At 43.9% G+C, this 1,153,433-nt stretch overlaps 9 protein-coding genes and 1 long non-coding RNA gene across 18 annotated transcripts; 3 read left to right on the top strand and 7 right to left on the bottom strand.

The window, feature by feature from the left end:
* The first annotated feature begins 78,303 nt into the window (after positions 1 to 78,303).
* Positions 78,304 to 80,840, top strand: CLEC14A (C-type lectin domain containing 14A). Its single transcript, XM_048485962.1, has one exon. It carries the CDS (start codon positions 78,359 to 78,361, stop codon positions 79,697 to 79,699), a length of 1,341 nt encoding a protein of 446 aa, XP_048341919.1. The 5' UTR covers positions 78,304 to 78,358; the 3' UTR covers positions 79,700 to 80,840.
* Positions 80,841 to 106,458: 25,618 nt separating this feature from the next.
* SSTR1 (somatostatin receptor 1) lies at positions 106,459 to 111,907 on the bottom strand. The gene has a single exon (XM_048485713.1). It carries the CDS (start codon positions 111,726 to 111,728, stop codon positions 110,607 to 110,609), a length of 1,122 nt encoding a protein of 373 aa, XP_048341670.1. The 5' UTR covers positions 111,729 to 111,907; the 3' UTR covers positions 106,459 to 110,606.
* A 15,317-nt stretch (positions 111,908 to 127,224) lies between these two features.
* LOC125426363 lies at positions 127,225 to 269,999 on the bottom strand. Its single transcript, XM_048484619.1, has 3 exons — positions 269,206 to 269,999; positions 265,428 to 265,590; positions 127,225 to 127,338 (listed from the first exon to the last, which is right to left on the bottom strand). Exons 1-3 carry the CDS (start codon positions 269,889 to 269,891, stop codon positions 127,225 to 127,227), a joined length of 963 nt encoding a protein of 320 aa, XP_048340576.1. The 5' UTR covers positions 269,892 to 269,999.
* Positions 270,000 to 314,156: 44,157 nt separating this feature from the next.
* Positions 314,157 to 344,399, bottom strand: LOC125425803 (tetratricopeptide repeat protein 6-like). The gene is made up of 18 exons (XM_048483477.1): positions 344,269 to 344,399; positions 343,545 to 343,714; positions 342,621 to 342,741; positions 340,135 to 340,285; positions 337,412 to 337,494; positions 336,358 to 336,434; positions 334,488 to 334,648; positions 333,067 to 333,201; positions 331,581 to 331,730; positions 329,831 to 329,971; positions 328,058 to 328,171; positions 324,860 to 324,979; positions 324,060 to 324,133; positions 323,313 to 323,523; positions 319,012 to 319,164; positions 317,856 to 318,026; positions 316,792 to 317,017; positions 314,157 to 315,727 (listed from the first exon to the last, which is right to left on the bottom strand). The coding sequence occupies exons 1-18, from the start codon at positions 344,367 to 344,369 to the stop codon at positions 315,591 to 315,593; spliced, it is 2,496 nt and encodes an 831-aa protein (XP_048339434.1). The 5' UTR covers positions 344,370 to 344,399; the 3' UTR covers positions 314,157 to 315,590.
* Positions 344,400 to 370,313: 25,914 nt separating this feature from the next.
* On the bottom strand, positions 370,314 to 392,942 carry LOC125426362. The gene is made up of 9 exons (XM_048484617.1): positions 392,786 to 392,942; positions 390,474 to 391,487; positions 386,067 to 386,129; positions 383,474 to 383,545; positions 381,506 to 381,601; positions 379,027 to 379,122; positions 377,406 to 377,585; positions 373,444 to 373,583; positions 370,314 to 370,530 (listed from the first exon to the last, which is right to left on the bottom strand). The coding sequence occupies exons 2-9, from the start codon at positions 391,473 to 391,475 to the stop codon at positions 370,314 to 370,316; spliced, it is 1,866 nt and encodes a 621-aa protein (XP_048340574.1). The 5' UTR covers positions 391,476 to 391,487; positions 392,786 to 392,942.
* A 23,242-nt stretch (positions 392,943 to 416,184) lies between these two features.
* Positions 416,185 to 422,202, top strand: FOXA1 (forkhead box A1). Its single transcript, XM_048483216.1, has 2 exons — positions 416,185 to 416,853; positions 419,528 to 422,202. The coding sequence occupies exons 1-2, from the start codon at positions 416,782 to 416,784 to the stop codon at positions 420,809 to 420,811; spliced, it is 1,356 nt and encodes a 451-aa protein (XP_048339173.1). The 5' UTR covers positions 416,185 to 416,781; the 3' UTR covers positions 420,812 to 422,202.
* A 49,918-nt stretch (positions 422,203 to 472,120) lies between these two features.
* MIPOL1 (mirror-image polydactyly 1) lies at positions 472,121 to 726,630 on the bottom strand. 4 transcript variants are annotated; one of them, XM_048485912.1, is made up of 13 exons: positions 726,413 to 726,630; positions 720,769 to 720,904; positions 696,943 to 697,000; positions 663,263 to 663,482; positions 658,344 to 658,476; positions 656,264 to 656,369; positions 634,117 to 634,246; positions 630,616 to 630,649; positions 630,186 to 630,356; positions 598,827 to 598,934; positions 555,062 to 555,156; positions 518,731 to 518,961; positions 472,121 to 472,855 (listed from the first exon to the last, which is right to left on the bottom strand). In XM_048485912.1, exons 4-13 carry the CDS (start codon positions 663,400 to 663,402, stop codon positions 472,789 to 472,791), a joined length of 1,215 nt encoding a protein of 404 aa, XP_048341869.1. In that variant the 5' UTR covers positions 663,403 to 663,482; positions 696,943 to 697,000; positions 720,769 to 720,904; positions 726,413 to 726,630; the 3' UTR covers positions 472,121 to 472,788. The 4 variants fall into 4 exon arrangements, with proteins under 4 accessions (XP_048341869.1, XP_048341868.1, XP_048341866.1 ...); XM_048485911.1 differs by lacking the exon at positions 696,943 to 697,000; XM_048485909.1 differs by lacking the exons at positions 696,943 to 697,000; positions 720,769 to 720,904; positions 726,413 to 726,630 and adding an exon at positions 680,778 to 680,835.
* On the bottom strand, positions 624,808 to 628,850 carry LOC125426989. The gene is made up of 2 exons (XR_007243616.1): positions 628,727 to 628,850; positions 624,808 to 626,763 (listed from the first exon to the last, which is right to left on the bottom strand). It is a non-coding gene; the product is annotated as an uncharacterized LOC125426989 (long non-coding RNA).
* Positions 726,631 to 733,227: 6,597 nt separating the features above from the next.
* Positions 733,228 to 1,079,436, top strand: SLC25A21 (solute carrier family 25 member 21). 4 transcript variants are annotated; one of them, XM_048487002.1, is made up of 10 exons: positions 733,228 to 733,434; positions 929,922 to 929,970; positions 979,784 to 979,867; positions 1,044,411 to 1,044,477; positions 1,053,454 to 1,053,513; positions 1,057,886 to 1,057,993; positions 1,066,611 to 1,066,775; positions 1,073,561 to 1,073,742; positions 1,075,847 to 1,075,899; positions 1,077,877 to 1,079,436. In XM_048487002.1, exons 1-10 carry the CDS (start codon positions 733,362 to 733,364, stop codon positions 1,077,936 to 1,077,938), a joined length of 903 nt encoding a protein of 300 aa, XP_048342959.1. In that variant the 5' UTR covers positions 733,228 to 733,361; the 3' UTR covers positions 1,077,939 to 1,079,436. The 4 variants fall into 4 exon arrangements, with proteins under 4 accessions (XP_048342959.1, XP_048342960.1, XP_048342961.1 ...); XM_048487004.1 differs by lacking the exon at positions 733,228 to 733,434 and adding an exon at positions 888,290 to 888,322; XM_048487003.1 differs by lacking the exon at positions 979,784 to 979,867.
* Positions 1,079,437 to 1,084,784: 5,348 nt separating this feature from the next.
* On the bottom strand, positions 1,084,785 to 1,135,332 carry PAX9 (paired box 9). Of its 3 annotated transcripts, none has more exons than XM_048486610.1 (5): positions 1,135,106 to 1,135,332; positions 1,133,608 to 1,134,228; positions 1,125,848 to 1,125,990; positions 1,090,408 to 1,090,630; positions 1,084,785 to 1,088,534 (listed from the first exon to the last, which is right to left on the bottom strand). In XM_048486610.1, the coding sequence occupies exons 1-5, from the start codon at positions 1,135,107 to 1,135,109 to the stop codon at positions 1,088,530 to 1,088,532; spliced, it is 996 nt and encodes a 331-aa protein (XP_048342567.1). In that variant the 5' UTR covers positions 1,135,110 to 1,135,332; the 3' UTR covers positions 1,084,785 to 1,088,529. The 3 variants fall into 3 exon arrangements, 2 of the variants coding, with proteins under 2 accessions (XP_048342567.1, XP_048342568.1); XR_007243669.1 differs by having other exon boundaries at positions 1,088,473 to 1,088,534; positions 1,089,524 to 1,090,630; XM_048486611.1 differs by lacking the exon at positions 1,090,408 to 1,090,630.
* Positions 1,135,333 to 1,153,433: the final 18,101 nt, after the last annotated feature.

Genomic DNA, 1,153,433 nt, shown 5'->3' with positions numbered 1-1,153,433 from the left:
GGATCAATTAAACTTTGCTGTTTAATTTCTCAGCTAAGAGAAGAAACACAGATGGATTGTGAAACCAGTACCATCTAAAATCACGCTTCTATTTATATCTGTACTGTGGGACAATCTAAAAGAAATGTTTTTCACAGATCCAGGCAAAATCCACACGGGGAGTAAGCAGTGGTGGGATTCAGCAGTTTTGCACCACTTCGGCAGAACCAGTTGTTAAAATGGTGCTTGTAAACAGTTATTAAATTATTTGAATCCCACCACTGGAACCGGTTGTTAAATTATTTGAATCCCACCACTGGGAGGAAGCCTATCAAGTAAGACACTGAGACCTCTTCCAAGAGCTGAGGTGCTTCTCTTGGGCATTCCCTTTGCAGTAAGGGAATCTGAAATGTCCCCATGACCTTTAAAGTCCAGCAGTTCTGCTCTTGACCTCTACTCCCCATCGGTCCACCCCACTTCTATTGAATCAAGAGCCCCTACAGATTTAGGAAAGAGATAAAGTGAGGGATGCTTCTCATTTCATGTAGGAAATTCCTCATGAGTTAAGTGCATGTTTCTGATTTGGCATATGTTCATGCAAGAGGAAATCCTGTCTACAGATAACTTATTTTCTTTCATGACCCATAACAAAATATCTGGGTATGTTCATCAGGTGTCATATCCTATTTATACAGGAAATCTATCTCATGTGAAGGAGCCCTTCATCAGGAGTTCAAGGTGAATTAATATGACTACTTGACTTCATACAAAGCAATAATTTGTTTTAGTTTGTGAACTGTATCTTTGCCACATATGACCCATTCCTGCTGCGACTTCCTGTGCCCTTTGTAAAGCTGCTTTTGCAGCTTAGCGAACATTGAGAAAAAGCATAAAAAGTGGTTTGGAGGGCTGCAGTAAAAAGGGAGAATTGGCAGAATTTCTGATCTGGAAATCTGCTAGAATCTGTGATGTGAGGTGCACTTAGCTGACTTTCTATTTTACATATAAGGAAATACCTCGATGGGCCACTGACTAAAAGGGCTACTGGTGGCCAGATGCTCAGAACCCAATTTCAGTCAGGAAAGGGCAGAATAAGAATCAAATAAACGAAACACTTGGCTTGGACATTGAAATGGATGTAATGATTAGTGTAAATTGTTATCAAGAACCCCCTTCCTAGATGTGTACTGTAGGCCCTGACTCCATCTTGACTGAACTTGCATCTTGCCAGCCATTTGGAGAAAGTGACATCATGGTTCTTTTTAATCAGGCTATGCAGTTCCCTTTATGTTCATGACTGGTCGCCATCTTGGGTGGGAGACTGATGCACTGCTGGGATATCTGCATGTGTAACTTGCTGTGAGGGCTCAAAAAGCCAGGTACCCAACATGGTCTACTGATGCAACCTCTTCAGCCAATGCAAGTCCTTCTGATAGTACAATTGATTTACATGCAAGCAACCAGGTTGGCTTGATAACTCTTATGAGCTTGTATGTTTACTACCAGTCTGCTCAGGCATGGGTAAAGCCTCTAACCTGCCAACCTATTCCAAGTCCACCCATGATATCCTCTGATATTACTGTCTTGGAAAGAAACCCCCCCTCCCCCCATCCAATCAGAGCCAGGATATCCATAGATGCTCACCCTGGATTCACCCCATGTTTCTATATTTTCCCAATAATTTATTTGATATTCCTTTTGTGTTGGGTCCTATGACTGTCATTACTTGATCAGCCAAAATTTTGGTAGTCTCAGTCCCTTCATGCACTCAGAAATGGTCAACCCTATTTCTCTTTTGTAATTTCCGTGCTACAAAGGAACATCTCTCCATTGCCCTATCTTTATTTTCTTGGGACCTTTGGGAGCTCTACCTAAGTCCCCAGCTTTTGTACCATTCTCCACACCCCACTCCCAGGCACAAGTGCTGCTCTCTGGATCATTTTAAACACTTCCTGCCATGAGAGCCTTCATGGGTGTGGTTACAACTTGTTGGGTTCAGTTTCCAGATCACTGCCCTTCAATTAAATGGGCCCAGGTCAGCAGACTTGAGGACAGGTAAACTCAACTGGACTTGAACATCAGTTTCTCTCAAAACTCTCTCTATCCTTTCCTCTTTCTGAAATTTACCTGCTTTCCTCTCCTCTTCATAATCATTTCCTGCCGCAGACATCTTGCTCAGCCAGTGGCTTGGATTTCTCTTTCAGATTCACATTTTTCACATTCTTCTGATCACAACCATTTCATGGTTCTTACTCTTAGGTGCTCTTCAATTTCTGTACACTTATATTTCCTTAAATAAATACTAAACCTTGTTTTGGAAAAGATTTGGCTGTTTTCTGGTTAGTGGCAGCCCAACAGAAGCATTTTGAGCTTGCTTGCTATCTGGGCAAAGATTCTTAAACCATGCATTCTGCTTTCTCGAACTGGCAAGTGTGGAAGCAAAAATAAACTTCCACGGTCGTTGAACTTAAACTTAAACAAACTGGTCACATTTCTGGGTGAATAATCCAGACCCAAGTTATAAAATCCACTTTTGTCTAATGATACCTGTGAAAGGGAGCATATGTGATAACACATCTCACCAGTTGCCTTCTTCAACAGTGCTACTACTTGGTGGGTGGAATCAATGAGTGAGCCAATCCCCATGGCTGGCAGCACTGAGCAGAGCCGTGCTGCAGGGGCAGTTCAGCTTGGCTGGCTTCACAGTCATTCTCACTTCCTAGTCCAGTCATGTACAGGCTTGTGGAGTTTATCTGGGAACATAGATGTGAAGAACAACTGTAGTATCATTCGGACTAAAGTGAGGTGAACTTATCTCTTTGGAAGTTTTATTGGTCCTTTCCACACAGCATAAAAAGTATTATCTGGGACATTTTAACAAGATGTGACTTCTTCTTTTCACTCCATGCACTCTTTTTAAGACGTCAAGGATGTCTTTAAAAAAGCATGCTTTGAAGCATTTTCTAAAAAATGTATCTTGAGAAAAAATAAGGTGTCCTGAAGACTTCTTGGGGAAAAGGTTGTGCAGAGTGCCTTCCCAGGATGCATTTTTTTGCATCCCCAGGACATCTTATTTCAACTGTGCAGAACGGACCGTTGTTAGCTATATAGCATCCAAATATTTAAATTACTGTTTCCAGAATGAAAGTTGAATATGCAGATATCCTCAGGAAATTTTAAAATGGTTCCTTCTATTGATATTAAGTGGAAAACATCAATTATTACAACTCAGCATGACAAAATGATCTGTTGAAATGCTGGAAGTTAATAGACCAAGATTATGCTTTGATTTATATGGATAGAAATAATTTGGGTGCTGAAATGTCTTTTGTGTTCTGAGCAAAATTTGTGAAAAAAAAATGGTGGGCTGAGACACCTCAGGCAAAAACAACTGGGTTGGCCTCTGACCAGCTCTCATTGCTGAGTGATTATTGAGTTCAAAAGCAAGTCAGTTCTATAGGAGATGTTTTAATTAAATTGCCACTTCTGCAATATGGATCAATTCTTGCTTTTAATGGGAAAATAGTTGTTGCTGGATAGCACTGTCCTTATTTCACAGGAAGAAACTTTCCACTTTGCAGCAATTAGGACAGAAATCTTTTTCTTCACACATTTCTTCTTCACCTTTACAAATTGTGCAGGGAGATGTAAATGGCTCTTGTTTTTCCTGTGAAGGTAGTCTGCCATATTTCTTTGCATGCTCTCTCCCCCACAATATTTTGCATGAAAATAATATTTGTCACTTGCTGTGAATATATAATGTGGCCATATCAAATATCCTTTCCCATGAGAGCTTAACTACATGTTAGATGCAAATGTGTCCAACACCACTCAGTGTAATCCTAAACAAAGCTATACCCTTCTAAATCCATTGAAATTAATAGGCATAGAATGTTGTAATTCTGTTTAGGATGTCACTGTATGGCTCTTTTAAGAAAAAGCAGCTTGAAGAGCAGTGGGGGTGGGAGAAGTTGATTTCTTCTGTAACTTCCCACCCCCTTAGTTGCTTACATTTTTTGCACCTATCTGAGTATGAGGACCCCAGTTAGAAAATATATTAGAGGTCCAATAACTCTAATGAATATTTTTGTGTGAGCTTGGGTTAATGGTTCTATACATGCAAAAAAAAAAACCCAGACAAAAAAAGACAAAATGACTCTTTGCACACAAATAATCTAAAATGTTTGTAAAATGTCTTCAACCCCCCCTCCTTTACCACAATGTATGTCTGCACTCACCCCCTCAAAATGATTCATGGCTGCCATTACACGTTTTTTTCTTTTTTGGGTTGTTAGTTGGTGAATCGATGCTTGCTTCACAGCTTTGTGCTGCGATTCTCTGCACCTCTTATAATCGTTGCTTCAACGATTAAATGTCATGCCCCGTGACTAAAATGGAAGAACTCAGAATTGGGACATGATATTCTATTTTGCAATATATTCTATTCTGCAATATTGGCAGGTAGAAAACCATAGACATATCTGGAATTATATCACAAGATGCCCATTGATATACAGATAAGAGCCCCCCCCCCATTTTCCAATGCCAGGTGGAAGTGGTTTAAGCAGACAGTATAATATAATTGAATGTTTACATAATGAAGAAGCTGGGTTCTCAAAGCAGGGTGAGCTATGTTATCTTTATCCTAAGCCAATGGAATGCGAACATGCAATTTTCCTACAAAAAGGCCCACAGGAAGTAATAGAATGAAAGGGCAGGCAGGCAGGCAGTCAACACACACACACACACACACACACACACACACACACACACACACACACACAGAGAGAGAGAGAGAGAGAGAGAGCAAAATCAGTTTCCAAATTCCCAGTGGGAACAGCAACAATACAAAGGCTCCCATATGCTCAGTAGATGAAGGAAGCATCAATATGGCAGGACCATCAGTGGCATGACATCACCCCCCCCAAATAAAAAACAAATAGAAGTAATGAAAATAAACAGGTGAAGAGTGATCTCAGTGATAAGCTAAAATGGTGCCTAGGAAGAAGTTCAGGGACTGCACTGAGGTGTGAGAAATGTTGTAAATAGATTGGACTGCAAGAGAAGTTGCTTTGAAAATGTTTCAACCAAAAAAAAAATTTTTTTTAAAAGGATTCACTGAAAACATTTTGAGGCTGCAAATAAAATGTTTTCAGAATCAAATGGGAGAAAACAATGCCGAACTTCATGGAGGAAACATTTTATTTGCTGCCTCAAAATGTTTTAAAAGGCTTGTGTGGAAAGGGCTAATGTCAAAATAGATTTCATAGGTTTGAAAACAGTGAATGAATAAATGGTTGTTCCTACACATGTTCATTGTGACACTCTGTGTTTACTGAATACCACTGACCACGAGTGGGCCTGCAACTGCACATTCATAGACACATTAACTTTAGAGAACAGTCTCTAATGGTTCTGGTCTTCAAACGCCTGACTGTACAAAAATGTAGGGATTAATCAGGAATGACTACTATTTGCTTTTTTCTTTGTCTCCTGCATACAGAAGACTGTAACAGTGCCCTGAGCAGAATTACACCTTTCTAATATTCAAGTCAACAGACTTAGAATAGTGTAACTTTAGGATGGCAATGAAAGATCAAACTGGGAGACTTGTCACATAGATATGTGTGCTGGTCCAGTAAGTTTAAAAAACAAAGCAACATTAAGGTGATGGAAAAGAGGGTATCTATACCTTTACTAGCTGAGCAGAAGAGGACTTTTAAGACTTAGGCCACTCTAATTTCACTCTGGAGTGGAGCTGTCTTCTCCCATTAGACAAGATGCAAATAGGTAGATAAACTGCACTAGTTGATACACTGCACATTTATGATTATTGAATGCAAATGTAGAGTAATTTGGAAAAAAAAGTAATGGTACGATATCTTCTTATAATCAACTAGCGGGGCCCGGCCACGTGTTGCTGTGGCAATTGTCCTTCTCATCACAGTCCGCAACCCACACAGATGTCCATGCAGGCCCAATGATCCGCAGCATAGCCTTTTGGGGTGGTCAAATGGAATCCCTCTTTCCCTTTTCAATTCACATTGTTATATGGTGGTGTCTTATTTTTTTAGTATAAGGTAACCCTTTCCATTCCACAACGGAACTGTCCAGAGTGCAAATCCTGCTGTCCATGAGGCTGGTTGACACGCACAATCCTGGCTTGGGTAAGGCAGAACTGGGGCAAGGAGGCTATCCCAGTCAGGCAGCAGAGGCAGGGTGGTGAGGCGTTCAGATCGAGGCCAGCTCCCTGGGTTCTTAAAGGGCCATGTGCAAAAGAAGCGGAGCCAGTAATGTTGGTTCACCCCCACCCCGCGGATTTTCTTAGAAGAAAAAGGCAAACTCCAGGTTGCTTTTAGTAAAAGAGAACTGTGGCGAAAATGGGTGAGGAAGTGGGTAAGTGGTGGTTGGATGTGAGGGAGGGCAGAGTGAGGTATATGAGGATGAACTGGATGTGTATGAAAGTATGTGTGTTATGTGGTAGCAGTGGGTGAGGCACAGAGAGTGAAAGTTTCCTGCGTGTGGGGGGGGGGGAACCCCACCTGGTGTCTCAGACGGCAAAGTGTGTATGTGTTTCAGTTCCAGTCGTATTACCCAACAGTGTTACCTATTTACTGTTTTCACTGCTCATCTCTGGCCATCTGCGTCAACATTCTAAGGGCATACCAAGGCCTCAGGCCACAGACAGAAGGCTGCACGAACATTCTAAGGGTTACAGTTAAACACAAACAGCTTCATGGCCTGGTGCGCCATGAAAAAGACGTTTTACCTGGCTCAGGTATGGACTTTCGGCGATTTGAAGGTCTGATTACCTGCCCGCAACAGGGAGGAACGTCATGTGAAAATTTGGGGGCGATCCGTCCAGCCGTTTCGGCATTAGGGAGTGACTAACAAAGTCACTGTTAGCTTTTTATGTATATAGATAAGATAGAGTTTGTGGCCTATTCCTCAAAGGTCACCTCAAATCAAGAATATAGGAGCACATGATTAACTGGATGAAGCATTTTGAAAATGTACTTCAATTTGTTTTTCTGTTGAAATGAAGCATGTTATGGAGTACACAGATTGGGTCTTCGTCTCTATCCTGTGCTAGGCACTACTGAGCCTACTAGGAAAACCGATGTGTATTCATATGGCTTTTCCTAAACAGTGCTGCTCCTGAGATTGTTTCAGATTGGCCAAATGGGGCAGCAGGGAATTCTGAAGCCTCTCCTCTGTGTACACCATGGTCTTTTGGGCACTGCACACACAGGAATTGAGAACCTCAATTCATTTGTGATGATGTAACGTCAGCCACAAAGTGAGGGCTCACACCCAAACTGTGTAGTTCATAATGTATATAGAGCTAGCTAATTGAGGTGGTAAAACATGTGTCTGGATGATATAACTTCAGTCCAGGGTGCAGGGAAGGTTCACTTGACTGACTGTTCGTCCAGACAAAACTGTTTTCTCCACAGAGAAAACTAGCACCACAGTGAGAAAGGTTCTTTCTCAAACATACTAACTTCCTATGTACAAGGTTTTTTTGTTTTTATGGAGTATCATTCAACCACTCTGGAACAACACAGTCTCATTTACTACTTCAGTGAGTATTACACCTGATGCTCTTTGGGCCACAGAGAATGCTCTGCGGATGACTCTGCTAACCTTCTACCAAAGTTAGCAGAATTTGAATCAATATTCTGTGATTCATGGTGAGGAAAGGTCATAAAAGAACTAGTGCCACTATTCTATAATTCCATTTTTGTCTAGAATTCCATTAGCATAACGTACCAATATAACTGAGATAAAAGTGGCCTTCTTTTCTTAGTCTATGATGTGACATGAATTAGTTTGTACCAAAATGGTCCTTAAAAAAGAAATAGATTGAATAAAATTAGATATACTATAGCCACAGAGTTAGTGTCTTTCACATTTCAGCAGACTCAATTTTATTTTTGGTTTCCTCTCAAAGAGCTGCATAGATGGAAAATTTATAGCCTGTCTCCTTATCTATGCCCCATTAAGATCCCAGGATATGTCTGCTGTAACTCTTCATATTTTGTGTTTCATTTTGTCTCTGATATTCCCTGTTATTCCTATACTACTTCTCATACATTTCTTGTCCATATATACTTCTTGTTCTCTTGACTCTGAGTTGTTCATTGGGTTGGATGATTTAAAAACAACAGCAATGAATCACAAGAGCACCTTTACATACACAAATAATTTTCAGGAGGAGGGAATCCACAGGTAATATACAGTCACAGGTAATATGAAGCCAGAGTTGTGCAATATTGAAAAACCCTTAAAAAGAAAATAAGATATTTGTTAGCAAGGATAAGTGAATAGGTATACATATTAAGCATTCTTTAATACAAACATGGAAACTGACAGTGGGAAAAGGTAAATGACTAGGACAAAGGATACAGTAAAATGTTAGTCGATCCATGTAAAACAGACATTTAGTGAGCATTACATGAATGTTATCACCTGTTCAGTGAAGTACTGATTTAAAAAAAATGAAAATAGAGCATTATTCAGGATATGCAACTAGATGTACAAGCTATTTGCACTACACTCTCATGCAAATTTACAAAATAAAAAACACTGGCAGGGATTTTCTAGGGATTTTTGGGCACTCATGCATTGACATTTTGCAGCAATCCCATGGGTGCTCTCATGTGGAAATGTTTATTCAGAATCGAGGGACTACGTGACCTTTTTGTGGATGAATCCTGTAAGCAGTCTCTGAAGGAATATCTGGCTTTGCCTTGAGAAGCTATATATATTATCCATTCTGACCTTCACTCATGAGATAAGTTAAGTTTGATCAAGAATTACTAAAAAAAACATTGCATTACTATAAAACAATGTCAGAACTGATTTAATGCTATCCATGCTAACTCTGGATACCTAGTAATTCCCTTGGAAATTTATTTGAATCTGGTTTTCTAGAAGTTTGAGTTTGCTGAAAGTCTTGGTGATTTCTACAGTGATTAACATACTGCCCGTTGTAACACTGTTGTAGGATTCAGATAGGGAAATTCCTTATGTGCTAGGGTATTAAGTGCCATAGCATCCCCTAATGTGTCACATAATGTCATGTGGGAAAACTGTTATACAGAGGGAAGAATGAGTAGTACCATTGACTGCTGCTACACAAGCAACATGGGAAACCACTGAATAAATGACATCACATCTTCCCAAGCTCCACTATCTCCAGGATGACACTCTAGGATTTCCTGCAGATCTGTATCGTAAACATCACAGAGACATGAGGAAATTCCTAGAGCTTCACTATGGAGACCATTTTCTGGCTCTTTTTTCTTCTGCTCCTCAATAGTGGGGAATTGAGGCTAAAGGCAGACAAATAAGAAAAATTCTGCATGATCATCTGAACCCACAAGCCATAGTGCCATGCTCTGCCACACAGAGTTTGGTGCCTTAACAAATTTCTAACAAATTTACTGTGGTGTAACAATTTCTGGATTATAAATTTAAATAAAACCCACAATAACTTTCAGAGAAATTCTATAGTGATCCTTAACTTCTAATGTTGCTTTTTAAAGAAAATAATACTTAGAAGGATGTATCTTTCTTAATTTTTTTTGTTTCAAGGCTAATATAAGTTTTTAATGTGTTTTACAAGAGAAAAGGTTTTATAACCTTGACTATTGATCTATCTTCATCAGTTTCCTAAAACAAATTACATATAATAAATATGATGGGCCCAGACATAAAATGTAAGTGTTCCCTACAGCTCCATCTAGATAAATGAAGATATATGCAAAAGTGTGAGAGAAATCTAAAGGCACTGTTTTGAGCACCATCTGTTTTGAAGTGGAGATCTGAGTTTGTATTTTTGTATTGCCTACTGTCAGTTGAGAGCCATTAACATAGAAGAAAGTTTTGCCATTATCTTTAACTGCATCTGGGTTTTGATTCTCCTCCTATTTGTTTTTGATCATATGCACACTTCCTTTTTTAATTTGCGAAGAAATTGCATTGCTCTGGAGAAAATGTAGGATCAAAACAGATGTGATACTAGAAGTTCACAGGAGAAGAAGAGTTGGTTTTTATACCTCACTTTTCTGTATCAAAAGGAGTCTCAAAATGGGTTACAATCACAATCCCTCCCCTAGTCAGCCATAACAGACAGGTGGAGGAGAGTGCTAAGTGGGGCTAAGAGAGTTCTGAGAGAACTGAGTGTTGTGAGAGACTAGTTCAAGGTCACCCAGCAGACTGCAAATGGAGGAGTGGGGAATCAAACCTGGTACTCCAGATTAAAGTCTGCCACTTTTAACTACTATACCTTGCTGATTCTGTTTCCGCTGTAATACTTTTCAGAAAATCTGACAGTCCTATGTTTTCATCATCACATTTTTCTCTGAGAAATGTTAATTTCCAGTTGTCATGTACCCTGTATATAAATGAACATCAATACCACAAAAGATTATGGCGCAAATGAGCTTGGAACGTTCATTAATTTTATTTCTTTAGCAAATTTTTATCCTGCTTTTCTCTCCAGTGGGGTGAAGTTTTAAGTCTCCTGGTGAATCAACCATAATGAAAATGGAATAGGTTGCTCAAAGGTTAACAATCCAAATTTTCTCTTAGGAGTGTTTTCACAATAGTAAACTCCTATGGTGTTTTAATGTGTTTTTTTATTTATAGGAAAGTCAGTTCTTATATTGCTAAGCAAAAAAGAACATAAAGGATTTTTGGTAGCCTTTTTGGATAAAGATTTTTTTGGAAAATTACAAGAAAGTTTCATTCCATTCACTTTGTGATACTACTGCATTGTTTCTGAAAAATGTTTTGACAATGATTATTTCTTAATATTTTCACAGGATAATGGGCCATTGTGAAGGTATCACAAAGTCATTTAAAAACTAGGGAATGGCAGCCCATGTGGATATTGTTCAATGTTAAATTTGTCGTTGTGAGCCCTATTTGGTTTATGTTTCTTTGTGTAAATTATCACACAGTAATAAACCTGTATAGATATTGTTTATGTTACACAGTATAAAAGCTTATTTATAATTGTTTAAGTGTATGTCTATTGAATATTAAAGACATTGGTACATTAATACCATTAGCCATACAGGTGCTTGCTTGGATTGTTAATCTCCATATGAAGCCTGGGGATCCCCCAGAATTATAAATGTTCTCTAGATGACAGAGTTCATTTTGTCTGGAAAAAAATGAAGGGACGTTCAAAATGGACGGAAACAACATCTTCTGCAAGTGACAAGGAATGTCTATCTCCTATGTTTTGCAAAATGGCATTCAAGAGACCACACAAATCATTTAGGTACCTAATGCAGAAAAACCAAATGGAGTCCTGCATTGTGGTAAAATAAAATAATAAATTAAATAACTAATAATTTGCAGCCTGATGATAACACTTCAAAATCTTCAGCCAGGGGCAGGTCACCCCACTGTGCCTAATGACAGGGATGACTCTGACTCAAAGAGTATCCATAGCATGCTGCAAGAATCTGAAACAACTTTGTAACTAGGGCCTCTTCCACACCTACAGAATAATGCACTTTCAATGCACTTTCACAATTGTTTGCAAGTGGATTTTGCTATTCTGCACAGCTGCGAAGTGCATTGAAAGTTGATTGAAAGTGCATTATTCTGCAAGTGCGGAAAAGGCCTAGGTGTTGTCAAAATCTAGTATACATGCTGTACAACCTAGAAACTTATTAGGTGTCTTGATCGCACTGTTTAAGCAAGTTGTGTCTGGCTAATGATGGATAAGGTACATCAACTGTCATACAGACTGAAATTTCTCACCTAGATGCAATCAGTAACCTTCCTTTTTGAATGACTTTAGCAAACCAAGGTTCAGTCCCAAACTTTAAAGGCTGTACATAGCAGGATTTTTACTGTATTTTAGATGAGCTTTCAACTTGCTCAACTAATAAAACTCATTCAATTTCTTTCTATGTCAAGTTTTAAGGTTAAGACAAATAAAGTGTACAAGGTTTGCCATTGATCCAGCAGGTTGGTATTGTACTCTGAATAATAAATTGTGCCTGTGACAGTGGTAATCTGAAGATATATTGCACTAATATCTTTCCCCAATCCTAAACACTTTGTAGTTTGTAGACATTCACTTTCTTGTAGGGAGGGGAGAATCACCATCTTGGCAATACTAGTGTTCACTTGAGCTGCAATAAGGAAAACATCTAAATGACTATAGCCACAGAATTTGTTCTGATTTATGTGACAAAAAGCCTTTCTGATTTCTGTAGATAAAAGCAAGCCATAAAAGGAAAATAAGACAAAGAAAAATGTAATCTTACTATGCTGTGGTTTTCATAGGAGATTGACTTGAAATGAAAGTAAAATAGCCTGTAATGAAACAAAGAAACATACAGCTGGAAGGGTTGCAAGGGTCATCTAGTCCAACCCCCTGAAAAATTCATAGCTACCTCCCAGCCATTTCCTCAGTGACTCCTGCTCTTTGCCTAGAGAAAGGAAAATCAGGATCCCTGGTCAATCTGGACTGGGGGAAAAAAGTTCTTAATCCCAAAGAGGCGATTAAAGGTGTGCACCAAAAAATGCCATATTATTTTAGATTTGAGTATAGTAGACCCCTAATTTTTTGGTGTTGCCCCCACCAAAGCTGAATCCCCATAACAGTATGGTTTTTTTCAGCTTTTTTTCTGGATATCTGAACATTTTTAGCTCCATCATACTGTCATGGAACCTTTGCGGGACTCTGGGAAGGGGGAATGTTCAGGAAGAGGCACCAAATTTGCAACATTGCTGCTGGTAACTCACCTTACAGGGGATTCAATTTTATTGGCTCTTAAATGGAGAAAGAAAATGAGGGCCAATAAAATTGGACACCCTGACCTAGTCTTTACCAAACTCTGGTGTTCTTGTAAGAACTGCCAACAACTATGCTAAAAACTTGTTGTATCTAACTTAAAAATAAAACTGCCTGCAAGAGCCCCATAAAGGTTCCCCATAGTCTTCAGTGGAGGCTTTCCCTTCTGCAGGGGTGTGTAGTGGTTAAGAGCAGGTGGACTCTAATGTGGAGAATGGGGTTTGATTCCCCACTCCTCCACTCTGATGAACCAAGTTTGTTTCCCCCTCCTATGCATAAAGCCTGCTGGGTGTCATTGGGCTAGTCACAGTTCTTCAGAACTCCCTCAGCCCCACATCCCTCACAAGGTATCTGTTGTGGGGAGAGAAAGGCAGAGGTGGAGCGGCAATGGGGACATGTGGGGCAGCTCGCCCCGGGCGCCACCATTGTAGTCATGTGTTGGGGGCAGGGCCGGGGGTGTATCAGAGTGGGGTGGGGCATGTTGAGAGTGTTTCGAGGGCAGGGTGGGGTGCGGCAGGGGCAGGGGCAGGAGGGGGTGTGCGGGAAGTTCATGTCCCGGGTGCAGTTTCCCCTCCCTTCATCACTGGAGAAAGGGAAAGCAGTTTGTAAACTGCTTTGAAACTCCTTACAGGAGAAAAATGTGGGATATAAATTGAAACTCTTCTTCTATTATTGTATATAGTGGGGAATCATTTATCTGTGAGATTCTTTGGTCTGACATAGGTTCACTGTAGTCTAGGGAAATGCTACAAATTTGGTACCACTACCTTACAACCCCCTCCCCCGCCAACTCCATAAAGATTTCTCCATAGGCTCTTCCTATTGTTTAGCCAAACATTCTTTTGATTTAATTTCAACCCATGAATTCTGGTCTGACCTTCAGGGGCAACAGAAAACAACTCCACTTCATCCTCTATATGACAATCCTTTCATTACTTAAAAATGGCTATCATATCATCTCTCCATTTCATCCTCTCCAAGCGGTAGACTCTTATCTGGTGAACCAGATTTGTTTCCCCACTCCCACATTCCTGCTGGGTGACCTTGGGCTAGTCACCGTTCATTCAGAATTCTCTCAGACCCACTTACCTCACAAGGTGCCTGTTGGGGGATGAGGAAGGGAAAGCAGTTTGTAAGTTGCCTTAAGTCTCCTTACAAGAGAGAAAGGTGGAGTATAAATCCAAATTCTTCTTCTCTTCTTTGATTATTTTAAATGATTCCTCTAAGACATGACTGCTTTTACAACCATTTCTAAGTCTCCTATGATGAGTCTAAGTTGTAATAGTTTAATGCAATTCAAATTGTAATTCAAATCACTGCATGCTCTTCTGAGTCTCCTGTGATAATTGTTCTTGCAGTTTTAAATCCAACTGATTTGCTGAATTTATGTAAGGAGAGAGTTAAATCTCCATGCTATTTTATGGGGCCTGATAAAATACAAAGGTATTATCATAAAGAAAATTAGGTCCCAGCTCTGAAAATACCATAGCTACTGTTGCCACTTAAATCAATAGAACCAGTATTCCAGGGTCTGAATTTAAGTCCTTTGTATTGGATTTAAAAGAATGATTGAGATATTGAAAGTATTTTAAAGTCTATTTCGTTGTGACTAGATCATTTCCTTCTGAGGGCCCTGATCACTACCTTTTTAATTTCCAAGATGATCTGATGACATTTTCTCCCAATCAAACTTCTTAAAGGACAGCAAAACAGGTGATTCTTTCTGGTGACTATCCTATGATCATGCTATGGCATTGAACCATTTACACAACCATAGCAAAGGTGGTCCTACTCTTTTAGCAGAGACACTGAAAGAAACAACATGATAACAAGGACAGGATCATATGCAAAAACATCAACCAACTGCTTATCTATTTAGCTTATAGGCCACCCTTTCGCATACAGGTTCAGGGAGGCTTACAACGTTCAGTTACAATAACCCATAAAGTCAATGAATAGTACAATTCCATCAACATCCCAGCCACGTCAATATCAGCAGAGGGGGATAAAACAATACCAAAGATCTAATTAATAAATAAGCCCCCCCCCAAGCCCCTAAAACCATTCATATACCACATACAATGTGGGAAAGGGAGGAAAAGTAAGAAAGGAGACCAGCTAGTTGGACTCTATTGCAGTTCTCAACCATAGTCCTAGTGAAACAGCTCTGTCTTACAGGGCCTGCAAAATTGTAATAAGTCCTGCAGGGCCCAGGTTTCACTTGACAGAGTGTTCCAAGAAAGCTCTGGCTCTGGTTGAGGGCAGTCAGACAGAGCATTCATGTAGTCTCCCTGGTAACTCATTGGAAAGAAGCAGTTGGATAAGGAGAAGAAGGGGATGGAGTCCTGCCACAACAAAATGTGAAATTACAGAAAAAAATTATCACTTGGATATATTGTTTGGCTAGCAACAAGCAGGTAGTGGATGATGGAGTAGAACTCACACTTCTCAAACCACAGAATAGCTATCTAGCCACACAGCTATTGAAGCATGCTAACAAAAAATACACTTTCCCTGGTGACATTCCCAAATTAACTGTATACACAAGAACTGAATTCCCATATTAGGACTGACTTCACCTGTTATATAATGGTCTGTTAGACAGCTTCAAAGACAAAGGGGTCTAGCTTGAATGAGAGAAAACAAAGGACCTAAATACAGTCAGTTTTGTTTCTCATCGAGTTCTCAGAGTACTTTAAATTATGCCGCCCCTTTTTCCACAATAAAGCTATTCAGCAGGACTGAGATATGAGAGGGTCTTTGATACTTACTAAGTCCCACCCCTCTCTTGCCGCACTGCCAGTGCTGTCCAGACATTGCACAAATTGCCACTATGCCACATTGTTGTGTTGTTACACTAGTGTAGTACTGCTGATTGCAGCATATCTTCAAGAGAAGCTGGTACAGAGGAATTTTTCTGTATTCAATGGCTTTTAGCCTGACTGAGCAGATCCATTTTATTAGTGGGTATGCACACATTTAAAAATGTATACATAATTAACCAAGCAAGCTCGATTAATTTTTATTCAGTTTGAACCAAATGAATAAGAATCAAAACTAATGAATTAATCTCATTCATTTTCATTCCTATTGGTTTAACTTATTTATGTTCCATTCAATTTGGATAGATTTTTAAGGAATTATAACCTGTACTGAAAGGATTATGCCTGCCTGATTTCAGATGGGTAGGAGAAAGGGACCAAGTTTACAGACAATTAAAGTCCCAATACATCTTTCCCATAATGAATTACTGTTTTACCGAATTGGAATGAAATTCTTAGGCATTGTATCTCTCATGCATGCTAGCATGTCTATCAAATTTCAGGCTGTCAATTTTATAGGCAATTAAATAAAAAACTGTGAATCTGAAAAACAATGGTCGAACAGGATTTAGAAATTACTATCTAAGTACCATAAAATATGGAGACAATGGTATTCCCAAGGAGATTTCCACTTTACTAGGAAGCAATTTGTCATCAAAGTAACCTAGAAGCAATTAATTGAACATAAAGTAACCTGAATTCGTCACACTTGATCTTAGCCAAAAGTCTGAGAAGCAATTTAGTCACTAAGAAGAAATCTTTGGCTTCTGGTATGAGAGTCAAAAGGTAGGGCAGAAAGAGAATCAGCAGAGAGAAAGAGATGTGCAACTGATGCAAACGATACATTCAGCTGTTCATTTTTGCTTTGAATTTTGCCTAAAATAGTCTATAATACAGTTTGGTTCCCATTCTCCTATCTACCTGTAGTTTGACAGAGAGGATCGCATTCTCAATCATTCTCAAACACTATATTTCTGAGAATTTCAACTTAAGTGGATGGAAAATTAAATAATTATAGTAAGAATTTGTTTTGACTTAACAGGCCTTCTGAATATGGCAGGGAGAACATATGAAGTAGTCTTATTTTGAATCAGAAAATTGGTCCATCTGACAAAGCATTTCCTACTCTGGCTGGCAATGCAAAGCCTTCCCCAACATTTGCTTACCAAAATTTTAAAAGTTGGAATGCTATGGAATGACTCAGGAATCTTCTGCTTATAAAGCACATAACTTGTAACTGAGCGACCACATTTAGCTACAGGAAGTATCCCTTTTCATTATGCCTGAAAATGTCTTTCAAATTGGACAGGGAAAAAACACACACAGCCCTGGACACTGAAAGAAAACAAAATCAAAATCAAATTAATGCAAAACCATAAGACCAGCATGAATAAAAATTCAGAAAGGTTGGTGAAAATTACATGTTTTCATACCTCTTAGTTTGCAGCTGTTAAAAGCCTAACAGGATTTTCAGAGTAGAAGTAAGCAAATGTACACCCAAAGTCTCAAGCTGGATCATGAATAAGAGTGAACTTGAATGCTCCCTCTTTCAAAACAAAGTGGAATGGAGAATGCCATCCTGTCATTTCACTAATAACAGATCTTACCGTGTGCAAAAGCAGGAGTGCAAAAAACTTCAGAACTTATTAAGCACAGAAGCAGATTTGGGTGCTGTGTGGTTTCCGGGCTGTATGGCCGTGTTCTAGCAGCATTCTCTCCTGACGTTTCGCCTGCATCTGTGGCTGGCATCTTCAGAGGATCATTCGTGTGTCTTGGAACAATTTCTCCCCGTAGAGATGTTCAGTGTATTGTCGAAGGCTTTCACGGCCAGAATCACTTGGGTGCTGTGTGGTTTCCGGGCTGTATGGCCGTGTTCTAGTAGCATTCTCTCCTGACGTTTCTCCTGCATCTGTGGCTGGCATCTTCAGAGATGATCCTCTGAAGATGCCAGCCACAGATGCAGGCGAAACGTCAGGAGAGAATGCTACTGCACGCAAACCACAACAGCACCTAGTATTCCAACCCGATGAAACCTCGACTCTTCTAAGCAGACTTTGCTCTAATGAAAGCCCTCCATATATTGGACAGAATAGGCCAGCCAGCCTATTCCCTCTTGCACAATTTGCTTGGTGAAAGAATGAACAGGTCTATTGGGGTGCTGGAGTCAAGACGCTAAAAGTATTGCTCTCTGCCCCTGCCTTCTGCCAGTGATTTTTTTGTTTGCCATTCCCTTCTTGACCCTGCTCCCTATTTGTGATTTAATTGCTGATTCACACACATACATACACATAGTGTTTTTCAAAGTGCTGGTACTGGAGTTGTCAGCTTCCAGATTGTACCTGGAATCTCTTGCTATTACATTTGATCTCCAGGTGACCAAGATAGTTTCCTTGCAGAAAATGGCTGCTTTGGAAGGTGGATTCTATGGCATTACAATCCATTGAATCCCTTCCCAAATTCTACCCCCTCAGGGGCCACCCCCAAAAATCTCCAGGTATTTCCCATTTGGAGCTGGAAACCCTCTGGTGCCCATATATGAGGCTGCACTGATTTCTACCATTTCCCCTGGGAGGAACTGGGAGAAGTCCATCCCCTAAAAGCACAAGTGAATACCAGTGAATTCTCAGCACCAGTGAATACCACCACAAAAAAAGCCAGCAGTATATATTATTTTTAAAGCTGATTTTAATGTCTTTTTAATTGTTCACCTCCTTGAGGGCTCTAAATTTGGCAGAAAAGCAGAGTAAAAATGTTCTAAATAAGTAATAATATGAAAGAAGTATTTCAAAAAGTAAGTTCATTCCGTCTAGCATCTATCATTCTTTTTATTTCCAATTGTGACATGCCTATTAAAGGTTCTTAACACTTAATTATTTCTGGGATTGGAGCCAATGTTTGCCACTCTGTATTAGCAAGATTATCCAAACCAGCTTGTTCATCAGACTTGTAATTTTCCTAATTAAAAAAACAACAAAATCCCTATAATTTGATAAAAATGCAGTAACGATGTCATCTTTCATATAATGGTTGTATAACTTTCTTTACAAAGATTATGAAAAAGATCAAGTTTTGGAATTATTTAATTTGCTTTAGTGTGATCATTGTTGTATTGTACCAATTTGAATAGTTTAAAAGAGTGGAATAGAATGATAATATGAATTAAATTCTGCTAATTATAAAATGATACAATTAGGCTATTTGTTTATCCGCAGTCAGTTGAACACTGGTGGTTATTTAAAAAAGTATGACTGAACAATTGAAAGGTATGTTAACTTCACAGAAGTGTGACTAGTTATTTCCCAAAGCCTATTTTTCTGTTCCTGACAGAAACTGATAAATGGTTAGCTCCTTCCTTATCTGACATATGACCTACTGTATCATCAAGATGCTGGGGCCCTCCTAGTCTTTTGAACAGCAAGAAAAGCCAAATCTCCTCCAACGCATACATAGCAATCCTATCACTTGTATGAAAATTCTATCATTCTAAAAACAGGAACCCTATAATTAGGGCTGTCTTAATGCATGAACATACCCCGGATGTCTCATGAGCATAGGAGCTCCATGTTTGTATATGTTATGACTTGCTATCAAAAATTAAATACTTTACTATACTAACTATAATTATTTGTTATTGGAAATGCATACTTAGCATGTGTTTTACTAAAAATAAAGACGAATTGGAACATATCGTGAACGTGTCTTCTCTTCAGTGGGGCGAAGTAATTCACAAACGGTTAGGTCATGCCCCCTACTGTCTGAGCAGGACTATAGCAAACTTGCTCCTCCTAGTTCAGGGCGGTCCTTCCCCTTTCCCTCCAGGAGTAACAAGCTCTGCTCCACCTGAAAAATGTAATCTCACCTTCTAAATTAACCTTAGGGTGGGAAAAAGTGAATGACTTCGCCCCACTGAAGAGAAGACACCTTCACGGTAGATTCCAATTCATCTTTCTCCTTCAGCGGGGCTTTGTCATTCACAAATGGTTATACGCCAAAGCTAAGACCTAGGGAGGGAAACCCCAGTTAGCCATGATCCCATCTGAATATATGTGTAATCCTACTGCAGGAATCCGGATAGACCACCTTCTGTAGGACTCTCCAGCCCAAGGCTGCCTCTGCTGACGCTTGTCCATCAAGCCTGAGGTGCCACATGAAAGTTAAAAAAACATTACCAGGGGGCGACCCAGCATATCTCTTCAACCGAAGCTCTGATGGTGAAAGCTCCATATGCTGCTGCCGCTCAAGTGGAATGAGCAGTGATGTTTCCAGGAGCATGCAGGCCTTGTGCCTCGTATGCCAGCTTTATGCAGAGAGTCACCCACCATGCTAAGGATGATGTTGAGGTCTTTCCCCCCCTTATTTTATCTCCCATACAGAACAAACAGAGCATCTGTCTTCCTAAACTTCAGTTCTAGTCAAATACAACTTTAGTGCTCAATGCGCTAAAGTGTGCCACTCCTTTTCCTTTTCATGGATAGGATAGGGCAGTGGTGGGATCCAAAAATTTTAGTAACAGGTTCCCATGGTGGTGGGATTCAAACTGTGGCGTAGCGCCAATGGGGCTGAGTGGGGCATGATGGGGACGTGGCTGGGCATTCCTGGGGCGGGGTTTTCCTGGGCGGGGTTGTGGCAAGGACGCAGCCGCTGCGCCGGTCCTTGGGCGGGAAACGAATGCACGCAGGCGCAGGCTGCCATGCCCACCGGTGCACCTCCTGCTAGACTGCTTCAAGTTTGTGCACTACTGCTGAGAGGAGGGGCGTAACTAAGGCAAAATTCACATGGCAAAATCACCAATTAGTAGCACCCTCTCGGCACACACAAATAATTAGTAACCTACTCTCGGGAACCTGTAAGAACCTGCTGGATCCCACCTCTGGGATAGGGGCAGAAAGAAGTATAACTGGTTGAGCCAAATAAAAACCAGAATTTACTTTTTGTACGTGGAAAGGAACCAACCTCAGGAAAACTGAGTCCTTGGTAAAAGTACATAACTCCTTCCTTTGAGAAAAGCCCCTGGTTCAGAGACCTGTCTTGCCGGGGTGATGGCAACTAAAAATACCACCTTCCAAGTCAGGTGACTAATGTCCACTTATCCTAAAGGCTCAAAAAGGACTTTGTGACAGGGCTCTTAAACTCTGCGTAGACTCCATGAGGGAGCCTGTGAATCACTGGCGGAGCCATCTGCTCTGTGTCTTGTGAATAAGAGTGTTCTGGCCTTGCCCCTAAGACCACTGCAAGGGCTGCCACTTACCTTTTAAGGGCATTGGGTCACAATCCCATCTTACAGGCCTCCAACAGGAACATGAGGATGTATTCCCTTGAAAGAGAACTGGGATCTGTCTTGTATGTCCTTGCCTACTTGTGGAAACGGAGCCATATAGAATAATAATTTCTATTAGTTGAATTCCTCCTAGCCCCAAGGATAACAGAAACTACTTCCTCTGGTAATCTAGGGACCTCAGAACTGGTTCAAACTCCACACCACTACATGAAACCATTCTGGATTTGGTTGTGCATTTACATTTATACCTTAGGCCAATAGGTGACTGTGAATGGGAAGATTCCATGGTTCTTGAACCCGCAAGGCTTTTAGATCAGGGAACCATGGTCTCCTCAGCCAGAACGAGGCCACCAGAATTACTGATGTCTGATTTGCAAATCAGCTTCCCTGTCAAGGAGATGGGAGGTGGTCTGAGTCATCCATGCCCTCTGCTAGAGGGATCTGATAAAGGGTGTAGAGCCTGTCTACTGGACAACTGTGTCTTGTGGCACACAGATCTATCACAGGGAGACCACATCTCCTGACTATCTGGCAGAACACTGCTGGATTTTGGTTCCACTCAACCTGTTGTATGTCTCACCGGCCTAACCTGTGTGCAGGGAATGTAAGAGAGTGCCCCCCCCCTCCCAGTTTGCTTACATGGTCTTTTGCAGTCACGAGTTCTGTTTGAATTAACATGTGTCTGCCAGGGAGGAACCCAGTCCCATGGCATCTTGTAACAAGGCTAGAAGCCAAGTTCAAGAGCCCAGTTGCAGCTTGCATCCTGACTCTCAGTCCAGACTACAGGCACCCAGTGGCATCTCACAACCTGGCTGGAGAGCCAGACTGAGAGAGCAAACTGAAACTTTTGATTTGTAGAGTTTCATGCATTATCTCATTGTCAGCTAACCACAGTGTGATTGTCTTAATCCACCTCTCTGTAAAAATAGCCTTCCAGTGGTAGGATCCTAACAAATTAGTAACCGGTTCACCCCCCCTCCATGTCCCACTTACCTTAGCAGGTGGAGGAGGGTGGTAGTGGTCTCCTGGGCCTGGGGAACGCAGGAGGTGGCCTGAACGAAGACTGGGGGGGGGGAGCAGTGGCAGGGCCAGTGGTGGGATAACAACTGGTTATCTACCAGTTCCAGTGTACTGGTATGAACCGTCTGAATCCCACCACTGCAGGCTTCTATGTAGCCCTAAGTTACTTTAGGTCAATCTCCAACTGAAAGCTGAAATGGAAGGGAGCAATGTCTAATTTGCAGGTCATGTGAGTGACTGCACAAGCACCTTGACAAGAAGTTGGCAAGCTGACAAGACATCCCTCCCATTAGCTTCAAAGACACTCAAGGTCATGTGACTGTTACAATGAAGTATAAAGGTTATAAAGGTTCAAGACTTCCTTATACAAAAAATCTTTTGAACATAACTTCATCTAGACGGCAAACCTTTCATTCTATCAACATATATATTAAACATTTACATTTATACATTTCTATCTTCTACTTATAAAGCTATACTTATACAAACATAATATATTTTTCTCAGAACGCTATCTCTGCTATATCAAGTTCACCTGGAGAAACTGGCTGCTTTGAAAGGTGGACTCTGTTGCATTACACCTTATTGAAGTCCCTCTCCTCCCCAAATTCCACCCTGTCCACCCCCCATCCCAGATCTCCAGGTATTTCCCAACCAAGAGCTAGTAACTCTACCCCACCTTGAAGCTAGTAACCCCAGTTACATCCGGAAGCACTTAGTCTCTACCTTCACCTTTTCTTTACTGAACAGTAACCATTTTATAATATTTGTTAGGATTCTGTAATTTTTAAATCAATGGAAGCACCTGCAATCACTCCTACTCTTGTCAGTCATTTCCTTTCTGTCCTTTCGATTGTTTCCTTTTCAGCTATATCCGGCATTGCTGGAAATCTGCAAATCACTCCTGCTCCTACTGTATAATAAAACAGCCACAAAGACAAGAAAGCACCACCTACCAGAACATTTTGTACTAACTCCATTCCCTTGTTGCGCTTGTTGCCACATTTCAATGGGACTCAGTTTAAGTTCCCAGTCAACTTGTATCCAGAAAAAGAATTTTCTGTTTGTCCTTTTTGCTTAAAGTGACATTCCCAGCATGAGTGATATCACATATTTGCAATGGTCTAACATTTATTTGAATAAAACTGCATTCTTCATTCAGCTGGGTTTCAGATCAGATGAAAAAGATGCATGAAATAAAATACTTTAAATTATCAGTAGGTATTATTCAAACGAGACATCCCAAAGTCTAAGAAATCACACTTTCAACTATGGATTGCTGACTGGGGACTCATATATCTTTGTCAAGGTCTCAGCTGTTTAAATAGAAAGATTTTGATTTAAATTTCCAGAGAGACACTTGAACCCTTTCGGCTATTTGCGCTGAAAATAGTTGCAATAGTTGCAGCTGTTACTAATCATAAAAAGAAATTAAAATTCCACACAAGTCAGTAGAAAAAGTCCAGATATGGAAACTTGCAGATGGCATTTATAGTACTCTGTGTGCACTAGGTGATAAAAAGAATATGCCAACACAGTGGCAATGTTTGGTTTAAAATCAAAATATTTACTTGCTTTGAGAATGTCTTCCTTCAGAACTCTAGATTAGCATCTATCTTTTCCACTATTCAGGCAGGCACACAGACAATCTTTTCATTAAAAACCAAATACATTATAACTCCATTTGTTTCAATAGGCTCGGAGGGGACAGGAATGTCTATAACAATAAAATGAAAGTGGTTTTTTTTGTATAAGGATGCAATGAGACTGACATGGCAGATAAAGGAAAAAAGCAATCAGGAGATTGGGAATGAGTAATTTATGCTATGGTAACAGAGATTCTGTGTGTGTGTGTGTGTGTGTGCATAGCTGACTCAAGGTGGGGCTGTCAAGGCATGAGACAATCAGAGCTAATTGGCCATTGTCTACCTCTGCATGGGATGAAAGAATGGTGGATTAAGCACAGCATATGTCTAACGAGTTGCAGTTGTTATAATGGAACCTGTTTTCCTTTTTCCAGTTCACATGTGTGTCCTTAATGCATTCTGGCAGCCATTGGAGTCCATGGAAACAATCCAGGTTGCTTTTGTGTCTTTGCATGGAGCTGCTTCTCTCTTTTTAAACCCTTTCTGCCACACGTACATAGCTGCGCCGGCATACAGAAATGAACCCCTGTATAGACAGAGTCTGACAACCATTTAGGGCAGTGGTTCTCAAATATTTTGAAGGAGGAGCCACTTCTAAACATGCTGTACTTTTCATGACTCGCTTGCAAATTTAGCTTGATGTTACATTCTTCTTCCTCAACATAAATTGAAGGGATGTACACAGAGAAAGTTTGTATTCTGGGTTTTTTATGTTTAGTATTTAGTAGCATTTCTGAGGAACAGGCTGTGTTTCAAAGCCATTTTGCCCCATTTGCAGAGGCAAACCCAAATTTTTGCCAGCAGTTCTCGCAGACCACCTCTCCCAGATCACCCTCTTCCTCATTCTCCTACCTGGTCTACTGACCCAACTGCGAGAAAGTCACAACAACTTTGGAATCCCAGCCCACAGTTTGAAAATGCCATTGACTGAAGGAACAGGAATGAAATAAAGGTAGATATTGCAGGAGTATAGTTTGCTACCAGAAGACTTGGCCTTAGTGCAACTTCTTATGTATTCATTGAATTTGTGCTTTATGTCCTGTCGACTACACTCAGCTACTATTACAATATTTTAGCTGCTGTTTCAATTTTGGTTGCTTTTTCATTTTTATTGATAGTTTCATTTTAGTGGCTGCTACTGAAGAAGATTCAACAGTCCCCTTCCTCTGATATAGAGGTATTACATTAACAGAAGAGAATTTTTTACTTTGGAAAACCACTAGGATTGTCACCCCCCCACCCCACCCCAGAGCAGATGATCCTCTTGCCCAGATGGCATCTCTCATAAAATTAAAAAAATGGCTGTTTCAATTTTTTCCTGGCCAGTACACATTTATTAGTAGTTGTGATGGATTCACACAAAGCCTTCTGCATAGTAAGGGTTAAGCCTCCTAAATGCTGGTGGAATGTGGAGGGAAAAAGAAGGAAAAAGTTGCTGAGAGTTGTTGGTTAGAAGGGAGATAGAACCAAAGGAGGAATTTAGCTGTGGCAGGAGGGAACACATAGTACAGTGTTTTAGAGCTCCCTAAAGGGAAAGGAAAATCACATTGGTTAGGGGAAGAAAATGCTGAAAGGTAGCCAGGTTCCAGAAAGGTAGATAAGAGGGTTTTGATCAGAAGAGGGATATCAAAATGCCTCAGAAAGAGCCCATGATTTGATGCACTTTGAAGCGGAAGCTATTCTCTAGGGGAACCAGGGATTTCAGTAATGCCTTTTTGTAATGTTCTCTCAGAGGTACAGATTATAATATGTATAAAAACCCTCCATATCTAAGTGGTCAGGCAGAAAGTCTCAGACATTCCTGTCCTGTGCTGAACCCCGTATTAATATAAACAAGATAAAAAAGCTGTAACAAGTTTGTAAATAGTTATTTGTGTTATACATTCTCTAAGTGTTGTTGTTATTGTAGATTTCACAGCTGCCAGATCTTTAGCTGGTTGTTGGCCATTCATTACAATTCGAGCCTCACCCAGAGGCCTAGGAAGTTGTAATGTATCGGCGTAGTAAGCATGCAGATCCCAGCAGGGCTGCCTTCTGAATTTGACAGATGTTAATTTTGTCAGTTCAAAGATGTTTCAAGTGCTATCTCTGTAAACACTTTATTCTGTATGATGAATCGCCTTTGATCTGTCAGTCTTTGCTCAGTGATATTTGAATCTGGGTAGTGTTGTTTCCACAGTTCATACTGATAGCAGAATTTGGGCAGTGCTACTCAGAGTAGAACTAGTGGTCTTGTACAGCACACTACTACCTTCATGAAGTAAACGCCACACAGTTTTGTCATTCATAAGAAGGCATTTATCATTCAGTTGCTCTATGTACAAGTAGCTATATACAACGTAGAATATTCAGCAGACAATCAAAGTGCTTCGCCTAACACCTGTTTCCCAAAGGAACACTGATACAGTATAATACAAGTACTTTTATACAAGACTCAACCAATCATGGTAAAGGTCACTTGGAACAGGTTAGAACCGGTTTGTCAGCTCAGTCTCATGCTGACTCATGCTGGATAGGATATGGACACTTTAACTATCATGACACCCCTTCTCATATCCTAGGAAGCAGTCATTACATACAATTACAAATATTTACAAAGAAAAAGTTACATAAGAACATTGACAATACCTAACAAAGGCAACATTGCTCGTTTCAAACTTCAGTTCTGGGTACTGCTGCTTTAGTAAACAAGTTCAGCTTGATTGTTTTCACTTTCAATATAAAGACAAAGCAATTGTTTTTTTATTTTGCACCATTTGCTTTTACATTTTGGTACCTAACACCAATGTATTTTGATTCTTGTTCTCAATGCTTTCGGTTTCCAGCTAAACTTATACAAGTATTTGAATCGTCTTTAATTACTACAGGTTCTACACATTGCACCTTTAAGTCAGATAGCAATTGCTTCATCCATTTTGCAACTCTGTGCATGTCTCAGATAGCGCTTTGCAATACTCTGCACCTCAGATGTTTAGGATAGGAGGCAGTTGTTGTCTGTTTCTCTCGATCTCCATACTACAAGAACATCAGCATATTTAATAAGATAACCTGTAGCAGGACTTACTTTCAGAATCATCTGCAAAAGAAGACTATCTGCTGCACCTGTTAACACTTGGGTTTTGTTTGGAGCTATCACCAAGCAACAAAATGCTGTGTACAACTTTTAAATAACGAAGCGACCACGTTTCACTCCTTACTGAAAGCGCGTAGTGTGGGTTTAGACACTGAAGATCTGCTTAAGTAGCCAACAGCAAAACTATTATATCTGGTCTTGTCCAGTTTGCACGAATGGGCCAAACTTCCAATGACAGAAGCGATATAATTCAGGATTATCAAAAGAAACATCAGAATCTTTCTTTCCTTTGATGAAGTGAACTCCAGTAGACATGGGTGAAATGCTTTGCTACTAGCTTTCTCTAAAGCCAGTACTCACTATGAGCTCTTCAATTTTGTCTTTCTGAAGCTTAGCAGCAAGGTTCCTTCTGCACTGTTTTAGTTTATGCTAATACCTAGATAGGTTTTAGGTAGCCCTAGGTCTTTTCACCTGAAATGTCTTCTTCAAACTGTGCATAGACATCAGTGATTTGAGCATCAGTTAAAAGCAGTAACACACATGTCATCTCGTAAACAATTATGACTGACTTTGCTCTTGGCCTTCACCTTTAGATATAAACACAAGGATCTGCAACGCCGTTTGGAAACCTAGTTTACACAAACCATCATGCAAACACTGATTCCAATTTCCTAGCTGCCTGGCGTAGGCTGTACAGTGATTTACATAATTTGTACACTTTGCCTTTTCAACTGCATATCAGGTGCTGGTTTTCATGTACACATCCTCTGTCAGAGGAGCGTGTAAATATGCACTACTGGAAGTCAAAGTGATGCATTCGTTCCATTCCCCTTTGCATTGCTACAGCTAGCACCAGTCTCATAGACTCAGCCTTGGCGAGTAAGGGGAATATGTTTGCTCATAATTTTTCTAGATAGGTTTGCCCGGTAGCCCTGGGCAACCAACCGAGGAGCTTTATGTACAAGCTATCCCCATTGGAGCGTGATTTCTTCTTGTATACCCAGCATTGATCCAACCACCTTCTGGTTTTGTTAGGACAGCCTTGAGTCTGCACAATTTCAAAAACATTTTGCTTCACTAAGGATTCCAAAATTCATCATCCATAGCAGCATTCCACAATTCTTGTTCCTCAAGGAGGAGTCTAGTTACCATCTCCTGGAAACTTTGAGGCTCTACCCATGTTTGACAGATCTAATAACAACCTGAGTAACACCAAATCTTTGTGGCTGGCACTCCTTTATTTTCTCTGTTGGACCTCTTGCGGGAAAATCAACACACTTACCGATTTTCCTCTTTAACTTTCTCAGAGTCCTACGAACTACTGCTGTCCTCTCTCTCTCTCTTCACTCTAGGAATGTGACCTTGAGTAGAGAGGAGGATGAATGCTAAGCTCTGGCTACCTGATTGCTGCACCGTTGCAGGCTGTTCAGTTAAGGCAGGCAGAAAAAACTTCTGAATTCAGAATGAACATGCTCCCCAACCTGTGTGTCTCTCAAAGTTGGCACTTCTAGAGACCACAATTCTGCCAAAATTCAAGACTAAATCCTATAACCTTTACAGTGTTTTCTAGAATAGCCTGTAAACCTTAATCCTCATGATACCTGGAGTTTACCTTTTACGGTTCTCTGTGCACTTGGTATCAAGACATTTGGCAAAGCTCCCAAACCTTCTCAGGTGTTTCAAAGAGGGTTTCTTGCCAAACAACATGTAATGGGGTGTTTCTTGAATACTGGAACTCCAGGAGGCGATTGAAATTACGTGAGTGGCAGCACAGACAGCCTCTCCCAATAGTGAAAGAGGTAGTTTTGCATCCCTCAAGCATGCAGTCCGCGCATCACCTGCAACACCCCCAGGCGTCTCTCTGATACCCACGTTCTCCTGAGGCGTAAAAGGATTAAAGTTGTCACTGTGCACAATCCCTTCTTTTGCCAACCAGGGATTGAAAGGCTTTACTCAATGTACTTTCGCCCCCCCGATCTGTTTTGTAACCTGCAGCCTGCCTTGTAGGGGTGGGTTTCTTTCAACCATGGCAACCCAATCCTGGAGACCTTTCTGACAAGCTTCTGCTTTGGATTTTAACAGTAGACAATAAGAGTACCACTACTATAATCATCCACAATCAGCTTGTGATGTAACGTGAACCCCCCCTTGGCTGGCTGGGAGCGGTCCAGCAAGGTCCAGAATGGACCAAACCAAAGGTCTGTCTGTTTGTCTGTTGCTGGCTTTAGCTTAACAGGAAAAGCTTATAACCTTGCAGCCACTACAAACAGAACCTCAGGTAATGTTTACAGGGTTTTACTTGGTTATGTCACTACACCTTAGCTAACTGCTTTTATAGTGGACCACCCTGCATGACCCTAGTCCTGCGGTGTAACTTCTACGTGCACACAGTTAATGTCGAGTGTAAAAGGCTTGTTAAGACAGACTGGATAGTTGTTTACACTCCCACTAGTACCTTTGCAGAATCATGTGTGGTACAACATATCCCTTAGTTGTCCCTTTGCACACAACACATTATTTTTGTTCACATAGCACATGTCATTATTAAATGTGACTTTATACCCCTCCTGAACAAGGCATGCTACACTTAACAAATTAAAGTCTAGGTGGGGGGACTAGTAACACATTTTGAATATTTAGTCCAAAAGCAGGTACATACACGGTTCCTTGTAAAAGTCACCTCTGATGATGAACCATCAAAGCAAGACTTACGTGGGAAATGGTAGCCGCTGGTTTCATCACGAAGCAAACTTCTGTCGTTTACGCAATGTACGTGCAGGCACTGTCCATCAATAGCTTCTTTGCTTTTTCTTCACAGCACTAGACACACCAACATAGCTTCGTCATACCGGTCGAGGCTTGTTCTGGGCGGCTGCTTAATCTTCCGTTTCGCCCCTTCTGTCCTTTCATCTGCCTTTTATTGCCGGCGTCTGGACAGTTTTTGGCGATGTACGTTTCTGGACCCACAGCAGTAACATCTCCGGGACAGCGTGAAGCTTTTACGCGAGGCACCGTCTCTGATGAGAATAGCCTTCACCTCAGAGCGTTGTCATCTCATGGGGGCAGCTCCAACATGCGGCTCTCCTGCTGGAATTCCCTCTGTTGCTGACCTTCAAGCAGCTTAGCAGTCACGAAGGAAAGAGTGAGGTCTGCTTCTTTCACACTTTGTAAACTGTAAACCAGCTGATCCCAACTTTGATCAAGAGTGATGATAAAAGAATAATATACGATTTATGGGACTCCGGGAAAACCATCCCACGGTCTTCCAGCTGGATGAATAGGGACCTCATTAGCTGCAAATGAGTAGAAACGCACTCCACCAACTTTCAGCTTACGGTTGTATAGCCGTCTAAGCTATCAGCAGCATTTTAGACCCTGCTGTATCTTGCTGATATATGGCCTTGAGCGCCTCCCAACATTCTTCAGCGTTCACAGTGTCCCGGTATAGAAGCTGGGAGTTCTCCGCGGCTAGAATTATGAATACGGGCTTTTTGATCCAGCGCGTCGACCAGCTGCGTCGGCAGCAACGGGGTTAATCTCCACCACAGACCACAAATCTTCCCGAATAAGATGGGACTGCATCTTACGTACCCACGACAAGTAGTTGTCCTCATTGAAACGTTCAAAGCGACATGCTGGATGCTGTGACCGCCATAAACCAGACTCTGTACTGGACAGCCACACCACAGCTCACAGGAACACACAGGAACACACAGGAACCACCGCCTTACTCACGAGTAGTCCACACCGCCTGGGCCACATAACCTGATAGCAGAATTTGAGCAGTGCTACTCAGAGTAGAACTAGTGGTCTTGTACAGCACACTGCTACCTTCATGAAGTAAACTCCACACAGTTTTGTCATTCATAAGAAGGCATTTATCATTCAGTTGCTCTATGTACAAGTAGCTATATACAACGTAGAATATTCAGCAGACAATCAAAGTGCTTCGCCTAACACCTGTTTCCCAAAGGAACACTAATACAGTATAATACAAGTACTTTTATACAAGACTCAACCAATCATGGTAAAGGTCACTTGGAACAGGTTAGAACCGGTTTGTCAGCTCAGTCTCATGCTGACTCATGCTGGATAGGATATGGACACTTTAACTATCATGACATCCACTTCAAGTATCCTCTTTTTTCTGGCTCAGAGCTGTAGTAACAAGCCATGATGGCACGATTTTCTTGCACACTATACTTCTTCCTTTTGGATGATTCGTCCACTTGTAGCCCACTTGTCAACGCATGCGCAGGGACCCCAGCATACAACGTGGCCCTTGTTAACCCATGTGACAACCAATGCGGTATGGAATAATTTTTCATTTGTATCGCCATATTTTATGGGTTGGTGGACACTCTTAGTCTGATTTCTCAGTTGAGACCTGTCTGGTTTGGGAGCCCCTTCTGGTAATATACCTCAAGCATAGCTTTCAACATCATCGAAGCACGCAAGTCCCTTCCCCATGACAAGGGGGTGCCCATGAGGGGTTGATGATGATTAAATTTAATAGACCGCCTACCCCCGAAGGGCTCTGGGCAGTGTACAGTAAAACCAATCAACACAAACCAAACATAAAATAATTCAATCCAAAAAATACATTAAAATCCAATAACAGTTTCACAAAAACAATTTAGCGGCGTCCGAGAAATCCCTCTGCAGAGGAGGATGAGCAATATGCCAGTTAGATGGTAAGTGGGGACTTTAAGGAGGGTGGACAATCAGTGTTGAACAGCTCAGTTTTGCATGCCCTGCGAAACTCACCAAGATCCTGCAGGGTCCTAACAACTGGAGGAAGAGTGTTCCACCAGGCAGGGGCCAGGGCTGTAATGGCCCTGGCTCGGTTAGAGGCTAGCCACATCATTGAGGGGCCAGGGACCACCAGCAAATTTGCCCCTGCAGAACGCAGAGGCCGAGTTGGGGCATGTGGGACAAGATGGTCTCGAAGGTATGAGGGCCCCAGGCTGCAGAGGGCATTGAAGGTCAACACCAACACCTTGAAGACGACCCAGTGTTCCATTGGGAGCCAGTGCAGGTGATGCAACACGAGGGAAATATGATCTCTGGCAGAACCACCCACGAGAAAGCAAGCCGCTGCATGTTGGACCAGCTTCAGCTTCTGGATCAACCTCAAGGGAAGACCCGCACAGAGCGAGTTACAATAGTCTAACCTGTAGGTGACCGTCGCATGGGAGAGGTCAGCCTGGGAGAGGTAATGGGCCAGCCGCCGAGCCTGGCGGAGGTAAAAAAAGGCAACCTGCAACACATGGGTCACCTAGGTCTCCATAGAAAAAGATGAGTCCAGGTGGACCCCCAGGCTGCGGGCTGAAGAGGCTGGTGTTAACGAGACCCCCCTCCAGCACCAGTGGCTGGAAAGCCTCAATGCCCCCCATGACCCAGCCAAAGGATCTCTGTCTTCGATGGATTTAACCTGCTCTGCTTCAACCAACCAGCGACCTCCTCCAGACAATGCTGTAGAGCCGCGGGGCAGTTGCTGCTCCCCCTCCATCAACAGAATGAGCTGAGTGTCATCAGCATATTGATGCCACTTGTGTGAAGGAGTGAGGAATCAAACCCAGTTCTCCAGATCAGAGTCCACTGCTTTTCACCACTTCACCACACTGGCTCTCAATTACTATTCCCTATTACTATGTTGAAGTAAAAAAGTTGGACAATCAAGAAAACTGATAGGAAGAAAATAGATTCATTTGAAATGTGGTGTTGAAAGAGAGTGTTAAGGATTTCGTGGGCTAACAAAATTAAGCCTGAAGCTAAAATTAAGCCTAGAACGTAAAATGACTAAATTGAGGCTGATGTACTTTGGTCACATAATGAGAACGCAATTGTCTCTGAAGAAGAGAATAATTCTAGGAAAGGTTGAAGGCAGCAGGAAAAGAGGAAGACCCAACCTGAAATGAATAGATTCAATCAAGGAAGCCTCAATCCTCAGTTTGCAAGACCTGAGCAAGGCTATTAATGATAGGATGTTTTGGAGGACACTGATTCATAGGCCCCTTCTACACAGCAAATCCATAACAGGTTGCAGTCGGGATAAAGGGACACGCTTTCCTGTTTTTGCATTTGCATGCATCCGTGCAGGCAGAGATTGGAGCCCCTGGAAACAATCCGGGGTGCTGTTGCGCCTTCACATGGAGGCACGTCTATTTAAAAAAATTACTTCCCACACGTACTTCCTACACAGGCATGAATGAATGAACCCGCACAGCCATGCCAATGCCCCATGATATGACTAGTCGCACCTGTGTAGCTACGTAGAAGCAAGCCATGAATTTTTTTAAAAAGGAACACAGAGGCTAATAAAGTGCCTGCTGCCTGGCCATTAGCTCATGAGTGGCTGCAACCTGGGTTTTTTTAAAAAATGGATCGCTTGTTTAGCGATTTTTAAAAAACTCAGTTTGGGAAATAACATGGGCCAGACTTGTTTTGGGAGTGGGATCTGTGTGAAGTCCCCCCCCCCATTTTTAGCATGTTTATTGGCCATGCAGCAGCAGCCATAGAGTCACCATGAGTCAGAAGTGTCTTGACAGCACTTAGCACACACAAAAGATCAGGTGTCTAGGTTGTATGCTGTTATCCAGTCTTGCAGGTGGGCATCCAGAAATCATCAAAGTTTAACTAAAATTGAACCAAAGGTTTGTAAGTGAAGATTTTCAGCATAAAAGGAGACATAGTAGAGGAGTCAAAATGTCTCTCATACCTGTCTGAGTTGATCCCATTATGCCTGTTTATTCTCAGCCAATTGTAATTGGCCATTACATTAGCACCATTTTTTTCCTTTTAAAAGCATTGCTCCATTCCTGCAAAGAATGAAGTCATCACATACCATGTTTCCCCAAAAATAAGACAGTTTCTTATATTAACTTTTGCTCCCAAACATAAGAACATAAGAACAAGCCAGCTGGATCAGACCAAAGTCCATCTAGTCCAGCTCTCTGCTACTCGCAGTGGCCCACCAGGTGCCTTTGGGAGCTCACATGTAGGATGTGAACGCAATGGCCTTCTGCGGCTGTTGCTCCCGATCACCTGGTCTGTTAAGGCATTTGCAATCTCAGATCAAAGAGGATCAAGATTGGTAGCCATAAATCGACTTCTCCTCCATAAATCTGTCCAAGCCTTTTTTAAAGCTATCCAGGTTAGTGGCCATCACCACCTCCTGTGGCAGCATATTCCAAACACCAATCACACGTTGCGTGAAGAAGTGTTTCCTTTTATTAGTCCCAATTCTTCCCCCCAGCATTTTCAATGAATGCCCCCTGGTTCTAGTATTGTGAGAAAGAGAGAAAAATTTCTCTCTGTCAACATTTTCTACCCCATGCATCATTTGTGGTGACTTCAACCATATCCCCCCAGTCAGCCTCCTCCTCTCCAAACTAAAGAGTCCCAAACGCTGCAGCCTCTCCTCATAGGGAAGGTGCTCCAGTCCCTCAATCATCCTTGTTGCCCTTCTCTGCACTTTTTCTATCTCCTCAATATCCTTTTTGAGATGCGGCGTAATTGTGAACTGAACATTAGTACTCCAAGTGCGGTCGCATTCACTGCTTTATAAAAGGGCATGACACCTCGTGCCTTTATTATCAATTCCTTTTCTAATGATCCCCAGCATAGAGTTTGCCTTTTTCATAGCTGTTATGCATTGAGTTGACATTCCCATGGAACTATCAACTAAGACGCTTCTTAAATCCCTTTCCCTGGTCTGTGACTGATAGCACTGACCCCTGTAGCTGTGTATGTGAAGTTTGGATTTTTTGCCCCTATGTGCATCACTCTTTACATTTTGCTACATTGAACTGCATTTGCCATTTCTGAGCCCACTCTGTCTAATTTATCAAGGTCCGCTTTGGAGCTCTTCTAACTCCTTTATGGTCTCCCTACCCAATCCTACATAATTTGGTATCATCTGCAAACTTCTACACCACGCTACCCACCCCTACTTCCAGGTCATTTATGAATAGGTTAAAGAGCACTGGTCACAAAACGGGACCTTAGGGGACACCACTCCCGACATCTCTCCATTGTGAGAACTTCCCACTTACACCCACCTCTTTGCTTCCTGTTTCTCAACCTGGTTTTAATCCATAGGAGGAATTCCCGTCTTATTCCCTGTTTGCTGAGTTTTCTCACCAGTCTCTGGTGATGTCCTCAGTCTGCCCAAATCTAAGTAGACAATGTCCACCGGTTCACCTCCCTGTCCACATGCCTCGTTTACACCTCCCCCCAAAGAACTCTAGTAAGTTTGTAAGTTAGGATTTGTCTCTGCAAAAGCCATGCTGACTCTTTCTCAGCAGGTCTTGCTTTTCTACATGTTTAATAATTTTATCTTTAATGATAGATTCTACTAATTTACCAGGAACAGATGTCAAACTGACTGGCCTGTAATTTCCCCGGTCCCCCCCCTAGATCCTTTCTTAAAGATTGGTGTGACATTGGCCATCTTCCAGTCTTCTGTAGGGATGGAGCCTGGATTTCTTGTGGGATAAGTTGCATATTAAAGTGAGAAGATCAGTACTTTCATGCTTGAGCTCTTTAAGAACTCTTGGGTGAATGCAATCTCAGCTAGGGGACTTGGTAACATTTAGTTTATCAATGGCTGCCAGAACTTCTTCCTTGTCTACCACTATCTCTTCGCTTAGTTCCCTCAGATCTGGCCTCCCAAGAAGCTTGGTTCAGGTGCAGGAATGTTCCTCACCTCCTCTTGGGTGAAGACAGATGCAAACAATTCATTCAGCTTCTCTGCAATCTCCCTGCCATCTTTTAGCACACCCTTTGTTCCTTTGTCATCTAAGGGGCCTCCCGCTTCCCTTGCTGGCTTCCCCTGCTTTTGATGTACTTGAAGAACTGTTTGTTGCTGGTCTTGATGCTCGCAGCCATGCGTTCCTCATAATCCTTTTTTGCCTCCCTTTACAGCTAACTTGCTTCTCTTTTGCCACCATTTCAGTTCCCTCTCATATTCTTCTATCAGCCAAACTGGACTTCCATTTTCTAAAAGACATTTTTTTTTTTCTGATAATTTCCCTCACCCTCTCTTGTTAACCATGGTTGCTTTCTTTTGGACTGGATGCTGCCTTTTCTAATTCAGGGAAATACATTCCAGCTGAGCTTTTATTACTGTGTTTTTAAATAACCTCCAAGCATCCAGGACAGTTTTGACTCTCTTGATTTTCCCTTTCAGCTTCCTGCGCACTATCCCCCTCATCTTTGAGAAATTTCCCTTTCTGAAGGCGAATGTAACTACATTAGTAGTTGCCACTTGTTCGCATGTTGAGATACTGAATCTGATAGCATTGTGGTCGCTGTTCCCTATCGGCTCAACAACACTGACTTCCTGCACCAGGTCCTGGGTCCCACATAGAATTAGATCTAGGGATCACCTCTCCCCTGGTTGGTCTCCACAACCATCTGCTCTAAGTTACAGGTCATTTATCATATCCAGGAATGCTCTCTCCTTACTATGACCTGAACATGCATTTTTCCAGTTTCTTATATGGGGATAGTTAAAATCACCCATTACCACTACATTTTTTGTTTCTTTTGTTGGCCTCTCTAATTTTTTTTTTTCCATCTCAGAATCCTCTTGTGCACTCCTATTGGGGACGATAATATATTCCTAATATTAAACTGTCCTTCACACCTGGTATTGATATCCACAGTGACTCTGTAGGGGAACCAACTCCCCTTGCATTGTCTATTTTATGTGATACCATGCTCTCTTTGATGTGCTGGGCAACTCTGCCCCCAATGCGCTTTGTCCTATCCCTTCCTATAGAGCCTGTAGCCTGGTATAACAGCATCCCACTGGTTCCCTCCTCATTCCACCATGTCTCTGTAATGCCCACTGTATGTAAGTCCTCTTTCAAAACTCTGTACTCCAGCTCCCCCATTTTAGGGTCGTAATGCTTCTACTCATTAGCATAGAGACACCTGTGGTACCCTGTCTCTGTCCTTAACCTGGGATTGATGTGTGTTTACCCTCAAGTCTTTTGTAGACACTATCCCTTGTCACATGCACATATATGTTCCTCGCTTTGTATGTGGTTGATTTAGAAAAACCTCCCTCTCTGTCTGCATCCCCATAGATACTGTATTCCGAACCTAAGTCACCTCAGCTCCAGTCGGCTTTCCCCCAGTGATCAGTTTAAAAGCTGTTCTGCCACCTTTTTTTAATGCTGATAGCAGCCTGGTTCCTCTTTGGTTAAGATGAAGCTCCGTCTCCACAGGCCAGGCCTACCTTGTCCAAAAAGGTTCCCCAGTTCCTGACAAATCTGAAACCCTCTGTCTTTACAATTCACCTTCTCATCCACGCATTGAGACCCTGTATCTCCTGGCTTTGCCTAGCTCGCTCTGCTGAGGGAACAGGTAGCATTTCTGAGAATGCCACCTTGGAGGTCCTGGACTTCAAACCTTGTTTCCTAGCAGCCTAACTCTATTTCCAGAACCCTCCCTGCTACATTTCCCAATGTCGCTGGTGCCAATGTGGACCACAACTGCTGGGACTCCACCCCAGCACTGTCTAAAAGCTCATTCTAGACGAAGCGTGACATCCAAGAACTTTCTGCACTAGGCAGGCAAGCCACCATGCGGCCATCACGCCTCCTTACAAACCTAACTCTCGGAGCATTTCTAATGATCAACCTAATCACCCACCACAAGTGAGCCCCCCACCTCCCCGGTGTGGGTATCCTCAGTGCAAGAGGGATAGCTGATCACTAGCCAAGGGAAGGGATCCCATCTAAGGGAGCATCTTCCCCCACCTCAGACTGGCACCCTCTTTCCCCAAGGCTCCTCATTCTCCATGACATCTGGAATGGGACGTCACACTCAAGTGGGACCTGGCTAAAGAACTCCCTGGAAAGCCCTGCCTGTCAAATTCCCTCTCTGCCTCTTTCAGCTTCTCCAGGTTCGCCACCTTGGCTTCAAGAGAACGCACACGCTCCTTGAGTGCCAGGAGCTCATTGCAGCGAGGGCACACCCACCCACTTCTGTCCTAGTGGTGATAGTCATACATGTGACACTCAGTGTGAAACACTGGAAAGCCCCCATCCCCCTGCTGGCTTTCTGCCTTCATATCTGATTTGTTTAGATATTTAAATATTAAGCTTTTAGTCACTGCCCCCCTGTAGCTATCTGCATCGCATCATCTGTCAAATATGTCCTTATTAATTTAAAAAAAACAAAAATTAAATTAAAATTATACAAGGTGAAATAGCGCGTGCGCTCGCTGGTTCCTGAGACTTAACTAATGCCCCACCTCTCAGGACAAAGAGAGGAACAAGAGGATGAACTCTGTTAACCCCTGTTAAGCCCCACCTTCCAGATTCAGTAGCCTTCACAAGGAGAAAAAAGAGATAACCCCTGTTAAAATACGCTGTTTTAAAAGCTGTGGCTTTGAGAAAAGCCCTCCAAAATGAACACCAGCAGGTCACTCTGCTCTTCCTGGCCAAGTCTCTTCTGCTGCTACTCCTCTCTGCTGGTTCCAGAGACTCCAGCGCAAAGATGCGCTATGTCTTATTTTCAGGGGATGTCTTATTTTTCCGTTCCACAGCTGCATGCTCTGGCGTTCTGTTCGACAGGCATGCTTCCAAACAAAAACTTTGCTACGTCTTACTTTCGGGGGATGCTTTATATTTAGCACTTCAGCAAAACCTCTACTACGTCTTATTTTCAGGGGATGTCTTATTTTTGGGGAAACAGGGTAGATGTAAAGCTGTTGACTGGAAAAGATAGAGGGAAATTTACCTTGCTCAATTGGGTAGTGATCTGATCCAAAGCACAGGTATGTCCTTATTGTTAAAGCCATAAATGGCTTGGGATTGAAATTTCTTACAAACCATGTCCTCCTGTAAGATCCTACTAAACTGTTAAGTTCTTCATAACATGATCTGCTGTGCAAGTGAGGCTATCAAGGACAAGGATCTTAACTTGTGCTACTCCAGCCTCACATTCATTCACCTGTTGCCTATTTATTGAGTTTTAAATGTTAGGGTTTTTTTAAATTGCCCTAAGTTTTCATTAGCAAGAAAAGATTTTCTTTCTGCTGATGATTCTGTCTGATCTTGTTTGTTTATAGCAGTTTGGCTTTCATATTGTACTTGAACAAATTCTGTAAGGTGCCCTTGAACCTTGCCAGTTGGTAGGTTAAAATATTTTAAATAAATAATAACATGATAGAGATGGCTTGATGGACAATGAAGTTAATAGATGGAGTACTGATGTATTTGATCTAAGCCAAAAAAATTAGGCCCAAATGATTTCTCTACTGCAATGTGTTCATTTCTGATATTTATGTTCTTCTTTCTTCTCTCAAGAGCATTTAAGGTGGCTTAGAAATAAATCAAATCAATAGAAATCATAAAATAGAAATATGTGAGATCAATAATAAATATCATCACCTCTAAAACTAGCTAAAAACAGCCAAAATGGTAAAAAGAAAAACCAGCAGGAAACTAAACGCTTCAATGCAAGAAATAAAGCCAGCCTTTAAAGCCCTCAGAAATAAATTTATTTTTAATTTCCAGTGGAAAACCAGAAAAAAGTAGGTTTTTATTTTTAATTTCCAGAGGCAGAAAATCCTACAACCTGGGATGGGGCGGGTGTGGGTGAGTAGTGGGTGGGTGAGGTGCGGGGGTGGGGGTGGGTGCGTAATGCATTTAAAAGCTTGGTATCTCCTAGGCTTCAGCTGAATTATTTCTTGGCATTAGTACACTGACTGTACCATCTGTTCGTATCTGCTGATCTTCTACCAAAATATTTTGTTCAGAGTTGTTCTATTTCTAATAAATGACTAATTTCTTACGTCTCAGAAATCATATAGGACATTAGTTCAAGAGTTGAAGATATCAAAATGATTTTTGTACTCTCCCCTGCAAAGTACAAGCTCTTCTTTTTAATTGCAGTGCAACTCTTTGAAAATTTATATTCATCATCCATAAAACAAAAGATTTTTCAGCTCCCTTAGAACAAATAAAGCATATGAGGTTTTTTTTACAAAGACACATGAAAGGCAAGCCAGGAACTGAAGGCCACTCAGAAAATTAAGCATCCTGGTTCCTGAAATCTAGAATATGAAATGCAATACTCAGAGAAGAAAAACATGCCCCCAAATAAACACTTTTACATAGCATTAATATTACTAGAAAAGTAAACTCTCCACTTCTGAAATGAATCAGCATTTAAATTGCTGCTTTTAGCTGGATTATGACCAGTAATTGAACTAAACCCATTCCATTCAGAGAGATTAACAGTGAGACATTTACAAATGGGGAGTCTACAAGAATTTTTTTTGGGGGGGGGATCCCCACTATTTCCTCTATGCATTCCTTGAAAACTCCATAGTAGCTCCCTTTTTCCTGCCTCCATCTGTCATTTCCACTTACCAGCAAACCTAGATTTATCTATTGTTGAAGGCTTTCACGGCTGGATTCAACACTTTATATCAACACTGCCTAACAACCAGCTACTTCCAATGGGACAATGATTATTATGAGCAGATCAATGGAGTAGCCATGGGAAGCACCCTCAGCCCAGTGATAGCCAATTTCTACATGGAACATTTTGAGAAATAAGCCCTCAAAACAGCACCCAGGAAACCTGCAACTTGGTTCCGATTTGTGGATGACACTTTTACAATCTGGAGCCAGGGTGAGGAGGAACTGCTGAGTTTTCTGAACCACCTTAACAGCATCCACCCAAACATACAATTTACCATGGAAACTGAAAAAGAAGGGAAACTGCTTTTTTTTAGATGTCTTGGTCTTTCGCAGACCCAACCACTAATTGGGTCATACAGTATACAGAAAACCAACACACACAGACCAGTATTTACATAAAAACTCCAATCATCATCCACAACAGTAAAGGGGCATAATCAAAACTCTGACAGATCGTGCAAAACTAATTTGTGAACCTCAGCTCCTCCCTGATGAAATCAACCATATAGACTGGGCTCTGCAGGCTAATGGCTACCTTCCAATTACTAGAAACTAGTAAAGAGCTTTAAGGCCAAGAAAAACCCAGAGGACTGAGGGAGAAACAGCCCACCACCAATGAAAAAAATATTTCTACCATACATCAAGGGAATCACAGACGTCAAATAGGAGAAACTGATGAAAAAGCATGACCTACCGACCTTCTTCAAACCCAAGCAACAGAAAATACAGCAAATGCTAAGCACTCCAGCAAAGTACAAGAGAGACCCCCTCACTTCTTGCAGGAGTATAATATCACAATTCTGTAGCTGTGGAAAGGGTTTACATAGGGAACCACAAAACGCAGCAAGTATGTGACCCATATTAAGGGAACACGAAAGACACTGTCGGGCTTAATCCATCCTGAAAAAATCTTGCAGTTGTAGAACATGTGTTGCAACACAAAAAACTGGACATATTATTTTATTTGAGAATACTGAAATTCTGGACAATTCAGAAGTTTATGATGTCAGACTGCAATAGGGAGGCCATTGAAATTCACAAACATCAGGACAACTTCAATAAGAAAGAAGAGACGTTAAAAATTAGCAAAGCCTGGCTCCCAGTACTTAAAAAAATGGACTGATAACCCCACCCACAATACAATGCACTCAACCACACCTTTGAATAGTGTTCCAATTCCAAACACTTAATTTATCTGGTTCCCCACCCTGGGACCATTACTCCAACTTTCCCCTTTCTCACTTAGGCCGCTTTTAGACGTGGGTTTATGAGGACGGGCCTGGGGCCTTTTTTTTTGGCGCCCCCAGGCCGTCATAAATGGGCTCTTCTTCCCTCCCTTCTTCAGGTTCCCCCCAGGAGGGAACCTGACTCTTCTTCCCTCCCCCCAGGGCGGCGTCAAGCCGCCCTAAACAACAACCCTTTAAAGGGTTGTTGTTGTGGAGGGAGCGTCTTCCCTGCGGCGCAGTGCGAACCGCGCCGCCGGGAAGACGCTGTCTCCCGTCTCCGCCCCACTCATGGTGTCCTCCTCGTCGCCTGCGGGGCGTCGCAGCCCCGCCCACACTGTCCTCCGACCTCCACTATGAGTGGGGCAGGGGAGGGCGCAGAGGCGGCTCCGTGCAAGTGAGCTGCTCTGTCAGTTCTTCCTTCGCTTCTTGCTCGCACACTTGCGTGCGAGCAGGCTCCCGCCCCCACGCTGGCAGAACTCCTGCCGGCGTGGGGGCGCCTCCTGGCCATGCAGAAACGGCCTTAGACTTTTCTCTGTGATACACCTCTGAAGATGCCAGCCACAGATGCAGGCGAAACATTAGGAACAAAATCCACCAGATCATGGCCACACAGCCCGGAAAACCCACCAGAACTAGCTTTATCTGTTCATTGGCTTTAGCTTTCCTGCTTTGCTCACCCTGGCAGCCTCGACCCAAAAAAACCCAATTGCACTGAATAGAACCCACAAGAAGTTGCAGGGGGTACCTCATTTTCTCCTGCAGCCCCTTCCTTGTACTATTTTTCTTTCCCTCTTCCAAAAAGTCCTCTTATCCATACCTTTCCCTGCTTCCTTCCCTTCTTTCCACCCAACCACCAGCCTACCCTTTATTTATCCCTCATCTTCAGCTATATTTGTTATTTATTTACAACACATATTCTGCCCTCTTCTCTAATGGCGACCCAAGGCATCTTAGATTATCCTGTGCTCCTCCCATTTTTGTCTTCACAACTATCCTGTGAGGTTGGTTAATCTGAGAATGCGTGACTGGCCCAAGGTCTCTAAGCAAGCTTTTATGGCACAGTGGGGATTTGAACCTGAGCCTCCCAGATCCTAATCTAAAACTAATCATTATACTGCGCTGGATTTTGTGTGGTGGCTGCTGTAGAGCAGTAGCAAGCAACTGGTTCTGGATGAGTAATAAAGTTGAGTAGTATGACATTGTAAGACATGAGGGGGGATGAGCCAAGGGGCCCATCCTGACAGACGTCATGCAAATACAAGTTGAATGTAATCCTGCTGCTTGCCCTAATGAGTCCCGGCCCCAATGTGTCCCACCTCAAAGGCCAAAAAAGTCCCTGAAAAGGGCACCTTATGATCTACTTAAAGGGTACTCTACTTACCATCTTATGATCTAATGTCTTTCAGGCAACAGACAAAAATATTTCTGTTTACTCAGGCTTTTAATTAAGAGATATTCTATTTGAGCTGTTTTAGGGTCTTTTTCAGGTTTGAAATCCATTTTATGGATATTTTAATGGTGCTGTCATGTCCAGTCTTATGCTGAGCCTGGCCGTAATTCTCCTCCTGTAAGAGGTGGGTACAGTTGTCTGTCTTTCCTACTTCCCACCTTTCAAAAGCTGCCCTGGGAATCCACATTCTATTGTTGTTGTTAGACACTTGGGGTTGTTTCCTGTGTTGACTGGCATAGAGTAGCATGAGATAAGCTGCATTCCTTTCTAGTTGAGAGGGAACAGTTGGGTTCCACTGGGAAGGGGTGTGTAGCTTGGGCCCTTTCCACACAGGCCAATAAACACGGCCAGAATAAAACCCGGGTTGGGGGAAATTTAGAATGGATCCTGATCCTGAATTGAGTCTACCCCATGTCCCTCCCCACATCGGGTTTTACAGGAATCGTGATTTCTGCGATTATTTTGTTTTAACACGCCCCACAGCCGAGTAAATGGCAGCGGCTGTGAGGCTTGTTATGCAACTGCGCTTTTGTTTTGGTTTCCCTCCCAGCTTCCATCTGTGGAGCCACGCAGGCACTACTGGCTCCAGCAAGGCTCTGGGGGAACATGTGTGCCTGCCTGTGTAACTGTGCATTGGAGGGAGGTAACTTTTTAAAAAGTTAACAAACAAAAAAAGTGCCTTCATACAAAGGCATGAGCCCCAGCCAGCGGGACAGCCAGTCATGCAAACAGCCTGAGGCTATGCCAGGTTCGTTTATCCCGGCTGTAACTAGGTCTAAATTTGCTGTGCGGAAAGGGCCTGGGAGTGGGGCAGCTAGTTGTTGCTTCCTGTATTTGAAGCGTTTTCAAGTTTTGTCAATAAACATCTGATGGGCTATATTACCTTATCCATCTTTTCTGAATAAAGAGTTTTGCAAAACAGAAGTGCTTTTCTTAAACAGTCCAGGGGTCCTGACCGGTGCTCAGTTGTTTTATGCTGTTCTCAATAGGTTGTTTTGTTGTTATACTGATAATGTACGAGGTTTGTATGTTTGTATAGTATTGTTATTCTTTGTAAGGAACCTCAAGTAAGACTCAGGGGAGGAAATGTATACATTTTCTAAATAAATAATTAAATCATACTCCTGTTTTCTACTGCATATTTGGTCCTGTCAAAGTACATGACATTTATTTGACCTTTAAAAACACCACCAGTGCAAGTTTTTACTCTTGCATTGTGTAAAATACCATATCTTTTAAACAAAAACTTTGACGTTCTTCTGACACTTATTAAGAAGCAAAACGCCACACCAAAACAACCCCCAAACCTTTTGCCTTTTTATATTAATCTAACGGATCATTAATTTTACCCTGATGAACAAGGCCAACAATACCCTGATGAACAAGGCCAACAATATCTGAATCATGACTTCATAGGATATAAGTGGCAATGTACTCATACATTTTCAAAGGAATCCAAAAAAGAATTCATTTTATTAGCATGACATTTAGGGGAGCAATCACATGAGGTGAAATGACTAAGATTCTTCTCTGTTCTGCCAAAAGATGTTAATTGAAATGTATTAAATAGCTATTTTTCTTTTTCTCTGTAGCTAGATACAAACCCACTTTTTATATCTTACAGATTTGACCATGATAGTCTGAATCTGTACTTTCTGCAACCATGGAAACATCAATTTTTTAAACGTTCATTATCACACATGACCTTGCAAACATGCACATAGCCCTTTCTGCATTATCATTTCTTGTGTGTATCAATCAATTTGTAGTATTTTTTGCTACACTTTCATCAGGGAAAAAGCACATTTTCTGACCCCATCACGGCATATTATTTTGTACCTGCAATTCAGGAGAGTATATCTTGTCAGTACTGTTCACAACATTGAGCTTTTTTGCAAGATCAAATTAAAGAAGATTAACATGGTCCATTGTAAACTTATTTATGTGGCAATTAAATGTTTTTGCTAGCCATATATACTGCTTGCTTGTTGTCAGGAACCCTCCAAGAACTTTGATCTAGTTTCTGCAACATTGGCTGTGCTACCTTTTCATTTGAATTTGATGATGTTTAATAAATCCTTTTATCTCCATATGTTAGGCAGCAGAGGTTTGTGTCTCTACCTTGAAAAACTCATCTCCTACAGACATCTCCAGAAATCTCCCAGATTCTCCTATTGAACTGACTTGGCTCCTTTGCAGCCAATGGAGAATTTCTAGGTGTGTATGCAGGGAGCACATTTTTCAAGATAGAGGCACCAAACTTTAGGGACACTCCTGGTAAGAGTGCCTAGATTTGGTGAAATTTGGTTCAAGGGGGGCGGTGCTATGGGTCCTAAAAGGAGTAGCCCTAATCCCCCATTTCCCCCCAAATTTCTCAGAAGTCACCCTGCAAGTTTGGTACCTCTACCTTAAAAATGCACCTTCTACAGACACCCCTAAGAATCCCCCATAAGCTACAATGGAGTGAAGTCAAGATAGAAGAATCTGGTTGGCTGTTCAGCAACTATCCCACCATAGACTTGCATGTCATAGACTTACATGAGGCTTGCTGTTGTGCTTCAAATTGCACTGTGCTGAAGATTTTATTGGGGGCTGTGGTAGGGGGCTCTTGGTCTGGTTAGAGACACCAAATTTCCTGCAGGGCTGCTGGTGACTCTCCCCACAGAAACCAACCAACTTTGCTGAAGTTTGGATGGGGTCCAATTCTGTGGGCACCAAGTTTTCCTTCATTTGAGTGCCCATAACACTGCCCCCCCACCAAACTTTAGCAAAGTTGATTTCTCTGAGAAGAGTCACCAGCAGTACTGTGGCAAATTTGGTGTCTCTACGCAGAGCAAGACTCCAACCAGAGTGCCCCCAATAAAATTTTCAGCACAGAGCCAGCTGGGCATAACAGTGAGCCCTACCCCACTTCACACTATTTCAAATGGAGGGAAAAAACTTTTTAGGACAAGGGAAAGTAGCTAAAATTTAGTCTAAGCAAGTCCTTCTGTGCACGTATTAAAAACTGTCCCAAATTCCAACCTGGAAGGAGTTGCTCTAAAAACCTGGAAGGAGTTGCTCTAAAAACTCTGAGGCCTAAGTAACTATTGTCTAAGTCAGCCCACCTTCACCTATTTAACTATTTGCAAACCCAGAACCTTCACTCTTATATGAACCTGTTAATAACCTATTAAGAAGGAAACTGAAACCCTGCAGCACTGTAACAAACCCTACCAAGCCTTTTACAACTAGCCTCTAACTAATTCTAACAATTGTGAAAACTGTGGCTCAAATATAAAGAACCCAGATAGACTACCACAACAATACTACTCCACCTTTCTCAACAGAGAAACAACCCCTCTCAAATACATATAAACTAATGTGGGGAGACCCACAGACCCACCCAGCCCCCAACAATACCAGCCAGTAAACCAAACAAAAACTAGAAAACACAGAACCAACAGGAGGGGAAACCACCAACGAGTCTGGGGAACAAAATTTAAATATTAGAACTACTAACTGGCAAGGCTTACGACCTAAGGAGAGAATGCAACTGCGGAAAACCTTAATCAGATAAGATAAGATAAATTTTAATGTCATTGTGCACACACAACGAAAATACAAACATCCTCCAATGCACATTTCTGCAGTCCTCACACCCCATCTTCCACAATCCCCCTTCCAACCATCCCTACACAGCCACAGCCATGTCAACGCGACACCATGGAGTTCAGCATAGCCACAGCTCTAGAATAGAAGCTGTCTCTGAGCCTAATTGTCCTTGTTTTTATGATCCTATATTGTCTGCCAGATGGTAATATTTCAAAAAAAGAGCATGCAGGGTGAGACGGGTTTTTCAGAATATTCTGAACTTTCTTTAAGCAGCGGGAATTATAGAGTTCTTCCAAAGAGGGAAATTATAGAAGGAATTATAGAGTTCTTCCAAATCAGAAATCTTCAAACAACAGTGAACCAAAACAAGAAAAAAGCAGCAACACTGCAAAATCACCCAAGGGTTTTTTTAAACTAGAAGCTTAAAAGCTCTATCCACAGCAGAAATCTTAAATCAGAAAAATACAAAACTTCAAAAACACACAATAACAGTCAAGTTAAAACAAAAACAAAGAAAAACAAGCAGTTTTTTTCCCCTCTTAAGCTAACTTTTTACATAACAAGTCAAACTAGGCCTGTGTAGGCTTAACCTCAACCTCCCCACCCCACAACCAACCAAAAAACACAACTTGGAACAAGAAACAGCAATCAAAATTTTAAATTTGATTTTTTAAAATAAAATTAAACTTGAACAGTCAAACCCTCTCCCCCAACCCTCAGCTCACCACCAAACCTGAGTAGAAACCAGTAAAACAATAGCAAAAAAAATGTAAAAGTAAGTTTTTTTTCCAAAAAAATTAAGTTAGGTCAGTCAAACCATTCTGCGTCTTTTCCAGTCAGGGCTAGTGGTATCCCACAAAAACAGGTTATCCAAAGACCAGACAGAGGGAGGACAAGTTCAAGGGAAATTCTGAACTATCATTCTACCTCATTCTGGAACAGAATGGGCTGGCTAGGAACCAGCACTGTAAATTGTATATTGTTAGGCCAGCCATGCACCCCAAATCCAGAGGTTTGAAATTGAAAATATCCCAAGCAATTTTGAAAACCTTCCCTGATTAGGCATGGAATAGTGTAGACAGTTATGCTCAGTGCTCAGACTTCATTGGCCACAGTCAGCTTTCTCCCCACTCCTGTCACTAAAGGTGTACAGCAAACTCTGCAAGGACCTAGCTGGCCAGGCCCCTGAAGAAATGCATAGCACTCATTGGCTTGACTGGGAGTGAATCTCCATAGAACTCTCCCATTTGTTGCCCTGGAAACAACTCACAGAATGCAGCAAATGTCAAGGAAGGAGAGAAGTCTGCAGTCAGTTTCAGCAACATTGGTAGGCTTTCAGCAGCCCCCCCAGACCTTATCAGAAAGCCCAATAGACACCAAGCAATTGTAAGTAAGGTTGAGGGGGAGATTCCCGGGGGGGGGGGATTCTCTGGTTTGACATTTTTTTTCAAGCCGGTTTAAAGGAACCAAGTGGCAAACAGGTATAGAAGACTCCCTTTAAACGACTGAAATCAGATAAGCCAATATTCGGCTTATGGGATTTTTTAAAGTATTCGGCTCTTTTTTTTGTTTCAACTTGTATTTTGTGCCGAATAAAACACAAAAAAGTTGAATCAGACTTTTAGGAGTTTTTTTTACTGATTTGACTTTGCTGAATCACCATGGCTATTGGAAAGTTTATGTTCAGAGTTTTATTTCAGGCATGAGCATAACATAAAACAAATACTAATACAAGGAACAAGAAAACAAAACCCACCTAGTGCCATTTTAGGGCACTAGCTAAAGACCTCCTCTGGCTACAGTACACTACAAACAAGAGACCCAATTCACAATTCCACAGCAGCAATCTTCCAGTCTGGGTTTCTCAGCTGTTCTACACAAGCTTCTCTATCTGAAGCTTTCCTGCCCGCTCACACTTTACCTCACAATAGCTGTTTCTTTTATCTAAACTTTAGCCAATCTTATTCTTCCTGCCAGGTGTTTCAGCCAGAGATGTATTGGGGGGAAATGGTGCCTGGAGAAATGGTGCCTTCTCTGGGCACCCCCATGCCCCCCTGCTTGGGGGCATGGCTCAGGGTGGTGGGTGACCCTACCCCTGAGCCCCATTCTCAGCCTCCATGCCAGACTCCTCTGGTTTCAGCTTTACAGAGCAAATTAACTTTGTCTTGGAACTGGAACTGGATTATTTTCAGCTAGCTCTTCCCCCTTGTTTTACATAGATATTTTTACAAATGTTACAAGTTTTAGCCCTCAGGAAGATTTAGAAAAGTAATTTGCTCTATGTTTAGCCCTCAAGAAGATTTAGAAAGTTAATTTGCTCTAGAGAGCCAGGCCAAAACATTTCTTTTTATCCAGGCTTTTAACAATGAGAACCAACTATTTTTTTCCTGGCCTGAGAACATTTTTAATAGTATCATTTTACACTGCTCAGTTTCATTGTTTTTATGCACTGGGTTGTTTTCCCTTGGCTGCTTTTTTGGCATTTTTATTAGTATGATCTTTTGGCCTTTTTTGATGCTTCCATTTCATTGCTTCAGTGTTTGTACTTTTAAAAATATCAGCCTTTTTTTGGATTCTTGAATTGTCACTTCACACTGAATACAAATTATTTCCTGTTCTTTTTGCAAATTATGCTGCACATTTGATATTGATTACCTATTTGACTCTTGCTGTAAACATTGCTGTGGCCAACAGATGATCTGACCCTCTGTTACTTGACCATACACTGAAGCCCTTGCAAGATATATACTGCTTTGGAATTGTAGCCATGATAATTTTGCTCCCAAATAATTCTTTGTTACTGCTCTATAGCCAACCCTCTGATTTATCTAATCTCTAGTTCAGGAGATTAGAGGCAAACCCATCCCAAGTCACATGTTGTAGCACATGAATTGTTATGCAAACTAGAATAGCGTTATCTTATAAATAGGAAAAATTGATATGGAATTGCCTTCTCACTCATATGGGAAAATGTGTTCATTGTGTTTTTATATATAAAAAGTATTAACTTTTTTGGTTTTCTTTAAATTCACATTTTGATTGTATTTTATAATAACATATAATTATCAACATATAATGAAATTCCATATCTTTTTCCTTTGTAACAAATTATAGATTGATAATATAAATTGGCATAAATGTGTGCATAGATAAATCAGTGAATAAGATAACATTTTACCTAATAATATAATACAAAGAGAGAAAATTTAGATTATCAATGAAATTTCATATGCAAATATACATTAATACAATTATATAAGCAATATGTAATCAATCATATGTAGATAGTCATCATTTCGATTGTATCTATTTTGAATAGTTTAGTGTTGTGATACATTACAGAGATATGAAAGGATTTAATAGGCTATTAAAATAATTTCTGACCTAACTGCATGGGGATAAATATAAATTATGTGTCTGTGAATAGCTGACCTAAAGTTTCATGTTGCAATAAGTGTTTCTCTTCAAATTTAATATTGGTCCCTTGTTGACAGATTAAATCTGCTTTTTCTTTAAATAGTTGAAAACTTTTTCCTGTTTAATTGGATGATTAATTCCATTGACACTGCAAGAAAATATCTTTTTGAGGGTCAGATTTGTCATTTGTTCAGTTGTTGTTGATTTATAGTCTTGTAAAGCATCAATAGAGAATGACTTATTTGTTTGTTTGTCTAGTTAGTTATGTTCGCTGGGTGTTTTGTTATTCTATGTAAAAAGTTCTGTGCTTTAGTAACTGTAGATAGATTCACCCAATGTTTTGTTCTTGTAGGAAGTTTGTAAGAAAATGATACATTTTTCTTTTCTAAAGAAAGCATGTTGGGATTTCTTTAAGTATGGTGAGGTTTGAGTTTTCCAAAGCTAGTCTTTGATTGAGGTGTTTCCTTAAAATCTTGTTTGACATGGTTTTTCTCAGAAATTTCATCACTATATCTCTTGGGCCCTTTCCGCACGGGTCATAAATGGCTGCTTGGGGACGGCAAAAACGCCGTCCCCAGGCCGCCGTTCGCACAGAGGGCGCAGCTGCATCGCAGCCACGCCGCCCTCGCACCGCCCGCCCGTCCCGACGTCGGCGTTTTCCCAGTGTGCATGGAAGCGCACTTGTTGAGAAAACGCCGGCTGGAAGCAGCTGCCGTGCGAACGGAAGCGGCTTCCCGGCGCTCCCCCCCACTCCCTCCCTGTAGTTACCTTGTCCCCGGGCCTCCGGCGCGTCGCCGGGGACACGCCCCCTGCCCTGCACCGCTGGAGCAGGCGCGCAGGGCCAGGGGGGCGTGTCCCCAGGCCTCGGCGATGCGCCGGAGGCCCGGGGACACGCCGGGTCGGCCGGGCGCCGGCGCTCCGAGGCGCCGGCTACCCTGCTCTTTCTAGGACCGTCCATGCAGACGGTCCTAGCGTCGTCAGGTCGGCGTCGAGTAATCCGACCCGACCGCTTCCGCATTTTGTGCCCATCATATTCCATTTGAGAACTCTGAAAAGCATGAAAAATACGTGAAGTTGGAGTCTTCTGTTAGTGAAATATACTGTTAGTATAGAATGGAGAGGGGAATTTTGGCTGATTCCCCCTCCTAGTGGAGAGCCCATACAACTACTGAAGGGTATCATCACTCAGGAGTTGCATTCCAGGGAGTTCAGCCCAAATTAGACATGACACACAGTTATATATGTGATGTGTTACCATGCTATACATTTTCACATCTTCACTTCACATCAATGAATGTTGTAAAGATTGGGAAAAGGCAGCACCATCAAGCCATATCTGTTGTTCTTCAAGGCATGAGCATGAAATGGGGAAAAAAGACAGGTGGAATGATTGTCACTTTTTGTAGCATCGAGGTAAGGTCTTGTCATGTTCTGTTTTAGCATTGCACTTCTACATAGGACAAAACCTTTACAATAGGTTAGCTTAAATGTTTAGCTTTCTACGTGAGGATTGTGATACGTGGGAGGAGCGGGGGGGGAGGGGGTTTGGGAGAATCCAGTGACAGATACCCTGGATAATTGCTTCCCTGCTACATTGCACTCAGTGAAGATAATGATAATTAATAGAACCCATTACCCCAAGAGAAAATGTTTCAGCTTCATTAGAATGCAGATGCACCAGGTCTTTCTCATTCTAAATAACATCATAACAGGGTAATGTGTTGTAGAGTTGTTTAGATGCAGGTCACTACCCACTGGGGATGAACAATGAAATTTTCTACATGTGCTTATGCTATCCTAGCTGCAGCAGGATCCCTGTGGGTAATAACATTATCATTACCATTTACACTGTCATGAAACTCATTTATAAGTAAATGCTTACATTTAGGGACCACTAAAACAGTGAGCAAGATTGTTGGGAAAAAAATGTGATCAGACATTATTCATGAAAGCTCAATAAGTGTCTTTCATATGTAAATTTACCCTGAAAATGATCTAATCCATTAGAGCTGTTGTAAGATACTGTAATGCATTTGAAGGAGAACTGTGAGGCCTTTTCTGTTGTATTGTCTGGAACCAACTATCTGGAGCTGTCTTCATCTTTCTTCTCTTTTAATTTTTATTTTGTTCCTGGGTTTGTTTAGTTTCTGAGTTCAGTATTTTAATTCTCAGTCTGTTTCTTCCCTATTTACATCTGTTATGACAGGGTTGTTAATTTTATGGCTGTAATTTTTAATGAAAAGGTATTCTTACTTTTAAAATGAATGTTGAATTTTACTAATATTTTGAACAGCTCTAGGAATTCTGTTTGAAAGATGGGATACAAATAACTCATCTTACTGTTCTCTTGACAAGGTCTTGAACAGATTGAGATCCAACTTTCTTACCGGCAATTACTGCAGCTAAATTTTTAGTAACAGCTAAGGTAGTTTTTGTTGGCCTAGTGCACAGCGGAAGGACTAGGTGCCAACTCACCCTTGCTAGAACAGGAGGTAACTGCTTGCAGTATAAGAAAAAGAAACACTCAGACAGTAGATTTAGTTCCAACAGGAATACTTTATCTCTTGTTTCTCAAAGGAACAAAAATAACAATAACTATCCACTCTCTACTCGACAACAATCTGGGCCGAACCTGAAGGTGAGGAGGAATTACTGAATTGGGTATGCAGTCTTCTTATATAGTTTTGTCCAGCAAATCGGTAGCTAGATGATCTAATCAGCGTGGCCTGTGACCTTGTCACTTCTGCTGGCTGTTACATGGCAATCACTGCTGACCCAGACAGAGAGTGTCCGACCGTTACAGTTGTGCTGACTGTTACATGCCAATCACTGCAGACCCAGACAGAGAGGCATCCGACCTTCTGTGGTCTGCTGACTGTTACATTCCAGTCATTCTAGACCAGCATATGACCACCTTGCAATTTTCAATATCCTGACACACCTTCTCATATCTGGTTGGAATGTTGCCTCATTACATAATATTTACAAACAAAATAATTACAAACAAAAGTCATTCACATTATTTGCACTCATTACATAGTTGAGTACATAGTCAGTACACCAGAGTTACTTATTCACTCACTTTGTACAGAGTCCTTATAGAATTAACATCCTGCTAAACCCAAACCAAACACCAAGTCATTATGTTTTTGTATTGGTAATGGCTTTGTGTTAAGATAATAGGCTATGTTTACAGATGATTCACAGTACTGCAACAATCGCCATTGACTGTATCAGTTGTTTTGTTTGGAATTTCACAGCTACACGTGTTTAGTCATGACTTTTAAGGTTTTAGTTCTCTGCCATGGCTATATACATGTCTGTGAGTCTTCAAAACTGTTATAGGAGTTCACATTCTCACCAGATCTTTAGCAACTGCATGACAGAAATTGTAGCTCATTGCATGCTGCCTCATTAAAGAGCCGCATACTCTGCCTCAGCAGTTGAAGTGAAAACCTTGGTTGTTTGTTTTCGAGATCTCCAACAAATCGGATGCTTTGTGCATATAATAACCACTCACTGACTTACATCCTGAGTCCTCTGCAAATGACTGTCCGCATACACCACTAAGTCCTTGTTGTTTTGGTTAGAAAAGTGTAAACCATAGTTAGCAGTTCCCTTCAAGTAACGAATTACTCTTTTTAGCCCCTGCCAGTCTTTCTCAGTAGGTTTTGCAACTGTTCTACTTAATAAACCTACAGCAAAGCTATCTGGTCTTGTCCAGTTAACAATGTGTGAGCTGCCAATTAAAGAACGATATAGGTCTTGCCTTTCAAATGCTTTGCTGTTATCTCTTGCTTACAAAATCAGCCGCCATTGGGGTTTGTGCCACTTTGGCATCTTGCAGACCAACTTTTGTATGACTCCTCTATCTTTGTTTTGTGTCAGAAACACATCCCTTCTTCAGATTTACTGACTTGAATACCCAGGTATTGCTGGAGTATTTAAGTCTTTCAGCTTAAAGTGTTTACTCAACTCAGTGTAAAGTTGTTTGATTTAGTTGTCTGTTTTGCAACCACAGAGATCATCAACATAAATCATCAAAATGATACATTCATCACACCAGTACCTCTGGCCTAGATACAGGCGGCGGACACACTTTGGTCAAGTTTCATTTCACATAATGCTTTGTGTGTGGACCGGTTCCATCATCAGGATGACTGTTTCAGCGCGTACAAGGCTTTGTTGAGCTTATAGACTTTATCAACTTGTTCATGCTCATAACCATAGTGCTTGCTTCATGTATATGGTCTCTTGCAAATCTGCATTTAAATAAGCTGTTTCAAAAATCAAAGTGCTCATTTTAAAAGTCTCTTTGCTCAGCCAGGCAATCATAATCTCATATGGATTCTGCCTTTGCAGTGGGTGCATAGAATCCTGATCATAACTGTCAAACTTTGTTTGAGAAACCTTGTCGCGATAATCTTGCTTTATATTTACCAAGTCCCCATCAGACATAGGTTCTGTATACCCATCTTGCACCTATGATCGGCTTATCAGTAGGTTTGTCAACAATGTTAAACACTTTTAAAGTTCACCAAGTTAAACTCATTGTCATAGCCTGATTCCATTTTCCTGTTCCTCAGGTGGACATTTCAACATATCATGGAAACCTTGTGGTTCTGTCCTAATTGGCACACTCTCACTTCTTGTACCATAAACCTTTTGGTGGTATGCCTTTATTTGCTCTTTCTGATCCTCGCGTGGTATATATTTCTCCAGTTGCTCAGCCCCTCCTCTCCCTGGCTTCTTCCTGATCACTATCACTGTTCTGTTGTTGTTGCTTAAGACAAGACAGATGTGTGACCTTGAACAGGAGTGGGGTTGACAATGCTGTCACTAAGAATTGCACTGTGTCATGGCTTACTGGTGGTGCAGAACACTTCGAGTTTTGATGCACATGTTCCCAACCTGTATGCTTTTCAAAGTTGGCACTGCGTGAGATAGCAATTCTTCCATGACCCAATGAAAATCTATAGCCTTTGGTATTCTGGCATATCTTACAAAACACAGTCTCTGCCATTTCTTTTTTGTCCTTTTTTCCGTTGCTGTCTGGGAATGAGGACGTTAGCAAAACTCCCAAATATTCTAAGGTGTTTCAGGGAAGGCCTTTTGCCAAACATTCTGAAAAATGGTGTTTCATTGATACTTGAACTCCACAGCCTGTTTATTATTACATGTGTGGCAGCTAAGACAGCCTCTCCCAAATGGAATGGAACCTTGGCATCATTTATCATGCAATCCCTTTGTTTGAAGAATGCCTAGTCTCCTCATGCATGGCAGCGGGCTGGGCAGTTTGTTCTCCTGTGTCAATGCCTTTCTGTGTCAGCCATGTTTGGAATTTGTTCCCATGAACTCACAGCCTCTGTCAGTGCAGGCAAACCACCTTGTGAGAGGAACCTCCCGTTCAATCATTGAACCCATTCCTTAAACATGGCAAGGCTTCATCCTTAGATTTCAACAGCAAGCAGTAAGAATCTCTTATAATCATCAATCAACAGAAATATATATCGTGCACCTTAAGCTTGATTGGAAAAGGACCAGCTAAGTCTGCATGGACTAGTTCAAATGGTCTTTCCATTTGTCTGTATAGCTCTTTTTTTGGAGTTGGATGGGATTTACCTTAACTACAGACTGAACAGTCTAGGAATGCTTTACCAGGCTTGCAATCACATGCTTTTATGTAGCACTGCTTGATGGTGGCAAAGGCATGTCCTAGGACTCTGTGAAGATAGTGCACACAATCATCATGCCATGAAGCTTATTAGCTAGACTTGAAACATTCATTACATTTTCATTTTGCCCTTTATCAGTCATAACATACATTTGTGCAGAGTGTACCTTTTGCACACTCTATGTCGATCTGCCATACTGTACAACCCTGTCTATCAAATATAGTTTTTTGTACCCTTGTTCAGCTAACTTGGGACGCTCAACAAACAAAAAATCCAGTCCAGGAACACACAACTTTGCAACTGTTTACCTAGGCGTGGTATGTAGGTATTTCCTTGCAGCGTCACAGCAGCTGGTGTTCCATTGGCCAATCTGACATGCTTCACACTGGCCTTGGACTCCTCAGGCAATAGGTGATGGCATTCACGACATGCTCTGAGCAGGCAGAGTCAAGAGCCAGATGGGTTGGTTTCTCTGGACATGGTTCTCAACAATGCCGTCAAGTAGTGCTCCTTCATTCCTCTTCCCCGTTGTCCTTTAGCTGGCCCTTCTTCTCCCCTTCTGTGGGCATTCTCGAGGAAGATGATTAGTGTCCTAGCGAAATAGCCTTGAACTGCACATATGACGGACAGTTCAGGGGAAGCTGGGTTCACTTTGCCTCTGGAAACAACAGGCTTCTCTCTGGCTGTGGCTTCAATTAAAACTCTCTTTGTTCTGGAGCTCCAAGAAGCCGTGCAGTCCTTAGTCTAGAGTCAAATCATCTTCCTTTATGCTCTGCATACTATAGACAAAATTGTCCAGCTGTCATCTAGGGAAGATAGTACAATATAGGCCTATGCTGTTCAGTGAGATCATGCCTCTGTCTTCCAGCTCGACGAATGGTGTCGCAGCTGTTGGACATGGTTGGCCACGGCCCTACCTCCTTTTCAGCTAGGTGTATGTATAAGCGTCTGGTCAAGATTACCTTGGAACCAACAGTCTGCGTCTGGTACAGGTCCTTCAACACCTTCCAACCCAGTCAGAAGCCTTCTCAGCCATTGAATGGAATGAGCTGGGAGTTCCACAGCCAACATTATGGGCCTTGGCTCTGGCGTCTGCCCTCTGCTCTGCTGCTGTGCCTGGGTTGATTGGGGTCACCGACTACAGCCCATAAATCTTCACGCATTAATGAGAAAGCTCTGCATTTTCACCTCCATGCTGAGTAGTTCCTGCAGTCAGCCCGTTCAAAGAGCCAAGCTGCGCATGGTGGATGTCATCGTGTCACACTGCCTCGTGCCTCTCTAGCTTCCGGTGGTTGGAACCACTGGGCCCATAACCAAATTGTTGGCCTAGTGCACAGCCCGGAGGACTAGAGTGCCAACTCACCCCTTGCTAGAACAGGAGGTAACTGCTTGCAGTATAAGAAAAGAAACCTGCTCAGACAGTAGATTTAGTTCAACAGAATACTTTATCTCTTGTTTCTCAAAGGAACAAAATAACAATAACTATCCACTCTCTACTCTGACAACAATCTGAGCCCGAACCTGTGAAGGTGAAGGAGGTACTGAATTGGGTATGCAGTCTTCTTATATAGTTTTGTCCAGCAAATCATTAGCTAGATGATCTAATCATCCTGGCCTGTGACCTTTTCACTTCTGCTGACTGTTACATGCCAATCACTGCAGACCCAGACAGAGAGGCTCCGACCTTTACAATTCTGCTGACTGTTACATGCCAATCACTGCAGACCCAGACAGAGAGGCTCCGACCTTTACAATTCTGCTGACTGTTACATTCCAGTCATTCTAGACCAGCATATGACCACCTTGCAATTTTCAATATCCTGACAGTTTTCTGATCATCATCAATATGGAAAAACTGGATGATTTTTCAAATGGTAAATTCACAAAACCTATTAAAAGAAAGGACACATACTTTTATCTCAGATTAGACCAGATGCCATACTCCAATAAAATATGTTTTAAAGATTCGAAGTGACCAGATCCATATTTGAAAACTCTGTCTCAATTTGTTAAATCTGTGAATCAGCCTTCCATTATGGCTGAAGGAACAGAATTTAACTGAGCAAGAATACATGATCTTCTGTAATGAGGGAATGTTAGGTCTTTTAAGCAGCTCAGGATAGAATAAGAGAAGAGAATTCCAAATAATGCTAGTGAGCATATATACCATGCCCTCAATAAAATACTTGTTTTATCCAAATTCAGTACTGAGGGCTTTATTTGTTTTATGATGTCCACATCTGTGTCACCAAATCCTAACCATTAGATTCTATTCTTAATGGTCACCTTCCATGGCTCCATATAAGGGTCCCTTTCAATAAGATTCAAAATCCTTTTCTTCACAGTGAAGATTTATTACTTTAATTTACATGCCAAGATCCACACACAAGCTTCCAATGAATTCTACGCCAATACAGCTCTAAGAGCAATACCTAAAACACCACTTGGTATACAGCAAATCTTGCAGAAAAACTGTAACAGAGGTTGATCGAATGATTCATTTGCTGTCTCTGTCAGGACCCAATTCCATAAGTAACTGGCATACTACCTTAGAATTAAATACCTAAATAGCACTTGGTATGTAATTGCCACTCTGTGTGAAGAGCTGAATAACTGCATTTCTGTTGAATCTAGCTTTTTTCATAACATTAGTCAGATGGGCCTTCCAATTAAAGTTGGATTGAAAGATTACCCTCCCTCTCGATACCTAAATTGCTTAACTTGTTCAATTGGTTAACCATTTATGAACAACTTATATACTGGGAGGGGGTATAGAATTTAGCAAACACCATAATTTTTATTTTTCCATATGTATGACCAGTCCTTCATTTACACAGTATTCCACAAATGTTTTGAATAGTTTATGTAAACCAAGCAGACTGCATGATAATGGACGTGCATCATCTGCGTACAAGAAAAGTTGAAATGTCTGTTTCACTAGCACTGGGGCATGAGGGGCCAAATCATTTAGATAGATATTAAATGAGGCCAATAAACAACCTTGACTCACCCCTTTATGCAAGGGGACTACCAGCATACCAACACACATCTGAGCAGAATACAGTTGCTTAATTAGTCACAACAAGTGTTTATCAATTAAATAATTGTTTAGCTTACCCCACTGTTTCTCTCTTGGAATGGAATCAAATGCCTGCTTGAGATCAATAAAAGCTGCAAACAGAACTCCTCTGCTCACAGCTCTATTCGTGGGCTACAAAAAAATTAGTCTGTATCTTCCTTAGCATTTTTTTTAAATATTCAAGGTTAAATTCTTGAAGACTATTCCAGTGGTCATCAAGTTGACATTAGGTTGGATCCCAGTTCCTGCTCTTGGTTTAGACCTCTGATTCCCCCTTCATGTTTGGATGTGTGTGTCTCCTGTCTCCTAGGAGTAACATTTGGAAGGGGCATTTGAGCTGTAGCAGGAGGGGAAAAGTGAAGAAGATGCATTCTGATGACAGACATCCCTTCCAACAGCAGAGCATTTCAGCAGGATAAAACCCGTTGGTTTTGTTCATTTTAGTCTCAACAAATTATGTTCATGCCATCATTATTTTGCAAATATGCTCAGTACCAAATTCAGTTCCTTTTTGTTTTACAAAAGAATTGAGTCTCAATCACTTAATACTAAGAGTTGTCTCTTAGCAGTAAACCGATATCTTGAAAGGTTGCCTTAAAGAAGGAATTCTCATAAAATTTGTTTCTTGCATATCATATAGCCTTATTTTCCTTATCTGCCTGCATAAGAGCCAATACTAAATACAGTGCTTTGTGACACTTCTTTAAGTGGAATTGGATTACTCTGGTCTAACAATGTTATGATAAGAGATGTCCAGAAGCTCTGTGGATTTTGCATATTGCTTTAATGTAAGGATGCTGAAGCAAGCACCCATCATCAGAACATTCAGCCCTTTTAAAATTTTATCTGCATGAGAGCCAGTACTACTAATAGGATTTCTCTCTAGGATTTCTTTAATTTGAATTGGATCGCAATGTTAAAATATGGGCCCCCCGGAAACCCTGAGGTTTTCAAGCATCATATGGACTACTTGGATGTAAGGATACCAAAGAAAGCACCTACCAGCAGAATTTATGGCACATTCCTGAATTGTTTTCAACCACAGTGGATTTTTTGAGGATTCCTTCTTAAGGCAACCTTTCGGGGTAACTGATGATATATTTCTCTTTGATACCACGGTGGCTTCCATTTAGTTGCAAAAACCCATCATCTGTACCTTAAGTACCTAACCCCATCCCATGAGCCGCATATGATTATTTTGGCTAAATATGAACAGGATCCAGAACCGTGTGCAATTAGCCACCCTGAACTTTAAAATGAGTACAAAATTTCTTTTAAATTTATCCGTGTTACATTTCTAAAACCAAAGTCTATATTTCTAGCTTCAACAAGCACAACATCTGCCAGAGTTGTTTGCATTGTTAATCTGCTCCTTCTTAATTAAAGTCTATCATTTTTTTTCAGTACTTCTCAATGCCAAGTAATTTGAGCCAATGCGGTTCAATCATTAAAATTTATATTCTTGTTTGGAGAGCAATGTAGGAAGCTACTGAATAAGAATAAGGTACAAGAACATAATTATGTGCAACAGTTATTCCAAGTGGAACAGTCAAAATTTGAATCATGAAATAAAAGCTCATTTAAGGAAAACTGTCAATACTTAAATCCTCTGCTAGCCAGCCTAGCCATTAATCATTTTTGTTAGTCAAAATATAGGAGTATATTTCTGACAATATTATGAATTAATTCAAGTTTAGCCATGACATGAAATCAGTATTTCATGGAGATTCAGGGGAGGATTTTCACAGTGTTTCAAATAAGGTTTTGGTTCTAACCTTTAAAGCCCTGAGTGGCTGGAGGCAATCGTATCTACGAAGCTGCCTCTCTAAAAACATACCCACGAGAGCACTTCATGGATAACAATTTGTTAGTAATCCCTGGCTCAAAATACTTCCAGCTGTTCTAGACAAGGGCCAGAGTGTTTTCAGCGCTGGCCCCGGCCTGGTGGAATGCTTTGTCAAATGAGACTCAGGCCCTATGGGATTTATCTCAGTTTTGTAGGGCCTGTAAGATGGAGCTATTCAGCAAGTCCTATGGTTTTTTCAACATAACTGGCCTCCCTATCCCTATACTTTCTTCCCCCTTACTTCTTCTCTTCCCTTTCTCATTTTCCTTCATTCCCTTAGCTAGTGTTGATTGAAGGGTGCTATTGAGCAGTCTGATGGAAATGGCTTGTGAAGTTTTATCTGTTGTAAACTGCCCTAAGGCCATCATAGGGAAGGGAGGCCTATAAATCAAATCAATCAATCAATCAATCAATCAATCAATCAATCAATCAATCAATCAATCAATCAATCAATCAATCAATCAATCAAGTCAGTGGGGGCTTCCAAGGTTCTGGTGCTTGTTCAGCTGTGCTTATTCGACCTCCTCCTCTGAGTAACAGCTGTTGTCATCCCTCAACCCATGGCACATTCCTTCGCTGCTAGTGGTGAGATTGAGAGGAGGGTGTGGGAAGGTGCTTTCATCGTCACTCTCCAACAAGGACGGAGGACTGGTCACGACATATATACTTGCACAAGTTGCAAAATTAGAAGTGCAACAAATGGGCTCCTTAAACATAACATACCTACTTCCAAGGGAGTGAAACAAGGCTGCATATTGGCCCCCATTTTGTTTAATATATTTCTTGGTGATCTAGTGCCAGCCCTTTTAAAGGTTGATGGTAATCTTGGAGATTCGGGTAAAACAAATATCAGATTTGGCCCAAATCTGGGTGAATTCAGGCATATTCATGCAAAAATCGGCCAAATGTGTCCTGCCTGATTATGAACAAATCTGAATGCAAGGTATTCGGGTATTTTTGGTCTTTTTTCACGTTTCGGCCTGCAGGGGCTACATTTTTAATGCTAGCATTAAATGGGGCTTGCAAAATTTCTTGCAAAATGGGGCTTGCAAAATTTCTGGGTATCATCTGGAGACTGTTCTTGATGATACCACCCGAAGTTGGTGAAGTCTCGTTCAGGGGGGCAAAGTTATGGACCCCCAAAGGGAGTGCCTCCACCCCCATTGTTTCCAAAGGGAGCTAACAGGAGATGGGGCTACCACTTTGAGGGTCCATACCTTTGGCACCCCTGAACCAAACTTCACCAAACTTGGGTGGTATCATTAGGACAGTCTCTGGATGGTATCCTGAAATTTTGGTGCCACTAGCTTTAAAAAAGTCACCCCATGAAATTTGCCCAGATTCTTTGCTTTGCAGTGCCTTGTAGTCAATGGGGAATTTCTGAGTGTGCAAGCAGGCTGCACATTTTTGAAGATAGAGTCACTAGACTTTCAAGGTGGCTCCAGCAGGCCCTCCTGGTAATAGCACCCAGGCTTGATAAACTTTGCTTCTGGGGGTTCAATTTTATGGGCCCCCAAAAGGCTTAGTTTGTTTACCTGTTCCTGCACATGAAGCCTGCTGGCTGAGTTATCTCTGAACTCTCTCAATGAATCCTCTCCCACCTCCCCCAGAAGCAAATTTCACCAAGACTGGGTGCTATTACCAGGAGGGCCTCCTGGAGCCACCTTGAAAGTCTGGTGCCTCTACCTTGAAAAATGTACAGCCTGCTTACACACTCATAAATTCCCCATTGGCTATAATGGAGCCACTGCAGAGCACAGAATCTGCCAGGCTCTTCAGCAAGTTCTATGGTGGGGAAAAAAATAACTTTTCCCATCATAGACATCAGTGGGGCTTGCTGTTATGCCCAGCTGGCTCTGTGGTAGAGGTTTCAATGGGGGGACTCTGGTGGTTGCCTTGCTCTGGGTATGGGTACTTAATTCTTGCAGGACTGCTGGTGTGAGTCTCCTGAAAGGAACCAGCCAAAGTTACAGAAAGAGTGAAAACTGTTCTTTTAAAAGTTTATGGTAAAACAAAAGCAATACACATTAAGTTGTTCTTAGAACCGTCCCTACACTCTTTAGAGACTTTTGGCTTATCATTTTCCGTCAGGAAATTAAGCTTCCCACAGGTTACACACACAATGCCATACAGACAGTCTCCCCTCTGGAGTGCCTATCACACACACTGGGCAGTACAGGGAAAGCTTAAACTACCAAAAATCCCCTCCTTCAGATACGTATGGCCTATAGAGACATGGGGACACCCATGTCCTCAGGCACATGCCTTTTGGTCATGTGGAGGGAGAGCCAAGTGTCCCCCACATGACTAAAACAGTGTGTGCCCCAGTTGCACGCCACCAAGATCCTGCCCCCGCCTCCCTGCAGGCTGGCTCAGGAGCCGGCCTGCAGGGAGGTGGTAGGCAGCAGCCATCTGGGCCACCCACCACCCCGAGCTCCACCCCCTGACCTCCATGCAGGCTGGTTCCTGTCATCCCCAGGGCCTGGGGACACCAGTTAAGAAAAGTGGACCCTCTGGATTCTCCCTGGCTGCTATGTAGCAATTCTAAAATGTGCAGGAGATTTGTTCAACATTTTGTTCATTTTGACCTCCATAATCACAGATTAGCTTTCATTTGGAAGCATATTTTCCTTGCATATTTCCCACTGAGGATAAAAGTTATATAGTAATTGTTTTGCCAGATCACAAATTATCTCTGACAATCCAAAAACAAAACATTACAAAATGCAAAGTAAATGGTAATAAATTCATTTCATGGCATTGTGCTCTCAGAGATGTTGGCTTTCATTAGCAAATACAGATAATTTATTCTAAGACACCATGACACTGAAATCACACAAATAAAGCATAGCAAGACAACAATGACAGTCAAAACATGCAAATGCCTAACTCCTCCTCCTGAATCCTAGTTGCAGAACAAATATTATCAACTCAATAATCCCTAAGTAGGTTAGCAATGCAGTTCCTTAAGACTAAATCAGGTCAGCTCCAGGTGCACTGGCTTAACTCAACAACCAGCTATACCTTCTCCCACCAAAATATCTCAGGAGATTTATGAATTAATCTGCCACTTCTTCCTGGACCTTCTTTGTAGTGGAGGGTCCTAGTGCCTACCTATTTCTTTTCTCCTTTCTTTTCAAATGTACATAGGCATCAAAGAATAATTTTTAAGCAGAGGCTTTGTTAAAAATATTTTTCTGGTATTTGACTCCATCTTTTAGATAACTTTACCATAATATCAGCTCAAAAATGCAAGTCAAGCTTATTAGTTGTTTAATCAACAAATTGTGGCACTTCATTAATATTGTAAGTGCACCTTTCTTGCTTTTACTGATGCAAATTGGTCTATGATGATCAAAGTCAGGTTTTTTCCCAATTTCTTCTCTTTGTTCATTTAGAGCAGGATCACAGAGTCTGCCTTGACCCATGGATGCTCTCAAATACAGAAGTATTACTTTTAATTTGCTGAATGATTTTTCACAACTGGCAACGGAAACTCCGATGCTTACCCTTATCTGAATAGCAATGGGAACATGTTCTTATCTCCGAACTGAACAATAAATTTTGAGGACAGTCCACTTCAGCTGTGTTCATCATGCACAAGGGCAGGCAGTATTGATGAAAATTGTCATGGGCTAGATAGATCATGGAGGCCAATCTATAAGGCACAGCTTCTTCAGAAAGCAGGATTTGCAGCACATCTCCGGGGCGGAACTTTTTATTTACTTCATTTATTTTATTTACTTACAGCCAAGATTGTGTCTTTGCCCTGAATGTCAATCTACTCCAATCCTACTTTCTTTTTGGATCCTCCCCTTGGGGATGGGGCGGTATAAATAAATAAATAAGTAAGTAAGTAAGTAAGTAAGTAAGTAAGTAAGTAAGTAAGTAAGTAAGTAAGTAAGTAAATGTCTCTATCAATTACTGCTCCCCCAGATAACAGTTTTTCAGTCTGTTTTGTTCCTCTTGGTTTCCTTTCTATCATTCTTTTTTTTCTTAGAGTTGCAGACTACAGCTTGTAAAGTTCCTGCAATTTGAGCGACAGGGCCTGTGGAAGAAAAAGTTTGGGCAGGGGAGTGTTCTCTATATCATATAGAGACTCTTCTAACTTTTGCTGCTGTGAAGATCCTTAAAATCCTGCTGGATTTGATACAGTTCTGCAGGACCTGTAAGATGCAGCTGTTCCACAGGCATATGGTTGAGTACAGTGAATTCCTTCTTTTTGGCTTCCCTATCTTCTCCCTTCCTCTCCTTCTTCCTCCGTTTTTTCCTCTCCCTCATTTTGGTCCTTTTTCCTTCTCCTGGTATGAAAGTAGCTGAATTGTATAGTGCACATTTTAATTATCCTTTCTTAATAGGAATTATTGATGCTATTGTAATATTGACTAGATCTTACTGGATTTTATCATATTTTAATGTAATTAAAATGCCATATGATGAGCCCTTGGAGGAAAGGAGTCTTATACATCTAACTAAATAAATACTCTTTTCCCTTGGTTTTAATTTCCTGTTTCCTTTTCCCATTCTGAAGTTGGATTCTCCTTCACAGTACTCTTTCTTAATTCATTACCTGTTCTTCTTCCTTAAGTTTTTCACCTTGGGCTCTAATCCCACTTTGTTCTTCTACAGCTAAGTCTACCCCCTGTCTGAGATTTTGTTCCTAGCCAAATTGACAAAATTCCCTTTCCATATAGAAACAAGACAGAAGTACTACTGTAGTGTACTCTCTAGAATGTTGGACTTGGAGTTGAGATGTCTGGATTTCAATAACTACCCAGCCAAGAAGTCAACTAGGTATATTTGGGCAGTCACTCAGTTTTTTTTTAATTTTTAATTTAATTTAATTTTTAATTTTTAATTTTTTATTATGGCAGTCACTCAGTTGATCTTAGGTCATAAATGGTGGTCTTATCAAAAAACAATGGAGTGGCACAGGACACTTATGCCCTTTGAAGGAAATGCAGAATAAAAATAATAATGAATTCTTTCATTCCTGAGCAACTGGACATTTGCTCCCACTCATAACCTTGGCTATTCAATATCACAGGCTTTACCACTACAAGTCCAACACAATATTGATTTTTACAAAGATTTGCCACCATGAAATGAAAATCTTATAAATTCCTGCCTAGAATGTGGCTTAGCAGCAGAATTACCTCACACCATTCTTCCACTGAAAATCAACAGTGGCTTTCCTTCAATTGTATCAATGTTCACCATTTGGTGATGCTTGTATGAAAAAGAATTACAGGGTTTTTTTAACTTTCTAGTGACTGCTCAGCATAAGTCCACTTTTATGATGATTTGTACAACAGTGCAGCCCCGAGCAGAGTTACCTCTCTCAAGGGCTTAGTTCAAGGGCTTGTTATTTAGGATTGCGCAGTGACACCTGAAGGCAGTTTTACACATTACCATTTTCATTGGTGGAAATATTCTTGCAGGCTTCTTTCTACAAGTGATTGAAATGAAAATGATACAGTTGGAAGGTTATACCCATGTCTGGTAGCAAGTCAAAATGGGTAAGTTGAGTATCTAGAATTAACTCAGCACACCTCACTCAAATAGGTATGGACAAATATCTTTTCACATTGCATGAACATTCCTCTTAACAAATAATTGCAACACGGAAGGTAGTATTTAGACATATGTGAATTTCCTTTGCTTCTTTTTCTATATTTGGAAGCTCAATACTTTATGAGGCACTAGGAAAAATTACATCAGACACCTGTAAAATGAGCACAGGGCCCCCCCAAGGCTGTGTACTTTCACCACTTCTCTTCTCTCTTCAGAGCAATAGGGTCCTGTGTGAAGCCTGAGGCAATTTAGGACCCTGGTTTCCTGGTCAGTTTCTACCAGTATGCCTACCAAATGACTGCATTACAGAGGCTGATGGGGAATCTGTTAAGTTCCCGAACATCTGGAGATGTTTCAGGGTTCCCTACCCTGCTTGGTATACCAATGGACTGACTAGTTGATCTGAGCACCACATACAGACTGAGGCTTGGAACCAACTAGGCCCCATGCCACTGGAACAATTCCAGTTCCAGCACACAAATTTAAAACCTGTAGAAACGGTGGTAGATTTCAGGAGAAACCCTCCCATCCTACCTCCCTCTCACACACACTAGACAACACAGTATCAACAGTAGAGACCTCCAAATTTCTAGGCTCCCATCAGTATCTCATGACCTAAAATGGACACCTAATATCAAAAAATGCTCATTAAAAAAGCACAACAAAGAATGTTCTTTCTAAGCCAAATCAGGAAGCTCTAAACTGCCCAAGGAGCTGCTGATACAGTTCTAAAGCAGAGGAATCCTCACGAGCTTCATATTCGCACCTCTATAACTGTGTGGTTTGGTTCTGCAACCCAACAAGATCGACACAGACTTCAGAGAATAATCAGAACTGCAGAAAAAAGCTCAATTGCTGCTAACCTGCCTTCCATTGAGGACCTTGTATACTGCACTCTGGTCAAAAAAAGGGCTGTGAAAATACTTACTGACCCCTCAGATCCTGGACAGTAAACTGTTCTAACTCTTACCCTCTAAACTGCCAAGCTACAGAGCACTGCACACCAAGCACACTTAGACATAAGAACAGTTTTTTCCTGAATGCCATCACTCTGTTAAACAAATAATTCCCTCGAGCATGTCAAATCATTTATTATATATTTATTATATAATTATCAAAATCACTTTTTTCATCATTCCTATTACCCCATCTCCTCCCAACTATGACTGTATGACTATAGGCCTGTGTTGACATTTCATTTTATTTTATAGATTTTACATTTTATGTTTTTATTACTATTGATTGTTTCCTGATTGCTTACTAGACCTATATGACAATCATTAAGTGCTGTATCTTATGATTCTTGACAAATGTATTTTCTTTTATGTACACTGAGAGCATATGCACTGGAGACAAATTCCTTGTGTGTCCAATCACACTTGGCCAATAAAGATTCTATTCTATTCTATTCTATTCTATTCTATTCTATTCTATTCTATTCACTGATATCCTTCTTAGAAACCAGTGCGGATTCCAAATAGGAGTGGGAAAAGCTGCCCCCAGTGTAAAAGCACAGAGGCACAGAATCAACATGCCCTGACCTCACAGCTACTCCTCTGCCTTTCCCTAGCTACGCTTCTATCTTACTGCTGGTGCTGTCCTCCCCACCTTCTTCTTCTTCTTTGATTTGGTGCAAAAGCACTATCCTACTGACAATCTTGCTGCCCTCCCCCAACCTATGACCCTTCCACCTGCATCAACTGAGCCATTGGTGATTTTTTTTAAGCATTAAAAGGTCTAAGTTCTACCCCTTCTATGGATTGGCTGTGAGCAAAGCATTGAGACAGAGGCTCTGCCGGCAGCCACTGTGCCATTTCATTCAAGTCAAAGCACAGGAACATTTTTCTTTGCACTGGCTTTAAAGAGAAAGCTCCAGAAGCCTCACAAGCTGCGCGAGGAAACAGTGCATGGGAAATCTCCCCAGTACATTGGGGGCATATTGCATTCACCTGGTGACAAATTCCCACATTGAATGGGCTACTTTGAAAAAGTCTGCTTGACTATCATTTTGCCCGTGAATACAAGGTGTCTGACTTAGGCAAATGATGAAAGCATATAGTTATTCAATCACTAATTAAAAATATTTTTAAGTGTTATAAAAACTAATTGCCCTTGTAAAGATTCAAGCAACTATATGAATAAACAGACGGAGACCTTACAAAAAAACAACAACCCCAGCAGCATAAAATAAGCTGCGCTGGCTAAATCTGTGAAGTGTTAAGAGAGAGAGAGAAAAAATAAACAATATTTCTGTCATTGTGAAATGTTTAGCATAATGTGAACATCAGTCTTGCCTTGTTTTGGTCCCCCTCCTCCTTCAATTCATGAACAGAGTGCAGTGTTTTTATACCCTTTCCCATGGCAACTCCATCAGACAAATAAATATTAACAAGCTTTTTGAATATAACTCCTTCATCAGCGCTTTCAATGAACTGTGTTTTATTAATCGCCGTAAAATAAAATTGAAATCATGAACTCTACCTGAGAAAACTCACCAGGAGTAATGGGAAATATATACTTTGAAATTACATTTCTAATCACTAGGCTTGACTTATTTCTGCATTACTTGTTACTCTGTTCTGGAAGCGTAATTTAAAAATTGTGGCTGTTACATAGAAACCCATGGGTGTCTCATACTAAACTTGGATCTGATTAATAGATATTGCCTTGAATTCCACTGGTTGCAGAACCGCAAGAAGCCAGTTGTTAGAAGCTACGGGGCTCAGCTTCAGGAGCTGAGTCTTGCAGCTCTTCCCTGTACTACATCACAAACTATTGCGGTATTAAAAACTTTGGCTGCAATCCAATCTAGAACTATTCGCTTAGCTCATTTACTTCATGGCCTTAAGCACACTGAGGGTCACCATAGGATTTGCGGGCATGTAATTTAACCTTTATATCATTGGTGGGTCTTGGAATGGATCAAAGTTCTGGAGAGTGGCTTTATACAAAAAAGTTCTCCCCTGCATTGTTTCCCTGACCAAATCTGCCTTTCCTGGGCTGCTTTTAGACCCAGCATCAAAAAGGCAGGATCCTGTATTGTGACTTTCCTACCTTTCAGATCTAAAAGCAGCTGCAGGGATTTTTACTGGGGAAATGGTGTGTGGGGCGTGTGAGAGAATTAGCATCCCTATTCCTCAGTGCTACAGCCCCAGTTCTTATTAGGCTTCTTTGTAAGGGTAAATTTCACCAAACATCATGTTATTTTGGCCCTTAACACTATCTTGATTTATTTATCTAGTGAAAATAAACAGTCTAACTGTATTGCACTACTTAACAAACAACAGAGTGCTGTAGCACCGGAAGAACTATGTATTATAAACTGAAACTTCATAAGGGTCAGCCTTTATCAGATGAGTAATCTCATTTACCCCCTGGCCTCCCAAACTACTTCTTCACCTTCACATGAATTTAAAAATAATTGCTACTTTAGTGCAGACCCATTTTAGAATCAGACTTTTTATTTTCTTAACATCTGAGTCAGACAGTGTTTCATGTATGTAGTCCTTGAGCCAGTCACCTGCATGTTAAACTGTCCCATTATGCATGGAACACTTATGTCGAGTCGGTTCTCTGTGCAGAGGACTTTGTAGTGGACTCTCCTCGCATCTCTGTTTACACACAAGGAGGCAGCCCACAGCCTGCAGCACAGTTTGTCTGCTGAATTCTGCTGGGCCTCTGTTCTCTCAGCTCTCTTAACTCCACCCAGTAAAGGCACATAGCTGATATTCTCTCCCCCACACTCTTCCCCTCTGCACACACATGCATACACTCTATCTCTCTATGTATCTCTGCCACTGTTGCAAGAGAAGAGACTTGTTTTAAAACAGAGTCTTGCCTGAAATAAAGTTTTAAAAGCCCTCTCAGTCCTCAGGGAGGGCAGAAACAGAACAGGGATGGTGGAGTAAAGCCCAAAAGATGCCTGCTTGAACTGTTTCTTGCAAAATTGTTTTTACTTTGTATTGAAAGATAGGTCTCTTGATATGTGCACTTTCAAGAAGCAGGAAGAAGCTGATAGCATGGTGTCAAAAAAGCAGCCTAGGTTTATCCACCTGGCTCACATGGGTTCTTAAGAGAAAGTGGACACACAGCAGAGCAAATAATTTTTTTAAAGTTTTATTTAAAAAGAAGGAAATTTTTAAAAGTCAGCATGAAAAGTCCTTCAGCAGGAATAATAGCATCTGCATAAATAGCAGAAGATTAGGTGAAACATCAGACAGGATAATGCACTCACAAATATACAAATATTAGCACAGTCCTTGAAATATATTTTGCACTGTCTTTAGTTTCTTTCAGCAAGCATAAGTCGAAGAAAAGTTACAGCATTTCAGGTAGGTTCAGAATAGAATAGAATAGAATAGCACTCTAGCCCCATAGTATAGTTTTAAATAAGGATTCACCAATCATGGTCAGGTGAATCTAATTCAACCCATTAGAGCCAAATTTGAGTAGAACTTTCCAGAACCAAGCTTCTGGTCATACTTTCACGTCAACCTATTAGTACCATATATATTCGCATATAAGTCGAATTTTTCAGCACATTTTTTGTGCTGAAAAAGCCCCCCTCAACTTATACGTGAGTCAGGTGTATTTTAAAAAATATTTTAGGGTTTTTACTTTGTCGGGCGCAGGGGCTAGTGGCACCAAAATTTCAGGGATGTTTCAAGAGACCCTCTTGATGATACCACCCAAGTTTGGTAAAGTTTGGTTCAGGGGGTCCAAACTGCGTGATCCCAGCAAAGGGGGTTCTCAATCCTCACTGTTTCAAACAGTTAATAGTAGATGGGGTGAGATTTTGAGGGTCCATGTCCCCTGGGACCCCGGAACCAAACTCTACCAAAACCCACTGGCTGAAATCGTCACCCCTCTTGAATGATAGATGCCAAGCTGAGAACGTTTGGTTCTAGGTTTCTAAAGTCATGGACCTCCCAGCAGTGCGTGCCCCATCCCTCATTGTTTCCAATGGGAACTAATAGTAGATGTGGCTACACTTTATGGATCCCATAACCAACTCTGAACCCAAACCTTCACCAAACCCAAGTAAGGGGTCACCTAGTGGTCTCCAAAGGATGTTCTAAAATGTTTGGAACACCACACAAACATTCCACCCCCACAGGCACCCTGGAATTGCCCTGAGATATCTCTCCCTCAAATCATCCCCCCCCTCCTGAGTGCATTTCAATGCAGAATCGGCCAACAGTGGCTGCTGCACTTCCTCACCCCTAATTTACAAAGCGATAAGTTTTCCCAGTTTTTTGTGGTAAAATTAGGTGCCTCAACTTATATGCGGGTCGACTTATATACAACTTGGGACAGCCTGGAACAAATAATCACATCTCTTTAATGTTTTGAGAGACTGAGATGGGTAGCTAATACTCCCTGCTTGTTCTCACAACATCAAACAGGAGAAAAAGAATCTAATCAGGACAGGGCCTTCCAATTAAATGAGACAGAAACATTTTCAAAGGCCTGTTTTAAAATGATTCCTTTTCACAGCTTGAGCAACTTGACCAAAGTTCTGACAGTGATTTAATTTCATGCCACATGGAGAGGGGGGTGAGGGGGAAGGCTCCAGGGCACTTGGCAACTGAGGCTATGCAGTGGCTGTGCTGGTGGAGGAGAGACTGGACACAGATGTTAGACAGAGGTAGGGGGTTCTCCCCCAGCTCTCTCTCCATTTATTGACCTATTGATCAGTGCACTTAGGGGAGCAGAAAGGAACCAACAATATGAAGGGGGAAGGGTGAGGGGGAATGCATGCAAAGCAGTATGAGGGAGTGGAAAGACTGGCCAGAGAGAAGATGTCTGGGGCAAACCTGTGCCCACCTAAAAATCTGTCCTGCTTTGGTAGCAAAGAAAGACTTAAATCATGCTATAAGTGGTTTCGCTTGCTGTGAAGAGAGTGGAAAGTGAAAGTGGGGCTCCAGAAAATACGGTATGTCCATACACGAAATCTTGCTGTGGCAAACACTGGCTTCCACTATGCAACAAAGACTTTGTACATAATTGGCCATTGTGAAGCCAAGAGTTCTTCCAAGCCAAGTGTGAATCACTCCCTGGACTGAAAACCCCCACCTGTCCTGCAATACAATACTATCAACCACATATTTGCATAGCAAGTTCCCCACCCTGGGACATGGATAATATATACCCCACTAAATATTCCCTTCTCACTGGACATAGTGTATAACAGACTTCCTTCTGTGATACACCTCTAAAGATGCCAGCCACAGATGCAGGCGAAATGTTAGGAACAAGATCCACCAGACCACAGCCACACAGCCCGGAAAACCTACCACAACGAGAGTGCAATGTTTGAGACTTCCTAGGCTTACCAAACTTTTTTTTATTCTGCGGACCAGTGGAAGGGGAACAAATGAAAACACATTTAATAATACAGCTCCCAGTACTTGTTATGTTTTTCAAGACTTGTTCATAAGATAACAAGGTGGCACACAGTTAGGTTTTGTATTGACTGTTTTTCAAAATGAAAGAAATTCTGTGTTGAATTGGTTTTGCTCCTAATAAGAATAATTAGCTTGAACCAGCAATAACTTCACCAAAATTACAGTACAATTCCTCCTAGTTTTCAGTGTTGCCTCAGCTGTTCTAAGGAAGCACTTGCTACATTCTCTGTTAAGATGCTTGAATAAAGGGCCAGCCTAGGCAAAATTCCAGAAGTTGGTCGCTTATTTTTGGCTAAATTTCCTGCTATTCTAGTGTGTTTCCTTAGGAAACTGCTTCATCACAAATGCTGGACTCTTTAAGAGTTTGGCTTACTGTTGTATGGGCAGCTCAACCCTTTACCAGGCTTTCAGCCAACTGAATAAAGTTGTACTGGGTGTGCACTGTAGCTAATGGAGGGGTTGAGGGTCAGTGGCAGAGTATAAGGTCCCTGGTTCAAGCTCTGGCATCTTCAGATAAAGATCAAGTACAAGGTGGTATAAAAGACCATTGCCTGAAACACTGGAAAGCCACTGTCAATCTGAATAGACAATACTGATGGACCAATGATCTGATTCAGTATAAGGTAGCTTTATGTGTTCATATCAAGGTTTCCAGATACCAAGAGAAATGGGACTTTCCTTGTGATATCATTCTAGTCTTGCCCATGAAACAGCAGAAATACAGCTATCTTCATGTGACAGCTAACAAAGTAGTGTTGCTTCCAGCTTTATCTTTTATTAAATAAACATAGTTGTTGCAAAGGAGCACCTATCTTTGAGAAAAAGTGAATTGTTGGACAAAATATCCAGCCATTGCTGTTCGGGGAAAGGTGGCTGCTGTTTTCCTCTTTTATCTCTTCTTACAGACCTCCATGGCATATATTCAACCATATAGTTTCTCAGATGAACATGTATTTCCATTTGTGGACAATGGAAGGTGATGTCTATAAATTTCCCTAACCATTGCAGACCTCCATTGCCTCATATGCTATTCCTGAGGGTCTGATGACTTCCAGGAACAACATTTTGGAAGGGTTTAGCGAACCACTGCAGCAAAGGAAAGCCTCACTCCATGAAGCCTGCACATGGTTGGACACATGGCTATGAGTACTCCTGCACTATAGTAGCACAAGGGAGAAAAGTTTGAACCATAAACATCAAAAATAAAACCAATGTGATGTAGCAGTGAGAAAGCCTGACTAGGATTTGGGATACCCAGTTTCAAATCCCCAATGTGCCATGAAACTCTATAAGTGAGCATGAAAGTCATTATCTTTCAGTCTAATCTATGTCACATACAGGGCTGATGGGGAAATTAAATGGAGGATGGGAGAACCATGTACACCATTCTGAGCTCATTAGTCTAACAAAAAAGAAACTTCAACTCTTTCTAAGGCCCTTCCCGCACGGGCCAAATACAGCGCCCCGAGCGAGGTTTTTGGGAAACAGCGGCTTCCAACCGCTGCCGTGTGAACAGCAGCAGCTGGAAGGCGCCATCCCTTCCCCCTTTCCCAATCGACTTACTTTCCCTGCGACCGTCCAGCGCGTCGCCGAGGCCTGGGGACATGCCCCCCTGCCCTGCAACTCCGGAGCGGTCACACAAGGCAGGGGGGCGTGTCCCCTGGCCTTGGCGATGCGCCAGACGGTGGCAGGGAAGGTAAGTTGATCGGGTGACGGTGCAATGCGGTGCTGTCTTCCCGGTAGTTTCCGGGACCGTTCATGCAAACAGTCCCGGGGGGGTGGGTGGGTTGGCGTCATGTACGCTGACCCAACCCCAAGCGTGGCCGTGCGGAAACGGCTTAAGGGTCTGCAACAAGGAGATCATTTGCAACATGGCTGGTAGGCTCATTCCAGAGTATAGCAGTTATGACAGAATATTATTTATTATTATTATTATTTATTTAATTTGTATACCGCCCGATCCCCGAAGGGCTCCGAATAGAATGAGAAGCTACAGCCTGAGTCACTTTTATTGATGGTACATTCAGTAACTTCAGAGTGGATTATAGTAATTGCCACATGGGTTCATACTGGGCAATACTATTACCCAGTGCTATTAATTGTGAAGGGCATCCTCCAATATAAATCAGTTTTCCCCTTCAAAATGCAAGCAAGCAGCAATCTGGAAAAGCTGTATTCTTTAAAAAATACAAAATATGTGAATAGTACAGCCGTTTAATAATGGATACTATGATACTATACTAATACTATTTTATGAAATAAACTGAAATTCTATTAAAAGCAGATCATATACAAGAACATTATTCTGTCATTTCTAACAGCTGGAATTGTTAGGAAATGGAAAAAGAATTAATCATCTGTAATCTTCTGAAGAATAGGTCACAGTGGCAAAATCAGTGCTCTGGATGCTATATCAAGATCAGAAATATGGGAAGATTAAAAATTATATTCTTCAGAAGGAAAACAAAAACAATTCATACACATTTTAAGTCAATTAATTTCATGTATTTGCACATTTACTGATACTCTTTGCAAAATAGTAATGCTATTCTGTCAATAGCCTGCTTGACCAATCAGACAAAAAACTGTTTATTTTGGTTACTGGTCCTGCTACTTCAAAATGTCTTCTTCTATTCAAAATTGCATTGTCCAAACAGTAATGAAAATTGGCATTCATATTGTGCCTTTTGAGCATTCAGAGCAATTTATATGCATTCTCTCAGCCTTCTCTACAATAACTCTGTGAGGTAGGTTAGTATTATTGTGCTATGTAAGAGTGCAATCCAAAGGGGGAGGGGGGTGAAAATACTGTGGAGAAAGCATGACCCTGACGCTGGTGTACATGCCATATCTGCCAGCATAAGGGGAATTTATGATGGCACTGGGGCACAAATGCCAGGGAGTGACGTAGGAGCTCAACCTAGAGGCACTGGTCTAACCATTGTGACAGCTCACCTCCAGCACAGATGCTCCCACCAGCACCAAAGTGGGCATTTCTAGGGGCAAGGCTAATGTTAGTTGCCTCCCTAAACCCTTTTGGAAAAGGAATACCCACTTTTTTCAGTGCAAAGTTATGCCAGCAAAACCCATCAAACATAGAGCTGCATTATCAGATTGTGAAAAAGCCTTCCCCCACACAAAGCAGCTCACCTCCATGCCTGAAGTTGCCTCTGGGAGCTAACCAAGAGCCTGACAGGGGTTATTCCCTCAATGGCCCCTCCTTCCTGCCCTATGTTTTTAATTGCTGGGTCTGTATTTATACATATGTACTTTGTTCTTGTTCTGCTTTTGTTAGCCTCTTTCATAGCCCTGACTGGGCAGAAAACTAAAGTGTAAATTCAGTGAATAAACAGATAGTAAATAAATAGTACCATCACATTATGGCCCCTTCCGCACGGAGGCGGAAGGGGTTGGGTCAGCATTACCCACGCCGACCCGACGACGCTGGGACCGTCCGCATGGACGGTCCTGGAACCGGCTGGGACGACGGCGCAGAGCGATTTACCAGTCCCGCGGCCCTCCGGCACGTTGCCGAGGCCAGGGGACACGCCCCCCCGCCCTGTGCGGCCGCTCCAGGGTCGCAGGGCAAAGGGGGTGTGTCCCCAGACCTCAGTGACGCGCTGGAGGGCCGCGGGACTGGTAAGTCGCCCAGTGGGGGGGGGGAAGGCTGTTGGAAGCCGCTGCCGTTAGCATGGCTATGTGCGCACAGCAGCGGCTCCAAGCCGGCGTTCCCGAAAAACCACACTGGGGAAGCGTGGTTTGGGGATGCCGGCTTCGCGCCGGTCGGCGTGAGGGCGGCGCGGCTGTGCTGCAGCTGCGCCCCCTGTGCGAATGGCGGCCTGGGGACGGCATTTTTGGAAGACCCAACAGGAGATAGACTCAGACAAAGGAAGACGTGACCTTCAGTTTGGAAGACCTGAGCAATGCTGTAAATAATAGGGCATTTTGGAGCTCATTAGACCTAATGACATAATAGGGTAGACGTAAGACTGAAGCAACTTGACAGAACATAACACACACACAAACACCAGAGGACTAAAGGAAATAAAAAGTGAGACAAAAAACCACTTTTCACTGCACTTGCATACTTGAGGTATACAGAAGGCAGTTGCCTGCACTGTGGGGTGGTAGAAATAAGTTGGTGAATAAAGGAGGAAACAGTAGGCCAGGGGCATGAAAGAACAGTGGGCATAGAGGCTGCAATACTGGCAGCTGGAAACAAGGAAGGAAAGGAGTCATGAGACACAGGATTGCTCCTTCTAAAATCCATGTTTGTGATCTTTACTGTAACTGCAGAATTGTGACCTGTCAACTTTTAGCCATCAATCCTGTTCACGCTTATCTGGGAGTATGCCTCATTAAACATAGTTGGATTTACTTCTGAACACTGGGCTGTGTTATAAAAGAGAAGCAAGAGCCAAAAAGCAGAAAATGTTTGGTGCTGAATTTCACCTATTGATCTGAGCTGATCAGCCAACCAGATCTATGGTAGAAAGGCAGAATAGGAATAATTTCAACAAGCACATTCTTTGACTGCAAGCCTCCAGTTTTATTCTTCTAATGGGCTTCCTTATAAACAATCTGAAAAACAAGAGCGGCTGTCAGACTGCGTCTCAGGAAATCTTTCAGAAAGCACATGTGTTCTTCAGCCACAGGCAAGCCCTTACTACTAGGCAATACTAACATTATCTCAGAATTTGACACTTCTTGAACACAGTCTGGGGAACATAGTGACCCATGAGAATGGCAAAGTTCTGCTCTAATATCCTTAGAGGCAATGGTGTGCACCTGAGCGTATTAGGTTAACTGGAATTTTAAATCTATTGCGTTCCACTAAATTTCATTAAGCAATTATGTTTTTATTGGTTTTGGACAGGTGGCAACTATACCAAACCATTCAGGGATACCAATGCTCAATAATTCCTTCACTAAAGACGTTGCAGGTATCTGGAATGTGTTTACTACCACAACAGAAATGCTGTAGAATAAATGTGGAAGTTCTTATAAATCATATGAATTCACAAGGATCTGTTTGAAATCATCTGGCTCTTGCTCGTTTTTGCACTAATGCAGTGCCATGGAGGTGGGATGAGTGATTGTCGTGTTCAGAGTTGTGGCTAATGGCTTGAGCTGTGATTTGGTGGTAATTTATGGGTGATTAAGTGAGGAAATCAGGAGGATCCATGAGCTTCCATGCTTTTGAACCATGTTTTTGCGCCTCTGCGGTGCCACGAAGCATGGTATGTGTGATTGTTGTGTTCAGGCATGTGGCTATGTACTTGAGCTGTGATATGGTGGTGATTTTGGGGTGACCAAGTGAAAAAACCAGGAGGACCCATGGGGATCCATGCTTTTAAAGCATGTTTTTGTGCCACTGCAGCGCCACGGAGCGTGGGATGTGTGATTGTTTTATGCAGACATGTGGCAAAGGGCTTGAGCTGTGATGTGGTGGTGATTTTGGGGTGACAGTGCAAAAATCATGAGGATCTGTGAGGATCCATGTTTTGCAAACAGGTTTTTGTGCCACTGCGTTGCCATGGAATGTGGGATGCGTGATTGTTTTGGTGCTGCCTGTAGACTAAGACATGCTCTACAGTTTCATGGTGAGTTCATTTCATTCCAATGGAAAAATCATATGAATTCATGAGGATCCGTCTGGATCCGTTTTACCTTTTCCTGTTCTTATATAAAGAATGGTCTGAAAGTTCATTCTACCTTTTAACGTCTAACATGCATGGGCATTTCTGCGCACATTCCCTGGAATGAGAAGGAAAGAATTGATTCCTCCCTTCCCAGGCTTTTCAACAAATCACGGATGTTAAGGTCAAGCCAAGCCGCGAACACATTTCCTTTCCCTGCTTCCAAGGGAAGGCTGGGAGGGCAAAGATAGAGTTGTGATGTGAATTCTAAGGAAAAGGAGTTGCCCGAGACGTCGCTCCTTCGTTCCAGGCTGCCCTGTGAACCCCATCTCCGCCCCATTGTGGAGCTTGGAGGCAAGATGAGAGGGCTCCTTCTAGCGTCTCTCGTCCTCCTGCAGCCGCTCTCCGTACCAGGACTGCCCGGAGAACCCCTCCAAAGAGACCACACTTGGTGCCACAGGTCTGGGGCCTGCTACAGCGTCCACCTGGCGAGCCTGAACTTCAGTGGCGCCAAGGAGGCCTGCGCCCTGCACGGGGGAGCGTTGAGCACAGCAAGCGGAGAGACCGAAATCCAGGCCATCTTCTCTCTCCTCAAAGAGGCAGTCCGCGGGCTCGGCCCCTCTGTGTTTTGGCTGGGACTGGTGCGGAAGCCTCCACAGTGCACCTACCAAGAGCTGCCGCTCCGGGGTTTCTCCTGGTCCCCCGCGGAGGCTCAGGAAACCGGGGAGAACGAGACCAAGGTGACTCTATCCTGGGTGAAGGAACCCAGCATGTCCTGCATCACGGAGAAATGCGCCGGCCTGCAAGTGGCAGCGTGGGAGCTCCGCGTTCAGCCGTGGGGCCTGAAAGAGCGGTCTTGCGTCAAGGCGAGCCCGGGCTACATCTGCAAGTACCGCTACGGGGGCACGTGCCCTGCGCTGCCTCTGCCCGGGGCTGAGAACTTGCGCTACACGCTCCCTTCTCGCTTGCAAAGTGCCGACCTGGCTTTCAGCCCACCGGGCACTGTGCTCACCCTCAGGTGCCCCATGCGAGAAGCGCGGCTCACTTGCCAGGTCTCGCCCGTCGGCTACCGCTGGGAAGGCGCGGAACGCGGGCTCTGCTCCTGCCCCAGCGGCTACTGGAGCCCAAGCAAGCAGCAGTGCGCAGAAGCAGCGGCCTGCTTGGACGCCCAAGGCACGTTCCTCTGTATCTGCGCCTGGGGCTTCCGCTTGGCCGCAGACGAGAGGTCCTGCCTGCCGGCCCAAACGAAAATACTGGCAGGTCCTGCTGGCTTGGTCACCGTCACACCGACAGCGGGCGGAGCTTTGCCTTCCGGCAACACCAGCCCGTGGAATGCGAGCAGTTCTCCGGTGCCCTTTCCTGCCACCGAGGCCAATGGCAGCGCCCCTGAAGGCGAGGCGCCTTTGACTTACCCACAGTCTTCCAACTACGTCTTCATCTTGATCACGTTGGCTGTGGTGCTGCTGCTGATCTTGGTCATGGCCTCGCTGCAAGTATTCAAGTCCTGCTTCAGGGTCTGCTCCTCCAAGGGAGTGGCCGCCGGCAAGGAGCATTCTCCACCTGCAGCACCGGAAGGTGACCTGGAAGCCTCGGCCACTGGCACCAGCTCCGAGCATTCCCTGGGGCCAAGCAAGGCAGAGTCCACCGAGGCTTCTCAGAGGGATTCCGAACCAGTGACTGGAAAAGTGGAGTTGGAATAGCTTTAAGGGGACTGGGGTTGTTCTCTAGAGACAGTGGCATAGCCTACTACTTTAAAGTCTGGGGGTTACCGAAATGGTGCTAGAAAGGTGTATTTTGGTTGCCAGAACATTTCTTTTTGCAGTAAGATGTTACTGAAAGGCCTATTCCTTTTGAATTCTGTGTGTGCATAATGACAACTGGAACAAATCTCACTCTATTCAGAATTTGACTGACTTGCAGGGTTTTTTTGTTTTGTTTTACAAAATCTTGTAACATCTCACAATAATTAGCATCTATTTTCCACATGAGTTGCCAGGTGGCCCTTCCATTACAGAATGACCTTTATTTCTTAATACCAAAGAATAGGGCAGAACAAGGCCTAAACACAGAAACATTTTAGCCTCGTAGTGTTCAACTATTTTGAGATTTTTGCCTGTTAATATTGCTCATGTATAGCATTGTTTTAATTAAGGGAGAAATGAAGGCACTGAGGCAAAACAGAATAATTTTGCGACCTTGATTAATTCCAACACTTTCATTTGCCAGTCCAAAATAATGCATCTGCTACAGTTATTGGCTTAAATATTGTTGAGTTTAAAGATAAATGCTGGGTGAAATACTTCTGGCTTGTTTTGGTTTGGTCTTCTAGAATTTATTAACTTTAGTTGGTTTATTTTTACTTCTGAAGAACAACTTTCCTGCTCACATCAGCTGCACACATGTGCATTCAGCTTATGGATTGCTGTCAAAATTGGTCATATACAAAGAAGATATCTGGACATATATTTAAACTACAGTCTTGCAGTCTTACTGCTCATGGAACTGAAGATTGGGTTGTGAGGCTGCTATCCTAGGCACAACTGGAAGTCAATTCCACTGAAATAATCAGAACTAACTGTAAAGTAAAATCAGAAATGGATTGTAACTGGACTTTAGTGTGTACAAATTAATGTTCAGTTTTGTTTCAGAGTCCAGAAATTATGAATATTCATTATTCTGGGTTGCGACCCCAAGAATATTGAGCTGTCTGCCATTAAAAGCTGTTTATTTTTATGGCATTGCATGGCAGTTCACTTATATCAGTGTATACTGACAGTCCAGGAAATAGCCCAGTCCAGAGTACAATTGGTACATCTTTATCACAAGCTGAGCAAGCCAGCCAGAGAGACCCAGCCCCCAGGTCAGTCCTGATGTGATCAAGGCTTGTAAATGAATTGCCTTTTACAGCGGCTGGAGCCATAGTAGTGGCTGCTACTTCAGCTGGCTCTAGTCTAGCACCTTCAGCCCATTGGAAAGTTCCTGAGTGAGAAAGGAGAGCCTGTTTGCAAAGGTAGGGAAGGCTGTGTGTGTATGTGCATGAGGTGGGGGGAGTTTTAGAAAGGAGACCCCATTTGCAAAGGTAGGCCCTGTCTCTGTGTGTAGGGGGAGGGTATCTGAAAAAAGTTGGTTTGTTAAGTTAGGAAACGCTGTGTGTGTGTGTGTGTGGGGGGGGAGAGTTTGAGAAAGGAGAGCTCATTTGCAGGGGCGTATCTTGGGGGGAAGGAGCCTCATGGCATAGTAGTTAAGTGCTTGCGCTGCCACTCACACGGTCAGGAGTTCGAGCCCCCTGTGGGTCAGATATCCTGGCAGCTGGCTCATGGTCAACTCAGCCATCCATCAATTCCTTGGTCAGTAAATGAGTACCTAGCACATAGCTAGGGGGTAAAGAATAGCCGGGGCAAACTACCCCACAAAAATGGCTTGCCTATGAAATCTCTGCTTGCAGTGGTACCCCAGGGTTGGACTCGACTGAAAGGGGAAACTTTACTATCTTGGGGGAAGGGGCACTTGCATTTGGCTGCCCCTTTCTGTCCCTGCACTCCAACCCACCAGCCTCCACTTGCCCACCAGATTGTGCAGTCCTGGTGCCAGCTGCTACATGGACTCTCCTCCAGCACTTTGCCCTCACTCTCCTTCTGTGACACCCTGGCCAGGTATGCCGCGCTTCCAAAACCGCCTCGCCTGCCAGCACTGACATGCTGGCTTGCCCACTCACCGGACCTGCCGTGGCTCTGCCTCCAATGCCACCCTCTGCACAGCAGCAGCCCCCTGCACAGCAAGGGGCCGAGAGAACTGGCAAGTGTCTCCCTGCCATCCTCACCATCTCACTCAGCCCTGGCTCACCACCTTGCACAGTCTGCCATCTTGCCTGGCCTCAGCTCACCCAGCCCACCCCCCCCTCTCTCTCCACCCCTACGCCCAGCTTTTCATGGTGGGTGTAGGGGTTTGGGGGGGCTGGGCACTGGGGGGCATTTTGTAGTGGTATGGCACTGCCCATTTGCAAAGGTACAAAAGCCTGTCTGTGTGTGTGAGGGGAGGGGGAGGAGTCTGAGAAAGGACAACCTGTTTGCAAAGGTTGGGAAGCCCATAGTGTGTGGCAGAGGAGGGATGGGGTCTGAAAAAGGAGAGACCATTTGCAAAGTTAGGAAAGCCTGTGTGTCAGATTATTGGACAGAGGTGCGATTTCAGTGCTTGGCCTGGGCACCTTTTTCTCTGGTAGATGAAAATTTGTTATATTGCTCCTCAACACCAAAGTAATAATGAAACTAAAATCTCATAAAAAGTAATTTTAACAACGTAATTTGGTATTATACAGAAAGTTGTGCTTCCAAAAACTGTTACCTATGTAGATAAAATTTATGGAAAGAATAACAGAGGCTTATGGTACCTTAAAGATTAACACATTTATGGTAGTAGAAGCTTCTACAAGCCAGAGACCACTTCATCACATGCATGCATGGTTACATTTAATGGGCAAATCATACATGACTAGTAGACACTGCAAAAAATATTGAGTTGCCACACAAAAAGGTTTTGTAGCGATAAGGAATGGCCAAGGGGAAGAGGGTAGAAAATGAGCAGTTGCCCAGGTTGTGGAGAGGGGTGGAAAAGTGGAGGTTTGGGTGGAAAGGCAAGTGGAAGAAACAGGATGAGAGGAAAGGAAGTGAGACTGGGGAAAAGAATGAGAGATGCCCTCCCCTGTGAGTTCTGTAGGGGTGTGTGTGTGTGCATATGTGCAAGTTTGTATACACAAGGGTACAAGTGGAAAAAGGGCTTGGTGATATTATTGCAAAGAGAGGCCTGAAGATCCAGTATCCCGCATTACATTTCAAGTCCCAGGTGGAAAAAGATTAAACAATCCACTCAGAGTGGGTATGGATTGCCCCCATCTGCTGCTGCTGAACTGGCAAAGTAAGGTAAATGGTGTACATAAACAACAAAGGGAGAATTACTTTCTGTAGTGAATGGTCCAGTTTCAGATGGGCAGTTGGGTTAGTATTTAGAAGCAAAATAAAGCAAGGATCCAGCATCTTATAGCATCCAGTTTTCATTGAGTCCGAGCACATATGAACACGTGAGCTGTGAGTTATTATTGGGTGGCCAATCTCCAGGTTGGGCCTGGAGATGTGGAATTGCAACTGACCTCTGGCCAATAAAGATCAGTTAGCCTGGAGAAAATGGCTACTTTGGAAGCTGGACTCTATGGCATTGTACTCTGAAGAGGTTCCTTCCCTTTCCAAACCTTGTCTTCCATTGGCTGTGCTAGTTGGCAACCCTAATCATGAAAGCTTATGTTGGAATAAGTTTTTGTTTTGTTTTCCCACTGTCAGATGTGTGAGCTTAGTCGCACTGGGAGCCTGTTGCTCAGCATAGAAAGCAGTTGCTACTTTTTATAGGGTAATATATCCTAATCATCTTATTTTGCCAAGTCATGAACAGATGAGAACCAACTCCTATCAGATTATTATTTTAACTGGATCTTGTTTTTATCTGGTCTGCAATATAACACACCATTGCCTTAGAATGCTACTGTATCTCCCTGCAATCTTGCCTGTAACTGGGATCATACCCTCTCTTCAGACCCTTTATTTACCCCCTTTTATGCATATCCTTGCCAAGTGAAATATAGCCCATTATTCAGCTGATGAAGTGGATTCTGGTTCACAGTATAACACAATAAATATGTTAGTGTTTAATGTTCCACAAGATTTTTTTGTTGTTTCAGCTACAACATGGCTCTTCCTCTGGGGTTGAAAATAATAAGTATTACAAAGCTGAAAAGTTATATCTAAAATGAAAGCTGTATTTTTATGTTATAGATTATGAGAGGAAGTACAGACATGTGCATTAGGCTCCAGGATAGATTAATTCCTGATTTTATTTAACTAAACCAGCTCTGATTGCTACTGAGGAATTCTATTTTAAAGGACATAATCAATTTTCAGTTGGCTTATCTCTAGAAGGAAAAAAAAGGATAGGATTTACTTTTTGACTTTGGAAAGGACATCTTTATTGATACAGTCTTTTTTATTTTAGATTCACTTTCGGATTTTCTGTATATTAACGATCACCTTGATCATCTAGTTTTTTTTTAAATCAAAAGATGATTGATGTTACAGAAATGTCAGTTCTCAGTTAAAGTGTGAATGCTGATTTATGATCAGAAATCTTCAAAGTACTGGAAGACAACAGTAAATTGGACCACATCCAGCTTAGTTAAGAGATTTGCCTAATGTTTATGTGAAAGGATATATTATGATAAACACGGTTTTGCAACATTTATTATTAATTTGCTGTTTAGCTACTGTTTACTTTCAGAATCCTAGGGTGTATACACTCATAGGCTCATTCCGCCCATGCAGAATAATGCACTTTCAAACTCCTTTCAGTGCTCTTTGAAGCTGTGCGGAATGGCAAAATCCACTTGCAAATAATTGTGAAAGTGGTTTGAAAACGCATTATTTTGCGTGTGCGGAAGGGGCCATAGAGAGTTGCTTAAAAACTAAGGCCTCAAAGGAACCAAGTAGGAGATAGGGAGAGGCTATGGTTCAGTGGTAAAGCATTTGCATGGCAATGCTTATTAGAAGGGTCTAAGTTCAATTCCTAGCATTTCCAGCTAAAAGGATTAGATGGTAGATGATGTGAAAGATCTCTGCCTCAGACCCTAGAGAGTTTCCACTGGGCTGAATAAATAACACTGATCCTAATGGACCAAGGATCTGGTTCAGTATAAGGCAGCTTCATATGGGCAGAAGGATGGGATACAAATTTTGTAAATAAATAAATGTGTGCTCATGTTTTGCCTCCCCCCCTGTGCTACCACTAACCTTCTCCCTCTGGACCCTCTCCTGCACTCCACTCAGCCATAAAGCTGACTGTATGATCTCTCTCTCTCAGCCTAACTAAATATGTAAGATTGTCATAATGATAAAATGGAGGAGGGGGAACACCATATTGAACTTCTTACAGGATCGGTAGTACAGCTCTTGTGATACAGGGCTTCTGCCTTTCATCACTTGAATCCTTAACGCTACTACACAGTAGCAGTTTGTGCACATGGGTGCTGTGTGGTTTCCGGGCTGTATGGCCGTATTCTAGCAGCCGTGTTCTAGTTTGTGCACAGCCTGGCATATTTCCAATTTTTGGCTTTATTCAGGAACACAAGGCTCCACCCCCTCCAAAAGTCAATATTCTCCTGTAAACCTTCAGGTCTCCCCCTATTACATGAAGCTACTGTATACAGAGTGAGACCACTAGTCTGTCATGGCAGGCATTGTCTATTGATGGGCTGTGGCTATTCAGAGTCCCAAACAGACATCTTTTACATCACTTATTACTCAGTCCTTGTAACTAGATATGCCAGGAAGTGAACCTGTGACTTTATGTAAAAAAGATACACTACCATTCAACTTCTCCTGCATCAACTCCTACCCAATTCCTATGCTGTTTTTGATATTGAACAGAACACATCCTTGTGCTAATAGGGAGGGGGGGGGGGTTCCATAGCTTTAAGAAATAACATAGATTGTTTACATTTTAAATGAAAGTGGCCCTATAGTTAAATGTATTGGAAACTGATCATCTTAAATGAAATGGAATAACTTCAGATTTGCATGCTTAGATGGTGTAGAAAGGTATGCAGCATATTCAGGCCAATATGTCAATATTTTATAATAGCTCTGTGCTTCATGACAGTTATGAAATATTATCTCTTTCTTTCTAGGTCTAGGTAAAAGCTTTCTTCATGCAGAAGACAAGGGCAGAAGAGGAGTCTGGCTTGAATTTCTTAAGAATGGAACCGATGAACTTGTGTATTGATAATGTCTGCGTTCAAATGTATCAACAAGAATGCAGTGACTAATATAATTTGGGAATGGTACCTTCTATTACAATTATCATTCATCTTCTATTAAATATAATGTGTCAGAGGCTTTAAATTTTCTTTGTCTACACTATAACAGACATATGCCGAGTACTTGTTTATAGATCATAGACATCATACATTAAGGGAAAAGGCTTCTCTTATCAGATTTTTTGAAAAATCTGAAATCCCAGCATTATGACATGAGGATTGACCAGAGTACACTAGATTTCATTCTATAGCCCGTGCATTTCAACTTTTAAAAAATGGGAGTCCACAAAATATGCAAAGGTTCTGTCCTCATATTCTCTTATGATTGACTCATCCCTGTTCATTCTTCTGATCCTTGGCTCACTGTAAGATACATTTATCAGATTTAACTGATGTACTAACTAACTGGCACATGCCAATATATGTACAAAATCCAAACTGCCCATTTGTTCACTGCAAAGCACCATGGGACAGAGGCAATTTATGAAAAGCTATGTTAAATTGTTAAAGGGAAGAGGGAGATTGGATTCCCAGAAGGGGCTTTTTTTCTGAGCAAAACACCTTCAGTGATCAATACAATGTAGTGGAAGGAGGGAGGAACAGATTAAGTTTTTAAAGGACTTACTAGCCTCCCATCTTGACCTCTTCTTAATTCCACACAATTTCCAGTGTTCTACTATACTGTGCACACCCTGCTATGATTACTTGAATATGAAGGGTGACATTTTATATGTTGGAGTCAGTATTCAAAACCTTTTCAAATGCTTAGCTGTGATTACAAGCTAATAGTGTAATCAGATACATTGTACCCAAGCAATTTATCCAACCTACCTCAAATTATAAGAAAATTCTGTAGTCAATTCATTATTTAACACAAATTTGTTATAAATCCTGAAACAGAATATGAAATGTGATATACTTTGTCAGAAAAATGCTTATAAACTTCTCCATGTTGAATCAACTTGAGAATGTTTAATTAGCCTTCGAGAGTCTAACTAAACCTTTCATGAAATCATTTATAAGAAAAGTTTGCTAACTGTTTCTCTGCTAAAAATCAGAAAAGGAATGAGTGCTTGAGAAAAAAATGTGTGGGATTATTAACTCTTTCCCCATCTGTTGCTTTCCTTCTGTGGGTGAAATTGTGTCAGAAATCCATGGGCGGTATGATCAGAAAGGTAGGTCTTATGTTCTTACTGACTCATGGGTCACATGACTGTGTGGGAGAAGTATGGGCTTAGCAGGAGTGCATGCTAGATTTTTTGGGGTGGGTGGGTAGGTGGGATGCAAAATCCTTCTGTGTTCCACATTTCTAAAATGGAGATTCCAAAAGCACCCAGAGGATGGTAACAGACTAAACTATGCCAAAAGCAGCAACAGCAGCAGTAGAAGAAGTGGAGGAGGAGTTTGGATTCATATACCACCTTTCTCTCCTGTAAGTAGGTTCAAAGGGGCTTACAAATTCCTTCCCTTCCTCTTCTGAAAACAGACACCTTGTGAGGAAGGTGGGGCTGAGAGAGTTCTGAAGAAATGTGATAGTCTAAGATCACCCAGCAGGCTTCATGTTTAGGAGTGGAGAAACTAATCCAGTTCACCAGATAAGAGTCTGCCACTCAAGTGGAGGAGTGGAGACTCAAACCTGGTTGTCCAGATTGAAGTCCACTACTCTTAACCACATATCACACTGGAAGTTGGACAAGGAAGAATGATTTTATAAAATACAATTTAGATTATCTGCTGGAAAAAAACCCCAAATGTTACAGACGAAATAACATTTGAGAGAGGAACTTGCATATTTTATTCTTCTTTCAGCTATGCACAGTTCATTCCCCCCAAGTCCATTGATTTCAATTATTTTTGTCATGTCTAACTTTATGTAAGTGGATGGTACAACAATAATAGCCATTATCTAGTTCCATTGATGTAATATCCTGTATACTTTATAATGGTCCTGATCCACTGTGCTTGCGCAAAACACCACTGACGCAATGTACATTTCATTTCCAGCAAAAGGGACATTTTTTGCAGTTTACATACCTACTTGATTATTCCATTTTATGATACTGAGCACTTTTAAAGCTCCTAATGTTCAACTGTTAAAAGGCAATTAACATTGCAAAGGACAAGGCTGCCCATTTCTCTCCTCTAGTACAATCTTCTTGTCACTCTTTAAATCTCATTTCTAGACCATTAATTCCGACCCAGACACTTCAGAATGGTTATACACTCCTTAAAAGTGGAGGGGGTGGGGTGTAAGCTACAATTATGAATGCATGATGCATATTTGATTATTTATCTTCATCACATAATCGGGAATAAAATTCAAATCCTCAAAAAGATCTTTAATAATATTTCCAACTACAGAGGACTTGATTAAATGTGCAGTGGGATTAGTATGAAATTGAAAGGTGGCCAGGGACAAAATTCAAAGACTTCAAAGAGCATTTAAAAACACACACAACCAAAGTGCTACAGATTAATAAAGATTTCATAAAATGAATGGGTGGAGCACTTCCCTATCCTTTGGGAGAAGTTCTTTATATATTAAAAAAGATACATCTCATCATACCCTTGTTCTCCCCCATCTTATAAGTTACTGCATGTGCAGTTTATTGCAAATGTATGTTGCGGTGTCCCTCTCGTTTCCTGGGAGCTGGATGCATGCATTGAGTGTTGATAGGGTTGTCCATGGGCTCGGGGAGAGGTGTCACTGGCCACAGTAAACTAAAAACATTTTCCTGGAGTAATCCCCATAAATAGACCAGAGTAGGATTTGGAGTAGATCTACTTAAGATTGGGAAAGACCTTCCTCTGCATGAGCTCCTCATCCAACCCTGCTTAGCTTCTGAGTTCTAACAAAATCAAGGCTTCCCTATTCACTTTAGTGATGGAGGCAGCATGTGCAGTATTGTAAAGAACACAATGGTTGTGGGGGCTCTGTATGAGTACACCTCAATCTTTCAAAAGTGTATGAACCTACTGGACGCACCAGGGGGATCAGATAAAATGAGTTCTACATGGGTTTGCAATGAGTTTTGATAGTGTATTTGTGCAGTCTTTCTCTTCATTACCTCTGTAATGCTAGTGTATTATACCTGCATTTACCAACATCATACATTGGCTGATTACTCACAACGAGGTTCCCATGACTTCAAAGAGAATTGGCTGGAAAGTCCTTGTTTTGAGGCATGTTTGGCATTATTACTCACTGCCCTCTTGCAGCGGAGGGCATTACCGATCAGCTGGTTTTTTGCTTGCTTCTGGGGGGGGGAGTGGCAATGTTTTGTGCGTTCTCTATTCCACACATGCACTTTAATTTTTAATATAATCTTTATTTATTTATCTTTAATCTTATCAATATGTCACTATATCCATCTATTGCTAGACGGATATATTGACATTTTAAAAGGTGAACTATTAAAGAGAAGTCATGAATACAGCATCTGCACACGTTTCCTGAACACTTATTGTCTTTTATGGCAGGAAGTGAGGGTGGAGTAATGTCATCATGCAAACTGCAAAACTGCAAAAGGACAACATGAACTGCCATTTGCTAAGCTCCCCAGGTGCACGATGGTCCGTCCCCCAATGTGCTGTAAACCCAGGTGTCAAGATTGAGGGGCTTTTCCCAGTGTAGTCTGGAATAACTGATTGCTTATGTATAGAACTATGGGGCTGGAGATATCCCAGTTTGTTGATCAAATGCAGGGGCAAATTGGGTGTTTGGACAGATTGACTAGTCTTAATATCTTTAAATATTTTTAGTGTTACTATCAATTTGTCAGTCTATCAATATGGTTATTTAAATTTGTTTTAAAAATTGAAAGATCGAAAGATATGCAGGAGGGGGGAGGCCATGGGCAATAGAAATGATATGGCAGGACAAGAAGTGGAAAATTGCTAACAGAGAGGAGGGTGAGGAAGAAGCATGCAAAGCAGCATGAGGGAGTGTGGTATAGTAAGACTAGGTCCATGGTGGCGAACCTTTGGCACTCCAGATGTTATGGACTACAATTCCCATCAGCCCCTGCCAGCATGGCCAATTGGCAGGGGCTGATGGGAATTGTAGTCCATAACATCTGGAATGCCAAAAGTTTGCCACCACTGGACTAGGCAGACTGGCTGCAGGTGGAGGGAAAAGATCTGGGACAAAGCTGTGCCACTAGCAAATCTACCCTGTTCTGGCAGTGAAGCAAAATTAAAATTGCGCTATAGGTGGATTTGCTTGCCCTGGAGAGAGTGGAAAGTGAAAGTGGGATACAGGAATTATGTCTGTATAAGGAATGTTGCCGCAGCAGACATTTGATTCCACTATGCAGCAAACATCTTGTACGTAATTAGCATAATATAACATAATAAGGGCACAAGTGCCCTTCGGGGGAGAGGTGGTATATAAAACCAATAAATAAATAAATAAATAAATAAATAAATAAATAAATAAATAAATAAATAAATAAATAAATAAAGGTGTAATTGTATGTTTTCTTGATGGTGAAAGCTGGTGAAGGGGAAGGCGGTAAACTGCATGTTGTAAGAATATGGTGGTTTCATTTAGGCTGTTTCCGCACAGCCCAATAACAGCGCCCTAGGGATGGTAAAAACACCATCCCTGGGGCACTGTTCGCACAGCAGGCACTGCTGCATCGCAGCAGCAGCACGCTCGTGCCACCTAAACAGCACGAAAACACCGCTTTTGAACCTTGCTCAGGGAGTGAGGTTTTTCAAAAGCAGCGTCTTCCACCTGCTGCCGTGCAAATGGCAGTGGGTGGAAGGCAGCATTGTCCCTGCACCTGCCCCAAACACCTCCTTACCTCCTCCTGGCTTCTGTCACTCTGTGAAGGCCAGGGGAATTGCCTCCTGGCCTCTGTCCCTGCAGCCATTGCTGTGACCATGGGGGCATGTCCCCTTGCCTCCACAGAGCGACGGAAGCCAGGAGGAGGTAAGGGGGCATTTGGGATGCTGTGCTGCCGTGCAAAGCCTGCTCCGCCAGCTGCGAAGCCAGCAGGACTGTTTGTGTGAACGGCCCCAGGGCTTGCATTGGCATGGTTCATGCCGATGCAGCCCCGCTACTCTGGCTGTGCAGAAACAGCCTTAGTAAATGCAGCAGACAAGGAGCTTGATGAAAATGCTGTTTTCAGTATTTCTTGTAAATTTTAGTTTTGCCTCAGGTTATATGGGCTTCATTCAGGGTTAAGTATGGGTTTCAGTCATTTGTCCAATGGACCAGTTCTGATTATAAAACAAAATCATGTTTATGATTCAAGATATAATCCTAAATTTCAAGACTTAAAGATCCCCAAAGTCTTGTTCCCAATTAATCATAACTGTTCCCATGCACATTTATTTTTGCAAGATCACATGTAGACCTTTGGGTTCAATGTTTAGAAATGGACAGCTGAAACTTTTAATGACATGGAGATAAATAACCTGGTTAATAACATCTCTGGTTAACAACATCAACCTGGTTAACAACATCTCTTGAAACTTCTGTTCAACATATGGGACATTATTTCTCCAGGAAGTTGGCACCCCTATTTTATTGGTAAGTTTTGGAAGGCTGAGTGAATCTCCTCAGATAATGAGTTTGCTGAATAAATGTTCACTTGAATTTTCTCAATCATCAAATCAGATTTTGTCATAGGAAAATGTGACTCCAATCCACCCTCAGAAAGCACATTACTGTCTGATCTAAATGTTACAAGGGCATGCATCACAAAGGCAATATCGGGGGTTTTTCCAGGAAAGGTCACAGCCAGTCCACTAGTCACAGCTGGTGAAGTGTACTACTGTTCAAAACTACCACTTGTTTATCCAACAAGAATCCCACGTTCCCTAGAGTAATATTTATGTCTTGGTTTAAGGAAGAACAGGATCATATTATGTTGGAAATGCCAAACAGAGAGGGGAGTTTTTCCACCTTCAATGGACCTGCTCAGCAGCTAGAAAAGATTGTTGAATAAGGTCAAGTTACCAGTTGTAATGCAAATAGGAAATAAACCATTACTGTACTCTCCAGTGTTTTGCTAGCCTGTACAAAGGAAATGCTTTTCAAACTATTTGTGAACTGATTTTGAATTTGATCAGCAAGAATAAACTATGCAAAACATTGTAGAATGTTATCTGTTTTCACAATAACAGAATGTGAATTTCAGTTGTTTGAATATGCCATCATGTCAAAGCTGACCAATTATATCAGAAGGAAGTGAAAAATAAACAACTTTTGTTGAATACTGAACTTTTTTCATTAAGAAAACAAACCATGTCCTTTATTAAACTTTACATGTTTAAGTTATTGCATTATTTAAATTTCATTGCAGAAATAATACTTAATAGTACATAGGCCAAGATCCAAAATGGCATGCAAGAATGCTGTTCGTGTATGTGTGTAGAGGGGGGAGACTTTGATCTTACTTTGGAAGCCTTAAGATTGCTGATGGAAGGAAAATTTGCCCCCCTCCTGCACAGGGGATTTGGAGCTCATCAATTTCAACAATTCTTATACCTAAATTTATTTCTATGAATATGGACATACCTTTGGTAGACATTTTCCCTTTCACCTTAAATTGATTTTGGGAAAAATCCATTGTTCTACCTGCCAATGAAGTAAAAGTACATTGAGTACAGTCTGGCCTCATTAAAATCAATAGGCGTTTTGTCACTGACTTGCAGTAGGTGGTGGATTCTTCTCATAGTATGAACAATATGAGCTTTCTGCAAATATATAATTGTCAGAGTCATGCTGCTAATTTATGCTTGACTGCTGTTAAGACAGAAGCTGACTCATTGTTTTCAGGCCTTCTGCGCTGAAAGCTAACAAGGTGGCCGTGTGCTTTTATTCTTCATTGTTTATAGGAAGCAGTAGCTAAAAATAAAATTCTTCCACATGAGTTGGGTTAGCTGCCACACTTCTGAGGGACCCCAAAATGCCCAGGTAGCAAGCCCTGTGATAACATCATTGACAGGCTGACAGCTGCTGTGATGCATGGTCTGGGGATGGAGAAAGACCTTCATGCAGAAGAGCATTGGTTGCATTTTCAGTGGAATAATGAACCTGATTTTTATGCACTATAGCATGGAGTGTTATAGTCATTCAGCAGGTCACATGTGTGCAGCAAGCTTTAAGGTCTGGTGGTTTCTCCCTTACTTATCTGTGATAATTTGTCTCCCCCCACACACCACATTAATCCTCAATTAGCTCACATTACTATTGCGGCCACTCTGAATCCCCAACTGTTCAGTCTTCTCTGTTCTTCTTTGTTCTAGAGCATAAGACTGAGATGATTTATACATGGTTCATTACTTGTTGTATTCACTGTTGATAAGGTGTGTGTATGCTATAAACTGCCTCAAACTGCACAGTTTAAAAATATGCAGATAAGCAAATCACCATGTGAGTGAGCTTACCAGCATAGATCAGGGTTTTCCAGCCTTGTGGACTCTTTTAGCATTTTGAGAATGGGTCATGGGCACTGGAGGAAACACATTGACAAGCACAATGGGAGTCACTGCCATAGGTAGAACTTTCTCCTCTAAATCTCAAACACCATTAGTTGATATGTTCAGAAGCAATTTGGAAAGTAAATATATGTGAATTTCCTTTCTGACAGGATACTTTCTGAAGTGGACATGTGTCTTTTGGGGGGCTGTTTTGAGGTTTATTTAGATTTTGCTCTAAACATGTTGGCATGTTGAGAGAGATTTTCAAAAAGTTCAAAGGGTGAACCAATAAACGGTCTGCACTTTCCCTATAATTTTCCTTAATTGAAATGTTTTAGCTGGGTTTCCCTATTGTTTTCTTTAATTCCAGGTGGGTAGGCTTGTTGGTCTTTAAGGTACCAGCATAGTGTAGTGGTTAGGAGCACTAAATGGTTTAAGACCAGGGTACCTAAAGATATCTAATGTGGAGAACTAGGTTTGATTTCCCACTCCTCCACATGAGCAGTGGACTCTGATCCAGTGAACCAGGTTTGTTTCCCCACTTCTACACCTGAAGCCTGCTGGGTAACATTGAACTAGTCACAGTTCTCTCAGTACTCTCCCAGCTCCACCTATCTCACAAGGCACCTGTTATAGGAAAGGGCAACTGTAAGATGGTTTGAGATAGGGTATAAAAACCAACTCTTCTTCTTTAATGGAACATTCATAACCTTTATCAAACCTGATCTCTTACACTGATACTTGAAGTTTCATTGTTTTAAAAGAATCTGAACCATGTTGCTTAATGTCTTGTCGAAGGCTTTCATGGCCAGATTCAACTGGTTGTTGTGGGTTTTCTGGGCTGTGTGGTTGTGGTCTGGTAGATCTTGTTTCTAAAATTTTGCCTGCATGTGTGGCCTGCATCTTCAGAGGTGTATCACAGAGAGAAATGTGTTACACAATATGGGTGATGGACTTACTGTGATACACCTCTGAAGATGCGAGCCACAGATGCAGGTGAAACATTAGAAACAAGATCTACCAGACCACGGCCACAAAGCCCAGAAAACCCACAACAACCAGTGTTGCTTAACTTTCCTTGATCTTCTAACAGTTGACATATTTGCAAATCAGACAAATCCCCTTTGGGGGTCCATAACTTTGGACCCCCTGAACCAAACTTTACCAAACCTGGCTGGTATCATCAGGAGTGTCACCTGATGATAGCCTGAAATTTTGGTGCCACTAGTTTAAAAACTGCACCCCCTGGCGGCTGACAAAGTAAAAACCCTAAAATATTTTTTTTAATACATTTCACTTGCGAATAAGTCGAGGGGGGCTTTTTCAGCTCAAAAAATGTGCTGAAAAAGTCAACTTATATGTGAGTGTATACGGTAGATGTATATCTCATTGCTTATGTTGCTGTGTTATTATTGTAAAGATAAGTACTGATATTCACATATGAATATGAATAGGACAATCAGAGTCCAATTCACTATGTTGGTTATCACTGTTAAAGCCTTAACATGCTGACTAAGTGTGGTGAATACTGTTCAAACAACAGGTTGGTCATTAACCCAAATAAGTCTAAAATTGTGGTTTTTTCCAATGTTTTTAGACCTTCAAGATGGTCTATCCAAGGTGCTGACATCGAGCAAGTTAAATTGTTCAAATATCTTCGGATAATATTCCACCATAAGTCAACCTGGTCCACACACAGAGATAACACCCTTAAAGCCTGCAAAAATTTATCCACTGCAGTACTGAAATTCTTTAATATCAATGGTGGTAGATTCATACCAGCAGCGTTGAAGGTGAATTTAACGCTAAGGTGGCCCAGCACCTTTTGTATGGAATCCCCATCTGGATCCAAGCATGGCGCCAGAAATTGGAAAGCATCCAATCCAATTTCCTATATAAGATCTTTGGCACCCCGCATTGTGTCCCCTATGGTGTTCTTTGTTTGGAATCAGGGCAACATTTATTAGAAACAAGGGCATGGATTGTAACTTTTAAGTTTTGGCTGCGTCTTTGTTTCTGCACTGACCTAACAGTTTGTCCCAGTTAGAAATGAGAGAGCTTCAGCTTTCGAAATGGTGGCTACATATTGAAAAAAAGATCTTTTCTTTGGGCTTCTCTTGGGAGGCCCTACAAATGCTCACCGCTCCGGAGATTTACCATCGCTTGAAGACTAGATTATTTGATCAAGAGTACCAATTTCTCCTGAGCAAAGCACAAAGCTCTTGCTCTCCAACATTCTTTGGGATTATCCCACAGAAATCTAGCCCTGCTATATACCTGCAACAACTTATTAATTACAATTGCAGATGGGTCATGACTAGAGCAAGGTGTAACTCTTTTCCATCAGTACATCTTCAAGGTCGCTTCTCTGGTATTCCACAAAATGAGCGTCGCTGTCAATTTTGTCCTGATACAACTGATACACTTTCTCATATTCTGCTTCATTGTCCAAAGTACAACAACATCAGAACCGATTTGAGAACTGTGTTACCAACAGGATTTATGCTCCTTTCTGATAAAACAAAAAATGGCTAAGCTTCTAAATAGCTCTAGTGTTGAAATCTCTGAAGCTGTTGCTATGTTTTTGCTCTGTGTACTGCAAGTTGAGCAATAATGATCTTTTTATTGTATTTGAAATTCTTGGCACTGGTTTTATGCCTAATAAAGGTTTTGGATTTGGATTTAGTTAAAGCCTTAAATGGTTTTAAAACAGGCTACGTAAAGGGTTGTATTCTCCTGTTCAAGTTATATTTCATCAGAAGCCCAGTTCCATCAGTCTTAATTTTCTGAAGTAAAGCAAGCTATCAAGGTTTTTTTTTCTTTTTTCACCTGACACATCTCATATGTGGAATCTGTGCCTGCTCTATTTCCATCTGCCTGGTACCATGTCTGTTACATTTTCAGTGCAGACCCAGTTCTACCTTGCATTCTATTGATTTGTTATTTAATAATTATGTACTTTTATGTGTTTTTCTTACCTCCTCCCGTTGAGTTATTTGGTCTTAATTTTGTCTTAGCTGTCATCATCTGATTTTATTTCTCCTTGGTTTTACATTAAATTGGGTTATTATTCAAGAGAATCTTTTAATAACACATTTGTTGCCTATTGTTAATATTTCATATTACTGTTTTAATGCTTGGTTGGTTTTACATGCCACATTTGTGATTATTTTTGTTTTATTACACATTGATTGTAATTTGTTTTATTATCTTAATTTTAAGTTGCTTTGCAATCTACAAATATAGCTGAATATTCAGGCTAGACAGACTTAAAATAAATTATATATTTTCTCTAGATGAATTTTTGAACATCTATCCATATTTGTTTCTCCACTGTTCAACCACACCCCAGTGAATGGTGAAATGAAAGGATGGGCTACAATGTACCAGCTATTAGGGAACAGATATATGACCTAGCAGTTCATTTTTCACTTTTTCTGTGTATCTCTGTGTTTGGGCATGAACAAACAAACTGCCTGGGATCATTGACATGTGAATGTCATCAAACTTTGGCTGCTTACTGAAATATTAATGAATTAAATTAAATTGGACAGATTCTTTAATTAATATAAGAATGTTTACTGATTTTTTTCCTGATGGTACTGGAAGGTATGGATGATCATGAATGATCCTATTTTTTTAATTGAGGTGCATATATACTGCTTCAAAATATGTGTTTATAATGCCATTGAGAATGTGCCATTGAGTTCAAGCAAACTTATGGGAATCTTAACCACTGGGTGTTCAAATCAAGAGATGTGTAGGTGGTTTGCTGTTGCCTTCTTCCATGTAGTGATCCAGTTTTCCATAGGTGTTTCCCATCCAAGTCCTTGTAATGGTCAGTCCTGTTTACCTTCCAAGCCCTACAAGCTCAAGGCAAATCGAGCCTATTTGAGTTCAGGGACGTAGGTAAGGGTTTTTTTGTGGGTTTAACCCCCCCATTACATGTCCGGCAGGGGGGCCGGATGCTCCTGCACCCCAGCTGTGCCTCCCACTGGGCCAGGGCAACTGAGCAGTGGTGGCAATGCTGCAAAAATGAGAGGCCAGTGTGCAGGGGGAGGGGTGGGGGGCGTGCACACGCATGCGCATTCAGCAGAACTAAGGAAAGTCACCTGCACAGGCAGTCGGCATCACATTCTTGCAAGCTGTAAGCCAGCCAGCTGGGGAAAGAAAGTCTCGCCTCTTGCGAGAACTCCTGGGCTCAAAACCTGCTTTGCGAGAGCCAAGACTTTCTTTCCCTGGCCAGCTGGCTTGAAGCTTGCAAGCGTGCGATGCCATCTGCCAGTGCAGGTGGCTTCCCTTAGTTCTGTTACACACGTGAAACCCTCCTATCCAGGGGTGGGTGTGGGTGTGGTACTGCCACCGAGCCCCACCCCCCAAACCCACCCCATAAAAAAGCCATGCCTATGTCACTGTCAGTGAGTGTGTCAAGTGCAGCCAATTAATTTGTGACTCATGGTGACCCTATGAATCAATGTCCTCCAAAACATCCTGTCGTTAATGTATTTGCTCAGATCTTGCAAAGTGAGGGCCATGACTTCCTATATAGTCAATCCATCTCATGTTGGGTCTTCCTCTTTTCCTTCTGCCTTCAGGTTTTCCTAGTATGATTATCCTTTATGGTACTCTTGTCTTCTCAGAAGTGTGATAACCTCAGTTTAGTCATTTTAGCTTCTATGGAGAGTTCAAGCTTGATTTGATCTAGAACTCATTGATTTGTATTTTTGGAGGTTGTCTGTAAAGCTCTCCTGTTCTGATGATTCCCAATTCAGGGGCTGCAGATTTGCCCTCCCTGGGGTACTCACCCCAGTGAAGGGGTAAATCTGCAGAGGGCAGCTGCACTTTTGGTACCCCCACCACCTCTACCAGAGAAGGGGCGCATTCTGGTGGCATGGCTGGGGGAGGAGCAGACAGTAGTCAGTTTCCATCTGACAGGTCTTTGCCAGCACCCAAACCAAATAGAGGACTTTTCAGTAGCAGGGAGGCTTTTTTTTGTTTTTCACCTTTCTGCATCACCAAGAAGCCCTCATGGAGGTAGCAGGGTGGGGCCACAGCTGTGCTGCATCCCATCACTGAGGGCTCTAAATTGAGCTATTAGTGTGAAGATATGTGCAATAATACTGCAAGGTGTGACTTATTCTGTTCATATTCTACCAGCTCTGAACCAAAAAGGTTCATAAGAGTGATTTACAAAGTCAAAGTGACTTAGAAGGTCAAAACACAATGGCTCTGTTCTGCCCCCCAAGTGAATCTATTTTGGTGCCCTGTACTTGGCAAGGACAGAGTGGAGGAGTCACAAGCCAGGTTCAACAGTTCTACAATAGGTTATTTACTTCAGAGAATCAAGACCTTAACTCCTCCCTTGGGTCTGTCTAATCAGAGTACTTGCTTGTCTTGAGCAGGTTTGAAGCTGTACAGACTGTGTCTTCTCTTGGCTGCTTTCAAGAAAGTCCACTGTGTCTTGCTTCCTTTCAGTTCTTTCAGTCTTTCTCTAGTTCTAACTGCTGTTAAACTTAGCTTGTGCTCTATGGACCACCATATATTAATATGTACGTCACAAATATTCCAGTCTCCAACTACCCTTAGCACCTCACTCTGACTGACTGGCTAGATAGAATTAAAACATGGAATTGCTGGGTAAAGAGGGAAACTGCCTACTGGGCAATGTCTTAAAGCAGTGATTCCCAAAGTGGGCGCCACCACCCCCTGGTGGGTGCTGCAGCGATCCAGGGGGGAGGTGATGGCCACAGGTAGAAACATTAATACATATATCCTTCTGTTTAATTGCTATTAAAAATTTAAAAAATAATTTCCAGGGGGCGCTAAGTAATATTTTTTCTGGAAAGGGGGCGGTAGGCCAAATAAGTTTGGGAACCACTGTCTTAAAGGGACAGCAGTTAACTAAAATACTCTCCCTTAGAAGACTTAACAATGAACTAAACCCATGCTAACTATGGGGAAACTAAAGCTTAATGGGGAAATAGCAAAAGCCTCTGTGTGGGCATAGGCTCTGTGCAATCTGATGACCAGTATCTATGCATCTAAACAGTCTAGGTAAGAGACTTTTTACATGAGTTGATAAATGTGGAATTTCCTTTTGAGTACAATGCTTGAAGTCCTTTCTTTTATTTCAATTTTTTTTTAGTTCTCAATGAAGGTAAAGCATGAACTCAAACTCCGATCCACTTAAGGCCAAGTTAAATAAAGGTAGCAGCCAATAGTTGCAGTTAACATCAAACTGATAAGACCATCATGGCATGGAATAGAAAATACTGAATAAACCAAGAAATCAATCATAGGAGCACCTGGGACTGATATTGTTCAGTTCACATCACAGAGAAAGAACCATCAAGGTCACTTTTAATGTTGGTAAGATAAATTTACCAGCAGAACAAAACACTATACTCAAGGCTACAAACTATAGTAATAAGATATAAAGAGAAAATATCAAGTCAGAGACAAAAAACATCAAATTGTAATACACCTTATCTGCATTGAAAATGACTGCTCATTCTAAAGGTACACTTGCAACTTAGTAATAATCCAATAAATATTCTAATATGATTATCAGATAAAAGGGGTCACGATGGGATCTTCAGCTGTTCCTGCAATCGCTAATTTAGATATGGAAAAATTTGAACTTAAACATATTTGTAGTCTTAACAACCCATTTTGGGAAGAGTTACACAATATTGTAATATATAAATGGTACATTGACAATTTGTTCCTGCTCTTTGATTGCTGTGACCATGTACAAAGTTTCGTAAATGCCTTAACAGTTCACATCCAAGCATAAAATTTTCCAGCAATATTGGTGTCTAATATTGGCAGTGAAGTTTTGTATCAGGAAGACTGCTTGACAGCAAACAGCACTTCTTGACAATATATTTTTTTCTGCAGCTTTTCTACAATTTTTATCATGAGGTTGACTCTATTTTTAGGGTCTTTGTCTATTGTAGTTCTTGGTATTGTTGAAAAAGGAGGGAATTTGGTTTCCCAACAAAACAGGTTAAATGTATCTGGAAATACTGTTTAGTATCTTTGAACTGTTGATGTTTACAATTATTTATCCATTTTTGTAATACCCATGCCTAATTTCAGAATTGGGTTTTGTGATATTATATTTATGGGATTATTTATCTCTATATTTATAGGAATATTTAATGGATAACTACTACAGTGCTAGTTAACCTTTAGAATGTGCAGTCATTTTTGACACAGTTAAAGTTAGGTGTGTCGCTATTTGATGCATTTTGTCTCTGACTTGGTACTTTTTGTTTATATCTTATTATACTTCATTATCGTTCACTGTACTACTGTATTATTTATGGCCTTGAGTATAGTGTTTTGTTCTGTTGGTTTGATCTTTTATCACCATATTCTGTTGGTGGGATGGTAACATGAATTTAACCAAATGTGATTGTTTCATGCACCACCATTGCAGATTCAGAAACCTGCTGACCTACTTTTAAGCTGTTTTTAATAGGGTATTTTTTTAAAAAAGAAACCGGTATTCCACTTCTGATGTATGACAGGATGGAAAGGTAAATTGTTTTCTTATTCTGTCTTGCTGATTTCCAGGGCAACAATGTATCATTAGAATTTGTGGAAATTTGTCTTTTAGTGGATTGCGTCCTTTAGCAATAATTCAGAGAACACTTTCACAGGCTATTCCTATTGTGCCTAAACAAATTTACCATATATACTCATGTATAAGTCGAATTTTTCAGCACATTTTCAATGCTGAAAAAGCTCCCCTCGACTTATATGTGGGTCATTAAATTTTTTGTGTTTTTACTTTGACGGCCAGCAGGGGGTGCAGTTTTTATGCTAGCGACACCAACATTTCAGGGTACCCTCAGAAGACACTCCTGATGATACTAGCCAAGTTTGGTAAAGTTTGGTTCAGGGGGTCCAAAGTTATGGACCCCCAAAGGAGGTGCCCCCATTCCTCATTGTTTTCAATGGGAGCTATTAGTAGATGGGGCTACCCTTTTGAGGTCCATAACTTTGGACCCTCTGAACCAAACTTCACCAAACCTGGCTGGTCTCATCAGGAGAGTCTCTTTATGATATCAGTCAGGTTTGGTGAAGTTTGGGTCAGGGGATTACATTTGGACATACAGATGATGATGAGGAATCCAGTTTTGAAGGATTTTAACTCTTGTGTTTTAGCTTGGTTGCTGGTTGAGCTAAGGTTTTTGTACTTTTAAAGTTATTGTTGATACCATATTGTTCTTGTTGACCCTCTTTTCCACTTAAAGAGCCAGTTTCCTGTTTTTCTTTGAAATAAATATTCAAAAACATTTAACCTACTGATGCCTCAATTGATGTAATTTTATTGGCATCTATTTTTATTTTTGAAATTTACCAGCAGCTGCTGCATTTCCCACCCTCGACTTATACGCGAGTCAATACGTTTTTCCATTTTTGTGTGTGGTAAAATTAGGTGCCTCGACTTATATGCGGGTTGACTTACACACGAGTATATATGGTAAATGTCTCTGGATGCTCATTCCTATGATTACATTGCTGTCTTTATGAATTCCATGAAAATACAATGAATATTTTCTTTGATGCTGGGTGGGGGAAGTATAAGCTTCAAATTACAAATGCAACAGACAAAAAAAAAAATCCAGACACAAAACAAGATGGGGGCCTGCCCCTAAATGTTGCAATATCAAATGCCTCAAAACATTCCCCAATAGCCTTGAAATAAAACATATGGTGTTCCTCTAGAAACAGAATCTTCTAAATGACATTTATGCATTTCAGCACAATTCAGAAATCATTCTATAAGATATAAAAAGGTTCACATCATTATTTTCATTTTAAATTGCCTGTTAGGGTAATTGAGTCATAGAGATTTCTGTGTAAGTTAGGAGGCAAACTTAAAAATAAATTGTATAAAACCAGACAACTTATATAAACAGTATGGCACAGGAGAGAGAGGCATCTGACTCAAACACGAACAGACTTGACGTGTGACTTGTGATCAAGCATGATATGTACGCATAGATAGTAAAAATGTATTGCTGCCAAAGGAGGGGAGAGCAGCCAGGAGTCTGCAATAAACACTCACGATACCTTTTGTGGTAATAAAAACTGGACACAGATTGTTTTATTGATGTTTGGCTAAAGGAAGCAGAAGGGCAGCAGAGGGGATGGATCAATGGTGGGATTCAGTCAGTTTGCACCAGTTCGGTAGAACCAGTACCTAATTTTTTGTTGAGTTTGGTAAACTGGTTGTTAAAAGCGGAATTCAGAACCCCAGAGCAGCTGGGTGCCTTGCTGCCCGGCTGCTCTGATGCACTAAAAGCCCCGTCGCCCCCCTCTCCCAGGGGAGCAAGGGGCTTTCAGAGTAGCAGCAGCAAGGCCCTGTTGCCCCCTCCACCCCCACAAGAAGTTCCTCCACAGTAGGTACAGGCAATGAGGGGGAGACATGGGGGGCATGGTGTGTGTGTGTGTGGGGGCAAACCGGTGGTTGAATTATTTGAATCCCACCACTGGGATGGATCCAATCAATGGGCAGCATGCTTGCTGAACCCATTGCTCGCCTTCTCCCAGCCCAAGTGCTGGAGGAACCAGGATCAGCAAGTGAGTGGGAGCCGTCTGGGTGCTGCCTGCTGAATGGATCTCCCCCTGCTGCCAGAGGGTGTGGACCATCTAGAAGCCCCTGCCTAGGGATGTGGTAACAAGGCCCATTCCATGCCCTAAGTCTCTTAGGGGGACCCCACTAACGGGGAGAATGCATATAGGCTCCCCGCAAAAGGATCAGTCCCCATGCACAACCCCTCAGAAAGCAAGGCCTGCCTCAAGTTCTCCCACCAATGCTTTCTAAGCACACAAGCAATCACACAGTGCCTGCCTGATGCTGTAAAACCGGCATCCATTCCTCACTCAGAGAGGTACACACCATCTGGTCAATACAGAGCTGCCACCCAGAAAGAGGTGTCTGGTTGTAGTATGTTCCTGCCACCCAGCAATGCCATGCACTGAGCCATGACCTGACATACCTTTTGCCTGACTAAGTCCTCCCTGTCTGGTGCAATTGCCCCCTGCCAATCAACCAGGAGGTGCTACCAAAACACAGTAATCTGTGGCAGTTCAAGCACCAGAATCCCCAAGTCCACCATCACGTGGAGGGCCAAGAGGCCATGGCTCACCTCACACAACAATATATGACCATGTGCCCAAGCTCTGCCCCAGCTGACCGCATCACCTCACGCTAGCTGGGCTTTAATGACCTTGCTTTATGAGCACCATGTGGCCAGTGCAGAGGGTAGCCCTTGGCTTCCCTTGTCCAGGGCAGCACCACTGGCATGGGTTAAGTTCTATACCACACATTTGTTGATGCACCCCACATGGTGATAGCTTTCACCATTTGCCATACCAGGTAGGAGGAAGAGAAGTGACCTGCTGAGCTGCATGCCATGAACATCATCATAGCTGGCACCATGCGTTTATGCATTTGTATGGCATATTAGCTAGTTGAAACAGATGTGGTGAAATCATCTCTGTTTAGGGAGGTGCACAGAAGTGTTATCTGGGACATTTTTCAGGAACATTTTCATTGGATTCTTTTGGCTGCACTCCTAAGATGGCTTTCCTGGCAGTTAGCCACATTGAATAGTATAGAGCTTACTTCTGAGTAAAGTTGCTTATATTTTTGCCTACATTTTGCTACATCATGTGTTTGGGGGGGGGTCCTTATTGCATCTGGGTGATATTTTCTTGCAGTTAATAGCAAACACCTCTGTTAAATGTTTACCCATGTGATATGCCTTGAATATTATTATAGAACATATTTTTTTAAAAAATAAATAAGCCTTAATGGAGCTATGAAAACCCCTTGACTTTGCCAGCTGAACTGACTCCTTCATTTTTTATAATACACGTGTATGAGTGTGTACACACATGCATTCACAGACATGCCATTATTGATATAGCCCTATTGCATGTCTGGGATCATCCATGTTAAAAACTCACACTGCATGTCTCTGCACAGAAGATGTTGATGAACAATAGTTATGGGTAAGTGCAACCCTTTTTTTCCAAGCAGAGGAGAGAGATCAACTGTACCATAGGGCTGCAATGTGTTCGTTCTCAATTTGTAGTTGAATCTAAAACTTTTTTTAAGTGAAGAAGATAGCAGGTTAAACACTTTATAGATTGTCAAGCAGCAGGCCTTCGTGTACTTCTGGACCTTATGTCTAGAGAGTTAGAAGTTTCTCAGGTGGGGAAGGAGCTAAATCCACATTCAGCAGAGGCAGTGTGATAGTGCTAAACTGCTGTTGATTAAAAAAAAAAGAACATTTGCAGCTCTAATTTCATCAACCTGTTTAAATGACTTTAGCTTTTGCACCTCAGTCCTTGATGATGACTTACCCTTGCAACTTATTCTAAATGTGATCCCCACCTGTCCTCCCCCCTTCAGAAGAGCTTCACTTGCTGAACTTGCATTTTTCTTTTTTATAAACTCCAGTCTACAGTTATTGGTCTAATGGGACTCTGTGCTAGAGAAATCTGCAGAATACATAATGCAGAATACATAATGAAAAGAAAATGTTTTATTTGCCTCTATAGATTTGTGATTCATTTTCTCTGTGGATAGTCCCTAGAGGCTGTTCAAGCTCTGGGGCCTGGAAATAAGAGAATGGAATGTGTTCTACGCACCTGTTATTTCCCTATATCTCTCATTTTTTAAAAAATGTTGTAGGTGATCTAATGGGGATATTTATTTATCACAAGTCTATTTTAGCTAAATGAAATTACGCAGTTGATTCTCACTCGCATATCCCAGAGAGCTCTTGTCCTTGAAAGCATTGCCCATGAGTAATATCCCATGCTTTGTTTCTTGGGGACCTTCTATCAGAATTAAACTGTTTTATGTGAAAGCCCGCCTAACATGATGCATATCCATGAAAGGAAAAAGCAGCAGTTTTAGAGTTCTGTGCACTGACACCCATTCCCCTTTGCCTGGGGATTTTGTTTCGTTGCAGTTAGCAGTAATATTCTAATCCTCCTCATTTTAAAAGTTGGGCTGACACCATAGACATTTCTGTGGTTTTGTGGGGAGCAGCTGCACACAAACAGTCTCCTAAACGAAGCCGTGTTTGCAGTGCACCATATTACAAGCGGCACATATGATTTAAGCCTCAATCGTGAATGTTCAGTTAGAACCATAAGGTTCAGTTAGAACCTACCCAACTTCAGTTACATCAGGATCTCAGCCTAATATATTAAGAGTGCCTCATTTCTAATGCACTTTTCAGAGGCAGCAGTTTTTGCTGTGGGGAAACTTGAAGTGCTGTTCAATGGAACAGTCTTGGCCCAGTTGCAAACTAATGCCTCACCCTGGCATTTTTGCATGCAAAAGCCTGTGTTGTGCTTGGTGATATTGCACTGGTGTAGCAGCTGGCTAGCTCCAAGCTAAGCAATCATTTTGCTGGCGCAGCACATCTAATTCAGAGCTTGCCACTAATTTAACAGTTTGCTCATATCACTGAAAAAGCTGCTGCCATTCCTATTGGAGAGCAGATATTACTGCATATATTGAAAGGGATTCAATATAAGAAGGAAAAAAGAGGAAAGGCCCCTTTTGCTAACTAGTCACTATAGCAATAGGAGTACGACTAATCCTCAGGACACTTTTCTGTGAGTAAGCCCTAATGAATCCCATCAGTCTTAAAACCTACTTCAAATTGCTGCCCAACACTGCAATCCAACACACAGTTACTCGAATCTAATCCAATCTAAGTGGGTTTAATGTGCAGGAACTCTGCATAGCATTGCATTATCCATTACTCTGTAATCATGTTGTATGTATTCTCTTTAAACCATCTTGAGAGCAGTATAATGAAAAGTGGCATATAAATGTTAAATACAAATAAGTTTTTGCACTGAAATATGCCAGGTTGGATTCTCATTCTGCTGACAAAGGGTGATCTCACCTGATTCCCCTCCTCACTGCAACCCCTCAACCTACAGGGGTTTAAGTCTGTAAGTGCTCTGCCCAACCTCCTGGGAATGCCTCTGGGGAGCCATGGAGGCTTCTAGGGGAAGGAAAAGACAAGGAAAGGTCAGATTCCTTCAGCCAAACATCGTAGGATCTAATCCATGTTTGAAAAGGAACAGTGATTGCACAGAAATAGGCAAAAATGGATGGTAGAGTACTGTTTAATCTGTTTATTAAGCAAAGACTGACTTACAGTATTGCTGAGAAAAATGACAGCATAAGAGCACTAGATTTCCTCTGAAGAAAAGAGAAATATGACTCTAAAAAATGTAAACACAAAAGAGCAAATGGCACAATGGAATTTCTGTCCATTCTGGAAAATCTTACAATTCTTCTAATTTCAGAGACTTGTTGCTAAAAAGAAACCCTAAAAGGGCAGTTCTTATAAGCCTGGAAGGGAAGTAAAATTAGAAAACAGGTGAATGTCCCAGAAATGAGTAATATCAAACAAAAACTCACATTACAATGAAAGGACTGAAATATAGACCTGAAAGCTATTTCCCGTGTTGGTGAAGTTTAATAATGAAACAACCTACGTTTTTTTAATCGCTGAAGTGAGTGACAGTTTCCCTTTTTATGTCCATGGGTTATAAATTGACTTTATTACCAGACTGTGTACAGTGTTTAAAAACCCTTTTGCTAGAATACATAGTCTCATGAGTAATATCCAAATAATGTTGACTCTACAGCTTGGTATCCCCAAGTGAAAACAAAACCTAAATATATGCAAATATGCTCATGTTTATTCCTTGCATCTCTTTTTAATCCTTCCTTTTTCCCTTTATGTACTTCTTTTCTCTCTTGCTGATAAAATGGAGGGCTTAATCCAACCATGGGTAAGCACTTTTGAGTCCCTTACAATTGAATGGGAGAATGAATCATGTGCTTAAGGCTGCTGTCCAGGGAGACCTTCTTGGGAATAAGCACCACGGAAGAAGGTAATGGACTTTTAAGGAAAAATGCATAGGACTGAGCAGCAGGTTGCTTTCACTGGACTTCAACATGCTCAGCTTTGGCTGGATCATGTCCCTGAGCTCCTTTAAGTTCATACTGATCTTATTTTCTACAAAAACAAATATGCAAAGCACCATAAACACAGATGGCTCAACATATAAATAAAAGTAACAAGAAGCTGGGGGTATTGGGGCATTTTAATGAAGACTGAAAAGGCAGCTTTAGATACCTCCTTCACTTTTGTAATAACGTTGTTAATCATATGATCGAGGAGACAGAAAACATGAATATGCAGTGTTAAGCTACAATGTTTCGCACAATTTCTGTTTTCGCCTAAAATGCATAAATACATTCTCATCTTGATGAGCACACGGTTGTGTCTTTGTTTTTTTTACCCTCACAACATCCCTGAGGTGACTGAGACAGTGACTGACATAGTGACCCAGTAACCCTCATTCCAGAGTGGGGATTTGAACCCAGACCTTTCAAGTACAACATGCTAACCACTACACTTATTGGTTCGAAATTCTATTTTATTTAACACTTTTAGAGTGTCAGTGAAAAGGTGTTTTGTTTTAAGGACCCTACACAATTGTATTTGCAGTCCTCAAAGCACTTGTGCCAGAATAGTTTTTACAACATAAGACAGAGGAAGTTTAATATCTTCATTTTCACACACACACACATTTCTTTAAGTGCTCCTGGTCACCTGTGAATTACATTTAGTAGGATAATCTAGCACTAAGATATGGAGCATGGAGGTTATTATCCTATATGCCCCCTCTTGATTTTTAGCCTGCCCCCTTTGTATTTTATCAGAATGTATATTTGTGGTTCTTGTAAAAAAAACCTGTTATTTTGAACAAAAATATATATAAATTGCTATTTTTCAAATAAATTCTCAGTCCTAACATGTACAATAATAATAAAAGGCAGGAAACCAAAATGAAAGGAGCAGAAAAGCATTCCTCTACCATGGTAATAATCTTTCCCCACCTCTGAGAAAGTGCTTTGAACAAACTGAACCTTTGATAAGAACGTAACCACCCTGAACTGGTAAACAGCAGAAACTATCGCAGAGAGAATAATTTCTACCACACACAAGGACATTTTTTAATGAAACAAAAAGAACATACTAGGCTCATACTTTATAAAACCGGATTCTGAAAAATCAAACATACAGCGAAACACTTGGATGTAGTGTTCCCAATTAATGATGAAGAGACTGATGAAAATGGAACGGAGGCTGCCTGAATTCCTGTGGCTTTAGTGCAAGAAAGAAAGAAAGAAAGAAAGAAAGAAAGAAAGAAAGAAAGAAAGAAAGAAAGAAAGAGCTGCTAATTTTTGTATAAAGTACCATTTTAATTTTTGAAACATACAGTTGGTTTTTGTGAGATCTGCTCCTAGCCACTCTAAGAAACCGGGTATTTGGTCAGGTGGGCAACTTGCTTTGATCCAGTTTGTCAGTATTTCTGTTTGGAGTCCTCTTTAGTTCCCAGTGACATAGGAAATATACATCCTATTTTTGCCAGGCACACTACTCGTTATAAGCCACCTGGAGCCCGTATTAGCAGCTTTACACGCTGGGATGGGATGGGTCCAAGGATGCCTTTGTACTTAATTAGGGAAGGAACCTTCTGAGAGAGGTACAGCCCTTGATCCAAACCATGATGATTGCTCAGGGGTGTGTGTGTGTTTCCCACAGCAATTGCACTTTGAGGCGCTATCCATAGATTACAGGCACTGTGCCTCCGATTGTGAGACAATGAAGCCAGTCAAGTAGGCATAGCTGTAGCTTGTTCCATCCGCCTAGCCTGTGAGCCGCCCCTGGTGGGCCACTAGTGGCCTTTGGAAATGCGTCTGGACAAGGCAACTAAGAACCAAAACCACCGCAAGAGCTGCTTTACAGCTGCGCTCCCCAAGCCTTAAGCCCCCTGACGTCACTGGCATGTCTCTGGAGAAAACTCCAGGAGAGCAGCTGTCGTGTGGGCTGTGGCAACGCGGCCTCGGAGGAGACACGGGGACACGCTCTTCGGGTTTGGTTTCAGAAACGGAAACCGCCGGGAACAGCCGCTTCCTTTGGTTCTGAGCGGGGCAGCCGAGCCCGCCCTCTTTCGCCCTCCCTAGAATCACCCAACCCAGAGAGCAGCCGGCTCGCAGCGCTGGAAACAGCTTTATTTGCACACCGTTATTGTTTGCACCCACAGAGCGAAACGTTTCCCAGATCAAACATTACTCGGGGCCCCGAGCCCGGCGCTTGACAGGCAGCGGCGACCGAGGGGGGGGGGGCGGGGGGGCGGCGTATTTATCCGGCTCTTATCAGCAGCCTGCTGTTGCCGCCAGATAATGAAATAATCGCTGGGGTTTTAGCAGGCCGGGTGCGTTTCCCTTTCCGAATGGATTGCCGTTTCCCCTGGAGCGCTGCTGAATGGCAAGCACAAATGCGGGCGGGGGGGGGGGGGCACGGATTTAGCCTATGAATTGCGCTCTTCTCTCTCTCTCGCTCCTGTCTTTAGGTTCTAATGTTCCCGAGGCGGCTTCGAGACATCCAGGATATGCGGTGCCCCAGAGGCAGTTTTCTTCTGAAGGATGATCCCCCCCCGCCCCAGTTTGTTTTTCCTGTTACGGGAAGCGGTTGACTTTCTCAGGTTTGGGGGAAAGGGGGCGAGACAATGGCCATTCAGAGGGTCGTGCGCTCTGGTGACGGAGACGGAGACGGTTTCCAAGAGTGGAAACCAAGTCAGAAGGCGCGCCGACGGACCTGTTTTGAACACTCCTCCTCCTCCCCCAATGAAGTAACAAAAGCAGAGGACGGCTCTGAGCATGTTCCGAGTGCTTTCCAGTCTGGGCCCCGAGACAAGGGACGACGGGATTAGACCGGGGGCAGGTGCAGAGCCCCGGGCCCTCTCCGTTTTGAGAAACTCAGCACCGGTGGAAACGAATCAGGCAAGGGCAGGCCGGCTCCCTGGTGTCGCTTGTTGCCTTTTGTTGGCCAAGGGGAGCAAAGCCACCCGCGACGACGCCCCTCTCCTTGTCAGAAGCAGGCGCAGCCGCCCCACCTGAGACGCCCTGGAGAGAAGCGGGGCAACGCGCAAGCCGGGCGAGCAAACTCAGCAGCTCCGGAGAAGCACCAGAGTCACCCACAGCCTACTTCCTCGAGGGGGCGGCGGGAGCGGGAGGCCCCGGTACCCTGGACGGGGGGAGGCGGAGGAGAGGAGACGCAGGTCTTTCTTCGGCCGTCGGGCGCTTGGCTCTCTCCTCACCCGCTTCTCCTCCCCTCTGCCCCCTTCAGGTGGTTCCTCCTCCCTCCCTCCCCGGCTCGGTCCCGTCGGGCGGGCGGGCGGCGTCCTCAGAGGGTGGTAATCCGGGAGGTGCACGTCCCGTTCCGGTACATGCTGCCGGCCTCGCCAAAGTTGTCCTGGGGGAAGTCCTCGACGCTGTAGGCCCTGCTCTTGAGGGCGGTGGCGTAGTAGTCGACGGGCTCCTCGGTGGCGTTGTCCATCCAGCTGAGGCACAGGAGCCTCTGGAAGGACCTCTTGAAGTTGTCCGAGAGGAAGCCGTAGAGGATGGGGTTGGCGCAGCTGTTGGCGTAGCCCAGGATGACGGAGAGCTGGCTGATGGTGGCGTCGCCCTGCTCGACGAAGAGGTGGACCAGCTGCACGATGTAGAAGGGCATCCAGCAGATGACGAAGACCATGACCACCATCAGCACCATGAGGGTGATCTTGCGCTCCGAGCGCTTGCGCTGCTGCCAGCCGGCCTTGAGCGCCACCATGCGCATCTTGGCGATGATGAGGATGTAGCAGAGGCTGATGGCCACCACGGGCAGCAGGAAGCCCATGAGGAAGGTGTAGATCACGAAGACCACAAGCCACTTCTGCTTGGGCTCGGGCATCATCATGTTGCAGGCGATGGTGCCGTCGGTGTTGGGTTCGGTGTTGGAGAAGATGATGATGGGCAGGATGATGACGATGGCCAGCCCCCAGACGGCCAGGTTGACCATCTTGGCCACGGTGGGCCGCCGGTAGCGCGACGCCTTGATGGGGTGCACCACGGCGATGTAGCGGTCCACGCTGAGCACCGTCAGGCAGTAGATGCTGGTGAACATGTTGACGGCGTCCACGCTGAGCACCAGCCGGCAGAGGAGCGAGCCGAAGGGCCAGTGGTGCAGCAGCGTGGAGGTCACCAGGAAGGGCACGCTGAGCATCAGCAGCTCGTCGGCGATGGCCAAGTTGAGGATGTAGATGTTGGTGGCCGTCTTCATCTTGGCGTAGCGCAGGATCACGTAGATGACCATGGAGTTGCCGCACAGCCCCACCAGGCACACCACCGAGTAGATGAAGGAGATCAGGATGGCGCTCCCGCCCTGCGCCTCCCCGCCGGCCGCGCCGGCCCCGCTGCCGCCTCCGCTCACCGTGCCGTTGGTGCCGGCCGAGCCCGACGAGTTCCTGCCGCCCGCCGCCGACTCCATGCTGCCCGCGCCCGGGCCATCCTCCGCCCCGTCGGCCCGGGCTCACGGCGGTGGCGCCTCGGCCAGCCTCTCCCGCGCCGCCCCGGCCGCTCGCAGCCCAGCAGCACCGGCAGCCTCGCGCCACCGCCGGCCCGACTGGCAGGCATTGCCGCGCGGGAGGATTAATAGGCGGCGGGCGGCGCGTCAGCAGCGACGAAAGGCTGAGAGGAGGCGGGAAGGGCACAGACGCCTCCCCGCCGACCGTGAGTCAGACGGCGCCCAGGAGCCCCTCGAGAGCAGCAGCAGCAGCAGCAGCAGCAGCAGGACTTAGAGGCCTCCGGCTGCTGGGATCCCCAGCCTGAGCCGAGTCCCGGGCGCGCTTCCCCTGGGGCGCAATCCGCGCCAACTTTCCTCTCAGGCACTTTGTCGCTGCCGCCTCCTCCGCCCCAGTCCTCTCAGCTGCCTCCAACTTCCTGCCCAAGACCGAGAGGCAAGATCCAGGGGTCCGAAGACAATTCCAGAACGAAGTCAGTCAGGTCGGACCTTGGGTCCGGCCGCCCAAAAATCTCACCACACAGATACAGCAGCTTTTCAGTTCTCGAAGATGCTTCCTCGTGCTGAATCATAAACAAAAGGGACTAGTATTTATTTGGAAAATGTGGTATATGTCATCTCTGTAGAGGCTTGCCTGAGGCGATGCACAACTCAAATAAATTATTAGCCACAGCTACAATAAAAGAAGAAGAAAACAAAGTGCACGGAGCAGAAAAGCATTCCTCTGCCCAGATAACAACATTTGTCAAAGAATATCACAAAACCAAACAAGCCATTTAAAAATTAGCCAGTAAAACAAGGGCATAAAAATGACATTAAGAAACCAAGAGGTCTAAAATTACTCATAAAACCACAAGACAACTACAAACAATGGAGTCTAGGTCATGATTTTGACACCTCTTGTCTGCTGCGGGTTGGAGGAGAATCCTGCAGACTTGGATGAACCAGAGCTCTTTCGGGAATTGGCCTCCAGGGAAGATGAAGACAATACCAGCCTCTTCTATAGTTATTGAAAAGCTCATGGTTAACCAAATGTCTCCTAAAAACCTCCGCCCCACCTCACTCAGATCTCCTGCTTGAATTCAGCCTTAATGTTACCCTCACATCCTCTTCACTCCTAAGGAGTCATGTTTACACTATCATGCTTAATCTACCACAACTGCCACTTTTGCTCTAATACCCCCTTTCTCCTCATGGAGAAAACACCCCTTTACTCCAATACCCCTTTTCTCCTCATCCATATCACCACCACAACATTTACTCATCCATTCATCAGTCCTCAAATCCACAGTTCCAATAGTTCTCCAAGCCATTTCTTTTCACTTGTCCATACAATGTTATGCATTTCTTTTGCAACTTCTACTATTATTGGTGAAAATATTAATACACTATTGCCCAATAGACACTTTACATTCACTTATACTCACAGCTTTAATCCAAAGCTGGGTTGCAGCTGACAAAACTAATGACTGCTTAGGAATCACACAACTTTTAAGGTTGATTATGAGAAATTGAAAATTTTCATATTTTCTATTCCTTGGCTCCAAAAAGGAGAATGAAACTTAGAAATCAATAGGAGATGGAGACTTGGAATGGCAGCCATGAAGAAAGTGAAAAAGATCCTTAAGTGAAAGGAAGTGTTGCTGGAGACCAAGATAATTCATACCATAGTATTTCCATAATTATTAATGGATGCAAAAAATGTACAATGAAAAAAGCTTACAGGAAGAAAACTGAGTTTGAAATACATTTGGAGGAGAGTTTTATGGATACTGTAAACCACCCAAAAGACAAGACTGAACATTCCTTAGAAGCTAAAATGATTAAACTGAGGATATCCTACTTTGATCACATAAAATGACAGTAGTCTCTGGAAAGACAATGATGCTTGAAAAGTTGATGGCAGCAGGAAAAGATGACAGCACAGCATTAGGTTGATTGACTCAGTGAAGGAAACCATGACCTTCAGTTTGAAAGACCTGAGCAAGGTGGTGAATGATAGGATGTTTTGGAAGCCATTGATTCATAGGGTTGCCATACATTGGATTTGATGGGACATAACAGACACATGCATAAAAATTAATCTGGTGTCTCCTCTGTTCCTTCCTTCCAGACCTATTCCCCCAGCTGGAGTTGCAAATCTCTGTTTCCACACAACCATGGATCCCCATGAGGAGAAAAGGGATATTGGAGCAAAAGTGGCAGGTGTGGTAGATTAAGCATGATAGGTTAAACATGACTCCTTAGGAGTACAGATTTGGGCCCAAATTATACACAACAGTAGGCTAACATAAAGACTGGCTACAATGGTATATCCACACATACATTACTTTCAGCTCCTCAGAGGAAGGGCAGTATTCATATGTGACAAACAAGCAAACAGAGAGAAGTGAAATAATGCTGACAGGATTTTTTTTATCTTCATGTGCAGCACTCAGAATATAAATAAATTGTGACACCTTAAAGACTAACAGATTTATTGTGGCATAGGCTTGCCACAATAAATCTGCTAGTATTTAAGGTGTCACAAGCCTGTTTGCTACTTTCCAACAGTTACACAATCAACACTAGACACCCGGCTGTCTTTCACTGACGAGAAGTTAATTTCTGACATTTGTGATTTTCCCCATGCCCAGTAAAATACACGAAACTGCAGCAAACAAATGGGAGGGAAGCTGTCTCCCCCCCCCATCATTACTGTAAACACTTGCGGTCTTCCACTGGTTCCAGAGAAGAGGGGGCTGGTTGAAAGATAGAGCGGGCACAAGAGACTGAGAATAACTTCAGGCAGCAGTGTTGTCAAAAAGCAAAACAGCAACTTTGCTGCTCCTTACTCATTCCCCTTCCCTTTCCTTATATTTGTTCTGGTTTTTTAAAAATCAACTTCTATCTCACCTATTTCCAGTTATAACCAGGCCCATAGTGGCCAATAACCAGAAAACACAATTCAATAAAGGAGCTTCACCACTGCATTCTGGACCAGTTGAATTTTTCAGAGTAGCCTCAAGGGTAACCCTGCATAGAGTGAGCTACAATAGTCCAGCCTGGAGGTACCCATTGTATAGATCACTGTGGCTCGATTGAGGTGAGACTGGTAGGGCGCCAGCTGCCTAGCATGACAAAAAGTGGAAAAATACCACTCTGGCTACATTAGCAACGTAGGTCTCCACTGAAAGGTAGGCATATTGGCCATTTCCGCAGAGGCCAAAAAAGCTGGTAAAAGGACGGTAAAAATCATAGGCAGAGACTTCAGATGGCTGTTGCTGCAAAAATGACACTGCAGCGATGCGGCAACGCTCCCGCGGGCCCACAATGGTTTATTAGAAAATCGCTCACCGAGCGTGTCTTTTCCACAACGGCATTGTGCGAAGAGCCCGCCAGGAATTGGTGCCACAGAGCACGCCCCCACAATGGCAACCCATACTGGTTAATCCTGGCTCTGAATGCCTTTGACGTCTACCCTGGGGGAAAAAGAACGTTGTTTGCAAAGCGCAGCCATGCGAAGTGCCAGGGTTCAGCCGATGCGCTACCTGTCTACAGAGTGTCCGCCCATGCGAACGCTCCATTGCTGCAGCACTGCCAATAACACCAACAACACAACGCTATAATTGGCTGTGCAGAAACAACATTGTAATTGGCTGTGCAGAAAATTGGCCCTAGTATCACCTTCAGACAGTTGGTGCTGGTGTTAATTTCAACCTGCCAAGTATTGGGAACTGGAATCCCAATCCTGAATCTTCCCAGCCCAGCCCAGCCACAGGACATTGTCTTTGATAGATTCAGTTTCAGCCAACTATTTCAACCACTTCACCAGGGTCTCTAGATACCTGTCCAATGTGTCTGGGATGGTATCTGGCTGGTTATCCGTCAGCTGATAGAGCTGGGTGTCATCTGCGTATTGATGACAACTCACCCCAAAACTGTGGACTAGGTGAGGGAGGGGGTACATATAAATATTATATAACATTGGGGAAAAGAGGGACTCCACCCTGAGGGACTCCACCAATGGATAACATGGTGAACATTTGTCCCTTTACTTTACTCTCTATCCCCAGTCTTGGTGAAATGAGACCAGCCACTGCAAGACTTTCTCATGTATACCCATATTGGCAAGGTGGGTCAGGAGATCATAGCTGACCATGCCAAACACCACTGTAAAATAAAGTAATAACAGCAGTACTGATCCTCCTCAATCCAACTGTCTGAGGAACTTGTCTGTGAGAGTGACCAGTGCAGTCTCCATCCCATGGCCAGGCTGATAGCTGAACTGAAATGGATCCATCATCCAGAACCGATGTATATTCCAGAAAAACCTAGAGCTGTTCTATTGCTGCTCTCTCAACTACTTTAACCAAGGAATGGAAGATTCAGTACTGGGTAGTAGTTGGATGGATCAAAGGGATCCAACGATTTTTTTAAAAGAGTGATAAGATGTATGAATTGACAGTCTCTGAGAATTAGACCCCTTTCCAGCCAAGTCAGATGATTTAGACATCTTTCCAGCCAAGTCAAGCCATCTAAAAAAGAAAGAAAGAATCCTGCTATTGGTCCATGCTGACAGCCTTTTTCTCAGAGATGGTCAATTCATGGCTTCTGAGAATTTTTGAGATGTTACTTCCCTGATTCACAACAGCTTGAATAAATCTGCAAATGATCAACCCAAACACCTGTTTAGTGTTGACACAAGACCATTGGGTTTTGATGGAAAGCACACATTAAGATACAATTATATAGCAAATATGCATCCTATATACAATATATAACTTCAAAAAATAAAAAGAGCACAATAAATACATATTCCTCTTTAGTTGTACTCAGTTGACTCAACCGCAAGGTGGTACTCAGTTTGTACATTATTTCATTTTCTCAGATGCAAAACTGTGCTGTACTGGCTCAGAAAATGCAGTACTAGTTTGCAGATAGTATATTCATGGTTGCTGAGATGACAGTGTCATAACAGTGGTTGTTGAGATGATAGTAGTTGCATAAAAATCACCAAGCATCTCTTACAGGTATCACATGTATGATAATGTGATTTATGTGATAATTGAAATAACTCTGTCCCAAACCCATCACCATTTTCTGCATATAACTCACCTTGTCAGATTTTAAAAAAAAGAAAACGGGGGTTATTCTACTGCAGCAATTTTGCCTTATTCTCTGCCAAGATCTGTTCTCTATTATGTGTGGATAGGATATCAGGAAAGATATCATGATGCTGCCACTGGAAAGTCCCATGGGAGCATTCTGCTTTGGTTAAAATATAGTTAATAGCATAACTATATTCATAAACTGCTTTCCTGTAGATACTCAGAACATTAGCACTGATTGCTGCTTTTATGGGCTCTGAGTTTTCTGTTCAAAATTTTTCTTGCTGGTTGCTGAGGACACCAAATAATTAAACAAATGTGCAAATGACTCTGAACAAGTCAGGTTGGTGAAAACCAAAGTGGATTGTGAAGAAAGAACCTCTCCAGACCGAGTGACTGGAAGACAACATGAGAAATAAAGCACGATATGAGGAAGCATAAGTTGATGCATGTTCAGGGCTATGTTTATTTGTATCCTGGTGGACTCTGAACTAGTGGTGGCTAATCAGGAAAGAGATCTTGGTTGTAGCTGAATAGTTTAGTGGAAATATTGACTTAGTTTGCAGTCATAATGAAAAAGGCAAAAATCTATGGCAGTAATTATTATTCCAGGGACTGAAAAAGCAGTCACTAGCCTCGTATAAAATATGTGGGGCTGAGACTTTTCTGTTACAAAAAAAAAAACCACTGGGGGAGGCATGATAGAAGTTTATAAAACTCTGCATAGGACAAAGAGAATTGATTGAGATAACTTCTCTCTCTCTCCCCCCCCTCCCCATAATAGAGCTCTAGGGCACCCAGTGAAGCTGATGCAAGTTGATTTGAGGGGGGAAATGAAGTTATTCTTTAAAAGATGGAGTTCATTGCCTGTGGATATAGGGATGGCTGCATGAAGAGAGGAATTTAAAAGGAATTAGATAAATTCAGGGAAGACTGAGCCATCAGCGTCTACTAGCCATGGAATCCCCATTTTCTCAGGGAGTTAACCTCTGAGAACTTAGTGCTAGGAGAAATACTGGGCGAAAACTTTGGCCTTTATGCCCTAGATGAGCTGGTTGGCTACTGTGTAATATATGAGGCCAGCCAAGCCTAAAAAACAAGGACTGTATATATAGGGATACAAGGCAATGAGGTATAAGCAGTTAGTTTGAGTGTAATTTGAACAGATACTTCATAAACCGTTCATAAAGATTGTTCATAAGGATATATTATGGTTATTTAACTGGATAGAAAGGTAATAAACACATATATAATGAAGAGCATGTCATAAACACTAATTGTCCATGAGCCGCAGAAACCTGCAATAGTCATAATTAGTTCCAGTCAGTCAGAAAGAGTTCAGTGATCTCCAAAATTCAATGAATCCGAAAGATATTAAGCTGGAGTTGTGGTAGTTGACAGCAGCAGCAACAGCTCCAGCAAAGTGTCATGAAGGAAACCGCGACGCTGACAGCAACCACATTAAGCAGGAGGCGTTGGCAGCTAATCCACGCATTTTTCAGCAGAAATTTCTTCCAAAAGTGCGTTCAGGTAATTCTATTAGAAATAGCTGCATAAATATAAATATGGATTAGCGCGCAACGCGTTCTGCGAATGTGGCTGCTGTCGCCGTGGTTTCTTCATCACTTGCTGGAGCTGTTGCTGTCAACTACCACAACTCAGCTTAATATCTTTGATTCATTGATTTTTTGGAGATACTCGGCTCTTTCTACTGACTGGAACGCTAATATGACTATTGCAGGTTTCGTGCCCTCATGGACAATGTTTATGACATGCTCGTCGTATATATGTGTTTATTACCTTTCTATCCAGATTTAAACTAACCATAATATATCCTTATAAGCTGAACAATCTTTATGAGCGGTTTATGAAGTATCTGATTCAAATTACACTCAAACTAACTGCTTATACCCTCATTGCCTTGGCATCCCTCATATGCACAGTCCTTGTTTTTTAGGCTTGGCTGGCCTCATATCTTTCAGTATTGGGTTGACTGTATATATTTGCTGATCTGTTTAATATGGCTACTGTGTAAGACAGGCTACTATACTAGATGGACCATTTGTCTCATCTCATGTATGTAATGGATATAACAAAATGCAGGATTCTCCTACAAAGGACTTTCCCTTCCCCATCTAGATTTTCTAGAGTAGCTATATTATATTGACAGCTAATGAAAACAAGACAAGCAAAACAAAACAAAACCCAGTGAATGAGCCTTTTGTTGGTATCTCCACAGTTATGAAATAATCTCACCAGGTGTGCCTGACCCCCTCACTTTCAGTCTCATGCAGGCATCTGAACATGGTTTTATTCTGGATAGCATTTGATGTATTCTGGATTTGATTTTCTTCTGGATAGCATTTGATGTATTCTGGATTTGATTTTATTCTGGATAGCATTTGATGTATTTAGTTTTTTTCCTACCTACAAGCAGTTGTAAATAGTGACTTTAATTCATTTTTTGGTGTGTTTTAATTAACGTATTTTGTTCTGTTCGTATTGTAAGCTGCCTTGACTTCTGTATGGTTGAAAGGCAGCTAATAAATGTTTTACATAAATAATAGCAATAGTGGGCTTCAGAATCTGAACTAAGAACAGCTTTTGTGGGCCGCATTAAGCTTATCGCAATAATCTAGATGGAGGAGTATTTTAAAACATGACTTAACATGGCATTTAAGAGAAAGGGGTACAGATCAGACACAGTAAAAAATGCATTCTGAGCCATGGCTGCTACATTCAGGAGCAAACTTAACCTATATGCTGCTTTATGGAGAATGCCACACCCAACTATTGGTAGGTCTCATGACCTGCAATAAAACACATGTTTGCTTTGTTTGGAAAACATGATAGCTAAAATATACATACAGTGGATCTTGTAGTATTCCTTGTTAACACTAAAAAGTAACCATGCTGTGGGAAGTAGAGTTGGAGGTCTGTATTGGTCTAGGTGAAATAGCTTTGGGGAGGGGGGGGGGTGTCATCCCTCTACACAGGCTGTTTCTCTGATTTTTTTTAAAATCTCCTTCCATAGCTGTTATTAGTTGTAGTAGAAGAAAAAAAAGTACATAGGTTCTCCAAATTAGAGTCTTCTTAACTACTTAACTGCTCTTAACTACTACGCCACACTGCTGTGTCATTTTGTCCTTTGTTTCTTATCAAGCCCGCATTAGATGAGAACTTACTCAAATTTATGACTGAACAGCAGCTTGCATCTTCCAAGACTACTGGTGCTGAGGGCATGGGGGTGGGGGGAATATACAACTTAAATCAGTCCTATCGAACTGAACTAATAGTATCTTCCACTGGATTCACAGAAACAGTGGCATTCAAATTAGATCAGATAAAGGTGGTTTTATTCTCATAATGTAGTAAAAGAATATTAGGCTCTTTCTGCCCAGCACAGGTAGAGCGGGTTGCAGTCAGGGTAAAGTAACCCGCTCTCCTGTTTTCCCATTTGCATGCCTCCATGCAGGCAGCAAACGGAGCCTGCAAAATCAATGTGGGTTGTTGTCGCACCTTTGCATGGAGCGGCTGCAACGTGCAGTAAAACCAAAGAATCGTAGATAGTGCAATTCTAAAAAAAAAATTCCCGTTTTTTTTAACACGAGGCAGCCTTACTTTAGGGGTGGGAACTGTGCAGAGCTATATTCGCTATGATAGAGAACAAAGTTAACCTCTTTGGCCCCTCCTCCCTGAAATGGGTTTTTCCTCATCCCGAGTTTACTGGCCTGTGTGGAAGGGGCCTTAGTTATGGGGCTATTCATATCTGGGTAGATCCCAGTACTATAATCCTATTACTATATGAAACAACTATGCAGGATGGCAGAGAAAGAAAATTCTGCCATCATACCATCTCAGTATATAGACCATATATGACTGAATCCCCAATTGTCTGCCTCTTGTGCTCAAGCTGTCTCATTTTCACTTTCTGTATAGCAGGTTTTAAATGGAGCATGGCCTGTTCAAGATGACCCTGGGGCATACATAATGCAAGCAAGCCAGTAAATCATGAATGTTTGTCAGCAGCAGTCCGTGCACAGCTGACCACCATGGTGAATGCTGCTACTGGGCAGATTCAAAAGTATTCAAAATGTTTTTCATTGAGAATTGTGGGCAAATTGTCACCATCACATGATGGCATCATAAAACAGGCATTGAGAACAAGGCAAGATTGATATTGATCATAATCTTTGTAAAGTCCCCAATCTTTGTCACAGTCCCCAATGGGGAGAGCTTGAAAGCACATTTCTTATGAGATGATTTTACTGCTCTAGCATTTATACCAGGGCTTCTATGCCCTCAAAAATAAATAGCAGAAGCTAGAACACAGTATAGATTGCCACCATCTTAGGTCCCTGGAGAATACCAGATGCACATGCAGCTGCTGGTAGTCATATCTGGAGGAGCCTTCAATGAAAAAGAAAAGCTTATTCAGGTTACTCTTTTACAGTGCAACTCTAATGGAACTTCTGTGGATAAATAAAAATTGTTTAAGAAGGAATTGTAGTGTTGCACAAGTATAAATATTCACTTTAAAAGACAGCACTACATGGAAACAATAGCCAGTAAATAATGTAGCTCCTGCATTCATAGAGCATACTGTACAGTAAAGCTTTTTATTTATTTATTTTTCTTTTCTCAGCAATTGATACCCATGTACACCTAAAAGCATCCTACAAGCTCCCTTTCCTGGAAACTTTTCAGTTCAAATGATGCTGAGATAATTTCTGTCTGCAGTTTATGAATCACCATATTAAATCTTGTATGATAAAAACTAATTTTTAAATCATTCACATTCAAATTTCTGTTTAGGAGATGTGAAATAATTGGTCAAACAGTTTGTTAAGAAAAGCCCTCTTTCTGTCTCAGTTAACTGATGCAAGCACTGAATAATGCCTCTAACATAATGTCTGCATGATTTCTTCAGTGGCTTGATGCCATTGATTTAATTAGATTTACTCTGCTTAGTTTAATAATAAATGGCACATTCCTCCTACCTGTCCAGTCAAAGAGGGTTATGCAGTTACCAGTGGTGGGATTCAGCAGGTTCGCACCACTTCGGCAGAACCAGTTGTTAAAATGGTGCTTGTATACAACCAGTTGTTAAATTATTTGAATCCCACCACCGGAACTGGTTGTTAAATTATTTGAATCCCACCACTGAGTTAGTTGAACGGTGATGTATCTAACATCAATTGTGGAGTTATAACTATAGGAGGGATTGCAAATGGTCTGACTTTTATGAAGATAACTGATATGGAATAATTCCTGGTGACCTCCCTATGACTGGGGGAAGCTAATGAGTGTATTTTTTTAACCATCTGCCTCAGATACATCCTGATTGATTGATATATCTGCCATCAAATTACAGCTGATTTCTGACAATCCATAGGATTGTCAAGGTAAGAGTTGTTCTGCAGTGGTTTGCCTTTGCCTGCCTCTGTGTGGCAACACTACATTTTCCTGTTGGTCTGCCATCCTTAATTGGGGTTGACCTGCTCAGCTTCCAAGCACTAATAGGATCTGACTACTCTGGGTAATATACTATGTTCCAAAACACCATTAACAGGAAAAAGAGATTTTTTTCAAACTGTAAAAGCAGGTTTTAATAACAAGGAAACACAGTCATGCTGGTTTGGGGTGGGGGTGGGGATGCGGGTGGGGGTAGAATAGAGACAAAAATCCAGAAACAACAGTCGAGTAATGTCTTTTTTAATAGGACTAACGAAAATATCAGAAAGTAGTGACTGCAAACTTTCAGGCTCCTTAGAACTTGTCATTAAGGGGGATGCTAAGTACAAAAATGTGAACGGGAGGAATAAAAATGCTTTAAAGCAGTTTGGACGAGCCCACATTCTGCAGTTCGTATATTTTTTTTAAAAAAATGTAGATTAGGCAGTGTTGCAGATTGTAATAAAAATGTGTCTGATCTACCCGCCAGAGCAATATCTCTTTTTTTGAATTCCAATGATTTTAGAAAGCATATATCTGTTGAGAGTTTACCTCTGCAAGTATGGCTTACGCACCTGGTGCAATCTGAAAAAGGGCATTACCTAAGTCCAAGCCTTTATAATGCCATTTTGTGTCACTATTTACATAATGTTATAATATTTCTTACTTATATAGCCTTTGCAGTTGATTTAGATTAGGCTTAGTAATGGCAAGAAATTAAAACTAAGAGTGCAGAACGCCATAAAAGAGTATTTGCCTGAATAAATGAAATTAAAGCATATACTGAATAGTTCATCACTGAACTGGAGTTCCCTTAATGACTTTCTTTGGTTTAGGATTACTTTCAGAGAGCTTAGTTCTCTTAATATTCCCATTTTACACACTTTTGATTATTGTTTTCCTGTGGAATACTTTCAAATATGCAAATTATGAGAAAATTGATACACATGAATGTTCTCTTGTGATAGAGATCCTTAATATGTATTGCTCACTAACCCTGGCATAAATCACATAGACCTAATAAACTGCCACACTATTACAGTAACATTATTATTGCAACAGTTCTGAACAAATAAAAACATTCACTTCACGAAGATTTTTCTTGGGTAAATGTAACCTCTATTTGTGGGTTCTGTGGGGCAGAACTTGGAAGCTGAGTCGCAAAAACATATCCAATTTAAAACAAAATGGTTTACTTCCTTAACAGACAACACTTTTAACATTTAACATTTAACATCAACAATTTACAGTCCTTTTAGGCTGAATTCCAAGTCCTTATATTTACAGTCTACTGATAATGGCAAGTCAAATTCTTCTTTGCTGATGGTTGGCTTATGAAGACTTCAGAGGCATGGTGAACCGGATTCAAGATGATGAAGGTACCCAAAGAACTCCATCAACTACATTCATAGCAAGCTCCTGGAAACAATAAATTCTAACATTTTACAAATACAGCAAAAAAAAAATAAGCAACTGCCTTCCTAACTAGTTCCCAAAAACTTTGCAAAATTACCTTTAAACAAGGTATTAAGAGCTTATAAAGCAATTAAATCACAGGTGCCAGCCTGGTAGCCTTGCTTCCTCCAACTTCTACCAGTTTTTGCAGCCTTCTGCTGCTTTGACTCTCCACCTCTTTCTGGGTCAACCCATTCTGAACATAGGGGTTACATAAACACATCATACAAACATAATAATATCGAAATAACTTTGCTTTTGTATTATTATTGAAGCAAAATCTCTTCCTCCGCGTTGACTATAGTCCTGAATGCTGTTCTTAATTAGAAGGTGGTCTGCTTGGTATCAACTACAACATATTCCTTTTCTACAATATCTTCCACCTTGTGAAATGGACATCCCTGGGGGGTGGGTTGGGACTACCTTTAGAAGTGTTTAGGAGGCACGGTAAAACAATTTAATTTGCAAGATCTTTTAATGCGGGTTAAACTTCAGGCATTCCTTGAGCGGGAAGGGACTAAATGGGATTTTATTTTATGTTATATGTTTTTAATTTTAGAATGATAAAGAAGAGGGAAGAAGAGTTTGGATTTATAACCCACCTTTCTCTCCTGTAAGGAGACTCAAGGTGGCTTACAAATTCCTTTCCCTTCCTCTCCCCACAACAGAAACCTTGTGAGGTAGGTGGGGCTGAGAGAGTTCTGAAGTAGTGTGACTAGCCCAGGGGTAGGGAACCTGCGGCTCTCCAGATGTTCAGGAACTACAATTCCCATCAGCCCTACCAGCATGGCCAGTGGCCATGCTGCTGACGAGAAGAATTCGTTGTAGTTCCCCTTTGAACACTTCTGGGCTGGTTCCCGACTCGGACAGACAGCCCAAGGCCACCCAGCAGGAATGTAGGAGTGTGTAGAAACACATCTGGTTCACCAGATAAGCCTCTGCCACTCAGGGGGAAGAGTGGGGAATCAAACCTGGTTCTCCAGATTAGAATCCACCTGCTCTTAACCACTTCACCATTCTGGCTCTCAGTGCCTTCAGATGCAAGGGAAAGGTGGGATATAAATAAATATTAATACATGCTTACCAACTTTTTTCTACAGATCATTTTCTACAGGTCATTTTAGTCAGTTTCCTGGGTCCTTTCAGCCTGGGATGCTCCATTTGCCAGGACAGAGTTACTGCAGGCAAAATCAGAGGCATAATTCATTGAGCTGCATAAGCCACTTGCATGGAGGAAAAGGGGCTTTCGGCTTGCTGTCTGTTTTAAAACTTTGTCCTGTTTTATATGCCAATAAAGGCTTGTGTCTGTGGCTTGCTGTCTGTGGTGCAGCAAGCCTCTTTGGAAGGTAACATGGCTAAAAGTGCTATCCAATTGGCCACAGTGCAACTACCCCACCCTCAGGATGGAACTGCCCATCTTCTAATCCTCAATGAGGGCAATGCCTGGATCACCTGGTGCCACCTGAATTCACTTGGCTTGTTATGAGGGGATTATAGACTTGAAGGCCTAATGAAAACAAATAAGAACCAGGTTTATTTCAGTGGTACATGTGGCTTGGTTGTTTGTTTTTCTTTTCTGGAGCTCTTTCAGTATTACAGTAAAATGTTGCTGGTCAGCTGGGGCCTGAGAAACCATTAAAGTTATAAAGCAGGCTTCTTGTTTGACTGATTTAGCCTTATAATATGGAACAGAACAGAACTTTTAACTGTTTGGTAAAATATCGACATGGAACGGCAGCCAAACCCTATCCATCTTCACCTAAAGGCCTTTATGGACTTGGTTAATAGCAGGCCTCCTAACCCTTCTCCCACCAAAATCCAACAATCTTCAGCTCAGTTGACCAGAAGTTAAACTGCCAACATCCACTGTTTTTTTCTTTTCTACATTCCAGTGCACTGTTTGAGAGTGATCATTTGAGGCTTCTGGAGGGTGGAACTTCTCAACCCCTGAAGTATTTGGTTTATGGGAGGAGGTAGGAAGCTCTATGAAATCCACTGTCCCTGTTCCCTGACCCCAATAATTTGCTTTTCCCTGTGGAGTGCAATAATAGCTAAGGGTCATCATAAAAAGTAAGGAAACCAGACCATGACAGCCTGTAATTTCAGGATTTGGATTCCTTATAGCCCAGATTAGCCTTATCCAACCAGATTTTGGAAGCTAAGCAGGGTTGGCCCAGGTTAGTATATTGATGAGAAACCACCAGGAAAGTCTAGGTAGTTCTAAAGAGGAAGGCAATGGCAAGCCACCATTCAATGCCTCTTGTCTTGAAAACCCTATTGAGTTGCTGCAAGTCCGTTGTGACTTGACTCCACTTTCAACCACCACCAGATCATACTGACATAACTGCGCTATACATACCCTTACTTTAGGTGGTGTTATGATCTGCTCAGTAGTGGGAAAAATATTGAGACTAATGCACTGTTGGCTGTCCTAAGAATGAGTAATACAAGTAATAAAAAAACAACAATGAGTAATATAAGCAGAGTATTACTGAAAATGATGTTCAAGTTGTTCAGCTACATTCTGTGATTTCTTCCATGTTTGTTTTGCAGATTAATCTATTGGGATTGCCTTATCAAGGAGAAGGATGTGGGGGGAAGAGAGTGGAGGATGAAACTTTAACCCTTTCCTCTCCCGCTGCTTCCTTCCTGGAAAACAACAACAACTGGAGCTTCTATTGCCTCATTGGGAATATGGAGGTAGGTGGGAATAGTCCTTTATTCTGATTGAGTGCTTCAAAGAAACTAGAAAACAGTTGATTGAATTTTCTCTCTGCTATTGCTCTTAAATAATGCTGAAGATACAAGTCTGCTGTCCTCTCTTTGCAAGAGGAATCTAAACATGAATTTCCTATTCTTTGGGAAAGGGAGAAACAACTTAGAAAAATAGGGTAACCTCTACTGCCAAGCGGAACATTTCCACTGCTAGGGTTGCAGTGTCTGCCTTTTAAAATTCTCTACCAGCAACTATCCTAGGCGTTTCCTTACGATAGCCCATTAGCGACTGACCTGGGAAGCGGTAAAAACACCAGCCCCCCAGGCGCCGTTCGCCTGGCCGCTGCTGCAGCAGCAGCGGCGTTAAGCTTCCCTCCCCAGAGGCGTCAGGCCACCTAAACAACAACCTTTAAAGGGTTGTTGTTGGGGAAGGCGCGTCTTCAGCTGGCGTGGTCGCGAACAGCGCCGCCCGAGGAAGAGCGCTGTCTCCGTCCGCCCCACTGCGGTGTCCTCGTCATGTCGCCTGCTGCGTCCTGGCCCGCCCACACTGTCCTCCGACCTCGGGGGGTGGGAGGGGGCGATGGCGAACAACGCCAATGGCTGCGAACACCTGATGAAACGAAGAAGCTCCGTGTGGAAGGCATACCGTCTACCGGCCTCCACTTAGCCGTTCATGCCGAGCGGGCTTGCGCTACGCCGCCAGAACTCTTGGCGGCGTGAAATTTTATCTAACCGTCTTGAAAGCGGCCCTACTTATCAATGAGATCCAGTTTTTGCGTACAGCAAACCATTTTAGAAACTATGAAGAAATTTACTTCACTGATCATACTGCTTTCACATTGGTCATTCACATCACTGTAATACTGTTAGAGAATACACAGTTATGCTTTCACTGGCATAGACCTCTCCATGTGATCTGTCGGCGACATACTATACATGGCACTATAGGCCTGTGACTAGGATAATATGACTAACCTATAGCTGAGGAGTCCTGCAAATAAATCAGATAGCCTTTGAACTTGAACTAGCCATATCTTGTTACTCCCCAGTAGCTGAGAAGAAAGTCAGTGTGGTGGCAGTGGTTAAGGTGTCAGACTAGGACTTGGGAAATCTAGGTTCAAATCCTCACAAATCCATGGGCACTTGTTGGGTGACCTTGGGCCAGTCACTCACTCTCAGCTTTTGACTCTGGCTAGTATTTGGATGGACCTCCAAGGAATACTGGGACTTGATGCAGAAACAGGCAGTGACAAACCACCTCCAAACATCTCTTGCCTTTAAACCTCTGTGGGGTGGCCATAAGTCTACTGTGACTTCATGGCAAAAAAAATAAATAAGTTGAGAATACCCAATCACATTGATAGAAAAAAATATTCACTTTCCTTAATAAAGGGATAGATTGATTGGCCCTAAATCCATGATTTAAAACTATGCTTTAAACATTTAATTAGAACTTCCTGAACGATTGTTAGTTTAATTATCAGGAAGTGAGATATTTCGGTTGCCTGTGACTCAAGTCTGAACCTTTTTTGGTCCCTGACTTTTCATTTGATTACTAGGAATGTTCATCTGGTTATCAGAACAAGTTAATCAAGTATTTGAAGCATCAGCCAGTTCCTAAGAAAATGGATATATTGCTGCTCTCACCACCATTATTAATCAGGCTATTACTAATTACTAAAAAATGAGCCCAACATCAGGATATGAAATTGCTGAGGGGCATACATTCATAAAAGACTGCCTCAAGAACTGTTACAGTGTTTCAGCACTTATGAAACATGATAGTAAAAGGAAAATTTCAACAAGATCTATGCTTTAAGCGGGAGGGTTGTCACAGGTGGGGAGAGCGTCGGTGGGCCCAGTGGGGAGGGTGGCATCTTGCCATGCTGGTTGCCAGGCTGGGCTTGCTGCTGGGTTGAGGGAAGTTGGGCAGGGTTCTGCATGCTGAATACTGGTGGTGGGGTTTCGTTGTCAGAAGGCAATGACTGATCGCCACTTAGGAAATTATGTATGGTAAGAGAAGATTATATTTATTATGTTATGATTTTCTTTTACTTTACAAGTTGTCTTTCACAATAAAGGTGAAGATTATCCCATCCGCAGCAGGCAAAAGGCAAGGCTAACTCTGGCCATAAGAGTCAATGTGTTGTAGTGGTTAAGAACAGCTGACTCTGAAGAGCCAGGATTTATTCTCCACTCCTCCTCCTGAAGTTGGCAGGTTGGCTTTGGACCAGTATCCAGTTCTATCAGTACTCTCTGAGTCCACACGGAGGCAGATGACAACAAACCATCTCTGTATGTCTTGCCTTAAAAACCCTATAGGGTCGTCATAAGTCAGCTGTGACTTGTTGGCACCTTCCATCACCACAGCTCTGTACTTGACAGGCTTTTGATACTCTTCCACCACTGTGGCAGGTTTGCCATGGCCAGTTCAGACAAGTAAATGAACAGAATAACAGAGAAGACAGCTACAATGCTCTTGGGATCCCAGTATTGGCAACCCCCCAACAGAAGTAGCTGCTGGTAATTTAACTGGTGTACAGTTGTATTATAGTTACTGTGTAACTATAGTACAACTGTACACCAGTAACTATAACCAAGCCTGTAACTGGATTCACATTCATGTTTACTGTCAAAAATATTTTTCAAATGAAATTTTTTTTGAAGAATCCAAAAATTAACTGGCTGGCATAACTGGGAGCAGGAATGGATTTCAGGATCAGAGGACTCTGAACTTCTGCCACTAGGCACTGCTGAGTATGGACATGTCCTTAATGGGATTTCAGTGCTGGGGGTACAACAAAAGTCAGAACTGGGGTTGCCAGACTCCAGTGATGTCTGGAGTCCTCTGGAATTTCAAGTCATCTCCAGACTCCAGTTCCCCTGGAGGACAGGCTCAGGAATTTCAGCTCCTGTAGTCACTTCCCTCCTGAGCATCCATCTCTCCCCAAACTCCTCCTTCCACCCCCAATCTTCAGGAATTTCCCAGTCTGGAGGCAGCAATCTGAGGTAGAACCCATTGTGGGGACAAAGTAATTTTTTAAAAACATCATAATACTATTTTCAAGTAATGCATGGATTCTGGTATCAAAAGGTTGTTTCAGCTACTTTTATTAGGGTAGGGAGACGGTCACTCAGGGGAAAGGTCAATGGCATGATTTCAGCCATGTGCAAAATTTAAACAGAAAATGTCCTTCAGATGCCTTTAACAACCTAGAAGGAACCAATATCAGCATGGAATACTACCTTCCTACAGAACAGGGGATGGTGTGGGCATCGTAGAAAGGTTGACCTTGTTTGGGAACTACTTTTCACTGTTGCATAAGAGATCACTGCACTGTCAGTACATTTTAATTAAAGTTTCATTCAGGAACTTTGTCTGCCCAGGCTACTCAACTAGCAGTGTCAGAAACTTCATCAGAGGAATCAGTTCCTTCTATATATAGTGGCAGTATATAACTCTGATTAATGCTTTAATAATTGTTAGCAGATAAATTAATTTACCACTCAGTACACAGTAATAGCACCTATAAACAGTCATTTAAGTGATGTACATGATATGAGGAGATATTGTTATAACCTTTTACTCCAACTATTATTTCAGCATCTTTTTTCAACTACATCTCCTTTCTCTGACTTTCTAACAATATCCCACAGAGCAGTGTCCTTAATCCCCTCTACTTATTCTCTTCTTTTTATCCTTGGGTGACTTCATCTTGCTGCACAGATTCTGTTATTAAGGTGGTGATTCACACAACTGCCCTGAGCAGTCAAAATCAAAGCCTATATGCTAATGTATGCATCACACATGAAAGAGAGGGTAGTTTTCACCAGATAGAGACCAGGATGTTTCTACTGATTGTAACTAAGTGTTTGGGTCCTGCTGTCAATGGAGACTGATTTTCTTCCAACCACTACTACAACTCAAAATGTTTTCCCTCCAATGCTGTCTTTGGGGAAACAGCAGGGGAAGGAATCCGTGTACCCAGGAACAACATGGGTGAACACTGCAAATTGCCCATCCTTTCACTCATGGAAATATTAGGCAAGATTCCACCTCAATCTTAATAGGCTAGAGGAATGTTACTGATGCCTCAGGCCAATCTGAAGAGAAAGTTGCAGTGGAATAATCTTATAAGGACCTAGATTCAGAGCAAAATTCACATTTGAGTTGTGGTAAGATCAGGAGATAAATCTAAGAAAGGAAGAAAGAGAGCATCTCTGCTAGGATTTTATAGTAATGGGAAAAATTATTAGGCCATCTACCTCTATCTCCCACATTTCTGTTTGGTTCAGCACATTATATGGTACTCCTAAATGGCATCTTCAGGAGCTCTGTACTTTACTTTGTGAAACTGTACCTTAAAAGAATAGATCCTGATCAATTGGTAACAAAAACAGGAGCAAGGCATGGAGTGTCACATCAATAATGAGAGCAGTATATCAATATTGACATCAATATTGAGACATCAGTAATGAGAGCAATCCATATTTCCTGCAACAGTGCTCTGCAAAAGCAAATAGAAGCCTTTCAGATTATGCTTATCCATCTTAATATTCAGTAAAATATGTTTTTACATACGTAGATCTTTTACCATAGAAGTTATTTCCTCAACAACTCAGAATCAGGGTATTAGGGCATCATTATAATAGTTACCCTCGGTTATACATTTTGCAATCTCTGAAGATCCCTTCATTTAGACGAGACTGAGGCTGAGAAATCAGAGTATGTAGCTTTGATTGAATTGAAAGTGTCCTAGAATAACATCCGTGGAGCTGACTGTCCTGATTTATTCATCTTTCTGACTTGTCCTTTTGCGCTAAGGTTTCTCCTTTTCATGGCTGACCTAGCTGGCCATTATACTCCATGACTGAAATTCAATCATGCAAATGAGGTCTTCTCCTACCTTTCTCCAGACCCATTTAACCTCCATTGTCTTGCATGCGCACACTCTTCAACTGAAGCTTATGTAATTTTTCTAGTAAATAGTTCTTTGGGTATGGGCCAGGAAGGTTTTACTAAGCTGACAGCAGAGGTGTTATTCTCATGGTGTAAGGAATTCCAAAGAGCAGAAATAAAAAGGCTTTTGATTATAAGTCCGTTTATTCAGACATCCTGGAAAACACTGACATGGCAGGAATACAGGCATCCCCGCCAAACAACTTCGGACATAATGCTGACTAGCCCCATCCTGCCAGATTTCTCATGAGAGCGAATTCTACTATCACAACAGCCGAGATAAGCGTTCCTGCAAAGGTTGGTGCAGGTCCTGGCGGGCCTTGACCCAAAGATCTCCTTCAAGGTCAGGGATTGGGCTGTAAAGGGAAACAAGAGCGACTGAGATCCTTACACTCTGCCTCTCCTAAAAGAATCTCCTCTTTCTCCCCTCCCGGTTTGTCGAGGAAAAGCTTGGTGAAATGCAGCAATTAAGAGGGGCATCGATGATCTCCTTATACACCCATTGGTGCCGGCAGAAGAATAGCCAACCCATGACACCAGATATGGCGTTGCGAAAAGCGAGAGTCCAGGATAAGCGTCTATTTCATAATGCTTGCATCTCCATCAATTATAACTGGCGGGGTGTCTCAGGAGACCGTGCCAGGCATCTGGCGGGAGGCCTCCTTGAGCAAAACTGGAATGGAAGGCGGGATGAATGTTGCTTAGTGAATTGGCGGATCTGGTAGAGCAGTAACATCATTGATCACTTTTGTAATCTGGAAGGACCCACAATTTCTTGCCTGCCAAGTTTTGAGTATTTATGCGTCTTGAAGGTTTTAGTGGACAAATAAACCCAAGCTCCGACCGTAAGGGAATTCTGGCGGTGTTTATCTGCCTGAAACTTTGGGCTTCTTAGCGGGCCTGTTTTAAGGTAGACTGAACTGACTTCCAGCCTTCAGCTAGTGACAAAATCCATTGATTGAATTCTGGTGGCTGCAATACCTCCGCTGGCAGCTGGAGACGCGGCGGGGAAGGACTCGGCCAGAGACTTCGCAGGCCGGTTTCGGCTGCTATATGAACTGCATTGTGTAAGCATACTCTGCGAAGGAAGCAATTCACACCAGTTGTCCTGATGGTAGTTTGGCATAACCGCGTAAATATTGCTCTAGTGGTGTTCTGTTAGATCCGTTCCTTTGCCCGTCACTTTGAGCGTGGTAGAGGCGGCGACTGCTGGTGTGAAGTTCCCAACAACTCCGGAGAAAGCCTTCCAAAATCGAGAAGCAGGGGCCACGATCCTACCACCTTCTCAGGAGAGGAATGCGAAGCGGTAGATGTGTTGAATGGCGTTTAACCGGGCTAGTTTGGGGAGCTGAAGGTATGGTGGTGCAGGAATAGAATGCGCCTGTTTGGAGAAAGAGAGATCCACCACCACCCACAACACAGTGTTCCCGTGACTGTTACGGCAAGTCAGTGATAAAATCCATTGAAATAACATGCCAGAAGTCGGGAGACGCGGGGATAGGTTTCAGTAACCCATAGAGGCTTTCCGGTATTGGCAGCCTCGCACATATGGAACACCCTTTAATGCCAAGACTCAAGCGTCCCTTGCGCAAAGCCACCAAAACTGGCGGCCGGAGCTAGATGAAGGAGTTTCACAAACCCGAAGTGCAACCTGGCGAGCATCATGGCATGCTTGAAGAACCTGCTTCCGGAGGGAGGAGGAGCGTGCCAACACCTTTTTCCAGACACCATCACTCAAAAGCGCCAGCTGTGCATGGATTTTCACTCTGTTGGCAGCTCGCGTAATCCACGCCTCCTTGAGTTCTTGAAGAGGGGGAGGCGATGGCTGGGGGGCGGTGGGGGGGTGGCGGTAAGAAAGTTGTGGCGAGGTGACAGCCAATCCTAGCTGGGAGGGAGAGCGATTAGCGTGGAATATCCCGTAGGATCGTCTCCCCTCCCGGGGAGGGACAATGCATCAACCAGCTTATTGCTTTTGCGAGGAAAAAATGGACCGTGGGAAGCGAGAGAAAAATCAGCCGCGTATTGTTTAGCCCGGACATTTTGAAGTTATTGAAGCGCCCAGCCAAATTTTATGATCCGGTGGAGCTTGGAAGGTACATCCGCTACAACCAATGAAGCCAAAGTGCTCAACGCATAAGTTGATGGCAGCGGTTTCCTTATCTCCGACAGTCCAGTTTAGTTCAGACCAGAAATTTTTGGATAAATAAGCACCGCGGTACCAATTTATTGTCTTTATTTTTTCTGCAAGAGGGCGGTGCCAGCAATCCGTATCCGTGAAACGTGAAAGGAAGCTCAGGGTCGGGGATGTGTCAGAATTGGCTCAGTTGTGAAGCTGTTTTCAGCTGCTGGAGCGGCGTAATTAGCATTCCTGCGACCAGGGAGGGCCCGGGCTTGGCGGCAGAATCCCTTTAGTCGCGTAAAAGATCAGTGGCGGTAAGGCAAGTTTGGCAAAATGGGGAATGGTACGATGAAAGTTAGCAAAGCCTAAGAAAGATTGCAATTCCCTTCTATTGGTGGGGGCAGGCCAGTCAACCACTGCAGCCACTTTGCTTGGTCCATTTCCTGAACCGTCAGAGGATGTTCGATAGCCCAGGTAGTCTATGGAGGTTTGGTGAAAACAGCATTTTGACAACTTGGCAAGAGGAGTTATCAAGTAGCGTTGTAAAACTTCCCGGACTAAAGCCTCTATGCTCTTCCAGTGTCTGTGGTGAAATCAAAACATCATCAAATACTCGACTACTCCCTTGTACAATAAATCATGTAATGCGCCGTTTATAGAGACCATGAAAGCCCCTGGGGCTAGCTAATGAAGGGCATTATTAAATTCATATTGCCTGGTGCAGCTGTTAAATGTTAGGTACCCTCCAGTCTGAGAACGATAGCTTCCATAAAATTCAATTTGGTAAAAATCGGCCTTTTGCCCTAGGGCATCAAGAGGTCCTTTATTAAGGGCAAAGGATATTTGTTGGAGATGGAAACAGCATTTAGTCCACGATAATCAGTACACAGTCTTAACGAACCGTCCTCTTTCTTTACAAATAAAAACCTTATTCGGATCGGCATGGGTGTGTTTTGTGGCTTCGCCCGTATTATTATGGAAACCCTTGAGCTAGAATTTTTTTATCTAAGAAGCAGACTCCCTTTTCCCTCAGTGGGACTCATCTGATAGATCCTACCCTTAGGTAGTGGGCTCCGGGTTGTAGCAGAGATCTTAATCCCAGTGGCATCTCTCTATGGGAAACTGATGCGCACTCCTGTTCCTGGAAAACTCTAGATAGGTCTTGTCCTTGTAGGGATTTCTACCACAGCAAGAGGGAGCTGACAGTACATTAGCTTCTTAGTGATGGTTGCTTCCCCTCCTACCGATGGATCTTCCCCCAGCCATGTGATCTCCATGGGGGGGGATCTGAAATTGAAGGATTAGCTCCTTCCAAGCGAAAGGTTGGTTGATGTAAAAGTAGCCATGGCATACCACAAAACAATGGAGTGCTTTGCAATTGGGCCAGGAGCCGACCATCTACACCCTGTGATGGTTCTGCAGCTCAGGAGAAATTGTTGGTTTTGGGACTTTGAACACGGTGGACCTCACTGGGAAGTGGGCTCCCGTCCATTTGGGTAGAAAGGAATGACTTCACACCAGGGAACTGGGTCTGCAAGTTCCTGACCTCTTGGTTTCACTCAGGAATGAGATGGGAACTTGACACGAGAGTCCATTTTAAGACCAAAATCGTATATTTTACTTCAGGACTAGCTAGGGAAGTCTAAAGAAATCATGATAGCTGAAGCGCGCTTTCTTGCTTCCACTCTGCGAGGATCGGAGAGATTAAGATCCAGGACTGAAAGCTGAAAAGAAAGACTAAAAGCAGTTTCTTCCCTCTTTGACATCCTCCTCAGAATGGCTTTGGGCGTCCTTGGGGTGCAGCAGAGCTGGGAATGGGAGGCTGCTCAGGAAGGCAGGAGTCTGGGAAGCCCCCCCAGGAGGAGGGAAGCTGCTATTAGGGCAGGTTAGCATGGGAGGTAGCCCACCCCAGGAATACCTCGAGCATTGGGAGGCACAGCGTGAACAAGGCATTAGTCCTGGCAGCTTCCAGGCAGGAAGCAGGGCAGGCGGCATGGCTGGCTGGTTTGGGCGTGAAAACCCGCCAGCTTTGAGGCAGGAGGGCAGCAGCCTAAGAGCTGACTCCAGTCAAATCATAGCATTTTGCAGAGGATAGTAAGATCTAACAAACACGAGGTTTAAAACCATTGAAAAATACTTCATAAAAACACGTCGTTGGGAGTTTTACACACAACTTCAAAAACATCGATTCTGAGCAAAATCAACCGAAAGGAGAAAGCGGTTGCCTATTTGGTCGTTTACTATCTGGATGCTCGTTTTTCATTGTTGGTTCTGCCCAATGAATACTTGCTGGGAGGCTGCTTCGTCCACAGGTGTGAATCCCTAGACTCATAAGAAACCTGAAACCACTCAGCGGCACCCCATCCCAACACCCGACCCTGTGAAATATGCATGTGCACAGAGCGATATAAGTCATTCTTGCACTATGGGCATAAGGGTTGCAGAACTAAGAGAAATAAGGAAGTTTGGGCCTTTGTTTTTCCATCAAGAAAAAGCAAGCTGGGATGGGGGAGTCTTTCATAGAACCCTCTTGTCTGACTCTGGTCAAATGCCCAGAGGTTTTTGCTGGGTTTGCTTTTGGGATGGGAGTAGGCTGGAGGAGCAGGGGAGTTGAGAGGAGGGGTACACAGTTTGAAAAGAAAGCTGGAGGAGGCAGTGCTGGAGGTGAAGTGAAGCACCAAGCTGGGAGGGCTCTAACCGAAATCTCACGTTGCCAAATACCATTGAAGTTTTGCTCCCACGTTCAGCCATTCCCTTTCATGCTTAGAATGTGCCAAGGCATCTTGAATGCGTGTGCAAAAAGCTGTACCCTCTCAGTCAAGTGCCTGTCTCCCCCTATAGGCTCTGGGTCCAGAAGAGCAGCTGCAAGAGATTCTAGTTTCTTCTCAGGTTGGGCCTTTGATGTTTATGTCCAGCAGTGGTTGGACTGATCCAAAGCACTTGCTGCAATAAGCGAATGGGTAGATTTCTGACCCGATTACTGACCCGGCACAGCTATAACACGGGTCCAGCTTCAGGCTTGCGTTTTCTACCGTTTGCTTTCAGGAAGGTCCGTTGGAACTTGGGATGGCGTTTACCCGATTCTGGCTCCTCCTCCCACTGGTTCAGCCAGCCTCTGGAACCTGGTTGGGAGACCCGCAGCATGGCTATCGCGCATCCCAGTGCTGGGGTGCGGGTGGGTCCCAGGATCGGGAGGTCCAGGTTATCTGGTGGGACATGCTCGGCATCGGCACTCCAGTTTCTATACCCATTACAGGCACCTAGATTCCAGTTTGGTGCCGAGGTGGTGCCAGACCTCCAGATCTGTCAGTCTGGCCTGATCTCATTGTATAACAAGGCAGGGACAAAACAGGTGCTATGCCATGAGATCTCGGAATGTCACCATTGTCAGGAACCTTTCTATTGGATTCACTGGAGTGTAGCAACCCTTGAATGTAAGTGATCATCCCAGAACTCCCTCAGGACCCATGGCTGCATTTGGGGTTTGTAATCCACTACGTTAGGTGGAAATAGGCCGGAGATCCCAACCAGTAGAATCCATGGAATGGCCCCCAGAGTCATGCATCCTTGCGAAGTCAGAACCTACATGCTTGAATCGTCCCCAAGACAGACTCAGAACTGGACCCAGGGTGGGAGAGAGGCACCGTGAAAACGGATCATCCTCCCGGATCTCGAATTCCTGGAAAGGAGAGCGACGCCTATCAGGGGCTATAGGCCTTCCACACTTTTGGTCAAAAGAGTACTCAATCTCTGCATGTTTAATTACTAGTCCGACACAGATCAAGAAAAAATCAGTTAGATTCTGCACCATCCATAAAATTCCAGAAATAAAGGACTTTGGAGTTATAAGTCCGTTTATTCAGACATCCTGGAAAGCACACACACACACGACATGGCAGGAATGAGCATCCCCGCTCAAACAACAGGTTATAATGTCTTTGACTAACCCAGCCCTCACCCCGATTCTCATGAGCACGGAGTGCTACAGTATCTGCTTGTGGAGATCAGCATTCTCACAAGGATTGATTTTAGGTCCTGGCCGGACGCCCGGCCAAAAGAATCTCCTTCAAGGTCAGGTTAGGCTGTAAGGGAAACAAGAACGACTGAGATCCTTACACATGGATTGAAAGAGATAGACTGAGGCCACAAAATGAAGGCAGAATGGTCAAACAGCAGATCCCGAAAGTACTCTTGTCTAAATTCACACCATTCTAAGATATGTCTTTCCCCCCTTTGCATTTGCTAATAGCAGTTAGAAGTTCTTCCATGTATGATCCTAACAGGACGATGTTGTTTAGTGCATCCATAAAAGGGTGAGTAATTTTGATGGGCAGCCACAGAATAATTTTGTAGATTTGGGTGCTGTGTGGTTTCCGGGCTGTATGGCCATGTTCTAGTAGCATTCTCTCCTGACGTTTCACCTGCATCTGGGGATGGCACCTTCAGAGGATCTGAAGGATCTGAAGATGCCAGCCACAGATGTAGGCAAAACGTCAGGAGAGAATGCCTAAGCTAAAATTCACCCTATTTAGCCAGGCTCCTCCTACACCACCCAAGTGAAGATTCCGGACGTCGAAGAAGCCTTCAACAATACATTAATTTTGTAGAGTTTTTCACTTTCAGACTGTGGCTGGCTGATGCAATATTCATAAGAAGCGCTAGCCAGGAGAAAATGGTTTGTGTATTTACCCGTTGGCCTTGGAGAGTGGAAAGTGAGAACATCAATGGTAAGTATAACTTCTCATGTAATTTTGCAATAATCAACACCTCTTTTCATGGTTGAAAAAGAGGAGATGAGAATAATCTTTTTTAAAAACACAAATCCTAGATCAGCAAGCAGAACACAATGGCCAGGCCTCAAGTCCTAGGCTGCTTCCTATAGGTGAAGATTTTGGCCAATCTATTTTCAAGAAAGTCTGCTTTGTGTGCCATTTTTTTTTGCCAAATGATGTCCAGATAGAAAGATAGAAACAGTGTACCTGAGAGCTAATGAATTTGGAGCATCTTTAGCCATGCCAAAAGTATGTCTCCATCTTTTACTGTCTGTTTGGCATTACTCTTGAAAATTATAATTTACTCCCATCACTTGCAACTGCTATCCACAAAATTAAAACTGGAGATAATCTGTACAACCCAAGAAAAAACACTTCTGGCAGTGATATGGATTCACTGCGATGATTTCATGACCACTGTAATCTGTGATATACACCCTGAAGTCTTTGGTGTGGAGAAAGGTAGTCTGGAAATATTTGTATAAATAAACATTTTTTTGCAGAAAAGGCAAACATCTGATCCCCACCCTCCTGTAAAATCCAGAACTGGTACAAATGGAAAACTATTTTTAAGTCAAGTTGATTAGGTTTGATTTAAACATGGTGCATGTGAAAGCAAAATCATTACCTTCTGGCACTTTGCATGTTCACAGCATCTCATTTAAATTGGGTTGCTACCTGTGCTACATCTGGGCTTGTCAATCTCATACAAACATCTTCACTTGGCTGATTCTAGAAATTACTATCAGTGCGAAACATTTTTAAAGGACGGTATAAATAATTTAAATGGGGAAGATCCTAAGGCAGTACATTGTCCTGCTGCCTTTAAAAGGTAAAATTGTCCACTCTGCAAGCACCAGATCATTACTGTTGGGTGATGCCACATCATAACATTTACTAGGCAGACTATGTTAACAGAGTGGTTTGCCATTGCCTTCCCCAGTTATCTACACTTTATCTCCACCAAGCTATTGCCTTGCCACCACACATTCCCCATGTGTAACTCTTTCTTCTTCTTCATTCCTTACATTATTTTTCTCTTTCACATATCAATATAGAGAATTTTGTATTGTTTAAGGCTTTCATGGCCAGAATCACTGGAGTGTTGTGGGGTTTCCGGGCTGTATAGTCATGTTCCTGTGGCATTTTCTCCTGACATTTGGCCTGCATCTGTGGCTGGCATCTTCAGAGGATCAAAGGATCAGATGCAGGTGAAACGTCAGGAGAAAATGCCATACATGGTCATACAGCTTGGAAACCCCACAGCACTCCATAGAAAAATTTATTTGCAGGGCTGCAGCAGCATATCCTGAAGTGGGACAGCTGCCAGGGCTCAGGGCTTCTAGCGAGGCCACCTGTCACTGACCCTCCCACTTCACCTTTCCTGCAATGTTTATATGTGCCCTTCCCTACCCAATCACTTTCAAGTGTTCCACTAGTCACGGTCCTATCTTCCCAGCATGACAGGGAAGTGCATGTGGGTGGTGCATTGCACAGCATTCATACTCCCAGCAGCCCCACTTTGAGCTTCAAGCACCAGCCAGTGCTCTTGAGGAAAGGACATGAATGTGGGGCAGGTGGCGCAGGGGTTGGGAACTCTTCTGAGTGAAGGAAGGCTGCCCAGGCACTGCCTGCCTAACTTCCCTCAAAACCTAAACAGGCACTGTTCATATCATCTGTACATGAAGCTGCCTTCCACTGAGTAGGACCATTGATCTATCAAAGTCAGTAGTGGCTATTCAGACAGGCAGTGAGTCTCCACTCTCCAGGGTCTCAGGCATAAGTCTGTCGTATCATATACTGCTTGATCCTTTAACTAGAGATGCCAAGGACTGAACCTGGGATATTTTGTTTAAAAAGCAAGTACTCTACCTGTCAAGAGACAGTCTCTTTTCTTTTTAGAGATGTTGGTTGAGGCTTGCACAGAAATCATATGCATTTCTCTCCCTGATTGCAGTTTCGAAGAGCAACTGAGTTTCTGTTAGCAACATACGTAATTTGTTAAGGTCACCTGCATAGCAATGTGTTTGATTGGTCTACTAGAATCAGGCCAATGTGGGCCGTTCAGCATAAAGGAAGATATTTCTTTTTGGCTTGGGTGCTTTGTCTGGATTATATCTGTCTTTTTGTCACCTTTTGATTCTTGACCAGGTGGGTCTTACTAGACCATCTGGACTTTGAAACTCTTTTTGGACTGGTCTAGAATTAGAGAACCAATGACTGTAAAATTGCTTTGGTTGATTGGTTCGATTATTTTATTTTTGCTGTTCATTGCTCTGACAGCTTACATTTTTGCACATTCCTTTAATAAATCATATTACTAACACGTTGTGCTGTTCTTGGGGTTTTGTCCTGAATCTAGTATTTTAGCACAGCTTCCAGAGTAATTGTTTTTTTGGAACTCAGCTTGCAAGGTTTCTACCTTGCAGGCTTGACTTTTGATCTAAGGCTTGGAAGGGTTAGAGACTTACTCCCGTGGTCTCTGGATGGCAAGTTAGTTAAGGGGACTGGAGGTAGCATGTTACCCTGGAGTTGTGAGGAGCCACATCACCACTTTGTGGGATTTTTATAAAATCAACCTGCCAACCTTATATAAAAAGTACAACTTTTGACACTACCACTGAACCATGACCTTCTCAATTTACATTAGATAAGTCAGGGTGGGCAATTTTGGAATGACAGGGAACTTTTATTCTTTGAAGCTTTACATTACTGTTAAATTAATGAAAATTAAAAATCTGGCAAAGAAAAAGGGGGACTCTTTTGTGCTACCTAAGAGCTATTATTTACTGAAAATTATTTCAATTTATCTTAATCTGTGATAGTTGAAACTTGGATCATGGCCTCTATTATCTGAATCAGATTTTAAAAGACACCCAGCATTTCAGTTCTAAGCGTCCAAGTATCAGCTTAATTTTAGCTCCATGCTTGACCTTTCCAGTGCTTCAGCTGACAACAAAATGAAAATATCATTGTGGAAGTGATTCACTCAGGTAATGGCAGGTTGAAAATCTTTACCTTCTAACTACAATGTTCTGGCTTTTTGTCCTTAACAATTAATTTTAAAAAATTAGCTTTTATTCTATAAACGATGTTACAGAAAGCAAGAAGCAGAAATTCTCTGGATCAGTAATGTATTTTTGTCTCTCAATTCAGAAAAAAATTAACATGAACTCTAGCAGCAACTGAAAATGTTTATTATGGTTAATTATAGCATTATCTCTGTACATAGTGTTTTATATAATAGCACAAACTTGAGTAATTTAGTATACAAGAAGATATGAAATGAGACATCTGTGATATACAGTGCCATTCTAAGCAGAGTTATACTCTTCTTTGAAGTTAGTAGGTTTAGAAGGTGTAACTCTGCTATGGATAGCACTTGATGGGTAGCCTTGTTAGTCTGTCTGAAGCAGTAGAAAAGAGCAAGAGTCCAGTGTTCTGAAGAATCTGAAGAAGTGGGCCTTGACTCATGAAAGCTCATACCCTGCCAGAAATGTTTTTAGTCTTCAAGCTCCTACTGGACTCCTGCTCTTGCTCAGTTTTGACAGGGGGTCTGTGGTATTGGGGAGGAGAGAAATTCCCAATAGTGATAAAGGCAGGTCCTGATCAGCCCGGATTCAAAACAGGTTTCTCTGTTGCTATTAAAAAGAATGGTATTAGAAGCCTTATCACAGATATCTTCATCTTGTCTAGCTGCACCCCCAGAATTTTGAATTTTGATAGAGGAACAGGCGAGAGTGACAAGACCGACATGCACTGACACAATTATTGATAAAAAGGCCTAGTTAACAGTGGTGGCGAACCTTTGGCACTCCAGATGTTATGGACTACAATTCCCATCAGCCCCTGCCAGCATGGCCAATTGTAGTCCATAACATCTGGAGTGCCAAAGGTTCGCCACCACGGGCCTAGTACTAGTCTTGAATGAGTCTGAAACCAAAGACTTACGGACAGCACAGAAGGGTTAGAGAAAATGCAGGCTGGTGGAAGAAAGAATGGTACCATGTAGGTTTCCGAGAGGGAATTCTGTGATAGAGGAAGTAAGGGAGAATAGTGGGGCTTCCTATACTGCTTTGGCAAATATAGGGAGATTTGAGATGGTGGTGCTTGGGGATGGTGGAGCTTGGAGAGGATGTGATGTTACTTTTGGATTATGCTTTTGCCTGTCTCCCTTCAATCATAGAAACTGGAGAATAGAGGCAATTCTCAGAGCATCACAATGTGGAAGACTTCTCAGATCCTCAGGGATGCCAATAACAGTCTATGTATATGAGATCTTCAGGGATAGGGAATTAAGGCCTTGAGGGGAGGGGAGGTTGGTAATTCACCATTCTGGGTGTATAAATGGGAATACTAGAAAATGAGTTAATACTTTTCAGAGATAAGGAAACTTTTGGAAAGCCACAGGCATAGACATAGCCTCAGTAGCCTACACCAGTGTCCTTGTCTATTAGGTTTATAATGTGCACGACCAATATGGTGGCCTAATCCACCATATTGTATCATTTTTTGAAGCCAAAACTGGTGCTGCACATCAGGCAGAGATCAATGGGTTTCCCAAATCAAACTGAAAAGCTTGGTTTTGTATTACTCTGGTATTTCTTTTTCTAAGGCAGATTCCACATTGGCCAAAAACAACAATGTGAAAATGGTGTAAAATGGTTTAAAACAGTGTAAAAGGGTTTACGCCATTTTCACATCATTTTCACACCACTGTTTTTGAGCCTTGCAGAATCTGCCTAGGTTTGCTCTCACACTCTATCCAAACCCTCCCTCAAACCTCAAAGCTGTATTTATTTGTGATATCCAAATGAGTAGGTGTGGACACTAGCATCTTCTTCAAAGAATCTATGCATCCCACAGTACTGTTTGTTTATTTGTGAGTCATAATGTAGCAGACTTTCCTGGGGCACCACTAACTACATTTGTGGTTTCAGGTGGTCAAGTTGAAGTGAGGGAAAAGGTTATAGCATGGGTCATGTCTGAGGAGATAGGGAAAAGGGTAGGACAGGAAGGGCTCATCATCACATGGTCTGAACATGGATAGAAGTAGATTATTGCAGAGGTAATGGAATTAGGAGATCTTTTAGTCCTCCTTTATCCCACAAGGTAATCAAGGTATTATATACCAATTAATTCATTAAAAACTAAAAAAATTGAATTCAATCCAGTTTTAAATCCAAAGATTTCACAACCAGTTTAAACCTCAGCTGGGGAAGTCAGCCTGCAAAAATTCATCAAAGTGGTCTTCCAGATATGTTTTGAAAGACCATTCTATAACATAAGGGGTTGGCGCAGAAAAATTCTGTTTACAGGGTTAATAGTGAGTAGGTAGGTTTGAGGAGAAAATAAAAAGGCCCCTCCAGTCGCTAATAGATAAAAAATGACACCAAGGCTGATGGTACAAGTAAAATAAAAATATTTTATTCCTCAGCTAAAATTGTTTTTATCTCACTAAATAGAATTATCAGTGTTGCATTGGGAAATTCCTGAAGATTTAAGGGTAGAGTCTAAGGAGGGTGGAATTTGGGGAGGGAAGGGATATCAGTGGGGTAAGATGTTATACAACCCCCCCCCCCCCCCCCCCCCGGCAACCATGTTCTCCAGGGGAACTGAGCTCTGGAAATCAGTTGTAATTCCAGGAAGTTGGCAACCCTAGCAATAAACCTTGAACTGAAGAATGCCATTATAACATGAAAGTATATCAGGAAAGAAGGTCTGACTAGAATGTAGATCTGAAGCCCTGAAGGGTCTTGAAGGTAAGTATGAGCCCCTTGAACTGAGTCGAGAAACACACAGGTAGTCATAACATTTGCAAAATACATGTGATGTGTGTAATGCGTAGCCTCTGATAACAATTTTCCACATTGTCTTCAAAGGCAGCTCCATGTAGGTCGCATAGGCAGTTTATTAGATCAGGGGAAAAATGTGAGGAAAAAGTTAATTTCTCTTCCACCGCCTCTAGGCCCAAGTTCAAAGAAAGCACAGCTGCTTTTAATGATATGTGCGTGTGTGTGTGATTTTGCCATCAAGTCACAGCTGACTTATGAATGCCATAGGGGTATCAAGGCAAGAGATGTTTGGATGTATTTTGCCATTGCCTGCCTCCACCTGAGCTGAGAGAAGTCTGAGCTGAGAGAACTGTGACTGGGCCAAGGTCACCCAGCAGGCTTCATGTGGAGTAGTGGGGAATCAAACCCATGTCTCCAGGTGCCACGCTCTGATATGTGATTTCTTCTTTAATATGTACTTTAGACCTAAAGTGCAGGGATGTGACAGAGTTTTATAAAACTATGCAAAGTGTGTAGAAAGTGGCTCTTTTTCTCCCTTTTCCATAATACTAGAGATCACAGTCACTAGTTGACACTGATTGGCAGCAGATTCAGGACAGCAACAAAGAAAGTACTTCCTACAACAGATAATGTAGAATTCACCACCATTTATACTTTTTTTTCAAGGGGGCATCTGAAATTTCTGAAACGTCTAAAAAGGAGAGCCTAAGCACTTCTAGTGCTGTAATATCTGGGTAAGTAAGTGTGGTATATCTTAGGAGGTGCCATCAAAAGGAATGGGACAATCTTAACACATGCCTTCATTTTCAGTCTTTTGCTCTCAGCATGTTGCATCACCTTTTGCTAGGCTGAACTTGAGTGAGCCTGGCAACAAGCAGGGACATGATGCAGGGGACATCACCATAACTGCAATAATGTAACTTCTGGGTATTACCCGTAAGTGACAATGAGTAGCTCTAGGAATTAACAGAAACTCTATGGCTTTCCCACATGCAATAATTCCTAGAGATACCATCATCATGACCACAGGCTTGGCAGTTCATTAAACATGTTTTCTGGTTTCTCTTTGGGAATCTGGTGATTATGTTAAATAACTAATTAATTGAGCACCCCTTGGTTCAATAAGAGACACTGAGATCAGTATGAATCAACCAGCATGGTGTAGCATTTATAGAGTTGGACCAAGGCCTGGAAAATCTTAAGCCAGACATCTTCTCTTAACCTACCTCATCTTCTCATCTTCTCTTCTCTTACCTCACAAGGTTGCTACTGTGAGGACAAAATGGAAGAGGGAAGAAAGATGTTAGCCAAATGAGGTCTTGGGAAATCAGAGTATCAATATATTGAGGATAAGTACCATGCTATAGGAGAAGGAAAATGTTGACAGAGAAATTAATGTGGAAAGATGAGGAAAATTCATTGTTACATACAAGTACCTTTAAATGATGTAGACTCCCCCCCCCCCCGAAAGCAGGAAACGTTGCATTTTTGATAGGGCAAACATGTGGTTTGATAAATGAATCAGTTCAGTGTGAGTGGGTACTTGAAAGCACTTATGAAGCAGCCATCCATCAATTTATACTACTTTCAGCTAATAAAAAAATCACAACCTATTCCCACAGTCTTTTGGGTCCATAGGAACTACAGTTTGTCATTCTGTACTGATGTTCAGCCACAGAGATCCACGAACAGAAGAATTGTTCCTATCACTGTTTGTGGTATGACCTGATCTACCAACAAACATTTGTAATTTTTAAAAGTTTAAAAGTTTTATGAATGTAATTTTGTTGATTGTATTGTATCTTTTTGCTGAGATCTTAATGTTAAAGCATTTTAAATGGACTCAGCATGGATCGGTTTTGGCATGGGACTGCAAAAAAAGAAAAACAACAACCAAAAACTTGAGAGACTAATGACGTAACTTAGTGCCAAAGGCTGATCTGCTCAGACTGAAATCACAAGTGCATTGTAAAGTGCAGGAAGGATGAAGTGTGGTTGTAAATCAACCTTCCTTCATGGCCATCAATTGATCAAGAAACCCAATAGCAATTGCATTTAAAATAGCCTCTTTTCTTTTCACAAGTGAACAACAAGGAGCAATGTGGAAATTGGATTGCTGAGCTCTCTGTGCGGTGCAGGCTGTGACACAGTGGCTGGAAGTCAGTGTGGTATATTGCTATAAATCATAGCTGTGCTATGGGCTCAAGAATCATATGGATCCCAGATTGAGCAGGATTCTCAAGGTTGATTTTGTGGTGACAATACTTATTGAGACTGAACTGTACCTTTACAAAGGAAAGGCATTTCTAGTTGTTTTAGCTTTTTGCCCATAGCATCCTAATGGCCATTTTGTTCCATATTTATTGCTATTACTACCTGTAATGTTACTCACAGGTTCATTTTATATTTTGCAGAGGGCACTCACTTGGGAATTCTATGCTGATAGGCAAAAGGAGACAGGAAGTATAAAAAAGGAATGCTGCACTAATAAGAATGTAACTTTCAAAAAAGAGAAATGGAATATGACATTCTTCTGTCCTATTCATGCCATACATCTATAAACACCGAGGGGCTTCCTTCTGCCAATTTGAATATGTATCTCAAATACCCCAACTAGGACCCTGTTATTGTAATGAGGTGATCATGATTGGATTCATGCACTGTGAAAGTAGCCAACATGACACACCATGGTCCCCTGCACACTGTGACTTTGTTCACTAAATTTAAAGATCATATCTGTAGGATAAGCTACAATGCAAATAGTGTCTTGGAAGGAAGCAGAGCTATTAGACAAATGCAATGCAAAAAGGCAGTTAGGTATAAGTAAAATGGCTATTAAGGAACATGTTTCTATTGATTAGCATAAAATCAATAACACAAAAAAAGCCTAAGTCTGGTGAAAATGTACACATTTGAGATACTATTTATCATATTGATGATGGTGAAAATTATATAATCTTTCACTCGAGACCATTTTGCGACTTGTTGCTGAGAGTATACGGGAGGAGCAGGATTTCTATTTGACATACACAAAGGATCAGTTTCAGGTTTTTGTGGGTCCTGGGCAGCATAGTATATCCAGGTCCCTTTTCTCCTTTGGTACTGTCCTTTTTGCCTCTACTATATCTTTTCCATTTGGCGTCTCCCCTTTGACCCTACCTTTTCTTTAACCTTTTTCATTTTCATTTGCTTACTCTGGTAAAGAAAATAGTCTTGGTTACTTTTTATTATGTTATGTGAACTAGAGAGAAGAAAATATGCGTTCCCTAGATATGCCTCTGGGTCTTGCTGATAGATCTGAACCGCACCACTCCCTGGCCAGACAAAAAGGCACAAGCAAGGGTTAAGAGGCGAGGTTTGTCAAGTCCTTTTTCTCCCCAGAGATAAGCCTGAGTGGGAAGCGAAAATTCAGCAAGTGAACCTCTGTCCTCATCACTGCATCACCATACAGGGAGAAAAGTGTTGCCACCTGATGCATTTCTTTGAAAGACACAAGAACCTTCCCCCAAAGTGTGCTTTCATTGAGTGCATTTCCATGGGACTATATACAGGACTTCCCCCCATAAGAGAAGGGGACAGACTTGGGCCACACCAGCCCCTCTCCAGCCAACTTTCCCCTGCTCCTTGCATGCATCCTCTCTGTGCAAGGAGCGCCCTCCCCCGGGCATTCTTCTTTTGACTCATCTGAGCTCAAGCAGACCACCAGGAACAGCAGAAAAGTAGTCAAGGAGAGAGCCCTTTGGCTGGACAACCTGCAGAGTGGCTGCATCTCAGCGAGATGGTGGCAGGTGAATGGCGAGCGTGGCACCTACTAGAGTGAAAGGGAGAGAGATAGCGATGGAGAGGAACACCTGGACAGAGTGCAGTTGGCAAGGCGTGATCCAGATTGTTTCCTGCCTTGATTGTGCCCCATGCTGGCTGGCTACTGCTGAAGTGCTGCTGGTGGCCACAGTCCAGTGTTTACAGACTGAGGGAAGAAGGCTATCTCTCTGAAAACAGCAAGCAGGTAGGCTCTTGGCCTCTTTCCCAGCTGCAGTGGCTGCTGATGGAGGGCTCGTCACCGCCTTTGTTGGACCTCAACCGGCAGGCAGCAGGTGCAGTCCTGAGCCCAGGCTAGTGTGGGGGGCAATTTTCTGTCCCCCATGGGACCAAATGGCAGCTACTTGGGGACATATGATCCCCATCTGCAGTTCCTCTGCATTAGAAGGTAGTAAGATCTAATGCTCAAATTGCTTACCTATTTGCTGTGATACACAACTGTTCATGGTGTGGGCACAGATCAGCTCCCACTTCTGACCTCCCCTCATGGGCATACATGGGCAAGATAGGGCAATGAATAACTGTGCTGTACACTGTAAAAGGAGCACAAATAACATGTACTACCATTTGCTACTTGCACTCTTCAGATGACCTTCTCTTCACTTGGCCTTCCCTTAGATTAGTTTGTTCTGTTTAAATCAGAACTCAGGCACTTTGTGGAAGGGTCCATGCTGTGGAATGGCTTGCTGGAGCAAGTGCAGAATGTACCTTCACTTGCTTCTGTTCAAAGAGGATGCAGGAAGAGTGCTTTAGAGAGCTTTCTGTGGAGGGTAATGAAGCTGTTTAAAGAAGATTTCTGCTGTGTTTCTGTGTTAATGCCTTTTCTTATTTTTGATGTGCTAATTCATAGTATTGCTGTTTTAGTTCTTGTTGCAAGGTGTATGTATAAGCAGGATGTAGATGTTTCAAACAAACAAACTCTGCCAACTGAACTGTATTGGAAGATACACAAAATGTTAACAGCCCGTGACAGCAATCCTAGGCAGGTCTCCTCAGAACCCTGCTCAGGTTTATTTAATGAGGTTTACTCACTGGAAAGTGTTTTTGGAATTGCACTATGTAACATGATTTGGGGAGAGGGGTAATTCCAATAGTTCCTTCTAGTGAAAATTGACTTTTACTACTCTACAGGTTGCCAACTTTGTTTTGGGAAATTCCTGGGGGGTTTTTTGGAGGAGAAGTCTGGAAAAAGTGGATTTTTGGAATACAATGCCATCGATTTCACTTTCCAAAACAGCCATTTTCTCCAAGTGAACTAACTTATATTACCTGGAGATAAGTTGTAATTTTGAGAGATCTCCAGGCCCCACCAGGGGGTTGCCAATCCTAGCTAAATGCTATTCCCTATATCATGTTCTGGCCCTGTTCTGGCTTGATCCTATCTCGCCTATCAGCCAGGATGTGGGATCCTTTGTCTGGGACTGTTATTTCTTGCCTGCTTTTTAGTTTCGCTTTGAGGCACAGAATAATCAGCCTTTTAGGCAACTTCTGACATCAACATTTCAAAGCGTGACATGTCTTTTGAAGATACTACAATGCCATCTTCCTATTATTTTTTTAACCTTGTACTGCACTGGACCCACTGGAACTGTGGTTGATGATGTCCCTACCCAAAAAAGATTGTGTATGAAATTCTCCAGGACAGTGTCTCTATTTATATAGGGTCCACATCACTATAGTTTTACTCCCCCCATCAGTCTCTCTGGTAGTCTTCAAGCTGTGGATGAATGAACATTTGTCAAAGATCTCAAGGATTCTGAATTGAGTAGGCAGTTGGACAAGATGGTCTGCATGTTCCCTTCCAACTTTCCAATTTTATGGTTCAATTTATGACAACTTTGTAGAAACAAAACTTTGTAGAAACAAAACTATGAGTGGTTTCAAATGATTATAAAACTACATTCAATAGACAGTCTGTTATCTGGTACACTGAATTCCCACCAGTCCAAAGGCAAGGCTGAATTCTTTGTTAGAATGGCAAGAAATCTCCATTACAATGTATCAAATTATACAAGCAATCTATACTATCCCTGTCCTTGCTGCATTTTATTCTGAGAAGATAAATGATATATTTCCACAAAAATATCTCAACAGGAAACTTTTACACTGACTGTAGTATGGTATGAAAAAGAAAAGTGATGGCTGAGACACGTTTGAAGTGTTTTTACAGGGAATAATTAGGTCTAACAAATTTTCTGGAACAGGATCAACTACTTTTAGCAGTATAAAACCAAAAGATCAACAGCCTCTTAATGTGGATATTAAAAGATGCATTAAGTGGGGGGAAAAGATCTGTTTCCACAGCTAAAATAAGAACATGAAATTTCATACTTGAAAAGCCCACAGTGAGAAATGCTGAGCTGAATATGCCATTCTAGCAATATAATTAGGTTTGGCATTTGCATGTATTAATTTAAGCTCATTTAAACTCAGTTACACAAAATACTAAATTTCCTACTTCTGGCACTCTTCAAATTCTTATTACCTTTAGTTGAATATTTTCCCTTTATAGTGAAATGAAGAAGAACTAATTCCATCATTACCAGTAAATATGATATGCTCTTTTACCGGAATATCAAGATACTGGTTTTCAGTATCTTCTTGAAGTTGCCAAATAAGGTGGGTTAGCAGAGTTACTCCAGTCTAAATTTACTGGAATAAATGACTGGAGTAAGTTATTGTGGGAGAGAAATTGAAGGTTACTTTGAGACCTCTGCCAAATACCTGTGAATATGAGGGCCACCAGGTTAGGCAACTTAGAAGAATAAATTCCATTGTAGTGACTAGAGACATAAGAGTTCTTGTGGAACAATCATAGTCTCCACCTATGGTAACCCTAAAGGCCACACTTACCAGAAGCAGAAAACACTTCAGAAGATAGAGGTAGAATTCAACAAGGTCTGCAAATGTGGGTGGATATGACCATGAGGCAGTTCAATTAGGATAGATGCAATACATCTGAGTAAGAAAAATCAGAAGCGTGGCTATTGGATGGAGAATGCACGTCTGGGAGCAGTATATTGTAGATTCTGGAAGACACAAATGTAACGTCTCCAGGATGTTATATGTAGCATTTGGGGGAAGACACACAGTTCTCCCCCAAAATGACTCAGGCCCATCATATTTCAACCCAGGTTTTAAAAACCACTGAACAAAAAGATCACATGACTGATCCAAATCTTCAGAAGATATTCTCTTGCAATATCAACAGACATATCTAATGACAGCAGCAAGAACAGTGATAGCCAGATATTGGAAAATGAAAGAATAGCTGTCATATGATGAATGGCTGTTAAAAATACAGGACTACAGAACAGCAGACAAATTGACAATTCTTATTTACAAAAAATGCTTCGAGCCTTTTTATAAAGTATGGGATCCTTTACTGCAATATCTATACAATTCTGACCCTCAAAATAGAACCTTATTACTATTTGCATAATTTAGGATTATTATTAATCTATTAATTAATTAATTTGTTATTAATCTATTTATTATTGTTATTTACCTACCCAACCATATTTCTCTTCTTGTTTTCCAGTTTCCTTCTTTTTCTCCCTTTCCATCCTTTCTTGCTCTAGTATTTCCCTTTTATCTACTTGTCTATTATGGATTAATAGAGGATACAATAATAGTATGAGAGAAAGATTAATTATTGGCATTAGATATGACTACCATTAATGATGTTTAGTTTGTTTCCCTTTCAATATGTTTCTTTGTATTTTTCATCTATGTAATTTTTTTCTTTTAAATTTTCAATAAAAGTTTATTTTAAAAAGGGTAATGTGGTCTTGGGGTGTGTAACGTGTAGAACCATTTATGCTTATATAGTCAGTAGAATGTTCAGAGCCCAAATGGTTAATTTAGAACTCCATAGAATTAGCTGTGAGAGCTGCACAGCATTATAAAGCCTGAGGACAGGGAGCTCTGGAGGGGGGAAAAAAGAGTTTGGTTGTGAGAGCCAGAGTGAATGGTTGCTCTCAGGTGGCTCTCTTCTTGGGAAGTTGAGGGCAAGTTCAGAGTGGACTGTGCTTCTCTAGCTTAAGTACCAGAAATGCCAGAGTTCAGTGAAGGAATCTGTACCACAGTTCCTGGAGTAAAACATAACACAGTAACACTGATTAATCACACTGGTCGCTTGGTTATTTTTTTTCTCTGAGGAGAACTCAAATATGAAGCAGTGAAGCTTCTGAGAGAAGGGTAGTTATTTCGGTCGATTTCTCACTTCTAAAATGGAGGTTGATACGCACCGGTTTGTTTGCTTCAGGACCTTTTGAGTGTGGGTTCATGGTCCCCACTGCAGCTTCTGCCCCCTTGGTCCAATGAACGCGGCAGCTGCGCAGCAGCCACGCAGGACTCCCCACGATCCACGCAGGGGCTGTCCTGATACTGCGTTGTGCTGGATGTCCTGATTGGCTGCTGCGTTGTGCTGGGGCAGGATTTTTTTATTTTCAAAAGGACGAACCAACGTATCCATTCTTTGCCAAGGAATCCATGGCTATTTGAGCTCACACAATATGCGTCTCTATGCCCATGTGCGCTCAAAACGACGTGCAGATGTCGATTTCTGGTGTTAATTAAAAAAACAGGCTGCGCACTCATCACGCACACCCCATCAGGGTCTAATTGGACAAATGGCTCTATGTCACCAGCAGTGGCGGGAAACTCAAACCTGGAGTCACCCCTGGACTTCCCCTCCCCTTCCCTCCCTTGCATGCCACCTCTCACTCACTCCCCTTCCCTTGCATGCCACCCCTCCCTCCCCTCCCCCTCTCCCGCTAGGGTGGGTGAGCCATGTCCAGATGCCGGGTCCCCTCCCCTTCCCTCCCTTGCATGCCACCCCTCACTCACTCCCCTTCCCTTGCATGCCACCCCTTCCTCCTCCCTCCCTCCGCTAGGGTGGGTGGGCCATGTCCAGATGCCAGGTCCCCTCCCCTTCCCTCCCTTGCATGCCACCCCTCCCTCCCTCTCCCTCCGCTAGGGTGGGTGGGCCATGTCCAGATGCCGGGTCCCCTCTCCTTCCCCTCCTCCTTCCCCTTCCCCTCTCCTTCTCCTCCTCCTTTTTCCAAAAGGTGCTCTTCCATCCAGGATCTGAAATGCTGCGTGCTGAGGAGGTGGGAGAGTGGCAGAATTGGGGTGGCTGCGTTGTCGCCGCTGGTGTAGTGGGGAGTGCTGCAGGACCCCCAGGTTATTTGACATGAGTAGCCCGCATCAAATGGTGAGTGGGGAATCCATCATAGAGAGAACTGAAGCTTCCTCAAGGAGAACAGCCATCCTTCTATGATAAGCATCATGTGAGAGAGACACTCTAAGGGAGAGCTTGTCTTAGTGTTAGGGTCCAAAGAATTTAGAAAAAGGGCTAGATAGCCAAACAGAACTTTGTAACAACTGTGTTGAAGTAACAAATTTATTTTGTCTAGTGTCAAAGTGACAGTATCATCAGAAGGCACAAAGATGTCCTGTCTGTAATTTGTATCAACTGTACCCCTTATGGATTTGTAATTGTATCAACTGTAATTTGTATCAACTGAAAAAGTTACTAAACAAAATCTTGTACACAGTAGCCTTTATAAAAACAACTTCCTTTATACTTATACATTTTTTCCTCAAACTTTTGCCAGTTTAGGTCTTTTAAACTTAGTTCTGTAAATAAAATCTTTCTATTTCTGGTTTCAACTTTACAAGCTTCTGGTGCTATTTCTTTATTTAGTTCATGACAAAAAGACAACAGATTATTTTAGTTTTCTTTCAGAGATACTGCCCTGCCTAACAGTTGGATAGATGTGGTTTGAAACAGCCAGTAGCACACTTCTGGGCATTGCTGTGTTTGTACTACCCTTAACAACAGTTACCCTTAACAACAGTTAGTACTACAGTAATGTTTTTAATTAGCAGCAGCGCTGGTGGTAGTGGATTATCAAATAACTAGAGAAATGGCCTGTGTGTTAAAAACCACAGCAGTGCTATATTTCCCTTGTTGTACGAAGTATATAGAAGGCTAAAGGTCTCCTGTGTAGCTGAGCTCATAAGGTTATGATGGGTAAATCAAACTTTTAAAAATCCTCTCCTTGTTTTGTTACTCTTTTCAACCAGAGAAAATAGGACATCCATTCTGGAAAGTTTGAACTGGCGAACCGTAAATCCCTGTATTTTGCAGGTGTTATTTTTTTTTTTATGAATATCCTTGGTACTGTTTTAGTGAACTGTAAGTGAGAAAGAGGCAGCTGCTTAAGATGCAGAGAAGCAGGCAGGAGGATAAAACCTTGTAATAAAAGCCAAAAAATGCAAAGGTGTTCATTAAAAAACAAGTTATGAATAAAATAAAGGGGAAATGCAGTTTAAAGAGACTGTGGTTGACATTTGTTTTCCTGCACCACTGTTTAATGAGTAAATCAACTAGGCAAGTTGTTCATGCAAGAGTCCAATTTTCATTTTTTCAGTCTGGTCTATAGCTGTTGACAGTGTTATATCCATTTAAAATAAAGTTGGTATCCTAGCTGTTTTTCTGCCCAATCATGTAATATTCATTTTTCTGTTGCAACAAATAATACCCAGATGTGTGTTTTGCTACAAAGTTAGTACAAATCTCATACCGTACATTCCTTTGACACCAATTTAGAGGTTTTTTTAAAAAATTCAAAAATACTTTCTAATGATGCTAGGTTTTTCCCCCCTACAAGAACCCTTATTATCATAATTTCCAAGCACCTTCAAAGATATTGCAATTGGAAACAAATCTAATCTCTGGCTGTCTGGTTTTGTTGCAGATTGACTTTGTTCTCTTTGATTAGTTTACATGATTTTTTTAAAAAAATGTCTAGGGTGTTTTTATATTTTAATACATTTATAGGATATTTACTTTTGAAAACAAATGCTCTATTGGATGTAGCCAATGAATAATGGCCGGTTCCCCATGGTCAATTAATCGCGTGATACTCATGCAAAATATCAAGGATTCAGGAAGAACTCCCCACTGCCTGATTGAGGAACAAGGATTCATCCTAAGTGATCATTTTCATCAAACAAGCTGATCTCTGTCATCTGGAGATCAGTTCCTGTTCTGGGAGATCTCCAAGCCTCACAGGAAGGTTGGCAACACTGGGGTTACCAGCTAACCAGAAGAAATTATCTGGATTGGTCTTGTGCCATTAATAGAAGATGGATCTTCAGAAATCTCTGGATAAACCTTTTCACAGCATGGAGATGTGCTGATATCCAAGCTGGGTTACAGGCTTCAACTATGTTGAAGAAGCGGCAGCCCTATGTTAAACCTCAAGCTTAATAGAAAATATAAGTTTTGAGAAGTCACTTTAAGAAAGAAGAAAATATCTTTTGGGTGGGGGTTCCAAACAAAAAGTACCAAGGAGCTGTGAAGTACCTTTCCTGGCTGAGTAACTCTAATCATTCAGTAACACTATTCAGAAATGTTGCTTTCTACATTGGGCTAAATGTCATAGGGTCTTTTCATATGGAGGTTTTCCTGCAGTTTGGATGCTGAAATTAGAGAAAAAGCAATGCAGTTCAGCACTAAACCCATAAGAAAACTCCTGTATGAGAAAACTCTATCAAGAAAAGGATTTAATTCCTATGTTTGCATGAGCACATCCTGCTTGGAGAATTAAGCACTGGTGCATACCAATCCCGATCTAGTTAACTGTGGGTCATGGGGAGCCTTTAAGATTGTAAACGATGAAGCCAACTATGGACAATCATATATGTTGCTGTATATTAAGATAAAATCATGATATGTTAGCTGAAGAAAAAAACAATACAGTCATTATTGTGATATAAATCCTGAAGCAGATAGGAACCAAGGATCACCAGTCTCACAATCAATGCTAATAATATTGCACAAGGACAAATGAAGTTGTCTTGCACCACATAAGACCATTGTGATAGATGGCTAAGGTGTAACAACCATATGTTAATTTCTGTCTCTCCCCCTTCCTAACTGGGATGTGTATATGTTGTGTCCGTCTCCATGAAATGGTGTTTTGGACTTTGCTGAGAACTCAAAATGTTCTTTTGTAAAACATAGGGATCTGTGTATAACCTCCAGATACAAATATATGTATGTGATAGTTCATGTAAATAATCTGTTATGATGTGCAGAATATGTAGATGATGAACACCCAGCTCTGGTCCTCAAAGGGTGTTTTTTAGGGACCTGGAGAGGGTGATTGCTGAACAGCAGCTGTCGCATATGTGACAGATGTGCAGACTGGCAAAAATTCAATTTAATGAGAGATATCATATCTCTGGAGGGTCCTGTGAGTTTTCTTCATCATTAAAATGTAAACTCATTCGGAAGAGAACATTGAGCTGTAAATAGTTGATGTGCACTAAGTGGCATTTTCATGGTATATGTGCGTTTGTGTGTATAGATAAAACTGAGTGGAATATTGACAACATCCTGACTTTGTGAATTTTGCCTTCAAATCCAGAAAAAAACATTGACTTTCATTTCAGCAGTGGACTTACTCTTTATTGCCTATTGTATTGGGCTTTAGTGGTCATTACCATTCAAGTAGAAGGCTTTTAAGTGCTAGCATTCTGAGGGGACAAAATGTGAAGCAAGATTTAAACAGTGTATAGCACTGTTCCATCATAAATTTGTCAGCTCTCATGTTTATAGCCCCAAGGTACTAGGATGTTATCCTATAGGAGATAGGAGAACAACTCACATCCCCCGTGAAGCAGAAATTATTTTAAAAATTGCCCAGTCAACATTTACCTATGCTACTGCTTTCATCGGAAACCTTCTCCAGTGTCCCTGAGGAGAAACAAAACGGTTTATGGCCACAGTTTATCCACAGCTCAACATGATCCATATGATATATGCGTTCATTTCAGAGGTGGGATGCAGCCTATTCGCACCTATTCGGTAGAACCAGTTACTAAAATTTTCCTCAGTTCGGAGAACCAGGTATTAATAATTAACTCCACTAGGGACAAGGGGGTAATCTCTGTCCCTGGGTACAACAAATCTCGTCAAGTAGGGAATGCAAAATCACCCCCCAGGGCCCCCTTTGCCTCCTGCCCCCCATGGCACCTCCCCACATGTGTGTGAACTGCATGAAATAATACAATATAGAGTAATTCTATTTTTTTGTTCATTGGTATAAAGGTTGGGAAAGTATTATAGGTAAAGATTTTTCATTTTCTTTTTTTCCCTTGAAATTTATATTGGAAAGAGAGGAGTTTAAACTACTCTTTTAGATTAAGGATTTTGGATCTCTCCCTCTGTTAGTTTTCTTTCAAGTGGAATGAGATAAAGTAATTATAGGAATACTGAAGGGGAAGTAGAAAGTAGGGAGGGAGGGAAATTTGGGAAGGAGGGAGGCAATATAGGATGTTTTAGTTGGGGGGGTTGAGAGAGATAGACAATTAGATATGTTTGTAATATGTTAACAATTGTAAACAGTTTTTGGCTTCTCTCATGTTATTATTTAAAATCAATCAATATAATTATATAAAAAAGAAATAATATACTACCTTTCGGTATATTGCTTTTTTAATACTTTAAACAGTCATTATTTGAATCTAGAGGCGGGGCGAAGAGGAACTGCACCTGGGGCGCGCTGCACGCACCCTGCGTCCTTGCCACAGCCCCACCCAGGAATGCCCCGCCCCTGGAATGCCTGGCCACACCCCCGTTGTGCCCTGCCCGGCCCCATTGGTGCTACGCCACTGTTTGAATCCCACCACCATCGGAACCTGTTACTAAAATTTTTGAATCCCACACTGCTTCATTTGCACATCCACATGCATTCCAGTGCACATCCACATGCATTCCAGTGCTTTAAATTTCATCTGCCTCTTTTGAAATCAAATGTTACATTTCTGGACTTTGGGATAACTTTCCATTGACTGAACTTAATAAGATTGTGTCAATTTTCCTGATAGGTGCAACAACCTAGTCTAAATCTCTACATCTCTCACCAGGTATCGAGCCTTGCTTAGAACCACATCCAAGATCACTACCCGTCTTGTTGGCTCTGTAACCAACTTTTCCTGTGCACAGTCATTTATGATGTCTAGGAATCTTGGCTTGATAAGAAATCAGTTGAATTGCAAGTCCATTCTTTGAATCCTCTGTGTCATATCAAACATTATATCATTCACCAGCACTACTTTGCTATCTTGCACCAACCATGGCTCATATTTTCTGTGTTTGGTTGCTCCTGGAAATAACAAGAGTGACTGTACTGGCCGGGCCTGATTTATTCATTGATTCCATTGCAGGCCCTGCCTACTTCCTCCCTTTCCTTTTCTTTTGGCCTTCGATTGTGCGCCTGTTTAAACAACTTTGCTCCATAAATTGGGTTGTTTAATTTATAGCTTTTAACGTGGTAAACTGCTGCTTAGGTTTTAGGTTTTTAATGATTTTAGTGTTTTGTGCTGTTGATTTGCTGTTCAATTCAACAGCCATACTGTGAGCCGCCTTGAGCCCTTTGGGGATAAGGCGGCCTATAAGTCTAATAAAATTAAAAAAAATATTGGTAAATCAGTTCATTCAATGGGACTTTTCTTATCATACAGAATCATTACATACCAGTTTTTAATTTTTTATCATTCTTCTTCATTAAATTTCAGTGGTATTTTTGTTCTCTGTATAATATGTATTTTAGCTGGATTTCTGATCTTTCCATTAATTTCTAGACTGAAAAATTATTTAAACCATCTTGTCCATTCTCTCTCACAGTTTCTGAGTACACTGATAAAAATAATTTCAGGAGCGGACTGGAGTCTTCCTCTATCATCCTTTCCACAAAACCTGTGGATTCTGTGCTACAATAGCCATGGGCTTATTGTCTGTGCAGTTATTCCATTGCAGATAAGCTATTAAAATGATGTTGTATGAAAGTCTTTTCATTTCACAACATTAGATGGAGGGGTGCCTTTTTCTGAAATACTCAATGAACCTTGTAAAAAGCTAGTTCAAGAAATTCAGTCTGCCTTACATTGAGCTGAATCCATGGTGTGTTACCCTCCGCTGTACAGTAATCATTGTGGAACTGAGCAATGACTCATAGCGAAATAGCAAGTTTTGCTCTGTATGCCACACCTTGTTAAAAAAGAAACAGAAGATTGAGCACCATCCACATGCCCTTTCCACATACCAGTCAATTCAATTATGTGCAAATAATCCTAGCCTGCCTGAATCGTGCTGTGCTTCAAAATATTTGTTTTATTCATCCTTGAAAAGGGAAAAAAAGCTCTAAGCACTTTGTACAGAGAAGAAAGGCCATATATAGTTTTGTAGCCCTGTCAAGCAAATGTTCAGTATTCTGGTTTATAATCTGGTAAATTTCTCAGTGAAAGTTTGAAATGAACCTCAAAACACAAGACTGGGCAGTGTTTGAAAACTAGCTTCAATGTGCAAATATGTGAATGGATGGAGGATTTCTGTGAAAGGGGGGATTTTTGCTGATTCCCCCCTTCCCCGGTACATCTCTGATGCCCCCCCACATGCTCCTCTAAGGGACAGCATTTCATGAGGCATTTGGAGTTCCAGGGGGTGGTAGGAGGAAGTGAGGAAGATCTGTCCTGCTGATGGAAATCCTTCTGTGCTTACAATGGTATAATGAGCCTTAATTCCCTCTTCTATCTTTAATCAGCATTGTGAAGGGCTTTTCAGTATTAACTAAGGTAGAGATGGAAAACAGGAAATGCAGGATCCTCTCCTTGTATCTAAAGGGATGGATTGTGATCACGTATCCACACATTACAAAGTCCTTGTGTTTGTTGGGGATCAGATATCTCCCTGCTGTTTTTGCATCCTCAAACAGCCCCACAGTTCTACTACTGGTTCTGTTGTAAAAGTCACATTATTTATGTGACTGAATGTAAGCTTCACAGTGGAACTAACAGCAGCTCCCTGTGGCTATTTGAGGATGAGCAAACAGCAGTGGGGGGAGGCTAAAACCATTTCTCCCTGCCTGTTTTAGTCACAAACAGAAAAGAGATGGTGTTTGTTTGTGATGCACAAAACTCCCATTGAATGTGTGCTGCAAAGCTATTGTGTTGTTCTCCAGCAAAGATGAGGACTTCATCATGTGTGGCTGGATCCTCAAAGCATTGATTTTGAATGGATATGTGATGAGGAGAACACTTGGGCTATCTCCATAGCCCCTTTCCCCCACTTGAGTGCTTACTGGAGTTTCTAACTGTTCCTACACTCCAGCTTCAATGATCCAGCTAACAGTATCGGCACAGTAATGGTGCCCAGCTTTTCTGCAAGGCTTACAGTTTCTTGGATCAAGGTCACGGTGTTGATGTTTTCATGCCAATCATGCATATAGATGTGTGTGAGAGCGAGGATTCTATAATTGCAACAATTACTGTGGTATAGTACTTCCTTGCTCTCATGAATTTCAAGTTCAGTCTCTTTCGTTTTCTGGAGTTTGCTTCATTGTACTGCACATCATGGATATGTTGCTCAGAATTGTTGAGATATGGCTTAGAAGCCTGACAGTTTATACAGTCTGTGGAACAAACTGATCTTGACTGTATCACTTCAGGCTACCAGTCGGTAGTTTAAGGGTTACTTTTAAAAAACCCTCAAAAAAACCTCTGTACAGGTGGGAAAAAATAGGCTTGTTTTGCAATGTGGTTGTGTGTAGAGAATGCTCCCCTAGTTCCAGACTTTATAATGTTACAATCCTTGTCCAGATAGGATTTCACATATGAGCTAAAGAAAAACATCTCTTTTTTCTTCCTTCTATCACAACCTCCTCCTCCTGTTCTCAATTCTGTCCAGTACAAGGATCAATTGATTCAACCTAAAGAATTCCACCTAAAGAATTAAAAACAACTTCCTCACAGTAAGGGCTGTTCAACAGTAGAATGTGCTGCCTCAGAGGGTGGTAAAGTCTCCTTTGGAAGTTTTTAAACAGTGGCTGGTTAGTTATCTGTCGGGATTGCTTCAATTGTGTATTCCTGCTTGACAGGGGATTGGACTTGATGACCCTTGAGGTCTCTTCCAACTCTCTGATTATGTGATTCAGTCCCATTTACGGTTGTTGCTAGTGGTGGTTAGGGTAAATAAACCACACACAGGCCAATTATGCACAAAGTCTTTGCTGCGTAGTGGAGGCCAGTGTTTGCCACAGCAAGATTTCTTGTTCAGATGTATTTTCTGGAGCCCCACTTTCACTTTCCACTCTTTGGGGCAAGTGAAACCACTTATAACATGATTTAAATCTTGCTTCACTGCTAGAACAGATTTGCCAGTGGGCACAGCTTTGCCTCTGACGTCTTCCCTCCACCCAGCCTTCCCACTGGCAAGCCTTCCCACTCCCTCGCAGCTCTTTGCAGGCCTTCCCTCTCACTCCCTCTTCAGTTCCTTCTTGCTTCCATAAGTGCACTGATCAAGAGATAAATATATCAATTTCTCATATGTACAGTGGGGGAAATCCCCTCATCTCTGTCTAACATCTGTGTTCAGTCTGTACTCCACCAGCACATGCTCAGCACAGCCCAATCTCAGTTGCCAGGTGCCCTGGAGCCTTCCCCTTCACCCTCCTCTCCATACTGCCAACTCCTTCCTGCTTTTCTAAAGTGTGCATATTGAGAGATCGATCTTTTGATACAAAATTAACAACAAAGAGGGCTTTTGCAAGGAACAGTACAAGCAGGCATCTTTTGGGCTCCACCTAACTTCCCCTGTTCTGCTTCTGCCCTCTGCAATGGCTGAAAGGGCTTTTAAAATTTTATTTCAGGCAAGACTCTGTTTTAAAACAAGCCTCTTCTCTTCTCTTGCAATGGTGGCAAAGTGTGCACCTGTAGAGGGGAAGGGAGAGGGGGAGAGAATATCACCCCTGTGCCTGTAAGGCTGTTGATGGGTGGAGTTAAGATAACTGGGAGAAGCAGAGACCCTGCAGAGTTCAGCAGACAAACTGTGCTGCATGTTGTGGGCTGCCTCCTTGCGTGTAAACAGAGAAATGCGAGGAGAGTCCACTACAAATCCACTGCACAGAGAAAAGGTTCGACATAAGTGTTCCATGCATAATGGGCCATAGGCTAATTAAAAAAGGGTCATGATCAGCCACTGATTGATCCTGCCATGTTTCACTTTCTGCGTGGAACCTGGGAACCTGGTTCTGTTCAGACCTCCTCCCTCCTCTGGCTCAGTTAAACTGCTTTCTTTTTTCTCAGACTTGTTATCAGCTCATTAGCCACCTGCTATTTCAGCTCTCTTAGTAATGTGGAATGTAGGTTGTTTTGACCTGTGGTTCCTTTTTCCAGCAGGACATGGGACAGGAAGGGCACCAACTCCCCTTGGGAATTGGTTGAGTGGGGTGGGGTGACAGGATATAGGCGTGACATGGGGTATAATGGATTGCAATATTGGCTATGCTTTGTTCTGGCAATAGAAGTCTGAGTTAGTTCCAGATTTGTCTATGGTCCAATAGGACTGCCAACTATCTCAGTTTTTAGTGTGTGCATCTTTCTTTCTTTCTTTCTTTCTTTCTTTCTTTCTTTCTTTCTTTCTTTCTTTCTTTCTTTCTTTCTTTCTTTCTTTCTTTCTTTCTTTCTTTCTTTCTTTCTTTCTTTCTTTCTTTCTTTCTTAGCTGTGTTAAAGTCAGTCATCTTCCCTTTTTTCTATTGTGAGCTAGTGTGGGTAGCAGTTGGACTAGGCCTGAAGTGACCAAGGTTTAAATCCCCATTTTGCATGAACCTCCCTGGGTAATCTTCAGCCTAACGTGTCCTACAGAGAAAGAAGGAGAAAGGTATATATGCCTCCTTGAACTCTTTAGCTGAGGATAGTTTAAAAATATCTTTTTAAAGGCTGGATCTGAACAGGTGCCTTCTCTCAGAATGCATATTGTTTCTGGCAATGGATGCTGGCATGCCGAGTTTCAGCCCACACTTTCCATCATCTCCCATCTGTTCTGCTGATGGAAGCCATTCTGGGCTGTGTGGAGTGCAGAATTCCAGGAGTAATTTCAGCGCAGTTTTTCTCCAGTGTTAATTTTGTACTTGATTTAGCCATGAAAGAAAAAAAAAACCCCTAGAAAACAGATACAAATTGTAACTTTAAAAAAAAAGGTTAAGGGGACAAGAACTAGTATAGAATGAAAAAAGAGATCTAGTACATTAACTGGAGGAAAGCAAAGCTACAGATGGAACATCTGGCAATATATGGTAACAAATTACAGAAGGAAACAATGAAGATAGAGAATGTAAGAATGTGGATCTGAAGTCCCTACTGTGTGTCCTGTGTAACAGTCACATGTAAGTTATGGGTTCTTCTCAGTTGCTACAAGCACAGTGTCCAATTCAGATCACAACTTGTTTATCCAGCAGGCACCCGAGGACCATTTCATGCCTGAAAAGCAGTCGTGGGGAAGCTGAAGTTCCTTCTCTACATGTGCTAAAATTGTGATCTGAATCATGATCTGCACGTATATGGAAGAAGAGAATCCACAACTCATACATAACTTTCATACAGGATACAAGGTGGGGAACACCAAATGCAACCTGTGTACTCTGCAATGTTTGAATTGGTAATGTGGGGTGAAGCAAGGAAGGAGGAGGAGTGGGGTGAAGAAATGTTCAACCATAATGCTTAGGAATAATGCTTTGTAATGAGGAATAATTATTCTGTTGGAGATGACTACAACAGAGAGAGAGAGAGAGAGAGAAAAGTTTGACTTTACCATTCCAAATTCTGAGTCAGCATGAAACGAGAGTTATGCTTGGACATATGCATGTGTGGCTGTTTGAGCCCTTTATGTCCAGGACTTCGAAGGTAAACCCATTTGTGGACTGAGGGGTGGAGGGAAGAGTGTTATAGCAGGGGAAAAATAATTGCTATTTCCCTCTAATTTCTTCAGATGAATTTGAAATGTTTCTTGCTTTAAAGATCCTGCCATGCCTAAAGCCAATAAGATATTTCTTTTTATCCTAGGTCTCAGCAAAAGAGTAGCTGCCATTCTTTTAGCAGCCTCTTTGAAGTCCTGTGTCTCAGGAGGGAGCTGAGATGTTCAAGCAGCTATCTTTTTAACAAGGGCCTTTTATTCCCTTGAAAATGATGGCATTTCAGACTCTAAAATAACATATAAGTTCTGAGGGCTTTCAGGCATGCCATGTATATATGTATTAGTGAAGCTGGAAAGAAGACTGAAAGAAAAAAGCATTTCGAAGGAGTTGGTTTGTTTTTTGTATAGCTGGTTCATATAAAATGTGATTTTGAACAACTGAAAATTCAAGAAAGATTCCTCTCTAGTACTCCATTTTATTTCTGTGTAACCAGTCAGTCATTGCGGATCTGAAACAGAATGGAACACTTGAGAGGGATCATTCTTCATCATGTCACATGCCTCTGTTCTCAAAAGTTCTGAATGGGAAAAGTAAAGCCTTGCAAAAGAAAAAAGAAAAAACAAAAACGAATAAGTCAAAGCACAGTTGCTGATGGTTTCAGTCTGAAAAAGGGGCTGAAGCCACTGTTCTTTTGAAATATGCAATATATGGAATATGCCGGGGGGGGGGGGGGCACATAAAGGGGCACATAAAGGAAAGCTACTAAGATAGAAAGGAAGTTCAGTACCACCTTCCTCTTGTGAAATGTTATTTTCTTGTTCCTGAGTTGGTTTCCTCTTTTCCTCTTCTTCTTGAGTTCATTATTCTCTTATTGTCCCACCAGCTTTTACCTGTGTCTCTTTCTATGCAGCAATGTTAGTTCCTAGATGAACTATTTTGTTCTTTTTAATTGCCTCTGCTTCTCTGTGCAGTAAATAGGTGCTCTGCCAACAGGATGAAGGTTGAATGGAGGAATTAGGACCCATCTTATTTATATAAAAGGCAAGGTGTACTGGCAATGATTCCCTTGGTAAAGAGCTGCACAGGTGCATGAATGGAGGGGGTAGGCTGTGCTGACTCAACTGCCTTGAGTAACATAAAAGAGGCAGAGTCCACCATCCACTGCTGAATGGGAAAAGTAAAGCCTTGCAAAAGAAAAAAAGAGAATGAATTAGTCACAGTTATTCATTTGCTGATGGTTTCAGTCTGAAAAAGGGGCTGAAGCCACTGTTCTGTTGAAATATGAAGGCAAGGTGTATTGGTAGCATCTCACTTTTTACCTGTTCTTTTTCTTTTTTTGCACAATGGGTTTAAGGCTAGTAGAATCATAAAGTGTGAAGGGGCCATAAAGGCCATCTAATCCAATCACCTGCTCAATGCAGGATCAGCCTGAATCATCTTGGCAAGTGTTCATCCAACTGCTAATTGAAGACTGCCACTCAGCCAGTGAGAGAGAGCTCATCACAACCCCAGGCAGCCGATTCTACTGTTGAGCTACTCTTACTATAAATCCCCTCCCCCAATATCCAGCCAGTACCTTTATGTCCATAATTTAAACCCATTGTTGTGAGTCCTACCTTCGGTTGCCAACAGGAACAGCTCCCTGCCCTCCATTAGGACCTGCCAGTTTAGCTCATTTTCTGTTTTTGGCTCATGAGCAGGGGCCTGATTTTTCATCTGACTGTTCAGCTTTTCATAAACAGCTTGAACCTGTTTTGCAGGTTACTTTCTGCATATCCAGCAATACAGTACAGTGATAGATAGATAGATAGATAGATAGATAGATAGATAGATAGATAGATAGATAGATAGATAGATAGATAGATAGATAGATAGATAGATAGATAGATAGATAGATAGATAGGTAGATAGATAGATAGATAGATGGGTAGATAGATGGGTAGATAGATGGGTAGATGGGTAGATAGATAGATAGATGGGTAGATAGATAGGTAGATGGGTAGATAGATAGATGGGTAGATAGATAGATAGATAGATATTATTACGGCCTTTTGGCCAGCCAAAATACAGTACAGTGCAATCAAGCTTGCTTATTTCACATATGCACATTGTCGCACAACCTGATAGAATCCTATTCTCCCCCAACCAGAACTGTTGTCACTGAATGCAGCTTCACAGCCACTTGATCAGATAAAAAGTGAGAAAACCACTGAAGACATTTATGAATTTTGAAAAAAAAAACCCCCACACATTTGGTGTTGTTTAAATCTGTGCTATCAATACAATCACTACATACAGATTTCCACACCCTTATGGGAATAAAAGGGTCTTCCCCACCATGTAATTACCAACCCAACCATCCCGGGGGGATGAATCTTTTCCAGCTGCTGCACAAATACAAAAAGGAGCAGAGGTGCAGCAGCTGCAAAACTGTTTGACATGCTGCATGAGTCAGACCAGTCTCCCTAGATGGCAGTGAGGAGATCTGTGGCTCATGAGTGACTGTGGCTGACAAAAAAAAAGGAATATTTGCTTGTGAAATACATCCACCATGAAGTTCACAGGCTTCCTATACTCCACTGGTTTAAAGACCTGGCTTTTCCCCCTTCTTGGTCTCTATAGGATGTGATTCAAGCAAGCAAATAGGTAAAAAGCTAGGAGATCTGGGTTTGAACCCTATCAGGTTCTTTAACATGTTGATAAAAGCCACACAGGGGCCTGAACAGAACTGATCTGTGGAGGGGGAGGAAAGAGGGGGTGTTTAACACTTCCACTGTGAGAACCCATTCTCCTTTTATTCTGGGATTCCTTGTTTTAATACAGCCAAAGTGCCAAGGGATCTGAAACTTGGGGAGTCTCATAAAGGCACCTGGGCTCAACCGTGACATTGGAAATTCCCAGGAATGAAGGGTATTGTTGCAAGAAAAGCAGACCAAATGCAACCTCCCACAGTTTGATGGCATGTTGTTTCCCAGTAACAAAAGACATTTCAACACTGGAGACATCACCCATTATCCACACATACCCTGGCCAATTCAACCCAATTAAAGTATGTTAATCATGTTGCCTACACTCTCTCTCTCTCTCTCTCTCTCTCTCTCTCTCTCTCTCTCTCTCTCTCTCTCTTTCCTACTGAAAGTTTGAGTAGTCAAAAGTTTTGATCTGAGAATTGAGCCTGCTCCAGCTCCCCTGAACCCACCAGCACCAGGATTGGAGGAGTTCTTTTTGCATGACTTTTGCACAATTAATGAGGACATCCACCCCCTCCAATCCCTGCTGGATCAGGTAAGGAAGAATGTCTCCTCTTTTCCTTTCAATCTTGACTGTTGAGACTTCAGAACACACAAACAATACTGTTCTTTTTATTTCCTAAGAACCAGATGACTCACAAGAGGAGCATCCTGATGCTACTCAGATTGACGAAGAGGCACTGGAAAGCAGGTGTTATTTAAATGTCGTCTTTCTAAGTTAAGAATTCCCCTCTCTGGTCACTTTGAAGAGCATGTGCTCAAAGGTGCCATCCTCCAGGGGGTGGCTTGAGATCCTCTAGCACTGTTCTTCACCTTGCAGAGTTCAGTGGGGAAAAGGGGTCTCTTTGAATTCATTTTGTACTGGGCTGGGGGGGGGGGTGCCCCAAAGAATTCCCTTCTGCTGTTTGCTGTAACACAACATATTTCTGAGCTAGAAATCTCCCTCTTGGGTCACCTTCAAGAGGATGTTCCCAAGGATACCGACCTCCAGGGGCAGCTGGAGATCCCTTAGCATCCCCACTGATCTTCACCCTGCAGAGAGTTCCACCTATACCCATTTTTCTTAGTATTCTTGTGGTGTTTTTCCTTGGTCAGGGGGCCAATCAGATGATTAAGAGGAAAACCAAGGAGATCAGGAGGAGGGTGACAGCACAGCCTCACATCAGCAGTGGTGTATCAAGTGGCAAATCCCCTTTACCATTTACTATTTTCTCCCCATGTGCCTTGAGTTTCTCCAGTAAGGAGGAATTACACCTTCCCACTATGCCCTTCACATGAAAACATTCCCCAGAATTATAAGCTGAGGGAACTGGCTAACCTTCCTATTTTGGTGTAATTTCCAGTTTTGGATAGTATTCCCTGCAGTGCATCCGCCAACTCCTTTAAAAAAACAACAACACAAAAACCAGAATATCACCAGGTCCCATTTTAATAGATATTTGGGAAGTGAGAATATCAAGGGAGACCAGTGAAAGAACCTTACAGATTATAAGGCAGGATACATCCATAGCATTCCCTTCATCTGAAAAAGTCGTCACTCTATCCAAACAGTTACTGTAGTATGAACAGCCTTAACAGGATAGTGAGAAAGCTACCGTACATTCTACAATTTAATTCTGTAATTAATCTGATTGCATTAACCTACACACTGAGGAAGACTTTCCCCCCAAATGCTGCTTACCACAGGTAGCATACTGTGATATTCACATATCCAGCATATTTGTGTCAGTTTCACCAGGAGGACATTGCAGGTCTCGGGAAAGTGAGAGACTGCAGTGGACCGACCCTCACAAATTCATTTCAGAAGAAATTACAGAGCATGCAAGTTTTTGGAATATCACCAGTGACTTTTAGCTTATTTATATCTTTGTGCTGCAGTGAAAATTATACTGAAACATTAAGGACAGTTTGCTTGGGGTTCTCTAGCTAATTGCATGTTAACATCTCTCCCAGTTACAGTATCATGATATGAACTTAGGATGAGTTTGATTAAAATATTGTTCATACAGAACATATAAGATGTACAGTTTTTGCACACATTTGCACTTTGGCACTTTCACACTTAAAAATTGTAAATTAGGTTGTTTTGTTATAATTATTGAAGAAGAGGAAGAAGAAGAAGAAGAAGAGGATTTATATCCCCCTTTCTCTCCTGTAGGAGACTCAAAGGGGTTTACAATCTCCTTGCCCTTCCCCCCTCACAACAAACACCCTGTGAGGTAGGTGGGGCTGGGAGAGCTCCGAGCAACTGTGACTAGCCCAAGGTCACCCAGCTGGCGTGTATGGGAGTGTACAGGCTAATCTGAATTCCCCAGAGAAGCCTCCACAGCTTAGGCAGCAGAGCGGGGAATCAAACCTGGTTCCTCCAGATGAGATACACAAGCTCTTAACCTCCTACGCCACTGCTCCTCCATGGCAGTTAGGGTACAGTGGTTTTGTTCCTCTTTACATACTGTTACCATGCCAGGCAGATCCTTAGCATTTTTGCTTCTAGCAGTTCGACTTGCTGCAACCTTGCTTCTAGCAGTTCAACTTTCCCAAGTTTACCTCTGGCAACCTAGAAACATTTGTCATTGAGCCAAACTAACTTTCAGAACTTGAAATAATGTATTTCTCTTTGTGTAAATGTCAAAAATTGCTAACCAGTTTTCTTGTTTGGGGGGCACATCTGTATTACTTTGAAGCTGTTCTTCTCTGTACTGTTTCCTTTTTTCTTGTTTGCCTTTGTAGACCTTGATCTTCTTTGCCCAAGCTGCAGTTTCAGTCCACTGACTGCAGTGATCTACTGGTTTTGTTGATGAAATGAAGAACTCTTATAAAGAAAACCACATGGTTCATCACATCCAATAACACTAGTCAGTAACGGAACAGTGGCAGCCAGAGGAACAAAATCTAAACAGAAGTGAATGTTCAGTCAAGGAAGCATTTCTCATGAAGCTGTCTGGCTGCATCCAATATGCTACTTTCACAGGAAACATTGCAAATATTTGGTGCAGTTCTAAAACACTGGCCCCAAACCTCACATTGAAACCACCAACTCACAGATGTAAATACAGACAAGACCAGTATCATTGCTTTGACTACCTAAAGCAGGACTAATAAAAGGAAACACTTCTTCACGCAACGTGTGATTGGTGTTTGGAATATGCTGCCACAGGAGGTGGTGATGGCCACTAACCTGGATAGCTTTAAAAGGGGCTTGGACAGATTTATGGAGGAGAAGTCGATTTATGGCTACCAATCTTCTGATCCTCACTTGGATCTGGAGGGATTACGGGTAAAATGCACCTTTAACAGACCAGGGTGGGATCGGGTAGCAACAGCCTATGAGAGAGCCATTGCTTTCACATCCTGCATGTGAGCTCCCAAAGGCACCTGGTGGGCCACTGCGAGTAGCAGAGAGCTGGACTAGATGGACTCTGGTCTGATCCAGCTGGCTTGTTCTTATGCCATTCTACATATGTACCTAACTTTCCACAATGTACATCAATCTGGTTCACTGGAGATGAGGACAAGTTTGGAGTAACAATGTGCATTCATATTTCATGTCTGTATCATAAAGTGATTGGAATTACGTGAGAATGGTAAATTATCAGTGAACTTAGCACTTCTGTACTGTTGCTGGCATTTTAAAAAGACAGAACTGAGATAAAAGTGAATAGGTGAGTTTCACACACTTTTTTATACTCCCTGAAAAAAATCCTCCCTTAAGTGTATTGGAAGGAGGGTGGAAAGGATGCAGAATTATTGTGGTAGAAGGTAAAATATCTTCTGCCAAGGACAACATCCCCTGGTTCATAATGCTTTGCTGCAATTTAACTTCCACAGAAAAATCCATCGAGGCATGGGAATTTCTTACTGCTTGCATGACTGACTCAGCACCTGGGATATAAAGACACAGTTCTCTCAAAATCCTGCCCCTATCCAGCTGATTAGTTCCTCAAATAAAGTTTTGTTATCCTTAATCAGTTCTGTGTCCTCACCACTACATAGGAACTTTGGCAACACTTCTAAGGTGGAATTTTGCACTTGCTGAATCTATTGGTCATTGACTATTACCATGACTAGTGTCCAACATAACCTTTGCTGGTGCATCAGTGCAGTTATCTGCATGACCTTTGCAGATAACCTTTTAGTTTTGCCAGAATAAGATGGAAGATAAGAAGGAAGGAGGCTGGGAATCAGACAGCAAGCATTCTCTTCTGTCTTCAGATGGACTTGGAAACATCACAAGTGGCAATGCAAGGGATGGCACCAGGCTCCTTAAGAAGTCAAACATCTGGCCACTTGTTCAGGGCACTGACCATGACAAATGAACATAGAGTACGTGTACAAAGAACTGTATAGAGAACTGTATGTGTATATAGAGAACTGTATGTGTACAGGGAGAAAGTGGAATGTGATTTTCTATATGTTTTTAGGGCTAAGACTTGGGAGACCATGTTTCAGATCTTGCTCTGACATGAAACTCACTGGGTGATCCTTAGGCCAGGTAACTCTTTCAGCTCGACGATCCTCACAAAGCTTGTTGGAGTTTACAGCATAGAGCAGCGGCTAACACACTTATTAAAAGGGTAAAAGGTAATGTGTATTAGGAATTACATTTAGGGAAGGAAAAAGCAAAAAATAGCATCCTGCTACCATGTTAGCCAGGAAGAGTCTCTGCAAATAACTTCTAAGAAGCAGGATATTAGACCTGAGAGTACCAGTCTAAGGACAGACAAGAGGTGACACAAGAGGGGTCACTAATTTACAGCCCTCTCTAGCTGGCTACTTGCTCGCCCTCTGTTGGATCTTCATCTCAATTCCTTTGCACATTAGATACTGTTACATCCAACCTCAAGGTCTGGTGTGCAAAGTCCACAAGATTCATCTTCTTACATAGATTTTCAAACTTCTCTTCTGGTAAGAGCTTAGCGAACACATCTTGCAAACCCTTCTGGCTGAATAGGAGCAGATGCTCCATGTGTGCTGTCCATGGTGCTGTCATCTTCAGATGTTTCAAGCATGCTGTCCATGACATTTAAATTGACTGTGTCTGGCTGCTGCACTTGATTTTGCTCTTTTGATATGAAACAATGGGCATCTGCTTTCTTCCTAACATCAATGTAAACTGCATCACAAATCTTTAATTCACCAGTCTTAGGGTTAAGGATTCTGTATCCTTTGCACCTATGAAAATACCTTCAGTTCTGAGATCCATATTGGAACACTTTTCCTTTGGCTCACACTAGGCTTCTGCCCACACCAAAGTTCACAAGGAGTCTTATCAGCATTCTTAGTTGGCATCCTGTTTTGCAAGTAAGTTGCTGTATTAATGGTTTCTACCCAATATTTATCTGGCAGTTTGACCTTAAACAACATGCATCTGGCTATTTCAGTAAAGGATCTATTTTTTCTTCCAGACTTGGAGTTTCTGGAAAAAATGGAATAGTCAATTGATGTGCAATTCCATATTCAGTCAATAATGCTTTCATTTCATTTGAGGAATATTCTCTCCCATTGTCTGAGCATAAGGCTACTGGGATCCTTTGGAATCAGTTTTTGACTAACGCAAGGTAAGCTTTAAATTTACTCAGAACTTCACTTTTAAGTCAGAGGAAATATGTCATAGTATTTTGAAAAATCATCTAGAAAAGTGAGGTAATGTTTGCTTCCATATCGGGTCTCTGCTTTAAAAGGTCCACACAAATCAGTGTTGATAAGCTCTAGAGGATATTTTGCTCCTCTGCTTGATTCCTTTGTAAAGCTTGCTTGTACACTAAGGCAAGTATCACACCTCTCTTCATGCTGAGAGTAATTTGCATATTCTTTTTTAGATTCTGGCTCTCAGGTACTTTTATTGCTTCAACTGATCATCATGCTCTCATCTTTCAGCTCACCAACAACTTGTGCCAAAATTAAACTCTCTTTATTTTTAATTATGGTTACCAACTTATCATAGCTTTTGGGCAATGAAATTAAAAATATAGAATTAGCTCATCATCTTCCAAAATCTTCCTGGCTAACTTCAGCTAATCAATTAGCTTCATCATTTCATTGATATGCTGATTTAAATCACCCCCTTCAGGCATTTGTTTAACAACCAGTTGACAATGCAAAAACATTGTTGTTGTTCAAGATTTATTTCCTAAGAGTTTTTCTAACTCTTCCTAGATCTCAGCTGCTGTTCAATCTGATAAAGTTGAAACAATGATACCTCTGGATGTGGAGTTCTGTTTGTTGCAGTTTTTGTCTGACTAGGCTGGTTTTGGTGTTGAGAGATAACTCTTTAAAATTTTCCTGTTATAGTATTGCTTTCACACACAATCTCCATGTTTAGAAATTTGTATCTGTTAGCATCATGTGAACTCCATATCTTTCTCCACTGGAGGTGGTCATCTTTACCCCCTTGGTCTTTGTTCCCTGGTATCTGAGCCTGTGGCAAACTTTCCTTTTTCTTTTAATCAGTGTATTCATCTTGGTGCCCATAACAAAAAAATGTTGGGGTTTACCACACAGAGAAGTGGCTAACACACTATTGAAAGGGTAAAAAGTAATGTTTACAAGGAACTTCATTTAGGATAGAAAAGTGTGAAAGATAGCATGCTGCTATCTTGCTAATTAGGAAGAGTTTCTGCAACCAACTTCTGAGAAGAAGCAGGATATTAGACCTGGGGGTATCAGTCTAAGCAGGATATTAGACCTGGGGGTATCAGTCTAAGAACAGACAAGAGGTGGCACAGAAGGATGGAGGGATCACTAACTTTACAACCTTCTAGCTTACCACTTGCCCACCCCCTTCTGGGTCTCCTGCTGTGCCAATAGAACTCCTAGTACAGGGGTAGGGAACCTGCGGCTCTCCAGATGTTCAGTCCCCACCCCCCCCCCCCCCCACCCCCCCCCCCCCCCACCCCCCCCCCCCCCCACCCCCCCCCCCCCCCACCCCCCCCCCCCCCCACCCCCCCCCCCCCCCACCCCCCCCCCCCCCCACCCCCCCCCCCCCCCACCCCCCCCCCCCCCCACCCCCCCCCCCCCCCACCCCCCCCCCCCCCCACCCCCCCCCCCCCCCACCCCCCCCCCCCCCCACCCCCCCCCCCCCCCACCCCCCCCCCCCCCCACCCCCCCCCCCCCCCACCCCCCCCCCCCCCCACCCCCCCCCCCCCCCACCCCCCCCCCCCCCCACCCCCCCCCCCCCCCACCCCCCCCCCCCCCCACCCCCCCCCCCCCCCACCCCCCCCCCCCCCCACCCCCCCCCCCCCCCACCCCCCCCCCCCCCCACCCCCCCCCCCCCCCACCCCCCCCCCCCCCCACCCCCCCCCCCCCCCACCCCCCCCCCCCCCCACCCCCCCCCCCCCCCACCCCCCCCCCCCCCCACCCCCCCCCCCCCCCACCCCCCCCCCCCCCCACCCCCCCCCCCCCCCACCCCCCCCCCCCCCCACCCCCCCCCCCCCCCACCCCCCCCCCCCCCCACCCCCCCCCCCCCCCACCCCCCCCCCCCCCCACCCCCCCCCCCCCCCACCCCCCCCCCCCCCCACCCCCCCCCCCCCCCACCCCCCCCCCCCCCCACCCCCCCCCCCCCCCACCCCCCCCCCCCCCCACCCCCCCCCCCCCCCACCCCCCCCCCCCCCCACCCCCCCCCCCCCCCACCCCCCCCCCCCCCCACCCCCCCCCCCCCCCACCCCCCCCCCCCCCCACCCCCCCCCCCCCCCACCCCCCCCCCCCCCCACCCCCCCCCCCCCCCACCCCCCCCCCCCCCCACCCCCCCCCCCCCCCACCCCCCCCCCCCCCCACCCCCCCCCCCCCCCACCCCCCCCCCCCCCCACCCCCCCCCCCCCCCACCCCCCCCCCCCCCCACCCCCCCCCCCCCCCACCCCCCCCCCCCCCCACCCCCCCCCCCCCCCACCCCCCCCCCCCCCCACCCCCCCCCCCCCCCACCCCCCCCCCCCCCCACCCCCCCCCCCCCCCACCCCCCCCCCCCCCCACCCCCCCCCCCCCCCACCCCCCCCCCCCCCCACCCCCCCCCCCCCCCACCCCCCCCCCCCCCCACCCCCCCCCCCCCCCACCCCCCCCCCCCCCCACCCCCCCCCCCCCCCACCCCCCCCCCCCCCCACCCCCCCCCCCCCCCACCCCCCCCCCCCCCCACCCCCCCCCCCCCCCACCCCCCCCCCCCCCCACCCCCCCCCCCCCCCACCCCCCCCCCCCCCCACCCCCCCCCCCCCCCACCCCCCCCCCCCCCCACCCCCCCCCCCCCCCACCCCCCCCCCCCCCCACCCCCCCCCCCCCCCACCCCCCCCCCCCCCCACCCCCCCCCCCCCCCACCCCCCCCCCCCCCCACCCCCCCCCCCCCCCACCCCCCCCCCCCCCCACCCCCCCCCCCCCCCACCCCCCCCCCCCCCCACCCCCCCCCCCCCCCACCCCCCCCCCCCCCCACCCCCCCCCCCCCCCACCCCCCCCCCCCCCCACCCCCCCCCCCCCCCACCCCCCCCCCCCCCCACCCCCCCCCCCCCCCACCCCCCCCCCCCCCCACCCCCCCCCCCCCCCACCCCCCCCCCCCCCCACCCCCCCCCCCCCCCACCCCCCCCCCCCCCCACCCCCCCCCCCCCCCACCCCCCCCCCCCCCCACCCCCCCCCCCCCCCACCCCCCCCCCCCCCCACCCCCCCCCCCCCCCACCCCCCCCCCCCCCCACCCCCCCCCCCCCCCACCCCCCCCCCCCCCCACCCCCCCCCCCCCCCACCCCCCCCCCCCCCCACCCCCCCCCCCCCCCACCCCCCCCCCCCCCCACCCCCCCCCCCCCCCACCCCCCCCCCCCCCCACCCCCCCCCCCCCCCACCCCCCCCCCCCCCCACCCCCCCCCCCCCCCACCCCCCCCCCCCCCCACCCCCCCCCCCCCCCACCCCCCCCCCCCCCCACCCCCCCCCCCCCCCACCCCCCCCCCCCCCCACCCCCCCCCCCCCCCACCCCCCCCCCCCCCCACCCCCCCCCCCCCCCACCCCCCCCCCCCCCCACCCCCCCCCCCCCCCACCCCCCCCCCCCCCCACCCCCCCCCCCCCCCACCCCCCCCCCCCCCCACCCCCCCCCCCCCCCACCCCCCCCCCCCCCCACCCCCCCCCCCCCCCACCCCCCCCCCCCCCCACCCCCCCCCCCCCCCACCCCCCCCCCCCCCCACCCCCCCCCCCCCCCACCCCCCCCCCCCCCCACCCCCCCCCCCCCCCACCCCCCCCCCCCCCCACCCCCCCCCCCCCCCACCCCCCCCCCCCCCCACCCCCCCCCCCCCCCACCCCCCCCCCCCCCCACCCCCCCCCCCCCCCACCCCCCCCCCCCCCCACCCCCCCCCCCCCCCACCCCCCCCCCCCCCCACCCCCCCCCCCCCCCACCCCCCCCCCCCCCCACCCCCCCCCCCCCCCACCCCCCCCCCCCCCCACCCCCCCCCCCCCCCACCCCCCCCCCCCCCCACCCCCCCCCCCCCCCACCCCCCCCCCCCCCCACCCCCCCCCCCCCCCACCCCCCCCCCCCCCCACCCCCCCCCCCCCCCACCCCCCCCCCCCCCCACCCCCCCCCCCCCCCACCCCCCCCCCCCCCCACCCCCCCCCCCCCCCACCCCCCCCCCCCCCCACCCCCCCCCCCCCCCACCCCCCCCCCCCCCCACCCCCCCCCCCCCCCACCCCCCCCCCCCCCCACCCCCCCCCCCCCCCACCCCCCCCCCCCCCCACCCCCCCCCCCCCCCACCCCCCCCCCCCCCCACCCCCCCCCCCCCCCACCCCCCCCCCCCCCCACCCCCCCCCCCCCCCACCCCCCCCCCCCCCCACCCCCCCCCCCCCCCACCCCCCCCCCCCCCCACCCCCCCCCCCCCCCACCCCCCCCCCCCCCCACCCCCCCCCCCCCCCACCCCCCCCCCCCCCCACCCCCCCCCCCCCCCACCCCCCCCCCCCCCCACCCCCCCCCCCCCCCACCCCCCCCCCCCCCCACCCCCCCCCCCCCCCACCCCCCCCCCCCCCCACCCCCCCCCCCCCCCACCCCCCCCCCCCCCCACCCCCCCCCCCCCCCACCCCCCCCCCCCCCCACCCCCCCCCCCCCCCACCCCCCCCCCCCCCCACCCCCCCCCCCCCCCACCCCCCCCCCCCCCCACCCCCCCCCCCCCCCACCCCCCCCCCCCCCCACCCCCCCCCCCCCCCACCCCCCCCCCCCCCCACCCCCCCCCCCCCCCACCCCCCCCCCCCCCCACCCCCCCCCCCCCCCACCCCCCCCCCCCCCCACCCCCCCCCCCCCCCACCCCCCCCCCCCCCCACCCCCCCCCCCCCCCACCCCCCCCCCCCCCCACCCCCCCCCCCCCCCACCCCCCCCCCCCCCCACCCCCCCCCCCCCCCACCCCCCCCCCCCCCCACCCCCCCCCCCCCCCACCCCCCCCCCCCCCCACCCCCCCCCCCCCCCACCCCCCCCCCCCCCCACCCCCCCCCCCCCCCACCCCCCCCCCCCCCCACCCCCCCCCCCCCCCACCCCCCCCCCCCCCCACCCCCCCCCCCCCCCACCCCCCCCCCCCCCCACCCCCCCCCCCCCCCACCCCCCCCCCCCCCCACCCCCCCCCCCCCCCACCCCCCCCCCCCCCCACCCCCCCCCCCCCCCACCCCCCCCCCCCCCCACCCCCCCCCCCCCCCACCCCCCCCCCCCCCCACCCCCCCCCCCCCCCACCCCCCCCCCCCCCCACCCCCCCCCCCCCCCACCCCCCCCCCCCCCCACCCCCCCCCCCCCCCACCCCCCCCCCCCCCCACCCCCCCCCCCCCCCACCCCCCCCCCCCCCCACCCCCCCCCCCCCCCACCCCCCCCCCCCCCCACCCCCCCCCCCCCCCACCCCCCCCCCCCCCCACCCCCCCCCCCCCCCACCCCCCCCCCCCCCCACCCCCCCCCCCCCCCACCCCCCCCCCCCCCCACCCCCCCCCCCCCCCACCCCCCCCCCCCCCCACCCCCCCCCCCCCCCACCCCCCCCCCCCCCCACCCCCCCCCCCCCCCACCCCCCCCCCCCCCCACCCCCCCCCCCCCCCACCCCCCCCCCCCCCCACCCCCCCCCCCCCCCACCCCCCCCCCCCCCCACCCCCCCCCCCCCCCACCCCCCCCCCCCCCCACCCCCCCCCCCCCCCACCCCCCCCCCCCCCCACCCCCCCCCCCCCCCACCCCCCCCCCCCCCCACCCCCCCCCCCCCCCACCCCCCCCCCCCCCCACCCCCCCCCCCCCCCACCCCCCCCCCCCCCCACCCCCCCCCCCCCCCACCCCCCCCCCCCCCCACCCCCCCCCCCCCCCACCCCCCCCCCCCCCCACCCCCCCCCCCCCCCACCCCCCCCCCCCCCCACCCCCCCCCCCCCCCACCCCCCCCCCCCCCCACCCCCCCCCCCCCCCACCCCCCCCCCCCCCCACCCCCCCCCCCCCCCACCCCCCCCCCCCCCCACCCCCCCCCCCCCCCACCCCCCCCCCCCCCCACCCCCCCCCCCCCCCACCCCCCCCCCCCCCCACCCCCCCCCCCCCCCACCCCCCCCCCCCCCCACCCCCCCCCCCCCCCACCCCCCCCCCCCCCCACCCCCCCCCCCCCCCACCCCCCCCCCCCCCCACCCCCCCCCCCCCCCACCCCCCCCCCCCCCCACCCCCCCCCCCCCCCACCCCCCCCCCCCCCCACCCCCCCCCCCCCCCACCCCCCCCCCCCCCCACCCCCCCCCCCCCCCACCCCCCCCCCCCCCCACCCCCCCCCCCCCCCACCCCCCCCCCCCCCCACCCCCCCCCCCCCCCACCCCCCCCCCCCCCCACCCCCCCCCCCCCCCACCCCCCCCCCCCCCCACCCCCCCCCCCCCCCACCCCCCCCCCCCCCCACCCCCCCCCCCCCCCACCCCCCCCCCCCCCCACCCCCCCCCCCCCCCACCCCCCCCCCCCCCCACCCCCCCCCCCCCCCACCCCCCCCCCCCCCCACCCCCCCCCCCCCCCACCCCCCCCCCCCCCCACCCCCCCCCCCCCCCACCCCCCCCCCCCCCCACCCCCCCCCCCCCCCACCCCCCCCCCCCCCCACCCCCCCCCCCCCCCACCCCCCCCCCCCCCCACCCCCCCCCCCCCCCACCCCCCCCCCCCCCCACCCCCCCCCCCCCCCACCCCCCCCCCCCCCCACCCCCCCCCCCCCCCACCCCCCCCCCCCCCCACCCCCCCCCCCCCCCACCCCCCCCCCCCCCCACCCCCCCCCCCCCCCACCCCCCCCCCCCCCCACCCCCCCCCCCCCCCACCCCCCCCCCCCCCCACCCCCCCCCCCCCCCACCCCCCCCCCCCCCCACCCCCCCCCCCCCCCACCCCCCCCCCCCCCCACCCCCCCCCCCCCCCACCCCCCCCCCCCCCCACCCCCCCCCCCCCCCACCCCCCCCCCCCCCCACCCCCCCCCCCCCCCACCCCCCCCCCCCCCCACCCCCCCCCCCCCCCACCCCCCCCCCCCCCCACCCCCCCCCCCCCCCACCCCCCCCCCCCCCCACCCCCCCCCCCCCCCACCCCCCCCCCCCCCCACCCCCCCCCCCCCCCACCCCCCCCCCCCCCCACCCCCCCCCCCCCCCACCCCCCCCCCCCCCCACCCCCCCCCCCCCCCACCCCCCCCCCCCCCCACCCCCCCCCCCCCCCACCCCCCCCCCCCCCCACCCCCCCCCCCCCCCACCCCCCCCCCCCCCCACCCCCCCCCCCCCCCACCCCCCCCCCCCCCCACCCCCCCCCCCCCCCACCCCCCCCCCCCCCCACCCCCCCCCCCCCCCACCCCCCCCCCCCCCCACCCCCCCCCCCCCCCACCCCCCCCCCCCCCCACCCCCCCCCCCCCCCACCCCCCCCCCCCCCCACCCCCCCCCCCCCCCACCCCCCCCCCCCCCCACCCCCCCCCCCCCCCACCCCCCCCCCCCCCCACCCCCCCCCCCCCCCACCCCCCCCCCCCCCCACCCCCCCCCCCCCCCACCCCCCCCCCCCCCCACCCCCCCCCCCCCCCACCCCCCCCCCCCCCCACCCCCCCCCCCCCCCACCCCCCCCCCCCCCCACCCCCCCCCCCCCCCACCCCCCCCCCCCCCCACCCCCCCCCCCCCCCACCCCCCCCCCCCCCCACCCCCCCCCCCCCCCACCCCCCCCCCCCCCCACCCCCCCCCCCCCCCACCCCCCCCCCCCCCCACCCCCCCCCCCCCCCACCCCCCCCCCCCCCCACCCCCCCCCCCCCCCACCCCCCCCCCCCCCCACCCCCCCCCCCCCCCACCCCCCCCCCCCCCCACCCCCCCCCCCCCCCACCCCCCCCCCCCCCCACCCCCCCCCCCCCCCACCCCCCCCCCCCCCCACCCCCCCCCCCCCCCACCCCCCCCCCCCCCCACCCCCCCCCCCCCCCACCCCCCCCCCCCCCCACCCCCCCCCCCCCCCACCCCCCCCCCCCCCCACCCCCCCCCCCCCCCACCCCCCCCCCCCCCCACCCCCCCCCCCCCCCACCCCCCCCCCCCCCCACCCCCCCCCCCCCCCACCCCCCCCCCCCCCCACCCCCCCCCCCCCCCACCCCCCCCCCCCCCCACCCCCCCCCCCCCCCACCCCCCCCCCCCCCCACCCCCCCCCCCCCCCACCCCCCCCCCCCCCCACCCCCCCCCCCCCCCACCCCCCCCCCCCCCCACCCCCCCCCCCCCCCACCCCCCCCCCCCCCCACCCCCCCCCCCCCCCACCCCCCCCCCCCCCCACCCCCCCCCCCCCCCACCCCCCCCCCCCCCCACCCCCCCCCCCCCCCACCCCCCCCCCCCCCCACCCCCCCCCCCCCCCACCCCCCCCCCCCCCCACCCCCCCCCCCCCCCACCCCCCCCCCCCCCCACCCCCCCCCCCCCCCACCCCCCCCCCCCCCCACCCCCCCCCCCCCCCACCCCCCCCCCCCCCCACCCCCCCCCCCCCCCACCCCCCCCCCCCCCCACCCCCCCCCCCCCCCACCCCCCCCCCCCCCCACCCCCCCCCCCCCCCACCCCCCCCCCCCCCCACCCCCCCCCCCCCCCACCCCCCCCCCCCCCCACCCCCCCCCCCCCCCACCCCCCCCCCCCCCCACCCCCCCCCCCCCCCACCCCCCCCCCCCCCCACCCCCCCCCCCCCCCACCCCCCCCCCCCCCCACCCCCCCCCCCCCCCACCCCCCCCCCCCCCCACCCCCCCCCCCCCCCACCCCCCCCCCCCCCCACCCCCCCCCCCCCCCACCCCCCCCCCCCCCCACCCCCCCCCCCCCCCACCCCCCCCCCCCCCCACCCCCCCCCCCCCCCACCCCCCCCCCCCCCCACCCCCCCCCCCCCCCACCCCCCCCCCCCCCCACCCCCCCCCCCCCCCACCCCCCCCCCCCCCCACCCCCCCCCCCCCCCACCCCCCCCCCCCCCCACCCCCCCCCCCCCCCACCCCCCCCCCCCCCCACCCCCCCCCCCCCCCACCCCCCCCCCCCCCCACCCCCCCCCCCCCCCACCCCCCCCCCCCCCCACCCCCCCCCCCCCCCACCCCCCCCCCCCCCCACCCCCCCCCCCCCCCACCCCCCCCCCCCCCCACCCCCCCCCCCCCCCACCCCCCCCCCCCCCCACCCCCCCCCCCCCCCACCCCCCCCCCCCCCCACCCCCCCCCCCCCCCACCCCCCCCCCCCCCCACCCCCCCCCCCCCCCACCCCCCCCCCCCCCCACCCCCCCCCCCCCCCACCCCCCCCCCCCCCCACCCCCCCCCCCCCCCACCCCCCCCCCCCCCCACCCCCCCCCCCCCCCACCCCCCCCCCCCCCCACCCCCCCCCCCCCCCACCCCCCCCCCCCCCCACCCCCCCCCCCCCCCACCCCCCCCCCCCCCCACCCCCCCCCCCCCCCACCCCCCCCCCCCCCCACCCCCCCCCCCCCCCACCCCCCCCCCCCCCCACCCCCCCCCCCCCCCACCCCCCCCCCCCCCCACCCCCCCCCCCCCCCACCCCCCCCCCCCCCCACCCCCCCCCCCCCCCACCCCCCCCCCCCCCCACCCCCCCCCCCCCCCACCCCCCCCCCCCCCCACCCCCCCCCCCCCCCACCCCCCCCCCCCCCCACCCCCCCCCCCCCCCACCCCCCCCCCCCCCCACCCCCCCCCCCCCCCACCCCCCCCCCCCCCCACCCCCCCCCCCCCCCACCCCCCCCCCCCCCCACCCCCCCCCCCCCCCACCCCCCCCCCCCCCCACCCCCCCCCCCCCCCACCCCCCCCCCCCCCCACCCCCCCCCCCCCCCACCCCCCCCCCCCCCCACCCCCCCCCCCCCCCACCCCCCCCCCCCCCCACCCCCCCCCCCCCCCACCCCCCCCCCCCCCCACCCCCCCCCCCCCCCACCCCCCCCCCCCCCCACCCCCCCCCCCCCCCACCCCCCCCCCCCCCCACCCCCCCCCCCCCCCACCCCCCCCCCCCCCCACCCCCCCCCCCCCCCACCCCCCCCCCCCCCCACCCCCCCCCCCCCCCACCCCCCCCCCCCCCCACCCCCCCCCCCCCCCACCCCCCCCCCCCCCCACCCCCCCCCCCCCCCACCCCCCCCCCCCCCCACCCCCCCCCCCCCCCACCCCCCCCCCCCCCCACCCCCCCCCCCCCCCACCCCCCCCCCCCCCCACCCCCCCCCCCCCCCACCCCCCCCCCCCCCCACCCCCCCCCCCCCCCACCCCCCCCCCCCCCCACCCCCCCCCCCCCCCACCCCCCCCCCCCCCCACCCCCCCCCCCCCCCACCCCCCCCCCCCCCCACCCCCCCCCCCCCCCACCCCCCCCCCCCCCCACCCCCCCCCCCCCCCACCCCCCCCCCCCCCCACCCCCCCCCCCCCCCACCCCCCCCCCCCCCCACCCCCCCCCCCCCCCACCCCCCCCCCCCCCCACCCCCCCCCCCCCCCACCCCCCCCCCCCCCCACCCCCCCCCCCCCCCACCCCCCCCCCCCCCCACCCCCCCCCCCCCCCACCCCCCCCCCCCCCCACCCCCCCCCCCCCCCACCCCCCCCCCCCCCCACCCCCCCCCCCCCCCACCCCCCCCCCCCCCCACCCCCCCCCCCCCCCACCCCCCCCCCCCCCCACCCCCCCCCCCCCCCACCCCCCCCCCCCCCCACCCCCCCCCCCCCCCACCCCCCCCCCCCCCCACCCCCCCCCCCCCCCACCCCCCCCCCCCCCCACCCCCCCCCCCCCCCACCCCCCCCCCCCCCCACCCCCCCCCCCCCCCACCCCCCCCCCCCCCCACCCCCCCCCCCCCCCACCCCCCCCCCCCCCCACCCCCCCCCCCCCCCACCCCCCCCCCCCCCCACCCCCCCCCCCCCCCACCCCCCCCCCCCCCCACCCCCCCCCCCCCCCACCCCCCCCCCCCCCCACCCCCCCCCCCCCCCACCCCCCCCCCCCCCCACCCCCCCCCCCCCCCACCCCCCCCCCCCCCCACCCCCCCCCCCCCCCACCCCCCCCCCCCCCCACCCCCCCCCCCCCCCACCCCCCCCCCCCCCCACCCCCCCCCCCCCCCACCCCCCCCCCCCCCCACCCCCCCCCCCCCCCACCCCCCCCCCCCCCCACCCCCCCCCCCCCCCACCCCCCCCCCCCCCCACCCCCCCCCCCCCCCACCCCCCCCCCCCCCCACCCCCCCCCCCCCCCACCCCCCCCCCCCCCCACCCCCCCCCCCCCCCACCCCCCCCCCCCCCCACCCCCCCCCCCCCCCACCCCCCCCCCCCCCCACCCCCCCCCCCCCCCACCCCCCCCCCCCCCCACCCCCCCCCCCCCCCACCCCCCCCCCCCCCCACCCCCCCCCCCCCCCACCCCCCCCCCCCCCCACCCCCCCCCCCCCCCACCCCCCCCCCCCCCCACCCCCCCCCCCCCCCACCCCCCCCCCCCCCCACCCCCCCCCCCCCCCACCCCCCCCCCCCCCCACCCCCCCCCCCCCCCACCCCCCCCCCCCCCCACCCCCCCCCCCCCCCACCCCCCCCCCCCCCCACCCCCCCCCCCCCCCACCCCCCCCCCCCCCCACCCCCCCCCCCCCCCACCCCCCCCCCCCCCCACCCCCCCCCCCCCCCACCCCCCCCCCCCCCCACCCCCCCCCCCCCCCACCCCCCCCCCCCCCCACCCCCCCCCCCCCCCACCCCCCCCCCCCCCCACCCCCCCCCCCCCCCACCCCCCCCCCCCCCCACCCCCCCCCCCCCCCACCCCCCCCCCCCCCCACCCCCCCCCCCCCCCACCCCCCCCCCCCCCCACCCCCCCCCCCCCCCACCCCCCCCCCCCCCCACCCCCCCCCCCCCCCACCCCCCCCCCCCCCCACCCCCCCCCCCCCCCACCCCCCCCCCCCCCCACCCCCCCCCCCCCCCACCCCCCCCCCCCCCCACCCCCCCCCCCCCCCACCCCCCCCCCCCCCCACCCCCCCCCCCCCCCACCCCCCCCCCCCCCCACCCCCCCCCCCCCCCACCCCCCCCCCCCCCCACCCCCCCCCCCCCCCACCCCCCCCCCCCCCCACCCCCCCCCCCCCCCACCCCCCCCCCCCCCCACCCCCCCCCCCCCCCACCCCCCCCCCCCCCCACCCCCCCCCCCCCCCACCCCCCCCCCCCCCCACCCCCCCCCCCCCCCACCCCCCCCCCCCCCCACCCCCCCCCCCCCCCACCCCCCCCCCCCCCCACCCCCCCCCCCCCCCACCCCCCCCCCCCCCCACCCCCCCCCCCCCCCACCCCCCCCCCCCCCCACCCCCCCCCCCCCCCACCCCCCCCCCCCCCCACCCCCCCCCCCCCCCACCCCCCCCCCCCCCCACCCCCCCCCCCCCCCACCCCCCCCCCCCCCCACCCCCCCCCCCCCCCACCCCCCCCCCCCCCCACCCCCCCCCCCCCCCACCCCCCCCCCCCCCCACCCCCCCCCCCCCCCACCCCCCCCCCCCCCCACCCCCCCCCCCCCCCACCCCCCCCCCCCCCCACCCCCCCCCCCCCCCACCCCCCCCCCCCCCCACCCCCCCCCCCCCCCACCCCCCCCCCCCCCCACCCCCCCCCCCCCCCACCCCCCCCCCCCCCCACCCCCCCCCCCCCCCACCCCCCCCCCCCCCCACCCCCCCCCCCCCCCACCCCCCCCCCCCCCCACCCCCCCCCCCCCCCACCCCCCCCCCCCCCCACCCCCCCCCCCCCCCACCCCCCCCCCCCCCCACCCCCCCCCCCCCCCACCCCCCCCCCCCCCCACCCCCCCCCCCCCCCACCCCCCCCCCCCCCCACCCCCCCCCCCCCCCACCCCCCCCCCCCCCCACCCCCCCCCCCCCCCACCCCCCCCCCCCCCCACCCCCCCCCCCCCCCACCCCCCCCCCCCCCCACCCCCCCCCCCCCCCACCCCCCCCCCCCCCCACCCCCCCCCCCCCCCACCCCCCCCCCCCCCCACCCCCCCCCCCCCCCACCCCCCCCCCCCCCCACCCCCCCCCCCCCCCACCCCCCCCCCCCCCCACCCCCCCCCCCCCCCACCCCCCCCCCCCCCCACCCCCCCCCCCCCCCACCCCCCCCCCCCCCCACCCCCCCCCCCCCCCACCCCCCCCCCCCCCCACCCCCCCCCCCCCCCACCCCCCCCCCCCCCCACCCCCCCCCCCCCCCACCCCCCCCCCCCCCCACCCCCCCCCCCCCCCACCCCCCCCCCCCCCCACCCCCCCCCCCCCCCACCCCCCCCCCCCCCCACCCCCCCCCCCCCCCACCCCCCCCCCCCCCCACCCCCCCCCCCCCCCACCCCCCCCCCCCCCCACCCCCCCCCCCCCCCACCCCCCCCCCCCCCCACCCCCCCCCCCCCCCACCCCCCCCCCCCCCCACCCCCCCCCCCCCCCACCCCCCCCCCCCCCCACCCCCCCCCCCCCCCACCCCCCCCCCCCCCCACCCCCCCCCCCCCCCACCCCCCCCCCCCCCCACCCCCCCCCCCCCCCACCCCCCCCCCCCCCCACCCCCCCCCCCCCCCACCCCCCCCCCCCCCCACCCCCCCCCCCCCCCACCCCCCCCCCCCCCCACCCCCCCCCCCCCCCACCCCCCCCCCCCCCCACCCCCCCCCCCCCCCACCCCCCCCCCCCCCCACCCCCCCCCCCCCCCACCCCCCCCCCCCCCCACCCCCCCCCCCCCCCACCCCCCCCCCCCCCCACCCCCCCCCCCCCCCACCCCCCCCCCCCCCCACCCCCCCCCCCCCCCACCCCCCCCCCCCCCCACCCCCCCCCCCCCCCACCCCCCCCCCCCCCCACCCCCCCCCCCCCCCACCCCCCCCCCCCCCCACCCCCCCCCCCCCCCACCCCCCCCCCCCCCCACCCCCCCCCCCCCCCACCCCCCCCCCCCCCCACCCCCCCCCCCCCCCACCCCCCCCCCCCCCCACCCCCCCCCCCCCCCACCCCCCCCCCCCCCCACCCCCCCCCCCCCCCACCCCCCCCCCCCCCCACCCCCCCCCCCCCCCACCCCCCCCCCCCCCCACCCCCCCCCCCCCCCACCCCCCCCCCCCCCCACCCCCCCCCCCCCCCACCCCCCCCCCCCCCCACCCCCCCCCCCCCCCACCCCCCCCCCCCCCCACCCCCCCCCCCCCCCACCCCCCCCCCCCCCCACCCCCCCCCCCCCCCACCCCCCCCCCCCCCCACCCCCCCCCCCCCCCACCCCCCCCCCCCCCCACCCCCCCCCCCCCCCACCCCCCCCCCCCCCCACCCCCCCCCCCCCCCACCCCCCCCCCCCCCCACCCCCCCCCCCCCCCACCCCCCCCCCCCCCCACCCCCCCCCCCCCCCACCCCCCCCCCCCCCCACCCCCCCCCCCCCCCACCCCCCCCCCCCCCCACCCCCCCCCCCCCCCACCCCCCCCCCCCCCCACCCCCCCCCCCCCCCACCCCCCCCCCCCCCCACCCCCCCCCCCCCCCACCCCCCCCCCCCCCCACCCCCCCCCCCCCCCACCCCCCCCCCCCCCCACCCCCCCCCCCCCCCACCCCCCCCCCCCCCCACCCCCCCCCCCCCCCACCCCCCCCCCCCCCCACCCCCCCCCCCCCCCACCCCCCCCCCCCCCCACCCCCCCCCCCCCCCACCCCCCCCCCCCCCCACCCCCCCCCCCCCCCACCCCCCCCCCCCCCCACCCCCCCCCCCCCCCACCCCCCCCCCCCCCCACCCCCCCCCCCCCCCACCCCCCCCCCCCCCCACCCCCCCCCCCCCCCACCCCCCCCCCCCCCCACCCCCCCCCCCCCCCACCCCCCCCCCCCCCCACCCCCCCCCCCCCCCACCCCCCCCCCCCCCCACCCCCCCCCCCCCCCACCCCCCCCCCCCCCCACCCCCCCCCCCCCCCACCCCCCCCCCCCCCCACCCCCCCCCCCCCCCACCCCCCCCCCCCCCCACCCCCCCCCCCCCCCACCCCCCCCCCCCCCCACCCCCCCCCCCCCCCACCCCCCCCCCCCCCCACCCCCCCCCCCCCCCACCCCCCCCCCCCCCCACCCCCCCCCCCCCCCACCCCCCCCCCCCCCCACCCCCCCCCCCCCCCACCCCCCCCCCCCCCCACCCCCCCCCCCCCCCACCCCCCCCCCCCCCCACCCCCCCCCCCCCCCACCCCCCCCCCCCCCCACCCCCCCCCCCCCCCACCCCCCCCCCCCCCCACCCCCCCCCCCCCCCACCCCCCCCCCCCCCCACCCCCCCCCCCCCCCACCCCCCCCCCCCCCCACCCCCCCCCCCCCCCACCCCCCCCCCCCCCCACCCCCCCCCCCCCCCACCCCCCCCCCCCCCCACCCCCCCCCCCCCCCACCCCCCCCCCCCCCCACCCCCCCCCCCCCCCACCCCCCCCCCCCCCCACCCCCCCCCCCCCCCACCCCCCCCCCCCCCCACCCCCCCCCCCCCCCACCCCCCCCCCCCCCCACCCCCCCCCCCCCCCACCCCCCCCCCCCCCCACCCCCCCCCCCCCCCACCCCCCCCCCCCCCCACCCCCCCCCCCCCCCACCCCCCCCCCCCCCCACCCCCCCCCCCCCCCACCCCCCCCCCCCCCCACCCCCCCCCCCCCCCACCCCCCCCCCCCCCCACCCCCCCCCCCCCCCACCCCCCCCCCCCCCCACCCCCCCCCCCCCCCACCCCCCCCCCCCCCCACCCCCCCCCCCCCCCACCCCCCCCCCCCCCCACCCCCCCCCCCCCCCACCCCCCCCCCCCCCCACCCCCCCCCCCCCCCACCCCCCCCCCCCCCCACCCCCCCCCCCCCCCACCCCCCCCCCCCCCCACCCCCCCCCCCCCCCACCCCCCCCCCCCCCCACCCCCCCCCCCCCCCACCCCCCCCCCCCCCCACCCCCCCCCCCCCCCACCCCCCCCCCCCCCCACCCCCCCCCCCCCCCACCCCCCCCCCCCCCCACCCCCCCCCCCCCCCACCCCCCCCCCCCCCCACCCCCCCCCCCCCCCACCCCCCCCCCCCCCCACCCCCCCCCCCCCCCACCCCCCCCCCCCCCCACCCCCCCCCCCCCCCACCCCCCCCCCCCCCCACCCCCCCCCCCCCCCACCCCCCCCCCCCCCCACCCCCCCCCCCCCCCACCCCCCCCCCCCCCCACCCCCCCCCCCCCCCACCCCCCCCCCCCCCCACCCCCCCCCCCCCCCACCCCCCCCCCCCCCCACCCCCCCCCCCCCCCACCCCCCCCCCCCCCCACCCCCCCCCCCCCCCACCCCCCCCCCCCCCCACCCCCCCCCCCCCCCACCCCCCCCCCCCCCCACCCCCCCCCCCCCCCACCCCCCCCCCCCCCCACCCCCCCCCCCCCCCACCCCCCCCCCCCCCCACCCCCCCCCCCCCCCACCCCCCCCCCCCCCCACCCCCCCCCCCCCCCACCCCCCCCCCCCCCCACCCCCCCCCCCCCCCACCCCCCCCCCCCCCCCCCCCCCCCCCCCCCCCCCCCCCCCCCCCCCCACCCCCCCCCCCCCCCGCCCCCCCCCCCCCCCACCTGTTTCAGGTGCTGCTGTTCTCCTGCAGGCTTTTTAACATCTTAATACTGTGAAGATGTGGTTTCAAATGCACAGAGAACATTTTCTTTGTCCAGCTCTCCAAGGATTTCCACAATGACAATGCAACAAGCATCTTTTTTGTCTACAATGAGCACTGCTTTGCCAGGTGTCTGTGTAACTGCAAGGTCATGTTTTTGGAGGTGAAACATTTTGGCCAAGACCTTTCAAAATAACATCTTAAAGGTTTTATTGATCTCTGATCCTGTATGCCTGAAGAGTGGACAGAACTGCTGCTGTTTCGTGAGGAAAGTTGGGGAGGAATGGGAAAACCCGAAGAAAGCTGGATGCAACCTGCTCTCCTTTGCTCTGCTCAGTGAGTCGGCTTTTCCTGGACATCTTCCCTCCACCCACGGCCAGCCTTCTCACTCCCTTGGGAGTCTGTTTCTCCTTGCCCGCCCCCCCAGCCCGCCCCATGCTGCCATCACCTTCCTGCTTTTCTAAGTACACATACTGAGAGATCAATATCTTGATATAATAATAACAGAGAGGGTTTTTGCCAGGAACAGTACAAGTAGGGCATCTTTTTGGCTCCACCCCACCTCCCTCATTCTACTTCTGCCCCCCTGATCACCAGGTGGGCTTTTAAAGCTTTATTTCAGACAAGACTCTGTTTTAAAACAAGCTTCTCTCTTCTCTTCTTTTGTGGCATCGGCAGAGAGAGAGAGAATATGTGAGAGGGAAGAAAGAGGGAGAAAATATCAGCGCTAGTGTTGAGACTCCTAGGTGTGATGAGATCTGTGCCTTTAAAGCTGCTGATGGTTGGAGTTCAGAGAACTGGGAGAACCAGTGGCCTAGCAGAGTTTAGCAGAAAAATTGCACTGCAGGCTCTGGGCTGCCTCCTTGCATGTAAACAGAGAAACACGAGGAGACTGCACTACAATCCCTTAGTGCAGCATGAGGTCTGAGGTAAGTGCTCCGTGGAAAATAGGCCTGTAAGCAGATTTACACCTTCAGTAATAAGGTTGCCAACTCCAATTTGGAAATTCCTAGATATTTGAGGGTACAACCTGTGGAGGGCAAGATTTGGAGAGGAGATGGATCTCAGCAGTGTATATAGACATAGAGTCCAAAGCAGGGCATGATGGACTGCAGAGAAATGCACATTTTTAAAGTGCAGTTTTGTCACAGTATAATATAATTTATCTCCAGCATTGCAGATACTGGAACCTATGGCCAGATTTCTGTGTGTCGTTGTCACCACACTTTCCCAATTTTTCACCAAACAGAACTTTTAATCCTTTCTTTAAAAAAAAGATTATTTTATTTAATTATCTTTAATTTTATATTCTTCAAGCCTACTGCATATTATATATTTTTAAATGCCATAAAAGATTTCAATTTCAAGAAAGGCAGTCAGTGTGAGATTCTGGCTTGTCCTACTGTGGTGATGGCACTGTGTGCTGTGGTTAAAGCAAATGCACACAGACTAGGAGATCTGGTGGTTAGGTTACCGAGGAGCATGTGAAGGATATTCTTTTCAGGAGAGCGAAGAAGAATCCTGAAGAGCAGATAATCTGCTGTATGGGTTTTGCTTTGTGTTCCTCTGAAGAGAATGTTTAACATTTATCTTGAGGGTTATCTAACTGTGTGAGTCTTGTGAGGGCACAGTGTTAAGCGTCAGCCGGAGTTAGACCCTTAGTGTGAGAGAAATCCATTAGCCAGAGAAACCTGAAATATAAGGAACTGTACCATCAAAGTAGCTGTACTATCTGAAGAACATCTATGAAACCAACATCTAAGCTGAACTATAGTTGAGTAATCTTATGAGCTGTGCTGAAGAAACCAAAAACTATAAGTTTCTGTGCCAAGCTTTCTTGTGAATGGTGTGTGTGTATGAAACCTACCTTACTTACCACATTCTTATTCATATCCAGGTTAAGATTCCTCTCATTACCATCTCCTCTGTTAAATAAATCTGAGTTGCTGTTTAAGTTTACTTCTGCCTGAAGTATTTATTTTAGTTGTGCCTTTGTGAGGGGAGTGCCTGTGGAAAAGAAACATAAAAGTCAGCAGACATCCTTTGCCATCTGGGAAGTATAACAGGGCTGAGGGAAAGTGCTTCCCTTTCCGGAAGTGAAAAAGGCAGGGACATCTGACAAGCCTGGTTTCCCTGCCTGAAAAAATAAAGGGGGTATACATTGTACAGCCACTTTCTCCAGAGGAACTAATCTCTGTAGCTTGGAGACTGGCAACCCTACTTTGAAGCCCATCGAACTCAGGGTGCTTAGGATTTTTCTTGGGACTTCGCTATTAGTGAGTTCATGGCACATTTGAATCTGAGCCCTCTGGATCATAGCCCTACATTCCTATGTTCTATCAGACCCCAAGCATTGTACCTTCTCTTCTACTGAAAGAGGTTATGCCATGGGCAAGATCAATCATTCTGATGGTTATGAAGGCCAATTCCTTTTCTAAATTGTTGTCTGTGGTCAATTTCCCATTTGGTATATGATCGCCTTTGATCATGGTATTTTTTTCTTCTAGCACTGCATCAACGGCGGCATTCCACACAATACATGAACAGTCAGGTGATGAGAGCTAATGAGGCCAGAGCAGAAGAGACTGACAAGAGGAGAGCAAATTGAGGCACAGCTGAATCACCCTTTATATGCTAAGTAATAGATTTTTTTTGCTTGGTCTTCTAATTAATCCAGCTACAAAGCTGCTCTACATCATGTAGTATAAACAGAGCTTTCTCCCATATCAGTTAACATTATGCTTCTTCTCTTTGCATATTTATGCATATATATGACAAACATCACTGAGAATGCAACTGTATTTCTTATTATGTAAGAAATCACCCCCATGAAGTTGGAGAGAGACTATTTATATTCTTTAGTTTCTACTGTTGTTGTCAGTTTATTTACGGTCATTGACCAGCAAAGTACAAAAATTAAAAATTATATAAAAAGCACAGTTATTAATACAGATTAAAAAAAATAGCAGCATACAGTTAATAGGGAGCAGAAATATTCATAACGTGCATACAGATCCTATATCGAGTATCCTAGCTATTAACAAACGAAAATTAGCTGATTGCTCCAGTGGAACTCTGTCGGTCCTTCCTAATTTTACTAGAAATCCAGGCAAACTTTGCAACAGTGTGTGTTAGATGTTTATTTGTGCCTGATAGCACAATATTTGACACTTTTCTTCTTAGTCAAAGAAGAATTAGCCTGGTCGTAGGAATGAGCATCCAACGTGATTTTTATCAATAATAAGGGCAATCAAATAAAATATGTTCTGTATTTTCAATGCCCCATTTGACAGCTGCAAATTCTTGGCTCCCTCAATTGGAACTTTACAAATCCCACTCGGTATAACAAGGCTTAAAGGGCATTATTATAACTAAGTAGGCTAAAAGCTCTACCTAAGGTTAACATTGGGCAGCAAATTAAAATAAGGCATTATTGAAAAGCTCCTATTTAACCTGTTTTATTAAAAAATAGGGTTTTAAGCTTATTGAGATCATGTTGCCTCTCCACATCTGTGATTCTGAGTTTTGACTAAATCCCTTGGTCCTTGTCATAGTTCATACTTGTGGGAGTAGTTGTGAGAAAGTCCATAGTAAGATAATTTTGAAGAACTGTCTCTAAGCCATGGGGAATAAATGTATCAAACAAGAGTAGTCTTACAAGGCCTCTGGCAATAGCATAATTTAAGCCAATATAGTATAGAGAGTGTCCAAACTTTTGCCTGTACTGAGATTAGTCCAGTCTCTATAATGTAGGGGTCAGATTCGAGATGTTATTTTGGGAGCTGAGAATAGATCTCTGTGAAATTTGATTGAGGACGCTCTGGTTGCAGCAGAGCCGCAGCCTCTGCTATGGTGAGTGGTGTGTCAGAGGGATAGTTGTGCCAATGATTTGCCTTAAATAATTTAATGGCAGCCGCCGATGTGATGGCCACCCTATTCCAATAATAATAGTTTCTGATGGCTCCAGAACTTTCTTCTGTTGTGAGCATTAGCAATAACATATTTTTGTGTGGGCTGTTCCTGGATCCTGGATGACTGGAAAAACTAATAACTCCAGATATTTCTTGTAAAGTGGTGCCTTGCTCCAGTTTTTTTTCCATTTAATTTCCAGATATGGCTTTTTTAGGGTCTTATTACATACCAATACTTTGGTTTTATCATGGTTAATTTCTAGGATGATTTTTTCTGGGAGAAATCTCAAGCAAGAGTCCTGCTCTTCAGGCCAACAGGTAGTTATAGAATGCTTGCAGAGCCAAATCCATCCCAGATAAAGGAGTAAGGGAAATACTTTTGTCAGCAATTTTAGGTATGATGGAAGTCCTGGGTTATTAAATATGGGCACCATATCATTTCACATGTAGAAATTGAATAAAGAGGGGGGCCAAGATACAGCCCCCCTGCTTTGGACACCTCTACTACTTTTTATTTCATTTGTTACATCCTTGTGGGATTATATTTAACTTTAATTCTGGTGTTCTCGTGAAAGAGCTTTAATTGTAACATTAGTAACCGCTTGTCTATGTTGGTACTATGGCAACTTTTTTTCCACAGAATTTCTCTCTGAAATTGAATCGTAAAAGCAGTTTTAAAATCTAGCAAAAGGCAATGTAAAGATGCTGCCCGAGATTTTGAAGTAATATTTGGCTATAAGACGGTCCATAACTACACATTGATCTTGTGTTGATCGGCCCTCCTGAAGCCCCCCTTTGTTCTTCTGCTAAATTGTTCCCTTGTTCCAGCCAAGTCTCTAATTTCCGCAAAGGTGTGTTGGCATAAAGCTTGCTAATAGTGCTAAGTAGGCTAATGGGTCTATAGCTCACTGGGATGTTCCTGTCACCCTCTTTTGTAGATGGGAACAATAACAGCTATTTCCCCCCATCCCTTTGGGGTTTTCCCTGATCTATCTTATTAGGGTGAACAGTTTAGTCTAAAAAACTGGGACCCACCCCATTCGATATTTCTTTTAATAAGGTCAGTGTGGAACAAGATCTAAAACCAGGAGCTTCTCTCCCATTGTGTAAGGGTGTCAATAAGCTTATTTATTCTCAGAGGTAGTGTAAATGCCTCAGGCCAGTTTGAAGGTTAGTCAAAGAGCTATTTCATACTTATCTGCACCGACCAGTTCTAATGCTGAATATAGAGATTTATAATGTGTTTCCCAAATATCTGGGGGGATTGTTGCAAACGAGGTTGATTTTGATGAGCAGTTTGATATCAATTTCCAGAACAGTGCGGTATTCTTAGAGATCACTGCTAAGTTAAGCTGTTCCCAGGCTTCTAATATAGCTTGTTTCTTTTTTAGTTTCTACTGCATTTTCAGTAACTGATGAGACACTTCAGAGCCAAAGCAAACATCTGGGGGTTTTTGCCTTTTTAAAATTCATAAGTCTTTAATTTTAAAAAGCCTGGAGGGTTTTTTTGGTGGGGTGGGGGACAGAGAAAGCAAAACAACCCCCCAAAGTGCTTTTCTAAATCTAAATATAAATGTCCCTGACACCTTTGTATCTTTTTATGGGCTTTGTGGATGGGTGGGATTCAGCAGGTTCACACCACTTCAGCAGAACCAGTTGTTAAAAGGGTGCTTGCAAACAACCAGTTGTTAAATTATTTGAATCCCACAACCAGAACCGGTTGTTAAATTATTTGAATCCCACCACTGGTCATAGCCAAGAACAAAGCATAAGCTCAAGCACAGGTGCCAAGGTTTCTCCCTTTCAAGGGAATGCTGTCTCTGAACATGAAAGTTCCATTTCAACATCATGCTTGTCAAACAATCCACCAGCACTATTCCGCTTTCCTTTTAGATCCTCAAGCCTTGCTTTCTGTGACCCCTGTCTACACAGGTAAAGCACAATTAATGGCCACAGACATGGCTTTTTGGGTGGTGCATATCACCTTTAGATGGCCTTGAAGCTCATCTGGCATTTATGTTACTGTCCTTTAGATGCCTATCTCAAAATTTCTATTCAGCTATTCTTTTAAAAGGGGATTCTATGTTATGCTATGTTATTGTCTGCTGCTAGCCTGAGGACTGTTTTTATCAATTTTTACTTATCTGTTCCATGAGTTTTTATGTGTTTCCTTGCTCTTGTCTACCTTTTATTGACCAAAGTTGATTTATTTTTGCTATTGACATGAATTGATTTATTAATTTTTATTGATATGATTTGTTTTTATTGCCTGTTTGTTTGGTTTTGTTTTATTGTTGTGTGAAACCTCAAGCAGGTCTGGAGAATTGGTGCACAAATTTTCAAAATAAATAAATAACAATTCAGATTCCATAATTGCATATGTGAAAATAGGGGGTTGTCCCAAGATGCTAATGTTGTAGCCGACTTAGTAATGATAATTTCTGAGGATGAAGACAAAGCTAGCATGAGAAAATTTCCTGAGAAAGTTCAAAGAAAATGGTACCTTCATGACAAAAGTTCTGGTCCTTGCCCTCGCCAGTTTGTCCTCAGCAAAGGAATGGGTTTTAGAGCTGGGCCTTACTTGAAGATCTCAGCCTATGGCAAGTCAATCTGCCAATAAATGGGCTCAGACCAATCATGGCTTTCAAGATTAAAACCAGAATTCTGAATTGTCCCAGAAATGGACTGGAAGTATAGGTTTAGTATGTTTCTTTCAGTTCATTCCTTTGGAAAAATAGCATTACAATATTTTGAACTAACTAAAATTTCTATGCCTAAAGTATGCTGCAGTAATTCAAGGTAGAGATTATGTAGGTACATATTATGGTGACCAGGATTAGATACAGCTACCATATGAGGCTAAAATGGTGAAAGGAATGCTTGACCACAACTCAGTCACCATCGAGGAATCCAAGAGCAATAACAGGAGAAGAGAAGTCCCAGATTGGGTACCTGGCCCTTCAAAAGCACTACAACTCTACCTAGGCCAGACAAATCATCAAGTTCCACATTAATTAGACCCCCAGTATCTGTTTTGTCTGGAATTAATTGGAGTTTATTTACATTTTGTGGGTGTCTCTTTGGATCACATCTTTTTAATTTGTTTTAAGTATTGTTTCTTTTCATTAACCAAGAAGACTAAAACATTCATGTGGAAAAATACTATGAAGTATTTTGTAAAACATTCTTTTTGAACCATTCTTTGCTGTTAATATGCATGCTAAATTCCTTTGAAACATCCTGTTAAAAATGCATAGCGTCCTTCTGATCTGATTTTATTGTTTCAGCTCTTCTAGCTTCTAATTATGAGCTGAAAATTCATTCCATCTGACCTTTTCAAATGTCAATGCCCCAAGCAGAGAGCAGAGGAAAGGGTTACTATGCCTGAATGCACTTAGAACCATGGGTATACAAGACCGACACGTCCAGTCCCAATTCCCAAAGTACAATTATCCACACATCAGCTCCCTGTAGACTTAACTTTCACGATACATAAACCTGCTTTCCAAATTCTGAAAACAATGAACAGCATCCAGCAGTGCTTCTCTTAGTCATAAAAAGCAATACATGCAAAATAGGAAAGGTTTTATTGTATGAGTGTGCATTTTACTGTTAATTCGGTTGTCATTAAAGGAGTGACTCTTAGCAGGAGCTGTACCTCCTCTAGGGGATAGCCATCAAAACTTAGAGGAAGTCATGAATTTTGAGGACAAATATTTAGGATATGAGGATTTTAGGCACTTGCTTCTCCGCACTTGCAATGGCTTCTGGCAGCCAGTGTAGGAGAATTGTTTCATACTGCTCCCAGGTCCTACATTTCTTTTACGTGGCACCTAAGGCAGCTAATAAGAGAAACAACTGGCAGTAAAAACAAATAATGATGGATTAAAATGTAACCTTAGCTGCAGTGTGAGACAGTAAAATGAGGGTTAGATTTGCTTCCTTCATGTCTTGCTGGGGGAAAGACTCTTAGATCTGGTCTTCCAACCTTGCTCTCTGTTGAATAAGAATGGGCTGCCATCACAGGAAGGTAGATTTCAGTTAAGCACTAGGAGAAATCTGCTGATGGTAACAGCAGTTTGATGATAAAATCAAATACCAGAATGGAGGGGGAGGTCCTAAGTTTTCAAACAGAGGTTGAACAACCATCTCTTCCAAATGTTCAGACTTGGAATGTTGGCATTGACTGGGGTTCAACAAGAAGGCCTATAAGTCCCCTTCTGCTCCATTTAGACTTCACTTGCAGTACTATGTTCAGTTTTGGGCACCACAGTTTAAGAAAGAAGTTGACTAGTTGGAACAAGTCCAGAGGAGGGCAACAAAGATGGTGAGGGATCTGGAGACCAAGGCTTATGAGCAAAGGTTAAAGGGGTTAAATATACTTAGACTAGAGTTGTAGTGGTGATTTGATAGTCATCTTTCAGTATTTTAAGGGTTGTGCTATAAAGGATGGCACAGAGTTGTTTTCTGCTTCCCCAGAAACTCAGAACAGAACCAACAAGCTGAAATTAAATCAAAAAAGATGTTAGCTAAACATTAGGAAAAACTTCCTGACAGAGTAGTTTCTCGTTGGAACAGGATTCCTTGGGATGTGATGGTCTCTCCTTCTGTAGAGATTTTTAAGCAGAGGCTAAATGGTCATCTGAAAGCAATGCTGATTCTGTAAGCTTTAGCAGATAATGAGAGGGAGGGTTGGAAGAGATGAGTCAGTGCTCAGCTCCCATGACCCTTTCTGATCACCATTTTGGAATCAGGAAGGAATTTTCCTCCAGATCAGATTGGCTGGGAATCCTTGAGATTTTTGCCTTCCTCTGGGCATAAAGCAGGGGTCTCTGGGGGAATGGGAGGAAGGTACTTGTGAAGGTACATGTGAATTTCTGCAGGAGGTTGGACTAGATCAGGGGTAGGGAACCTGCGGCTCTCCAGATGTTCAGGAACTACAATTCCCATCAGCCCCTACCAGCATGGTCAATTGGCCATGCTGATAGAGGCTGATGGGAATTGTAGTTCCTGAATATCTGGAGAGCCGCAGGTTCCCTACCCCTGGACTAGATCAACCTTGAGGTCCCTTCCATATCTATGTTTTAACTCTATAATTCAACAAGAATGAAGATCTGTTAGCACTGCTTTTTTCTAGGCTCTGCCCTACTCTTGCTGTTTTTTTGTTCCCTCCAAATCAGAGGCATATCCAGGAAATGGCACCCGGGGACAACACCTGCTCCGGGTGCCCCCCTGGCACTTCACCGCCCCACAGGGGCAGAGCTCAGGGTGGGGCTTGGGGGCAGGGGTGACTTGGATGGGCACTGCAGTGGCAGGCCAGCTCCTGGGCTGGCCTACTGCCATAGCCCCCATCTAAGCCACCCCCCTGAGCTGCCACCCCCACTTTCCTACAGGCCACCTCCTGCCTTATCCAGGCAGAAGCCGGCGTGCAGGGAGGCAGGGCGCCATGACGGGCGGCCCAAGAGGCAGCCTGAAGCTGTGGTGCCTGTCCGAGTCTCCTCCATCCCCACCTCCGAGGGCCTATGTAGGAAAGGAGGTGGCTCGGGGGGTGGTTGTGATTTTGTGCCCCCTGCCAGTGTGCCCAGGGTCATTTGACCCCCCCGTCCCCATTGGCAGTACGTCCCTGCTCCAAATCCAGCCTCTCTATCCATGCTGACATTTTTCTATCTTGCAGACTGTTTTGCTATACCAAGCACAATGACCTTACTTCCTGAACATTATCAGAACACAAGGAAATATCAAACAGCAAATGAGACTGATAATAGGATAAAAACCAGATTATATGAACTCTAGGTTGGATGAAATGAAGCATTCCACTTCTGAATGAATTAGTTCACTGCTGAACATAAAATGAGGACTAAAGGAAGGGGGGAAAACCTACCCCAGAGCTGTTGCCAAGCTTTTTTTGTCCCCTGGCACTCCCCATGACAGGGGCGGCGACAGCGCAGCTGCCCCAACGCTGCCGCTGTTGCGCCCCCCCAGCGCGCGGCATCCCAGGTGCTCTTCTTAAGGGCGCCTTTTGGGGACGCCTGCGCTTGCGCCTGGGATGCCGTGCGCTGAGAGCAGCGCGCAGCATAGGGGGGATGGAAGAGAGTGGGGAAAGGCCCAAGGAGAGCACAAGCGTGTAAATGATCATAGAGTTTCTGTTTGAAGGAATGGGATTTTTTTCCACTTGAGATTTGAAGGGGATATTTTAACCATTTTTTTCTCTGGGTAGACAGAAGGGAGAATTCAGTTCAATTGCTTTCCAGTCTCACCTCAACCACCTTTTAAGAAATTCTAATAGAAGTAGCAGTGGGATGGGTTAAACTCCCCACTCCTTTTTCCAAGCAGAAACCAGAAATTTGGAGGTTCCAAAATGCTAGAAAGGACATCAGAAAGAAAATTCCTGGACACTTCAGCGGAAGGTTTTTTGACCCAGGCTGACCTGGTCAGTGGGTGGAGAAAGGGAATGAATTAAACTCTTGAGAGCAAGGAGGAAGCTCTCTTTTGGCTGGATCTTTCAGGAGAGAGAGAGCTCTCATACAAGGTTTGGAAGAGGCCATGTGCTGTCTAGGAAGCTGGAGAAGATTTCCAGGTAATGGAAACTCTGTAGAGATCTATAATGTCTTGAGCTCAAGAGCCTGTCCTATATTCTGACATCTGATAGAACATGTAAAGAAAGGGGGACAGAGAAAGGGAGATGAAAATAAGATTGAGAGAGAAGGCAGTGTAATAAAATCATAATGAAAAGGAAGAGGATTTGGTGGGCAGGTTTGAAATACATTAATATTTTAAAACAGACATGATCAGTGGTGCAGCTATCATAATTCACGACAAGTAGGAAAGATGGATGTCAACTTGAAGTTGAAATTTAAAGGAATCAGAGGCTGGCAGGTTTAGGGGAAGCTTTGGCAAGTAATCCCTCAGTACAGAAGCATGAATGTTACCAGTGAGAAAGACATGTATTTCAACATGCTAAAGAAGAAGGCACATTTTAGAGTGTGATAGATAAAAGCCCACAAACTAAAGGGGAAGATGTAGACAGCCTGTGTCTCAAAGGAAGTAGGGAAACAAAATATTTGAGCTAAAAATGATAAGGCTAGCAACCAGTTCCCACAATCAAGGTTAACTTGTTTTTCCATATAATCACATGTGGAAAATTTATTGTACATACCCACAACACTGGTTTTGTGATTACATCCAGATTTTTGGAGCCATCAGGATGATGGGAAATGCCAACAGAGTGTGGGTGCATTGGCAATACTCTCACTTATCCACCTTCCACTGATCTTTGTAACACAAAAATTAACTCTAACAGCGCAACTCTAACTCCCATATATATTCAGTGGAATGTATTCCCCAGCAAATGTGCAAGGACTGAATCATGCTTTGAACCACGAGGAAAGGCAGGATATAAATGTTTAATGAAAATACATAAATTACAGATTGTAACCATTTTCAGATTGAATTTTATGAGTTCTAGCAACTGACAAAACAGCTGCATTTGGTACTCAGTTGGAGCCTGAGCGCTGCTGTCTAGTTGTGTGTTTGGATGTTTGATGGTTAAGCATTAGCACTATTTTCCATTTCAAGTTAAAAGGTGAGCTAATACAAACATTGGCCTATGGTAAACTGGAAAGAGATTTACCCAAAGAAACAGTATTTTTGCATTTGCTCAGCTTTCAGCTGAAAAGATATAATATTGCTTGTATTTGCTTTTAAGGCAGAAATGAACATTAACTGTTTTATTTATTTACTTTATGTATGAAATACACCACCACCCTGGATTATAGAAAATAGGAAACAACGCAATAAAAATGAGAAATCCATGCAATAAACAGTGCCACAAAATATATCCATACTCCCCTTATAAACTGACAGTTCAATGCTATATAGAGATACCAGTAATCCATCTAAGTCCATTTCAGCTTTAAGGCAAACATATGGATATCATATTGGTGGGTTTTAGACTCTTGCTGTGGCACAGAGGATACAGAGGGTTGTACTGTGTTATTTGGGCCATAGCAAAATTCTGAAAACCAGCAATATGAAATGAAAAGCTTTCCCTTTAAGGTAGAAATTGTGGCCATATTCATGAAAATTGCTTAACAGGAAATCGATGTCCACAGACAGCTCTGCATTTATAAAGATCAATCTATGAGTCCTGGGTTCATCCATTCCGGTATCTGGGAATTTGACCTCTGTTCTACATGTGGAGTTTGTGATCTGTTCCCTGTTGCCTGCTCAAATATTTGGAATGAATGTTGGTCAGCAGATTAGTTGCAGAAGGAGAGGGGGAAAAACAGACAATGCCTAACCTGGTAATTTAGCTCAAAGATGATCATGAACACAATTCTCTGCCAACAGTGTTCTGTACCTGCATTTTTAGAAGGCTGTTCTAGTATCACCCACTGAGTCATCCATGATACTCAAGTCTTCTCAAGCATGTCTGTGGTTTTTCTAATTGCATCATTAAGCAAGACACAAACAAATGTAATTTGTAGTAGTTGGATTACTTTATAATTGAGTGTACTTTAATGATGGAAGTAACAAACAACAGCAATTACTAGCCGCTGTTAATCTCATATAATTACATAGCTGTCGATGGGTTTTAATTGGGAACAAAGACCCCTTTCCACACTTGCAGCATCAGGTGACTCTAAGGCTGCATCAAAAAATCTTTTCCTATAACACATTGTAGCAGTAAGTGCACAAAAGCTCAAAGTCTTCTCATGTAAAGGCTGATAAAAACAATTCATTTATGTGTAAGTAAAATTACATTCATTACAGAAAGAAAGTAACTTCTGAAGAATGACATCGTTGAAGCTACCTGTTTTGCTATAGTCTCTGGTACTCATGATAGAAAAAAATAGAGGAAATTAAAAAGAAAGCATGTCAAGGCTCACACATCAATTGCAGAAACCTTAAGTGTCATGATTTTCTACTTCAATTTTAAAGTGTGTTGAAAATGACATATAGCTGAAAGAACTGTCTTTTGAACTTTGCTGTATGCCGCCCTGGGCCCTTTGGGAGATGATGACTAAGGAATCTAAAGAATGAATGAAGGAATGAAGGAATGAAGGAATGAATGAGATAAGTTTCCATTCTGGTTTCTCGCATTAGATCTGCCCTCCCACAAAATTTGGGGGTCACAATTCAAATGCAGATGTGGTAGCTATGATCTTTATTATCATGTAATGCTCTGCTTAGATCCTGCATTTGAACTGCCCTGTCCAAAAGGTTCAAAATATAGTTCAATTTAATGGATGTGAAATATTTAAATTCTATTGACTTGGATCAATACCACACTTTCCAATGATAGAAAAATGTTCACTCAAGGAGCAAGGCTTCCCCTCTCCCTCCCTCTCTGGTCCCAAAATGCCATTCAAATGGTGGGTATGGGGGAACCCCAGGAGCAGCATGAAAAGATAGGTGGAGGTCTTCAATTGGAGAAATCAGTCAAAATTTCCAAATTAGCTAACATAAAATTAGTAATACCCAAATCATTAATTAATTAATACAAATAATTTTAGCTCAACTTTGCCCTCCACAGAAGACACTAGGAAGCTTAAAACAGGGAATACACTAAGAAAAAAAACCTGTGGATAGTACTAAAGACATTGGTATGATACCACATAACTCCAAGAAATATCTAGATCTTAATGTATTGTCGAAAGCTTTCATGGCTGGATTCAACTGGTTCTGGCGGGTTTTCCAGGCTGTGTGGCCGTGGTCTGGTGGATCTTGTTCCTACTGTTTCATCTGCATCTGTGGCTGGCATCTTCAGAGCTGTATCACAGAGGGAAGTCTGTTACACACTGTGTCCAGAGAAAAGGGAATGTTTGGGGTATATAGTGTCCATGCCCCAGGGTGGGGAACCAATCAGTAAATGTTTGAGTAGAACTTGTTATGCAAAGATGTGGTTGATAGTATTCAATGAAAACTGATAAGCAGTCAATAAAAGACAGGTTTCTGCCTAGAAGGTATTTTCTATGATTGCATTTCATACTACAGGTTAGGCAAAATGTTAGGAACAAGATCCACCAGACCACGGCCACACAGTCTGGAAAACCCACCACAACCAATCAAGATCTTAGTTTACTATCAAACTTAAGTGTTTTAATTTATGCACAATTTGGGACTGATACACACATTGCATGACATCATATAAACTGGGCACAATAATTCATGGTCTAAATTTTATGATGTAATGAGAAACTCTTGGAGCCTAAATCCAAGGATGGACCCTTAAATGCAACATTTGAAATAAGACATGAGCACCCTGCAGATTTGTCTAAATAATTTTGAAAGGTCACAAAATCATTTGTTGTGTTTTAGATAGCTGATCATTTCTGTCTTCATTGACATCAACTTCATTTTTTTCAGTCTATAATTGAGTAACACAGTTGATAACAAAATAAACACATTTCCACTTAACTCTGAATGAAAAATCAAGTAACTCCTTGACTTCCTCCCTGACCCACCAATCCCTTTCAGAAAGCTGTATAGTTTTCAAGGCAAAGATCGTATTCCTGCCAGAATCAATGGGAAGCCAAAATAAAAAAGATGGATGGTTAATGAAGAACTGGCATTTTGTGACCTTAATCAGCCTAGTGATGATTATAGCATTTTCATGCATCATAATATACAAGTGTTAATAAGAGAATGCCACAAATATGTTAATACATGTAAATAGCACAATTTAGCTCCCCAAGGAATAGTTTACTTCAGTACTATTTCAAATAGGAATATAGAGCTTTCACTCCAAGCCTGAGTACAGTTAATTATTATGAAGGCTGGCAATTACATGAAATATTTCAGGTCTATGCATGTGTGCTAGAATGTTCTGGCACTGCTTACATGAGAACCCAACCAGAAAAAGAAATATATTCCAGGCAGATCAAAGGGTAATTATTACTGAACTTAAACTTTAGACAGTATGACAACAGTGGCTTTTTTTCCAAGAAGAAAAAAAGTTGGTTTTTATACCTTGCTTTTCTCTACCATAAGAAGTCTCAAAATGGCTTACATTTGCCTTGCCTTCTCTCCATTGCAGGCACCTTGTGGGGCTGAGACTTCTGAGAGAACTGTGGCCAGGGGCGTATCTAGCTAAAATCTGCGCCTAGGCTTTGATTAGTTCCCAGGCTGCCCATCTAGCCCTTCCGGGCTATTAGTTGGGCCTTCCACCCAAGAGTAGGGTTGAGATGGGGGTAGGGTTGAACTTCTCCTCGCATTCTGCCATCAGTCCTTTCACCCACCTTCCCAGGGCTGACTCAGCCTCTTTTCCTGGTTTGGGCCTTCTCTCCAGCAATCTGGCTACAGCCTGGCCCGGTTGAGCCTTCTTGCCGCCCCCAAAGCCACAGCTGGGTCACCTGCCACATGATGGCCCACCAAGATGGCTTCCCCTGCATCCCTGGTCCTTGCCCTGCCTGCCTTCCTCTCTGCCAAAGGCCTGGCCCAACATGTTCAGGATGATGGTCTGCCACTGCTGCCACTGCAAGACTGGAGAAGCTGCACTCCCCCTCCCTGAAGTACCCTTTTCCCACCCTTTTCCTTGCAGTAAGGCTGGGAATTCCGAGCTGACCTATGATGCCAGCTCTGGACACCAAATAACCAAAATCAAGGCAACTGAAGGCCTGATAGGGCTCACAAGGACCTAAGCCCCCCTCAAACAGACCAAAGGAAAAAAAACACTTTGCCAAAAATTAACCAAATTATTTTAAAATAAAACAATTATTTCAAACCATTCAACATTTTCTTATGCAGCAGGCAGGCAGAAGGAATCCAGTGCTGGCAGTCAGGCTGGCAGTAATCCCATGGTGGCACCAGTCACACCAGAAAATCAGAGGGAGGAGGAGAAGCTAAAGCCAACCTTTGCGCTGAACTCTTTCAAACCTCTGTCTAGATTGGAGTGTGCAGGAACCAGACCTACTTTTTAAGCTTTTTGTTCATTCACAGAAAAATGTGAAAGGAATCCAGCCAAAAAACCCCCTCTATGATTGGCCAAAGACCAGTGCTGTCACTAATCTGAAATACTATTGGTCACTCTAGCTTTCTGATCCCACTTCCACCCTCTCTTGTTGTTCCAGAATGCAAAAAGCATTGCAGCCATTGGCCAACTAGGAAAGATCCAGTGAGCTTTCCTGTTTTTCCCTTCAAGCAAGGTATGTTTGAAGGAGAAGATTTAAAATTTAAAGGCCAATCACCAGTCTAATGAATGGGCTTTATAATTTTAAAATAATTTTAAAATATTTTTCCCTGTGGCCTTTCATGGGCCATGGGAAAGCTAAAAAGCTGAATAAAATCTGGTTTTTTGTTTTTGCTTTTGGTTTTTGGATTTCATCTAGGTCGGGGTTTTTTTTGGTTTGGCATATCTGAATGCACACTCCTACTGATATTCTAAAGTACTGTATCCTCTTGACTCAAATGACTCAAATGGAGTAACGTTGGCTTTTTCCAACCACATTAAGAGCTTGGGGGTGCTGATGGATCCTTCTTGCTCCTTTAAAGGCAGGTCAGCATGGTCCAGGAACACCTTCTATCAGCCTCATGTGGTTCACAAACTCTCTCATTACGTAGACACGACCATCAGGCCATGCTGATCCATGCTTCTCCAACTTCACAGTTAGTGTATTCTATGTGGTGCTGTCCTTGAAGCTAACCCAGAAACTTCAACTGGCCCAGAATGCCCCAGTTCAACTATTGCCGGAGCTGGCCTCTGGGAACTTATGTCATCGATTTTGAAACGGATACATTGGCTATCAGTCTGTTTCTGAATTCAGTCCAAGGTAATTTTGAAGGCTTTCACAATCAGGGACTCACATATTTGAAGGACGATTTCCCTCTCTGTTACCAAGTATGGTTCTCAGGCAGCCATTTGTTGGCTATTCCACCACTTTGGGTTGCCAGTCTGGCATTGACTAGAACCTGAGCCTTTTACATAATGGCTCTGGCTTTGTAGAAGGGGCTCCTGAAGAGTTGAGAGGAGCCCCCTCCAGGGGGATCTTCAGGAAACACTGTAAGACCTCCCTGGGTTCCAGAGCATTTGAAGGGGTTTGAATGATATGAATCTTTTTTAGGGGGAGAAGACCACTACTTTATTTTTAGTTTTAACATAAACTGTTTTTAAATATTATTGTATGTTGCCTTGAATCACAAAGAAAGGTAGAATAAAATGTTTAAATAAGTAACAACTCCTTACATTAAGAGTTCATGTTACTTGCTCCTGCTATTTTTCAATAGTCTTTGTTTTCTAGTATGTTCTAGGAGGATTTACGTTGAGTGTCAAAGACTGGAATAAGTAGACTTCTAATTCAGTTTATCAAATTATTCTTTGGGTGCCAGTTTAAGGAAAGGAGCAAAATTTCTCCAAGGGACTTGCAGATACTGCAGTGAAAAAGCCCAAACATACTTTAATTGAACGTCAAATAAATTATAAACTGGGTTCCTTTGCGTCAACAGCCAGAAAAATCAGAGATTCTATGAAACTGAATGCTGCTTGCTATTTAGAAAACTCCCTGATCCAAAACAGCTTTTTGAGTTAATCCTCAAAGTGGCAGGTTTGGTGTATTTTAAGTTTGGCTGTCAACCTATGTGTAATATCACACATCAGATTTCCTATGTTGTAATTAGCTACCGTTAAAAGCATAGCAATTTATTTGTTCAGTAAAGCCAAGATTAGAGCTATTGGTCTCATGCAGTTGAATAGTCGAGGACAAAATGCACCTGCGTATGAACTTTGTGGCTAGTAAAAATCAACCTTGCTATAAAGAACAGCAAGAAACATTATGTCTATGACAACACTGATATGTTGTGCAAACTTTACACACTGGTTGCCTGTCCTTTTGCTCATAATTTTGTTTGTTTCATGAAAACCATTATTAGCCACTTTTTTTACCTTGTGGAACCTGAGTCGGCTTAATGGCAAATCATAGATTGTTCAGTTTAGTTAGCAATCCATAGCAGATATAGAAGTATACTTGGAATATCTAACAGGCCAAGTTCTGAGACTGGAGACTGAAAGAAAACTCAGAAAGTCATGAGGGAACCTGTTGTTGACCGCTGTTCAAGGCCTGAATGTGAGATTATTGTTCTCTCTACACCATTTTAGTGAGGCCTTTGGCAGATGTAGTTTTTAAAAAATGATTTATGAATTGGCAAAGCTTTATCTATTTCAGATACAAGTAGCTGCTATTCTGATACTTCTATGTGAAAGTGGCTGGCACCATTTAAGTTAACCGTAGCAGTATAATTAGTGTCGGATTGGAAGATATCCGTTCCCTAACCCTTATTGTACAAATAGCTTAATAACTGATGTACTTGAACAGATAAATTTCCAGTGTTTGTCTTGGCAGAGGAAATATATCACTTTCACAGGATGTTTCAACTTGTGACTTACAACTTTGATAACTTTCTAATCGCTTGTTAGTGTGAAATGCAATCATAGAAAAGCTGTAATACCTTATGGGCAGAAACCTGTCTTTTATTGACTGCTTATCAGTTTTCATTGAATGGGCCATTACAGGATTGCTGTATATAATTAATGTTCCTATGCAAAGCTTTCACTAAGAGCCATTGATGAATCAAATAATCACTATATCTAATAACCAAGAATTACCTACCATGCAGGCAGACAAATCTGAATTATGGGGCCAGCCACTGTTACCAGTTGGAGAAAAATGTTATTTTTCAAATAGATATGGAGGGTCCACCTTTCAAAAGTCCACAGCAAAGGGTGTGCAAAAGTTGGCAGCAGGAAGGCAAAAATGAAGACAGTGTCTACCAGGCAGAAGAAAAGGTTAGGGAGGAATCAAACTGGAAATGGTTGTAGTAGAGAGAGTTGAGTTAGAACAAATGGCAGTAGGCAGTATGCTGAACAGTGAGAAAGTCTGAACCAGAAGTTAGAGGGGAAAAAGGAAAAAATGTATTCCTCTTCACCACAAGTCCTTGTGGGTTCCTTTTTGTTAAAGGCTAATTTGCTAGCAGATACGCTTATCCAACTTGAACTGCAAAACCATGCAATGATGTCACCACTCTTCAACATATAACTACCGGTACTTCACCGGTAGAACTTGAATTCAGAAATGACATGTAAAACTTTTCAACTTTCCAAAGCTCTTTTAATCTTAATCTTGGACACCCTTACAGTCATCACAGTTACAGGGGTAGTAAATAAATCTACAGTAATGCAAACATTGCTGCCAATGCTATGCTGTCTAGAATACCACCATGGTTAATTAGACACAGTACTGTCCCATTTGAATGCACAGAAAAAATCTCAGTTTTAATAGGCTTGAACTTCTTTTGAAGCATTGGTTCCCAGTTCATGAGTGGAGAATGGAAGATGAGCCTAGTCAGTAGGTGCATGCATCCCTATTTTCACCTGAAAAGAATTCTTTAAATTTGCTTTAAATGCAACTTTGTATGAAATTCTATGACGGTTCTTTAGAATCTTTAGAATCTTTAGAATCTTTATTGGCCAAGTGTGATTGGACACACAAGGAATTTGTCTCCGGTGCATATGCTCTCAATGTACATAAAAGAAAAATACATTTGTCAAGAATCATAAAGTACAACACTTAATGATTGTCATATAGATCTAATAAGCAATCAGGAAACAATAGTAACGAAACCATAAAATGTAAAATCATAAAATAAAATGAAATAAAATTAAATGAAATGTCATGAAATGTCAGCACAGGCTATAGTCATACAGTCATAAGTGGGAGGAGATGGGTAATAGGAATGATGAAAAAAGTAGTGATGGCATTCGGGAAAAAACTGTTCTTATGTCTAGTTGTCTTGGTGTGCAGTGCTCTGTAGCGACGTTTAGAGGGTAAGAGTTGAAACAGTTTATGACCAGGATGCGAGGGGTCAGTAAATATTTTCACAGCCCTTTTTTTGACCCGTGCAGTATACAGGTCCTCAATGGAAGGCAGGTTAGCAGCAATTGTTTTTTCTGCAGTTCTGATTATTCTCTGAAGTCTGTGTCGATCTTGTTGGGTTGCAGAACCAAACCACACAGTTATAGAGGTGCAGATGACAGACTCAATGATTCCTCTGTAGAACTGTATCAGCAGCTCCTTGGGCAGTTTGAGCTTCCTGAGTTGGCGCAGAAAGAACATTCTTTGTTGTGCTTTTTTGATGACATTTTTGATGTTAGGTGACCATTTTAGGTCATGAGATATGATGGAGCCTAGAAATTTAAAGGTCTCTACTGTTGATACTGTGTTGTCTAGTATTGTGAGAGGAGGTAGGATGGGAGGGTTTCTCCTGAAATCTACCACCATTTCTACGGTTTTAAGTGTGTTCAGTTCTAGATTGTTCCAGTGGCACCACGAGGCTAGTTGTTCAACCTCCCGTCTGTATACGGTTTCATCGTTGTCTCGAATGAGACCAATCACTGTTGTATCATCTGCAAATGTCAGTATTTTAACAGATGGATCGTTTGAGATGCAGTCATTGGTATACAGAGAGAAGAGAAGTGGTGAAGTATATGAATCATTATGAATCATTCTAATAGTATATGAATCATTATGAATCATTGATCTAACCCCATGTTCATCCCTGAGAGATTCTGCTAAAGTTTTAGCTTTCTTGATTTTTTTTAAAATGGAAGGTTTGGTGAATTTTGAACCTACGTTGAATTTTGATTCAGGCACATGCTAAATTTCACCATTTATTCAAAATAATTTAAAATGGTTACATTTTGTTGCATTGTATCTTATTTGGGCCATTTCTGCATGGCACAATCATACTGGGTTACAATTGGTTTCTTACAATCTGGGCCTATTTTATATTGTTTTCTCCCTTTGCATGGTGCCCGTTTCTGTGAAGGAGTCAAGCTAATATTGGGAGGAAGTACTCCAATTTCTTTCACATGAGCCTGGCTTTTTTTGTTTCTGCAATGTAGACTGCAGCATGCATCCCCGCTGTGTTGCATTCTGATTGGCTGTTCCCTCCCTCCCAGGGGCAATGCTTCTGATTGATGGATCCACAGCAATCATGGGAAAACCAAGCAGGACACACACACACACAAACACACACACACACACACACACACCTTTTCTCTAGCTTTGGGAAGGAGCCGGTTCAGTGAGCAACATGGCAAGCATGTTGTGCTATACAAAGTAAACACTTTTGACAAAACTGGGCAGAGCACTATGTCCCAACCACAGTTAAAGGTGTGTAGGAAATCACAGCATGAGACACTCACCCCCGCCCCTTGATATACCAAATAACATTTGACTGGTCTTTGGGGCTGTCACGGGATGAGAACATCCTACCAGCCAGGTGCTTCCCCACCCCACCCCTCCTCTCCCCTCCCATCCCCTCCCAGGATCCCATTGGGAATGTGAGCCGGGAGCTGCAGGACTGGGATGGCTGCAGCTTGGCTAGTGAGCGGTGCTTGGTGAGAGCAAGCTGGAACAAGATGAGCATGATGTAAGGCAGTGGAGGGGGAAAAATCAGTGGAGTGGGAAAAATAAATCAGTTTTGCTCCCATGGCCTTCGCACAGAAGCGATTCAATGCAGGATTTTGGAAAAAGATCAACATTTTAGTAGCTATTGGAAAAAACTGAATGAGGAAATATTGCCGGATAAACTTGCTTTAGGATTGGAAACCATGCAAACTTTTTGGCCAAACCGGGATATTTCTCCTGCTCAACCTGGGATATTTGGATTGTGCAGAAATGGCCTTGGTTTTTCAAAATTTGCAGCTCTAACAATTCCTTTGGAAGGTTGTAAAGTAAGTGTATGCCTTATGTGTGTGTAGGTCAGAGGCACTATCTTTTAATAAGATAATAACTTTATGAACTGGAAGGAGGTTTGCTTTATTAGCCTCAATGGCTCTATGAGGGCATTTCATAAATTTTTTTCAATGTATTTTCTTTGAAAAATGTGTTACAATTTAAATGAGACTGCTGAATTCCATTAATCAAATTCAGCAGCAGTTATCTGTCTGCATCTTAAGAATGAAAGCATGTGGCCTCTAGATTTGGAATAATTTTTGAGTAAGTTGACCACTGTGGAAATAGAAAATGTAATTGAATGAAGATAGATCCAAAATATTAATGTGCAGGGTCAGCTAAACTAATGGAGGCTACCTATTTTAACAGTGTTCAATACACTGGCCAGGAAATATTTAAAGGCATCTTCTACTATAAATAAAATCACAATAATGTACAGGCATGTTCTCTGACTGCTGAATGTTATATGACTTGATAAGGATGTGCTACAACATACCTGTCTCTGCTTCATTTGTCTTTCCTTTGCAAGGTAGCCTTAGAGTGTCTCAGATTAGAATCCACAAAACACCTAGGAATCCAGATTTAGGAATCCAGCGCCTGCAGCAACAGCTTAATTGTTCTTGCACTACCCTGTCCTGGGTTGTTTCTGCTAATTTAGTACATCTTCCTGCAATTCCTTTTGCTACTTTATGGTGGCACAATTTTGTGGTTGTACTGATATCAAAATGGCCTTCTAATCCTGCCTTTTCCCAGCCGGAGTCAGGCTCAGGATAGCTTACACACATAATAAATACCATACAAATTCCATAAAATGTAGCAATACTAAACCAAATTGGGGAGGAGAGGAGGAGTAGATCAGGAGGCAAGCAAGATGGAACAGTAACCGTAGCTGGGTTCAACCAAAGGCATGGTGAAACATCTCTGTTTTACAAGTCTTGTGGAACTGATTGAGGTCCCACAGACTCTGGTGTCAGCTGATAGGGAGTTCTGCCAGATCAGAGCCAGGGCTGAAAATTCCCTGGCTCTGATTGAGGTTATCTGGAAACCTTTGGGGTCAGGGACTACCAGAAGCTTAGCTCCAGAGGAATGAAGTGGTTTCTGGGGGCAGTTAGGGTGATTCAGTCCTGCAGATACAAAGATCCCAGACTGCTCATAGCCTTAAACATTAGCATCCAAATTTGAACATGATCAGGAATTCAACTGGTAACCAGTGCTGCTGTCAGACCACAGGACAAATATGTGCTCTCATCAGTGTCTTGGTGAGAACCGTCACTGCTGCATTCTGGACCAGCTGTAGTTTCCAGAGCAGTCTCAAGGGTAGGCCTACCTAGAGTGAATTACAGCAGTTTAGTCTGGAAGTGACCGTTGCATGGATCACTGTGACAAGGTCTGAAAAGGACAGGTAGGAAGCCAACTGTCTGATGAGAAAAGGCTATCCTAGACATATGCATAACCTGGGCCTCCATAGGAGGATTCCGGGATCGCACTTTTGATGGAGGAGGAAAGTGTTAGGTCACTTTAGGCAGTTGTAGCTCCCCCTCCAGTCCCCCTCATGCCAGCCACAGGACCTCTATCTTTGATGGACTGAGTTTAAGTCTGCTCTGTTTTAGCCATCCCAGTTTCCAGACACTCAGCCAAGATGTTAGGGGCGATAGCCAGCTGGCCCTCCATCAACAGAAAAAGCTGGCTGTAATCAGCATATTGATGACACCTCACTCCAAAGCTCCATACTAGCTGTGCCAAGGGTAACTTATAGGGTTACTTATGTTCTTATAGATGTTAAATCAGTTGTTCTCAACCTGGGGGTTGAACGACCTTTTCACAGGGGTCGTCTAAGACTCTCTGCGTCAGTGTTCTCCATCTGTAAAATGGATAAATGTTAGGGTTGGGGGTCACCACAACATGAGGAACTGTATTAAAGGGTTGCAGCATTAGGAAGGTTGAGAACCACTATGTTAAATAATATTTGAGAGAGGATTGCAAAGAGTGCCTTTGGGACTCCCTCTCTCCAACTGCCATCTGCTGTTCCCAAACCCAGAGGTCAGCCACTGCAGGGCTTTACCCCAAACTCCAGTGGGTTAAAAGATCATGACTGACTGAGTCAAAAGCTGCTGTTAAATCTAATTGTAACAGCAGTGCTGACCCAGCTTGATCTAGCTGGTGTCAAAGCTTGTCTATAATGGCCAGGCAGGAAGTTGGACTGGTATGGGTCCAATGCTATTGTATCATCCAAGAACACCTGCAGCCACTTCACCACTGTTCTATCAACTACTTTACCTAGAAAAAATAATTTTGAAACTAGGTGGTAGTTGGCTAGGTCTGAAGGATCAAGAGATGGTTTCTTTAAGAGCGCACATACCACTGCCTCCTTTAGCATCTCTGAGAAAACTCCCAAATGAAGGGAGAGATTGTAATGTCCCACAGAGGCTGCCACACCTCATTACCTCCAGTCTTAACTAGCCACAATGGGCATAGGTCCAGGGGGCAGGTGGTAGGTTACACAGCCACTAGCACCTTGTGCACATTGGCTTCAGAGAGCAGTCTGAAGAGGTTCGGTATTGGACCAGAAGATGGCCAGGGCCTCCACTTCACTTACTGTATCAATAACTGCTGGGAGGTTGTAGTAGAGTGACAAGATTTTATCCATGAAAAACCTCTCAAATGCCTCACAGCCAATAGCCAATTCACTAATATTTTTTGATGCCATAGATAGGGATGTAGGTGATCCAGTCATCTTAAATAATTGTGCTGGATGTAAGCAAGCAGATGCAATGGTGGTCAAACAGAATTTCTTCTTTGTGGCCTTCACTGCCATGTCATAGGATTTCATAAACGTCTTATAAGATGTTCTTGCCGCTTCATCATGAGTTCACTGCCAAACTCAATTAAGTTGTCTTAACTCCCATTTCATCAATTTCAGCTCCCCTGAAAACCAGCTCCAGCCCCACCTACCTCACAAGGTGTCTGCTGTGCAGAGAAGAAGATACGGGAGTTTGTAAGGCCCCTTGAGTCTTCTTACAGGAGAGAAGAGGGGGTATAAATTCAAACTCTTCTTTGTATAAAACTAATTTTAGCTACTAACATCCCTCAGCTAACTAACATTAACACTAACCAATGTTAACAATCAATACTAACAAATGCTAACAACTAATATTGATTGGTAATACACATAGTAACAAATGCTAACCTAACTACAAATAGTAACAAATAGTAACAAATACTAACCTTCTTAGAGGTTCCCTAATAATTTTAAATAATATCACATACATTAAGGGACCTCTATACCCATGGATCTAAAGGACTTGGTGGACTGATGGTACTGTGTAAACTGGATTCTGTAATAAGGAATCAGAGTTCTTTGGGGGCTCTCAGCCTTTTTTATCAGCTTGTATGGACTCCTGGCAGCTCCAGGTCTCTCCAAAGCTCTCTGGAGAAGTCTGAACAAATGGTAGCTTGAATTGGTTTGAAGGCAGCTCTAAATATCTCCAAAGATCTCTGGAGAAGTCTGAATGATTTCAGTCCATTCTTGGGCTTCTGAAAATGTCAGTGCCTTGTGAGTTTCTGGCACTGCCCTAATTTCTTCAGTCTGTTCCCCACTCTTAATGTAAAGAGTGTAGTTTCATTGCAGTGGGTGAGGGAGAGAATCTAGGGCATGTAATATATAGTAGTGTTGTTGCTCCCAGAAAATATTCAAATGTTTTTCAACCTGGTTTCACAACATACCAGTCTACTCTGGTACCCAGAACACTGAAACTTCAAGGGCTGCTCCATTTTCTTCATGAGCTGCTTTTCAGTTTAAATTGGGTGAGTCATCTACTACTTCCCATGCAACAGAGATTTCTATGCCGGCTCTACTTCCCCATCCACACCTCCTTCTTATACATTTAAAGCAACAGAGTTACCTCTCAATCCATGGAGAGAGACAAGCAGACCGGCATTCCTTCCCACACCTTCCCTTAGTTCTTTTCCATTTAAAATGACTGATTCTTCTGCTACCTCCCAAGCCACTGATGCAGGCAGACCAGCTCTCCTTCCTACCCCTGCTGGTTCTTCCTTTTCATTCAAAACAATTGATTCACCTCCCGCGCCATTGAGACAGCTAGGCAGGCTTTACTTCTTACTCCTACCCCTCCTTCTTTTTCTTATAAGGTTCAGATTCATCTACCACGATGCCTTACCACTTAAATGTGGCATCATATAGTAGTTCTTCTGACCAAGGCATTCCTCTGGGCAGTTTACTCCATGTTCAGTCTGTCAGGTTAACCATTCTCCCCCCAACTACTATTGGGTACTTAGCTGATAAGAAAAGCCCCTTTGTGTGGTGGGAGGCTCAGATCCTTCATTATCTGTGTCGGCTGTCCCTCAGATGCTCAGCTTCTGCAGTATTGGTGATCAATTGATAGTTGTCGGGCCACTCAAGCAGTTGTTTCTAGTACTCTGGGATACTGGTTGCCTTCACCACTCCTGGTGGCGGTTTAATTCTTGCCTTAGGCAACTTATAAAGGTTGAATCCAGTATTGGCTATAACTTTCCCACTTCTTTCTATTAATTTCAAATTGAGTCCAGTTTGATGTTCCACTGAGTTTGTAAAAATCATGATCTGATGGTGTGTGCTTCCCATAGTGGGTCAGCAGCTATAACTAGGCTAAAAGATGTTTTAAAATAATCGAAAACAAACATTCCACAGAGCTCTTTACCATAGTAGCCAGCTCTGGAGCCATTTTAATTGTTTTTTTCTATATTAGCAAAAATGATAGGTATGCCCTGGCCTGATTGTAGCTGTTGAGTGGGGAGGAAAAGAGAGAAGAAAGAGCCAATGGCCAGAGCTCTGTGGGACAAAAGGAAAAGTATGAGGACTGATCTCTACAGCATAAATTTGTATTTTGCCTTCATTGTACAACCTCACTCTTAGAAAACCTACAGGCACTTTCAGTGTGAATGGACAACAATATTCTTTGCCCAATATTCTTTGTTCAGGAATAGGAGGCATCAGATTAAACAAAGCATTCTTCCTTTCTATTCATAAATTAACACTAGAATCAGATTGGAAACTCTGTAATTAGCAAATTATTTAGTCAAAAATTCTGCATGAAAGGAAAAGAAATCCATTTTTAGAATGGGTATAGTACGCTTTTAGTGTATTTGAAAGACTGGGAAGTCTTTTCTGTAAGCCCCTTCTGAAGTTTGGCCTTTAAAAGATTCGCAGAGCATAAAAACTCAATACACACACACACAAAGAAATCCAATATGCCAGTCTTTTGGATGCTGTTTGCAGTGAGTGTCTGTTGCAGCACGTAGTTGCTTTAAATCTATAACTATTTCTAGTGCCTCCATATTTTCTTTTTTTAAAAAATGAAGGGCCATTAAGCATTTCCAGGAAGTCCTCAATTAATTATGTACTTTAATGAGCATCAGAGTCAGCTGGTAGCTATTATATGATTTGCTGGTAATGACTTTATTCCATTCTACTTTTCTTAATGATGAAAGATGTGGTTTCGATAGGTCTTATGTTGCCTGATGTGCTTTCAGTGAGGGAAAAGAATAACAGAGCACAAATTATGTCTCTCCCTCCTTCACTGTCCATATCAATTTGGTCTGCATTGTAGCCTGAGAGCTGACTTGAACATTCTAATTTTTTTTCTGATATTTCTATTAAATGGGTGGTACTTAGACAGCTTATTGATAGAGGCTGAGTTAATGACTTAGTGTCTTCTTTATTCATGTCTCTAAATCAGCTGTAGTTGTCAGCATGTGACAAAGCCCATGCTTCACAGAACTCTCCAAAATTGCATTTGGACAAAATGCATCCAACAGACAGAAGATTACAAGTGCGTTTTCCTAGTCAGGCATAACAAATTATCTTTCCCACAGCAGAAATGTCCTGCTAAAGGTGACATCATATAAATATTGACAGTATTGCATGTGGATAAGAACTCTTCAGCATGGAAAGCACAAAGAAGTCTTGTAGTTCACAGAGGAAACAGGAAATCTGGGTCATGGGCTTCCTGCATGCAGTCAGTCAAATTATTCCAACTTTCTATAGTTCTAAAGCTTAATTGGCCTGGTTTGGAGAGAATGACACTTGCACCCATTTTCTTCCTTCAACACCTTTATAACTAGAAATGAATAAAAACAATAATATGAAACAGAAAAAGGGGAAGAAAGCATAACAAGAACAGCGAATGCTTAACAATTTGCATATGGTTACAGGTGGGAAGCCAGGTTAGTCTGCACTACAAGAGTCAAATTTGAATCCAGCAGAATCTTACAGACCAACAAGATTTCCAGAATGCTGGAAATCTGTAATCTCCTTTACCTCTACCTTGGTTCTTATAGTTGTTTTTCTGCAGTACGATTTATATGAGTAAGAATTAGATGGGCTCATATCCATCCACACAGTTTCAAAGATTTCTCTACACATTAACATACCAACAAGATGTAGATAGGGTGCACTGGGGACAAATATGCTAGAAGGTGTTAGCTTGCCATACAGAGGGAGACCAAAGTGGCCTCCCCCAGCAAAACAATGAGGAAAACTCAGGAGGTCTCAGAGCCTTTATATTTGCTGGTAGCATCAGAATGCCCTTCTCATATCATCCAAGTTCACAGACCAGAAGAGTTCTGATATGTTATGATCCAACTAGGAAAGCATACAGTTGCCCATTCCAGTAGCTCAGACCCAGGAAGCCAGTACTTCATCCACTGGCCTCTCAGTTCCATCACAGCCCTGCAATACTTGACAAAGGTTGGTTTTCATCCTTGTGGAATTGTGGTTTTACACAAAGATGTTTAGTTACCTGCATAGAGTGAATTAGTGTAATCCAGTGTAGAGGAAACTATTGCTTGTATAACTGTGGTTAGGTCAGGGTGGGATAGTTAGGAAGCTAGGTGCTTCGCCTGATTTAGATGGTAGAAAGCCTCTTTGGTTGTTTATGTGACTTGGGCCTCCATTGATTTAGGAGGTAGTAGGTTACACCCAGGCTCCTGGTTGGTAAATTTGTGTGCCAATGTGAACATGCAATTTCAGCAGTTTACAGCCCTCCACCCCACCCCAGTACAGCCACAGTGCCTTCATCTTCAATGGATTCCATTTCAGCCTGCTCTAATGCAACCATTTTACCACAGCTTCCAAACTGTCAGTCAGATTTCCTGGGGCAGTTTCTGGCTAGTCAACCATCAACAGATAGAGCTGGGTGTCATCGGCGCTGGTAACCCTGGGTAAAATCATGAGGCCCAAATCTGCTGGATTTTGGCAGTGCGGCATCCATGCAACTCTCTTCCAGCATCACGACAGTAGATTTTACATTTCTTCCGCAGTATGGCTATCTTCATTGTCCAGCTATCACATGCATACACAGTAATAGGGAATACTATGGCATGAAAAGTTGATCTTATTTTATTTATTTATTTCTTAGTTTTTTATACCGCCCTATCCCCATGGGGCTCAGGGCGGTTTACAACATAAAATCTAATTCACTACTAATGAGGAGCAAACAATAAAACAATTTACATAGGCTCCAACAGTTGGTACTAAAGGTGTGATTACATCCCATTTTAAAGCAAGCGGTAATATGAAGTAAAAGTAGAAGGCAAGCCGAGCTGTCATCAAACCCTCCCCTCAGAACGTGAAAAAAAGTTATGGAACGTCAGTGACACATCCTTACACTTAAGAATCTTTTCTAGCTCCTTCATGGTTGTCCTTCCTGGTCTCAATCTCCTTCTGATTTCTTGGTTGCAGTCTCCTTTTTCGTTGATGATGGAGTCAAGGAATAGAAAGTCTTCAACAATTTCAATTTCCTCATTGTCCACCCTAAATCTGAGTAATTCTCCAGTAGCACTTACTTTTGTCTTCTTGATGTTCAGCTATGGTCCTACTTTGGCATTTTCTTCTTTAAATTTTAGCAAGTAGTCGTTGTAAGTCATCATTATTTTCTGCCAGTAATATGACATTTGCAAATTGTTAATGTTCCTCCCTCCACCCAGTTTTCACTGCATCATCTTCTAAATATAATCCAGTTTTCTTTATGATCTGTTATGTATACATAGTGAAGAAATAGGGAGTTAAAATACATCCTTATCTAACACCTTTGCCAATTGGAAACCATTCAGCATCCCTAGGTATTCTTTATTTGAGAGTTGCAATGTTTTTCAAGATTTGTTAACTTGCAGTTCTACTCAACATATCATTCAGCTCTTGAATAACTGAGCATATCAGAAACTGAAGTAGGAGGTGCACACAGGTAGCTTTCATTTTATATAGCGAGGAGCCCTAAGCTGAAGTAAACAACAAACATTGAGAGGTTTTTTTTTTGAGATACCGATATAGCGATTAGTTTGAGCACTTTATTTATTGATTGATGTAAGCAGAGTTCATGATATTTGACGATAATCCCCAATAGGGGATATTTATAAGTGAATCTATCAACTGTTTTTCTTTTAATAACCAAAATGTTAGTACTCTTATGTTTATGTATTATGTGAAAAATTTAATAAATATTATTAAAAAAAAAGAGTCTTGGTTTCAGGTCTAATTCCAGAATATGCTTCAAATGACATTTTTATTCTTCATACACACATATATGCAAACATATTCCAGTGAATCACGGTAAACAATCTCCCCTCAGTATTTTGCTACCATGAAAAACTTTGGGTTAATCCATCATCATTAATAGGAGATAAACACATAGGATCATTTACGCGAAAAGTGATTTCTGGGGTGTTACAGTGCTGACTGGGTGTTAAAATTGTTAAAGGTCACATACTTTCATTTAAACCTGATTCTGCATTCAAAAATTCGGGAAACTACCATTCTTTCACTGGTGTGATTGTTCATGCAAAAACGTGATTCAACCTATTAAGAATCAGTATGTAGCAATACCGTGTACATGGCCATTGTGTTCCAAAGCATGCAAAACACTCAATAAATAATAAGAACACAGATGTTAAGCATCTGCCAGGAGCTGGTTCAGTATGCATATTTGGTTAAAAGGAAAGAGTACTCATGTTCAGGAAAAGAGATTCATACTTTGTACATCTGCACAAGCTAACATTTATTCTCTGTTGACCATATTATGCTTTCTGTAATTAGCTCCTGGGTTAGACATCTGTTCTGTTAACATTAGGATGTTTCAAAGGCATTTGACCATGCTGGGCAGGCTGAATCAGTACACCCATGGGGATGGTTGTCAGCCCAGACAGACTATAAGAACCTCTTGGCTCCGCGGATTACCATCCGGCTCTGTATTTCGTCAAATCATGGCGGGTATAGTGCCTCTACTTTGAACTACCGCCGGCATTAATTAGTCCTACAGTGCATGAGAAGCTGTTATCTGGAATCAACTTTACGACAATAGGCAGGCACTACTCAAGGTTATTAAGGTTATTTACATCATTCAGAAAGGAATACTTTAGTTTTATGTCTTCATTGTAAGCACTGGGTCATTGGTTGCGAAGAATCAAAATGCAAGGAAAGCATTCATGATTAGATACCACAGACCACATCAAGTATTTCTCCCTTCTTCATTTGGAAGATTTTCAAAGAGGACAGAGAACCAGGATAATAAAAGCTGGAACTTGTATCTCTCTACTACATGACAGAAGCTTCTGAGTATATAAATAGTAGTTGAAGAAGTTGAAGAAATACCTATGTAAGGAAAAATGATGTAAAAATAGAGTTTTCAGTTCAGTGCCTAGATCCTTCTGATTACTTCTGGAGTCCTGCATGCTACAGCAGGCATAGGAAAGGGCAAATTAAAAAGCCTGGAGAAAATGGATGGGAGAACCAATTGCTGCCTGATGTCCCAATTCAGTGTCAAGTTTAAAGGCAAAGAAAAAGCCCAAAAAGGTTCCCAATTGCTTAGATAATGGGTGTACAGTTTGTACTCAAGTAAGGTTAATTCAATGTCTATCGAATATGAATAGCCTGAACATAACCTGCTGCCATGTTCCTGCACAACCTCCCCTCTCATTTCATCAGGAAATCTACATCTGTGATTTGGAAGGGCTTACATTTTCATTGACTCCTAGAAAAGGAGGCATGACGCAAAAATGGCACAGCTTCTACAGATTCAACCAGTGAGTTTGCCGAGATCTCGAGTCCGAAACCAAATGATAGATTCATTTAAGTTGTTCGCGACTGAATTGTTTTGTTTTTATTGTGATTTAAAAGCAAAATTGGTTTAAAAAAATGGAAAAGGATGACCTGAGTGTGCCCCGAATGTGCATGAATATCCACTATTCATTATACAGTGGGTCAGTACCTCCTGATGTATGTGTAAAGTGTCACCAAATCACAGATGACTTATGGCAACCCTGTAGCATTTTCAATGCAAACAAAGGTCAGAGGTGGTTTACACTGTCTGCTTCTGCATGGGCTGATTCTGATGCAACAAAGCTAAATGGTAGGTAATGCTTCTAATAACATACATGCAATTCAGTTCTATTGATATTAACGGTATTTTTCATTCATGTTAAATGGAGCATATTCTGAATGTTTTGATGAGTCAAGTTCAAAATGTTTATGATCGCTCATCACTAAAACTGAAAGTGAAGACAAGTAATGACTTATTCCAGTAACTTCATCCACCAGTTGCTCCTTAAAGATCCATACTGAGTTCTCATAAAAAGATGACATGTCACAACTCTATTAAAGATATATTGGTATCTTACCCTATATAATTTGCTAACATGCAAAGTGTCACTATGACGAAACCTCAACCAATGCATCCATGGGACTGCCCTGCACTCCCACCGGTTCAGGATTCGGCATCATGCTCAAAAGACAGCTAGAGGCCATCTAGGTGCCATGGAAAGGAGATGTCTGCTGTGAGCCCGCCTGAGCAAGAGCAACAGGTCAGCCAGCTGCTAAGGAAAGAAGGCGTCTGCTGCAAGGTCACCTGCACTCTGTGAAAAGGAGGTCAGCCTGCTCCTCCAATCCCCTTCCAGCCAACTCCAATCTTTTCAACAACCAAGCTGACCCCTGTAGAGCACTGCTTGTAAGCAGAAGTCCCCACTTAACCTGCCCAGTGACTCCCACCCCTCTAACCACCAGGGCCCAGCAGAACCCCACCCATTTACCCACTGCTTTACCTGCCAGGCCCAAGCATCCACATTCTACCCTCCCCGACTCCGAGCCTCACCTAAAAAAACATTTCCCCTCCCACCATCCTTCCCCACTTACCAGACTCCTGTGACCAGAGCATCATTGACAGGTAGGTAGGAAGCCACCTAGCAGGGGCGAGCGGGAGGGGGGTGCCAGTCAAGCCCATTGCGAGAAAAAATGGTTGCTCGGCCCCCCTCTTGGGTAAAGCCCATTGCATTTCCCCCCACAATGGGCTTCACTACTAGTTCAAGTATAAATGAGCAGCATGTTCCTGACAATGAACCAAAAAAAGTGAAGGACTCTGGGAGATGTAGTCCAGAGGGTGCCATTCTCATGTACAGAAGGGCTAATGAAACTGCAACTTCCAGACCCCTTCCCATTCAGCTGGCAACGCTTCTTAAAACTCTGGGGTCTTCACAGGACTGCATTATCCTGTGCCTGAACCAACTCTCCTGTAGGGGTCCTTGCATGACTACCCTATTCCTTACCTGAGCCAACTCTTGAGCAAGTCAGCAATCAGCCTGGCGCCAGTGGCCAGAACTGAACAGTGGCCCAGTCTGTTTGGGGGTGAGGGAAAAGATCTTGCTGCACCTGGAACAGTTCCAGCTGAGGCAGTGACAGCAGGGTTTTGGTGGGGGAGAGGTCTCAGTATGCCCACTCAGAGCACTTCAGGCAAGCTATCAAGAATTGGGCTAGGGGGAAGACAGAAAAGGAGTGTTGAGGTAGCAGCAAAAAGAGAATGAATGCTGGAGAGAGGCGGAAAGAGAAAGAGAGAGGTAGGGTAGCCAAAATGAGAGGTAGCCAAAATGAGAGAATGAAAGCTGGGGTAGGGTGGCAGAAAGAGAGTTGGGGTAAAGGGCAAAAAGACAGACTAAGAAAGAGCTGGGGTAGCAGGGCAGAAGGTTAAAAACAGAACTGGGGTAATGGGGCAGAAAGAGAGCTGGAGTAGGGGAGCACAAAGAGAGTTGGGGGAAGCAGGCAAAAATAGAGAAGGTTAAGAGGAGGGGTGGTAGGATGGAAAGAGACCAAGAAGGATGGGAGAACAGAAGAAAAAAAGTGGGATCCAATTTTGCAAATGGGAGGGGTGCCTATGCTGCCCTTCCTCAGCAAAGCTGGGATGTTTGAGAGGGGCACAATTTTAGTGTTTGTGCTGTGCGTCATTTACTGTAGATATGCCCTGTGCAAGTCTCTTGTCCTGGGAGGATTTGTTTTCTAGAGCCCGTTGTATTTGTCACACAACGGACTTTATTGCTAGTTCAAGCATATTCTACTACATTTAAAAAGATACTTTCTGAATTCCCAATTCCATCTTTGCATTCTGGCACTCAGAAGCTTCAATTACTTTTAATGTGTTATTAGAAGCACCAACCACCAGCCCTTCTGTAATCATTTCTTCATATATCACTATCTCAAATGCACTCTCTATTGTCAAGAATGTTCGCTTTGTTATGACCTAAAACTGGTCCTCCAGATTTTTCATGTCCTATACTAGGATTGATGCAGCTCCCTTGCTAGATGACATTGTTTTGTTTCATCTCATGAAAAACCTCCAAAATGTATAGTTGAAGGCTTTCATGGCCAGAATCACTAGGATGTTGTGGGTTTTCTGGGTTGTATGGTCATGTTCTAGTAGTATTTTTTCCTGACTTTTCACCTTCATCTATGGCTGGCATCTTCCTGAAGATGCCAGCCACAGATGCAGGCAAAACATCAGGAGAAAATACTACTAGAACACAGCCATACAACCCAGAAAACCCACTACTTAAGAATTTATGGCATCTAGTCTCACATTTACTGGTGGAGGCTAGAATGCTAATTGCTAGCATTTGTTGCCAAATTTTGAAATATGGCTGAGAAACATACTTTGTGATGATTATGGATAAAATTTCAACATTAAAACAAGATTTCAGAAGCAAAAGTGAACAAAAACTTTTCAGAAGCAAAAGTGCACAAAAATGAACAAAAAGTGCACATTTTTGTTCATTTATGGATGATTTTTATTGATTTGGGGGACTGTATCTCACAAAATGTGCAAAAATGAAAGTACTAATTTGGTGTAGCATTTTGATGTAAATCTGGAAACTAAGACTGTTTTATAACAGAGGATGAAATATTATATAGAAAGATAAATATTTTAAAAACAAGAATTATGCATTGTTAATTATATTCATTACCTCTGAATTTATATTTATATGTTAATGTAATTTTGTAAATTTATAATAAATACTTATTTTGAAATGATTTTATATTTTTTATGGATGAACTCCAGCACAGAAGATCCCCTCCAAGTCTAAGTCTTGGTGATCTCGGGCTTTAATTAATCCTTTCCACTAACTTGTTTTCAAATCAAGTTTAAATGAGGATATTTAGCACCTGAATAGATCATAACCTAAGTAAATTGCTTCTTATTTCTATAAATGGAATGTCTCTTGGATATGAACAAAAGGACATGCTGCTTTTCAATTACTGTGTGATCAGACTGGCAGGGGGAAATTAATGTCAGCAGTAATAGCAGCTGTGGTTCACATTCTGTCATCCATCTATTTGTGCTGGACAAGATAAAGGATACATAATTCCACTTCCTTTCACACTAGTCTAACCTATATTGACCTCTATGAACTTCAGTGTTGTTTTGTAGTTCTGTTAGAAAACTAAAGCTATTTCTATACAAGTTGTTTACAATATGTCTTGCCATAAAATGCTATATTTTTTAATTTTTTGTTTTTTCTTCCGTTTGGGGCCAGAAACATATTCCCTCCATTTTTCCTCCACTGTTTTCCTGAGCAATTTTACCATGACTTTTAAAAATTCCATTTCTAAGCCAGTTTCCCTTGAGTGTGTGATCATGTTGAAATGTCTTTTATTTCTCTGTCCCACCTAATCTCACCTTCAGCCATTTTCTTCTTCCCCTCCCCTTCCATTTTCAAAAGGATGTTTAAATTCTTGTTGTCATATTGAACTAGCAATGTAATTTTGATATAAGCTAGCATGGTCAATAGAATCAGCGTTGTCAATTTCATACAGAGGTTGTGATCTTAACACTCGAGTAGAGGTACAAGCTAGCATGGATCAGCTTTGTTAATTTCATATTGAGCTACCAATGTGATATTAGGATAGAGAGTGATTTTGAAGCTGGGGGCAATTGAAAGGGGTATTAGGAGTAATCACTACATGTAATAACAATCATGCATTACTGCAGATCAAAATTGACCAGTAAATGTGGTTCTTTGTATAGGGGTGGACTGTGTGTTTCTATTCCTTCAGCTAATGGTGCCTATTCCAGGACTTGTTTTGGCTTTGATTTTGGATTAATAGTTCTCAATAGTAGAAATGGAGACTGAGACATTTTTGAATAGCCGCTTCAAACTGTAACTGTGCAGTGACAGCAGAACATCTGTGCAAAAGGGGAAAAAAAGAAGGTGGTTGTTCTTCTGCCTCATGGATGACATCCTGCTACCATCCGGAATAATACATTTTCAGCAGTAGCATATGGAATAAATGCAACTGAAGAAACAGTGTGGGAGGAGCCAAAACTATGGTGGGGGGAGGGAGAGAAGGTGTGAGGAATGATTTCACAGAAAATGTTTCCAAGACACAAGGTGTGACCACTGCGAAAATCTGTAATAAGCTGTGCACACAGGAAAGGCCTAAAATATGTGAAGAGACTGAACTAAAAAAACTAACATTGCAGCACTATTATATCTGTTGCACATTTCTGGTGATTGCAAAGTATACCGTTCCTATTGTTTCCTGGTGGTTAATTTATGATCAGGATGGAACTACAAACATGTGCTGTAATGAAAGTCTGTAAAGCTGGTTCAGAATTTAAGTGGGCAATATCAGTGGATATTTCCCAGGCATTCTTTCTGTTACTGCTTTTCAGGGAAGGTGCAGACTAGCAGGCTCCTCCATGCTTCAGAGGAAAGCATAGAAAGTTTGCCTGCATGTTGCTTTTGTCCAAGTTTATTCATATTTAGAAAGTGTGTGTGTAACCTCCTTCTGTGGGTTCTGTGGGGCAGAACCTGGAATGAGTTGCAAAGAACCAAATTTAAACAACAAAATGGTTTACTTTTCTTTACAATTAACACTTTTAAAACATCAACATTTAACGTTACAATTCAAGGTCCTGTTCAGGTTGCATTTCAAGTCCTTCTATTTACAGTCTACTGATATTGCCAAGTCCAAATCTTCTTTGCAAGTTGGCTGGCTCCTGAGCTCAAGGGCTTGATGAACAGGTTGCAACATGATGAAGGTCTCCAGGAGAACTCTCACCCATTACAATACAAAAGAAAACCCTGGGAAACCAATAAGCTCAACATTTTACAACACAGCAAAACAACTACCCAGCTTCCCGGTAGTTCACAGCTTGCAGGTACATGTGAGGGTGTTGCAGGTAAGTCTGGTACCCTTGTCTTCTCCAAAGAGCTCTGAGTTCTGCAGCATTCTGCTTCCCTTCAGACTCCACCCCTTTCTGGGTCAACCCATTCTGGGCCAACCCATTCTGGGCATGGGGGTTACATGTGGTGTGTGCTTGTTTTAAGGACATTGTTCAGTCAGTTTCTTTATGTACACACACGAATTATCTTTCACATCCCCAAACACCTCCTCTCTGTTAGTTTGTATATCTGCAAATTTGCAGGCGGGAACTTCTAAGTATACACCAGTCATCTTCAGTTGGGAGCCCAGGACCACTGTGACTCCCACCTACATACTTCCCAGTGTTCCTTTGCCTTTTCCCTAAAACAAAGGCAGATTCAGCATGGGCCAAAAACAGTGGCATGAAAACAGTGTGAAAATGGTGTAAACCCTTTTATACCATTTTAAACCATTTAAAACCATTTTATACCATTTTCACACTGTTTTCACATCACTGTTTTTGGCCCATGCTGAATCCGCCAAAGAGACAATCCTGGCCTTCTTCAACTTCAGCAGGTGTTTCAAAAAGAGCCTGGATAGCATCACATTGTGTTTGAAGGGAGCAGCCATTTGGAAACAGCTACCCATATCATAAGAGCATGATTGCCTTGGATCCATCTAATTTTGCGGAACGTTCCAATATTAACACCAATGGTGAAACACATACATTTTGCCTATATCTTTTAACCCTTTCCACATCATGTTCCAGTAATGTAAATAATTTCTACAACATGTGGAGAAAAGAATCCTATTTCCCATAATCTGAATTCTCCAGATAAGCTTCCATAGCATAAGCAGCAGTGCGGGGAATCAAACCCAGTTCCTCCAGATTATAGTACACCTGCTCTTAACCACTATGCCACTGCTGCTCCTTTATTCTTTCTTTCTGATATTTGGCTATGTAGATGTCCTAGGAGAGTACTACAATCCCAGTGTAAAAGATCTGGTTCAATTCAAATAGAAAACCAATAAGGATCAGACTCAAGAAAGGGTGTATGTCTTCTGATGAAACAGAATGGCAAATGATGATGAAATGGAGTAATAAAAACAAAACAATAATAACAAATCATACAAAACAATCCAAATTCATACAAAACTAAATAAAATCATACAAAAGAAGAGAATGTTCCTTTTGGGGATTAAAATTAGAAACAAACTCTCATGCACAAATCTAGAGTCTCCCCTTCAAAACAACCTCTATGTTCAGGGGGATTGATCTCTGAAGTGTGGAGAACAGTTGAGATCTGTGAGATCACCAGGCCCCAACTGATGACTAGCAACCCTACAAGATTTCAACTGATTGGAAGGCTCGTAGAGGAGTTTGGCCCTTCAATTGTCTGGCCCCAGAACATGTTAAAAGCAAATTAGAAGCCAATACTGTTCTCTCAGAGCTGCATTCCTGCATTCTCCATGAGACACCACTTAGCAAAGTTTCGTTGTGTTCCAGGTGAAGTTTTCAATGGCAATCTCTTGAAGAGCACATTTCTGCAAAACCTACATGTGTATAACAAATAGCTGGGGGGTTAATCCATTATGAGATAAATGGAAAATCAATCGTGTTGCTGAGAATGAACATCTTTGGTCAATTTGAGAGAAGTTCAATAATTTCCCTTGCCATTAGTGGGAATGTCATAGGAAAAGGCTAAAAGCCTTTATGAGAATAAATGTAACCGTCTCTCAGTGTACAAGCAACTAGCAAGAAGGTGAAAAGATGTTTACTTTGCAGTTTTCCTGTTACATGGTACTAAATGGAAAGGGACTAAGGGGAAATTAATTTCATTGACCAGTGCAAATGACTCAGAAGGAGGGCTTCAGAGAGCAAACCCCACACATGGCCTATATCACAGAGAATGATTACATTGCTGTGTGTTCCCCAGGTTCTTGAGCAGTGTGGAGTTCCAAGGGCAGCATTACATATGAGATCTGAACACATGAAGCTGCCTTATACAGAGTCAGAAACATGGTCTATTAAGGTCAACATATTCTGACAGGTAGGGACCCTCCAGTGTAAAAGATTAGTCCTTTTACATCAGCTTTTTCCAGCCCGTGAATTGTGACCCAAAAGTGGGTTATGAAGCCTCTGGAAGTGGGGCACATGCCAAAGCTAGAAAGTGGGGAGGGGATGTTCAGCACTGAGAGGGGGAGTGAAAGAGGCATATGCTAGCACAGGTTCCATTTTGGTGTTACTCCCTCAACAACACAATCTCTTGCCCTGCCCCAATAACATCTCACTGCCTTTTACGTGCTGTTGGAGATATACCATACCAAGCCTCTTGATGTCAACTCCCTTGCCACTGTTTTTGCACACCTACTTAACTTGGTGCCCCCTTCTCCAAGCACTTCTTCTAAAAACTCCAGCTCTGGTGCTGGCCCAGAAGGAGAAGGAGAGGACAGAAGATTCCAAAGTACCTAACCTCTGGGTGAGCTTTGTGAACTCATCATTCACAAAAAGAGAAGACTCATCAAACCTCTTTCCTGTTGAAGCATTTTCTCAATTCTAAATTAAGATAAACACTCATATATGGCTGATTCCACACATACATTGGACTGTCAATAAAACTCCTTTTTAACATCGTCTTAAAAATGCTGTTTATAATAAAACTGTTTTACCCAGTACTAAACAGCTTCTTTATTATCACTCCTTTTCTTCCTCATATGACAAGTTTTATAGATGGATTTGGTTGCTGTAATGGAGGCTTCTTGATTTCCTTATTCAGACTATCAGTAATGTGGGTATTAAATTTTTCATTTTATCACACGGCAGGAACAGACAAAAGTCTCTGCTTCCATCACTCTGGAGGTGGTTATATAATGATCAGTATTAAGCAGCTTTGGGCAAACACCTTTGAGTAGCATCTACTTTCTCATGCATGGTTGTTCTTGGCTATGTCTGTCTTCTAAGTTTAGTTGTAAACTTTGTACTATACTTACTTAGCACCTTGTACCGTAATGAGGCTGAAAACTAGGCCAATTTACTTGTGACTTACCTGCACTTGTATTTCTGCTTTGTAGGGAAAAGGACATATACTATCATAAATGCAACCCATTGTGCTATCTCAGTAAGCAAAATATTTCATTTATTTACAAATAATAAGCATACACATGTTTTTTTCATGTAGAACACTGTCTCAATAGGAAAATCACAGTGTATGAAACTTTAGTTGGCATTTTTTCTTCACAGCATATTCTGGTTGATTGATAAAGAATCAAGTAAAATGCATCCTGATGGTTACTAGAGTGAATTTCATAGAATCCGGGGGGTGGGGGGAGCAGGGTTAGAGGGAGTAAAAGAGAGGGAGGTCAAAGTCTGGAATGTCACTTATAGAGACCCAATAATAATAGTCCATATGTAAAGTCTGGTGTACTTCAGAGTGCCACTTGCTTGGGGTTCATAGTGGGGACAACTGCAGCCTTTCTGCAAAGTTTACTGGTCTGTCAAAAACATCATGTTGGCACCTGTAGAAAATGGGATGCTGAACTAGATGGGCACCAACCTGGAGAACCAAAAGACCTTGAGACAGCCCTGGATGTGTCACCATACCAAGTAAATTTTGACTGGTGGGTCACTATGACAAAAAGGGTGGGAACCACTGTTTTGCATCTACTCTTTGGTCATTACAAGAGGAGATGTCAGAGATTGGAAGTAAGCTCTTCTGCAGCCAAAGGAAATGTCCTCCCACAGAGCCATGGCCCCTTCCTTTGGATGAAAGAGAACTGGAGAGTTTTTGAAGTCTTTGTGATATTAGCTTTATTCACAAGTGTACAAGTACAATACAGGTGAAGATAAAGAGGTACCTGTACAGGGCATCAAAGCTACATAGAGACCCTGCACTTTAAGGTGCTTTACCTTTAAGCCAGTTCAAAATTTAATTTTTTTCCTCCTCTTTCTCTTGTAAATTGCAGCTCACTTTCTCACTGCCTTGCTCTCACACACAAAGATGCATATCTTTTCCTTTCTACTCAGCTGGATAGGGGGCATCTTCTCCAAGCTCTGAGGGGTCCTTGAACAAGAGAATGAGACAGCAATCAGGAGATCATTTCCTAACAATTATCTCCTATTGAGGAAGTGTCTACTGCTTTTCATGAATTTTAGTATTCTTTGTCATAGGCCCTGATTCCCATCAGGTGTGTCACATCAGGCAAAACTATAGTGATGGACTTATTCAGAGCAATCAGAGAATAAACTCACAACAATACGCTGAAGTTAGCACTTTAGCAACAATCAGAAAGAAAAGCTCTCATTGGATAGGCATTTTTTATTTGAAAATAACTTATCATAGAAAAACATTGGTATGAAGGTTGCAAGCTGCAGTTAATTTAATCAATAAATTGATCAGTTAAAGATTTAGTTGATTAATTGGTGAGGCTCTCATTTTAACCAGTAATGGGCTCTCATTTTAACCAGTAATGAAAGCGTTTGATGCATGGGCCTGCATGTCTAGGAGACACTTCTTAAAAGTGTAATTTGACTTGGAATGCAATATTAGTGCAAATAACAAATATGAAACATAACTTTTCTAACAACAAATAGCTGTTTAAATTAAACTGAAAAGGAGCCTACGGTCAGTTCTTTACAATATACAGACATTCAATCAACTAATCAGTTGATTAAAAGTCAGATGATTCATTAACGACAAATTCTTTAACCAATTGGCAGCCCTACGTAAATCGCAGATTCTTTCTCCAAAAGTCAAATGAGATAAATATTCTGGGGAATGTTTAATTAAGTAAGTGGGTAATTATATCGAATTAACATAACAATTTCTAATAAATCTTGCTCTACGGAAGCAAAAAAGGATTGCAGTTCCTCTGTCTTCCCTCATAAGGTGAGACAACATCTAATCAATAAACACTGCCATCTTGTGGAGAATGAAAACTTCCAGGATTTCCACCATCCGCTTTTCTGTCTTGCGTTCACATCAGAAATCTGCCCAGAGATAGAATACATGATCATTCTGTCCTTTCCTCTGCAAAGAGAACTAAAATTTGAGTTGTCATACAGCCAGATTAATAATTAGTAGAGGGGGGACCCATTCTGCAGCATATTTAGCATCATGTGTAATCTAGTCCTGATATTAGCAAAGCTTTAGTAAGGCTGTGCCCAGTGGTGGGATCCAAAAATTTTAATAACAGGTTCCGATGGTGGTGGGATTCAAACAGTGGCACCGCCGCACACACGCACCTCCAGTCCCTATTGGGCAGGGAGGTGCTTTAGTAACCGCTTCTCGGCACTCAGAAAAAATTAGTAAGCACTTCTAGAGAACTGGTGAGAACTGGTTGGATCCCACCTCTGGCTGTGCCTGACCTGGATAGTCTAGGCCAGCCTGATTTGATTGGATCTTGGAAACTAAGCAGGTCAGCCCTGTTTAGTATTTGGATGCAAGACCACCAAAGATGCCTAGGGTTGGAACACAGAGGCAGACAATGACAAACTACCTCTTGACATGTTTTGCCTTGAAAACCCTATGGGGTCACCATAAGTCAGCTGTGACTTGACAGCAAAAAAAGAGTGAGGCTATGAGGTTCTCTTAAATAAGCTCTTTTATCTCCTAAAACTCTGTTGACTTATAGACTATTATAAAAACCTCTTTATGTTCAGACATGCCTTTAGGGAAGAGACAAGGCTCACTGACAGAATATTTGCTTTGCATGCAGAAGGATCAGGTAATAGGTGATGTGAAAGACTGGAGAGCTGCAGACAGACAGTACCTTGATAGACTAATGGTCTGACTCAGTACAAGGCATATTCAAGTGTATTTTTACAAGATTAACTGTTGGGGCTTCGTTAAGCTTTTTGCAGAAATAAGCATAGGTGACTAAGAAAATGGTATTTTAAAAACAGGGCAACTCAGAACAAAGCAATAATGGGGGGCAGTTCTTTTCACATCCATTACTTCTTTGCTCCCCCTCCCTGAAAGTTGTCCATAATGTTCCTTATCCTAAGGGGCAACTTGAAAAAATGAATAGACCTCAAAACTTTCTTAGCAATGCCAGGGGCGTAGCTACCAGGGGACCTGGGGTGCACGTTGCACCGAGCCTGAGGGGTGGCGCAAAAAAATCAGGTTTATTTGTGGGTTTTTTGTATTTTTAGTGTTTTTTCCATTTTTGACCTGCAGGGGCGTAGTTTTTAGGCTAGCAGCACCAACATTTCAGGGATTTTTTCAGGAGATTCTCCTGATGATACCACACAGGTTTGGTGAGGTTTGGTTCAGGGGGTCCAAAGTTATGGACTCCCAAATGGGGTGCCTTCATCCCCCATTGTTTACATTGGGAGCTAATAGGAGGTGGGGCTATACATTTGAGGGTCCATAACTTTGGACCCCCTAAACCAAACTTCACCAACCTGGGTGGTATCATCAGGAGAGTCTCCTAAAGATACCCTGAAAGTTTGGTGCTGCTAGCTTAACAATTGCACCCCTGACAACAGGCACTCCACAAATTTCCCCAGATTCTCCTTTTAAATCCACCCCCTTCGACATAGATTTAAAGAGAGAATCTGAGATCCCCAGTTTAAACATTGAAAGTGATGCTGTTTCAGGGTAGGGGATAATCCACCCCAAAACAGCATCACTTTCAATGGTCTTTTAACTGGGGACCCCAGATTCTCCCTTTAAGGTGGATTTAAAAGAAGAATCTGGGCTCCCTAGTTTAAACACCATTGAAAGTGATGCTGGTTGGGGGTGGATTCCAGCATCACAGTGGCCGCTCATAGGGGAGCACAAAAACTCAGATTTTGCACCGTGCTCCATTTTCCCTAGTTACACCTCTGAGCAATGCTTTTAATGCTGGGAAGCCCCCCCCCTCCCCGATGTCTGTACACCCTTCCTGTTTTGTAAGTGAGTTGGAGGGTGTGTGTGGGCGATTTTAGATTGTGTTGAGTTTTTAGGATGGGGTTTTATTGTGATTTTACAGTGTTGAATTTTTACTGTTGTATGGTTTTTATTGTAACCTGCCCTGAGATTGTGGTAATTGGCAGGGAATAAATGTAAATAAATAGAGAAATAGAAATAAGGCAGCTTCTAAGGCATAATGGCATGTTCAGGAGGGTGTTTCCTAAAGGGAATCCCTAATGGGATTGTGCTCTCTTGCACTATTAATTGTATGTCTTATCTTGGTCTTACTATATTGTCTTCCCTGCTAATGGTATGTCTTATTTTACACTGCTTTTGTTTGTATGGTTTTCTGCTTTTGTAAAACAAATTCTATTGCACTGTTTATTAGGTGTCTTATGCTGTCTGACTGGATTGTTTTTGTATTAAGTAATCTGCCTCAAGTCTCAGTAAGGAATATGGACTATCAATTAATTAAATATTTTTTTAAAAAACCTTGAACAAATCAGCAATAATCAACAATGATCAGCAAAGAAGTAATCAAAATATTGAATGGTGAATTATTATTCCAGTACCAAAAGTTTTTTTAGTTTATTAAAACTATTCATTGATGAGAAAAGAAGTGGGGGGGGGGGGATATGGTCTCTTCTGGCACCTAAAACTAGGTAAGCTTGGTACCTGTGGTGAAGGAGCTGTAGAGTCATGGTACTACCATGGTAAAGACTCTAGTGTCCATCTGTCTCACCTTCCTGAAGCAAAACCACTTGAATGTATTCTTTGAGTCAACTTTAAGGAATCATTATTCATTGGGCCTAGCCAAGCTGTAATAAGGTGAAATAGCTAAAGGTTAAGTACGAGTGTGGTAGGCTGCAGTTTGCCAGTTTGTCCACAAGCAAGGCCACAAGTGAAATTAATTCTAGTTGAGCTGACTGTATTCTTTCAACATCCTGATATTGATCTAGAAACCAGTGGCACCCAAGTCCAAGCAGATGGGGACAATTTTGACTGTAAAATGCTTAGCAAATAAGTCACAGCAAGCTTTAGACTTTTTCTAGCTTTCATCACCAGGGCCAGAAGGAGAATTCCCTTCACAATCAAGAACAGCTCAGATGGGGGGCTTTGCACAGATACAATGGCAGTGGGGAAGAATTTATTGTTTGCCATCATCCTCTCCACAATAAAAAAACTTTGTTTTAATCTGTATTTTCCTCTTGCCATTAGCTTACCAGTTGCATTTTCACCATCTGCTAAGTTCCTTCATTCTCTCAAGCTTCTGTATGCATCAAAGGACCCAAAGTGTAGTGCAAGGAGAAGAATGGCATGTAGGAGCAATCATGTCAAACTCCGAATTAATCAGGGCTGCAACAGGAGAATTAGGCCCCTTCCACACATGCAGAATAATGCACATCCAATCCTCTTTCAAAATTGTTTGAAAGTGGATTTTGCTATTCCACACAGTAAAATCTAGTTTCAAAGTGCATTGAAAGTGGATTGAAAGTGCATTATTCTGCATGTGCAGAAGGGACCCCAGTCACGGCAGCAGGAAACTCAAAAGACAACAGGAACCTACAAGATCTTATAAGTCTCAACTTCACTAAATTGATCCATGTCAAATGACAAAGATGTAAAATGAAACATTCTTACCTACCAAATCACATTACAAAGGGGTCAAATGAGGTAGAGGTAAAATGAAATGACTTTCCCACCAAACCACATGGCCTTGAACCAGATTGGAAATTTGACCATCCACACGTGTCAGAAACACAATGCTTTTGGATGGCCCTGTGGCTGTGAGGGAAGCCAAGAGGATATATGAAGAAAAATTTCTCTGCCTGGCTCAAAAGAATGGCAATAAAACCATAAACTTTAATAGAAATGATTAAAAGCATTATATCCAACAACCCAAATATCACAAATGGAAACAATAATGCAATACATGAACAACACTGACAGACAGAAAAGGCATCCCAAAATATGCACAAAAATTAATGCGTCTCTGTATAAATAATATCCCCTTTCAGTGAAATCCTTGCAATTCAGTTGTAAGCATCAAGCAGGTCTCCAATAATCAAATCAACTGAAATTAGATGAATGCTTGTCCTTCATCAAAACATTGGAATATCCAAATAGTAGGTCGTTTGTTGCTATGATGATAGAGGCTTGAAGAACTCCAGTTGCCAGATCACACTGAAGGGATATTATTATACAGAGACTCATTATCTTTTGTGCATATTTTGGGATGCCTTTTCTGTCTGTCATGTTGTTCATGTATTGCATTATTGTTTCCATTAGTAAATATTGGAGTTATTAGACTATAGTGCTTTAATCATTCTAATCAAAAGACTATGGAGACTGTCTCTAACTGAGCCAGGCAGATAATCCCCTATCTTCACAATAATATCCATACTGTTTCTGGCTCATTCTTTATATTTAGGGAACCACGGTTCTTGTGCCATAAATGTTGGAATCCTCAAAGTCTGATTTCTTATCTACCCTTTCCAGTAATAATACTAAAATGAAGTTTATATCCAGACTAGCATTTTCTCAGGTGTAAATGTTACTGCCTAAAGAGTACAATTTTCCCAATGAAAGTCAAGAAAGTTGTGCTTTGCAGGTAAAGATGCATGCACACCCTGATATGCTAGACCAGTGATGGCGAACCTATGTCACGGGTGCCAGAGGTGGCACTCGGAGCCCTCTCTGTGGGCATGCACACACACAGTTCGTCATGTGAGGGGTGGAAAATCACCCCCCCTCACACACACATCTAGGCTGGCCTGAGCCATTGAGCACTACATGCGTGCACCGTGGTGACCAGGGAGGACTTGGCTGGTGGGCCTGGTGCCTGTGCTCTGGGTGGCTGCTGCCCGAGGATGGGGGGGCGCAGAGGAGGCAGAGATGCTAGAGAGGCACAGAGCAGTGCACCAGGAATTGCTGGAGGCTAGAGCAGGCTGGCCCCTGCTCGAGCAGGTGGGGCGGAGGACGAGGGAGCCAACCGTTTTTTCTAAACTAAAACCTCAGCATTCAGGTTAAATTGCCAGGTTGGCACTTCACAATAAATAACTGGGGTTTGGGTTGCAATTTGGGCACTCAGTCTCAAAAAGGTTCGCCACCACTGTGCTAGACTAGTACCTAGATCCAACGCAGTGCGTCTTCTTCACCTTACATTTCAAAGATCCAGACTCCAAAAATGCTGTTTAAAAGGATTTAGTTACATAGATTTACATCAAGAGCAGATTGGCCACTAAGGCTATTGGAAAAAATTTGGTAGGCCAGTAGCCTTGGAGGCCATGTCCCCCCACTAATGACACTCCAGCTTCAAGCAAGGAGTGGCCCTTCCTATTCCAGTTGGTTCTTATAACAATGCTGTGAGGGAGCTGGTTGCCCTTGGCTCATTCAAGGTGTGTGAGTTGCCACTGCTCCTACTGCCACCACTGTGAGGGAGCTGACTGCCCTTGCCTTATGTGGGGTGGGTGAGTGAGCAGCCACCATTGACATGAGGGAGAAAGTTTTTGTTCCTTTAACCCTTCTTGGGGGATGGGTAGGGGCAGGCCAGGGGTTCAGACCCTTTCCAGGGCCATTTTTCCTTCCCAGTTCATCCCTGTTCTACATGTAGTTAGACCTTGAATTTAACTAATTTCTTAATGCACTGGCTATCTCTTTTGAGGGATACTAAGTGGTTTGAGGGATACAGTGTGGTGTGGTGACATTTCAACAAATATATCAGATTCCCTTTCATTGTATTAAGATAAAAATTGGTATGTCTTTCTTATTTGGAGAAGTTGGGTAATTAATAACTCCAGATGAAGGGCAGCTTTGAAATAACAGCCAGAACTTAATCCAGCATGCACAGTAAATCCTTCTCATTTTATGACCGCATCTTAGGAAGGTGACAGACAAGCAGTGGTTAAGAGGTTTGTGACCTCTTCCCTCCCGCATCCAGACACTTCTTACCACAGCAGGCTAACCGCTCCAATTCTTATCATTAATGAGGCCACAAATATGATTTAGCATAACATCATATAACAACTAAACAAATGTAAATATCATTGTGCCATGTAGGAATTTCTACCTCTTAATACAGAAACAGCCCTCCCCCTCTCTTTTCTAATTAGCAACAAGTTAAATTCAGCCAGAGGCAGCATCAGCTCAAAATCCAGTAAGACCCAGTAATTTCCATTTCCATCTTGCTGATCCATCACATCACATCCCCCATGAAAGAATCAAGTAACTTACAGTGAAGAACAGAGCTATACACTGAGAGCCCCTGAAGAAGTTTCTATACGGAACAGTCATGTGCCTCAAATTTCTATAATATGTTGACTTTCATTGCTTGCCATTCTCTTCCCAATCATTGCTTGCCAACTCTCTTCCCAATCAAGTATGAGCAGCAGCTTGAGAGAGCTGTGGTGAAGCAGTTAAGACATCAGTCCCTTATTGCTTTTTTCCTCTTTAACTCCCTCAGCTTTTATTGAAAAGGAGTGTCTGACCTTTCTCAACTCCCATATGAGTTGGAATAAAGAGGCTGTCAAAGAGTAGTATCCTAGTAACTAGATGTTACAGAGGAAAAGTATATTGAGGCAGCTGAAGGAAACTGGTTAAAGATTCTTGTCCAAGACAAAACCTGCTCCCCCAGGGTCTGTTCTCCTAATTGCTTATTTACTAGTTTGGTATACAATTTTTATTTTGTGTTTCATTACCACGGAGAACAAGTAAACATAACGTCGCTCTTCTTATTAGTAATTTTAATTGGATATTACTTTCAGCTAATAAGGCACATTTTAGAGATAAATTTTTAAGAAGCATATTACAGCAGGATTATGAGGTTATAAAAAACTGAGTTTCCCAATTACTCCTTTAAAAATATTTTTGCTGCACAAATATTGCAGGGAAGCCTTGGGAAGCAGGGGTTAAGCCTAGCCTCATTCACAAAGTGGATGTTATTGGTGTTTGAATTTCACCCTGGCCTGTGACATTCACTGGAAAATCCAACTGTCAACTGAGAGGTAAAGTCTAAGACCTTCAACAGTGGCTGCACGGCAGCACCTCTTTCTGACAGAACAAGTCAGCTCAGGAGGTTTTGGGAACTACTAAAGGGAAGCAAATGGCCAGTCAGTTATCTTTTTGACCACAAGTAGCCCATTTTAACACCTTGAACAGGCATGGAGGACCCTTCCACTCCCTATATCTCCATTTATATGAAGATAGCATATTTTATTTATTTAAAACACTTTTATGCCACCTTTTCACTCTAACAGGGTCCCCAAGGTAGCAAACACCAAAACATTAAAATATTTCAACATATTATATAATTCAATAGAAAACAAATGGCAGAAGGGCTGATAACAGTAATTGGGGGTATGCCAAACTAAACAAAAGTTTTTACCAGGTGACAGAAGCAATGCTAGAAGGAGGCAGAAGAATCTCCCTGGAGAGGGGGTTCTAAATTTTGGCACTATGATCAAGAAGGCCCTTTCTTGGGTTACTATTCATCTCTCTCCAGAGTGGGTGGGTAGGTTCCAAGGGAGAAGGCCGTCCTTAACGTACGCGGGTCCCAAGCCATATAAGGCTCTAAAGGTCTACAACAGTACCTTGCATTGGATCCAGAAGCAAACTGGGACCCATTATAGATGGAGCAAGTCTAGAGTGATATGAGACCTACAACCCACTCCAATCAGTGTTGTAGCTACTGCATTTTGTGCCAACTGTAGCTTCTAGACTGTTTTCAAAGGCAGCCCCAAATATAGCATGCTGTATTAATCTAATCCAGATGTTAGCAGGGCATGTGCCACAGTGGCAAGATCTCTCCCTCCCCCCACACATAAACATTTAGGAAGGGCTGTAGATGGCTCACCAGTCAAAGCTGCTGAAAGGCACCTCTGGCCACCACTGCCACTTGTTTATCCAACAGGAGACCCAAGCCCAGGAGCACAGTTAATGTCTCCTTGTAGCTGTCCTAGTGTATGCATTCACCTTGCCTGGGGCTCCTCCACATCCTGTGACCTAAATCCTTGTGCAGAAGTAGTCTTGGGCATTATGTTGGTGGTTCTTCTGCCAAGTGAGGTGCAGAGACGCGTGGGGGCTGTGGATGGCATGGCCTAAGTTTCATTCCTTATGGGTGTAGCTCGCAAATGGAACATGGTAGTAGGAGTAAACTTAAACCCACATCTACATTCCCTGAGTGTGTTTGTTGCAGCTGCTGCTATAGTCCTCATTGCAATGAAGGGCTTGGTAGTCCCTTTGTTCCCTTCCTTGTCATGTTCTAAATGCATGTGAAGTAAGCTGACTGGGGGCAAGGGGGGCTCATTAGCATGTGCTGACTTGCTGATTCAATCTTGGCTCTAAAGGGGACATCATCAGCATGTTGTTCCATGATTGGTGGGTTGTAGAGATGTTGATAAGCACTCTGCTACAATTGCTATATTCTTGGAATATAGCCTTTCTTTTTCCCCCCATGAATATTTCTTCTCTACTGAATGAGCACAGGCTATTGACTACCAACATGCTGGCATTCCTATCTTTATGTAAGCTATCCAGATGCAGTGAGTCTAGAAATGCCTTGTGGGAAAGAACTGCCCTGCAAGGCTTTCAAAAGCTAGCTGATCAAAATTACTTCCAAAACACTTTAGGTAGCCCATGTTATCGTAAAATTCATCAGACTATTCTGAACAATTATGACTTCAGAGAAAGGATGGCACCACCCAAAAAAGGCTGTTGGCAAGGCCCAAGTTAGCAGGCAGGTTCATCTAGAGAGAAACTGTCCTCATTTAGGAACATGGACCCAGATCATAAAGGGCTATTATACAATCATTTTTTGGCCAACAAAATATGTCCCCAAGTTAGTTTATAAAATTTAAAAACAAATAATGCAAATAGCTTAAAAATAAAAATGAGATTTAAAATATCCAAAGGTGCTGCCATTTTCCTAATAATGTTGCTACAAAAATGTATTTGTTTAAATATGCATACTTTGCCTTTTTTTTTGGCTGCAGCTTAAACTATATCATAGGCATTGAAACTGTGAAGCTGCATAAACATTTCATTGTATTTACCCATGCATGTGTGGTATATGATGTAACATTTTGAGAGATTACAGGAAATAATTTTGCACAAAAGATATGATTTTAATACATCTTGCCCTGACATACCTCTGAAGATGCCAGCCATAGATGAAGGCAAGATGTTAGGAGCAAAAACTACCACACCATGGCCACACAGCCCAGAATATCCATAACAACCAGTTGATTCCAGCCATGAAAGCCTTCGACAATACAAATCCAGGTACATCTTGACATCTTGTATTGATATCTGCCTGTAATGAGAAATAGCATTTGGTATGTCAATATATCATTTTGCTTTGTCAGTATATCATAGTATCTAATAACCAATGATTGACCCCTGTATGGATTGACAAATCCCCACTATAAAGCCAGCCACAGCTATGATTTAGAGTTCAGAAAATCTTACTTAGGGAGACCCCAGACTTGCAGAAAAATCTCATCTTTTTTTTAAAAAAATACTAATTTGGAATAGAGATGTCTGTGCATTCAGCGGTGTTGTAGAAACCTACCCGAGTTTAGGGAACAATTTGGTGATGGAAAGTGTCATCACACTGCAGCTGATTTACAATGATCCCATGTGGTTTTCAAGACAAGAGTTTGGAGCTGGTTTGTTATTGCTTGCCTCTGTCTAGTGGCCCCTGGACTTCCTTAGCAGTCTCCTATGCAAACAGTAACCAAGACCGACCCTGCTTAGCTTCCAGAAGAGATCAAGCTAGCCTGGGCCATCCAGTTCACTGCAGGGGTATGTTGGATTACAACCAACCAACCAACCAACTAACCAATCAGTCAAACTTATGTACCTTTAGATCGTTTCCAGGATCTTGTTCGCTTTTGTCATAGGCTGTTAATGACTTGGGACCAGCTTACTTGACTGACTGCTTTTTCCCAGATTGTCAGTTAAGATTAATCTCCTAAACCAGTGGTTCTCAACCTTCCTAATGCTGCGACCCTTTAATACAGTTCCTCATGTTGTGGTGACCCCCAACCCTAACATTTATCCATTTTACAGATGGAGAACACTGATGCAGAGAGTCTTAGGCGACCCCTGTGAAAGGGTCATTCGACCCCCAAAGGGGTCGCAACCCACAGGTTGAGAACCACTGTCCTAAACCCTGCTATCTGTGTTGCTGCCTGTAGAGGTGAGTAAAGTGACCAGATTCCGGCTGTGTTGCTGCCTGTAAAGTGACCAGATTCCGGCTGTTCCATAATGGACATGTCATCTGTGGGAAGTCCTTCTTGCTTGGTGGCCCTGCACTTTCTTTTAAGCATCCTGGCACAAGATTTATTTTTCTCCAGCTTTTAATTAGATGGTTGATCATCTTGAATATTTTTACAGTCTGCTTATGGCCTCAGAAACGTTCTGTGATGTATTGCCTTCATGGTGCTGCTGAGTTACTGTTGGCCTGGTTTTTAATAGTGTGTTAACTTTGAGAAATATTTTATACTCTTTTGTGATTTTTATTGTGTTTTACGTCATAAGCTCCCTTGAGTAGGTTCTCTGGAGAGGTGGGATAGACATTTGTAAATAATTAAATAGATAGAACTAGTTGAAATGTTACAGCAGATGTAGTATTTGATCATAATGAGTATTTTTCTCATTCAATAAGTTTTGATTTCTGGCAGCTTGTTTATTGATATTAATTCCAACTGCTGTATTGATGGTGCTATAACAAAAGTAATTAAATAAATATTCACAAGTGGATATAAAGTTCAGGGCACATTAGAAGAAGAGTTTGGATTTATATCCCCCCTTTCTCTCCTATAGGAGACTCAAAGGGGTTTACAATCTCCTTGTCCTTCCCCCCTCACAACAAACACCCTGTGAGGTAGGTGGGGCTGAGAGAGCTCCGAGAAGCTGTGACTAGCCCAAGGTCACCCAGCTGGCATGTGTGGGAGTGTACAGGCTAATCTGAATTCCCCAGATAAGCCTCTACAGCTCAGGCGGCAGAGCTGGGAATCAAACCTGGTTCCTCCATTAAAACATCAAACTATATTTGAAATGTAAAGCAAAATATAAAAGTTATGCTGTTGCTCAATACTGAACGACGCACAAATTTGGCTGAAACATGGTTACAGTTCCTGGTCTATCAAACTCACTGCACTATTAAAATAGGAAATGTGGTTGGGCTTGACATGTGGTAGCTTTTTCTGTTGAGATTACTTACCGTACTCTCTTCACAAATGTACTGCTCCAGCACTTCTTGACAATTAGCGATTCTGTGCACAGCAAAAACATCAGGAGTTAATAGATGTACTGCCTGCCTGTTTTTCCATGAGACTGGATAATTTGATGGTGTTCATGTTTTTAATGTGAGCTGATGTGATAATGGCTAGTAAAGACAGAAAAATACACATCTTTATGTCATCTGCAAAAAGGCAACATGCATTTCCAAGAATCAAAATTGCTAATGTAAAAATGGAACCTTCAAACATGGTCTCATTAATTTATTTCTAGTTCAGAATAAGGTGCAAGTGTGCCCCTATGGAACTTAGCCATAACATAACAACCATGATTTATATTGTCATGAGAATGTCTGAGTAAAATTGCAGCCTGAAAGAAAAGAGCCGTGTCAGATCCTTTGAAGGGTAGAGTGTAATAGTGGATGTGCAGAATAATAAAATGGGTGACTCAATAATTGCTTTTATCTATCTAAATCTTTTAAAACCCATTCTTCTATCATTCAATCCAATGGTGGCTCAGAACTTGGTCACATTGAAGATTAAAAAAATAGATGTCAGCCTTATTTCCTCCCCCTCCCCCAAGTCATCAGTTTTGGTTTGATATAAGATTCAGAGACTTTGCAAGGATCATTTAAAATGTAATGAACTGGTGCTGTGAGAATCTTTGAAACTGCATTAAATTTAAATCATGTCTAAGAAGAAAGATTAGAAGTCTGCACTTTTTTGTTTGCACATCAGTATCCATTTATACTTACAAGCCATTCCTAGGACTACCCTATGTCAACTGATGTATGTTTATGGATGGTTCCAATTGTTGCCAGAAAAGGACCAAAGGAATAGCAAAAACCTGATGGCATAAACCCACCATTTCTTACCTCTTTCACCTGAGAAATGGGGTTTGAATCAATGAGTTGACAATATTTTTAAGCGTTAAAGGAAGTCTAAATGCTCCTCTATTTGCATTTGGTGCCTGTTGAGCCATAAAATTGCTCCAATAAAATTGACTGTCACTAGATAACTCAAGAGATGATATACATTATCATATATATTTATGTTTCAAAGAGTTCGCAACTAAAATACAGAATATGTTGCTATGGATAATAGATGCAGTGTGGTGCAGTGATTAGAGTGTTAGACTGGAATCTGGGAGATTCGGGTTCGAACTCTCATTGAAGCTTGCTGAGAGATCTTGAGCCTCTCTCTCTCTCTCTCTCTCTCTCTCTCTCTCTCTCTCTCTCTCTCTCATAAAGACTGTTTATGTCTTTGCTGTCACAATAGCCATCTTTCAAATTACTCAACTTATTGGTAAATAACCAGTGGTGGGATTCAAATAATTTAACAAGCACCATTTTAACAACCAGTTCTGCCAAAGTGGTGTGAACCTGCTGAATCCAACCACTGTAAAGAACCAATACCTATAATTGACACAATGAAAACGGAGAGCAATTTCTCGTAGCACTGGTGATTCTTGCATGTCTAAATTAAATAAAGACAGTTCTCAGACGAAAGATATGTCAAATTAAGGTCATATAAGTAGAACAGACTTACTTGTTTGATCTTAAATACAGAACCATATACAAGAATGATGACATGGAAAGGAACTACTGTATGAATATTCTGGGCCAAACTAGAAGCAGCAACATCTTCATGGCTGCTACAGGGCACTCTTGTTCCCCTCACATCTTTTCAAGTGCCAAAACATCTATGGGAGGGTGTATCCATTTGGGCACTTGGTAAAGCATGCAGGGAGAGGTCATGAGTATCTCAGCCCATTGTGCTACAGGCCAGATCAAGATGGGGTCTATATGGCATTTTTAAATTACTTTAAAATGGTGCCAGTGAACTTGTGACCAGAAGGATGCTACCATACTGTAAGGAATTCCATAGAAGCAGAAATAAAAGGCTTTTTGGGTGTAAAAGACCGTTTATTAAGACATCTTAGAAAGCTCACGTACACGCAGTGGCAGGAATGGCATTTCCCGCCAGAAGCACAGGTTATAACTCTATCCATCCCATCCCCCACCCGGCTTCCCATGGGAACGGAGGTCTCATCTCCCTTGCAGAGATAAGGTCTCCGCCGTAGGAGCTGGCCCGTCGCCCGGGCTGTGGAATGTAGTCAAGGCCAAGCGAGCCGTAACCTTCGGGCTCATCAACACCACTGAATCGGGAACTTTACACTCTGCACTCCTTAAAAGACTTCCCCGGGTTTGTGCCGGAAAGGCGCTGATGGAAAGCAGAAATGAGGGCGGGGGCGTCAATATTTTTCGGAATAGACCCATTGATTATACCCAGAGGAATACTCCCACCGCAATTTGCATCTCAAATATTATTGTAAGCGTTCTAAGCGATTAAAGCGAGAGTCCAGGATGGCATCAATTTCGTAATGCTTGTGGCCATCAATAATTGTCGGTGGGGGTCTCTCCGGTGAGTCGCTGCCGAACATCGGAAACGAGGAGCCTCCTTGAGTAAACTGGAAATGGAAGACATTGGTGATGGATGTTACTAAGAGAATTAGGCAAGTCCAATCGGGCAGTGACATCATTAATTACTTTGGTAATCTGAAAAGGTCCCACAAATCTTTTGCCCAATTCTTTGAAAATTTATGCACGTCTCTGAGATTCTTGGTAGACAAAATACACCCTGGTACTTCACACGCATGAGAGGAAATCCGAAGGTGCTTATCTGCTTGAAGCTTTTGGGAGTCCTTGGCCTGCTGTAAAGCAGTCTGGACCATTTTCCCACCCCTCGGCCAGAGATAGAAGAATCCATTGCTGAAACTCCGGTGGGTCCAATGATAGCTTCCGCAGGTAGTTGCGGCAACGGGAGGGGAAGGAGCGACAATTCAGACGCACAATTCCCTCGAAGGGGTCTTTTTTGTACTGCTGTGAACCGCGTTGTTATATGTGTATTCTGCAAACGGGATCAGTCCTTTCGCACCAATTGTCTTGGTGGTAATTGGTGTAACAAGGTAAATACTGCGCCAGGGTTCTGTTCGTTCTCTCTGACTCACCGTCACTTTGCATCGTGGTAGGGCGCGGCTAGCAGCCCGGGCGGCTCCTGGCCATAACTTTAGAAAAGCTTTCCAGAACTTAGAAATGAATTGGGGCCCGCGGGGTCGGAGACCACCTTTTAACGGGGGCGGAGTGCAGACGATAAACATGCTGAATGAATAGACGCTACTAACTTAGGAGCGGAGGGGATGGAAGTACAAGGGATGAAATGGGCTTGTTTAGGAAAATAAGTCCACCACCACCCATTAAAGACCGTGTATGCCATGACTTTCTGGCAAATCTGTAATAAAATCCATGGAGATGACTTCCCAAGGGCGTGGAGGCCACCGGGAGAGGTTTCAATAGGCCATGGGGTTTTCCTGGAACGTTCTTTTGGCTTCCGCACAAACAGAGCAACCTTTAATATATGTTCTCAATGTCCTTGGCGCATTGCAGCGCCACCAAAATTGACGGCGGGCCAAATGTAGAGTTTTGAGAAAGCCAAAATGTCCAGCTGAGCGGGCATCATGACGAGGCCTCGAGAACCTTGCCACGGAGGAGGCACGCACTCAACTTATTCCCCCCGTCGCCAAACACCCATTCTCCAAACGCAATGGGTGAAGTCACCTTCACTCCGCCGGGTGGCTCGTGCAGCCGCCTCCTCGAAGTTCCCGTAGGGAAAAGAGAGAGACCAGGCTGGGAATGGGCGGAGTGAGGAGAGGGTGGATCGTCTGGAGATCGGGTGACAGCCAGCCCCAAATTGGGAGGGGAGAGAATAGTGCGTGGAATGTCCCATAAGGCAGCTCCACCCCCCTCCCGGGCAGGCTGGTGAGCGCATCAGCCCAGTTTTATTGGTGTTTCCGGGGAAAAAATGTACTGCCGTGAAAGAGAAACGAGAAAAGAAAATCGGCCCAACGAAGTTGCTTAGCCCGGACATCTTGAGGGGGGGTGGAGAGGGCTGGCTAAGTTCTTGTGATCCGACTCAAACTTTGAAAGGGTGTTTAGCCCTTCCAGCCAGTGGCTTCAAGTGCTGAGAGTGCTACTTTGATGGCCGCAGTCTCTTTATCCCCTACAGTCCAGTTGAGCTCAGCACCGGAGAATTTCTTTTGATAAATAAGCTAATAACGGAACCAGCCTACCATCTTTATTTTTTTCTGCAACAGGGCTGCTCCCAAGCGCTTTGTCCGAAAGGCAATTCCCGCGTGAACTTCACAAAATGGGGGGAGATCCGGATCAGGGTGCTTCAGGATAGGTTCGGTGGTAAAAGCTGATTTTAATAGCTGAAAGGCTGTCTGACATTCTTTAGACCAGGAAAAGGGGGGCCCCGGGTTTGGCGGCAGTCAATGGATCTTTACCCTTAGTGCGTGATAAAGAGGTCTGTGAGTGGGAGAGTCAGTTCAGCGAATTGGGGTATAAAGTCCACGATGAGAAATTAGCAAAACCCAGAAAAGATTGGAGCTCCCTTTCGGTTGGTAGGGGCAGGCCACTGGAGGACTGCATCAATCTTAGCAGGATCCATCTTGAGGCCCTCGGCTAGATCCGATAACCCAAATAGTCAATAGAGGTTTGGTGGAAACTAGCATTTCGAAGAAGTTTGGCAAAGAGGAGTTGTTGAGCAAGCGTTTCCAATACTTCCGAACCAATGCTTCATGCTCTTCCATGGTTTGTGAATAAATCAAAACGCCATCTAAGTACAATTCACTACTCCCTTTGTACAATAAATCATGGAGAACTTCATTGATAAGGGCCATAAAAGCTCCGAGGGCCCCGCTTAACCCGAATGGCATTATTAAGTATTCAAACTGTCCAAACTTTGTATTTAAAATGCAGCTTCAAAGTGTTCATAGCCTTCAGCAGATTCTGACTCCTGTAGTAAGCTTCTCTCAAGTCCAACTTAGTAGGCAAGATGCTGTCCTTTGCCCAATCTTTTGCGTCTGGGTAAAAAGGTCCTTGATCAAAAGGCAAAGGCGGTATTTATTGGACAGGAGACTGCATTGAGAACTCCTCGGTAATCTGTGCAGAGCCGTGAAAGACCTCCATCTTTTCTTTTTACAAACAATACAGGAGCAGCATGTGTGTGCTTCTGGTAGCTCACGGCCGTATCGAACCCGCTGGCCGAGGTTCTTGTCTAAGAAGAGCCACGAAGTTCCTTCTCCTCATTGGGACTCATACGGTAGATTCTACCCTTGGGCAGTTGCGCCCCTGGCTGTATTACGATTTTGCAGTCAGTGTCTCTATGGGGTGGCAACTGATCGCGTTCTCGCTTCTGAAATACTCTGGCTAGATCTTGATGCGCCCGGTGGGATGCCGGTAGAATCGGGAGCAATCGCTGATGAAGCCAGGGGTGTGTGTGTGTCAGGAGAAGTCGAGTTTTCCCCCAATTCATGTGTTCCCCGCAGGGAGGGTCAGTGAATTCCAAGATCCTTTCTTTCCAAAGGAATTTTGGTTCATGTAACAACAACCATGGCATGCCCAGAACTATGGAGTGTTTGGCCACTGGCGCCAGAATAAAACTAATTTTCTCCCAATGGTCGGCGCAGCGGGAGGAGAACCGTTGCGTTTTGAACTGGGCCGGTCCTTCGCTCCCGAGAGGACTGTCCGTCCATTTGGGTGAATGGTATGGGCTTAGCCAGGGGACTTGGTCTAGACCCAGTTCCTCCGCCACCTGGGGCCGCATTAAGCAATGGGAGCAGCCAGAATCTACAAGGGCTGAGGCTATAATACGAGTATGCTTAGCGGGGTTGGCCAGAAACGCTTGGATTGTGATGGGGCTGCCTTCACTCACCGCTGCCTGGAGTCAAACCCATGTCCATGGGGGCTGAAGAAAGGCACACAGCTGCTTCCCCCACCTCTGGGTCGCCTTCAATAACTGCCTTGAACGCGCCTGTTGGGGGCGGCCCGGATTTGCGTGGTGGCTTGGCAGATGGGGTGCGCGCAGCCGGAGCGTTGGCTTCTGTTTTTCGGGCAGTTAGCGGCTAGATGACCTGGTCCTCCGCAGTAAAGACACAATCCCAGCCGGCGGCGACGCTCGGAGGTGGTCTCGGTAGGGGCGGCTGGGCTTGGCTTGGTGGTCGCAGTAGTGGTGCGTAGTGGCGGGTTTTGGGCGTGGGCCCCCGGCACGAGCGTATTCCAAACGAGACGCCACTTGGGATCCCAATTCGATCCAATCAGCGATAGTGCGGGGGCTCCGAATTAAAAACACCGCTTCACGCAACTTGCCGTCGACAGCATCCGAGAAGTATTCGCATTTCATGCGCTCAGGCCACTCAGGAGGGAGTCGAGCAGCCGCCGCACGAAATTCACGGGCAAATTCTGCAAACGAGCGGTTGCCTTGCTGGATAGATTTGATGGTGCGGATAGCTTCATTTTCAGCACCCGGATCTTGGAAGCGAGCCCTTAAGGCTTGGAGGAATGCGGGCACCGTGCAAGTATCCTCATCTTGCAGGTTCAAAAGAGTCACAAACCAGTCGGCTGCCGCACCATCCAGGACTGAGCCGATGTACCGTATTTTTTCGCGCTCAGACCGGTATAAACCGTCATAGTCCTCCATGTGGGCATCGAGTTGCAAGATGAAGTAGGGAAGTTTGGAAGCGGTCCCATCGAAACGGGCAGGTATTGGAGGCCTGTAGTATCCCCTCTCCACGGCCCTTGGCGCCCGCAAGGGCGTGGTTGCGAGGTTGAGGCATCGGTTGCGCAGGGGGGGCTGTAATCGGTGGAGGTGTAGGGACCAACGCCGGTGCCGTTTGCGTTCTGGTGGGAGCCGGTCCTTGGAAGGTGGCAGGACCCAGCAGCGCCGCGGCTCTGGCGCCGGCTGTACCAGTGACAGCCGTAGACTCCAACTTGGGTTGTCCTGTTCTGCTGCTTCTTCAGTTCCCTCTCCAAGGCAGCCAGCTCTCTCTCCTTGCGAGTCAATGCATCCCGGTCTCTTTGCAGGTTTTCACGCTCTTGCTGCAGCTGTTCTCGTTCCTCTTCCCATAGCTGCCGTTCACGGGCCCATGCTTCTTGGGCATCTCGCAGTCGGCTCCACTTCCTCATCCCAGCTCTCTTTCGATGGGAGAGGGAATAGATCCGGAAGGGAGTGCAGGCTCTCTCCGGACTCCTCTTCCTCTGAACGCAGGACGTCGTGCCCACCGGTGGCTCCACGGGGCATCTCAGATCCAGCTGCTAATCCGGGATCTGGGGGCCACGGTGGATTCTTGGGAGCATCACCAAAATACGAGTCCAGGAATCGTTCAATGGACTCCTGCGTTGCCGCATGAAAGGTGGTCAGACCCATCTCCTCCGTGACGGGCTGCACCTGAGGTTTGTAATCCACATGGAAACGGGCAGATATCCGATCCACAGGCGCTCGATCCATAGACAGCGCCCCAAACGACTCATGTAAGTCCACATGATCGCCTCCTCGTCCCTCGTGCCAACGGAGTAAGGGAAGACCCATGTCGATACGACGACGGGAAAGACTTACCAGCGAGACCCGCTCTCCCGCCGGCTCCCCCCAATCCAGAAGGGAAAGCTCGGAGCCCTCTTTGGGGGCTACCGCACCTTCCACAGGAATATTCAACCTCTCCATGCCGAGACACCAGAGGTCCACTGCACTAGGAATATAGATGAACTAGGATTCCTGCCACAATGTAAGGAATTCCATAGAAGCAGAAATAAAAGGCTTTTTGGGTGTAAAAGACCGTTTATTAAGACATCTTAGAAAGCTCACGTACACGCAGTGGCAGGAATGGCATTTCCCGCCAGAAGCACAGGTTATAACTCTATCCATCCCATCCCCCACCCGGCTTCCCATGGGAACGGAGGTCTCATCTCCCTCGCAGAGATAAGGTCTCCGCCGTAGGAGCTGGCCCGTCGCCCGGGCTGTGGAATGTAGTCAAGGCCAAGCAGCCGACCCGCTCATCAACACCACTGAATCCTTTACACATACCTATTTTTGCCCTGTGCCATCTTTGATGTTTATAAGCAAACTGGATTGGATCAAGTCAGTTTTTGGAAGTGAGAACCCTCTTTTATCATCAAGAAGGCTAAGTTGAGATTGGATCTGCATGGACAAAAATAATGTGAAATGAGTGTTGTACTAAGGTGGAAAATAGGGCAGTGTTCAACAACAAAAAACAAACAAAAAAACTTGGCTGCATCTAATCCTGGGCTGTTTCTGCATGGCCATGCTCTGGGGTGCGTCGGTTTATACAACGCCGATGCACCCCCTCGGGACCGTTTGGACAAACAGTCCCGGTAGGGGTGGGGAAGACGGCGCAGCGCTGCGCCATCGCCCGAACGCCTTACCTTCCCTCCGACCTTCTGGTGCGTCGCCCAGGCCAGGGGATACGCCCCCCTGCCCTGTGCAATAGCTCTGGAGTTGCAGGGCAGGGGGGCATGTCCCCAGGCCTGGACAACACGCCAGAAGGTCGGAGGGAAGGTAAGGCATTCGGGAGAGGGGAAGATGGAGTGAGGTTGGGAAACAGCGGCTTCGCGATGCAGCAGTGCTCCCCATGCAAACAGCTCCCTAGGGACGGCGTTTTTGCCGTCCCTAGGACGCTGTTTTTGGCCCGTGCGGAAAGGGCCCTGGTCTCTTCTGATTCCAAGGCTGCCCCATAGAAATGCAATGTTTTCCAAAGTGGTTCAATTAGGAAAGCTATTTCCACATTGCTGTTTTTAAATTTTGATTCTGCCTTTTCCCTAAAATTTGTTCCTAACCTGTCTACAAAGTTAATAAATATACATTTTAAAAGAAATTTTATGTGCCACCTCTGTTCAAGATCAACATACTATTTCTTATCCCACAGTTTTGTGGCAACTATATTCTACTCAGCTATCAGAACTCTGGAAATGAATTTCTATTTGTTATAAAGATCTCCTTTCAATATTGCTTTTCAGAAAGTCCTTTGAATATCCTTTGAGCCTGCCTGCCTGCTAATATATGCTTCAAATGCAGTTTGGAACGACACTGAAGGCTTAATTCTGTCAAAACTGCTTTAGCAGATGTTGTCATGATACTTCTTTGGCACAATTAAACTGTTGCCATTCTTAGCGTCAACAGCTAATGGCAAAATAATATAATTTGTGAGGTGTAGGAAACATGCCTGTTGCAAAGGAAAATGAGCACATGAAACGTGACAACAAGATTTCATTCCTGATTCTGTGTCCAAAGGGTGTTCAGTTTTCATTTGTTTGTTTTGTTTTTTCTCTCTCCACATAAGCCGCAAGAGGACAACAACATGGGAGTTTGGAAGTACTAGACACAATGTCACTGGCTGGCAAAAGCACAGCTTTACCTACTGTTTGGAGGGTAAAACAGTGACAGCACTTGGCAGGCTATAAAGTCTGAAAAACATATCAATCTATTTCTCATCATGCACAAGAGTAATTCTCATTAGAATCAGTCACCCTGATCTAGCCAGAGCAGAGATGCAGCTATTAAGAGGTGCTGCAGAGAAACAGATCCTGAACCTCGATGTGGGTGTATGTGTGCAGTGCTCCATGGCATTGTGTCATGTGTGCCAAACAGATGCTAGATGCAATCAAGGCCAGCAGCAGTCTGATGGCCCTTTTAAGAAGTGAGGCTTAAATCCACACATGATCTCCTTCCCACCAAGGAATCTCCACTAACCTCAAGTCCGTAGAGGTGATATGTGCAGAGCAAAAAAGCCAATGCCCTGCTATACAGTCCTTGTGGGAAGTACACATTCTTTCATCATTTGTTGCACAGTGGCTGTACTGGTGTTGCACAAATATCCCACATATTTACACCACCATCTGTCAAAGCATGCCAGAAACACTTGATGAAGAACACTGATGCACAGTACTGACAAAGGGAAGTTGACTCTCAAATATTTATACGCTGAAAATCTTGTTGGTCTCTTAAGTTGTTACAGGACTCAAATCTAGCTCTAATGCTGATGAACACCACAACTCTTTCCTGTGCATGGATTTGTATCTGCATAAGCAGGTACAAATTCATATTGTCCCTTTCATAGACAACCGCTGATGAATACGTGACTAACTAGTTGTTATTGGTGAACAAGTAATCAAATATGGGATAATTGTTTAACTTGCAAGCCAGGTTGATCCAGTTTGCAATATATTTACAGTGTTTCTAACCAATCCTGATGGGCTGGGAGGAAAATAATTTTATATTAACATGTATAACATGGACTTTGCCATGTGTGAGGCTTCTTTGTTGGCCAACCTCCATTTTGGGCCCAGAAAGGTCTATTCACAGTAAAAACTGCCTAATGGGAACTATACTTCCTAGGACACCCTGTGAGCCCCAAGGTCTCCTGGGAACTGTAGTTCCTCAGGCCGTTTTTACTGCAAACAGGCCTTTTGCAGCCTGAAAAAGTTCTAGAAAAAGGAAAGGAACTAAGGTAAGTGTGGGAAGGGGGATGGGGGGCGCTGAGGGGGAGGGGAAAGGGGGAGGGGCCTGGGGGCGATTTTCTGCACCCTTCAGGCGTGCGCCAGTGCATGGCACACACCCTGTCCCCTTGTAGCTCCGCCACTGGCTTAATCAGATAAATAGTAAGCTCTCTTCAAAAGGAGAGCAAACAAAGTTAGTTGTGGGGGTGAAGAGGATGACACTGAACTACACATATTAAAAAAATACAACCGCATTGCAAAGCAAATAATGCACCTTGAGAGTAATTAACATTTAGGCTAGTAAGGAACTTGCATTCTGGTGATCCCTGCATCACTTTAACAGTCTAGCTTTTAGAAATTAAAAAATAAATAAAAAATAGGCTAAAATGACAGAAATAATCTGGTCTGATTGTATTATGTGATTGAGATAATACTCCAGAGACTTTTTATGGGAGAACAGAATAATTGCTAGGATTTTGCATAAAAGTTTGCTAATAAAAGCATGGGCATTTTTGCTGATTTCCCCCTTCCTGCACAAGATCTCTGACACCCTGCCATGCAGGTGTCCCCCTAGATGTCCCCTACCCTGGAGGAAGCATTTCAGGATACTTTTTTTGCTGCAACAGGAGGGGAAGACAGGGATGTTAATCATTTAGTACAGTACAACTCTATTGCCTGCATAGAAAAAAAACCCCTTTGAACAATTCAGTTTTGCACAGTTTGTGGAAAATCAAGGGAGTGGGAGTCTTCTTGACTTCCTCAGGCAGATCATTACATAAGGAGGAGCGATACGGGACAATGTGCATGTATAAACAGTTGTTGATTTTGCCAATTTGGAGGGTTAGCATCTGAAGAAACCTTTCCAGATGAGTTAAGTTGCCATGGCAATGCATAGGAGGAGAGGCAGCTTCACAGATGAGAGCCTAAAGCCATAGAGGGCTTCGTATGCGATAGCCAATACCTTAAATTGAGCACAGTAATTGATAGGCAGCCTGTGGAGTGATTGCAGAATGGGAATAATATGCATGTTCTGTCTAGCTCGCAATAATAAATAAGCCATGGTGTACTACACAAATTGGAGTTTCCAAACTGATTTTGAGGAGAGACCAACATCCAGTGCATTACAATAGTCTAGTTTCCATATTACTATAACCTTTTTGCAGCTCCATTAATTTTGCACACCCCCAAGGCTCTTAACTGAGGCACTATCAGATTAACTTTATCAAAAGTCAGGAGCACAATGTCCTTCCAAGATTTCTGTGTTCTAAACCAGCATCACCCCTGTCTTTTCATGGGTTAGTTTCAATTTGTGCACTCTTAGCCAATTTATCACAGCAACCAGGTAATGATTTAGGATCTCTACCATATCACCAGGGAATTTGAATAAAGATACATACAGCTGTATATCATGGGCTTATTGATGACTGCTAGCTCCAAAGCTATGAATGATTTCTCCAAGGGTTTTTACATAGAATTGTGGCCTGTGGAAGTCCACAGGCTAGGTCCCACACTGATGTTAACTGGTTTCCAGTAGTCAGCCTTTGAGACTGACCTGCAAGGAGTGATTTAAACCTATTCAGCATACATCTGCCGAGACCTACTTCTGCCTCCATGCATTGCAACAAGATGGTATGTAGCAAAGGCTACATATATATTCACTGAGACCCAACAAAGAGGTATTTGCAAATGAGTTATCCAAGAAGACCTGGTGTTGGAAATGAAAAGTGAATTCACTCTTAATACAGCAGATGTACAGACTTTGATGGTGGCTCGAATTGTCATTTTATAAGACTTTATTCTCTGCTGAAGCCAAACGGTGCTGAAACGATTTAGATTTCAATTTCATGTCTTGCATTTTTTAAGGAGAGCAAATTAATAACTACATTCTTGGGCATCACAGTGGAGGAGAAAAAATCCCAAAATGTCCACCTAATGAAAAGTACATCTTGCCATGTAATTCTATTACTGTCTCAGTGCACATAACAAATGAACAATGGCACAGAGCAGACACATCCTATAAGATATTAAAATGGTCTGAATGGGGAAAATATTATAATTATTAGCAGGAGAGAAATTAATCCTGGAGGTTGAGAATAATATCTAAGGAATGCTTCGGGATGGCTGAGTAACTTTCCTGAATGGCAAATTCTATTGATACCATTTGAATTAAGTTTGCCCTGGACCTTGGATGCCGCAGGGCAGACTGGGAAATAAAAGTGACTGGAGCAAACTAAGATGACCAGCCTTTGTGGCACCAACAGTGGACGTTGATTGGCCTGCTGAGGTAAATGGGAATCAGTGTTAGTAGAAAATGTTTTTTTTGCACAAGTCATTTACAATGTATCTTGCTGCCAAATTCCATATTTTTTCATTGAATTCCACATGTTTCCCCCTTTGGTTCTGAAACATTTTCCCCTCATTTTTCCTCCATTTTTTTCCTGAGCACTTTAACCGTGATTTTCCCCCCAATTCATTTCTGAGCCAGCTTCCCTTGAGCATGCAATCATGTTGAAATGGACTTTATTTTACTGCTTCACCAAACACCTGGCCCTTATTCATGCTCCCTTGTAGCTGCGCAACTTCCCTTTCAACCATTTTCACCTCTCTTTTATCCTCCATTTTCAGCACACACAGAAGTAGAGGGACCAGGGAGCATTCTGGGAGTTTGAAGCTACAGAATTGATTTGAAGTTCTCTCCCTTATGAGTGATGATAAGGAACAGCCACATGAGCAACAGATACAGTCCTTGGTGAATATGCAAGTGGCAGAAGGTTTAGCCCATGGAATGGTCCCTGTCAATCCCCAGAGGAGATTTGTGCTGGTGGTAGGAGACTCCCTACTAAGGGGAACAGAAACAGGGATTTGCAGGCTTGACAAGATGTCTCCAGAGGTGTGCTGTCTCCCTTAGGCAAAAATCCATGATGTCATAGAGAGGCTTACAAGACTTGTTGAGACCACTGACCATTATCCCTTCCTTTTGATCAAACAAATGACACTGCAAGATGCAGCTTTCAGGACATCACAGGGGATTTTGAGGCTCTGGGAAGGAAGCTGAAGGATCTGGATGCACAGGTTGTCATTTCATCTCTCCTCCCAGTTGAAGGGCACAAGGAAGGGAAAGAAGAATAGTGAAGGCTTTGCAGATGGTGTTGCCAGGAACATTTTGGCTTCTTGGACATTGGTCTGTGGTTTCATGAAAATGGACTTCTGGCAAAGGGTGGGTTGCACCTCACAGCTATAGGTAGAAACATTCTTGCTAGAAGGCTTACAAACCTGATTAGGAGTACTTTAAATTGAGTTATGTGGGGGAGGGAGACAGTAAAGAGGACAGGAGTTCATCAATTGTTAGAGATAATAGTCTGAAGGTTATAGAGAGAACTGAGCAAATAGTTCAAGAACCCAACTTTAAATAAGCAACCAGGGGGAATGAAGCATGGTCTTAGATGTCTCTACACTAATGTACAGAGCATGGGAATTAAACGAGATGAACTTAATACAGCAAAACAAATATGATATAATAAGCATCAATGAATCTGATGGGATGGGTCTTGTGATTGGAATGTAACAATCAAGGGGTACAACCTATTTCAGAGAAATAAACTGAGGAGGAAAGGAGGAAAAGTAGCATTATATGTCAGGGATGATTACCTCTGTGAGCAGGTCCATGATTTAAATCCTGGAAGCCAGGTTGAGAGCATCTAGGTAAAAATTAAGGGGAAGAGAAACAACAATGATCTGATTGTAGGGCTCTACTACAGACCCCCCAAATCAGACTGAAGAATTAAATTATGCCTTCCTGGAATACATGACCAAACTTTCAGAAAAAAGAGAAGTAGTAATGGGAGAGTTCAGTTATCCTGATACTTGTTGGAAGCCAAACTCTGCCATGTCAGTAAGGCCTAACAAATTCTTCACTTGCCTTGCAGTCAGTTTCATGCTCCAGAAGGTGGATGAGGCAACATGGGGTTCAGTTATTTTAGATCTGCTCCTAACCAACAATGATGAGCCAATTAGTGAAGTGGAAGTAGTAGGACACTTAGTGACCATGTTTTCCTGGTGTTTGTTTTACAGTGGAAAGGGGATGCCAAGCATAGTCAGACATGCACTCTAGACTTTAAAAGCTGATTTTAGTAAACTTAGGAAACTACTGGTTATAATCCCTTGGTTAAAAATACAGAAAAGAAGGAAGTGCATGATTGATGGGAGTTTCTTAAATGAGGGATCTTGAAGGCACAATTTAAAACATTTCCAATGAGGAGGAAAAATGGGAGGTGTCTAAGGAAACCAGAATGCATGCCTAAAGAACTTTCAACTGAGCAAAGAGTTAAGAGACATGTACAAAAAATGGAAAAAGTGGGAAATCACCAAAGAGGAATTCAAACAAATAGCCAAGGTGTGTAGGGAGAAAGTTAAAAAAGCAAAAGCTCAGGCTTGGTAGAGAAGTTAAAAACAATTTTAAAAGGCTTTTTCATTGTTGTTATGTCCGTAGCAAATGGACGAAAAAGAATATGGTGGGGTCACTGTATGAAGAAAATGGTAAAATGCTAACAGGGGCTGGAGAAAAAGCAGAACTACTCATTACCCTCTTTGTCTCGGTCTTCTCTGAAAAGGAAAACAGTGCTAAACTAAGAGGAAATGGAACATAAGATGCAGTAGGGGAAATTCAGCACAGAATAATTAAAGAGATAGTGCAGGAATAAATTCATATCTCCAGGCCCTGATGAGCTACATCCCAGGGTATTAGAAGAACTGGCAGAGGTAATCTCGGAACATCTTGCAATAATATTTGAGAACTCCTGGAGAACAGGAGAAGTTCCAGAAAACTGGAGGAGGGCTAATGTTGTCCCCATCTTCAAAAAGGGAAAAAAGAGTACCAAAACAATTACCTCCCAGTCAGCCTTACATCAATACTATGAAAGATTCTAGAGCAGATCATTAAACAGACAGTCTGTAAACACTTAGCCAGGAATGTTGTGATCACTAAAAGTCAACATGGCCTTCTCAAAAACAAGTCATACCAGACTAATCTTATGTCTTCACAAGCTTGGTAAGACAAAGGGATGGATGTAGCATACCTTGATTTCAATAAGGCCTTTGATAAAGTTCCCCATGATATTCTTGCAAGCAAGCTAGTAAAATGTGGGCTAGGCAAAGCTACTAAAGCTACGGATTTGTAATTGGTTGACTAACTGAACCCAAAGAGTGCCCACCAATGGCTCATCTTCATCCTGGAGAGAAGTTACTAATGAGGTGCCACAGGGTTTTTTCCTGGGTACAGTGCTATTCAATATTTTTATCAATGACATGGAAGATGGAATAGATGGGCATGCTAATCAAATTTGGAAGATTTGTTTTTGCAGTTTGGTCTTGCAGTTTAGTCTTGTATGTATAACCTGAGCTTGTAGGTTCTGTGGGGCAGAACTTGGAATGAATTTTGCAAATTTAAAACAAAATTGTCTTTTACTTCTTACTTAACAAATCATATAGCAATATAGAACCTAGTACTACAACAAAACCATGATCTTATTCAAATTTAGCAATTAACTTTTCCTCTTTTCACAGCTTGCCAGCCCCCTCTGATAACTGACCTCAGCTTATCTTTGATCCGGTCTTTGCAGATTTACTGCCATGCCAGACCATGTATCTTCACTCACGAGCCAAGAGAAGCTGTGGGCAAAGAAGAAGGAAGCTAATGAGGATTCACCTCTATTTGGCTCTTTAGAGGGAACCTTTTAGCTTGGGAGCTGCTTATTGGTATGTATTCAGTACTGTTATATATTCAGTATTGTTATATATTCAGTACTGGCTTTAGTTTTATTGAGGAACTTTTGGATCTTTGGCCATACAATGATAAAAAATCTGATATTTGTATTCCATATTCCCCCTTAGTAGATTAAAATGGATGTGTTGTGTGAATTAGAATGAATTCCACTTTGGATAGAAAGCTAGTTGAGAATTTTCAATAAATAAATCATAACTAATGTTTGTGCACTTAGGCCAGAAGACTGGGCACATATACAATACCGAGACCATACCAAAAATACAACATTGGCAACAGGTAGCCATGAGTAATGCGGGAGGCCCAGGTTCAAATCCCCGTTCTGCCATTAAGCTCACTTGGTGACCTTGGGCCAACTCTATAAATCTCTCTCGGTCTAACTTATCTCAAAGGGTTGCTATGAGAATGAAGTTAGGAAGCGAGAGTCGCGCATGTTCCTTGGAGGAAGAGTGGGATCAAAACATACTAAATAGAAAATGGTTTGTTGATCAGATTGCTCTCACCCTGGCACTCAGCTGGGGAGCAGGGAAAATGTTGGATGAAATAGGGGTTGATTGGTGTCACCCCCAATGCAATGTTGCCACTTCCAGGTTATGCTAGCAGTGTCATCATTGTGCTGGGGTACTACCACTCCTGTAAATCCCTGCCTTCCCCAATTCTTACCTATTACCATGCACAGGCTGGTAACCCTACTCTACATGTACAGCCAAGGATGAGCATTGTAGGGAAGAAAAACACTGCCTGATCACACTAGTGCAGCTGGCGCAGTATAGGCTGGATGTGATCCCAGGTGGCGCTACCTGCCAGCAAGCGCGCCGCTGCGTGCTGGACCAGTTTTAATCTCCGGATCAAACGCAAGGGAAGGCCCACGTAGAGCGAGTTACAATAGTCTAATCTGGAGATGACCGTTGCATGGATCACAGTGGCTAAGTCCGCTTGGGAGAGGAAGGGTGCCAGCCGTCGGGCCTGACGGAGGTGGAAGAAAGCAGCCCGGGTTGTATGGGCCACCTGGGTCTCCATTGATAGAGACAAATCCAGGTGGACCCCCAGGCTGCGAACGGAGGGGGTCGGCGCCAAAGTGACCCCCTCCCACACCGGCGGCTGGAAAGACCCTCCCGCCCTTCATGGCCGAGCCAGAGGATCTCCGTCTTTGATGGATTCAGTTTTAACCTGCTCTGCCGTAACCAACCAGCGACCGCCTCCAAACAGTGCTGTAGAGCCGCAGGGGCGGCGGTTGCTCCCCCCTCCATCAACAGAACGAGCTGTGTGTCATCTGCATACTGATGACAGACCAGCCCGAAACTCCGTACCAGCTGAGCAAGGGGTCGCATATAGATATTAAATAGCAGCAGGGATAATAGTGCCCCCTGGGGTACACCGCATTGGAGCGGGCACTTCCGGGAGGCTTGATCCCCGCACCTCACTTGCTGGCTCCGGCCCGGAGAAACGAGGCAATCCATTGAAGGACAGTGCCTCGCACTCCAGAGGCGGCCAGGCAGTGGGTCAAAAGGTCATGGTCGACCACGTCAAACGCTGCGGTGAGATCTAACAACACCAGCAGCCCCGATCCGCCTCGGTCTAGCTGAATACGGAGTGTATCTGTGACGGCGACGAGAACAGTCTCCGTCCCATGCCCAGCACGGAAGCCGGACTGGAAGGGGTCGAAAGCCGATGTGTCATCCAGAAAACCTTGAAGCTGCTCCAACACCACTCTCTCAATTACCTTCCCCAGAAACGAAAGATTCGAAACGGGGCGGTAATTGGCCAGATCACTCGGATCTAACAATGGTCTTTTTAGGAGTGGGTGGACCACTGCCTCCTTCAACCCATCCGGGAAGGTTCCTTGCTCAAGGGAACCATTGATTATGCTCAACAGATGGGGTCGTAGCTCCGCCCGGCAGGTTTTCACAAGCCAGGACGGGCACGGATCCAGAGGACAGGTAGTAGGTCTAACAGCAGCTAAGGCTCTGTCGACAGTGGCTTCAGAGTGCAGGGAAAACTGGGCCAAACAAGGGCCTGAAGACGGCAAGGGAGTCTCCAGTTCACTAATTGTAGCCAATGTGGACAGAAGGTCGTGGCGGAGCGACGCAATCTTATCCGCAAAAAAGCTCATAAATGCCTCACAGCTGATGCTCAATTGAGAATTTGAAGATCGATAAGGAGGTCAATGACCGAATTATGCGAAACAATTGCGCTGGGCGGGAGCTAGCGGATGCGAGGGAGGAGGAGAAGAAAGCCCTCTTCACTTCCTTCGTCGCCACCTCATAGGCTTTCATAAGCGTCCTATAAGATATTCGCGCAGCTTCGTCGCGAGTTTTCCTCCACGCTCGCTCTAGCCGTCTAAGTTCCCATTTCATACGATGCAACTCCTCAGTATACCATGGAGCTCGACGTAGACGGGGACGTAGAGGGCGCCGGGGGGCAACAGCATCGATGGCATCGGAGAGCCGGGAATTCCAGTCCTCCACTTGCTCATCGAGCGTGCCGGAGGGTTCAGGATCCCGCAGAGCATTCAGGAAACCAAGTGGATCCATAAGTCTCCGCGGGCGGGCATAAATCAGCCCGTCGCCTAGACGGGGGTGATGCGGCAAGTCCACCTGGACCTTCAGGGCATAATGGTCGGACCATGGCACTCTTTCAGTAGAGGATACGACCAAATTTATCCCCGACCCGAAGACCAAATCCAGCGTGTGCCCAGCCTCATGGGTGGGGCCAGAATTTATTAAGGAGAGGCCTAGCGTCGCCATGGATGACACTAGGTCCGCAGCCGCTGTACATGAGGCGGCATCGACATGGACGTTGAAGTCCCCCAAAACAATAAGCTTGGGGAACCGCAACGCCCAGTCCGACACCACCTCCAGCAGCTGTGGCAGGCCGTTTCCCGGTGCGCTAGGCGACCGGTACACCAGGAGAACGGCCAACCTCTCCGGGACCAACCACTCCAGGCCGACACATTCCATGCCGGTGACCTCCGGGACGGGGACTGCCCTAAAGGGAATAGAATCACGGATGAACAATGCCACACCGCCCCCCGGCCCTGTGTTCGCGATTGGTGGAGGCACGCGAAACCTGGGGGCGCAACTTCGCCCAAGGCGACGGTCTCACCTTCGCGCACCCAGGTCTCGGTGATACATGCCAGGTCCACCTGTTGGGCTCCGAGAAAATCTCGGAGCACCATGGTCTTATTATTGATGGACCTGGCATTAATTAACACCAAAGACGAAGCAGAGTGTCCCTGATCCCGACCACCATCGTTTCTCGGGATAGGTCGGAGGTCAGAAGGCAGACGAGCATAGTTATATCTCGTGTGTCTTCTATCATATGGCCGCCGCCTACCGCAGTATCTACCCCGTCCCATCAATACAGGGATCCCCAGCCCCAGAATTGGTGCCCCCATGACTCTGCCAAACCTCCCTCTTGCCTAAAAAGCCTGACAAACACCCTACAGAATATCTAACACAGTTAGTTAAGCTAGTCTTATCCTATCAACCCCAGCCTAAGGACCTCAGTCTAAGAGGCGGGTCAGGATAAGCCAAAAATAAATACAAATTCAATTCTGATAAACTACCCACAATTCATACAATTCAATTCTAACAGCTACCCACAATTCATACTAACAATACAATTTATCCGGCCTAACCAGAACAATGAACAGTAAAGCAGGGAGCTTGGGGGGGGGGAGAGGGTTGCAGATCGGGGGTGCCAGGTAACAATAAGGGGGGAATTCCGGATCATCTTCAAGGTGCTGGTATTGACCTTTAAGGCCTTACGCGGCCTGGGACCATCGTATCTTCGAGACCGCATCACCCCATATGTCCCGGCACGGCCTCTTCGATCAGTTGAGGCCAATCTACTGGTGGTCCCTGGCCCCTCGGTGATACGGCTGGCCTCCACATGGGCCAGAGCCTTTACGGCTGTGGCCCCGGCCTGGTGGAACGCTCTCCCTCCAACTGTCCGGGCCCTGCGGGACCTCGGTGAGTTCCTCAGGGCCTGTAAGACGGAGCTGTTCCGCCGGGCCTTTGGAGGCACCGGCCGTTGATGGTGCCCCCTCCTCCCCCGGCCCTGATATCGGGGTCAGATGTCATCTTAGACTCGCCACTCCTCCCTCTTGGAAGGGGGAGGGAATTTTTAGACTGGAACATAGGATTTCTCCCCCCCCCCCAGGGGAGGGGAGGGAACTAAAATGGTAGACTGCTGAACGCCACCTATCTTATTGTAACTTATTATATTTATTAGAAATGTTTTTATATTTTCGCTGCTTTTAAACGTTTTAACTGCTTACATTGTCTCCTTCTATGCTGTGCACCGCCCAGAGCCGTTCGGGGATGGGGCGGTATAAAAGCTCAATAAATAATAATAATAATAATAATAATAATAATAATAATAATAATAATAATAATAATAATAATAATAATAATAATAATAATAATATTTAAAAAGTGGTGACATTAATTGATTTAGAGCAGTGATGGCGAACCTTTTCGAGACCAAGTGCCCAAATTGCAACTCAAAACCCACTTATTTATCGCAAAATGCCAACACAGCAATTTAACCTGAATACTTTAGTTTAGTTTAGAAAAAATGGCTGGCTTCGAGGCGTGTGTTACTCGGGAGTAAGCTTGGTGGTAGTCAGTGGTTTTGCTTTGAAGCAACCATGCAACTCTTCCAGCGGGTGAATCACAACCCTAGGAGGGTTTACTCAGAAGCAAGCCCCATTGCTAGCAACTGAGCTTACTCCCAGGTAAAGGATCGCGCTTTAGTTCTTCGCATGAAAATCAGTGGGGTTTAACAGCGTTTAATAGGGTTATCTACACTGATTTCCCAAAACTAGGTCTTAGGTTTAATGCTAATAATTGAGTCCAGCGGCCCAGGCCAGCCTAGATGTGTGTGTGTGTGGGGGGGAGGGACTCTGTTTGCACGTGCCCACAGAGAGGGCTCTGAGTTCCATCTCTGGCACCCGTGCCATAGATTCGCCACCACTGATTTAGAGTATCAATCACTGTACTTTATATAGCAGGACATGAATTCTTGGAAGTGTTTCTGGAAACTGGATGTCAATATTATTCAGAATGAAGCTTCAGTGGTTCTGCTACTCTCCATAATAACCCATGAATGAAGAGATACTGAGGTTATTACAAGATGAGTGATTATCTGCTAATTTTTCAGGAATTAAATTGGTTCTTTTTGTCTCGAACTCTGACCATTTCTGCTGAGTGAAAAAGCCCACAACATGCTCCCACCATCCATACTACTGTGAAGGTGACTCCAATACTTCAAACACCTTGTGTCAGTTAGTACAAACTGGCTGAATGCTGGCAGCTTTCCATCTCTATAATCAAGTTCAGTGGTCAAGGGTTGTGAACATCTCATATTGAGCCAGTAATAAGGAGGTGGCTGCTTTTCATTGTTTAACAAAGAGAAAGCACTTCATTAAAGGACAGTGAAAACACATCTACCTCAAGTAGATGAACCTTATAGGAACTAAACAGCCTTGGTAATACAGAATGAGTCTGTAGAAATTTCTGACTATGAGAAGAAAGAGACCTGAGACTCATCATTGAAGGCTTATGACTCACAGGACTGCTTGCTTTCACTTCTTGCTCTCACTGAAAAGCAAGGAAGTGTATTGGTTTTGTAACTTTTTATTAAGTATATGAGCCTGCCTTATGCTGTCAGAAGAATTTGACCCTATCAAGGTCAATAGTATTGTCTACTCTGACTGACAGCTGTCTCTTGGGTCTTAGGGAAAAAAAGGTCTTTTCAAACACTTCTTATCATTTAGACAGAGATACCAAGGATTTAACCTGGAAACTTCTGCTTGCAAAACATATGCCATTTAAAAATCCTTGCAAATCAAAATAATACTGGGTGATGTTGCACCAGCACAGCAATTTGTACAACACATCTGAGTTCTATCTACCTATTCAAATATGCAAGTATTTACAATTTGATGCTGCCTTCAGATAAAAATGAAGGTTCTTTTATCAAAAAAGAGACAAAAAGAAAGCCAGGGCTTCACCCTAGCAGACGATTCTTGTGAACAAAAAGAGATTTCACCAGTTCCCCATCTCCTGTTTCAGATATTTCCAATTCCCTGTAATGCTATTCTTGGTGTGCTATTTTCCCCAAGTTGCATTTGGGGAATATTTGGGTCTGCAAAAGGAAGGGTGTAATGAGGAGGTTCCAGTTCACTCATAGAAATACCTTTATAAACTTGCATCTAAGTCCAATATTAAGGACAATGCATATGAGATTTCACCCTGCCCTGTATGGCCAAGGCTAGCCCTACTTCATTAGATCTTGGAAGCTAAACAGAGTCATCTCTAGTTAGTACTTAGATGAGACATCACCAAGGAAGTTGCTACACAGGGTTGCTACACAGAGGTAGGCAATGGCAAAGCTATATTTGTTCATCTTGTGCTTTGAAAACCTCATTGAGTCACCATAAGTCATCTGCAACTTGACAGCATTTGTGACATACATAAGATTTCACTTTGCCTTTTATTTTGCTCAAGTTAGCAGAGAATACTCATTCACCCTCCTGCAGGCAACGTTTTAATCCCATGGCGCAGGGTGAACCTTTTTGAAAAAACACTCCAATGGGAGCTAAAAGGAGATGGGGCTACACATTTGACGATCCATAACTTTGTCCCCCATGAACCAAACTTCACCAAACCTGGGAGGTATAATCAGGAGAGTCTCCTAAAGACACTCTGAAATTTTGGTGCTGATAGATTAACAATTGAACCCCTGACAGCAGGCCCCCCCCCCCCCCCCAGGGCAGACCTAAATGTCTTCACTAGAAACATGCTGCAGTGAGGATGTTGGAACCTGGATGAAAAGGTGCCGATTCTTTTGAAACTTGGTTGTATCTAGATTAAATTTTCAGTGGGAATTCAGCCTAATGTGACTTGTCATGGCAAACCCTGAAAGTTTAGGGTTTCAGGCGCTGGCAAAGTCTCATTGAATCAGAGGTGTCATGATTATTAGGCCCATAGCAACCCATCACCTAGCTAGCCTAGAACAAATATTCCAATCAACAAGTAACTGGTGAGGCATGTAATTAAGAGGGAAGCTGTGTTTAAATTCTTTTGTACCACATTAAAAAAAAGCACTGAAATAAGCAAAGAGAACATTGATAACTGATTAAACACAATACTGCAACTGCAATGAAATGGAGTGTTCCTTTTTTTTTACTGAGAGCATAAATCTGTACCCTTGCCCCAATAGCAACTCACTTCTTGCTTGAAGCAGTGGAAAATATGTTACTTTTTTTTTAAGTATCTTTATTAAGCATTATAAAATAAACAGTTATACATTATTATTAATCAGTTGATTGTGTACAATCACACGTTGTCAGTCATTAATTTCATGTACAACTTAAAAAGGAGCAAATAGTTCAGTACTTTGATCCAGTTTGCTAAATACAAGATATAACCAATTGCTCCTTCCCTCCCCTTATCCCACCCATTCTTCCTTTCCCTCCCCTATTCCTTGTCCCCCTTGACTTCCCCTCAGTTTCTTAATAATAAATCAATATCTTAACGACTCTGACTCTGGTCTGTTTATAGTAACTTAATCAAAATTCAGAAGGAAAAGGAAACTTAACTGTTATTACTTCATTATCACCCTAATTTCCTTCCTACAAGGTGAAAAGAGAATACATATACATTCAAAATTCTATAGGAGAGACTTTGATGTTATGATTGTTGGATTGGTACAGTGTCCATGGCATCCAGGTTTGTTGATACTCCTCCGCTGGTAATTCCTTTATCTGAAATGAAAGTCTGTCCATTATATATAAGGTTTGCACCTTCTCCCTCCATTCCTCGATCCTGGGTGACTGGTCTGATTTCCAGTGCCTCGCTATTACAATCCGCGCTGCTGCAAGTAAGTGAAATAACAGACGTTTATATTTTACAGAAATTTTTTCAGTCATAAAGGATGGGCCTAACAGGTAAGTAATTGCATCTTTTTTCATTTTTACCTTTAAGATTTTTCCAATTTCTCTATGTATAGCATTCCAAAATTTTTTTGTTTTTTTACAGGTCCACCAGATGTGGAAAAATGTACCGACTTCTTTTTTGCATTTCCAGCATCTGGGGGAATTATTCTTATTCATTTTAGCTAACACGGACGGCGTAAGCTAAGTTCTGTAATACATTTTTATGGAGTTCTCCCATAGGTCAGCACATGGAGTGAATTTATAGATTTCCTTATAGAATTTTTCCCATTTTTCTAAGGGTATTGCCTTCCCGTGGTTTTTTGCCCAGTTAATCATATTGTTTTTTACCATTTCATCTTCTGTTTTTTGTTGCAACAAAATCTTATATAGTTCATTAATGTTCTTTACATCTGGATTAGTAAATATCTTGTCTAATTCGTTTGGTTCTTTTTGTATCCCCCAGAATTTATTATCCGTTTTAAAATTACTGAGTAATTGGGCATACGTAAACCATTGGCAATTCCCTTTTTCCCATTTTATTGCCTCTTTTTGTTTCATAATTGGGGTATTTTGATTCCACAGTAAGATATCTTTATATCTCAGCCAATTATCTTTTTCATTAATATCATTAATCTGTTGTGCTTCCATTCTTGATAACCATGTTGGAATCTTAGTGTAGAATATTCTTCTATATTTTAGCCATATTTTTAGTAAGTTATTTCTTATAAGGTGGTTTTTAAAAGTTTTATCTGTGTACTGTTTCTTCTCCTGGTTCGGCCATAGATAGGCATGCCATCCCTTTTGTAGATTATATCCTTCTATATTCAGTAAACTCTTATCTTTTAGAATAATCCATTCTTTTATCCATGCAAGTGCTCCTGCATCATGGTATGCTTGTAAATCAGGCAATGCCATGCCTCCCTCTTTTTTATTTTGTATTAGATGTTTATATCTTACTCTAGGCTTTCTTCCTTCCCAGATAAACTTAGTTATTGCTTTTTTCCATTCGTTAAAGATTTTACTGGATGTTATTATTGGGATGGTTTGAAAGAGATGCATAAATTTTGGCAGTGTTGTCATTTTTATTGCACTGAGCCTTCCTAGCAATGATAAGTTTTTATTGGACCAGTTCTTAAAGTCTTCCTGAGTTTTTGTTCCCATTTTTTCATAGTTATTTTTTATTAAATTCTTGTTGTTATCTTCTAGTATTATGCCTAAGTATTTTATTCTTTTCTCGTTTTTGATGTTAGAACTTTCTGTAATTTTTCTTTTTTCTTGCATTGTCATATTCCATAAAAACATTTTAGTCTTACTATAATTTATTTTTAATCCTGCCACTTTTCCATATTTAATTATTATTTCTTGTAACTGGTCCAATTTGATTTGTGGTTCATCCAAAAAAATGACTATGTCATCGGCGTATGCCATTAGCTTATACTGATTGCCTTTCACTTTAACTCCTTTAATTCTGGAATCTTCTATTACGTTTTTCAATAAGATTTCGATTGCTAAAATAAAAAGGAGCGGTGATAAAGGGCAACCTTGCTTGGTTCCTTTAGCTATTGGGAATTGATCGGAATATTCATTGTTTATTTTGATTCTTGCATTTTGCTCCGTATAGGTCTTTTTTATTGCGTTATAAAATTTTCCATTTATATCCATTCTTTGCATTGTGGCTAACATAAACTCCCAATTAACTCTGTCAAACGCTTTGTCTGCATCCAAGAAAATTGCTGCTAGTGGTAAGTCGGGCTTATCATTAATGTATTCTATTATATTTGTTACAATTCTAATGTTTCGTTTTAGTTGCCTACCCGGAAGGAATCCAGATTGTTCTTCCTGAATATATCTAATCAAAATTTTTTTGAGCCTTTGTGCCAGTATTGTTGTAAAAATTTTGTAATCTACATTGAGTAGAGATATGGGCCGGAAGTCACTAACTTCTGGTGTTTCTGTTTCTGTCTTAGGAATTAGTGAAATCGTAGCCTGTTTCCAGGATTCCGGTATGTTTCCATCCGTAAAAATGTCGTTTATTAGTGATACTAGTTGTTTAATAACCTCATCCTTAAAGATCTTATAATATGCTGCTGGCAAATTGTCCGTACCTGGTGTTTTATTTTTTAATCCCCTAATCACTCTGTCAACTTCCTCCATTGTTACTGGTTTATTTAGTTCCTCTTTTTCCTTCTCCTTTATTTTCATTATTTTCTGTTCATTTAAATAACTTTGTAAGTTTTCTGTTGTTAATGGGTCCTTTTTATATAAATTACTGTAAAATTCTTGGAAGGCTTTTTTAATTTGATTCTTATCAGATATTATTTTAGGTCCCGCCTTAATTTTATTAATCTTGTTTAAATTTTGTTGTTTCCTTAATTTATTTGCCAACCATTTTCCCGTTTTATTATCTAGCGTATAGTATTTTTGTCTCATATATAAAATATTCCTGGCTATTTGATCCGTTTGTAATGCTCTAATTTGTTCCTTTAGTATCTTAATTTGATTATTTACCTTTTTACTATTATGTTTATCTTGCAATTTCTTTTCCAGGTTATTTATCTGCATCTCTAGCTCTCTAAACTGTTCTTTTTTTTTCTCTTTTCAGGTTTACTTCAGCCCTCTTCAGTAGTCCACGTATTACTGCTTTATGAGCATCCCATAGGGTTGCCTCCTCCTTCACCGATCCTGTATTTAACTCCCAATAATCCAATAAACTTTTCTTAATATTTTCTTGGACTTTTCTGTTATTTAAAACCCAATCTTTAACTTTCCAGGTTGGTTGTTTTAATGATGTCATTAACTCCACATATATTGGGTTGTGGTCTGAAAGGATTCTAGGTTTTGTTTCTATTTTTTCAATTTCTACACAAAGGCATTCCGAGGCCCACACCATATCTATTCTTGATAGTGTGTTGTGCCTCTGTGAATGGTATGTAAAACTTTTTTCTTTACCTTTTTTCAGCCGCCAAACATCCTGTAAACATAATTCTTTTGTTAGTGCAAAAAACACATTAGGCAGTTTATTATCTTTTCTCAACTTATTTTTCCTTCTTTCTTGTAGGTCTAATTTATCCTGGGTTGGCTCTACCACTCCATTAAAGTCCCCCATTACCATCCATTTTTTGTTTGCATATTCTGTTAATTCCTCCCTTAACTGATTATAAAACTCGGTTCTTTTCTCATTTGGACCATAAATCCCTACTATCAAAATTCTTGAGTTATTTACAGTTACTTCCACCCCTAGGTATCTCCCTTCTTTGTCCGCTAATATCTCCTTAGGTTGTAATTGTTTTTTGATATACAGTGCCACCCCCCTTTTTTTCCTTTTACACCCTGCATGGAAGAGAACCCCCAACTTGGGGTAGTCTATATGCTTCTCATCCCCTTTTTTAATATGAGTCTCTTGCAGACAGGTTACTACAGGATTCTCTTTAATAAGTTGAGAGAAGACATGCCTCCTTTTTCTAGGGTTATTTAACCCGTTTATATTACATGTTACAATTTTGATTTTATCCATCTCCCTCCCCACCCAAGTTCCCTTTGTTCTTTGTTCTTACTTTCCTTTTTCTTGGATGGCCTTTCTCAGCTTTTGGGTGATCTCCTGCGCTCTTTGCACTGTGACAATGTTCAGTCTTTTGCCATTCCAGACAAAGGAGATTCCTTCCGGGATAATCCATCGGTATACAATGTTGTTTTTCCTAAGGGTGTCCGTCAGACATTTATAATCCTTTCTCAGTCTCTGGATTGATTGTGGGATTTCTTTCATTATAATCAATGTTTTCCCATCTATTTTGAGAGGTTGTCTTGAATGGTACCTTAAAATTTCGTCTTTTAAGCTTTTTCTTACACAGTACATAATTATGTCTCTAGGGAGTTTTCTATCGTGAGCTACTCTTGAGTTCACTCTGTAGAGTTGATCAATTTCCCTTATCGCATCCTCTTCTTCCAGGTCCCAAACTTCTTGGAGCATCGGCATAAGTCGTTTAGATAACAGCTCTCCTTCTAGCTCTGGTAGTCCTCTTATTCTCAGAGTATTTTCCTTCTGTGCATACTCCAGAAGTGCCACTGCATCTTCTTGCCTCAAATAGTTGTCTTTTAAATTTTCCATTGAGTCCTCAATGTCTGAAATCCGGTTTTCATGGTCTTTTAAACCATCTTTAATTATGTTTAACGTTTCATCGATTTTCTTGAAGTGACCCATCTCTTTTTTAATATTGAGTAGCTCTAGCTCCAGCCTAGCCATTCTTTCTTTTGATTCTTGCTGGAACACTGCTGTGTCCTTTAAGGAGTTTGTAGTAATTTCAATCAGGTGTTCCAACCTCGCCCCATATTCTGGGTGTCTTTCTGGTGTGGCTTGGTCTTTTGCTGCTTTCTCGTTTATATAAGGGCCTCTTCTGGTCGCCATGTTGGTCTTTATACAGGTAAGTTTTGATTCAGGTTAAGCGCTGTTACCTCTTTACGCTCCGTCCGTCTGGGTTTGCCTGTCTCCCGTTTGCTCTCCAAAGGGTATATTGGAATGTCCGTATAGTGACGTAATAGAGTCTATAGTAGAATCTTTCACTTTAGCGGGCTAACAGACCCTCCTTTCTGTTCCTTTCACTAGTTTTCTTCTTGTTTTTCTCCGTCGGTAAGCTTCCGGTTCGTAAGGGTTATGGGGCGTTTTACTTCACCATGCCCTTTACGCTGGAAGCCTTTTGGTTTGTTTACAGCAACGATTTCCTGTTCCGTTTCTGGCAGTTTTCTCTTAAAGCTATCGTCAATCTGGCGCCCTGCCAGATGCCCTCCCAGACCGAGGAAGAAGTTTTTCAAGAAAATTTTTTCGCACTTACTTTGGTGCAAGCCTACGGATACCACGACGACGGTTCCCCGCGATGTTTCCCAGAGCGCGGAGCCGTTCGGGGTGATCAAGCGCCTCCTTTCGTCTTTCTTCTCTCGTTACTCCGTTCTCTCTCTTCTCATCCTCTCCCCAGATATTATGGGTCAGTCTGGGTTCTTGGCGAGTCGTTATTTTTAACCACTGCTGAGGTCAGTAATTGAATCTCTTATTTTATTCACGTACTTTATGACTGTTAGGGGTGGCCGCCCCTTTCTGGGTTCTTCGTTTACCCTCTGCGCCTTCCTCGTTGTTCAGAGCGGATCGCCTTCGTGCTGCTCAATTTGCTTGGGCAGCCTCTTCAGACCTATCCGCACTTCTTCTCCAGGCTCCCCTCTTTCCCGTAAGAGTGGGATACCCCCGTATTTCCCGGGGATTAAAAGGATTTCTCGCAGATGTCTCTCCCTATCAGGTTAGAGACTTTCGAAGCGGCCATTTCCCTAACCGGAAGTCCGAAAATATGTTACTTTCATGAGGAAAACTGAAGCAATATTCCAACCAAGATAGCAGTCTAGTTTAGGAAATTGTCAGAGGGAATTCCGGTGTTTTGCTTAGTTGCTTTAGTCCAGAAATGAGCAGCAAACCTTGTTTCAGCTGACTGAGATACTGATGAGTCTGGTGTATGAAGACAGACCTGGGGCTGCCAGGAGCACCTTCTATGGACCAGGATCAGCTGACACCCCACAAGCAGTCTTGCCACCTCTGTCTGCTCCAAGGCAGTGTGTGGCCAAAGAAAGCCTTTTTCTCCTTAACCCACTGCAGGCCACCCACCAAGGCTGTAGATAGATAGATAGTTTAATACGTCCAAAGGCCAGCAAAGACAAAACAAAACAACAGCACACATCCACAACAGCAAATTACAACAATTATTACAGCTAACCATTTACATGAATGTTTGGCTTTCAGCTCATCCCTGATTAAGTAGGACCTTGCGTTTTTTATAAGCCAATGCACAGAACTTTGCTACCTGCTGGGAGATGGTTGCATCCTTGTCTTCCAACAGCATTTTCCTAGTCTCTTGGTCAGAATCCTTTGCAATTATCAAGCTGTGTTGCACAAGCAGAGGTAAAATAAGGAGCTCTCTTTCTGTCTTATGCAGCATGCAGTGTAACAGGATATATGTCATAATTACACACACATTTCCTCAAATGCCACGGGATTTTCCCGAATCTGCCTATAAGCATAGATGATGGAAATGCATCAAACCGTGCTCTAGAAAAGGCCCATCGGTATTTGGCTATGGTAATATGTTGAATGTAGGGGGCCATTACTGTACCACTACCAGATTTCAATGGTCTATATAGAGCAGGAAATGAGACATTATCATTTTGGTAGTCAATGTCATCCAATCGTTGATATACCATCTTAAGAGCTGAGGACAAGTCCAATTCAAGCATCAGCATAGGGTCTAGCCCAATCTGTTTAAGCTTCAGAATAATCTTCTCCGACCAGATTGGATATGGTGATGTTGACAGAAATGCTGGTAATAGGCCCTGGGGGTGTAGGTGGACTTTAATCCAATATTTGATGGCTCTCTTCCAGACTATAGTTTCCACTTTAGCTATTCCTGCTTCATGTCTCAATACAGTGTTGGGCGTACATTTTGGTGTATTGAATAGAGATCTAAGGAATGTTGTTATAACTTTTTCCAAAGGTGTAAAGTTGGATATGTTGCCTAGTTGGGCTCCATGTGTTAATTGTGAAATGGATTTTGCTGTAAACAATTTAACAGCAGCTGGAATGTATCCTCCCCCCTGGGTACGGTAGTGCTTGGGCACTCTTTTGAGCAGATTGGATAAGGGATTGGATATGAGCTGTAGGTTTGCCATTATACTGGAAAATTACCCCCAAGTATCTGAAGCATTTGACCTGATCAATTGGATGCCCTTCGATTGTCCATCTTTCCTTCTTGAACTTGGCATTGAAATGTACTATTTTGGTTTTAGAATAATTCATTATTAGATGTTCCTCAGCACATTTTTGGGTTATTGCATTTAGGGCTCTCTTAATCCCTACTTTGGTTAGTGAGAGGGCAACAATATCGTCCGCATACATTAGAATGGGTAGTTTTTTCCCCTGAGAAAGTGTAGGAGCATGCACGTCCTTATCCTGCAAATCTGTTATGAAGGAGTTGACATAAAAATTGAATAGATGTGGTGCTAGAAGGCATCCTTGCCTTACCCCCTTCTGTACTGGTATAGATGGTGTTAGATGCCCCTCTTGTGTCACCCTTACTCGCAAAGAGGTGTTCTCATGCAGTTGGATTATAATGTGCAATAAACATTTGTCAATATTGGTGTTTGCTAGTTTAGCCCACAGGCGATCACGTGGCACATTGTCAAAGGCTGCCTTAAGGTCGATAAAGGTTGCATATAGTGAGCCTCTTTGGAGTTTAACATATTTGTCAATCAGATGGTTTAGAATCAACATAAGAGCATAAGAACATAAGAACAAGCCAGCTGGATCAGACCAGAGTCCATCTAGTCCAGCTCTCTGCTACTCGCAGTGGCCCACCAGGTGCCTTTGGGAGCTCACATGTAGGATGTGAAAGCAATGGCCTTCTGCTGCTGTTGCTCCCGATCTCCTGGTCTGTTGAGGCATTTGCAATCTCAGATCAAGGAGGATCAAGATTGGTAACCATAAATCGACTTCTCCATAAATCTGTCCAAGCCCCTTTTAAAGCTATCCAGGTTAGTGGCCATCACCACCTCCTGTGGCAGCATATTCCAAACACCAATCACACGTTGCGTGAAGAAGTGTTTCCTTTTATTAGTTCTAATTCTTCCCCCCAGCATTTTCAATGTATGCCCCCTGGTTCTAGTATTGTGAGAAAGAGAGTGGTCAATCAAGCAGTGGTCCATTGCTGATCGTCCCTTTCGGAAGCCAGCCTGTTTGTCTCCTAACAGCTTTTCTCCCTCAAGCCATGCCAGAAACCTTGTGCACAGGTAGTTGGTATATATCTTACTTATAACATTAAGTAAGCTGATCGGCCTGTAGTTGGCTGGGTCCATGATTACCCCTTTTTTAAATATAGGGACTATTATGGCTTCTTTCCAATCTGTTGGAATATAGCCTGTATTGTTAATATAGGTGAAAAGTTCAGCTAGGATTGTAGCCCACCAGTCAATGTTGACTTTCAATAGCTCTGGGGATATATAGTCATTCCCTGGGGCTTTCCCGGCTTTTAATTTGGAAATCATAAGTGCGACTTCTTCTTTGGCTACAGGGGGCCATGTAGGTGTGTTATCCAGTGAAATATAATGTCCCAAAGAAGGCTGATGGTTTGTAAAAAGTTTGGAAAAATGCTCCACCCAGACTGTTAGTATTATTGGATTAGCTAGGCCCAATTTACTAAGATTATTATTCTGGTTTGTTAATCTCCAAAAAGTGGCAGAATCATTCGATCTTACCGCCTTGATTAGAGATTGCCATTTTTTGTGCATGGACATTTTTTTCTTATATTTTAGCATGGCCTTATAAATTTTTTCCCCTTCCATTACCAGTTCTTTTTTAGTCACGCCCTCTTTGAACTGATGGAATAGTCTTAGCAGGTTTCTTTTGGCCATTCTACAGTCATGATCAAACCATTGTTTGTCAGCGGTCCCTTTTTGTTGACTGGACACATTGCTCTTGGACAGGAGGGGTTTAAGAATTTGCACAGTTTGTTCATAGGTCTCCAAAATGGCTTCAGGTCTCCCTTCACACATATCTAATAGTACTTTATGGTACAGCATTTTACCTATATCTGAATCAAACCAGTTCACAAAATAACTTCTCATATCATCATTCCATTTCCTTCTCAGACTGTTCACTTCCACTGCCAGTTCCGTATGCATAATCTTAGATCTTAGCCCGGAAACAGATAACGCAGCAAGATGTACATTTTTAAAACATATGGGCTTTCCATTTTGTTGATAACTTTTCTTTGATTGTGGAGCAAGAGAGAGGGAAAACAAACCAGAAATGTAATGGACAGAAAGGAGTTCAAGGCTCAGTCCTTGCATAAGATGCCCTGCTTAATCTCATGCTCAGAAGCAACCTTCAACATGAGGAAAGAGGTTAAATTTATTTAGTTATACCACAGTGGCACTCTGAGTGTTCTCAGAGGTACTTTTCTTCCAATTTCCCATCCTGCTACCAAACCCCCCCCAGATTCTGGTAAGGTTGTAGCACAAAATAAACCATGAGGAAACAAAACAGGCCAAGAGAGCTTGCCTAACTGCAGAACAGAATATATTGTAGAAAAGATATTTGTTTATGTAAAATCAGGAGGTATATTGTAGAGTGGTGTAGTACGTATGGGTTCCATGCTTGTTGCTTGCTTGTGGGATCAGAGCTGAAATCCCTAAAGAGAGAGGACCTGGGGTTTCAATTTATGTGAGTATAACTCTGAGAACAGCGCTTGTTATTTCTAAATGTGTGCAGAGGGAAAGGAGACTGCAGTTGTTCAGTGGTGAGGGACAAGCACGCAGCAGAGGCATTTTCTTTGTTATTCCTATTTAAGAATTCTGGTCCACAGCTGCACTGACTGGGGTTTGGCTAGTCACTTATTGCCATGCTGTAGTGCACCTCAGCTGCAGAAGAAAGGAACACTGCTCTCTGAATGGTTCTTATACAATAGGATACACATATAAGTGTTTGTGGTAGAGGCTAGATTTGAAGCAGGGACTTCCTGATTCTCAGTTTGATCTCTAACTGAATGTACTTGGGAAACAAATAGCACCGCACTTGCTCATTCACTAAGACCCCTTGTGCACATGCAGAATAATGCACTTTCAACCCACTTTCAAGGCACTTCGCAGCTGAATTTTATTGTGTGACATAGCAAAATCCACTTGCAAACAATTGTGAAAGTGCATTATTCTGCATGTGCAGAAGGGGCCATAGAGAGAGAAATTTTTGGGAACATCTCTGCCAGATAATATGATTGGTACTGAGCTTCTGTTCCCCTTCCTGCATACAGGTATTAAAGTCTAGGTGTGGCCAGAGGCACAAGACTTTTGGTGAGAGTCAAAGGATGCTTGTCTCACAGTTTTATGGCCCTGAGTGACCAACCTGTGTGGATCTTGGATTGACCCAGGATGTATAACTGATTACTTTTTGTAAACCACTGTGGATCCCCATAGGAAGAAAAGCAAGTTGTCATGGGCCATCCCCTGGAGAGCGATGAGTCTTCGGGGATGAGCAAAGCCCAGTCAGCCCATACCAGGTTGAGAACCAGAGGTGTATCAGGGGGAAATGGCGCCTGGGCAACACCTGGTCCGGGCGTCCCCTGGCCCTGCACCTCCACCCGCACCCCTGCTTCTGATACCGAGGAGTTCTGCACAGCAGCGGAAGCCACTGGAGCAACAAAATGGCATTTCAAAAGAACCTCAACCTTTGCGGTTCTGGAAATTCATGGAGCAAAGCCAATACCATGGGTTGGCGCCGGGGCAAAAACGTGGCAAAAACGTGGCAGACACGCTGCAGCACTGGGGGCCGTGCAGAACTCCCGATTGCATCGGGCATTCCCTGTAACAACAGAGGAGCAATTTCGCCATGCAAAATCGGCCCATGTTCACATTAAATATATGAGAACAATACTGAGGCTGTGAAATCTGAACACAATCCCCCAAGCACTGTTTTTTCCAAAATAAAGACATTCTTACACATGAGGAAAGAAGTTTGATGATGAATGTATACAAACAGAAAAGAAGACAAAACTGGGTGCTAAGCTAAAAAATTACTATAACAAAATGATATTCAATGTTCAAACAGACAATAAATTTAAATATAAATATAAACATAAATGCTGTTACAGAAATTTAGTCACACAATCTTAAAGTGACTCTGCAGCACAATCACAATCATAAACAAAAATGGGAGTTCTGCAACATAATACATAATACAAAAAGTGACCAATTCTAAATACAAACTCTTGTTCATGAATGCTAGAATACCCTTTAGTGACCCAGAAAGCTTTGGGAGACTTTGCTTGCCCTTTGTGAAAGCTCCTCTTCATGTGTAGCCAAGGTCCCAATGTAGATGTGGGAAACAGATGAAGATTAATTGAAACTGGACTACTTACTAGATTCCTGTCTGCAGTCTACTTTACATTGGCAATCCTTTGCACTATAGTTCATGCATTCGACCTTGTAACTGTTTGTATTAGGATTCGTTACCGTCTGGACTGATTTATGAACATATTCATAATGTATTACGATGCATTGTTTACGATTTTGTGATTGTGCAGTAGAGTCACTTCAAGATTGTGTGACAAAATTTATGTTGTTGCATTAACATTGCATTGTAAAACTCAGTGAAAGTAACAGCATGTATGTTTATATTCATATTTAACTTTATGGCCTGTTTGATAACCACATGAATATCACAATATTATAGTAATTATTTAGCCTAGCACCTGGTTTTGTCTTCCTTTCTGTTGGTTATTACTATTGTTTGTATTCATTGAATAATGTATACAAGCATCACTTTGGAAAGTCAGGAATTTACACTCTTCTCAGTCTCTTCTCCACCTATTTGCAGATCAGCATCATAACAGGGGATTGATGTGTGTATAGGATCTTTCCCCAGGAATGCAAAGCACACAGACATGCTCATTTCTTAAGCCCCTGTTTGGAAGTGGGAGGTACTGGAGTGCTATGCTATGGGAGGGATACTACATAGAGGACTGCACAGTGATATTTTCTATAAGCAGTTCAGAGCATTGGTTGATTTGATTTGTAAACTGCCCTTTCCCTCATGGGCTCAGCATGATATATTTTATTCTATTGGAATTTCATAATGTTGTTATTAGCTGCTCTAAGTCTGTCATGAGACGGGAGAGGGAGCTACAAGTCCCACAAATAAATAAATTAGACAAACTATGTGAGGAAGTGAAGGATGTGATTGAGAGGAAGAGCACTTATTGGATGTTGCCTACACTGAGAATGGTTATAAGAGATACAGTTCCCAGGCACCAGTGTTCAGTTTCTTTTTTTAAAAAAAATTATACTTATTATCTTTTAAGAGTTACAGCCCCTCTCCTCCAAGACTGGCTGAGTTCACAACCCTCTGTACTGTGTGGCAAGTAATCTCAGAACTGCTGCTTCTGCTGCTACATCTGTTTATTTAGTTATAAATCTTGCACAAATCTTCTGAGCACAGAAATCCACCATTTTGTATGCTTTCAGTGTTAGGATTTTTTGGTCTTGCCCAGCAAGAAAAAACCTACAGAGAATGAGGTTAAGAAAGGACTCAGCAATTTCTTGCTTGGTTCTCTTGGTGGGCTGGGAATTATTATGTTTGCCTCCTGACTCAGAGATGGTTCAAACAGCATGCATCAGCAAGAGCTTTGCATATTTTAAAAACTACTAACTTCTTTACTATTCACCTCAAGACTTTCTGGCAGATAAGTGTAAAGTGAGAAGCATTTCTAAATGCCAAAGGCTTAGTCACAGAATTACAGATCTTTGGTGTCGAGACACCTGCAGTCATACTTCCTTGTGACTTCAAGATGGAGGTGATGTTACCTTCCAGAATGTGCTGGCTCTGACAGCTCTCAAAGCTTGATGGATAATATCAGCCCCAGCTACAGCAAGAGTTATTAAGGTTCTCGTTTCCAGGATTATCCATTTTCAAGCCGACTGTAGCTTTTGGATCCAATGCTGCAATTTTGTTCTTCAGCGGGGTTTAAGGTCTGGGCCCAATGTTATGTTACTATAACTCCACTGCATTAGAAAACAAGCTCATGAACTCCCTTTAAAAATAGAGTTGTTGTGCCTCACAGAGGGATCATAAATCCCATTTTCTTTTAGAAGTGTCTAGGAGAAGCAACTTGTCTTTTGGGAGAGGAATTCTTAAGATATTTCAGATTTCCTCACACGGAATTGAAACACAGTTATTGCTCTTGAGCCTTTCAAGTTCCAGATAAATTTGCTGGATTTTCTCCTCAGAATTGGTATATGGCTTATTTGCCCTGACCAAATGATGAATTCATTCATTTAGTACTATGCAGGAATGTTTTGGATAGGTTTTTGAGCTGGATTTTAGAGCACATGATATGCAGAAAGATTGTGGAACATTTTAATAGAGTTACCAGTTTCCAGATGAAGTCTGGAGTTCTCGAATTACAGCTGATCTCCAAACGATTTAGATCAGTTCTGATGGACAAAATGGAAGCTTTGGTGGGCAAATGCTGTTTTGCACCACACATTCTACATAAAACCCCGCTCCAAAATCCCTATCACATTGCCCCTAAATCTCCATGGATTTCCCAAGCTAGAGTTGGCAACCATAAGGGATATACATTGAAGCCCTGACACCTAAGTCCTATTTAGGGCATTGTAAGAGACAAACAGTCATAGGCTCCTTCCAGACATGCAGAATAATACACTTTCAATCCACTCTCAATGCACTTTGCAGCTGGATTTTACTGTGCGAAATAGCAAAATCCACTTGCAAACAATTGTGAAAGTGGATTGAAAGTGCATTATTCTGCATGTGCGGAAGGGGTCATACTGAAGCAGATTTACCTGACCTTCTGGTCATTTGTTTCAAGGTGCTTTGGTGTGCCAAACTGTAGACAGAGTAAGTCTTTCAATGAAGGGGCTCATTGGAACCCCCTTAATTCACTAGTAGGGCATATTAAGATACTTTGGTGTGTTTTTGGAGAATGTTCTGATTGTTGAAATTGTTGAAATTATTTGTTTGACTCTATTGGATCTAGTGAGGACCATGCTATATTTTACCACCTCCCTTCCCCTCCCCTCCCAGTAGCAGTTCTCAGACCCAGAGATGGTTTTATCCAGTAATAGTCATGTGGGAAAGGCATCAAAGGAGCTCTTCCATCAGTGGAACTGCTCTAAAAAGAGTGATTTTATTCCCTTCCCTCTCCCAACTGCAGCTTCTGACTCCATGAATGTTTCACGACTTTGAGAATATACTTTCCAGCTACTGGAAATTAGTGCTGTGTGGAAAGTAAACACCTGGAGTATTGGCAGCAATAAGTGCCGTAACTGCCAGATCTCCCACTATGGTGGGAGGTCTCCTGCCAGCAGCCTTTGTTGTCTGCCAGTGTTCCAAGCAGTGGCAGGAGAAAAACAGAAAAAAAGTTGTCCAATCTTCAGAGCTTCCTTCCATTGGTTGCCAAATAACCCTGACCAGAGCCTGCTGCTGATGGATAAATGGATTCCAATTTTTCCCCCCCAGTGTACTGGCTTGCAAGCTGCCTTGAAGCACTACAGAAGGTGTGAAAAGCAAGAATGGTAAAGTTTTAACAAAATAAATAATATGTATAATATATATTCCAGTTAGTTGCTACTTAACGGCTAAATAGCACAGTTTCTTGGGAGTCAGAGTGGGTGTGTTCCTTAGAAAGGCAGGTCTTTTACCATTTTCCTAAGATGGCTGGCTGACTGAGGCTTGTGATGCAAATACACCCATGACATGCTGCTGTGGACTCCAGACATTATACTGACAACAAGGACAGAAAGTCCCACATTCAGTCTCTGGAGCTGCCCGTTAAATGACTTCAGACAGCAGTTCTTTCTGTCCCAAAGATTAGAAGAGTTGCTGCCAATTAAGTAAACAATATTGAGTTGTATGAACAGATGTTTTTCAAAACCAATTATTATTATGTGTAATGTGGCAGTAAATTTTACATTAGCTGTATTGTACTATGTCATTTATTTCTGTATTCTCTCCCATGCCAACAACAATCACACAAAACAAATATGGTGAAAGGTAGAAATCTACTTTCAGATGAGAAAATGCCCATAGTCAAGATATAACGAATTTTTCCTCTCAGCTTACTCAAGTGATTTCCAGCATGGTTCCTATGAATGCTGTAGTGCCAGCTGATGAATTGCTTCTAGTTGCTTCTTCCAAACATCTCTTCCCATAAGGAAAGAAGAGATAATCTTGGCAGAAGGTCAGTGGTGGAATTCGGCAGTTTTGCACCACTTCGGCAGAACTGGTTGTTAAAATGCTGCTTGTAAACAACCAGTTGTTAAATCATTTGAATCCCACCACTGAAACCGGTTGTTAAATTATTTGAATCCCACCACTGCAGAAGGTGCCCTGGAACCTCCCAATTTTGGTCACTGCTCTTCCCACTGCATCTCTTTTGTGACTAGTCCTGCCTACCACAGTAGCAATTTTGTTATATTACCCTTCCTAAGTTCCTCCAAAAGCCAGAAGTATCCCTTTCGGGGGTTGGGCGGTCTATAAGACCAATCAATCAATCAATCAATCAATCAATCAATCAATCAATCAATCAATCAATCAATCAATCAATCAATCAATCAATCAATCAATCAATCAATCAATCAATCAATAATCTCATTAAGGTTGAAGGAGCCTTTGGAGCTATTTCACAGGAAGATTTTGAGGATGAAATAGATGTTGTCCACTGGCAATCCATTGAGCATTTGCAAAGATGTAAACAAATTTCAAAGTGTGAAGGAAAGATAAAGCCATGGCAACTCAAGTATCTGTTGATCCAGAATATCCACTAGGAAATCAGTCTCACTGTCGTTTTCTTACTGCCTATCTAGATTCTGAATGTGGAACAAAGAAATAAAGGAAACATAGTCAAAACAATGTTCTTCTCTCTGGCAGCCTAGCAAATTTACCCACAACTTTGAATTTACAGTGTGACACTGACACATCATACAACCCTTTTTTTTTGTACACATGGTACATTGGGCTTTATGGTTTGGAAACCTTTGCTCATGAGCTTGGATTTAGAAACTGCGTTTAGAATGTACCCAGCAGTGACTGTCAGTAGCTTACCTGAAACTCCTCCATTTCCCCAATCACACAGTGTTCCCACAGAACAATGGCATAAATTACATGACAACTTTGGCAGATCCTCTAGTTCAAATTGTTGGGAACTGTAGCTTTTGAATTGCAAAATTTTCATTTCAAAACATGGGAAATGCATGTACCGAAGTGAAGTACAGATAGCTTGGGGGGAAAAACCCCTCAAACCTTTAAATGAAAACAATCTTTGGGTGATATGACACTACCAGTGTGGTTATAAGCTTTTATGAGTATATGCTAATAAACCTTCTGCTCAAGCTTAAAACAGAACTTTTCTCAGCCTCATGTTTCACTGGAGACAATAAAAAGTTAATGAAGACCTAAATAAAGCTGCATAGGCTTTATTTGTTTTCACTGAAAATTCTCCCATAGCATCCAAGTCTTGTGTTTTACAGTTTAAAAGGACATCAGTGTAGGCTCAGATGGGAAAATAAGGTATTTATAGGCATGGGATTAATTTTGGCTGTTTATGGGTGCAATTTATAGCCAACTACTTCAGGAGACTGAATCCTGAAAAGGCAGCAATCTTATTTAGTGAGTACAGTTCTATAAGAAGATATTCAAGATAGAGTAAACAGAATGTGCAAAACAGAAATGACGGCATTTCTCTAAAGGGCTTAGAATGTAGTGCAACATAATAGTCCAGGAGGGCAGATCTACAATGAATAGCACTGTGGTTTTCTGCAAGGATTACTGTAAAAACCATCTTGCTTTTACTGCACTATCACCTTTGTGTTCCCACATCAGCATTATTTATACAGGCAACAACCTTGCCTGTTTGCATTGTTTTCTAATGTTTTAAACCCAGTCAAATGCAATTGTGTATTGGACGCCTTACCCTAACTGATTGTATTCTTTTTAAATTCTGTAATTCATCCTGAATCTCAGTGAGAACAGTGGGCTATAAATAAAGTTAATCAATAAGTAAAACAGATACTTATCACCTGTGTCTACCTTAAGAGCCTTTAAGATGCTCATAATAGTTTTCTAGACTGGCTGGTAGAGGCACTACTGCAGAAATTGTAGATAGGAACTAGAAAAGGAGAATGACTTGTGCTCTGTTTTTTTAGTCAGAGGGGAGGCAGTTTTGTGCTGGTGAAAAATAAAGACAAAGAAATCAGAACCCAGCAAGATCCTGTATGACTCTCACCTCTCTCCTTTAAATGAAAGCAGTCTGGAAATAGGCTATCTCAGGCTGCTGCCTTCTCTTCTCTTCTCCCCAAATACAAGTCTGTGCTTCTGTCTGAGTTGGTGTACTTATGCAACTAACAGCAAGGATTTAATAGAAATCTCTCTTGAAATATAGGACCTCAGCAACAGGAATCTCTCTACCAGGCTCAGTCATTTATTTGCCCTCTAACAGTTAGCAACTTAAAATTGTTCAGAATTTTAAGTCCACTCCCAGCTGTTTGTGATGAGAAAACAGAAACACGTGCTCCCTTTGGTACTCCATCATCAGAGCTTGTGGCTATTTATGCAAACACTACTTAACTTGCAGCTGTTTACTTCAGAGTGTGGTTTTCCCATGGTTTTTTGTTTGCACAAGGAGTTTCTGGCTGTGAAGTTTTCCTAGCTAAGCCAAGCTGCCATTTTGCCCATCCTTGTTGTTTTTTGTGTAATTTGAGGAGGTTGTCTGCCACTGGAAAGAGGAAAATATATGCATGACCAAGAATCAAACAAGTCCCAGCTGACTTATGGTGACTTCAAAGGGTTTTCAAGGCAAGAGATGTTTAGAGGTGGTTTGCCATTGCCTGCCTCTGCATGGACTGAGAGAGTTTTGAAAGAACTGTGATTGGCCCAAAGTCACTCAGCAGCTTTATATTGAGTAGAGTGGGATTGAACTCAGTTCTCCAGTTCAGAGTGGGCGTTTCCCCACTTACCTTTGCTGCCCTTTGCTGCATGCTACTCTCAGCATCAAGGAGCGCCAGGGATGCCACGCGCTGAGGGGGCACGAGAGTGGCAGTGTCGGGGCGGCTGCGTTGTCGCTGCCCCTGTAGTGGGGAGTGCCGGGGGACCCCGCGCTACTTGAGGAGAGTAGCGCGGGGCTTAAGGTAAGTGGGGAAAGGCCCAGTGTCACGTGCTTAATCACTACAGCAACCTGGCTGTCTTCAGAGTTTGCAGATGGCCAAAGATATCAATCATGTTTTAGCACACCCTTCTTCCATGGAATTTAGGGCAGCATCCATGGTTCTCTTCTCCCCTAGTTTATCCTGTAACCAATGGTAGGCTGTGTTGAGTGACTGTCTCAAGATCAACAGTAGGGACATAAGCCCAGATTTCCCTGGTCTCCGTGCAACAATGTAAGCACAACATCACAGTGGCTCCAAGTGAAAATATTAAAGGGAGATTTTAATAACTGTTTTTGCTAATTGGAGATGCACCCTCTTAGATACTGTTGCAGTGGATTTGTATTTACAAACTTTTACTATGAGAGTAAAAATCACTGTTAACAAAATGCATAAAATCAGGAATGCTACAACTGTCTTAGGGGACTAGTTTGGATCCTTAGGTGTAACGATGAATTTAGAGACATCTTATATTTGACCATATTAAGGAACTGGTAATGTGTGGACTTGCCCTAAGATCACAAAATCTTCATGAGTTTTAGAATAAAGAGTAGAGATTCCAGAAGAAGAAGTGTTCTGCTATTCCTCTTTCTGGCAGTCTTTATCCATGGACAGCCCCCCCCCCCCCCCCCCCAACAGAGTTGTCACCTGTCCTGGATTAAAAATTTTTTTCTTGAATATAGGTTTAATGTTTGGAAATGAGCAGTTGAAGCTTTTCATGGCACAACGGTAAATAACATCTCATTAAGCCTCCACTGCGATAGTACATTTCTCCCCAGGACTGTTGTAAACCCAATCTGGAAATATTAAATGGTGAAGAAAAGGAAATGCATTCAATTAATCTGTACAACTGGAATCATAAGATAAGAAACTGTGAGACAATGACCGTCAAAGAAAGCCACAAGGCTGTATAGGAGGAACACTGCAAATATGGATATGTTACAGCACCATAAAGCCTATAGTTATGACATTTATATAATTGGGGAAAAATAGGCAAAGGTTTTTACCCTGTTTGGCATAGGGGTTCCAGGCCTCCTTTTCTTGCTCAAGGCCCTCCCACCAACAGCCTTTGTTGCTCCCTGCCAATTGTTTGGGAGAAAAAAATAAAAAATAAATATCAGTAGTGTCTGCTCCACAATGTCACTTCCTGGGAGAACCCAGAAGTGATGTTGGGCAACTCTAGGAATTGCCATGGTTTTACCAGAGGTAAACATCATCACACAGACATGTACTCCATGTCCCTGTCTCCAAAGCTCCCTAATTTGGCAGCTCCAGAAGCATAAAGATATAAAATGAAATCTTCTGTTTTTCTACATGCTGCAGAAGGTATAAAACTAGATTTTAAAAAATGTTTTAAAGGTATAGATGCTACGGCCTCTGTCAAAGAAAGATGTTCAACTTGGCCGGGGGGAGTGAACTTTGAATAATTTATTGCTAGTTTGCTTACAATAGCAGCATTTTTGCAGTGATTTTTAAATAGAAACATCAGTGGTGGTGAGATACAGAACAGGAAGTGGTGGTGAGATACAAAACTTGATACAGCAGCCACTGTTAAAGTTCTACACCCCGCCCCCCCGACAACAGACCCATCAACATTTCAGCAGATAGCTCACAAATTGGGTTGGGTGCAGTACTTATACCATCAGACCCCTAAACAAGGAAGCTAGCTTTATACTAGAACTGACAAAGACAACTTGAAAACACTGATTTACCACAGTTTGTGTTCTTTTTGTGGTCACCAACTGCCCAGGAGAATTGTCTTCCTCTGGATCATCTAAACCAGAAGATTTATTTCTTCTATTGGTTTCCACTTACCATTAGGACTATTTGGAACTACCTGCATAATGAATTTCACATGATCTTGGAGGTTTGGATACATTATTGAACTGACTGTGATATACATTAGTACTCATTTCAGGACTTATAATAATTGGACTTTGTGATGCAACATTATGGCTATTGCTACATTATGTGGATTGATTTCTACTAATTTACAGAGATAGATATATGTGTGCTTTGGTGCCTTGTTATTTTGGTCACTATCTTGCACTTTATAATTTATTAAAGCACTGTTCACTGACACTTAGTTGTTTGTGTAAACAGTTTTTGCACGGTGGGTGATTTTCCTGTCAGACATGTAATTCACCATATCATCCTCACTTGGTTTTTTTCTCTGCAAAGCAGACTTCATGTCCGAAGCGTTTCATCAGAATCTTGAGTATTAGATTCTAGTGTCTCCTAAGCAAACATTTGAAGAAAGTTCCCGACTGTGCCACCTTCAGTATCGTTTTATCCTTGCCAGTGAATCTGTTTAATTTGATTCTCATCAGCTCCCAGATTGGTCATGTCAGGTAATACAAAGATGGAAAATTTTCCCCAAGAAGCTTCACTGTTGCTTTTTATGCAGTGAAAAACCCCAAAGGTTTAACTTCCATTAATCCAACCTCACACATACAAAACCATCAGTACTATATCAGCCAGAAGTCATTATCTATTGTGTCAGGATGATGTTTCTATGAATGGGCATCATAATAGTCTTCTCACTTGCCTCATGTAAAGTAAGAGATTTCTAAGCATGTTTTTTTTAAATGCCAGATAATAGATAGTATAAAAGGGTACTGAGAGAAGTAATGTTCAGTTTTAACAGCTATTTGACTTATTTGGTGGTTCTCTTATAGGACTTTTAAAAAGTATTCGGGTTAAGCATTAGATGAGAGGAAAAATAAAGTACCGAATATAGCACTTCTCTTCCCTTGTCTCTGTCACCTTTGTAGTGATTTCCTGTTGCTGTATTAAATTGCTCATTTTCTTTAGAATTTAATAGAAGTCTGCACACTATGCACAAGATGGAAACTTTGAAATAATAATTTCTAATTGTGTCCATCCAAATTCCATATGAATTATTAGTGCTTCCTTTTCCAGCTTCTAATTTGCCAAACTGTAATTTTTTGTTCAGCAGTAATTAACTTTTTTTAAACAGATGGTTCATAATCTACCTTGCCACCTTGAAGGTTTCTGCTATGCCACCCATTCCAAAAGAATGGTCAGCTTCATTTGGGTAACATTCGCCAGGTGGTTTATAGCTTTTTTGGATTGCCGTAGGTAATATAAATGCCTCTTGTTTGAATTATTCTGTGATATTTTTGTATAATAGTGGTTAAAATTGGGGACACTAATGTTGTTAAATGAGATGTTTCTAAAGCAATATGATTTAGGACACTTTTAAAACATTAATTTCTGATTTATAAACTTGATAATTTTTTAAATTTATGTTATCCTACAGCGTGGTGTAATGGTCAAGAGCAGGCGGATTTTAATCTGGAGAACAGAGTTTGATCCCCCACTTTTCCACCTGAGTGGCAGAGGCTTATCTGGTGAACCAGATGTGTTTCTGCACTCCTACATTCCTTGGGTACTCACAGTTCTTTGGGACTCTCTCAGCCCTACCTACCTCACAAGGTGTCTGTTGTGGGGACAGGAAGGAAAAGGAATTTGTAAGGCACCTTGAGTCTCCTTACCATCCAAATACTAACCAGTCCTGACCCTGCTTAGCTTCTGAGATCTGGCAATATCAGGCTAATCTGGGCCACCTAGGCCAGGACCATAATCTTATAGTTGCCACAAATAACATTATGTCTAGATTCTCTGGTGATGTATAGATCTCAGGAAGAGTGTGGCAACTGTTGCCTTCCTACATAGAGTTGGTTTTGTGTGAGTCAGAGGGTTTCAGCCTTCTAAGAACAAACAGCCAACAAAAAAGAAACATTACAAGAGGATACCTTCCTTCTGCAGAGCATGGGGTAGTGGTTGTGATGGACTCTTATCTGGAAAATTGGGTTTGATTCCTCACTCCTTCACATGAACAGCAGACTTTAATCTGATGACCCAGATTTTTTTCCTATTTATTTATTTATGAATCTTGCTTAGTGATCTTGGGCTAGTCACAGTTCTCTCAGAACTCTCTCAGCCCCATCAACCTTACAAGGTAACTGTTGTGGAGAGAGGAAGGGAAAGAATTTGTAAGTTGCTTTGAGAATCCTTAAGGTTGAGAAAAGCAGAGTATAAATCCAAACTCCTATTCCTACTCCTCCTACTCCTCTTCCCCCTCCTCCTTGATCATGACTTTTCTTTAGTCTGTGGCCAGAACTTAACTCATTTCAGGAAACTTTATGCTTCAAATGCTTAGAATCTTTGAGGGACAATCCCACTTTCAATAGCTCCCTCAGTTGGGCATAGTTAAACACAGAATTTGCTGTCTTCATGGAAAATTCCACAAATAATTTTCTTCAGGAATCTCACAGCTTGACATCAGTTTTTACACTACTATAATTTTAAATGTCACATTATATAAAAAACATATAAAAACATCTCCTGTTATCTCCCATTGGAAACAATGGGGGATGGGGCACCTCCTTTGGGGGTCCACAACTTTGGCCACCCCTAAACCTAACTTTACCAAACTCAGGTGGTATCATTAGGACAGTCTCTGTATGATACCCTGACATTTTGGTGATGCTAGCTTTAAAAGTATGCCCCATGCAGGCTGAAATGCAAAAACACACCAAAAAAAATCAGGCGGACCCGAATTTTTCAGGTATATCCGAATATGTTATTGGTCTTATTCAGGCATAAAGATAATTTTATGCCTGAATAAATCCAAATTGAAATTTTACCGAATTTCTAGCGTATTGACCAAGCCTATTTACCACCTTGAGCCCTTTGGGGAAGGGTGGTATACAAATTGAATAATGCAATACAATGCAATACAAAAACCATGTTGATCAGAAATAAAATGCCCTGAGTTGTTGTTTTTTTTGGGGGGGGGGGGGAACTGTGCAGAGTTCTTCTCCAAAATGCTTCTTTTAATGTCTTCATGGTGCTTTATTTGTGCTGTGCAGAAAGGATCCAGGTTCATCCACTGGAAATAATTTTATTTACACAGATTTTCTAGGAGTGGTTTATCTGGGGGGGGGCAGGGGGATCATTTGACCCAGGCATTATCTACCTGAGTTGCATGAGAGTGCATTTTCCCACCTTTGGCCAAACTCCTCACTGCCCCACCACGAAACTACTTCCACAGCCATAAAAAAAGCGTCCCTGGGGCGTGCTCCCAGCCCCTTCGCCTTCTGGTAAGCCGTGGAGGAAGCTGAGAAGGAGGGGGAGGCCAACCTTGCCTGTGGCACCCAGAGTGCCTCTGGCTCACTCCAAGGCATGCAGGGCATGTGCGCAAGTGAGCAAGCAGCATGACCTCCCTCCCTCCTGGCTTCCTCCCCAACTTATCAGAAATAAACATGCCACTTGCCTGCTTGCTTGCTCACCCTGCACAGTGCCAGGGGGACGTAGTAGGGGTGGGGTGAGAAGTTTGGTGGGGGGCTAGGTGCAATCCCCAGGACTTGTCCTGGGTACCATTTATGGAAGCATGCCACTACTTCCCAACCTAAAATGTTTTGCAAGATAGCTTTTGTTTGGATTAATGCTGCCCTGAAACTTCACTTGGGAGAACATTTAGTGTGAAAGTGGTCTATTAAGGAATAAAAACATTCCTTTAATTCATACACCAGGTTTTTTAAAATAGTTTCTATGGCTGTTCATGGTCAATATGACCAATATGATCTTTACATTATATTCCCTAATCAGGGATCATGGAATGAGAGTGATGATGACATGATTCACGTAGATGATCAAATTTGACTGTATGCCAACATTTGGGTGGGCAAGCAGCCAATTTTGAATGAGGCCAATGCATTCTGTATCACAGAAGAGGCTTGCAGGAAAAGGACAGAGTTTAGAGTGTGTCTGTGTCAGGCTGCCGCACATTTATTTATTTCGATCCCTCCATTATACAAGCATTATTTTCCTAATGGAGTACAACTATGACAATGGAAGGCAATTCCCAGCATTCTGTCTAACGTTCATTTATTTGATTATTTATTTGAAATATTTATTTATTTCATTGGATTTATATCCCGCCCCATCCTTGAGGGGCTCTGAAATATTAATAAGCCTGCCTTTCTCCAGACAAATCAGGATCAATGGCAGAAACACCATGTAATTCAATACATTAAGCTCGTTGGGTGACCTTGGGCTAGTCATAGTTCTCCCAGAACTCTCTTAGCCCCACCTACCTCACCAGGTGTCTGTTGTGGGGAGAAGAAGGGAAGGCGTTTGTAGGCTGCTCTGAGACTCCCTGTAGTTGAGAAAAGCGGGGTATAAATAGAAACTCTTCTTCTGGCCCACATACTTGAGCAGAGGCTTCAATGTAACAGGAACCCTTTAAAACAACTGTAACCTTTTAAGCTAACAATCTGCCTCATTGCAAGAGCCACAGGGGCTTGTTCAGAGGAAGGAACAGAGGAATGACATTTTATCCTTTTCATTTGGATTCCTTGCTCACTGTGGTTCTATGCTGAGAAGTATGTGAATGGACATTTCCTTTTTAATAAATGCTTTATAACTTTTAGTTCTCTGTACCACCTGAGCTTCCATCATTCCAGGCACACTATTTTAAAAAGGAGTGCCAGGAAAAGGGGGCAGTCAGTGAGTGAGTGGCTATTTCCTCAGTGGTGCACAAGGAAGTAATCTGTCCCCATAGTAATCTGATGCTAGGTGGCAGAGGATGCAAAGGTGAGGCCTCAGAACAAGGTGAGGAAGTTGGGAGCCTTTCACCTCGCAGTGGGCAATTCCTGCAAAGGCCAGATAATTGTAGCAGTTGTACAAGAGAAAGAAAAGCCATTCCAGGTGTTGGGAAAACCAGATGAGTCACACATGCCAGGCAGAGACCTTGGACAGCTACTGGGGAGGGCACAGTAGAATATGGTTTACCAGCCAGAGTGAACTGTTCCACTACACGCCCTATAGGGGCCCTTGCAACATGCCTTCTCATCACTCATGTATTTGGCTTATTATAATGATGGGCATTTGGCTAGCAATAAAAACAGTCTGAACTTGTAAATGGTTAGAGAAGGGGTTACTCCACAAAGAAAACCATGAATGAGTTTCTTTGATCTCCTTTCTCACCTGCTCCCTTCACCAGAGAATGTTTGTTGCCACTTAGAAAGATAGAGTTTGTTATTACAGTAGTTCTTCCTTGGAAAGCCGTTATTTATTGCGAATCCCCCATAGACCTTCAGTCACCTTAAAGTAGTTTCTTTGAACAATAACACAGAATGGAGATGTTATCCTTTGCTGTTTTCCATTCAATACTTTTTCCTTTCCTACCACTGAAAGTCTAAGACCTTGATGTAGTACATGAAAACTAATGGGAAAAAGTACATGAAAACTAGGGGGGAAAGTCGAGAAATAAAAAGGTTTGAATTTTGAAGAAGCATTAGGCAGACAGTTAAGTCTATCACCATTTCCCACCACAACAGAAATTAAAAGATGAATGATGGTCTGATTCAGACAACAGGGCTGTAATTTGCAGCAATGAGGAAAGAGATCAGAAGGTATTCTTTGGCCAGCCTAGTTTATAACCAGAACAAGTGCACTGAACAGCACTGATGCTGGCAACAATATCAGTCCTTTCCGAGGACAATGCACTGGAATGCAGAACAGATGTTACACTTTGAGATGATCTGGAGTGCTGAACTGGAGTATCCAACTTCTGGAAATGGGAATGTCCTGAGCAACAGTGGGCCCAGGACTCCCATCCCCTGCCAACCCTTCCCCATGGCCTGCAACCTAGCCAAGACAGGGAGAACTTACTGCAGCTGGCTGGGGAAGACAGTGGGAGCAACATCTGTTGGAGGCTGGGGCCGACTCAGAAAGGCCCCAGCAAGAAAACCCGGAGCTGCAGAAGAGGGCAGACAGCCTGGTGAAGGAGGTTCAGGGCAGCAACAGGTTTCCATGCCAACCAGGCATAGAGGGGGAGAGTGGAGAGGTGGGGGAAATGATGCCGACATGGCAGCAAGGATAGAAATCCAGCAGGGCATGGCATTTTGCAGTGACTAGGAGGAACACTGAGGTGGACTCCGGGGGGGGGGGTAGTTTAGGGAGGTGGAGCAGAGCACAGAAGCAGTCAATCTGGACCCTTGGGGCCAGCTGAGAGCCTTTGGGTAACCAGGGGTAGGTTGGGGGTGGAGCAGCCCCTTCGAATTCTTGTGGGAGAGGGCAGGGAGGAAAAAAGCTAAGGAGGCCCCCATCGAGAACTAAGAAATCTCCCTGCCAGGGATAGTGGGGCAGAAGCCTCCTCCCCTTCCCTTTCTTAGGCCTTACCCCTCCTCCCAGAACTGGAATCTTGGGATCAGGTGAAAGACAGCATGGGTGTCATGGGCTTGGAGTCAGCCAATCAGGAGTCTTCTGATGAGGAGCACTGGCAGGATGACCCCACTGTGCTGGAGCCACTGTCGACTGGGCCTCAAGTACAGCCAGATGCCTCACAGGACGCAGACAGGACTGGCCCAAGCCAAGAGTTGGAAGTCAGAGTGCTTGCAGAAGCATCTCCAGCCACCAAGGCCCAAACTAGCAATCCACCCAGCTCACCTGAGTCTGTGAGGCAGCTGAGAATCTGTACCCAGCAGGAACTCCACTCTAAAAGGCTCAGTGCATGTTTGGAAGCCCTAAGACAGTGGTTCTCAACATGTGGGTCGCGACTCCTTTGGAGGTCGAACAACACTTTCACAGGGGTCGCCTAAGACTCTCTCCATCTGTAAAATGGATAAATGTTAGGATTGGGGGTCACCACAACATCAGGAACTGTATTAAAGGGTCGCAGCATTAGGAAGATTGAGAACCACTGCCCTAAGATATCACAGAGAAGAAGGAGAAGGAGAAGGAGAAGAGGAGGAGGGGTTTGGATTTATATCCCCCTTTCTCTCCTGTAGGAGACTCAAAGGGGCTTACAATCTCCTTGCCCTTCCCCCCCTCACAACAAACACCCTGTGAGGTAGGTGGGGCTGAGAGAGCTCCGAGAAGCTGTGACTAGCCCAAGGTCACCCAGCTGGCGTGTGTGGGAGTGTACAGGCTAATCTGAATTCCCCAGATAAGCCTCCATAGCTCAGGCGGCAGAGCGGAGAATCAAACCCGGTTCCTCCAGATTAGATACACGAGTTCTTAACCTTTACGCCACTGCTGCTCACTGCTCAGAATGCTGTGAGTCAGCGCAGGATCAAGACTGAGCCACATCACAGACATATAAGAGTGAGCTCTGGGAAGTGGAATTGCCGGAACAACATTGTTGTAAGACTGACAGCTTTCTACCACATCCACTTGCAGACTGATTACTTGAAACCCTGCCTTGGACTTGTTTGAACTGACCAGATCTACTTTCAACCTTTGACTGCTTCTTCCCAGACCTGCTTGGAACTTGTTCCTCTGGGCTCAGAGTAAGACTGCTCTCTCCCCCTCTCACATCTGTGCCTGCTAGCTGCTGTAACTTGACTCCCTGTGAGCCCGGCAGACGAGGACAATAGAAGGGGTGGTGGCCAATGCATTGTGCCTCACATGGCATGAGGACTACATGTGATAAGCTGGTACAAGAGTAAGAGGAGAAAAGCAAAACAAGATATGAGAGGCCCGGGACAGCAATCCTGGGCACCATTCACATAGCAACAGTTCTCCATGTTATTTTCATTCCTGTTGTCAATACAAAGGTATTTGCAGCAACAACAGTATCTACCTGATTGGTAGAGAGATGAACTCTTGCCCTACTCCCGCCATCTTGCAGCTGCCTCTTTCCAGTGCTTTCCAGGCAATCTGGATAAATACTCCCTGAATCCTTCCCCTTATGCTTCTGCAATTAAAACATTTCAAAATGAAACTGAAATACAGAAGAGCTGGCATATCATAGAGATAGATCATTATCATTTCATTGTGCTATAACTCTTTTCCCTCAACTTAAAGTTCCTGTTTCTACGGTGTTTTTAAAAAGTTCTTCATCTGTTTTACTCTGCTCTACTCAGCCCCCTTTGGAGTGAAGTGTTAGATATTCTAGCAGACTTCACCAGTGTGAGGATTAAATGAAGTAAATCATCTGTCAGGAGCACTGTTGAAGTAGTACACAAGTTACCTTTTTATGGCAAGGATGGTACTTCGCTGTCACTGAAGACTCATCATACTGCCATGCTGGTTTCCTCTGCACACACAACAAACTCTGCCAAAAATACCAGAAGGATAATGCTGCACTTTGAATCAAACCTGACAGGCTGAGAAATATTACTTGTGCGTTGGACAGCAACATACTGGGAAACCCTTGAACATTGGAGAAGGGACAGGTAGCAATTCTTTTCTGTCCTAAAGAATCCAAACATTATTTCCTACCCATTTCCTAAGCAACCAAATACAGACAATGCTTATGAATCTATCTCTTCATCTGCATATAATAAGTGACAATTTATTGCACCTGCAGAGTTAGAATTCAACTTCTCAGCCATGAGATTATCATTAAATATATTGCTTCTTGGAAATGGATTCCCTTACTGGAAATCTTGAAGATGATATTCTGTTCCTACTGATATCCATGAAGAAATTCAGATACTATGTATGAGTTCAAAAGCATGCACTTACAGCAAACCTATTAGTTTCTCTATTGGTCAGTCTCCTGACACTGGTAAAAGTAAATAATCTCCAACAGAAAAACTGGGAGAGTTTACATATAACCACATCATCATTTTGACTGTTTATGAAAGATACTTCCTAGTCGCAGCAGCTGAAATTTAATATATGTATCTTAATATATCCTTACAGATATATTAATATAAAATGTCAAACGATATTAACATATATGAGACAGTAGATCAAGTGCTGAGCTTTTGTCAGACTAACTCCAGATAAAATTATTGCTCATTATAGGCCCTTTGTACACTTACAATTTGTGGTGCAACTCTGTGCATCTCAGTTGGCTCTCCCCACATTTCCTTGTTTACATAGGAGGGGATGCCCCACTGCTTCCCCAGTAGCCTGGCTGCCATTTTGCCTGATCCCTGCTTCCAGGTTGGGAAGTTGTTCACCAGCTCTTTTTGGCTTTTGGGTGGTGGTGGTGCTGTTTTAGCAGGTGATAGATCAAAGGTATCAAAATTTTAAAAATGAAACCCCACCGATCCCCTGGCAGGGGAGTGGGCAGAACTGCTGCTGTGAGGATGAGGGAAGTTGGGGAGGAGAGGAAAAGCCAAAGAAGGTACAATGTACACTGGTATGCTTCCCTTTCCCTGTGCAGGCAGGGAAAAGATTGTACTTTGCCCACTCTCAGAAACTGCAGGGCTTCTCTGATCTGTGGTGTGGTGATTTCTGAAGAGGGAGAAACATGTGCAATTGAGGATCTGACCTGAAGGAGACTTACGCAGAACAGGGTGATTTCCCTGCATTTTGCTGGAAAGCATTAGAACAGACTGGGTCTGACTGTAGCCTCTACAGAAGTTCTGGAGACCTTCCAATTTGCTAGGACTTATCTTAGACTGCTAGTGCTGAAAACAGCCAGGTTCAATAATTGTGAGCTACCTTCACCTTTAGAATCTGCCTCTCCATTTTTTCTCTATTCTCCCCCTTTCTCAGTTTCACTTTCAAGTTTCTTTTTTTCTTTTGTCAGTGCAGATCCATTTATTGTGTGTTTGTGTACTTATTATCGATTTCCTATATCTTTTTTGTTGTTGTGTTGTTTTAATGTTTTGTGAAAAATTAATACATTTTATTTTTTAAAAAAGAGATAATCTAACCTGACTTCTGACCAGAAGCATATCTTGGAAAAATTGAGCCAGAAGGCAAAATCTGAATTCTACCCACCCACCCCAGCACCCAGGTCTACTGGCATCCAGGTCTATTGCCCAGAACCGGCGCCATGCCCAAGTCTACTGCCCAGACCCGGCGAGACGTCCAGGTCTGCCATTGGAGTCAGTAAGCACAGCCAGGGCCTGGCACTCCCCCCATATGTTTAGATGGTGTGCGTCCAGGGACATGTGATATCCCATGTACCTCTAGCACCGTGGTGGCGAACCTATGGCACTCCAGATGTTCATGGACTACCATTCCCATTAGCAATTGGCCATGCTGGCAGGGGCTGATGGGAATTGTAGTCCATGAACATCTGGAGTGCCATAGGTTCACCACCACTGCTCTAGCAGATACACCCCTGCTTCTGACCTGAAGAAACAAAATGTGCACAGGAAGCCCTACATAGTGGCTTAGAAAAGGATGTCATCTATCATTCCAATGCTGCCTTTCTGCAGTTTCAATCCTCCCCTCAGAAATCCATATCAAAACATTTTTGAGGTTCAGTTCAGTCTCAAGAAGAAAAATTAGGGAATGTGGAAAGCGAAACATGCCTCAAGTAAAACAAGAGGAGGTTATGATAAAAAGGTCAGGACAAACATTGCCAATAAAGACCTCAAACATTAAACAGATTCACAGCTTTTTAAAACATCCTTTGTAATCCACCATTACCAGTACAATAATCCTCAGCACTATGCCTTCCTTCTTCCTTCCTCTATCATAATTTTAACATGCCCACCCTCTCAGCATTTGTCCTTGGTTCATTTTTGGGTTGACATTCCTTGTTCAGCTGGTTTCTGTGGGTAGTGGTGTCTGTCAATTACTTCCCGAGAGCCACTTGTGAGTGACCCCAGCAAAAAGGTGAAAAGATGCCTTCATGTCACACCCAAGAAAGACACAAGAGAATATCAGTGTATAGGTACTTGAGACTGCAGTCTGTAGCCTTGAACACTGGAAAGTGGAACTTTTAAACAAATGTTACAGTTACCTCTGGAATTCATCCATTTACAGTGGAGAATGATGATTTCTGAGTTTTGTGGTAAGGCTAAATAATGTTTCAACTATGTGTATTCCAAAAGAAAACATTAAATGTGAGGTTCACTACACCTTGGAGTTGTCAGAATTGTTACAACAGTAGTATTCATCAGTCTCTTTCCAAGTGGCTTATGTATTGCTCTTGTTGGACAATTAAAAAAAACTGAAAACCCCAAAATGACATGGAACATATTAAGCAAGTCATTTGAACAGTAAAGTTAAGATGTAACCCAAATAATGACCAGAGAGAATGTTTTAGCACTTCGTGTCCTGGGCACAAAATTCAAGAAAGTCAACTTCCCTGTTGATGCATTTGCCAAGTACTGCATGTCCTTTGCTTTTAGCAGGTTTCCTATGAGATGACATGAATGCCTGAACTGTCTTCTAATGCCTTCATTATACACGCTGTTCCTCCCTTTGTAGTGTCACAGTGACCTTACAAGGTATAAGAGTCATGAAAGGCTATATATTTGGAGCTACTGAACGTTGAAAGAAAAGCCACTAGAACTCACCACTTCTGATATATATATTTTGCTCTTTCCCTTCTCTCATAACTTCGTTTGTACCTTCCCTCCCCGATTATCTCATGTCTGGAAGAAGATCCCTATACCTTCACCCTCCAATCAATTCTTCTCTTTTAAGGGTGTGTCCACACTTATAACAGCAATAGGATATGTAAGTTTGTCTAATTGCTTTTTAGAGCCATCAATGCTACTTTCAGGAGGTTGGCTACTTTGTTCTGCAGTAGAAGAGCTAGATTCAAGTCCAGTAGAAGCGTAGAGACCAACAAGATTTTCGTGGGATAAGCTTTCAAGAGTCAAAGCTCCATTTGAATCTGACAGTCTGGTATATGATGGCAGTAGCTTTTGACTCGCAAAAGTTTATACTTCAAAAATCTTGTTGGTCTCCCACATGGAATACCCGCAACAGCCAGCCTTGTTGGTCTCTACGGGCCTACTGGACTTCAGTCTAGTTCCATGGTGGTGAACCTATGGCACTCCAGATGTTCATGGACTACAATTCCCATCAGCCCCTGCCAGCATGACCAATTGGCCATGCTGGCAGGGGCTGATGGAAATTGTAGTCCATGAACATCTGGAGTGCCATAGGTTCGCCACCACTGGTCTAGTTCATCTACGGTATTTGCAGGGATCTGCACAGTTTAATTACTCATTGAATAAAGTAGCTCATTCTTTCATCCAGTTTGAATTTGTAGCCCATCAACTTACATCGGGTGCCTCTGGGTTCTGATATTATGGGAAAGAAAGAGTAAGCTCCAACGACCCACTTCCTCCTTTTAAACAAAGGGACACTTCCCCCTCCCCTCCCCAGGTGTAATCCCTGCACAACGCAGCAATGTTTAGTCAAAAGTCCTTCTCAATAACACAACCCCTCCATATTCCCGAAGATTGTTTGCCACTTCCCTGCCAGTCTCTCACTGCTACACCTTTAAGGTTGCAATCATATTCACACTTAAAGAAGTCGTGGATTCAGCAAACGTGCTTAGAACTGAGCTGAACTTCTTATCAGTCTGAGAGAACTGTGTATGTATTTTATTCACAGTTGGAAAACTACAGCAGGCAGAGTCCCATCCTTCATGTTATCATCATGTGGCTGATAAATGTAACTTGCCATAGGTAGTACAATCAAACTCGCCACTGCAGCTTTGAGAAAATAATCTGTCCCTTCCAATGTTTAAACAATAAAAATGATAGCAGCATTGGACTATTGTTTGGAGGCAGATACCCTCTATGCTCCTACAGCATATCTAGAGTGTGGTTCATAAAATCAGAAGACCGGTAAAAAGACACATCATGTCAGAAAAGCTTAAGGGACAATAAATACCCAGATGGTTGATTTGAAGCAGAACAATGGGACCCATAGCTCAGTGATACAACACATTTTCCAAACAGCTCCAATGAAAGGTGTTGGGGAATGCTCATTTCTCCCCCAGACCCTAGAAAGTGTCTTTTGATTAGAGCAGACAATACTAAATTGAGGGACCAATAAGCTGACTTGGTGTAAGGACATTTGGTATATTTATGAACTTGCTCCGCATGTCCCAGTTCGGCCTCTGCGTTCAGCGGAGGCCAGTCTTCTGGTGGTCTCCGGCCCTTCAATGATGCAGCTGGCCTCCACTAGGGCCAGGGCCTTTACAACCCTGGCCCCTGCCTGGTGGAACGCTCTTCCTCCAACTGTTTGGGCCCTGCAGGACCTTGGAGAGTTCCGCAGGGCCTGTAAGACCGAGCTGTTCCACCGGGCCTTTGGAGATGCCGGACGCTGATGGCGCCCCCTCCTTCCCTTTTTATCATCTGCAGCCTTTTACATCTTGGGCCTTTCCGTTTCCTCCTCAGAGGGACTTTTAGATTGCCGGACGCGATGTTTTGTGCACTGTTTTAGATGGTTTTAATGTGAAATTTAGAACCCTAATTTTATTATATTGTATGTATTTATTGAATGTGCTCTTCTTGTTATTTTAGATTATATCTGTTGTTGTACACCGCCCAGAGCCCTCCGAGGGTGGGCGATATAGAAGTCGAATGAATGAATGAATGAATGAATGAATGAATGAATGAATGAATGAATGAATGAATGAATGAATGAATGAATGAACGAACTTAGCCACTTTCCACACTTAGCCTGTCATTGAGCATAACTGAATTTTTAATTGTATTCCAAAAATGTTTCTTCAGAATTCTTTGGTGATTAGGGCTTGAAAGCTTGAAAACATCATGAAAAGCAAGAACATTGAAATGTCTTTAAAAATGGAGACAACTTGTTATCTAAAATATGATTTAAATATTAGAAAACATTGTACACCATGTATTTGTAATCAGTCAAATGTGGGAGAGCCTGTAAAAGTACTAGTTCTGCTCTTTTCAAGCAAAAATCGTCCTTAAGGATCCCAATCAAGGGCATGAAATTCCTTTCAGTGATGTGATTCAGAATTGGCATCACTATAAAAAATGCCAGAGGCTGGGGAGACACTGAAATGGGTCATCATGGCCATCATGAATTAGTACATGGCATATTTGCTACAAGGCTAAATCAATTACTCCTGCGGCAGTAAAAAATGGATGGGGCTGGAACCACAGATCAGAGGCCTTCAAGCTATGAATATAGGCAAGCAAAGAAGCAGGAACCCAATCTATCTCACTCACACTTCTGGTCTAACTGGCCACTCACCACCAGATTTTTTGCATGTGCTTAATCAGAGGAGATGAACCCCACTGTGTTCAGTGAAGCTTATTCCCAGTTAAGTTTTGCAGCCCAAAGGCTGTTGAGCAACCTGAGCTACAATGCTGCAGTGACAACAAAATCCACCATTGGCAGAAAACTGCTGCCAGTGTCATACTAGGACTTATGGAGAGTCACATTCACAATTACTATCAGCCATAGAACCAAATGTCTAATGTGTGCCCTGTGCATCACCCCAATAAACAATACTATAAGATGGTTTTACTCCCAGCCTGGGCACAGGCCTGCACGTCAGGAAAGCTTGTAGCTTAGCCATCCCCCAGTCCTTCTGGTGGCAGCTGTTTAAAGGTGGGAGTCACTTGCCAATTACAAGCCTCACTAGGCTTACCACTTTGCTGGGCCACATGTTTATAACAGCCACACATGGCTTTAAATCAGCAACCCTATGTCCTGTGACTTCCACCCTTTCCTCCTCCTCCTGCTTGCCGCTAATAGTATGCAGCACCTTCTTTCTAGGTCCAAATTGCCCTACTTGTTTCTTCCTACATGTTTCTTTCTCAGTCCTACTTGTTTGGAGAATAGGGTTTAATTCCCTACACCTCCACAAGAGTGGCAGACTCTTATGCGGTGAACCAAGTTTGTTTCCCCACTCCTTCACAAGAAGACTGATTGGTGACCTTCAGCTAGTCACTGTTCTCTCAGAACTCTCTCAGCCCCACTTCCTTTACAAGGTGTCTGTTGTGGGGAGGGGAAGGAAAGGAGTTTGTAAGTTGCTTTGAGACTCCTTACAGTTGAGAAAAGTCGAGTATAAATTCAAACTCTTCTTCTACTTTTTCAGTTCCCATATCTCCTCTTCCCATTGTTCAGACAATGGATCTCTCTTTCACACCCTTTAACCATTGCCTTTTTTCTGGCTAGCCTCCATAGTAATCCCTCTATGATAGTATGAAGTCATTGGTCCTTGAGAGACATTTCGACCCAGACGAGCCTAGGGTGTTCTTCCCCTTATGGTGTTGATCTTCCTGGAAGGAAGGTCATGTAACATCTCAGTCTTCTTCTTTCAGCAACAGATGGCAGAGTAAATTTCCTCTCCCTATGTAGTCACTTGTGCCCATTGCAGGAAAGTTCTTTCTAGCAATGATGGGTGTGGGAGGAGCAATCTTCCTGCAATACTCCTCTGTGTGATGGTAGTAGCTAGGCTGATCTTCCTCATGATATAGGCCAGGGTGGCACATCCTAGTGGCCCTCCAACTGGTGACAGAGGCCAGAATATCTTATGCCTCACTTTAGTTAGCTAGTATTTTGCTGGTGCCACTGAGCAACAGAGACTGTGGAACTAGAGGGACATTAGTCAAGGCAGCTATAATTAACTAAGGCAGTTATATGAAATATTTCTTTTTTATATTATGACTTGGGTTCAATGGAGGTTTCCCACGCAGAGTATTATTTCCATTTGTGAAGTGCCACTTTCTCATCTTTCCCCTCCTGCTACAGCCCAAAATACAGCAGGAAGGGCAGGTGAGACAGTAGTCCTCCATAGGCAGAAACAATTTTGTCTGCAGAAAACTCATTGCAAACTCACTGCAAACTTGCAGACTCACGGATTTGGACTATTGGGTCCAAGACAGCATATTGTGTTTCCATTGTACTTTTCGTTGTACAGCTGCAATATCTGAAAAGATCCTTCAGTTCTCTACTGAGTTAGTAACTGAATAATTGTGTGATGCATCTGAGAGGGCATGGGAGACTTCTTTGGATCTCTAATGCCCAAAAGACTGTTTATGACATTAGTAATTAAGAGACTGGAGAGGCCTTGTTTCCATGTAATTAGAGTTCCAGCTGATTCCCCCGAATCTCCACCCCTACTGAGAAAGTTACCAGATAATGAAAAGAAATTACCTTCTCACAAAAGCATGCTGGCTCTGTGATACCTGGAAGCTGGGTATAGAATGAAAATGATGAACAAAAGTGGGGGTAATCATTCTTCACACTCATTAACCTTGCAATTTACATCTCTTCCTTAAAGCTAAAATTGAGCTCTGACCAAGTTATATGTGCATTCACTAATCATATTGCCACGGCTTGTGAAAGCAAGCACTTACTCCTGATTTCCTCCACATTCTCTTCTGGTTTACTTGCTGCTGGCCAGCAGCGGTCCTCTAAGACAGTGACCACCAGGAAATTTCCCTGTAAGTTAAATGGCCAGTCCATCATTCTGTCTGAGCTTTCAACAACCTACAAGTATCATGGAGAACTTTGATCGTGCCTTTCATCTACCCTTTTACCAACCTCCTTCCTTTCAGGGAGCTGTGGTGTGTGTGTTTGTGTGTGTACATGTGTGTGATCCAAGCCAAATTGGCTGTCCTGGACATGCATGAAGACAGTAAGCAAGAGGGGGCAATTTTGCCTGATTTCCTGTCCTCATCACAGCCTGCGTCCACCTGAACTTTGTTCATGAGGGTCCCACAGAATTACACTCTTGCAAACGCATTTACTTTAATGGAATCAGAAGTATGTGGCTCTGCTTCAGATGGCAGTGTCAGAACTTAATTTATGTTGAAAATGTTTATGGATCTAAAATAAGATAAAACTAGCAAGCAAAAAAAATCACAGTAACATTTAATACCCTTGACACTCCTTCTATCTGGGATGGTTGTCCTCTTTCACCATGCGTGCAGCTTCGGGAGGGATGGGAGGGAGGTGGGGGACACCTGCCTAGCCAGCCAGATCAGCCCAATCAACCCTGGGAATCAATGGGGTGACATATGTCAAAGCCAGATCACCCTCGCATCCGTAACATTTAACTATTAGCAAAACAATGCTATTTTTTCAAACTATTTTGCATTAACATACTTTTTAAGTATGGGAGGAGGGTATTTATCACTATGGGTAGTTGATCAAATGAACCTCTAGGACAAAAGAAAGCCATGATTTGCTAACTCAGTATAATCCACATCCAACTTCATAACCAATTTCTCCCTGGCAACATTCTTATGTCAATAGCAGGTCTAATGTACTGCCAAGGAATAATTAGTATGTCAACGCTATTGGCAATAAATTAACATTGGCATCTGTGGTTGCTCTAACCAAGTAATCCATTTGCTGTCATTTTCTATAATTTAGAGAAACTAAGGGAAAGATCGAATAAACTGCAGTTTCTTCTTTGCCTCCAGCTGCTATGAGTTCCCTCATTGCAAGCCAAGCATCAAACAGATGACATTTTTCCTTCAGGGGGAGGGGAAGGTGCATGTGGGGGGGGGGCAGTGCTGAATGATCCCGACAGAGGTGGATCTGGCAGATATGCAGAGGTGGATCTGGCAGATACCCTCCTCCCCAAGTGTTAATTTAATCTTAAACATCCTGTCCAAATATCAAAGAACCATCAGCCTTCCAGTGTTTCTTTGGTTATCCTTCCAGGCTCATTCTGACTTAGAATGTCCCTGGTTCCAATATCATCAGTACTGCCCAACCTAATCAGAAGTTGGGCATTCCCAGGTGTTAACCAAATGAAGCCTTTTTCCATAGCATTGGTTCTGTCTGAGAACTGAACTCTGTTTTGCTTCCAGAAAGTGGCCCTTCTAATTTCCAGAAAGTTAATTTTTCCTGTAACTAGATCTCCCAACCAAAGACAACTCAATTTTGGACCTTATTCTTTTTTTTTTTTGGTTCTTGTTCCATTGTGCTCTATGTCATTTTCTGTAACAGAACTGGCTCTGAGTCTCGTTTCCTTGGACCTCTTCTGGATTGGTAAATATTGCCCTCCCCTCAATGCCCACTTTGATTCCCATCCATTTTTCACTACTCTCTATATCCTAGGCTCCTCTGAAACTCTCTGTGTATTTTGTGGAATTATGTGTGTATTTTTATTATTTTTGGTTCTTTAATAAAATTGTAAACCTCCCTAAGTTCTTTTTTTGTGTGGATTTCAAAGGGGAAAGACCTCTCAGATCCCCACCTGACCTTTCACATTGCAAGGTCGCCCCCCCCCCACTAATTCCCCAAACTAAAAGGGAACAGACTAGACTAATTTGAGTAACACAGGGGGTGGGGCCAGCATTAGTGTGTTCCCTGTTCCCTTCCGAACTAGGAACAGCCCCATTTTCTGGCACAAAACTGCACCATTAAAAACAGTGGAACATGTCATAGGTAGCCATTTTATGCTCTCTTTTTGCATGCTGATGTGCAGAAGTTCGCTTACCAATTGAGACTGATACAGTTTTGTTGGAATAGAAGAAATTGGCCACAGCTCGTTTATTAATTAGCAATGTAGGAAGCTGGGCAAGCATAAGGGGCACATCCTGGCCACCAGGCAGCAAGCGTGCTGAACCTGGCATACAGGCAGAAAGTGTGCTGAACCCGGCACCATCCCCATTGGGGATTGGGACAGAAAGTTACTAGGTGCTACCTGGGCGTATACCCATTTAGTAACACCCCTTCCTGCCAGGGGTAGTGAGCTCTCTAGCAGAGCCTTCCCCACCTCCAGACCTCTTATTGAGGCCCCCAGCTGCGGGAAGGTCCAGCATGCAATCTCAGCCTTCCCGATAAGGATATGCTCCTATGCAGCAAAATCGCCCAGGCTGTGACAAAAGCAAAACAGCAATCAACATTACTGGATAACCAAAACCAATTCAAAACATAGGGAGGGCAGGGGGTTCCATTTGGTCTCCGACCTCCGAAAGAGGCCGGGCTGGCCGGGCGTTGCCTTATATAGGCACACCCGACTCCCCCGTCACATGACCTCCTCCTGGCTTCGGCATGCCGATTGCCAGGTTTTTGCTTCATTCCTCTCTCCTCTGCTGCAACAGCACTCTCGGGTAAGTCTGTGTTTTTATTTCCCCTCTCTGCTGCATCCTCACCAACATGGTTCCAAACTGCTCAGGTTGTCAATTAAGGAAGTAGTCAATGGGGTGCCGCACCAACACTGACCAAGCCCCCTCCCTGAGAACCAGTGCTGCTCCCCCTGCCATTTAACCCCCCCAGCCAGGATGTTCCATGCCTCAGAAAGTAGTTCACTTGGCATGGGACACTGAGTTATCTGCCATGTGGAAGAGCAAGCAGCACACTGAGTGTGTGGCAGGAAAAGCATAGAGAGCGCTTTGCACAATTGAGTGAGCACCTTTTACAAACATGCACGTGGCTGAGCTCTACCAGTTCAGAACCCTTACAGGAACCCTTACAGGAACCCCATCATCTCAGCCAGGACGCAAAGGAGCATATACACACTGATACATAAGCTGGGGACTTTTCCCTACCTTTTTTTCCCATGTGGCTGGGAGCTGCTGTGACCACGCTACCTCTTACACTCATGCCTGGCAGTCAGCAGCCTTGAAGTACCAGGCTCTCTGCCCCAGAATGGAGAGGCCTTCGCCTAAAGGACAAACAGCAGGTAGAATTCCTGCAGGGTGTTATCTATGCATGCAAAGCAGTGGTAGCAGGGTTGAGGCCACAGTTCAGAAGAAAGAGGCAGCTCAGGCCAAGGGTGGGCAGAAATGTCCAGCAGTTTGTGGGCACAAACAGAATGCTCCTTGGAGGGAACAGTCATCTGTGGAAATGTGCAGTTCCTTCCTGACCCCTGGCTTCTGCAGTTGTCCTTAACCAACAGAAATAATTAACCAAGGCACTGACAAAGAGGGACCTCAGTGAGGCTGCACTGCCATAGAGTCCACCCTCTGAATCAGTCATGGTCTCCAGGGGTACTGAACTCAGCAGTCTGATGATGGGCTGTCACCCACTGGGAAACTCCCACATATCCCACCACTCTTCTCCCTGGGCTGGGTTAGCTGCAGAGCTCAGACCTTGCCTCCAGCTCCATCACTAGCCACTGCCCCTCCTATGATGCCACTGTGCTGCTGGTTCTGTCGGGCGGGGGGGGGGGGGATGTATGCACAGCCACGTTTATATTATTTGAGTGCATGAAGACAACCAATACAAAGGCCCTTAAGAAACTCCATACTCCTTGAGGATTTCTGGTACACTTTGGCCCCCAAGATACCCTTAATATCTAATTCACATGGTGAACTCCACAGGTTCTGAACTCTCCAAAATTCTAATTGACTGTATCTTCTGATCATTGCATACACTGCTTCTTAATCAGATTAAATGGCTCATACATTTACATTTGAGAATACAAAAGTATATCTTACAAGTAGAAATTAATAACTTGGGTTCTCCAGGAAAAATTATGTACCATAATTATATGAAACAAGTGGAACTTCTCTGTTCAGGCCTCTTCGAGAACTAACTACTCAAGATCTGAAGATTAACTGAGGAAAAAAGCCATGTCAGGTCAACTATTATAAATCTGGAAAAATCTGGAAAAATCCCAATTCTCCATGATTTTGCTTTTCATTGTGGAAATGTTTTCCTCATTGTATCTCCACAACAAAAGGGAACAAATACTTTAAAAAAAATGAAAGCTGGAATTCAGAGGACCTGAAATGCCTATTATTACACTGATATAACTATATTTAGTAGCCAATCTGAAAAAACAAAAAGTCCCCCCTCCCCAGTGGTGAGGGGAGGAAATGATTACAATGAGGACAAGAAGGCATTATTAAGACCAAATTTTTTAATAGGGTTCTCCAGAAAACCGAGAAATATATCTATAGAAGAACTGGGAAGATCAGACAAGACTTCACTACAGGTAGCGACACATTTTCTATGACACAATCAAATGGATATATTTTACTGCAGCTTTCATGGTGCTAGTTATAAGCTTCCATAAATAGACATTCCATGCTGCCATCTACTGGTACTTTATTGGGATTTTTATTTTATAACTATGCTTTCAGTGCGGATAGTATATTTTCTCTTATAGAACATCAAAAAAAATATGCACTGGCAAGCTAAGATCCATAAGGTGGGTCTTTCTCGTGTATCTCTAGCCTCGTAAGGATTTAAGTTCAGAAACCAACAGTGTCCCAAATCGCTGCAGCTGGAGAGGCTCAGGTCATCCCTACTTTCATTTGGTCACTGTTACAGGTACCCTGAGATTAGCTCTTTCCCCACTCCGGGTGATTTTTGGTATTTTCTGACCCAGTGCACACAATGGATGCATGTAATGTGTATACACAGAAGATGAAGCTGCTATGGTCTAGAGTGCTTCTTTCAGCCAGATCAAATGAACCTGCCAATTTGCTTTCTGTAACACAGGGGAATTAAACTAATCCTGTTTTTCTCTACTAAATACAGAAGTTGAGGGGGAAAAGAGTTGCAAGGTGGGTATTGGCACTCTTCATCTGCCCCCAAGGAGGATTTCTTATAGGTGTTGCAGCAGTTCCACTTTAAGAATCTGCATATATGCTTAATCAAATAGTGTTAAATGTAAGTGGTCATCTTCACTGCACTTGTGATCTCCTTTAAAAAGTCTCTGATTCTATGCATGATTCACTTGGAAGGAAATTCCAGTTTTCACATGCACAGGCATCACTTTGTTGATGCAACATTTTGACTCTTATCAGAATTCGTCAGTGTTTCCAAAGCATTGTGTTCTAAAGCTATGCAAGTTCACATGAAAATTTAATCTGTGATAATGGATTCAGTATATATGCAGTCACTGATTGTAGCAGAAATGAATACACACGTGGACCAGCCAAAGATCGACAGAAATCCGGCTACTAACAAGACATGTCTGGGTGAGCAGGTTACTTATGATCAGTTCACAAAGCAATTAACTCTTATCCATGTACCAACAATGCTCTAAAATGCTCAGTACCTCTTCAAGTGATCTTTGAAAATGTGTTCCCATGATGACATAAACACATTGTTTTAGGTTAACAGCTTATAAATGTTGAAAAAGGAAACAAAGGAATGAGAATATTAAACAGAATGGAGTAAGCACATTGTTGAGCAAGTGTGCTGCTAGCAGGCAGGGGCGTGGCTGGGCCTGACCCCACAGGGCAAAGCAGGTGGCAAGCACAAGCGTGGTCAGGTCACAGACCAATGGGTCAAGGCAGGCGGCAGGGAAGGTGTAGTCAGGTCACAGTCCAATAGGTCAAGGCAGGTGGCAGGGAAGGCGTGGTCAGGTCACAGTCCAATAGATCAAGGAGAACCGAGGAGCAGGTTAGGAATCAAGGCATAACCAGGCACATAGCGGCGACAGGTAACACACTTGTTGCACCCAGGCAGAAGCAAGCTCACAACAAGGCTTATAGAGAGAGCCTTGTTCAAGGGCTGGGATTCTGTGAAGAGTTAGTCCTCATCAGATGCAGACTTCTAATCTTCCATACCTTGCTGCCAAATGAGCATTTCTTCTGTGCTTCTGCAGTAACAGTCTCTGCTTCTGCCTCCTAAACACAGCTGGCTCATCACTGGGTTTCCTAGGAGGATCTTCATGCTCCTCCATCTGTATGTCATCAGGCACGGAATGACTGGGTGTCGGCTCTGCTACCTGGCCTTCCCCAGGAGCAGCCAACTCTGGCTGTACTGTGTCCTCAGGTTCTCCCCCAGGTCCTCTGTGTCCTGGTAAGTACCCAGGGGTTGGCTCATGACAGCAAGTAAATTAGCAGGGTTGGGGAGGAGACAACTCTAATCAACCAGTAGTGCTAAGCACCCTTTCTGTGCTTTTCCCACCACAAAAGTGCCTTTCCACTCACTCTGTCCATACAGCAGGGAGCTCTGAGACAGGGTCCTGTGCTATGTGCCCTATCTCTTGAATTGTGCAGCATACTATACACTGTTACACATAAAGACCTAAGTAAAATTGTAACTTCATCTACCATTTCCTCCTGGCCCCCATCCATGTGCTTTACGCCCTCCCCCCCCCAAACTTAAGAACATAAGAACATAAGAACAAGCCAGCTGGATCAGACCAAAGTCCATCTAGTCCAGCTCTCTGCTACTCGCAGTGGCCCACCAGGTGCCTTTGGGAGCTCACAGGTAGGATGTGAACGCAATGGCCTTCTGCGGCTGTTGCTCCCGATCACCTGGTCTGTTAAGGCATTTGCAATCTCAGATCAAGGAGGATCAAGATTGGTAGCCATAAATCGACTTCTCCTCCATAAATCTGTCCAAGCCCCTTTTAAAGCTATCCAGGTTAGTGGCCATCACCACCTCCTGTGGCAGCATATTCCAAACACCAATCACACGTTGCGTGAAGAAGTGTTTCCTTTTATTAGTTCTAATTCTTCCCCCCAGCATTTTCAATGGATGCCCCCTGGTTCTAGTATTGTGAGAAAGAGAGAAAAATTTCTCTCTGTCAACATTTTCTACCCCATGCATAATTTTGTAGACTTCAATCATATCCCCCCTCAGCCGCCTCCTCTCCAAACTAAAGAGTCCCAAACGCTGCAGCCTCTCCTCATAGGGAAGGTGCTCCAGTCCCTCAATCATCCTTGTTGCCCTTTTCTGCACTTTTTCTATCTCCTCAATATCCTTTTTGAGATGCGGGGACCAGAACTGGACACAGTACTCCAAGTGCGGTCGCACCACTGCTTTATATAAGGGCATGACAATGGAACTATCCCATGGAACTGCTTTATATAAGGGCATGACAATGGAACTATCCCATGGAACTATCAACTAAGACGCCTAAATCCCTTTCCTGGTCTGTGACTGATAGCACTGACCCCTGTAGCGTGTATGTGAAGTTTGGATTTTTTGCCCCTATGTGCATCACTTTACATTTTGCTACATTGAACTGCATTTGCCATTTCTGAGCCCACTCACCTAATTTATCAAGGGTTGGAGCTCTTCGCAATCCTTTGTGGTTCTCACCACCCTACATAATTTGGTATCATCTGCAAACTTGGCCACCACGCTACCCACCCCTACTTCCAGGTCATTTATGAATAGGTTAAAGAGCACTGGTCCCAAAACGGATCCTTGGGGGACACCACTCCAGACATCTCTCCATTGTGAGAACTTCCCATTTACACCCACTCTTTGCTTCCTGTTTCTCAACCAGTTTTTAATCCATAGGAGGACTTCCCCTCTTATTCCTTCATTGCTGAGTTTTCTCAACAGTCTCTGGTGAGGAACTTTGTCAAAAGCCTTTTGGAAATCCAAGTAGACAATGTCCACCGGTTCACCCCTGTCCACATGCCTGTTTACACCCTCAAAGAACTCTAGTAAGTTTGTAAGACAGGATTTGCCTCTGCAAAAGCCATGCTGACTCTTTCTCAGCAGGTCTTGCTTTTCTACATGTTTTATAATTTTATCTTTAATGATAGATTCTACAAATTTACCAGGAACAGATGTCAAACTGACTGGCCTGTAATTTCCCAGGTCCCCCTAGATCCTTTCTTAAGGATTGGTGTGACATTGGCCATCTTCCAGTCTTCAGGGATGGAGGCAGATTTCAGGGATAAGTTGCACATTAAAGTGAGAAGATCAGCAATTTCATGCTTGAGCTCTTTAAGAACTCTTGGGTGAATGCAATCTGGGCCAGGGGATTTGGTAGCATTTAGTTTATCAATGGCTGCCAGAACTTCTTCCTTGTCTACCACTATCTTCACTAGTTCCTCGGATTCGCCTCCTAAGAAGCTTGGTTCAGGTGCAGGAATGTTCCTCACCTCCTCTTGGGTGAAGACAGATGCAATCTCCCTGCCATCTTTTAGCACACCCTTTGTTCCTTTGTCATCTAACGGGCCTACCGCTTCCCTTGCTGGCTTCCTGCTTTTGATGTACTTGAAGAACTGTTTGTTGCTGGTCTTGATGTTCATAGCCATGCGTTCCTCATAATCCTTTTTTTGCCTCCCTTACAGCTAACTTGCTTCTCTTTTGCCACCATTTGTGTTCCCTCTCATATTCTTCATCAGTCAAACTGGACTTCCATTTTCTAAAAGACATTTTCTTTTTTCTGATAATTTCCTCAACCTCTCTTGTTAACCATGGTGGCTTTCTTTTGGACTGGGTGCTGCCTTTTCTAACCTGTGGAACACATTCCAGCTGAGCTTTTATTACTGTGTTTTTAAATAACCTCCAAGCATCCTGGACAGTTTTGACTCTCTTGATTTTCCCTTTCAGCTTCCTGCGCACTATCCCCCCTCATCTTTGAGAAATTTCCCTTTCTGAAGGCGAATGTAACTACATTAGTAGTTGCCACTTGTTCACATGCTGAGATACTGAATCTGACAGCATTGTGGTCGCTGTTCCCTATCGGCTCAACAACACTGACTTCCTGCACCAGATCCTGGGTCCCACATAGAATTAGATCTAGGATCACATCTCCCCTGGTTGGTTCCACAACCATCTGCTCTAAGCCACAGTCATTTAGCATATCCAGGAATGCTCTCTCCTTACTATGACCTGAACATGCATTTTTCCAGTTTATATGGGGATAGTTAAAATCACCCATTACCACTACATTTTTGCTTTTGTTGGCCTCTCTAATTTCTTTTTCCATCTCAGAATCCTCTTGTGCACTGTCCTTCACCCCTGGTATTGATATCCACAGTGATTCTGTAGGGGAACCAGCTCCCCTTGCATTGTCTATTTTATGTGATACTATGCTCTCTTTGATGTAAAGGGCAACTCCACCCCCAATGCGCCCTGTCCTATCCTTCCTATAGAGCCTGTAGCCTGGTATAACAGCATCCCACTGGTTCTCCTCATTCCACCACGTCTCTGTAATGCCCACTATATCAAAGTCCTCCTTCAAAACTCTGTACTCCAGCTCCCCCATTTTAGGTCGAATGCTTCTACTATTAGCATAGAGACACCTGTATACCCTGTCTCTGTCCTTAACCTGGGATTGATGTGCTTTACCCTCAAGTCTTTTGTAGACACTATCCCTTGTCACATGCACATTGCTATGTTCCTCGCTTGTATGTGGTTGATTTAGAAAAACCTCCCTCTCTGTCTGCATCCCCATAGATACTGTATTCTTAACCGAAGTCACCTCAGCTCCTGTCGGCTTTCCCCCAGTGATCAGTTTAAAAGCTGTTCTGCCACCTTTTTAATGTTGAGCGCCAGCAGCCTGGTTCCTCTTTGGTTAAGATGAAGCCCATCCCGTTTGTACAGGCCTACCTTGTCCCAAAAGGTTCCCCAGTTCCTGACAAATCTGAAACCCTCTGCCTTACACCACCTTCTCATCCACGCATTGAGACCCTGTATCTCCGCTTGCCTAGCTCGCCCTGCGCGAGGAACGGGTAGCATTTCTGAGAATGCCACCTTGGAGGTCCTGGACTTCAACCTGTTTCCTAGCAGCCTAAATTTAGCTTCCAGAACCTCCCGGCTACATTTCCCAATGTCGTTGGTGCCAATGTGGACCACCACTGCTGACTCCACCCCAGCACTGTCTAAAAGCCTATCTAGACGAAGCGTGACATCCGCAACCTTCGCACCAGGCAGGCAAGTCACCATGCGGTCATCACGCCTCTCACAAACCCAACTCTCTACATTTCTAATGATTGAATCACCCACTACGAGGAGCCCCCCACCTCCCCGAGGGGTATCCTCAGTGCGAGAGGATAGCTGATCACCAGTTAAGGAAGGGATCCCATCTAAGGGAGCATCTTCCCCCACCTCAAACTGGCACCCTCCGTCCCCCAGACCTTCATTCTCCATGACATCTGAAGAGATGTCACCTTGGGAGTGGGACCCGGCTGTTAGGTCCCTGAAAGCCTCGTCTGTCACCCTCTCTGCCTCTTTCAGCTTCTCCAGGTCTGCCACCTTGGCTTCAAGAGAACGCACACGTTCCTTGAGTGCCAGGAGCTCATTGCAGTGAGGGCACACCCACGACTTCTGTCCTAGTGGCAGATAGTCATACATGTGACACTCAGTGCAAAACAGTGCAAAACACTGGAAAGCCCCCATCCCCCTGCTGGCTTTCTGCCTTCATATCTGATTTGTTTAGATATTTAAATATTAAGCTTTTAGTCAGTGCCCCCCCTGGAGCTATCTGCACGTACTATCTGTCAAATATGTCCTTATTAATTTAAAAAAACAAAAAAAATAAATTAAAATTGCGCGCGCCGTTAGGCGTGCGCCGCTGGTTCCAGAGACTGAACTAAAGCCCCACCTCTGGTTCCAGAGACTGAACTAAAGCCCCACCTCTCAGGAGCCCAGGACAAAGAGGAACAAGAGATGAACTCTGTTAACCCCTGTTAAGCCCCACCTTCCAGATTCAGCAGCCTTAGCTCACAGGAGCCTTACAAGGAGAAAAAGAGATAACCCCTGTTAAAATACACTGTTTTAAAAGCTGTGGCTTTGAGAAAAGCCCTCCAAAATGAACACCAGCAGGTCACTCTGCTCTTCCTGGCCAAGTCTTCTCCTCCACTGCTGCTACTCCTCTCTGCTGGTTCTGACTAGATGACAAATGAGGGGTGTGTGGATGAAGCTACAATTAGGGATGCTAAGTTTGACAAAGAGAAGGTTAAGGAGTGACATGATAGCCATGCTTAAATATTTAAAGGGATGTCATGTTGGTGAGGGAGCAAGCTTGTTTTCTGCTGCTCCAGAGACTAGGACCAGGAGTAATGGATTCAAGGCAGTGGTGGGATTCAGCAGGTTCACACCACTTCGGCAGAAACAGTTGTTAAAATGGTGCTTGTAAACAGCCAATTGTTAAATTATTTGAATCCCACCACCGGAACTGGTTCTTAAATTATTTGAATCTCACCACTGGTTCAAGGTGAAGGAAAAGAGATTCCCCTAAACATCAGGGAAAACTTCCTGACAGTTAGGGCTGTTTGACAGTGGAATGCACTTCCTCAGAGTATAGTGGAGTCTCCTTCTTTGGAGGTTTTTAAACAGCTGCTAGATGGCCATTTGTCAGGGGTGCTTTGTCTGTTCCTGCATGGCAGGGGGTTGGACTTGATGGCCCTTGTGGTCTCTTCCAGCTCTATGATTGAATGAGGTTTAACTGCACCAAATATTAAATTGTACCATTAAGCTGCCACACAGGGTGTCAGGCTGGGTTATTGATCCAAATTGAAGGAATATTAAAACTGCACATAATTGATATTAAAGAAGGAATTCATAGGTATTTCTAGATTATGAAGTCATTAAGAACAATTTAAACTCAGGATGGAAGGCACATCTTGAGATATGATTTGTTAAGAATATGATTTCAATGCAGAAGTAGTAAGTCTGGCAACGTCAACATTGATATCTCCAGCTGACGTTTCCTGTGATAACTGATTACATAATTTATGAGAATATGATGGATAATCTAGGAAAAATAAAACTTTGAGAAACAGTCAACAATGAAGGAAAATATTTCATGGTTATTATATAATCAAATAGTATCAAAACTGAGATAACAAACAGCCAAAGAAGGTGGTCAGCTGAGAAGGAAGATAACTTTTGAACAACCAGTCACTGAAGAATCGTTTGTTAGGAAAACATACTAAAATGCTATTGCAATATGATACTAAAACTGAGCAAGTAAAAGACTGCACGATACAATGGATGAACATTTTGGAAGAAAACATTCACATGAGTTCATGAGAAAATATTAGGATTGAAAATTTAAGTTCATAGAATGTCAAATATTAAGAGAGAACTGGTATAAAAAGTTTGTGAGATATTACATAATTCCTTAAAATATAGCCAAAATTAACAAAGATTATAATAGGAAATGTTGGAGATGTCAGAGCACAAATGTAACATTTTATCATATGAGGTGGACATGCAAGAAAGCAAAAACAGACTGGATAAAAATACATGATTAAGTACAAAAAATATTAGAACTTAAGTTTGAGATAAAACCCAAAAAATACCTTGCCAAGTAATATGACAAAAATACATAGCAGATTATTCAAGTACATGGTGATGGCGACAAGAGTAACATATGCAGCAAATTGTATGAACAGGTAAGTTTATGTTTTATATTTATATAGTTGTTTCTGAATTGAAATATATTTTAAAAAACATAAAACAATCACGAACCTTTGCCTAATTTGGTATTTATTGGTATTTATTTCCTACACAGATTATAGAATAAGAGCTACGGAGTAGAGTTTTATTATTGGTTTCATAATACAGATTGTTATACATAATATTCCTATGTAGAAATTCTTTCAGGTAAAATGAAGTGTCTCCAATGAAACACTCAATGAGATCTGAAAGTGCAATCCTATACCCCAGACAGAGGTAGTATCTACAAAATCCAGTGGGGCAAGGCACCTTTAGTAGTGTAAACTCAAACATACACACAAGAACAATGAAAACCTTCAACTAGTGCAACTCTAATATTGTAAAACAACATCTGGGCAGTTTCAGAGAATAAGCAGAACTTAGTTTTATTAGTTTTATTACTGCTTAGGTGGGTTTTTAAGCTCTGCAAATGCAAGAATCTGACACAACGATGATGTAATATTACAACATCAAAAGGAAAGGCACAAATTGAAGAACAGGAAAACTATAAAATACTTGAAATTTCTAATTTATAAATGCAATTATACAGAATTATATAAAAATGCAATTATTATACAGTAATATATTTTGTTCTTGACTGTTCTTGGGTTATTATAGTGCATTGCTGTGAACTGTAATTTTTATTATTCCTTATTGCGTTTGTGATTGGAAATTGGCCACTACAATGTGTGGATGCTGCATGAATTATTTGGATGTGATATTATGGTATATTCACTATATGCTTTAACATTCATTCTGTTAAGGATTAAGGTGTTTTTACACTGGTTTCTATAATTAATTTCAAATCAGAAACCTTTAGTTTTTTCCTGTTGTTATAGAGGTTTGTCCTACTCACCCCCTTTTTTTTGCAAATTTAAAAACTAAATTCAATACAAAGCCCAAAATGATTGCTGCCCTTCTTTTCACACTTCACTTCCATAACAACATCAGACTGCAGGATTGTGACAAACTTTACTACCAATTATAGCATATATAGAGCAGTATAAACTATATTTCAGATGATACACTTTTAATTTTATTTGTACAGACATCTATATCTTGCCTCCTCCATACATTCAAGGAAGCTTGTAAATTGTAGCACTGAAAATAAACAAAAAACCAGTACTACAACACAATACTAGAAACAGTCACCCCCTCAAGACAAAAAATAGATAAAAAGCAACTTGAATACAAAAATTATCTCAAAATAAGCTCAGTAAATATAGTTCTAAGAACAAAGTACAAATTTTTCTGCTTGTCTTTTACATTGTTATTCTTCTGTCTTACGTTTTTCTTCTTCAATTACACAAATAAAAATACAATCAGAAGTTCAACTACAAATAAAGTTAAATGTAATACATGTAATACACTAATGTAATACATTAGTGACAAAAATACAGACAGTAGCAAAAAGATGGAACTAGAAAAATCAGTGTAACGTAAGCTATTACATGTACTTAAAAGTTTCTCACCCTGTGAAGATAAGTTCTTGGATATTGATAGCTTTCTTGTAATCAGCAATAGCTTCTTTAAGGAAACCTAGTTTGCCACGAATATCAGCTCTAAGTTTATACATCAGAGAATCATAAGGCTGAATTGCAAGAGCTGTAAAAGATGTTTAGTATTTTTATTAGGTGACTTAGCAAAACATATAATAAGCATGTGTTAAGAACTTATCTGAAAGCTAAAGTGCATGCATAATTTGGACATCACTTTTAAACGTAACGGGACTTGTTGATGCAGATCTTTCCTTCACTCCCAGTTCCTCCAGCAACCTCCTGAGAGCTGCAAAAAGCTAATGCTGGAGGTTGTAAGAACCACATGAATAAAATGTCACATGGCCCTGCAGCCTTCAATGGTCGATTCTGCACTTGAGAATCGACGTTCCACCTGGTATACTACTCTGAAGTAGTTGTTTTTCCTGAGGATGCTGTGAAAAGGGGAATCAATGAACTGGGAAATTGTGAACCCAGAATCTAATTTGCTTTTCTCCTTTTTGCTTAACCCAAATTAAAGAGGGTTTGCTTTATTTCCAGAAGAGCCCTGGACTCTTCAGCAGGATGCTCCAGATTGTAATATGACATATAAAATCAATTACTAAGCACCTAAGTCATTCCTGCAGCTCAAGAGATGCATGAACAGAGCTGCTGATTTAGTACATGTGGCTGTGTACATGGATCTCCACAAATGAATAGATGCTTGGTGCCAATTACCTATTTGTGAAAAGATACAGGAGATATTGAGATAAAGGAGATATTGAGAGCCAATATATACCTTATATATATGTATGAGTGTACACTCAGAGAAAGAGAGCAAAAGAAAGAGAGGGAGAGAGAGAGAGAAGGAAGGAGAGATGGGAGAACATGTGCCTGAAGCTCCATGCTAGGAACTCAGTTCTCAGGTTCACAGGAGCACACAGTCAGCACAGAGAAAGTATTTTAGCCTCTGTGTTATTTTTACAACAGGAAACAGTCCCCAAGGGAGCTATTTCCCCAGCAGTGGTTCCTAGGCCCAATTCCGTTCAGGAAAACGGTGAAAGGAACTATGCAAAGCACACGCTTCTGTTGACAATCCACATATTCCCTACATGATTTTTGTGATGTATGAATTGGCCAAGAGAATCAGTGGTTACCCGATAGTAATTGCAGACTCCCAGGAACTGGGCATACCTTTTGAAATGTCCTCTTCAGCCTGTTGATATTGCTTTAATGTGTTGTAGAGGTTTGCTTTGTTATAATAAATTGCAGCAGAGAAAGGGCTGAGACAGACTGCCTCCTCAAAATCGGCTTTTGCTTCCTCAAAGTTTTTCAATAGTGTATTTGCAATAGCTCGATTCAAAAATGCAGATTCATTTGTTGCATCCAGAATCAGTGCCTTAGAATAGTAGTCTCTTGCCTATGAAATGAGTTAATTATTAAATCAATGCAACCTTTTTGAACATTTAAATGAATTTACCAGTTTTTATTAGGTGACTTAGCAAAACATATAATAAGCATGTGTTAAGAACTTATCTGAGAGCTAAAGTGCATGCATAATTTGGACATCACTTTTAATACTATACTGTGGTTTCAATCGCATTAATGGAGTATTCACTGAAAAAAATGACTATTATAGCATGTCATGAGATGCATAAATACTGCATAATAATAAAACAGTATTTTGCAAATTCTATGCCTGTATTTTGGTTGCTTAAAAATAAATTAGTAAGAAAGGGACCTGCTGTAGAAACATGCAGTAGTATGCATATTCCTCCCCTATACATGTGTCACTGCACTGCTATATGGACAAAAATGAACAAATGACCTATCACACCCTTCTCTCCTTCCCCTCTTCCACTACACTTGTATAATGTCAACTTGGGCCCCTTCTGCACATGTAAAATAATGCGTTTTCAAACAACTTTCAAACCACTTTCACTGAAAGCAGTTTGAAAGTGCATTATTCTGCATGTGCGGAATGAGCCTTTGGGAACTGCGGTGTTCACCTTTCCCTGAGGTTTCCATTTTAAGATGCAGTAAATTTTTTTTAAAAAAACTAACACACCTAATGAAAATCAGGCCTTCCCAGTAGGTATGTATGCATGTCTAGATGGTGTGGTAGGGTTAATCTTTATCTGGGGGGCCATGGTGGCTTTGAGCAGCCCCAGTTAAAATGAAGGAAAAATGTTTCCTTGGCCGTCAAAGCCAAGGAAAAATGTTCTGGCGACTAGGTAATAAGAGAATCGGATACAGACCTGTGAAAATTGCCTTTTAAGAAGGTAAAGATTTGCTGCATTGAAATATGCTAAAGCATAATCAGGATCAACCATGACTGCCCGCTGATAGTCTTTCATGGCACAGCTTAAATATCCCATAAAATGATTAATGACACCTCGATTTGTAAGGAGTTCTGCACTGGCAGTAACCTGAAAAGTAGTCAGAGAGAGAGGTTTAAGAACAAAGTTCATACAGGACATATTTGACAAAAACTGCCGGTAAAACTGACCTGTTAGCTCCAAATCAGGACACCAGTACCAAAATACTTATACTTATCCTTCATGTTTCCCAACACATACAAAAGCCATCTACATTATGAAATCCCCCTCCAAGCACAAGGTCTTGGTGAACTGGGCAAGGGGTGTATCGCTGACAGGCCTAAAACCACAGATTTCACCTTTCAGTGCCTGAAGAATAATACTATCTTGGTAGGTCATCTGAAGCTACAATTAAACATAATCCCCCCCAAAATACTAGTCGTTCATTAAAACAGCAAAGCTGTTTACCACATCTCAGGCCATAATTTAGTACCAAAGATTAGGGTTTTACATGCAGAAGATATTAAAGTTGCTTCAAAAATGCCTCTACCTCCTCTACACATGCACAATGGAATGTCTGTTCAAATGCTGTCACCTTATGCTTATCAAAGAAACTAAAAATGGAAACAGAAGAAAAACAATGCCAACTCAGCTAACTGTCCAATACCCCCAAACACCCAGCAATACCAAATTCTCTCCCCCCTCCAAAATTACACTGAATACAATAAGATCATAGTTCACAGAACACCAGATAAATAAGCCAGAGATATTTAAAAGAGAACTAGCCAGTCCCAGAAGTGCTGGTCAATCACCAAATCCATTTTCTTCTGAATTCTCCACTACCAAGTTCTCCTCCCTTAAATTCCTCATCTGTGTGGGTGGGGGGAGGGCATCATCATGACAACAGTAAACCTAGCTCATATTCAAGCAGGGAATTAGTTGGTGCAGGTGTCAATGGGAAGGATGATCATGAAACTTGAGTATTTATGGAAAGGGCAGATGTGAAAGGTGTCAATTACAAACTTCAGGGAAAGAACACTTTAATCCTGCAGCAAGGAAGCAGCTGAATACTAAAAGAAGCAATATTAATTGTTACCTTTAGTGCAGCATTTATATCTTGAAAGGCAGCAAATGTGTCACCCATCTGAAGACAAACTATTGCACGCCCATCATAGGCAATATGACATCCTGGATTAATTTGAATTGCTGCTGAAAACTGGTGCCAAGCTTTTTGAAACTTTCCAAGACCCTAAAATAAGTTAACATCATCATTAACTGTAGCAACTGGCTGCTTGAGATTGCCTAGAATTTGTCCTAATAAGGGAAGCAATATGTGGGTTCCACGCAGCTTCCCAAACTTTTGCATAGTGACACTGGCCCTGTTTGCAAAATACAGCAAATGCACATACAATCTGCATATCGTGCTTAGTTGATATTTCCTTATATGTGTTGAGTAATTCTCATGTTAGATTTGATGCATACCTGAAGGACCACCTAATCCAGCGGTGGCGAACCTTTGGCACTCCAGATGTTATGGACTACAATTCCCATCAGCCCCTGCCAGCATGGCCAATTGGCCCTGCTGGTAGGGGCTGATGGGAATTGTAGTCCGTAACATCTGGAGTGCCAAAGGTTCGCCACCACGGACCTAATCCCTTATGAATTTGCCTAGCAGCTATGGTCATCTTCAGAGGTCCTGCTTCAGGTATCTCCCCTTTTAGATTAGGTGCATGCGGGGATGAATCTGCCTTTTTGGGGTCCTGAAGCTTGAACTGTTATAAGGGTCCCTTTGCAGCCAGCAATGACATCTGGGTGATTATTCTCTTCTTCAGTGAGGCTGTTCCACAGCAAATTCTGGGGGTTTACAAGATAATTTCCCCCTTTTACTTTTTTTTAAAAAAAAGGATTATTTCATTTTTTGAAAAAGAGGAAATTATAGATTGAAGTACACCCCTGTCTATGTTTAGATCCTACAGGCATAATTTTATGATTTTTTAATGAAGAACATGCAACACTGTTTTTAGTTGACATTGATGTGATAAGTAATGTTGTTCTTTGTTCTGGTTGTGGTAGGGAAATGAAAATGTGAAAGTATAAAAAGGTAAAATCTGTACTTGTCTACAGATGTTTTGGTAGATGTAGTAATATTTTGGCTTGTATAAGAGCCATAAATAGCGGCCTTCCAAATATTTCTACCTGTCAACTTACTCTTGCAGCATATCTTTATAGCTCAAAAATTATAAACTATCAAGCAAGCTTATTAATTGGCATCACCAACAATACATATATTGAACTGAAAAGGATGTTATCAACACTTTAATTAGATCTTATGCTTTTGAGGATAGGTTAGGAAGGGAAGGATTTATATTTCAGATTGATGAGACAGCTTGTTTCAGCAGAAGAGTAATATATAACTCAACTTCTGAAGAAAAATGTATTGGGTAGTCTTGACCTCTGTTAAAAAAGAGGAAAAATTACATTAATCATTTTGAGTCAAGCGACTGTTTATGTATGCTTTGAAAGGAAAAAAATAGGTCTACTTTTAGAAAGGTTTTTTTTAAAACACCCTTCTCAGAAATTAGTGTGCTAGGCTAGACTAAATTAGGCAAGACTAGGCCACCAAAACTCATAGGCTGAAGTAATCCAAAACAATTTTACTATTATTTAAACACTTCATAATAAACACCTGTAATTTAATACAAAATTGCCCTTTTATTACTTTTTCATAAATACTTGCAATATAGATTGCCTCTTCTGTTCACCTCTTCATAAAAACAATAGGCTTAAGAATAATCTACCGGTAACACTATTTCACCTGTATTACTTACGTTATCTTTCTAAATGTAACACTTATTTTTAGTGGGGTAATTAAAATATTTATTTTTATTTATTTATTTTGATTTTATAGGCCAACTCATCCCCAAAGGGCTCTAGGCAGCTCACAACAACCCCAAACGACCACATACAGTTCAATTCAATTAATAGAATACATAACTATCTAAAACCAATAATAAATTAAATTAAAATCAAAGCAGCAAAGAACTTCGGTACAACAATACAATGCATGATTGGATTGGAGGCACCTGATCTAAAAGGCCGGGAGGGGCTGGCAGCGCGAAAGATGGAAGCAGCAGGCGCTACCAAAGATGGTGAATGTGGCAGGCATTACAAGAGAGTAGCCAATCCACGGCCAGCCACATCAAAAGCCGGTGGAACAGCTCAGTCTTACAGGCCCTGCAGAACTCACCAAGGTCCAGCAGGGCCCGGACAGCTGGAGGAAGAGTGTTCCACCAGGCAGGGGCCAGGGCCGTAAAGGCCCTGGCTCGGGTAGAGACCAGCCGCATCATAGAAGGCATCAGAGAAGCCACATCATACACAATATTGTATCCTTAAGAAACTCTTATTGAAAAAGAATCTTGGCTGACTCAATGAAAGTTAAAAGCGTGGTTGGAAGTGAAGTGGAAGTAAAGTAGCAGAAGTGGAAGTAGGCTGTTAATGCTTTAGAAAAATAGTGCTGATTCTTTGATAACTGACTTTCAGCAACTTACAAATGCATATTCCATAAAGCGCTTGCTGCCTCCCAGCTCCACATGAAGTTGAGAGGCAGCAGGAATTTTTTGGGGTTCAAGTTTAATAGACTCGAGCATAAAAAAGTAGTGGAAAAAGGTGCTTTCACCTGATACACACATACTTATAAAATGCATGTGAATTCACTATAACATGTGAACAGGGATATTCAGTGTGGAGAATAAATGGAGAAAGGGTTCCAGAAGCACAAGGAGAATGTTTGTTGTGGCCTAATTTCAGTTTCAAAATTTGGGTTTCCATATATCTAGGAATAGTGGCATATCTGTTGAGAGCTATTATAAGCCCCTAAAGATTTCAAGCATTCCAGGACCTATCTATGAATAAATAATAAATAAAAACAACATAACTTCCCAGAGCAATAGCCCAGAGCAACAACCACTCTAAAATTTTGTCCCATTAGTCCCCTAATCATATGGTTCTGATTCGGATAAAGCTGAGGTCCAGCATTCTTACTTGGCAACTAGGAACAGACAAAAACACAAATTTAAAATTTCTGATTATGTTGATTACTTAAGAAAGTATTGTTGGACAGGAAGTGTGAGGCCTGGGTTTGATTCTGTGGGGTTGATTCTGTCATACTGATATACTACACCTCATTGGTGAGTAAACAGCAGGAGAACTGAGAACAGCCACTTTTCCCTTAGCCAATGGTTAGTGCAATTTCATGCTCTGCTCTTGAACAATGATCAACTTGTTCTGTCATCTATCACTGATGAAGGCTGATCAGGAAATCAGTGGTTCTGTAAAGTCTGGATTGAACCTATCTGAGCCCTGCTTGAAAGAATGATTGGATGGTCCATGTAGGGATATAGTCTTAGCAGCAGCAGTGGTGTAGTAGTTAAGAGCAGGAGCATTCTAATCTGGAGGAACCGGGTGTGATCCCCCGCTCTGCCGCTTGAGCTGTGGAGGCTTATCTGGGGAATTCAGATTAGCCTGTACACTCCCACACACGCCAGCTGGGTGACCTTGGGCTAGTCACAGCTTTTCTGAGCTCTCTCAGCCCCACCCACCTCATAGGGTGTTTGTTGTGAGGGGGGAAGGGCAAGGAAATTGTAAACCCCTTTGAGATTGTAAGCCCCTTCTACAGGAGAGAAAGGGGGGATATAAATCCAAACTCTTCTTTCTGCTGATAGGAAAACCAGATACATTTGCAGTAGGGTGGCAGAAGTTATGCCTCTGTAAACTCCACATAGGCTACAAAGCCAGTAGCCTGCAGAGCCTGGGCTATTGATCTCAGTTTTACCAATAAGAACTGACAATGTAATGTGGTTGCTTAGGTACCTAAGCTTATAATGGCTTTCCAGTCCCTGCTCTTTTTCAGCACTGCAAAGAATTCTGAGTAAATGTTGGAGAACTGTTGTGGCGATGGCACTTCCTCAGTCTCTATAATCTCTCTTACCTATCCCCTTGTCCCCACATTAATATCAGTTGTACCACAAAAAGATTCTTTGACCTAACTGTAACTAAAGTCACAATCCAGCGTCTTTCATCAGAATTTTGAGCTGTAAAATTTCAAAAACATGGGAGAACAGGAAGCCAAGCACTACTCTTCGCATCAGCCTGCTCTGGAATGTTGAAATCCATTGGAAAGCCAAAAGAATCCAAACTAACTGTTTCTCTGAAGTGGATGCATAATATTGCCATGCGTGCAAATTATTTTGTCCTCTAGAAAAGTCTTCTAACTTTGTTGAATATTATAAGTGAACTCTTGCTTAAACAGCTGCAGAGAGAATTATTAGATTAACTAGATTAATGAACTTTGCTTTTATTGGTATCAGAGTATTATGACATAGGTGTTAAAAAAATTACCTGTAAGTTGTATCCTAAGCAAAGTCTGGCCTTTATGCATAATGGATTCAAATGTATGGCTTTCAAGAACTCTTTCTGGGCCTGTTCTGAACCAGCCAGATGACCATATTCCATGTATGAATTCCCTCGTCCAATATAGCCATCCAGAGAAAAAGGATTCAATTTAAGCACCGTAGAAAATGACTTCACAGCTTCTTCGTACCTTTGAAGCCTAAAATCAACATGGATCTGACAGCTAATATTTCATTAACAACAGTGCAACATATTATTTACAATAGAAGACATCACATTAACATAATTCCTTGGAACTAAAATGTAAACTATATAAAATAATAATTCTGTGGTTGGTTTCTTATTCAGCATTATTTTATAAGAATATATCAGAATATATTTTAGAGAATTATGACCAAATGTCCAGCAATTAGACCACTACAGAATTTTTCCTGTTCATTTGTCACAATAGCATTTTTTCATATATATATATATATATATATATATATAAATCCTACTGATTTTCAAATCTGATAACTGGTCAACGAACAGTCTATCTGAGGAATTCTGTTTCCTAGCAACCATTAGAAAAGAAGAGAACACAACAAACCACGGCAAAAAACTAAAGATAAGATGTATGGTTTCTGAACACTAGAAAATCTTCTCTTTGAGTTTTTGTTCATTTTTATACTTTTCCTCTGTAAATTTCACCATAAACATATTTCTAAACTCACATCATTGAGTATTTAATACTACCTGTGATAGCAGATGCCAAGAGCTTGGAAGAGTTGACCATTTTTTGGGTTCCTCAGTGCTGCCTCTGTAAAGTCCTAAAAAGCAGAGAAACAATTTGAAGTACCTGACAATTTATTTCACAAGCATCATCCAAAAGGTGATTGTTGCACTAGCAACACCATGTGTGAGTGTTTTCCAGAGGTAATGTTTTTATTTATGTGTTGTGTTTTTATTTATTTATATAAAAATGTATACCACCTCTTTCTATCATCCTCAGAGCTATCAAAATGGAAGATTAAAAACATACATAATAAAAGCCATTTAAACCAAACACATCATAAGACAATAACAACCAAGCTAAAATGCACATACAAAAACATTCAAACAGCAGTTAAAATATATGACTGAAAAGAAGGATCACTGAAATACCAGACAAAACAAATATGCCTCACTGGCTGACAGAAGATCACAACAGAAGGTAACAGGAGACTCTCTCTAGGGACAAAGAGAATGTTGCTGGTTCTTTGCTGGTAAAAGAACTGCCATTCATCAGTAACCTGCGTTAGTGGTTTGGTTTGAGGTTTACATGTTTATTAGGTAAATATTCTCTGAGTCAGTATCAGATGTTTAGTCCCTAAACATTACCTCTGGAAAACCCATGAGGTTTTCATCCAGTAACATGTTTTGGATAATTATCTTTCAAATAAATGAGTTATCTAAGAAGAATTACATTTCTAGTTCTTAGAGGATTTCCCCCCCTCTACGCTAATGAAAAATCTGGAATTTCTTATATATTCTGTTTGGAAAAAAAAGATCTATACCTCCAATGAATTAGCATATTGATCCAGTTCAGCATAGATTAGTGCCCGGTTAATAAACACTTTCAAGGTAATGTCTTTGTTTGGCTCAAGAAGAAGAGTAATACTGTAATCTTTCAAAGCCTATAAAAATAAAAGTCACACAGTAAATGCTGCAGAATGCCAAATCACATATGCATTTATGGGGGGGGGAGGGGCCCCTTCCACACATGCAGAATAATGCACTTTCAATCCACTTTCACAATTGTTTGTAAGTGGATTTTGCTATTTCACACAATAAATCCAGCTGCAAAGTACACTGAAAGTGGATTGAAAGTGCATTATTCTGCATGTGCGGAAAGGGACAGAGAAACCCTCCTGGGGGAAAACATTCCTCTTCAACACACTGAGCATACTCCTAGGTCCCTTCCACATGCAGAATAATGCACTTTCAATCCACTTTCAATGCACTTTGCAGCTGGATTTTATTGTGCAGATTAGCAAAATCCACTTGCAAACAATGGTGAAAGTGGATTGAATGTGCATTATTCTGCATGTGCAGAAGAGGCCTTAGACTGCAGTCCCAAAGCCACTTTCCTGGGAGTAAACCCCACCAAACAGCATAAAGCTTTTGTTAATAAAATGGCTATGGCCAACTTTTTTACCACACAAAAAGCATGTTGTGCTCACTTTTATTCATGGAATGGCTAGGAGGGTTTTAGTTACTTCCCTCAAGCAGCAAAGCTTATTATTAAGCAGACCAGTTTAACATTGGTCCATTCTGCACAGCACAAACAAGGCGTCTTGAGGACAGAAAAAAGGGCATCTTGGAGAGGAACTCCACACAGCTTTTTCCCCAAGACGTCCTCAGAATGCCTTATTTCTGCTCAAGTGATCCTATTTGAAGATGCTTTAAAATGCACCTTTTTTCCCTACGCTGCCTGCAAGATGTCCCCTGTCTAGCCACTAGGAAGGCACTTATACCAGAGGACAGCCAAGTCACATTTGGCCATTAAACAGCTTGCCTGTCAACTGTGTTAAGACTAATGTCAGGCTCCATTGGTAGTAGGAAAAGGGGCCAGTAGGCAACTTTGAGGATGAAAGATGGTGGGGAGTCTTCACTTCAGATTCTCTCAAGACAGAGGAACCTGGATGCTTAATCCTGTGGTCTCCCTTGTCAGCGTGCTTCTTTTTGAGCCCATTCTGAAGAGGTGGTTCAAAGGTAGCCCTGGTGGCCTGTGTTGAGGAGATGGACTTCCTGGGACCCAGAGGAATCAAAAGTATCAACAGGGAGTTGATTGAGACCCATCCCCTGGAGGGGCCATGGCGCTCTCTTAAAGAGCTGTCTTAAGGTCCTACATTACTGCATCTTAGGTGTTAAGGCTGTGCAGGCCTTGCAGGAAGATGGTACATGGGCCTCCCTCAGGCAAAGCAGGCATTCCCTGTGAGGATCTGACGTTGCAATTCTGGCCGCCCATGACAAGCACTTTTCTTGGGCTCCATATGATGAGGGGAAAACTCACTAAAGAAGCATGATCCAATTCCAATCAGCAAAGACTGGGAGCCAGCCAGAGAAGCATTTTCATTCACTGTGATGGTGAAAGAAGAACTGAAGGAACAGCACTCCTCCCTCTCCCTTCATGTGACCATTTATGTGGGAATATATCCTACCTCCTGCAGTGGAGGAGGGGAAGTGAGCACCTATTATTCAGCTGGAGAAGAAGAAAGACTATCTAATCCAACCAAGACTGGCCTATGAGCCTGTGCAATCTCAATGAGAAGACCCATGAAGATGTACATATGGATTACAAATTAATAATCTGTGAACATTCATCCATGCGGAGCAAAACTAGCAAACCAAATGTTCTTGTTCGTCATACACTTCAGCTTTGAAGAAGCTCCTTTCACATGCCAAAATCACAAGAAAGTCTCATAGGCACTTATTTTCAAAACTCTAAATTCAACTTTCTAACTAACTGTGCTTTTGGGTGCTGTGTGGTTTCCGGGCTGTATGGCCGTGTTCTAGCAGCATTCTCTCCTGACGTTTCGCCTGCATCTGTGGCTGGCATCTTCAGAGGATCTGATGTTGGAAAAGCAAGTGGAGTATATATCTGTTGCAGTGTCCAGGGTGGGTGGGGAAACCTTGCCTGTGAGTAACAAAGGCGGCAACCAGGTCAATAGTTGAGGGCATCTGAATAGAAGTATGAGTAACAATGAAGAACTATAACCTGGGAGCAACCCTGTAGAGAGCAAGGTCAGTGGTGGGAGCATCTGAATAGAAGGATCTAGGACTTTGTTTCGTTTGGCTATGGTCTCATCCTGTGTTCTAGCAACATTCTCTCCTGGCGTTTTAGCCTGCATCTGTGGCTGGCATCTTCAGAGGATCTGATGTTGGAAAAGCAAATTAGGTATATATCTGTTGCAGTGTCGGGAACAGATTGGGAAACCTTGCCTGTGAGTAACAAGTGACAACCAGGTCAATAGTTGAGGGGCATCTGAATAGAAGTATGAGTAACAATGAAGAACTATAGCCTGGGAATTAACCCTGTAGATATAAGGAGTCACTGGTGGGAGCATCTGAATAGAAGTATCCTGGCCTTTGTTTCCTTTGTCTATGGTCATCCTGTGTTTGTGTGGAGCTGGTTCACAGGATGACCATAGACAAAAGAAACAAAGGCCAAGATACTTCTATTCAGATGCTCCCACCAGTGACCTTGCTATCTACAGGGTTACTCCCAGGCTATAGTTCTTCATTGTTACTCATACTTCTATTCAGATGCCCTCAACTATTGACCTGGTTGCCGCCTTTGTTACTCACAGGCAAGGTTTCCCCACCCACCCTGGACACTGCAACAGATATATACTCCACTTGCTTTTCCAACATCAGATCCTCTGAAGATGCCAGCCACAGATGCAGGCGAAACGTCAGGAGAGAATGCTGCTAGAACACGGCCATACAGCCTGGAAACCACACAGCACCCAAGTGATTCCGGCCGTGAAAGCCTTCGACAATACATTTAACTGTGCTTTTAATTATTCCCATCCATATTTATTAATATCCCTATGGCAATATCTGATCAATTTGCTTTTGATCGTCAGAAGAACCAGTGTATCGAGATTCATATACAAACTGCAGAGACACAATAATTAAGAGTTAAAGCAGGATGCTAATATTCAGAAATCGTGAAATTTTATAAATGTTGACAGGAAAATGAAACATACATTTTTGTAGTCCTTCATCTGATGGTAACAGACTCCCCTGTTGTAATAGGCCAAAATGCAAATATTGTCCAGTTCTATGGTTTTATCTAAATCTTCAACAGCATTTTTGTAAGTCTACAGAAAAATGACATGGTGATATTAATACACTTTGAAAGAATCATATAATCCTATAAAACACAATATCTCTACCTCATGGCACTCATTAATGAAGTTGGTATTTATTATAATTTAGTGTCCATAAAGACTCCCCATCTCATTATAAAACTTGAGGTAATCCAATGAAGTTGATTAGGAGTAAGTTCAGAACAAACTTAAAAAATTTTTTTACACAATTATCCTGAGGTGATATATCTCTGAGTACCAGGTGTTAGGGACAAATAAAGGGGGTGGCGGCCATCACCTTTGTACCCTTGTTGAATGTTTCCAGAGACATCTGTCTGCTCTTTAGAATCAAAGAGTTGGACTAAATGGACCTTAATCATTTTTTCCCCTTGAATTCTCTTTTATAAACCAAAAAATAAGCCAAAGAAGCTGGCAGCATGTTTGAATTTTTCAGAGCACTTTTGTAAGATGTTTCACATTGTTCAGCTCATTTTCAATGTAGATTGTTGTTCTGCCCCCCAAGTGAATCTGTTTTTGGTGCCCTGTACTTGGCTAGGACAGAGTGGGGGAGACACAAGCCAGGTTCAACAGTTCAACAATAGATTTATTACTTGAGAGAATCAAGACCCTAACTCCTTCCTTGGGTCTATCTAAATCAGAGTACATGCTTGTCTTCAGCAGATTTGAAGCTGTAGACTGTGGCTTCTCTTGGCTGCTTTCAAGAAAGTCCACTGTGTCTTGCTTCCTTTCAGTCCTTGTCTGGTTATAATTACTGTTAACTTGTGCTCTATGGACCACCATATATGTCACGAATATTCCAGTCTCCAGCTACCCTTGGCACCTCGCTCTGACTGATTGGCAAGAGCTAAAACAGGGGATTGCTGGGTGAAGAAGGAAGACTGCCTCTTGAGAAATGTCTTAAAGGGACAGCGGCTAACTAAAACACCCTCCCTTAGAAGACTTAACAATGAACAAAAACCATGCTAACTAAGGGAAAACTGAATCTTAATGGGGAAATAACAAAAGCCTCTGTGGGGGCATGACAATTGTAGAAGTGGATATGTATCCCATAAATGATTTCATTGCTACTTTAGCAAGTATTATTTATTTATTTGACATTCTTGCTGGTTTCCCTTCTCCCAGAGGAATACAAGGCAGGGCGCAAATCAATTAAAAGCACAACAGAGGTATAAAATAACTTTTTAAAATGCTACTAAAGAATCTGAACAAGTTTTATAACCCAAATGAGTCAAATCTGAACAAAAATTCTGAGCACATCCCTAATATTTAGCGAGTGTGCATAAATACCCAAGCTTCACAGACCTTTGCTGCTAGAAGGTATTACCTAACCGACTTTATTTCATGTCAACATTTCTATTGGAAACACCACTTTTATTGTTAATTGCGCTTAACAGTTATCCAGCTATGCAGGTTTTATTTTTCTAGTCATCTTTATCACTTGCATTTGTTATGAACTGCAATGACATTTCTTATGAAATAATGTTCCTAAAAACACAATCACTTAAGGCAGACTATTATATTGTTTTATAAACCAGTAGATTTGAATTCTCTGTATCTGCAAGTAGCAGTGAGCTTCAAAAATATGTAAACCAGCCAGTGGCAACAGGAGTGTATAGACTTTGTTAACACGTTATCTGTAGTCATGTTTACCTTATTGTAAATCTTCAGTGTTCCTCTGTAGAGATAACCTCTCACACTGTTAGGATGAATTTTGATTGCTTCAGTACAGTTCATTATTGCTTTAGAATATCTTTGTTTACTTCCAAAGAAAGCAGCACGGCTTAAATATGCCTTTATGGAAAAGAAAAACATCACAGAAAGACTGGGTGACTTGTATGTGTATTGTACTGAAAAGTGCAACATTCTGGCCCTCTTGTAATGATTGGTAAATGAGAGTAAAATCATTCATATAAAAATATGACACTAAAAGACTAATGGCTCAATCAAGAGGAGGGAGCAGAACAGCTTTTGGGAACAGTGGCAGCATCTTTGTCCCCTTCATTGGCGTCAGGGGCATCATTATTTGGCTTCCACCTGGGCTTTAGAGCCCTAGGCTTCTACCCATGCTTTGGAGCCAGGAACACTGTGATCTAAGACTCCGGGTAACTCCATTTTGGCTTATGGAGGGCTTTGGAGGTAGCCAGGGAATTTCTCTTTACTGCTGCCTCCCCATGCTGCTCGAGCGCCTTCTGGATGTGGTGTGGCAGCAGTGCCATCCTGGGTTGCCTCAGCCCTTTGGATTAGGCTGTCTGAGAGAAATCCTAAGCAGGTCTACTGAACAACCTACTTAGGCTTATTTGACAGGGCTCCTTTCTAGGATAGCACTAAAAAACTAACAATGAAATCCTAAGCAAAGTTGCACCCTTCTAGGGTTATTGAAAGTCATAGAAGACTGTAATTCTGCTTAAGGCTTCACTGCAAGCATCTTTCTACCCAGTTTATTTACTTACGTATTTTTGCTGTCAAGTCGCAGTTGACTTATGATGATCATGTAGGGCTTTCGAGGCAAGAGACATTTGGAGGCGGTTTACCATTGCCTGCCTCCAAGGCCTGATCCTGGATTTGCTCGGAGGTCTCCCATCCAAATACCAGTCAGAGTCAGGACTGAGAGTTTGTGACTGGCCCAAAGTCACTCAGCGAGCTTCCAAGGCAAGAGCAGGCACTCAAACCTGGTTTCTCAGATCCTATCTGACACCTTAGCCACTACACTAACTGACTCTAGCAATTTATTTTAGAGGGCAGCAAATTATTATTATTTTCAAAATTTATTCCCTGCCTTTCTTTTCTCATCTGGTCCACCAAGGAAGTCACTCTGGGAAAAATTCCAGAGTTTTGGTGTCATGGCTGAGAAGGCCCTCTACTGGGTTGCCATCTGCCTAATTGTAGAAGGTGGGAGCAGCAAAAGCAGGACCTCAGAACATGACTGAAGTGGAAAGAAGTTCTACCCAGGAAAGGCCACAGCTATCTTGCCAGTACAAATTGGTAAAACACACACCTGGCCACAGCTTCCACCTGTTTATCTGGCAATAGGCCTCTGCAGTTTAGTTTATCATTGTTGTCCTTCAAAAATTATGCTGAAATACATTTGACACAAAGCATTTTGAAGAAAGACCCTCATATAGATCCCTAAAGAGGGAAATGTGCTGGGGGTGAGGGGAGGAACAGAGATGTGGGATGGGGCCTCTACTACTTGGGGTATGTGGGTGGGTTGCAACTCCCCTTAGCAGCTAATATTGTTCAAGGGAAATTGTGTACTTCTAACAAGGAAATTCTTAACCATACATGGTTAATGAGACTTTTCATGAATCTTCCATCTTTCATCTATACCACTAGACATACCGTACCAAAATCGTTAAAATTCTATTTCAATATCTGCAGAAACCCGAATTGCCAGTGTTACCTGAAAATGTTTTGGTGAAATAGCAAGCACTTTGTTAAAATCTAATATGCATTTTTCTTGCTGGAGCTGCATTCTGCATAGTCCTCGCTCATAAAACGCATCAGCATAACGCGGATACAATTTGACAGCAGTGGAGAAAGCATCACAGGCCTGAAAGATGATACAGTAAATTTTGCTGAATGTATTGTCGAAGGCTTTCATGGCCGGAATCACTGGGGTGCTGTGTGGTTTCCGGGCTGCATAGCCGTGTTCTAGCAGCATTTTCTCCTGACGTTTTGCCTGCATCTGTGGCTAGCATCTTCAGAGGATCTGATCCTCTGAAGATGCCAGCCACAGATGCAGGTGAAACGTCAGGAGAAAATGCTACTACAACACGGCCATGCAGCCTGGAAACCACACAACACCCCAATTTTGCTGAATATTACCTTTAGGAAAAGAGCTAGAATATCAATAGTTAAATCTCATTTTTCTAACTTACTTTAAGATATAGTTTAAACATGGCATACAAAAGGACAAAGATTCTGTTGAATAAATTGCTTTTATCTTTCATACCCATTCCAACATTCTCTTCTATGAAACTATAGAACTAATGACTAGAACATAAAATACACTTGTCATTTTGTGGTACTGGATTGGATCCCTTTTCACATTTCCTTTTGCTTACACGGAATTATAAGATTAATGCAACTTCAGCTTTTTCAGCTTTCATAGCTGTCTAGAGGGTTGGGAATCCCACCCTCCCAGGCCGCCCTGTTGTGAAAACAATGAAAACTCCTGCTAGGCAACTATGAGAACTGAAAAAGCCGAGATCTATTTGGCTTTCTTGACACCAGGATGTAAGCTTCTGCTCAGCACTAGGCTGCTAAGGGCTAAATGATGCCCCCAAAAAGTCAAAACAGCTTTTTCACGGGGGCGGGGGGGGGGCATTTGGCTTTGCTGAATAGCCAGCATGAACGCTGTACAGTGTGTTCAAGCCTCTCCTGATTCCATGGATGAGAACTGGGAGAATGGGTTGCACCACATTCTTTTAAATTTCCAAACTGTTTTGCCTTTGGAGCTTAAATTCTGATTACACAAATAATAATACAAATAAGCTAACTGCAAGTTCAAAGTAAAAAGTTGCCATATTTGGAGATTCAAGTGTTGTTGAGGCAAGTGGCAAGTTTCTGTTACAACAGTACAGGTATCTCAACCCCCCCACCCCCCCGGGCAACTCTCACTCGAAGCCTGAAAGCCGCAATTGGTGAGGCAATTGGTGAGGCAGCCAGCCAGGTCTTCTGAAGGGGGATCCCTGTCCCCCCAGGCAATACTCTGCTGCCACTTGCAAAGTCAGTTCTGGCTAGACAAGCACCAAGGCAGCTCTGCACAGCTGAATACAGGGATCCAATCCAAAATATTTCAATTTTGTATTCATTTCAGTTCAGTGACCAAATATTTAATTTACAATAAAAAAAACTGAAATGCCAGAATTCTAAGAAATCCATACCTCTATTAATAAAATACGTTCCTTGTAGCATTGGCCTATAAAATAATACATTTCTGCAGCCTCAAACGTACATGGCACTGTTTTTCCAGTGCCCATAAGCAGTTTCAATGCTTCCTTAAAACTAGCCACAGCATCCTGCAATAAAATGAAGCAATACAGACCTCATTAACTGATGCTTATATCTTGAGAATGTCCCTTTTCTATAACAGCATGCATTTTTTTTAAATGTTTACTTGGTTCCCAAATGTCATTCATGCTTCATTGTCGTTTTTATTTCCCATTGGTTTCAGTAGGAAACATATTTCCATCTGTACTGTCTTTATGTTTACATCCAATTGGAATGACATTCTCAGGCGATTATATTCCTCACATAAGGAAATCTCTGCCTTGTAATAACCCAATTTGACAGCAGAAGTCACCCAGTGAGATAAAGTCTGGGAAAAAAACATGGGAATCTTCCTTGGTTCCTCTGAAGCAAGCAAACAAAGCAGAGTCCCTTCTGAAGGACTTTACTTCCTAAGAGGAATTTACTCGAGCTAACCAAAATATGTTTACTCCTCATGGCAGAGAAGAAAGAACTGGAAAAAGAAAGTGAACCCCTTCCCTTAGTCATATGACCCTGGCAGGAAAATCCATAGGAGAATTTTTGACTGCAAACTCAAATAATAAGAATTATATTGAGGGGCCTGAGAAGGCATTACAGGGTTAACCAGCACCGGAGGTTAACTAGCCCCACCTTTTGTGTTTATTTTGAAACAGCAGCTGATGTATGAAATGCTATCTTGTACATTTGTGTACTTATTCCAAAATTGACTATAAATGTATGAAATTCTGTATATCATACTATGTAAACTACTCTTCATGAAATTATTTATTTCACATTGTGTTTAAACTGCCCACATTGTTGTGGTTTAAGCCATTGGATACAGACTGTATTACAGCCATTTCAGAAAAATCTATTAGCTAGGGTGCATGACAGGGGTATGGGAGCCCTCTCTGGTTGACTAATGCCCTCAGAAAGTTATCTTAAAGTATCCTTGGCTGGCCCACACAAGCACAGTCCCCATGTGGGACTGTAGAGGCAACAAAGATGAACGAAAGGTACGCATTTATTGATAACTTAAATTCTTGTTTGCAAAGTGGGTAGAAGAAAACATTGACATTTCCAGAAGGTAAATAACTTTATGAAGGTGCTTCACAGCATCTCAAGAGAGACAGGAAGAGTTTCTCAATCACAATCCCTCTTATATAAAAGGCTCCAACAGGTAAGGGGAAAGTCTCCCAAATCAGGGAGAAAAATTAAAAAGCTTGGAAATGCTTTCATGGAACTGAGTTGATTTTTCTGATTTGTCACTGATTCTCTAACTTTTCAATATCTACTTCCATTGAAGACTACACAAATTTAAGGATTTTTCTCAAACCTTGTGCTTTTTGGCTTTCATTTGGATTTTCCCCAGGAGAACAAATGTGGAAGGCTCAGGTTGCTTCTTTGTAGCTGTAAGTGCACACTCAATGGCCCTATTATGATTCTGACAGAATGACTGAACAAGGGCTTCTTGAACAATGGAACATTCAAAGGATCCTGTAAGGGTATTTATAGGGAAGATATTATGGCTCAAGGTATTTATGGTTTTGCACTCTACTTTATCAACTTATATAATATTCAGTAATTGAAAATACAGTCCATATATAATTTTTAAAATATAGCCAAATGTTCAAAATATCAAATAACCTTCTACCATCTTTCCAGAACAGCCGTTGGAAAAGCTGTAGCCCTGAATTTGATATCTGCAAACCTCACATAAGTCTGGTTTAAAATATGTGGCCTCCTCATAACAGGTAAGATCTGCCTGAAATGCAAAGCTGACCTGCCCCAGCTTTCTGGAACTGTATAACAACTGATAGCATTGAGGCCTAACATCACATTATGCACTCCTTGTGTCGTGAACATGTTCACTCCAGTCCTGTTGACCAGGCATGGTCTGAAGGTTTCGTGTGTAGAAACTGAGTCCTTGGTGAATGTAGGCCCAATGCAAATTGGGACAGTGGTGCACAATGACAGGGGGCTTAAGCACCAACTTCTCAACCCAATGTGGCCCTGGGAAGGAACTAATTGTCCGATAGGAAAAATGCCATGTAGCTTGTAAGTAAACGTAAGTTTGCCCAATGGAGTAAACTGTGCCACAAGGCTTATCTAAGGCCTTGGGTGTGCTTGAAGCAGCTCTTTGGATCCCAGCCACCATTTCTAGAGAAATGTATCTGTTTGTTAACAAATGGGAAAAATCCCAAAAATAATGAAAATTACAGGGTGCCTCTTAACAGGACTTGCAATATTTTTGTTGTTTTCCTATTTTGTGAAATCACTGCTAGAGTGGGAAAGACTTTCTTGATTCTACATAAGCAGCTTTCCAGCATCGTTTTACCTGAACTAGTTTGGTCTGGTGTTTTGCAAATTTCACTGTTTGAGACATTAAGTAATTCATTTACTATTTCTGCAAGTATCCATGCTGCCCTTGCACTAGTTAATGAAATTTTATTCTGCCTTTTGGGGTTCCCAAATGCCAACTCTGTCATGAAATCTACATACACTTGATTGTCAAAAGCTGTGCCTGCTCTCTTCTGCAGGCTGTTTGCTTTGGGTTGCCAGATAAATGATTCTGCTTTCCTGTTGTGTTTTGGCGATTCCCTGAACATCCCCTGATTACTGTGTAACTCTGCCAGCCAAATGTGGTAACAAATGTCACTTATGTTTCCATTGTCACCTTTCCTGCCATCTTGGGATGCCAAACATCTGCCCCTGTCTGATCAGCGAGAAAGAATTTTAATTGCCTATAAATAGGGTTGCCAGCACAGAGTTGGGAAATACCCAGAGATCAGGGGGTGGGGGGAGCCTTAGGAAGGTGTGGTTTGGGGAGCGGAGAGACTTCTGTGGGGTATAACTTAGAGTCCTCCTTACAAAACTATCATTTTCTCCAGGTGGACTGATTTCTGTCACTTGGCGTTCAGTTGTAATACAGGGATATCTTCAGCCACCAATTGGAGGTTGGCAGCCCTAACTATAAAACTGGAACTTTTTCCTGTCTACCTGCTAGTTGACAATGGATATAGTCCCTTACATTTTCACTGTAATTGAATGAAAGGCAAGACACCGTAGCTAGAAATGTGTTAAAAAAGAATGCCTTCATAATTAAATGAAACAAAATGAACAATTTTAAAAACACAATACAAAAATAATATATGTCCTTAAGCATTTCAAAGTTCTTATATGCCCCAACAGAAAAAAGACTGTACCTTGGCCCATTTCTGCTACTTGGCGTAAGCAAAAATGTGCTAGTTCATACTTCTTCATGTCTAGCAAATATTGTCCCCTGTAATAAAGCATTCAATATAAGTGAGTTGTTCAGAACTTCTAAAAAATACTTTAATAATAACATCTCAATATCTTAGTCAAAAAAATGTCTTCAGGTTTACATTTGCGCTATATTCACTATGTGTGCATGCTAATAATGCTGCCAAAATAAAAGGCACTTCTTCATGAGTAAACATGATAAATGATCACATCTGATTCTAATGATCAAATTTCTTTACAAATAGGTAGAAGTTCATCTAACCAAATTCAGTCCTAAGATATTCCATTTATTTTTGTTTATTAATTAATATGCTGTAAAATTGTATCAAATATATATACTTAAAAATTGTTTCTGTACATTTTTCACTAGATGGCATTTTTGGTGGATGATGATAAAACAGTGCTTCCCAAAAATACAAAAACTAAAAGGAGACGAGCACCGACTGCAATGGCCACAGTGTAACAGTGAGTGATGTGCCTAAGAAAAAAATTGTGAGCAGGAGCAAAGAGGCAGAGATTTTCCTCCTTTTGCACTCCTTCTCCTTGACTGGCACTCAAATCACTAAATTGGTTTCAGCCCTGAAAGAGCTGGTTTTGGCTCCCTTAAGATTCTAAGCCACTGCAGAAGCTTCTGCTGAGCTGAGAAGATGAATATGCGACTCCAGCCCCTGGGGTGTTTTTAAGCCTATACATGAGCTTGCCTGAACCAGGATTAAGAAAAGCAACCAGCCCCACTTCTGATGCCAAGAATATTCACTTACAGCAAGAGGACAGCATGTATACACAACCTTGATCTACACTAGTTGCTGGGGGGGGGGGTCACTTTTCACTCCTCTTGTCCATACACATACAGGCTTCTATGTAGAATTCACATGTTAGTAGCTCCTATAGATACAGATTTACTAACATGTTATAATAGAAACAATTAGAAGGAAAGAAAGAAGCAGAAAGAATAGCTGTAGGAATGCATTGCTACATCCCAATAAGTGTTCATACCTCATTAAACATAAACGGGGTGAGTTCGGCTGGAGATGAATGGCTCTAGTTACATCTTTCAATGAATCATTCAATTTGTGAATCTATTATTTGAGAAGTAAAAGAATCATTAATCCTAGCCTCCTAGTCCATTTTTCAGTTTCAGTCTTCTGGTGCAACCCCACATTGGGATTCTAGCTAGCTTGACTTACTTGAAGGTGGGGTGATGCTCCCACTGGAGCAATGCCTGCAGAACTGTTCTGCCCACTTCCTCAGACTGTTTTTCAAAACCTTCTCCACTTCGTGGCATAGGAATATATTGTGGATGATCTACAAGACTGTAGAAGTACTTCCAATACTCCTCTGGATAGTGTTCTTGGTGTCCCAGAATGAGCCACGCTATCAAATGGAAGTGTACTATGTTGTGGTGCAAGATATTTCAACAAATCCCTCTATATGGGAAATGGGATCTGGTTCTCTCCTGCCATTCTAGCCAAATCTGTGAACCAGATCTGTCCTGGCCAAAAGGGGTCTATCACAATGCACCTAATACTCACTGTTCGGATCTTTCCTACCACCCTCAGCAGTATAGGGAATGGTCAAAAGGCCTAAAGCAGATGGTCCTGCCACCTTGGTTGGAAAGCGTCTCCTAATGACAGTGGAATGTGCACTACTGTTGAGCACAAATTGGGTGCTTTTTGGAGTCTCCTGTGGGAAAGAGGTCCATCTGGGGAATCCCCATCTGTCAGAGATGGGTCTCAGGTAAGTCCAATTTATCTCCCACTTGTTGCTGGTAATGTACAGGAAATGCTGCTTGCTTAGTTAGATGCGCCTTACATGTTCCTGACTCCAGATGTAATCCCTATTACATCACTCATGATAGTAAATGCATCTTGTGTCTGAGAGCAACCTCCCATGCCCTCTCTGCTCACCATTACATTGCACAAAGAGGAACCCCGTATTGCATAAACGTTTTGTTTTATGTAGAAGACTGTAGTCACGGTGTCACCCGACTGGATCAGCCACGAGAATGCTCCCTGGCCCTATGGTACTGTTTGATAGCTAGAGGTGGGGGGCCAAGACAAATAGGCTCCTAAAGAAGTTCAGGGCTATTAATCTGACTAGAGCATGGACTCCCTCTCCTTCCAATTTCCCTGAATAGATCATTCTCCTCAGTGAGCTCTCCATCTCCAATGGGAAGCATGTGTGGTCACTATCCTATGGGCATTGCAGAAATCAAATGCCTGCTAACAAATTTTCCTCCCTCTCCCACCAATTTAGAGACCTAATGATGGCTCTAGGGATTGACAGATGTGTTGTTTGGTGCATTCTAGAGGGGTGAAAACATTTGATGAACCAATTCTGGAGACCCCTCATAAGTAACCCACATTGTTGAAGCCACTAACCCTGGTCGCCTCTGGATAATTGATGGCATCTGCCACCTAGATCTATTCATCATCTTGATCACTGCTAAAATGGATTTAGCGCTATCTTCAGAAGAAAAGCTTTACCCTTGCTGGAGTCTAGTAAAGCCCCCATGAATTGGACTGTATGTTACAGTTGTGACCTTATACTTTTTCCAGTTTATTACCAGTCCTAGGCATTTGCATGTCCTTGTGAATAGGGTGATATGGCTGGTCAAAATGTCTTTGGATGGGGCTGTGATGAGTCAGTCATCTAAGAATGCAAATATTGAGCATCCCAAGGTGCAGAGGTGGACTACCACTACTGCCACCCATTTAGCATATACCCTTGGGGTCGTGGAAAAGTCGAACGGAAGCGAGGTATATTAATAGATGGTATCCCCATATCTGAAACATAGGAATTTTCCTTATGTATCGTGATATGGAAATATGTGTCCTTAAGGTTAAATACTGCAAATCAGACACTGTTAGACAGGAACTCTAAGACAGCAAGGAGTGTAACCATGCGGAATTTGGGAACCTTAATGAATTCGTTCAATTCCCTAAAAGGTCTAATATGGCATGCTTTCTTCTGTCCTTCTTATCCACAAGGAAGATGCAGGAATGAAAGCCCCAGAAACCCTGATTCTCCACAGGCTGTACAGCACCCTTTTGCAACAGATTACCCAGCTGGGATGCAAGTTCAGTGAGAGGGTTCTCCCATGCCTGGGAGGGAGTGACACAAGGAAGCATTTCAACAAACTCAATTTTATGACCAAACTAAATGAGCTTTAAAACCCATAGATCAGAATATATACTTTGCCAAGCTGGCAGAAAAGAAGATAATTTGTTTGAAAAGTATGGCAGGATTTCTGTCAGCCAAAAGTAGGATATCTTTAAAATTATGATGATGATGATGATGATGATGATGATGATGATGATGATGATGATGATGATGATGATGATGATGATGATGATGTGAGTCATTATCAATACACCTTGACTTTTTTATACACAGATATCACACCACTCCCCACTCCCCACCACTCCCCACTCAAATAGAATGTACTAGCTTTCTACCTCAGTGCCCTTACAAAAGTGACTTCTCTAATGTCTATACCACAGAAACATACAATAATGTTATATATTTCATAGATCCAAATCCATCCAAATATGACACAGAAGCAAACACCTTGAACTACGCAGGGGTGACCTGATGGAATTTGAAGCACTACCCTCAGTCATAGAATTTAAGAATTTTCTAGTTTTAATATGTTGTCCAAAAGGAGTAATGGATGACCATATTTAATTGGGAGAGTAACACAGACTGCTAGGAAATACCTTGTGATATGCCTGAGCTCTGCACAAATATGGCCTAGTATCTAAAGGATCCATCTGAATGGCACTAGTGAACTGTCCAACAGCTTCAAAATAACGATCCAAATGTAACAGCATGATCAGTCCAATATTTACATAAGGCAAAGTAAGACTCCTAAAATGGAGACAGAAACATATTTTTGACTGCGTGCACATACACTTTAATCCAACAAATATGAAATTATATTCTTTATAAGCATGCTTCTTTGAATACTGCTGATGAAATTATGAGACAGATTCATACACGTGAAACCATGTATCAATGCAAAATTCCTCTTCATCCACCGGTGAAGCATTTAATGAGTTTTCACCTTGCAGCCATTTTATGGTTGCACTCACAACACTATATCAGAATTTGAAAGGTACTCACAGGCTCAAAAACCTTAGAGAGCCCTGGACTAAGCAATCTGAAGGGAAAAAAATGCTTGCTGATCTTGGCTAATAAGATCCAGTAATGGGAGACTGGTTCACTTGGTAAGATTGATGGCTAATGCCTTCCTCTGAAGAATTGGTCATTCCATCCTCACGTTAAGATGAGATAGGGAGGTGCGATGACCCTTCCACCCATGACCTGTTCCCCAAGCAAAACTGTTTCTGGTGCCCTGTGCCCGGCCAGAACAGAGTGGGAGAGTCACAAGCAAGGTTCAACAGTTCAAACAAAAGATTTAATATTTAGAAGAATGGAGACCCTAACTCCTCCCAGGGTCTGCCTAAAATAAAGTACTTGCTTGTAGACTTTTGTTCTTTCTTTGACTGCTTCCAGGAAAGGAACTTCTTTAAGTTCCTTGAGTCTTTATCTGGCTACTATTCTCTGTAAACCTCAACTTTGTGCTCTCTGTACATCTTTGACTGGTGAAATACTGCTGCCTCCTGACTCCTTAGGCACCTGTATTGAACTGAACTGAGTTAATGTATTGTCGAAGGCTTTCACGGCCAGATTCAACTGGTTCTGGTGGGTTTTCCGGGCTGTTGTTCCTAACTCTTTTAAAAATAAATAAATAAATATAAGTGCCAACTAATATTTGTTTCCTTAATTCTTCCCACCAGGAATAAATTGAACAACAACAACAAAAAAACCCTTTTATCTCCTTTTGGTAGTGTGTACAAGCTTATAAGGCAAAGTGGATGGCTTACATGGTCATGAGGAAAATAGGGTGGGATTCCAATGCTTCTTCAAAGAAAGATTTTATTTATAACCGATAGGTATATTCAAGATTTCAAGAAGAATATTTACAAAATCAAATCAAATCAAAATGAAGCAAAAAATACTTTGAGGACTTCACTCAACATAAATTCACTCTGACACCTTTTGACATTTTCTCTCTCATAGTTCTGTCAGATTCTGTCTTTATTTTGTCTAACAGATATTGAGACTCAGACTTTCTCTGTATACCCTCTGACACACTGACTAATTCTCTCAATGCTGGATCTTTTCCCTCAGAAGCCCTAACACATTCTGCCATGCTTACACAGAACTTTAACTCTCTCTGATTAGAGCTTTGACATTCCAAGTCCTTTCACTCTGAAATCCTGTCACCTTCTCCTCTGCCTTTGACTCTCTGACATCTTCAGCCAGTCCAGCACAGCCCTCCCACATGCACACTCTTGAATCAACCAATCATACCACTCTCATTCCTTCTTACCCCCCTTTCTCTCTCCAACTCAGCTCTCAGTTTAAAGTCACACACATGCACGCACGCACTAAAAAATAACAGGAAGCCTTTTGTTGTGCACTAGGTGGTAGAGTTATTGAGTAGTCTTAAATAAAGCTCATTATCTATATCAGGGGCATCAAATTCATTTGTTATGAGGGCTGGATAAGGGATGGGGGAGGGGTGGCTGCCTCGGCTGGCCCCAGAACAGCATTGGTGAGCTCACAGTGGAGTAAGATGGCTGCCTTGAGAGGGCTTTTCAGGCCCACAAACTAGTTGAGGCAACCTGCTGGGCTCACCAGGCCAGATTGGGAGCAAGGGGTGGGGGGTTGCCTCAACTGGCTTGCAGGTCTGATAAGCCCCTTCTAGAATGCAAATGTTTGACACCCCTGATCTAGATCCTTATTAGTTGGTCTTCCAGCCTTATTTCAGTATTTTAAACTCTCTTATTTGACATGATTAACAATCTGCACTACGAGAAAAGTACTTCTCAATTAATTTCCTTGGTTCTCTCAGCTGCATTCACTTGCGAGTCACCTGTGGTGATCTACAAGGTTCAGCATTATCTCCTGTACAGCTTAACAACTATGCAAGGTCCTGGGAGCTGCTATTTATCCCATGAAACATACTTGTTACCTGTAGCTTTCTTCTTCAGGACAAATTCGCATTGAAAAAAATGATACTGGGGGAAAGGTATCTTAATTTGTGGTTACATATTCTGAATTGATCTCATAGGCTCTTGTGACAAAGAGCAAGAAGTCAGTGAAGTATGCAACAAAGCAAAGTGAAAGAGACTACCTGTCCAAAGCAACTACACTTTCAAAATCACAGATTGCCAGTATCCACTGTTCCATTTCTGTATACAAGATGCCACGGTGAATGAAACAACTAAGATTTTCAAAATCATCATTGAGAAGAACTGGAAAGAGAAGGAGAAATCAGATATTTAGGTTTTTTTGTACATGCAGTCACTAATTGCATCTTTTATAATAATCACATTATTTTCAGAGTACATCATTGACTGTCTATTGTATGACATTTCTTTCCATTATACTTCGTTGTTTACTGGTCTGGTACTAATTACAACCTCTTTCCAGAATTGTGGACTTGTTTTCTCTTGCTATTTAAATAAATCATGCATCACTGTATTAACCAATAATTTTGATGTGAAAGGGAAGAAAAAGGTTGGAGTGTAAATGGGGAAGAAGAGATGGCTTTGAGACATATGTGGGCTTATGAAGCAGTTTGGGTTGAATAAAACCACACTCTCCAACAGTTCCCAAAGAAATAATTATGCTGTCCATTATGAATAGATAGATTCAATTTTAAAATTGAATCCACAAATTCAATTTTAAAATATGTCATAGGAGAAACAAAATTAACATTGAAAATGGAGATGGATAAGTTATATACTGAAAAATGCAACTGGAATTAAACAAAAAAGCAATATAAGAGCAGCATTCTTGCAGTCCCCACAACAGCACCATTAGAATTGTAAAGTTATTTTCAAGTAATTAGAAGACTAGGCTAACAAAGTCAAATTCAGCCATCAGCTTCTAGTGCTAAATACATCCTGATCAGATTTATTGAAGCCTTCACTTATGACAGGACTTGCCAATGTCTGAGCAATCACAACAATTAAACCTCACTGTGAATATTCTTCTAAAACTGCAATCAACACAGAAGGAATTTAGGCTGTGCATAAAAATCAAAGTATAATACCAGAAATACTGAAGTCCTGAAGAGCCTGCTTTGGATCAACCTTTCTCAAAATGCAGCCTCTGTAGTAGAACGCCATCCAGTTGCAAGGGTCCAAGTGTATTGCAGCAGAGAAATCAGCAGCTGCTTTTTTGTACTCCCCTTGTTTCATATAGGCTCTTCCTCGAAAAGTTCTAGGGAAAAGAACAGTTTTAGGAGAATGAGTTTGTGTTCCATTGCGTGAAAACAACAGTTAAAACTATTCAGGATTGTAATCCCAAATTAACATCAGCAGCATTTAGGGTACAGACTCAAACGACAATTAATTGGTAGGTTAATGGCCTGGTGGGGGCCACCTGTTCTGAGTTCCCACCCAGCAGGGATGTATGTAGCTAAAAGAGCAACTGGGGCTCCCCATGGGTGCCACAGACACCGACCTGGCCTAGCATTCCAAAATGTAGGCTTCAAGTTAAAACATTTTTATTCACCCAGACTTTGGATTGGTTTATTTGGTTGCATGTTGGTTTGTTATGATTTTATTGTGGATCATTTCCTTTTTCTTTCTCACACTGTTTGGATTTAATTAGGATTTAATTTAGGGCACTTTTCCCCACACAGTACAGGACAAAGCTACTATTTATCATTCTCTACAGTCCAAATGCATTGGTTTAAAAAAAACCCACCATTTTAACTATTGAATATATTTTAGAACAACACTGGTTTCAATTCTTGTAAAATGTATTTTTACCTTGCCTCTGCATTGTTTGGATCTATTTTAATCACATCTGTAAAATCATTAATAGAAGTAAACCAATTTGATTTGTTAAAGTAATAAATTCCATGCTTCATAAGTGCATCTGTTCTTCGGGGGTTATAGTAAACGCACTACAATGAAAATAAAATACACAAAACATTTGCAAAAGTGCTATATTTGTACTGTATTAATGAAAATTGTGCAAAAGAACAACACTGTTTTTATGAAAACAAATCATGTATTGACCCCAATATGTCTTTTAGTTTGCCATCAGTCCATTAACTATCTGAAGTAACTAAATATACCAGCTTTACTTCTATAATTAAAACATTACATAACTGAGACTTTATCTCATTTTCCATTCTGCTACATAAAATACTCTGTGGGTCCAAAACGTTCTGTTTCACCAGTTAAAGTTAATCTTTTCTAGTCAAACAGATCATGCTACCGGTACCAAGTAATATTTGTTTTCGCCATTTTTATTCCTCCTGTATCTAAAAGAAAAAATATTAAATATATCTATAAACTTAATTTTCAGTAGGGTCTAATACGTTCAGATACTCACAGAGCACTTGAGGAAATAACTTATGTATCAACCCACAACCATATATTAACAGTCATATTAGCTGCTTGACAATGACATCTTAATTCTAGATGGATAACTGAAGATAATGCCTGGCTCCAAACAGCTATTTCAGATATGCTTTGCAGCTTAGATATATGCAATGTATTCTTTCTGTAAACAAATGACCATCACACACCACAAACTGTTTTGGAAGATTGACTGCATTTCAGTGTGTGTGTGTGTGTGTGTGTGTGTGTGTGTGTGAGTGTGTGTGTGTGTGTGTGTGTGTGTTTGGAACCCTGCCACAGGATTATTTGCAAATGCTTTTTTAGTTCAGATATCTAGACTTGAATAAGAACATAAGAACTAGCCTGCTGGTTCAGACCAGAGTCCATCTAGTCCAGCATTCTGCTACTCGCAGTGGCCCACCAGGTGCCTTTGGGAGCTCACATGCAGGAGATGAAAGCAATGGCCTTCTGCTGCTGCTGCTCCTGAGCACCTGGTCTGCTAAGGCATTTGCAATCTGAGATCAAGGAGGATCAAGATTGGTAGCCATAGATTGACTTCTCCTCCATAAATCTGTCCAAGCCCTTTTTAAAGCTATCCAGGTTAGTGGCCATCACCACCTCCTGTGGCAGCATATTCCAAACACCAATCACAAGTTGCGTGAAGAAGTGTTTCCTTTTATTAGTCCTAATTCTTCCCCCCAGCATTTTCAATGAATGCCCCCTGGTTCTAGTATTGTGAGAAAGAGAGAAAAATTTCTCTCTGTCAACATTTTCTACCCCATGCATAATTTTATAGACTTCAATCATATCCCCCCTCAGACGTCTCCTCTCCAAACTAAAGAGTCCCAAACGCTGCAACCTCTCCTCATAAGGAAGGTGCTCCAATCCTTCAATCATCCTCGTTGCCCTTCTCTGCACTTTTTCTATCTCTTCGATATCCTAATCCTAATCTGAACACTTCTATTATGCCAGTGGATATAGAATAACTACTAGATCTTCAAAAGGTTTTGTAAGTACCAGTCCTACAAAAGTGGATCAAACTTGCAGAGGAAATTGAAGTAGTAAGTTTAAAGGATTCCCTAATCAATTCTGTTTTAGTACATGAAAAAGTTGCTAAGATGGCAGCCTTTGCTGGAGACAGGTGTTTTTGCTCCAATCAATTATATCTCATGGTTGTGCAACTTTGTCTGACCCTGCTTGCCTTAAAAAGAATTACAGCATTGATGAAATGGAAATCAGTGGCCAAATGCATATATTCCTGAGAACCTCTTGAGGAGAAAAGAGTTGGCTAATTTTGTCCAAAGATTCATCCTCTTCTTCTTGACCATCACATACCTGATTAAATTAATAGCATTATATCTTCTTGATATATACAAAGTCTAAGAATCCTCAGGATCTTTTTGATCCTGTGTATGATGTTCTACTTAGGTTCCCCACCACCACCACAGCTGTCTGCGCAAGACAGCTTCTTGATGAAACTGAAACTATCTGATCTGATATTTTTGCATTTCCTACTTCCTACACTTCCTTCAACCTTCCCCTGACCCTCCTGATGAGCCAACTACTTTTGGTTTCTTAATCTTGCTTCCTCCCAAGTTCTGGTTACCATCTTCTACACTATTTTCTCCACATGAAAAACTTAACTTACTCCTCTGGTTCCTTCCCTACTGCATTCAAATGCACCACCTTTTTCCTCATATTCAAAAAATAATACTTTCATTTAATTTTCCTCTTCCACCCTCCCTCTGAACTTCTATATGGTACTGGTTATCCTCATTAGCTTTAATCTCTCTCATCCAATTGCCCCCTTGATTTCCTTTGTAACAAATCTCACCCAAATCACCAACAATCTCTCAACTGCAAAATCCAAAAGATCCTCATACTCCTTGACCTCTCTGCTGCTTTAACAGCATACATTTCTATGACTCCTCAGCTGGTTTTGTTCCTTGTCTAATCGCTCAGTGATTCTATGGGGCAAGCTGATACTTCCCTTTATATCCCTTTTGTGGGATCTCTGAGGGATCTTCCCTTCTATTCCTTTTCTATACAATTTCTCTGAGTGGTATCAAATCACCTAAATGCTAATGACACAGATATCTTTATGTACCAGAGGCGTAGCTCTAAGGAGGACGGGGGGAGGGATGCACCCATCCACCCCCCCCCCCCACCCCCCCCCCCCCCCCCCCCCCCCCCCCCCCCCCCCCCCCCCCCACACACCCCCGCCCCCCCACCCCCACCACCCCCCCCCCCCCCCCCCCCCACCCCCCCCCGCCCCCCACCCCCACCCCCCCCGCCACACCCCCCCCCCCTACCCCCCCCCCCCCCCCCCACCCCCCCCCCCCCGTCAACCGCCTCCCCCCCCCCCCCACCCCCCCCCCCCCCCACCCCCCCCCCCCCCCACCCCCCCCCCCCCCCACCCCCCCCCCCCCCCACCCCCCCCCCCCCCCACCCCCCCCCCCCCCCACCCCCCCCCCCCCCCACCCCCCCCCCCCCCCACCCCCCCCCCCCCCCACCCCCCCCCCCCCCCACCCCCCCCCCCCCCCACCCCCCCCCCCCCCCACCCCCCCCCCCCCCCACCCCCCCCCCCCCCCACCCCCCCCCCCCCCCACCCCCCCCCCCCCCCACCCCCCCCCCCCCCCACCCCCCCCCCCCCCCACCCCCCCCCCCCCCCACCCCCCCCCCCCCCCACCCCCCCCCCCCCCCACCCCCCCCCCCCCCCACCCCCCCCCCCCCCCACCCCCCCCCCCCCCCACCCCCCCCCCCCCCCACCCCCCCCCCCCCCCACCCCCCCCCCCCCCCACCCCCCCCCCCCCCCACCCCCCCCCCCCCCCACCCCCCCCCCCCCCCACCCCCCCCCCCCCCCACCCCCCCCCCCCCCCACCCCCCCCCCCCCCCACCCCCCCCCCCCCCCACCCCCCCCCCCCCCCACCCCCCCCCCCCCCCACCCCCCCCCCCCCCCACCCCCCCCCCCCCCCACCCCCCCCCCCCCCCACCCCCCCCCCCCCCCACCCCCCCCCCCCCCCACCCCCCCCCCCCCCCACCCCCCCCCCCCCCCACCCCCCCCCCCCCCCACCCCCCCCCCCCCCCACCCCCCCCCCCCCCCACCCCCCCCCCCCCCCACCCCCCCCCCCCCCCACCCCCCCCCCCCCCCACCCCCCCCCCCCCCCACCCCCCCCCCCCCCCACCCCCCCCCCCCCCCACCCCCCCCCCCCCCCACCCCCCCCCCCCCCCACCCCCCCCCCCCCCCACCCCCCCCCCCCCCCACCCCCCCCCCCCCCCACCCCCCCCCCCCCCCACCCCCCCCCCCCCCCACCCCCCCCCCCCCCCACCCCCCCCCCCCCCCACCCCCCCCCCCCCCCACCCCCCCCCCCCCCCACCCCCCCCCCCCCCCACCCCCCCCCCCCCCCACCCCCCCCCCCCCCCACCCCCCCCCCCCCCCACCCCCCCCCCCCCCCACCCCCCCCCCCCCCCACCCCCCCCCCCCCCCACCCCCCCCCCCCCCCACCCCCCCCCCCCCCCACCCCCCCCCCCCCCCACCCCCCCCCCCCCCCACCCCCCCCCCCCCCCACCCCCCCCCCCCCCCACCCCCCCCCCCCCCCACCCCCCCCCCCCCCCACCCCCCCCCCCCCCCACCCCCCCCCCCCCCCACCCCCCCCCCCCCCCACCCCCCCCCCCCCCCACCCCCCCCCCCCCCCACCCCCCCCCCCCCCCACCCCCCCCCCCCCCCACCCCCCCCCCCCCCCACCCCCCCCCCCCCCCACCCCCCCCCCCCCCCACCCCCCCCCCCCCCCACCCCCCCCCCCCCCCACCCCCCCCCCCCCCCACCCCCCCCCCCCCCCACCCCCCCCCCCCCCCACCCCCCCCCCCCCCCACCCCCCCCCCCCCCCACCCCCCCCCCCCCCCACCCCCCCCCCCCCCCACCCCCCCCCCCCCCCACCCCCCCCCCCCCCCACCCCCCCCCCCCCCCACCCCCCCCCCCCCCCACCCCCCCCCCCCCCCACCCCCCCCCCCCCCCACCCCCCCCCCCCCCCACCCCCCCCCCCCCCCACCCCCCCCCCCCCCCACCCCCCCCCCCCCCCACCCCCCCCCCCCCCCACCCCCCCCCCCCCCCACCCCCCCCCCCCCCCACCCCCCCCCCCCCCCACCCCCCCCCCCCCCCACCCCCCCCCCCCCCCACCCCCCCCCCCCCCCACCCCCCCCCCCCCCCACCCCCCCCCCCCCCCACCCCCCCCCCCCCCCACCCCCCCCCCCCCCCACCCCCCCCCCCCCCCACCCCCCCCCCCCCCCACCCCCCCCCCCCCCCACCCCCCCCCCCCCCCACCCCCCCCCCCCCCCACCCCCCCCCCCCCCCACCCCCCCCCCCCCCCACCCCCCCCCCCCCCCACCCCCCCCCCCCCCCACCCCCCCCCCCCCCCACCCCCCCCCCCCCCCACCCCCCCCCCCCCCCACCCCCCCCCCCCCCCACCCCCCCCCCCCCCCACCCCCCCCCCCCCCCACCCCCCCCCCCCCCCACCCCCCCCCCCCCCCACCCCCCCCCCCCCCCACCCCCCCCCCCCCCCACCCCCCCCCCCCCCCACCCCCCCCCCCCCCCACCCCCCCCCCCCCCCACCCCCCCCCCCCCCCACCCCCCCCCCCCCCCACCCCCCCCCCCCCCCACCCCCCCCCCCCCCCACCCCCCCCCCCCCCCACCCCCCCCCCCCCCCACCCCCCCCCCCCCCCACCCCCCCCCCCCCCCACCCCCCCCCCCCCCCACCCCCCCCCCCCCCCACCCCCCCCCCCCCCCACCCCCCCCCCCCCCCACCCCCCCCCCCCCCCACCCCCCCCCCCCCCCACCCCCCCCCCCCCCCACCCCCCCCCCCCCCCACCCCCCCCCCCCCCCACCCCCCCCCCCCCCCACCCCCCCCCCCCCCCACCCCCCCCCCCCCCCACCCCCCCCCCCCCCCACCCCCCCCCCCCCCCACCCCCCCCCCCCCCCACCCCCCCCCCCCCCCACCCCCCCCCCCCCCCACCCCCCCCCCCCCCCACCCCCCCCCCCCCCCACCCCCCCCCCCCCCCACCCCCCCCCCCCCCCACCCCCCCCCCCCCCCACCCCCCCCCCCCCCCACCCCCCCCCCCCCCCACCCCCCCCCCCCCCCACCCCCCCCCCCCCCCACCCCCCCCCCCCCCCACCCCCCCCCCCCCCCACCCCCCCCCCCCCCCACCCCCCCCCCCCCCCACCCCCCCCCCCCCCCACCCCCCCCCCCCCCCACCCCCCCCCCCCCCCACCCCCCCCCCCCCCCACCCCCCCCCCCCCCCACCCCCCCCCCCCCCCACCCCCCCCCCCCCCCACCCCCCCCCCCCCCCACCCCCCCCCCCCCCCACCCCCCCCCCCCCCCACCCCCCCCCCCCCCCACCCCCCCCCCCCCCCACCCCCCCCCCCCCCCACCCCCCCCCCCCCCCACCCCCCCCCCCCCCCACCCCCCCCCCCCCCCACCCCCCCCCCCCCCCACCCCCCCCCCCCCCCACCCCCCCCCCCCCCCACCCCCCCCCCCCCCCACCCCCCCCCCCCCCCACCCCCCCCCCCCCCCACCCCCCCCCCCCCCCACCCCCCCCCCCCCCCACCCCCCCCCCCCCCCACCCCCCCCCCCCCCCACCCCCCCCCCCCCCCACCCCCCCCCCCCCCCACCCCCCCCCCCCCCCACCCCCCCCCCCCCCCACCCCCCCCCCCCCCCACCCCCCCCCCCCCCCACCCCCCCCCCCCCCCACCCCCCCCCCCCCCCACCCCCCCCCCCCCCCACCCCCCCCCCCCCCCACCCCCCCCCCCCCCCACCCCCCCCCCCCCCCACCCCCCCCCCCCCCCACCCCCCCCCCCCCCCACCCCCCCCCCCCCCCACCCCCCCCCCCCCCCACCCCCCCCCCCCCCCACCCCCCCCCCCCCCCACCCCCCCCCCCCCCCACCCCCCCCCCCCCCCACCCCCCCCCCCCCCCACCCCCCCCCCCCCCCACCCCCCCCCCCCCCCACCCCCCCCCCCCCCCACCCCCCCCCCCCCCCACCCCCCCCCCCCCCCACCCCCCCCCCCCCCCACCCCCCCCCCCCCCCACCCCCCCCCCCCCCCACCCCCCCCCCCCCCCACCCCCCCCCCCCCCCACCCCCCCCCCCCCCCACCCCCCCCCCCCCCCACCCCCCCCCCCCCCCACCCCCCCCCCCCCCCACCCCCCCCCCCCCCCACCCCCCCCCCCCCCCACCCCCCCCCCCCCCCACCCCCCCCCCCCCCCACCCCCCCCCCCCCCCACCCCCCCCCCCCCCCACCCCCCCCCCCCCCCACCCCCCCCCCCCCCCACCCCCCCCCCCCCCCACCCCCCCCCCCCCCCACCCCCCCCCCCCCCCACCCCCCCCCCCCCCCACCCCCCCCCCCCCCCACCCCCCCCCCCCCCCACCCCCCCCCCCCCCCACCCCCCCCCCCCCCCACCCCCCCCCCCCCCCACCCCCCCCCCCCCCCACCCCCCCCCCCCCCCACCCCCCCCCCCCCCCACCCCCCCCCCCCCCCACCCCCCCCCCCCCCCACCCCCCCCCCCCCCCACCCCCCCCCCCCCCCACCCCCCCCCCCCCCCACCCCCCCCCCCCCCCACCCCCCCCCCCCCCCACCCCCCCCCCCCCCCACCCCCCCCCCCCCCCACCCCCCCCCCCCCCCACCCCCCCCCCCCCCCACCCCCCCCCCCCCCCACCCCCCCCCCCCCCCACCCCCCCCCCCCCCCACCCCCCCCCCCCCCCACCCCCCCCCCCCCCCACCCCCCCCCCCCCCCACCCCCCCCCCCCCCCACCCCCCCCCCCCCCCACCCCCCCCCCCCCCCACCCCCCCCCCCCCCCACCCCCCCCCCCCCCCACCCCCCCCCCCCCCCACCCCCCCCCCCCCCCACCCCCCCCCCCCCCCACCCCCCCCCCCCCCCACCCCCCCCCCCCCCCACCCCCCCCCCCCCCCACCCCCCCCCCCCCCCACCCCCCCCCCCCCCCACCCCCCCCCCCCCCCACCCCCCCCCCCCCCCACCCCCCCCCCCCCCCACCCCCCCCCCCCCCCACCCCCCCCCCCCCCCACCCCCCCCCCCCCCCACCCCCCCCCCCCCCCACCCCCCCCCCCCCCCACCCCCCCCCCCCCCCACCCCCCCCCCCCCCCACCCCCCCCCCCCCCCACCCCCCCCCCCCCCCACCCCCCCCCCCCCCCACCCCCCCCCCCCCCCACCCCCCCCCCCCCCCACCCCCCCCCCCCCCCACCCCCCCCCCCCCCCACCCCCCCCCCCCCCCACCCCCCCCCCCCCCCACCCCCCCCCCCCCCCACCCCCCCCCCCCCCCACCCCCCCCCCCCCCCACCCCCCCCCCCCCCCACCCCCCCCCCCCCCCACCCCCCCCCCCCCCCACCCCCCCCCCCCCCCACCCCCCCCCCCCCCCACCCCCCCCCCCCCCCACCCCCCCCCCCCCCCACCCCCCCCCCCCCCCACCCCCCCCCCCCCCCACCCCCCCCCCCCCCCACCCCCCCCCCCCCCCACCCCCCCCCCCCCCCACCCCCCCCCCCCCCCACCCCCCCCCCCCCCCACCCCCCCCCCCCCCCACCCCCCCCCCCCCCCACCCCCCCCCCCCCCCACCCCCCCCCCCCCCCACCCCCCCCCCCCCCCACCCCCCCCCCCCCCCACCCCCCCCCCCCCCCACCCCCCCCCCCCCCCACCCCCCCCCCCCCCCACCCCCCCCCCCCCCCACCCCCCCCCCCCCCCACCCCCCCCCCCCCCCACCCCCCCCCCCCCCCACCCCCCCCCCCCCCCACCCCCCCCCCCCCCCACCCCCCCCCCCCCCCACCCCCCCCCCCCCCCACCCCCCCCCCCCCCCACCCCCCCCCCCCCCCACCCCCCCCCCCCCCCACCCCCCCCCCCCCCCACCCCCCCCCCCCCCCACCCCCCCCCCCCCCCACCCCCCCCCCCCCCCACCCCCCCCCCCCCCCACCCCCCCCCCCCCCCACCCCCCCCCCCCCCCACCCCCCCCCCCCCCCACCCCCCCCCCCCCCCACCCCCCCCCCCCCCCACCCCCCCCCCCCCCCACCCCCCCCCCCCCCCACCCCCCCCCCCCCCCACCCCCCCCCCCCCCCACCCCCCCCCCCCCCCACCCCCCCCCCCCCCCACCCCCCCCCCCCCCCACCCCCCCCCCCCCCCACCCCCCCCCCCCCCCACCCCCCCCCCCCCCCACCCCCCCCCCCCCCCACCCCCCCCCCCCCCCACCCCCCCCCCCCCCCACCCCCCCCCCCCCCCACCCCCCCCCCCCCCCACCCCCCCCCCCCCCCACCCCCCCCCCCCCCCACCCCCCCCCCCCCCCACCCCCCCCCCCCCCCACCCCCCCCCCCCCCCACCCCCCCCCCCCCCCACCCCCCCCCCCCCCCACCCCCCCCCCCCCCCACCCCCCCCCCCCCCCACCCCCCCCCCCCCCCACCCCCCCCCCCCCCCACCCCCCCCCCCCCCCACCCCCCCCCCCCCCCACCCCCCCCCCCCCCCACCCCCCCCCCCCCCCACCCCCCCCCCCCCCCACCCCCCCCCCCCCCCACCCCCCCCCCCCCCCACCCCCCCCCCCCCCCACCCCCCCCCCCCCCCACCCCCCCCCCCCCCCACCCCCCCCCCCCCCCACCCCCCCCCCCCCCCACCCCCCCCCCCCCCCACCCCCCCCCCCCCCCACCCCCCCCCCCCCCCACCCCCCCCCCCCCCCACCCCCCCCCCCCCCCACCCCCCCCCCCCCCCACCCCCCCCCCCCCCCACCCCCCCCCCCCCCCACCCCCCCCCCCCCCCACCCCCCCCCCCCCCCACCCCCCCCCCCCCCCACCCCCCCCCCCCCCCACCCCCCCCCCCCCCCACCCCCCCCCCCCCCCACCCCCCCCCCCCCCCACCCCCCCCCCCCCCCACCCCCCCCCCCCCCCACCCCCCCCCCCCCCCACCCCCCCCCCCCCCCACCCCCCCCCCCCCCCACCCCCCCCCCCCCCCACCCCCCCCCCCCCCCACCCCCCCCCCCCCCCACCCCCCCCCCCCCCCACCCCCCCCCCCCCCCACCCCCCCCCCCCCCCACCCCCCCCCCCCCCCACCCCCCCCCCCCCCCACCCCCCCCCCCCCCCACCCCCCCCCCCCCCCACCCCCCCCCCCCCCCACCCCCCCCCCCCCCCACCCCCCCCCCCCCCCACCCCCCCCCCCCCCCACCCCCCCCCCCCCCCACCCCCCCCCCCCCCCACCCCCCCCCCCCCCCACCCCCCCCCCCCCCCACCCCCCCCCCCCCCCACCCCCCCCCCCCCCCACCCCCCCCCCCCCCCACCCCCCCCCCCCCCCACCCCCCCCCCCCCCCACCCCCCCCCCCCCCCACCCCCCCCCCCCCCCACCCCCCCCCCCCCCCACCCCCCCCCCCCCCCACCCCCCCCCCCCCCCACCCCCCCCCCCCCCCACCCCCCCCCCCCCCCACCCCCCCCCCCCCCCACCCCCCCCCCCCCCCACCCCCCCCCCCCCCCACCCCCCCCCCCCCCCACCCCCCCCCCCCCCCACCCCCCCCCCCCCCCACCCCCCCCCCCCCCCACCCCCCCCCCCCCCCACCCCCCCCCCCCCCCACCCCCCCCCCCCCCCACCCCCCCCCCCCCCCACCCCCCCCCCCCCCCACCCCCCCCCCCCCCCACCCCCCCCCCCCCCCACCCCCCCCCCCCCCCACCCCCCCCCCCCCCCACCCCCCCCCCCCCCCACCCCCCCCCCCCCCCACCCCCCCCCCCCCCCACCCCCCCCCCCCCCCACCCCCCCCCCCCCCCACCCCCCCCCCCCCCCACCCCCCCCCCCCCCCACCCCCCCCCCCCCCCACCCCCCCCCCCCCCCACCCCCCCCCCCCCCCACCCCCCCCCCCCCCCACCCCCCCCCCCCCCCACCCCCCCCCCCCCCCACCCCCCCCCCCCCCCACCCCCCCCCCCCCCCACCCCCCCCCCCCCCCACCCCCCCCCCCCCCCACCCCCCCCCCCCCCCACCCCCCCCCCCCCCCACCCCCCCCCCCCCCCACCCCCCCCCCCCCCCACCCCCCCCCCCCCCCACCCCCCCCCCCCCCCACCCCCCCCCCCCCCCACCCCCCCCCCCCCCCACCCCCCCCCCCCCCCACCCCCCCCCCCCCCCACCCCCCCCCCCCCCCACCCCCCCCCCCCCCCACCCCCCCCCCCCCCCACCCCCCCCCCCCCCCACCCCCCCCCCCCCCCACCCCCCCCCCCCCCCACCCCCCCCCCCCCCCACCCCCCCCCCCCCCCACCCCCCCCCCCCCCCACCCCCCCCCCCCCCCACCCCCCCCCCCCCCCACCCCCCCCCCCCCCCACCCCCCCCCCCCCCCACCCCCCCCCCCCCCCACCCCCCCCCCCCCCCACCCCCCCCCCCCCCCACCCCCCCCCCCCCCCACCCCCCCCCCCCCCCACCCCCCCCCCCCCCCACCCCCCCCCCCCCCCACCCCCCCCCCCCCCCACCCCCCCCCCCCCCCACCCCCCCCCCCCCCCACCCCCCCCCCCCCCCACCCCCCCCCCCCCCCACCCCCCCCCCCCCCCACCCCCCCCCCCCCCCACCCCCCCCCCCCCCCACCCCCCCCCCCCCCCACCCCCCCCCCCCCCCACCCCCCCCCCCCCCCACCCCCCCCCCCCCCCACCCCCCCCCCCCCCCACCCCCCCCCCCCCCCACCCCCCCCCCCCCCCACCCCCCCCCCCCCCCACCCCCCCCCCCCCCCACCCCCCCCCCCCCCCACCCCCCCCCCCCCCCACCCCCCCCCCCCCCCACCCCCCCCCCCCCCCACCCCCCCCCCCCCCCACCCCCCCCCCCCCCCACCCCCCCCCCCCCCCACCCCCCCCCCCCCCCACCCCCCCCCCCCCCCACCCCCCCCCCCCCCCACCCCCCCCCCCCCCCACCCCCCCCCCCCCCCACCCCCCCCCCCCCCCACCCCCCCCCCCCCCCACCCCCCCCCCCCCCCACCCCCCCCCCCCCCCACCCCCCCCCCCCCCCACCCCCCCCCCCCCCCACCCCCCCCCCCCCCCACCCCCCCCCCCCCCCACCCCCCCCCCCCCCCACCCCCCCCCCCCCCCACCCCCCCCCCCCCCCACCCCCCCCCCCCCCCACCCCCCCCCCCCCCCACCCCCCCCCCCCCCCACCCCCCCCCCCCCCCACCCCCCCCCCCCCCCACCCCCCCCCCCCCCCACCCCCCCCCCCCCCCACCCCCCCCCCCCCCCACCCCCCCCCCCCCCCACCCCCCCCCCCCCCCACCCCCCCCCCCCCCCACCCCCCCCCCCCCCCACCCCCCCCCCCCCCCACCCCCCCCCCCCCCCACCCCCCCCCCCCCCCACCCCCCCCCCCCCCCACCCCCCCCCCCCCCCACCCCCCCCCCCCCCCACCCCCCCCCCCCCCCACCCCCCCCCCCCCCCACCCCCCCCCCCCCCCACCCCCCCCCCCCCCCACCCCCCCCCCCCCCCACCCCCCCCCCCCCCCACCCCCCCCCCCCCCCACCCCCCCCCCCCCCCACCCCCCCCCCCCCCCACCCCCCCCCCCCCCCACCCCCCCCCCCCCCCACCCCCCCCCCCCCCCACCCCCCCCCCCCCCCACCCCCCCCCCCCCCCACCCCCCCCCCCCCCCACCCCCCCCCCCCCCCACCCCCCCCCCCCCCCACCCCCCCCCCCCCCCACCCCCCCCCCCCCCCACCCCCCCCCCCCCCCACCCCCCCCCCCCCCCACCCCCCCCCCCCCCCACCCCCCCCCCCCCCCACCCCCCCCCCCCCCCACCCCCCCCCCCCCCCACCCCCCCCCCCCCCCACCCCCCCCCCCCCCCACCCCCCCCCCCCCCCACCCCCCCCCCCCCCCACCCCCCCCCCCCCCCACCCCCCCCCCCCCCCACCCCCCCCCCCCCCCACCCCCCCCCCCCCCCACCCCCCCCCCCCCCCACCCCCCCCCCCCCCCACCCCCCCCCCCCCCCACCCCCCCCCCCCCCCACCCCCCCCCCCCCCCACCCCCCCCCCCCCCCACCCCCCCCCCCCCCCACCCCCCCCCCCCCCCACCCCCCCCCCCCCCCACCCCCCCCCCCCCCCACCCCCCCCCCCCCCCACCCCCCCCCCCCCCCACCCCCCCCCCCCCCCACCCCCCCCCCCCCCCACCCCCCCCCCCCCCCACCCCCCCCCCCCCCCACCCCCCCCCCCCCCCACCCCCCCCCCCCCCCACCCCCCCCCCCCCCCACCCCCCCCCCCCCCCACCCCCCCCCCCCCCCACCCCCCCCCCCCCCCACCCCCCCCCCCCCCCACCCCCCCCCCCCCCCACCCCCCCCCCCCCCCACCCCCCCCCCCCCCCACCCCCCCCCCCCCCCACCCCCCCCCCCCCCCACCCCCCCCCCCCCCCACCCCCCCCCCCCCCCACCCCCCCCCCCCCCCACCCCCCCCCCCCCCCACCCCCCCCCCCCCCCACCCCCCCCCCCCCCCACCCCCCCCCCCCCCCACCCCCCCCCCCCCCCACCCCCCCCCCCCCCCACCCCCCCCCCCCCCCACCCCCCCCCCCCCCCACCCCCCCCCCCCCCCACCCCCCCCCCCCCCCACCCCCCCCCCCCCCCACCCCCCCCCCCCCCCACCCCCCCCCCCCCCCACCCCCCCCCCCCCCCACCCCCCCCCCCCCCCACCCCCCCCCCCCCCCACCCCCCCCCCCCCCCACCCCCCCCCCCCCCCACCCCCCCCCCCCCCCACCCCCCCCCCCCCCCACCCCCCCCCCCCCCCACCCCCCCCCCCCCCCACCCCCCCCCCCCCCCACCCCCCCCCCCCCCCACCCCCCCCCCCCCCCACCCCCCCCCCCCCCCACCCCCCCCCCCCCCCACCCCCCCCCCCCCCCACCCCCCCCCCCCCCCACCCCCCCCCCCCCCCACCCCCCCCCCCCCCCACCCCCCCCCCCCCCCACCCCCCCCCCCCCCCACCCCCCCCCCCCCCCACCCCCCCCCCCCCCCACCCCCCCCCCCCCCCACCCCCCCCCCCCCCCACCCCCCCCCCCCCCCACCCCCCCCCCCCCCCACCCCCCCCCCCCCCCACCCCCCCCCCCCCCCACCCCCCCCCCCCCCCACCCCCCCCCCCCCCCACCCCCCCCCCCCCCCACCCCCCCCCCCCCCCACCCCCCCCCCCCCCCACCCCCCCCCCCCCCCACCCCCCCCCCCCCCCACCCCCCCCCCCCCCCACCCCCCCCCCCCCCCACCCCCCCCCCCCCCCACCCCCCCCCCCCCCCACCCCCCCCCCCCCCCACCCCCCCCCCCCCCCACCCCCCCCCCCCCCCACCCCCCCCCCCCCCCACCCCCCCCCCCCCCCACCCCCCCCCCCCCCCACCCCCCCCCCCCCCCACCCCCCCCCCCCCCCACCCCCCCCCCCCCCCACCCCCCCCCCCCCCCACCCCCCCCCCCCCCCACCCCCCCCCCCCCCCACCCCCCCCCCCCCCCACCCCCCCCCCCCCCCACCCCCCCCCCCCCCCACCCCCCCCCCCCCCCACCCCCCCCCCCCCCCACCCCCCCCCCCCCCCACCCCCCCCCCCCCCCACCCCCCCCCCCCCCCACCCCCCCCCCCCCCCACCCCCCCCCCCCCCCACCCCCCCCCCCCCCCACCCCCCCCCCCCCCCACCCCCCCCCCCCCCCACCCCCCCCCCCCCCCACCCCCCCCCCCCCCCACCCCCCCCCCCCCCCACCCCCCCCCCCCCCCACCCCCCCCCCCCCCCACCCCCCCCCCCCCCCACCCCCCCCCCCCCCCACCCCCCCCCCCCCCCACCCCCCCCCCCCCCCACCCCCCCCCCCCCCCACCCCCCCCCCCCCCCACCCCCCCCCCCCCCCACCCCCCCCCCCCCCCACCCCCCCCCCCCCCCACCCCCCCCCCCCCCCACCCCCCCCCCCCCCCACCCCCCCCCCCCCCCACCCCCCCCCCCCCCCACCCCCCCCCCCCCCCACCCCCCCCCCCCCCCACCCCCCCCCCCCCCCACCCCCCCCCCCCCCCACCCCCCCCCCCCCCCACCCCCCCCCCCCCCCACCCCCCCCCCCCCCCACCCCCCCCCCCCCCCACCCCCCCCCCCCCCCACCCCCCCCCCCCCCCACCCCCCCCCCCCCCCACCCCCCCCCCCCCCCACCCCCCCCCCCCCCCACCCCCCCCCCCCCCCACCCCCCCCCCCCCCCACCCCCCCCCCCCCCCACCCCCCCCCCCCCCCACCCCCCCCCCCCCCCACCCCCCCCCCCCCCCACCCCCCCCCCCCCCCACCCCCCCCCCCCCCCACCCCCCCCCCCCCCCACCCCCCCCCCCCCCCACCCCCCCCCCCCCCCACCCCCCCCCCCCCCCACCCCCCCCCCCCCCCACCCCCCCCCCCCCCCACCCCCCCCCCCCCCCACCCCCCCCCCCCCCCACCCCCCCCCCCCCCCACCCCCCCCCCCCCCCACCCCCCCCCCCCCCCACCCCCCCCCCCCCCCACCCCCCCCCCCCCCCACCCCCCCCCCCCCCCACCCCCCCCCCCCCCCACCCCCCCCCCCCCCCACCCCCCCCCCCCCCCACCCCCCCCCCCCCCCACCCCCCCCCCCCCCCACCCCCCCCCCCCCCCACCCCCCCCCCCCCCCACCCCCCCCCCCCCCCACCCCCCCCCCCCCCCACCCCCCCCCCCCCCCACCCCCCCCCCCCCCCACCCCCCCCCCCCCCCACCCCCCCCCCCCCCCACCCCCCCCCCCCCCCACCCCCCCCCCCCCCCACCCCCCCCCCCCCCCACCCCCCCCCCCCCCCACCCCCCCCCCCCCCCACCCCCCCCCCCCCCCACCCCCCCCCCCCCCCACCCCCCCCCCCCCCCACCCCCCCCCCCCCCCACCCCCCCCCCCCCCCACCCCCCCCCCCCCCCACCCCCCCCCCCCCCCACCCCCCCCCCCCCCCACCCCCCCCCCCCCCCACCCCCCCCCCCCCCCACCCCCCCCCCCCCCCACCCCCCCCCCCCCCCACCCCCCCCCCCCCCCACCCCCCCCCCCCCCCACCCCCCCCCCCCCCCACCCCCCCCCCCCCCCACCCCCCCCCCCCCCCACCCCCCCCCCCCCCCACCCCCCCCCCCCCCCACCCCCCCCCCCCCCCACCCCCCCCCCCCCCCACCCCCCCCCCCCCCCACCCCCCCCCCCCCCCACCCCCCCCCCCCCCCACCCCCCCCCCCCCCCACCCCCCCCCCCCCCCACCCCCCCCCCCCCCCACCCCCCCCCCCCCCCACCCCCCCCCCCCCCCACCCCCCCCCCCCCCCACCCCCCCCCCCCCCCACCCCCCCCCCCCCCCACCCCCCCCCCCCCCCACCCCCCCCCCCCCCCACCCCCCCCCCCCCCCACCCCCCCCCCCCCCCACCCCCCCCCCCCCCCACCCCCCCCCCCCCCCACCCCCCCCCCCCCCCACCCCCCCCCCCCCCCACCCCCCCCCCCCCCCACCCCCCCCCCCCCCCACCCCCCCCCCCCCCCACCCCCCCCCCCCCCCACCCCCCCCCCCCCCCACCCCCCCCCCCCCCCACCCCCCCCCCCCCCCACCCCCCCCCCCCCCCACCCCCCCCCCCCCCCACCCCCCCCCCCCCCCACCCCCCCCCCCCCCCACCCCCCCCCCCCCCCACCCCCCCCCCCCCCCACCCCCCCCCCCCCCCACCCCCCCCCCCCCCCACCCCCCCCCCCCCCCACCCCCCCCCCCCCCCACCCCCCCCCCCCCCCACCCCCCCCCCCCCCCACCCCCCCCCCCCCCCACCCCCCCCCCCCCCCACCCCCCCCCCCCCCCACCCCCCCCCCCCCCCACCCCCCCCCCCCCCCACCCCCCCCCCCCCCCACCCCCCCCCCCCCCCACCCCCCCCCCCCCCCACCCCCCCCCCCCCCCACCCCCCCCCCCCCCCACCCCCCCCCCCCCCCACCCCCCCCCCCCCCCACCCCCCCCCCCCCCCACCCCCCCCCCCCCCCACCCCCCCCCCCCCCCACCCCCCCCCCCCCCCACCCCCCCCCCCCCCCACCCCCCCCCCCCCCCACCCCCCCCCCCCCCCACCCCCCCCCCCCCCCACCCCCCCCCCCCCCCACCCCCCCCCCCCCCCACCCCCCCCCCCCCCCACCCCCCCCCCCCCCCACCCCCCCCCCCCCCCACCCCCCCCCCCCCCCACCCCCCCCCCCCCCCACCCCCCCCCCCCCCCACCCCCCCCCCCCCCCACCCCCCCCCCCCCCCACCCCCCCCCCCCCCCACCCCCCCCCCCCCCCACCCCCCCCCCCCCCCACCCCCCCCCCCCCCCACCCCCCCCCCCCCCCACCCCCCCCCCCCCCCACCCCCCCCCCCCCCCACCCCCCCCCCCCCCCACCCCCCCCCCCCCCCACCCCCCCCCCCCCCCACCCCCCCCCCCCCCCACCCCCCCCCCCCCCCACCCCCCCCCCCCCCCACCCCCCCCCCCCCCCACCCCCCCCCCCCCCCACCCCCCCCCCCCCCCACCCCCCCCCCCCCCCACCCCCCCCCCCCCCCACCCCCCCCCCCCCCCACCCCCCCCCCCCCCCACCCCCCCCCCCCCCCACCCCCCCCCCCCCCCACCCCCCCCCCCCCCCACCCCCCCCCCCCCCCACCCCCCCCCCCCCCCACCCCCCCCCCCCCCCACCCCCCCCCCCCCCCACCCCCCCCCCCCCCCACCCCCCCCCCCCCCCACCCCCCCCCCCCCCCACCCCCCCCCCCCCCCACCCCCCCCCCCCCCCACCCCCCCCCCCCCCCACCCCCCCCCCCCCCCACCCCCCCCCCCCCCCACCCCCCCCCCCCCCCACCCCCCCCCCCCCCCACCCCCCCCCCCCCCCACCCCCCCCCCCCCCCACCCCCCCCCCCCCCCACCCCCCCCCCCCCCCACCCCCCCCCCCCCCCACCCCCCCCCCCCCCCACCCCCCCCCCCCCCCACCCCCCCCCCCCCCCACCCCCCCCCCCCCCCACCCCCCCCCCCCCCCACCCCCCCCCCCCCCCACCCCCCCCCCCCCCCACCCCCCCCCCCCCCCACCCCCCCCCCCCCCCACCCCCCCCCCCCCCCACCCCCCCCCCCCCCCACCCCCCCCCCCCCCCACCCCCCCCCCCCCCCACCCCCCCCCCCCCCCACCCCCCCCCCCCCCCACCCCCCCCCCCCCCCACCCCCCCCCCCCCCCACCCCCCCCCCCCCCCACCCCCCCCCCCCCCCACCCCCCCCCCCCCCCACCCCCCCCCCCCCCCACCCCCCCCCCCCCCCACCCCCCCCCCCCCCCACCCCCCCCCCCCCCCACCCCCCCCCCCCCCCACCCCCCCCCCCCCCCACCCCCCCCCCCCCCCACCCCCCCCCCCCCCCACCCCCCCCCCCCCCCACCCCCCCCCCCCCCCACCCCCCCCCCCCCCCACCCCCCCCCCCCCCCACCCCCCCCCCCCCCCACCCCCCCCCCCCCCCACCCCCCCCCCCCCCCACCCCCCCCCCCCCCCACCCCCCCCCCCCCCCACCCCCCCCCCCCCCCACCCCCCCCCCCCCCCACCCCCCCCCCCCCCCACCCCCCCCCCCCCCCACCCCCCCCCCCCCCCACCCCCCCCCCCCCCCACCCCCCCCCCCCCCCACCCCCCCCCCCCCCCACCCCCCCCCCCCCCCACCCCCCCCCCCCCCCACCCCCCCCCCCCCCCACCCCCCCCCCCCCCCACCCCCCCCCCCCCCCACCCCCCCCCCCCCCCACCCCCCCCCCCCCCCACCCCCCCCCCCCCCCACCCCCCCCCCCCCCCACCCCCCCCCCCCCCCACCCCCCCCCCCCCCCACCCCCCCCCCCCCCCACCCCCCCCCCCCCCCACCCCCCCCCCCCCCCACCCCCCCCCCCCCCCACCCCCCCCCCCCCCCACCCCCCCCCCCCCCCACCCCCCCCCCCCCCCACCCCCCCCCCCCCCCACCCCCCCCCCCCCCCACCCCCCCCCCCCCCCACCCCCCCCCCCCCCCACCCCCCCCCCCCCCCACCCCCCCCCCCCCCCACCCCCCCCCCCCCCCACCCCCCCCCCCCCCCACCCCCCCCCCCCCCCACCCCCCCCCCCCCCCACCCCCCCCCCCCCCCACCCCCCCCCCCCCCCACCCCCCCCCCCCCCCACCCCCCCCCCCCCCCACCCCCCCCCCCCCCCACCCCCCCCCCCCCCCACCCCCCCCCCCCCCCACCCCCCCCCCCCCCCACCCCCCCCCCCCCCCACCCCCCCCCCCCCCCACCCCCCCCCCCCCCCACCCCCCCCCCCCCCCACCCCCCCCCCCCCCCACCCCCCCCCCCCCCCACCCCCCCCCCCCCCCACCCCCCCCCCCCCCCACCCCCCCCCCCCCCCACCCCCCCCCCCCCCCACCCCCCCCCCCCCCCACCCCCCCCCCCCCCCACCCCCCCCCCCCCCCACCCCCCCCCCCCCCCACCCCCCCCCCCCCCCACCCCCCCCCCCCCCCACCCCCCCCCCCCCCCACCCCCCCCCCCCCCCACCCCCCCCCCCCCCCACCCCCCCCCCCCCCCACCCCCCCCCCCCCCCACCCCCCCCCCCCCCCACCCCCCCCCCCCCCCACCCCCCCCCCCCCCCACCCCCCCCCCCCCCCACCCCCCCCCCCCCCCACCCCCCCCCCCCCCCACCCCCCCCCCCCCCCACCCCCCCCCCCCCCCACCCCCCCCCCCCCCCACCCCCCCCCCCCCCCACCCCCCCCCCCCCCCACCCCCCCCCCCCCCCACCCCCCCCCCCCCCCACCCCCCCCCCCCCCCACCCCCCCCCCCCCCCACCCCCCCCCCCCCCCACCCCCCCCCCCCCCCACCCCCCCCCCCCCCCACCCCCCCCCCCCCCCACCCCCCCCCCCCCCCACCCCCCCCCCCCCCCACCCCCCCCCCCCCCCACCCCCCCCCCCCCCCACCCCCCCCCCCCCCCACCCCCCCCCCCCCCCACCCCCCCCCCCCCCCACCCCCCCCCCCCCCCACCCCCCCCCCCCCCCACCCCCCCCCCCCCCCACCCCCCCCCCCCCCCACCCCCCCCCCCCCCCACCCCCCCCCCCCCCCACCCCCCCCCCCCCCCACCCCCCCCCCCCCCCACCCCCCCCCCCCCCCACCCCCCCCCCCCCCCACCCCCCCCCCCCCCCACCCCCCCCCCCCCCCACCCCCCCCCCCCCCCACCCCCCCCCCCCCCCACCCCCCCCCCCCCCCACCCCCCCCCCCCCCCACCCCCCCCCCCCCCCACCCCCCCCCCCCCCCACCCCCCCCCCCCCCCACCCCCCCCCCCCCCCACCCCCCCCCCCCCCCACCCCCCCCCCCCCCCACCCCCCCCCCCCCCCACCCCCCCCCCCCCCCACCCCCCCCCCCCCCCACCCCCCCCCCCCCCCACCCCCCCCCCCCCCCACCCCCCCCCCCCCCCACCCCCCCCCCCCCCCACCCCCCCCCCCCCCCACCCCCCCCCCCCCCCACCCCCCCCCCCCCCCACCCCCCCCCCCCCCCACCCCCCCCCCCCCCCACCCCCCCCCCCCCCCACCCCCCCCCCCCCCCACCCCCCCCCCCCCCCACCCCCCCCCCCCCCCACCCCCCCCCCCCCCCACCCCCCCCCCCCCCCACCCCCCCCCCCCCCCACCCCCCCCCCCCCCCACCCCCCCCCCCCCCCACCCCCCCCCCCCCCCACCCCCCCCCCCCCCCACCCCCCCCCCCCCCCACCCCCCCCCCCCCCCACCCCCCCCCCCCCCCACCCCCCCCCCCCCCCACCCCCCCCCCCCCCCACCCCCCCCCCCCCCCACCCCCCCCCCCCCCCACCCCCCCCCCCCCCCACCCCCCCCCCCCCCCACCCCCCCCCCCCCCCACCCCCCCCCCCCCCCACCCCCCCCCCCCCCCACCCCCCCCCCCCCCCACCCCCCCCCCCCCCCACCCCCCCCCCCCCCCACCCCCCCCCCCCCCCACCCCCCCCCCCCCCCACCCCCCCCCCCCCCCACCCCCCCCCCCCCCCACCCCCCCCCCCCCCCACCCCCCCCCCCCCCCACCCCCCCCCCCCCCCACCCCCCCCCCCCCCCACCCCCCCCCCCCCCCACCCCCCCCCCCCCCCACCCCCCCCCCCCCCCACCCCCCCCCCCCCCCACCCCCCCCCCCCCCCACCCCCCCCCCCCCCCACCCCCCCCCCCCCCCACCCCCCCCCCCCCCCACCCCCCCCCCCCCCCACCCCCCCCCCCCCCCACCCCCCCCCCCCCCCACCCCCCCCCCCCCCCACCCCCCCCCCCCCCCACCCCCCCCCCCCCCCACCCCCCCCCCCCCCCACCCCCCCCCCCCCCCACCCCCCCCCCCCCCCACCCCCCCCCCCCCCCACCCCCCCCCCCCCCCACCCCCCCCCCCCCCCACCCCCCCCCCCCCCCACCCCCCCCCCCCCCCACCCCCCCCCCCCCCCACCCCCCCCCCCCCCCACCCCCCCCCCCCCCCACCCCCCCCCCCCCCCACCCCCCCCCCCCCCCACCCCCCCCCCCCCCCACCCCCCCCCCCCCCCACCCCCCCCCCCCCCCACCCCCCCCCCCCCCCACCCCCCCCCCCCCCCACCCCCCCCCCCCCCCACCCCCCCCCCCCCCCACCCCCCCCCCCCCCCACCCCCCCCCCCCCCCACCCCCCCCCCCCCCCACCCCCCCCCCCCCCCACCCCCCCCCCCCCCCACCCCCCCCCCCCCCCACCCCCCCCCCCCCCCACCCCCCCCCCCCCCCACCCCCCCCCCCCCCCACCCCCCCCCCCCCCCACCCCCCCCCCCCCCCACCCCCCCCCCCCCCCACCCCCCCCCCCCCCCACCCCCCCCCCCCCCCACCCCCCCCCCCCCCCACCCCCCCCCCCCCCCACCCCCCCCCCCCCCCACCCCCCCCCCCCCCCACCCCCCCCCCCCCCCACCCCCCCCCCCCCCCACCCCCCCCCCCCCCCACCCCCCCCCCCCCCCACCCCCCCCCCCCCCCACCCCCCCCCCCCCCCACCCCCCCCCCCCCCCACCCCCCCCCCCCCCCACCCCCCCCCCCCCCCACCCCCCCCCCCCCCCACCCCCCCCCCCCCCCACCCCCCCCCCCCCCCACCCCCCCCCCCCCCCACCCCCCCCCCCCCCCACCCCCCCCCCCCCCCACCCCCCCCCCCCCCCACCCCCCCCCCCCCCCACCCCCCCCCCCCCCCACCCCCCCCCCCCCCCACCCCCCCCCCCCCCCACCCCCCCCCCCCCCCACCCCCCCCCCCCCCCACCCCCCCCCCCCCCCACCCCCCCCCCCCCCCACCCCCCCCCCCCCCCACCCCCCCCCCCCCCCACCCCCCCCCCCCCCCACCCCCCCCCCCCCCCACCCCCCCCCCCCCCCACCCCCCCCCCCCCCCACCCCCCCCCCCCCCCACCCCCCCCCCCCCCCACCCCCCCCCCCCCCCACCCCCCCCCCCCCCCACCCCCCCCCCCCCCCACCCCCCCCCCCCCCCACCCCCCCCCCCCCCCACCCCCCCCCCCCCCCACCCCCCCCCCCCCCCACCCCCCCCCCCCCCCACCCCCCCCCCCCCCCACCCCCCCCCCCCCCCACCCCCCCCCCCCCCCACCCCCCCCCCCCCCCACCCCCCCCCCCCCCCACCCCCCCCCCCCCCCACCCCCCCCCCCCCCCACCCCCCCCCCCCCCCACCCCCCCCCCCCCCCACCCCCCCCCCCCCCCACCCCCCCCCCCCCCCACCCCCCCCCCCCCCCACCCCCCCCCCCCCCCACCCCCCCCCCCCCCCACCCCCCCCCCCCCCCACCCCCCCCCCCCCCCACCCCCCCCCCCCCCCACCCCCCCCCCCCCCCACCCCCCCCCCCCCCCACCCCCCCCCCCCCCCACCCCCCCCCCCCCCCACCCCCCCCCCCCCCCACCCCCCCCCCCCCCCACCCCCCCCCCCCCCCACCCCCCCCCCCCCCCACCCCCCCCCCCCCCCACCCCCCCCCCCCCCCACCCCCCCCCCCCCCCACCCCCCCCCCCCCCCACCCCCCCCCCCCCCCACCCCCCCCCCCCCCCACCCCCCCCCCCCCCCACCCCCCCCCCCCCCCCCCCCCCCCCCCCCCCACCCCCCACCCCACCCAACCCCCACTCCCCCCACCCCCACCCCCCCCCCCCCCCCCCCCACCCCCCACCCCCCCCCCCCCCCCACCCACCCCCCACCCCCCCCCCCCCCCCCCCCCCCCCCCCCCACCTGCGGCTCTCCAGATGTTCAGGAACTACAATTCCCATCAGCCTCTGTCAGCATGGCCAATTGGCCATGCTGGTAGGGGCTGATGGGAATTGTAGTTCCTGAACATCTGGAGAGCCGCAGGTTCCCTACCCCTGGTCTAGAAGCACCACAGTTTCCAACAATAAGATAGCAGATGCTTGTCAGGACCCAACAGAATGCCTAAGCTATTCTCTTGAATATTGATAAGATTGCTGGGATGGGTGCCAATAGAGTAAGTAATGGTCTGCTCAGAGTCACCTTAGAGAACACAAAGGGAATTAACTAGCCCTATTGTCCAGGCAAACCTTAGGATCAGAGAGAAGGTTCAGAAGTAAACCGCCTTCCTGTCTAGATTTTTACACATAAGATGGATCCCATATTTCTTTGACAGGCATCCATTTTGTGGGGAGCAGTGTCCAGTTCTTACATCAGTCTTTGGCCCTGTGTCTTCATGGCACCCTTAGTGAGAGGAGGGGTCCGAATGCTTACACTGTGCACATAATTCCCAGGAAATGCCTCAGCCAGTAGAAGGGTGTGTGTGAGTGAGTGATATTTCAACATGTTGTTATATACGTATGGAGTAGTCCATTCAATCAGGACTCAATAATATAATAGGCAAGAGTATACCAAAATAAAAATCTGCTTAAAAGTTCATAATGTTATCTTAATTATATGATTGACTAATCCTCAGTAATGTTTGGTGTCCTCTGCTCCAGGTATCAAAAATGAGAAGAACAATACAGATAAAAATGCCAAGACGTTTAGGTACACACTGCGTAAAAAACAGAAACTTGAGAACTATACACATACCAATTTTAGAACTATGAAAAAAACCCAATAATACAGTAATAATTATTATCCTTATGTCATTAACACATGCTAATAGTGACATCTACTGGTGATCTGTAATTATTCTCATTAGATAAAAACAGAGATGAACAAGGATTATTTTTCTGCCTTAACTTTCCAACTGCCTTTCTTTTCTTTCAGTTTTTACATGATGCCATGCTGTAAATCATCCTGTTTCCCCAATATGTTCTCTCCCAAAAATGCTTTTAGTCCAATCTTTTTTTGCAAATGATGCAGTTCAGGCACATTAGCTCCCTGCCTGGAAGGAATGGGACTCTTAAGTTTGGAGAGGAGACGTCTGAGGGGGGATATGATTGAAGTCTGTAAAATTATATATGGGGTAGAAAATGTCGACAGAGAGAAAATTTTCTCTCTTTCTCACAATACTAGAACCAGGGGGCATCCATTGAAAATGCTAGGGAGAAGAATTAGGACAAATAAAAGGAAACATTTCTTCACGCAACACGTGATTGATGTTTTGGAATATGCTGCCACAGGAGGTGGTGATGGCCACTAACCTGGAGAGGTTTAAAAAAGGGCTTGGACAGATTTATGGAGGAGAAGTCGATCTATGGCTACCAATCTTGATCCTCCTTGATCTGAGATTGCAAATGCCTTAGCAGACCAGGTGCTCGGGAGCAGCAGCAGCAGAAGGCCATTGCTTTCACATCCTGCATGTGAGTTCCCATCTGGTGGGCCACTGAAAGTAGCAGAGTGCTGGACTAGATGGATTCTGGTCTGATCCAGCAGGCTCTTTCTTATGTTCTTAATGATATACAATTTCCTGCCCTAACAAAGTCCCTCTCACATCAGCACGATTCTCCCGTTGTCAGTTCCTGGCAGACACCAGTCTCCCACATTTTTTTCCTGCTGTACTGGAGGTCTTGTCGAAGTGTTTTGTTTTTTTTAGTTGGTAATTGCTATAGTACATGCATGAATAAGAAAATATCAAGAGTTGCTAGTATGTATGGAAGTATGGGAGTATGTATGGAAGGGGAAAGCCAGAAAAAAAGCTGACTGAATTGTGCAGGATACTTCTATGACTGGAAGCTCCACTGCCAATGCAGAGAAATGCCCTTTACCCAAGATTTCATGCCAATATTTCAACCATTGGGACCACACTCTGGGTTTGCAGGAATTCATTTGCAAATTCACAACTGGCATAAAGGCATTTGAGGAAGGAGGCATCAAGTACCTAGCACAGAGCACCCAAGTTCTTGCTTATATTAGTCTTTGGCATGGCTTACCACTCTACATCCTTCTAGTAAGTCACACCCAGAGCCCTAATGCTGGAAAGATTAAAAAGGGATGGAACAAAAACTCTGCCTTTAAAATGGAAAGGGATAATAAGGTCATCCCAAGAGGGGAGGGAGAAAGACAGAGGTTGATTAAACTCAGGATACAAGGATGAAGCTCAATTGAATCTTGACTAAGGCTCAGAGGCCTTAGTCAAGTAATAGAGTAACTTTTACTTAGGAACTACATCTAGTCCATGGGGCAAGGAACAATGGACAGAAGTCCCAACCAGAAGATCTAAGGTAATGACAAACTTTAAATTACTGCAGGGCTCAGGGCTCAGTGGTTTAATACCACTACATTTCTAAAGTCTTACTGAATTTATGATATAAACAAACAGCATAACAAGCTACGGTAATTAGAATTATTATAAAATCAATTTCAAATAAGTTCAAATAAAAATACAAAAGAGTAAATTACAATAAAGACTGTCAAATGTGTAGCAATTGCTGAAAACAATGCTATGTCTCAAGAAGAAGCTGGACTGTTCTAGTTAAGTACCGTATATACTCGCGTATAAGCGGACTTTTTCAGCCCTGCTTTAAGGCTGAAAAATGCCCCCTCGGCTTATACACGAGTCACTGCTTACCAGCTGGCTCTTCAGGACTCTGCCAAGGCTGGGGGCGTGGCCGGGACGACCACCCTGCGGTTGCACAAGCCGCTTGTTGCTGCCCTCCTGGGAGGGTGAAGGGGAACCCTGGCTGGCTGGGCTTCCTCAAACCCCAGGAGGCAGAGGGAGCTCCTTATTTGGGCAGTGACTCCCCCTGATGTCATTGCCCAAATAAGGAGCTCTCTCCACCTCCTGAATTTACCTAGGCTCTCCCTCAGAACCCAGCGGGGAGGTGGAGGGAAGCTCTTTCCCATTTTGAGCAAATATGGCATCAGGGGAGTCACTGCCCAAATAAGGAGGCTTCTCCTCTGCCTCCCAGCTTCCTGTAATTCTGCTCGGCTCATATCAATGGAGTCAATATGTTTTTCCAGGTTTTGGTAGTAAAATTAGGTGCCTCGGCTTATACACGAGTTGGCTTATACACGAGTTTATACGGTAACTCTTGGAGAAAAGGTAATCAAATCTATGAGTCCCAGAATGTAGAACTTGTAGTATTTATTCTTTTGCATATAAAAAATTAACAGTATATTTGTTATTAATACCTTTCTGTTTCCCTCTGTTTCTCAAGAAGAGTAATGGCAGGAAAGAGGTCTTCTGACTCGTAATACCCAGGATGAAATGCTGGTAATGGGACATGATGACTCTTTTTGTCCAAAGTATGGCTCACTCTAGAAACAAGTTGCAAATCAACAGGCAATGCACATCTAGGAGAAGCTGTACAGAGATGATGAATAAAAGGATGGTCCACATCTCTGGAAGAAAAGTTAACATTAAGTCAGCACTTAGTTATTTTCTGAAATGAAGTACATTGTAGATAATTAATACAGGCCCTGCTCAGCACATCTTCCCACAAGTGGCCATGATCAGAGGGACTCTTATCTCTTTGGCAAATGCCACCTTCTGCCCCCACTGGGGTGGAAGTGCCATTCTGCCATCAAGGCACCTCCACAGGCCATTTATGCCATGAGCCATGAACTGGCCCTAACGCAGTAGAAAAACATTGGATATACAATAATAAAAATTGAATCTTGAAAGAGCTTTTCTGTTGTGTGATCTAAATATATCTCAAGTTCATTTTATCCATTTACACAGCAATTCCACAAGTCCTTTCTCCATCCCACTAGCTGAATATTTCATCTGCATAGAATATTTATACACTTCTCAATTTAAAGTGTTGACTATCACACAGAAAGCCCTTCCTGCCCTTGGACCTTCATATCAATGAGACCATCTCTCCCCCTGAACAAGGCCTTCTGCAGGTACCAACCTGCAAATGGGCAAAATCAACAACTTATACATTTGACCTCTCTATGGTGCCCCCCCTCCCCCTCCCGGTTGTAATTACCTTCCTGAAGAGGTCAGAAAGGCCCCCATTCTCCCGTCTTTCAGCAAACAATACAAAACTGGATTATTCAAGAGGGCTTTTCTACACAGAAAATAGGGTAGCACTATACAAAAAGTTAGTATAAAGTCATAAAGTTAGGTAGATCTTTATCTTTATCACGATGTAGTTTGCTGTGGGGTGGACCTTAAAACATCCGGTTGTGCTCAAATGACATTAAAATGAATACACATAATTGAAGGGAGAGGGCAAATGTGGCTGGGTAGTAGGAAAGTGTTTGTCAGTCAAACCTATCTAGCCTGAAACTGCATAATGATCTGTGAACAGAAGCTTATGAAACTCACTTTTGTAAAATGGTTGTTTTGCCTCTAATCACACAAATCTTTGGCACAAATATTTTTTATGTGTTTGTATACTTATTACCCGGCCATTACCCAACCCCTGCTGAGTTTTTCAAACAAACAAACAAACAAACAAACAAACAAAAAAGCACACATAAATTGTGTTTTCAAAACATGACAATAGCTTTTCCTAGTTTAATTATATAAATGTGCTCCTCTGCTGAAAAGCTGCCCAGCATGATTTCTTAGCAGTTTTATTCACATCTAAGATATAAGGAAATAGCAAATGGAGCCCACATTTCAAAGTCCTGTTTCTTTACCTACAAAAGTGATTTAATGGACAAAAAAATAGCAATACTTCTGACAAAAAACTAAACTATTCAGGGCATGTTGCAGGTAAAGGTGTGTGTTTTTTCAGTGCACACTTTCCTAAAGCAGTCTATTTATCATCCTTTGAAAGCAAAGACAAGAAAAACAATACTATGTGTGTGGCCTACATTACCCTCACTTAATGCACTCCATAACCTTTTTTTCACAAAATCATGCTTTTTCTGCACCACTGATAATCTGACAGTAACTTTTTATTGAAGTAAAATACTCATTGTCTGCTGTCATTATTTGTTTTAATACATAATCTTGCTAACCAAATGAACTTAAATCAATGCAGATAAGCAATGGCATGCACAGGGTCACTTAAATGGCAATTTGACTGTTTCATAAACTGTGGCATTCTTTCCCTGTAACTCTGTTTGTTGCTTAATTGAAAGTAATATCCATTTACAAACTTTAGACCTGCCATAAAAAGGCTCTCTTCCATGTCCAAGAAACCTTTCAGGGCTCAAAGCACAACAAAAGCTAATAATTAAAGCTTTTCCCCCCTCCATCAACAAAGGCATAAATGAGCAACTTTGGATACTCGAAAATAAGCATGGCCGTAAGATATTATTGCACAGAAACAACACAAAACTAAATGAAAAGTTCAGCATAAAAGAAATGCAACTCCTGTTTCAGTAATGTCAGTGTGATCAAGTAGCTTACTTCACTCATGTTATCAATAGCTAGGATTTGGGATAAAAATTGAATGACATGTTATTTAACAGGAATGAAATAATGCATATCTTGTTTTATCCAGGAATTTATCAGAACAAATGTATCTTTGCATCTTAGGAACTGCAGATAGAATATTCCACATGGTCATCGTTTTAATTTTTTGAAAAAGGAAAAAATACAAAACATTTATGTGGTATACAATGCAATCCTACGCAGGGTTACTCCGGTCTAAGCCCTGGGCTGAAGTAATTCTGCATTGGATTGTACCAGTACTGTAGTTAGTATAATGGCTAAGAGATCAACCTACAAATGAGGAAGTCCCTGGTTCAACTCTCACCTATACATGCCAGTTCCATTTGGCAGGAACCAAACACTTTATTCTTATCAACATGGGAGCAATAACATGACCCAGCTTACAGGGCTATTGTAAAGATTTCAACCAGACATTCTTTGGGAAGCACCCTAGTCCTGCCAAAGCAACATATAATAGCTGGTTGTTGTTGTTGTTGTCGTCGTTGTTTATTCAATTTATTAGACCTCCCTACCCCCGAAGGGCTCAGGGCGGTTTACAGGCAACCAAACACAATACATTGCAACTAAAACAATTGAATAATCCCAATTAAAACAATAAATACAATAAAAACAGTAGCAGCAATAACCTTTCCATAATTAATAAATTAGGTGGATGACGTCCGGTAAAACCCTGGGAGGGGACTGGCAGATTTTCAGATAAGCCGATGACACATAGGGATGTGGCAACAGAGATGGGTAGAAGATAGATGATGGGGTAGAAAGTCAGAATGGAAACAGGAGAGAAGTAGTGGAGGAGGACTAGAAGAAGCAATGGCTGCAGAAACAGGATAGATGCTCCTGCAAGTTGCTTGCTGGTCCCCATTCATTATTTAATAAAATTCAAATGTGTTTATGTTTACTTGATCTTTGTAGTCCATGTGGAAAGAAGAGATACTGGTTGCTGTTGAGGAAGATCTTCTGAGCTTTTTTGAACTGTAACTGGTTCAACCTTTGGAAATGCTTTGCCTCTTACTTTTAGGCTGTGTACAGAATCGAACTCCTAAAAGGAAATAAAAATATCAACAAAATGGAAATATTATTGAGACACCATTCTTTAGCTATTCAGCTAAAGATGGTTGAATCTTTTTGGTTACAGGATAAGAAAAAAAATTGAACATATTATTTTCCCAGAGACTGAAATGTAGATTCTACATTATTATCAACTGGGGCTTCTTTGTTATAGCCATTACTAGATCTGTGAAACCAGTACCAGAACACAGCTATGCCCAACAACCACAGTTACAGACCTACATTGGGAGAATTCATCTTAAAAAGCACTTGTTCACATGGCGCAGAGAGGGAGCACCGGAAGGGGGAAGAAGAAGCTTTCAGTTTCCATTCCTCCAAATTTCACCCATGGAAAGGGTGGCAGGGACTCCTGCATCCCCCATTCCACTGGCAAAAGAATGGTAAGAGAGAAACCGCAAGCTCCCTTTTCCCCTTCACAATGCCAAGTGAACAGAGATGTACAATTTTCGTAAATTTTAAAGTCATGGGGGGAAATGTTCTTTTTTTAAAAACACACGGAATTGTTGGAGAAAATTGTTTATGCATACTTGCTGTCCTATCCAGGCTAATTTGACTGCTTTAACAACATAAAGATGCATCATTTACAATGTATTGTCATAGCTGGAAAACATTTGGCTGTTGTGAATTTTGCAGGCTATATGGTCATGGTCTAGTAATTTTTGCTCCACATTGTGCCATGAAGAGAAACACTTCTTACTCTGAAGATGCCAGCCGTAGATGCAGGTGAAACATTAGGAGCTAAAACTACCAGACTATGGCCTCACAGGCCAGAAAATCATACAGGAGCCAGCATCAATTTTAACTTACTTATAATTTAAAATAGCACTATATGACATATTTGCAGAATGTAAAAGTTATAAATGGTTTAGTTTTGTACAAGCAAAATTGCAAGAATGTATTGTCAAAGGTTTACTCAGCTGGAATGTAGGTTTTCCAGGTTGTGTGGTTGTTGTAGGTTTTCCAGGCTGTGTGGCTGTGGTCTGGCAGTTTCTGCTCCTAACTTTTCACTCTAACATTTCACCCTCTGAAGATGCCAGATATAGATGTGGGCAAAACGTTTGAAGCAAAAACTACCAGACTATTGCCGCACAACCCAGGAAACCCACAACAACCAAAACTGCAAAACTCAATACTTAAGAGAAAACTACACTCTCATGCACAGTCTCATGCACCTATCTTAGCACATGTATCTTAATTTTTGCTATTTGCTTACTGAGAGCTAAGGTCTCAACTAAACTTTCAGTTTTCATGAGGCACTGGTGCAGTTTCTGCACCAGTTCCTTCTGATCTTTTTTCTCTCTCCTGCCAGGTAGGGCAATAAGCTACTTTTTACCCAGCCGGTAGGTTAAAATGTCACAGTGGTGTGAGGGAGAGATGACAAGGTCAGACATTTCAGGTCAAAAGACAACAAAAGACAATGAAAAGCAATGGAAGCCATGCATGCTTCGCTCATGAAAATTAGGTATCATTCTACATGCAGAAGTACATCTTGGCTGTATCTACAGCATTCTCACCTTGTCTTTAAAAGCATTTCACTCATTCTAAATGAAATAAATATTTCATTGGAGTTTATTTCAGTACTCTTCAAAATTTTCCAAACTTTCCACTACATTAGCAGTTTTTTCCTGAATGTTTCCAGTTGTTTTTCAGATTCACATTTCTACAAGTGAATGAGCAAGTGACTACAAGTCAGTCCCAATGTTATCTAACAGGAGGTGAGTTCTCCCAATATATGATTGACTACAAGTCCAATCGTGCACTCATGAACCAACATGTGTTGTGCACATAATGTAGTTTGGCCCTCTGTTTTCTACACATAGCAGCTTTGCACTGACAATATTTTGGAGCCTTCTAAAAATATTATTAAAAAACCTCTCCCGGTGACCTGGTCATTACCATATACTTAGAATTCTCAAAAGTTTCGACAAAGTTCCTTATGAAAGATTCCTGATTAGCCTTCACACGGATAAGATACTAGCTCTCCTTACTATTCGCAGAACAACAAAATGCTTTCAATGCAAACATTTAAATCCAATGTATAAAAGTCCAAGTGCACAAGTTTGACCTCTAACCTGAACAGAGAACGAGTTCTTCGGGATCATGCCATGGGATAATTTATTAATACCTCCCCACAAAGATATTACAGGGGGCTGTGGAGCAATCTCATGTTTTCAACAGGAAGCAGAAGAGGGAATAGAGCTTGGCTTTCTTGTGCTCCAAGAAGCCAGCAAGGTTAAAAGGAACATGAGAGTTACTGTTCTATCTCCTAAAACAGGGATTCCCAACGTGGGTGGTACCAACCCCCTGAGGGCAGTGAAAACATCAAGGGGGCAGCAGAGAATTTTGGGGCAGTAGGGGGACTGTGAAGGGATTCCTGGGCCTGCAGGCAAGAAAAAGGTCTTGTCCCTCCATCCTGGTCCTTCCATCCTGGTTAGTTTTAAAGGAAAATCAGAAGCGCTCTCCTCACAGTGTAGTTTGTGGTGGGAGGAGGAGCTAAGGCAAAGAGCCCTATCTCAGCGGCTTTCAAGGCAAGAATTTTTTTTGCAACAACACTCTCCTCACTGTGTAGCCCAGGGGAGGGGGAAGGAGCAAAGGCAAGAGCCAGCAAAGGCATCTTTATTACTCAATTTCTGTGCCTCGTTTACATGGTTCTCTTTAAAAAAAACCCTGCCTTGTGAGACAAAGTAAAGATGTACTTTATTGCCATCCCAAAATCATACTTAGTACAGCAGGGCTTTAGTGTAGTCACCGTCACCCAGCTTCTTTCCAAGCAGAAACACAGACTGAAATTACTGAATGAGGTGATGCAAGACTTGTTCTCAGTGCCTTGCAGTCTGGTGTTAAGCTGATATCTCTTCCCCAAGCACATCCATCCTATTAAAACTGTGAAGGCATAATGGGTGAGATGCAAACATACCCTTTCATATTGCTAAAACAGTTCAATAAATTAGTTTACTTTTGCTAGGTCATGTTTTATTTGTGAAATACGTGTATGTGTTTACAGTGTTAGAAGTTGTTTTGAATTTGCAATAGACCTAATACCAAGAAAGAGGTGTGTGTTCATATGCATGTGTGGGGGTGGGAGCGGGCGGCAGCGGGATGCACTAGAGATGTGGTCTGGGAGCCAATGGGACAGCAGCTCAACCAAGTTTGGGAACCACTGCACTATAACAACTCCTCCCACTAAGAATTCTTCCCAAGGCTCTCGTAATGCTACAAAAGTGTCTGGGGTACTACCCTATTTCAGACTGGGAAACATAAATGGGAGAGGCTGTAGAATGGTACTCCTGCCTTGATGCTTCACTTAGGAAAGAGTTTTTGTTCAGCTCTCTCTGGCACCTTTCCATCAGAGAAGGAAGACAGCACTCCATAAGAACATAAGAACAAGCCAGCTGGATCAGACCAGAGTCCATCTAGTCCAGCTCTCTGCTACTCGCAGTGGCCCACCAGGTGCCTTTCGGAGCTCACATGCAGGATGTGAAACCAATGGCCTTCTGCGGCTGTTGCTCCCGATCACCTGGTCTGCTAAGGCATTTGCAATCTCAGATCAAAGAGGATCAAGATTGGTAGCCATAAATCGACTTCTCCTCCATAAATCTGTCCAAGCCCCTTTTAAAGGTATCCAGGTTAGTGGCCATCACCTCCTGTGGCAGCATATTCCAAACACCAATCACATGTTGCAAGAAGAAGTGTTTCCTTTTATTAGTCCTAATTCTTTCCCCCAGCATTTTCAATGAATGCCCCCTGGTTCTAGTATTTTGGTCCATGTTGACCAAAAAGATATATTTCTTACCTCCAGTTCTTCGGATGTCTCCTCCTCCTCCAAAACTTTTGGCACCAGAGGACCTGGCTCATATAACTCTTGGATGTCTGAATAAGAAACATCTTCTTCACTTTCTTGCAAGCTTGGCTCCTTATGTGGATATTCTACTACTGGTGTCTCTGCAGGCTCTTCAGTAAATTCTTCTTGTACCTAAAGGGACATTTTCAGTCTATATTATTTTCCTAGATTACAAATGCAGACTGCCACCGGAGTTAATTCAGCTTCTAATATAAATGGCAATCAAAGTATTTAGCTTACAGGTGTAGATATGAAATAAAAGATGATTCATAAGATATAAAATAAAAGATGATTAATAAGAACCGCAAAGAAGAAACAGGCTTTGCTTAAAAACTGCAAATAGAAGCTCAAGAGTTGCAGAACAATTATTTTTATAGACTACTGCAACAGCCAACACAGCTAGAATTGGACAAACATGGTTGCAATCCTGGCCGCCATCCTAGCCTAAAGCCTTCCTCTGCAGGATTTTTTTAATACAGTTGGTGCGGTGACCATTAATTTAATTCTGGTAATCAGTATTAAGTATCTGCAAGAAGCACTTGAAATGTGTTGCTCTCTTTTAAGACACTACAGAACATTCTCTATTGAGTAGTTCAAACTACCAGAGCAGCCTGTGTTGGTATATCATTTATGCCGCCACACTCTGCAGTTCGTTGACTGAATGACTGACAAAAAAGTACAGTTTTTAAATCCCCCTTTTACTCCCTGCTTCCAAGACTGCTCATCTTGCCTGCTGATCTCCATCATATCTCTCTTTCCCAGTCCCCCTCTCTCCACTTCTAATTTCTCCAGGTACTCAAATACCTGTTGCAAACAGGTATTAATAGTGCAGAGATAAAGGAGTGATGGAGATATGACCAACAATTAATTTCTAAAAGAAGAGGTATAGAAATGCAGCCCTTTATGGCATCTCTTAGGTAAAACCTTTTTAATGAATTCTGTTGTGACAGAGAAAAGTTATAGCTGTCCCATGGAAAGTAATATGTATTTTGTGCCTGTGTGAAGTAGCACTTATCACATATTCCTGGTAGTAGAAATAATGATTCTGCTAGTAGCTCCAGAATAATCTGTGGACCTTTAGGACTCCTCCAATCTGAGGGCTGCTGAATCAAGACCCACACCTCTCCAGTCTGTTGCATGGATGTCATATTATCCCTGATTGATTCTGCAGGTTACTTCTCCAAATCTATATTAGTTCAAGTATATGAAAACAAAATTCCAAAAACCCTGCATTCTGTCATACAAAGCTTAACTTATGACTGCTGGAAAAACTATGGGGTACACCATTGAAAATTTCAAACAAGAAGGCACACTTCCAGACTTTTCTAGTAATGGAGGAATGTTTGTATAAATATTCAATTTTATCTCCACTGTCTTTTGTGAAAACATCCTAACCATTTGGTTACTATTTTAAGTCAATGACAGAGGTCCAAATATCAAAACAGTTTTACCAAATACTACATGTGAAATGTGGATAAGACAATCATACACAGGACATCTGAGAAAGGTAATAAGCAAGAACATCACCAACAAAAGCAAGAGTAGGGATAGTAAATGATTGTGTGTGTTTTACCCTAGTTTTAGGAGTATCTTCCTCTACTATGTTCTCTTCCTCTATCGGGGGGAAGATACTCTCCCGTATCTCCCGTCGTGAGCTTTGAGATGAATCCTGGGGAAAATAATCAGGAACAAGCAGCACCATCTCGATAATGTAAGTGTACTTTCTTAAAACAATCCATGAAGAAAGGAATGACATATCATGGGCAAACTATATTGGTAAATCTATTATTTTATCCATATCCCAGGGGTGCTGAACCAGTATATTCAAAAATGCATTTCTAATAAAGGTAGTAATGATTATAAATTTCAATAAGCCTTTATTGGCATATAACACGATAGTATAAAATACAATTCCAGTTTACAAACTTCTGACAAAAACTTTGCCACTATATAAAGGCAATGCACAAATGAAAATCCTGACAATTTAAAAGCGCTTGCTGACTCACTTTATCTGATTCAGTATAATCCAATCATGGAGTCTATAACTTGGGATAACAAACTGGATCCGGAGTTCCTTGAGTATAATAAGCAGTTCAGGAGGAGAATGTTGTGGGATGGAATCCAGCTGCCTATGCTACAGGGACACAAACCTCTTGTCAGCTTGGGAAAGACCTTTTAAGTCTTCATCCTCTTTGTAGCGGATGAATGGCATGATGTTAAATCTAGGCAGCATATAGAGCTCCTCCTGTGTATGGGAGTTTGTGTAGCGCTGTAATATATAATAGGCTGGAGTATCCCTGCATGAAAGGGAAGGGAATTGGACATATTCAGATGGCGAACAAGATTTTATTTGCCAAGCTCCTGCAGTTCTTGATAGTCCATTGTTAACAACCTCTCTTTTAATGAGGGCAAGAAGTTTCAATGAAGGTTAGCAGGCATATTGAGCTGGGAGCCTCACTGTCATAACCCATTTGCCTGATGCTTTGCTGTAACCATTGTGCATCATTCTTTGAATGATGGTGGAGTCTCGCTCAAAGGTAAGTTGGAGTCAATGAATTTCTGGAGCTTTGGTAGTGAATATTTAACCCAAGAATTTTATAATGCTTAACCAGATAGTTGCTTCTATAGAGATGTTGGCCCAGATTCTAAACTTGCATAAGACCATGCGTCACGAGAGGCGCAGTTTGGCGCAACTAAATAGTTTGTGCAAAAAATTTGGAAGTGACGAATGATTTAATAATGCTGTTATTCAGAATTAGCCAAAATAGGAGCTCCATAGAGTAACTGTGCCTCTTACCTTCGGCAGAAAGACTTGCCGGTAGAGCTGGGGGGAATATATTGGATACCCTAGAGTAATAGAGACCTTCTTGATGAAGCTAATAATTTGATTGAGCCCAGGCCATATTTTAGAATGAGTGCAGACCATGACAAGTTGTTGTTAAGACCAAGAGTCCTATAGGTACTTGAAGGTTTTTACTTGCTCGAAAGTGCCTAATGGCCCTTTATCTTCCAGGTTTGCTTTTGTTGCTTCTCTTCCCAAAGACCAGAATCTTAGTTTTATCATAGTTCACTCCTGCAGATCATTTGTCTCACAAAAGTCAACAAATTTATGCAGGAGTCTTATTAAACCCACAATGAGTGAGGGACAATAGAGGCTGCACTCATCACTAGAAATAGCAAGAAGAGGGACATGCTTTGGGGCCGGGACATCTTAGAGGCTTTCATGCCTGGGATCCACCCGGGCAGACCAGGGCTATGGGGAGATCATACAAGAAGATGCTTGAATAGGTAAAGGGGTTAAGACGCCTTGCCTTGTTTGACTCCTTTTTACCTGGACCAGGTTTGATAGAAATCCCCTGTGGTCTTTCACCTGGCATGAGTTTTGGGTGTGCAGTTGTTTAATCAGGAAGAGAAGTCTTGGATCAATGTTAAGGGCTGCAAGTTTTCCCCAGAGTTTTTCTCTGTTCACCGAAAGGGATTGAATGCCCCCCTTGAGGAGTCCAAAAAAAGGCCACATTTAGTTTGGAAGAGCTGTTCTTGGAGTATTTATTAGCTAAGTGGGCCAAGACATGGGCCTGGTCTAGTGTTGATTTCCCCTTGGAAAAGCCCACTTGTTCGGGGCCGATAATGCTGTTTTGCTTGACCCATAACTCTAATCTAGTTAGGAGAAGCTTAGCATAAAGCTTCCCTATGATAGAGAGCAGGCTAATGGGTCGATAATTTGCTGGATCGTTTTGGTCACCTTTTTTGAATATTGGGACCAGCACGGAGGAAGTCCATGCCTTCGGCATTATCCCCTTTTCGTTGATCCTTGTAAAAAGATTTGCAAGCAGATCTGCCCACCATTTTGGGTTTGCTTTCAATATTTCGGGGATAATGGCATCGCTGCCTGGAGCCTTGTTTGACTTTAAGTTCTGTATCAAGGGCATGATCTCTTGACATGTGAAATGTGGATAAGACAATCATACACAGGACATCTGAGAAAGGTAATAAGCAAGCACATCACCAACAAAAGCAAGAGTAGGGACAGTAAATAATTGTGTGTGTTTTACCCTAGCTTTAGGAGTATCTTCCTCTACTATGTTCTCTTCCTCTATCGGGGGGAAGATACTCTCCCGTATCTCCCGTCGTGAGCTTTGAGATGAATCCTGGGGAAAATAATCAGGAACAAGCAGCACCATATAATGTAAGTGTACTTTAAACAATCATGAAGAAAAGCAATGACATATCATGGGCAAACTATATTGGTAAATCTATTATTTTATCCATATCCCAGGGGTGCTGAACCAGTATATTCAAAAATGCATTTCTAATAAAGGTAGTAATGATTATGCTTCAATTATGACTAGGAGTGTACTTTTTTGGATTCAGGTATATTGAAGCCAAAAAAGTATCAATATTTCCAAAATCCTTGAATTTCAATACCAGTAAGATACTTGGATCCAGGTTTTATTTGGGAATCCAAATATATTTGGCTCCATTATAGTCTATGGGGAAAGTTATACAGGGGTCTGTGAAGGCTGTTTTTAAAAAAAAAAATAGAGGCACCACATTTGCAACCGAGCTTCTGGCACCTCTCCTCAGAAGAATCTTCAAGTATGAGGAAGATTGGGGCAGAGGGCCCAATTCTATGGGTCCCCAAAGAAAATGGCCCATCCATCCTTCATTGTTTCCAATGGGGTGGAAATAACTTTTGTTTTGGGGAGCAAAAACTTAGAGGCATGTGTGGCAACCCCAACCCAACAAATATCAATCTAATGTCAATGTGGCAAGCCCAACAGAACCAATGTCTAACAGAGAATCTCAGCAGAATCCAGGGTTAATGTGGCAGTGCAAGCCAACAGAAGCAATATCAAAGTAGAGAATCCCAGCAGGTTTTGTTTTGCACAGAAGCCCAGATTTCTACAGAAGCCCATCCTAACAATCTTAAGCACAGGGAGGCGGGGGGAAGGGGGATTTGGCATGCCCAGCAGAAACAAGGGCAATACACAGAAGCAACCCACTGGTATGTATACTTCCTCCAGAAAGGCCTCAAAAAGTGAGAGGGAGTGGTTTTATGTATCCTGATCCTCCTCTCTCTTCAGCCTTCACACCATCGCTGCCTCAGAGGAGGAGCCTTGCATGCTACAGTTGCCTTTATTCAGTGGCTCTCTTTTCCCACCTCCCATCCCCGTAAAGAATGTTAGAAACATATCTTAATTCGTTTGATTATTTGTGGCGCTCCTTTGGGTTCTGTGGTTTCTGTTAAGACACACAGGTCCCTATTCTACTATATCTCTTTCATCTCCTACAAGATGGAGCACAGTTTTGGTGCACTTGTAATATTTTCTGCATGCAATTTTGTGTGTGGGGGGGGGGGGGCTTGCTGGTGACAGAGTGAGTACTGCCTCTGACATCCCCCTGTGCCACACAGCTACTAGGCTTCAGTTTAGATGTTTCCGTGAAAGAAAGTCACTCTTTCAAATGTTTCACTATACAAACAGAAGACTGAAAAATAACATTCATTTTCAGTTTTTTAGATATATACTTTCCGTTCAAACTGTATATAATAGCAATCTTTGAATTGAGGGAATATTACAGTGTGGCTAAAAGAACATCTACTGCAGACACCTTCTATAATCATGGCAACTTATCATATAACTATGCACAATTTCAGATACCGCTCCATAAGCAAAATCAAACTTAACACAAGACACAGATTGGCAGCCCAACTCAGCTTACTCGCCTTTAAACAGAAAAAACACCCTTCCAGCACTATTTTTTACAGCTGCAAGTTTGCATTGTATCTGGGAGGTCACATTAAAGGTCATGCACAGACAATCCCACTTCCCTCCTTCCTAATAAACCTGAACAGTGTTTCTTCCCACAGAGAAAAGTCTTAGTTGCACCAGAAAGGGGAAGTATCCTCTTATACGAGAGGCTTTACAATCTGTTCTATGCTCTGCTACCGGCACACAGCAGGGCATTAGGATCAAGAGTTGAGAAACAAATGCCTTTCATAATAGAAATTTAAACTGTACCAGTTGTGTTTGTTCACTATCTGCTGGTGTTGCTTGTTCAGCTGGAGATTGTCTTTCTTCACTCTCAGATTCCTTTGTAAGGGATGATGAGTTTCATTGAAAAAAGAAAAAAAATAGTAATGAAGACAAAAAGCATATTTTTGATGGCACAATTGCTTTTATAGTATTTGATACCATGTGATACGCTAGATAATAAATGTTTTTTACCTATTAAAGACAATGGCTTGAACCAATCTTTGCTTGTGCACTGAAGGGCATAGGAAGGCAAACTGATCACTCTCTCCTCAGCTGCATCCTCCTTTGCTGCACAGAAGGGTCCCCTGAATTTCTAGCACAGCTTTTCAGGATGGAAGAATTTTAATGGACTCCAAACAAATGCTACACCCCTTGCACAAGTGGAAGTGCTTTTATCACACAAATGTGAATGTGGGTACAAGCCAGAAATCATTGGCTTAAGTGATTATTAAAAGTTTTTTGGGGGAGGGCTCAATTGAAGAGAATATGTTTTCCATGCAGAAAGTCATAGGGTCAATTTCCAAAATCTCCAGTTAAAAGAACCAGGTAGTAGATGTTGTGAAAGGCCTCTGCCTGAAATCCTGAAGAGCCAGTGCTGCTAGTAAGTGTAAGGGCTGCTTTAGGATTTAAGAAGTCACCCATTCTGGATAAAGTTGGACTCCCCTCGAAGGAACAGGTTCACAGTTTAGGGGTACTGCTGAATCCAAGCCTACTGCTGTGCAAGCAGGTAGCAGATATGTCCAGGAGTGCCTTTTACCAGCTTCAACTGGTTAGCCAGCGACAGACTTTCCTGGGCAGAAAAGATCTGGACACTGTGATGCACACACAGGTTACATCTAAATTATTTTTATTTTTATTTATTTATATATCAAATGTATAAACCGCCCACCCCCGAAGGGCTGCCCTTGTAAAGTGTTCTGAAATTTCAGTTGGTGCAGAATGCAACTGCTAGGATGTTGAAGTGGATCATAGGGACCACATCACTCCAGTCCCAATTTGTTTCCAAGGCATAATTCAGGATGCTACTGTTGACCCTGAAAGCACTATATGGTTTAGGACCAATATACCTGAATGACTGCCTACTCCCTGAAGAGTCCACCTGACCACTACTGTCATCTTTGAGGGCTTGCTTCAGGTACTCCCACTTTCTGAGATAAGATTGCCAGTAATCTGGGAGAGGGCCTTCTTGGTCAAGCCACCAAGTCTCTGGAACTCTCTAGCCAGCTGCCCCCTTCTGTTGCCATCATCTGCTAGTGGATGAAAACTTTTTATTTTTGTTTGGCATTCCCTCAGAGATCCATCATGATCAATGTTGTAACTGTTGCTTTGATGTCTTTGTATGTATTTTAGTTCCATTTATAATTGTTTTAGTGGTTTTAAAATATTATTTTATGATATTGTTGTCATTAGTTAGCCACTTGGGTGGCCCACTTGAAGTCAGAAATATAGATATAAACTTTTGTGAACAAATAAATTACATAAAATTCAACATACCAACCTCAATCATCAGCAGGTAAAAGCACTGGTGCATCTCTGCTTTAATGCCTGACATCTCATCTGGCCTGCCTATTTCCAGGTAACACTCCTCAGTCTCAGCTGGTCCAGAGACATGAGCCAAAGGGTCACAGCCAAGAGCTGGGAGGAAGGACAGACTCATGCTCAGAAGCATTTCCCCCTTCTCCTACTTGTTTGTTCTCATTTTTATTTTTATGTAAGCTTGTTTGGATCCCCATTAGGGAGAAAGCAGCATATATTCAAGCAGTCCTTTGCAACAGCAAGAAAATAGCCACATATTTCTACAATAATTCCTTGAACTTCTAAGACCATACTAATTAAATCTGATTTTAATTTGATTTGTTCCCTAAAGAAGTAGCTTCAATTTGTTCAGCTTTTCACCAGCTTTTTTCTTTTACCACAAAGTTTTTTTCTCTTCACTCACTATGCAGAAATGTTCCCTTTGCGGGTTTTTTGCCACCCAGTGAGGCCTACCCACACCCAATCCAATCTCCCCAACTGATTCCATGCCCCGCCTCTTCTCCCACTTCACTTGGGCTGTCTCATTCCTTTTTTTAATTTTAAGATTCACGATTGGACATTGAGAAAACTGCCTGCATGCAACTGGGCTCTTCTGGTCAGCCTCGCCACTACAAAACTGACCAGAAAGCCATTCAGTGTCAATCCTTCATATACTATTTAAAATGGCACCAGTTGATGCCAGCTCATTTTCTTTAGCATTCTGTTCCCCAACTCCTGCACATACACATGCACCTTCCCCTCAGTGTCCCACTGCTAAACTTGTCCTTTTAAAACAGAAAAAATGTGGGGGTGGGGAGCTGTTTGCACCAACCACTGCCTAGGAAGACTAACTCACAGTTTCCTTCTATGCCTGGCAATGCTAGTATCCCTGGCTGAGTTTCACATTCAGTGACTTGTGGCTTTATTATAAAAGAGAAGAATATACAACATTTGAAAAATGCACATTTCTGATAAAACAAGGAAGACCTGTTATGGGCATCAGCTACCACTGTATTTAATACAATGAAATATTCCTCTCACTACTTAACACAGATAAATCTACCTGCAGAGAGTACTTAGGAGTTTTTTCTTTTTCCTCAGGTTTCAGTGGAACTATAACTGGTGACTATTTTGGAGAAAGAAAACAACAAATATAAGTCAAAACAGTAAAAGTAACAATTTGCATCATCATCATCATCATCATCATCATCATCACCATCATCATCATCATCATCATCATCATCATTATTATTATTATTATTATTATTATTATTATTATTATTATTATTATTATTATTAATTGTACTTATAAACCGCCCTCCCCCAAAGGGCTCAGGGCAGTGAACAAAACAAATAGATAGAGCACAGATAAAATCAGTAAATAATCATTAAATATGGCTCTATATGTTAAAATCAACCCCATTAAAATGCAGCATCCTAATCAAATATACTGATGGCGTCCTACTAGAAATCCCCTAACAAAAAGGGGAGGAGGGGAAGGAGGAAAGGGGGGAGGGAGGGAGGGGTTGAATTGTCAATTCAATTTGAAATAAGACAAATAATAACAGTGGTTAAGCAAGAAACCATTACCTTGAGTTCTGTAAAAAAAATCACATGCAGGCTTAAACAAGGTTATCAAGCAGCTCAAAAATGAAACTTTCATTCCTGAAAGCATACCATATTTTCTTGTCTTTAGAACTTCCTTCTCTTTAAACCATTTCTAATCCCAAGTTATGGCACCCTTTCAGAAAATGTAGTAGTCTTTGAGCCAGGACTGAAATCCTTGCCATCCGTGATGAATAATTCACATAGCGATTTTAAGGGAGGTCTTCATCCCAGGGTGGTAAGCTGCAGTACTGCAGTCAAAGCTCTGCTCAAGACCTGAGTTTGATCCTGACAAGTCAGTTTCAGGTAACTGGCTCAACGCTGACTCAGCCTTCCAGCCTTCTGAGGTTGGTAAAATGAGTACCCAGCTAGCTGGGGATAAAATGTAGACAACCGGGGAAGACAATGGCAAACCATCTTGTAAACAAAGTCTGACAAAGAACTGTCATGATGTAACATCACCCTGTGACTTGGTGCCTGCACAGGGGATTACCTTTAACTAACTTTTACCTTCATCCCAAGAGATGGAAATAAGTAGTACTTGCAACATTTGCTTGATTGTATATGTAGTAAAAATTTACACAAATCTTACCCCATTTTATCAAGACTATATAGCACAACACCTGTCCCAGAATGTTTTGGGCTGTTGCCTGTCAGTTACCACAGCACTTTGAAGCTAAATGAGAACTTCATTCGAAGCATACAACAAAAGCAGGTTGCAAATACAGACAGCCAACTAGGGACTTCTGCAACCTTATATGCAATTTGTGCATCATGTGCAATTTGAACAAGCTAAGGAGTATCTGCATTTTCACCATGACTCCAGAACTAAGAAACAAAATTTATTTGCACTAAAATTTAATAGCTTCACCTACTCTTATTGATGAATGAACAGTACCATAACCTATTTTTGAGGGAGCAACAATTGTACCAGATAAGAACCTGCTTTTGATACTTGCAAGGCTAATAAATTTAGAGAACCAGAAAATCTCAAACTGAACCAAGTCCAGTTAATACCAGAGACTTCAGCTCTGTTCTTACTTGTAGATCCAAAGCATAATGCTTCATAAAGGTGTCAGTTGAGCTCCATGTCAGTGCTCTGCAGACCTCCTATACTGACAGCCCTTTAAGGAATGCTACAGATGTGGATTGTGTGCTTGTTGAACGCTCCCATACCTATAATGGACATGGCCTCCCTGCCAGAATGTTGCACTGTGCAGTTCAGGCCTGCAGTGTCCATCGAGATAATGTCTGGGATATCACCCTTGAACCTTTCCTAGGGCACCCATATGTCACAAGTAAAGACTTACTTTTTCTGAACTCCTTAGTCCTGTTGAAACAAAAGAGCAAAGCTGTCTAATGACTATAAGGTTGCCAATGTTAATAAGACAACCTCTGTCTATATCCACTTGAAGTAGATGCCAAAGTCGTAGGCAACACTCCAACACTCTGGTCTCTTCTTTTTCTGTACAAAAAGTCATAGTCTTGTCAGAGAACAAATTCACTCCATCAAAGGGTAGGCCATTGATCTTAACCGAGCCTGCCTCTGCAGCACAATCCCAATTGCCAGCAATCTTCCAGAGGTCTGTGCCACATGCTAATTCACATGAATCTGTTGCTTAGAGAGTTTTAACACCTCTAATGTTCGTCAGACCTGGACTGTAGCCCCTTGGGTACGAACAAATTAGGAGGGGGTGCAATGCCAAAAAAGGACAACTGTCCTTCCTGACATCATAAAGATTTTCCAATCAGTTGCTGTGGGTTTCCCGGGCTGTGTGGCTGTGGTCTGGTAGATCTTGTTCCTAATGTTTCGCCTGTCACTGTGTGTAATAGACTTCCCTCTGGATACACCTCTGAAGATGCCAGCCGCAGATGTACAACCCTGTAGCCTTAAATATGCCACCACTGCGGCCATGCATTTATAGTGAAAACATATGGTGCAATAGATAGACCAGTGGTGGCGAACCTTTGGCACTCCAGATGTTATGGACTACAATTCCCATCAGCATGGCCAATTGGTCATGCTGGCAGGGGCTGATGGGAATTGTAGTCCATAACTTCTGGAGTGCCAAAGGTTTGCCACCATGGAGATAGACCAAACAGCAGCACTGTGTACTGGAAAAATTTTCCAGCGTATTTAAAACAAAGGAACTTCCTATAATCTTCATGTATCGCTACACGACAATTGGCATCTTTCAAATCTAAAACTAATCTAAAACTAAAAACCACGAAAAATGTATTGAGTAACTGTAAAATTGAAGGTAGAAAGACCGTACAAAACTTGGACACTTTCATATACTTACTAAGACCTCTAAAATCCAAGATAGGCCAACTTTTTCAAACTCTGTTGAAAACTTTAAGACTAGTAAAACAAGCAAACCTTTAGCCACCTCAGGTGCCCAACAGAAGAGAAGGTGCTGGTCACTTGGAACCAACTTAAATGCAAACCTTAGAACCAGATCTTCCAAGAGTATTTTCTCCTCGCTCAGAACAACAGCTGATCCAACTGGAGACATCGATCTGACCAAAGGAGGTCCCTGCAGACCTTGTGCAGGTTTATGCTCTTCTAGGAGTTGATTCGTGTAGGGAAATTGCATCCTGTCTGTTTTCTCTAGATGTTTAGTTTTACATTTGGCTTTTTTAGCTGGCAGTTCTGACAGCAAGGTAGGACTACTGCTCGCATGGTCTCTTGGAACAGACACAGTTGCTGAAACTGACTTGGCTGTGTGAGTCAATTTTTCTGGTCTTTCACTTGATCTAGAGCCCTGGGCAGGAACATCCACAGCCAATAAGGTTCTTCCCCTATGCAACAGTTTTTAGCTTGGAAGCCTGACCATTTCTAGCTTTCAGGGTAAACTACATACAGATCTAATGCCACATAACATTATTAACATCACCCAAACATAACAAGCAGAGATCATGTTTGTCTGTTCTGGTCGTTTTTGCTCCGTAAGTAGAACATTTTTAAAATAATGCTTTCGGCACCATATCCAATATACTGCCACCTACTGCCACTGACCACAGGGACAATGGGGTAATGATAGTAGCAATAAAGCAAAAAAAACGCTCTCACAGAATCTCTTTGCAACTGAACTCTGTCATGGCAAAGAAGAGATGGGGGGAGGGAATTACCCATTGGCCATGTGACCGTTGGAGGGAGTGTCCACAAGGCACAGTTAATGGCAATAGTTGAAGCTCAAAACCTTTTTCTGTTGCAGGCCTGCGCACACGCAGTCCCCACTGTGTGGATAGCATAGAAGACCATGTAGAAAATATCCATATTTATTTTGTTAACGCTATGCATTCATTTATAAGCTTCTACCATGTTCCTTCTTAGCTATATTATTTATAAACCACAAAGTCCCCAATGCTTTAGCCTTCCCATGTTGGGAAGGTACTCCATTCCTTTAATCTTTCTGGTTGCTTCTTCTGTTCCAGCTGAATAAAGCAATCAGAATGTGCTTCACCTACAGCTCTAGTAATAACATGCTCCATGAAACATGTCCCAGAAACAAGGAAATACCTTTTGATTTGACCATTATGGTACTTTTCAGCATTTTATTTTGTTTAATGTTTGCTGCTCCAAGATACCAGGACATAAGCCTACACAAATACATAAATTACACATGGCAGCAGATAGTTATAGTCCTTTGTGTACATATAAAGCACTTTACAGATACATCAAATATTCTTCCTGTTAACACAGCAGCCTAGCAGAAAAGAAATGGCGGATACATACAATTACTGGTTTCATTCATTTTTCCCAAACACGTGCATTATATCATATCGTAGATTTTGAAACTAGGAGACATCTTCATGAAAAAAAACCCCACTCAATCAAAAAGTTTATGCTCAGTTCACTTACTTCTATTTTTATGTTGTAGTTCTCGCCAAGGATACTCTCCAAGAGCTCTTTGATTCTCAGATCTGAAGGGGTAGGAGTTGTGGACTGCAGGGAAGCTATTATTTCATCAATAGACCGTGGCACTACTCCAGCAGGAAATGTCTGAGCAGAATCCAGTGCTTCTGACCTACTCAGTGGGAAGGATTTTTCAAATGTGCTTGATCTTCTCACACCTCTAGTTTCTTGTGAAGATCCTGGAACTGACTTCATATTAGATATCTCACCAAATTTTTTACTGTCTGAATTTTCTAATTCAAGAATTGACATTAGAATATTTGGCTTTGAAATTTCCTTTGCCATTTTAAGTGACATTTCACTTGTACTGGAATCTACAGTCCTTGAGCTATCTGTTTCTGTTGTAACGCTGCTGGTTCCTACATTTCCTGTAGTCTTCTGCTGATAATATATTTTTTGCTCTGGTTGTTCAGTATCATGGACCTCTTGCTGAGAAATGAAAGTCTTCTCAGATATAGATTTTACACTGACAAACCTTATGCATTTGGACCTGGGTGGGTGCTCTGGTTTCTTTAACATACTGACTTGTTTGGCAGTACCTATTAAAGAGGCGATTGCTACTGGTCCCTTTTCATTTTCATCTAAGTGACTGCCTATTTTACTGTCTTCTTTTTTAGGAGATTTCTTCTGTTGAGCTTCAAGATATTGTGCTTGATGTTTTGTGAGCCATACATCAGGAAGGAGATTTACTGTTTTCAAACTTATACAAGTATCCTGCTCAACAGGAAGATTTGTGTGGCTAGAATTAGGTTCTAGCTGAGGTGACAGATCTGATGGCGTAATTTGAAATGGAGGTTTGTTCAGACGTGTCTGATCATTAGCTGCTTTTCGTTTAAATGTCAGAAATTGCTGCCGAGATTTTTTGCACATATTCTCACGTTCCTTAAGTATAGACAATTCTTCCAAATAGCTTAGTCCAAAATGTTCATGTTTTCTAGCCATTTCCATGAACCTTGGGATCTGAAAAGAAAAAAAACAGAATCCTGTCCACGTCAGAAAGAAGCAGTAATGACACCAAAAAAGATAGGACAGTACAATCCTATGTATGTTTTCTGTGAAGCAAATTCTACTCTGTCCAGTGGTACTTCCTCACAAGAAAGTGTCATAGGATTACAGCTTTAGTTCAGAAAATATAACTCTGTACCATTTAAGTTGGAGAGCCAGCTTGGTGTAATGGTTATGGGCAGCAGACTCTTATGTGTTGAACTGGGTTAAATTACCCTCTCCTCCACGTGAAACCTGAAGGATAATCTTGGACCAGTCACAATCCAGCATTTTTTCAGGATCCATTTTTGGCTCCCTTATAACTGTTGGGTGGGGGCAGAAGCAGGGGAGAAAAACATCCTGAAAAACACCTGCGAACGCAGGGATCACAAGGGGAAAATTCTCCCACCTCTCAATATGCAAGGGTAATTATTGTTCCCTAACAGCCTGATCCAAAGGGCTGCAGTGGCTGGGTACAGTGCCACTGCCACTCTGCCTCTAGAGGGGATCCGGGTGGCCTGGAGAGGCAGCAAAAATAAGGAAGTCCCCAGCCACCAGAGAATCCCCCATAGCCTGAAACACACTGATTCCTATGCCATGGCCATCCTCAGGCCGAAAGCCTGGTAGATGCCAACTAAGGTTGGCTCTGCCCTGGGAACATCCCTAGCCAGCTGTGCCATTTGGTCAGGTTTAGGCTGGCACAGCTCTGGGTCTAGAGAGCCCACTTCTAGGCCAGTGGGGGGGGGGGATGCACTGATGTGGCCCCATGCTGGTCCCAAGAGCCAATTTGTGAACCCTCCCCACCATACCTGCACCTCTTGGTTTTTTTCTCAGGGCTCTGAATCCTGAAAGTACATGTTTTAAATAAATGGTTGCCAACATCTAAGAGGTGGCTGGAGATGTCCTGAGATTACAACTGATCTCCAAGAGACTGGTTCACATGGAGAAAATGGATGCTTCGTTGGAGGGTGATGCTTTGTGGCCTTATACGCTTTTTGAATCTCTCTCCTTCCCAAGCTCTGCCCTCCTCAGGCTCCGTTCCACTCACGAAATCATCAGCTAAGTTATTTGTTAAGTCTTATCAAGCAGCCGTTTAAAGCCAGGAGAACGTCCGGCGAAAAAGAAAAGGAACCTGGCTCCTGTATTTCCCATCAGTCTCAAACCAGGCTACCCCAGCCTGTCTCCTCTCCCATTCAAAGCACCTAAGGCAGGCTACCCCATCCTAAGGGCGACATATCTGTGACCCGACTGCAGCGCCCCGTCCATTCTCCCACCTCCCTTCTTCAAGACGGCGCCCGACGGCTCAGCGCGGTTGGCATTCCAGTGCCGCTATGGCAAAGGGTGGGGGACGTTCCCGCTGCCTGCCAGCCTGCGGTCAGCTCCGTCCGCATCCCGCCGCGGATCTCTCGCAGCTGCCTCCTTCCTGCCCCGATGTCTCTAGTCAGCTGGAGGGAGACGAGGGACGCGCGGGCGCCTAGCAACAAGCCTAGACTCAAACTGTCGAAGGATACGGAAGCCAGCTGTGGGGTGGGCAAGAGCGCCCCCTGGGGCAAGGGAGGGCTAGAGAGAAACGTGCAAAGTCGGCGGCGGCTAGCAAAACTTGCGTAGCAATTGGTGTAGCAATTGCGACCAAATACCTTCAATAAGGAAAAAAAACTAGAAGTCCCAGCTTCTAGCACTGGCATTGGTGACAGGAGAGGGTCCCCAGGTTCCGTCAACCCATCTCTCAGGTCTAGCAGCAGGACTAGGAAAGACTCTCTGTCTCTCTGTCTGAAATCCAGGAGAGCGACAAAATTCTATATAGGTTAGATGGGCCGGTGATTTCCGTATAAGGCAGCTTCATACGAGCACAGCACCGCTATCGACGCGTATAATTTCTTTTCTGCGGCTTGTGGAGAAAAACGTTTTGTGAGAGCAAACGCGAATGCATGGCATATGATCTTGTAGGGCTCATCTTAGTAGCTGTGGGGGCCAACTGGGGACATTTTTGGTGAAGTTTGAATCTCCAGGTTCACAGCCAAGGTGTGTACTAGAATGAGAATAATAGAGACATAACGAAAGGCCATTATAGACTTTATATCTCTATGGCAGAATGGAAAGCAATCAAAATGTGTGTTTAAAAGTGTATATGAGTTAATGGATTGAACAGATCTAAGCTACAATAAAATGCTTCTGTTTCATCGCACACTAACATATTTGAAGCAGCTTAGTTCCTGCTTCAAACTAAATCTGACAAACTAGGGGGCTTTCCCCACTTACCATTTGCAGCACGCTACTCCCAGCGCGCTCCCGGCACGAGTGATTTCTGCCGCGGGTTGCATTTCCCACTGCGAAGGTGCCATTTATTCAGCGCCAAAAATGACGTGCGCTGAAGGGGCAGGAGAGTGGCAGCATCGGGGTGGCTGCGTGGTTGCCGCCCTTGCAAGTGGGGAGCGCCACTGGACCCCACGCTACTTTCCCGGAGTAGTGTGCAGCAAATGGTAAGTGGGGAAAGCCCATAGGTCAGAGAGTGATTTGCCTACCTCAGTGAATTAAAAAGGTGAGGGGATCCATGTCATGTATGTTGCAATGTGGTATTGTGTGTACTTATCAAGACTAGATTACCCTAGTGCAGGGATTACCCTTTAAGCACGTTGTCCAATGGGGAGCAGTTGGTCCAACTGGCTTAAAGCTGGCCTTGCGCACATGATAAATGATTCCTGAAGTTAGTGGATTCAGATTGTGCTTGGTCTCATATAGATGGCTCCTCAAATCTACCTGATCAACAATTCAATCCTATTATACAGAGTTATTCCTGTCTAAACCATTGAGTTTGAATATATAACATTGTTCTGTAAAAATCCTATTCAGTACTAATCTATACCATTAGGGTTGCCAGCTCCAAGTTGGGGAATTCCTGAAGGTTTGGGTGGTGGAGTCTCAAGAGTGCAGGGTTAGGGGAAGAACTTCAGTGTGGTATAATGCCATAGAGTTCACTTTCCAAAGCAGCCATTTTCTCCAGATAAATTGATCTGTATCACCTGGGAATCTGTTGTAATCTCAGGAGATTTGCAGGCACCACCTGGAGCTTGGCCCTTCTCCAGAGACAAGTGTGGGATTACTATTGTCAAGGAAACTAACAGACCAATGGGGGGGGGGGGTGATCAGGCTATGGAACCAGTACAGGCCCACACCAGTGCATTTACCCACCCTGCCTGCATAATTGGCACTTACATCAGTGGCGAGAGCAAACTGGGAAGCAGCACCCAAACCAGAAATGCCTGGCTTTCCTGAAGAGCTGCGCCAGCCTAAAACTGGGTACAACTGGGGCATTAGTTGGCTTCTACTCAGACTTTCAAGCCAGGAACACTGACCTGGGGCCTTGGACATTTTGCTCTATTTTTTGTCCTATGGAAGGTAATCCAGGCAGCTGGGTTATTTTTCTTTTCTGCTGCTTTCCTGTGCTGTGTGAAAGCCCTCTGGAGATGGCATGGTAGCAACGCCACTCCAGCTGCAACAAACTCTGGATTGGGCTGAAAGTATTTAGAGTTTCTGTCTCAGGCACCAAAGTATGCTACTCTGCTTCCAGATGCTGAGGTTTGATCTGATACATCCACATCTTCAAGGAATTTCCATAGCCACGATTGCCAGATACATTTGACAGGGAGAGGGATTCTGTATTCTATCTATGTAAATTTATAGTCCACCCCTGTCCTGAAGATTTGGGCAAATACAAAATAGAACAAAACCGAATAAATTGCTATTTAGTTCAGTGCTTTTCCTTGTCAGTTCAAACAGATAAAACCCTTCCCAAAAGTACTCAAATGTAGTTAGTTTGTAATGGGGGAAAGCTCCTTATTACATATATTACATACAAAATTCTGTGTTAAATATAAAATTCTGCACTTGCACGGTGTCACAGTAGATACACAGAGTATATACACAGCACCATCCATAATCTGAAAAATTGCTAAGCCTTAACTATATCCCCTCCAGAAGAAAACTTCTTAGATTGGATTGTGATTACCTGGAAGACTTTCTTATATTAGATAAAATATTGTTTCCAAATTTGGACTTTGGTTTAAAATGTACTTATTCTATCAACTACTACTGCCCTCTACAGCTCAGGGCTTTTTTAACTGTATAACTGGCTTCAATTTTCTAGGGAGTAACATCAATTTGTGATGATTGTATGCTGAGAAACCTCACTGAAACTGTTCTAAGTTCATTGGGAATGAATTCCTACCTCAGTTGCACCTTTTGGGGCAGCATGCCAAGAAAAGTAGCTCACATCCATAGGACATTGTCGCCTCCCCATTAGCAAACAATGCCTCAAAGTATAGCCACTTTCCATTTATATTTGTGAGAGAGTGCATACACACAAATACACACACACACATACAAACTGGCATATAAACCATTCCATGAATCTATTGATTTTGCCATTGGCATGCTTTGCAAACCCAGTCAAAACATAAATATTGGGACACAAAGATACTTCTGGAGGTGAGGTTTTTTTGTAGAAATCCAGGCAAGAATGTTTAAGTGCTCAAGAAAGATACAGTCTCTCCTGATGACTTCCTGAGAACCCAAAGAATATTTACCTCACCATATTCAGAAATGTTCTTGTGGCAGCAAAATTGTTCCAGGTACTAATAACATGAGCAGTTATTAATGTTAGATGTTTTCTGCCTCTAGTGAAAGGATTTTCAGACCCTATATATTTGGGTATTTTGAAACACAATGCCTTCAGTCAGCACACACACAGTAGAAAGATTTCTGGGAATTGTTTTTACCTCAAGATTCATTTGAATTTGACATGGGGTATTACTATACCACAGAATTTAATTTGTAAAAGTCCCTCCCCACCCCCACCTCAGCACATTAGCTAAACTGCTGACACCTAACTATCTTCCACTGGTTTTCCATTCAGCCAGATAGGAATGAGTGTGGGAAAGACCAATAATAATTAGAGTAACAGCAACCCAGTAATCAACGAATACTAAATGAGGCATTAGTATGCCATTTTAACTGTGACAGCTCTCAACAGGAGCCACAGCAGGAACTGAATGACAGGACAATGAATGTAAAGTCATATTAGCATCAGGAAATCTCAGGAAGGAAGTAATGAATGGAAAAAGAGAAGTTTTGCATCAGGAAGTGTCAGGAAGGAAGCAGAGGACCCCCTCCCTCTCCATGTCAAGATTCTGGCATGTTGGTATTTTAGAGACATTGGTTATGTCCTGGAAGAATGGGGTAGATTATATCACAAAAATTCTGCTGATCTGATATCATAATTAATTGTTCTTGTTCTTGTTTGGGTTTTTTGTTTTTGTATATGAAGCTGTGTTATGTATAGATCGCTATGGTAGATTGGCTGCTTATAAAATTAATAGAATAAATATTTACTTTATGGACATACACAGAAGAAGAAATTTGTGTGCCCACATAAATTATTAATAGTAAGTGGTATGAGAAACTCTTATATATATACATGTATGCCTAACAGCCAATATGGAGGATCATTCTTTAATCAACTATGCTTCACTGTTTTACATTGCAGGATTTTTTTTTATGGTCTACTTGGGAAAACATCTTGGTTGGGTAATATTATTGGATTAAACTAGATATATTACCAAGATTTCTCTTCACAGAAAACTTGCCCCTCTTAATATCTTGAACTAAATTGTAAAGCTGACAGAACAAAATGTTTATATTCAGTTTAGCTCAAAAACTGAGCTGAAATATTGCACAACCAAATAGCATTAATTTGTTCAAATTGTATATAATTTTATTATGCTATCCACTTAAAATCAACCTAACATATGAGTCTAATGAAATCATGCGATATTTTGAAATAAAGAAGCGGGTGTAGTATTAGCAAAAAAATTTAAAGGAAGCTTTATAAGAGGCTGTTAGCAAACTAAAATGTAACATGCAGTAGGACCCAAATTGATGTTTTCAGTGAACTATCAGTCCCAAGCTCTATGCATAGGGTTACCAGCTCTGGGTTGAGAAATATTTGGAGAATTGGGGGGGGAGGGGGGGTTCCTGAGATGGTCAGGATTTGGGGAGTGGAGGGACCTCAGCAGGGTATGATGCTATAGAGTCCACCTTCCAAAGAAGTCATTTTCTCCTGGAGAAAATGGCCGTTTCTCTGGCCATTTCTGCACAGCCTTACAAGCGGAGGTGCACTGGCATAGTTGATACCAATGCACTCCCCAGGACCATTCACCCAGTGCCCTGCGAACGGCCCCAGTGCCAACAAAGAGGCCCTTGGGGCCGTGTTTGCATGGGTACATCAGCGCAGATCCCTCTTACCTTGTCTCCTGGCTGCCGTCGCACTGGAGAGGCCATGGGAACATGCCCCCATGGCCATGGCAATGCCTCCAGGGCTGGAGGAAGGAGGCGTGTCCCCTGGCCTCTCTAGAGTGACACGGCTGGGGGACAAAATAAGAGGGATCTGCACCTGCACGGGGAAAATGCCAGCTTCCACCCAGTGCCATTTGCTCAGCACTGAATGGAAGCCAGAATTTTCCAGAAGACTCGCTCAATTAAAAACATAGTTGGGGGGGGGAATGCCGCCACTCCTGTAGCTGTGCAATCCCACCCCCCCAATGGCATTTTTACCATTTTAAATGGGCCGTGCAGAAGCGGCCGCTGTGAACTGGAAACCACTTGTCATTCTAGGGGATCTCCAGGTCCCACCTGGAGGTTGGAAACCCTATCAACATGGCTTGGGGTCAGCATACCTTAACGGCTATTTTTTGTCATATGAACCTGTATGTCTACTGTGGTCATCTTCAGGGGCCTTGCTTTGGTTGCCCTGCTATCTGAGGCTAGGTGAGCAGCAATTGGGGAAAAAAAGGTCTCCTTGGTCATGCACTGAAACTCCTTCCCCAGGGAGACTGGGCTGACCTTGGCCCAGTCACTCCCTCTCAGCTTAGTTTACCTCACAAAGTTGTTGTGATTATAAAATTGAAGTATTGAAGAACAATCTATACTGCCCTGAGCTCCTTGGTAGTTGAGCAAGTTAATGGAATAGACAGGTCAATACAGGTGATCACACATAGGACTTATTAAATATTTTGCTGCAAATATTTGACAAGAGTGGAGTTTGGAAATAGGTGATCCTTATTACCTGGATATGTAGAAATTAGACTTTGAACACATATCACTGGTACTGACAATTTCATTACCAAGGAATAAATCCAGAATATTCATTTGGGCCCAGTTCTGTAATATTTCTTCCAAGCAGATCTATTATAATGAAAGTTAATATTGCCTGTAAGACTGTAAGATTTACAACCTATACTATTTAAAATTAGACTGCCTGTTCTCTGTAAGCATACTGTGGAAGTTTTGTGCCAATGGAAATAGTGACAGTTTGTGACAGCCTTTCTATAAGTTTCTGTAATAGCAACATCCAGAACAAAATGGCACCATTAATTATTCCTTCACCTTGATGAAAAAAAGACAGTGCAATCCTAAAAAGATTTATGTTCTTAGAAGGGTCTAATTCTCCTTAGGATCAAGGAGTAGGAAGAGGATAATCTTTTTTAAATTAAACACTTGTAACTGTTCTCTGTGTATTCTGTACAGCTTTTGTGTTTAGTTACTGAATAACTAACCATCACTTGGATCACTAGGGAGGTATAAATTACTGACTCCCTAGATACACATCATTATTTTGACTGTGTTTCACAATACTGCTCAGGTTTAACTTTGCATACAAGGTATCAATATTATCTAAATGTACTGTGTTTGATTTATTTAACTTCTATTAACTTCTATAGTAGTGCAATCCTAATTACATTTTCCAAGGAATAAGCCTCACAGAGTAGGATTTGGAGTAAACTTGCTTAGGAGGGCACTTTAGGTTGTCTAATGGACTTGGATGAGGCGCCTGGGTTGAAATTCTTGATCAGCCATTCATATCAATAACTCGAGGCAAAAAACAGATGAGGAAAAATACCTTTATAAAGTTCATCAGGGGTGATATAGGGGTGCATATGTGAACGAAAGGTTGATAATATTAACAGAACTAAATGTAAAATCAGCATCACTGGCTATGTTGTAAGTAGTCTGATCATATGATTTGCACATGTGATCATGGGACCAAACACGATCAGCCCCTCACCAAGACAGGGTTGCTAAAGGCAGAGCCATAGCAAGGGGGAACTGTGCCTGGGGCACCAGTACACTCTGCGCCCCCACCATGCCCCTACCAAACTCCCACTGGCGCACACTCAGTGTGTCACGCCTCCCTGCCCCCTTGGCACTACGCCACTGGCTACAGGTGCCCTCTGGCCTTGGGACCAGTTCCAGTCTTTTTTCCCTGCAAGATCCAAGAGAAGTTTCGGCTTGAGCTCCTCCTTTGGTATCCAGCTAATCTTCTGGGACCCATTTAAGCAATGAGAGCCATCATACCAGATTGGTTTTAATTAAAATCAGGAGCTGGGGGAGGGGTTACCTGTTGATGTTACAGAGACATTTTTGAGCTATAAATTAACACTATTATTTGTTCCCAAAACTCATAAGAAAATAAGAAGAGCCTGCAGGATCAAATATGTGATTCAGCAGCATCATGGTTCAGACAGAAGCGAACCAGTCACCATGAAGGGCAAATAAAGAGAGCCAAGGTCTGTCCCTGAGGTTAGCTTCTACCACTGATAGTCAGAGGCTTATTGTTTCTGCATGTGGAAACTCTCTTTAGTCACCATGACTAGTAGCCATTGATAGACTTATCTTTCATTAATCTAATTCCTTCTTTAAGTCATCTATGGTATGTCTATCCTACTGCCTAAGAGTGAGAAGGACCTGAAGAAACTGGTACTGAAACTAGAAGAAGAAGCAAAAAGATGGGACTTTACCTAGACATCAAAAAGACCAAGATCATGGCTACTGCCAACAAAGAAGTCCATATTAAAATCAACAACATAGAAATAGAAGTGGTTGACAGCTTCATTTTCCTTGGATCCCTCATCCATCTTAATGGCAGCTCAACAGAAGAGCTCAGGCGATGCTTAGCCCTTGGGTAAACAGTCATGGTGAGTACGGGCCAACTATGGAAATTTAAAGATGTCTCAATTGCCATCAAACAAAGACTGATAACAGCCATCATGTTCCCAATCATGACATATGGTTGTGAGACATGAACAGTGTAAAAAACAGATAGAAGAAAAGTGGATGCATTTGAGCTTTAGTGTTGGAGAAGGCTTTTATGAATCCCATGGACAGCTAGAGTCATAAGAACATAAGAACATAAGAACTAGCCTGCTGGATCAGACCAGAGTCCATCTAGTCCAGCATTCTGCTACTCACAGTGGCCCACCAGGTGCCTTTGGGAGCTCACATGCAGCATGTGAAAGCAATGGCCTTCTGCTGCTGCTGTTCCCGAGCACCTGGTCTGCTAAGGCATTTGCAACCTCAGATCAAGAAGGATCAAGATCGGTAGCCATAGATCGACTTCTCCTCCATCAATCTGTCCAAGCCCCTTTTAAAGCTATCCAGGTCAGTGGCCATCACCACCTCCTGTGGCAGCATATTCCAAACACCAATCACACGTTGCGTGAAGAAGTGTTTCCTTTTATTAGTCCTAATTCTTCCCCCCAGCATTTTCAATGTATGCCCCCTGGTTCTAGTATTGTGAGAAAGAGAGAAAAATTTCTCTCTGCCAACATTTTCTATCCCATGCTTAATTTTATAGACTTCAATCATATTCCCCCTCAGACATCTCCTCTCCAAACTAAAGAGTCCCAAACGCTGCAGCCTCTCATAAGGAAGGTGCTCCAGTCCCTCAATCATCCTCGTTGCCCTTCTCTGCACTTTTTCTATCTCTTCGATGTCCTTTTTGAGATGTGGCGACCAGAACTGAACACAGTACTCCAAGTGCGGTCGCACCACTGCTTTATATAAGGGCATGACAATCTTTGCCGTTTTATTCTCAATTCCTTTCCTGATTATCCCCAGCATAGAGTTTGCCTTTTTCACAGATGCCATACATTGAGTTGACATTCCCATGGAACTATCAACTAAGACCCCCAATTCCCTTTCCTGGTCTGTGACTGATAGCACTGACCCTTTGTAGCGCAGGTATGTGAAGTTTGGATCTTTCTTTGGCCCCTTATGTGCACTCTCACTTTTACATCTTTGCTACATTGAACTGCCTTTGCCATTTCTTAGCCTCCACTCAACCTAATTCTATCAGGGGTCCCATAACTTGGAGCTCTTTCACAATCCTTTGCGGTTCTCACCACCCTACATAATTTGGTATCACCTGCAAACTTGGCCACCACGTTACCCACCCCTACTTCCAGGTCATTTGTGAATAGGTTAAAGAGCACTGGTCCCAAAACAGATCCTTGAGGGACACCACTCCCTACATCTCTCCATTGCGAGAATTTCCCATTTACACCAACTCTTTGCTTCCTGTTTCTCAACCTGTTTTTAATCCATAGGAGGACTTCCCCTTTTATTCCTTTTGCTGAGTTTTCTCAATAGTCTCTGGTGAGAAACTTTGTCAAAAGCCTTTTGGAAATCCAAGTAGACAATGTCCACTGGTTCCCCCTTATCCACATGCCTGTTTACACCCTCAGTCACCAACAAAGCTGTCCTGCAGCATATTAACCCAGAGATGTCCCTGGAGGGCAAGATCACTAGACAGAAGCTGACCTACTTTGGCCATGTGATGAGGGCAAATTCACTGGAAAAAGAGATGCTACTCGGAATGGTCAGTGGTAAACGGAAACCTGGTAGGCCAATGACTCGTTGGTTGGAAACCATTAAGAGGGACATGGGCATGAACATCAACCAATTGAAAGAAGTTGTGGCAAACAGAGAAGCATGTGACCAACAGGGAAGCATGGAGAAGCTGGTTTACAGAGTATCCAAGAGTCAGACACGACTAAATGGATAAAAAAGAAGAATTATTTATCATCCACATTTCTGTCTGGGTCTCAAGGCAGATTGCATAGAGTAAGCCAATACACTCAACAGGATAGCACATCCGACAAACAATGAAATAGGTTTTGGATTGTAGATATCTGAAACCAACCAGATATCTGAAACAAAACTGAAGTGAAGTATAAGTATTAAGATTATATGTTAAACAATGCAAAATTACATCGTAAGATACTGTGTTTCCCCGAATATAAGACAGTGTCTTATATTAATTTTTGCTCCCAAATATGAGCTATGTCTTATTTTCAGGGGATGTCTTATTTTTCTGTGTTCTGTTTGTCTGGCATGCTTCCAAACAAAAACTTTGCTACGTCTTACTTTCGGGGGATGCCTTATATTTTGCACTTCAGCAAAACTTCTACTATGTCTTACTTTCGGGGGATGTCTTATATTCAGGGAAACAGGGTATTACTTATAGAAACAGACAATATGAGCTATACAGAGTAGCATAGACCATAGTCCCTAAACCTTCCCCAAGCATCTTTCTGAATTATTTTGTTACAGTACAGAACTATTATCTGTGTAGAAAAGCCCTCTTGAATAATTCAGTTTTGCAGAGGCCGTTTCCGCACGGGCAAAATATGACGTCGTCGCAACGGAAAAAAGAAGCTGCCAGAGGCGAGAAGCTGCTCGCGACAAGCAGCGGCGAGGAATAGCAGACGCGCTTCGTCAGCGAAAACGCCAAACCGGGCGCCAAGACGGTGTATTTCAGAAAACGCTTAAAACCACTCTTTTTCCCCATGTGACGAGTATCGCACGCCGCACTGGTATCGTGCGAACAGCCATGCCACGGAGCTGTCGTCCAAAATGGCGCCGGGCCTGCATCGCCGCTTGAAGTGCGCTAGCGCTAACATCGCCAGACGCCAGCTTCCAAGAGCGCTTCACGTCGCGTAACGTCCGCCATTTCATGGGCCGCGACTTCCTCAAGAGTCTTCACTTCGTCTGTCAGTAATGAACGGCTTTTTTTTTTGGGATCAAATCGGCACTTATGCACGCCATCGCTAAGTCACGTTTCTTGGTCAGTATGGAAACGGCCAGAGTTTGTGGAAAGCCAGTAGAGTAGGAGCTTTCCCAGCCTTATCAGGCAGGCTATTCTATAAGGTGGGGGCCACAAGAGGGAATGCATATCTATGGGCACTTGTTGATTTTGCATGTTTCCTCATAGGATAGGGGCTCCAACTCCTTCATCATTTAGGTTGCCCTCTACTGCACTGTTTCCAGTTCTACAATATCCTTCTGTGAGATATAGCAACCAGAACTGTACACAATAAATCAAATGAAGTCACACCATAGATCGGTCGGAGATATTACAATTTTGGCCATTTTGATTGTGCCCATTTGATTTTCTGCCTCTCTACCTCCTTTAGATCCAGACCCACGATAAATGTGCTTCCCTTTGAGGAAACACTGCTGCATTTTTAAAATAACTACATGCATGTTACACTTTTCACCCGCCTTGAGTATGTGAACCTGTTCACCCTTTTAAAAATCCCCACCCCAAAGTGTTTTATCAATTGAAAATTACAGATAAGCCGACTGAACAATATTCTGAACAATGGAGCCAAAAATAAATAGCTTTATGTTCCAGATAATGATCTGAAAACACACGCTGCTATTCTACTGCTGAAGGTAAATGGGTACAAATATCACAAATCAACACCTCCCTTTTTAAAATTGGCACTTTTGTTCCAATTACTTGAAAGCAGGTTCTGTGTGGGCTGAAATGTAATTTACATCAACCCAAAGCAAATACGTGCTTTTCAAAAACCAAAATATAATGTATTTACCATTGGGATGCTTTTATGCACGCCCCTGCCACATGAAGGAACCATTCCTGAATGTCTGGTCTCTCCAAAATAGTGATTAAATAATCATCATAGTGTGGTTAACTCAATCTTAAAATTTAAGTAGATAATAAAAGGTTTTCATATTAATGTAATAGTCTGCACTAAGAGAAACTAGAATCACAAGGTGCAAGCATGGCTCCATAGCTCTCAGAGTTGCACAGAAATGAAAAATTATCCCCCGAAAAATATATAAATTCTGCCTTCTGCAAATCTAGGCATTCTTGGAGAATGGAAAGTTGCAATTTACTTTGTTCAACTCAGTCTTTGCCTCTGTGCCTTGAACAGCTACTCAGTCTGAAATTTAGAATAGGAAAAGCTTCTTCTCAATTGGTTCTGGTGGGTTTTCCAGGCTGTGTGGCCATGGTCTGGTGGATCTTGTTCCTAACGTATCGCCTGCATCTGTGGCTGGCATCTTCAGAGGTGTATCACAGAAGGAAGTCTGTTACACACAGACTTCTCTCTATGATACACCTCTGAAGATGCCACCCACAGATGCAGGTGAAACGTTAGGAACAAGATCCACCTGACCACGGCCACACAGCCCGGAAAACCCCCCACAACCAGTTGAATCTGGCCATGAAAGCCTTCAACAGTACTTCTTCTCAATGTCACATACCCATGTCTGAAGATCAGGTAACAGTTTACAGGCGCAGAAGAAAGCATAAAAAGGCAAGACTCACAGTCCAGTGCTGTTTAGGATTACCAGCTTTGCAATGAATGCTGGATCAATGTCCTTAGCAACTATGCAGTAGACAGAAATAAGCTGTCTTCCTAACATGAAGATACAGTGGTAAGAACGCTTCCTCTCTTGATTTCTAGGAGTCTGTCTGTGTTATGTGGTTGTTTAAGACACAGAACCTTCTAAAAAACCAGATCACAAGACCTGTATGATTTTCTTTCGTAACACAATACATTCCTTGAAGTATGTTGGGTTTTGAAAATAGTTAGCCTTTTAGTTATTTTTATATGGTACATTCTTGCAACAAATAGCTGTAACACATGGCTTTCCCTGAGCCCTTCTGAGCATTTGTCAACAGAATCCTCAGAAATAGTTTTGTAGTCAGTGTTCTTCCTTCTGAGACTCTACTTTGGGTTTTAAGTCTTTGCCAATTTAAACACCAATTTCCTCAGGAGCCGGAACTAAAAATGCCTATGTTGATTAGGGGTGGGGGGTTATGTAATTTCAACAACACAGTTAATAGTTTTGATGTTTTGATCAAAGTTGGTTTTGATTTTATGAGGAATGCTTTAGCTACACTTAACAAGCCATAAGTAACAGTTTATTTGTGACATTTATGCCCACAGAACTCATAAACCAAATTGTTATAAAACCTAAATATATTATTTACAGAGCAACCACAGCAAGTCAGTCCTCCTAAAGTCTATTCTAGTAGGGCTTACTCTTAGGAAAGTGTTCTTAAGATGCCAGGATTAGTTTACTCTACAGTTCTTTGGAAGATGCCTGCAGAGAAATGCCAGTTGTGATGGCAGGACTACTTCTAACATTGCTTTTTGCTCCCGTTAAACTTCCTGCTTAACACTTGGAGTGTGTTGCCATGGCCTATGTTTTTTCTCCTCCTGCTCTGGTCAGACTTCAGGATTACTGTCCAGCCATTGCCATGTTTATTCAGAAGCAAATTCCTCTATGTTCAACAAAGCATACTCCCAAATAAGGCTTTCAGTCATGCAATCCAATCCTATCCATGTTTATCCTAGAAAGTCGAATACAGTTTGAACCAAAATAGGCTTGTATAGGACTGTTGCATTATAATGCAATGCTGTCTTGGGAAGTAATCTCCACTGAATAGGGGAAAGTAGGAGTTTCTGCCGACCTGCTGCTTATGATTATGATGTATTTTTCATATCTTTTTTCACTTCTGCTACAATTTTACTATACCCGCTGGAAAAATCAAGTTTGAGTAGGATTGCCCCCTCCCCCTTTGCATTTTTGAATTTGCATACACAATGCATGAATAAGGGCAGGAGTCAACTGTATAGGAAGTTACAGTTTGCATAGCTTTGTTCACTGTCTATATTATATGACTGTACTGCTTCTCTAAATTTGTGATCCAGTTATGTTGTTTGTATTACACAGATTTTAGTTTGTTGTTCTGTAATTCATGTTTCATTCTGTTGTTGGTTGTATGCATTATATCACTCTTACTGCACTGTTTTGAATATTAAATCCAGTCTCAGTGAGAAAGTAAGTAAATAAGTAAGTCCTGTACTTCGATTTCTTTATTTCTTTTTCTTGGTGTACATATGCCAGAATAGATGTATGAATTTATCACATGCAATGAATGGTATGAGGGAGTCACTTTTTTATTTTGTACAGAATTGAGATCTCTTTAGGGAATTCATCTTGTATGGGGGTGTGCTTGGTTCATTAAAGAATGCTGCAGCCAGTATTCACAGCCTAACTAAACTTGAAGTGTTGCTGATATGGTTGAACTAGGATTAAACAGACTAAAATCCATGTATAGCTCTATTCCTGAACATACTCTAAAGCAGGCAGGTTTCTTGATAGAGAGAAACAGATAATTATTTCAGAAACAAGATCGTGTTCCATTCATGAAGAGTGTAAATGCATCTTTCTTCATTCTCACTGATGACACTGAGATTGATTTCTATGAATCGGGTTAGTGTTGCAGCCCCATTTTAAATGTTCCCTAGCAATTAAGCCTCTTCCTTCTCAGTGGGATTTGTCTCCAAGCAATTGCTGCAGTTCAGCATCTGCTGAAATCAATGCCCAAACATCTATTGATCTGGCTGCAGCTGGGCTGTAGTCAGTGCCCAAGTTCCCTATATCACTAGCATTCCAAGGAATAAAAATAGCCAGTTCTTTCTCTCCCTGTGATGTAAATTAATATCCCCACAAAAATTAGCCATAAGGTACTTTATACTACCAATAGGGGAGATTCTACAGCAGCAATTACCTGGGAATAAGCCTCACTGAAATCAATAGAACTGACTTCTGAATAGATGTACATAGGATCTGGCCTCATATAAACAAAAAAGCTGTAAGAACTCCAGTCAGCCTTCAACCTATGCCAGCTGCTTTTAAAAACCCTTCCTTTCCCCCCAAATTCGTGGAAAGGAGATGTGACTGGCTGTGGTTGGGGGTGGGATGGTCACCAGGTTGCTTTGGGTACAGGTTAACTTCAAACCATTTTGGATTCAGATTGTGCTTTGGGCTGCCAGCATTTCCTGCACAAACCACAATCATTGGTCAATCGTTGTTATGGATTCCTCAATCCAGAGCAGTGCAGTGGTGCAAGGGGAGAGATCATCCAAGTTCAGTTCCCCAGATCTCTAGTCCCTATCTTACCTGCCTCATAACCAGTGGTGGGATTCAGCAGGTTCATACCACTTTGGCAGAACCGGTTGTTACAGCTTGAAAGCAACCAGTTGCTAAATTATTTGAATCCCACCACTGGAACCGGTTGTTAAATTGTTAAATTATTTGAATCCCACCACTGCTCACAACCTACCTTATGGGTTGTTATGAGGCTGTAATGAAGGAAAGGAGAACCACCTATGCTGCCCAGAGCTTCTTGGGGGAAAGAAAAGGCACAACAAACATCACAATAAGTAGAAATCAGTGGGCCTACACTGGAGTAATGTAGCAACTGTTAGCAACAGAACAGTACTTTAGCAAAGCTAAAGGGCTAGTTCCCACGCTCATGCACCTCCCTTGTTCACTGAAGCATCTAGGAAGACTTGTGCCTAAGAAGAGAGCATGTGATCATAACTTCATGGATATGGATACTCCAGCAGTGTTTTTCCGGGAGTCCATTCACACATTCAGCTCTGGAAACATGTAATACACCTATTTACTTAGATGTTTGTTCCCACTTTCTCCCCAACAGAAAGCCAAAGTGGCTAGCTTACAACATGATTCTCCGCTCTTCGGGTTTTATCCTCAGGACTACCCCTGAGGTAGATTAGGTAGGCCCACTGAACTTCCGAGCTAGGGGATCTCTGAACACTATACCATATTAGCACATGGGCAGTAACAGCCAGCGTGGCCTAAGATCTAAGACAATTGAGAGCCCAATCTGACATCGCTGATAGGACTGTTTTTCTCTTTTGTGTTGCCACTATCAGAACGCCTGATCCTGTTTCCATCAATTATATCTATGCAGTAGAAACTATTTCCACTGACTTTTCTCCCTAATGGGAAGTGGTTTATAACATTCTCCCCATCAAATCCTTAAACCGGTTTGGGCTTGAACCCCCTCCTGGGGGCCAGAGGCAACGGTGGTTCCGACTTCTAAGTTAAAGAGCGATCAACTACTTCTCAGGAAAACCCCCTTATGTAAAGTTGAAGCCCTTATACAGGAACCCATTCTAGTTCCTTGATTCCTGAAGTAGGTCAACACTGTCACAGGATTGGAGGATGCTGAGAGCACATCAGCTTAGATCTGTTATTAATGTGTAACTCCTATATTTGCATGCAACAACGGGATCATTTGAATGTATCCGATCACTGAAAATGCACTCGAGGCTGCTGCTCTGTTTGCAATGAACAGAGACTACGAGCCCCAGTTAAGATTAAAATCTGTTCCTATCCATACAAGAGCCAGTTTCGTGGAAGGGATGGGTGGAGTGTTTTGTAGATTGGCAAATAAATAACGCTCAAGTTACTTCCACGCCATTTTATGGAAAAAAGACACTCCCTGGAAAGTAGATAAGCCGGATCGACAACGCTGGAAGGAGGAACTCAAAAACTGCAGAGCTGACCAGATAGTCACTAGTGTGGACAGAAATGAGCCAGGGCTGCCTGCTGCCTGCCCCCCCCCCCCCCGTCTCTTTCTCTCCGGACTGAGGATGCTATCCTGAAAACATTTTTCCGGGAGTAAGACCCAAGGAATAAAATTAGACTTACTTCTAAGTAGGACTGCTTGAATTCTATCCCTCAGGATACAAACTCTCTCCCTCTCTTTGCCTGTAGGATTTCTCCCCCTCCCCCCCCCCAGTAATTTTCTTCAAAACTGAGATAAAAGCATTTCTTCCTCCCGTTTTATCTGAAGAAGTGAACTCTGCCTACGAAATCTCACATCGGAATAAACGTTGTTAGTCTTTCAGGTGCCACTGGAAGTCCGTTTTATTTTACAGTCCTAAAAACACTTTCCCGTAAGCTACACTGCATAACGTCGAATTTACTTTCCCAAATACCCGTCTAAGATAAATCCTAAAATTCTTTACTAGAGACGGCATCGGTACGATCTCTGAGCAGAAGTCCACATTTCCAATCAACCTTTTGGGGTGGCGGTGGACTTAACACAACTGTAATTGACATTCTCAGTATTACCATTCATGGTTTTGCTGTCGATAGAATCCGTCTGCCTGGATAAGGGTGACTACGAATTAACACTGGATATGAGCACTGGCTTGGGGATGTCCCATGAAACGCAGCGAGAATGCCATTCACATAAGCATGCGCAGGATCAGGGGGTCGAGTACTGTCTGCAGCAGTAACAGCCATCCTTGTTCAAACAATGGCAGATTCTGCATGGGCCAAAAACAGTGGTGTGAAAACGGTGTGAAGATGGTGTAAAATGGTTTAAAACAGAGGTGGATTCCGCATGGGCCAAAAACAGTGGGGTGAAAACAGTGTGAAAACGGTGTAAACCCTTTTACACCCTTTAAAACCATTTTACACCATTTTCACACCATTTTCACACAGCTGTTTTAGGCCCATGCGGAATCCGCCAATAATGTGTGCCAAAGCTTGCGATCCACAGCCATGACTTGATATACCTGAGTTTGGTCATTCAGGACGGACCTTCCAGTTTCCATCCTATGTCCCTTTACTTGGAAAACTAAATAAAGGCTACTTCTGAGTAAGAGTGTACAGAAGGGGGCTGTGCGCGTGGTGCTGAACTGCAGCTGAAAAGGCACTGACCCAGTCAAGTGACTTATCGTGTCTAGGCAGGTAAGCTGGAGGTAGCACCCACTTAAAAGCAGCTTTCTCCGGTCTGTTCCGTTCACTCATGCAGATCTCAGTCCTAGTAAAAGTATACATTTAGAAGGCTGGCCCCATCCTTTGCGCCATAGAAGCTTCCCATACGGATGAGCTGGTGAGATGGCGCAGAATGATCACTAACCTTTGGAAACTTTGGTGCCTTTGGTAACAACGCTGAAAGATAACGTCTTACTTTCATTACCTGGGAAGCAAACAAAAATTGTTACTTTGGCCAAGACTTGAAATCTCACCGAGACCCTAGGAACAGGAGTAACTTTGTGGGACTGGGTGGGGGGGTGGGGTAATGGTGATTGGTGGCTTGCCTTCCTGGAGGTCCGGAGGCAAAGTGGCTGAAGGAGAGGTTCACAACAGGCAACAGGCTGAGACGCGGGAGAAAGAACAGGAGGGGGCAGCGAGAGAGGTTGGATTTCATCTATTGGTTCGAATGAACGAAGCAATGGACAGCAGCCTTCTGGTTTGTTTGGGGGCCTCCTGCCACACGCAGGTGCTGAGCATCAGAGTCCTGGCAACAATTCCAGGACTGTTTCAAATTTAGAAGACCTTGTGAAATGAAAGCATGGCTCCTGGTGCTGGAACGTGCATGACCAGGGTATCTGCCTCCTTTCAAAGGCCTCCCCCCCCCCCGCCACCCCGCTCTCTCTCCACCCACTCCTATCCAGTACACGCTGCAAGTCGCCGACGAGCTGTATTTATCTTATTTTGCTTACAGGGAAAACTGATACGGACAGAAAATAATTGCATTTCGTCGTTATTTGCTCAAGAGTCACGATACACGGGGAGGGGGCGGATCTGGATTTTATCGACCTGTGCGAGATGCACCTTTGTCTGGGGCGCCCCGAATAAACAAGCCTGGTTCTTAGGAGCCCCGTGGTCTCATTCTTTTTGCCGGCCAGCGCCCCAGCTTCCGTTTCTCCTCTATTCGGGTCCTCTTGAGCTCTGAGGGCATTTTCGAAAGGCAGAATATCCTCATCTAAAGAGATCATCGAATGAGCCGGTTCCGAAAGAACAAGGATAGGATCGCGCCCTACAGGGAGGGGGAAGTGGAGGGGAGGGTGGTTTGAGCGGAGATGCCCAGCTTGAAACCTTGCAGCGACATTGCTGGGAACACCTCGGAAGGAAGGAGTCTCCCGTGCTGAACAGATCTTTGCTGCAAGCCAACCATCTCTTCTTATGGCGCCTGTAGGTTAGAAATTGGGGACATCGAAACTCCATTATCTGGTAAAAGCAACCCCCCCCCCACACACACACACACCACCGCACCCCCCCGACTTTGACTAAGGAGCCCGTCCTTTCAGGATTGCAATGCAGTCTTAAGAAGTCTACGCCTAAGTCCACGTACTGTGGAACTGTTTTTTCAGAGAGATGTAAGGAAATGAAATATACCTTAAAAACAAACCTTATGCTAGAAGGAAGGCGATTGTTCCCCGTCCCTTCTAGGCACACTTCAGAATTATTGGAGATCTGAAACGTCTGGATGAGTACAAACCCGGATCTGAAGGGGAGGTCGTCCTTACTTTGAACTCAGATTCAAGGCGTTTGGAGGGCAGGGTTCAAACCAGGAAAGGTTTATGCCATTCAAAACCCAGTCGAATACATTCGATGAGGAATGGGCTGGAGAATGGGAGCCCTGATCCAAAAACCACTCCTGCCAAGAGCCCTGTTGAAGTCGGTGGGAAACGCTTTCCATAGTGCCCAGCAAAAGAGGGGCGCAGGATCGCTGCCACGTCGGGGGCTGGGGGCTGCATTAAACCGATTATGAAAGGACGGTGAATCTGACAAGGAAGGAAGGAAGGAAGGAAGGAAGGAAGGAAGGAAGGAAGGAAGGAAGGAAGGAAGGAAGGAAGGAAGGAAGGAAGGAAGGAAGGAAGGAAGGAAGGAAGGAAGGAAGGAAGGAAGGAAGGAAGGAAGGAAGGAAGGAAGGAAGGAAGGAAGGAAGGAAGGAAGGAAGGAAGGAAGGAAGGAAGGAAGGAAGGAAGGAAGGAAGGAAGGAAGGAAGGAAGGAAGGAAGGAAGGAAGGAAGGAAGGAAGGAAGGAAGGAAGGAAGGAAGGAAATTTTCCACTTTTTGGAAGAGCAGAAACAAAGCCGAGGACCGCGTTTTTTTGAGGCCTGGCGGGCGGCGATAGCCTAGAGCCTCGACAGAGAGTAAAGGAGACCTGGGAGGAAATGAATGAAAATCGCCGGTCCAGCGGTTGACTCGCTGCTCCTCATGTTCTGAAGGTGAATTTCCAACACACGCACCCCACCTCACCTCCCCCATTATCCGCCCGTCTTTTCCCTGCAGTCACTGCAGGGGAAGGATGAAATTCTCACTCTCCAATTCATGTCCAGTTATCCTCCAGAGGAAACCGCACATAGAGAAAGGAATCTGGCGACGGCTGCGTAGGTGAAGGCAAACAGCATCTCCCCCAGGGCGTGAGGGACTGGGCTGCGGGGGGGGGGGGCTTCAGCTGTCTGGCGCCCTCCCCCCCGCCCTCCCCAGGCCTTTCAGAGACATCCGAAAGCGCTTAGCAGGAGTTTCGCTCTCCCGCCTCGGGACGAGTCTCCTTCCTGTGCGGATGCATTTGAAAGTGCGGCGAAGGGGCGAAATGCCGGAGTCCCGCTGATCTGCAGCAGGAGGGCTGCGGGCGGAGGTGCGCGGCTGAAACTCCCACGTGAAAATGGACCGACACCTGGACACCCCCCCCCCCCCCCCCCGCTTATTTGCAGCCCGTTGTCGCCTCTCGGCTGAAGGAGCCCTCCCGGGAAATCGTCGGGCTGGCCAGGAAAGGGTATCCCTGCACTTTGGCCACCGTTTGTTTGGGTGGCGCTCGAGAAGGCCCGGGAGGGCAAGGCGGGGAGTCGCGGGTCCCCCGGAGTCCGCCTCCAAGCTGCCTCTGCCCTCCCGCCCGGACTCTGGAGGGGGGATCCAGCCGCGATGCGTCGCTGCAGGAAGGGCCGGGCTGGCCCACACAGGTGCGCGCGCCGTCGCTCGTGGCCGCTGGACGACAGGAGGCGCTCTGCCACTTTGCACAAGCCGAGCAGCTTCCCGCCGGACGTCTCCCTGGCGTTGGCGCGCACCAAATCTCTCCGCAGCCTCTGCGCCCTGAATGAATCTCTCGCATTTTTTAAAAAAAAAAGGGGGGGGGGAGAGAAAAGGGTGGTTAATATTATTGGACACGAGTTGCCAAAAGAGTTTTTAAAAAAAGGTGTATTAAATCACGCCATTGGCTTTATATAGTAAGTAAATGCTTTGCTTCGACTTGACAATTTGGAAGTGTTTCTGATCGATATCGGAAATAAAATGCTGCTACTATAACTACTACTGTTACGACTACTACTGCTAGTACTATCGCTATTACCGCTAGTACTATCACTAATAATAATAATAATTCCACGTCTGCCGGCAATTATTTAGAGAACTGTTGAGGAAATTAACGAGAAGAACGAAGTTTTGCTGAAATAATTCCTTCTCTTCTATTTTGTGAGAAGGAACTACCCTTCTTTTATGACGCGCTTCGGGGATTCAACTGTGCCCCTCCGTTGGTGGGTTGGTCGGTTTCAACTCTGCTTCACTGCCCAATGGAACTTCCTTCTAAGTGAACGTTATTTCGGACCGGTTTGCTGGAAGGACGTTCAAAGAGCGCGCCGGTTCCTGTACCCGTTTGTTTGAAAATAAAACTCTTTGATTTCAATAGAATGTAATCCCAAGTAAATTTGCAATCCTAAACACTGGAAGTTATTGCCATGCAGATGAGGAATTGGCTTCCGAACAAACAGGATTAAGATAAGGGAGAAAAAAGTGTTTAGGATTCCAGCGCTGGGCAGCCCCAAATCTAGATTAAACCCCTTCCGCAGAAATTCTGGGGACTCAGAGAATTGCCTGATTTGGCCCAGGTCCATTAAGTTAATTTGAATGGAGTTTACTCCAGACAGTGTGTTTGGGATCCACGTGTTCCTCCGGAATTACAAACTTTAGCAAACAATTGCAAACCGAACCTATCCGCAGACTATCACCTCATTCTGCTTGCGGGTAGCTAAACAGACAAACCGGCAAACAGAGCCAACATTCTCCTCTTCAATTTATGGCGACTCTTTCCATATGTGTTCCATCAGGAAAGGAGACTTTAATTTACGGTGCGGGGCATATTCAGGAACAGTTTGTACTCTCTCGCTTTTGTCTTTTATTTCCTTAACAGCCCAGTTTCATCCCTTGTTCCCTCCTGCTGATTTCAGACATTTGTTTGTTTCAAGGATTTAACTTAATTCTGTTCTCAGATTTAAGAGGGAGGACACGGGGCGGAACAAAGAAAGGACAGGATAAGAGAATGCCGCCTTCTGTGGAAAAGTGTATCCCGTAAAGCCGCTGAAGGTAGCTTTGTTTGGTTCTTTGAAACAGGGGCATCCTTGATTAGCCTAACAGTAAGAATTTCATAAACATCTGCAGCTATAGAATTACGCGTACAACTAGTGGCTATAGAGGTGACTCTAGATACGCTCTTGCTAGGCGAATTAGAGAAACCACAGGGACGTGGAGGAACTAATAGACAGGTAGACCCGCAATTTATGTGAGGGAAGGTAGCTGGTCTGGATTTCATCATTTTTAGTCCTTCATGGAGGGAAAGAAACCGCATGCGGGTCTAAGCATCCTGACTTGGGAGAAACTCCCTGGATAGATCATGAAACTGGAATGATGCAGGTAGGAATCGGGCTATGGATGATGGGGCTTCGTTTTGCTCCATCGAAGGAACGGTCTGGTCCCCTTAGTTAGCTCGGCTGTGCCGCCATTCAGTCGTGTCCTCTGCCTTGTTGCCAATAGGACACGGGCAGCCTCTTGGAAATCTCAGGAGCGAAGGTTTCCACCGCCCAGGCCGAGGGTCAGCGCCGTTTTTTGTTTTGTTTTTGTTTTAAAGAAAGAATGCCGACTTTGCCCACTTTTGGGGACCCAGAATATGCAGCCCGGGAAAGAAGGGAAGGTCCGGTTGGGATGTTGGCAATGGAATCCAGTTGAGCCCGTGTGAGTTGCACTGGAACCAAGGGGGCTCCCCGACTCCTCCTGACAAAAGAAGCTCAAGTGGTTTTATCGGGATCTGCCTCCCGATACTTAGGAGGAGCTTGTTCCCAAGTACATGTAGGTGGTGGGATTGCAGCTACAGGCCCCAATACGGAAGGATGGGAAATGCTCTCTGGCCCACCCAGTCACATCAGGTCATTTGCCCCTAGCCTAGAAGGAAAGGCGCAGCCCCATCACTTGGACAGAGACCCTTTCCAGTCCAGGCTCTTGGCGAAGGAGCAGGAGTGGTGCTTAGAGGGTATCAGGCAGCGGACTCAGGTCCTCCAGATCCGTGGCGCCTGCGGCCCTTCCTATGCCCAGTTCCCGGGAAGTAACCCCCGCCAGCGTTGGGTCGGGCAGCCCCGAAACCTGGATCGAAGCCATTCGCTCCGGAGAATGAGCCTCATGGCTCCCCATGGGCATCACCTAGCAGTGCCTGCCTGCCTGCCTCGCCCCGGCCGTTTCTAAGGTGACTATTTGCAGGCACGCAGGCAGCCAGGCGGCGGGGCGGGCGGGGGGGGGGAGGGCTCAGCCGAGAGAGCAGCGAAAATGGTCGGCGTGACTCACCGGGGCTGTTTGCCAAGCGGAGGTTTCAGGCCAGCAGGAGATCCGCATTCATGGGGCCCTGGGGTGGTTGAACGTCACGCTTGTGACTCATTCACACGGCTGGGGCTCCTGGGTGACAGAGCAGGGGGAAAGTCAGGAGGCCAGAGGGGCTGAAACTGTCCCCACGAGAGGGACTGCGGGGCAATACAGAATCTGGAGTGGAGGGTGTGTGTGTGTGTTATGCAAAACCAACACCTTTCGTTTTGGAGTGGGGGGTGGGAACGCACTTGACTCACTCCTACCGCTCCCACAAGTTGAAGGATCTCCCCACTGCAGCCAGTCCCAGAGTCGGCGGCCTTTTCAGCTTTGTGCTTCCAACAGAGCAGCCTTCGTGGGTCGCCTTTCCTGAAATTGCTCCCCCGCTCCCGCCTTTGGAAAGAAACGAAGACAAAACTGGGAGGGTATTTTCCTGGCTTCTTCCTCCTCCCTCCCTCCCTCCCTAGTCTCTCTCGCTCTCGCTCTCTCCCCTCGCTCTCTCCCCCCCCCTTCCCCGCCACCCCGCCCGCTTAAACCAATTACACCGCTTTGCAAATAAAGTGCCGCCCCGGGGGAGTTGCAAGCGAAGTGGAACTGCCGTGTTTGCAGGTGCATCCGCGGGCTTTGTAGGTGCGAACGTCTTTGTGCGGCGGACAAATGAGGAGCGGCGGCGGAGGAGGTGGGCGCTGCTGCGACGTAAGCTCCACATCAGCTCCACTCCGCTCCCATCCCAGCCGGCACTTCCTCGAGCGGCGGCTGGCCACGCACCGCTCCCTGCCTCCCGCCCGGGGCTTGCGCCAGCCCTGCGCCAGCCTTGGGGGGGCTCCCTCGCGCGCCGCCAGAAGGGGCTGGATGGTGACACCGGGCAGGGGGGCTCCAGGATGTTAGGGGCTGTGAAAATGGAAGGGCACGAGACCAGCGAGTGGAACAGCTACTACGCCGAGACGCAGGAGGTGAGTGAGAGGGGCAGCCCCGGGGCAGGCGGAGGGCGGCCCTGGAGGAGAGCGGGCGCCAGCCCGGAAGGGGGTCAACCCCCTCGGGGGAATCAGCTCTCCGCTCCCACTCCTGGGGGTGCCAATCTACCGATTTCAACATTACAGCTGGCCGCAAAGCCAGGAAGAAATCCACCGAATTTCCAAAAGTCCGAAGGGGAGAACAGTGGCGATCGAGCTGAGGGTTGAATAGGAGGGAGAATTGCTGATCCCTTTTGTAGGATCGTGGCTGACACTTTTGCATGGCCGGGAGCGTCCCTCGAACTCCTCTTCCTCCCAAACGACCCGCCAGTTTGTTTTTGTTTTGTTTTTTCATTTTGGGCCTTGATGTTAAAGTGGGGAGTGGACGACTCACTTTGGGGAAAGCTTTCCGTCGTGTTGGCCACCTTCCCTTCTTCTACTTCTCTAACATAGCGTATACTGGGCAAAATAATAATTATTGAGTACTTCGCAGCACGCGGGCGGGGGTGGGGGGGAAGCTATTAAAAAACAAATTGGGAGCGATTCTCCCTATGACCGGAGGGTGGCGCAGCCGAGAATAGGATCTGACTCCATACCAGGAACTTGCCCTTTTTCATTGTCCATTCATATCCACGTTCCTTATTTTACAATATGCTCCAAAGAACTGAAAGAAAAGATCAAAGGCGGCCAAACGAACAACAGTGGGCGGAGGGGGCAGCAAATCCCCGACGGTGAAGCGGTCGGGCTCTCTAAGTGAACAGGGAATGCAATCATAGGAATAATAGCAAAAATAAATCTTCAACTTCGCAAAGGTCGTGTTAAAAAACAAAACCGTGAAAAGGGAAGCAGCAAGATAAAATGAATGAAAAGTCAGGGAGTGAGGGAGACTCAACCCGGCTGCAAGGACAAAGAGCCGATATTGCTTAGCGGTGTCTTACCAACCTCAATGTCCGGGTTCAGGCACCGCCGACGCAGGCTAAGGACTCCAGGTCAACATATGGGTTTGCGGCGTCGCTCCTATTCGGGCCTCTTCTTTAATACTGCAGGGTCAACAGGGGGCATGTTGATTAAAAATACGCCTCCCCCCCCCCCCATTCCCTGGCCCCCGCGTGAAAGCCAAGGCAGAAACAAACCGCTGTGGTTCAGAATTAATTTCCCGCATTTCAATTTTTGGTTTTTTTTTTTTAAGTATTCAGTTAAATATATATCATCTTTTGGTGTTTCTTAAAGTAGCTGGGCACAAAGTGGGAACACGAGGAAGACTGCTGTAGCAATCGTGAATGATAGATCATTTCTACAGGAAGTATTGCATGTCGCGTTGATAATTTCTAAAGGAGGATTTGCTTTGCATGTCGTTTGGGTTTGTTCGTCAGGGTTTGCAAATAACGGGCCAGGCCGGGTGTCCTCCTCCTCTTGGTGAGGTTGAACTAGCATTTAAAAAAAAAAAAACTTCTCTTTTTGGGAGTCTGGATTAGAACTGCAGAGCATTTATTGCCCTGCAGGCCTGGATTTATTGCACAACACTTAATTTGTGGTTTCATTTTTTGAAGCGGGAATGGGCCTCCGGGAAGAAAGGTGCGGGGGGGGGGGGAGCTTTAGGCTCCGGTCGCGGTTTTCCTGGCGCTGCCCCTCCTGGCCGCTCTGTCCTTCCGCCCTGCTTCTCGGGGGGAGGGGGGGCCTCTGAGCGGCTTCCCCGGCGTTTGGAGCGGCTGAAGAGCCGGCTTCCCCCTCCCTGCCAAGGCGGCCGCGCTGGGCTCCGGGGAGAGCTGAGCCGCGGGACAGGCGGGCTGTTCTCGCTCGCCCGGCAGGAAAGCCCGGCGGAGGGAGGCTCAGGCCTGCTTGGCCGCCCGAGAGGCGTGGAGGCGGCGGGCAAGGGCAGGCAGAGCGCGGTCCCCCGCCGCCCTTCCCGCGCCTCCGCCCCGCGGCCTGCAAGGGGCCCGCTGCCTCCCGCCCGCCACCTGCTCCCCAGCCCGGAGGCCGCGGGTTCGCCCCTGGGCCCGGGCGCCTTTTCCTGCGGGGCTTTGGGGGCGGCCTCTTCCCTCCTCCCGGGTCAGGGAGCCCACCTAAGCCGAGGGCTTCCCCGGCGTAGAGTCCAGCCGTTGAGGTCTCCGCCCTGGGGCGGCAATGGGGAGATCGGTCAGGAAATGGGGCTGGTGCTACCCGGGAGACATGTCCGGGGGAAGGACGGGAGCCACGGTTCAGGCGTAATATGGTTGCCGCGCTCCTATCCAAGCCTGCTGGGTAGTCATCGCGACTGAACAAAGCCCTCTTCTTCTTTGCCCGGAAACACGCGGCAAAATTGGCCCAGGATTCTCCCCCCCCCCACCGCCTCCAGTCCTTCAAGCACACGAGGTTTTTAGCCCTTTGTGGAGTGACGTCTCCTGGATCTGTTTTTCCTCAGCCAGAAGTCCCAAAACCGATATTCCACAGAATGCGTATTCATTGGGACCTGGGGGTATTTCCGTGCGGCCGGTTGCTATACGAAACCAGGGTGGATTCTCACCCGTGTTTCTTAGTGTGGGAAGCTGTGCGTGCGTGCTGTGCATGTGTGTGTGATAGTTACCCCGGGGTTCGTGTGTGAACGAGGTGGTGTTGGTGGGCTGGACACGGGATGGTGGGAAGGGGGGCGAGGTGTCTTCCCTCTTCCGGCTCTAACCGATGTCCCCCTCCTCAGGCTTACTCAACGGTTCCCGTGAGCAACATGAACACCGGCCTGGGCTCCATGAACTCCATGAACACGTACATGGGCATGAACGCCATGACCACCAGCGGCAACATGACGTCGGGCTCGTTCAACATGTCTTACGCCAACCCGGGCCTGAGCCTGAGCCCCGGCGGGACGGGCGGCGCCATGAACGGCATGTCTGCCATGGGTTCGGCGCTGAGCCCGGGCGGCATGAGCGCCATGGGCGGCCCTCAGGCCCCTCTGAACGGCCTGGGCGCCTACCACGGGGCCATGGCGCCCTGCATGAGCCCCATGGGCTACGCGCCGTCCAACCACCTGAGCCGCGCCGGCGGCCGCGAGGCCAAGAGCTTCAAGCGCAGCTACCCGCACGCCAAGCCGCCCTACTCGTACATCTCGCTCATCACCATGGCCATCCAGCAGGCGCCCAGCAAGATGCTGACGCTGAGCGAGATCTACCAGTGGATCATGGACCTCTTCCCCTACTACCGCCAGAACCAGCAGCGCTGGCAGAACTCCATCCGCCACTCGCTCTCCTTCAACGACTGCTTCGTCAAGGTGGCCCGCTCGCCCGACAAGCCCGGCAAGGGCTCCTACTGGACGCTGCACCCGGACTCGGGCAACATGTTCGAGAACGGCTGCTACCTCCGCCGCCAGAAGCGCTTCAAGTGCGACAAGCAAGCCGCCGCCGCAGCCTCCAAGGCCGGCCAGGGCGGGAACGGGACGGCGGGGGCGGCCGGAGGGGAAGGCAGGAAAGACCCGGCCGGCGGGGGCTCGCCTCTGCACCGCGGCCAGCACAAGGGAGGCCAGCTCGAGGCCGCCCCGTCCAACCCCGGCGGCGCCGGCAGTCCCCCGGCCTTGGACCACAGCACCGGCGCCAACGAGCTCAAGCCCTCCGTGGCAGCGGCGGCGGCGGCGGCTGCGGCGGTGGCAGCCGCCTCTATGCAGACGGGCCCGGCCTTGCCCTCGCTGGGCCATCCGGGCCACCCGCTGGGCCACCACGAGTCGCAGCTGCACCTCAAGGGCGACCCGCACTATTCCTTCAACCACCCCTTCTCCATCAACAACCTCATGTCCTCCTCGGAGCAGCAACACAAGCTGGACTTCAAGGCCTACGAGCAGGCGCTGCAATACTCCTCGTACGGGCCCGGCTTGCCCGGCGGGTTGCCCCTCGGCGGCGCCTCTATGGGCGGCAGGGGGGGAATCGAGCCCTCGGCCCTGGAGCCCTCCTACTACCAAGGTGTGTATTCCAGACCGGTCCTAAACACCTCGTAGCTGGCAGGGACTTGACGGGCCAAGCCGGCTGCAGCCTCCGGGCCTGGCCGCTCCAGATCTCCCGCCACACTGGCGAGGCGTCCCCCGCCCCATCCCAATCGTACAATCCGTGCGAAACGCGGAAGGTGGGCAGAAAGGGGGGGAAAGAGCGAAAGGACTGTTACTTTACTATTGTATCCCAATGCATCGTGTTTATTCTGTTTTGAACTGGAAAGTCCATCGGTTCCCCCTCCCCACACACACACGCACGCACACGCGCACGGACACACACACACTGTATATATCAGCCTTGTCTACCCCACCTCATGACCACTGTAGACTTTGGAAAGACAGGCAGACAGTGGATTTCTCCCCCTGCTTCCCCTTCGGTGTACCTTCACCAGATTTACAGGTTTGTGGCAGTATTTTATCCCGTGGAGATAAAGAACCAAAGCTAGACATTTAGATTGCGAAAGGGTAAGGAAGCCTTCGAGGATCATGCCAGTGCTGAGAAGCAGTCAGACCCGCCCCCCCCCCTCCTCAAGAGTGGTGAAGTGTGCAGCTGAACCGACAGGGAGCTTCAGCCGCCCTCCTGGCACTTAGGGAAACCGCGGGAGTCGTGGCAAAAGCACAACCCCTCCTCAGACGTTGTGACCTTTTGGGGAAGCCACCCTGGGGAGGTCCCAGACACAGCCCTCTGGTCTGCAGCCCGAGCGTGAACCCTCTGGGCTCATAACCTATAGCAGGAGAGTGGGGAGTTGGAGTTCCAGATGGGACTGCCGCCTCTCTTACGTACATTGCCTGGGATTGGGCTTTGAGACAGTCCCACAGGTCACTGAAGCCATTTAAGGGAGCTTTCTTGCCCCCACCCCAAGCTGTTACTGATGAGTCTCCTTCACCAGGAGATTTCCTGGCCACGTGGAGGATCCCCCCCTTCTTGAACGCTCCGGCCCTTCTTCCTGACTGCCGTCAAGGCAGCCCCCGTGTCCGGGGGGGGGGGGAAAGGGGGGGGCTGCAATCTTTCCGGCCTCCCCCGCAGCCTGGTCTCAGCCAGAGGAAGAAATTCTCCCCTTTTCCACAGATCATTCAGTAATGGGGAAGTAAAAATAGCCCCCCCCCCTCTTCCCGGGTTTGTTGTGGCCGCTGAATTATTGCCGTTGTTAGCACGTTCATTCAGTGTTAATGCACTTTCCACTGTTTTTACACAATGTTTTTAGCATAGCCAGACAGGTGTTTTTGTTTTAAGTTTTCCTTATTCCTTCTGTTGGCTTTCTCATTGCTCTTAATTTATTTGCATGGTTTATACTTTTCTTTCTTTTTCAGCTTGAAATTGCTTTCAATGACGGTTTTAAAATGACTCATTTTAAAGGGAAAAAAATTAAAATGTTAATTTTATAATAAATGTGATTGTAATGGAGAAAGCGTTTTGAAATTTTTTTTGAAGTTATAATTGACAACATGAGCCTCGACGCAGGCCCTTTCTCTCTCGAACATTTGCAGTCAAGGCCTTTCAATGAATTAAATATTATCATATTATGACGGGAGAGATCCGTTATTAGATGAACGGCCGCTTCCCTGTGGATTAAAAAAATTATCTGAAGAAGGCAAAGAGAAGGGAGGATAAACTACAGGTTTATTTTTCTTGCCAGCTAACGAATTAGAAGGGCTTCAAGGAGGCTCTTTTGCTTATTAAGTAGCTCCCGGACCTTATGAGATGTGTATTAAATATTTATTGACTATTTAACCAACGGTGCAGCCCTGTAGAAAAATGAATCACAAATTGAAAATATTCACTCTTCGTGGCGGAAGGGCAATTAACATCCCTCTTCACGTGCGCAGGGAGACAGCCCTAGTTTTCCAACGCTCTTCGTGTCTGCCAAGAGAGAAATGTTGATTTCAGTCTGGGTGAGAAGGGGGTTTTGTTTCAGGCACCGGGATTTTTGCACGGGGGGCTGGCAGAGCCCCCTCCCACTGCCCCATAAGGAACGGAAGCTCGGGTGTGGGGGGGATTTCTGCCTGGTTCAGTGCAAGTCGAGCGATGTCGTTGACTTGGGCCTGGTGGGTCAGGTTTTTTTTTTAATAGAGGCAAGAGGCAGTCCCAATGCGTGTGCTGAGACTGCATTTCCATGCACATTGTACTTTCCCCCGCAAGGTCAGCCTCCTGGCTGATCCCCTCACGTTCTTCTCCTTTCGTCCTCTGGATCGGGCGGCCGCCTGTCCTTTGCGCAGCCGAGTCCTCGCAGCAGGCCCCGAGGAGGGAGAGCCTTCTTTGTGCTGGCCCGGATTGGCGGGTCGGAGGGCCAACGGGAAGGAGCCACCCACCCACACCGTGGGCGAGCTTTGGGGCGGCCAGCTCCCCTGCCCAGCAACCAGAAAGCCCAAGTGCCGCCGAGCCAAATCAGACTAGCTGGTTGGATTGGAGTTGTGTTCTGTGCGGCGGCCTCATTCTGAAACCGGCGACATTCGCCTTCCAGAAATAATGCAATTTCCCCCTTTCAAGCAAGACTTTTCTCAAGTTATGGCAGCAGCCCCCCCTCCCTTGTCCTTGGGGAAGTCCCATTGAATTCCGTGGGATTTACCTCCGAGTAAACATGCACTTGAACTTACCGAGTGAATTCGGTGTGGTTTATTTTCGAAGAAACGGGCGTTTCCTGATGCCGCCGCGCAGGGCCCGACTATTCTTTGGCTGCTGTCTGGCAAGCGAGTGGCACTAAATTCAATGAGAACCGCCGCGAAAGGCCCCAGAGCCCTTCCCCGCAGCAGCCAAAGAGTTCAGGGACAGGAAGGACCGCCTGAAGGTGGGAATCGGGTGGCTCGATTGCAGTGACTCTTGGCGGTGAAGAACGTTTGGGAGCCCGAAACATAACTCCAATTTTTGCCCACGTTGATATTCTTTTTATTAGCAGCTGCAGCAGCAACATCAGCAGCAAGTATTACCATTTACTTCTGTCCGTGTGAACCTGGTGTTTGTCAGCAGGTATACTGGACACATAGGCTCCAGTTTAGGGGGAAGTTGCTGAATAGGGGCTGTAAAGGCTCTGTGAGTTCCCTGATCATTATTGGGGGTGGCGGATTAGCTTGGGAATGCCAGAGCCCTTCTTCTCTGTCGGGGAGCTAGAGTCCGGCTAGCTCACCATCTGCCCCTTGGAGGGTGTCCAGTCCCTGTCACACACACCCCACCCCCGTGTCTTTTCCCCTGCCTTCCTCAGATCTGCCCCCAGAGCCATAAGCTTAGCAGCAGCCGGTTAGCCAAGCTGGGTAACCAGCAGGCGTTGGGCGCTGGTAAATTGTGCGCGGGGTGTGCCAGCGTTTGCGTGAAGCAGAGTCGCCTGCCCTTTGATCCGCACTCCGCAGCCAGAGGACCTTTCCCTACTGCAAATGTTGCAGTGGGGTAAAGTAACCCCCTTTCCTGTTTTCTCAGTCGCATGCGTTGCAGGCAGCGACTGGATCCCACGGAAATAATGTGGGCTGCTGTCGTGCCTTGGTATGGAGATGCATCTTAAAAAAAAAATTTACTTCCCACCCATGAGTAGCTATGCCGACTGCACAAATGAATCCCCAGAGCCATGCTGAGGTCTCACGATACCACCATCTGCACCTGCGTGGCTACCCAGATATAAGCCTTGTAATTAAAAAAAAGTAAAAATAAAAATAAGGAACATGCAGCCGAATAAAGCGCCTGCTGCAACCTGGAATTTGTCTGAAGACTCACAAATAGGTGATTCTCAAAAAAAACCCGGTTTGGGGGAAATAACAGGAGCAGATTCGCTTTAGGGGCGGTATCTGTGCGAAGTGCCCCCCCCCCCCAAAATCCCCGGACTTTTTTTCCTGTTCTAAAGAAAAAAGTTCCGGCCTCATTGCTCTGCCTCCCATATATCTGCCCGGGAAAGTAACAACAACCAGTCAGCTGCTGAACATTATTGTACACCTTGGGGATAAAAATATATATATATGGCAGCAATCCTCAAACAGTGCCTTTAGGTGCGGGAGAGAAAAGTTAGGGGGCGGGAGTCAGCCTCAGTCACCCCTCTGAATCTTGCAAATCCGCAGAGGTTTTCTTGCAGTTGCAGTGGACAGAAGAGAAATCACATTCAAAGGCGTCTGGGTGAAGAAAAATGGTCTCCCCTTCGGAGGCATTGCGGCCCCGAGGCTGCAGGCCTCTGCGCATTTTACCAAGGAGAAAGCCCGCTTTGAATCAGAGGGTCTTGCGAGTTTGCGGACTGCGATGTTGCGCCCCATGCCAATACCATTGAATAAACAGGTACAAGATTTAGCTGCGGGTGAATCTACTTGAGCTAAACGTGACTTCACTTTTGCCCACCTAAATATATTTTCAGAGCTGCCCGAAAGTGGGCCGAGGCTGACCTGTAGTAAGTCTCTTGGTCTGGAGGGCGGGGAACCCAGGGGCAGAAGCAGTCAACGCAAGAGGCGGTCGATTATAAGACCCTGAAAACTGGCCTCCAAATCGGCGGGCTGAGCGCGAGGGGAACCGGGGCCAATTCGACTCGGCAGGGAGGAATTCTGGGCTCAGCAGCAGCCGACCTTGTTAAGTCTCAGCGCAGATTTGCGAGCACAGCCGGCAGAGGGAAAGGAAGCAGAGGTGGTGCCCGAAGCCAGTTATAGGTTATAGAAAAGGGGTTTCAGAAAAGGGGTGTTAAAAGCCGCTCGCTTCCCTGGGGGTGCTTTCCCTGAGGCAGCCGATCTTCCTTCTTGACATCCTAACACTGCTTCGGTTATATATATGGAGCAGCTCTGCGACCCTCCAGAGCACAGCCCTTGTGGCAAGACCTGCAGACCTCTGGCCTAGTGGGAATCCCGCCGCTCTTTAGATGACCCCCATCATTAGCCGTTTTCAGCGACCTCTTTTCAATGAAGAGACCCAGAGACAGAGTCAGGCGGGGACCTCGGTACGCAGATCAGGCCTGCCACAATGTTCCTTCGCCTCCGCCTTTCCTTTGGCTCCTTCCAAGCCACGCTCATAAAGAGAAGGGCGAGGAGGGAGCTGGGAAACAGGCAGCCCGCCGCCGGCTTGGGCTCGGCCCTATGTAATTGACTCTCTGCGCCTGGGCAATAAAACTTATTCTCCTGATCTGCGCTGCTTAGGTTGTCTGAAGGGTGCCATGCATAATAGATAAGCAGCCGGGATTCTCCTGAGTGAGCTCATGCGTGCCTCATTCTGCTGCGGGGGGGGGGGGGGAGTTGGGGGGGGGGACGGGACTGTGACCTTTATGCTTAATCAGTGGGTCAGAAGCTGACACGCAGATCGGTGTCCCCAGACCCAAACACACGTGCAGGTTTTATTGACTCCCATGTTGGTCTGCAAAATGACGTTCCATGATTTGCAGGGCACAAAGGGCCCACCTAAAGCCAAGGACCCGGGACAAATGGTCGCTGCCGTCCAGCCCTCGCCGTTTGTTATGCCCTTTGGCACGAGCAAGTGGCGCTGAAAAGCCTGGGCTGGCAATGGGCAGGTTGGTGAGTAACACGCCAAAGGCTTTCATGACTAAAACGCTACCGGTGGCCAGGGCTCTCCAAGGCCAAGCAGAAAGAAAGCGATGCCGTCTTCTTCTCCGTCGGCCAACCCTCAGCTGTCAGCCTCTCCGGTTTCTGGTGTTTTGTTGGTTTTTCACATCCTGGGCAAGAAAACTTGGGCAGCGAATGAAAAGAAGGAGAAGGAAAGTCCGGGCACGGGGAGATTTTCTGCAAGTCTCAAGGACGGAGGGCTGTGGGGAGGGAAGGCCGCCCTGACTTCTCTCCCTTCTTCCCAGCGGATCCAGGAAATGTCTTTCCTTTTCAAATGCAATTACCGTCTTTAATAAGCCACGTGCCAGACAGACTAAAACTGTTGCCGTCATTCGGGTTCATTTAACTCTATTAAATTCAAGCTGGGTAGAATTCAACATATTCTTCAGGCTTTTAAGGGAGCTAACTGGATTTGGGCTGGTGTAAAAGACCTCAATTGGGAGGGGGTGGGGGATCAGAAGAAGAAACTGGCAGAGCTCTTGCATTCCACAGGCAGGGCCCAGGAGGCTCACTTCAGTGCTCTCTTCCCCAGGTAACTGATGACTCAAAATCCCAAGACGACTTATAGGTACCTGGTGGTAGTGGTGTGTGTGTGGGGGGGGTTAAGTTCTGTGGCTTCTCTCCCCCCCCCCCATTCCCATGTCTCCCCCCGAATTTCAGTAATGGATGGACTCAGCTTTGATGGATCCAAACTTTTATTTATTTTTATTGGTTTCCCTAGGAGAAGGAATGGCAGTGATTTAATTATTTCTCCAGACAGCCCATTAATGCCTCCTAACATGCATGTTTTAATTTCAGGAAAGCGTGATGGTGTAGATTCAAGAGGATGCACCAAATGCATTTGGCCTGCAGCAAAGGGTTTCTTAGGGCTTTTAACAGGAACAGGCAAAATAAATGAAATAATTCTGCTGACAGAGGAGTCTTTAGCCCCGGTAGTTTCTGGTCACTTCTGCTTTCCCTACAAACCTGCCACGAGGATTAAGGAAGTGGCAAATAAAAAGTTTTTGGAGTGGAGTAACTGAGATGTTGGGTGCCATTTGAATTCGTCATGGTTGTAATTTGAATCTGCAATCCTAAACGCTTACTATGGAGAAAATCCCACTTAACCTAAAGGGACTTTCTTCTGAGTGTACATACTTACACTCACTGTCCCCCCCCCCCCGCCCCCCCAAAAAAGTGTAGTCCTAAAAACACTGGGAATAAGCCCCACTAAATAGAGTTGAGTAAAATTCTGGGCTGACCTGCACTCAACTTACCTTAAAATGCTAGAAAGAATTTGGGTCTAGTCAAGGACTAGATACAGACCTGAAAAATACGCACTACTTGATTAAAGTTTGGAAGTGGTTTTGAGCCAGAGATTAAGTTGACATATTTCTCTGGGATCCAGTACTCCCGGAATCTATTTTAGATGATATATGCCTGGAAAAAAAGTTCTCCCCGATCTATTTTAGATGACAAATGCCTGCACAACCTATTTTCAATCATCACTTGGGAATGGACTCCCTGAGAGGCTGGTGTGTATTGGATGCAATCCAAATCCTATTGAGGTCAATGGGAAACCTGTCATTGATTTGAATGGATTTGCATTGCTTCTAATGAGTGTGCTCTGAATCCAAATGACCTTTACCCTGTATTTGCAAAGAAAACAAACCCAGGTGCCAAAAGTAGCACGAATTGTTACTAATACAGTTATGAATTGATTTTTCAACCTTCACGCCCAGCTACTGAGATCGCAGATCCCATCAATACCAAAGAGAGCCTGTGGGAACTGCAAGCTAGGAGCTCCGGTTGCAGCAGGCCAACCTGCTCTGGAGTGCAGAGGGGTGGGGTATGAACCTCTTGGCCTTTGGCTAAGGACGTGAGCTTAGAGATCGGTTCACAGAAATCCAGTCTGCATAGTAGGATCGCAGCCTCATCCTAGCTGGCTGCTTCGGACGTTTGGAAGCAATTCTCAGTGGGGTTTACTTCCAAACGTCTGCATGAGAACCGTGCAATACAAGATCGCAATCTCCTTTCATTTAGGAGTAATTGCACTGAATGGACCTTTCTTCTGCGTAAACGTGCTTATGATCGGTTTGCACACTAGATGTTCCTTGTCCATCTGTGTGTTTGTGTGTCCAGCAAAAACGTCCCTTTCCAGCAAAGGCAGAATGCATTACTAGGACATATAGGCTCATTCCGCACACGCAAAATAATGCACTTTCAAGCTGCTTTCAGGGCTCTTTGAAGCTGTGCGGAATGGCAAAAACAGTTGTGAAAGCAGCTTGAAAGTGCATTATTTTGCGTGTGCGGAATGAGCCATAGAAAGAGGAGTCGCAGTCCTTTGGGGAGGGGGAAGTTCAACAAGGTTCCTTGGTCGAGGACCAGGAACGGAACCTCCCCCGAAGAAGGCCAACCTGGGAAGACGCCTTTGTTCTCCCTGTTATCTTTTCCGCCCCCCGCCCCCGACAATGTAGCTGTTCAGGAAAGATGAGCCGAAACCACCCAAATCCCTTCCAACTCGAGGGCAATTTTCTGGACCAAGCCTCAGCTTCGTGCTTTTGCTCTAACTCCCAAAAAGAACCGAGCCGAGATTCTAGACTGCTGAACTTTGGATCAACCAGGCGACAAGGGCTAGTTTTTTGTGGCAGGTTTCAGCCTACCGATAAACGCCTGGCCGAGCCTCCCTCCCTCCCTCCAGCCTTGCGAATGTTTGCTTGGCAGATGCGCAACCAAACGGCACCGAAGTGCCAGAACCGCCTCTAGTCCGGGCGCGGAATTGATTTCCAAGCAGCTGTTTAGCCCAGGTTTGCCGGGAAAGCAGCCTCCACTTGATACTCACCTGTTTACAGTCGGGTGCCATTCCCTCAAAAGGCGCTGAGCCTTTCAATGGGGCTTTCTCCCTGCCAAGCAGAGACCTAAAACAAAACAAAACTATGCAGGGAACCTCATACCAGGGTCGTATTTTTCCTAACTGTCGCAGGTTAAACGTAGAGTGGTTATACAATAGCCCTGATTTCGAAAGCCCAGGTTACCCAGATCTGGTCAGAGCTCGAGATCTTAGAGGGGTCGCCCCTAGATGGCATTTGGAGAAGAGTCCACCAAGGGAGTCCAGGGTTGCTACGCAGAGGCAGACATTAATATACCTCCTCTAACGTCCCTTGCCTTGAAAACCCCACAGGGTCGCCATAAGTCTTGAGCAGGGGAAAACGCAAGCGCTGTAAGGGGTGCGTTCTTTGCGCTCTGAAAGCGCTTCTGCAGATGTCAGCTCAGCAGAGCTCCTTCGGCTGCAACCCCCGTGCCCACTTGCTTGGTAGTAAACGTCACCGGAAACAATGCAGCTTGCTTCTGAGCAAACATGCTCAGGATGGGGCTGTTACACTTTCTTTTAGCTTCTCCAGATTCCTAGACAAAGCGCTGGTGGGAACAGCATTCCAAGTTGAGACCTCATGGAACAATCATAGCTTGTGCCTGGCTGATCAGGAGTCCAGAGACTGGGAAAGTTTCTTCCAGTATGAACGTTCCGAATCGGAGCTCACTTTAACAAATGCAAGTAGGCTGAATGGGAAGTAAATCCCGGATATTTTCTTACTCCCTAGTAAACGCGTCGGTAAACATCTGAAACCCAAGTGCTTCGGCTTAATTGACTCCGAGATCGAGCTGCTCTTCCTTGGGAAACCAATTCCCGTATGAATCATTTAGACTTGTTTTTAATACTTTGCTCCGATCTCAGTCAGCCAGGCTGCAGTGCAATGCTATGCGCCCTTACCTGGAAGAAAGCCCCTCTGAACAAAGGAACACTTGCTTCTGGGTAAATACGCAGAGGAATGCACTACATGTCCAGTTGACTTGCAGGGTTTTCTTTCTCGGTTCAAGTGCCAACTGATTCACGTTCCTTTGGTTCAGCTCAGCCCTAAACAAACTGATTTGAAAGTCAGTTGCCTTGGTTTCAAGAGAATGTGCTCCAAGTCGGTGGGCTTAGGGCTGTAGCCTTGGTGGGATCCTTTAACCATTTCCTGGCCTGTTGGAGAAGCTTGGAATTATTCCTCATATCCGATCTTTCCTTCAAATCAAAATTCCGAATTACTGAAAAATAATAACAACACAGATATAGATTGCAGATAAGAGATCCTATCTTACTTCTCCGATTCGCTGTCTATCCTGTTCTGGAATCTTAATACCCAAAAGTTGTGAAACTCCAACTTTTACAAATATTAAAAATCTGGAGAGCAACTCAGAATCCTTGCCACGCTGTAAGTAGTCATGATCCAGCTAGTAACTGGATGCTTTGGAAGTAAGCGCTACTTTTTTTTTACTTTCAATAACATCTTTTCAGTATTAGGGAGTCTATTTAGAGTGCATTGGGGAGCTCTTACAGAAAACTGAACCCGAAGAACTACTACAGATTTACTTCTCCCACAGGAGGGAGGAAAATAAAAGAAATACACTCTCTGGAAAATATATTCAACTGCCACATAGGATGCTTTGCAACTTTTTGGCGTTACTACTGGAAACCAAATCGAGTAGGAGCATGGTAACAGCTGGAGAACACAAAAGAATGGCACCAAGAGTGTAACTGGGAAGCCAGGCCGCACAGCAAGCCGGGCTACAGTCCCACGCACCTGGAGTCAACCCCACTAATCACAGTGGGACTTACTTCGGAGTAAATTCTTATGACCCAGTTCGAATGTAGCAGCACGATCTGTCAGGAGGAGCCCAGGGGCACCTTCAAGGCCAACAAAACATTTCCCAGCAGATGCGTGAGCCAGGGTTGGCTTCATCAAAGTTACCTCCCTTTGTGTGATGCTGTTGTGAATCTGTGAACATCTAGTCCAGTGGCTTCATGCTGCATTGTCTCTAATGAAGGGAACTCTGACCCAGGCGGGAATACCCAGCGGGAATATATTGTGTTAGCCACTTTAAGGTCCCCCAGAAGATTGCAGTTTTAAGGTGTGACCCCGAGGCACCTTCCACATATGCAGAATAATGCACTTTCAATCCACTTTCACAATTGTTTGCAAGTGGATTTTGCTATTCCGCACAGTAAAATCCAGCTGCAAAGTGCATTGAAAGTGGATTGAAAGTGCGTTAATCTGCATTTGCGGAAGAAGCCTGAAAAGAACTACCTCTTTCCACGTCCATTTATTTTCAGCAGGTCTCGAACGCATCCACCCGCTTAATACCCCACTGTATTATTCTGGAGTAAACGCTGAGTCAGTAGGATTGCAGAGCCAGTAGGGCGCACGGTCTCCGAACTAACTAAAAAGCGCTGCATTTGTGTCCAGGCCCGGGCAGGGAGGTGGGGGGAGAGGATGCCGGCTCCATGCGCTTCAGTGAGGCTCGCCTTGGGGAGGGGGGATCCAGAGTTTCAGTTGGGGTGCTGCTTTTTTAGAATGGGGAGGATAGGCGTTGTGAAAGAAGGACATTGTTGCAGATCACCAGAAGCACATCGCACCTCTTCCCAGGTGGAGCCTGGCAAAAGAGGAATCCATTACTGTGGAGTGGTTCCTTGTAAGCATCAGAAAATCAGATGGAATGCATTCTACCCCCAAGTTTCCATCTCCGTTGTCAATTTCAACACATCGCAATGAATAAGTCTCAATCCACTCCCTGCTTCAAGCGTTATGGGGTCGCCAGCAGAGTGAGTAAGAATGGATATGAGGGTCGTAACTACGGAGGGGGGGGGGAGAGAGAGAGAGAGAGAGAGAGAGAGAGAGAGAGAGAGCAGAACCTTGGACAGCAAAGCTAGAAAGGCCTGTTGGCTTCCCAAGAAAACCAGCAAACGCCAGTTAATTATAATGGCTCTGGATTTGTGGCGTACTCAGGATTTAAACTATTTAAAGTCCTCCTTTCTCCTAACAATTCAGGACCCGAGGTGGGTAAGAAAATATAATACCTGCCCAAATGTTAAAACAACCAGTGTAGGAGTTCTTCAGGCAGAAACAATACCCCCCCCCCTCAAACTGTTCAAAAAGCTCTAAGGCCTCTTCTGCACATGCAGAATAATGCACTTTCAATCCACTTTCAATTCACTTTGCAGCTGTGAGGAACTGCAACATCTGCTTGCGAACAATTGTGAACGTTTATTGAAAGTGCAGTACTCTGCATGTGCGGAAGGGGCCTAAAAAACCATTCGTTTTAGAGCCATCCGAAAAGGCCGAGATGTAAAGGCCTCCCAACAACCGGAAAGGGCCCAGCCAGGCAGTTGCAGAACAAGCCCTGGACAACAGAACCAGTCTATGGTTCTCATGGTTGAAAGCTGGTTTAGCGATCAAAATTCCCGCCAGCTGAAGTTCAGTACATATTATGCAAATCGGGTATTGGTATTATTCCGTTTCTTCTAGCCCAGAGGAGGAGCAAAGAAGGCCCCTCAGCTGGAATAAGGTGTCCCTGCGCTGGACGCCCATGAATAGAGGCAGCTCTGCAGCGCTAAGGGGCCAGTCTCTGTCTGCTTGCCGAAGGAATTGGGGCAGGAGGGGGCTGTGAGAGCGGTCAGGCCCGCCAGATTTCCCCCTTTCAGACAGAGGGGCAACAACAGTCCAAGAAAAGCTGACTGCTGGATTCTATTGCAGGCAAAACCTGGTTCTGAGAGGAACACTCCGAAAGGAGACCAAGGCAAGAATGGAGCCAGTGGATCTGCGCATCTCTAAATAAAGATCAAGGAGAAGGGCACCGAGTCAAACCGGCTTTTGCCTTAAGCCAAAAAGATGGCAATGCAAACAGTCATAAATACCCCAAAAGAGTAGAGAGCGAGCCCGCTTGGGACCCTGGCGACCTTCAGCGCGCTGCCTGGCTCCCGGAAACAGAATTTCAGGCGGGTTTCACTGTGCTTTGAAACCGGTCGGCAAAAGTCAAGTGCAGTTTACCCACCCGCAGGTCCACCCTCAAAAAAACACAGTGACCTTAGTTGGGAAGATGCACTTGACAATTCTGCTCCGAAGAGCCGGTTAGCTGCTCCCTTGATGTTCTGGCAACCAGTCTGGAAAACCCTGAGCTGGACCTAGAGAAAGCCAAACGCTCCAAATTTCAGGATATGGTTCCGTCTGCAGCTGAAATAATTGGACTTCCATTCTGGTTCTTGCTGAATGGTTCTTATGACCTGGAAGTCTCTCGAAATGAACGGGACTTACTCCTGAATAAGTGCGATCAAGACTGGGACATTCGCTTTCAAGGCTCACCGTTCAAAATCAGTTCGACTACCTGGTATCTGAGCCAACCAATGGGAATAATTAGATGGTGATTGGAGGATTTCACCACTTTTGAAATCCCTTTAATAAATCGCTTATTTAGTGATTGACTGTGCAATCCTAAACAGGTCTACTCAGAATCCTACTGGGATATGTTCAATGGCTCTTACTCCCGGGAAAGTGTCTTCATGATTGCCGTACCAGTGACTATTTATTCGAGATAAATTCATCCAGATTCGGAACAGGGCTTTATGACTGCACTCTAGGTGATATTTCCTTCACAGAAATTCACTGTCCTGTTCGGATTTGATGCTTCAGGGGACTGCAGCGAGTCACATTTGCAGAAGGACCCGATGCATGTTGAAAGTAAATTCCAGTGTCATTAGTTGGGCTTTCTCTCAAGTAAGCTCTGCTGCAGCCTTTGCTATTGAGTGAGAGCAATTCAGCTGCCTCCCCGTTCAATATCCCGACTGAAATAAAGCAGTCCCATGTAAACAAATGCACACATTTCAGCTTCAGCGTATAATTGACTGAGTCCTCTCGGGTTTCCGTCCCCCTCTACCTGAAGAAGTCGCAGGCGGCTTTGATAAGGAGCCACTGCTCCCAAAAAGTCTACTTTAGCGGACGCAGGCAACCTCACTTTCTGCAGCAGTGCAAGAAAACGATTAAACCACATTGCAAAACTCATGCAGATCAGTAAGAACTAAGGGGCAGCTCACTCCCTATATTGCGTAAGGGGGTGGGGGAGGCAAAACTATTATTGAGTCCTACATAATCTGAGTGGCACCCGAACAGGGCAATCATAAAGCTGCTTGAGAGGCAAGATGCATCTTTTTTAGAAATATTTCAGCCTCCTGGATCTTTGTTTGAGAGTCAGGCCACTTCCGCACATGCAGAATAATGCACTTTCAATCCACTTTCAGTGCACTTTACAGCAGGATTTTACTGTGCGGAATAGCAAAATCCACTTGAAAACATTTGTGAAAGTGGATTGAAAGGGCATTATTCTGCAAGTGCAGAAAGGGCATCAGGCTGCCTCCATTAACACTTGCAAGTCCCCTCCAACTCAACTGGTGTAGACTTCAGATGCACGCTTCTGGCTCCTATTGCTGTTCTCCCCCACGCCTGTTTGTTCCAAAGTAGGACCCCCAGGTCCAGCGCGGCTCCCTCTCAAATGCACGGAGGATTTCAGCCTTTCAGTCCCATTCTGGAAAGGGTTTACCCGGAAGTAAATCCCAAAGCGTTGAATGGAACGGAATTGTGGTAGGCTTTCGACAGAGGCTGCTCCTGGCTGTGCCCAGCGTTTTCCCCGTTAATAACAATCCTCAGCAGGAGCTTTCTTTGAGCAGGGATGCAAGAAGTCTTGCGAACCCTGCAGGCCTACTTGCACTGGTAAAATTAGGGGAATAGATTGTAATCGTAAAATTAGGGGGTCTTCCGTGGACGCCAGGTTTTGTAGAGGCAAGTGAATCTGTGGCCTCTTTAGCACATTCAGAATAACGCACTTTCAATCCATTCTCACAATTGTTTGCAAGTGGACTTTGCTATTCTACTCAGCTGCAAAGTATATTGAAAGTAGGTTGAAAGTGCATTATTCTGCACATGCGAAAGGGACCTGTGTGTGGTTTTTTTTTTGGGGGGGGAAGGGGCGATTGTCACAAATGGACAAAGATGTTCCTGATCACAAGCATATTTTCCTTGGCAGAAGTCCCATTCCTTTCCACAGCTCGGTCTTCAGACTGGCACCTCCGTGTCCCCGTCCCCCCCCCCCCCCCGTGGCTGGCGTGGATTTAGGCGTTTAGGACTGAGTTTAGGATGGCCTCGCAGCTCCAACAGATTCTTCAGTGGAAGATGCTGCAGCCACTCCGAAGGAAAGAATCTGACCCTTCCACCTTCTCACCGATTGCAGTCCGCAGTCATTCAAAAGGGACAGCAACAGAACAGCCCCAGGTCGATAGTCCACCCACAAGCTAGTGAAACTCATCTACAACACGAAAGATGCCCTTGTTGCCACTGGGACAACGACAGGTCAACAGAAAGCCCCACTTGCAATCATTTCCACCCGAGGCACGTTTGCCTGAGTGGAGTCCAGGACCTGACACCGGTCTTTCTGTTAAACCCAACAGCAGTGGGGCATTCAGAACTTTAACCCTTTAGCTCGCGTCCAACCCCTGTTCACACATACAGGTGTGTGTCCATCACGGCATGGATGCCAGCGCCGATCTCCTGCTGCTCCCTGTGAAACACTAGTCGCCAGTTCTCATTACAGACCCCAGAGAGGGTTTTCTGTTACTTCAGCACAGCGTGACGCAGTTGAGGTCGCTCATCATGCAAGCTTATGTTCTTAAGCTCCTACATGGCTCGACCTTCTGCAACTGGAATTTGAATATGGGGATGCTGACATAAACGTGCTAGGTACTGCAAGTGGCGACTGGCTGCCCGTCCTCAGAAGATGCACCAGAACTGGGCCGAGGTTGCGGGCGCGTGTGAAGAGTGCCAGCCAACCTCCTGGTCCTGTTTGCTCGGAGAATGAGGGAACGCCCTTGGAAGCACCCCCGACCCAAACACGAGCCCCGATCAGGGTACTGCCCACCCCCACCCCACCCCACCCCGCCCCACCCCCGCCCCAGACCCGCTGAACGGGAGACATGCCAAGTCCCAGCCGCTGCCCTCGCAGGACAAACTTGTTGCTCGATTTAGGAAGCGGTTTTCATCTTCCCATCAAAAGCGGCCGGTCTTTCTTCAGCCTTAGGGCCGAAAAAATGTGAACCCGCCACCCTCGGCCCCCTTCACTTCAAAAGCCGCGATCAGGGAGGCTCTTTCTGCCGGCCTTTCATTCCCCCGCTCAGGGGGAAGGAGAAAAAAAAAGAGAGAGCCTCTACAGGGCCAGGGCGCGCAGCTAATACTCTTTGATGGGGATTGAATTCATTATCTCCAATAACACAATTGTGCTCGACCAACGAAAAGAGCAAAGCAATACTCATCTAGAATTAGAGCCAGGGGCTCAGCAGACAGAGGACGGAGGGGCCATTTCAAAGGGAGCAGGGGCGAAGAAGGAGACAACACCTAGCCGGACAATCGGCTGGGCGGGGGGGCCCCCAGTTTAAATCACAGAAGTGTATTAAGTGGCCGGTTGGAGGGATCAAGGCGCGTTGGTGGTCCCTGGCTGCGCATTCCTGCCTTTGCCGGCCAAGTCGAGGCGAACAAGGCCCGGGTCTTGACATTTGTTTTCCCCAAGACGCAGCAGTTGGACATCAGCCTCCTTGCAGCCCCTCCCGCCTCCCCTACCCCTCCAACTCCCCTTCACATGGACTTGGAAGTCTGAGGGCCAGATGAGAGGAGCGCTTAAGCCTTGAACCGGCTACCGAAGGGGGAATTTGGGCAGGTGCAGCTTGCCAGGCTAGAAGTAGAAAAGCGGCAAAGGTGCCTCCTTCTAGGGAACCACTTCAAGCAGGAGGAGGAAGCGCTGCCGATGAGGCCTCCCGGAGTTGGGTGATGAATGTGAAATCTGTTGATTCAGTGACTGGGATTCCTGTCCCGAGGAGGAGGAGGAGGAGGAGGAGGAGAGTTTGTATTTATACCCCCCTTTTCTCTTCTGTAGGAGACTCAAAGGGGTTTACAATCTCCTTTCCCTTTTCCCCCACAATAAGCTCCCTGTGAGGTAGGTGGGGCTGAGAGAGCTCCGAAGAGTTGTGACTAGCCCAAGGTCACCCAGCTGGCATGTATTGGAGTGCACAGGCTAATCTAGTTCCCCATATACGCCTTCACAGCTCAAGTGGTAGAGCAAGATATCAAACCCGGTTCTTCAGATTAGAGTGCACCTGCTCTTAACCACTACACCACTGCTACTCCTAGGAAGAGCGATTCAGGGGGGAGTCGTGGGGGTCTGTAGAACAGTTAAACGGGGGTCCCGCAGAACCTTCCCAGGGGAAAAAGACTGAGCGTGGACTGAGCAACGCCCAGTGGATTCATTCGAGACCTGGCCTTCTGCGCTCCCGGCTAGGCAAAGCCGCTGAAATGGATAAAGCGCCTCTCTCGTCCCCCGCGGGACACCTCCGACCTTGCCCCGGAGCTGGGGGCGGGGCAACTGGAGCCCGAAGGCCGCGGGCGAAGGGGATCGGGAGCCAGTCAGACCTTGCTGAGCTTTGGGAGGCCAAGGAAAAGAGAGCCTCAAGCGCATCAAGAAACCCACTTTTGAAGGAAAAGGAGAACCCCAGAGGTTTCGGATAGCAAATGTATGTCAGATTGGGTGGAAAGATCAGAACGAAGAATTAAAACCTCCACCACCAGTGGTCTTTAGAAAAATACACATTTACTCTTCAAGCACCCCCACCCCCCTTTTTTTTTGCCTTGGGGCGGCTCTCACCTTTCCCCCACTTGCTTTGAAACAGCAAACAAACAAACAAACAAAACCCACTCCAAGTAAAAGCAAAACCCCTGAACCACCCGATCCCCAGAAATAACTGTTTCAGTTGCGGGCAGTCCAGCGCCCCAGGCGCTTTGGGGAGGGATCCTCAGCAGGTCCACGCCGGGTTCAGCCCCACAAAAGTATTCTGGAGGCTGCCGCTTTCCCAGGCTGGGGATGCTCATTTGTTTGTTCGGGATTGGACGTCTCGGTCGCCCTTTTTCCCCCCGACGGGCTCAGGGCGGCTTAGGACACCTCCAAGCACACAATCCGCGCGGTTTCCTATACAAGACGTCCGGCGGCGGCGCCTGAACCAGCTTCGACGTGAGGAGGAGGAGGCCCGGAGGGAGGCCCTCCGCATCCGGACCGTGGCCAGGCGCCGGCCTCCGACCGCTCCCCGGTCCGGTGGGTGGGCTTGTAGCGTGTCTAATCGTGTCAGCGGCGCGCGGACGGGCGCACGAGGCCCCCATCGAGCGGACTCTTGTAAAAACCCGCGGCTCTATTGAGCCCAGGGCGGTGCCCGAGTGTGCCCGAGGGGGATCAGGGGCGTGGGGGGCGGGGGGGAGGCGAGTGACAGCGAGCAGATGCCTTGACATTAAGTCGAATTGACCGTTTAAAAGGAGCTCAGGGAGCCACCACGACGACGGTAAACAAACACGGACGCTTTCCCAGGTATTGCCCCCGCGGCTGGCAGCTAAAGCCCTTTATTGCAAGGCAGGAGACAAAGATGGACCCGCACACACTCCAGTGCACAGCAATTGCGCCGAGGGAAGCCGCGCCCGGCAGAGCGGAGGGAGTCTGCGGCACGGTTTTGTATCTGGGTGCAACCGCCTCGCGTTGTTTCGGACAAGGGCGTAAATCATAGCTACTTTGCCCTGGATGGGCGTCGCGGCTTGTTCTTATTCCAATCAATAGAAGCGTTGCCAGGGATTTCCCTGCGGTGCGGATTGTATCCTTTCTTTCACCCTGCCCTAAAACACCTTATTGAGAATAAGCGCGCCATTGATTTCAATGGGATTCCCATATAAGATGTTTAGGCTCTGACTGTTTGTCTTGTCTTAAAACCCAGATTAATGAATCTAGGACAAATACAAATTCCTGGCCCAGTCAGACACCAATGTGGGCTTTTAAAAATAAAATAAAATAAAAACCGTAATCGTAGATTAGGATAATGAAAAGCTCCACCATTTTCTCTTTCTTTAACCCCCTTCATAGTGTGACCAGAAGTGTCTTTGGAGAAATATTTTTTTTTTAATTTCCTTTCAAAGTCACCTTTAATTACAACCCACAATATTTACTTCTCTTAAAGTGAATTTGCTCCAGAATAATGGATATTTGCATCTAAGTGGGAAAAGGTGTTTGGATGATTAATTACTGCAGTTAATCAGTCCCAAATCATAAACCGATTCATATCTTTGCTTTATATAAATTGAAATATCTGCTCTTATGAAACAGGGAACTGCTGCCTGGATAATTGGAATATGAAACAATTCACAGTTGGACGCCTTCTGTGGGTACAAATAAGTATTGTTTTAGATGGAAACAAGGGAAACGTAAGCCTCTTCAGAAATATTTTTACATTTAATCCCAAACTGCCGTCTAGTATCAACACCAGCCACACCCTGTTCTTTGGCGCCCCTACTGGTGATGTCCAGCTTGCTTAGCACTGTGAAGGAATGGATCAAAAGAGTAAATCAGATCAATACCACAGTAATGAAGATTTGTAACGCAGAAAATTTCCTGTCCCTGCTTTGCTCTGGTCCCAACCGAATAGGAATCACCATTTAGCATCTCAAGATGGGCTGAGTGGTGAATGGGGCTTGATTTGTGAACTGAATGACTACTGAAACACAGTTCTGACTTCATTATCTTTGCTCCCAGATAAAACTTCATTTGGCTCAAAGATTCTGAGTTCAAATGCTTGATAGGTTTGTTAGATTTCAATCTAAAGAGAAGAGATATAAAGAAAGAGGGAGAGGTCAGAGACCACACTATCAGGAATCCTGAACCTGGAAATATTATGTTTTGGGTGTGAGGAAGAGGCTTAAAATGGCTCCATGATGGAACCCCCCCTTAATATCTGGGCTGTTAATTCATTTGCCTAATTCTGCTACCAGCATACATACCTTCTGAAAGTTAAGATTATAAACCTCTGGAAAAGGAACTGAGGTCAAATGATAAGACATACTTGGTGAGGTTTTATTGTATCTCAGACATTGTCACAATTTGGAAAAAAAACCCTTTTATTTCAGTATTTGAAGGCAGAGCAGGAGAATTAGCTCTCCATATCTGAAATCTTTCCTCAGAGTTTCCCCATGTGATTTAAAGTGAGGACACTCTCTCTTACGGTTCTGGGCAACTTGTCCTTCAGATAAAACCTAAAGCCAAGGTCCAAAACTTCCAAGCACCTGACAATGTTTCACAAGAGACCTCTTGACCAGACTGCATGTTGAGCAACAAGGAGCTTACCCATAATTCCCAGTCATTTGTACTATACAGAACAGTTCTTCTATTCCATGAGTGCTATGAACGTTGACTGAGTTCTGAATTAGATCCTTTCAACTTTCCAGACTTCTTTCAGTGTAAGCAAAATGAAAAAAGGCTTGGTTTTCGAAACTGCCCCATCTTCAAACAGTAGGCAAAGTTATATTAGTTATAGGAGACTCTCATAATTCCTGGAATCATTCTGAATGGCAAAATCTGCCAGTGCTGGGAGTTCTTCAGCCTCCCAATAGTGACAAACCCACATTTTCTGCAAGATTTAATGATATAATTGTTCCACTGACAAGACTGTGGGAATAAGAATGGTCTGAGGACCATGTCATATATACAAGGGGTGGACCACAAATGAATGAAACCATGATTCAAGAATCTGTGACTGGCAAGGATCTACCATCAAGAAAGCCAAATTATTAGTGTTGGATTTCTGATTTAAAAAGCAAACCATCAGCCTGAACTTTAAAAAAATGTAGCTTTCTGTTCTATCATCTTAACATCTCTGCCCCACTAACAAAAATGCCTTGTATTACAATGCTGAACTGGCATACCTGTTATGCATTTATTTGCCAAGGTAACAAAGAATAGAATAGAATAGAATAGAATCTTTATTGGCCAAGTGTGATTGGACACACAAGGAATTTGTCTCCGGTGCATATGCTCTCAGTGTACATAAAAGAAAAATACATTTGTCAAGAATCATAAGGTACAGCACTTAATGATTGTCATATAGGTCTAGTAAGCAATCCCGGGATGTAACCACCAGCAGTTAGAAAATAAATCTGCAGTTGAGCATGGCTGTTGCTTTGGAGAGTCAAGTAAATCCAGTCAGAAATGACCACAGTTTCATAGATAACTTTGGAAGGACCACAGTTCCATAGATAACTTTGGAAGGAGCAATCAGATTATGTTGATCTGGAGGTGTTAGACACTCTCATCTCCTGCAATACAATTAACAGTCAGTGTTGCTTCTGTGGGTTGGTTGTCTTTCACTTTATCTGGATTCCAGTTGTGAAAGCAACTGCAGGATGGAACCTTAATTGTTAGACTTGAGACAGTTAATTAGTTGTGTCAGAAGGGACCCAGAAGAACAACAGCTCCAGTCTGCTGGATTGAAGCAGAACTGATCTTGGAGATCCCAATACTAAATTGCAGACTGCAGGCAACTGTATTTGTCTACTTACTTATTCCTCAATCATTTTGACAAAAGGTGAGATGTAAGTTAAGAAAATGTCAGACTTTAAAAAAAATGGACAGTATTTTAAAAGAAAAATGTTATAAAACCAATTGTCCCATATGACAACAAGATTCTGTGAGGTAAATATCTCCAAGGAGGTGTAAACTCCATGATATAAGCCAACAAAGAATTTGTGCCTGTCTTAATTGCATTAGGAGACAAAGGGACATTCCCTTCCAGCATACAGTGGGGAAGCCCCCCCTCTCTTGATTTGCCTTGTTGATTGATGGTGATGGGGAGGGGGAAAGGATCTCTCTCTCTCTGCAAGGATCATTGTTTCTGTGACAACAGTTTCTTTCAGGAACTTTAGGAGACATTAACAGTGTGATCCTGTGCATGTTTATTCAGAAATAATTCTCATCTTATTCAGTATTCCCAGCTAAGTGTTGACTGAGCCTTCAAGGTTGACTCAGCCTTCCATCCTTTTGAGGTTGGTAAATGAGTATCCAGCTTGCTGGATAAAGTATAGATGACCGAGAAGGCAATGGCAAACCATCTGATAAATATAAGTCTGCCTAGTAAACATCGTGATCATCAGCACAGGGGTCTACCTTCACCTTTTAAAGATTGCCTAGAATTTCAGTCTAAGTATTCAGGATTGCTGCACAAAAGTAGGTAATGGCAAACTACCTCTGAATCTCTGTTGCTTTGAAAACACAGGGGAGGGGGAGGGGGGAATCCCCATAAATTGGCTGTGACTTCACACCTTCTATACATCCCTGATTATCTTTGTTTCTGCCAACCAGTAGACAGACCTAGTTAGAGCAATCCCCAAGCTGTTGTGTAGCATAAGATGGAGCAAGGTATGAGACTGAGGAAACATACCTTCTCTGCATCCCAAACATTTGGACATCCTAAACACAACTAATACTATTTAGTATTTACCATTTAAATGGATCTGCAGCTGACAACAGGAGAAACTTGCCTTATTTCACAATAAAATCCATGATGCCTCTGCTGGTTGGGCTGGTTGTGGACCTGGGTTGACTTGTGGTCAGAGACTTATTGCTCTTTCTCAACCTCAGCTCCCCATCTGTTAAATGCGCATAATAGTGATTGAGCCATGAGAGAGATAGTGTGCATAGAAGATGGGGGTGTTGGATTAAGATGAGGAAAACCTAGCCTCAACTCCTCATTCTTCTATAAAGTTCAGTGAGACAACCAGAAGGGGCAAGTCACTGACTTGCAGGCTCACCCACTTTATTACTTTGTTATGGAGATAAAATAGGAAAGGGAACTTTACATGCCATCCGAGTTGTTTGGCAAAAGGGTGGGATGAAAATGTGTTATGTGAATAGTGACTCACATTGTCAGGTAGCCAGCTTTGCAAAGATGGACTTTCCTGCTTCTCCCTCCTGCTGTATGCCACCGAACCCCTAGAAGTTTTCTTCTTGAGGGCCATCTGTCCCTTAGGAACAGCACAGAAGGTAATGTTTGGGGTCTACATTGCAAGGAGGGAATTCACAGAGATCACTGCTCCCTCTGCCGCAAATGGACATGTCCTTCCATTGGAGGCATGGCTAGATACAGGATTTGGTTGGGGAGAGGGACTGAGTAAGCTGAGAACAGTGAAAGTCACTCCAGAGTGACAGTGGCACAGCTTAGCTTTGATGATTCTGAATTGTATGAAGTGGGGGAACATTTAACCAGAGAAGCCAACTGGAGGTGGGGAGTGACCTCTCTCTTTGCTCATGATTTAGTCTTTAAAATTTCTCTCTCCCTAGAAGGGGCTGTTTTTTCTCCTGGCGAACATTACAATTACATCTGGTCTTTGAGTCCCACTATGAGTGGAAAATAGCTAAAGCATTTTTGGGGCAATACATAGACAATTTGAACCCTTCAGCAAGGTTATTTAAAAAAAATATTACTCATCACAATGCTTCTGTGCTGCCTTTCCTCACATAATGGTGGGCTAGAGGAGTTAAATAACCCTTCTCGTGTCCACCTGGACTGCACTTTACGTCTCATCCCCTTAAGGAACAGCAGTGGCGTAGTGGTTAAGAGCAGGTGCATTCTAATCTGGAGGAACCGGGTTTGATTCCCTGCTCTGCTGCTTGAGCTGTGGAGGCTTATCTGGGGAATTCAGATTAGCCTGTGCACTCCCACACATGCCAGCTGGGTGACCTTGGGCTAGTCACAGCTTCTCGGAGCTCTCTCAGCCCCACCCACCTCACAGGGTGTTTGTTGTGAGGGGGGAAGGGCAAGGAGATTGTAAGCCCCTTTGAGTCTCCTTACAGGAGAGAAAGGGGGGGGATATAAATCCAAACTCTTAAGAGACTCTGCAACACCCCAGTTCTGGAACATGTGTTTGCCACCACTATGTTTACCTTCACTGAAACATTTGGCAGACTAAGAGTGCAGTCCCAAGAGACAAGCTTTGAAAGCTGTGACTCTGCTTAGAACTGCACCGAAAAGGAGCTTTAGAGCTAAACGTCACAAAAACACACAGAACATACCCTTGTTGCTGCGTTGGAAGAAGGTGCTATGCATGCAATCACTACCCAACACCTGTCAGCAGAATGGCGTGAAAAAATCTTTCAGGAAAATTTCTGTTCCTGTGAAATTCTGCAAGTAAAAATCATTCCAAAGCATTATTTCAGTTATAGTTCTATCACTATTTCTGGTGGATTCAGCACCTTGCAATTCTAAGTTCGATTCCATTCTAGTTTCAAGCATCTTTGTTTGGGAATGAGTTCAATTAAATTCATGCCTACTATTTAGACTCTATCCTTTCTAATCAATCTCTGCTGTTGGCAAAATCTATACTGTGTCTCAGCACCACATATGAGTGAACCATTTATTTATTCCTGAGGTCAAAATGTATCAGAATTACTTGCCTGTAAGGAAGAGTGCCTGCTGAATATCTGCATGATTCACTATTCTAGGCAGCCTCCTTGAGGGAGCAAGTGAACTGTGGGCCATCAGACAAAGTGACCTTTCCCCCCACTCATACCCAATGTGAACCCACCTCACATTCAGAAGCACAAGATGCATGAGTTGCACAGGTATGATGCTACTATTCTTCAATGACAATATGACTCTCAGAATGTTGTACCTGTAAACAGCACACTCAGCAGCCCTATTTTCATTCAGGAGATAGGCTCAGTACAGAGACTCTCATAAAAACACTGGAAGTCAACTCCCCTGATGGTCAGTAATTCTTACTTTTATTACACTCAGAAAATAAACCTTTTCTCCAGATCTATCACATTTCCCTCATGCTCTTTCTTTTAGGAGCTCTAGAAGATTCTCTCTTTCATTTTATCCTCTCAACAAGCTGCAAGGGAAAGAGTGACTGGCCCAACACCATGGGTTTCAGGGATGATGTGCAAATTTGAACTCGAGTCTTTTCAGTCTCAGTCTGACACATGAACAATGACACTGTGCTGGCTTAGATGGAAAAATGTTTTGTGTTTCTAATTTTAATTCAAAAAAAGTGTGCATCAGTTATTAATAGTCTAAAAACCCCTCTGATCCAAAGGATATATATCTTTTTAGCTGGTAATAAGAGAGAAAGGTAAAAGTTTTCTTGGTCAAATATATTGTCACTGATAAAAATGTGAAAGCACTTAACAATTTCTCAGGACGAGGCCTTACAGAAAAAACTGTCAAAGAAAGTGCAACATGTATCTTAAACAGCAGAAAATCTTATTTCAAGTGTGAATGGTTGGACAGATTGAAATTTGACACGGATAAACTTGTAGATTAACGGCCTGGAAGAGTTGACTGGAGTGTCCTGATGGAAAGCAAGGCCTGAAAAGATTTTGGGTAGTTATAGCAACCAAATCAGTCTCTGTCTCTCCTTTGCCCTCTAAAGTCCTTTCAAACTTGGGCTGCCAGAACACGTTTTTAATTAAAGCGAATAAAAAGTTGTTTTGTAAGGTCTCCTCTCATCCGATCAGTTTCAAAATGGTTAATCAGGCATCATCCCCTTTTGATGCTCAGGGAAGCATAAGGACACGGAAGGACTATGCAAGATGGCTGCAGGAAGAGTTATCTCTCAATCAGGAGCTCACAAAAGGAAGACTGACAACATTCAACCAACTAGGGGATGGCCTGATGACTTTGGCCCTTAATTTGCTCATCAAACCTATAAGTGCAAAGTTGCATTTTGACCCCAGAAGCAGCATTAACTGTATGTGATGCCCCTCCTCCAAGAACTCTTCTTTCCCATATACTCTCTGATTTGAAATTTCCTCACATCCCACTAATTGATCAGCTGGTGGTCTGATTGGGTGGTCACCATAGGAGTCTAGTAAGGCAGTAACTCCAGCCAGGCTGAACTTGTAGGGGTAGAAAAAGATAATTAGAAATCACCAGATAATTGCTTAAGAGTTTCCCATACCACAAGCAACCATAGCTTGTGGCCATTCAGTAAGCTCCAGGGTAGCTCAGAAATCTAGGGGATGTGATAAGTGATTATTGTCATTTTCATCTTACAGCCAGGAATCTGAGACTAGGGCTACTAGTTGAGGTTTTAGCAGAGGAAGGACAGATTGATATTTAGCCTCCATTAGCAGGAACAACTTGGCAACACAGATTTGAAGCATTCTTCCTAGTCTTCTTCATACAGTATCTCATGTTCATACACATACCACAGCGAGAGTAATCTCATTCTCATATGGATACACGTGCAGATGACAGCATGGGGTAATAAGCAGATGCAACTCATCCACAGAATTTTCTACCTGCCAGTACAGATGTTCATGGACACCAAATCCCATCAGCCCCTGCCAATTGGCCATGCTGGCAGGGGCTGATGGGAATTGTAGTCCACGAACATCTGGAGAGCTGCAGGTTGCAGACCCGTGTTCCAATTTAAACTCTGAAGACTGGATACATCTAATGAGATTTGATTTGTTGAGGAAGAACTATGTTTTAATACATTCTTGGTTATGTGACTATTCTTCATGGCTTTACAGTTTTGAAGACGAACCGGTCTGCCTTTCTATTCATCTGTCATTCAGAGAAAAGGACATGCAGTCTGGCTACATTGGATGGTGTGTAGGTGAAATGACACTCAGCAGGAGGAGTACATTCTAAAAGACACACTTCAGCCATCAGCATGTCTGCCTGGATAGGAGTCTCTTTCCCTATGGTTGCCACCTAGTGGAACTAGCAAGAGAGCACAGAGGTCCTCCTTGCCCCTTCCAGCCCTCTGCGGTGAACTCCTATCACAGCATGGATCACTGCTGCTGAAAAAGCCCTTAAAATGTCTACTGCCAGAACAAAAAAGTTCACCAAGTAGAGTCTGTAGCTCAGGGATCCCCTGGGTACTTTGCTACTTGACCTTGCTGTGCACATCTCCACGTGCATGTGAAGTCTTTAACGAACTACAAGCAAGGAGTGGACTGCTCATTTAACTTGTTGGAAAGGTTCTGATGGGCCACTGGAAACTAGGAGCAAGCAGAGCAAACCACCCAGTGTTTAAGGGGGCCAGGACTCTTCAGTGACAATGTTGACAAGAGTTAGCTCATTGTCTTTTCCCACACCATAGTCAACTGTCTCACAGGCCTGGAAGGATTGCTTAGCTTGGCTTGTCCCACAGCTTTCTGCTCCCGCCTACAAGAATCTAGTTCACTTTGGCCCAGTTGACTCAAGGTATCCGCCCACTATCCACCACTGTTTACTAGACTTGGTGATCCAGACATGGAGGATGCACAGTTTGGGTTTGGGTTTTCCACTCTAATTGACAGGAATGTTGGGTTTCTCCAGGGACCCAAATAGTGCCCCCTCTACTGTTTCAGGTCAGTGTACTGGGTGGTGGTAGTGGGGAGGCTAAAGCCTCTTATCTATGCAAGCTCTGGTCCCAATCTGAAAAAGGCAACCTGTCAGTGGTGTAGTGTCAACAAGGCGGGGGGGGGGAGCATGACACCCAAGGAGGAGCTGTGGCAGAGGCATGGCTGGGCCATGGAGGGGGCGTGGCGGGGGGCATAGCATGGCCGGCAGCACCGCAGCAGGGCACAGTTTCCCCTTGCTCTGCCCCTTCACCCTGTGAACTGGAACTGAAGACAATCTCAAACTCACATCTGCCTGGCTAGAACAGTTGCATCCCAGACTAGTAGCACTATAGAGACCATCATGATTTTTGAGGTAAGAGCTTTTTAGAGTCAAAACTCTCTTTGTTAGATACAAGTAGCGTTGGAGATATCTGAATACTTACATCCTAGTCAGAAGGAGGGGTAGTGATCACACATACAGGTCTCAGCTCCAACTGGTTCAATGCATAATTTATTAACTGCAACCTGTGCTGGACAATGATACTCCTCTCTCACACATGATGGGAGGCAAAACTTTTCTTGTCCACAGAAAGCCTCCTAACTCTAAACAACTTTCCACCCACAATAATGCCCTTCCTAGTACAGACACAGGCTCTGACCAAGGCTCGTGTCACGATAAACCAAGATGTCAACTCTGTCCTCATGTTCACTCTGACAGTACAATCACCAGACCCATCAACGCCAGCCATACCATCTCATGTCTATTCACTTCTTAATCTTCCTATGTTATATATACTCTCAAGTGTCAACGAAACCCTTCCACTCTCCTCATTGGACAAACAACTCAGTCCCTACACAAGATAATAAATGGATACAGATCTAACTTCAAAAATCAAAGCACTCAAAAACCAGCTGGAGAGCATTTTAATCTTTAATCTGACCTAAGAGCTGCAGTCCTCAAACAGCAAAGTTTGATATTTTTAGTATTACTGTATTGCTGTATTTTAGCTCGTTATATTTTGTTATATGCTGTATGCTTTATGTTACATGTTGCTGTATACTGTTATGGCCGAAGGCCACAACACTGAATGAATAAATTCAAAAGTCCACACACAAAGAGGCTTCAAGGGAAAATTATGACATAAGATTTCTGAAGAGTTTATTCACAAGTCCCCTAGAGCTGAACAGAAATATTGGATTCTTATTCTACTACAGATGCTATTTTTCTGCCCCTAAGCATTTTACCCTACTCTAATTAAGTCAATAAAATTTACATTGTACTTCTGTACCTTGACTCTTTTCCTTGCAACATCCCTTCCACTTTTTGACTGGGATATAGGGACACAGGGATCTCCATTCCTGCTTGTATCTGATGAAGATAGTTTTGAATCATACCCTGAACATCTTCTTGGTTTCTAAGGTGCCACTGGACTTCAGTCTTGCTATTCTACTGCAGACCAACATGGCTACCCTCTGAAACTAACAGTTAGCCAAATGATGCAAAAGAGAAAGGCAGTGAGAATTCTGAAATAGCATGCTGCATGGCTGCACAGCTGTCACTCTTTGCTCTAGAGCAGGGACGTAGGTATAGATTTTTTATGGGGGGGTTCGGGGGTGGGGCCACACCCCACCCGCCCCCTAGGACATGGCCACGCCTCCCCAAGCCCCGCCCCCGGCCTAGCGCTTATAAAAGCAACTCTCCAAAGCCGGGGACGGCAGACTCCCCTGCCCTCCCCTCCCCTGCCCCCCACCCGCTGGGCTCCCAGCCGGCAGCTGGCAGTTCCTTCTGCCCTCCCCCGGGCAGAGGCATAGAAGGGAAAATGGAGCCCGGTGCAAAACCTGAGTTTTGTGTCCTGTCCCCCCCCCCCCGGCAGCTGCTGTGATGCTGGAATCCACCCCCGAACAGCATCACTTTCAATGGTGTTTAAACTAGAGAGCCCAAATTCTCCTTTTAAATCCACCTTAAAGGGAGAATCTGGGGTCCCCAGTTAAACAACACTGAAAGTGATGCTGTTTGGGGGTGGATTATCCCCCACCGTGAAACAGCATCACGTTCAATGTGGCATAGTGGTTAAGAGCAGGTGCATTCTAATCTGGAGGAACCGGGTTTGATTCTCGGCTCTGCCACTTGAGCTGTGGAGGCTTATCTGGGAAATTCAGATTAGCCTGGGCACTCCCACACATGCCAGCTGGGTGACCTTGAGCTAGTCTCAGCTTTTCGGAGCTCTCTCAGCCCCACCCACCTCACAGGGTGTTTGTTGTGAGCGGGGAAGGTCAATGAGATTGTAGGCTCCTTTGAGTCTCCTACAGGAGAGAAAGGGAGGATATAAATCCAAACTCTTCTTCTTCTTCTAAACTGAGGACCTCAGATTCTCCCTTTAAATCCATGCCGAAGGGGGTGGATTTAAAAGGAGAATCTGGGGAAATTTGGTGGGTGCCTGATGTCAGGGGTGCAATTGTTAAGCTAGAAGCACCAAACTTTTAGGGTATCTTTAGGAGATTCTCCTAATTATACCACCCATGTTTGGTGAAGTTTGGTTCAGGGGGTCCAAAGTTATGGACCCTCAAAGGTGTAGCCCCATCTCCCATTACCTCCCATTGGCAACAATGGGGGATGGGGGCACCCCCTTTGGGAGACCATAGCTTTGGACCCCCTGGACCAAACTTCACAAAACCTGGGTGGTATCAGTAAGACACTCTCCTGATGATACCTGACAGGTATGGTGAAGTTTGGTTCAGGGTGTCCAAAGGTATGGACCCTCAAAGGTGTAGCCCCCATCTTCTATTAGCTCCCATTGGAAACAATTGAGGATGGGGGCACCCCCTCTGGGAGTCCATAACTTTGGACCCCCAGAACCAAACATCACCAAACCTGGGTAGTATCATCAGGAGAGGCTCCCAAACAATCCCTGAAAGTTTGGTGCTGCTAACCTAAACAATGCGCCCCCTGCAGGCCAAAAACCGAAAAAGACTTAAAATGTTTTTAAAACCCACAAACGGAGTGGGGGGGTTTGAACCTGAGAACCCCCCTTACCTATGTCCTTGCTCTAGAGCAGTGATTCCCAAAGTGGGCGCCACCACCCCCTGGTGGGTGCTGCAGCAATCTAGGGGGGCGGTGATGGCCTCAGGTAGAAACATTAATTCATATATCTTTCTGTTTAATTGCTATTAAAAATTTTAAAAAATTAATTTCCAGGGGGCGCTAAGCAATATTTTTTCTGGAAAGGCCAAATAAGTTTGGGAACCACTGCTCTAGAGCTTGTCTAGGAGAATTGTCTGGTAGATTGTGTGCAGAGGGGTACTATTCTGCTATAGGCACTGATATGTCTTGGGCTGGTAGTGAGCAGCCATAGTTCCTGTCTCAGCAACCATTCCTCAGACTCCTTGACCAGAAGACTGTTTGCCTCCAGAGGGATTAGGACCAGTCACTCATGCATGCAGTTTAGGAAAGGCTAATGAAGATGATTAAAACTAGAATCCACTATATGTTTTCAGCATTAAACAGAAATGTTCTGTGGGGTGTATTAGTTGCAGCATAATCCAATAATATATATCAGCAGGACAAGCTATGTAAGTGTTGTCAAAGAGCCTGAGAAGCCTGACCCCTGGGCTCCATATCTAAGGGGGTGGGTGTATATAAGCTGAAGAGGGTGGGTCACACACGCACACTCATAAGGCTTTTAACCGGTAAAAGCTGAGGTTTACAGCTGCAAAAGTTACAAAGCTACAGGCAGTAATGACTCAGGTTAGATAAGGGATTGGATGGGTGGAGCAAGGGAACAATACACCAAAGTGCTTTTCTTTCAGCAACCCTGGTTCAAATGAAGGTTAAATTCCTAGGGGAGTGCACTTTTTTTTTCACGGAAAGGATTTAAAGGCCCTTCTAGTTCTGAAGTTGCTATGAAGAACACTGGAGCAATTTTCTGAATCAGAAGAAATGTTTTTTTTAAAAAATTATTAGTATATTTGGACCGGTTCCATACATACACATACAAAACTTTGTATTTTATCCAAACTATACATTTCCCCCCCTTTTACCCTCCCTCTTTCCCCTTTTTTGCCCTCTCCAGAATCAGAAGAAATGTGACAACTTGAGAAGATTCATCTGGCACACAGCACCCTCCAAACCAATTACTGAACAGGTCAAAATAGGCCTTGAAGAAATAGTTTGGTTAGAACCAGTTTATAGGAATATGTTCCAGTATAGGAGTCAATTAGCTGGATCCAGCAATTTGCTCATTGTAGGGAAATTGGTTTGGCTACAAAAACTCCTCTATAGGAAGGTGTGTCCATGTGAGGGGTTATACAATGTCCATTGTGCAGTGCTGGCCACTAGGCCAGGCCCACTTGCAGGGTAGGGAACCCTCAAAAACCTGCCCACTGCATGCAACTCTGCTGGCTGCACACAGCTTTCCTGGGAGACAGTTGAAAGCCAAAAAAGCCAAAACACTTTGGGGAGGCGCAGATAAAAACCTGGAAAAAGCTAAAATGGCTTTTTCCAGTGTTTTTCACAGCTCAGCTTTATCTGAATGCGCAGTCCTAATATCAAGTCACCTATTGGCTGCTTCCAGGCCTAATGTTGGCAACCTCCAGGTAAGACCTGAAAATCTCCCAGAATGACAACTGAACTCCAGACAACAAAGATCAGTTCCTTTGAGAAAAAGGGCTGCTTTGGAGGGTGTGCTGTCTGTGGCATTATGTTCAGCTGAGGTCTTTCATCTCCCCAACCCTGCCCTCTTCAGACTCCACCATAATTTTTTTTTAGGAATTTTCCAACCTGGAGCTAACAGCCCTAACCGGAGCTGGCCACGATGAGTCTTCCCTCAAAGGCCAAAATAGGTCCGGGAAAGGTCCTTCCCTACCTTTTACTGAGCCAACCTAGCCTGGAATACTGTGGTTGCCCAGCAATAGCCACAAAGGAAATCTATTGCTTAAAGCCACAGGCATTTCTTTCATGATTTTGGGGTTTTTAAAACCTCCCAATGTATTTTTTGCTGTTGATTTCACATTTTTCTGCAAACCTGGGTCTCTTTTCAGGTTTGTAGAAATATCTGTCTTGCCTGCTCACAGCTCTAGTCAGCAAATTTAAATATCCAAACATTTAGTGAACTTTGCTATTAAAATACAAGACTGCGTGGTCTACAAATGTCTCAGGGAAGTGTCCTTTCTGTGCCTGTTTTAACTGATCCTCCATGTTGATGGAAAATCTTAAGCAATATTCCTGATCTGTTACATGGATTTTTTCTGAAAAAAATTTTTCTGTTGGTTTTGATCCCATACTGTTTTGGTTTATCCCCCAATTTCTACATAAATTTTTGGGTCTTCAGTTTTCAGTTCATTTGGGGGGTGGGTTATTACCTGGGGATAAAAAGAAGATTACTGGACCAGGAATACCATTTGCTGTTGAGTGCAGTCAGGACATCTTGCTCTCCCTTGCGCTTTGGAATCTATCCTGAAATCACAGCTAAATATCCTCACAGCTAAATATCTATCCCAACTGGTACTGACCCTGTTTAGGTTCTGAGATCTGAGGAGATTGGGCTACACCATGCTTAAAGATTAACAAAATGTATGTCTCCATAAACTTTCATAAGATAGAAGATACTTCATCAGTTACAGTGGACTGTAAATCCATTGGGACAATTAATGTACACCAAGAAATGACTGTTAAACTGTGATTACATTTGTACTATTGATATGACCACTAATATTTATCTTGCCATCACACAATCGCTCCATGGAGAGAAACACATCTCACTGTAACATGCCTCTGAAGATAGCAGCCATAGATGAAGGTTAGAAGCAGAAACTACCTGATTATGGCCACACAGCCCCAGAAAACCCACAACAGCCTGATGATTCCCACTGTGAAAGCCTTTGACAATACACTTTTGGCTGTTTGCCATACTATTGACATTCAGATGGTTTGTTCTTTTTAAGTAGTTCTGGGGTTCCATTGTGTTGGGTTACAGGGGTGCGGGGGGGGGGGTGAGGTGGAGGAACTGGCCCAAAAGATACCTTGTTTAATGTCTGCCATTAAGGCTTGACAGTGGGATAAATTTATCTAGGAAGGATATTATAAAATGCAAGGACGACAATCCTGAGCAATTGACAGTAAGGAAGTTCCATTATACACAGTAAAACCTTCTTCTGAGTAAACATGCTTAGGATCATGCCATGACAGACATTTCAACAGCCGAGGTCTTTTATACCTTTGGATCTCTTTAGTGGAGAAAAGGAGAACCTGCAGTTTGTTGACTGAAGCTCTATCTGGAGAAATCAGGGATAGAGTGGCCAGAACGGAGGGAACAGTTTATCCTTGGCCAAGGCCTTTCAGTTTACATTACATGGTATCTTAAGAGGAAGTACAGAACAGTGAACAAAATAGCAAGCTGTGATTTTAGAAAGTCAAAACTGAAGTCCTGGTTTTTAGTTTCCAGTTTCCTGAATGAGCTTGGACTGGTCATGAGGTTTCTTTGCCAGTGTGATCTTAAGAATGTTTATTTAGAGGTAAATCTCACTGACTTTGGTGGAATGTAGTCTCAATGATGTGTAGGATTGTAGGCCATGTCTCCTCTCACTAATGTGGAGTGAGGGAGGGGTGGCAGCATTTCTCTGCCTTCAAAAGCTTTTTAGAGAATGAAGACACTGAAGCCCTCAGAAGACAGTTCATAGTTGAGATTTGCAAATATTGCAGACATTTGTGGAATTAGAGCCAGACTAAATATAACAATTTAAATATGGATTTGTCCCAGTCATACATGGAAAGGATGGTGCCCACTATTAACAGCAAAGGGGACACAGAGTGAAGGGGAACACACCTTTCTTCCTGCCCACTCAGTTCTGGACTCAGATGAAGAACGGCCCTAGGCTATTCCACTTGTGAGGGCTCTCCCAACTCCTCACCCTCACAACTAGATGAAAATGGAAGAGTGTTTAAACAAAACTGAGTAAAGCTGAGGATGATGAAAGGTGTTTAAAATTCCGTAATACACAATTTCTCCTCTAAAGGACATAAAATGTTATTGTTAAATACCATAGTGTTTTTTAAAAATGCATAAATGAGAGGGAAGGTGAAATGAGATGCCTCCTACAAGCTTTTGCAATTTATATTTGCATTCCACTTTTATACAGCATGACCTCCAAAGTGGCTGCACCAGCAAGAGCAGTGAAGATACCCATCACAATGTGCCTCTTTATATCTATGGTTAGTTCCACACAGCAAACGTATAACAAGTTGCAGTTGTGGTAAAGGAACCTGTTTTCCTGTTTACTCATTCATATATGTCCCATTCAGGCAGTGATTGGAGCCCATGGAAACAATTTGGGTTGCTGTTGCACCTTCACACAGAGATGCTTCTCTTTTTTACAAATTTCCGGCAAAACATGCATAGCTACGCAGGCGTGCAGAGATGAACCCCCACAGCCATACAGATTGTCCCACAATATGACCGGCTGCACCTGCACCACATTATGGCTATATGCAGACCACAATTTTTTTTTAAAGGAAAAGGGACCTCCCTGGAACAGATTGGCAGTGGCAGGCGTCTTCTCCCTCACAGTGTAGGGCGGTGGAAGGAAGACAAATAAAGCTCCTCCTGCCTGGCCATCTGCTCAAGAGTGGCTCTAACCTGGGATTTTTCAAAAGAATCACAAGTTTAGCAATTTGTGTTTTTGGGGAAAATAAAATGGGGCAGACTCATTTTGGGGGTGGGACCTGTGCGAAGTCCCCCACAATGGGTTGTATAGTGTTCACACCTGTGTTTGTTGACTGTGCAAAATGGGCATATTCTATGCTGCTTCGTCCCCAAACCAAAGCATTGAATGATGTAGCTCTTCCTTCTTCAGATTGCCTGTAGAGAGATCCAAGTGCCACATGCTGGGTCAAACCAACCAGTTCTTTCATCCTGAATTTTTCTGCCTGGTCTCTCTGAGGCAGGAACAGCTTCGGTCCCACTCACTGCACAGAGCCAAGTAACATCACTTCTCACTTTGGGGATCTCTGCTAAAATACAGCTTATTACCATCATTCCACTATGAACTGCCTCATTGCTCCTATAGGGCTTGCTAATTCTTTCATTTAACTCATATTACAGTATAATTAAAAGCAACAGAATACAAAACTAAGTGAACAAGATTAACTACTTGGCTTTGATGTGCTAGCTTTTCAGTCGCACTCTCCAAGACATCTGCTTGGACTGCAAGATCTTGGGACAGAGAGATAGGTGCTTGTCAATATTGTTTTTAAAACCCCATGGTATATTAATTTTATTAAGGAAATACTTTCCTCCCTAATTTTTGTTGTGTACATGAAGAGGGGCTGTAGAAAAATATTTTTATAACCGGATCCTATTCATCCTTACTCAAAAGCTCCAGTCTTCTTACTCTTTCTGGTAACTAAGCATCAGTCTAAAGCCCCAGCACATCGTTGTAAGTCTTATATTCTTAATAAAATACAAGATGAAACATTTTAGGATTGTATTTCTATGAAAGGGACGCCTGCTAAAAGTTTATAAATGATTTTTTTAATTGTCTTTACTGCTGGCTTTTGATTTTTTGTAATTTGTCTTGCATATTCTGTCAGGAAGGTAGACTATACTTGAAGAAAATAAAACAAAAGCAAATGCATTCCAAAGAGCTTAGGCAGTACCCATGGTTTCTTCTTCTCCCATGTCAGCCACACAAGATCAGGCTGAGTGCTAACCATTTGCCCAGGACTATCCAGCAAGCTTCAGTGCTAAGCAGAGTCTTGCATTTGGGGCTTGTTGGTCTTCCTAGGCCAGCACTCGATCTACTACACTGGCCCTTCAGAGTGACATGCCAATGGCTATCCATAGAAACCACTTTATGTATGAATGTATGCATGTATTTGCTGCTATTTATTAACCAAAACTATATCCTGCCTTTCTGCCCCCACAAGGGAATAATCCAAGGGGACTAACAATTTATAATATACATGATAAAACCACATTTTAAAAGCATTAATACCAACTCCTCCAAAACATCATTCAAACAAAAACAGATTAAAAAGAGATGAAGATGTATCAGCAATTAAAACATTGCTCAGAGAGAAGGGATTTTGGCAGAATATGACAGTAAGTTTTAGGAAAAGCTCCAGTGAGGTTACTGCAGTGTGTGTAGCTTGAAGCCAAATAACTGAAACATCAGCTGGCACGTTATAACGACTGAAGGGTTTGTTTCTAATACCTACACAGATGAAGAGCTTATTAACGGTCCTCAGGACTGATCGACTTATATATAGAAATCATTGTACCTCTTAGGATGGTACAAGAGCATTTGAAATAGCCTGAGTGTGAGCTGAGTCTGAGAGGATGTTTCCAAAATAGTGATTTTCGATGTTATTTTCAATGTATTTTATTTTATATTTGAATGTTTTTAAATATGTGAGTTTGTAGGGTTGTTACCTTGGTGTGTGACTTGATCAGAAGAAAGGCAGACTTAAATTTGTTACAAATAAATATGTTTATTGACTTCATTTATAGTTTTCCTTTCTGACTGAGATTTTAGTTAGATTACATTGTACAGAACTATATAATCAAATAGCATAAAAGATCTAATAAGCAATGCAATAGGACTAATATAAGTCTGCGTCATGGGATTTCTCACAATGGTTGCATCAACTCTCAAACAAGCTTATCATATCTTACAGGAATAATCCAAGAATAAAATAATGATATATTGCAAAGTGGAGTGGAGTGTAGTGGTTAAGAGCAGGTGGATTCTAATCTGGAGAACTGGGTTTGATTCCCCACTCCTCCACCTGAGTGGTGGAGGCTTATCTGGTGAACTACCCTGTTTCCCCGAATATAAGATATCCCCTGAAAATGTAGTAGAGGTAGATGTAGTAGAGGTTTTGCTGAAGTGCGAAATATAAGGCATCCCCCGAAAGTAAGATGTAGCAAAGTTTTTGTTTGGAAGCATGCTCGACGAACAGAACACAGAAAAATAAGACATCCCCTGAAAATAAGACATAGTGCATCTTTGGGAGCAAAAATTAATATAAGACACTGTCTTATTTTCGGGGAAACACGGTAGATGTGTTTCCACATTCCTACATTCTGCTGGATAACCTTGGGCTAGTCACAGTTCTTCAGAACTCTCTCAGCCCCATCTACCTCACAAGGTGTCTGTTGTGCAGAGAGGAAGGGAAAAGAGTTTGTAAGCCACCTTGAGTCTCCTTACAGGAGATAAAGGTGGGGTATAAATCCAAACTCTTCTTTTTATTTTCTAAAAGAGCCTCAACATTCTGCATGTGCTTAGAGTGAACAATGGCCAAATAAGAACAAAAGCTACCTCAATAAACCCAAGACAATGCAGAATTAAAGTAGATTACAAAATCACTCAATTGACTAGATGCCAGAAGTCAGTTTTTCCATGGACAAAAGATTGTGATAGGGTAGAAGGGTTTTTAACCCACTGCAGTATCAAATTCTTATGAAGGACCCTGGTAGATTCAAAACATGTAGGGCTTATGTTGCTTGTTATAATGTTGCCTGGGAGGGCTAAGCAAGAAGAGTCAAAAGCAGCGAAGTGCCAACGGGCCTGGGGGGGGGGGGGCAACGCCCCAGGTGCGGCCCAGTGCAGGGGCATGGCCGGGGCATTCTGGGGACATTCCTGGGATGTTCTGGGGTGGCGCAGGGGCGGGAGGGAGCGTGACAGAGGTGAAGGGCATGCGCATACCCCGGGCGCAGTTTCCCCTCGCTCCACCCCTGAGAGTCGGTATAATGGAGCAAACAGACCACTGGACCTGAACCAAAGACAGCAAGTAAGAAATTTGTGCTCAGTAGATAACAATTGGGTGTAATCATTACGTTTCTCTCTTACATCACAGTATTCTTAGCAGGTTAAATGGTAAAATCTCATGTCTACTGCTCTGAATTATTGAGGGAAAAGCAGTATAGTAATGTGACCATAAACATACCCTTAAAAAAAATATGGGGAGAACCTATAATCAAGGCTTTTACCAGCTTGCAGATGCAGTTTGGGCAAATGCTCCATCTTCAGAATGCTTACTTACAACTAAAGGAAGAGGAGTCCCCCCCCTGCCCAAAACATTGGAAGTCCACCTCATTTTATTTTGCTTCGTTGCTCATTGTGCAAGCCAACACTGAAGGTATAACAGACAGAAAAATAAATAATACCCCTAATAAACGATCTAACACTGCAATCCTGTTTAGATTTACTCTGCATAGAATTGAACCAGTTGGAGTAGAAAGAAGGAAAAATAGAGAGTAGCACCAATAAAAGGAAGAAACAAGGCAAGATGCACTCTTAGAAGGGTTTTCCCTTGCTTGAATCTTTTTTCCACTAGCGGTTGCTATCAACAATATGTTGTCAAGCATAAAATGCAGCAAGTAGATATTTAATAAATTTGTATGAACTAGTTGTTGCCATTCAGAATTTGTTTCTTGCAAGCTTAAGACATTAATCCCATGACCAACTTCTGCCTCCTGTCACCTTTCTGTCATCACTTTTTACCAGTCCTTCTTTCCTCCTCTGATGGAGCTGCTTATCAATTGCTGTTAGCCAACAGAGACATATGATTGACTCTGCTATCTATGGTGACCGCTGAAGGCTTATCTACACATTGCAAAGTCCTCGAGTTCATTGGGGAGGAACACAAGAACTTTGCAGCAGACCTGTGTTGGGGGTTTTCTGAACCGCCCCCTCTCCTGAGCTCTTTTCTGCTTGGGACCAAAAAAGGCAGGGAGAAAATGGCTGTAGCTTCTCCCCTCTGCTGTTTTTGCATTTGCAAACGATCCTGTGGAAATTGTTAAAGTCACATGTAGTTATGCAAGTAACGTGGGAAACCACACTGGTCCAGTTTCAGTGGGTAGTTTCCAAATGTGAAAACTGCATAGGGAAGGGGTGAGGGAGGTGGCAGCTGATTTATCCTTGCCTGTTTTGGTCCCAAGTAGAAAAGGCCTGGGATATGGGCAAGGAAGCTGGAAAACTCTCAAGGCCCATCTGAGACAAAGCCCTCTTGTTCTTCTACAATGAACACAAGGATTTTGTAATGCACAGATGAATTCTGAATGATATAGAAATGGCTAACATTTATTTAAATATATTTATTTATGTCCTACCCTTTCTGCCAGGGGTGCCTGGTGGTATTCAAGGTCCTCCTTTCCTCACATTCATCCTAATAAGAGGTAGGTTAGAACAAGCAAGAGAAAGTCCAGACTTGGTGAGCATTTCCCAGGTAACCTCATTGTGGTCCAACAGTCCCACAACAATACCACCACCAGTTTGCAAAAGAGGGGGCTGGTGTCTGGGGCAATGCTATGACCTTATTTAAGGTTGCCAACCTCCAGATGGGACCTGGAGGTCTCCTGGAATTACATCTACAGAAGATGAAGAAGGGTTGGTTTTTATACTTTGTTTTTCTCTTTTGAAAGGATGCTCAAAGTGCCTTACAAATCACATTCCCTCCACCTTGTAAAGTAGATAGAGGCTGAAAGAGTTCTCAGAAAACTGTGACAAGCAGAGGCTCATCCAGCTACCTGCATGTGGAGGAGTGGGGAATCCAATTTGGTACTCCAGATTAAGGTCTGCAGTTTAAACCACACCATTCTGGGAATACAGATATTGGTTCTCCTGAAGAAAATTGCTGCTTTGAAGGATGAACTTTATGCCACTGTACCCCACTGAAGTTCCCCCCCCCCCTGCAAACCCCACCTTCCCCAGGCTCCATCCCAATCCCCATGAGTTTTAAGCCCAGAGCTGGCAACCCTATTATGTATATGGTCATGCATCTCCTGTGCCACTTCAGTTTCACATCTTATCATCCTGTTCTTTAAACACTAAATGCTTTGCTTTGTTTTTTCTCTGTTTCTGGTGTTGTTTTGACCGAAGCACTGTCAAAAATCGCTGGTAGCTTTTCTGTTTTTCCCCCCTCCAGTTTTTTCAAAGTTGTCAAGCTGGGTTTTCTTTTACCATATTGGAGCCTGGGAAAGATCGCATTTCTTTTACATCAGTCCTTGCATCACTGCTGAGTCAGTGACACACTGCCCCCCTCCCCCTCTTGTTTACACATGATATTCTGCTTCCAAGGCAGGAAAATCTTACTTGGATCTCAGCAACTCTTGCTGTGGTCGAGGCCACAGATGCTTCCAAACAGTTAAAATTCAGGGTAAATAATTTGAGCATCAGCTTCTGAACAGGGTCCTTTGAGCCCAGATTCTTTCTGTAAGATTCTTGTTCAGCGTGACTCTTCCTTACCCAGGATGCTGCTCCTGGAGAGCAGCCACCACCAGGGGACTCGCCACCCAGCTACTGCTGGCATTGGCGAAGGCCGTGGAGATGAAGGATGGGTGTGTAGAACTTGTGTGCCCTGGGCACCTGGGCCTTCTCCATTTACAGTCACTCCAACTCAGCCTTGCTTTCTTGGGGGAAGTGGGGGGGGGGGAGCCAAAGCACCTGAAACCATTGGTGTTTGCCTTCCCCTGCACCTTCTCAGTCTAGCAATTCTTTACAGTTTGAATTCCACTAACACACAGCACTCACCTTCCTTTCTTGGGAGAGGTATAAGAACATATCATAGAAGAATATGAATTCCTCAGAAAAAGGGGGAGAGAGTTTCTGGATACACTTGTGAGTTTCTATACATTCCTCCCGCCCCCCAAAAGCTGCACATATAGTACATATGAGAAGAAAAGTTTAGAAGGAAATGAAAGTTTACATATAGAAGAATGGAAAACAATCTCACAGCACTGCATTTGGACATTAGCATATAGACATTTAAGGGATGCCCATTGCACGCTTCTTTTATGGAAAGGGCCACTCCCTTGTCCCAGCAGCACTAAAAATCTTTAACTCTAAGATAGAAGCGCAGTTACTTTATGGAGTACCTATCTGGCTCCAAGCAGTTGACGACTCCTTGAATACTGTCCAATCCAAATTTTTCCGTAAAATTATGGGCCTGCCAAATTGTGTACCGTATGCGGCCCTCTGTTTAGAACTGGGCCAAAATTCATTAGTTTATAGGGCTTGGTTGAGAGCTTTTAAATTTTGGCTTCGCCTGCATTTCTCGCATGATGAGCACTCGCTGATTCACCTACTTTTGTCTGATACTCAGGCTAATCCATGGTTCTCTCTGATCGAAAGAAAGATTGAATCACTTGGTATATCTCTCGACTCGCTTTTCCCGCTATCTAGTTCAGAATCCTACAACTTGTTAAAACAAAAATTGTTGGAAAGCGTAATGGATTAATTTATTTAGGGCTGCTATGAAAACTTGTTCACCCTTACACCTTTCAATACCCCTATATCAAAACAGGATGGCTCCCTATTTGTATTTTTTTTTACTAATCCAATGCAGAGAAGAGCCCTCACACTTGCTCGCTTCAATGTTTTCCCCTCCGCTTTATTGCGTGGTAGATTTAACAACTTGGAAATGAGCGAAAGGGTATGATCTTGTGGTGAACAACAAATTGAAACATTGGCACATCAACTGCTTTGCTGCCCTAAATCTGCTAATATCAGATCAAAATATTCCAACATTCTTTCTAGGATACCTAGTGAAATGGAAGAATCAAGTAGACTTCCTTTTCTTCTGGACAATTCTGACAATGAAACTTGTGAATTGGTTGCACAATTTTTACTGGAGGTGATGCACAATCAATAATTTATATTTTATCTTAAACCTTTGTATTTGTATACCTTTTATCTTAAACCTTTGTATTTGTATACCTTTTATCTCAGGTTTTTTATTGTGTTATGATTATTGTTATGCCAAATAAAGGCTTATTATTATTATTATTTAAGGGATGCCTTAAAAACAAATGTGGGTAACTGCTCTGAAGAAATGGAGTGTGTGAGTGTGGCTTGGCTAGGAATAGTGGGCAGGCCTTTTGCAACTACAGCAAACTGCAAAGACTCCCTGAAAAAAACAATTTCAATGCATTCCTTTGGAAAAAAATTGGAGCAAACGATGTTTGATAAATCATGGGGAAAAGCTGACTGGAAAACGGCACAGCCAAAACTGATACTCAATGCTATGTGTAAGGCTGGGGGAAAACAATGAAATAAAGAAGTCAAGCTAGAGCAACAAGTCAGTGTGGAAATGCCCTGCTGCTCTTGTATGTGCCCTAAATCTTGACAAAAACATAAGAAGGGGATGTATCCATAGAAATACCTGTACATAACTTAACTCCTTTCTACAGCTGCCAAGAAAAGCTAACTTAGAAACAATGGATATCAAACTTTACTTAACAAAAAAACCCCATTGAGCTGGGTACCAGACTTGCCTGAAGAAAACGGCAGGAACAGCTCCCTGCCAGGGAAGTTATGCAGTTAAGGGAGGATTTAGATAATATCTGTGTAAAAACTGAAATGACAGTGAAGGGATTTGACACTCATAAGTGGGAGGGAGGAAACAAAAGAGAAGGCCAGCTTGATAGCTTACCTCATGGCATTTAAAAGGAAATGAGTCTTCTATCCATGAAGTCTTAAATGAGAAATATTCTGCCTGATGAGAGTTGTTCTTTTGACAGACAGTTAATGACTGGAAAATTGCAGACATAACATGATTATTGGAAAAGAGGCAGCCCATTGCAATTGCTTACTTCTGATATAGCAGAGAACACTAGAAACCAGCCTGCAAGCAGACTTGTGAAAGGAATTACGAGGGAACTCAAACACAAAGGGAAAAAAACCCTCCCTGCCTTATGATTGAGAGGTCTTTATTTCTTTGGGGTTTTCCTGTATCACGAGAAGGGTTATCCTATGAATGCCAGCATTCTTGATTACAAAGGAATCTGCTAAGTTCAACTCAGTAGAATTTCCCTCAGAAATAAAATGTGTGCAAAACTGTCAATTCAAGCATTAATATTGAAGGAAGTAGTTGTAAGTATTTCGACAATAACTTGGGAGAACCAGATTCAACTCCCCACCATACTGTAAGGCTTATTGGGTGATGTTGGGTCAGTCATGGTCTCTTGGCTTAATTTACCTCACAGAGTTAATGTGAGAATAAATCAATTTGGAGGATACTGTAAGCTACTTTGGGGAGAAAAGCAGCATATAAACAAATACATACATCTGCCTCCTAGTGGTGTGTGAGATCTAGAGTCTGCTAGACACTGCCTGTTGTACTAGTAAGAACTCATCAGGGACCAAATTGTATATTAACTGAAATAAATTTTGGATGCTACCACTCTTCACAGCCTTTCTATAACCCAGGGAGCCTTCCTTCAACGAATGCAGTTCTGCTGCCAGAGTTTTGATTATGAGCAAGGTAAACCCCATAGTCTCTTACAATAAATAAATAAAAATTATTCTAGAGATGACCATGAAGGTGCCAAAGCATAAGGAACAAAACAAGATTACAGTCAGCGTGGTGCATAGTTGCCAACCTCCAGGTGAGGCCTGGATATTTTCCAGAAGTACAGTTCCTCTCCTGACTACTTGATCATTCCTTTGAAGAAAATTGCAGTTTTTGAGGTGTTGGCAGAGTGAATTAGCAAAAGGAAAGGGGCACAATCTGATTAAAGTGTATATAAAGGTTTATTAAGGAACTACACATTTTATAATAAAGAGGACAGACAGAGATAGTTTCCTATGTAACTACCGTGTTTCCCCGAAAATAAGACAGGGTCTTACATTAATTTTTGCTCCAAAAGATGCATTAGGGCTTATTTTCAGGGGATGTCTTATTTTTTCCCCAAGATTTTGCGCCCCTCACATGACCAGATCAGCTGCGCCAGGGAATCTGCAACTAGGGCTTATTTTTGGAGTAGGGCTTATATTTCAAGCATCCTCCAAAAATTCTGAAAAATCATGCTAGGGCTTCTTTTCAGGGTAGGTCTTATTTTTAGGGAAACAGGGTAGCTGAGAGTGCAGACAGAGAGTGTCCCACTTCCAAGAAAAAGCAGCCTATTGCCCTAAGAGTAGAAATCTGAAGACAGACAAGGAATGACATTTAAAGGAGAGATGGTCCTCAACCTCACGGTCCTATCTAACTGCCCACTTGCTTCCCCTTGGCAGGGTTGTCTTCTCATCTTTGTACACTGCCTATCCAATAGGAGGGTGGCATTACACACCACTGAGATCCTTCCCTGTCCCAAACTGTGCTCGCTTTAGGCTTTACCTCAAATCTCTAGGAATTTGTTTATTTGTATCCATGTTAAAAATGCTTAAGAAATGAATTGCCTTTTGATCTGTTTTGTCAACCTACTTGTAAATATTTATATTACACCAGAGAACTTAATCTAAAAACTAATGTCTGCATAGTTTCTTTTTTTGGATTATTGATTATTTTTGTAGCAACATACTCTGAGCTGTTCACAGTACCTGAAGCTTGGCAACCTTAGTTAGGTAGGTTTGTACAGGAGTAGGCGGTCCTTATGGTATGCTAACCACAGAATGTATAAGGCTTTAATGGTCAATACCAGTACCTTAAATTTGGTCCAGAAACAAATTGGGAGCCAGTGTAGATGGGCTAAGACTGGAGTGATATGGTTTGTATGACCTACTCCAGTCAACATCCAGGCTGCAGCAAACTGTACAAACAGAGGATCCCAAACACTTTTCAAGGCCAGCCCTATACAGAATGGGTTGCAGTAATTTTATCTAGATGTTACCAGGACGTGATCCACAGTGGCCAGACCTTTTCTGCCCAGAAAAGGCTACATGTTTTTAACATTTGAAGCCAGCAAAAGGCATCCCTGGGGACTGATGTCACCTGTTTATCCAGCAGTTGATCTGGGCCCACGAGCACCCCCCAATCTATGGTCCTGTTCCTTCAAGGGGAGTGCAATTCTATCCAGAGCAAGAGATACCTCAGATACAAAGTCAGTCCTTCTTTTCTCCTTAAGCTAAAAGTTCCTGACAGGATTAAGAGAACACAATACCCCTGCCCTGGAGAGAGTTTCCATTTCCAGCCCTGGACCATACATTCCTGCAAAGACAATGGATTTGTTAATGAGCTTGCCTGCCCAGTGTTGTATTAAACCAATGTTTCTGTTTCTTCTGCTGACTAATACCTTTAACGACCACCTCATTTGCATCGCCATTCTTCCACAGCTGTAATTTTATCAGCTACCTTCTCCTTGCAGGCACTCCTGAGCTTCAAACATCCATTAGATCAGTGACCCAACCATTAAAGTTGAAGTTTGTGTCTTATCTTTCCCCAGAAAGGCAGAACTTCTCTTTGTCCTGGGAAATTAAGGGTCATTCTGCATAACCCTGAGGTCCCTTTTCCCCCAATAAGAACCCTCTCACCCAGTTACCCTTATTCAATATCTCTGGACACCTCTCTATCTGTGATGTTGTTCCACAACACATTGTTCTTCCAGATCTAAGAACAGGTGGTTCAGTTCTGTTCATTGGACCATTCCGCTCCAAGATCAGATGACTATAACTCTTACTTCCCCAATTTCCTCATCCATTCCAGACCTATCAATTCAAAACTGTTTATATCTTAGGACTGTGTGTGTGTTCTGCTGCTTTGATCATTGTGAGCTTGTGTACCCCTACTATATCTAAATAAACTGGTTAAACTTTAATTCCTCTCCTGCAGAGTTTCTTGCAAAAGCTAACTTTTGTAAAACATAGGCAAACAATATCTTGAGCTTGCCTGACCTTCTGCTGAGCCAAGAGCCTGCTCTAGCTAATTCCCCACTCTAAAAGGGAGAGACTCCCACCACTTTGGGTAACACAAGGGTGGCATATTATAGATAGGGTTCCACCAGAGAAAAGACCATATCTTGAGTGGCCACCACATCTCTGATGCACACAACGTTGACTCTCTGCATGTGATCTCCATTCTTGGGCATGTTCCTTCAGGAATCTGGTATGAACCAGGTTCATTATTTGGCATGGATTCATTCGGACCATATCCACCACACACCATGAGGATGGAAAAAACAAGACTGATGTGGCTTCTGCATTCTTTGTTATGAAATAATGTTTTGTGTTTGCCAAGTAACATAAATGAATGAAGGCTGCTTCTTCACTGAGGGATGCATTGCCAGGAAACCCTGATGGCCCCATTAAGAATTGCTAATTTTATTTGCAGAAAAGGAAGGGGATTCCAACCTATTGAAAGCTCTTAAGATCCTGCTTGTTCTGTCCTCATATTTCAGAAGCTGATATTTATAAATAGTAAAGAGAGGACACACCCACTGTGCTACACAAAGAACTTACAACACAATAAAGCAACATCTGTGAAAGTCAAATACTGCGTGAACAAAGCTTCAGGTCTCTGGTTGTACATGTTTGAGCAGTTCCCAGACAATTTGGTATCATGTACCTTAATTTTTGAAATTCACTTTCAGTTGTTTTACTTTGGAAACTGTTGGTCAACACTGGAAATACAACAGAAATGTATAATTCAATCCTAAACAGACTTTGAATCTCTTGGTGTAACCGTGTAACTGTTTAGGACGTCACTGTTAGTGTCTTGAATGTATACTATCTGACGTTCTATGGGTCAGAATTATTTTATCTGGGAAGGAGAATTATAATGTATTTCTATTTTTCTGAGGAGCTGTTCCAAAAAAGCTCAGCTGACTCAGGTCAAGAGATCCATTGCATTTAGTCATAATTCACCCATCAATCTATTTGAGTGTTGCAATAAAAATGTTACTAATGTACCGTAACTCCGGTAACAAAAGCAAGAAATGAAAGAGGTGTAACTGCCAGTAAAAATGCAGGTATTTCCTGAGGACATTTATTTTGATATCTCTGAGGGATTAACATCTTGTCATGAGCTTCTGGACCACATGAGTGATCATATGTATGGATCCCCTGCAGCAGACTAGGAGCAGACCTCCCTGGCAAGCTGCAGCACAGCTGAGGAGGGACCCAGACCTCCAAGCAGGGAATCCAGCTGTTGGAACTGGCTTTCATGTACAGCTCAGAGTGCACAGAGAGGAAACCTGAGTCACACAGCTGTTGGTGTGTGCATATGCATGCATTAAAAAGCTTGTGATGCTTCTTCAGGGTCACACACTGGAAAGATTCCTTTGCCCTTAGCTGGAGTCTCTGATTTACTTAAGCATGTTCTCTTTGCTGGAAGAGGCCTTCTGCAAACCTCAGTAAAAACTTTTATTTGTTCTTGGGTGTGTGTGTGTGTGGGGAGGGGGAATCTGGACACCGACAGGAAGATTTTAGTTCTTCCATTTCTGATTTTACAGTTAATTTTTGACTCTCATTCAGGCAAACACAATCCTTCACATCAAGCTGTTTTTTGAAGCAACCTTTTCAAAGACTGTTTTAGTAAAAGGATTACAACCTACAAAAGGGAAAGAGACAGGTAACCCGAGATGCAGTTTTGGAACATACAACGCTAGTTCAAATGTGCAGGCTTGAACTTAAATGTTTAAAATATTTGAGTTTTAAAAACTGTGCCAAAATAAACCACATCTTTTCTAAAGACTACATATTTAGCTGGGCACTGGCAATGTAAATCATTCAACCATTCCAACTATTTGTTTAAAAGCCTCCTGGAACATGTGCATCTCCAAGAAAACTGAAGAATGAAAAGTCTAGACTGCTGAATATTACAAGCTAACTTACCATCAAAATAAAACAAGTATGAAACCTTGGCAAGTTTCATTAGTACCCCACTAAGAAAAGGGAACAAAAGCAGCAACTGCAGGATTTTTACACAGGCTTTGTGCTAAATGAGGATCAATGAGCACCCAACCAACACAATATTGCAATTTGGCAAAATCTGACACTTAATTTCTGTACTTCCTCCTATCCTTTGAGTTTTGAAACAGAGAAAAACAGAAACACATATGTCTTAACAACTCGGTGTGTAGAAGAAAGTTCAATTTGCATATTAATTCCTTTTAGATTGGGAACTATGCAACCAAAGAGGCTGTGCATTTGTGCCCACTTACTAGATCTCAGCACTTGAGACTACTGAGGAAAAAACATGCATAGAAAAGGACAGGTGTCCAAAAGCAACACATTGGCCCTTTCCGCACGGGCCGTTTACAGCGCCCTAGGGACGGCAAAAACACCGTCCCTAGGGAGCAGTTCGCATGGAAGGGCGCAGCTGCTTCGCAGCCGCGCCGCCCTCACTCCCCCCCCAGCAGTGCGAAGCTGCTATTTTCCCACCTCACTCCCTGAGCGAGGTTTTTGGAAAACAGCAGCTTCCAGCCGCTGCTGTGCGAACGGCAGCGGCTGGAAGGCACCATCCCCCCCTTTCCTGATCGACTTACCTTCCCTGCGACCTTCCGGCGCATCGCTGAGGCCTGGGGACACGCCCCCCCTGCCCTGCGACTCGCGCGGTTGCGCAGGGTAGGTGGCGTGTCCCCTGGCCTCAGCAACGCACTGGAAGGGCACAGGGAAGGCAAGTCGATCGGGCGATGGCGCAGCATGGCACTGTCTTCCCTGTCGTTACCAGGACTGTTCATGCCAACGGTCCGGGGGGGGGGGGGGGGTGGGTCGGCGTCATGTACGCCGACCCAACCCCCAGCGTGGCCGTGTGGAAGCGGCCATAGTTTCTGAGGATGGAACCTGAATCTATCCCCCACTTTCCTTTCTTTTCATCACTTGAAGATCTGTATTTTGGGTTTTCAATCACACAGGTCGTTGACACTGTTGAAGCTGACAATCTGGATCAGCTACTGGGAGCCTAGGTAGGGATGCTGAGAGGTGGGAGGTTTAGGAATAAAAATTGCAGGTCACTTGGGTTGGGGCAGGTGGTAGGTAGAAGTGTGCCTATAGGAATTTTGTGTAAATTCTTCTGAACACAAAGGGGGCCCAGTTGTGGTTCATGTGGGGACTCAGGAGGAAACTTTGTCTAGGGACAGATAATAAATTCAGGTCCACACCCATGCATGCAAGAGAGAACTAGCAAGTGAAGAAGAAGAGTTTGCAATTATACCCCACCTTTCTCTCCTGTAAGGAGACTCAAGGTGGCTTACAAGTTCCTTTTGCTTCCTCTCCCCACAACAGACACCTTGTGATGTAGGCTGAGAGAGTTCCGAAGAACTGTGACTAACCCAAGGTCACCCAGCAGGAATGTAGGAGTGCAGAAACACATCTGGTTCACCAGATAGGGCCCATGCACATCTAGCCCAAGAGGCAAGTTTCTGAACCTCTCAAGGCCCCCTCCACCTGAAACTTACAAGACAGTATGCTATCCAGACTTGCTATCTGCCAGAATTTTGAATCTTTCCTCAACATCAGCTCCTTGCTCAAAGGTAAGCCAATACATAGCTTGTACTTATGTTTAAGGATTTTCTCTCTCTCTCAAGAAGAGCACAACCATGGATTGTCAGCCTCCTTGGATACAAAGAAATGGCTTGTGAAAGGAGTCCAAATATCATAAACACCACAATGCTGAATTGGAGCAATGGTTCACCAGATGTGGCACCAAGAATGAAAAATTCTGGGGCCACTATCAGCACAGTGGTAATCCTTCTCTAAAGATACTAATTCTTCAGGAATACTGGAAGAAACCAATAAAATCACCTTTAAACTGGAAGTTTAAAGTGGACCTGTGCCACTTTCTAGACTACCTAACGTGATAGAGGAATCTGCGGTCCATCGTGCCTGGCTGTGAGCTGACCTTGGTGTGAGGGAGTCTCTGTACTTGTGACTGTCTTTGAAAAAGAGGGCTGATATCAGTGTCCAAAACACCATGGTCAGTCCATGATTTGGGACTGAATGGAAAAGGCTGCTGGTAATGAACAGTGTAGTCCTCAGCCAAGTTACACCCTTGTAAGCCTATTGACTTTAGTGGACTTAGAAGGGTGTCACTTTGCTTTAGGACCGCACTAAAAAGGTTCTCCGTTCCTTTCTCTTCAAGTTGACTTGTTGCAATACAGTTAATTAGCAAGGGCTTAGGGAAGGCTTACTATGAATCTAATTATCGTGCTGAAAAGCTTTAATAATGTTCTTATTCCAAGACAACGTGATGCTATTTACATATTTTACCATTACATGGACCATGAATGGCTCACAGCTCGCTGTGCGATCCTGCAGACAAAATACACAGTTATCTCCATGTAACAACTGAAGCAACGGTGAAGCTGTTCATGGTAGTAATTAAATTTGTTCTCTCTGCCAGTGGAAAAGAGTTTCTTCCTTTGAGCCCTGAGAAAGAGGAAGAAGGATCAATTCAAAATCATTCCACATTTCCCTTATAAATCAAGAGACATCAACCTTAATCTAGGCTATTTGTACACAATTGCTTTTTATGCTGGGTTCACTCTACTTTGCCAAACATGTAACAAAGCTGATGGGGTCAACCTTTTGCCAGTCAAATTTGTCAGATGAAAAAAGTCCAAAGGCTTTCAGGTTGAATCTTAATTTTAAAACAAAAGTTTTTGTTAGACTCTACAGGACTAATCCAAGATGCACGTTATGAAATAGTGTGGTGGCCAAGTATGAGCAATGAGCTAGAAGAATTTTTTTCTTCAGCCGTGAACTCACTAAGTAGTCTTATAAGCATTATCTCTCAGCCTTACCTCCCCATATGGGGAAACAGATGGCCTACTTCACAGGGCTGCACTAAGGATTCATGACATACTGTATACAAAACACTTCAGAGTACTGACTGGGCCATCCTAAGCAAAGTTGCATACTTCTAAATCCATTGAAAGTGGGATGTTGGGGTTTTTTTGCTGTCAAGCAGTAGCCATTTTCTGGCAACCTTAAAGGATTTCCAAGGGAAGAGACAAACAGGGTTAACTCACCATTGCCTGATTCTCCATAGCAACCCTGGTCTTCCTTGGTCTTCCATTACATACTAACTAGGGTAGACTCTGCTTAGAATCTGAGATTATCCTATACTAAGCTATCAAGGACAGGGCCAGTGGGATTAGAAGCATGTAATTCAGTTTACGATGGCACTGTAAATGTACTATTTCAAAGCTATAATTATTTATTGAACTACTGAACCATAGAGTTGGAAGGGGCCATGCAGGCCATCTAGTCCAACCCCCTGCTCAATGCAGGATCAACCTAGAGCATCCCAGACAAATGGTCATCCAGCCCCTGCTTAAAAATTGCCAGAGAGTGGGAGCTTACAACCTTCCTAGGCAGCCAATTCTTTTATGTAATGACTAATGAGTCATTTTATGTTTGGTCTGCTTATTGTTTTCTCAAATACTTTCAAGGCTCTCCTTGCAGGTGTGATAACTCGTTGAGAGTAACTTTGATGTACTGTAACTCCATGAACAAAAATAGTAATCAAAAACACACCTGAAAACTGACTGATGTGTACTAGTATCCTGACTGAGAAATGATTAACAAGTAATTTATGGAACATTGGTAAGTGGAAAATAAATAGGGGTACAATAACATTTACAAAGTGTGTGTTCAGGTACACACACACACCTGTATGCACATGCACAGACAAACCATTAAAACCCCAGTTAGCAAAGCAAGAATTAAAGACAACAGGAAATATTAAGTCACAGTAAATGGACATATTATTCTCTATATTTTCTGTTCCTTCTCCCCTCTGTTCATATGCTATCATCTTTTAAAACTGAATCTGTAAAATAATTACCTCCTGAATCCAGTGCTAGCTTACTTGGAAGTAAGCCACACTTTGCTCAGTGAGGCTTATTTCCATGTAAATTTGCAGAGGATTGTAGCCTATGAGAATCTGGCTAATTGGAGGAAGAAATCACATGAGCAGTTCTCAATGACAGGAAACTGGCTCCGAGTACTTTTCTTAGTGGAGAGAAACACCAACTTGTTTGCCTTTATTGAGCAGTTAATAACATGAAGGGCTAATTTATATGCATGCAGTAAGACCCAGAGAACAAAAAACAACTTGAGGTTCTTACAACATTCTAATTAAGAACTAATTTATTAATTTGACTGGAAATGCCTCCTGTTACTTGAACCATTAGGTCTACTGCTTACATTCATTTGAAAGCAACATGTGTGCCTCCTTTTCAGTATGATTGTATGACACAATTTCTACTACCAATGCAGTGCTGACAGAAAATGAGTGTGCTTGAAAAGAAAACATGACATTCACATATTAGGTACAGCTAATTTCTGATTCAGGACTTTCCTTATCAGTTGCATGTGTTGAATTCCAGCAGCACTGACTAAAGTAAATATTTCTATTCAGCCTCACATTCTGCAAGATTTTGTACACTATATAGCCACAAAGACTGACTGTGCTTTCTAGTAGACTACAGATTCAGCAGAGAAACAATTGTGCAGAATTATATGCACATACAGCCTTTTCAAAAGGCTTGCTAACTATACCAAAATAGATCTGCTACAAAGTAAATACACGTTCATAAGGATACTGCTGGACGAATCACCAAACTCAGCAGCCAAGTGGTTAAACATTTATGATTTGATTTTTATCTCAGCTTGGAATGTCGTTGGAGTGTCCCACTTCTAACAACTGTTTGCTAAGTTAAGGCTTTAGTGTTTACACAGCGCTGAATGAAGCAGCCTGGTCACCAGATGTGAATGCTTCCCCAGACTGGAGTTTTCAATCAGATCACAGTCCTAATGGTCCCCGCTCCAATCTTTTTCCTCAGGACGTCCACCAGCCTTTGCAACCTGGGATGGGGGGAAGGGAGGAGAGAAAAGGAAACCAATATTAGGAATGTCCTGACTGAAAGAGACAGTGTTTGCCCTGGACCAATATGTCCCAGGGGTGGTCATGCTAGGAAACAAAGCATTACTGTAACAGAGACGGGCCCCTGGGGCAGAATGCAGACAATTTGAGAGAAACTTTTAACCTACAACCCGGCCCTGTCACAGTCAGAAGAGTGTGTTAACTCATCTCCCACTTCGTAGTAAATACAATATCTGAGGGCCTCATGGCTTCCAAGTTTACACAGTACTTTGACAGTTTGTGTGTGAATCTTTTTACTGAGATGCCATTACACAGACAACACATTTGGTTCAAGGAGGGTGGGAAGAAAGCTTGCTGTGTGTCTGATGCTCTCATTAAATGGAATCACCAATTCTCTTTGGTTTCTGAAAATATTCTTGCACTTGTTCTAGTTTAGCTGTGTATGGGTTGGATGTACACTGCATATTTATATTTCCCCATATGTACAGAATCTATACATTTGTTTGCAAAACCAGTGATATACCATATTGGCTAGTTAGCCTTAGGGAATTAGAAACCCTCTATTAGGTCTCTTTGGATTCCCTTCTGCCATAGTACAGTGCAAAATATCAGGTCCAGTTTGCTAGGAAGGACCATGAATTCATAAACCATCAATGGATATTACTAATTAGACCCAGAAACCTATGTAACTATTCAGTCTACACTGTGTCAGCAGATGTGAGACTGTGCACAAGAAAAACTTAAGCAGGTAAAATTGTTTGTTTAGGAAATGCATATGCTGTCTTTTCAAAACTTGCTAAAAGTGACTAACAACTAAAATAAGACAACATCAACAAGTCCATAAAAAACCCAGTTAGCTAATAAAAACACAAAAATCAAGTCAAACCAATAAAACAGCTCAATAAAAACAATTCCAGAGCATAAAAGCATAAATGAAATAAAGCAGTCTAAAATAATATTGATAAAACAGTCCCTCCAATAACAATTCCCTCCAATACCTATGCAGTTCTCAAACACCCTCAGCAGTCCAGGGTACTGGTTCTCAGATCAAAGAACTTGTTGGACTGAAAAAATACAAAGAGGTGCAGATTCTTTCAAGTACTGAGTATCTTGAACTTTCTAAAAATCTTGGGTGCTGTGTGGTTTCTGGGCTGTATGGCTGTGTTCTAGCAGCATTCTCTCCTGACGTTTCGCCTGCATCTGTGGCTGGCATCTTCAGAGGATCCTCTGAAGATGCCAGCCACAGATGCAGGCGAAACGTCAGGAGAGAATGCTGCTAGAACACGGCCATACAGCCCGGAAACCACACAGCACCCAAGTGATTCCGGCCGTGAAAGCCTTCGATTTCTAAAAATCCATGGCAACAGGGAATAACTACACTCAAGAACTTTAGAGGAGACACCTGAAGATGCAGCACGTTACTTTTTGCAGAGGGATGCCACTGAAAGGGTCTTCCTACTCATGCCTGCACACACTATTAACACATAGAAGTCTTCATCCCATAGGTTGGGACTTCATAAATGCCCACACCCCCATGCCTTTTTACGGGGAAGGTAGCCTGGATTCTCAAAATGAAATGACCCCAGTCCACACTTCCTGATTACAGTTGGGATGAAGATGATTCAGTATAGGAAGTATCTTTCTTGTGGCAACTGCCTGCAATTGGCACTTCTTTTTTTCATCCTGTCCAGTGGAGAGATCTAATATGGATTTTGATCTGTATACTTTTCTTTTTCCCCCGGCTATTCCACTAACAATATATGTGAGCCACTTCCTTAGTTTATCTATGTTTTATTCAACATTCTCTGAAGGTCCTCACACAAACAAACATGTGGCACAAAGGTATACACTGAGAAAAGGAGAGATATGCATTGCCATGCACAGCATGTTAAGTACACAGTGTACTTTTTACCTTTGGGAGTTCAATGAATTGCCTGCAATAACATTAAAAGCATTAATATAGTAGAAAAAATGAGGGGGAAAGTTCCATCAAATATATCAGTCAAAAATTTTATGTATGTTACAAGATCAAGACTGAAGGCTCCAGCCTTGCCTCTACAAAACCGGGTTCTTTTCCAATCAGGCACTCCAACTACTGAGTTTTTAAAGTCTTCATTTCAAACGATAAAATAAAAAAATTGCTTTTACATAGTTTCCTCAGCATAGTACATTCCCATAGGATTCCTTTGTTTCAAAATTCAGAGCCATGGCAGGGAGCTGGTTCCCTTAGCCTGGCCCAAGGTGGAATCTCCTTAGCCTTTGTTCCTCAGGCCTATGTTACCTTTTGGTTTAATAGGATCTAATCTAAAGAAAGCTAGCCCCATGTAGAGTCTAGTTAATTGTTTTCATATGATTATTTCAGCATTTTTTCCCCACTATTCTTCTTACTGCTTAAAAAGAAACACAAAACAAAACTCTTGTCCTTTCAGCACAGCAAATGTATAGTGGGTTGCAGTTGGGATTAAGCAACCTGCTTTTCTGTTTTTGCATTCGCATGCATCCATTCAGGCACCGATTGGAGCCCGCGGAAACAATGCAGGTTACTGTCGTGCTTTCACATGGAGGCATGTCTATTTTTTAAAATTTACCTCCCACTGATGTGTAGCTATGCAGGCATGCACAAATGAACCCCCACTGTCATGCTGACGTCTCATGATACCACAATACGACCATTTGCACCTGCGTGGCTATGCAGATGTAAGCCAGGTAATAAAAAAAGGAAAGCATAGCCAAATAAAACGCCTCCTGCCTGGCTGTTCACTCGCAAGTGGCTGCAGCCCGGGATTTTTCAAAGGACTCGCGAACAGTGCGATTCTCAAAAAACTCGGTTTGCAGGAAATAACACAGAACAGACTTGCTTTAGGGGCAGGATCCATGCAAAGTCCCCCTCCCAAATGGTTTTTTTAACCATCCTTAAGGCATGTTTATTGGCCCGTGCAGAACAGGCCTCTGACAAATAAAGAGGAAAACAGAATCCAATTTGGGTTCCGGCAACACCAGTGTTACCCAAAATGCTGGGGTTTGCCCTTTTTAGTGCGGGGGGATTAGCAAAGGGCAGACCTGCATCAATTAGAGGTTGGGCAAGCTCAGAATCTTGGTTGGGAGAGTTCATGGGGATTTGCTTCCGCAAGAAATCCATAGAACTTTGTGAAAGTTTAACAAGTTTTATTAAGGAAAATAATAAAATACAAGCACTCAATAACCAAAGCACCAGAAGACACACTGTCCTAGGATATATATAAGGAGAATTTAGTGGACAGATTTGGAAAAGCAAAAGAATTTGGGAATTAAACGGGTTCCTGAAAAAGTCAAGAAAAGCAGAGTCCCAGAGCCTGCACTGAGCTTCAAGAAAGTGGAGGAGAAAGCAGATGGCACACAGCACAACTGAACCAAAGCCTAGCTCAGAAGTCCTGGGCACTGAGTGTTAGGCGAGGAGCTAATTTATGAGGAAGGTTGGGCCCTCTAGTCATGCTGAGGGAAATTAATCTTCATGGACAAAGGAGGGTTCTTGTCTTCCTGAGGGAAGACAAAAAGGAACACTGCACTTTATTGGGTAGTTAATCTAATGGTTTGAGCACTTGGCTTGTGGCTAAGCCTGGGAATGCCCAAAAGTGGGAAGATAGCTGATTCAATTACAGCTGCAAAACAATGGCAATACGAATAAGATGGTCTTTAGAGAGAAGTTAGTCACAGGAAGAGACCAAGATTAGTATTGTGCTAGTAGGAATACTTGAACTAATCACATTAGCATGTTCTTTGTCTCAGTGAGTCAGATAGACTAGGATTGGAGATGGCAATGTCTTTCCATGGCAGAAGGTATTGTTTTTATCTTAATCCCTTTAGGAAGGGAGAGGCAGGCTATTTGCAAGGCAGATGCTAAGGGAGGCAAGTCCAGGCAGGATTTCTTGTCCTTATGGGTACACTAGCCAATGCAGAAAAAATGGCACTATGGTGCTGCACTGCCAGGTACCCCAAGGGTTGGCAGGATGAGTAGAGACAGGGCTTTCCCAGCCCATCATGGGCTGGGCTGGTAACACCAAGCTGGCTCACTCAGTGCTCCAACGTGTGAGTCATGGTCTAAAGGCTAACGTCCAAGATCGTGTAACTCTTGCCAAAAGGCTTGTGCCTTTTTGACCATGCCTGGCTTAAATCCATGTAACAGGAAGAGAAACAGAAATTCAGCTGGCAAATATGTTCCCAAGATTCTCCTTTCCTGTTAATGTGGTTCCCTTCGGTGCATATTGCACTACACATTTGGAATTCATGTGTGACAACATTCTATGTACCTCTTGTGTATAGTGTCTGTGAAGTGCTATTAATGGCAGCTGACTTATGGCATCTCCGGCAAGGGACTTTCAAAACTAGTGAGAAGAAGAGGTGGCTTGCTATTGCCTTCCTCTGAAGATCCTTTCCTCCTGGTGGTCTGTCTTCCTTCCAAATACTGACCTTGCTTGGCTTCCAAGATCTGATGAGACTGGGCTATACCATGCCACCTTCTTTCCCATGTATCACTTAGAAGAATGAAATAGGTTGTCAAGTAATCTTCAAATGAGACAGTTTACTCTGGGGCAGGTGAATTGTGCTTATGACCTAGTTGTATATGTGATGGGAAATGCTGAAAGTATCAGATCTTATGTTAGGTTCATGATACTGAAGTTAAGAAGGTCCAACAGTACAATTCTAACAAGAGTAATACTCCTCTAACAAGCCTGATAAAGCCTGGATGGGAGTTCTCATGGGAGCCTATATAGGCCACCTCCGATTCCATGGCAGAATAACGGATAATATAAATGTTATAAATCCATAGAATGGAATACATGAATTTTGAGAAATACAGGCAAAGCACTATGCCACGTCTAAGTTTCCACTGTGAAAGAGAATACAAATATTTAAATTCATCAGCGGGAATGACGGAGCTACAAGTGGCAGAGCTACAAGGGGGCAGGGAGGGTGTGCCGGGCACACACCTGGGGGCACAGAAAATAGCCCCCAAGCCCCTCCCCAGTGGTGCCCCCACCCCCTTCTCATACTTACCTTAGTTCTTTTCCTTTTCCTAGAACTTTTTCAGGCTGAAAAAAAGGCCTGTTCACAATACAGGCTAAAAACGGCCTGAGGAACTACAGTTCCCAGTAGACCTTGGGGCTCACAAGGTCTCCTGGGAAGTATAGTTCCCATTAGGCTGTTTTTAAGTCTGAACTGCGAATAGGCCTTTTTTTCAGTCTGAAAAAGTTCTAGGAAAAGGAAAGGAACTAAGGTAAGTGTGGGAAGGGGGGAAGTGTGGGAAGGGGGCGCTGCAGGAGGGGGGTTTCGTGGGAGGGCCATGGGGCCCCAGAAAATATAGACTGAGCACTGGGCACAGTTTGGCCCAGCTATGCCTTTGACCCCTACCAAACTTCACCTCAAGGAAGTGGGCAATACCTCTTGAGAACCTCATGTGTTTTCTTGTAAATTTCTCACTCACATCACTAGTCCTAATGTGAGGCATCACTAGTCCTAATGTGAAGCAGACTTCACTATATCACATATTCTCAACAAGCTTTGAGAGCTTTGAAGCCCAGTTACACATCCTGCCACACAGGCTTAAGTTCTTGCCACAGCCATGGTGCCTGTAAAGCTCCAGTCCTCAACAACCTTGTCAGGTTTTAGCACTATAGTTGGCCTTCTCAATCATTTTAACTACTCAGGTGAACTCCTCTCATGATGTCCATCTACAGCCAACAATTGAAATGCTTTTCCAACTTCAGTTAAAAATAAATACTGGGAATGGTGACACATGGAGAATACAATAGTTGGATAGATTTTTAAAAAGAGTCTTGGAAAGATGCGGCCAACCTAAACCTCGAAACATCAAACTGGTAAGTCAACGAAGAGTTGCCCATGCTTGAAAAGAAATACCCATAGGTTGAAAGTTGCTGTCTTCTGTTTAACTTTGAAACTGTCAGGGCTCATTGAAAATAATGAGGCTTAACAATCATGGCTCTTGCTCTTCAAATGAATGATGACGGCTATCATCAAAATGAGGTACACTACACCATACATAAAGAATGCAAGACCACTGTGCTTTTTGCTTTAATTTTTCTATCAGTAGAATAGTAAACTATTTGTATATTCATTTTTTTTTACCAGGAGAGCCAAACAGAAGTACATACCAACCCTGCCCAAAAAGGGATGTTCAGTGTGCAGTTCGATGCAAATTGCACTGGAACAGATTTTTCTAATTTCAAAGTTTATTAAGTACTTCTTCATGAAAGACCGAAGCATAAGGAGCTACAACCTCTACATTACACTAAAATAAAAGTAACATTTATTCTGAAGTCACATTTTCTGGCTGCTCTTCTCATTTCAAAAATGGGCCACTGGAAGCAATGCCATTATTCTATCATAAACCGGCTTGAAGATTTCAGATAGTGGATTATGGATTTTTGAATAACTCCTCATGTTTTCAAACCATTTTATCTGGAAGTACTTTCTGGCTGCATAATAGTGCCTTAGGACAGAATCAGTGCCCCCTGCAGACACTGAGGATAGTTTAACAAAAAAAAAATACCCTTCATAATGAAAATACTCCATTTTAAAAATGCTGGGTTTGAACAAGTGGATGCTTCCTGGTTTTTTTGTGTGTGTGAAATTTACTGTACATCTTGTCATGCCACATGCCAGGATGTCTAATGAATACTCACAACAAATGAAAGACCTAGTTTATTACAAGGGTCAGCTTCTCTGTTGTAATAGGAAGCCATCCAAACAAAACAAACAGCTTCTATTTCCTGTGCCAGATTTAGGATATGGGGCATACACACTTCTTCCACAGACTTCTATCCACAGAGCAGGGAAGGGAGCCTATTCCTATGTCCGTGGAAGTGTGGCTCCAGTCTCACCAAAGCCAGCCACTGTAAATTCTCAAAACTGTGTGTGTTGAATGGGGCCACTTTGAAGAGAAGTTTCAAATGAGACAGTTCTCTGTGTAGCCACATAAAGAACTTTGCTTATGTGCAAAAGGTAGTTTCTCTGTGGAGGTGGCATAAAGTTCTCTTAACAAATAAATAAATAAGTGATAGCATGGCTTCAGCTTTCTCCGCTTTCCCAGATATTGTGAGAGTGTGGGTATCTGTCTAGAAGCCATAGTATATATAATATAATTATTTTAACAAATGCATAAATGCAAGCAAATTTTCAGTTTGTTAGAAGCACAATGTAATAACAACAACAACAACAACAACAACAACAACAACAATAATAATAATAATAATAATAATAATAATAATAATAATAATACATCATTGTGATTGAGGACAAGAAAGTGAGCATCATCGACATAGCAGTCCCCGGTGACAGCAGGGTCATTGAAAAAGAACACGAGAAGGTCACTGGATACTGCGATTTGAAAATCGAGCTTCAGCGTCTATGGCACAAACCAGCTGAGGTCGTCCCAGTGGTAATCAGCACGCTGGGCGCCATCCCAAAAACACTAGGGCAGCATTTGAAACATCTTCGAATTGTCAAAATTAACATCTGTCAAATTCAGAAGGCAGCCCTGCTGGGATCCGCACGAATACTACGCCGATACATTACAACTTCCTAGGCTTCTGGGTGAGGCTCGAATTGTAATGAAGACCAACAACCAGCTAAAGATCTGGCAGCTGTGAAATCTACCACCACCACCACCACCACCACCACCACCACCACCACCACCACCACCACAACAACATTATTTTTAAAGCTTAACTGAAGTATTAACTGAACTTAGGCCCTTTTCACATGGGACAATTAAACTGGGTTAAACCTGGTAAAAAACCCAGGTCGGGGGGAACTTTGCATGGATCCAAATCCTAACGTGTATCCACTCTGTGTTTCCCCCCCAACTCGGGTTTTCAATAATCGTGTTATTTCAACAATCGGGTTTTCAACAATCTTTTGTTTTAACATGGCTTACAGCCATGCTGAGCAAACAGATGTGGCTGTGAGCCACATTAAAACAAAAGAATCACATATAACATGATTCTAGAAAAACCCTTTCCCGGCTCCTATCTGCAGAGCCACACTGGGGAAACAGGCCGTATCATGGTCCAGGGGGGGGGGGCGGGTCAGTCCTGCCTGTCTGCGAAGCTGCACTTAGCATGCAGGTGGGGGAGGGAGGGAGGCAGGCAGGGAAGTTAAAAAAAGTGCCTACATGCAAAGGCACTGTCCATGGGACAGCCAGCCATGCAAAGGTCCCGGGGCTATGCTGGGTTCGTTAATCCCAGCTGTAACCCACTCAGAATTTTCAGTGTGGAAAGGGCCTTAGAGAAACTGGCCAAGAACCAATGGAGTATCGGGGGGGGGGACGACGGGACAAAGAGGACATATGACCCAGGCACCACTTCAAAGTGTCACGTGAGGGTGCATTCAGTCAGTTGTCCCTCCATCCTCCCTTCAGGAGCAAGCAGGGTCCAGAAGGGCAGTGGCAACAGTAAGGCCATGCAGGAAAGCTTTGTTTGTGTCTGCCTTGCAAGGTGCGTCTCCACAATAGTAGGTTTTGGCTGTGCTATTTCCTGCAACTGTGGGTGGTCCAGGGCCAGAATTGAGGCATCTGAGACAGGGCCACTGTCAAATCACACCCCCACATGGCTTGGCAGCACCAAAAGCAGCTACCCAATTGTCACCCTTTCATCATTTCTATCTGCCTCTCGGACCCTTCCAAGCTGGGGGTTGACAGGGCAGAGGAATGTCTCGAGGCCCATTGCCATGGCCAGGTCAGCAAAGAGGCTGGGTTGGGGCCCGTAGCCAAGGCACAGGCAGCTCCTTCAGACATGGGCACCTGCAAGCCCCGCTGGGAGTCAGGACACCTACACCAGGTAATGGAGCCCCCACGGGCTTGAGTGTTAGTGGGGACTCTGACAGAAAACTTCTAGATAAGTGGGGGGAAATATCTGAGGGAGGGGGCAACATTTTGTGAAAAGGGCACAATTTGATGCCTCAGGGAGCTTTCTCTCCCACACAGTGGCATACCAGAAGTAAATGGCGCCCAGAGCAAGTTCTAAAATTGTATCCAGGTGCCCTCCAATTGCGCCTTCCCCCCAATTGCACCCTCCCCCCCAAAATTGTGCCCCCAGGTAGGGGAGAATGATAGAGTGTCCTTGTCTACCTCTCTGAGTGTCCAGAGGGCACAAGGGTGGGGGCCTGGCAGGTGGACTGGCAGGCAAGCAGTGAGCGAGTGAGCAGGTGGTGGCTGAGTGATGGATGGCTTGGCCTGCCATGGGGGAGGTGTACCTGCTACTTGGGCCTGCTGGTGATCACCTGTGAACAGAGGATGGGTGAGCAAGAACTGGTCAAGTCAAGTGGCAGGCAGGTGATGGACAGCCTGGCCTGCAGGGGGGAAAGGTGAGCCTACCGGCTGGGTCCTCTTATGATCATGTGCACAGTATGGCGGGCATGCCAAGCAGAGGGCAGCCAGCTGGCAATGGGGGCACAAGGGCCTTCCTCGCATGGGGGAAGGAGGGGAGGAAGCAGGTGACCAAAATTGTCCCCATGTGACCAAGAGGAATGGTGTCTGGGTTACATGTCCCCCTGCCCCCAAGATCCACCACTGCTCCTATAGCTGGGGGGGGGGGAGGTATCCAGAGCCCCAGCTGATGTTTTAGCTATATACACCACTGCCAAGAACCCAGGGCCAAGAGGGGATATAATCTGGGTTTCCATAGTCCAAGTTCCTGACTTCTGCCAAGGTTCTCCTCAGAACAGCTTAACCTTGAAAGAAACCATGGCAACCAAGCAAGTTATATGCAGAGGGAGTGTAGAAAAATATTAAAATGTATGTAAAAGCTGAAAAAGGAAGAGATGAAAAAGAAAAGGTGACAGCATTTGTAGATTTGTAAAGATTTTGGATTTACGAATAAAATACATTTCTGAGACATTCATAAGGGGAAATTCTTCAGTACATACATCAAATACATTCAAACCAAAGTTGCAACAACCCAAATCTTACAAAAATTAAATTGTTCCTAGATGTACTATACAGTTATTATACCATGGAGACAGGAGTAAGTTAGGGGACCAGATGGTTAATGATGAAATGCACTTGTCATGATCGGATGGAATAAAACTGAACTCTTGGACAGAAGGGAGTCCTATCAATCAGCTGCCATGGATTGGGGCCTCCACCACCTGAAGGCCGAAAATGAGACCCTCGGGGGGAAGTGGGAGAGATGCAGAGATTCTTTGGAAAGATGACAAGGTAACTAGAGGTGCTTCAAATTCCCCTGGCACTACCAGGCCCCAATGGAGGGGGAGGGAGGCAACCACCAGCACTGCCAATGCCTGGCCTGGGAGCTCCAGAATCCACTCCTGGGCTGCCCACTCCTGTGCAACCTGTGGGGCCAGTGAGGCTGCTGGAGTGAGGCCCAACAACAGGGTTCCTCCACAGAGCGGTGGGCAGAGAGTTGAAAGCATCCTTTGATGGAACCACCAAGAAGTTGCCATATTTTATGATCCAAGCGGCAGCCTTCATGCGTGATTGTGTGGCCTCATTTGCATCCAAGGAGAGCTGGGTGCTCTATGTGAGTGCGCTGATGGATGGTGAGGCAGCTGCCTGGTTCGTTCATGGTGGGTGTACCCAAACTGGGGAATTCTGATCAGTTTATGCTTGCCCCACATGACTAATTTGAAGAACCATTTCAGGAAGGAAAAGCCCATGCGTAGCTGCAGCGCCTATGGCAAGGAACCCAAACTATCATTGAGTATGCCTCCCAGTTTCGGCACCTTGCCAGCCACATTCATGCCTGGCCTGAGGTTACTGTTGTGAATTCCTTCAAGAATGGGCTGGATGCAGAGGTGCTGCAGTGGTCCCCGGTACAGGGCAACTCCAAGACTATCATGGGATGGATCTGTCTGTCAGGGGATCTGGAAGGTCACTTACAGGCAGTGCCAAATAGTGCCAGAGAACCCCCAGCCACCCTAACCAAGCTGGGATTCTGATGAAAGGGGAGGCTTGGAATTTGAAATCCAGAGAGGAGTCTTAGTGGGATGCCACTGCTCCCTCAACTTATGTTTGCGATGTGGAGGTGAGCGTCATATGATTGCTTCCTGTCACCAGGCTGGAACTCAACCAGGGGGATGGGGGAAGGGGCGACAAAAAAGAAGGGCATGACTAAACCAACCAGGAAGAGCTCGGAACATGCCTCACAGCCAGGCTTGGGAACTGCCATGCCAGGATCCACACCAGAAAGTGAGACCTCGGGCAAGGTCCTGATGGATGAGGAGGCAGGCACCCCACGGCTACAGGGAAATGGGGCTGACTCAGCCTAGATGGCACCAAAGGCCAAGTTGTGAAGCAAGGTGGCAAGCCATGGGTGAATGGACCTTCACTGCTCAAGTTAAACTTACAGACTGTGCAGAAATAAACTTGTGTGACTTTACAGGCTGTAGTGGATTCCAGTTGTGGGAGTTGTCTGATTAATCCTGTAGAGGGCTAGGTCTACGTGAACTTGAAACACCTGATCCTATTCAAACAGATGGCAGGCAATGGCAGCTCCCTCCACATCTCAAGTAAGTATGCCCATATTAGCTGGGATAGGCACCCATTGGGAATGGAACCAGTTTATAGTAGCACCCTTGACGAAGTATCCACTGGTTCTGGGGCTGACATGGTTGGTGAGACATGACCCAGACGATAAGTGGAGTCAAGTGATGATTGCATGCACCTCCCCCTTATTTGAGACCCATTGTTGGAAGACTCTAGTGGAAAGAGCATTGCCCCAGGCTTCAGAATTGGTTTTGGCTAGGATGACTAAGGAAGAACTTGAGGTCATTCCCAGAGAGTACTGTGATTTAAAGGAGGTGTTAGAAGAGACGTTCTTTCTCCACATGTTGGGACTGTGGTATTGAACTGGTGGAGGGGGCAAAGCAGGAATGTAGGAGTGCGGAAACACATCTGGTTCACCAGATAAGCCTTTGCCACTCAGGTGGAGGAGTGGGGAATCAAACCTGGTTTTCCAGATTAGAATCCACCTGCTCTTAACCATTACACCATACTGGCTCTGAGGAAATTGTTTGAACACAGTATCTTGTTATTGAACAGTACAGGGGCATGACAGGCCATTAACGTTTTTAAAAGAGAAAATTGGTATTTTTTATTTTATTTTAATTTTTAAAAATGAATAGTAATTTGGGGTGCACTTTACACAAAGTACTTTAAAGGTTCTCTGTGGCTGACAGATTCAACGGACTTAACTGAAGCAAAGAATCCCCACATTTTAAATGCATAAATCTTTCATTATGCTGATCTCCTTTTCTATGCCTTCAACTAGTTCTCAGTACTGGCTTTTCTCTCTCTGCCACGGTCCAGTTATAAAGTTCCATCCTACCCTGTGACTTCCACAGGCAGAGAAATGAGACAAAAGAAACCAAGAAAAGAACAAAGCCAAAATAAACCTCCAGACACTAAGGCAGTCTTTAAAACAGCAAAGTAAAAGGGAAGGGGAAGAGAAGGACTATGCCTATTGTTGCTTTTGTTTTAAGGGTAGAGATATTCGTTATGAGAGAATCATACAATGAAGCAATTCAGAGCCCCTAGAGAGAAAAAAAAGACTTTTTAAAATGGTGTGATGTGGCATGGGAGGGAGAAATCTCTTATCTCTCTTGCTGGCACGGATACCACTCAGCAGTGGTCATCTCTCATCCCCATACATGTTATTAGGTTTGTAACAGAGGGAAAAATTATACTGTGGGCAGCGAAATGTATAACATAAAACAGATGAAAACAATAAATTTGTCATTTCATTGAGCCATTGTAGAGATCTGTCAAAACATAACAAAACAGTAGATGTATGTGAATACATACAGTGAATATATATAACAAATACATTTAACTAGATAAATATAAATTTCACAAATATCTTGGGACCACTTATAACAGTGTTCAAAAATAATTTTTCTGTGTATCATGCTCCTTCTCCTTGTGTATGTCACAGCCTTTTCACTTTATGGCCAAAGGCTGGACCATACAGAAATTTTGGAATTACAATGTAATCTTAAATTTACATATGTGTAAATTCCCCAGGTGAAAATGTATGGGCAATCCTTAGTAATATCCAGTCTTTTCCCCAACCTCCTCCTCCAATTCTTTCTCCTTGGCTTCAGGCATTTTATTTCCTCTCTGACATAGTACACTTTCCAAGAATCACCCTTGTATACTTTGTATACCTTATGCTATCACCCTTACAAGTCTTGTGGTGGCCTAAAAGACAGGGTATAAAGTAAGACAACAAGTGAAGAAATAGCTAGCTATGTTATTTGGGATCATGATAGGAATCTCTAAGGCAATACAGCTCAAATTGACAGTTGGAAAAAATGTAATAGTGTCACAACATATGTGCATCCTCACATGAAATTATGACTCGGATGCACAAATGAGAAATGGTTGAGCATTTAATGCGAAAGTCATAAGAATTCACAATGGTTTTACAACATAAAGTATAATTTAAAAAGTTGTGTTTGCATGCATAAATATGTCCTGTCACCAGTCCCTTAATCTGGTTTTTGGTTTTTTTAGCGAATTTGGAGAAATAAGTCCTTCAAACCCCAGTACAAAAGGAACTATTATATAATCAATCTGGATTTAGGCACATTAAACCCTAGAAGCTGTCTAGACACTAAACCGACAACATGAGCTTTTGATTCTAACCTCTGTGCTATATCTGTGCATAATACTGAATACTCCTTTTCTCTAAGACAGCTGCTGTTTAGAGGAGGTTGGCAAAGTGTTAGGAGAAAGTATGAATCTTGACAAAGTTCATGACTTCTTGAAAAAAAGAGAGACAGTGTGCCACCAGTATGCTTCAGGAGGCAGCTGACTTCTCCTCCCTTCAAACTAATAAATAACTTAGCCCATATGTTGGCTGTAGTAAAGACAGGTTAGCCTAATAGGCAAACTGTTTTCAAATGCATGTGAGTCTAGGTTTATACACGTGAACAGGAAATACAATATGGAAAGAAGATTTTGGGGGTATAATTCTTATGGTAAATGTTTACACAGCCATATCAATTTAGTAATGCCTGTAGTATTTGATCATTTATACGTGCCATGAGAAATGTGCTAGTTGCTACTAGTCTGGAAAACAATTCAGAATTGTTAGAAAAAATAGCTGAAGGGGCAAAAAGATCAGACAAAGATCATGGATCTCTGGCATTCTGTAAAAGGTGAATTGGGGAGTTCATATTGGTACCATGTTGAAAGGGAACTGCGGGTTTAACCCTTCAACCATAGTCAGTTTCACTAATAGAAACTAGTCACTCCATGATTTGATTCAAATTTAAATTAAAAAGCCACCCCCCCTTTTAACATTTTTAAGAACAGCACAGAGATCCTAGTTTTGTTTAGCAGCTAAAAAGATGTTGGAAGGATTAATTTCCTTCTTCCCTCCTGATATGACTCTGCTCTGAACTGAAGCTACACACATACACAGATGGAAGAAAGTCTGTGATCTTCATGACATCTGGTTTGGCCTCATGAAATAATGGCCACAGTAAAGCTGTGGTCTGACATATCATAGGATGGTCATTCCTTATTTTTTTTCCAGGGTGGCTCCCTGCCTATGAAGATCAATTAATTTGTAATGAGCATTCTGGAATTTTCTTTGTTCTTTTGTTTTTATTTTGGCATTCTACTACCTACCTACCTACCTACCTACCTACCTACCTACCTACCTACCTACCTACCTACCTACCTACCTACCTACCTACTACCCTATTACTACTACTACCCTACTACCCTATCCTACTACCCATTCTACCCTACTACCCAGGACTGTGAATGAGTATTGCTATATCCTTTGACATCTGAAGAAAACTTGTCAGTTTCATTAATCTACTTTTGAAGGTGGAAATTAGGTTTGGAAACTGCTGTGAAAAAATGAGGGGAAAAATCATCTTTCTCACTGGTTCCCCCTGCCCCATCCCCTTGCAAGCACTGTTGAACTAAATTCTTAAAAACAAGAAGTGCAATAGACAAATTTCACTTCCTCCAGTGCTGAAACATGGTTCATACACCCTTAAAGAGAGAGAGGGAGAGAGATTAAGCAGCACAAGTGTGCACTTCCCTCAAGTTACTTGCAGCAAGTTACTTTCTCTCCTACAATCTATAACAAATAGGAAGATCTTATGACAGTATTATATTTGCTACAGGATTTGCATAAGGACCATTTGAAGGAAAGAAAATGCACTTGTGCTGTACCATTTTGCAGCAGGATTTGAGTTTCCAAAATACTAAATAGGACTCATGCAGTATCACAACGGTTAAGAACCTTTAATCTAGCATAAAAGGGACCATTTTAATTTTTTTCTTTTCTCTGAGCAGACTGCCCAGTCACCTTTAGAGATGCCAATACAGGTAGTGTCAAACAATGGGATGGGTTAAGCCCCCTTCCTTTTCCAAGCAGGTAACAAAGATTTGAAAGAGTTAAAATGATAGAAAGACATCACTGATCAGGAAGAGGATATCTGGATCCAGCAAGAAAAGATTCCTTGACCCAGACTGACCAGGTCAAGGGGGTCGGGAAAAAGAAAGGGAGCCTCTCTTCTGGCTAAGACCAAGGAAAGAGACCGAGCTTGTGCCTGGAGTTCTGGAGGCAGCAGCCATTTTGACCATGGGCTTGCCCAGGGAGCTGGCACAACCTTCCAGGTTGTGAGATCAGTAATATTCAAAACTGAACAGCCTGCCCTAATGTAACAATTGATAAAGTATGTACAGAGAAGGGAACTGAGGAACTGCATTCATCTCTAATTTCTTTTGAACCCCTTGTCCAATTTGGTTATGTGCTGAAAGTATGCTTGTAAACATCTTATTTTTAATAAACATTTTTTAACATTGGATGCTGGTAGCAGTTTTCTTTACCACATAAACCTCTACTATCTTGGACGTGCTATTTTAAAGGGAGGTTGTCAGGAGGAAGACTGGCAGTTGGCAAGTAGCTATTCCTCCAGAGGTGCACCAGGCCATAAATCATCCCTGTGGTACTTAGGAGAGGGGAAGCAGGAGACACAGATACTAGGTCTCAGTTGGAAAGGAAGCTGGGGGCCCCTTACCCTCCCCAGTGGAAAATTTCTACAAAGGACAGGTGGTGGCAGCAGTTACCCTAGAGAGAGAGAATGCCCCTTCCAAGAGAAGTTGGGAACCCGTGGTAGAGTGCTAAGTGGGATTGGTCCCACAAAGCAGGCCTGTTCTATCACAGTCTCAAATCCAGTTTGTCAGATGCATGTCTCTGGTCAAGTGGGTTCTAATCTATCACAAATGCTAAAATAAAAAGCAGGTCAGCTTTTTAATGTATCTGTTGTTGCTATAACAGACTAACAACGATTCCAGAAATACTGATGCTGAGTCCATGAACTTTTAACGCTGATAATGTTCATCACAAAGTATCATATTTTAACTTTGACATGTTCTAAACAAGCATTGCTTGTCAGGTTAAATACCTGTCAGCTCCACCTCTCTTGTGGGTGCCCCATAATTGTTTACAGTGAAGACTGTAAAGCTGAAAATATCACTAGCGCAGCTGAGATTGTTTTTCAAGCGCACTCTCACTAAGCATACATTGGCAGTCCCTGTTAAAATGCCAAGCAACTTCATGGCATTGTAAGTCATACAGGCAGGATGTTCTTACTTCTTCATTCTACATTGAATATTTGACCTTAGACTTTTAAGTTTTATTCTCTCTCATTATGCTCATGATTGACTGCTGCTTTGTTCTTACAAGCAACCAGATATCCTTAAACCAACCAAACCCTTGAAAACATAGACTAGAATTTTTTTTAGTTAATTTCTCAACCATCGCATTGATTTTGGGTTGCTCAAATTGACATAAGATGCAAGTTTGAAAAGTTTTCTGAGGCTGATTGGGATTCTTATACCATCAATTACATGATCCAAGATGTTACATCTGTTTGAACAGCAGTACCTATGAAGGGTTGAATAATAAGAGTTGCTTCCACACAGAGTTTTTGCTCTGGTTTATCTACTTTCCTATTTTGTCTATTTTCTGGATTTCCTCCTACTTTGCTTGATTCTTTCCCAAACCTGTTTGCTATGCTCTCGCTGAAAAAAAAAATCACTCAAAGCATTTTGCAGAGACATGTGGACAGGACGATACAAACTTCTAAGCCTCCCACCTATAGGGACATGGGGTCACCTGGGTGCATGCCTTTTGGTCACATGGGGAGGGGGAGCTAGGCACATGCCACCAAGGCCTTCCTCCCACTGGAGGCCCTGCAGGGAGGCGGGGGCGGCAGCAGGCAGCTGCAGCACCTGCCTGGGCCACTTGCTGCCACCAAGCCCCACCCTCTGTCCTTCATGCAGGCCGGCTTTTACCCTTCCCAGGCCCTGCTGGCCTGCACGGAGGCCAGGGGTGGGGCTCAGCCTGCATGGAAACAGGGGGAGAGGCTCGGGGGTGGGAGGCCTCCACGCAGGTCAGGGATGGGCTTGGCACCCTGAGCCATGCCCCCGAGCATGGGAGGGACATGGGGGTGGGATGCCCAGAGAAGGGATTGTCTCCAGGCACCATTCCCCCCGATATGCCTCTGCCTCCCACCCACGCAGGTGATAATCCATAAGCCCTTTGTGCCCACCATTTTCTTTTCATATCATCGGAACACTTTTGGCCGACCTTTTAAAAAGCAAATTACTATAGCAATACAACAAGTGAGAATTTTAAAAAAGGGGACAGAAAGACCTCCAGTGGAACATAAGTGGGGCAGGAATGTAAGGGTTACCAGTAAAAGAATGAAGGAAGCACAGAGGAGCTGCTCATGTGGATGAACCACCGTTGCTTCAAATATTTCAGCAATGACTGCACAACCAGTAGATATCATGGCGTATAAGCAGTCACAATAATATCACAGTAAAGTCAAAAATGCTACTAAGTAGTGGTCTTCAGTCCATTGGGTGGGAGCCTCAAATATATTGTGGCCTTGATGCTCTGAGTTACTGCAGAGATATTTCCAGGAGAACATTGTCATTGGATCTCCATGATCACAGCATAAGACAAGGGAGAAGATAGTCCTTCAGAAACATAGATGCATATGTCATACATGCAGAGAATAATGACAAGCAACTTGTACTGGATGAGCAGTGCCACTGTTGTGAATCTGTCAGCGTCCAGGCAGGACCTGGGGATCCCCTGGAATTGCAGCTCATCTCCAGAGTACAAGAGATCAATTCCCTTGGAGAAAATGGATGCTTTGGAGGGTAGACTCTATGGCATTGAACCCCACTGAGGTTCCTGTCCTCCCCAGTCCCCATTCCCAAATCTGCAGGAGCTTTCCAACCTGGATCTGGCAACTCTACCTCCCCACATTCCCATCAGTGGTTGGGGGGCGGGAGTGGGGAGGAACTTGGCAAGTCGAGCTGTGATAAATTCTTGGTTTGTCTGCAGAGCAACCATATATAGCTGAAGCTTCTGAAACATGCCATGGTCAGCTTTCTGTGTGGTGCGTTCCTTTTTACTAAAAATTTCAGCAGCACTAGCATGAGGAAGAGTGAGGAACAAAAGACAAGCTGGGAAAAGATAAAAGTTTTCTTGTTTAATTGCTCCAGTTTGCTCTAAACTCTAAACTCCAGTTTGCTCTGAATTGCTCTAAACTTTGCTCTGGATCTTCTGAATTGGTTTTAGAGTAATCTCACTTGGTGCCTGCTGTTTTCAAAACACACAACAGGTTGCACTAGAGCAGTATATTTTTGAGGTTACAAAGACACAATTGAGTCACTAAATTTAAACGGAAAAGACCATTCCTTACTGCATGTTTACCAGAATCTCCAGATATGAAACTGAGGGTTCTATGAATGCATTCCTAAAATCCAACCTTTTAGAACAGCATATGAGCTGGGCCTTGAATTACAGTGTGTGAGAGACAAGTTTTGCCATGAACCATTTCCCTGGCCTGAAACAACCATGCAGAACTGCTGCGTGCAGGTCCTTTTGCAGGTATAGTTAGCCTGGAATACCTATCGCTGCCCAATCTGGAGATCCAGGTGTTGTAGTGGGTCTACCAGTACTCCTATGATGGGAACTTGGGTAATTGAAACCTGGTCATCAAGAGGATATCTTTGAATCTTCCAACTACTATGACATTAGATTAATCAATGGGTTTAACTTTAGCAGCTTGACACAGACTCACGAAAACAGAAATAAACCAAGGATCAGTCACAGTTCTCTCGGAATCCTCTCAGCCCCACCTACCCATATGGTGCCTGTTGTGGGGACAGGAAGGGAAGGAGTTTGTTAACCACTTTTGAGACTCCTTACTATTGAGAAAAGTGGGGTATTAATCCAAACTCTTCTACCACTCAACAACTAACAACAAATCCCTGGTGTCCACATGCAAGTATTTTTTTTAAACCTGAAAAAATGTGAGATATTCTTAGGTACTAGGTAATGTAGTTTTCAGGCTGAAGAAATTAGAATCACAGATTATTCCCCTGCCCTTTGGATCAGCTCTATTAGTAAGACTTCACAGCTATACTGGAAATAAACGAGAAAAGACTTCTTTGCCACTGCTATGGCATAATATTTTTTATGGAGCAGTCAGTTCCAAATTGGTAAGTGCCATTTATTCTCTTCCTGCTGTTTCAAATGCCTTAATCTTCCTCTGTACCAGCCTATAGCTATACAACATAGGTAACCTATGGGGAAAGATTCTTAACAACCAAGCTGATGATAATTAGGGCCAAACTGCTGTTCCACTGGCCAAGCAAGACATCAACACTGGGACAGTTGATTAACTCACCTAGCTTGTTGCTAGGTTCAAACAAGCACTATGTGACTCAAACAACTGAAAAAACACAATACTTTGGAAGATGGAAACAACTTCATTACTGGATAGCTCTAAAATAATTCAGCCTTTTCCATAAAATTAGGCCAGGGCTTGGGGAATGCACATCAAACCTTGCTAATGGGCAAAAGTTTATTTGATCCAAGAACTCAAGGCACAGATCAAATTATCTGTGACCAATCTGAATGGGATTATTCAGCAGTTTTAAACGTAGAAAAGATTCAAATGGATCCAAATGATCTTTCTGATTGAATCAAATGATTAATTCAAATATCTTTTGTTGAAGACATTACTTCATTTGAGAATGTCAAAAATACATCTCTGACAGATAACCCAAGCCAGACATCTGGTAAAACTTTATAATTAATATATAGCATTAAAAAAACCTTAGCATAGTTAAGATGTTATCTAGCTACAATATTCTAGGTGGGCCTTTCTGCATATTTTTACAAGCAGTTTTAGCACGTACATCATATTTTTCCAGCCAAGTTTGGGTACAGTTTAAGAATGACTTTTTACAAATGAAAGATTTTTTTTAAAAAAAACCTACTGTTGTGTGAATTTATTATATCTGGAAAGAAGTGATATAAGCAAACAGTCATTCCTTAAACTCTTGCCACTTTGAAGTTATAAAAGCCAGCCTTACAAAAAGGAGTTGACTAACAGTTGTTCAAGCCATCTTGGCCATTATCAAATGTGACTCATCACCCTCCTCCCCCTTTTTTGGGGAGAATTTTAAAAATGGGGTTAGTCGGACGCCTCTATTATTACTTTTACTGCTATTGTTATCGCTGTTTTAAAGATTTTATAATTTGTCTATTTATATTTTTTTGTTGTACACCGCCCAGAGCCCTCCGGGGATGGGGCGGTATAGAAGCTGTAACAATAAATAAATAAATAAATAAATAAATAATACTGTTTTCAAAAATGTAATCTAATAGTTTGCTGTGGAACAGGTATTGTGGATTTTAAAACCCTAGATAAACACAACAGTTTTTGAACCAGAGTAGAACTCTAGGATCTCATTTATTGGTCTCGTTGATCTAATTAAAGAATAGGGTTCTTTTCCTGGTTTACACTATCTAATTTTGCTATGCCAACATTCGGGTTTGCTCTGATGTATTCCGCAACAAGTTGATGTTATACAATCGTAGCCCTAAGCTAGCTTTTCCAGTTTACTGAGTATGCTTAGTATATTTTACCATTGATAAATCAACCAGTGTACAAACTCCCATCTCTCAGCAGCAGTTCTAAGCAAACTGTAAATGAACACTCAGGTCAAAAAATGGGATGCTGTGATTATATTGACTCTGAAAACATTTGACTTTCATAGACTGCATTGTTGTTTAGGGTAAAAAAATGTTGCAGCGCTACCTGCTTTCCCAAGAAATGTAAAAGGAAAAGCTGTTTCAGGGACAACAACTGTGCTCTATTACAACTATTCACACATGGAAATAATATTTAAAGACCTCAATCATGATTCAGACTTCCCCTTCTCTAAGGCCCCTTCCACACACGCAAAATAATGTGTTTTCAAACCACTTTCACAACTGTTTGCAAGTGGATTTTGCCATTCCACACAGTTTCAAAGAGCACTGAAAGCAGTTTGAAAGTGCATTATTCTGCATGTGCGGAATGAGCCTAAGGAAAAAAACCTACAGTTTGCAAAGTGAGAAAGACCTCTTAGCTTCCCTTCCCTTATAAAAGAATGAGAAGCCACGCATGTGAGGACTCATTTGGCTCACAGCATTCTTGTTTATATCTCACCCCTGCCAGGTAACAACAGTTCTATGATCCAAATATAAGTCCATGCAGACAGAGTTTTTTGTTTTGCATGTTTTATTTTACTTTTAGCATTCATGAATCAGGAACAAGATCTTGAGAAAGGAGCACAAGTTCCATTCCACAACTGCTCAGTCGTAGGCCCACCTTTGTTTCAGAGATTTTGGATTGTGCTCAGGCACTGAACTGAATTCAGCAGAAAATTCCCACAGATGGAAGTTGTGTATGTGTCTGTGAGGGGAGTAAATCCCACCATTTGTCCCAGATTCATACTGTCCTCCAAAAGCAGCATTTCAGGGGGGCATTTGGACTATCACTGCAGGGGGGGAGTATCACCCCACTTAGAAATACATTTCCATAATGTTCTGACTGAGGCAAACAGCATTTGGGGCATTATAATGTCTGTGTTGCTGTCTGCTAGGGCTGCCAGCCTCCTAGCAGGATCTGGAGATCTCCCAGCATTACTAGTGATCTCCAGACTACAGAGATCAGATCTCCTGGTGAAAATGGCTCTTTTGGAAGGTGGGAGTCTATGGCATTATATCCCACTGAGGTTCTTCACCTCCCCAATCTCGCCTTCCCTGGGATCCACCCCAAATCTCAATAAATTTCCCAGTCCACAGTTGGCAACCTTACTGTCTGATATTTTCTGATCAACATGAGAAAACAGGCCTGTTCCTCCTATAAAATAATTGAGAGCCTTCTTTATACAAGACAGTGTTACAAATTTGCTGTCAACCTTTTGAAATCATTTCCAGCCTTCATAACAAATCAGGCATATGTTTAATGCACCATCTTAAAAAAAACCCCCCCCCCCCCCCTATCTAATTCTCAGCCTGGCCAAATCTATCAATGCTTAAATGCAGAAATCAGATAAAACAGATCTTTCTTCAAACCTGATAAAACAGATCTTTCTTCAAACCTGAAACAAACCCAAGATTGAAGCAAAATCTGAATTTAAAAAATATTGGGGTGTATGTGTAAACCCCACCCCCCCCCCCCCCGCCCCGTGACAGAAGCTGAGTTGGTGGCCATTAAAAATGAATATTCTGAAAGTGGCCATTGTGGAGGTTGCCAGCAACCACTGCAGAACTGCCAGCCTTTGTTTGTCTGTAAATGGTAGGGGAGAGGGCAGGGCATTTTTAGGGCTGATTTGGAATCAGTGGGGCCAATCCTGCAAGCAACAACCAGGGGACTTGCTACCATGTTACTTGCATGATTCATCCAGGATTGGCTGCTTGCTTCCATTTAACAGCAGCCACCCCACTAAAGGAGCAGCAGTGGCATAGGAGGTTAAGAGCAGGTGTACTCTAATCTGGAGGAACCAGGTTTGATTCCCTGCCCTGCCGCTTGAGCTGTGGAGGCTTATCTGGGGAATTCAGATTAGTCTGTACACTCCAACACACGCCAGCTAGGTGACCTTGGGCTAGTCACAGTTCTTCTGAGCTCTCTCAGCCCTACCCACCTCACAGGGTGTTTGTTGTGAGAGGGGAAGGGAAAGGAGTTTGTAAGCCTCTTTGAGTTTCCTTACAAGAGAGAAAGGGGGGATATAAATCCAACTCTTCTTATTCTAAAGAAAAACAGGAAATAGTATGGGAAGAGGGATAAAATGGAAAGCAGTCGCGAAGCTACAAGGGATTGGGGTGTGCGCTGTGCACCGGGCGCACACCTGGGGGGCGTGAAAAATCACCCCCAGGACCTTCCCCTTTCCCTGCCCCCCCATGGCGCCTCCCACCCCCTTCCCACACTTACCTTAGTTCCTTTCCTTTTTCAGAACTTTTTCAGGCTGCAAAAGGCCTGAGGAACTACAGTTCCCAGGAGACCTTGGGGCTTACAAGGTCTCCTGGGAAGTATAGTTCCCATCAGGCAGTTTTTACTGAGAACAGGCCTTTTGCAGCCTGAAAAAGTTCTGAAAAAGGAAAGGAACTAAGGTAAATGTGGGAAGGGGGGAAGTGGGAAAGGGGAGCGCCATGGGAGGCGCCTGGGGGGGCACCGTGGGAGGGTGGGAGCACCACGGGGGGGCATGGGGGCAGAAAATTAGAATGCGCATCGGGCACAGTTTGGCCCAGCTACGCCTCTGATGGAAAGTGAAGTGCCTCACAACAACAACAAAAACAACAACAACAAAAAGCTATATTTTTCCATTTGGATAAAACAATTATCATTAGCTCTCCCTCCCCAACTTATGGATTTGCCTATCATTCTCCCCTTCCCAATTTCTGAATTTGCCTCTCGCTCCCCAACTTTTGGATCACTCCCCATTCCCAGTGGAGGAGGCATGGCAGTGGCTGGTGGCAAGGCCAGTGAGATCCTGGATTAATGCTGTGCCTGGCCCCTGGCAGGGCACATTCAAGGCCAGGGAGAGGCAGGTGGCTGGTGGTGGCTGCAGCAACTGGAGCAGAGGCATGCTGTGGAATGTACGGGAAGAGGAGGTATGGCAGCTGGCATTGATAGAGAGGCTTTACCGCTGCCTGAATGTGTCTCAGATACCCAGCCTCTGCCACTTCCTACCTTCGCCTCAGCTGCCAAGACGATGCCCCCTTGCTGCCTTCATGCCTGTTTTCTTGCATGGCGGACTGGGCCAAGTGCATTGAGCTGAAAGACCAGGTCCCCTGCTGGCCCTGCAGTGCAATTGCTCAAAGGGCAGGTCAGCAGCGGGCTTGGACTGGCTGCTTTACAAAGGGGAGGCCCACCCACTCACCTGAAGTGCTCTGTTATTTCTACCCTCTAGCCTTGGGTGAGCTGTAGCCAGGCAGCGCTGCCCTAACTCCTTGTTAGCAGGGGAGAGAAGTGGGTGGCTGAATGTGCCTCCCACATGATCCATATGAGTAGTGCCTGGGGCTCCCATGCTCCCTGCTCCCCTGGTTATGCATCTGATGCTAAAGACCCTAATCTATAGCATATGCACCATTTCTCCAGCCAGCTACCCAAATCTGTCACTGAATACTCCTGTGAAATAACACTGCCTCACATCTCCTTCCAAATGTCAGCCAAGGAGAAGTCCTCCTTACTTCCTCTGCTAACCCTTCCATGGCAGTGATTCTGCAACCAAGGAGGCAGAGGAGAATTGTATCTCTCTGAGTAGGAAACTTCACTGCAAGTATTAGACGCCACCATTCACATTCAGACCAATTTTGGTGGGCGTTTTATCAACTCATCATCACGATTTTTGTAATAACAAAGATATTTCAAGTCTTTGTATCATACTGCATCCTAAGATTCTGTTAAGCATGGGAAAATGCTCATGGTTGTGGTATGTATAAAACACAGCAAAATAATACTGAAATAAGAAATGACAAGATTTTTGAAGTTAGAAAATACCACTATTGAGGTTGCCAGCACAACTTGATTTAATCCCTCACTCCCTTTTCCCATCTGTGCATTTTCATTAGGGTAAAGTGTGAAAGTCCGTGATAATCAAGGGTCTTAAATTGATATTTCCAGCCAGTAATGTGACTAATCACTACATCTGGAAGGATAGCTTTTCTGTGACCTCTGCAGGTAGTTACAACAGCTGACAGAGCTGTTTGAGGAAATAATGGGAGAAAACCGGCTCAGTCTGTTCATCTTCCTCATAAGCTGTAAAATCCATTATTTCCTTCCCCCCCCTTTCTTATTGTATACTTTTCCAGAAATTAATATTTTGATTGCAATGCTCAGGCACAGTTCATGAACTGGCCACATAGTAGGTGGCTCTGTGTAAAATGTGGAAGCTTCTGTATGTGTGTGTGTGTTCAAATTACAAAGGATTTTATTTCTCGGCTTTCCCGTCTCAAAAGACTTGAGACAAATAACCACATTAAAAATACACAAATAGATGTCTACTACAAAGAGAAAAAATGTCACAAATTCTTAAGGACAGGGTCAGTTAAGAATGCCTTTTGCTATCTAGATCACTTGGGTGATCCTATGAATGCATGATTAGAACATTGAGCAGGAAGGACTGGTAGACTTTGCTGCAAGCAGTTGAAGCTTTCTATCATGCTTTTATCCCATGCTTCTTCGAACAAGCTCAAGGCAGCATATGTGGGATTTCCTCCCCCTTGCTTTATCTTCACAAGATCCCTGTGATATATAAGGCTGAGAGACAAGGTTGTTAACCTCCAAGGCCCTTTCCGTACTGGCAAAAAATGTAAAGTAGATGTGGATTAATGCTATGTGGAGCAGCAACCGGACCCTTTTGATTCAGATTTTTTCTTACACACTGCAAACGCATTCCATGGCAGGTATCCGGTCCTGCATCTGATTCAAGAAAGCCGACATTTCCACACTACCACAAAGTGCTGTTGCCCTCGATTGCCATGGATGTCCTGATTGGCTGTTGTGCCGTGCAGGGGCAGGTACTTTCGAACGCGTTGCTGCGTGACGTGGCAATGAGAAGATGACACTCCTGTCTTCCTATTGGCTACTGTTATCTCGTGCTTTCTTGCGGGGGTATAACGAGGTCTCAGAAACCTTCCTTCCAATTGCCTATTGTGCGCTTGTGCTCCGCATTCCCACAATTAAGCCTTGACTTTTTTTTAAAAAAAAGGGCATTTTCCAGCAGATCTGTTGGCAACCCAAAAGTATGTACAGAGTTCTTTTTCATTTACAATGGAGTGGCTCTCCACAACTGAGCACAAGACATCCTTGGTTGGAATGTGTCTTTTGAAAAAGCAACAAGGACCTGGCTATTTTTTTTTTCTGAGATGAAATTCTGTCTGCTCCAAGACTAATGAAAATAACAAAATACAGAGTTGCACAACAGAATACAGAGCTGGTGCCTGCACTTTAAAAACAAACTGTAGTATTCTCACTTCACTGGGATTATTAACTATCTTGGTGATTCTGATCTACCCTCCCTTCTATTCCAGTCCCCAGCTTGTCATGCCTGGATCCTCCTCCTCCCCCACTCTAGATGAGCATCTCCGAAGTACAGGCTGGTTGCATCCAAAGGGGGGCTGTCTGGGGGGGCACATTTCTGAAGGCACAGTCTCAAAACATTCAGGGTCTCATCAGAAGACTGCCCTGATGATACCCCCCAGGTTTGGTGAGGCTTGGTTCAGAGGGACCAAAGTTATGGCCCCTCAAAAGGGGTGCCCCCATCCCCCATTTTTTGCAATGGGAGCTAATAGGAGATGGGGCTACCCTTTTGAGGGTCCATAACTTTGGCTCCCCTGGATCAAACTGCACCAAACTTGGGTGGTGTCATAAGGACCGTCTCCAGATAATACCCCCAAATCTTGGTGCCGATATGTCAAAAAATGCGCCCCCTGCAGGAACATCCCAGAAATTTGGCCAAGAATCTTTGTTCTGAAGTGAGTTTACTGCATTGCTGTCAATGGGGGGTGCAGGCTGGGGGACACATTTCTGAAGACACAGTCTCAAAACTTTCAGGGTCTCATCAGGAGACTTCCCTAATGATACCTCCCAGGTTTGGTGCAGTTTGGTTCAGTTATGGACCCTCAAAGGGGGTGGCCCCATCCTTTCCAATGGGGGCTAAGGAGATGGGGGCTACCCTTTTGAGGGTACATAACTTTGGCCCCCATGAACCAAACTGCACCAAACTTGGGGGGTAGCATCAGGACAGTCTCCTAATGATACACTGAAATTCTGGTGCCAATATGTCTAAAAACGTAACCCCTGCTGGTACCAATGACCTGGTGCAACTAAATTGGGTCATGGTGGGGCACCATGGTTTTACCCAGGGCTCCAGTTTGCCTCGTTATGCCCCTGGATAGCCCCCACCCCTCCACTGTAGCAGAGAATCCCCTTCCTTCTACAAGAGCATCTCCGAAGTACACACTGGTTGCATAAAAAGGGGGGGGGGGGCTCTCTGCCTCTTATGGACAGCTTCCCCTGAGTAAACGGCTTAACAATGAGCCGGGTTTCCTTCCTGCTGATCCAACGAGTGCTACAGAGAGATAATGGAAAGCATGACCGACCGCAAGGAGCAGTAAAAGGCGAGTGAGAGCAAATTGAAACCTAAAAATCTGTGTGTGCAACTCCAATTCAGTAGTGGCTTCCGATTGGCTGGGTTCAATTGCGTCAGCGCTTGGGCGGGTATTTTGAAAGTGGAGCAGTCGCAAGGTATAACACACTAGCCAAGCACATCTGGAGTTAAACCATGTCTTTTAAGTTGTACATACATCCAGGAGCAGGAAAAAAGTGAGGTAAATGGTCAGATGTGGAGCAAATCAGAAAGTGAGCAAAACTGATCCATGCTAAAGGGCTCGAAAGTGTGGAAAACTTGTAGAATATGGAGCGGCCTCAAATAATTGTTCTAGAACAAACCTGTAGTGTAAAAAGGGCCCAAGTGGGGCTTGGAGTTCTCCCAGAATTACCACTGATTTCCAGAGTACAGAGATCTGTGCCCCTGGAGAAAATGGCAGCTTCAGAGGGCAGACTATGGCCTCACATTCCTGCTGAGCTCCCTCTCCTCCCCAACCTCTGCCCTTCTTAGGTTCCACTTCCAAATCTCCAGGGCTTTGTCAACCAGAGGATAGCAACTCTAGGCAATGATTAGGACCACAGCTTCATGACCAAATGAAGGTTTGAACTTGAACTGGCCTGGTCTTAGTCCAATGTACTAACTACTATACCACACTGGCTCACTATAATGGCATTTAGCATAAAATTAGCTCTTTGAATTGTGCCATACATAATTTGTAACTTGCTGGCACAGACACGTTCCCCTTAGGATTACCCTGCCAGTTTAGGAAAAACTAAAGATTGGTTCAGATAGCTATCCCAATGGGAACTACCAATCGCATGCATTATTATCTGATCCTTCTTCAAGTCAGCTCAGAGCAGTATAGTTCTCCTTTCCTTGTTTTATCTCTACAATAACCTTGTAATGGAGGTCAGGATGAGAGGGAGTAGCTCATCTGGCATCATTCAACAGGCTGCATGGCAGGACAGAGATTTGAACCCACATTTCCCAGATTGTAGTCAAGTACTCTTACCTATATGCCTTAGGCTCACCTCATCTATGATTGGTGGTGGCCATGCCCTAAAGGCCCTAAAGAATTCATACACCTACATGTCATCATGTGAATGCCACCCATAGTTCACTAGTATGGATGGCCCAGACTAGTCTGATCTTGTCAGATCTCAAAAGCTGAGCATGGTTGGCCCTGGTTGGTGTTTTGATAGAAGAACATCAAGGAAGTCCAGGATCATAGATGGAGGCATGGAATGGCAAGCCACCTCTGAATGTCTTTTGCCTCAAAAACTGTATTTATATAATTTATATTTTATAGGGTCACTTTCTACACCAGTAGTCTGGGAATAACCTTATTTGAGATCTTGGAAAACCACTGTCAGCTTTCCTGCCAGCTTGCTCTGGATTAAATGGATGACTACTCTGACTCACTATAGACAACACTCAAATTATGGAGCCTTTATGGCCATTTCTGCACAGCACAGTTATACCAGGTTACAATTGGTACCTGACAATCCGGGTCTGTTTTATCCCAGTTTCTCCCTTCGCATGGCTGCCCACTTCAGTGAAGGAATGGAGTGAAGACTGGGAGAAAATACTTCAATTTGTTTTGCATGAGCTTGGGTCTTTTGTATTTACACTGCAAGTGTATCAATGCATGTGCAAATATCCTCGGTGTCCCGTGTTTTGATTGGCTGTTATATTGGGGCAGCAGCTTCAATGAACGTCTCTGCCCTGCCTTTTGAATTTGAATTGCTGGCGGCCGCCTTTACAACTGCTCTGTGGTTTTTGGGTAGGAGCACATTTTGTGAGCCGGGAAATTCTCTGTTGAACCTATTGAACTGGTTCAACAGAGGTGGTGCAGCTGCTGGGTGTGTTTATGGTGCTGGTGGCGCACCTCCTCAACCTCATGCATGGTGCCCTTGCTTCATGTGCTCACTACCAGGAAGAGATGGCCCAGGCATCTCTTCAGTGTGCTGCACTGAGGAGACACTACAGGCAGGCATGACATTTTTTAAAAAAATCCTGGGATGAGGGAAATATCACGGGGCAAACTCGTTTTAGGACTGGGAACCATGTGAACTTCTTGGCCAAACCGGGATATTTCCCTTGCTCAACCCAGGATATTTCGACCATGCAGAAACAACCTATGAATCATCCTTTCCACTGTCTAGCTAGAGGGCCTGACACAAAAGATAGGCCATGCTGTAATTTGAGCACTGAGTATAAGGTAACGTCGTAATTCATCTTGTTAGCATTGTTAGTTTGTTTTGTTCTAAATATAGAGAAAGGAAGGCTTAAGTTTTGTGAAGCTTTTAATAGTTTCAATAGGATTTGGTTTACATGACCATTCAGATAATTTCCTTAGGATGCTGTCAGCAGGTTTTTCATAAAATGTAGGAATATATCTTGCCTTGAAATTACTGGACTTTCTATTAAAAGTTTGTTTGTGTGCACATGGGTTATACCTGAGTGATGATTAATCTAGTGAATGGTTGACTTTCCTTATAACTTATAACTACACTATACATGACAGTTCCTGGAGAAAAAAGCCCTTTCACTGCAAATGAATTTTCCTGAGTGGAGTAATAACTGGGATTACTGAAGGGTTTAAAACAACTGTGATGTGTGCAATCAGTCTTAAATACCTAAATAAACTCTGTAAGTTCTCAGTTGGATCACACACAACTCCTTTATACATTGCAATTAGTCTTAATTCTACACAAACCTTAATCCCTAAGGCAGACTCAGTTTGCACACCCACCGTCACAAAATCCAGTGACTTTACTGTGCCCTTTATTCACATATTCCATAGCTTATGTGCCAATTAAAGACAATCTCTCCACCATGTGTGTTGGGAACCTTTCTTTCTTCAATTTCAGACTTTCTTCTTGTACCTGCTCTAAGGAAATTTAAGACATTGATGTTGCATCCCACAGAATTCCTTCAAAGTTGCTGCATTTTGGAGAAATGATGTTAGAAGTAAAGGTCAACAGGAGTGCGGGTGGGGTGGGTGGGTGGGTAGGGTGATCTTACAATGGCTGGTAAATCCCCCTTTGAGACTTCCTCACTACCCTCTTACATTGAAGACCAAAAAAATCTACCAAATGTCATTCCTTGTGGACAAGGAAGACCCAAGGATAGTATGAGAAGGGAGTTAAAGGTCTGTAGTTGGAGGAGAGAACTGGTAAATATCACACCCCTTCCTTCAGCACAAATTGTCCATGGGATCCATGCCAAAGCCTACAGAATATGAATGTCGTCACAATCATACATCACCTTACTAAATATCCTAATCATGAAACTAGTGTTTCTAAGGTATTAGCTGTGATGAAAAGGTCTCCAGTCCTTTTCACCAAGAAGCCCTTCTAATATCAGAAAAGCTCATGATTGAGAAACTGCTATCATATGTACAGGATGCCCTATTTATGCCAGTGGAGGAAGAAACTGTGCATAACCAAAAAGCATTAATAATTTTAAAATGGCTGGCTGACCTTGATAATTTTTAGACCGCAAGTTAAGAATACACTTTTCTGACTTTCTCACCCTGTTCAATACTTGGAAGAAAGACCAGCAAGGAAGACTGGGGCTGCTGTGTGGAAAAAAAAGTCACAGCCAATCCTACTTGTCTCTTGCCTGAAATACCCCATGGATGAAGACACCATGAGTCAGTTGCAACTTAACAACACATTCTTCTTTGGGTCAGCTACCTTATCCTAGGATTGCCAACTCTTGGTTGGGAAATTCCTGGTGATTTGGGGAAGAAGCATTGGGTAGATAGAGTTTGGGGCAGAGAAGGACCTCAGTGATGTATAATGCCACAGAATACCCCTCCAAACCAGCCATTTTCTCCAGGGTAACTGATCTCTCTAATCTGGAAATCAGTTGTAATTCTGGGAGATCTCCAGGGTCTTCTTCTCCAGATATAAATGTGTTCCCTTATAGACAAACAACACAATAGTTGGGTCTGGTGACCTTGCTTTTTTCTGAAGCAACACAGGAGCTGAGAGGAACATAATTTTAAAGATTTCAGGAGCCCAATTCAGGTCAGGACTATGGCTGCTGCCTTCCTCTCATGGTGTTTTTCCAAACCAAAATGATCCCGGGGAGAACTTATTTGCCCCACTTTGGATCTGCATGCATAGTATTCCATGCACAACGCAGCTGCAAAGTGGGATAAGTGACCACCTCCAGGGGTAGTCTCAGAAAAATGACACAGAGGGAAAGCAGAACCCCTCTGCTACTTGTGCTATGGTCCTGAGCCAAATCAATCCCCCAGAGACTTTTACAGCACAATCTAAATCCTGGATGGGAGGGATAGCACCGCTGCAAAATGTCTCCCTGGCCACCCAAAAGCACTCCATAGGGGAATATGGAGTTTTGCCACCCAAAAGGATGGCATAAGTCCATCCTTCCCACCACTAGTGAAAGACCAGTGGGAGCCAATTAATGTCAGCTCGGCCTCTGGGAATACCTCAGGTTGTGCCAGTCTACAAATGAGGCCAACAAAACTCTGGAGGCAGCAGTCAGAGGCACCCCTGTTTGGTCTCCCAGCCAATAAACTGCACTGCTTCCTTCAGCCATTCTGCTCGCACCCCATGCCCCCCAATCTGGATTGAGCTATAAAATCCATGTTTCCTACAGTTGTTTTGAGTGGATACAGAAAGTAAGTGAAGTTTGTGGGGGTGGGGGTGGGATCTAGGGTAAGTATGGAAATCTGTACTCAACTTTTTGAAAAAACATCTCATACAATTTGACTCTAGAGTCCACCTCTCTTGCAAACTTCTTGGATGTAGCTGGTCATATGCAAGATGCTTTAGACATTTGTCTTTTTAGTTGCATCATAATTTTAACTTTTTAAAAGAATCTACTTCCTGCATTTTTAGGTCATGTGAGATTTGTTACTAAGCTTAAAATAAGCTGTTTGGAAGGCTGTTTACTTTCAGGATCTGTCTTTCAACTAAACTTGAACAGGCACTGAAGTTATTCAGCTTCTTACGTTGCTGGATCCCTTATACATACAAAGGTCCTTTCTGCACAATACAAATGAAATGTTTTCAGGCTGGAATATAGAATGTTTCCTGCAGGAATTCCACACGGCTGAAGGGTCAAAACATTTTTGAAACGTTTTATTTCTGCCCCAAATGGTCTTATGTGAAAACACTAAACTAGCAGTCTTTGCCTGCAGTGCTGCAACTTACCATTCTGTGCCACAGGGCCTTAAAACTTGCTTTCTGGATGTACGAGTGGGATAAATATACATACCCTAAGTAGTAACTGCCATCTCAAAATAGCTCTCTGAAATAATTATTTTACGTTCTCTAATTTGAATTACACGATGATACTTCAAAAGAAATTCAGGTAGATCCTTAACACAAAGAACAAAACTAGATAGTGGAATTTTCTTTATATGAGACAATAAACCATTCAGGCCTAAAATTTGATTTCCACTAAAAATGAAGACTTCACATATATATTAAACATAAAACTAAAGTATTCAAATAATATTGATACAACACACTAAAAGATGCAAAACAAAATAATTTGTTTCTGTGATTTATTTTCTTTTTTCTATTTCTGGCTGGGACGAGAAGGGTAGCAGATTTAATAAAATACAATAATAGAATAAATAAAAAAGAAATCAAATGTTACTTTTTGTCTTTACCTTAAAAAATTAAACCAGTTATACCTATTTTATTAGCTTAATGTTGGTAAGTACAATTTTACTTGCTAGGTCCATTTTGGTTTTTAAAGCAAGATTAAAGTCATGCACTACTCATTATAATACTTCTAGCAAACATATTTCTGAATAATTCACTTCAGCCATTAGTAAACTGGTATTGCACAAAGGGGGAAAATGAACGGGTATAGATATCTGCAATCCCAGCTCCAAATCGGCTTCCTAATTAATAGACATTGTGCTCTGTAGAATACATTCTGTAGTTAATGATATAATGTTTGCAGTTAAAAAATCTCAGAAAGACTTTAGACCTGCGTATCAAAGATACTCATATTATCCTTTTCTGAGACACTGACCTGTATCCTCATTTAAAAACGAACAACCCATCTTTACGTAATTAAATCTTTGTTTTGATCTATTAGTATTCAGCAAAGTGCCATTTTATAAAACCTTGCACTGAATAGGCAATGCTGGAGGTAACCATCTGCAGCTTTAGAGTCGGAGTTTGAATTGATGAAAAGAGCTTTGTGTTTTCATTGCCAAGGTTGATTCTTCCAGTCATTAGGCATTCCCCTCAGATCAAATCAATGAAGCTCTTACACCCGTGTGTTAAATTTTCTTCCACTCATGGCTTCCTTTGCCAGCTATACTCCAGAAAAACTACTGGGTCTTAGCCACATTCTTCTCACAGCTGTGTCAAAAAAGAACATCAGAGCATCTTTTCCCAAACCCATATGGGTAACTGGTCAGTCCCCTGTCTGAGGGTCACCTCACACTGTGGTGTGATTATTCAATTATTCATTCTTGTTCTTGAACTGCACTGCTCAGATCATTCTGGGAAAGATTATACCCTCCAGTGGGCGCTGGAGAATGTCTTGGACATTGGTGTGAAATGCACACAATTCCAACACTAAGAAGGCAGATTAGTTTTACTTTGAGAGGAAGAAGATCCTGACACCTATTTAAAAGTCTATTCAAATATGATGTGTCTTGCACACTGCATGTGAGTCAAATGGCAGCATCACATAAAAACAGAGATTTATAAACTGATCACATAAGCTGAAATACAAATGACATGAAACTCATTCTAAAGCATAAAAGCTGTAATTTTCTAGTGTTTTCATGCTAATGTTGCAAAAGATGCACACTATTGCAGGAAAATAGTTATATAGGCAGTCATTATATGAGATATATATGAAAAAAACTTTATCCTGTTTTACATTATAATTAATGTTCTGCCTTACAAAATGTATATCTTGATAAAATACAATTTTATTTTCTGCTAAATCGAATCTTACACTTTTTAATTTATTGAAAGTTACCGAATACACTGGTACAAAAGACCTGTAAAATATTCGTTCCATATCTCTCTAAAATTAATAAAAAGAGTTCAAGCTATTTGAAATGACTTCAACATTTCCTTCCATGCCTAAATTGGATATATTCCATCAATTCTGTCACTTTTACAGTCTTACATTTCAGGCAGTGAAATGTTTTGTTCAAACTGTAAGTCAGTGAGAAAAGTTTCATCTCGAGCCCTATCATTTTGTTGCATCAATAACTTCCTTGTTATTTTTTGTTGAATGTAGCATCCTTGTGGATGTCTGACTATATGCAGGGACACCAAATGGCTTATATTATACATTACATGGAGATTAAAATTAAAGCTACAATCATAAGCACTACTTAGAAATGTTTCATTAAGTCAGGCGGGGCTCATTTTGATGCTAATGTGTTCAAAAGGAATTGTGGAAATTAATTTTTTTTTAATTTCAAAATTCTTCTGCATCGGGTTTTAAGTCAATCTGAAAACAATCTGAAAACAATGATATTCCACAGTCAAATTACCTTTCGCAACACACAGTTAAAAAATCCCTAGACTTGTGATGGGTAAAATCTACAACTTGTTGAAAAAAAAGGCAAATCTCCACTGTTTCCAGTGATTAGGACTTTATACAAAAGTACGTTTGTGTGTTATCACAAAAATATTGAGTCCTTAACTAGGCAAGTAACTGCTTTCCCCACACAGCATCCCAAAATGTAGAAGCAGATACACAGCCGTATCTTACACTTGTCTGCTAAGCAGCTTGCAAAAGTGCATGGGGGCAGGCTAGAATAAGTGTGGCTGAGAGGAGGCCAGAGAGATGGATGTTCATGCTGCACATGTATCAGCTGAAGGATGGGGGCTATGATTGGCTACAGACGTGCTCTAAGTTGTACCATGGATTTTAGGTGTAGTGAGCAGCTGTGGGTGGGCAACTGTTTTTCACTGTTTCTGACAGTTACAATAGGGTTATGGAGCAGGCTGGGAATGCTTATACCATCTAGACCAGTGGTAGGATTCAGCAGGTTCGCACCACTTTGGCAGAACCAGTTGTTAAAATGGTGCTTGTAAACAACCAGTTGTTAAATTATTTGAATTCCACCACTGGAATTGGTTGTTAAATTATTTGAATTCCACCACTGATCTAGACCTTGCTCATCCTGCTGCAAGTCCCAGATACTGCCCGTTTCTGTGTTGTCCGAGAAGTTGTGCCACCATGGCACTAGCACACCATAGTACCCATTCACTTCCAGACATACTGGCCCATCTCCTAACTGGTGTGTCTTAGAATTACACTGGTATCAGGGTTATCTGCAAACCTAAATAATTTGCAGTCAGGGTTTAGGATCATTTTGCTGTGAATAAATTTTCTTGATAGTAATTTTCAGAATTTGATCCCTACATAATTAAATTGTCACCATCTTTGGTGACCTCCCGTGAACTGGGAAACCATAAACTAATGGTCTCAGATAGTCTTTAATCCATGAGACTGATATCTATCACCCATTGATTCATATTTAATCATCCTGTCTGCTATTTTTTCCCACTTTGATTCTGCAATTTTGGGTTCAGTCACATCAACAGCATAAGGAATTTGGAGAGCAGGATTTCTCCCCCATGATCTCTCATGCTCTCCAAAGTTGATGATGAAATTGAACATCCCTTAGGGCTAAAAAAAGGAGGAATAACTGGAGGGTGGCCTGGTCCCCCCCAACCCCCTGAAGGGGGCAGGGATAGGGTTGCCAGCTCCATGTTGGGAAATGTGTGGAGATTTGATGGTGGAGCCCAGGGAGGACAGAGACCTCAGTGGAGGACAGAGTCCATCCTCCAAAGCATCCATTGTCCCCAGGGCAACTGATTTATGGATTCTGGATATGATATGTAATTCCAGGAGATCACCAGACTTAACCTAGTGGCTGGCATCCATAACTGGTTGAAATCCTACAAATGTTATCCACAGTATTCTTGCGCCAGCAGAGAGTTACAAGAAGGGAGTTTTGCTCTGTTTTTGGGAGCTTCTGTGACCTATGAAATTCTAGCCCTGAACAGGGAACTGCCACGACAAAAGCAGAAGCTCTGATCCCACAGGAGATGTCAAACAATCCTGACTTGTACGATAAACAATCCTGATTTGTACGATAAATTATGTTTATATTCTGAAAGTATATGGAGATAACTTTTGCTCAATACTGAATATTATGTATATGGAAACATTTGCACCTGCATTCATCTGTCACAGGCATCTGAAATTGACTTTTAACCAGTAATCATCAACCGAGAATGAAGGAATAAAGATCGAGTTGCGTAGATCTGATTCTGGCAACATCAGGTTCATGCATGAGTTTATTTAAGTGGGACATATGAATGCAGCCTCAACAGTGAAATGTGACTGAAAATTAGGGCATTAGAAAATGTTGCTTGCTCACTTTGCTTTTCTCAATTTCTTATGCAAAGCAAACACTTTACATTTTTATTTGAGTAAGGTGAGAGAGTGTTCCTTATTTATTTATTTATTTATTTATTTATTTATTTATTTATTTATTTATTTATTTAACTTGATTCCCCACTCTCCCCTGCGACAGTGGGCTCAGAGCAGTTCACGTTATATAAATATACAATGAAATATCTCCTTAGGGTAGCACAAAAAAAAGGGGGGGTTTAACTGAAGCTTTCAGTACAGGAATCTGTCAGCTCCTTTTTCAAATGCAGAATATTTTATCTCTCTTTCTCATAAAAAAAGACTAACAAACAGGTTTTGCCTAATAGCAAATGGCTGATCTGTATGAAGCAGTTGAGGTTACAAAAGAATTGTGAATTCTCAGCCGAGTTTCCCTGCTGATGAGTAAGAACTGTCTGTGCGGCTGTCCCAGAGGTGTCAGAGGAATCTCTATAGTGGCACACAAGAGTTCTTAGCTCAAAGTAAACACACATTCCACAAACTCAGCTGCTTAATCTGTTTGCAGGTTGAATTATAAGATGGCGTGGCTGACTGTGGGTGCTGGGAAGAGGCAGCAAGCATTTCCACAGTTTCTTGATAAAAAGGGCATGCTGTTGTTGTCAAAAGACTTTGCCCAGCTGCTTAATTTTGCTACAGGCTCAGAAGGCTCACTTTAGCATTCACTAACTTGGCAGACATTTTTCAAAGCAGTTAAGCACATCAAATTGAGTTAATTCTTTTCATAAAAACTGATGCTGAAGTTAGCCTGGTTCAGGTTATATTTTTCAGGTCCATTACAGCACTCTTGGTTTTGGGGGTGGGGAGCAATTACAGCCAAGCTGGAAATTTTCCTCTGTAATAATCGCAGCTCATAGTAAGACTATTCCATTATAGCAGCAAATTATTTTATCACAAATTCTAAAGACCTGAAGTAGGATATTTGGGCAAGTCTGGCAACGCCATTATCCAACCAGATTCACAGCCTAGTAGATTGTGATATTCTCGCACTGTGTTTTTGATAATATTTTGCACTCATGTATGCAACAAATTAACCTATCACATCTTATATAAAATTGTAGTCTGGATTCAATCAAACCCTAAGAAGAATCATAGTGCAATCCTAGGAAGCATTACATCAATTTAAAGCAGTTGAAATCAATGGGATTAATGGGGTGTAACTCTACTTAGGATAGCACTGTTGCTCATGTTACGTTTCTGCACCACTGAAAGGATTTTGTTTTCTCAGGGATTTGGGTTGCTTTTGGTGTGTGGTTGCACTCTATGGCCATTTTCCTTGTAACATAGTTGTAGCATCTATAGTATTCTTTGTAGACAAAGGAACATGTAGAGATGTGTTCGTAGCAAAATCTGTTTTTATTACAATAATTCTGGCATGCAAAATAATGTTTCTGGGTGCAGAATAAGGTGGTCAAAATCTTTCATGCTGCCTGACAAGGGCCCAGTTTCTATATACAACACTGTGAAGCAGTAATGAGAATGTGCTGTGATGGAATGTACCCTACATTTGTAATTTTTCATAAGTGCAAGACCTACCCAGCATGTTATAGACTAGGGTATCACTCTCCCCAACTATTTTTACTTGGGGGAACATAAAAAATGAATCTCTTTTCCCTGCAGTCTGAAGTTATCTACCCTGTTCTACCAACTCAGAATTCTGTTGCCTCATTCTGTCACATTTGTGAAACTAGGCTCAAGTCCAGCTCATGGAGAGGCTATAGGACTGCTAAGTCATATACATGAACATTCATAACATATCCAAGTGTTATTTTTATGTGATAATTCCAAATCTGCATCTAGAGACCAGCACTCTTGAAAAACTGGGGTCCAGATCACATGGACTAATGATGAACATATGTTGAATGAACACACTTCTGATTGTGAGACTAGCCCTTCCTCACATTTAGTGTACTTATGTCAGTTTTTACTGTACATGCACAGCTATACATTTACATATTCAACATAAATACATTCTGAACTTGGGAATTTTCAAATATTGCTCTGAGGATTCAAAACTGGAATGGATATATGTTCAGACATTCACTCAAGGGCTATGTAGATATTAAAAATATGTACCACTTTACAAACATGTAGGGGAATGCTGGCTTGTTGCAATATCTGTACGATCAGTCAAACAAAGACTGCTCTAAGCATGTACAAAATCTGCACATATTCATTTCATGTTTATTCCACCTTTCTCAGACTCAATTTTCACTTTATTCCTGATTGCATAGAAAACCCTACCAGTTTCTGTACACTTGTACAGAAATAGTGCTCACTGGAGAAATTTGGCTGAATGTGCTGACATGAGGGACAGGCAATTGGGTACATTCCCTTATATGTTCAGTTGTATTATTTTTAATGTCTGCATAGCTCTCAGAACACTCATTCACAAGTACCATAACATACATGCACACAACATTCTGCATATGGGGAACTCAATGGAGCATTTTATGGGTGGAATGATTTCCATCTGTGGAATGCAAATTTCTTACTCCCCCAGCCCCCCTGCTTCTGGGTGCAGAATTTTAGGAGCATTTTGACCCACAAAAAAAGGAGGAGGTAAGAAAGCTGCATTTTGAGGGCAGAAATAATTTCAGAATTGCTCTGTTGGATCCCAAGGTAGCTACTGTCTCAATGCATACACACATTAGTGTACATATGTGTGAATGCACAGACAGAGAACACAAATTAAATGCATTTGCACACATGGAAAAGGCAAAAAGTAAAATGTGGTTTGGAACAGCTCCCACTTCTTTTATACTGGAACTACTTCAAAACATGGATTATACATCTAAAATTACAGCTTGCATGAACAGAATGCTTTCCTGGGGATTGGCAGGCAATCCGTGTGCACTTGAGCCATTCTTGCTCCTCAGATTTCCGTCCGTCTCATCATTTGAAGCTTCTTGGGAGGCTGTTATGTTGGTTTAAACGTCACAGCCTCCTGGGATCTAGCCAGAAATACTTGCCCACAACAACATTTCATGGCAGGTGAAACATTTAAAAACAACTTGCCCTCGGTGCTGGCACAAACATATGGATCATCTCCATGCCTGTATCACATATCCATGGCAATTGCTGGTGTGGTATGAAGCAGATAGACACTGATGTGCAAGGCAAAAATTCTTATTTATTTATTATTTGATTTATATGCTGCCTTTCACCAACAAGGGACTCAGAGTGGCTTAAGAATCAATTTAGAATACAGTAGTTCAATTGCACCATAAAATAAATCTAACAAGGGGAATGGAGTATAGGGAAAGAAATGGGAAAAGGGAAAGACAAGAGGAATTAAACAAGGGGAGGGATAGAGAGGCCAGATATGATGGAACATGCTATTTCTGCCCTCAACCATAGGCCTGACAGAATAGCTCCATCATACAGGCCCTGCGGAATTTAGGCTGGTCCCACAAAGCCCAGGCCTCATTTGACAGAGCATTCCACCAGGCTAGGGATAGAGTGAAAAAATGCTCTGGCCCTGGTTGAAGACAGTTGGATATCTTTCAGGCCAGGAATCACCAGACAGTTATTATCCACAGAGTGGCACGCTCTCCTTGGGGTATATTTGGAGAGGTGGTCCTGTAGATATGATGGCCCTAGTCTGCTCAGGATTTTAAAGGTTAAAACCAGAACCTTGAATCTGATTCAGTATTCCAGCAACAGCCAATGCAGCTGACAGAGCACTGGGCAAAGGTGTTCATACCACAGGGTCCCAGTAAGGGCTGAGCTGCAGCATTCTGCACCAGTTTGAGATTGTGAGTCAGCCTCAAGGAAAGCTGACCATATGGCGAGTTACAATAGTTTAGCCTGGAGGTGACCGTTGCATGGATCACTGTAGCTTGGTGAAGGCATGTCAAGTAAGGGACCAGTAACCTGGCCTGACAAAGATGATATAGCTAGTTTGACCAGCTGTGCAACTTTGCTTCTGTTTTTATTTATATATTTTATATTATAATAGTCCTTGGCTATAATCAGTAAATGTTTTGACCAACTGACACTGGTGCAATTTGAGCCTGATAATGTGGCATCAAACATCACACCTGAGCTCTTGACAGTTGGCCAAGATGTTGGTTGCACCCTATCAAGACCTGGAAGGTAGCCATTCCCCTCCAAGACTCCCCAGCCCAGCCACAGTCCTCCATCTTTGCTGGATTTAATTTCAGCTGGCTCTGTTTTAACCATTTTACCATGGCCTCCAAAGTATCTGGGGCAGAGTCCAGCCAGCCACCCATCAGCAGATACAACTGAGTGTCATCAGTGTATTGATGACAGCCCATTGATGACAGCCCAAATTTTAGTGCTTTTTTGGTTTTTGGCCTGCAGGGGGTGCATTGTTTGGGCTAGCAGCACCAAACTTTCAGGGATTGTTTGGGGGACTCTCCTGATGATACTACCTGGGTTTGGTGAGGTTTGGTTCAGGGGGGTCCAAAGTTATGGACTCCCAAAGGGTGTGCCCCCATCCCCCATTGTTTCCAATGGGAGCTAATAGAAGATGGGGGCTACACCTTTGAGGATCCATAACTGGACCCTCTTCTTCCTGGAAACCTGGGATATATTATCAGGGAGAGTCTCTTATTAGCTCTACTACCAGGTTTTGCTGAAGTTTGGTCCAGGAGTCCAAAGCTGGACTCCCAAAGGGGAAGTGCTCCCATCCCCATTGTTTCCAGTAGAGGAGTTAATAGGATAGGAGTTACACCTTTGAGGGTCCGCCTTTGGCCCCCATGAACCAAACTTCTACCAAACCTGGAGTGAAGTATCATTAGGAGAGACTCCAAAAGATACCCTGAAAGTTTGATGCTTCTAGCTTAACAATTGCATCCCTGACAGCAGGCACCCCCCCAAATTTCCCCAGATTCTCCTTTTAAATCCACCCCCTTCGGCATGGATTTAAAGGGAGAATCTGAGGTCCTCAGTTTAGAAGAAGAAGAGTTTGGATTTATATCCCCCTTTCTCTCCTGCTTAAGGAGCACTCAAAGGGGTTTACAATCTCCTTGCCCTTGCTCCCTCACAACAAACACCCTGTGAGGTGGGTGGGAGCACTGAGAGAGCTCCGAAAAGCGTGTGACTAGCCCAAGGAGTCACCTAACTGACGTGTGTGGGAGTGCACAGGCTAATCTGAATTCCCCAGATAAGCCTCAACAGCTCAAGTGGCAGAGCAGGGAATCAAACCCGGTTCCTCCAGATTAGAATGCACCTGCTCTTAACCACTATGCCAAATCTCGAAAAGTGGATATGCTGTTGTTTCAGGGTGGGGATAATCCCACTCCCAAAGGAAACAGCATCACTTTTCAATGTGTTGTTTAACTGGGGGACTTCAGATTCTCCCTTTAAGGTGGATTTCTAAAAGGAGAATTTGGAGGGCTCTCTAGTTTTAAACACTTTGACATTGAAAGTGATGCTGTTTAGGGGTGGATTCCCAGACTTATCGCAGTGGCTTGCCCGGTGGTGGTGCAAAACTCAGATTTTGCACCAGGCTTCATTTTCCCTCTATGCCTCTGCCCAGAGTGGAGGGAAAGGGCAGGGCAGGGGAGTCTGCCATCCCTGACCTCGGAGAGCTGCTTTTATAAGCGCTAGGCCAGGGGCGGGGCTTGGGGAGGCATGGCCATGCCCTAGGGGCGGGTGGGGGTGTTGCCCCCCTGGACCTCCCCTAAAAAATCTATACCTACGTCCCTGCCTGAAGCTGTTCAACTGTCACTCTCTTAATTACCTTTTCTAGGAAAGCAAGATGAGACATGTGGTGGATAAAGAGGATCCAAAGGTATTTTTAAGTGCAGTCTTCCAATTGCCTCTTTCAACCCCCTCTGGGAAAACTTCTGAGGACAGAATTAACTTGATTATATCTATCAGGGAAGACCACACTCCATCTCCACCAGCTTTCACTGGCCAAAATGGGCACGTGTCCAAGGGGCCAAAATGGGCACATGTCCAAAGGGCAATTTTTGTTAACTGAATGCTTCTTTTTAAAGCAGTTATTTTGAATAAATAGTTGAATAGGGTTTTGGTTTTTTTGCTGTCAAGTCATAGAAGAGTTATGATGACTCCACGGGGTATTCAAGGCAAGGGACATTCAGAAGTGGTTTGCCATTACTTGCCTTAGTGACATGACCTGGGTATCCCTTGAAAGTCTCCCATCTAAATACTAGCCAGGGTCAGGGCTGAGAGTGTGTGACTGGCCCAAGACTGCCCAGCAAGCTTCTATAGCATGAGGGGAGATTTGAAACTGGTTTTCTAAGGCCCTAATCAGATATCTTTACCACAATGCCACACTGGCTGTCTTTGTTACTTCGTAGAAATGCACAAATAATGGTTTCTCTTTGAGTTCTAGATGCTTTTTTGCTGCAGTGATCTTCAGAAATGTATTCTGGGGAGGAGCCTCATTGGTTATCACAGTTCCTTTAGAGGAAAGGGGGGAATTCTCTGTGGTCACATAATAGGGATTGAAGCAGGGCAGCATAAATGCTTTGGAAAGTACTTTGGTCAGGTGCACTGTAGCCAGATTCATGGATGCTTGGCAGCTATCCTCCACCTCTTGCTTGACACTTGAACAAATCAAAGCACAAGCTGTAAAAGTGCCAGAAACACTACAACTGCAATCCTAGGCCCACTTGCTTGGCCCATTGACCACAGCAGGAATTTCTTCTGAGTACACCCACATAGGACTCAGCAGTAAACTGCTAGTCTCACTTTCAACAGTGTCAGACTTCAGAATTGTTTGTCACAGAACAAAACCAGTTTTCAGTCATCTTAATTCCATTTGAAAAAAACCCCCTGTGTCTCAAATTACATATGCCACAATATCTTTTATTATCTTTCAGATTTTAAAAACTATGAGTTTCAGTACCTAAGCAGAACAAAGGAGAATGAGTTTCAGTGCGAACTGATTGTCAACTTTGGAGTTTCCTGTAAAGCCTGGATTTTTCAGCAAGTTCACAATGGAGACTTTCTCTGAGAAATCTGTCAAAAGATGATGACCTTTTTGGCATTCAGTTTTCCTGTTTCATAATCTCTCTCCATGACACTGAACAACCAAAAGACAGGAATTATGATGAACTTGTATTCAAGGCTTGTTATTAATTTAATCTACTCTGCAAGCTAGCCAATAAAAACCTGGCTTTTGATTAAACTTGGTTATTCTGGTAAGCAGGCTGACATTGGCATTAAGTTCTTTGGCTGAGAGACTGCACACATTTAAATTTAAAGTGACATTAACCCTCATATTATTTCACTTGAATCTTCCAAGAGGGGAAAAAAACTACATTAACTCATTTTGATTCCATCTGGATATCCTCGCAGTGGGAGATGGTTATTAAATGGAAAAATAACAACAAGAGAGATGCTGGGACTTGAAACTGTTGGAAGGCACGAGGCTATTAGAATGAGGCTTTCCCACCATTAACCACCACACTTCACTTGATCCAGTTCCAGAAATGTGCAAGTACCTGCAAAATGATCCATTCTCTTCCATGTAGGAAGGAGGAGAGAATTCGGGTGCAGCAGGCAAGAACAAAGGCATCACAAGGACTCAGCCATGGCCTGGGAAAGGTTGTCTGCTGTTGCTATATTTTCCAGCAACCCAGAGGACAGTTTTGCTATCTACAAAATACAAGCTTTAAGTCCACAGATAGGCAACTGGTGCAGGCTGTTCATTCACCAGATTCTCTGTGTGAAGAACTTTTACCTTTGAAGAAGAGCCAAGAAATACTGACATGCTGCAATCCAGAAGCAACAGGCATCGATACAAAATCTGGACAGTAACTTTACATACTACATGCCATCCTATTGAGTAATTTCATTCACTCCCAATTTTATGAATTGTTTTCATCCATCAGTTTTAGCAAGAGTTTACTCAACTCATTCAATACTGTATTTTGGTTTAATGGGAAATACTCTTCACAACAGCTATTTGTAATTGCTGATATTTTGATTCCAGAACAGCAGCTGCGTCAGAAGGTTTTGGCTGTTCAATGATGTGGCTAAAATAGGCCATGCCTGTACTTACATGCTTTCACTTACCCTCACCGCAGGGCCAAGGTAGAAGGGTATTCCCCCAGTTCCCCTAAATGTTTGAAGCTGTTCACTGGGGTAAATAAGATCTATAAGGGTATCTCATGCTGTTTCAAAAATGGTTAATATCAGTTACACAGGAGAAGGTGAGGAACTGGATCAAGGCCAGGGGCGGAGCGAGGGGAACTGTGCCCAGGGCTCGTGCGTGTCCTGCGCCCCTGCTGCAGTGGCGCCCACTCCCGTCCCACCCCAGAATGCCCCCTCCACGCCCCTGCCCCGGGGCACACCTGGGGGATCGTGCCCCCCATCCCATGGGCGCTACGCCACTGATCAAGGATATTATAGTTTTCCTATTTAAATCCTTTTCTAGATATGACTAGGGCAGATTCTGCATGGGCCAAAAACAGCAGTGTGAAAACGGTGTGAAACCGGTATAAAATGGTTTAAAATGGTGTAAAAGGGTATACACTGTTTTCACACTGTTTTTACACCATTGTTTTTGGCCTGTGTGGAATCCGCCTATGCTAAATAATTGCAGTCACAACAAACAAAAAACAGATGTATGAATCATCTATTAGGAAAATATTTTATATGGATAAAGACAAAGTGATTCCCCTCCCATCTATAGATGGGTGAGCATGCAGAATCAAATGGGTTATGAATGGACAAACAATTACTCTTTTGTTGATGAAGTCAGACATGGAATAAGTATGGTAGTAAATCTATTGAATTGTTTAAACAAGGTTTAGATATATTTAAAAAACTCCAGTAGTCAGTCTGTCTCTCTCTCTTAAAAAAAAGTAACTTCAATCTCTATTTTATGCCATAGGAAAAGAAATAGCAGTCCATTAGCTGACAAATGGCATTTTTAGAAGGAAATTAACTTACTTCTGAATTTTTTTGCTGGCCTCTTGTGATGCCTCTGAAGCATGCTGAAACTTTAATTCCATGTTTGCTCTCCCCTCTGCCGTTTGCTGAAGCTGGGTTGCTAACTCCTCATTCTGAAGCAGCAGCGTAGAGACAATCTCCTCTCTGTTTTTTAGAGCTTTTTCATATGTCATCAGAGCGGAATTGAACTGATCTTTAAGATTCACTTCTTGAGACAAAGATTGGTGTAGGCTGTGAAAACAAAGACACATGATCAAGTGATGTACAATGTTTGAGTGATTTCTGGCCTGTACTTTCAGACAATTGGGGCAGGACAAAACACATACATGCAGGGTCTAATTAAACATAAGTATACCATGAAGAATTTTTCAAAGATGTAAAAAAAAAAAATCCAGGGGCAAAGTAATCCTCTCAACCCAAGTTCTGAAATGTTCATGTTCACATATATAAGTTGAACCAATAGTTACTACTACTTTATTGTATTACTTTTATGTGCCACCTTTTTTCCATCATGCAACTCAAGGTGGTATACATAGATTTCCCATGAGGTCTCCCATGCAAGGTGATATACATAGATTTCCCATGAGGTCTCCCATGCAAGGTGGTATACATAGATTTCCAATGAGGTCTCCCATCTAGGCTCTGATCAGACCCAGCCCTGCTTCATTTCAGCAGGATTGCTATATCAAGGGCTTTTAGCCATGCTATTAATAATTATTGAAATATAGCAGTCTTAATCCACAACATGATTTTGTATTTATTTGTTCTTCAAAATTAATTTACATGGTGGAGGTTGCAGTCACACCTATTTCAAGTCACAAACATTTCCTAGAAATAATGACCAAGCAAATATGAGTTATTTTGATTTTCTTTTCTTGTGAATGGGGAAGTAGGACAGTATGCTTTAAAAATGGATGTCACACCCTGGCAGATGTGATTTTGAAGGGTGGAGTCACCAGGGATTTACCTCATGTGATAGTTTAATGGATTTTCACATAGGAGCTGATTCTGACAAATGCCTCCCCATGGGCAAAAAGGCTCATCCTGCTTCATTACATTTTGTCAGTCTAACATCCTACATCAAGTTACAGCCGTCTAAACCCATTCAATTCAGTAACCCTAGAACTATATAATTCTGCTCAGGATTGCACTATGAGGTGTCAAGGAGCTCCATTTTATTCAGGTCAACCTTGGGACAACCTCATTAGCATTTAAGGATGCAACAGCTTCAGGAAAAGAATGGCTTCCAGAAATTTACAGTGCAAACTCAAGAACCCTTCTAACTCCATTTAAATCAATGTGTTCACAGGGATGGAACTCTGTTTAGGATTGCAGTGCAGGGCTGAAAGTAGCTTACATCTCAATGGAAATGAAGCCTAAATAAATTGTAGGACCTTTGAAGTGGGATGCCTTGAATGTGGCACCTCCTTGCAATGATTTGCCATGCACTGAACATGCTTTATTTTTTCCAGGCTCTTTGATGATTTCCCTGCTCCTTTTTCTATGTTTGATATTGTTTTTGCTTGATTTGTACGGTTTTACACTATTTTTTTGGAAGATACGTGGATACATTCTTTTTCACAAGCTAACAGAATACAGATAAATAAAAATAGCTCTGATCTTTATTCAGCAAGAGACAGATCATGCCTTAAGCAGGCACCTGTACACCAGAGGTGGGATCCAGCAGGTTCTCACCAGTTCCCAAGAGTGGGTTACTAATTATTTGTGTGTGCCGAGAGGGGGTTACTAATTGGGTCTGCCTTTCCGTTAGAAATTCCATTAGGTCCAAAAATCATAAAGTCCTGTTGTTTCCTATGTGGCTGGTTAGCAAAGGTAGAAAACGGGATAATTCTCCCTGTTGGGCTGTTTTAAAAACATGTTTTAGAAATATGGTAAAGTTCCTTGTTTAAGGAAATTATCCTTCTTTTGATTTCTAGAAACAAATTTAAGTATTTGAAAGTATTAAGTATTTGACAGGCAGTCGATTAGAGGAGAAGTAGTTGTTTCTGTTGGCAGTAGACGATAGGACTTGCTATAATGAGTTTAAATTATGGACAGAAAGAAACCAGCTGGAAATTAGGAACTTTTTTTTACAGTAAGATTTTTTACAGTAACAGAGAAATTATTAATGCCCCGCCCCTGGAATGCCCGGCCACGCCCCCATCGTGCCCCGCCCCACTGGCGCTACACCACTGTTTGAATCCCACCACCATGGGAACCTGTTACTAAAATTTTTGGATCCCACCTCTGCTGTACACATATATTTGTGTAGGAGAAGGTGCTTGCCAGGGCACAACATCTCCTATAGTTGTGTAGCATGGGCCTTGGTTTAGGGATCTGCATATGCAGTGGGAGGATGGAGAGTTGTTTCCACAACTTCCCATGTGTTTTCAGGAACAAAGTACAAGCACATCTTCCCAGTTCTCTTTGGTCAACTATTTGACCAGATCCTTTGCAGAGCTGTAGGCTGAACAGTTAGTGAGCATAAAGAACAAATGAAAATGTTTCCTTTCACCAGATATTATAAAAAATACAATATTTGCAATATTTATTGATTAGATTTTTATTCTTCTTCCACGTTCCTCAGGCCCCTTCTGCACCTGCCGAATAATGCACTTTCAATCCATGTTCAAGGCATTTTGCAGCTGGATTTTACTGTGCAGAATAGCAAAATCCACCTACAAACAACTGTGTAAGTGGATTGAGGGTGCATTATTCTGCATGTGTGGAAGGGCCCCCCATGTTGCATATAGCCCTATATTTTGCCTTGTAACATTGTGAGGAAAGTTAGATTGAGAATAGTCACCTGATAAAAACTGAGAATAGTCACCTGAAAGTTAGACTGAGAATAGTAAGGTTGGTCTTACTTACTTATGGTCTTACTGTTAGGAGAAAGGCTTTATTAAATGAAACATGTGTTTTAAAATTGACAGTTGAGAAAGTAAAATTGTTGTCCAGAACAACAGTTTGTTTGCTACCATTGCTTTGGGGGTGGGGGTGGTGAAATGTTAGGTGAGTAGAATACACAATGATGGAAAGCAAACATATACACACACTCCTGAATGGTTACCGTGCAAGCAAGTATACGTTATGTTTTCCTATTTTAAGCGCTGGAAAGTGGGCACAGGATAATAAACAAGCTCTGAGTCAAGACTGCTGGTTGGCACAGTCCTTTTCTTTCCCTTCTGCAGAAAACATGGCCATATCACTACATAGCCATATAGAAATTAAAACCCACCTACATGAATAAGTAAAATATGGCTGATTTAATAGAAATCTAAAAGTGAAAGGTCAGAATATTGGTATGTCATTACACCTACCACCTGAGGTTGTTTGAAAATGCTGTGAAGTACCTATTCAATTAAATAAAGACATTTTGAAAGTATAAATAATGTATAAAGAGACATGAAAAATCCACAAAGCAGAGGCACTCCAAAATCATTGGAAGAGTAGCAAATAAAAAATATAGACTTACATTTCGCTAAGAATGGAAGAAAAAAAATACTTAAGCATTTCAAGTTAAGAATAAAAGCTGTAAGCCAAACACATTACCATCCTGCTCTTTCGGCACACTGGGAACACTACGAATTTTACTGACAGAATCACAGAGTACAATCCTAACCAGGTCCACGCAGGACTCTTCAGTGGGGCTTGCTCCTACGAAACTTCTTAAATACTTCCCTGTAGACTTCTAATTGTCTCATTATAGGATTTTTGAGGTAAGTTGGCCAGAAATTTACCACCGCCTTTGCTGTAGTGGTGCTGCTGTTGTCTACAAAAGATCCTCAGCCAGTATTGCCTTCTACTGCTGCTGCTACCCAGTAGCTAGCCTTTAAGAATTTCTCTGTCCTCATTACTACTGGAACTGTCTGTTCTCTTCTGATGATGTGGCCATTGATCCCTGAAGGGGGTGGACACATCTGAGTCTGGTATCTCAGTTGTGACCATTCTGTCTTGAGTGACTCTGTTTAGCCTCTTGATAAAGTCTGGACCCCGTATGGTGTTGCTCCCAGCTTTGCTGACACACACAAAGCCCCTTACCTCATTAACATACATGTCCAAAGGGGGGCATCCCATAGGCCCAATCTGAGGTGAATATAAAGGAAGCTGTGGCCCTAAGTTTTCAAGACCTGAACAAGGCTGTTAACTATAGGACATTTTGGAGGACCTTGATTCAGAGGTTGCCATGAGTCAGAAGTGACTGATAGCATTTAACGCACACACATACTTCTAATGTTAAAATTTTATACTTAGTGATATTTACTTCTAAGTAAACATGCATAGGATTGAACTTCTCATCCAACTTCAGTGAATCTGTAGACAGATGTTAAAATCTAAGTGTTTATAGGCCTCTAGTCAGTGCTGCTAACAAATATACATGAAAAAAAGTAATTCAGTCACAGCTTTTTATGAGGGATTATTTTGTGCTTACAAAATTTGCGATGCAATCTATCATGTTTGTTGTAATACAATCTAATACACTGGAAAAAGCAGAAATCAAAGCCAAATCTCATTTTAGTAAGACTCCACTTCACAATACATTAGGTCACTTAGCATGTTGGATTTCTAATATCTCATATTGCTCTCGAATACTTGCTAAAATAGTGGTTTTGAAATCTTGCATTGCTGCTTCACAATGATAGGATTCCAATTATGATAGCCTTTTGAAACAATTATATCACTAACCAAACTGACAGTTCTGAAGTAGAGACAATTTAACCAGAGTGATGAAGGCAGATTGTCTCAATAGTTCATCCCAGTATGTTACACAATGAAATCCACTCAAATTGATTTCATCCCTCTTTCTGTGTGTGTGTGTATGATTATTTCACATTAATGTTGCTTCCATGTGGCACAGTTCCCTGTTCTTTGAGAAAGCAAGAATGCTGCATCCTCCTTGCTTTCCCTTCCCCCTGCCATTTTAATTTTTTTTAGTAATTTATATGTGTGTGTGTGTATGTGTGTTATTAGGGTGGCAATAGTGGGTGGTAGTCAGGGCCAGAGCTAGGGGGAACTGTGCCCAGAGCATGCGTGCGCCCTGTGCCCCTGCCATGCCCCCGCACCGGTGCGTCACGTTCCCTCCACCCTCTTGGCACTACACCACTAGTGGGAGTGGAAATGGTTCCCGACGTAGGGCCAGAGAAGGATGCATGAGTGGACAAGTCTAAACCTTCCTTTCCACTCTCCCCCAACCTTGCTCTGGGTATGATCTGGAAAGAAAAATATCAGAAGAGCTTATTAAAATCCAGGAGATTGGTGAAAACATGACACTTAAAATTTAAAATTTGAAGAGAAAAAAAGGAGGAAGAGCTCTGTGCAGAAGAAACTTGAAGGTCAGCACTTTATACTCTTTTTCATGGAAAGATTAAAGTAGAATTCTATATTAATCTACCATATTCTGGACTTTCTTTTTTGCTGAATGCTCTGCTTGGGTCCTAGTGTCTGCCTAGTTCTGCTCCCCACCCCATTCGCCTTTTGCCATTCCTCCTTCTTCTTTAAGAGACGGTGTATACCCCTCTGAACTCCACAGGAGACAGAAAAAAACATGATCAATAGACTGAACTGTATTGTATGGGAAACACTCACCCTCCACCTAGAGAAAAAACTGAGAAGTTTATGTTGAAAAAATATACATAGCACCCAAATAGCAACTGTGAACAGGGAAGCATTTTTCCCCCTTTGGAGCCTGCTTTTTTGCTTTTGGTTCAGTGGTTACCCAGTGATTTGGGCAACTGCAATCAGTATATGCTTAAACGCTCCCTTTCTAGAACAACATAATATCACAAATTCCATTTTTCTCTGCCATGAAGCCGGAGGCATGTACAGCACTGACCTGTCCTCCAACATCTCTACCCTCTTTCCTCCATCTGACTATCTTTCTCCTCCTCTGTCTCCTCCTCCTGCTCCTCATGCCTGCCAAGCTTTGCTGCTGCTGCCGTCACTTCCTGTCCAGCAAGGTGGCCTGAGGCTCTGTCTCCCCTGCAGGCTCCTGTTGCTGCCACCAGCTCGGAGCCTCGGATGCTCTCCCCCACCGAGGTGAGTGCAGGTGGGGCAGGGATGTCTGGGCCAGCTGGGGATGCTAGTTCTGATAGTGCTCAAAAATGAATGCTAATTCTCATATTCATTCAAGACTGTTTTCTAATGCAGAAGCATACTATTTCCTCTTCTGCCACACCACAACTGATTGCATTTTAATCTTTATGTGGAAAAGAGTACATCACATTTGCATAACCAACCATTATGCAACAAAATTCATGCCACATTTCCAAAAATACCATTTGTTCCAACAAAATCTGTAACAATTTATTCTAGTAGAATAATAGAATGAAATGATGTACAATAGGGAAACATCACTTTTTATTCACATATACTCTACTAAGCTAAAATAGGCAACTTTAAATATTATATAATGCACAAGTTAAATGTATGTTCTTTGTTTCCACTACTTTTAAGAGTTTAGATTTTCATTAAACATTTTCTCCACCATCATATTAGCTCTCCAGCAGAACTGTGATTGCAAGATCTACCCCAATTTATGCCAATTAATTAGAATGTCTGTTTAGAACCTATGCAGACAGAACAGGTACCTACATCTCTCTGTACTGTCAGAAACCCTGAAAAGGCATGATTGCCAGTGCACAGGAAAGTTGTATGGGCACATATGAATATGCACATAGGCTGTTTAAGGAGATCCAATAAATAGTCACAAGTTTGCTCCTGTCATTATGCTCCCTGCCCCAGATTCATTCATTAGCTCACTCCCCCCTGAAAATGGTAATTCTACTGCATGCTAAGATCTGTCTTTGTCTAGATTAACCAGAACATCACTTTGTTTCACTATGACGTTCATCAAGAATTTGTGTAAAAAGAAATCAAAAGACTCAACAGTGCAACAATCCAAATATCTTGCAGAATTTAAAAGGTTTTTTAAAAACAAATAAATAAATGGCAGAAGGGTTTCATTTCAAAAGCATTCTGATAACATGGGATTAAGTTATATCTTATAAGATATTTAAAGGACACAGCAGGCCATGCATGCAACTCGAGGAATTCTGTAAACTGCCCGTTCAGTTAAAAGTGACACTTATTTGATAACAGCAATCTCATAGCACTGGAACACGACTCCGGTATTAGAATCACCTCCAAACAAGTTCAACTTAATGGCTGTGCTTTATGCCATTTACTTTTATTATCATCTCTAGGGAATGCTGTTTACCTTGCTTTAAAATTTATATGACTCATTTTGCAAGCTGCTTTTTTAAAATTAGTTTGAAGGGAATAGTGATTTAGGAGACAGAGCGGAAATCAATTCCAATTCGATATTGATAGCTACCATGCGATGTAAACTGTGTGTTCTTTCTAATTAAATGTAAACATGCTCAGTTCTAAAGTCCAGTGGAGATGACAACAGCCACTAGAATGGATTGCTTAAGCATTGATCAACTGATTTGTCTGAACCTTTTGTTCATACTGTAGGTATTCTTGAGCAATCCATGGCAGGGAGAATATCAGTTCCAACTGACTTTAGTTTAGGTCATCTTCAGGTAAAAAAAAAAGGGGGGCGGGTTGGACAAGAATGTGGAGTGCTGAGTAATACCTGAAGTTATTCATTAACTATGTCCTTCTGATAGCTAATCAATAGCATTGCATGGAGCCAAGCACACTGCTCTGAATTGCCCCTCTCCCAAACGCCAAGTCTTGGTAAATATTTAATGGTAGTAAAAGGTGTTTTGGTTGTTATCGAACTGGTACCTTAAAGAACTCTTAAAAAGAACTTTATCGTCCCTCTCTCTGCATAATTTGTTCATTCATTATGTGGCCCTGATGCAAAGTGCTTAAAAGAATGCATTTCAGCCTAGCTTTTAAATGGAGGATATTCAGTTCAGTGTATGCATGCATTAAAGAGAAAATACTTTTGTTACAAAAGAACAAAGGGATTTCTTTTAGACAATCATGTTTCTGTAATAGAAGACTGACATATACATATAGATGAAACAACACATCCTTGCTCAAAAGAAAAAGGCTAAATTTGCTGGCACTTTCGAATTTCGAAAAAGGATACTTGGTGGTGGTGGTGGTGGTGATGGTACAGTTGTATACAATTATCACTGAAAGGAAGGAAGTGATTGGAGATATATTTCTCTCTCTCCCTGTGTCTCGTATTAGTAGAACATGGCAGACTCTCAATAAAATTGATGGGCAATACATAGAGACATGGGCAATACAAAAAAACACATTATGTATGAATTTGCTGTCATAAGATGCAGCATGGTTTCTGGCTTAGGTGGCTAAGCAAGTCGATTAGAGAAAAACATGGAATACAGGCTTATCATTAGCTTTACTTAGAGATGCTAGCTAAATGAATATGGATAAACAGTGAGGGAAGGACTGATGCCTGTATGCTCTGCTTCCTGGAAGTATCTGGATGTAGGATTTCCAGAAGCCCCCTAGCAACTAGCCAGGGATGGAATGGATGGAAGAATTGCCAGAGCGAGGTTTGACAACTCCTGTAGAGTTGGGAATAGAGTCTGGGGAGGCTGGGATCTCAGTGGGGTATAACACCAAAGAGTCTACTCTACAAAGCATCCATTTTCTCTAGGGCCGTTTCTGCACGGCCGTAAGGGCGCCTCCACGCCGGCAAGAATTCCGCCGGTGTGGAGGCGGAGGCCGTTCGCATGCAAGCATGTGGACGGCCTCTGGAGAGGCCGGCAGACGGCCGGCAGCTCCGCATGGAGCCGCCTCTTCCTCGTTCGACTCACCTTGCCTCGCCGTCGCCTGCTGAGCTGTCGAAGCCTCACCACGCTGCCCTCCGACCTCCAGGGGTTGGAGGACAGCATGGGCGGGGCTTCGACGGCCAGCAGGCGACGACGAGGACAAGGTGAGTCTGACGGGGAAGGGAAACAGCGTGTTCCCGGGGGTGCTGTTCGCACCGCGCCGCCGGGAACACGCTGTTGAAGGAAAAACAACCCTTTAAAGGGTTGTTTTTCAGGGCGGCTTGACGCCGCCCTGGGGGAGAGGGAGCAGAGTCAGGTCGGCGCTGCTGCATTGCAGCAACACTGCCTGTGCGAATGGCTCCCTGGGGACGGCGTATTTCCCGTCCCCAGGGCGCCATTAATGGGCCGTGCGGAAACGGCCTAGGAGAACTGATCTCTATGGTCTGGAGATGGGCTGTAATTCCAGGGGATTCCTATGTCTCCCCTGGAGCCTGGCATCCCTATCTGGCTGGCCTATTAGCTAGGGAAACAGGATACTAGATTTCCTTTGGAATAAACCCAGAGGGCTGTTATGTTCTTATCGAACCCTGGGAAGCACCTATTTTGCCAGCCTTGTTTAGCTATATCTTGGTTCACAGGTATTCAATAAACCACTACACACACTTGGTAATGATGGCAGCAGGCAAGATTCAGCATAGGGGTCTTTATTTCAGTACATTTTTATACCTCCAAGGTTCTTTCTACCTTCATTTTATCCTTAAAGTTAACAAAATGATTGGTCAAAGATCACATCTGAACAAAGAATGGAATCCAGGTCTGGCCCAGCATTCTAATAATATCACCATACTGCATCTGTTAGGCCCTAGATACAGCTACAAGCATGCATTGTGGGCTCTGCCACCGAGTATATTCGGAAAAGAGAAGGAAGCGGAATTCATGGGCAGAAGAACTCATGGTAAGAATCTGCCAATAATGTGGACTGAGTCTTCAAAATTACTTTCTTGTAGCATTCACAGGAGAAGAACAAGCACAGCAGATGGAGATAAAGAGCTGATGAGGCAAAAGGCCCCACCAACAGCAGGTGGGAAAATAGCTAAGCATTTCACTGTCTGGGATATCAAAATGTTCCATTAAAAAACCTGAGTAAATGCTATGATATACTTGTGATATTATATTTACTCAAGTTTTCAACAACAGCTAGCTGAATACCATAGGAATGTCTGTCTGTCTGTCTGTCTGTCTGTCTGTCTGTCGCTTATTGTTTAAAAGGCCATTTATAGTAATAGTCATTAAAACATCTTTAGGTAAATTACATTCAGCATGAATAAGTTCAACTTAGTGTGTGACCCTCATTTTCTGAACATCCTTGCTTTATTAAGCATCTAGTCTGGACCACTCAAACTTTCATACATAATTATGATGGCCTCCCTTTCAATAATTTTTTGTGTTTCCTTAAACATTCAACCTGTTTAAGCTTGTTTATAAGTACTTTTTATGAACATGATCCTCTAAGTGCGATCCCACACACGAGTAAAATAGGTTTGACCCAGTTCCCTGAGAAGGGTACTGACCTAGGTCGAAGCCATTGTTGTTCCCCACTGCAACCAGCTTGATCCCAGCTCGGAGGGTGGGATCATCCAGTGCCTCTTTGCCGCTCTGTTCCGATTGGCTGCTGTTCTATGGCGGGAAACACGACCCCGCGTTTTTTTTTAAAAAAACCTACGTAGGAGCTACGAAGAGGCGACGCGACAAAGCGCCGTACAGATGAGGGTGAGATTTGCATAGCTCCCGCCTCCTGTCAGAAATTTGGCACGAGTCGCTGTTTCCGTTGGGAGTGCTTGATCTGAGTGTTTCTGTTCCTGCATTCCACAGCACATCTGTTGTGCCCCCATTTCTGCACTTCCATTGCCACCCTCTCAAAAATATGAATGTTCCTTTTGGTGCCTTTGAGGGTCTGTTGGAGTTCATGTTCCCCCCAAATGCCAATCAGGTCAGCAGTCTTCTGCTCCTTCCAGGACACTCCTCTCCCCGGACCTCTGGCACCAGAGCTTTCTGCACCAGCCATGCCTGCTGTACCAGCTGCCATGTCCCGTCTATCCCCACACTCGTTATAAAAAAAACCGCCACAGGAATGGAGGGACGAAGGTGGTGGTTTTTTATTGGCCGCTTACATTGGTACACGGAAATTGTGCGCCATTTGTATGACCAGCCATCGCTTCGAACGCAAGAAAGAAGAGGGAGGGAAAAAAAGTAGGCGCAATTTTCACCGCGGCGGTTCTCCAGCTCTACACGTGCCTAAAACACTCAGCTGTGATTGGCTGAATGGGGGACTCCTGGCGCCAGAGATTCCGCACTTTACTGGTATCGAGCTGAGTTCGAGCGTGGTTCCCCAAAAAAGTAGTAGTTCCCAACTGGTTTTGGAAATTTGACTGTTACACGGGGCAAAGCTGGTACAAAACCACGTCGATCCCAGTGGTTGTGTGGAGCACTTAGGTCAAACACAGCTCGAACTTAGGTTGATAACGCAAGTGCAGAATTGCCCTGAGAGTTCTTCAACTTTATCAATGAAATCCATGTCACTCAATACTTCTGAATGTTTATCTGAGGCAAAGTACAAATAAAGTTATATTATAAAGTTATATTAACCTGCATAAAATGTAATTCTCTCTGGAGCTCATGACACTGGTGGGGAAATAGGGAAGAAGGATAGGGTGCCGTTTCCTTTATCCAATAACCAGAGATACTTCTGCAAACAAACAAATGCACAACCTCTATCCCCAACTGTAGCTTCTTAGTCTATCCTCCTGCTGTTTTCTTTAGCAACAGAATGCATCCTGAAACAAAGAGATTGTGTTCATACTGTGGAATTTCCAGTGGTTTTATTATACTTGCAATTACTTGAATCGATTCACTGGCCCTCCTGAATATCTATGGGTTCAAGTCTACCATAAAGGTCTGAGGATTACTGACATCTGGCAAACCTAATTCCAGTAGTAGCTCAGGTCTTTTTTTTTTTTCTGTGCCTGATGCATCAAGAAAATTCTTCAGTGGAAAATGCAAATAAATCAAAGGGAGGAAATGATCAGGTAGCCTACCAAATTACCTGAAAGGAGGTTTTCATCACCCCCCTCCATGTACTGTCAAACAAAGACATCTTGAATTCACGCACAAGTTAAAATACAGGTACAGTAATTTCAAAACACTTTTTTATGTATTTTATTTTATGTATTTTTACATATTATATTTTTCTTTTTTAGAGAGAAATTGCCTTGTATTCAGGGTTCTTTTCAGATAAATACACTAATCTCTCAGCATGTAGTGCTTGTGCTATCTGAATCCACTTTACGTATTCTAACTTTGCCTTATTAACTTTACTATATATTGATTTAGTTTAGAAATAATATTGCCCCTGCCTAAAAGATTCACTCTTTCGCCATATTCTTGATGTATGGTTAGGGATTTGCACACATCCAGGACCTGTCTTTTTCTCTTGGAGCAAATTTCTATATCACATTACAAAGTCCCTTAAGCTTTATGGAGTGAATGCCATGGCTCTGTGGATTGTGTCCTCATCTGGATAGCCTGTTCCTGCCTGATCTCATCAAATTGCAGAAACTAAGCAGGGTCAGTCCTGGCCAGTGTCTGGATAGGAGACTACCAGGTAACTCTAGGGTTGCTAAGCAGAGGCAGACAATGGCAAACCACCTCTGAACATTTCTCGGCTTGAAACCCCAGTTGGCTGTGATATGACAGGGGAAAAAAGGATTGGGACCCACTGATATCTTACAGGGAAATGCATAGAACAAAAACCTGGAGTTATTTTTATGTTAAGAAAGAAGGAGATGTTCATGGAGTGGTGACAAATATGGAGGTATTTAAATATTTTTTCTGCTTTATTTATCTACTGACTTACTTCATTGGGGACTCAATGGGGACCCAAAGCAGCTTACATCACCCTTCTGTCCTCCATTTTATCCTCACAACATTCTTATGAGGCATGCTAAACTGAGAGTGTGTGACTAGCCCAATGTCCCTCAGCAAGTTTCCATGAAAAGTGGGGTTTTAAGTCTTAGTCTCCCCCGATTCTCATCTGACACTCTAAGCCCTATGCCATGCTGCCTCTCCTTCTAACCATCTGCTTCAGATTATCATACCACACTGCTTTTCTTTTGTCAAGGTATCTTCTCCAAGCACATCTGGAAACCTGTGGAGGGTGGGGGCAGCAACTGGGGGAGAATAATATTTAATGTTATGTGCAAGACTTTGCCCTAACCAATCTTTGTTCAAAATCTCCCTCCTGTTGCTGCTACTTTCTAGTATCATGCTTTGATATAGAACATGAAACTAGGTCCCTCAAGCTGCTTTGTACATTCCCAGCATGCAGTGAAAGAAAGATAATTTGAATTTCCTTTTCACTATACTGTAATATGAAAAGTAGGTCTTCTGCATCTCTCCTACCATGACAATGTTCTCATCTAGATGTTCATGTAAGGCAGACCTATAATCCCCACATCCCATATTACAATAAAAATAGGGAAAGATATGCAAATAGACTAAGAATCCTCTTTCATTTCTTCCAGAAGAGGTGTGTGTGTGTTTGTAATGTTGTGAAGAGGCTCCTTTTGAGGCAAAACTGAAGAAGTGGTCAGTGTTTGACAAAGAATAATAGGGTGGAGTCAGATTTGAGTCCAGTAACACCTTAGTGGTCAACAAGATTCTCAGGGTATAAGCTTTCAAGGCCATGGGCCATTGATACTGCAAAGATAGGAACCTTGAGCAATAGTCGACAAGGGACCCAAGTCTCCATCTGTATTGAAGGGCTTCACATTCCAACTACGTGCCCAGTGGTCAAGAGGGGAACCCTGAAGTTGGCTAGGCAGACGTGGAGTAGGCAGCCAAACCAAAAAGCATTGTGATAAACCTCCCAGGATCAATATCTCCATCTATATGCTCCAAGTTCTTCTTACTCATGGTATCAGCATGGCACCACTGTTGTAGAACAGAACTATGGTATGTGGGCAGGTGCAAGAGGACCTGAGAGATATTGAGAACCCATGGAGCCTCTGGAGGCATCGAGTTTGATCTGGAGATCCTTGGGGTGGAAGGACTCAGAATTTGCAGAAGATTTATGTGCAATCTATGGGAAAGGTCAAAGGCTCCTTTGGAACATCCTGGAACACCTTGGAATACCCTAGAGAGGTTCACAGCCATTGGAAATCAGTCAGTGCTTACAGAGAAAACCAAGTTTTCCTGAACTACTGCTTATTGCCTATTAGAGATTGTTGCCATTGAAGATCTGGACTACAAACACCAGATATTTTAATTGCTTGATTATAACTTTTTTAAATGAACAGGATACCTCTGAGACTGTTAGTAAAGGGTTGGGAATATTAGTTGAGGCAATGGTAGAAACTCACCTCTGGAGGGATTTGTTTAGTATTAGTTATTTAGTATTATGCAGGGGTGTTTTTTTAACCAGTTAGTGGGTTAGTAGTTGGTAGAGGTAATGTTAAAGAGAGGTGGAATCTTTATTTCATCTAGGAGAGGCTAGCATGGAGTCAGGGACCCCAGTGGTTACTTAGCAAGGAAGATACAGCAGTGGGAGAGGTCCATATGAGGGAAGGTGGCTTCATCCCATCCTGAGATATGACTGGTGAGCCTAGGATGATGTACCCTTCTCTGACACTGATGCTGTGTAATACCAGGCCCATTAATAATAAGACCATTACACTGCAGAATTACTTTGTGTTGCAAAATATGGACTTTGTGGGCATGTCTGAGATCTGGGTTCAGGAGAGTGAAACTGTCACTCTGAAAGAACTGGTCCCATCAAGATTCTCAGTCCTGGACAAAAGACCAGGAGAGGGAGAACAGCGATGCTCATTCAGGAGGCTTTCTCCTTCAGGGCAATCCCTGCTCCAACTATCTCTGGCATTGATTGTGTTAGTCTGATGTGGGATGTCGTGGATAACTTGGCTATGTTGCTGCTGCACCGGCTGCCTAGCATACCAGCAGATATCCTGCCAAAACTGCTAGAGGTCATGTTGGACTGGGGGTTGAGGTACCCCAAGTTGATTATTTTGGGGGACTTCAATGTCCATGTGGACTAGGTCTCGTCATCTTTGGCAGTGGACCTGGTGTCTTCCATAGCAGCATTGGGACTCCTCTTGGTTACTACGGATCCCACACATTAATCAGGCCACATGCTGCATTTGATCTTTGGCACAAGGGTAAATGTGGATCTGATTTATATTGACAGAGTGCCATGGACAGACCACTTTGCCCTGAAGGCCCGAGTGGAACTCAATATCCCTCCCTGTTTAGGCAATGGGCAGATCTTTGCCATCTGTGAGACTTATGGATCCAATTGGTTTCCACAATGCTCTGTGGGACCTGAAGCCCTCTAGTGATTCCCTTAATGAGCTAGTAGAGGGCTGGCACATCTGGTTCTCTGAAACCATCACTGCGATCTTCCCCACCCTGTCCTCTTTGGTCTGATATCAATCCAGCCCCCTGATATACTGAGGAGCTATGACTGGTGAAGCAGGAACTAAGATGACTAGTGTGGCAGCAAATTTGTGATGAAGCTTAGAACATCTTATAGGACATTTTTGAAATCCTATGAGGTGGCAGCAAAGGCTGCAATAAAGAAATTCTATACAAACTCCATTGCATCTGCTAGCTCACACCCAGCACAATTGGTTAGGATGATTAGATCTCATGTATCTCCTCCTATGGAATCCAAAAGTGTTAGGCTCATTCCGCACATGCAGAATAATGCACTTTCAAACTGCTTTCAGTGCTCTTCGAAGCTGTGTGGAATAGCAAAATCCACTTGCAAACAGTTGTGAAAGTGGTTTGAAAACGCATTATTTTGCGTGTGCGGAAGGGGCCATAGTGATTCGGCTATTGGCTGCAAGGCTTTTGTGAGCTTTCTTGCAGATGGTCTTGTTGCTCTGCCACAATCTCCCAGCAACTATTGATACAGTAAGTAAACTGGAGGCCCCTTGTACATCTTCAATTCCAACATTTCAGTCTGCTCTCCCTGGCTGATGTGGACAAGATACGAACAACTTTGAAACCTACCACTTGCCCTCTAGGCCTGGAACCACTGTGGCTAGTGAAAGCCAGCAACAATGAGGCATGGTGCCCCCTGTTAGAAATTATTCATCTCTCCCTTAAATTGGAGGTTTCCCCCAGGAAGGCTAAAAGAAGTGGTGATACATCCACACTTAAAGAAACCATCTTTGGATCCTTCGGATCCAGCCAACTACCACCCAATCTTGAATCTATTGTTTCTGGGCAAGGTAGTTGAGAGAGCTGTAGTGGATTAGTTGCAGGTATTTTGGGATGATACATTGGCCATGGACCCATTTCAGTCTGGCTTCAGGCTGGCCATGGGTCAGAGACTGTGCTGCTCACTATCATGGATGAGCTCTGTTGTCAGCTGGAACAAGGTGGGTCAGCGCTGCTGTTACTTTTAGATCTAACATCAGCATTTGACATGGTGGATTACAATCGTTTGACCTACTGCCTTGCCATTACTGGAGTTTGGGGTACAGCCTTACAGTGGCACTTGGGGAGAGGATGTCCCAGAGTGCCCTTTGTTTTGTGGACTGCCTCAGGGGTTGATCCTGTCTCCAATGTTATTTAACATCTATATGTGACCCCTGCCACAGCTGGTTTGGAGCTCTTGGCTGGGATGTCATCAATAGGCTGATGACACCCAGATTCTTCTGCTGATGAAGGGCCAACTGACTGCTGCCCCTGATATTTTGGCTAAGTGTCTGGAGATCATGACAAGATGGTTAAGAAAGAGCAGACTGAAGTTTAATATATTGAAGATGGAGGTCCTGGGATTGTGGGGCAGAGCGGGGGTTCTTCTGTCAAAAATCTGGGCATGATCTTAAAAAGATGGGGCAACAAGACATACTTGTCATGTACATGGGTTAACTGCTGGAAAAATGTTACTTCGGTATGAATTTGATATTATCTTCATATATTGGCCAAGTAATTTTCTCAGTGGAATTCTCTAAAATCTGCTTGTACAGGGTGAATAGGGGAGTAATCCACAGATATCTTATTACGGTTTAGTAATAATATGCTCCTGTATTATCATTTGATAGATTGCAGTAAAAATTGTACAATTCCCCTGTTTAACAAGAGTTAAAATATGCGCAGTAATTCTGTATTTTCATAATATTCCTTTTGACAAAGATAACAACCATGAAAACAGTTCCCACCTGGCTAAACCTGACATACAGGTTTTGTAGAGGAAAAAAATGCATGACTTAATTATTGAAATGGATCTATTAGGACTGTCCCCCAATCCACCTTGCCTGCCCCACCTACAGATGAACTTCAAATGACCTGTTTTATGCAAAAAAAGAAGAAGAAAGAATTGTAATAACTTGTACTAAAAGCTGTTATAAAGCTAAGGCTGCCAGGAAGACAAAAGCATGGTACAGAAATGCACCCAATGCCCCTAGAGGAGAAAACTTCAAAAATCACCTTTCATGAAGTTTACTTTTACACTGAATGAACAGGCGAAATAATCTGAATGGGGTTAATTATGTTTGGCTTTATTAGTCCCCAACACTGTCTATTGTGTGGAATGATTTAATTAAAAAAGCTGTTAATATCACAAGTAGTACAACAAAGGGACAGTCTTCTGTAAGGTCTTTATCCTGATTTGACCTATTGGCCCTATTCCACCCCTTACCCTCTTCCAGGGGTTCCCAACCCTTTCTGGAGGGCCCTCCCTCTCTCTGGTAACTGCTGCTACCACCTGATCATTGTAGAAAATTCCCACTGAGGATGGTCAGGACCCTTTCCAACTCTTCCTTTTCAACTCTGAGGCCTTGTCCCTGCGTCTTTCCCCACTCCTGGGCACTACAGGGATGATTTACCACCTGATGCATCACTTGAGGAAGAGCCACTTGCCAACTGCCAGTCTTCCCCACCCTGGCACCACCTTTTTAAAATAGTGTGAACAAGATCGTAAGAGCTCCGTGGTACAGAGTGGTAAGCTGCAGTATTGCAGACAGACCTGTGCTCATGACCTGAGTTCAATCCCAATGGAAGTCAATTTCAGGTAGCTGGTTTCAAGGGTGGCTCAGCCTTCCAGCCTTCCAAGGTTGCTACAATGAATACCCAGCTTGCTCAGGCTAAAGTGCAGATGAATGGAGAAGGCAATGGCGAACTCTGTAAACAAAGTCTGTCTAGTAAAGGTTTCGATGTGACATCACCCCATCGGTCCAGTAATGACCTAATTGTTGCACAGTGGACTGGCTTTTCCTTTACTTCATATTCTCCCGTTCCCTCTCCACGAGTAGTATTCCCCATGAAAAACCATGAGGCTAATATTCTTTTTATTAAAATGAAACATGAAAATGAAAGTCTCTTAAATGGAAGAAAGATTTGGGTTGTGCAAGACAGCTCAGCAGCACTCAAGTCCCTTTACAGAAGATTTCACTCTGATTCATGCTCAGACAGATTTTCTGGATGGTGGTGATGTTAACAGGCCAACCTTGTAGGCAAAAGATGTTCAGAGGTGGTTTGCCATCACCTGCATCTGTGTAGCAGCTTCAGACTTCCTTAAGACATTTCTGCACGGCACAATTATACCGGGTTACAATCAGTATCTTACAATCTGGGTCTATTTTATTTGGTTTCTCCCTTTGCATGGCTGCCCGTTTCTGTGACGGAATCAAGTGAAGACTAGGAGAAAATACTCTGGTTCGTTTTGCCTGAGTCCGGGTCTTTTGTACTTACAGCACAAGTGCATCTGTGCATGAGCAAACATCCCCGGTGTCCCACGTTCTGATTGGCTGTTTTTTTTAGGTGGCAGCTTGAATTAATGTCTCTACCCTGACTTTTGAATTGCTGGCATCCGCCTTTACACCTGCTCTGCAGTTTTCAGGCACGTTTTGCAAGCTGAGAGATCCTCTGTTGAACATATTGAACATGGATCCAGATCCAGAGGTGGCGCAACTGGGTGTATTTGTGGCACTGGTGGTGCACCTTTTCAGCCTCATGCACGGTGCCCTTGCTGTGGGTGCCCATTATCAGGAAGAGATGGCCCAGGCATCTCTTCAGTCTGCTGCACTGAAGAGATGTCGCAGGCTGGCATGGTTTGCCCTGGCAACCGCTCCCCATTGCCCTCGTTACTGGGTTCATCTACAAAGGAGCAGGGACTGGTGGCATAACTGTCATGGCTTGTTGGGATGAGGAATGGCTGAGAAACTTCTGCATGACCAGGAAGACCATCATGAGGATTGTGGACAATCTTAGACCTCATCTGCAGTGCCAGGACATGAATATGCAGGCTGCATTCCCAGTGGAGATGATAGTCGGCATGGCTATCTGGTACCAGGCCAACCCAAACAGTTTCCGTGAGGTAAAAAAAGCAGTTTGGTGCCAGCCTCAAGTGTCACAGAAGCCGTGCATAAGTTCTGCCAGCCCGTGAGAGTTGCGCTCTTCAGGAGGGTGGTCCATTTCGCAAATAATGTGGAACAGGTACATGGATTCTTGTGTCCAGCTGGGGTGGCTCCTTTGTGTAGAGAATGCATGTATCGAGTCGCTTCTCACTTAATGTTCTTGATGTCAGTAATCTTGTGTACGAGTTCATGGCTGCCCCTCCTCAGAGCCCCTGTGCATACGTAGGTTGAGCCCTCCTCCCTCTGCCATGGCACTTTTTGCTCTATGGAGTGATGCTTTCTTATGCCTCTCTCAACAGTTCATGGTGGGATTTGCCCAGCTGGGCCTCCCCCAATGTGTGGGAGCCATGGATGGATGCCATATTCCCATCAGGAATCCTTCCGATGCATCAGGGCAGTACATGAATCGGAAGAACTTTGCCTCCATTGTCCTAATGGTGGTCTGCCCCCACAAGGGATGGTTCTTTGAAGTAGAGATTGGACACCCAGGCAGGAGCCATGATGTCCACATCTTCAGGGAATGCAACTTTACCAAAACCATGGCCAGGGGTGCATTTATTCCAGGAAATCCGACACTGACAATGGAGGGGATCACTGTTCACCCACTAGTTCTGGCTGATGGTGCGTTTCCCACGATAAGGTGGCTTGTGAAGTCATATGCTCCCCTGCATGATGCGAGGGAGCGTAACTTCAATTTCAGACTTTCTCGAGCAAGGAAAGTGGTGGAGCAGGCATTTGGGAGACTGAAGGCCAGGTGGCGTTGCCTTCTTACGAGGCTCCAGATGACGCCCCACATAACGGCCTGGTCATGGGAGCATGTGTTGTGCTGCCCAACATATGTGAGAGCAAGGGCCCTGATGCTCCAGAGAGTGAGGTCTGGGCTGGAGCGCTGCTGAAACAGTTGGAATAGCAGTGGGAGATGTCAGTGAGGGTACACAAAATGTGACAATACAACCCCCGTGATGAGAGCAATCTCGCAGAGGGCAGGGCTGTGCAAGATGCTCTGGTCATCTACCTGTACAGGAGTGAGGGCCAATGACACCTGCTCCAATTGTGGGAAATGGCTGTAAATTGGTGGGGTTGGAAACATGGCCATTGACTGCTTCATCCTAGCTTACTTCTTACTCCTGCCTCTTAATGTTTTGGTTATGGTCTCCTGTCCATGCAGGCACTATTCCAGTGTCGGGTTAGCACATAAGAAAAAACTGTTCTTTCAGAAAGTGTTTTGAAACCATGCAAATAAAAAAGGAGTGTGTTCTGGAACTATGTAAATGTTCACTTTCCTTCCTTGAGGGTCCTTGGCTTAGAGGATAGGGTGGTTCAGGCCGTGGGGGGGGGACAGCCCCCTCAGTGGCCTGCCAGCTGCCTCCTGTTGGACCCAGGACCCATGGGGCCTTCCTTGCCACTACTAGGTGTGGGTGAGCATGCTGGAGTGGCCACAAATGGTGGTTCTGGGTCCCTCTCTGAAGGCAACAGGGTCACCTGCTCCATGTTTGGGGATTTCGGCCTGTGTGTGCCACTTTGGACTGTGAACTGCCAGTACCATTAATTATTCACAGCCCACACTGCCTTGCCTTGGGCTAATGAGCTGATCAAGATGGCCTGCCCAACATCACTACGTGCTTCCCAGTCTGCCTACAATACCTGCCAGCCCTTGGTGAGACTGGTGGGAGAAAGCTGAACAGCTTCAGGTCCCCTTGGTGATACTGGGCAATAGCTGATACGTCTGCTGGCTACCTGCAGCTACAGGATGACCCAATGTCTCAGGCAAGCTGATCTAGTCCACAAGTACACTGCCGCTAGTCTCTTCACAGGCTTCCACACCTGTAGTCACAGGCTTCCACACCTTGGCAGCTATCGCAAGACCTGGCAATTTTCTCCAAGGTGCTCAGAGTGCCTGACACCCACACGGGGAAAGTAGCATCCCCAGTTTTCATGCACAGGGCAAAAGTGTAAGTGCTCTATTATTATACAAAGGTGCAACAGAAACATATAACAAACTACAAAGTCTATAAATACAGACACACACATACCTTCCTTAGGAATTTAAGTCCTATATGCATAACAGTCCATGAGAATTTCTAAGTATATAACAAAGTTCCAAATCAGCATCAGTCAGATGGGAAGGGGTTATGTCAGCTAGCTCATGGATCTGATAAGACCCTTCAAGGTGCCAGATCTGGCCCCTGGACTGCATGTTTGACCACACCTGCATTATAGTTATCCACATGATGGATGAGGCTGTGCAAGCCTACACACCAAGGCTGCGTAAGCCTATGTGCCGTGTCTGAAATGGCCCTAATGTGAAAACCTACCTCTGTTTATTATTTGCCACTCAAATAAATGCTGTATTATGCTAAAGTAGCAGTATGACATTTTAAAAATTAGTGACGACTCCTGGATTGAAGTTGAAACAAAGCTCTCAAACATTTCTAAACTTTAATAGTATGTCCTATAGTACACCTATCAGAATTAAATAACTGTGAGTTCTTTTAAAAGTTAAAATGCAGTTTATTTTTTTTTAAGTTTCCTCTGTATGGTGGACATCCTCAAAATGAAAGAAGAATTATAGGGAATAAACAACTCACTTTTGTCCTGGTGTGTTCTGCATTAGTGGGAAGAAAATGAGTGACATGGATGGGAAATGATCTCTATTTTTTTTGGTTTATAATAATTAGGCATTGAATTTTTAAAAATACATATTTTATGTTTAATTTACAATATGGCTTGTTTCTATTACTTCAGTACTACCTTCAGTGGCCTCAGTCTAAGTTTATGTTCTTCAAATGATACCACTCCATGGTTCTTACTGCAAACATGGTCAATTAAAGCAGAATATTTTGTTCATTCACAGGTCAACATATTTTGGTAAGAAATAGAAGAAATGAATATTGAGAGACTGGAGAGACTGTAAAAGGGCCACAAACTTTCACTAAGCCATTTCTGTTCTAACACTGCCTCTCAGTTCCTGGGAAGTGAATCTAATACAGGTTTGGAAGACAAAAAACAAAATCATTTGAAAAAAACTGGGAAGACTCCAATGAGCAGACACACAACAAACTTCACATTTCTCTCTCTCTCTCTCTCTCTCTCTCTCTCTCTCTCTCTCTCTAATAGCAGAGTCAGAACTGCATAAATAGTGAGATTGTTAAATGCTTTACAAAGGTTTGGGTCATATACTGCAAAGCCACTGTGCTGTAAACAATAAAAAAACACACTATTCAGATCTGAAATGCAACCCAAGATTAGGTGGGTCATGCTGAAGAATAGGAAGATCCAGGGGGACAAAAGTTAAAATATACTACAGTGCACAACTAGCTACGGGAGAAGAATTTCAGCAGCTTGCCTCATCAAGTACTGACAAATGGAATGTGAGAACTGTTGGTTAGATGAAAGGAGGCAGACGGAACAATTCAGCTAATGGGATCACATTGAGCTGATGGGATCACTCTGACTCGCTCAGCTTCTGCAGGCATATGTCAAAATGCGAATGTTATTTTAAGGCAGTTTCTTTTATTTAGATATTCACTAGCAGTCGGCCATGACAGGTTTAGAGAATTTCAATGCATTTAAACACATCCACATACTTTAAAAGTTGTAGGACAAAAAGAAAAGTCCCTCAGAAACATGTCCCTGAAAAAACAGAACACAGAGACTGGAGGCAGGTTTCCTTTCACCTCTTCTCATCCAAGCCCCATGTGCCTCCTCCTCCCCCTCCCCCCAAAAAACTCTTCTTCATTTGAAAAGTAGTTTGCAAGTTCAAGCGAGGGAAGCTGCTGAAGGAAAACTATGAGCAAAATAAAATACTTGCTGTCCAATTCAGATCACATTTGCTTGGAATAAAATGCGAAATTTGTACAACAGGACTCGCAACCTCGCAAGTATGGTTAGAACAGCAGCCTCAGTTTGACTATCAAGATATGTTTTGCTAGAGTGCCCATAATTCAGTGACAGTCTTTTTAAGCTCAATATTGAATGTGGAAAAAGAGCTTCCCTAAAGTTCTGTGCTTGTCCATTTCTGTGCTCTTGCTCCTCTGTGGGGTACTTCCTTAAACTGTGCTTACGCTGCACTTAAATGTAGAAAATGGTTGTATGGTTGTATTATAAAATTCATAAATTTCCACAATTTATTACATAATGTAATAAGCACATTGACATGTCACTTCTAAACACACAAACAGTGCAATGCAGGTGGGGAGGGGAGCACGGAGGGAACCGGGGATGACGCCACAAAGGTAGTGCCGTGCCACTTCCACAGGTGCTTCAGGCAGTGTGGAAAGAAGGGAAAGTTTAAATTCCTTTGGTCAACTGAATCACTCCTGTCTGATGTGAAGCCTGAAGACACTGTAGACCAGGAGCTGCAGGCAACAGAGCCAGCTGTAAGCCCTATCCTGCCAGCCAAGGCAGAGCCAGCAAAGGAGCCAGATGCCGTGTAGCTGAGAGAGCCATCAGTTGCCTCAGAGGAACTGAGTAATGAGCCAGCTGCATGAAGAAGGCAAAGACAAAGGCAACAGCTAAGTGCTAAATGGAGAAGTGCTTATATTGCTGCTCGCTATGGCGGAAGGATCTGTGAGCTGGAGGCATCTGCTTCAGAGAAGAACTGAGTCATCACAGGATCCTGGCATTGTTAGCAAGGATATCCTATATAAACCCTGCCTTGGGCTTGGCTATGCCTGGGTGCAACAAGTGTGTTTCTCTTGGAAGCTCCATGCACCTGGTTCCCTGCTCTAGGCCTTGACCTCCATACCTAGCCTACCTGCCTGTTTGAACTCCTGGACTACTTGACCTCAGACTGCCTTCCCACGCCTAGCCTGCCATATCATTTGCATCATTCTCGTGCTCATCTTCCATCATTCTCATGTCTTTAGACTGCCTGACTTGTGCCTGACTTGACCTCGGAATGTCTGACACGCTTGTGCCTGCCACCTGCCCTGACCTTGGACTGCCTGACACACCACAGCTAATACCTGTCCACAGCACAACCCCATAGAACAAACAGGCTTATGTTACACTTTTGTGAAGTCTGCAGGGATTCCCAAAGTGAAATGCCAGTGAAAGCAGACTAAAGTCTGCTCCACCTCTGGGAACACCTTGCCCCCACTGGCATCTGCTCAGATGTCAGTGTAACTCCATGGTGACCTAGACTTCTAGTTTTGTCTACAGCTGAGTTGTGGGATGGCCAGATGCCAGAGTTTTGCTCCCTCTGCCAGAGTGGGTGCCCCTAACACCGGTGGAGAGAGCATACATGGCCTCCACCGTTCCCACAGTCCAATTAGCTCCCCACTTGGACTAGGCTACCCAACTGAATAATGTCCATCTGACTTCAAGGGAACTTCTTCTGGGTTTCTGTGTTGAAAGGTCAGTGCTTATATCTGCACTGGAGGCTATGTACTTGCTGTGCACACTGAATTTATGTTCATGTATTTATGCTATGTGTAGTCTGCCTTTCTCACTTGTACTCAAGGTGGGTTACACAGAAGAAGAAGAAGAAGAAGAGGAAGAGGAAGAGGAAGAGGAAGAGGAAGAGGAAGAAGAGGAGTTTGGATTTATACTCCTTTGAGAATACTCAAAGAGGCTTACAAACTCCTTTCCCTTCATCTCCCAACAACAGACAACTTGTGAGGTACATGGGGCCGAGAGAGTTCTGAACGAACTGTGACAAACCCAAGGTCACTCAGCTGGCATGTAGGAGTGCAGAAGCAAATTTGGTCCACCAGATAAGAATACACCGCTGGAGAATCAAACTGGGGAATCTCCAGATTAGATTCCACCTGTCCTGAACAAACTGTGACAAGCCCAAGGTCACTCAGCTGGCATGTAGGAGCGCAGACGCAAATTTGGTCCACCAGATTAGATTCCACCTGTTCTTAACCACTACATCTCTCCGAGTGAGTTGATAGAATCAACAGGATGGGACATTCAACAAACAGTGCAATTGTATTAGGATTATAGAACTAACCAGAAATCTAAAAACAGAACTGAAGCAAAACCTAAGTACTAACTTGACATAATAAATGATGTAAAACTCACATATAACATGGCAAAAATTACATAATTCCATCGATCTACACACAGTAGTATAAATCAGTGCTTATGACAGTATGTTAAAATACAAGGCCAAATATTGCAACTTTGGTAATATATTTTGCTTTTTAGAAGAGTTGAAATCCCAATTTAGCCAATATATATTGTAGCTACTTCAAAAGTTATTTGCACCACACTCTGTACTACAAAGTTCCCACACAAAAAGGCAGCTCTATATAAGAATTAGTATGAAATGGGCATATAGATTGATTAGCTTCTGGTGATTTTTGCTGCAGATATACAGGAACTTGCATACATCACATACATACACAGAAAAAAACAGAATTTAAAACCTACAGGTGGATTTAATGATAATTCTGATCCCAACACCCTAGTTACTCTGTTCTCTATGTAATAAAGAGCTTTATGTAAAGCACATGCATTTTTGTGTGTGCAAAACTGGCTACAACTTTGGGATATATAACATCTTGAGGCCATGCAGTAAACCTGGGTCAGAGAGAACAGTCCTGGAAACTGAAAATCTGATAAGATTACTTGCATTATCTATAACATCATTAGTTTTAATACCTCTAGTGGTTAAACATAGATAAGCTTTTGAGATACTATTGTTATATTCTATCTTGTAACAGTGGGCATCCTATTGTGACTTCACACTGGCCCCTTCTAAACACTGCTCCTCTTTCTTGCTATTATTCTCTCAAAGAATAGGATAAAGAACTTAAAGAAGCTTTTCCTGATGCAAGTAAATGAAATACCACATGAAGCCAATATGAACAAATCTGAGGCTCCAACCCAATAATATGCAGTTAAGCGCAGATCTCCCAAGTATGGAAGAGCAAAAGAGGGAGATCCAGTAATCTATTGTATTGACTGAATAATGTAGTAATGGCTCACACTACTTAATTTAGCAAAATCTGACATCTTTCCCATCTGTTAAAGATTTCAAGGATAGGTACAGTGATTACTACTCAACACAACACTCTTTAATAACTTCTCAAAGGACAGAAACCTTTTCAGATATTATTTTTTGGGGTATCCAACTTCACGTAACAAAAAGCACACAATACCCATAAGCTTCCCAATACATGTGGTCATCATTTTGTCAGAAACAGACACCGTGTGCACTTTCCCCAGGGTTCAATGCAGTATGTGCTGACACAGAAAATACATGCTGTGTTTGTTGCAGAGTGAATGGTGATTGGGTATGTTTGTAAGTAGCCCATTATCAGAATGGGTAGTGAGACACTCCCAAATGTAATGTCCAAAAAGCCCTGAGTGTTATACTTTTGGCTGCCTGCTGAGTTCCGATATCATGCTAATATTAGCAAACTGTAAATATTGTGGATATACACTTCAGTTGTTTCAGTATGAAATAATAGCAGAGAGTTGTGAGATGCATGTGACATGCTCATTCCCTTCACACAGTGTTTCAAACCAGTATGAATACAATCTACTTGTATTAGATAGAAAACCATGCCAAGTATTGTGAATAGCAATCTGATTGATGTTTACGGTTAAGAGTAAATTTTAGTGCAGATGTAGGCTTTGGACATTTAACCTTCTCTTTGCAAGAATCAAGGTTTGCCACTCAAAATCTGCCTGGTAGATTGCATCTAGTAAGGAACAGCAGAAGGTGCACATGATGAAGAGGTTCTGAGATGAATGTCATAGCTTTTAATGATACAGAATACCCACCTGCATATAAAAGCACTGGGGTGGGTTGGAAAGCATGCTGTCATACCATGAAAATATTCAACAATTATTCTGGTTAAAAAACAATGGCTTGTTAAGGCAAAGCATTCCTTAGCTTTCTATTTAATGTCCACCCCCTTTTAGATGATACTACCTAGCTGAAAAATGTTGTTAGGAGAAAATCTGAGCCTGAGACCCTTTGAGTCAGAAAATGGTTGCTAGTGTGCTCTGAAGGGGAGAAGCTCCCCTGAAGTGTTACTAATGCTTAGGAAAATGCTGGAAGACTCTCCAATGGCTGGCCTTGCCAAGCATAGTTCCCATGTGGGAATGCACAGAAGATGAACTTAATATTATGCTGGCAAACATGTACCCTTGACCCTCCACTTGCCAAAATAACCAGGATGTGTTGATGACTCAGGACATATGCAAGGTGAATGGGGGAAAGAAAGGTATGCTTAATCCCTCCCAAGGCTGTGGATTCTCTTTTTATGGGTGCTGTTACCGCCAGGAAAATATATTAAAATATTTTCCTAAGCCTATCGCCAGACTGCACTGGCTAAGGACCAGAGACCAGTGTTACCCAGAAGTCTCCATAGGGTCTGGAAAGGACGTGTATATGTGGTTGTGCCAATGTTTCACATGGTTTTCTTCCTGCTTTTATTTCTTTTAAGACTTAGTGTAAGCCCTTCAGTGTTGGATTTATTGTTTGCCTAATGTTTATGCTTATGTCAATCATACATCTTAACTAGGTTTTCCAGTTGATTCAAGGTTTATTAATGGTAGTTTAGGATATTCTTGTTTACATATATATATGTATGTGGGTGCTCTTTATTATATTTTAAGTTCTTTAGGATTACATCTAATGTTTAAATTAGAAATGTTACTTTAGATGTTTGTATCTGTTATTAAAGCAATAGCTTGTAGAAGCTGATATTAAGACCCAAGGAAATTAGTCCTGGAATTCAGTTTGGACCAACACCCGGTAAATCTCGTTAACAAAAACAAAGACCCTTTTGGAATTACAAATTGAATCTGATGATGGCACCTCAGATGTCCCAGCCGTTGGAGAACATGCCAAGACCACCATTGGACCATTTGAACTTTCTTTTGTTGTGGGACTGAAGCACGGGAGCCTCAAGGCATAACCCAAGGAAGCCACCCATCTGATAATCAGATGGCTGGGTGCGTTAACAGCCTCACCCAGTTTTATGAATGGACACACTTCGCTCCCTGTTCCTGCACTCTTGTAAAGTCTCGCAGGAAGACGCTTGACAGTGAGATCTCATGGTTCCATTCACAAAGTTGTAACTGTACCTTTCTTTTATGTGTTGATGTTTCTTTATTGTTGTAAGGTAAGGGGCCTGCCTCCTTACCCTCCTTTGATCTTCGTGTATAAAAGGTCCTGCGCTCGGCTATGGCCGTGCAGTCCCTTGCCTGAGCTGTATCAATCACTTCTGAATAAAGATATTCTGTTTTTGAAGAACACCGGCTTCCTGTGCCTCACTACGTTGCCTGAACTAAAATTGCTTAATGTTACCTGAGCAGCAGCAGCAGCGGTAACAGTGCCTCAAGAGACTTCCCCACCCCCAAGACTAAGCAGGCCTTGAAGCTTATTCCCCTCCTCCACAGGGTATAGATAATAAAAACTGTTGGGAGCACTGGCGTAATGCCCATTGGGCAAGGTGGGCAGCTGCCCAGGGCATCACCTTGTGGGGGGCATCAAAATGCTGGGTTCGTTTTTGAGTATTTTAGTGGTTTTCCATTTTTGGCCTCCAGGGGGCGCAGTTTTTAGGCTAGCAGCACCAAAATATCAGCGTATCATCAGGTGACTGTCCTTATGCTACCCCCCAAGTTTGGTGAGGTTTGGTTCAGGGAGTCCAAAGTTATGGACTCCCAAAGGGGGGGCCCTATCCCCCATTGTTTCCAATGGGAGCTAATAGGAGATGGGGGTACAGTTTTGAGGGTCCATAACTTGGGCCCCCCTGTACCAAACTGCACCAAACTTGAGGGGTATCAGGGCAGTCTTCTGATGAGACCCTGAAAGTTTTCAGACTGTGCCTTCAGAAATGTGCCCCCCACAGCCTGCAACCCCCATTGACAGCAATGCAGAAAACTCAATGAAGAACAAAGATTCTTGGGCAAATTTCTAGGATGTTCCTGCAGGGGGTGCATTTTTGGATGTATCAGCACCAACATTTCAGGGTATCATCTGGAGATGATGGCACCCCCCAAGTTTGGTGCAGTTCAGGGGGGGCAAAGGGGGGGGCAAAGTTATGGACCCTCAAAACTGTAGCCCCCATCTCCTATTAGCTCCCATTGGAAACAATGGGGGATGGGGCACCCCCTTTGGGAGTCCATAACTTTGGACCCTTTGAACCAAACCTCACCAAACTTGGGGAGTAGCATAAGGACAGTCTCCTGATGATATGCTGAAATTGTGGTGCCGATATGTCTAAAAATGCACCCCCTGCAGGCACCAATGTCCTGGTGCAAAAAAAATTTGGTTGTGGTGGAGTGGCCGCCCATGGGGTGGGGCATCCAACTCAGGTTTTGCCCAGGGCTACAGTTTGCCCAGGGCTGCCTCGTTACGCCCCTGGTTGGGAGACATTTGCTGAAGAAAAATCATTGGGTAGAAGTTTATATTTCCTTCGCCTGCAAGTTCCCTCAGTGTTTCCCTTATTATGTCTAGTTTCACATCAACAAAGGAACAGAATGCATTACTCAGGTTCATCTCTTTTGTAGATCCTAAAACAAAGATACATTAAAGGGCATCACAAGTGGGCAATGCTTTTAAAATAATGAAGTGCAGAGAACACACTTGGCATTTCTTTACTTTTTCCCTTGCTCAATTTGAGTTGTGCTGTATTAGGTTGCATCAGGTTAGATTCTTTCATACAATAAATCAAGACACATCACATCATGTCCCATCACATTGTGTCCCATAGAACAGGTAAACAAAGACCTCTTCTTTATGGCAAAACAGAAATAGATAATTCCTTTCCTGCCTCTAGCCTCCCACCTTGAACTCATTTGATGATTCTTTTGTCAAGCAGACAGTCTGAAGCATAAAATGAGAATGTCAACCCTACATACTGTTCTGAGTGCTTGGAAAAAATATTCATGCAGCCAGCAGATCTCAATAATATAATAGCAAATAGACGGTATAGTATGAAAGGAAGCCTCACTGGCAGGCTTAAAACTGTATTTAGGTTTTGTCTGTGCACATTTTCTTCATTTATAATACTTCTAAATCATATGGAATAGGCCTACAGGTATGATGATAAGGGAGAAGTAAACAATTTATTCAAAATACTGACTTCAAATTATTTATGTAAAGCATATTCTGCTATTTCATGTACATGCCAAGTTTGCATGCAGAAAAAAAAGGGAGAGGGGGCCACAAGGGCTAGGGTGGGCCAATGGTGGGAAGATTTTTCTTGTTGGTGCTGAGTTTGAAAGCCTTGGGTTGGATCAAGACTAGGCTGGCAATTTCCACAGAGACACCCGTCACATCGTTTGAAAGGAGCACCATTTCATGGAGATTGGTGGGCTGCAGGGGGAATGGGGAAGGCAAGAAAGCTCCATTTCACCAATGGAAAAATTTAGTTTCCATAGATTCTCACTCAGAATGCTTTGTTTCCTGGGACAATGGTCATGAGCAGAGCTGTATGAATTATATGGAATAAAGAAGTCCAGCATTTTTTAAATTAAAGAAAACTTTACTCAGAATTAGCTTTGTAATATTTACACTGAGTTGAGTTTTATTCTATTGTAATGTTTTTGATTTTTGAAGGGGAGGTTGCTTTGACAATGATGGAGACAGTGGGAAGGGCTTGAATTATGAAACAAAAGAAACCACTAACAGTTTAGAGAAAGGCACTAGAACCTAGAGAAATGTTAGGAATTTCACAAATATTTTTTATTGTTCAGCCATCAGAACCCCAACCAAGATTCTCAGGATTCCAAAGTTCTGCTTCAGGTTCTTACGCCTCCAATGCTGTTATGAAAAGTACCTACCAACCAGTCATGCAGATCCTTATAATAAGACTGGTCAATACAAAGGTGTCTGATGAGAAAACATAAAACATAATTAGGGACTAGTGCAATTAAAGTAATAATATGGGGAAGTTATGGAATTTAAAGTTATATCTTAAATGGTTTATATATTGCCACTTTCTGATTTTAGCTGTTCCACTTCAAAATAACCATTCATGAAAAGGCTATAAAGCAATAATTGATGATAAAGAAAATGTACACTTAAATATTTTATGTTACCTGTGTTTTCATCTGAAATTGCTTACTATATCTTAAGTATTTTAGAAATAATATGAAGTTTTGGGGGTTTTTGATCCCATGTAAGTTTCCTGCCTTCCCCTCATTGAATGTTACTTAAGTGCTACTGGTGATAGGAATCATGCTCCATGTGTCCAGGGTTGGCACACTGTAAATTCACCAGTGGGAAAAAATATAGCTGGGCAAATTTACTGTGTGATGAACAGGGTTTGAATTTTTCCAAGCTGTCAAATACAGCAAACTGTACAGAGGATTGAACTACCTATTCAGTCGTTGGTCCACAACACAACTGTATTCACATTTATAATTTTCATTTCCTCTCACATCCTATGAGACAGCCATTCTCTTATAGTGGCCAAGAAATGAATGCAGGTTGAGCCTAAAAAACTGGAAGTGCTCACTTTAGGTTTAAGGGAGAACCAAATGGATGGCAATTTACATTGTATGAGGAAAATATTGTATGCTTTTATATATTTTTTTCCTGCATGAATTTACATTTGAGGCATATACTAATGGTTCAATAAAAACATCTATGATATAAAAAGGAAAAATATCCATGATAGGCTCTTATCAGAACAAATGCCAAAGCAGTAATTCCACAAGGGAGCACAGTTCTGTCTTCAAGAGGTTTGGCTTTTTTGTATAATAAAATGGAGAAAACAGCTGTCCATCAGAAAAGCTAAGTTGTTTATCAAACCTAAGGGCATAAAGCTGGCCAGAGTCCATGAATAAAGAAGCCTCTTTTGGCCTGTGCTTTATTTCCTCAACATAATTTCAATTTAACATTCGAGGATCTTAATCCGGCATACTTCTCAGTTCCAGGATATTTACATTCAGGAACTATTATCTCATTATAGTCCATGGCACAGCCAAAACCTGCTCCTTATCTCAAACTGCATAGAAAATGGAAAGGAATTTAAACGTCATTTTAAATCCAAACTTTCAATTACTACTGTAGAAGATGAAAGGGTCACCTAATACAGAAAAATCACCAAGAGCAAGGGAAACCAGGTGAGCCCAAATGCCATATAATGAAAATACCAAAAGTTTAAGCACAATTAAATCCAAAGTGCACTGTATCAAGAGATCAACACTAGGAAATTCTACATAATTAATTGATTGATTGATTGATCGATTAATTAAGAACAGTGGTATAGATTTTATGACACTGTCTCCCTTGCACTTCTCTCTGGCACTGCAGAGGCTTTTATCTGCTCCAGCACTGCTTCAGCTGCTGCTAGTACTTCTGTGTCTGCAAGATCAACATCTTTCAAGGAGCCCTTATACACACAAAACTGCCAATGGCAGAGGAACAAGTCCTGTAGCGGAGGAAAGCTTCTGCAGTGTCCAAACAAAAGTGCAAGGAGACCAGGGTCATAGGATCCAAGTTAATATGAACAATGCAGCATTTGGATTTATTAAAAAGCTACATTATGCACACTGCTGTTTATAGGGCTATCCGAAGCAGAGTTCAAGTCAATGGGCTTAAAAGGGTGTCACTCTGCTTAGGATAGCGCTGCTAGTAATATCCTCTTGATACCTGTTCAATTTAATGGAAGCTTTTGTGTTTTCATTAAACAACTGAATGGATTATTCTAATACTTGTAAAACCTTTGCACATTATCCAAGTTTTTTTATGATTTGCATTAATCATCACCAAGGGAGTACAGCGGTTGGAAAATTAGAATAGTTAAACTGGCAAGACTGTAACTTCTAACTGTTATGCAAAGTTTGTTTCAGGAATGATTTCCTGGTATTGAATCAGGATAAATGGCAACTTCTCCTGAGTCATAGCACAAAGAAAGAACTTGCCTGTCTTCATTCTCAGCCAACATTTTTTTGGCTCACAGAACTAAGCTAGGTTTCTTTTTATTTCTTTCCCACCCTCACCTTTCCCTTTCTTATTAAATAGATGTTTATTATTTTAGGAGCCTCTTCTTAAGAGGAAAAATCAAATTTATATGAAACGGCCACTGGATAAAAGCATGCTCAGGGAACTCCTCTGTGGTCATTTTCATGGAAATACCGTTGTGCTTGTGTGCTGTGACAGTTGCAAGGTATGCGTGCATGTACTTTTCAGCCCCTCACCCTTTATAACACAGTAGGGCCAAATCCGTTCTTTGTGATCACTTCTTTGTGTTTTGAAGGGACTAATAACAAATACAACCCTCCAGACATGCACTTCAGACCTGGCGCAGCATGGTGTTATTTTACACTTGGACCTCCTCTGACACAATATGTGGGCTTCCTGAGCAGGATAAATAATAGTCCCAGGATCTTTCAGGCTAGGAAAGCAGAGTAAAAGTGAAGGCTGAAGCCTTTTTTCCCTGCAGGCTGTGTTACAATCTAAATTGAGCACCATGCATGCAGGAACTGAGAGGAACTCATAACTCACACCTAACTGAAAAAGAACGTGGGGAACTCAGACACAAACTGTGTAGACCATGATGTGTAACAGCCTTTGGAGAAGAAATTATCTTAAAAACAGCATAAGATTTATATGCGAATAAAAAGAAAAATTCTATTTTAAATAGCCCCAATTAAAGACGAATGTAGTATAGCTTGTTTAGAAGGCAGAAGTTTGCTGTTCTGGGCAAGCAAAGAAATGATACATTTTTGTTTGATATTATAAAGTAGAATAGTGGTGCACTTTTTTCTTTCTTTCCCCTCTGAAAGATATCACTGATAAGACTATAAAAACTGTTTTAATTAAGTGTTTTCATAGTACACTTGCTCAACAATTATCTTACCAAAGAGCCAGTACATCTGAACTGAGAAATTATTACTGCACTATAACAACTGACCAATTAAGGTTATAATTGCTAAGAGTTAACCTTATAAGAAACAAAGAATGTTCTGTGCTTATTGGACATATAAATGTTTTGAGTAAATGTTTTTCTAGTTGAGCCTCATGGAGAAGTAATTCCCTCTAGGTTCTCCCTCTACTTGTGAGTAAAGCTCTCCCTACATTCACATAAGCCTTGCTTCGGTGTCTGTTATTGGGCTTGGGATTCCAGGGGCACATTTGTGCAACAAGATGGAAAGAAAAAAAATACTATAAAAGCAATCTGAAATATAAGCAGAATTAACAAAACTAAGAAAAAGCCTGAATAAACAAATATGACTCAACTTACCACTGAAATCTTAGCAAAGTTGGTGTTGGAGTAGGGAGTTCCCCAGTTGAAGTGCCACAACAGAGGTCGTTCCCCCACTTACCATCTGCTGCGCGCTACTCTCGGCAAGTAGCGCAGGGTCCCGCAGCACTCCCCACTACAGGGGCGGCGACAACGCAGCCGCCCCGACGCTGCCATTCTCGCGACCCCTCAATGCGCGTCATTCCTGGCGCTCCTCAAAACGGCTCATGGGGATGAGCGTTATTCCTGGCACTCTTCAAAATGCGCGTCATTCCTGGCGCTCCTCAAAACGGCTTGTGGGGAAGCCCGGGAGCCGCTGAGAGTAGCATGCAGCAAAGGATGGTTGATGGTAAGTGGGGAAACGACCAGAAATGGCATTTTCTTCAGTGGCCATCCACATGGGTGGATTCTGCACAGCAAATATATAATGGATTGCAGTCATTATAAAGGAGCCCCTTTTCCTTTTCCCCATTCATATGCATACCATGCAGGCAGTGATTGGAGCCCATGGAAACAATCCAGGTTACTTTCATGCCTTCGCACAGAGACGCTTCTCTCTCTTTTTAAAATTTCCTGCAACACATGCATAGCTGTGCAGGCATGCAGAAATGAACCCCCACAGCCATGCTGATCATCCCACAATACAATTGGCTGCGCCTCTGTAGCTACACATAGTCATAGTCCATAGTCCATAGTCAAGCATTTATTGTTTGAGCCATTGGCTATAACAATACAGAGATACATGCAGTTAAAACAGTGTAGCTACACATGTGCAACATGCAAAATAAAAAAAGGGACCTCTCTGCAATGTGTTCCTGTAGATCTGTTACACTCACTGCCACAGGGAGTAAAGATGTTCGGGGGATGTATTGTCAAAGGCTTTCACGGTCGGATTCCACTGGTTGTTGTGAGTTTTCTGGGCTATTATATGGACACAGACTTTTCTCTATGATACACCTCTGAAGTTGCTTGGGGGACTTTGTACCCTCAGAGAATCTGCCCACAACCTGCTGGGTGACCTGCACAAAATGGCAGGCAGGCGGATTCTCCCTGATGGTGGATGGCACAGAACTTAAAGTGTACAGGTGGAAGGGAGGGAAATAAAGCATCTCCTGCCTGGGCATTCGCGCAAGAGTGGCTCAAACCTGGGATTTTGCAAAAGGATTGCTAGTTTAGTGACTTTTGAAAATCTTGGGTGAGGGAACTAAAGTGGGACAGACGCATTTTGGGAACAGGACCTGTGCGAAGTCCCCCTCCCCCCCACCAATGTTTGTATTGCAGCCTACATTTGTTATATTTGGCCTGTGCAGAATCCACCTTCACTTCAGAAGCGGGGGGGGGGGGTCGCACGGTGACAGGAATCCCACAGAAATACATCCACATTGCATTTTCCCTTACAGCATATAAGACCTTTGCCTACACATATTCCATCCATCAATACCCAAACATTTTGCTAGCTAAACAGTAAATGCTGACAGAGCCAATGAGACCCGTGGTGTAGTGGTTAAGAACAGGGACTGTAATCTATTGAACAGGTTTAATTCCCCACTCCCTGACATGAGGTCTCCTGGATGACCTTGGGCTAGTAACAGTTCTCTCAAAACCCTCTCCGTCTAGCAGAAGCAAGAATGGCAAAGCACTTCTGAAAGTCTCTTGCCTTGAAAACCCTACAGGGTCGCTATAAATCAGCTGTGACTTGATGGCACACACACACTTAGTGAGGACCATAAATTAAGCACTGGCGTTAAATTTGACCGTAGTCCATGTCAGCCAAAATTAGCCTGGATTAGTCACTACATCTATGACTCAAAATTAACAGCAATAATAATGATACAGGTTTCTTTTTTGTTATATAGATGGAAGGAGCTTTGATGCATATGCTACAAAGAGCAAAAATTGCAACCGATACACGACTATCTTTTTACGTGTGTGTGTGCAGTTGTTACCTACAACTGTAATATGGAAACAGTTCCTCTACTGGATAATGCATTTTCAGTAATACAACTGAATTTACCTGTAATAAACACGAAGGGTCTGGAGTTCTTCTTCTAGCTTTTGGTATTGATGAACAGCAGCCTCTCTTTCTTTTTGCATAGCCAGCAATTTTCCCTATAAATAGAAAGTGGGTTACATTTTATTTTCCTCCGTTTTCCAGAACAGAAAATGTGCATTTCTCTAAGAATGCATATATTTAAATAGCTGAAGTATTATTCATTTTCAACACAGCTGCTTTAACAGTAATAAGGAAGGAATTCTTTCAATAAAACATGATTCCATTGGATCCAGAGAAGTTCTTCAGAGTACCTCTTCTTGGTCTGGTGCAAACCATCTCTTGTTTATCCCTGAATGACTGAGTCTCTGACCAGCCCAGAATGCCTAAAGTCACAATGGCAGCATGAACAGTATTTGTTTAATGTCCAGGTTCGGTTACGTGATAGGTCCTCACCACTCATATAATTCAAAAGCTCATGAGACCTCTACTAAGTTTGATGTGGGAACATGCTGAGAAAGATATTCATAGGAGCCTCCAAAATGCTCCCACTTCCATTGGTACAGAAAGGGTCTACTACATCTTATGCTGTGAAACCAACAGAGCATACTTACTACTCACTAGTGAATTTCTGTGCCAGCTGTAGTAGCAGGTGGCAACAGGGATGCAGAGACTGCAATGGCCCATCCTAGAGGGTTTAGTGCTGATGGTGAGAGATCACAAGGCATGGTTATGGCCACCGACTTACATATCCTCAAAAGGGAATTAGATAAATTCCCAGAGAATAGGAGTTACTATTTACTATTGGTCCTGATAAATAAATGGAAGCTACATGTTGATTGCCCAATGCTAGAGAACAACAGTAGGGTAAGGCTGCTGCCTTCAAGCCCTCTGTAGGTTTTTTAGGGAAGTTTAGCCATTGTCAGACTCTCCCAATGCTAGGATGGAGTCCAGTGCCTCAGAACCATCCAGCATCCCTTCTTCTGGCCAAGAAGAACCTCAGTCTAGAGTTAGAAAGAAGTGTTCCTTTTACCATGTTCTTCCTCTTTTTCTTGTGAAATGCCTCTCCCAGGGCTTTCCCACACAAATTATGTAAGATGTTTTGAGGCAGGTAATGAAGAATAAGAATAAAAAGAGGAGGAGGAGTAGTTTGGATTTTTATCCCACCTTTCTCTCCTGGAGGAGACTCAAGGTGGTTTACAAGCTGCTTTCCCTTCCTCTCCCCACCTTGTGAAGTAGGTGGGCTGAGAGAGTTCTGAAGAACTGTGACTAGCCCAAGGTCACCCAGCAGGAATGTAGGAGTGCAGAAACACATCTGGTTCACCAGATAAGCCTCTGCTACTCAGGTGGAGGAGTGGGGAATCAAGCCCAGTTCTCCAGATTAGAATCTACATGCTCTTACCCACAACACCTCACTGTTTCCTCCACATCGTTTTTACCCCAAAACATTCTATTTCCAGTCTCAAAACATTTTACATGAATCCCTTTTTAAAATGATTCTCTGGCTGAAATGTTGGAAAAACGTCTTTGAGGTTACACTTCCATTTCAGGTTATTGCATAGGTCTGGAGTTCTGAATATTTCTTAGCCTGCCAGCACTTTTGGAATTCTAATATAGGGGGAAGGGGGGGGGGCGCATCCCCAAAATGGCTGCTGCAGAAGTTGGAGTTAACCACAAAATGGCTGCCACAGGAAGTAGAGTCAACCACAAAATGTCAGAGAGTGAGGTTATGCACAATTCTAATAATAACTCTTCAACATTTCAGGCAGAAGCTCTGCTTGGCAGGGTTTAAAATTAACTGATTGTTTAAAAAAATTTGCGCATATAAAACTTAAATTCAGTAACACAGTAAAAACTTTTGCTGCAATGGCAGCTGCTGTCAAGCAATATTTCTTTTTTAATCTGCACAGTCAATCAGAATCCCGGCTGGAAAAACTCGCACCTGTCCCCACTCACTTTCTAAAATATTGTGATGAGTGCCAAGAAAAGTGTCAGTAGACCCCATGTTGGGAGCCCTTTGCATAGGTGGTAGGTGATTAAAGCTCTTTCTGTATGCAGTCATGATCCAAACCACAGCAGGAACTGCACATGCAAGGAACAGAAGAGATCAGACAAGCAGCATATAACTTTGGTCTGGGATCCCTGTGAATTCCATCTCATAATAAACAATGCTGAGAAGTAGGCCTTACTTCATATTATTTACAGGTAAAGTGCCTACATTCCAGACAGGAATGTTGTTATTTTTCTGCTTTACCAGTATTTTACTTCCAATGGCCACATTATAGAGGAGATTAGCTACAAATCTTGTATCACTCTCTTGTTCTTTTGTGATAAATCCATTCATGGTGATTCCCAAAGTAGGAGTAATTCTTATGAAATAATGCCAGGCCTGAAGGGGGGTAAGGATGAGAAGAATCAGGACCCATGTCTCCTGACCTTTGTCCTAAAAGGATATCAGGTGTGATACCTCTCTAAGGAGTCTAGCTGCTAATCTCTCAGGGACTGGGTGTGTCTCTAACAAACATTTCCTTCCAGTCTGCCATTTCAATTGCACTTCACAGTACACTGAAAATTGTTAAAGATGTTAATTATTGGCCTCTCAAACAACTTGCCTTCTTTGGTTCCAGCAGTGTTTCCTCAATATTTAAGAAGGTTGTTTTACCAGCAGTACAGTATAATTATAGAAAATTGTTTGGTTTTGCTAACATTCTTAGATTCTGTCAGTTTCATTTATAAAATCCTTTAAAAATATTGAGCAACAATATTCTTCAGATTCCTGAAGAGATTTTAAAGCTGCATCAGATTCCAGACATAAATGACCCAACCTACAACCCAGAGTTTTAACTGGTAAATTCTAGGAATTCAAGTTTGCCTGTTTAAAATAAAGCAAAGTGAATGCTTGCTTAGATCATTTTCAAGAGAACTCTTTGGCCATGTTTATACTTCATAATAGGGTTGAATAGTAGCCCATCCATATTTCTTTTTAGGATATTTCTATCTAGTCATGTGCTTCTTGTAATATTTCTATCTTCAGAAATTCATTCTGTCAGCAGAACTACTTATGACATTGGGAAAGTGACATGTTTAATTCCATCTAGGACATAATCCGGTTCACAAGTGGGTCCATTTCTACACCATACCCCAACACTGGGTTCACTGGCTGTATTCTAATTCTATAATCGTACATAGTGTCCACACTGTAGCAACCGCTTCTTCTCAGCAATTTATACATATCATCCCTTCTTGCAAGCAGGTGTGAGCAATATCAGCCATCTTTTTAAGTAATCTCTCCCACTCCATAAAGGATGAAGAAGTCTAGCATGTAGGTGGGACTGGTAGTGCTTTTAAAAAGAGCAAATGGGATTTCTTGGTTGCATTAGTTTAGTTTTGTTTTGTTTGGAAACCATTCCCTTTGTAGACAGTATCTGATTTGTGCAGTTAGGCACTATAAGTGTCACAGTAAGACATGTATTTATTAGTTTTGGCTTCTTACTGCAGTCTAACAAGTAATCACAGATGCAAGGATTCAGCAAATGCCACCCCATATAATGTCACTAGAGTCATCTAGAGATCCTATGTTGTACTCTTATTTTATCTTCTCTAATTGCCTCAGGTCTGCAATGTGTTCAGTTTTCAAATGATGCATTTATATAAGCCTACAAGCCAGAATCTTGATATGAGTCCTGAAACAGCCCACTAGGACACTGCAGAAAATAACTTTGTGTATGTCTCCCGTATTAGCCGGCCTTTTCTGAGTTAATCACGACATTAAAAATCCAAATTTTGGGAAGCCAGGATTCATAGACTTCCCATTTCCTGGAAGGACCTTATCTACTGCTTCCATCCATATGCTGAATTAGAAGTGAAGAAATGTTTTTTTGTGCTCTAGGAATAACTCCCTCCATTGGCGCTGTGCCCTGCTTGCTCTTTGGGGTGGGAAAGGGTGGAATGGGGAGGCCTACAGTGGGAGAGGGTAAAACGGGGGGGATTGGCATGGGGGGAGAGTGAAATGGAGAGGCTTGGGCAGGGGGAGGGTGGATGGGGGTTGGGGGAAAGTGGAATAGGGAGGTTTGGGGCAGGTGGATGGGGCAATGGGTGCTGCCCTGGCTTGCTACTTGAGGGCTGGGAGAGGGCAAGTAGAGAGACTTGGGCCTGGCCAGCAGCGGCAGAGCAGCAGGTGGGAACCCGTCTTCTACCCTGCTGGCCCATTTTGCTATGTTGGGGCTAGGAGAGGGTAAGTGGGGAGTGGGGAGGCTTGGGCCAGTGGGGCAATGGGTAGCAACCTGCCACTGACCCACCACCTGGCTTGTTTAGGGCAGGGGACTGGTTGGAAAGTGAGGGATGCACTTCCCACCAATGGGTGTGAAAGACTCTGTTCTGAACACCGATTGGTGAGAAGCTCGTTGTCATGACATTCCATCCCTTAGACAATTATATGTAAGAATTTCATTGTTGTTAATTATCAGGAATTCTGCAAGAGATCTAGCATTAATGAAATAGCAAAAGGAATTTTAAGTGTGACTATCATAAGGAAGAGTCTACAAGGAGACATTTTATTGGATAGATTACTGTAGAAGAGCGAAACAGCAATGTTAATTTACCTGAAACTGAAGTATGGGAAAGAATCTCACGGATTATCCAGTTCAAATCCCAGCATTAAGTGACAGGAATGTGTGACCAGTGTTTATCTATAACCTTCTTTCAAAAGTCTGCTAACAAGTTTCTGTGATTTAATCTTTCAGTTAGAAACCTTCTTGAACTTTTTAATCTAAACTATTTACAGCTCTACTGTCTCTCACCATTCACTCATTGACCACAATTGTTGTTCAGTGCCTTTGTTTCCTTAGCTGATGCTGCCTTGCTTGGTCCTATTGTGTTTCCTTGACTGCTGCTGTCTTTCCCTTTCCTGGATTAGTCATATTGGTGCTCCCAGGGTCATGATCATATCACACATGCATCCAATCATAATTGACTTTGTAATTGCATCAATTAGGACACAGAAATAATTGGAAGAGAGGAAAATGGTTCCTAAGCCACTGACATTGACCTGTTACACAATGCTGTGTAGCCAATCAGATTTGGTTTGGTTATCACCTAATCACTGGGGACAAGTGGAAATACCTGATGGGAGAGGTTAATATAATCAGGTCAGTGTTTTCAGACATATTAAAAAAACTCCTGAGAGATGGAGGAAGGTTTTTTACCACTATCAAAACTGTTCACAAAAAACAGAGTAGTTTCAGTTCCTCCTTCACATGCAAAGTACTCATTCTCCTTGCATATTTTGGGACTCTCTTACATTTTATTTGGAATACAGTACAAATCCACTCTGTATACCTGCTAAAACTGTAACATCTGAAGTTGCTGTATCAATACAGACAAAATTTGCAGGTAAAAAAAGATCAGCAGTTCACTTAAGTCCTTTTCAGATGTTAAATTCATGCATACCAGAAACCTACCGACAGGAACCTGAGCTACCCATAATGCTACGGATAGATGCAGTTGTCATGTTGTGTGTACAGGGACAATGCACATATTTAATGGTTTTATTTAATTATTTGATTTAATATCTCATCCTCCGCTGCCAAAGACCAGGCTCAGGGCATCTAACACATATTTTTTAAAACAACACATAACTTTTAAAATTAACACATATTTTTTAAAACAAACATAGCATTGAATTTTAATAAATTAAAAGATTAAGATCTTCAATATAAAATAAATCCACAGATGGCAATTTAAACATACCATACTCAGTTATCAGTTCCGTTCTCACCATGATTCTAAGAACTTATAGGTGAGAGAGGAGGGAGTATAAATTTTGGAAGCCAAGATGTTACAGATTAGGATTGGAGTCTTCAATTGCTGGTCTGGCAGATCATTCCGGTCTTATAGGCCCTGCGGAATTTGTTTATATTCCGCAGGATGCTGATATCCACTGTGAATGAGTCACACCAAACAGGAACCAGGGCCAAGCCAAACATCCCTGGGGCTGGAGACCACCAGTAGCTTACTATCAGAGAATTAGAGGGTCCTCTGTGGACAATATGAGGACAGTTTTAGTATGTGAGAACCAACTAATGTTTTTTTCAGTGTTCACATTCACATATGCTCAGGCACTACACACATGGTAAATATGTGCATCGTCCCTTTTCATGCAACTTGGCAACCAAGCATATCAGGAGGATCTGAATAATGTGCACTCTTCTTATGTGTGGATGATAGGCTGCCAATATTCATGATTGTCATTTCTAAAAAGGTACTGAGTGTATACTGCAAGTCTGTATTTATGTATTTATATTTTAAAATATTTCCACCACTCTGACTCATAAAGCTCAAAGCAGCTAAAGACCTCAGATAAAAACACTTGACAAAATCCTTTGTCAATTCCACCCAATCCAACAAAATCCCACAGACATCATCCTATTATATACAGATGCTATCTCCCATGATATTAATGCCCAGAAAACTTCCAAAAGGCTGCATTGAAAACCAAATGGGTTGGGAGCTGGCAAATCTCCTCTGAGATGCTATTCCATTGTTGATTAGCTACAGCAGAGAACATCCATTCTCTCTCACTGAAACCATATTTATTGATGAGAGGAGGTATACAGCAATTATTTCTGAGCCGATCTGAATATGCCATATTAGAAGTATAGAGCGGTAGGTTACCAATCTAATGGTATTTAGATAGTTTTATGGCTGAGGGAAAACGTGAATCCAGGGACTTTTCAGGTCATGTTTAGATACTTCTTTAACTAGCTTCAAAATTAAAACTAGCTTCAAAAATCAGGAAAACTATTTCAGGAAAAAACCCTGTGGGTTGGATCCAGTGCTTGTTCTTCACCAGTGAAACAGCACTTCTGTCAGTGGAAGAGACTATGGCTGATTATTCATTGATGCTTTGCCCCAAAGTGAGGCTAAGGCTGATTCCGCACCGACCAAAAACAGTGGTGTGAAAACGGTGTGAAAATAGTATAAACCCTTTTACACAGTTTTAATCCCTTTTACACCATTTTCACACCGTTTTCACACTGCTGTTTTTGGCCCATGCGGAATCAGCCTCAGTTTCCTCCTGGGCAGTGATCCCACTTGTGGTTCTGAAGATCCCAGAACCCCTGTGGTTAGTGAGAATGGGGAAATCCTGATGTTTTCCCCTTGCTTTGGAGTTTCACTCCTTCTGGGTTGCTCCCCTATCCAACACAAGATTGAAGACTGCTGGCTTTTATTTTGAGCCCTTTAAATGTAATATCAATATTTCTTATATCAATATTGTGTGGGCTATGATTATTTTTGTTTTTTTAGGGAAATGCCAGCTGTCAGTCCCTGTGAGAAGTTGAGGGGGCATTCCTCACAGGATCTTGTGTTGGGCGGATTCCACATGGGCCAAAAACAGTGGTGTGAAAACAGTGTAAAAGGGTTTACACTGTTTTCACATCGCTGTTTTTGGCCCATATGGAATCCGCCATGGACAGGGCACCAACCCAGAAGTGGTGGCAGGCAAGATGTGCACCAGGCAGTGGGGCACCTCCTTGCATATAAACAAGGGAACACTGGAAGACCCCACTGCAAAGGCATTGTGGGATGATGAATGTTCTGGGAAGTGTTCCATGCATAATGGGCCTTTCAATTATTTCTTTGTCTTGTCATGTACTGTTCCTGGAGCTTCCTGAATCCCAGGCCAGTGTTTGCAGATGTGCAGAATACTGCAGTGGGAGCAGGGCAGTTCAGTTTGGCAAGTAAAGCTCTACTCACAGTATTTTGGTGCAACTCTGAGTGTTTTCAGTGCTATAGATCTTATTGATACAGTTCTTATTCTTACATATAGGGTGTAGATATCTATATAAATCCTGTCTGCATTGTTTTTTATTTGGGGGATGATTTTCATCGTCATAATGATTCATCTGTGGGAAGGGAGTCCCCTGACAGAGCTTTCATTATCATGTGTATTTACATGTGCTGTCCTAAGCAATTCAACAAGCTGTCGGTCTAGCTTAACATTTTGTAGGAAATATTAACAGTCAAACAGAAGCCAATTGTATGCATTTGTTTTCTCTGGAAAAGCATGATTGATGATTACACCATTTCAACCCAAGCACCCTTCCACTTACAACAATCTGTTGCAAAAAAAAATGGCATTTATCCTCTCTACTCCCTAGCCAGCAATTGAGTTTTTAGGGAAAATAGTTAAAAAACAAAACAAACTTCTGGACCTGTAGGCTGTTCCATAGCAAAATCCACAAATAAAGCCAGGAGACATTCCAATCTGGCTTCTGTGCTGACCTTGGGGTGGAAATGGCTCTGGTCACCTTCACGGATGACCTCCAGATACACCTGGACCAAGGCTGGTCAGCACGGCTGACATTGCTAGATCTGTCAGCAGCATTTCACTTCACCAATTATGACATCTTGACCAACTGCTCTGCCAGCATGGGTATATAGGGGACTGCTTTGCAATGGCTACACTCCTTTCTCCAAGGCTGAGGAGAGAAGGTAGCAATCAGTGAGAGAACTTCCAAACACCTTTTGTTGGTGTGTGGCATCCTACAAGGTGTGATTCTGTCACCAATTTTGTTGTTTAACATCTATATGCAACTCCTCACTGGATTAATCTGGAGGTTTGGACTGACTTGTTATCAGTATGCGGATGACACCCATGTGTAACTGCTGATGGATAACCATCTGGAAGCTGCCATGGAAATTCTGGTCGGTTGTTTGGGAGCCATGATGGAATGGATGAGAGAGAGCTGTCTGAAGCTGAATCCAGCAAAGACGGATGTCATGTGGATGGATTGGACGGAGTTGATTGGCGAGTGCTAGTTGCTGACACTGGATGGTGTACAGCTGACAGCTAAATCAATTGTCAAGAGTTTGGGTGTGCTCCTGAATGCCTCCTTGTCTATGGAGACCCAGGTGACACATACTACTTGGGTGATATTTTTCCATCTTTGCAAGGCAAACCAGCTGGTGTCCTATCTTTTCCAGTCCAATGTAGCCACTGTGATCTAGGCAAGGGTCGCCCCCAGGCTAGACTATTGCAATTCGCCCTATGCGGGCCTACCCTTGGGAGGTTTCAGCTCATCTAGACAAAGGCAGCAAGGGTCCTTAAGGGCTCCTACTGATGCATATTCAAACTGTGCTCCACCAGCTGCACTGGCTTTGGGTGCAGCACTGAATCAAGGTTCTTGTACTAATGTACAAAGCTCTAAATGGCCTGGGACCAATGTATTGGTGGGACTGTATTTCTTCGTATGTCCTCCAAAGATCGCTCCATTCAGCAAATTCCAACTTACTGGTGATCCCTGGCCCTAGGGAAGTATGGCTGGCCTCAACCAGGGTCAAGACCTTTTTGACTCCTAGAATCATAGAGTTGGAAGAGACCACAAGGGCCACCAAGTCCAACCTCTGCTATGCAGGAATACACAATCAAAGCTCTCCTGACAGATAGCCATCCAGCCTCTGCTTAAAAACCTCTAAAGAAGGAGACTCCACCACACACTGAGGCAGCATGTTCTACTGTCAAAAAGCCCTTACCATCATGAAGTTCTTCCTAACATTTAGGTGGAATGTCTTTTCCTGTATTTGGAATCCATTACTCCTTGTCCCAGACTCTGGAGCAGCAGAAAACAGGTTTGCTCCATACTTAACATGTCATCCCTTCAAATATTTAAACATGGCTTTCATGCCACCCCTTAACCTTCTCTTCTCTAGACTAACCTTCTCTTGTGCCAGCCTGGTGGAACACTCCGTCTGAGAAGACCAGGGTCCTGCAGAACCTTATGCTGTTCCTCAGGGTCTGTAAGAAAGAGTTGTTCTAGCAGGCGTATGGCTGGGGCAGCTAAAGTTAACCACTGAGTCCCCCAGTCTCTGACTATAGACTTTATTAGTCAGTTCCATCAGGACCCCTTGGTGCTGTTATTGTCTATTTAAATTTTACAAATGCCACTTGGTTTTATTATACTTCATTTTATATTTTATTAAACGTTTTCAATGTTTTATATATATGTTGTGAGTCATGCAGAGCCAGGAATGGTTAGGGTAGAATATTAAATAATAATAATAATAATAATAATAATAATAATAATAATAATAATAATAATAATAATAATAATAATAATAATAATAATAATAATAATAATAATAATAATAATAATAATAATAATAATAATAATAATAATAATAATAATAATAATAATAATAATCCCCCCACCTTGGCGTTGGCGGGGGGCTTAACTGCTTCTGTGATGTTGAGAGCTGTGCTGGCAGTAGTGCAAACTACCAGCAGGTTCAACCATGCCAGAGTGGTCTCAATTGAGGAGAAGGACTAAGTGCACCCAACCCATTAAAATATGGTGAAACAAACTCAAAAGAAGTCTATACTGGCTCAGTCGTCGCCCAGGATAATAAGGACCACGGTGGGTGCTGGTGAACCTGGGCATCCGTCGACAAGTGGGCTACAGGAACCAGGACCCATTGCTGAGCAACCAGGGCATGGGCCTGCAGGGCAACTGGAAGCAAAACAGCTACAAAAGTGGCAGAAATTTTCAATGTCAGAGAATCGAACTGTCATGAACTGCTACCATAAATCGGAACCCCAAAAGCGTGGCTACCAAAAACGGATGTACCGGCTGTGGAAACTCGAATATCCAGATTCAACTGTAACTGAACTGAGACTTGCTGACCAGAGGCGATTCATAACCAGGAACAAGGTGTTCTGGCGGAAGTCGAACTTGAAGAAATACTGAAAAATCAAGGAAACAGTAGAACAGGCAACTGTGGAGAAAAAAATGTAGGGAGTTCTAACAATATCTCCATCCACTGGAACATTTTGAGCCAGAAGAAAATGCAGAAATTTTAGATGAAAAACCTGTGGCCATTGCATTAATTCCGGGAACATTGACCACAAGGCAAACAAGAACTTAAAGAGAAAAATTTTGACCTATGCTGCATCAAAGGAAGAAAGGCAAAGACTGCCAACATTGGAAAACAGTGTTCAAGAAAACATCTGGTAACCCTAATGGAAGATGTGAATGCTGCACTCGCAACTATCCAGATAACATCAATGGAAGAAACTAATCAGCTTGCATACAGTATAGCAGCAATTAAAATTACAAGAATTGGGGATATAAAACTGAAGCCCGCAAGAAAACACTGGAAAACCAAAATGGGTAAAATCAGGGTTGAGTTAAAAATCATGATTCCTAATACTCAGGATGCAAGTAATCTGAATACATGAAGGAACAAAAAACTGAAAAATGTCAAAATAAAGAATAACCTGATTAAAAAAATAATTGGCTGAACACAAGAAAAATTGAAGAAGCACTTGAAATTGTGAAACAACAACCCACAGCAATAGCCAGAAAAATTGAACGATATACAGCTAGAATCATCCAGGGTACAAAACAAAACCAACTTTTTTCAATCTGATCAAAGGTGGTTCTACCAGAGTCTGAATCAGCAGGCAGCCGTGCAGAATGAAAAACCAGGAAAAACAGCTACAAATACATTCTGGAAAGATCTGTGGGAAATAGAAAAAGGCTAGCGAACAAAAATGCTGGGTGGATAAAAAGACTTTGAAAAGAAAGTCAAAAATTGGACATCACCTAGTAAATGATCAGTTAAAGGATTTTGGCCTAAATATCTGACCAGCCTACACTCAAAAATGGCCAAACAATTCAATGAAATGCTGCAAACTGGAAACATCAGTGAATGGATAGTAACTGGGAAAAAAAAACATATTTGATACAGAAAGATTCAGCAAAAGGGACAATACCAGGAAACTACAGGCCAATAACGTATTTGCCCGCCAATGTTCAGAGAATTAATTATGGGTATATAATTGCTGATCAAATCTAAGATTACTTGGAGGCAAATAACATCCTTGCCAGTAGAACAAAAAAAGGTAATAAAAGAAGAAGTAGGGGCACCAAAGATCAGCTTCTGATTGATAAAATGATACTGGAGAACTGCAAAAGTCGCGAAAACAAATCTGTGTACAACGTGGATTGATTTACAAAAAAGTATTCAATTCACCGCCACACAGTTGGATCATCAAATGTCCGGATGTCAATAGTTTCAGGAAAATACTAGCAAGTTTACTCAAAAAATGCAATGAAACACTGGAAAACTGAGCTGTTTGTGGGCAACCAAAGCCACGGAACTGTCAACATCCAGAGAGGAATTTTCCAGGGCGACCCACTGTCACCATTGTTGTTCATCATTGCAACATCCCAACTGTCAACAATTCTACAAAAAAAACAAACCTGGGCTATCAAACTGCAAGAAATTCACCAAAAAATTTCCCACCGATGTACACATGGATGATCTAAAGTTTTATGGGTGCAATCAGAAACTGAAATTCCGTCACTGACCAAACACAGTCAGAATCTTCAGCAACAACATTAGTATGGAGTTCATTTGACAAATGCGCCACAGTGGCATTGAAGAAAGGAAAAATTACTGACAGTAAGGGCATAGAGATGCCTAATGGAAAAACCATAAAGTGCTAACTAACCTGAATCCCATAAATCAATTAAATACCACAGCTGGACGTGTAAACATCAAGCATGGACATGTGAAAAATGTGGTCAGCAGAGAATATGTCCAAAGGGTAATAAAGCAAAATTTGAAGAGCAAATTAAACTAGCGGGAATAATGATCAAGGCTATCAACATTCCACATACCCGGCCATCAGATACACCGCTGGAATTGTGAACCACATAAGCAGAGCTGGATGATCTTGACAGAAAAAACAAGAAAAAAGTGGATGACAATCCACCACTCATTACAACTGCTGCGAAAGTGATGTTGACAGACTTTACTCCACCCAGAAAATCAGGGATAGTAGAGGGCTTCCGTAAGTGAAACAAACGGGTGGAAGAAGAGAAACATGCACTGGCTGGATTATGTGAAAAACAGTGAAGAACCGACATTGATGGAAGTCAACAGCAGAAAACTGCTCACAAAGTGCAAAAAAGACAAAGATAGAACACCGTAAAAACACACTGCAACGCAGAAGAGAAAACTGGCAAAAGAAGGCTCTCCATTGGGACAGTTCCTAGAAAAAAATTGAGGACAATGTTCGACAAGGAAAAAACCTGGCTGTGGCTCACAAATGGAACTTTGAAAAAGGAGACTGAGAGCTTGATTCTTGCAGCCCAAGAACAAGCACCGAACAAACTACCATCAAAGCCAGAATTGAAAAAGTGTCAACCACAGATCCCAAGTGCAGAGATAATCTGCATAAAGCAGATCTAAACAATAGATCATACATATTTAGCTGCCGCAAATAAGATCGCGCATGAGGACTTGACTTACAAACAGAGGCATTAACACTGCTGTCCAGATGATTCACTGGCACTTGTTCCACAACTGCCATCTGCCTGTGACAAAGAACTGGTGGAATCACAAACCTGAAAAGGTCACTGAAAATGAACACGTAAAACTACTCTGGGAGTTCCGAATGCAGAATGACAATGTTTTGGAACACAATACTCCCGGACCTCACGATGACAGGAAAAAAGAAAGTGTGGATAGTTGATGTTGCAATTCCTGGTGACAAGGATTGATGAGAAGCAACTGGAAAAAACTTACACGATAATGCAGGAATTTAAGGATTGAACTACAAAGACTCTGGCACAAACCAGTAAAGGTGGTCCCAGTGGTGATCGGCACACTGGGTGCAGTGCCTAAAGATCTTGAACGGCACTTAAAAACAATTGGCGCTGACAAAATCACCATATGTCAGCTGCAAAAGGCCACCCTACTCGGCTCTGCACGCATTATTCGTCGATACATCACATAGTCCTAGATGCTTGGGAAGTGTCCGACATGTGATGTAATACAAAATCCAGCATATTGATCTTGTTTGCTGTGTATAACTGTTTTGTATCAGTGATGATAATAATAATAATAATAATCATCATCATCATCATCGTCATCATCATCATCATCATCGTCATCATCATCATAAACAATCATCATCTTTTGGAACTTTTAAGTCCAAATGGACAAAGTGTTGGCACATAATACACCGGACATCACAGTGATCGAGGACAAGAAAGAGACCATCATCAACATAGTGGTACCTGGTGATAGCAGAATCATTGAAAAAGAACATGAGAAGGTCACTAAATTCCACAATTAGAAAATAAAGATACAGTGACTATGGCACAAACCAGCTGAGGTTGTCCCAGTGGTAATTGGCATTCTGGGAGTCATTCCGAAAATGCTAGGGCAGCAATTGAAACATCTTCAAATTGACAAAATCAACATCTGTCAGATTCAAAAGACAGCCTTGCTGGGATCCGCATGAATACTATGCCAATACATTATAACGTTTTAGGCCTCTAGGTGAGGCTCAAATTGTAATGAAAAGCCAACAACCAGCTAAAGAACTGGCAACTGTCTTATTAAACAAATTAAACAACAACAACAACAACAACACCTGCAGAGGATCAGGAAAATATTGAAATCCAAATTAAATGGCAGGAATACCATCAACGCCATCAACACCTGGGCCATACCTGTCATCAGGTACATCTCAGTTATCATAAACTGGACACAGGCTGATTTGGAAGCATTGGATAGAAAAGCTCAAAAGCTTATGACAGTGCACTATGCCTCACACCCATGTAGTGATACTGATAGACTATATCTTCCCTGGAGATCTGGAGGAAGTGGGTTACTATAAGTAAAGCAAACTGTGATGGAGAAGAAATATGCGCTGGCCGATTATATGAAAGAAAGTCAAGAACAGGGATTGACTGAAGTTAAAAAATAGGCATTTACTGAAAGCCCAGAGAACCAAACAGAAGTATAGAAAAAAATATGATTAAAATGAGGACTGAAAGCTGGCACAACAAAGCATTACACGCCCAATTTCTGGAGAGCGTCAAGGACATTGAAAAGACCTGGCTGTGGTTAGCAACTGGAACTCTGAAAAAGGAAACTAAATCACTGATTTTAGCCACTCAAGGGCAGGCGATTAGGACAAATATGATCAAGACCAGAATCAAAAAATCCTCAGATGATGCAAAGTGGAGATTGTTCAAGGAAGCCGACAAAACTCTAGACCAGCAGTTATCAACGTGTGGGCTGTGACCCCTTTGGGGGTCAAATTACCCTTTCACAGGGGTTGCCTAAGACTCTTCATCAGTGTTCTCCATTTGTAAAATGGATAAATGTTAGGGTTGGGGTCACCACAACATGAAGAACTGTATGAAAGGGTTGCGGCATTAGGAAGGTTGAGAACCACTGCTCTAGACCATGTACTCAGCTGCTGCAAAAAGATCACCCAGACTGATTACAAACAGAGGCATAACTCAGTGGCCAAGATGATCCATTAGAATTTATGCAGGAATTACAACATTAGGACAGCTAAACACTGGTGGGAACATTGTCCAGAGATAGTAATGGAAAATGAGAAGATCAAGATCTTGTGGGACTTTCGAATCCAAACAGAAAAAGTATTCACCCATACTGAATCGGACAACTCAGTGATCGAGGACAAGAAAGTGACTAACATTGACATACCAGTACCTGGTGACAGCAGGGTCATTGAAAAGAACATAAGAAGGTCACTAAACACCACGATTTGAAAATCGAGATTCAGCGACTATGACACAAACCAGCTGAGCTTATCCCAGTGGTAATCGGCACCCTGGGTGCCATTCCAAAAACACCAGGGCAGCACTTGAAACATCTTCAAATCAGCTTAATTAACATCTGTCAGATTCAGAAGGAATTAACATCTGTCAGATTCAGATCCACATGAACACTATGCCTATATATTACAACTTCATAAGCCTCTGGATGAGGCTTGAATTGTAATGAAAAGCCAAAACCAGCTGAAGAAGTGGCAGCTGTGACATTAAAAACAATAGGAACATAAGAACATAAGAACAAGCCAGCTGGATCAGACCAGAGTCCATCTAGTCCAGCTCTCTGCTACTCGCAGTGGCCCACCAGGTGCCTTTGGGAGCTCACATGCAGGATGTGAAAGCAATGGCCTTCCGTGGCTGTTGCTCCTGAGCACCTGGTCTGTTACAGCATTTGCAATCTCCGATCAAAGAGGATCAAGATTGGTAGCCATAAATCGACTTCTCCATAAATCTATCCAAGCCCTTTTTAAAGCTATCAAGGTTAGTGGCCATCACCACCTCCTGTGGCAGCATATTCCAAACACCAATCACAAGTTGCATGAAGAAGTGTTTCCTTCTATTAGTCCTAATTCTTCCCTGCAGCATTTTCATGAATGCCCCCTGGTTCTAGTATTGTGAGAAAGAGAGAAAAATTTCTCTCTGTCAACATTTTCTATCCCATGCATAATTTTATAGACGTCAATCATATCCCCCCTCAGATGTCTCCTCTCCAAACTAAAGAGTCCCAATAAATAATGGTTTGTAATGAAAGGCCAACAACCAGTTAAAGAACTGGCAGCTGTCATAGTAAACAAAATTAAATAAAATGGTAATAATAAAAAAGCAACCAAAATCACACAAAACGATGTGCAAGCATTTGACCTATGTTGAAGCAGAGCAAAGGGAATCTTTCAGGCCCTGATCTTAAGGCCTCTTTGCCAACATTCCTGTATAGAATGTTTTCTAGCTTAAACAGGCACAGGGTGTGGCTGGCTAATATCAGGTTGCTCCCTTGGCATGCTGGGAAAAAGCATTAAAAAGGCACCTAAGAGTTGATCACATGCTTCTCTGATGCTGAACAGAAAGAGCAAGAGGCTGAGAGCAAAGGAAAAACACAACAGTCTTCGTATTAACAAAAATGGAGACTTGCTTGTTTTTCAATTGTTGAACTAATTAGCTGCCTGTGAGTAGATTGCTGTAGCAAGTAAGAAAAGCCTTGATGGATGAGACTGAGGGTCCCTCTAGAGCCAACTGAGGCACTCTTCTCCATCTTACTTGCCAGTCCAGGCAGCCCCTCCCCACCACCATTCCTGATCTGGCCTGGCAAGCCTGCTGGGGGCTCATCAGTGGCAGCAGCCCCCCCCCGGCCCCAGCCTGCCCAACCAAGTCACATTTATGTAATATCTGATCCTCATAACAAATTAGTTTGACACCCCTGCTCATTGGTTAATTGCTTTGAGTATGTGGCTGAAAAGATGAACTGGCAAATGAAAAGATAATAAACAGGGCAAAAATAATGAATTAACAAAAAATAAACCCGCCAACCAACTTCAGGTTGTAATCCTGCTCCATTATGATTACTAGGTTTGTTACTGCCCTGTATCAAATCAGGATTGCATTCACCAGAGGCAGAAAATTCTCAAGAGCCATTTTTCCAGGATTTATTTAAGAATTTTTCAGTGGACTTTTGCATGGAACAATGCTTGCAAACTTCTGGCAGCTGCTGCTGCTGCAGACCGAGCTGCCATGTGGAAACCCACAGTCTGTTAAAAGCAAACGGTAAACTTTCCCCTACATGCCAATGTCCTTTTGCTGATGGAAACTTTGCCAATACTTTTGTTTTTGTTTGTTCAAAGGATTTCATACGCTGTCACTGTGACTACCTTCCAGTTCAGCTCCTAAAGTGCACCTAAAATGTTTCTGAAATTGGGCAATATCCATTCAGCGGCAAGCGTTTGGATTCTGCTTCCTCTATACCTTTCAACATAACCAACAGACAATTGAAGAACTGACTGTTCAGAAATATTTGCCAACTGAAATGTTATTGAAGCGAGTTTAATCAAGTAATCTTGGGTAGCTAAGAACGCCTGCATTTCTGGCAAAAAACAAAATGAAAGCATTAATCATAATTTACCAGATTTAAACTTCAATATTGGTAAATGGAAAATATTTCATTACATTGCCCTGTTAATGAAAAGGAAGAATCTTTAATATGGACTTGACTTTCATTATACATTATTAGGCACAAAGTTCATTGGTATTTGTGCATGTACTCAGCAAAAGATCAAAGACTTGAGCCTAGTTTAATTTTTTTTTAAAGTTAGGACTTGCATGCATCGTCTGTCTGAATTGTAAGCCTAGCTAAGCTCTAGCATATGGGTTGCACCAGTGATATGCCAGAAACAAAATTTCAGGACAAAAATGAGACCTTATGTGACAAAATTAATTACAACTGCTTTGCTTTCTCTTTCTTGTAGTATCTGATACAGCAGAACATGTGATATGACATCACTGTGTTAAACCTCCCACCAGCCAATCATACATAGTAAGGGGACAGCGCATTTTATGGTGATCAACCACATTGCTGTGTTATAGCAAGGCTCTCTGAGTCTAATTTTCCCCTTATGCCTAGTTTTTCTCTTAAGATGGAGAGGGGACATGATTGCTCTCTTTAAGTATTTGAAGGGCTTTCACTTAGGAGAGGGCAGGGAACTGTTTCTGTTGGCATCAGAGAATACGACTCACAACAATGGGTTTAAATTACAGGCAGAAAGGTATCAACTTAATACTAAGAATTTTTTCTTTTACAGAAAGAGTTGTGCACAATGGAATCAGCTACCTAGGGAGGAGGTAAGATACCCCTCGCCAGCAGTCTTTAAACAGCGGCTGGACAAACACTTGGCAGGGATGCTCTAGGCTGATCCGTCATTGAGCAAGGGGTGTGTGTGTGGCCTGGATGGCCCTTTCCAACTCTATGGTTCTCTGCAATCACATGTGACCGTGAAAATGGCATCTCATAGTATCAAATTACCAAAAGGACACGTTCACATGCTCTGGGAGCTTTCCTGGATGTCTCTGAAGTTCTATAATTGCATTCTAAAATGAGCTTCTCTGCTTGCCTTGCTGTTTTAGAGATCACTAACAAATCTGCTGTGATGTCACAGATAGGTCACAGCCTCTCTTCCTCCCATTCTTACAGTGCACTTCTAAAGAATGTTTATTCAATAAATCTTATTGCCCTCAATGGGAGTCACTTCCTAATAGTTGTGGTTTGGAACGCAACCTGAGAGCTGAACTGGATGTGGTGGCAGCATGTTCTTGTGCAGAACTAGATGTTCTGCAAAACCCTTATAAAGCCAAACACGTGCATTGAAGGAGGGGGTTGTAGTGCTAAGTTTCTACACAAATGATGTTTTAATCAGTTTTTATACACTGGGATTCTGAAATTCTGGAGGAAAAATTGCTGAAAGAAGAGGGATGGGTAGGAAAATGGGACTGAAGAAGGGTTCAGTCCTCCTCTCTGTCCACCATGTTGTGCTTTTAATAATTCTGTCTCCACTTCAGCTTCACAAGGAATTTGTGAGTCCTGGTTTGGACTATTCAGCCACTGAATTGTATCATGTCGCTTGTGTGAACTGGCCCATGCCTTCCTGTGATGCAAGAGCCTCAGGTAGAAAGATCCTCTGAATGAAAGGAAGGTATGATGGATACAACTCACCATGTCTAGATGCACTAGTTGCACGATGTTACAGAGGGGCTGGTGAGTTCAGGCCTAGGTAAATTAGTACTGAACTTTAGAAGAGGAATTCTACATCAAAAACCTTTTTTTTTAATAGAGCCAATCATAAAATGGTTGTTCATCCATCGTGGGAAACTGAACAACATGTTGTGCACGAATACCGCCTAAGCAGTTCCAAGGAAAGCAGTTCCTAAGGAATGAAAAGATTAATGCTCACTGTCTGTACAACTGAAAAAAGGAGAATTCAAACATAAAACTGAAAACTCTACAACCTGAAAAAGAGTAAAATAATTACCTTCTAAAATGACCAAGTTACATTGATTTTACATCATAATTTTATCTGATGGTGACTTTTGTTCACTCATAAAGTACCAGGGGTGGCCAGTGAAAAAGTCACTGTGACCTGAAAATAATTTCCTTTGAGGCGGGCTCCAAAATATACACAGTTTATATAAAGAGGGCAACACACACCACCCTTTGTCAGAGGCTGCAATGTCTAGGAATCCTGTGGCTCAAAGGAAGCCAGCCACCTCTCATCGTCAGTGGTAGGTGAATTGTAATGTTACGAGATTGCCTTAGAGAGGGTGGCACTCAAGAGCCCTCTGCTAGTGGGCACACACGCACATAAACAGAGTCTCCCACCCACACATCTATAGGCTGGCCCGCTGGAGTCAGCTGGAGCCTCACGATTATTAGCAGCATTAAAACCCCTAAGACCTAGTTTTTTAGGGGAAGCAGTGTAAGGTAACCCTGTTAAGCAGGCTCTGAAATTAAACCCCACTGATTTTTCATGCAAAGAACTGGAAGCATGATGCTTTACCTGGGAGTAAGCTCGGTTGCTGGCAATGTGGCTTGCTTTTGAGTAAACCTTCCTAGGGCCGTGATTCACTCGTTGGAAGAGTTGCATGGTTGCTTCAAAGCGAGAAGCCCAAGCAATGGCATACTCACCAGAAGCTTACTCCCAATGCTCCTAACACACGCCTCCAGGAGCCCAACTATTTTTTCTTAACTAAAACCTCAGTATTCAGGTTAAATTGCCGTGTTGGCACTTTGTGATAAATAAGTGGGTTTTGGGTTGCAGTTTGGGCACTCGGTCTCAAAAAGGTTCGCCATCACTGCTCTACGGACTTAGGTTGTTGTATGGAACTTCACAAAATGCTTTTGATCCATTTTATCTTGCAACTCAGCAAAGAAATGTTGCAATAAGAAGCACCAACAAAGATCTGAAAATCTTAAGCTCTGGATTACCATATTGTATTCTCATGCCATTCAGTGCATCAGACAAAGGCAGTGGGGTTCAAAGTAAAGGGAAAAGAGGAAGGAAGGAAAAGAAAATGAAACTGGTCACAGAAAGTGCAGAGTCTAAAGTCAATAATATCCTTCCACATCTTTACTCTTTTCACAGATTGGATGTTAAAAAAGTTGCAGCAATTAGGCTTTTGTTAATTACCAGCTGTTGAAACAGATGTGTTGACTGTCCTTATTAGCCCACAGCTGGGGCAGGAGAACAATTGATGCTCCCTAAAACCAACAGCCAGCTGTTTTGCAGTAATTATCTCCTATCAATAACACAGGTGATAAATGCAGAAAAGATTCTATCCAGGAGTTTCAATAACAAAAGCACAGTTACTTCACATATAAATCATTTTCAGTGCCAGATTCCCCCCTCCCGCCCCAATCCTAAATATGTGTGCTAATATACCTCTCTGGAAGGTTTGTGATGTTACACTGTTTGCAGTTGTTTAAAGTCCACCCTAACCAGTTTATGTGCTGGTTCATCATGTTTAGAATAGGACTGAAATATGATGCATGCATTAAACAAAGTTTGATCATTGTGGACTGTTCAAGATTGTTCTTGTGTTGATCAAAAAAAAATAGAGGTGCAAAATTGGAAATGTTATCTTTTACTGAGTTTTTTGTTTGTACAGAGAATTTAAGTTAGTTGTTCCATAAAAATTGACCTATTCTGTGTATCTTAAAGCTGGCACTCTTTTACACATACCCAGTATACCCTAGGAAATAATATTACATTACCTTTTGTCATTCAAATGTTTAAAACTTGCTGGGCATATTATACATGTTATTACCTATCTTTACTTCTCAGGAGTTTTTGCAAGTAGATTTTGTCATGATTTACAGTGAAATCCCAAATCTATTCACAGCCATTCAAGTCAATGGGCTTAGAAGGATGTAATTCTGCATTGAATGACACTGTTAATTTAACATAATTTAATCTAGCCATTTCATTTTTTTTAAAAAAAGTGATGAATGAATTCAGACCAGAGGAGAACTTAATTCTGCAATATGAAGCAACATATAAACCAGAGATATATACTTATTTTCTGTTTAATACTTTTGTTTTTGCCTCAATTATTCCATTTATTTTAACCATTCAAACTATTGTTTAATTTTAATCTTGCCTGACATTAATGTCAAAGTGTTACAAAACAATTTTTAGATCAAGTAACTGAAATTTTCCATTCTACTACACAAAGCACTTTGGCCTGAATATAGCCATTTTTTGCCCAAAATTTGGTGAAAGTGGACCATAATAGTATATGAGTATACTGGTAATCCTTGATATATTTTATGAATGCTTATACTCCATTCAACATAAAGAACCAAGGAGATATGGGAATTAATTCACTACATCTTCTTGGATCTTCTTTGTGCTGAATGCTTCAAAGGGTCCTAATGCCTGCTGTCCCCCACTTCTGATTCTGATTCTGAAACATAGAACTTTGAAAAAATAGCATTGATATTACTCCAAATGACCATTAGCAAAACTCGCCTTTTTGTAAAGTTGTGCCTGCCACCCCCCCCCCCCTTCTTTCCAGGACAGGAAAGAAAATGGGAGGTGCAACTTTACAAAAAGGTGAGTTTTGCTATTAGCCGTCTGGAGCGATATAAATGCTATTTTTTCAAAGGTCTATGTTTCCCATGCAGAGCATATTGTGGTTTTTTTTTAAATAAAAGCAGTGCTTAAACAAGGATCTCTGACAACAACAGAGAATCTGTAAGATTTTAAACTGTGGCCGTGCCTGCTGCAACTTCCACTGCAGCACCCATGACCACCCTTAGATCTTTATGTTGAACAGTATAGAAGTAGATTTTCTTTTTTGTTTGTTTTCTTGATATAGAAAAGTAGATACTTCTCACCATCCTGTGCATCAATTGTCAACTTTCACTTTCACATCACCACATTTTAGACGATCATCGAAATATCCAGATTACTGCATTAATATAATTGGGAACAACTCCAAATACAACATAGTATATCAACACAGATGTACTATGGATTATTTTTTCACATGGGATTATTTATTCACATTGGTTCATGATCTAATTCAAAAATGTTTTTGTTAAAATTGCATTAAAATGTATAGTTAAGCAAAATTTTTAATCCCTTACATAAGCAAAGTGGTCCTCATCAGAGCTTAACAAACAACATATCTATAGGAATTCAACAGTGCTCTCCTAAATAGAGTTACACCCTTCTAAATCCATTGAAGTTAATGGGCCTAGTAGGCACAGCCCTGTTTAGGATTGCACTGTAAGTCTGCTTACTAATTAGTCCACACTTAAAGATACCATCGTACTGAAAACAAGGATTAAGATAGGCTAAATCGTCATTCTTTCATATTCCTTCCTTTTCTCTGTTTTTCTGCAATCCTTGTAAAAAGACTGTTCAGTGTGCTTGTATCTAGAGAAGCTTGACAATAATCAGGCCTCTGTTCATTAAGAGGGACAAGATCAATTAACAGACAGACATTGAAAGGAAAACAAGTGAATCAGAAATCCAACAATCACAGGCTACACAATGCTCATGAAAAGTGAATTTTTAAAATGGTGTTCTGCTTTAAACTTACTGCCTTTTTACTATTCAAAGCACAGCATATTACATATCACATAATTCTAAAGGAAATGCACACATCACCACCAAGCAAGTGCTACACAAGGAATCACAACTTTTGCAATTGCCTAAGCACCATGACATTTTTAGAATGAGTTAAAATAACAGTAAAAGCAAAAACAAACATTTGGTAGCAATTATTTGTATGAGGTTTCTGTTTTAGAAACAACACCTTCCTACCAAAGATACTTATTTCCTCCAGTTGTCAACTTTAGGAACATAGTGTTATTGGTTACAAACAATATATAGCAATAAAAATAAATAAATCAACTGTCATCAGAACTGTCATGTCAGGATTCAGAATGGTGTTGTCAATCCAGAATGGACAAAAATATCCATTCCCATATGTTTTATATGAAATTAAACACACACACACACACACCTTTCACAAAATGATTTTGATATACCATGATACAGATAGACCACTGAAAAATAGAAGGGAGAAATTCCTTTTGTGCTTTCAAGATAACTGCCATTATATATGTTAACTATTTACCATCTGCACTGGTGAATACTAGTGATTCCCTGCACTCCATTATTCTTTGTTCACATGTGTCTTAATCTTCCTGATCATTGGCAGTTGTAAGTAGAGAACTTGGGGATGGGGATGGCTGAGAATGGAGATATCTGGCTTGATTCAGATATAACCTTTGATCCATGATTTACTTCTCAAATCTTGTAACTGGTGCCAAATTCAGTATCACATAAACTATGGATTTGGACATTTGAAACCATTTGGATTATGACCCAGCAAGAACTTCTCAGTGTGCACCAGAATAAGGCCACAGATTTACTAGCAAGAATTCATACCTGACAGATACCATATGAATATATTGACCAGGTTAAGAAAAGGTTAATTCTCCACATAAAATGGACATTCCTCCATATGTATCACAGAAATCAGTTGGAAAATGTCCCTAGATTTTAATGGCTACAGATTACATTCATTATTGTTTTGTTTGTGCCACATAAACACACACGCACCAACCCTCTCCTCCTTTTACTTAAGTATAATGTGTGATATAGGCTTCAGAGTACCAGGTTATGTTTTAAGCTATAGATTTTTGGAAGAAATTACAAGGGAAAAAATGATAGCAGGATTCTAATAAAATTTTAAACTGCTGCAAACCATTTATAACAGTTCCTTCTTTATATGTCTTGTAGAACACTAGTAAAGACTCCAATCAAGCTCTCAACAAAATTCACCTGGCAACAGTTGCATTGAAACAAAGTTACTGCAGCAACAAGTAACGTCAATGTGTTAATAATTGACATGAAAAGAATGAAACGGTGAGCAAGGGATAAAGAGGACAAAGGATAGATCTTAATAGAAACTTAGGCCCACAAGCGATCAATCAAACTGAGACTGAAATGAGGTTTGGTTCAATGTCATACTATAATGTAAGCAAATCCGAAATATAATTTTACCCCCTCTTTTATAATCTAGACACAAAGATGTCCACATTCCATTTGCCAATTTCACTTCCAGAATACGATATGCAAAATTTCTGTGTAAAATGTCCACTAATTGGTTTCTTTCCTCAATTGATGTGATGTAGAAACTTGAGATAATGCCAGACCAGTAGAACACACTGTTTAAAGTTTCTAAGAAAATAAAAGGTACCGGTGGGTTGAGTCACATTTGAAAGGTTAAAAGAAGAATCGGCAGTAGGCATGCTGGATTTCAATCAATCTATCAAAAGGAAGTTCTTTTCGAAAGAGGAACAAGATCCAAGTGACATATTTTAGATTAATGTGATTTGCATGACTTATCAACAGCCCAGGGTAAATTTTACTGTTGTGCTAACATCCATGGTGACTACTGCAGCAGGCGTTACAGCACTGAATTCTTAAGGAGAAGAAACAAAGCTCAGTCCAGTCAGAGGTGAATCAAACCAGAGGTGCTGTTCGTAGTGATTCTTTGTTCTCTGGACAACAGTTACATAGAAACATTGATTTTCCAGATTAAAATTACATTATTGATTTTCCAAGAACCATGGCTCAGTGGCAGAGCATCTGCCTAGCATGCAGAAGGGTCCAGGTTCAATCCCTGGACCTCTAATTTAAAGGACCAGGGAGCAGGTGATGTTCCTACCCTGGAGAGCCACTGCCAGTCTGAGTAGATAATATTGACTTTAATGGATTGAGGGTCTGACTCAGTATAAAGTGAGTCCATGTGTCCAATAACATAAGTAAATGCTTCACATTAAAGGTAACAGCACAAGTCCACTTCAAAAAAACCAGAATCAGTCTTTTCAAGTCCCATCAATTTCATTCTTTCATAGAAATTAATAGGACTTAAAAATGCTTAACTTTGGATCATGGTCTACTTAATTAATTGTATCAAAGCAACCTTTAAAACATTAACATTAACTGCGTAGATGTACACAGCAGTCTCCTTATCAAGTACCTTATCAAGTACTCTGATATTAGCATATATATGATGGGATGATGAGCAACCAGAAGATGCCTTTCAAACAAAATTATCTTAGGTGTTGTGAGGTTTCCGGGCTGTATGGCCATGTTCCAGTAGCATTTTCTCCTGACGTTTTGCCTGCATCTGTGGCTGGCATCTTTAGAGTGCTAACAGATCCTCTGAAGATATCAGCCATAGATGCAGGTGAAACATCAGGAGAAAATGCTATTGGAACACAGCCATATAGCCCAGAAAACCACAACACCCCAGTGATTCTGGCCATGAAAGCCTTCAACAATAAAATGATCTTAATTGGCTTAACATTTCTACCCTTCTTCAATCACTTCATCCTGTCTGATTTACCCATTGTTCCTGGTTGCTTGAGCTATTCCTTCCCTGTAAGAAGGAAGTTCCAGCCAGTTTGTTCATTGCATTTGTTTCTGCCATCAAGTCACAGCTGAGTTATGGCCACCCTCTGAGGTAGTTTGCCTTTGCCTGCCTCTGTGTCACAACTCTGGTATTCCCAGCTAAATACTAGCCAAGTCAGGGCTGTGAGTATATGATTGGTCATCCAACAAATTTCTATGCTGCAATTGGGGATTTCCCAGGTCTTCGTGCAACACTTGAATACACCACATGGGCAAACTTGTAGAGAAGATGGGGGAAAGTGAGGTACAGGGGCTATTTCTTTTTAGCATAGGTGCCAACCAGAGCACAATCACTGCAAAACAGAGGGAAACACTTTGCTTGTTCTAGCTGACAGACAAGCACGGATGCAGAGTCAGGTAAAACAGAGGCAGCTGCCCAGGCTTTGGCCCTCCTCTAGCAATAGGCAGTCTGCCTGCCTTTCAGAAATATGGGTACAGGGAGATTGGCAGAAGGTAAGGTCACCTGTGACCCTTGATAATAAACATACACATCAAATCGGAAGAGAGGCAGCAGATCAGTTATGAGCAAGCATATCTGTGAATATGAGAGAATTGCTACTTGCATTCTATCAGTGTTCAGCCTTGCATGTAAAAGCTGTGAACTGGTTTCTGATCCCCTCCACCCAGCTGCCCTAGGTTGCAGCACTATGGGGACCCAGCAAAGTTTCCCTAGCAGGAGGTCAGATGGGAAATCATCTGGGAGATAGCTTCAAGATTTCTGCTGCAACTAGCCATTTGGTCCTGCACACCATTAAAAGGTTGCAAACAACTGAACAGCCTGTTGATAAACCAGTGGCCTGATCGGACATGCTGAACTGTTGATGAGCCAAACTGACAGGTGTGCAAGTATCCCTAGTCTTAGTTAGAAAAAGGTATTTCCCTGCTACCTGCAGTCCTGGAAATGCCAAAGACTGAATCTAAGAAATTCTGAATGCATTTCTAGTATATAAATACCAAAATGAGCATTCATATAAAGGGAACTGTACCTTTTCAGTTTGAAAAACCCATAGAAATGGAGATGTATGTCAGTATAATGGGGAAGGAGCAGTGTTATGGGGTTACCTCTCAAGGGGCCTGAGGTATGAGGAGTGGTCCATATGCCAGATATAACTAGGAACCCACATATGTGGTTTGGGCCTGGCTGGCAGTTATCAGTCACCCTAGCTGGTGAAGGTGTGCTGTTAGGATTAAGTTGGAACAGCTGGGCATGGCCAGAGAGAGGAAGGGCCTAGCCCCAGAGGTGGATCCATTTGTTGAGGCAGGCCTTAGAGACAGTAGTACACAGGACCTAATGGTGGGTGACTGGAAGTGAGAGAGACTAATGGTGTGTAATATAGTGTGTACTATACCATCAGCGAATATGAAATACAGCTTGGTAAACATTACTGTGATTGGGAGGGCAACTGAGTTCCTCTATAATGCAGGGCTTGGCCTCAAATTTAATTCTGGTAATGGATAGGACGTCCTGACTAGGAGGGCTCAAGATAGCCCCCAGTTATCAGATCTCAGAAGCTAAATGTGGTCTGGCCTAATTAGCACTTGGATAAGAAGTCCTCATATAAGGCCAGGACTGCTGGCAAGGCCAAAACACGCCCCAGGTATCACCCTGGAGGCGCTGTTGCGGTGGGGGGTGGTAGGAGCGAAATGCCTCCTCCCCTTGGTTGCCGGCGGGGACCTGTCATGTGGCCGGGTACTGGCACGTGACAGGGTCCAGGCAAGCCTTTAAAAGGCTGAGCCTGCCGGGGGACATCCTCTTTGCAAGGCAGGGAAGCAAAAGGACCCTCCCACCCACCCTGGGTTATGGTTAAGTAAGTTTGCATGTTATACTATGTTGGTCGCAGTTCGCTGGGGTGTTGGGCATAACAGCACATCCTATTAGGGGAAGGCAGTAGCTTGCATGCCGGACCTTAGGAGGTTCAAGGTAGTGCTAGAGCTTGACAGGGCAAGCCTTGGGGCCGCGCCAAGAGCTCGCTACCTGACAGGAAGGCGTGTCACAATTTGGGTTTGTGTCCAAGTGACATCTAGTAACTTTCTGTTCTTGTTCCCTTGGGGAAGTGCTGGACAGTGTTATCTGTCCGAAGGGCCTGTGGGGTCAGCTGGGGCTGCCCTATAACCAGGTTCAGCGTCGCTGCCTGGGGGCCAGGATGTGCTTGGTTATGCTCGCCCAGCTTCATGGTGGTTATATATATGTTGTTAAATAAATTTGGGCTGCGGCCGACTTTATTTCCAACAAACAATTTGTTGTCTGTATTAATGCAGCGAGTTTACACACCTCCGCACGCAAAGCATCTCTGTTCATCTTTCACCTTGAAAACTCTATGGGGTTGTCACAAGTCAGTTGCAGCTTGACAACAATTTCTACTACCAAGGGACAGCATCCTACAATGCCAGCAGAGCTCTATCAGCAGAGTGAAACTGGTACGTATGGACTTTACCAACTCACCCTTCTGCTGCATCCCACGAAGTCCCCCCCTTAACTCATTGTGTTGAAAAGGCCATTACGGACAGTGAGGGGGCAAAGAGGTCCACAGTGAGAGGAGTAATTAGCAAAATTCTTGTTTTTTAGCAATAAAAGTGTTGTTCTATGGGGAAAGGCATCTTTGGATCTAACATGGGAGGAATGAGTTTTAAAAGAATGGCAGAGGAAAACTTGGAGTGAAGCTCCATCCCTTTACAAAATGAAATCAGTTTTTTTAATACTTTAGGGGGCTTTAAATAAATATACAATTGTATATTAAAACATATAACACATGATACTGTGTGCAATGTTTACATGTACCATACCTAGTTATAACATTTTATAAAAATGAAATTCATGAATTTTAATTGCTCTTTTACAAACAGCTACTAATCAGTTGTGACAAGGTGAAATTACCTCCTAAAGGTTGAATTTCAGGCCTATTAGATAAATTGGTAGCAATACAATGATACTGAATAAGACCATACTTAATTAAGCAGTGCCTAAGGCAATGTTTTAAGCAATGTCCAATGGAACAAAAAATTTACTCCTAAAATATAAATATGTTAACCACTATTAAAATATTTTAAATAGTTAAATTAGGAACAAATAGCTACATTTAGATGTCCATTTGAAATTTCGTTTTAGAAAAAAGATTTTATATGCACACTGTACGGGGTTCCATGGAGCTCTTGGGGATAAGGATGTTTAATGTTCCCCAAACATGAGAAAAGATCAAAATATTGTGAACCAGGTCAGAAGTGCTGTTAATGATTCGCTCCATTAAAGGCCTGACTTCTCTCTCTGTCTCTTTTGAATTGCAGAGGCAACACATCATGCCGGTCTCTCTGTGTCATTCTTTGGCCACTTCCAGGCAGATTGAGAAAAGCTGGAAAGTAAACACAGGTGTTTTAAAACTGGAGCTGCTGTCAGGGACAACCACAAACACCCTTTGCTCTAGTGTGGCTGTGCATCTTGCCCGCCCTCTCTTTTTAAAAAGAGAGCTTATAAAGAAAATGTCAAATGTTTCACCTTTCAACACCTCAAAATAACTCAGAGCTTAAAGTATTGTCTAGGAAATCTCAAGCAAATAGTTATTTTTACAAAATTCTTTTTAAATGTAGCCAAGATAGAATTAGTCATGTAAAATTCTTTTCTGCCCCCACCCCATCTCTTTTTGCTAATTGCTTTATTTGGACGATATGTTTTTTCAGGTTTATTGGAAAGCATTACAGTTTTTATACACAGAAAACACCATCTAGAGAACCACACAAGCATATCTGTGAATCCCATAAGATTGTTGACTAATTTTACTTTTTAATCCACTATATAGAACTGCTAAGAGAGGGAGACGATATCATGGAACCCTGATCATCCTGGGCTCATAGATAATTTACTGTCTTTTACTGTTTCATGGGTTGGTCTAGGGGGTGAGAAGGAAACCCAGACAGAATCTGTGCTGGTGGGGTTCTTTGCCTCAAATCCCTGCCTCAAAGCTATCTGCTTGAGACAATTTTCCCATATTGTGGCAAACAGGGAATTCCAAGCACAAACCCTAAAACTCTCTGGACTGGGATCAGAGTGGTTTCCTAATTTCTCTTCCCTGTTGGCAGAATGGTTGGCAGAATGGTTGGCAGAATGGTTGGCAGAATGGTTGGCAGAACATTTCCACATGTGCCCTATAATGTAGAAATACACTGTATGTCAATAGCCTCTGTGTCCTGCTTCAAGCATTCTGTGAGCATTCAGACATTTATGCTGTCACTATTGGACTAGATGGCCCATGGACTTAACATGAATAATCCAATATTGTTATTTTAGGCAAGGGTAGCCATTGGTGTGGCTGCAGGGCTGGGCTTCCTCAGGGCAGCAGAATCAGATGGCAAGTTGGCAACACCATGGCTTCAATCAAAACCATGCCTCTTCAGCCTTATGGGATCGAGCCAGGGAAGAGGCCTCAAGACAGTGCAAACCATCCCCAAGCATTTTGTGGGGATGGAAGACAACACCCAGGATTGGCTGGTTCCCCCCAAACCAGAGGAAAAGGGGAGGGGCAGTCGCAGAGTCTGTGACAAGTAATTTAAACTCCTACAGCCCAGAGATAAGGAATACATGGCTGGGGCTGCTCTGTCCATGGAACTGGCTAAGACAGGGGTCGGCAACCTTTAACACCCAAAGAGCCATTTGGACCTGTTTTCCATGAAAAAAAACACTTGGAGCCACAAATACTTCTTGACATCTAAAATGAAGATAACACCATATATATTCTTATGCAGGGAGAAGTTCCCTTTTTTGGGGCCTATTTTTACCCATCAAAGCAAAAAAAAAAAAGGGGGGGGGTAAAAAGCCTGTTGTTTTGTACATGATTCAAATGACCAGCAATAGAACCCCCATTTCACACATTTCTCTTGTGTTGAAAGACAATGATTATGCCCCCCAAAAAGAACCCCCTCAAATTCCACTTGGATGAGAATTGGATCGGGCAAGATTGTAGTGCCCTTTTAATGGGATTGTCAACTTCCAGGTGGGCTGAGGCTCCCCGGAGGTAAAATGTCTGCACTTATGGAAGGTAGACTCTAATGCCAGCCATATTCTCTCCACTGAGCATGGCTCCCGCCCTGCTCCCAAAAAAGCCACAGCTTCTGATGAATCTACCCCGGATGGCTTTAACTGGGGATTTGCCACCTCCCAGTGGGAGTTGGCAACCCACAACAACCATGGCTGAGGATGATCCCTGACAGCTTCCTCCCTTCCCACGATCTACAAGCTTACCCTCCACTGGCTTATTCACTGGAAGTAAACCTTCCAAGCATCCCACGTGCCAAAGGCTTTCCCCCCCCATGTGCTCCTGCCCTCGCTTGGCAATCCGCAGAAGCAAACAATTCCCTACCCACTCCCGCCTCCCCATCAAACAGCCTTAGCCAGAGGTGCAACCTTGCGCGAGGGCTCTGCAGGTAATTTCTTAAAAACCTGACATTGTCTTTCTCACCTGGACTCAGCCAGGCTGCCATCTGTCAGGAAAGCCCCTGAAGCTCAGTGGGGCTGCTGGGGGGGGGGGAGTCACTGCACAACCCAAGGTGGCTACTGGGAGTCCCCCATGTGGTCCCTGCGCTCCCCCAAGAAGGACTCACCAATGTGGAAGGGAAATGAGGCCACCCAAAGCAGGGTCAACCCCTGACCCCCCATTCAAGGGAGGTGGACTGAGGTTAGGATTGCACTGAAAATCTGTGCTCCTGCAACTCCCTCCTGTTTCCCGCCCTTCACCACTCACCTGTTCAAGAGGATCCATCAGCGGTGGTCCACCCCTGCCCTGCATCACCAGCATCAGCCAACCAGGCAGCTGAGACAGGGAAGTCTGAAGTGGTTTGGAACAGCCATCTCGGGCTGTGCCTCTCTAGGAATGGGGACTCTTTCCCATTAACCCTTAGGGAAACTCTCCAAAGGAGGCTGAGAGGACCCAAGCCATGGTACCCAAGAACCCCGCCGCACTTGAGAAGTACAAGGAAGGAGACACGAGAAAGAGACGACAGCATCTAGGCTCTGGAGCTTTCGCAGAGTTGCAGACCCTGGAGGCTAAAGAGAGATGTGGATCAGGGTTAAGATTCAACATGCTCCCCTCACAATCTGAGCCCTCTGCAGGGTTGGAGGTTGAACTCAATATACCACCTGGTGACCTCATCTCTGAGTGGGTAAACTGTAACACAGTGCAAGCCATGGATCATTGGATGGCCTTCCCTTTGTGCTGCTAGCACTGGCCCACCTCCGCATATATTCCATTTTTTAAAAAAAATCAAAGCAATAAAATAAGTTTTGTGCTGATTATGTATTACTTCAGGAGTCAAGGTAGTATGGTACTGCATGGTCTCATCAGATCTTGGAAGCTAAGCAGGGTTAGTACTTGGATGGAAGACCACCAAGGAAGACTGAAGAGGAAGACAATGGCAAACCTCTCTGCTTTTCACTTGCCATGAAAACTCCTTGCTGGAGTTGTCATAAGTCAGTTGTAACTTGATGGCATTTATGTACATATGCATTATTGGCTAGCATTTGTATGTACAGCTGTGTTGTTTTTTGGTGTCCATTTTACATTATATATGCTGTAAGAACAAAGGAATGACCCAAACGGAGAGTTCCTCATCTCAGCCCTGGCTTGGCTTTTGTCAACTTTCAGAGATAAGATGGGACCACAAGGGGCATTTTCCATTGTGGTACTTCATCCAAACAACTCCTTTCTCCCACTGAGTTTCGGTATCAGGTTGCAACCTTTATATTTTTTACAGGCCCTTTAAGTAGTAGTGTTTTAACTCTCATGGCTCATAATTGCTGCTGCTGCTATTAACACTTTCAATATTTTGATCATTTCTAGGGCTATTTTACTTGGTATTCAATGTTGGATGTTTTAAAGTGCTCTTTTAACCATCGGAATTGCTGAGTGCATTTTGTATCTGACTGGTTTTATTAATTAAGGTTTTCTTCTGCTGAACACTCTCTTGGAAATCAGTTCAAGCAATTTGTATCAAAGACAGCAGCCTGTAAATATTTAAAAAATAAATAAGAGCAAGGGTTTATCCAGAAGACATTAACATTTTTTGTCTTTAGAATATATATATATGTTTAAAACAATAAAACCTCATTTCTACATGTCACTGAATTAACCACTGGACAAGGCTCCAGTTTGTTTTTTTCTAGAATCACATCTGCTGAAATGCACACTGGAATGAAGTTTGTATTGTTGTTTTAAAATTCTGTAGATAGGAAGCCAGAATGATGTGACAAGCTGCTTCTGGTACTGCCACAATGTCAACTCTACTGGGCAAGTATTTTTTAAAGAAACTAAAAAGAAAAAACGAAAGCTGATGTCATTTTCTTTTGAATATAAACATAGGACAAAAGCCCAGCAAAAGGCATGAGATGTATTTTTTCTGAAGAAAAAAACTGAAAGAACACAGGAAACTCTTAGAGAGAGGTAAGACATTCCATACTAAGCGAGGATACTTGCATAGCTAATAGGAAACATTTTGGAAGCACAACAAACGCTGAGAAGCACAATTTAGGTTTTAAAGGTTCAACTTAATCCTTTATTTTTAATAAGCTTTGAATTAATGAAGCTGGCTCACATGTCAAAAGATGTTTAAATTGTTTTGTGACTTGACAATTGATATCTGCTGGAATAATTTTTAAGGAGCTTTTCTTTCTGTCTGTTTTGTTTCAGTTAAAATTAAAATCCAAGCTGCCTAATCCTTGGAGTCAATCTGTAATTAAGGGGATTTAAAGAGAGACCATGCACTGCATTAATGATAAAATTTAATATCTGTTTTAATACTCTAATAAAAGAACAAGAACCAGGCAACACACAAAAACACAATCACATCTATATTCTGTTTGAATTTACCCCAACCATGTTTCTAGGAACCATCAGAAATACTTGATGCTTATAGACATGGGATTTCATGGTTTAATGTCTGGGCAGTTTACAGTTAAGGCCATGATCCTGATATTAGAGATTTTAGTCTTTCAGAGGGTGACCATGAACAAGGAGGACAGGGATTCTCTACTCATACCCTGTTGCATAAAAGAAGCAATTTTAGCAAGTGAAATTTGTCATGATACAAGAAAAACAAACATCTTCCACAGTTCCTTTTCCCACACAGAATTTAGGGTCCTTTTATATCTAGTCACTGCAGTGTTAAAAGTGACATGGTTTGCTGAATTTACCCAGTAATTTTAATGGTGTGGTAGTTTTTTCTTTGCGTTTTTAGCATGATTTGGATTTCTGTAAATGATAGAGTGCTAGGTTAGTTTCAATTCCGCTCTACCATCTGTGCAATTATTTCTAAAAAATACTTGTGTTGTAAAAGTAATTTTAAAACTCCAATACAAATGGTATATGTTTGTTAGGGGGGGAGGGGGGAGGAGGAAGAAGGAGGTCAAAATTGGCATTTCCATAAAAGCATGCATGTTCCTGTTTATCCACAAATAACAACAGTTCTCAAGAGTAAGTGCACAGTCTTCTGAGCCCTTGCACAGATGCAATCACTTCACCCTCATAACATGCCAATCGCTGTGTGAACGGATCCTGACTTCATGTGACTATCTGTCTACAGGCTACATACCATTCTGTGATATTCAGAAAGGTGTGACCCAATCCACAGTTCTGTTACACTGTTGACAAAATTATAGACAATAGAGACAAAATTCACTGAGATGCAATCTGCAATCCCAGAGTAAACCCAACTGAATAAAATGGGCTTTACTTACGGGTAAACATGAATAGGACTGCACTGTTAAAACACCCAATACTTCAGGTTGGTTTGTGGATTGAGCTCTTTGTAGCAAATTTGGTTTAATAACAACAATAAAAACTAAATTCATGACTGGTTTAAGTGGTGTTCAGCAAATGCTTCCAAACAGAATGATACTTAGTTGATCCATAGTGGTAATCTCCTTTATGCTTCATCTATTAGCTGCATTTTTCTTTAATGAAAAGTAAAACTTTGAAAACACAACTTTGTCAAGTGCATATTCAGTGGAGATTGAACTTCTAACTAGAAATGCCAGGACACAGTATTTATCGCTATAAAAGAGGGGAAGAACTTCTCTAAGGTTATTGCTTCCTATTGAATAATTCATTTTTATATAAGTATAATGAAATACTCAAATTGAGGTACACGCCAGGACTGAGCAATCAGATTCTGCAAGGATGACACATCCTAGTCTCTGCTGATATCTCCAAGTGTTTGCTCTGCTTTAATATCTTCCACACATTGGGAATGCATTCAGCTTGACTTGCTTGCAAGCAGTATGTTTAGTATTTGTTCCCAGACCCCTATGTTCAGCCAACATAAACCAAATCAAGACTTCTGAATACTGCTTGGTAGATTGCTAAAACAATGGTTTTCTAAAGCATTGGGGAAATACAGGGTCTGCATTGTTGATTCATTTTTACGTCTTTGAAAACAACTTCTGCACATATAACTACGCATTTATTTATTTTGTCTTGTGCACTGACTGACTTGATCATTAGTATGGGTACACAAGAGAGAATCTAATATCTGAAAACAGATCCCCTGGCAAGTAAGGAAAAACTTCAGATTCTGGGACAGAGACAATGTTTTACATCCAAGGGTACATCAGATCTTTGTGGATATGAATCATGGATATACATAATTACAAGCCTAGTTCATTGCAAGAGACTTCACACAGAAACAGAGCATGTGTTTCCTCCATTCTGTTTTCTTACACAACAGTACCTGTTCTGTAGAGTGGGTGGAGATTGATAAAATTGGAAGATTAGCAGTCAGTAGGTGGAGAAAAGTGTAATTCTGCTTCGAATGTCACTATAAGGAGAAAGCTGAACAGGAAATTGGCTCTCTATGAGACAACTGTTGTTTCTAAAATGAAAACTTTTTAATCTATCATGTATATATTATGTGTACTTACCTGGGGCTCTCTTAAAGGATATGTAAAAAAAATGGAACCAGGCACTTGACTATGTTTGAAAATTTCTCTCATCCACTGGCCTACCTTTCTGTATTAGAGAGAATACCATCAATAGTATATCACACCTGCATGTTTTGACTTAATGTATAATGTTATTAGTGATCACTGTTTGGATTGTGGTAAATTTCATGCCAACTTTCTCCACATGTGGTGGAAATGCCGTGAGAGCAGTTAAATGTTAAAATATGGTGACCATAATGTTATCAAAAGGAACTGAATACATCACTGAATTTTTGCCCAGTTATTATTACTGAACTTAATTGCCACTTAGGATGATCTTGCTATATATTGCAGCTTGACTTACGCTAGCCAAACTGTGGAAACTGAAGAAAATACCATCAAGAAGATCATTTATCGGCAAGGTCAAAGATGATTGTACCTTTGTATGGTTGACTGTCCTCCAGAAGGGTGAGGACATGAGAGATACAGATTCATTAAGGCATGTGATCTTAACTTGCATTGAACAAACAATGTGTATATGCAGTCTAGGTTCATTATACCTGATTTGATAGTTAACAAACTATAATAGTAGATAACTTATAATAGATATAAGCTGATTAAGTTGATAACCCTATATAAAGTTGAGAAATTTATCTGTATCTATATTGAATGTAATTTTGAATGTAAGGTAAGAGGCCCAGGTAAGTACATATGGCAAAATTGCCCCCACCTTTTCCTCCCTTGTGCCAACCTGGGGGTCATTTGAAGTGGCCTGCAGGAAGGCGGGGTGTGTGGATTTGACGTAGAGCATTTGACCACATCCTTCCTCCAGGAAGCTCAGGATAATGTACCTCAGGGGTTCTCAACCTGGGGGTCGGGACCCCTTTGGGGGTCAAACGACCCTTTCACAGGGGTTGCCTAAGACTCTCTGCATCAATGTTCTCCATCTGTAAAATGGATAAATGTTAGGGTTGGGGGTCACAACAACATGAGGAATTGTATTAAATAGTCGCGGCATTAGGAAGGTTGAGAACCACTGATGTACCTGGTTTTCTTGTCCCCTATGTTATTCTCACAGCAACTGTGTGAGGTAGAAGAGGCTGAGAGAGAATCAGTGCCCCAAATTTACCTGATAAGTGTCATGTCAAATAGGAATTTGAGCCTTTGTGTCCCTGGTCCCAGTCCAACATACTAACCATTTCACTGCATCGACTCTCTGATGTCTTCAATCATATTGCCTTGGGGGGGGGGGGGGGTTTAATGCAGAAAGAATGATTGAAATTAAAAATCTTCTCTAGTTAAAAATCAAGTCATAACATAAAGAAAAAGAGGTTTTAAAGCAATCTGGATGAATAATATCATGCCACGGAAAGAGATAGTTGGTCTCTAAGGCTGTTGCTATTTTCAGCCTGGGGGTCTCTGCTATTACCAGACCTATAGTAGGCATTCAGTAAATGCAGCTTAATCTTGAATTCCCTATGCATTAAAGAAAATAATGTGATTTCTGAATTTGTTCTCCCATGCAGTTATTTAAGGCTGCTGCCAATTCTTCCAGTAATCAGAATGTTGAAAAAAGAATGTTTCTTTCCATGTTATCTCTAGCAAAACCAACAATGATTTTACAGCATTCTCAGGACCAACAAATTCTATTCCAGTATTATTTACTGTCCTGATGAGTAGTCTGTAGTACACTAAAGCCTGTGTCACAGTATAGACTTGAGTAACTCTTCATAGGATTGCATTGTAAATATGTTATATTCCAAGAAGCCATAAGAGCCTTAGGCCCATTTTGCACAGCACAAATAAGATGTTGTGAGAACACACACACACAAAAAAGATGTCTCGGGGAGGAACTCCACACAGCTTTTTCCCCAAGATATCTTCAGGCATCTTATTTCAGCCCAAGATGTCTTATTTTGAAGATGCTAAAAGGTGGACTTTTCCCCCTCAAGTTGTCTGGAAGACTTCTGCCTGGCTGTGTGGAGCTCAGAAGGTGTGCCCCCCCCACCCCGACCATTAAGCTCTCTGGTCAGTTTCCACCTCTCCAAGCAGGCCTGACAGCCATTTCCGTTCAAAGAAATTACTGCAGACCACACCTAGGAGAATTTTGCAGCCCACTCTGGAGGACTTCAGTCTACTGTCCACTTTAGAAAGAGCATTGGGACTGCAGAAGACTGGTCTATCGCCCATTGAGAAGCATTTGAGTGAGCCACGGAATCTGTCCTCTGGCGGTGATCCCCAATGCCTGCGTTCCAAGCGGGGGGGAGCCTAGGCGCAATTTCTTTCTGCAGGCAGCTAAAGATTCTTCCTGGAGTGTGTGTCTGCATTTCTTTGCAGACACTTCATTGGAAAAAAAATTAGGAAAACTATATATTGCCAGAATCAGCAGGACAAGCTGAGTTCAATTATGTACTCTTCTGGCTAAAAAGGCACCCACGATTGGAGAAGCCTCTTTTCTCCTCTGACATCTGAGCTGTCTGGACAAAAAAAAAAAAAAGAAAGGCGGCTTTTTAAAAGACATCTCCAGGACATCTTATTTGTGCTGTCCACACAAAAACCAAAAAGGTCACTTCTTTTTAAAATGTCTCCCAAATGTCTTATTTGTGCTGTGCAGAATGAGCCTTAGTTGTTTTAAAAAGAACATTTTGGTAATTTTTAATCTTTATGACTTGAGAGAAAAATCTATACATGCTTTGTTAATTTCTGCTAAAAACAGTTGGGGAGGCAACACTATCTTTATTTTGCATACCCACCAGCTTCTTTTCCAAATTTGTATGTGTGTGTTTGTGTGTGTGTGTGTGCGCGCGCGCGTGTGTGTGTATACGTCACATTTCCAATAAACGCAAACTTACAAATTTTACTTGTGGAGTTATGCAAAATGGATAAAACTAGAATGCTGAACATATTTTATTCTTGCTTTAGAATTTTGAGCTTGTGAGGTTTGGATATTGTGGTGGGCGAAACTGATACTTTCCATAAATTACATCAAATGTTCTTCAAATAAGTAAGGTGGCAATTAAGCACACAGAACAACCATGATGCTCTTAAAACTAATTGTATAAGTAAGTAGCTTTCAGGAAACAGCTGCAAATTTTGGCATTCTTAGCCTAAGGAACCCCATTTGATACAGCAGCACCATCAAGATCCTCAGATTAAGAATGAAAGATGAGTTGATGAGTGCAAACACATAGCATCTGCCAAGTCAAGGTTAGTTTGTATCCTTGAGAACACATTAAGGCCTTACCTGCTTTTGTCTTCACGTCTCTAGAAAAATTCACTCATTCATGTCAGCTGCAGATTTCAAGTCACACAAAAGAACGGGGCTCTTTCAGGTAAAGGGGCCCTGGTACCATGGGGGGGGGGGAGCACAAATGTCAGAAATATTTATACAGGACTTGCCCCACCTACGTCTCCTCAGTGTCTACTATCAACAGAAAGTGGATTCTATTAACTTGGAGCGGCATTTCAGATAAGGGGATCATGGATGGGTCACAGAAAGACCTTTGCTATTTTGAGTTTCGTATGGCTTTTGAGGTGAAGGGTTTTATGAAACTGGAACATTATGCATTCTGAATAGGAAGGGAAATCAAAATAACAAATGTTTCAGTACTTATTCTTGCTTAATATCTACTCATAGTGAACATGGTCTTTGCACGTGGAGATGATATTTTCAGTGGTATAATATTTTCACTATGAACTCATAATTATTTTCCTAGACAGTCACAAGCAAAGTATGTGTGATTAGAATTTTTGTTGTTGCAGTACTTAGCTTTTAGCTGAAAACTCCTCTCCCATTCCATCAATTATTTACTTGGTTTGAAGTTTTTTCGGGGGTTTTTTGTGGAGAGGTTGTTTTCTTTGGATTTTACTCTTTTAAGCTAGTTGCTGTCAACTGACTATTTTACCATTTGCCCCTAAGAAGCCATTTAAGAGACCCACCTCTAATAAAGAACTTTGAAAATGAGCAGAGGAAGTCCAGTAGTTACTTCTGCTCACTGAAAATACTGTTTAGTCTAATACTATGTTGCCTGCTTTTTAAAAAATTAATCCCCAATAGGACATAGGCTCTCACCCTAAGGCTGCTAAGTAAAATAAGTTCTCAAAGACAGTGCATAATTACATAGATAGACCTGCTCATAGACTAGGGGCACTACTCTTTTTGGGGGATGGGGTTACTATCATGTTTGGTTCTGTCACAGTGGGGGTCAGTTGTTGTGATCCTATAAAACTAAAAGGGGACTGGACTCCAAGAAGTGGAGTGGAGTGGAGTACTGCAAGTGGAGTACTGCTTGAAGATGCTTCATGTTTTGGTCTTCTTGCTATAGCACATGTGACCCTCAAAGGGCACTCTCACATGAAGGAACATCATGGACGGTTCCACAAGCAGGACTATGCTCTGCTCCAATGGCTTTGATCTGGCCCACAGGTTCTTCAAATTCCTTTTTAAAGTAAAACAGATGTCACAGTGTATCCTCAGCAGAACCTACAACTATACATGTATTTATTTGATCTACAGTGACGCTTTTGACCAGGAGGCATGCAAAAGAAACAGGGTTTCATAAGATGTTTTTTAGCAATCCTAAAGTTGGGCACTAACTCGCATTTCTGTTAGAGGGACATTTTTCTTTTGTGTGCAAAACTGATTGCATGCAAGTTTTATTACATGCATAAAATTACACAAGGTGTGGTTGAGAGTGTTTCTGAAAAACAGCTAAGCAGTGTGTAGTTTTACAGTCCTCTCATATCTGCACCTATTGTGTTTTTCATTTGGATGCCGAAAAACCTGATGGGAAAGTTTTCCATACTGCTGGAAAATCCCAGGTACCTAAAATGTGATGCTGCCCTCTATTAAATTCCCAGGCTGGTATAATTTCTTGCATAGCTGAACTAAGCAGATATTATAAAATCTTTATATTGCATTCCCTCCCTTCAGGCTTTAATGTTTGCTGAGATTAACTCCACACTTTCATATAATCTGTTTTGCTCCTGGATATATATTTTCCTTGACCAAGTGTCTGCTTCTCTTAACCACAAAGAATAAGGATGTTCTGCTTTCAACCTATTTCTCTTCAGTAACAAGCTAAAGAAAACTATTGCTAATATGCACTTTCTTTTCCACTGAAATAGAAACTTAGGCATACAATTAAAATTACGCATACAAATGAGTCAATAGTACTATTTGTGTAAAGATAACCACATATGCAAATAATTCATTGTGCAAAGCAGCATGCTATTTCTAAAATGTATATTTTTCTTCTTTGTAAGGAAAAATGTCAGAATTGCTTGGTGACGCCATGTGGCCAGTAGGTTCTGGATAAGAACCATGCAGATGGGATTCAGATAATTTAACAACCGGTTCCGGTGGTGGGATTCAAATAATTTAATGACTGGTTGTTTACAAGCACCATTTTAACAACCGGTTCTGCCGAAGTAGTGCGAACCTGCTGAATCCCACCACTGGAACCATGCCTCCTTCCAGTACTTTTACCTTTTGCAGTTCCTAGAAGCCAGGTGACTTTATACACATGACTATTTCCAGATGTTCTCTCAGTTCACACATGGAATGAAATAGTTTTCAGTGGCAGAAAAAACTACAATGCTATATTTCAGATATTATACCTGACCAAACTGGTGTAATATTAGTTATATTCTCTCAACTCATACTGATACAAAGTACTATAAGATGTCTCAGAAGGGCAATTTCCTAAATCCTAATCAGTTTACCCCACTGTTTGGGTGAAAGAATAAATATTTGCCGTTGCTGGTAAGAATGGGGTGGGGAAATGTCGAAGGGAAGTTATAAAAAGAATTGTAAAGTTATTTCAGTACAGTACAAAGTAAGAACAAACAACATCATCTATATCAGAATATTTCAGTATCAGAGAAAAATACTGTTAAAATCTCAAAGACAAATATTACGGTAAGATCCTAAGATCTTGAGTTCTGCCCCATTCATAGTAGGGATTTTTCCTGTCTGTTAAAGGCTACTTCTGAGGACAAGGTACCCCTGATAACTATATGGAATATAAAACAGGTTCTGCATCTTGAGCAAGATACCCCCTTAAATATGGAATACCTTATGGTTTGAATCCAGTGTTAAATCTTCAGTGATTAAATGAATGTTCAACAGTAGAGTGGGACCTTTGCTTTTGTCTCCTTCTGGAGCCCAAAATGCACCCCTATGCTCTACTGGGGGACAGGGGTCTCTAGGAACAGCATAAGATGGGAGCCAGAAGTCTACAGTTAGAAGAAGAAATTGTTAAAATTTGGTCTGTTCAACTTTATATACTGTAAACTTTGGTCTGTCCAACTTTATATACTGTAAATTTGGTCCAACTTTATATACTGTAAACTGGATGTTTTAGTTAGGGGGAAAAGGTGTATTATTTTATTCAGACTTATTTGCATGGAACTTTAAATGACTAGGGATACACATGCAAAGTATGTGAATATTTTTAGTCCAATCGTGAGACTAGGGGCACAGTAAACAAATACAATTGGTTGTAATAATTCATGGGGCAGCATAACTTTAAAATGTCTGACATGGCAATGCTGAGAGATGATGGAACCTCTGGTACAAATATTTAGGATGGCATACCAGTTTAAAAATCTATCTTTGTGTGGTCAGAGGGATGAAAGCTGATCTAATTTTGACAACCAAAAATAGGTAAAACAACAAACATATGGAGTAGCTTGGTGGTAACTACATTTTATTGGATAGCTGACTCCAATTTCCTCTGCAAGTGCTTTCTGTGCTTCCCATGACAACCAACCAGGGACCAGCTTTATTTTTGTGTCTTGCGAAAGTTGCGTGGTGGAGCAAGCCCAGACAAGGTATATGGAAAGAAGCCCAACTTAGTCAATTATCTCAAACTCATTTAAGAATGGTTACAACAATTTATACATTTCAAAAGTAACAAATAAAATAGTAGAATTTTTCATCCCTAAAAATGTAAAACTTTTTTTAAAGTTTAACCAGTAGAAAACAAAACAAATAATAGTCTCAAGTCATTGAACAATTCTGACATTTGATAAGATTTCTCTGTATTCTCTGTTACACATATTGCAGTAAAGTGGACATACAGGGGTATTTTGTGACGTCTGCTGTTTTTTTCAGATCTCTAAGGAGAAAAAAAATCAAAGAAATCCAGTGGTGCCATGATGTATATTTTCTAAAAATCCAAGTACAAACCTCCTCAAATACTCTCATTCTCTTTTGTCAGCTTCCTCCTTTTTATTCTTTTTGACAAGACATTTTTCACCTGGAACTGGGAAGAGGAATAATAAGTTCCTCTTTTGCAAATAGCAGTAACTACTATGTGGTCACTACTAGCATAGGTCAACAGTCTTATTAATACAGCATACATTACTTGAAACATATCAAACAGACGCATCACAATATTCATTTTGTACAATTACTAACAGACAAAGAAGCAACTATTTACCAAATATTATAAAATATTGCCAGGACTGAATCTGTATGAAAGTAATGTTAGTTGCTAAAGCATACCTAGCCAATTTGGAGAATAGGTTGTTTTTATCTTGTTGCGCTTACAGATACACACACACATACACACACGCCACAAAATAATACCGTAACAGAAGGGTGCTGTATCTGTGTTTAAAGAAGGGGTTGTTGGCAAACAGCACAGCTCACTTCTGCCGAAATGTACACAACTGATATATGCGGCACAGAAAGCTGGCACCCAGGGCTTACAACCTTAATTTGCCTGCAAGAAGGAATGGAGATTTACCTTCAGAGCACGTTCTTGATTGTTTTCAGCAGTCAGATGTCTCGTGTTGTTTGCAGAAGTCTGGTTCTGCTCTTTCATATGATGAAGCTCCTGCTCCAGCCGTTTGCACTGCAACGAGGAAAGAATCCCATTAAGTAAAGGAGCTGGGGCATATCATTTTTTCCCCCAGCAAGCCAAATAAATTAATGTAAATACAACTACCATTTTTTTTTGCAAAAAAAAATATTGCAATGAATCAAACTTCAGAGTTAAACATGTTGTGAATGATCTAGGAGATGCGATAACACAGATCTTAGTTTATGCATCCTCCCAAGGTACAATTATTCACAGATAAAAATGCAAATTTAATACTTCAAGCAGGAATGCAAAATATTTGAAAGGTGATGTATAATTTATTGAGAAAAATCATCTTCTAAGTATGAATGAAGTCTCAGTACTACATCAATAAATATAAAATATATAGGAATGGAACATTACTTCTTACTATACTGATCCAGAAGATATGGGAATAATCATATGTGTTGCTTCTTTTAAAAACAATTAAATAGAATGAAGAACACATCTCAACCTCCTAAAGGGTATAGCTATAATCAACATATGTTTATATTAACAACTGGAGTATGGAAAACAAGTGATAATTTTACACATGGAAGGGAACACACTCAAACAAATTACATCAATATGTAGCCCAAGATGTTGAATGAATTGAAATGGTAACCAAACCATTGTTCAAGAAGGTCATGATTTGCAATCTCTCAGTATTCTGGCTTGAGAGGAAAGTTGTTTGCAAACCCCCCCCCCCATTAAAATAAGAGTAAGACTGTTTCTGCACAGCCAAAAAACAGTGCCCTAAGGACGGTAAAAACACTGTCCCCAAGGCGCTGTTCGCACAGCTGGCACTGCTGCATTGCAGTAGCACCGTCCTCGCCCCTCCCAACCAGTGCAAAGATGCCTCAGGAAGCAAGGTTTTTCAAAAGTGGCGTCTTCCTGCCAGCACGGTGTGAAGCGCACCAGTGTGAGGACGCCTCTTTTGGCCCCTCTGGTTTCCCGTTTACTTACCTCTCCTCCCAGCGCAGCTCTGGATGGCTGGAGGGACATGCGCACGCTGCCCTCCGATCTCCGGAAGTCAGAGGGCAGCATGGGCATGTCCCTCCAGCCATCCAGAGCTGCTCTGGGAGGAGAGGTCCTGAAGCTTTACCGGCATGAATTATGTTGGTGGAGAGCTGTTTCCTGCCGCTGTGCGGAAACGGCCTAAGGAATGTCAAAAAGCACAAAGTTATGTGAAATAAACTCTGTAAAATACTCTGCATATCAAGAATACCATGGAAATAGTAAAATAGTATAAATTATCCTGTTTTTGCTAATAATAATATTCTATGCACGAAAATTTAAGAAATTGCTGGAAACAGACTTTATAACTAGAGTATCAGTGATGAACTGAATGGAAAATATAGATAAAATACCAGTATTTCAGTTACTGTAAATATTTCCCATGTCAAATAAGAGATTATGAAATCACAAGTAGCACCTTAACCTCTAAAAGAAAACCACTATCAGTGACCAAATAAGCAAACTAGTGGTTTGACGTAATGACAGAGTGTCTGGCTAGGATTGGGAAAACCTAGGTTCTAATCCTTGCTGAGCCATGAAGTCCACTGGGGGATCCCTGAACAGTTATGTTCTCTCCCACCAACTAACCACATGATAGGACCAACAACATATTCCTCCCTGAGCTCCTAGGGGAAGGAAGGAATATACATGTGATAGTCTGATGACCTCCCCTTCAAACTGATTTTACTACTATTGGTTCCATATTGGTAAGGAAATGCAGTGAACAATGGGACATGGATCTTTCATTTCCCCCAAATTTCTCTTCTAGGAAAGGCTTTTTTCTGCTCAGAGGGAGAGGAGCTTATGTGGGAGTCATTTGCTATGCCAATGAACTGCTTTTTCGTGACTGTTCTACAACAGACAGTACACTTGAACAGTGGTGGGATCCAAAAATTTTAGTAACAGGCTCCCATGGTGGTGGGATTCAAACTGTGGCGTAGCGCCAATGAGGCTGGGCGGGGCACGATGGGGGCGTGGCCGGGCATTCCTGGGCGGGGCTGTGGCAAGGATGCAGCCGCTGCGTCGGTCCTTGGGCAGGAAATGAATGCACGCAGGCGCAGGCTGCCATGCACGCCGGTGCACCTCCTGCTAGACTGCTTCAAGTTCTGCGCGCTACGGCTGAGAGGAGGGGCGTAACTAAGGCAAAAATCACATGGCAAAATCACCAATTAGTAACCCCCTCTCGGCACACACAAATAATTAGTAACCTACTCTCGGGAACCTGTGAGAACCTGCTGGATCCCACCTCTGCACTTGAAACCTGCCCTCTAAAGCTTATTACAGAAGGAATTGAGAACTTCTATTATTTTGCTTAGGCCAAACCAATCATTTTTTAAGAAAGAAAATTGAGATACTTTTCAGGACCTGTTTACTCGCTACCTAATGAACACAGATACAGACACTGAGAATGCTATGTAAAGCAAATGCCCAGAGGCTCATGAGATACTACTCACAGCTAGCTACTTACAGGCCATCTTTTTATCCACCTTTTCTCCATTGTGCTCAGGATACTGGTATGTGTGTGTGTGTGTGTGTGTGTGTGTGTGTGTGTGTGTGTGTGTGTGTATGATATTTATACCCTGCCCACTCTCCCAAAGGACTCAGTGTGGCTTTACATAGGATACGTAATAAAAACAGTACAATATAAATATAAATACAAATATAAATACTAAAACCAGTATGAAACCAGTTAAATTACAATTTCAAGATGGCTTAAAAACCTAACTGTAAAAGGGAGCAGGTGTATGCATCATTTACTGTATTATAGCCTGCCTTTCTTGCTGAGACTTAAGCGGGCATTATAGAATACAAACATTCAGAAAGTATAAGACATCCAATAAACAGTGAAAAGGAAAATGTTTACAAACAAACAAAGTAGTGTAAGGCATAGCATGATGTGATGCAGAAAGTGGATTCCAAAGCCGAGAAAGGAAGGTGATATGTACCACAAATACGCCAAATCCTAGTCCCGTATAATAGGGTCCTCTTGACCCGTTCCACTGTCAGGTAGGCTGTTTTGAAAGGTAAGAGCCACAACAGAGAATAGGATATTGCCAATCTTACCTATTTGTAGGGTGGCACCTTTAAAAGGCTTTGCTTAGATGAGTACAGCTCATGGCAGAAACACAAATCTAGTGGGAGAGAAGAACTCAGGTGTGCAGATACATCAGGTCAAACAAGCATAGAAGGAGACCTTACAGTATGAATGACCAATAATATATCACTTTGAATTCAACCCACACTTAAAAAGCTGAACTGCAGGAGATTAGAGTGCAATATGTGTGGCCCCCCTAGCTCCCAATAGCAAGTGAGTAAAACTAATGTGGAACATGCAATAAAATTGTTACTTATTTTTGTCCAGTCACAATCCTCAAGGTGGTAAATAGTTTTTTAAAAAATCAACTTTTAAAACAGTATGTGTGGGATACTCTCTCTTTTGCTTACAGTGCAAACTAATGCAGAGTTACTCCAGTCTAAGTTCATAGGACTTAGTTCTTCTACAACTTCTGTCCCATTGGTTCAGGGTTGCAGGTCAGGCAGTCACTGCTTACCACCCGTCTCGCCTCTTTTGAAATATGTAGGGAGCTCTGACCCTTTCATGCACAGATGGGCTTAGAGCAATGTATTATAACCCTCCAGGATGCCCCCATGCTACGTGCCATCTTACCATCAGCACGTCTAATATAATATCTGACTGAGACTGCTACCCCCGCCCGGCCTTAGGATTGGGCGCCACACACACTTTTATAATCTTGCTGTTATGTATATTGTATTGATGCTGCTAGTTTTATGAATTTTTGTATATTGTTTTAACTGATTTTTTGGTGTATGTTGTTTTGGCCATTGTATGTTTGGCCCAGTGTACACCGCCCATGGGGAAGCCCTTCGTTAGAAGGGTAAAGCCAGGTTTATAGAAGTCGATAAAATAAATAAAAGATAAGATAAAAAAAAAAAAAAAAAAAAAGAAAAGAAGGAAGAAAGAAAAAAAAAGAAAGGAAAGAAAAAAAAAAAAAAAAAAAAGAAAGAAAGAAAGAAAGAAAGAAAGAAAGAAAGAAAGAAAGAAAGAAAGAAAGAAAGAAAGAAAGAAAGAAAGAAAGAAGCACTTGGAAGAAAATTTAACACTAGCCCTGTGCAGGTGTGTATCTGGGGTGCTGTGGGTGAGGCTCATGTCTCAGGCACCACTTGCCTGGGGGCACCCTGGCCACTAATGCCAGCCACATGCAGCTGCCTGCCCTGCTAAGTGTCAGACAAACCTAAGGAGTGTAGGTGGAACAGAAAAGTGTGCATTGGGGAAGGGAGCCCACCTACCTCAGATGTGCTATCTGAGTGGCAGCAACATCTCAACCCTAATTCTGGAGATCAGTTGTAATTCTGGGAGATCTCCAGCTCCCCATCTGGAGTCTGGCCATGCTAAGCAGGAGGCACCTTCACCTAGTGCACCCTCCCATTTTTTTTACAGGAACTTATCTGTGTTACCTGGGTGCAATTTGAGAGCTTCTCCCAGGTGCCATTTTTGGTATATAAGCTCCTGGTCTTGCAGAAAGTATGAATGAAATAAGTAAAGAGAAAATATTGCTCTCATCATAGCAAGAGGCCTAAATAACATTGATATGTATAGAGGGCAATGATCCAATATTACCACAATCTTATAGACCACTCTCACAGTTGAATGTGGACTATAAACTTTTTACCTCAATAATGTCAGAGACACTAGAGAAATGCTTAACAAAATTAATTCATACAGATTAGACTGGCTTTGTACCAAAGAGATTCATGAAAAGCAATGCACACTTTGTGATTAATGCAATAGAATTTGTGGAAGAAGAAGAAGAAGAAGAAGAAGAAGAAGAAGAAGAAGAAGAAGAAGAAGAAGAAGAAGAAGAAGAAGAAGAAGAAGAAGAAGAAGAGAAGAAGAAGAAGAAGAAGAAGAAGAAGAAGAAGAGGAGGAGGAGGAGGAGGAGGAGGAGGAGGAGGAGGAGGAGTTTGGATTTATATTCTCCCCTTTCTCTCCTGCAGGAGACTCAAAGGGGCTTACAATCTCCTTGCCCTTCCCGCTTCACAACAAACACTCTGTGAGGTGGGTGGGGCTGAGAGAGCTCCAAAAAGTTGTGACTAGCCTAAGGTCACCCAGCTGGCATGTGTGGGAGTGCACAGGCTAATCCGAATTCCCCCAAGAATAAAGCTACCCTCCACAGCTCAAAGCGGCAGAAGCGAGGGGAATCAGAACTTCGGTTCCTCCAGATTCAGATGCACACCTCCGCTCTTATTTCCACCTCCTACTGCTGCCACTGCTGAGCAGGGAAAGAGAGAAGAAAGCAGTGTTTATTTTCCTAGATGCTGAAAAAGCATTTGACAAAATAGCGTGGTCTTTTTTTAATTGAAAATGCTTGGAAATTTAAATTGTGGCTCAAGATTCATGAATGGGATACAAAGTTTTTATACAAAATTCTTTAAAGTCTGCAATATAAGCAACTTAAACTAGATATACAATGACATTAATCAAGGGCAAATTTTAGCTTATAAGATACAGTTTTAATATTGAAAAATTTATTCTTTTAGCAATATCTAGATATGCAGATTGGCTAAAGATCAATGCTCAGTTGCAAAGGCCTACTAAACCCAATGAAACTTGAATATGTTAAGCTTTGATGAGGATTGATACAATTCGTTCTAATATTTTCTAATAAATTGGTGCTGCCCAAAGTGGATGCTAACTAGAGTAGTGCCACAGAGAGCTCCAAGGCCTCTACTGAGGAGAGTGTGTGTATTTTAAATGGAATGAATGAATAAATTAATGGTGTGAATACAGGAAGAAGATGCGAGCACTGGAGGTAATGATGCCCAGCCATGGCTGTGCAGGACCCTAGTGTATAGTCAATTACCTTAACAGGTATTGCAAAATTCTCAAAAAAAAATCTCAAAGCAGTATTATTTTTTAAGAATCATAGAGTTGGAAGAGATCACAAGGGCTGTTGAGTCCAACCCCATGCCATGCAGGAAGACACAATCGAAGCACTCCTGAGAGATGGCCATCTAGCCTCTGTTAAAAAACCACCAAGGAGACTCCGCCACCCTCTGAGGCAGTGCATTCCACTGTCAAACAGCCCTTAACCTCAGGAAGTCAATTTACTTCAATTTATAAAATAGATATATACTATACTGTATTTTTTGGGTGGCAGTTTCCCAAATTGTGATTGCATTGACTTGAATCCTAAATGTCCTTTCTGTTGTTCATGAAAGCACTAGTCCCCAGCAGCTGAATTTCAGACTTTATCACACACTGCCATGAAAATATGAAGGCTGGAAAGTTCCAGAGCTTTAGTAAGTGGGCATCTGTAATTTCAACTTTCAATATTACCTGATTGTTGATTTTTGGCACCTATAGTAAATGATTCTAGCCTTCGGTATGGGTTTGGCCTAAAATGTCATGCCTCTGAAAAGCCAGAGCCTATGACAAAGCAATAGTAATGTTTCTCAACATTTGTAGATGGCTGATTATGCACAGTGAGCTTCCTGTCAACACAGAGAATTCACTGTGGAGCATGTTCAGCATTATTACCCACTGCCCTGTTTGTAGCAGGGTAGGCATTGCCCATCAGTTGGCTTTTTGCTTGTGTTCAGGAGAGGGAAGTCTCCGTGATCTTTGCTTGTTTTCACAGGTTCTCTATTGTGTATGCATGCTTTAATTTTTAAATGTAATTTAATTTTTAAATTCTCATATTGATATATTGAGATATCAGTATAAAGAGGTGAACTATTACAGAAAAGTCTTGAATATAGCATCTGCAGACTTTGCCGGATCATTGACTATTTTCTAAGGCAGGAAGTGGTAGGGGAGTAATGGCGGTCCGCAAACCACAAAAGGACAACCTGAACGATCTTTTGTTAAGCTCCCCAGATTCTCGACTTTCCCTCTCCCGATGTGCTGTAAACACCAAGTGGCAAGACCAATGGCCTTTTCCCAGTGTGGCCTCAAATCACTGATTGCTTGTGTGTAAAACTAGGAGGGCTGGAGAGATCCCAGCCTGTTGATTAATGCCAAGGAATAGGGACAATGGGGGAAAGTGCATGGGCAAATTGAGCGTTTGGAGGGATCAACTAGTGTTATTATTTTTACATCAAGATATCACTATGAGAAATTAAAAAATGATCTAAAGATATACAGGAGGGGGAGGTCACAGCCAATAAAAACAATTCATCAGGACAAGAAATATGAAGGAGTTGGCAACAGGAAGGGGAGCAAAGGGGAAGGTGTGCAAAGCGAGATGGGGGTGGGGCAGTGGGGTGGGGGAGGATAGGCAAGCTCGCTGTGGCCAGAGGGAAGTGGTGCTTACTGGTAAATCTGTCCCGCTCTGGTGGAAAAGAAAATTAAAATTGTGCTACAAGTGGACTTGCTTGCCCTGGAAATAATGGAAAGTGAAAGTGTACAAGAAATTTTGCTGCAAGGGACATTCACACATCAGAGACCTTCTGCACAATCAGCTGATGTCTACTCAATGGGTCTAATGGCTCTGTCCAAGCATTTACCTCAGTTTAGAGAAGAGCATTCCCATCCAGCTGAAAGGAGGGCACAGATATGGGTTTGTGTGTGAAGAAAGAACTGTTTAGATTCTGGAATAAAGAGAGAGAGAGATAGACACAGAGAAACTGACACTGCTGTGAGCTGATTGAAGTCCCTTGGAATGCAGAGCTTATTTCTCTGTGAATATGAAGTGGGAAGAGTAGATCCGCAGGCCTGTAAAAGTGCCTTGCTTTTATACTTGTAAGTAAAGTGAATTTCACAGGGAAGGCTTTTGTTGTCCAGTGCTTTTTGTTCAACTTGAACTACCTAAGTGCTACCTATGGAACTTCTTGTCAAATAAGGGAGTGCATTAAATTATTGTTCATAACAAGTAAATGCCATATTTTTAATATTTAGACAGAAGGATGTATTACAAAACTCCCCCAAAGTTGGAACTCTCTGGCATATGCCAGTGAAGTCATTGACTCAAGCATGGTCATGGTCACAATGTGAGGTATTCACATGTAAGTGGAGATATTTCTTTTTACTGCTGATTGAAGGCTACTAACAGTGTGCAGACATATGTGTAGATAAATTACAGTGAAACAGGGTTGGATTATATCAGGCAATGCATGCTATGTGACACTTCAAATAGTGTTTTGAAAGTGGACACCCAAAAACACTGCATGCCATTCTGGTTGTCCTGTTTTAAAAAGGTTGTCACAGCAATGAATAGGGTACTGAAAAGGGAAAGTAAATTGGTCAGGTGAATAGTGCTACTGTTTTAAAGGACAGCTTCAAAGAAAAACTACAGAGGTCTATGAGTATGTATGAAAGACTGCTAAAGGGAAATATGATAGAGTGTTATGAAATAATAAACAGAGTGTAGAGACGGAACAAAAGACAACCATTTCCCCCTTAAATCATTCAAGGGCAACCAATGAGGTAAGGTGGCTATAGGTTCTGGGAAGGTATCATCCCACAGTGCATAATTAACTTGTGGGAATGGAACCTATCCGATATGGTCATCAATAGCAGGAGTTCAATGGAGACAGCTTATTTTCATAATAAATTTCAGTGTTTATAATTGACATTTTGTGCTGTGTGTACAAGTTTTATTTTGAATCCATGAGGATGATATCCCCTTTTAAGAAAAATGAAAAAATAAGCAAAAATCCTATATAATCCTATGTAATCATAACTGATCACATAAAGGGAAACAGAAAATTTGGTTTTGTGCTTACAGAAGAAGAAAGAACATGGTTCAGTGGAAATGCACAGAGATAGGGCTCAATCCCCAATTTGTGCAAAATTGGTAATTTGTGTAAAATGGCCAGGGAAAAATCCTTAATTAGGCTTTGAAGAACCACTGACAGAATACACAGCATTGGGTAGATGAAACAGCTTCGTATGTTCATATTTACCTCTCCCCCAAAAGCTCCTTCCTTTCACTTAGGCAGAGTTACCTCCTCACCTTAATGAAAATAATCAACCTGGGGAATTCCAAATTTAAAATAATTAAGATATTAAACCTGCAATTCTATATATATCTAGAGCCCAGTCCAGATCTGAAATAAATCCCTTTCTAGTAAGTACCAGTAACATGGAGGATGACGTAGTACCTACTATTGCCTGTCTCAACCACCACAAGTAAATGGCAAGGAATTTACAATGTAATCCTAAACAGTCACATCTTTCTAAGTCCTTTGATAATCAGAGGGATTACAAAGGTGTAATTTTACTTTTCACCCTGCCATTATATCCTTCATGCACAATTAGATGTGCACATTGTTGTTCAGTGACAATTCCTTGTCTCTGCCTGCTGGTCCCTATCAACAGCCCTGATGCACATGCAGTGTGGCATGGGCACCTAACAACACATGTGCAAGGCAGGTAGCTTTAGCTTTGGTCACTTTCTTACAAAAAGGGTATCTGTAAGAGCCAACTGCGTATGCAGGCCATGGTCCCAGGAACTTGCCAGACTTGCATCCAAAACAGGCACTGGGGAGACTGGTAGGAGCTTACCATATCCTTTATTGGGCTTTTGCCAGATTACAAAGCTGCCTCTTCTCTTTCTGAGGCTGATTCCGCATGGGCCAAAAACAGCGGTGTGAAAACGGTGTGAAAACAGTATAAACCCTTTTACACCATTTTCACACCGCTGTTTTTGGCCCATGCGGAATCAGCCTGAGTCAAAGAGTTACTTCACCTCCTTAGGGAAGCTGAGGAGTTGAGCCACAATTTGCACCTCATCTTGTGCACTGCCCTGCCCCAGGTTCTTCCTGTCCTCTTCATTAAAGCCACCCCAGGAGCTGGATATGCTTTAGCAGACTGTGTCCCTCCCTGACTTTCCAGCCCAGCCCCCTCCAGAGGCCCCATGGGACATCATCCCCTCCCATGGCTGCTGCAATGCCAAACAGCCATGCCCCATCCTAACTGTTGTGAGGTTGTGAGGTTTGCAGTCTTCATATAGAAGAAGTGGTCACTATCTGATGTTCTGTTAATTAATGATATTGGCATGTTATTGTGTACTAGTTATTGATATCCATTGGTATTTAGCAATGTATATGTCATAATTGTTATTTTGCTGATACTGTTACATTATATGCTAATGTGTCATGTTATTGATAAATTTTGTGTGATGGTATACTTTGTAATGTACGATATTGTGATTTGTTATTTTGCTGACTTTATTCCCCATGTCTATGAATTTTTTTGTATATTGTGATGCTTATTGATGTTTGCTAGTATTGATATTGCTGATATTGATATTGTTACTTATACTATTGTTGTGCGCCGCCCTGAGCCCTTTAGGGGAGGGCGGGATATAAATTGAATAAACTAAACTAAACTAACTCAGTTGGCTATCACCCTTTCAGGGCCTGGGGAGGGGATCCTGGTCTCTTGCCCTGGTGGCCTCTTACTCCTCCTTGGCTTGATGGCCAGGGTGGACAGATCTTCCAAGCTGACCACAGCCTTCACCCCATGAACCTTGTCCATGATAAAACACCAAGGAGCAGGAAGTTTCACTAAGCTTCCTAAGACTAATTTATGGGAACATGTGCAGGGAATCAAGCTGTTAGTGGAAGAAGATATTTTTGTTCCTTAATATCATATTTGCTGGAACAAGCTGTATACATTTCTTTGTTGCATTGAGCACCAGTTCCCAAAACTGAGTTTTAACTACACTCTTTCTGTCGCATTTGTATTTTTAAACATTTATATTCTGCTTTCCCACCAAAACAAAACATGAGTACACATGTTGGAATACAATGATAACATAGACAAAAACAGTTTAACAGATTTAAATTTTGTTTTATTATTCTGTTCTCCTTTTCTTTATTTTCCTTTGGAATATCTGCACATGAGGATAGCTTTCAACCCAAAAGATTTCTCAAGGAAAGCAAGCAGTATTCACTGTGATTTTTTTTCAAACAGTCTCCCCCTTGTCCCAAATTCATCATGATTGCTTGAGAGGCAAATATCTCAACACTTGGATGCTACACAACTCCTTCCTCTGCAGACAAAAATAATATCAAACTCTTCCAGTCAAAACACAAACCAACCTTTGGTGTCAATGTGAGTTATGTACTTTGAACAGCAGATGTTTGGAAGCACTTATATTTATCTAAATTGATTTTATCCCGATCTTTTCCATTTAAAAGAATTAGGGTGGGTTTTTTTTGCAAATAAAGGTCTACAGATTTATTTAATTATGCCATAATTTTGAATTAAAGCATTTCTCTTTTAAAAATTTGCAGTTTTTGCTCACAGTTCTGGCAAATGGTCAACAGTTTTTGAATGATTATTTTTACAATGCCCAGCAGTTTCAAACGTCATGGATTTTGGGGCGGGGGAGAAAAGAACTTTGGAAGAGGTCAGACCCTTGGAACATCTGCTTTTTAAGAATTTTTTTATTTGATTAGCAAGAGAAACATTTCAGCCAGGGGAGGGGGGGGGGGGGTTGAAGACTGCAATGCAGTTCCAACATCTTGCCAAAAAGGAATGGATGAAACTCTTCTTGTTCTGACTGCTATAAGTCAGTCACCATTTGAATCCCTGAAGGAGTCAAAGAGAATGTAGTATATTTGGTTCCTGCTTCATAAATATCAGTTTATGAATAGGATGAAGAAATGTACAAAGCGTAATTTCATTAAAATAGGTCAAAGGTGGGATTTTCAAATATAAATCTCACTTAGAAGCACAAATTCAACAGAATATAATTTGATTTCTATGAAGGTTAATGGAGCTTGTGATCTTATTAGGCACATCTATGCAAAACCCCTCCTCCCAAAAAGTTTTAATGGAGCAAGAATTGAACTAAGAACCAAATGAAATGAACATTCCTTGGCATTTGGTATACTGGTATTACTTGGGTGGCTACCTTTGATGTTTACAGTTCCATGTTCTTCCTTACTTTTCCAGTACATTGTTTTTACTAGATTTCCTATGTCTTCTCTCTTATTTCAATTATGCTTGTCTAATCAGAACAAAATTCTCATTATTTTTAAGCAGAATCAGACAATTGTATGTGATTTCATACTAGACTTAAAATATTAATTTACTCATCCTTCAGGATTCATTTCAAAAAATGCACCTCATGTATAAATGAGACCTCTGTTTTACATGGAAGTTCTATTATTCATTCATTTTTCTAATTTCGTGCCTCTTATTCAAATCAATTATTTATAAACAAAGCATGTAAGATAATAAATAGTACTCATGGTAGTAGATTAGTATGCACATACACACTTTACAAACCTGGGATAATGGATTTTTGTTGAGTTCTTTAAACAACAGGAACTAGTGTGCTAGACTGGACTTTAAAATATTCAGGGTGCAATATGCCTGAAAAACTATAAAAATTCCCCTAAGTATCTCTTGGTGTAATTCACAAAAAGTAGACTGTATATGGCACAGACATCTATAAGAAGAAATTATGACTTATAACTTGTGGAATTCCCTGCCAATGGACATATTGATGGTCACCAGCACAGTTGGGCTCATAGAGGACCAGTTAATGGCTGTTAGTGATGGTGATTAAAGGGAACTCCCATATTCAGAGGCAGCCAGCCACTGAATACCAGTCCTAGGTGGCAACATTAGAGGAATGCCTTGGTCTCTATGTCTTGTTTGTTGGCCATCCAGGGCATCTGGTTGGCTACTGTCTGAAACCGGATGCTTTCTTCTTAATTTGTACAAGATCAATGAGCAGCAGTGGCGTAGGAGGTTAAGAGCTCATGTATCTAATCTGGAGGAACCGGGTTTGATTCCTAGCTCTGCCACCTGAGCTGTGGAGCTTGTACAAGATCAATGAGCCAGGAAGTTAGGAAGCAGCTGCAAGTCAGCACAGCAGAAGACCCTTTCCTAAGTATAGCAATCTAATACTGTAGAAATCTAATAATGCTAAAAGATTGTTGGAGCATCCCTGTTCCTGCACTAGCAGTGGAGCTAAGCATGCATCTGATCATAATAATCCAGGCATCTGGATTTGCAAAACTGTGAAAGCAAGTAAACTAAATTACCTAAAAGAATCTTGAAAAATGCAGGCTAGTGATTAATTGCCAATGTGCATGAAGAATTTCAATTGGTTTTTTGACCTAGGTATTGAATTGAAGGATAAAGGTATGCAATGCATATTTCAAGGTCTTCACTTTCTTTTATGTCTGATTTCTATTCTTTATTCTTTACCTTCTCTAAATTTGGAATGCTCATTCATTAATATCAATGGTTTCATTACATATGTGAACTTGAGCACACATCCTTCAGCCTTGTTACCTTCTTAGCCTATTCTTCTTCTCTCTTCCTCTTTCAGTTCACAAATAATGGTTTATTTTAACTATAGCGAGTGAACGACACCAGGATTTGACTGAGAGATGATCATTCAAAACTTTGCTTGCCATGACAAATTCTATTTTCATTTGTCAGAGAGACTGCCAGGTGTGGGAGATAACAGGAGTCTCAAGCTGCTCTGACTGGGGTGTCTGTAACCTGGGGAGCAGGTGAAGGAGAACCCAAGGAACAAGCCAGAATGTCTCCACACAACCATAGTTAAGAGTAGCTGAAGTTAAAAATCCCATTTCAAACCCTAACTTTAAATACTGGCTTATTTCATTTATGTTGCTTTTCTCCTGAAAGGAATCCTAAGGTGGCTTATAACATGGTTCTCCATTTTATCGTCAAAACAACCCTGTGAAGTACGTTAGGCTGAGAGTGACTGTTCCAAGGTCACCCAATGAGCTTCTATGCTAGCAGAGGGATTCAAACCTGGATCTCTCAGATTCTAATCTGATTGTAACTGCTACATTGCACTGACTCTGATGTACTACAACCCTATCTAGACAGGGAGGGATAAAATGGATCAATTTTGTCTCTCTGGATTTTACACCCAGAACTTTTACCCTTTTAGTCACCCTCCTTTGGCCCCTTCCAGCTTGTCAATATCCTTCTTGAATTGTGGTGCCTAGTACTGGACACAGTATTCCAGGTGAGGTCTAACCAATGCAAAGTAGAGTGGTAGTATTACAGCCCTTGATCTAGACACTATGGCCCTTTCCGCACGGAGCCGCATGGACGACGCTGGGACCGTCCGAATGGACGGTCCCAGAAAGAACTGGGAAGACAGTGCCCAGCGGCACCGTCGCCCGGTCGACTCACCTGCTCTCCGGCCCTCCGGCGCGTTGCTGGGGCCTGGGGACACACCTCCCCTGCCCTGCGCACCTGTTTCACCGATTAATCGGCAGGAGCAGGGGGGCATATCCCCGGAAGGCCCGGCAACGCCCGAACTGCCGGAGGGCCTGGAGGAGCTGGAAGAGCAGGTGAGTAGAAGGCAGGGAGTTAAGGGGGAGCGCCGGGAAGCCGCTTCTGCTTCCAGCCGGCGTTTTCAGAAAAGTGCGCTTACCAGCACACTCTGAAAACGCCGGCTTGGCGCTGGGCGGGCGGCGCGAGGGCGGCGCGGCTGCAAAGCAGCTGCGCCCCTTGTGCGAATGGCGGCCTGGGGATGGTGTTTTTGCCGTCCCCAGGCCGCCATATTCCGCCTGTGCGGAAACGGTCTATGCTCCTTGACACAACCCAGAATTGCATTGACTTTCTTGGCTGCGACATCACTGCTGATCATGTTCTCTATTGAGAACTCCAGATCCCTTTCACATGTACTGTTGACAAGTCAGGTGTTACCCACCCTATACCTGTGCATTTCATTTTTTCTGCTTCAGTGTAGTCTTTCCTCAAAAGGCCTGGAAATAGGCCTGGAAATGCCCCCCTCCCCTTTTCACTAACAGAGCCAATCCTGGAATCTGCAGTTGCCTAGCAACAGCAATTGAGGAAACCTGTTGCTTAAGGCAATGGACACTCCTTTTATCATTTTCTGGTTTTTTAAACCTTCAATATATTTTTTTTTGATTTCACATATTTCTGCAAACCTAGAGCCCTTTATAGGCTTGTAGAAAGATCTGTCTTGCTCATTTACAGCTCCAGCCACCAGATTTATGTATCCTCAGATTTGACCAACAAGAATACTGAACAGGTTAGACTAAATCTAAAACAAAGAATTCTGCATCATACTGTGAGCCATTGTGGGTTGCTAATTATGGAGTTATCAGGTTGGATTCCTTGGTTGAGCTTACAGAAAGCTCTCAAAGGGGTACACTTTCCTTGTCTTCTCCTTTGCCTATCAACAGCTTGGAGACCCCCCCACCCCCCAAGAAAACATTGGTTGAGAGGAGCCACTGTGAACAAAAAGGCTTTGGCCACAGACAGGGAAAGCTGCACTGAGGTGGGGGGAAATGAGGAAAACTTCTCACCTTGTCTTTTGAAGTGACAAAAGAAACACATTGGAACAAGCTTTCCATTGGCATAAAGCAAAGTAGCAGTGATTCTGTCCAAGGCCTCTCTCTTCATACAGCCCTCCATGTCTGATGACCCTTTTTCACAGTTGTCCTGTGATCTCTAACAGTGATTGGGGATGGGAGGGGGGTGTCACAGAAAACTACTGTGGGGAGCTCAGTCATCTTCTTGCAGCCTAACCTACTCGCAGGTTTGTGGTGAAGATGGAGGGGAAAAAAGGGAGGGGCTGTGGCATCAGTGGTAGAGTGGGGCTTGGCATGCAGAAGGTCCAAGGTTCAATCCCTGGCATTTCAAGGTAAAAGGACAAGGCAGCAGGTGATGGGAATGGCCTTAACCCATGACCCTGGAAAGTTGCAGCCAGTCTGAGTAAACAATACTGACTGTGATGGACTGAGAATGGGATTCAATATAAGGCAGCTTCACATGTATTCGTGTATGGGGAAGAGAGAATAATGTGTGCTGCCCTGGGCTCCTTATGAAGGGCAAGATAAACATGAACACAGGACTTGGTCCAACGGTGACAAAAAATTAGATCAGCTACTTATCTTATCAATATTTGATGTCCTGTGCAGGATTTTTCGTAAATTAAAATTTGACTACCTGTTCTTCCAGTAAAATGCAGTGTCTGAGCACATTTGTAGTTATTTTATTGCATGCAGGACCATGGTACCTGGCTATGTGTCTACTGAAATTTGCTCTCCCTTTACATGCTTAAGTAAGCAACCAATGACAGTCAACAATAACATTTCATTTATTCTTTAAAAAGAGTTCTTAATTAAATAAATCCTGTCAATCAGAGCTCACTCTTTCCCTCTTTCATACAGTGTCGTATTTAAGCACTGTACACATTAAAAATGCCCCATTTTTTTGGACCAGGTGGCCATTCAGCAACATAAAAGTATGATATGTTAGCTAAATTTGTATTTTTTGTGGGTTTTCCGGGCTGTCTGGCTGTGGTCTGGTGGATCTTGTTCCTAATGTTTCGCCTGCACCTGTGGCTGGCATCTTCAGAGGTGTATCACAGAGGGAAGTTACAGTGTGTAACAGACTTTCCTCTGTGATACACCTCTGAAAAAATACCAACCACTGGAAGAAGCTGAAGCTGAAATGTTAAAGAATTAAAGATCCCTGAACTCCTTCTAACCTTCCTACCAACCACTTGTTTCTAACGTTTCACCTGCATCTGTGGCTGGCATCTTCAGAGGTGTATCACAAAGGGAACAGAGTGTTTAACAGACTTCCCTCTGTGATAACACCTCTGAAGATGCCAGCCACAGATACAGGTGAAACGTTAGGAACAAGATCTGCCAGACCACGGCCACACAGCCCAGAAAACCCACAACTACCAGTTGAATCTGGCCGTGAAAGCCTTTGACAATATTTTGTATTTTGTGTTTTTTAGTTTATCAGATTTAATATCTCCCCCTTTCCCAGCACAATGCCAGGCTCAGGGCAGCTAACAATTAAATGCATACACAAAATCAACATTTTCAATAAATAACTATATCATTAAAACTATATCATTAAAACTACCACGTTGTTTATCAGATGTTGTTTATCAGACCCAATTTAAAACAATGTATTCAGTTCTTACATCCTCCCTTAGTTTGAAAATTTTTCTAGTTCTTCTAATAGAAGAAAAAGGGAGGGGGAAAAGCTGTGTGGGGGGTGAGGGGTGGGGGGGGGAGAGTTGGGAGATCAGGAATATTGATAGCAGGCCATAACTGCCTCAACTAAATGTTTGATGGAACATGACTGTCTTACAGAGCAACTTTAATCAACTCTTTGTTGGTTGGTAACTTGTGATAATCCATTTATGTAGATTAAGCACAATGATTTGCATTTGCATAATCAGCATTGCTTATGCATAGTGCAAAAGGTGGGTGTGCAAGACAGATGTGTAATGCCACAGAGCTCAATGAACACAAAAATTGCTAAAGCCTAGTTGAGTATACAGCTACTTCAGAGAAAACATTCAGCTTAATATGTTTCTTCTCTAACCATTTCTTTTCCATGAAACATATGTACCCATAATTCATGCAGGGTATATTTTGTATCTATGTGTGTGTTTATAACCATATCATTTTGTTTGGTTGAATGCCACCAGTGCAAGTTGATGGACAGGAAAACAAAATTCTGTAAACAATCTGGCATTATAATGAGCTGGTTTTCAAATAAGCTTCCACGGATTTTCTTAAAATCTATATGCAAACAGTACTATTGTCTAAAAGTTAAATTGACAGTTAAAACACAAAAGGTCAGGCGTATTGCAAACTACTGTCACATTCTTTCAGTAAACAAGTATCACAGAGTCTGATGTCACAGCCACCACAGAACTGTGTTATTTGTTTCTGATCAGGTGCTTCTATTTGTATATAAGTGTCTGTTTGCCTTTTTTACATATTATACTCTCAGTTGCACTGACAACTGCTTCAATTATTAATTTGTCAGTGTGCAGACAGACCACAAGAAGCAGAAAGCTTCTTACTGAAAAGCTTCAATACTGACAAAAACACAATACTTGGACAATACACTGGAAACTAATAAACCAAGAAGATGCTTTCCAAGTTTTGGAACAATACTTTTGAAAAACACAAATAGCAAAATTACTATTACAATAAACTTTTACATGATTGATCTTAATGGGGCTAATCACGAAGTGTGAATTTAAAGAATTAAAACAAACAAACAACCGAGCTGGCATTAAGGTTAATTTATCCAATCACATAGTAGTGCTTTTTCTTGGACATGCCACTTCAGATTACAGATGGTTTATGGGTTTTTGTTTCGGTATACTTGAATGCACCAGGAAATGCTTTGCTATAGATACAAACTTTTAAAAGATCATTTTAATTCATTTGCTGTTTTATATAGTAGTACTGATCCTGGCCCCCAGGAAAGGAACCCTAGTTTTTTCTTTGTGATCCTTGTCCTTTGAACCCATGTGTAAAAAAGAGATCACCTTTTTCTCCTTGGTCTCCACTAGTTTCTCCAAAGCTGATTCTCTGAACATCAGTCTACCTGTGAACTGTTCTGTTGAAAGGCTGGCCTTGGTTAATGTATCAGCTTTCCAATTTTCAGCCATAGGTTTCTTCATATAAGCACTGTACCTGCCTGGGATCACACACAGAATCTCATCATATCTTGTGAAGCATCTGCAATGAATTTTGAAGCCCTCTTCATTGTTCATAAGGACCATCTGAGGAAGACTGGGTCCACCCATTGATCTTGCAGTAAGTCATTTTCCCAAACCACAGAGACCCTGGCAAAATTTGACAAGACTGCCAATGCTCTAATAGCCAGCAACATGGCTTCATGTGCTTTCTTAAGACCCTGTTTGTTCTTGTGGTCTAGGGAGTCCTTGAGAACCTTCTCCCACTCCTTTAAAAGGCTTGCTCTTGAATGGAGGGCCACCACTGAGACATCCACTAGTACTAGTGGCTCTTAGCAATGACTCCAGGGAGGTACTGTTGCCGGAAGAAGCCCACTCCTTTTTGATGACTGTATTGAAATGGTCTGGAAAGGGCCAGCCAGAAACAGGTTTGGCTGGCTGCTTGAAAGATTAACAGAAGCAGAATTCTTAGTATCCTGGTTCTTAGTGTCCTAGTTGGTACCTGATGATACTAATAACCCATTTTAGGAGCCTTAGGTAGTGCTCCCTGGCAAACAGTTTGGTGGAACTGTCCTATGACTCTTAATCTCTGGATCACTCTCCCTTCTCCCTATGTGAGCTCATAGCTTCAGATCTAATAGAAAGGAAATCCTCAAAATCCAGCTACATCTCACAACATTTCAAATGTTGAGAATTTTTGTGGGCTTTTCTGCGTTGCCTTGGAGAGGGTTGATTAGACAGAGCCCACTTCCTCCAGATTGCTGGACTGATCAAGAGAGGGAGATTTCCTTGCTCTTTTGGCTGCCTTTTCAGTCAGTTCACCTGAAGCTGCTTGGGTGTGTCGCCCATGCTTGCTGCCTTGCCTGCTGGTTTTGTAGGGACAGCGAAAAGGCTTACAGCTCCCCCTTGGAACATCACAGTTAGGGTCCAAGGTGGGGTGGAAATTTGCTGGGCAAGATGCCACCACCATTATGGGGTTTCCCACCAAAACATTTCCCACCATATTCATGACTGCAATTTGCAGTATGAAGGGGGTTTGATGTGGGCTCAGTTCCTACCAGATCTCCCAGAAACCTCCCATCTTCTGACATAGAAGGCTGCTCATTGCTGGTGCTGGCCTTGCTGCCTCGCTCTGATATATGTTCTGCGGTGCAGGTTGTGCTAGGCTTGGGAAGTTCTGTTGTCTCCTGGCAGCCCTGAGGTCCTGCCAGTGAGATAGTCAGGTTCAGTTTTGCTCCAGTGTACTGGAGTGACCTACCCTGGCACCCTTCTTGATTGTGTCTCTTCAAAGCCTAATAATCCAGGCGTGGAGGACCTTTCTTTTCCTTGTCGTCCACTGCAGGAGTTGAGGAAACTGGAATAAAAGAATAACTGCTCTTCATTTTAGCCATGAAGATAATGCTAGTAGTGTATTTCTATTCTCGTACAGTGGAACTCAGACTAGTGAGCGGTCTAACTGTAGGGCTAGCCGAACTGGATGGGCCAGCCCACCCTACAATCCAGGAGAGTAGCAAAAAATTTTGCATTACCCTGCCTGAATAGTTGGTGGTGTGACCTAACCAGTCTGGATGATGGAGCCCCATCCATTGACATGGATGCTAAAATTAAAGGGTTGTAAGCCATCTTAATTTGCAACCCCCTCCCCCTTATTGGCTTTGTAGTATCTACCAGTACTATTAAAACATTACAAGTCTACATGGAATAGGTTTCCTTGGCCTTGTACACTTAAAAAAAAAGTCATTTGGACTGGAGGAAACCAGAAAGAAAGAATGATAGTTCCTTCTCTGATTTCCCCCATTCTCAATTGCACAGAATCAGGTTTTCTTCACAGGATATCATTTGGTGTTGAAATATTATGAGTTTTAGAACAAAGTACTTATTCAAACACAATTGCAATAAGGAAATGTTTTATGGACCTCTACTTTAAACTATGAAGTATTTTTCCATCATGTAAATTATGAAAGAAAAAGGAACTCTGCAAAAAGCATGAGTCATTCATTAAATGTTTTCATATACACAAAAACAAAATCCTGGGAAACGGTGGGGGGTGGGGGGTGGAGGAAGTGTTTAGGATTTTGTACAAAACATTAGTACTGAATGGAGCTTATTATGCAATCTTCAATGCTTGATGGATTCTTAATTTATCCAACAAAGCAGTTGACATGGGGGCGAAGTACCACCTTGATTGAAGTGATTGAAAAGGTCAGTTGCACAGGAGTTATGTACATGCTTCTACATATGCAAGTAACTGCTAGATTTTCTTTTCAGGTTGCATACAGAATTAGCAATATACATTTTTACTTTGAGCTGTAATACTACATTGGTACTACTTCTAAACATACTGATGTAAGCTGTCAGCAATATAAACCATTTTCAGTTTCCTCCCAAGGTTGACATTAAATATTTAAATAGATTCCAAAAAGTGGTTAGGGATTCTGATCCAGATGAACTTAGAGCTTAGCACCATTACAGAAGAGTCAAATAGCAATTAATCTAACAATCTTTCATGCAAATTTAAGGACATTACCTAGAGTAATTTTCAGAAGGGGAGCGGCCCTTCAGCATCAGAGAGATGAATTTCCATGTTAAAAATTAATTAATTCTTTTAATTAAATACGCGGGTTAATTGTGTCTTCAAATGCTATACAGAAATTGATTTTTGCAAATTCTACACAATACCATTGTGTGAACAAGCACAACAGGTGATTTTGCAACACAAACAGGGTAAAATTTGTCACAATTTGTCACTTTAAATGGGAGATTAATTAAAAATGTGCAATCAGTTTTAAACTTGTCATTCATATCTGCATTCATGATTATGAAATTTAAATATTATAAAGATTTAAATATTATATTTTCTCCCCAGGATCTTATCTTATCTTTCCTTCAATTTGTAGAATAGACAGTCTTATGATACTCATTGGTTCTATTCACATATTTAAAAAGAGATTTTGATCAACCGATTTGGATCCAGCAATTCATCAGCAGAAAGTGTGAACAGATGCTTATTCCCCTACCCCCCCCCCCGGATATATGAGCCAATAGTCACTCAGCCAATAGGTGTTCCCAGATGTTCACTCTTGCATTTTCATACATACCAGTTCTAGAGCTGATTTCAGTACATGCACAGAATTCCAGAATGCATGTATTTAATGAAGGTAACAGATCCATGTACACAAAATAATGGGTCTGTCTTGATAGACAAGAAAGGAAGATGTACACATTTAAGTTTCTATACACAAGTCACCACAGAATCGAAGATTATCACCAAGATTAACCTTGACTGGTATCATATTCATTATTTTATGTTGCTTATTCTTTTATAAGCTGTATAACAATTTATTTTGCACCATTTCAAAGGTCAGCCTTCTTCATTAAAATACAGCCTGATTATGTTAACTGGATATTTGTCTGTTAGGCTTCCCAGGCTGTCTTCAATACATAATAAAGACCTAGGTTTCTGTAGTTATTTTTGAGAAAATGTCTGGTAGCCAATCTTAATTACCAGCAGCTTCCAGAAATACCAAGGTTGGCATTTTAATTTTATAGAGTATTTCTTTTCACCTTCATTCCACTTTAAGGGCAGGAGTGACTCACAGGACTATCTAACAAGGAGGGGTTTTTCACAGGAAATATCTTTGAGCCTATGCTCTACTGCATTCACTCCTCCCATACCTGATTAGCCCATGCTCCATATACCAGACACAGGAAGCTACCAGCAGAACAGGGAGAGATCTTGCTTATGCTGTAAAATTGGGGTGGAGCATGCTTTAAGTAAGTCAGAGAGGTTCTAGGATGCAAGCAGCCAATTACGTACTTCTCTGTATTTCTAGCCCACTCCATTCCATTCCAAGTGCTGAGTGCTGGAAACAACTGGCATGAATTCAAACTATGAGGTTACATCCAAGGGGCACATTTAGATCTAACCAACCTTTTAAAATAAAACTACAACACAGAGAGAAACATCTGTAAAAATTCATTTTATTTGATGAAAAAAGACTACATTTGAAGTTAAATCCAATCCCACAAGCTAAAACTTCAGGATTTTGTTTCTTTTTAGTGCATGAGTTACTGTCCTAATGATATCCTTGTAGGAGCCAGCATGGTGTAGTGGTTAAAGTGTCAAATTAGGATATGGGAGATACAGGTTGGGATTCCTATGACAGCTTACTGGGTGACCTTGGACCAGTGACACTCAGCCTAACTTATGTGACAGGGTTGTCATGAGGATAAAATCGAGTAGAGAAGGAAGATGTAAACCACTTTGAGTTTTCATTGGGAAGAAATGCAGGACAAAAAAGAAGCTAATAAACAAACAAACAAATAAAATGACATTTCAAGTTCAGAATTTCTGGAGAATTTCTAACCTGTGGAGTTTTCCTAGTCCCTGGGCTCAGCATTTACAACTCCTGTTGTCTGCTTGTGATTTAAAGTCTGGGATTGCACAAAAGAGCTAGACTTTGGTATGAGCCTCAAGGTCAAGGCCCTTTCCGCACAGGTGCTGGGGGCGAGCATTGTCATAGTTTATGCCGGCGCACCCCAGCGGGACCGTTCGAATGCTAATTACCTCCCATCGCCTTCTGTTGCTTTGTGGAGGCCAGGAGACACCCCCCCCCCCGGCCAGAGCGATGACTCTGGAGAATGAGGCCGGGGGGGGGGGGGTGTCTCCTGGCCTGCACAATGCAACAGAAGGCAACCGGAGGTAAGAAGCGTTTGGGAGGGCCGGGGAGAAACACCAGCTTCCACCTGGTGCTGTTCACATGGCATTGAATGGAAGCCAGCGTTTGCAAAAAACCTTGCTCCCCAAGCGAGGTTCGAAAACACCGTTTGGGTGGGAACCGAGTGCCGCTGCAGCGATTTGGCAGTAGCGGCTGTGTGAACGGTCTCCGCCAAAATGGTGTTTTACCGGCCCAACACTGCTGCTTTTGGCCTGTGCGGAAAGGGTCCAAGAATAAAAGGACTCTTAGTCCTCAGCTTATAATCATCTGTCAGCTGTGCTGCCAGACTCAGAATCACCTTGGGTCTTTATAGCCACCGCCCCCTAGGAAGACTGTCCTTAGTGCCCATTTATGAATTTCTGTTTAAATTGGGGAAGAGGGGGTAGAATCTGTATATTTTGTAAGTAACCTGCTTTGAGTCCCCATAGTAAAAGAAAAGTAGGATGATAGTCTTCTCTTGGAGAGGACATGCCTCATTATGTTCCCTGTTCATATGTGTTTATTTATAACTTGTGAAAACTCTTAACACTTCACTTGCATTGGCAAGATGACTGGCAAATACAGAATTAAAATCACAATGAAAAAATACACATTAAAATCAGTTTTATATTTACAGTCATTTGCAGCAGTTAGCAGCAGGCCCAATAACGTCATTGGACTTGGCGCACAGAAGGCTAATTACAATGAAGATGTTGGCTAACAGAGAGTAGCAGTGGCGTAGTGATTAAGAGCAGGTGCACTCTAATCTGGAGGAACCGGGTTTTATTCCCCGCTCTCCCGCTTGACCTGTGGAGGCTTTTCTGGGGAATTCAGATTAGCCTGTGCACTCCAACACATGCCAGCTGGGTGACCTTGGGCTAGTCACAGTTCTTCTGTGCTCTCTCAGCCCCAGCTACCTCACAGGGTGTTTGTTGTGGTGGGGGGGGGGGAAGGGAAAGGAGATTGTCAGCCCCTTTGAGTCTCCTTACAGAAGAGAAAGAGGGGGATATAAATCCAACTCTTCTTCTTCTTTTCTTCTTCTAATAGTAGACCTGATTAATACAGAATGTGGACTGCAGAATAATGTTTATACTTGTGGAAGCTTTTCTTTGTATACCCAATAATTTATAAATATACTCACTACACATGCGAGCATAATAAGGGCTTGTGTGCCCATGGAATGAAATACTGTTATGTTAATGTGCAGATGGACCCAATGCAAAAGGTAAGTATATTTAATAGTGACAGAGAACATGTGTCTTACATTTATTATATAGTAATTCAGTACTGTGAAACTCAGTAACTAGAACTTGAAGAACACCTTTTCCAAAAACTTTCCCAATTTCAGATCTTAAACCTATCACACTTACATTTCATTTTAGTAACTTCCAAGAATAACAAGGTAATGCAGTACTGCATCCTTTTACTAGTGAAGCACATAGATTCCTAAATCCAGGTGAAGCAGTTCCTAATTCTTCCCCACTCCACTCCACCCCACCCTGTCTAATAGCTTTTAAAGAAAAATCCCTTACTGCATCTCACAGGTGTAGCCCTTCGGTGAGAAATGCTCACTCTCCTGTGGCGAGAATGCTTGAATGCTTTCTGAACTGCAGAAAAACAGTGATTTCTTTGGCCTCTCCTTGGTAAACTAAGCTGGCAGAAAAGTTTGTTCTGAAGCTGACCCAGAAGTCTAATTGATGATTTATTGGTCACCAATGACCTGCTTTATCTGACAGGATGGCCTGTCACGTATAGGGCTTCTAAGACTTTGTTCTCTCAACAACGGGCACAGCAGCAGGTCTGTTGCCAAGCGGTGCCACAAACAGGAGAAGAGGGCCTTGTGCTCATTTCAGATGAGCTATTGGGCAAGTGCCAATTTTGCTCATGAACAGCTATAAGCATGTTCCTGCAAAGCAGGATGTGATCAAACTATTCAAAGCTGGAAAACCAGGTTTGCTTGCCAATTACGTTATTGCTTCAGAACAGAGTATTAAACAGACAGCGCCACACCGGCCATGAAACAATTGTTTTTCTTTTGACAACAGATTCTACAGGTTCATGTCTTTGACTGCATTATACCTTAATTACCAGTAAAAAAAAGCCACACGCTGCAGAAGGAAACACACCTATGTAAAAACATTTAAAGACCCTATTAAAAGTAAAAAAAATTCATTACTTTGCCTCCCCCCAAAAAGGGAAAGAGAAAGCTAGTCGTCCCTTCCTCAGTTACCTAGTTTCAGCTGCCAAGCTTCTCTCGTGTTAACATTCCTGTCCAGAAGGTGTAAATGGCAAAGGGCCAGCAATGACTCTGAGATACTTCATCATACTGCCCACTGCTGGCAAATAAATTTCCTTTAACCATTAGCTGTTAAAATTCGCACTTAATTAGAACTAGAGCTCCATCTGCAATTCTTTTTTAAAAAAATTGTACATCATTAAAAAAATGAAGATATGGCTTCGTTAAGTACATTCTTGCTGTTTCTGGTATATTCACACTACTGTTTCCCTTGCAAGGTATAAAGTCATAAAGAAAATTCCATGGCATAACTTTAGATGCCTTTGCTAACAAAAGCCTTGGCAGTTGAAAGTAAATGGCTGACGGTTTCTTTTTAAAGGGCTCGGGAGTTAGGCTGCTGTCAATGTTTAGCTACGCTTTTAGTTGTTTGTTGTTTTATTCACTTGAAAAAACATTCAAAAAGTAGTATCAAATATTTGAGTTTAAATACCATTTTATTTGTTTTTGCACGTACAAAAAGTAGTTTGCATATTTGCTGAGCAATCTACTGAATGATCTCAGATTGCAAACACAAGTACCATTCATCCCAGTGATAATAATGCCCATCATTCTGTAAAGACACCAGTTATGTTTAAAATTTCATATAACAAATGCATATATAACTGCCTGGGGCTCTGCTAGAACCTTCCTGACTCTCTGTTCTGAGAACTCACCCACTTTTAAAGTATTTCAATAGAACTAATTTCAAATAAAATTAGGATTTAAGATATGCAAGTGCACAAGTGCATGCTTATTATGGCATAATTAAAATGTAACAACAAAAGAATGCCAACCACACTTTATAGACTTTCTAAAATACAGACTGCTAACCTATAGCTGCATATTCAAAGATGACAAACAATTATTATACAATTACTTTCAAAGAATATTAATTACTGTCTGTGCAAACCAAATAATTACAGTTGTGTGGCTTGTAAAGGTTTTATTTTCTTCCTAACAGTCATATTCTATGATCAGGCACTTTGATTCCAGAGGATCCATGGTTGAGATCGTGGTCTATCCAAGGGACAGTCTGACAGCCTCTGTTACTACACATTTCCCATGAACTTCAAGAAACTACTGGAATTATAGATGCCAGCACAACCCTATGACAGCCTCAACCAACATCATGTGATTCTGGGGCCCTTTTGCTGGCAGGTAACAGGGCTTAAGAATCAGTATCCAAATGGAACATGATTGTAAGTAACCTATGCTAACTTGTCAGACGTCATGCAGCAATCTTAGGAAGGCAACCAAAGGGAATTATATTTAAACATGGGCTTTTATTTGAAGGCAAGATATCTATGAGCTTCCTCCAAACCACTAAACCGTTTATGCTTCTACAGGCACTGTTTATGCTTCCACAGGCAAGCACCACCAATTTGCACTAAAACACACACACAATCAGCACAAACCTATGCAGAGTTACTTTACTCTAAGTCCACTGGTTTCAATGGGCCTTCACTGTGTAAGTCTACATGAGGGTGAATCTGTTCTCAATTTTTGGTTCATTTATCATCATCTATCCTTGTGAAAAGCTTATTTCTCTCACACTGCAGGCAAACGGGTGTCTTATTTTGCAGATTCTGTTCTTGGAGGAACAAATGCCAAGGCCAGCAAGTGTTCTTGGCCATTAAGGACAGAAGTCCTCAAAGCAGAACAGCCAGTTCAAACCAATTCACCACAGAAGAATCAGCACAATCAACAGCATTCCATTCAAACACAGGGGCTTCATCTTTTTCCTCAGTCAAGGGATAAATCCCCCTTCATTTTTTTCAGGTCACCTATGAGGTAGCTAAAATTATCCTCACTTGGTAAATGCCTCTGAAGAGCAATTAAAGCAGAAATGGAAACCAGAGTTTATATTTATATATTTATCTAATTTCTAGATTTTGAGAGACCCAGTGCTAGGTACATAACATTAGTTTGGCTTTGTACAACTGAGAAGTCAATAAAGTGCATCTCATTCTGAAGCAGAATGTGTATCAAGTAGACTAGTACTGCTGGGAATCAAATATTTGTAGTGCACTACACTTAAGATAAAAGTGGCATTTTATGGCCCACACTATCTACTTGAAACTTGATCCATGTGCTGCAGTGACATTGGTATAAGGTAGGTGCCAGGAGCAATACAGTTAAACAAATGGAGGAGGAATCCATAACTTAAAGCAAAGCTATGCAATTCTATGTAGAACTATTCCAGAACCCATTGATTTTAGTGGGCTTTGGCTGAAGTTATTCTGCACAGACACTGCACATTGTTAAAAAGATAAATTTCACAAATATCATTGAAGAGCACATTGCGATAGAAATAGTGAACAAATCAAAATTGCCACAAACCAAACATAAAAATCCCCTCTTCGTTTGTTGACATCTTCTCTCTTAGTTTCAGTGTTCTGTTTTAAAAATAAGATATGTAAGGAAAAGTTCCAAAAATATGATTCTACTGCGGGTGCTTTATACTAGAAAAACACAAAGGAACTGATAGCAAGAGTTTCAAACAGATTTTTGTAATGCTAGGTGTCTATTTTTCCATAATGTATTTTATCTTTGAACCATCTCAAACTTTGGTTGCAAGGCAGCCTAGAAATAAATAAATATCAGTCTGGTACAGTATCTTCATAGTGTTGGATATGAACTCCCTTGAATAAAAGCATTCACCCCCCCCCCCCCCCCCGATTCTCCGGCCTCACAGGAAACCACTACTGAGGGCAAGGGACTCTCCAGAAAAAACAGGACATATAACACAAGGGGCTAATGTACAGAGGAACTGGATACTATAGCTCCCCCTTTTGAAGAGGACTGTGGCATCCCATGCAAATTTTCCAGAGTGCTTTTTGAGGGGGCTTCAGAATGGAAGAAATCTCATATCACACACACACACCCATGTGCGTGAAAATGACCTGAACTCATATTACGGGCATCTAGGAAATGACATCTAGTATTTAGATTCCTTTAAAGGATTTCATTGTACAAGTGGAAGACTCTCTCCTACTCTAGGGCAGCTCCTCACTCTGTTCCTTTAGTTTTCCAGAATTACACATTATATTGCTTTCCTTTGTTCTTTCATTTCAGTTTACAGTGGATTCCTAAAACAAAGACTGGAACTGGAGCACAGTTTGTTGCACCTGTCAACTGACTTCCATCATTGTCTCTTTACATTATTAAAGTATATTTGCAAATTGATAAACCACTGCAAAACTTGCTATGATGAGACATTATCATGTCAATATTCTTTTTTGATAAAGTGGTATACCATGGCATTCATGTATAACCCATGTTTCTTTTTAAGAGATATTTTATTTCTATTTTTAAAAAGAGGGAATTTTGGGAAATAGTTCCAATCAATTGTGCATAGGGATCAAATGTCATGTAACATGAACATCCTACCTTTCTGACAGTCTGGCCAGCAGCAGTGGGGGGGGGGGGGGGGACTGGAGCTTAATTTCAAGCATTGCTAAGTTATTTCCAGCTATGTGGTAGGCCCCCAAAGAGACAATATACAAATAATATCCAGAGGTGGGATCCAGCAGGTTCTCACAGGTTCCCGAGAGTAGGTTACTAATTATTTGTGTGTACTGAGAGGGGGGTTACTAATTGGTGATTTTGCCACATGATTTTTGCCTTAGTTACGCCCCTCCTCTCAGCAGTAGCACACAGAACTTGAAGCACTCTAGCAGGAGGTGCACCAGTGTGCATGACAGCCTGCGCCTGCGTGCATTCATTTCCTTCCCAAGGACTGGCGCAGGGGCTGCGTCCTTGCCACAGCCCCGCCCAGGAATGCCCTGCCCTTGGAATGCCCGGCCACACCCTAAAAGATGCGTGTCCCGTAGCCCCATTGGCCCTACGCATACAGTTTGAATCCACTACGATGGGAACCTGTTACTAAAATTTTTGGATCCCACCACTGATAATATCCCATTTTAGGGGATATAAGAAAAGAAAGGGATTTCAAAGCCTTTGGTCAACTTGTAATTAAGGTTTTGTTTGAAAGAAGTGTATAAGTCTTCAACCTGAGGCAGTCTGATAGCAGAAGAGAGGTAATGGTTAGGGTTAGCCCACTGGAACTTGATTTTTACCTCAAGGATTACATTTGGATTGTGATTCTTTCTCTATTTTTTCAATTATGCCAATGTATTTTCCAATATTGCAATATCACACATCATAAAAATATAATTATTTTGAACAGTGTCTTTATATATTTCTATTACTTCTCTGCAGTAATTCCTAGAATAGATTTGTGTGTATGAAAGTTTTCAAAAAAAGTTGTATGTTCAACAGAAAAACAATTCATTTTCAAAATGAAGAGAAGGGGAGGGGAGTGTCTACCAGTGAAGCTTTTTACAAAATAACATGGACTTACTTAGCCAAAGCAGCATCTCGTTCTTCTATGACTGCATTCATTTCTTCAGCCATTATTTTCTTTTTGCGTTCCTGAGTCCTGTATATTAGTTAGACAATTACAGCTCCAGTCCTTCGTATAGCCATCCCAGTGTCTGCATTGTTTATTCTGTTCAGTAATTCCTGTAATGTCTACCAACAGCATTATATGTTAGTCAGACAAGAAGTTTTAATATATTTTATTTAATATAGGGTTTTAATTAATGGGCACGGCATGTGAGATTGTATGTAAATGGGTGACTGGAAGTAGAAGTTATTGAATTTTCGCATACTGTGGCTTCAAAGATGCTACATTATTAAGTGTATGTCAATTCTTCTTTTTCCCACATCTTGAGTTCACTGAAACCCACTCCAATTGGAACTTAAGCCTCTAAGATACTCAAGACTGACATCAAGAAATCTCCTCAGAGAATGGCTTACCATGTCATTTTTCTTCCAGAGTTAATATTTTCTAAGCCTAGAAAAGAGAAGAGGGACACAGAAAGCGAGACTGGAGCTTAATTTCAAGCATTGCTAAGTTATTTCCAGCTATGTGGTAGGCCCCCAAAGAGACAATATACAAATAATATCCAGAGGTGGGATCCAGCAGGTTCTCACAGGTTCCCGAGAGTAGGTTACTAATTATTTGTGTGTACTGAGAGGGGGGTTACTAATTGGTGATTTTGCCACATGATTTTTGCCTTAGTTACGCCCCTCCTCTCAGCAGTAGCACACAGAACTTGAAGCACTCTAGCAGGAGGTGCACCAGTGTGCATGACAGCCTGCGCCTGCGTGCATTCATTTCCTTCCCAAGGACTGGCGCAGGGGCTGCGTCCTTGCCACAGCCCCGCCCAGGAATGCCCTGCCCTTGGAATGCCCGGCCACACCCTCGTCGTGTCCCGCCCAGCCCCATTGGCGCTACGCCACAGTTTGAATCCCACCACCATGGGAACCTGTTACTAAAATTTTTGGATCCCACCACTGATAATATCCCATTTTAGGGGATATAAGAAAAGAAAGGGATTTCAAAGCCTTTGGTCAACTTGTAATTAAGGTTTTGTTTGAAAGAAGTGTATAAGTCTTCAACCTGAGGCAGTCTGATAGCAGAAGAGAGGTAATGGTTAGGGTTAGCCCACTGGAACTTGATTTTTACCTCAAGGATTACATTTGGATTGTGATTCTTTCTCTATTTTTTTCAATTATGCCAATGTATTTTCCAATATTGCAATATCACACATCATAAAAATATAATTATTTTGAACAGTGTCTTTATATATTTCTATTACTTCTCTGCAGTAATTCCTAGAATAGATTTGTGTGTATGAAAGTTTTCAAAAAAGTTGTATGTTCAACAGAAAAACAATTCATTTTCCAAAAATGAAGAGAAGGGGAGGGGAGTGTCTACCAGTGAAGCTTTTACAAAATAACATGGACTTACTTGCGCCAAAGCAGCATCTCGTTCTTCTATGACTGCATTCATTTCTTCAGCCATTATTTTCTTTTTGCGTTCCTGAGTCCTGTATATTCGTTCGACAATTACAGCTCCAGTCCTTCGTATAGCCATCCCAGTGTCTGCATTGTTTATTCTGTTCAGTAATTCCTGTAATGTCTACCAACAGCATTATATGTTAGTCAGACAAGAAGTTTTAATATATTTTATTTAATATAGGGTTTTAATTAATGGGCACATGTGAATTGTAAATTGACTGAGTGAAGTTATTGAATTTTCATACTGTGGCAAAGATGTACATTATTAGTGTGTCAATTCTTCTTTTTCCCACATCTTAGTTCCTGAAACCCACTCAATTGAACTTAAGCCTCTAAGATATAAGACTGACATCAAGAAATCTCCTCAGAGAATGGCTTACCATGTCATTTTCTTCAGGGTTAATATTTTCTAGCCTAGAAAAAGGGGACACAGAAAGCCTCATCAGTAGCATTTCCTTAGTGCAGCAAAATGAGTTCGCTTTTTAAATCTTTAGAACCTCAAGTAATTTCATTCTGGTAGTCTTTAGAGTCAACCATGACACTGAACATATTAAAGTGCCACCTGCTCTATTCCATCTTTCAATAATGCTCCATATCTTCAGTACCGACTTCAGAATGTTAAGTTATTAATGTTTACTACTACACATGACTACAAGGATCAATTGTTCATATGTGCTTAGATGAAGAAAGGCCCCCAGCGACAGGAGAGCGCAGGCACTTATATTTATTTATTTCTGGACTTACACGTTTCATCTGAAATTATGTATTTTAGTTTTGTTTGTTGCATTCCTAAATGAAAGAACACATTAGCACTCCGATCCTAAACATATTTACTTGGAAGTAAGCTTCACTGCCTTCAATGGATCTTACTTCCAAGTAAATTTGTTTAGCCTTGCACCAGACAAAACTTCTAATTCTGAACAGAAGGTCAGAAAATCAGACAAAACTTTATCTGAAAAGTCCACCCCCCACCCCCCGGAAGGTGATTGTATGGAGTCAAGTTAAGGGGGTCTCTATCCCTCAGTTCTGAAACCATGACACAACAGCCATACTCATTTTTATGAAAACTGTTTTTCTTTGGTTCTCATCTAAACTTGGAAAATAATTCTGACAACTATAAATGTACCAATACTGTACTAACTCTGTAACAGTAGTGAAAAATGGGGACGGGGGGGCGGGATTTGTCTTTTGATTGTAGCTTTTTTTGCTGAATTTCAAGATAATTTTGAAAATTTTCTAATTTTCTGGAACAGGTGTATCATATGAGAGTTGTGTAGGAAAGGACCTTGGAAATACATGTGTAACCTCTCTGTTCTGTATGCTGGATGCTTCCCTATTTTAACAAGAAAGATGCCAGGAGTAAGGAAGACATACCATCCTCAACCTAGTTATATGAGGTTAAAAAAACCTACACAGAAATAGTTTTATCGGATCTTCTTCCAATGGCACCTTCTGACACAGGACACCAAAGCCAACAGTTTAAAGAACATGATGGATACAGCTTGTCCCATTGGCATCTGCTTTCTTCTGTTTGCATGATCTTTAGAATAGAGAAATGATATCACATCCATCCTTTGAGTTGCAGACGTTCATTTTAAAAATCCTTCCACTTGTATCTTTTTTTAGTATGGCCATGCTGTGCTTCGAATTCAACCTCTCCGCTGACATAAGGGGCACCCACACCAGCTTAGAGGGCAAAGATAGTGGCATCCAGGTACCCCATCCAGGTATTCCCAAGCGGCCAAACCAAGCAAAGGTCACCCTTGCAAAGTTATGCTGCCATTGAGTTATGTTAGCATCCAAGTGGATGCTGGCATGGCAGGGGAGTGGGCCCGGGTGTTTCTAGGGCTGGAGCCAACATCAGTCAGCTTCCGCTTGGGCTTTTGAGCTAGGAACATTGACCTAGGACTTACATTGAGTCCTATGGAGGCCTTTTCAGGTGGCGGGGGGGGGGGTATTCTTTTTTGCTGCCTCCCCATGCCACCTGAAAGCCCTCTGGAGGTAGTGGCACCATCCCCAAACACTGGAGCCTTGTAGATTGGGGCAGTAAGACATTTAACATTAGCTACCTTAAATTCGGTATATGGATAAATCTGGCCTAAAAATACCGCATATAAATACATAAAACGGTTTAAAACTTTTTTTGAGCCTCCTTTCTATAATCGATGCCTAGCTTATATAAAGGTTTCCTGCAGATCACTCCCACAGGGCCGAAAGAAAAAAAGTAATGGTGCGTGAAATAAGCAGCTACTCAAATGATAATTCCTTTTTTTTCAACAGTGAGCATGGAATACACTTGAAAATAAGTTTCTACAATATCGGGTAACAATTTTATATGTCCAAGCTGTGACACAGTGGTGACGGCAAATAACTAATAAGCATGGCTATATGATCTGCTTTAGAGTTTGAAAAGTTGTTGGTTTCCAGCACTTATAGAAAAATGAGCTGAATGGTCTCCACCTTTTTATATTTTATGTTCACAATATTTTATGTGCACTGAACAAGAATGACAAACAGCAAATAGTGAGTGGTATGATAAACAGTGAATTTCACTTTATAACCCCATTGTGAAATATATGCTATTTCAAAGAAACAATTCAATTTAATTTTTTTAATGTTTTCAATTTACAGAGGATGTTGTGGAAGAGGATAGCATAGGATTTGATGCTGCTTCTTAATAAGCATTTTTTTCTGATGGAAAATGTCTTCTGCCACGAAGGTCTGATTGATTTTCTATACAGTGAAACTTCTGAACGACAGCCTTGTAGTCCAAGCACTGAACCCTTATATGAAATGTCACACTCCCCTGATTTATGCCTGAATAAAATCAATAGGCAGGTTTTTTTCTGCCCTAACATCCACCTTGATTTCTGTCTCAGGAGCAAAAATGGCTCCTGATACAAAAAAACCCCTCCATCAATAATACAAATGTTAAGAAATAAGTCAGTGAACTATTTACGAAACTCCTGTTGCCCAGAGTAACATAAATGTAACCCACATTCATATTTAACACAATGGGGAAGGGATAGATGTGGTGTTGATGCCATAGTGTAATTTCCCTTTACAACCAACACAATGATGTTACTTCCAGGTTCACACTGGAAGTGATGTGATGGGTTCCATAACCATTTCCATGTCCTCAGCCCAATAAAGCTTCTGCCAGTTGCTAGTGCTGAGATGGCAACCCCAACTGTGGTGCAGACATTGACCCCCTGGGGTTTTCCCCAGCTTTTCAATTATCTTTCCCAAATGTGCTTTGCTGTAAGTTTTGGGGAAATCACAGCAAAGCCTAAATGGCTGCTATGTGAGTGCAAAGCTGTGGATTTTGCAGGGTTTTGTTTTTCTACATTGCTATTGAAAATCATTATACAATTTGTTTATCAGGTTCTCAAAATTCCAAGCTTTCATGCTTTTTTAAAAAAAGAAATTTTCTGACCTTTTCATTGTGGAGATATAAGGGAACAGGCACATCTCCACAAGAGATGTGCTACAGGTGTACTCTTTTCTAAAAAACGGAAAGCTGTGTATTTAAAGGACCAGACAAACAGACTGTTACAATTACATTCAACTGCTGATTTAAAAACAACAACGACAACAAAAAGCCCTGGTAGCATGGGGGTAGCAGCTGCCAGATTCTAGGGTAGACAAACTATGTAATATGGAAGCCCTACTAATGCTGTGCTGTATCAGCAACTGCAGCAGCAACAAGCTACATAAGTCTATCCCTATGTATGACCCAAGTAGGAAATCTCTCTGCATGTGTGCATATACATACAGAGTGCATATTTATAATGTAAAAAAAAGGATGTCAGATAATTTCTTGCCTAAGGCAGTTGCAGAAATAACAACCATTTCATGTATAGCAGGATATATGTACGTACAGCTCAAAAGATTGCTCCGGTAGTTTCATTTGTTTATATGCTTCATCTCTTTCTTCATTAGCCAACTTCAATCTTGCCATTATTGCCTCATCACGTTCCTGTTGAGCAGAATGAATTTCTTCCACCAGAGCTGCAATACAGTCAGAATTTCACAAATGAACATGATGAATTCTCTTTTGGTATGCATCTGATCGCAGTAAAATCATGGTGTCTGTCCTTAGCAATCGTAGTTTGGTAACAACTGGTTCCTGTAACCATTTAAACATAATTAAATTTAAACATAATTTAATAATTTAAAAATAACCCATAATATAATTCAGAAAAGGCACATTTGAAGAACCAAATAAGCTTTCAATAAAAGACTTGCCTATTATCCAAACCAATACAATGCTAAGGAATCGAATGTCATGATGACAAACCCTTGATCAATGGAGGAGCAACTCTCACAAAGTGAGTCCTGCTGTTGCATTAGTGGGCAACATTCGATTCCTGCCTGCCTGTGGAGTAGCAGCGCCTTGGCACAACTGCTCTACAGGCACCCAGAAGCCCTCCTGCCCCCTCACCCCCAACAGACAGCCTAGGCCGCAGAACAGCTGATCTTTCTGCTTCCCCTTCCACCCACAAGACCCAGTCTGGGCCCATGGAGGGTCTGGCAGAACCCTTCCACCTTCCCCCATCCCAAATACCCAGGCTGGGTTGGAGGAGCAGCTGCTCTGGGGCCCAGCAAACTCCTCCAGCCTCCCCCACCCTCAACAACCAGTCTGTCCTGCGGAGCAGCCCACCAAAGACCTCAAACCTCCCCTCCACCCTGCAAAACCACCCGGGTCTGCAGATCAGCTGATCTATGGGCTACACATTCCCTTCCACCTCCCTCTTACCCCCCAAAACCAGCCCGGGCCGCAGATCAGCTGCTCTGTGGGCTCAGCAAAGCCCTCCTGCCTCCTCACCAATCCCCAGCCATCAGTGACATAACGCCAAGTGGGTGGGCGGGGGGGGGGGGGGGATGACGCACCGGGCACACACTGGTGTGGGGGCATGGTGGGGGCCTTCCAGGGCATGGCCAGGGGTGTGGCAGGATGCAGGGCACATATGTGCCCCAGGCAGTTCCCCCTCGCTCCGGCTGTGCCAGCCATCCCAATTCCACTCTCACTCCACTCTAGACTACTCCTTCCCACCCACCCTCAGCCTCATCTTTCAACACTCCCCACCCAATTCTCACCTTTCGACGCTCCCACCATTCCGTCACTTAGTTCCAACCCTCTCCCCACCCCAAGCCACTCCGTTCCATCCTCGCCCACCCAAGTCTCACCTTGCCCCCCTTCCCCCACACCAAATGGCTCTTCTCCCCCCTTCCCCTCCTCACCTTCCCACCTACTCAAGCCACACCTCTCCACTATCAAGTGAGAGACGGAGAACCAGATAAGTGGCAAGCATTGTGCCAGGGGCAGGGGGAAGGGCCTGCTACAGCCCCAGTAAAGCCCATTGCAGGGGAGATGCTTCCTCTGCTACCATTTGCTAGGGCCCATTGCATCTCCTCCCCTCAAGCTTTGCTGTAGTTTCATAATAAATCCATATGCCACTTCTTCAGAGACTGTTCAAAGTAGCTCACAAATTTCACACTCCAAAACTTTTAAAAATTGTATTAAAACAAGCATGGAGCTCACTATGGACAGAAATACCAACATAAACAATACACAACAACCTAAGAAGACAATTTTGAACAAGAAACATAAAACAGTACTCATAAAACAGCCCTCAGCTCATGCCATAAAAAACATCTACTAAAAGGACGGACAACTGTTCAATTAAACACCTGGAACAAGAGAAAGGTTTTTGCATGGCGCATAAATATAATGGCAAAACAAGAACCAGGCAAATCTCTAAAGTACTCCCCAAAATAGGCCACCCACCCACACACCCACACACACCCTTGTCTCTGATTGCTACCCTCCTGACATCTGAGAGGCGGGGGGACATAGATCGGGGCTTGGGAGGAGGATCTTAATTAACATGGGGGATTGAACTGGACATTATGGTTATGGAGTTAAAGTTAGGAAAAGTAGCTTTGACCTTCTTCCTGTGTTATCTATAACAGACAATTAATGGCACTATTGTGTTCAGGATCCCCATCCTTGCTCTCTTTCCCTGGTTGCCACTTGGGGGAGCATTGAAGCTCTAAGTGCGTAACATCATGATTTTTATTTTATTAGACATAATAACTGAAGCTGAATTGTAAGACCGGTACACTTGGGGGCAAGCAAGAGCTTGATTGCGGCTTCTGGCTTGACAAGTAATTCTATAATGATATGTACATGGAATAAGTTAGAGGATTCTTCAGGTTTGGGCTAAAAGTAGGAATTTTTTTTTGTCCTTCATAAACACTGGCAACAAAATATAACTAGTTCAACGCCTTTCATCAAGTTTGGTGTTTTTTAGCGAAATGTTGCTAGGCATATATTTTAATACTTTAATGTTAATACTTTTATCTGAGTTTATGTTGTTCCATTAATACTGCTTTGAAGTTGTAAATTACCATGAGACTTTCTGGGTGAGCAGTGACTAAAATGCAATGAATTAATGAATAATTTTGGGGGGTCACTTAACTATTCTAAATCATTTTTCTCCTCCAGTAATTTTCTATGCAGATCCTTATGCACTTCAAAAAAAAAGTATGCCATCATAAGAAGGAATAACATGGTAGATAGTGATCTAGGCTGATGATACTCATTAATTGGCTTGGGAGCTACACATGGCTTTTTGATATGCCACCTGTAACTGTTCTAAGTGTCACTCATCAGTGTGGCACCCATTGAATATTTCAGGAAAATGTGCAAGGCCCTTGCCCTGGAGGGCTTATGACTGGCAGGTGGTTTGCATTTTGAAACAGCTGCTCCCAGAGGTACTGGAGTATGGCTATGTTGCAAGCCTATCTTGGCTGTGGGCCTTAAACCTGGGATGGAAGCAAAGGGCCCACTGTTTCCAACAACGTTCCACTCTTCTCTTCAGCCTTCACTGTCATCCCAACATGTGGACAGCTAGCCCACAGTGCGGAGATAGCATTTTATTCCTCATTTTTGTTGCCTGCTTGCTTTCCTCTGGGTGTCTTGGCAGTCTCACTCTTTTTCTGAACTGCTGCACTTCATGTTGAGGAGAAATCAGTATGAAAGCAAAGCACTTCCCTTCACCTGAGAGCAAAGCACTTCCCTTCACTCCAGTTACTTGAGGGCTAGCTAAGATTTAAAAGTGGTAGGGAAAGGCAGCTCTACATGCATAGAGGTTTTAATTAACAGAATACTCTTAATACTAAATATATAAAGATTATATTTTAATTAACAAAGATTATACTTCTACATCATATTAATACCATGTTTCCCCGAATATAACACAGTGTCTTATATTAATTTTTGCTCCCAAAGATGCACTATGTCTTATTTTCAGGGGATGTCTTATATTTCTGTATTCTGTTTGTCAGGCATGCTTCCATACAAAAACTTTGCTACGTTTTACTTTTGGGGGATGCCTTATATTTTGCACTTCAGCAAAACCTCTACTACGTCTTATTTTCTGGGGATGTCTTATATTCAGGGAAACAGGGTATTATTGTGCTTGTGCATTTTGTGGGGTTACGTACAAGACATTCAGTAATCATGGTGCTCTTTTGGTTGACGGTAATTGTGAATGTGGCTCTCCACAACCCATGGAGTAAGTAGAACTGGTTTAGGGTACAAATGGTTGAACCTGACAGACCATGAGTTTACAACATAGGGCTACAAACACATAAATCAATCTGGGTTTGTAATTAAAGAGTTGATCTGAGATTGGAGAGCAAGCTTTAAACCCTTACTCTGACTGTATAAAACTGGGTGATCTTGGGCCAGTCTCTATAACTTCCTTCCTTCCTCCCTTCCTCAGCCAGACCAAACTTAAAGGGATGTAAAAATGAAGTGAACCATATATATATCACATTGAGTTCCTTAAAGGAAGGGTGGGAAAAATGAATGTATGGACAGAAGTCACTGCTATCTGTACAAGTCTAGAACAGCAACAATTTAAGAGCAATATTCTAATCCCTGCTTATTTATAAAGGTTGCTTGCTATCTTTCATCTTAACCACTTTACAATTTATGAGGAGAACATGGAGGGAGAGGCTGTCAAATGTCAGTTACTTCAACACAAGCATCATTTTCAAGTCTCCAAGGATTGTTGCCATTTAGTCAGCATTACTAAGGCCACACATGGAATTACTTCGTTGGCTGCAGCACAAGCTTTTATAGATTAGGGTGCTAGTCATAGTCTCTGTCTAGTCAATGGAAGCTTATGAAAGAACAAAATCTTGTTCGTCTTTAACAGCCCACAAGGCTCATGTTTATTTTTACTGCAGCCATCTAAAAGCTCCCTTTGGAAATGCTTTGCTTTTTGGGTAGTCAGAGTTCAGATGCATCGACAAGTTGGCAAGGATTTAGATGTTGCCCAAATGAGATCAGTTAATGAAGACAGCTATAATATTTGACATGTAAAGTTTTTTTTGGGGGGGGGCGGGTGTGAGTGGTGAGTACATCAAAGTACACAGACCACAGACCACAAAAGAAGCCACAACTATTTTAAAGAGTTACATCAGGGAAAATTGCAGAAAACATAAAATGAGAATTGTAGAGCATTCACAATACCATATAAAAGATGATACAATGGATGCAAAAGGCTAAGTAATTAATAGAAGAGTTACTTGGTGCAATCTGATAATAGGAATTCTCAACTGAATAAAAATATGATGAACTTGCCCACTGACAGATTTTCTCAAGTTGAAATTGTTGCTTGAGGGTATGGGACAGAAGAGACCTCAGGTTTTATCTGGATTCAATTGTGAGACCTTGAAGCTTGACTCAAAACATAATCATAATCTGATACTATGTAAATGAGGCTGGTAGGTAGTTTGAGATTGCACAAATTAACAGTTTTGTTCTCATGCAGTGGCCAACTAATATTCCAACTTCAGTTCTTGGATCTAGTTTTCTTCTTCTCTCTTTGAGAATTTGTACCTATGTTTTTGCTCCCAATGGCTTCAACAGTTTTAAACTGGGTTTCTTCTTATGCCATATTTCAAAAGGAGTCATTCCAATAGGTTTGCATGGTGTTCTGTTGTAGATATACAGCTGTATTGACAGCTTCTGTCTAACAGGTGTCAAGTAGTCCAGCCTGCATTAATAAACAATGTGCAGTTTCAAGTATTGTATGATTGAAGCATTCTGCTAGAACATTTTGAGGAGATGAGTATATCACTGATCTTGCATGCTGCATACCTTCTTGTTCTAGGTAATTCTGGAATGTCTCTATTAGGTCATGCTGTACTGTCTCTCCAGTAGAACAGAAAACATCAATTCTCAGGCCCCTTCTGCATAGCAAATGTATAGCGGGTTGCAGTCAAAATAAAGTAACCTGATTTCCTGTTTTCACGTTTGCATGCATCCATCCAGGCAGCGATTAGAGTCCATGGAAACAATCCGGGTTGCTGTCGTGCCTTTTTTAAAATACCTGCCACAGATGCATAACTATGCATACGCAGGCATGCACAAATGAACCCCCATAGCTATGCTGACATCTCACAATACCATGATACGACCATTTGCACCTGCATGGCTATGTAGATATAAGCTGGGTAATTAAAAAGCAAAGTGCAACTGAGTAACGTGCCTCCTGCCTGGCCATTAGCTTTTCAAAAGACTCGCGAATAGTGGGATTCTCAAAAAACCCGGTTCAGGGAAAATAAAACAGAACAGACTTGCTTTAGGGGCGGGATCCGTATGAAGTCCCCCCCCCAAAACAGTTTTTTTACTGTCCTTAACCCATGTTTATTGGCCCATGTAGAACGGGCCTCACAGTACCTTTTCCATATACTTTTAGTGGTTTATCATCAACTTGCAAAAGTTTCTCTTCTTCACTTTCTTTCAATTCAATAAAATATTTTTCATTATTGCAAGCATGGGAAAAAGATCCAGACTCCAAAAGAAATAAATTCATTTTACTGCTGCAGTAATTTGTAATCATATATGTACGTCTTTTCTTTGCTTGCCCCTTTTCTTTAACTTCCTCTTTTTCTTTGTCTGTCTTTATAGCTAAAGTTTTATTAACATCACCTCTTCTATAAGAATTACTTGGTTCATTCCCTCTGCCTCTCCCAGCTGATTCTCTTTCACAACAATATTTAGCCAAATGTCCCCATTCTTTCACAGTTAAAGCAAATTACTTCACTGACATGATCCCCATTCATGATCCCCATTCAATTACTTCACTGACATGATCCCTAAGCACAGATAAGCCTTTCATTGCATTTGATACTTTCCACATCAGTATTTCTTAGATAATTCAGAACATAATTCAGGTTCAACAACTCTGTGGCCTCAAGCACAGACACTTGGTTTTCAAAACTTTCAGGCAAAGGCCCCAGAATCACATCTTCATGCTCCAAAACTTTTCCAACTGCCCTGATTTGCATAACCATATCAACCATCCATTTTAAATGCTTGTTCAAATTGTCCCCTTTTCGTTTTTGCACTGTGGAATTTCCTTTTTAGAAGTCTTATTTTCTTAACTAATTTTCTACAGTATTTTCCTTCCAAGCCTGTCCAAAGATCACAAGCAGATTTGCAACTCATAATAAAAGCACTCTCCTCATTATCTATTGTTGAAGCCAGGAGATAATACGCTTTGGAATCAGCCATTTTAAACAGTTCCAACTCATGAAGATTTGAGGCATTTCTTGCTCAGTCACATGGGAGAAATTCTGAATAGCAAGAGCTTGATTCATACGAAATTGCCAGATCAAAAAATTTAAATAATCGAAATGAGGGAGAGCAGGTAGAGTGAGACTGTTTGCCAGGGCATATTGGTTTTGAGTTTACACTGCACTCAGGTTTGCTGAAACAGCTGTTGTTGGGTTAGAGGTGCTGACTGAGGCTTGTTCCTCCAATATCTTGCTTCTTTAGGAGCTTCCTTTATACAAGCAACACACTTTGAATCAGAGAGAAAAGTATGTGCAGTGGAAATCTCTGGGCCCATAACCTTTTGTTGTATTGAAATGAATTAGCAGAACAAATAACAGGGCAGAGATGCATGTGAGTTGTTTTGTAGAACTTTACTAGATAACAAAATTAAGTTACGCTAAAAATTGGAACAGCAAACTCTATCTATACAAATGCTCAGTCTGGGTGTCTGTTCAGTCTGCATGTGCCTGTGTGTCTGCCTCGTCTCTTTTTCTGGAAGAAGAGATCGTGTGATTCTAGGCATGAGACATCAGCAGTTAACTCTTGCTTGACTGAATGAACCAGGCACTTGTAAAATCCTAACATCAAAGCAAAGGTAAAATTGAATTTCAACATTAAGATTTCTGTTCTCTATTTTATGTTCTGAATGGATCAGCATACATTATTAAGAGACAAGAGCTGTAATCACAATGTCCATAGGTTTGAAGGCATATCCTCTCTCAAGGCAAAGATAGCTTTTGGACATATGGACACAAAATGATTAGCACCATTTTTAAGTGGAAACCAGATTGATTTTAGTCACTAGAGTGAATAACGCTGCAGTAAATAGAGCAGGGGTAGGGAACCTGCGGCTCGAGAGCCGCATGCAGCTCTTCTGCCCTTGCACTGTGGCTCCACCTGAAAGCCAAGCCGGGCCGACTTATCATCCTTGCCCACCCTGCAGGCAGCATGTGGGCTGGCACAATTCAACTGCCCACGGTTGGTTGGGCCACGCCGCATGGCTTCCCCTCTTGCCTGCCCCGTTGGAGTGGGGCAGGCGCTTTCCCGGCAGCCAGTGAGGCCGAGCCGCCAGCCCCATCCTTGCCTGCCCTGCAGGCAGCAGGGCGGGCGCATCCATGCGCTTCTCAGAATGAGCTGAGTAAAAGGTAAAAAACCCTATATATATAGTGTTATCTTTATTTTAAATGTCAAAAATTATTTGCGGCTCCAAGTGTTTTCTTTTCCCGTGGAAAACGGGTCCAAATGGCTCTTTGAGTGTTAAAGGTTCCCTACCCCTGAAATAGAGGGAGCTACTGCTAATTTTTGAACAATTATTTCTGTGTAGTCTGTTTGACTTCAGACCATTTCCAAGGACTTTCAGGGTTACTGCTCCAAAGTCACTTTTATGATTTCCTGGAATGCCAGGTTTACCTTGGCAAGATTGTTTCAACCAAACCTAGTGTGCCTAAGAGTTTTTAAACTGACATTTTAATTGAAATGTGAAGCTTATTGAATTAAATGTGCATATTTAATGTCAGAGTGCCATGATATGCAAGGGAGAAAAAAGAGATAAGGATTGTGCCTGCCAAAGTGAGTGTCAGCTCAATAATTTCAAACAGTTAAATGTGCTCACAAATGCTTACAATTCAAATGTTTTACTTGATATAAACATTCTCTCATGAACTACATAAATACTGGCTATGATTTTCATTATAAACACATATTAAGGTTACTTGTTACAAAATTAGATTGTCCATATTTGAAGACAATAGTTGCAACAACATAACCATCCTATACTTAGACTACATTCTTTTGCCCCAGAAAGATAATTGTATTAAACCCATTAAGTTTAAAATACTTGTAGTCTTAGACAGATAAGAGTAAACAGTTTTTTGTAAGGTACATAGCTATTTCAAAGTTCACTTAGAAAATCAACATAGCATTTTAGCTGGAATTTGCTCATTAAATACCCATAACTGTAATGCAAATTATGTTGGAATGAGTAAAGCAAATACATAGCCTCTTTCTTTTTTTTATTAAATGTAAAATCTGCTGTTAATTACACTGGCTATGTCATATAAACTTTTCTCTTTAACTATTAAACGGAAGTCTTTACAAAAGTCATTAGAGATTCTCATTCTTTGACTTGTATAAATTTCAATATTTGTTCAGTAAAGGTTCACAGCAGTTAAATTACATTAACAAATATTATTAGATACTATGTAAGCCAACTAAGTAAAATACTTATATTGTAGGTAAAACAAATCATTGGGTGTTTACGATAATATTTGGATATGCTCATTTTTAAACAAGCTTATCAAATATCCTGTAATTCTTAGTCAAATGAGAGGGACTCAAAGTAGATTCCCCCCGAAATACTCAAATTTGTTTAGTAAGCTAATTGTTTTCTAATATGGGAGAGAACAAATATGAAGAAGCTGAACCATTCCGAGCAAGAGTTTACTGAGTCAAAGCCATGTACATATTTTCTTAGTTAAACCTGATTCTGTTGGCAAACCTTCCCACCACTTTTAAAACTACCTTTAAAAATACACTAGTAGCAAAAGAGGGTGTTAGAAATCATTCTAGTATAAACATTGATTCATGAGTCTCCAAACAACAGAACCTTAGTGGGTATGAGGAAGAGGGCATTCCCGAGAAAAGACGTCTGTTTGCTGATTTCCTAGAGGTCATCTGTGTAAATAGAGAAACTGAATAGTAAACCCAAGTAAGAAAGAAAAAAAAAATGTTAGGCGCTTTAAAACCACAGAACTCACAGTACATGTATAAAAACCCAGGCGACATATAAACACTACGCTAAACATAATAGTTACGCTCAGCACTGTATTATGATCTACATGTTACACTGTAATACAAACTCTGAAAATGATTGCAGAATCAATATTTCCTAATATTGTGACCTATTACAATTTTTCTATCATGAGGAAAATACCTACTTGTTTTCCCTTCAAAAAAGTGACAAAACCAAAATAGACTTTATTAATTCTTCAGATACTACTTGGGGCTTTTTTCCTTCTTCTTCAGGATGCACATTCTCCTACTCTTTCTTGCTAGTTTCGTCTTGCAATCATTTCTTAGTATCTTCAACAAATAAAAAGTTTAAAAAAATAAAAAGAAAGAAATTTGCTGCAATAATAGGGAGATGGTTGTGGGGCCTTTTTGTGTGATTTTGGATTTGGTATTCAGGATTAGTGGCTTGTTGAACTCTCTGTGACCTAGGATTTTCCTTAGAGCTGGTGAAGGAATGATCACAGTACATCTAATGCACAGATGTTTTCTCTTCACAATGGTTAATATGAGAGGATTTTTTTTTTACATTTAGGACAAGTTCTAATAAAGATGAAGTCTGCCTACTCTGCTAAGGCAGAACCTGACATATGTCATAAAAATGGGAAAAAAGAATTTCCTATTCTCGTTTCGTCTTTTAAATAAGGGGGAGACTAAAGACATCCTCATAATTTTATTACAGCAATAGTGAATTGCTTGTATGTGTGTTTTTCCTAGTCGTGTCATTTTTTCCTGTCAAAGAAGAGAGGGAGTTGGGGGTGGGATGAAAATGACCAAGCAAGCTAGGTTCTGCTGAAAGCAAACTCCTTCACTGCTTTTCAGTGTTTAGCAAAGGTCTTGACCTGAAGTCCTTGAGAACCTGTATGTATCTTATATTAATACTTATGTATTGTGCTTGTGCAACTAATCTATACATACTAAAAACCTGTTAACTGAAATAGATGTAATGCATTAGTGGTAGAGTGAGTACAACACGTTACTTGTGTGCTTGTACATACAAATTGTAAAATGCTGATAATCCCCAGAAAGATTCTCAGAGCAAAACTCATAGCAGAGTCCTATTAAAATGAGTATCAGCAGTTCCAAAACACTTCACTTTTTAAAAAAGGATACCGCTCTTGCAACATTAGAATAAATCAAAAAGTGCAGCAGCATAGAGATGCAGGAATAAAATAAAGTAGACCATTTTAACAGGTCAGTACTAGGAATTACAGACTAAACATAATTTACATATAAATGTGACTCTGAAGATAAAGCAATGTGTGCAAACACCGATAGAATATGCTGTCACCTTTGTTAGTTTTTGTTTGTTGTATGTATTTAGTCTGAGGTGCTCACATGCTCCTAAATTTCTAGTTGGGAACATACTGATTTTACCAAAGGATCTAAACTGTTTAGCAATAAGCAAGTGCAGAAAAACTGCTCTGCAGTATTCACATTCAGTTAGATCCAGACATAGAGATTGCGAATGAGAACATATACATTGCTTCCACTGCCTTTACTGATCAGTGTTCCTTGTCAAAAGTAATCCTCATCAGTTAAATACCCCTTATGCTTCCAAAATATTAAATTTTGTATAGACTTAGGAAAAAAAATCTGCAGCATTGGTTCTTGGTGAGCATTATCCATACACATAAACTTGAAAACTCTCCCTTAATTGTAAAATGTATGAGTATTGGTGCACATGGGGAACTCTCCTGAAGTTCCTACATTTAACATGGGAAACAGGGATTTTTTTGAGCACACAGGTTTTTCTACACGGAAGAATGAAAATATGTGCACATACATGCACATATACAGTTAAATATGAGATTATTCAGGTTCAAGGAAAATCACAGCTACATTGATTACCAAATCACACAACTAATTGAATAGATGAGTCCTGGTCCAACAGAATGATGTGGAAAAATCATTTTAAGCGAATGAATTTGTGATTCTACACTCATAAAATGTGCTTATTGTTGTGCACAGCTAGCTGTGTTTTCTGAGTAACATTTGTAGCGAAAGCAAAAGCCAACCTTTCTGCTGCAGCATACAGCTAACCCCACACTTTTAAAGAGGAACTAAATAGCTTGATTGTTTTAAACTATATTCTAAGTTCAGCAACTTCAGGATATAATTCTCTTCTCATTGAAGTCCATAGCAACCCACCTCTAATTTCAGAGATACTGAATATAACCAACAATCTATTCAAGTTTTTGTATGCACCAACACATCATCCAATTAAAGATTTAGAAAATGTATTTACATAATGTTACAATAATACAACAAAACTAAAGCTAAGTACATACTGAATAAAGAAAGAATAATTTTAGAACTGATTATTGGTAAAACTATGTTCATTACCTACTTTTAAAAATAGAATGTCACACATATTTAGATTTCTAAACACAAGGGTTGGGAACTACTGAGATCTTTTGGCTAAAGCCCAATATTGGCCTTATTTCAGTTTAATTGGAAGAGGATCTCAGATTCATCTTCTCCATGAGATATCAGGAACCTGGATTTCTCTTTGTATCAAAGGTTAATAAGAAATGTGTCTGCAAAAGTCAAACAGCATTAAATATCAAAAACTGATTATTATTCCACAGGAGTTGTTCCGTCATTCATAATCTCTCCATGCTCCAACCTTCCACAGCTAATCTTTAATGGATGACATGCAAGAATGAAAAAAGACCCCCTAAAAAGAAGTCTCCAAAGTGAGCTTTTTCACAAATAGTAGATTTTTTTCCTTCCCTGACAAGGAAAAAGGAAGAGAGACCAGTTTAAAAATGGTAAAAGGAATTGACCTAATCCTAAATATAGCTTTTATATCCTCAGATTGGGTTAGTTTTCCCAAGACAGCTCAAATTGTTGCATATTGATGGTCGCAACTTGTTCACCTTCATTCAGAAACATTTAAAAATAATGTCTTTTACATTTCATGCTAGATGTTAGGTTACATAGGCTTTAATGGGAAAAACTGCACACAATTTCAATGGGATATATAAGGAAATATGTAAAGAAACAGTGATATGACAACCATGCAGAAAAAAACTAACAGGGAAAACCTTAAAGGATACTGCTGCTGCCAACACCAGACACCAAAAGCCACAAACTCACAACAAATGAAAAGTTAACCCTGAGCTATTATTTATTGTTCTGTTCGCTTTAATATTATGTTTGTCAGGATACCTACATTTATTAGACAATATAAACAAATAAAACAAAGCTGAAATTTAATGTTAAAAAGCAACTGGCATGTCTATAGGAATATCAGTGTTAAAAAACAAACTAAGATTTTTACTCCCACTTAAAACACTGTAGTCTATGGCTAAGTTAATATTTAACAAATACATATCTTTTAGATATGGTTTTATTTTAAACCCAGCAGAACTGCAAAACCAGTGACTTATTTTTGAACTATAGTTTGGAACCTGGAAATTCTTCTGTGCCAGTTAGTAAATTAGATAACTCTTATCTTTCATGTTAGTCCCCTTGCCAATTTTCTTTCCACTCAAGATTTGTGCAGGTTGTTCTGCATTTACTCTTCAGTCCTGATATTCGCGCAAACTACAGACAGGCTTGGTCTCCGGCAGAAATAAATATTTTTATATTATAAAAACCCCTTTACATTATTGTTTAATGCTATTTGCCCAATAGGAATTACTGTTTAAGTCAGTAGCAATTATCAGTCTTTGTCAACTGCAACATGGCCAAAAGCCAAGAACCTTAATAAAACAACAAATATTAACTAACTGACAGGCAGTCTTAGTACAGAACACCCCGCCCGACATGCATAGGTTGATTGAGCTAAAAGGAGTTTTAAGGTGGTTTACAAGATTCATCCAAGCAGGTGTTTGTGACAGGCCTGCACAATTTAAGGACTTGAGTTCAAATACAGTCCCTCTTCTGTCTATTTGTGTCCTCCTGAGTGAATGTGAAATACCCACTGCTTGTGCCTCCTTCCCATACCTTAACAGGGCAGGCAGGCAAGAAAATGCTCTCTTCAACTCGGTTTCCCCTCTTTCCTTAGTTCAGAGGCATAGTGACAAGCACTGAAATTGCACCCCTCCCCACTCAGACTCCACTGCCCCAGTGCGACCTCCAAAGTGGGCCAGTGGAATCTGGGAAGGGGAGGGGTTGAGCTACCCTAGTTGTGGTAACTAAAGGCAGGCAGGCAAAGTATGGGGAGAGTGCTCCAAGACAAGCCACACATCCCCGGCTGAAGATTCCCCTGCTTGGACTCTGCCTTTCCAGTGTGACCTTTGCAGCCTTTCCTCAAAGGCCTATGAAAGCCATTCTGGGGCGGCTGATGGTGAAAATCAGAGAGGGACACCAAGCTGAGCAACCCTTCACTGCTCCAGTGCAGCCTCTGCACCTTTTCTTAGTAAGGAAGGGCTGTGGAAGCTGCACTGGGGTGGCATGGCAGAGTTCGAGGTGGACATCAAGCTGAGCAACCCCCTACCACCCCAGCAAAGCCTCTGCAGCCCTTCCTCAATGAGGATGGATTGAAAAGACTGTGCTGGGGCACTGGATTTTGGGCGCTGGCTTCCAGGCAGGGAAATCCTCAGGAGCCTGAGGATTTTCTCACTGGGAATCTGGCACCCCAGCACAGCTTCCACAGCCCTCCTCAGTGAGGAAGGGTAGAAAAGGCTGTGCTGGTGCACTGGACTCCGGTTGGGATGGGGGGCTCTGCCTGTACCCTGACCAAGTAGCACCTGGGGCTCAACCCCACCTCCTGCCTCCTCACCCCTGCCTTAGCACATTGTTACCCCTCACCTATGCTCCAATACTAGAAGAAAAATGAGATAGGATAGAGCAGGTTCATGTTGAGAAAGCTGTTGAAACAAGCAGAACATGTAGGACTCTTTGCATTTTGTATATCCTCTCTGCCTTTTGTGCAACATATTCCCTTCCTTTATATATTCACTGTGGATATTAATGTATTTGAAAAATGCATGTAAATTTTGATGGGAAATCTAATTGCAAAAAGTTCTCTGAACATACCACAATAAAATAACATTTTATAGCTGAAGTCAAGGTCTGTGTCTCTGCGTTAAGCAACACATCTAAAACTACAATTCACTGCCAGAGGATGTGGAGGTGATGGAATAGATGGCTTTAAAAAGAGATTGGACAGATTTATGGAGAACAGGTCTGCCAGTAGCTACAACCATGGTGACTGAAGAGAACCTCCACTTTCAGAGGCAGTAAACTTCTGAAGGCAAGTGCTCAGAGGCAACATCAGGAGAGGGCCTCAGCCTCCATGCCTTGTTGGACCTTCAGAGGAACTGGCTAGCCACTGTGAGACAGGATGATGGACCAGATAGATCCTTGGACCGAGCCCTCCGGGGAAGAGGCAGCCTAGAAATCTAAAATATAAATAAAAATAAAAAATAAATATAGCAGGGCTCTTCTCATGTTCTTATGACTGAAAACAGTGGGGGCAGGGGGAGGGGACGTACCTTTTGGTGTTCTTTATTGACTAGACAGCAAACCATGGCAAGAGGAGCATGCCAATATGGTTTCTTACTATCTTAATGACAAGTTGCTTGAATCAAAGTCAGTTCCAGTTCATAAGAATGGTTTGAAGCAGAGTCAGACAGTCAGTCGTTTGTTTATTGACTGAAGGCAGGGGGCCCAAAAACCAACTTTTAAAACACTAAGAGAAAAAAAATTGTTATGGATCCACTGAACAACAGAATAGCACTGTTTGAGGGTATTTATAGCTGCAATGGAAGGGGGTGGAAAATAATTGTGTGGTACTCTCATGGAAATCCTTCTGTTCATAGAAGCCCTGGAGTAGATCCAAGTCATTATTTTGCATAAGTTATTGTGTTGGGACACGGAGGTTGCTTCAAGCCATGGCAGAGATAAGATATAAACTAGGGATTTCAGATTTGTAATCAGCACCTTAGCCCTTCATTACACATACACTTTAAGAGCAACACTGCTTTCATTGCTTAGATGTGGGTGCTGGCTCCAGGGATCAGGCTGACAGACTTCAATGGATTATCTATCATGCTTATGAGTGTCAGATTAATATTCAAATGGAAAACAGTTTCTAAATGGAGAGTTAAGTCATAACATTAGGAGAAAGGATAGAAAATTCTACTGTAACTCCTATTGCTTAACTGGTCATCAAGGTGGTAGTTCGAAATTATGGCATACTATATACCACATTCAAAATCTCTTCTACAAAATATTTCCTGCATGGGATTCAGATGATTTAAATAATTCCAGATTGTTTCCCATGTTCTTTTTTTCAGTAAGTAATTACACTGTAGAATTCACTGCCAGGGCATGTAACAATGGTCATAAGCATAGATGGATTTACAAGGGGTTTAGATAAGTCTGTCAGTGGCTACTAGCAAAGATAAGTAAAGAGAACCTCCAGGTCCCAAGGCAGCAAATCTCTGAATACCAGTGTCAGCAAACGACATTTGTGGGAGGGCCTTGATTTCTGCATCCTACTTGTTGGTTGGCCAGAGTGGTTAGCCACTGTATGAAACAGAGAGCTGGAGTAGACAGACCACACGTTTGATCCACCACAGTACTTCTTATGTACGACTATTAGACAGGTCTTTGTAGGCTAATAATTTGGAAATATTATTTTGCAAAAACATTTCTCTCCAAGAATCCGTCACTCTTGTTCATCGATTTTAGCACAAGGCTTATTGATGTTATTCTCCCATCCCACACACCTCTAAGCAGCATTTTTGAACAGTTCTTTCCTCAGATACCTTTAATGATTTCTCATTCTACATTTTTAGAATACTGTACTGTCCCAAGTATGAAAATACCATCTTTAGTACATTCCTCTTTGCCTTCTTTAACTACAACTGCACTACTACCAAGAAAGTAATCACTAACAACAATACTTGAATATGAACAGCAGCCTCTAGTGGCCACAGAAAAAAAAATCCTGTAACAGTTCCCAGTGTTCCTTGAGATTTACATAAGACATAGATGCCCAAATGCACAGTGTAAAATTTAAATGAAGGACTGAAAACATTGACTCATTTTGATTTGAATCTTTTAACATGGAAGTATTGAATCTCTCTTGTTTCACTTTAAAGGTAAAGGTAGTCCCCTGTGCAGGAACCAAATCATTATTGAACCCACAAACACACACAAAGAGCTGTGACAAATCTACAGCGACTCTCTAAACTCCTTGAGTGAGATAAAACTTAAAGGCAGGTCTCCCATGCCTATGTACAATACCTCATTCACCAAAACCACACTAGATTCCCAGACCTTTGTATTCTTCCTTTATATCTGTCAGCTGCAGATAGGAATCATCACTAGTAGAGCGTTTTAAAAAATTTCAACAAGAAATTCTCCATATGTTTGCTCATATGTCTCTCAGCCCCATCCACAAAGCGAGGCAGCCAGCTGTGGTATCATGGTTTCACTGCCCTGCTGCTCCCCAAGGGGCTTCCTGGCAACACAGTGAGGTTGCACAAGTGTGACAGCCTCCCCGCCAGCAAGAAGCCCCCACTGGGCTTCATAGACTTATGCTACGCAAAAGGGTAGAGTAAGAATGCTGGCCTGCCAGCACAGCATGCTGAATGGCGAGGAGGGAACTGATTAAGGTTGGCTCCTCCCCCGACCATGGCACTGGCCCAACCCTACTAAGCCTGTGGTGGGGGCAGTGTGCAGCTGCTTTCTAGTGCAGCCCCCCTCCCTCGTGGTGGCTGCACACCATCAGATTCTCCCCTCCACTGGGGTAAATGCCCTGGAGAAGGAAAGTCTGCCAGCACGGCTGGTGCACCACTCCCAAAGCAGATTCCCTCCCCCCCCTTGTATGGGGTTGTCTGCCTCTTTACTTCTCTCCAAACATCAACAGTGGCCTAAAAAAGTTGTAACCAGAAGATATGCTGCGGAAAGCTGAATACACAGCTGAACGTTCCACTGATGTGTCCACTGCACTGCAGAAATGAACATACCTTTTGAATTTCACATGTCACCTGTTTCTTTGGAAATGTGATAAACCTCAATAGAAATGCCAGAGAAGCTCCTGTCTGAACTTATGTACATACATAACTTCATTGGTACATGTAACTTTTACAAAATAATAATGATGAAAATTTCACTGGAGATGCTCAGGGTCACATTTTCTCCTGAATTCTGTGCATACATACTCGTGTTTTTTTTTTTGTAAAATTGATAGCTTATTTTTATTATTATGTGATCTCTCCCCTCAAAATCCATGCTAAGGTTTTCTAATGTCATTTTGCAATAATGTCATCTTGTTATATTATACTCCACTGTAATGCTATCCCACAGAAGGTTAAAAAACTATAATCACGTAGACTGTAGATAGATAGATAGATAGATAGATAGATAGATAGATAGATAGATAGATAGATAGATAGATAGATAGATAGATAGATAGATAGATAGATAGATAGATAGATAGATAGATAGATAGATAACATAAATGTGGGGCTTTCTAACTGAAAGAAAAAGGAAATGTAAATGTGATAAATACCTTATAAACCTCTAGCTTCTCTTTTGCATATGTTGAAATGCAGCAATTAACACTGATTAATCATACAAAATCCCTGATATTAGATGATCTTCTGAAGAAAAAAGAACCTCAAAGAACCCAACAATCCAAATATGTGAATAATGCTATTTTTGAGGATTGTATTGATAGAGCAAATTTTATCAATTTCATCATAGTACTTGCCAGACAAATGATGTAACATAAGTCCCTTCAAGTGCAAGATTTGTGTCCCACCTCAGTTGCCCACAAAATGTGATGTGTCATGAGGTATCCATTTCTATACATGAAATACTCTCACTAGGTCAAGGTACATGTAATTTTTATCCAGTTTTCTTCCTTGGCCTTTGGTGAGCAAGGAAAGTCTATGTTGAATAAAATATTTCTCTATTCTATTATATACACAGAGGTAAAACACTGTGCAAACATCTCCAAAACAAACATATAACTTAGAATTTAATCCAAACAGTTCACATACTGTAAATGTTTAGTTGGTAGATAATCAAGATGTAACTATGATCTAGGTAGGTGTATTTTTTAAAAAATCCATGTGGTTTCCTCTAAAACAATTTTAAAAATTTGTGTTGTAAATATTTAGTGCTCTGCCAAAGTGTTCCACAATGATCAGTGTGTCTCATAATATCAGCAAGTTTCTCTCTTGTTCAAGCATGCATCTACATAAATTACTGGATTCATAGAAATTGGGACACTGCAAAATGCTAATTTTAAAGTTCCTAATACTGAATTTAATATTGCTGAGAATAATCCACACATTTCTCTAGTGAGCCCATGGCCATGTATGTAGTTTCCCCCACCCCCCTATAATCACAACCACCCTCTGAAGGTTAGGCTGAGAGAGAATGGCTCAAGGCCACACAGTGAATATCACAGAAAAGCAGGGATATAAACCCAGGTTTCCCAGGTCCTAGGTTTTTTCCACATGAGTTGATTACAACAAGTCTTGCCACTAAATGCTACATTTTTTATTTGGGGGGGCGGGTTTGCATAATGGCACCCGCTTCAGTAAGGTGTTTGGTTTTTTTGCTTCCATTTTGTGTTGGTAGTTCTTGATGGTGGAAATGGAGATGGAGACTTTTTTGAATTGCTGCTTCAATGTAAATGCACAGTAATGCTAGAGCACCTGCACAAAAGAACAAAAAGGGGTGGTGGTTGTTGTTCTGCGTCATAGATAACATCCCACCACTGCCAGGAATAATACATTTTCAGCAGTAGTATGTAGAATAAATGTAACTGCAGAGACAAGGGGGAAAATTACAGGGGGAATGGAGGGGTGCAGAATGATTTCACAGAAAACATTTTGAAGACACAGCAGTAAGTTTCCAGGAAAACCTGTGGTATAAGTTGAGCAGTAAAATTAGGTTAAATTCAGATTCGGCTTGATTCGGCTGTAAAATTATCGTTATAGCTGAATCAGTCAAATTCTTGATTTGGTATACCCAAATATATACTGAAAAATTCGGGTTCATTTGATTTTTTTGCATTTTTCTAGTGGGTTTTTTTTGCCTGTAGGGGTGCAATTTTTAAGCTAGTAGCACCAAAATTTCAAGGTATCTTCAGGAGACGCTCCTGATGATACCACCAGGCTTGGTGAAGTTTAGTTCAGGGGATCCAATTTTATGGACCCCCAAAGGTGGTGACCCCATCCTCCATTGTTTCCAATTGAAGCTAATAGGAGATGAGGGCTACCCTTTTGAGGGTCCATAAAATTGCACCTCTTGAACCAAGAGAAGATAAGTCACATTTTCTCCCCCCTTTCAACAGAGAACTTTAGATCGTCAGCAGATATTTTGAAGTTCCCTGCTCTCCTTTAATCACTGCTGAAAGTTGGGGGGGTCATTTCTTTCCTCCCCCTTTTCAGCAGAGATCTTTACATCTTCAGCAGATATCTTTAAGATCCCTGCTCTCCTTTAATCACTGTGCGGGGGAGAAGAGAAATCCCCCCTTTCAGTAGAGATTAAAGGAGACTCTCTGACAGATTCCCTGCTTTCCTTTAATTTCTGCTGAAAGGGGGGGAGAAGAGAAGTCACTTCTCTTTCCCCCTTTCAACCGAGATCTTTAGATCTTCAGCAGAGATCTTTAAGATCCCTGTTCTTCTTTAATCTCTGCTGAAAAGGGGGGGAGAAGAAGAAGAGTTGGATTTATATCCCCCCTTTCTCTCCTGTAAGGAGACTCAAAGGGGCTTACAAACTCCTTTCCCCTCCCCGCACACAACAAATACCCTGTGAGGTAGGTGGAGCTGAGAGAGCTCAGAAGAACTGTGACTAGCCCAAGGTCACCCAGCTGGCATGTGTTGGAGTGCACAGACTAATCTGAATTCCCCAGATAAGCCTGCACAGCTCAAGCAGCAGAGTGGGGAATCAAACCCGGTTCCTCCAGATTAGAGTACACCTGCTCTTAACCACTATGCCACTGCTGCTCCCCTATAAATTCCACACCAAATCCATACCGAACTCCAGGGAAAAAGAAGAGAAGAGAAGTCACTTCTCTCCTTCCCCCTTTCAAACAGACATCAAAGGAGATTCTCTGGCAGAATCTGGCTCTCCTTCAATCTCTCCTGAAAGTGGGAGTGGGGGAGAAGTCACTTCTCCCGCACTTTCAGCAGAGAATAAAGGAGAGCAGGGAATCTGCCAGAGAACCTCCTTTAATCTCTGCTGGAAGGGGGGGGGGGAGGAGAGAAGTGATGCATCTTCTCCCATGCACACATTCAGCAGAGATTAAAGGACAGTAGGAATCTCTCCTTTAATCTCTGCTTAAAGTGGGGGGAGGAGAGAAGTCAATTCTTTCTTTCCCCCTGTCATCAGAGATTAAAGAGATTAGGGATGATCCCACTTTCAGCAGAGATTAGAGATCAGGGATCTGTCTGGGCTCCCTTTAAATCCACCTCCCCCCTCAATCCACAATGAACGGGGTTGGATTTAAAGAGAGCCTGAAACCATCTAAATGCCTGAATTGCAATTCGGGCAATGGGAATTCAAATGGATTCAGGAGAATCAGGAAGGTTTAAAGGGCTCCCGTCCCTTTCAAAAGTGTTTAACTTTTTCCCTGGAGTTTGGCGTGGTTTGAGGGGGGGATTTAAAGAGCTCACTTTAAAGGAAGGTTTAAAGGGAGCTCTTTAAATCCCCCTCAATCCATGCCAAATTCTGGGGGGAAAGTTAAGCACTGTTGAAAGGGACAGAAGCCTTTTAAACCCTCCCAAACCCATCTGAATGCCCAAATCGTGATTTGGGTTCAGGCATTCACATGGGTTCAGATCCAGCTTGATTTGGGCTGACAGAATTCGGCCCGAATCCATTCGGGCTATTTGGGCTTCCCAAATAGCCAAGCCTAGTAAGCAGTGCATATGGAAAAGGGTCTGATCTTGCACTCTACTATATAACACAACATAATTCCCTCCCAAACTTTTACAATGGGAAGATGTAATGTCTTCTCATATTTCTTTGAAATAATTAAAAAGGAAACCTTGCCTTGCTATCAGCATTACAGATCTCTAGCATGCTGGACCTACACAATTCACAACAACCTTCCAAAGTATTAGTCTGTTTCAAATTTAACAAGTTTTCCACATGGCAATTATTTAGAATTCTGATCCCCATCACACATCCAATTCAACAACCAAACTTCCAATTTTTGCTCTTTCTCCTCCCCGACCTTCAGAACTGAAGTGAACATGTAAGCATCTCCATGCAAAGGTCTTTGGAAAGAGGGGGTAGCATTGCTCTGAAGAAAGCTAAAACAATAAGAAGGTATTTGAACTGCTGGCTGAAAGGTAGTGGCAGTGATAATCATTATTTCCCTTGTTTGTTCAGAACCTTCCAATAAAACAAACAACCTTTTTGTGATTGGATTGACATGGTGTTAACAATGCATTTAATGCCCACTCAGAATGAATACAGGTAAAGCTCTCACTAATACCAGTACCAGGATGTTAAAGCCACCCATTTTCTAAGCAACTTTAAACAGCCTTGCATAAAAAAGTCAAACTGTCCCTCCTTCAGCAAATATATCTAATGTTCATTAAGGCCACGTCATATAGCAACCAAACCAACAGTACAAACCATATGGCCATCTGTTAAAGGATCATCTACTATACCTGCAGCTCTCTCTGCAATCTTGGCTTCTGCAGCTCTGCCATGCAGTTCTAAGTCCAGCTTTATAGTCTTCAGCTCCTTATCCTTTTCAGACAGCTTCTCTTGAAGCTGAATTGAAGAAACAGACAGTAAGTTGCCATCTACATGTGAAATGCATGGGCATTATATTAACGTACAACAACAATATACATTTACATTTGGATCCTATGACCTTGTTCCTCTCAAGCATCTCTCCAGCTGCTGCAGAGTCTTTCCTCCAACGTGACACTCATTTCCTGTGCCACTAGCACATCCCTGTGGATAAGACTGAGGTTCCTGTATGCATGCAGAAGTGCTAGGGGCAGAGGTAGTGAGCCACAGCAGAGGAAAACCTCTGCGACAGATAGAGGCAGAAGGGGAATGAGGCTCATAGGAGATAATTTGTATTTTTGTATACCTCTCTCCTGCTAACAAATCAAATACTTAGCTATGATCACTAGAATTTGTTTTCATTTTCCCTAAAAACTCAAATGGTTCTGTATGGCCAAGTTTAATTTCAAAATTTTAGATTAAAAAGATAAAGCCTGAGGAATGACGATGTATAGACAAGGATGACAAACACACAGGCCACAACCCAAAGATTTAGGGCAGGGGGTTCATTCAGGGCAGATCCCAGATTAAACACTTAGCACAGGGGTAGGGAACCTGCGGCTCTCCAGATGTTCAGGAACTACAATTCCCATCAGCCCCTACCAGCATGGCCAATTGGCCATGCTGACAGAGAACTGATGGGAAGTGTAGTTCCCTGAGCTGGTTTAACAACCTCCACTTGAAAAGGATCAGTTAGTAGGTGATGTGAAAGACCTCCACCTAACTCCCTGGAGAACTGCTGCCGGTTAGAGTAGACAGCAATGATCTTGACAGACCAGTGGTTCCTATAAGGCTACTTCATGTGCAATAAATCCCATGAAATGGGACTCTTGGGGGACTGGGAAGTTATTTGTACTTTTCAATCAACTACCCTGTAATGCCAAGTAGCAATTTTTTTTCTGAAACTGCAAGGTTTCAAAGGCAGTTTTTGATGATATATGAAAGACTGCTTTTTGAGAAGCTAAGGCCCCTTCCGCACACGCAAAATAATGCGTTTTCAAACCACTTTCACAACTGTTTGCAAGTGCATTTTGCTATTCTGCACAGCTTCAAAGAGCACTGAAAGCAGTTTGAAAGTGCATTATTCTGCATGTGCGGAATGAGCCTAAGACAAATTTTCAGCGAGCATGAACAAATTCTTGGGAATATCTAAATATTTTGGGCAGAGGTATCCTGACTGCAATTTACAAAATCAAGACAAGGAACATCAATATGATCATCAAGTATTAATATGTTTATTTATAATCCATATTTAATTCACATTTACAGTATGTGGGCAGCTACATCTAAGACTATATCATTAAAAAGATCAATACTTCACAGTTTATTTAAAAGAGTGCGCACCCCTCAAAGAGGGAAGGAAAAAAAGAATTTACTAACTAGTTGAGTAGCTCAATATATTATAGAATATAACAATAATCAAATGAGTTATACTCTGTTCCACAGAAAGATGATAGTTCTGTCAGTTGAGGTGAAGGGGCTGAGAAAACTGTATGCTTCTGCACTAGAATACAGTTGCCAACAAGAATGAGAATTATCATTCATTTTTGCACATTGCCTTTGTCAAAACCATTATTTGGGGCATTATTTTATTTATTGGATTTGTATTCAAACTTTCAAATGGATGAGGGGGTGGGGTTGGGGGAAGGGAGGGAGGGAGCGAGGGAGCGAGGACGCAAGGCTAGGTAGGCACTAGGACCCAGGCGGAACATTCTTCAACAAAGAAGGTCTGGAATACTTTGTTCTGTGGTGGAGAAAGCCAAATATTCGAAGGTTCTCCAAGTAAGACAAAAATTTATATGCCTTCATATCTTTGTATAAATAACCAGTGATGCCAGTAATGAAAGGTCAATGCAAACTAAAAGCCCCTACAAATTAACAAATCATTAATAAAATAATAGCTCTATCTGGTTAACCAAAACCAGTGAGTAAAGTTGAATATTTCTATTGTACCTTTTTATTGTTTGCTTTTAGAATGTCCAACTCCTTTAAGAGGAATGCAACCTCCTGTTTCTTATTTAGGTCTTCTGTGACATGAAAGGGATTCACAAACTCAGATGCAACTTCTCCTTGCTTTTCAATAGAACTATAATGAGGAACAAGACATCATGGGTCAGTTCTACAAAGACACTTTCATCCAACCAGACATTTGCTATATTCACTCATCTCAGCAATAGAGTACATGCTTTGTATTTGAGATGAAGCTCCCAGTACACTTGCTAGTTGGAGGCAAGTATTGGTCCAGCTGAAGCAATGATTCCATTCCATTTTGCTGCATCCGAAATGAAACAGTGTGCCTGGGAATAACTGCCACATAGTCATTATGGAACAGTTATGTAAGTTATCTAATAATGAGCATCCAGATTTGCCTTCCTCTTCCCCTTTCTTCTTAGAACTCTATTATATGGCAGTTATTTCCAGTTGAAAATTACATTCAATGCCATGCCAGAAAGGTGGTATATAAATGCATAAAATAAATATATTCTCTTGTAACTTGCTGTATAAATCTGAAAACTAATACTTCTTAAATGTGTGCCGGTAGCTATTTTTGGGTGGTGGTGGGGAAGCAATTTGTTATAAACATCCAACCAACATGGAAATTAATAGGACGTGAAGTCTATTTGTAGGAGAGAAAAAGACGGTACTGCAAAGCTGGAATTAGCCTGAAGAGAAATCTAGGGATCAAAATGATGCTTGGATTAAGGGCTACCGTAGACAAAGCAGAGAGCCAGGATTAAGCAATTCAGAGTAGACAGAAGGTTAGAGCACACTGTTCCAATGCCCTGTCTGTGAATTTCTCTCAACATTGCTTTGAGCAACAGATGCCAAACTCAGCTAAACCAAACAAGGAAAACACCTGAACCCAGATTATTAAAATGATCATTAAAATGAGCTTAATAAAAACTTTTTGGATGATTTTCAGATCATACCATTTGAAGATTGGGTGCTAATAGTGATGCAGAAACATGATGTAAGGTAGTAAAAAGGTGTGACAAAAGTATACTGTCTCTTGAAATACTGGTTCCCTTTACCAGGCCTACAATATAATTTAGATATGCATGGACAATATTTTAAATTGAGGTAAAGTCATTCATCTTAAGGAAACCTAAAACTGACATTAAGACATAAGGGGGCAGGTTGATGGAGTGGGGGCAAAAAGTTGAGAAGGGTAGGTTGACAGAGAAGGGTATAGGAGAAAGTGGGGGAACAGGTCAGCTTGAGAAAAAGGGGAGGGGTAGATTGACAAAGAAAGGCTGGACAAAAGAGATGGAGTACATGTCAAATAAAGGGAGGGGAAGAAAGAGAGAAAAATTGGCCACAATCACTGGAGTGTTGTGTGGTTTCTGGGCTGTATGGCCATGTTACTAGAACTACTAGAACATGGCCATACAGCCCGGAAACCACACAACACCCCAGAGAGAAAAACTGTTAGAGAAAGTGGATGAAGGAAATGAACAAAGGAGGAAAATGGGATACACCCTCTTGTGCGTCCCCACTTGTATATTTATTTTTATTTAGTTTTTTTATATTTACAAACCACCCTTCCTGGACAAGTTGGGCTGAGAGCGGCTTACATTATAACCACAATGACAACATCGTTCATAAATTATAATCATACAATATTCTAGTAGCAAAGTCAGTCAAATAGGAGGATACTTAAATCTGGTGACTGGAGCTGTGAACAGGCAAGACCAATCTTTCTGAACCCTGAACAACCACCAGGGTTGTAGAAAAATCTAAAAAAAAATTGGGGATATTTAAAAAACCCAAGTGATAAAAGAAGCACCTATAGCTTTAACAAATGAATTCCCTCAGTGGCCATTGCTAGGCAATCACAGCATTCCAGGTTTGGTTTCTGTAAGTAAAAGGCAGAGAGGCAGGGTCCTCTGTAGGGCTGTTTTAGCCTTTGTGGGAAGACCATTGGAGCCAGGCCTGACAGCAACCACTATGCTCTGTCTCACAAAAAGATATAAGTGGAACTATGATTTCATCTGCTACCACTTCCTTCCCCTCCAACCTACCCTTGTCCCAAAGAACAAGCTGGGCATGGCAGGGCAGTAGCGCCCATCCACTTGCTGCCCTGCTGGGCCCAGCAACAGCCTTCCCAAGCCACTTCCAAGCCGGGCCCATCTTCCTGCCCCACAACTCACCATTTGCTCGCCTGCTCTTAGTCCTTTGGGATTATTTTTCAACTGTGGAAACATACTCTTCTGTTGAACTAATACTGACCACACTTTGTAAGACAGGGTTTAGGTGACTTGATATCACCTTACTTGCATGACTCAACTAGGCTTGGTGGCTTGCTACTCTTCAACAACAGCCATCCTATAAAAGCCAGTATGGTGAAGCAATTAAAGCTTCATAGCGGGGCCTGCTAGACTCAGGTTCAAATCCCCATCTTGCTGTGGAAGGTCACTGGTTGATTTGGGGCCCATCGTATACTTTTACCCCAAACCAATCTCACAGTGTTGTTGTGAAGATCAAAAGAAAGAGAGTAATAGTTGCCTCTGCGGAGAAAGGTGCAAATAAAGAACTAAATGAATAATAAATAAAGCTGAAGATAGGAGGCAGATAGAAGGAAGATTGGTGAATGGTTGAGGAGAGAATGAGCCATGGATATGGGGGTTAACAGGAGTAGGGAAAGAGGAAATAATGCAGGAAGGGAAAAACAGGGGGCAGTGAGGTACCTCCTGGCAAGTCCTTCAGAGTTCCCTAATATGCTACTGGGCCTGGCTCAGTGGCTGGCACCACACAACTGGGCAATAGATTTCCTAGGTAGAGGCTGCTGAAGATTAAGGGGCAGATAAATGTATGTTAAATGTTGGGTCAGAAGGGGTGAAGGAAACGGGAAAGGAAAGAAGCTATGGAGACTTTCAGGAAAGATGAATAAATTGTGGAGGAGGGGGAAATGAGATGCCTCTTGCAAGTCCTTGTGGGTTCCCACTTGTGACAATTATTACTGTAGAGTGGTGTATCAGAATTTTCAGAAGATAGAAAAGAGATGGAAGCAGATTTAATTCTCTAAAATGATCACCTTCATTAACATGTTCAGAAATATAAATATGTCAAATGTTATAATTTGTAATGCACAGCTTAAAATTTAGTATTCTTTATCTCCAGGACTATTATTGATAGATAACAGAACTCTCTCATTCTTCTACTTACCAAAGAATTATTTTTTCCTGTGTTTCTAACCAAGAGCTATTCATTCTATACCCTTTTTGGAACTTGTTTTATAGATAATCTTCTCTAGTAAACTCACTGTTGTAGGTTTTCTAGACTATGTGGAAAACCCACAACAGTTTTCTAGGCTATCTGGAAAACCCACAACAGCCAGCCATTAAAGCCTTAGTAACACTTATTGTATAGACAATTTCCTTTGCCATATTGCCTTATGTCATCCAGTCTGAACACTCTCCATACTTGATTGTTTATTATTATCCATTGTCATCACCTTATTTTAAACATCTCTATGGCTGTTTCTGCATAGCCCAAAACCAGTGCACTAGGGATGGTAAAAACACCTCTCCCTCCCCTCCCTTGCATGGCACCCCTCCCCAGTGGTGGGATTCATATAATTTAACAACCGGTTCCGGTGGTGGGATTCAAATAATTTAACAACTGGTTGTTTACAAGCACCATTTTAACAACCGGTTCTGCCGAAGTGGTGCGAACCCGCTGAATCCCACCACTGCCCCTCCCCCTCCCTTCCCTGGGACAATGTTTGCACAGCTGCCGCTGATGCAGCACAGCAGTGCCGTGTTCTCCCCCTCAAATCGGTGGGAAAACACTGCTGTCATGAGCGAGTTTTTTGGAAAGCGGTGTCTTCCTGCTGGCGCTGCGCAAAGGGCACTGGCATGAGGGCGCAGTTTTCAGGCGCTGCCTGTTTGCATGTTTTGTTTACCTTGTCTTCCCTCTGAGGCTCTGGAGGGAGAAGGGACACGCCAATGTTGCCCTCCGACCCACATGGGTCAGAGGGCAGTATGGGCATGTCACTTCCTCCCTCTGAAGCCTTGGAGAGAAGGCAAGGTAAACAAAACACACAGACCGGAGGCGGCTCAACAGAGTGGCCTGTGCAGTTCACAGCAGCTTCGGGGCCACCTGCATGAGACCATGCAAACGGTCCTGTGGCTCCACTGGCATTAATTATGCCGGTGGACAGCTGCTTCTGCTGCCATGCAGTAACGGCCTTTGTAACACCAAAAGAGACTATGACAAGGGTCAGCAACCTTTCATAATCTAAGAACCAAAGTACATCAGCAAGAGGTCAAAAACATCCAGTATAAGAGAGCTCGTTTGTATAACTGAAAATATAAATTCAACATTGCTGATAATTAACATGTTGATGAATAATCCATAAAGTTTCTACAGCCCAAACACTGGTTGTTGGAAGTCCTTTATTAAGAGATGGCACATCAAGGTTTCATAGTAAGTAATACATATATACAAGAGTTCTTTAAGTGATTGTTTTAGGGTACTGGAGTAAATATGTGAATGGTTCATACTTGGATTACTGGCAACTGTTCACCTCTATCATTTACCTTTTTGTAAAGCATCTTTACAAAGTCCTTTAAACTCATAAAATACTTTTCATGCCCTTCCCTTCACATAGTAGTTATTCCAGGAGCCCTCCAACAAATCTTAACACGAAGTTTTAATTTTCTTTCTTAAAGAACGACAATTGACCTGAGATCTGCAGTTTGCAGATCCCTAGCCTAAAACAATTGTACAAATACTTATACTCTATTGTAAACCGCATTAACTCATTAAAAATTGTCAGAGATTTCCATTAGCTTCTCTTGGCAAACCTTGCTTATGATAGTGAAACAAACTGAATATTTTTAAAGATCTAGAATCAACAGTTTGCTTACCTTGACGATGAAGATACAGTAATATTCTTTAGATGCAAAGTTTGGTCAGTAGTTTGCATGGTACTTAAGCTTGCTGTCATCTGACCTAACAGTTCTGTTGGTTCACTGTTAGCCAGTTCTCTGCTTTGCTGAGATTTCATTGAAGGACTCTGAAAATACAGGTAACTGGGTAATAATCCACTTTCTGTTTCCTTGGAATTCTGCCCCAGATCAAAGCATCCTATTTAGAAAAGAGAAACAATTTACTGTTTCATTAAAGAACACAAATGAACTTAAGACATCATAAAGTTAAGTACAATCAAGCAGAGGCGTAGCTGGGCCAGAATGCGCCCGGTGCACACTCTGGCTTTTTCACACACACACCCCGCGGCTTCCCCCCCTCCCACTTACTTTAGGAAACCGAGCAGGCTGGAGGCCTGTATCCTGGGAAATGTAGTTCCCACCAGAACAGGAAGGCCTGTTCTCTAGCCTGCTCAGTTTCCTAAAGTAAGTGTGTGTGGGGGTGCTGCGGGGGGGCACCATAAGGGGGAAAATCACACCCACTGCCCCCCGCAGCACCCCCCACTTACTTTAGGAAACTGAGCAGGCTGGAGAACAGGCCTTCCTGTTTTGGTGGGAACTACATTTCCCAGGCCTGTTCTCTAGCCTGCTTGGTTTCCTAAAGTAAGTGGGGGGCGCCACGGGGGTGCAGGGGAAGGGACTGGGGGGAATTTTGCACCCCCCACGTGACCTAAATTCGTATGCCCGTTGCGTGGCGCACTCCTTCACCCTGGTGGCTTTGTCACTGCAATCAAGGCTATCTACCTTTCAAATAGATACTGGTTTTAATGCCGGCCTAACTGCCATGGTTTCTCCTGCAGAATCTTAGGGACTGAAGTTGTGCCGTAAAAATTGCACTAGCCCAAACGTCAGTCATAGAGAAGTAAAATTTCCTGCATTCTGTGGGGAGAAAGAATGGCTATTAAACTGATTTCTTTCCACAATGGAATGAAGAGTTAATTACATATTATCTCAATCTCATTCTCATACCTAAATACATACAATGTGGAATTATGCATATTAAGATAAGTGATCTCATGAGACCCTATAATTGATCAGGAAACACAGACAGATATCTAACTACCTTAAGGTTTTATTCACCAGGACCTTCTTCTACAAAAGTCCCACTGAATCGATTTGGCTCTTAGGGGATACCTTTTCTTGACAGTCTGAAAATATACATGAGTAGCAAGATAGTAATTTGTTGGACAATTTTTTTTTATCCACCAGGATTTGTTCATAACATTATCCTACCACAAATCACATTATAACATGTAAGCTGGGCAAAGTGGCCTTTCAGGATGAATACAGCACATATTTTGACTCTCCCTTCGGGTTGCAAGTTCACCCCTGGACAGCAGGGGTCATGGAATGGGGTAGGGTTGCCAGCTCCAGTTTGGGAAACTCCTGGAAAGTTCGGGTGGAGTCTGAGGAGGACAAGGACCTCAGTGGGGTATAATGCCATGGAGTCCACCCTCCAAAACAGTCATTTTCTCTAGGGGAACTGATCTCTGTAGTCTGGAGAGGAGCTTTAATTCTGGGAAATTTCAGGTCCCACTGGGGGAGTGGGATACCTACTGCCCCTCTCTACCCATAATCCCTGCATCATTAGGAATGATGCCCCACAGGTGATAACTAGAGTTTTGGAAGAACAGTTCAGATATATTGTTTTGGAATAACACAGCTGGCTTATTTCACTTACTGCAGATTTATATATGACAAGGGGAGCTTTGATGTAAAAGCTTATACTCTGGAAATCTGCTTGGCCTTTCAGGTGCTCCTTAACTCAAATCTTGCAGATTTCTAAACGTTACCTGAACAATTTAAATTGTCCCTAAGCAAGTTATGAGGCTGTATGTTTATCTTTGATATACAGTTTTTATAAATGATGTACAGTTTTTATATTATATACACGCAACTCAACGTTTTCCCCTAAACAGATACACAAGGAGACTATCTTTCACAAGTGTTCGTTTAAGAACAGCCTTTAAAATACACATTAAATAATGTCAGGGCAGTTCTCTGCATGTAAAGTAGACAGTGAAATGGTAATCCAAGAATACTCAGATGAAGTTAATTCCTCAAAAATCTACTTGAAATTGCTGTGCTCTCCTTTTCCTCAGGGAGGAATAACAATGACAACCCCCCCCCCCCAGTTGCTACTAATGCTCTGCTAGTATTATGACAGAAAATTTCCCCTCAAGCTACATTGCTCTAACCTTATAATAAACAGAATGTAACTGGAAGTGAGTCATATATTCGGTTGAATCTCAAATAGTCATTTGTCATGAATAGTCCATGTTTGCCTGGATTCATCCTTATTAAGCCAAACTCTACAAAACCATACAACCTATGATAAAATATAGACTATTCCTCCCTCCTTCCTTCACTAATGAATTGTCCATGCACCAGACCATGTTTTGTCCATGTATCACCCTGAATGGTTTGACACTCAGATAAAGGAGGAAAGTAATATTCTCTGTACCTCTTGAAGACCAAACACTTAGGTGTGTGGCATTTACTAAAAACTGGAAGAAATCTGTAGAAGAAGACTATCAATGTAAGTATTGTGTCTACTAGAAGGTAAAAGAAAATAATGTAAAATGGACCAAGAGGGTTCCTATTCTTCATTAAAGAATTTGAACATGATTCTTAGAGATTCTGATATTCCAATCATACAAAATTAATTGATTGGCCCACACTGTGAGTACATAAAATATGGCCCTGTGTAAATTCACCAGTTTTTTTTAGTAAGCTTTGCAGACCACAAGGAGATGTTTTATGTAGGTATAATTCAGTGTTAGATACCATTTCGCAGAATTGCTCCTCTCGAAAGTTGGAACAGTTCTGGAGAAATCTGTAATTTCAGACCACTTTTGACAAACCATGCAAAGAACTACTTGAATCAATTCAAATTTCCAAACAAACATGTTATATAGGCATCTCATGGAATTGTAACTCAGTTATGGAAGTAGATGATCTGTTTTTCTGAAACGTCCATCATGTGTTTTCCTATACTCTGAGTCCAGTAATTCAAATGAATTACGATTTGGGATCTCTGTATTTATCCACTAGACTTGTGCATGGGGTTTTTATTTTTCATTTCTTTTCATTTTTACTATTCATGTTAAAATGACTTTTTGGTTACTGGATTGTTTTATATAGTTTTGTTATTGTTTCATTTTCACAGTTTTATTAAATTACTATTTCACACTAATTTCAATGGAAGCTCCCCCTCCCTGCCTTGTAGGTAAGTACCTTCATGGTTTTCCATCTAAACTGGACAAATCTCTTGGGAATTGTAGCACACTGTGGGACATTCACATTTTCAAATATCAGACAGAGAGAATAAAGGCATACTTCTTCTGGAGGTAATAAAAGGTACTCATGAAAGTGCAACGTGGAGTCAGAGGGAGGCAAGATTGCAATGATGAAAAAATGATACCACCCCCCCCCCCCTAAAAACATTTTTTGTTATATGGCATTAAAATCAGGATTTTTTCCATTCATATTAATTACAATAATTAAAAAATACCCAATTTTCATAATTCACAATGAAAGGTACACACAAATCTACTGTCCACTGATATCACAGAAGAATACATAACAGAACTGATACTTTTAAATGCCCCTCTATGCAATCCTATTCAGAAGCATGGCTGGGCAGGAGTGTGCCCAGGTGCACACTCAGTGTTTTCCACCCACCTGTGGCACGTGATTTGACAAGAGGATGTTTTCTAATGGTTAATCCAAGATAAGTGTTTTGAATATAGTCTTTTAAGAAATCTGATCTCCAAACTAGATTAACCATAGTGCCCTATTTTAGGTACCGATACTTCTGCCTTTTATAATATTTAATCTGAACCTTCATCACCAGCAAGGCCAATTATTTGTAACTTCATCTACTTGCTTCTCTTCCCTGTTAAAATTTTGATTTGTATACTCTTGAGGGCAGGGAACTTTCCTTGTTGCTAATATCATTCATGCGTATATTTTGCTACCTATGCACAATAATGCAAATGAAGAGCCTCTGGGAAAACTGTAGAAAGGCACTACAGAAAAATCCCCTAAAGAATTCAGTAGTTTAATATTTTTCCCCCTTTCCAGAAAAATTGTTTGTTTTCTTTCATTTTGGCAGATACAGCATTAGATAACCACTTCTCATAGATAGTTAATCATAATTTGGTACTCAATGTCAGCTGTGATCATTAAGCACCCACTGTGTAAATATCACTGAATTCCTTAGGTATTAGTTTAAAATTCTGCACGTGCTATTATTTTCAAGCCTTAGATTTTGAAATATAAATCAGTTTGACTTGGATGTATATTTTTGCCTGTGCTCTAAAGACATTTCTGAGGTTACACACACAAATACACACACACACACACAAACCCACAGAATTGCCAGACAGATAGCAAGAGGGGATTTCAATGAAACACAATGTTCGTTCTAATGGATGGATGATTGTGTTTGGTCTTTTGAAACTTTGAAGTATAGGTAAGTCTTGATCACACAAATTAATAAATCCTAAAGCTGGAGTTAACAATAACCATTACACCCAAATTCTGCAGCTTAGCCCAGGCAATTTTTCAAAAGGTCAGGTTGTGAACTGGAGAAGATCAGGGAGGTCCACCGCATAGCTTTGTTGCCAGGCATCTCCCGTCTGGATTGTTGCAGGCATTTATTAGTATTCGTCAGCAGACTCAACAAAGCAAACAAGAAATTCAGGCACGAATAATAAAATGAAAATGCTGCTATATAACTCTTTGTCATTTAGCAAATATGGGACTTTTTAGCTACATTGTTCCTAAACCTGGGTTACTACTTTAATTTTTCTCCATAGTGCTGACTGAATGAGTATGCATGTGTGTTAAACGGAGAGCTCCCTTAATAACTGCAGGACTGCCATTTAATCCGTTGGTAGATGGACCATTTCCTGTGGGAACTCCAGCTATGACTTCCAGATCCACCAAATAAATCTCAGATTAAGAATCCAAATGAAACCTGCCTTTAGCAGATAAAAAAAATGTCAAGATGGATATAAACAGTAAAATTATAAATTATCTAGGTGTTGCACAATGATTTGATGTGTGTCTATGTGGGGTGGGGGTTGTTTACACTTTCCTGTAGTATCACAACTGCACAAGGTATTCAACCAAATGTCACACTTTCATATTATTGGAGGCATCATTAAAACTGTTTGGCTAAGGACCTTGAAGTGTTTAAGCAGTAGCTCAAAAGTATATTTGTGCAAAGTCGAAGAATAAATTTACATATCAGCAGCAGCTCATAAGGGATGAGTAAATATTCTGTTTATCTCTAGTTGTAATTCAGGTTAGTCTAAACAGACGATTCAAGCTATCATTACAATCTATATGGATTTATTACATAATTTGAGAACACAGTGGCTGGTAGGCTTTAATTCAGACAACCTAGTATTTTAGTTGTCTAAAGAAGCATTGAAGGAGGAGAGAAATACCTATTATATTTTAGTTTTGTTTTTTTACTGTGGCAGTAGGCAGGCCACACTGGTATTATATATGTTCTCATCATTTATCCAAATCTTAATTAGCTAAATTTCTTCTTTTTTTTAAATCTGGAGCAAGGTCATGTCTCTGGACACCCTTTAATTAAACAGAAATCTTCTCTGTTACACAAATTTATTCATATATTAACATTTTGATATGGTACATTTTTATCACATGTAGGTAAAATGAGGGAAGCACACAAAAACTGAGAGTTACGGTGTATCCTTAATTTTAAGCATGCATCATAATAAAGTTAAGGCCACTTTAGGCAATAATGAACCAAAAAAAGATTCTGGTGAAAATAGTCTATTTAAAATGCAGGAGAAATCTCTGATCCTCATTTCATCTCTAAGGCATCTCCCCCAGGGGACATGAACTGGTTTTTAATGAAAAATGTGTTATGTCTTTGCTCGTTGTACCTGGACTAAAGCTGGACTGATTATGCTTCTAGATCATAAAATACCCAGTGAAGGTTTAGAAGCAAAAGCTAAATGTTTTGTATTCCACACAATAATTTTCTTAAACCTTATTTGGAAGCATACAATATGTGATAGGTCTAAACAGGTATAATAACAGCAGCCAACAGGCATAGAGCTCAAACTGAAAATACTGGTGGATACAGCATTAAAGAATAGCATCTTGTACAAGCCTTTGACATAACCAGAACTGGTAATAACAACAGCTCTTCCTTTTTAATGTGCTGCATGTCTATGTTTATTTGTTTTTTTAAAAAAAGTTTTAAAATCTATTTGAGTGTATTGTATTGTTCCATATCAGAAAGAAGTTACTCATCTTCATATTTCTCAAAGTAACCTAAGGCAGCGTTTTCCAAACTTTTCCCCCCATGGCCTGGTTATTTTAAAAACTCTCCTCCATGAGCCACTAAAATGTTTGTGGCCTATTTATTAGTAAAATAAAACAAATTTGAATGTCACCTCACCTAGGCTGGCTCGGCAGGGATGATCAGGCCTCATCTGCACACGGCAGTGTCAGGGAGGCTCCCTGGGGTGCTGCTTCTGCCCCCACCTCCCTCATGGTACCAGTGACTGCTGTGAGCTGCGGCTCTGTCCCTGGCCCCTTTGTGGGTAGTCAGCTGGCTGGGGAGGAGCCCCAAAGCTGCTGTATCATCCCAGCTGGTCTGGCTCCAAGTGGGTGGTGCCCTCCGAGCAAGGGGGGTGGTTGGCCACAGCCATTAGGTGACCCAGCATTCTGCTTTTGTGACCTGGTGGTGGGTCATGACCCACCACAAGGGAAACTCTGACTTAAGGCATTCAGAGGCATTTGGGGAGGTATGGGTCGGAGAAGGGAAAACTATGAAGGAAAGAATGTGGAACAAAATCAGTGTGTGTATATACTGCTGGACCCTAACTGGGAAAAGTCCTGTTTATATCTCCACACGATGCTGAAAAGTAACTGGATAACCTTGGACCAATCACGCTCTAAACCCAATAGGATAAGGATAAAACAGGAATGGGAGGATACTTTATGCTGCCTGAGGAAATACTGGAAAAAACTAAATACTTAATGACAAAAACAATTTAATTCAAAAATAATAACTATAATTGCCAAGGTGCAGCCATGTTAGTTGGTTGCCCTTAGATGGCAACAAATATAGTCAGACCCTGAAATATACAAAATCATATATTCTTATTTTTTCAAAACTTTCCTGACCCTTTTTATTTATTTTATTTTTATTTTATTTTACTTCATGTTGCAGCGGGAACCCAAAGTGGTTTAGAGTGGTGAAGTTTGTTTATTTATTTTCTGTATATTTGTTTCCTGGCCCTCCCCAAAGTCCCTCAGCTGGTCACAATAATAAAAAAAACACCATAAAAATACAATAATTTAAAACCATCAAAAAATCTCCTTAAAAAACCATCCCCCGGTTGGAAATTGATTATCATTCAAACATATCTTATATTAGAATGTGGCATATTCTTCCATAATGTGTACCCTTCTCTGCAGTCCTTTTGATGCTTCTTTGAGCTTGAATGTAAATACAAGAAATATCTTATCTTCACTTAGCCATAAATGGAACCATATATTTCCACACTGATGTTACATAAGTGGAACAGTTTTCCTACTTATATTCAAATAAAATGGGTGTATACCACCATGACAGAACGTAGGGTCGAAGCCAAAGCTTATTCACAATTAGTGTCCCCAGACAGACCAACAATGATGTTAAGCTCCAGATTTTATGCAGTTCCAGGAGATGTGATCCAAGTAGGTAAGAAACTATGAGGTTACTGCTAAGGGGGTAGAGTAGTTCAATACTCCAAGACAGACCACTATTTGCCTTGGCAACCCAACTACTCACATTATAAAGCTGAGGAGAAAGAGTACTGAGTTCTTTGAGCTAAGCTGCTGAAAGTCTGAAAGATAAATGTTCAAGTGAAAGGGGCTGTGGTCTTGACCACAAGCAGAATGCCTCACTGTAAAATGATTTTAAAATGCCTGGTCAACAGTTGTGTGGATGGAGCCTTCCTGAGAGGGTACTTAAATAGCAGTTGAGAGAGGCAGAGGGAGGAGAGGCAGCAGAGAAATAATTGGAAGGTGGTTGGAAGGCAGAAGGAAAAAGTAGCAAAAAAACTATCAGTCAAGATCTTCCAAAAGCTGGATGAGAAAGAGGCTAAAAGAGAAGGAACAGGAACATATACAGTCTAGGAACAGGCTAGAAGATCTTGTCTGACTAGATAGAAAGAGTGCCTCAGCAGCATCAGAGGGAAGACCACGAAGAAGCCTGAGGCAGTCTTTTACCAGGATCAACAGGGAGGTACCAGGCCAATCAAGATTCATTCAGCAGTAAGCCTATGAAATACTGGTTGGATGTAGATTACTTGGGAAATCTGGCCTTTTTATTTGAGCAAGGAAATTGACTATTAGAGCCGCAAGTTCTTTACTTGGTAACAAATACACTGATTTGCATTGTTTAAAAATATTTTTTCTTTATTTAAGACTTAAAATTTTAGTTCAAGAAGACCTGTCTGATAACATGGTGAGGTATACAAACCTTTGAGGTATTAGCAAATGGTCACACCACTCACTTTGAAACCCTATAATGGTGAGAATGTGCTGGACCCTAACTGGGAAAAGTCCTATTTATATCCCCCACAGATGTACACAGTAGACTCTTAATTGTCTATTCATTGAATGAAGATCAGTATACTACCACAAGCCATTTCTACCACAAGCCACTGTTGCTTATAGCAGTTTAAAAGTCTAAATGCTACAGTGATCAAAGCTGAATGTTTGTAGTACCGTGTTTCCCCGAAAATATTAATTTTTGCTCCCAAATATGCGCTATGTCTTATTTTCAGGGGATGTCTTATTTTTCTGCTCCACAGCTGCATGCTCTGGTGTCCTGTTCGACGGGCATTCTTCCAAACAAAAACTTTGCTACGTCTTACTTTCGGGGGATGCTTTATATTTAGCACTTCAGCAAAACCACTACTACGTCTTATTTTCAGGGGATGTCTTATTTTTGGGGAAACAGGGTATGTGCAGGCAATATAACTGAACCTGATCCTATAAGCAGAAAGGAAAGTGCTAAATTAAAAGTTAAGAAAGAAGATTTATCCAAGCATGACAAATTGGCCATTCAATTGATAATAGTGGGAATATTTCAGTTCTGCTTTTCTTGTGGAAAGTGTGAACCACAGACAGACCTATGAAACTCACTCTAAGGCCCTTTCCACATGGGCCATAAACAGCACCCTGGGGACGGCAAAAACGCCGTCCCCAGGGAGCTGTTCGCACAGGGGGCGTAGCTGCTGCGCCACCGTACTGCCCTTGCGCCTCCCGAGCGGCGCAAAGCTGCCGTTTTCTGACCTCGCTTCCCCAGCGAGGTTTATGGAAAACGGTGGCTTCGAAGGCACCATCCCTCCCCCCTCTGACCGGACGACCTACCGTCTCTGCGGCCATCCGGCGCATCGCCGAGGCCTGGGGACATGCCCCCCTGCCATGCAACGCCGGAGCAGTTGTGCAGGGCAGGGGGGCATGTCCCCAGGCCTCGGCGATGTGCCGGATGGCTGCAGAGACAGTAGGTCGACTGGGCGACGGCGCTCAGCGGCGCTGTCTTCCCGGTGGTTTCTGGGACCGTTCGTGTACACCGACCCAACCTCCATCGTGGCCGTGCGGAAACAGCCAGAGTCTTGATAAAGACATTTTAAAATCAGACAACCTAACAAGAGAGTTGGACCCTGCAGAGAGGCTGTGCTAACACTTTTTTCTAGATCAGGGGGCCTTTTTCTAATGCAAGGAATTCTTCTAATGGCAGAAAAACTGCTCATGTCAGGGGAAAGTTCCTTCTGTGGGACAAACAGCCCAATTCAAAGGAGGGTGGTGGTAGAGTGGCTATTGGTGATGTTGCTGCAGCAGCCCATCCATGCTGCCTCCAAAGTTTTAGGAAGTATGGGAAAGGAAAAAAAACAAAAAAACCTGACCACCTGAAAAATCCCATGGGGAAAACTGACTTACACCACACTTTTTGGTGGTGTAAGTTGGCTGCCAGCATAGGGAGCGTTGCTAGGCTGAAAGTCCTTTGTAAGATGGCTAAAGTTGGCTCTCCCCTCAGAATGCTGACACAATCTCCTGCAATGCAGGAGTGATGGCCTGGTTCTTGTGTTGCAGTGCCCTGCCACCAGGGTAAGACTCTCTGTGCTGCATCCATCCCATTTTGCATAGCGCTGGTGGCATAGAATCCAGCTCAACCCTTCCACTACTTTCAATGAGACCCCCCTCCCCTTTCTTTGGACTGCACAGTAAAGAGTTTCGGCTTGCACATAGGAACTGTCAGATTCAACTCATTGTAAAGATAAAAGAAAAGATAAAAGATAAAAGAAATAGGAATTGTGCGGCATACTGTACTCTGTACTCTGTACTGTACTCTGTTGGATTGACGATTCAAAACCTTGGATAAATAACATTTTCATCCTTCAAAATAATATATTTACTAAAAGAAGAGAATGCATTTAGCAATTAGAATATGTTTGCAATTAAATAGAGCTTTCATACTACCTAGCATAGGTTTGGAGCGTCTGCTTTTACAGCCCACATCACTTACTGCATGACAGCATTTTGATGTGCTTCCGGGACTAGTTGTGAAATCAAGAATTTCTCTTTGGTTATCTCTGTACACATGTGAGTTACTAAGAGAAAATCTGTACATGAAACAGAAGAAGCATAACCCGGATCTGCCATGGCCTTTTCAAACACTAAAAAGTGTGCAAAGGGTGATCTGGGCCAGGACCACAATATATGAGTAGAGGCATTAACTATTTCTGCAGTGCCATTTTCTTTATCTCTATAACACTACCACCACCCTGGAACTGCTCTTTGCCCAATGTGAGAAGGAACACATATGACAGGAACACATATGATATTTTAAGTTCTCCTCTGCATGACAAATGTCAAATACATGGAAGCGAGCCATTCTGTGACCCCCGTTCACACTGGGTCCCTGTGTCTGCTTTACCATTAAGACAGAAAGAGAGATCTAGTCATGGATCTCCTGCAATCATTTTTTACTAAGCCAAAGCAAGATCATGTACATGCAAAATTAACTGCAAATACTGCAGAAGCAAGGGACTGGATGCACCAGCAGAACAAAGTTTCTCCTAGACACTGAATTTTAATGTTTGTCGATGGCAGACAGTACCATCCTAAGCAGAGCCACCTCTTCCTAAGACCACTGAAGCCACTGGACTTAGAAGGGTGTTAACTCTGTTTAGAATTTCATCAAGAGTCTCTTAATTTGCACCATAAATAAATAATGCATGACCTATTGTATCATATTTATAATGCTTTATTTGTAAAAAGTCAATTTTTGCCATTCCAGTTTTATACCCAGAAAAACAGTCCTTCACTTAAGTTATTTAAACATTTGTGCATCTGACAGAATGATATAGATTCAGTTTCAAGAGGTCATAATTGCAGAATGTATTATGTTTTTGTATTACATTATGGTATCATTTCATACGAGGGCATTTTAAAGAACAATTATACAGCTTTTAAAACGTTAAAAATAAGAATTCAAAAATCTCATTTTAAAGAATTTGATTTTAATGAACCCTGCCACAATAGTATAGTGAAGAAACGAGAATGACTCATCACTAAGACAGTCTATCCCACGGAGCAAACCCTCCCTCCAAAAACTTCTAGTAGAGACACAATACAGTCAACAGCTAGAAACTACACAAATATAGAACTTTACATTTGAAAAGCAAGCAACATTTTTAATCAAAATAACCTGAATGAAATGAATGAAGGTAGAATAATGCAGAAGTTTGAGTATACCTAAAACCTGAATTGGACACTAATAGAGATTCTGATGAGAGATTAGAAAAACCCAGAAATGCATAAAATAGACTTTACAAATAAATTAACTTGCTTTATTGTAAGAAAAAATCCAGTCAAGATGAGCATATGCCAGAATCTTAGGAGAGGCCAGCCATCTTGGCTAGATTCTGATGAAGTTTATTTTTGTTTACAGATGCCACCATACTAGAATGGCTCTTTCTCTTATTTTAGGCTTGGCTTGTAACTGATTCAGAAGGTATAAAAGGACACTATTTTGAAAACAAAGTCAATCGGCCTTTCAGTATTCCCAGAATCAGCTCAATATTTTTGAGTAACAGCAAAATTATACTGGACTTAAGGGGGAGGGGAGGCTTAAGTGTACTGAATTCACAGTTCTGATGTATATTTTCCAATATTCCAATGGATAGGACTGATTAAGGAATTTGCAAAACAAAGCACTAAGAGCACAATAAATGCATTAGCCTACACTGTCCCTGCCTTTTGTACTATGAAACACATTTGTTCTTGTCAGCATTAATTTCAGATCTGTATTATCTTATCAACGAGCACACAATACCCACTCTATGGCAAGTCAAAAAGTTTGGGAATTGTATGAAAGCACACAGTTCACATTAGCCAACTGATTTTGTGGCTCATTGTGTGAAAAGATTATGCGAACCAAGGAAGTAAAACATTAATGGAACCTAGCAGGTAATGTATAATCAAATTTAATGCTGTAATTGGCCTTTGAAGCAGTTAACCTTTTTAACCTTTCTTAGGGTATAGTGACCCCTAAAGGTACTAAAGTTGAACTGGTTGTAGAGGTTCTAAAACACAGAAGAGTGAAAGAATAACGACATTTGGACAGGAAAAAGGAAGTCCCATGGCATCTTAAGACTGTTTGTGGTGATACTAACCAAGACTTCCTTGAGCTCACTTTAAATCAGTGATGTGGTGATTGCCTAGAAGTGGATCAGCAAGTGGACAAAACAACTGTTCAATGGGCAGCTATAACTCAAGGAAATATTACTGATAGATCTCCAAACAGTCCCACTATCAATAACAGGAAAGGGAATCAATATTAAAGCAAAATATATAACCCAAAGATGATTTAAAACATGTTACTACAAAAATTTCTGGGTTTTACAAAGCATTTTCCTTATCAGTTCTCTATTTCATTTATGTGATTATGGTTTGGTCAACAGAGCTACTTGGGCCCTTTCCACACATGCAGAATAATGCACTTTCAATCCACTTTCAATGTACTTTGCAGCTGAATTTTACTGTGCAGAATAGCAAAATCCACTTGCAAACAACTGTTAAAGTGGATTGAAAGTGCATTATTCCACATGTGCGGAAGGGGCCATACAAGATCAAGCAATAGATCCAATTTGTCTATGATCCAATTCCCAACACTTCTTCCCACTCACATATTTGAATGTGTTAATTCCATGTTAACTGACTTGCCAATACACCATGTTCCCAGAAGAGTAGGAAGGCTCAGTGCTCTAAGCATGCTAGATAATTTTAGCAGGATTTCATATTCCTTTTCAAACCACACTCCAATCCAAACTCCACAGAATGTGGGTGTTGTCACAGAAAGGAAAGTTAAAGAAAACCCTTTGTTTTAGAGAAGGATTAATCAGGTGAACTTACTGCATTGGAACATTGGCTGTCAACCACATGGTGATTCTTTGCATAACTGGAACTGAAGACAAATGGGGCAAGTACATAGGACAGTTGACACTTCAGTAGAATCAGTTGAAACTCAGGATCGGGACTATGAAATATCACCTTTGAAGGACTGAACCAAAGGCATAAGCACTGAGCAAGCAAAGGGGAAGGCAAGTAAGCAATAGGGATGCTGACAGATTAGGCCAAGGAACAAATGAGAGTAGGCAGGCTGACAGATGAAAATACCTGGATCAAGGCTTGGAAGTCAAACAAGCAAGGCCTGAATGTGGCTGTTGTCTGGCAAACAAAGATCCATGATGTGACTTGGACATATTTTTCAGGAGGCCCAGATGTATTTCAAAGGGGTAAAGATATGCTAGGATAGGGAACTGGCCATGATTCAAACCAGTCCCCCCCCCCCCATACACTGAAAGAAGAAAAGTAATACTGTCCCTTGTGCTTATATTCCATAGCCTGGTAGAATGAACCACAAAGAGTTAACAGCAGATGGATCAGGGATTCCTGGCTTGAATCGTGGTCAAGAGTAACATATATGATCCCAGAACCCAGTTCCCAATGTCAAACCTCAAGTCCCAGTCACCAGCTTTAATAACCCCCGTTTCTCTCAGTTTCTTTGTTCCTTCATAGTACTCTATCTTTAAAATGACTAGCAGAATGAAAGCCAAAGCAGGAGGCTGCTTTTGACACTATCTTTCTGCAAATTAATAGGATCAGCATCATATAGGGGGCACTGCTAACCAATAAACTCTCCATGCCTGAAACTCTAACACCACAGCTATATACAATTTGCAAGCCACAGCTGACATAGTCTGACTGCCTTCCCATTTTTATAATATTCTTATTGTTGCTGAGCCAAGAATGTATAGGGTGCTTCTGTCCAAAATTTTGACCTACACAGACATTCTTCAAAAAGAACCCTATGAGTAGAGATTTTTAAAAATTGCTGATGATGGGGAACGAAAAAGGATGCAGTGATTTATGTTGATATACTTTCTCTTATTTCCATCACACTCTAGACATTATAAAAAAATGAAGATAATACAGTTCCTGAAGTCCATCTTTAGTGAAAAACCAATGTGACTGTCTAATGCTTGGAAGCCAACAAGACCACTCTAAAAAATTTTCAAATCTCCATTTGTACACTTTTATATTCGTAAGGTTTTAATCCCTTTTTTTTTGCTGTACAATGTATTGAACAAGCTAGAAATCCCATATGAAATGATCATGCATTGAGATTTAGTCAGAGGATGTATCAGTACAGAAACAAGACCTTAGAGGCAAACAGGAACAACCGTACAGGCAAACAAATGCTTCACAGACTATATCCTATCCTTCACTTTACTGAAATATCTCAGATGGAGCTCTTGAATAAGCTATAATTGCACCAACCAGCTCTTTGGGAAGTAAAGTTAGTTGTATGTCTATATTTGGTTCCTCTTGTGATCACTGAAATTATTTCTTTTGTAAAAGAGCTCCACACATGCACACAGCTGGACAAGAGGGACCTTGGCTCAGAGTGGCTGAGTATCCATGCAAAAGGTCCCAGGTTTGAACCCTATTACATTCTGCAATAATGATAGGGAAATACCTTCCTCTGATATTGGTGAGCTGCTGCTAAACACAGTAGGCAAAGCAGAGCTAGAAGACTTAGTATAAAGCAGCTTGGACCCATGCTATCTCAGTGCTTAGGATCCACCTATCATTTAGGGTCCGTGACCCAAAAGATATCTGGCTTGCCTCAGCAGGACCAGGTCATTCTCTGCCCTGATCCCAGACTGATGGAACGCTCTACCTAATGAGAACCAGGTCCTAAGGGACCTAACACAGTTCTGCAGGGCTTGAAAGATGGAGCTATTCCACCAGGCATATAGTTGAGACAGTTACAGTTTTTCATCTGGTCCCCCCCCACCATTCTCAGCCATTTTGTATCTTTTGCTGGATATTATCTCACCTGTTCCCCTTGGTGGTTTACAGAAGTCAACACTGTATATTTTAGTAAATTATGTGTTGGTTTTATTGGTTTTAAATTGATTCTGTATTTTAGATGTTGGCTGCCCTGAGTCTCTGACGGGAAGGGTGGGGTATAAAATCATGCACGTAGGTAAGGGGGGTTCTCGGGTTTGAACCCCTCCCATTCATGTCCGAAGCTCCGCCCACCCGTTCGTGGGTTTTTAAAATGTTTTAGTGCTTTTTCGGTTTTTGGCCTGCAGGGGGTGCAATGTTTGGGCTAGCAGCACCAAACTTTCAGGGATTGTTTGGGGGACTCTCCTAATGATACTACCCGGGTTTAGTGAGGTTTGGTTCAGGGGGTCCAAAGTTATGGACTCCCAAAGGGGTTGCCCCATCCTCCATTGTTTCTAATGGGAACTAATAGAAGATGGGGGCTACATTTTTGAGGGTCCATAACTTTGGACATCCTGAGCCAAACTTCACCAAACCTGGGATGTACTATCAGGAGAGTCTCTTATTGATGCCACCCAGGTTTTGTGAAGTTTAGTCCAGGGAGTCCAAAGCTATGGACTCCCAAAGGGGGTGCCCCCATCCCCCATTGTTTCCAATGGGAGCTGAGGAGATGGGGCTACACTTTTGAGGGTCCATAACTTTGGACCCCCTGAACCAAACTTCATGAAACCTGGGTGGTATCATTAGGAGAGACTCTTAAAGATACCCTGAAAGTTTGGTGCTTCTAGCTTAACCACTGCACCCCTGACAGCAGGCACCCCCCAAATTTCCCCAGATTCTCCTTTTAAATCTACCCCCTTCGGCATGGATTTAAAGGGAGAATCTGAGGTCCTCAGTTTAGAAGAAGAAGAAGAGTTTGGATTTATATTCCCCCTTTCTCTCCTGTAGGAGACTCAAAGGGGCTTACAATCTCCTTGCCCTTGCTCCCTCACAACAAACACCCTGTGAGGTGGGTGGGGATGAAAAGCTGTGACTAGCCCAAGGTCACCCAGCTGGCGTGTGTGGGAGTGCACAGGCTAATCTGAATTCCCCAGATAAGCCTCCACAGCTCAAGTGGCAGAGCATGGAATCAAACCCGGTTCCTCCTGATTAGAATGCACCTGCTCTTAACCACTATGCCACATTGAAAGTGATGCTGTTTTAGGGTGGGGGATAATCCACCCCCAAACAGCATCACTTTCAATCAGTTGTTTCTAACCAGGGGACCCCAGATTCTCCCTTTAAGGTGGATCTAGTTTAAAACTTACCATTGAAAGTGATGCTGTTTTGGGGGTGGGATTCCTGCATCCCACACAGCAGCTTCTGCCCCAGGGTGAGGTGGGGGCGCAAAACTCAGATTTTGCACCAGGCTCCATTTTCCCCCTCTATGCCTCCAGCCCAGAGGGGAGGGGCAGGGGAGGGCAGGGCAGGGGAGTCTGCCATCCCCGACCTCGGAGAGCTGCTTTTATAAGCGCTAGGCCAGGGGCGGGGCTTGGGGAGGCGTGGCCATGCCCTGGGGCGGGTGGGGGTGTGGCCCCACCCCGAACCCCCCCATAAAAAATTTATACCTCTGTCCCTGTATAAAATCAATCAATCAATCAATCAATCAATCAATCAATCAATCAATCAATCAATCAATCTATCTATCTATCTATCTATCTATCTATCTATCTATCTATCTATCTATCTATCTATCTATCTATCAAAATAAAACTTGGTATTTTGGAAGAACATCTAGGAGGCAAACTATTACACTGGAGAAAAAAGATGTGCCTGTCTACGCAAAGATGTTGGACTGTGGCAGAAAGTAGCCAAGGGATAAGTATCACTGAAATCTAACTTATTTGAAACAAAGGAAAGGTTCCTACAGAAATAAAACGTACAAGGAAAAACAGTGTTACATGTATTATATCACAGAAAGTTTTAAAAAAATCTGTATTGAAGTAATATATTGGAAACTATGTTCATTTCAAGGGGGGGGAGGTTTTTTTTAAAAGTAACTTTTACCTACCAACAAGAATAAATGCATTCCAGACCACACCTAACATTGGTGTAACCTCTACCAGAGGTTCGGTACCTCAGCAGTTTTCACCTTTTGACCAGTCCTTCATTTGTATTTCTGAACTTGTTTGAGCTGGCAAGGACTCTGCATCTTGCTCCAAGATTTCACAGCTAAAATAAAGCCAAGTCTAGATAAATAAACTTAAAACAATATATCAGAACACGCCTATACCTTGCCCTTATTTGTCAGAGAATTTACAAGACAAATGACTAAAAAATGTTTATAGCAGGATAATAAAAACTGTTTATTTAAACAGTTGACACTAATTTGACTTTCACCGTAAAAGATTTTTTTGTTCACACTTTCGGTTTATATAGTGATTTATTCAGCTCTCTGTTGCATTTCATGATGGTGTTGAAAAGCATTTTAGTTATCCAACCCTGATTCTAGCAAGAATGGCTAAACATCAGACTGAGAAGGTCCACTAAAAAAAAACACTTTTCCCTGTAAACATACATGGCAGTGTATGTTTACAGGATTATGCCACATCATGGTTTGGGTTGGTACAGCCCTATTGGGCTGAGTGTGTATGTGTGAATAAATATATATAAATCATCACGAGATAACAATTCCCAAAATATTTTCAAATGCAGTAATTTTTCAGGTATAGAAACATGTTACTGGGTCTAATATGAAATATCATTGAAATCCATTGAAAATTGCCCTTGACATTGCTACATTATTAATATGAAATAAAAAAGGAAACTTTTTCATATTATTAATAAATGCCCTAAGATGGCAAAAGCTAAATTAAAAAATTAGAGAGGTCACAAGTTGGGTCTACACTAATGGTCTGCAGCATTTCACAATAAGTTCATTTTCAGAAGTGAAAACTTTTATTTTAAGTCAAGAATTAACAGCTACTGCAGCTGGTGTTTAAACTCTAAGAGTACACAATGAAAGCAGGACAAGTGTTTTGAAGGGGCTTTCTTTTCATAAGTGCACGAAGGGGAAAAATTACCTCATAACTAGCAATCTAACTTCCTTACAAAAGTTATCAGATGAAGCTGTAGCTTCGACTCTTCCCCCCCCCCTTTTTTTCATTTCTACGTAACTGTGCTGATTTGGGGTTGGCAATTCCCCCTCCCCCTGCCAAGTTTCTCATTTACTTTTGGATTAGCTGAAAATATAGAAGGTTATTATTAATATCAAAGAAATATGTTTAAATCAATGAACCCTTTTCTCAACATATTGCACAAAAAGGTTCACAATAATTGCAGTCTTTTAATAAGGTATTCACATAGCAAGAGATGAAGAAAATACAGTCTTTAATAACCTCTGGAGTATTTTAAACCATGTCTTAGGGCCTTAAAGCGCCTAGTAATATACTATTTAAAACCACAATTTTATCCCTCCACAATATACAGTCATACTTCCTCGCCATTTACCCAGCTAATGAATGCCAGCAATTAGTAAAATGTAATCCCACTGCACAATCATTTTAATGCTTTTAGCACTCAGAAAAGTAAACACCAAATTAATACTGCTCAAGCCATATCAGATCCTACTTGGAAGCAAGCAATTATAGTTCAGCTCCTCAGGTGTAATTAAATGATTGGAATGATTTAGTTCCATAAATGCAAGTTAATTCATAAGCAAGCAACAAATATACTGGGAGTAATTATAAGAAATATTGGCAGTCTAAGCAGGGCATGCTCTTTTATACACCTGGTATAGGAAAATGCTGCCCTCTCCTGGATATGTACTATGAATATCCATTCAAATAGCCACACTAGTTTGCAGAATGAGAAAACACAAGGTGAGAAAACATTAGAGACCTTGAAAGCTAAAGGCAGTCTTGCATTTTGCATACACAAATACAGCCATAGCCTTAGCAAACTGCTGACAGGACTCAGCTAATTTTCAAATGACCACAGTTTTTCATGAGAATAAGTCCTGACGATCTAACAAGGATTCATATTTCCCCTTCACAGATATAAACTCTGTCTAGGAAAATACATGTTCATGCTGTCATGTAAGAAAAAATATACAAAGGTCTATTACTGGACAGAACAAACACAGATTCTGAAATGGCTTCTCAATGTAAATACCCACAAAAATATAGACTTCACTCATCACGCAGGACAATGGACATGCTGCGTCTTATACTTTTTCCTTACAGAGAGATTATATTCACATTTGAACAAAATAACTCCCAAAGGACTTCAGTCTATTCTTGGAGCACACAGATTGCCTTAAATCATAAAAGGGACACTGCTGTATATCTTTCCCAAAAAAATAAGGATTCCTATTTTATACATATATAAAAAAACCTTAATGGTTTTGATGCCAAAAAACTAAGCATCCACTACTAATCAGTAATGAATCCATACAAGGGGCAACATAAATATCATAATATTTCATAAGTGCACGAAGGGAAAAAAATTACCTCATAATTAGCAATCTAGTTTTATTATTATTTTACTATTTTATTATTCAAAATAATCTTTAATAGTGGCCAAGATTTTAAATAAAGGGATGAAAAGTTATACAAATGAAACACTGTAAACACCAGAGCAATTTATTTGAGGAGCAGAGCAAAATGAGTATTAAATTATTTCATAATGTTTCATTTCATACCACAATGTTACAGTTCATGCCACAATAATCTTCCTTAAAACCCAGTGAACGGCAAGCTAGTTGGTATCTAGTTGATACCTTTGGAATCAATGGGATCTAGACAAAACTATCCTGAGTTGGACAGGAGCTGAAATCAATTGCATTAGATCTAGATCTAACTCAAGGGTTTAATTCTAATTGCTATTATATATTTTTCAGCTGGCTAATATTTATCCAAATGACTAATATTCCTTATATAAAGAAAGGACACTGGGGTGGGGGGGGGGGAAGGGATGAAACCACTGACTCCTTTTGAAGGGATATGGTTAAATTTGCCAGCATTTTGAGAAGGCAAAACAAGAACACAAAACATATCAAAGAAAAACAGAATTCTCTATCCAAACAACTAAAAGTCAACCAACCAATTACTTAATTTTTTAAAATGTACAGTTTGAGGGGAAAGTATGAACTTTCAATGGTGTGGTTTAGTCATTCTTCATTAGATTTTGGCAACAAAATGTGCTTATCTCATTAATCTTCAAATGCTTAACACATAGAGAAAATGGATAAAATCTGTATCAGGATTACGCCCCTGGCAGGTATGAATTCAATTATTGTGTTAGCATTCTTATTACTAATTTTAAAATGTACAGCACATTTACTTTGCCCTTTAATGTCATGGTCTTATTTTTCTATTCAAATCTTGTTCACTGTAAGTTAATTGCTTTTGGAAACTACTTATTATTCATGTAAAAATTAATGTGCCAATGTGTTTAAATCCTTTTAAATGACCATTCATGCATCCTCCTTCTTTAAGTACTGATGAAATCTGTCAAAAAACTCAGTGCAAGATGGTCTTAAAGAAAGTTCCAATAAAGACTTTTTTTCTGCTAACATAAGATTTTCATTTTCACCAACTTTAGTTAAATTCCATTAATTTTTTAAGCTGCTTTTAATAAATTCACCAAGTAAAATTTTTTAGGCCCCATAGTCTGTCATCTGTGTTCCAGCTGACTTTATGAATATTAATAACAGTGTTATCCTGATTAAATAGGCTTCATATGAAATCCCTGTGAATCCTATAGCTCAGACATCTCATTTTTCCAACTCTTTATGAATTTGGATTCAAACATTATACTGGAAGAAATCTTCAAAAACAGATCTAATGGTACATTTGTGTATCCTTAAGCAAAAATGAGATCTTCTCATAATTCAAACAATTAAAAGAGACACGTCTACATCTTAAGACTTCAGTTTTTCTGTAAATATACAACATATTTTAACTCTAATGGAAACTTCAGCGTTTTCCAGAACAAAGGATTGAAAATCTATTCTAAAATAATACTGAAGTTTGTCTTTATAGTCATCTTAAATAGATTATACAATCATAATTAAAGAAGACCTCCAGGTAAATATGCAATTTGTTCAGATCATACCCCTACTACAAAATAGGCCTCTGTGTATTTATCATTATTGTTTATTAAAAAAAGAAAACCCCAAGTCACTTTCAAAACCTAACTACATACTTGAGAAAAATTTATTACTACATTTACTTGCTGAACAGAAATAAAGCATACCCAACATAAAAATGTCTAAGTATTCAGGCATCCAATGCAGTCCTTCACATATTTCCTGGGGACTCAATCAGACTCCTTCAAATAGAATTATAACTGAATCCATACTTTCATGTGCCATGGCTTCAATTATTTTCAGGCAAGGCCAGGTGAAAAAAAACACAGATCCTGGGTGCTGTTTTTGATCTTTAAAGAACTAAATATTGAAGCCACAGGTATTTCTCTAAAGTCTGCAGGTAAGGAAGGTCCTGTTCAAGATACTAGACAGATTAATATCAACCAGTAACAGGGACTCTTTAGTGGTTGCACTAATGTGATGGAATGCTTTGCCCATGTTCTTCACGTATGTTGTGACCCACCCTAAGGGGATAGGGTGGGATATAAATATAATAAATAAATAAATATCCAATTTTGGAAATTAATGAAAACCACTTCATTCCATTAGTCAAGTTCATGCAAGGAACTGTCATGTTAATGACTGCTTTTATTGCAACTCCATTCCTTTTTGTCTTTATTATCTTTATTGTGGTGTCATTTGTAACTTTATTTTAGTATTTTAGGCAATGTTTGATATCATTACATTTTTATTTTACAGCTGTAACTCTTAGAATACTTTACACATTTAAATCAGTATATACATTTAACTATTTTTTAAAGGAGGCAACGGAATCTACAGTAGCAGTATAGGTGACCAGGTGCTGGGTAAGTTCTTCAATTCCTCTGTCCCTTTCCACATTTCATTGACGCCAGTGCCATTCAAGTGTGTTGCAGAAATCACAGAAGACAATGAGAAATGCAGCAGAAACATGCATTGTGTGTAATATGTACCATACATACTCGTGTATAAGCCGACTCGTGTATAAGCCAAGGCACCTAATTTTACTACCAAAACCTGGGAAAACGTATTGACTCGTGTATAAGCCGAAGGTGGGAAGCTGAGAGGCAGAGGGAGCTCTTTATTTGGGCAGTGACTCCCCCTGATGTCATTGCCCAAATAAGGAGCTCCCTCCACCTCCCCGCTGGGTTTGAGGGAGCCCAGGCAACCTGGAGGTGGAGGGAGCTCCTTATTTGGGCAATGACACCAGGGGGAGTCAATGCCCAAATAAGGAGCTCTCTCCACCTCCTGATAGTTTGAGGAAGCCCAGCCAGCTGGCAGGCAGAGGGAGCTCCTTATTTGGGCAGTGACTCCCCCTGATGTCATTGCCCAAATAAGGAGCTCCCTCCACCTCCGGGCAGGCTGGGCTTCCTCAAACCCAGCCGGGAGATGGAGGGAGCTCCTTATTTGGACAATGACATCAGGGGGGGGGTCACTGCCCAAATAAGGAGCTCCCTCCACCTCCTGGCTAGGTTTGAGGAAGCCCAGCCAGCTGGGAGGTGGAAGGAGCTCCTTATTTGGGCAGTGACTCCCCCTGATGTCATTGTCCAAATAAGGAGCTTCCTCCACCTCCCGGCAGGCTGGGCTTCCTCAAACCCAGAGGGGAGGTGGAGAGAGCTCCTTATTTTGGCAATGAGATCACGGGGAGTCACTGCCCAAATAAGGAGCTCTCTCTGCCTCCAGGGGTTTGAGGAAGCCCAGCCAGCCAGGGTTCCCCTTCACCCTCCGAGGAGGGCAGCAAAAGTGGCTTGTGCAGCCACAGGGAGGTCGTCCCGGCCACGCCCCCAGCCTCGGCACAGGCCTGAAGAGCCGGCTGGTAAGCAGTGACTTGTTTATAAGCCAAGGGGGCATTTTTCAGCCTTAAAACAGGGCTGAAAAACTCGGCTTATACGCGAGTATATATGGTACCTCTACCACAGCACCCCAAGAGGTTGGAAGGTGCATAACATTAACTCCTTGGAGCTCTGGGAATGAACAACCAAGTGGAAGGATGAACCTTGTGGTGTGTTTAATGTTTTACAGTACTTACAGTAATTAACAGAAACTCTGACCTCATTTTTACAGCCAGTACATCAAGATGGAGAGAGTGGGACTTATCCCCCCTGAGGACAGCAATCTGCTTCCAATTCTTTTTATCAATGTTCAAACTGATTTTCACCATATAATACCCACCAAGTAGTTATTACTTTTAGGACAAGTATTACATTGATTATCAGTCTTGCTCACAGACTAAAGTATCCCATAAATTTTAAGACACTGACTGAAGCTGGACAAACACTTGTTAGAGCTGCTATAGGCTAATCCTGCATTGAGCAGAGGGTTGGACTAGATGGCTTGTATGACTCCTTCCAACTCTATGATGCTATAAAGTTATATTTGAACTTCAAAAATTCTTGTTCCATGCTTAAATTTTGTAAATGAACGTACTTATGGCATTATTTATACAGGAATTAATTGCATAATTCCAAATATTTATTTTATATAAAATCAAACATTTCTTTAGTATGGCTTGTATCATATGGAAAATCTCTACTGATGTAAGGGATTTCTGGCCAAAGAATTAGAATCCCTCATCTCCTACTGAAGCCCCAAATAATGCTCAAATGGGATAGGGGACAGAATGAATGTTCGCCACAACTGTGCAGAGAAAGAGAGGGAAAGTGAATAATTGGCAAACATTTGCCCCCTTCTTTCAGCCAAAATTTTCTATTGGATCAAAGTTGAGGGCTATCCCCCCCAAAAATCTCTTCAGAGGATAAGGTATTCATATGGTCCACAGGTATATTCACAATGGTTGGTACAAGTCATCCATTTTTAAAAAAAACAGGTTTTGCCTAAATCGTTGGATTGGCAGTTCTAGCTACTGAAGAACTGCAGAAGAAAAAGAATAAGGGACTGAAAGTAAAGGAATATGATTCCTAAAACAAGGTGACAAGGTTACACACCAACCCTCTGTATTCACCCAGTTCATCCTGAACACATTTTGAAATCTTACTTTAAAATGTATATCAACATTTGCCATCAACGTTTCAGGCCATTGAGAGCAGAGAAATGAAATCTATCCCTTTTATTTCCAGCTACCCTTCTGTATTTACATCACAGTATGTGGAACAGAGGGACAGGGACCTAAAAACAGATTAAAACAGAAATCATATGCATATTTATTGAGGAGAAATTCCCAACAAATCTAAGCTGCAACTGGACATCGTACACCAGACTCAACTGAACCAGAACCAGTACAGAATGCAGCTCTTGACTAACTGTTATATTCAAAACATACCAGAAGAAATGGAAGAACTAAAAGCAAAGGAGTTATAGATTGATTAATGGATGATTATTTATAAGGAGGAAGAGAGGCATACCATTACTCAAAATGGGGTTCCAGTCAATCAGAATTGAGGATGTGAAGTGACAAGTGCCCCACCCCTAAGGCCCTGCAGTGGTAGTGGGAGGTGGATTTTAGGTGGGTTGCCACAAGACCACATGGTGTCGAATGCTGTTTCAGAAGAGGTGGCAGATGGAAGTTATAGTTTTTCTGAGTAAAATGGCTACTGCTGTGTGTTAAAAGTATCAGTAGTGTGGAAACTGTTATTTCCCAGTCCCTCAGACATTTTGCAAGCACTCAGAGGATGCAGCAAAACAAAACAAAACAAGGGAGGGTCTTGAAAATGCAAAACTTGTTTTGCAGTGTTGCTTCCTCTGGACTTCCCTCACCCTACACATGAACAAAAAATATAAAAGCAGGCTTTCCCTTTTTTGGTCTATGGTGGCGGTGGAGGGATTGAGGGAGGCTTGTTTAGAAGTCTCTTCCTTCCCATGGCTTTTTGCAACACAAGTAGCTCCAGCCCCCCAGCCCCAGCACAGAGAGATCCAGTTCAAAATTGGGATTACGCCCCTCCTGGAGGCATACACAGCCTTATTTTTTAAAAGTATGTTTGACATAATGGTATATGGCAACAATAGCTTTATGGTATGTGCCCACAATGTTTATATAGATCTTTTATCCATTGGTTGTTTGTGCTTCTTGTGTAGGTTTTTAAAGTTTTGTATTTTATTTCATGTTGAGTTTATGTATTTGTAGCTAAATTGAAAACCATTAATAGGCCTCTTGCAGTGGAAGAGGCAGTGATATAAGTTTAATAATAAATAAAACATAAGAGCTAGGTACAGTGACGTAGGTATAGATTTTTATGGGGGGGTTGGGGACAAGGCCATGCCCCCACCCACCCCTGGCGTGTGGCCACACCTCCCAAAGCCCCTCCCCTGGCCTTAGTGCTTATAAAAGCAGCTCTCCAAGGCCAGAGATGGCAGACTCCCCTGTCCTGCCCGCCCTGCCCCCCCCCCCACCAGCTGGGCTTCCAGCTGGTAGCTGGTAGTCCCTTCTCCCTCCCCTCCAGGCAGAGGGGTAGCTAGGGGAAATGGAGCCCCGTGCAAAACCTGAGGTTTGCGCCCCCCCCCATTGGTGGCTGCTGTGATGCTGAAATCCACCCCCAAACAGCATCACTTTTAATGGTGTTTAAATTAGGGAGCCCAGATTCTCCTTTTAAATCCATCTTAAAGGGAGAATCTGGGGTCCCCAGTTAAAACAACATTAAAAGTGATGCTGTTTTGGGGAGGATTATCCCCCACCCTAAAACAGCATCACTTTCAAGGTTTAATCTAGGGACCTTAGATTCTCCCTTTAAATCCATGGCCAAGGGGTTTGAATCAAAAGGAGAATCTGGGGAAAATTTTGGGGGTGCCTGCTGTCATGGGTGCAATTGTTAAGCTAGCATCACCAAACTTTCAGGGTAACTTTTGGAGACTCTCCTGATGATACCACCCAAGTTTGTTGAAGTTTGATTTAGGGGGTCCAAAGTTATGGACCTTCAAAGGTGTAGCCCCCATCTTCTATTAGGTCCCTTTGGAAACAATGAGGGATGGGGCACCCCTGTTGGGAGTCCATAAATTTGGACCCCATGAGCCAACCTTCACCAAAACTGGAATGTGTCAGAAGGAGACTCTCCTGATGATACCACCAAGGTTTAGTGAAGTTTGGTTCAGGGGGTCCAAAGATATGGACCCTCAAAAGGGTAGCCCCTATCTACTATTAGCTCCCATTGGAAACAATGGGGATGAGGCACCTCAAATGGAGTCCATAAATTTGGACTCCCTGAACCAAACTGCACCAAACTTGGCTGGTATCATCAGGAGTGTCACCTGACGATAGTCAGAAATTTTGGTGCCGCTAGCCTAAAAATGCACCCCCTGCAGATCAAAAACCGGAAAAACACTTTAAAATACCAAAAACCCCACAAACGGGGGTGGGGGGTGGAGCTTCGGACATGCAATAAAGGAGTTGAACCCGAGAAAACCCCCCCCCCCTTACCTATGTCCTTGGCTAGGTGTGGAATATAATCCTTTCTATGATATTTTCCTAGATGCTGTGCCAATGAGACAAGGTACTCGCAACCCTCAGAGACATTCAGTGTGTCCATTACCCAGGGGCGGGGGGACTAACCCAAAAAAGAGAATCGAGACACAGAGAGCTGGTAAAGATTGCTCTAAAGGAGAGGGAAAACTAGACAGTGTATGGAACTAAATACAACACAGTTCTATAAGATGATTAACAAATATGAGAGTGGAATTAAAAAGTTATAACAGATAAGTTGAATATTCCAATCATGCTATGCAGGTGGGAGAGCACTTCACAAGAATCTCTTTACTCACAAAGATGCTGATGATTCATGAGAGAGCTCTTAGCAGCAGACATCTGATGTTCTGTCAGCAGAGTCAGAAAGTGGTGGGTGGATGGTAGAATAAAATGAGGGACTCCTCTCTGGAGGTTCCCAATGGTAAAGCCTCTCCTCCACATCTTTCTCGTCAGCCTAAAGTTTATATAGAATGCTTGAGATCATGGCATAGGCCTTATGAAAGATACAGATTGTTGATGATGTGTGAGCAAGTCTGTTTTGTTAACTTAGACCTTGTCATGTCTTTCGGTCAGGTTGTTACTGCACTTTCACAGGCTGTGCAACAGGCTTTAGATGAAAGTAATGGCCACATAAAGTATGGAGATTTTGTTCAGTTTCACCTGCAGGGAGAGGGGTTACAAACCTACTCTTTTCATTTAAGAAAAAAAGAACCAGCTGAACATTACTACATTTTTAGATCTTGTAGAAAGCATGCTCCAGAGTGTCAGAGAGATTCTCAGCAACAACATGTTGTGCTTATTCGTGGCCATATAAAAGACTCTACAGGGGAGGAGGGGAACTCTCCATAAAATCAATTATATTCCTTACAGTTTAATCATTGAAAAAAAGCAGTGCCTTCTGATAGATTCGACTAGTGAACACCACAACCTCTTCTTTGTGGGGTTCTGATGGGGGCTATGAAAAGAGATGCTGATCTCCCTGATGTTGAACTGCTAGAGGCTGTTAGGAAATTACATGCCAACCTGAGGAAGTTTGCACAGTGGGCCTGAAATATATAGCAGTTGCGGAGAACCATTTAAAAGTTAATATCCAAGTGGTTCTGTGTTCACAGAAAGGCTAGGGAATCTTTAAAACACAAGCCCAAAAGTATCCAGAAACCTATTTTGTACTAATGCACAATGAAAATTATTACTGGGCACTATAAACAAAAGCTTTCTTAGGGTCAACAAATTATTATCAACATTGCCACAAACTGTACCATTGGTTTCCAAACTTTTTTCACTATTGTACCCCTTGGCAAACATTTTTCTATGGCTGTACACCCATATTAGCAAACCCATTATGTAATTATCTTGCATACCCCCAAATGCTCAGTTGTGTACCCCTGGGGGTAAACATACCCCAGGTTGGAAACCACTGATTATACATTAAGAAACACAACTGTTCCATATTGCGCAGAATGTGTGGAATTGCTGAGTGTAATGCAATCCTATGTACAGTTAAGAAATGTCAAAACTGTTTTATGTATTGCAGCAGCAACTTCTGCTTTAAAAGGCTATGTGAGGTGGCTTCCAAAAATGAAATGGATTGTCCTAGAATAAATACATATTTATTTATTTATATTTTTAGATCGCCCTTCCCCAGAGGGCTTGGGGCGGTGAACAGCACAAAATACAATAATTTATTCATAATATAATCGCATTTAAAAATCTATCAGAATTAAAACACAAAACCAAAAATTTCTATAAAACAGAAACTATATAACAGCAGATGGTGACAAAAAACCAACCCCCCTACTGTGCCCACAGGAAACCTTGATGTAATGGGTTAAACAATAAACCCAACTGGTGGAACAGGTCCGTTTTGCAGGCACTGCAGAAACTTCGTAAGTCCTGCAGGGCTCTGATCTCCCCAGGAAGCCTGTTCCGCCAAATAGGGGTCAGTGCCATAAAAGCCATGGCCCTTGTGGAGGCCAGCCGGATGTCTTTCGGGCCAGGGACCTCCAGTAGGTTCTCCTCCGAGGAGTGGAGGGACCTAGCGGGGCAGTACGGGGAGACACAGTCCCTCAGATATGCAGGCCCAAGGCACTACATGCAGGTCTTACAATAAATGGATCACCTGCTTAGAAAATGCAGTGAAAACAGTCTGTAAACAGTGTGGAGAACAGCTGGAAGAATGGGAAGCTGTTCATTCCCTGTGTTACTTTGAACCTCTCAAAGAGCTACCTATTTCAGCAAATTACATATTTTATTACGTTTATTCAAGAAACGAAGGAATATATTCCTAATTATATGTTTGCTAAAGCTTTTGGAGAAGACCCTAAATGGGCACCCTCTGGAAAATTTTAGGAGTTTAAGGGTGAAACATGAATTTGACAATTTGCTAGAACATTTGCATCACAAAAGCAGTCTAAGCGTTGCACCTTACCAATGTGTAACTCCAAAGAGAATGATTCTTACTTTCTCACAAAACAGTTGTTCCTGAACTGACTGCTGTATGGGGGAAGCTGATGTATGTAACTATAAATAGCCTAGATATAAAATTCATCAATTCTCTGACTCACTTACTGATGGTGCTCTCAAAACTCCCCAAAGCTCTGGGATTTGAAGAGTGTAAAAGTTACTTTCCTCATTATTGTAACACATCTGAGAATCAAGATTATGCAGGCCCTGTACCCAATGTCAAGTATTATGTTGTAGACCACATGATGTCTAAAGACAGGCTTTTTTGTAATAGTATGAGAAAAATGGATACATGACCTTTAGAAAGAGCTAGCTTCTTATTGCCAGCAGAATGTCCACATTTTGGAACAACCTTGTACTTTGTATAGATTTGAAATTATGGACATGGCATCACAGGACTTCTGCTGCCTAGACTCCTTGGAATACCTAACCCTGGCAGGTGTGTGTTTAGACATGCTCAGGTTTAATTTTCTACCACCTCTGCCTGTGGCTATCCCATACCCTGATGGCTATTACATCATCTTCCATTCAGTGGCTGGCTACCTAGAGCACCCTGAAAAGACCCAAATTTTTCATGCACTAAAGGGCATAGAATTTAAGGTTGGTCAGCATTTGGTATACAGCTATGCAATCATGCATGATAAGAAAACAGTTTTTGAATAGCCTGCACTTCTCGCACAGCTGTCCACAATGATACAACCCACGTGAGTTCAATAAATCAGCTGGTGGAGTATTATGGAGTACTATGTATGCAGCTCCAACTAGTTTCACTAAAAAGAACTGTGGAGTGGCAAGTAATTTTAGGATACACATTTTAAGGTACATTTATCAGTTGCTGAGCAATTATCTGTGTGAGGGAGCCACTACAGATCAAACTCTACAGCACGTGTATTATGCCTACCACTGGAAAAGGTGAATACATTCAGCTTTCAGCCACTAGGATTTTTTAAAAAAAGATGTACATTTGTGTGAAGCACTACTGAGTAAGCACCAATATGAATTTTGTTCAGTCTAATACCGTGGTGGCGAACCTTTGGCACTCCAGATGTTATGGACTACAATTCCCATCAGCCCCTGCCAGCATGGTCAATTGGCATAGTGGGGAAGGAGTGCTTACGATACCACCCAGGGGCTGATGGGAATTGTAGTCCATAACATCTGGAGTGCCAAAGGTTCGCCACCACTGGTCTAATATCATCTGTATGACAGCCAGTATGGTGCAGTGGTTAAGAGCAGTGGACTCTAATCTGGATAAAATAATAATTTATCAACCTTGGATTGAGGCACACAGATAAATCAAAGTTTCCCCATTCCTCCCATGCTGAGGGGATGTTTGAAATATATAAAGTATCAACATAAAGTGATAAGAAAGTGGAGACTGAAAAAATAAAACCTCCCCTATATTCCTGATGTTAACCAGATACCAGGATCTTTAAAATATCCTGAAACGTTTTGCCCCAGGGCAATCTAAACTAAATCGCTTAATCTAGGAGGATCCTGCATATAAAAGCAAAGTTAGCTTATAGAATAGTTTCCCCAGGGAACAAACAGCCTGTTTTCTTAGCGTTCAGATTCATGCCAAGTTTTGATGCAATGACAAACTCTTCCACAAAAGGAGCTGCACTTTCACAAAAACAAGAAAGTTTTACAGGCAAATCAAAAGGTCAAAAAATCAACCAAAGAAGATTCAGATTAGTCTAGAACAGACGTTTTCAGAAATATATAGGATATTAAGGACTATTGGTTAAAAATAGTCTTTATAATCACTACCTTAAAACAGTTTCAAGGATAGTCAGGTGATCTGCAGAAGAACAGCCAGATTCCAGTCAGGTATTTGACAAAGAGTCCCATCCAAAGAGGGGAGGACTTCACTTCCCTTAGGGCACTTATCCATATGGAGGAGCTATGCTGCTGGCATGCAGCCACTGCCTTCCACCACTGGAATGTGACACTGGATGCTGTGCCAGTGTTGCAGCACCCCTGTCGCCACTGGCATAGTGGGGAAGGGCTGGGGGCATGGCCAAGGAAGGAGCAGACCCTAGTTGGCTCCCTCCTTGCCTTTGTTGGTGTTACACTGGTGGGCAGTTTGGACTTAAGATACCATTTTGTGTGGCCTAAGTCCACTGTGGTCCATTGAGGCTTCTTGGTGGTGAGGAGAGTTTGCACTTTGCGAGCTTCCCCACACCGCCAGGAAGTCTCTATGAGAGCAATAGGGCTGTGTCCCATTGGCACTGCGGCTGGCTGCTTCCTATTTGCACGGAGCTGTAACTTTGCTCTCAGAAGCTCATACCTCAAAAAATCTTCTTGGTTTCTAAAGTGCTACTGGATGCAAATCTAGCTACCTTTGAATAGCTTCTTTAATCATCACTGCAACTCAAAACTGGAAACTCTTAGGGGGAAGTTGTTAGGTAATAGGCTAATCATTGGTTGTTAGGTAATAGGCTAATCAATGCTTTGCTCTTACACGAAGTGGAGGTGTAATGGCTAGAGATGGCTCAAACAGCTGTGAAAAGTGCAAAGCTACTGTAAACTTCCTTTTTTCAGGTTCTAAGAAAAGCACCTCATCAAAACCAGTAAATACAAGGAAGAAGACTGTTTGCATAAAAACGAGGAATAGTAAAGGCTGCAGCTATGAAGAACAGTAATACACGAACAGCTACAAACTTAGGCATCGAATGCAGCAGCATCTACATTATTTTCCATGTTGCTGGCAGAATTAACATTTCTCCGAATGGGGGATGTCCAAAGATGAGTCAGGTGATTGGTGCAGACAGGTATTTTTTTTCCTGAGAATGAAGAATGAATCAGGACGTTCACCTTGTATGTTAACCCTTGTGTTGGTGTGGACATAACTTCTGGAGACTTATGAGGGGGGCTCAGGGGGATTTAGATGGGAAAGGCCAGCCTTGTTCTCTCACTACAGACTACAGCTGCTCTGGCAGCTCCCAACTATTTCTGGCAGTGTGTACTGCTGTTTAAGTGGCTTAAAACAGTAAACGTTGAGTTATTTCTGGAATTGTGCCAGAACTGAAGAACGGCAATTTTAACTTTACAACTCAGGTCAACATTATATGGAATTTAATAGACAGTAAAAAGACACTTAGCTGGCCCAGGGCTTTCTCCATGCTAAGTGCAATCAATAGTGAAATGAGCAACTATCCTCTCCCCCTTCCACACACACACACGGAAGAAGTATGAAAAAAAGAAAAAGGAAAGTTATCCCCCAAAGGAAAAAAAACCCAATTAAAGCAGGAAATGAACTGGAGACTCGGTTTGCAAAGTTTGTCACCCAGGGGTCACCAAGACAGTCTTCTTTCAACAGATATGTCTTTTACTGATGCATTTTTGTATACCTGCTTTGCACAGTACTTTTGGAGAAAGATGGCCACAAATAAACAGCTATTTCTTCCTGCATTAGAGGTTTGGCTCTTTCACATTTTGTAAGTAGTCAGAAAAGCCCTTCCCATGCCATTCAGAGCACAACCCTAAGCAACTTCTTCCAATACTTCACTGTTATCACCCTGTTCTGCAGTGACACGCATAATCCTCTCTAAGTCAATGAAACACAATGTTGGGGCTGCTCAGAATTTATCTGACCTGCCTCATTTTTATTCCACACACTTTCCAAAGAACTCAGGGTTGCATACAATTATCTCAAAACAACAACCCTCAAAACAACAACACGAGTCAGCCCAAGATCAACCAGGCTAATTCCAATCTTAGCTTGAATCTCTAACCACTGCACCACTATTCGGAAACACTTTTGACTGGTCCCATTGAGCAGATACTGATTTTTGACTGGCCAGATGACATGTACTTCTGCGACAAACCAGGCATTTAAAATATTATTACTACTGAACACATGTCACAGAACGTAACACAATTCACTTTTTCATTGACTGCTTAAATTTTCATGCTTTAAACAGATAAACCATGCTTTATCTGCAGCACACACCCTCCTGGGCAAAAGCAGGATAGAGACCATGGCAGTGGGGAAAGACTAGAACAAGAGGTGCCTCAAAGCAATGGCAACGCAAACAACAGGATACAAAGCCTCTATGCAATGGCCTCTTTGAAGTGGCTCTAGGCTGGATTGAAGAGCTCACAGAGAAGGTTTGTGCCTGGCCTGAGAACTGTTCACATTTTATTTTACCCTTAGAGAGCAGCCATAGTTTTACATAAAATCTTCCACTGTGGGAGGCAGGAACACGGAGAGGATGGTGGCTTTACCTGTTAGCAAGTCATTGCTACCTCCTGCTGGCCAGGTGAATCATTTTCTTCACTGTCTCTAAATAAAACAAAAACCGGGCAACAACTTAGGATCACCTCTATTTGGCTCTTGCTCAGCAGTTAGACTGGGTTACTCATGGGGAAAATAAATATGGGAACATACACAGAGAAGCAAGCCCCCAGGGACTGAGATCACGTTTGTAACTGTGTAACCAAAACAATTTTGGGGGAGGGCGGTGTATAAATATGATAAATAAATTTCTTTAGAAGATAGTTCCAGGTGGATAGGTGAGTTAGAATATGAGAACAACATTTGTCCAGTAGCCCCTTAAAGGAAGACAAAAATTCTTTCTCTAGAAGAGTCAAGTATCTGTGAAAGGAACCCAAACCTTTGCTAAAAATAGATACATTACAGAGTATACATTAGAGTATATATTTAAAGACAAGTGCAATTGATTGTAATGATTATACAAAAAACCCAATCACTCAACTGATTTCCTTTCAAAGTATAAGGAATTCTTCTTTATAAATTCATTATTTGTCTCTTCTTATGAAGTGAAAATTAAAGCAATAAATATGAATTTAGCTTGCTTTGTTCTATGGTTCAATCAGTTGGAAACCTGCAAAAAATGACGTGTGACTTTTTTAAATTAGCAAGCCTTTATTGGCATAGACAACAGTACAACAATACTAAAAACTGATTAAAAACATATACAGTACAGGAAATAAATGTTAAGTGGAAGGAAATCTACTGGCATGACATGTGTGACATAAAATATATTGTATTACCCAAACAATAAAAGAGAACAAAAATGAGCATTCATTGGCACAGAGCTATTTGTAAAGCAGCCCTTAACAGAATGCTTATTTGGGAGGAGTTCAGGTAAATTTAAGGTCAAACTATTGCCAATAAATTTCCTATTTGTAGTTCAAAACTCCTAAAATAAAGCTCTGACAAAAGGTGATATACCAAAACCACTGATCAGGAGTAAAAAGAGTTCTTGTTGAGACATGGCACACATACCACATTTAGAATATAATGAAAAGCCTTCACTGAAATGTCTATGCAGTTTGATAAGTGATGATTAAACAAAAAAACTTTATTTGTTCAAAAAAATCCATTTAACATTTTCACTGAAGTACAGACAAAACATAAAATAGTTAAAAAACAACGCTGTTTTAAAATGACACTTTATGGAGATGTTTCTGGCAGAATTCCCGTTGAAAAGTTTACTGGAAAACCATTTACTTGAGAAACTTGCTGAGCACAGAATCTTCTGATCAGAAAACAACCCTCCCACACACATACATTATTTTAAAACTTAATTTAATATTAATTGATGGTGTTGGGCATATAAGCCAACTGGCAAATGCATAATAAATATGATGATCAATTTCATAACTGGGAGTGCTGCTGGATTCGGGTCTACTGTTGGATAAACAGGTCGCAGAGGGATGAGGGTGCTGGGATCCTTCCTGGGCAGGAAAGATCTTACCACTGTGGTGCATGCCCTGATAAACTCTACATTACATAACTGCAATGAGCTCTACACGGGACTGCCCTTGAAGACTGTCTGGAAGCTATAGTTGGTACAGAATGCTGCAGACCGAAGGTTGACTAGGATGGGTCATAGGGACCACATCACTCCAGTCTTCTCCCATCCACACTAGCTCTCAATTTGATCTTTAAAGCTCTATATGGCTTGGATCCCACATACCTTAAAGACTGTCTTTTCTTATATGAACCTATTCATCCACCGTACTCATCTTTGGAGACCCCGCTTCAGGTGCACCGCCATCTGAGGTTAGGCAAGTGCCAATCTGGGAAGGACCTTCTCGGTAGCCATGCCAAAACTTTGGAATTCCCTTCCCAGGAAGAACTGGCTGTCTCCTGCCAGTGAATGAAAACTTGTTTGGCATACTCCCAAATAATTGGACTTCCTCCCTTATTATGGTATTATGAACATTTATAAGTTTTTATTGCTTATATGTTTTTATTTTCTTGCCTTGAAACCTACATGGGATTACCATAAATTGGCTGTGACTTGGCAGCAAAAAAAAAATATTATGAGAGCCAGAGTAGTGTGGTGGTTAAAAGCAACGAACTTTAATCTGGAGAACTGTATTTGATTACACTAGTGGAACTTCTCCTGAGGCATTAGTAACAGTAACAGTTTTTTCAGAACTCTCTCAGAACTCTTTATTTAAAGTGTTTTAAATAAAAAATAAAGTAAATTAACCTTGATTTATTTATTATTTTATTTTATTTATTTCTTAGTTTTTTATACCGCCCTATCCCCAAGGGGCTCTGGGCGGTTTACAACATAAAATCCAACACACTATCAATGATGAGCAAACAATAAAAACAGATTACATGGCTCCAACAATTTAAATTACTAAAATAAGCAATACAATCCCATCTAAAACAGCGGCAATACAATAAAAGGCGCCCAATAAACCTAATATCAGACCCTCCCCTCAGAACAGAAAAAAAACCTTGCCCCATTTCCAGAAAATGAAGTGGATTCCCTTTTCATATTAATCAGTTGAGCATGAGAAGGACTTGCCCTTTGTTCTAGTACTTGATCCCCTCGAGAACCCCCATGAAACCCCAAATATCCTGGAATCCAATTCCTGAAATGCTAGTATAAACTATTTCCAAGGATAATTTAGTAAATAAAGGTCTAGTAGCAACAGGCACAACCACAGCATGCTTGCAGCAGAAATAATTTTAATGGGTTTTTAGACATAGTTCAGTAACATGAGGCCCAACATTTCTCTATCATAATGCAAAATTACACATGACAAAGAGAAGAATTTGCCATTGCATGGAAGAACTTTTTGGAATATAAAATAGTTTTTTTTAAGAAAAGAAAGAATAGAATCCAAATTCCTCCACTATTTAGTAACCTCCGGAGACTATAATACTTCTTCAAATCCTTAAAAATAGGATAGAGATAAATATTAGCCTTACCAGGATGGTGAAGGAATGGATCAAATTACATTTGAAGGGGAAAACTGTATTTTAATTAGTGCTACCTGGTGCTTTCACACAGCAGTCACCTTCAGAACAGCATGGGAATAATAGTTACATCCCACCATTATTGCTGGTTTTACCCTGCAACATGGAGAGTGAAAATAATTCCCAAAAGAAAATGTTGTTACAATAGCCATAGAGATATTTGCAGTCTCCTTATCTTAGATACCACCTCTGATCAGTAGAGGTAACCGGATAACCTTGAAGATGAAAAATTATCATTAGAAGAGCTTCTGAAATCAAAGAGACAGACAAGATTCAGACCTCCAAAAGACACAGCTGTACTAAATTACTGCTTTTTGGTTAATCCTAAAAACAACCCAAATTCCCTCTACTGACATCCAAGCAGCTATCTCAAAAAGCTGCATTAACCAGGTTCTTCAACCAATATCTTTGATTTCATATGCCATTCTCAGAGTGATGTGACTTCATGCAGAAAGATCAGAAATTAGCTTTACAGTATCCATCTTTTATAGCCAAGCAAGAGAGGCACTGTACCAGTAGCCTCAAGATACCCAGCGATGTTTTCAAATTAGAACATTTAAAGGAAACTGAAATTTAAAGATAACTGGGAAAAAAACCTATACATAGACAAAATTGATTGCATCAAGCTGAAGGACTGAAAAGGATTAGACAGAGATAATTGCTTGAAATATCCAGTTCCTATTTTGTTTTCTCAGTTTGGTACTTTGGTGTCCAACCAGAAGCATGGGAAAAGAATCTAGAAAAGGTATAGCAAGGTACAGAACCATACTATGCTGGTATTACCTTTTAGGTGCAGGAAAACCTTAATATGCCTCAGAAGTCCCACCAGTGTTTGACAAGGCAGATCATTAGCCTTTAATTACTAATATGAATAGCCCTACCTCCAAATCATATACACTTGACCACTTCATCCCAGAACTTGTGATAAAACTGAAGCACATGTTCTGAGGAGGGCAATGGATTTAGATCTCATTTTATGCACTTGTTATTTCCCTCAAAAGTAATGTCTTTTCTAAGTGTTGAGCTTTTCATGTTCTGACCTTGGCATCTACTGGGACCATACTGTGATTTATATTGAGAATTCCAAGCCTTTACCTAATCTTGCAAATAAATGCAAAATACATAAAACAATTATCCTAGAATAAAATTGAATTTTATCTCTCAGTAATAAGCTTTTGTCTATGCTACAAATGTCTGTTTGAATACAATTCAAAATTAATAACAGCTGTAATTTATTTTCTGACTTTTATTACCTTTATATTTTAACTTTTCTTATATAAACAGGCTTTAGCTTCATCTAAAGCTTCCACCTCACACAGCTGATTTTATTTCTTTTAGCCACACATATGGCTTGCTTCCAGAATATCGATTTAAGGAATATACTTGTTAAAGAACCATTCCACATTTATGAACAAAAAAGCAGTGCAGAATAAAATAGAAAAGGCTTTGATGCAATGTAAAGTGAGATTAAGGAGAAATTTATTGTGCTGCATGTCAACAATCCAAGGACTATCAATTCTTCTGATTCTGGCATTCACTGGCTTTGCCATTTGCTGGCAATCAAGTGAATAACCAGCCCTCAGATGAAACCTGTTTCTACCCTCTTTCCAGTGGTGGGATTCAGCAGAATTGGTTGTTAAATCGGCACCACTTCAGCAGAATCGGTTGTTAAAATGGTGCTTGTAAACAACCAGTTGTTAAATTATTTGAATCCTACCACTGGAATAGGTTGTTAAATTATCTGAATCCCACCACTGCCTCTTTCTAACTTAACCTTGACCTCTTCCAATTTTTGAAGGCTTATTTTTTAGCAAGTTAGCTGTCCCGCTGAAGTAGGGGTAAGAAGAGAATTTCAGACTGGTATTCAGAACCTTGCAGATTGGCTTACTTGTCCTTATGGATGGACTTAAGCCCCTTTATATTTCTACCCTTTTGCACATTATGTCCTATTTGAAAAATAGGTGATGTGAAGACGTATCAATTTGCCATGGACTTTGTGGCTCAGGAGATATTTTAACTTTTATTCTGAAACTCAACCCCTTCCTCCCAAAAGAAATTACCGGTACCTAGTGCACAACACTGATGTATCATATTTGTCAGGGTCTGCTAAGAGTGGATACTCAAGCAAATAGAAAAATGAAATACAGCATGGAGAGGACCGCCTTAAAAAGAAAGGGAGTTGATGAACCACTAATCAATAGCCATCTTTCTTCACAAAACTCCTCAAAGCATAAGCTTGGTTTTCTGCACCTGATTTTAATTCCTATGCAAACATAATGTATTTTCCCATTTCAGTGGGGAGGAATATCTTTGTGCACTAGATCTCTTCTTCCCAGATAAACAGAAAAGCGCTGACAAATATGGTAGCTTTGTGAGCATGCCCAGGTTCTAACATTTGTGACTAAATCACCAAATCAGGGAAGCTACACATCTGATTGAAATCAGTGGAGTATTTAGGATTCTTGTGCTCATTAGCCAAATGATATTTCATTACTTCAGTCCTCATTCCAAATAAAATTCAGGAGCAACAGTGGTGTAGTAGTTAAGAGCAGGGGAACTCTAATCTGAAGGGACCGGGTTTGATTCTCTGCTCTGACGCTTGAGCTGTGGAGGCTTTTCTGGGGAATTCAGATGAGCCTGTGCACTCCAACACACGCCAGCTGGGTGACCTTGGGCTAGTCACAGTTCTTCTGAGCTCTCTTAGCTCCACCTTCCTCACAGGGTGTTTGTTGTGGGTGGGGGGAAGGAGTTTTTTTAGCCCCGTTGAGTCTCCTTATAGGAGAGAAAGGGGGGAATATAAATCCAACTCTTCTTCAATGTAACTCAGATCTTACCTATACATTACCTAATATATATATAATTTATTAAATAACTGAATAGTCCTTATTTCTATCATGACCTTTTAAAGCAGGCAATCCTCTTCAGTGTCAAGAGTAATGGTAAGAGTGTTAGACTAGGAGATCCATGTTCAAATCATCACTTTACCATGAAAGCTCGCCAGGTGATCTTGGGTCAGTTACACATTCTTAGCCTAACCTACCTCAAAGGGTTGTTGTGAGGACACAGTGGAGGAGAGGAGATTGATATAAGCGGTTTAGAGTCACAACTGGGGAGGAAGTCAGGGTATAAAATGAAGTAGATAAAATAATTTCAGAAGGAAGTTTCCTATTCCATTTATATTATCTGCTGACTAATTCCCATCTTTATCTTTCTGTTCTCTAAAGTCCCAGATAAGCAGGTGCCAGAATAAGAGCTATGTCCAATGATAACCCATGTAATTCTAATTCGTATGTGTTTATAACAACATTAATAAAATAACATTATAAAATGTATTTAGTAATCTTATTAATTTATACTCAAGTGCCTATCCCTAATTAACATAACACATTATTAACATGCCCAAATGCAAATTGGTTATTTCTACTGATCAAATTGGAATTTTGGCTCTACTGATCTGAGTTTCAAACATCCCTTCAGGAGCCAAGAAAACACAGAAGAGCACTACAGCATAGCTTCTATTTGCCCATCCCTTTTTTCCTGAGAGGGGAGATCACCTTTCCAGGATGTCAAACTTCCACTGTCAAAATGCAGTATTGAATTAATTTGCCGCTCTACAGGTTCTCCTGACTGCACCTAATGCTAACCCAAGAAGTAGACGAGGGAAAGAAGAGTCAGCAACTGCCATGGCACTATGGCATCTTTGCACTTTTCCCTCTGTGGTTTCAAACAGAGAGTGCCCCAAGACTTAAAGCAGTCAGAAACAAAACACTGTTTTGCGATAGTAGGAAATAAGAACAGGAGCAACTGGAGTTAATGTCTCCAGACAATTTTGAGGAAAGAAATTACATTGTATGGCTTTAGACAGAACTCAGTCTGAAGAGTTTACATAAGCCCAAATTCTACTTAAGAACTTTCACTTAACTGGTACATAGTTTACCTCATAACTTTAGGACATGTATAGGTTCAGACTGAATTAGATGCATCAGTCAACCTTAGTCCAGGAAATTTCAGTCAATTTCTGTGAAAAGGCAAAAAGTGATACTTCCCACAGTTATTTTTAAAAAAGGAAACTGAATATTTTAAATTATTTTGAAATCATCTCTTGCCATAAGAACACTAGTGTGAAAACCATGAAGTTCCGGCTGCCGCCAGCCAGAGCAAACAATACTGACCTTGATACAATCATTGGTTTCACTCAGTTTAGAGAAGGTTCACATAGGTAATTTGTCTTCTTAGGGCCACAGAACAGCAAATACTCCAAGTTGGTACAAAAAGATAATACCAGATCAAAAGTAAATTATGGGCGAGTGTCTCACAGATTTCAGTGGGAGAGATTTACACAAACTGAAACCAAGTTAACCACTGTTTAACTTTGGCTAGCTGCTAGAGCAGTGGTTCTCAACCTTCCTAATGCCGCGACCCTTTAATACAGTTCTTCATGTTGTGGTGACCCCCAAACATAAAATTGGTATATTTAAAATATAAAAAGACTGTTTTCCGATGGTCTTAGGGCTTAACTTTCAAGCTAAAGGGTCGTTCGACTCCCCAAAGGGCTATGAATTCTCTGCGGGTTGGAGTTAAAACCGGGCCTGCTGCTATGAGCATGCTCCTTATGTTGTTAAGCACCATTCTTGCAATAGTCGTCATTGGAAGAGGTAGTTTCACATCTTGCTCAAAGCTGCTGCATGGCACAATATGTAGGAGAAAAGAAATCCAGAGAAATAAATGTGGGATTTTCTTACCAACTTGCTATTGTTAAAAAGCATTTTGGTAATCATATTCAAATACATTCACAGAAACTATTATATGCTTAATATGGCTTTGCGTCCAATGAAACAATACTTCTACTGATAGGCGGCAGCATGCTTTAGCAGCCCAGAATTGCACAGGTTAGCACAAACCATACAGCCAAACAGTACGACAGAACTTTGGTGCCTATATTCTTAAGAAAAGTACAGAAGTGTTATTATAACCCTCAATGTCAGGGCAGAGCTTTACAATAGGAACAGATTTCTTGAGCTTCCTTTAAAACCAAGAAAAAATTGGACTGCATCCATACATATACCATGCAGTTGATTGAAGAAACAGTTAAAATTAAAATAGAACTTTAAAACAATCTATGAACAGCTGGTGTTAACTCAACGCTTGATGGCAAAGTTCTGAAGCTCTTGGTGGGTTGAAAAGGCAAGCTGCAAGCTTGAATGAAATTGTTCAGCTAAAAGAATTAGAATAAAGCTGATGAGTGATGAATTGCTGAACATGACATAGTGTTATCCGTTTTAAACAGGATCTTTACTAGGATGTACTGAAAGCAATTTTTTCCACCACTTTGAACCCACTAAAGCTTTTCTTAATAAAATCTTACTGAAGCCTGTTCAGTCAATAGGCTTGCTCCAACAATTACCATTTAATAATAAAAACAGGCACTATGATTTCTCTATCAGTATTGACAATCTAAAACTAGGGGGAGGTCTTTACAATTATTTTCCTGTATTCATCTTACCATAGAAAATTCCCAAGAAAAGTCTCAAAGCGGCTTGCAAACTCCTTCCTTTCTTTTCCCCACAACAGACACCTTGTGAGGTAGGTGGGGCTGAGAGAATTCTGAAGAACTGTGACTAGTCCAAGGTCACAGAGCAGGCTTCATGTGGACTAGTGGGGAAACAAACCCAGTTCACTAGACTAAAGTCTACCACTCATATGGCGGAGTGGAGAATCAAACCCAGTTCCTCAGATTAGAATGCACTGCTCTTAACCACTATATCACTCCAGTATTAAATATGATATGGTACTTTGCAGTCCAGCATAAATATGCAACTAAACTAATGACAAAGACAACAGGAATGACATTGTGAAACTTCTCTTTCTGTATAAGTACTTATAAGCTTCCGTCTCTCCTGACAATTGAGGAACCAAAGTAGATAACAATAATAAATACAGAGTGCATGAAAATCACATTTATTATCATACAAAGCGTATTAACAATATTAAATAATATATATAGAAAGGTGTGTTAATCATTGAAACCCAGTGCTAGTAAGCAGAGGCATAGCTCCAGGGGGACAGGGAGGTACACGACGCACCGGGCGCACACCCCTGTGAGAGTGTGTGGGGGGCGTTCCGGGGGTGTTCCGGGGCGGGAGCGGAGGATGCACCAGTGCACCAGGCGCTTTCCCCCCTTGCTATGCCTCTGCTAGTAGGTAACATTAGGGAAAGCCCTTGGCTCCTGTGCCCTGTTTGTTAGGTAGCTGGTTGACCGCTACATAAAACAGAATGCTAGACTTTATGGACCACTGGTCTGTTGCAGCTGGGGGCTTCATATAAAAATTAACCTGTTCTCAGCCAAAAAGACATTCCGTTTTTTGCCCAGAATCAGGCTGCTTAAAAAGCTTTCTGGAATAACTCTATTTTACAACCTTGCCTGAAAGCCAGGAGGTATCATATCTCTCCTATTGCAGCTAAAATACATACTTCATCATTAGGTTTTTTTAATTTCCTCTGCATAGCAACAAGGGCTGAACCTACTTAGCTTCTGAGATGTTTAGACTGGGCTGGCTTGGGCCATCCAGGTCAAGATCCAACAATTCTAAGCAATTAACAGCATCTTTCTGCTAAAGCCATAATCCATAATGATGACGGGAAGAACCCAGCAACAGAAGCAGAGGTAGCCCTTCTTATTAGCATCATCTTCATCCTATCCAGTTTTAGCTTCTTTCAAGTGCTTACAGATATAGGAACCCCGCTGGATCAGACCGAGGGTCCACTTGTTCAATGACCTTGGTTCAATAATTTCCCCTAGAAAGCCTAAAAGCAGGTGCATAGAAGGTTCTAGCCCAGCCATATATCATAGTTTTCTACATGTACAGAATGTTGTTTGCTGGAGAAAAATTTACAGTGTGCTGTGAAATAGTACAATCCATTCTGCTGCCCTAGAATGCTACCAGGTATTCCCTACCTCATTTTGCTATATATGTAGACCTTTCTTTTAGGTCTAAATGGCATAAATGCAGAAGAGATGGTAAAAGCATTCTTTGTGTGTGAGAATATATGACTGCATGTTTCCACCATGTTTCTTTCTTTTTAATGTCCCCCAAAAGCAAACTATTCTGTCAAGGTAAACAATTCTGGCTTAGCTTTCTCCCAGATATGCTTGCTTTCGGCAGCCTCAAACATGTTCTCAAGGGAGAATATTGAACAGCAGCTGCCCCACTTGCATGTGAAGTCATACATTCTAACATGTTTACCACCTTGTCTTCTGTTGCATCACTTAAGCCTCAAACATGAAACACACATACAAATAAACACAGTCTGAGTTTACTATTATCCATGAGGTTAGGCAGCAGCTCTTCTCCAATCTATTTTTAATAACCCTTATAATTTGCCAGTTAAATAGCTGTACAACATCACGGCATTCACAATGCAGGGGGGGAAATCCCATATGGCTAATCTCTGCAAACCAAAAAGTAAGTAGCTCAAATCTATTTCATCCATCAAAGAACAAACTGAACAAGGAAAAAAGGTACTATTTCAGTAGAATCAAAGTTGTTTTGTTCAATCACCTTGACAAATGTCAAAACATTACCTCTCCCTGCCTTACATTTAACATTGCTCCTTGAAGCTGAACGTGTTCATTTATTCTTGCATAAATATAACTGAAGACTTCTATAGATTCCTGTTCTGAGTGTCACACAATGACATGACTCAAACAAATGCATAACCTTTGAAAACAAACTTTACACCTTTCTTCTGCGTTATCAGATATTGTTCAGCAGCTTAATTATACTACAATGGTGCCTGTCAAATCCAGGTCACTATTTGGGTGCCTTTTTTAATGGTATTAAACAGATTACCCAAGTCTCAAATTAAACACATTACCATTTAAGACATTACCAATGACTCTTAAACATCAACAGCTAGAGGACATTCCTTCCAAAATAACCATTCTTTTCCGGTTTTCCGGGCTGTGTGGCCATGGTCTGATGGACCTTGTTCCTAACATTTTGCCAGTCCATGACACAGTGTGTAACAGACTTCCCTCTGTGATACACCTCTGAAGATGCCAGTCACAGATGCAGACGAAGCGTTAGCAACAAGATCCACCAGACCACGGCCACACAGCCCGGAAAAACCCACCCAACCAGTTGAATCCGGCCGTGACAGCCTTCGACAATACATTAGCCTTTATTTATTTATTTATTTATTTAGCATTTTTTCATGCTGCCTCCCAGGAACCTGCCTGAGATGGCTTGCAAAATATAAAAAGCATAAAAACAAAATGTTAAAAGATATTAAAATTCAGCACGTAACACCCAATCCAGCATAAAAATGTATGCTGGTTCAGGGGGGCCGAATGAGGGAATGCTAGCTTCTCTGGTAGATTTCTTACATTTACAAACTTTTCTGTCTGTGTACGCCAGTGGTGCAGACTAGCAGTTTTACTGAAGCATAATCTTTTACGGGCTAGAGATCCATTACATCTGATGAAGTGGGCTCTAACTTACAAATGCTGAAGCTAACAGCCAGATTTACTGGAGTTTATGGACATTCTTTGTTCAGTTCACATTCCTCCACCCCCCATAATTCTGAAAGATTCTTATTTGGTCCAGGTATATTCTCATACTCTGATTCTGAAAATGTTTATTGGAAGCAAATTGGATGTTAAAGCAGCATGCTTCAACCATATTTTCTCTGGCAAGACATCCAGTGCTGGCATAGAGTGCCATCTAGTGGTGCCAGATGCTACACAGACTCGATAGGTCGGACATTCCCCAGTATTGAACATGTTTTGATTTGGAATGAAGCTCTCTTTTTCAACCAAAAAGTGGTTTAAAAGTATCCAATGTTTTGCTTCGTCCATTAATATTCTTAAATATTAAGATGAACTGCATTTCTTTAATGATATATGTACAGTTAATTTATGTTTTGGTTATAGTCCTATTCCAGGAGGATAAATACTACTGATAATCAGGAAAATGCCACTGTGTTTGGCACAGATGGGCTTCTTTGAAAAATTGACACATTGAAATATTTTCTGTAATAGTCATGGACAAAACTAGAGGTGATGGTGGAATTTTGTGACAGAATTCCTGACAGGGCCTTAATATAGGCAATCCTAGGGCAAGGGGCCATATGAAACATAACTGCAGCAAAGGAACAAAGCACTGAAGACTTCCCCTCAACACACATACACAACAGTCATTTCAGTGATGGAAGAGGGCACCAAAATTTCAGGGTATCATAAGGAGACTGTCATGATGATATCTCCCAAGTTTGGTGAAGTTTAATTCAGGGGGGCTAAAGTTATGGACCCTCAAAGGGGCAGCCTCTATCTTCTATTAGCTCCCATTGGAAACAATGGGGGATGGGGCATCCCTTTTGGGAGTCCATTAACTTTGGCCCCCCTGAACCAAACTTCACCAAACTTGGGGGTGTCATCAGGACGGTCTCCTGAAGATACCTTGAAATTTTGGTGTCACTAGCTTTAAAATGCTGGTTTTTGTGGAACTCAGCAGGCTTCATGTGCTGGAGCAATGATACCTTGAAATTTTGGTGCCAATATCTCTAAAAATACGCCCCCTCCAGGCCAAAATGGAAAAAACACAAAAAAATAAAAAAATCCGAGAATATCAGATGTTACCACAAGTTCGGATCGTGCAGAGTTCGGAGGGGGCGGGCTTGGGCCCTTGGCCCTCCAAGCGCCTCCGAACCAGGTCAGCTTGGCCTGATCCACGAATCGGGCCGAGCCGAACTGCCAAGCCTTGCTGCCTGTACTCTGTTATGGATCAGCATTCAGAAAGTGGTGAGGTATACAAAATGCAGGATATGGGGCTATGTAAGCGAGCTAAGTTAGTCAAGAGGCTCAACAGGTCTGCAACTTTGGTTCAAGGGTATAATTAGAGAAAAATGCTGAGGCTGTGCTTAAGCAATAAAGAGGGAGGGAGGGGGCCAGTAGGGCCAGCATAGTAACGGGGCAAGAAAGGGAAGTGAACGGAACCGTGGGTAAAAGATATGAAAGAAGAGTTATTATTTCAGTAAACTCGTGTTCAGCATACGGGAACAGTATGAATCAGCTATATTTCTTAACCAAACTGCCAAGCTGGCAGAATAGAAAGGGAAGTGCATATTATAGGACTTTGGGAGTTTTGAAAGGGATGTTACGTGAAAAGGCATGGCATAGCTTGTGGGTGGGTGTTGGGGAACACGCGAACAATGCATGTTTCTGCCTTATTAGAGAATGGAGCCTCTGGTCCGCTGATGTGTACATGTGGTAAATCCTGATTGGCCAGAGTGACAGAGTAGGGGGCCTTTAAATTAAGCTGTTGCTGCACACAGATCTTCAGGATGACCAACGCCCAAGGGTGCGGTTATCCTCCACTTCTATAGATGTGACAATAAAAGCTACTTGATTGCCTACTGGACTGTTTGTGAGTATTGATTGGGATTAATTAAATTGAAAAATTCATAACAATTGGCGCCCGAACAGGGACCCTCTCAATAAAGAGGAGAGGGCTTCTCGAGTGTCCCAGCACCAAGCATTGCCCCTTGACCTAAGAGAAAAGGGTTGCTCTCGAGGGAATAGGCTGTGCACTCGGATCTACCTTTGTCCGCCTTAATTTCTCGCTTCCGTCACGCCAAAGAACCCTAAATTGCTATGGTATCAACCAGCGCTTCGCTACAATCAAAAGTCCGGTGACGCCTGGCGGATTGGGTGAGTTGCATCCTTTATAATGGGAAACAAATTGGGGAAGATTAAGCAAGGGGATGACGGAGAAAAAGGCAGTCGGATTGTTGTTGGATCTGGAACGCTGAACAGAAATGAGGTGTTCACTAATCCCTGATAATAGCCCACAATATGGTCCTCCAACAATGGACAGCCTGAGGGCACAGAGAACCTAAAAAAAAGAAATGATGGTAAAATTATGTACAAATGCTTGGCCAATCATGAACTACAGTCAGGCAGATGGTCGATGTTTGGCTCATGATAAGGAATTGCAAAGAAATGTATATGTATGTAGTGGGTTTGCTGGTTTTAGATTTCTCCCCTGCTTGGACAAGATTCAGGGTTGCCCTATGCAGATACCTGGAGGTATGGGTTTGTGTTGCAGAATAAGTGTAAAGCTGGGTTGTGTAGGCTGTATGCCAGAGAACTGCAGGAACTCGAGGCTAAAATATGAACTGAAAACAAAGAAATGATCCTCTTGATTGTCTCTCCCACCCCTTATAGACCCCAGGCCAGGAGACAATCCCTGTAATTCGGGCCTCGGGTCGATATGGCCCTCCAACGCACCGGGTGCATACAGACGCTGGGGTCACAAGGGTGCGTCATGCCCTGAAAGATCCCCTTCGATAAGGCAGCAGAAGAATATCAGATAGAAATTAAGAAAATGTCAGCAGAACTTAGGACCTAAAAAACTAAGGAGTGAATGGGGAGCCAAGAACAAGAAAAACAGCATTGTTGACGAGAAGGGGAAGGAGAGAAACAAAACGAAGTCAATAGCTTGTTGGCCTTCTGAGGCAGGCAGCCACAGGGCCAGGGATTAATATATGCTGAGTTCCCTACTTCCATAGAAATACGTGGAAAACAAAGTCCCATCTCCCAAAATTCTAATGAAGACCGAGGCTTTATTGCCGAGGATTCTTTGGGACCCTCTTGTTTTCAATCTACAGAACTGCTGCACATATTGCAAACAGCCACCGTTACAGAGGTGGGGACTAACCAAGCGTGGAAGAGGCCCGGAAAACCTGGAGGGGGGAGGATAATAATAGAACAGAGGATGAATCAAAGAATGAAATCCTTTTGGTTACCCCGACAAACCAGGATTGGAACTTGCAAATTCAAGCAGGCCGAACCCGATGTGTAGATTTTAGAAAGAGGGTTTTTCAGGGTTTAATTAAAACAATCCCACATTCTGTCAACATTGCCACAGCTTTCGGGGCCCCCCAGCGGAAGGACGAGACACCCTGGGATTACATGCTTAGACTAAAAGACAGCATGAGAAAATTTGCAGGTCTAGACCCAGAGGCGGAGGCGAATGCAGCCATATTAAAGTTGAGGTTTATAGGAGGAGCTCATGAAGATATCAGGAAAAAACTACAAAAGATTGATGGTTTGATGGAAAAACCTCTTCAGGAGCTGGTTAACGAAGCACAAAAAGTTATTGTGCGCCGTGACGAAGCTTCAAGAAAAGAAAAAAATCAATCTCATGGTGCAGACAGTACAGGAAGTAATAAGGAGTAACAAACAGCAAGACAGGACAGGAATGCCCCGGTGGGGAAATAGACCAGGGGGGTCTGGACGAGACAGGGTAGGAGGACCTATAGTAGCTAGACCAGGAGGATTCAGGGCAGATAGACCAGTGGGGCCGAACTGGAACAATAGGGCAGATCAACGAGACAGCCATTTCGGGTCTGGGGGTCGGAGGATGGCTCCCCATGACTTAATCGGGCAAAATTAAAGTACAGTAGCAGAGGGAGGGCCCTCCCATGTCTCCGCGGATGTCTGGCAGGTGATCTGTAAACAACCTGGGCACTGGGGACGCAGAGTGTAGTCACAACCTGTGAGAATAGAGTGTAGTTGGATGCCTGGGCAACGCAGCTTGAAGAGGATGATTGAAGGCCTGGGTTTTGTAATGTGACCTGCCTCGCAGGAACCCTTTGCTAACCCTAGAGGTAGGACAGAACAGACACCCTATAACCTTTCTTGTAGACACGTGGCGCCACAAGGTCAACGTTATGAAAAAGGTCCCCCTACATGAAAGAAAACTGGGGGCCGTGAGTAAGGTGATAGGAGTGGCTAAGGCAGATTCCTTGAAGTCCCTATCTTGGCACCTCCCTGCGGCGCAGTAGATGAGACTAAAACTTTGTATGCATGATTTCCTTTGATGCCTAATTTGAAGGAATAAACTTGATGGGTAGAGACTTCAGGCGGCCAAATTGGGATGGTCAATCCAACTGAAAAAAAAATGATCAGTGTATAGCCCGTCTGGGAATGTTGACAGAAGTGGATAAAGAACAGATCAACTCCCCAGGTCTGGCAGCCCCGGTAATCCTGGATCATAAATATCACCCCAGTGACTGTCACAATCAAACATGATCAATCTGGTGTATGTCGGGCAATATCCAGTTCCCGCGAACTCTTGGTGAAGGCTTAGGAACCAGTTATGTGCTGACTTTATGATGATGGTTTAATTAGCTAATCCACTTCCCCCCCTATTGCACTCCCATTCTTCCAGTTCAGAAGTTTCAGATGGGTCTTTAACAAGATGGTGTGAGGATCTGAGGGAAATTAATAAGAAGTGATCCAAAGAACTCCAAATCGCTCAAGACTTTACCAATTATTGACAATGGTGGAGGTCATAGCGTCCTTTACACGTACAGACATTTTACCCTCGGCATTCTTTGTGTGCCCCTGGACTAGTCGGCCAAACCATTGTTCCCGCGCTTTCAATGGCCACACCCTTTATGCTGGTGATTGATTACCGACAATGGGGTTCGCCTCATTCTCGTTGGCTATTGTGAATCCCACCATTTTCGGGAGATAATGGCCTGCCAGGGTACTGAAATTTTGAAATGGACCCTCCTCGGGACCGCGATTGGTTCAGTATGTTGATGATCCTTGTTGGCGGGAAAGAGGTAAAAGGCTGAGGGCTTCTCCATTCGACTGCTTAATTCCCATTGGCGCGGGTCTGAGGGTATCAGAAAAGAAATACAGCTTTGCCAACTCTGCGGTAAAATATACCATCTCCTAAAAGAAGGACAGAAGCCACAGACCTTCTATGAGAGCGGCAGGAATCCAAAACTTGCCTCTCCCGCGAAACCAAACGGACAGTTGAGAGGATTTCAGGGCACGGCAAATTACCGTCAACTTATTTTCCGATTTTGCAGGTTCACTACACCCCCTGACAGCTAAACGGAAGAACCAACAACCTGACAGGCTAGAGGGAAGCATTATGATAAAAGCATTTAGAGTCTTCAACAAGCACTTTGAGTGCCCGCATTAGGTTACCAGATTTAAACAAACCTTTGCACCTGTTTGTTATCGTAAGAGAAGGCCACATGGTGGCAGCAGTTGTACAAAAGAAGGGAGGGGTGGATCAGCCCGTTGCCTATTTCTAAATTTTGACCCTGCCAGAGGGGGGCCCCCTGCCTATGGGTACGCAGCAGTAGCCTTTTGGGAATGACTCGAAACTCCTTGTCAATGCGCAAGCGGTGATTGTACACAATTTCATCAAGTTAGGGCTGTAGTAATTACGCGGCTAATGATTTGTAGCTAACATGCGGCTAACATAGGTGGACATCCTGCAGGTCCCAATGAATGCCCACTGCTCCATTACCATCTGGAGCACCTCGGTAAAATGAGGGTCAGCTGGGTCTGAATTTAATCGCTCGACATAGCCAATCAAAGTAAAATGTGTTCTAAAATCAGTTTACATACCACCCCGCCAGGTTCTGGCTTCGTAGGGAAGGCTTCACCCATCCCTAATTTGTCCGCGGAATACCAAACAGTGCTTCACTTCCTATAGGTGGCATGTCTATAAAATCTAGCTGAACATCCTGGAAGGGATGAACAGCCAGCGGGCGGCCTCCAGAGGGCTTTGGAGCAGAGGGCTTTGGAGCAGTGTGGAAGAAGAGGTTAGAGAGGCTGAAGAAAGGACCAAGATACTGAGAAGCCATGTAGTTAATTTCAACAGAAGATCCAGATTTCAGGCATATTATAGAGCAGATGCAGGGAAGCCAATAACAGATGAGGAATATAATAGTCTCAACGCTGCGTGTCACCCTCCATAACCAACCTGACAGGGCATGACAAAGATGTGTCTTATGAGATTATGTGGGGACCTACCTGGTTATGGAAACCCAGGGTCAGCCGCGAGGTTCCGCAGAGAGGGGTTCATAGGTGGACCTGGGTCAGCCACTCCTCCCTCTACCAGGCAGCCCTGGTTCAGCTTATAGAATTAGGTGATTATCCCTCGTGTGAAAGAACCCTGATTTCGGTCCCAGGATGTAGCGACATGGTATGTCCCATGGCTTGAGGGCAATCCTGCTTTTAACTGCTCTATAGTGATCGAAAAGCTCTTAGGCGCGACTTTTATTGTTTGATAACCTGGTAAATCCCATTCAATATGGTCCATCTGCAAAATCAGGCAGGCTGATATAGGTCTATATATACCCGCCTCCCTCAGGAATATATTGGATTTAGGAGGCAGGCCTCAAAATACTCTCTCTCATGGGACATGTTCTCTGGGGAACCATTGACCGGGTGGAATGACCTATTACCCCAAGGAACAACCAAAAAAGCGTCTTCCGGGAGAGGCAGGATACAATGGAGAACGCAGAAGGGCAGTGGCAGATCCCTCCCTCAAGTTATGATCCCAGGACACCTACCTCACTGAAGGAGAACGATTTGCAGCAAATTACGCACAATGATAGGGTGGGATGGAACGTCAAACAAAGTTACTTGTGCAAATGTCAACACAATTAGAAGCCCTAGCTAATGAAACAGCGGACAAAGTACTCAAGAACCTAGAAATAGCACCTGACTCCTTAGCCAGCGTTCCTTTTTTCAGTATGGAATTGCTCTGACATTTGTTGAGTGCCAAGGGGCTTTGTGCGCTTTGGTTGAACACTTTGCTGCCGTAACAACAGAACAGGGCAGATTGAAACAAACATTCATAGTTGCATGCCATAGCTAAAGCAGTGCATGACACCATGAAGAAGCATACAGGATGGTGGAATTCACACCAGTTGGCTGCCAGACTGGGGTTGGGTGAAAATCTTACTGGAATAATCGCGCTGGCAATAGGGTTGATGATTTTGCCGTTGTATTCACCTGCTCAGTCACCGTGTCCCCAATTCGCATTCAGGTCTCACCGAATTAGCCATGGCTGTGAGAGTGGAAATGCCTGTTGAAGAAACACGAGGCGTAGGTCTTAATGCCTCTCTGCTGTTAGAAAACTCCACTGTGTATGAAATACTATCCGGACGAGAAGTATGAGAATTTAGAGTTAGGTGGATACTCGTACCATTTTGTTTGACTTAAAGAGTGAATGTTATGGATCAGCATTCAGAAAGTGGTGAGGTATACAAAATGCAGGATATGGCTATGTGTTTTGTTGCTAGTCAAGCAGGGCCTGCAACAGGTCTGCAACATAGCTTCAAGGGTATAATTAGAGAAAAATGCTGAGGCTGTGATGAAGCAATAAAGAGGGAGGAGGGGGGCCAGCATAGTAACGGGGCAAGAAAGGGAAGTGAACGGAAACCTGTGGGGGTGTAAGATATGAAAAGAAGAGTTATTTCAGTAAACTCGTGTTCAGCATACGGGAACAGTATGAATCAGCTATATTGCTTAACCAAACTGCCAAGCTGGCAGAATAGAAAGGAAGTGCCTATTACAGGGACTTTTTGGGAGTTTTAGGGTGGGATGCCATGTGAAAAAGGCATGGCATAGCTTGTGGGTGGGTGCGAACATCGAACAATGGCCGCTTCTGCCTTGTTAGGAGAATGGGAGCCCTCTTAACCGCTGGATGTACATGTGGTAAATCCTACCACAGAGTGACAGAGTAGGGGCCTTTAAATTGCTTTCGTTAAGCGCACACAGATCTTCAGGATGACCAACGCCCAAGGGTGCGGTTATCCTCCACTTCTATAGATGTGACAATAAAAGCTACTTGATTGCCTACTGGACTGTTTGTGAGTATTGATTGGGATTAATTAAATTGAAAAATTCATAACAACTCCACCTCTTGTCAGCCCTGCTGCGTCCTCGGATGGATCTTTGTAGGGTGGCAGGACTAGCAGTCAGGGGGGCAGACGCACCTGGCCAACCCACCGCCCACAAGCCCCCTGCATCTCATGCCCTTTCACTGGTAAGGGGGGCGCCTAAGTTCAGCCGGCAGGGAGGGGGAAGCCACAAGCCACCAGGGGAGGAGGATGGGGGAGCTCCGCCTCCTTTCACCGCCCATGGGGGGGGCATCAAACTCAGGTTTTGCCCAGGGCTCCAGTTTTCCTCGTTACGCACCTGGTTGAACGTAACAGGTTCCATCACGATAGTGCATCAGGCTCACTTACAAACCACTAGTTGCCAAGGAAGTAATCTAATCAAACCAGTGGAGAGCCATTGTGGTGTAATGGTTAAGAGCAACAGACTCTAATCTGGAGAACCAGGTTTGATTTCCCAGTCCTCCACATGAAGTCTGCTGTATGTATTTGAGCTAAACACAGTTCTCTCAGAACTCTCCCAGCCTCGCCTACTTCACAAGGTGCCTGTTGTGGGGAAGGAAGGTGATAGTAAACAGTTTTGAGATTAAATATTTGTTGGGAGATTTTTGGATTATGTAGCCATGGTTTGAATATTTTTATTCCTGATGTTTCTCCAGCACCTGTAGCTAGCATCTTCAGATGTTTTCTCGTCAAACCTTGTCTCAGAGATCCAGCATGGCATAGTGGTTAAGAGCAGTGGACTCTAATCTGCAGAACTGGGTTTGACTCCTCCACATGAGTGGCAAACTCTTATCTGGTGAACCAGATTTGTTTCCCCATTCCTACATTCCTGCTGGCTGACTTTAACTAGTCAATTTGTTCAGAACTCTCATAGCCCTACCTACCTCACAAGGTGCCTGTTGCTGGGAGACGAAGGGAAAGGAGTTTGTAAGCCACCTTGAATATGCTTACAGGAAAGAAAGGTGGGGTATTAATCCAAACTCTTCTTCTTCTCCCTCTTTTCACAGTGATGACTGTGGAATGCTCATGATGTTAACTGTCAACTGTTTAGAAAGAGGAGGGGATGGAAAGTGCCCAGTCCCTATGCCCAGTTCCCAGCCAACCCCCCCCCCCGCTATTCATCCCCCTGCAAAAAAAAAATTAACATACTGTTATGTACCCCTTCCACCACACATCCTAAAACACACATCCAAGCAGGGATATTTATGGATAGAATGTATACGTGAGACATATCTGTGATATATTAATGCTAACAAATATATATGGTGTGGCGTAGGATAAAATAGGCTAACAGCAAGCCTAAGAAATAGCAAACAGTCAGTAGAAAATAAATCTACTCATTTGCTCCTTGATGTCCACACCCAAGCCAGAGCTACAGTCAATAGTTGTAAATGTGAACTATCCCTTGAACTGAGATGCTGCAACCTACCTTCCCTTCAGCTGTTCCTAAAAACTCCTAAGTGCTCCCATCCTTGATGTAATCTCGCTGCCTCAGCTAAATTACAATAGCCAGAGACTCACTCTTCCGACCACCTATTCAAGGTAACAATTGGCTACCAATCCCCTGGGTTTAGGACAATAGATGGAGATGCTAATTAGCTCAGCCCCGCAACCCAGCACAGCTGCAAGAAATGAAACCTAAAGCAAAGGGTCCCTTTTCTCTCCAAACTAGCGATTTTGATTACATTAGCAACACCTTGAATAAAAGCCCTGCTCACCTTAAGCTCATTGCTCATTTCTAACCTGAACCTCCCTTGGTCAAGTTGGTGTGAGACACGATATCGCCCTTCTATGGGATCTCTGTGCTGGCATAGAGTCCCTGCCTTCTACTTCGGCTGCTACATTGGAACCATTAGGTAACGTATCACCCTGCTGCTTCCCAATTCCCTCTCTATCATCCAAACCTATTTTTCTCACCTTTTTATATCTCTAGGAACTTGTGTGTATGTGCCTCCATATCTTCCTGTATGTTTGCTTGAACCCAAATTTATATAAACATTTTAAACTTGATTTGGACTCCTTCTGTTACTCTGCGGAACGCTCCTTGCCATATTTCCCTGTATACATAGTCTCAAAGATTCCAGCCTAGCCTCCTCTCGCATTGCCAAGCCAAGTCGTTTCTTCCCCAAAAAGCTCTGCCAAGCTGAGCTGCTCTCCCCACATGCATTGCCAAGTGAGTTATCTCCCCAAAGCTCTGCCAAGCTAAGTTGCTCTCCTCAGTGCTCTGCCAAGCTAAGCTCTTTCCCCAACGTATTTGCAAAACCGAGCTATTCTTCCCCAGTACTAACACCATAAGAAATTCTACCCCCCTGTTAAGCTAGGTAACAATACTTTCCTTGGGCCTTGGAGGTGTGTTGTCGGCCTCAGCACACCTCACACAAAGGAGACGGGGCTGCTGCCAGCTGCTTCCACCTTCATCTCTGCTGTGGTCTATGGGGCTCCATTACGGTTAAGCTGTTTCGTGGCCGGGGACAGTTGGTTCCCGCTACACTGCCAATCTCTTGGAGCAGGGAAGGTTGAGGCCAGGCTACCAGGAGGCTGCTGCAGGCCAAAGGGGCAAGGATGGGGTGAATTCCCCATGACAGGAGAGACATTGAAGACAGCAGCAGGCCAGTGAGGAGGCAGCGGGGGCAGTACTCACTCTCCGCCTCCCACCAGCCCTTCCTCAGAGCTGGCAGGGGGGACAGAGGGTGTGCAGGATGGAAGAGGGGAAGGGAGGTGTGAGGTTTGTAGGGATTTTTTTTTGAGGGGCATGGTGGCAAGAGTTCGGCAGGGGGGGTTCAGTGCGGGGGCAGGAAGAGTTTGGCTGGAGACTGGGTGCAGGGAGAGAGGGAGGCAGGTAGCCAAAATGGTGCCTGGGTTGTCTGAACTTTCTTGCCTCTACTAGATATGCCATTGGGGTGGGGATGATTTGGAGAAGTCTTTTAAAGTGTCTGAAGTTTGGGTTTGATGTCTTTTAGTATAGGTAGCCAGATTTTGTTTATTTTCAAACCTTCTTTCTATTAATACTGTGCTGACGCTGATGTATTTCAATAACTTCCCTGTCTACAAAGTAATTGTTGGACCTGCCAAACACTTCTGTTTCTCCAAATAAGATTTTGTTTCCAGTTTGAATTAATGCATGCTCAGTCACTGCAGATTTTTCAGGCTGGTAAAGTCTGCAGTGTCTTTCATGTTCTTTAATTTTTGTGATAATGATGTGTTTGGCAGTTCCAATATACAACTGTCCACAGTTGCATGTAGTATGGTAAACACCTGCAGAAATGAATGGGTTTCTTTTGTCTTTCACTGATCATAACATTAGCTGTATTAGTGGATTTGTCGACTGGCAGTAGGTTGCATTTTTCATCACGTTTCCTATGTTGTCAGTGATCCCTTTTATATAGGGTAAGTATAATATTTTTTCCAAGTGAAGTTGTTTTTACTCAAGTGTATAATCTATTTTTTCCTTTGTGTTATGGCCTTTTTGATTTCAGTCATGAGGAAGCCATTTGCTTTCTAAGCTATAACAAGATGAAAAAAATAATAGATTACTTGAGACTTATGCTTTTGTAATTATAGTGATCACTTTTGTATAGTACAGAAAAGCTACTGTGAAATAAAACACTTGACCCTCAGTGAACCCATTAATTTCATGCACACACAGTACTTAACATATAAAAGGTTTCCAACTATTAATGACTAGAAAACCCCAGATTTAACAAAGACAAAAGAAACTATACCAAGTTTTTTACAGTACTACAACTGAACACATTTGTATCTTCCTTTTACATAAATCCTAGCTAATGGAAGCTATATGAATAGACTGATGAAATACTGAACAGTTATCTAAGACTAATAGTTAATATTCCACTTTAAAGATAATAAATTATGGTTGATGAGCAGATATTTTCAGTGAGGCCAGGAACTGAAGTCAAGACATCTAGTTTCCAGAAGATCATAATGGACTACATGGCCTAACAATTACCGCTGTATACATTTCCTTGTTACTTCTATATGAGAACTGCCATGGCAGAAATATTCATCCAGACAGGAAGGATAATGAAATGTTGTCATACAACATTCAGGGCATTTCTGGTCCTTACCTGAATTAATGATGGATGGATGACCACAATGAGGAATCCAAAGATAGCTTCCTTCAAACTAGTTCATTTTAGTTCCTGGCAAGAGATGTTGAGTCATGAGATGAGAGGAGTACCGGTATTTTCTTCCTGATGTTGACTAAAAAGCAAGATGAAAACATAGTGAAGATTTGAAATATGGCCAAAAAAAGCAGGGTGGGGGGAGTATCTATGTATAATTACGGTTTAACATGCACAAGTCCTTTGTAAAATAGATGTTGTTCCACTGCCTTATGTAGAACTATGTGTAGAGAAAGAAGGTTGCCTTTTGTGGAAAAATCTATTTTTCTAAACAGAAAATAATAAATGTCACTCAAACTGGTCAGTGTCAAAGGTGTAATTAACTTTTTTTCAGATTATTTCTCAGGAAGCCAAAGCACTGGGGAGGAAATGTACAATAAGTTTAAACCTTGGAATGACCTACAAACCATTTAGACAACATTTAAGTACCTTTGCTGATTTTGTTCTTCCAAATCAATTCAACAAATTCTGGCTACTTAAACAACTTTTGAGATATTTATGCAGCATATCAAATTAATATGCCAAAATAGAAAGAGAGATCTCCACAGGTTTACAAGGTTCACGGCCCCATTCCAAAGGCGGGGGGAATACTCCTGGGGAAGTGGTGTGTGGCCACACTGGAGGATTTGCTGTGTGGTGTGGTCACACTAGAGGTGTGGTCAAACTGCCCTGGCAGAGGAACAAAACTGCCAGCATGTGGCTGCCATGGCCCTCCCTGGTCCCGGGACATGGTGCTGGATGCAGTGCCAGCAACCCTGCCACTGGTGCTGCAGGGTCCGGCTGGGGGCTTGGCTCGGGGAGGAGCTGACTTCCTGGCCATTTGCCCTGTGGTGCTGGTGGACAGGATAGCCGACTTACGCCACCAAAAACATGGCGCAAGTCTATTCTGCCCAATAAAGACTTGTTGGTGGCAGGGAGGCTTTTTGGCTTTTAAAACCTCCCCTCGCTGCTGGAAAATCTCTATGGGAGCGGTGGGGCAATACCACATCAGCCCCGTGACCCCCGTGACCCACTTTGGATGGGGCTGCCCTTTATTTGCTTCCACATTTAAATACTACTTTTCTCCCAAAGTGGCTTGCAACATTGTCTCCTCCTCCTCTGTTTTATTCTAATAACCACCTTGTGAGGTAGGTTGAAATAAATCCAGTTCATCAGATGAGAGTCAGGTGGAGTGGGGGGAATCAAATCAATTTATCCAAATTAGAGTCCAATTGACCACACTGGCATAGGGAGTAACTCAAGAATATATATACCTTATCTATTTGGTCCATTGCCTGGTTTTGGCAGCCTTTGTCACTCCAAAATAATGGAGTGAACCTTCCAGAACATAGATAATCTCTCTCTATATATATAAAGCTAACCATTCGTTTGTTGGTAATGCCCTAACGCTGAAACGGCTGGACGGATCGCCCCCAAATTTTCACATGACGTCCCTCCCTGTTGCGGGCAGGTAATCGGACCTTCAAAAGTCCATACTTGAGCCAGGTAAAACGTCTTTTTCCTGGCGCACCAGACCATGAAGCTGGTTCTGTTTAACTGTCACCCTTAGAATGTTCGTGCAGCCTGTCTGTGGCCTGAGGGCTTGGTATGCCCTTAGAATGTTCACAGAGATGGCCAGAGATGAGCAGTGAAAACAGTAAATAGGTAATACTGGTAGGTAATACGAAAGTGGAAGTGAAACACGCACACGACTTTTGCCATGTGAGACGTCAGGTGGGGTTCCCCCCTAAACACACATGCAGGTAACTTTCACTCTCTGTGCCTCACCCAATACTACCACACAACACACATACTCTCATCCACATCCAGCTCATCCTCACACACCTCACTCTGCCCTCCCTCACATCCAACCATCACTTACCCACTTCCTCACCCATATTCAGCTTCTTTATCACTAAAATCAAGCTGGGAGTTCTGCCTTTTTCTTCTAAGAAAATCCGCTGGGGTGGGGTGAACTTTTCAACACTACTGGCTCCTGCTTTCCTTTTGCATCGTGGCCCTTCTTAAAACCCAGGGAGCTTGCCTCTAATCTTGAGCTCACCACCATTCCTGCCTCTGCTGTCCTTCGACCAGGATAGCCTCCTTTGGGCCCCAGTTCTGCCTTTACCCAAGCCAGGATCTGCGCGTGGGCAAACCAGCCCTCATGGACAGCTGGATTTGCACTCTGACAGTTCCGTTGTGGAATGGAAAGGATTTCACCCTTATATCGTAAAAACTGGAGAAGACAGCACTCATTTAATAATGTGAATTGAAAAAGGGAAAGAGGGATTCCATTTGACCTACCCCAAAAGAAGCAAGAGGAGGAGGGAGGAGGGAGGAGTAGTTTGGATTTTCATATCCCCCCCTCTCTCTCCTGTAGGAGGACTCAAAGGGGTTTTCTTACAACTCCTCTCCTTAAGCCCTTCACACCTCACAACAAACACCTTGTGAGGTGGGTGGGGCTGAGGGAGCTCCGAAAAGCTGTGACTAGCCCAAGGTCACACAGCTGGTGTGTGTGGGAGTGCACAGGCTAATCTGAATTCCCCAGATAAGCCTCCGCAACTCAAGCTGCAGAGCTGGGAATCAAACCCGTTTCCTCCAGATCAGAGTACACCTGCTCTTAGTCACTACACCACTGCTGCTCCCAAAAGGCTATGCTGGGGATCATTGGACCTGCATGTGTGGGTTGCGGACTGTGATGAGAAGGACAATTGCCACAGCAACATGTGGCTGGGCCCCGCTAGTTGTATATATTAGTGGTGGTTTCAAAGTGGAATGTTTGCTACTTGATTATTTTAGAAAAGGGGCAGTTTGAAAATATGATAAATGGTTTTTTAAGAAGTACCTATTTCATTTCCCCCCCTTTCCCTACCCTTCCCCCATTCCTCTTAGGTGTTTTCAAAAGGTCCTTTGATCTTTTTCAATAATCTGATCAAAGCAAATCCTGCCATCTGGCACCCTGTCTCCTGCTCTCAAAAACAAAAGAAACGAAGTCATAAAATGTACAAAAACTCAATCCATAAGAGTGTATAACAATAACCATTATTCAAAATGCAATATAATGGAAGGATTTTTTTTAAAAAAAAAACTTTTTGTCACATACAAATTCTACACAATGAACAGTCTTTTTTTAAAAAAATTGCAGAACTATACAGCAAAAACCTTTTAAGTGGCCATGCGGCTGTAAATAGTAGAATGTTGATTTTTAAAATGAGCAATGGACTTGAATGACTCAGCCATTCGGAAGACTGGCAACTGTTGCTCCACTTCGGAACTAATTCTGTCTGTAATATCAACTGCTGCCACCTTAGGGCAGGATCAGCATAAGCATAAGCATAAGCATAAGCATTTTATTGTCATTGTGCACGCACAACGAAATTTACAGCAGCATTCCTCGATGCACACAATTTCAGACTCATACATCATCCTCACTTCCCCTTCCTCCACCCATCCCTACACAGCCCCAAATACATCAATATGAAGCAGCGGAGTTTAGCATAGCCACAGCTCTAGAGTAGAAGCTGTCTCTAAGCCTCTTTGTCCTAGTTCTGAGAGCCCTGTATCGTCTGCCAGATGGTAACAGTTTGAAAAGAGAGTGTGCTGGATGAGACGGGTCCCTCAGAATATTTTGGGCTTTATTTAGGCTTCGGGAATTATAGATTTCTTCCAAGGAGGGAAGAGGGCAGCCGATAATCCTTTGTGCAGTAGTGATCACCCTTTGAGCTTCTTCCTATTCGCCCACTGTGCAACTGGAGAACCATACACAGATGCAGTAGGTTAAGACACTCTATAGCACACAGCGTAAAAGGACACCTCAGAAGTTTTCCATCTAGTTGTTGCTTCCTTTAAAAGTCTCAGAAAGTACAGTCTTTGAAATGGGCTTTCTTAATCCACCGCTGCAGTCTGTACTTCCAGGTATTTCAAGTCCTCTCTAATCAAGCAACGCCCAGAAATTTAAAACTAGCCACCCGCTTCCACTTCTGATCTCCATTTATAGTCTAGGGCTGAATTTCTGATCTACTCCTCCTATCGTCCACTATGAGCCCCTCTGTCTTGGTATTGTTAAGAACCAGTTTATTTTCCCTTGCAATTCATGAGAGCAGTCGGTCCACTTATTCCGGATAGGCAGACTCACCTCCTCCAGAGATGGTATGCCCCACCACCGCCAGGCTGTGTCATCAGCAAATTTGATAATGGTGTTAATTAAGTGATAGACAGGAGTACAGTCATATGTATAAGTTGGTGAACAGTAGCGACTCCAACATTTGTTGTTTTCCTGTATGCTCTGACTATTTAGAGTAAGAACTGAGGAAACCCTCGATTCCTGAAGTCTAACCTCTGGGAACGCTCCAGACAGCAAGAAGCTCCCTAATCCACAAAACAGATTGAATGTGAGAGTCCAAGATCCAGCTCGAAGCCATACTCAGTCTTTTGTGGCTTAGATTAGTATTAACCGCGTAAACTAAAGTCCGCAAAAGCATTCGCATTATTAATTCCCTGATGTTCCAGGATACAAAGCAGTGTGGAGGCTTAATGGCAATGGCATAGCCTCTCCGCAGAGATCTATTAGTCCGATATGCGAACTGATGTTTATCAAATGTATCTGGAAGGCAAGAACTAATATGCCTATGGACCAGTTTTTCAAAACACTTCATGATGATGGGGGTGAGTCACATCTCAATTTAGAAAGTTATTAAACAGTCATCTGTTTATCAACAATAATGTTTGTGGTAGCCCATGAAGCCTATCACAGCCTATCGATTTTCACAATTATTTAAAATGTTACTGTACTTTTAAATACGGATATGAACTCTGTTTCTGGGACACTAACCAAAGCTCTGAGGGAACCACCATCTCATTTGCAAATAGATCTTTGCAACTCCAAGCCTGTTTTCAATAAACCTCTTAGCAACTGAGACTGGTGAAGAGGAGTCACTAGTTCACATTCTGCTTCTTTGTATATGAAAAACATAACCAACTCCATCAAACACCATTCCTCAAGCATTAAAAACAGGAAGTGTTTCAAGTTTATTTATTAACCACTTTCATTGGGAATACCAATGTTTAAAGTCGCATAATTGAGTCATTTACTGGTGATGAAAATTTACTCCAAAGCATTCCAAGTCACCATAAATTTGTCCACATAAGTCTTGCTTCTGTGGAAGAAAGGGTTAGGGAAAAGTGGGGGAAAATGAAGGGTGTGGCTGGATCACACTTACTGGCTACCGCAGCTCCAAGGTACACTGCCTCTAACATGGAAGTTCTATTTAGCAGTTACAGATAATGACAACTGACAGACCTATCCACACAACTTTTGGCAGTAACGTTCACGTGGGACCAAGACACCAGACAGTACAAAAATCATGCCGGTTGGGTCTTTTTGTTAATGAAACTGGCGGCCTGAACAAGTCGACGTTGTCTGTCGTCCTCCAAACATGAGACACTGCACGCTGACTCCCAAAGAACCAGCAAGAGGAAAGGTGCAAGCAGGACCCAAATAATCCTCCAGCCGACCCCAAGTGAAGCAACGTCCGACCCCAAGTGAAGCAACGTCCCACACTGTGATAAAGTCCCGCCTGCCTGCCTGGATGGAAATACGCCCGTTTACCTCTTTGTTTCACCCGGTACCCTGCCAGGCCAAACACACAGGGAAGGACGCCGCTCTGCGTTCTTGCACGTGTGCCAGCAGATACTCAGTCCGGCACAACTAGAGTCCAGACCGCGAACGAGCACACAGGCATGCAAGCCCAGCGCGCGCTCCCGGGACTCTGGGGGAACACGCCGCAGCTGAGCGGAACAGAGGAACTCGCCGGCTGACCGCACAGACTGCTGGGGCTTCTGGGTCAGTAGGAGGGTGGGACATCTGGCGACTCTGGGGTGGTGCGTGGGGATCTGCGCCGGCCTGTCCTTAGGCGCCTGCAGGGGGAGAGGAATCCTGGAGTGCAAGTATGCCGAGGAGCCTCGCGGAGAGTCTCTGTGTCTGCGTCGAGTCCTTGCGATAAAGAACTAGGCATCTTCCAGTATTTTCTAAAAAAAAAAACTAGGGAAAAGGGAAATACATGTATTTTTATGTGCTGGGCGTTTGTTTGAAATTGTATTCCTTTTAAAACAGCGGTTTCTATGCCAGTGCCGCGTTCACACTCAGAGCCAGAAACTTTCACATGGAGTTAGAGATGTTACACACAGGAATGTTTTAAGAAGTTACAACGGGGCAGACATGAATTCTGGTGACCTAGTTTTTGAAGGGTAAAAAATAAATGAAATTGTGCTTGGCTCTGGGGTAGAATGCTGTCAACATTAATCTGGGAACAAGTCCCTGAGTTTAGCACTTCCCAGAGTAACTATCAGGAGGTCTTTCTCTGCCCTGCCCATTTCAGAAGAGGGCGCAGCTGCACGTTGAAATGGGGAGGGGTGACAAAGAACAGGCCAGGTGGGAGACTTGGAGACGTTTCCTCTTCAGAGTCATTTTACAGGATGGTTGATGATATTGGCTGACCAGGTTCCATTCGACCTAGCCACAAGTTTTTTTCCCTCCATCTGCAGTCTTACCTGCCTTCTGTCCTGTGTTTCTGGGGATATTCTCCAAGGCAGACTTAAACCATGGTGATGAGAGTGAGACATTTCCTGATAGTTTTATAATTGTTGAGACTCCTCTTATACTTTCCCCTATGTCCAAATACAAAAATCACACATTAGAAATAGGGTGGTGGTGGTAGTGCAAGGACTTATGGGGGCATCTTATTTTTGACTCCATATTTTTGACTCCCTTTCCCTTCCCCTTTTCTGGCTTCCACAAATGAAACTGCCTTGTACTGAATCAGCCAATTGTTTTGTCAAGCTAAGTATAGGCTCTTTCCACACAAATCCCTGAAAACATTTCTGAAATGTTTTCAACCCCCCCTTTACTATGATGTATGTCTGCACTCACCCCCTCCAAATGATTCCTAACCACCATTTTGTGATCCCCCCTTTTTTTGTTTGTTGTGGCATCAATGCTTTCTACACTCCATCTTTTGAAGATTTAGCCCCCCAAAACTGAAAATTCTGCTGATTGCTCCAAAAATGGTGAGGGGAATGGAGAGTGAGCTAAAAAATGGCACCAAGGAGGAGATCCAGGAACAGCAGAGAGGCGTGGGAAACATCTTAAAGAGATTACACAGGCAAATGAAGCTGTTTTGAAAATGTTTCAACTAAAAATCATTTAAAAAGGGCATTCATTTAAAACGTTTTGAGGCTACAAATAAAACATTTTAGGAACCAAAGGGGGGAGGGCGGGTAAAAACAATGCAGAACTCCATGGAGGAAAGTTTTAATTTCTGTCTCAAAACGTTTTAAAAGGTTTGGGCAGAAAGGGCTAATATCTACTCTAACTAGCAGCAGTTATCTCAAACACAGTTCTTGCACATCATCTGATCAAGGATGTAGGAAAGGGGGGTTCCCGGGTTTAAACCCCCCCCCCCATGACATGTCCAAAGCTCCGACCCCGTTTGTGGGTTTTTGTATTTCTCAGGTGTTTTTGTTTTTGGCCTGCAAGGGGCGCAGTTCTTGGGCTAGCAGCACCAAAATTTCAGGGAGTTTTTGGGAGACTCTCCTGATGATACCACCAAGGTTTTGGTGAGGTTTGGTGCAGGGTGTCCAAAGTTATGGATGCCCAAAATGGGTGCCCCATCCCCCATTGTTTCCAATGGGAGCTAATAGGAGATGGGGGCTACACTTTTGATGGTCCATAACTTTGGACCTCCTGAACCAAACTTCACCAAACTGGGTGGTGTCATCAGGAGAGTCTCTTAAAGATACCCCAAAAGTTTGATGCTGCTAGCTTAACAATTGCACCCCTGACAGCAGGTACCCCCCACATTTTCCCAGATTCTCCTTTTAAATCCACCCCCTTCTGCATGGATTTAAAGGGAGAATCTGAGATCCCCAGTTTAAACAATGAAAGTGATGCTGTTTCACAGTGGGGGATAATCTACCCCCAAACAGCATCACTTTCAATGTTGTTTTAACTGAGGACCCCATATTCTCCCTTTAAGGTGGATTTAAAAGGAGAATCTGGGCTCCCTTGTTTAAACACAAGGGGAAATGATGCTGTTTTGGGGGTGGATTCAAGCATCACTGCAGCTGCCCATGTGGGGGGAAGGGGTCACAAAACTCAGATTTTGCACTGGGCTCCATTTTCCCTAGCTACACTTCTGTCCAGAGAGGAGGGCAGAAGGGGCTGCTGGCTGGGAACCCAGCGGGTGAGGGAGGGAAGGCAGGCGGGGCAGGGGAGTCTGTCGTCCCTGGCCTCGGAGAGCTGCTTTTATAAGCACTGAGGCTGGGGGTGGGGCTTTGGGAGGCGTGGCCATGCCCCCATGGGCGGGTGGGGGGCATGCCCTCCCGGAACCCATCCCATAAAAAATCAATACCTATGTCCCTGCATCAGATCCTTTTTAAAGCACTGCTGCATCATTGAGCCATAACCTGCTGCCAAAAGAGAGTAGAGATCCTGTTCTAGCTATATCATTCAGCCCTTTACTACAGAATTCTAACTGTGATCTTTGGTACAATGTTTGAGACATAGAAAATGAGGAGTTCAAGAAGATGATCCAGTGAGTTCGTATCATGAAAAACGCAGTAAAATACATACAACACTATCTTGCATTTCTTTTACAGAAAGGGTCACCAATTTCTTCCTGCGGCCCTTAAAGCATTTAATGCAAGTCTGCCCGCAACTCTTATATAGTGTTTATTTATGGATCCAATCCTGAAATAGAAATATCGATTGGATCCAATCTACCTTTTTGTATAAAATATTTAGTGTGACACCCTCTGTTCCCTATGCTACCTTGTGCCTAGAAGGTGGACAACATCTTCTGGAGACCAGGGCTTGGTGTATAACGTTCAAGCACTGGATCCAGCTTTGCTTCAGGCATAAGGACATGAGCCTCACTTCCCAGGCCTTAACTTTTCTGCATGCTACTGAATGGTGGGCCCTCATAGAAGTGACGCTGAAAGCCTTGGGCCTGCCTCCCAACGTTATAGCCATGCTCCCTCCCAATAAGATGTTCTCCACTATAAAATCTAGACTTTTTAAATTAGAACATCAGGAATAGATGACTCAGCAAAAAAAATTCTGCTCTCTCCTCTCCCTTGGCATCTCATATGGCCGCCTAGGAGTGGCCAGATATTTGTTTGCGCATTCTGATCTGGAGCACTGACATGCCATCACTTTGGTCAGATGCAATGCGCTTCCTTCCATTTTGAGGGATGGAAGAGGATCCAAAACACCCATTGCAAACATTTTTGCATCTGCACGCTGAAAACTGAAGAAACTGTACACCATGTTCTGTTTATTGCCCCCTTCATAACCGGACCAGAACAAAGTTCCTCTCAACCTTATTGATGGGCTTAGAGTGCTGGACAGACCAGCAGAAGACAGTTAATCTGTTAAACAACAAATCCAGTGATACTCTAGCACAGTCATAAACAAACTATCTTAATTTTGCTTTTTATTTTGTTTTTTATTTTAAATCTTTGTACTATGCCATTAAGGTTATCTGTTAAAAAAATGAGGAACAGAATACCATAATACATTTATTTATTTCATAAGGATATAATTCAGACCTTTTAAAAGGACAGGTGCTTTGGTCAATCAGGAAACAGGCCCAAACTGATACAGGTTGTGTCCACAACTATCCAATCAACAAGCTTTTGCTCTTAAGGAAAGAGTAGCAATACCTTGCTCTAAAGAGGTAGCCTGTGAGCCCCCTTTACTAGGAATTTCAGTAACAGCTATTTTCATTGTTAAGTGGTGTAGCAGTTAAGAGCAGGTGTACTCTAATCTGGAGGAACCGGGTTTGATTCCCTGCTCTGCTGCCTGAGCTGTGGAGGCTTATCTGGGAAATTCAGGTTAGCCTGTACACTCCAACACATGCCAGCTGGGTGACCTTGGGCTAGTCACGGTTCTTATGAGGTCTCCTGCCTCACAAGGTGTTTGTTGTGAGGGGGGAAGGGAGAGGAGTTTGTAAGCCCTTTTGAGTCTTCTACAGGAAAGCGGGAATATAAATCCAACTCCTCCTTCTCTTCTTCTTCCTCCTTTCAGACACCTTCTTAAACCAGGCGGCATGAGCCACTAACAGATTGGTCTGGTAAGTGCTTCAATCAGTTTTGTGTGCAGAGCCTTACCACAAAGATCAGCTATTTTCAGCTTGGCAGCAGTGGCTTTCAGGGAAGGGCAGTCTGGTGGATCTTGCTCAGCTGCCTGCATCTGTGGCTGGCATCTTCAGAGGTGTATCACAGAGGGAAGTCTGTTACACACTGTGTCCAGAGGGAAGTCTGTTACACAATATGCAACAAACTTCCCTCTGTGATACACCTCAGAAGATGCCAGCCACAGATGCAGGCGAAATGTTAGGAACAAGATCCACCAGACCACAGCTACAAAGCCTGGAAAACCCACCACAAGCAGTTGAATCTAGCCGTGAAAGCCTTTGACAATACATCAGCTCTTTCCATGCTGCAACAAAATATACCCACCAGTGCTCAGAAGAAGCATGGATACCAATTGTGTGGCAAAGACCTCTGCTGGATCTATCCATCTGCAGATAACACAGCTCCATTAGTTCCACAAGCAACATGCTGCATAAATGCTGCTTAAAATTGAGTCCAATGGGAAGTGCAAGTGCCTTCAGTTTTAAGGAGAATTTATGCTGCTCACTGATCATGGAAAGTCTGGAGCTGTGGTCATCTGTAGATAGGTAGATCACTGGATTTGGGTGCAGTTACTGTACTCTTTATGCAGTTTCCATTCAGATTACGCAACTTTCTTCTAGCAGTAATAAGATTCCACTCCTTCCCAAAGAAGCTACCTGGTCAATTGTTTTTGATTGGCTCAAAATACATATAGATTGTTTTTACCCAGGTTCAGATTCTGATTTTTTTTAAAACGCAAACAGATAGAATCTCAAATACTTCAAAAAAAATAAGTCTTATAACACCATAAGGACTAATATTTATTGTAGCACAAGTTTTCATACTGTAGAGGAACCTCATCATATTCATGAAATGTGATATTTTAGCAACATATGAAACACAAAACTTGAAGACATGAAGGCAAAAATTGGTGGAGCCTCCCCTTCAGCGGGCACTGGTAACTATGTGTTGTATGTCCAATGATTAGCTAAGTATTTAAAACTTCCTATATGTAGGTCATGAGGACTCCATTGGCCACAGTCAGGGCAATTGTTTTAATGCAGAGAGGGGTTTTTTTTCTAGTTACCCCACAGCTATCATTATTTGTCCATTTAGATGTGATGGTCGATAGCTAGCCATGTACCTCAGGGGAACAATTCCTTTGTGCTAGAAGCAAATCTCGAGCTAAAGATAACATATAGCTACATATGTGGTCTTGGTACTTTTGGGGGGTTGTCTAATGGGAGGGTGAAGGAGGTGTATTGGTTTTGCAGTACTACAGCCAGAAAAGGGGGTGGGGGGATACATCACTTCCTACATATACCCCATATGAGAATCTTGGACAAAACAGGGAGTTGCGGTGAGGAGTGGAAAATCCGGCTGCATTCTTTCCAAGGCATATCATTCCCTGTTGGCATGATGCAGTACAATTAAGACAGTAAATCCGTGGCACCTTAAAGTCTTAAGTGCCATTCTAAACCGAGTTACTCTTTTTAAGACCACTGACCTCAATATAATTAGAAGTGTCTAGCAGGTACATTTATGAACACAGGTAATACAACAGGGGCCTTTAACAACTCCTACTTTCTCTCACCCTGTTTGTAGCTCTGGCTAAAAACACAAGTTGTCCCCTCCTGCATAAAACCAATGGTCCGCCTAATCCATTTCCCTGTTCCACATAGTGCAAACCAGTTACCCTGGCCACCCTAAAAGCAGAGCGTAGAGGGCTACCACCCATCAAACCACACTTACTGGTATTTGAAGGTTCACTAGCTCTGAATAAGTAGTTTACTTTAGTAATTCCATCCAATAGTCGTTTATTTAGATATTTATAGAGGGTTTTTCTCCCCATTGAAAGTGGCTTACAGCTTCATTCTTCCCTCTTCTGTGCTTGTCCTCACAACAACCCTATGAGGTAGCTTAGACTGAGAGACAGTGACCAACCCAGCAAAGTTCCATGACAGAGGGAGGGATTCAAAAGTTTCAAAGCCATCACCCCACTACCTGGCATTGAACAGCATAATTACTGGCTGGGCAAAGGATTTTCTTGCCGCTCCATGACTTTGTTCAAGACAAGTAATTAACGATTACGCAAAAAATTAAACGTAGTAGATCTTTAAGGTCCCACAAGTTTATTTTCCAAGCAGAGGCTGCAACCATCGGCCTGGCTTGGGCTCCAAACGCCCTTTGGTCGCGCAGTATAAAGGTTACAGCGCCGAGGGGCCAGCTCTGGAAAGAGATCAAGCAGGCATGTTTTTGGAAAGACTCCAAAGAGGCGCCTTCGCCACTTCCCCTTCCTCCGCTGGGTGGCTGTTTGCAAACCCACAAGACCCGGCCAACTTTCCTCGGCGTTTGTTTCTCAGCATATCTTCCTCGGCGTAAAAATGACCCAGCCCGGGAACCAGGGGAGCTTTTGGAGAGAAGCTTCACACCAGATCCTTGCAGGAGGCTCGGCGGGTAAGTCAGCCTCCTCCATCCGGCCGCACTAGTTCTTCCGCCCGAGTCCTTGTTTCTATCATTTTTCACTACTTCCGTTGCGCGCTAATTACTTTCCCTGTTGCTACACTTAGTCCAGAGTTTGGATCCCCCACCCTCGCCTTGCGCGCTCTAAGCCCACCTGCTCTCTGCTACGGGGTTGTCTTCCCAGGTTTCTCACATTTGTTCCTCCCACTTTGTGTATCGCGCGAATACGGCGTGTTCGCCGGTTGCGTTTGTTTGGTTCCTGGACTCAGTGGTTCCTTCCTTGTGGAGCTTCGTTTTGAAAGCAGATTGTTCTATTCTGCAGGCTCTTCATATTGCAAGTCCTGTTAGTACTCTAGTGTGTTGGTCTGTACACTTGTATTTAAGAACCAATGCAATATCCTCTTTTAATTTCGAAGAGGAAAAAAATAGCGACTTATAATTATTACAAGTTGAATCTGTCGCTTAAGCAACTGTTGTGTTATTGGAATGTTAGACCTAAATCATATTCTGTTCTGCCTTTGTAGAAAGGGATCGAAGTAATGTGAAATTCTATCATTTATTTCTCTTCTCCATATTTCATGAATGAAAACAATATAGAAAAATTGCACTTTGGGAAATGGGAAAGGTGCTTGTTTTGATCCAGCAAGGATTAGAGTTTCGTGTTAAAAGTAACCTTTGCACACTGATGTCGCAAATCTGCTGTACTAGAGTTGAAAGTGTGTTGAATACTTCGAAAAGAATACTGGAGCAATTGTACAGTACACTTAAGATAACCACTGTGTAACTTCTTGGATTCCTGTTCTAAAAATAATAGTTGGCGAGAAACAGAGACAATGTACTGATATCTGTGGTGACTGTCATCAAACCCTTGTCAACTCCATCACCCTTTGTAATATTCAAAAGTTAAATTTGTGTTTTGTTATAGTTACAGACTACCAGAATTTGGAGTCATTCCAGGTCGGAATTTAATTAGGGGTTTGGGTAAGCTGGGTAGGCAAACAATTCTGAAGGACTCTTATAGTGCAGTCCTGCACTGCATGTTGGGGACGTGCAGCCGTGGTGCAACTGTCCTGCCTTCTAACTGTGCAATCCAGAAGCGGGGGGAGGGGGGATCACATTGGAAGCAGCAGAAGGATTGCACTGGTGTCCATGCCACCATTACTGTGCAAAGTGGCTTGAACACCAGTGCTGAGGGGCTTACTCTGGTGGCAGGGCACTGCGGTAAAGGAACCAGGAAGCATTCCTCACAGCTGTCATTCCTGCACCATAGGAGGTTGTGCTGGTGTCTGGGGGCATTCTGAGAGCATTCCCACCCAGTCCCACTCACCTGCTCAGGCTCCAAAAGCATGAAGCTGAGATCCACTCTTCAGCTGTGAGCCTGCCACCTGTAAGCGAAGGTTCAGGTTCTCTCTGGTGCCCTCTGCTGCACCTCAACCCACATCTGAAGACCTAGGGGATGCCAACAGCTTTGTTCTCTGGCACATGCTGCAACTAGGCACTTCCCTCAATCCCCCACTGCTCCCTGCACCCCCTCCCCCAGTTCTTCTGCTCTACCCTACCCATCCTTGGGAAGACTTTCAGCCCAGGAACACCACACATGCTGATAGCTGATTTACACCACCAAGAAGTGCGGCATAAGTTGGTCTTCCTAATGGAATTTTTCAGGTGAAAGTGCTTTAAAAAAAAACTTTCCCACTCCCACAGCCTGAAACCCCATTGGAGGTGGCGCCGGGGCACTGCTGTGGTGCCGTCCCTTGCCACTGTTCTACTCCTCGCCCCTTTGGCTTGGGCTGTTTGAGGCTTGCTGCTCTGCTGCCAGGAAGCTGGCAACAATTCTACCCTTTCTCCTGTGAAAGTTGTATATGCAGTTCAGTGGGCTGAGTCACTAATTTTGCAGACATAAGTCTGCACTGGCAGATGGGGGCATTCTGGGCTGAAAGGGCTCAGGACAACTAGAGCTAGCCCCCCCACCCCTGAAACACCTGCTTTGGCAGTGGCTCAGTCTCTTGCACTAGAGAAGCATTGTTGCCAAGTCTTCACTGATGGCCAGATATCACACTGCCACATGGCTCCCCACCACAAGGTGTAAGTTCCTCTGCACTGGCATAAATGCCCCTTATATTAGTGCAAGTGGCATTTATAATGAGCATCATGCCACCTCCTAAGTGGTTTTGCCCCCCCCTCCTTATTATTTATTATTTTATTTATTTTTTAAGCTTTTATACCGCCCCATCCCCGGAGGGCTCTGGGCGGTGTACAGCAGAGGGAAAACAATGTAAATAATTAAATTAAAACATTTAAAAGCAGCGACAACCATAAAACATTCCTAATAATATGATAAACTACTGTAAAATAGATGGCGTTCACTAATCTACTATAGTAATTTCGTCACCTCCCCCAAAAGGGGGGGCGTCCAGCATTCTAACCTAAAAATTCCCTCCCCCTTCCAAAAGGGAGGAATGGCGAGTCTGAGATGACAGCTGGCCCAGATGTCAGGGCCCGGCCCAAGTATCAGGGCCGGGCCAGGGGGGGGCACTCCATCAACGGGCTGAGTCCTCCAAAGGCTCCGGCGGAACAGCTCCTAGCCTCTACAGGCCTTCTCATGGAACTCTCGGGCCAAGGTCCCGCGAGTAGGCCCGGACAGCTGGAGTGGAAGAGCTGCTCCACCAGGCCGGGGCCAGAGTCCGCGGAAGGCTCTGGCCTGCGTGTGGAGGCCAGCCGTGATTATCGAGGGCCAGGGACCACTCAGTAGATTGGCCTCCCACCGGGATCGGAGAGGCTCGCAGTAGGTAATTGACGTGATGGGCAGGTGATGCGGTCTCGAAGATAACGATGGTCTCCAGGCCGCCGAAGGCCTTTGAAGGTCAATACCAGCACTCTTGAAGATGATCCGAATTCCACCGGAGCCAGTGCAGCTCGGCACAGTATAGGTTGAATATGTAGCCAGGGTGGCACTACTCTGGCAAGCAGGCGTGTCATTGCCATGCTGGACTCAGTTTTAATCTTCCGGATCAAAACGCTAAGGGAAGGCCTTCGCCAGAGAGCAAGTTAAGCAATAGTCCAATCTGGGAGATGACCTGCTGCGCAGTATCACAGTGGCTAGGTCCGCTTTGGAGAGGAAGGGCGCCAGCCGCCGGGCCTGGCGAAGATGCGGAAGAAAGCAGTCTGGTTGTATGCGGCCACCTGGGTCTCCATTGACAGAGATTTGAATCCAGGTGGACTCCCCAGGCTGCATGCTAATGGAGGGGGGCTCAGTTAAAGTGGCCCCCTCCCACACCGGGCGCGCTGGAAAGACTTCCCCACGCTGCCAAGCTTCATGGTGAGGATCTCCGCCTTCTCATGGATTCAGTTTCAACCTGCTCTTGCCGCGAACCAACCAGCAAGCAACCGCTTCCAAACAGTGCTGTGGTTAGCCACAGGGTGGGCGGCTGCCCTCCATCAACAGAACGAGCTGGAGTGTCATCTGCATACTGGATGACATACCAGCCCTCAAACTCCGCATCCAGCTGAGCAAGGGGTCGCGATATAGATATTAAATAGCAGCTGGGATAGTAGTGCCCCCTGGGCAATACACCGCATTGAAGCTGGCACTTCCGGGAGGCTTTGATCCCCGGGCACTTCACTTAAGCTGACTCCGGCCCCGGAGAAACGGAGACAATCCATTGAAGGACAGTACCTCGTGACTCCAGAGGCAGCCAGGCGGTGGGCTTCAAAGCAATCGTGGTCGCACTCAGCATCAAACGCCGCGTCAGATCTAACAACACCAGCAGCGCCGATCCGCCTCGGTCAAGCTGGAATACGGGAGTGTATTCCGTGATCGGGCGACGCAGAACAGTCTTCCGGCCATTCCATGCCCAGCACTCCGGAAGCCGGACTGGAAGGCCGGGTCAAAAGCCGAAGCGCCATCCAGAAAAAACCTTGGAAGTTGCCTGTAACACCACTCTTTCAATTACTCTTCCCCAGAAACCGCATTCGCAGACGGGGCGGAAATTGGGCCAGATCACCGCTCGGATCTAACGATGGTCTTTTTAAGAGTGGGCGGACCACTGGCTCTTCCAATTCCATCCGGTAAGGTTCCTTGCTCTGGCGGAACCATTGATTATAATTTCAACAGATGGGGTCGCGAGGCTCCGGCCCCGCAGGTTTTCACAAGCCAGGACGGGTAATGCATCCAGAGGACAAGTAGTAGGTCTAACAGCAGCTAAGGCTCTGTCGACAGCGGCTTCAGAGAGCAGGGAGAACTGGGCCAAACAAGGGCCCGAAGACGGTAAGGGAGTCTCCAGTTCACCAATTGTAGCTATAATGTGGGCGAAAGGTCATGGCATGGAGCGCCGCAATCTTATCCGCACAAAAGCTCTTGGCAAATGCTTACTCATGCAGCTGATAACCTCAATTGGGAATTTGAAGATCTCTCTCCGATAAAGGGAAAGTGTCAATGACTCGAATTATGCACAACAAAGTGTGCTGGGAGCGTAGAGCTAGGCCGGATCGCTGCAGGGAGGAGGAGAGAAGAAGGACCCCTCTTCAACTTCGCTTCGATACAAGCCCACCTCATAGAGCTTCTCTACAAGCGTCCTATAGGGTGTTCGCGCAGGGTGTTCGCGCAGCTTCGTCCCTTGCGTTTGATCCTTAGAATTGTTCTATAGTCTATATGTGCCTTCCTTTGTTTATTCTGACTAAAGTTATACTTTGTTTACTGAAGACATCCCTCATCATATTCCTGAGTGATTGTGTCATCCAAAACCGACCCTATCTTCACTCCTAGCAATTCCCCATGCAGTCCATGGCTTGTCCAGAGGAGGGATTGATACTTGCAAATTGCAGATTTCAGATGCTTCCCTCTTGATTATTGTGCTGGAGTAGGCAGTATGGACTCCAGGCAGGCTAGAGTAGGCAGTAGGCAGTGTTCCAGCACTGTATTTGTGCTGTGCATACAAAAGAGAGTGTGCATAGAATATATGAGGCAATTTCCCATTAATTGATTTGATGTCTGTCATCCATGAAGAATAGGAGCATCAAAGGGAGTGACGTGATTGAGATGGCTGGTGGTAGAGTTTTCTCTGATTATTTTGTGTTTTTGAAGTTGCTGATATGAACTCTGTAGGTGAGAGAGCATGTTCATTGCATCCAAAGAGTTCAGTAGAAGGCACTAGTAACAGGTGTTGGCAAAGATCTTTGGGTGAGCCACTACCAGTATAGAGCTGCATAAACAAATGACTTCTCTTTTTATAGAACAGTCATATGTGTTCATAATATATACCAGATGCTGACATAATGATTGCCATCTTGTCTAAATCATAGAACTGCAGTGCCCATTCATTTACTCTAGGAGAACAGTACGTGTGTTTGGAGACCGGATTTATTGGTGGTTGTTTCAAGTTGCCAATTTCTTAATAGAAAGATGAAATGTGAAATCTGTTCTTAGAGGTTAATGTAGAAATTGAAAATCCATTGTTGTACTGACTGAGCAATACCATTCTGCATCCTGTTCCACTCTCTGAAAACCCAGAAACAACAACAACAAACAACAATAATAATCGAGCTTCAGCGTCTATGGTACAAACCAGCATCTATGGTACAAACCAGAGGTCATCCCAGTGGTAATCGGCACACTGGGCACCATTCCGAAAACACTAGGGCAGCACTTGAAACATTTTCGAATTGACAAAATTAACATCTGTCAGATTCAGAAGGCAGCCCTGCTGGGATCCGCACGAATACTACGCCGATACATTACAACTTCCTAGGCCTCTGGGTGAGGCTCGAATTGTAATGAAATGCTAACAACCAGCTAAAGATCTGGCAGCTGTGAAATCAATAATAATAATAATAATAATAATAATAATAATAATAATAATAATAATAATAATAATAATAATAATAATAATTTGCTGCAAACTCAGAAAACCAAACAAGAATACAGAAAAAATGTGATTAAAATGAGGACTGAAAGCTGGCACAACAAAGCACTGCACGGCCAATTTCTGGAGAAAATCAAAGACAAGGTGGATAACGAAAAGACCTGGCTGTGGTTAACAACTGGAACTCTGAAAAAGGAAACTGAATCCCTGATTTTAGCCGCCCAAGAGCAAGCCATGATAGAAACAAATTTGATCTAAGGCCAAAATTAAAAAATCCTCAAGATGATTTAAAATGCAAAGATTATTACCAAGAAGCTGATGAATCCTGTAGATCATGTCCTCAGCTGCATGCAAAGAGATTGCCCAGACTAGAGTACAAACAGAGACACAACTCAGTGGCCAAGATGATCCACTGGGAATTTATGCAAAAGAATTTACAACATAAGAACAGCTGAAGAACTGGTGGGAACATTGTCCAGAGAAAGTAATGGAAAATGAGAAGGTCAAGATCCTGTGGACTTCGAGATCCAAATGGACAAAGCAAGTGTGGAAACACAATACACCACAGACATCACTTCCCTGTGGGATTGAGGACAAGAGAAGTGACCATCATCGACATACAGCAGTCCCGGTGATAGCAGGGCTTCATTGAAAAAGAACACAAGAAGGTCACTAGGATACCGCGATTTGAAAATCGAGGAGCTTTAAACGTCTATGGCACAAAACCAGCTAGAGGTGCGTCCCAGTGGTAATCGGCATCGGCTGAAGCCATCCCAAAAACACTAGGGCAGCACTTGAAACATCTTCGAATTGACAAAATTAACATCTGTCAAATTCAGAAGGCAGCCCTGCTGGGATCCGTACGAATACTATGCCGATACATTACAACTTCCTAGGCCTCTGGGTGAGGCTCGAATTGTAATGAAGGTCAACAACCAGCTAAAGATCTGTCAGCTGTGAAATCTACCATAACAACCACCACCACCACCACCACCACCACCACCCAGAAACAAGGTCAAATGTTTTTAAGGTTAGGTTTTCTAGCCCGTGAAAGAAGCATTTAAAAGCATTTTTACAAAATTAGCAGATGCCAGAACATAAGAAGAGACCTGCTGATTCAGACAAGTGGTCCGTTTAGAATAGCATTGTCTATCACACAGTACCTATAAGATACTTTAGAGAGCCAACACGAAGACTGAAGCCTTCCCCCGATGTTGCCTCCTGACACTGATATTCAATGGCTTTCTGCCTCTGGTTATTTTAGTCACTATGACTAGTAGCCACAGTTAGACCCATCCTCCATTAATCTGTCTAATCCTCTTTTAAAGCCATCTGTGCCTGAGGTCATCAGTATATCCTCTGGCAGTGAATTCTACATTTTACTCACTCATTGAGTAAAGATTTCATTTTGTCCACCTGAATCTACTACGAAACAACTTAATTGGATGCCCCTGAGCTCTGTTATTTTGGGGGAGAAAAAGTTCCATCTATCCACTCTGTCTACCCTGTGCATAAGCCTCTGAGACTCTTAGTTATCTCACTTCTGAGATGAAAAGTCCTAGACACTTCAGATCTTTCTTGTAGGAAAGGTGCCCCTTAATCACCTTGGTTGCCTCCTTTTTTGCCTTTTCATGCTCTGCAATGTCTTTTTTGAGATATGGTGACTGCAACTGTACACAGTATTCCAAATGAGACCGCAGCATGGAGCGACAAAGGTTATTATAATATTGTCTCTTTTATTTTCATTTTCCCAATAATCCCCATCATGAACTTTGCCCCTTTTCACTGCTGCAGCATATTGGGTGGACATTTTCATTGCGTTACCTACTTGAACCACAAGAATTCTTTCCCTTTCAGTCTCAGCAAGTTTAGACTTTATTAGCATATACTGTAAATTGGGATTTTTTTTTTGTTCAGTTGCTACATTGCTTTGCACATGTTTCTCATTCTAGGGGATAAGAAATAAACAACAGTATCGTTCACTATCTCGATAATGCAGATTAGGGGTGTGGTACCAGTTTGAAGTTAGGCGGGGGAAGGCTGAAAGAAATTAGTTTTGGATGCCTTCTAATGTTTTTCATTATTAATATTCTCATATTAGAAACTGAGTGGGGCTTATGCAAAATAAATGTGAATGTTTAGGGTGACAATCCTGCAATATTGTTTGATATTCATCTCCCACACACAGCAGCTTGGAGTGCGGAGTGGCTGAGAGGTTCTGGTTTACAACAACCATATAATGTAGTCCAGGTAAATCTAGTTAAATTGCTACCTCCATTGTTCCTTCTGCCTACCCTCTGCCAAACACTTAAATACAGGCGTGTTGCACTGCTGTTACTTGCGTGAAGAAACATTGTGCTCTTACCAGTCTAACAGGACAGAAGGAGACTCAAATTATAACCAGAAGGAAGCAAAGAGGCATTACTCTAGTCTTTTCCAGCATGGTTTATGCTTCTGAAGATACAATGATGTGTTTGTTTGTTTTTAATCAATTTGAAGGAAGCAAAGGAAGTTACTGTGCAAATTCATAGGGACAGGACATTCCAGGAGATGTACTGCCAAATAGCTTGTAGCAATTCTATTCCTGTAAGGGTGTATATGTTTTATGTATACTGCATAGTAAGGTATTACGGGAAGACTAATGCAGAGAAATGTTTGTATGAAAAATGTCCAGACAGTAGAGGGAGGGGTCGTGTTCCCCCATCTTATATTTTAAAGTGGAAATTTTGGAGAAAGTTTCAGTTTGTGTTTGGAAAACTAGTTCTGTATGTGGTTGGCAGTATACAGAACATCATCAAGGATTAGGTCCAGGAGTTTAGGAGTTCTTATTGCTTCTACAGAAGGGTGGCAAGCCCTGATCGCTCCTGTTCCTTGCTAGCTTCAGAAGACTCTGTCATGTGTGTTCATCATGTGAAAAGAAATGAGTGTTTGGCATTTGTGCACATTAGCAGTACAATTTTATGCAGAGTTACTCCAGTTCAAATCCATTGATGGCAAACTAAAGTGACACAGTAGACTGGGATGGTGTTCCTTGTCATAGAGTTCCCCTGTAAGTCATGTGACCATGTAATGTGGCAAGATGAAATATTGAGAAACTTGTTTCAGCAGGTGTGTGTATTAAGAGGCTGAAGCTCTGAGTCTTTCAGCCCTGGATTCTGGTTAGAAAAGAACTTGAACTAAACTAAAAAAAATTATTTGTCCTTTTAAAATGTATTGTTATTTACTTACTTCATTTACACACTGCCTTTCTTCCCAACTGGGACTCAAACCAGCTTTCATTATTCTCCATTTTATCCTCCAACAACCTTCTAAGGTAGGTTAGGCTGAGAGTGTGTGACTGGCCCAAGAACACCTAGTGAGCTCTCATAGCAGATTCCATCAGAGTTCAACCCTGATTCCCCCAGATTCTAGTCCCTCACTCTAACCACTACCCCACTACATTTTTTTTGTTCAGGCTAATAAAGAGGTGACACAGAGGCCTACAGTAGGATGGATCATAGCTGAAAATTACCTCCCCCTTCCACTGAGTCCAAATCAAGAAGGAATTATTCAGGAAAGCATTATTTTAGGCATGGGATATAAGAAAAGAAATAAAACAAGGTTTTAACAATTTTAAGTCCTTCCTGATGGAATTTTATTAAAATGTAGTACAGAGACATACAAGTTTGAATAAGTCATCTCGCAAAAGCCTAGTGAAGAGCATTTATGATGTGCGGGGAAGGAAGCTAAAGGAAAATGGAAAATAGGAAAGGAGAGGTCACAGTGATGGAACCACAACCCCCTGTAGCTGCCTTAATCATACTCCTGGTGGAACAGTTCTGTCTTACAGACCCTTCAAAACTGCATTAGATCCTGCAGGATGCTGGTCTTACCAGCAGACAGCATTCCACTAGTCAGGGGCAGGGACCAAAAAAGCCCTGGGCCTGGTTGAAGCTAGCTGGATCTCTCTCAGGCCCTAACCAGAGATCAGGAGTAACATTCTTATAATGTATGTCCTACAAGGAATAGCATTGGGACTTGTGTCATTTAATTTGTTTGTAAATAATTTGGAATTGTCAGTGAGAAGCATAGCATTCAGTTCTGCAGATGATGTAAAATTGTTCAGGATGGTGAAAAGAAAGGTGATTGTGAAGAGTTCCAATAGGAGCTCTCCAAACTGGTTGAATGGCAATAATATGTCAAGTGAAGTTCGAAGTAAAGGCTAAACTACATGTTATGATTTTCATTGTGTTGTATCTGGTTCAGTGAAATGACCTTGAATATCACCATGCTGGAAACTCATTTCCCAAATATACAAGGACCCAATGTAGATCGGAATTGCAGGGGCAGAAATGTAAAATTTCCCCAATTTTTTACAGACATAGGAGAAAATATATTTTTCTGGGCTTCTTTGGGAGAGGGGGGTGGGCAGAGGGAATTGAAATAGTTTCAATGCTTACTGTCCCATTTTGCTTCTTTAACAACATTCAATTCATAATTTGTAACTTAGTTGGCATTTAGAATGTATTAGTTGATGTAATTGTGAGATTTAAAATTAGGTCAACACAATCTTGAGGGCTGCCGAAGTGAAAGTGGCTGGCTGCTGGTGCCTCTGGTCCAATCCCTAAAGGGAAGCTCAGGGACTAGACAAATGCACCAACACACTGGTTCATTAGCAATCACTGCGTCATGGTCACAGGGTATTATAGAGGTGTGATGACATGGCTGTGACAGACGGGGAAACCTAACAATCATATCTGACATGCGAGGAGAGGGGTGGGGAAAGAGGGACCATGCACTGCCAGGCCACGCTCATGGCATATACTCCACTGCTTTAAAGATACAGTTTGCCCAACAGATCAGAAGCAGTAGCACACAATAGGGGATGGGGGCCTTACTATGCTACAATTTGAGCAGATTCACCTAGGAGTATGCCCCATATAAGTCAATTGGGGCATCCCAGGAAAGTGGCTTGGGGAGAAGAAAAGGAACACGAGACTGCCCATGAGTGACTGCCAATCACTGGCAGAGGCTTCTCCTGGTACTATGGTCACTGTGCCAAGGTCAGCCCTAGGGTGTGCCCTGGACGACCCCTTATCTTGCTACCAGGAAGAGGGCCCCCAAGGGGTAGTGGTCAGTGCAAGGTCTCAGGCCACCACTGACAGAAACCCAAGCAGCTTCTTGATGCATACCATCCATGTCCCCAGTGACAGCCACCAGCCCAGCACCTATCCCCTGAGACCCCTATCTCAACCCATAGATATGAGGTCTTCCTACTGTGATGCCTTGGCCACAACCATTGATAGCCAAGGTTCAGAGGAAAACCCCCCATGGCCCATCTAGAAGGCTACCCCCCAACTAGAAGAGTGCAAAGATATTCCATGACAGTGATGGAAACGATGAAGGTGAACGAGCAGGAGCAGATATATGGCTACCCTGTTATTGATCTTATCTTAGATTGCTGCTGTGATATGGGAGGTGGGGGATAGCCCTTTGGGAGGTCAACAGGGCCACAGCAGCACTGACTTCCTCTTTTCTTGGGTTCCCAATCCTTGAGCTTTACAGACATAGGAGAAAATATATTTTTCTGGGCTTCTTTGGGAGAGGGGGGTGGGCAGAGGGAATTGAAATAGTTTCAATGCTTACTGTCCCATTTTGCTTCTTTAACAACATTCAATTCTAATGACCTGGCACCGGCATCCTCGCTAAGCAAATTGCCTGAGCCGGTGATATAAGGGTGGGTGGGAATCCCTACTACAACTGCAGGGATGAGTTCTGGTAGGGATTCCCACCCACCCCCATTCATGAGCCCTTATAACCCCTGGACAGACCTGAATATCACAGCTATCCACCAAGATGGGTAGGATCATTAGGCACAGTATTGCCTCAGTACTGGAAAGACCTATTTGTGGAGGATACCCTGTGCTCATGCTGACAAGCTGGCCCAAAGGGGTTATTTTACCACTTCAGGGCAGCCACCTTCATCTGGGCAATCTGGCACAATGCAGAGACCTGCTCTATCACCATGCACCATGAGGTATAGCAACAAATAGTAGTGGATTGCTCCTGGTAGTGGCAAGGGCAAGCCTGCCATGCTCCACTATCAACTCACACAGCAGTACCTTGTCTTCCTTGGTCCAGTTGGACTGGTGGTTGGAAGTGCCGCTGGCGCAAGCATGCCAGAATGCCTCTGGGGAATGCAATGATGGGACTGGCCACTGTGAGAACCACAAGCAAGTCTACCTCCACCAGCCACAGGATGGGAGTGGAGTAGCAGGAGGACACCTAACAGGCACAGACCACCTGGGACTGGTGGTAGGTGGTGGGGCGAGGTCAGTGGGGAGGGATGTTGGTTGTGGGTCCCTGAGCAGAGCCCCCCCCCCCCAAACCATCCCCTTCACCAGCTTCCTCTTCTGCCTGCCACTGGAAAGCCCGCATCCAGATGGTGACCCTTCATTCTGCCACCTGTGCGAAGTTATCTGGCTGATCTAAATCATTTCTGAACTTAATGTTTGGGTGGCACAGCATTACTTCAGGAGGCGCAATGCAAAGCAGTACTGTGGGAAAATCAGCACCTTACATTTTCCTGACAACACTTGGCTGGGGTGATTCTGCCTGGAGATGGTTATCATCCAAGTTCGCTGAAAGGAGTTTGGCCCAGCACTGCATGACCCAGGCATCTGCCCCTGGGCCCTTCCACTTTCTTACTACAGGCTCATTCCAGGTGATCATGGACAAGGTACGAAAGATGTCCTAGTCCCAGGCAAGCTGCTGCCTCCATAGCTTCCTAGATGCCATATCTCTGCACCTGTGCTTGAAACATCTTTCATTTCTACCTGTAAAATTGAAAATACACCTAGTACTAAAGTAAGAGTACAAACTGCTGCACCCTGTGTTTTCTTAGCACATTTCATTCATTAAAAAGGTGTTTTCTCAGTTACACAGTTTTCCCAATAGAGAATTTCCAGTTTTTCCAATAGAAAAACAAAATACTATGCAATATTATGGGTGAAACATTTCTTAAAATTCATTTCACTCCTTCCGGGGGGGGGGGGGGGCAGATCTCATAATAGTTTTAGTAGTACTTCCCAAAATCTCCCCATTGTTTTATTGGAATTTTTTTAAAGTCATGAAACTTTTTATGCTATGACTTTCCACTGGAGGAGGATGAGGATGATGATTATTTATTAAATTTCATAAACCACCCACCCCCGAAGGGTTCTGGGTGGTGTACAATAACAAACAATATACAATAAAATACAAGTTATAAACATCAAACAATAAAATCCCTTAAAATCACTGTTTCTTAAAAGCATTTCATTCATTTCAAAGAAACAAGATATTTCCTGTGAGTTTTTTTAGTGCATTCTGCAGTTGCCCACATTTTCCATATGAATAAAATGTAGAAAAAAAATCAGATTTTCTCCTCCCTGTGTTTGTGTCCCTCCCCAGTCCTTCACACCTCTTATATAGAGAGAAACTTCAGACTTCTCTTCCTTGTCATTTTTCAGACCCAAAATTACCCATGTGGGGGTACTGTTTGGAAGGCTACATATTTAGCCTGTTATATATCCTAAATATATGCTACTAGAACTGAACGGCTGTTGACTAAAAAGAAAGGGTTCTTGAAGTTGTCGTGGTTGGATTGATGAAAATGTTGACTCACTGCAGCAGCAGTGAAAAAGGCAAACTCCATGCTGGGATAATTAAGAATGGGGTTGAAAATAAGGTGGCCAATGTTGTAATGTATAGATCTGTATCTGTAGCCTTATTTGGAACACTCCATACAATTCTGATTCCCATATCTAATTTAAAAAGTGCAGATGAGGGCAACTAAGGTGATTATGTAATTAGAAAACATTTCCAATAAGGAAAGGCTGAAGGTCCTTTCCCATTTAAAAAAGAAATGATTGAAAGAACATTTTAAAGATTTATGGAATTATGTGTGGGATGGAAAAATGGAGCTGGATAACTTTTTCTCCCCCTCCTCCAATGCTTGAATTCTCTACCCTTTAAAGTTGATTGGCAATTGCTTCAGGATGGACAAAACTTTATCCTAGGTAGAATAACTCCTATCTAAGCCTTCAGTAGACTTAGAGGGGTATAATTTTGCTTAGGGCTGCGCTGTATAGCATGCCTCATTTTTTGTTATTTATACCAATGACTCTATTGTATTGCAGAACTTAATCTTTGTTAACTGTATGATAAGTTTGGATACTACAGTTTGTCAGGATCTGATAAGTAATAAGTGATAAGGGGGGATTAATGTTTCAGAACTAACTTGTTCATTTGTTGAATAAATCTGTCCACGTGATTTGTCCAGTTAGCATGAATAAGTTTCCCTATGTGGTAGTGTCTTCCTCATTTTTTAAAAAAATAATGTTTGGTACAGTTGATGGTACAGATTAATGTTTGGTACAGATGAACTCTCTATCAAATAATACCACTATACATTATTTTAGTATTCTTTGTTGCTTACAGATGTTGCTCTATATCAGCATTCTCAAAACAACTGTGAGGTTGCCTTGTTAAAATGAATAAAATTAGCCACTGGATGGCAGTGTAATGCTGCTCTAATATGTTAAATAGTCACTGAGAAAAGAGCGAATTGTGTTTTAATTCTGCTGCCTTTACAGGTGAATATCAGAATTATTACAACTATGATGAAAAATGTCTCTGTTTTTGGCTTATAAACCTGTCTTTTACTAGCAGCACAATGAATCGTATCTCAGCATTCAAACTCAATTGACAGCATGCTGTATGAATGCTTTTGGAAAACAGCCCTATTATAAAATTAACCCATTAAGTTATATTAGCACAAAATTCCTTTTCAGTTCCTTTTCATCCTCCATGCCATGATAAGAACCTAGGGAAAGATATCCTTTTTTTTTTAGAACTGTAACGATTTTGTTAAAATGTATAACAAATTGTATAATTATGTCTTCACTTACCCATTGTTTTACCATATTCATTTAGTATTCTCAGAGTCAAAGTTCTCTTTGTCATATCTGCCAACAAGAACTTTGAGTCCTGAAAGCTTATATCCCAAAAATCTTGTTGGTTTCTAAGATGCTACTACACTCAAATCTAACTGTTCTTTTGCAGACTAACATAGCTACTCTGCTGAAAAGATCTTCATAGAAAAAGTACCATAATTGTGGTTAAAAGGTTGCCCATTTTGTCAATGGATTTTGACTTTGACTCACATCATTCACAATCTGCGTAGCTGAGATTTTCAATTAAACCAACATACTAAGAATGAAAAAGCCCCAAAATAAATCATAAAACAAATAGCAGCAGTTATATTTTTGTCTGTTGTACCAATGGGGTTTAAATTTGGGAGGGAGAAATCAGTTGATTTGGTAGTGCTGCTGAGAGGCTGGTAGATATGGAGGGATTTGACTGGATTAAACTGAAAAAAAAGTGGTGCTGGAAACTGACCTAGTTAATGTCCTGCTTCTCTGGACAAGCAGGAAACTTGCTTTCATACTGGTTGCAACTAATTAGTTTATCACTCTGGGAAGGGAGAGCATCATTCACAGATATCCGCTGGGTGGAGTTAAAGTAATTTCTGGTCATCTGAGATGGGTCCTTGACATAGGAGCCTTGGAGTTCTTCTGGGCTTGGTTGGCATTTTATTTCCGTATATAAACAGCCACATTTACAGTTCTCTTTAATGGCAGAGAATACGCTTTCCAAAATGGGGGAAAGACCTTACTGGCCATTTCACCATGTTTAATACATCAGAGGTGCAATATTGCGCTGGCAGGGGCGGGGGTGGTGGTGGTTCTCCTGAGTGGTATCACCTTGAGGGGTCTTCTGGGCAACCACTCTTTCCTGTAAACATACCCATACTGTTTAGCACACTACATTGTGAGGAAAGTCAGATAGTTGTCAAATTGCTGGGAAGTAGATGGCTTTTTAAGGGGAGGTTTTAGATTCCCAGGCTTTACCTGATGTGCCAATCATAACTTGGCTGACTTGGCTATAGAAGGGATACCTGGGAATGTGCACTCACATGACACATAATTCAAACCTTATGTAAGAAGTGTCACATTCTGATTGGTTGCTAAACACTAAATCAAATAAAATTAGCAAAGGAATAATAGCTTGGTATGAACAAAAATGAACCCACTAATCACTGCATTGCAATTTTAGTATGGAAATGTATAATCTGGATCTTATATTTTATATTTGACAACTTTTGGACTATGACCGTAATAAATATTGATTGATTGAACCCACTAATCTTGTCCTTTCGGAAGGTGATGGTGTGGAGTCTTGCTGTCGAAATGTCCCATTGATGGGCTGTGTGGAAACTGTAGTAGAGGATTAAAGTCCCTACAAAGTCAGAGCTTCTGAGAGATGGTGAAGTTGAATAGCACTGGATGATGGTGATGGTCCAAATTCATGACTCCAAGCAATAAGGAGTCCATGAAAATAGCTTAGCATGGGTTCTGAAATAACTGTTAGCCTGTGGGCACTTTCGAACATGCAGAATAATGGATTTTTAATCCACTTTCACAATAGTTTGCAAGTGGATTTTGCTATTTCGCACAGTAAAATCCAGCTGCAAAGTACATTGAAAGTGGATTGAAAGTGCATTATTCTGCATGTGCGGAAGGCAGAAGCGTATCTAGGCAAACTGGAGCCCAGGGACAAAACCTGAGTTTGCTGCCCCACTGTATGGGTGGCCACCCTCCCCCACCACAACCAAACAATGATTTTTTCACCAGCTCACAAAACACCTCCCACCCCCAGCAAAACATACTTGGCTCTCTCCCCACCAATTCTCTTTCCTAATTTTGTCCTCACACCAACCCTATGAGGTAGGTTATTAGCCTGAGAAACAGCTCCAAGTCAGTGCAAGTGTGTATTAAGCATGTAAATCTCTTACAAATCACCCCCAGCAAAACATTTACCAAACAAATGTCAGCATCATCTCTCACAAAACACCTTCAGTGGAATCCACCCCCAAACAGCATCACTTTCAATGTTTAAACTGGGAACCTCACATTCTCCCTTTAAGTCCATGCCAAAGGGGGTGGATTTAAAAGGAGAATCTATGGAAATTTGGAGGGTGCCTGCTGTCAGGGGTGCAATTGTTAAGCTAACAGCACCACAATTTCAGTTTGAGCAGCTGAGCCTTTAGGAAAGAAGGGAGTGGGAAAAATCCACTTCATGTGAAATGGGTATTTGAAGGATCAGCTACTCAAGTATAAAAGTGCCCAGTTACTACAATCGTAACTCAAAGCCCTACTCTGTATCCCTCCATTAACTAAAATAAAAGCAGGTGGTCCTGTGATACAGGGATTTCTTTGGGGTGCAGCCTGGACAAATGGTAGCAGTTATTGAACTTCTGGGTGTGCTAAGGGTATAATGCCAACTAATAACATATTTAATATCCAAAGCTGTTTTTATGTTGGTATATTTTATTTTTTGCCTCCAGCACTTATGATGGAAACACAGGGCAGAAATAGTTAAGACAATATGAAACTCAAAAACAGTGGAAAAGGCAGGCAAGCCCAACCTTAGTGACTACTTTATTGAAGGAAAAAGAGTCCTGCTAAAGCTAGTAACAAGCACAGTCAAGCTGTTACACTTGTCTCACTTAAAAGTTCCTAACTTTTCTTGAAAGTCAACCTTCCAACTCTGATAACGCGCTAGGTCACCACAAGGGGATACTGTAGGTATCTGTGGATTTTTCATTTATTTTTGTTTTTCTTTGTTCTTATAAAAGTTTATGCCTTGTCCATATATGCTGCTGGAGTTCTGATTCATTTGTTTCTTTCAGTGTTATCCATACTATCTATACAACTGAAGTCAATGAGCTTAGAGTATAATTTTTTTTCAGGAATGCAGCACACATCAGCAACCAAGCATTACATAGTGAACAATGTAATTCGAAGTCCACTGAATCAGTGCATTTAAAAAGGCATAACTGTGTTTAGTATTGCCTTGTATAAATTATCGCTCTTGCAAAAAGTCCATGAGTAAACTTTAAACCTCGCATGCTTTAATTCACTGAAACACACACACTTGGAAGTACGTAACTGTTTAGGATTATCTGGTAGTTTAAATGTGAGGACCCTTATTGTGCAAATGATTTTTTTTAAAAAAATGGTATCCTGTCAAATTAGCCATCATTGGGTGGCTAACATCCTTTAATATAAAGCACATATATCTTCAAATTACCACACAAGAAAAAAGAGTTCAGCCGCAAGTAGAAGTCCTCCTATCAGCAACCACCCCACAATCCAAAAAGCCTTCCTGAATAAGGTATTTTGTTATCTTTCAGAACGTTCTCTTCATGGCATATTGTTAAATGAAAGTTTAGACTGAGATGTGGTAAATTGGAAGTGGTGCTGGTGGTAGCCCTGCTTATATATCATATATTCTGTCTGATAGCTGCACTGGTGTAGATAGCTGCACTGGCGTGTGGAACTAAGAAGTGGAGAAAAACTGGTGCTGCATGTTAGGGCTGTTAAAGTGCTTAACTTTACTAAATATTCTTTTGAAAAATGCCTTTTCACTCAAATAATAATAATGCAGAATATCAATTGAAATGGTCAAAGCTCAAGTCCTGTTTCTCAAGAATCAGACAGTGGATCTTGCTGTAGATATAGAGTAAATATAAATCAATGTTGTATTCTGGTATGAAACTGTTTTACTTTAATGTCAATAAACTTTAAATTCAGACTTTTCTTATTAGAATAAATGTTTCCTCTTAAAATGCATGATAATCATAATCAAGACTAAATTTGTTCTGTTATTTATTTTCTAAATGATTGTACATGTTTAGCAGACTTTTGATTTAAATCCCTATGGATATATTGGAGACAGATGTTTAGATGACCTCATGTTTAAAGTAATGTTATATTTGGACACCAGATTAAATTTTCCTTAAAATCTTTCCTTATAAGTGAGACTGTTGGAGTGTAGAAACCAATCAATGATCTATATTAGATGCATACCACTTTATTAAGTGAAATTTTTAATGTTTTGTAGATTTTTTTACAGGAACCTATATTCTACAAAAGTTCCAATTATGCAACAGTTGTTTACATATGAAAATAATGTTTCTGGCTGCAGGGTTAAATGAGAACCAGATTTTTAAAGTCACTTGAATTTGAATGTAAATTTGCCGTGTCATTTATACCTCCCCCATCTCCCTATTTAGAAAAAAGGCTTCAATAAGCTTTTAATAATGCTGGTAGTAGAAGACTCTCTAATTTGAACAAACAGGCCAAACCTAGCTATGTTTACTTTGAAGTAAGGCCTATTGATTTCAACGAGATTTCCAAATAAGCTGTGATTAAGATTTTAAGCAGTCATGTAACTGACCTCTAAAGATTATAGTAGCAGCAGACAGGTATGTTTAAATATTTCAATACGTAGCAATTATGATAATTGGCTGATTGAAAATACCTCGTCATATTAACCGAAAGTTAAAGTGCTAATTTTCATTTGAAATGCTGTGCCGTCTGTGGTAAATGCTTTATTTTGTGCTTTTACAAGCTACGTGCAAGTGTTCTGAGATTAAATTTCTTCCCAGCTGCATGGGGGGGGGGGGGCATGGCATAATGCACAGAAAAATGGCTGTACCAGGACTTTATCCATCACATTTTGTGCCAAGTATAGTCACTTACCTCTTACGGTTGTTTTCTTTGACCAAAAGCCCCTAGGTTTTAATGCAACACCATAAAATCAACAGATTTTGTGACTGAGGTAGTCTTTTGTTACAAGAATTTGTGGGGGACGTCTCTCTTTCCTCAATACTTCCATCTCCACACTATTTCCTGTTCCCCTCCTCTTGGCAACTTCCATACCACACCAGCTTTCTTCTGCCCTTCCCACCCACCCTCCAACTTTTTATCTATCTCCCATCTTCAACTATATTCATGATTTATTTACTTTATTTGTACCTTGCCTTTTCCCCTAATGGGTATCCAAAGTAGCATACATCACATGCCTCTCCTCCATTTTATCATCTTAACCACCTTATATGGTGTGTTAGGTTTGGAATGTGTAACCAGCCCAATGTCATCAGTGAGCAGACTGGTGATTCATACCTGCGACTCCCAGATCATAGTTAAAACTCTATTGATGTTGATGTCTTATGATAAGTGACATCTTATGTTAACACTACAAAGCGACGTTTACATGAGATAGCTGTCCAGCACAGATGTATTTGGACCATTCCATCACATGGTCTGAATTTTAGTTTTTGAAGTTGGAGACCTTAGCATTACTTACACTTTTATGCAATTGTGTATTTTTTCACAAAGATGATTAATAAGTTTAGATGCTGAGGCCTGTTATCTATTACCTATTATCTGATATGAATTTGGAGGGTGGAATAAATGGTATTGTACTCCAGAGGTTCCTCCCCTGCCTAAATCCCTCTCTACCCAGACTCAGTCTCTAGGAATTTCCCAACATGGAATTGGCAACCCTTGTTGAGAATGGTGGGATTACTATCTGACAGAAAACTCATCAAATTTGCATTAAGATAAATGGTGTAGTCCTAAACTAATTACACCCTTCTAAACCTATGGCTTTGTAACATCTCAACTTTACTTTGGATTTTACTGAAAATGTTATGACAAACGTTACCTTACTTTTGTTCTACACAATGAGAGGAGCCATAGCTGTGATTGGCATGTATGGGAGACATAAGGGAATGCTTGGATCCACACTCAAAGAAGCTGCTATCCCTGCAAAAGGTTCAGTTTTGATTATATAAATGAGCTGCTTTATTTGTTTTTTTAAAAAATAGTTTAGGAAATGCTATTCATTAAAATTACTTACATTTAAATACCAGTTAAAACTTATTTTATTAAAAACCTATCTTTCCTTATCTCTTTAGGCTCAAGACAGTTAACAATGCAGCAAGCAGGTTGTAAACACAAATTAATGAATTAAAAAGTCCAAATTAACAAATCAGAATAGATTTAAATACACAAATCTTAAAACACACATTACAAATTTTAAAACACCCAAAAATAAAACCACATGTAGTGTTAAATCAAGCACAAACAATTCTGCTGAAGTAATTTATCCTTATCAATAGGATTTCCATGGACCTTCAAAGGGGAGGACAACTCCTGACCTCAACAGGCCACAACCAGCAGGAGATGGATTTTTTAAAAAGTATCATTGGTGATCATGTGATGTGGTTTCCCCAGAAGTGATGTCACCCTTCTCTGAGAATCTATGGAAACTATTACAGCAATTTTGAGAGAGCGGTGCCATCTTCATAGGAGTGATTTTTTTAAAAAAGGCCATATCAGGAGGGCAGAAGTGTAGCTGGGCCAGAGTGTGCCTGGTGCACACTCTGGCTTTTTTGCCCCCTCCCCCCGCAACGCCTCCCCTCCCGCGGCACCCCCCCACACACACACTTTAGCAAACCGAGCAGGCTGGAGAAGAGGCCTTCCTGTTCCCTTCCAGGCTGCAAACGACCTGATGGTGATAGGCACAGGGCAAGGCCCTGTCCTCAGAGCAAAGGCTCTGTCCGGTTATAAAAATAACCATCCACAAGCTTCTTCAGTGTTCAGAGATTTATTGTTTCAATTCTGCGCAGAAGAGGGAACTCTCCTCTGTTAGCAACAGGGAGGAGGTTCAAAGGGAGAAACATTTAGCAGTATGTAACATAATTTATACCCTCACCCACAAACATCCCTCCCTTGTCTTCTGACTATTGGCTACTTAGATTTGGAATACGTTACACATTGCCATTTGAATTTCCACTCCTCTCCTAAAGGAAGCTTTGCTTTCCCCACAATTGAAGTGTATTTATTCTCTATGTCATCTTGCCCCGTTCAGAGATCTCGGTTGCTATAGCAACCCAGTTTTACTTCGCCCTTATCTGTATTTGTGAGCCTCTGCTAATTCCTTATCTCCTTGGTGGGGCCCTGTTTTCCTAAACCACCTGAAAAACTCAGTGACAGGCTGCTCTATGACTTTCGTTTCTTCCAACAAAAATAAGTTTCTGAAGTGCTTGGTGCCCAGTGAATTACACTCATATAACTTATATGATTAAATACAATGGCTGAAAACAATATATCCTATATGTTCATATCAGTGGGAACTACATTTCCCAGGGTCCCCCTCACCCTCCATTGTTTCCTAAGTCCTCATAGACTTGGGAAATTGTGACTTTATTCAGCTTTACTGAAAATTTCTTGGTTTTTAAAACCTAAACCTGAAATTTACCAAATAAAAAAGATTGTGCTCACCCCTGGTGACATCACTTGTGAGATTTTCTGGTAGTGATGGCTGCAGTTGTATGTGCATGCTTGTTTGGTAGTTAATTGCATTTAACTGGATAGGATTTACTATCTTAGAATTAGGATTTTAAGGCTACAATACTGTTCACACTTTAACAACAGAAAATTTTATGGAAACCACTGAAACTTTACTGAAAACTGCAGGAAGTAGGAATGCACAAAACATCAGTCCAAGTTTGACTTCAGCTCACTCTGAGCACTTTCCATTTCCATTATCTAAGGGGGGTTGTGTGTGTATGTTTTAACTCTCCAGGATTCAAGACTTAGAGGAAAATTTAATAGTACCTCCTACATGGGAGCTACTACTTACACATTAATGGAGCAGCAACATGTACTAAGGAAGCACCAAAGTGGAGGCCTTGGGACACAGGGCTTTGCTCCATCTTTTCTCTCAGAAGAGACACTGAACAAATCCTGGCATTGCAAATTTCTGTGATCCATCCACACCCTTTTTGTTATGGTTATAACTACAGGAGATGTAAACCAACTGGTAGGTAACACATTAATTAACATGCTTGATTTACATAATAAGCAAACCAGGCCACCACAGTTTGGAAAAATTGGATACGTAGTCAAATCACTATAGTTCTTTTACTATAAGCAAGATGTGGTCATTATAAGCTATGTTTTGTTTCTTCATTCTAAATCAACTGACACTTTTTAGCCTAAAACATAGGCTCATTCCGCACATGCAAAATAATGCACTTTCAAGCTGCTTTCACAACTGTTTTTGCCATTCCGCACAGCTTCAAAGAGCCCTGAAAGCAGCTTGAAAGTGCATTATTCTGCGTGTGTGGAATGAGCCATAGTCTTTGTGGGTGTAACATTTCACCTTTCAGCAAATATATACCTTTCTGTTATCTTTTCCACTTATCTTAAAGTGACAGTTTGGAAGCTGAGAGGGCTTTGTTTTTTAATTACTTTATTTATAGCCCACCTTTCTCATCGAGACTCAAGGCAGGTTGCAAAATATAAAACAATTCAATCAGACATCTGCTAAACAATACAATAGAGCTAGTATTACAGAACTGAAAAACAATGCAAACAAAACAAGTATGGTGTACAATAAACCATACAGAAAATGGAATTACCAAAGAAGAACACAGTGCAACAACAGCTGGATAATACACATAACAAACAGTAGAATAGCCTACAATCCTATACCCTTAATCAAAGGGTATCTGAGTGCTCCCCCATACTAACTTCCATGTGAGAGAAGGAAGTCATTTTACGCACACTTCTATTCTATGTGAACTTATTCCTATCTTCAGCTGAATGGTCTCCTGTACAATCTATGTATTCAATGAAGGAAACATACCAGTAATCACTAGTAACATAAGAAAGAGCCTGCTGGATCAGACCAGAGTCCATCTAGTCCAGGACTCCGCTACTCGCAGTGGCTCACCAGATGCCTTTGGGAGCTCAAATGCAGGATGTGAAAGCAATGGCCTTCTGCTGCTGCTGCTGCTCCTCCTGAGCACTTGGTCTGCTAAGGCATTTGCAACCTCAGATCAAGGAGGATCAAGATTGGTAGCCATAGATCGACTTCTCTTCCATAAATCTTTTAAAACTATCCAGGTTAGTGGCCATCACCACCTCCTGGTGGTTAGTGGCAGCATATTCCAAACACCAATCATGTGTTGCGTGAAGGAATGTTTCCTTTTATTAGTCCTAATTCTTCCCCCCAGCATTTTCAATGTATGCTCCCTGTAGCTACCTTTCCCTAACCACAGCTTCTTTTGTGATTTGTGTGCCACTCTTGTGTTTAGCATAGTGTTCCCATCCTCCAGATGGAGCCTGGAGTGTTCCCAGAATGACAACTGATCTCCAGACTAAATAAATCACTTGTCTATTTAGAACATTCATTCAGCTTCTCCTGGAGAAATGGCTACTTTGGAAAGTGGACTGTGTGGCATTATGCCCTACCAAGATCTGTCTTCTCCCCAGACCGCATTCTCCCAGGCTCTAGCTTCAAATCCACAAGTATTCCCAAACCCAGAGTTGCAACCCTGGTCACAGGAGCTCGTCTCTTAGTGGAGACCACTCTCCATCTCATCTTATGGAATTTCATGGTAGGACTGTAAAATATCTAGATATCTCGAAGCCATACGTTAGCGTATTTTTACCTTTCTCTTCTGGTAGGAGACTCCACTCTTTCCATGTATTGTATTTTTGTTTTGTAGGATTCTGAACAGGGCTCTGACCTGCGTGGCTCAGGCTAGCCTGATCTTGTTACATTGCAGAAGCTAAGCAGTATCAGCCCACATTAGTAATTGGATGGCAGACCCCCAAGGAATGTCAGAGTTTCTTTGCAGAGGAAGGCAACGGCAAACTACCTCTGTGGACTCCTGCCTTCAAAACCTTATGGAGTTGCCAGAAGTTGACTTTGACTGGATGACACTTCACACACACATATCCTCAACAGGAAATGGCTCTGCCCTTGCTCAAGGGGTCTTTAAACAAAAGCGTTTCCGTTCTTGATTGTAGTTCAGTTTAATTTTTAATGCCTCCTCTAGCAACATGGCACCACATAAAATGGACCAGCCTGACCCACAAAATTGATAATCACTAAATAACTGAATCCCAAACACATTGGAGTTTTAAGGTGGTGGGAAGGCTGGTAACATACTTTCATGTCTGTGTGTATCCATATCCAGGAAAAAAAATTGTTACCAGCCTCTTCACCATCCAACTATCCATCTTTCTCCATCTTTCAAGTGCTTGAATTATATATTAGTCTGCTTTTATTATCAAGTTTACTTTTCCTTGACCTCTGCTGAGCGAGTGCAGTTGGCTTATGCCACTTGGAAATGCAAAAGGGTCAAGAGTTGAATTCAGCTAGAATTTATCTATCTATTTTATAGCGATTGATTCCAGCGGGGCCAAGTATGGCTGTTCCAGCTTTGCTGTTTTGTGAATCATGGTGACGCACTTTGATTTCATAGTGCTCTGGGATAAATTTAATATGTTTTTTTGAAAGCAAAATTCTTCACAGCTGTAGTTTCTCACTGTACATATTAATCCCTAACTTCAAAAATGGGAACACATTCTCTTTATTGGAAGGATATGTTCTTGCAGCTTTGAAATGTATCACTTTAAAAAGCTTCCAGTGAAGAGAGCCTGACTTCGAAAGCAATATCAGATCCTGAGTTAGATTACCTATAAGGTTGACTATTTTAGAAATTCTGAGAGATGCCAACAGTATATTTGATTAATGCATTGCATATTTGTAAAATGGCATACCATTTTAGAGCTCGGCATTTCTCTTGAACTTTCCAAGGGCATCAAACTGGAGTTGTAAGAGCATGGCCCCAAGTGATTATGTGAACAGTTTATGTTACTGCCAAAATGTGCTTATTTTACCTTGCAAGTGAAATCTTTGACACTTACAACACTCTGAAGAAGTATGTAGGCCTGAAATAACATGTGTGCGATTATGTTTTTGTTCACTTTATACTATCTATTTGTTTCTCTACTGGCTGAGACTACGTTTATAGGTGCAGGTGTTTCTTCAGTCTGTATCCCTGAATAATATTAAATTGAAACTTAACAGGTGATACCATATTTTCATACTGTTCCTATTATCTGTTTTCTTTTGTTTTTAAATTGGAATACCCTGAAATCTGACCTTAGTGCAAAAGGGAAAAAAAGATGCATATATCAGAAATTTTAGTGGAGAAACATACTTTTTCATTGCCATTTCAGACAGAACAGTATGTTTGTTCTGATAGCTGTTTTTCTTTCTATTCTGGTTAGAATTTGATTCAAATAGGTTTGCCTGTGATCCCTTTATACATGGGAAAGTACCTGAAAAACAACTGGATGTTTTTTTTAGCAGCTTGTGAACTGTCAAAGGCTTAGAGCCCAAAATTCTTGTTGGTTTCTTGTTGTACTTGAATTTAACTGTTCTCATGTTGGAGTGGGTTGGTGCTTGATTGGGTAAAATCGTATATTCCATCAGGTTTTTAAATCATCAAACATTCCACACATTTTATTTTCTTTAAAGAACATGATGGTAATTATCATGTCACCTATTTTTAGGACATGCTGGAAGCTATGGTAAAATCATAGAGTTTCCTGCAATTCCTAGAGAAATGTGATGCTACTTCCATATTTTTCCCTGGAGTGATATCACACAGTCGCTGATGGTAATGGGTTAATTTTTTTTCTCCCACAAGTGGCTGGAGCGCCAGCAGGCATCAGCTGCTGGGGATGGAAGTGGGTGTGGGGCAACTCTGCCAACCCTGCTTTGGTATGGGTGTATTTTGTTTATATGACTGATTTCATGTAAAAAAAGCTTTCCTTTCGAAGTGATTAGCTATATTTTAAAACTGCAACTCTCTCCTATATTGCCCTTTGACATATTTTAGAAAAGTGGTTTAGGCAACTTTATCATGGGGCTGTCTTTGAAGACGGTCTGAAAACTTCAACAGAATCAGATTGCAGCAGCCAGAATACAAACATGGGAGTATTCTGCAATGAGCACATAGTGCTAATTTCCCCACTACATTGACTTTTTCATTTCTCTGTACTCAATGCAAGATACTGGTTTTTACCTTTAAAGCTCTGATGGTTTGGATCCAAAGGGTTGACTTGTGTGATTTGCTGACAGAAAAGGAATAAGGGAACAGTTTTGCCCTCTTCCTCCTCCCCTTTGCAACCTCCTGACCTGAATGATTATTATTCCATGTGAGTCTCCCTGGCAGGGTTACAAGGGACTGCTGGGGGAGGGGTATATGGCAAAAAGCCATGATCCTTGCATCTGCAGACCATAGGATCTAGGTTGAATACTTAAATTATATAGATATCTGGGCTCTGGGATTATCCTAGAAAACATGGTTACAGGAAGCTAAATTTGCCAAAGAGTGTATACTTGGGGTTCTGTGCTAAGACTTTCTTGAAGTATTTTTGTAGAAGTATAGCTGCTCTGAGTCGATTTGGGAGAGCAGTATATAAATTTAATTAATAAATAAAGTACCACAGCTTTCAAGGAGATTCCAATGTTGAGGCACTGAGTTGGAATTCATATTTTGTCTATTACACTTGGGCCTATTCGTGACTGGATTGGTTAATTTACTACAGAACGTATCTCTTTTTTGTTGAGGATCTATATTACTCGTGCACTGTGTTAGCTCTTCATTACCAGGGAATGGTTCCCATATCGTTATTGTGTTCTTCATAAGAGTTACTGGCCTTTTTGACCCCAATTTGGAAAAACCTTTTCTTTCTGTTTCTCTGTCTCTCTCAAAGTACAGATAGTACATTTATCCCTGGCATACTTAGGAGGAAATAAGTTCTGATTCATAAGCATTTGTTTATGTCACAGCAAATTAGTTAGTTGTGAAGACACCCTTGACTCTTTGTGTTTACTATGACTGATTGACATTACTGTGCTTCTGTAATTTTCACTGTTGTATCTTTTACCCTTTGTGAAGAGAGCTAGGACTATGCAATGGCCTTGCTAAGTCTGTTACTGGGGAAAGAGGGAGGAAAAGTTTTTTGCCTTTCTCTGGGCACATAGGAGGGTCACTGGGGAGTGGGGAAAGGTAGTTGTGAATTTCCTGTGTTATGTGCATGGAATTGCATTAGATGACCATTGAGGTCCCTTCTATTTTTATGTATCTATGGCAGTGGCGTAATGCACATAGGGCAAAGTGGGCAGCGGGCCAGGGCGCCCCCTTGTGGTGGGCACCAAAATGCAGGGCTCGTTGGTGTTTTTTTGGTATTTTAGTGGGTTTTCTGTTTTTGGCCTGTAGGGGGCACAGTTTTTAGGCCAGCAGCACCAAAATTTCAGGAATGTTTTGGGAGACTCTTCTGATGCTATCACCCAGCTTTGGTGAGCTTTGGTTCAGGGAGTCCAAAGTTATGAACTCCCAAAGGGGGTGCCCCATCCGCCATTGTTTCCAAAGGGAGCTAATAGGAGATGGGGGCTACACCTTTGAGGGTCCATAACGTTGGCCCCCCTGAACCAAACTTCACCAAGCCTGGGTGGTATCATCAGGAGAGTCTCTTACTGATACCCCCCAGGTTTTGTGAAGTTTGGTCCAGGGGTTCCAAAGTTATGAACTCCCAAAGGGGGTGCCCCATCACCCATTGTTTCCATTGGGAGCTAATAGAAGATGGGGGCTACACCTTTGAGGGTCCATAACTTTGGACCCCCTGAACCAAACTTCACCAAACCTGGGTGGTTTCATTTGGAGAGTCTCCTAAAGATACCCTGAAAGTTTGGTGCTGCTAGATTAACAATTGCACCCCTGACAGCAGACACCCCCCAAATTTCCACAGATTTTCCTTTTAACCCCCCCCCTTTGGCATGGATTTAAAGGGAGAATCTGAGGTATCCAGTTTAAACATTGAAAGGGATGCTGTTTCAGAGTGGGGGAGAATCAACCCCAAAACAGCATCGCTTTCATTGTTGTTTAAACTGGGCACCCCAGATTCTCCCTTTAAGGTGGATTTAAAAGGAGAATCTGGGCTCCCTAGTTTAAACACCATTGAAAATTATGCTGTTTGGGGGTGGATTCCAGCATCACTTGTTTAAACTAAGGAGCCCAGATTCTCCTTTTAAATCCACCTTAAAGGGAGAATCTGGGGTTCCCAGTTTAAATAACATTGAAAATGATGCTGTTTCCCCCAATTGGGGGGACTGGATACAACACCATAAAATGTTCTCATAGCAGCAATAAAACATTTTGAAAACATTTTGAAAATGTTTTCAAAAAAATATTTCTGCTGTGTGGCATGGTCTATTGCTGTGTTCAGATTTGTGAGTTGGGGCATGTTCTATAATGTGATGGTGACTTTGAAACAACCTGGTTGGAAAAAATTATTGTTTGGTCATGGTGGGGGAGGACAGCTGCCCATGGGGGGGCCCCGCCAAACAGTTTGTCTAGAAACGCCACTGGGCGTAGCTACAAGGGGGTGGGGGGTGCGCGTTGCACTGTGCATGCGCCTGGGGGTGTCATCAAACTCAGGTTTTGCCCAGGGCTCCAGTTTGCCTAGTTATGCCACTGATCTATGGCTATGGCGCAGGCAGCCTAATCCATGAGGGTGTGGGGTAGATGGATGGTGGTTGGGGACTGTGCAGTCATGCCACCTCCTAAGAGAAACGTGGAGGGTGCAGCAAGGACGAAAACAACAGAAAACTTACCAACAGCCTAAAATTTCCCTATACATTCCAATGGGCTGCGCCAGCAAAAGGGTTGGTCCCAGACTGAAAGGCCTCAGGAGGCCAACTACAGTCAGTCCTGCCCCTGGGAATGCCCCCATTGGCATGGCATGGACTCTTGTGCCAGGGGAGCATCAGCATACCAGTGTCATAGGCACCCGGACATTGCAGAGCCATGAAGCTCCCTAGTTTAGTGTTAGTCCCCCCCCTGCACCACTTATGCCATGTGGAGTGGCAACAATGCCAGCACCAGCAACATGCCTGCTGCACAGCTCCCCCGCTCCCCATAGATTGCAGGGTTAGACATATAATGCTGCCTATAATATCCTATGTTCTGTTATTATTCTAGCTAACATTCTTATGAGTGCTGGTTCAGGGGCAGGGCATGAGGAGGTAGACTGGCAAATGTAACAGTGAGAATCATATATATAAAAGCTTTTGAGTTGTAATGATTAACTTGTGAGGGTCAGTTAGAGGTTGGACAATGCAGTTTCTTGTGGAAAGTTTATTTTTTAATTCCACAGTTTCCAAGTGCATGCTGCAGCAGAACCTCAAAAAGTCACCAGGAAAAAGCATTCCAGTGGATATCTTGAGATGAAAAAGAATTTGTTCCATGGTAGTTTGAAATATTTTGATGGCTGACTTTAATACTTTTCTTCTCATTCTGTTCAGTGTCATAATTCCTATCATACTTAATTCTCCTTCACAATGTCTCAATCTACCTCAATCCATCAAATCCATCTTTTTAAAAAAACAAAAAACCCTAAACCACACCTGTGTGTCCACATGAAGATACTTCACCTATAATTTTTTTTTGCTCACGTTTTGGTTTGGATACTTGTAATCTTTTAAATATTTTAGTTTTAGATGCTCTGTTCCCTTTCATAATTTCAAAAAGGTTCTTAATGTCTTTTCAACATGTTTTTCCAAGATATCCCTCTATATTGTATTTTTAGCATTATAGATTTTGATTACATTTGTCTTTAGAAAAGAAAACAATGAATACCAATATAATCAGAAGCATGTAAATCCCTGGGCACATTTGTCATCACATCGTGATTGTAGTTTATTTCATTGTTGTGTAGGAAGAAAAGCAAACAAGTGGATTGTTGAGGGGGATGAGAACTGCACTGTTAGGACATGTAAAAGAAATTCTTATTGCATTGCATATTTCAACAACATTCATTTCTTTCTGTGCCTTTTAACACTTGGTTGCCTGCATCTTAAGAAGTTAAATTCTACTACAATCTTTACATTTCAAGGTCAACTAGATGCAGTGCTGAGAATTTTGTAGTAATTGTTCTCAAGCACTTTTTCTTTGTAAATCACAGTCATGCTGTAGCCTGATTCAGGTCAAGACCTTGGGCTTGGATCCAGACTAACATTTTCATGAACACAAGGACTTCCACCTGCAAAGCGTAATTTCTCCCCACAGTGGAAGTCCAAAATCCATCTGGGAATTCTGTCTCCCCCACCTGCAGAATATGATTTGGGGGGATATCTTGGGTTGGGAGGTGGGGGACTCATGTCCTGAAGGTTGATGTCCTTGTCCCTGTGGAAACGTTAGTCTGGATCAAATTCATGGTTTGAAGAGGGGTTAATTTTTTTAACCTGAAGCTCCTGCAGAGCTGCTACTTGGCAAATATGCAGACCATCTGTATGTTGTCTGCATCTTTGCCCCCAAGGGAATGAATAGCAAGGTTGCTTCTGGTTAAAATAATGGCTCAAGAGAAAGTGTAAACACCCCTATTATTTATGCCATGATGATCATGATCCGAATCGGGGCCCTGTGCAGCTGCCACTGGGGGAAAAAACCCTAGAAAATATGTTCTTACAACTCCCAATGTCGGGTCTAGCTCGACCCTTGCATGTCTAACTTCTCTCAGTCAACATTTTTATGAGGACTCTCCAGTCAAAAGCATAACTGTTTGTAGTGGCACTACACCAGAGTTAATGTGGAGGTGAATACTGTATGGGGAGGGAAAAATGTTGATTGAGAATTGATGGAATATGACATGAATTCATAATGCCTGAGGGGAGGAAAAAAACAGCTTCTAGAACATTGAGATGCCAGAGGCAGAACGGTCTTGCTGGTCAGAACTATCAGTTTCAAAATGCATTTCACAGTTAATGTAGAGCAATAACCACCTGAATGACACAGAAGTTCATAATTTGCTGCCAGAGGATGGCTGTAAACATAGATAATTTTGAAAGGGGTTGAAATTGTTTCATGGAGCTGAAGGGTTGAGACGTATTCAAGGTCCATTAATAACTATTTCCCATTGTGACTAAAGGGAATCTCCATATCCAGAGCTAGTGAACCTCAGGTTGATAACCTTATCAGGAGACCTCCTGCCACTGTCTCCTCTCCCTCGCCACTGTTTGAATGAGCCATGGGTGGAAAATGGGGTGTGGGTGGGGAATGAGATCAATTTCTCTTGCCATGGAGTTTGAGGAATTCATAGAGCAATGTGATGTCAATCTATGCTTCCCCTTTATATGCCCCATCCCCAAAAAACTCCTGAGCACTGAGGACAGAGATAACCAATTGTGAATACCAGTGCTAGGAGAGGGCAAATGGACTTCTGGTCTGATCCAGCAAGACACTTCTTATGTTCTAGATTACATGCTTGGAATATGGGACCCTAATACAATAGCAAGGTGTTAAAATTTAATTAATAGAGGGTATTAGGGATGACTGGCCAGCGCTGACACCCAGTAAGAGAATGTGGGATACCTTATTGGCATCATGGCAATGCTGCAATGTCACTTCCAGCACAAACTGGAAGTGACATCACCATAGTAGCGTGAGTCCCTGTGTGGCACAGCAAATGTATAATGGGTTGCAGTCATTGTAAATTAACCTGTTTTTCTTTTCCCCTTTATATGAGTGCTGTGCAGACAACAATTGGAGCCCATGGAAATAATCTAGGTTGCTCTCACACCTTCGCATGGAGATACTTCTCTTTTTTAAAAATTTCCTGCAACACAAGTGTAACTTCACTGGCATACAGAAATAAACCCCTGTAGCCATGCTGATCATCCCACAATCTGCTTGGCTGCATCTACATAGCTGCACATGTGCAACATGCAAAATTTAAAAAGAAGCCTCTCTGGAATGGCCGGGCAATAATGAACATGTTGCTGTAGATCAGTCATACTTTCGTCTGCCACAGGGAGAAAACTGTGCTTGGTGGACTTTGTACCCTCAGAGAATCCCTCAGAGAATCTGCCCACAACCTGCTGGGTGACCTGCACAGAATGGCAGGCAGGCGGATTCTCCCTGATGGTGGAAGGGGCAGAAATTACAGTATGGGTGGAAGGGATGGAAATAAAGCATCTCCCTTCTGGCCTCTCGTGTGGGAGTGGCTCCAACCTGTAAGTTTGCAAAAGAATTGCTGGTTCAGCAATTTTCGGAAATCCTGGGTTGAGGGAAATAAAATAGGGCAAACTTATTTTGGGGAGGGGACCTGTGGAAAGACCCCCTCCCCAAAAACAGTTTTATTGTGCTTTAAATTTGCCCTGTGCAGAATTCACCTACAATTCAGCAAAATCTATTATTTAGCCTGCCATTGGTGGCAGAGAAAAGTGGTCAAGGGTGGGAGCCAGGCATAATGGGAGATCTGGCTGCCCTAGAGGGTAGTGCCAAAAATAGTTCTAGAGCTAGTAATGGATGTCGAAGCCTGTGGAAGCTGAGGTTCCATACAGAAAGCAAAACCGTCACCCAAGGAATAGCCCTTGAAATCTTGCAATCAAATTTCCCTAAGCTGAAGCACCATATATGACCAGCAGTGTGCATGTTCTTTGTCTTGAATCTTTCTATGCCACAGCTCTTCTGTCATTGTTAAACAAAAGATGACAAAAAGATTTTAAGGAAGCTTCAGATTTGCAAGGCATGAATTATTTTTTCTAAAAATCTTTGTCAAATAACCATTTACTAGTTTTTAATTTTATGTAAATTTTCATATATACTTTTAGATACACTCTATTGCACATTAAATTTTTAAAGCAAAGTGTGTTGTTTTTATGTTTATGGAAACACCAAACCTTTGGTAAAACAATGCATTTTTTATGCATCATGGACAGAAATTTACAGCTAGACCTATCAGACTGGACTTGTATGTCAATGGGATGCACAAACTCAGAAGTAAGTCCCATGCAATTGATCGATAATTACTCCTGAGCAAGAGAAAGTACATGTTAATGCCCGCTTGCTTGGGGTTAAAGTCCAATGTACATGGTGGGATTTACTTTGGAGTGTTAAGAATGTGTTTGTGAGTACGCTTTTAGCTGTTTCTTAGGAAGTCTCTGCCTGCAAGAAGAAAACAAGTACTGGGTTATAGACAGAGACAGGAAATGAGAGTTGTTTCTCTCCAGAGGATGATTAAGCATGTCTGCAGAAGTTCCTAGATGTTCCCACAATCAGAGGCTTGTGTAAGGACAGATGCACTCAAGCATGCTCCCCCCACCCATACTGAAAAAAGGGGTTTTTTTTAATGGAAAGACCTCAGCTAATCAAACAGAGATAATTTGGATCATTACGCTCATATAGATTCTCATTTAAAATCTTCAGGAATACCTTAATGTTTGAAATGTTTATCTTGCATTGCCTTACTTACAAACATGACCAGATAGCTTCTATTTAAGAAACCATAAGAATAAAAATAGTGTCTATTGGAAATTGTGGGCAATCAATAACTCTGTGCATTCTGCTCCTCTACTTCTCCCTACTGACCCCAACAGTGCAACTCCCTGAAAAGCCCCTTAAAAGTCAGGAGTTCTCCTCCAGTAGCATCCTAGAAGAAGGGGCTGTCTTCAGAATTGCAGTCTGTTTTGTGTGAATAAAAACTCTTTGTGTGTGCTCTTCTCTGGGTCTGAGCCAATGAGTCTACGCAACAATATTTAAATCACTTCAGTGAGCATTTGGTGACTATTGCCATAGGCAGTGGTCAAAAAAGGCCTGCAATTATTTCTGTTTCCATTTAAAATAGTTTTAACTTTGTACACTATTGTGTATGCTTGTTTTCATCTAAGTGTGGGCAGATGTACAGATATCTAAATCCACAGATTGGACACACACTGAGAAAAAAGAGATTTTTCTCCCAACTTGGGGAGGTTTCAGTCCTTATCAAAACAAAAAGTTATCTGCGTATGTGCAACATCTTGTGGGGCCTGCAGTCAGTATGGTGTCTCCTATCACAGCTGTGGTGGCTTGCAGGTGTCCTGCAGTCAGGGCCGTATCACCTGATGCAGCCACTGTGGTTCCCAACAAACAGGCCACAGAGGGCCTTCCATAGCCACCACAGCTCTCAAAGTAGGGAAAAAGAAGTGAGATTGTCTGAGGGTATAGGGGGAAGAATGAAAAAAAGGGGAGAGAAGGAATGGGCAGATTGAGAAGGAATGAGGGAAAGAGAGAGGAAATTACATAGGAAAGGTGAGAGGAGAAGGGTAGAAAGAGAGGATTGCTAGAGAAGGAGGTGGGAGAAAAGAGAGGGAAGACTGACATAGAAGTGATGAGGGGAGAAGGGAATGGTGGGAAATTGTTAGATAAGGGAGGGGACAGAAAAAGAGAGGGGGAACTTTGACAGAGAAAGGAAAGAGGGAAGGAAGGAAGCAAATGTAGAGGAATGCCCACTCCTCACAAGTTTCTTGTGGGTTCCTACTTCCTATTATTTATGTGAAAAGCTGCCTTATGCTGATTCAGACCATTGATCTATCAAAGTCAGTATTGTCTACTCTGACCAGCAACAGCTCTCTGGAGTATCAGGCAGAGTTCTTGATCACTGAAGTGTATGGCCTATAGGGACACGGGGTCACCCATGTACCCGGGTGCATACCATTTGGTGATGTGGGGGGGGGGGCGCTGGGTGCCCCCACGTGATGTAATGGCATGTGCCCCAGCCCTAGACCCTGGGAATGGCCTGCAGGGAGGCATGGGCGTGGCTCAGTGGTGGGCGGCTCTGCCCCTGAGCCCCACCCCCATCCTCTGTGCAGGCCAACTTTGGCCCTCCCCAGGCCCTGGGGATAACAGGAGCCGGCCTCCAGGGAGGTGGGGGCTCAGCACCTCCAAGCCATGCCCCTGAGCATGGGAGGGGGCAGGGGGCGCTCTGAAAAGGTGTTGTCCCCGGGCACCATTTCTCCCAATAAGCCTCAGAGATCTTTGAACCTGGGATCTTCAAAATGGCAGGCAGATGAGCCACAGTCACACTCTTTCATCTTTGTTCCCTTTAAAATGACATAGATACTGATGCTGCCACTACCTCCTATATCCCCTCCAACTTTGGCTCTAGGTGGCAAGCCCACAGTTGGTGAAGGCTGGGCTGGCAGGAGGGTAATGTTTCTCTCACTGCCCTCACTCTTTGCTACCGCCTCCTGATTTCTTGGATGCTACAGAAATATCACCTGAGGTGCTGAATGAAGAAATTGGGGGTATGGAGGAGCCTCTTCTAACTCATCAGTTAGCTATAAGGTTGCCAGATGGCCTGGAGAAAAATGTTTTGTCTCTTTAATAAAGTCTTAATGCGTGGAAATGGTCAGCTCAAGCTGTTTGTGGCATGAAATTTGCTTCAGATCAAATTGCTATTAAATAGATAACTAGAGGGACCAGTTTCAAAGTTGGCAACCTGAACTCGCCTTCTTTTACTACAGCAGCTGCACAGTACAATAAATTCTGCTATGAGAGGAACTGAAGAAAAAGAAATAACAGTGAATGAGCAAATATCATTTATCCACTCACCATTATTTCCCTTAGTTGTTATTGCCCAAGTGACTAGACAAATCAGACTTTGGGGAGAATGGTTGTTTTCTCAGCCAGTACTTTCCCTTCAGTTGCACCAATATGTCCATATATTGGAGGACAACTTTTACGAAGAGACAGTGTGGTGTAATGGTTAGAATCAGGCAAAGATATAGGAAACCTAGGTTTGAATCCCAACTCTGTCATAGAAGCTTGCTGTGGGACTTAACATACTTTCGCAGGGCCTGCAGGTGGAGTTGTTCTGCCAGGCCTATGGTTGAGGGCAACAATGGAATCCATCTAGCTGGCCTCCCTTTCCTTTCTCCTTTTTCCGTAATGTATTTTAGCGCAAATGTTTTATGGGGACTTATTTCGACTTTGATTGTTATCCTTCATAGACATTTATGTTGCCAGATATGGGATAAGAATGTTTTATTGAAGTTTCGCTGTGGAATTATTATTAATTAGTTGTAAGCGTCCCTGAGCTCATACAAGAAAGCGTGGCCTGTAAGTTGAATGAATAAATAAATGAAAAGTAACCTTGAGCCATGCACACTCTGTATAAACTGGACTGTTGTGAAGATAAAATGAAGGAGAGAAGACCGATATAAGCTCTGGGAGAATGATGGGTATAAAGTGAACAATAATATTTACAGGGGCCATCCTAAGCAGATGAGTTTGATTCGAGTCCAGTCACACCTCAGCAACCAGCAAGGTTTGGGAGGTATAAAGTTTGAGGGGCCAAAACTCCTTCTGTTAGGTATCATAAGTAAAGTTACACTCAATGGGTTTGGAAGGATGTACTTCTCTTTAGCATGGAAGTGCTGTTTACTCCCCAAGTATTGGACATTATAGTAAAGCTAAAAGAGCCTGTTGCTGATTAGTAAGTATTCTGATCCATAACTTAAGTCAAAATTTTAAGTGTTTATATTTGGAATAGTATGTGCATCATCCATGTTTTTTTTGTTTTTGAAAAAGTAACTGGCCAGAATGCAATTTTGTTTTGCTGACAAACTCCAGAGGAGTGTGCTGGACCCCTTTGATATCTCTGTGAACCCCCTGCAGAAGGTGCAGTGGCATTCCACCCATGCATTGCATAAAGCCACCAACTATGTGTGTTTATCAAAACTGAGACTCCTGTCCATCAGCTATTTAACCTTTCGTTTTATTCTGAAAGGTTGTAGGTAGCAGAATCTGCTCAAAAAAGAAGCTCACCTGCTTTTTATTTAATGTGCATTATCGATACAGCTCTGTTCAGTGGGAAATGGGCAAAGGATCTGCAAGTTATCCTCTGACATCAGGAATGATGTGGTACAAGATGGTTTGGGGACAAAAGAATATTGTGCATCTTAGTACCAACAATGCAGTCTCAACCAGAGCTAATGCTTTTCAGTTCACTGAAATTAACGGGCAGTGTAGTGTAGTTGACTAGGATCTGAGAGAACCAGGTTTGGATCCTGACTCTGCCATGGAAGCTTGCTAGGTAATCTTGGGCCAGTCACATGCTCAGCCTAATCAGCCTCACAGGGTTGTTGTTACAAGGATAAAATTGATAAGAGCAGAATTATGTAAGCCATTCAGGGTCCCCATTGGGGAGAAAGTTGGTATAAATGAAGTAAACAAATAATTCAGGAATACCAGGCTTCTCACTTTGGTTGGAAGTGTCCTGCTAGCAACCCTGTTTACCCACCTCTGCTCTAAGCAGCAGCAGGAGGAGGAGGAGGAAGGGGGAAAAAGTGCAAATGGTGGTAGCATCTACTACACCCTTATGTCACTTCTATGGGAACCGCAGAGATGTCGTACGGGAGCTCTAGAAGGTGCCAGAAATGCTATGACTTTACCTTAAATCTTCAGATTATTCCTAGGGCTACCCTATGTCACTTCCAGGTTTTAACCAGAAATGATAGTAGTAGTGGAGAACGAGTGAGAATTCCAGATAGTTCATGGACTACTACTTTTCATCAGTTCTCTGTCAGCATGGCCAATTGGCCATGCTGGCAGGGGCTGGTGGGAATTGTAGTCCATGAACATCTGGAGTGCCATAGGTTCGCCATCACGGACATAGGGGCATAGGTATCTTTGTGACTTCTTCACACCAGCACACCAGCACTCCTGCAGGTTTTATAAAACTTTTCAAGATTTCAGTGTAATGCCCATAAGATCTTAAGACAATAAACCATTGATTCAAGCATTTTAATATGCTCCAGCCTCCTTTGGGCCTTTTTTGCTGTACTTGTGTGAATATCTGATTATACTTTAGCGAAGAAACAAAGGGGAAGTGAAGTGTTTGCAATTCAAATGAACTACAGTCAGGTATGTACAATACTAATGGGTATACTACACATGAGCTTGTCTAGGTAGACTGTTATCTCCTATTGTGAATGGTTGTTGTGGTTTATCCTGCATAAAAATGTAACAGATGTTGCCTCTTGGTTTCATTGTCTTTGTGCCCTATCTGCTACTTTTCAAGGGACCACAAGAGTCTGTGTGCGTGTGTGTGAGTGTGTGTGCGTGTGTGTGTGTTTGCCAAAAGTGACTGCCTCAGCTATACCACTGGAACATGTGCTCGTCCCATGCTTGGGAAGCCTCTTTGTTGCCCTTTCTATGTAGGAGGAGAAACAGCACATTCTGGAAGGCTTTCAATCGTCCTGCTGATCCAGCGGCGTTTTCCTTTGTTCTAAAACTGCTACTCCAGTATAAAGGCTTGAGATGGAAATAATCTTTTTGTTTATTATGCTTCCGCCTATGTAAGATTATGCTCATTATCACAGTTTCTAAAGTGCGCGTTAAAAAATCCCAAGTGTCCAAGATTTCACCACTTTCTTTAGGGACTACTTCAGAGTCTATAGATTTCACTGCCAGGAAGTGGAGGCTGATGTTTAACCAGTGTCTTCAACTTCAAGCTGTCCTTTCATCTCATCTTCCTGCTGTTGAGTGGCATGTTATTTCAAACCAAATTAAATACAAGTGGCCACACTAGAGGTTTGCTGGGTATAACACTAGGAAATCAGCAACAGAGGAGATTTTACTCACCGAGGCTTATAGTACTTCTGCAAACTACTGTAGAGAATCAGTGGTGTGTGGTCAATTCCGCACAGTACAAATGTAACAGGTTGATGAAGGGGAATATCTGGTTTGGGCAAGAACTTTACATGGGTCCCTTCCTCAAAGCGGGATTGACCCACAATATTTCCCTCAACCTGGGTTTTTCAAAAAATGTCAGAATTGCGATCTTTTTTAAAAATCCTGGGTTGAACCTGCTTCTGTGGGAACGGCATGGGCACCCAACCACTTTATTTTTTCCTGCCCTACTGCCTGTTCTCCTGCCTTACATCATGTCAGTTTTATTTCTGCTAAGCTGCCAACTGGTGTGATAGCCTGCCATTTCAGAAATGTCCCCCAAGCACGTTTTGTCCCCTTGGCAGTGAGCACCATTTCACCCAAATGTGTTCAGCAACAGATTCACAACAAACAGGGTCATTGGGAGCAATGCCCCTGTTTCCTTTCCTTTTTATTTTTCGGGTGCTCAGAGCACATATCTAGGCAGATGCACACCTTTGGATGTGGACGGAACGTATTGCTTTGCTCCATTTTTGGAGATTTCATTATTTTGTATATCACAATGTTAAGGGTTGTTTTTTTTTTGAATGCTACATGATTATATGGATTGTACCTTCAAAGCTAAAAACGTTTTTTTTTTCCTATGCTTGGAAAATGGAAGGGGGAGGTCCTGTTTGGGCTCCCAAGGGTTGCTGTAGATTCTTTACCAGTCAGAAGCGTTCCATTAGCAGAGGGTGGGAGCGGGCAGAAGGGGGACTATGGTGGTGGAACAGCCAATCAGAATGCAGGAAAAACAGGATGTTCACGCCTGCATGTTTGCATTGTAAAAAAAAAAGTGGGTTCGTGCAAAGAGGTAGAAAGAAAACGGATTATTTCCTTCATGGAAAACAGATACCCATGCAAAGGACAAAAACAGAATGAAATAGACCCAGATTCAAAAATAACAGATGTAACGCATCATTATTATTTATTATTTATTTTATTTATTTTTATATTTAAACCCCGTCCTACCCCCAAAGGGCTCAGGGTGACTTAGAATGGCATAAAGCCTAAAGTCATACATAAAATTGACCCGTGCGGAGTTGACCTGTGTTTCAGGTGGGTAGGAATGTTAGTCTGGAGTAGGAATGTTAGATGGGTAGGAATGTTAGGCCCTTTCCGCACGGGCCAAATACAGTGCCCTGGGGACGGCAAAAACGCCGTCCCCAGGGAGCTGTTCACATGGGGGGCACAGCTGCTTCGCAGCCGCGCCGCCCTCGCTCCTCCCCAGCGGCGCAAAGCCGCCATTTTCCCACCTCACTCCCCGAGCAAGGTTTTTGGAAAACGGCGGCTTTCAGCTGCTGCCATGCGAATGGCTGGAAGGCGGCATCCCTCTCCCCTTTGTACCGAAGTTGACCTACCTTCTGTGATGATCGTCCCGAGCGCCGGCCGGAGGCTCTGGGGATTACAATTTCCCGCCCTGCCAACTCCGGAGCTGCTGGCGCAGGGTAGAGAGGGCGCGGTCATCTGGCCTCGGCATGACGCGCCGGGACGTCTACTCCTAGAGAAGTTGTAGGTCGATCAGACGGCGGTGCTCCGCGGCACTGTCTTCCCTTTCGTTAACGGGACCGTTCATGCGGAAATGGCCTTAGTTGGGTTGGGGTTGGGTAGTGTGGAAACGGCCTTAGTCTGGAGTAGTAGAACAAAATTCATGTCCAGTAGCACCTTAAAGTCCAATGATTTTTTTGGCTGTTAATTTCTGGTATCTGGTGAAAGGAGCGTTGAATCTAATTTTGCTTTTCTCTAAGGTGCTGTTGGACTTGACTCTGCCTGTTCCACTGCAGACCAACATGACTACACTCTAAAACTGGCACACGTTCAATTCTACTTCAGAAATTTTGTATCTGACAAAATGAACTTTGATTCTCAAAAGCTTATACTACTGAGGTGTTGGTCTTCAAGCAGTTACTGGACTTGAATGGTGTATTTCTTTGTTTTACACAATTTAAATTCCACTTTTTTCAAGAAGACTCAAAATGTTATGGTTAAGCTTCTTGGATTAGGATCTGAGAGACCTAGGTTAAATTCCACAAAACTCATTAGATGATCCTGGGTCAATTGCAGCCTCACAGATTTGTTGTAAGGATAAAATGGAAGAGGAACGAGAAGTATGCATGCCATCCTGAGCTCCTTGGGGGAATGACAGGGTTTAAAAAATGACTGAATGAATGCTAAATAAAAGCATGGATGATTACTGAGTATGGCTTAGAATCTGGCATGAGTAGGAAGGAAAAATTCAGGCTAATTCATAAATTCCTTCTGAATGTGAGTCTCTCAAAGTTTTGTTGCCTACTGGCAAGCAAGGGAAACTGTTTTTTTAGAATCCTCTTTTCTACTTCCTACCTGCATAATTACAGATTTTGTCATCTTGTGGCAGGTAACATGGCCTGTTTGTCACCTTGTTATGCTTTGTGATTACTTCACAATCTCACCTTCTCATCTGTACAATTATTTGAGACATCTTGTATCCATTCTGAAGATGACTGTTCATGTTTCAATAAGTGCACAAGCTGTCAGCTGGAATTATTGGGCAATTGCCTCAGGCTAAACCCATCTCAGCAGGAAACTTGTTTTGGCAGGAGGAGGAAAATCTATCTGTGTTTTGCCAGCAAACTGAAAACTCACAAAGATAGGGTAGCCCTCCATTACAACGACATAGCCATTAGTTCATCGGTTGATTTTGCTCCACTAATGTTAATATTGGATCTGAGACTCTGGCCCCTTCCACAACAAATGTATAATGGGTTGCAATTGGGATAAAGGAACCTGTTTTCCTGTGTTTGCGTTCACATGCTGTGAAAAAGGCAAACTCAATGCTGGGGATGATTAGGAAAGGAATTGATAATAAAACTGCAAAGATTGTCATGCCCTTATATAAAGCAGTGGTGCAACCTCACTTGGAGTACTATGTTCAGTTCTGGTCGCCACATCTCAAAAAAGATATCGAAGAGATAGAAAAAGTGCAGAGAAGGGCAACGAGGATGATTGAGGGGTTGGAGCACCTTCTTTCTGAGGAGAGGCTGCAACGTTTGGGACTCTTTAATTTGGAGAGGAAACGTCTGAGGGGGGGATATGATTGAAAAGTCTATAAAATTATGCATGGGGTAGAAAATGTTGACAGAGAGAAATTTTTATCTCTTTCTCACAATACTAAAACCAGGGGGCATACATTGAAAAATGCTGGGGGGAAGAATTAGGACTAATAAAAGGAAACATTTCTTCATGCAATTTGATTGGTGTTTGGAACATGCTGCCACAGGAGGTGGTGATGGCCACTAACCTGGATAGCTTTAAAAGGGGCTTGGACAGATTTATGGAGGAGAAGTTGATCTATAGCTACCAATCTTGATCCTCCCTGATCTCAGATAGCAAATGCCTTAGCAGACCAGGTGCTCAGGAGTAACAGCAGCAGAAGGCCATTGCTTTCACATCCTGCATGTGAGCTCCCAAAGGCAACTGGTGGGCCACTGCGAGTAGCACAGTGCTGGACTAGATGGACTCTGGTTTGATCCAGCAGGCTTGTTCTTATGTTCTTACGCATCCATGTAGGCAACAATTGGAGCCCACGGAAATAATCCGGGTGGCTGTCGTGCCTTTGCATGGAGACACATCTATTTTTTAAAATCACTTCTCACACATGCTTAGCTACACAGGCATGCTGATGTTTCATGATACGACCATGATATGGTAGTTTTCCCAGCTATGTGAGAATATCTTAGTTGGATAATGATTGAAGTTGGAGCCTATGTTGTCTATTCCCAATGAAATGGGTGGAAGGTATAGAAAAGTGGGAAACCTCTTCTTCCCTGAATTGCAAGCCAGTGTAATGAAAGAGGGAAGATTGAAATTTTCAGTTCTTATCCAACAGTTGTGCAAAACCCATTTATGAAGCAGCATCTCCTCCCTTCACTCTCCGAACAAGCAGCAGTGTCAATGTGGGAAGCATTTTCAAGGGCAGAAATAGAATAAACAGTGCAGTTCTAAGAACATTTTCAGTAGTAAACCCCATTGAGTAGATCTGCATAGGATAGTTCTCAAAATGTCTGCCATATTTGCCTTCCCTGTTGTTGATATTTACTTTTCTGTACTTTCATCAGAAGTTTCTCCCAGTACATTCCCTCAGTGTTAGAAACTGGCTGGAGAAGATCTAGTAATTTACTAGGCAACAATAGCAGGATCTCTTAATTTGACTCTGAGAATTTGGACAGGTTTCTCTGCTAAAGTAAATAAAACCAAGAATTGAACAAATAAAAGAAATACATAGGCAGAAAACTCAGAGTTGTATTATCTGGTCACCCTTGTCATGAAGTAAACTTCAGGAACTAAATATGCCATTTGGATGTTTCCCTAAGCAAATTTTATGGATGTCAGCATATAAACTGTCATGTTCTTGGGTGGCTTTCATTTGGACTCATGTAGGAACATTTCCAGGTGGATTGAGACCAAAGACAATATTTGAGTTAGCATTGGACCTAAAGTTTTTGTTAAGTTTAAAACAATTCTGATGAGCATTGGTTGGCTGTAATGCTCATGAGCAATATGGCAGAAAGGCGAGAAGATGATAATTGCATTCCTTTGTTGACCGCCCATGGAATATTTCCTGCTGCTTCTTCATCCGTGATTGGTTATTGTCTTATTCTGTTCTCCTCCCATGTGTATTAAAACTTCTTTGTGCCTTAATGGCAAATAAAACAAACCATTTATAAAATTGAAGCCCATGATAAATGAAGAAACCTTGAAATTCAGTGTGATAATTAACCTTGTTTAATACAGTACTAAGTGACCAGGCCTCATTTAGATCTATTGTTTTCATCAGTTTTGTTTTAACTGTCTGACATCCTGCTTGCAATCGGTATGCTGACTGAAAACTGTCACAACAGTGATCATTACAATCTGGAAGTTAAGTTTGACTGAAACATATGTCTTCAATTTTAATAGCTCAGCTTCCCAGATGCCCTAGAGGAGAATATTGCCTGAGAAGGAGCTTTTTCATGTAAGAATAATTTGTGTTAAGTAGCTCAGTGATCTGTTTGTTAGGTTAGAGCTGACAGTTTGTTTATATTTCTAAAGGGGTATGATGAATGGGGGAGAAGTTGATGCTAATTAGCCTAAATTGTTCCTTAAGAATGCAGAACACTTTGCCAGTTTCATTGTTTCTGTTTCTTTGCACTTTTTCAATAATTGAATGGAGCTCAGATCATTCATCATAATTTCAGGCAATGTGGAAATAAGTGAATATAGCACGGGCCTGCCTGTGCGATGGAAGATGTCATGTTGGAGGTCAATTAGGTAAGACATCAACCTGGGTCTAATGCCGTGTTGTGTATAAGTGCAGCAAACATGAATGTTACCCTCAAAGAAATTAATCCTGTCACTGTACACTAGTGGAAAGCATTGCTACTTAGAAAGCTGTTTTGTCTAGTTAACTTTTTTCTTTATTCTCAGATGTTAACCCCAAGACATATAGGGCTGTGATATTCTATACTTGAAAATTTGCTGTTTTATCAGATGTATCAAATGCAATGGCAAAAACAAGCCTGATGGAAGATTTAAGTCACTTGATGGTAGGAAGCAGGTGTGGGGAGAAGCCTTAGCTCAGTGGAAAAGCACATGCTTTACATAAACAGAAAATCCCAAAACTTTCCATTTGAAGGATTTCAGGAAGCAGGTGTTAGGAAAGACCATTCTCACTCCCTGGAGAGCTATTGATGATTGGAGTAGACAATACTGGGCTGGATGGTCTATTTGGCTGACCAGTAAGTATAAGTATTATGGACTAAGCAAAGAACAGAAGACTCAGAAGAAGAGGAGGCTAATGTTCTGCTGTCACCCTAGAAGGAAGCATCAAAGATACCTAGGAGGAAGTCCAAGAGCCTGGGTCAACTGTCTTGTCCTCAGGTGCAACACTAGTTTCCTCCTTGGACTTCCCTTCAAGACCTGCAGCAGCCCCTGAGATCTTTTCCCAACTGACTATCCATGCCCTATTGGGTCAAGAAGCACTCCAATACCATCAGACACATAATACCATTGAGAGATGCTAGCCCAGAGCCATGGGGTTGGCATCTCCCTTTGCAGAATACATAAGGGAACAGTCCATCTGCAACCTTTGATAGAACAACATCTGAGTTCTCTGTATTGTGGGCTCCTGCCCTAGTTTCTCCCACCTCATTTGTCAGCTGCTTAAGAATCTCAATAGGACAGCATCATAGACACAGACATGACTGTATGTTATGTTGAGAAAGCTGTCAGTTCTTCTCCACATGGGCAATTTTTAATATCCAAAGAAGTAATTAAAGGCACTCCTTAGCAGGGAAAAAGATAAACAGATGAAGCAACAACCAGAGTATGGGATCCTTGCTTCATTTGTTTTTGCCCCTCACCAATGGTATATGGCAGCTTCATACAGAGTTTGATCAAGAAGGCTTACATTCAAATCTCTATTCAGGCATGAAACTCTTTGATGACCCTGGGCCAGTATCTGGTTTTTAGCTCAATCTACCCAGTGTGATTTCTGAACCAGGTAAAACAAGAGAGTGGGATATTATGGGTTGGAACCTATTATAAATAGCCACTGGTTGAAGGGATTTCCTTCCTTCCCCTTCCTGCTGCAGATCAAAATGGTCCCTAAAATATTGTTCCCAGGGGACAAAGGACTACCAAGGTAGGGTTGCCAACCTCCACTTGGTGGCTAGCGATCTCCTGCTATTAGAACTGACTCCAGATGACGGAGATCAGTTCACCTGGAGAAAATGGCTGCTTTGTGGAAGGTAGGCTCTAAACCCCTGTTGAAGCCCCATCCTCACCAAACACCACCCTCCTCAGGCCCCACCTTCAAAATTGCCAGGTATTTCCCAACAGGGAGTTGGCAACCCTACCTCGAACACATATGAGGGTGCAACCTGCAGTGGGATGGAGAATTGGATGAAATCGCCGTCAGTTAGTGGAAACTTACTACAGAATCTAACCCCATGTATGCTGCCCTTTATTCCCTAGAGCAGAGGGTCTCCAACATAGTGCCAACTTTTGGATCTGCCTATGACCCCCCTCCCCAACTTCTGGATCTGCCTATCATCTCTCCCCCCCACCACTTCTGAATCTACCTCTCACTCCCAATTTCTGGATCTGCCTCTCCCCGCTCCCAAACTTCTGACTGATTTGTCTGGATTTGCCTTTTCCTCCCCAACTTTTGGATCTGACTAGCACAACCCGCCCCCCCATTATGTTTATGCTTCTGACTGGCTGTGCAGATTTTTAAAAAATGTTGCTTTGGCAGACGCTGCTTCCACAGTACGTGGATATTCACTGTGTGATTGAAAGTAACCTACAGTAGTCATTATGTAGCTGGTTCTGCCTCTTATGACAGCCATATTGTGGGAGTCATTTTGTTGCTGCACCTAGGATTCTGAAGATGCTTGCAGGCTCAAAAAGGTTGAGGCCCCTGCTGTACACAAATGGAGACTGAATATTAATGTTTTGCCATGTATTTAATTTGCATTCCATACTTTTAGTAGCCAATTATGATAACTTTCAATGACCAAACTCAAAAGAGGGCCTTCCCCGTCTTTCAAACACACACACACGTGCGCACACGTGCACACACACACACACACGTCTGTTTAGCAGAGGAGTTCATAAAATTCCTTTTTAAGGCAAGAAATCTACACATGTCAAATCCAGCCCTTACTCAAGGCCATTCTTTTTTAATTTATGCACATATAGTATCGCAGGAAGAGATGGAATAAATTTGTGATCTGTTGCGAATGAGAGAACATTTTTGAATCAGGATCTTTAAAAGGGGTGAAATTTGAGTATGATTAAGTTAGGAAAAAGACTCGTTTACAGCGGAAGTCAGAGACACTGTATACATTATAGGCATGTCATGCCCCCTCCCTTTATTGTTAGGGTCAGCTTTTATACAAATTGTGAAGGAATTTGCTGTTCTGTATAAAATTATGTGTCTTTCTAAACTTTTATAAAAGTGTAAAGCACCACAAAATACAAAGAGAAATGGCAATTAGTACTTAGTATTCCGATCAGGAGCAAGCTTTGCTGTAGGGCAGATTGGTAGTTTATACTGCATGGGTGTCTTGCTCACCAGTAATTTTCTCAGAAGGAAATGATCCCATGGCTTATGCTAGCCACGTTTTGTGCATATTTGCCCTATAATTGGCATTCACTAAAGAGACTTTTGGCTTGATGGATGACTGTCAGAGTACAAGATGCCAGCTTTCATACAGATTGCTTTTTTTACATTAACTCATTAGAACTCTGCTTTATTTCAACATGTTCTTTGTTTACCTTATGATAATTATGATTTGAAGAAATTTAGTAGAGTTGTATTCAAGTATTTGCATTTGTAATTTTGACAGAAAGAAAGAAAAACAGTAGGGAAACCCATGCATTTTTGTGTTTAAAAAGAGTTTAGAATTAGTAGTTTTAATTTAATGGCAACTTTAATAAAATTACCAACTTCATTGAATGATTTTGAAGTGTTAAGCCTAAATATCTAAATATCTTTAGTTATAGGGTTAAATTCCTCATTCCTAACCTTCCTTAAAGAAACAAAACAAATAAAACAGTTCTTGATCCCATAAAATCAGAAAGTTTAGTAATATTTTTACAGCAGGTTTTAAACAAAGTATGTTCAGCAAACTGGTTTGCCTATTTGACATCATGATCTTAAGGACATTTATCTGAAAATTTATTCCAAACATCTCACTGTTTCAATTATGCATTTCAATGAGTTTACTTCAGAGTATGCATATGTAGGATCAGTATATCAGGCACATCATGAATTTTTTTGTTCTGCTTTTTAAAAAATAATTTTTAATTGATATTTTGGATCCATGTTTTACATACATTTTGCAACTTTTTGTTACATCCTTAATATCATTTTGCCCTTCCCCCCACCCCCAAATTCGTTCTTCTTTTCTTCAATCGTGCAGCAGCAGGTTCATTCTTTCAACTCTTCTTTTCCAATTTTCTTCTGTAATTCCAACTTCAGTCAGCCAATTTGTGAATTCTGTCCAAATCGTCAACATGTCCATTTGTTTATCTTGCCATATTTGGTCTTTTGTTCTGGTTTAATGAATTCCATTGCAGCTTAATTCTAAACTGAGAGAATGAACTCTACCATTCATTTTAGGGGGTTAAATAATTATTGAATTTCAACGCTAAATGTGTTGTATGCTCAGTAAGAATCTTTGGTCTGAACTTTTTTTTGTAAAATCCTATACCAGAAATAAATATTACTTTCTTTCTTTCTTTCTTTCTTTCTTTCTTTCTTTCTTTCTTTCTTTCTTTCTTTCTTTCTTTCTTTCTTTCTTTCTTTCTTTCTTTCTTTCTTTCTTTATTTATTTATTTATTTATGCTTTTATACGGCCCCATCCCCGAAGGGCTCTGGGCGGTGTACAGCATGTAAAAAGACAGCATAAAACAGGTTAAACATTTAAAAGCAGCGATAAGACCAGAAATTTGGTTTGCACAGTCTCAATGGATTGAGATATAATTAATAAATAGTTAATAGTTAATTGGCGCCCAGTGTTCCACATTTAAAATTCCCTCTCCCCTAGGAAGGGAGGCATGGCGATTCTCATTCGATGGTATGTGGCCTAGATGTCAGGGCCACAGGGAGGAGGGGGCACCATTAGCGGCCGGTTTCTCCAAAGGCCCGGCGGAACAGCTCCGTCTTACATGGCCTGCGGAACTCCCCAAGGTCCTGCAGGGCCCGGACAGCTGGTGGTAGAGCGTTCCACCAGGCCGGGGCCAGGGCTGTAAAGGTCCTGGCCCGTGTGGAGGTGTAAGGATGGCAATTCTGCCTGGTTCTATCCCAGCCAGCTGGCCTTGACGGAATGCCTCCAGCCGGGCGACGGGCCAGATTCGGCAGCAACAACCTTAGTGGACGGCTTATCTTGCTGTCCAGGATGAGCATTCCGTTCTCATGAGATGGGCCCGGATGGCCCAGGGAGGGGGGAGGACTCGGGTACGTTATAACCTGTAGTTTGGGCGGGAGGTCTCATTCCTGTCATATCGTGTGTGTGTGCTTTCTAAGATGTCTGAATAAACGGACTTATATTCAAAAGCCTTTTATTTCTGCTCTTTGGAATTCCTTGCATTATGACAGGAAACACATTTTAACCTTTACTGTTACATCGAAGTGGATCTCTGGTGTTCCGACATGCAGAGATTGAGTACTCTTGACCATGTGGAAGGCACTGATAGCCCCTATAGAGGGTTTTCCTTCGAAATTCTTCCAGATTCCGAGGATCTAGGAGATGGAGATGGGCCGATTTCTCTGGTGACTCTCTCCAGACCTATAGAGACAGTATAAGTTTGCCCCTTGTTTCATTGGGATGAACAAGGTGGGTCCGACATGCGGAGATGCAACGGAACGCTTGGTGCATTATCCATGGATCGGGCTCCTGTCAATCGGTTCAAGCTCTCCGACAACGAAACGGATTACAAACCCTTAAATGCAAACCAGTCCCTGAGGAACTGGGACTGACAACCATTATCCACGCTGACACCCAGGAATCCATGGAAAGATTCCTAGACAAGTACTTTGATGATATTCCCAAGGAGCAGTAGTGACGCGGTAATAGCACCGGGGCGGGTCCCAAAACTACGGGTTGAGGCTTGAACAATGACGCGGGGCGGATCGGTGATCGGTAGAGGGTTGCACACTAAAACCCCAGCTCCGGAGCCGGGGGCAAGCGAACGGATGGAAGAGCTCCGTGGAGCGGTCGGAGGAATCGAAAAAAGTCCGGCCTGAGGTGGAACTTAATCTCGACCCTGACCCGTCTTCAATGCCCTCGGCTGAAAGTTGGGACGATGAAGTGGCCCTGCTGCGTGAAGCCAAACTCGGCTTGGAGCGCTAACGTCAACTCTGGGAAGAGGAGCGCTAAACTCTGCAACGTGACTGGTGGAGAAGCAACGCGCAGAAATCCAAATGGAGTTGGATCGCTGGAAGAGAAGCTATACGACAGTTCCAGCAGAATTCGACAATCCATGACAAAGTACTGGATCAATCGAAAATGGATTTACAACGCCAGTGAGAAGGCATCAGGGCTATCCAAACACGGCATGAACTGACTACAGCAATACAACGAGATGGACGAGCCAAATTGGATCGGGTGGAAAGGGCGGCCTTGCATGCTTAATTCCGGTGACGCCTCTAACACGCTAGAAGAAAGAGAATTGGGTCAATCTGGAACAGGATTTGGCGTAAGACAGCGGGCTACACTGACGAGGGCTCCAGATAGAGTCTCCCCGGCACCTACAGCTCCTCTCCTCTCCGGAGAAGTAACGGTAATTCGAGGTCCGCATTCCAGCGGTTCCCCAACCCGGGGCGCCTCAGCCACTCCCCGTTCTGAAGTCCCGCTTACCTTACCCCTTGCAGCAACAACCTCAACACGCGCACCGAAAGCTGTTGAAAGAGGATTTTACAGACCGCCCATCCCGCCTCGCTTTGATGGACTGCATCGAAACTTCCTCTACTTCATCCTACAACTCGATGCCCATATGCAAGAGTATGATGACCTATATCGCTCTGAACGTGAAAAAGTCCGGTACATTGGATCAGTGCTGGATGGCATAGTTGCTGAATGGTTCGTTACTCTCTACTTAATTGCAGGCTGACGACATCTCGCGACAGTGGGGGGGTTCCTCCAGGCGCTACGCCTTCGCTTCCAGGATCCTGATGCAGAAAACATTGCCATACGCATAGCAAAACCATCCAGCAAGGTAACCGTTCTTTCGCTGAATATGCCCGGGAATTTCGCGGTAGCTGCCAGTAAACTTCCTCCAGACTGGCCGGAACGCATGAAATGTGAGTACTTTTCGGGCTGCATGGACATCATCAAACTGCGCGAAACGGCTATCCTCATCCGGATTCCGCGGACAGTAGCTGAATGGGATCGAACTGGTATCAATAAGTCGCTGCTCGCCTTTGCGCTATACGCAGATGGCCGCCCGCCGCCCAAAACCAGCTGCAACACCAGCAGCACTGGGTACTCGCAAGTGCCAACTCCTGCCGCCGCGAATTCGAAACTATCGTCCGAATGTCGTCACGCTTTTGGGATTGTGCCTTTACTGCGGGGGCTCAGCCACCTGGCTGCCAACTGCCCAAAGAAGTACAAAAAAAAACCTCAACCTCCGATTACACGCACCGTGGGCGGCCAAGCCTCCACGGGAAATCAGGTCCGCCGCCACCAGGGGTCGCTTCTAAAAGCTACTATCGAGGAAGATTTCTCGAGGATCGAGAAGTAGCGCTCTGCCTGTCAGCAGCACCTGAAGATATTAACCCTACTCCGGATGCGGTGAGTGAAGGCAGTGTTCCCATTACCATTTTGACCGCGCTAGCCAACCCAAGTAAACATACGCCGCATTCTCCTGCCTCCAGACTTGTGGACCTCGGGCTGCTCCCACTGTCTCATGAGACCACAAGTGGTTGACTTAACTCGCTTTAGACCGAGTCCCCAGTGAAACCCATTCCCTTCACCCAAATGGGATGGTAGCCTCTCTAGGTATGCGAAGGTCCGGCACGCTTTTAAAAACCCAGCCAGTATTTAAGCATTGTGCCGGTAATCATTGGGAAAAAATATGTTTCATCCTTGCTCCTGTTGCTAAACACTCTATTGTGTTAGGCATTCTTGGTTGCTCTTCCTACACCTAACCAACCATCATATGGAAAGAACGTGGATCCTCCACCACGGATTCCTCCCTGTGGGGACTACATGAACAGGGGAAAACCTAACTCCCACCGGGAGAACGCAGCCCATGAGTCCCAAAGCTTTAAATGTATTGTTCAGCCTCTGGTCCTGGGCGGAAATCCCGCAGGCGTGACGAGATTTGTCCAGAGTGTTTCAAGAACAGGAGTGTGACCAATTGCCCCCCCCATAGGGATACTGACTGTAAAATTTTACTGCAACCCGGAGCTCAGGCTACCCAAAGGTAGAATCTATCGCATGAGTCCCACTGGCAAGAGAAGGAGCTCCGCGCTTTCTAGGATAAAAACCTGGCTCGCGGATTTATACTAAGAGCCACAAAACATACCCATGCCGCCCCTGTTCTATTTGTTAAAAAGAAGGATGGTTCGTTAAGACTTTGTACCGATTATTATGATTGAATGCTGTGTCTGTATCCAACAAATATCCTTTGCTATTAATTAAGGTCCTCTTGGATGCTTTGGGGCAAAGGGCTGATCTTCACTAAATTGGACTTAAGAGAGGCTTATTACAGAGTCCCAGATATCGCGGAAGGCCATGAACACCTGACAGCCTTTATCACAAAGTTTGGACAACACGAATATTTAATAATGCCTACCTGATTAGCTGGAGCCCCAGGGGCTTTCAGCGGCTCTTATCAACGAAGTTTCCATAAGATCTGTTATACAAAGGGGTGGTCGTATATTTAGATGATGTTTCAATTTATTCACAAAACATTGAGGAGCATGAGAAACCAGTACGCAGAAGTCTTACAACGTCTACCAGATAACTCCCTCTTTGTTAAGTTGTCAAAATGTTGTTTCCATCGCTCCTCCATAGATTTCATCTGGGGGTATTGGATCTCTCATGAGGGTTTGGAAATGGACCCAGCGAAAATAGCCGCCGTGAATTGAATGGCCTGCCCCCCACCAACAGGAAGGAACTACAATCCTTTCTAGGTTTTGCATAATTTCTATCGCGGACTTTATTCCCCGATTTGCTGGAGATCACCTTACCGCTCACAGATCTCTTTACGCACTAAAAGGCAAAGACTTGCAGGCTTTCTAAATCCCGAGCTCCCCTCCTCTGGTCCTTACAGGGAATGCCAGTCAGCATTCCAGCAGCTAAAAACAGCTTTTACCACAGAACCAAATTTAAGTCACCCAAACCCAGATCTTCCCTTCATCGTGCATGTGGATGCGCTCGGATAAAGCGCCAGGCGCTGCCCTCTTTGCAGTAACAAAGATAACAAATTGGTGCCGTGTGCCATTTGTCCAAAAAGTTTTCTGGGGCTGAACTGAACTGGACTGTGGGGGATAAGGAAACCGCGGCTATCAAAGCTGCTTTTGAGTGTTTGGCGCCATTGGCTAGAAGGAGCCAAGCACCCTTTCCAAGTTTGGTCGGATCACAAGAATCTAGCTGCCCTGTCTACACCGCTCAAAATGTCTGCCAAACAATTACTGTAAAGGATTCAATGGTGTTGATGAGAGGGGCAGCCGCCTGGCCTTGCCCCCCCCACCCCCCCCCCCCCCCACCCCCCCCCCCCCCCACCCCCCCCCCCCCCCACCCCCCCCCCCCCCCACCCCCCCCCCCCCCCACCCCCCCCCCCCCCCACCCCCCCCCCCCCCCACCCCCCCCCCCCCCCACCCCCCCCCCCCCCCACCCCCCCCCCCCCCCACCCCCCCCCCCCCCCACCCCCCCCCCCCCCCACCCCCCCCCCCCCCCACCCCCCCCCCCCCCCACCCCCCCCCCCCCCCACCCCCCCCCCCCCCCACCCCCCCCCCCCCCCACCCCCCCCCCCCCCCACCCCCCCCCCCCCCCACCCCCCCCCCCCCCCACCCCCCCCCCCCCCCACCCCCCCCCCCCCCCACCCCCCCCCCCCCCCACCCCCCCCCCCCCCCACCCCCCCCCCCCCCCACCCCCCCCCCCCCCCACCCCCCCCCCCCCCCACCCCCCCCCCCCCCCACCCCCCCCCCCCCCCACCCCCCCCCCCCCCCACCCCCCCCCCCCCCCACCCCCCCCCCCCCCCACCCCCCCCCCCCCCCACCCCCCCCCCCCCCCACCCCCCCCCCCCCCCACCCCCCCCCCCCCCCACCCCCCCCCCCCCCCACCCCCCCCCCCCCCCACCCCCCCCCCCCCCCACCCCCCCCCCCCCCCACCCCCCCCCCCCCCCACCCCCCCCCCCCCCCACCCCCCCCCCCCCCCACCCCCCCCCCCCCCCACCCCCCCCCCCCCCCACCCCCCCCCCCCCCCACCCCCCCCCCCCCCCACCCCCCCCCCCCCCCACCCCCCCCCCCCCCCACCCCCCCCCCCCCCCACCCCCCCCCCCCCCCACCCCCCCCCCCCCCCACCCCCCCCCCCCCCCACCCCCCCCCCCCCCCACCCCCCCCCCCCCCCACCCCCCCCCCCCCCCACCCCCCCCCCCCCCCACCCCCCCCCCCCCCCACCCCCCCCCCCCCCCACCCCCCCCCCCCCCCACCCCCCCCCCCCCCCACCCCCCCCCCCCCCCACCCCCCCCCCCCCCCACCCCCCCCCCCCCCCACCCCCCCCCCCCCCCACCCCCCCCCCCCCCCACCCCCCCCCCCCCCCACCCCCCCCCCCCCCCACCCCCCCCCCCCCCCACCCCCCCCCCCCCCCACCCCCCCCCCCCCCCACCCCCCCCCCCCCCCACCCCCCCCCCCCCCCACCCCCCCCCCCCCCCACCCCCCCCCCCCCCCACCCCCCCCCCCCCCCACCCCCCCCCCCCCCCACCCCCCCCCCCCCCCACCCCCCCCCCCCCCCACCCCCCCCCCCCCCCACCCCCCCCCCCCCCCACCCCCCCCCCCCCCCACCCCCCCCCCCCCCCACCCCCCCCCCCCCCCACCCCCCCCCCCCCCCACCCCCCCCCCCCCCCACCCCCCCCCCCCCCCACCCCCCCCCCCCCCCACCCCCCCCCCCCCCCACCCCCCCCCCCCCCCACCCCCCCCCCCCCCCACCCCCCCCCCCCCCCACCCCCCCCCCCCCCCACCCCCCCCCCCCCCCACCCCCCCCCCCCCCCACCCCCCCCCCCCCCCACCCCCCCCCCCCCCCACCCCCCCCCCCCCCCACCCCCCCCCCCCCCCACCCCCCCCCCCCCCCACCCCCCCCCCCCCCCACCCCCCCCCCCCCCCACCCCCCCCCCCCCCCACCCCCCCCCCCCCCCACCCCCCCCCCCCCCCACCCCCCCCCCCCCCCACCCCCCCCCCCCCCCACCCCCCCCCCCCCCCACCCCCCCCCCCCCCCACCCCCCCCCCCCCCCACCCCCCCCCCCCCCCACCCCCCCCCCCCCCCACCCCCCCCCCCCCCCACCCCCCCCCCCCCCCACCCCCCCCCCCCCCCACCCCCCCCCCCCCCCACCCCCCCCCCCCCCCACCCCCCCCCCCCCCCACCCCCCCCCCCCCCCACCCCCCCCCCCCCCCACCCCCCCCCCCCCCCACCCCCCCCCCCCCCCACCCCCCCCCCCCCCCACCCCCCCCCCCCCCCACCCCCCCCCCCCCCCACCCCCCCCCCCCCCCACCCCCCCCCCCCCCCACCCCCCCCCCCCCCCACCCCCCCCCCCCCCCACCCCCCCCCCCCCCCACCCCCCCCCCCCCCCACCCCCCCCCCCCCCCACCCCCCCCCCCCCCCACCCCCCCCCCCCCCCACCCCCCCCCCCCCCCACCCCCCCCCCCCCCCACCCCCCCCCCCCCCCACCCCCCCCCCCCCCCACCCCCCCCCCCCCCCACCCCCCCCCCCCCCCACCCCCCCCCCCCCCCACCCCCCCCCCCCCCCACCCCCCCCCCCCCCCACCCCCCCCCCCCCCCACCCCCCCCCCCCCCCACCCCCCCCCCCCCCCACCCCCCCCCCCCCCCACCCCCCCCCCCCCCCACCCCCCCCCCCCCCCACCCCCCCCCCCCCCCACCCCCCCCCCCCCCCACCCCCCCCCCCCCCCACCCCCCCCCCCCCCCACCCCCCCCCCCCCCCACCCCCCCCCCCCCCCACCCCCCCCCCCCCCCACCCCCCCCCCCCCCCACCCCCCCCCCCCCCCACCCCCCCCCCCCCCCACCCCCCCCCCCCCCCACCCCCCCCCCCCCCCACCCCCCCCCCCCCCCACCCCCCCCCCCCCCCACCCCCCCCCCCCCCCACCCCCCCCCCCCCCCACCCCCCCCCCCCCCCACCCCCCCCCCCCCCCACCCCCCCCCCCCCCCACCCCCCCCCCCCCCCACCCCCCCCCCCCCCCACCCCCCCCCCCCCCCACCCCCCCCCCCCCCCACCCCCCCCCCCCCCCACCCCCCCCCCCCCCCACCCCCCCCCCCCCCCACCCCCCCCCCCCCCCACCCCCCCCCCCCCCCACCCCCCCCCCCCCCCACCCCCCCCCCCCCCCACCCCCCCCCCCCCCCACCCCCCCCCCCCCCCACCCCCCCCCCCCCCCACCCCCCCCCCCCCCCACCCCCCCCCCCCCCCACCCCCCCCCCCCCCCACCCCCCCCCCCCCCCACCCCCCCCCCCCCCCACCCCCCCCCCCCCCCACCCCCCCCCCCCCCCACCCCCCCCCCCCCCCACCCCCCCCCCCCCCCACCCCCCCCCCCCCCCACCCCCCCCCCCCCCCACCCCCCCCCCCCCCCACCCCCCCCCCCCCCCACCCCCCCCCCCCCCCACCCCCCCCCCCCCCCACCCCCCCCCCCCCCCACCCCCCCCCCCCCCCACCCCCCCCCCCCCCCACCCCCCCCCCCCCCCACCCCCCCCCCCCCCCACCCCCCCCCCCCCCCACCCCCCCCCCCCCCCACCCCCCCCCCCCCCCACCCCCCCCCCCCCCCACCCCCCCCCCCCCCCACCCCCCCCCCCCCCCACCCCCCCCCCCCCCCACCCCCCCCCCCCCCCACCCCCCCCCCCCCCCACCCCCCCCCCCCCCCACCCCCCCCCCCCCCCACCCCCCCCCCCCCCCACCCCCCCCCCCCCCCACCCCCCCCCCCCCCCACCCCCCCCCCCCCCCACCCCCCCCCCCCCCCACCCCCCCCCCCCCCCACCCCCCCCCCCCCCCACCCCCCCCCCCCCCCACCCCCCCCCCCCCCCACCCCCCCCCCCCCCCACCCCCCCCCCCCCCCACCCCCCCCCCCCCCCACCCCCCCCCCCCCCCACCCCCCCCCCCCCCCACCCCCCCCCCCCCCCACCCCCCCCCCCCCCCACCCCCCCCCCCCCCCACCCCCCCCCCCCCCCACCCCCCCCCCCCCCCACCCCCCCCCCCCCCCACCCCCCCCCCCCCCCACCCCCCCCCCCCCCCACCCCCCCCCCCCCCCACCCCCCCCCCCCCCCACCCCCCCCCCCCCCCACCCCCCCCCCCCCCCACCCCCCCCCCCCCCCACCCCCCCCCCCCCCCACCCCCCCCCCCCCCCACCCCCCCCCCCCCCCACCCCCCCCCCCCCCCACCCCCCCCCCCCCCCACCCCCCCCCCCCCCCACCCCCCCCCCCCCCCACCCCCCCCCCCCCCCACCCCCCCCCCCCCCCACCCCCCCCCCCCCCCACCCCCCCCCCCCCCCACCCCCCCCCCCCCCCACCCCCCCCCCCCCCCACCCCCCCCCCCCCCCACCCCCCCCCCCCCCCACCCCCCCCCCCCCCCACCCCCCCCCCCCCCCACCCCCCCCCCCCCCCACCCCCCCCCCCCCCCACCCCCCCCCCCCCCCACCCCCCCCCCCCCCCACCCCCCCCCCCCCCCACCCCCCCCCCCCCCCACCCCCCCCCCCCCCCACCCCCCCCCCCCCCCACCCCCCCCCCCCCCCACCCCCCCCCCCCCCCACCCCCCCCCCCCCCCACCCCCCCCCCCCCCCACCCCCCCCCCCCCCCACCCCCCCCCCCCCCCACCCCCCCCCCCCCCCACCCCCCCCCCCCCCCACCCCCCCCCCCCCCCACCCCCCCCCCCCCCCACCCCCCCCCCCCCCCACCCCCCCCCCCCCCCACCCCCCCCCCCCCCCACCCCCCCCCCCCCCCACCCCCCCCCCCCCCCACCCCCCCCCCCCCCCACCCCCCCCCCCCCCCACCCCCCCCCCCCCCCACCCCCCCCCCCCCCCACCCCCCCCCCCCCCCACCCCCCCCCCCCCCCACCCCCCCCCCCCCCCACCCCCCCCCCCCCCCACCCCCCCCCCCCCCCACCCCCCCCCCCCCCCACCCCCCCCCCCCCCCACCCCCCCCCCCCCCCACCCCCCCCCCCCCCCACCCCCCCCCCCCCCCACCCCCCCCCCCCCCCACCCCCCCCCCCCCCCACCCCCCCCCCCCCCCACCCCCCCCCCCCCCCACCCCCCCCCCCCCCCACCCCCCCCCCCCCCCACCCCCCCCCCCCCCCACCCCCCCCCCCCCCCACCCCCCCCCCCCCCCACCCCCCCCCCCCCCCACCCCCCCCCCCCCCCACCCCCCCCCCCCCCCACCCCCCCCCCCCCCCACCCCCCCCCCCCCCCACCCCCCCCCCCCCCCACCCCCCCCCCCCCCCACCCCCCCCCCCCCCAACCCCCCCCCCCCCATTTTCAGATTTCTTGATCTTCAGGAAATAGTGTGGAACCAATTAATTTAACCTGGTGTGTAGGTCCCCATCACAGATAGAAAACCAGAACCTTTATGAAAACTGGACTAGCTTAGATGATTGGTAGTGATTCTGTGCCTATACAGATGATCCAGACTATTTAGTGGTGAATTCTTTTACTTGGCAGGTAACAAAGAAGATTCTGGGTCAGGAGGTAGATCGACTCCGCGATACTAGTACCCAGTGGTCTCTGGATGCACGCCATCTGGTCATTGCAAGCACCTTATCCCTATGTGACCAGTGAGTTCTCTCATGGCGCTTCCAACAGCACTCCTTCCATTGTTATCTACCGCCATGGTGCCTCCATAGCAGCTCTTCTCAGCTCTGCTTTCCAAGCTGCTTGGAAGGAAGAGAAACAGCTGTTTCCCTCCTTTCTGAGCTGCTCTTCCCTCTGAGCAGCTCAGAAAGGAGGGAAACTGGGCAGCCCCTCTCCCCTGCCTATAAGCCAGGCATGAGGGGGCGGCTGCAGCCTGTGCCCAGCTCAGATCCTGGCAGGATCTGAGCTGGGTGCAGGCTGCACTCAGCTTGTCCCCCCACCTTTATTGGAGGTCTCGCAGGGCCTCTGATGGAAGTGGAGAGGGGGTGGCTGCAGCCTGCACCCAGCTTGGATCCTGCCAGGATCCAAGCTGGGTGCAGGCTGCACTCGGCTTGCACCCCCACCTTTATCGGAGGTCCTGCGGGCCTCTGATGGAGGCGTGGAGGTTGCTGCCAGGCTGGCCCTCCCCTCTCTATCAGAGGTGCACAGGCGCAGCCCATGCGGGTGGGAGGGCGCTCAGAAAGTGACTTGTCTTCAGGCACCATTTCCCGCAGATACGCCTCTGTGCTATGTGCCTGGTTGTGTGGACTGTCTAGTTCTGTATGGACTGTCTAGTTTTGATCATTATTTAGATTTATTTCATTGATACTCTTCCTTTCTCTCCAACGGGAACCCAAAGCAGTTTACAATGTCCTCTTTTTGTCCATTTTACCCTCACAACAACTCTATCAGGTAAACTAGGTTGAGAATTTGTGACTGGATCAAAGTCATCCAGCAAGTTACCATATCAGAGTATAGATTCAAACCTGGCTACTTGATTCTAGAGCAACATTTTTAACCTCTACATCATTCCGTCTTTTTTGATATAATCATTTAAAATTTACTACAAAAACCTCAATAGTGAGCTCTTGAATATATTAAGAATCTGTATCTTTGAATTTTGAGCTTTTCAGGTATGTTTGGGTAGTATTAATTTTCCCCAACCCAAATCCCAAATGTAAGAGAATACTTTATGTGCCTTTGCAGAAGATAACACATGGCAAAATTTCAGAATTGTTTTGGTACAGTAGGCCACAATTTTCTAATGTTCTTTTAGTTCTTTCCTTACAAAAATCCCCTGAAAAATCCAGTTTTTCCAGTCTTTTTGTGGCTGAATCTGAGGTAACTGGAGGTGCAAAGGACTGGCTCTGGCAACCAATGAAGTCAAAGCATGTGCTTTACCTTTGACTCCTACCCTCGGGTTCTACAGAAATCTTCTGCAGAAATGTTGTCTTCTTGACTGTTAACCAATGCTTTCTATCTAATATATTCTGTTCTTCTGTTTTCTGGACAATAAGCTCTGCATCTTTGTCCAACAGGACATTACAAGTAGATGAACATATTGAGATATGTATGGGAAGATTACTCATGGAATTTCAGCATCTCATCTTGCGGGGTTGTATGAGTTCCTTCCTTACATGTTATACAAGAAGAAGCCTAAAAGAAGGTAGCATGAGTCCCTCCCCCTTTTGATCCCTCTGCTTTTGAAGTTTACTGTTTTGTATTTCCTGGAATTACAGAATTGAGGGACATCTGCAGTAATGAAAGTAGAAGATAGTTCTCAGGTTAGCCAGTTTTGCAGGTGAAAACTTTTAGTTTGTGGGCACTGATAACATTCGGATATTTATTGAGTTTTAGATACATGACATTTTGTATTGACTCAATACCAATCTTGTTTATTCTGCCTATCAGTAGCTCTCAGGTCTTTGCAAGCACCGATAACATAGATCTTTTAGCTAGAGTGGATGAGTTAGGAATGCATCCTGGGACTTTACATAGTATGAAAAGCATACCATGGTTCAGTAGTGGAGCATGCAGAAGGTCCCAGGTTCAATCCCCAGCATTTCTAGTTAAAAGGATGTGAAATATCTCTGGCTGGCCCTGGAGAACTCCTGCCAGTCAAGAGTAGAAATGCTGCCCTTGATGAACTGGTGGCATGACTCAGTACAGCTTTATGTGTCCAGGTGTGTTATCACACCTTGTTGATTCCTTGTTTATGGTCAGAATGATTTGCTCATATTTCACTAATGGGAGCTAAGGTTTTCTTGAATGTGCAATTTATCTCTGTGTGGTTAGGTAGGACCCGAGGCTGATTTTTAAAGAGCATTATTCTGCATGTGCAGAAAGGGCCAGAAGGGATCATTGGTTTATCAAGATCAGTCTTGTCTATTTTGACAGGCAGCAGCTCCTGTTAGGTGTAGGCCTTCCACTTCACCTACTAGCTGATCTTTCTTACTTCTCTACCACAGCTTCAGCCCTTCCCCATGCACTGTGCAGAAGAACCAGACTATAGATTGCATTGGGGTTCTGTGAAATGTAGTTGAATGTTAAAAATAGCGGTGGAGAAAAGGGGAGAGCAGGAGTGGTGAATCCATTTCCCCTGGGACAAATTAGGGAGAAACTTGATCTTTGCTCCTAATCAGGCCAATAGTATTGTCGAAGGCTTTCACAGCTAGAATCACTGAGGTGTTGTGTGGTTTCCAGGCTGTATGGCCATGTTCTAGTAGCATTTTCTCCTGATGTTTTGCCTGCATCTGTGGCTGGCATCTTCAGAAGATCTGATGGTAGTAAAACAAGTGGAGTATATATACCTGTGAAATGTCCAGGGTGGGAGAAAGAACCATTTGCCTGTTAACAAGTGAGCAGGGTGCAATCAGTACGCTTTTCTGATTTGTAGAAGGTGGCTAGTGTATGTCCACACATTTATATGTGAGTAAACTATGAACATAAGTACAATCCACTAGTGAGTTTCAAAGTGTGAGAGATTGCATATCATGAGACATTGGGACTGTTTCTTTTTTTAAGACTGAAATCTATATGGGAAAATCTGTTCATAGATCTCCAAGGTAACACATAGTTTGACCCAGGGAAACTTCTGAAAAAATGTGGGGTTTTGTTTCTCCCCTAGGAATCTAGGAGCAGTGGTTGAGATCCCAACTTTTGGAGTCATGATCAACTTATTTATTTGTGAATAAAACAGATGCTACAATGAAGTGAGAAGGGTCTGGAACTCTTTGTCATTCATCCAAAGGAGATTACATCCTACAGAGATACCCATGGTTCACTCTTGTCTTGGAAAGTAAGAGCAAGTGACAACATAAACATCTGACTGCTTGTTAATGTATTAAAGGCTAAGGCCTCCTTCCGCATATCAGTAGGGCCATTAATAAGGCTTTCTTAAACCACTTTCACAACTGTTTGCAAGTGGATTTTGCTATTCCGCACAGCTTCAAAAAGCACTGAAAGCAGTTTGAAAGTGCATTATTCTGCATGTGCAGAATGAGCCAAAGTTAAAGGCTAAGTTAATGGCATACATACACATTTGTCCAAAATGGAAAAAAAAATAGAAACTGTGCCTTCCTAAATAAAATAGTTTCCATAATGTTTCTAATGTACTTCACTAAAATGTCATGTATGCCCAGTAATATAGAACATCTTATGTAAAACTTTAAAAAGAGAGTTTTCCTGTGGTTATATTCCCAAGTGGAAAATGGGAGACCATGTGTGTCTGTGTATAGCATAATGTGAAGATAGCTGAGTAGGGTAGTAGACAAAAGGGAGAAAAATATCCATTTGAAATCCGGAGACCTTTACAATGCTACACATAAGTAAAAGCAGATGTTGTAAAGTTTAGAAAATCAAGACATTATTTTCCTGTTTCCATTGAATTTTTCTAAACACATTATAAATATGCTTTGAAGTAATACAAAGTACCCTGTTTGTTTTGCTGATAGCATCTTTTTTGTAAAAAAATTTTGATTACCGCTTTTATTTTGCTATAGGACTAAAATGATACCTTTAGGGTCCTATGTAAGCAACAATTAACTCTCTCCCTTAATGTGTCAAGCAATAAGCTAAAATGCTGGCAAGATCTCAGATGTTTTACTTGCAGTTTCCTATTGGAAACAGTTTTTCTCTGTTATAAAATTCAATACATTACCTTTGTCTGGCTTTGCAACATAAAATAGCTTATCTTTACTCTTTTCTAGCTGCTATAAAATAGCCTAAATAAATTGTTGAAAGGTATTTGCTAGAATAATGGCAATTGGAATGTAAATTTATTTATTTATTTATTTATTTATTTATTTAATTGTTATATTTATAAACCGCCCTCCCCCGAAGGGCTAAATGGTAGGTTGTGGGGCTTAATGGCAATCAAGTACTGAAAAAAATGAAAAATGAATCTAAATATTGTAGCTAACAATGATATAGAGGTACAGCCTTCCCCCAATAACTGGGAAGGGGGGAGCTGGGGGTCCTGTGAGAGGGGTTATTTTTGGCAAAAATCACTCCTCTTGCACACATGGAGGGACACTCATTCTAACCTAGATAGTTCCCAGCTTTGGACTCCCATTGAAGGTTGTTGCCTTTTCTTTCCTCACCCAAGAAATTCACTTCTAACCTTCTTGGAGTTTCTGGATTTGACAAGTGCATGGCCCTCTAAACTCCCACCGATATTTCAACCATGGCTAATACTTTTATGTGAGTCTTCATATGTAGACTTTGTTCTAATAATATGACTTAAAAAATCACGGCATGGAGTCCTTAAGGATTTCCATCCATGTTTTAGCCTCCATGAAAGTTTTACAATGGTATATTACTGTGAAAGAAACTATGGGAAAAAACTGATAAGAATGAAGAACCCATGAGCCTGTCTTCCGATTCCTCAGGTGATTTGAAAACACTACAGCTGCACTGGAATTTAGTGATTTCTTTTTATCCAATGTAGACTTTTAGCTGTCCTTGTGTAGTTAAGTCAGTCATAACCTTGAGTTTGGTATCCCTATATGACCTACTCTTCATGCAGTACAGCTTCTAAGGGTCCTCTGTTTTTAAGGCAAGCAGTTCAAGATTCTTAAATCCTGTCAGTGAGGAAGAGTATCCCCTTAAGGAAAATGAAAGTGAAATTTGGTGATCTCTTGCAAAGGATATCACTGTTGTCTAGACATGCTGTGTTATGCTTCTCATTAGTAAAAATCTTGGCCTCTTCAAAGGATAAGATAAATTAACAGAAAACATACAATAACTTCCTCTCCAGTTCCTTGTATTTCCTTACCAGGCAGTGCAAAATGTACTGCAAATCATTAAATAAATCTTAAACTGTCTGGCCTTTACATTCCCAGAAAAGTCCATGCAGAGCTCTATTATGGCATGGGATGAGCTATTTTAGGCCTGCAGCGTACCTGAGATGATGCATGTAACCCTATTTATTTAGTGGATCTATATACTACCCTTCAGTCATCAGAATCCTGCATTAGTGAACAACAAATTTAAAAGAATAGGCAGATAGCTGAAATAAGGCACTTCTCAAATAAGAAGCTGTTACTGAAATGGTATTTACCTCACTTCCAACACAGAACAGAGTCTTGGCAGAGGTCTTGCCATTTTAACCTTCCCTTTCTTGACTAAGTAGGGCTCAGGGCAACTTACAATCAATATCATAACATTTAAAATTTTAATTTTAAAATTCTTAATACAACTAAAACTCTAGAAACTGTAATGTGCCCTACCATATGCAGTAATGGAAAGTCAGAGGGAGAGAAGAAAGAGAAGGAGAACAATCAGTGTGTCATTCCCTATATAAGGGCAGGATGGGCCCACCCCTGGGGGAAGTTTAGCTAGAGCTTGCCATCTGAGTTGTTTAAACTGTTTTTAACCTTTATTATGTTTTGATGTTTTATTGTGGTTTGTACACCACCCAGGGATCTTCGGGGGTGGGGCGGTATATTAAATATGATAAATAGATAAATAAATAAATAAATAAAATAAAACTCTTTGACTAAAGTAGAAGAAGGAATAAAAGCCAGATAAATTCAATAATAAATAGATAGTACAAAAAGGGAGAGGAGGGAAGCAGGTTAGCTATATAAGGAAACTGGTTCTGTTGTCAATGATAGGCCTGGTGACCATCTCAATCTTACAGGTCCTGTAGAATTGCTATAAGTCCCGCAAGGTCTGGATTTCACTTGATAGAGTTCCACCAGGCCGGGGCCAGAGCCAAGAAGGCTCTGGTTCTTGTTGAGGACAGCCAGATGGTTTTCAGGCCAGGAACCACCAGGTCCAAGGATGGCTTCTTTAAGAATGGCCTTACCATTGCCTCTGTCCACCCTCGGCTTCATTGGAACAGTTCAAAGAACCATGTATTGCTCTCCCTTCTTCATTCTACCATTCCAATGATCCTGTGAGTTCGGTGAAGTTGAAAGAGTGTGACCTGTCCAGTGCTGCTCATAGAGTTTTTTTTAACTGAGAAGAGATTGGAATCCAAGTTTCCTGTGTCCTAGTCCAGCACCATCAGTGTATTTCTTTTAATGCTGGGAGATGTGTTCAGTCTAGTGGGTATGTCTGCCAAAATTTAAACTTCTAAACAGTCTTCAGACAACCTACATAGTGCATACAGTAATCAGAACCATGAAGAACCCACATAAAATGATAAAAGCATCACACATGCATATGCCAGTTTCCTTCTTTTACAGCTATTCGTTTATGGTTTCATTTCACAGGATTGCAAACTCATATGTTGGGCAGTCATGGGCTGTTTCAGTTATCCTCCTCAGTTCTATGGAATGCACCACCAGAGGAAGTTAGAGAAATTCCATCTTTCTGAAACTGCCTCAAGGCAGCACTTTTTTTCCTAAGTACTTTTGGCTAAATTTTGTTTCAGGCTATGGTGAGTTTTTTAGTTGCATTATTTTTTTAATTAAACTCCTGTTTTATATGTTTTAACATTTTGTATAATGTGTAAGCAACCTTGGACCTCTAGTTTTCGAAGGGAAAGACGGGACAGAAATATTTTAAAGAATAATAAATCAGCATGAAATCAGCAGCAGTTAACCAATAAAACCAGCACAGCATGATAAAAACATATCAGCAACATATAAGTAGAACAAAAATGGCATACAACAATAAAGGTGCATAAAAATTTAGAATACATAGAGCTGATCCAGTAAAGCATGTACAGACAAAATATAGCATAAGTTAAAAAGCAAAAACAAAATAAAAATAAACAAAGAATCAAATGTATCTATATTTAATATAGTATTGTAATATGAATGAAACTGCGGGTTGTTTTTAGAATTCTCAGGAAAGACATGTTCTATTGTATAGTTATAATCATTTTGAAAATATTCACGGAACCAACCAGTAAAGCACCTACAGACAAAAAACAGCATGACAAGTTCATAAATAAATAAAAATAAACAAATAATCAAATGTAGCTATATTTAATATAGTATTGTAATATGAATGGAACTGCGGGTTGTTTTTCGAATTCTCAGGGAAGACGTCCATATATTTACTGTATAATTATAATCATTTTGAAAATATAATACAAAGATGTATAATTAAAAAGTGGTTGGGGTGGGTGCATTTCCGGGGTAAACCATGTGTTGAGGACTGCAGTGGATGTGGCACTCAGTCAAAGTTTGAGTAACTTTCTTACCTAGCTTTCAGCTTTATTTCCCATCTTAAAAATGTCACACTTCCCTCCAGTTCGCAGCAGCTGGTTGGGTCATAAGGGGAACATGAAACAAGTGGTTGGACAGAGCAGAATGTGCAGCTGCATTTGAAAATGTGTTTTATGGCTTTTTTGCGTATTGCTACTGAGGAGACCTGCTTCATGCAGGATTTTGATTATGAAAAAGTGAAAGTGGCAGTAAACATTGCAGGGCTTTGGGAAGGAAGCCTGACATCTGGTCTGTGGAGAGCTGGTCAGGGAATACACTGCAATAATATCAGGTTTACAGTCTACAGTTTTTTTGGCATGATGCATCATATTTGACAGTGTAAATTAAGTGTGTCGTATAATATTCAATAGTCATATTATTTCTCAGATCCAGTTGCAGGCCAAGAATATTTCACGGTAACTTGTAAAGAATATATGCTAATAAATTAGTACAACATAAATTGGGGAGGGGGGAGTGAACTCTCAAAGAGTAGTTAGCAGGCTTCACATTTTTATGTGGTCACACCCAAAATGTGTGAGCACCCTTCCTGTATTGCCTCCAGCTGTTATGCTAAATCCCTTCCCAGATGTGTACATCTCTTCTGATGTCACTAAAGATACTTGGATGAGTCCAAATTTAACTTCAGAAGGACAAGCAAGCCTATGACAAACTTACAAAATGGTTGATTGCCAGGACAGATGCTGTGCAAAATATAATTTATTAAAAATTGGAAAGAACTCAGGTCATATATTCCTGAATATTCAGATTTATTTTTTTTTGTTTCAGCCACAGCTGCATATTTTAACCTGTTTGTGCTTGGAGACTGAGGCAAAGAAGAAAGAAAGCAGAAACATATGTCCATTAGTCAATAAATGATAGCTTTGTATTGTCGAAGGCTTTCACGGCCGGAATCACTGGGGTGCTGTGTGGTTTCTGGGCTGTATGGCCGTGTTCTAGCAGCATTCTCTCCTGACGTTTCGCCTACATCTGTGGCTGGCATCTTCAGAAGAAACCCCAATGATAGCTTTGTCTTGGAAGGATGCTCTAAGTGTCTGGTTTGTTCAAATTTTGGAATTGGTCACTATGTTGAAATCAACATGTTTTCATAGGAGCATAAGGGTTTTGAATTCTCATTTGCCTAAGGCTCATTCCGCACACGCAGAATAATGCACTTTCAAGCTGCTTTCAGGGCTCTTTGAAGCTGTGCGGAATGGCAAAAACAGTTGTGAAAGCAGCTTGAAAGTGCATTATTTTGCGTGTGCGGAATGAGCCTAAGTCTGGGGACAGGTGGTGTGAAGGTCAGGGGTTTTAAATGCCATTTAAGCATAGGTGGGGTGCTGTTGTTCTGCCAGAATGGTCTCTGCCTTCTCCTGATAGACAGAAGCCACAGCCTTCTAAATGGAGTTATTTATATGAGACATCAGGGACACAAGATTTAAAAAAATAACTTTTATTCTCTACTATAGATAGACAAAACAGTGACATTCAATAAAGAAGTTTAAAACTATTTAAAGATAACACACAGCTTTTGTGGAACTCATTAAGTTATAAAATTTTAATTGTCAGCTCTTGGGTGTACATAACAGTTTATCAGTCAAATTTTTATTATTGAAGTGAATACTGGCTTTCTCTCAGGCGCAGGATTCTCACAATATAAATGTGAGCTCATCCCAGTAACCACAGATCTTTACACAGTTTCACTCAGAAGGTGGATGCTGAAAAAGTTATAGTCTCTTCCTAAATCATTCAACTGGCTTTTGAAACATCCAAAGTCTCCTGAAAAAGGATTTTTTGGCCTACCTTCTGGAGGCACGAACCTTGTTTCCAAATATTCACTGGATGCTCAGAATATAGGATGTGGCAAAGATAATCAGCTGTTCAAGCCCATCCTTCCCAATGTGTGAGCTTTTCCTCATTTGGAGAGCTTGTTCCATGCAAGAAAGTTATGGGCTATTTTAATTCATTGTTTCTTGTGGCAGTCTCTCCCCACCTCGTGTTGTTATTAAGGATTCCCTGACTCTCCAGAGCGAACTTATAGGGGCTCAGGTGGTTGCCCTGGGAAGACAGCAATCCTATTTTCTGTAAACTTCACTTGTAGAGAGATGAGATCCAAAACTACCTTAACTACCTTAACTACTATGGCTGAAACTATGCCTGGGTAGTTACTGGTAGACATATCTGTTGGTTTTCTTACTACTCTTCATATGTTATCAGCCCCATTTTGTTAGCATAATACATAGATATGTCAATTTAGCAGAGTTTGATTTATTAGATTAAATTGACTGTATCCTGTTTTTACAGGATTGAGGATAAGGATACTTAAGAACTAACAATCTGAAAACAGCACATCTGAAAAATTTCCATCAGCAGTGGGATTTGCCACTTTCCCACTAGTATACGTCCACAGATATTCTATATCAATAGATTTCAAACTTTGGGGAAACCTTTTCACATTTACATTTCTGTACTCTTGTGTATGCAGAGAATACTCAGACTTGTTCCAGGCTGAATACCTGGTTCACTCAGGGAACTGAATAGTCATATTGGGACACCCTATTTCCCCACATGAGCTGAGAGTGTGCCCCAGAACAGTGAGCAAATTATCTTTTAAGGAAACCAGTCCAATGTTATTGGCCTTCTCAATGACAAAACTCTGACAGGCTTCCAATAAACCCATAGTTCTAACACAGCTTGAAAATTATTGGGGTGTTGTGTGGTTTCCAGGCTGTATGGCCATGTTCTAGTAGCATTTCCTCCTGGCGTTTTGCCTGCATCTGTGGCTGGCATCTTCAGAGGATCCTCTGAAGATGCCAGCTACAGATGCAGACGAAACGTCAGGAAAAAATGCTGCTAGAATACGGCCATACAGCCTGGAAACCACACAACACCCCAGTGATTCTGGCCATGAAAGTCCTCGACAATACAATGAAAACTATTGTTGTAGCACACCAAATGTTTCACATTGTTCTTTCCTGATCCAGCAAGGTGATACATAAAGAGACTCATGGATCATCATCCATGGACAATGGAGAAAAAGCACTATATATGAGGGAATATTTCCAGAGAGAGATCCTATGTCCAGCACTCCGGAGTGCACCTTTGGTGCTTTGTTGATAATGTGACAGTGGTGTTTTTGGCATAGAACCGTAGTGGCGAACCTATGACACTCCAGCTGTTCATGGATGACAATTCCCATTAGGCCCTGCCAGCACAAGCCATGCTGATGGCTGCTTGGAATCTTCAGGGAAGGTCCATGAACAGCTGGAGTGCCAGTAGGTCTACTCTGAATGACTCTCATGGGGGCCCCTCCTGCATACACATAAAATTACTGCGTTTTCAAACCACTTCCCTACAACTGTTTTAAGTGTGGGATTCTTTTGCTTATTCTAAAATAGCTTGCAAGAGTACCTTTGGAAAGTGAAGTTTGAAAGTCTTGATTATTCCACAAAGGAATGACCTGGGGATAGAACATGTGTTACTATATCAAAGCACATAATTACCTTTCTCTCCTTCTACAAGTGATCAGCATTATCAAATCTGAACGCGCTAATCGTCTTGTCAGTGGAGCAGATCCTCAAGCAAAGCAGTTCATGTAGAGCTTTGGATTGGAGTTTTTAATTCCCTTAGCTTGACAGTCCTGTGGAGTTTGTTCTTCATTCTGCAGATGGACAATATGAGGTTACAGTCTAGACAAATTTCATCAAAGTTTTTCCAGAATGCCCTTGGGTTGGATACAGCTGAAAATCTGTGTTCTCAAGAAAAGGGAAATTCTCATTCCCTCATGCTCCTACTGGGAGTCCCCTGTCCCCCTGTGAACATACTCTACCTTTGAGGTGGGACCTGGGATCAGCAGAGAAGTTTCTTTCTCTGCTGCTTGAAATCTCTTTGGTCAAATGGGAAGATCTTTAGGTAGGGGCAGGTATTCAATGCCTTGAATGGCTTAATCAGATGCACTAGCCAAGATTTTAGAAACCTGCAATCAGATCTTTCCAGCTGTTAGAGAAGCAACTCTATCAGGGGTTTGTGTGCTCTTTTTCCTTACAAGATTAATTACAGCCTATGGGTGAGGTGACTCAGCCATAATTTGCAAAATTATGCCTCTTTTCAGACAAGCAAATAGAGATTTGTGTACAAACTGGACAAGGTAAACTTTTTCATTTCCTGATCCAAACTGAGACCCAGTATGACTGTTGTTTCGATTTTTAAAATGCTGAGAAGATCCAGTCACAAATCTCTCTCAGTTAAGTTTGGCCCTCCAGAGTAACATAATCCAGTTTAAAAATATACCTTTTTTAACTAAATGGAAAACTATTTTTAAACTTTGTGATATCCTCCCCTAGCTTTGTTCATTTGGTAAACCAAAAAAAATCTAGATGCAGGAGGGAGTTGCTGATTCAATTAATTCAGCAACATTCTTTTTTTTAAAAAAAAATAAGCATTATAAAATTATATATTGCCCACCATATTTTCTTGTTAAATTTCATTTAATTGTTTTTCTTTTGTTAACACTTTTAAACAAAGCATTTTAAAAAACAAGTAATGCTGTTCTTGGGAATCAGGATAGACATCTAGGTAGTTACTTAGCTGATTTTTAACCTCCCTTATGGAAATAGGCAAGGAAGTTTCACATACTATACTCTGCTAGCTCGTTTTAAAAGACACATCAACAAGTACAAAAATTGTAATTCCCATGACTGTTTCTCCAGGGCGCTACATCAGCTCTTTACCTCCAGAGAGCATTATGAAGCGTAGAAAAATGTGCTTTTGCTGGAAAAAAAAAACTCTGTCTCTTGGAAGCTCAGCTTTTAGCACTGAAACTGCTGTGAATATTTTTTTAAACACATGTTCATGCTAAGCAGTAATAAGCAGGAAATGCAGACTGAGAAGAAGTCTTCCTTTGGCCATACTTCCAAAGTCTACAAACCAAAGCAGGCACTGTGACATTACTCAGCTTTGGACTGTGTCTCCTCGATCTAGAGTAGCTTTCTCCAGCCTTTTAGTTTAATACAGTGAAATGTAGTCCACATTCCATTGGAACTTTTTTGTATGAAGTGAACTTGCGAAATACTATTTTGAATTTTGCTTTTTCTTCTTTGCTGAATATGGCCAAATGTATTCTTCAGTGTTTCTCCACTGGGGACCCACCAATGCAGGTACACAATGGATGTCAGTGTTTTGAGAACCTTTTTTGACATATATCTCTTTTGTTAATGGTCCACTTGAAAATAGCTCTAAAATCTAATGAACAATGTGTGCTGCATAGAATTCATCAAGCAGATTTGCCATTGAATACATCATTTTCTGTAGAATTCAGCTTTCTATTTTTAAGGTGAAACTGATAGAGAACCTTGCTGTTGTATGTGGTACAGAACTATCACTGTAAGAGGTAAAGGATGACTCACATAGAAGTCAGTGCATTAATTTTCAGCCAGAAAGTTCTGAGATTATTTAGAGATGAAAAAATTTTGTCCTTGAAAATCACCTTCTATTGATTTAATATCTATCTATCAAATATTCAATATTAATATTTTAAAAATGATTTTTACATCAGTTTTTAAATATTTGGGAATGATCTTTGACAGCATTAATAAGTTCCTCCTAAGCACATATTTCTAAGTCCATTGCTTACGCTAACACTGTTTCAATAGTATTTAGTAGCTGACACCAGGCTAGTAATAATAATAATAATGAAAGTGTCCAGGATGTTTAAGACTACAGTTCCAAGTAAATTGTTGTTTACTAGGAAGCAAGTCCAACTAATTTAATGTGGCTCACGCCTAGGTAAAAGTGTGCATAAGATTATAGTGCAATCTTATACAGAATTATTACAATCTGAGCCTGCTTAGACTGGAATCATTCTGTGTAAAATTGTTTTGAAAAGCAGACTGTGAAGATGAAATCTAAATCAACAAAGTTTAGCTCTTTTAAGATCTACTGATTTAAACTAAATACTTGAGATGCAATTTTCTAAAATAAATGCATTATTTTCTTTATTTTAATTTTTATTCACACCACAAAGTAACTTAAAAATCAACTACAAATAAAACTATACATTATGTTCTTTGATGTTTTTGAGTGTAACAGATGTATCCTCTCACTCTTTTAACAGATTTATTAGAAATCTCTAATAGAAATTTTAAATGTGCCACAGTTGAAGTTTATATGAATGTACCCTCACATGGTCAAAGGTAAACTTTTAGAAAGTTCTACCAATTAAAATATTTCATGGTTGGTGTTTATAGTTGTATGTCGATTTCTTCATGTGAGATGCATTTGGATACACATGAACTATACAAGAAAAAATTTAAAGTCATAAAAGCCTAGGGTTGGATCCAACAAAGGCAAGCATAAGGATGTGAATCATTCCCACCTCTCTCTTTCTCCCACAGTTCTGAGACTTCTGAAAAACTGATTATTGTTGTGGGGCCTTCATGAACAAAATGCCACATGGCTGAGAATGGGGAGACTGCAATAATGAGAGGAAAATAGGCAAAATCATCCAATCATCCAGTAGTACTTAATTGGTTTATAATCTTTGCTGGTACAAGAGGAAAGTGAAGGCAATTTTGCCTAGATCACAACACTGCAGCCCATTGGAGCATATAGCTCCACGGCTAACACTGTTCATTTCAGAAATTACTAGCCAGATCCAATGTTTGAGATCAAGTAAAGCTCCAGGTGTTGATAAATAAAATTGAATTTTATTTATCACACATGATAAATGGACCACATGACTGTTTCTGGCATCAATTTCAATGGGGCAGTGGGAGAAAAGGTCTATGTTGGAAAGCGCAATCCACTGGTGCGCCTTTGGGTCCAATATAAGTTCACATAGAGGAAATGTGTATCACTGAAAAAATATGGAAAAAAATTAATGGCAAAAGAGTGAGCTACTGATAATTGAAATAGATTTAAGCAGATTGAGAAGATTTTTATCCTATTCCATACATCTTCCTCAGAGTCTTCTAATTAGTTTATTTTTTCCAAACATTGACACCCCCCCCAGCCAAAAAAGTGTGCGTGCGCATGGGCACGTAAAGTGCCATCAAATCTCAGCTGATTTATGGTGACCAATATGGTTTTCAAGGCAACAGACATCCAGAGGTGGTTTGCCATTGCTTATCTCTGCGTAGCAATCCTGAACTTCCTTGGTGGTCTCTCATCCAAGTAGTAAGGAGTGCCAATTCTGGCTAGCTTCTGAGTTCTGACAAGATTGGGTTGGCCTGGGCTATCCAGGTCTGGAAGCATGAAAAACGTAGTTGTGCTTAGATCTCATTGAAATCAGTGGGGCAAAACTTCTCTTGTACCAAAGTCTTCAATGGGCATGGGTATCTGACTGTCTATAAATTGGGATCATATCTGTACATCTAACATTCCAGATAATTAGCAATTTACTTGCTCCTATCAATATAAGCATAAAATTAAAATTAGCCATGTGGAAATTATAGTTCAAAGGACTGTTTTGGTAATGCAAAATGTGGCCTAAACTTGGCACCTATTATTATTATTATTATTATTATTATTATTATTATTATTATTATTATTATTATTATTATTATTATTATTAATTAGATTTTTATACCGCCCTATCCCCGAGGGGCTCCAGTGATGTACAACTAATAAAACATAAATATAAACATAAAATGGCTAAATCTTTAAAAAGCAGCGTTTATAAAACAGTAAAGCTAGATCTCATAAATACAATATAAAAATACTAGCATAAAAATAAAGGGCGTCCAGCAGCTCCATATTCAAAATCCTCTTCCCAAGAGGGAGGAATGGCAGGTCCCGTTGAATGACAAACGGCCCAGATGTAGAGGGCCATGAAAGGGGGGGAAGGGGGCACCATCAGCAGCCGGTTCCTCCAAAGGCCCGGCGGAACAGCTCCGTCTTACAGGCCCTGCGGAACTCACCAAGGTTTTGGACAGCTATATTGGACAGCTACATGAAATCAGGAGCTACATTAAATTAATTTTATTGTACTTTCATACTTGAATTATGAGGCTGGAAGAGCAAGACTAATCAGGTCTTTTTGACATTAAGTCCTGGTGCCTACTCCCAGAAGAGCATCCTTAGGATTACAACTGAGGGCCAAACTAGGCCAGATAGTGCCTTTGTGTTCACCATGGGCAAGGCCACCTGTATTTTAAAGTGATTAAAAAATGCCACAAAGGCCCAGTTTGCAGTACAACCTTACTACTTGGATGAGAGACCACCAAGGAAGTTCAGGATTGCTATTCAGAGATAAGTAATGGCAAACCATCTCTGGATGTTTTTGCCTTGAAAACCAAATTTGTCACCATAAATCAGCTGAGATTTAATGGCACTTTATGCACGCACACGCGTGCACACACACACTTTGGTCTGCAATATAGCAAGCAAAATTGCTGTTGTTCCCCGCCCCAGCTCCTTTTCAAGTGCTGAAATAGTACTCCTCCCCCTTCCTGCAGTAGCTGTTTTGGCACTTGAAAAGGAATGTGGGAGGAAGAAGCTGGCCTCAGCCTTCCACTTGGTGGACCCAATAAGAATTAGTCTTTGCAGCATTTTTAAATAACTGTAAAATAGCAGTGTCCCTGTGGTGGACGCTAGGATAACTTCATGTCTTGTGGGGCCTTAAGTGTTCACAATAAATACAATGTACAGGTGCCACCATGCACGTAGGTAAGGGGGGGGGGGTTCTCGGGTTTGAACCCCCCCCATTCATGTCCGAAGCTCCGCCCACCCATTTGTGGGTTTTTAAAATGTTTTAGTGCTTTTTTTGGTTTTTGGCCTGCAGGGGGTGCATTGTTTGGGCTAGCAGCACCAAACTTTCAAGGATTGTTTGGGGGACTCTCCTGATGATACTACCCGGGTTTGGTGAGGTTTGCTCCAGGGGGTCCAAAGTTATGGACTCCCAAAAGGGGGTGCCCCCATCCTCCATTGTTTCCAATGGGAACTAATAGAAGATGGGGACTACTCCTTTGAGGGTCCATAACTTTGAACCCCCTGAATCAAACTTCACCAACCCTGGGATGCATTATCACTAGAGTCTCTTATTGATAATTACCACCCAGGAATTTTAGGTGAGTTTGAGTCCAGGGAGTCCAAAGCTTAGGGACTCCCCAAGGGGGTGCTTCCCATCCCCCCATTGTTTCCAATGGGAGCTTAGGAGATGGGGCTAGCACCTTGAGGGTCCCATAACTTTGGACCCCCCTGAACCAAACTTCACCCAACCTGGGTGGTAATTCGATAGGAGAGGACTCCCTAAATACTACCCTGAAAGTTTGGTGCTTCTAGCTTAATCTCATTGGGTAACCCCTGACATAGCAGTGGCAATCTCCCCAAATTTCCCCAGGATTCTCCAGTTTAAATCTCACCACCCCTGGCATGGATTTAAAGGGAGAAATCTGAGGTTCTCCTAGTTTAGAAGAAGAAGAGCTTTGGATTTATATCCCCCCTTTCTCTCCTGTGAGGAGACCTCAAAGGGGCTTTCTACAGTCTCCCTTCCCCTTGCTCCCTGCACAACAAACACCCTGTGAGGTGGGTGGGGCTGAGAGAGCCTCCCAAAAAGCTGTGGACTGAGCCCAAGGTCACTCCAGCTGGCATGTAGGTGTGGAGTGCACAGGATAATCTGAATTCCCCAGGATAAGCCTTCACAGCTCAAGTGGCAGAGCAGGTGGAATCCAAACCTGGATCCCTCCAGATTAGGAATGCACCTGCTCTTAAACCACTTACACCACATTGAAAGTGATGCTGTTTCTAGGGTGGGAATGCAATCCACCCCAAACAAGCATCACTTTCAATGTTGTTTAACTCAGGGACCCCAGATTCTCCCTTTAAGGTGGATCTAGTTTAAACACCTTTGAAAGTGATGCTGTTTGGGGGTGGATTCCTGCATCACAGCTGTGGCTGCCCAGGTGGAAGCTTAAAACTCAGATTTTGCACCAGGCTCCATTTTCCCTCTATGCCTCAGCCCAGAGGGGAGGGGCAGGGGAGTCTGCCATCCTCGACCTTGGAGAGCTGCTTTTATAAGGCCAGGGGCAGGGCTTGGGGAGGCATGGCCATGTTCTAGAGAAGCAGGAGGTGGTGGTACTGCCTCCCAACCCCCCCCCCCTAAGTATATAAAAAATCTATACCTACGTCCCTGGGTGCCACCATGCCGCTATTTCAATAAAGAACATTTGAAATAAATCCTCAGTTGTCCTTGTGTTTAGGAGGATAATACCATATGTATATATAGAAGTGATATAGGGCCAGCTTGTTAGGATGTTTATGTGTAGAATATGCCCATTTCTGAATGTCAAACTCATGTAAAAACACATGATAGCATCCTCTGAACCTTTTTTTTCCAACTAGCTTTCTCTTTTACAGAGAGTATATGTAATTAGTGAAATAATACAACAGTGCTTTCTTTCTTTCTTTCTTTCTTTCTTTCTTTCTTTCTTTCTTTCTTTCTTTCTTTCTTTCTTTCTTTCTTTCTTTCTTTCTTTCTTTCTTTCTGTTTAGTGTTCTCACTGGCAGGACAAACTTATATAGGAACAATACTGGTGCAAATTTTACTGGTAAAATGGGAGTACAAGTTATAAAGTTCTCAGATTCCCCTTGAAAATGTACTGTTTGGCCAACAGAAATGAATGCAGAAAAACCAGAGGTTTTTAAACTTCCCTCTAACATCTGGGCATAGCCATGTATTTTTACTCCAAGCACAATAAAACAATCCTACTTGCTGGTGGTATATGACATAATGACCCAAATATGTTTTTAAAAAATCATTTATTGCTGTACATAAACAGCTAAGTTAGCACTAGGGATGATAAAATAACAGTGGTAATTCTTCCTTAAGCTGAGAACCATTGGTGGCCCATTAGGATTCCAGATGTGGCCATGTATGCTTTCCCATCTGTTTTCCAGTGTCTAGAGCTTGGACCTTTGGTATCTTGGCTGTGGTTGTCAGGCATGTTGGCTTTTCAGCTTGAGGTCTTCCTGGAGAAACACATTGACATAGCTAATAGCTATAAAGCGGCTTATTGTCTTGGGCCTAGTTTGTTAGGAATAGCCGGATAGAGGGCAGGCTTTTGTCAAAGGTCAAACACCAGCTTGACCAAATTTTCTACATAGTAAACAGTTGCATTTGGTCTGCAAAATGAAGATGGTGTTACAGCAGAATATAAAGTAAAACTCTGTCATCAAAGGTGATTTTAAAATGGTTAAGCCCCATAAACGCCAACGCAAGTTCTACTGATATTCCTGTAATTACTTTATAAGGATTTTGCAATGCTTTAACTTGAGCCAAATTATCAACAGAATAATCTATGGGAGAAATAAAGAAATATAACTATTTTGCAATCCAGAAAATAAAATCAATTTTATTTTACACTTTTTAAAAAGCAAACACAAAATGTTTTGCAGGCATAAATCCTGTTTGCTATTACTTGATTAGTATTAGTATTATTTTAATAAAAAGAACATGGCATGCCTGGCTAGTCCATGGGGTAAATATGAGAAATATAATCCTGGCCAATTGTAATTCATTTGGGAGTCATTTCCTATTTGAATATTCCCAGTGAAGCCATTGGGTCCACCCATGTAAGTACTCACCAGAGAGATGAACTGATTATCTCACAGTACTTTAGTGGAGCATAGTTATAAGTGCCATTCAGCAAGAGTAATGATTTCAGGAATGTCTGTGCCATAAGAAACCTAAACAGTTATTTAATAAAATCTGTTCCTTAGTGAGCTGGATGATCACCAAAAGCACATTTTAAATAAGCTGGATGATCACCAAAAGCACATTTTAAATAAGCTGGGCGTGTCAGTCTTTCAACATGTCTGCAGTTTGTTACAGCTGACCTTGAAGGAGACCTCTGAATCGGCATACTGCTGAATTTCTTTTAGGAGTTTTGGATTTTTCTATGAAGGATAGCTTTTGACATCTACACATGGTCAGTGAAACGTTGCAGTTTTTTCCCCTTTTGATATATTTTCCCTTTTGATATAATGTACAGTAGATCATTAAATGCTTTCACACTGAAACATCCAAACATTCTTTTCTCTTTTAATATTTTCTTCTCCAATGACTTATATGGAGTTAATATCAATATACCTATCAAGTACTTTAAATAGAGTTACATGAGATTTAGCAGAAAAGCTGGTGGGATCTAATCCGATCAAGGTTTGTCTGCCTCCTCCTCTTCCTCCCCCCCCCCCGCTCCCCTGCTCCAGTGGAGCAAAGCATTCCATGTCCCCAGCTTCTCTTTCTTTCCACATTTCTGAGCAGTGACAGGAGAATTTTTTTTAAATGATGTCAGGCAAAAACCCCAGAAGTGGCATATCTTCCTAGGAATCGTTGGAAACTCTATTGTAAAATGGTGATTCCTAGAAAGAACCTTCAGAGCATCCTGCCCCTCTGGTCTCCTGTTGGTTCTCAGGCTATGCCTGGCAACTCTAAATCCAGTGTCTGATAGTACAGTGTGGGGCTAAGCTGTTTTTTCCTCCCTACTTGTACTTCTACTCCTTGTATACTTCAAATAAGAGATTGTCTGCACTAAAGGTCTTCTCTCAACAGCTAGAGATCTCATGTGTAAAGTGTGCCACCTCCAAGTGGGAACTGGAGATTTCTCTGAATTATAACTGATTTTCAGAGGACAAAGATCAGTTACTGTGGAGAAAATGGCAACTTGGAGGGAGGACTGAATAACGTTATGTAATACTGACGCCTCTCCTCTCTCCAAATCCCACCCACAAAACTCCAGGAACTGGCAGCTCTATTCATCTGACACAATCTACTGAGGTGCCCAAGTGAATTCCTGAAGTATCTTGCAATAGCTGTGCCAAAATTAAAGTGTCTGGAGAAAAGCAGCACCTTTCCCCTAAGTCTACAAAAGATTTGCTTAAAATAAATGCGGTTGCCTATTTTAGATTAGGAATGCCGAGTCTTCCCTTCCATCCCTCATAACCTGTGTATTTCATAAAGTAAGACTGCTGGGTAAAGGCTGAAGGAGTTCTCAGACCCCGCTTGTTCAGAAAAAAAATGTTTGTACAGCTGTCCTGGAGCTGAAGCACTTCAGAATGCAGAGGCAAGATCACATGTTTGTATGTGAAACCTTCCACAGTTTTGTTTTGTTTTTTAAGAGTAAATCACTTTTGAGCTAAGTTACAACAACCAGGGCAGACCAGCACAGCTGGGCAAATGACACTGTCCCCAAAGGGTTTAGCTGTCTCTGCTTCTTACCTGTCTCTGCTTTTGTTTTCTTCATGAGGAATGGAGTCCCTTTTGTTTAGGCAAGAGCTCTGCTGCTGCTAGAGCTACATTCTCATGAGGGGGAGGACCTATGGCAGAGGATGCCAACATAGTACCTCTAGACTCCACTGCACCTGCCAGCACCTTCCTTGGTGCCCACCAAGTTTTGTTAGTTTTTAAAAGAAAGTAGGTAGGATTAGTTGGAGTTTTAATCTCTCTCTCTCTCAATCCTCACTCCTGGGCTGATTCTGCATGGCCCTCAAACAGTGGTGTAAAACAGTGGCCCCTTCCGCACAGGTGGAATATGGCGCCCTGGGGACGGCAAAAACGCTGTCCCCAGGGAGCCATTTGCACAGGGGGCACAGCTGCTTCGCAGCCTTGCCGCCCTCACGCCGCCCGACCAGTGCAAAGCTGCCGTTTCCCAACCTCACTTGGCAAGCGAGGTCTATGGGAAACGGCGCCTTCCAGGCGCCTTCCCTCCCCCCCCCCGACCGGGCGACTTACCTGTCCTGCGGCCTTCCGGCGTGTCGCTGAGGCCTGGGGACACATCCCCTTTGCCCTGCGACTCTGGAGCGGTCACGCAGGGCAGGGGGCGTGTCCCTTGGCCTCGGCGACGTGCCGGAGGGCCTCAGGACCGGTAAGTCGATCTGACGATGGCGCAGCTGTGCGCCATTGTCTCGGCCAATTCTGGGACCGTTCATGCGAACGGTTCCAGAGGGGTTGGGTCGGCGTGGACTATGCCGACCTGACCCCTTCTGCCTCTGTGCGGAAACGGCCAGTGTGAAAATGGTATAAACCCTTTTACACTGTTTTAAACCCTTTTACACCATTTTCACACCACTGTTTTTGGCCCATGCGGAATCAGCCCTGGTGTATTTTTAAAAAAATTATCCTCTTATCCCCTGTGCTTGGGCTCCTCCCCTCATCTCCCTATATGGCTCTACTTCCTATGACAGGCATTCTGCAGTTGCACTCTGTGCCAGAATTCCAAAAGTGGTCAAAAAGGTTGAGAAGCACCTTGACCTATGGTCTTTGTTTTGTTGTTTTATGGAATTGGGTACTTTTTCTAATGACTATAGATGTCCTGTTTACTCTGGCCCCTTCTGCACACGCAAAATAATTTTCAAACCACTTTCACAACTGTTTGCAAGTGGATTTTGCTATTCCGCACAGCTTCAAAGAGCACTGAAAGCAGTTTGAAAGTGCATTATTCTGCTGAATGAGCCTCAGTCTGGGTTGCAGTTTATTTTTGATTTTATTAATGGTTGTACTGGCAGATCTGCAAAGTACAAACTCAATATATAAAAGCATTATCTTAATGTAGTTAGTTTTCATTTTTTATTTCTTCCACATAGTAGTAGTAGCATAGTAGAATCCCTCTGATCTACCAGCTCCAATGGGCACTAGTTACTATTGGTCACACACCTTCTCCCCAGAATATACAGGGAGTTTTTGAGGCTGGGCCAAAATAGCTAGACAAAGACTTTATGTTCTTTTGAATGTTTGGTGAATGTTTGTGATTTATATCATATTTTGGAACCTGAACTTCTATGAAGTATTTATTGTACTTGTATGGTATACTTCTTAGTTTTAATGTTATGACTATGCTGATTTTTATGATAGTTGAAAGAGGGCAGCCTGGAAACTGAATAAACCTAACCTACAGCTTGAAATATGCAGAAACTCTAAACTCTCTAAGCATATGGATGGATTCTTAACCCTATCTGATAAAGGAAGCTTTGACTCTCAAAAGCCAGTACCCTGACTGTGTTGGACTCTTAAGGTGCTACGGATTGACCTTCCTTGAATACATCTTGAAGAGCAATACATAACATTATAAGAAAATATTTATGCCTCCAAGACCTTTGAAATAAGCTACTTTGAAACTCAGATGTAGCAAATTTTATTTCCGTTAATCTCAAGATTGTAAAGCACTTTTCCCTTGTTAGCTCTATGCAGCAAATGTTCACTCCAGGCATAGATAGTGGCCCAACTGTGAGATCAGCAAACTTTCTGCTTGTGCTGTCTGCCTAGGACAGGCATTCTCAATCTTTTTTTGGCCAGATCCTTTTTAGGAGCTCTTCTCAGGTTCCAGGACCCCCTGGCAAACAAGGATACAACGTGAACAGATAACTAGAAAACCATTTATTATTGAACACAGAGAAAAACTTTAATATTCCAACATACTGGAAAAACTTTTTAAAAGACTGAATGAAATTAAAGTTGAAACATCGATGATGTTAAAAATTAAAGTTGAAACATCTATAGCAATTCTTGGGCTTGGTTCTCGTCTACAAGTTTTATGATATTGGGCTCCAAATTAGACAATGCCAGTCGGAGGGCATCTGTTGTCATGTTACCAATTCTGTTCCTGGATTTTGTCAATGAAACTAACTTGCTGAATCCACACTCAGCCAAATAAAAGTCTTTGAGCTTTCCCCCCCACCCAATGTTTGAAATTCATTTGGCAGATCACTCTTGATCCAAAAATCTTGTTGAAACTGATTGAACTGATGATGTGCAATTCTATTACTGTGAAGATCACTCAAACAGCCTTGAATTTCTGCCTCTACTTGGATGGGTTGTATTTCAAATAGATTCAAAATCTAGTTTGGGAGATTGAGGTTTAACAGGTCATTAAATCTTTCTTGTATATCCTTGTGTATCGGCTTGAGATGTCTCACATAAGCAATAAGGTCATTTTTTTTTCAGTGTCTCTGGGATCATTTTCAGGTTTGGAAATTGTGAAAATTCCCAATGTCCTATATTATACCAAATAGACTTTGAATTTCTTAAGGAAAGGAACAAAGTCTTCCTTACTATCTTTGAGGGTACTGTTTTTGCCCTGTATGGTCATGTTTTAAAAATTAAGTTGCTGAAATATATCTGCCAGAGACAATATGTTCAGCTTCTCCACACTCTTTATCAGACATGAAGGAAACTGTGGTGTCCCAGAATGTAACAAAACATTGAAGACAGTTTCCTCTGGAAAGTCACCTCACCTCAGTATGCAGCAACAGTGTCTGGAAGTCTTCATCATTTTCTTCACACAGCTGCCAAAAGACAATCCTGAAGGGTGTGGGATTTGATGAAATTTACAGCCTTAATGACAATTGAAAGCAAAAAATTGAGATGTCCTCCCACATTTTTAATTACTAGGTACTCCCTCTAAATCATGCAATGAATAGTAAAGAAAGAAGGTATAATCCTTTTCAGGTGGGTGAGGAATCCTCTGTATTGACCAACCATAGAAGCAGTACCATCAGTTGCACAAGAAATTATATTCTCCATTGGAATATTATTCTCACTTAAGTAACATTTGACTACATCAAAAATAGATAGTCCCTTGGTATCCATTTTAATCCTCCTGGCAAACAACATTTCTTTCATTAGTTCATTTCTGTTCCAGAATCTCATGTAGGCCATGAGAAGAGTGTTATCTTGTAAAGTAGTTTTCTCTATTTGTAAAGAGAAATTTTTTGGATTGGACTGAACTGACCAATCCCTTTCAGTGTCCTGTGCCATATTGTTCATTCTTCTGGCAACAGTGAACTTACTTGAAGGAACTGCTTGAATTATTTCTTTTTCAAATTCATCACATCAGATATTTTTATGGACACTGAAGGCAGGATAAAGGACTTACCAATGTTGTGAGCATTTCCATTTTTAGCAGTCTACTCATTTTGTGTGATACAACAAGACCCTTTTCCAATTTTTGCGACATCTGAGTGAGCATCAATTTAATTGTTGGCCTTCTCTCAAAACTATCTTGAAAGTTTTTGAAGAAATCCAAGGGTTTATCTTCCTTTTCAGGGTGAGAGGTATCCAAAAGTGTTTTTTTTTTCAATTTGCTTGGCCTCATGCTGTCATTTGAAAATGTAGTCATGAAGTTCAAGCACATGGTCAAAGATGGATTTTGCAGAGATGCAGTTAAACCATATGATAAGTATTTCACCAAATTTTGCTGACACTTCTTTCACCAAGGAACTCATGTGTAAAATTATTTTTGAAAATAATAAAAATAATCATGAAGCACTTCTTGCAAGGAAAATAATGGACAAATAATGGACTGAATGAACAACAGAGAAATCCTTGGAAAATTCTGATGAATTTAAAAAACCTTAACAAATATAAATACTATACGAAAGAAATATAGGCTAAATCAGGATTTTGAACTTTCAAGGAGGTGAAGTAATTATATAATTATATACAATTATATGAAGTGATTACATTAGCAGATATGAATGCAGTTATAGATCTTCATAGGGATAAATTACAAAAAGCCAAAGGAGGTAAAGTTCCCAAAAATGTGTTTTGATATATGACATTATTGAACCCAGTGGACTCATGGCGTGTAAACAATCCAAGTGCAAGAGATTATACATTTTATTCAGCTAGACATCAATCATACTCAAGAACTGATATCTGCTGGAGTTCAAAAACCTTACTGATTACTTTAGAAAAGTCAGAAATAAAACCAAAGATCTATATGGACCATAATCCAGTAGAGGTAACATGGCATCTGACAAGGAAAGAAAGAAGGTGGAGGCTAGATGATAATATTTTGCTGCAAAAAGGAATGAAAAAATGCAAAAGAAGGAATGTCAAATGCAATGGTTTGGGAAACAAGTAAAACATATATGAGAGGAAAGTTAATAGTAATTGCTGATAAACAAAAGAAAGATAAGGTGGAATGAATAAATAAAATACTAGAAAGATTGAACATAAGAACATAAGAACATAAGAACAAGCCAGCTGGATCAGACCAGAGTCCATCTAGTCCAGCTCTCTGCTACTCGCAGTGGCCCACCAGGTGCCTGTGGGAGCTCACATGCAGGATGTGAAAGCAATGGCCTTCTGCGGCTGTTGCTCCTGATCACCTGGTCTGTTAAGGCATTTGCAATCCCAGATCAAAGAGGATCAAGATTGGTAGCCATAAATCGACTTCTCCTCCATAAATCTGAAGATCTTGGATGAACTACATAAAAATGAAATAAATTGAGATGTTGCAGAATCAATTGAAAAGAAGTAATGCAAAAAATAAAAATTTTGAAGCAATTTTTTTTGAACATGTGGATAAACCAGGAAGGTTTCTAGCACATTGTTTGAGAAAAGAAACTGAAAAAAACCAACAATTACAGGGATTAAAAAGAATGGCAAAACTACTTACTTAGAAAAGGAGATACATGAACAGTTCGTCTCTTTCTTTTCAGAACTATATAAAAAGTAGTGCAGTGGAAATAACTTTAAAAGACTATATTGCAAAGATTTCCATTGAGAAATTTATAAAACAACATAGAAACATTTTGAATGGAACTATAACAATTTATAAATTATCGCAGGCTATTAAGGATTTGAAGAAAGGCAAAGCACCAGGACTTGATGGCCGTTCCAGAATATTATAAATATATGGAAGAAAAATTAATTTTACTCTTGCAAGAAATAATGAATGAACTCAGTCTTGATGGTAATTTTCCATCTTTGTGGCAAGAGGTACTTACAACATTGATTCATAAAGAAGGAAAAGACCCAGAATCGCCACAATTATATGGACCAATATATTATTAAATGTGGACTATAAGTTGTATGCTACAATAATGGCAACCAGACTGAGAAAATGTGATTCATGAAGATTAGACAGCTTTTGTATCTAAAAGACACATGAATGTACAATTTTTTGTTAATGCTGTTGTATTTGTTAGATTCAAAAATAAAGAAAATATTTGTTTTCTTGGACACTGAGAAAGCATTTTATAATGTTTCATGGACTTCATGTTAAAAACAGTAGAGTATTTAAAATGTGGATTAAGATTTTTCAATTGGATACAGAGAATACATACCAAATAACAAATGAGAATATTCATTAATGGCACTCTTATAGAAAAATTACAAATTGAAAAAAGAACACAATAAAGATGCCCACTATTGCCATTATTATTTATTTTGGTACTTGAAATCTTGGTGACAAAGATCAGATAAGAGCAAATAATTAAAGGCCTGTAAATAGTTGGAGAAGAATTGAAGAATTCAAAATGAAAAGTTATGCAGGTGATGTAGTAAAAACAGTAAGCAACCTTCAACTATCAATAAAATATCTGAAGAATCAAATAGAACAATTTTGACATTTTTCAGGGTATTAAGTTAACAGATTGAAAACAAAAATTACTACAACATTTCTAACCAAACAAGAAACAGATATTGGCAAAGTTACCAAATGTGATGTTTTATCCAGCAAAGATCAATTTGGGAATCAATCTGAATGGGCAGAATTATACCTTATACAAAGACAATTATGTAGCAACATAGAAGACTTAAAAAGATGGTCCAAATTGAGACTGTCAAGACTAAGAAAGATGTGCCTTTGGACTTACCCAGAGTGCTGTTGCGGTAGGGGAGGAATGAGCGGCTGCTCGTCTCCCTCGGGCTGATCGTCCGAAGGAGTCACATGATGGGGGAACCATCACGTGATGGGGTAGCCAGTTTGCCTATTTAAGGTGGCACCTGGTCCAGTGAGGTTATCCCGCAGACGGAGATGTCCCATGTGCAAGAGGCGCATTTTCGCCCTGATGGAGTCCACCTGTCCGAATGGGGGATAGACATTTGGCTACATGCCATAAGGCATGCTCTATTGCAGTGGCTAAGTGGCACACAACAGGCTGGTGGCTCCGGGCTCAGGAAGCTGGAGCAGGAGCTGTTGGTATCAGCTCAGTGGCAGTTTTGGGGCATAGGAGCACATCCGTATCGGGAAGGCAGAGCTTGCATGCTGGACCTTCCTGCGGTTGGAGGCCTCAATAAGAGGTCTGGAGGTAGTGGACGGCTTGATGGTGCAGACCGCAGAGGCTCTGTTTTGAACTCAATGAGGAAGGGGTGTCACTAAATAGGTATGCACCCAAGTGGCACCTAGCAACTTTCTGTCCCAATCCCCATGGGGCACGGAGCCGGGTTCAGCATGGTTGCTACCCGAAGGGCCGGGGGCCGCGGTTGTTGCCCATATGCCAGGTTCAGCAGTTGCTGCCTGGTGGCCAGGATATGCTCGCCCAGCTTCCTATGTTCTGATTAATAAATGGGCTGTGGCCAATTCTTATTCCAAATAAGAAATGTGTCAGTGGTCATTGGTGAGCAAAAATCCGCACATCTGCATGCAAAAATTGCCAGTGTTAAACTGAATGTTTTGCCAAAGCTGAACTTCGTGTTTAAAATGTGACCAAATCTATACAGGAAAAAAACTTTGAAAGAATGGCGAAGTCAGATCTATAAATTAATCTGGAATAATAGGAAACCAAGAATAAGATTAAGGTACTACAAGATAAAAACAGAGGAAGTTTAGCTGTACCAAACTGTAAGTTTGTCCGAGGGTCGCCGTGTCGGCTCGCCTCGGACTTGGACAGCCAGGAGGCAGGGCCGGCAGTGGGCCGGCAGCGGGACCCAGCAGCAACCGGCCCGATGGAGGAAACACCTGCGGGGGTTCGGGCCGGCCGGGAGACGGCCGCGGAGCGGCGCAGCTGCTTGTCAAGCTGGCGGCTGGACGCGGCCGGCTTGAGAGCGAGGCCGGGAACACCCCCGTCGCCCCAGCGAGGCTTGATAAGGGGCGAAGAGACAGGAGGGTGAGGCTGGCCGCAACTGGTCGTGGGAGGGTTTTGCGGGAGCCGAGGGAAGGAGAGCGAAGGAGCGTGGGGAGAGGGTCGCAAGGGATAGAGAGAGGAGGGAGCAAGAACGGAGAAGCGTGTGAGAGAGGAGAGAGAGAGCAGAGAAGCGTGGGAGAGAGGAGAGAGCGAGGACGGAGAAGCGTGTGAGAGAGGAGAGAGAGAGAGCAGAGAAGCGTGGGAGAGGGGAGAGAGAGAGAACGGACAAGCAGGAGAAGGAGGAAAGAGGGAGAGCAGAGACGCGAGTGAGAGAGGAGGGAGAGAGAGCGGCGGAGGAGCAGGGGAGCGAAGGGAGGCAAGGGGGGAAAGGGAGGCTGGACGGGGTGATCGGCGCGCCTCCATAGGAGGGGCTGAGGACCCCAACCGCAAATAAAGCGAGCCTCTGGCAGGAGGGGAGAGGCTTCTTCCCCTCCTCCCTCTACGGGCACCCTGTGGTTCAGACAGCTGACTACTTTACAAGCCCCAAAGACCGGGGCTACAGATGAGGAGACTAACACCTCGGAGAGAGACGGTGGGACGGCTTGTCAGCCCGGACTGCAGGGGGGAGAGGGAGAACGCCACAAAGTTATACTACCAAGCTGCGGAATTTGTATGGATCTCAGATTAGATTAAGAATCCAGATCAAAGAGCTATAAAATTAGAAACAGCAGATGAAAGCAGGAATATGTAGTTACCTGTGGAGGGGAAAATTGGACCAGAAAAATCTGATCAGAAAAGATACCCAAGTAATAAGGAGATATGTTTTGGAATTTGGACCAAAAAATATACAGGATGGGCAGCCCAATCCAGAGGTGCCCCAAATCCCCCTTATGCTGGTGGATTTGCCCTCCCTGGGGCACTTGCACTAGTGGAGGGGCAACTCTGCCTGTGCCCAGTCATTGTGGCACCCTGCAATGCCCGGCCATGATGCCCAGCCTTGCACTGGTGCTCTCCCATAATTCCAAGCTACACTTGCACTCCAGGGGCATTCCTGGGGGCAGGGCCAAACTTAGGCTGCTTCTGCACGGAGGTGGAAGGGCTTGGGTCGGCATAACCGACGCCGACCCGAAGACGCCGGGACCGTCCACATGGACGGTCCCAGAAAGAACCGTGAAGACGGCGCCGCTGGGCGCCGTCGCCCGGTGGACTTACCTGGTCTCTGGCCCTCCGGCGCGTCGCCGGGGCCTGGGGACACGCCTCCCCTGCCCTACGCGCCTGCTGCAGCGTCGCAGAGCGGGGGCGTGTCCCCCAGAGCAGGGGGTCGTTCCCCAGTTCACACAGCAGCAGCTCCAAGCCGGCATTTCCCAACAACCTTGCTCCCTGAGCGAGGTTGGGAAATGCCGGCTTCGTGCCGGTTGGGCTGCACGAGGGCTGCATGGCGGCGCAGCAGCTGCGCCCCCTGTGCGAATGGCGGCCTGGGGACGGCATTTTTGCCGTCCCCAGGCCGCCATATTCCGCCCATGCGGAAATGGCCTTAGTTTCGAAAGCCCACTGAACCCCCTTACATTGGTGGAACTTTTGGCAAAAATACACTACAGTTTTCATGATGTGTCTCTATTCCCTGCTATGAGTGATTCTCAGCATTTTTCTTTTTTGACTTTTGAGGGCTTCCTGCACTATGGGAAAGCCCTCTGGAGGGCGTGGTGCATTACTGGAGTGGCACCATACCCACACATTCGACATTTCTAGATTGAGCTGTAAATCAACTCACTCATTAATCAATACACAGGGGGAAATTAAATTGTGACAAGAGAAAAAATAGGAACAAAAGAGAATACAATGACTGGTTTACATTCAACTAATGTCAAGACTCAGAAAAGAATTGAAAACAGAGGGAGGAAGACTAAGAGATATGATAGAGTTTGAAAAAGAGTTCATATCACAAAAGCAACACCTGATGTGAAGAATTTATAAGATTCTGATTAAATACAGTACTGAAGTGGAAGAAGTAAAAGACCATATGATAAAATGGATGCAAACTTTCAAGAAGAAATATATTTCCAACAATGGGAGTTATGGACCAAAATATTGTTTGCAACCAGTCAAACATTGAAAGAGAACTGGTACAAAATGTTTTACAGATGGTATTTGACCCAGAGGCATAGCTGGGCCAAACTGCGCCCAGTGCACATTCTAATTTTCCATCCCCCATGGCCCCCCTCAAGAGTGCTCCCTCTAATCGGTGCCTCTCTTTAGGGGAGTAATACTCACAAGACTCTCTTCTCTACACTCTACTCTTAGCTCATTGTTTTTTTCATATCTTAGAAGCCAAGCAAAAGGGCAGTTTGTTCACAGTAAAAACGGCCTGATGGGAACTATACTTCCCAGGAGACCTTGTGAGCCCCAAGGTCTCCTGGGAACTGTAGTTCCTCAGGCTGTTTTTACTGCAAACAGGCCTTTTGCGGCCTTAAAAAGTTCTGAAAAAGGAAAGGAACTAATGTATGTGTGGGAATGGGGGGCGGGGCGCCACGGGGGGATGAGGAAAGGGGAGGGGCCAGGAAGCAATTTTCCGCACCTCCAGGCATGCGCCCGGTGCATGGTGCACCCTCCTTCCCTTTGTAGCTCTGCAACTGATCTGACCCCAAAAGATATCATGCAGATGAATAAAAATCATAATAGTGTTTGTTGGAAATGCCAAGAAGAAGTTGGGTCATTTTATATATGGTAGACTTGAACAAAAGTTAAAAAGTGCTGGTTTGATGTACAAGTTAAAATACAATTTTTTTTGCTGATGATTAATTTCCCAATCAATACAAAGACAATGTTATTAGGTATACTTCCAAAGAATTTCCCAATAAATTTAAAGAATTATTCTTGTTTTTGCTAACAGCAGGTAGAGTAACATTTGCATCCAGTTAGAAAGTTGAAAGATGTCCAAATACAGAAACCTGGGAGGAAAAAGTAAGAGAGTATGCCACAATGGCTAAATTAACAAACCTTGTAAACAGACACTCAAAACATGAGTTTGATGAGAAGTGGGAATTATAATTTTTGGATGTTGCTGAATCAATTATCTAAAAATGTAATATTTTGTTCAAAAATAGAATCAGAGAAGTATGTTACTAATTAAAACTATCAGTCATTGCTTTTTAATGCATACAAGTTGGTGTTACCTGTATAGGAGAATGTTAGGGGAAATAAGATAGAGGGTACTCTCTAAAATTTGCATTATGTTCATATCTTATTGCAAATTAAGATCCAATTTATTTGCTACACACACACACACACACACACACACACACACACACACAATAATAATACTGATTACACACACTTTTCTCCCCAGGGTGGTGTGTGCTAATGACTAAATTATAGCCCTTTTTCCTCCCTCCTCCCCTTCCTCCTCCCAGGATGGTGGATTCTCTCAATCAGATGATCGGGCCCTCCTTCCTCCTCCCCTTCTCCCATGTCAGGCTCCCTTCCCCTCCCCCAGTGTAGGTGGGCAATGACTTGATGGCAGGCCCCCTTCCCTTCTCCCCCTTCCTCCTCTTCCCCCTAGAGTGGGTGGGTCACAACCAGATGACAGGTCCTATCCCCTTCTCCGCTCCCTGCAGTCTGGGTGGGCCTCAACCAGAACAATGTTTCTTTAGAAAAATTATTGTATAAGTTGCATAACGAACTTTATAAAATGGTGCATGAAGAATTGTTTCCTATCATCTGGGAGTAAGCTTATACCACGCTAGCTGCTTGTACAATGAGCTAAGAGTGAACTAACTATATTTGACATACTTTGCATGTGTGTATATATACACACGCAAATAATATATATACATGAGACAGATTTCTAGGATATTTGACTATTTGGCTATTATCAAAACCTAAGGTTTTGAAACCCAAGGTTTTGAAAAAGAAAGTGGAAATTCATAAAGTAACTAAATTAATGTATTAAAAAACTCTTCACATATTTTTCAGTCTGTGGCCTCCTTTAAATGTGCCAAGGTCTCCCAGGGGGGACATATGGCCCCTGTTGAGAATGGCTGACCTAGGATTTCAAAAGCAGAGGGATGTCAAGTATCAGGACTTTATGTTTCCCTCCTCCCCTCCCTCCCTCCCTCCTTCCCTCCCTCCCTCCCTCCCTCCCTCCTCCCTTCCCTCCCTCCTCCCTCCTCCCTCCCTCCCTCCCTCCTGATGGGCTGGTGGGTGACAAATAGTACAGATCAGTTTTGATCAAGCAGCTCAAGTCTTAGAAAGCTAACTTAGAATCTAGGATTCAAAATAAAAGCAAAGCATCACAAGAAAGTTTTACAGATATTATTTCTAAAAAGCATTATAAAGGTGGAATGGGGGGTTAACCTCATTGCAGTGAGCCCACAATGATCTGGATCATAACTGGGTTGGGCTGACCCTAGTGGGGGTGTTCCATCAGGCCATCAGTCTGACTTCCCAGCAGTCTTAATAAACGATCTGCTCGAGATTACTATGATACCACTTTACCTGTAGGGTATTTGCCCATAGGTTTCCAAGAAGAAATTTATAAAGTGATACGTAAGCCAAGAGTGGTTCTGCAAAATGGTATAAATGGACACTTGAAAGAGACATTATCAGGGTTTTGTCAACACGGCATTCATAGTATTGGACATGAAACATCTGATTTAGTGTCTGTGATGCACCATCATACAGTTTATAATTGGGTTTAGTCCTTAGAAGTCTGGTTAAAATGGAGTCAGGAAATACATTAATCTGCAATTTTTGTTAAGTCTTTACCCAAACTAATTTGGCTAATTACTTAAATTGGAAAAAGTTCATGAGTTAAATTTTATATAACTTCTATAATTTCCTAATGAAGTTGATGGAACAAATCAGTTGCAAATAATTCCAGTCTTACTGGATTAGACAAATTCACTTGAAGGGGCTGTGGCTCAGCAGTAGAGTATCTGTCATGGATCTCTCTGGTATCTCCACTGAAAAGGGCTAGTAGTTAGGATGCCAACCTCCAGATGAGACCTGGAAATCTTCCGGAATTACAACTCATCTCCAGAGTACAGAAATCAGTTCTCCTGGAGAAAATTGTTACCCTGGAGGGTGGAGTCCATGGCATTATACCCCAGTGAAGTGCCTCACATTTCCAATCTCCACAGTCCTCAGATTCCACTCCCCAAATCAACCCTGAGTTGTCAGCCCTACTGATAGTATGAAGAACCTCAACCTAAGACCCTAGAGAGCCACTGCCAGTCAGATTAGACAGTACTGACCTCATTGGACCAATGTCTGATTCGGTATAAGACAGGCTCATGTGGTGCTAACAGTGAATTGATTTCTCTCCTGCAGCCTCCTGTGCTAGGCTGGAGGAACAGAAACAGATGCTATGCAGGGAGCTATGGCAAGGAGAAGGAATCCACGCAGGATTTTGTTCACATAAAAGGACAGCAGGAGCAATTTTTGAAAAGTTCCCCTTTAATCACAGCCTCCCCCCATATTGCATTCCGTTGTAGCCTTTATGTTCAATACTTCCCCCCAGAGAAGTTTCTCAGGGTTCCTAGGGTGTGCAGGGGAAAAGGAAATTGTGGACAGATCTGTGCCCCCAAATTCATTCTATTTGCAGTCCATTGAATCTAACCCACTGCTTTTTGCAGAGTCTCAATTAATGTTTGTGAAAGGGGCTATAAGCATTTGTTGCAGGCAGCGAAGAAAGGAATATATGAACAAATCCATCTCATTGTATAAGAGCCACCTGTTCGTGGTCCTTTCTTTGCCAATGAATGCCAGGAGCAATACAGAAAGTCAGCATAGCTTAACTGTTGTTGATGTGAAGGGACTTGGCTCCCAGTGGTGACCAGGTCAGAAGATTGAAAAGGAGTCTTTGGACACTGATGCAACAGGACTTTCTGGAGATGGTTGGCTGAGAGTTCTAATCCATGACAATTGATGGTGAGAACATCATTTGTTGGCCTTTCCCCTTGATGTACTTAAATAGCATGGATCTGGGAATCATTCCCACATTGAGAACCATGCAGAGAGGGTTTTGGATTAAGTTTCCATTTCAAAACAGTAGAATGTAGCCCTGTATATATTAACGGTAAGATTATGATTCATTTCAAGAGAATTTGAGTTAATGTCTGATCCTTTTAATAGCCTACAGAGCACTGGAATCTCCCCCCTTCTTTCCATGAAACACTTAATTACATTATTGGAATCTAAAACATACATGCTAATTCACCACACAGATAGAATGCAGGCAAATTTTTAAGTGTTTGTGTTGAAGAAAAATTGTTGTCTTTTTTCTTGGTATTTTGTCTGAGAAGATATTATTTGAATTTATAAAAGATGGGAGAAAGCTAAAATTGGAAATAAAGTAAAAATGTTGTGTTGGGTACAGTACCAAAGATATAATCTGCCTGTTTGTATTAGTCCCATTTTAACTTTAAAGCCAGTCCATTGTTTGATCTGGCCTGGTTGTCTAGGACTGAGAGAGTAGAGAACAGCTAGGAGCTGACAGTGCCTGTATACTCAAGAAGTAAATCCCAATGACTTCTATAGGATTTACTGCCAATAAGTGTGTTTAGGATTTCAGCCTAAATCTAGTCTGGATTCAGAGTTTGCCTCTGCCATGAAGTCACTACGCATGTCGAAGGCTTTCACAGCCAGAATCATCTGGCTGTTGTGGCTTTTCCGGGCTGAGTGACCGTTGTCTGGTAGTTTTTGCTCCTCACCTGCATCTTTGGCTGGCATATTCAAAGACATGTCATGGTGAGATGTGTTTCTGTGCCATGGAGAGAAACACATTTCACCGCGACATGCCTCTGAAGACACCAGCCAGAAATCCGGGTGAAACATTAGGAGCAACAACTACCAGACCTCAGCCACACAGCCCAGAAACAACAGTCACACTGTGGGTTTGTACAGGAAAAAAATCCTCCCCCTCTGTCTCTCAGCGGCATACATGGGTAATGATACTGACCAGCCTTACAAAGTTTTTGTAAACACTGCAACATAAAGTGCTTGTCTATTTGAAGAACTCTGCATGCCCTAAAAGACTATTGATGATGATGATACAGGGTTTTTATCAATCACTGAACTAATAATGATACCTTCTTCTAGCACAAAAGACTTTTAGATGAATGCTTTGCCTCAGAGAAAGTTTCCTTGAGCTAGAGGAAGATACTGCCATTAACTGACTGAAGAGGTAGGAGACAAACCCAATACTATTCACAATTTGTCACAGGTTTTACCACTAAAAACATCTGATTCTTGAACCAAATCTTCAGAACAATGAGTATTCTGTAGCCCTTTCCCAAGAAGAACTATGCTACATTTCTTAAACAGCTTTCACCCATGTTTTTAATGAATGCTTCAGTCCAACAATGGTTAGAAAACTGATAGTGACTCAAAATCTGTAGCCAGTGCGAGACCAGGAGCCAAAATTCACTGTTAAGTTTCCAGAACTGAAATGCTAATAAAGCAAACTGAGAATGTGGAGAGCTCCTTGACTGTTTAGATTATTAATTGGCTAGGATACCATTTTTAAAACAATCTTTTCCATATGCATTTCTTTACTCTGTGGCATCCAATAGCTGGTGTTCATGTTTTTTATTTATTAGAGCAGCCTGAATATTGATTGTGAAATATCAGGAATTTAGTGGAGTGACTCATTTTACAGAAATGCTATGTAACTGTTTTTATAAAACGAATGGTTTGCCAACCTTTAATATTTTAATAGCCTCAAATCCTCGGGTCTCTGTTTGCATGCTAAACTAGAAAACGTGATTTACTCTAGGAGCCTGTGTTGTTTTTTCTGCAGAATTAATGTTGAAAGTACGTATTCAATCACTAATTTGCAAAGTCCAGCTAGTGTACTCTTTAAAAAAGTGATTGTCCATATGTAATGCATAATGCAAAAATACAACTGGAATGGTTAGCATTTTAGACTTAAAATATCATTTCCTTAGTCCCTGTATCTTAGTATGACATAAGTAAGTGTTGTGTAATTGTGTCTTGAAAGGCAAAATAAATTGGCATTTAGAAAAGCCTGTAGGTATATCTATAGACGATTATGTTTCTAGATATTTTTATATGCATACAGTGGAATTTCTGATGCTACAGTAAATTAAGAAGTTGGATGCTTTTCATATACTATCCTATTTCAGTAACAGAACAACCTTGAACCACACTGGAGCAATAATTACCTAACCTAAATCAGAGACAAGCCCAGCCAAACAGCTGTTTTCAGTTTGTTAGGAGATCCATTTGATTTACTCTCTTGGTCAGCTTTCATTACTGTATAAGACAAAACTTCAGCTTGGTTTTTAACCCTGAATTCCCAGTGATGTTTGCAGACTGCGATAAAATTGCATGGTTGAACTGTCAGAGCTGTTCAGCATGCTAGAGTGCTACTGTTGTGTTGTGACTGGATACTGATTTTTAGAAGGTAGATATTTGAGATTACCTGAGTTGTTGCTATTAAAACATTATTGATTAAAAGATATCAACTGTACAAGCTGATCCATAGTTACACTAAGAACAAAAGAAAATTAAGTGTTAGAAGAACTTCATACGTGAGACAGCCTGGTGATGTCAGTTGACTTTCCTGAATACAGAGAAACTCCACCGAAAAGGTACCAACTTGCAAGACAGAATGATCATCACAATGTACTGTCTATCAACTCTGAAGATGACAGCCATAGATGTGGGCAAAACATTAGGAACAAAAAGTACCAGACCACAGCCATACAGGCCAGAAAACCCCAAAACAGCCAGATTCCCATGATCATCATTTGCATGTAAAAACTTCAAAGAGATTATACAGTTTTTCATTCCATCAAACCGGTTCCTCAACAGTAGCAGTAGTTCACATTTCAAACCTGAGCGCTGAAGGGCCAAGCTACATCTTATATTGGTGATCTACAAGTAGACTCCTCAATGAGTAGAGAAACCTAGAAAGCAGCCACAAAACAGAAAAGCTGTTATTAGTCAAGGTGAGATAAGGAAAAATTGGGATGAGGGTGGTAATGGTGTAGGTTGTACCAAGCAAGGCAAAGGCTGTGCACCCACCTGCATAATATATGCCTAACTGTACTGGACTATAGTACTAGGGTGAAGGGAATGTCACTTTGACAATAGAAATCACCCCAGAGACCTTTAGCCTTAGGGGCGGGGGTGGGGGGGGGACTGATGTAATTGATGCCTGTAGTTTTTCTTGGGAAACTAACAGTAATCAAGATGTGGGGAAATGGCATCAGGAAGAAATGTTTTGTACTCATCCCTTTGCTGTGGCCATGACAAAGTCCTTTCCTCATGGCTACTTTTGCAGGAAATGCTATTTATGAATTCCCATTGTAATGTGTAGCTTTGTCATGAGGCAAAGATTGTATTTAAAACTGTAGGTGTATGTGGTGCTAGTATATGGTTGATGCTCCAAGATGAAGCCAAAATAGTTGAGTGGTCATCATATTTCTTTGGGTGGTAGAATCTGTATGTTTGGGTGGTAGGATCAGGCGCTTTATAGTTTTAATAATGTTGTATTTAAATGTTTTATGGTTTTTAACTGTTGTAACCTGCCCTGAGCCCTTTGGGATAGGCCAGGATGAATGAATGAATGAATGAATGAATGAATGAATGAATGAATGAATGAATGAATGAATGAATGAATGTCATAGAACCACTATATTTCATTTCTCTGGAAGCATATTTACTAGATTAATGAGTGAGTTGGATAGAGTAGAGTAGGCAGATCTTTCATAGAGTAGGCAGATCTTTCAGGTATGTTATACTCAAGTCATGTAAAGTTTTAAAGGACAGTGTCGAGGTCTGGCTGTTGGCTGAGAAGAAGTGGCATGAAACCCCTTGTGAGAGTCAAGACAAGTGCAAAGTTCAGGCATGGTGGAGTAAGCACAGTTCCAAAATGGAAGGCAGGAATGATAGCGAAGGCATAGACCCAGGTCAAGGCTCACCAGCAAACAGTACAGCAAAGTCCAGAAGCAAAGTCCAGGGCCGGTCCGTAGTCCAACAGCCAAAGAGATGAGCAGAGTGACAGCAGTTCAGGAGTAGGATGCAGGTCTGGGGCAGAGCAGTGAGACAAGGTGACGCGTTTCCTTCTGCAGAGAAGCAGCCATTTTCAGCCTCTCATTTATCAGCCAAGGGGAGTGGATTGTGTCATTTTGCCTTGCTCTTTGGCATCAGTTCCATTGAGCCACTTACAACTGCTGGACTGATGATCTAGTTGCCTTTCGGTGTTCAGCCAGGTTGGAGTCCAGCCAGCTGCAGCGTCTTTCCATTGGGGATGGTAGGCTGGAGGTGGGGCTTGCTCTGGGTGCTGGTGGCATTCTCTGAGAGAGGCCAGGATTGCCAGGGAGCTAGTAAGACAGTCCTGGCTGGGAGCTTTCATTGCCAGGTGGGGCTTTCTGGTCGAGTTGGTGCACTTGGGCAGTCAGCTGGTCTCCCGCTGGCAGATCTAAACAGCCCAACACTTCCCTACTGACAGCTGCCACTTCTTCTTCGTTCAGGCTGCTGTCACTATCATGTGGCTCCACCTCACCTTCAAAGCCAAGGAACATTTCCTTGCTGTTGGTGGAGGAGTTAAGGGCAGGGTGCAAGAGGTGGCTTTCAAAACCATAAAATGTGTCTCCTCTGTCTGACAAGGGTTGAGGGTGGAGCTCAAGAGGCTGGCATTGCTCTGGAAGGTCCCCTCACTGTCAGATGAGGTGCTGGAGACGAGGCGATGGGGGCTGGCCATGACAGTCAATGCCAGCACTTTGAAATGGGCCTGGAAGCAAACTGGGGCCCAGGATCAATGGAAAAATACTGGAGTGATATGAATTATATGACACACTCCAGGCTTTGGCATTCTGTACCAAATGTAGCTGCTACAGTCCTCAAGGGCAGCCACATCTAAGACATTGCACCAATCTATTCTAGATATTACCAGGACATGCACTCCAGGGGGGAAATATTTCCTGTCTAGTAAGGGCTGCAACTGACTGTTGAATGGTGCCCCTGGCCATTGCTGGCACTGGTTTATCCAGCCCAGCCCAGCAGCACCCTAAAACTACAAACCTGTTCATTTAGAAAGAGTACAGCACCATCCAGAATAGGAGATGTTGAATCCCTACCATGTTTAACAGACAGGAACTTCAGTTATAGGGGTTGGAAAAGGCTGAAAAACATATTGCCCATTTGATTAGACATTACTGGACTAGATGAACCATTGCTGCATCTCTGTAAAATATATCTTCAAAGGGTCATTACTTCAATCGTATATAAAATCCCAATTTGATCTATGTAATGGTTTTTATTAGCTAATGGTGTCATATAGGGTCTCTTTACACATTACGGTTGGGTCTTGTAAAACAATGCCTCTATGTGTCCATTATAACATTTGGATGTGAGTTGTGGGTTCTTTTCAGTTCTTGTAAAACACTGCCTTTTTTAGATTGTGGCTGTAGTGCACATGAAGAAGGATGTTCAGCCTCCCACCTGAACCATTTTCCTGACCAGAAAGTATCCTGAGGATACTATCTGGCCCATTGGGTAAACCCAAAGTATTCACAAGAGTTAGAATAGAATAGAATAGAATAGAATAGAATAGAATCTTTATTGGCCAAGTGTGATTGGACACACAAGGAATTTGTCTCCGGTGCATATGCTCTCAGTGTACATAAAAGAAAAATGGGCTAAGCATTGCCCCACCCCAGACAGTTTCAGGTTGTGAATTGTGCCATAGCTGTGATCTGAAGCAGATATCATATGCAACAGGAGTCAAGGAGAACCCATCTGCTAAGTAGTGAGCAGTTCTGAGAAGATCATGTTACCTTTTATCCAATTTAACTAGCTACCAGTGGTTTCAGAACTTAGGCTCAATTCAAAAGTATTGGTGTCGACTTTTATTTATTTTATTTATTTATTTTATTTCTCAGTCTTATAGACCGCCCAACCCCCGAAGGGCTCTGGGCAGTGAACAACATAAAATAAGAGTTACATAATAGACTGTAAATAATTTAAGTTAAAATGCAGCAATTAAGAACGACTAATAACAGCAATGCCCGCAACATTGCTTATTACTTTTATGAAAGTAGAGCTTTGTTTATGAAACAGTGATGCCTTTGGTTTTTAGGAATAAGTTGAAACTGAGGCTTGTTACATTAGAAAGAAAATAAAAGTTCTTTATTATAAAAGATCCCTGTACTTGATGACAGAAAAAGATTTCTAGCTATCTCTAAGCCTCCCACCTGAACCATCATGTCAGTCCTTGTGGTGGACAATAGGAAAGAAAGAGCAGAGAAGTGAAGAAGCTAGGAGGAAAAGGCTAGTAGGAGCAATGGTGTAGCGTCAACGGGAAATGGGGGGTGCGAAGCCCTGGGTGCGCGCCACGGCATGGTGGGGCCAGGGTGGGGAGGAGACATTCCGGGGGCATACCGGGTGGGGACACAGGGCTCATGTGTGCCTGGGAGCAGTTCCCCCTCACTCCACCTCTGACTGAGAGCTAGGGTTGCCAAGTCCTGGTTGAGAAATTCTTGGAGATTTGGTGGGGTGGCGCCTGTAGAGGGCAGCATTTGGAAAAGGGAGGGACTTCAGCAGGATATAATGTCATAGAATCCACTCTCCAAAGCTGCCATTTTCTCCAGGGAAAGTGATATTTGCAGTCTGGAAATCATTTGTAATTCTAGGAGATTTCCAGGCCCAACTGAAAGTTGGAAGTCCTACTAAGAACAGCAGTCTGGGCAACAAAGAGACACTAGCATGGCAGATGGAAGGAAATCTATAGAAAGTGACCAATCTAGCCTTGTTGACTCTATTGCCCTCATAGTTGGCAGCTTCAAGATGGGTCCTGAAGCTCTCCAGATGGCAGAGATCCGTTTCTTTGGAGAAAATGGCTGCTTTGCGTGTTTGACTCCATGGCATTATACACCACTGAGGTCCCTCCACCAGGCTCCATCCCAAATCTCTAGGAATTTCCCAGTCAGGAGTTGCCAATCCTAAATCCTGATGTCTGTGGAAGCATTAGGCAACATTGCACAGTCCATTCCCAGTAATTTGGGACCAAAGTAATTCAAGGACTACCTTGTTCAACATGAATCTATACTATTGCTGGCCTGAGAGAACTAGACCTAAGGTTACTTCTGGTAACCCCCTCACCCACCCCCACCAGTTGCCAGGACAGAACTGGCAATTCTACTGCTAAGTGAGTATGTGTGACCATGCCTTTTAGCAACACTGGCATTCTGGAATGCCCTCTACCAGGTATCATCTTTTTTAAACTTCAGAAGGCATGTGGGTTTTCCTCATGATGGATGTTTAGGTTGGTTGATGGTGACTTGAAATATTTTGTTGATTTGGTTCATTATTACCTCTGGTTTTGTATTTATCCCCCAATTATTTATCTCCTTTTGGTGACTGGTATTTTATTGTGATATGTACTTTCTACTTCTTTCTCTATGTTCATATTTTTAATTTTCTGTTGTAAGACTCTTTTAAAAACGTTAGGCTATAATTGCAAAAGTTTTCTGGTAAATTAGGGCCTAATTCATTGTTACAGAGGATGTACGGTGGTGGCTGCCTTGTGTTTCTTGTTGGTCTCCTGATATTTTTTAGTAAAAGAAATGCATGATATCTTCCCCTTCAGCTTCTTTTGAAAACCCACAACTGGCAGCCAGTTCATCACACTATCATCCCCATCTTAAGGGGGTGGTGGTGGATTTGCTGGTGGGAGGGGCACAGGTCCACACTAGTGGATTCACCCTCCCCAGGGCACTTCTCCCAACGGAAGGGCTAATCCACTGGTGGGTAATGGTGATGTGGGGCAAATGGTGGAAATGCCCACACACTATTAAAATGGAACTTTCATGAAGAAAAAAGTTAAGATCTAATCCATTACATTGCTGTTGAGTATGTTTTATTGTTACATGATGCACTGTCATTTGCCATCTTTATTTTTTTCACACTGGAGACCTGTGAATTCCAAATGCTTCTCTGTAAAAAAAATTACATATGTGTTGGGTGTGTAATATTTTTTATAGAGAAGCATTTGGAATTTATAGTCTTCTGTGAAAAAAAGAATAGTATAGTAAGAAGAATAGTAACCACAATGAAATAGGTGACCTCAAGAAATAACATTGGTTTAAAAATGCATCTCTTTAAATTGAAAATTTAATTATTGGCCTTAAATTTCTACTTCTGGGAGCTTAATGCTAGACCATGTTAAATAAACGTATTATTTCCGTTTTTCATTTAACCAATGGGTTATACTATGACCAATCTGTTTTATGTCCTCAGTCAACAGATGATTGTATTTGGTAATAATTTATCAAGAATAAAATCTGTTTTTGAAACTAATCACCTCATGTTAGGTCTGCCCTTTTTCAAACCCACCATCTGATATTCATTTTGTCTGCAAGACAAACATACTGATGAAAATCCATATGCCACAGGATATGGTCTGTGGAATGAAGCAGTTCTACTCTTTTTGTATGCTTAAAATGTTTTATTTTTTCATAGCACAGGGGCCAAATTTTAGAACTGGAAGAATCAATTTTACATAGAATCTAACAGTTATGAAAACAGAGTTGTTCGGTTCAGATTAGTTGAGTCCAGTGAAGTGCACAGGACTTTTCAGCCAACTGCCAAGATATGAAAGCTGATAAATGAAAGCTATAATTCCTTGCAGTCTTAACTGAACAAAGATAGCAAGCTAGAAAGATGGTTTGAACATACAGATTGTACATTGAACTCTGTGGTCACTTTAGGTCATGTGCTGAAATAGTTTTCTAATGAAAATGAATTGTGTTCATTTATACATTTCCAGTATAATGCAGTGGTTGACATCCAGGAGCACGTGTGCAAAATATTCCAGATGGGTTCCATATATTTCCAGGGCACTCCAGAATCATGTGAAATGTTGGAAAGGATTCTGAAGTGCAGTTCTCAGTCTCTGGTATAACCTGAGATGGGGGGGGGGGATTCTTGGGAATTCCACGAGTAATATAAGATTTCCAGGCAATGCTGAGTTTTTCACTTGGAAAAGTTGCAGTGTGGGAATGAGATGTTTTCAGGAAGAAAACTGTTAGTAGGCCAGTTACTGCCTCCGGGCTTGCACATTCCCTTGGTTTAAGTATTTGTAAACTTGCTCCTCCCTTGGGAGCAGCGAATTCCCATGAAACACAAAGAAATATATCTGTTAATATATCTGTTTAGGAAAGGAAATCTTTGTGTGCTATTCTGATGCAAATCTGGTATTGAACAGTGGTGTGATATTATTTAATTTACAGAATCTGAGCTGTTGAAGAAGTTCTGCAATGACCAGTAGGTCATTGATTCTTCCATTCTCTATTTCCCACTCAATCAATATACATTACAGCTGGAGATATGATAGCGATGATAAACCAGGATTGATTTTCCATGTCCCAAGCAGATAATTGGTGGTCTTAGCAGTGACATGAGAAACATTTGTCCTTGGACAGAACACAGCAGAGACATGCATGTGTGCTATCATGGATGATAGTTATGACCCTGCTGGATTTATTAGAGTTTTGCCCTCAGTTGCTCCTTAGGTCTCCCTACTTTTGCTTCCTGGAACTAACCTCACCCACACTAAGGATCCTTTTAAGTTACATACAATATTTGAACCTATATATCATGAATAAATATTGCTAGGGTGCCATTCACATTTAACTTAACTAGAGTTTTAACATTAATTACTGTTGGTGAGGCCATTTATATGTGCTTCATGTTTTAAGTGACACATGATGTAAATTATATGTTGTTAGATGCCCTGAGCCAGCTTAGGTTAGGAAAGGACAGGGTAAAAATTAAATAAAATGAAAAATAAATTAATCCATGTGCACTAACCTTTTTTCCTGCTAAGGCCTTGAGTAGTCATCTGGATCCAGCATGTCCTTGCTGGATTGAGGTAACATCCCATATAAAATACAAAACAAAATGCAACTGGTGGTACTTTTTGCTGACTTTATTAATTCACTGACCACCTAGCAGTAAATAGTTTCTTGGACAGAAGATGCTTTTAAAAGTTGTTTTGGAAAACAAAACGTACAAAAAATGAAACACAGCTGTTTGTAGAAACAAAAAAAATACAAAACTTAAAATCCTTTTTACTGATTGACTGGATTATATATTGTGTGGGTCACTGCTTTATAATAATTGCTGGTTATTTTCCCCCATTAAAATGAGCACCAACTAAATATTAGAAACAGTCTCAAAATGAATTGAGAATGTGGATGTGCCTAGAGCCTTTATTTTCATTGCCTGCATAATAAGAGGATCTAAGAAAACTATATTTCATATTCTCTAATGTCTTTTGTTATATAATGACATTTAATTTAATTTTCCAGTACAGGGAATCCTAGAATGAAGCACAGGGAATCCTAGAATGCCATATTCTTGAGGAAAATTTAGTAGGAAGACAGATGCCAAATGTTCTGTGTCTACAAAAATGGGGCATTCCAAAACAGACTACAAGCAGAATTCTGAAATAGATCTGCTATATTTTCCTTTATCATAAGTGAGAGCAATTACCATTATTTTCATTTTTGTAAAGTTTACTGATAATTTATGTTCATTTATTTAAATTTATTTATTGCTAATTATTTTTTAAAAAATTTTAAATTATGAAAACAGTAGCTAATAACCGTAGTTTATATTCCAATTCCGTAGTTTATATTCCTTGGTGTTTTGCAGGCTGAATAACCGCAGTTTATATTCCTTGGTGTTTTGCTGGCTGAATTGGATGGCAAGGTGGGACTGCAATAACATAGAAATGCCCCTGAATAAGATTTGGAGGAGCAGCTGAGACTAGTCTATCAAACCATGTTGCTGGAACCTAAACTTCCTTTCATGAATTCGGGTTCTGAGGGTGATTCCCCACTGCAGAGTCTACCTAGGTTCGATCCAGTCCCTTTAACTTGGGAGTGACCCTCGTCACTCCGCACAGCAACCAAGTTCAACTCAGTTCATCCATCTTGAACCGAGCTCAGAGGGCGGGATCATCTGTGGAACCACTTTTGCTCCTTGTTTCTGATTGGCTTATGTTTTACGGCGGGAAACATGAGTGTGCGTCTTTTTTTAAAGTTTTTATATGTCGCAGCTACGTAGAATTGGAGCCAAAACGTTTGTAACATACCACCAGAAAGGGAGGGAATGTAATTGATTGGTTGTGTCGTTGCTACGAATGGAAGATAATGCAACTTTTTGCTACTAATACCATAGAAGCATTTTCAAAGCTTTGAAAACACAACAAAGTATAAAATAAATAAAACAAAACAAAATAATACAATTTAAAAAGCGCTTTTATCACCATGACTCTCCCGTTCTGCGCATGCTCGAAACACACATCTTGATTGGCTGAACGGGGAGACACGTGATCGCATCATCGTAGCTTCGACAATAATAGCAGTTTTTTTAAAAGGTGCACTTTTAAAAAGGCGCACGGGGAGAAAGCTGTACTTCATAACTGGAATCAGAAATTCCAGTTCTGAGGGGGCCAGAACTGAAACAAAACCAGGTCAAACTCAGTGGCAATGGGGAGTTGCTGTGACGAACCTAGGTAGAACCTAGGTTGACTCTGCCAATGGGGAATCACCCTAAGTTGGGGTTAAACTGTGGTTTAGAATCCTTGTTTATAGGAAGGAAAGTACATAGTACATTTGGGCATCGTGCTGGATGTATCCCATCTATTGGTACAAAACTCCCTGTGTGTGTTATGTCAAGTCACAGCTATCGTACAGTAACACAGCAAATTATGTTCCAAGTTTGTTTGCCATTGCCTGCCTCTGTGTGTGCTGAGATAGTTCTGAGAGAACTGTGGCTGGCCCATGTCAGCCAGCAGGCTTCATGTGGAGGAGTGGGCAATCGAGACTGGTTCTCCAGATTCTCCAGAGTCTGCCACACTTAATCACTAAATCATGCTGCCTCTATCAAAATTTGCTACATGTACAATAAAGGACATTTATTTGTAGAAAAAGAAAGCGTACTAAACAACCACATAAGTGCCCTGTAACTAATTTTGTGACTATTTGCCATTCAAGTGTAGGTTTTTGGGGACATGCAGTATTGCTAATCAGAAACATGTTAAAAGAGCACACACACACACACACACACACACACACACACAGAGCGAGCAAGAGAGAGACCCCTCTTGGTTACCAAAAATACCTAATAACAACCCAGTATTGCAGTTCAGTTGTGGAATTGACCAGACAGCTTTTCCTCTGGGAATAATTTAAACTTTAATTTTCAGGAATGTGTCCTGTTACAGGTTAAACATCTGTATAAAGAGGTTGTATCTTTGTGGTTTATGCTATGCATATGTGCTGCATCTTTTTATATACATTTTAAATTAAATCTGTGTTATATGAAATCCACATATTGCCTTCAGAGACCACCTACATGAAAACTCTGACATCATGTGCTCTTTGAGATTCATCGGGGTAAATTGTACAGATCTTGTTTGCCAGCCCTTTACTATTGTTACAAGTGAGCAGTTTGCTGATCATGCAGAGGAGAAGCAATTGTAGTAATGCTTTCTAGATGCACATTTGTTTACACTTTTCAGAGAATAAAAAATAATAATCTGATTTTTGTCTGCATTTAGGATTCCTCTGCTTGACTTTTAATACAACTATCAGTTTCCTCCATGTATTTTAACTTAACAATGATTTCAATCTAAAGTGATTTAAGTTGTTTTCCAGCCATCACACTACTTGTGTTCCTTCCTTTAATCCTACTGGCACCTCATAAATACTGTTATTTTCATTGCAAGTATATTCTGAAATGCAAGAGCTAACAATATTGGTCTCAAACCAATTGACTGATGTCTTCAGGCTATGATCACATGTGGCAGGAAAGCAGGCTCTTTATGAGCTTTTACATGAGTATATGACAGTAATACTCTACCTTCCATGATTCATGTCAGTGGAATTGATCCAGTTGGATACCATTTTCATAAATTTTCCTATATTTTTATCTTTAGTAATTTCAATCAAAACAACAAAATCAAATGTAAATAATTTTTCTTGAATTACTCTGCAATGTTTTAAAGACAATAATTTCACATGTTGAGTTTTGAATATAGACTTTCATCAAAGTCATGCTACAAAGTGATGCAGAAATATGCTATAAACTATGTCTGTCTAGACTAGAGTTCTTCTTAATTGGGGCAATTTTCTGCTGCCTAACATAGTTCCTCAGCATTCTGTGATATCAGCTATGTCCCATCAGCCTCTGTCAGCATGGCCAATTGGCCATGCTGGTAGGGGCTGATGGGAATTGTAGTTCCTGAACATCTGGAGAGCCGCAGGTTCCCTACCCCTGAGCTATGTGTTAAGCCCATATCCTCCACAAGTATGTTTATTATAAATATTGTTATAAACCTTAGAAATGTATGCTTGTGGCACTCCTCCTGCCTTCCCCAGCTGCCTCTCTGCCTTCTTGGTGTGAGCCCTGTGACCTCCCCAGACCTCCAAATTGGAAGCAGAGGGGTTGCTTCAACTTGTTCCTCTCTTCCATAGGTAGCAACTTTGCAGCCTTGACCTGAGCAAGCTTATCCTCTATCATCAGGGGTCTCTCTTTTAACTTCTGTTGTCTCCACATTTTCCCCACTGGTACCCAATCCTGGGTTGGTGTCCACTACAGCTTGTGCTTTGTACAATACAGAGGCCAAAACTTTCATTACCTCATCTGCTTGCCTCCACCTGGCCTTTGCCCCCCCTTCTTTGTCTCCTGCCTTCTCCTTATAACCAGGCAGGATAGCCAGCAGTGAGGATTAGAGGGCCTTTGGGCCCTTCCCACCTTGCAGGAAGATTCCAGCAAACTTGGCCTCTGGGTTAGACTGTCCTTTCCTGCCCCTACAAAACCTGGCCTTGCTGCTAGGTAAAACTGCTCTTGGCTGCTTCAGGCTCTGTCCCACCAGGAAGGACTTGCCCAGGTAAGGTTTCTGTGGCACTCCAGACAATACTGTATTGTAGGTTGTGGCAATAATACTTTAGATCAAGGTGACATCATATTTTGAAAAATACCAGACAGTCCTCAACTGGTCCTACAACACGGGGTAGTGGTTAAGATGGCCAATATGGAGAGCGGATTTGATTTCCCATTCCTCCACAGGAATTCCTCCACACGCTGGTCACAGTTCCCTCAGAACTGTTGGGCCTTACCTCCCTCAAAAGGTTTCTGTTGTGGGGAAAGAAAGGGAATATGATAGAAAGCTGCTTTGAGACTCCTTAAGGTAGAGAAAAACAGAGTATAAAAACCTTCTTCTTCAACTACTAACTGTTCCTTGACATGTTCCTTGGACTAGATGACCCTTGAGGTCCCTTCCAGCTCTGTGTGCCAGTTATGGCATTCTACCTTAGAACTCAGAAGTCCCATTCAGCTATCAACAATAGGCTTGTCTACCATCAATCTGAGCAATCTAGAAAATATGGACTAGACAATGCTACTATTAGATGGATTTCTAATTGGTTGTCTGATCGAACTCGAAGGGTGCTAATTAATGGCTCATCTTCATCTTGGAAAGAAGTGACTAGTGGGGTGCCACAGGGCTCTGTCCTGGGCCCAACGCTATTCAATATTTTTATCAACGACTTGGATAATGGAATAGAGGGCATGCTAATAAAATTTGCAGATGACACCAAATTAGGAGGGGTAGCTAATACCCCAGAGAACAGAGTCAGAATTCAAAATGACCTAGACAGATTAGACAGCTGGGCCAAAACAAACAAAATGAGTTTCAACAGAGATAAATGTAAGATACTACACATAGGCGGGAAAAAATGAAATGCACAGATATAGGATGGGTGACACCTGGCTTGAGAACACTACATGCGAAAGAGATCTGGGAGTCTTAGTAGACCATAAACTAAATATGAGTCAGCAGTGTGATGCGGCGGCCAAGAAAGCCAATGCGATTCTGGATTGTATCAATAGGAGTATAGTGTCAAGATCAAGGGATGTAATTGTACCTCTCTATTCTGCACTGGTTAGACCTCACCCGGAATATTGTGTAGAGTTCTGGGCACCACAGTTCAGGAGGGATATTGACCGGCTGGAGTCGGTCCAGAGGAGGGCAACCAAACTGGTAAAGGGTCTGGAATCCATGCCCTATGAAGAGAGGTTTAGGGAGCTGGGGATGTTTAGTCTGGAGAAGCGTTGGTTAAGGGGTGACATGATAACCATGTTTAAATATTTGAAGAGATGTCATGTCGAAGAGGGAGCAAGCTTGTTTTCTGCTGCCTCAGAGACCAGGACATGGAGTAATGGATTCAAGGTGAAGGAAAAGAGATTCCACCTAAACATTAGGAAGAACTTCCTGACCTTCAGGGCTGTTCGACAGTGGAATTCACTGCCTCGGAGAGTGGTGGAGTCTCCTTCTTTGGAGGTTTTTAAACAAAGGCTGGATCAGCATATGTCGGGAGTGCTTTGATTGTGTGTTCCTGCATTGCAGGGGGTTGGACTTGATGGTCCTTGTGGTCTCTTCCAACTCTATGATTCTATGGTTGGCAGGCCTCTGCCAGAGGCAGAGAATCCCATACTCCTGGTGCCATTCAGCTTGCTTGTGGGGGTATTATGAGCCCTCAATTGAGGCCTCGCCCTGATCACTGTTGCAGGATGGCATCACTAATGCTGTGGAAGATGTGCTAACAACAACTTCTATTCATAGAGTTTTTCCCAAATACCAGGGCATCTCCCACATCATCAGCAATTTCATGACGTCATTTCCAGAAGTGACATTGTGACAAACTGCACAGAAAAAGAGAGATTTAAATGTCCAAGTCAGTCAGTGGAATAAGGTGCTATCACAACAGAGTGGGGGGGGGGGGGAATCCTAGGAATGGGAAAGTGCCCTGATTGGGTGTGCTACCCTGCATGCTGATTGGTGGAGCAACAAGCTGAAAGAAGGAGGAGGTATCTGTCTGAGAGGACAAGTTTCATAATCTTTTGGATTTAGATTCCTTCAAGTTAAAATCAAGTCATTTGTGTTAAATATCTACTCTAAGGGAATTTCAGTGAGGGAGTGGAACTGATTAGAAATATACTGAGTTCAGTGTGTGCTGAAAGCAGAAAATACACAAATAGGACAACTGGGAGTTTTATTTAATGGTCAAAGCTGAAGGTGGAATAGTAGGAAGACTTTCCACAAGTGACCATAAATAAAAAGGAAAGGAGTATATCTTCTGAGTGAAGAAAAATTCCTAATTCAGTTAGTACAGGAATTATACACATAGATGGATTCCCACTTTAGCATATTAGTGTTCTGCTAATGTTACCTCAGTAGAGAGATTCGCGTAAAGTAGGAAATTATCAGTGTCAAGGCTGTTTGTGTACTGTGTGAAAGCAGCATACCAGCCTTTTAGAATCCAGTCATTGTGAATCTGGCCCCTTCCACTCATGCACAATAAAGTCCTTTCTACCCACTTTCAATGCACTTGCAGCTGGGTTTTACTGTGCAGAATAGCAAAATTCACTTGCAAACAATTGTGAAAACAGATTGAAAGTGCATCATTCTGCATCTGTGGAAGGGGCCTCCATTAGCCTGATTTCGATTCATTTGAAATATCTCATGATCCCATTTATTTATTTAGTTTCTCAAATTTCTGAATCGCCCCTCCCAAAACCGGCTCAGAGCGATTTACAAATCGAATATCAATACAATAAAACTGTCTCAACATGCATCTAGTTTGTTCAATTAATTTTACTTTTGTTTGTTCACTTGTCTCAGGGCGTTTCCCCACACTCCCCTACCCCACCTATGCCGCGCGCTTGGATGTATCCACAACCCCGCGCTCTATGCGGGGTCATCAAAAGGCGCCCTTTGCAAGAGCGCCAGGGATGCCGCGCGCCGAGGAGGCACGACAGTGGCAGCATCGGGGCGGCTGCGCTGTCACCGCCCCTCTCGTGGGGAGTGCCGGGGGACCCCGCGCTACTCTCCTCAAGTAAGCGAAGCAGGGCTTAAGGTAAGTGGGGAAAGGCCCTCCGTTATCTGGTGCCTTGAAAGGGGGGATTTCACCTTCATGGAGTTCCTAAGGCTGAGCAGATAAACGTTAAACCATTGATATGCTACCATCCAAACAGTTCAGGCATTGAAAAGGCAGGAAAATCTGACCAGCATAGTTAGGAGGCTCCCTAAATCTGCCCCAAATAACTAGGAAGGTGAAGGGTCTTGCCACAGTAGTCACCATGTCTCAATTTAAGCCTGATAAGATCTCCAGCCCCTATCGAAACTGGTTGCCAGGGGTTACCTGGTGACCCTAATGCAACCACCTTTTAATTCCATCTAAGCCAGTTGGCTATCACCAACATAACTAAATTTAAAAAATGATCAATAATATCAGACTCTTTGAAACAGGGTTGGTTCCAGACAAATTTTTGTCTCATTTTGACCAAATTCTCCTCCTTATAGCCCCCATTTAATAGGGCTTCTGTCCATACAATTCCCCTGGTCCCTAGCATAGCCTTTTGGGTGGTCAAAGGACACTCCCTACTCCCTTTTTTTCACCAACTAAAAATCTAGTTGGATCCATCCCAAAGAGGACGTTTAAAATTAATCAATGCCTTACAAAAAAAATAATGGGTTGGTGGAGAAAAGCTGATACAAGCGGCTGCCGTTACTTTGTCTGCTCATTCACTCCTGCTTCATCCAGGAAGGTTTAGACCAAGTGGTTTATTACAACAGTGATTCTTTACTTGAAGCCATAGGACCCATTTCTGCCAGTATTCTTCTGCCTCATTGAGTTTGCACTGCCTCAGAGCAAATAAGCTCTGATCCATGATAAGCAATCAGTATTAATTTCGACTATGATTAATATTGGGGTTGCAGCTAAGGCTTAAAAATTTCTGCATCTTAAATGAATCATCACCGTTACGCAGCTTTGACTGTGCTTTGAACTGGAGAGGGTTTTAGGGATGCAGACAGAGAAAAAATGGGAGGAGCATGAAAATGTAGTTCTTTCTGGGCTCTTGTATCTGCTGGTGCTATTTCACATTTTGGATGATATTCCCTGGGTGAGTGCGTGGTCTTTGTAGCAATGGAGAGACTAACACACCGGCATGCAGTCTCACTGGTGTATCCTGAAAAATGATGCCAGCTTTCTCCATGGTTCTTTCATTAAGGGATGGACATGTGTGCATCGATAGAGTGTGTGCTACACTGCAGATGGAGCTCCCTCCTCACATTACTATTTGTGTGTCAATTCCAGATGGAGAGTGTGCTCTGACTTATGAACATTCATATGAACATTCATGTGGGAATAAATTGTATTTGTCTTTATAAAACTCTCACTTTATTTGTAAGTGAGTTTGCTTCATGCTTCCTGCGCTCCCATTTAGATATTCTAGTAGTTAAGCAAATGATCTGTAAGGGAATCTTGCTGACAGAAGAATGAAGGCAATTGCAGGGCAGGGGTGCTCTCTACTGTACTGTATTTAAATTATACTGGCTCCACCTTCATTCCTGTAGTGGTTAGAGCTTTGTTCTATGCCCAGAAAGACCTGGGTTCCAATCACCATTCAGCCATAAAGCTGAGTGTGATCTTGGATTAGTCAATCTCTCTTATTCTCTCATGGGGAATTGTTGGGTGAAAGTCTTATCCCCTGCATACCATCTCAACTGTGCTCATGTCTCTTCCAGAAGGGATACACATGACATCTGTAAGGTGTTCAATGAAATGACAGAATTACTGTCATTCTACAGGAACTACAGTAATTATTGGTATACTTACAATGAGTGCAGTAACTTCAAGATCCCTAGCCTTGGAGTACATCTGAAAGACGTGATCTCCCTGTCCAAGGCCAAGACAGATTACTTGGAAAACGAAAACATTGCTATTTATAAATTATAATCTTTGTACAATCATATCAGTGAACTTAGTTTCCATATCAATATCTTTGTACAGTCATATCAATGAACTTAGTTTCCATATCAATGAACTGATATAACTGCAGGAAATGGTTCCTCCCCTGGAGGATAACTAAGATCTTGTTCGTCTCCTTACAATAAATCTCTCTTTTGATTGCAGATTACTTTCTTCCATTTATAATCAGTTAAGTGGAATTACTTCAATGTCAGACAGGAAGGACAATTTGAAGTGGGTAGGCCATTGTTCCCACCAAGTCTCTCCTTACAAGTAAAGAGTAACAGACGGGGAGGGGGGGGTGCATATTAATGTGCTTTCCTAAATGTCCTATATAAGGTATGTATATAAATGTATATAAATGTCTTAATGTATTTAAATAGGAGTCTAGTTTTGGAATCATGAGCCAGCAAAGATGTACTTTGTGTGCTAGATGTTTGTTAGATGTTTCATCTTGTTGATTGCATTGACTCACACTGTGTAATCTTCAGATTGTAAAGAAAGGTAGGCTATAAAGTAAATAAACAAGGGATTGGCATGGCCAGTCCTTGGGCTCACAGCAGGACTGCTCCAAAAAACTGTCTGGAGACTCATGGCCACTTAAGATGCTGGCGTATCTTGGGGGGGGGGGAGTCTCATGGCCCACACAGCACTCACCCAGGTCAACTGGAGTTCATTTGGCTGCCCTTCCTCCCTGCACTCCTACCCACCAGCCTCCGCTCACACATTGCCTTGCCTTGCCCACCACCTCACCCTGACCTAGCTCACCTAGACCACTGCCCACCACCTTGCACAATCTCACCTCGCCCAGGCCGCACTCTTGCCCAGCCCTGGCTCACCTGGCTCACCCCCTGTCCCCCTGCACACAGCCCCCAACCAAACTCTCCCTGCTTTCCCCTGCCATGGACTAAACAGGAAAGTGTCTTATGCAGCAGGGGGGAGGCAGGGGGATTTCAAAGGGGCTGGGCATGGGGAGGGAGGTGGGACACCCGGGACAAGCCCAGGCAGTATTTTGCAGCAGCACACCAATGCCTCAAGATGTGGTGTTAAGTTTGATTGGCTTATTTATATTGTAGTGTTTTTGTGGGCTGTTTTGGAACCTTTTGAGGAGGGACGTGGAATATAAATAATTATATAAATAAAAGCCTCACAGGATTGTTGTGAAAGAGAACCATACAAGTAGTCCTGAGCTCCTTAAAGAGAATGTGGGATAACTCTCTGATAGATTACATAGAACAATTTCAATATTTGACTATGTTTAAATAGTTGATCAATTGAAGGATCAGATTATGCCAACCCAAATTTTGCTAAGCTAAAATTCCATCAAATTTTCCTAAGTAAAAGGTGGAAAATAACATTGCTCAGTAGGCTGATAGCCTTAGCTGACTTCAGGGCTGCTTTAATGTACCAGTCCATCCTTCAGAGATCCAATCATCATTCTTCCCAGTCTCATCAAGTTTCACTCTCAGGGAGAAGCAGAAACATCTTACTAGATCTGCAGCGGACGGTTATTCTGAACTGGAAGTTAAGTGAAGGAGCACAGCTAAAACTCTATTGAAATATTAACTTAATTGTACTAGGGTGGGGAGAGCCAGAAATATGAAAACTTTATTCACAATACATTACTGTCATACAGAAACTAATTTTAAAATGTAAAAATCAGTTAAATTCCTAACTGAAATAGAAGATGGAAATAATCATTTAAACAATCTAGCTCACATGAATTCATATTAACAATGAAACCTCTATTCATAACACAATATTGTTTCTCATTGCCTAGTACAACAAAGAGCAACATGTAAGCTTCGTGAAACATAGAACAGGGAATAGCTTCTCTTAGGAAGATTACCTAGTTTCCCATTGAAGTAGTTTCTGAAGGTAAGCCATGCTGGTCTGCAGTAGATCAGATACATTCGAGTCCAGTAACACTGTAGGCACCAATGATATTTTTTGTAGTATAAGCTTTCGGAAGCCAAAGATGACAAAGAGAGATTTGACTCTTGAAAGCTTCTACCCTGAAAATCTTGTTGATCTTTAAGGTGCTACTGGACTAGCTACCCCCACCCCCCAGCCCCATTAATTCAAGGTTGATGAACCTTCATTTCTAGCACTGTATAGCTTCAAAGTATTTGATCATAGCCGTGTCATTTATGTACCCAGAAATTTTCTACACATTTTCTTCCTACCCTGTGCTTCAGACAGGGTTGATGGTGGGTTGGTGGTGGTGGAATGTAGGATTAAAAGATGAGGAAAAGGGAAAACATTAATCCTGCTTTTGAAATGGCACCTACCCAAAACTGCTCAGGGGCTTGGAATGTTAAAACACATCCTGGTGAGAGATATTAATGAGCAAGTGGTGTAGTCATAGGTATCACATAGCTTTCCAGTTTATCATCATATTCCCTCACAGTGTATGTGGCTAAATGAATGAATATGCACACAGAACGATATAGTTGTATGGCAAGTTGTAAGTATTTGTAAGTTCTTATTTATGGTCTCAGTTACATATAGATTACTTATTTTGATCATTATTGTTTTTAGTAATTACTGCAGATAGGTGGCCTTTTTAAAAAAGAGTTTATTACAGGACACTGTCACAAACCACCCCAAAAATATGTATTCACCAAGATCAACTATACTGTCAGTATTCTGATGCCCCAGATGGACTGGAGTAAAAGCACAGAAGCAGAAGGATATAAAACAAGTAGCCCATTTAGTCCAACATCATGTCCCTAACAGTGACTAATCTGATGTGGTAGGAGAACCAATACGTAGTTCCTACTTTCAACAGCTCTCACTTGCTGACTATTCCCTATTATTTGACAATTAGGGAATTTCTGCTTTTGAATCTAAAATAAAGATTCAATTCAGGGCAAAAGCCATTTATAGATTTGTATCCTCCATTTTGTTAAAAACATAGCTATCGCTGCTTTTTATGGTCTTTTGCATTTTGGGTTAATGTGTGTTTATTTATTGGTTCAAATTTTGTATAAGAATTAGTGAAATCCCCTCACATATTTTGCGTCTCACCCCCTCCCACTTGTGACACAGACAAAACATATACTTTGCCACACAATCACTCTGCATGTCTCGCATTGTGAGATGTTGTCAGGCAGAAAACAATAACTACTTTAAAGAAAGAAAGTGTACTTGACATAAATAACAATTCTGGTTTGTGCATAATCTTCAATTTGCTTCTTCCCTACTCTCTCCTGTTAGGGAGGACGTTCTTTCTATTATACCATCTCTACATCTACAAAAAGAAGTGACCTTCAACAAACTGTGGTTTGTGTACACAGATGAAACAGCAAAGAATAATTAGTCCAAATCCAGGTTTGAAATCCTGGAATGGTGACAAACAACAAAGCTTGGTTTGTTAGACCATCTGAATTCACATATCGCAAATATGGCCCATAAAGCAAGATTTATTGCTATGTATCAGAATGCAGCTTGAATGCTAAAGATTTTCTGGATGTTTCACAGTTTTTATTACATAATGATTTTTGCACAGTTTTGTGTATCAGCAAATATTTGAAAAGGCAGAAACAAGAATGGGTAAAAATATATCCAGTGCCTGAAACAAGACAGGAAATGTTTTTTAAAAAGACAAGGATAACTATTCAACCAGCCATCCTAATATGCTTGCTTGGGCAATTTTTGGCTGGAAAAGCATAAGTGAGTAATTAGATAATTGCTGCCTTGATTGAGCTTAATAGGAAACATTTCAATTAGGCTAAAGCTACATTGAGAGGAAGTAGGTTTTTACAAAGGGAAACATTCCTTGTCGTGCAACTGTCAGCTTTTGCCCACACTAAGAGATGAAATTTAGTGGATCTACGCAAAGGAAACAAAAAAAAAGGAAAGAAAAGAAAGAAATGATTGCAGTAATTATACATACTCAAACAGTCAAAAATTAGACTTACAGTCAAACTGATATAATTCCTTGATGATTCCAGCTTTGATAACCCGGGTTTTATAAAGCTCTTGTCTGTAACAAATTAGAGCGCTTAATCCATGGGAGCATGTAGCTTCCTCCTTGAAGAGAGAGAGAGAGAAATATTAGCCATTTCTGTGATGCAGCTTTCTTGAATTCCCAAACTATCTGCACAATATGAATCTATTTTATAGTTTATTCATTTAATTTATCATTTTAAAATGAACTTATGTGCTTGGACAGGCTACCCGTACATGAAGCTGGGGTGAATGGTTGGATACTTGAATATATTTTTAAGCTAAAAAAAAGAATCCATGGGGTGTGTGTGTGTTAATATGAATTGAGTCCATCATGCTCACTGCACTGTTGCCATTAAATACATAAATGGTAATCTAGCCATGGATCTCCCGTATCACATGTGGTTTGGCCCTTAGTACAGCTGAACAATTACAGGGCTCTCTTCGGTTTCCAGTGGGCTCTGAGAGAATTTCAGTTAAGGAGGATATTTTTTTTTCCATCTCTGTAGCAGATGGGCAATAAGTGTGCTCAGACAACTTTTTTTTCTTATGCAGAAAGCCCAAGACAGGATGCAGGATGACTGTTCCTTTTTAATAAAGTTCAATAAAGGCAGCTATAGAGGGCCCTAAATTGACTACCTCTAGTATGTTTGTTTGCTCTATGTTGGGAAATTCCTGCAGGTTTGGGAATGGAGCTTGGGGAAGTTACATTTTGGGAACAGAATAGTCCTCAGTGGGATATGATTCCATAGAATCCATCTTCAAAAGCAGCCATTTTCTCCGTGGAGGTAGATCTCTGTAGTCGGGAGCCCTAATGCTGCTACTTTTACATGTACATATCAGACTCATGCCTACTAAGACAGATGTTGGAGACCTTTGAACAGTTTCCCATCTACAGTGGCTGTGGTGATGGTTGTGGAGAGACTGAATTGAAACCGTTGGAGGAAAAAACGATAGTTTTCCTGCCAAGCCATTTGCCCAGTTTGAATTGCTGGGTCCCATGAAACTCCTATTTGCTGTAATTAAGGCAAATGGCTTTTAGAAAGGTAATTTAAATTGGGAAAATGGCATGGGGAGTTATTCCCCAACTTCTCCTGCACAATAATCATAATCAAATTAGGAGGCCCACAGCCACGTCATTAAAACACACACACACACACACACATGGGAGCTCCAGGGGTAGGTTGCTCCTTTAACTTACTGTGAAAGTTCTCAGTGGGCTGATAGCCTTAGCTGGATCCAGGGCTGCTTTAGTATACCAGTCCATCCTTCAGAGATCCAATCATCATTCTCCCCAGTCTTATCTAGTTTCACTCTCAGGGAGAAGCAGAAACATCTCATTAAATCTGTAGTGGACGGTTATTCTGAACTGGAAGTTAAGTGAAGGAGTACAGCTGAAACTCTATTGAAATATTAACTTGATTGTACTAGGCTGGGGAGAGCCAGAAATATGAAAACTTTATTCAGAATACATTACAGTCATACAGAAACTAATTTTAAAAATTTGAAGCTGAGCCAATTCTCAGATATACTTGACATGAAAAGAAATTATGGACGTTTTCTTGCAGAATCTTTTCCTGTCAAGTACATCTGAGAATTGGCATGAGAAGAGTGAGGGAGAAGAGCAAAATTGCCAAGTACATTGAGCATGAAATTGAAGAGCTCAAGGGAGGGTTTTGTTTCGCCACTTAAAATCAGAAGTAGATCTAGCTTCTGATGATAAGTTTAATAACAAAGGCCAGACTGAGAATGATTTCTGCCATATTTCCCCCCATCAATAATAACATCCATGCCGGAAAACAAAAATCTACTCTGGCTTTTGTTGAGAGATTGTGTTTATGTATACACATACATGTTTGTACGCATGTATGAATAATACAGAGTCACGTTTACATTGTGAAGCTAGTAAATTCCCTTTGAGAGCCTTCTGGAAATGTTACTATTCAAGCCTAATGTAGACTTGTTTAGCCTGGAAATACTTGGCCTGAGGAAAAGAACCATTGGAAGTCTGCACATCCGCAGTTATAATTTAGTCATTTGTGTTTGGATGACGCATGACAAATTGACTAATGACTGCCCTAAAGAAGAATGCCAGCCAGCTTGACATTTTTGTGTAGGGGGATGGGATTTTTCAATCAATACTCAGGTGTGTTATCAGCTTGTGCTGAGGATAGAGTCCACGCTCACACTTTGTGTTTTCCTCACATTTGACTTCTTTTCTCCAGGAGCTGAATTTAGACGAAGTTCTGCATTCTGACAGAAACTTGACTTCCTGCCAGAAAAACTGGAAATGGAGGCAACTTAAAGTAAATACTGATAATATTTCTCTCTCTTTCTTTTGCTGTCTTGAACATTTTTTTTTAATAAAAAGGAAAGGCATATGTTCACAGCCTAACTTGTCCCAATAGAGGGTCAATTACAACCATTTGGCTGCAAATCCAATCCAAGAAAAATACAGAGTAAAGAAACTGCAACAGCAGGTACCGAGGGCCCCCACTACAGTCAGACATTCTCAGTCCGTGTCAAATGTGAACATAAAGCCTATGGGTAAGATATTTTTCATCCTTCAGTTTCCCATGAAAGTCTAAAGTGAATCAATAAACTAAGGAGGCATTTTTGCATAGTTAGGTATTTTCCTGGATAGTCCTATAAATGTCCACAAAGATATGTTCTTTTTATAGGAGTCCTGAGCAGAATAAATTTGTGTCTGATTTAGATAAACATTATTGTCTGACCAGGTATTCATGTATAGATAGAAATGCAAGTTTATCAGGGCAGACTAACCTGCAGAGCTAACTGTGATGAAGTGCAGATGTTGGCATTCCTTTCATTCATGGTCCCACAGAATGATTGGAAAGCACCTGCCTCTCTGGAACTCTAAACATGGGGACTGTTGTGGAACCACACATGCATGATGGATCCCAAATCTGCCACACGCATACATGACACAGATGTGTAGTCAAAACTGTACTAGAGAAGATTTGACTCAAGCAAAAAATACAATTAGGAGCCCTGTGGTGCAAAAGGGTAGCTGCAGAACAGCAGTCAAAACTTTGCTTACAACCTGAGTTTGATCCCAATGGAGGTCGGTTGCAGGTAGCCAGCTCAAGGTTGACTCAGTCTTTCATCCTCCTGAGGTCAGGAAAATGAGAACCCAGCTTGGTACCCGCCAAACGGTAGCTCCATCTACTATTAACTCCCATTGGAAACAATGGGGGATTGGGGCAACCCCTTGGGGGGTCCATAACTTTGGACCCCCTGAACCAAACTTCACCAAACCTGGCTGGTATCATCAGGAGTGTCACCTGAGGATATCCTGAAATTTCAGTGCCGCTAGCCTAAAAAATGTACCCCTTGCCGGCTGACCAAGTAAAAACACTAAAAATATCAAAAAATACAAACAAACCAAACGTTTTCCGCACCTTTCCCACCCATGTGGGTGCCAGGGATATTTGTCCCCACATATTCCCACATGTCTCCATGGTATCTGCACCCCTGCTGGAGGGTTTTAAAGACAGGATACATTCAGAGGTGGTTTCCATTACTTGCCTCTTCATTGAGACTCTGGTATTCCTTGGTGGTCTCCCATCCAAACACTGACAGGTTAGCTTCCAAGATGTGATGAGGTTGGGCAGGGCCATCCAGGTCAGGGCTCTCTCTATCTTGGCAGTACAAATTAAGCTTTGGATCTGTCCTCTGCTGGGCTGGTAGATGCTGCCATCAAAGAGGCAATGAGGAAAGAGGGAAGGAGTTAGCATCAGCAGATGTCTCCATTGCTTGGTTTCCTTTTCTTGGGAAGTGAGCCAGAGTGCTTCAGCAACAGGAGACATGTGCTAAATAGGAATATCATCCAGCCAGAAGAGTTGCTACCCAACTGAACTGTCCTTACTGTTGTTGTGTTCCGTATTTCTTCTTTCTGCCATTTCCTACTCCATCTCACTTGGGATGTGCTGTCTGATTCTAAATAAGCACATATCCATTAATGATGTGAACAGTTGTGATGAAGGGAACTTTGATTCTGGAAAGCTCATTTCCCTAATATCTTGTTGGTCTCTAAGGTGCTACTAGACTTGAATCTCAACTGAAGGTAAGCTGTGTGTAAGCAAGAAAATGCTTTAAAACAATATGTTCATTCTAAAAGCAATCCTACTAATGAGAGCTCCTGCCTGAAGAGCTTATGTTTCTCTTTCCCCTTTCAGGCCTGTATGAGAGGGCCTTCACTTAGGTCTTGTTCTGTGTCAGTATGTGCTGGGTGCCTTATAGTCTCCATCTGTAAGTGTTCTCTCCCAGTTGGAAGCAATAAAAAGACTTGTTATTGAACCTACCAGAGTCTCCTGTGTGCTGGCTGTTGAGCAGGCCGAAGGGTGATCTGATAGTTTTTCTTATCCCTCTAAATGTGTAAGGCTGGAAGACAAAAGAGTTTGTATTTTTTCATATGGCTGTGCATCCAGATAAAGCTGAGTGAAAAATAATAACAGTAATTTAAGGAAGTTGAAAAGCAGATCCTGAAAAATGCAATTTTCTTCTGGCAATTTTCGGGCTGCTATGGTCCACTATGGTCTCACCACCATTAAAAAAATGAGGGGAACCCCTTTCTCTCCTCCCTCTTTTCCTCACTTACCTGCTGAATGCAGCCTCCAAAGTCCATGTGAGCTCAGATATGGCAGAGAGCTGAAAGCTAGACATGGCCCAGCCCAGCCCACCAGAGGCGTACCGGGGGTAAAGAAATTGTCTCCAGGATGCCCCCAGGCTCCGTCCCCACTGCCCTCAACCCCACCCATGTCACCATGGACTTGGGCAAGGTCTAGGGTGCCTACCTCCCCACTTCCGGCTGGGAGCCCAGCCGGCAACCTGCAGTCTCTTCTGACCTCCCCTCCGGGCAGGCCAGAAGAGACTGCAATCTAACCTGTCCACCTCACTTTATCCCAGCACTGAGGGGGGGTGGGCTTGGGAGCAGGGAAGGGTGGGACTTCCCTGCTCCCCAAGCACCCACCCTCAGTGCCTGAAAGCAGATCTCAAGGCAGATCAGTCTCTTCCTAGCCTGCCCAGAGGGAGATTAAGAAGAGACTTTCTGAGCCTCCAACTAGGGAGCCCAGCAGGGAGAGTGCAGGGGGGGGGGGGGGTTGAGGCACTTGGGAGGCAGCTTGCAAGGAAGTGCTGCACTGCCTCACCACTGGAGTGTGCTTAGCAGACTGATTAGAGGCACTGTGAGGCAAAACAGGACTTTCATGGTCATGCGTAATAGGGGACCCGATTTTGCACACCCATGTGACCAAGAAGCGAGATTCCAGTGGGGTGCCTCTTGATCCCTAGGTAGATCTCCCCACCACCACAGCCCCACCATTTAGTTTGGTGCCACCATGACTTCCAGACCACGCATGGACTTTGGGAAGGCCGAGGGGAGAGAACACAGAGCTGGATGCTAGGCTCCATGGCTAAATGAATGGTTGGAGTAAATAATGGCTGGTGTGGCATCCAATTTCTATGAAAGGTGTTTCTGATACAGTAAGCAAAGACACAATGTAATATTAGATGAAAAATAACACTGCTAGGGATATCATGTGGCAGCTCATTGGCACATGGGAATACTTGGTGGAGTTTATCTTCTGACAAATACGACAAGTTGGGGATCAGATGGTTTGCAAACATCTGCTGTAACATGTTCTGACAGAGCAATCTTGAGCTGTGTAATACTTTAAATCCAGTGATCTGAATGGAAGTTAATTAATTACCTGAGAATTACAGGTAGATGAACTGAACTGAAAAGATTTAGGAGACAAATTGTGACAATAAAATGATGAATACAGTTTTCATATGTTATGTTATTTGTTGGAGAGTATAATTATTTTAATTTATTACTTATCTCACATCAAAATGTTAAGCAGTGAAATCATATCTATGTTTTATAATATGGAGTTTGCCTGTTTGCATGGGCAGTTGATTAAATTTTCAATACTGTAGCCCTTGCCACCAGTTAACTTGCATACAGTAATGCTTACATTACTGTATTTTATAAAGCGTTGTTTGTTTTGTGTGTGTGTATGTTATTCGGAATTTTTGTTATCAGAATGCTGTTTTGGCTGCATCTGCCACCATAGATAGCAAAGGTAACAACTATGTCGAATTCCTGCGAAAAGAAAAAAACTGGACAGTCATCTGACTTCTCATGTTTACTTGGAGAATTCAAAGTTTATAATAAACTCTCACTGCTAGTATGGGCTATGTCATGGGAGTTGAATGCTGTGTCACCTGCACTAAGTAACAGTTCCTGGGAAGAGAAGGGAGGAAGCCTTCCACCTGGCCAGCTCACGATGACTGAACTAGACCCTCACTTGGTGCTGAACTTTCATGGAGGGTGAGTGATGACCCAGGCCTTTAGGGCTACTGCAAATTGTGCCCAGGGCAGTTAAGAATCCAGCAGCCTTTAGGACACTGAAGCATGTAGTAGGACTGGCCAGGAAGCAGACAAGCTCACTCAAGATGAGCTGCAATTGCTGCTTGCCAGGCAAGACCTTCTTTCCTGTGATCATAGAATCATAGAGTTGGAAGAGACCCCAAGGGTCTTCAAGTCCAACCCCCTGCAATGCAGGAACACATAATCAAAACACTCCTGACAGATGGCCATCCAGCCTCTGTTTAAAAACCTCAAAGAAGGAGACTCCTGCAAACTCCAAGGGTAGCACATTCCCACTTGTCCAACAGCCCTATACTGTTAGGAGAGTTTTTTTCTGTTATTGATATTTAGGGGGAATCTCTTTTCCTGCACCTTGAACCTATTACTCCTGGTCCTACTCTCTGAAGCAGCAGAAAACAAGCTTGCTCCCAGTGGTGGGGTTTAGCAGGTTCGCACCACTTCGGCAGAACCAGTTGTTAAAATGGTGCTTGTAAACAATGAATTGTTAAATTATTTGAATCCCACCACCAGAACCGGTTGTTAAATTATTTGTATCCCACCACTGCCTGCTCCCTCACCAACTCCCTCGCCCTAATCCCTAACCCTGTGACACCTCACTAATCACTTCTCTCCAGGATGAAGATGAGCCATTGATGAGCACTCTTTGAGTTTTGTCAGTCAACTAATTACAAATCCTTCTAATAGTAGCATTGTCGTCACATTTCACTAGCTTACTTGAGAAAATATAATATTATGGGATCATCAAAAGCTTTACTATAATCGAATATGCTACATCCTGTGCTTATTCCCTTCATCTACCAAGCTTGTCACTCTATCAAAGAAACAGATAAGATTAGTCTGGCATGACTTATTTTTCAGAAACCCATGCTGACTTTTTGTGATCACAGTATTCCCTTCCCACAACTGCTTTGGCAGATAGTCATGTTTATGATCTGCTCAGAATAACCCTATTGATATTGATGTCAGGCTGACTGGTCAGTAATTATTAGGGTGATGTGAGGGAGTAATGTAAAGCTTGTCTCTTACGGTATCATATGTGCTTTGTATACCCTGCTTTAATGTTATTATTGTGTATATCCCTTTTGCTTATATGGACAAGAATTCAGAAATCATCAAAATAAAGCTCTGTCAACCAGCATAAATTATTAACTTGCAACCCCAGTTCCCCATGGCTGCTGTTTAATACAGCTTTTGTGGTAGCATTATAATCTAATAATTTGCAAAAGAAGTGCCTTTACAAAATTTTGTAACTTTTTCCCAGTTTATGGCAATACTTGGCCAAGAACTATGTTCCAGAAAAAGAAAAAAACAGAAAAGATGAAGCAGGTAGGACAGAAGGGAAGATTGCAGGCAGTTAAAATGGACACAGTTTTGATATATTGGCTTTGAATGTATAAAAAGGAAGGATGAGTGTAGGTGCGTGGGCAGAGGGGGGCAATAATATTTTTGCCCCGATGAACCAAAAACCTGCTAAACACGAATACAAAATGTTTCTTTGCCAGTGACAATTTTCCTTCCATAAAGCTAGGTCTCTTTAAGTTTCGCATCTCTGAAAATGACATTTAATGTGGCTTTTGAATATATGCAATAACATATATTCCCCCACCTTACATGATTCTTTCTGTTGTGGGAACGTACTGATGAATACGGCAGTCAGCCCAGTCTAGTTTCACACTACTGCACTGAAATATGGGACTGCCACTGAAACTGGATTATTTGCTGAAAACAGATACACCCAAACAGGACTTATTCAGCAGAAGAATTTACATTTTTTTTGGAAGGGATAACTTAGTTTTAGCATGTACTGTCCAAGAAAAAAAACAAAATGGAAAATTCCTGTAAGCATCACACTTTTCCAACAGACACCCTAGTGGAACTGGAATCGCTTCTGGATTTGATTTGGACTAATGTAGCTTTTGAATATTTCTCGCTGCTAAGTCGTTTATAGTGAAGAAAGCAATTTAGAAAATTTCTCTAGAAATACGGACCTTATTCACACACAGTATTTCCCTCAAGTTTGATCCTTTACAACTTTGGGCTTTGTTTGGTTTTTCACAGATGTCTTGGTTAGATTTTCTGCAGCGTTCTTTAGCCTTTTAGTGTAGTTTAATGTAGGTTTTAGAAATGATCATTTTCTTATATTTTGCCTCTGTCTATCTTTCGGTGTGTTGGCTTACAATATTCACAAGCTGTCTCCCCAGACATCTGGTTGAAGTGGTTTACAACAGGAGAAAAATAATAATCCACATTACTAAGATAAAAATGTATTGCTGTCTTATGCTGATCACAGTTTATATGTTGCTTGAAGTATAAATGAAGATCTTCAGAAAATAAAAGTTAGGGACATTTGCCACTTACACATGATGATGAGGTGTTATCTGGGACAGAGAGGGAAATGAGGTGAGAAATATTGGAGTGAAGGTGGGAGATCATGCAGTCAGTGGACGTAGGAGGAGTGTGAGTGCTGGGGAAGAGGGAGTGTAATTTCAAACTAGTGCCATGTAGAAAATACAGTTTCCATACTCTTTCACGAAACATTGCATGTATAACATGGCATATCAGGGGTAGGGAACCTGCGGCTCTCCAGATGTTCAGGAACTACAATTCCCATCAGCCCCTACCAGCATGGCCAATTGGCCATGCTGACAGAGGCTGATGGGAATTGTAGTTCCTGAACATCTGGAGAGCTGCAGGTTCCCTACCCCTGGCATACATGCATGGTTGCTATTGCTTGCTTCTGATATGGGGAAAATACAACTCCCATAGTCTTTGCAGAACTATATATGCACTACACACCATGCATGTGTAACCTCTGTCTGTGGGTTCTGTGGGGCAGAACTCGGAAGGAGTTTGCAACAACTAAATTTTAAACAAAATGGTTTACTTTTCTTAACATACAACACTTATTAAACATTAACATTTAACATAGCTCTTCAAGGTGTTGTTCAAATTTCATTCCAAGTCCTTTTAAGTACAGTTTGATAATGCCAGGTCCATTTCTTCCTGCTGGTGGTTGGCTCCTTGTAGAGGCAGAGCAGAGGTGGGAACCCTCGCGTGACTCTCTCCAGATGTTCAGGAGCTACAATTCCCATCCCCCTGAACATCTGGAGAGCCATGCTGGGTCCTGCTATTCCCTGCTCCAGAGGCTTGGTGAACTGGATTCGAGAGGATGAAGGTCCCCAAAAGAACTCTCATCAAATACATACACAAAAACCCTGAAACAATAAATTCTAACATTTACAATATAGCAAAAATAAACAGCTCCCTTCCCACTAGTTCCCAACAACATTGCAGTTACCTTAAACAAGGTGTTAAGGGCTTATAAAAATCAATCAAGGTCCCAGCCTGATAGCCTTGCTTCCTCCAACCTCATGAGTTCTGCAGCCTTCTGCTTCCTTTTCAGACTCCACCCCTTTCTGGGTAATCCTATTCTTAACATAGGGGTTACACATGCACAAAGAACAATTGCACTGAGGCTGGGGGTGGGGCTTGGGGAGGCATGGCCATGCCCCCAGGGGTGTGTGTGTGGCCCCTCCCCCTGAGCATCACCCCCCGGCCTCAGTGCTTATAAGAGCAGCTCTCCGGGGCCGAGAACGGCAGTCTCTTCTGGCCTCCCTGGAGAGGAGGGCAAAAGGGACTGTCGGCTGGGAGCCCAGCTGGTGGGGGGCGGGGGAGTGGAGCACAAATCACCAGCCAAGAATATTCCACAGACTGATAATGAATGGAGCACGTGATTGATGCATCTGAGTTTGCGAGATGGCATCTGGCACATCTTACCCTGACATACCTCTGAAGTTGCCAGCCATAGATGTGAGTGAAACGTTAGGAGCAAAAATCTACCAGACCATGGCCACACAGCCTGGGAAAACCCACGGCAGCCAGTGTAACAAGATATTTGTGTGAAGTTACAGAAACTTCAGTACTTTTGTGTCCATCAAGAAGCTGAGAGAGCAAGCAATTAATCCTTTCCTTGATCTTTTGTACTGCAGTTTCTGTAATAGGAAAATCTTCGAAGCTGTGCATACAGAGTACCCTCTTGCCTCACACAGTTGAGGGGTGAGAACTCAAGCTTCATCCTGCTGAGTAATGAAAGGAAAAGACAAGCAGTCAGTGGCTATACATATGTATACACATAGAGGTTATGCCACTTACTGGGGTGCCTGTCCCAAGACTAGGCCTGGACATGCCTGACTTGCCGCATTCCTTTTCCTCCCCCTCTTCTTGCTTTTCCTTTGCTGCACTACTGGTGGTCTGCTGTACTATGTGCAGATGTTTCTCCAGTGCTATTTCATGCTTACTTTAAAGTGGCTGTTTAGTAGAGGAATGGAGGATCAACACGTGGGGGACCATCTGCTCCGATGGTGTTTCTAAGCAAACAGCAGATAGCACTGCTGTTGTCTTTGATCCCATATAGCTGGTTTTGGTTTAAGTTTCAGACTGCTGGGCAAAAGTGTGTGTGAGTTTGTGCCTTCTGCCCTTCCCTTCCCAGTAGCAGTACTTACAGATGCTTGCTTGGGGACTTGTGATTTCAGTGGGGTTTCTCTGTCATTCTATTACTGGACAGCTTGAATGGTCTTTTCTTTCTGATGCTGTTTTTCTCTCCTAGGACTCTGCAACTGCTATCAGAGATCCTTCTAATCAGTTAGGTGTTTTTTGGCTGTTTGAAAGTTTGCATGGTCTTGGGGCATACTAAATTGTGCTGTGCTAGGTTTGATTTTCTATGGCTGCTCTCACTAGTGACTATAATTTTATCAATGTGTCCCACATAAAAAGGAGGAAAAAAATTCTTATAGTGCATTTCCAAGAAGAGTTATACCCTTTAAGTCCACTGAACTCTGCTTAAGATGGCACTATTAAACACCAAGATAGACAGCAGTGTATTAATGTGATTGCCATTTAAAATTTGTTTTTAATTTCCATTTAGTTCAGATGGTCTCAACATTGGTCTTTTTTATTTAATAGATTATTCTATGGATACATCTTAAAAATAAAGCTTACAATTATAGTCAATCAACAATTTGCAATGACAAGTAATAATTTGTCTTCTAGAGCATTATGCATACACTAGAATTCTGTGACATCTTCTGTACATTTTTTAAAGACAGTGCAAACAGAATATCTAAATTAATCAGGTGGAGAGGCTGAAAAAGAAAGGAAGGGTGCCCGACACTCTCCCTATGTGAACTGAAGGAGTTGCTCTCAGGGGTGATATTGAGGATCTCTAGTTGTCCTGGGGACTTCAGTGTTCATGCTGCCTAGTCAGGAGTGGCTCAGAATTTCATGGCCTCTATGACATCCATGGGCTCAGATAATAACTAGTCCTACACATTGTGAAGGTCATCCTCTTGATCTAGTATTTTGTTCTGGGCAAAAGGAATGTGATTGGAGGAACTGATTGTTGTTCTCTTGTCAGAGACAGATTGCTACCTGCTTGAGCTTGGGCTTAGAGGAAAACCAAGACTCTGCAGGGTTGTGGGAATCTATTAAAGTGATCCACTCCTGGAGCCAGATGGAACCTAATAGCCAGCATGGTGTAGCGGTTAGAGTAGTAGGCTCTGATCTGGAGAACCAGATTTGATTCCCCACTCCTCCACATGAGCAATGGACTTTTATATGGTTAACTGGATTTGCTTCCTCTCTTCTACACATTTAACCTGCTGGGTGACCTTGGGCCAGTCACAGCTCTCACAGCCCCAGCTACTTCACAAGGTGTCTGTTGTGGGAAGAGGAAGGGAAAGGGTTTGTAAGCTGCCTTGAGACTCCTTACAGGAGAGAAAGGTGTGATATAAATCCAAACTCTCTTCTTCTAATGGCTCTAGGGGATTTCACATGGTCAGTCCTTAAGTACCCACTCTCATTTGTTAAAGCCCAGATAGAACCTTTGAGGGGTTTCAGATGATGAAACGGAAAGGGAGATGGCTAAAGCAAGAGTAGAGGAAGACTCAGGCCAACTCTGATAGGATACAGGCAAAAGCTCATTTTAAAGTGTACTCCATGGTAATGATGGGAGCAAAAAAAAACAGCACTTTCCACTACCAGTGTATCTGCACAGTGTAGACAAGCAAAGCTGTTCCAGGTGGTCAAAGGCCTGTTGGGGTGGTCTACATGGTGGCCAAGTGTGATATTTTGCTCAGCACTTTGCAGTTAAAAACTGCCACATCCATTCTCACTTGGAATCTAAGTTAGCAGTGACAAGGCTGGATGGTACCAGAATGCTTAAACAAAAGAATAGGAATTGAGAACAAGACTTAGCTTAATTACAATTCTAAACATAAATATGAAGAAAGAGCCAATGTATTTATGCAACTGATGCCTGTCAACCCCCTCCCAATAATCAGATTTAGGGTCACTGAGTCCCTAGGGAGAATGGGGTCTTGACATGATGTCCCTAAGGCATATCATGTTAATTTTTATTTTATTTTAAATATCCCCTCCCCAAATTAAGAAATCTATCAACTTATGAGCTTCCCCTGTCCTCCTGCATAAATATCACAAAAATATCATGGTACTGACATCTATACATACTAATAATTGGGGGGGGGGGGGGAGACAAGCCACAGTATTCCAGGCCCAGCCCTCTCCCTCCCATGGTTTAGGGGCAGGAATGAACTCTTTGGGTTTCATAAGTTTTGTAAGCCTTATGGAGGATTTTCTGTCAGTGGGGGGTTCATTTTTTTGCTCTCCATGCTGCCAGAAAGCCCTCTTGGAGGTGATAGGCCTTGATAGACCTGGAGCTATTTTATTGAGCCCATTTTGGTGTGCACCTGAGCATTGCATGAAAGAATACGTTTCAGTGGAATGTATTTTCAGGTAAGACTGTGCATTAGGCCCAAGCACAAGCCATGCCATGTAAGACCTTAAAGGTCAAAATCAGCACCAGATTGGGCTCAGGAGTGAATTGGTAGCCAATGTAATTGCTGCATCACCAGGACAACATGCTGCTGATAGCTGGCCCTGACCAGCAGTCTAGCCACACTAGCTGTATCTTCTGAATACTCTAAGGGAAGTCCCAAGTAGAATGCCTTGTAATAATCTAGTCAAGATGTAGCTAAGGCGTGGATCACTGTGGCTAGATCTGACTGAGACAGGAACAGGCTTAACTGATGCACTGCCAGAAATCTCAGTGGAGTTGGAGTTTATGGTGATACTGGAAATACACATTGCAAACACTCAGAAACAGTCTTGTTTTACATGCTGACATATTAACACGATTTTCAGTTCTGACTCCCAGTTCAAATAAATCCTTACCGATTGCTGGTACTGTCTTATTTCAATGCCCATCCTGTTCTCTTTTTATCTCCTCTTTCTGTACATATCAAGAATTTTGGCACAAGTTTTTTTTTCTTGTTGAGAATGAGATTGCTTGGAAAAACAAGCTGCTTGTCTGGGTCAGTCCTCTGGATACATAATTTTACAAGACTTTCTCTTAATTTTAGCACATATTGAATGTATTAGCGATGTGTTTTCTGTCAACCCACTTCTTTCCCAAGACGCTGTATCTACAGGCTTTTTTCCATTTCCTTTTTAAAGAAGGAAATATAAAAATGCAAAATTAAGACGTTTTTTCACCCTTTGAAAAAAATTCTGTGCAATCATCTGCTTAATGCTTAGTTTAACACTGCCTTCTTTTCTGGGCAGCTGACAAATGGTGCAGTGTTTATGTGGTAAGGTGGAGGGGTCCTTTGGAGTATAAATGTGATGGTTGCAAATTCTCTTTCCTCTTCTGCATGCTGTTATTTTCAATTTAATTATTTAAGTTCACATTTATCCAGTAATCAAAGCAAAGCAAAATCCACCCACTACATGGGATTTATATTTTTAAAGTATCTTTATATCTTGACAAAGAAGCTATATGACAATGGGACAAGGGTGGGTTGCAAAAGTTAACAGTGACACAGGAGGATTCATTATAAAAGTCTGGAAGTTTCTAGTGGGAAGAATCTTTTACACAAAGCACCAGATAGTCATAATATTAATCCCCTTTTCATTTTGAAGACTATATATATATATTGTTGTGGGTGAAATGGTGCTCACAGTCACTGCCGGGGGGGGGGGGTGTCCCATCACTGCCAGTCTTAACAGTTATGACGGGCACTTGGTTGGGTTGTTGCAAGATTCTGTCTATATCAGCCTGGGAGAGTCAGCTGAAATGGTCCAGTGCAGGACCCAAAACCAGCCAAGTGCGTCCAGTTCACTCACTGTGTCAACATTGACAGGAAGGTCATGCGATAAAAAAATCCCAATTTTACTTATACACTAATGGGATCTATGCTGGCAATGACTGCCTTGATTGCAACTTAAAAACCTAATTGGGTTCAAAAACCTAAGATTATTCAAGTGGAACTGGAAAAGTTTATTATAGCTATAAACAATCAGGAAACTATGATGTGATCCACTCTAAGCCCAACAGTAGTTGTGAAAGGGCGGGCTACAAATCTAATAAATCAAATCAAATCAACATGGATGGAGTCCTAGGAGTGCTTTTAAGCAGGAAATAGACTAATTGACCAGCTGATGACAGTGGATCCCCAGTGTTGAGCATATCTTAATGATGGAATGCACTACCTGATATTTTAAGAAACTTGCCATCTCTTCCTTGCCATAAAGGGTCGTTACAGGTAAACATCAAACAGGTATCTTCTAGAGATTGTAATGCATTATCACTCAGTCAGTGGTGCTGACCGCAGCAGCATCGGGTCTCTCTGCTACTGCTATTTGGAAAAGCAACATATGACTGAAGTTTTAAATCCTCATGCTGTTGAAGCTTCTTAGTTTTGTCAGGTGCTGTGACTTGATCCTAACATAGAGCTTGGGAGACAAAACAGTTGGAAACTTGGAGAATGACTCTAAGGGTCAGTGAAATTTACTGTGGGCAGCTGCTGCTTCAAAGCCACTCTCTGTGCAGAAGCCTATTAAGAAGTAGTAGGTTACTTTCCTACAGTTTCCCCTAGCATGATGGATGATGTTCTGAAAAGTGAAAGAACTTCCTGTGCCATGGAGGTTTGTTTCTGGTGGTATAGCAGCAAGTTGCCAAATACCAAATGCCTCTGTGCTGGTTAATCCTGCAGGTTTTGTTCAGATAGTTTCTGGTTTTCAAATATTGCCTCATCTTGAACAGTATATTCAAATATTGCCTTATTTTGAACGGTAGGTTCAAATACTTACTCTTTAGTAGGACTATTTCTAATAGTTTAAAATATCATTGTAATGACTTGAGATAGTTGGTTCTATTTTTCATCTGAGTATATTGTCTTTGTATATCAACACTTTTGATCAAGGCATTATCAGTTTTGTTTTGTTGGATTTGCATATTGGAGGTCTGAGATCAAACATGAAAGCTCACCAGAGCACCTTACATCACAGTAAATGAATTAAAATCAAGTATAATGGCTTAAACCTTTGTGGCACACTGAGGAGCAATAGATGTATGTCAGTGGTTCCCAACCTTTTTTTACGCCCTTACCCCTTGACAACCCATTTCCCTAAAATTGTACCCTCATATTAGTTGGGAACTACTGATGTATATAATCAAATAAACTGATCTTCAAGTTTGACCCTCAACCAGTTTATGGCAGTGAAAACTGAAGACCTGTACCAGATCTGATTTTTTCCAGCATCAATGAGCATTACAATGGTCATTCCCAAAGAAAGAGCAAAAATAATCCTACCCTGTGGCCTGTGACAAGATCCAGCTAATATCTGAACCATCTTTTACAATGGGTGATGTCTTGGCCTGCACCTGCCCAACTATTTACTGTGGGAAACTTGGCATCACTTGGACCAATGTGTGTGTTAAGTGCCATCAAGTTGCTTCCGACGCATGGCAACTCTATGAATGCCTGTTAGGTGCTTTTCAGTTTCTGGGGGTGGGCTGGTGGAGAGCAGTATGGAGTAACTGGAAGCATCTGTGCAGAAGGGAGATTTGTAGCATGTAGAGTTTCTCTTTGTCCTGTCCTGCCCGTCATCTCTTATCCCCTCAGGCAGGGATTATATAGAACATAAATTACTGAATTCTTGCCAGTAGTTTTGAAGGCAGAAAATCTTTACATTGTGAATTCTATTGCATCTTTTGAGAATTGTACTGTTGTTTATACATCATGATGATCGATGTTAGATTTTAAACGAAGGATCATGTAATTTTAAAAAATATTCATTCATTAATTTATTTAGGATCTTTCTATGCTTCCTCTTCAGATGTACAAAAAGTGATTGGGCATAAACAGTATAAAATTATTCATAAAACAGACCCAAACAGTTTAAAAGGAAGAGCCACTAGTTAACAGCCTGACTAAAAGGCTGTGTTTCAACCTGATGCCTAAAAGAAAGTAGAGTAGGCACCATGTGAGCCTCAAGGAAGAAGACATTTTAAAAGTAAGGTGCTGCTACAGAAAATGCTGTCTTTAAGTACCACCCACCTCACACCAGAAGGCAGGACTGGACAAGCAAATCTTAAATGTCAGGCTTGATAGTATGACAGGAGATGGCCCTTCAAATTCCCTGGTTCCTAAGGCACTCAGTAAGAACAAGCACTGTGAATTATGCCCAGAAATAGATGGGCAACCAATATAGATCTTTCAGCACAGAGGTAATATGATCTCTGTAATCAAACCCTGACAGGTTTAGAGTCTGGTGACCTTAACTGACCAATCCAGGGGCTGCCTGGCCTGAACCTTCCAGGCTTGGAGTTAACTGACCCCTTCCATCCAGAATATTCTCAAGGTTGATTCTGCACGGTACAAAAATAAAGGGTTGATGAAGGGAAATATCCTGGTTTGGGTAAGAACTTCACATGGATCCTTTCCCCAAAACAGGATTGGCCTGCGATATTTCCCTCAACCTGGGTTTTTAAAAAAATTCTGGATTGAACCCGCTTCTGTAGGAACAGCACAGGCACCAAACTGCTTTAGTTTTCCCTCCCTGACACCTATTCTCCTGTCTTATGTCAGTTTCATTTTTGCTGAGCTGCTGACAGGTGTGAAAGCCTGTCATTTCAGAAACATCTCCCAAGCACATTTTCTCCCCTTGGCAGTGACTATGAGCACCATTTCACCCAAATGAGTACAGCAATGGATTCACAACAAACAGGGCTGTTGTGAGCAATGACCCTGTTTCCTTTCCTTTTTATATTTTTGAGTGCTCAGAACACAGATGCACACCTTTGAATATTGCTGTGCTCCCTTTTTGGACAGATTTTATTATTTTGTATATCACCATGTTAAGTGTGTGTGAATGCTTCATGTTTACATGTGTCATGGTTTCAGAGCCCAAAACGTTTCTTCCATGCTGCAGAAATGGGAGGGGGAGGTCCCGCTTGGGTTTCCTGTGTTGCTGTAGATCAGGGGTCTTCAAACTATGGCCCTCCAGCTGTTCATGGACTACAATTCCCATCAGCACTGCCACTTGGCCATGCTGGCAGGGGCTGATGGGAATTGTAGTCCATGAACATCTGGAGGGCCATAGTTTGAAGACCCCTGCTGTAGATTCTCTGTCAATCAAAAGCGTTCCCTTAGCAGAGGGTGGGAGCAGGTGTAAGGGGGACTGTGGTGGTGGAACAGCCAATCAGGACACAGGAAAAATGGGATTTGGCCATGCTGGCAGGGACTGATGGGAATTGTAGTCCATGAACATTTGGGGCACTGGAGTTGGACACCCCTGGACTAGGTTGAAAGTCAAAGGATTTGCACGTACACTTTCCATGTGGGATGGCAGCTAGAGGATGAAAAGAAACTGCTTCAAGTTGAGTGAAAAAAAATGTCAGGATCCAGCCCAGTGTCTGGAAAGTGTTGTGTTTGCTTGCCTGCTAATTCTTTGCCTACCAGCCTCATGTTAGTGGCTAAAAGTTTGTGCACTTTTGGCTTTAAGGTGCCATCTTGCAGGTGCTTAATACCATGCAGGAAATTCCACAACCCCAGTTGTCTGTGAAGGAAGCTAAGTGTTCAACGAGTCTCCTGTCTCCATTCATACTGCTATAGAGTTTCACTTAAGGACATTGTGTTATTTTCTTCCACCCACATAACACACGGCAGCATCAGGTCCCTAAGTGAGGAAATACTGACAATAAAATGGTGCTATGTAAATGTTCCAAGAATGCTTTCTAAAAAAGCAACTTTAATGCTGTTTTGTTTGAATTAGTTTAGGAAAGCTGTATTGATTATATTAACTCTATCTGCAGAGTTGTTTTTTTAACCAGCTTCTAGAATTACAAATTCTGCTGATGTGTGTGTGATGGGCTGCAGTAGAAATATGATTTTTTTCAAGTGCAGTTCTGTTTAAGGAAAATACTGTTTACCTTCAGAGCGAGATATAGAGGCCTAGAAACAGGAGAGCACCTGACTGGCTGTGGCTTTCTGATTGGGCAAGCAACAACATGATGTAGAGAGAGGGAGGAGGTTAAATTCCTTGTTGCAACAAGTTGACAAACTTTTGGTTTGAATCACAGGTGGGATTCAGCCGATTCACACTGGTTTGGCAGAACTGGTAGCTAAGGTTTGGCTGAGTTCGCCGAACCAGCTGAATCCCACCACCCCATGGAAGGGGACTGAGTGCCCCACCCACAGCACCCATTCCCCCCGCTGAATGCCCCCCGCCGCCACCCGTAGGACTCAGATGTTAATCTGTTTCAACAAAAATCATACGAAGATTTGTATTACCAACACAGGTAATGTAGTTTAAGTTTTTGTTGGCGAGAGCCTGTTATGTCAAGTATGAATAAGTGTGCATCAGGGACTCAGCACCACTGTAAAACAGCAAAAACAAAACATTAAGCTGGAATTTATGTTTGGAAGTGTTAAAAGGGAGTATGCTATGCTTTAGTTAACATTGTATCTTACCTGGCAGAACATTGTATCTTACCTGGCAGGGGAGACCATGATCATGTTACATGCTGTAAGAAAGGTGTAGATAAAGAGGGGGGGGGGCAAATGGTTGGAATCCCGCTTAGATTGCCATATTAAAGGGATTTTTGCCAATTCTATCTACCTGTGGATGCCCATCCCCCTTCAAGTCCTGCTCCTGAAGGATGGGAATAGTTAGAAAAGTACTGGAAGACTCTTGTGGTAAGGGGCACTAGTGAATATCACTCCTTCCATACACCTACAGAATCTCGATAGGACCCAAGCCAATGTTTTCTAAGGAAAAGAAGAGAAATACGCATTAAATCCTGTGGTTGATTTTCTCTGGGAGAAAGGCACTTCCACCAATGGAAGAGAGGGGCAGTTTTGGCTTATTCCTCCTCCAACTGAAAATCCAGTCATGCCCAGCCTTGTTATGAGAAGGGGGTGTCTCCTGATCTGCAGGGGTACAGTGGGTTGCATTGAGCATAGAGAAAGGTTCTGTTCAGTAAGCTCTGCTTGCAGTAGTCTGTATATAGCCTGATGTGTTTGCCTTAAAAGAGAAAATTATTCTTGACAGTTTTTGAATATCTAAAAGAGGGGTCTTTTTTTGTCTGCTATGGAAAATTATCTTGCAAAGTATGATATATGGATAAAATTATGTTTTGCATACAGCACCCATGCTGAACAATCTCTTGATCATTGCATGAAGTTCATGGAGGAAACAAAAACCAGAATATTCTGGACAGTAAAGTGGTTATGATCTAATTACTCTATCCTCAGTTTAAAGGCAACCTGTCTAGAATTCTATGTAAGAAATATTTATGACTCAAAGACTTTAAAAAAACTCCATTAATTGCTAGGATTGGTATTTTCTCCAATGGTGTCCTGAAGCAGCTTCCAACATTGTTCTCTTTCTTGATTTTATCCTCTCAATAACAGCACTGAAAGGGTGGTTCAACTGAGACAAAGTGACTGGCCTTAGGTTTCCAGCAAGCTTCCATGGCAGAATGGGGTTTTAAGTATGAATGTGCATTCATGTATAACTGAGTCAAAATAAATATACAAAAAAGAATACCTGATCAGTAATTTTTGGATATCATGTATCTGGATTATGTATCTGGATTATCTAGAAGCATTGAGAGCCAGCATTTACAGGCTCCCAGGACAATATTTACCTTTCCTTCTCTGCCCCACCCCCAATGTTTCTGTGTATCCTGGGGGCTTCTTGTGGCTTGCCAGGCTGTTTTTGGTAACATTCTGTTACTTTCAAGTATTTTTGTTGTCATTTAAAAATTTGTTCTTTGCTGGAGTTGGTTTTTGTCAGATTCACATGGTGTGTGTGTGTGTGTGAGAGAGAGAGAGAGAGAGAGAGAGAAAGAGAGAGAGAGAGAGAGAGAGAGAGAGAGAGAGAGAGAGAGAGAGAGAGTGTGTGTATGTGTATGGGTGGATTCTCCTGTATTACTTTGGGATTCTCAAGTTTTACATAGTCTGAAATTATTGTTTTACATTGTTTCAGATTCTTGTGTGTTAAATAATTTCAGATTCTCAGGTTTTACATTTTCTGAAGCTATTATCACCTACTTCCATAGGAAACATAGGACAGCCAGAGGGGGCTTGTTTAAGGGGGGGCATAGATTTGGTCCAGTTGAAATTTGGGGATGGCTTAAATGAGAGACATTAGACACTTCCTTGCAATTTTAGTGCCAGTATCTTTAAAATCATAACCTCAGGCTTCATAAAAGGATGTGAGCTATTAATTGTAAACTATTAACCCATAAATTATTTGACTGACAGGCAGAAGAGAACAAGGCCCTGCTTGTTATTAGATATTCTCCGAATGGTGCAAGTGACAAAGCTGGTGAAATGTTGTCATTGAGAGATCATAGACCAGTGTTGACTCTGAAAATATGCTACTGCTAAACAGAAAGGTCAGATGAGGACAGCTGAGGAGCTGTGCTTAAGAAAAAATGATCTGTAATGTGCAAAATGCTGGTGTCTTCCAGTGACATATTTTGTACTTTTCTTGATTACAAAATAACCCCTCATATCATCAGTTATGAAAATAGCCCACAAGTATAAATTGTGGCTTGGCTTCTTTATTTGTTCACACAGTGTGATCAAAGTCCCCAAGCTTTACAAACCGAAATTAGCAAAAAACAACAACACAAAAGACTTTATTGCTTCCAAGGAGCTAACAATTTACATTTTGATAAGGGTGTGTGCTATATTTACTAGCATGATCCCACAGGATCCCACAGGATCCCACACATGGAACAAACATAAATAACTTTGAACTGCATAAAATTCAAAAGCAAAATCCATGTAATTCAGCTGTTACAACTGATCTCAATATGGTTCCTTCCCTGGATTTCAGTTCCTTGCTATATTCTCCAGAATTTATCCATGTGCCCATTTGCAGAACAGAATTTATTCTGTTTTGTGTGCATGTTTTCTGTGTATGCAAAGTTTGTTCTGATGTATGACTGGGACTTATGTTTTTGTGCTGTGCACCTAAATTTGTCAGCCGTGGCTGGTGGTGCAGCAGAAAAATGTGGGGGTCAGCAAAAAGAGATTTGATGTTGTGCTGACATTAGACATCTCTTCCTTCACAAAACTGGCTATAATGTCATTGCATAGAGGTATTGAGTTCTGAATGAATCCTAGAGCATGGCCACACTGTGATGATGTCACTTCTGGTTTGATGCTTAAAGTGATACTGCACATTGACATGGCATTGAATTGCTCCCCCACACACCCCTTGCCAGTCGATGGTGGCAAATGGTCAAGCTGAGTGGGAAACTTGACCTTCCAAAGTGTACCATATTGGGATTCAATAAGGAACTAGAACTAGAAATAGAACATGGAGATCAATATTGTTTTCATTCTGTTGCATTTTGTGTGCTGATGTGCGGAGGTTTGCTTACAAATGACCACAGACTCAGCTTTCATTGGAATGAACTTTGGCCGCAGCTCATTTTATTAAAACCAACATAGGAAGCTGGGCAAGTATAAGGCACATCCTAGCCTCTGGGCAGCAAGCCTGCTGAACCCAGCCCTTGGACAGCAAGCATGCCAAACCCGCCTTTGGGCTGCAAGCATGCTGAACCTGGCATCGCCCCAATCCCTATTGGGGAATTGGGACAGAAAGTTACTAGATGCCACCTGAGTGTGTGCAAATTACATGGCACCCCTTCCTGCAAGGGGTAACGGGCTCCCTAGCAGAGCCTCTGCGGCTTGCCTTATTGAACCTGCACCCCACCCCCAGACCTCTTATTGATGCCCCCAGCCATGAGGAGACCTGGCATACAAACTCAGCCTCCCCATAAAGGATGTGCTCCAAAAATCTCTTCAAATAGATTTGAACAAGGCAATAACAAGGCAAATGAAACTCAGGGTGAAAAAGGGTAATGTGATACACATCGGGATGAAAAAAAATCCTAAATTTAAACATATACTAATAGAGTCTCAATTGATGATTACTGTGAAAACAGAAGCTGAAAACAAAAGAGGCAGTGTATATTTTACTTCTCAGAAGGCAAGGAAATAACTACAGTCCAAGCTGAAATGTATTTTGAAAGAAAGAGCTGCAATTTATATACATGGTCAATATCCATGACCGATGTTATGAACATCCATTTTTAAGTGTAAAATATCTTGTATGAACTAATCGTTAGAGGGGACCAAAAGCAGGTCTACAAACTATCCTGGTGAACCCATAGTGTTTTGATTACAATATGGCAGACTGAGAGAACATATACAGCAGCATAGCTCAGGACAGGCAGAGCAAATAGCTTCAGATTACTCAAACAATTCAGTCTGTAGATCAGAGGAGAATCATTCCCTCCCCCAGACCACGGTCCTGAAATCTGTCAGGGTTAGTCTAGAAGAGTACATAAGAAGTGTAATGAAGTATTTCAACACCTGCATTTCCCTGACAGAGTATTTTGAACAACCTTTAATGCAAATAAATACACGTGATTAACTCTGTATATAAAGTTATCACCACTTGATTTATCCTTTGCAGTTGTGGCTGAACTGTGCATATAAAAAGCATATCTCAAACCTTTACCTAAAGAGAACCACTGATAACAATTAGAATGAATGACCTGATACACTGCCAAAATGTGAATTGGCTGCCAGATTTTTCATGCGTGTTTACATATTTTATTTTGAATTCAGAGTCCTGTATTTCCTAAATGAAGATTGGGAAAGGCAATGGCAAACAATCCCGTAAATATAGTCCGCCTGGTAAATGTCATATGATGTGATGTCACTCCCGTGGCTCAGTAATGACCTTGCGCTTACTTTTGTTTCCCAAATGATAGCAACCGTTTCTTCTTCCCAAAGCCTCTTTTAATCAAAGCAGATTTCTTTCCTATACCACATTATGCACTTTGAAGTTTTTGTGGAGTTAGTTAGATCCTCCCATGCTAAGCAGCATATCGGGCAACAAGTGCTGCCAGGATTCCCAGTTGTTTGTTGTTTCCATAACGATTAGGGATTTTACGGGGACGGGTTGCTAGCCCGACATTCAACCCTCCTCCTTTTGCATCTGGGCTTGGGACCAGCAATGGCAGTGTTATTTGTGGAGTAAAAATTAATTTTAGTTAAATGTTTAACTTCCAAAAATGTTCCCTGTGAAAAAATAAATCAGTCTTCCATAAAAACACCATCAAATCACAGCAGTATCTCAGATTGATGGTTTGCATTGATTAGTTTAGGGGATTCTTGATATGAGGTCCTGTACCTGGCACTATACAGGTGCAACTTTGGGATATGGGGCATGTGTGTCAATCCAGGTGTCTCATTAGCACTGAAGAAACAAAAGTACAAAAATAGTGCATCCCAGCTCTGTGTGAAGTCATCTTTTAAAAGAGCTCAAGGGCAATTAAGCTTAATAATTCTTCCAGTGATGTAAAGGGAACCACGGCTTTTGTCAGGCAGCCATATGCTGAATCATTATCAGTGTAAATATCCTATATACACAGTTGCTAAGAAATCCAAATGTGCTCATGAGCGTGAATCTCTTAGCAGCCATAGAAATATTGGTTTTCTTCCAATTTCTGTGAATCAAACTGCAGGGGTCTATTTTGTGAAGTGAGCGCTGCAGGATTCACACAGCTGTAGAGAGCAAGCAATAAGTGCCTGATCCAACTGAAACAATTCTTAAGGCCAGCAAAGCAAGTCCAGCACAAAGCTTTCTTTTCAAAACTGTTGTTTTCTGTTTTCCATACTCTTGAATTGTATTGATTACACAAAAGATGGCTTCCTGATTCTGCTTTCCCTAGCTCAGGGAGTAACTATAAATAGTAGCTTGTGCTTCTTTTGTAACTTGTAAATACTTCCAGGAAAAATAAGAAAAGAGTAAATTGTCTTACTTTAGTCTGAGGAGGACAAATGAAAATGGGCCTATTCATTCGCAATGTTTCTGCAATCCCCAAAGTGACTGGGTCTGTATTGGAGAAGACTGGATTTGACACTGAGTGAATAAATAAATACTTTTGTTTATGCTCTCTCAACAAAAGAAAAAACCAAAATTGTAACTTCATTCACCACTGTCTTTGTTTTAGAATACTCCATTTGAGTCCTAGTGCCTACCTAGTTCTGTATAATTGTTTCCATACATGTGATTTCAGAAGTGCAACTCCAGATTTCAAATAACTTGTTAATCAATACAAAGGAGAACAGCATTCTCTGAATGCTGAGTTGCTCAGAGGAGGAAATTTACTTTGAGATAGGGGTGTGAGCTCTTGGCAGATAACATATAGCAGACTTTGGGGGCAAAGACTCAGAAGTGCCTCCTCCCAACATCATCACTTCTGGAAATATAATGGGAAGTGACATTGCTAGTGCTGTAGCATTCACCTGAATATCTGTGGTTTACCACCGAGTCTCAAATAAGGGCTAAAGTTGCTGGCAATGCAGTTATGTCACTTCTGGCTATGTGGCTGGAAATGACAGCATGGTGTTGGGAGATTCCATTCTGACATTTCTATTTTTCCTCTGCTGCTTGACAAAGTGAGAACAGATAAGGGGGTTGAGGGAGTTCCTCCAGTTCCACTTGGTAAGTGGCAACCCTAAATTGTGGTTCTTTTATTACCCCTGCAGTACAAACAGAAATTATTAAAACTAGTGAAGTCACCTCAGTTTGATTAAGAATTTGATTTGGCAAATGTAGCCATTTTCCAAAAATTCTGAATTTGAGACCTAATCATGTTCCCAATGACTTCATTACTACAGGGTTTAAAAGCTCTTCCATGAACTTGCCTATTCAGTCTCACCTCTTCTTCCCCTTCCCATTTACCTAGCCTGGCGGTTGTAGCAAAGACAATAGGGGAGGCCATTCTTTTCCCAAGTTCCTTCCCTGAAGCTTTGGGTAGTTGTGCAATGGCAACTGTGGAGAAAAATCTTCACCTTTAGTTTTAAAACGTTTATTTCTCCTAACAGAGAACATAAAGAAGAGCAGCCAATTGTTCTCTAGCCTCACCCAGCAGTGGTTTTGAAACTGCCCCCCCTTCAGCCAGAGATATTGGAATAGTCAAGTCACACCTCCAAGTGGAAGCTGGTACCTTGAAGTGGATAGAGATGTGGGAAGTGAAAGATACTAGAAGGTATCACCCCTGAGGTTTCAGGAAAGCCTTCTTTGACTTGAGGTAGAAATAGGCAATGTATATAATATAATACAGAAATAATATAATACCTTGATATGGAGTGGGGAGTTCTCTTTGGATGGCTCAATCTGAAAAGAAGGAGCTCTCACTCTTGGGCTCCTGATGAAGACTGCTGAAGTAACTTTTAGAGCACTACAACACTGTAAGTTAAAAAACCTGCCTAAGTCATGTACAGAGTGAGAGATGGAGGAATTGTGTGTTCACACATCTCTTTGAATTCCTTGCTTGACGTATTGCCATGCTAAGAGAATGCATGTATCTTAATTTTAATAACTGTGACAGTGGTATCAAAAGAGGGAGGAAAAAAACCCTCCAAAGATCAGGAAAGCCAAGGGAGTGATGTGATGGGGAGAGACAGATGCCTCAAAAGGCAGGTCAGTGCAGTGCCCACTGATCTTTGAGGCTGATAAGAACATAAGAGCGAGCCTGCTGGATCAGACTAGAGTCCATCTAGTCCAGCACTCTGCTACTCACAATGGTCCACCAGGTGCCTTTGGGAGCTCATGTGCAGGATGTGAAAGCAATGGCCTTCTGCTGCTGCTGCTCCTGAGCACCTGGTCTGCTAAGGCATTTGCAATCTCAGATCAAGGAGGATCAAGATTGGTAGCCATAGATCGACTTCTCCTCCATAAATCTGTCTAAGCCCCTTTTAAAGCTATCTAGGTTAGTGGCCATCACCACCTCCTGTGGCAGCATATTCCAAACACAAATCACACGTGTGAAGAAATGTTTCCTTTGATTAGTCCTAATTCCCTCCCCCCCCGCCCCCGCCCTCATTTTCAATGTATGCCCCCTGGTTCTAGTATTGTGAGAAAGAGAGAAAAACTTCTCTCTGTAAACATTTTCTAGCCCATGATGCACATCAGCAGCTGCCAGCATACTAACTGTGCAATCCAATGTGTGTGTTGGGGGGGGGGGAGTACCAGTGCTCACTGCACCTTCCCTTCTCTTCCCCTTCCCACAACAGAAAGGTAAGTGGAACTGAGAGAGTTTTGAGAGAACTGTGACTAACTCAAGGTCACTTAGAGGACTTCATGTGGAGGAGGAGGGGACCCATTTAGTCATATTAGAGTCTGCACTTGTGTGTAGGAGTGGGCAAATCAAACCTGGTTCTCCAGAGTAGAGTCCTCTGCTCTTAACCACTATGTCATGCTGCTACTCTGAAGAAGGCTCAAGTGTTCAGATTTTAATCTGATTAATATTACTGGATGGATAACTTCATATTCGGAGCCAGGCAAGAACAAACATTAGAGATATAACTAGTTAGAATTCTGTGTTCTGCACATTTGTTGGAGGCAACTATAAGAGTAAATTAAGTTATTTTGACTTGTGCAAAGGTTCTTCACTTCTATAGGTAATGGAAGGGTCTCGCTTGGGCCCAATTCCAAAATAATCATTTGAACTGAGTTCCTGGGCCAGTTAAGAGACCTCCCAAAGCTTCAGCACAGTTGTTCTGGTTGCTGTTCTAGTGCAGAGTCTCTGAGTTATGCTGAAGTAAAGGATTAAAAGATGCCCACATTCTGGTCCTAAAAGCTTTAATGTCTGTTGGTTTTTTTTGGGAAGTCTTGTTTATGAGTCCACTGCACTATTTTTCATTAAATCCATGTGAGTGAAGTTTTAGTTTTGGTCCCTCTGTCTTCCAGAATAATTTAGTGTATGTATCATGAATCTGTCAGTCCTGGAACGTAGTTTTGAAAAGATTTATATATGTCTGAACCATCATAACAAAGTGCATAAATTCACATAGTAATTCTTACAACACTCATGTACTGTATGAAATTAATTCAGTTTTGTGGCATATGGAAGACTTCTAATGTTAACTTTAGCTTTAACAGTTGGGGGGTTATTCTGACAGACATACTGTTGAAATAAAACTCGGAAGAATGCACATCAGATTTTACAGGTGCACAGAACATTCATTTGTAATGACTAATCGACCTTTTTCTTTAAAGGCTGACATAAAGTTGAAAGGAATGCCTTGTTTACACATGGTGCTGTAGTTTATTGACCAGTACCAAAATGTATGACCAAAAGGAGTTTTTGAACTGCCTGTTTTTGTTTTTTCTGGAACCATTCTCTTTATACCCCTTGACCCTTCAGCTTGGTTTGGACTACCATGAAATGCATTATTATTGGCATTATTTTTAAAAAGAAATTTCTCCAAATAAAGAATTTTGATTTTTTTTAAAAAAAATACACCAGATATTAAAACTGATCTTGAATTACATTTCTGAAAAACAAAATTAAGGGTGCTTACCATCACAAATGTCACGTGTCATAACAGGATAGGCTTTAACGACCCAGTGTCAAAAATACTGGATGCCAGATGGAGTGGCAAGCAACAGGGAGGAGGGATGTCAGCTGGAGAGCACAGTTGGAATGATGTCATCACTCAGCACCAAATACACAGCTGGCTGTAAATTGGGCGTGAAGGATTCGGAGGGGGAAGTAAAGCCTAGGCAGAGCAGCAACAGTAGCTGTGGCCACATCAGAATTGTTGGACATCCCTGGCATCATTCATTTCTCTTTTGCTGTTGGGCAAAACTGAGAGCAAGCATGTAGATGCTGGACAATCCTTGGAAGTGCGAAGATAAAATAGCCCTACACTACCCATGCTACAGCTAATGTGCACTTCAATTTCTGTTTGTTTGAGGCATTGCCAAAGGCTTTTGTAGCTGGAATCAACTGGCTGCTTTGGGTTTTCCAAGCTGTGTGGCCATGGTCTGGTAGTTTTTGCTCCAGTATGTCCCTGAAGATGCCATCCATAGATGCAGGTGAAGCATTAGGAGCAAAAACTATCAGACCACAGTCACACAGCCTGGAAAAAGCACAACAGCTGGTTATGTTTGTTTGTTTGTTTAGGGGAATTGTTAATACATGAATCTGCCTTCCATTGAGATTGGCTATTGATCTATCAAGATCAGTATTGTCTATTTTAATTGGCAGCAGCTCACCAAGATTTCAGATCTTTCATGTTATTTGTTACCTGATTTTTGAAAAGTGGAGGTGTCAGGAATTGAACCTGGGAACTTCTGTGATCAAAACAGATGCCCTGATGCGGATCTACATCATTATCAGAGTTTATAGGAGAATTCCCAATCACCTAGAAATCCAGCAAAACAGAAGTATGAAAAGACTGCGGCTCAATGTTTTTTGCATGGATTCATGGACTCATCTAAGATTCTGCATTCCAAAACAAATCTGGCTTAGGCCCTTTTGTTGATACTTACCTTGTCTTTCCTCAGCGGAGTCCTATTTCCTACCATCTGCCTAGAATTCCTTCCAGATCTTGTCTGTTTGTTAGCCCTTTGTCATCCTGGATTCCCTAGACTTGAATATTCCAAAGAATACCACCCCAATGCTGAGCTGACTGGCATTATTCACACACTTGCATATTCTGTGACTGGAATGGTCAACAAATTGTCCTTCTGAAGGAGTTGAGAATGTAACCCACAACAGTTTTCTATTTTTTAAAAAAAGTTGAAAATGTGTTGCTGTACATAGCATGTACACTTATCCACCCACATTTATGATCGAAAATCTACATCACAGCGATAGAAATAGTTTGTTTCTACTATTACTGTACAAATAGTATAATACCCTGTTCAATTAAAAGGAAGTTTCTTCATCTCTACTTAAATTTGTGTGAATCATTAGTGTTTAGGGTAATATACTTCAGCAAGTCCCTCGGTGTAACAAATTGAAGAAAAAAACTAATGTAGAGTTAGGTGTTGACTCTTTGTAGCATTTGCATTAAAAACATCATCAGGTGTGAGTGTTGTGGAGGGGAAGCACTGAAGGGGCATTTTGGAAAACTCGATGTCATCATGCATTTTCAAGCAGACATGGTGAATCTATTAATCATGAAACGAAGACCACCACTGTGTTTGCAGAGCAGAAAGCCAAGCTTTCTTTTCTGGATAATAAATGATCACAGTGCTGGAAGTGAGTCAGACTTGCCAGAAGACAAGCTATCTTTCATTCCAAATTTCTGGATTCACCTGTACATATTCAGGTGCTCAGCAGAAATGGTTTTTGTCTTCAAGGCTGAAAGACCCTTTAGTTTAAATTAGGGGCATTTCACTGGACTTCCCCGAGCAAGTAAAATAAATTTGCTAGTGGTTACAAGTTGTAAAAAGCTGTTAAAATACACAAGTTCTGCCTCATTTCCAGTGAAATGCTGTGACTTAAGAACACTCGTTTATTGTTACCCAGTATGCTGCCAGACTGTCCAGGTACGTGTAACTGGATATCCTTTGGTATTGCTTTAAGCATTTCATTATCATTTACGGGTTGTTTCGAAGGACAAGGAGGAAAAAAATCCCAAAGTCCCTGGAGAGAAGTGCTAACTAACTTGTGGCAGTGCACAGCTGAATGCATTAAAAAAGAAAAGACAGAAAGAAAGAATAAATGGACTCCATTTGACCTTTGACTTAGGAGGGCCTTTCTGGCTTTTTATTACTGTGGAAACAGGTTCCCTTAAATGGCAGCCCCATCAGAGGTGAGATGTGTAAAATAAGCTGTTATGTAATGAAACATGAAGAGACGTACGTGAAATATGAAAAGCTTGACTAGGCAAGTCAGGCTGTGTCAACAATTCATTAAGGACATCTATCATAGTCCAACACTTGCACCCCGACTGAACGTTAGATATGTAGTAAGCAGAGTGAAGTCTTGCTATTCACCACAGGGTGTTTGTTGTGAGGGGAGAGGGGCAAGGAGATTGTAAGCCCCTTTGAGTCTCTATATAAATCCAAACTCTTCTTCTTCTAACATAATACTCTCATATGAGTTATGAAAGGCCTTGTAGGTGAATTGTCTTCTGGCTTCAGCAAGGGCTCTTTACTATTCTCGCCTTCCGGATTTTATTACATTTTAAATTACAGAATATTTTTCATGGTGGTCATCCTTTGACTATCATCTTGATGGTTTCAGTTCTTCCATTAAGGACAGACATTCTGTAAATAATGTAAGATACTGGGTGGGTATCACGTTTTCAAAAGGGTGACCATCTCATGCTTCATGCAGGAGGCTCAGGGCACTGATGGAAAATTATTTGTATGTTTTTTTTACGTGAATATTTTTGTGCTGCCTTTTGATACCAGGCTGTCCTGAAGAAAATAATTTCAAAGACAAAAACATTAATTGCATGCAGTTTACGAGCACTTAATTTGAAAGTACAACTACATTCTAAAACCAATGGCCATAAATGTATGCACAACTGGTCAACAATAGATGAAAACTATTAAAATATCTCCTACATAAAGACAAGTCAGTCTTCAAGAAATCTTCCTTCAGCTTTGACAGGTGCCAGGAGTCCATGGGTTCCAACTCCTAGTTTGGAAATACCTGGAGATTTCAGGGTGGAGCCTGGGAGGGTGGGATTTAGTGTATAATGCCATGCAGTCCACCTTCAAAAACAGCCATTTTCTCCAAGAGAAGTGGAATAAATTTAAAGAAAGAAGACATTTTAAAAATTCTGTAGAAGAAGAAAAAGAGTTTGTATTTATATCCTCCCTTTCTCTCCTGTAAGGAGACTCAAAGGGGCTTACAAACTCCTTTCGCTTCCCCCTCACAACAAACACTGGGTGGGGCTGAGAGAGCTCCAAAGAACTAGCCCAAGGTCACCCACTGGCATGTATTGGAGTGCACAAGCTAGTCTGGTTCCCCAGATAAGCCTCCACAGCTCAAGTGGCAGAGTGGGGAATCAAACCCAGTTTTCCAAAGCAGAGTGCACCTGCTCTTAACCACTATACCACGCTGTAGTCTGGAGACCATTTGTGAGATCAAATCTCCAGACTTCACATTTAGGATGACAGTCCTGGCTTATTTGTGTCTGTGAACAGAAACCTTTTGATTAGTAAATGAATGGTGACTGGGCATTTTCCTTTAAACTTTTGTTTTTCTGAATTGGATCCAGGAATCTGACCATATAAGGTGAGTGGATTTTTGCTGCATTCCCCTTCACCCAACCACCCTTTCCAGTCCCTGAATTCATCACCCTGTGCAGGTTGGGGGTTATCATGAAAAAAGGGGGGACAAAATAATGTCATCTTCTCTTTTCTGAAAGTGCATTTCCACTGACAGAAGATGGAAAGAAACAAAGAATGGATTCTGCCTCCTTTCCCTTTCACAGAAATCCCCATGTGGCCCCAGTAATAAACATTTCAGGGGTCAGAAATGACTGCTTGGTGGAGGGGTACACAGCAAAAAATCTTCATCTTCCAGCATCTAGCTTTGATAGATCACTGCATCTAACCTGCTGTCTGGAAATTATTAGATGTCACTAGATTTACTGACATCATTTGGTAAGATGACATGGTGTTTGTTTTTCCAGGATGAAAAGAAGAGTGTCATCTGAAAAAAGAGGATCACTGTCTTCCAGGACTAATTTCAGCTTGGGTGAATTTGTTTGCATCAGCAAATTGCACAGTAGATAAATTCCCTCCATGCCTTCATGCATGATTAATAAAATATCCTTTGACATAATTGCCTAGGGATTGGAATGCACGTCAATGCCTCATTTCCCACCCTGGCCTCCCTAGGAAGGGCTCGGCGGCCTGCAGGGAGGCTAGGGGCGGGGCTCGGCAGCTGGCTGCAGGTGGCTTGGATGGGTGCTGTGGCAGTAGGCCAGCTCCTGGCCTACCTGGGGGGTTGGGAGCCAACCTGCGGCCACAGTGATCAGCTTTTAGCCGGCAAGCAGTGCCCTGGCACAGGGGAAGCCATCGGGTTTCAGCCAGGTCACCACGCTACAGGAGAGACCGGGTGCAAAGACTAGACTGGCACCAGGCACCCCCCACCCATAACGAAATGACATGTGCCCAGGGACACGGGATACCCCATGTCACCATTAGCGGAATGCCACTGTGATGGGACCCACCCTGACCACAACACAAATGCCCACATACCTATATTTTGTATTAATCAACATGTTGAAGTTAGGGGTATGGACAATGGATGTATTCCTATTCACCATTCCAGTATATATAGAGTGAAATATCTTAAACCATAGCATAAGATATGTCTGGAGCATATGTATTTTAAAAATGCTGAATATCCACAATGGATAGCCTGGTACCAACCTACCTTAAGGACTGCCTTCTCCCATACAAACCTATCCACTCACTACAGCCTCCCTTGACGACCTTGCTTGGTTGTTGCTGCCATCTGAGGCTAGATGGGCAATCTCACTCCCTAGGGAGTTTCATCTGTCTCTTCGTATAAGTATCATATGCCAGCAGCTGAAGACTTTGTTTCATGTGGCATGCCACAGTAATGGTTATTGGCCCTCCTTCTAGCGGTGTTTGTTTATGTGTTTGAATTTCATATTTTAATTGCATTTTTCATTGTTTAAATTGTTTTTTGTATTTTTATATTCACTGCCTTGTCCTTGTGGACTTTAATTGCAAGGAAAAGTAGTGTGCCAGAAAGCAGATAGTATGACCAAATCAATCAGAAGAGCAGAAAGTATGACAAAAGGAACAAATCTCTCTCTCTCTCTCTCTCTCTCTCTCTCTCTCTCTCTCTCTCTCTCTCTCTCTCTCTCACACACACACACACACACACACACACACACACACACACACACACACAAACACATCATTCATTCTTTTGGTTACACTACCTGACCTTCTGATTGACCATTTTCCTCCCAGATGTGAATGACTACAACCTTGCTCTGGCTAGCTACATCCACACGAAGGAATGAAAATTACACATAATCCTATTGTTTTTCTCTCTAAAAGTCTGGCTGTCTCAGGTTCTGTAGCTTCCAATTGTGTTACTACCATTAATCCCCGCAATCATTTTTGGGCTTGTTAATCTCAGAGTCCAGCTTGCTAACTGCTACTATCAAATACAAATTTGTGTTCATTTCGCATCTGTTATTCCCAGTCAACCAAGTTATTTCAGATATTACAAAACAATCTAATTGTTTGATTCTGTTTTATATGGTGGGCAGTTTTATATAGGTAGGATAGTTCATTAGGATTTTTTAAAAATAAAGAAAATATATTCTTTCTCCATGTTGACTTCAAGGGATGGAGCTAAAAGTATGTGTCCATTTACAATTAGTGTCTGTAGTCTTATTGGAATTTGTTAATACTATTTTAATCCTTAAAGAATGTTTGCCTTGATTGTGGAGATGTCTTTGCAATGTGAGCCCCCCTCCCAATTTTTCTATCAATATGGAGTGTCCATGCTTAACTTGCTTCCATTGAAATAAATGGGTCTTAAAGGTACTTAACATAGGTCTGCCCCATCAGGTCTCTTATGTCCATACGACTCAGCCAATATCCCTTCTAGTTAAGTTTCTTATTTTCCACTTTGGCCAATCAGATGCTCTGAAATATCCACTGGTCCCCTCAGCTGTTGCCCTTCAGCTGTTGTCTCCTCAGCAACTGGCATTCAGATGTTTACTGCCTCTGAAGATGAAGGGTCAATTTAGCTGCCATGGCAAATAGCTGTTGATGATATAAGTCTACTTCCCATATATTTAATTGGGGGGTTCTTGAGTTCTACTATTTTGGGAAGCAAAGACCTAGTTCTGGCTATCCACTTCCTTTGTACTATGAATAAGTGTAAAACATTTCTTTTATGTTACCTTTTGATAATTTTTCTAAACTGATTGAGCACTAACAAGGGTGGTTGCCATTGCTGGGAAGCTACTGAGACTCCTCTCCTGCATGGTAGAAGCAGTCCCAACATTTCTTCTTTTTCAAGGTGATTGATGGGATGAAATTAGGTCCCACTGGAAGGACAGTGCTCTTTTGGAAAGATTGAATCTTCTCCTCACTTTTGCACCCTCCTAGCAGCAGTGGCTGCTCGTTTTTCTGAGTAACTAGGCAAGATAAAATAAGGAATCAAAGCATAGCTTGCCTGGCATTTCTTACTCCATTGTAACAGTGCTGTAGGATAGTGTCCCTGAACATATGTCTTGGTGTTGTAAGGGGAAAGAAGTTGGAACTGAATCCTGACAATATGGAGGTTATGCTGACTGGAAAGGCAAAGGCTCCGAACTTTTAATGGGGTCCAAGTGTCTCTTGTGGAGGCTTATCTGGGGAATTCAGATTAGCCTGTACACTCCCACACCCGCCAGCTGGATGACCTTGGGCTAGTCACAGCTTTTCGGAGCTCTCTCAGCCCCACCCACCTCACAGGGTGTTTGTTGTGAGGGGGGAAGGGCAAGGAGATTGTAAGCCCCTTTGAGTCTCCTAAAGGAGGGAAAGGGGGGATATAAATCCAAACTCTTCTTCTGCTTCTTCTTGGTGACTTGGTTAAGAACCTAGGGGTGATTCTGGATCCAGATTTATTGTTGTAGAAGCAAGATGATGCACCTGCAAAGGATAATATGGGGTGGGGTGTTGTTGTTGTTTTTTTGCATTTTGTTGAATCCCTGCCTCATCACATGATGTCTTACTAGGAACCTTTGTTGTTAGATTAAAATTTTGTTATTGTACTTTGTAATCTGCAGATTGAATATCTTTATATTCTGTAATCAGCATACTCATTGTCTGAAAAATTCTATCACACTTGAATCTGCTTTCACTCCCATTGAGAAAGGTGGACTATGAATGAAAATTAAATTAAATTCAAAATAATGGGGGCCGATTGGGTAGCATTTTGTTGACCATCACCAGATCCAGTCCTGCCTATATTATGCATGCTAGTCTGCTGACATTAAGAACACATTCAAATATTAATGAATATTTTAAAAGAGCTTATGATAGTGCTGTAGCTACTTTCTAGTGTTTGCTTTCCAGTGTCTGAATCCATACAACTTACCACAGTAACAAATTTATTTCACTTCAATTATAGTGATGTAACAATAACGGTCCAATAATGATTGGAATGCATTTTACAGTTTGTGAAAAGACTGTGTTCCACCTTGTAACTGTTTAAAATAATGGCACCAAGTGTGATGAGACTGGTATATAATATATTATTTCAACAAGAAGGTAAAATGTAGCATCTGGATGAGCAAAGAGTTCTGAATGCATACAGTGTTCTCACTTGCTTCCAGTACTGAGTAGAATTTTGGCATTTGGCATATACCTCCCCATGCAGAAATCCATGCATAACTACTTAGTAACACACCCATACAATCCACAGTCACTCCCTCATTATTGGGGGAGGCATGCATGCAAATCCCGTTGCTATTATGAATCTCTTCTGTCCTTGTTTGTGCCTCACACTTTGGCGCTTTTCACAGCTGCTGCTGTGCTGGTTCTTGTTCCAAGGACTTTGGGGAAAAAAGAACTCTTATAAACAGTGATAACATTGACCTCTTGTGAGTTTGGCTCGAAATTCCTAATTTTGCAATCCATCTGCTAACATAGTTTAAAAATTCAGCATCTTGTCAAAAGAGTTTTATGAATGCAAGATGATCTGAAATTAATCATAATTGTGTAGTAATTCCAGTTCAGATGACTTCATACTTAAGCGTTCAAGATAACCACTAATACAAATCTGAAAGATGAAAACCTGTTTTGTTTTTATGCATCTCACCTTACAAATAAAAACAATCAATAGATTGAATTTTTTTAAAGTTCGATGAGATGAAATCATTCTCACATACGATAACAGTGTGAAATACAAATAATAGAATTGTTTCAAATTCCAAGACAGCTGGCTAAACTATTACTTTGGCAGGGGGGCAATATTATTCCATTCATGATACTTCTTGGAGCTATGTAGTAGGGCTGAAGTACTTAAAACTGTGCTAGAATAACAAAATTCATAAAATTCATAGAAAGGGATGGAAACAAGGAATGTCTAGGGAAACCATAGAGCAACAGTGGAACATTTGTGGTATCCTGGAGCATTACCGAACCATTGGTGAGCCATTCCCATGCACTTCTGATGTGAATGTTGTATAGAGCTTGAGGGTGAGTCTCATACACCTTTCCTCACCACAAATAAAATTTTGAGTGTGAATTAGAACCTAGAGGATCCATGCCCATGTGAATAGGCAACCTAGGATCTCTCTCCCTTTTTTCTATGACAGTTTAATAATAGAAATTAGGCCTATGTGAATAGGAATTTTGTAATTTGGGGTGTACACTCAGATACGACAAACTGAAAAAAGCTACTTTGGCTTTTTTTCAGTAGAAAACAAAAGAGGCCCAATTTTAATAGAGCTGAAAAGACAAACCAATTTCTTTTCTGGATTTTTTTCAGCTTTTTCAGGCCTATTGTTTTTGCACGGTTTGGGAGGGTAATTTTTTTGAAGCAGAACCACCACATTTGCAGTGTAGCTGCAGGTGACTTTCCTGAACCCCCAAGATTGGTGAAGACAAGATCAAGGGGTCCAATTCTATGAGCCCGCAAACAGAGGAAAACTAGATTCCTGTAAAATTAGACCTGCCTGACTCATACTTAGCCAAACTTAGGGACTCACATAAGAAGAAGCACCTGCAGCCGCACTGAAAATTTAGTGCCTCTGCCTCAAAAAAACAGCCCCACTCTCCAGTCTAGCAATTTTAGACCAGAGAACTGAGCTGAGACAAATTTTCCCACTGTTCTCACAATGGTTGGAAAAAATTTCACCAACATGCATTCTTTGGAAAAGAAATTTCAGGGCTATGGGGGAGCTGTTCATTTTAGGTAGGGGCACCAAAAGTTCAATTTAGCTTTAGGTGCCTCTCCACCTGAGAGCTCCTGAGTTTGGTTAAGTTTGGGTCAGGGGGTCTAATTCTTTAGGCACCCATTTCTCAATTTGGGGATAAGAAGATTATCTGGTTGTGGAGTACCCATCCTGGGGAGAAGGGGGAGGGAGGGGAGGGTGGAAGGAGAAGGTAGGGGTAGGGAGGAGGGGGAAGGGGCCTGCCATCTGGTCATGGCACACCCACCCTGAAGGAAGGGGAGGGAAGGGGGAGGAGCCTGTCTGGTCATGGCCCACACACCCTGCAGGGAGAAAGGGAGGGGTCCAATAAAATTGAGTCCAATGAAATTGGTTCAGGGGATCCAATAAAATAAAATTGGACCCCGTCACCCAGTCTTTACTGAATTTGGGAGGGGGTCTTGTAAGGAGAGTCACCTACAGCTACGGTGCTAATTTGGTGGCTCTAACTGAATCTCTCACCCCCAAGCCTCACAAAAAATTATCATCTGGTTTAATAGACCAGAAATTTTTGATACATTGAAAAAGCCAGGAAAAACCTATATCAGTATTGGAATTTGGCTTTTTAAGATTCTCCATAAATTCTGGGGTCTAATAAACCCTATTCTGAAAAACACAGAAAAACTATTGGTGCATACCCATACAGTTTACATTCAAGAATCTGCATGCAGTGATGAAGAATGCTCATATGAAAAATAAATCATACAATCATAGAGTTGGAAAAGACCACAAGCACCATCAAGCCCATCCCCCTGCCATGCAGGAACACACAATCAAAGCACTCCCGACATATGATCATCCAGCCTCTGTTTAAAAACCTCCAAAGAAGGAGACTCCGCCACTCTCTGAGACAGTGAATTCCACTGTCGAACAGCCCAGACAGAAAGGTCTTCCTAAGAGACTGTGTTTTTATCATTGTTTTATCATTTTATAATTCTTGTATTTTTATCATTGTTCGAAGATTTATTGTAAACCATCTTGAATACAATTACTGGTGAAAGATCTGGATGGATTTTTGTTAATAAAAATATTTAAATGGCCAGCAGCTCCTCACAAACTCTTTGAAATGTAGATGCATATTTTGTTTTTTGTATTGAATAACTAAAATATACCTTTAAAGCAAAGGAACCAACTTACATAACTGCAATGGAGTCATAGCAGTTAAACCCCATTAAGGTCCACTTGATCATTAATCATGTCTATGCAGACATTAATTTAACTAATATATTTTGAACTTTCTTAAACATCAGAAATCAAACTAGGTAGATATTTCTTCTACCTTTATCCACTAGGTGACACTACAACCCTTTTACCTTTTTGGTAGAAGACAAAGGTAATGCAAATAAAAGGAAAAGGTAACGTTGAACTGAAGCTTGTTGAATGTGTTCTGTCCAGTTAAACAAATATTAGGTAATATGTATATGGAAATTATCTTTAGCTTTCATATGACTCTTGAGAAATATTCCTCTCCAAACTTCTAGATGATTCACACAGTAGATCTTCAAAACAAAGTTTCTTTTTCCTTTTATTCAAAAGACAATTGCCGAGCCATTGTTGTTGCAGACCAATATCAAAACTGTTAATAATGGGATTTAATAATGGACAGGAATGATGCTTAAGGTAAGAAACAGAGAATGCTTGTACTGTATATATTAGCACACGTTTCTGAGAGGAATGATTAATAATTGGAAGTCTCTATAAAAATTCAAAGCCTGTATAAAATTAGCATTTAAAGCAAGACTGAAATGCAATTATATTTTAATCTTTGATTTTAAAATTGTTTATTTTTTATTTAAATGTAATTTTATAGTGTTAAGCACCTAACTAGGATAATTAATTCATTTTAAGAAATCTTTTTGTTAAAATGCAGTTAACTTGATGTTTAATTGCTTGGAAAGTTTATGAAACTACCTTATTTTTATTGAACTTTATGTGAAAACTTCCCATGAATTTGTATGCGGAAGTTGTAAATTGTGTGTGCGGGGAGTTAACACAATACTGTTGTTTATGAGCTTATTCCTGCAAAATACTAGGTTAGATCTTATGGATCTGTTCCGCTAATGGTGGAGCTTCCATAAGTGGAGTAGTGTCTTGACTTGCTGTGATAAAAGCTCCTTGTGGTGGAAGAAGGCTCCGTCATCGGTGAAAAAGGGTACCACCCACTGTACTTTACTGCCACTATTTATAGAAAGAAGGGTTACTCATGCTGTAGAGGATTATGATCCCATAAATACAAAGTCATGGTGTGTAATATGGCAAGCTTCTCACAGTGTTTCTCACAATATTACTTATTGGTAAAATAAGTATTTTTGCCAATTACGTGAAGTTACAAAGATTAAAAATACTTGTATGCATCACAAATATGTTAGAGGGCTTTTTACATAACCAGTTTAGAATTTTCCACATATGCCAGTACTGCTAGGAATTTAATTTATACAATTATTTTTCTTTATACAGTCCTATGCTTAATATTTTACACAATAATTTTCTTAACCTTATAGTAGTAATTTAAGTTAAAAATTAAATACTGTGTCTAACAACTGATAAATGTGCAGTTCCATGATGATTTTAAAAGACATATCCTTTCTTTTCCCAATGTAACTGCTGGGTCTGCTTTTGGGAGACGAGAACAGTACTGTACAGCGAAAGATGGATTCATTTCCCCTCTCTCGGTTTTCTTGGCTCAAAAAAATGAGCAAGATGCTTTAACTAAATATGAGGTTTTTCCTTGTGGAAATAATCACATCTTGGGAATGACATTTGTCAGTAGCAAAAATGTAGGTCAGTATAGGGTTATTAAGCCTCTTTCTGTCCATATTATATTCTAAAAAAGAGCACCAGCAGTTGCAATGGGAATTTTTAATGGCATCTTTGAACAATATAATGCAACCAAATGTGATATGGAACTCAGGTGGGCAGCTGGATATATGCATTCGTGTAATATGTGCACTCATATCCAACAGCAAATATACATAACATGCTGTTTAATTTCACAGTGTGTAATGATAAGCCATGCTATTATATAATGCCCCAGTGCTTTTCATGGTATTTTGGGTTCAATATACGGCTTGCATTAAGTGAACTTCAGGTGATCGACACTGTCCACTTCTTTTCAGCCTTGTGGAGTGGTCTTGTAAGTTTCCGGTTTACAAACAAAAGCATTATATTTTTTACAGGTAATGGATAAGAAGTGGATAGCTTTACTCCACAGGAATATCCAACACTTAAAAAAAACAAAAACAAAACAGGGTTTCTCCTATTGCAAGAAGTAGCACTCACTACTATTAACAGTACAGTCCATATCAGAGTTACACCCATTTAAGGCCACTGAAGTCAGAAATGGTATGACTCTGCTTAGGATTGCACTGGAAAAGAGCTAAACAAAAAACATAAATGCAAAAAATGTAAAATTTTGTTAGAACAAAACTAAAAACCACAAAATGATATAGCATGAAGAAATTCTGACATGTCTTATTCCTTGCACCCTGAGCAACATTAACTAGGTAGTTACGATATATATCCACAGTCCACCATTCAGAACCAATGTATTAATTGAAAATGAATCACATTTTACAGGAGAAAAAACTTTTCAACTTACGGTAACAAAACAGTGCTGAATAAATATGAAGGCCCCTCAGCAAAAAGTCAGACTCAAGATTCCTGTACTGTGCACGGCAGAGAAGTTACATATCAGCCAGGTGGGAGCATAGGCTTTGTTTTAAAAAGTTCTATAATTTTTCATAGGTTTTCTCTGCAATCCTAAACAGAATTACACATTTCTGAGCCCATTGTCTTTAATGGATTCAAAAAGGGTACAATTCTGTTTAGGATTGAACTGCTAATGTTAGATTTAAGACATTAAATTGCAATTGAAGAATTGGGATACAATCATAGGTCGCTTGAATAAAATATAGGGAATTATTACATATCTTTGTAGATTTTTAATTTCCTTCTGAACAGGTAACATTAAAAGTAACTGCTCTTTTTTTGGATTTATTTAGGTGTAAGTGTAAGAAGTATGTTGATAGAATTGTAGTTGCCATTAGTGCTTTCTTTGTTTTTTAACAAAGGTGCCATTACTTATATACAAGCTTTCACTAGTTTCTCCCTAAGGACTTGGGAGAGCCATCTCCCCACAAAAAGGTGCCAGTACTCATTACCGGTGAGTACCACCACAAAAAGCCCTGGTTACTATTGTCATATTTTCCAGAAATCTCTGTTTTCTGTGTTTATGATTACAGCTGCAACCCTATATTAAGTGCCTTGGAAGTATGCCCCATTAACCTCAATGAGATTTGTTTTTGGCCTAGAATTAGGCTGTGAATCCAATACTTCCAGAAAAAAAAGCTACCACTGTATTGTAAAGCCTTTCCCTTTGCTGCAATGAATCTTCAGCCCACATGTGGTAAAAAATATGCCTTTTCCCTTAGAAAAAAGGAAGCAAGAAGGTATGGATGTCTTCAAATTCAAATATTTTTTTAAAAAATGTATAAAATCAATATTCATTTTAAATATTCATGATAAGTGAAATTTTGATGTGCAAAAACTGTCATACTGGGTTGTCAGCAACTTTGTTGTCAGCAACAAAAGTTTTAGTGCGCCACTTGATATCACTAAGGTTGAAGTCAAGCTCCTCTCTGGGAGGGAATTATCTCTTTAAAGAAAACAGCTGGATAAAGTACAGCACACTTTGTGAGAGGTGGTTGGCCAGTTCCTTGTCCCACTGACCATACTAAAAGAATACCCATGATCAAATTCCAGCATTCCTTCTATGCTGTATAGAGACAAGGGCATGTAAACTAACCTTGATCAGTCTGAATCTCTGAGCTAGATTTTAGAATATGCCATCCATGTAGCAGGGCAATTTTCTTCTATGCCATGGGTATTTTGATTCCCTGAAATATGCTTACATAGTGCAGTTTAAAAAAATGCCTGCTACGAAGATTACAAACTACAATAAACGTTAGCTAGTTGGGAAACTGAATGCCTTGTTTTATGCATGTTGCAATTAAGGAGTTTTTTCACACACTTGTAATTATTCTTACCTGAAAAGTCATCCCAGTACTGTATTATATAGGTTCACAAGTACATGATGACATGATTGTGGTTCTCATCCTCTCTCTCTCTCTCTCTCTCTCTCTCTCTCTCTCTCTCTCTGTGTGTGTGTGTGTGTGTGTGTGTGTGTGTGTTATAGCTATATAATGCAGGGTGAATTGTGTTCCTGGAAAATGTACACAAATTATAATATTTTGGCCTGGAAATCCGAAATTTTCTTTTGATGGGTAGCATTCAGGATGTGTTAGATCTAAGGAGGAAATTGTTTTACATGGTGGAGTGCAATGCAAATATACTCTGAATCTCAATGTCAAGCTAATTGCCATGTTCTCTGTATAAATATAACTAAAATAAATTAGTTGTGTGTGATTAATAAATTGTTTTTGAAAATTATGCTAAAAGAGGTGACATCAAACAAAAGCTGGATAACACAAGGCACTACTTAAGTCTAGAATATCCTTGTGCTGAAATGTTGCTTTATCTGCTTTAAAAATTGAAAGTAGATAAAAATGAATTTGAACTTCCCGTTATTGTATAATTGTATAATTTGAGGTTTGTTGTGTCCTGCTCATAAGTTATTATGACTTCTAGAATTGTTCAAAATGATGACGATATAGTGTAATGGAGGATAAGATATGTAAGTAATTAGGTAGAGGTTGATGGCAGCAAGCTTATGCAAGTTTGACACTAACCCAGGGCCAGTTGTAGAAATAATAATCTCACTATGTAAGTTATGTACACTCCAGATTTAACTGGGATCAGGAATCTAGTTTTCTTAATCATAGGAGCTGTTGTGCTCTAATTCTATTTCCAGTATGACCCATGAATAAGTTGCTATTCTGAGATTAGGCAAGGAATGTTCCCAAGTGACTCCACTATGTTATAATTTTGCACTTTTCTACAGGTGAGAGGGGGAAAAAAGGATCAAGTGTCCAGGTGCAAAAGGAGCATAGAAGCCAGGGAGTAAAAATGTCCGCTGACTTTCCAAAAACAACCGCAGCATTTTATTGGGTACACAATGAAACAGCACAGGCTTTTGGCTAGCCATAGCAAATAAATGTATAAAGGAGAGAGTCAATACAGAGCATTAAGAGCAGCACTGTCTACCTCAACAGGATTTCATTTTTAGAAGCCTAAATCTAAGGCTTCCATTTTTCTGTTGTGGCTCTATTTTACTGGTACTGTTCAGATTAATGTGAGTTCCTAAACCTAATTAGATATGTCTTTGGCAATTTTCAGATTGCCCTTAATGCCTACTACGTATCATAAAAACCACTTTGTACATACTTGGTAAATCATTATGGACAGTGAGTGAATGCTACCCACTTCCAACAGAGGACTGCCTGAAAGTTCAAGGTGCATTTGTAGATAAAAATTGAGATAGTTATAGAGCCCTAAGAATAAATTGAGAGGGACTAAACTACACTGCATCAAAAACAATTCTTTTCCTATTAAAATACGTCTATTTTTGCCATGAAAAACATTATCTCTTTTCTCATGATTTCCTTTTACACCGCACTGGGACATTTTTATTTCATAAGAGGCCAACTTCCATTGACCTCAGTAAAACAGGACCAGGCCAGGAGTACAATCCACTACTACGTTTCTTTTCAATCATTTAGTAAAATAACAACTAGAATTGAAGAATCCCAAATGGAAGCTCTGTTTCTTTCCATTAGATTCTTTCAATAAGACAACAAGAAATTAATATAGTCTTACAGAAAAACAAATATAAAATGGGAACGGTACATCTAGTAAGTGATACATAAAGTGGAGGGGGAAAACTTTATACATTATGAATATGTTATTCCAGTCTGAATTTTCAGTTCTACTGTTTTTGTAAAAGAGAAATGCATGCATTGTTTTGTAAATGAAAAATAAATAGTTGTACTGTTTATTTGAAGGCTTTTGGTTTCAAAACGATTCACTTGACTGAACCACTGATACAACAATGAAAAATGAAATAATGAGGAAAAAAAGTCTGAGAAACTACACAAAAGGAAACTGAACATTGTGATTCTCCTGTAGGGACACAAAGACTGAGTATCTGTGCTTGGAAGGTTATTAAAAGTGCTCAGTAAGCCCCCCCCTCCTCGCAATAATATATTCAGGGTTTCCTTTTGTTATTTGGTAATTAATTTGTGAATAGTCATTTGTAGCAATTATAGAATGAATTTAATTTTGCCCCTAGTCCTTTTAATACTGTATGCAATTGTGTGTGGCATATTTGTTCCAATCATTCAAGTGAAAACATATGACTGTAACTTTGACGTTTTCTGTCTGAAAAATACTAGATAGATTCACATGCTTGTGTAGCTCTGTAGAAGCCAGTGTGCAGAATTCAAAGTAGTTTTTATGCAGATAGAAGGCTCTTCACTTTTGTAGGATTAGGGTACCCGCAATTACTCCTTGAGTTACAGTTTTCTTACTGCATCCTACATTGCCCCTGAAGATCCTCTGACCCTCAAGATCAGGGTTTCAGGTGGCTACAGAAGATAGCAGGATCCGGGGGGGAAACTGTACCATGAGCATAACATTGTTAGTGATTCTTTGAAACTAACTTATGGATTCGTTGGTTTTGTATGCTTATTACAGAAAAGTAAACTTACTTGGAAGTAAGTTCAGTTTCAAATAACGAGGTGCATTGTTATAAGTTACAAATCGAATAATTCCAAGCAGAATTACACTCTTCAGTGAATTTTGAAGGGTGTACCTTTGCTTAAGATTGCACATGTATTCTGTGTTTAAAATGTTAGAATGTTTCCAAAAGATTGTAAATCCAATACATTAGTGTCTGGGTTCCCCACCCCCACCCCATTCATTTTTCCAGTATTTCCATTAGAAATAATTCAGAAAATGTACATGTTTAATTTTAAAAAGTTTACTTCTTCATATGCCTAAGTAGTAACAGCAGGATTTGGGGCAATTGGTAAAAAAAAATTATAAACAAGGAAGCCACAACAACAATAATAAAATTAGCTTGTGATTCTATGTTTTCTTTAATTTGAATTCTTTCTCATTTTGCTTAAATGAATGTAGCAAACCCTACTATTATGTTTTCAAGTTTTATAAAATTATAATTAAAACAGTATTTTTCTCAAAGCAAAAGGAAAACTGACCATGTCATCCTTGCACGGCATTCCAAACAAGAAACAACTTTGACCATTTGTGATGCCTCTTTTAAACCATTTGTTGTCAACCCTGGAACTTCAGGTTTCTTTGTAAGAACATCCCTTGTTTTGAACTCATCTGCTTCTTATGACTGTATTCAATATGTTTCCAAACTTCCCTAGAAAGCTAAAGCAGAATTCTTATGACTCAATTTGCCTGTCCTTTAAAGACCATGCAAGGAACAACAGAATGAAAACATTAGAACCGGATAGGCAGAAAGAGAAACAAATTCTTAAAAGAAGCATTCCAATCCATTTAGCAGTTTCACAAGTCTTAATGAGATAACTCATCGTCAAGCTTATTTGTTACTTTCAGGAAGTGCACCTCACATAAATGAAGGAATTATTTGAAGAAGGATCACGAAAGGGTGGGGACTGTTTGTGATTCAGCTTGGGAAAGGTAGATACAGAATTTGCTTTGGTGTTCGGTAACCCACTAGTATGGGTTGTCTGTGGTGTGGCTATCTGGTCTTTATCTGGTGTGATTCATGGCTTGTGAACTGAGAAGATAGAAAACATTTTAGAAACTGATACCTTCAGAGTTCCAACAGATCATACAGCCCTTAGTGCAGGAAGGAATTCTTAAGCTAAGTAATCACTTAATTAAATAATGCATTAAAAATAAGTTGGGCAATTGCTATTTAAAACATTCCAATCCATGTATTTACTTGCTGTGTTTAAAAAGCTGTGACAAAGAGAAAGTCTGATATGTAATGTGTGTGATATTTCCTTTTTTATTTATATTCCATTCCTGCCACTATGTATTCAGAGCAGTATACATTCCATTAATTTCTTTTATCCTGACAGCAGTCTGGAAGGAAGTGTTACATCTGTTCAAAGGCACTTAGTAAGAGAACACAGAGAAGGTTACACTTGCATGTAATCCATCAAATTTAAGACAAGTATCAGTGCAATCCAAAGAACAGGTTTCTGGGTATAAGTGTCACTGAGGAGACCTGAGTAGGTCTCTGAGTAGAACTGCTTAGATCACTCTGTACATTGTCCATTTTCAGAAACCTTTTGCTTGGCAAACGGAACAGAGCTGTTTATCCCCTCTTCATTTCATCAGTGACTGCCACAACGAGGGATGTCCAATTGCTCTTCTGTTTGCATTGTAATTTGCTTGCACATGTGAACAGTATCCTCAAATTATATAAGCGTGAAATTTTTAAAATGTTTGGCAAATATGCATTCATGCGCTGTTTTCCTCATCTTTCAACTTAATTGTACATTGTTATTTTCTTTAAGGTATTTCATTCCCATTGTTAATGTAAGCAGGAGTGAAGAGGTGCATAGTATCTTCCTGTTCTCTGTTTGCCTAACTATATTTCTCAGGTCTGGATCACAATGGTGATCCCCTCCCACCCCTCCATTCATCAAACTCACCAGAGAGTTTGTAATAATTTACAAAAAAGAGTGGTTTCCTTGGTTGCATCAATTGTGCTTGCCTGGGATAGGGAGTCAGAACGGGGGAAGGAGGTATCCCCAGAGTTCCAGCCTTATTCATTTCAACTCCTTGCCTGATTCCCAAATCTTGAGAGTGTTTGTGTTCATTTATATTAATTGGATTTCTGTAGTCTCACACTGCTGCCTGGGAAATGCACTTCAGTTAACTAGCATGAACTCCCCTGACTGATTAATGCTGCCATCAGTGCAAATACAAGCATCATGATAATAGGGCATTCACAGTGCAACAAACCTGTAACTCATGAATGTGCAGCACCAGCAGCTACCCAATCAGCTGCTGAGTTGCATGCTTCTACTGCGCAGATACTATCTGAAAAATAACCCTGGAGACATAATTTGAGACCCCAAAGACCAAAGGTCAATTGGCCCAGAGAACTGGTGGTACACTCGTAAAAGAGAATTCATGTGTATTCCCAAGCTTTCCTGATAGCAATGTGGTAATTTTAAATTGTGAGCAAGTCAAAGAGATGTTCAACTCAAAACGAAAAGGCATTTACAAATCAGGTAAATGTACATGTTGATTAACCTTTGGTTAAGTTCTCAGCATTGCTAGTATAGTTGCATGGGAGCTGTCTAGATAATTAAATGTCTAATTTTGCACATTCTATGGTAGAGTTTAATTTTTATTTTGCATACTGCACAACAGCTAGTATTGCCAGTTCCGAGTTGTGAAATTCCTTAGGATTTGGAAGATGCACATCAGAGGAGAGGGGATGGTTTAGAGAGGAAGGACCTCAGTGGGAAGGGAAGGGTTTGGGAGAGAAAAGACCTCAGTACATCTCCAAAACAGCAATTTTTTCCCCAGGAAAGCTGATGTCTATAATCTGGAAATGAATTGTAATTTGGGAGATCTCCAGATCCCAACCCAGAGGTTGGCAACTGTAATATCAGTCCACTTTCACACCTTGAAGGCTGTTCAAAAATACTTTGCAAGGCAATATCGGAATGCTGCAATTTAAAGGAAAACTGTCAGTTGTCTGTTATAGGATACGTGCAGAGAAGAAGCCCCTGGAATCATAGAATCATAGAGTTGAAAGAGACCACAAGGGCCATGCGGTCCAACCCCCGCCATGCAGGATAGCAAAACCAATCTCTCCCAACAGATGGCCATCCAGCCTCTATTTAAAAATCTTCATAGAAAAATAGACTCCACCAACCTCCAAGACAGCATATTCAAGGGTGTAGGGAGGGGGCCCCTGAGGGGGCTCAGGTTCCTGGCTCAAGTTAAATGTGTCACATGGGGCCACTAACCCCCATCCCTTCTCCTCCCAGAAGTGAGGAGCTGGAGGAGCATTGTGCTGCCTGTTGCCTTCTCCTCTTGTGCCCCTGCACTAGCCTCCGCCTTGGACTGTTGCTGCTGTGGGCCGCCCACTCACCTCTGCTGCCACTGCCACCTGCTGCCTGCTCTCTGCATGGGCTTCAGCCTTCCACCTCTCCCCCAGTTGAAAGGTGCCCCAAGAGGTGGTCAGCAGGTGCAGCTGGAAGAGTAGTAGTAGTAGTAGTAGTAGTAGTAGTAGTAGTAGTAGTAGTAGGATGGATTTATATCCCACCTTTCTCTCCTATAAGGAGACTCAAGGTGGCTTACAAGCTCCTTTCCCTTCCTCTCCCCACAACAGACATCTTGTGAGGTAGGTGGGGCTGAGAGAGGTCTGAAGAACTGTGACTAGCCCAAGGTCACCCAGCAGGAATGTAAGAGTGTGGAAGCACATCTAGCTCGCCAGATAAGCCTCTGCCACTCAGGGGCGGAGTGGGAAATCAAACTTGGTTTTCCAGATTAGAATCTATCAGCTCTTAACCACTTCATCAAGCTGGGATGCTGCTGTGGGATTCCTTGGAGTAGAGATGTCTACTGTAGAGGTGGTCTTTATTTTATGCCTTTGCTGAATATGAATGGTGACACATATGTGTGGAGGAATTTCAGGGAACAGGGGGGCATTGCTTTGATATAGTTATTTAATGTTTGATTGTCTGATATTCGAGGGAGGCATTTTAGTTCTTGCTCTGGGTGCCATTTTCTGTAGCTATACTTTTGAACATATTCCACTGTCAAACAGCCCTTACCATCTCTTTTCTTGTAGTATGAATCCACTCTGTGACACCCCACTCATCACTTTTCTCTAAGACAAATATAGGCCATTGGTGAGCACTCTTTGGGTTCAGTTGGTCAACCAATTGCAAATCCACTTAACAATAGCATTATCTGGCTCACATTTTGCTAGGTTTTTTGCAAGATTATCATGTCAAAAGCCTTACTGAAATTGAGGTATGCTACATGTACAGCATTCACTTGATCTATCAAGCTCGCCACCAAAAAAAGAGATTCGATTAGTCTAGTATGACTTCTGTTTGAGAAAACCATGTTGACTTTTAGTGATTATAGCATTCCTTTTAAGGTGCTTAGAGACTGTTTAATGATCTGGTTCTTGGTTATAAAAGCTTGTTTTCATTTTAAAATATTTTAGTCTGCAGTCCTAAGAATACTTTCTTGGTGAATGAATCCCATTGAATAGAATGACTTGCTCCCTTAACTCCTCTTTTTGGTTAAAAAAAATACTCCCAAAATAGCTTTTATCAAGGATAAAATATAAAATTAAAAGTGCAGTCAAAATGGGACACCATTCGGACAGCCCAGAAACTGCAAAGCCAAAATGAATTGAATATATATCTCCATTGAAATACCATTGGCTAATGGGTTCCAAAACATAAAAATACGAATCAACAGTAGCAGCCAGTACTTACAACCAGAGGCAAAATACAAATGTTTCAGCCTGGAGTTGATGGCATCTTCTAGCATCCCTTCTAAAATACTCAGGGAAGAAATTGGGGTGGTTGGCGGGTTGTAATGTTGCTGCAGCCTGTAAATCTTCGAGATACCCAAAACCATTGAGGGATCAGTTGGAAGCTTTCATGCTGGGTTGCTTATCGCCCCATATAATCAATGTTTGAAATCCTGCACATATCCATCTTGGCCGTCAGGCTATTTAACATCTACATGAAACTGTTGGGAAAGTTTGACTAGGGGCTGGAGTTGGTGCACCAATGTGCTACTGATATCACATCACAGGTTCTCAGTTAGTCTCAAGAATCAGTCTGGGGAAGCTCTGAACAGGTGCTTGAAGAATGGAATGGAATGGATGGCAACCCTGCGGAGTTTTAAAGCAAAGAGATGTCCAGAGGTAGTTTGCCATTGTCTGCCTGTTCATAGAGACCCTGGAATTCCTTGGACTCCCATCCAAACACTAACCAAAGCCTACTGAGCTTAGATTCTGAGATCTGATGAGAACTGGCTAGCTCGGGCCAGCCAAGCCAGGGCAAAGTGGATTACAAATTTTAAAATAAATGTTATTTTTATTTTTAAAAAACCAATTGGTATCTCAAACTATGTTCGCAGTTGTTGGTTTAAAAATATCTAATTTAAAACATCACTGCCTTTTTAAAAGCCATATCTTTATCCTATTAAATCTATCCAAATATTATGAAGCGGTAATAGGTCTCTGTGGATTACTAGTTCCTTGATGCTATCTCCTTAAATAGATTCTCTTTGGGAATTAAAGAACTGATCTATTGTCTTTCTCTTATACCTTTTATACAGGAGTGAATCATTCGGACAAATGCAATAAAATACCATATAAGAATCTTGAAATCTCATTATATAACCTCACGTCAAAGAAGGAGAGTAATTCCAAAAGTCTCCATGTTGTTTTACACATAAAAGCCAAATCTTTTACAATTTCAGTCTGAAGGGATTTTTTAAAGTGTGAACTTGTTGGTCTTTAAAAGGTAGAACAAGGCGTGGCAGAAAGACAAGGGAAGTATTAAGTTACTACAAAAGCGTTTTTATATAACCATGAGAAATGGTTGACTATAAATTCTTCTTTTTAACAATTGGCATTCAGTTGTCTTGGATGCTATAAAATTACATGGTGCAGACACATTTTTAAAGTTGTTCCCTTACATTATAACAATTATTTGCCCCCTCCCAAGAATATCTTCTTCTGAGCTAATCTTCACTGAATAATTTGTCTCACTAGTAATATACTTTCTTGTGACAGATCTATAAGAGTATATAATCATTGTAAGAAGGGTCTCTTTAGAGGACTAAATTTTATCTGTAGTAAAAAAATTTTACTTGCATGGTTTTTGATCTGCAGGCATGTGATATCCTTTCCATACAAGTGGTGTGGGGATAGGTGACCATACCACTATTCACACCTCTTTGTAAAATAAATAACAGCTGAATGCAAACGTTCTGGCTTTGTCCAGTTCGGTGGTGCCCAGACAGCAAGGAAACCATGCTTTTAACTGTTTATTTTAAAATACTTTTATCCCAGAAACAGGGCCCAAGGCAGTGAAATGTTCCAATGAAGATTCTCTAAAGACTGTGCTTTTTGAAGTATAGGGTAGTACAAGCACTTTAGTGTTTTCCAGTAGCACATTGGGATAACCCAGCATCCATTTCATACCAAGCACCCTTAGCAATAAAATTTTTAAAGAATGTTCTTGTTTATTGCTAGAAGAATAGCCAACTTACCAGGAAAAGACTGGCCTGCTTTTTTTTAACACTTGTCGTAGTTGCCAGATTTTATCCATATAAACATTTTGAATGAAACAATAATTTTGTGAAAAACTGCCATCAAAATATATGCTTAAACTTTATATCTAATGGTTGTGTACTAGAAAGTCAGGTTACGGACTACAGTTCCAACTCAGTACTCTATGAGAGGCCCCTGGGCTTATGCCTGTGGTTCGCCACAAGGGTTCTGTCAAATTGTGGGAAAGTGATGGCAGAGAAACATGGGCCCTTTCCGCACGGGTGTTTTATGGCGCCCTGGGGACGGCAAAAACGCCGTCCCCAGAAAGCCATTCGCACAGGGGGCGCAGCTGCTGCGCAGCCGTGCCGCCTTCACGTCGCCCAACCGGCGTAAAGCCATCATTTCCCAATCTCACTCGGGGAGCGAGGTTGTTGGGAAATGCCGCCTTGGAGCCGCTGCCGTGCGAACGGCAGCGGCTCCAAGGCACCCTCCCACTCCCAACCTTCACTTCCCTGGTCCCCAGCCCTCCGGCGCATCGTCGAGGCCTGGGGACACGCCCCCCTGCCCTGTGATGCTCAAGCAGGTGCGCAGGGCCAGGGGGGGCGTGTCTCCATGCCTCGGCGACGTGCTGGAGGGCCAGGGACAAGCTGGGTTGGCCGGGCGACGGCGCTCCACGGCGCCGTCATCACAGCCGGTTCTGGAACCGTCCATGTGGACAGTCCCAGCGTCGTGGGGTCGGCATGGTTTACGCCGACCCAACCCCTTCCGCCTCCATGCGGAAGGGGCCATGGTGACGTGACAACAAAAGCTGTGGAACTGTTCTTGGATTCTGTTCCTCATCTGGTCTCAACCCTTACCTACCATGAATCTTACCCAGTCAGCAACACCTGGGCACTAATACTGTCCAATACACACCACATGATATTTAAGTAGCCAGCAAGTGAAACTGAGTTACAATACTTTGCATTTGCAGAGATCCTTCTACCTCAGTTTCATCATATTATGGTCCATTTATGGGTATAAAAATCACAGGATTGTAGAGAAACATTATGGCATGATCATATCATTGTGTAGAGATTTTATTTACAACTTTTTAATAAATGATTACATGAGATGCCATATACTTACCCAAGAGACCAGAAAATACTGTTAGAAAAAGCCAAATTAAAGCATACTGAAGTTACTTCTGTTTGCAGGCTCTATGGTGAGACTGGAGATGAGGAATGGAAACAGTAATGCTTATTTCATTCTGTACACTCAAGTGCCCAAAATGCTGATCATCTCATTAATCTTCACAGAATCTCTGAGAGATCTTCCCGTGTTATTCTTTCTGTTTTTACAGATGAGGTTGAGACTATTACTCAGCGCTTTGCACAGGGCCACTTGGTTAACTTCAGCTGTGGGTCCCATGGTATTCTGAGTCCAATGCAGAAGTTCATATTTTCTCTAGAATCGTTTCAGGCATGCCAGTAGGGCTGTGATCTTAATTTATGTCCAGAGTAGAAGAATGCAATAAAACACTAGTTGAATGAAAGCAGTTCATTCAAAAGGCTCTGAGTCAGAATCTGTTGCTAACCACATTTGCTTGTGAGTGTCAGACTGTTATATGATGGGATGGTAAACCTCTTGGGTGTTAGCCACAGGAGACTGCAAACAAGAAGCCTGAGACAAAAAAAATAGATATCTTGCAAGTGTTTTTTACATGAATATGAACTGGACTGAAGGCATGAATAAGCTCTCAAAGCTTGTGTCTTGTGCATTCGGCCCATGGAGGTACACTAAAGATTGATTTTGGATGTCTTCCCAAGCCCAAAAAAGGCTTGTTTTTGAAATTATTACTTGTCCTGATATTGACATATCAGGACATATAAATTTTTAAACAAATCCTTTTTTTAAAAAAATGTGAAAGCCTGTACTATGTATAACATTGTACTTTTTTATTTCAGAAAAGGTTGGTGAGTCACGGTGGAAATTTTCAAGTATGAGTATTGTATTGTGCTTGTAGTAGTGATGATACCGATGATGGCATGGGCTGCTTCATTGCTAAGGGAACCAAATGTTCTGGCATTCTGCTTGTCCATAAGACTGTGATTAAAACCTTCAATATGGGCAGGCTGAAGACTAGAAAAAAGATCTTGGGATGTAGGGAAGCCTAAGAGCGGGGAATCCAGACAAGATTGCTGAAGGAAGAAGGATACTGAGCAGGACAGACCCGAGACAAGGAAGGGCTAATGTAAGAATCTTTATTTATTTATTTATTTATTTATTTATTTTTTAAATTTATAAACCGCCCAATCCCCAAGGATTGCACTTATTACACTGTTTCAGTTTGGAACAAATTAGACACGTGTACTGAGGAGTCTGGTCAAAAGAAAGTGAGTTTAAGAAGCGGTTGCTAATTTTAGACTAATATGAAAATCCTGCCACTGTGTTTCTATTATCATTGTTGTGTCATTGTCATCTGAGATCCCCAAGGGAAAGTGAATGTTGCATATTGATTTCAATTAACTAGCCAGTTCTTTGACTGCAGCCTTCTAGTCTAAAACACTGCAATAGAGGGAAGTAAAGAATAAATCTTTTCCAAGGATTAACTGAGGAGGAACAAGGATAAAAAGTCTCAAGCAGTAGGGAGAAGTGTGACCTATGAGTCTGACTGGAAAACTTCCTAAGAATAACAGTTATTGGTAATGGATAAAAAATTCATGGTTTTGAAATTCTTTTCAGGGGATCTACCATGAGACTAAACTCATTTTTATTTGTGTACTTAAAATATGTATAGACTGTGCTTTTCCCCACTAAAAATGGTATCAAATCAATTTACAATACAACTATGTTTCACCCCATCGAAGAACTTCTCATTCATTTAACAAGCTTTTGAACCTGCAACAGACATATGTTTTGATATGAATAGCCTACATTTGGTGTGACATGTTGTCTGTTTTACAAGACACTTTCCTAGTACACATGTTTCCTAATTCACAAGTTTGCAAAAAGAGGCATAGTTCTTTCTTTCTGTCAGCATTGAGGGAAAAAATAATTAAAATACTTGTTTATTTGTTCTCTACTGTTTCCAACCACATTCCATATTCCTTTGGCAGATAATGTTTGAAGTAGCTCCAAATCCTACAAAATTGCTGTTTGTTTGTTTGTTTTTTCTCTGAAAAATGCACTCCCTATTTTGTATGGCTCCTAGATGTGAGTTAGAAGATATTTGGATGGTGATTCCTTACTGACTCATAGATCTCTCATGTTTTTTCAAGGATAGTTGCCAAGTTTCACTTGTCAAAACTAATGGAAGGGCTTTTACCGATACTGTAAGCTGGGTGTAGGCTGACATCCTGATTCTTAATTCCTTTACCCAAAAGAAACCTTGAGAAAAGCAATGAGAATCAATCAATCAATTAATGTGATCTACAGAAGTAGGGCAAACAGAAGGGAAAACTCCCCTTGTCTGCTGGCAGTGAGTGGTAAGTGTGGCAGGGAAAGTATCTTGTTGTTACCTGCTAGCAGTAGATAAAATGCTGTGCCCAGACTCCATCAGATTGCATAGTGTAGGTTCATGGAGAGTAGCTAGGAGTGACCAATTAGGGATTTAGGACAATGTCATTGGTATACATTATATGCTTCTTGCTACTCTGCAGATGAAGTGCCAGCACCATGCAGTCCAACATATTTCCATCCCACCTCCATTCTTTATCACTGCCAGTTATGCCTTTTCGTAAATTTGGGCTCTTTCCTCCTGGTTTAATTATTACTTAGCTGTGATAGCTAAATAGAAGAAAAGAAGAGTTAAGATTTATACCCCACTTTTCTCAACCATAAGAAGTCTCAATTCTTTCCCTCCCTCTTCTCACAGCAGACACTTTTTGAGGTAAAGAGTTCTGAGAGACCCATGACTAGCTCAAGGTCGCCCAGCAGACTTCATGTGGAGGAGTTGGGGAACAAACCTGGTTCACCAAACTAGAATCTGTCGCTCATATGGCGAAATGGGGACCAAACCCAGTAATCCAGATTAGAGTTGACCACTCTTAACCACTACACCATTCTGACTCTCAATGCTTTCAGCTCATTGTGTGAATACTAGTGGGATTTAGGTTCAAGGATTCAGCCTCCCATATTTCCCATATATGTTGTGGCCTTTTTTTTTTTTACCCATACTTGTTTATAAACTGGAAGGCTAATAAACTAGTGCCTGGGGCATATCTTTTCATGCTCTTTTCCACTACTATTCAGTGTTTTTGCAGTCAAAATTCAGAGATAATGGAGCTGGGTTGAGTGCCATGGTTTAATCATTTCTGAATCCTCATCTGAAAATTCTGGTAGCATTGTTGAAATGCACCATACATTTGACAGATTGGCTTATGACAATATTTACACGAATGGGCCTTTTGTATTTCCCTGATTAATTTTTAACATTTTTGCATTAAATCATCCACCGTCATTTTTGCAAGTAAAACAATATTTATTTATTTGAATATTTGTACCCTGCTTTTTGCCCATGCTGTGAACACAAGGGTACTTACCTATGAAATGGAAAAAAATACAATTTAAACCAAGATAAACAAACTAACTCATAACTTTGTGAGCATACTATGCATACTTTAAAAATCTGAGATTCAAACAATATTGAATGAACTAACATATAATCACTAGAATTTCAAATGACTTTTTAAAAAACAGAGATCTGTTTTCTTACACCCAGGAAATAGAACTACACAATACAATTTCCCTTGTGTTTCACATATCTCCTTAAATCAGAGGAAAGACCAAAATAACTCTAAAATGGATGTGAAATATTCTACTTTTTAGTAATCCATACAGATTCTTTTCTGCTTTGATTTAAAAGTAGAGAAGTATGTAAGTTGCCACAGTGTTCTTCATTTTTATCTTTTCCAATCTTGATAAAAAGAGTAATCTGTTAGACAAGGGACTCTAAAAATACCCATGAGAAATATTTTTTCTATCATTTTATTCATTAAAAATAGTTCAATTTGTAGAACATCTTGGGAACAAAGAAGCCTGCAGATGAGAACAACCATTAGAAAGATCAATCTGTTTGCACAATGGAAGAACATTGGTGTTAATTCTGTGGTTATCCTGCTGACAGAAAAGCTGTAATCTTGGAGCTGTTTCACATGTGACCACAAAGCAACCATGTGGAAAGAGCACAATTTAACGGGACCCGGTGGTCCTGGAAGATTCATCCTGAGTTCAAGCCTGTTTCCATTATGGCTTTTGTAATTTCTGAAATTCTTTCATGATTCAGGAGATTGTAAGTATGGAACACAATCGTATGAATGGGGTGGTCTATGTTACAAGTTTGAACTAGGCCCAGAGAAATGATGCATTGAATATAACACGCTAACAAACTCTGTATTTAGGGAAGGGGCCATGGCTTAGTGGTAGAGCATCTGCTGTGAATTCAGAATGGCCCAGGTACAATCCCCACCCTCTTTAGTTTTAAAGTATCAAGTACTGACGGGGAAGGGACTGATATAAAACTGCTACCAGCCAATACTGAACTTGACAGTTCAGAAGCCTGACTCTCCAAGTCAGTTTCATTTACGTTCACGTATACCAAGTGTGTATTCTACAGGGCACTGTGCCTGATCCCTTCTCTCTGACAAATGTATATTCATGATACATGTTTGTTTGTTTTTTCAAACATCAGTTTCTCAGTCACGCTTGACATTTTTAGGCCTAAAAATAATTTGGATATGGATCTTTATTACTATTATTTTTAAAAATTTCATTGATATAATAGCCCTGAGGGCAGGAAAATTGTGAATCTATTGGGTCAATGTTAACAACTGTATTTTCCCTGGAATTTCAGAATTTCTAGTCTTTAAGCAATTTTGGCCACCAAAGGAGGAGTCTCCTTTTTGTAAGACATTGCCTGAAATTGGTTTTCTGCTGGTGAAGGTCTGACTGCTAAAAGATGGGCTAATTCTTGATACATATGGCTTTGCATGCTGACATTTCACAGTTCGCACACCACTCATGGTACATTTCTCCTGAAACTTTGCCATGATATATTGCCAGCAAATGGGAGTGGTGAAAATGCTAGGAAAACCAGCGAAGGCTAAAATAACACAAAATAGTATTGCTGTCAACACCTGTTTCCATAACATGGTGTTCATCAAAAAAAGGCACGCAAAGGGAAGATCCTTTTTATATCTGTCAGCATTATAGTTGCCAAGCATCTTGAGGATTTAACCCATCAGTACTGTCCTGTGTTTAATACTCAGTCCAGTGCAATCTTCGCTAAACAAGGGTGTTGTGTGGTTTCCCAGCTGTATGGCCATGTTCTAGTAGCATTTTCTCCAGACTTTTCATCTGCATCAGATGCAGGCAAAACATCAGGAGAAAATGCTACTAGAACATGGCCATATAGCCCAGAAATCAGACAACCCCCCAGTGATTCTGGCAGTGAAAGCCTTCAACAATACATTAAGCCCATAGGATTTGTTCACTGCTGGTCATTGATTCTTTTAATATACCAGACTGATTTCCCCACTATGCCTACTCACAGACATAATGCAGATTTTTTTTTTGTTCTTTCATGACTCATGTGATTGTACATTTAGATTGAAAACAAGTGGCATTTGGGTTGCCAACCTCCAGGTCAGTGGTGGGATTCAAATAATTTAACAACTGGTTGTTTACAAGCACCATTTTAACAACCGGTTCTGCTGAAGTGGTGCGAACCTACTGAATCCCACCACTGCTCCAGGTGGTGTCTAGAGATCTTCCGGTATTATAGCAGAGATCAGTTCACCTGGAGAAAATGGCCATTTTGGAAGGTGGACTCTATGGCATCATACTCCACTGACGTCCTTCCCCTCACCAAATCCTGCCTTCCTCAAGCTCCACCCACAACATCTCTGGGTATTTTCCAACCTGTAGCTGGAAGACCTGGAGAAATGAGGTCAGGATCACGTGGATTCCTGATTGATAGCTTTGTTCATATATCAACTAAAAAAACAGACACAAGAATATATAGATGGGCATTGTTGGACATTCTTAGGTGGGGAGTCTTCCCAGTTATGGTTAGCAGGTCATAAGATTTGGCCCAATGACCCATGTTTTAGAGCTTATTCTCTGGGAGGCAAGCTGAAATTTCAGGACTATCAGATAACCCATACACTTGAGGGCTTCTTTTAAGACTTCTGTGCATTCCTTTTTGTGGTAATTAATGAACAGTGTAATTTGGAGACTGATGGCAATACCCCAGCAGAAATAGCTCAGTCAAATTTTATACTCAGTGTGAAGCTGATTTACATGTTCTTTTGAATATTTTAAATTAAAACAAATTGTATGTAGTGAATTGTCTCTATTTTTATCTCTTCAATGTCACATGGTTGTGGATTATGCATGTTCACAGATTCTGTTTCACACAAATTCACAGTGGTGTGTAAAAACATTGTCATTACTACTGCCATACAATGTGACATCAGTAGTTACCTCACCATGATATCACCATGCCCTGCCTTAAAATTCTCAAAGTTTAGGCATGCTAGAGCCGTAGCAATCCTACTTCTTGTATTTGACTCAATCCTCCTAAGCAACTTCCCAATTCAAGCTGAGGCATTTTTGGAGGCAATGTGAGCTACTCTATATCAGTTGGATTTTGGATTTATCCCTCTATGTACTTTTGCTATCTTAAATGTATGTTTGTATTTTTTTTAAAAAAATATATCTCTTCTAGGCCTTAATGTTAGGGTAAGGGGATAACATTTTGAGTGAAATTCTAAACAGATGAATTGAGACCTTTGAATGCAATGAATGGAGACAATGCAGGGGTTCCCAATATGGTGCTTCCAATACCTTTCCCGTTGCCTGCCAAGTGTTTTTAGAAAGTGAGTGAGGCCAGATGGGGCTTTTGCCTAGAAAGGATTTTGATGGGCCAATGGAGATGTGGTTACTACCATAGGTTTTTTTAAAAATGTTGATTTAGCAGCAGCTGCCATCACAGCACAAGAATCTTCACTGTGTGACTGAAGATAAGCTCTTGCAACTGTTGAATAGTTGGATCCAACTCCTATGGCAGCCATTTTGTGGCTGTGTCCACCAAGCTGTCTCAGAATTCCAAAGGTGCCTGCACAGAAAAAGTTAAGACTCTTTTTGCATCCTAAATGTGTTCATTAATATCTATCAACATGTTTTGTAAATTTTCTTATCTTGGAAGCTAAAACACATAAAGGATAACCCATAAAAAGGCTTTTATAGATGTATAATGTAGTTTTCCATGTAGCAGTCATGGCAGCTGTATAGAAAATGATGGTAGAGTGTATCTAAATCCTTGAGCTATCAATTCAGGACTGTAACAGCAAGATATATAAAATGCAGCAACCATCACGTCCTGCAGTATAAAATAAAAGACAGTTATGCACAAAACTGCAAGGTTTTTCGGGCTCATTGGAGCTTTTTTACATTTCTGCTGCATGAGCATCTGTGTTTTGTTTTGTTTTTACTGAAGGAAATGGCCACCATAGTGTTTGTAATGCTTGTAAAGATCTTCCCCCTTTTCCTCATACATCTCCAATTTCATTTTTTACAGTTGTATATAATGTTCCATTGAGTTGGATCTGTTTTTTCACCTTTTCCTCACTTTGTGAGTATGAATGTATACATACGTCAAAAAGAATAAATTCCTTTTCTCCAAGAAAAGGGAAATATACTGCTAACATCTGCTATAAAAGGGAATAAGGAAGAGGCCTTTGCAATCCAGTGGTTTGGCAGTTTAAGAGGAAGAAAACCTGCCTGTATATTCTTACATCATGCTCATAGTTGCCACTATAAGCAGCGAGGCTCAAGAACTGAAACATCCATCTGGAAATCAGCAGTTAGATATGTACTGGCACTGGTTACCTACATTTTATATCCATGCTTTGCTACAGGAATATTGTTTTGCCAAGGAGAGACTCAGATGCTTGGTTTTGATTTTAGTTTAACCCTTAGCTTCAGTGCAGAGAAGCCAAAAAAAGGCTGGATATCAATCAAGGGCAAGGTCTCCTCCGGGCTAATCTGTTCATGCAAGGGCTGAAATGGGTCCTTCAGCACTACCCTTTGAGAGGAATCAGGCAGGCTTTTTCTCAACAACCCTTTGGTAGCCAACAGAAGGGCAACAACATAAGATGGTTAGCATTTCCTGAAAGTAAGGATAGTTCATGATCTGTCTGCAGTTTGTTGGATTCTGCTGACATGGGCTGTAGGAAAACACACAGAACCAAAGAGGAAGTGAGATGAAAGGGTACCTTTAATCCAGTGGTGGGATTCAAATAATTTAACAACCAGTTCAGGTGGTGGGATTCAAATAATTTAACTGGTTGTTTACAAGCACCATTTTAACAACCAGTTCTGCCGAAGTGGTACGAACCTGCTAAATCCCACCACTGCTTTAATCTTAACATTGTGGTATCATTTATAAACCCAAGGCTGTGTTTCTTCTGAAAGCTGGCTTTAGATAAATAGGACTGTCTGGGAACTGCTTTAGAGTGCAGATAGGGGCAAACGATCAGAAAGGCATCTTAAAACTACCAGAGCAGTCCGATGTCTGCAACAGTAATATCCCTCTGTGTCCATTGGTGCTGACTGCTTTGCTAAGTGCCCACAGAGTTGAAGCCTTAACCTTTTTTTCTCATGCCTACTCACAAGGAGTTTTTGTCTGGAGTTAGAATGCAGATATGTTTGTAGTCATGGCAGAACTTTCATAGCTGCTTCATTCACAGAGGCTCATTCCGCACATGCAGAATAATGCACTTTCAAACTGCTTTCAGTGCTTTTTGAAGCTGTGTGGAATAGCAAAATCCACTTGCAAACAGTTGTGAAAGTGGTTTCAAAACACATTATTTTGCGTGTGTGGAAGGGGCCAGAAGTGTCTTTTGACTGTAAAAATTTCCATTTAGTAGAGAAGTTTCAGTCTATCTTGGTGTCTTCTAATTAACATTACAAAGATGTAGTCGTGCCGCGAGGTCAGCGCAAGAACGAGACGAGACGCGGTGGCCGCGGGAGAATTTGAAGGAGGCGGGGGCGCAAGGGGGGCAGAAGGAGGACAGGCGTCCAAATTAGAGGATAGAGAAAATTCCGGGGGTGAAACTGAAGCTGAAAGGTCGAAAGGAGGGCGATCTACAGCAAGGGAGCCATAGACCTGCAGGCTGATGGCGACATAACACTGTCTCCACGTCAGTAGCAGTGACATCGGCGCCCGAGGCTCTGTGCGAAGAGTGCGCCCGATGTTTTCCCAATCCTTAAGATTCAATGTCCCCCCCTCCGGGTACCATGGACATTGAGCTTCAATCTCCTCAACCAATTTGCGCAGCTCCCCTCTCTTTACGGAGACCCTGCCGCGTTTCGCTAACGCTTTTAGTTCGTTAACGTGCTTGTCATAAGCCCTGCTTTTGCAAGCTCCCATACTTAGCGGTGTTTCGTCCGACGAGAGAGTGTCCTAGAACTCGGGTCCCTGGATGCGCCGATCCAGCGGACGGGCGATACTGAAGGTGGGTCCCTGGATGCGCCGATCCAGCGGACGTCGGTACCGCGGCCCTTTCCCAGGCGACGGTAAGCAGGGTGGAGGTTCGAGGATTCCCAGGTTTCGGCACCAGCTTGTCGTCGTGCCGCGAGGTCAGCGCAAGAACGAGACGAGACGCGGTGATAACATCTGGTGGAGAGCGCCAGCAGCGGGAGCGCGGGTGTCCGTGTTCCTAGCGGCTCTCCCGCGTGCTGGTTCCTGGCACCTTTTATTATGATTCTAGCGGGGGCGTGTAGAAGGGCGGAACGGGGGGAAATCCGGGAGAGCGGGAGAGCGGGAGACTGAGAGATCATCATGTGATGCATGATCTCCCCTGGCTGCTACGTGCGGAGAGGAGCATCAGCGTCTGGGCCTAATCCTCACCTGGGGGCAAGACCATTGTCCCTTTGTCTGGGACACCCGGTGGTTGTGAGCCAGGTAGTTCATGACCCGTGACTCATCGGGGGGTGAGGAGTGGGGGAGCGGTGCGTCCAGAAGATCGTAGGAGCGCTGGTGTTCCAGCGCTCTACTTACGGTGCTGCTGGGTCAGCAGCTCATCCCTACACAAAGACTTTTTTAGATTTAGAAAGTTCAGATTTTCATTGATGCTATGACCTTTGGAGTCTGACATTTTGTCATGCCATATCAAACTATTTTTCTCTTATTACCTTTTATTATGAAATTCACACATTATTTAGAAGTTATAGTCATAAGTTTTAATGACTGTTTATTTTGATTAAGAAATCCAGCAGACTGTAGGCTACGTTCCATGTGTTGTTAAACAATGCTTTATAAAAAACCCAAACTTTTACTTTTGTTATTGGTTTTGCCATCATGTCACAGCTGCCTTGTCACAGTGGTGACTTGTCACAGTGGCTGTCATGTCACAATGGCGACGTCATGGTTTTCGAGTAAAGAGATGTTCAGAAGTGTCTTGCCATTGCCTGCTTCCATGTCATCACCCTGATATTCCTTGGAGGTCACCCATCCAAATACTTTTTTCTCACTAAATTTTCAGGAAAGTCTATTAATTAAAAGCCAGCATGGTGTAGTGGTTAAGAGAAGATGGATTCTAATCTGGAGAACCTGGTTTGATTTCCCACTCCTCCACCTGAGTGGCTGAGGTTTTTTTGATGAACCAGATATAATTCCACACTCCTACATTCCTACACAGGAAATAAACCAATAGTCAAGGTGCTGGGATTGCCAAAGTCCAAGTGGGTCCTGAGGTCACAGCTGATATCCAGATTAAAAAGGTCGGCTCACCAAGAGGAAATAGTCATTTCAGATCACAGACGTTGTGGCATCACACCCCTGCTGAGCTCTCTCTTCTCCCTAACCACCCCCGCCCCGCTGGCATCACTCTCAAATCTCCAGGAATTTCCCAAGTCGGAGTTTGCTGCCCTACTTGGTGCAGACAATCCAGCAAAATACCTATTGAGAGAGAAATATGCACAGGAGGCATAATGAAATTATTAAATGAGAAAATAGAAGGGAGAATTTTATCCAGCTCCCTTGAGGTTTGAACCACACTATATTGCTGTGTTACAATGGGGAACTGTTTTTTGGGACAGCAGTCCATGTTGATTGAATTCATGTTGTAAGAGGAGAGCTGGATTGAGGCAGCAGACCCAGCCCCTGACTATGTACATTTATCTGAATGTATGCATAGATCTTGTGTGTGTACAGAGTTGCTGCATGATCATAGACCTTGAAAAAAACAGGAAAGCCTTAGGAACATGCACTTGTATATACAAAACCCATGTAAATGCAAGTAACTCAGGGGCAGAACCTGATTCGGTGGTTCTGACTTTTCTGTGTGAACATTCTACTATACTGACTGAAGGTCTGGACAGATCCAATGATACTTTTTTATGTTGCATCCCTCAAAACAGTCATTTATAAATAAGCCTGAGTAAACAGGTAAGAATCATGTTGCAAGTTCCACTGATGTCAGTAGCATTTGGCCTGAATTTCAAAAGCATTCTTTAAAGGGTAAACATCTTTGTGTCATTGAAAGTGTCTTTGCCTATTTAGGGATGTGATTACTTGCAGCATTGTTAGGAAAGGATTGACAGCAGATAATTGTGGGAAGGACATCAGACCCTTGTTTGAGAAAAAACATGACCCTCAAACTGATTCCAATCGATATAAGCAGCTCAGAGTGTGGCATTACCTTTCAAACCAACCATTCTGGGACATGGGCAGGGCTAAAATTCTTTTTCTAGAGTTTCTGTCTGACACATTCTTACAATTCACCTTATTTTTGTAAATCTTTCCATTCATGTGTTGTTAATAGTTCAGAAAGGTTGGCTATAAAACATTTTGAGTAGAAATGCAAACTCTAGTGCTTTATACCAGAACAAAGAAATAAGTCATGGTTCTGTGATATCTTAAGACTGAACAATGTAAACATGGTCTTTTCTTCTATTAGCAAGTGGAAATCTTGATTATTAAAATGTAAATTATCTTTCAATCATTCAAGCTGCATTGAGTTGGAAGTAATATGCAAGTATATTTAAGAGACATTAATTGATTATTTGGTTAAAGGTCAGTTGATAAATCAGTTCAATCTCTTTGAATTGATCACATGCCCTAGCAAGATAAATTTAGGGTTAGAAAGGACAGAAGCCCAAGCTAGGGATAATAAGATCATCATGACTGTTAGGAAACTGCAATTTTGATGTAGAAAATAAACTAGTGGCCCCTTGGCCATCTTCTGGTCCTTCATTGGACTTCTCCAGCCAACTCTCCCAGGATGATGTGGACAGAATCCTGAAAGCTCTGAAGTCCACCACATGCTTCCTGGACCTGTGCCCATCCTGGCTGGTTAAAAACAGTGAGGAAGCAGTACAGGTCCCTTGGGGAAATATTATCAATCTCTCCCTAAGTATAGGGATGTTCCCCAAGGGTCTAAAAGAGGCTGGTGTGAGGCCGCTCTTTTTAAAAAAAAATCCTTGGATTTTTTTGAACTTACATTTTTCTATCCTGGTCAAGGTAATTGAGAAAGCAGCTGCTAAACAGTTCCAGGGGTTTCTGGGGGGAGCGTTGGCCCTCAAACATTCCAATCCAGCACTGAATGCCCTCATGGATGACCTCCAGAGATACCTGGACTGATGTGAGTTGGCACTGTTGTTGTTTAACAACATCAGTATTTGACATGGCCGATTATGACATCCTGACCAACTATCTTGCCAGCGCTGTGATTCATGGGACTGCATTACAGTGGTTATGCTAATTTCTCCAGGGCCAGGACAGAGAGTTGCAATTTGTGAGACAACTTCTGCCCATCATATGTTGGTGTGCAAAGTTCCATAGGGGACGATTCTTTCACCAATATTATTTAACGTCTGTCACACCTGGACTGTTCGATAACGAGATTCTGTATTCAGATGATTTATTTATTATGAAGCAACATCAGGGGAAAGCATGCATGCATTTATTTATTTATTTATTTATTTATTTATTTATTTATTCTTTTAAAACGTCCCATCCCCGAAGGGGATATTGCCAGAACTAAAGGTTAATTATGGCTCCTACCATCAGTAGTCTGGGCATATACCTTGATGCCTCCCTGACAGTGGAAGCCCAGGTGTCACATGCATCTCACATGGCATTCTACCATCTTCACCAGGAGAAACAATTGGTGCATGGATCAGTGTGACTATATTGGTAACCTCTAGACTTGATTGCTGTAACTTGCTCTATGCCTTTCAGATCCTTTAAATTCCCACCTTTTTTCTGGTGGAAAAAACCTCTGAAAAGTCAGGATTTTTTGGGGGGGAGGTGTCAGTTTGGTTTTTACTGAATGGACACCCCTAATCCTAGACAAATTTGCACCCTTCTAAATCAGTTGAAGTCAATGGGCTTACAAAGATGCTGCTTAGCACTGCAGTGTAGAGATTAAAGTGTCATACTCAGATCCAGGCAAACCCAGGTTTGAATCCCCATTCTGCCATGAAAACTTGCCAGGTGACCTTGGGCCAGTCACACACTCTTAGCCTAACCTATCTCACAGATTTGTTGTGAGGATAAAATGGAGGAGGAGAATGATGTAAGCCACTTTGGATTCCCACTAGGGAGAAAGATGGAATATAAATAAATAGATGTAAATAAAGTAGCATCCAAATTTTTATAATGATCCTATTTTTTGTTGTTGTTTCCATGCCCCAATTTAGTATAAATCTACTCTTTTCCAGCATAAACCTTGTTGACGTTTATCAGCTCTGAAGCTGCATCCCAGAAACTTGAAGTTGTAGATTTCTTCCAACATTTATTTAGATGATAGTTTCAGATTTATATTTTGTTGAAACATGTGCAATGGTACAGTACTTAGGAGCAGGTCATAGGGCTTATAGACTGTTGAATATGTGACAAGGAGGCTGTAAAAAATCTGGTCAGATGAAGTTAATTAACGGTAAATGAAGGACAGCTGTTTTTTATGTGTGCAGCACATCTTTGATCTGCTCTCCCCTTCAAGACCTCTGTGGACAAGGTAGTTAAATACAAACTAGGAGGCCTGTTTTAAAGACCTCCAGGCCCTCAGGGGCAAGGAGTGACAGTCCAGGCAGCCATAAGCTGTTGGCTTTGTTCATTAGAGAACTTTAAACATGTCAAAAAGCACACCTCAGAATAAAATCCCTGCTCTTGGATCAGTCCAGGCACTGAAGACATATGACTGGCTCCCTTATGAAAGCAGTTTTATTAAAATATGGGGGAAAGTATATCTACACAGACATATACTTCACTTTTGTGTCACACTGATATTGGTTCAATGTGTCCTGATGAAACATGTAACTGAACATTGACCTCAAAGGTGCTTTTGAGTATGTATGTAAGAAAAGAGTACTTCCTTTTCTGTCACATAAGGTAAAAAGAGTTTATCCTCCTTAGATGACAACAGCATGCAATGTCTTTTGAAGAATTAAAGCAGGCTGCTTATGATAAATTCTGCTTCATTGCCGCTGACTCTCATATCCTTGTAAACTGCATTTACTATTTTATAAGTACAGTTATTTTATAATGAAAAATATTATCACCCTAATTATGGGTTATAAAAATATAAACTACATTGTATAATTAAATAAAATGAATAATAGTTATGCTTAATAACTGTGATTGTTCATTTCACCTATGATTTGCAAAGAAACTCCAAACTCTCACTTGTCCTGTTGAATCTTCAAACATACTCAACTCAGACACATTTATTTATTTTGTATTTCCTATTATTGAATTCAGTGGGCTTAGGAGGGGGGAATTCTGCAAGAAGCATTCAAGGTTTTGTATGTTAAAATGACCACAAATATATTTTTCTACAGTCATTGACCAACCTTGTCAAGAAAGTCACTACTTGGCATTAGATTCTCCTCTGACAAATACTGACATTCTACAGAAACACTACAGTGAAATAGTTGCTTTGAATTCCCATTGGGAACAGAAGTGGAGTGTACTTAGATGAAGCGTATAAATAAGTAAATAAATATCTGATATCAAGACACTGGTTGTTTTACTTTAAAAATGCTAGACATACAGGCATTAATAATCTATTACTTATTTCATGGGTGAATTCATGAGGTTGGATCATATTTTCATGTCTCTGAAGTCTGTATTCTCTCTTTAGAACTCTGTGAAATTGCTTTCCTGTTTAGGGTTTTTGTGCTTATCTTTGCATCATGTATTCCCATTTTGCATATGGTGAATTAAGAGTAAAATCTAGTGAGTTTCCCAAGGCCATCATGGAATCCTTGGCTAAGTAGGAATATGAACTCAGTCCAAGTACCCAGTGTTGGCTATAGACATTTTTGTACCTGAGGAAATAAGTCAAAAATGGTACCACCTCCTTGACTGCTCTGGATGAAGGCCCCTTTTGTTTCAGTGACATATAGATATGGAAATTAGAAGCAGACTGATGGACATTCACTCTGAAAGCTTCTGCCAGTTGTTTCATGGTAAGGCCAACCTTGCCAAGTCCAACATTCTGTTTGCTGAATCAGAATGGAATAAATAATACTGCCTTTTGGCAGTTGAATTCTACTCACTTTGCACTGGCTTTGGATTTTGGCAGCTTTTGTGCTAATAGACACAGCATGTGTTTACCATCTCAATTCACAATAACCCAATCTGTGCTCCTCACAAGTCTGAGGAGAGGAAGTGGATGGAGCCAAATCAAGCTGGCCAACTGCCATCTTATTGCTCACCTGTGATCAGAAAGTGGACCAAATGAAATTGTCTCATTTTTGCATCCAATTGCAGCCATTTAATTCGTTGCATGGATATTTTATTCCCTAAACTCTTTAGTCAAGAAAAAATGGCGAAACTGCAAAAAATACTCATAGCTTTTGTTTTCATTCAGGGGAGCATTTACAGTTTTGCGACCTTCCATGTGCTGGAATGAATGAATCACTGGGAAAACAACTTTCACTAAACTTGTTTTCAATGTTTTTTGTGAGCTTTTCATAACATATTAAACAATAGCATTGTTTGATTCACAACAGGTATGTTTTATTTTGCTGTACTTCAAATAATACTGATTGGCTTGTTTGAACCTGCCACCTAGAATGTCTGTCATTGCTTATGTGACCTTTACTGTAGAGAAATACAACAATATACCTACCCTCTGTAAAATAAATCTAGCATAAGGCTTAGGCAATTCATAATAATATTGAATGAAATGATTACCAACTTACATTTCCAGATTTGTGACCAGCTGATCAAAGGAAGCTGAATTCATGGTGAGCAGAACTCAGCATTTCTAATGGCCCCTTCTGCACATGCAGAATAATGCACTTTCAGTCCACTTCCAGTGCATTTTGCATCTGTGTGGAATAGCAAAATCCATTTGCAAACAGTTGTGAAAGTGGATTGAAAGTGTGTTATTCTGCATGTGCGGAAGGGGCCAGAATGAAACCTGAATTTTACAACAGTGGAAGTGTCAAGTGCTGGGTGTTTTGACCTTGGTTCCCACCCGACTCTGCGTGCCAACTCTTCTGTTTGCCGTTTGCCCAGCTTGTGAGCCGGGCTGAGATATGCTTGTCTGTGTGCTATCTCTCTAGTGTACTTCTTTCTGTGTGAATTCTCTTTGTTTATGATATCTATGCACGGGTGGGGGACATTGTCTGGTTTTATACTACTGATTGAACTCTGGCAGCCCAGAGTTCTCCTGCCTTGCCTACGGATCTGTCTAAGCCAGTGACTAAAGAACTGTTCGTTGTTACTTTGCCTGGACTCAGTCTGTTAGCTACAGCAAGGGCTCAAACAGACTAGATATCAGGCGACAGGTGAGAAGAACTTCTCAGTGGTTATAGAATCCTTCTACTCCTGCATAGTTTCACCAATGAAATCACACCTCTTGCATTGTTTGTCCTCAGAAGGAAATGTTGGGCATTTTTCCTTTTCATGGCTGATTACAGGTAGGCTGGGTCAGTTTCAGTGGCAAAAATGTGTAGAGTGGAAGGCTTTAAAACCTTCCTTTCCTGTTATCTATGCCTATCTCAGAGTGATTCATGTAATTTGAAGATCCACTTTTCTGAAATCATTCCAGCAACCTTAAAAATGATTGTTTACCTCCAGCCTCAGTAGCCTAATGGTGACTAGAACTTTAGAGGCAAAATATGAGACAAATAGAGATTTTCCCTCTTCTCACTATAAGCCACAGAAGTTCTAGAAAGTGCTACAAAAGCAAAAAGAAACAAAAACACCACAGTGTAATGCATCAAAACCTAGCAGAAAATAAGCACTTTTCAAGCAGAGGGTCAAATTTAAGTAGTGTTTTAGATTACGTTCATACAATATTTTACCTCAGTATGTGGTGCTTAAGCAGCTTTCTAACTCTGTTCAACCTCTATGGTTATTCACTGTATAGGGTAGTTAGGACCATCACTTCTAGAACTTGCTTGGTCTTTTCCAGTTGTTGCTCCTGTTTTATGGAATAGCCTTCCAGAGGTTATTAAGAAGACACCACATTGTCAAGATTCCCCAAGTTATGCCAGGCAGAATTATTCAGGAGAGTTTGGAAGCAATTGTTTAATTGCATATGTGTGCTGGTTTTTACAGATTCCTAATTATATATGTGTGTGTGTTATCATTTTAACCTGGCTTGAGTCTAATTTTAGAGAAAAGTGAGCTAAAAATGCTCAAATAACTCGACGAATGAGCAAGGCCAAAGCATCTTTAAATTAGATCTGAGCTGATTTTTTTAATGTCTGGAGTTCACTTTTGGAACTGACAATGTGAAACATGGATTTTGGATTTAATATATGACCTTTCATCACATTTGATTGATTTATTCTGTCACCCATTCAGGATGACATTTCCTGATTGGCAGTAAGTGCGTAAGTAAAATTAGTAGTCATTTGAATAAAAAATGTATATATAGAGAGAGTTGGTTTCTTTTTTATTAATTGTATTTATATGTTTTTATGTGTTGTGGCCAGGCTCCAAAGTCAAAAGCACTTTTGCAAGCACAGGGGAAGAAGCTTTGCCAATTTACCCTTGGCTGCCTTCCTCCGCCCTGTGCTGCATGCCAGGGACTTTCTGAAGTAATACAGTACAGGGAGATGCAGTGAGAAAACTCCTAGCATGTGTATAGAATTCAACACATGGTATATTTTTGAATGCATTGAATGCATTGAACACTGAATGCCATTCAGTGTTAGCTAGCAGATGTGCTATATAAATTGTTAAATGGTGTTAGTTATTAACACCATTACATATTAATTGAACTTAAAGATCAAATATTTTCAGCAGCAACAGTCAATAAATGTCAAATATCACTGGACATCAAATAATAATGTTGATTATTGACTTACCATATACTCACATGGGGAATGTTTGAAATCAAAGTGTGTATAGGGGGCCATATTGTTTCTGCTCTACGATAAATGGGTGGATTTTCTCATGTATATTTTATGAGATAACCGCAACAGTATAGTTGAATCGGATTTATTCTATTGGCAGAGACAATGGCTTAGATCCAACCCTTGTCCTCGTATCTATTAAGTTCACTCAGGAATCTTTGGTAAGTCATCCTATAAAAAACCTTTTGGAAATTCAAGTATATAATGTTTACTGGATCACCTTTAGCCACATGTTTGTTAACCTGGTCAGAGAACTCCAAAAGGTTGATGAGGTAGGTCTTCCCTTTGCAGAACCCAGGCTAATTTTCTCCCAGCACACTCTGTTCTTCGTTATGCTTAATCACTCTATCTTTAGTAACAGTTATGATTAATTTACGTAGAACAGATTTTAGACTGGCTTACTCACTGAATAGACCTGAGTAGGATTTTGGGTAGACCACCTGTCTTTGAGTGCAATACTGAAGGTAGTTAAGAAGCAATCTTATGGAGATCTATTCAGAAGTGAGATCAATTTCAATCAGTTGGGCTTACTCCCAGGAGAGTAATTTTAAGATTGCAGACACAGTTACCTTTCTTTCACACTACAATGTATGTATACGCTGAGGCAAAATTTTTTGTGCTCTTATACCTAAATGCTTGGCAAAAAGTGAGTTCGGGGTAGTGAATCCAGTGCGGATGATGCTGACCACATGATCCATTATCAGCATCAGATTCTTCCACCTCATGTGTACATTCTTTCCAAAGAGTTTTAAAGGAACAAAATCCTGTACAAATGTATCTTTATGTTCACTACATGGATGGCATGCTTATGCATATGTGTTCTTTACCAAAAAAGCAAAATTTGTGCTTTGTCCCCAAGAGAATGAAAGGCTCCTTGAGAAGTTAGTTGTGATTCTGCTAATATGAACTGAACCAGAGACATGAATGAAATTTTAGTTTTGTTGCCATTGCTATACAACTGAAATTAAAATCTACTTAATAGTTAAAGCTTAAAACCAAAATTAGGATTAGGGCTGGCAACAGATTGTATTTGTATTGGCCTCAACCAAAGGCCTGGTGGAACAACTCTGCCTTACAGGCCCTGCAGCATTGCACCAAATCCCGCAGGGCCCTCATGTTAAGTGGCAGAGCATTCCACCAGGTAGGGGCCCAGACCAAAACGCCCTGGTTCTGGTTGAGGCCAATCTAACAGTAGAAGGGCTGGAGGCCACCAGGAGGTTTGCATCTGGTGACCTCAAACTTTTCTGCTGGAAATATGGAATACTGTGGTTTTGGAGGTATGCAAGTCCAGGCTACTCATGGCCTTAAAGGTCAAAACCAATACGTTGAACCTGATCCAGAATTCCACCAAGAGCCAATGCAGTTCACGGAGGATGGGGATGATGTGCTCTCTCACTGATGCCCCAAGAAGGAGCCTCATGGCTGCATTTTATACCAGCTTCAGTTTCTGGATCAGAGCTAAAGGCAGGCCAGTGTAGAGCGAATTACAGTAATCTAGCCTGGAGGTGACCATTGCATGGATCACAGTGGCTAGATTGGATTGGGAGAGGTACAGAGCCAGCTGCTAAGCTTGGTGAAGATGGAAAAATGCCATGCGCACAGTAAGGGTGATCTGGGCCTCCATAGAAAGAGAGGAATTCAGAAGCACCCCAAGACTTTGGGCAACAGTGATAGGCTGTAATGCCATCCCCTCTAGCAATGGCAGACAGACCTCCGCTGGCCTCTCACCACGACTTAGTCAGAGGACCTCCATCTTAGATGGATTCAACTTCAATCTACTCTGCTTCAACCGGCCAGTGATGGCCTCCAAACAATGCTGGAAAGCTTCAGGGGCGGCTACTGGACAGCCCTCCATCAACAGAAGGAGGTGGGTGTCATCGGCATATTGATGACAACTGAGCCCAAAACTCAGGGGAAGGGGACGCATGTAGCTATTAAATAGCAATGGCAACAAAAGCGCTCCCTGCAGCACTCTGCAACTAATTAGGTGATGCTGGGAGAACCCATCGCCATGCACAACACTGTCCCCAACTCTGGAGAAACGAAGAGACCCGGCTCATGGCTCAGCCTTGAACTCCAGCATCTGTGAGACGGTGGACCAAAAAATCATAACCAACCACATCAAATGTTGCGGTAAGGTCTAGCAATACCAGCAGTGCTGTCCCACCTCAATCCAGTTGTAAGCAGAGTTCATCTGTGATGGTGGCTGGTACCATGACCATCCCATGACCAGCGCAGAAGCCAGACTGGAAAAGATCCCACACTGATGTGTCATCCAAAAAAAGTCTGCAGCTGCTCTGCCACTGTTCTCTCAATCACCTTGCCTCAGAAACAGAAGATTCGAGACTGGGTGGTAATTGGCCAGATCACTAGGATCTAAAGATGGTCTCTTTAAGAGCAGGTGGACCACTGCCTCCTTCAGCTGACTCAGGAACACTCCTTGCTCTAGGGAGTGGTTGACAATATCCAGTAGGTTGCTGCTCACCTTATCCTTTCTTGCCTTTATCAGCCAGGATGGGTGAGGATCTAGGAGGCAGGTAGTAGGTCAAACAGCAGCTGAGACCCTGTTGACATTGTCTGGAGAGAGCAGAGAAAAGTGGTCTAAAAATAGACCAGAAGATGTCAAGGGAGCCTCCAGTTCAGCTAATGTATCAAAAGTGGCAGGAAGGTCACGTCAAAGGGATGAGACTTTAGCTGCAAAAAAGCTTGCAAATGCCTCACAGCTAAAGGCCAATGTTTTGAGCTCGACAATAATGTCGAAAGTTGCCAAAATTACCCTAAATAATTGAGCTGGGTGAGAACTAGTGGATGCAACTGTGGATGTGAAGAAGTCCCTCTTCACATCCTTTGTTGTCATCTCATAAGCCTTCATAAATGTCCTGTAGATGCTCTTGCACCTTTGTCATGAGATTTCCGCCACAGTTCCTGCTTCATTCCTCGCAACTCCTCAGTATACCAAAAGGTGAGGCGAGAGCAAGGTCAGAGAGGATGCTGGGAAGCAATCCTCTCAATGGCCTCGGAGAGTCTGCTATTCCAGTCCTCGACCAGGGAACCTGTAGTCTTTGGATCTCGCAGAGCATTCTGGAAACCCTTTAGATCTATGAGACTCCATGGGCAAGCAAAAATGCACCCATTGCCTAGAGTGAGCAATCAAATCCAGCCATGTCTCCAGGACAAAATGAACCATGGCACTCTATACAGTATGGCACTTCATTCACACCCATCCTGAAGATCAAATCCAGGATGTGGCCTGCTTGATGTGTGGGGCCTGTGCTGACAAGAGGGAGTCCCAGAGCCACCATGGAAGACGTCCTGCAGAGCATTTTGGAATCCCAACAGGATCCATAAATCCCTGCATGTGCGCAAAAATCATCTGGGATAGCAGCTGCATCATTTTATTCATTTGTTTGTTTAAACATTTCTATCTTACCTTGTGGTTCAATGCAGTTTGTAATAATAATGTTAAAATAAAAAATAAAGCAGTAACTCCCAAATCTCCCCCTCCTCCTTAAAAGCCTGAGCAAACAGGCAGGCCCTGCAGCACCTTCTAAAGTTCTACAAGGATGCCCCTGTTACCAGACCCATCCATGTGGGGGGAACCTCTATTTTAAGAACAGTGTCTCCAACCATCCTGCTAACCCTTGTTACCTTGCAAAGATGGGGAACCCATTCTCTACACTGGATAGTAAACTTACAAGGACACAGAAAAATCTTGTTTGGACTTGCTCTCGCCTGTATCTGCCTTGCAAATAGCTGACACACCCTTCCTAAAGGGAGTAAGAGAACACAGTGCCTCTGTCTTGGAAGCTGTCACTTCCCATCTCCAGTCCTGGACTATCCACTCCACAAAGACAAAGGACATGTTAATGTATTTGCCACAAGTGTTCCTGCCAGTGTTGTACTAGCCCAATACTTCTTCCTCTGACTAATCTCTCTCTAATGACCACCACATTTACAATACCAGTGTTATAGAAACTATAATTTCATCAGTTTCCTCCCACCTTTAGGCATTCCTAAACTAGGCCCATCAAGCTAATGTCTCAACCATTAGATTGATGAGTCAACAATTAAGGTTGATTTCAGTTTCTTGTCTTTCCCTGGAAAGTCAGGACACCTCTTTGTCCTGGGAGATTAGGGACCATTCTGCATAATCCTGAGGGTCCTTTTTCCCTATAAGAAGCCTCCTCTCCTAGTGGCCCTAAATTATCTATTATCTCTAAATAAAATTGTTTATTTTTCTCCTGCAGATTTCTTGCAGAAGCTGACCTTAGTGTATATAAGAGTAACAAGAGGAATCTTGAGAGCTTACACTTTGAGCCTTTTATGCTGAAACCAGGGGTCCCCAAACTTTTTTTTTAAACCAGAGGGCCAGGATTTCTAAACATCCTCAAGACCTGTTGGAGGGCCGGACTAAAAAAAACTATGAACAAATTCCTATGCACAAATGATTGTAAAATGTTTGATTTCACCTTTCAACCCTTCTCAAACAGCATTACTTCTGCCTAGTCTGGATTTAGTTTCAGTTTGTTCTGCCTTGGCTCTTTCATGTCCAGATTATTCTCTAAACTGTGGTCCTTATAGATAACAAACATTTTCATGGTGTTTAAGGCATTTACCTTGTCAAATGACACTCTTTTGGCAACAAGGATACTGATTTTGAGAGGAACAGTTAAAGGAAGCTTTATTTTTCATAAATCAAGACTAAATAAAGATTAGTTCAATTCTTATTCAGTGGTTTCAAAATCAGCTGCATTTTTGTAAGGGAAAGCAAGGTATGTATCATAATATTTATTATCATTTTGCATATTCTGACAGCATATGTTTGAAGGCCAAAATAAATGTGTACAATTCCAACTATACAGTATACAGTGCCTGACATGTGTTTCTCTCTATGAGGAAATTTCCATTGTGTTTTGTTTCCTCTGTGACTATCTTATTCCAGGAAAATGAGCAAAGCATGTTGAGAGAGGTGAATAATGCTTTCTGCACTAAGAGGGCTTTTTGCCATAAAATGTGTACATCATACATCCCAGCCCCGCTCTTCAATGTAATGAAACAACCTATAGAATTCTGAATCTCTGATATTAAGTCCCATCAATCACATCCATCCTGGCTAAAACTGTTGGAAAGAATATGGAAGCCAAAAATAGTCATGATGTCTTCCTCCTCCTGCTCCTCCTCTGATATATTATTTTACTTTGCCAGTGAATATGTTGGATGTCATTGCTAAACATAGATATGTAAAATAGCTAACAGAAAACAAAATGCAATTAAAATGTTAAAATAAAGAACAAATAAAATAAAGAACAAATACATACTTTAAAATAAAGAACAAATACACAAATACACAGGTTTCATATACACAACTGAGGTTTTCCTGTTGGTGGAAGCTATGAATGGCTTGAACTTTGGAGTCTTTAGTCACCATAATTTTGATACCAGAGTCCAGCTGTGTCTGTATTTGGGTTTCTGGCAGTGGCTGTAAATTGGGTGGTCTCACTGAGGGTGGAGACAAATCCCACATCAGAAATTTAGATTCTCCCTATCTGTGGTACTTCTGGCTTCCTTAAAGACCTGGACAGTTGTTTTACTACAGGCATAATTCATATTCCTTCAATTGGTTGACCACAATTTTCCTTCAGTTTTCCCTCTTCCTATTTTCCCACATTAGACTTCCTGATCCATGGTGGGTGAAGACCACCCAGCTGAATCACTGAATGTTTAGTTATGCTTTAATTTCCTGCTATGCTGTATTAGAAATTACTGTAAGCTACTTTGTAATGCAGCCATTTGAATATGAATCTACTTTTAGCTTTGGCATTTATCATGGGATGATGAAAGGTTGTGTTGGATTCCATTCATGGACCTGAATACCAACTTCCATACACCATGGCCTAGTTAGATGTCTTCTTTGGAAAAAAATGCATTCAGAAACTACATGCACATAGGTTGCAAGACTAGGGACAGTTACTGAATATTTCAGTGCTTGGTAACTAGGAACCATGAATCTGCTGTTACATGTACCTTCTCAATTCCTTCTTAAACCACTGGTCTGTGGCAGGCAAGTTGGATAGTAAGACGATGCTGGTCATGTCTTGGTCATGTATAAACCAATTCCTAATTCACTTAGGTCAAGGGGACTTAAAAAGAGCAGCACTTGGATGGCTTGTGGCCACTTAATTATACATTTATTTTCAGCAAGTGGAGGAAGATCCTATTCTGAGGCGTACAGTTTAGAGCTCTTGTGTTCCCTTCAAGAACAATGACTTATCTATAAATTGTTGTTCATCATAGTCTATTTTTATCCTTTTTAAGAAACACTGAAAGCTAATAAAATCTCAGAGTTCACAAAACATATTTCTTGCCAATGGAAGTGGAATTCATCTGATTCATTAACTGGAAAAATGCCTGCATTAAAAATGGTCTTGCGGGGCTCAAATTTCAAAACTAGTGCTTTGTCAGATTTTAATGAAAGCTTTTTGATGTGAAGAAAGTGTTTTTGAGGAGGGCAAAATGGCTCTATCTTAGCTGTCATTTATAATTTTTCATATTTGTTGTTGGCCCTAATATGCCACTAGGTCAGTGTTATTTTAAGGTTTCTTTTGCTTCACTGCTTGATCCAAGCCAATCAGTGATCACACAGTGAGCTGGAAGACATCAAAGCACTATATGGCCAATTGGATTTTCCAGTGTGATGACAACCCTGTGATTAAGCAAAGTTCTCCTTTTGCCTTCATGCTGAAAGTGGTTGGAGGTATGTGACAGACAGCTTTCAAACATTAGAGGTTACAGTTCAGCATTTCACTTTCCTTTGCATCTGCTTATTTCAGTAGGCTTATGGTACAATCCTAAACAGAGCTTCACCCTTCTAAACCCATTGACTTCAGTAGATTTAGAAGAATGCAGCCTTCTTTAGCATTGACCTGAATGGTCCAGGCTAGCCCAGTTTCAACAGATCTTAGAAGCTAAGTAGGGCTGGCCTTACTTAGCATTTGTATGGAAGACCACCTGGTTTTTATTAGGATGGGAGACCACCAGAGTTGCCATGTAAAAAGTCAATGGCAAACCATCTTTATTAATCTCTTGCCTTGAAAACCATAAGGAGCTGCCATAATTTAACTGCAACATATGGCACTTTACACACACACACAACTCTGTTTAGGATTGTAGTGCCAGTCACAATGAACTTTTGCTGAATTGCAGGCTTTCAGAACATATAGTACATATATTTCAGCACATCCAAACTGTACATAGCTCATAGACAAGAAGCTGCAACTCGCCTTTGTCTCCTGCAAGTCTTCTTACCTTACCTTATCTTCTGTGGGGCGGAGCTCAGGGTGGGGTGGGGCTCAGACTGAGCCCCGGCCCTGCCTCTCTGCAGGCCAGCTTCTGCCTTCCCCAGGGCCTAAGGAGGGCAAAAGCTGGCCTGCACGGAGGCCAGGAGGTGCGGCTCAGCAGCAGCAGGCAGCCCAGGCGGGCACCACAGCCACCCACCACTGAGGGGGCAGTGGCGTGCTGCTGGGGCAGATGCTGATTCATCATGTGACAGAAAGGTGTGACAAAAAGGAGTGCGCCTGGGGACATGGGTGACCCCATTTCCCTATAGGTCGTGTGCCTCTGCCCTTGGCATTGACTTAGAAGAAACCTATTTATTCCAGACAATTAAAAGAAGAATCTGGGGCACTGAAAAACAGATACTAGATGCTGCAACAAATAAGATTTACTCCCGTGCTCTCATAGTCTGTCTTTTTCACAGAGGACTATGGCCCAGTATTTTATGAACTTAACAGTCATGAAGGCCAGACTGAATGTCTTCCCATCTGCAATGGTTAATTGCAGATATATGAATGTTCCTCATGAAGCAAGACTTTGCTGTTGCCAACTTAAAGAGCCTGAAACTATTGTAAACATCCTATTGCATTATCCATTGCTTACTTGGCTGTGTTCTGAATTGATTTATCCCCTTCTGCAAACCCCAACACGATTGGGTGATCGAAGTGTTAATTTTCTTTTAGCTTTTAGCTTTAGTTAATTTTCTTTTTATAATTCTGAGGTTTCTACGAAAGTAGCAGAATTTTTGCAATTGTGCTTTCCAAAAGAGTTTTACAGGATGAGTGAGTTATCAATTAATTAATTAATTCTATTGTGATAAAATTATTTTATCCTTTTTTAAATGCCAATAAAGGTTTTTGATTGCCTGCTTGCTTGCAAAAACCTTGTGAGGTCATTACTACTCTACTAACATTGAACGCATGAATGTTGCCTTAGTGAGACTATAGTTCTGTCAAAGTCAGTATTGTCAACTCTGACTGGCAGTGGTTGACCAGGGTCTCAGGCAGAAATATTTCATGTCCTTTTATCTGAATACACTGAAGACTGAACCTGGGGCCTTCTACAAGCAAAGCAGATTCTATACCACTGAGTCACAGCCCAATCCCTGCATTGTTAATGAGGACCGGAGACTGAAAAATAGTGGCTCACCTAAGAGACAGTATTTGGTCATAGTTGAAATGAAAATTTACACAGACATCAGGCAGGGCAATTCAGGGGACAGCTGAGCCATTTCCTGAGTGAAGGGATTCCCTCACGAGGAGAAGAGGAGCAGCTCTTTCTGAGTTTCAAACTCCTGTTTCACACAAAAGGGTTCCAGGTCATCAATGTATTTGGATAAGTCACCAGATCTCAACCCAGTGCACCACAGTCACAATCACTGCATAGACACCAACCACCCAGGATGATCCGGGGAATTGCATATCTGATCAGATGGTGATTCCATCAAGTATGCATGTGCTGCGCCCCATCTCCTGAGAGTGGGACCTCCAAGCTTGGATGATACTGAGCTTCAATATGGGGATGAACAGCCCAAGCATGCCCTGAGCTCTCGCCCAGTGCCATTCCTACATAGGTTGGCTGGACCAACCTCCTGGGGAACTTCCCAGGCTGGGTGGCCCAATGGATGTGGATGTTAGGACAGGTTGCCACATGCCACCAGCATACCAGCCACCCCAGCCATTCTGGCTATCCAAGGCCTTCCTTGGCAGTCCATCAGTGTAAATATCAAGAGGGAGCAGTGGGTGGGGAAGAATCCTGGCTGATCCTGATGCAGGGTCTTTTGGGCAGTCTGATAATACAGTTCTGTGGACTGTGACAGTTTTTGCTGGTGTAATTTAGCTGGTGCAAAAAGTGGGTGATTAACATCACTTCTTTGGTAATGGCTTGAGCCCCTACACCAGAGGCATACTGCCTTGGTGGCTGTGCCAGCCCCCCTGCATCATATTTCCATAAACCTTGTGCTGGTTTATGTACCCGGCTGCTGTTGTAAATTATGCTGGTGCAAGAAGTATTCATGCTGCCACTGGGGTCATTTCCCCTCCAGTGCATTTTTGTCTCCCCCCTTTGGATTGTGCTGTTCATGTCTTAACTTTTATACTATAATGCCTTGTGACAAGACTTACTTTGTCATAACATTTTATCTTATTTCAAATATAAGAGAACATAAGGAGAATACCCTCACCTTTGGCTTATATTGTTCCCTTCGCCAAACATGTTTTCTGCTGGAACATTTTATACCTCATTAATCATAATGATCACATTGTATTTACCAGGTTTCTCTTCTCTATCATCTTACAGGCCTTGTAGAAATTTGCTTGATGCACCCCCTCGATGTGGTGAAAACCAGGTAAGGTTCTGCTTCAACAAGTTTTATTGACACTGGAAGATGTCCAAATTGGAAGCTGTCAGAACTTAAAATGCTAGAACTTGTCCTAGTAAGATAACTTCTCCCTTTAATGGCATTTATATTTACTTACTGTTTTTCATCGTATTTGACAGACAGAATTTGAATAGCATGATGCATTTCTGTTTGGAGGTCATCTGGAGGTGCTAAATACTTTTTTGTAAAATGTGTTCTTCATGTGACAGTCTAAGATCTTCTTCCATTAAAATAGGGGAAAGCACAGCAGGATAATATTTTTCCCTAACATATTTATCATCTGAAGTAATGTTTTCACTTGCAACTGGAAATGTCATATTGCCTTAGAAATATAATAATATTGTTGGTGAATGTGACCCAAAACAGCTAGTCTTGTTTTCAAAAGTCAGTGGAAAGGAGAGTTCTTTAAAACGGTATCTGTACATGCAGGTTCAGGTGGTTTCACGCTAGCTACCTTTTTGGGCATGTTCACTGACTTTTGAACATACATTTGTGGCAAGACAAGTACCACCTGCTTGTTCAATTTGTAAAAACAGTAACTAAAAATTCCATTCATTTTTTTGTAGCCATAATAATAATGTTATAGGTCATAGGACAATTTCTGCAGTATTTTGCTAACAATTGAGATGTTTCAGATCATATTCCTAAAGGACAAATTATTTTGCAGACAGTGTTAGAACTAACATGCAACAGAGATGGTATTCCACAATTCCCTCCATTCCCTCCATTTTGTACAGTTGTGGAATTTTTTTCAGCACTTCTATGCCCTGCCATTCCATGGAGCTGAGAGCACCTTTTCCCATTTTATTCTCCCAGCAAACCAGTTAGGCAAGTTAGGCTGACTGTGAGTGACTAGCCAAAGGTCACTGAGTGAGTTTTGTGGTAGAGTGGTTGTACGAACCCTGATCTCCTAGTTCCTGATGCCATTCTCTAAACTGTACATCACCCTAGGTCTGAAGAATATTCAAGAACATTTCCAGAGGCAAGCATGGTGGGCCCAAGTTGAGAGTCCCCCCCCACCCCGGAAACTTTTTTGTATATTGATGCTACTTACCAGAACATAGATCATCATGTTTGGTGAAGTAGTTCATAGGAAGGAAAAGTATAGGGCTAATTTAACTTTGTATTTTTATTCTATTTAATATGTTGACATAATTTACTGTAGTTGTCCTTTACAAGCAAGATGAGGTTTTCATTCAAATAAATAAATAACACTATAATGTAGCCAGAGTCAGGCATGTATTTTTAACATCCCCAATGAAGGCAATTGGACTTAGCAGTCTTTAACTTCCGACAAACAGTTTTTCCCCGTTTTATTTCTCCATAATTAATAGTATGACTTCATTAACATACTTTGTTACATTTTTTTCATTGTTAGTAGGTATCTTATCTGATGTCATTATGTGGACACTGCATTTTGTGGTGTTTCCATGTATGCAGACATTTTCCCTCTTCAGGATAAATATATGTATCCTGCCTTATGCTGTCAGACCAGAAACCCATCTAATCCACTGTTTTGATTATTTTGGATTATTGATTAATCCACTATTTTGATTATTTTGACTTTCAAGAATTTCAGATAGAGGTCTCTGAAATGCTTTAATTAAAATATATTATTGATGAAGCTTGAAAGTTCATGAATGCAAAACCAGCACTCTACACCTGATTTTGTGTTCAGATTATAAACCATTAGGGTTAATTAAATTGCTACACATGCATACAGATAGCTACAAAATGTAATACTATCACAAAATACAGAGGTAATCGATGGGAATACATATATATATCTGCTCTAGAAATAATTTGAATAAACCAGAAAATCAATCTGCATATTTGGTGAGGCCCTTGGGAGCTGATGGTACCATTGTCTAACAAGCCAAGATTTCTACCATCTCTGGGGTCTCTACATTTACAAAGAAAAAAAATGAATACATTTGTGGATGACCATATGTGGAAGGGGGAAGTATTTTAAGAATTTTTATGTGATACCAAAGCATCTGAGATTGCACAAAATCCCTTGTTCTCCTCTTCCTAAAAAAAAGATACGTTATTGATCAGTGTGGTTTACTGTATAAAAGGAATAGGTGATGTACAGTCACAGGATAATAAAATAAGGGAGAAGCTTTTGTAGTAAAGGAGAGTGTTAGGTTCAAATACATAGCCCAGATGTAGGAATTAGGAGATGTTTCTCTAAACTTTGAAATGTGAATAATACCAAAGTTAGTACCAGTTTAACAAGATATTAATGTACGAGAAGGGAGGCCCATGTCATTAAAAATGACAGTATAATTGAGAAAAAAACAAATGATTATATCTAAGATACATTCTCAGTTAGAAATCACATGAAAAGTATAAGATCACTTCATGTTTCATAGGTCAGAAACACTAGATCAGAAACAATAACAGAAACACACCAAATGAAATTAAGCAATTTTAATTTACTTAGGAAAATTAAGCATTTATTTCACTTTGGCTAGGTGGCATGACGTGCTCCTCAGATTAAGAGATCTCTGCTGTGATTCCTGCCTTATGGAATGGTCTGTCCAGGGAGGTCAGGAAAGCATCCACGCTCCTGACTTTCGGCAAAGTATTCAAAAGTGAATTATTCAAGAGGGCTTTGCTGCTAAGGTAATAGGATTGCACTGTACAAAATGGCTTAACAGACTTTTTTGGATAAATTGTTAGGGACTGTGGTCTATACTGGTATGTATAGCTTATTGTAAGTAGGATCTTGTTTATGTAATTTTTGTACTGTTTAATGTACCATGTGAATAATGGTGCTATGCTTCAGTTCTTTCTGGTGGTTCCAGACGTCAAAAATCCTTCTGCATTCATTACTGAATGTCCCATTTTGTTGATTGTACTGACTCACTATGTGGAATCTGTCTCGAGTCCCTGTGAGAAAGGTGGATTATAAATAAAGTAAATACATAAAAATAATGTAAAATAAAATTTAAAAATTACAGTGCTAGGTGTATTTACGTGGGGGGGAAATTAATTAAAACTCCGGAGAAAAGCAAATCCAAGCTGAGATTTCTTTACATTTTATTGAAATTTTTGTGGCAGAGAGATGCCTGTTCTTCGACAGTATTTTCACAAGATGTTTGCTACATTCAGTCATTTTCTGCCATTCTTTCAATATTATGATGTATCCACAGGAAGTCCTGAAAAAAGGCCATGTGAACATATGGCCTAAATATACACAAGCAACATACTTAGTATAACTACTTCCTGCTAAATGTTCATTTGCAACAGCTATCTATTTCTTTGAAGGCAGGGCCACCTAAGATCACTGTAACCCACAAGTATGATTGTGTTTTTATATGTTCTTAATTTAATTCTCTAGACTAAACTCACAGGAATGCACTCGCCATTTAATTTAGCTATTGAATTTCAACTTCAACATAAAACGCCATCTTCAGTAAAAGTGTTCTAGGAGGCCCCAATACACTTCTTATTCACACTGAAATTGTTCTTTAGGGCACCATCCAGCCAATATTGAACAATTGAAAATCTCACTGATTGTGGTGGAAGAACTAAACACATGAATAACTTTGGCCTACACTCTTTTTTAACAGACATTGGGTCTGACCTGGAAGAGTGGGCACATAATGTCTTTTTCTAAGGTATCAAGGAAATAACACATCCTCAAAAACAATCAGCAGCTTGGACACACCAACAAAGTGATTGGGAAGGAATGAATCAGGAAAAATAGAGCAAAATCTCCCTGTAAATGTTTGAATGGATTCGTATGTGACTTTTCCCCTACATTCCCCACTCCTACATTCCTGCTGGGTAACCCTGATTAGAAAAGAGGCATTGCAAAAGAAAAAGGGACAGCTCTGGAACGTAACCAGAATGAATGAAGCCTGAAATGCACGCACCAGAAGAGGTGCGGAGCCTCTTCTGGTGCGTGCGTTTCAGGCTTCATTCATTCTTTTTTACAAAGGCAGGCAACTGGGGGCCGACCCTGCTTCGTCATCACTTGGGGGTCTCCTCCAAGATCCGCGCCTCTTCTGGTGCTCGCGTTTGAGGCTTGCTTCATTCATTTTTTTTACGATGGCAGGGCACCCGCCCTGCTCCGTCATCACTTGGGGACGGGTCTCCTCCGGAGGAAGCAAGCCCCAGAAGGGGGGGCTGGAGTCGCTGGACCCAGGGGGTGCCGCACTCCAGACGAGCTCTCTGTGCACACCCCAGGGGACTTCCCGGGCTCCTCCAGGATTGCTCGCAAGTAAGCTGCCGACTGCTCCAACGGGGGGGGGAGAGAGGGAGAGACGGGCCAGTCGAGTCAGAGAGTTCAAAGTCTGGTCGGGCTGCAAGAAGCGAGAGCAGAGCCCCCACCTCCACCTACTCCCACGATTGCACAGCTAGCTTGCAAGAACATAGGAGAGGGGACCCAAGACCCAGTCCCAGCTTTGCAAACCGGACCCAACCCAGTAAGCCCAGCTGAGCCCCGGCCCATGCCCCAGGTGTACATACTGGTACTGTTTGTCCTTACTTTTTCAAGTTGCTGCTGGCATTCCGTTTGGAATGGGCTTTGGCTAAGCAACCTGGATACAAAAGCGAGCAGGGACAGGATGAGATGCGGTGGGTGGTCACAGGACAGCTCAGCTGCTGCTGTCCCTTCGGTGCAACTGTGAGCAGAGCTTCCTCCTGCTTTGGACCTCTGGTGGTCTGCGTACAGAGTGGGTGGGGCTTTGAAAATCAGTCGCTCCCATGTGACCACAAATTGCTGTGCCTTGGGCAGTTCATGGGGTACTGCTGGGGCAGGGCTAAGGCAGCTTGAGCCGACACGACGACTGCTGTGTAAAGCAGCTTGCCAGCGCCATGATGATGGTGCAGTCTGTGGGGGGGACATTTTGGCGTGACGCCCCCACGTGACCAAAATTGCTGCGCTTGGGGACAAAGGGTACCCCTTATCCCTAAGCAGATTCGCCCCTGCCAATATCTTTTCCTCTTCCAGCCTCAGCAAAACCGTACAAGGAAAGGCTGAGGGGCTTGGAAATGTTCAGTCTGAAGATGAGGAGGTTGAGGGGGACATGATTGCTCTCTCTAAGTAATTGAAAGGCAATCAACTTAAAGAAGGGCAAGGAGCTTTTCCTGTTAACAGCAGAGGATAGGAGTTGCAATAATGACCAATTTCAAGTTTCCCTTTGTTGGCATGATGCACCACATCTTGCTCATGTTTGGTGCTGTGGAAACTTCATTTAAGCAGGGTATTGACTCAGCAAATCCGCAGAGTTTGCAAATAGCATAGCTGCTGCATGGTACACTGCTATGTGAAAACATTTTTAGGATGGAAAGCTTCCTATACATAGAAAAGCAATGATACAAAATACCTAATCATTCTGCATATTGTACCAATTTTCTATATAAAATAACTTGTGGGGCAACACCAAAATTTGTGACTTGTCCCCTTTTTGCTACCTGGCAAGAAGTATAGCAAGTTCTGTTTCCTGTTGTTTGGTCATCTCTATAGGTTGGCTCATCATTAAGATGCAAAACAAAATGAAAAATATTTCAGTTAAGTAATTGTGTAAAAATGCACAAATAGAGTACATAAGAATTTTATGAAGCACGTAGAGCACCCATTTCAGCATGGTTCAGCCATATCACATGAAGGATAGGTAGGTATTCTACATTTTGGGAAAGTTTTGATGTCTTGCATTACCCAGATTTCACAGCTTGCTACTGCCTATTAGCTAAAACAACACTCTAGGTCAAAAAATCTCTTGGACTCTAAGTAATATAGGCATGACTGAGTGTATTTCATGGCAAAGGTCTTTTTCTAGTAAAAAAATTAATCTCACATTTCTACTGGCTATTCTTTTCCAGTTTGTTCTTGAGTCCTAATTTTTGATGTTTTGGGCTTATTAGAGTAGCTCAATTTCCTACATGTGTTTCTGATTTCTTCCCATCTGCTGTTTTGTAAATGCTCTTTGCTTTTATATCATTAAATTCACTTTGAGTCTCTGTGTTTTTCTGTTTTAGTAAGCACTGGTGAAATCTATTATTTTAAAATCCCCTTTGTTCAAGTGTAAGACAGTTCAAGTGTAAGATAAGTATCTGATTTTTTCCTTGTTTCTAGTGTCACCTGCTTTCTCAATAATATCCTGTTTTGTTGTTCTAGTTGGATCAGTTAATGTAGCCAGGGCAATTTATACACCACAAACCAACTTTCAAGACGTTATTTGTTACTGGGTCTTTCTTTAGTGTAATTATGATTCATTGTGGGTATCCATAGTTGCCCTCCTGTTTTTCAGCACTTAAAATTTGGTGCCTAATTATCTTCAGTGTTTTCTTCTTTTTCATTCCCAACTTTATATAATTGGAATTTGTCAGGCCTAGAGTAATTGGACTGTGGATGGGTTCCCAGCCTCTATCATTTGCTCTTTGTTTTACTTCAGCCTAGAATCTGTTATACATTATTATGGGAATATGTACTAATAGTTCCAGCTGAAGAATTCATTCCAGTTTAATTCCTGTCCCAAACTGAAGAATGCAATTGATATGCAAGTTCAACAGATAAATTATTTTAGGACATTCCTAATTATCTATAGAGATAGTGCCAAAGTTATTTTGTTTGTGATTCTTGGAAATGAAAGGAAAAACTCTTCTGAAATAATTCATACTTGTGAAGGAAGGAGAGATGCTCTAATTAAGAATCAAACTCTCACTTTAGTGCTGATTTTGATTTTCTTAAAAGGTGGACCAGACCTAGGAGTTAGTCATGGCACATTCCCAGAAAAGATGCAAGGCTAGAAGGAAGAAAGAGGAACAGTTTGCTAAGAAAAGACATTCTGGGGAGCTCAATGGTAAATTTGAATTTGCCTCTGTGTAACAAGACAACATGACAATAAAATACAGCTTTCCCCCTCAATAATTCTTTGTATTTATATACACCAAATATTTTAAATAGCGATGAAGCCTGTTGTACAAAACCGGGCTCTAAAAACTAATCCTCCCAGGGCAAGGTAAGTGAATGGGGCCCAGGGCAAACAGTGAAATTTTGTTCCTCCCAAACATTCCAGCTTTGCCAAGGAGTGACATCAGAGTGCCTGTGAAGATGGGGAGAATTTTCCCCATCTTCATAGGCACCCCTCCCCCATTTGCAAAACTGGATCCTGGCTTTGCAAGGAAGAGAGCCAGCAGGGTGCCTGAAAAGATGGGGAGAACCCTCCATAGGCACTCTCCCCTGTTTGCAAACCTGGACCCCAATTTTGCAAAGGGGGGGAGGGGAGCCAACAGAACTCCTGTTAAAATGGGGAGCCTGTTGTATGAAAAAATACAACAGGCTCTAGTAAGTGGGAACCAGCAAGTGGGGACTCCAGAGGATATTAACCCCATCTTTTTTCTTCTGTTCTCCCCTTCTCTGCTTCTCTCACTCCATCCTGCTCCCTTTTCTTAATCTTTTCTGTTTTTGCCTCATTATTCCAACTCTCTTTCTAGCCCCCTATCCCAGCTATCACTTACTTGCAAGTTAGCTCCTATTGGGTGAAACATTAGGAACAAAAACTATTACTTGTGTGTCTATGCATGTGTAAAAGGGATACTGGCTATTGGAAAAACACCTGGAGAATGCAAACCCTTTGGGATCAGGCTACCCATTATCAGGGGTAAAAGGCTACCTAATGTAGTGATGAGTTTATTATCAGTTCCAAATACTAGAAGCATGTCAGTGTTCTCTTTGCCTTGCAATGTTTTGAAGTGTGAAAGTGGTAGTTAATTAATGCTAAGGAAAAGTACACATAGAAGAAGTTGCGGGTGAAATTCAGGAAATAGTTGGATGGAATAACCAATTAGACATACATACAGTCCCATGGCAACATCTATGCTGTGCATAAGTTGTTAATTAAGATCCCCAGAATGAACCCAAACTAGCAGTAGCATGAGGTGAGAATAAACATGTATTCATGATCGCATCTTCCATGAGAAAGTGCTTTTCTCAGGCACCTTGTAGCAAAGAAAATGTGAGTCTTGATCTCCAAATGGTTAGTACAGCAGAGTTAATGGTTGAGCTTTCCCCTTTTGTGTTTGTCTACGTGATCACATGACTACTCAGTATGACATGACTTAACAATAGTTCACCTTGGGGTAGAATATATCTGATATGAATAAATCTCTAATAGGCTAGGCAGGATACTGTTTCTAGCCATGCAGTTCTGCTACTTACAAAGGTTGGTTAAGCCTTCTATAAACATGTCCTTGCAGCAACAGGGGTACCACTGGTAATTTGTCAACAGCCGGAGGGTTTCCTCCTATAATCCTCATTTGCAATTACATCTTTAAAAAATATGCCAACCCAGCATGTTTGTTTGCCCTTGTGCAGTATCTTTCTTAATCCAAAAAGGAAAGTTGCTTGAAGCTGAGACACAGTAGAAAAAGCTGCAGTTGATTAACCTTGTTCTCATGCTGCACTTACTAGAGAAGTTGCAAACTTCATTGTGCAAATGGCAGCGCTGTTGCTTTATATTTATATTTTCAGAAGTTATTAAGGTATTCTCTTTCATAAAAGTTCAGCAGCACACTGTATTTTCTGTTGCATTATATGCATTATATGGTGGGAAAACAGGTATAAACAGGTATACTGCCTACTACTCTGAAGAGAGGAGAGAAATATTCTTGGCTTCCAGATATGGTAATCCCCCAGTGGTGGGAGTCAAATAATTTAACAACTGGTTGTTTACAAGCACCATCTTAACAACCTTCAAAGCAAAGTTTTCTCTGGCAGCAAAATGGGAGAAGAGAAAAAGTAAAGGTTAGGGATGATCAACTGTTGCATTAGAAATTATGAGAATGCTGGCCATAGTCCAGTGACCCCTTTCAACCAGTTCTGGGGTTGCCCCCATGGAATCTTCCAGGACTTGCCAGAATTTCCCCCTCTCAACTGGAATGAGAAGATTACCCTTCCCAACTGGAAGTTCTCAGCTGTAGTGAATGATCTAATTAAAACTAGCCTGGGAACATATCCTTAAGCAGTACTAAAAAAAGTACACTCTGCACTTGGCAGAGGCTTACAGATAGCTAAAACTGGATGATCCTTTCAAGACAGTCATTCTTGACACCTATTATCTATAATGACTTGTATCCTACCACTCTGTTCAGCTGATTATGGATTCCTTTGCTCCCAGGGAAGGCTATTATGGATTCCCTTGCTCCCAGGGAAGGCTATTTCCACTGGACAAAGGTCCAACCCTAGCAGAGTGGAGCCTATTTTCCATAGAATCAGAGAGAGAGAGATTGATCAGGGAAACACAGGAATGGTTCAAACATTTTTTTAAAAAAAATTACTGATGCCCTTTTTTCAGGGAGCTGATTTATTCTTACTGGACAAGTCTGACAGTCACTACTTCTGGACCAATGTTGGGACTTTGCCTGGGCTAAATATTGCCGTGTTTCTGTGGCTTATGTGGCTTCTTATCAATCTGCTTGGTTTTCCTCTGTATATTTTTCTACTTGCTCTTTTTGCAGTCATATCAGAATTCTGAACTTCTTTCAGTTTTAGTCATGTAATATTAACCATGTATTCCATGGGTTTCTCATCTCATATTCTGGCTTCCAATTTACACTGCCTCTCAATAGACATTACAGCATATCTCAGTGGTGGCGAACCTATGGCACGGGTGCCAGAGGTGGCACTCAGAGCCCGCTGTGTGGGCACGCGCAAACAGAGTGCCCCCCCCTCACGCATCTAGGCTGGCCTGGGCTGCTGGGCTTGATTATTAGCATTAAACCTAAGACCTAGTTTTGGGAAAGCAGTGTAGGTAACTTTGTTAAGCACTGTTAAACCCCACTGATTTTCATGGGAAGAACTAAAGCACGATCCTTTACCTGGGAGTAAGCTCGGTTGCTGGCAGTGGGGCTTGCTTCTGAATAAATCCTCCTAGGGTCATGATTCACCCGTTGGAAGAGTTGCACAGTTGCTTCAAAGCAAAGCCACCAACTACCACCAAGCTTACTCCCAAGTAACGCATGCCTCGGAGCCAACCATTTTTTCTAAACTAAAAACTAAACTAAACTAACTATTCAGGTTAAATTGCCGTGTTGGCACTTTGCGATAAATAAGTGGGTTTTGGGTAGCAATTTGGACACTTGGTCTCAAAAAGGTTTGCCATCACTGGTATATCTTTACAGATACATTATTTGTATTCTTGCAGCATTGACAGGACACCTGCTATTTTTGGTAGAATTGCTAACAGCTGATGTGTTCTCATCAGTAAAGCCATATTTTGTCATATAAGCACTATTAAGGACTGGGGAGGGAGGGGTAAATTTCATATTCTATAAAAATTCAGTCTATAATCTACCAGTTTCTACCCTGGGTTTGCCTTCAATCTTCCAGATATTCCTCTAGTTCAACACTTTACCCATCACATTCTTCCAGCTTCATCTTGATCATCCCTGTTCTGCCCTGACTCAGATGCCAGTGTAGCTCCACAGCAGTTGCCACACTAGGTCTAATGTCAGTAAAAGGCATTCATGATGCCTGCTTTCATTCTCCCATGATTTTTCAAGACACATTACTCTTTGCCTTGTTACAATTCAGAATTTGCTATGTTGAAGTCTTCTTTATCTTTTCCATATTCAGTTTTCCCCCCTTATATTGTGTTTTTCTTTTGTCAAACCATTTAGAAAAGTATGGGAGGGTTTAGGAGATTATTAGGAAATAATAAAGATATTTGGAATTAAAAGAAGTAGTGAAAAGTATTGCAGATTGTATTTACAAGAAAACTATATGCTTATAAAAGTGTATAAAAAGGGGATTGGGGTAAGGGAATGAACAGATGTTGGAACTGAAAAGAAAGAGACACAGTCTGAATACAAAAGAGCAAGGATTTTGTGTGTGTGTACATTTTAAGAGGGTATATTTAAAAGAAGGATTGAGCAGCTGGGAAAGGTTAAATGGAATGAAGATGGAGACAGCCATGGTGCTCATAGGATATTTCAAAACAATGTAACAGAGTGACTGGGTGGGTTATTAACAGATGTTCATGATTTGTCAGTGGTATAAAACATTAAATCTCATTCAGGGTAGACTGTGGTCATGCCTAGTTTCTTACCCGTGGACAAAAATTCAGGGTTAGACCACTGTCATGCCTGATTTCTCATCAGTGATGAGACATGTCGGAATTAAATAACCAAAGAACCACTTTGTTTTAAAGATAATATAAAGCTCTCTATATTTAACTATTTTAAAAAATGTAGTTAAACTAATGTGAGATCTTTTAGGGCGCAGATCTGCAGAAAAACAGCCGTGTGTGTGTGTGTGTGTGTGTGTGTTGTGTTTTTTCAAAAGAAAAAGCACCACCTTTTGTTTGCATCTGCGCCTAACATCTGCATATTTCTCACTGCCATCCTAACCCTGGAAGATCTAGAGCAAACTTAGAACAAGCAAAGAGATATCAAAACTCTTATCTACTTCCAGTTTGGTCTTTGTGCCTAGCTCATTCCTGAGTCCTTGAAATGTGTGTAGCAGCAGCTACAACGGAAAAGCAGTGGGCATTCTGCTGATTTACTGTGCTGCCAAACCGCTGTAAAGCTTCTAGAACTCACTAATCTTGGCAGGAAGATCCTGCTATCATCTATACACTCCTACTGATGACAAATAACAAGATGCACCAGAATTTTTGTGTGCTATAAAATCACCTGATACAAGGGAGAAAGCCAGGAATGTTTGAAGTCAGAAAAGCTGTTAGATATCATCGCTTTTCAGTAAACAGTAGGGTGGTATTTAAATAAGGATCTAAAATAACAATATTAAGCTAATGGTTGCCAAATGTATCCTGTAAATCAACACAAAGTGAGATGATATCTAGGTTTATGAGCTTTCTGAATGTTTTTGTATGCAGATCCAACACTGTGTATTTTAGGCCTGAGAGGAGTTTTGAGAAACAAGAATCTTCTCAGCAATCAGCTTAATACCATCTTCAGTGTATTCTTGGCACAAGAGAGTTTCTTTTTATTATTCATTAGAAGAAGAGTTTGGATTTCTATCCCACTTTTCATAATCCTAAGGAATCTCAAAGTAACTTACAAACTCCTTTCCCTTCCTCCCTGCACAACAGACACCCTGTGAGGTAGGTGTGGCTTAGGCCCTTTCCGTATGGGCCAAAAACGACGGCCTGGGGAGCTCTCTCTGGTATCTCACAGTTCGCACAGCTGGACCTGACTGCCCTCCCCCTCCCCCAGGGCGGCGTCAGGCCGCCCTAAACAACAACCCTTTAAAGGGTTGTTGTTGGGGGGAAAGTGTCTTCCCGGCGGCGCGGTGCGAACCGCGCCGCCCAGGCTTCTGTTTCCTGCCCGTCCCCTCACCTTGTCCCGTCGTAGCCTGCTGGCGGTGAAGCCCATGCACGCTGTTCTCCGACCCTGGAAGTCGGAGGCAGCGTGGCGGGCAACACGGCCAGCAGGCGATGACGGGACAAGGTGAGTGGACAGGCTGAAGAGGCAGCTCGTCGCGGAGCCGCCTGCCGCTTGTACCCGGCCTGCTGAGGCCGTCCACATCGCAGCATCGCGAACGGCCTTCGCCTCCACGCCGGTGGAATTCTCGCCGGCGTGGAGGCGACAGGGAGGCCGTGCGGAAACGGCCTTTGAGAGTTCTGAGAGAATTGTGGTTAGCCCAATGTCACCCAGCTAGCCTCATGTGGATGAGTGGGAAATCAAACCTGGTTTGCCAAAAGAGTCACCCTCTCTTAACCACTACACCACCATTATTCAGGAGGATGCAAAATATGTCTGACAATATAACAATGTGTAATGTTACAGTAAAGAGGTAGCTGGTAAAAAATCTGTCAAGGTAAGTGGTGCTTTATAAAAAAAATAGCATTGCTTGATTTTGGAATGTTTTAGTCACTGATAGAGAGATGTAACCAATTTTATTCTCTTCTTGAGTTGTGAAAACTTGGTCTTGAATCTCAGACTTCACAGTTTAATGTATTCAGTGACAGATGGCTCCGTGTGGCATGTTAGTGTGAACTGTCACATCAGCAAGTACCCAGTATTCCAGTGAAGGACCATTAAAGTCTCCTCAAATCCAGCATCCGGTACCATTTGTTTGGCTTGAAGGTGATAAAAAACAAATACATGGTTTATGTTTATACTAGGTATAAGTAATAAATGGGGTACTCAGCAGCGACATACAGGCAGGGAAGAAAAATATGTAAGAGGGTAGTTAGTCTTCATAAATGGGAGTAATGAAGCAAATGTAGAGTAACAAAGAAGGCACCTTTAGAAGATACATTGCAAGCTTAAAGGTAGACTAGTAGCCAATGGCTACTATTGTCAAAGACAACAGAAAATGATTTATATTAGTAGTATCTTTGTCATTGCTGATCTTCTCTACATGTTTTCCAACAGCTATCTCAGTGGGTAGAAATGGAGTTAGCAGTCTTCCTTTTGACTGAGAGACTTGGTAAACGAGGCAGTAAAATAGGATACTTCTCTGTAAACATGCAAGCAACAGTACAACATATTGTGCCACTATGGTGTGAGTGAGATACCAGAGAGAGCTCATTGTTTGTGGACAGTGACTTGCCTCACTGGAATCCTGGCAAGGTCCTTAAGAGAGATTTGTTCTAATGTAGTTCTCTAGTCACAGGCAGTTTTTCTAAAGGACCCTTTTTAGAAGTGAGAGAAGGGAATAGGCCAACATCTCACACTGTTTAACTAGATGTTGCAGCAAACCACTTCACCACAGAAACCATTTTCTACATTTTAAAAATCTTATATATCAGTGAAGTTTGCTCATTGGAAAACCAGACAGCACATCTCAAGAGGCTGTTAACTTGTCAGAAGTACCCATAATATCGACTTCTGTAAGGTTTCCTCTTATAGAAGTTCTGATTGACTTCTGTTGATAGAGCAAAGGAAAGGCAAGACTACACCATGCAAAAATATTGTTCTCCTTGAATTACAGTCCTTGTGGGAAATTGCAATCCCCCCTTCCCTCCCCCCCCCCCATTCTTCTCACTGCCATGATTTCCATGCTCTGCTGTTAGTTTATTGTCTTTTGGGGGGGACCTTCTGTTTCCAGAAAATGGTCGGAAGGGTGATCCTTTGGGTTCACTTGGGTAATGTGATAAATACCAAAGGCAAACAAAACTGAGAATAAGAGCAGTGTTTCTTGGATCAGTATCACCTTTGTACACAAAGGGAAAATTTTAGAACTGCAATATCAATGGAAACAGTCTTCTCTTTTCACTGCTGCTAAAAACATTCACAAAAAGTGCCCCCATCAACTTGGCCATAGTATGTCTGCATTCAATTTGCATTATGGTTTGCTTTGTGTGGGAGAGTAAAATCATATCTAATTTCTTTGAGCACCTCCCCATATTCTTCCCCCTTCATGGAACAGCTTCCTGCACTGCTGTTCTTTATTAGCTTGATAAAGCAATTATTTTAATACTGTATAGTTTACTTATTCATTGATTCACATTCATTCACAGTTGATGTTGTTACAGATGCTTTCAAAGTGCTTTTGGATTATATGTGTCCCGTTTGCAAAATGGACAGAGAATTAAGGCATTCTAGGTGTGAATTTAATTGTGCTTCTTGTTTTTGCATTGCATTTATAAATATAATGTAAAAAATATTGTCATGACCTTTTAATATGCTGTCAGTTTGAAACACCCCAGGAAGTGTGAACAGAGCACAGACACGTTAGACAGGTGGGCCTAATTGCTATTTGTTACTTAGAAATTGACATCATGTAACATTTGGTGAAACATGCATAGATCTAGGGGAAGGTGTTTGGATGCTGAAACATGCTAACCAGGTTTTCTTTTCCTTCTGGTAGGAACAAATTGGACTGTGTAATTGATTTTTTTTGTAAGTAATGCTTTTATGTTTGCTTTGCATTCAAGCTCCATCTTTTTCTTGTTATATTTTGTCCCTTAGGAATGTTTGCACCACGGGTATCGAGAAAAGCAAGCTTAGTATAAATTCATTTATCTCATCAAATGGCCCTGTTTCTATTACTTTCAGATTTTAGTAGACCCTGTTACGGCACAAATAATGGTGGCAAGGGTGAAAGGTAATTTTATTTAAGCTTCATCACTCCCCACCCCTTTGCCTTATTGTTCCTGGGTTTAATTCACAAAAGCCTTTTTCATGCCTGATGCTAGAAATGGTTTATACTTTGGGAAAATCATTTATGGGAAACAATTTTCAAAACTGTAGCTGGAAAACATATACAAACAAGAACGTGTTCTGTTGAGGTAATATATGTCATTAAAAGTTTCCTATCTAAACATATTTGAATATTTAAAAGCCTTTTTTTTACAACACTGCAATGTAACCAAATTATATTTGGGTAACTTCAGTTTTATTTCCTTCCCCCAAGCATATATGTTTAACAATTTTTAAAACATCTTCAATCTCTGTGCACCCCCCCCCCCCAAATCAGCAAGGAAAAATGAAACACATTTCAGGATTGTTACTACTAATTCCTGCAGAAAGCTAATCCCACAGAGTTCAGTGGGATGTACTCCTAGGTAAGCATAATAGAATGGGAGCCTTAGACTGATTGCTTAAAACGATGGAAGTCAACTTATTAGTTAAGCTTCAGTAAAAGCAAAGGAATCCTGATCAATTTGGCAAGAATTGCCTCCAGCTGTGCTGGTTTCCGTTCTCTGCTTAAACAGAAGCTGACCACAGTTTGCTCCACTTCTCCGTTTTACTACTTCATGAGAACACAGAAGGAAGGTCTGATAGGCTCCAAGATAACATGTCATTTGCTTCTTTTTCTGTTATTAGGTGTCTTCTAAACTTAACATTGGATGTTTCTGTGCTTAGGACTTTGAACTGAGATTTGAGAATTCTGGAGTTGTCCATGTCATAGTACGACTGCCTTTAGTACCCAGCATTTTTAACTTTTCTATGTCAACTTATTCATCACGTTTGCAGTGCAATCATCTGTTGAGGTGGCTCTTTCTAAGTCTATTAAAATCAATGGAGAGGTTCAAAAGTCTCATTAAATATGCCAAGCAGCAGTGAAATCTCACTTTAGAGTCCCTTGTGTCTGTCAAAGGGACCGAGATTAAGCACAGAAGAACTTTAGGACTCACACCTTAAAAGTGAATCTGTTATCCATTATTATTATCCTGAATCTATTATCCATTAATTTCATTGGGTGCCCTGGACCCTGAGTACTAGTATTGTAGGATGGGAGAAAAAGTTGTTTCTCCACCACACCATTTTCTCCACCTGTTGCATGAAGTCTCAAAAGGCCTCTGCTTTTCCTGGTTCTCTTAATTCTGCCCATCAACTCACTCTTAAAGGCACAGATATCATCATACCCGGTAGTTGCAATATAATAAAGCCCTTTAAATTGCAGTTGTATCAATATACCTGTGACTGCAGTTATATTGATAGTGTAGACCCTTTCCAATAATACCCTCCGCCCCTGCAAAAGAAAGAGACAAAGCAGTTTTCTGGACCACACGCTGCAGAAGAAGGGGACCATGTCCTAGAACTGATATTTCTTCCCGCGCTCACTCCATGCAAGCACGTGCATGTGCACACGCACACACAAACAAACACACATAAACACTTCCTGCTCCTGCTGCCATGGGAGAAGAGAGAAGCTTGTTATTAAATGGTTAGCCCACCATTCATAATTCATCCTAAAGACATCCCCTCCCATCCTGCTGTTAACTGCAACAGCTCTGAAAGTGAGAGCATGAGGGAAATGGCTGATCTGGCATTAGAGGTTTTCCAATGCAATAAAAGACAGTGATTTTGCACCAATTCTCTGTTTACATCAATATAATAAAGAATAAAAATTGAAGTAATAAATCTGAAAAGAGAGAAAGGGAGTGATGTGCACGGGAGTGTGAGGGAGTGGGAAGGGCTGGTGGCGGGCAGAGGGAAGATCTCCAGGGCAAAACGGTGCTCATTTGCAAATCTTCCCTACTCTGTCAGCAAAGAAATGCATCCGTACAACAAATCTTGCTGAGATAGACATTCACCCTGGCCACTTAGCAGACACCTTGTGCATGGTGATGATGATGATGATGTTATCCATTCAGTCGTTTTCGGCCCTTGGCGACTCGATGGGCAAGCTCTTTCCACATTTTCTGATTAAGTACTGCTTCCTTCAGCTGGTTGATGTTCATGCCTGTATCAGCTTTTATGGTATCTAGCCATCGTATTCTTTGGCATCCAGGTCTTCTCTCACCACTGACAAGTCCAAGCATCATAGATTTTTCTAGTGAATTTGATTGCATCACATGACCAAAGTATGTAAGTCTGAGTCTGGTTATTTTCCCTTCTAGTGATATGTCTGGTTTTATGCGGCTCAAGACTTCTGCATTTGTCACCCTAGCTGTCCATGGTGTGCGCAGTAGTTTTCGCCAGCACCACAGCTATTCTTCTTCTGTGCATAATGGGCCCAAATCATCATCTCCAACTCTTCTTAAAACATATCAGAGAGAATCCTGTGCTCTGTGCATTTAAGGATGGATAGTGAATAATAATACACTAGTATGGTTCACATGTGCTTTTGCTGTTTTTTTTTTTTTTTACAATACCAAATTGTAAACTGGCACTCAGATTCTCCATATTCATACCCAAGTCCAAAATCTGCCATTTACTTCATTTTCTCAGCAGGTGGACCCCAGTACTAATGCCCAAGAACAGAGTGCCTAATTTGAGACCTTAGTATTATGCCAAACATTTGGAATTGCAGTTTAATCTTACAGAGCTCTGTCAGTTTGCTGCAATCTGATTTAAGAGGCTTTAGGTGTTGTTTGTTAATTTAGTGATTTATTGTCTTTTATTTTAATTTGTGAAACACTTTGGGAATTTTTAACCAACTTTAAACAAGAATATTATAACTAAATGACATCCACATGTATATAATTACTTTTCCGTTTGGTATTATTTGATTTGACAAATACATTCTCATCTTGCTTTGCTAAATTTTGTTTTACTATACATTAAGGATTAAAACTTTGTGAGATGTTAGTGAAGTGTCTCCATTCAGAACTTTATTTGATACTGAAAGAAAATCTTTGGCAAAAACCTAATAAAATAAAACCAAAATATGCCATTTCCCAAGAAATATCAGGTACCTTTTTAACTTGCATATTTGAAAGATTTATTTAAAAGATCCACTGTTAATTGCTGGTTGAAAAGTAAAGGGGTGGCATAAGGAAATGATTTTCATTTGGTCATCCTTAAGTTCCATGATTCAGATGATCAGCACTTTATTATGTCTGAGCAGCATGAAAGTTTCTGTGGATTAAGAAGGCACAGCTTTCAGCCCTGGTTCTAAAACGGTGTTACAGCTTTTCATTAACCTAGAAACCTCCTATTTACATGGTTCACAGCCTGGTCTCAGCTCACTTGGATGTAACAAAGGGTGTCAGGGACAAGAATACAGCAGGGGGTTTGCTCGTCTAGGGCTGCCATCTGACTTTCATCAGGTCAACTGTTTTAACTCCTGCCTCATTAGGCAAAATAAAATGGAGATTATGGTGTGTAGGAGGATCGGATTACTTAGTGCTGCCTCTGCCTCTTGACACTTGCTGTTGACTCTCTGTGGACAAGACTTTGCTCACTGAGTTTCCCATTTGGAATGGCAGCAGGCTTTAAATTATTTTGATGACAAGATCAATTGCATTGTTATCCCTTTAACATTTCAGAGGTAAGGTGGGGAGGAGTATAGTAATAGGGAAGACACATCAGTCTCAGGAGTAGCTTACCTACTGGAGAGTTTTCACTGTCTGGCATGGATGTATACTGACAGGAGTTGCATTTCACCTAAAGTGATGGTCCCTGCTTCACTTTGAAAGATGGCTATAAATAGTTTTGAAACTAGTACAAAAGAGTTGGCAAAGTGAATTATAACCGATCTAGTACTAAAGACAATAGAGATGTAACGGAGGATTTTGGCCAACCTGCTTATTCATTATTTGTTCTCATAACACTTTCTGCCTTAATGCCATTGTCAAAAATTGTTGCATTGAGTATCATTGTATAGTTGCCAGCTCAGGTTGGAAAATACCTGGAGGTTTGGGGGGTGGGGTGGAGCCTAAAGATACTAAGGCCGTTTCCGCACGGCCTCCTTGCGCCCCCACGCCGCCAAGAGAAGCGGCAGGCCGGTGAGATTTGCATAGCGGCTCCCGCGACGGAGCCACTTTGCCACGACATTGCCGTTGTCAGAGTTCGCTTCATCGCTGCCCTCCGACCCCTGGAGGTCGGAGGACGAGTATGGCCGCGACGCCTCGCAGGCTTAATGCAGGAGTGACACCGCGGAGTGGGCAGATCGAGATGCTGCTGCCGGAAGCGCCGTTTGCACCGCCGCTAGGAAGACGCCTCCCAACAGGGAGCTTTTGGGAGGGAAGAAGAGTCAGGTCGCGGCACCTGTGCGAACGGCGGCCTGGGGGCGCCTTTTTTGGCGCCCCCAGGCCATCATAAATGGGCCGTGCGGAAACGGCCTAAGTTTTGCAGAGAGAAGGGACTTCAATGGGGTATAATGCTAAAAAGATCCACATTTCAAAGTGGCTGTTTTCTCCAGGTGAACTGATCTGTTCTCCCTGGAGATCAGTATGTTGTAATCCCGGGAGATCTCCAGTCACCATCTGAAAGTTGGAAACCCTATATCAATGTGCTAGCCTGGTCAGATAACTAAAAGAAGTTATCTAATGGCACAAATAAAGACCATTCATGAGCAAATGAAGAAGAAGAAGAAGAAGAAGAAGAAGAAGAAGAAGAAGAAGAAGAAGAAGAAGAAGAAGAAGAAGAAGAAGAAGAAGAAGAAGAAGAAGAGTTGGATTTATATCCCCCCTTTCTCTTCTATAGGAGACTCAAAGGGGCTTACAAACTCCTTTCCCTTCCCCCCCTCACAACAAACACCCTGTGTGGTAGGTGGGGCTGAGAGAGCTCAGAAGAACTGTGACTAGCCCAAGGTCACCCAGCTGGCATGTGTTGGAGTGTACAGGCTAATCTGAATTCCCCAGTTAAGCCTCCACAGCTCAGGTGGAAGAGCGGGGAATCAAACCTGGTTCCTGCAGATTAGAGTACACCTGCTCTTAACCACTATGCCACTGCTGCGTATGACACTATGACAGTCCACAATGAGATGTAGAGATTGTTCTATCCAATCCTACATGGAATACTCAGCAGAGAAATGATTAAGCTGCTTCAAGATTTTGAAGAGGTGTCATAGGAATATCACACATAAATACATGCATTGAGCTTAGCTCAAAATAGTTCATATGGTAGGAAAGGATATGAATATAGAAATGGGCCAAATTATTAAAATGAAAAAGTCCAGACCTGAAATTCAGTAGAGGCAGTAAGCCTTTGAATACCAAAGATGCAAATCAGGGGACTGCCTTGGCCTCTATGCCTTGTTTGCTGATCTTCCAGGCCAACTGGTTGTTTGAAACAGGAGGGTGGTGAACCTGACGGACTTCTGCTCTGATCACGTAGGGCTCTTATGTTCTCATATGGAATAGAGAGATGAAGAATTTGGACAGATAAAAATGAGTGTAAACCAAGGATGAAAGGCACAGTGCTGTAACAGAAATGCAGTGAAAAAGCAAGCCTGAAGTGTAAATTGCCTGTTAATCAGCTAATGGAAGGTACCAGGAAGTAGACTATGCCTAGTTATATGAGTAAAAACAAAACAAAAACCAACAACCCCTCCTCCCCCTGGAATTTGGAGAGCTATTGACCCTCACCTATGAGACTCCACAATATCTTATGGAAAGACTGTCCTTGTTATTGAGCCACAGTGATGTGAACTGGAATATACTGCGCTGGACCCAGCAATCCATTAACAGAAGGTTCTGTTTGAGGGCAGCAAAAGGATAAGGCAATTTCATTCCCATCTTTTTCAGTTGTTAATGTTTGCTTAAAATTGTAAGAGTGAGCACAGAAAACGAGCTGCTAAGGAGAATTATAAGCAGCACAGATACAACAAAAGAATGGAAAAAGTAATCAAGTGACCCCTGTATTGTAACTTATGGGCAGAAGCTGTGAGGATTCTTAACTGGCAGAGATAGTATCTTACTACCCGTGTTACAGACATTCGTTTTCTGCCCTAAGCATTTTCTCTTCACTTTAATCAAGTTGATTACAGTGCATATCCTGAGTTTCTTCTTTGCAACACCCCACCCACCTTCAGACTGAGATGTAAGGCCTCAGTGATCTCCATTCAAATTTATACCTGATGAGAGAACATAAGAAGAGCCCTGCTGAATCAAACCAGGGGCCATCTAGTCCAGCATCTGGAATTGGCAGGAAACACTGAATTGAATCATGTACTTTTTAAGGTAAAAGGCAGCCAGCAGTAATGCCTGCAGAGCAAACATCCCGGGGGCAACTTTAGTGACTGGTGGCCAGCAGAGGCAGAGCGAGGGAAAACTCCACCTGGGGCGCAAGTGTGTGCTTTGCCCCTGCCGCCATGGCACCCACCCCCACCACACCCCAGAACGCCCCCACCATGCCCCCTCTGCAGCCTGGCCATGCCTCCACCGTGGCTCCACCTGGGACGTTGCGCCCCATCCCGCCAGGTTGGCACTATGCCTCTGGTGGGCAGACCGGAGGAGTCAAGCGGCAGAAAATGGCAGGAGGGAGAAACCAAAAGCAGGCTGGGGAAAAACCCCATGTGACACTTTTTAAATGTCTGTGCTGCTTGGACACAAAATGAGATGTGGGTTTTTTTAAGACATCCCTAGGATGTCTTATTTTGGTTGTGCAGAAAACACCAATGCAGAGGTGTATTGGGGAGAAATGGTGCTTGGAGACAATTCCTTCTCCAGGCACCCCTTGTGCTTGTGGGCAGGGCTTGGGCATGGCCTTGCCCCTGAGCCCCACCCCTGGCCTCTATGCAGGCTGGCTTTTGAAAGCTGGCTTTTGAAATCATGGAGGGCCCCCCCCCGGCATCCCTGCAGGCCGGTTCTTGCTCTCCCCAGGCCCTGAGGAGGGTAGAAGCCAAGCCAGCCTGAAGGGAGCACAGGGGGCGGGACACTGCCTCTGCCGAGCTACCTCCCATGTCCCTGCAGGCCGGCTCCTGCTCTCCCCAGGCCGTGGAGAAACACTTCTTTTCCCACCTGACATCTTTGCTGTCCAGAGCCAAACCAGCAGCAGCCTCTTTTTAAGACATCTCCCGGATGTCTTATTTGGCATGGGCAGAGGGAAAAGAAGCAGTTGCCTTTTTTAACGATGTCCCATGGATGGGTTTTTGTACTGTGTGGAACAGACCCTTGTTAACCATGAAGACATTCTTTTTGACTTGGTGGCTTTCCTAACTTGTGGGATACATCCTATCTGGGCTTCCGTTAGTGTAGTTTTAAATAGGGAGATTTGACTCATGAAAGCTTATACCCTGGAAGTTTTGCTGGTCTCTAAGGTGCTATAGTTGACATGTTATAAATACATAACTGTGTAGAAAGTTTGTGGCATTTTACAAAGCTTGGGAAGATTAAAATGCCTCATGTCTCTGAAGCAGTTTGGACTCTATCTGCTCCACTGATAATAGATTTTTGCATGGCAAAGATCTTACCTCATGTCTTATTGATTCTGGGTCTTTTTTAGGCTCACATGCTGAAATGTGGGGAGCAAGGGTGTGATTAATTTGTTAATGACATATAAGACAAACTCGGTTAGAAGGGGAAGTGTATGTGCTTTATAATAACACAAGTGTTTCCTTGCTAATCCCTTGGCAGGTTCATTATCTGTAGAGCCTCAGGCAACAGTTGGCCTATCGTGAGAGAGAAATTTAACCCCCAGCATGAAATTAATCCTCAAAGACTTGTGTCTGCCCATTCTAGAAATAATAAATCTGAAGTGATTTTATAATTCCCTGCCAACTTTATGTAGAGGTGTTAAACTGGTATTTAAGCTTTGTGGCATATGTCAATCTGTTGATTTACATTTAGTTCAGGTATGCTAATGTATGGTAGCCAGAACACATAGGATGAAGATGAAGTTTATACATAATAGAAATGTTTGGATAGGACACCATTTTGACAGACTCACTGAATTCAGCGTGTAATATGTATGTAATGTTCCTTATTTATTTATTTCTCTAAAAGTAAAAATGATACAAAGTGCAATCCTTTGCTGCATAGTTATATGCAGTTAACAAAAAAACCAAATCGTAGCTTTTTTGTAATAAAAAGTAGATTTAGTGACTTTGATGTTTTCCATTTTTGTAGGGTAATAAATGCAGAAATTCTACTGCTTTATTAATCTTTTCAGTAAATAGTTTGCCATGTTCAGCATGAGAGGAAATGTTTTCCTGCTGTGCATGTTAAGTGGAATTGTTGCTCTCCATTTGTGTAATCAGCCAAGTGTAGAGCATGAAGCAGGCGATTTGTATCCATTGATTCATCTGGACAGGATTGAGTTCTGTTTTGCTCTTGGTAACAATCCCTATATTAGTACCAGTTCTCTGTTTGATCTGAATCAAATTTTCCCATTTCATTTGGGTGCTGTGTGGTTTCCGGAAGATGCCAGCCACAGATGCAGGCGAAACGTCAGGAGAGAATGCTGCTAGAACACGGCCATACAGCCTGGAAACCACACAGCACCCAAGTGATTCCGGCCGTGAAAGCCTTCGACAATACATTTCCCATTTCAGTTTGTCCCTTTGAGAATAAAAAGGCAAGTGAGGATTTCTGTCGTGTGTTCATCCTATTCATCCTCTGGGAAACTTGGGGGATATACATGGGTCTCCCCCACCCCACTGATCAACAGTGACTAGCTCACCAATAAGCTTGCTTGCTTGCTTTTCTTTCTTTCTTTCTTTCTTTCTTTCTTTCTTTCTTTCTTTCTTTCTTTCTTTCTTTCTTTCTTTCTTTCTTTCTTTCTTTCTTTCTTTCTTTCTTTCTTTCTTTCATACTCCACCCTATATGGAGGTCTCAGGGCAGCTTACAAAATTAAAAACAACTGTGAAAACAACAGTAAAAACAGAACATATAAAACAATAATAAAATACCCACCCACATATCCTTCCCTACCCCAGAATGGCAGCTTCCAGAGGGAGCTTCGGGGGGGGGGGGGGGGCGTCAAAGATCTAAGGGCTGGGTGAGCAGGAAGTTCTTTGCTAGATGCCAAAAACCATGAGGTGTCAGTGCCTGGCAAATTTCCATGGGAAAGCTGTTCCATAGTTAGGGGCTGGACATGTAGAAAGCCCTTTCACATACTCCCTCCCCCTTTACTTCAGTGCGGAAGGGAACACCAGAAGAGTCCCACTGCTCATGACCTGAGTTTGAGAGACCTGGTTTGTCAATGTAATCATTACACCAGTATTCTTTTTTCTTCGGCCGAGTTTCCCTCTTAAATGTGCTTTTCAAAGGCCCAATATACATGGAACACTTACCTTGGGGATTTCCACTGCACAGTGGGCTTGTAGTGAGGTCTCCTTGCATTTCTCTGTTTACATGTGAGGAGGCACTCACTCCTGCTGCACTGCAGAGAACTCTACCTGCCCTTCTTTTCTTCAGAAAACTCTCCTGGGACTGCTGAGAACTCTACCTGGCCTGCTTTTCCTGGTTCCCTGAACTCTGCCCATCAAGTCATTCTTAAAGGCATCATACCAAGCAGTCTCAAGATTGCTGGCTTTGTAAAAGTCTTTTAATTACTGTTATATAGATATAGTGATATTGTAGCCCTTTCCAAAAATAATCTCCCCGCTAAATGAAAGAGGCAAAGCAATTCCCTGAACCGCACACTACTGAAAGGGATCATATATACAGCTGATATTCTGTCTCCCTCCCTTCCCTTCCCTTCCCCTCTCCTCTCCTCTCCTCTTCTCTTCTCTCCACTCCTCTCATCCCCTCCACATGCACATATTTCTGCTGCTGCTGCTGCCGCAAAAAAGAGAGACTTCTTTTAAAATAAAGGTGTGTTTGAAATAATTTTTAAAAGCCCTCCTGGTCATCAGGGTGGGCAGAAGTAGAGCATGGGAGGTGGGTGTAGTAAAAAAGAAGACTCTGCTTGTACTGTTCCTTGGAACACCCTCTCTACTGAGACATCATTATCTCAATATGAGCATTTAGAAAAGCAGAAATGCAGCCAGCAATATGGAAGGAGGCCTAATAATAAAAGTTAAATCAATCAAAACACAGTTCCAAATAAAACTTTCTTCAGTGGTCTTCTGAAAGGCTATAAGGAGGGGGGTACCCCTCCCTGGGAAGGTTGTTCCACAATTGTAGAGCTGCCATAGGAAAGTCCCTCTCTTGTGTACCTATCAAATTAGGATCTTTAATTGGTGGGACGATCAGGAGGGTGTCACTCCATTAATTTAATTACCTGGCAGGAATGTATGAAAAAATATGGTCCTTCAGATACCCTGGTCCCAAGCCATGTAGGGCTCTAAAAGATAAAAGATAAAACTTGAATTAGCTTTGGGAACAAATTGGTAGCCAGTGTAATTGCTATAGTATTGAGGATGTATACTCCCAATAAGTGGCCTTGACCAGCAGTTTAGCCATAGTATCTTCACTAACTGCAGCTTCCAAGCATTTTTCAAGGGTCACACCAGGTATAGCACACTCCAGTAGTTCAGTCTATATATAACTAAGACATAGATCATTGTGGCTAGATCTGAGGGGAGACCCAGGATCAGACTCAGTTAGCAGACCAGCCAGAGCTGGACAAATGCACTCCAAGCCACAGCAGCCCCCATGTTTTCTAAGGTGACCCTATGTCAAGAAGCACTCCCAAACTGAGAAACTGGTGTTTCACAAGAAATATAACCCATCTAAGATCTGACAGGAAGGGCAGGATTCAGAGTCTCTGGTTTGCCTTTCTGCTAACCCAAAGAATCTCTGCCTTTTCAGGATTAAGTTTCAGCTTGCCCATTCCTATCCAGTACATTACTAATTCCAATCACCACTTTAGAACATTAACAGAAGTAGGTGGAAAAGGAAGGTAGAGTTGGATGTCATCCACATATTGGTGACATTGCAACCATACTTCCTGTAGGACCTCTCTCAGTGGCTTTATATAGATATTAAATAGCATAGGGGGTGAGGTGGTACCCTGCAGCACCCCACAGACCAATGGCCATGGGGCAGAGCAGGAACCCCCAACACTATCTTTTGAGACTGACCCCGAAATAGACTCAAACCACTATGCCACAGTTCCACTTAGTCTCTGTGTTGAGAGTTAGCTCAGTAGTATATTATTGTTGACAGTATTGAAGGCAGGTGAACGATCCTGCAGAACTAGCAGGGTCACATTTTCCTTGTCTAGCTTTCACTAGAGGTCATCAAGTGCAGTGACCAAAGCAGTCTCGGTTCCAAACTGTGGCCTGAAGCCAGACTGAAATGGGTCCAGAAAATCAGTCTCTTCCAAGACTGAACACCTGGAGCTGAGAGGCCACAGTGTGTCTAGCACCTTGCTCATGAATGGAAGATGGGAGGCTGGCCAGAAATTTGCTAACCTAGTAACTCTCAGGGATGTTTTTTTCAGAACAAGTCTAACCACTGCTTTCTTGAACACAAGTAGCACCACTCCCTCTCTCAAGGAAGCATTTACCACTCCCCTTACCAGACAGTCAGTCCTCTTTTGGCAGCTTTTATCAGCCAGGAAGGTTGAGAACACAGGTGGTTTATCTCACCTGTCCAAGGATCTTGTCCACATTCTTGAGATCCACAAACGTAGCCACATAAATCAAATGATGCTAAAGGTACATTGTCTTCACATGCATCCACACTGGCATCTAACCCAGAGCAAACTTGAGTATTTTTGTCAACAAAATAAGTAGCAAATAGGTCACAGCAGGCTGTCATGTGATCAGAGTCCAAATCCTTGGAACTATGATGTAGAAGCCCGAGCCACATGAAATTCAGCTGGACAAGTGCATGGAGATGCAATAGTGGTGGAGAAATACTGCATTTTCACCATCATCACTGCCACAGAAATGGCTCCAATCGGAGCTGTTTGCTACATTCAATCAGTCTTGTTGAGTTTTCTGCCAGCCATGCTCCAGCTGTTGTCCCTTGCATTTCATTGCTATCAGTTCCCCACTGGACCAGGGAGATTGCTTGGCTCTGTCTGGGGAACAGGGCTCTTAGGGGTGATTGTGTCGACAGCCACTCTAGGCCATCTCCTTATTCCAGAGAGCAATCAGCAGCAGAGGTGGGAAAGTCCTCAGTTGCCCACATGGACCCATCAGGTTCCATCAAGCACCTGGGGTGGACTTCTCAATGCATCCACCATCCATGCAGAGGAAAGAAGAAGAAGCATCTTTTAATTCTATCAGGTAATGATCTGCCTGTGATAAAGGAGTAAGTTTTAATTCCCTCATAAAGGAATAAGTTTTAATTCCCCCACCTCCAGATCACCCTCCCCATCAGCATAATAGACCAAATCATAATAGACCAAATCAGTCTAGGCAAACTGGAGCCCTGGGCAAAACCTGAGTTTGATGCGCCCCCACCCGGCACGTGCCCAGTGCAAATCGTATTCCCCCTTGTAGCTATGCCCAGTGGCGTATCTAGGCAAACTGGAGTTTGGCGGCGCCCCCATGGGCAGCCGCCCTCCCCCACTGTGACCAAGCAATGATTTTTTATACCAGGTCATTTTAAAGTCACCATCACATTATAGAACATGCCTCCACAGAGCTGAACACAGCGATAGGCCATGCCACACAGCAGAAATAACTTAAAATTTTTTTTTTTCAAAATGTTTTATTACTGCTATGAAAACATTTTATAGTGTTGTATCCAGTCCCCCCAATTGGGGGAAACAGCATCACTTTCAATGTTATTTAAACTGGGAACCCCAGATTCTCCCTTTAAGGTGGATTTAAAAGGAAAATCTGGGCTCCCTAGTTTAAACAAGTGATGCTGGAATCCACTCCCAGACAGCATCATTTTCAATGGTGTTTAAACTAGGGAGCCCAGATTTTCCTTTTAAATCCACCGTAAAGGGAGAATCTGGGGTCTCCAGTTTAAACAACATTGAAAGTGATGCTATTTTGGGGTTGATTCTCCCCCACCCTGAAACAGCATCACTTTCAATGTTTAAACTGGGGACCTCAGATTCTCCCTTTAAATCCATGCCAAAGGGGGGGGGATTTAAAAGGAAAATCTGGGGAAATTTGGGGGGTGCCTGCTGTTTGGGGTGCAATTGTTAAGCTAGAAGCACCAAAGTTTCATGGTATCTTTAAGAGACTCTCCTAATGATACCACCCAGGCTTGGTTAAGTTTGGTTCAGGGGGTCCAAAGTTATGGACCCTAAAAAATGTAGCCCCCATCTTCTGTTAGCGCTCATTGGAAACAATGGGTGATGGGGCACCCCATTTGGGAGTCCATAGCATTGGACCCCCTGGACCAAACTTCACAAAACCTGGGTGGTATCAGTAAGAGACTCTCCTGATGCTATCACCCAGGTTTGGTGAAGTTTGGTTCAGGGGGTCCAAAGTTATCGACCCTCAAAGGTGTAGCCCCATCTCCTATTAGCTTCCATTGGAAAGAATGGGGGATGGGGCACCCAATTTGGGAGTCCATAACTTTGGACTTCCTGAACCAAACCTCACCAAACCTGGGTGATAGCATCAGGAGAGTCTCCCAAAACATCCCTGAAATTTTGGTGCTGCTAGCCTAAAAACTGTGCCCTCTGCAGGCCAAAAACAGAAAAACACTGAAAATACAAAAAATCCCACAAACGAACCTGCAGTTTTTGCGCCCCCCAGAAGGGGGCGCTCTGGGCAACTGCTCACTTTTCCCAATGGGAGGAACGCCTCTGGCCCAAATCCTATGTGCACCCTTCTAATGGTTATTACTTTTCAGGCTGAGGCTGATGCTATGCTTCTGCTTTCCTCACATGAGAGGGCTCTTCACCAACAATGGAGAGAACAGTCAGTGTTTGGGAGCAAATAAGCCATTTTTATTTTATGTAGTCCAAGATAAAGAAACAGTCAAATGCCCCTACTGATGTCCACTTTATTAATTAAGAAGAAATATGTTGACTCACAATCAGACTTTTTACACTGTGGTAAATTTTAGGATGTTCCCACACACATGGGCCAAATTACATAGGAGGCCCTTTTTTTCTGGTGCTGTACCACTGGACTGCAATGTGCACGAATACAAACCATGTGAAGCTATACCAGTGGAATTGCCTGTATGGTTTGCACATTCACAAATCAAAGCCATTTAAAGTTATGCCATAGAAAAGTAGCTCAGTGAACATGTGAAGGTAGCTTTCAAGAGATAGATTTCATTTGGAGAAATAAGAACTGTGGATGATAAGGTTCTTGAAATGAATGTTTCTGCTTCTGACCAATAACTATAGAATCTGCAGAATCCTCTTGCCCTTAAGCCTTTTTACAATCAACCAAATTTACATGGCATCTATCTGCAAAGTTATTTTTTTATGTTATAGTTATTTTTTTATGATACACCAGTATTCCAACTATTATTTAATTATATACAGTACTTTATGTTGCTTTTCAGAAAAATTAGTTCTACATTAAAATTAAGCAATGTGAAAGGGGAATGAGGGCACAAGTCAGTGTCATGTAGTGGTTGGAATGTTGGACCAGGATCTGGGAGGTTTGAATCCCCGTTGTGCCATGGAAGCTTTCTGGGCGATCATGGGCCAGTCACATACTCTCAGCCTTACCTACTTCAGAGAGTTATTGTGAGGATAAAATAGAGGAAAGGAAAATGCTTAGGGTGGGAGAGAAAGGCAAGGTATAAATGAAGTCAATAAATTTTGCCCAATTCCCTTTTCTCACTTGCAGTCCCTAGCCCTTATGGCTTTTCGCTCACCTGTGTCCCATAACTCAGGATATCTTTTCAGGAACCAAAAGGGGCTGCTTGGGAAATCCTCATGCAGCAGCTCACTGGATTTTGTTTAGGTCATGATGAAGTTTAGATAACTGAAATTCAGATAATGGGGATTCTATGCTAAATATAATCTTAACACAAAGAACAAGGAAACAGAAATGGTGGACTCAATAGATGACTAAGGAGTGCTTCAAAGAACTTTTAAAAAGACATTGAAATATCTGTGACCAAACGAAGATGCAAGAAAATTGTACTGAATTCTGACTGATGATTTAAAAACACTTTTTAAATTTCAAGGTTAAAAGATGTTTGTGAACAACACTTTATGATCTTTCTTTGATTTGAGGTTTTTCCTGAGGTTGAAGGCACTCTATAACAGGATTAGTCTTTCCCCCACCCATAATCTTTTTTTAAAAAAAAGAGACATAAAGCAGCAAAACAGGCAATAAAATCTGTTGCAAAGTATATGTTGTGTAGATTGCTGAAGTGTCTGCTGCCCACAAAGATTTGGCTTGAATGCTTTAACTACTTTAACAAAAATCAGGTTGCTCTTTAGCTTTAAAATTATCAGCACATTGAGAAACCTTGTTAAATACAAAAGAAAGGTCCTGTTTCTCTTTAGATTGGTGACGAAAAAAGGGGGGAACTCTCCTTTTATTCCTGAAGTCAGTAAGAAATATTATGGAAAATTGTGTTAACTCTTGCAAATCCCTCTACAACTATAAAAGTACAAATGAGATTGTCCCTGCTGTTTCAGCCAGGCCTGTGAACTTCAGAGCAATAGGATATTTATAAGAAAATTCCAGACATAGCAGTGGAGCCGTGATCCATATGACCCAAACTTTCCAGTCTTTGTCTATCCTCCTGTCTTTAAGGAAAAACAGAGGGGCATAAAATAAAAACTTGGAAGAACACAAATCATTGTTATGACTCATTATAATGAATGATTTGCGTATTGCTTTATAGAGTAGTTAGATTGAGCTTTTAAAAGGTTTCTTTTTTTCTTTTTTACAATTTTAACCACGTTATGCTAATTCTCCAGCAATTCCAGCTGGCGGTGTTCCTTTGGCAGCACTATCCTTGTCTAGTTTTTTCAGGTGGAGAAGTGTGTAGTGTCATAAAGGTGCAAATTAGCAACACTCCTGTCAGGGTCTGTTAGTGTTTCCATTTTGGTATTAAGTCCTGTTTTCAGGCCTTTATAACTAGGTCATAAAAAAGGTAAAGTCAAACATTGGTAGATTTTACAAATAGGGCTGTGTGTGGAAAAAAGAAACAGTATCCCCCCCCACCCCTTCTGAAAAATCTCAATAGCTAAAAGGGTGTTTCCCCCCCAAAAAAAGTTCCACTTCGCCTCACATGGTGTGCAGCCTGAACTTTCTAGAGTTTACCTGATAATTTTTTTAATTGACAGTATTATTTTCTGGCTCCTCTTTCCTGTAGAGTTGCTCTTGGTTGCTGTATTTGTTAGATCTTGTCTTTTTTTTTTTGGCATTATACTGAAAAAGGCCATGAGGCATCTTGTCATGGTTTAGGGATTTTACAGAAACTTCATCCCTGTAGATCAGAATACTTCCTTGTGGAAATCTTTTATCAAAAGTCGATTGCTACCTTGTGTTTAGAATGACAAAATGTTCAAAAGTTAATGTCAGGTTGATTAACTCTTGAATCTAGATAAGTGATGTTCTGAAAGGGATTAACCACTATCTTCAATGTGTGTGGGGGGAGGAGGGGGCTTGTATGCCAGCAAGAGAAGACCAAACTTGCAGAGGAAAAAACATGTTGGAACAGTTACTGTGTGCATCTTCTTTAACTTTATTTATACATTTTCTTACCTGTTAGACTCATCTGACCTTGTCACACGTAACCTCATGTAACCTCTAGACCAGATCACACTAACATGGTCTGTGCAGGGCTACCTTGGAGGACAACTTAGAAACCTTACAGTCCCATCCAAAGGGGGAGGAATGTACCCATGGAAGTGGCCCACAGTTGTGCAGGCAGAGTTGTCCTCCCTGAAGCACTTTCTAACACAGTGGCAGCATTCCAGTGGCCTTGTTGCCACCACTGGTGTAGCGGGAGTAGGGCAGGTGCATGACCAGGAGCACTTTCTAACACAGTGGCAGCATCCCAGTGGCCTTGTTGCCACCACTAGTGTAGCGGGAGTAGGGCAGGTGCATGACCAGGACAGGGGCCTATGGTAGTCCGCTCTCTTCCAGCCATTTGCCACGTTATGCCAGCAGCCAGGACCTGAGATTTATGACAACCTTTTGGGTGGCTTAAGTCCATTGAACCCAATGGGGACTTCTCAGTGGTAGGGAGGCTTATGTTTTGAAGCCTCCTCACACTGCCAGGAAACCTTTTTGAGAGTGCCAGAGCTGTGTGCCTATGGTACCATGGCTGGCTGCCTGGCCCCTTGGATGGGGCTGTACATTTGTATAGAATGAGGCAGCACATATATTGACTGGTACTGGCTTTTACACCCATGTGATGTAAATATTAACATTATTGCACTTCGAAGATTAATTCAGTGTGTTTGGGCTCTTTGTAGCTTAGGTGGGGGCCAGAGATCTCTTGGAATTGTAACTTATCTCCAGATAATGGAAAGTAGTTCCTCTGTAGAACGTGACTGCTTTGTAGGATGGACTCTATGACATTATACCCTATTGAGGTCCCCCCCTTTCCAAACCCCCCATTTCCTGGCTCCATCCCCCCCAAATTGCCAAGTATTTCCCAAGCAGGAGTTTGCAGCCATATTTGTAGGCTGAGATGCCATGTATATGAAAGATTCATGTGCCAATACTTCATCCCCACAATTCCATGTTGTGGAACATGCTCTGCAGCTGACAACATCTGCTATTTTCCAACAACTTTTTCATTGTAGTTCCCTACATTTGCAATGTGCTCCATCTGTCCAAGCCTTTCAAAAGGTACACAAGACTTTCTATGCAAGAAGGTACACAAGAAGGACTTTTCCTAAAGGTTATATGATTGGAACACAACTGAATACATCAGAATAGATGATGTATTCAGAATAGATGATGTATTCAGATGCCTATTGGTGCTAAAGTTCTTTGCATTAATGCAGTCTATTCAGAATTGTAATGATATTTTAATGCCACGTCCTGTGGATGCATCATATGCATTACTTCCAGAATACAAAACAAAGGTTCTTTTCCTGTTGGGATAACCAAGGATATAATTGGATTTTTGTACTTTAATTTAGCAAGAAGACCAAGAAATTATAACCTGATGTTTAATGCATATTTTAGTGAAATAATTCAATTAATTGGATTTTTAGTATTCAGTTGAATCTAAAATGTGTACTAAGAGTTCTTCAGTGCAATTTGTAATTTGAAATAAGCAGCCCAATCCAGAACCCCGGGTAGGCAGGGACAGCGCTGCTGCCACACTACCCCACCACCTCCAGAGGGCTTTTTGGCAGTGCAGGGAGGCAAAATAGAAAATGAAACCTTCCCACTGCCAGAAAGCCCTCCATTTGGCTGCATGGACTTATGCTACCCCCCAAAAAGTGGCACAACTTGGAAATCTGGGCCACCACTTACTTGGAGGCAATGCCAGGATAGAAGCCAACTAACTTCAGCTCTGCCCCCGGCCACACCTACATAACATCCCTGCTAGACTGGCAGAAGCACTGGTGCTGTACTCAGTGCTGCATCCAGGTGACTGAGAGCACCACAGTGGCCACCTGCCAAGAGATTTGCCCCTCCTCCAGGGTAAGTGCCCCGGGGAGGGAAAATCTGCTGGCACATCCCTGTGCTGCCTCCTTTCCCCCACACCCAGGATTGAGCTGTTAATGTTTTTTTTTAATTCATTCCTTGTTGGGGATGAAGGAATTGCTTTGGGTAAAACAGTGTTGTTTATTGTGTGTGTTATGGTCTGGCATGTCAATATATTTAAAGAAAATGCATCAGGTAAAATATAGCAATACACCAGAGTGCAGGGTGTTAATCTCAGAAGGGAAACAAAAGTGCTAATGAAAACAGAAAAAGTTCCACATGCAAGAGTAATAATTGTTTTCCCCCTAGAAGCCAGCTATTTGTTTATTTATTTACGCTTATAACCCGCCCTCCCCCAAAGGGCTCAGGGCAGCGTACACAACAATATAAAATAGTATACAACAGCCAATATATAAAATTCAAGTCATTAAAACAGTCAAAAAGAAAGTTGCTATAGCTTAGGGAAAATAAAAACCTCATAAATGCATCTTCCATAGTTGATATTGGTAATATTAATTTGTATCACCATATCTTCATGAGCATCACAGGATTTCCAGGCTCCAGCTGGGGGAAGGGGATCCCCCATTTTGGACTCCCCCAAGCTCTGTTTAGCCAGCTGGTGGGGAACAAACAAGCAGTAAATGTAGGCCTGGTTGCCATGACATTGCTGCTGTCATGGGAGATACTCTGGTATTTGGGCAAAACTCTATGGTAATAATGGCTTCTACCGTAGAGTTTTTGCCCACATACCTTGGTGATGTGATTAGGTCATTTGTGACATTATTATATCAGTGCTGGACTCTTTTGGAAACATTCTTCTCCTCTCTTTGTTTCTGCCAGACACTCCTTTTCTTAGTACCAGACTATTATATCTAGAATTTGGTCAGCCATTGAGCTGGCCTATCTTTAAATTTTATACATGATAGCTTTTGTATCAATCAATCACGCCTTTATTGGCATAAAATCAAAAACAATACAAGCTCATATATATAAAAGACAAGTTAATTGGTGCAGGGAAACATTTGCACACTTGTGTAGATATACTTATAGTGTGCTGATATAATATAAAAAACGTAGTTAGCAGTAATAAAACAGGAATAAGTTAACACTTTAAAATAGTTGTCAGGAATAGAGCTACCATACATGTTGTTTTGTAAAAAGCTTTTCCCCATCAGACAGGTTAATACAGTGGTACCTCAGTTTTCATTGATAATTCGTCCGAATAGAATCAACAAAAACCGAAACAGACGAAAACTGAGGCAAACTTTTCCATAGGAATCAATGTAAATCCAATTAATTCGTTCTGACACTCTAAAAAACATGCCAAAAACATGGTTTTTGTGAATAAACATAGTGTTTAATACTGGAAACAATAGCAAACTGTAATAATAAGTGGATATTCATTACTACTGTGCATAATAAATGAACATTTGAACATGTAATAGGAACATTTCCCTTGCCTATACAAACTGCAAAAAAGTTCCTTTGCAAACTGCAAAAAAGTTAAGAAAGCCCACCCAGCCATGCAACTGAAAACAAGCAGGATTAGGGTTTAGTCAAATCCTTGCCTTTACAAACTGCAAAAAAGTTCCTTTGCAAACTACAGAAACGTTCCTTTGCAAAGTGCAAAAAATAAATACTTGCCTTTACAGATTGCAAAAATGTTTCTTTGCAAACTGCAGAAACATTCCTTCACAAACAGCAAAAAAATCCTTGCCTTTACAAACTGCAGAAACGTTCCTTTGCAAAGTGCAAAAAATAAATCACTTGCCTTAAGAACTCCACAACTTCTCCTTGCCTTTACAAACTGCAGAAATGTTCCTTTACAAACTGCAAAAATCACTTGCCTTAAGAACTCCACAACAACTCCTTCCCTTTACAAACTGCAGAAAAAAATCACTTGCCTTAAAAACTCCACAACAAACTTGAAAATGTAAGGCTCTAGATGGATTCCATACTCTGGAAGATCACACTGTTAACAAGCAGGCTTTGGATGCTCACACAATGAGACACTGAGCAGGAAATCACAGACAGGAAATAGTTGAGGAAAACACCCAAGAACCCATGAAAACCAAGGCAATAGACGAAAACCGAGGCAAATTTTTCTGGGGAAAAGTCGACGAAAACCGAAACCGACAAAAACCGAAGTCAGTGAAAACCGAGGTACCACTGTACATGGATAGCCAAAATATTATAATTTATTATTGAATCAAAAGGAGCCTATGAAATCCTTCCTTGAATAATAATAACCTGGAAAAATGTTTTATAGATTTGTGAGAAACACTGAACTTCTTTAAAAAAACCTGCTTTTTTGTGCTCTTATCTAAATATATAAAAAGCAAACCGTGACTTTGTTAGTCACGCCCTAACGCCAAAACGGTGGACGGATCGCCCCCAAATTTTCACATGACGTTCCTCCCTGTTGCAGGCAGGTAATCGGACCTTCAAATCACCGAAAGTCCATACCTGAGTCAGGTAAAACGTCTTTTTCCTGGCACACCAGGCCATGAAGCTGTTTGTGTTTAACTGTCACCCTTAGAATGTTCGTGCAGCATGTCTGTGGCCTGAGGGCTTAGAATGTTCGTGCAGATGGGCAGAGATGAGCATTGAAAACAGTAAATACACACTTTGCCGTGTGAGACACCAGGTGGGGTTCCCCCCCCCCCACACGCAGGTAACTTTCACTCTCTGTGCCTCACCCACTGCTACCACATAACACACATATTTTCATACACATCCAGCTCATCCTCACACACCTCACTCTGCCCTCCCTCACATCCAACCACCACTTACCCACTTCCTCACCCATATTCGCCACAGCTCTCTTTTACTAAAAGCAACCTTTTGCCTTTTTCTTCTAAGAAAATCTGCGGGGTGGGGGCGAACCAACACTACTGGCTCCGCTTCTTTTGAACATGTCCCTTTAAGAACCCAGGGAGCTGGCCTTGATCTGAGTGCCTCACCACCCTGTCACTGCTGCCTGACTGGGATAGCCTCCTTGCCTCAGTTCCGCCTTCCCCAAGCCAGGACTGTGCGTGTCAACCAGCCTCATGGACAGTGGTATTCGCATTCTGGACAGTTCCGTTGTGGAATGGAAAGGGTTAACTTATACTAAAAAAATAAGACACCACCATATAACAATGTGAATTGAAAAGGGAAAGAGGGATTCCATTTGACCACCCCAAAAGGCTATGCTGCGGATCATTGGACCTGCATGGACATCTGTGTGGGTTGCAGACTGTGATGAGAAGGACAATTGCCACAGCAACGTGTGGCCAGGCCCCACTAGTATGAAATAATGAGCTTTCTCCACTATCCTCCCTAAAATCCTCCTTAAAATCTCAGTAATATCAGAAACTGGTATAACAGATATGTGTGTGCTGGCAATGAGTGCTGTGAACTTGTCCTCAATTTTTTATCTGTGGAATTTTAGGGGGGTCATCTAAACATGGCTAGAAAGGCTTTCCCCCTCCCTGTATAGAACATGCCATGCCTCACAAATGTGAACCATTTGGAGTATAGTTAAAGTTGCCAGATTTCTGGATTACCTGCTATGAAGTCTAATGGATCTTGGGGACAGTGGTTGATGGCAATCCACCAAAGTTTTAGTTAGAAGTTCTGTGGCACTACCAGCATGGCCATGGCTTGGCTTCAGAATATGATGGGCAGTGTACAGTACTTCCTTGGCAGATCCTCTGCAGATGAGTAGCAGCTGAGGGCAGCTATGTGAACATGGACTGAGAATACTTTCCTGTTTTACTTTCATGTCTTCTACTTTCACACCTAGGCCTGGCCCCTTTAACCCCAGCTTTTTCTTTATCCCACATGCATTGACTACATGAATTTTATAAATGTTTGGTGTAAAATTAGCACCACATTGTTCAAATAGGTATTTTAACAGCTATCCTGATTTGCTGCTATCATGAACTGAATATAAATATAAAATACTACCATCATCCCTAAAGATACAGCTCCTAAACTTTCATTACTACCAAATTACAGCTGGTGTTATGAGATTAAGCCCCTTTTTCAAACTCTGATAAGCCCCAGGATTGAATATTTATTTGAGATTCTCTTTCTATACACACACTTCTCATTATACCCTTTTCCAATTTCATGATATTCTCAACTGATAAAAATAGATATGCATATAATCAGGATTTAATATAACAAGATGTTGAGATTTTATATTTCAAAAACTGAAAGAAAATATAACATTGGATTCATTAGCAAAGCACAGCATTCCTTTGCAAATAGGACTCTCCCATTATTTAGATGTTTTGCAACCTTGTTAATGGGATTCTGAAACGAAAGCTGAAAACGCTGCCTAATGGAAATTTGAGGTAAATCAATAAGTATTCTTTGCTTCTATTATGACTCGGTTGCCCCACCCTCCAGCCAGGTTATCAGGCAATCCATCTGGAACTGTGAGGGAGTGGAGCTCAAAACAGTTTTAATTAAACTTGTTTTAAATATTAATTAAATTTGCAAGTTGAACAGGTCAATAAGCAAAGATCCTTCCACTGAAATCAAATGGAGCAAACCCAGGTTACTGACATTGTTCCCACATCTGGATGCACATTTCTGCTCATTCATGTTATGTCAAGGGACATAACTTGACTTCAAACTTCAAACACTGTAACAATGGGTTGCACCCTCCTGTTTTGCTCACTATGAGTATTCAGTCAGTAAAAGGATGTCCCACCAAAGCAATAGACTTCACTGGTGGATATGTCTTGCACCACCAAATCATGCTGCTCTTAGGTGAACAGAGTAGTAAAATACAACCCAATGTAAAGTGTGTCAGTGTTGATGTACAACACCCCTCCCATTTGTAACCCACTGAAATAAGTCTGGCCAGTTTTGTTATTTGTCAGAAAGACAAGGGGAAAGTCCTCTATGGTATGTATTTTTCACAGAATGCATAATTAATGGACACTGGTGTTGACACTGGTTTTAAGGGGATTAGAAAAACTTGTGGAGGATAGGTCTATCAGTGTCTGTTAGTCATGAAGGCTAAAAGACCTTCATATGTAGAGACAGTGTGTTTCTGAGGCACAACAATGGAACACTTTGGTGTGTGCCCTTCTTGTACACCTTGCAGAGGCATCTGATTGGCCAGTGTAGAAAACAGAATACCAGAGTAGATGGTCTGATCCAGTAAACTCTTCTTATGTTCATGCGTTCTTTTGTGCCAAGCTATATTTCAGACCATACTGCAAAGTGCTGGGCTCTGCTCTGGCTTGTCAAAACCTATTGGAATCTACTCTGGATTCAGAGGGTTCTGAGTGGAATTTTTTTTTAAAGAGTCAGTCTTAGTTGGGGTTAGTATTTGGTATTAATGCAGTTTTATGTAGATACATGAAGGATATCAAAAAGCGGTGGCATAGCACCAACGGGTCGGGGGGCATGAAGCCCCAAGCATGCCTTGATAGGGGAATGGTCGGGGCATTTTGGGGGCATTCCCGGGTGTTTCGGGGGGCATTACGGGTTGAGGCAGGGGTGGTCAGCACTGCGGCAGGGGTGCAGGGTGCACGCCCACCCTGGGTGCAGTTCTCCCTTGCTCCATCCCTGTCTAAAAGTAAAGATCATCTTACTCACCCTGAGATGACATCATATTACAACTAGACAGACTATATTTATGAGACAATACTAAACAGACTCCCCTTCCGTTCTACGTAATTTGAAATCAGTGGTCTTAGAAGGGTGTAACTGTGTTTAGGATTGCAAGGTGAGATTATTTTTGGGTTCCCTCCAATGGTGTGATTCTCTGTGATCTCACTCAGAGCATGTTTTGCCCAACACAAGAGACTATGAGTCAATCTTCTCTTCTGAGCAATGTAAGTGAAAGCTGTTTACACAGATTTTCCTTGTTCCAAATATACATGAGAGAAACATGACCTAAGACGATGCTTTTGTAAGGGCCTAATCCTTTACCATCTACACCGCAGTGCGGCAGAACAAAGTCTGTAATTAGTCCACTCAAAATTGACAGAATGCTAAACAAAATATTCTCATTTTCTCATTAAAATAAAATGCTTGCATAACAGCATAGCAAACAGCTTGAATGACACTTTTAATTTGGAGTAAAATAGTGATAATGCTCACTAAGTGGATGACTTAGTTCTGAAAAATGCTACTTGCAGATTAGATTATCGGCAATATTTATACCTTGAACTGCACTCTGCTGTGAGCCCTTTGAAGAAGGCGTTAAAATATTTGTGTGTCAGGCACCCGTGAGACAGCTATAATTAGTTATTTTTGTTAACCATTAGTATAATTACTGTACCAGATTTCCATGCAATCATTCCATGGACAACTTAAAGACGCTCCCAGGCAAGGTTTAATTTATACTTCTGGCTCTGCCAAGAATTTTTAATGCCTTTTAATTATTTTCAAACTTAATACTTAGTTCTAACTTTGGACAGCTACTATATATTTTTTTACTTGCATTACTGAAGATTATGAAAAATCAAATTAATTTGAAGAGAAAATTATTTAGTGATACCCCCAAGCTCTATCCTGATGAAAAGACAGATTGCTTTTCCTTTGGCTATGTGTTAATTGTTTATATATTTTGAAGAATCGTAGTTTGTGATCCTAGACAGACAATTGCACACTGACCTTTCCAGAAGCATCAGCTGCCTCAGAATATAATAGCAAAGGGTAGGACTCCTCTGCTCCTAAAACTTGCACAAACGCGACTTTTAAATGTCTTCTGGTCATGTGGTTGTTAGATGCGCAGGAAGGGTGCCAAAAAAGAAAGGCTGGAATCTTACTGTAGCCCACCAGTACTACAGTGAACCAGTATCTGCGTGCATTCCCTTGTCCTTTAGTCACAGTTCAAATATCATATTTTTAATTCAAATTTTTCAAAAAGGTAATCAATTTTTTATTTTAATTTGATTTTTTAAATGAAATGCTTGTTTGAGAAAAAAATCTATCTAAAGATAGTTTTCTATTTAAGATACATTATAGTGCAAAAGTTATGCATTCTTAATTATGTAGCATGAGGCTGTATATTCATGTAATATACAGGTGGTTTTGAGGTGGATTTGTGTTGGTTTATGATATTGTCATGAAATGATGTCTATTGTAGATAATATCATGAAATGCTGTGTATTGTAGATTTAGGTCACTATGATATTGTTGCTGTAATATTATTATGTGCTGTGAAATGTTATACTGGTGTTGTTGATGTTGTTATAAGTTTACTAACCTGTTGCTAATTGTTAACCTGATACTGGATTATTGCATATTTGTTGCATTGTTGGTTTTTGTGGAGCTACTGTACTGATTTTATTATTATATGTATCCCTATTGTAGTATTATGTATTGTTCTATATTATGTTGTGCACTGACCTGACCCTTCGGGGGAGGGCGATATAGAAATTAAATATCTAATCTGTCTAATCTAATGTTTACATTTTTGGTAAATTTCAATGAATCCTTTCATAATGTCATGCTCTTCCAGAGGTTTCTGTAAAATTGTTTTGGGTAATTTTTCTAACTAGAAGATATTGTCAGAGATTCTTGGTTTTACATTTCTCAAAACTGTGAATTCGTGACTGCAGAGACATGCTTCTTCTTCACAGAAAAAATGTTGTAAAATAAACATACAAAAAGACCTGTGCCCCATTGTTTCTTTGCAAAATCTATGCAAACAGAATCAACCCCTTACTTCTTAAGTTCTAGGATTATAGATCTTCATAAGGAGCTCAGTGTGGAGGGCGGGACAAGCAGTAAAAATGAAAGTGAAACCTTTTGAGCAGAATACTCCACCAGTCTGGGATTTTTGAGTGTATAGCCTGTGTATTATCATATTATTTTCTCCTCGGAGGAGAAAACCTGTAATGGCAGCAGGCCATAACAGAGACCAGTTTGGGAATATTTTAATGGAGTTCCTCTAGCTATGGGTAAGACAGGCATACAGGCAAAATTCAAGCATGGCAAAAAAGAAATGCAAATCCTGGTGGCCTGAGTGAAACATCATGAGGAGTGCTTTGATGAAAATGACAAGATGGTTAAGTCATTGAGACCAGGATACAGTCCACCCAACAGAGCAGATGTTGCAGGAAAACTGCTGGATATAGTGTATGACAGAAATGGAGCAATGTGCAACAGGTCTACAGGGTAAATGGGTAGAGTCTTCATAGGTGAAGTAATGTCCACAACAGAAGAAGGGAATGTCTTTCTTGCAGAAACAATTAATATGCCAGGAAATGTGCATACAGCAGAATACCTACAAGAAGTAGCAGCAAAAGCTATGATAAAATGTGAACAAAAATTCAAATGTCTAATGGACAGTTTAGTCACAGACAATGCTGCCAATGCATTTCAGATGAGAAGAAATTTAAAGCATGAAGCAAATACAATGCTAATAACATTCGTTTGTAGTTCTCAGCTGCTGCACCTCCTAGCCAAAGACTTCAGTATCCAAAAATAAAGACGGATGTCATTGAAATTGCTAAATACGTCCGTATCTATCATTTTGCAACAGAAGCTCTGAAAGGAATGAGTGAAACCAAGCTAGCACTCGCACAAATTGTTAAATGGAATTCTGTAGTGGACAGTTCTGAGTATGTCAAAAACTGGCCTATTCTGATGACAATTTGTGAACAAAACTGAGAGAAAATAGATGGCACTGTGACAGCCAAAATCCTCCGCATTGGACTTAAGAGAAATGTTGAAGATATGCCGAGATTCCTGAAACCTATATCTGAAGCTTTAAACAAAATACAGCAATATAACTGTTCTATCCCTGAAACTGTCAAAATTTGGAAGGAACTGAATGAGCACTTAAAAACAGAACTGCACAATGACAGGATTAAGTCACAAGCATTTAAAAAAGAATGGGGCAAGCGCTGTCTCCAGCTCATTTTCTTTCAAGTATTGTCAATATCCAATAGCAAGGTCAAGTCTTAAGTGCTAAAGAAGAGGGGGTAGCAATGACACGGATATCTAAGAATCATCCATCTGTGATTACGACTACACTAAACTTCAGAGTTTAAGGAGAAGCATTCAAGAAATATATGTTTGCTAAAATCATCTTGAAGAAAGTCTCACCAGAGAACTGGTGGAGATCACATTAAGTATTTGAACTGAGAGAGACTGCTGAAGTAGAGATTTTACTTTAACTTCATGAACTTCTTCTGCGGATATAGAAAGAATATTCTCTTGGCGTGTTCTAGCAGCATTCTCTCTCCTGACGTTTAGCCATGCCTGGCGTTTACGCCTGGCATCTTCAGGAGAGAATGCTGCTAGAACACGGCCATACAGCCCGGAAACCACACAGCACCCAAGTGATTCCGGCCGTGAAAGCCTTTGACAATACAATATTCTCTTCCTTTGGATTCATTCATCTTAAATGGAGAAATCGTTTGGGGACCAATAAACCAGGGAAGCTTGTTTTTCTTTTCCAGATCATGAACAAACAAGAAAATGGCTGAAAATCTGTTTTCTAGAGATATTTCATTTGACCACATCAGTTAACAAATATGGATGTTTAAGCAAATGCAGGAATACATATGCTATAATGTTGTTTTGGTTAAATAAAACTATTTATATTGTTATGAAGGTAATTATTATTTTTCTCCTTTCAATAAAGTTGTCCAAATATGAATGATTGCCCTATTATACTGGACATAGTTCAACTTGCAATGATTTCCATAATTATTTATTGATGTATTTCAAATAGTGAAACCAAAACATTATTTTTTGATACAACTGTAAAACTAATCTGAAAAATTATTTTTCAAAAAATGAAACCTCCATCTGGTTGTAAATGTTAAGGTTAGACCAGCAACCATCCCTGCCTAAGCAGATTCAGAGCAACTTCCAACATTTCAATTAAAAAATATAATATAAACATATCCAATGATACCTTAAAAATCCTATCAGGGTGGTGCAGTAATGCATGCACATAATGAAAATGTTTCAGTTGCTGAAGCTCGGGGTAATATTTATCTGTTTGTTTGTTTATGTCTACACGTATTTCTTGTATTTTATGCCACTGTTCTCCCTGCAAGGACCAAAGAAAAATACCAAACACAAGTCGTCATTTGAACAAATAATACAATTAAATAAACAAGGTAAAAACTCTGAGTTGGTTTGACTGACAATTCTGCCTAATATAGATCCTAGGCTGTGAGCCACTGGTAGGATTCAAGGACAGGAACATTTTGGATCTTGTTCTTCAGCACACATCTCTCTGGTCCAGCCCAGGCTCTAAGAAGAGGAAAGCAAAACTTATGAAACTCTGTTGCTGTTAGCTTGCTTATTCCTCCACCTCATTAGAGTAGAACAGGGCTCTTAGTAAAGGTAGATGTGATCTAGTGGTCAAAAGTGGTGGACTCTAATCCGTAAGATTGAGTTTGATTTCCCACTTCTCCACATAAGTGGCAGACTCTTATCCGGTAAACTGGATTTGCTTTCCTTCTCCGCCACATAAAGCCTGCTGGTTGATTTTGAGCTAGTCACAGTTCTCTTCGAACTCTCTCAGCCTCACCTACCTCCTCACAAGGTGTCTGTTGTGGGGAGAGGAAGAGAAGGAGTTTGTAAACTGCTTTGAAACTCCTTACAAGAGAGAAAGGTGGCATATAAATCCAGATTCTTATTCTTCTTAATGTAGACATTTGATTCTGCTGAAATAATGAGATTTAATTTGCATTTTAATTCTGTTACTTTCCGTGAAATTTAAATCTCACAAACAGCAGATGAGGTGGAAAACTTGTGTCTGGGATGTAGCATTTCAGCTGGGGGCACACATGACTACATGCTGCTCTGTGAAAAACAGAAAAGCAAACCTAAACATAGAAAGCTAGTATGTCAGAAATAAAAACAGGTTAGAACCCTTCTCCCAACCATATAGCCAATACACAGGAGCTATTTTTGTATTAATTCAATAATGGTTTTTGACATGGTTGGATAGCAAAAAAATGACACCCTATATTTTCTCTGAAGTGGAGCAATCTAGAAAATGCTTACCACATTCTTTCCCCACATTTAGAATCGGCTCTGCAGCCCATAACAGTTGAGAAAATAGCCATGCAAATGGATGTGCAATGTAATGACAAATTTGCATGAATAACCACAATACTTTCCTTCTCCAACCATATCTCCAACCTCTAATTTATAGACCTTTTAATTTAAAAAGGAGGCATGGAGTATTTGCTCATAAACCTCTTCAAAACTCATACACGTGGATTCAAATTAATATTGGGAGTTTTCTTTTTACAGTATAAAGATAAAAAGAGAATTAAAAAAAATAAGAATTAGCCTATCAGAAATAAGGCAGAAGCAAATTAGACTGCAAACTTATTGAAAGGTTTACTGGAAAGGAGATAATTTCCTGTTTCTATAATGCTGTCTTATGTTCTCTTTTAGGCTTGTACTTAAAATATCATTTCAGTTCTACAATACTTAAAAAATAAATCCCTGTATTGGAAAAAATTTATACCTCTGGCTTAAAATAATTAGGTATTTGTTTGAATTTTAATGTTCATTTTTTCAACAGTTTATATTTGAAAGATTTACCCTTCAAATAACTAGCAGAATTACACTCTCAATTTACCTATTATCCTTGGTAAGTAATATAAACAACCTGTAAATTATGTTCCAGATGGTGCAATAAGTTATCAGTATTCATTTTATATTAACTAAAGCTCCTATTGAAATCTAAGCATTAGTAATGACAAATGTAATGTGTATGCTGGTGCAAATATGCGAATCATGAACAAAAGGCATTTGAGCTCAAGTTAAATTTGATAGCTTACATTATGAGCTTGTAACTATGTCAGTCGCTAAGCGTATAGCTGCAGAATATTCATTTTGAGATAGAATTATGTTTTTAGGATCAGCAGTTAGGAGGATTCCTAATGTAACTTTTTATTTCTCCCATTCATATCCTAAAGTCACAAAACAGATCCTCTACAAGTCATCACTAGGCTGTTCCAGAAGGTCTGCTCTGTTTCTCTGACTGAGTGGGGTGGGCCTGCAGATGTAGCTCAGGGTTTAGGAGAGCCTCCCCCGCCCCCCAAAAGATGATGGTGCTTAGTACAAGTGAATATCATCACTTTTTTGTTAGAGATCAATGACAGCTTCAAATGGATCATTGTTTGAAAGTGCTTTCTTTCTGTCTGCATACTGCACATTTGTCTTGCCCTAGTTCTCCAGTATTTCAGTTTGTGCTTGTGCTTTCTTGTAAACAGGTCCTGGCAATCAATTAGCTAGTTTGTTAACAAGTTACACATGATTTTATTGAGCTTGGCAACTGCATATCAAAGAACTCAATTCCCAGATCTAGACTGTAGCTCCTAATTGGCATGTAGTTTAGGGTTGCTATTAAAACTATAAAACTGGTTTACTATACAAGGAATGGATGCAAAATACTACAGAATGCAATATGTTACATGTTATTCTGCATGTAACAACATTACTAATGACTTATTTAACTTTATCAAAATCTTTATCGCTTATGCTCAGTGACAAGGAACTTACCGGTATTCCTTGCTCTGTTGTATCACTGATTGTTACAAGTCAGTAAACAATCCAGACAAAGTGAAGTGCTTTCTACTCGCATTTATTTAGTTGGCAAAATTAGGCATAAGCTTTAGACTCTCACGTTTAAATCAATTAGGCTTAAAAGTGCTTTCTTTTGACTGGATTGTGCCTTTATTAATTTTATCACGGGTGTATTTTTATTAGGAAAAGTAGGACAACTAAAATATGTATTGCAGAATTTGAAGTAGAAAAGAGAGAGAGTGTGTGTGTGTGTGTGTGTGTGTGTGTGTGTGTGTGTGTGTGTGTGTGTGTGTGTGTGTGTGTGTGTGTGTGTGTGATGAAAATGCTTCAATAATAAGGAAGAAAGTGTCCAGGACCATCACAGCATTACTACCAAAACCAAACCAAAATCTTTCTGTTCCACAATTTCTGGCCTTTAATGGGTCCTGGGCTCTGTTTCATCATGCATGGATTCCACTAACAGTGCCATCCTAAGTAGATATAAGAATCTTACTCAAATTTGTTCAATGGGGCTTATTATAATCATCTGTACTTCATCTGGATTTCTATGTTTCTCCTTATTTTGGAGAGATTAAATTTTTTCCCCAGGTTTGGCCAGCTTGCTACTCACCTCCTTTTTATTGTCATTAATAAAGCCACGGAGACACCTTTCCCCATTAGTTTTGGTTTTCTGCTACAAAGTGAAAATTGCCCAATTAATACATATATCAGGCTTGAATAATAAAAAGGTTTATTTCCCCCAAATGTTTTTCTTTCCCATTAAAAAGGCAGCAGTTTATTTGGCATTGTATTGTGGCTATTAGTGTTGCACTTTGCGCAATGTCATTGGAAGATGGAAGACATTTTAACCTTCCCGCAGGCTCTTTGCAGGAAAAAAGTTATGCATCAGTTCTTTCTGGAGTGTAAAGCTGTTGAAGAGCGTTTGCTGCTCTGCCAACTTGGCAACAAGTTTTTTCACTAATAAAAGAGGTTACCCTAGACTGAGATTCCAGATGTGCCAGAACTACTTTTATTGGACTCCGATAGAATGAGTCCAATGTAAGTTTATTCAAAAGAGGTGCAGGCTTTATTTGTAATTTCCCACTGTTCTTTTATTACATCATAGAAAATGTATCTCTTAGAACTCAGAAAGTGGTCATGGTAAAAGAGTATTTAAGAAACAATGTGCCAACCAGCAAAAAAGACACACCTTCAGATCCTATTATTTTCAATACATTTTCAAATCTATGCACTTTGTGAGCCCTGCCCCTCTCCACCATCCTTGCAGGGTATGCTCAGATCCTCTCCATTGGTCAGCACCACGACAAAGGCCACAGGTTTCTTTGCTCAGAAGGCCTCTATTTTAACTTCAAACAGTTGCAGGACCCTGGGGGGCAGGGGGGAGGAGGAGGAATGTGACTAATCGGCTGCAACCTGAGGACATTTGACCCAACTTGTCCCCTGGGCAGCATGCCCTTGGTTTATTCCTGCTGGCAAGGGACATCTACAGAACAGAATTCTTTCTGAGCGTCTAGCCACTCTAATTCAGGAACCAAGGATCATGGAAGAATTACACATCCATATGATGATGGATGATTCCTCAGTGGTGCAATTCCAGATACCCACATCACATAGTGCGGGTGTTCCTAGCGGTGAGGACCCTGGCATAAATAGAAGGAGGTTGCCTATGCATCACCTGCAACTGCATTTTTTTCATTATGGCCATTGTTTTCAGCAAGGTTTCCAGATAGAAACCTGATTCTCGCAATGGCCGCTGAACTGATCCTTTTTGCAAATAGCCCCAACTTAGCCCCAACTTAGCCTCAACTCTGCATCTTTCTCTTTGCCCCCCCTTCAATAGCATATTGAATGGTTATTCAATTCAATGGAGCCAAGTTTTCTGGAATCTACTTAGATCTTCTAGGCCTCCATGGAACCAAACATCCTGAAATTGACAAACTTTGCTTTCTGGCTTCAAAGGACACCCATCCATTTCAAATACTTGCAGCAAGAGGTTTCTAGCACCCGCTTCTCTGTCACACAAATGAAACAGAGCAGACAAGGCTAACCTATGTTTAATGGACACTTGGTGGCCTTCCCAAGTGTCCTCCCAATTCACCTCAATTGTTACCACAACCTTGTTCAAAACTGACCCATCCCTCTTCTATGTGGGCCCAGGCAAATTAATGGATGTTCTATTCCTGGGGTACAGTGTGAATGGAGCAGAGGGCAAAGATGGGCAGCAGGTCTACAGCCAAGACATGGGGGTGAAGTGGGATAGTGATCTGAGCCAGAGATTGCCCTGTTGGATCTTCACTTGCAGAAGAAATAGACACAGGTGCATCTGCAACAAGGTGCCACAAGTGCCTTGATAGGCACACAGACATCCATCTGGAGTTGGCAGACATCCATCTGGAGTTGGCACACAGACATCCACTCCAGGGCCCACAGGTCAGACCTCTGCTGTAACCAGCTTCCCTCCCTGAAAGCTGGTGCCAACCAAAACACCCTCACCTGTCTGCCATACATGTCCAAACCAACAACACATGGAATACCTTTTGGGAGAGGTAAGCTACAGAGTGTGGACTTTGCTCTCCCTATGGGCTGCCCATTCACCTCCACTTAGATTTGTACTGTCAGTGTACTCCAAAATGCCACACAAACAGTATCCCTGTTACCTTGCAGTAGCATTATATAGTCCTAATAAAAGTAGTTCTGGCATAACTGGAGTTTCTGACTATGGTAAAGTCTTTTGTCTAAGGTAACCTCTTTTATATTGTTTGTTGTCAAGTGGTTGCCAAGTTGGCAGAGCAAGTCATTGGCTCATTCAGCAGCCGAGTGAGAGCAGCCTCAAGGCAGCGGAGATGCTGGAGCAGTGATGCTCAGTTTTGGTTTCTGTTGAAACCGGGGGGAATGAAAATGAATGTGATAATGAGAACAGACATGGGTAATAAAAATATAATGAGAGTGAACAAAGAGTTTGAAATTTTAAAATTGCATATGCCAGTAAGACCAGGTTTACAAATGGAATAAAAGGAGATACGGATTTAGAACTTGTTGCTGTATTTTTAAAAAGTTTGTGTCAGGAAGTCAATTACAAATTTGTTGCACTGACCATCTCTATCCAGCATGCTTGCACTCTTAAATCATTGCCTTTTTATTCTTTTTTTAAAAAGGATGCCGAAGCACTGTCAGATTGTTCCTATAAGAACTATATTTTGCATGATGTGCTTTTATAATACGTCATAAAAACCAAACTGAAAAAAAGACACAAACCAAAGGCAGTGGAAAATAACTTTCAGCTATATGTTGATTTAGTTTAATGGGTTCTTTGAAAATAAACGACTCTTTAAAGACTTGTTTTTAATGGCTTGACTTAATATTGGTCTTTTCAGGTTTTTAATGATGCAATTATATTGTTTTTGCTTGGTGAACTGCCTCAAGCAGGAGGGGCAGCAAAGAATTTTCTAAATAAGCAAATAGATAGTTTCACTTATGTGAGGGCACTTTCTGTACTGGATTTTGGACCTGGGAGATTCGGGGTTTAGGTTGCACCTCTTACATGAACTGATAGTATATCTGTGGGAAAACCACTCTGAACTTCAGTTCCTCTATCTGTAGAATAGAATAATGGTTCATGCAAAAAATCTTTCCAATTTTAAGCAGTGCTATAAGGAGTCTGAATACTCATATGAGAATAAAATCGTAAGTAGAGCCTGTGAAGTGAGAGCAGCAAAGCCTTTTAAAGTCCCTGTTTTGCTTTTGATTCATCATAAACTATTTTTATAGGTTCCAAATCCAACGAGGAAAAACTGATCCAACTAGTTACAAGAGCTTGGGAGAAAGTTTCAGAACCATATTTCGGACCGAAGGGTAAGAACATATGCAATTCTAATATTTATGATAGCACTAACTTTCCACCTTTAGTATCATAGGGAATTCTTATTCTGTTTATGGTCTTTCTGTGTCTCACTGTGATCCAAAACATTTTCACTAGTGTTTTATATCCAGAATACCAGATTGTGTATTTCATTATAGTAAGCGTTGTTGACTTGAGGTGCAATTGTCTTCATGATTTAATGGAACTTCAGTGTTTTATGTCACAAGACCTGCATTTTAATGGAATATTAACTTATGTCAAACAGTTAAGTGAACCTGTTGTACAGTACTTGCAGTCAGGTAAACATGCTTATACAGTAGGAATAGTCAAGTATTTAATGTTTTGAAAGTGTGAAAATGGAGAGGGGTAAAAAAAAAGTAGTAAGCCCTTCCTGTCAATTAAAAAGTTTCTTAACCAAGTGAGGTACTGTTGGAATGTAGAATTCGGCATGTGTCTAGGTTTTTATGTGGTTGGGGGTGAAGTGCTTAGAACATTTCCTAATTAACTATGAAAAAGATCTTATTTTATTAACTGCTATTGAATGACGAGGTTTATGCAATACAGGTGCCTGAAATCTTGTTGACACAATGAGAAGGTCTCAACGTACTTTTGGATTTTTAGTATGGGAAAGATATTGAAAGTCTTGTTCCACTTATGTTGTGTTTATATGAGATGGCAGGGCAGGGGTGGGGTATAAACAATCCTGTCAAAGAAATTTTTCCTGAATTGAAATCAGAGATGTAGCACGGAATCATTCTTCTGCTTAGCAGGAAGAGGAGTAGCAATCAGCCCTTGAACTAGCAGCCCTTGGGCTACTCAAGGTTTCTTCTGACTGGAAAAAGCACTATGGTATTCCAATTTAGATATTGCAGTATTGCAGCTGCAAAATCTGACTTTCTTGGTTGTTTAAGACTAGGGCTGTGAGGCAGGAGGGTGGAGTGAGGGACATGCTCACACAAAGACATCACTTCTGGGGAATTCCCAAAAATGACAGTTGTAGCTCTAGAAACTGCTGGACACTTGCCCCAGACTTTCTGACAATTCCTAGGCCCTTTCCGCACAACAGATTTAAAGTGGGTTGCAGGTGGGATACATGAATCCATCCTTGTCCCAGGCCGGTCACATGGCTGGCCATCCTGTGGACAGCCAGTGCATTGGCAGGGGCACAGGTGCGTCTTTTTTTTTCTTACCTCTCGTCAATGCACAGTTATACAGGCAGGCACACATGAACCCACAGAGCCTTGCTGACACCTCATGCTCCCAGAAGTGCCTGCGTGGCTCCGCAGATGGGATCCGGGAGTTTTTTAAAAAGAGGAAAGCACAGCTGCATAACATGCCTCCTGCTCGGCGGTTCACTTGGCCACGGCTGCAAGGCTCGTTACAACAAAAGAATCACACTAATCGCAATTCTTGAAAAACCCAGGTGGGGGGGAAGTGGAGCAAACTCACGTTAGGAGCAGGATCCATGTGAAGTTCCCCCCAACCCAGGTTTTATCCCACCCTTAGCCTGTGTTTATTGGCCCATGCAGAAGGGGCCCTAGAATTGCCTGCATTGCTTCCAGATATTCCCTGAAAGTGATATCATGCCCCAGATGTTGATGCTGGTGAGTTTTTAAAAATTAATAATTTATGTCTGCTAATCCCCCCCCCCCTGCCCCCCACACTTACACATTGCCGCTCCAAGCTGCCGCAGAACTGGGAATTCAGGGCAGAAAATCCCTTCCTTGACCAGAGGCTTGGAAACTGTTTAAAACTGCAACTGATTATACAGCCATAAAAGCAACATGGACCTCAAAGACTGTATAAAGAACGCTATTGCAGCCAGCTTTTCCAGGCCTTAAAACAAGGGTTCCCAATCTTGATCAGCTTACGGGCGTTTTTAGAATTCTGAAACAAGGTAGAAGGTGTCCCACCAAATGACAATCTTGGCAGCAGGCAATCACAAAGTGGCAGCCATGGGGGCAAGATCTGTTTTTTGCTTGGGGCAGAGGTGCTATTTGGTTTCATTTTTTTAAAAAAAGGGGGATAGTTTGTTTTTTGTGAGTTCACAGCCTGAGTAGGCCAAACCCAGAGAAGAAAGTCTGGATGTATGACCAAGCTAAGGGCAGACAGCAATGATGCATCTGCCCAGAATGAGCTCATCACTTTGCTAGACACTAGGGTTGCTTTTCTCCCCTAATTTCAATTTAAGATCCAACACTCAGTAAGGAAATAGGCATCAAGAAACACATAGAACACTATGCTGGAACTTGCTAGCCATATGGATGTATACCCGTTTACAGAACATGGTCCGCATGTAATCCTTCCACATATGTTTTGTGACACGTAAATGCACATAATGCTGACATACCTGGTTGAAGAGTTATCACACCATTTGTATGCCTGTGATAAACATAACTTGCATGGAAAGCTTGAATGGGAAAGCGTATAACTGTAACCCATATTGTGTATTTGTCAAGCCTGAATTAGTACAGAATTGCCGTTCTGGTTCATAGACTTTGTTTAATAACCACTATAATTTTCAAGCATTTTCCCCTAACATAACTCTTCTCCTTCTTGCCACTGTGAGTTGTAAGTCTGGGAAAAAATTACTTTAGGCAAGTTATTTGTTGGATTGACAATAGTAGGCAATTTTAAAACAATATAAAAATAACTTGCTAAGTCTTGGTATGGTGTAAAAAGGATAATAACCTTTTGAAAAGCATCTGTTCCTAGTCTTCTCTCTGTCAACACTGAAGATTAGTGAATGTAACACTTGCTCTTCTTACACTGCAGACACATGCATTTTCTAGGGAGTGCTTGCTTACTCCTGGAGAGCTCTTTGGTGGGCTTAGCCACTCCCAAACAATAAGTGAAAACTTTTGTGTTGGTCTTCTTAGTCTGAGTGAGAGCTGATTAGGAATTTGAAAACCAACCCCTGGCAGACAGGAGTGTTGACAAGAAGAAAAAAATAAAGAGTTTTGTTTTCTTTTTCAGATCTTGGTATTCTTAGTCTAGAGAGTTAGTGGAGCTCTTGAGCAATTTTCAAATGTTTTATTATGAATGTTGTTGTTGGAGAAACTATGAAGAGCAATAGCAAAAAATGCTCCCACTTGAGCAATGTGAAATTATGACTGTAAGATACCAGAGGGTTTATTTTCTTTAATGCTCTGGGTGCATGACCCCACACAGACTTCAAACTTTCTACAGGCTGAGGTGGGGGAGGGGTGTTTAATGCCAGTGTATGGTAGGATTACCAACCTCAAAGTAATACCCTCCATCATCTCTCAAAATTCCAAAGGGGCCCATAGGCTAAAAAAGGTAGGGCACCCTTGATTTAAGAATTTGGCACTGGCATCAAGACATTTACTGGTTACTTTACAAAGTCATATTTTTCTACATACTTGAAAGCTTCTTGAATATATAGAATCAACTGCCTTGTCTCTCTGTGGCCTTGTTTTGCTGCTTTCCTTATCAATACAATGGGAACAGTCACTGTACTGTAAGAAGCAACTATATGAATGCAAGTGGTGATTTTACCCCTTGGATAAGACATCACGAGACTAAGAGGCTGTCTGAAGTACTTGGAAGTATGTGCTTAATAAAATATGGAAAGCAGAACTTTTTTTTAGCAATATGCTTTTTAACTTTATATTTATTTATTTTAGAACATTTTGTGCTGTCTTTCCACAAACCTGCACAAGGTGCCTTAGAAAATAAAATTCATAAAAACAAAAACCTCAAAGTTATTGGTTAAAACACAGCATTAAAGAGCCACAACACAGCATAAAAGCATAGACCGTGAAAACATACCACAAACAGCTTAAAACAACAATTTACTGGCTAAATTGGTGTTAAAAAATCAATCCCTTAATTAAAAGCCTGGATGAACAGAAAGATTTTCCCAGATACCTAGAAGAAAACAATGTAGGTTCTAGACAAGCCTTGGGAAGAAGGGCATTCCACAAGAGAAGTGCCACCACTGCAAAAGCCCTGTGTCTGGTTGCCACCCACCTCAACTTTGAAAATGGGGACACAGTCAGGAGACCAAGGAAGGAGACAGGAGAGAATGCTGCTAGAACACGGCCATACAGCCCAGAAACCACACAGCATCCAACAGACAGGAGAGCTTGTGAAGTAAATCACAACAGGTAGGCTGAACAATATGGTAGGAGGCAGTCCTTCAGCACCCCTGGCCCCAAGCTATTTTGTGATTTAAAGGTAAGAACCAGCCCTTTAATTGCACCTGGAAACAAATGGGCAGTCAGTGTAGATTTTTCAGCACTGTGGTGATATGATCTCTGTATTCTGCCCCTGCCAGTAGCCTGGCTGAAGCGTTTTGGACAAACTTAATTGTTGGGAATGTTTTCAAAAGCAGCTCCATGTCATAAGCATTAAAGTAGTCTCAGGTAGATGGAATCAGGTGATGATCACTATGACCATATCACATATATCTGTGGCTTAGCTGGTGTATCTACCAAAACTGATAAAAGGCCCTACTTGCCACAGAGAGAATTTGGGCCTCTGACTGCAGATTGGGACTCAAAAGCACACCAATGATAATTACCTGTTCCTTCAGGAGAAGCACAATCCTCTCCAGGACAGGCTGACACCTCAGTCCTTGAGGAGCTTTGTCATTGTTCAGCAGCATCTTGGTCTTGTCTGGATTGAGCTTTAGTTTATCGGCCTGCATCCATCCTATTACCATCTCCTAGCACCTGTTCAGAATTTCCATGGTCCAACATGACTCACCTGTTAAGAAATAGTAGAGCTGGATGTCATCTGCCTAGTGGTGGCACCTTATTCCAGATTTCTCTGATGATTTCTCCCAGTGATTTCATGTAGATGATAACTACAGTGGGGACAAGATGGGCCCCTGAGCATAAATGCCATGGGTTGATCAGCTGTCCTCCAGCACCATCCTCTGGAATCACCCAGTCAGGTAAGAGTGGAACCACCACTCCCAACTTAATGAGTCTCTCCAGAAAGATACCATAGTCAACAAAAGCAAATGCCACAAAGAGATGCAGAAGAATCAACAAGGATTCAGTCCTCCTCTCACTACGTTACTCACCTGGTGAAGATTATCTATCTGGGTGACCAAGGGCATTGTGTCCCAGGCCAGGACCTGAATCCAGATTTGAAATGGGTCTAGATAAGAATCTTCTAGATTTACAGGAAAATAGTGTTACTTATTGCGCTCAGGAAAAGATAAGCAAACTAGAAGCGTGCATGCTGAATTAGATGCACCCGAATAACCGGGGGCAGCCATTGCTGCCGGGGTGAGCAACGGAGCGAAATAGGGGCATGCATGGTTTTGGTGGCATGCTGCAGAACCGGGTGCAATGATTGGCTCCCAGCCGTAAAGGCGGGAGGAGCCAGGGTATATAAGGACGCCTCGCTCAGTCCGCGCCCTTCCCGGCGGCGAGACCCAGCAAGGCGTGGCCCACCCGCCCTCCCTGTGGTTTAGGGGTTGGGGGTTGTGGTCTTTTACTGTCGCAGTCCTGGCGGGTTTGCAACGGGTTTCGCACATCTGGGGGGAAAACGAGCCTTCCGGCTGGGTCTCCCAGGCTTGTGCCCTGTGGAAGGGCCGGGGGTGGGGCGGGCAGGCTGGCAGGCCGGCAGGCCGGGCCGCTGCCCGACACCCCAGGGAGTGGGGTTGGGTCGGGCCGACAGGCGGCCATGGGCTCAGCCGGTGCCCGACACCCCAGCAAGCACGGGAGGAGGCCGGGCTGTCAGGCGGCCATGGGCTTAGCCGGTGCCCGCCTCCTCAGCATGGGCGGGAAGGGTGAAGCCGGAGTGCTATCTCTGGGGCTTCCCTTCCCGTCAGTCCCATGGATATTGGGATGTGATGTGCGACCCGTTTGCCGCCCAGCTCTAATGTACATAGTTCTGTTTTGATTGTGTTATTATATATTTAATAAACTGGGCTGCGGCCCATTCCTTTTTCCAGCCTGTCGTTGTTGTGTGATTATTGAGCGAAGAAAGGTCTCACCATCTGCAGCAATGGAAATTGCCACTTTTCTGTTTAAAATAATATTTTCTTGATTCATATTTTAAAGAGCAAAGTTGCACATGTGTAATTCAAAACTGCCTTATTAAGTATGTAATATTTTATTTGGATATCCATGGCCAAATACAAAAATGTAAAATATGAAGCAGTTCATAAACAGTAGAAAGAAACATAAACATTCTTTTTTCTCATTAGAAATGTGCCTCTAGACCAGGAAGCTCTAACCACTAGAAAGACACATAATCAAACTCCTTCCCCAACACCACTGACTGGTGGCTTTTCATCAACATGCCCCCATTTAAGACAAGTGACTGAACGTATATTTTCCTACATATGGATGCTAATTAACTAAGCACTTAAAATGCAAAAACATTACCTGGTTTTTCCAAGTGGCTGTGTGGAGGCATAAAAGGTCATGTTGTGTGTTCTGTACCAGCTATTTTAAGCAAGCACCTGCTTTTTTGATGGGGTTGGTGGGGGGGCTGACATGAACCAGTTGTTAAATATAAAAGCATTTCAGATGAACAAACATTTGTAATGTGGGTTTAAAAAACATGAAAGGAACTATTAAACAGAAGGTGCTCTTTGCAATGTCGCTAATTCATGAAATTGTAGAAATGAAGCCAAGCAGATGCCCCGAATTCAGATGCTGAGGATGAAATAGGGACAGTGACAGATCTGGGGGGGACCAGCTCCACGGACCCCCTTCCTGTGTTTGGGTTTGGCCTGCTGCTGCCACCCGCATCTGCATGATGTTTCTCCGAGAAGCTCAAAACCCCTGGGTATTTGAGATGGGGCCATGCAGAGCCCTTTGCATGCTGGGGTGACAGGCTCGCAAAGCCACCCTCTACCCTCCTATCCTCCCCAGTGAGGCCAGGGCACATAGAGTGCCACATGTCCTGGAGTGCCTGCTGCCTGGCCCTGCCGCACCTTTCCCAACAGTCCATCCACAGGCAGCCTCCCTCTCTTCCCACCATTGCCCTCTTGCTAGGAAGAGCGTGGCTTGTATGCAGCAGGTGTTGCCCAGAGGGAGTATGGCTTATATGCAACAGGTGTGCAATGGAGCAAAGATCCATTTTAGTCCCCTATTCTTCCCAAAAGTAAAAAACTGCAGCTACCTACTCACACCCTACCATAACGAAAAAGTGTTGCATTTCAGTGCACTCAAACTGTGAAGTTTTGGGATGAAGTTCCAATTCATGCAACGATTGAACAGAGGAGTGATCCCATGAACATGGATTTTTCAGTTCTTGCCAAAAAACCAAAGGTGGGATCTGGAGAGGAGGAGCATGTATTTCCTCATGAGTATATATTCATTCTAGGACTGTTTCAACCTGTTGAATTTCTATCTGTAGTGCAGCTGTTACAGAGCCTTTTTGAAGAAAAAGTGGCACAGGGTTATCCCACTTTTCCACTTAAAACCGTCATCTGAGGGAAGTCAGGCTAACATTGATGGTCCAAGAGGGAATTCAAACCATGGTTGCAGTCAGACAACCTAACCATCCCAACCCTCACTCTCCACCCACAGCAGGGCCTAGGCTGAGTAAATTTGGAAGACATTTCATGTATTTCACTTCCTGTCCTGACACTTCCTAGGTTAACAAACATATTTTAATTAGTTATTTTCTGAATGCATAGAAACCCACCATTCAGGGGTATATCTTCTAAAAATGGCAGCTGGGGCAAGTTTTGAGCTGTGCACCTCCCAACTCCACATGAGTCCACATGGAGTTGTGAGGGGGGGCACAGTTCATGGCTAGTCTCACAGGGTCTAGATTTAAACTGCAGGTTCTACCTCTGAGGCCTGCAGTTTACAGTTGGACCCAGCCAAGCCCAGCCCAGCCTTGAACTGCAGGCTCAGCCCCAGTCAGGTCCAGATTTATAGTGCTGGCTCTGCCTCCAAAGCTCCACCTGCAAAATCACATGGACTTCAGAAGCAGAGCCAGTAGGTTATAAACCTGGATCTGGCCAGGGCACAGCCTGCAGCTCAAGGCTGGCCTCTGCCTGTCTGGGTCCAGTTTTAAACTGGGGGATCTTCCTTGAAGCCCACAGTTTAAAGCTGGACCTGGCCCAGCTCAGTGTTGAACTGTATGCCCACTGAACTCCACATGGAATTCAGGGATGGGGAATGCTATTGAATGCTAGACCCAAGCCCAGCCTTGAACTGCACCCCTGCTCCTCAACTCTTACTTGGAGTTCAGACAGGGGCATGAATCAGTGAGGGGCAGGGCTTGTGCGGGGCTCTGGGCTCCCTGGAGCCCCCTCAAGAAGCGTAATTAAGGTGGGGCAAATCAGGGTATAATATAAATTTAGGGAGAAATACCAGCTTATCTTTAGTGAACTGTTGACATGGCTGAACAGAACCAAAAACAAGAAAGAAGGAAGCCTGCAGATACAGAAATTCAAGAGTAACAAACAGGCTTGAGATGATACGAGGAGAAGGAAAGGAGCCTACCTAGAGCATGATGCAAGTATTTGGTACATGCTTACCAAACACCAGGAGCTTCAAAAGCTGCAAGCATGATGATATGCACATGGCAACCTTTGTATGTCTATGGAGTACATGGTAAAGGGCTTTATGTTCCTGTTTCCCTGTGTCTTAGATTTGAGGTCTGCTAAGATTGACTGCTTTACACAATGGCAGCAATTTGAACATTATTGTTCCACAGATACATAGCCTCTTAAGTTCAAAATAGAGGGTAGCCATTTCTCATAGAAAGAGTTATTTACATGTTTACATGTGTTAATCAAACACATTTAAACTGGAGATTTCCCCAAAAAGGATAATATAAAGAAACTACCAAATGAAAGGTCAAATTCATTCAAAACAATAAACTTTGAGGTCTTTTCCATAAAATCAGATAGAATCATACATGATGAAGATCACGAGTATTTAATTTACAGATAAAACTTAACTTGTGAAGATTTGGATGGTGCCTTCAAGGGCAACTGGTGAGACTGAATTTCCTTTACAGATAATATGTGAGCTGGCCAAGTTGAAACCCCATTAGCTCTTCTTCATTCACAGTTGTTTTCGTCTTTTTCTGGGCCTGATTTTGGTCTGCCTTATTGTCAGAAATCATCAGAGGATGATCAGAAGACCTTCACACAGAGCTGGAGGCTTTTCTGTTTAATATAGAAAATGGTATTCTTCCTTGGATGTAATTGAAATGTATGTTGAAATATGTGGTCATCAAGCCTTGATCAGATGCCAGGAACATGCAGCTGCAGTCCTCTCCCTCCCCAACTGATAAATACATGTTGACAGTATTTCCCATCTGACTTGTTTCGTAAAAATAGAACTGTGTGCATAAATAAAATGTATAGTACAGGAGCGCAGTGGGAAGTGAAAATGGCCCTGGAGAAACCCAGCTGAGCAGCCCCTCTGGTGCTACAAGCTAGCACTTCAGGGATCACTGAACTTAGTGGCACAGACAATGGACCTTGGCTCACCCTTTGTTCAGGGTTGCCAGGCCTCCCGCTATTGTGGGAGGTGTCCCAGCTATAACTGCTGCAGCCCTCCATTGTTCCAAATGACTAAGGAAGAAAAATAAACATCAAAATACTTCCGGCCTCTGTGCTGGTATGTCACTGTCATGGTTTCTGTCACATTGTAGGTAAGATTAGCACTGTATGCCCCCCCCCTTTCTGTTTACCACCACCCCTTCAGGTAAAATCCAGCTCTCCTTGCTCTAGCATAGTCATTCAAAGCCAACCTCACAAGGAAATCATTCAGTAACATGCCAAGGAGCCAGACAAGTTAGTAAGGTCTTGTGCAGACTCTCTCAAGTTAAAGAAGATTTTATTTCTACCAGGCACAAACTCAGATTACAAAGGTCATGATCTAGGAACATTAAGGAAAACTAACAAAAAGTCAGGTTCTAACTAAAGTACTCACAATCTTTGTTGCATCTCATCTGCTTAAATGTAGCATGCTCGCCCTGGTGCATCTGCATCTCCCTTTTGCATCATCTCCTTCCCATGTTCCACCCACATCCCGGTAAACCCTCATGGCAAAACACATGCTCATCAGAGTTCCTAATCATGAAGGAGCCCAAGAGGAAGACCAGAAAGAAGCATAAAGGAAACCCTGAACAAAGAAACATCTCTCCTTTTCAGACCTGGGGCCTTCAGCCAATCTTGCTTTGGGTCTCCAGCCTGCCAAATCTACACACTCCAATCAATAGGTACTAACACCTTAAAGAGCCGACATGTTGTCCCTCCGAACTGGAAAGGATGCTCTGTTCCATCAAAGAATATATTTCTCCCTTCTTCCTAACCATGGAGATGCCTGTTTCTATCATCATAGCTGTCAAAAAATCTCCTGTCTCCCCACCCTCAAGTCACTATAGTCACTGCCAGGTACAACCTGGAAGTGACAGTGGGTAGCTTTAGGAATCACAGAAAACTATATAGTTTTACCAAAGAGTTTCCCAAAGTTACCCAGTGTACATCCTCAAAGTGAAAAATGCTCTCCGCCCACCATTTTGCCTCATCTCACAAAATGGCAGCAGTGTAAGAGAAGACAGTGGGTCATCTAACCCTGGCCTTTCTGCACAAACCTTTAAAAACTTTTTTGAGGTAGGAAATAAAATGTTTCCTTCATGGAGTTCCACATTGTTTTTACCCCAAAATGTTTTATTTGCAGCCTCAAAATGTTTTTAATGAATGTCCTTTTGAAAAGATTCTTTGGTTGAAACATTTTGAAAATTGCCTGTGCTATCTCTTTAAGACATTTCTCATGCCTCTGTGCTGTCCTCAGACTTCCTCATTGGCACCATTTGTTGAGCTCACTCCATTTCCCCTGGTTTATGGTTTATTTGCATCATTTTTGGGGGGCGGGGGAAACTAATCTTTGAAGCTTTGAGTATACGAGGTGCAGCGAATTGCAGCATGAGGCTGTGAAGCATTGATTCTACATCTATTGGGGGGGGGGGGTCCAGTAATGATGGCCAAGAATTGTTTTGAAGGGGTAAGTGTGAGCATACATCATGGTGAAGGCGGGAACTGAAAACATTTCCAAATGTTTTGGAAAAACATTTTCCAAATGTTTTCCTTGATTTATATGGAAAGGGCCTTTGATTACCAATAAATGGTCTGAGCCAAATGGCTCCTGAGGTGCTGGCAGAGCCTGGGTCTTCCAGACCTTAGTCTAATCACTGTGCCACTCTGGCACTAATAGGATAGGTCAAAAGTATATTTGGTTAAGATTCTTTAAATTAGGCACCATTTCCTCCTTTTAGCCCAAAACAGCTACAGAACTACCCAAAAGTAACTGTAGCCCACAAATCTCTAGAGAAAATGTACTATTATTTCTCACATTCTCGGGGGGTGGGGGGAATGAAAAATGGTAAAGAGAACCATTTGCTTATATTCGTAATGTAAGGTCAATAAACAAGAGACTCTGTGGTCCCCAGATTCGACATGTAGGTTTTGTTATATATACCATACCAACACTCACATTCACAGCTGGGCTTACTCAAATGCAAGATAATAATGAATTACAGCATTTTCCTCAGCAACAACCACCTTTTCAGTTATTTCTCCTAAAATGATGGATAATCTAGGATTGCTAGCTCTGGATTCAGAAATTCCTGGAGATTTGGGGCTGGAGCTTAAGGAAGGTGAAGGTTGGGGAGAGGATAGACCTCAGCAGGATATAATGCCATAGAGTCCTTCTTCTAAAGCAACCATTTTCTCCAGGGGAGCTGTATAGTCTGGAAGATCCCTTGTAATTCCAGGAGATCTTTGTACCCCACTTGGAGGTTGGCATTTTAAGTCTCACAGTATCGTGCAGTTTATTGCTAGATATATCGCATCATAGCATGCAGATCTGCTTATTTGAAGAGTTAGACATAAAGTTTAGTCCACTAACTGTAAGCTTTTTGTTCTCAATTATCTATAATCAGGTACAATTAACAAATCCTAGAAGCATCTCTGAAGTTACTTATGTTCTAGACTTTTTTTAAAAAACTAAGGTGTCTGAAACAAGGTAGTTGGCATTTAAAAGCATCAGCACTTTACTTCTAGGAAATGTTTTAGGATTCATGAACTAGAGAAAAAATGTTTGTATGTTGACCAGAATCAAAACCTGGTGATCTTTTAAGATAGGGTTAGTGGCAGGAATATTGTGTGTGTGTGTAGCGGGATGGGGGATGATGCAGGCTGTGGAACCTCATTACTTCCAGGTTTTAAAAAGGAAGTGATTTGGGTAGGTATCATCAGAAACAGACCACAGAGTTTCCAGCACTTCCTAGAGGCACCCTATGTGTTGTTTTTTACTGGAAGTGACATATCACCATACATGAAGCTGCAGGGTTTTTTCCCCTCCCTCAGCAACTTGGAGTAGTAGAGAGCAATGGGAGCAGGAGGGATGAGACTACTAGCTGCTAGTAGTAAAAGAAAATGCAGGTTTGGTATCTCAGGCTCCACTCCTCTGAAAATGCTGTGACCATGTTGAAGAACTGAGCTTGCTTGAGCCTTGGTAATAATATTCACTGTTCTATTTCTGCTTTAGTTTTTCAGAAAACTACTCACATCTATGTCATGCAGAAAAATTGTGTTTGCTTGTAGAAAAGAGTCAGTGTGGTGGGGTAGTGGTTAGACAGCCTAAGACAGCAGTGATTTGGGTTCCGTGGTGTTTGCTGGGTGACTTTGGTCCAGTTTAGCCTATCAAGATAAAATGGATGGGAAAATAATCAACAGGGAATTAAAAGGTAATAAGCAGCTAGGTAGATAAATCAAATGGGATGTGAACTTTTTTATATCCTTAATATTGCTCTGAAAACTTAAATAATTGAAATTTTAAAAATAAAATAAACACAGAGATTATAAATGAAGCACTTTCAAAATTATGTGCTGGCCAGGAGAAAAACAAAATCTCTGGAGCTGTCTGGGTAGAAATAAATTGTCCCAATAGGGAATTAAAATCTTCAAAGTAGGAGTCATCCCTTGAACTTTGTTCATGTATTACAAGAAAACGGGAGCCACAAAACATAAAATTTAATTGAGACTTACTAGAGTCAGGCTGTGTCTAATGCAGGACTAAAGGTCACATTATCTTTCTGTTAAGAGCAGCAGATGAAGCCCTTTGTAAAACTCCTGTGGAACTTTCCAGTCCATGACATGATATCCATTCTAGAATAAACTGCTGGTTAAATTGCTGCAAAATAAAGACTTTACAATTGGATCTGTCTTGTATTTCATATGACTTAAAAGTTGGTTTGCATTTTGACATTCTTTGACAAAAGTGCTAGAATCACCATAGTATATCTGTTTATTGACGACTGACAGGTTTATAGCCAACATAAACATAATCTGATGTTTATTAGAGAGAGAAAAAATGTTTGAAACTGAGGATTAGGCAAGAATGTTGACCAGAGGAAATCCTTTTGGCTTTTTCAGATTCTTCATATGATGGTCTGAATTTTACTTGTAATTATGGCAGCGCAGTCTTGTACATAGTTTTTCTTTCACTTATTTAGAAGCTGGAGTGCTAAAAGGGCAATCCTGTGCAGAATTATTCCTGTCAAACCCTGTGGTTTCAATTGGCTTAAAATGGAGTATCTCCTCTCAGGACACTGTTGGCCTCTTTTGTGGTCAAATGTACCATTTTGAATTGCATGTTCTATCAGACTTCTTTATTATAATTTTATCTACAAATTTTGTAATTAAAAACAAAGTTTTTATTTTGTCTACAAATATTGGACTGGGAGTAAGAAATACCAAATGAAGTATGCACTCTAAGCAGTTCATTCAACTTGCTAATATTTTTAGAAGGATTATGTTGGTTCTGAAGATGAAGACAGACATCAGATTTTTGGAAAACAGGGTCTGCCTTAGAAGCACCATTCTTGAATCCAATCCAAACATGATTTCCCTTCAAGAGTTAAGCCCTGGAAAATCTGGTTTGGCAAGTTGACACAGAAGCTGACTGTACATCAGTCCGATTCAGTTATTTCTTGTGATTTTATCAAGAAGCCTCCCATCTAATAACCCAAGCTGTTTAAATCAAACATATGAAATGTTTAATGGCAAATAAATCAATACACTGACAATAATTAATTCAGTGTGTTCGTCTTTAAAGTTAAAACCAGCATTTAGAAATACACTTATACCTTCTTAGAACTGGTGTAATATAATAATTGTAGTGTCTCTGAGTACTTCTGCCTCACTCTTTTGAATCCGATGATGTCATCAAAAGTTCTTCAGTTTAGTTGGAAGGGCCAGTATAATCCAGGATCATGCTGCATCTGAAAATTCATTTTGTGTTTTATTTATATGACCCATCTTTGTCCAAACTTATTGCCCCAGTCTATAAACTGTATTTCAAAAGAAGGACATATTAGAACCCATGAAATGCCTGTCTACTCTGGGACACTTACCAGTTGAGTCTGGAGTTGAGAACCCTCCACTTTAATTTTCCTTAGCATCTGATTTCAGTGGTACATTTCCACTGAATGTCGAAAGCTATACAGAGGGAATACTCAGCCCTGAGGTGTCTTGCCAGTACTGCCTAACAAGTTTACCCCATAACTGAATTGTATGTGCCTCATAAATAACTCTGGACATGCTGTCAGGAGTTGCTGCCAGGAAAAAATGAAAGGGAGAACCTCCAGTGTCCTTGTGTGACCTTATAAATGTTCTTTAGATCTCAGCCAACATTTATAGTCCAGTCCGTGGGCCTTTTGTAATACTATTTCGGACTGTGCAAAAGCTTTCATTTCCAAATGTGTGAGTTTCTTAACTGTCTTTTTTTGTTCATGTGTTATTAATCCCATTCCTTTTTATGTCATTTCAAACTAGAAGTCCTTTTTATTATATTCAAATAGAATTTCATTTCTATTTCTGTTGTTTTCTTTGGTAATCTGCAACTGTAATTTGTTTTGGTTTTTTCTTTAGTTTTTAGGACTGTGCCCTCACACAGATGGAATACAGTTTTTTAGGAAGTGGTATTTGGAAAGGCAATCCAGATAACACATAGTACAGTGTAATTAGCCCAAATAAATATATAAAAATGTCAGCATGGGCACCATATTTAGCAAGGAGATGCTGCCATCTCCATACTGAACATGCAGGTGAGAATTTAACAGGCAGAGCCATGACACAGGTCCTGTATGAATTGCATTAATTTATCCTTTCCCTTACAGCTCAGTCTAGGTTGGGGGTTCTCAACCTTCTTGAGCCTGTGGGTATCTTTGGAATTGTGACACAGGGTTGGTGATTCATCCACAGAATGCCTGTTGCAAGAGTCAGAGCCATCCACAAAATGGCTGCCACAAGGGATGGAGTCAACTGCAAAATATCAGGGGATGAAGTCATGCATAACTCCAACAGTAACTCTTCAGGATTTCAGGAAGAAGTTCTGCTTTTAAAAGTCTTTTGATATGAACACGCACACACATACACATACATAGCATGCACACCACTTTTTTTCAGTTGTGTAGCTACAACAATATTTGCACAGTCAATCAGCTCTCCAACAGCCAATTAGAAGCCTAGCTGGAAAAAACCACCTCCCCTTCCCTCCCCTCCCTTGCATGCCACCCCTCCCTCCCTTCCCACAGTTCCTACTAACTTCCTAAAAATAATTTGTTGGCACCAGGAAAGGTCTCAGTGGGAACTGTGGTACCAAAAGGGACTGTATTGGGGACCTCTAATCTAGGTGAAATGCTAGAGATACATTATCAAATTTGATGATGTCTTCAAAAGGAGCACCTCCTCACCCCCCATGGATCAGAGTCATACTGAAGAGTCAGGGAGATGTAATGCTTTATTCCAGGGTGGATTTGATTTAAGGGCACTAAGTATTGAATGCCTTTATTGCAGTATTTGCATTTTTCACACATATCTGGTTTACTCATAGGTAGAACTTCATTATAATATTCCCTAACTAGATCTCTTTTATGACCTGTTTTCATTACAGGTTTTATCCTCCAAAGAGAGAATAATATGATAAATCTCAGGCTGTACGAACAAAGGTCCCAAGAATCCATGAACCTATCATTTTCCTGCATTGATATCTTGGTCCATCAGTTCTCTGCTTATATGCTTCATAGTTATTTTTTCCCCAAAGTGTGTATCTGCTTGTTGTAGCTAGGATCTTATGTCAACACAGATTATCTTTTAGTAGTTGTGTTTTAAAACAATGAATTCATCAAGATATTTGTTTCTTGGTTAACATGATTATAATTAGAAGAGGCTTCATAGGTTCAGATCCCTGCTTAGATATGAAGCTTGCTGGATGGTTATGGGCAGACCAGTCTCTCACAGGCTAACATATTGCATGGTGGTGTTTTGAGGATAGCATGAGATAATTCTGATAAAACCTTTGTATACAGAATTCATACACATTTACGTTCTGTGCTCATGTTGTAATGAATGTGTGTGGCCAGGGCCAGCATACTTCATGTGTTCCCCTGTATCCACATATGTTATGTGAAAAGCACTATATACCTTTGTAAAAAGTGGGTTGGATCCAATGGAAGACCTTGAGGAAGGAGGTGGTAATGTATCTTGCTTGTTGATGGTCCTATAAAAACTGTAACTCTTCCACTCAGATCATTGCTATTCTGTAGCGACAAGATTCACTGCTGTGGAATGATTATTTAGGAGGTGTTCTTTGTCCCTTTGATGTCTATACCTAGTGAATGGAGAATAAACTCCAAAGGTCACACTTGTTGATCATGGGATTTTGATAGGATATAGACAAGGAATATGGGGATGTATTGCCTTTTAATAGTCTTTAGGTCTATACAGAGCTTACTGTGAATCAGTTCCAAATCCTTATACTGAGGCTTAGCCTTGGAACATGGAGTTGTAACAACAAACAAGGTGCTATTGTTAATTGCCTACAGCTTGCACCAGCGCATCTGGGATTAGCTGAGGAACGTCCATTCCAGATGTGATTTCCAGGCAGGCTTGACCTCCACTGTCTCTCTTTGTAGCAATTTAGCATTTCTCACATACTAAAACAGAGATTTCCTCAGCATTGTTAATTGACCACAACTATAACAGAATTATGGAAGGTAGTACCCATAGCCAGCAACATGGTGCTAGTTGGAATGAGAGCTGTGGAATGATGCCATGCTTTGCTTCTCTACTGAATGAAGACACATATGGATTGAAATGAATGGGGAATTTCCCCTTCTCTAAGGTCCTTTCTGCACAGGCAAAATAGAGCGTCCTAGGTACAGCAAAAATGCCGTCCCTGGGGAGGCGTTTGCACAGCAGGTCATGCTTGCGACGCCCTGGTGGCATGGAAACGCCCCTTTTGAACCTCACTCCACAAGCGAGGTTTTTCAAAAGGGGCGCCTTCCAGCCACTGCCGTACGAACGGCGTTTCTCTCTCACCTCCCCCAACCGGCTTACCTTCTCCTGCTGGCTCCCATCACACTTCGTCTCCAGAGCCATCGCTCTGACCAGGGGGGCGTATCCCCTGGCCTCCACAGCGCAACGGGAGCCAGCAGGAGCAGGTAAGCTGGTTGGGGAAGGCGCAGCCTGTGCGAAGGCTGTGCCTTCCCCTGCACCCCTACTGGGACCATCTGTGCAAATTTATGCTGATGCACCCCCACTCAGTACCCGTGCAGAAAGGGCCTTACAGTGTTTTTGAAGACTTTTTCAGTCAGTACCATGATCACAAAGCACTCATCCACTAGGAACTACTCCTCCACTAGACCAAGGGAGCAGCAGTGGCATAGTGGTTAAGAGCCGGTGTACTCTAATCTGTAGGAACCGGGTTTGATTCCCCGCCCCGCCGCTTGAGCTGTGGAGGCTTATCTGGGGAATTCAGATTAGCCTGTGCAGTCCAACATATGCTAGCTGGGTGACCTTGGGCTAGTCACGGTTCTTCTGAGCTCTCTCAGCCCCACCTACCTCACAGGGGCCGTTTCCGCACGGCCAGGATGCGCCCCCACACCGCCAAGAGTTCTGGCTGCGTGGGGGCGCAAGCCCGTTCGCATGACCCCTGGAGGTCGGAGGACAATGTGGGCGGGGCTGCGACGCCCAGCAGGCGACGACGAGGACACCGTGAGTGGGGCGGGGACGGGAGACAGCGTCTTCCCGGCGGCGCGGTTCGCGCCGTGCCGCCGGGAAGACGCTTCCTCCCCAACAACAACACTTTAAAGGGTTGTTTAGGGTGGCCTGAGGCCGCCCTGGGGGGAGGGAAGCGGAGTCAGGTCGCCGCTGCTGCATTGCAGCAGCGGCGCCTGTGCGAACGGCGGCCTGGGGGCGGTGTTTTTACCGCCCCCAGGCCGTCGTTAATGGGCCGTGCGGAAACGGCCAGGGTGTTTGTTGTGAGAGGGGAAGGGAGAGGAGTTTGTAAGCCCCTTTGAGTCTCCTTACAGGAGAGAAAGGGGGATATAAATCCAAACTCTTCTTCTTCTAATGAAAGGATGGGAGTTTCGAAATTGCACTAGCATTTATGGGTTTTTATTCCTTCTGGGTCAATATTTCTGTATTTCTCGGCTGGTTCAAACAGTTTTTGCAGACTTTACATTTTCATTTAAAGAGAAAAATATGTTTCCATCTCTTGGGGTTTCATATGAAGAAAACATCCCAAAATAAAGCTAAAGCATTTCGAAGTTGTATGAGCTGCAAACAGTTCAAATAATAACTTTCAGCTCTGCAGTTGTATCTCAAGAAAGTGATAATTCTAACACCTAACAATGATGTCATTGACTACTTTAACTACTTTGGCAAAAATACATCCATATAAACTGCCTCAGTATTCACATTTTTGTTTTCAAGATTTCATTCAAACAGAAATAAATAATTTAATGCAGAATTCATTTTAAATGTGGTGGTGGTGTTGCTTTTCAGAATGAACAACAATGTATTTTTCTGTAATTTGTGGTTTTGATTGCTGTTAATAATTAACTTCTCCTACAAAAGAAAACTTCCATTGTGTCAAGAAAAAAAACCCCACTGAACACAGAACACGTCTCATAAATCACTTTTATGTATTTAAAACAGCTGACTTTACATTTTTATTGCATTATTTGAAAAAAGTATCATTTCATCTGGAAAGAATCATTGTAAAATGTGATTGTCAACATAGCTAAACCAGTTTTCTGAAGAAAATGGCTGCTTATGAATCTAAGGACTATAATTATGCCAGGATTTTTTTCACAACCAGAAAATTTGGATGGGGATGTGCACAGGAAATACCTGGCAGACAATGTAAAATGTTCTGTGAATGCAAAGCTAAGCCGTTCCTTTTAGGTTTCAGAAAGCAAATAAGTAATGATAAGCAACAGTCTAAGCACTGAAAGGTGAGCTGATTTCTCCTGAAGTTTGATGCAGTTCAAATAATACCACGTGTATGTACTTGTAAAAGTTATGTTTAACAGAACTAGTTCTGTTTATGTGAGAGGGGACTATTTTGTATCCATTTTAACCAACCTCTTCTTTTTATTTTTGGAAATAAAGTCTATTATTTGCTTGCAGTAAAACCATGACATCATCTTCCTTTATTTCCATTATTATTTATTATATGTTCAGGGCCACCAGCTTTTGGATTGTAAAATGGATCATGATTGCAAAGAGCTTACAATGTCAAGCAGAGGATGATTCTTGCATCCAAGATCAGGCGTGAACACCAGACAAATTAATTGTGTGACACATGATCCTACCGCAAAATGTTGTCTCATGGACACACAATTGTCCCATACAAAAAACCCTAGCCTGGTGCCACTTTAGGGGGAATGCACTCAGCCTCCTCTATGATGGGCTGTACAGAATTTTGCAGCTGCATTTGATTTAAGTGATTATGTTCCACAGTGGCAATAATAATCCATATTTCATCTTCAGTTTTCTGTGCAGTTCCGTACGGGAACTATGCATGCATAGACCAGCTGTGAAAAATAATTTTCTAGCTTTAAAAAACTTGAAGAGGGTGTAGGTTTTAGGCTAGCAGCACCAAAATTTCAGAGTATCTTTAGGAGACTCTCCTGATGATACCACCCAGGTTTGGTGAGGTTTGGTTAAGAGAGTCCAAAGTTATGGACTCCCAAAGGGGGTACCCCCATCTCCCATTGTTTCCAATGGGAGCTAATAGGAGATGGGGCTACACCTTTGAGAGTCCATAACTTTGGACCCCCTCAAACTTTACTAAACCTGGGTGGTATCATCAGGAGTGTCTCCTAAAGATACCCTGAAATTTTGGTGCTGCTAGCCCAGGGGTCTGCAACCTGCGGCTCTCCAGATGTTCATGAACTACAATTCCCATCAGCCCCTGTCAGCGTGGCCAGCATGGCCAATTGGCCACGCTGCCAGGGGCTGATGGGAATTGTAGTTCATGAACATCTGGAGAGCCACAGGTTGCAGACCCCTGTGCTAGCCTAAAAACTGTGCCCCCTGCAGGCCAAAAACTGAAAAAACACTAAAAAAATACAAACACAAACATGGGAGGGCCCTTGCAAAACTCAGATTTTGCACCGGACTCCATTTTCCCTAGCTATGCCTCTGAGTGGCAGCCAACTTACAATAACCTCATAAGGTTTTTAAGGCAAGGAACATTCAAAGTTGGTTGCCTATGCCTGGCTATACATAGCAACCCTGATATTCTTCAGTGTTTTCCCATCTAAATACTAACCAGGACCAATGTAATAGAAGAGAGGATATAGATTATAACAGTTGTGGACAATAAATAATAATATAATAAATAATAATATAATAATATGAACAGTAAATAGATATTCTCAAAATAATCTTAACAGAAATTATAGGAAACCCTAAACCCAATATTTATGTTAAACTATTATTTTCCAAAAATACTTCCCAAATATTGAATTGAGTTCATCTATTGTGATTATCTATCCATACCTTTCAATGTTCCCCGCCTTTAACACATTTTCAATACAATTTATCAAGAATGTCAATAATTCATATATGTCATTGTGACAACCTCATTTTCTACTCCTGCTTTTTAAAAACAATAATATAATATGATTTTCATTTATCTTGGAATTCTTTAATGGGGGGGGGGATGTTTACATAATTTGCTAGTTTTGCCAACATTGCATATTCAGTTAATTTATTTTCCGTCTTCCTGAGTTGGATTCTCTTCTGCTTTCCATTTTGCTGTAAATATTACTGTAGCCACAGTTGTCATATATAAAAACAATTCTTCCAAGTTTTTGGAATGTTTTTGGAAAAATGCCCAATATTTTCCATAGTAAATTAAATTTTCTAAATTTTCTAATTTTTTTGCATGTATTTATTCCCATTTTTTAATCTTTTTGCATATCCACCACATGTGAAAAAGAACCATCCACTTCTTTGCATTTCCAACATTTTCCTTTATAGTTCTTATCCATTGTCTTAATATCCTTTTAAGTAGTATACCATTGATAAAAAAATCGTATACCAATTTTCTTGTAATATTTAGCTGACTGAGTTTTATATGTTCATAAGGTTTCCTACTGTTGAAAAGATATTGCTTCCTCAGAATTTTGCATCATTCCATACATGTTTTAACCTGTTGCTTCTGTGTGAAATTGAAGTAATAACTTATAAATTCATCCTAATAAATGTTCTTTTTGTTGCGTAATCCCTTTTTCCAATTCAGTCAACTCCCTCTTCCTGTGTGAATATCCCCTTTTGGTCTCAAGCATAGTTGAAAATATAATATCCATTAAACATTTTTACCTTCATCCTTTAACTTTTGGCAAGACTTAATTTCTCCGTGAGAGTTATTTATATCTCCATATGTCATGAAGTCATTATTTTTCCTCACATACTTATCATAGTATTCCTCATTGGTCTTTTCCACACAGCTGAAATAAAATGTCTTGAGTATGTTTAAAAAACTGTTTTCCAGATGAAGTTCGCACAGCTCTCTCTTGCAAATCATCTTCAGAACAGTTTATTTCTCTCAACCTGGGTTTTTCAAACATCACTAAATCAGCAATCTTTCCCCCCTAACCTGAGTTGAAGATGTTTCTTGTTTACCGAACAAACAAAAGCAGGCAGGAAACACTATATTTTCCCCAACCAAACCTCTTGTTCCCATTTTCACTGTTTACACCTGTCATTTTGTGTGCTGCAGCAGATTCTCCATGAAGGTTCCCCACGGAGCTTTCCTCTTCTTGCAGCTCATCTGTGCACAATTTCCGTGTAAAAAGTAGGTGAATAAAGTTTGTTTTGCCTAGTGATCCCACACACGTGTCATGTTTCCTTTTTTTGTTTTGAGGGGTATGTCTGCAAAGCTACAGCATCATCATTACAGAAGCTGCAATATGCACATATTTGTGTTGTAGCTTTGCAGACATATTCCTCCAAACAAAAAAAGGAAAAATGTGCCCAGGATTGCTAGGCGAAACAAACTTTATTCATCTACTTTTTACATGTAAATCATGCACGGATGAGCTGCAAGTAGAGGAAACCTCCATCGAAAATCTTCACCAAATGGCAGAGGCAGATAATCTCTGCAGCAGCATGCAAAATGGTGGGCAAAACTCTAAAACTGACCAGGGCTCTGTCGGCCAGCAGGTGGGAATAAACATTTTGGCTGGCAAAGCTTGTGTTCTCCATGCTATGGGAACACAAAGAGCCAAAACAGATTCCTCTGAAGATGCCAGCCACGGATGCAGGTGAAAAGTCAGGAGAAAATGCTACAAGAACACGGCTATACAGCCTGGAAACCACACAACACCCCAGATCTTTTAAAAATGTTTGCAGGATGTTTTATTTCTGCTGTGTGGAAAGGACAAATGGGAGACATTAATAGGGACAATTGACTGCTTATTCTCCAGGTGGATTCCCATCTCTGCTAGTCCATCTCTAATGACATGGTTTCTATTTTTCATTGTATTTATTTTTATTGATTTTTAGTCTGTAAATAGTTATGTGGACCTTCTTAAATGTTATTACTCTTTGTTCTGGGTTTTTGATTCAATCCACAGTCCAAACCAAGCCAGGTCTTGATAACATAGTTTAATATTGATAGCATAGTTTAACGTTGGGTACAGCTAATCCTCTTTTTTTTCTCATCTTGTAGAACTTTAGGAGCAGCAAGGCATAATAATCTCCTGATGTCAATATATTTTTTAAAAAATATTTATTTCCACTTGTCAATATAATTTTTCTTTCTGTTTTTTCGTTTCTGTGCACTTTATCTATTATGAATAGTTGTACTATCTAAGGCTGTGATCGTGTGGGTATGTACACCCAGGTTGTGAATCTGCAATTCTATACACATTTATGTGCATAAAAGCCCCTTGGACTCAGGGGATGGGGGCTTATTTGCAAGTGCCCTGAATAGCCAGCACAATATCACATTTGGATCTAGGAGACCTAGGCCGCTTCCACACGGCCACGCTGGGGGTTGGGTCAGCGTGCATGACGCCGACCCAACCCCCCCAGGAGCGTTCGCATGAACGGTCCCGGGAATGACAGGGAAGACGGCATCATGGAGCGCCGTCACACGATTGACTTACCTTCCCTGCGACCGTCCGGCGCGTCGCCGAGGCCAGGGGACACACACCCCTGCCCTGCGCGACCGCTCTGGAGTTGCAGGGCAGGTGGGACGTGTCCCCAGGCCTTGGCGACATGCCGGATGGTCGCAGGGAAGGTAAGTTGATTGGGAAAGGGGGAGGGATGGCGCCTTCCAGCCGCTGCCGTTCGCACAGCAGCAGCTGGAAGCTGCCGTTTTCCAAAAACCTTGCTCAGGGAGCGAGGTGGGAAAATGGTGGCTTCATGCCGCTGGGGAGCAGCTGGGCCCCCCATGTGAACAGCTCCCTAGGGACGGCGTTTTTGCCGTCCCTAGGGCACTGTATAAGGTCCGTGCGGAAAGGGCCCTGTATTCAGCTCCCCACTGTGCCACAAAGTTTGGGCAGTCACACACTTTCAAGCTAACCTACTCATATGATTGTTGTGAGCATAAAAATGGGGAAATAATGTCTCCCAAGCTCCTTGGAGGAAGGGTGGGATTTAAAAAAAAACCCGTTAGCTAGGATTAATGTGTAGGATCAGTCTGTGTGAATGAAAATACACTGCAACTTCTTAAAAATTGGTTGTGGTTTTTACAACCCAATCCTGTGCATGTCTATTCAAATGCAAGCCTTTTTGTGTTTATTGGGGTTTACTTATAGATAAGTATGCACAGGCTTACAGCCTCAAGTTAAATTGTATGCCACAGAAATTTATATTACTCTTGTCTTCTTCTTTTAAACCTGAATTTATTAAAGCCTGACATTGCATGCATGTAGCAAATAAAATAAAATAGAATATGCAGTGTTATCTTAGAGGACTACTTTGAAAAGGAAGCTGATTTTCTGTGAGTTTTCTGCAGATGTTCTTTTTTCCAAGTTTCATTTCAGAATGATGGTTGCTGTGTTTGTTATTAATCTTTCATCTTTCACTAGATTTCTCAAGGTGGTGTTCCTGCTTGCAGTTTCCATCTCATAGATGGAACAGCATTTGAATAATTCTGATATCTGTCTCCGGTAAACTAGAGGCTCGAAAACTGTAATGATTGATTACCAAATAGCTATTAATCTAAATGCAAAGACAGTGACATGCTCTTTTCTGTATCCAAATGTGGCTCCAATTAGTCATAAATCCTTGACTATCATAGATTTTCTTCAGAATTTACTTTGAACAAAAAAAGATTAAATGGAGAGTTCACATGTATTATTCCTTTTTATGTTAGAACAAACAACTTGTATAAAAATAATTGATTTCTGTGGATGTTCTAGTAGCTAGATTTGAAAAATTAAAGCAAACAACTTGGCAAGGCTTAGAACAGTTAGTAAGCTGCTGGATACTGCTGTATTTTGTTCTGCTATGGTTTTATTATTTAAACTGTGGAGGAATGATATGACAATTCTTTTTAAGATTTCTGATTAAACTGTGTAGGTCATGGTCCAGCCAAAACAGCACTTTGGTGCCCTGTTGATTCAGTGGCCAAGATGGTGACATTTGTTTAACATTCCCAGGGTAAGCAGTGGAATGAGAGCCAGTGAGATGTGGTGAATATAGTATCAGACCAGGATCTGAGAGACTCAGATTTGAATGTCCACTCTGTCTTGAAAACTTGCTGGGTGACCTTTGACCAGTCACTCTCTCACCCCCATAGGGTTGTTGTGAGGATAAAATGGAGGAGATTAAAATGATGTTAGCTGCATTGGGTCCCCATTGGGGAGAAAAACAGAGTACAAATGAGATAAATAAAATACTTGCTGGGGTTGGGCCAGGAGCAGAGCAAGGGGAAACAGCACCCTGCACCCCCACCATGCCCTGGAATTTCCCCACCATGCCCACCATGCCCACCATGCCCATGCACCGGTGTTCCCCCAGGGCATCCCGCCGCCCCCCTCCCCACCCCATTAGCACTACGCTACTGGGTTGGGCTATGGTATCAAAGCACTGGTGTCTCTGTTTAGCAAACCTGATTAAAGGGAAAAGTGAATTTTGCTATGGAGTTAGATTACAAAAATGTACACTGATGCAACAGCTCTGGTGTTCTTCCACAAGTGCAGTTGTCTTAAATATCAGGAAAAAATTCATTCATATTCATGGAGGATATCCCTTGGAGCTTTCTTTCAGCATCCATTAGCTACAGTGTAGCAGTGCCACTACCCAAACTGTAAAAGAGTACATACAATGCAATCCTTAGTTCAGTTATACCCTTCTAAGCCCACTGACTTCAACAGATTTACAAGTGTCCCTCTGATTAGGATGGTGCTGCTAGCCAGCTTCAGTTTCTGTGCCTCAAACATTAATTTGAAACATATAAAAAAATTCATGTAGCCATCTGGATCTGTAGGAGAAAAAACCCCAAATGCAGCAGCAATGTATTAACTTTCATTAGAACCAATTAAAAGGTTATAGAGTACAGAGCAAGCTTTTAAATTCTCCAGTCCTTTTTCACAGTGCTGGATGACTTCTGGAGAACTTGCTCGTTACTTTGTGATCTTTTAGCTGGCCTTAATAAAATACTTTTCGCTAATGCTAAGTTGGATCATTTTGAAAGTCATTTTCAGATGAAAAGCTATACATTTCCACATTAATCCTACACTGTTGTGTTAATTCCATACAGTACTAAAATTTGTTTGAGGTAATCAGTGTGGCCTTTCCTCTGCTAAGAGAAGGTTGGGTCATTAAAGTGAGCTACAAGAGTAAACCAGCTAAGCTTGTGATCTTACAAACACTTTCTAAATAAATGCCAGTAAGGGCATAGGTGTAAAAAGTAGGCTGTGCAATGTAGCCAGTGCAGTCCATTTGAAGGATGCACCTCACCACAGAGCCAAAAAGGGGATGAGCAGGAAGTAAGTCCAAGTTTTAGCTTTACTCTTGGTTGGGTCATGAAAGCGAGCTACAGGAGTAAAGCTAAAGCTTCCTGCTCATCCCCTTTTTGGCTCTGTGGTGAGGTGCATCCTTTAAATGAACTGCATTGGCTACATTGCACAGTCGCTTTTTAACCTATGCTTTTACTGGCATTTATTTGGAAAGTGACTGTAAGATCACAAGCTTAGCAGGCTTCATGGGTAGACGCTTCCAGGCACACTGAGGCAGAAAAGCAGTAAATAGCTCAAAAACCTCAAGCTTAGTGAGGTTTTTTTTTCTTTAATCCTGCAGAAAAGGAGTTGTTAGTCCCTGGTATAGTTCTAGCTACAGAGGTGTATCTAGGCAAACTGGCGCCCGGGGACAAAACTTGATTTTGGCGCCCCCCCCCTCCCCGGTATGGGTGGCCACCCTCCCCCACCACGACCAAACAATGATTTTTTGCACCAGGTCATTTCTAAATCACCATCATATTAAAGAACATGCCCCAACACAGCAATAGTACATACCACTCAGCAGAAATCAAACATTTAGATATTTTTTTCAAAATGCTTTCAAAATGTCCATCTTAGCTCCTTCCTGACCACATATATTCATTATAAAATAATTTTATGCCACTTTTCTAGACAAAAGGTGCCTGAGGCAGCTAAAAAAGCAATTCAAAACACCAACAACAATAATAATTAACAGCAATGTTGTAGAATGAAACCAGTTCAAGTCCACTGAAAATTTTCTCAACATTTAAATTTAAAACTAATTTCCAATCAGCAGCCAACAGAATTCCAATCGGCAGTAATGTGGTCCTGCTTTTACAACACCAAAACCCAGAGACTTCTACTGGGGCCTAACAATACTAAAGCAACCCAGGAACACCCTGCTACAAGATGTGGCCCCTGAAATGGCTGTCAAAGAAAGGGGGGATGAAAATACGAAGGGGGGGGGGGAGATGCAGCACAGTCCTGCCTCCAACAGTACAGTTGAATTTTTTACAGGATATGTTGGGGAGTATGAAGTCAAGGTTTCTCTCCCCTAATGTCATGTCCTGTACTACCCCCCTTCATCTCCTGTCTGGGAAAGGTGGAATTCATATCAGCAGACACTTCATAGGCTGACCAGAAAAAGGAGGGGAGGGGAAGAGAGACCCTAGAAAAGCATCGAGTCCAATCACAGGCTTTGATGTAAAAAGCCAGAGCCTTGGTCCAAGGCACAAACAGAGGCTTTGCATGCAGAAGATGCCAAATTAGGACTTCCAGCTTCAGGTTGGCAAACTCCTGGAGTTGGGCTGCCAACCTCCAGGTGTGGCTAGGGAACTCCTAGAATTACAACTGATTTCCAAAGGACAGAGATCAGTTCCTCTGGAGAAAATGGCTATTTTGGAAGATGGCTAAAGTCTCTTCCTTCTCCACCCCCCACCCCAAAACTCCAGGAATTTCCCAACCCAGATCAGGCAACCTGGCCGCCAGGGATTCCCTGCTTGCCAACTTCCCAGCAGGGACTTTGGCCCTTCTTCCTTGTCCCAACCCCCTCATCATAAGGTGCCTAGCTGGCGTCCCCGTCACCCCGAAGTTCTCATTGGGGTTCTTCTGGGATATGGCTCTCCTCCCTCCCCCCTGCAAGATTAACCCCCCCAAAACCTCCCAACTTTCTTCTCTCCTTGCGCGCCCCGCACTTCTCCAAAGGTCCTCCATTGCTAGCAACTAGTAATAAGATTATTTCAGCAACTTTTCTGGGGAGGGGGGGAGCCAGGACGGGGGTTTTCTTTCCTTCCACGTGAGCCTTTCGGTTTCTTCTTGGCAACTGGGGAAAGTAAGCGGACTGGGGTGCTCCAGTTTGGGAGTTTTAAGATGCCGGTGATTGCAGGGGGAGTGTTTATCTCTGCATCTTCTTTTGCTTGCTGCCCATGAGTGCGCCCATGGCAGCCTGGCACTGGCGGCGGCCACAGGAAGGAACCGAAGCTGCTGGTGATCTGCCTGTAGGGGCGGGGGAGCGATGGGCCTGCCAGGGGGGGGAGCAATGGGCATCGGGAGGAAAACAAGCCTTCCCATGCCCGCCGCCAGTGCCGGGCCGCTATGGGTGCCCTCAAGGAGAAGCAACAAGCGCCCTTGGAAGTCCTGGGCTCGTTGCCTCACAGGCCGCCAGGGGCGCTTGCTGCCCCTCCACGAGGGCGCCCACGGCGGCCTGGCACCAGCGGCGGGCACGGGAAGGAACTGAAGCCGCCGGTGGGGAGGGGAGAGCAATGGGGCTGCCGGGGGGAGCGATGGGCCTGCGGGGGGGAGCAATGGGCATCGGGAGGAAAACAAGCCTTCCCGTGCCCGCCGCCGGTGCCAAGCCGCTGTGGGCGCCCTCGAGGAGAAGCAACAAGCGCCCTTGGAAGTCCTGGGCTCATTGCCTCACAGGCCGCCAGGGGCGCTTGCTGCCCCTCCATGAGGGCTTCTACGGCGGCCCGGCACCGGGCATGGGAAGGAACCGAAGCTGCCGGTGGAGAGGGGGGAGCAGTGGGCCTGCGGGGGGGGAGGGGGGAGCAATGGGCATCGGGAGGAAAAAACAAGTTGAACAAACCTTCCTATGGCACGGGGGCGGGGCTGCTGCGATGGAGGACACAGGCTGCTGAAGTCTGCACTGGCAGGCAAGACTCGAAGGCAAAAACCCTGGTCCGCTTCTTGTGCCACGTGCCTGTGTCTGCTGGTGCTGTTGTTTCTTCCTGGGCCTCCTCACCTTCCCTTCCCTTCTTTGCTGCTTCTGGCAAGTCAGCAGGGAAGGAGCTTTGTGCACGCACAGCCCGGAAAAGGCAAGGCACACTGGGAAGAAGGGAGGCGGAGCTCCCCCGCCCGCCCGCCCACCCTGATGGTTTGTTTGATTGGTGGGACTGGCCCAGTGGGCTACTGGCGTCCAGAGTGGGTGGGGCTAAGGCATCCTGAGCCGATTTCTAAAGCAAAGCAGCTTGCCAGCTCGGCGTCGCTTGCTTTGCTTCACACAATGCTGCAGTCTGTGGGGGCGGGGAACATTTTGGCGCCCCCCACGTGACCAAAATTGTTGCGCCCGGGGACAAGGGGTACCCCTCGTCCCTAGGCAGATACGCTTCTGTCTAGCTATCTAGGCCAGTTTAGTGAATCACAAGCAGAGGCATATCTCCAGAAAATGATGCCTGGGGCAAGCTCTCAAAATGTATCCCCCCCCTTTGCAATCTGGATGTTATGCCTCTATTGATACAGCCCTTTTTGTCACTGCTTCACACTGACAGCTCATATTTAACTGATTGTCCACCCATATCCCTGGATCTTGTTCTCACACACTAGTACTAAGTAGTTTATTCGCCATCCTGAGAGCGAGGGGGGAGGGGGGAAGAAACAGGGAGAGAAAGGGGAGAAGAGAGAGAAACAGGAAAAGGGAGAGAAAGGGGGAAGAAAGAGAAATGGGGGAAAGGAAGAGAAAGGGTGAAGAGAGAGGAAGGGTGAAGAGAGAAAATTCAGAGGCAGCAGGGGGAAGGTTGCCATGTCATTGCCCTCCTCTCCCCACTGCTGCAGTGGCAAAAAGAAAGCCTCTAGTTGCTTTGAAACTGGGGGGAATAGGTCAGGGAAAGAGAGTACTCCCTGGCCTTGTCCTCACCCCCAGTCTTCTCCCAGCCCAGAGGCAAATCAGGGCAAAATGGCACCCAGGGCAAAATGGCACCCCCTGCACCCCCATGCCCCTTGGTAGCTACTTCCCCCCTGTGCCCCACTTTCCTGAGCCAGCAGCAGTCCCAGGTAGCCTGGTGGGGCCAAGGGATGCTTGGCTGTGGCCTCCGCTGGGCCTGGCAGGGCCAAGCCAAGGGGCGCCCTGCGGCGGCCCCACTAGGCCATTCCTTAAGCCTCCTTCAGCTCCACACAGCACACCCCTCCTCCCCCATGCCGACTCTGGAGCCCAGTCGGCTCAGGGGAGGAGAAAGTGTGGGACCCAGCTACAATTGCCTGAAAGTAAGATAATCTTAATTTCAAAGTAACCAGAGTGTTTTTTTTCAGGGGTGGTGAGGGCGGGGGAGGGAATCTTGGGCCACTTTTCTTTCTTCCCCCACATTAGTCTCTAGTTGCTTTAAAGTTAAGATTAACTTACTTCTAGGTGGTGAGGCCAGGCTAGATCAGTTGAGGTTGGGGCTCTTCCTTTGCCCGCCCGCCCCCCGGGTTTGAGAACCCTTGCCCCCTTAGTTACCTGTCTGATCACAATGTGCACAGGTCTGATCTAGAGTATTCCCTATTCTTTGAAGTATGCAAACATCTTTAGTGAAGAGCAGTTTCTACTCTTGCTTCTTGTATACTATTGATCAGCAGTTCTCAACCTTTTTTCACTTGCATGTCCCTTGGTTGGGAACCATTGCTATAGATTGTAAGTATAATCAACACATATGAGGCCTGGTATGTGGCTTGGATTTAGGAAGATCCTTATTAGAAGGGCAGTGGATCCAATGGAAAAGCTCTTGGATGAGGTTGGCAAAATTAATCTTTCCCTACCTTTCCCTTCTCAAAGCAGCCTTCTTTTTGTCTTGGAAATCCTTTGTTATCCATAGTAGAGGCTCAAGAACAAAATGAACCACAGAACATACAACTGCAGTAATTATGAGGAATCAGGAAGAAATTACTTCCCTCTTCAGTTACCAGCTTTGTGTAGCTTTTTCCCCACGGCCAGTATATCCTGGGATAAGGAGGTGAAACAACCCAGTCTGGCCATGACTTCCACATGGTTTCCGGGTCTAACTCGGGCCCGTCCTGCGAGATTTCCCTTATCCCGCACTTTTCAAAAAACGATAAAATTGGCAGTTCTTTTTTAAAAACCCACACCAACCCCACTCCCATGCAAACACCGTGGGAGACGGACCGGTTTATTTTTCCTGCCTGACTGCCTGCAGCCAATTAGAACATCGAAAAAATGGGACAGTTCACGCATGCATGACGACATCAGCAAGGAAAATGAAACCAAACCAGGGGCCGTGCATAATCACCTGGAGTTCTTCCTCCCAGTCTGAACGCGCTAACAGGCTGCTGTCCGGAGGGAGAAACCAAGATAGAAACATCCTGGTATGTATGGTCCCGATTTTCCCCCAGGATATTTTGGCCACGGGGAAAACCCAATGATGGGATCCAAAAATTTTAATAACAGGTTCCGATGGTGGTGGGATTCAAACAATGGCGCCGCACACACACGCACCTCCAATCCCTATTGGGCAGGGAGGTTGCTTTAGTAACCTCTTCTCAGCACTCTGAAAAAATTAGTAACCACTTCTAGAGATTTGGTGAGAACTGGTTTGATCCCACCTTTGGGAAAACCCCATAGACAAGGAGAAAGTGGGCTGCACCTGTTTCTCTTCTGAATCCAACCCAGTGCCTAGGATTGGATTAAATCAAAGAATTACCTATTGTGCACTGATGATCGTGGAAATCAAATCAGCTCTGAAATTGGGATGCTTCAAAAATCTTACCTTTTTACATCAATTACAGGAAACTGTATTAAACAAAGTTTACTTTTCAGATTAATTGACTGAGCATTATTTCCCTATGAATAATTTTTAATATCCCTTTAAGACCAATAGAAATCCTTCTGTTTAGTGAAGGAGTTTAATGACTCAGAACTGATGTGAATTTGTGACCTAATGCTGTTGTATTCTTGTATCAATGCTGTTATAGATTAATCATATTACAAAGGAAATAAAAAAGTTATTCCATTATTTTGCTTAATTTGCCTATTTCGGGGGGGGGGCAGGATGTGTGTATGTGTGGGCTCAATAGTCTGTGCTCCCACAAGATTCCAGAGTTTTCTCTGTAGTGAGTGGGAATATTTTTTCTGTTGATCGGGTTGTGATGTTGACTGTCTATTGAAAGCTGGTGCACAGCTCAGTCTTAGGTGATCTATAATGAGAAATGAGGTCCTGGGAAGTCAAATCACCACCTGACAGGCTCAGTGTATCACCCTTCCTTGACAGAAGCCCTTTGTTTGGAACTGCTGGCAATTACAGCCGTTTCCAAGTTAAGATAAGAGCCAGCCTTCTCAGGTAATGTCCTCGATCACACCTGATGACAGACTCTTGCATGCAAGTTTTTTCAGGTGTTCTGTTTGTTCAGTAATCCTTCAATGCCAAACTTTTCTAAATAGAGAGCAGGTCCCATCGGTAATGGACATCAGCCATTAAGCTGGTAATATTTGTCATATATCAGATTACTACTTTGTTATTCCAGTGTGATGAATGCCTGTTATGTTTTGGAAAAGATAAAGTGCAATACTTTTAGCAGTATTCCAATACTTTGGCTTTAAAATCTGACTCCAAGCAAACTGCATTTAATGGGGAGAACTATATTTCCTATTGTAGCTTCTGGTGTATCATTCTATCTTTTATTACCCAGTAACTTTTTAAAAGTTAGGTCATAAATTGTCAAAGATTTATACCAGTTAAGAATTTTAACAATACTATACCTAGGTCCGGCAAATTAACAAAGGGGTTATCTGATCTGGGTTTGGTTCATAGTATTTTGTCATTCCAAAAAAGGCATGCCTGTTGCCTTCTTCATGCTATCAGCATGGGTGTCAAACTCGCTGCCCTCCAGATGTTATGGACTACAGTTCCCACCATCCCCTGCCAGCGTCATGATGGGAACTGCAGTCCATAACATCTGGAGGGCCTCGAGTTTGATACCTGTGAGTTAATGGGTCTATGCTAAGTTCTGCAGCAGCATTTAAGAGAGGTTTGCAGCAGCACACAGTCAGAAAGTGTTACATGTCAGCTCTTACATGGCCAAAGATCAGGAGCATGTCAAGCTACTATGGTATGCCTCCACCTTCTGCAATGAGCTATTCCAAGAAGCCATTTGGGTAGGTTCACAGGAGAGCTGGCCTTGAATGGACCAGCCTCAGAATAGAAACTAGTGGCTTTGTCAGAACAATAGCTTCCACTAAAGCAAATTTGCTATGAAAAGCCAAAAAATCTAGAAAATGCTAGAGGGGAGAGGGTGAACTGCCTGGAAATTCTGGGAATGGGGTCAGTCAGGCCCCCAATTCCCCCCCTTCCAAAAAAAATTCACTTGATGGTAGGAACAAAGGAGAAGGAAGGTGTTAAACCATAACATTGGAAGGATCCTAGAGCATTGATGTGATGTGATGACATGATTTCTGGTTTTGTGCTGGTAGTGATGTCACATATTTTGCTGATATCAATGCAGCCCCAATTTCCCCTTTGGCCTGTCAAGTGAGGGTGGGGAACGAGGGGCGGCACTTCTCAAACACCATGATAGTTTGGGGGGCTGTAGGAGTCTAAATGAACCTTTCAAGATTTATCAAGGCTTGCACTCCACACAACATGATGTCAATACACTACTTGTCCATTGTTTCTACTATTCCTGGACTTTTTTGGTAAACAGTGAGTTCTTATCCAGTTGTTATTTATTTGTTAGTTTATATCCCACCTTTCTCCCCAAATGGGGAACTAAAGTAGCTTACATTGTTTTTATTGCCTCCATTTTGTCCTCACAGCAACCCTGTGAGGTAGGTTAGGTTGAGTGTGTATGAGTGGCTCGTCATACAGCAAGCATCCATGGCAAAGTGAGGATTCGAATCTGGGTCTCCTAGATCCTAGTGTGATACTTTAACCACTACACCATACTAGGCAACTACTCTCATCAGGGTCTGGGGAGGGCAGAAGTTGCCCTGCAGGGAGGCGGGGAGGCTGATGAGGCAAAACAGCATGCGCCCCGGGAGATGGGATACCCTATGTCCCCATTAATGGTACACCACTGCACACACCAATAAGACCTCATACATATTTTTCTTCAGGGTATTTCCCAGATCTGTAACAATAACTAGTGTGTTTTCACAGTTATACTGCTATACTGGGAACTCAGAAAAAACCAACCTGTCTGCCTGATTTGTCCCGTCACAAAGAGAAAGCTTTTTACACTTGGGCCCCTTCCACACATGCAGAATAATGCACTTTCAATCCACTTTCAATGTACCTTGCAGCTGGATTTTACTGTGCAGAATAGCAAAATCCACTTTCAAACAATTGTCAAAGTGGATTGAAAGTGTATTATTCTGCATGTGCAGAAGGGGCCTCCGAGAAGACAGCATTTTACTCTACTACGGCCTCTATTTTTTTGCCTCAGACTGTCTCTCAGTCCTCACAGCTCTGGCTTTCTAGCTGCCAATCAGAAGCTGCCGAGGTCAAGTCCTTGTTTACAGGAGCCTTTGCTCTGGTTACACTGGTATCCTAGTATCCATCACACCACTCAGTTTAAACAGCAGTGATAATTGTGCACATGGGAACAAGAACAAAGCCTAATGGAAGGCTTTTTGGCGGTAGGGGGGCTTTTTCTGTTTTTTCCGCACTGCTCTCCGCACTGCTGAGAAGCCCTCTTGGGGGGAGGCAGGGCAGCACTGAACTGGTGGTGTGTCCTGCTACCAGGAGCTCTGCACTGGGCTGCCCATATCCAATGGCGGGAAAGGGAAAGCTCTAATTATGCCCTGCTTGTGAACTTTCCAGAGCCATTATGGTTATCTACTGCTAAAGGCAGATGTGGATATGCTAAACCAGGGGTAGGGAACCTGCGGCTCTCCAGATGTTCAAGAACTACAATCCCCATCAGCCTCTGTCAGCATGGCCAATTGGCCATGCTGGTAGGGGCTGATGGGAATTGTAGTTCCTGAACATCTGGAGAGCCGCAGGTTCCCTACCCCTGTGCTAAACCTTTGATCTGATCCAGTGAGGCAGTGAAACAAGTCAGACTGAAACAGAATGGCACGTTATACACTTTAAATAAAATTGAATGGAATGAAAAAAATGATTCCATTGTTAATTTTTGTTTCCTGTTTTGTCATATATTTTGATCTATTCAAGGTTAAATTTAACCATAAATAATTATCATCAATTCAAAGAAAGATAATTTTTCATACCAGTTTTGTCTGCCTTGTATACTAATTTCTCATACAGTATTTTGTTTGATATGAAGCCACGTTATAAGAAATACAGTACAAGCATCAGAAAATATGTGGGAACAAAATTTGACCTTTAGTGTTTTGAGTATTCTCAGGGAGAAAAAAATAATACTGGATTAATGGAATGCAATGAACAGAGGGTTGGAGCATTTCTGTAATTTGATTATTTATGCATTTCCCCTAAATGCAGAATCCCTTTAGAAATATTTTATCCATGAGCTTTATTTTCTTAGCTGTAAAATTTCCTTGGGCATCCACATCAATACTGAACTTCTGAACTATTTTTTTCAAGAAAGTACAGATATTGTATCACAAGTCAAAGAAGTAATAAAGTTACTCTGGTATGCGCAAAAGTTGTCCAACTCATTACTAGCCTTTTAATATTAGCTCATTGTTAGTTCCTCATATGAGCACTTTACCCTTAAAATGTTTCTAAAGCCCATGTTGCGAAAAGGGGATCTATTTATTTTTTCTGAATGTTTTAAAGAATGGAGAAACTCATTTTCCATGCAATCCCATTGAAAACCTCGTGGTCAGTACTACCTAGCAGAACCACTTCCATCAATGACTGTTCCACTGAGGAACTAAAGACCCTATCTCATCCCATAGGCCTAGTGAAAGTCCTTGGATGAGGAGACATGAGCTTTTGCCTTGCATAGCTAGCATATAGTGATTTCACACGGGAGATCTATGATTGGAGCTCCTGACCAATGTTAAGGAAAAAAGCCATCAGAGGCCAGTTTGTATCATAGTCATGACATTTTCCTGTTGTACCACTGTTCAGCGGTGACAGTGGTGATGATAGGGAAAGACAGGGATTTGTCTCTGTTATTATGGAGAAGGTAAGTCCTGAAGGGGGCCCACATCCAATAATCCAAGGGGACCCAAATTACAATATTGCCCAAAGGAAGGACAAATTGACAGTGGGCTTTCTCAGAGACCCTAGAAGATGCCATGTCTGTGGAACTGTCCTGTCCTGTTCATGTGTGAAGCAAGAATTGGGTATGTGGTTGATGTTTGTGTATGTGCAAAATGGAGTATGCAGATGAAAAGAATTAGAGCTTCCTCATCTTTTGTTGTACCTCACTGTGTTCCACTGCTTTAATAATTTTATGTCCAGTCTAAGTTCAGCATCCACCCTGGGCTAGGGAACTGCTTGCAACAACAGAGCACAGGTGGTAAGAGGAAAGACAAGGCAAGATGATACCGATTATAGAGCAGCCTAGGGTCTCCTGCTCAATGCATGGCAGCAAATTACTTTTTTTAAAAAAAGTAATGACATAAGTGGCATCTCCACATCACTTATGGTTATGGGAAGATCCCAGAAGTGACATAGGAATCTAAGACTTTTTCCAATGGCATGTCTGGGTTTTCCTGGAAGTAATGTTGCAACATTGCTAACATTGCACCCCCTTGTTTCCCCAACCATGATGCCAGTTGCCTGAGATACAGCTGCGCTATCATGTCTAGAATGGCTTTCAATTTACAGGTGTCATTATTTTCCCATGAAACAAGTTAGGGTACAACATAGCTGCAGTTGAATTACTTCTTCATGTTTTATTCTGCTGAGGAACAGGGCTTTCTTAAAGTCAATAATGGCCTTTTCCACAAGGCACAATTATACTGGGTTACAATTGGTATCTTACAATCTATTTTATCTCAGTTTGTCCCTTTGCATGGCTGCCCATTTCTGTGAAGGAATCTAGTGAAGACCAAGAGGAAATACTCCAGTTTGTTTTTGACGAACCCGGGTCTTTTGTATTTACACCGCAAGTGAATCCGCACATGCGCAAACATCCTTGGTGTCCCACATTCTGATTGGGTGTTGTTTTGGGGTGGCAGCTTGAATGAATGACTCTGCCCTGCCTTTTGAATTGCTAGCACAAGCAAGGGAAAACAAAGCCCCCCTTTTTTCCAGTTCTGAATAGGGCCCGGTGCAGGCCTCAACACAGCAAGCGGCAGCAAAAAACTATGGGGCACAGCATCACATCACATTCCCACTCACATTCTCATATTTTTGGTGATAGTGAGAGATTCCCCCCCCCCATGATATGACCACTAACATTCAGTGCAAAGTGCACATCTCCCTAGCTATGCGCTCCAAACAACCAGTACATGTACCGAAAAGAAAATGGGACATTTTTGGACTCCTGATTATCCCAAGCAAAATGGCACCTAATCAATACCATGAGCAGAAAACATGCTTGGGGGAACGTTTCGGGAAGGGCAGGCTGCAACAGTTGGCAGCTCAGCAGAGTTGAAAACTGACATGATGTCAAGTGTGGAGATCAGAGGGATTGGGGGAGATCAGGCGACTGGGTGGGGAAAATAAACTGGTTCTGCTCTTGTGGTGTTTGCACAATAGCGGGTTCAATGCAGGATTTCTGAAAAGAATCGCCAAATTGGCGATTTTTAAAAACTCTGAGATGAGGGAAATATTGCGGGACAAACTCACTTTAGGATCGGGAACCATGCAAACCTCTTGGCCAAAACAGGAAATTTCCCCTTGCTCAACCCGGGATATTTGGACCGTGCAGAAACAACCAATGTGTCTAGTCTAATATTTTGGGTTAGCAGACTTCTAACCTGATTTGGTTTCACTCATTTTGAACCCTGTTTGGAACTGACTTAAAAAAAAATATGAATGCAAATCCAGTATTTACCTTAGATGAACACTTAACAAAACTCTAATTAAATATTCATGTTATAGTATAGACTATTTCAGACCTGCTTATTTATATACTGTTTTGAATATGTATAATTTTGTTTACATGGGTAAACACAACACCTTAAAGAAAAAAAATTACGAAGACACAAAGTGAAGTCCTATGAAGAATTGCTGCTATCTGAATCCATTGAAATCAGTCAGCTTTGGCTGGAATAACTCTGCATTGAGTTTCACTTTACATTTGTTTCTCAGCATAATTTAGAAAAAAGTTTGCAGTTATGGCTTAGCCCTAACTACTGCTATTTGGAAATAAGTCCCATTAATTTTGATGACATTTACATCTAAGTAAGCAAATGTAGGATTAAGGTGCAGTAATTTATGGCTCCAGACTCTCTCTTTTAACCTCAAGGAAAAAGGAGGGTACTCCATATCCTCCTGGATTGGGATCATTATTTCTATAAAATAGCCCTGCAGACTTCCAACATCTGGAGTGCTGGGAAACCTGAGGTCATACCTGAATCAGAGAATCTTGTGTGGCAGCAGGTTGCATTACTCCTAATTGAGTTACTACCCCAGCTGTGTTTACCTATCTCAAGCCATTCAGAGCTTGTGATCTTTGTTCCAGTAACTTTGGAGTGTGTTTTACTTTCAATTCATCAGCAACACTGGAGAAAAAAAATCTTTTGGCTAGCATCCAAAATGACAATAGGAAGTGAATGGAAGAACAGTCTGTTTTCTTCATTTTTTTAAAAAAATAGATATTTATGATTTCCAAAGTTAATGAGAATATTATTAAGCAATCAGTTTTGGTGAAATGAAGGTTTATGTAGGAGCACAATTAGAATTAAATACAAATAGCCTATCAGATAATGAAGAATAGAGTTTTGCTTTGTTTTTAGAATCCCTCATCCCCTCACCTGTGGAATGTTGGCATATCAGTTACCACTCTTAGAAAGGTGCACATACATCATGCTCTCTGTTAGTAAAGTGCCTGCCCCATGTACAGGCATGCTGGGTGGGGAAATGGGGAAAAATATGCTTGGAAGGAAGGATTGTATACATATTTAGGAAAACTGGGTCCAACCCTAATTTCAAGCCTGTAAGCTCCCAGCAAAGACTGGAAGAAAAGAGAACGCTGATCCAAATTTAAATCCATGTGCAGCATGTTCCACCATTTAAACTGAAGTAAAGGAAGCAACCTGATGGTTTATTCTTATTGTCCTGGTGCCCACAGGGAAGAAAATGGTGGTCATTAACTAACAAAGTCCAGTTTTCTTTCAGCCAAGTACCTTTAAGTTATAAGAGAAACTGTCTCCTTTGAAGCTGAAAGAAAAGAGTAGATTATGTTGGATGAGGTAATAAGGTGGTCCCACTGAGTCATCTTGCTTCTCTGTGGTCCATGGAACCACTTGGCAAGGATTCTGCTAGCAGCTGCATCCACAGCTCCAAAAGCAACAGATTCCATGGAGCCAGATGAGTCTCTGCTGGGTTGCAGCCATAACCATAGACCCAAGGTCTACAGAGAATCTGCAATAGGATATTCTCCAGGCTATTAAGCTATTGCCAGTCTATTAAATTGTTGACCATAGGGTCCAACAGCTTGATAGAATCACTCTCAGGAATCCATTGGGGTAGATCGAAGGAGGCTTACCACCTGTTCTGTATTTCAGTTAACTGTCCCTTATTTATTTAGAAATACTCATAAAAAAAGAGATGCACTGTAACTTCAAAAATTAATATATTTTTAAACGGAGTAGTCTAATAAAGTATTGTTAGTATTCTGACATATGCAAGATATATTTTTATGGTCTCACAATGTATTTATTATTTTGGTATTCTTTTGAGCCACAATGTAGATCAACCTTACTTTGCTTTGAGTGGTATTTGATGTCTATCCTAGCACATATTCCACTAAAAACAATAAAAATAGACATTAATCTCTAAGATGTACATTCAGATGGATATCTGGGCACAAATTTTGTATCCACACTGTATTGCTTCCAGTGGAAAGGACATTTGGCTGTATATCGAGTGTGCATTCTATTTAAAAGGAAGCAATGCTGAGCAAACACCATCTGCACATTTCGATAAGCACAAACTAGAAACATTTTTGAAGATCTGCATAAAAAAAATCCATGAGAGTGCAGAAGCAGAATTAACATGTGACAAGGGGAGAGCACCACAGTTTATCAGGAAGAGTTGGGAATATAAAATATTGCAATATAATATTTTATGTATTTATTTACTCCAGTTGTACTCTGTCTTTCTTCCCAAAGGGTTTATATCATGACTTATATCATTCTTCATTTTATTCTCATAACAACTATCCTGGGAGGTAGATTAGGCTGAGAGTGGCCCAAGGGTTACCCAGCAAGCTTCCTAACAAAGCGGAGTTTCAAACCTGTCTCTCCAAGATCATAGTCCTACACTCTAACCACTACACCACACTGAATATAATAAATAAAAACATAATGGATACTTTAAAACTAATCATAATGGATATTTAAAATCATATCTTCAACAAATTTGGTGAGACAAAATCTACAAAAAAATTCAAATTGGACTTTGAATAAAAAATGGAAAAGTAAAAATATATTCATCATGGAATTTTGTTTAATCATTATAAAAGTGACTTTTCAGTAAACAAGTATGTATAAACATGAGGAAAGGCTTTTTAAAAAACTGATAATGCTAAGCAGAGCTCAGCTGGGGAGAAATTTTGCGAACATTTTATTGGTTTTGAGAATGCACCCTACTTTAAGCAACTTTTAAAGAGAAGTTTGGGGGGGAAAGAGTGTGCACTGGTTGCCAAAGAAACTGGGCTGACATGGCCAGATTGGTTAACTTTACTTTGGCTGGCAGTGAAACCATCAGCATGATGTGGCAGAAGAGTGTCACCTGATTGTTTTGGCAGCTCTCTTCCCACTTCCTTTCAGAATGAAGGTGATAGGATGGCTGTGGAGGATTCTGCTGCTCTGCTACCAAGATGTAGTGACCAAGGTTTGTAAAATCTCACCCTCTATTTTCAAAGTTCTCAGAAACAAGACACCCAAATCACTAGTAATATATAAACTATTATTATTATAGTCGGGTTGGGGAGATTAGATTTGGGTTTTTTCTTTTCTTTTTTCCTTTTTGTGTGTGTTTATATGTATAAAATAATTTTTTAAAATTCACTAAAAAATTTGACAAGCTGTAAATTTTATTCCTGTTATCCATAAAGATTCCCATTGTTGGATAGGTATCTCTTCCTCAAAGTTTTTCATTAATTTAATCATGCATGCTTTTACTTGTTCTGTTTCTGTATATTACAATAGAAGTTGCAGAAAACCAGTCCCTTTTTTACAGTAACTGTGAAGCAGTTCTTCTATTGGACAGGCTGCCCAGAGGCCTACCATGCTCTGGCTTTGAAAATTAATCTTGGTAATAAAATGGCCTCACCTTTACCTCACAATTTTTCCAACCTATTCTTAAAGATAACCTTTTCCATCCTAAATTACACATTTTGTGTGTGTGTGTGTGTGTGTGTGTGTGTGTGTGTGTGTGTGTGTGTGTGTGTGAAGTACCATCAAGTCACAGCAGACTTATGACAACTCAGTAAGGCTGTCAAGACAAGAGACTAACAGAGGTGGTTTGCCATTGCCTTCATCTGTATTCCTTGTTGGACTCGCATCAAGTACTGGTACTAACTAGGATCGACCCTGATTAGGTTCTGAGATCTGACAAAATCAGGCTGGGTTGGGCTGGGCCATCTAGGACAGGGGTGGGTGGTATATATTTGAGGGAGAGTGTGTGTGTGTGAGAGAGAGGAAGGAAGGAAGGAAGGAAGGAAGGAAGGAAGGAAGGAAGGAAGGAAGGAAGGAAGGAAGGAAGGAAGGAAGGAAGGAAGGAAGGTCCTGAACAGAATTTCAGGTTGTTACTCCACAAGCGCTATCATGATTTCAATGACACCACTACCTAGTATTTGGCTGACTGCACTGCACCACGGTGTCATCATGCTGGCTATGTGATGGATGGAGTAATGTAATTAGCAAGAAGAAGAAAATTTTTTTTACAAAAGTGGTGAAATAGCTGCTGAGAAAGGAAATGAACAGTCACTACCAGTAGTCAAAAAAAGGAAAATGTAAGTGTTGGGAAGGGTGAACATTTTAAGACCCTAAAGTACTCTTTTTGTAATGAAAATGTATCCTCTCACATTTCTTTCAACTCTAATATAAACATTTTAAGAATCTGTGTTCCTAGGGTAACTGGAAGATCAACATGAATATATTTTGATGCCAACTATTTTGGCAGTGATTCATTTGTATTGTTAAGATGAGAATTTTGAATGTTGCTGATCTGAAACTAATGCTCTCACAACTTGAGATGACATTGTTAAAATGATTTTAGCTCATGTTTTTCTGAGGATCAATTTGGGACGTTTCCAGAGGGAAACAGAACATTTTGTCTGTGATAGTTCTTCAAATATATATAAAAAAATGATGATGGCCAGTGGTTCCAGTACAAGGGAAACAAACCCATAATAAACACTAAATGTTGATGCGTAATGTGAATTGGCAAGAAGCAAGGCTACAATCTCCCCAATAAGCGTGAGGGATCTCCCACCTCCAGTTCTTTTTTCCCACTGTCTCTCAGAGTGGTGAGGGGGGGAACCAAACAAACAAAATCTATTGGGCCAGCAGCATCAGTACACTGTTGGAAAAATGCCAGAAGTAATGCCATGCCTCTCTAGGAATCTCTGGAAACCCTGTGCTTTTCTTTTAAAAAAATGTGTCTCTTTTAAAAATGTGCCTTTTCCAGGGTTTTCCAAAAGTGACATCATGACATGACTTGTGGCACCCTTCCCCATTTTCCACATACCTAATCTTTAGAATTGGAAGAGACCCCAAGGGCCATAAAGTCCAACCTCCTACAATGCAAGAAGGCTGCAGAATGAGGTTCAGTCAGGAAAATGTGGAGCCTGCTTTTCATAAGATGAGGTTAAATGACTTTTAAAAGAGATCAGAATTATCTAAGGAGTATAGATGGCTATTAGCTATACTGATTTAATATATATTATTTGTTTATTTGTGTACCCAGCAGCAGCACAACAGCAGACTATATCTTGTGGTGGTTCTGGACTTATAAGCTGGTTCTTCTGAAGGCTTGGGCTGAGTGATTGCACCAGACCACAGCCTCACAGTCCAGAAAACTCACAACAGCTAGTAATAATGGTTTGTACAGAAAATAACCTGATCTCACTAAAATGTAGTTAAAAGTTTATTAATAATATAATAATAATGCAAGGAAGGGATAAAATCCTCTCCATTCTATAGAAACATCATTATTTAGTACCTCTGGCTATGGTTTATGGATTTGATTTACTGTGATTTACAGTGCAGTCCTAAGCAGAGTTATGCGCTTCTAAGACAGTTGGTTTCAACTGGATTTAGGAGGGTATAAACTGTTTAGGACTGTTCTCATAATGCCATTAGATTATGTAGCTGATTAGTATGAAGACTGTCTACCTAGAGGCTAAAATTCCTTAGGAATGTGTGTTCATCAAATGGAAATATAAACTAAAATTACAAGAGAGAAGCAGTAACCCTTTGAATACCAGTGCTGAGGGACAGCAACAAGAAGAGGTTTGAGCCCCTTTGCCTTGCTTATAGGCCTTCTTTGAGCACCCGGTTGGCCACTGGGTGAAAAAGGGATGAGCCACTGGTCTAATCCAGCACTGCTATTCTTATGCTCTTCAAAAGGGCTGCACTTCCTCACTTTCTCTTTTTAAGATGAATTTCCTGTGGTCAGTTTCCTTCTTGTCATGATGGGGGTGCATGAGAAGAGAGAAATGTTGACTCCTAGTGACTGAGGCACAATCTGCTGAGGACAGCTTCCTGTTGAAATGAACAGGGGTTGCATAGGATCTAGGTTCAAAGTTTTGTAGCTGGTGAACACATAGTAAAGAGTTCACTTTCACTGACAAGACACAACTATTAATTAGATGAGATGAGAATTAGATGAGAATTCTTGTGATGCGGCTTCTTAATTTCTCACAGTTAATACCATACTGATGATTTTTAAGAAAAGGCTTTCAAACTTTTTTTAAAATGTTGAAAATATGAGAATGTCTTCTTGCAAAATCTCTCATAACACAGTTTGCAGAGAAGCATTTTGTGTATGTCTGAATGTATTCTTTACGGAGACAGACAATCATTTAGTCATGCTCAATGAACTGTTATTTGTTTTGGCTTTCTGGTGGTCTTCTGATGATGCCAGATAATGTAACAGTACTATGATTGCAACCAGCACTAATACTTGCAGTCCTGAGTAGTGCATAAATTTGTTAGTAATCTACTCTTCTGTAGCTCCAAATGAAAGGTTGATTACTCTGAGCTGATTAATACTTTATTTATTCTATTGTACTGCATGAATTGTAATTCCAGACATCTGTCTTTGGACTATTGATCCATTTTGGAGAAATTCATAATATAGCAATAATAGCTGCAGAGGTGTATACAAAGTTTGCTGACATTTTTTTCCCTGTGTGCTGAGACAGCAGCTCTTTGCTGGAAAGTTTGACTGATCAAAAGAGATAAAGAAAACATTTCAAAAAGGGAATCAAACTTGCTGAGGCAGGTTGCCTGTTGAAAGAACACACTGCAGGTGATTTAACAAATAGACTCTGTAAGGACTGCCATGTTACATAGTGACACTTCTAAGCTAGACAGACACTTGTTGATTAGAGATAGAAGGAAATAAGACCTTGGTGTGTTAGGTTTAAGAATATGCTGGCTGATGATGGAAGAGAATGGGAAAGCTGATGCCAAAATGGATTTCAAGATGGATTTCAAGAAGTAAACGATAAGGAATTGGCTAATGTGTTGGTTGTAGATCTGGGAAATCTAGATTAAAACCCTTGCTCAGCTGTAAAGTTTATTAGGTGGCTGAGGTCAAGTTATTCTCTGCCTATCCTGCCAATCTAGATTTTTTGAGGAATAAAAGTCACCTTTTCCTAAGATAAATATTAGGATATATCATTTCTATAGCATTTTCAGTGTTCCATGTTATTTTGCTTTTATTGTCTGATTTACAATCCTTAATAGAGTTATATAAGAAAGCTTGTATCTCTATTTAGGTTTGCAGTCTTATATTCACAACAACTTTGAAAGTAGGATAAAAGACTCACCCAGTGAGTTTCATAGCAATTTGAATGTAGACCTTCCATACAAATCCGAGTGTTTCATAGTGCAATCCTGAGCTGAGTTAAACTGTTCTAAGCTCATAGATATACAAGGGTGTAATTCTGCTAGGATTGCACTGATTAGTCACTGCTCCATCAATCATGGAAGTAAAAATTAGACAAGATGATATTTAGGGCTGCCAGACTTCTCAGGGGATAGTTACTTAGGTCAAAGTATCTCATATATTCCATGATCAGTCTCTTGTTGGTTTTGGCTAAAGTTGTAAAGAAAGGAAAGAACATCTGAGCCAGCCAAGAAAGACCTTTTTTTTCGGGTCCTTCAAGCCTGGTCTCAGGCAGAGGTGTAAATATATAGCATGAGCTTTGCCCCTGTGTGATCTGTGCTTGCAGTACCAGGACTAGCCCAGGATGGTTATATGATTCATTACCTGCTGCCAAGTATACTAAGTGCTTGTTAATTTATGTTTTGAACATTTTCTTATGTACAAGCTGCTTAGAGTCTTGGACACTTAAAGTCCCCAATGTCACAAGAAAGCAAGGCACAAATATTTCAAAAATTAAATTGTTCCAAAGACAGTACTGGAATTCTGCAGCAAAACATAGTTGCAAATTGAACCATGGCCAACTCATTGAACACTGCAACCTTAAAAAAAAAGAGTTAAGGAGGCCATCAGAGAAAGTTTACCCTTTCTACCCCCTGTAGCTCAAATACTGCTTGAAACACATTGATCACTTTTCCAAGTGAAATAATCCATAGAGGGGTGTGTGTGTGGGGGGGGGGGGTTGGCAGCAGCTGGCACCAGGTCAGGAGCCAAGGCAGGAGCCCGCCCCACTTGCCTGTTTGTGCTGTGCCAGTGCCACGGTCAGGGCCGGGCTTGATGGTGCAGTGGCGCACAAGCTCACCCATGCCAGCCAGTGCCCACCAGACCACCGCCACACCATCGAGCCCAGCCCCGGCACAGCATGAAGAGGCCAGTGGGGTGGGCACAGCCATAGACGCCCGGCCTGGGCTCTGCACGGTGTGTGCAACAAGCCTGCCACCTTGCCACTGGGAGCTCACCCAGGCCAGCCAGTGCCCGCCAGGCCATCACCAGGCAATTGAGCCCAGCACATGCAGCAAGCTCACTGAAAGGAAACCTAGGCCAGCCAGACCCAGGCTAGAAGTCTGGGGGTGATTTTCCGCCCGCCCCCAATGTGGCTGATTGATGGGTGCATGGGGACATATGACCCCATGTGTCCCTGTGGAAACTCTACCGCTTTCTATAAGAGTATATATATTAGAGCTAGGAGATCTGGTGCCCTTATTGTGCATGGTGCATGTGAAATAATTAATCCTTTATATTTTGCATCTGTGAACTGTTACCTCCTTCAAATAACTAATATTGAAGAGATAGAAAAAGTGCAGAGAAGGGCAACGAGGATGATTGAGGGACTGGAGCACCTTCCTTATGAGGAGAGGCTGCAGCGTTTGGGACTCTTTAGTTTGGAGAGGAGACATCTAGGGGGGATATGATTGAAGTCTATAAAATTATGCATGAGATAGAAAATGTTGACAGAGAAATTGTTCTCTCTTTCTCACAATACTAGAACCAGGGGGCATCCATTGAAAATGCTGGGGGCGGGGGGGGGGGAGAATTAGGACTAATAAAAGGAAACACTTCTTCATGCAACGTGTGATTGGTGTTTGGAATATGCTGACACAGGAGGTGGTGATGGCCACTAACCTGGATAGCTTTAAAAGGGGCTTGGAAAGATTTATGGAGGAGAAGTCGATCTCTGGCTACCAATTTTGATCCTTCTTGATCTGAGGTTGCAAATGCCTTAGCAGACCAGGTGCTCGGGAGCAACAGTACCAGCAGAAGGCCATTGCTTTCACATCCTGCATGTGAGCTCCCAAAGGCACCTGGTGGGCCACTGCAAGTAGCAGAGTGCTGGACTAGATGGACTCTGGTCTGATCCAGCAGGCTTTCTTATGTTCTTATGTATAAACTTATGAATGAAGTTTTGTCTATAATTTTAGCTACTGTGAAAATGCATCTATATTATAGATAAAACATAGAAACCTTGTGCAGATTGTAATGCATATGCATCTGTTTAAATTTGTGTTTAGTCATGGTCCTGGAAAACTGTGTGTTTATCTATGTGTGTGCTGTCAAGTCACAGTTGATTTATGGCAACCCCATGGGGCTTTCAAGGCAAGAGACATTCAGAGGTGATTTGCCATTGCTTGCTTCTGTGTCACACTCCAGTATTCCTTGGAGGTCTTCCATCCAAGCACATGCCAGGGTCAAAGCTGAGAGTGTGTAACTGGCCCAAAAAGTTTCTATCTATGGAAGAGTGAGGATTTGAACCTGGGTTTCCCAGAGCCTTGTCCAACACCTTGTCCAACTACTACACCCTGCTGGAAAACCATGACCAGTTTCAAATTTCCAGTATGCATAGTATATAAACATGGACAGCTATCAGATATGTCAACAAGCATTCATACCTCTCCTGTCACATTCAGTATCCATGAAAGGAAAGACTAACATTAAAGAGAACCTTATATCTGATACCTCATTCATAATTCCGGTTATTGCAGCATTAGAGTTTGCGCTTTAACCATTGTATAAGCATCTTTACTATAAGCACTGCAATGTGATAAACTAATTTTATTTGGTAACTGGTCCACATTCGGTTTGGAAAGTACCCTGTGATCATTCAGGTATAAACAAATATGTGCATTTGTAAGCCAGAAAAACTAGAATACGTTCCTGTCATATATGTAAATGCTTAATGCCTTTGTGTTCGAAAGTGCAAATAATTTCAGGCAGTATCTTGCACCTGCCATTATATTTGCTTAAAGTGGGTTTATTTAGACATTGAGGTTATCTTTTACAGCTGCAGAGTTCAACTGTATGGCTTATTTTATAAGATGCACTGCATAATGTAATGGGAATTGTACACATCATGAACTTCAGTATCTTTTGGAGTTTTTTTACTGATTTTTTAAATTTCTGTATTTATTTGTTTGTTTGTTTGTTTATACGTACCCTGCCCTTTCTCCCTAGTAGGCACCCAAAAGGACTTACGTTGTTCTCCTCCCCTCCATTTTGTCTTCTGCTCAATTTTACCCTCACTGGTTAGATTGAGAGTGTATGATTGGCCCATGGTCACTCAGTCAATTTCCATAGCAGAATGTGGATTTGAACCTGAATTTCCCAGATCCTAGTCTAACATTCTAACCACTGTATCACACTGGCTTTCCTTCAAGTATTTTTTTTGATGTGGGGGTGGGGGGAGGAGGTCCAGCAGCTACACCCAGTTATTGTGTATCAGCGCCCTGGACAGCCTGCATATATTTCCAGTGAAAATAATTAACCTGCAATAAAACCATTCCTTTCCTAATCCATACTTTTGTGTTGGTATAAAGTAGTTTAAGACTATCCTTAATCATGAAGTATGCCAGCTGCTTTAAATGTTCAGTATCAATGCCAATACAAAGATTTGCCTTTGATGACATCAGAGAAAATGAGAGTCAAAATACTGTTGTTTCTATACAAAACAAACATTCCAAGTGCATTCTTGTACATTCTTTAATATAAATATATTTAGGTGTGGTGCAATACTTTTAAAAAGACTGCTTCCTGCTGAAACTGGTAGGCAAAGACAACACTATTACCAAAAGACCCCAAACAAAACAGTGTCTAACAATTCATCTAATTTTTATTCTACTGTTTAGGCAGCTAAAAATACTTACTGAATATTCAGCAGTTTTGACAATTTGAGACACAATAAGGGATTTTTTCCCCTACTTTAGAAACTTTGGGCAAAATTGTTTTGGCATGTACCTTGTTTTTACTACAAACAGAGGAAATTAAAAAATCAAGTTGAGATTTATGTGTGAATGCATGCACACGCATGCGTGTGTACAAACTCTATAGTTTTAAAAAATGGACATAGTATAAACTGACAATTCACGGTATATATGTTCCTGTTATTTTGAATGGATTTAATTCTTTTAAAGGAGCTATGAAAATATTTGTTTACATTTTTATTTAGTGCATTTTACCTTCTCACACAATCCTATAAGATAGCTAAAAGATAGCTAAAAATAATAAGCTATCTCACCAGTGTTATAAAGCATTCTAATACAAACATCATATAAAATGCCATTCTGTGGTATATAAAAAACCAGAATCATTAAATTTGATCCACAAAGTCTTTGTGCAATGAAAGGGTTTCTCCACCTTCTTCTGGGGGTAAAAAAATAGCCACAGATACCACTGACAAAGACCCTGCTCCTTTTAGATGCCAATCTTACCTCAACACAGGAAAGACCCAGACAAGCCCATTTAAAGGTCACTACCAGTCCATGGATTTAGCTTCAAAACAAGTTGGCAGCCGGAGTCATTCTTTTAGCACTAATGTAATAACTTGCAGACCCTTTTTGGAAACTTTGGAATAGGCAGCACTTATTATAGCATTGCCAACTCCACCATAGGAAATTCCTGGAGATTTGGAAGTAAGTCTAAGGAGGTCAGGGTTTGGAGATTGGAGGGACCTCTGAGGATTACAATGCCATAGAGTGCACCATCTGAAGCAGCCATTTCTCCAAGGGAACCGATCTCTAGAATTTGGGGATCAGTTGTAATAGAGGGAGGTCTCCAGGCCCCACTTGGAGGTTGCAAACTCTAACTCATTACAACAGGTGAGTTGGGATTTACATACTATGAAAATGGGCCCTCTCTAAAGTCTTGTTCAAGATGGTTTACAAGATGGCTTGCAAGTAAAAACAAAAATTTCATGAAATCACAGAAACATCATAAATTATCATTAAAACCATTAAAAGCAACAGTAGCCAGTGTGGAATAGTAGATAGAGTTTCCTGGGAGATCTGGGGTTGAATCGCCAGTTCTATTATGCAAGCTGTTAGGTGACCATGGACCTGTCACAAGTTTTCAACCTGGCCTACTTCATCGAACTGTTGTAAGAAAATGGAAGGAGAGGACAATATTCTAAGCTGCTTTAAGTCCCAGCTAAGGAAGAAAGTGGTATAATAAATGCAAAAGCATAAGTTCTTAAGAAGAGCCTTGTTGAATCAGGCCATTGGCCGTCCAGCTTCCTGTTTCACATAGCTGCCAAACGGTTGAGCTGGCAGACCAACAAACAGGGCATAAAGCCTAAGGCCCATGTTGTTACCGCCTAGCATTGGCATGCAAAGGATGTATGAATATACCTTTTTCCTTTTTATTTTTGAATGTTGCCATTGTGAATTGTTTTGCTCATTTTTGCTGCTGATTCATTTGTTTCTTTTCTGGCATTTACACACAGCTGGCACAAAAACAGGCATTTCCTGGTCTTATGTAAGCAGGGGCCCCTCCTTAAGTTCCCTCTTTGCCTGAGTTGCTCTGGGGTTTGCTTCAGTCTGGAATGTTCAGATTGATTCTGATGCTTTGCTAGTATCTCACGAAGATGTGAGTTTGGAACAGCAGCTGAAAATGTACCCAACCCAGAAGGCTAATGCTAAGGTCATGGTAATGTGCCCTCTGGTTTATTTCTCCCAACAACCCAGTGTCTTTGTATGCATTGGTCAAAGTATTGGAAGGTAGGGAGCCACTATATTTCTTGGCTACTTTATTTCATAGCTTTTTTGAGCCTTAGTGCAATATTACAGTACAGTGCATTACAGTAGTGCAATATTACTTAGTGCATTGTATTTAGTGCAATATTACAGTACAGTACAGTGCAATATTGAGACATAAGTGCAATATTACAGTACAGTGCATACACTGCCATTTTATTTTTGTGAGCTAAAAGAGCAGGGATGCAGCAACAACCTCCACACTAAACTAAATTTCAAAATGCAATGTGTATATCTGAACCACTAATGAATACTTTGGCCATGCTATGAAGTGTACAGCTGAGGTCATAAGAACCATCTTCCCACTAGGCTTCTTAAAAATACAGAAGAATGACCATTTATAGAGCCTTGCAAACTTCATGTATGATGAAGGACACTAGATTTTAATTTATACTTTGTGAGTGTGCAGTGTTTCACTAGAGGGCAGTTATTTCCGGTTTCACTTTCTGTTGCTGGGTCACTTTTTTCATTTTCCTTCCTTTTCTATTTATAGGTGTGTTGTTTACAGAAAATGCAGCAAAAATTAGCTAGGTTCTTGTGCAGACTGAGATGATTTAATAGCTGTGGAAGGAAGGCTCATTTCTCAGCAAGAATGGCAGTCATGTGGATGATGGCTCCCTGCTACTTAATCTGACCCATATGCTGTAAATACAGCAATGACTGTCATTTTGAACAAATTAGATGGATACTGATTATTCATTGGTTTACTGGCCAGTCTACTGGTTTCTGAGCCAAGTTCTGAGATGGAAACTTTAAAAAAATTCTGAAAATATATTTCAACTATATTCTCTTCCCTCTTAGATTGCTTCTTCTTTTACACAGTATATTCTACTGGGCGGGTTTTTTCTCCCTCTTCTGGGTTTTGTTACACTCTGTGCTGTAAGCAGTTTCTACTCTGGCAGACATATATTACTATGAGCATTGCTAAAAATGCTAGATTTATTTTTCTGAGTTCCTTTCACGTGCAATATAATTGTAGCAGAGCTGAAACAAATATTTGTAAATGTGCGAAATTTGACACATTTTTTTTCATATTTCACCACTGAAACCAAAATTAAGTTGCTCTCTAGGCTTTTAGTGCCCTGACATGGATAGCCCAGGTTAGGCTGATTTCATCAGATCTCAGAAGCTAAGCAGGGTTGGCCATGGTCAATATTTGGATGGGAGACCACCCCAAAAAATACCAGAATTGCAACACAGAAAAAGGCAATGGCGAACTGCACCTGAATGTCTCTTGCCTTAAAAACCCTATAGGGTTGCCATAAATCAGCAGTGACTTGACAGGAAAAAAATCTTAGTGCATTAGGACTGGTTGAAAAGTTATGAGAGGCTTCTGAGAGAGCAGCAGGGTATGTGGAGAACTTGATTGAAGCAAAATTAAAAGATAAGGGTCTAGCTAGGGTGGTGGTAGAAATTGACCTAGTTAATATCCTGATTTCTAGGCAAGGTAAGATACCTGCTTTAATTTTGCATGCAGTTGATTACATTATCCCTTTGGAAGGGGAGTACATCATTCACATGTATTGGCTGGGGTGGGGGTGGGGGATTAAGTAATTACCAGGCATTCAAGACAGATCCTTGACAGTAAGTGCCTTGGGGCTCTCCTGGATTTGGCTATCATTTTATTTCCCTGTCTGTATAGCTAGATCTAAGGTTCCCTTTAATAGTAGAAAATATACTTTATAAAACAGAAGATGGACCCTATTGATCTTTTCCCCTTTTTTATAATATATCAGGGATTCCATGGCTGAGGGTCTCTTGGGTGTCTTCTCTCCAAGGGGCCATCTGAGCAACAGAGTGTTAGCGATATCTAGATTCTTTAAATAAGATACCTGGACTCAGAGGCGTTCCTCCCATTGGACAAAGTGGGCAGCTGCCCAGGGCGCCACCTTGTGGTGGGCGACAAAATTGTAGGTTCATTTGTGGGGGATTTTGTATTTTCAGTGTTTTTTCCGTTTTTGGACTGCAGGGGGTGCAGATTTTAGGCTAGCAACACCAAAATTTCAGGGATTTTTTGGGAGACTCTCCTGATGATATGATCCAGGTTTGGTGAGTTTTGATTTAGGGAGTTCAATGTTATGGACTCCCAAAGGGAGTGCCCCATCCCCCATTGTTTCCAATGGGAGCTAATAGGAGATGGGGGTCCATAATTTTGGACCCCCCTGAACCAAACTTCACCAAACCTGGGTGGTATCATCAGTAGGGTCTCACAAAGATACTCTGAAATTTTGGTGCTGCTATCTTAATAATTGCACCCCTGACAACAGGCACCCCCTAAATTTCCCCAGATTATTTTTTAAAATCCACTCCCTTCCTGCCAATGCTTGTTTTCTTTCTTTCTTTCTTTCTTTCTTTCTTTCTTTCTTTCTTTCTTTCTTTCTTTCTTTCTTTCTTTCTTTCTTTCTTTCTTTCTTTTTCTTTCTTTCTTTCTTTCTTTCTTTCTTTTGTTTGTTCTTTCTTTCTTTCTTTCTTTCTTTTGTTTTCTCAATGCCTAATAAAGGTTATTATTGTTGTTGTTGTTGTTGTTGTTGTTATTAAATCCACCCCCTTCAGCATGGATTTAAAGGGAGAATCTGAGGTCCACAGTTTTAACATTGAAAGGGATGCTGTTTCAGGGTGGGGGAGAATCCACCCCAAAATAGCATCACTTTCAATGTTGTTTAAACTGGATTTAAAAGGAGAATCTGGGCTCCCCAGTTTAAACACCATTGAAAATGATGCTGTTTGGGGGTGGATCACTGTGCATCACTGTGCTTATTTATCCAAAAAGTGCTTATTTATCCAAAAAGTTGGAAGACAAGGCATGGATACAACTGCAGTGGCTATAGCAGATGCCTCAGATGTGGCGTTGGGAGCCATGCTCCTCCAGTGGGGGATAGACGGAAAGCTGTACACCTGTGCTTATTTATCCAAAAAAGTTCAGAAGTAAACTGAACAGTAGGGGACAAAGAAATGGGGGCCATCAAAAAAGTGCTAGCAACTTGGAGACACTGGTTAGAGGGGGGAAAACACCAGTTTGTGGTCTGGATGCACCATGGATGTGTGGGGTAGGTTTTGGAGGTCTGTTTCTCCCCATTTCTCACTGTCCAAGGAATGTGTGTGTGAGTGTGCCTTCCTGCCATAAGGGAATGACTTCTACTGTTGGGAATGACGTTTCTGCAGTGGTGGTGGGGAGGTATAATGCTTTGCCTGTTTTATTGTATTCAGTTCTGACATTAATAAATCGTCAGCTCTTCTATGCTGAATTAAGAATTCTGCTTTCAAGGTTCTGATTTTTTTATTGGACAAGAATGGGGTTGTGACAAGCCCTCTGGCCTAGGGTTGGCATTTTCCTGCCAGGAGAGGGGTCCTCCCTGCAGTGCCATTCAGCTGGCTGGTGGTAAACTTATTAGTTGCAAACAGGTTGGAGGAAGGCCAGTGTCAATGCAATGACTTCTGAAAGTGACATCATCATGTTGCCAATGATTGCAGGGATGCTGTACTGTTAGGACAAACTCTATGGTAAAAATTGACCTCTACCATAAAATTTTTGCCAGGGTGTCCCCAAGATCATCAGCAATGTGATGACATCAACACCAGCCTCCATTTGCTGCTAGTAAGTCCCCTCTATGCCCCGCAACTGGCCAGGGGGGACCTGGTAACCTTACTTTAGCCTCATTTTATAACAGAAGCTTTAAGTCATGGTGTCTGTGTTCCAATTCGTAGGAACATAAAGCTGAGACTTGCAGTTTTATGGCATGTTCATGTGGAATCCTTTTTTAAAGAACACTTCAATTTTTCCTAACTCAGAAAGACTCCTTCCTGCTATTAATATTGTAAATTTCACACAGAATGGTCTGTGCATCTTCAAGAGTTGAGCTCTGCGAGTCATCTAAATTCTGTGAACCCCAGATTCATGTGGGGCAAAAGAATAGGGCCCTAAAGGTACTTTCTGTCATTTTTTCAATTATAGAACTATGTGGGTAACAGGCTTGGATTTGACAGCAACTGCAGAAAGAGGATATTATATGCATGCCTTCAATCAGCTTTGCATTTGATCCTTAAAGAGAAAATTATGTGAAAGACAGGGGAGGAAAACAACAAACTAAGCAAGATCCCAATTTCAATATAATTTGGAGAAAATAACTGATTTGGGTTGGACATGTTGCCAAAATGGATGACTCAAGGCTTCCAAACAAGAAATGGAAACCAGAAGGGTGCCTAAAGCCTGAAAGAAGAACAAATTGGGAAGATATGATTGACTGTAATGTTTCAAAATCAACTTTTGCAAAGATGAATTTGGGTGGCTGCCCAGAACACAATTGAATGGTGATGTTCATTTAGATGCTTAATGCTGAAACAAAATAATGTATTTAACTGTGCTTTAGTTAAGGTTGAGGCTGTTAACTCTATTTTTTCCAAAACGTAGAGACATCTTGACCCATTCTTTCCTCCAATTTGGTACTGAAACGTTGACCTTCCATGTTGCAACTAATATTATGCTAATTCTAAGAGTGGGGGAGGGTATTAAGAAACTATAAAAGACATTTTAGAGTTTTCATCGCCTTCAGGACCAATGTGATGTTGTGGTTAGAGTGTGGGAGTTGGATACAGGTGACCAGGGTTCAACTCATTGTCCAGCCTGGAAACTTCATGGCCTTGGCATTCTCTCGCACCTACCTACTTCACAGGGTTGTTGTAGAAAAAACCTACTTCATACATTTGTTAAAATCTGAGCTGCTTTGAAGAAAGTGCAGGATGAAAATGTGATAGAACCTTACACAACTCAACTGTTGCCAGTAGAGTCCTGTTAGGAGTTGGTTTATTTTTATGTATTTACAATATTTATATTCTCTCTTTCTGCCCAGTTAGGACCACCAATGTAACTAACAATTTCAAAAAAACATAATAAAGTACATTCTAAAACCTATTTAAAAGAGAGATTTAAAAAACTGTATAAAACAAATACCATAAGTTTGCCATAAGCGTATTTTTGTTGGGATATACTTGATTATTTGTTTGTTTATTTATTTAACTGAAGAGTTTCGCCTGCTTTTTCTATCCCCAAGGGAGTCTCAAAGTGGCTAACCATAACAACTAAGCGTAATAATAAAATCATCTAAAATACTTAAGCCAAACTAAACATGATTTTAAAAACAACTGTAATCCATTAAAAAAAACCCAGCAGATCTGCAAGCATGGGGTTTTATGTGGAGTGTTTTTAAGAATGCCTTTAATGGGACAATGTATAAGCCATCTTAAGCCACAAAGGGAAAGGAGAGATATAATTGTTTCAGTTATCAAAAATATCAGCAGCTTCCCAAATACTGACAAATCTTTATGTTGGCTCACCTTAATTCAATCCTAACGGTAAAACTTTTTTGGCTGCTTTGGGAGGATTTCATTTGCCGATAGACTTTGTAGTTGTGAAGCAGGGAGTCTTTATGCCTTGCCAAATTGTCTGTTGGGAATGTCCAAAATTTCATATGCATGGAACCATGTTTGTTTCCCCCCTTTTCAATGGTCTGGTTAGCTTTCCAGTTTATTGTAAGCTACAAGCCCTCTTCGCTGGAAGTAATCATAATACGACTCTGGCAGTTGCCAAGTTTTTTCTTTTTCCTATGTAATCAAACCTAATAGTTAGATCTGGGCAACCTGATGCCCTAGTTATTGTAGGTGTATTTATTCTTATCCTTACTTTCCTTTATTGTCATTTAGTTGTTAGAATTGTTAGTACTCAAGACTGTAGTGCTAAAGACTGAAGTCATAAGATTGTTAGTGCTCAAGACTGTAGTGCTAAAGACTGCAGTCATAAGAGCAGAGAATAAAAGAATGAAAATAACAGGAATTAATATTCACCGTGTATTTTGTGGCACTGAAAATACCTGCCACACCAAGTTCACAGCATAATAATGTCTTGACTCATCAAAAAAATAAACTGGGTGCTCTACTGGGCACTCTGCTGGTACAGCCCCAGACAGATTTTTGAAATGTGCTGAGGGGAACATTAAGGGGGGATTGTGGATTATGCATTTTTAGGAGAGTTAGGATGGGGATGGTTTTTAAAGTGCTTTTATAATGGTTTTAAGATTATTTTATGATTTTTATGATAGTACTGCACCCAGGGACTTACAAAGATAAATACATTTAAAAAAACAGGGAAGGGGCCCAATTTACCCCTCAAACTAGAGAACTCCACAGGCTGGGTGACATTTAGTGTGATTCTAAGAACACTTTCAAATGACTAAGTTCCATTGAATAGAATTGAGCAGGACGAGGAGCAATCCTAAACAGATCTATTCAGCAGTGTCCTATTTTATTCAAGGGGCTCACTCCCAGGGAAGTGCCCTGAGGATTGCAACCTGAATAGACCTACTACGGGTTGCTCTCCTTAAGAACATAAGAACGAGCCTGCCTGGATCAGACCAGAGTCCATCTAGTCCAGCACTCTGCCACTCGCAGTTGCCCACCAGGTGCCTTTGGGAACTCCTTCATCCTTATCAGTCCCCCCCCCCCGAAAATTGTTAAAGGACGCCTACATTGCAATGCACATACCTGGTACAGTCTTGGAACTGCTTTACTCACCTCCTCTAAAAGGAAACTTTACAAAAATTTAAAAACAAAAAAACTGTGCTTAAAAAACTGAAAAAAGTTTCCCTCCTTTAGCAGCTTACAGAACCCACCAAATCAACACAAAGGGAAAGAAAGCAAATAGGCAAATCCAAGTAGGAGGAAAATTAAAGTTATCAGCAACTACATTGAGGAAAGTGCCCAAAAATCATCAAAAAAGTTAGAATGTGACAAAAATACATATTCTTATTCTCAACATGTTCATTAAAAGAGTGTTGTTAATTATACAATCATATAGGTTTGGTTTTTCCTCTGTCTCAAACCTGAATTCAAATCCATGTAAGTTGTGTTCACTTCCCATTTGGCAGTGGTGATCATCAGCCAATTAGTCAACAGGCTGTTCATCTATTTGCAAACTCTTCATGTGTATTCACAGGAATAGGCAACTTGCAGCCTTCTCTCTTGAAATAAAGCAGATTTGAGGGTTGATGAAATCTTAGTTTATTGATAGAGAAATTACAATGAATCTCACAACTGACTGTTGCCAGAACTGATATTTAGAATGGATGCCAGTAAATGTAAGGCTTCGGCCAGGGGTGGCCAACCTATGGCCTGCCAGCATGGCAAATTGATGGGAATTGTATTCCATGAACATCTGGAGTGCCATAGGTTGGCAACTCCTGGGCTATGCTAAGGACCACCCCCCTCCCTTGCTCCTCCAGCCAAACGTGAAACTGATGCTGGATGCAACACTCTCCAAGGTCAGAGAATGAGATAACAACTACACATTCCCAGATGCAGAAGCAAAGGGGAAAAAAACAGCAGAGTGTGCCAAGCAGGATTCCCCAGGTACCAGCATTTCCCAGGAGACATGGCAAGACCGCAGGACAGGCCTTGACAGTGACTTCTTGGTGATGATGGATCAGCTGGAACTTGACTTCTGACCAAAAAGCAACTGCAGTTTTGTCCTGTAGCTGCTCCAGTTGCTCAATGCAATCCATTCGTATCCCTGATCCATTCACAGTCTGAATGTCAGAATTGAATGAAGTAAGGATGACTGCTGAACTGGGTCATTGAGAAGGCATTTCTATGTATATGTACAGATATATGCAAGTTGTCTCAGTGAAGATAATGGTTTGCATCTAATCAGCTCTTCTGCTGGAAAAAAAGGCATTTTTATTTCATGCCCTATGTGAGACTAGAACAATCAAAACGTCCTTTAGCTGTATTTGAATTTTTGATCCAATCTAGTTCAGTTTACACAAAGTGCATGGTTTCAGGTATTCATGACTATTTAAATCAAACTACATATGGTGTGTATGAGCATCTTAAATCACACTTGGGAAAGGAATGGGATCATAAATAGATACTGGAGCATGGGAGGCTATTTGAAAGAGGGGAAAACTCTTAAATCAGTTTCACCTAGACTAAAAAAAATGCCTGAAGCTAGTGGATAGATAACACCTGTAAAACTTAAGTGTATCTATTAAAAAGTCTTCTTTGCAATGTCAGAGGGGCCATAATAATTCTTCTATAAGTAGTGGAGCTGAAAAAAATTTGGAAGTTTAATATATGGTGACATTAACAATTTTTAAAATTAAATTTTACACCAAATCCAAAAAATGTCATTGTTAAATTTATGTATATGTAACATTAAAATTTGCATGTAAATCATTAACAAAAACATTTTTAATAACAAGATCTTCATGTTTCAACACTGGAAATCCACAACCAAAATTGCAAATGGTAGGTATATTAATTTGTGGATTACAGGTCTATTGGAAAAATTAACATATCAAATGAGAACAGCAAAAATCATGGGAGTGTAGATGCTTTGAATGCAGTTTGGAATCCATTTGCATCTTTTACTAACACTCAACAATTCTTCATCTTCCATTTAATGCAAGAAACTTATGAAAAGATGTGATTTAATAAATAATGTGGGCACAGGGGTTAAAGCTGCAAAAAAATCTTGTAAGTACTGTAAAACAAAATGTTTAACAATAATTATAAATGTTTTATTTTTTCAGAATATGCTTTGTATTTGTTTTGCAATGTTTTGATATTTTTGTTTCTTATGCTTGTTAATGTATGGCTATTTGTATTTGTTAAATAACTAATACATTTAAAACTGAAGAGATCAAATATTTAAAAATTTTAAAAAGGAGGAAAGAGCCACCTGTGATCATTAAAAGGGCTATGTGTGGATCATGGAACCTACATAAATAAAAAACATGAGCAACTGGTGTTGTAGCAAGGAGGAGAATAAGGCAAGGATGTGTCCAGCCCACTGGCAAAGGCCCTTTCCGCACGGGCCATAAACAGCACCCTGGGGAGGGCAAAAACGCCATCCCCAAGGAGCTGTTCACATGGGGGGCGCAGCTACATCACAGCTGCGCTGTCCTCGCACCTCCCCAGCGGCGCGAAGCAGCTGTTTCCCGATCTCGCTTCCCCAGCGAGGTTTTTGGGAAACTGCGGCTGAAAGGCGCCATTCCCCCTCCCCTTTCCCAAACGCCTCACCATGTCCTCCGCCCTCCGGCGCATCACACAGGCCAGGGGACACGCCCCCCCTGCCCTGCAACTTCCAAGCTGTCGCGCAGGGCAGGGGTGTGTGTCCCCTGGCCTGTGCGACGCACCGGAGGCTGGAGGACATGGTGAGGCGTTTGGGGGACAGCGCAGCCTGTGCAAATGCTGCGCCGTCCTCCCCGTCGCAACCGGGACTGTTCGTGCAAACGGTCCCGGGGCAGTTGGGTCGGCGTTATGTACGCCGACCCAACCCCCATCGTGGCCATGCGGAAATGGCCTTGGATTCAGCAATGCACAAGCAGAAACACAGATTTCATGCAGTTCCATTTGAGCAAGATCCTCTGCAACACCTAGAACTTACTTTCTTATACCTTACAGTGCCCAGAAATTGCCTGCACAATGTCTCAAGCAAACAGAAAATGGTTCACAGTACACTATGTTTAACTCAGTGAGAGAGGTCAAGCCAAGATTTTCTTAACGCTTCTGCAAGGATCCTACATAAGTTGCCAACCTCCAGTTGAGGATTATAGCCAACTGTCCAGACTACAGAGATAAGTTCCCCTAGAGAAAAATGGCAACTTCAGAGGGAGAACTCTATGATATCACATTTCAGTTGAACTCCCTCCTTTCCCTCAAACTGAGTCCTTCACAGGCTCTGTCCTCAAATCTCTAGGAATGATCCAATCCCAAATTAGCAACCCTAACTCTAGAGTTTGAGAAAATCCATAGCTGGATTCAAGCCATTCACCAGAAGCATGGAGCTTAAGAACAAGAACTGAAAATGCAAATATGCATGTAGAGGGCTTTTGTATGACAGTTTTCTAAAGCTTTTGTATACATACCTCCAAAGATCTTAAAATCTAAGATTTTGCCAAGCCTTAAATTCAGTGCCTGAGGCAGCTTATCTCAGTTCACGGTAACATTGCCTCTGTAAAGTCACATGTCCATACCAGGGTATCTTGATTATATTTTGTATATTTTTGGTTTGTGCTGATCACCTGCATGTGTCTTGCATTATTCTTTTCTCTATTTGAAATAACTATACTATTTTCTTTTTTTTCTAGAACTCATTCACATTTTCTTTTCCTCTTTCCACAAAAACCAACTTAGCCAGATCAAGAGGTTCAGATCACTTACATTAATTCACACATGTGCAAAGCATAGACGAGAGGTTACAAGTTAGCACTAACAAGTTGTAGGAAATATCTAGAGGCAAGAACTCTGAGGCCTGATCTATGCCTGCTGCAGAATGAGGTGATAAAGGGGCGGCGCCGACTTACCGGGGCCGCCAATTGCCGACGGGGGAAGGGAGCTGTTTCTCCGCAGCGGCGGAAGCACCTCCCCCCAATGGCCGAACACAAGGCTGCGCTGCGCATGCGTGTAGCAGCGCAGCCGATTGGATCACGGGGCAAGGAGGCGCTCAGTTGTGACGTGGGCTGACTGGCGCCTCCCAGCCACGTTAAATTGCCAGGCCGAGCTTCCCCACGCCCCTTTGCCTGGCCGGCTTGAGATCGTTTGTACGAACTCATTCACATTTTCTTTTCCTCTTTCCACAAAAACCAACTTAGCCAGATCAAGAGGTTCAGATCACTTACCTTAATTCACACATGTGCAAAGCATAGACGAGAGGTTACAAGTTAGCACTAACAAGTTGTAGGAAATATCTAGAGGCAAGAACTCTGAGGCCTGATCTATGCCTGCTGCAGAATGAGGTGATAATGAGATGGCAGAGGGCTAAAGTGGTGGAATGGAATATGCTGCTTCAGTTTGCAGGCAAGGGATTACATTTTCAAAGTTGCCTCACATTAATAATTCCTTTGGAGTGGCACAGCATGGGGAAGGATATCTCTACAACCTCTCTCCCTGATAGGCTAACACTGTGAAGGCTTTTGAAAACAGAGCTGAGTCTTTGCACAGCAGGACTCTATTTTCTCGCTGCTTGAGGAATAATTTCACACTGGGGCTTGCTACTTAGAAAAGAAGTCGAAGATTTTTATTGTGAGAGAATTCCATTCTAGACAGTGGTCATCAGTAGGATCATCAGTATTGTGGAGGGGTGGGAACCCTGGGCATCACTCCAGCAGATCACGTGGGGGTGCTTGGCCACCTGCCCCCTCCCCCCACCCCCAAAAAACAAGGAACTGGATGAACATTGTGCTGCCTACCACTTTCTCCTTCTGCACCTTCCACCAGTCTTCCCCTTGGCGCCTTCCCCCTGACTCTGCCGTGCCACTCTAGCAAGGTTTCCATAGCTGTTCCTCACTGAGAAAGGGCTGCGGAGGCCATGCTGGGGCAACAGTGTCAGCACAGGAGAATCCTCAGACTGAGGATTTCCCTACCTGGACCCCAATGCCCCCTCGAACTCCTTATGAATGCCCTACTGGGGTGGTGGAATCTGGCTGGTGGAATCCTCAGACTCCTGAGGATTCTCCTGCCTGAAATCTGCTACCCCAGTGTGGCCTCTTCAACCCTTCCTCAGTGAGGAAGAGCTGTGGAGGCTGTGCAGGGGAGGCAGAGGGTTGCCCAGTTCAGCATCCCACCCCACCCTTGTGGACTCTACTGTGCCACCCCAACACAGCTTCCACAACCCTTCCTCAGTAAGAAAGGGCTGCAGAGGCAGTGGTGGGATTCAAATAATGTAACAACTTGTTGTTTATAAACACAATTTTAACAACCGGTTCGGCCGAAGTGGTGCGAATCTGCTGAATTCCACCACTGTGCAGAGGTCATGCTGAGGCACAGTCCGGGTGAGAGCGTCTGTCTGTCTGTCTGTCTGTCTGTCTGTCTGTCTGTCTGTCTGTCTGTCTGTCTCTTCCACGCTGTGGAAACTATGCTGGGGCAGCAGAGTTTAGGGAAGTGCAATTTCCCCAAGGGGCTTAGATAAAGATTGTGGAACGCTTGTCCAGCCCTCATGGGGGACAGAAGGAGAAAGAGAGAGAAGGGAAGTGACCCAAAGGAAGGTGTCACTGAGATTAGTATTCTGGAGAACAAATGACCAGAAACATGAATGGATAAAAAAAAGTCAGATTACACCCAGTCTATCTCTACACTAACTCTCTACTGTTCTCCCCTGAGATTCCAAAGTCTGTGCTAGCATTAAGCAACATTTCACAATCATTCCAACAGCTTTTATATAGAGGAATGTTAAAAATATGATCCTGTCTTTCTGCCTGACATGGTATGATTAGAATTATCAATTTCCTATTGGTGACTGGAGATCTCCTGCTATTACAACTGATCTACAGGCCAGAGGCAGAGCAAGGGGAAACTGTGCCCGGTGCGCACAAGCACCCTGTGCCCCTGCAGCGGTACCACCCATCCCCACCACAGAATGCCCCTGCCATGCTCCCTCCACGGCTTGGCCACACCTCCGCCATGGCTCCTCCCAGGGCATCGCCCCCTGCCCTTTTGGCGCTACGCCATTGCTACAGGCAGAGATGGTCAGCTCACCTAGAGAAAATGGCTGCTTTGGAAGATGCACTCCATGGCATTATACCTCAATAAAGTCCTTCTCTTCCCTAAGTCCCACTGTCCTCAGGCTCCATTCACCAAATTTTCAGATATTCCCAACCTGGAATTGGCAATTTTAGGTACAGTCAACCCCCCCCCCCTCAGAATCCTACCATTTCATTCTGCTGCATGTGTACACAAAATAAGACAGAACATTGTACTTTCAGCTGATTTTCTGTTATCTTAATAATGAGCTGTGTTTGTTCCACTTTTAAGAGCTCCTTTACTTAGACTATTTCCTTTCACTAAATGAAATCCTTTCAAGTAGTGTGTAGTGCCTAAGGAACGCCGTGGTGCAGAGTGGTAAGCTTCAGGACTACAGTCAAAGCTCTGTTCATGACCTGAGTTTGATCTTGACAGAAGTCTGTTTCAGGTTGACTCAGCCTTCCATCCCTCTGTGTACCCAGCTTGCTGGGGATAAAGTGTGGCTAAATGTGGAAGGCAATGGAAAGCACCCCATAAACATAGTCTGAGTAGTAAATGTTGTGATGTGACGTCACCCTATGGGTCAGTAATGACCTGGGCTTTTATCTTTTAATAACCATGTCAGTCACAAAATGGCTGCAAAAAGTCACATGAGGAGTGCATAAATCTAATTTAAGATAAAGCGCCCATTCACTTGGTCTGACATAATTGTATTGCTCTCGTTTTAGGAAAAGACAAATCTAATAGTAAAATTAAGTTGTCACCATTTCTGCACATTGTATGAAATTTGCAAAAGTCAACAGCCCACTCTCAAAAAAAAAGTCTGTCATTTTTCAGGTGCAATACATTATCTGCCTTTTTTAAAATATGTATTTTATTAAATATTATATTTCATTATATTTTAATGCCTTATCTTTTTGTTTTTGCTCCTTCAACAAAGGTTATTCCTTTACTGAATGAATAGAACAGGCATCTAATCTGCACGGATTTAGTGTGGGTTAAATTAGTGTTTATCCATTGCCAGTTATGGTTCATATCCCAGTGACGTAAACCCAGATTGGTACAATCCTTAAAGAATTTGTTCCAGTTGAGTACTATTGAAGTCAGCAACATTATCTCAGGGGAAGCAAGTTAAGGACTACAGCAATAGTTACATAATACATTTAAAAAAACATAAATTCACTGTTAACTGTAGGGCCTGTCTTAAAGAATTAAGAATGCCTTGAGATTAGTAGTTTAATTCTGAAAAGAAAACAGAATTATGACTTGGATAATGTTCTTACTTACCTTGTCTACAATTTTCATTGTCTTCCTTTCTTCAATAGATTGTTTGGTTTCTACAAAGGCATACTCCCTCCAATCTTGGCAGAAACACCTAAGAGGGCAGTAAAGGTAAGCCTTTTTTTTTTGCTTTATTTAAAAAAAACAGTCCCCACTGAAGCTGTTAACTCTTGCTACTGTAAGGTAATTTACATTTCCCCTAAAGAACCCAAACTGAAATGGTCAAGAACCTCTGGGTGACATTCATTGGTTGTTCCTTTCTCTTTTTCCTACATTGTTTTCCCTTCTACACAGTGATTATAAAATTCCTTAGGGCATAGCGCAATGTAACAGCTTGCCATTGATGTAACTAACATCTATAAATCTGTACAGTCCTTTAAAAAACTGGTGGCAATGACTTCCTCCTGTGGTAGTATTCATAAGTTAATTATGTGCTATTCTTTTATTTGTACTAAATTGCTATCATCATAAATGTCCTAGCTAGAACCTCCCCTCCCTTCTTTGTGTTGACTAGAGTCTTGTTTATTCCCGTAGTCCTTGAAACTGGATATATTTTGTATTTTTGTTCATTAATTTTTGTGCTATATTGATATTTGTTGCTTCTAAGTTTGATTCATTGGTGTTATCAGTTTATTAGTTGGAATTATCTTTTTTTTATAAGCCACCTTGTGTACTTGCAAAAAAAGTTGGTGGGATAAAAATGTTTTAAATGAATAAAGGGCTTGCTTATAGTCAAATTTTATTTTCATTGTTTTCCTGTTGTGAGGGTCTGTGAACCACCTTTCTGAAGTTAAGCAGATATGAGTGTATGGTCACACTCAGATGAAAGATCGCCTGGAAATGTTTTGCAAGCCATCTGGTGGTTAAGAGCAGGTGAACTCTAATTTGGAGAACTGGGCTTGATTTGTTTCCCCACTCCTACACATTTCTGTTGGGTGACCTTGGGCTAGTCATAATTCTTTGAAACTCTCTCAACTCCACTTATTTCACAAGGTGTCTGTTGTGAGGCGAGGAAGGGAAAGGAGTTTGTGAGCCCCTTTGAGTCTTCTTACAGGATAGAAATAAGGGATGTAAATCCAAACTCTTCTGAAGATGGTGGTGATGGAGGTGAAGGTGGTGATGGTGATGGTGATGGTGATGGTGATGATGATGATGATGATGATGATGATGATGATGATGATGATGATGATGATGATGGAAGAAAGATGGAATATAAATGACATAATGATCTAATGTTTACATGATAGATTTAGGTTTTTATTTTAAAATATTCAAATCCAACACTATTCATAACTGAGAAAGTTGTCAAAATAAAAATGCATATTGGGATCATATTCATGAGAACTGTTGTTTTACGTTTTAGGTCATTTGGGAGACCTTGCTTCTCTGTGACCTTTGTTTCACCTTTACATTCTGGTTTATTCACTAAGGAATTACAGATATTCCCAATTTAATAGAGGCATGTTAGGCAGAGAAAGAAAAGAGATGTCATCTGACGCCTCAATTTCTCATGCTTGAAGGTAGTACTAGATGACCTTTGGATTCCCTTCCCAATTTAATATATAAATTGAAGTTCCATTGGGGTAATTTTGTGCAGCTGCATCTGTACCTGCCATTCACATCTTGGAAAGCTGCAGAGAAAGGCTGCCTTGAATTATAAAACTGCTGTGCTGATAAAAGATCACTCAGATAAACAAACAAGGCAGAGTTCCTGTTGAGAAGAAAAATATAATTGACTATTCCTTTGGTAAATCCATTTGCATGTAAAAATAAAGCCATTATAATTAAGGTAATATGTCACTTGGATGCCATGTGTCAAAGACAATTTCTCTTTGAAGACTTTAGATCCTTTGTCTGTCTATTGGTGCCTCTTTCTGTCTCTCTCTTTTTCCCCCTTTCTGAAAAAAAAGCTGGTAATTCTGAAGGATGAAAAGCCAAACTTTATAGCCCTGACTTAGTCTGGACTTGAAGAAAAGACATGAACAGAGCCAGTACAATGGTTAACAGATGATCTTGTTGGGCAAATACATATTTTGCATGTGTTCCCAGACATTTTTACCTTAATGTTTTTGAGACATATGGTAAGTACTTTGTCTTTTTTTCCCCTCTGTGAAACTTTGATTTACTTGTATCTTTGCCATATGGACAGCATGGGTTATTAGATACATTAGAGACATGTATTTTGCAATTATTTTTTCTTGGATTTTGTGGAGCTATTTTGTTTACTTTAGCAAAAAAAAGCTTAACAGAAAAATATTGTTTCAGACTCTCATGATAAAGATATGCTTGTCTCTTAAACAACACGAGCTATGGGAACAAACACAGAAAGATGTTTATGAGTTTGTACTCAGGAGCATCTAGTTTTCCGCCACTTTCTTGGTATTCATTTCAGCTTCAGGTTTTTGGTTGTTGTTTTAAGTTCACATCACGTGAAACCGAATTTACTGCTTACTAATTTTTATGATTATGGATTTAGGAAACCTTTTGGTATTTTGAAGGCATTTTTTAAGAATAGAAGATTACTATCTTTGTTTATACATGTAATATAAATTGAGGGCAGCGGGACCTGAAAAATACCTGCAGTTGCCTGAAAATTTAGTAGTGGCATTGACCAGGAAAATTCTTCATGTGGTAATTTGAGTGTACAGTTTGAAAAACTCATTTGATACTATTTCACTTTTGCTTTATGCTGCTTAAATGGTGAACCTCCTTGTTCTTAAATAGTTATACTGATTTCATTAAGGCTACTTCAAAACAGATGATTTAAAGACTGTTTGATGTATTGACAAAGGCTTTCACAGCCGGCCAGAATCAATTGGCTGTTATGGGTTTTCTGGACCATGGCCATACAGCCCAGAAAATCCACAACAGCCAACTATTGTTTGAAAGGAATTGACCGTTTCTAAGTGTCACAAATTTACAACAGTGAGTGCTATCATTTATTGAAGGAATTCACTCATGAAATGATACTTGACAATCTTCACGGACATTTTTTTTGTTTACATGATTGGTAGATTTAATTTGTAATATTTGTATTTCATACTTGAACAAATAAAGAGATCCAAAATCTCATCTGTATGAAGGAAGCTATTTGGGCCTCATTGAGTTGCTTGTGCAGTGTCAAAGAGAAGTATTGAAATGTACACCCTTTCCACAACAGACAGAATATTGTAATGTGGTACATAGTAATGCTGGATGTCTAGGACAGGTTGCAAAAAGAGGAAATTTTCACAGAAGGAGGATTTACCTGTAGTGTTGAATACTCACTGAATTGTTAATATGGACCCAGCTCATGGGACTGCAATTGAAAGTAGGGAGAAAAATCTGGTGTGGCACAATGAGCTTGATGTAAATAGGCCACAGTCCAACTGAATGAACAGTTTCCAACATTTGGCATGAAGAGGTCAGGGACTCAAGCATTGCTGCGCCCAGATATTTTGCTTGGTGAAATGCCCCAGCCCATCTGTTAGGTGTAATAGGAGAGGAAGAACAACATGAAAAAAGACTTATGCGAGTTAAAACCTGTTATCCATAATCCTTGCTTATCCTGGAAGTAGAGACAATCAGCCTAATTTCTGGACTGGTTAAATTGCCCCCTCCCCACAAAAAAACCTGAGGCTTCTTAAGGAGTCCTCTTCCACCTGATATATTTGCATTGCAATGAATTTTCATGGCACCTGCTCCTTAAAACATCCAAAAGTGGCTAAGCATCTGCAGTTCCATTTAAAATGACTTTAACATATCTTGTGACCCTGTGGGCTTATTTTCAAAGTACGGGAAGAAAAAGAAAGTTTTAAAATAGTGTATTTATAAAGGACCGGTTGAACAAGACACAGAGACTTCCAACAAAACCATGTGTAAAATATGTTAAAACTGAAAATGGTTGTACTGAGTTGAAATTCTATGGTGTATTTGCAACAAGTGTTCTTTGGTTTATAAAGCAATATTAAGCCTCAGCATTCTGGAAATGAGAAGTACACAAAACTTTATGGTTTTCAAATCCTGCGTGGTCCTTCATGAGGAAGCGCTGACTGTTACTCAGGGTAGCAAGAAATTCTTCTGGTTCCCTCAAGCCTACTTCAGTGCCTATCTTGATTTAATCAAAAATCAGTATGGTTTACAGTGCTGCCCTCTGCTGAACTCTCTGACACCTTTATCTGATGGTTTAGGTACAGTGGCCATTTTCACTTGCTATGCATGTGCTTGCACACAATATTTTGTAATGTCAGATTTTCAAAAATAGTGCAGGCTGCATAAGAAAGGAACAGAAAGAAAACTGGGTTCCCAAATCAGTTTGGGAAAGTGTCAGAGATTCTGCATGTAAATAGTAGAGTTGCAGAAAAGTGTGTCTCCACCGTCCATCTTGAAGAATAGCAGGAAGGGTGAATGCATAATTAAATGCAAATGAAAATCTTACCAAATGTTCAGAGTAGTGCAGAGTAGTGCAAGACATGAATTGGTCAAGCTACAGTAATATATAGCCAAAGTGGAACCAGACAGAAAGTTGGTTGTGGTGGATTTTCCGGGCTGTGTGGCCGTGGTTTGGTGGATCTTGTTCCTAACGTTTCGCCTTCATCTGTGGCTGGCATCTTCAGAGGTGTATCACAGAGGGAAGTCTGTTACACACTGTGTCCAGAGAGAAGGGAATGTTTGGGGTATGTATTGTTCATGTCCCAGGGTAGGGAACCAATCAATAAGTGTTTGGATGGAACTTGTTATACAAAGATGTGGTTGATAGTATTGATAGTATTTTATTTGAAAACTCTGAAATTCTGGACAATTCAGGAGGTTACTTTGTCAGACTGCACAGGGAGGCCATTGAAATTCACAAACACCAAGACAACTTCAACAGGAAAGAAGAGACTCTGATAATTAACGAAGCTTGGTTACCAGTACTTAAAAACACCAAAAGCAAACCCCAAGGGCATCCTAAGTTCATGAACAATGGGCTCCACCCAAACACAGGATTTACATTTACCAATACTGCTGCTGCTGCAGGGCATGAAAATGTGAATCACTTCCTGGACTGATAAGCCCCACCCACAATACAATACTATCAACCACATCTTTGCATAACAAGTTCCACCCAAACACTTACTGATTGGTTCCCCACCCTGGGATGGGCAATATATACCCCAAACATTCCCTTTTCTCTGGACACAGTGTGTCAGACTTCCCTCTGTGATACACCTCTGAAGATGCCAGCCACAGATACAGACGAAACGTTAGGAACAAGATCCACCAGACCATGGCCACACAGCCTGGAAAACCCACCACAACCAGTTGAATCTGACCATGAAAGCCTTCAACAAGATAGAAAGTTGTTTGCAGACAATTCCTAGACTAGAGACTAGTGTGTGGAAGGCAAAGATAGACTAATCAGTTGAATGCAAAGATAGACTAATCAATAGGCAGAAGATGAAGCCCTGAGAATGTAGACCTTTCCTGGCCAGAGGCAGAGACCTAACACTGCCTGTCAACAACATGCACCAATGCTGTACATCACTGTTACTTACTTTCTCCTAAAAGGGTCTGGAGCTTCAGCTCACACAACAGTGTGTAAAGCCGTGGATTGTAAGCAGACTAAACTGGCAGTTTCTACTATTTCCCTTTCCTTCTGCAGACTCTTGTTTTTACATTCCATGTGTCCCCGATCCCCTGATAGCAACATTTCATACAGATCAGTTGGCTGCATTAGTAGGGAAAATACAGGAAAATTCTGTTCTCCCATTGGAAATTTAGCCTGAATCCAACACAATGAGAATATTTCTAGAGATGGTAGTGCTACCTTTATCAATTGTCACCTGTTAAATTCAAATGGAAGACATTAAAATGAGGACCGTTTTGATTTTCTAAAAATAGGAAAAGAATAAGTTATGATACTTTACAAAACATGCTGTGGTGCAGGGGTATCAAATTTAAGTGCCTGGTATGTGGCATCATTGTTGATTGTAGTAACAGCTTAGTGGATTTCCTAGCTTACGTTGGAATAAAAGAATGTAGGGCAGGATGATAAAATGGTTGCCATGGTTACCACAAGTGATGATAGAGCAGCTGTCCAAAAGAACAGGACTGTAGGAGCTATTCTAAGAACATGGAATACATTTTAAAATGCCAAGTTATGAAGTGTCACCTTCTGAATAAATCTATGAGGAAAGAATATGCAGACTTTAAAGAGGAGTTAGAAGCAATCTTCATATAGAAGCCTGAACTAACTTTTTTTAATGGCACAGTGCCCCATGAACAGATAGTGACGAGAATACAGGAAAAGAATTTACTATTTCAATATCCAGAGATATTTTCCAGTTTTTAGCAGAGTTAAATGTTTTTTTTTGCAACTAGAAACACAAAAACAACTGGGGTAAATGTCAGTATATGCAAAAAGAAGTAGGGTGAATATCAATAATTTATTGGGATTGGAATTCAAGTGGTATTAATTGACTGGGACATGTGACTATACCCTGTCTCAACACAAGAAAAAACCTTAATGTAGAATTAATCCACAGCCAATTCATGGACCTTCATTTCACTAGAAAATTCCACTGCAAAGGGCAGTCTTGCCTTCCCAGGGGAAGACAAGAGAAGAACATAAAACTTAAGTATTGGGACATTAGTCTAATCGGTTGAGCACTTGGCTTAAGTGGCTATGCTGGGAGTGCCCAAAAGGGGGAAGGTAGCTGATTAAATTACAGCTGTAAAATAATGACAAAGTAAATGAGATGGTCTTTAGAGAGGCATTAGTTAGAGGAAGAAGTTTCAAGTTAACCCAATTGTCCAGGGTTGGGGGAATCCCCCCTCCCTGGACAATGCCTCTGCCTCACTTGTGCCCCCGCCAAGTTTACCAGGGGTAAGGAAGCCAACAGGGAGCGCAGCAACAAGCCACCATGGGACTAGGCCAAGAGACAGCAGAGGCCAGCGGGGCAGGCTGAGGGGCCGGCCTGAAGCCATGGGACATCAGTTGGGCTGCAGCATGACCAAGAAAGGCAGTGGCAAAGCCGCATGGCCCCAAACGGGCTGCAGGGGGGGCAGCCACAGTTCAGGGGCCTTGCCACCAGCTGGAGCGGAACAGCACCAGGGCACACCGGTGGTGGGCCAGCCTGAAAGGGTAGCCCTGGGCACAACAGCAGGACACCCAGAAGACACCAGGATGGCCTGCCATCAAGCCCTGTCCAACCCCCGAGCCAGACAGGCCTGAAAGGCCCAGAGGGAGCGGGAAGCTGAGTGGGTTGCCGGGCTGAGATTGACTCAGCAAAAGCAGCCAGGTTATAAAAAGGAGGAGGTGGGGAGACGAGGGGTGGTGTTTGGAGAGGCTAGTGTGGAGTGGGAGGGAGGAGTGTGCAGATGAAAAGGACAGGAGTCCAATGTGAAACTATGGGGAGAGCGATAGTGGAAGAGGGTAGTGGCACAAAAGAGAGGCAAGAGGGCTCTTTGCTTAGGAAAAGGCAGCCACACTGTGGACCAGGAAGCTCCTATGTGCCAGATGATCCCAAGAGACAGGGCCAGAGGGCGGCTCAAATAACAGCTGTGCAAGGGAAGGTTGGTTCCTAGAGAAGCTGGGTTGGAGCCCCACAATACGAATACAGGCAGAAACACTTGGGGCAAATCAATTTAAAAGTCCCTTGCCTTCACAGGGTGGATAGTCTAGGGCTGGAGATGGGAATGCTTTCCAGGGCAAGGGCATTTTGTTAACTTTAATCCCTTTCAGAAGGGTGTGAGGCCACTATTTGTGAGGCAGATATTGGGCAAGGGCAAATCCAGACAAGCTCTTATTGTGTCCTTGTGGGTATACTAGCCAATGGAGAAAGTGGATTCCCCATTTTGGCAAGCAACTTCTAGGCACCCCAAAGATTGGCAGTATGGATAGAGACACTGTGTCTTAAAACAGAGCCACACCCACCCAGCATGGGTCAGTCTGGTAACAAAAGATTTCTAAAATCCTGTCTGTAAGCATCCATGGGTAGATTTAAACTAGATTATTCCATCATCATCACAAGGAAGATACAGTGCAAGGATTTGTTCCCTTCAAACAAGTGCATTGACACCCTTAAACACTGGAGAAATTGTTTTTGAAATTGTTTCATTGGCTTCCTGTGTTAGGGGGTGCAATTTCACTGCTTGCCCTGGGCATTATGTTCTATAGATATACATCTAATTCTTCCCCATTACTCAAGAAACTGGACAATGCTCCTTGTTTTGTCATTCTGTTCTGCCAATTTCATTGTTTCCCTAGATTGCATGACAAGACATTTTCAGTCTTGCTTAAGCTGAGCATATTTGCAATGCTAATCTGAGGCAGAATATGGATAAAAATGCTCATTGATATGTGCATTTGAATGTCATGTTAGTCAGCTATGCATAATTGAAAACTATGCACAATTGCACATCTTCTAGTTAGTAATTACAGGGTTCTTCTTTCTCTAATTGTTATCCATTTTATCAATTTAAACAAATTAAGTATATGCCGAACTTACAAAATCCATTGCTGAATGTTGTCAAGATCGCTATTTTAGTAGTGCACAATCATTTCAAAAACATTTCATCTTGTTTCTTCTTCTCTGTGACCCTTCTTCTTGTGAATCATTCACATCCTTTATCAAAATCTCAATTGCCCAGAGACATCTTGCTGAGTACAAATATTGAAATTTTACAATTGATTAGTCTTGAAATTAGATTTTACTAAGGAAGGGACTCAGTAGTTTGTCACTGAAATACGTGCTTATTCTTTTCATATCTTTGTAATGAAGATTCTGTCTTTGCAACTAGCAATTATATATATGATAGATGGCTGGTTAATTTTTGGTGAAACTTGGAAAGTTTTTCCCCCTTTTTTCATTATATAGAATAAAATGTGGTACTGATATAAATTGGCCTGAGAACTGTACAGTATAAGGATGCATTTTTAAATATTTGTATATTTCCAAGTCTGAGGACCAAATTTATTTGATTTAAGTTTAAACAAGTCTATCTATAAAGTCCTGATTATGTGACAAAGTACAACCAGAACAAAATTTGCTTCCATTGTCTTTTGTTTGATTAATATAGACAAGCAACTTGTTTCAATAAAGATTTCTACTCTATTCTTTCCAGTTTTTCACCTTTGAACAGTACAAGAAATTACTGGGGTATATTTCAATGTCACCAGCATTGGTAAGTGACAATATGGCCGGGGTTGCTTTTTTCTGTAATAACGTTTGAATTTATAGTGTGGGGTGAGACAGACATAGCAATTTAATAGCAAAATTCTTCCTCCCTGTTCGAATGCATCAAGAAGAGATTAACACATTAGTCTTAAAATGTGTTATATTGTACTGGAAAACATTGAAAGATGACAATATATGTAAAATGTGAAGGAAAATGCATGCCTTGCCATTCTTGGCCTCGGGATCTTAGATTTATAAGGCCTAGACATTTGGCAACTCAATTGCCAATCCATGTAGATGTTTTTTATGCTGTTACCAAAACACAATCTGGAACAGTAAACTAATAGCAACTCCTGCCCATCTGGATTATAGCTTACTTGGACAAATAAATTTGGGGACTGGAAATATTTTTGGAGCTTGGCTTTTACAATGGAAGTTTTATGACAAGCACAGAAAGTAGATTTTTGTTTGTCATTGAGGCAAAATAACATCTATTTGAGTGTATATAAGCAGTTAACATGAATGAAACTTTGTATGAAATGAGACTCTGAAATGATTATTACTGCAGTTACCTGATAAACCATAAAGGGACAGTTTTGGAGAGGGGTCATGAATTCTTCTCTTCCTCTCTATGGCCCCTTTCGCACATGCAGAATAATGCACTTTTAATCCTCATTCACAATTGTTTGCAAGTGGATTTTGCTATTCTGCACAGTAAAATCCAGCTGCAAAGTGGATTGAAAGTGGATTGAAAGTGTATTATTCTGCATGTGCAGAAGGGGCCTATCTCTTTTTTCATTTTGTGGATTGTTATCTATTCTAAAAAACATGAGATGACATTTAAATTCTTAAAGTTTCAGTGCATCTTTTAATCAGAGAGTAGCCCAACTTCATTTTACAGATGTGAAGTTCAAGGAAGAATTTTAATAAATTATATTTCATTGAACTGTGTGCACTGTAGAATAACCTCATGTTCTAAACCCATAATACCCCAAGAGATTACAGTAATGTCAGAAATGTCTTGCATATAGAAATGGTGAGGGTCCATAAGAGACATTCCTCTATCACCCACATGATAAGGCAGGGAAAATGTTTTGTATCTCACAGAACTCACAGGAAACTGTTTATTTTTCCGTCTGTATTCAGAAGCATTCATGCTAAAAGGTGCTCAGAGTACTGTTCCTACCTTAGATCTTTACATTCCACACTTTCATCACACAGATTGTTCCCCTTCTTGAATGGGAACTAGGGCCATTTCCACACGGGCAGAAAATGACGGCCTGGAGACGGTAAAAAAGCCGTCTCCAGGCCGCCATTCGCACAGGGGGCGCAGCTGCAGCGCAGCCGCCCTCGCGCCGCCCACCCGGCCTGAAGCCGGCGTATTCCCAGAGTGCTGGGAAGCGCTCTTTTTGGGGATACGCCGCCTTGAAGCAGCTGCCGAGCGAACGGCACCGGCTTCACGCTGCCTCCCCCACCCTGCACTTACCTTCTTCCTGGGCCTCCGGCGCGTCGCCGAGGCCTGGGGACACGCCCCCCTGCCCTGCGCCGCTGGAGCAGGTGCGCAGGGCCAGGGGGGCGTGTCCCCAGGCCTCGGCGACGCGCCGGAGGCCCAGGGACACGCCGGGGCGGCAGGGCGGCGGCGCTCCGTGGCGCCGGTCCCAGCGTCTTCGGGTCGGTGTGCAATGCGCCGACCTCGCCGTTTCCGCCACCGTGCGGAAACGGCCTAGGAGTTTGTCTTCATAGTTGCTGCATAGACCCGCATGGGAATTCCCTTGCTCAGGCCCATGTTTTCCTGAACAGGAGACCACTCAGTTACAGGTAAGCACAACCCTGTTTGTGCCTACCCAAGAGCTGATTGGCTTTTTCAACTCCAATAGAATTAATCACATATTTAGGAATTGTTGTAGGGAACCCTCCCCACTGCCACAAAAGATGACTGGCCCTGTCAAAAGCTGACAATGTGTGATCATTGTTCAGTGAATTCTTTTGTACATGTTTGTGAGGTTCTGCTCAAGCAGATCTCTGGATCTGGATCCTGGTAAGTGATAACGCTTAAAAATGGTGTTTTAGAGCCTTAAGTAGCACTGGATGGTCCTTTGACACTCTTCCTTTTTTTGTGTGTGAGCATCGTTCCCGGCCACCCACAAACTACCTTTGGTGTAATATTTTTTTTCTTTACATCTGTATGAGCTTTTCTGGGGGGGGGGGGGTTGCATCTCAGCTAACAATAAATAATTGGTTTGTTTATCTGCATATTTAGATATAGACTGTCACATTCTAAAGGTTTTGAGTGGATAAATTCTACTAAAATCAGAATACGTTTCAGAAAACATAAGAAAACACACACACACACACACACACACACACACTTTTCTTTGCTAGTTTAGTTAAAATTACTAACATTGTTTAACTGAGAGTCTATATTAATTTGCTTGTCAATAACCTAAGAATAGATTATGGAAGTATATTCGTTAGCTGGCTTGGGGGGAATATTCAACACAATTATCTGTTTGAAGCACACTTAGTATTGTTGTATTTGATTTTATAATGTATTAACATTCTTTGTTGTTTCTTTTATTGACTTTTTCCTTTACTTACTTCCTCTCTCTCTCCCTCTCTCATCCTTCTTTCTTCTTCTCTTTCCTTCACATTTATTAGTTTGAAATGTTGTAACTATAATTGCATAATTGCATAAATATTTTTCAAAAAGAAAACATAAGCCATCTGAGAAATTCAAAAGCTAACCCATACTGACAGATCAGAAGGCACTTCCAAAAAATAATCAGATCTCCTTCATACATCTTCTGGCAGCAAAGTTACCATCAGAAGAGAACATATGAAGCTAACATATAAGTTGTCTTATACTGAATGAGTCCACTGTATTATTTACTCTGATTGGTAGGGCAAAAGTCGTTGTACAGACTTGCTACCTGAGATTCTTTGAACTGAAGTTTCCAAGCAAAAGATATGCCCTTCCACTGAGCTGCAACTCTTTCCTGGGCTGTGACATTTTTCTTTATGTTTAGTCAGTTAAAGAAGCATGTTCACAGCTGTAACCAAATGGAAATGTAACCAAATCTGGGATTTCACCTATTATTGGAGGTTTTGGGATCACTGGTAAAATAAGCCTAAATCACACAGACAGTGTTTCTCATGAGCAGAAAATTGAAACAAACATCAGCTTAGTAAAGCTCAAATTTTGTGCTGCCAAAAAAATGGAGTACAGAAGGTCCTGCCCTTTCAACAGAGGTTACTTGAATGTAATTAAACAGGGAGTGTCATTTTATTTATTTATTTATTTATTTATTTATTTATTTATTTATTTATTTATTTATGCTTTATATCCTGCCCTATCCCCGAATGTGTGGCCAACCCAAATTCATCCAGAATGCTTCCATGACCATATGAGAATTTGAATTTGAACCTGGGTCTTTCAGATCCTAATCCAACATTTAGCCACTATATCACACTCTCTTTGTTACCCTATGTGCACATTCTGCATGTTGCTATGGTGTGAGTATATGTTGATTAAAATGTATAGTATATTAGAAAACACCACAAAATATTGCATTGCTTTAAATGCACTCAACCCATGTGTTAAATTATGACCAGTACGTTCAATGTTATGAAAAACGAATGTTTTAAAATAAAAACTTGAGTTGCATTTATGTGATTTTTTACTACATTTTACTGTAAGCCTTAAGTGCCAGTTGCACTTTATTGCATTATATTAACTACCAAAGCACCAACTTGTTTGTGATGTGGTGTATATATAAGTAATTATTACTGCTATTACCAGTACTCCACTTAAGCCTTTTCAAAGATGAAATTTGCCCTAGAGAAGTTTTCTTCAAATCAGGTTTTTCGTTAACTTAGGGGACATTGTAATATAGCCTTGTATTTTCTTTTACGTTTACTACCTAATTAACTGTTTTATGCACTCCTTTTAAGAGCAATCTTTGTGCCTACATTGGACACAACATAATGTGCAAATTATTCTTCAAGGAGTGCATACCCTCCTTAAATAGAAGGTGGAAGAGCTGCTTCCTCACCTCCCCGCCCCTTGTATACATTTCTGAAATAAGTCCCAAAGCTTTCTTTTGCTGCTACATAGAATGTGTTGTTGATGGGATTTTGACATTTTATTTTGAAAATTTGGAATGTGGTTTGTGGCTTGAACTGTCAACATCTAATCAAGGACAAAAGCTGTTTAGTAATGGTATCCCACTGCACACGGGTAGGTCTCTCTCTCTCTCTTTTGCTCTCTGTCTCGCTTTACTTTCATCATATCAGTCAACTTAATGCTCAACTTCAGAAAGTGATGTGTAGGGATGCTTTACCACAGTACACATGAAAACTGATTGATGTAACTCTTTTAGGCATTTGCCGTTGCTGGCTTGGGATCTGGATTAACAGAAGCTGTTGTGGTGAACCCTTTTGAAGTGGTCAAGGTTGGTCTACAGGCAAATCGGGATGCTTTTGCAGAGGTATGGCAGCTGAAAGACCTTTTCTATATATGGCAGTGTTTAGATGATAAGTATAAAATGTGTATAAGTACATTCACTCAGGGTACTTTAGAATCAGCAAGGATCCCAGTGTAAGTACTTTAGAATCAGCAAGGATCCCAGTGTAAGTGTTGCCCTCTCAAAATAGGTAGGAAAGGAAAGTTGACAGGGAAATATGTCTCTGGAACAGGCTTGTCCTCATTTCTCTAGAGTAGCCTTTGCTTTGTGGCAGTCGGAAAACTGACTTCAGGTTGTACCACTTGAGCATAAAGGAAAGAAAAGCGAAGAGACAGGAAAAACAAGGGAGAGGAAGAAAGGAATTTGTTTTTAAAAGGCATCATCACTCTAGATTTTACAGTGGATAAGTAAGCCTATAATGTGTTTGCTTTTGCAGCCTTGCCCAGTAAAATCTCAAGGCATTGTCATTCTATAAGTATGCTGAAAATCATAATATCAGTCAATAGAAGGGAACATTAACTGTTTAAATCACAGTGTGAGTAAGCTGTTCCACGTATTGGCCAAGAAAAGTGAGACTGAAATAGTTAGGGCAACACAGGTATGGCCTGAATTCACACTTATTGTTCAGTTTTATTTTAGAAGCATGAAGACTAACAAAAGAATTTACAACAAGGAACCAGAAAGATTTAAGCCAGAGTCTAGAAACACCTGAAAGACTAAGGGCACTTTCGCACATGCAGAATAATGCACTTTCAAACCACTTTCAATGCACTTTGCAGCTGGATTTTATTGTGCGAAATAGCAAAATCCACTTTCAAATAATTGTGAAAGTGGATTGAAAGTGCATTATTCTGCATGTGTGAAAGTGCCCTAGAAAGTTTATTCCAGTGTAACCTTTCATGAGTCAGAGATCACAAAACCTTATGCTGCCATAAATATTGTTACTCTTTAATGTGCAACTGGTGCTGTTTAATTTTGCTGCAACACACAAACACAGTCTAGGCCAGAAGCAGTGAACTCTTTCTTTAAACTGAACCCCCATCATGCTGATTCATGAGTATTTTCAAAGTAGCTGACAAGAAATCAATGAAACACATGTGGATAAAATCTAAAAGTCCAAGATAAAATATAAACAAATTTAAGGGTAGACAAATAACACAAATTATATCTTAAAATAGAACAGCCAAACACTTAGGAAAACTGCTCAGTTTTTTCTTGATCCCTAACATTTTGCAAACTTGGAGTCATATTAGTTGCTGTAGGGTGGGGATTTCAAGATTAAGATCCCACCACCAAAGACCCTGCCCTTCTTGCTATGTAACCTACCTCTAAAAGTAAAAGCATATCTAGCAGGGCTTCCTGACTGAAAGATGGATTGATATGGGAGTGGTGATTCTTCAGACACTTTGGTCCCAAACTGCTTAATGCTATAAGAGAATCAGCACTGTGAACTGTACCTTGTAAGCCTATGTAGTTGTTCTCAAAGTGGTAAAATATATTCCGGACAGTTTACTCCTGGAGCCAGTCTCGCTCCTGCATTCCGAACCAAGGGAAGTTTCTGAACAGTCTTCAAAGGCAGCTCCACATAAAGAGCAGTACAGTATTCTAAGCTGGATGTCATCAGACCATAGATAACTGTGGCCAGGTCTTCCTTATAGCATAAGGAAAGGAAATTTTTTCGGATTCCAGTTGTCATTTTGAGATTACACAGAAGTTTTCAAAGATCATCCAGCCCAACTTAATCCAGAGGAGCAGTGTTCTTCTCATCCAGATCATCCTTAATATTTTGAGCTTGTGATTAGAGCAATTTCTGTTGGCCCCAAAATGAGAACAAAGTTTAGTCTGTGCCAAAGGGGCTTGTTTTGAGACTACGTTGACTCTTTACTGTGCAGAGTGAGTTCAGCATCCACTTCTCATGGAATCCATCCCCTTCAGCCCTGAGTACAGGCAACAAGTAGATTTAAAGCACAGGAACAAACAGAAATTCTCATTTCATTCACGTTAAGACTCCCTTTCTGGAACATATATATTCAGTTGATCTATACTGGGTTTTTCTAATGCAAGGTTCTTATGTAAATAAACACAGTTTTTGACTTCCAATGCGACAGAAATGAATTTGCCAGTGAACACTGTGTCTTGACATGTTTGAATAGGCTCAAGCCCATTTTAAAGAAAAGGGAAAAAGAAAACTGGAAGGAAAAATTCCCCTCATTTAAATAGTTGGGGAAATATTTTGAGTTACTCATTTGTCTTTTCTAGCTAGACAATCTTTGAGCTCTATCTTGGTTGTAATGTGGCGCTCTCCCCGCTTTATTTACTGTCATGGGGCACCTTGATCCTTTCCCTTTATCCAGGTGTGCGGCCTATTGGCAAGAAAGCTTGGGACGATACAGTTATTCCCTCTGGTCTCCTTAGCCCTAATTGCCTCCTTACCATGTTGCAAAGTGGGGGAAGCAAATGTGTTTTGGGAAAGCCTTTATTCCTGCTCTGCTCTCATTTACAGAGCCCTTTGGGGATGGGGCGGTATAAAAGCTTAATAAATAAAAAATAAAAATAAATAAAATATACACAAAGCCTCTGTCCCTGTGTGGGAGGTAGCTTGCACAACCCCAGAATATGCAAGCGCTCATACAAATATCATATGTTTGTGTAAAATCTGAAAGTCCACCAAAAGCCAGATAGATAGTACAGTGACTAGAGCAAAACAAAAACAATATTCAAAAATATTGAAAGGATCATGTTTGGCAGGACAGTCAACACTGCTACAGCTGAAAGCCTGACCCTGGTACAATAGGTATAACTATCAGATCACACAACTTTCAGGCTCACCCATGAAAATGATTCTGCTCATGCTTAAAAGGTACTTCATTAATGAATGGGTGTTGTTTCACTAGTGTATTTCAAAAATATCCTAATATCTTGCATCATAATAACAATGACCAGTTTCAACAGGTGGGGGTGGAGATGGAAGTATAAATAACAGTGATGAGTAAATGTAAATGCCCGATAAATATTTTTGAGAAATGTATTACAAATGATCTCCAGTTATGTTTTGTTTATTCATGTCACAAATAAAAGGAACACAAACATAATGACCTATAGAGATTAAGCAGTATATCTAAAGGATATTACAATAGTAACCAATTACAAGGAGGAATCTTGTGGAAAACATTCATGCACTCACATCCAAAACAATAAAGCACTAAGCAATTGAATGTCCTGACAATGAACCCTCCACCAATGGGGGAGCAGGATTTTGTGGGTTCAGCTCCCTCATTGGTGGAGGGTTTGCCGGGGAAACATTTGATTGGTTCCTGCCTCCGTGGGTCCCCAGAAGCCCTCCTCTTCCCCCCCCACAGTCAGCCCAGCCACAAAACAGCTGATTTGCAGCTGGGCAGCCAGGCCGCAAAGCAGCTGCTCCTCGGGCCCAGCCACCCTCCCCGCCTTCCCTTACAACCATCCAAATTTGACCCCCCCACCCCAAACCACATTTTTCTACCCTCCCCAACCCCAAGTCTTACCTTCCAATCCTCCTTCACCACAATATTAATCTTCTACCCCCTTGCTAGGGCCCAATGCATTTCCCCACAATGGGTTTTGCTTCTAGTTAATTTTTTATCTAATTTGTTAACCTTTATCTTATCTGTAAACCTTTTATCTTATCTGTTAACCTTATATCTGGTAATTTGATTTGCTTCCAATATTGTGTAAATATAAGTCACGTGGCTGTAATCAGGTTATTCAACAAATATTTGTGGTGGTGTTTCACACACCCAATAAAGGCATACCTTAGTGGGAGAACCAGGATTACACAGAACAGAGTATTTTACAGTTTGACTTAACATTTCAAAGACCTCTACACAAAAAGCTTTTAAAATTGGGTAAGATTTGAGCAGTATGTTCATATGGAAGCTGCCCTTAGAGACGAATATCCTCCAGAGTTATCAACTTGCACTAATTATTTTCGGTAGATTTATCAAACCTGCAGTTCTTGGGCCATAAGCAAATTAAGGATACCTTAACACTCATTACTATAGCAATATACCGTGCAAATACTCCGTTAACATCTTTTCTTTTATAGACCAAGCAGGTCATAAATAGTTGCTGAACATATGAAAATCAGAGTGAAACTAAATAGTAAAAGAAAGCTGTGCCTGGCTGTCACCTGAATAAGCACTAACTTACTGGGATGGATATTATGGGGATCATTTGGCTGATGCTGTTGGTTGTTTATGCTGCCATTTTGCAATAGAGGCATATTAAACAAATAAGTATATTGAAATTAGCACATTTTTACAGGGCTTTAGTCAAAATCACCTTCATTTCCCTGTTTAAGCATCCTTGTGGAAGTCATGTTTTGCCAGTCTAATTAAAGATTTGATTACACAAAGGCAATATTAGTGAAAAGCAAAGGTAATAATTGGTTAGGAAAAATACTTTATAATTTAGGACTTTAAAAGATCACAGGTAAAATGGAATCTTTTGCACTAATGCACTGGAATGTAAAAAGGTGAAGGAGCTAGAAATGTTTGCATTGAATTAGGAACAGAGTTCCTCCCATCATAGACTGCCCTGTCTTTGTTGTCTAAAAATAAATAGTTACAATTGCTGGGAAATATCTGTGTAGTAGGAAATATCTATATAGAGATCCTTATGAATTAATATTTTAATTCATTTGAAGCCCACTTTTCTCTGTGATGCAAGATGGATTACAGAATTTGAAATCAATGCAATAAAGACAAGTATAATACATACAACAAGCAATGCAGCAAAACCGGGTTACAATATTAGAGAACAATCAAATCATAACAGTAAAATACATCCACTGAACAGTTCAAAGGAGATAAGAAAATTTGTCTGCATTTTTCAGATGTTAAAACTACAATCTTATTGCTTTTATGAAAATAACCCTTTTGAACAATTCCATTTGACTGAATAGTTCTGCCTTGCTATTGCTTTTATTATCCCTGCATCATGGGGGGGGGGGGGGCATTGAGGCTGTGAAAGGGGAGGTCAGATTGGAAGTGGGGAGTCTCTTGGATCACAGCTCAACCTCATCTTCTTCGCCACTACATTGCACCAGTTCGAGATCATCTGTACTCACTGACAAGTGTCCCTTCTTTATGGGGACACTTCACTTACTGTGGTACATATCCCCCCTCCAATTTTTTTTGCATGACTCTTGCTAAAACTGCACTCAATGGAACACAGCTGTACTACTGTGCAACAAAAATATACTTCATCAATACTATATATTGCCAACCCAGCATTCACTACCCTAAGGAACTGACGAGTTGTTCTACAGGAATGGCACTATCTGCTTCTGTGCTATGTCTGGAGCCATGGTTGCTATGTCATAGAGAGGAGGAGATGACAGGTCAAATGGCCTGGGGTAGGATGCGAGGTTTGTATCTAATATCTCACAATTCCTTAGCCATTAAAAGAAACAGGTGCAGTCAGGACTAGGCAGGCGTTCCCTATAGACATTGTCCCCTCTGATTGCCCTTTGACTAAGAAGGAATCCATCTTACTAGAATAATTTTCAGCTACTGTGATCAGGGCACTTTCAAATATCCGTTTCTGTTCCTTGAACCTTCTGACAAATAGGTGGATTAGATATTTGCATGACTTTGATACCACTGAATTCTAAAATAATCAATGCATCAGTCATGACTTGAACAGATTCTGTTACTTCTCTCTCTCTTGAACATACACACTCATACACATGTAACCTCAGCTTGTGGGTTCTGTGGGGCAGTACTTGGAATGAGTTGCAACAACAATTTTTAAACAACAAAATGGTTTACTTTTCTTTACAATTAACCCTTTTAAAACATCAACATTTAACGTTACAATTCAAGGTCCTGTTCAGGTTGCATTTCAAGTCCTTCTATTTACAGTCTACTGATATTGCCAAGTCCAAATTCTTCTTTGCAAGTTGGCTGGCTCCTGAAGACTCCAAGGGCTTGATGAACAGGTTGCAACATGATGAAGGTCTCCAGGAGAACTCTCACCCATTACAACCACAAAAGAAAACCCTGAAACAATAAACTCCAACATTTACAACATAGCAAAAACAACAACTACCTTCCCAGTAGTTTCCAACAATATTGCAATTACCTTAACAAGGTGTTAAGGGCTTATAGAAATCAAGGTCCGAGTCTGGTAGCCTTGTTCTTCTGCAAAAGAGCTCTTTCAGCCTCTCTGCTGCTCCGAGTCTCCACCCCCTTACTGGGTCAACCCATTCTGGGCCAATCCATTCAGGGCATGGGGGTTACACACACACATACTCCTGTGGCTCATAGGAGTTCAACTTACGTATCATGCCATTTTTTTGTGTGACAATATTACAAATGAAGTTTTTTCTAATCAAGATCCCATTTGTACCATACCCATTGGCTTAAATCCAAGCAAAATCATTCCTTATGCTTGGAAGTGATCGGAACTCTTCTGATATGGTGTTTATTCTATCCTTTTGGTGTACCATTGCATTTTCTTAGCTGTGTAATTTGGGAGGGGAGAGAATCAGTCAGCATCCAACCAAAACAGTTATTCAATCTTTCCACCAAACAGAATTGGCTCAAGGATGTTGTGGGTTTCCCGGGTTGTATGGGCATGTTCCAGTAGTATTTTTTCCTGATGTTTTGCCTGGCCAGCCACAGATACAGGTGACACGTCAGGAGAAAATACTACTGGAACACTCCCATACAACCCGGAAAACCCACAACATCCCAGTGAGTCTGGCCGTGAAAACCTTCGACAATACATAGAATTGGTTCCATTAGTTTTTATGTGGACAGTATTTCCTTTCCTCTCACAGGCTTTGGATGGGGTTTCTGAATTTCCATAGGCATAGCCATTGTTCTTTCACGAGCTAGTTTGTTGTCTGGGCTGTGCTGTTACAAAGGGACTAAGATTTGTTTAGACTCACTAGTCAGTGGGCAGGAAAGATATGGGGAGAACAGATGCGAAGACTTTGACTTCCCTCATCCTGCAATAAGACAAGTGCCTGCCTGTTTTGTTTTTCAGCTAGGTAAGACTGCTGAGAGTGGGGAAATGCATACAGGGGCAAGAGACGGAGTCTTACAATTCCTGCTCCTCAATGTCAAAAGAACTAAAGACATATTTAAGAAGTGTGAAAGTGATCAGTGATAGTTAATGAGCAAAGCATCTCTGAATACACAAAAACACCACAGAAGCAGAATCTAAGATCTTGTGAGCAATTTTATTTTATTTTAAAACACTGCAGTTGGTTTATGTGTGAAATGTTTGAAGGCCCATACTCTTATAAAGCAGGAGTTCTGGGTTGTTTTTTAAAAAAATAATAACAGAGCACACAGGGGGTTTAATCCTGCTTCTTCAGCTCACATCTACTTTGCCTGGCTGTTCTACACAGTTTAAAGCACATTTTCTCCAGGCTTTGAATACTGGAAATCAGCCAGGTTAGGAGAAAATGCTGAAATGAACAGCACTGGAAGGTAAGGCATTTAGTTCTCCTTCCTGCACACTCAAGCACAGGCACACACCTTGCTCGAGGATCCTGAGGCAGGAAAGCAAAACTTACTCATGTACTGATGCACACCTGTCTATGCCTGCTCTGCAAGTGAGAATTTCAATTGCCTATAAAATAAGGGTATTTTCTTTTTATCTCCCTGAAATTGTTGGTCCCTGAGGTGCAATTCATCACAAATGGGGATGGGGGAAGGGAAGATGGGAAAGGGAAATGCCTTTCCAAATGAAACCAATGGCAATAACTATGACACTTTTGCATGGGAACCTCCCTAACTGATGGCCATTCTGCAGCAATTCTGAGCTGGTTCATGTAATTAATATTAGCATTTCTCTGTGATAAGGAACTATGACAGTAACCAGAATCCAGAAGAGATAAGAATATGTCTAAACAAATATTATAAGTGCATGTTTTTTCCAGTGTATTTCCTGATCAATATTCCACTTCTACTGCAGAATATAATTTTTCCATTGATTATTATCTTCACAATAGTAATTGGTTAGTCATCACATTTCACATATTTAATCTCAGTGGTGTAGCACCAACGGGGTGGGGGGCATGATGTCCTGGGCAAAGCTGTGGCAGAGGCATGGCCAGGCCACGGAGGGGGCATGGTTTGGGTATTCCAGGACGGGACAGGGTGGACGGCGCTGCAGCAGGGGCGCAGGGGATGCGTGCACCCCGGGCAGAGTTTCCCCTTGTTCCCCCTCTGTTTAATCTTGCCTCCTTTTCTCTTCACTGAGAACCTAGCACACCTTACAACCTCGTTCTGTGAGGTAGGTTGGGCTCAGAGACAGTAACTGGTAGGGTTGCCAAAATGCCTGGCAAAAAATGCCCCGTCTTTGTAATAGAGGGTTAATAGAATGTTATTTACCAAGTGACATCTTTGCCTCAGTCCCGTGAAAAGCTATCCATTCCCACACATTATGCTTCTATTAAAGGAACAGAACATCTTTCTTTAGGCCTGTTGAGCACCCTACCATCAAGCCCAAGGTCAAGCAAGCTTTTGTGACAAAAAGGGGGTTCAAACCTGGGCCTCCCAAGTCTGACATTCTAGCAACTAAACCACACTAGTTCTCATTTTGAAATAAGACTGTTTTGTTCTTTAATTATTTTGCTTTGTTTATACAGCAGCCATCCACTTTTGCCAAAGCTCGGCAGATTATTCAAGCTGATGGGTTCGGACTCCGGGGGCTCAATAAAGGGTTACCTGCTACCCTGGGACGTCATGGAGTTTTTAATATGGTTTATTTTGGATTCTACTTTAATGTAAAAAGCATCATTCCTGTCAATAAGGTTAGTGCATTATGGTTCTGAGAAAGAAACAAAGTAGTGGTGCCATGAATGAAGAAATATGGCTGGTACTGGACAGGTCCTTCGTTTGTTTGAAACACTGATTGTTCTCCGTTGTCTCTTGTGGAACTCAAGGCAGCTTCCTTGACTGCGGCACAAAGGGAGTCTGCTACATCCACTCCCACCACACTTTCCTTCATTCCACACACCCCTCCAAAAGCTGGTCCTTTCTTCACCCCTATGGGTTCATAGGAGATCCCTCCCCTGAAATTTGGGAGGGACTGTGGCTCAGTGGAAGAACCTGTGCTTGGCATGCAGAAGGTCCCAGGTTCAATCCCTGCCATCTCCAGTTAAAAGGACCAGGTAGTAGGAGATGTGGAAGACCTTTGCCTGAGATCCTGTTAGTCTGAGTAGGCCATACGCTCTGATTCCGTATAAGGCAGCTTCATGTGTTCAAGTTCCACTGACAGCCCTTCCATTTTAGAAGTAGCACAGTCTTGATTTTATCATCATCCCAATGTGTAGAACTCTACATTACAGTTCATTCCATTATTATATTATTATTCATTATCATATTACGAGATGTTTGTGACTTTTGTTAATGTAGCTGCTGGAACTGTTTTTTTCAAGGAAGAGAAGCAGGGTAGGGTGGGGGTGGAAGGGAACTGCGAAACCATTTCTTTCTCTGCTGTTTTTCCATTGGGAAAAAATCGACCAGCATACCACTTTCACTTCCACTGGAGGAAAAAATATGACTACTTGCAAGTTTTCTCTAGGTGAGACAAAAAGGACTCAGGGTGTCTAAGAGGGAAAATGGGAGAAAAATAAGTAGGAAAAAGCTATCTAATTCCCACTAGTCTCCCCACTGAACAATTAACCCTTGCACATTCTATTAGAAATGACTTTTAAAATTACCATGGAACTAAACATTTAACGATAAACTGTGTGGTTTATGCCCATCGTAGAAGAATTAAAGCAGGCCCCCCCAAATACCTGATAATCTGTACTCAGGGGACTTCCCAATAATGAAGAAAAATGTGATTTTGTTAACGCAACCAAAAAGAAAAATACCCCCAACACCTTGCTCTGGGCTGGTCCAGGAACATAGGCTGTTGAGAGTAATTTAGAATAAGTTAAAGGGAAAGAAGAATCGTGATGGGGCAGAAGAATCGGTCTGATTATTTCTCCTGTAACTGTGATTCTTTATGGACCACCAGGTTGTTTCTTCTAATAGTAAAATTGATAGTCATTTGCACAGTGCTTACAGTGTCCAGAGTGCTTCATGAATTTTGTTATCATGACAACAGCACTGTAATGTAGGCCAAAATTATCTCCATTCTGAAGATATTGTGAAGGCAGAGGGCCACCAGCAGGAAGGTTTGGATGATGTGCACTGGGATATATGTGATCTGAATGCATACCTGAAAATTCTCCTATTGGTATTTCCAGGTATATTCGGGTATCTGGACCAGTAGCTGGAATTCTTTGAATGCCAGCATGTTAAGGATTCCAGGCCTGGTTTTTTTCCCCTTTAACAGGTTTCCTGGGCAATGGGATGGCAGCTTACATCCTGGCACAAGAGTTGCCTGGGCCCATAAGAGATGCTCACGGCTATCATGAATCTTGCCAGGACCAGAGAAGGCTGGTCTTGGCCTGGAGTGAGCCAGACATGGGGCACATTGTTCAGGGGAGCTAAAGGGGTCCAATTCACTTGAAATTTGGGGGCCTTAGTGGACAGGCAGCACTAGCTTCTCTGCAGTTTTGATGTGATTTGGTTGAAAAACAATCTCTCCAGTCCCCTTGAAAAAGTCCTCTATATGGAATAATGGGACCCAGATTCCTGCAGAATACCAGAAAAACCTGAATCCTGAAACAATACCAGGTGGAGGGGGGGATATCACTGAATACCAGTATTTATTCTCTTTCTGAAATTTGAAAGTGAAAAATACTGAGTTTTATTTTTTCAAGGTGCCCATCCTGGTAAAAAAGGTAAAGTTTCCCCTTCAGTCCTGTTCGACCTTGGGGTACCACTGCAAGCAGTGATTTCATAGGCAAACCATTTTTGTGGAGTAGTTTGCCATTGCTTTCCGTGGCTATTCTTTACCCCCTAGCTATGTGCTAGGTACTCATTTACCCACCAAGGAATGGATGGATGGCTGAGTTGACCATGAGCCAGCTGCCAGGATAGCTGACCCACAGAGGGCTCGAACTCCTGACCGTGTGTGTGGCAGTGCAAGCACTTAGCCACTATGCCACACGGCTCCCTACGCACATCCTGGAGAACATCTCAAAGCATCGGCTTGGCATCTAGAAGATCTCAACTTCTATGTCTGGCATCTCCAGTTAAAAGGATCAGGTAGTAGGTGACATGAAAACTTCTACTAGAAATCTGGGAGAGCCACAGCCAGTCTGAGTTGACAATACTGAATCTGAAGGACCCCTTGGTCTGATTCAATATAAGGCAGCTTCATATGTTCATGAATTCATAAATGGGCTTTCTCACACCAAAATCTCTTTCTTGAATAGACACAAATCCTTGTGGATATTTGTGTATTATTTTACATTTAGGTAGGCTGAATCTCATTTGTCAATTAGTTGCCAGGGTTGGGGTGTTCATATTGGTTCTCTTGGATTTTAACCAACCTGAGCATCTTGGTAGGCACCCTTAATTTTAAAACAATCTGAACAGAGCAGATACTTTAGCTCTGCGGCGCTTTTGTTTTTATAGATTTAATATGTGTGCTGATTTTATACAGCTTTCTTTTGTTTTCTGTTCTGCCTTTCTACAACCTGCCTAGCATCCCAATGCTGACTTTGACATGCTTCATATATGCAAGGGATTGAGGTAGTAGAATGACTGTATAGTTTCAGGTGAGCATAACATTTTGAAATGCCCCCATATGATAGAAATTGGAGACTAGCATATCACACAATTGGAGGGGAAACCTTTCTCCTTGCATGGCTAGTTTTCTATTTGAATGGAGTTTTTATATGTAAAGGAATGTTCAAAGCTGGAATCTCTCACCTGCAGCCTGAAGAGGGGCATCCCCTTCTACCACCTCAGGGCTTTGTTATCTCTCTGCCACCTCTTCCTTCTGCATGTCTGAACCAGGACAAAGTATGCACCCCTGGTTCTTTCTACGGTATATCCTGTCCTAACTTGATGTTTTCTTTCTCAGTTTTAACCTGAAGACTTGGTTACCCATGGGCTTATTTTGACTTACGAGCTTCTGACAGATTATATTGTAGCTCCTGCATGCCAAAACCAATGCTGACGTGTTTGTTTTATTGTATTCCTAGCTTTAAGCATCTTGTGTTCAAACCTGAGCAAACCTAGCGACTAGATGGCATGCCTGGAGTGCCTAGAGTTATAACTGGCCAATTGTTATGAGATCAAGGATATTCTGCTAGGACCTTGGTTTGAACTTCCACAGCCCATTCCTGTGTTAAAGGAGGAGTGTGGTAAAGGCATCCCATTGTGGCTGGATAAGGTATCACCAAGGACTCGTGTGTGAGTTTGCCATGCATTATGCCCCCCTCCCCCAAGAGTCTTTTGTTCAAATGTTACTGGAGCTGTGTATGGAATCCAGATTATGGGAGCAGAAACTATGCTTTTCTGGTAACATGTGAACCAGGCCTAACACCATATAGGTGAGAAGAGTTTCTTCTGGAAGGCAGAAGTCACTAGCAAGAAGAAGCTACCCTGGTGGAGGACACTTTGCCACCATGCTCAGGTAAATATTCTTGCACACCTTGAGTATAACAGCTTCCCAGCTGGGCCCTTACTAACTCTCTTCCAGCATCTTTTCCCAGTGACTTCAATGTGAAATAAATTAGGCTTTTGGGGCCCCAGTACAGAATGTCTTTCATTTTCCTGAACTCTAGGCACCACTGTAACTTTTGAAGATTGGCTATAATTAATAATCATTTGAAATCTGATCTAATATTTTCACAAATTAAAAAGGAATTGCATTTTTTTTTCTTGTGCTTGATAGAGGGAAGAGCTTTTGTTCAGAGCTCAAAAGATTAGGGTTGTAATTGCTTTAAAAAGGGTCTGTTTCACATGCTTCCTGGAGTAAACATCAAAAGAAATTCTATAATATTAACAACAACTTGTATTTAAAACTTACATCTCTTATGTTTGTATAAGCCTTTGACTGCGCACATGTTTCTTACTGTCTTCAGTGAAATCTGGGAAATGTACTGAAATGAGCATATGAGTCTTTTAGCTATCGACAGCTCTAACTGTGCATTAAATTTGCAGTGTAATTAGAGTTGTTTGTAACATTTGCCAAAATCAATCATGCTTTTATGTTGATTGCCCATATCATAGAAATGGCATGTGTTGGCCATAAGTGTTCAAACCGTGATAAAACGTTCAACATCTTTTCTTGAACAAACGACTTACATATCCAGCCTCACAGTCTCTGAGTGAGAGGAAATCAGTCACTCAGCATTAGCTGTTGTGCATCTGTATTTAACAACAAACTAGTGTGCGATTTTATTTTACTTTGTTTTTCGGTGGTTTATTTATTTTGCTAATTGTTCAAAGTTCCAGTAGATCTTTTTCTTTTCTTTTTTTGCAGTATGTTGGCCCTGCTGTATGTTAATTTGGAATCCTAAAGATGCTTAAATGGAAGCAGATTTCACTGAAATTATTTACAGTTTTTGTTGTGTCATGCATTTTGCATGCCTGCATGAAAACACTTTTATAAAAATAAAGATTACCATAAAATCCTCATTCAGGTCAAAATGTGTGATGATTGCACACATGCTTGCTTTGTGTATTGTGAAATACATGAATGTACAATTGTTGCATATGATAATTTCCCCACATGTCACACTATTCCTTGTGTGCAGTTGTGTTGGCCCAAGAGGTTGTTTCAAATGTATGTAATTTTCCCTGTCCCTGTTCCATGCACATAGACCTAGTTCTCCCTGAGGGGATAAACCTGTATCTGGGCTTCGGCGTGTCTGACTGCAAGTCACGTAGCTGAATATTCCTCCGTGCAAAAAAACCCTCTGCATTTGTCAGAGAAGAGTTCTACTCTAAAATAATACAATCCACTCACTAGTTTAGCACTTCAGTGATAACTAGAAAATAGAACTAGATTATTTATAGGAAGAACATTTCTGTTCATGTAGTAGAGAGAATGACATTCAACTCAGAGGGATATAGTTTGAGGATAATGATGGCACATCTGTTTAGGATTTGAGGACAGGATGCAGTTAATCCCAAGAAGTAAGCAGGGTCTTGAGTTGAACCCATGAGCACTAGAGGTCTGAACTGGATGCAGAAACTTATCTGCAGGTGTATCCTAATAATTGCCCATGAATGTGCCTGCAGAATCCTGCTATATTGTGCCTAGGGATGCTTAAATGGCAGTAGTTGACTACCTGACTCAGTTCTTAAGGATGGCATTTATCCAAAGGGGACAGGGTTGTAGTAAAATTGATTTTTTCTGGAGGATGCTTTTTAAAGGGAATAGGGTTGCCATTTATTGCACTGTTTATTATATGACTATCTGGTTTTTACTGCATTGTCTTCCAATTTTGGAATTCCAGTTTTTGCATTGTTTTCTAGGGTTTTTTTTAAATCCACCTTGATACATACATACATACGTACGTACGTACGTACAACTTCACTTACTGTCCAATTTTTCAGTGTTGAAGAGAATGCCAACTAGTGGAGCTTTCACCATGTTTATTCTTGCCAAACAATCTTCTTTCAAGAAGTAGGTTTTGACTGCAGAGCATTATTTAATATTTGGGTTTTTTTTTTCTTTGCTCTTATAGAGTAAACACAGAGAAAAGAGAATTTTAAAAGACATTTAAATGAGCTGGGAAATGCAGTATGGCAGGGTTCGCTGCAACTTCCACTGTTTGCACACATGGGATTAGACTTTATTAAGGAAAATTTCACTTCCAAATAAACTAATTGCCTGCTTTGATGTGCTGGAGAGTACCTGGGTAGGAAGGCTGTCTGAGGAAAAATGAACACAGTTGGATTGTCTCAGCTCATACAGAAAAACGTTGTTTCAAGGTTGGCTTTACAACCTGCCTCTACCTTTTTAGCCATGGTCAAAGACTGGGCTTTGGGAACAATGTGTTGTAAATTCTTCAGCCAATTAGCTTAGTGAGTTACTCCTGTTTATAATGCATGGAGCGCAGAAGTCTGCTTTGCAGTTGCACCGCTGCTGGATTGTTAATAGCAGGAAACCAGCGCTGCTTAGCCCAGCGCATCAGCGACACGTGAAACTAAATGTAAAAAACCTGGAGGGGAAAGCAGCAGACTGAGATTAGTCTTTATTTAATTTAACATTTGGGGGTCCGGAGCACAAATGAGCATTTTAGTAGGCTTCATGGTGGAAGTTGCTGTCATTTGTAAAATATTCTGGCCAATTAGCTAATAGCGTGCTTGGATTTCTCCCGTTTTGATACAGTAATACTAAGTACATTGTGAAGCCCAATTATACAAATCATCCCCATATGCCCGTACCAGTCTTACTTTATGAACTGTGTTTATAAATCCTGTGTGAGGAAATGTGTACTTCAGCAATTTAGACCATGTGTAAAAACATAGCCAATAGGATTGTCAGGAAAACAAGCCCCAGCATAGGAAATCCTAATGTGTTCCGCTAGAATAACAGGAGTGTGTCGTGTCGTGCAAGCATTCTGATTGAATGCATATTACTTTATAGTCTTTAACCAATTGAGGTGCTTCTGTTCCCTTTTTAATTTCTTTCTTTCCTTCCTTCAGTCTCACTCTTGTTTGCTTATTTATCTAGGATCCAACTTTGGAGTTTCTGAGAAAATTTGGAATCGGGCTAGTTTCAGGAACAATAGCTTCAATTATTAACATCCCGTTTGATGTTGCAAAAAGTAGGATTCAAGGACCACAGCCGGTTCCTGGAGAGATCAAGTACAGAACCTGTTTTAAAACTATGGCAACGGTCTATAAAGAAGAAGGGTAAAACATTCTTATTTCTATCATAAATATCCAGACCTCTGGTTTGTTCATAGGAGTCCATAAAACCACATTGTTATATTTCAGATTTGATGAGGCCCATAAAAACCATCCTGCCTAGTGCTTACAAATCAGGAATGTTCAGGAGTTTTGCATTTCAGAAATGTACGTAGAACAATTAAAAGAAAATGTGTTCCATCGTCTTGAGATTTCTGGATTTTCATCTGCAAAATTACACACACAAAGAAGATAATTATTTTTTATCATCTTGGGAACATGCAAATTTTTTTTCAAACTTGTTTTTTAGTGGGGTTATTAGAAAAGCAAGCTCTCCACAATGAAGATGCTTATTTGCAATTGACCCTAGGAACTTATTGAGAAAAATGCTTTATTTGGGGGGAAAGAATCTTATGGTCAGAACAGAGTAAAAAGTTGATGATTCGAGGAAGATCTTATAAACTGGGGAGTTAAGGAGAAGTTGTACTTTTAAATGACTCAGTCTTTATTGTTACCACCTGCCTGCTAGTTATGATCTGCCTCACAAATCCTATTTTCTATTCTCTTCCTTCAGAGGTGTGGCAGGTAGCAACCAGAGACAGGGCTGTTTTGGTAGTGGCACCTAGCTTATGAAAATCCTTTATCCTTAAAGGTCAGATGTCGGAGTAGCATGGCATATCAGGTGCTTTCTTTTAGGTTCCAGGCCAAAGTGTTTTAGGTTCTTTTAGGTTCCAGGTCAAAGTATTTTAATAAAAGAGTTGATCATTTAATACTATTTCAGTGCAGAAATTATGTTAAGCTGTCAGTGGTCTGTTTTTATGGTCTATGTTTTTGTGCTGGGCTGGGTTTTAAATGCTGGGTTTTTATTAATATCCTTTAATGTTTTATTTTTATCATGTTTTAATTCTGCCTTAGGCAGGTTTTTGTAGAGGCAACATAAAAATGTTCTAAATCAGTAAACCACACAGTGGCACGTTGAAGACTAACTTTTTCCAGTATGAGCTTTCTGTGAGTCATATCTTACATCCACAGATATCAGAGGAAGTAAGCTGTATTTATGAAAGCTCATACTGAAATAAATGGTTTTAATCCTTAAGGTGTCACTGGACTTTCATTTTGTTTTGCTATCACAGACTGAATTCCCCAGATAAGCCTCCACAGCTCAAATGGCAGAGCAGGGAATCAAACGCTGTTCCTCCAGATTAGAATGCACCTGCTCTTAACCACTACGCCACTGCTTTTTATGATGATTCTAAAAATGCCCACTTGAACTTATTTTAATTTGCTTAGTGCCAATCTAGGAATATTTTCTCATCAGTATAAGAAATTGTGGCAACCTGAATACCCCAGCTTAGCCCAAGCTCATCAGAGCTGGGTTGCTAAAGCAATGTTAGCTACAGATAGTACTTGGATGAGGGGCTAACAAGGAAGTCCAGGGTTGATATGGCAGAGGAGGGAAATAAAAACCGTCTCTGCTCTGCTCTTGCCTTGAAAACCCCATAGTCCTGGAGTCACCATGAGTCAATTGAGACTCTTTCAAGAGTTAACGCTCCCTTCATCAGATGTCGGAGCAGCATGGCAGCAGCATCCTAAAAAATCTTGTGTGAATTTAACAATTTCAGCCTTGCTTAAGAATAGCTTTGCCTGATGGCGTTCCTCTTGACCTGGATGGCCAAGACTAGCCTGATCTTGTCAAATCTCCAAAGCTAAGCAGGGTTGCCCTGATATTGGATGGGAGACCACCAGGGTCTCTGTGAAAAGAAAGGTAATGGCAAGCCACTTCTGCAAGTCGCTTGCCTTGAAAACCCTACAGGATCACCATAAGTCAGCTATGACTCGATGGCACTTTATATATATACACAGATATGTGTAGCCCAGCTGCTATGACCATGATGTCTCATTAACAAAAAGTATGTTTTGACTGGAAAAGATCAAAACATAGCTTTCGTAGCTGGCCATTAATCAACTTTATATCCACCAGCTATAGGATTGAGATGTTTTGAATTGCCATCATATATATTACTTTGCAAAACTGTTTTTGTTCATTGTCCAAATGATTCTGTTTGTATTAACCAATACGTAAAAATATTCTCCATCATTTTTTCCACAGATTTCTAGCTTTGTATAAAGGACTGGTCCCTAAGGTTATGAGACTAGGCCCAGGTAATTTTACTCAATTATTGTGTATTGATATTTGTTATTATAACTGTTGGCATGCAGACCCATAGCAAGACAGGAGAGGCATTTTCTAAAAATGCCCTACCAGTCATGTCTTGGCATCATAGACAGTCCAGACCAAGATGAATCCCACATCTTAATTTTTGGACTTTGGTACTAAGAAGAGTCTGCCTGAATATGCTGTCCCTCTCCCAATCAAGTATGTATAGCAGCAAACAATGCCTTCCCTGAAGGTACAGCCATTTGAATCTGGATAACAGTGCAGCCTCGAGCAGGCACAGCTGTCCTCAATCCCACAAAGGGCATGCAAACGCTCCACACCTTGACTCAATCAGCTCACACAATTCTCTTTATTCCTAATACTAATTTAATCTTAAACGTCCTGTCCAACTATCAGAGAACCATCCAACCTTCCAGACTTCCTTTATTATGCCAGTGCAAACTCATGCTGTCTGTGAATGCCCTTGGCATTATTTTCATCAATACACCCCTGATCTAATCAGGAGTTGGGCACTCCCAGGCTTTAATACAATCACCCCTTTCTCCATAGCATTGTTCCTGTCTGGGAACGGAAATTTGCTTTGTTTCTGGAAAGTAGCCCCTCTTATCATTGCCAGAAGGCTAACTTTACCTATAAGTAGACCTTGCAAACAAGGTCCCCTCACCCTTTGGAGCTGCTACTGCCTTTGGTCCTAGTTTCACTGTGCCCGATATTGTCCTTCCCCTGGAACAAAGTGCTGGTGCTGGATTTTGCTTCCTTGCACCTTCTTCTAGATCTGTTAATATCACCCCTCTCTCAATCCCCTCTTTTATGTGGGTACTTAATTTTACAAACCCATATCAATTTTACTCATAAGTAGTGCCATAGCATACAGTTATCCACAATACCAAATTCACTGATGAATAGTACCATAACATACAATTATCTTTCTTTCAACATGGTATTGAATTTACTCATAAGTAGTACCATAATATATAGTTATCTACAATCTATTATCGCCACAAATTTGGTGATAAATGTATATTATGGTACTACTAATGAGTAAATTTGGGGTGCTATGCACTACTTATGAGTAAAATTGACACTGCTTTGTAAAATTGATTGTGTGCCTACATGATCCCTTTTTGTCTTCCCTTTGTTTGCATATCGTGACTGTTTTAACTGGGTGCCCTGTTAGTGATACTTGGAACTTTTTCACAAAAGCATGCTCACATAGATTGTGAAAGCATTGTCTCCTGCTGGCAAAAATTAATAGTCGGCATTGTGAGTTCAAAGCTTGCATACATTTGGGACTTATCCAGATATCATAGATTACAATCAATGTATGAAAGTTTGCCTGTAAGTACAATCCAATTTTTCTTGTCCACATGTTCAGTTCTGCACACTTTCACTAACTGTGTAGGACTGAAATGACAATGCACTTTTTATGTTTGGTAAAGCAGGCTGATTGATGTATCCAGAGTTTGTGTCAAAGCTGGTATATTTCAAAAGACCTTCCCCTGAATCTTGTTCTCTGCATTCAAGCATCATTACTTGATAACATATTGTGTGAATGAGGAACCGTAGATAACTTCCATATCATCTGAAATGCTAACCTTTTCAATAGTCTGCTCATACATATTCAGTTGCATTACAGGAAAAGATGATTTGGCTCATACACTCACCTGACTTATGAATCATCTTGATGCACTGAGGACGTGGTTGCAACCCTCTCTAAACGGTGCTTTGCATGTAGGGCCATATGTATCTAAGGCCAATATTTTTTTAAAGGGAGAAGAGATTGCATGAATCAGACCATATGCATCTACGGAGTCCTGCATTAAATATAACTGTAAGTGGTAGAAGGAAGGAGCATTCACTCACACACCCTGGTCTACCACAAGCAGGAGATCTACAAACCACAACAGATTCCTAAAGATGTCTAATTGTTGTATTTCACAAAATAATATTTTCTTTTCTAGGTGGTGCAGTAATGCTTCTGGTTTATGAGTACGCTTATGGATGGTTTCAAGAACACTGGTGATCAAAAGTGTCACTCTAAGGCAACATTCTGTTAAAAGCAATTTATAATTTTAAACTATCTGTAAGCATGACCATATTATGTACGTAGTCTGACAATGTTCTTTATTTATCAGAGAAGTAAATAAAGGCTGATGGCACCCACCTATTGAACCACAAGGTGGTATTTCAGGAAGGAGCAATTCCATCAAAGGAAAACAAAGCTATTAAGAGGAAATTTATTATAAAAGGGAAAAGTACAACTAATTGAAGAATGTTTAGTTAATGTTTACACTGTTACTATGCAGAGCACTCTGCATATTCATGATGTTACATGGATAATGACAAAGAAAATGGTGAACTATCAGCCTTTTGCTTGATTAATTGATTGATTAATTAATTAATTTATGTAAGTTACTCTGGGCAAGCCCTTTATTTATGTTACATATTGAAATGCTGAAGGATGTGTAAGATCATTTACAACTGAATAAACAAAAGTTTCCACTCATTGGTAAGAAGAAAGGTCATGATTAATAGTTACTTAAGGAAGGAACCTCCATAATGATGTTCTAAAACCTGTCCGGGAATGAAAATGCACTTAAAATTGCTGAGGACAGGATATGCAAGAAGCATTAGAATGTTATCTACCTGTTTTACATTTATAACATGAATCAAACAAAATAGCCTGAAAAAAATAGACAAAAATTCCCTTAATTTTCCATCCCATGATTTAAAATTGTCCCTGATAATTAGTTAACTGATTAATCAGACATATTAAAACCTGCACCAAATAGTAAAGAGTACTTTTCCCGAACAACAAAACATATTGACTCTTATGGGATAGACTGAATTTTATCCACTCTGACCAAACTGCAATAAGAAACCAAACCTTCCTGATGTTTCTTTGTGCATTCCGAGTTGCATGTAATTAGGGCTGTCCTATTCTGTTTTTCTGTGGGGAATTTGTGTGTGTGTATGCTTGCACGCCTACATACTTGCAGGAAATCAAATCATCCTGTGTGCATGAAGAACATTTACTGATGCACAGAAAATAAAGTAAGGGACAGTTCTTTCAGTTATCATAAAAGGTAAAAAATGTATGCAGTAGAAGATCATAACAGGTCTAATTATAAAATAGACTTTATCCATATTTTATGGACCTGTGCAGTTATTGTAACTTTCTTCAAGGATATTCTTATTTGATGAATAAAATATAAGTTGCAAGCCTGAATGGGGACCTGCCCAATGCACAATTATGCAGACTTAAGGCTCATTAAAATCAGTGGATTTTAAGCTTACATAATTCAGCTCTGGATTGCCTATATGATTGAGTTATAATAACTCATTAAATTTAGAAAGAGGGAGTTAAATCAGTTGAAAATAAAAGGCAATGGGATACATTATTAAACTTTTTCAGAACTGACATGAATGCTTTGAAACTGTATGTATACTGTGATTTTAAGAATCCTCTTGTGATCTTCGTGACTCTTGTTTCCTTTAAACGTTTAATAGAAGAATACATATGTGAGATAAAAAAAAAGTTGTCTGCTCTTTGTGCAAACATCACTCCTCAGCACTAAGCAGCAGCTACAGTTGGGTTTTTTTTTAATGCTTCTTAAGATGACCCGGACACTATATAAATGCTTTTATTGAGACAAGAGGCATCTGTCTCAAGATGGTTGGGGTATCTTTTCAGAAAATACAGACTGATTTGATATTTAGGGCACACTCCATCAAGAACTTTTCAGGCAACCGAACAGAAATGAACGGGAGCTCTGCACAATAATAATAATCCTATTCATTTCAATTGAGTTAACAAAACAAACCTCCCATGCACAACTCCCATGGTCCAACTGTCAAAAAAAATGCCCAGTCTACATGTGAAGATGTTGGCAAGTAAACTGGGAGTGGGGGTGGGCAAGGATTGTACATGACCAGACACATTGCATACGTAGGTTGTTTATAGGGGTTTGTGGTGTGTGTTTTACTTGTGAGTAATCATGCTAGCCTAAGAAGAATCACTTCCTCTTAAGCCCATTGGACTAGGAGGCTGAAATAAGCCTTCTTTAGAAATGTCAGTGTGAAACATCAGAGATTTTGTTTTCAGTGCACATATTTAGGAATGTGATGGATGGATGAAAATAACACCTGCTTAGTATCTGAGGTTTTAAGTGCTTCATTGTGACCAGTCCTGTACAGCATGAGGATGCCAATGGGAAAGTTCATATTTGATCTTTTGCTCTCAGCTAGCACACAGTCCAAACTCTAATATTAGACAACTGCTGCTCTACAGGAGGAGATCCCTTCTTGAGATCCTGGTGACTTCCAGACTGTTAATCCATCTCCCAGCCCTGACTGGAGCCCATCCCAGCTCATCTACACTCCTGCTGGGGGGTGGGGTGCTGGAGAGAAGCGCCATGCTGAGCAACCTGGTCTGGAGTGCAACTGATTAGCACATATGCTAGGGGTTGCTTACCCCTGACTTAGTAGATTATAATCAGTGTTGATAGAAAAAGTGCTGTCATTTAAGTTTTCTGCCTCAAGCTCCAGCATGTATTCACAGCCACCCCTGATGGTGCATCATGTGGTTGCACAACTGGAAAGATTTCTTACATGCAACTCTCACCTAGTGAAGACTTTTAAAAACGTATATTCAATTTTACTTGGACCAAGGATAGTAAATCTTGTTGTACCCTTCAAAAAGGGCTGTAGCTTCTTCAGAATCACCACAAAAATATTCATAAATTAAGAGCATGGTAGTATCTTCTATTTCTTTTGGACCCGCATTCTTGCAATTCAGGTCCTCTGTTCTGTGAGCAAAAATATCCCAACACATTTTTGACATGGCATAGCATCTCTTATTTGTAGCAAGAGTGACCAAAAGTGTTTAAAACATGTACTGTGATGCACATTTTTTTCTTTACCCTTTCCCGCTTGAGTGATAGGATTTGGGCAACAATCAGCAAATCAGGGCAACCCCTTCCAATCTGTCTTTGAATTGGGTCCTATGAATTGGGGAACTCTGCTCTGATCGGAAGGAGGCCATTTTGAACTAGCAATGCTGAAAGAGGCATGAGGGTGAAGTGAAGGACAGCTGCATCCCAAAAGTGTTAATGGCTTGGATTGCACTTTAAACCCGGAAAACTTTCAAAGAAAACCCCAAAAACATTTTGTGGAGAAGTTCTTTAAAAGAACAGTATAATTTAAAACCTGCCTGCAGCGAATATTAATTGGCTATGGGTGAGCACTGAGCAGCCAAAGAGCAAATTTTACCAGCTATGCCTACCCCACCCTCCAACACCTGTTTATTTGCATTGCTGCCACTGCAGCAATATCCTCAGACCATGCTTGAATTCTGGACTGGCAGTCACCACAGTGCCTTGCAGTATTCTCCTCCCATAGACTCTCTTTATCTCTCTCAGTCTCTCTGTCTCTTTGCCTTTCAGCAACCCTATAAAATGCCAACTGGCAGCTGCTATAGTAGTTTGGCATGGTCTTGGAATACATATTTACGACGCTGCCTTAGGACTAGTTCCCACAAATAGCAGATGAGGTGGTAAAACCCTTCCTAGAGCGTCTAATGTGTGCAGATGGACAGACGTGTTGCTGAACGCTTCTCCGAGAAAAAACATTTTACACAAATATAAAGCAAACCTCTCCAAGAGATGTGTGACATCTGCTTGTCTATGTGCAAAGTCATAGGTGGCTTCTACTTGCAGCCTAAAGTGGTATCACCTGGGAACAGTTTTTACTGTTCAATGTGCTGAGCATGGACTACTACTCAAGGCGTCAAAAAATTGCTGCTGCCACAGCTGCAACAGGCAACTGTTGGTTAAATAGCTGAGGCGGAGGACCTTTAGTTAATAATGCATGGTAGTTTCTCATTTGAGTAGCGCTGTTGACCATTGCTATTTTATCTAATCAAATAGTCTGGTTTTTTAATCATAAAAAAATTACATTAGTATGACTTGAAACAACTGGCATGAAAATTAGTCAGTCTTGCATTAGCCGATCATATCTGGATTATATAAATTGCAATTGCTCTCACAATGTATTAATGTGCCACTATGGTGCTTTCTTAATTTTTCTCTTCACTTTAGGTTTTGTTTTTCAATTTCCATTTCAGATGGGGCACTGGCAGATCTTTTATTACTGTACCACTAATTTGTATTATTGGAAATGCATCTGTTTCTTTCCCTGCACACTTATATATATTTGACTCCATTTTGTTTGTGTGGGTTTATATGAGTCTGTAACCTGCTGAAGAAAGAAACCAAAAATCACATGCTGAAAGAAAAATTAGTGGCAACATGTCTGCTGTGTTTCAGGGACAGTCAAACAATGCTTTATGTTGGTTTTGGTGGGTTTTCCGGGCTGTGTGGCCGTGGTCTGGTGGATTTTGTTCCTAACATTTCGCCTGCATCTGTGGCTGGCATCTTCAGAGGTGTATCACAGAGAAAAGTTTGTTTCACACTGTGTCCAGAGGGAAGTCTGTTATACACTGTGTAACAAACGTCCCTCTGTGATACACCTCTGAAGATGCCAGCCACAGATGCAGGCGAAAAGTTAGGAACAAAATCCACCAGACCACGGCCACACAGCCCAGAAAACCCGCCAGAACCAGTTGAATCCGGCCGTGAAAGCCTTTGACAAGGCTTTATGTGTTGCATAGAATCAGTGAGAATTTTTGAAGTGGGAATTTTTGAAGAGAAGATACTGAGAAAAAGGATAAATGTATCTTTCTTTATTGGATGAAAGCAGAAGAAAAAGAAACAGATATCATGTTATAATCAAAAACATGTTACAGAGCTCCAACAATTTTGCATTATCTCATCAGAATAACCAGCCATGTACTGGGAAAGCAACAATAGGTTTCAAATATGTCTGCCATGATATGTAACATTTAAAGCTCAATGCTGGGGGAGGGGGGACAAGTGGGCAGAGGAAGCAGATTGACCCTCACACCACATATGGGCCAGTGATACTGGTACAGGCGCCCACTCCCCCCACCCCCACGCTGCTTTTGGAAACTAGTGTAGCTCTGTGGCAACTGCATGCTGGCACAGATACAGGGTGCTTCACTGGCTTAGTTGTGGGTGGTTCAGGCAGCCAACATTAGCCTGAGCTCTTTCAGCCCAGAAACATCGCTTTGATAGGCACAAAGTTACGCTATTAAAAATGGAGGCACATCCCATAGGTACCCATTAAAGGGAAATTTCAAGTACCCCCAATCAGCTCAACGTGCTGACTAAGGATGCAACCAATTATCTCCCTCCTCTGCACCCACCAAGCTCTCTACAGCACCCAATTGCAGCCTTCCAGCACCACAAAAAAACCTGCAAGAATGCCCCACATCTCAGTAGGTAGGCACAGGACGTAGTCCGACATCTCCCTGACATGCAGACTTAAAGTGAGAGGCAAGGAAACTTGGTGGAAGGAAAATCATAGAGATGGCACGTTGTATTACTGAAAGAGCAAAATCCACACTCTGTGGCCAACCTCTCCCAGTTCTGAACCCAAACAGGTACCCCATCTCCTCAGCCAGGATTGAAGATAGTGGCCATGCACACAGGTAAATGGGACTGCTCCCCCAATCTCCATCCCCCTTTCCTTCCCTTGTGGGTGGCAGCCACCCCAGCAAAGCCACCTCACTTACCTGAGCCTGGCAGCCAGTGGGACGAGCATGAACCTGAGACTCCTCCTCCAACATCAATACCACCATAGCCCTGGTGCACAAGGGGCTGTGGTGCATGGAGGCAAGGCCAGAACAACTTCCAATGGTGGAGGCCCAGTTGTTGGTGTTACTTGAACAGAAGCTCAGGCAAGCCAGACTCCCCTATGGACAGGGTCCAGGGGGGGGGGGGCAGAGCCCACTATGCTGTGTGGAATAGGTAGCTGTGGACATAAGTGCTGGACAGGTGAGGGTGCTTTGGTTGTCAAGAGCCTTTTGAGGTGGGAGGTGAGGTGCATGTGGCAGAGTGGACATTCTAGCAATCCCTGAGGATCTTGTCAGAATCCATCAAGGAGCTCTCAGCCCCTTGTGACAGAGGCATATGTCTGTGGGTTTTTTTCTATTTCCACAGGTGGACATTAACAGGAAGTTCTGGGTCCAATGGCTGCCCCCCCCCCCCCCGCCATTCCATACTGAGTCCTGGCTACAGAACAAGTCTGTAGCATTGATTGAAAGGCATTGATTGTCTGCAATCAAAGGCCCTTCTTGGTCCTCCATCCCATTTGGAAGCTGCCTAGGGAGAATCAGGGCCATTTCCCCAGAGGTGAAGTTGAGGTAGAGTTTGGTTCTTGCTGCCACTACATCCCTGCCCCCTAGCTGCTACAGTATTACTGCTAGTCTGTGTGGCGAACACTTGCAGTTTGTAACACCAAGTTAGACTCTCAACCTCTGACCTGTTGGAATTAATTGTGTACTAACATTTAATTACTGTCCTTACCATGGAGACTGAAATTTTAACATGTGTAATTCATGACTGTCACATGAGAATTTAAATATGTATCCTATAAAGTGCAGAATTCCAAGTTCTCCAATATGTGGGTGTTATGTCTTCTGAGAAAGTTTTGCAAAATTACCATTGTGTGAATAAAAAAACTCCAATAAGAATTGTGCTAAAACATTTTTTAATGCATTATAAAAACAGAGGGACCTTCTTGGCATTTTTAAAAATGCGTGTGCTGACATAAAGACATAAATATGTCTCTTGCCTAGACTTGACCACACCAACTATTTCAAGATGTGTTTCAGTAGCTATTTTCAACAAAGAATGGTTCATTTTGTTTTGTAACAAAAATAAGTTTTTTGAGACAGTCATGTTATCATCTCCAATATAGGAATGAAACATTTTAAAGGAAAAGAAGATACATACCAGTTATTTGTTTCTTTATTAATTTAAATCAGTCAAAATATAAAAATAAAAAGTTTTTTACATACTGTATATACAAACATAATCTTCTGTCATACACTGTTTCCAACATGGTTTCACTATACTTTCAGCCTTGTCTTTCAATAAAATATGACCATTTGAAAGCAAAACAAACAAAAAGCCTACCCCAACTTATATTTTAATGTATGTAAATAAAGTTCTCATTTTCTTGCCGAACCCAACATCTTTGTTGGATTGGATCTCCAATTTTCTTTTTCTTTTCTTTCTTCTATCCTTCTATAAAAACTTTGGATCTTAAATGCATTCCTCTAGAAATAATTCCTTTGGATTTCAATGGAATTTCGAGATAGTGTTCACAATCCAGACAATGAATTCTGTGTGTGGAAACAGCCACTTAGAACCAACTGGTGGCAAGCAAAGCTCATATTAAGTGGCTAGGTAAAGTTGCCTGAGGGTGCATGCACATCACTTCTCTTACTCTAATAACAGACACGAGATGTAAGAGACTTCAGAGTCAAAATATCTCACAGATTCAGTAGAGCAGAGGTAAGGGTGCCCATATTGTGATAATTTCTGATTGTCTGGTGATTTGTGTTACATGAGGCTCATTAGGACTCAGCAAAGTCATCCTTTCTCTCATTTCCGCTCTAACTGATACTGCGAGAGTACTCACCTGTGCCTGTGAAATGCACACCTATCCCTCATTCTTTTTAACAACTTCAGTGCAAAGAACTGTTGAGTATCACAGGAGTTTATGTGCATGGACCAGAGAAACATGTACTTGGAAGGCAGGGAGGGATCTTACTGTTGCCTATGACTTATGCCCATAAAATCCCAAGTGACCCTGGCCCTATTACTCTTTTAAAATGAAATCCCTTTTTCCTTTCTATTTTAAAGTGATTATTGTGAAAACTTTTAAAATAAAGTCAGTAAAAGACTATTTGCTGAGGCCCAAATGGCCTGACTTAATAGGTTATGTATTCATTTGGTAAACTTGAAGAGACGGTTCATTTACTATGATTACTACCTGTCGTGTAGGCACTTCCTGAAGGAACGCTCTCAGGCAAAAGTCACTTCTTCATGATAATATAAAGTGAAGGAAAAAATTCAAAAAACAAGAAGATTAATTAAATATAATCGAATAAAGTTCATTCACTGATGCTCTTACCTTGTATTGCACCATTTACAACATCTGTCCCGTCATTTTTCCCTAGATAGTGTGCATAAAGTTATTAGGCTCTGACCTTTGCTAAAAGAATGCAGATAAATGCAAACAAGCAGTCACTGATTCAAATTTCAAAAGGGCAACAATGGGTATAAATATTATTTATAGATTCTATTCCTCATGGGAGTCAGAGAAAAGAAGATATTTATTTCAAGCGTGAAAGCAGTTAAGATTGACTTTATCAGAACAGGAAGCCATTTTGCCTCTGGAAATGAAGGTTAGTTAGAAATGCTTAAAGACTGATAACATCAAGCTGTAAACCAATTCTTTCTCTTCAGATCCAACCTTATCCTTTCGTTATATTGTGTTTATGTGCACATGATATAGACAATAGGAAGTGCTGTTTGTTATGCAGTTATCTTTTTCTGCTTTACAAAGACCTGTAAGAAATTAGGTTTTTCTTAAGTCTTTTTGTGAATCTCCTGTACTCACACCATAGGGAAAGAAAAAAGACCCACTGCTAATCCATGTGTTATTTAATTTACCCATTGTGCAAATCAAAATATTTGTATTACATTTCAGTTTTTAAGAAACTGAAATAAAAATTTCAAAGTTTATGGACATTTTCTGTGGGTTTAAAAAAAAAACTTTGTATGTAGTTTTGTTTTTCCCTATAAATTTTACTTGGTATTGACAAGTAACTTATATGGCAGGAACTGAAGAACTCAAGTCTGATGCAGTAATCCTCTAGTGAAAAATCTGCTGGAGAGGTATATACAGTTAAGCTTTGGGTTATTTTCCCTTTCTGAATGAGAACAATTGCACCAATCAGGCTTACTCAAGTATACAGTATATGTATCATATGTCATCTGTGCACACCTATTTCACCACGCATATTAACCTTTTGCTGTTGTCCTCAGTTAGTATGAGTAAAGAGAATTCTACTCTGCTGGTTTTGATGGAAGATCAAAGCACTGTTTGGCACTATTTGACTGAGTTGCGTGTGCAGTTCCCATGCCCCCTCCCCCCTCATACTTTTCTTCATGTGGCTGGATGGACTTAGTGAAATCTGTATGAGCAAATTATGATTTATGATCAAACACCCCCCCTCCCCTCACTAATGCATGAATTACAATCCTGGTTTGGAAAAGTTTTGCTAGGCCATACGTACTATGGCAGAAGTCATTAATTGTCTCAGAGAATTAAATGGGAAGAAGGGCAAAAGAGATGACAGTGTGGCTAAGTCATGCTAAACCAGAGTTTGACATTGCATCTGAATTAACCTACTATGATCAAGAAGTTTATATAAATATCAGGAGGGCCTCTGAGCTCATCTCTACAGATCTCAGTTCTACCAAGTAATCTGCAGTGGTTGATCTCCATCAGTTGATTAGCATATTTGAAAACTGAAATTTCATAACTGTACATGTATGATTTAAAGTAAATGTAGGGATGCTAAATTCTGACACAGTATTTAATACATGCTTAATTTTGTTCAGTTGAACACAATGAGCCATTGCTGAAAGCATGTTCACAACATGGGAGTTCTTGCAGTTAGGCTTCTCCCTGAGAAGGTAATGCCAGAACCTACAAGAATAATTTGAGAGAAATTCATAACACAGCTCCTTCCTACACCAGTTTTGCTCCATTTTCCTATTGCTGATGAGATTCATATTGAATTCACTCCTTTGATAGGCCACAGATCTCCTGACACTACCTTTGTTACATGAAAAGAGCTCGATTTATTTTGGTAGCATCAGAATGGTCTTCTGTTAGTTAACATTCATTGAGCTGAAAGATGACCTGCTTGTTCCAGTGTACAGCACAATAGAACAGTAAGGTTGTAAACAGTGTGAACAATAATACTTAGTCGTACATCAATAAAAAATTTTGTTCCACTAAAGACTGCAGGATCACACCTCAAATAATTTATCAGCTCATCAAACTCTACCACTGCACACCTTCCATTCTTTTCAAACATGCTTGCATTAGTTCCTGCTAAGTTGGTTCACTTCTATCTGCACTTTGTGCCAAAAGCAAAATGTAACCCAGAGACTTTGATCATGCTGATTACATCTCATGAACATTCTCAGTTTAACATATGTCATGACTAAATGATTGCTATAGAAAAAAATGTTTTGGAAAATTTCCCAGGAAGTATCAGCATGACATCACAAGTTATTTTCATTGCACTGCCTTGGAGAGCTACATTTGTTGGCATTTTAAAATAAAAGCATGAAATTCCCATAAAAGAGACAGGATCCTATCTGGTTGTTCCAGCAGTATGTGTAACATGACTAGGAAGAAACGAAGATAATTTTATTAAAGCAGTCTTTCAAAATCTGTATTGAATGATGTGTTTTTACATTATTGCACTAGACTTACAAAAATACATAATATATTAATATTTTATAATGCTAGGAAATATGTCACTTTTCAAATCATTCCTTTTCATGGTTAATCTTCAGCCCACATCTGCAAGCTTGAGGAAGGCTTTCTGAAACTATATTCACAACTTTATTATTGTCCAAGGAAGACAGGCCATCTTGAAAAGATTATACTGTTAAGGGAAAAAGAGTAAAAGAGAGCAATTGGAATCTGAATGACCATGAAATGACATTTGATAAAGAATACAGAAATGCCAAAATGAAATTTTGTTAACATTATAAATAATATTTGTAGTACTGCCACCAATATGCCTATGATGGAACATGTTTATGTACAACAATGTAAACTTTACCAAAAGCCATTTTTACATTCAATAAAATAGAAATTAAAGAGGACTTTCTTTTTCTTTTTTGAAACATAATTATGTAATTTTTGGACTAGAATCACTGAACACAGGTAAGCCAACAAATTACAGTACACTTTTCTCACAGTGGTTTAACTTGGGGCATAATTCACGCATTGCCTGCACATGCCCCACTGAAATGAACAGAAGAAACACCAGTGCTTTACTGGGCTGTGCAGAACTTATCGGTGGATTGTGCTCTTATTAAAAAATTTCTACACAAATTTCACATTTAATTGAAGCTTCCATTTTGTTCAGGTCCTTTCTATCCATATCTCTTTTATACACTTGGTGTGTATTGATAGGGCTGGATCCTATGAACTGAGAATGCAACAGCATTTGCAGACATAAATCTTTTTCCCCACCTCCTTCCTCAGTAACCAATGGAAAGCTGGTGTTGGGATAAAATAAATCATAAATGCCATGACAGCATGAGCGGGCTGCAGTGAGGAGGAGGAAGTAGGTGAAATTGCCCACTGCCTCCTCTTCTGCCAATGGTACTTATGCAAGTGCAAGAGACTCAGAAGGTGGAAGAGGAGGTGAAGGTAATTTTGCTCAAACTCTTCTTCATGCTGCAGTCCCTCACACATGAGGTGTTGTCCACAAGCTTTTCTAACCCTCTGATTCAGCTTTTCAGTAGTCAAAGGGGAGCTGCTGGGGAAAGAGGGAGGTGCCAAAATCCATATTAGGAAGAACTTTCTTCTCATGGATTTGACCATATTAATTTAGGAGGACTAGGTGCCATTTGGAAGACTTACTAGGCCCCAAGCCAGAGAAAACTAGTCATGCTCAGATTCCATTGAAAGAATTGGCCATTATGATAGTCAATTTTGAGTTCTGTGTTGAAGAAGCTAAATGTTCAGGAGGTTCAGGAGCCTCCATCCTCTGCATATAATACAATCAAACGTTTGTCTGAATTTTGAACCTTTTGAGGCAAATGTCATCATAAAAACAGCACTAAATTGCAAGGGTGTCATTTTTGTACAAAAAAGCAACAAACATTAGATGGGTAGAGGAAACACAAATTGTGACCAGATCCATATTTACATATAGAAAACAAAAGCATTACCATCTTTGTAATCACAATAAAATACAGGATAAATAACAGAGCCTCATAGTCATCTGGTTCTATAATTTGTTACTGTAAAAAGTCATCTGTTGACAAAAAAAATTCACTTCACCATATGATTAAAGTAACTATTGGTTAATCGAAAAAATAACTTCTGTTTGGTCATATTGTTGACTACAGTCAAGGCATATCTTTGCTACTAGTTTCCCTTGATTGATTTTTCACAAATCTGAACAATTGCACGTTGGAGAAGGTCATGTTGATTTAGAATAAATATGTGTGGTTTTACCAATGAACAGTCACACAACAAGCCCTCTGAGGGTTGTAAGATCTTCTTTATGCAAAACAGTGCAAGGCGTAACAACACGTCAACTGCTTTCTTAGGTTATTTACACTTATTAAATCCCAATGTTGGTTTTTGTTTTGAAGAAAAATAGCATGGAAAAACCATCACTAGCCAACAATGTCAATCTGAGAGAAGGAATTATGGGGGAGAGAACAAGATGGGACTGGGTAGAATTTTTCTGCCATACTTCTGATATCAGAGTGCGGAAGCTGCGACAGAGTGACTACCTTCTCTCGCTGTCTGCATGCCCTTAAATGCCAGTGATGCAGGGATATCACAGTTGTGAGATGAAAGTGGGGTGCCTCCAGCATGCTGCCAGCCATGCCCAGCTACATAGCCAGAAGGAGCAGCACTGTATGCCATGTAAGGAGACACCTGTGCTGGTGTTGGGTAAGGCGCCATTGTTGGTGCTGAGACAAAGCCGCCAACGGTTGGAAGACCACTTGGTCCCTGGAAAAGAGGTGGAGGCAAAAATTATTGTTGCATCCAAAACAATAGCTTTTGATTTTAATGAATTTCTGGCTTTGGTGGCTTTCATTTTGGATTCCTGGGCAAGGGAGCTGCCAAGATTCAGTATAGTCCAATGGCTTCCCCTTTAAACATACTGACAAATAATGGCAAAATAGTAAGAACATTTGTTGGGACTATTTTCTTTTTGGTATCTCATATCACCTTAGGATTATTATTAATACATTAAAAGGCATTGCCTATTATAACAAGGCACCCCCTATTTATTTATTTATATTATTTATTTATTTATTAGTTCCACTTTTATACCGCCCTCCCCCAAAGGGCTCAGGGCGGTTTACATCACAATAAAAAGCGGATAACAAAATAAAATACTAAAATTCATATCAGTTAAAAGCAGCGCTCCTAATTCATAGTCAGTTAAAACAGATGGCGTTTAGCCATTAACTCCTCAACTCCCCTGAGAGGGGAACAGCGGATCTTAGTTGTTAATGGGCACCTATCAGCAGCCGGCCTCCCCAAAGGCCCGGCGGAATAACTCAGTCTTACAGGCCCTGCGGAACTCATGTAGGTCCCGCAGGGCCCGGACAGTTGGAGGAAGAGCATTCCACCAGGCAGGGGCCAGGGCCGTAAAAGCCCTGGCCCTGGTGGAGGCCAGCCGCATCATAGAGGGGGCGGGGATCTCCAGTAAATTGGCCTCTGCCGAGCGCAGAGACCGACGTGGGACATATGGGGCCAGACGGTCCCTGAGGTACGAGGGTCCCAGACCGCGTAAGGCCTTAAAGGTTAACACCTAGTCTCCTCAGCAAATGATAGGGTGTGCCTCTCTCACACACAAGGATCTTTGCCCTGAAGGAATTTTTTCCTCCAAAATATCTAACTAACAGGTAACAGCTCTGACTAAGCTACGTTTCATTGCCAGAACAAAATTTTTAGTAATGTGGAGGGGATGTTTAAGAGTTCATATTTCTCTTTCAGTTTTTCCCAATTTTTTTTTTGAAGAAGCCATCTAAATAGTCTTTAGTTGATCTTCCAGGGCACTTGTCTGTTAGGCGGGACAGTATCTCTGAAAGAAAACTAAAATAATCTGTTGTCTTTCTTTAATGACTAAATAAAGAAATGGAACCAGGGACTTCTAAAGTTGAAACCAGAAATTTAAAGATTTTATTTACAGGAACAAGTTGAAAAAAGCTAAACTAGCAAAAGCTTAAGGAGGAAAAAAAATAAGTACCAAGGAAGCTGGTTTTAGAGAAGCTACTATGTACAAGATTTTGTTTAACTTTTTCAATTGATACAGATTACAGACAGGACACCATCTTTGTGCACTTTGGTACTTTGACACTAGACAAAATAAATCCACTACTTGACTTGGAATTTTGTTTGGCTATCTAGCCCCTTTTCTAAAAATCTTACTTTTTACCCTGACATTTATACTAAGACAGACTCTCTGTATGGCGGATTCCGCATGGGCCAAAAACAGCAGTGTGAAAACAGTGTAAAATGGTTTAAACCGGTGTAAAAATGTTTACACCGTTTTCACACCACTGTTTTTGGCCCATGCGGAATCTGCCTATGTTTCTCTCACATGATTCTTATTATAAAAGGATGACCACTCTCTTTGGGGAAGCTCCACTCCTCTCTATGTAGCTCCCCTTCTTTCAGAAGCTTCACTGCTTCATATCTGAGTAGGGTTCTCCTCAGAATAAAAATTAACCAAGCCACTAGCATGATTAATCAGTGTTACTGGGTTATATTTAACTCCAGGAACTCTGGTACAGATTCTTTTACTGAGCTCTGCACTTAATTCGGAAAAGCACAGCCCACTTTGAACTGGCCCTCCACTTCCATAGTACAGAGATACCTCAGGGCTCTCACAACAAAACTTTTTAAAAAATAATTCCGTTTTCAGGCTTTATAATGCTGTACAGCCAATCCTGTGGAGTTCTACATTAAACCTTCAGGCTCTGAACATTGCATTGATTGTATAAGCCTAAGTGCATTACCCTATCATCTGAGAAAGATGCCTATTCATTTCCATTTTTTAAAAAAACCTCAACTAAAGGACCAATTTATTTTGATAATAAAAATGAATAGGAAAAATAAATGCTTGAACACTACCTTGCCAGTTTCTGATCTAGAGCCTGGCAGTCTGGTTTATTCTTATTCTCATCACATGGACAGCTCAATTTAGAGGGAGGAATCCCCCTCTGGAGGTGGTGTGGGCCAATGTCAGCAGATTTACCCTCCCCAGGGAACTTACTCTGGCAGATGGGTAAATCCGCTCATTCCCGGGCACTGCAGGATCCTGGGACACCTGGCCATGGCGCAGTGCTCCATGTTGGTGCTCCTAAACTGTGTTGGCATGGTGGAGCTTGGAGGGAGCATTCGGGGGTGGAGCTGACCTTAGTCGACTTCAATTGACCATTCAGTCCCCTTGTGCCTATGATGACAGGAGATATGCCACATTTCTCCTATAGGGAATTCTGGTAGGCTTTTGGGGATGAGATTCCTGTATTCCAGGAAAGCCCTTTGGAGGGGCAGGGTGAGATCAGAGCAGCACGATCCCTGCCCACCAGCACAGTCTGAATTGGGCTAGAAGAAGAAGAAGAAGAAGAAGAAGAAGAAGAAGAAGAAGAAGAAGAAGAAGAAGAAGAAGAAGAAGAAGAAGAAGAGGAAGAGGAGGAGGAGGAGGAGGAGGAGGAGGAGGAGGAGGAGGAGGAGTTTGGATCTATATCCCCCTTTTCTCTCTTGCAGGAGACTCAAAGGGGCTTACAATCTCCTTGCCCTTTCCCCCTCACAACAAACACCCTGTGAGGTAGGTGGGGCTGAGAGAGCTCCGAGAAGCTGTGACTAACCCAAGGTCACCCAGCTGGTGTGTGTGGGAGTGTACAGGCTAATCTGAATTCCCCAGATAAGCCTCCACAGCTCAGGCGGCAGAGCTGGGAATCAAACCCCGTTCCTCCAGATTAGATAAACGAGCTCTTAACCTCCTACGCCACTGCTGCTCCAGTAGTGTGGTATTGAGAGACGGTGTGGCCCACTAATTAGAGGGTTGGACTAGAATCTGGGAAATGCTACTGTGTCATGGAATTTTGCTGGACAATCTTGGGCCAGTCATACACTCGACCTAAACATTGTAAGGATCAAGTGAAGAACAAGAGTATGAAAGCTGCCTTTGGGTATAAATGAACTAACCATGGAAATAAATAAATAAATTACTGATTCTTTTGGCACTACATCGTTTTATACAGTGTTCAACAGGCACAGCGGCCACAGTCTTCTTCTGATGTTCCTACCTAGCACTGGTATTCTGAGGCTTACTGCCTCTGTTACCAGGGGCATATCTAGAGAAAATGGTGCCTGGGGCAAGCAGTGAAATTGCACCTCCCCCACTCAATCAGCCTGGAAACAGAGGACATTTTTCCCTTGGGGAGTGGAGGCTTCCCTGCTCCTGCTGAGCATACTGTTCCCAATTTTACCTTTGAAATTTTTACCTTTGTAAAAGCAGATGTGGGAGTTGGCCTTTGTTAAAATTCACTTTAGCTGACCATTACATGGGTCTTTTAAACTAATATTTATTTTGCACAAGAATTGATTAGTAAAAATTCTTAATAGAGCACTAAGTAATCTGTCTACCTCACAACGTGAGTAATTTTCAGAAATCTCTTGACAACATGCCATAAGTTATAACTTTTCATAAAATCATGCATAGGGTTTTAGTTTCCATACTGTAACAATTTCATTTAATAATAATTTTCTTCTGGGTTGGGGGCTGGGGAAATGGAGGGAACATTGTGGCTTGTGGGGAAGGGAAGGAAGGGAACAGGGCTGCAAGGCTATTGGGTCAAGCATCAGCTACCAGGTCTTCACACACCCACATGTCCTCGGTCAGGGGGGAGAGAGAGCGGAAGGAAGGGAATACATGGGGCTGCAAGGCTGTCGGGTCGAACCTTAACCTAGCAGCCTTGGGGCACCCCAACATCCTCATTTGGGGGAGGGGAGAAGGAAGGGGTAAAGGAAAAGAACCACCGGGCTACGAGGCTGTCAGGTCAAGCCTCGGTGGCCTTGGTACGCCCCAACACCCTTACCCAGGGTGAGGGAGAGAAAGGGAGGGAACGCATAGGGCTGTGAGGCTGTCAGGGCACATCAAGGAGTGCACCCCAACCTGGCAGCCTCATTCCTTGGGAGGGGTTGCAGGGGGCGGGTGGTAAAATGCAGCCCCATGTGACTCAGTGATGTGGTGCCTATGGCTCCTGCCCCCTCATGACCTCCACTATTTACACCTGTCTATAACAAACCTAATTTAACAGAAATCCAATGGTGCCTTAGACTAATGTTTATTTCAGCAGAAGCTGAAAGCTGAAATAAGCTTAAATTTATTAGTTTTTAAGTTGTCACTGGACTGCTATTTAATTTTGTCACAATAAAGATCAAGTGGGGCTGCCAACCTCCAGAAGGGCCTGGAGTTCTCTAGAGTTACAACTGATGTCCAAGCAACAAAGATCAGTTATCCTGCAGAAAATGGCAGCTTTGGAGAATAGGCTGGAAGGCATAACCACCCCAGGTAGCACCATCCCTCCCCCACTTCCCACCACCAAATCGCTAGGATTTTTCAAACCCAGAGTTGGCAAACCTAAGATCAAGTTGGCAAACCTAAAATCAAGACCCAATAGATTTTTAACTGATCAGGTTGGGGGAGTTGGAGGAACATGGAATATTAGCTTACTTATAGGCCTGCAGCGGGGCAAATAATACTCTGGAAGCCACTTTGGCTTGGGAAAATGAGACTACATGGAGTCGAGTCCCTTCCACCCTGGTTTCAAGGTTCTAATCTGAATTGGGCCTTGTGGTGCTTGTGAAATAATTTGCCCGCAGCTGCTATATGGAGATGGGAGAGTGAGTCAGGTTGGGAGAAACCTGACCCAACTCATTAAAAAATGTGTTGTGCAGTTTGGCCATAACTTAACTACCCCCTCTGGATATGTTACAGGGCTGGTGCTTGGTGCAGGAGCAGAATCAGCACTATTAGTTGGAGGGGGAGGAGAGGTGGATGAGGAGGAGAACATTATCACAGTGGGAACAAAAACAATAAAAATGAGCACATGCAATAATACTATTAAAATTGTTACATTATTCATGAATGCTAATGATACAAACTGTGTAATAATAGTATAGCAAAAATCAATAACATTTTTAAGCAAAAGCAAAAAAATATGGTACATTTCTGCTTGTACTAATGGTACACTTTTTTAAATTTCTGAGCATACTGTGTGTGTGTGTGTGTGTGTGTGTGTGTGTGTGTGTGTGTGTGTGTGTGTGTGTGTGTGTGTGTGTGTGAAGTGCTGTCAAGTCACAGCTGATTTTAGCAACCTTAGCAAGGGGCTTTCAAAGCAAGTGAGAAGCAGAGGGAGTTTGCCATTGCCTTCCTCTGCAGAGCGTTCCTTGGAGGTCTCCCTTCCACATACCCAGTGGTGGGATCCAAACATTTTAACAACAGGTTCCGATGGTGGTGGGATTCAAACACACACGCACCTCCAGTCCTATTGGGCAGGTAGGTTGCTTTAGTAACCCCTTCTTGGCACTCAGAAAAAAATAGTAACCACTTCTAGAGAAGTGGTGAGAACTGGTTGGATCCCACCTCTGTACCTACCCTGGTTAGTTTCCAAGGTCTGGTGAGATCGGGCTATATATCATGCTACCTTTCCTCCCATTGTGGATGCATTACTTTATTATTCTCTTAATTTTGTTAAGTTTAAGGGTTATTTATTGTTTACTTATAGTTATTTTGTAGATTTTAAAGACTGTTTTCATGCCCATTTCATCCTTTTACACCAGCTTTGATTCTGTATGCACTACTTTTCGATGAGTTTTTTAGCAAAGAGTTTGTGCCCTTATATATACACTTATATATGCCAAATGGGTAATTCACAGTGTAAGCTGACCTATGAGTTGGAGGACTGACCTATGAGTTGGAGGAAGTGCCCTCTCCGTAGCCCTAGTTGTAGTTGGAATTAAGATGCCTAATTTCTTTTCCAAGCTTTTTTGTCAGCTCAGAGAACATGAATGGACATCTCTTTGAATCTCTGTACTTCGGAAGTCAAAGTCTAATCCAGCTATTATGGCATGACCACATGAGTTCTCATGCTTAAGGCTTGGGGCTGCACATCCAAACCACAAGTGAATAGAGCAGTAACTTAGATGGGGGCACTTCGTCTCCTCCCACTTTTTGACATCAAGTTGCAGTCAACATATGGCAACCCCATAAGCAGTGGTGGGATTCAGCAGGTTCGCACCACTTTGGCAGATCCGGTTGTTAAAATGGTGCTTGTAAACAACCAGTTGTTAAATTATTTGAATCCCACCACTGCCCATAAGGTATTCAAGACAAAAGACCTCAGAGGTAGTTTGCCATTGCCAGCCTCTGTGTAGCAACCCTGATATTCCTTAGTTGGTGTCCCATCCAAATACTAACTAGGGCTGGTGTTGCTTAGCTTCCAAGATCTTACAAGAGTAGGCTAGATTGAACTATATGCTTCCTATGTAGTACATATAGGAAACTGTTATTTTCTGTTATGTAATGTGCATTAATCCCATGATAAGAACATAAGAACATAAGAACTAGCCTGCTGGATCAGACCAGAGTCCATCTAGTCCAGCATTCTGCTACTCGCAGTGGCCCACCAGGTGCCTTTGGGAGCTCACATGCAGGATGTGAAAGCAATGGCCTTCTGCTGCTGCTGCTGCTCCTGAGCACCTGGTCTGCTAAGGCATTTGCAATCTGAGATCAAGGAGGATCAAGATTGGTAGCCATAGATTGACTTCTCCTCCATAAATCTGTCCAAGCCCTTTTTAAAGCTATCCAGGTTAGTGGCCATCACCACCTCCTGTGGCAGCATATTCCAAACACCAATCACACGTTGCGTGAAGAAGTGTTTCCTTTTATTAGTCCTAATTCTTCCCGCCAGCATTTTCAATGAATGCCCCCTGGTTCTAGTATTGTGAGAAAGAGAGAAAAATTTCTCTCTGTCAACATTTTCTACGCCATGCATAATTTTATAGACTTCAATCATATCCCCCCTCAGACGTCTTCTTTCCAAACTAAAGAGTCCCAAACGCTGCAGCCTCTCCTCATAGGGAAGGTGCTCCAATCCTTCAATCATCCTCATTGCCCTTCTCTGCACTTTTTCTATCTCTTCGATATCCTTTTTGAGATGTGGCGACCAGAACTGAACACAGTACTCCAAGTGCGGTCGCACCACTGCTTTATATAAGGGCATGACAATTCTTGCAGTTTTATTATCAACTCCTTTCCTAATGATCCCCAGCATAGAGTTTGCCTTTTTCACAGCTGCCATGCATTGAGTTGACATTCCCATGGAACTATCAACTAAGACGCCCAAATCCCTTTCCTGGTCTGTGACTGATAGCACTGACCCCTGTAGCGTGTATGTGAAGTTTGGATTTTTTGCCCCTATGTGCATCACTTTGCATTTTGCTACATTGAACTGCATTTGCCATTTCTTAGCCCACTCACCTAATTTATCAAGGTCCACTTGGAGCTCTTCGCAATCCTTTGTGGTTCTTACCACCCTACATAATTTGGTATCATCTGCAAACTTAGCCACCACACTACCCACCCCTACTTCCAGGTCATTTATGAATAAGTTAAAGAGCACTGGTCCCAAAACGGATCCTTGGGGGACACCACTCCCGACATCTCTCCATTGTGAGAACTTCCCATTTATACCCACCCTTTGTTTCCTGTTCCTCAACCAGTTTTTAATCCATAGGAGGACTTCCCCTCTTATTCCTTCATTGCTGAGTTTTCTCAACAGTCTCTGGTGAGGAACTTTGTCAAAAGCCTTTTGGAAATCCAAGTAGACAATGTCCACTGGTTCCCCCTTATCCACATGTCTGTTTACACCCTCAAAGAACTCTAGTAAGTTTGTAAGACAGGACTTGCCTCTACAAAAGCCATGCTGACTCTTCCTCAGCAGATCTTGCTTTTCTACATGTTTAATAATTTTATATTTAATGATAGATTCTACTAATTTACCAGGAACAGATGTCAAACTGACTGGCCTGTAATTTCCTGGGTCCCCCCTAGACCCTGACTTGATATACTGACTTGTTTGTTCTGAGAACTAATAGGGGTTCCAGCAAGGCTATTTACAAATACCACAAAACTTGGAGGAAGGAGTTTTGCTGTATAAGAATATCAGAGCTTCTCCTTTGAAAATCTGATTTCAGGAATGACTGGATTCCAAAATATCAAGGAAAAAGTTGAATGAAACAGCATCAGAAGGCTCCAATGAATACTCTTCTGCTTTCACTTTAACAATTGATCATTGACTAAAAATCCACACTGAGGTGCTTTCTTGAACAGGGACTGTCACAAAAACAGCTAACTTCACTGCATTAGAATTCCTCTTATACATGCCACATGGCAGCTAATGGGAAATATGCAAGAACACGGTTACTTTAATCTCAACAGATCTTGTGCAGGAGACCTTTTTATATCCTCCCCTCCCTCTACAAATTTAACATAAAATTGAGTTCTCCTTTACTCTGAAGACACCCTTCTAAGAAAAGAAAATAGTGCTGAAATAAAAAAGAAAAAGAAAAAACACCTGAGTGAGATAAATGATCTTGTTTTAAATGGGGACAGGAGGTATTTTGTACTGACTAAAGCCCTGGCCTGTTTTATTTAAATGAAATGCCATTCATTGTGAATTCCTACTGTGAAAGAAGCATGCCTCTCCCTTCTTTTATACAAACAGAAACTTGCACCACCGGCCTATACAAACAAGTATGGGGAGTAGTAACAACCTACAGCCCAAACCTGCTGTCATTCTGGAGAAAGGAAAGACCAGGAAGCAGTAGCCTTTTCACAGCCAAGAACTTTTAAAAAAGAAAACCTGAACCACGTCAGCAGTTGCAAACACCTGAAACTGAATGAGAGAAGAAGCATGCAAATGTTTGGGTTAGCCCATTATCAATGGTTCCAAGGTGGTTGATGTACATGTTGCCTTCTCCTCTGAAGTAATAATTCCAGAGGAGAATCCCCTGACTGTTCATCTGTTGCAGCGAAAACAATATTAACAAAGTTATCATCTGCAAATAGTTCATGAAAGCCTCTACTGGAAAAAAAATTAGTCTAAGGTTTTGTTTATTTTTTCTCAGAGGTATCTTTAACGGTACAAACATCCTGATTTTTTTCTTGTGAGCCTGGGAGGCAGTGATATGACAGCTACATTCAGACTCCCTCACCCTGTGACTGCTCACTGAAGGGTGTAAGGCAGGGGTCAGCTGGCCATTTATTTATTGCATTTATAGACCGCCCTCCCCCGAAGGGCTCTGTGCAGTGAACAACAGATAAAAATGCAATTAACAGTGATTAAAATCATAAAATTAAAACCAGGTCACCTCTATCTAAGTGTTAAAATACCATATACTACCTAGTATTAAAATTACTTAAAAACTCAGGTACCATATATAAACAGATGGTGGCATGCTTCCCCATTTCCCACCCTGATTCTGCGCCCACAGAAGGCCTAGATGTAATAGGGTGTTGTTCTCCTCAACCCAGCTGGCCAAATGCCTGGAGGAACAGGTCCTACACTGGCAGCCAGGGCCCAGGGCAAGCAGAGACAAGTCACCAACACTACAAGGCCACTCAGCTCAGACCTGGCCACTGTCACCAATGATGGATGCCACCCAAAGGCAGAGCAAGGGCACTCTGCGCCCCTGCTGCAGCACCACCCACCCTGCCCAACCCCGGAATGCCCTTGGAATGCCCTGGAACATTCTGCTACGCCCCCACCATGGCCTGACCATGCCTCCGTCATGGCCCCCCCTGTCCCATGGGCGCTACACCACTGGTGCCACCTCCCCTGTTGTCCCCTTCCTGCACTGCCAAAGGTTGGTGGACAGGTGGTAGTGATGCTGGAGGAGCTGACAATCATCAGGTGAACTGCCATGTACCACTGGTGCTGCAGGCCAGGTCTGTTTGACCATGGAATTCAAGACAAGTTACACAGGTTCCTAGAAGTTCCCTCATGCAAATACTAGCCTGGGGCAGCCTGGAAAATTAAATGGTCCTGAAAAAAGAATCTGGGTGACTCCACATTTATCTCACAGGAAGGCTTGTAAGGTCTCTTTTGCTCTGGCTTGATCCTCACAGCTGGATGAAGAGAACTCTGCTAAACCAAAAAGGCAGTGGGGGCACTGACACCTCCTTGCTGCTGTCACCTCCTGACAAAGATGGTCATCCTGACACAAGCAGGGTGGCTACTTGCTCTTCCACCTTCACCTCTTCCTTACACAAAAGTGCCTGCATTGCAAGGAGGAGCCTTTGCCGTCCCCTGTGTGGCCCTCCAGGGAAATGTTCCAGTCAATTAAGAGGCCAATCCATGTCTGTGCTGACGAGTCCCAGATCTGCTTAGCTACCGCTGTATAAAATGCCCTGCAACCATACCCTGAGATGAGGCTAGTTAATATTATTGTCTTCATTTTATAGGCTATAATGCAAAGAGTTAGTTGTGCCGTGCCTTAGAGGCTATGCATGACATAGGCAGCTTTCCTTAAAAAGCAGATATCATTCCAAATCACATTTTTTGTAAACAACTCCTTCACATGTCAAAAGTCAGTTGTCTCAAGATGTAAGGGTTCTTTTTATCACCCCATCTTTTCCTAGCTCAATAATACTAAACCCCTCATTGTTTTGAGAATAAGCCCAACTGAATAACATGAGACTTTTTACAGAGTAGACCTGCTTAGGATTTATCCTTTTGTCACAACTGTGCAACCCTCTTGGGGCTTACACAGTGGCGTAGTGCCAAGGGGATAGGAGGGTGTGCGACACACCTGGCGCATGCTGGTGTGGAGGCATGGCTGGAACATAGAGGGAGCATGGCAGGGGTGTTCTGGGCAGGGTGGGGCAGGGCAGGGGCATGCGGGGGTGTGGCAGGGACTCAGGGGCACTTGCGTGCCTTGGGCATAGTTCCCCCTTGCTCCGGTCCTGGATTTATGTACTTTGGGAATGGTTCCCCAGTATATATGAATTACAGACATAGGATAGATATAAAATGTGATTTTTGCATGTGGCTTTTGAAAATGGTTATGTATGTGGCATAATACTTGGAAGCAAGTCCTTGTATCTGTGGGCCTTACTCCCAAGTAACTATAGGTAGGATTGCAGCCTAGAAACAATTGCTCATAATTTGGATTTTGGAGGTTAACAGCAGGGTAGACTCTCACTTGCTAATCTGGTACTTCTGACAAGAAATATGCTCACCTAGGTGAGAAATAGCAGAAATTAATTTACAAGGCCTTGTATACATTGGTCCAATAATTCATCCAGTGCATTTCAATTCAGAGCAAAGAAACCCGAGAATGCAAAATCAGAGGTTAGGAGAACCCTGTGGTGTTTATAGGTCTGCAAGGTTCTTAGAAGGTTTTTTTTTTAAGTGCTGGGTTTTATGCAGCTGTTTTTAAACCTCAGTAAATATTTCTTCCATAATTGAAGTCATTGTTTTTGAAAGGAAATTATTTTTTTATATATGGCACTTGTAGTTTGAAGTAATATGTGTTCATTTTTTGCCCAATACCTAACAGGCAAAATCCACAGGGAAGATTTTCAGCAGTCCAAAATTAATGTTTTGCAAGAGTCAAAGGGAGCTAGAATCTCAGAAGATCTAACTCTCACCCCCATATCTTTTTAATGGCTTGTGCATTTAGCAAAATGCATTTTCACCGTTCTGTTCTGGCTGCCATAAGATTTATACTGTAAAACATGTAACTGCAGAGAGTGACCTTCCATTATACCTGTGTACCATAATTTAAAAAAAGTAAAGGGGGAGTCAAGACTGTAATAACTGAATTAATTGGGCTATACCCTCAATGATGTCGATGAAACTGCCCTTACCAGCTAAAGAGCTGGTATATTTCAACTTCACTACATTTAACATTGCATACCATAGGCTAAGAACAAAGTTTTATAATGTTGAATCCGAAGCTGGCATCTGACTTATCAGGAAACTAATCAGAATAGTCTTGGTCATAATGCTCATAATTTATGATTTTGCAGGAGCCGTACTTTCACAGCCTAAGGCCTTTATACTTATCAAACTGCATCTCCCAGTATACTCCCACACTCCAGCTGCATTCTTCAGGCAGCCTTCCTCCTTGTGGAATCCTCTCATAGGACTGTCTGTTAGGCAACAATCCAGCTGCGGACTTTTTTGGTGGTCGGTTCAATCCAGAGTAGGGGCACAGGGCACCAAAAAACTTTGCATTCAGGCAGGTGTATAAAATGGTTTTATTTCAGAGGGCAGTTGATGGAGGGCAAGCCGTTCTGGCAGATCTGGCTTGTTGATAAGCTCTTAGATTGTTTTTTGTGTTTGCAGCTCCCTTGAGACTAAAGACTTAAGGCAGTATATAAGCACTTTAAGTAATTAAATTCGAAATGACATTTGGAAAAGATGTTTTGTCAATTAGGATCCCAAATATGACCTAGAGGCCTACTGGACAACAGCCTTGCTGAGGTGGCACATGGCTAGACCTGGCCAGTGCCCGGATGGGACACCCCCTATGAGTCTAATATGGACCACGCAGAATTTCCATAATAGCAGAAAGTCCATGATATAAACAAATAATGACCAGTTTACAATAGTTTTGAATATTGTATTCTTGGGTTGTGCATTTACTGCAAAAGGGCTCATTCACACAGCCATTTTCAGTGAATAGCAGTTTTGGAAAAGACCTTTCCTATTCTGCTGTGTATGTGATGCTAGGGACTAAATGCACACCAAATCTGACATTCAGCCCCTCTCACAGTGTGACTGGCGGGAGAGGTTTCCACATCCATCAGGCGAGTGTTAAGAATTTTTCAACACAATGTTCTTCACAGTAGGTTATAGACAGACTGCCTCTGTCTACAAGATGCTGGGGCATTTCTCATTTTTCAAGGGCTTTTAAAATAAAATGCATACGTAGATTATGAGAGAGAAAGAGTGGATTCTGTCTTCACCCTTTTCACCTCTGTTTTTCAGATATTCATTCACCCTACAGCTCAAAAAACAAAGATACTTGTATATTTTCTGTCGTATAGGTAAAAGCAATTGGGTTGTGATTAGTACAGAAAACATCACTGGGGAATGGGAAAAGAAGCTCCTTCTTTCCCAGTCTTCTATTTTAGATTATACCCTCCGTGGCTCCATTCTTATAAAAGAAAAAAAATCTCAAGGAAAACCAGTTTGCAACTCTATGTCACCTGGACCTGGGGTGGCCAGCACTGGGTTGGGAAATGCTTAGAGATTTGTTGGGGAGTAGACCCTGGGGACCTCAGCAGGGCATAATGCCAGAGAGACCACATTCCCAAGCAGCCATTGTCTTCAGGGGAACTGATCTTGGTTATCTAGAGATCAATTGTAATTGGGAGATTTCCAGGTGCCACCTGGGGGGTGGCAACCTTACTTGGACCCTAGTTACATATTACTGAACTAGGCAGAACAGGCACATGATTTAATTATGATTCAGTGGCTCCCCTTGCCCAGCTCATTCCTTTGTTCCTCACTGATCCAAAGTAGAGCACTTCTTGGAATAGAACAGTCTTTCTGGCGATTGACTTGGGGAGCACAGCCTTGACTTCTGGCTGTTCTAGGATCCAAGGGCAGAAAATAGTGACTTGGCTCATATCACCCAACTTTCTCCTCCCAGCTACCTTACCTCACTCTCTGAAAATACAGTGGACCACACTTCCCGCCCTCTTCAATTCCCCCTGGGTATCTAACCCACACTTTGAGATTAATTTATATTCTTAGGATGCTCCCAAAGATTTTCCTCTTGAGAGGAGCCAAGCCAAATGGACTCATCATCAACAATGGTGAGTCCATTTATACATACATACATACATACATACATACATACATACATACATACATACATACATACATACATACATACATACATACATACATACATACATACATACATACATACATACATACATACATACATAGCTGTTTTATACTGAGTCTACTTATTGTAGCTCAAATTCATCTTCTCTGACTGGCAGCAATTCTCCTCTCAAGTAAAGAACAGTATTTCCCAGAATCTGCTACCCAAGAACCTTTACCTGGAGGTGCCACGCTTGAATTCAGTATCATTTGAAGAAGAAGAGTAATTTGGATTTATAACCCCCCCCCCTTCTCTCCTGTAGGAGACTCAAAGAGGCTTACAATCTCCTTTCCCTTTCCCATCCCCACAAAGACGCCCCTGTGAGGTGGGTGGGGCTGAGAGAGCTCCATAGAGCTGTGACTAGCCCAAGGTCACCCAGCTGGCATGTGCTGGAGTGCACTGGGTAATCTAGTTCCCTAGATAAGCCTCCACAGCTCAAGTGGCTGAGCAGGGAATCAAACCCGGTTCTCCAGATTAGAGAGCCTCTGCTCTTAGCCACTACACTACTGCTTGCATGAAAGGCTTGTGTTCTACAACTAAGAAACAAACCAGAGTGCAAGTTGGACTGAAGTTCTCTGGCCCCAGACAGAAGCTACATCAGGAAACTAACATTCCCGAATGAGCATGGGCTCAGTTTGGCTCATGAGCTTGTCATGGGGAAGGAGTTTCAGCTTTCCCTTCCATTGCTGAGCCAAACAGGGAATATTAGCAGCCCAAAGTAACATCTGTCTTTGGGTAGGATCAGGAAACCCTCTACAAAAGCAACTGGTAGACAATCACAAACCTTCACAGGAGGATTAGTAGTGTGTTGTCCCATGCATTCCTATTTGTCACAAGAAAGCTAGCCTACCTTTTGCTTTCTTGAAGCTGTTGCTTGTTTCCAAATACTTGTTTCTACTGTTTTCTCTTTAAAGAAAAGGGGCAACAAAAAACTTACTACCTTCTTAATATTATCTTAATGTTATTATTTTACTATCTTAATAGTTGATGAGTCTCTCCTAAAGCACGTTAACTGTGCTACCCAGTTTGTTTTCATTGGACTGCATTTCCAGGACACAAGTCCTTATCATTGGTTAAGGACCAGAAAGTCCAAATATTTGAAGCCTTCAGTAGCTTGAAGGTAGGTGTGACGGAAGTTGATGAACCTCAGGGTTGCTTCTCCCAGAATCCTTTCGACTAGCTTACAGTTGTAGCTGACTGTTTTGGAAGATCCCCACAGATAATGCAGTATTTGGTGATACTTCTTTTAGTGTGTAAAACAACAACAAAAATGGAACTGTGCATCACAGCAACTGGTTTTAATTAGACAATAAAATGCATTTAAACTGTATGATACTTCGGGATTTAGTCTAGCAAAAAAGTAAGTAATGAATATAGCAAATTAAATAAAATGTTGAGAACTGATTGGGTAAACATCTACAAGAATTGCAGTGGACAGGATTTCCTGTACTTGAACATCTTAGCAGAGAGGCACAGGTCACTGGAGGCGTGTTAGAAGATCTGATAAAAAGCCAAAGGAGCGTTATATATGCTGATATTTTGCCACATCATAAGCCAGTATGGAAATACCAGCGTAGGCTATGTAACAATGTTTGTATAAAGATTGTAGGCAAAGTACTCAGGCAGATCTGGGCAAGCACTGTGCTGCCAGGAGCTGTGGTGGATGCCATCTTCTGGCAGAAAGTAAGGATTTAAAAACATGATGTAATTGACAGTGCCTTCCTGGGCAGGAAAAAAGCCTGGAAACTTCTGCCATATAGCTGCAGAGACCATATAGACCAGGGGTAGGGAACCTTTAACACTCAAAGAGCCATTTGGACCCGTTTTCCACAGGAAAAGAAAACACTTGGAGCCGCAAATAATTTTTGACATTTAAAATAAAGATAACACTATATAGAGAGGGGGTTTTTTAACCTTTTACTCCGCTCATTCTGAGAAGTGCATGGATGCGCCCACCCTACTGCCTGCAGGGCGGGCAAGGATGAAGCTCGCGGCGCGGCGCAGCTGACCGTGGGCAGTTGGAGCGCCCACCCTGCTGCCTGCAGGGCGGGCAAGGATGGGGCCCGCGGCTCGGCTCGTGGAGCCACAGTGCAGGTTCCCTACCCCTGATATAGACCATTTTAGCCCTCAATGGTTGCCTAGCCACATATATGCAGGCAAGCACAAAAACAGCAAACAGATTAATTATGTACAATGACTTTAAGAGGAGACTGGGTTTCTGGAAAATCCCAAGCATTTATCCATATTGATTTTAACTGGTAGCCTCAACAATAATTTTATTGTTATAGAATGCTTTAACTGAAGAGCTGAGTTATTAACTGGAGCCTCAATGCAGAACTCATGGTTCAATTTCTTTTCAAGAAAACTAAGAAGAAGAGTTTGGAGTTATACCCTGCCTTTCTCTCCTGTAAGGAGACTCAAGGTGGCTTACAAACTCCTTTCCCTTCCTCTCCTCACAATAAATTCCTTGTGAGGTAGGTGGGGCTGAGAGAGTTCTGAATGAACTGTGACTAGCCCAACGTCACCTAACAGGCTTCATGTGGAGGTTTGCGGAAACAATTCCCGTTCACTAGATAAGAGTCTGCTGCTCATGGGAAAGAGTGAGAAAATCAAACCCCGTTCTCTAAATTAGAGCCCAACACTCTTAACCACTACATCATGCTGGTTAAGAACTTGTGTGACCAAGTGGTTAAGTAAGAAGATATACCAGTTCAAAATTCACCTCAAGTTCACATTTTTTTTGGATAGCCTTAGGTTCCCATCAGGCCTTAGAAGTAAAACAGTGATGACCAAATATACAGGACAGTGAAGATTTCTGAGATAATCCATGTAAAGTGCTTTGAGCACTAAGTATTATTAAGAAAATGCTTACTTAATAAAATATACCTGATTGTTACAGGGTTATATCCACAGAATCTGTTCTATGAATCTCAGAATCTTCCTCTGACGCAAATAGCCTTTTCTTGGGGAACAGGCCCTCCCACTGGAGGAAGATAGCTTGTACTGGCAGAAGGTTTTGCCATTAGCAACACAAATCCATAGGATCTAACCCTTTGAGCTTAAACTGTTATTTTATACTCATTAGGTATGGCCTGCCTTGACTCCGCTGGCTTGGATCCAGGGGCAAATATTTTCTGATAGAAGGCACTTATATCAATGGAACGGCACGTTCTCTCCTGTACCTGTTATTGCTTCTTTCAATGTTCTCCAAAATGCTTCTTCAGCGAGTCAGGGGACTCTCAGGCAAACTGAGGATGGAATTAGGAGTCTGCAGTGAAAAGGGGGATTTTTGACACTCCCTCTTCAATTAGCAGAAATTTACCTCAGGGTTCAAGCCATTTGTGAGAGGTCCATTGGCACATATGAAATTAGTTTCCAATGGTGAAATTCTGTGCAGAGAGATGCAAAGGTCTGGAGAGTACAGAACAAATGAACAGATCCTTTTTCCTGAGGACAACGCCCCCCCCCTTTCATTTTTTCTGAATGGGAAATTTTGGGGAGTTCTAGAAAAAAAACCCTCCCCTCTTTCCACTAGGGTGCTGGGGCCCCTCCCTCCCCTCCTTTGCATGCCACTCCCATCCCTCACTCCCCTTCCGTTGCATGGCACCCCTACCCCTTCCTCTGCTAGGGTGGGTGGGCCATGTCCAGATACCAGGGCCCCTCCCTCCCCTCCCTGGCATGCCACCTCTCACTCCCTCAGTCCCCTTCCTCACTCCCCTTCCCCTGCATGGCACCCCTCTCCCTCCCTCTGCTAGGGTGGGTGAGCCATATCCAGATGCCGGGCCCCTCCCTCCTCTCCCTTGCATGCCACCCCTCACTCCCTCACCTCCCTCCCTCCCCTTCCCTTGCATGCCACCTCTCCACCTCCCTCCCCTCACTCCTCTTCCCTTGCATGCCACCCTTCCACCTCCCTTTCCTCCTTCTCCCTCCACTAGGGTGAGTGGGTGGGCCATTTCCAGATGCCGGGGCTACCTCCCCCTCCCTTGCATGTCACCCCTCACTCACTCCCCTTTCCTTGCTTGGCACCTCTCCCTCCCCCTCCGCTAGTGCAATTAATAGCTAAAGAGAGAAATACCTTTGAAATGAGAGAAATACTTTTAAAAGGTTTTACACACTCAAATGTAAGATCAATGTAAGATATGTTTTATACCATATTGTCAGGAATATTTTTAATTTAGAAAAATTCTGCCTACAATTGATGATCTATAGTTTTTTTAATGTTAATAAATTATTAAGGTGTTCAGTGTTTTCATTTTTCATTGTTTTAAAGTTTAACTTGATATCTGGATATGTTGGCCATCCAACCTATTGTGACTTTATGAGAGTGTATCTGCCCAAATAGTTTATGTTCTTTGGTTTATTCCAAATGGGCAGACCAATCGGGGGGGGGGGGGGGAAGGGAGAGATTCCCTTCAGTCAAAGTTCTTCTGAGTTCTCTCAGCCACACCTACCTCACAGGGTGTTTGTTGTGAGGGGGGGAGGGAAAGGAGTTCGCAAGCCCCTTTTGAGTCTCCTTGCAGGAGAGAAAGGGGGGATATAAATCCAACTCTTCTTCTTCTTCTTCAGGAGCGGACACACCCTTGTGCTAGGTTTCTTTCATTTTGGTTTCTTTCACCCATCCTCCAAATAGACACAAAAATCAGAAACGTGCGCTAAAGCAGTATGAGGGTTTCCACTCTTTCAGGATTATTAGGTATATTTCCAACTTGCGGATAGAAAATTACAGCATTTATACCTTTTAAAATTCCATAAATATGCCAGTCAGCACAATTTTACTAGTTACTGAAGTTATAAATTGTTCGTTTGATTGTTTGATTGATTTCTGCCTCCATATCATGACCCTGGTATTCCTTGGAGGTCTCCCATTCAAATACTAGCCAGGGCCAACCCTGCTTAGCTTCTGAGATCTGATGAGATCAGGCTATCCTGGGACTACCCAGGTTCCCTTGATTTCAGCTAGACTGTTTAAAATATGGATTTTTGAAACATTTCTTTTAAAATTAAACAAAAAAAGAATGTAAAATTTCAGTGAGAAAAAAATTATGTATGTCCTTCACTCTATTCTGGTGGGGCTTTAAATTGTGCTTGGCTGGATCATATCAAAAGAGAATGAACCATATGAATAAATAATTAAGTCCTGTTTATTTATGTGGGGCATACAGTCACTGCTACTGTCATTTGACCTACATGCAACTGTGCCTTCCAAGTTTTATTACAGCAGCTAAGAAGTGTTAGCATTCTACCCAGTTAATGTTTTTGAAGATTCTGGGTCCTCCTTACATCTGTTCAATGGGCTCCTGTGGCCTTTCCTGGATCTCTCCACCAGGTCTTTCTATGTCTATCTGTCGGGCTGCAATGAACATTCTGGTCTCCAGCTCTCCACTGCATTAAATTCTTTATCCAGAACTACCCATTTTATGATGACCAAGTGGGATACCCTTTTTTCAGTGTGGCTGCCTTCCTACTTCCTACTTCCTGCCCCTGACTCTCTCTCTCTCTCTCTCTCTCTCTCTCTCACACACACACACACACACACACACACACACACAGAGAGAGAGAGAGAGAGTGTCACATATTCCCTCCTGTACATCGGAATCTCTTGTCTCAATCTAAGAATCCCAGCTGCCTTAAAGTCTACTTACTATATACATTGGCTAAGGGAACTTTCCACCCATGTTATTAACTGCTTTAAAACCTGCCTTCTATTTCAGCGAATGGCAGGATTCAAAGCTACATGTCTGCAATTAGTACATATTATGCAACTCAAGCAGAATAAGAAGCAGGAGGGGGTTTTGGGGGAGAGACAAAGGAAGTAGTTATTGGTGGAGTTTTGGGGGGCAGTTCATGACATAAACCAAAAATGAAACTTGCAGGAACATAATTCTCTCATTTCAGTGTAGAAATGGTTGGTCTTGTAGTCCATAGTCTGAACTTGAAGAGTGCACAAAATTTCTAGATAATTTTCTGATTGTTTTGCATATGCCTTCAGAAATCTTTCTCACAATTATCTTAGAATTACGTAAGTAATTCGTATGGCACTTTATAGAAACAGGGCTGGAGGTGTGACTAATGAGGTCCAATGGGAGGAGCTAAAGTTGAGGGGACTGAAGGAGATGGGCTTGCAGATTTCATTAAGAATATCCTAAATGCTCCCTCCCCCAGTAATCTGAGCACTGCCTTGTCCAGGTACCTGTCTCTTATGATCAGAATGTAAGACATAACAAACTTCAGAAATGCACGCTAGTCTTCATGGTACAGCTTCTGTCTAAACATGAGCCCCACAAAGAAACATGGAAAGAATTTTTTGAAAATGGAATGATTCTGTCATCACCCCGAGCTTTTAGGACATTGCTATTTCTCTGCAAACAACTAGTTCCCTCACTATGCACTTGACATCCACAGCTCAGCAGAATATAAAAATGTTTCTAACAGACTAAACCACCTTACATTTGTGCAAGAGCTGCTGGAGTTGTATGTTTATATAATCAAGGGACATGGCAGCAGTGCTGCCCTTTTAAACAACTGAATGAATGAATGAATGACCTTCAATCTTACTCAAGCATACTTCTTAGAAATGAAGTCTCAAATGATCTCACTTTGTTTGATGTCTGAGTGTGGACTGACCATAAATGAAGAATATCAGAGAGATAATGCAACTGGAAGCAAAAGAAGTCAGGCTGTAAGTACAAAGGACCTGAACATGCTACATCTATTCTCTTTATTGGACGGTTAAGATGAATTGTATAATTAAAGTAATGTATGCAATCCCAAGGGAGCATTTAGCACAGCTTAATCAGCAAATATATAATGGAAATCTAATTTGCTTACGTTGTGTTTCATAAAGATGCCATTAACACACTTATGTTGCTTCAGACCTTACTTTTAAAGTTTTAAAGTGGCAATCATTTTTTTTCTGAAAGTCCCACCCCCTCTAAGCTTTTCCAAGGAAATGGGTCATAGCACCTCTGTGCCCGGCTGAATGCTACAGCCATTGCCTTCTTTTCCATTTGGACACTGTGACAGAGATGGTGCAAACCTTTCTGCAGGTGACTGATCAGTTAAACTTAATAGGACTTTCTTTGTAAGCCAAAAAAATTTTTTTTGCTAAGAGTTTGCTAAGAAGAACAATGAGACTGCAGTTCTCTGACTAGTTCATTATGGTTTGAAAATGACAGCAATTGATGGTACTAAAAGACTCACTGCACAGCCCACACACCAAATCAAGGGGCTCACACTACAGTAATTCTTCATAGAATTACAACATATTGAAGTTTGAAAGTTTGAAATAAAGAGCATACAAATGTTGCTCAAAATTTAATTTGGGTAGACAGAAACTTCAAAACACTAATTTGGATATGTAGGATAAAAACATTTTCAACGTTTTCAAAAATGATACTTACTACAAACGTACTAAGTGCCCAATTATATCCGTGAAGCAACTTGTACAATTTACAGTCGTCATAAATTTCTGCCTAATGGAAAGATCTGCTACAACAAGTCAGGCAGCCTCAGTGGCAATAGACTCGTCACGATCCCCCGCATTTAAATCTTACTCAGAGAAGGAGAATCCTATTCAGAATATGTGTTTGTGTGAAGACAGACATTTGCTTCGCAATCAGCCAGAAGTGGCTCAAGAGAGGCGTTGCTGTCTGCCGTGTTGTATTCACACATTACTTTTGCCTCACTGTTACCACCGATCAAAAAATGTTCCTGAGCAAAGCTTGAGCAAAATTTCTGCCCAACATCATCATCTGCTTAGGATGGATGGGTCAGTTGATGGAATTATCCAGAAAATTTAGATAGTGTAAAACTTGCTTGCTAGGAATGAATATGAGCAGCAATACTAATTTCTGAGCACTTTCAGCTCTGGAGGAGCAATCGTTCTCAAATCTCAGAACACAAATATGTCTGGGAAGTAAATGTGACACTTCCAATATTTGAGCATTACAAACACAAAAAGTCTTTGCTTGGAAGGGGAAAAGGTAAAAACAACAACACAGTAGTCCTTCAAATCAGTGTCGCCATAAACTGGAAGCCTAAAGCTGTGAAGATCTTTCCTAGATCACAGTTTATGGATTGTCTAAATAACACAGAACCATACTGTGCATTTCACATTTTAAATTCAAGACAAATCTTGTTCCTCAACTATATCAGAAATCCTGGACTTGATTATCACTCTTGGTGCACAATGATCAAAAGAAATCATAAAAGACAGAAACCCGTAGGGTTTGATCCACATAATACTTTTGTACTACCAAAAAGAAGAAACTTTATTAACTGTGGTAATATATTTTAGTAGACACATCTTTGGCAATCTGAAATTATTCATACATTGCAATTCAAAACAATAAATTATCTCTGTATCTTTGCTTTCAGCAGAACTTCGTTCCCCAGAAGTATGCTTTGCATTGATATGGTTTATTTAGACAGAACAGAATATTTCCGTCCAGAATGAAAGGCAGAGCAGGAAGGAAAAAACTAACAAAGCTAATCAAAAGTTGTCAATATGGGTGCTCCACTCACAAGGCATCCTGAAATTATTGACTCCGCTGACAATTACCCACTCTGCAAAAAGACTGTACAAACAGCAGGATCCAACGACAGTACAACACAACCAGACATACACAGCGCACTCTCGGAGATGTTGTCAATGAAAACCAAACCACAGGCTCAATTAGAAACAGGTTGGGGGAAAGAGAGCTATTGGAGAAAAGGGCAATAAATTTGGAACCGTCCTTGGAAGCAGGGACTAAATATTTTCAGATATTCTCTGCCGAAAGAAGAGAAAGAAGAACACAGATGGGTTTCATAGAGGAGACAAGCCCACTAGCAGAAGCCTGTTACATTGTGGGAAATGGGCAAAATTCCTCCACGAGTAGAGAGAATGCCAACAAACTTGAATTTTTTTTCACTATGCAGCGATTTTAAAGCCTTGTTGCCAGTGACTGAGTTTTGTTTTTCCCTCTGTTGAGAAATGTACAATTTCTGGCTGGCAGGATCTGAAGCAAAAGTCCTCTGCAGAAGCTGTTGTTCACAACAACAGCAACCAAAAAGTACAGGTGCAGATGCAGTTTGTGTGATTTATTGATGCTATGGTGGTAGAGAACCAATCTACAAATACGGTGGATAGATTTAGTTAATTAAAAAAGAGTGGATAAGATTCCCATGTGTGTAAGCATCTACATATATCTATCTGTGAATACAGAGTTGCTTACTGCTTTCCAGTCAAAACTTTCATTTGTGTCATTCAGCCGCAAATAAATATTTTTAATAAAATTTAAATGAAAAATGGTCTGTCTATTCACTCTTCGTATTGTCAAGGGGTGAGGAAAAGCCATGTTTCTGATACTGATCAGAAATCCAGGAGAGCAGAGGAAAGGTGAGATTCTCCTTACCACTTTGAAAGTTGATACAAATGATACTAATTAAATTACTATCTATCTATATGCAAATTTGTGATTGGACAACCCCACTCACTTTCCTTAGGTTCGTCCCAGAGGTTGTGTGAGATTTGGGGGTACAAAAGCAAGCAATCAGTGAGGCATTTCTAACAACGAGAATTGAAATACATGTTGCTTGCAAAGTGTGTGTGTGTGTGTGTGTGTGTGTGTGTGTGTGTGTGTGTGTGTGTGTGTGTGTGTGTGTGTGTGTGTGTGTGTGTCGGAATCAGACAATGTCTGTGTGTGTGTGTGTGTGTCGGAATCAGACTATGTTCAATCTTCCACAACCCAACACACCCTGGTAGCTTTGCTTCATTATTATTCACTTTGGTGGAAACTTTTTAAGTCATGAAAATGTATGTGGATTTTGAAACTCGGGGTAAAGTAGTTTCACAAAACTGCTTAGAAGGCAAATTCAGTCTGGAAAGCTTCCCATTTGGGACCACCAGCTACCCATCAGTAACTCTGGCAAATGATGAAATGCTGGCAAATGATGGAATGGCCTAGTGGTTATACCTACACAAGCAATTGTGCTAACCATTTCAGAAGGAATAATATGAACAGAATGAACACTATTGACAGTTCAATGTCAGAGGCAGCCTGAAATAAACAGGGTTGGGGTGTTTTTTTTACCATTTTCCTAGTTATGGGAGAATTTGCCAGATAAACTTGACTGGCAACCAACTTTCACAATAGGTGGTCCACAGTCAAACACAGCCCTGTGATCACAAATTAGGCACCACTGTATCCTGTATTATGACCAGAGCTTGTGTGTGCATACATGCACAGCTAAGGAAAAAATAAAAATACATATGTTTAGGACAAGGGTCCAGGTGAATGGGAACTACAGTAATTTTCTGCTGGATCTCTGCCTGACATGGTCGCCCTCTGTTTCAGAAGGCATCATACAGAGCCTAATTATCGATATTATTAAATACAAGGTTTAAATCTGTGTTTCCTTAAATCACACTGTAAGCTGAACACCTTGCCATTCACCACCCAGAAATATATCCACACAGAAATATATCCACACATTTTATGATTTCTGGTAAAAAGAAAAAAGGCCAATTAAATCCATGGGGACTATACATGGTTCATCAGACACATTATAAACTGAGCAGGCCAGGGGTGTAACTACAGCAAATGGTGCTTGGGGCAAGAAACAAAATTGTGCCCCCTCTGTCTCCACTGCACAGGCTGTACAACCCTGTGAACTGCCAGGCCAGAAGGCGAATTCTGGGTTTGCCCACTTGGGTGATTTCCTCACTGGCGGTTAATCCTGGGATAGTCACTCGAAATATCCAGGTTCCATCGAGATCTCCTCACTGAATTCCCAGTGAAAATTTAATCTAGATACAACCAAGTTTCAAAAGAATCAGCACTTTTTCATCCAGGTTCCAACATCCTAACTGCACCATGTTTCTTAGGTGAAGATAAACCCAGGCTCTGCCCCCTCATAGTTTGTGCCTGGGTAATGGGGGGACATTGCAAGGAAACCTGGATATTTCAAGTAACTATCCCAGGATTAATCGCCACTGCCAAACCGTGGAACACAGATCAGTCCCATTTCTGGCACCACCACCACCACCACCACCACCACCACCACCACCCCGCTTATCATGGGATTTTCCTGAACCTGCTTGTATATGCACCTTTTTGAAAAAAACACTTCAATGGAAGCTAATAGGAGATGGGGACTACACATTTGAGGGTCCATAACTTTGGCCCCCATGAACCAAACTTCACTAAATCTGAGTGGTATCATCAGGAGAGTCTCCTACTGATACCATACAGGTTTTGTGAAGTTTGGTCCTGGGGGTTCAAATCTATGAACTCCCTGGGTAAAGCCTCCTATCCCATTTTTTTTTTTTTTTTTTCCAATGTAGGAGCCATGGCTAGTATGGGGACTACACATTTGAGGATCCATAACTTTGGCCCTCATTAACCAAACTTCACCAAACCTGGGTGGTATCATCAGGAGGCCCTCCTAAAGATAATCTGAAATTTTGGTGCTTCTAGATTAACAATTGCACCCCTGACAGCAGGTACCCCCCCAAGGGCAGGCCTAGATGTCTTCACTAGAAACATGCTGCAGTGAGGATGTTGGAACCTGGATGAAAAGGTGCCGATTCTTTTGAAACTTGGTTTTATCTAGATTAAATTTTCAGTGAGAATTCGACCTTGGAAGACCTTTACAAATTCACGGAGAGCCCTGAACACGAAACTCTGCATGCACATCTGAGTGGATCTTTGCATTACCTTCTCACCTCCTACCTAAGTGATCCACCTGTGTCTGGATGAAACCTTCCACGCCCCCCCTCCACCTCCACACTTGCCAGTCCTGGCCAGGAGTGGCCAACCTTAAGGTGCCCCCTCAAACAGGCGCCCTCCAGGGTCTTCCCCAGCCAATTAACACAAAGAACTGGGGTCCCAATCAGATGCAGGATGGATGGATGGAAGCCACCCAGGGCACACGGTGCACTTGGGCTGGGCTGTGGGCAGCACCTTGGCCCCCGCAGATGCCCACCCTTCGGGGTGCGGATCTCATAGCCCACCTGGCCATTGCCTGCTCCAGGTAAGTGCTGCCAATTAGCTCCAGCAAGCTCGCCAGAGCCACCTTCCACCTGGAGCACACAACTGACCCTGGCCAAGGCGCAGCTGTCTAACTTTATGCCCCGGGCGCATGGCAGAGCCTGCAGCTGCCTGGAGCTTTGTGCCACTTCCCTCCAGTGGCGGAGCCTTTGGAGACCAAGAAGCAACCAACAGGCTGTCCATTACCCCTGAGGAAGGTGGGGATGTCCCCGCCTGGCTGACCAGCCTCACTCTTTTGCAGCTGAGATGGTCTGAAAATCAAGGAGGTGCTGCTGGGTAAATGCTGGCCTGCCTTCCCTGTCTCCTCATCCTCCCACCAAGGCAGCTCCTCCCACAAAGGTTCTCTGGGGGTCCCAAGTGGGTCACTTTGCCAGTCATACCTGACCCACAAACAACATCAGTATATGGATCTGGAAGGAAGGAGGAGAAGTGTGGGGTGATTTTCTGCCCCCATGTGACTAAATGGCCTCCACCTGGGGACATGTTACCCCACATGTCTCCGTGGGCAATATGCCACTGGAGCAGGCCCTTCGGCCAATAATTCACATGTAAAGCCTACACTGCATATTTGATTCCTCTTTCACATTTTATCCCTATTTAACAACATTCACATCGCACAAACAGGTGCCTTTGAAAAAGACTCAAAACTGAATTTTACTGCCCTGTGAGGGAAAGCTAATTATCAAGCATATAAGATATATCTTAGAACAGATAACAATAAATTTATTCAGTGTTTAATTGTCTGTCAGGTACTAACAGACCAACAATGGAACTCTTGTCAGAAGCCAGACAAATGGGTTCTTTCCTTGGCACCTTCCAACATGACTGGTTCCGTGATCACCTGGACCGTGTGACAGAAGTGCACGGAACCCAAAAAGATGGCTTCTGGATCTCTACAAATCATGCAGAAGGCAATTTTGAGTGCTACAGGAATACGCATTAGCTCTTCTTGGTTGATCCACCTCTCCTGCACCATTACCAAAGTCCTCAAGGCTGGGAGGAGCAGGTAGTGCTTCGCTATCTATGAGTGGACCAAATGCAAACTTCCAATGTCCTACCTGGTTCCTGCTGCTTGCTAGATTTTTTTTTTCAAAGATGGACTAGGCTAACTCAAGAAGATGCTACTTAGTTTGTTAACTTGATTAGCAGATTAGTTATGCCTTCACAGTTAAGCCCTCCTTCCTTCCTGAGCCCTGCTTTTGTAAATTTTAAACACATTGGTTCTGGAGGGTTTTCCAGGCTGTGTGGCCGTGGTCTGGTGGATTTTGTTCCTAATGTTTCGCCTGCATCTGTGGCTGGCATCTTCAGAGGTGTATCACAGAGAAAAGTCTGTTTCTCACTGTGTCTAAGTGAGAAGGGAAAGACTTTTCTCTGTGATATACCTCTGAAGATGCCAGCCACCGATGCAGGTGAAACATTAGGAACAAAATCCACCAGACTACAGTCACACAGCCTGGAAAACCCTCCAGAACCAGTTGAATCCGGCCGTGAAAGCCTTCGACAATACATTTAAACACATTTGGGTGCTGTGTGGTTTCCGGGCTGTATGGCCGTGTTCTAGCAGCATTCTCTCCTGACGTTTCGCCTGCGTCTGTGGCTGGCATCTTCAGAGGATCCTCTGAAGATGCCAGCCACAGACGCAGGTGAAACGTCAGGAGAGAATGCTGCTAGAACACGGCCATAAAGCCCGGAAACCACACAGCACCCAAGTGATTCCGGCCGTGAAAGCCTTCGACAATACATTTAAACACATTGTTTTTTCATAGAAATTCTAGTCTTTTCAAAGTTAAAAAAATGAAAGATTCCTCCACAAACCTGCCAATCAAATATAACGTATACTTCTGGACAAAGTTACTTCTGTTTTGACATGATCTTAGACAGCATGTAAGGAGACTAACTATCATGTGCATGACCTTTAGCATATTTTTGTGAAGAGGGGTTATAAACTACTGCTGCTTTAGAATGAAAGACAGGATGGTCTCCAGCTTCTATGTATCTATTCCCTCTGAATAGAGCAGGAAGAGCAGAGAGCTTTATGTACAGCTTTCAGGCTGCAATCTGGAGGTCTTTCCTGGTTTTTTAATAGCCCCACAGCTGCAAAGGACTATGGCTATGCTACCCATTCACTTCTCGAAGTATTGCAGCCCAGTTTCTTTCACTGTTTGACGTGCTGCAAGATGGAAATGGTATATGCTGTATTAGTGACAGGACCTGGAGAAAAGCCAGGCAGAAGAAACCATCAACCTCAACTGCTGCAGAGGACTTGGGAGGGGTCTCTCAATAGCAATCTTGCAAACTAGTACTGGGCAATTATCAGAAATACACAGAACACGAACATATATTCAAGTCTAGGACTCTCACCTTCGGTTCAAGGGCCACTTCATACATGATGCTATACGATGGCTACATTTCTACCTCCACTACCAGCCCTGGTAGTGCTCCGACACTTTTAGCAGCGAGGGAATAGGCAAAAGTCTCAAAAGGTGACAGTTTCATGGTGTGAGATACAGTTAAGGATAAAAGAGTCACCTGTGAGAATTAATCTTAAGAATTATAGAGAAAATGAAGGAAGGAATTTCTCATGTTGATAGTTTCATTAGAAAATATCACCATCTGCATTTTTTGAGAAACTGAGTTTTCAAATAAATTCATTCGTGTGAGTTATTCACTTGCAACCACAGAGCTAACCAAATCTAGAAACTTCAATTGGCTCATTGCTAGCTAGAGTAAACTCTATATCTCCCCACCCAAATCTTCTTCAGCCCTTCCACTGAAGTTGGAAGAACCATCCCCTATAGCTGAATGCCGGCGACGGCACCACTAACCTGTGCCTGAGCAGCATAAGCATCAGCATATTGAAGTGGGGAATTTGTCCCACTAACTTGAGGTTAGCCTGTGTTCTATGGGTGCAATTACAAAACCACTACTTCCTGCACAGAATTTGGGTCATCAAGTTTCATTCAGGAAACTCTGCAGATTAGGCAAACAGCATTCAGTCCTTAACCCACGGGCAAAACTCACATTTTACTGGAGTACTGCAGGAAAAATGTCTCTCAATATCACATTATCTGCTCAGTTCATTGAAAGGGCAGGATATAAACTAATTAAATAAATAAATAAGCAATGCATCCCAGGTAGACCATGCTAAAAGATATGCAACCAAACATCCTTGGTGAACAGGGAGCACATTTTTCCGCTGGAGCCTGCAAATACTAAATGGGTTGCTTTTTGGTTTCATGAGAAAGTAAAAGTTGCTGGCTGATTAAACCTGATGCATTAATTAATCATCTTTGTGCTTTCTACCAAAGGGTTAATTGACAGATTACTTTTCAGTATGTTTTCATATTACCCAATTGACCATCTAGTGTTTTTTTTTCCGAGAAACAGAGCAACATGTTGTGAGACAACTTTCAGGCTACAATCCTTAAGAACACTTTGCCGTGAATAAGTCTGAATGAATAAAATGGGATTTACTTCCGAGATGACCTGCTTTGGTTTGTTCCTTTATGCAAAAGAAATGCTGCATTTCATTACTAGATTCATATTTTCCCCTTTTCCCTTACAACAGTAACAGATTAGACTCAACATAACCTCAAAAATAATTAAACAGGTGCACCCTTGTTTCTCAGGCCCATCAACGAAAAAATCTTTCTCGTTTACAACTGGCCATTGCCCATTGGGCAACTAATGTTTTAGTTGATTTATCTACCAATTAATCTGATTTAGGTTTGCAGTCCTAGCAAAAACTACTCAGGGCCAGATGAATTAGAGCTATTCATGGTGATGAGTAAGCCATGTAGTTCTCTGATAGTCTGTTACTAGAAAAGTGGTGGTTACCAGCGAAGGGATGTTGAGCACAGTCTCTCATTCATCTCCATTCAGTATCACTGCCACACTGCTGATTCAGGAAACTGCTACTGAAATTATCCATAGTATCTGAAATTCCAGTGGAATCACAATTATAGAAAAAAGAGAGTGTATATATATGAGTCCCCGAAATTGTATAGAGATGGAATGACCAAACTGTCCATCAATACGGAATTCTCTCTTCTGCTTAAAAGGACCAAAAGGGACACTTCATAGCCTCTGAGGAGGCCTTCATTAGCAAACTGCTTGCTTCTAAACACAATAATTCACTCTGATCCAGCAAAATTTCTGTATGAAGATTTCTCCCCCCATTTCCCAGAGACTCATGAAGGGAAAGAATTCAGCTGTCTATAGCAGTTTTCCTACGAGTTTTACATGTTTATCTTTTAACTATTGTAAAGTGAACCACAGCAGTGGCATAGTGGCTAAGAGCAGTGGCTAAGAGCAGGTGCACTCTGATCTGGAGGAATCTGGTTTGATTCCCAGCTCTGCCGCTTGAGTTATGAAGGCTTATCTAGGGAATTCAGATTAGCCTGTACACTCCCACACATGCCAGCTGGGTGACCTTGGGCTAGTCACAGCTTTTCGGAGCTCTCTCAGCCCCACCCAGGGTGTTTGTTGTGAGGGGGGAAGGGCAAGGAGATTGTAATCCCCTTTGAGTCTCCTACAGGAGAGAAAGGGGGGATATAAATCCAAACTCTTCTTCTCTTCTATGTTATAATGCTGAGGGCCTGATAAAGTTACCTGCAATTCTAAGCAGAGTTACTATGGTTTATGCCCAATGAAATCAGCGGGCTTAGACCGAGTTAACTTTTTGTATGATTGCACTGTTAGGTGCTTCAGGTTAGTACAAATGGCTGAACTGATATTTGAACTGTGCAGATTGTGGCTCATACATAGTCTACTCCAACACCTACTCACAGACATCTTAACCTGCAATACACTTAGAAGCAGAACTCAGCACTAACCCTTCAGAACCCGTGGCTAGAAGAGAATCTGCCCAGCGGGAAAGAAAGGCATTTTTTTTAAAGAGAGAGCCCTTTCTTTACTTCATGGTTTTCCATTACAACACCATGGGGAGCTGTGATGTAGTTATCCACCTTGTGGGCTTAGGCCAAGAAAGAGAGCATCTCCACATGCACAGGATGCACAAGTCCATGTAAACACACAACTAGGAAAATAATCTACCAATGGAGAGTTCAAAAGTCAGTACTGTACCAATTCAGTTTCTGCCTGGAAATAACCAAGACTTGATCCTCCTCCTTTTAACAATCTAAATAAAATGATTGTTCCCTCAGACCATTTCTGGCAGTTCAGCACATCTTTCAGTGAACACATAAGGACCGCACACTGCTTTCAATCCAGTAGTTCAATTGAGCTGGCTTACAGGTTAGGTCAGTGGTTTTCTGTATTCACAGCAATGCTGCTGTTCCTCAAAAGTGTCTGAAGGTGTACCTTCATGAGAAAACCAGTGATAGCAAACAAGCATCCATAGAATGTGTCTGATCAATATCGACCACCATCATCTTCCCCTGAAACATGCAGATGCAGGTGAATATTTGGTAGATTCTGGGATACACTCTATGGTTTGTACAACAGAGTCCATGGCCTGTCTAATATGAGCATGTGCCCCAAAATGTCCCAGAATACTCAATAAAGCACAGAGACTCCTTGGCAGGTGTGTAGGGATTTTAAGCAGACAAATAGTTGTGGAAAGGATTCCCTGAAGCTATAGGAAATTAGAAAACAACTCTCAAGACTAATAAACAGAAAACACTATTACTGAAAAAAGGTATGAACTAAGGAATGCAAAGAATTTTAGAAGGTTGCTCAAATGTTCACATTCTTGGTTTAAAATGAATCTAAGTCTTCAAGGACTAAACACAGCTGTCCCTATAAACATATACCCAATAAAAAATCACTCCATAAATGAAATATTATTGAAGGCAACAAGACTCAATTCTATTGAAGCATAATCACATGACTATCACAGGATAACTATGTGGAAAATAGATACTGAATGCTGGACTGAAAGGGGTGGTTGCAACTATTGCTTTGAAGACTCAAACATTTAATTTATTTAATTGCGTATTGAGCCAATGTCTTAAAGTTTCTTAACATATTTTGACAACTTGTTGGAAACATGAAAACTTGTCACTATCTACTCAGCATATCAAATAAAATAAAACAAAACAACTCAAAAATCTGACTTCATGCTAATAGCATAACCTGCACTGTTGTATTCAAAGCTATGCTGAGAACACATCAATAAGACCATCAGTTTAAAAACAGGACAAGTGAGAGTAGAGTGAACTACAAATATCAGCTGACTCATTTATGATGATCGATTCATATCATTATATCCAATAATATAGAGTCTGTTCCAATTGCAAAAAATAAATACAGCCAAAAGAAAAATTCAAAGGAGTCTCTATATACTCAGGTGACTCTACACTAGTGCCAAAAATATGGCTTTGCATATGAAACAAAAGACACCTCTTCCAAATGCACACAACTCACAAATAGCCTAACAAGGACTCAGTATGCTCCAGGAACAAAGAATGTGAGAGCAGCTGAGGATCCTTTAAAAATGGCCTTAGATTTTGGAAAGCAAAGATAAAATTAAACAGGGTACCAGAGAATTAGCCCTTCCAATAGATAAACTGCAAGCACATTCTCACCCAGTGGTAAGGAGATAAGTTACAAACTTCCTATATCCATTAGTCTCAGAGTGTTTGCCCCTGCCAACTGGACACAATCAAAAGAGTCAACCATGTGTTATAGTATTGTCCACTGGCTCGGGATATTTTGTCTCTATACATAACTTCAAGTATATAGAATTTCCTAATTAGACCTGATGAATGTTATATTTCCCTACTCCTTTCACACGGGTCTTACAATACCATCTTTAGAGTAGCCAAATTGTGCACCTTGGCATGTTTAATGAGAAAGAAGCTGGCTAAGTTATTTTTTAATGAAAGTTTAAACTATTGAAACCACCCTATTATGAGGCTGAAATTTTATTGTATGTAGATGTGCTGATGATTCTTTCTCTGTCTATCTTGGTTTATCTATGACCATAACAAATAAAGATAAAAGTGTTCCTGGGATACAGGAGCAGAAAAATGAGAGAATTTCTAACCCCCCCCCCCCATGAATATTCTTGGGTCCCCAGTTATTGTTGTTATTGCTGTCCAGCACATTTTTAATCCTCCTTTTTTTCTAAATGGTTCAAAGCAGCATATAAAGCACATTTGAGGAATTTTCCTCTTTTTTTAAACAGTGTTTACTGCAAATGCCAATAAAGTTGTGAGTTGTGCTTCCATGCACAGAAAATAGATGGCATCTGACCTAACACAGCTATTCCAGGTGCATGGTACAGCCTCTTCTAATGGCCAGTGTCTATGGCCTCTGTGGTCCTACCTTGAGACTCCCTTCCAAGCTGTCATTCCAAAGAAAGCACCCAAGCAAAAGTGAAGTACTTGGAAACCCATTTATTTGCGCAGGAGAAAGCTGAGTATTGCAGTCCTTTGCCAGTGGATTTGAGAGTGAGCCCCATTGAACATTGTGGAACTTACTCCTGAGTTAATCTTTGTGAGATACAATTGTGTGGTCCACCCACCCCCCAAATTAAACCAACACGATTTACAATTGTTTGATTTTAGGATTACCCAGGTCCGTATCTAGCCTGAGTAAAATGGACAGGGGTTTATGAGAATGACTATCTTCCTATGCCTAAGTCTTCCTGATGCTGTTTAGGCTTGAACACTGGAGGGTTGGGGAGGGGGGTAGCCCGTTCTGCTCCTGGAGGGAAGCCAGAGGGAAGCAAAGGAACTGTCCCCACTGCTCTCGGGGGCTCCAGAACATCGAGGAGTCTGAAGCGGGTGGGCGCCTAGCAGAGATCAGCGGCGGCAATCTCTCGAGCTAATCTCCTCATCGGGGGAGTCATTCAGTTTGCCCTGGAGCTCACTAATTAGATCCGGCTTTGCTTGCTTCTAGTTTCCTTTGTCCAGACTCAGAACCAGCCAGCCCCCCCCCCCCCGTCAAGTTCACTGTCTTGGATCCTGGGCGCTTGAGAGGCCCCCCCCCCGCCCCACGCATGTCTTGCTCTACGCATGTCCCCTGCCCCACGCATGTCTTGCTCTAGGGCAGAGGTGTCCAACTCTGGCTTTCAGATGTTCATGGACTACAATTCCCATCAGCCCCTGCTGGCATGGTCATGGCAGCAGGGGCGGATGGGAATTGTAGTCCATGAACATCTGAAGCGCCAGAGTTGGACACCCCTGCTCTAGGGCTTTGTTGTTAGACAGCTTCGGCTGAATACTAGCTTGCCCCTTTCCTCTCTGGAAATGGGGTACCCAAAGATCAGATTGTTCTAGAGCGACTTGAGTTTTAAGAAAATCCACAGCGTCATCCTAAGGACAGTTTCCCCCTCCTAAACTTAGTCAATGGATTTAGAAGGATATAGGACTGTCCTGCCAACCAAGCATCCCTCCCACTCGTTTCCGCTGCCTGCCTTCAGAGACCTAGCAGTCGAGCCCCACTGATCTCAGTGGTGTTTATGCCAGATCGCAGTGCGGAGGAGGATCCTACTCTTGATTCGTACCAGGGCTATAGTCCCCTACTGACAGAGCAGTCCTAAAAAACGACACCCCTCTCTAAGCGCATTGGCTCCAGGGGACTTACATGGGGGGCACCTTTGTTTCGAAGGTTCCTTGTTCCAGCCTGGTGAAATGGATAAGAGCAGGTGGATTCTAATCTGGAAGACCAGGTTTGATTCCCTCCATGTGAGCAGCATGCTCTGATCAGGTGACGCAGATTGGTTTCCCGCTCCTGTTCATGAAGCCTGCTGGGCTAGTCACTGTTCTCTCAGAACTCTCTCAGTCCCACCTACCTCACAAAGTGTCTGTTGTGGGGAGAGGAAGGGAAAGGAGTTTGTAAGCGGCTTTGAGACTGTTTACAGTTGAGAAAAGTGGGGTGTAAATCCATTCTTTTTCCTGTGTCCCAAAGCGCTGATTTCTCCTTTGCTAAGGAGTGTACTCTTGAAAAATGGGGGGGGGGGGGGGGGGCAAAATCTACACCTAAGGTAAGTCTAGGAATACAATCTTTCCTGGAAGATTTTTTTTCCTCTGGTTCCAAAATATGACGAGAACTACTCTGCTTTGGAACTACTCTGCTTTGGAATACTTTCCCCCCTCTTTTTTTGCCAGACCAGCGTTTAACAATGTCCAAGGAAGAAAGAACCAAAGAAAGCAGCAGGCCGCCCGCGCTCCCCCGGCCCTCCTTTCCGGCCCCCCTGCGCCCAGCAGCACCTCTGCCCTCTCTGCGCGGTCCCCTTTACCTGGCTGTACTTGGCCTCTTGCTCCAGCGCGTTCTTGTCCAGCCCATTGACCGCCGCGTGGGGGGCCGCGGCCGCGAAGCCGCTCCGGCTCAGGCTGCTCCACTCTTCGATCTTGGGGCTGTGGTAGGGCGAGCCGTCGCCGACTGCGGGCAAACCAGACGGCAAGCGAGAGTGAGGCACGGAAAGGCCACGAGCTGGATCCCCGGGCCTTGAAAAAACCCGCAAAGGCTGGCCAGGAAAGCCGGTTCCTTTTGGCAATCCACTTTAACTTCATCCTCTGGATATTGCCCCCACCCCACCCCACCCCACCCCCGCCCGACATGAACTCTCAGCCCTCCTCGCCTGGATAGCCCAGGCTACTACAGCTCCCCAGATCTCAGAAGCTAAGCAGGGTCGGCCCTGGCTAGTACTTGGATAGGTGGATCGTAAGATAGGATCGTGGTGGCCCTCCTATCCTCCTTGGATAGGAGGACCACCAAGGAATGCCAGGACCGCTAGGCAGAGGAAGCCCCATCAGGGGTCGCCATGAGTCAGTGGGCCGCAACTGGACTGCACTTTGCGCCCGCACACACAGCTAAATCCTAACAGCATCTCCTTGTCTGCCAACAGACATCAAATCTGCAAAGGCTTCCCAAGGGGCGAAGAAGGGGGCGTTTACACCGCTTCTCAAACGACATCTGCTTGGGAACCGTTCAGAAGAACTTGTTTCCAAGACGGTGCGCTCAAGATAGGCGCTTGCAAACTTGGCAGATCCGTCCTTGCTGAGGATCCTTGCTTGGCACTAGTCCTATTTAAATCAGTGGGACTAACTTCCTGGGCAAAAAGCGAAGGCCGGGAAGAGAGACGGGCTCGGAGGGGAGGGGGGTCAGCCTCTTTCCCCCGTAGCTCCATCGTCTCCTAAGGCCTGACTCATCGGGAGGAAGACTAAATGAAACTAACCAGGTTTACTAGGAAATTAGTTTTTCCAACATTTATGGGATTTGCTCCTAAGAAACGTCTCTTCATGTGACTGGAATAAATCTTATTGACTTACATGCGGCATGAGCCTATGCACACTTGCTTTGAAGTGAATTCTACTGTGTTCTATTAGGGTTACTTCCAGATAAATGTGCACAGGATTTCAGCCCTGCAACACGATCCTATGTCTTTTTATTAGGAAGTGAATCCCACTGAATTCAGTCGGTTGCAGACTGCAACGCTACGCGCGCTTACTTGGGAATAAATGCCACTAAACAATTCTTCTGATAATAGGATTGGGCTCCACTGTGGAGTTAATTTTATTTCAATAGCGCTTATTTTTTAATGATATACCTAAGTGTCATCCTAAGCAGGTCTACCCAGCACTCCACTCAGGTCTACTCAGTGGGGCTTACTCTCAGGACAGTGTTCTCAGGATTGCGCTTTTGGTTTGAAAACTTAGTGATTTAAATCCAAGTTTTTAAAAAGTTTGAATTGCCATTCCAGAGGGATAGATGGGGTTTTTCTTTAATCTGTTTAGAACAGAGGGAATTGATCCCATTAAAAAAAAAAAAAGCACCGGCTAAACACTCTAGAATTCATTCCCGAGCAGACAAGACGCACATTTTTAGAAAGCAGAACTTAGACGGATTTAAAAAAAAAATCCCGTAGTTTATTTGTGATTTATGGTGAAACGATAAGACCAAAGAGTAAGCAGAATTAAACTGGGACAAACTGGTCGACAGACTACAAGTTCGAGCGATGCCATTCATGCACAGGTGATCTTTGGAGGGTTCCTCTTATTTGCCAAAGAACTCTTTTTAAACGTTTCCTGGCTTTAAAGATTTGTCTATAATCAGGAATGGGTAGAAAAGAGACCCTGGTCTGCTGGCAAACTACCCAAGCCAGGATTCAAGCGAAGGATATTGCAGGAGATGGATTTTGCTGACCCAACAAGGGGGTGTGTGTTTCTGATGTCTTAAAGCGTCACGGGAGAGCATTCTCGAGATTATTTAACACAGATTACTTACGTCTTTAAAAATCACCAAGAGGAACTCGGGATTTAACTGTTGGGGAACTGCGGATGGGGTGGGGGGGCTGTAGTGAAAGAAGCAGACTTCTCCAGACCGCAGACGGTCTGGTCTATGATACATTCGCTTGGCCTCCCAGAGCGGAACAGCTACAAACCTCTGAACCTTTCTGGAAGTAAATTTCATGGAGCAGAACTCCTGCGGTCAGTCCACTGGGAACAAACCTTCGGGATTCAAAGGGATTCGTTTTTGGATCACCATGTGGGGATCGAGGTTCCATATCTTACCACCTAACCGAGGGGCTGACCGCCAACAAATATTAGAAGAACCTCTCAGATTCGGTGTGTGCGAGTGTTTTGATTTCTTTTCTGGGAATTCCAGTTGCTATCAATTTGATGCCAAAATTGCAAGGCCAGACATTCTGATCCGAAAGCAAGATCCACTAAAATCCACAGGAAAACCAACTGGAAGCATTTAAGTTTTGTGCGAGGACCTAAATGTCAGAGTCATGAATTCCTCAGCTGGGGCGGAGGGGGAAGGGACACACTGCATTTTTACCTCTTGGCTGGAAACCCGAAGAAGTATTTGCTTTAAAAACAGGCTCACAATTTTTAATACTTAACACTCCCGGGTGGTAATTTGACATATTTGTGTAAATATCAGCACTCCCCCTACACAGGCGCGCGCGAGCGTGAGCGCGCGCACACCCTCAATACACACAGTCCCCAAGTAGATAGTCGCACCGGCCTTGGACGCAAATAATCAGAAAGGCCCTTTTCAAATGGAGTGTTGTGGGGTTTCCGGGCTATATGGTCATGTTCCAGGAGCCCACAACGGCTGTGAAAGCATACGACAATATATTGAACAGCCCTGTTCAAACTTTATGTTCTGCCCATGACGGTGCTCCATCCGCCAGTGACGTTAAACTGAAGTTTTGACCTTGCACACTTAAACCCGTTCTAATTCAGTTAACTTGAACGCTGCAAATGGGATGGAAGGTGGGGGGGGAATCGACCACTGATTTCAGTTGATTTCAGTGCCTGCCCCTTCATATTTCAGGTGGATCAAATCGCTCCACTTAGATAAGGTTTGATCCTCCAAACCCTCCAAGGCCGGGAGGTGGCTTCCACCCAATCCTATGTATCAGGAAGGAACTCTGTAACCGGACATTATGGAGGAACTAACTAACTGGACGGTAGAGACAGTTTGATTCGCACTCAGTCTTGATTGTGGTCTGACGGCTTGGTGGGTTTACTCCAGAGTAACCCAGCCAATTCCACCTGGTAGAGTTAAGAAGACTGAATCCACGGCCTCTTTTGCGGCAGGTTTTGTTGTTACCTCGAACAGAGTGAGGGGGAATAAAACTCCACCCTCCCCCCCACCTCGACCTGGAAGATCGCTTACTTTGACGTGACGGCATTTAGGAAACGCGCCTCTGGGAAAGACCTGGCGCCCCCCCCCCCTTCTTTCCGGGCCTTTTTCGACGCTCCCCCTTCCCCCACCAGCCGGCTTTCATCGAAGCGGTGAAAAGGGAAGCGGCCGGGCCTGGAGGAGAGCGGTTGAAACTCGCCCACCCTCCTCTCTAGCTGACAGGGATAACTATCTTTGACAGCTTTACTTCCTAAGCCGATCGGACGAGAAAGCGTCACTGTGCTTTTCTCTCTCTCTTTCTCTCTGTGTCTCTCTTTTAAAGAAATGCTCGAGATTATCCTGCAAACTACCGGAAACTGCTGCAGAGGTTTGGCTGCGAAAGTCTTTCGAGAAGCCCTACTTTGAAAGGCGAGCTGTCGCAATCGCTCCGGATCAGGAGCCCTGGCCTGGGTTAGCTCTCCCTCGCTCCATGTAAATGCAGCCTCGTCCAATTCAACCCACGCGCTGCTGGCCTGGTGTTTCAGGGGCCCCTGCGCCAAAGCGTGGCTCCGATCCTCAGTATTGTTGCTAGGAGGAGAGCCCCACCGAAGCCAGCAGGCTTTCCAAGCAAAAGGCCTGTCCGAGGTGCGCTCGGATCGGGCGCGCTGCTTGGGCGCGAGCCCCGGGAGTCCCTGCTGCTGGAACCGGCTTGCAAGTCCGTGTGCTTTGGCCAAGCGCCCGGAGCTGGGGATCCTTAACTCTCTGGCTGCTGGATCTGCAAGCCAGTTCAGGCCGAAAGGCGGGGTGGAGGGAGGGGGGAGAGGCAGGCGACTCCGGAGCAGCAGAAACGCTGCGCTTTCGTGACTCTAGAGGGGGCGAGGAAACGGGTTCCCCTGGTCGACCTGCCCGGTAGGACGCAGCCAGGAGCGCGCCCACGTGCGAGGCCGAGGCGGCGGCTGCGACCCCCAAAGCCGGCGACTCCTTTGGATTGGTGTCGCCTCCGGGGGGAGCTCAGGGAGGCCGGGAGCCGGCGAGTCCTGCAGCCCACCCAGCTCATGCCTGCAGAGGCCTCCAGAGTCTGAGCTGGTGATCGCTCTCTTTCCCAGGCAGAGGGGCTTCCTCTCCGCGTCGCCAAGGTCAGCTTGTCCTATCAATCAAGGGCAAGAAGCTCCCACGTGCAGCCTGGCATCCCGGGGCTCCTGCTAAGGGAGTCAAAGCTGTATTGACAAGGCGGCGGATCAAGCCGGTCCTTTCGGCTTCTGATGCAGGCGCGGATCACCCCCTACCCCCTACTTTTGCACCGACCCCCTCAGCTTTGCGTGCACGCCGGCACAGACACCCCAAGTAGGCCAGGGCTGCAGTCCTAAACACTCTGACTAGCGGGTATGTCCGCGGTGTTGAACTCAACGGGGTTTACCTCTGAGTTTACCCGTTTGGGGCTGCATCGCAAAACCTTTTTTTCCGAAGGACTTGCGGCGCTGATTTCTCCAGAGGAGTCTTTGGAAAGCAGCAGTTTTGGGGTGGGCGGAAGGGAAATGAGGCCTCAGCGTCAGGATTTCCCTGAGCAAAGAAGCACGTCTCAGGCCTTCGCTGCACTCCTGGAAATGTCAGGCTCGGCTTGGTGATCTGGGGTCCCAGGCCACGAGGACCTTGAGTGGGACAGCGAGGGACGGGTCTTAACATCTTGGCAGAGGGAGGAGGGGGGCAGCGGGAAGGACTGGCAACCTCCTGGCTGATTTCAGCCTTAAGCAGACAGACTTTTGCGGAAAGAAGCACCCTTGAAAGCCGGGACTCCCCCAAGCAGATACGCTGCCGGGTGAGAGGCAGAGACCCACAAATAATCTCCTTGATCTTTTAACTGACAGAGTAAAATCTCTGTGTGTGTGTGTGTGTGTGTGTGTGTGTGTGTGTATGTGTGCGTGTACTGTGCAGCATTTCAAACTGTGCAGGAAAGTCAGCAAGAAAAAGAGAGCGAGAGAGAGCCGAGCCGAGCTCTGGGAAGGGGTGAAGCGGAGCGCTTGGTTCGCCCGCGGTAGTTTCAGCTCTCTGGACCACCGCTTCGGAGGAAAACAAAGTGAAGCAGAAGAACCAAAGCAATTAGGTGACATTTGAACTTCCTGTCTGAGCAAATTTGGCCTGATTGCGGGAAAGGGGGGGGGGATTTGCCGGTGATTTTAAGGAGGTGCCTTTCCTTCCAGAGCCCGGTCTGGAAAGCAAACACCCCGCACAAAGGCCTGGCAGGAAAGTAAACATTCCTCCGAGCTGCGGAGTTAGGGGGAGCGCCAGGGACAGGGGGTGGATACAGAAGGAGCCCACGTGCCTTAGGAAGGCTAGTTTATATTAATATTTAAAATATTATCTATACTCTGAGTTGCAGAATAGAGATCACGAGTGGAAGCCCGCGATTTTTGGCAGAGGATCCCCTAGGAAACAGGGGCACTTCCGGCCCAGTAAGACTACCAGGCAGAACAGTCCACGGCTGCCAAACGTGACCAACCCGTCAGACCCAATTCTACCCAAGCTTTTGCGGCATCCTTTAAGAAGCCACAAGATTCTCGTCTCTTTCAATTGCCATGCGGTGTGCCAAGGGTAGTTATGGGGCATCATTCTCAGATACATTCCCTGGCCATACAGGTCGCTTTCGCCAATTTATACCAGGCAAGTATGGGCTGAAAACTAGGCTATCGGGATGTATTGCTTCTGTTCTTCTAGATTTATTATCTTACATTAAGAAGTATTTGGGGTTTCCAGCTATATAAATATGCTTCAATAACTTACTCTCAACTCACCCTAAAAGTTACTTTTACAAGGAAGCGAGTTTCATTAGGTTCAAGGGGAGCTACTTCCAAGTAAATATGCATTGGGTCAGACTTAGATTTAATATTGATTTCCTCCCCTTTACTTTTAAAGCCAAAAGCACTAATTTATTTTATTTATTAATGCTTCAGACTAAGGCACATTTGTTCATGGACAAGCCACACTGACCTCAATGGAGCTTTTCCCCAGGAAAAAAAGGAGTATGAGAAGGTGGACATGTTTAAATCCAGCTCAGCTGGTTTGTACAGTGACAATCAATATAATCAATAAATCAAGAGATATATCTTATATTCTATAAAATACATGCTGGCACCTATATAATTTGCTTCGTACTTAATGTCATGCGTTTGGTCTCAGCTCCATTTCATTTAATTTAATTTGCCCAGTGCACAGCTATTTCTTAAAAAGACAAAGAATATATTAGAGTGGAGCTGTCTTCCAAACGTAGTTGCTTATTACTACCATTAATATTATACTTATTAGGAGGTAAATTTATTAGGACATTATACACACTCCAATTTAATAACCATGCAATGTGTTTAGAATAATGACTTGTCGGAATGAAAGGCCCCTTTCTACTGAAGTCAGCTGGGACCGAACTTTTCTCATTTTGCTTTATCAAAATGTTATTTCTTTGGTGAATGGCTATCGGCTTCAGAAGCAACAGCGTTGAGAACACCCGTCACAAGCACGAATCAGCAGTTAAAAGGAAGGAGAGGCAACTGGGGGAGTGTGTGTGTATATATAAGATTTAGCTGGCAGTGAATCCCACTGGGTCGAATGAAGCTCATTTCCTGGTCGGGTGAAATGCCAGTCAGTGTCTTCACTGTCTTATGAACCAATATCTGTAGACATTGCCAGTCTAAATGCAATGTACAGTTTCAATCTGCTGTTAGTAAATCTACTAGTCAAGATAAAATTTATGAGATTTGAAGCCAAGGCAATAATTCTGCAGAGGCTTTGGTGAGGGGAGGAAAGTTTATGCTTGGATAAAACGTTGTTTGCTTTTCAGGCACTGCAGTGCTCCTGTTATTATTATTATTTTAATTAATTATTTTATTTATTATTATTATTATTTTTATTATCACAGCTGCCAGATCTTTAGCTGGTTGTTGGCCTTTCATTACAATTCGAGCCTCACTCAGAGGCCTAGGAAGTTGTAACGTATCAGCGAAGTATTCCTGCGGATCCCAGCAGGGCTACCTTCTGAATCTGACAGATGTTAATTTTGACAATTTGAAGATGTTTCAAGTGCTGCCCTAGTGTTTTCGGGATGGTGCCCAGCGTGCCAATTACCACTGGGATTGGGATGATGATGATGATGATTTTTATTATTATTATTATTATTGGCTCTACTTTTGCATCGCAAGCCTAAGAACACTTTCCTAGTAAGCCGCCTCATTGGGTAGACCTGAGTGGGGCTCTTAGCAGACTGTTGGAACCCTCTCTTGGGGCAGCAGCTTTGCCTGCTCAGCTGAGGGGCTGGCAGCCCAAGGTCAGGATATTCTTCTTCTTGCCCCCTCCCCACCCCACCTGCTGGGAAGACAGACGAGCCAGCGAAGAGGGGGGGGAGGGTTGGAGCGGTGGCCGAGCGCTCTTGCTTACCTTGGTCTGTGATGGACCGGATCCCTAAGATGTCGGTGACGGAGTGGGAGGAGGGCCAAGTCCGAGCCATGTGGACGTGGCCGTGGAGGGCCGGCACGCCTGGCGGGGTGGGCACTTTGGCGGCGGCGATGGGGCTTGGGTAGGAGTAAATGTGGTTGTAGGGCAGGGCGGGCTGGGGGGCCGCTTGGTGCTGCTTGTAGGACTCGTAGTGACTTTGCTGCGAGAGGTTCCCGATCTTGTTGCGCAGGATGCGGCTGATGGAGCTGACCGAGGGAACGTTGTACTTGTCGCACACGCCGTCGGCCAGCAGCCGGTCGCGGATCTCCCAGGCGAAGATGCCGGGGTCCCTCTGTTTGTAGGTCCGGATGTGCTTCACCACCGTCGGCGTGGTGACCCGCGGCTTGCTGCCCCCGATGGCCCCCGGCAAGATGGAGCCGGTCTCGTTGTAGCGGGCCAGGATCTTGCTCACGCAGCCGTGGGAGACGCGCAGCTGCCGGCTGATGTCGCACGGCCGGATGCCCAGCTGGGCTAGCTCCACAATCCGCAGCCGGATCGCGTTGGGCAAGGGGCGCCCGTTGACGAAGACCCCGCCGAGCTGGTTCACCTCGCCAAACGCCGGCTCTGCAAGGGAACAGAGGCAGGGAGAGGCCATGACACAGGTGGCGGCCCGAGCAGGCCCCACGGTCCAGGCCGCCCCAGCGCGGGACCCTCCGAGCGCCCTGCTGTCCCCGGCAGCTCCGCGCTAGCCTTGGCGAAGACTGGTCCCCTCGGGGAATCCCCGTGGTCCCTGAGCCCTCTTCCCGGGAACCGAACCGAGCTGGCCTGACTTCCGAAGCAGACACCGCGAGGGTGACCCCCGTGGTCCACACAAGGCCATTTCGGGAGAAAGGCGGCTGAATTCCTTTCCAGCCCTTCGCGCCGAAGCGGCTCGGAAAGAACTTCGCGCCGGCTTCGTCCCAAACCGGTTCAAGGCGTTCCTGCGGTACGCAGCGGGCATCCTGATCAGCGGGCTCAGGATCGCAGCCAGATTCTGGACTCGCCAGTCCAGATGTAGATAACGGAGGGGGGGCCGTGAATCTGCCGCTTTTTCCTTCCCCCTCCCCCACTCAAAAAGTGGAATCGGAAGCCTGGAAAGTTTCCTTTCTCGAAAGTGTCGGGAGAGAAGCCGGGGAGCGGCCAAGCCGGGGCTGCCGGTTCCTTTCCGCCCCCCGCCGAAATACAAACACCGTCACGGTATGTGGGTGTGGGCGGGGGGCACAGGGGGTCAGCAGCGCCGCGTCCAGCGTGCCCGTCGTCGAAAGCAAGCCCCCAAACCCCCAGCTCCCCTCCGGCCTTGCCCTGCCTAAGCAGCCTAGCACCGGCGTGCTCGCTCCCCTCCCCGCGGCTGACCCGACGACTTGTAGGGACAGAGTCAACATGAGGCGAGAGCTCCCGCCGGCCGCCCTTGACAGCCCCGCACCCTCCTCCTCCTCCTCCTCCGGCTCCCCGTCCGACTCACCCATGGCTGCACTCCGGAGGACACCGAGGAGGAGGAGGAGGCTTTACGATCCTCGGAGCAAGTTGGGCGACGCTCCCCGCCGGCCTGCCGCGATCCCCGCAGAAGGAGGCCCCGGCCGGCCGCGCTCTCCGCCGCGGGAGACAGCAAGGGTGTCGCGGAAGGGGACCCCAAGCAAGTCACTGGCGCGGGGCAGGAGGCTGAAGTTCTGCATTTCAATCTCGCAGCAACGTGGGCTGGGCTGGGCTGGCCGGGGCGTCCCAGACTATCAGTCACCAGGGGCACGCCCCCGCGGAGGGCGGACCTAAGGCAGGCCAGCCTCCCCATTGGCCGGACGGAATGACTGACACGCTCGTCCAGGAAGGCTCTTCCGTTCTCTTGTTGGCAGGAGTGCCGGATCAGCACCTGGGCGATGGAAACGCGCAAGTCTCTCTCCGGTAGCTGCTGCGGGGATCTGATGCACCAGGCGGGGGAATCTCCGGCGGGGCTGCGCGGGATGCCTCAAGTGGAAGACCCCACGACTCAGCCAGACCCTTCGATCGTCCTCTGCAGTCCTATGAGGCTCCATAACAATCCACTGTTGGAACGAACACCTGTTGGGACACCTGTATTTCCAAATCTCTGGCGTATGTTGCCATGGCTGCTTCTTTTTTTTAAAGTAAGAAACCGGCAGAGTGTGACCCCAACCTGACCATGGTCTTAGCAATTATTTCCAGAAGCAAAATTATTTGTAGATATTTGTCTGTCTGTCTGTCTTTCTGTCTTTCTGTCTTTTTGTCTGTCCTTCCTTCTTTCCTTCTTTCTTTCTTTCCCAGTCATTCAATGTGGGCAAATGCCGAACCATGAATGACTGAATAAATTTCTATTGTCCTGAACGCCTGTAATCGTATGCAAAACACACACACAGCAATCCCCACTTTCCTCAGTTGCTGAAGGCGGAAAACAATTAATTCAAGTGTGTTTCAGCTGAAATGGGTTCCCTCCCCACCAATGTCCTCAGCGGTGCCATCCTGACCCGAGTCACACCCTTTTCGATCCACTGAAGTCTGAAGAAGGGCTTAGAAGGGCGCAGTTCTGCTTAGGATGGCACTGAGAGGATCACAGCTTAGGCAAAATTTTTGACAGAAGCTTACAGCCGCTTAAAGAACTCCAGGTCCTTCCTTGATGGGTGGCGGGTGTCATTTTTCCTGGCTCTCCAGAGTATAGGATTCCTCCAGACAGGAGTCCCTTGCAGGGTCCTAGAAGGAGAAGGTCACTGGTGAACTCCCCTCTGTAATTAGTGGCCTGTGCCCTTAAACGTGCCTTTGTCTTCACCAGGGTGGGGATGCAAATAGCTAAAGAGATGCAAACAGCTAAAGAGAGACTGTGAGGACGGGATGGCTGAGCTTGCGGAGAGCTGAGCTCTGCCACATTTTTGTGGACGTGGAAAAATACCCTGTGCTGTGTGCTTTGGCTGGCGCAGTTGTGCTTCTGAATCGAGGTGTCCGGCGCGCCGAGCGTTGACCTGTTGGAGAGATAACACACGTAGCATAACAGGCTCAATGAAAGCTCGGCCTGAATGTTCTGAACGTTTCTTCTTCTTCTCTCGTAGCAGTACCCGTGCCGCCAGCAGGTCCCCAAACACCTTAATGCCATGCAACGCGGTGAGCAGTATGAGGCTGGGGTTTCTGTAAAGGACAAGTCACCCCAGAAATGCCCCCAAGTTCCCTAACGAACGAACGACAATCTTCTGCTGGAAAATAAGTGACAAACCCTGGTCGGCCTTCCTGGCTAAGATGGTTTTCCAATGGACTATGGAATCAGGACGGCTATTAAAGGGATGCCTTGAAGAAAGTGGGGGGCGGGGGGGGGGCCTAACCAGGAATGGTTGGGAAGCCCCAGCGGGCAGGAGCGAGGGTTGTGTGTCTGTGGCCATGCTGGCAGGGACTGATGAGAATCGTAGTCTATGAACATCTGGGGCACCAGAGTTGGCTACCCCTGTCCTAAATAAAGGACAAGCAGAAGTCATGGTGTAAAGCAGCTGCTTGATTATCCTTTTAACCTTTCTCGGAGGTAACCGCTGTAAATTAGAGATCCTCCTTCCAGTCCTGATATTTCATTTCATGGGCTCCCCCCCCACCCTCATATTTTAAAATAGTAACCAGGAAGACAATTTTACAGAGCACTAAGACAACTGATGATCACCACTATCTTGGGCAATTTTTTAATTTTAAAGAAGTAATTCGGGTATAATGAACCCTTTCTGTCCACCTAAACACTGGTATCACACTGAAGAATGCACATGACTTCAGCCCCGGAATTCCGACCTTTGGGCCTTGACGAAAGGAATGGTGCCATTGGGTACCCATTATGATACTGACCATAGATCACAACTCAGTCCACATCCCAGTGAAAGCCACTGGGTTGGAGCACATTTTTACTAGCGCCCCCCGCCCCCACGTTTCCCACAATCCTTTCTCACTGATATTTAATTACTCAATTCCAGTTAATGAATTTGGAATCACTGAAGTCAGGGGCGCTTGATATGTCTCGCCAGACATACGGGAAGTCGCTTGTTTATTTATTTTTAATTGCTCTGGATCAGTCACTGGCCCTTCAAACTTCAGCCTAAACACTCCGAAACCCAAAGCCTTCATTCCTCGGTCGGGCTGCGACGTTCTCACTGCTGAAAAGTGGGGCTCTCTGGCCCACGGCCCAGGATAGATAGTTCAGGCAGCCAGGCACACTTGCTCTGAGGCGAACCGGGTGGATTTTTTGTGATTTTTCTTTCCAAGAACCGCGGTCATAAATCAGTGCAATCCAATCCCTTTCCTCGGACCAAAGTCCCTGTGACTGGCGGTGCTGCAGCTGAAGTGCTCCCTTTCCTTGTGATTGGGAGGAAGGCCTTAATCGCTACCAGCCGTCCCTAAGCCCTATTAACACAGACGTGAGTGAGCTCCAAGGGTATGCGCTTTCCCCCCTCCCGCTCTTCAGGGAACCGATTTCCATTGAAGGCTGCCCTTCCAAGAGTAAACCCACCGAACATTTCCGAGTAAACTGAAGTAGGATTGGGCCGCAGGTATTCTCGAGATAGTAAACCCGGCAATCCTAATATTGCAATTCTAAACAAGATTCTGCCCTACTAAATCTGTCGCCTAAGTTGGCATGCACTCCAATTAGCATTTTAATACTTAGAGGGAAAAAGCAGTGTCCTTGGGACAGGGACGCAATTGCAGTGCTTGCCCTGAGAGCCATTTTCTGTAGATACGGCCCTGTAGCAGACAGACCACATGCGTGCTTACCACGTTGAAGTCTTGTACCTGGTTTCTACGGAATGACAGTGGGATCCTATACAGAGTTACGCCATTCTAACTCTAGCGGACACAGTAAACGCACAGGATTGCACTGTAATTTACTCCTAGACATAGGAGCGGACTGCACACTGTTCTGTGTCGCATCACACACACACTCTCTCAAATCGCGCAGTTCCTCCGAGTTCAGGACTCTGCACATCTCTCTGCTCTTTCGTGCTTTACTCTCAGAATAACCAAGTGAGGAAAAAAGCCCAAGGAAGACTCAGGGAACTTCCCTGTTGCCTGGGGCTATAACCACCACACCACGTTGGTTCTTCAGGTTGCGGGGGGGGGGGGGGTATTTTGTGTTATTATTTGGGGCCCAAAGCGGCTTACAACCTCCTTGGAGCTTTCTCCATTCTGTTCTCACAACAACCCTGTGAGGTAGGCCAGGCTGAGAGCGAACGACTGGCCCAAGGTCACCCGGGCCACTTCCCGTTCTCGGGCACAGCGCAGCTGTAGACACATCTGGTTCTGGCAGGTTCTGACAAGCACTCTCAGCTCTGCCGGCCTTGGCCTTCGCTCCGAAGCGTCGGTCCAGAAGACCAGAGTCCTGCCGGCAGAACCGACCCGGCTTGGCTTCCCAGAGTCCCGTGGCGCGTCCGCCGCTCTTCGCCAGTTTCCCTTCCAGCTACCAGGGAACCTCGTCGGTGGCCTGCGGAGGGTCGGGCCTCCTTGTGCTCCCGGCTCCCCCTCCGGCGTTTTTCTATTCCCGACCTGCCTAGCCGACTCCCGACCCCTCCCTTTGGCAACTCCGCCTTTCCCACCCCCGGCAGGCAGCTCAGATCAGCGCTATGGGCGCCTTTTCCTTTCCCCAATGTGTGCTCCTGATGTGGTCCTGTCGGAAAAGCTCGTTTACTCGGCCCGGGTCCCCCGGGCTTTAAGGATAATGTTTATCAGGAGTGAACGTGCTCAACTTGTTTCCATTCAACTGCTGAGTGTGGGCTGAAATAACAAAGGTCACATCCACAGTGAGCCGGGCGAGGAGGGCGAGGGGAGCCGAGAGGAATAGGAAAACATTATAATAAACAGCAGCCTGTTGATCGCGCTGACCTGCCTGGCAAAAAGATTAATTTCAGGTACAAAATAATGGAATAATTGGAAGGAGAGAAAGGGGGGAGGGCGTTGCGCGGGGGGGGGCAGGAGGGGGGTCAGGAGGGAGGGGAGCGATTCCTGCGGATCTGAGCGCAGGGAAAAGCTGGGTCGGGAGGGAGATTGTGAAGCCTGACAGCTGCAGGCTTGGGGGGCAGAAATGCCCCCCAGTCCCACACCTCCAACGCCAGGGAAGCAAGCCAAGGGGGCCTTCTCCAGTCAGCCAGGCCAAAGGAGGTGGCAGGGTGGGGGCGGGAGGCAGTGAAGCAAGCAGCTGCCGGAGGACCGGAGGGGGCTCGCAGGCGATTTGGTCTAGCATCCAGGGAGGGGACAGAGAAGGAGTCGCTGTTGATGGTTCTGCAGGGAAAGGGGAATCGCGCAAGAGCCGGGTTTAGGTGAAGTTTGGCAAAAAAAACAGCTTCGTTCTGTGAAGCCGGAATGCCGCAGAGAAGCCCGTGAGTGGGGCGGCCCCATGGCAGCAACTCCCCCCCCCCCCACAACCGGCTGGGCTGCCCGGCACAAGTTCCACCCTTCCATGATGATTCCCACGACCCTGCTCTTTTCCCACCACCCTCAAGGGCGGGCTAAGAGACGGGGAAATGTGCTTCATAAAACGCTTGCTCCTGTGTAGAGGCAGAACCGTCTAAGCCCATTAAAACAGAGGATTTACTGCGCCATGGTCAGCAGTTACGCCCCTCGAAACGGGTTTGGAACGGCGTAACTCTTGCGGTCTACTCAGAAGCCCACTCAGATCTTTTCAGTGGGGTTTACTCTCAGGAAATCAGAATGGCAGGGCCAGGAGCGCAGCCTGGATCTGCGTCAGATCCTAAGAATCGGAGCAGGACAAGGGAACACTGAATTTTTTAAAAAATCCAGTCATTTGGGCTCCCCACCAATCGGATTAGTCTGTCTGTTCCCCGCACCCTAGTTGATGAAGCGAGTCACGAACTCGTGTCAGCGAGGTGCTTGCTAATGTGTGCCTAGATCATCCACGTACAGTGGAAATCAACCGGAATAATCCGGTCATAGAAAGCACGTTATGCAAGCCGATTCCATATACTCGAAGGTAAGTCTTACTTGTTTCTACAGAGCTTACTTCAAAGTAAGCATGCTTTAAAACCATACCTCTAAATTTTACCTCTAAACACTGATTGGATCCCGCTCACTCCCATTTGGAATCACAGGCTTAGCTGCCTGCCGGAAATCAGAGTGCGGTCTTGACCTACAGAAGCCAGAATCTCAATTTCTTGCATGGTGTGGGAGTCTTAATAGGCAAACGTTGCAAACCTCAAACACACACACACACACACCCAACAAAACTCTTGAAGTAGATTCTAGGCTGCAACCTTCTCCTGGCTGCTGAGTTCTGAATTAGGCTGTTCAGTATTTCAGGTTGTGATCCAAGCAGCATTCTTCTAAGTGGTTGGTTTACTGAAGCCGTGTGTGTGTGTTTGTGTGTGTTTGTGTGTGTGTGTGTTGTTTGAGGCTTGCAGAATCCAAACTACTGGCATTACAAAAAACAAGCCGCCTCTGGCCCGTCCTTGGAGAGGTGGCACAACATTTTTCATGAATAACATTCATAAATAATAATGCATCTGCAGGGGTTTGCTTCTAGATAAGCATGCTAAACGTGTTACAGATCCGATTTCAGAGTTCAGTTGTATTGCCTCTGTGAAGTCCCTGGTTCCGATTCTGAATACATTTAGGCTCGAAGTTTCAAGCGACGTCCATTGGAACTACGTCTGTTCCTTCTAAATAAACGTGTTCCCAATTTAAGAGAAAGGTCTTAAGGTCGCCCGGGTGACGTCGCTTTGGAGGGATGCAGGAACGGCGAGATCTGGGCGAGCTGGCTTTCAGCGGGGGGAGCAGAGATAAAAATGAGAATCGGTGTGGGGAGATAATGTGCTTTGATGGATGAAGCTGCACTTGATTGCTGGAAGACACGTTGGAACAAGGGCCCTAGCGATTCTCTCCCGTCTAGTCTAGGATCTGGAAGGAATTACGAGACACGAAGCATCCCTCCTTGGGACTAAGCTCAGCAGAGTCCTCTACGACCACTTTTATGTCATTACACATAGGATCCAGCAGCTTCAAGCTGCCCAGCTAGCAGGGCTGCAGTAAGGGCCAGCAGTGTAAGGGTTAGGAAAAGCAACAGCCAGTGTTTCTAAAGGATAAATTGGTTTGGTGAACTTCTGAGGGGGCCTCCGCTGTTCTACTGCTTTGTGATTACCGTATATACTCGTGTATCAGTCGACTGGAATATAAGTGGAGGCACCTAGTCTTACTACAAAAAACTGAGAAAACGTATTGACTCGAGTATAAGTCTAGGGTTGGAAATGCAGCAGCTACTGGTAAATTTCAAAAATTAAAATAGATATGGTCAGGCACTATTTGTGGGTGTCTGCCACTGACCCCCATCTCACCAATCCCAAGGTCTCTGCCACTGGCCTCTCCATCCTGCAGCTTGTCCTGCTCACCCAGGTTGACTGGCTGTCACCCACGGAGAGCCAGGGGCTGGCCTCCGGAAAAAGGCAGAGGTGGAGAAGCGGCAGGCGAGAGCAAAGACGTGAGAGGGGGAATGCCACACAAGAATTAAGTGGGACCCTCACTGGTGTATAAGTCGAGGGAGGCTTTTTCATCACACAAAAAATATGCTGAAAAAATAGTCTTATACGTGAGTATATAAGGTATCTGTACTGGTGGGAATTAAGCTCTCCATCACTGTGGGACCTGCTTTTTAAACCACAGCTCCCATTTGGGACTATAGTCCCCCTCCCACACACACACACACACACACACATATACACAAATTTGGATCCTCAAAGCAAGGGATAGTTTGAAAAACCTGCAATGGGAACTTCAACACATTTCACTCATTTATATATTCACTTTATTTGTACTCCACTTTCCGTCACAAGGAATATCCAAAGTGGCTAACAAATTCCCCCCCTCTCCATTTTATCCTCACAACAGTCCTGCAAGGTAGGTTAGGGTGAAAGGTCCTGCAACATGGGGGTCATCTGGGTCTCCTAGTCAGATACTCCAATCACTACATAAAACCTAAGGACTGAGAAATATGTCTACCAGGTAGCCAGATCCTAAACCCACATCTTTCTCCATGAATGCATTGAACTAATCAAAACCTGCAGATTCAAAACTCACCACCAAGCCCTCTACAGGGAGTACACTATCTAGAATTATTCTGAGTGAGAGACTAATAGTGTGTCTTGGGCCCCTTCCGCATAATGCACAGAATAATGCACTTTCAATCCACTTTCACAATTGTTTGCAAGTGGATTTTGCTATTTCGCACAGTAAAATCCAGCTGTGAAGTGCATTGAAAGTGGACTGAAAGTGCATTATTCTGCATGTGCAAAAGGGGCCTTACCAATGTAAATATTTCGGGCCACAGGTTCTCCTTTGAACTCTTGCAGGCCCATTTGCTATTGCTTCACACCCTAGAGTGGTAAGGGAGAAATGTAAATTTCCTCTTTAGCAATCTATCATGCTAGTTTTCAGAGCAAAAGATACAGAAGGCCCAGCCCTACGCACATTTGCTTGGGGAGCTCATAAGGGAACTTGACTTTCAGTAAATGTAGAAACGGCGGCTCCAGCGAATCCTGCAGGCAGCTCTTATTTTTGGGTGTTTTATATTGCTTCCGGGAGCACCGCTCACCTTTAAGAACCGAACTGCAACTTCTGCACTTACAGGTAGGGAAGGGGGTCATTCCCTATGGTTGCAGTCTCAGAGAACAGGATCGGGCGCCTCCACCACGTGGGCGCTGGAAGAGGTCGGCTTCTTCAAAGTTAGTGTTTCCAAATGGCCAAGAAGTCAGCTTGGAAACCCCACCCCAAAAGCTCCTTTTGGGGGAAAGGCTTCCAGCGAAGTATTCTCTCTCTCTATTTAAAGACCCTCATTTCCAAATACTATATAGGCTATTATTGAAACCCTAGCTTGGAATGTCCCAGTCACCGGCTGCAGGAGACTTTGTGGAATGGTCTGTCCTCGGGACAACTCGCGAGTCTGTGGTGTGAAGAGTGTGTCAGTAGAACTCTGTCAGTAGAATCTTGTTATGTGTCTAGTGAATGATACCCCCTATCATCGGTATTTCCTGGTATTTCATTAGTCAATGTCCACCGGAAAGAAGGCACAATGGACTTAGGGATATCGAAACAACCTCCCCCCCCCCTTTAGATTGCTTCACTGGAAAGATCTCCCATCCCATGGAACTTGGTTTAAAGCGACCGGTTCTGAAAGCATAACAGAATATTAAGGCGGAATGCAATATATAATAATATCAACCGGCTAAAACTTTATGCTCGCGATTTGATCGATGAGAGGGTCGGTAATTTTGGAGGACTCCAGTATGGTGCACGATGGGGGGGGGGGGGATTTAATTAAATAGGAAATTTAGGTCACGAAACGGTATTTTTTGCAGCCCGCTCTAAAGAACGTTTTCCTGGAAAGTAACCCCCATTAAATAGACATGAGTAGGCTGCTCAGCCGACGTTTGGCGGCGACTGGCAAACTGCGATTGCCATAAAGCAAAGGCTTCAATTAAACGCCTAACCCTAAATCCCCCCCCCCTCCCTCCCGGACAAAGTCCCCTGTGTGCGTTTTCGCGGCTGGAGACCGAAGGGGGGCTGCTCAGGGAAGCCAAATGGCATATGGTGTCATTCTTCTCCACGGGATCTCCTGGAGTTTAAAGACACACAGAGATATTCAGGCCGGCGGAGGGGGGCCGGGCTAGCGAGCTGCTCCTGGGGACGATTGATTGCATCATAAAAGCCTCCCCCGTTGCCCGCGCCGGAGCTGGCTGGCTGGCCCAGATTAACAAGGATGCGAGTGTCTTCTGAAAACGCCTGCGATGAAGACGGCCTTGCATTTGGGGAGACGAGGAATGCGTCTTTTTTCCTAGCGCTGCAGCCAAACAGCAGTGGGTGTTATTCCAAACGCCTAATGAAAATAACAATTCGGAGAAAGAAGCGGCCATTGGGACAAGAAGGAGTGAGGGGTGGGGGACGTTTGTGGAGACGCCAGGCGAAGGAAGAGTGGGGGACGGGGAGAGAGAGAGGCGGGGAAGTGAAGGGCAGAGTTTCTGGACAGAGGAGGCAGGGCCTCCCCACCCCCACCCTCGGTTCTTGGCCCAGGCGGTCTCTTGAATGCCATGGGAGAGTCAAGTTATAGCCCCAGCGTCAGGATGGGAGAACAGGTTTCCTTGCATGTTTTAATCTGATCCAGGCCTTTGCCCAGGAACTTATTTTCAATGCTGGAGGGCCTCTGAGAACAAGCAGAGTGCTTTCCTGGCTCAAGGGAAAATGTCTGATATTTAGCATGAAGGGTTTTAACTCCAATAGTGTAAACCCGGCTTCTCTTATTTTAGATCCCGAGTGGGGGTGGGGGGGAGGGGGAGCACCAAATGCTCCCCAAAGGACTGAGTTCAGACAGGAAATAGAGACTTCGAAAAAGTTTAAGGAGCAATCCGAAAAACCCTTGCCCCGAGACCGTCAAGTTTGGATCAAAAAGGATGTTTCCAGAACGCATGCTTTGAAGAATGTAACCTTATATACTCCATAGCCCTTTGAACGAGTACGTGAAATAATAATAGACTTCCAATCCCGAACACGCCTTTGTCGAGTAAGTTCCGATGAACGCATTTAGGAACCTGCTGTTACATGCAAAGTTATCTCGTGTTTAAAATTCGAGCTCCTAAATTCAGCCAGGTCCGAACTATGTTTACTTGGAAAAAGCCCCATTCCATACGGTGGGAATAATAATGCCTGTGTAAACAGAAACTGAAATCGGCTGCCCATCTCCGTAGCATCTTCCCCCCTTGAAATCAGTTTAGACCGAAGCTTCATGGACTTGGCTGACCTCTGAACCACATTTATTTTGAACCAGCGCCTCCCTCAGAGTAATCAGGGTTAGAATCTGGCTAGAAACACATTTTCTCAGAAGACAATTTGGCTACTCCCTCTGCATTCATTCAATAAAACTTCCATCCATGAAATGGAAGAAGAGGACAGTTTGTCCATTTCCTCGAAGGATTTACTTCCGGTGAACACGTGGTGGATGGGACTGCTCAGCTGTTGGGGCCCCGGGCTCAGATGCCTAGATCTAGTTTCCCCCTCAAGGGAATTGCTCTCACTCCAGCCGCCTCCTTCCGGTCAGTCGACTGGACACCTCTTCCTTTCCTCCTGGTGGCAAACCAGATGGCTGTGAGTATAAAACTACAGGCCCAGGAACTCTTTCCCAGGAGTAAGCCCAACCGAATAAAATGGGACTGGTTTTTGAGGGGATCTCCAGCGTGGTGTAGTGGTTAACAGACTCTAATCTGGAGAACCGGGTTTGATTCCCCGCTCCTCCACATAAAGCCTGGTGGGTGACCTTGGGCCAGTCATAGTTCTCTCAGAACTCTCTCAACCGCACCTACATGACAAGTTATGGGGAGAGAAAGGAAAGGAACCCTCCTTACGATAGAGAAAAGGGCACAAGGGTCCCTTATGATAGAGAAAAGGGCACAAAACCCAACTCGCTAACACAAGAGATTTAGATGTGATATGAGTGGCCTTCACCAACTCGCCGCATATGTGTATGCCTGTGAAGTGTGGCCAAGTCGCAGTCGACCTATGGCGACCTGTAGGGTTTTTCAGCACAAGAGACTGTCAGAGATGGTTTGCCATTGCCTGCTTCCAAGTAGCCTGGGAGAGTTGTGACTGGTCCAAGGTCACCCAGCAGACATCATGTGTGGAGGAGTGGGGAATCGAACCTGGTAGTCTCCAGATTAGAGTCCACAGATTACAGTCCGCTGTCTCTCAACAGGAATCATAACGGTTTGTAGTTAAAGACTGTAGGAGAAGATTCCCCCCACTTTTTTAAACATAGGACGAGGCAGGAAAACTCTTGGAAGAAGAAGAACGTATTGTCAAGTCACCCAGTTTATGGCAATCCGATTCACTGGGCGCTCTAGGCAGAAAACTTCTTGCTACGTCCCCCCCTTCATCTTTTCCCCCCTGCCTATCTTCAGCAGAATCCCGTTAGTACCCTTTAAGAGAGGATCTGTCAGATTTGCAACTGAAAGTGACTTTCACTGTGCGGATGAAAGACAAAACTCCCGCATCACAAAACTCCCGCATCCCCGAGGTTTTGCCTTGGATGACTGGAGGGGCGGGGGGGGGGGGGTCTGGCCACCGAGTCTCAACTTTCCGAAGAGGTAGTAAGTCCCATAACCCTCTCTGACAACCACTCTCCGGCCGCCCAGTGGAACGGCTGCAACGTCCCTCTGCCCCTGCTTTCTGATCCACAGCGCCCCGGACCAAAGTCCTGCAGCTGGAAGGCATTCCTAGGAAATCCCCTGCAAGGCAGTGGCCTTTTCTTCTACGTGCCTGGGGGACACCTGCACCAGCCACACAGCGGCCAACCCCACCCCACTCCTTTCAGTGGTTTCAGCCGCCTCCGCAGAAGATCTCACAGTCTATGGAAATGGGGTGGGGGGTGGGAGGGCTGAGCTTTCAATGGCTGGAATAATATCTCCTGGTAGTGGAGATTATTCCTATTCACAACACGGGAGGCTGAGAGCACAGCAGAAGCCTTACCTTGTGTGCTTGCCTGTGAGGATCCCATGTGTGTGCAAGCTTGCACAAAAGAAAGTGGGAGTCAGTTGTAGTTTCTAATCTAATAAAAAGAGTATTTATTAGTGAACTCCATTCTGGATAGAAAGGTAGGTAGATAGGTTCACTATGCTATCCTAATCTAGCTGGATGGAGGACGGATGCACGGAGCACCTATCCTTCCTGTAGGCATAGTGAAAGTAAGATGGAGAAGTCTGGAAGGCGGAAGGAAGGAAGTCCCTGAGAGTATCAGTCTAATATCAAAGGGATAGAACCAGCATGATAGAGTAAAGGTGTCAATCCCTAGGTCCCCATTTAGCCCCTGGCTTTCTAGTAAAACCCCCTCTGTAGGTTGAGGCAGGAAACAGCGTGAAGTCCTTCTCTTCCAACATCAATGACCGCCAGAGCCTGTGCAGTCAGAGATCTTACTCTGCACAGCAGTATTGGGAAGGAGAAAGGAGTCTGGTTCCATACCCAGTTGCTTACAACAACTCATCATCAGTGATTTATTTTGGGGAAGTGTGTTGAAGTCAGTGACTCTCGCTCATCTTTGTTGACTCTAAACAAGAGGGCGGCCTGACTCCTTCCCAGTTATCCGGGGAGTGGAGGAGTCCTCCTGAGTTCAGTGGGTTTTAATCCGAAATCAGTGTGGGCAAGTAAGGGTTACAGCTTTGTTTGGAAATGAATCCTTCCGATTGCCGTGGAATGTGCTTCGGCACAACAACCTAATCCCAAACACAGGCGCATCAGAGTAATGTTTGCGCCCCTGAAATCAACTGGGTTTACTTCTAAGCAATTTTGCTTGAGATTGGAGTGCCACCAATCGGTTTAAATCCAGATGTTTGGTCTTTTGTGGTTGTGGCTTTGAGATAGGAGCATGTCGACCTTCGCATTTCCTTTCCTTTGAAATGAATACTCTGCTTGTATACCGCACTCGCATACTCAGCCTGCCAACTCGGTCCGGAGATGTGCGCTTGCGCTATGAGAAATCCTCGGAGGTCTCGATTACACACAGCCACATAACAGCTATGACCAAACACTCTCCTAATTGGGTGGGTATGGACTTTGGGGAGGGGGCGTAATGTAAAGTTAATGGCTTTTAATAACGAAGTGCCCAAAGACTTGACAGATGAAAAGACCCTTTCTTTTCCAGAAATGATCTCGGATTTGCTTTGGTTTGGATGTGGAACAGAAGTGGTGAATGTGATGAGATTTTGTTTAAAGAGTTGTCAACAGGAGGAGAGCGAATTCGGTTTGCCAGATGAAACAGGCGCGAAACCACTTGCTTGCTTCGAAGTCCTGTTGAAGGGAAGGTGGTTCTCAGGGCCGGAAAGAAAGGAGAGGGCTGCTGGGGATTCAACTCCCCAAAGACAAGTGAGGCTGTAAAAGAGTTGCATTGCAATCCTAACCAGAGCGATGTCCTTCTAAAACCATTGACTAAAATGATTTTAGGAGGAGGGTACTCCATTCAGGATCGCCCTGTTGGCGGGGCAATAACACCGCCTGACTATGCTTAAGGCACACTTACCTGGGCCAAAACTTCACTGACTGCAGTTTGAATTACTTCTGAGTAAATATGAATAGAACTATTGTGCATGTCCCATCGAAATCGACTGTCCTCTTCTGCTGATTTCAACAGCAAGGCAGTCATAGAGTTGTTCAATGTATTATCGAAGGCTTTCACGGCCGGAATCACTGGAGTGTTTACTCATAAGTAAGTTCTACTTTGTTCCAAAGGACTTACTTAATTTAAGCTGGGGGGGGAGTCCCATTAAATTCAATTAGACTTCTTTTCAAATCTGTTGCTCTGTCGTGTGAGGATTGGAGTCATGGGAACACCCCCCCCCCTCCCAATTGGATACGAACATAAATTTGGAGGACAAAGGGCAGGGTGGGGGCTGGGAGTGTTTTCCAGTTTACAAAAGGCCCAATCCTCGGGCTTTAGGTACTGCGGATGTTTTCTTTACTAGATCTTCTAAGGCCCCACCCGCGTTTTTGTGTGAGTGACGTCCGGGCGATGTTCCCAGGGCACCTGAAACACAGCTAAGCCTCACCTTGGGGGTCCCCTCCCAGACTGGAAACCCTTCCCGGCTGCGATCCTCTTCAAGAGGGGTTGGCCCGAAAGCTTCGTTAAAGCTGTCCGTCTAGTTTAATCCCCTCTCGGGAAAAGGCAATCTGTATCAGTTTGATGGGATTCAGCCGCTACTAAAGCCCGAGCTGTTGCGTGCCATAAATCGACTTGATCGTTCATAGGGGACCCGGCTTGAAGGCGGGTTTGAACATAAGCCTCTTCTTGTGCCGAAGAGCAAAGAGCTCCGGCTCACCGTTGTGGCTCATTCCAGGAAGGGGGCTGGCTGCGGGGAGGGGAGGGGAGGGGAGGAGCTCATCGGTCTCTATCACGCTTAAAGCCCGAGGTTTCCATCAGGGAAATGATCAGGCCATTAAAACCAATTTAAAGTATACGAACAGCTGGAATCAAGTGAATTTATTTTTCGCCCACTGTAAAAGTTCCCCCGCCCCCAGGGACCGCTGTCACAGCCCCGGCCCAATTATTCAGCCTGTGGCTAGTCCGGGCCGTCCCAGGCAGTAGCCGGGCCGCGTCAATTACAGCCGCGCGAACTTGGCACTCAGACCGTCCTGGGAGTAAGAGCGCCGCCCGGCTCCCAAGGCGCTCCCAGGCTCGGCTCCCCCTATTGATCGGTTGGTTTTTCTTAATGATGTGTTAGCTGCTCGGGCGGTTTTAATAACTTCGCTGCTTCCACTTGCTCCTGCGCCAGCTCCGTTGGGTGGAAACTAGCCAGTGGCTAATTAGGGTTTTCCTGCAGAACCCGCCGCAGCGAAATGTGTAGCGCTGAGCTAATTTGCGTGCCGGTTTTAAAACTTTTTTTTTTTTTTGGCTTTAACTATACAAAAGGAAATACACGTTTCCAACGTCCAAGGCTCCCAGGCTGCGGAAAGCCGGCTTTTAAAAGCAGATTTGGTTTTAATCAAGAAATCGGGTTCTCATTTGTCACATGCTATATGAATTTAGAGCCGGTGAAAAAAAACCCGCCTCTATTACTCTGCCCTCAATTATAGTAAAGCAGTTGGGAATGTCTGGACCATTTTCTTGGCCTTTACAAAAAGCGGCGCGGAACCCCTTGTAACAGCGCCACCTAGAGGCCCTCTCGGTCGGCGGGGTTTGGGATTGGGGAGCTCGGGAGACTCGCGAGTGTAGGCGTTTGGCTCAGGGCTTTTGAGTTTTAAGGACTTGTTCCAAGGGTTATTTCTGTCTATTTTTATTTTTTATTGTTTAATATTTTATCTTCGGTGGTGCACAGGTCCAACCAACCGCTGTCTTTTTAAAAGCACTCGGAATTGACTGTTTCTCATGGAAAGGTCGCAGGTTATCAATGCTCAGCCGATAAGTGTGACTGATGGCACACTTGCGACTCTGTAGCAAGAAGGAAAAAGGCCGCGCGTTTCTCCTAAATCTCCTCCCAAGAGTGGAGCGGGAGGCCTACAGGGCCCTCTACAAACAGGCTGTCGTCGAGTATTTATATCTGAGTCTCGTGGAGTGCTATTCAGTCCCAGGAGGGCCCGTGGATTTCTGCCAGTGTCAGTGAAGGGACAGACACAGAGTACCGACGGAAAACCATTTGTCCCATTCTTGTCAAAGCACGGCTTTGGGATTTTAAATCAATGTCACCGTGGAGCAGAGCCCAACGCAACCAAAAGGCCACCTCAGCCGTTCACCGAGCTCCATCACACGCCTGTTCAGGCTGCCGGGACTTCGGTCTCCATGAACGCGGGTGGTAGAGAGGCGGGGAAGTGAAGGCTGCAACATCCCTCTGCCCCTGCCTCACCTTGGCATGCCGGCCGGCCATTTGTGGCCCCGAGCTTGAGCCCACTTGTTTGGGAGGGAAGGCTGGTCCGCAGCAGGAGCCGTGTTCGGAGGCGGAAAAAATGGAAGGCGCCGCCGCTGGCAAACCACTGGCGGCATATTCGGCTCTCCCTCCTCCCGCTGGAGCTCCCTGCAGTTTTTGTTTGTTTGCTTGCTTCTAAATATATCAGGGAGTGAAATTCCATCCCACTTTTTTTTGCCCGTCATGTTACTTTTCCAGGAGTGGGAAATTCTTAATCGAGAGGAACGTTGAAAAACACAATGGGGCCACTCGAAGTGGTACAGTCCTTCCCACCACCGCAGCCTTTGGCTGCAGGACAGGGCAGCTGTAAACAGCAAACGAGCCTGCTGAGTAGCAGCACCCTTTCCACCCCACCTTGAACGAATCGGGAGCCTGCCCTCTCTTCCTCAGCCATTAGCCCAAGGACCGGGAGGACGGGATGTATCGACATGCCGCACTTTCCTAGCGGGCAGGTAGCAAGGTATCATCTTCCTCCCTTTAAAGAGCCGTGAAAGTTTCCTTCAGTCCAGCCATACACGCGGGTACAGAGCCGCAGCCCTGTGCAAGTGCAAACGCACCTCGTTGAACACGGTAGGGTTTGCTTCCAAGTAAAACAGTTCTTGGTCCTAAGTAGAAGAATCGGGCTGCAGGAGATCAATTTGTCCAGTTAATGGAGTTCTCTTCTAAGCAGTTAACATCTTGGCGATCAGCGAGTCCTACTCTTGAGTGCTGGGTTGGTGGGCGCGCGCCTGGCACCGAGGCTGTTCCAGTTTAAAAAAAAAAATCTTCAAGGAGACCTCGTTGGAAACTGCGATGTTTATTAGTCCTATTAAAATTAATCGGACGGAATTGGCTACAACGGTGTTTCCCTTTATTTGGCTTGCAGACCGGCAGCAAAATAAAATGTATTAGTACTAATAGAAATGGCCATAACCATTTCAGCATCACTAACTCTGCGGTAAGATTAAGTTCCTCCCTGGCCCGGTTTCAGTCGTGGGGTTATCTTACTGTGCCTGGCGCTCAAGATCGGCAGGGGTGGGGCTTTCAGGGCAGGGGAACGCTGAGCCCCCTCCAGCCCCCAGGAAGCCAGTGCCTCCAATACTGACTCACAATTTCCAGGCTCCTAACTGTCGAGTCAGACAAATGTCAGTGAAAATGGACCTCCCCGTTTAAATGCTGAACAGACAGTGGAAGTATAGGGCTCCTTTCGAATGAGCGACAGGGAAGCCTGCGTAAACTTCCTTTGAGATCAGAGGGACTTACTCCCCGGTATGTGTGCAGAATAACCGGATGAACTAGAAAAAGCCTTCCGGTCACAACCCACCCTCTGTGCTAAGTGGCCTTAAGCAAGCCCCCTTTCTCTCAGCCTCAAGAGGGTACAGCTGCAGGGCAACAACTTTATGTAGATGGCCGTGTTCTGTCTCTTAAAACTTTTGTGATCGCCACTAGCAGGCAAAGGGCCAGTTTCCGTCTCTCTCCGCTCTGCACCAGTGGAGCACAGAACTCATTGGTCATTGGACCGGGAGATTCTCCCGAGAGACTCCAGCAAAAGTGAATGAACCTGCCCCAGTGCATTGGCTTTCTGCTTGCTATAAACGAAGCAAATCACCGACGACAAGGACTAGTTTGGAGGATATTAATCTGTTACGTACCATCAGGAAAGCAGCTAGAATTCACAGCCGTCCACATTTAACGGGGCTACCAAATTAAACGAGATTTTGCTGAGGCTGTAAAAAGGCATCCGTTAAGGAACGATCTGTACACCGGCCCTCCGTTTTTAATTCATTTCACACACACCGCCCAACAATGTAAAGCGTTGTAAATCGGTCGGGACACCACAACTCGTTTACATTATTTAAACATGTAAATAAATAGTTGAACATTATAAGGAGGGATCACCCAGACCGTACTGTTAATTCTTTAAAGGAAGATAGCAAGAAAGGAAGGTTCCCATTTACTTTTTGCTTTCATCCTCATTCGAGTTCACTTTGATTTATAAACTAAAAAGCATTGAGTGGAACTGTGGCTTCTTTACGTTGATGATGCTAGAAAGAACTGAGTGATCGATTAAACCTTTAACCAAACAAGGGTGGTCTCTGTAACCAGTTCAGTTCATTTCTCCAGGATGGAAAGGAGAAAGGAGTGTGAGACTTACAGGAACTTCAGAGCCAGGAAGAGTTGTTTCTCAGCCGGGATCACAAAATGCTTTTTCCAGAACATGTTTTATTCTTCTAAAATGTTGAGATAAGTGCTCCTGGTAGTTGGAGATTATCCCTATTCGTAGTTAGCAGAGTGGCACGGGTGGCTAGAGCACAGCAGAAGCCTTACCTCGTGTGCGTGCGTGTGATGGATCCCAATGTGCGGCAAGTTTACACAAAAGAAAGTCGGAGTCAGTTGTAGTTTCTAATCTAA

This window comes from Sphaerodactylus townsendi, linkage group LG02, assembly GCF_021028975.2.
Source record: "Sphaerodactylus townsendi isolate TG3544 linkage group LG02, MPM_Stown_v2.3, whole genome shotgun sequence".
In the NCBI taxonomy this organism is placed as follows: domain Eukaryota; kingdom Metazoa; phylum Chordata; class Lepidosauria; order Squamata; family Sphaerodactylidae; genus Sphaerodactylus; species Sphaerodactylus townsendi.
Note: the sequence above shows the minus strand (reverse complement) of the source record. Positions and strands in the feature narration are given on the sequence as shown.

Excerpts from the sequence above, each read along its gene's own strand:
- LOC125426362 (XM_048484617.1), bottom strand. The coding sequence starts at position 391,475 with ATGGAAATGGCTAGAAAACATGAACATTTTGGACTAAGCTATTTGGAA. Across the intron at positions 379,123-381,505 it reads AAGATACTCCTAAAGCTAGG|GATTCATCTCAAAGCTCACG; the intron begins GTAAAACACACA and ends TATTTTCCCCAG. Across the intron at positions 377,586-379,026 it reads AAGATACTCCTAAAACTAGG|GTACAAGAAGAATTTACTGA; the intron begins GTAAAACACACA and ends ATGTCCCTTTAG.
- LOC125425803 (XM_048483477.1), bottom strand. The coding sequence starts at position 344,369 with ATGAAGCATGGAATTTATTACTTTAACAAATCAAATTGGTTTACTTCT. Across the intron at positions 336,435-337,411 it reads CCCCGTTTATGTTTAATGAG|GGGACAATATTTGCTAGACA; the intron begins GTATGAACACTT and ends GCTTTATTACAG. Across the intron at positions 329,972-331,580 it reads TTTCACCAAAACATTTTCAG|GCATATTTAAGCCGTGCTGC; the intron begins GTAACACTGGCA and ends TTTTCCATAAAG.
- FOXA1 (XM_048483216.1), top strand. The coding sequence starts at position 416,782 with ATGTTAGGGGCTGTGAAAATGGAAGGGCACGAGACCAGCGAGTGGAAC. Across the intron at positions 416,854-419,527 it reads ACTACGCCGAGACGCAGGAG|GCTTACTCAACGGTTCCCGT; the intron begins GTGAGTGAGAGG and ends CCCCCTCCTCAG.
- PAX9 (XM_048486610.1), bottom strand. Across the intron at positions 1,125,991-1,133,607 it reads CCGGTCCATCACAGACCAAG|TCGGCGACGGCTCGCCCTAC; the intron begins GTAAGCAAGAGC and ends GTTTGCCCGCAG. Across the intron at positions 1,090,631-1,125,847 it reads AAGAGGCCAAGTACAGCCAG|GGACCAAGTGGTCTTCCAAC; the intron begins GTAAAGGGGACC and ends CCTCTTTTCCAG.
- SSTR1 (XM_048485713.1), bottom strand. The coding sequence starts at position 111,728 with ATGGAGTCGGCGGCGGGCGGCAGGAACTCGTCGGGCTCGGCCGGCACC.
- SLC25A21 (XM_048487002.1), top strand. The coding sequence starts at position 733,362 with ATGACCCAGCCCGGGAACCAGGGGAGCTTTTGGAGAGAAGCTTCACAC. Across the intron at positions 733,435-929,921 it reads CCTTGCAGGAGGCTCGGCGG|GCCTTGTAGAAATTTGCTTG; the intron begins GTAAGTCAGCCT and ends ATCATCTTACAG. Across the intron at positions 1,075,900-1,077,876 it reads GGTTATGAGACTAGGCCCAG|GTGGTGCAGTAATGCTTCTG; the intron begins GTAATTTTACTC and ends TTTCTTTTCTAG.
- CLEC14A (XM_048485962.1), top strand. The coding sequence starts at position 78,359 with ATGAGAGGGCTCCTTCTAGCGTCTCTCGTCCTCCTGCAGCCGCTCTCC.
- MIPOL1 (XM_048485909.1), bottom strand. The coding sequence starts at position 680,814 with ATGTTAGGTGTGGTCTGGAATGCATTTATTCTTGTTG. Across the intron at positions 634,247-656,263 it reads GATTGCAGAGAGAGCTGCAG|CTCTGGTGGAAGAAATTCAT; the intron begins GTATAGTAGATG and ends ACTGTATTGCAG. Across the intron at positions 555,157-598,826 it reads ATCAAGAACGTGCTCTGAAG|GGAAAATTGCTGGCTATGCA; the intron begins GTAAATCTCCAT and ends TTCTATTTATAG.
- LOC125426363 (XM_048484619.1), bottom strand. The coding sequence starts at position 269,891 with ATGGCTAGGCTGGAGCTAGAGCTACTCAATATTAAAAAAGAGATGGGT. Across the intron at positions 265,591-269,205 it reads GCCATCCAAGAAAAAGGAAA|CAGCGCGGATTGTAATAGCG; the intron begins GTAAGAACAAAG and ends ACTTACTTGCAG. Across the intron at positions 127,339-265,427 it reads ACCTGGATGCCATGGACACT|TATTACAGTGATGTGAATGA; the intron begins GTACCAATCCAA and ends ATTCTCTAACAG.